Source organism: Zosterops lateralis (assembly GCF_965231275.1).
Source record: "Zosterops lateralis genome assembly, chromosome: 17".
In the NCBI taxonomy this organism is placed as follows: Eukaryota; Metazoa; Chordata; class Aves; order Passeriformes; family Zosteropidae; genus Zosterops; species Zosterops lateralis.
In genome coordinates, this window is record NC_139777.1 from 6,241,000 (window position 1) to 7,317,496 (window position 1,076,497).

General features: G+C 43.3%; 11 protein-coding genes and 1 long non-coding RNA gene across 34 annotated transcripts; 5 read left to right on the forward strand and 7 right to left on the reverse strand.

Annotated features, from left to right (window-relative positions):
* The first annotated feature begins 216,412 nt into the window (after nt 1–216,412).
* FBRSL1 (fibrosin like 1) lies at nt 216,413–722,347 on the forward strand. Of its 17 annotated transcripts, none has more exons than XM_083874230.1 (20): nt 216,413–217,486; nt 353,105–353,305; nt 438,767–438,868; nt 449,590–449,625; nt 552,591–552,620; nt 627,899–627,952; nt 667,558–667,603; nt 695,386–695,782; nt 697,351–697,604; nt 701,678–701,838; nt 704,263–704,313; nt 705,233–705,328; nt 708,692–708,763; nt 709,326–709,364; nt 710,208–710,279; nt 711,524–711,656; nt 714,786–714,863; nt 716,309–716,392; nt 717,412–717,652; nt 719,655–722,347. In XM_083874230.1, the coding sequence occupies exons 1-20, from the start codon at nt 217,193–217,195 to the stop codon at nt 720,886–720,888; spliced, it is 3,675 nt and encodes a 1,224-aa protein (XP_083730356.1). In that variant the 5' UTR covers nt 216,413–217,192; the 3' UTR covers nt 720,889–722,347. The 17 variants fall into 17 exon arrangements, with proteins under 17 accessions (XP_083730356.1, XP_083730343.1, XP_083730352.1 ...); XM_083874217.1 differs by lacking the exon at nt 701,678–701,838 and adding an exon at nt 701,929–702,164; XM_083874226.1 differs by lacking the exon at nt 701,678–701,838 and adding an exon at nt 701,929–702,164 and having other exon boundaries at nt 709,326–709,355.
* Nucleotides 722,348–756,095: 33,748 nt separating this feature from the next.
* CHFR (checkpoint with forkhead and ring finger domains) lies at nt 756,096–777,665 on the forward strand. The gene is made up of 18 exons (XM_083874121.1): nt 756,096–756,162; nt 756,505–756,646; nt 758,523–758,622; nt 763,426–763,535; nt 765,106–765,165; nt 765,319–765,528; nt 766,212–766,427; nt 766,718–766,874; nt 767,101–767,255; nt 767,762–767,924; nt 768,734–768,876; nt 769,374–769,493; nt 769,800–769,883; nt 770,609–770,679; nt 771,299–771,386; nt 771,546–771,653; nt 772,717–772,789; nt 774,923–777,665. The coding sequence occupies exons 2-18, from the start codon at nt 756,517–756,519 to the stop codon at nt 774,963–774,965; spliced, it is 2,031 nt and encodes a 676-aa protein (XP_083730247.1). The 5' UTR covers nt 756,096–756,162; nt 756,505–756,516; the 3' UTR covers nt 774,966–777,665.
* Nucleotides 777,666–781,432: 3,767 nt separating this feature from the next.
* Nucleotides 781,433–808,750, reverse strand: LOC310916480 (uncharacterized protein). 2 transcript variants are annotated; one of them, XM_083874053.1, is made up of 8 exons: nt 808,556–808,750; nt 794,419–795,413; nt 790,276–790,327; nt 790,073–790,175; nt 788,664–788,827; nt 784,591–784,830; nt 783,926–783,970; nt 781,433–783,829 (listed from the first exon to the last, which is right to left on the reverse strand). In XM_083874053.1, exons 1-8 carry the CDS (start codon nt 808,571–808,573, stop codon nt 783,233–783,235), a joined length of 2,214 nt encoding a protein of 737 aa, XP_083730179.1. In that variant the 5' UTR covers nt 808,574–808,750; the 3' UTR covers nt 781,433–783,232. The 2 variants fall into 2 exon arrangements, with proteins under 2 accessions (XP_083730179.1, XP_083730178.1); XM_083874052.1 differs by having other exon boundaries at nt 781,433–783,970.
* An 11,105-nt stretch (nt 808,751–819,855) lies between these two features.
* On the forward strand, nt 819,856–841,624 carry GOLGA3 (golgin A3). 3 transcript variants are annotated; one of them, XM_083873659.1, is made up of 24 exons: nt 819,856–819,913; nt 821,551–821,900; nt 824,659–824,940; nt 825,783–825,895; nt 826,376–827,067; nt 828,267–828,378; nt 829,417–829,723; nt 830,323–830,525; nt 830,738–830,875; nt 831,518–831,679; nt 832,443–832,811; nt 833,146–833,223; nt 834,213–834,476; nt 835,004–835,098; nt 835,261–835,477; nt 836,062–836,205; nt 836,847–837,044; nt 837,523–837,639; nt 837,869–838,008; nt 838,806–838,938; nt 839,136–839,258; nt 839,597–839,761; nt 839,972–840,132; nt 840,592–841,624. In XM_083873659.1, the coding sequence occupies exons 2-24, from the start codon at nt 821,774–821,776 to the stop codon at nt 840,797–840,799; spliced, it is 4,548 nt and encodes a 1,515-aa protein (XP_083729785.1). In that variant the 5' UTR covers nt 819,856–819,913; nt 821,551–821,773; the 3' UTR covers nt 840,800–841,624. The 3 variants fall into 3 exon arrangements, with proteins under 3 accessions (XP_083729785.1, XP_083729786.1, XP_083729787.1); XM_083873660.1 differs by having other exon boundaries at nt 824,659–824,817; XM_083873661.1 differs by lacking the exon at nt 824,659–824,940.
* Nucleotides 841,625–845,608: 3,984 nt separating this feature from the next.
* On the forward strand, nt 845,609–860,790 carry ANKLE2 (ankyrin repeat and LEM domain containing 2). The gene is made up of 13 exons (XM_083873869.1): nt 845,609–846,006; nt 849,418–849,849; nt 850,777–850,968; nt 851,791–851,984; nt 852,809–852,997; nt 853,322–853,444; nt 853,804–853,870; nt 854,507–854,688; nt 856,063–856,169; nt 857,014–857,207; nt 857,818–858,496; nt 858,636–858,767; nt 859,503–860,790. The coding sequence occupies exons 1-13, from the start codon at nt 845,721–845,723 to the stop codon at nt 859,699–859,701; spliced, it is 2,976 nt and encodes a 991-aa protein (XP_083729995.1). The 5' UTR covers nt 845,609–845,720; the 3' UTR covers nt 859,702–860,790.
* Nucleotides 860,791–863,125: 2,335 nt separating this feature from the next.
* On the reverse strand, nt 863,126–872,347 carry PGAM5 (PGAM family member 5, mitochondrial serine/threonine protein phosphatase; the record flags this gene model as incomplete). 2 transcript variants are annotated; one of them, XM_083873871.1, is made up of 6 exons in its annotated part: nt 863,126–864,844; nt 866,654–866,784; nt 867,083–867,171; nt 867,615–867,740; nt 868,968–869,146; nt 872,091–872,347. In XM_083873871.1, the coding sequence occupies 6 exons, from the start codon at nt 872,345–872,347 to the stop codon at nt 864,694–864,696; spliced, it is 933 nt and encodes a 310-aa protein (XP_083729997.1). In that variant the 3' UTR covers nt 863,126–864,693. The 2 variants fall into 2 exon arrangements, with proteins under 2 accessions (XP_083729997.1, XP_083729996.1); XM_083873870.1 differs by having other exon boundaries at nt 866,654–866,787.
* Nucleotides 872,348–884,355: 12,008 nt separating this feature from the next.
* ZDHHC8 (zDHHC palmitoyltransferase 8) lies at nt 884,356–996,713 on the reverse strand. 2 transcript variants are annotated; one of them, XR_014591279.1, is made up of 12 exons: nt 996,502–996,713; nt 910,884–911,005; nt 907,422–907,579; nt 904,107–904,279; nt 902,843–902,945; nt 899,463–899,554; nt 897,713–897,845; nt 896,724–896,841; nt 895,868–895,977; nt 891,927–892,963; nt 886,899–890,588; nt 884,356–886,230 (listed from the first exon to the last, which is right to left on the reverse strand). XR_014591279.1 is itself a non-coding variant. In XM_083873662.1 (11 exons), the coding sequence occupies exons 1-11, from the start codon at nt 996,603–996,605 to the stop codon at nt 890,417–890,419; spliced, it is 2,322 nt and encodes a 773-aa protein (XP_083729788.1). In that variant the 5' UTR covers nt 996,606–996,713; the 3' UTR covers nt 884,356–890,416. The 2 variants fall into 2 exon arrangements, 1 of the variants encoding a protein (XP_083729788.1); XM_083873662.1 differs by having other exon boundaries at nt 884,356–890,588.
* LOC310916267 lies at nt 933,909–939,092 on the reverse strand. The gene is made up of 3 exons (XR_014591280.1): nt 938,876–939,092; nt 938,761–938,788; nt 933,909–938,242 (listed from the first exon to the last, which is right to left on the reverse strand). It is a non-coding gene; the product is annotated as an uncharacterized lncRNA (long non-coding RNA).
* Nucleotides 996,714–1,003,427: 6,714 nt separating the features above from the next.
* RANBP1 (RAN binding protein 1) lies at nt 1,003,428–1,013,296 on the reverse strand. Its single transcript, XM_083874027.1, has 6 exons — nt 1,013,199–1,013,296; nt 1,011,256–1,011,392; nt 1,010,029–1,010,186; nt 1,008,193–1,008,321; nt 1,006,228–1,006,293; nt 1,003,428–1,005,293 (listed from the first exon to the last, which is right to left on the reverse strand). The coding sequence occupies exons 1-6, from the start codon at nt 1,013,211–1,013,213 to the stop codon at nt 1,005,169–1,005,171; spliced, it is 630 nt and encodes a 209-aa protein (XP_083730153.1). The 5' UTR covers nt 1,013,214–1,013,296; the 3' UTR covers nt 1,003,428–1,005,168.
* Nucleotides 1,013,297–1,013,795: 499 nt separating this feature from the next.
* TRMT2A (tRNA methyltransferase 2 homolog A) lies at nt 1,013,796–1,020,736 on the forward strand (the record flags this gene model as incomplete). Its single annotated transcript, XM_083874289.1, has 11 exons — nt 1,013,796–1,014,547; nt 1,015,269–1,015,377; nt 1,015,858–1,016,039; nt 1,016,897–1,017,011; nt 1,017,249–1,017,364; nt 1,017,909–1,018,020; nt 1,018,493–1,018,615; nt 1,018,907–1,018,982; nt 1,019,467–1,019,583; nt 1,019,796–1,019,892; nt 1,020,200–1,020,736. The coding sequence occupies 11 exons, from the start codon at nt 1,013,796–1,013,798 to the stop codon at nt 1,020,480–1,020,482; spliced, it is 2,082 nt and encodes a 693-aa protein (XP_083730415.1). The 3' UTR covers nt 1,020,483–1,020,736.
* A 976-nt stretch (nt 1,020,737–1,021,712) lies between these two features.
* On the reverse strand, nt 1,021,713–1,041,462 carry DGCR8 (DGCR8 microprocessor complex subunit). Its single transcript, XM_083873663.1, has 14 exons — nt 1,041,366–1,041,462; nt 1,034,414–1,035,417; nt 1,033,827–1,033,989; nt 1,032,533–1,032,675; nt 1,031,631–1,031,913; nt 1,029,944–1,030,141; nt 1,029,492–1,029,593; nt 1,028,834–1,028,932; nt 1,028,359–1,028,441; nt 1,027,191–1,027,291; nt 1,026,653–1,026,759; nt 1,026,320–1,026,447; nt 1,025,892–1,026,005; nt 1,021,713–1,025,552 (listed from the first exon to the last, which is right to left on the reverse strand). Exons 2-14 carry the CDS (start codon nt 1,035,134–1,035,136, stop codon nt 1,025,469–1,025,471), a joined length of 2,328 nt encoding a protein of 775 aa, XP_083729789.1. The 5' UTR covers nt 1,035,137–1,035,417; nt 1,041,366–1,041,462; the 3' UTR covers nt 1,021,713–1,025,468.
* Nucleotides 1,041,463–1,046,642: 5,180 nt separating this feature from the next.
* TANGO2 (transport and golgi organization 2 homolog) lies at nt 1,046,643–1,072,403 on the reverse strand. Of its 2 annotated transcripts, none has more exons than XM_083874122.1 (9): nt 1,072,354–1,072,403; nt 1,066,981–1,067,102; nt 1,062,853–1,062,941; nt 1,062,530–1,062,649; nt 1,061,427–1,061,541; nt 1,054,586–1,054,656; nt 1,053,099–1,053,252; nt 1,051,269–1,051,373; nt 1,046,643–1,049,484 (listed from the first exon to the last, which is right to left on the reverse strand). In XM_083874122.1, the coding sequence occupies exons 2-9, from the start codon at nt 1,067,034–1,067,036 to the stop codon at nt 1,049,364–1,049,366; spliced, it is 831 nt and encodes a 276-aa protein (XP_083730248.1). In that variant the 5' UTR covers nt 1,067,037–1,067,102; nt 1,072,354–1,072,403; the 3' UTR covers nt 1,046,643–1,049,363. The 2 variants fall into 2 exon arrangements, with proteins under 2 accessions (XP_083730248.1, XP_083730249.1); XM_083874123.1 differs by lacking the exon at nt 1,072,354–1,072,403 and adding an exon at nt 1,067,424–1,067,526.
* Between the last annotated feature and the right edge of the window lie 4,094 nt (nt 1,072,404–1,076,497).

Sequence of the window (1,076,497 nt, forward strand, 5' to 3'; positions counted from 1 at the left end):
TTTCTTTGGCACAATGAGTGATTCCCATGGCCACATGGTCACACTGTTACTGATGCCTTTCCTCTGCTAGGAAGATGCATCAGCCCAACTCTTCTGAAAAGAGGCTACTGTGCTGGATGTGCTCTCAGTCCCATAAGCCTTTAAAGCCATTCTTGAAACACACACTGAAAAAGAACATGCAAACACTTATTTCAGCCCAATAAAAAGAAAAACCATACAAAATTTATTCCGTACTTCTTTAAGAACTGCTTCCAAATTAGGTCTAAGGCTTAAATGCTGAGACTGTGCAGCCCTATTTGATGTTGCAAACTGCTTTGGCAAACCAGGCTGTCTCCTCCATCTTTTCTGAGCCTTTCAGTGACTTACAGGAAACAGAAAAGCAGATTTAGCTGCAGTGCCACACACCCAAATCAGAATAAACTGTTGAAATGCTGCTCTGTTCAGAGATTTATGATACAATTAACATTTTCGTTGGTTTCTAATGACTTCTTTCTTCCTTTCTGAAGCTGACAAGAGAGTAGGAATAGCCACGGGGTATAATCAGACTGTCTGCAAGGTGGAAGGGAAATGAAGCAGAGCAGAAAGGGACTCTCTGAAGCAGCCGGGTATCATTATTATCTCTTTGTGGGAGCATTAGCACCATTGGAGGGCACTCGGGCACCACTGGAACAAGAGCAGCATAAGAACTTGAATAGAACCGAGGAGAAGATGAAAAGAATGAAACAGACACTCAGTGACAGGTCTGAATAGTCTCCTTTGTGCCACAAGACTTGCTGAGATTTTGCTATCGCTTGACAAGTGCCAAAACTCCACAGGTCTGATCTGAAGACTACATGTGTCAACAGGAAGCCTCCCATTAACTTCAGGGAAACTCAGCCCCAGCCAAGGTGTAATAGATCATGTACCACCATTACAGGGAAATAAGGGAAATCCATCTTAGAATTCTCGCTACTAATTTTCAGCAATTTTTCACAATCTATCTCATCATCACAGTGTCTACTTACACAATAAATCAATGCTTCTGCAGAGCGGTGAGAAAAATGAGGGGATGGGGCGGGTGGGAAAGGTGGAAGGGGAAACGTGTGCCACTCAGGGAGTAATTGCAGCAAGAACAAGCCTCCCTTTGGCCCATTAACACAGCTGACTAATTGTTGCCAAGGTGCACAGTGGCCTCACCAGGTGAAGAGACATAGATTTAACACCTCTGCTTGAGAGGGAACTGAAACACAGACTGGGAGATTCCTCTGCTGAGGGGCTGAGGAAGGAACAGCTCTTGTGGGATGCCCATGGCCAAGGCTTGGTGCTCCACTTGGAAAAAATTGCCAGAGCAGGGCCCTCCTCCATCACCGGAGGCTGCCTGTCTCCAGTAAAGCTCCAAGTGCTGCTGGAAGAGCATGTGCACATCCCTGCTCCTGCCTCCAGGATTAAGGGGTGACCCTTAGGTTGGAGCTTTGGGGAGCCAGAGGGAGTGAGGGGCAGAGGGGTACGAGGGAGTGGGGAGAACAGCTGTTAAGCTGTTAGAGATAATAAATTGAATAGCTCTGAAATTGGACCCACAAGGATAAAAGTGATTTTAGTGCCTATAAGACCGACTATAAACTCAATCTGTCAGACAGCAGCAGCTGTTAAAGATAATGGTCCTGGTAAATTTAACTTCCAAACTGCCACAAAGGGACTAGTGTGATGTTAAGTTTCTCCCTTCTTTGAAAGGGGGTGGGGAGGGAAAAGTAAAGGCATCAAAAAAACACAAGATCTTAAACACGCATCTCCCGTCAGCTAATCAAAAAACCTGCTTTGAAGAGCCAGGATGGGCAGTACCCCCATGGGGGAGAGAGATCTCCCAGAGGCTTTTAAGCAGATGAATACCTCTGGGCTGCTTTGATAGGATTCTACAAATAATACCAAATATTTGCTAATCAGCCAAGGTCAGCGGGGAAAGAAGTGACTCTCTGCTCCAAAGCCAGGCATCTCCTAATTATTTAAGTCCACGCTGTGACTTTATCAGCAGCTCTAGGCAAAGAAAAGCCTCTAGCTGGACTACTCTGAGCAGATGGTGACTCGGAAGCGTTCCCTTTCCCTCAGCCCTCCCTTGTCCTGGAAGGGCACAGGGATTGCTGATCCTTCCCCAGGAGCTGCCCTGTGATGGGGCAGTGAGGAGCAGCCCCAGCACAGCACAGACAGGCACTCCCTGCCATGGATGCTCTTGCCTGCTCACAGAAAACTGATGCTTGTAGCCAGTGTCCCACCAAAACCACACGGAATGTTACCACTGAGCCCAGCAGCGTCAGGGTGCGGCCACAGAGGAAAGCTCTAGAGTGGCAAGTGTAATTCTTCAGAACCTATTTTCCCTGCCAAGCAGGTGATACAGCGTGGCTGAGGACACGTTTTACACCCACTGCTGTTCCAAACAAGTAATTTGCAGCAAGTGGTTCTAATGTGACAATCAGAACTACTTAGGCAATTTTGGAAAGGCAGCAGGATTTGGCCATATGAACTGAACACAGTCCAGTTAACTTCACCTAACAAAAGCAACTATTGCAACTACAGAACCATCGTCAATTTCTTACAGAATTAAGCAGACAAGACCTGAATGGCCTGGGTGAGAAAGGAGGGCTGGTCTCTCTGTACTGCCTCCTCATCCCTGCTTGGCTCCACACCTCCAGCATGGTTTGCAGCATGTCCACTTCTCTAGCCCTTCCCAGGGCACACACCACAGGGACGTGAACCTTTCCTTAGCACATATTCTCAATATCCTGCTTGCTTCAGGATCAGAGGAGGGTTTCTTCTCAAGAGGATTTCTACACAGCTCATTTTTCAACTGCCTGAGTGGTACTCTTGGCCTCTTGCCACTCTGAGGGAAGTGGTTCCTTTGGAAATGTTTTTATCCCAATGGAGACGAGATTTCTCATGTGCTTATCATAACATCTGTGCCTTGGTGGATTTGGATTTCACTGGAGTGAAGGATATGGTGTCAAATGCAGCAATGCTTCCAATCAAGGTCTTGGGAGAGGACCATGCAACTGCTTTGAAGCAATATCCTAAAGTTACTTCCCAAGCCTGGGATATTTTTGAAGGGGTTGGAGGAATCGCTCCTTTTGGATGCACTTCAGCAGTACTCATCATTTCTGCTCAGTAGTTAAAGAGTGCTGAAGGTCTCAAGTCAGAAGGAGAGCGATGTAAAATAGCTCTAAGCTACTTTGAGTTAAAAACTCCTGATTTTATTCAACACTATGGTTATTTATCACTGTTGCTGTCACCCAAGGACACAAGAAGAGTCCAGTCAAATTTAAATACACAGAATACCTAGGGGTGCATTTACAGATATGCTAATAATAGAAGAGAGCAACCCCAAACCTCAGTGATTTACACATTTCATTGTCACTGGAAAGCCCCGATTCAAGAGCAGCTCCCCCAGCTTTTTCTATATCAATGTGGAAAGGATGGAGGGTTAATCCCTGTGAAATGATTTATCACTGCAACCATGTACAATACAGCTTCTGTCACAGTTGTCTGTCACTTCCCAGCACTGAACCAGGGAACATTATTCTCAGGAACATCCAAGTTTGGAACTGGAGTTCCCCTAAAGCAATTCCCCAGATATGAGCAGCCCCACGCACATGGCACACACTGGTTATCTCCCTCCCATCACATTTCTTTGTGCTCTCAGAGGAGAAAAAAAGGGAAAAAAAAGGCAAGAGAGGGGAGGGGTAGAAAAAAAAAATAGCCTCTGCAGGCCTCCGGGTTAAACTGTGACCTACTTCAATCCACACTGCTGCCCATTATTACCAATCCAATTATTCCAGACAGGTTAACTCAGCTTTAATTTATGTCAATCCAATTACTTTTTTTTATTATTTATTAAATAAAAAGATCACTTCATGCTTCAAATGATTTATGAATACTGGGTCAGCATCCCAGGGAAAGGACTTGGGAATGCTCAAGGTCAAGGCTGGCCTCATGCAGGAAATCCCTCCCGGAATTTGTGGGGAGAGCTTTACTCACCTCATCTCTCTTTTTGTATTTTAATTGGATCACTCACACAAAAGCTTGTGGCTTCCAGGACTCTGCTCAGTGAGCAGGAATGGTATTCCAATTGCAAATATGTTTCAGCTGAAGTAAGAGGCACTTAAATTAACTAGATCTCCATGTCTGCTGCAGTGTAATGGGACAGTCTAGCACACAGCTTTCCCCTCCAGGGGAAAAATGAATCCAGGATGGACATTTTTCAGACACAAAGGGGAGTCAAGTATCCAATTCCTGCAAATGTCCACTTCACCCACCTTTGGTGACCTTCTCCAGAAAGCAACAACAGAGCTGTTTTAAACAACCCCATCCCTACTTTCACTCCTACCTTCAGTCACTGGAGGATTCTGGCAAACTTCCCTGAGAATCAAGTGCCTTCTATCATGGTACTGTTAAAACACAAAGCCTCAGCTTCCTCTTTGCCTCCAGAGCCAGGACTGAGGCACCACAAGACGCTTTATCTGTTTTCTGACACTTCTGGAACTGAGTCCACCTCCCCCCAAAAAAGGGCTACAGATTACTCAGGTCAAGTTCTGCCACTAACCCACCCTCTGACCTTGGCAAACTCCTTTTGACTTGGGTGCCCTGGTTTCCTGTCCCACAGAGCCACCCACCCGTGCTCAGCTTGGGCTGGTCACTACAGCCCCTGGCAGGGAGCAAGGGAACCTGAGACCCAACAGCCTGCTGACTGAGTATCTCCCTGACTCCCAGACAGCCCATGAGCAGAGCTGGGTAAGTTTTAAACACATATTCCTCAATTCTTTTTTCCCCCAGTGTTTCTAATTAGAACCAAAATAATTTTGCTCCTTTTTTTTTTTTTTTTTTTTAAATCCTGTCCAGCCAAACTTTCCGGCTGATCTCAGCTGCCATGGCAGCAGAGTCAGTTCTGTAGATAATGTGGATGCCAGACCACTTCCAAGGCTTTGAGTTAAAACCTTGAGAGGTACCTTGGAGATAAGATAGAATTGCTGAAGTCGGTGAGACCCAGTTTCCCAAGCCAAACTGCAGCAGCCAGGAAGCCACACTCTACAGGGAATGGTGCTTCCAAGAGAGCCCTGGAGCAGAGCCTTGGGGGTTGAGGCCACAGAGGCATGCTGAGTCACAGGGAAGAGGATGTAAAGCCTAACTGCATCCAGATGGGGAAATAAAGGGAAGAGAGATTTCAAGGATAAGCATAAAATCACTTCCAAAAAAGCATCTTCCTTTTGGAAAAAGAAAAGGGAAGAAAAAGCATCTGAAATTGAGAATGTGATTTTAACAGCCTCCTCAAAATGCTTCCTTCACTTCCTTAGATGAACAAAACAAGGACTACCTTCATCTCAGCCTTAACCAGACAGTTGGACAACAGGCTTATCCAAAACCATCTCAGTCATGGACAGCGCAGCAAATCCTCTGCCTGAATCCATGTCCAGACATCCAAACACTGAGTCACTTCAGCATCCCAGCCAAGGTGTCCTTGAGGGAGAAAAGGCAGACACTCAGCTAGGACACCCTGCAATGCCAGACGCCCTCCTGGGGCAGAGCCCCTCGGGAGCAGTGCCAGAGTGAGGTCTGTGACAGGAGCTGGGATGTTGCATCACCCTTTCTCAGTCTCTCCTGCCTTTCCATCCTCACACTACCCACTGTCTCCAGCAGCCTGGGCAGCAACCCTTTCCCATCCCTCCCCTTTCCCATCCCTCCCACGCTGCTTTGGGAATAGGGCATGTCTGTTTTTATCTAACATCCTGAGAATAATTACCAGTGTGCACAGATTGCTTGTAGCTGGCTGGGTATTGCCATCCTACCCCAATTTTAGATGAGGACACCAGAAGAGGTCAGTAGGCTACTAACAGGGTATTCAGTTCCCAAAGGCACCTCATTAAGGGGTGAAGGACTTTAGAACTTATTTAGTAGAAAGTTAAATGCCGGGTAAGGAAAGCATTAACATGCACAAGCCTATTATATTATCCCTTTCCTGACCCTCAGGCTGTGCCATTAGGAAAGTACTTGAGAAACTGGAATTTTGCTGTATGGCTTCAATAGATGTCCACGTGCTTCTCAAGGACTTTTTGGATACAGCTTTGTGGAATGCACAGCCCGAAGTCATTAAGTTCTGAAGCAGTTGTTGAGTTGTCTGAAAGCAGACAAATGGAAACAGAACCCTAAGCAAAAATACTAACTTTTGCAAAGAGGGATTTTTGAAATTCAGGAAATGCATTACTAAAGCCAGAGAATTTAAAATCCACATTTTGCATGCCACCAAAGAAATGTGGATGGGCCTCCTTGGAGAGGAAAAAAAAAAAAAAAAAAAACCAACTAAAACCAAAAAGTACATGTCCACCAAGTGGCTTTGAAATTTCCATCCCCAACACCAAGATGGCCCCTTGGGCTGGGACAGCATTGTTTCAATTAGTGCTGCTCTGCCCAGCCTAATTGTAAGAGTTGGGAACAGCCAGCATTCCCAAAGGGCCAGGAGCTCTTCCCCCTATTGTTTTAGGCTCAGCACTGAGAGAGCAAGTGGAGGAATACCAGAGACAAACAGGAGGGAAGCAGCTGAATTCACTTTCCCTAGGGCTATTTCTGCCAAGTCTTAAAATAATATTGAGATCCTTCACCCTCCTCCCTCTACATTTTCTACCACAGACATCAGGTTTGTCCTGAGTTGTCTGTGACCTTGCATTGCATCTCCTGGATAGAAGCCCCACTTTGGGGGACAAAGTCTAATGTGGGCAGGTGAAAGAAAAAGCCTCACAGCTCCTGCTGCAAGACAGCTGCCTTTGGGTGAGTCCAGGGGAGACTTTGCTCTTTACTAGCAAGGGCTGGAAAAACTCTTCCAGTTCCAGGCTGGTATGCACAGAGGGGAACCAGTCCCTCAGAACCCCCTCTCTGCCTTTCATTTCAAAACAAGTCCCTCAGCAGGCTCCAGCTCAGCATGTACTGTCAGTTCACTCATGACACGTGCTCATGTTGCTTTCCTGCCAACCCTCTTCAAAAGCAAAAAGGAGGAGATGAAAAAAGAAAAAAGTACAGCAAAAAATGATGCCACTCTCAAGAAATGGCACTTTAGGCAGTCTCCACTACATCAGTAATGACAGTCAATAGTGCCTCCAAGGACTTGCTTTCTTCAAGTCAATACTACATTCTGACAGCCAGTTTCTTCCTGGGATCCATGAGCCTCTCTTCCAGATTCAATCTTGTTCAGACAATCATTCCTCCAAGGCTTTTATCCAGCCTACAGATAGTGCAGAGATACAAGAGCCAAACTGTGAGGAAATCTTCCTGCTGCTATCCAGAAATGCACTTAGTAAAGAAGTGCATTTTTTACTTTTCTTACCCACCAGGGTCACACAAAGCACCAAGCAAGTCAAGGGTCATGAGAAATATAGCAGAGATGCTTAAACAAATACCTCATCCTGGATTCCACACAGCTTAGGCTTCAGGTGATCCCCTCCTATAGCTTTCCCTCTCAGGGGATTTACCACTGCACTGGCTTGCAAAGACATGCACAAGAGGAAAGCAAGCCAGAGAACAGGACCTTCCAAGAAGACACCACAAGTTAAAACCTACAAAGCTCATTTCCCTGACTTGGCTGCCTAAGCTAAAGCTGAGATGGTACCCACCAATATCTGTCACCAGTTTTGGTGTCTCAGCAAGGAAGGTCCCATCTTGTTAAAGAACTATTCACCTAAATCATTAAAAACATCTTTAGCACACAGTCCTTTTCCTCAGGCACCAAGGATAAAATACACAGTCATCTCTAAAGAAGGCTTGGAGAAGAGAAATCATGTACTAATATAATTAAGTTCAGTGCAACAAGCCCTTGGCCTTCACCTGCAAAGACACAAGTGTAATTGCAATATTAAACAGACACATGAAAGGCCTCCTGGGCATAACAGGTTTTGCAGAGATCAACAGCAAGTCCTGTGCCTTGGCAAGCACAGCCTTAGCAAGCACAGCCTTAGCAGCTTCCACACCAAAAGGAAGGTGCTTTGTGATCATCTCCATTGATGGCCCTATTTTACACACAGGTTTGTATCTCAGGAAAGCCGTATTTGCTATAAACCTTGGACAAAGCCTTGGTTTTAAGTCTTACATTCAGTAAAGACCTGTTCCTGCTTCTGCAGAAGCCTGGTTTTAATGTACCTGCGTGTTGTGTGTTGCCAGGAGGAGCAGAGGGGTTCCCTGCCAGATGGTGAGCAGCACAGGGAAAGAGAGCCACTGTAAATTAACCTGCTGCTCCCAGCTTCAGAACACCACAGCAGGTAAGTCATGTTACAGGGATGTCCTTGAGGTGCTCCTCCTTTCCTACATGCCCAAAGCCTTTTATGAAATGAAAGCTGTCTATCAAAGAATATCTCATCAGCTAAACTGGCCTCTGCCTTATTCATCACCAGAGCCTCTGCCCTCCTCCCTGCACATGTGAAATCTGGAGTGAAGGAGTGGGCACCAAACCCCACAGCTGATGTTGTTCAGATGAGGGCAAGCCTGGGAAACAAGGAATGAGATTTTTTTCCCAGTACCTTACACCTACCTCTGCTGCACCAGTAAGAGCATTACACACCCACAGGCAAGACCTTCCAGTGTCACAGAAAGTTCACCATCTCAGAGTGAGAATGTTGGTGAGTGATGGGGTCCAGGGAGGGAAGGATTACTGCTGTTTGTACAGCTTTATGGAGGGAGCTGTAAGAGTGTTCTGTAGATGAAATCAGTACATATTTGCACATTAATGTAATTTAACCTGAACTCATTCTTTCTTTTAAACCTCTGGAGTGGCAGGGAAGACCCATGAGCAAACAGGCAAAGAACATCTTTATTAGGGAAATGCTAAGGTGACAGTCTGTAACTTGTCAGGCAGCTAAGGCTAGAAGGAGACAGCAGATCCATGGAAGAACAAAGACTGCAGCAAAGAAATGTCTCAAAAGGGTTCTCCAGTACCCACATAGAACAGAGAATTTTACCTGGCAAATGCAGTTAAAGCAGTGTAATCCTACACACTCAGGAATAGCTTGTTTGCATGGCTGTTCTCTTCGAAGGAGCTGCTTTACCAAAAACAGATGTTCACACAAAATCCCCAGAGGCTTCTGAAAATCCCCTGCAGTTAAGAGCTGTCATGATCAGTATTTTGTACAAAATAATGCCAAGGACTGCTCAGTTCCCCACAGGGCAAGGTAGCTCTTTAGAGATTTTTTTACCTCAGCCCTCCTCTCCTCATTGTGCTGATCCAGGACAACCTCACCTTGGTGGCCCACAGCAGAGGGGACAGGCTGGCTGTGCTGCTTGGCTTTGTCCCAGCTCAGCCTGTCCTTCCACAGATGGTGCAGGAGCACTAGAAGTCACCTTGGGTGCTGCAGCTAAATCAGCAAATGAGCATAGACTGGTTTAGCTTGTCACACACACAGCCTCAAATATTATTTTTGGTCCCACTGACCTCTCTCTCATACCACCTCTGTGGAGATGGATGCAGATCTGCACCTCCAGGGCAGCCAGGGCCACCAAGCAGCACAGACACACTCTGATGAGCTGGGACAACCAGCAGCAGCAGGAAGGGGTGGGTGTTTGTAAGGGCTCTCCATGCAGCTCAAGCAGGTGTTCCCAGTCATGCTGAGCTCCTCGCTGGCACTGCTGAGCAGATCCCAAAGCCTGGCACAGCTTCCCACTCTGCTGTATTTACAGCCCAGACAACATGACTCCAAGCCCAAAGCTGCCAGCTTTGTCCAGCTGGAGTTAAAGGTCTCTACCAGTAACAATGATCACAGCATTCCTAGGAAGGGACTGACTCAGAACAGACCAAGTAGTGGATAGAGCTGAGTCAGATGGGATAAACTCTCAGCATAACCCACTTAGAAGAAAGCTACCTCCTCAGCATGAAGAGAAAGGGAAGGAAAAAAGTAGTATCCTGGGAAGTGATTAAGGACATAGCTAACAAAAATGTCCTTAATGAGCTGTAGGATTTCCAATCACAGGTTCAGGGTGAGACTGCAGAGACAGGATGCAGAGCTCTCTCTCCCACACAGTCTCTTCATTCTGTGCTGCAGCCTGCAATCAGGGAAAGCATTCCAGCACTCCTCCAGCCTCACCAGCCACAGGACTGCTGTTACCAGCCCTCTGACCACAGCTCCTCCAGTCAGGGAGTCCAGAAATTGTCTGCACTACAAGCAGGACATTTTGCCTGGGCCGCCCCAGACTCAGATGTGCAGCATATCCCAAATGCCTGTGATCCTGCACTGCTGCCCTTGTCCCAGCAACAGTTCCCAGTGGCTGAAGCACAGGACAGTGCCCAGCTGATCCCCCAAATGGAGGGAATGCTGCTTCCTGCCAGGTTGACTGCACTAAAATTACACAAGGAGCTTCAGTGCCTCTGGTAAATACTGCACAGACTTGTTTAGCCTGTGGCTCTTTACACGCACCCACCAGACTCTTTAGATGTTCCAACACAGCATTTCGTATGGAGGACAGAGTTAGGAAAGGCTGAGCAATGAAAGCAGGGATTGTTACCAGCTTTAACAGGCTTTGGATCGTGCCAAGAACAAGTTTCACTGTTTTAGTTGCCTCAGTACGATAATCCCACATCTTTTCTATAATAATCAGCTGCTCCTACACTGCAGTCGGCAGCAGAAGACAAAACGAGTAGTAAAGAGACAAGCAGCAATCTCTTTCAAGAGCTGAGAGGACTGCCAAGGATATTTGTAATCTGATTTCATCCCTTTGCCTTCCCTGACTTGTCACTGGAACTCAGAGTGATCTACACAGTGGGTTTCAGGTCGTGGTACACAGATCTCTTCTGAGCAAACCAAGGAAAGCAAACTCATGGGCAGGCTGAGATTCCTCACAGGTCTACATCACTGACCTACACCAATGCATTAGCTCATTTATGAAAGAGTTTCACTTTAATGCCATTTATGAAGAAGTTTCACTTTATTACAGGTCACTGAAAAAAATTTAGTCTAGACGAGTGATCTATTTAGTTTAGGGAAAAGATCCACTCAGTAACCTATGACCTGAACATCAATTCCTCACCATCTACAGTGACAAAGACATAGTTGAGATTGACACAAGTTCATAATAATCCTTTTAAAGTAAAGAGACTTCCGTTGAACAATACTGGAGGTGTATTCCCTCATGGGGAAAAAAAATAATTTACCATTTGCTCTCTGTCACAGCAGAGATGAACTGCAAGAGCCCAGCTTGGCCCTCTCTGTGCAGGCCAGTGAGAACTGCAGCCACTTATCACCTCCTCCCTGGAAGTCCAAAGTGACACAGGCAGATGATGTGTTTGAGTCATATAACACACACAAAAAAGCAAAAAAGCCACGGCATGATTCAGTGGCAGCACAATTGTCTTGCCTTGCACAGGATTGCTCTGCTCAGCCAGGGACCTTTTCTGCAGAATGCACAGTAAAACAGCTGCAACAAGAGCTCAATGCCTTCAGAGGGATAATAATCTTGACAGTAAAAATATGAACCCAGCACAGATATTTGTGCTCATTTACAAACAAGACACTGCACTAACTTATGCTCATTTGCACGTGAAAATTGCTGGAGTATTTACTGTACATTGGGGTGATCAGAACAGCTTTGGAGCTGCTGTCCTGTGACCATCACAGCATACAATTAAATCCATTTCATTATTCATTTCAGGACAAGCATCCACAGCTACAAGGGAGAGGCTGAAGTGGATGACAGGAGTGTTACATAAACGTTATTGATTTTGTTTCTCCAAACATTCACAATAAACACACCAACTGGTTTTGCTGAACAATGCAATGCATCATTCAGCTTCCCAACAGAACATATCAGACATCAGCTATGCACAGTGTGTTCACTGGATGCTGCCATGAAGGACTGAGGAAGGGTGAAGTGGTGATCAGATAAAGGGTGTGCATTCACCCCTCTGGCAGCAAAGCAGCAGCTAAATTTCCCAGAGGCAGCAGAAATATAGTGGTACTTCTCAGGCAGAGCTTACATTCTAAAATATATCTTAAATCAGCCTCTTTCTTGGCAACATCTGTAGTAACACAGGAGTCGTGTTCATCAGCATAGCAAAAAAATCTCCACCATGGTGCTATAATCAGAAGTAGGCACAACAAAGGGGGAGGGAGAAGATATCTTGTTTTTCCCCTTTGGAAAGAGAAGATCTAAGTGCTTAATGTGGTCACACACACACACATACACAAAAAAAAAAAAAAAAAATCATTACATTTTTGTGTTAGAGGCAGGGAAAACAATGCTGAGGAGAAAATATCACCAAAAAGCGCAACAGATACTTATGGGCAGATCATCTGCAAGAGAGGGCGTTCCAAAAAACAAACCAACCCATGTGGCCAAGCACAAGGATAATGTTGTCCTTGTTTCACCCACACCTTCTTTCCCAATATGTCTCTTTCTTCATCAGCTAGAGATCTGGTAAAAAAAAATTTACATTCAAAAAAAAAAGTAAAATTATGTAACTCACAATTCTCCCATATGCTCAGTGCCTGTTAGCTCACAAACCATGGGATTGTGTTAACTGCCATGGCAAGGGGTGGATGGACACACAAAAAAGCAGCAAAGACTGGTTTTGGTACGTGGAGCCTTTGGGTGATGAAGAAATCTGTTGCTACATGTTTTTAACACATAATGGTTTTGTTTTTCCTTACTGAACAGAGGGAGAAGAAGAGGGTGCTGAAGATGTGAAATACTAACCACTTTGATCTTTCAAGGGTTTGGGAACAGAATCTGTGCTTTGATACATCTAGTTCCATAAATCTCAAGATACAAGGACAGAAAAATCAATGGGTAAAAGAGATGGATCACTCACTGGGACAGAGAGAAACGAGTCAGCTTGTATCCAATGGGCCAATGAGGCCCAGGCAATCTGTCAAAATGCATTTTTTCAGAAGCAATAATCCCCTTAAACCAAGGGAGAGAAGCCACAAGCACCAAGGAGGTGAAAACTTAATGAGGGAGGGTAAGAATTCTCAAAACATTTTGGATAATTTTTTATATTTTAATCCTGAAGCATTGTTCTTAACTCTTTCACTCCATTCAAGAAGGACAAGACAGCACAGACTGGTTGCAGCTTCACTGCTGCATCACACTTCAAATGGAACCCTTGTGGTTAACCAAAAAAACACCAGACATATCATTTGTTATAAAACCCAGAGCACGGAAACAGGCTGAACCCTTGCCCTGCTAAGAAGAAGGAAAATGGCATGGAAAATCCAGGCAGCTGCCTGCCTGCAGCACCCAGCTCCATGGGCAGAGACTGGATGGCATGTCCCACAGTGCTGCCATCACTTACACAGCACAGCTGGTACCTGCCCTCAGAGAAAGAGATCAGCCAATGCCTTGGCAAGTCACACTCAAACCATTTACAGGCTCCTTCAGTAGTTCAAGTTTCCCCTCTAGTAACTCAGCTGCCCCACCCTCGTGTATTTTTAGCATGCTTAGGTAAGACTTTTCTGGTATTTCCTCACGTCAGAATTTCACCTGTTGCATCTTGCAATCAACGTGGGTGGGGCTTTTTTCTCTCTCATTTTTCCTCCCAGAGCATTTTGTGGGCAAGCACCTACTTAGGTGTTGGATGGGGGCCACAAAGAGGAAGGCGAAGCAGGTGGTAAAGAACTGGAGATGCTTTTCCTTCTGGTTTTTTTCTGTGCTGGCAACAATAACTGAAATGCCACACCAAAGCCACCCTCTCTGAAAAACTTGAGCGGGTACAAACGCAGAGGCCCATCTGCTTAGCAACACATGGTGCCAGCAAACAGTTTCCAAGCCTCAGGCTGAGGCTTGCAGATATGGCAAAGGCACGTTGGGCTCCCAACACCACAGACAGGCATCCAGAGAGGGGGCAGGGCAAGAGTGGCCTTCCCACAGCAGGCGGGTGCCACCAGCAGGGCACAGCTCTTTCCCTTTTGGCAGCTTCACACAGCAGCAACCTGCTTTAGGATCTCCTGTCTTCTGAAATCCTATTCAGGTGCACCCTCTTCCTCTGCCCCTTCAATACAAGAACACCTTTCCTCGAGCACAGGAGCAACATCCCCAGTCAGACACCAGCTTCTCCTCCCTCTCTCCCCATCCAAAACACGTCTTCAACTTCTCCCAAATGTATTTTGACACCTGACCTGCTCTCCAAAGCTTGTAAGAAATGAGTCTCTACATGAGCTACACCTTACAAATGTCCCATCACAGTGATGCTCCCTGATTTCCTGCTCTCCTTCTCATCTCCCAGTGAGCCCCTTCACCTTTCTTAGTGTCAGCCTGTCCTAAGTGCTCAGCTCACAGCAGCTTTCCATCTCTTTCCTGGAGCTTCTCTGCTGTGCTGGGCAAGGAACAAGGCTCACTTGTGCTGTCCCCACCTGTCCTTGCTGCCCTGACAGAGCTCAGGCTGACAGCACTGCAAAGAGAGTGGCTTTCTATGGGATGTGACTGCAGGATTTCTGATGCATGTCACCCTTGATGCCAGCAGCTGCAAGAATTCCCCATATAAGCAAAGCACAAGGAAAGATGCCCCATGGGTCACCCCACAAGTCAGGGTATGGGAACTGCCCTGCATAATGTCAGTCAAAGCACTGCCAAGGAAACCTAGCAGAAGGTTGGCTTTGTCTGAGAATAAAATCTTTGGTTAGAAGAGATAAAATCCCACCCAGGAGAAAACATGTGAATGCTCTGCTCAGAAGTCCTCCCCAGGACAGACATCCTGGGTGCAGCCCAAACACAGCATCCCACAGCCCTGCTTTGGCTAGGGAAAATGCAGAACAGGTGGAGTGCTTGACCAAGAGAAATCCTGATTTTTGACATCCAAGAGCAGACAGGGATCAGTTCATGAATCAGGACAAATAATGCAACTGAAGTCAACAGAGCTGTGGCTGTTCATGCCAATCCAGGTAGCTCTACAGGGTGACAAAGTTCTGGTACTTGAAAAACTCTGTGGATCAAGTGGGACTTCAAAGAGGTTTATAATAGGGAAGAACACACTTGGTGGAAAGTTAACCAAAAAACCTGTGCCAAACATTAAAAACTGGCACAAAAGGCCAGAGAAAGTCAAGAACAGAAGAAAGGAAAACCCCCACAGTTAGAAATGCCTGAGTGATCATAAGGAAATGATGTTTTGTTGTGTGATCCTAAGCCCTCTGCCATAGGTGTCATATAAATAATTATTAATTATGTTGTTGATTATCTGTGTGAGCAATAGAGCTAATGAGCTGGTTCTTACAGGATATAAATACAGCTTCTAAAGAGCAGGGCAGCCATTCTGCCAACGGCAAGCAATTAGAATTATTTCTTCTCTGCTGAGAGTTTGCTTTTTTTTTTTTTTAACCTGAGGACAACCAATACACACTGTAGATATTTGCTATTAAAAAATCTACTCCCTTCACAGTCCCAGTAGACATAAACTGAATTTCCTTTAATGACTGGGCCCAATTAACTGGAACCTGGAGCTCCACTTTGAAAGCAGCAGGGTTCCTCTTTGGAGGCTTGGCCCCGATGGGCAGGAGACATCCAAAGGTTGAGGATTAAAGTTGCTTTGTTTCACTGAGCATGTACACCATATTGCAGGATGGTTGGCATGGGAACACAGCTATGGAGCAGCCTGTAGTGCACAATAAACAGTCTCCATAAAATACAGAAGCAAATAACTGGAGAGATGAAGGGTAAACCCTTCACCCATCATTGGGAAAGCTCAGCAGATGGAGGAGGAAGGAGCAGCCCCTCCAATTCACAGCCCTTCATCCACACCCACTTCCAGGATTTTTGTTTTAACATTAGTGCTTTAAGTGCACATGTGTACTCGACCCATTTCACCATCTGGTGTCCAAACCACAGGATCCAAAAGGAAATTCCACTTCAGCTGCTGTCAGCCTGGAATTGCCACATCTCTCAAGGTGCTGGTTAGTCCCAGGACAGAATTTGAGAAGAGGGTTGCCAGCAGGGTCCTGAACATCCATCAATAAAAGGAAAAGGGCAAGCTTCCTCTACAGAAAAATACTCCTTTTTCTCAGAGTTATATAGGTTAAAAGAGGTTGGACTCTAAGTCTAACTGACAGAAAATGCAGTAGCAGATCAGGAATAGATTTATAACCCTGCTGCTGCATAAGAGGGGAAGTGGGGGGAAAGGAAGAGCAGGAAGATGGAGAACAACCTTAGGAAACCTGTAACATCTCTATTAACACTTTGCTTTGCTTCTTCTTTTACAACAACAGGATTACCAGATGAAACACCACAAGCATCTTCTGGAAGTTCCTTTTTTCTCTGATCTCACCCAGGGCTGTTGTTCCAGCATGCTGACCTTCAATCTGTAGAGATTTCCTCATCCTGATCGACGCACTAGATAAAACTTGCAAAACACTGACCCTGGGGATTTGCTCAAGAGACAGGAACGCAAAGATTCAAACAGGAAAAGCTGGAATTTATGGGCTTGCTGGCAGTCTGGCTACAGTGTGGACATCAGTCTTCTGCAAGGGCTGAGAAAAGTTGATCTTCATTATGAGCAAGAAAGACCAGAACAGAGAGCATTCCCTGTAGAAGGCTTATGAATTATGAAAATTATGAATTCTAAATTCCATCCAGCCTCTCCACCAGTAAAAGCAGAGACACATCTTATGCCAACCTGCCCTGAAGACCTTCTGATGCAGCTTTGTCCATGGTTTTGAAGTTTGCAGTAAGGAATTAGTACATTTTCAGGCCTCTGAGTTACAATTTTTTTCTTTAAGAAGAAAGCCCACAGTGCACTGACACAGGAACTTTAAAAATGCAGCTTTAAAAGGAGCACCCTGGGCACTGACCTACACAAGCTGCTCCACCCAGCCAAGCCATCCACTTCTTTATTAGACACGATCCAGAGTGCTTTACGTATTCCCCTGCATTTTAAAGGGGTCAGACAAGAGCTCCCAAACAGGCTTAGAGCTGCCAAGGAGCCCTTGCTTTTTCCTCTCTCCTTTGTTCTTCAGTAGCTGTGTGCTGGGAGCAGGGCTCTGCATCCTGAGGTTATTACACATTTCTCTAATGGATCTCCATGCATAATAAATCAGCTCATTAATGAATTGATTTGAAGGAAGAGTTCACTGCAGGGGCTAGAAACCCAAAGACACACGCCTATGACTGAACAAATAAGTCACTTCTGCAGCATCACATCGTGCATCCTGCTGGTGAAGGCCCCATTAAATCACCTGGCACTGCTGCTGCCTGTTCTCCATCCTCACCATTATAAAAGATATATGGGAGCTGCTTTTGCCTCACAACTGCTTATTTGTGGAGGTCTGGTCTCATTCCTTACAGGCCTTTTCCATTTGGGACTGTCACGGTTGTCGTTCACGTTGAAGGAGTTTGTGATTCCAGCACCAGCTTTGGCAGTGTTTGAATTATTTGGATTGCAGCTCCTCTGGATTGCAGCAAGAGACAGCAGGTCCACGCTGAGGGTTGTTACCAGCCTGAAAAATCCCAAGGTTGTGGTGTTTGCCTGCTATTGCTGCCCAAAATGAGGGAATGGAGTCTGAAAACAGCTGCCCTGAGCTGCTAAGTGAATATTTCCAGATGATCCCAGGAACCTACCTCCATGCTCCAGCACCGAGCACTACCTTGTAAACAAACACCCTTATATAGGTCTGTGTGGGCAAAGTTAATTATCTCCAAATAGCTTCCAGAAGCCTCAAATCAATTTATGAAAACAAAAATTAACTTTCCATATAAACATAATTACAGTGAGACAACAGTATCCAGCCTGGTGCTACTGCTGTTTTTGGAAGCTGGGCAGAAAGCCAAATGAGTTCATTAGGCAGTGTAATTAATAATGGTTTTTTCCTGCTTTAGGAAGCCATTTATGGTCCTAAGAGGCAAAGGTACTGGGGAAAAAAGCCCACAGCTGACAAGTTTTAAAAGGTGCTCCTGCAACAACAATTTATTTTAGAGCCTCCATGAGAATATATATCATTTAATGAACAGAAAAAGAGCAGAAAAAATTTACACTGCAGTGAGATCCATTCACTCTGCTCCCAAAGATGTCTTGGAAGAACTTTCTTGAGAAGGAACCACCCAGTTTCTGCTCCAGGTATGAGCATCTCCCACTTCATAACCCAAGAGGCACAAAGAGAGCACCACATAACCAGCTTCCCCTGTTCAGTTCCCCGCATCCATTGTGCCATGGCCCTGGAACAGCACAGGATCCTGCAAATGTGAGAGGAGTCCACAAACAAACACCATTTCATGGCTCTGATCCCAGAAAAACCCTAGGAAGTTTCTTTGGTTGCTAAGCCTATCTGATTATTACTTACCAGCTCTGGGTTGCATTCTCTCAGGTTACAGAGATATGCACTTTGCACAGATCACTCTGTCTCTCAAAGTGACAACACACAATCTGAAGTGGAGCTTGCCCACATGTGAGAAAGCCCCATCCATCACCCTCTGTCCCACTAGGCCAGAAGTGTGTGTTGATGCTACCAAAGAAGTGCCAGCCAGTGCACAGGATGGGCAAGGCAGAAGAGCACAGGAGTTGAGCCACTTTTCACAGAGCACTCATATCTGGGGAAGCAGAAGGTCAGAACTGTGCAAGTCACTAAACATCTACTTAGCAAGACACATTAAAAGCAGATAAAGACAGCAGCTATCTCATCATCCATATCTAAATACCTGTGTGGCTCTGAGCTGCATAAAGGGAATATTTGGGTGTGCACGCCACAAAGCCAAGAAAGTTGACAATCCCTGCCCCCTAACACCCCAACTCTGCTTCCTGCTCAGCTGCTTCACCTCCCCAGAGCAGAGGGAAAATCCCCCTGCCATGGATTGCCTGGTGGAACACACAAACCCTGGCTCAGCCCTGCAGCACAGCAGTGTAATCTATTTATGAATGGCAGCGGAACTCCGAGATTGAATTACGAGGCAGGTATTCAATCAGGCAGGATGTGTAGCTGCTTTCTAACAGACTGGAGGATTAAGAGAGCGATAGAATACATCCTTTCCTTCCACATGACAGCCTCTCCCTCTTCTCCCCTCCCCAATCAAGAAACTAGCAGAGCCTGTGCTTGAAGAGAAGAGGATTTGCAATGCTCAGGACCCACAAGAAGGATTAGAGAAAGGTTAAAGAGAACATGCATACAAAAGACAACTCTCCTGTGTCATCCCCAGCAGAAGAATTATTTTAAAAGTCTGTGGAAGACAGGGCAAACAAACCTGAGCTACCAGGAGAAGAGGAGGTGCAGCTGGAGGAGCTGCCAGCTGCTCCATTTGCACTGTGTCTGGGGTAAAACCACAGCACCTGTTTTTAGCAGAGCTCAAAGATGAGCTTCACAGTTTTTAAGAGGCCTGTGCAGTGCAGGGAATAGCAAGCAAGAGAACCTGCAGTCAGCTGATTTGTACACTCCCCTGACACCCAGGGTTCATTGCCTCTAACTGCTCTAGGTCCTGCACAAACAGAAGACAGAAGTCCCTACTGAAAAGAACACATCACATGCAATGTAGAAATTCCCATTTTACCCATTGCTACCATTCCCAGGGACACGGAATGTCTGCGCTGTAGCAGAGCATGAGAAGGAAATATGGGAATTTATGGCTTAGAGCCTAGAGAAGAACCACAGTGCATGGATGTGAAAATCACCTGATGGGAAAAGGCTGCAGTCTGGTGTAAGAAGACAGAGGACAGTGTTTCACATGGTACAGGGAAGAAATTCTCTATCTGATGCAGCAGGATTACATCATGTCTGACGGCAGAGGCCCATTGTGCTCCCTCTTGTAAAGGAGGATTACTGTATATCTGATCTGCAAGAAGGATTATTGTGTTTGAAGCGGGCTCACTACAATCAGGATGAGCTGGAAAGCAGTAAAATATGCTGGTGGAAGGTTTCACTGGATTTGTGACAGGGCAGATGCAGAGCTGTGTATTCCTCTGGCACTAACAACAATGCATTCACACATTGGAAGAAGGCCCCAGACCTCCTAGAGATGATTTCAGCATGTGGCACAGGCCCACTTCACTGCCAGCCCCCAAGTCACTTGACAGGTCACTGAGCAAAACTTATGCCTGAGTCTACAGCAGAAGCCCATGTGGTTCTGGGAAGAAATGCCAAACCCTCTCAATTCTCTTGATTTTGGTCTCTTTTCAGTCCAGTCTGACTCAGAACCTATGCTTAGCCCTTCCTTGATCATAATTTCCCATCTTGAATGGCTAATTCTTTCTATTTATAATTAAAACCTTCATTGGATTTGACAGTGATAAACATGCAATGTATTCTTTAATGTCTTACAGTATACGAGCTCTGGGACATGTATCTACAGCATTCTCCATTATCAATAGTTCAATAAACTTTCTGTTAAACCTTGTTATAAGAAAATTGAATTTTCATCGAAATAACAGAACTGGCAGGAACCATATCAGGGAAGACATCACAGCCACCCTCACACAACACAAGCCAGACAGCTCTTAACACACCCTCTGGCATTTACCAAGATATCGACTATAAATCATTGCAAATGGAACTGCAGGAGAAGGCAAGGCCTAGGGGCCTGTTGGGATCATGCAGGCTTTATTTTATTTTATGCTGGGTCACGCAGGCCTTATTTTATTTTGTGCTGGGTCATCCCTAGGTTTGTCTTCAATCATTTTCTTAGTTCTTTTCAAATACCATTCCATCAGCAGGAGAAACTCTGTGCCTCACCCCCTGAGCTGAAGGTTCTGCATTAAACTCCACTTTCAGCTGAGGAATAACAGCCATGGGGACTTGGCAAGACTTGTGCCAGAGAGAAGAGGGAGCCTATAGAGTGCAGATAACCCTCCCAGCTCCTCATCTGAGCTGCTAGGAGGTTTGTCCTCAGGTTTGGTACAAAAAGAAACCTCTTTATTAATATTCACCCACAAACACATTGCATTCTTTCGTCCTTCTCGCCAAATCCTCCTGCTAGAATCCATCCTTCAGGGGGAAAAAAAACCAAACCCAAACCAGTAAAACTCTTCAGCAAAGCAGGCAGACTTGCTACACTCGTATTTGACAGAAGGGAGAACAGATTGGGACTCCATGAAGAGTGACTCATTATCAGCAAATAGTTTTAAGTGATGATTGTTTCATCACCACCCACCCAGCTCTTCCCTCTGTCTGCAGGCTAGCGCAAAAACTCGCTGCGAGAGGATGACAAAAAAGAAAAATTAGGCAGACGACCTTACCTCTTGCTTCCTCTCCCAGGATCGTGAGCAGAGCTGTCTAAAAAGGGATCTGTAACCTTGGGTTACAGACTGAGAGCTTAAGGGTTTTCTTTTCTTCCAAAAGCAGTGTGTAATATTGTCTCCTTTCTTAACCTATCCAAGAAAACGCTGAAAAACATTTTCAGATAGCTGCCCTTTTCCTGTGCAAACATATGCTGAGCCTAACCCTTAGGGACACTAACACCCTTGCAGTCATTTAGCAGATAAGCCCTTGCTGTAGGATCAAAGCTCCGTTGCAATGTGCCAATTGATGTTGCTGTAAATGAGCATTAGCACATTTGGGATCCAGCAGGACTGGTGCCTGAAGGTGAAGAATCCCATACTTGGAGTCAAACACATCAAAACTCCATCAATAGCAGGGTACAGAAGGTTACAGCAGCAAAAATGAAACCCTGGCTGTATCACGTTGCTCTCAGCAACTACTTCCAGCAGAGAGCTGCGTTTAGAGCAGCTGCAGAGCAAATGGAGAGAGAGGGAACGAGCAGAAAATCATCACACACACTCTACCTAGAGAAGGGTTTTGAATTGAAATGGCCCAAGGGCAACCATGTAAGAAAATGGAGTTGTCTGGCTCCAGGCACAACAGACCAGCTTCTCCTGTCACAACCAGGAGAAAGGGGAGAAGACAAGAGAATGGGGCAGCCCCCCACGGTGGTGTTCTGCCACCCACACAGCAGAGGCAGCAGGGTCACAGACTGGACTTTCCACAACTGTGACCTCTCCTGTCCACCTCTCCAGACAATAAAAAGCTGTTTCAGGTTCCCAAATGCTTTCAAAAGGATCCTCTGCAGGGAAACCTGCTCACTGAAGAGCTATTCCAGCACCTTCCCAACCCTTGCCAGGCAGAGAGGCACACAGGAGTTCTGTTATCAAAAGATAATCACATCCCTGGGGCATTACCAAGCACAAAATGCAGCTGTGCCTCTGATCCTCTGGGTGCAGTTACCTCCTCATTCACCGGGCTCCCACCTGCCCTCAAGCTGCCTTTAGTTCTATTAGGAAATTGTTTGTACCTCTCGATTGCTGTAAATTATTGAGCAGTATCTGAAGCCCTGGAAGGTGTTATTTCACCTATCCAAAATGAGTAAATAAACAAAACCCCTTTCCATCAGAACATCCACTTAGACCTGAATATTCCAAAACCAAACAAAATTTACACAAAGGCTTAAAAAAATTCCCTGTGATATTAAACACAAACCCACACCATAAGAAACGGCTCACAACTCCCATCATTTCAGTATCCAGATATGCTTGCAGGCATTTTGCATCTCAGCTCCCAGCGTGGGTTGTATTTTGCAGGCTTCACATTGCTACCAAAGCTGGAGACAGCCGTCATTGACTCGTTTGCCAAGCAGTGATACAAACTTAAAATATTCTTCAATTGCTTTTTTTGTACTGAGGGCTATCAGCCTCATCTAGTTTCTAACCAGTGAGATCTATATCTTTTGATTTCTTCTGAGGCTCAGGGGAATATAAAACCAGGTACAGTGGAAAGGAAGAATCATGCACAGCTTCTTCTCCAGAATTTAGTGATAGGATTTAAATCCAGATGAGTTTGAGATGATGCCAGCTATCTGTTGCCAGGGAGGGGCAGAGCAGGTGGTTACCTCCCCACCCTCCCATCACCTTCTTCAGGATTTGACCAGAAGAAAACCACACTGCCATTCTGGCAGAAGAAAACCACACTGCCATTCTGGCAGCTGCCACCACTTTGTCCAAAAGGACTTTAGAGGAGAACTGAAGTTTTAATGACTTTCTGTCCTTAGCTCCCTGCCACTGTCCCTTAAAACATCTTTACAACGAGGTAGGGAGTGAGGAGAGAGAAAAACTGCAGTCAAAGTGACACAGCTGACCTCCCTGGCTGACAGAGGTAGTCTGAAAGTCTCCATTATCCAACAACTCAATCCCTACAGGGTCATGCAAGTCACCCCACAGGCCAAGGTCACCCTTAATCTCCATTAGCATCAGCCCTTGTTTATTTTCCAACCTTTACTCCCAGGAAGCTGAAAGCCCAAAGCAGGGCAAGAAATACAATTCCTTTCCCTGGACACTTACTGCATTATTAAACATGGATTTAAACAAGGTTTTCTATTTGTATGCTAAAATGTCTTTTTTTTTTTTTTTTTTTTTTTTTTTTTTTTTTTTTTTTTTTTTAAAGACAACTTTGCCTGAGGGAATCCACTCTTTGTTTTGGCTTAACTGAACACCCATTAATTTTATAGGAAGGGCTAGGGGGAAGGGCTTGTGTCTCCACAGATTTATAGTCTTTTCATGCCAACTGGGAAGGAAATTCTCACGTGCTTGTGTAGCATCAGACTTCTCCCACAAAGCTCATATTTACAGAAGAATGCAAAGCTCCCCCAGGGAGTCTAGGAGCTGATGAGACTATGAAGATCTGTTATTTATATTATAAATGTGCCCAAGATTTTTGGACGTTGCATACATTCAGGGGAAGATGCAGCCTCTCTCTGACAGGGTTCATGCTCATAGCAAATTACTCACTTTCATGGAAATCAGCATGAGCTACACGTGTTTTTCTGGAACAGAGCTATTAGTTCACACAGTCAGAGGCAACCTGATGCCTACATCTCCCCACCCCAGCAAACAATGAGCCTACTCATTCGGATCATGGCTGCTGTGCCCAAACTTGCCAAACAGGATTGTGGTCGAGCAACAGAAGAGCCACCCTGTGCCAGATGCACCAACACCCCCTGGGAGCAACTCCACTGGAGCTGGTCACTGGTGCTGATTGTGAAAGAAATTTGTGTGCAATCTGCCTGATTTTATGAACTTGTTGAATTCCTGAGAGGACGCTGAATCAACCAGCTGCCGACAGAGCTGGTGTCATCACTTTGCCTTCAAGCCACAACTGATTCATCCCAATGAATGTAACCTGTTTTCCACTTGCATGTGCTGGGAAGCACAAGGTGAAGGAAAGCTGCAGCATGGTTTGTCCTAGGGCCAGAGAACCCTTTTTTTTTTCCAGAAGAAAATCTTTATTGAAGGGAAACAAGTTATTTCACTGACTTGAAGGCACCCATTGAGCTTACAGAGCCTTCCAGGACGAAAAAGGCTGATATGGGTATTTTCTTCAATTCACTTTGAATTTGTCTGGAAGTGTCTGGTGCAGGTAGTATGAGAGCTTTCTAAAATATCTACCTGCAAGAGAAAAGAAGAGAGGGGGGAAGATAGCACAAAGACTATTCAGGAAAGAACCAGAATGGATAGGGGAAGACTGGAAAGGCCAGTAAGGGTTAAACACAGAGGGACTTCTGCAGGCTGCAAAATCCTTTTCCTATTTGCAATGAATGTGCAGAACACAGAAGTGATGGACTTAAAAACATAGAAAAGAAATTCTGAATTAGAATGAAGAAAATCCTTTCTCAGAAAGAACAAAATTTGTGAATAAGAGATGCCATGATACCTCAGCTTTGGATGTCTGCTGAGAATTGCCCAAGTGCACATGGTCTGAAAAAAGGACCAGACAGTTACTTGGGGTCCCCTACCAGTCCTACAATCAACAGAGAACTAGAAATAGAAAATCAATAGAAAAGAAGTGGTGAAGAAATTCAAAGTGTTTCTGAAATTCAAAGTGTGATGGCAGAGCTCTGGCTGAGGCACACGGGGAGTGTCACCACGACATCCCAGTCTCTCAAGCACACACCAGACAGGCTGCATGTGAATGACAGAGCTCCAGGAGGCAGCTGGAGCCTGCCCAGGGGACCAGCAGAGCCCTCCCATCCTGACACCAGATCTGAGTAGTCGATGACATGAACTGAGACCAGAGGCAGCACAAGCAGAAACAACTGTATTTCCCAAATCTTGCCCGGGGCAACTCTACACACTGGATTTAACCAGAAGTGCTCTCACTCTCAGAACAAATCTTCACAGAGCTCAGGTTCTGCTGGAGGTGATCTGAGCATCCCTGCCCTCAGGGCAGCAGGCGGGTGCCTACCAACTCCCTTTCCACAGCAGTTTTTACTTTTTCTCATTTCTTTTAACTGCTGATAGCAAGCACAGCCCGTTGTCATAGAGGGGTTTGTAAGTGATGAACGTTTGTCTTTCTGCCTACGGAAAGCTGCCAAATCATAAAGCTCCATCCTGTTTGTAAAACAAGCCCTGGGGTATTATTTTTCCTAAAGTCAATGATGTCACAGAAATACTACTTGAAAACAGAATCTAAAATTACACTCTTGAGTGCAGCGCATTCTGGAGTTTTCATTGGCACTGCTAAAATTGTTCTGTTGTGTTTTTCTGGCACAGTCCATAGTCAGATAATTGCTTGGGGCTAATCTTGAGAAGGCAAAATATACACAACCAGCACAATTCCACTTCTGCTCCATCTTCTATTAAGAAACAAATATTCTCCACAGCATGAAGTCAGTTTATCTTTGCCAACAAACTCTACTAAATGGAGCAGAGTGAATTTGGGGGAGCAGGGGGTGGAGTGTACAATTTTGGCACAGCAAAAAGCTTTTGTGAATTATTGCACAGCCAAACTGTTAGCTTTTTTTAAAGAAGGGAGAAGAAAGGCTATAGCAAGAGGTCAAAGAGTTTTGTTTAGTCTGAAAGATTTCTGAATTATTTTTCCCTCCAGAAATACATATGAATGAGGGGAAAAAAGGGACACCTAGGTTACTTACCCTGCTCTGGCTCCAAGCAGAATTTCATGACTGTTCCAGACAAGTTCAATCAGCCATTTAAAGACCTTTCCACCTTCTATATTTACTGTGCTATAAAAGATTTGCTCTGCAGCATTATTCCACCCTATTTCCAGCAGCAGTGCCAAGAACCAGAGCACACCAAGTCCTGTTGGTGAGGTGGTAACAAGCAGTGCCAAGGCCACCTTTCAAGAATATGCTTGCAACACCACCAGCATAATTGAGCCAGATATTGTGTCATTCAGCCAGATATTCACTCTACCTCGTCTGGCAGAAACACCCATCATTCCCAGATGGTGTTTTCACCTCAGCTTTGCTGTTGGGTGACTTACAGAGGCTTGCTGCTCCTCCTGCAAGCACGAGTTCCTTCACATGAGTATCTCTGTGTGGCTGAATAGCCTTCCTTAAGCAAAGCAACACATGCAATCTGATTAAATACACTCTTTTCAAAGGTGTTGCAGAAAATACACCTTTAAAGGCTGCATAGTTGTCTTCCACCTGTGAGGAGATATCATGTGGGAAGAACAAAAAAAATAGTATGACCACCAAATAAAGATACTGGTCACTAAATTTGAGGACCAGAGCACCTAAAGTCACCTACAGGACTTAATCTGTCAAAATAATACAAGCTGAGATTTCTATAAGAAAGGTTGACCTCTTGGACTTGGAGTAAGAAAACCAAAGAGTCTTGGAAGACCCAGCAACTCATGCTGAACCAGTATTTCTGGTTGAACATGGCAAAGTTCACATTCCTTTTTGAAAAGAAAAGCAAAAACCTGCAGAGGAGAAAAGCTGAAGAGAAATTTAGGGGATGTCACTTCCCTTTCATATCCCATAGCACCAGATATTCCTGAATCAGTAGATTTAACACCAAGAGTCATTTCTAACATGGGATGCTGACTTGCTCCAACTTCTCACAAGTGAGAACACTGAACAGGCTGAGCCCCAAAGCCCAGCAGCCCCCAAAGCCCCCAAAGCCTGCAGCATAACCCAGCTTCCCTCCTCTGCAGCTGGCAGGGGCAAGACTATTCCTCCACCCCCTATATATTAGCACAATAACTAATAATATTCTATAGGGGAAAAACAGCAGGATGTAAAATCTGCTTATTTAGATGCACTGTCAATGCTTCCAGCGAAACCATCCCATCTTCCAGCTAGCTAAGATTTCTAATTAGAATATGAGGAAATTCAGCTTCAGCTGACAGTGAAATACTTGAATTAGCCAAAAGCCATGGTAATTTGGGATCCTGGTTTCTGTCATCCCCTGCAAAGCTGACACTACAGTATGCAATTTCTGCAAAGGAAAAAAACTCAAGCTTGTTCAAGATAAGGCCTTGACACAGTTTATTTATTTGCAATCTTTATGGACTTCTTTGCAAGCTCTAACTATTGCATAGCCAAAATAGAGAGTAATATGATGAATTCCATTTATTTAGTCCATCAAGGAGACTCAAGCACACAAACCCACCTTCCCAAAACAGCACTCTTCAGGTAACACAAGCCAAGGCACAGCCAGGGTGGTGGAGGGGGAAGTCTGCTTACAGCCCAGGAAAAAGAGAGGGGAAAAGCTGAGAGCTCTTTTTAACTCTAAACACTGCACTACAACCAACCAACAAAACAAAGTGAGCTTCCTACCCATCAAGGACTGCTGATACAAATTAATTCAGAGAAACATAGCATAATTTCAGAGAAACTACGGCACTTTTTGTTGGCAACCATTCTAGTGGTGCAGTGATGCATATTTCTCAAATCCCAATAACTTATTTAGGCTTCACCTGAGCAACATCTCTGTGGGCTGGGACCTTCCTTGGAAGCCACAAGAGGTGACATCTCTTTCCAAGCAGAAGGACTCAGTGGCTATTTCATTGTCTCTCCAGAGACAAGAAGAAGGGGAAAAAAACAAGTCTTATTCTGTGTCTTCCTCAGCAATTTATCTAAGAGGCCAAATGCCTCCAAGACAGGGATTAATATTTCAAATAAAGTCCCCTGATTATCCTCACAGAGCTTCCCAAAGGGGCTGGAAGGAAAAAGATGCTGACCTGGACCGCTGGATTCCCTCAAGGCAGATTGTCACAGGGTGATGTAAGAAAACACTCCAGCTAACAACAGGGCCCTCTTACTTTCTTATTTTCTTTGTGAGGCTTGGAAAATCCCAACCCCAGCCACTCCTGCTTTATTTTGGCACCTTTGCTATTGATCCCAGCTGAAGCCAGATACCACAGAGCTGTGAAAACATTAAAGAGAAATGCACCACACTTCATCAAAACCCAAACCCTAAATCCTCACAGTTTGGGCAAGTACACAAGTCAGTTTTATTTCATCTAGAGGTTGATCCTAATCAGAACAAGCAGATATGTAAAGAAAAATATGTGCAGAGCCCAAGTGTGCAGCTACTCTGGGAACACAGAGGTCATACTTCAACCACTCAAACATCCTGATTTCAGGCTGGGATTGGAACACAATGCCGAAAATAAAAGTGAATTCCTGGAGATCAGCCTCCAGCACCAGCACAGGAGCAGGAGTTTTAGGAGCTCCCCAGGAAAGCCAGGACTCACATGCTTTGGATTGCCATCCTCCAGGTTCTGATCAGCCTCTGCATTTGATGCCAAACCAAAGCAGAATCCCACATTTCTGGGTTATGTCAAGTCTGGCTTATTATCCTGTAGTGGTACATGCAGCCACTGAGGAGCTGCTCTGGAGGAACACAGTTAATAGTATTCAGACCCAACGTTATTTTGATTACACCAGGGGTAGTAAAGAGCATCAAACCAAAGCAAAAAAGCATCTGGGTGTGGAACATGAATCTACTCCCAGCCTGTTAAAGGATACAACCAGCTCTTAATGCAGCATGTGTCATTGTTGTTCCCTTAAAGCCAGGGCTAAGGACTCTACTCAATGCTGAGAACTCTGTAATGTTCTACAGCAGCACAAACTGGCAAACCCCAGAAAGCTGCAGGTGCTGATTCCCTGCTGAGCCACATGCTGTATCAGGAAGGCTTCCAAACAGGAGGCTGCAGGTCTCGAGTGGCCACAAGTCCCTTTTAGCATGGGGAACATTCCTTCCATAAGAGGAAAACACAGCAGCTTCATGGATGGGAAGCACCCTGGATCCCCCACCTAACATTCAACAAAACTGAGAAAGTGAGCAGGGTGTCTCTGTACCAGCAGTTCACTGATATCTAAAATGCACAATGAGTGCCAAAATTTGGCTCCTGAATTCCCTCGGGCCAAGGCTTATTATAAAGAGAACAAAGAGCTTGAATTTTTTTAACTCTCAGACAAATAAAAGTCCTGCCTTTTGCCTGTGGGCTGTGCATTGCAAAGTGAACAGGCTGCCCTGAGGCTGACAGATGCAGGGAACAAGGCAGCTCAGGGTCATCCTGAGGGGTCTGGAGGACTGGGAGAGGGAGCAGCCTCAGCTGAGGGGTAGCACCTTGTCCCCAGCTGCATTTACCAGCAAAGATGGGACCAGCTAGGGCCAGACACAGCTACAGTCAGTGTGGGGGTCATCTTCAGTTGCACTGGGGTTTGTGTGCTTCGAAGAAGCCAGAAGGAGCCCTTTCAGTGTAGGAAATCTGCGTGCAGGATGAAGTTGACACCTTCGCAAGGCTGGCACACAAGTCCAATTTCAAAGCCAGGAAAGCTAGAGACAGGAGTTCTGGAGGGTTTCAGCCTTTCACAGGGGGAGGTCCTGTTACCTGCACATCTCGGTGCTGCAGTCTCACATTCCATTTCCTCCAGCATCACAAGGAATTTCACTGCAGGTGAGCAATGCTTTCAGAAAGACAGATGTGCAGAGAGGCTGGATAAACATCACAGCCCCACTGGCCAACTCAGTGCTGTCCCAGGGGCACAGATTAAAGTGCCTCACAGCCTTTACTCAGCTCTCACCCCCACAGGTATCCAGAAGAGAACAAACAGCAGGAAAGTCAATGTCTTGTAGTCATACAAGACAAGCAATGGCAACAAGCTCCATGCCCAGCTGCAGCTGGTCAGGAAGCATGGCTACATGTTTTTTTTTCATTGCTGTTTCACTTCATAACAACCAAAACTTTGCAGAACAGTTTGAACAGGTTCTAGAGCTGGCAAAACCTCCCCCAGGCAGCCTAAATATCACACTTCTGTCAAAACAAGGACTTGAGCCCTGTTCTCCTCAATCATTGTCACCTGCTGCACTGTTACACTTGCTATTCACAATTAAAGTTCATGAGGCTTACAAGGATATCCTTATTTTGCAGGTGAAAGCCAGTAATTAAAAAATAGGGAGTTGTGTGAAGACCTCCAAAGGTCTTCACAAGAAAACAAGAAGAAACCTCATGAGAAGCATCCAACCCTCTTGTCTCCATCAACTCTCAGCCACCTTCTCCAAGATGAGCACTGTGCTACACCCACCAAGTCCCAGCTGAGAAGGCAAGCTGGGAACCAGGGCTCTCCAGGGCTTGCACAGCTGCAGCAGGAGAACTGGAAGCTGCCACCTGAGGGCTGTAGCAGCAGCCACCATGTCCTGCTGATTCAAGTGGGTTACAGTCACTTCACACACTTTTCCCAGCAGAGTCCCAGGAGAGTTTGGAGAGAGCCAAGCACCAGCCCTACTGACAGGGGAGGCTTGCAGTGCACAGGGAGGGCAGGCAACAGAGTCTGAGTCCAAGAGCTGTGCTGTAGCAGTGCCCAGGGCCCCATGCCATCAATAAGAGCCCTGTTAAGCCTCAGGCTGTACAAATACAAGACAGACAGGTAGCTCCAAGCCCAGAAAAAAGATTATTTCAGTTTAAGATGAAGCAACAGGGGAACAAAGTAAGTAGAAAATGAAAGTGGGTAGCATGAAAGGAGCAGTCCTAGGACAGCAGTGAATAGGTTTAAATCTGAACTCTCACTAGTGTCAGAAATGCTGGTCCAACTACAGCCCTTGAACAGCTCCAGGGCTTGTGCAGCCACTCACTGTGCAAAAAATAAACTCGAACAAAACACCCACTCTCTCTCCCAGCACTGAAGTAGCTGCTGGAGGTGGACCAGACATGCAGAGGGACGAGACAGAGCGGAAAAGCTTCTCTTTTGGTTCTGGTCTCAAGGTAATACTGTGGACAAGAGAGGTGGTACTGCAGATATTTGATGGATGACAAGCGTGTGCCTGAAGACAAATGGTGAAGACATTCTACTTAAATGGGGCAAACAGGCAGTGAAAGCTGCTCTGGCCAACAACAGCAACACACAGAATACACAGGGCAATAAGGCACACAGTTTATGAAAGGACTGGAGAGAGCTGAGGCAATCAAAGTGACTACCAGCTTTTTGCAACAACATCTGGACACACATTTCCCGAATGCACCGGTGACTAGTGTGGAAATCCCTGGAAAATGCAAGAACTGGAGCAGAGATGGAGCCATGACATCTAATCTGGGGTGACATCTGCCTCTGGGCTAGAGCAGCGAGATTGTTTTTGCCACTACTGGAAAGAAGATTGCTGTAGTCAGGAACAGAGCTGCTCAGGGAGAAAAAAATAGTAGTAATGTGAAGAGAAAGCAGAATTCAGTATTATTCAGAAAACTGAGGTGCAAACTGGACATGATCTGCAGAACAAATAAAGAAAACGCCAGTCTGTGATCCTTGTGGGTCACACATAGTGACTAAGGAAGGAGGGACACAGTTTGGGAGACAGGCCAAGCACCTTTTGTGTATCATTCTGATACTTCAGTTGTGGTAAGAGCCATTTGGCACAGACACCCTCCTGAAGTGGAAAGATGCAGCTGCAAAAATGGAGACTGCTTCCAATAACACAACCTGCAAGGTATGAAATCAAGAGAGAAGCAGGATGGGCACAGGCAGAGGTGTGGAATAACCAGATCAGATCAATTTGGGCTTAAAATGAAAGACACGTTAGAAAGTCAAAATGAAACGTGTCTGTTTATTGATAGGTCTTTGAGACTGAGCTAAATTTAAATCAAGAACACTTGAAAATGAAACATTCTGCAGAGATGTGGTTATTTGTACAGCTTTGGTTAACACCCTTCCTGGCAGTGAAATGCGCTTTAATGTGGTAAAGGCAGTGCAAGAAGAATGTTGCTGTCTTCTTCTCACCGTGCTTTACACGTTAATCTTTGCCTTTTCCTTCTAAAAACTCTTGCATATTTTTGCCCCATGTGTCTCTGTGCAGCCCCATCCCCACAATCAGAGACCCTAGAAGTTTACCCAAGTTCCAAAAGGTCTAAACCATCAGTTCCCAGCACTACATTATATCCCAATCACAAAACAGAGCATCCAGAACAGCCTGCAAAGCATGGAGCTCCCTCAGCATCACCCAAACCTGAAGAAAAGGAATCCTCTTTCCATTAAATCCCAAGTCTGTCATTGCAGAGGGTCAAGGCAGACTCCTCAGAGAGTCACAGGCTTCATGCTGTCACTCATATTAATGATGCAATGCTTTATTAATTGGAGTTTTCCTGAACAGCATGTGTAGTATCAGTGACACTCATAATTAAATAGGCAGGCAGCATTTTTTTTTAAATGAGCTGAGAGTTAATTGAATTCTGGAGTCCCTGTGATCAGCTGTGAAATTTATACCTGCAATTTGTGCAGGCAGCAAGAACTAGAGCCTTTGGGGCCTTGTTATTCATCAAAAATAGGCTGATTTATTTGTGCCAAGTATCTCTGTAGGAGGCTCTTGGGCCCAATGTACAGTCACTTTCCTCCAATTAACCTCCCTGGCCTAGAGGGAAAAGAGAATTAGACATCTGTTAAAAGCACAAACCTAGTCTTGAGAAAGTAGGCACATTTCAGTGGAAGCCAGCTCTCAGCTGAGTTAACCTCTGGCCACCACGAGCTGAGGAGTTCCCAGCATGAAATATGTCAAAACCAGCTGACACAAACTACGGAGTTAAAGCAACTCACAGATGATAAGAAGTGGAAGGTACCTGGCACAAGTCAGCTGGACCACTCTGCTCCACAGAGAGCAGACCTCTCTGGATTAGCGGGAGCACCCCTGCTCTGGTTGACAAGAGCTACAGGATGGCAATTCCTCTCCTCCTGTTTCCTATCTGTGCAAAATTCACCTCCCAGGAGACTGGGTGCTTAACAGCTGCCTTTCATACCACCCTCCTTTCTCTTACTGCTCAGCATGGGTAGTAAGTCTGTACAAGGACTAGAACTGGTTCACATTTTTAGTTTCCTTAGGCTGGGGCCGAACACAAAGCAGCTCACTGTGGTGAAAGCAGGCGTGTCTTAGTAAGAAGTCTGCACATACTCTCAGGAAGTTTTCCAGCCACAGACCACTTTGTGTCAGAATCATAAGGACCAGCCAGAAGCTGAGAAAAGATCTTAAGGGCTGGAGCTGTATCTCCATTCTGTACAAATCCTTTTGGGATCCCCTCTTAGGGCCAGTCATTGCCTAAGAGCACCCATGAAATGGTACAGCAGAGCCAGGAACCAGTAATACTCCTTGCTCAATGGATTTTCCAGTCCAAAGTTAACTCTGCCAGCAATATGACAACATTGTTCTTCATCACTGAAGCACGGCACTGAAGCATTAGCTAATCCCTCTCAAGTGTGTGGGAAATAGTTTGGAGTTCTGCAGTTGGCTTTTATAAAACCGTCCATCAGAAATGGCTCCAAGGCACAGACAGATCTGCCATGTGGCCGTTCTGGAGAGCCCAAAACGTGACTAGTTTTGCATGGGAGAAACACAGACCAGCATTTGTTTAATGATGTTTGCTTTCACAGAGAAAGTCTGAGATCGAAATGGCACCTGCTGCCCTTAAAAGTACACCAGAACAAGCACAGCCAAACTGTCCACCCTGCTCTTGTCCACAGCAGATCGCAGCACCAGGTTTTTATCTTCACTATACTCTTTCTCACTATGAAATTCATGACTTTTGGTTGAGGTTTTTTTCTGTCTCTTTTTTTCAGTGCTGGATTTCCTTTAAAAGGCTGTAGTTCCGTTTGCATTTTATTTTGGTTGACTTGGGTATAAAGTTTACTCTGTCCACCACCTAAGGAAGCCCATATCCATGTCTGCTGGGAATCATGGGAGGCCAACATGCCTCTCTTGAAAAGTTCATCTCCCCCATCCAGTATCATTGGTTGTTTTTGGACAGTCATTCAGGGGTAAAACAAACAAAACCCAAACACACAAACCACAACACATACACCATACTGACAGCCTGATAAACTGTTAAGAGACTATCTTTCCTTATGACTAAAAGCAGCCATTTAAAATGAGCAGTCAAGACTTGTTAATGACCCTCATAAAGATCTTCAGTGATGCCCTATGACATCAACATCATAAGAATCTATGTAAAAACTGTTTATACGGAAACTGGTCTCACAGGCAAACTATTTTATAAACAGTTAGAAATTCCTTTTTGTATTTCAACTGGTATTTGTTTATGAACTAGCTCAAAGTGCAACACAACTCAACCTCCAAGCAGCTTAGGTGGTTGTTTACAAAACAAAAGCAATGGCAGAAGCTGGTCGCAGATGTCAGCCTGGGAACCTCTTAGAAGGACATTTCAGTCCCCCAAGACACTCCTCCCACTGCAGAAATGCAGTTGCCACACAGCAATTGCAGCCTGCCAGCATTAGATGGGATCTTCAGTAGATTAAGAACTGCTGCAATGACTCTGGATGTCTGCAGTTTCTCCCAGGAGCACTCCATCGTTGAGCCACGCTTTAGGGTACCCTGCTTTCAGCAGGGGTCTCAGCAGGTACCTCTGCTCATTAAAGCAGACAACAACAGCCTGAGATTTCCTGCTGATGCAGGAAATTTCCCTGGTAAACACATACCAATCCTCAGAAGCACACAGCTTCACATCCAGCCGCTACCTTTGGCGCCCAAGTTCAGCGAGCAGCAGAAATGCCACAGTGTATTACCAGGGAAAGACATAACTCAAGTATAACTGCAGAGCAATACATGACAGGAAACTGCAGAGCAATACATGACAGGAGTCAAATGCTTAAAAGCATAGGATACACAGGTCTGGAGTGAGGTAAAGTAAAATCCCACAGGAAACAACCAGGCTGCTAACCAGGACGATGTAACCAGTACTTACCAAATAGCTCCAGGTACTTTTACTGTATGCAAAGCTGTATCTTCCACTTCAGACATTTCAGCAGGGTTTGAATACTTTAAGCAACACAAGCTATTTGCAGCAGAGAACTGGGTACCATATATCAGGCTCTGCCAGCCAAGGACAGGACCATGCCACCCCATGAATGACCTTCCCACCCTGAGCTGGTGTGGCTGGGACAGCAAACATGACTGATGGCACCTGGAGCTCTCCTGGATCTCTGCAGGCAACAAGCTGGAATGAGTTTGGAGACGCCTTCCAGAAAGTCTCAGACAGTTCATGGACACCAGGCTGAACTCACAGCTATGTCAGGGAGAGTCACTCAGAGAAATCAGGGCACAGATGCAGAAAGGGCAAAGTTTTCAAGCTATTCATGGCAGAGGATCACCACTGAAATTTTCTGTGTTGGTTTTGTTGTTGGGTTTTTTAAAAGTATATACATACACTTACCTGTAAACACACTTACAATGAAATCAGAACATGTACCTTGAAGTTATTTATGCAATCTCTATAGGTTTAGTCATCATAGGCAAAAACATTGCATCCATCTGTCATGCTGGATCAGATAACCGATCCCTCAAACCTAATAACTGCTTCTGGAAAGCAGGCAAAAAACACACTTGCTTAATTCTGCCTCTTAAAGACACAGCCACTTGTTTCAGAGGAGCCACCAAGGTGCAAAAGGACTACAGGGCATCAAAGGTTTGTTTCAGGTCTTCTGAAAAAAACCCTCAATCACCAGGAAATATAGAAGGATAAAACACCAAGAGGCTCTCCTGGCAAGCCATCCTAAAGTCAGCCACCAAGAACTGACTCTAAAAAGAGGTCATCTCCAGTACAGGTCTTCTTCATCCACCATCATCCCAGCTAAGGCAGCAGTGTACCAGAAAACCTCCAGCACTCCCGAGGGCACTGGGAGCAAACAGCCCTGACCCCATGTACCTCGTGGTGGGGCTCTGCAGGCTTCATCCCAACGGGCATCACACAGCAGGCTCTGATGACCTTCATCCCAAGGGGGATCACACAGAGGCCTCTGATGACCATCCCAGCAGAGGTCACACAACGGGCCTTGCAGACCTTCATCCCAACAGGGATCATGCAGAGGGCTCTGCAGACCTTCGTGCCGACAGGGATCACATAGCGGGCTCTGCAGACCTTCACCCCGACAGGGATCACATAGCAGGCTCTGCAGACCTTCACCCCGACAGGGATCACATAGCGGGCTCTGCAGACCTTCACCCCAGTGGGGACCACACGGTGGGCTCTGCACACCCGCATCCCCAAGAACTCACAGCAGGGCCTGTGCGGGTGTCATCACCACAGAACCCACACATCACACCCACCCACGCGTTCTGCGTGTCTTCATCACAATGGGAGCCCGTCTCTAGGGTTCGTCACGCCTTCCCCACCATGGAACTCCCGCAGGGCAGGGCTCTGTTCCCCTTCTTCCCGCACCGGCGGCTGCGAGAGCTCTGGGGCCGCCTCGCTTCAGCCACCGCTGCCCTGCAAAGCCACGGGAACCCCAGATCTGTTCATTATTGGGAACACACCTGCCTGCCGGGGAGCTCCGACCCCACTGTCCGATCCCGGGCCGGGGCGGCGCCTTGGCTTTGCCGCCCGCCCGGCCTTTGGGGCCGCAGGCGGCGGTGCCGAGTGCAGGGCGGCCGGAGCGGCCGGAGCTCCATAGACGACCCGGGGCTCTGAGGCTCTGGGGCAGCCCTGCAGCGGGTCCCGCACAGCCGGCGGCCCGGGGCTCCGGGATAGCCCCGCACAGCCAGAGGCCCGGGGCTCTGGGACAGCCCTGCAGCGGGTCCCGCACAACCAGCGGCCCGGGACTCTGGGACAGGGCTGCAGTGGGGCCCGCATGGCCAGCGGCCCGGGGCTCTGAGGCTCCGGGGCAGCCCCGCACAACCAGCGGCCCGAGGCTCTGAGGCTCCGGGGCAGCCCCTACAACCAGCGGCCCGGGGCGGCCAGCAGAGGGGGACAGAGCACCGCTCTGGGCTGGGCCGGGCCGGGCCGCGCTCCCCGGGCCCACCGCGGGTGCTCCAGGCCCGGCTCCTCGCCCCCCAGCGGGGCTGGCCCCGCCGCCGTGCCCGGGCCGGGCAGGGGGCACACGGCAGCTCTGAGGGGCAGGAGGAGGTTCCCTTGCTCCCCCCGTGTTTGGGGTGGTGCTGTAGGCTCTGCCCGCTCTGGTGGGTTCCAGTTCAGGGTCCCCCCAGAACGTACAGCTGACCCCGGAGTCGCCATCTGATCAAACACCGCAAATAACGTTGTTTATTTAAAAAATATTAGAGCGGCTCTTTGCCATAAGTGACAAGTCATTATTTAATTCCTTTGGTACTCGCGGAAATAACATCAATCAACATGAATGCATCTGCTAGCTAAATATGAATGTAATCATCCATTAAAATGTTAACATTTATGAAAACTGTTTATTAAAATAAAGTTATAAGGATCTCATTGTGATTTGATAATCAGCTAATGTCCCCTTAAGGCAGAATTTGAACATTTGATGTTTGGAACTAGATAACATTTTAAATGCCCCATCAGTTTATAACTCCAGTTATTCTGAAACATGATTAAGCCTTTGTGTTGCAGCCCTGGAAACAGATGTCCTTGTTTTATCCTTGTGCCCTGTGCAAAATGGGCCTGTCTCCTAGCCTAAGGAACCCAGATTCGGATAAAGAACCAAAGAGGTGAATGTATGGGGATAAACTGAAATCAGAATGAGGATCTAGCAGGGTTTGTGTGACAAGAAGTGCTGAGTTAGGAGAGCCCTTTCCTTCTGCCATGGTGATACTGGGAGAGGGTGACAGAGGAGCATCCTTGGCACAAATGGGCTGTGCCCAAGGAGACACCAGTAGGACCAAGAAGCCATCCATGTCCCCAAATGTCCTGCAGCTGTGGCCCTACAGACCACACTCTGTCCTTGCCCTTGTGTATCTCCCAGCTGGCATCCCCACTTGGACGTGCACGTTGGCATCCTGCACCCCAAACCCAGCCCCTTTTCCAGGAAGGGAGATGTAATACGTGTAATGAGGTAACATTTTGCTGTAAGACAGCAGCCAGCTATCGGCAGGTTTCATTTTGAGTCACGCTTTCTATTAGGCACATATCAGGTCTGCTTCCCTGTGCAGAAGCCCCAGCTCCTCAGGCAGTTTGCTGTGTGCTGAGCCTGGCATTCGTGTGCACTGAGATTTTTGGCTTTCCCTGTTGTGGTAACTCTTCAATTCAAATGTGACTGTGACAAATTCAGTTGGCACCTGTTTGCTCCATCTTGCATCTCAACAGAGCTCTGAGGGGAGCCAGGCTCCTAATTCCTGATATTCTTTAATCTCCAGACTCAAGCTGGCTCTGGAATATCTCCATAGAAGGCTCATCTGTGCCATTGTCCTTTGACAGGTACAGTTTGATCCTAAAGGACAATCTCCACCACAGTTAATAATGAATCATAATGAATAGACCTGACAACAACTTACTCAGGAACTAAACTGTTTTGGACACCCCCAAAATTGATATGATTAGTCATAAAGTCCTGTGTTGAAATATGAAACATCCAACACAGTGTGGGAATAAGAGAATTTTTTATCTTAATCTGGTTTTGTGTGTACTCTTAAAAAATCTTGAGAACGCTTTAACACATAAATAGGGACTTTACAAATTTCAGTTTCAGCTGTTTCAGTTGAATTTAGTAAACTGCGGTTTCATAATTCCCAGTCAATTCAGCTATAAAGCCCCAATCACTGCCAATTCATTACATATTAGTTTTACCAGAATAGATCCAAATTCCTTTGATAACCACGAGGAAACTCTGAGCACTGTCTTTGTTCTGGAGAATTTCCACTATCATTCAGCATTAGTCAAGCACTAATGGACATTAAAAAATAAAGAATTGCTGTAGACTGTAAAAAATACATAATTTCAACTTTCCCATGTGACTGATGCCTTGAGAAATTGACTGACATAGCTATAACAAAATAATTATCCTGTTATAGCTGTGCCTGTATAACTTCTCCACATGGACACTCTATTCTAAAATTTAAGTGACTTTATTACAGAATAATTACTCAAGGACTTTAGACCAGAATGAGGTTCTGCACAGGAGAGTTTTGCCAGTGTGGCTCTGGTGATTTAAATTCACCATACTAAGCAGGTAAATTTTGCTGTGCAGACTCTCAGGAGAGCCTGCCAGCAGTATTAGATAAGACATCCCAATTCTGTATTATCTGAAAATTGAACTTCTGCACTGTACAGGGCATAGCATCCTATTTTGCATACATTGTCAAACAGGCAGAGCTTTTGCCTCCCAAGGGAGCGTCTTCTTGAAGCTCAGAAGGAAGGACAGACAGGCATCTTTCAGCTGTAGGAATAAGAAGTGGGATTTGGTAAAACTCAGAGTCACATTTTCCAAGTGTGCTTCCATTTGCAAACGTGAACTCTGGATGTCCAGCCTTCCCACCCACTTGCCTATCCTTTTTGGCTAGAAAAACACACCTCTGAGGCCAAATTCCTTTTTCCTCGCTGGTGTTCTCCTGCTGGGCTCTCGGGAGCACGCTGGCCTCACATGGGTTATAGCTGTGCCCCCCAACACCGTGTCGTGTTCCCAGGACACGCTGCCCGGACCTGCTGCCCAGCCCTGGCTCCTGTGCCCGGCTCCTCTGCCCAGCCCCGGCTCCTGTGCCCGGCCCCTGTGCCCGGTTCCTGGCTGCCAGCCCGCGCTGCCTGACTCACCCCGGCCACAAATTATTCATTCGAGCCACCGAGCATCATCACAAGCCACATTCTTTTAACAAGACTTCACACGCCTCCACTAGCAAATGTCGTGATGATTCGGGTCGTGGAGACACGGGGAGAACCTTAAGTGTGGAATGCACAAGGGACTCCTCTTCCTTCTCCTTCTCCTCCTCTCGGCATCAGCCGGGCTCTGGCCACGCTGGAACAGGAGCTGTGTTTTCCCTGATCTCGGCAGCAGGAGCAGCTCTGGTCTCTGCACAGAGACCACCCGGGAACCTTGGGTGCTCCAGGCACAGAGTCATTTACCACGTGTTTGAAATTGAACTAGTGGAAAGATCTTGTTCAGTCCCAAAACACAGCTGAGCTAACACACAGGAATCAAAGGGAACAAGCAGCCCTATTAACAGCAGGATCAGTGAAGCCTGGTTTGCTGCACATTTGTCTTTCAAAGTTGAGCTCCTCTGCGGATTCCCTCGTGCCTAAAGACTGAGATTGTGCCTTTTGTTTGACGGGCAAGTGTACTGGGTTTGCATGACAAGGTTTTGGTGGCAGGGGGGCTACAGAAGTGGCTTCTGTGAGAAGCTGCCCCATATCTGACAGAGTCAGAGCTAGCTCCAAGATGAACCCACCACTGGCCAAGGCCCAGCCCGTCAGCAGCAGTGGTAAAGACTCTGAGATAACAGATTTAAAAAGCTGTGGTGGGGTGGGAGTGCCCATGCAACTGCAGCTGCAGAAAGAAGCAAGAAAAACAGCCCTGTGGGCACCAAGGTCAGTGAAGGGGGAGAAGATGCTCCAGGCACCAGAGTAGAAATTCCCCTGCATCCCATAATGAATGATGACCGTGGCAAGTTGTTCACATGCAGCCCATAAAGGTCCATGGTGGAGCAGATACTCACTTGTAGCCTGGGGAAGACCCCACACTGGAGCAGGGGGAAGCCCAAAGGAGGTTATGACCTTGTGGGAATTCTGCACTTGGTGCAGGTTTGTACTCTCCTTGGAATCCTTGAGAGGGTCAGCTTTCCGCTGAGCTGTGGAACCACTCCACAGGACAGCTGGGGAGGAGACTGGGCTGGAGAGATGGGAGAAAATATTTTTCCCTTCTTAGTAAATCTCTTCTTAGTCCAAAATCAGGGAGTGTAGCGATACATGGGACATCCTGTTCCAAAAGAGATTTCTTAAAAGTAATCCTTTTCCACCTCCAGGAATTCTGACACTTACCATTCTGGACTCTAATCCCCATAACTGCGTTTTATTGTCATGGAAAAAGAGTTCTGCAGCATTAGAAAGCAAGGAAATATTGAGCAGTTCTTGCCTTGCAGCTGTGATCCAGGCTCCATTGCAGTCAGAGCCAGGAGTTCCACTGACGCCAGTGAGGCAGGGATTTCACTTCTGAAAGTTTGGGTTTTGTTTTGTGTTAAAGAGCCTGAGAACCCACGCTTGATAAGGTCAAGCAAGCCCAGCAGGGTCGATGCAATGCTCTTCTCCCCTCTCAGATCCCAGGCACAGCCGAGACCACTCTGTGTGTGTGTCTGCCTCTGAATTATTTAACTGTCCAGCTGGTTAAAAATAGCACAGCAGCAACTCCCTCTCCAGCCTCTGACTGTTAAATGGGCCGTCAGAGCCCAGCCAAGGCCGAGGTCGTGGCCTGGGCTGCACATGTGGCCAGGGTGAGCTGGATGCCAGAGGGAGGGAGAGGCATGTCGCCACAGAGCCTGGTTCCAGCACGATGATATCAGCCTGTGAAAGAAAGGCAAGGCAAACTCAGAACACTACAAAGCTGCCAAAGAAAACACCGTCTTCACAATGAACAAAAGTCTGATTAATTATTAATTGCCTGGCAGCTAATTAGCATTCCCTTGGGCAGCTGTCTACAGAGTGCCTTATATTTCCAACACACCGTGGGCAAACATCATCGATGGAAATGGCTTTGGATCAGAGTTAGCAACTGATTTGTTGCCTGAAACAAGTTGTTCCCCTCCCATCTTCCCCTGTCACCTCTCTATTCTCCACCCAGGGGCTTGGGCTCATTACAGTGTGAGCTAAGCAGAAAACATCCCTTGCTGATGAATCTCCTTCCTGTGGTGCTTTCCCAAGGCAGCCAGACACCTCCCAGCAGCCACCCCTGTGCACAACCCCAGCCTGCGTAACAGGAGGGTGACTGCAGTGCTCCAGCCCTGGAAAAAACCTTCTTTGGCTGTTCTGTGGCCAGAGGGGAGGGTGCAGCTCTGGGTAGTGAGGCACTGATCAGCTGCAGAGGCAGCAACCCATTCGGGGCTTTAGAACTCAAGGCAGCATTTAGGGAATTCAGCATCAGCTAATCATGGAATCATTTAGGTTAGAAAAGACTTGTAATATCAGCTGGCCCAACCCACTGCCAAGGCCACTACTTAACCATGTCCTTAAGCACCACATCTACACATCTTTTAAATCTCTCCAGGGATAGTGACTCCACCACCTCCCTGGGAAGACTGTTCCAATTCTTGACAAGCCTTTCAGTGAAGAAATGTTTCCTAATATTCCAGCTAAACCTCCCTGCTTGCGTTCAGTTCCTATTAATGTTAATGGGACTTAGGCACATGCATCAAGGGCAAGCAGACCCCTTACAAGAGCATAAACATAAATTACAGCTGTGTACAGGCAGAGCAAGCCTTCAGCTTGCTGTTTTACAATGCCAAGAAAGATGCACTTTACATTTTAAGAACTTAGCAGCTTTATTTTACCTTTTTTCTATGGAACAAGTCAATGGAGTTGGTGAAATACTCCAGCAAAATCTGAAGGTTTCTCAGTTTACCATCAAACCACTTGGCAAAGGCTGTCCACAAACCTGTGCAGACTAGAAAACAAGTTTAGGATTACTAGTGTCTCTAAAATGTACCTTTCAGAGGTTTAAGTAGGTGTCATGCTGTCCCTGCAGTGCAGAATTAATTTCAAAGAGTTTTTGACATTTTCCCTGAGAAATTCACCCAGCCTCTGTATTTTACACCTGAGTGTACCTGTCACTCATATTCATTAGATGACAATGTGTCTGAGAGCTTAACAGGAAAGCGAGCAAGCTTTAAAAAGAAAGATGGTGAAGGAAACAAGGATCAGCTACAGAGCAGGCTCAGGTGTCAGCTCTGGCCATCAGCAGCCAGGAGTCCCAGAGAAGGTGAGCTGACCTGGAATCCAGCAGAGGTAATGGATATCACCCCAACAACTTCACCAGAGCTCCGAGTGATGCTCCAGCCCCAGGGATTAGAGGAATGATCACTTTCCTTGCAGACAAGGCCAGGTGATAAAGGCTGCCACGGTCATGAGAGAAGCCCTCATTAACAGGAGCACAGGATCCTGAGCCAGAGAGCAGTTTCCTGGTCTGTTTACACATTTTTTAGTACAAGGAGTCCTGCATCTAAGACTACGTGTCCTGGCTGTTACTGCAATATAAACATCATAAAATGACTGTTTTCCTACCCCAAAGCCAGAGGATAAGTGCTGATGCAGCAAGATGATTGAGATAAGAACAGTCGTTTTCAGAGTGAAGGGACCCAATCTGTGGGAAATTCTTTCTTTCTGAGCAAAGAACTTGAGCTACAAAGTGGAAAAAAAAAAAGCCCACAGTCAAGTTTCAAGTTCTTATTCTCATTCTACAGGTTTACCCTGCCTGCTGCCTTGCTCTAACTCTGCACTGTGCCAGCGAGGCAGCACATTAGTCAAAAATGAGACCATTAAGTTCTATCTCTATAGATATGGGATATAACCCCTTGAAATATATACACACTGCAGAGGAGCAGAGCATGGTTTTGTTGTACTCCTGTTAACAGTTCTGCAAAGAACCTGCAGCTACGATGCTCAGCCAGATATTTTATTAGACTACATTTCTCCTCATGTGCATGAGTCATATAAAGTACATAAACTCATGAAGTCCAACTAAGACTGGCATAAATCACGGGTAACACCAGTGGAGCCAATAGAGTTGCACTGGGGTGAAAGTGGCATAAATCAGAGGCTGATCAGGTACACATTTTCTTTAAGGTAGACAGACCATTAAGTGGCTTACATAGACTTCTTATCACATTACAGTTCTGTAAGGTAAATAACAGTCACCGAGCACTGCATATAATGAATTGCAGCCTGCAACATACAGCAAATGGCCATTTTTCTCTGGGAATCTCTCAGCTCAGAGCTCTGAGACCAAAAATAATGGGCAATATTCTCCAGCATTCATGTGTGACATTCCCATTAGTATTAACAGGAGGTATGTGCCCGAAGTCAGGATGTATTCATCAGCAATCTGAATTGGATATTACTGAAACTCCCAATGAACATTCCAGTTTCATCCTCAGCCATGACCCTCCTAGGGAGCAGCCACAGCTCATTACTGGCCTTTGCACAGGAAAATATTTATTTGGTGTCAGGTAGAGAGGGAACCAGAGGAAGCAGGGCAGTCTGGCATCACTCACCTCTGAGCATCAGACCCCAAAGGAGCCTCATACAGGCAGCCCAGCTCACAGCAGGACCCACTGGGTGTCTATCACAGGGAACAGCATCAGGAGGCTGCACGGCAGTTGAAGCCTGAGGAAAGTAAGAGAAGTGAAGTGACCACAAAGCTACAGGACAGATCAAGAATTTCACACCTTAAATGCCCAGCCTGACTGTTTTCCTCCCAATAAAGCATGCTTTCTGCCCATATACACGTTTACTGTATGTTGGAAGGGCAGCAAAGAGATCAGAATTTGTTTAAGTTGGAGTTCAAAGGTAATTTGTCTAGATCAGGGTAGAGAGATGCTTCTTTAAAGCTTAATATACACATTAATTGCTTAATTTTTAAATTAGGCTTCAAGGTGACTGGAATACAGAGCTAAAGCAAGTTCAACAAGCAACCAAAGTGTAACTAACACAGGCAGAGCATGCATGTGTACACAGCTCTGTTAACAGGAACAAATTGCTTCCTGCCCTGAATCGCACCTAAGAAGAGCCATAAGCTGGTTCAAAACTAAATATACACCACAGCAAATGCACTTGCAAAGAAGGTCATCAGAACACAGAGCTTGGGGAGACAGCTGTGCCAGGAGAAAATAAATATAAATATAAGATGTAGTGGAATCTGTGCAAGAGAAAATAACTGAAAAGACACAGAAGGCCAGGGAGCACAGCTGCTTGAAATAATTCTCTAGAAGAGAAACGGTGCAGCTGCATGCCTTATCCTGACCTCCTATCTCTGAAGGTATGAACCTTGGCAGTTCTACTCCTGCCCTACCCAAGTGTAAGCATCTGGCAGTACAGAATGCCTTATGGAGAGCCAAAGATGAGACTGCCCATGCAGCCTAAAGAATTAGGTTATAAGATTCTGAAGGTCTTGGCTTTGCAGTTTAATAAGTCTGCCTAGCAAAGACTTTCTTCACTGCACTAATACAGACTTCTCTCAGCTCTAAATGTGAGGGCTTAATCCCAGAGTTACTGGCTTGTCAACAAAGTCTCCCAGAATACTGTCCATACCTTGGACAAGCTGCAATTAGTGTAACAGAACAATGTAAACAAGGCTCTAACCTAAACATGACTGGCAGTGATACAATAGAGGGGTCAGGGGGAAGCTAATCCAGAAATTCAGTGTGCACCCCCTTAAGCAAGGAATTTGAGTGCAACTAAAAATAGAAGGTGAGACTATCTGACAGCTAAATTGCCAATGGTAGCTTAGCATGGATTCGGTTACATTGCTCAGCAACCCTCAGTGAATTAAATAGATTGAAATGCTAATGATAGAGTGAATTCCCAGTACAGAGGTAGAATAAAGTAGTCAGATTAGGTTTCAGACAAGGTGAGTTCAATGGCAGCAAAGAGATCAGAGTTTGTTTAGATCAAGGTACAAGAGTAATTTGTCGAGATCAGGGTAGAGAGATGCTTCTTTAAAGCTTAGGGGCTCCCCAATGTTAAGTAACATGTCAAAAACAGTGTAGACCTGAGAAGCTATTTCACTGACTGCTATTTTATGTGATTTCTATCAACATTGGAACATTTCTCACTGGTCTCAATACACTCCTAATGGCATCGTCATTTATCTCCTAATTAATTAAATGCTACTCTGATGACAGATGTGCAACAGTTCACCTGGGCTGTCACTCACACTGTACTTGTTTCTTCTCACTGGGTATTCCAACCAGTGTAGTGCTGCAGTGAAACCATAACTGTGGCATTTATTCTCTTTGGGGTTTACAGGTGCTCACCGTGACATCACAGCATCACAAGTGCACAGAGGCTCATCCCCACTGCTCCTCCCAAAGCTCAGGAAGCAGAAAGGAGTCACAGGCTTGATCAAGTCTTACCTGTCACTGCACAGACCAAGCCCAGGCCAGCTACTTCACAAAGTTTCAACTCCAGGCTAATGATAATGGAAAGTGATACTCACAAAGCCCACACAAAAATTAAGAACTAAATTTGAAACTCCACTCTGTGTTCATCTGTTCAAAACAACTCTGGAGCCTCTCCAGAGCAGGTGTATTAATACATAAATTCCAGGATCAATTTAGCCTTAAACAATTGATCCATCCCGTCTCTTCCAAGGTCACAAGGCAAGTCAATGTCATTAGATTAAAACCAAACTTGATATAAGATGCACTGTCCTCACAGTGAGGGCAATTAAAGACCTTACTTGACAAGATAGTGGGCTTACCATCACTCAGAGCTTTAAAAATGGGATTAGGCATCTTTCTAAAGGATGTGTTCCAATTCACTACCCTTGTAATTCAGGATAGTTATTCCTCTACGAAAGTGACATTGCAGCTTGTCATTCAACTATCAATCAGCAGTGTCATAATACTTCAGTGTCAGTTGTCTGTTTCCATTACAATAAATAAATAAGAATTACGTATTCTAGTCAAGAAAAAGCAATGTAAGCCTGTGTAAGGTCATGGGAGGTGTAACATGTCATGCCCATGGGAGTTGCTTTTGCTGCAGTGCTTATACGAAGCTGAGAGCAGGAAATCCAAGCTCTCTGGCACCCGTGTTTTCAGTCTAAGCACCAGACCTCACCATCTGGTCATTGGGTTAATTACTATATAGGAAAAATGACAAGAAAAAAACATCTTCCAGAGTGATCATTTGATTCAGGTTGCCCTGTTTGAGGTCTAACAAACAGGACCAGTTTTGAGGTGGCAGCTGACTTGGCAGGAGTCAGTCCCTCAGGCAGACAGGGCTGCATTCTGAGCAGTCACTTCTCAGACACTGCATAAGGGATGGACTCACTTCTGCCTTCCTCGTCACCAAAGCCAGTTGTTGGCTTAGTCTCAGTATTACTACAGGAAAAGACTCCGTGGCCAGTATTTAGGAACTGTGTGAGACAGCTTTGATGACTGCCCATGAGGCACCACCCTCAGCACCAGCAGTCAGCAAGATCTGGGACCAGTAAAAATCTGAGGAACTACAGTCCCTCAGCACAGAGACAGCAGAGTCTCTCCCCTTGTGGTTCCAGGCCAAAATGAGATGCAGCAAGTGGAAATAATTCTTGAGAAGCAGAGCCCTGATGTGCTTTCTCCATTCATAGTAATGGTCCACTTTATGCCAAGTGACTCATTACTGTGAGTGAAGGGAACGTGATTCAACCAGAAAAGCACATGTAATTTGCATAGATTACTTTCCCACTTGGTTTCCATGCTGTGAAATAACAGGGACTGCCTTCAAGAAGAAAAAAAAATTAAAAAAATATAGTCCCATGAGTAATTATTTGCTTAAGTATTAAGATATAATAGATTGAAGAGACATTTGGATATGGCAATCTAGAGGAAATAAAAACAAACCAAGCACTGTCTTCCAGTTATTTCTAGTGTTGCGAAAGTGAACAGAAACTATTGTTCAGAGAATGCTTCAAACACCCTTGTAAAAGAAGAAATAAATGTTTCTGTGAGCCCATGGAAGAAAGAAAGAGGGGGCTAATTCAGCCATGAGTTGGTTGGATTTCAAGATTTGCTTTTCTTCCCTGGCTGAGTGCATCTTGTGTTTTTGTCAGTGGTGACACCACCCTTAACAGCCTCTGTGGAATGACCACAGCAGAGGAGGCAGCTCCCTCTGAACAGAGGATGGTCTCCTTCAGACCTGCACCTTGCAGCATTTCACAAGATGAAACTCAGAGAGATTTCAGCATTCATATATCCAAACATTAACCTAAAACTAGGATGTGATTTCACTTGTAACTGCACTGAAATGCAGTGGCTGAAGTGGGTAGTTTGCAATTTCTTTTGCTGAAGCACTTGCTGGCAGAATTGTGATAAGAATAAGCAACTGGTTCCAGTAAAGTCACAAGGGCAAACCCAAACTGCTTACTTTGTGCATAAATGGTTTAATGTGACAGGGCATGGGGAAAGCAGAAGATCTGTCAGAAAAAATAAACAGGAAAGAAAATATTACTTGAGAATAACTCATCCCAAGTAAATTGAGCTTTCTGAAGAAGCAGCTTGTAAACTATTGGGTTTCAAGAGTTGCATCCTGGCTCCAGGCAATGTATGATGCTTCACTTGACAAACAAGCCAAGCTCAAGAAAAACAACTTTGCTAGATTAAGACAGCAAGGAGGTTTTGGGAAGAACTGAAATGACACACGGCTCACCAAACACAGGGCTCATTTCACTGCAAAAAAGCAGTCAGGCTTCAGATGAGACAGATAAAACAAACAGACCTGAAACCCACAAAACCTCTCCCCACACTTTGAACCAACTGCAAAGATCAGTAACACCATATTTTAGGAAATGTGCAGGAGAAAAGCTGCACCTTACAGCAGCACAATGCAAATCAACATGCAGCTACAAGCCTGGGGCATTACTCAGCTTTCTGTCCCCAGGCCTGAATCTCCTGAAGCCTGTTCCCTCTGCCTTGCATTTCTTTTACTTCCAGCTAAGTGGCTCAGAGGTGGTTACATACCTGAAATTGTGCTGCTGAAAGAGGAGGTTCACCTCTGCTGTCCTGAAGGATGGGAAATGTCACTGCAGAGATGGGTGAAATTACACCCTCTACACAGCACTCCCTTAACATTCCAAGAAATTTATTTTGAACTTCATATAAGAAACCAACTGGAAAATAAGGAGAAGACAAGTAATAGAAGGGCACTGCAAAAGTAAATAGAATTCAGCAATAACAGAAGAAAAAATAACTCCCAGTGAAGACTCTGATCATCAGCTTCACACTTTGATCTGGTCCATCTCAGCACGTGGCAGCATCTTTGGCAAGTGGCTCGCGTTTACAAGTGGCAGCAGCTGGAGAGCTCAGCTCCAACTGAGATCTCCTTGGGCAGAGCTCCCTGAGGAAACGGCAACCAAAATGTGCTGGGTGAGGGTTTACAAATGGGGAACTGAGGCACAGGAAGGTTAATAATAATAATGATACTTTGCATTTCTTTATTACTTTAAATGGCCCACACCCTTTACAGACGTTGACCCTCCCAATACCCTTGGGAGAGGTGACTGGCTATTATTACCCTGTTTTTTCACCTATGGGGACAAGGAGGGTGAAATGTGTCATTACTCAGGCCAAATAGCTGACAACTGATGAACACACTTCTCTGTTTCAAGTCCAGCTCAAGTGCTTCATGAAATATCCCAATATTCTCCTTCTGATCAACCTTATTTTATTGCTCCTCATAACTGCAGGCATTTGGAACATCCTTTGCCAGAACAGTTGGTTGGAGGCCAAGCATAAGGTGCCCTCACCCATTGAGGACAGACAGCTTCTTTCCCTGGGACATCCCTGACCCCAGCCCCACTTGCCAGCAGCATTCCAAGCATGTGTCCTTGCTGGGCTCACCCCTCCTAAACACCTTACCACAACCACCGATTTTATTGCTCCAGTGCTTCCCGTAACAATCTCCTCCTTTTCCCCTGCTTTTCCAGCTGAAGGAGGACCACACAGGGCTGGGAATGGGGCTGAGGAATGATTTCTAGGAGGATAAATAGAGAGAAGGGAAATAGCTACCAGGCAATGTTGACATAAGTCTGAGTGGAAATTAAACAGTTTCTCACCAGCAGAGTAAGCTTCTGGAACAGGCCTGGGAGAGCAGTAATGGGGAGTAAATATCCAGGACAAAAAATCCCTCAGCCAACCTATGTAGTTTTAAGATGGAGCTTGTTCAGTCTATAGGGATGGGCCTCATAGGATGATCTGCTGATGGAGGAGATCTCCCCCTGTGACTTCCTTGAAAGCCCTGAGCTGTGCAGCTCACAGCCACCAAGGAGCATTTCTGTAAATCCTTGGCTGCCAAATAAACAAAGTGGTCATAGAGAAAATTGCATTGCAGCACTCAGCTCCAGCCCTGTTCCTGGCACTTTGGGAATCTGTGTCTTTATGTCCTGAAGGAGTGCCCTCATCCCTCCTGTGGCAGGGGCTGCTCGAGTCCCACCTTAACAAGGTGCTGGGATGCTTTGCCATAGGGCTGGCAGTCCCTGACTCCAGGGGCACTCACTCTGCCTCCCTGTGTCACACCCAGCTGCTCTGATGCATTTCACTCTGCTCCAAAATAAATTTACAGCCAGGGCTCCCTGTGGCTGGCATGTCCTGTGGACACGGATCACGGGCCCCTTTGGTCAAGCTTGTGGAGAAGCTGTAACAAGAGCAAGGGGAGTTGGTGTGATTTAGGAAGTGTTGGGAACTTACATTCAAGAAGGCAGCTCCTCCACTCCCCTCCTTGCTTTCCCAGGGTGCAGGCCGCCCTCATCCCCCCCAAAATCAGCCATGCAGTGGGCACACTTCCAGCCAGAGGGGATGAAAGGGATGGGTCAGAGGCCAGGTCCTCCCGCCTGACCCAGGGGGTGTCAGAGGCAGCCAAAACCCATCCATCAAATGTAAGTGCTTGGTTATCACAGAGGGAGTGCTCGAGGCTTTGTCTCCATGGGAAGATTGTGCTGGTATCGTTCAGGGTATGAACACAAATTGCTGTGATCCCTTGGGGCCCTTCTTTGCTAGAAAAATGTGAGTCCTTAATGCTCATTAATTAACTCCAAGTAGGCTTTGCGGGAAATATGTAGTTTTCACATGAATCAGGAGGTTATATTAAAGACCAGCTCTGCATATTTTATTGCTGTATGATTCAGCAAAACTCAAGCATGCACTTAAGTTTAAACATCTGCTTAGAGCTCAGTGAAGTCAAGGGAAGGCTGCTAAAACACTTCAGTGAATTGGAGCTTATTTAGTCTGGGTGTGATTAGACTGGGTGTCATTTAGGAATCAGCAATCAAAAATTTCCAGGACTTTACCTTGTACTGTAGTACCTGGACATGTCCTCCTCTCCATTTGGCTGGAAAACTGCTATGAGAAGAGATAAGAGTCCAGAGTACAGAAGGTTCAAGGTTGGCAGTTACGGTACAGAGGTGTGTGTTTCTCTCTGCAGGACCAAATCACCCCAGTGCAGTAAGGACCCAGACACTGGGTTTCTGCTTCCCTGAAGGCTGTTGCACCACAGACTGAACTGCTTCGTGCCAAGGGGCTACAAGGCACTGCCCAGATATGCTGAAGAGCTTGAAAACTGCTATGTGTGTTTGGAAGGCACTCACAGCCCTGGGATGATGAGGTACTGCTGTAAAGTTGAGAAGATCAGCTCCTGATCAGTTGTGCTTTTCCACCTGGATAGTAGCAGGCATAAAGCATGTGATGCCACAAGAAGGCAATTCCTGGAGCTCTCTTCTCCTACCATAAGAAAATGAGAAGGTCCCAGAACCAGTAAAAACACCATCTTTCCAGCTGGGGCAGCAGATACAAGACCCAGGCTGTTCCCCACTCAGCCTTTCAAAGGACTCCCTTCTTCCCCCCATGCAGTGTCAGCCACCCAAGCCTAATGATTGGTCTTTAACCTTAAATTATGAAAGGCCCGTGCTGCACTTCTGTGATCCTGTAATCATATCTTCCTACAGACACCCTTCTCGTGCAGCTTAAATATTTTACAGATACATGTCGAAGTACAAATCTACCACATTAACTCTTATATAGAGGGCACTTATTTTCAGCTGTGTGGCTGGGATTCCTATCAGTGTAATTTACCATGCAGCATGACAGAGCTGAGCTAGAAGGCACAGCTTTTACTAGCTAAAATACAATAAAATATGCTACACCGTGTTTCACAGATGAATCACTTCTAAACCATGCCTTTAAGTATTGTCTGTCACTGCAGTTCCTTATTGTAATACTTTGTGAGAGCTAAGAGAAGGAGAGAGAAATTGCCTTTTAAATCTCTACAAAGCCTATCATCCAGAAGAAATTAGGGACATTTGTTCTTGGAGTCAGGGGGGTTATGTGAGAGAAAGCTATACACAACAGGTTTTATATGAGTGGAGGTGAGGCAAATGTGTTTTCACTTATTTATATTATGTTTTATTCTAAGAACATTCAAGGACCAGCTCACAAACAGAACAACACCCAAACTCTGTAGGGAGCAGCTGCAGTCCAAAGGGTGCAGACAACTGTTTCCTCTCAGCCCAAGCTGCCAGGCCACCAGCATAGAGACCCCAGGAGGGCAGAACTTCCTGATACCTGCTCTGAATTAGCTCCCAAGGGGAGAGTCAGCAGCATGTGGACAAAGCAGAGGAACAGGTCAGACAAATCATCAGCAGACAGTAAGGCATTCCCATGTGCAGTCAGTGCCAAATGGTCTTTGCAGCCCTTGCTCCAGAGGACAGCACTGCAAGTACTGGCACAAGCCTCCAGCAGTCTCAGAAAACCTGAGGAGCAGACAGCTACTTGGGAAATGGCCATGCAAGACCCATGCCAAAGATCTCTGAACACTTCCCAATGTCTAAAATCAAACTGAAGTATGAAAGACCCCAAGTTACAGGGAGAGAGCAATAATGATCTCCAGTGGGATGTCTAGAGTCTGGCCAAAGTCTTTATATAATTTATGTCATTGGAAGGCACACACTTCATTCCTGCTACTAAATACATCTCCACTCACCAGATACCCAGATTTTCCCTGCATTCCCTGGCTTCCCTGCAAGGGCCCTGGAGCCAAGCATCAGGTTATCCCCTGGGCTGCTGGAGCCCTTCACAGACCCAGAAGTTTTTCTATAGATTGCAGCAGGTAATTTCTAAGCCAGCCTCTCCTGGGCTCTCCTCTCAGTTCTTTAAAGCTACCTCTGAAACAATGCAGTAAAGACAAAGCTGGAGCAGGAGGGCTGTCACAGCTGGTGGCCACAGCTGCAAGTTTGGGCCAGAACACATTGTTCTTCCTGCTGCAAATGCTTTCTGTTAATAAGACACTTACTACAGAGATGTTTTCTTCTTTGGAGATCGACAGCACAAACCACAACCAAGGTCAAAGAAAAAGCCCATTTTTTCATTTACCGTTTTGGAAGGATAAACAAGAAACGCTTCAGTCCCATCTGACATGAATTAATAATGCTCCTGTTATTCACTGCCTGTCAAAAGTTTCATCAAGACACAAGCTCAGGTTTTGAAAGATATCCAAAGGCAATTAAAATGCTGCATGATAGAAGAACAGTTGACCTTGAGGGCAGAGCTGCTCGGCAGCAGTGCAGGAGCTGTGCATGGCTGGGGTGCACACACACAAACAGCCTGGTCCCTGCAGGGACTGTCACTGAGCTGCCAGCACTGGTGTGAGTGTTAGAGCTCCCTGTCCTGTGTACACTGAGGATACAATCCAGTGTGTCACCCCAGAAGGGTTCTCCCTCTCCAATATATTGCAGAGAAGCCTCCCCTCCTGCAGCTCTGAAATCACTTTGTGCTGAACCACAGCATTCAGCTTCAGAGATGAAGACCCTCTGGATTGTGTGCCACTGTCTTTTGGCCACATAGATCTGAAAATAACATAATCAGAGGGAAAAACCTGAGTGTCAGCTCAGTGACAGTCTTGTCTGCCACCTTCAAAGAAAAGTGCAGTTTGGGGTTGCTGGAGATCCCTGTAATGCCCAGTGCTGGTCCCAGGCTTGCATGCAGCTCTGGGTCACTTGGTGCAGCTTCCCAGTTCACTCCACCCACAGAGTTTGGTTTTCTGTCTCGGGCTGCACAGCTGAGTGTGTCTCAGTACCAAAAAGCAGCATTAAGTTAGTTGGACTGGTGCCTTCCTGTACATTTTGTAAACAGTTTGAGACCGCGGGGTTTCACTATGTCTCACGGCTTCTGCAGAAGGAGGGTGAGTCAGATCTGGCCAGTGAAGAAAGCTGTTGTGTCTGGGACCCCGCTCCACCAGTTTCAGAAGCTGGAAGGTGCACATTATTTGCTTTGCATGTATGTTTAGTTCACTTTCTTCAGCTGCCCTAGTGGTCTGGGAAGGGGAGCCATGGGGAAGGGAGAATTTTTCCTTTTCTTTTTTGACAAAACCAGAAAAACCCCAAAACCCTCAGAAGTATCAAGTCTCAGTTTTATGCAAGAACCTTCACAAAGATCCCCCAAGCATTTGCATCTAGAATAACACTGTGTCCTGGAGGCACTAACACCTGCTCACATCGATTTCCACTGAGCATCACCTCACTCTGTGGTCCCTGCAGTCACACAGAGCTCAGACCAGTGCAGGACAGAGCTGACAGATTTTCCAGCCTCTCACTGCTTCATTCCAGCCATGCAACACACAGGAAGGCTGTGTGAATTTGAAGGCATGCAAATCTCTGCCTATAAACCTGGCTCTGCTCAGCTGCTCTTTCAGCCCCAGAGATTTATGTATCCCCTCCCTTTTAAGTAAACTCTTTTTCAAGAGCATGACTGTAAAGGTAAGTTCAGGCATAGACCTGTGTAAATTATATGGTTTGAGCTCCCCAGGGATCAGCATGGTTTCTGCAGTCTCTCCACTGCTCAGGCTCCCCCGTATGCTCCATAATCATTTCCAGGTTCCTTCATGCTCCCTGACTCAGGGCTGTAACTCAGACTGTCACCCTCTGTGCTTGAGAGGCCCCACTGGCAGCTCTCAGCTTGCCTGGGGACCAGCCCCAGACAGTTCCAGCTGGGAGGGAGGAGGTGGTGCCCTCCCCTTGGAGCAGTGGTGCTCCAAGTGGTGCCCTCCCAGCCAAGCTGGTACTGGGAAATATGCCCAGGTTCACTGGGGGACAGTGGGCTGCCACCTGAGGAGACCTGGGTGTTTTTAAAGATCGTCTATTTTACATCTACATTGTCAAACTGAGTAAAAGTTGCCCTTGCAGCAAATGACTTCTATAAAGATCAGAAATGGATGTTGCTTATTGCCTATTGATTTCCTGGATGAGGAATGTGCACATGGCACAGGGCAGAGCGTTTGCACTACAAACACTTGTATAATTATAGGAGAAGTACACATTAATGAGGGGCTGACTATATTTTCCTTAAGTGGAAAGTGTATTTAAAAGGAGAAGGCTCCTAGAGCTTTTGAAGTCAGAAGTTGTTAAACAGTGAGCAGCTGGAAATTTAAAATTCCTTCACATCAAGGCTCTGTGATCAATAGGGATTAAGTCAAACAGGACCTTTCAAAGCTTTCAAAGCTTCTAGCCTTATTAACAAATAGGTATCTGAAACACAGAGGCACTGCTGGAGGTGTCTGTGAGACCTTGATGCCAGGAGAGAGGCAAGAGGACAGAGGCTGAGGCAGAGACACGACCATTGCGCCTGGCTGGCTCACCTACAGCCACAGCGATCAACCCTGGATGCTCTTTTCCCTTCTTTTGGTGCTGCCTGACTGTCTCTTGGTCACATGCCAGTCTGAAGAGGAGGTTTCCTGCCAGGTTTCCATACAACCTATTCCTAAATGTGCCATTGTCATACCCTTTTCCCACCAGGAGCTCTCTGTTGCAGCTCAGATGGTCATCGAGGATCAGCCAGTTCTGGGAGCAGAGACCCACCTGTGGGCAGGGAAGGTGGGAACAGCTGTGCATTTGCTCCATTTGCAAAGTTTAACATCCCTGGTTTTATTCTAAGAAAATCTGATGCAATTGCTTGTTTGGGTTTTTTTTTTTTTCTTTAAGCTTCAAGATTCTCAGTCTTCTCTGGGGACCAAAGCTTTGTGTGAGTCAGGGTGCCATTACAAGGGACTCTGTAGGTGCTTCCAGAGCCTTTCTTGAAACTTGTTTCTGCTGCTACTTAAAGCCCAAAGGTCTTTGAGTTATAGATGAAGTAAGACTCCCTCTGCTACATATTCACATCATGAAGCAAGGGGACTGATTTGTAAAAAGATCAGCAGCTCACATCTCTGCACTTCTGTACCCACCTGAGTCCTGTCTGAGGACTGCAGTTGTGAAATGGTTAAGAGATTAGAACAGTCTTCACTTTCTCCTATCACCTGAGTCACCTGAGAAGCACTGAGGAGAACAATTGATCTGAATATCTTTTTTTTTTTTTTTTTTTTTTTTTTTTTTTTTTTTTTTTTTTTTAAATCAGGGAAAGAGAGAATAAGATTCTTTCCCCTTCCGGACAGTCTTCCATTCAGTATGGACCGAAAAACATTAGGTCCCGAGCCCATAGAGGAGATGTCCAGGCAGCAATTCTATAAAAGAGGAGCAAAGATTAAGAGCTTTGTTCTGATCAGATCCAGAAATCAATTTCTTCTTCTTGTAGGACTTTTTTATACACCAATTTTGCAGTTTTACTAGAGTTATAAATATGCTGTCTTTTGACGAAAAAAAATAGATTCCTGCAAAATTAAAAAATCCGGTCCCTTTCTTTTCTTTGTATCTAGCAGGTGCAAGCTACCAAAAGATATTTCCTTCTCAGCAGACACTGCATCCAAACACTGAGGTTTCATTTACAGTATTTCCTGCATGAACAAGCTCAGCCCTGTTGCTGTCGTGTCTTTGGATTTACGATGTGCTCAACAGTTTGTTATTTTCTTCCCTGCCTTCCAACCGCCTTTGTCTCGCTCGGATGACAGGGGAGGCTGAGGTGAGCCTTGTGGCCACTGGAGACTGCTGTGCACCTTCCCCCAGTGGCAGTGGGGAAGATGCACACACAGGTGATGTCTCAGCCACAGTCTCAGGCATTTCCCCAGTGGTGTCTCAGCCAGAGAGGAGCTGCAGTGACACATCTGAGGTGAGCACAGCTCAGAGCCTGCTGTCCCCAGCACAACATCATCACACTGATGAGCAGAGAGAAATGTTTTCTGTTGCTGAGAAAGGAACCAACACGGCTGGAGATTTGATCATTTTGGCACAGTGACCAGTCTTCTGTATGTCTGTGATGAGCCATGGAAGAAATGACTCTCAGGGTTAGCCTGAGTGCCTGCACTGAAAGCTCCTGAGAGCTGACCTGAGGTGTCTCTTCATGGATTATTTTAACTGTAACTGGAGCCAAAATAAACATCAAGAAGAACAAGTGACAGAAGCAACAGACACTACACAAATTCATTTCAACTCACCTTCTACACCGGCCTGGGACCTCCAAGTCAAGTGGTCTTAGGAAGCTGGGACACACATGAATCATTTCCATGTTGGGTGGTGTGAAATTGGTGAAAAATGCCTGAGATGAAAGAGGCAGGGACCTCATCAGCAACAAGGCCTTGCAGGTGGCCACTCTCAGGAGTTTGGATGTTTCACAAACAAGGAATATATGGGGCATACAAATGGAGCGTTTAACGTTCAACACTCAGCTCTGACCTCCCTGTGCCAGGGCATGTTGGGGATTTCTGACACTGTGACATAGCCACTCACAGAGTCTGAAGTGGGTGAAAACCACTCATCCTGACACAGCAGCCTTGGCACCCAGCAAGGGCCCTGCCTGGCACTGCTGGGCTGCATGGAGAGCTGATTCCTGTTGTGGTGCGCAGCGTGACACTCCAGGATGTGACTCCACTGACCGCGCCGATCTGCGCCTCTTAAATAATATCAGAACTTCAGAAAGGACTTCCTTCTGAGAGCATGGCACCTGTTCTGGGCAAATAGAACCATGTGGAAAAAAAGGGTACACCAACTGTGGCAGCCTCCTCTTCCCCCACTTCACTCCAGGTCAGCTTTCCAGAGCTGGAGACCACAGTAAGAGAAGGCTGCAAATCCTCCATCCATCTCAGAGCAACAGCAGACCTGGGTGAGGAGACCTGGATCCCTGCCTCACATTGTGCAAAAGTAGAACGAGTACTGGAATATTATGGAAATTGAATCAAATGGGGAAATGCCTTTTTTGTGCATTTTTTTTTCCTCTCCCCAGCTCAGCAAAATGACAGACTCCTACAATTTGCAAGCTTCCTGAGGATGCCTTTATCAGCCAAAACAGGGATTGTTTGTAACATTCCTCTCTTTCCCTCTGCCACATCACTTTTATTGGCTGCTCAGCTTCTGCTGCCATGTGCTGCTCACTCCTCCAGCAGAGCTGCACACACAGACTAGGCAGGAGAACAATATTAAAGAAAGAATTAGGAACCATTTAATGCAAATTACCCTGGGATCAGATTGAGCCTAGTCACTGCTCCCCATCTAATATCGTTTTTGTTTTTAAGCAATATATAATGCTGGGAACAAATTTCAAGTGTTGTTTGTACATGGCCCCAGTGTGGGTCAGACAATACAAAGCAAACTCCCACATGCTCTGCCCCAAGGAGGCTGATTTCTTCTGCACTCTGATTTCCTCCTGCCCTGAGAAGTAGGTATCATTTGTTACTCAAGCATTTCAAATGCCAAATGTGGCAGGATTTGTTCTAATCAAACTCAGCAGTACTGCTGAGAAAGCAGCACTGAATTTGAGATATGTGTTTTTCTTTGAACATTTCCTCTCCGTTGCTAAATCTTACATGCACTTTCAGCATCTGGCAAGTTTCTTGGTTGGGTTTCTTGGGACTAGACCTCAGGAAACCACACAGTTCATCTTCTTCCCCAGGGAAAGGCTGGGTAACAAACTCATCCCTGAAAAACGTTCACTTTTTTCAGAAACCTTCCCAAGACGGAGGGTTTGTAGCCTCCTCATGTGAGCCATTTGAATGCTTCATAATTGCAGAAAATACATGACACCCTGGGAAAATCTCCATAATATTACCTCAATCCCATTCCACCATCTGCTTGGGTTTTAGTAATGACATCTCTTAGCGTCAGGGAAAATCTCTAACTCAGTATTTGCAGGACAATGGCACACACAGGTATCATTGCAGGGAGAAAGCTTCCAGGAACAAGTGGATTTAAAGAGATTTGCTGAGCTTTACTTGTGAGGTTAACTCTGGATATGAGAAGAAAACACAGAGGGACTGTCAGGCATCAGAAGAGCTGAGTTAGACAAGGAGGTGTGGAACGGTGTAAGAGCAGAGACATTCTGTCCTCACAGGCATCATTATCCAGTGGAAGGAATGACCTTACACTGGGCAGTACTGCAGGCAGATGTCAGCCTGTCTGGTCAGAGTGTCAGGACAGCTCTTTCTACACCCTGGGTGTCACAGGTGCCAGCCTGCAGGGAACCAGGCAGGACCAGGCCACTCCTCAGGGCACTGGACATCATCACAGAACACCAAGGATATTCTCTCCCCACTGGCATGGTCTGATCTTGAACCTCCGTGGTGGAAGGGAAAGCACCTCTGAGTCATCCCTGCTCTGTTTACTGTTAGCAGTGAGTGCTGAGGAGGGAGCAGCCTCCCGGAGCACCTCCTGCCACGGAGCCACCTTCAAATGGCCCACGCTCTGCAGAGCAAACAGAAAGGCTGCTGAGGCCAGGAATTTCCTAGTGGGAAACGGTTCAGAGCAGAGAGAGGCTCACTGTGGTTTCAGTTTGCATGTTCCATCGGCTTTCATCTCCAGCAAGTGCTCCTGCGTGCCTGCTTCTCAGGAGTATGAGTGCTTTGGGACATAATTTAACTTCCCTGCCAGGCAGATCAGCTGGGTTTCCCTCTACAACACTCAGCCAACCCACTCGGAAGGGCTGGCGCCCCTCACTGCACAGCTCCAGCTGCTTCCCAGAGTGGTGGTTGCTGCCTCACAACCTCCTCATTGCTCAGGTCCCAGGGGAGAGGACAACTCTCCTCACAAGCATTCACAGCACCCCTGATCTGGTTCTCCATCCCTCAGCCCCCCATCAGCTCTGGATCTTAAATCCCACCTGGTCAAAGCCAAACCTGTGGATCCAGGGCTTGGTCCCAGCAGAGAAAGGAAAAGGGAAGTCTCAGCAGCAGTGAGGAAAGAGACAGCAGGCACATCGTGTCCTATTCGTGCTCACACAAGGGTGCAGCTTGCCAGCATTTGAAAATTCCCGTGTTCTAATATATTTTTTTTAAATATGCTTTTTTAAAAGTCCTCTCACACAGAGAGGATTTTTTAATAAAATAGTATTTGAGGAAAGAATAAAGCTGGGATTTTGTTGAGGCCAGAGGGCCTAGATAACACTACTGAGTAATGAAACAGTGCTCAGCTAACTTAATGGGCTTATCTGGATGGTCTGTGGGTTTCCCTTTGTCTCCAAGCCAAAACTTGAGAAAACACCTGCAGCAAAAAATCTTATCTGCACTCTTCAGTTTTCTTCCCTCCCTCATCTCCTGCACTGTGTGTTATAAATAGTTTCTTTCCCTCCTCCCACTATCCCATTTATCAGCACAGCACTGGTTTTGTTAAAATAATGCTACATCTAGAACTAGGCTCCAAGCCTATTTGGAAGGATTTGTAAGTATTATACATTTCTTTTGTTCAGCAAACAGAAATGAAATGGGAATAAATCTATGAAAGAGCTTGAAGCTGATACCCTGACCCCCTTAGCAGAGATTGAGCACCAACACTATCAGTTCTGGCAATTCATCTCAGCAGGGGTGGCGCTGAGCTGCTGTGAGTCCCTCTCAGGTGGCAGTGCCCACCCAGAGCACATACACACAGATGGAAAAAGGCAATAATCAAAGCCCAGGAAGGGACTCTGTCAGCTTACCAGAAGTTTAAGGAAATTTTGAGTAAATCAGAGCAGGTTGTGCTGGCCTGGAGAACACCAGGGCACCTGAGATGTGGCTCTTGTGGATGGTCTGAAGAGGGAACATATTGACTGCAAGGAAAGCAGATCCCCAGTGTTCTGGGGCAGTGGAAAAGGAGGGATTCACCAGAGGGTACAGCAGAGCTCCAGGCCCAGACTTAGGCTTGGAACAAAGGTGACTCCAGTCTGATGACTCTGAGAAAGGAAAAGCAGGTACTTGGGAGTCATCCCATATACGAGAATAAAATGGCATCTCAGCCACAAGTAAATTTATAAATGGAAGAGCAAGAAGAGGACAGAGGATGCCAGGAAGATGTGCCAACATAAGAGCAGCTGACTATGCATAGCCAGAAATGTATCTGAGCTGGGGTGCATCTCACTGTACTTCAGAGGCATCTCTGTCACCCTCATGAAGACTCTGGGCTCTCTTTATAGTCACAGCAGAGAAAAGGGCCCATTTACAGAGTGATTCATCTGACCTATTTTAGACATTTACTCTAGCATACAATGACTCATGTCCTTGGGGTGCCCATTTCTTTCCTATAAACAAGTCTAGACAAGTAACTCAGATGTAGACATTCACAATTAGATGTCTACATTTGGACAGATGAATTCTGCCTCTAATGTTCAACCAGAAATCAGCCTACAAGCTCTGCCAAAGACAGCTCTGGTTGATAGCCACGATAGGGAAGAGAAACAGGGTCATTCATTCTTTTTGATGGTGCCTAGCTCCCTGCACAGAACGCTCAAAGCACTTGCTGAAAGATTAACCATCCTGTGAATGGCTGTGATAGCACTCCTGGAGCAGCAGCAGGGATCAGTAAAAGCAGATTCATTATTGCAACTATTTTTCTAACCTGCCCCTACTCTAATTAACTGGTGTCGGATCCCTTTTCAATTAAAGTCATTTGGCAAAAGGAAACACAAATCAAACCAGTCTGGTGTGCCATCACCTCTGGGGGTGGTTGGTAATGGTACAGATGTGCATCTTGCCAAGGGCTTCCACTCTCCCAGACTTGAGAGGCCACAGGAAAAGCTGGTGGCAAATCTCTTGCTAATCCCAAGGGTCCTTTCTGCTGTCAGCAGTTAATGCTGTGCTTTCCAAAGTGGGGCTCTCAGAAGCTCCTCAGGGTTGGAGGTAGCTGGCAGGTTCTTGTGATGCCTTAGGAACCAATAATCTGGACAAGTCAGGCCAGACCACTGGGAAGACTTTTTGTTTTGACAGTTTTAAAGTGTTTCTCATTTCAGCCTGTCAGTCTGATTTCCTATGGCTCATACATTCACACTGGCTGTGTCTCCCTCAACAACTTTGAACTCATTGAGCAATTTCAGCCAAATTTGACAGAGAGATAACAGCCTCCGAGACAATTCAGTTCCTCAAAGGTTCACAAAAATAAACATCCACGTAAAGGAGAGAGATGATTTGAGTAACCTCAACTGAACAAAAGGCTGCAACGTGAGCTCAGCCTTGAGAATCAGCACTAGATATTCCTCAAGGGAAGGAAGGAGCCTTTGCAGATCACTCAGACCCCAATCCTAGGAATAGTTTTCCTGATCTCCTCAGCAACCCAGACACACCACCCCAAACTAGTTTCACCCAGCAGCCACAGAGCACCAGGGTTATCCTCCAAGCAGTTCTGGTAAGAATCAGGTGAAGTTTGAAATTTGAAAAAGCACTTCTGTTTTAATGTTATAACTGCAGTTTCAAATGTGTAAAATCAGGATACTTATTCCCACAGAGCTGAGTTTTGGAAGGGGAAGGGAAGCATGATCTGATTTAAATAGTGTGATGGGAAGGTTCCCCAGCAGCTCCCGCCATCACAACCCTTCCTGGGCAGCATTTCCCAGGGGAGCAGCCTTGGAGCCTGGGCAGGGAGCACAGCACAGCCCTGGCTGCTGGCCCCAGCCAGCCCATGTCCCTGCCCTAGGTGGGGTCAGGAGCTGCTGGCTGTCCTTCTCACACCCCACTGAGCTCAGCAAGCTGGGGGGCTCTCACCTGGTTATCAGTGCCACCACATCCCAGCTCTGCTTTGGGTCCCTCAAAGCTCCTTGTGGGCTCTGCCAGCAGTGACTGGAGAGATCACTCAGCTCAGCAGAGGCTCCAGAGAACCCTCTGCTAAGGGGTGAGTGGGTGGAGGCTGCTGGCACCATGTCCCTAAACTCAGGCAGAGAGAGGCTGCAAGGGGGACACAGCTCCGAGGTTGGCACCATGGGAGCCAGGCTAATTGGCCTCAGGGGTTGCCATGGATGAAAAGTTCTGTATCAGCAGGAAATCTGCACACTCTGGGTCAAGTTCTCCAGCCAGAGCCAGGTGCCTGGCTGTGAGAGCAGCCCTGCTCCCAGAGCCCCGGGAATCACCCCAGAGTTACAGCAGGATGCCCTCTGTGTGCCAAAGGGACTGCCCCTCAGCACAAGGACAGCTGGAGAGTAAGAGAGGAATAGATCCCTACCTCAGCACCAAACAGCCATGGGCACTCCCATGCTCAGCTCTGTGTGTTCCCCTCCAGGCCAAGTGCTGGGAGCAGCCCCACATCCCATCAGTGTCAGGATTTCATCCTGGGCAAACAAGGGATTATCAACCCAAACAAATCCTCACTGCTTCTGGGCACTGCGGGGCACAGGCTGTGGGAGGGAGGGAAGAAATCTGCAGCATCCTCTGATTTCTGCTGCCACCTGCCAGGCCTCCCTTCCCCTCCCCACACCACCCCGAGCTGTCACACCTGCAGAAGTCCCGGGCCAGCTCTGCTGCCCCAGAGGAGGCAGTGGCTGTAAACAGCAAACACAAGGATCTGTCTTCTTCAGTGGCTGCCCCTTTGCAGCCAATGCACAGCCAAACAATCCAGCTCTGCGCAGCCAATGCCTGGAAAATTCCTCCAGGCTGCCTCTCTGGTGACCCCCAAGTGATGAGATTTTATTCCCTGTCTGCCTTTATCACTCCCACAAGCGGCAGAAGCCAGAACAGACCAGAAATGTGTGTTTGCACTGGGCTGCCACAATTTTGGCAAAAATCACAACAGCATCAGAAATAGGGGGCTGACTCTGAGGGAAGAAGCACATAAAAAGTTCCAGACATCCTGAAGTGCTGGGACAAGTAAGGCAGGCTGTCGGCCACTCCAAGAAAACACAGATAAGCCAGAAACCCCAATTTCCCACTTGCCAGAGCTCTGTGAGCTGGAGGAGAACTCAGCCACTCCACTGCCTGCTTGCCAGCAACTCTTCACCAGTGACAGGGGAGCAGCAGCAGGAGGGGGAGATGCTCCTTCAAGGCACCACCAAGATCATTTAGACACACACCAATCAGACAGACACCAACTTACACATCTGTTTCCCCCCAGCACAGCTTCTCCTGCAGTTCAAGCAGCACGAGTGGTGCATCTCGCTGCCTCATTTATTTTAAATGAGATTCACATTGGCCTTGTTGAAAACAAAGCTGTCTCCCCTTTCGCAGCCATAATGTTAATGGACAGACCCAAAACCCCAAATCAGGCTCTCACCGGCTCTGCAGCACTGCTGTTCCAGCCAAAGTGGCAGAGGGACTTAAGATCACACCTCCTGCAGTCGAGCTCTTCCAGGTGGGAACAGCGTTACCTGGGAACCCTCTGCTCCCAGGTAACATCACATCCCTGCTGACAAGGCTGCAAAGCATCCTCTGAAACCCAAAGGAGAAGAGAGCTTTGCCCAGCCAGGGAGGACCTGGCAGTGAGGTGCAGAGCTCCCAGACATGTGCGTGTGGGAGAGACTCAGTGGCTTTTAATGGCTCCTTGCACACTGCTCTGCTGATTGATGGCTTACCAGGAGCTGTTAACGCAGCAATATCCCAGCCCTATTTACAGACATCTCTGCGCATTTACTTTGTCACAAGTAAACTCTGCACACGGCAATAAAGCTTAAGGTAATGACTTCTTCAGCACAAAGCCAGCAATTTCCTGTCAGCTTGGTTTACAAATGGCCAACTCCAGGCTTAATTTTCAACTGTGGCTCCAAAGATGGCTATGCAAAGTGGGGGTGAGGGGAGGGAGAAACTCGGGGCTGTGCCACTCTGAGCCCTGGCAACCTGCTCTGAAGGATGAACAGGGTGGGGCAGATCCCCCTCCACGTTCACCCACAGTCGCTGTTTTGCTCTTTTCCCATCAGCAGGAAAGTCAGTGAATGGCAGCCCCAAGCCTCGGGATAACTCCCACATGTCACTGTGGTTGTGTGTCCCTCTCAAAGCCAGCTTGGCTCTGTCACAGCTGCTGTGACACAAGGGGACACCATGGTGGGTTTCCTCTCCAGAGACCTTTCTCATCCCACTTCTTACAGCACCCTGCAGCAGTCCCAGTGTGACCTGGGTGGGAATTGTGATCACACTCCCTCTACCATGCACAGCATTACCAGAAACAGAGCAGATCATCAGCCTGGGCAGTACCTGCCTGGGCTTCACCACCTTCCTCTGGAGCAAAGGGAAACAGGGCAGGGAGGCCACAAACCAGGGGCCTGGGCTGCAGATAACCTGCACACAGCTCACTCCAGGCACCCCACTGCCAGCATCTGGGAAAACAAAGCTGGTATTGCTGCTCTCTCCTGCAGCATCAACCTTCACGTGCTGAAACTGTGCTAAACATCTCCAGCCTCCTGCTATAATTAGTGCAGAGAGAGGATGTCTGAGAAGAGGAGTCTATTTTAGGTGTCATGAGTCACCTTCCAGAGATGTGGATTTTTTTTTCCTTTTTTTTTTTTTTTTTTTTCTTTTGCACTGACCATATAGAAAGATCTGAAAGTAGATACTTAAAATAGACAGCATAAATATGCATTGAAAGCTTGGAGCATCCTGCCCTTTAACTGGGTTATGATGTTCCTCCTTACCAAAGGGTGTGAAAATACTTTGTCACACTGAAATCTAAGCTGCTGCATCTAGGAGGGCTGTCAGCAGCCAGCTCAGGTACAGAGGGGACAAGATGATGCTGGTGGAGCTTTTCCAAACCATCCTGAAGTAGCATCCCCATCCCATTGGAAAACAGCAAACTGCTTTCCAGCACACGCCCTGAACTGTGAGAAAAGAGCTTTGGCATTGTTGAAAAGGAGGGGAAAGTTAATGTATTTCCATCTGTGAAAAAAGGGTCAAAAGATCAAGAGCTCTTGTTGGCTCGTTCTCCAAAAGGCAGGTCTATATGTAATGTTGTCATTGTAAGCTGTGGCTAAAAGGTGAAGAAAATAAAGATGGGAAAATGCATCATCTTGGTGCATTAGGGGGAAAACTGCAGTGAAGCCTCAGAGGTTTTCCACACTGCAGCCCATGGTTTGGGGGCTTCCCATTTTCCTCTTACCTTCCTAGATTTTCTGATTTTTCCCTCTACTCTTTTACAACTATTTCAGACACAAAATTTGTGTTGGCTAAAGGAATCCCCTGTGTTTGCAAGAGCCCTGTCTTTAACATTTTTTGCTTATTCATATTGAGGTCTCACTCCCATTGTTTCATTTCTACTTTGAAACCTCTCAGTCTCCTGTTTCCACTATGAGCTGTTGTAATTGTTCCTTTTTTCTGCCCATTCCAATTTAACCCTCCTTTACCCTCCCAGCTTCCATGAAGATCCCTTCAACCCCTTCTGTAAATACTTCAAAGCTTTAGAGAATGAACTGTGCTTCAGCTCTGCATCCTCTTAAACAGCTCGCTGAATATGCTTCTTGTTATTTTTAAGAATCTGTTAGAATTAAACCCCAGTAAGAAATCTGCCACCATTGTGGGGGAGAGCACATTAATCAAAGGCACAAGCTTCTCCCCAGCTGCCTGGGCAGGGCCCAGCCTGGGATTGATAAATTGCACCTGGAGGTAACTAATAAATCTGAGAAGTCATTTGCTTCTTATGAACAGGAGCGGCAGGAGATGCAGCTGCCAGAGGAATTTGGGTGGAAGGAGAGCAGTGCCTGGAGCCCCCAACACGTTCCTGTTCCCATTGCCCTGCTCACTGTCACACCTGATGTGCACTCCCTGACCCACTGCCCAGCACAGCGAGTCCTGCCACGCCTGGATGGGGAATATTTCAATTAATCTCTGGGGTTTTTGGCAGGAGTGCAGCCAGAGCCTCCATCTGCAGGCACAGGGGAGGGGAGATGCACTGGATTGCAGCTCTGCCCAGGACTGCAGTGCCGTTCCTGCCAGGGGCTGTGAGAACTGCAGACCCTTTCTCCATCCATGCCTGCCTGTGCTGGAGGAGGAATTTTACTGTTCTCAGCATTGGCTCTGCAGAGAACCTCCTCATGAGGGACTTGATGTGAAATCCTGAGATTTCCCAGCTCCTGTCATGTAAATGTCAACACCTTCCCCTTCATTGTGACCTGAACAAACTGTCCCCACTCCCCACTGAGCAGGGGGGTCCAGAAGAGTCACCCCTCGTTCTACAGCCTCAATACCAGCACTGGGGACCCTGCTCTCTGCCAGCATTACTGTGATGTGAGTGTCAAATAACCATCCCATGGGAAACTCTCTCTAACTGCTATCACAGTCCACATTTGACTACGATCTCAGAAGTTTAGGAGACACATTCCTTGTTTTTCTTGGTTGGAAACAATTACATGGTGCCCACATCATAAAAATCTGCAAAAACTAGAATAAATCATTAATTACACATCTGGTCCTAGAAAACACTGCAAATTACTTCTGTTCAATAACATAGGGGTCAATGAAAACCCATCTTCTGTAGTACTGCCCAGATGTCATTTCCTGTTTTCTCCAGATCACAAACTCCCATGGTAAGCAGCCTTTTGTACCCATGCACTGCACAGAACTGAACACAGAGCTCTAGAAAACACACACCAACCACTGACACTTCAGAGACCCAGAGCGGGGATCAGACAGGATGTGATCACAGGAGAGATCATACCCGACAGGGGTTAAGGTGTTTCCTCCCTCTCCCTTCCTTTTCTTTTCATGTGAACATCATTAGGGCAGCCTGGAAGAGCTTTCCTGACACAAGCAGTGCTTTTTCCACAAAGCCAGGACCAGGCACAGGTCCCCACAGTGGGGCTCAGGTCCTGGGCACAGAAGGAGCAATCTGCTGGCATCCACTTGATCCATCTTGGCAAACAAATGCTTTTCCCTGATACATTAGAGCCCAATTGGACACCAGACTTCAAATCACAAAGCTGAATTCCAGCCTGTATTTCCCCACTGACGTCACTGCAAGGAGGATCAGAAACATGTTTGGAAATTCAGAAGTGTTTGGGGTCATGCTGAGAAAGAGGCAGTCCTTATTGTGCTCCAGCATGTGCTGGCCTCTGCCAAAGCTCTGATTCATTGACTATCAAAAAATATCTCTGCTATCCCAATGTCCCTTTTTTCAAAGCCATTCTCTCTGTGGGCAGGGAGAGTGAAAGGAGAGCCTCGTCTGCACCTCTCAGTGCCACACCTGGGGATAAATGTGTTCCCTTCCCTGAGGCACCTGTGCAATCCCACTTTGGGTGCAACACCTCCAGAGATGCAGAGACACAGCAGATCAGGATGTCACATCCAGGGGAAGTCTTCACAGCTCTCCAGGGCCATGTCCAACATCCACACCACATCCATCACTGCGGAACACCATCCACAAATCCACCCCCTTGGTCATAATCAGCAGCTGTGACTTTTATTTTCCCTTTCCTCCACAGGGCTGCTCTGATATTGGTTCACAACACAGGCTGTGTATCACATCAGAGGGGAATTACTTACTGCCAATTATTACATTAAAGTTCAAGTGGAACGATGTACTAATTGTCTTGTTATAGCTATTAAAGCTCTGGTGTGCAAGCAAGGCACTTTTCAGATTATCTGCATCCTCTGTGGTGACACATGAAGCATAACACAATCTGCTAAGAAGCGATTGCTGATACAGTCAGAGCCCCTTTAATAATATGTACATTAAATAAGCAGATATTATATATAAATCTAATAATAATTACATATATATATGTAAATAATAAAAGCTTTTGAATTCAAGATTAGCTGGGGATTCTGCAAGCTCCTAGAAGCAGCTGCTCTCTCACTGCCAAAGCTGAACTGCTTATGAGCACTGACCAAATCTAAACTTTTAAAAAGCAGCAAATACAGCAAGGAGTAAGAAGAGTAGAAGAGACATTTCATCTCTTCCCAATGTGAGGGCTGCTTTCATGGCTGGCAGAAAGCCAGCCCAGGCATTTCAGTGATCCCTGCCTTCTCCAGGGTCTGATCCCTTGCTGGAGGGGTTTGGACATATGTGTGTGTAGGGGAATCCGGGTGAGATTTCATGCAGCTCTGAGCTGTCTCTGGCATCTTTGCAGGGAGTTATTTCACTTCCTTCTAAAGGGTTTAACAGGTAGAGAAATGTGTGAGCTGCTCCAGGGATTTCCAGCTGAGGGGCCTGAGGTGATGTGAATTTCACCATGATTTTCTTGCAGCCAGGGGAAGAAGATAGTCCACTATCTCCCTGCTTCCCACCACCAGGATCAAAGAAACCTCCTGGATCGTGGTCAGATACTCAGCAGGAGCCAGCTCTGCTGCTTAGACACTGCATGGACATCTCGAGATATTAATAGGTGGTAACTAACTATTCTCTCATAGCAATGTGTGCAAAAGGAAGGATGAAAGGCCAGATTAGGATAAATTCTAGTTTAAAAGGCAGCTGCAGGGTTTTATCCTCAGTCAGGCTCTCGTACAAACTCTCTTGCAACTGCTTATAATGTTTTTTCCAGAGCTCCAGCTATACTCCTTGCACAATTCTCACAGACCACCTTTGGGGCAAGGCCATTCCCTGGCCAGATTCACAGGGAGGTGCTTTACAGCTGGGACACCAGTCCAGCTTCCAAACACACAGCTCAGTCCAGCACAGGGGGGTCTGTGCCTAGAAAATGCCTCTCCACACTGGGGGCCACGTGGACCCAGAAAGATCTGAAGCAGAACTTAGGTGAAGCAAAGAGCACCAAGTCCCCAGCCCAAAGGAGAGTCCCTGTATCCTCCTGCCACATTCACCAGGTACCCCTATCCCTTGCAAATCAACCTCCACATTATCAGCAGATATCTCCCTCACTTTTGTGTGGCCAGAGCAAGAACCAGGGTCCAAGTCATTATTTCTTGAATTGCTCCTCCACTGGTTTAGGCTGAGGATGCCAGCACAGCAAACTCTGTCACCAGCAGCTTCCAGTGTGGATGGCTGAAAGCTTTTAGAGGTTAAAGGAAATAACATGGAGAAAAATCTCCTTTCTGTGCCAGAAACACACACAGCCAAAAACTTTCCACCATGCAGGAGAGGATGAGGATTTGGGGGGGCTTTTCTAACACCCAGTAAAGTCAGTGAAAATATTTTCTGATTATTTCAGTGGGCCCAGCAGAGGAAAGAGCAGTGCTTAAAAAGTCCTTTAACCTTAAACTCTTCAAGACCAAATCTGTTCAGATTGCTACTTTTGTGGGTTTGGGGAGGATTGATTTGAGAAGAAGAGGCAGATAAGAGCTGAGTTTCAAAAAAATAACCATTGTTTTCTTTGTGATTATTTGAAACTGTAGCTTAATGTTATCAATCCTTGGCCTGGTGCAGCTTGGTACGAGCTCAGACTCTGGAGGCTGGCTGGTGTCACCACTGAAGCGGGATCCTGTTTTTATAGCGCTGCCTCCAAAGGGAGGGCAGAGTAATGAACTCATTTTGGCATAATCTTTAGTGAGACATAGGGGGAAAAGTGTGAGCAGAAATAAGCATTTTACAAAGGGGTTAATGAGAGATTCAATAATATTCAGGTGTAAACAGGAGCTCCTCTAAACTACCCAAGTTAAACTCCAGCCTGAATACATTTTATAGAAACTATGCATCACACTAGACACAAATTACAGCTAAAAATACACAACTTTTGCCTATTTTAAGGAAACAACACTGCAAGCTAACCAAACAAATGGCTTCCCACAACTTCAGCCCCAGATTTGTGTCTCTCATCCCCTTCCAGCACACAGGGGCCTCTCAAAACAGAGAGAGGTCTCTCAAACACCCCTGTGCCTGTTTGCAGGGCTGGAGCCCCACCAAGCTCCCCTAAATCCAAGGTGAGGTGGAGCAGACAGCCCTGGGAAAGGCAGCAAACCCTCCCAGAGCCAGCAGGGCTCCTGCTGCACCTCTGTGGCCTGAGAGAGGAGAGCAATGTGCCAGCAGCCCCCTATAACCCATCAGGGTGTGCATCAGAGCCCCAGCTCAGGTACCACCCCCAAGGGCTCCTCACCAAGCCATCCCCAGGCAGCAAACAGACCTGCAGCTTCCAAACCTGTGAGGGGAAGGAGAACACCACCAAATAGATTAGCTCCACAGCTGGGCTCTTAATTATGGGTCATTTAGTTCAGTTAATCAATAGGCAGACTTCTTTAACCGGCTAATTATGCCAAACTGCTTCCACAATGAGCAGGTTTGCTGCTGGTTGTTAACCATGAAGGGATAATATTTCACTGTAAAGATAAGAACGGTCCCGGTCCTCAGACAAATGCTTTGCAGTCACGGGCTGCGTTTTAACCCATTCCACACCAAAGAGAGGCTTGCAGCTGCAGCAAAAAGGTACCAGCATCATTGGCTTCTCGGGGCTAAAGCACCAGGGTGAATATTGCCTCGAGTCAGTCACTCAGATCATTTGCTCTCCCAATCACTCCTGTTCAGGCTGAACAGGAGCTAAAAATTATCTATGCAAATCAACCAGCTGAACTTCTTGATGGCAGCCCTGATAAAAACCAGCCAGCCTCTGTTGTCTTTCAGGCAAGGAATGCAATTCCCTCCTTTGCTTTGGCAGGCAGTTGCATGAGACAGCGAGTCCCAGCTGAGGCAGGAGTCTGGAGAGCCAAGCCACATCCTCCTTCCAGACCCTGCAAGAGCAGATCAGCATGCAGAGGAGGAGGTCTAGGCTCTTATTTGTCAAAAGAGATAAAAAGCCAAGACAGCCTCTTGTTACTTGTAGTTGTTTAGAAAAAAAGAACGGATTTTGTTGCAAAATTGAAGAACTGATTACTGGATTCAAGGCCTCTGTTGAGGTCATCAAATAGTTATTGAAATAGAGCAAGATAAGAGCTAAGTGATAGCGAAAGTTTGTGGCTGAATTTCCTGGATATTTGTTTTAACAGAACAAAGCACACTGTGCTCAGGGTTTGCAGGCAAATTGCTTTAACTGGAGAAATAACTGTGCTGAGAGAGCATCCCCAACAGAGCCCCTCAGGATGCTGGGGTCCCAGACACCCCTCATCTGGCTCCACTCCCAGCCCCAAGGACAACTGGGGCTGTCCTCAGTGCCTCCTCTGGCTTCTGAATGACAGCAAGGCGAGTCACAGTTCCTGTCCTACCTGTATCCCCTATTTTTATTTCCCCATCTCATTTCCCCTTCTTAACATCCACCTACTGGCAAACCAGACCTTGGCTTTTGCTGCTTGAGAAAGCCCATTAAAGGAGCATTATTATAATAAAAAAAAAAATGCAAATAAAAGCCCTGGCTTTAAGAGTTGGTGAAAAAAATTACCTGCATGGAAAAGTCACACTGTTGTAATTTACACCAGGATGACTGATCCAGTTTGATACTGTCATAAAAACACAACTGAAAACAACACCTCAACCAGAAGTATCAACCATTTCATGAGGAGGAGAGTTCAATGATATATGAGCATTCAGAATAATTTTAGAATAAATCTCTGTGTGTCTAATTCAGCCCATCCCACCAGCACAAAACTTGCATTTCCACAGTTCTTAGTAACAGGGGAATCTTGAAGTGCAGTGCCTGGGGCAGAGGATGACCCACAAGCTGCCTCTGTCACCTCTTCACATCTCCAATGACCTTTTTGGGACCACTCCACTGCATTCTCAACCACAACAGACCTCAATAGCTACAAAAATTAAGATTTTTGCTGATAGAAGTTTTACCTTTGCTCCCCCCATCACCTTCTTTTTGGCACGTGAAGCTGCATTGTTTTCCAATGGAAAGTGAGGCCTTAACTTCAACATTTGTCTGCCATCAGCTCTTTCTAAAATATGTTGTTGAAGTGCAAGCTTTATGTAAGCTTTATGGTTTTAGATGCTATTTTCTAACCTCCTAAAACATTACAAACATTGCAATGTTGACTGGGGGAAAAAAAAAAATGGAACACAGACTTGTAGAAAAACAGGCATTGCTGATTCACTAAAAAATCTTTAAAAAGCAATAATGTTTGTATCCTGAAGTGTATCAGCTGCAGAATTTTCTTGTTGAAAAACAGGGTTCTATCAAACAGGGCTGCAGTTGGATTCCAGGGGATTTTGGGCAGAACTGCAGGATCAGATTCCAGGCTAATTCCATGTTTACTCTGTGAAAAAAGTGCTACTGAGATTTAAACCCACTATTTCTAGTACTATAAAACATCATACATTCCCACATGCCTCTGATTTATTAAACATTAGTGCATCTGCCAGGAGCAGGAATGTCAACCCAGAAATCGGGAAGCAGAAGCTTAATAGTTTGTGTTTAAAGGAAAAAAAAATAAAAATAAATGAAGACTGTTTTTACCCGGCTCACGAGGAAACAATGGGATAAGGGGTATTCCTTTGGGACACGCAGTGCTAGATTGCAGATGTGATTCACAGAGACATTCAATCAGATGGCACATCAAAAGCAATGGCAAATTACATGTCTTCAATAAAAAATAAAAAACATTAACTCATAGGTGGTTGGCCACAGAGGAAGGCAATTAGACTTTGCATTATTTGTTAAACAACAGGCACAAGATGATACATGGTGAATTTTTTGCAATAATAGCCATGCCTGGTCATTCATCTTGAAGAGAATAAATCTGTCACTTGAGTGAAAACAATTGACAGCACCATTTATTACCTTGCATGCTTCAGAATAACAGCACAATTTACATGTTGCCCTTTGGCACTGGGACTCTGAGCTCTCCTAGGAACAAAGCAAAAATATCTACAGACCTGGCTGCAAGGATTTAAGCAGCAGATGACCTTATGTGGTTTATTTAAACCTCTATAATGGTGCACTCTTGTTCAGCCTCTGGTTGTAGAAGAAATAGGTTCTTCTGGAGAATCCACAGCCTTGAGACTCTGAAACACAAAGGGTCATGCAGAGGTCTCTGTATCTAATAGTTCAGAGAGTAATGTTTTAGCTCTGATCCTCTGAGACACCTCCTGGAAATTAAAGATATTTGGTTTCCTTTCAGAGGCTTTAAAGGGCTGGGTCCATCAAAAAGAAGGAAATTTTCCCCTAGCTCATGAAGATAAATCTTTGTGCTAAATCTTTCTTTTCCATATGAAAAAGGCCAGGTCCTCAGTATATCCAAGCCTTTTAACCCAATGGAAAACAAACCAACAGAGTCTAAGGGAAACATTACAAGAATAGAACATACTCAGCCAAAAAAGACTAAATGTCCCGAGGTGCTGCCTTTGATAGTGACATCTTTGTGGCATCAGCTGTTGGCTGGTGTTTCTTTTTGAGAAGGTGTCCTGTGGCACCTCTTACAAATACATGAGACACTCAAATTTGGGTTCAGTTACAATGGAGGAGAAGTCTGAAAACAATTTTGGAAAGGCATTTTAAAGGGATAATTAGCTCTTTGAATCCAATAGAAACACTTAGGTTGAGAGCTATTATAAACCTCTACAAAGCACTTCTGTCTACTCCAGCAGCAAAAAGTTGTCCAGAATGGGTAAACTGAAAATACCTTATACTCACTCCTATGAAATTAAACTGGGGTTTCAGGTCTATAAATGGATGCTTAGGACAGCCAGGTGCTGGCAAGGCTCCCTCTCTGCACAGGGAGGTCTCCACAACTCCAGCACAGCCCTGCAAGAGCCAAGACACACAGCTTGTCCCACCACAGAGGTGCTCAGTTCAGCAGTGCCAGGGGCTCACACTGCTCTTCCCTTTGGCAGAGATTCCCTGAGCCTGAGGGAAGGGCAGGCCAACACCCAGAACACCTCTCTTGTTATAATTACCGTGCAGACTGGGCTGTTTGCTTTCATTTTCCACCACATTTTCATGTTCCACCACAGGTCAGAGTCTGGCCATTCACTGAGGAACTCCAAGCACTGCTCTGCACATGGTGAAATTTTAGGGGATTATTACAGCTGGAAATAGCATTTTTATTTTCAGCTCATGCCTTGTGCCTTTGTGCCTCCTCCCGCAGCACCCTGGTCCTTGTAGAGCTATAAGCACCTGTCACTCTGGATTTTCCTACTCTCAGCATTGGGATATTGTTATAATAAAGACAATGAGATCCTGGGTTTTAAGTACCTTGACAGAATATTTTAGCCCTCTGCTGTTACAGAACATTTGCAAAGATCCAGGCTATATCTGCTTTCCTAGTCTTTTTTTTTTTTTTTTCCTAATTCCTGAAGATGCTAACATATAACCAAAATGTCTTTTTTTCCTTTTTTTTTTTTTTTTTTAGCAGTTGTCACCAACCTGTAGTTATGTTGTCAAATAAACTGCTGATACAGGTGTATTATTTACTTCCATTTCTGGCAGAGCTGAGAGCAGAGCTTCATTTGTTTGTTTGTTTTCTTTCTTTCTTTAAACACCACAGCGTAAATTCCCTCCTGACTCACATGTCAGTTCACAGCTCGAAAATACCCTAAATCCATATGAGGAGATTGAATGAGCAAGAAACACATGAGAGGGTTCTGGACAGCCCAGGACCATGAAAGTCCCTGTCCATAACAGCAGAGAGAAACCGCCAACCACAACTCCTTGCTACAAACAACAAACACCTGGAGGTTTGAACCTCTCCCTCTCTAGTAAAATCAAGAAACAAAGGCTCTAGGTAGGGATTATTTAGCTATTTAACCTTTCAGCTTCCAGTCAAAAGACCCAGGGCTAAATCTTGTAGATGTTCTGATTTTTACAAAGCCTTTTGCACAGCAAAATTCTGGGCAATGGGATTTTTGTTTTTCTTTATTTCCTCCAGGACAAAAATGTTTGTTCTCTTCCTCAGGTCTGACACAGAGATCGTGAAGATGAATTGTGCCTAGTCTGTGGTGTGTAAGGTGAAAGCTGAGTCTCCTCACATTTAGAGTTCTCTTAACAGGCCTGAAATTCTTTATCCAGTCCCCCTCATTGTGCTCCACATCTGCTTCCTCCTTAAAACAAAATTTGGCAATGGATGAAGCAGCCCAATACCAGGCTTGTGGGGCAAACAGAGGTCACACAACCTGTCTCTGCCTGTGGAGTCTGAAAGCAGAATACTCAGTGTTATTAGCTTTTCTGCATGAGTGATCAACGCCAAATTGGACATATGGGTGCCATGGACAGACTGATAAAAGTAGCATTTATTTTTTTCTGAGTGAGCTATTTACTACTTACTTGGGACTGCAATAGCAACTGCAAGCTCTCCTGCAGTGATGTGCTGCTATCATTCTTTGTGATAAGGCTGAAACCATTAGGCAGACAATAAACAAACAAAAAAATAAATAAAGGGGAAAGTGCTCATGTAAATGCTAGGGAAATACTTTAAGGCAAACTGGATGTCTGCTGAGAGAAATGACACCTCTAAATTTTGTCCTTCGCAGGGCTGCTCCTGTTACCTCTCTGCAGAGATATCTGAAGATATAAAATGATCTTCTACCTATTTTAGGTAGATATCTACCCTCAAAGGTTCTACTACACAGGGGCAAAGTACTGCTTCTCTTTCTCAAACACATTCAAATAACAAAATGCCCAATTCTTGCAGTTTTCCTTCACAGCCTTTGGATATCCTTTATTTCCTAAATGTGGAGACAAAGCCACAGCCACGCTCTGCCAGGCAGCACAGCTGAGTTTCCCCACGTATAGCTGTGGGACTTTGCTCACAAGAAGAATTCAAACCCCACCAGAGGAATCACATTAAAGCTCAGATGACCTTCACCGAGCCTCAGAAATTATCTCTGACACTTACACCCACACACCTTGTAAGGCAGTGGGAAATCATCACCCAGCTTTGACATATGCTTTTCCCTGGGCCTTTTGCTGTTCAGATAGAAAAATTCAATTTCTTTGAATTTTGAAGAGTTTCTGCCTCCTGGGCAGCAGGGCAGCTGCATCCTATGGGTCAGGCCAAGCAGTTGTTCCTGAAGGTGAATTTGTGGCCCACCACAGCCCTTCTGCACTCTTCTCTATTCTCAAGTGTCTGGAGGGAACTGAAAGAAGCCACGTCCTGGAATCAGGGAAATCAGAGCAAGGCACTGCCTTCAGCCCGGTCATGGCCCCATGCATCATGAGAGAGTCACCCATTTCTTTAAAATACTCCCTCAGCTTCTGGTTTTTTGTTTCACTTCCCTTCCCTGCCCTACCCTTTGACACTGCAGACCTCAAGGCTGGACTTTAGCACCCAGGAGGCAGCAGCCTGACACACCTGGGTCACTTGTGCACCCAGGCCAGCAGTGCAGGCACACCTGGGCACCTGCCTGGCCCAGGGCTTTTGAGGAGCATCTGCTTCACCACAGGATGTAAAGCAGGCAACAGTCAAAGTAGTCTGAAATTCAGACTTTGCACTTTCTCAGGTAATTCCCTTTATAAGCACCATCCTTTCTATATGGCAGGCATGCCAACTTGCACAAGCACATTGAAGTTACTTTGCTCCAGAAAAATCTTTTCCCAAACTCCACCCTCAATGTGAAATCACCCCATGGGGGCAGATGGTCACTGCCCTGTCTGAACACAGTGGACACCAAAGGAGCAGCACAAGAACCAAACTCTATCCAAAAAAAGTGCACAGAGTTTCCAGGAGCCCCCACTTAAATCGTCTTAAACCCACTGAAATCACAGCCCAAGCCAAAAAACTGTTCCTCTTAACACTGGGACTTTTTTTTTCTACTTGCAGATTAGCTGGAAAACTGTTTTCATTTCACATGGCTTTACAAGTTGCTCCAAGTTGTTTGTAGCCCAGCAATTTGAAATGTCTGCTCCTGCAAAGCTGTCTACATTTCTTGGCACAGCTGAGTTTTCCACTGCAGATCCCATGAAATTAATCCGTTCTTTAGAAAGTGAAAGTCAAACGAGGAAGTCCAGTTGCAGTTATGGGTATCTTTTCATGAGCTTTAATAGAAACTGAACTAAACACTGGGATAACTCAAGAAGTTGGAACAGTCCCCAAGCTTGAGACACCAGACGTGGGGAATGGACTGCAGTGATTGATGTTTTGCATCCCTGGGTAGTGCTACTCCCAGATCTGCCTGACCAGCATAGAGCACATATAACAGAGCTGTCCCACAGGCTCTCTGGGGGGTTGTGATGGTTAATTATTGATAAATGGGGACAAACAGGACATGCACACACCCACCCTAATGCACATTTTATGGGCGCCAGGATGCACAACGTGCTGGCCCCAGCAGTTTGTGTCACACACCCCACGTGTGAACCACCCACACACTGCAGCCCACAAGCAAATCTCCACAGTGGTGAGTCCTCCCAGCCTCATCCCCAAGTGCAGAGACAGCAAAAACCACAGGGGACAATGTCAAGGCAGGAAGTCAGCCCAGGTCTGGGATAAATCTCAGGAACAAGACACCTGGCAGGTCACCTTGCTCTGCTCCCCTGACAGCTGCCAGCCTTTTGCCTCTCTGGTGGAGCTGCCTCCAGCAGCCGTCCTGCAAGAGCTTGTTAAAACAAGCCCAGCAGCACCACTGCTCCCCACACCAGAGCCTTGAATCATGAGCTCATAAACAGGGCTGATGGGATCATAACTAACACGCCTGACAGCTCTCGCTGCTCGCTCCACTTTTGTCTCGCACAGTGGGCATGGGAGGGGGGCTTGGAGCTGAAATGAGAAGCCCAGGACATGTCCCTGCTGCCTCAGAGGTGTTACTGGGCTTTGCTGGGCAGCAAACACACCTCTTGGAGGGCACTGGGAAACAAGCTGCTGCTCTGTGCCCTGCATGTCTGAGCAGGGCAGTGAGAGACCCAACCAGGAGCCCTCCCAGCACAGCAGCAGGAGCCCAGCAGGAGCCCAAGTGGGAAGCCTGGGATGGAGGGAGGGGACAGGATAGTGCAGCACAGCCCATGCTGGGCCCTTCAGCTGTGAGAATGAGAGAATCGTGGTCAAAGCATATTCTTTGACTATAACCAGAAAATGAGAACCATAATGAGTCATAAAAATGAAGGAAAGTGCTGAAAATCAGCAAGAACTAGGAAAATATACTTCCTTTCTCCATCCAGAAAGCAAGGACAGCAATATTTGCTTACCTGGACAGATAAAACACTTCTGTGGGTCTGCAGTTATTGGGTCAGGAGCATCTTCTGGGACTTGAGCACCAAGGCTCAGGGAAACAAAGGCTCTTGCCCCATGGGGTAAAAGGCAGGGCAGCTGCAGGAGCAGCCCAGGTTCCTCTATGGGAATGGCCAAGGGTGAAGACAAACCACCAGCCCAGGGTGGCGCCTGTCTGAGTGGGGCCATACAGAGCTGGAGACACCCTATAGCATCACTAGGAAAGGCAGGATGGCCCCAAACTGAGCCAAACCAGGCTCTTGTACCCCAGGTGCAGCCCATCATTGCTGCCCATCAATCACATCCAGATGAAGCTCTTGCCCACTCATCCAAAAGCAACTTTTCTGGGGTGCAAGAGCCACCCCAGGCCAGATGTGACCCCCTGCCTGGCCACATCTCCCATTTATCATGTCCCACTGCACCCAGCTCAGACTTCCATCCAAGGGAAATCCAAAAATGCAAGTGGGTCTGCAATCCAATGAGCAGTGGAACTAAAAGGAGATGAAGCTTTTCTACAACTGCTGATGAGGTTATTTTCATGGATAAAACATTAATGATAGGTTTTTGGATGTAGATTGGTATGGGAGGAGATGGATTTTCCAAGGTGTCAGAACATTTTGTTTCAACATTTTTCAAAATGAAAATGTTGACATTTTACAAGGAAAAAAAAAAAACTAATTTAGATTTTAGTTTAATATTAAATGTGGATTCATCAAGAGGAAAACTCCAGAAAATGATACATTTCATGTCAAGTATTTTAGAACTTAGGTCAAGATGAAATTGGGGTTGGGATTTGTTTAATTAATTGAACCCTTCTGGAAAGTACAGCTTTTCAGCTGGCCTGAAGTGATACAACCCAGTTTACACATTCAGGCGTGGAGACAGATAATTCTACATTCAAATTAAAGGGAAGTGAAGGAAGATAAACCAGCTTGAAAGAGCAGCATTTACTGAAACACAAGGAATAGGTTGGGAGAGGGAGGGAGATGTACAGGACTGAACAGTGCAGATGACAGGGGAGAATATTCTTAGCAAAAAAAAAAAAAAAAGAAATTATGTACAAGTGCACAGATCCCACTGGAAAGGGACAGAGGATTTGGCATTATAGGGGAAAAGTAGGATGCAGAAGACAAGGGGCTTTGCAAGCATGCCTTAATCCCTTTGCATCCTCAGGCTAAGCCCAGCTTCAGAAGATACAAATGCTTAAATAAACATGAGTCAATTTATTATTCCTCTGTGTTTCAGATCCTCCTCACCTTCTGCCTGGCTCATTTACTGCAATTAAATGCTTGTAAACAGATTATACCCTGAAAGCTACATTTTCCTGCTAAGTGGTCACCTTAACATCCCCTGCCGTGACTGTGGCTAATATTCCCCAGGTCACACCATAATCACTGAGTAATGGGACCGGAGTGAATCATGAGGTCACTTGGTGGGACAAAACTCTCTCCAGCATCCAAACCACATCTGTGACTTGGCTTTGCTGATGACTGTGACAAGCACTGCTTACACACTCAGGAAAAGGATTGCTAATGTCATAATTGTTATAAATCTGAACAAAACCTGCCCTGAGCACAGGACACATGCTGCTGTATTAGGCTAGTAAGCATGATGACAAACTCTACACTCATGTGGGGTTTGCTTTGTGGTTGGTTATGGCACTGTACACCTTGTGAAAACAGCAAAGTGGAGCCTGCTGTGACATAATGCAATTTTCTGGAAACAAGAAAAGCTTCTCCAAACCATTTGGAGAGCTGGCATTTGATTGCCTTGTTTTTAACTCAGATCAAAATATTTTTCCTTACAACCAATTCAGGTATGGGGAACTGCATAGCCAGCTTGTGGAACCTTCAACATGCCTGACTCTTTTAATGCTTTGATTGGTTTTAGTGGCAAGGTCTGAGCTGAAACACTACTGACAGGGACAGAGTTTATTATGGATTCTCAAATGGGAAGCAAGCACTGAGATGGTGTGGATGAGTAACTCCCCTGAATCAAGTGGGGTCACCAGTTTACAGTAATTGTAGTCTTGCTCTGTATTTTCTATCCTCTAACACTGACTCTGTCAAACCGCATTGATTGTCTCTGTCAGGAAAAAAAAAAAAAAACAACAAACAAAAAAAACCCACAAAAACATATATATAGGGGAGAATAAACAGTCTCCACATTCAGGTTAGAAGATTTTACTCTCCTGAACAGGTTTAAGCAGAACATTTCTCTCCTATATTTCTCAGAGCGCACCCTTTGTCTCCCCCAAACACAAAACAGCTCTGCAGAAATGGGTAAGAAATGTGAAGCAGTCATGGGAAAGAACTCCATTGCCTAAGCTGAGCCTGTAGCACGAGTTTCACAGCTGAGTGGTGGCTGTCATGGGCTGATCTCTCTACATCCCTTTGGAAAAGCAGCCTGAAAGTCAAGATTTGTGCTCTCCCCCAAGCCAACACATTGTGCTTCCCTTCACTGCCTCAACCCCAGCAGAACAGAGGAAAGGAGGCTGCTGCATGCCACTCACTACAGGAAGCCAGCTCTTTGTTTTTACATAATCATCTCTATTCTGAGCTTTATGAAAAGTTCATAAAAAGGAAGGAACAGAAAGTCACGGTGACAATGCAACCCAACTCAGAGATGCAGTGTGGTACTTAGCAGTGTTTACCTGCTCCAATAATTCTGATCCCAGGGCAGAGCACTGAAGATTAGCTCCAGACCTCATTAGGCAGGATAGAATTATGTGGGTTAACAAAGTAATACTCTTGGCTTTTTCTTGCATTTTAAAAGTGGCTTGAGACCTATAAAATCCCTTTGAATTTTATTAAAAGTCTTCCGCAATCATTTTTCATCCTGCAGCCCAGTTGAGCTGAACTAATAAATTAGCATGTTATCTGTGTGGATATCCATTAGAGCTTCAAATGAAGATTATTAGAGCCAAAGAACTAACAATGCCACTTACAGCTGGGGAGGAAGCAGACTGCTCCAGTGAGCAATGGGCACCGAGGATAACAAAGGAGGGACACATCCACCCCGAGAGCCCACGGGACACGGGCAGCACAGGGAGGGAGGAGAAGCTCCAGCTGCCAAAAGGGCAGGCTCTGACCACCCTGAGCAGGCAGGCAGAGGCAGGAAGAGCCAGGCAGGAGCTGCTAGAAGTGAGTCTGTGTGAGAGCTTCAGTGAGGGCAGGGAGCCCAGGCACTTCCCACAGGGTGCTGTGCGGCCAGCACTGCTGTGCTGCAGGCTGCCAGCGCCTGGCCTTACCCTGCAGCAGGCTCATCACAAGGCAGGCTCTTAAAGGAAATGTCATCACATGCTGCCTGCTTCACTGAACCACAGCAGCTTGCTTGTGCTTCCCTTGGCTCTTTTCTTTCCCTTAAACAAGACCCTGTTCCAGGGCTCCAGCCACAGACTCGCTTCTCAGCCCCCACCTGCGTCAACACCGATCTGACATTCGTGTGGGCACAGGTTGTTCTTTCCCAAAAGAAAAGAGCTCCTGCCTGAGCTTGAGCTTCATGGTGTGCGACCCAAAGTGAATTTCAAGATACATCTCCAAGCTGCTGCTCTTCCCCTGGGGTCATACAGTCACCATTTTAGAATGTCTTTATTTCCAGCCTTCCTCCTCTTCATCTAATTCCTTTTCACCTCCCACTCCTATCCCTCTATTACTCTTCTATTATTTTCTAAGAGGAAAATGTTTCTTTTTACTTTGAATCTCTGTTCTTTTCCTCTTGTCATTCCCTTCATGTCTCAGCCATGATGATATTTTTGTTCATGCAATAACTAGTTTGCTCTTTCTCCTCTTCCCACTGGGTTACTTTGATCTACTGCTCCTGTGTCTGTTTTACACATTCCTTTTCCTCCCTCCAAAGACACATCAGCCCATTTCCCATTCCCTCCTCCTTACTCATCTCTCTTTTCCTGCTCTGATCTATTCTTGCTGCACCAAGCTCGTTTCATGTGTAGATGGTTTTAAAACCTGCTCTGCTGCCCGGACGGGCACTACAATAAGTGCTGAAGGATTTGGTCTGTCAGTCCAGCCACCCTAAACCAGCACAGGATGCCACTGTAACACCCTGCCCTGGCCATGCTTTATTGAGAACACCACCACCTGACTTCCAGAGGAAAACCTAACCCAGGGAGCACCAGGGACGATAATCCCTCGGTCACTGCAAGTTCAGCAGATCAAGTTGCAGCACAAACCTGGGAAAGCCCCCAGGGATCTGTCTCACTGCCCAGATCTTTGGCAGGAATTGTGCCAACCAACAGGAATGGACTTTTTGTTGTCTGTAATCAAGAAAATCCTTCCCCCTCCCACAAAATGAATAAAATTTACTTGCAGCTTCACAGCATTGTGGAAAGAAGAGCTTTTAGACCTGTGTACAGTTACGATAAATCCCAGCAAGATTTGACATCAAACAGTAGAGAGCCTGTTGCCCCCCAGCAATGGGAAACAACCTGAGGGTGGAAATCACTCTTCCCCTCCACATGACAGCCACTTGTAACCATTGTCCCTTGCCTGAGAACCTGCCTAAAGCCCCTGCTTTTCCACCCTTGCCAAAATAAGACATCAGCACTCTCTGCAGCTTCTCCTCCTGATGAAAACACACTTCTACCTAATCTGGCCACTTCAGGGAGCAAGCAGGTAACAAATGGCACAGATACTGCTGTAGCATCCTCTCCTGAGACAGAAAAATGCTTCCTCGAGGGCAGTGACTGTGAAACAGGGCCTTTTGCAGCCAGAACATTTGGACAAAGAGCACACACGGCCATTTGGTGCCCAGCAAATGCCCACTGGGCATCTGGGCTGGCTGCCAGGCCATTTGTCCAGCTGCCTCACCTCTGGGCTGTGATGAGCAGCACTTAATTCAAAGGTTACAACAGAGTGTTTTGGCCACTTCAATTCATAGTACACCATCCAGTGATTTCATTAATGCTGTGGAGCTGTGGGACTGTTGCAAATGTTGGCATTCTCCTGGAAAGGAATAAAGAGGCTTTACTGCCTTTTTCTTGTTCCAGACTGGGGAATATGGGAACAAAGTGCTGTGCTTGTGATAGGACTGGTCTATCAGCAGAGCAAGTCCAAGCTAAAAGACTCAGTTGATGGCAAATGCAAAACAGTTCATTTACCAGAGCATTTGCAATGCCAGTCCCAGAAATCTGGCATTGCTTCTTTTACCTCAAACCACCAGGCAAATCAGTAATTTCCAAAGATGAAAACTGCAATGAGAGTCACAATAATGACAGCAACCTGCAAGAGAGTTCTGCTTCCACTCCAAAGCCCATGAAACAGCAAAGTGGGCACAGCAATCTTCATGTCATTGCAAAGGTTATGTGCAGGTTGCCCTTTGCATGCCCCAAATCCAAACCTGGGCTGTGTCTGAGTAGGGAGGCAGGGGGAATTGAGATGAAGGAAGTCTCAGTGGTTGCTTCACACACACACAGTGCATTGTTCCATAGCAGTGGTCTGACACATTACACTCTCACAAGGCTGTAACTGCATCACTTAGAGCCACTACACAGGCAAAATGCAGTTCAATTTGGCAGCATGGGGTTTGTCTTGGTTTTTTTTAGCACAGATAGGAAGAACTAGAAGCCTCGTGAACTTCTGTGAGCCCATCCAAAATAATGCCACTGAAATATAAAGTATCATGCCTAAAGTCAGTTCAATCTCTGGGGCATTAAATTAGCCCATTTATTGAATAAAGATCATTATATCTATGTAGAAGGGAGCAGTTCAAGTAGCTGTCAAGCATCTCTTGCCACTTCAACATTCAACTGTGCCTGTTGCAACGGGCACAGATCTCCTGCATCCTGGATTCCAACAGTGTGGCCATGTCTCAAATGCTGCAGAGCATCAAAAATGTCACAAAACACCAACACTGGGGCACCTGATTCACTCCCACATGCCCCTGCAACAGCAGGTGATGTAACATGGTAAATCTCAGTGTGGAAAATCCCTCCTCTGCACAATTTCCAACCCACTTCTGTCCATGAGCTCGCTGAAGCCTCAGAAAATTACCTCTGGGTGCAAAGACAGTTGATTTAATTATAAAGTCATAATTATTAATAATATATTTATGTATGGCTTCAATATTGTACATATTTGTGTCTTCCCTTTGTATTCTACTTACCAATGGTGACCAAATCGTGTCCTTGGAGGTAGGGTGAAAGCCTGTGGGCTCACATCAGGCTACAGCCAAGGGCAGCATTTGTTCATAAACTGAAGTGACACAGGTTAATGGAGAAGAAAGACAATTTCATTACCTGAACCTGAACAGATCTCATCATATCAGAAAGAACCTTAATGCAGTGCTGATGGCAAATATAAGTAGATCCCTTAACAGCTATCATCACTGCCTGAACTGTATGAACACCTAACACAATTGCTGTGCTACAAAACAGCTTTTGACCTGCTGGTAGCATTTCATTTTGAACTCAGCACTGGCCACAAAAGCCAAGTCCATTGAACCTGTAAGGATGTGTACACTGCACATGCATTGAACTCCTAGCCTTGAGGCCAAATGTTGCCTTCTTTGATGAAAATTGATTGAATTTGTCAGGTGAATGAAATCCTTTATTAAATTTTCCCAGTTGAAACTTTGCCTGCGTATTTTATTTTTCATTAGAGCAGTGCTGAATTTGTCTGAAGTAGTTAAGAATATTTTTAAGTGATATGGCAGTAACAATTGGACAAGCCACGGCAGAAACCCCTCAGGAGAACACACTTTGCCTGTGGAACTAAACTCTAAACACTGCTGGTTTCAATTTCTCCCTGCCAGAGGGGACCAGAAGAGAAATTAGGCTGGAAAGTTTGGAGGGCTTTTTTAAATTTTTAAACAAGAGAAAAGAAAACCCTCAAAAACACCTCTCCTCACTCACACGCACACTGCCAGGAGGGACAGCACAAATATTTCAGAATTAGGTGTGAAATTTGGCAACAAGCATCGGGGCCAGGCACTCAGCAGAGCTGCCTCACCCTCCCCTCTCTGCTCCCTGCTGCCCTCTCCACACCAAACACATCCCATGCCTGGGGAATCAGCTTCAGTTGCCCCAGTCTGATTTCTAATTATGATGCAGGATGCACGGTGATAAATTTCCTATGGGATACTCATTATATAGAGCATATGAATGTGCTGTAATCAGGCGTATTTGTTGCTATGGAAAAACACAGCAAGCATGCAGAGCCTTCTGTGTGGCATCTCTAGTGTCCCTGCACTCAGATTCCTTGGCAGTTTGTGGCATAGCAACATGTTACCTGGCACCAAAGCCAAGGACCATGCAAGTTTCAGCTGGAAAACTTGTGGGGTTTTTTAGCCTATTGTAACTTCAAGGGGTGTGGGATGTTATAAATTTGCATTATTCCCTTTTAAAGCAGAGGGATCAAAGAAAAGTATCACAGAAAGCATGAGGTTTGGAGTGTGATCTTTCCCTCCTCCTGTTTGCTGCTTTCCTCATCTGTAGATTGGCCACATCCCTTCCAGGAGGTGAGATGGGATTGCTGGACCTGTATTCAGACCTTTACATGCCATGGTTATATAGGGCCAAGAGTGGCTTTCCCTGTGCCCAGGTAAAGGGATATTAGCCTGAACAGCACAGGGCAATATCCAGGGAGGACAGGAGGACACACTATGCTAAAGGAAAAAAAAAAAAAAAAAGTCACTCTGCTTATTAATTAAATCCCGTGCTAATCCCTTCTGTGAAAGCTGATGGAGGTGGGGAAGGTGCCAAAACTCAGTTCCCTCTGTGCTACTGAATTAAATGGATCTTGGTGGCACATAGGAACACCCAGCCTGTTTGTTTTATGCATCCCATACTCTAAAACACTTAACCCGTGGCACCAGAGCACATTCCCTGGGGGCTCACACAGTCTCCATGGAGAGACAGGACAGCAGCAAAGCCACCTCACTCCAGAGCCTGCTCCTCCAAAGGGATAGGGAGGCAAAACTCACTTTGATCTTCTCCAAACAACTCTCAGCTCAGTATTGGTGGAGGCTCTGACCCAGACACAGCTTCTTCTGAGGCTGTGCTTGATGTGAGGAGTGAGATGGTGCAGCTCAAAAACTGCCTCCACAGCCGTATGGCCCGCACAGAAGTTGGCAGATTGGGACAGGCTCCCAGCAGTCCTCAACAACCCACCAGAGGGATGTGGATCCTCCCAGGTATAGCAGGGTCAGTCCTTCTGGTGGACTTTTCTCAGGCTGTGTGCATTCAGCTGGGAGCAGGCCAGTTGATGTGAATAACACTATAAAATCAGGGTTTCTTACAGTGCACAGCTTTCACAGCAATCTGGGACAGAGGCTTGGCTTAGCTTGAAGCCTGACTGCCCAGAGAGGAGCACAGCTGATGAGGGACACAGCCATTGTGGCATCACTGCCATTCTTGTGCTTATTCTTATCTGAGCATCTCAGGGTATTCCACAAAACCAGATTAATACCATCACTTGTACTCCTTTTAAAAACTGGGAACCAGGGAGAAAAACCCAAGAATTTGTGTTTCATTTTCCTGCCAGCTCCTGCTGGGTTTTGAGGAGCCACCACACTGTTACCCATGCATGTGTACAGCCCCTCACACACCATCCCAATACCCCAGATGGATAATAAAAGCCTCCTCACTCCATAAAAATTTACCAGCATCTCAAGCTCATATCATATCTCCCTCCAGACCAAATTCACTGATGAAAACTCATCTGCAAAGAGGCTGTGATATTAAACTGAGCTGACAGCAGACCAGTGACTGCCACACTCCCCAGCCCCTGGCAAGCAGCAGGTTAATGGTGAAGTGTTATTCATCCAGCTTGAAGGAAAACTGTTCAAAACATAGCTGGTTTTGTTAGCACAGCTTTACACAGTGCTTATAAATGAGGAACTCGACAAGAAATGCGAATACACCGTTTCTCAAACAAAACACACATAAAAGAGTGAAACTCCCCTCCAACTTCAAGGGAAAAGTGTCTCATTTGCTGATGCCAAATACTGATTTAAAACACTGACAGACCCAGACCACTAAAACTTCCCGTAATGAACTGTGGTTTTCAGTGTTGGTAAAAAACCTCAAAACACAACAGGAAATGAGGCAAAGGGTTTGTTTTGTTTCCCCTACTGGTGCTTATATAAAGGGGAAATCGTTATTGTTTATTGCTAAATCCATAACTCAGAAAAAAGACCTGATCCTCCCACTGCCCTGCCCCAGCCCCTCCTCACTCCCACGTGTCTGGGGGAGCTGCACCACTGAAAGAGGCACAGCTCTAGGTCATGCCAGGTGCAAATGAAAGCTGCTCCTTTTTTTGGAAAAAAAAAAAATCTTCCAAAACCATTTTTATTTTCTGTCAGTTGCACATTTCCAGCACCACCTCCATCGTTACTACTGGGGGCTTTGCGTTTAAAAGTTTTTGGTGGCTTTTTGGCTCTCTGCTGCATATATCGGTATTTTTAAACTCTCTGCTGAAATGTTTCATAGTCTCATGGGGCTTTTCTCTGCCCAAGCAGAGGAAACTAACGCCCAAAAATTTATATTTTTCCAACTCTGAATTGAGGGTGAATACAAGTATTTGAGGTTACACTCCCAGTCTCAAGGACCAATCACACTTCTGGGCTAAGCTGACAGTACTCGAAGTGTAAAAATCTGCTTTTTGCAATGATTTCTGCCTGGAAACTACAAATAGATAATTTTTTTAAAAATCCATAGAAATATTGCAGACACATTTCCCCAACTGCATTGGAATTAGCTCTGAATGGGGCCTGCTAACTAAGGCAGCATTAGCACATGTGTAGCAGAGCAGCTCTCTGTGTTCATCTGCCTCTGCCACACTGCATTGATTCCCCAAGGACAGAAAACACACAGGACCAGCTCTCTGGAGTGAGGACTGCTGCTGTCCTGTGAACAGAATTCAGCACGAGCAGCTGTAGATAGAGAAGGGAAACAAACAAACAAACAAACAAAACTACCTTGGTTTTGAGGACAGAGTGCAAGGAAATCACAGTAAAGATCCCCAAGCTGTGTCACTTTGGAGCTCAGCCAGAAGGTGCCATAAATAAGGTCTGGAGGGCAGGAGGCATTAGGGAGGCAGGAGGACACTGTTCCCATGAACAGAGATGGCAATCTCTGCTCAGCTGCGAAGGGCTGCAGCTGCTGAATAATTGCTTCAATACCAGTGGTTTCAGAGAGGCCTTATCAGCCTGTCCTGTCCTGCCCTTGGAGTGGGAGGTTAAGGTCCAGGGACAGAGACAAATTTAGAGGGACAAAGAGATGATAAGTAGAAGGAAGAGGAAGGCCTCTGCTTGCTTCCCATTCCACTTCTAGTTTAGAGAGATAAGGATCCTTTTCTTTTTGTCAGAGCAATAAAAGGGAAATGGATTAACTGTGCTGGCCAGGATTTTTCACTGTGGAGCCAGAGGGAGGGGGAAGCAGCCAGCTTGAGTTGTGACTCCCTCCTGATGTCTGACTCTGGCAGTGCTGATACCAACTGCCCTAGAGGTGAACAAAGCCTCTTCCAAAAGGAGATTCTCCTCAATGTAGCTACTCATGACTTAAGGTGTAGAAAAATCACTGGTTTGTACACTTTTGCCAGAGCAGATGGAATTTTTTTTTTAGCAAAAAAACCAGCACAGATTTATTAGCTGGGGCACAGCAGTGAGCTGATGCTACTCTACAGCTTCCAGGTAGCGATAAAGCAATGCCCCAGCAGTTCAGCACACAGGAGCTCATCTGTGTCTGTTCTGGCCTGAAAGAAGACACCTTAAGAGCATTAAAAATAAAAAAAATAAACAAAACCACATCTTTCAAACCTGCATCCAGCAGCAGCGAGACAGAGGGCAGGTAAGTGGGAAGAGGGAACACAAAAGCTCCCATGAAAAATTTATGTTGCCTTTATTTTCAGGAAGAAAATATCCAGCAGCACATCGTGCTAACACAGCACTGTTGTGCTTAGAAAGAACCTGTGCAGTGGATTCTCCTCTTGGCAGCAAAGCTGAACTTTGCTTCTGGGCTGAGGTTTGTGTGCCCTCACCCCAGGACTTCCTACTTCATTTCACTGCTGGGAAGGGCACCATGGAGGGGCACAGCAGATTGTCTTAGAGCAGCATTTTTTAGTGGTTATCCATGGCTACAGTCAGTTTTGTCAAACAGTACAGCGCTGGGATGATGTCACTTCTTAAACCACAGTTTAGCATAATTCTTAGGTGCCTCATTGAACTCACAGGAAATTAAGCAGATGATTATCTAATCAAGAGCACAAACTGCAATAATTTTCCCTTATCTCCTCATCAGCCTAAGATCTCAAAGCAATTTACAGAATGAGTAAGTCAAGACATGTAGCTGAGCTCCAGGGGATGGGTACACTGCCATTCTACAGGTAGGGAAACTGAGGCATGGGAAACAAACTTTCCCATGACACTGTGATTACCACTCATCCAGATCAAGGTGAGTGATGGTTGAAATGGGAGGAGGAAAGGAATAAGGATGGCCTCAAGAGCCTGACTTACAGATGAAAGGGTAGATCAGACCAGGAAAGACCTCAAAAGCACCAGCTTCTCTTACAGGCACAGAAAGTCCCTCTCCCTACTCCAATAGGTACAACACACACATTCCTCTGTGAAATTCATTCCTACACTGCACTGGTGACTTCCCAGCCCTGTGCAGCAGGGGAGGGGTGATGGATTCACATTAACGTGCATCCCGGGAAGCAGGCACATCCCCAGGGGAGCAGCATGATTCATTTTTAATGATACTTCCCCGAGTCTGTAGGCCTCATAAGCCAAGAATTACAAGCCTTGAAAGTCATCATCACTGACTGAGCTGTTGTTGGTGAAGGAGGGTTTCCAGCCCAAGTGGGAGTCGTTACAGCAGAGGGATCATTTTAAACTAAGTGACAAGAATCTATCAGGGGAAGGAAAATTACACTTTCCAACAACTAAAGAAAATAATAATAAAAAAAAACCACTTCCTGCCAGAAATTCTGATTCAGAAACAAGACAAGAAGGCAAATTGCTTCCCCCAGTCTACCCAGCATGGAGCAAACCTACACACATAGGTCAGAGGCCTGGCAAGAGCCTGAGGCTAAACTCATTATTGTGATTTGCTCGTCTTTTGTAATTAATCTAGGAAAGGCTTAAGGCTGTTAGCAGCTTTAAAGAAGTAAATCTGAAGGACCAATTAATTAAGAACAGCAGTGCTTAATGAGGACCTTTTGGTTCTCTCATGTTGATTGTTATATTTGTTGAAAGTTAAGTTTCCGCTGTCTGTCAGATCTTGTCTAGTCTTGTAAAATAGATCTTCTTACTTGGTGCTTAACCACTTGACACTGGAACAAAAGCTTTCGATTACAAAGCAATTTGTGGGGATTATAATGGAATGAGCTACGCCCACACTCCCTGATTTAACAATCAATTTGAAGCAACGTTCAGTTCAACCCAGAAGACTTAAGGATCCTGAAACTGCAGTTTGGATCTCCTGGTTCCTTTGCCTCCAGGCCAGACCCCACAGGTGCTGATGGTGGAGGTAGGTTGAAGCATGCACCTCAAATCCTCTGACAACAAAATAGGGATGTACTTTTCCTTACTCATTCTTGTCTCAGATTGGCAATTAAGCACCCATCTCTCTCCACGGTTTCTGTGTGTCAGTCTGGTGCAAAACCCAGAAGTGAAATCCAGCTGAGCACCACAGAGATACAGACATATCCTTATCTTCTGACACCAAACATCAGAGCCAAGCAGTCAAACCACGTCCTGAAAGTGATCCTGCACCAGCAGAGCCCTTCACCTGAGGCAGCTGCAATTGGGTGCAAGTGGAACAAGACACTAGAGATGCCACAGTCAGAGCTGAAAGGAAAGCTCAGTGCTGGTTGTGCTCCTGAACACCTTATGCAATTTTCTCACACACTTGGAAAAATGTTGATGCTTCAGTTTATTTAATTGGAGGAACAAGTAATTCACCCCAAGAACAGCCTATTTTTTTCTGCTTCTGTTAAGATGGATCTCTGAACCAAGCCAGAACAGTTCTTCTGTAGGGGGAAAACAGACAAACATGTCACCCAAGGGCCATGAGCATCTTGGAGAGACCAGCAATATCATTCACCAACTGAGGGAGGCACCTGCCATTCACAAACACCAGGACCTCTGCCTGTTCTCTGTCTTTATGTAAGGCACACAGAAGTGTTTTGTGCTGGAAGAGAGACTAGCAAAAGAGTAAACCAGTGTGAAAGGAACAAAGATCAGGTTACCAGCTTAGCCCAGAAACAGTGCTTTGTGAACAGAACTGGACTATTTTGCTTTGCAAGGCAGAGGAGACATACCCATGCTGTTCTCTTTCAGACACCTTCCCTGTCATCTGTCCCCACTGCCAGCATTTTTCACATGCAGCAAATTAATTTTACATTCTCAGCAGGCATCTCTTCTAGAGACCAGCCAACTTCCTGATATTTTCTGTTCAGCTTTTATATCTGCAGATCTATTTTAAATAAAAAGCTATGTGTTTTACAAAACATGAGTGCCAGTAACACAGAGGAAGAATGTGACATTTTTCTCCCCAGGATATTTTGACTGACACGTGAAAAAGTCTATAATCTTACATAGGCTCAAGCTGCTCATGTTGACATCCAAATGTTTGATGAAAAAGAGCTTGACTGCCTTCCATGAAAGGTGTAGTCTTCTGATTTAGTCTCTTTAGCCCAGGAAAAAAAAATGACCTCCAGCTCTTTCTCGAGGTATTTTATTTTATTCGCCTGTCACAAATGCAGCAGATGAATTGTGGGTGAATTGACTTTCAACTCCCTAACCAAATCTCCACACAATACCTTGTTTATTTTCATCATGTTCTCATACTACCAGCTGAGCCTGTTCCAAAAAAGCCACCTCAGCTCAGTGCTCAGCATGATGGAAATGCTCCCTGGCTTTTACAACTACATGATCATTAACTCAGTCGCCGCCTTAGAAGCTCCTCACAGTGATCCCTCATCATCCTCCTGGAGAACCAGCCACCCCTGCAGACAGGGAGCATCTGAATGGTCTGTGGAAGTGAAAAAGCCTCCCCTATCCCACACCCCCACTGTGCTGCCCCATCTCAACATTATTCAGCTTTAAATTCCTCCCAGGCAGCAACACAAAACTCCAAACAAGAGCTAGAGGAACATTTTATAGGTGTTTTTTGTATCCTCTGGTTCTGTACTTTAGTGAAAGCACTCCAGCATCAAGACAAAAAGCATGCCCCAAGGGTTTTCACCCCCAAACACCACAGCAAAAACTGAGAGCTTTGAGTCATTGTTTCAGACTTACTGTGTCCTCAGATATTGGGAGAAACAGAGGCAGAATTCACCACTGAGCATTGCAGGGCATGGTGAATCTGCTGGAAACTGTCTGTCTGAGCAGAAACCCACAAAATCAGCTCTGTCACCCAAAATTGTAGAAGCAGATGTGTTTACCAATATGAACAAGTAGCTAATCTCTCCAGGATGAGAACAAACACAGATTTCATCCTGACCCTTGCAAAGTGTCAGCACTTAAGAGTAAAGTTTGTGCCTGAGCCATATCAGCACATAAGACAGGAAATAATATATGAAAGATAAAAAGCTTATTCTGCAATGCAGGGAGAGGTCATCTGTCCATGCTCCAGACAAGGTTCCTCTGAATCCAAGTGCTGGGGCTGGGGAGGCTGGTGGTTCACTGCTGCATTTATGGACTCCAAAAGCTGGATGTGTATCTGTGTCAGCAGGTGTTACCATACTCCACTTCAGAGAAATGAAATTATGGAAGAGGGAGATTTGTTTCTGGTTCACGCAGATATACAGAAGTTGACTGAGGGAACTGATGTGGGGCAGTAAATGCACCTCTTCTGATCCTGGGTTTGGACATGAGTAAGGTAATTTTGAAAACTGCAGAGCTAGAAGAGATTGCTACAGAGTCACAGCAGGGCTAATGCCTGAAAGGACCAGAGCCTTCGGATTAGCTCTGAGCATTTCATGGTCACTTAACTGTGGCTAACCCCAGTTTTGATTTACTTTATGGTAAGGAAAAAAAAAAAAAAAAGAAAAAAGGTGTGGGGGAAGGACAGTTCAGTGCAGAGCTGTTAAAAAAACAGGGCTAGCCTGAGGGACAAGGCTGGCAAACCCTAGTTCTTATATTTAGTATTAGTACAAGCACAACTGGGCATTGCTGGACCCGACCAGCCTCAGAGCTGCAAGGGCTGGATGTTTATATGTGCTCTGAGACCTGCTTCTTGCAGAGCTCCTGGTCTGAGAAAGCAAATATTTACACACAAGTGCTCCCCTGCTTAACTCCCCATCCCCCAGCCCAGCACTGCAGATCTGGGCCTGCCCCAGCTGGGCACCCCCAGAGCCCCATCCCTGCCCCAGCTGGGCACCCCCAGAGCCCCATCCCTGCCCCAGCTGGGCACCCCCAGAGCCCCATCCCTGCTCCACATCCCAGGTCCTGTCAGCTCTCCCAGAGCAGACAACAAGAGCAAACACAGCCTGCACAGAGGAGATAAACACCCAGAGGTGAAGTCAACAATTTGTGTCTGTTGATACAAACCCAAGCAGACAGAACTGTCTGCCACAACACAAACAGAAGCCCTGCCCTGCCTTTTAACTTCACTTTCTACAGGAGTCTGGGCTTCTTTTCAGCTCAGAGGCATGAGGGGAAGTACGAGCTCTTTAGCTGAGTGCTAAATATTAAACTCACTAAGATATTTTTCTTCTTGGCATAAGGTTTCTCAGAGCCCATTTTCCAGCAGATCTCAGCTTGATGGTCAGTAGTTTTGCACACACACACACACCAGCTTTGCAACTTGCCAGCCATAAATGCAAGACAGGCAGAAGGTGATTGCTCTGGCTAAATGGCAACTGGGAAGGGAACAAAAGTTCCTGATCCAGCAAAGTTAATTCCTTGTTTGTTCAGTTGAACTTGGTAAAGACCTCTAAACAGAGAGGACAGAAGTGCATGAATATCTGATTTGTTGAGTATTATCCCTCCAGACCTGGACATCAGCAGCTCTCTAGGACTGTGATTTCTGCATATTCACTTCAGAGTAGAGCCCTCCTGGGAATGAGGGAATCCAGCAGTCGCTGGAAACACTGACTCACTGCAAATCACAAAGTGGAGAAAAGTGTATATTGATTGTTTTTGCCATAATTCAGAGCAAATAAAAATCTAGTAAGATAATCAGAAAGGAAACATCTAAATGCTTGTGCAGGGTAAGAGCACTTGCTTGGAAGCAATCAGAAGATGCTTGATAACATGTTTGCAGCTATGTCACTGGTGACCTATCAGTCTCCTTACATATGAAGATGGATGTCAAGGCTGAGCCATTGTGCATTCTTGAGACACAAAGGAGAATACTTTGAAAAGTAGTCCCAGAGCACTCCAGCCATCACCATGAGATGAAGTACAATAAGACATGTGAAAAGCTGTGGCAGTTGTTTTATGTCTCATATGTGTCTTTGTGAATAGCAGCTTCGGTAATTTATGTTCCTGGTTGAAAAGCTTTTTGTAGGCTTAATACACAGAGTGGTTAACCCTTCTACTCCTCAGCTCAAGAATCTGTACAAGTCACTGAAGACAAATAGCACCATCCTTGGCTCCATCTACAGCATCCTCTTTTACACCTGTACACCAACATCCCTTATTTTCCAGGCATGTAGACTGGCTGCAACCCTGAAGCACAGAAGATACTTCAGAATACTTCTTTAAGAGTATCAGCATGTGAATTTCTCTACCCTTCTGCCACCTACCTCTCCCTCCTTTGTTTTGTTTCTTTGGTGCTCCATCCTCTCCTTCCTGAGGAATCAATCTTTTCCCCTTGCTGCCTGTACATACCCTACCACCCAATCCTTCCTGCAAATATTTTGCAAGGGATCAATTCTCTACAGATCAATTCAACACAATTTCCAGTCTTTTGGGGCAAATACAGGATTTTCAGAATGACCTCTACAAATCATAACAAGATACAAAGAAACCCAAGTTGCACCCAACAGCAGCTCACACTTTTTAGCTGGTAGGATTTCAACAGAAGCACTTGCAGTGGTTTTGCATGTGTGTGCACATGCATAAAATGCAGGAGATGATTAAGGGAAAAGCATCACACAGAAAAAGAACAGAGAGAATAATTCGTTGTAATGATACAAGTAGAACAAGAAATTTTATTGCCATATGCTGTAAAACCAAAAAACTTATCTTTAACTTATAAAGTTAACCTTTTGCCTATGTGCCTCTCTCCACCCTCAGCCTGCACTGGCCTGTGCCCAGCTCTGTGGAGTTCAGAGTCAACAAAACTCTCAGAGAGAGCCAGTGCAGGGACATGAGATACACTGAGACCCTCTAACGTGTTCACACATCTGCAGGAGACAGTGACACTGCCTCTGTTGCATCCTGCTGCCACTGCATGTCACTGTTAAGGCAGAATGGCAGTGAGTGACAGGGATTTTGAGGGAAGGCTCTAAACTTCTTGAGGAGATGGATCCCGCAGTCCTCAAGAGCTGCCCCCAGTTGTACCTCAGCCAGCCCCACTCTCCTGACACAAGTGCAGCATCAGGGCCTCAATAGCATTTGGGCCAAGATGAAAGCAGCAACAGAAGAAAAACACATGGTTGGAAGAGGGAAAAGGGAGGGAAATAAATGGGAGAGAGAAAAAGGATGTCAAAGGGAAGGACAAAAAGCAATGACTAGAGATCACTTGCAAGCAGAGCTAAGTTAGGCCCTTACCTCTGAGCGTGTCTATCAGCAATGAGGAATCTCACAGGAATACAACCATATTTATTTTAGTACTAATAAAAAAAATAAAAATAAAAACCAAACCAAAAACCTTCCAGTGTGTCCAAAATTAATAGCATTTAAATAGGGACCAGTACTAGCTACACTTTGCTGGTGTGTTGGCAGCCCATCAGAAGCAGAGCTCTCAGGAGCACTGTGACAGCACAGGCTAAAAAAACCATTTTCAGAATCATCCCCCTCTGCTCCTGCCCCTGCAGCCACAGGAGACCCTCTGCTCCAGTGCAGGTTCTGGAGCATCTTGTGCTTGGCCTTGTGCGCTGGCCTCATTTCTAGTTATGAGATCTGGGATACTCATTTGAGATTAAACAAAGGACTAAAGATTAGGTGTTCTGTAATTTAGTACTTCCTTCGCCTGCTTTATGTTTAGCAGCTTTTGGCAGAGGAAAGGAACAGCAGCAGCCAAGATGGGCTCTCTGTGAATCCACACAACCTAACCAGAAACAAGAGCATATACTTGACTCTAGTTAGCAAGAGAACTTTCATCCAGGGTCCCTTTCCAAACACTACACTTGCATTCATTTTGCCATCAAGCCATGTGGTTGTTTAACTAGACTCATGGAAAACACATTAAAAAATAAACCACAGAGCAGATCCAGATGTTTTGAAATGCTAAACTTAGTGCCTCACACTCTCCACTCTTCATCCAGCTTAAAAAAATTCCTGAAAAACTCAAAAGCATTCCTGAACTGGTTTGTCATGAGCCATTACTTCATACCAAAAAGTATACTCTAGCACAGACTTAAATAATCAATCTTTTAGCCATAAACACAATTACCAAAACACTTTGAAGGGTTGGATCAACTTCATGAAAGGATAAAAATTCTTTGCTCTCTCTCCTATTTTAAATAAGACTCTTGTTTCCAATAAAAGTTTCTTTCCACATTGAAAATATACACAGAGAAGCAGGATGATATATCCCTGAGCTCCAATCCCAAGATGATGCTGTAGGCAAGGAAGACTCGAAGAGAAGAAGGCAAAGGCACTTCACACATGCTTTTCAAGGTGTTATGGACAAAGCAGGAGAAATAGAGCTCAACAGCACTGCCCTGCTATAATATCCTTAAAATGGGGAGAAAAACTTTGGCTAGTTGTACTTAGTTCTGCAGTCAGCTGCCATTTCCATGTTACTCCTTTGTCCCACTCCTGTGCTTTATTTCCAGTGCAAAGATTTTTAACCTGATCTCGTTCCCTTGAGCAGGCCAGGAACCTCCTCAATTCCCTCCCCACAGCACATGTCAGACTCTTAATTTCAATAGCTGCCAGGCCAGAATCAGTTACATCATTTTTCCCCCCTTCTTTTCCAGGTATTCTTCTAATGGTTCCTAAGTTCTCTCACAGAATATTTCCTACAGCTTTCAGGCAGTTTGAGAAACAATGGAGATCACAATCTATTTTTTATAATCCTAGATGTGGTAATTGAAGCCTTACATCCCTGAAAAGCAGTTGAGAGTTGTTCACTGGATGAATGTCAAGTGCATGAATATATCCAGCCTCACATTCAGCATGAAAAGCTTTACTGGGAAAGACATTAAGCCTAGGTCACCACAATGAGACAACTGAGGTGATGGCCACCCTCTGCGTCCCTCAGGCCCAGTTTTCAGGTTTATTTATGCACAAATACCAAGAATGAATGAGTCAGCTTGTCCAGGTGCTTTTGACAATGCCCTTAAGGTACTCATCACCAGCTAGAAGCACTTCACTACCTCTGAAGCCTTGATCCAGACTCTCCTTTACATGTGCAGCACAGAAACCCCATAAACCATCTAAACCTCCTAAAAGATGAGGTGCTTTTAGTCAATGGAATGGTCTTTGCTTCAGAATCATCCACTGAGATACATAAAGAAAGGGAAAATTCTATTTTTCTAATAAAGCTTGAATCAAAATTGTCAATAGAATATTCCTAATATTATTAGCATCTTATATTCATAATATATATCTTATCAAAGCTTTGGTTATGCCTGTGTAGCCTCTCTGCACCTCCTCTCCTTCTTTCCCCCAACCCACTTGGTGGTGCCCCTTTATCCAGGTTAGTTTGTGGTCAGCATAAATCTTACACGCATCAGTGAGGATTTCCCCAACACGTTTTTACTTAAGAAACAAAGGATCTGGGCCTTTGAGACTTATCTTAACTACATGTTGCAGATCAGCTTTAAAATCAGCTCCAAAACATTTGGAAATTGTTACAGTCCGCTGGCTCTGTAATTATAAAAAGCTGAAATTACTTTGAAGCTTCATTTAGAGAAGACTAATGCTGCAATTACTCAACAGAGCCCTTTGCAGCCTGATTATCAATGAGGGCTGTGTGTTCCTATCCAGTGCACAACCTGAGGCACAGAAGGGCAGGACAACACGAGCCACCCACCCCCAGGCATCTCTCGTTAATGTGCTCCCCCCATAAAACAACCCACTATCAGCCAAGAAAATAATACATTGCATGCTGCTTTAATTGTAATTTACAGTTTCCTTGTAAAGCAGCACATGCAAGAGGGCACTGAGGAAAGCTGGAATGTTTTACAGAAGAGGCCAGCAAGTTGTGGCTCAGCTGTATGGGAGTGATTAGCACCTGCCTGTCCAAGTCCACAAATCATGAGCTCAGCTTTTGGCCCAACGGAGAGACTGAAAGGCCTCAAGTTTTCCTGGGCAATAAATTCTGTGATTACTGAGATTATATTAACTCAAATTAACTCCCAACATGTGTTTGTTTGTTTGTTTGTTTGTTTGTTTGTTTGTTTGTTTTTTGTAGCAGTACAAACAGCCCTTCTCAGATCTTGCCCACTTGGGCACAAGCCTTAAAGGTATTGCTTCCTGTGGGCAGGAGAGATGAGTCACCTAGAAAAACCTGATCCTATGACCTCTACTCACAGGACTAGACTCTAAGCCTGATAAATCTGCTCAGCAATCAAGAGTTCTCAGATTTTACAAGTGTTTGTGGTGAGAAAAACTTCTTCGGTAAAAAAAAAAAAAGTTGTTTTTCATTAAAAATTGCAACTTTTCTCTTTAAACATTTTTCTTTAAATACACACACACAAAAGTAAAGTAAATTCATTCTGCCAGCAGAGAACAACTTTTTAGCAATTTACTGACAAGCAAATAGTTTTGCCAGACACTTTAGCAAAGTGAAAATACAGTTAAAAATAATCCCTATGTAAAAGCAGCAGTTTGTTTTTGTGGAAGGCTGGGTTGGCTCAGCTTGGGTTTGAGTTGTGTTTTGTTTTGTTTTTTCTTTGTTTGTTCTGTTTGTTTGTTGTGGTGGGTTTGGGTTTTTTTACTCTGTTGGACTCAATTTAATTACAAAGCTAACCATGAGAGTAAAGATTGCAAAATGAAGGTCCTTGAGTTACTTGGCTGCTTTCAGCAAAACACATCACAATCATGTTTTTTCCCCATGAGGGAGATGCTGTGCAAGGGCCACCACAAGCCCTGGAAATGCATGGCTGACATGGACATGGAAATGGCCAGCTGACCTGCAGCAAAAATATTCACTAGATCATCTGCTAGATGATAATGTTATTTATCCTCCAATTCATATATGCAATAAATTAGTAAAAAAAAAAAGAGATGCTGCTGTGGCAGAAGTGCTGTTTAGACACAGACAGGGCTATAAAAGAGGCAGAACCATCAGTCTTCTCCCACAAATAGACAGGCAGTGAGGAAGAGGAAGGCAACTTCCCACCCAGCCACTTCTTGCAGGTTTGGTTCTAATTCTTTTTACAGACATGCAGCCCTTTTTTCATTGATGGGGCTGTGTCAGCGTGGCAGGAAGGCCCTAAATTCTTCTCTATTTGTTAATATTGACTATCTTGGAGAGTGGAAAATGTCGTTCTTCTGCCTGTCAGTGCCAGGGAGAAGATGAGCCTAGCAGGAAAAAGAACAGAGGCAGGATAACAAACATCTCCATCTCCCAGCACCTGCAGGGAGCTGGGGGAACACCTGGCACCGGTGCTGCCCAGAGGCTGCTGATGTTCTCTGCACAATGAGCCCTTCCCAGCAGCAGCTGTCTGACCACAGCACACCTGGGGGGTTCAGCACCCAGCCGGTGCCCCAAACATGAAACATTTCTGCAGTGCTAACACCACACTGTGGCCCCAACACCACTGCAAACATCCCTGAACCAACAGCCCTGAACCCCTCCAGCTCCAGGAGGGCTCGGGCAGACAGGGCGTTGCCACTTGTCTTCAAGCAGACACCACTTGAGAGAGAATAAAAGGCAGTACTTTCTCCTTGGGTAATACTGACACTTTTTTCGCTTAATTAAAAGCTTTTAATAGGCATCGCCCTCCCTCACACCTCCCTGTGAGCAGACAGCTTATTCAGAGCAGGAAGGTTAACAGCATTTTTGCTACTTTGATGGTAGCCGGCACAAATTAAAAGTTAAATGAATCTAGTTAGTCACTTCTCAAGTACAATGCCTTTTGTGTTACATTAATAGTTGTTTGGGGCTTTTTTTTCTTGTAGCCTGACACCCGAACTAGAAAGCAATTGTGCGTTCACAGCATCCAGATCTTCTGCATTAAAGTCTTAAGTCTTATTAGTCTTTTGCAATCTGTCTTAAAGCTTTGATTCAAAGACATGAAGCCACAGGTATAGGAGGAGGGGGAATAATGTCATTGTTATGCAAAATTATAGATATCACTGGTTTCTAGCTCTGTTTACCTCAGGGGCTTGTTTCAATGCCATGTCCTGTTTGGTACCTCGACTTTGAAGCAGAACGGATACAGCACCACAAAGTCAGCCAGAGCATCCCTGAGGATGGAGATTCCACATCCCCTCAGGGCCCCAGCTCCAGTGCTGGACCACCCTCATGGGGAGCAATAATTAACAAAACAACATCACTTCTCATATTGTAAGGCCAGCGAGGGGATTTGACTGTTAATCTTTTATCAAATGTGCCATCTGAAGCAGCAGTGGTGCGATTGCATTTCTGCCTGAACCCCTGACCTCTGCTGAGCGGGGCTGCCAAGAACACACGCACAAGGAGGGGAAGAGAAACTCTTTCAAGAGCATCTTTGCCTGCTGCCCATTTGATTGCTGAGGGGTAGGTTGCTCCTCTCCCTTCCCATGGAAAGCAAGCTGTTGTTTCACTCCTCCGATAAAGCTGTTGGTGTGGTAAACTCAGCACGGAGATGCAGAGTTCAGCAGTTCAGGGAGGGAGCTGTGAAGCAGCCCCGGCAGCGTAGACTGCTCAGCCTGTGTCTATTAAAAACCTTCCCCAGAGCTGCTCCCTCTCCACACGGGTTTTTAGGTGCTGTTTTCCTCCCCCGACAGAAGTGCAGCTTGTAAACTGGGAACTGCAGCTACTCCTGTTAACAGGCTTCTCGCTGTGAGCTAAACCACACTGTTCCTCTCTGAATATTTTATCTGTTCCCAGCATCGAGGGAAATTGGCTCCTTCCCTTTGTCCTCCTGTGTTGACCAGAAAAATGAAGTTACAGGATGAAGTACCTTCCCCAGCAGCAGCACAGCCACATCACCATGAACCAAACCCCCAGTTTAAGCCAAATTTTTTTAGAGAACCCAGACTAATGAGCTCATAGGCACTCGTGTGCCCATGTCTCCCTCTCTCTGCCCATCTCCAAGCTCTCAGACAGGATGCCCAAACATCAGACATCAAACACAGACACACCAGCCCTCTGCAAGTCATCACTCCCTGCCTCCTGTGGTTTTCTTTATCTCTCTGCAGAGCAGATGCCACTCTCCAGGGCCATGAAAACTGTACCTCTATCACATTTTCTCATCTCTGGATAAAGTCACAATCCCTCCCTCCCAAAGGCAACCACGAGACTACAGCAATGCTCGAAAATGAAAAAGCCCATTAAAGGTAGAATAATTAAAATTCCATTTTAATTCCTCTGCACAGGGGAAGGAGACGAGGTCTCCAGCACATGTTCTCCCACTGCCACAACAGTTCGTGCATTGTGTTATAAAATTTTTCAGTGCCATTTATTTTTATTTGGCCTGTGAAAGACTTTGGGGAAGGCCTCCTTGTAAATGGCCCATAAAATTTGACAGGAACTAAACCTCCTACTGTTTTTGTGACTGATATAAAAGAGAACCAACTTAGTTGGCACCCTTAATGCATGTTTTATGGGAAAAGGAAGACTGTCCCCTGTACGAGCAGCCAGTTCCCGAGCATGCCGAGCTCAGGCCTCTAAGCATCTTTTGTGGCCTTTTACGAGGTAAAGCTTTCCCTATAAAGTTCAGGCCTCACCACAAACCCACTTCCCTCTGGGCTCATCCATTAATAAGCACTTTCATTAAAATTCCACCTTTCTTGGGGAAACAGCCGAGCTAATTTAACAGGAAATTGAATTTCGCCATCACCCGCTCGCACTGGCTGTGGAGACTCGGCCGGCGCTGCCCAGAGACATCCTGCCATCATTATTCTCCTTCATTTGTCCATTTGCAAAAGCCACAGAGCTCCTCACACGGCTGGGGGGAAGAGGAAATGGGACAGTCACCCACAAGATGCAGCTGCTTTCAGATAAACACTGAGAAGAGATTGATCCCTTGCATCGTTGATAATCGCCAGGTCAGGAGAGCACAGGAACAGTGATGGAACCCAAGGGCTGGGTGGAAACAGCAGGGCTGTGGGTCCAGTCAAACACACAGAAGATGTACAGCACGAGGAGATCTGCTTAAGGGGAATTAAGTGCAGAGCAGGGTCACACAGAGTGTGGGCAGGGATCTGTCTGTCAAACTAAAGTGAGAGGACCCTTAAAATAATTGGGAAGCTGGACAGGAGCAAACGCAGATCCAATCACTATGATTAATGCTACATTCTCCATTTATTTTGTCTAAAATGGCAGGTTATATACTCTTCTAGATAGTTTACAAATGCAGATATATTTTCATTGGCATACGGCACAGGAAAAATGCAAAACAAACATTGTTTTACTTGTTCCTAAAGGTGGTTCAAGTGTTCACACTAATAACTATACTTATTAACCTCTAGAAAATCCACTATCTCTCATTAACACCTTAACATCCAATTTCTAGCTGCACCACAGGCTTCACAGTTGACCTCGGTGTGGGGCCCAGGCTGTGTAGTTCAAACCTAATTCCAAAATACTTACATCAAACCATGGCACACAGTCATCATCCTCCTCCTGAGGTGTTACTACACTAGCAAAAGATCAATCCTACAAAGAAAAACCCCAACCTCCTGAGACAGACTGCAATCCAGAAAATAAATTTCATCATCGTGCCAATACTTTCTGAGCAGAGTTCATTAAATACATTATATGTATCCTGTATATTGGCAAATTTAAAAGAATTAAGGGCTTTTTTGGCTTTATTGTAAAAAATCTATTTCATTCACTTTTGGCTTCCAAGACAAGCTTTCAGGTGGAAGGCTGTACATAACACCACTGTATTTAGAAATGAGAAATCAGAAACGACACTGACTCCATCTGTCCATAAAAAAACCACAGCATAAAAAATTCTATATGAATTTATTCTGCATTCTAGTGAGGTATCTCTCTGCATTTCACAAGAAAGTGTCCAGGGAAAGTGACAGGTTTATTTTTAGCCTTTCTTTAATCTTTGCAGAGTATGGCAGCAGATTGCAACCCATCATGAGTATCCCAAACTAGGCTGAGATATGCTGCTGAAAAAGAATGGGTTTAGATTGACTGTCATACTGCAAAGATATGGAGATGTTCTTAACAACCAGCCCCACTCCAGCTATAAGAAATTTGATCATATGCATTTCATTCTCAGTGTCACATATAAGTGGGAGATACATTTGTCACTGGATAATACATTCAGAATTAACAAGAAGAACTTGTCAGGTTTTGGCTGCAACCACTGAAGCTAAAGCCTAGAGCGAAATAAACTGTCAGATCAGAGCTTTGTTAAAAGGATTAAACCCATTCTTAAGGGTGGAGCTGTGGAAAAGCTTTTAAGCTTTATACTTACACCTGAAAGGTTTTAAACCAGGTTTCTAAAAAAGACTGACACAAACCAAATATTTTTTAAAACAACGGCTAATCTGACCCCAGAAGCAGGGCCATCTCCAGGATCAGCTGTGTTGTGAGCCACGCACTGAGCAAACGCCGCTGAGAACCCTGGATCTGTCAGGCCAGCACTAATTATTGGCCACATTTTTTGGCATCTGCTCAAGTTGCTGTAGAATCAGTAACTGTTTTGTGGGTTAGTCTCATTACAGGCCTACTACAGTAATTGATTTGCACAGTGGCCATGTGGTAACTCATAAAACTTTTCACAGGAGTCCCAATTCTGCAAATACTTCCTCCTACGCTTACAGGGAACAAAGCACCCCCTAGAAGCCAAAGGCTTCAGCCACACTCCCAGCCTGCACAGAAGCATTGGGAGGGTAGACCATTGCAGTGCAGCCTTTATGTGAGGGGAAAAAACTCTTTTCCTACATTCAATTAGTTGCAAAATTGCACCACACGATACCCTTGCAAATGAAGTAGGTGTTACCATCCCACTCGGCAGCTGGGGAGGCAGGGCTGTGACTCAGAGGTGCAGGGAGCTGCTCAAGGTCACACAGTAGCTCAGTCATAAATAGCACCCAGGTGCCCAGCTCTGAGCTTCCTCACGCTGCTTCTGCAGCAATTTGGGAGCATAACTTCAGCTGCAAACAGGTTTTGAACCCACTCAGTGTTTGGCCTGTCCTGCCTCTGTTTCAGGACAGCAAACATCACAATCTCTGCAGCAGGGAGGCTGATGGACACCAAAGCAGTTCATGCCCAGGGGGAGCTGCTGCTGCACTGCCAGGGTCCTCCCTACACTGACCCAAAAAAACTGCAAGAAGAGGGTTGTCTGGAAGCAAGTGAAAAGTGGAATCTGGAGGTAAAAACATTCTTCTGCAGCCCTAACAAATATCTCCCATTGGGGAAGCCACAGCTCCAGCTGTGAAAGGCTCCTCTATTACACATAATTCGTGGGGAAAATCTTCCCAGCACTTGAGTAACATCTGAAACTTCTGCACCCATAATCAGCCTTTGGCCAAGGACAGCCTGGATGAGAGCAGCTTCCAGCACCAGGTCTAATGGAAGTTGTCCCTGCCCATGGCAGGGGTATTGGAACTCTGTGGTCTTTAAGGTCCTTTCCAACCCAAACCATCTTATGATCAATAAAATACAAAGTTGGGTATGGGTTCAAATGCCTTGCCAAGCCCAGACACTCAGCTGAGGGTGACCTTTACTTCACCTGTTTGGTCTCAAGGTAAGGTTTTTGGGCTCTGGAGTTGTGGGAGGTGAAGTTTACAGGACTGGATCCAGGACAGGGAGAACCAGCTGCAGATCTTCTGCCTTTGCAGCCTCCACAATCCAAGGACAAAGAGCTGGAATGAGCATGCATCACACAAGTCAGATGTTTTGCCAAAAGTGCCATAAAATGAATGCTGGTAAACATTAAAGTTCAGTGATTCTGAGACACATCAGGTAGACCTTTGACGCTGTAATGGGATCATGAGAGCTGAAGTCTAATTTCACTAGGAAATTGGTGCAGTCACCTGGGAATGTGAGCAAGTCTCTTAAATTCTCTGTGTCTCTCTGCCACACGATAGGCTACATCTCTATTGACTTCATCTGTGCAGGTTATCAAGTCATCAGAGCACAGCCTGTTGCTCAGCAGTGCAACCCCCCCTGCAGCTGCAAACCCACAGCCCTTAGCCTTCCATAGCCAGCTCATATTTAATGCTGGCCCCTGTGTGGTGTGGACATTACTAAATCATTTTAAGGAATATCTTCAGGCTTCTTAAAGCTAGGAATTCTTGTTTCACGTTTGAAGCCAGTTTGGGTTCAAAAAGGCTCATTTGGCTCACCTGGGAGGAAAAGCATCACAGTTTTCTTAGTGATCAAACCAAGCTCTGCAACCTCCCAACACCTTTAATCATTGTGTGCACATCATAACTGTGCAGCACCACTCCCTGTGTGAAACTCTGCTATCACCCCTCCTGCTTTTTACACCAGCCTGCTCTAGGGTTGGGTTGTTTCATTGGGTTGTTTTTTGGTTGTTTTTTTTTTTTTTTTTATATTTGAACTCAATTGTGGTAAGCATTGTGCACTCACTGAAATACCAATATATCCCTGGCCACCATTCCTGCCAGGTAATTAGGTTTGTTGCTTTCAAAAAAAAAAAAAAAGGCAAATAAAATAAAAAAGTGTAATTATGGTTTAGAGAGCACTGGTCTCAATTCTTCTGTTCTCAAAAGTCCTCTAGGGAGACAAAGAATGAGCGCTACTTATTGATTTCATCCTCCCAACACACACACACAAGACTTGCTGGAAAACAGGACTCCTTGCTAGAAATCACCGCTGTCCTCAGCTCCCCCAGGGAAACGGGGAGAGGGAAACACAATTGAAGGCACTTGAGTTGAAAAGGAAAAAAAAATAGAGAAGGAAAAAAAAAAAAAAAAAAAAAAAAAAAAAAAAAAAAAAAAAAAGAGGGCAACAGTTTCAGCTTTCATTATAAGCACTGTTATATCAACAATGGCTGGGGAACAAAGGAAGCCATTTCCACTAGTTCCTGCTTCAATTAGTTATTTGAACTAGTGAAGATTGTGCCACTTTATCTCCCCCTTGTAACATAATCATTGTATTTTACATCTCATGAGAAAAAAGGCCTGCCAGAGGACGTTATCTGGCTCTGGGTCATACATCACAGGAGATAACATCGTTATTCATGTCAAAAGGGATGATCAAGGTCTTCCTGTTTTATCAGCGATTAGCCAGGAAAGAAAAGCTGCTGCTGCTGCTGGCCGGGAGCCAGGCGCTGTGCAAATCACAGCAATGGTCCCTCCAAAGCCTTCCAGGCGCGGTGCTGGGGGGGCGCTGAGCATCAGTGAGGATCCCTGCGCACCGGGGGGCCCATCCTGCTCCTGCCCTGGCACCAGAGGAGGGGAGCCGGCAGCCCATCCTGCTCCTGCCCTGGCACCAGAGGAGGGGAGTCGGCAGCCAAGCTTTTCAGCAACTTAGGGCAGTCTGGGAGGCACCCAAGCCCCTTGGGAGGGAGCCAGGCTGTCCTCTCACCCCACACGCCTCACCTTGGCCGCTGCCACCTGCGCTTCCCTCCAGCTGCTGTTTGCTCTGCCAGGGCACAGCTCAGCCTCTGCCACTCTCTGAATTATTCCACTTCCCTCGAGCTCAGGGCTCTTCACTCCTGAACACTTAGCATATTCCCATTTTAAGCGTCTCGAGCAGTTTACCTGCTATCTGAGAGCAGCAGTAAAACCTACACACCTTATCTCAGCTACAAGCCCAAAGGGAGTGAGAATTCAGTGCCTCGTGCCTCCGACACTAACAAAAAAAGGAGAAAACGGCTGCCATTTGAAAAATACACCGTGTTGAACTATAGAGGTAAATTCCATGGTGGCTTCCTGGAGAGACTGAGCTTTATGTGCCTGATGCAGGGTTCATTGAACCAAGAAAGTGTTTCCACTCACTTGCTGAGCTCCAGCACCGTGTCCTCTGGCAGTAACATGGAAATACAGTGCCCCGAATCACCAGGCAAGGCTCACCTGGGCAGGGCTTTACTGCTTTCCCCCACCCAACTGGCAACAGAGAAGTCCGTTGGTCATCAGTACTGTCATAAATCAAAGCATGTAGAAGAGCATGGGCATGAGCTGTGTCATTCTTTTAAGAGCAAATATGTACAAGTTCTCAGTGTTGCTAAAATGCAAAAAAAAAAAAAAAAGGAAAAAGAAAATCATTGATGTGATTAACAAGCACAGAAGCCCATAAGGGATACACAGACTCTTGCTGTGGGAAAGAAAAAAGTCCTTTGAATGCATGCATTTTGTAGGTTATAAAAATCTTCCCAGATTATATATCATAGGCCAGAGATGAGGAAAGACAGACGGGAACTGCTGTATCAAACCACACCAAAGTTACTCCAATAAGTCACCCCAGCTCAGAGCCCAGCACATAATTGTGCTGTTGTAGCAGCCAGCCTGAAACTGGAAGAGTGTTAATAGCAAAAATAAAGTGTGAACCAAAAGCTATTAAACCTTGCCATACGTTAAAAATAATAACAAAAGAAACCTGAGACCAAGTGCCATTTCCCTTCAAAAGGAGATAAAATTAAAAATGAGTCAGCAACTATGAGTCAGGACAGGAAACTTGTCCCGGAGCCAGTGATTGTAGCTGCAGTGGAAACGGGCACAAGGGCTCTGAATTGCTCTCACTGGCCTGTTCCTCATGGCCAAACACAACGTGTGACCTGTCTGCAGAGCTGCCCAGGACGAGCTCACCACGGAGAGCTTCACAAAGTCAGATGTTCCTCCAGATGAGTTATGAAAAGGAAACATAACTGCTCAAACAGACCACAAAAATAAGCCCGGTTAAGCCAACACAGCTGGGGCGCTCTCAGGTCACACAGTTAAACAGAAAAACAGCGAGTTTGGGGCACAGGTTTTTTAGAAGGAGCTGTGCTGGAAGGCTGGGAGCAGAACTTTTCTGAGGGCAGAACTTTCCTACTGCGCACTCACAATGCTGAGGTGGTGATGTACTGTCACTGTCCCCTGAAAGGTAACCTAAACCTCATTATCCTTTTGAGTGTGGGCACAAAAGGACTTGGACTGTGGGGCACCTTGTCTGACCAGCTGAGACAGCTCAGTCATCCCAGCTCTTACAGCAGAGCCATGCCTTAGGTTTGCCACAAAAATCATGACAGCAGAGGTGGAAGCAGCACCCTGGTACCCAGTAGAGCTTAAGGTACTGCAGTGCCCCTCCTGCTCCCCACAGCTCCATGAGCAGCAGGTCCTTGCTGCCTCTGCATCTTGGGGATGCACTTTGCTGCCTTGCCTTGGCCAGGATCAGGGGGAATCTCCTCTGCAGCTTGGCTCAAACTCAGCTGATGTCCCAGCTGCTCGTGAGGCAAATCATGGGAGGCTGAGCTGTACAGAGGGAAGTCACCTCCACTGTCACCACCTAGACTAAGTCAAGCTGACAATTGGGCTTCCACCCACAGACATCCTGGGCAAAAATATTCAGCCCTCATGATCTCCAGTTACTGGAAATCATGAGATCCAAACTGGGAAAGGCTGGCAAATAGATCTGTGAGTGGTTAGCAAACCCTGCACTGCTCTTTTGGAGCAAGAGCCAGGAGATCACTGATATAGATAGAAGAATTCATGAAGTTTTACTACAGAGATCATATAAGCCCTGCAACCTTTAATGAAGCCATTGTAATTGCAGAGGATTATTATTTTTTAAATCAAACGTTTCAAGTAGCAGGTATATAAAAACACAGTTGCACAAGCTGCCAAAAAGGAATCAAGCAAAATATGTACTCTCCCAGTAATTAACATTTATTAGTGGTAATCTGCATGCAATCCCTCATCAGATCTAGAAATGCCAACCCTGAACAACTGCCCAGTTTGTCCTTTGGCCATACTAGCCTTGCTCACATCCTGCCAAACCTCATAGACCTCAAAAGACCAGCAGAAAGAGCTGGCACTTGCTGCCACAGGAGGATCCTTATCAAGCGTGTAGCAAACTCTCACAGGCCATGGCAGCAGAAGCTACAAAACAAACCCCGTATCTGAGCTCTATTAATTAGCTGATACATCTTGAGTGCATTCTAATCTTTTCCTCTTCAAAGGTGGTCCAGACCATCCCTCTGGTAGAGTCCTCCCAGAAAGCAAAGCCTCCCTTGCAGGATTTTCCCACCACCCCTGGAGCGGTTTTCCCACAGCCCCACACATCCCATCAGGCGCTCCAGCCCTTCAGAGGGGCCCCACAACCCCCAGTTAATGGGATCAGCTGCTGGGGGATCTCCAGGCGCAGAGCCAGGAGCACTGAGCTGGAGGCAACCTGGCAGGGCCAGCCCTGATCCAAGCTGGAAGGGTCTGTCACAGATAACTGCTGCTACACCCACCCCAGGAAAGCTTTCTGGGCTTGAGTAATGGATATTAAAATAACAGGGAGATGAAATCCATCTGCAAGTGTTTCTCGTGGAAGCATTGTGCACTACAGAAACTGCATACAGTGCTCCAAGCCAAAAGTGTTATTTTGCATGGGCTGTACCACATGGATATTTTTATTACTACACTTCATAAAATATTTCTGAAGTTTCCTGGAAGATACTGTTTCACATGCCACCAACAGACACAAAGCTTGCTCCAAGCAACTCCTGACACAAATGCAGAGCAGAGGAAAAAACAAATAATCACCCAGAAGTTTTTCATAAACCATATCTCTTATGCACTGCGGAGATAAGAGCTGGGACTTGTGATGGATGGGGCCGTCACTGGAGTCCCACTCATGCAGAGCCTTCTCTGAAAACCACACACTCACTCCATCAGGGGTTTCCTTGGATCTCACCAGCAGTGCAGGACAGTTTCCCACACAAGTTTCCAGATGGACCCTGCCAGCACGGTCCCCTCTGCTACCACACATGGTCACTCTGCAGCTGCTGCAGCCCAGGGGGAAGCAGAAGGAGTTTTTGGTGGCAGCAGCAAACACCAGTGTGCTGCTCAGAGCCCTCACCAGCAATCCTCCCCTGTGGTTTTCACTTCTAGTCCTGCAACACTTGGACCTCAACAGCAGAGAGGAGAGCCCTGACCTCTGGGCACCAACACATTTATTCCAGCCCAGCTTCTGAACAATCATTGCCCACCAATGTGTTTTTATAACCTGGATCTGCTCCACACCATCTCTAGCAACTGGTATTTGTGTCCCACCTCCACATCTGGAGCACCACTGAGAGGATCAGCAGTGACAGGGTTAGCCCAGCAGCTCCAGCTGAGAGAAAACAAAACTCAAATTAAAAAAAAAAAAAAAATGCACAATAGTATTTTAAATAAATGCAGAGCGATGGCTGTTCTTAGAAGTGCTGCTATTAGGCAGCAGCTTGAAAAAAAAAAGTTTGATTTTTAAAAGGCATTTTAAGTGATGCTTGTTTATTCACTGATTTCTTAGGTGTTTATCAGCTTGGTGTGGGTTAGCAAGGCGTAGCAACACGCTGAAAAATTACTTGTAAATCTCATACTGTGACAAAATAATAGCTGGATAATAAGGCAATGGATTTTAAAGGCCACTTTACAGGGGATATTAATGAAGATATTCTCTAACTTCTAAATTACTGATATTGATTATATCTGTATAATGAGGATGGATAGGATTTCAATTTGAGTGCTAATGCAAGGGCTGAAATAATTGGACATGAAAACCCTTCCACAACTCAGTTACTTTTGTTTCTTTAGAAATGTTGAGTTGAAACATATTAACAGATTACTGAGATCTTAAAAGAGAACATCCCAAATTCCTCCTTCATGTTTCAGTGAAGTGGGCATTTCCTCAATGATTTCTCTGTAAATTTATTACAAGTGTCACATAGAAGAATGTGGATTAAATACCTAAGTCTGAGAAACTGTTAATTTTATGATACTTAATTTAAATTTTTATCCTTGAAAAACTGAGGGCCTCCAGGCAGGATCTAGCTATAAAGAAAAATAAAATCTATGATTCTTCTATTTCCTTAGGAGCCAAAGGAAGACTAGAAGCAAGCAATGCTAAAAGAAATAATAATCATAAGCATTGACATGCAAAGTTTATTTAGTCTGTTATTGATTAAATATTTTGAAATGAAATTTCAAATATTAAATATTAAATATTTCAAATGATTAAATAATTTGAACCCTTATAATGTCATGCAACAGATTACTGGGAATACAGGGTCATTGCCCTATTGCTACTGGATACTGGTGCCAGTGAAATTAATAACTCCCTCATGGATCCAAACACAGATACTGCAAAAGGCTTTGCAAGTGCACAAATGGAGAAAAACAAACAAAAAAGTGTTTATCAACACATTTGAAATAGAAGCACAGATTTATCAAGCCCTTCTTCCAAGAATGAATTTGCCAGAGAGCCCCAATGCCCAGAGATAAAGAATAATCCACACCAGTTATGGAGGATGACACAAGGCACTAAGTCCTAGACTTACTCATTGCTCCAGCCTCAAACCCCCTTGGCTTTTCCTTTGCTCTGCTTTTGCTTTCCTGAGATTCATGCACAAAATAAAGAAACATTAAAGTACTTAGTTTCAAACTTCCTATTTATTCAAGTTCCCATCATTAAGAACTTGAAAACAGCAAGCAAGCTCTTTGACTTTCCATTCAGCACTAACCACTTCCGGATTCACAGATTTTTTTTATATTTTTTAAATTAACCTCAAAATCTCTGCCAATATTTAGGGGAGGAGGGGATGTATCCTCAAATGAAGGTGTTTAAGATAAGAGTGAAGATTCTTGCAGGTTTTTTTGCTCACAATTTTGGATACACAATCAGTAGTCAGGGTTTAGTTTATTGACAAAGTTTGTGGCAGATCAGACAAGGTGTCTGTGAGATATGGGACTTTGAAAAACGAGGTGCAATTCAGCCTTTGAAATATTCCTCTAACAATTTATCGTGGAGCCATATCTCAAAACCTACTTGGCCTAGAAACTTCAGGTTTGTTTTATTCAAGAGTCCTTGGCTAGATTCAGTGCACAGAAGTACTTCAGATAAGGTCAAAGTCTTATTTACTGTAGGCTGCCCCCCAGTTGGGGTGTTTTCTTGTTTGTTTATTTTTCCCCTTCCTTAAGCCATCAAACATTCCTCCAGTCAGTAGAAAGACTGTAAGACAAGCTCTGCCAGGGTTTTGGCAGGGATTAGTTGCTGTGTGGGGATGTGGACACAGAAACACCATCACTGCTCAATTAGCTTGACTTCCAGAAGATTAATTCTCACTCCCCAGCTATTCCCTGGGATCCTCACACACTGGCACTCGATTCATCCTCGCTGGAGCCACACAGACACCAATGCAGAGCCATCCTCAGGCAGCACAAGCAGCAGCCTCACACACACACAGAGCGGAGGGGCTCCCCAGGACCAGGGCAGCAGATTTCCAGGCAAATCCCACACCATTCTAAGGGAGAGAAAAGGAAAGGCCTGGAATGCAACATTTGCTACCAAGATTTTCTACATCATCCAACTACTCAACTCCAGTTTCACGTGGAGCATCTCAGATCTTCCCAGCACAAAATCTGCTGGGGTGAAGGTTTAGGGAGCCCCACTAACTCAGACAAGCTGGTGCCTTCAGGGTGAAGGTAGGAAAGCTTAGCAGGAAAAACAGAGAGCACAAGTTCAGATTTGTGATCATACAAAACTATCACATTTTGTATGATCACACCCCAGCAGGGTGGGTTTTACACAGAGCAGGAGGGGAAGCTGAGAGTAGAGGTCCTAGAGAGTTTCATTTTATTCCTGCTATTATTAAGAAGAACAAAAATACAAAGCCTGCAACTGCTGAAGGAATAACTTCATGCTAGGTTTATGGAAGTTAACTCAGTTTGTTAAAGTCTTCTGCAACAAGAGAGAACTCAGAAGTTCTAGAATTGTTCCTCATGGCATAACATCTCCAATTAATATCTGACATTTAGACAGACACCCTATCTCAGCTCACCTCTCTGATGTCCGCCCTGATTTCTGACAGATAAAAGGCACTCAATCTTCTGGAGTCAGAAGGAAAAATGGAGGGGACAACAACCAGCAGCTCCTTGGTGCCTCAGAGAACACCACCCAGCTTCCCCAGCCATGCTGTGGCTGAAAACCAAGAGATGAGGCACCTTCTCCCCAATGAAAGGAAGCAGAGTCCCCTGACCCTCTTTATCAGCCCCTGCTTTATCACTCCCATCAGAACTCCCCTGCCTGCCTCACCTTCCCCTCATCTGTGCCTGCCTGGGCCAGCATTGGCTGCAAATTGCCATCCATGGCAGATTGATCCAATTGCTTTTGACCTTACAATTTCAATAATCAGGTAGGCTTTTCACCTGTCACCTACCCTGACAAGCAAATTGATGTTGCAGACAGGGGGAAAAAAAAAAAAAAAAAAAAAAAAACCAAAAAAAAAAAAACAAACAAACAAAAAAAAAAAAAAACAAACCACTAGCAAGGAGGAGGGAAAGAGAGTGGAAGGGGTGAGAAATGACAAGCTTTTCCTGTCTTGCCCCAGGTGAGTGTTGCAAATTGGCAGCAGCAGTGAAGGAGTCACCCAGGGCTGCCATGCAATGATTTGAGTATTAACGAGCATCCTTCGTTGTTTTAATCCATAATGTGTAATTAACCCCTTGGAGCCAACGAGTCTGGGAGTGCTCTTGTAAGGGCTGATGTAAAAGGCAGCATGGCACGCTGCACTGGGAATTCCTAACAGCCCACCATCAAAGGTTTAATCATATGCAATTTATGCCTTTGCAGTTATTACATATTGGGGCTTGCTGGAACCTCTCCTGTTATCATGCACCAACATGCAACAACTCTGTGTAATCTCCAGTTGAGAGCATTGTCTCACAAGTGCCCTTTCCCCACAGGAGGAAAAAAAAAGCCAACCAATAACAAAGCATTTTTGAAGAGTCTAGACTGTAAATTGAATAGGAGGAGGCGGAGGCTGAGAATGGAAGATATGAATGTAGCTCCTTTAATACAGGAGATCACGCATGCATAACTTGCTTTAATTCTTGTGGCAGTTTTGGAACACACAGAGGGATGCCTGAACAGAGAGATTTGACTTTTCTGGGCTCTAAAATACTTCCATTAAATATGTATATATCACTTTCCCCAGATGGAATTTCTTAATACCCAATATATGTGTTGTAGCAGCAGGTAACAACAGAGAAATATCTATTAAGATACAAGCTCCACAGCAGCAGGCTGTCCAAAGGAAACTGCTGAGACTCAGTTGTTGTGTGGAGAGTGTCAGCTCCAAGGGACTCCCTGCTCCAAGCTAGAACAGAAAAAGCAGCTTTTCTCCTGGCTCCAGTGCTGGTTCTGTACAGGTCCATCCCCATGCACAAGACTGAGGACTTGAGCTGGGGTAAGTCACAATATCAGGCCAAATTTCTTTGTATTTGAAGAAATAGCAGATTCCAGCCATCTGGGGACATCTCTCTCAGGATCTTTTTTTGCTCTGGTGCTAGTGATGTTCTTTTAATAGACAAGACAAAACAATTCCAGAGAACCCAGGAGCCAAGATTCTCACAAAATCGGTGAAGTCAAGAAGCTGGGATTTAAATATTGCAGAAAATCTCACGAAGGTCTCAGTCTGGTTAGCAGTGAACTGGGGGAAACTGAAATATCTTTAGTTCCAAATCCAGAAGTTAATCCCCTAAAGTACTTTGTTGGTCCCAAAGAGTTTGCTGAGACACCTGCAGCCAAGAGAGCCCTGCCTGGACCACCCTCTGATCCAGAGAGAGCAGGCAGATGACAGGGAGGAAAAACGCAGTATTCATGTTACAGATGAGGAACAAGAGAATTAAGTGACTTTATATCACAGGCAATATATATTTAAGTGGCTTTAAATCACAGGCAATATATAACAGAAATGAGGGATGAATTCAGACCTCCATAACTGTCATCCAAGATTATTGGCACAAAGCTGGCACACAGTGCCAGAGAAGAGTCACCCAGAAGTCACAGTGTTAGAAATGATGGACGGCTCCCAGATAACAAATGCAAATAGACCTTCATTGCAAAACGTTGCAGGATGTTTTTCACATTATCACCTTTCAAAGGCAAGGTCTCGGTGCAGGCAGGGATGCTTCCAAACAGAGAGGATTTACTTGTTCTGCAGCAAACGCTGAGCAGGGAGTTTGCCTTTGCTGTAGCAATGCCACTGGAGGAATGTCATCCTCACCCAGGTCCTGGGAGTGACACAGGGAGCTCCTCCAGCAAAAATAGATAGCAGGATCACAAATGTCTTCTCGAGGGGTGACTCAGCTCTTCTGCTTCCCGGTTTGCAGAGGAAAAAAAGAGGTAAAGATAGTTTGAAATAATGGAAAATCACCAGTGGTATTGAATGCTTGCATTAAAAAAAAAAAAAAAAAAAAAAAAAAAAAAAAAAAAAAAAAAAGTTTCAAAGAATCCAGCCAAACAGGCATATTGCTCCATTCCCACTCAGAATCCATCTCCCACGTCCCTCCTGCAGGGCTGTGTGTCTTTAAATCCCGTATCAGCACCTCCTTTCTTCCTGCGGTGCCGGGCTGAGGATGTCTGTGCCGTGCTCGCAGGGCATTTCCCCGGTGGGTGGCAATGAATTATGTATTCATGGCTGCACAATGCAAACTCTCATGGCAGAGGAAGCAGAGGTCACAGAGGATCGTTTGCTGCCGCTAACCCCGCGCTGGGCTTTCACACTGGAAGGTGGGGTTCCAGCTCATATCCTCACTTCCCACCCCAACACGCCCTCCCGCCGGGATTTACATCAAAAGCAAACCCAAGGGGCTGAGCCTGATGTAATCAGGGAACAGCTGTAAAAGGAGGAGCAGAGCTGGGATGCTGGTGAGGGCTGGAAGCAAAGCCAGCTACTTCTTAGATGGCTCTGGATGGGGTTTGTGGGGACCAGCTCACCTCTCCAGTGCTTCATCCACTGCAAGTTGGATTCCAGCTCATCCCTGTCCTAGATGCAGTTAGTTACCTCTGAGTACAAACAATTCCACCACGAGAGAAAAAGATGACATCTATAAGCTAAAAACCCTTATTCTGATTTTTGCAGACTTCTCACACTTTTTTTTTTTTCCACCCACTTTGAACAGCTACAGTCACATCAAAGTTCATAACATCAAAGTTCATAAGAGAGGTATCCACCCAGGAGCTAATCACGTTTCTCACAACCAGGAAGAAATCTGGGCTCTAATTTCTCTGTTCTGGGATCCATGTCAGCAAACCGCTTTTCCCAGGGCATTCCTCGTGTGCCCAAATCCATCTCCCTGTACTTCGAGAGAGGCCATGATCAGTAACGAGATGCTAAGAGGAAATCAGTCATTAGACTCGGAATATCCCAAACCCCATACCCAGTTTAGGATAAGCAGAACTGTTGTGATCTCGGCTTGCCGGGGTTTCCACTGCCAGACACACACACCCAGAAATCAAACATTCCTCTGCACTTCAGAGGAAGCATTGTGACAGAGCAAAAGCAGGTCTGTGGGTGTGTTTCCCTATCTCCCCTTAAGCCTATTCTCTTGGCATCTATTAAGAAATCACTGTGCATTATTAAGATCTCTTAAATAGCATTAATTACATTACGCTCCGATTTTTTTTCATAGGCAAACCAGATCTCTTTACAGCTGCACAATGTCAATAAATACTCTATCTGATGAACATCAACCTCACATATGTTCAGCTTAGAAAGAGGTGTAGCTTAAATTTGAAGTGTCCATCACACAGGAGGAGATCTGATACAGAAACTGCACTTTGCCATCATCTTCTGGCTGCTCCCTGAATGTGAGTGCAATGTACAGAGCTTCAGCTGAGCAGAGCACATCCTAGAAAAGGGTATGGAAGCTATTAAAGTTTAAAATGCAATCATGTGCATGGAAGAGAGGTCATTCCTTCATACTGCTTTGAGTGCAAGGAAAAAAGAAAACAGGAAAATATCTCAGCCGGTTAGAAGAGGTCAGTGGAAAAGGACTAGAAAATGGGAGAGGTGGGGGAGAGATCCCAAAATAACTTAGACTGCAGTGTCCACATGATGCCCAGAATAAGGTGCAGGGCAGCTTGCTCAGGGCACTGCCACCCCTGGCACATTCCTCACCCTCTCCTGGCCTCAGCTCACCCAGAGAAGCCAGGCCAGGCCAAGGGAGGGTTACACAGGTTTTCTTCAGAATCATTCGAATTTCAAAGTGAGAAATGTCAGGTGAGATGCAGCTCACAGGGAAATCACCACCCACTGGTCAGGGCTGACCTCTGTCCTTCCCCTGGGTGGAGCTGCCAGCACAGGGCAGGGATGCACAGGGACAGGGGGACAGAGTGGGGACACCTTTCCCACATCCCCACAGCCTGTCCCCACTGCAGACCCACCCCACAGCCTGTCCCACCCTGGCCTGCTGGGAAGAAAGCTGAAAACATGGAAAAGACAGAGCTTACCCCTAGGGTGTAAGGGGGTGTGTGTCCCTCCCCAAACCTGAGGACAGGCAGGGGGTGGAAGGATGAAATTGAACTCCCAGATGTTCCAGGAGGGAGCAGGTCAGAAGAGGCAGCCTGATGTATTAATAAATCCAGGACAAGTAGTGCCACAGGTGAGGAATGCCTCACCCATGCCCCATTGCTCCCTTCCTCACCCTCCACCTCCACAAAAATTCTCCCCAGTTATTTTTTAACAGCAAAACTCCAGAAAAAATGGGAGGAAATGGTGAACTGTGCCTCTCCAGCAGGATAAATATCTACATATATTTTTCATAACATAATTAATTCTTAACCCAGGCCTCTGTCAACCTCTAATATTGGTTAAGACCTGTGGAAGCAATAATTTATAAATTACTAACAGTAGCAAACAAACAGCTTTTTCAGCATCTGCCATTGCTTGTGACAAAAAAAAAAATAAATATGCAAAGCTCTGGAAATCACCAAGTGTCACCTGAAGAACCAAGCCAGGATGAGTTTCCCCATCCATCAGAGTGACCAGCACGTCTAACCACAGCTCAGAGCAGCAGAAAACAAATGCTTCCAACAAGCTGCTCTGTATTTGCTCTGGTGACTAACAGCTCGGGGGGGAAAAATTTGCAAGCAATTTATGAGTGGAAAAAAAAGGTAACACTTGAATGTTATTCATTACAAATTATTCATGCTCTTTTTCATGCAAGTAGTCTGCCCATTCATCAAAATTTTTGCTCCATCCAGGGCTGGGAAACAAGCTGTTACTCATTTTTATTTTCTTGTATTGCACTCAACGTATAATATATGAAGAAAGTCATATTCTGCTGGTGCACAGGCAAAGGACAGAATTACAGAGTGGGAAACTGCAGAGCCGTGGGGCTGCAGGCAGCAATCCTGGGGAAGGGACAGCTCTGTTGGGGACAAACCCACACAGGAAGGTCTGTTATTGGGGGGAAAAGCCAAGCTTTGGATTGCACCCCTCTGGAGGGGGGTTAGTGGGAAACCTGCAGAATCTGCCACCACCCAGCACTGAGGGTCCCAGAACTCCAAGGAGCCTCCAGGGGTCAGAGGGCACAGTGTGGCCACCAGCGCCCCTTGGGGACACAGGGACAGGCAGGGATGTGATGGGCAGAGCTGCTCCCCGAGGTGGGCGGCAGGAGGGAGGAGGCAGAGCACGCACCTGCACAGAGGATTGAGTCATTGCATGTGGCAGGTACCAGACGGGCCTTTGCATGCATAATTATCCAATCTGCATTGGTGATAATTGCCTGGGCGAATCCGGCACGCGGGCGGGTGTTATCCTGGGCTTGTTACACTGCTGATAGAAAGGAAAAAAAAAAAAAAAGTCAGACTTGCTTATGCATTCCTGTTTTGTTGTTTTTTCCATCTCATTGATTAAAATGTGCGAGTGAATTTAGCCTTAATGAATGTCAAGGGCTCTCTTGCTGGAAGGAGAAGCAGTTGAGGCGGTGCTCTGCAGACTTGGGGCACGGGGCTGTGCCAGGGCAGAGTGCCCCACATTGCTGGGCTCCAGCCCCACCAGAGCAGGGCATGGGGATGGGGATGGGGATGGGAATGCTGCCTCCCATCCATCCCCTCTGCTTGGGCTGCCCACCGAGGGGGGAAGCAGCAGGAAAAGCCAAGCCAGGCTGGCGTGGAGGTGCCAGAAATGCCATGAGCATCATTCTGCTCCTGGAGCACCCACCCAGCCCGGGCAGAGGCAGCAGCTCCTGCTCTGCCCTTGCAGAGGGAAATGTTTACCTCGAGCCCTGCCTTTCTGCAGCAGCTGGAAAGGAGGCTGAAATACAGGAAACATGACATCATTTGCCTTCTCCCAGCACAAGATAGATTAGCTCCTTTGAAAGGGGAAGCAGCGGTGAGAAACACACACCCCCAGCAGTAAATTCCACTATTACAGAGACACATTTATTGGGAGATAACAAAAGAAAGCTGCTTCTGCAGTGACTTTTTGGACAGAAAAGAGAAGACATCTATTTTATTCTTTTGAAGTCGATGCTGTGTAGGAAATGGCTAGCTTTTTACAGCTGGCTGTGTTTTCTGCTCTAGCTTTTCCCAAACCTGCTCCTGAAGCTATGTGCTATATGAGTCACTCCATCAAATAAAGAGCAATAATAAGTTATTGTGAGCATCAGGCTTTTAGATTCCTCAGTCTTCTCATCTGAAGAATAAAAATTACCCCCTTCCTGACTTCTTAACTTTGTTGGCCAAACTTTAAAGCTGTGGCTGAAAATCAAGCAAAACGACCTCGTATGCTACAGTAGTGCAACTGGTTTCATGTAGTTCAAAGTCAACATTCCTGGGTTCATTTCCCAGCTTTGCCATGGCCTTTTCTTTTCCTTTTTTTTTTTTTTTTTTTTTTTTTTTTTTAATATTAAACCTTCATCGAGTCATTTGATTAGTTTCTCCTCTGAAAACAAGCCTGTCCTGAAGGACACCAGGAAGTGCAGGAATTCATACAAGCAAATTGCTTTAAGTCATCCTTTGCTTGTCTAGAAAGTCAAATAAATAATGAAATTAGTTGCTTCTTCCTGAAGAAATTAAAATTTAAGGTGAATGTAACCCCCTATGGCTGTCACATCCAGATTTTTTTTTTTTTTTTTTTTTTTTAGGATAGAGTAAAGTTTGTCAGACCAGGGCCTTTGACAGGTGTTAGTTTGGTTAGTTCTGGGAATATTTCACAGATTTTCTGCAATTAGGCTCTTGCTGCACAGTTTTCTTCATTTTCCTACTTCTCATACCAAAATCTCACTCCCAACACCCAGCTCCATCCCTGCAGCTCCTCTCCCCAGTGGCTGGGGACAGGATGATCAGTCCCATCAGGGACTCTGCAGGGAGGACACACAGTTCTGGCACTGCTTTGGGTGCAGGGCAGCCTTGTCTGTCTGCAGCAGCTGAGGCAGCTCCAAGCCTTGCACTTCACACCCAAGCAGAGAAAGGAAACCACCTCTGTGTGCCTCTGCTAATTCCCACAGAGCTGGGGAACCTGCCAGGAAGGAGTTTTTTCCAAGAGGGCAGATCCTGGTGAGGTCTGATTTCGAGCTGGGAAATGCATTATGCATCTGGTACCTTGGGGAATCCATGGAGCAGGCTGAGAGAGGCTGGCAGTGGGTAGCTATTAAATATATTGCAGCTATTATTACTGTTGAGAAGGCAGGCACCAGAATATCATTGAGGGGGGCTGAAGAGGAGAGATGCAAGCAAAATACAGGCATCGCATAGGAAATTAAACCATCTTCAGAAAGTAACTCAGGGAAATGTGAAATGCTGATAAAATGAGCTGGAACAGGCAGTTTTTCTGCAAATGTTTCCACATTGACCCCTCCACCTGCTCCTCAGGCACCATCAGAGCCCCATTTTGCACTACAGTGGAATGGTTAAACCCAGCAGAAATGCAGCAAAAGTAAAGGTTATGTGCTCAGTGTGAGACTCCACAGCCAAAAGAGCTCATTGACTCCAGGGGTCCCTGGGTCAGGGATTCGCTTGTACGGATTTGGTTGGAGCTATTCTGGGAAGGATGTTGGCTTGTTCTCCTGCTCTGCCTGTGCAGCCAGGTGTTTTGGGAATAGCTGGCACCACGATACCCTGTGAACACTCTCAGAGGTCAAATTGCCATGTCCTCAAGGACTCTGCAGCTTGGAGGAGGGAGGAGGTGGTCTGGGGGCAGGAGCAGGCAAAGTGCAGGGCTCTCATTCATTTCCTGGTTTTGGCAGCATTGCTTCCTTAGAAATAAGAATTAAGGCTATTCTAACCATTTTAGAATAAAGACTCTACCCAAAGCCCAGTGAGGAGGAAGGAGAGATTCCCAGTGAGCCTGAGAGCCAGCCCACAGTGCATGTTGCTCTCCTGATTTATTGGAGACTGAAGCTCACAGTCCCATGGGATCCCCAGCAAAGAACAAATGAAATTAAGGCTGCTGCCTTTGGAAATCAGATTTCAAGACAATTAACTGCTGCAAAAGGCTTGCTGTTCACATCACAGTCCCTAAAAGTGCAAAATTCTGCCTTTTTTTATTCTTCAGAGGTGCTAGGGTAGTTCATATTTCTGTTAATACAAATAAATCTTTCCACCCACAAATACCCCTCTAGCTTTCACCCCTCAGCTTTTTCTGTTAGTGTCCTAGATCTGCTACCAGGAAAGCATCCTTATTATTCCTTGTAAAGATTGTCATAGGGAAAGTAGGTACCACACGAGCTAAACGCTGTACTGATGGGAAGTAAATCATTGCATTCTCACTTAAAATGTGATGGCATTCAGGGCTCGTGTCAAAATCTGGATCTGTCTGTGCCTGGGGCGATGCAGACTTCCAGCAGATAACCCCTATACAAAAGGCAGAAGGAATTGGAATAAAGGTGTGTTGAAAGCGCCCCTTTTATTCCAATTTGTTGAAAGGAGAAGAACTTTAGACATGTTCCCACTCCTTTCTTCTGAGGAAATCAATGGGACTATTGTCACCGTTTTCAAAAGAAGCAAGATCAGGCCTTTCACTGAACACACCAAAACAGAAAGGAATACACTTTCCCTTCCCTGGAATACTGCTGCTGTTTGGCCAGCCTGCCTGCCCTGCAAAGACAGGTGATGCTGTGCCAGCTGCAGCACGCTGGGACATCACAAAAGCCAATTACACAGAGAAAATTCACTGTATGGGATTTTCCAGCAGCCAGGCCCAGCTCAGATGGTCAAATCTGTCTGGATGGCAGAGCTGAGAATGAACATTTGCCACCCACCTCCCTCCTGCAGGAATGAGCAGGTAGATGGAGGTGAAGTTCTTCCCATGCTTTTCTTTCTCAGAACTCTACTTCCTAGGGAATTCTCAAACAAAGCTGCTTTGACTCCAAGCTAGACTGGAAGTTTCCCAGAGGAAATGTCATTTCTGCTGAAGCACACGCCAGGCTGCAGTGTGGCCCAGCCCTCAGCAGTGGCAATCCAGTGCTTCCTTGGCTGGAGCAGAGCACAGGACATCTGCTCTGTCACACACACTGGAAATCTGCTCTCTGCAACCTGCTGTTAACTGCGTGGGCTTTTGATGAATGGACCACTGACTTTACCAGGTGCTTCCACAGGACAGTTCTGTGTGTTTCTGGAGCCCCTGGAAGGGGCTGGAGCCCCTCAGGAAGGTTCACATTCCACATTCCTGCTGTGGGGCAAGACAAAACCCCCAAGTGCTCAGACACAGCTCCCAGCACTCAGGAGATGCAGCAGTTCTCCATCTCTGAACTGCAAATACTCCTGGAGTGTGGGATGGGCAGGTGGCTGAGGTGTCCCCAGGGCTGGGTAGGTGTCTACAGCCCTCAGACACTCAGACAGCTCCCTCCAGCCCCCATGACAATATTCATGTACATTTGGTCACTGAGGTGTTGTGAACGCTGCTGGTGAAGAGTTTCTCCATGGAAAACCCCCATTGTGTGCTGATGGCCAAGGGGAGCACAGCTCTAACTAGCCCTGCACTGATGGCAGCCCTGTCCTGACCACCCTGCAGCTCCCCAGTGCCCTCATCAGCAGCTTTCCCAGCACACCCCTTCCTCAGCATCCCAACGTGCTCAGCAATGCAAATTAAACATATTTTCGTCAGGCTGGGCTGGCCCTGGGCTCCGTTTGTGGGCGGGCTGGGGCTTGTGAAGGCAGCACCTCCCTGCCCGCAGGGTCTGGTGCTGCCTGTGGCTTGTCAAACCACGCGGGAATTTCATCTTCCCTCCGACTTCCTCTGAAAAAAGCAGCCCCGAGGTTTCTCTTTCCCCAGCTCGCACCGAGGGAAATTTGGGAGAGGAAGTGAGGCGGTCAGATTCACCTCTGCAGGGTTTTAAGGATCTATCTGGTCCCTACAGCCTCCTCTCTACAGCACAGGGAGGAGTGATGTTCCACGTGGTCGAGTCCTAGTTCTCCTTTATCTTTTAATTTCCAGCCCTGCAAACAAGTACATCTGCCAGGCTGGATGTAAACAGAGTAATGGGTTCTCTGGCCGGCAGGAAGGTATGACTCATTAATTGCTTTACACCACACTATAGAAATCCATCAGCATCTGCTGAGCCCAATCTCCTCGTAGGAAAGACATATTTGGACTTCATTTTTTTTCTAAAGAAGTTTTCTGTGTGCTCTGCCACTGTTTGCTATGCAAATTTTGGTGTTAATTGCACCAAAATGAGAAACATATTACTTAAATCAGTGCACTCCTCAGATGGGCATCAGTGTGTGTGTGTGTGATATTCTGCCAGATGTTATTTTATTACTGCAGTTTAATACCTAACCATCTGCTTCCTTCTTATTTTGTCATGGTTTGTATTCTCCCTGGGACCTCTTTTCTGTTACACTGGCTTTTATCATCTGCATTATGTATTAGTGTGGCCAGGGTGAAAGGCTGGCAGTATCCAGAGCACGGGATTTGAGCAGGGAAGCAAATGAGCAGCAGATCATTAAAGGAAGAGAATGGAACTGATACTCCAGCTGGATCAAAGAACAAAGTTGATAACAAAAAGATAAAATCAGAGTTGAATGCTCGGGGATTAGCTATAGTGATCCCAACTGAGACAGAGCATCCTTCGCTCTGGCAAACACCTTGCAATTTGCACCACCTTGTAGCTTAAAAAAAACCTATAATATTTTAAAGCCTAGGAGGGATGGACTGGAAAAAATATATGCATTATGCACTTATTTGAAATTGCCTTTTTTTGCTCCTTTCTCTTCCCAGGCTGCTCGGTGCTGCAAATGCCCAAACTGAGACAAAAAGAAGAGACAGGAGAAGGGATTTTAGCTCAATTTCCCTCTTGCTTGTACCATGTCACCAGTTTGAGCCCTGGCACCTTGAGGGCACTGAGGTGCAGCACAGCTGCTCACACTGTGAGCATGAGGGTGAGTGTGAACAGAAGGCAGTGGCAAATGTAAGAGAAATTATGAAGATGAACATTTCCATATTTCAAGAGGACAATACAACTAACAAAAACTAGGGGAAGGAAAAGCCCCATTGTACATGGATGTTCTCAGGGGGTTGCCCAAACACAATGAACAAAAATTGGAATTACAGGATGTTTGCCTTAGACATTCACATTGCTACCTGAACTGCTTCAATCCCACTCCATAAATCAAGTTCTTAATTGACAGAAAAAAATATAAATACACCATCTCACAGCCACCCTGCAGAGGTTTTTATCAAACCTCATTTTTGTCAAACAGGGCCATGTTTCACTGCTGATGATACTGGCTCTGAATATTTCCCTGATAGACTTTAGGATTGCACCACCTGTGCCCAGGGAAGGGAAGATGTTGAGCCAAATATCCACAGGGGCATAAAAGTGAAAGCAGCAGTCAGATAGAAAATCTCGTTCTTGTTTCTCTCCCATTCTTTTAAGACAACTAGAGAATGTTTACAGTTTTTCTCATCATTTACATGGAGATGTTTTTAAGGGTTTAATGGACCACCAAAATCCAGGAGCTCACCTTTCCCAGGTTCAGTCGAGGTGTTTGAGGCAGTTTAACATTCCTGCTCTAGAGGGGAAATGAGATGGTTCAGATAATTCATTTTATGAACATATAAAGCAATATTTTCAATAATTCTGTCTAGTTTTCAACTTTATTGTCTAGTAAGAGATAATGGATAAAAACAACCTGACCTTTTTGTAAAGTAAAATTCCACTGGCCACACATAAAATTAACCAGCACTTCAGAACCTCAAAGCATCACACAAATACTAAGTGTTGGTAATTTTCCAGTACACCAGGGAGCAAAGAGAGCAGCATTTATGGGAAGCACTGGGGGCACAGGGTATAAATGTCACTGGTTTGGGGATTACACCAGGATCATGTCCTTGCCATGCTATCCCAGTTTGCCCACTGGTGCTATAACTGTTGTGAACATTGCCCTGTAAGGCCATAAAACAAAACCAGTTGTGTAACAGTGACCCATTTCTGGCTCTCTTTCAGTTAAGAACAAAATTAACTTTCAATTGATTAGGAATTAAAAGCATGGCAGGGAATATAACCCAAATGCGCTGCTCAACGGGCAACAGACCTGAGCACCAGAAGCTCCTTCCTCCAACCTTTAAAGCTATTAACCCTGGCATGAATTTTTATTTAGTGTTAATTAGGGGTCTGGCAGCAAAAATCAATTAATTAATTACATCTCAGATCCACTGGAAAGCATAATGGAAATCAAAGAGAGTTAGGTTATTCTGCTTCCATGGAGGAAAGGCTGCTGCACAGCCCTGGGTGATGGCACTCCCTGTTTCTTTAACTGTAAAGAAAGGAGTGTTAAAAACAGAATTAAAAAAAAAAAAAAATCTGAGCAAGATCATTGCCCCTAGTTGGAAATGCCAAATACCTCCTTGACTTGGCCCATCTGTCAAGGACTCCTGCTTTCAGTTTTGCCTCTGGAGCTCTCTTACCTTGGGGAATTCTTGCACCAGTCCTGCAAAGTTCCCCTGCTTACAGAGCACCATCCACACCCTGCCCACAGGTCCTGGTTATGGGACCTGTGGAGAAGGTCCAGAAGGTCCCCAAGGGAGATGGTTCTGCAGGACTCAGAAGGAGCCACCAGCAAGTGTCACCATCTCCCCCACCAGACCCCTCACAAGAACACACACACATTTGGCTATTTCATCTATTTCAACAAAATTATGTGTGAGGTTTGGGTTTGCTTGGGTTTTGAATGCCCAAGGTACAATTAGCTAACTAACATGGCTGGCAGTGATTAGCGGGTGCTAATTACAATAGAATTCCTGTCAAATTACACGGTGCATAAGTACAGCCTGACAAACTAGTTCAATTTTTAGGGAGGAGGGGGTGGCAGTGCCGGCAGGCGCCTCCAGCACTAACACACCGCCCATCCTGTGCTGTGTTTCAGTCAGCCAGCTACCACAGAGGGATTTGTATTTGGGCAGGACAATGACATTTGACCCTTATGACTCCAAGAGGTGAAAATCAAGGGGTGGCCAAGCACATATATTTGTGGTGGGCATCAAGAGCCACCCAAAGCACAAAGCTGCTGCTGTGACAGCTTGAAAACCTCGAATTTCATTACAGGGAGGCTTGAGAGCAGCTGGTTAACAAGGTTCTGAATGTCCCAATTCAAAGGGTTCTGATCAAGAGGTAGCACTGCCCTGGCTGTGCTCCCTGCCAGAGCCCTTTGCTCCAGGAGAACCAGGCAGAGGGAAGCTGCTCCACGAGCCTCTGCAGACACTGCTCAGCCCATTTATCAGTGACACCACAGAGAATAAATATTTATAAATGGTGTGTCAGGTCTAATGTGATAAATTATCTCCAGTCATCACAGAGATGGTTCAAGATGTGTTAAGCCAGTTTTAAACATTTGGCTAAGGAAATGTCTGAGAGTGGAGCTGAAAGAGGAGGAGCAAGAAAAAAATCTCCACATGTGCCAAAAAGAGGACAAAACATTTACCTGTTTGACTTTGTACCATGCTCCTGGCCCTGGGTTTGTGAAGTGCAAGTAACCTGTCGAAGTACATTAAAACTCTCTTGACTTACCCCAGTTTATTGTAAATATTACAGCAAATCCATTGTAAACAGCAGCAAGAGGCTTTTGGGAACCCATTAATCAAAATAAACTGCTCTGGAAAATGCCTCTGCTCAGCTTGTTTAACTAGTGCTGCAGCTCCATACTGCATAGCTGATTTCAAAATATACAATTTATTGCCTTGGATGTCTTTGCTCAGAGCTAGAACTAAATTCCTCTGGGTACTTTAACATACAGTTAATCAAAGCACAATGCCACCCCTATCATATTTACAATCTGGCAGGCAATTAGTCAATAATAAATAAAATGCATTGGAAAGACAAATGATATTACTGTGTATGTATCAATGGGCTTATAGGCTCAAAAGATTTATCAGTACCACCGGAGAGAATAAATATTTATAAATGGATGTGTCACTCATAAAGTGATAAACTATCTCCAGTCATCACATGAAGAATGCATATTTTCAAGTTGACATACTTTATTATCTACCTAATCATTTTTCAAAAGGTGTTTTTCAACTTTATTAGCCGTACTTAACAACTGGAGGAACTTATTATCATCATCACTGAATTGAGGTTGTGCAGCAAAGCCCCACTCAGGATTTCCACTGCAGGTTGTACAGAGAGAATAACAGATTCCCTTTCTGCTTTGGCCCCAGACTACTGAAAGACCTGCAAACCCTTCTTTTTTTCTGTGAGTAGAACCACTTTAAAAAGATTAAAACCCATAACCTTCCCCCAAATAAAAATTTCAACACTCGCAGTGTTTAAATTTCAAATGCCATTGACATACAGATACTGGAAACCCATTGGGACTCAAACATTTTGATTAGTTCTACCACAGTTCCCTGCTGGGAGGGAGCAGGATTTGAAACATCAGTTAAAAAAAAAAGTATTTCCCCTACAATTCTTTTCTCACCATCTCCAAAAATAGGAGCCCTGTTCAGTCCTGAAAATCTAAATGAGTGACTTACAGTGTCCAAACTAAGGATGTGTTTTTAAGCAGACTGATTTTTTGTGTAAATATTTAAATAAGAGTACTTTTTAGGAAAGTAGCTTGTGTTAGCAGAAGTGTGAATTAAGTTGTATTTGCATAAAATTTAAACCAATATAACTGCATCCACACACAAAAAATATTCACAGCAGTCACACAGAAAACCAGCAATTCTTTTCTGCTTACATCCTCACCAACAGATCATTAGCTAATGATTAACTCAGCTGTATTTATTTATAGAACTTCGATTTTCATCTTATCTTATTATATTATATTTTATTGACTGAATAGCTTGGAGTGGTTACATTCTGACTTAGCCACGCAACTCTTTCAGGGCTGTTAATAAGCCAATAAAAAAAAAAGCTTTTCTTCAGAACTAGAAATACCAGGAGCTTGGTCCTTGCAATGAGCCCAGCCAGACACCCCATGCTGCGGGGACAGATGTTTGGATGGCTGCTGCACCTCTGGATTTCCCTGCCCCGAGGGATGGAGCTCTGCTTGCCTTGCACACAGAAGCTTGTGAGCAAGCAAAGGAAACTGGATATTCCCCACGTTTGCAAATCCACCATGCCAGTTAGACCTGATAAAATTTTAAATGCTTCCTTGAATGAAGTTTTTTTTTAATGCTGCTGTTGTTATCCCACTCGTTTTACATCGCGTTTGGCAGCGGATGCCATTAGCGAACATTCAGTGTCAACAGTGTCATGATGTTGTTCTCAGAGATGTGTCAAGTACCGTAGCGTGATCTTGTTGCATTTAAAATTAACCGCAGCACTGAGACTGTGCCAATGTCTTGCCTGAGATCCAGAAAGAAACCAGCAAACGTGTCAGGTGCACGGAGCGTGTTTCAAGAATAAACAAGCAACAAAGGGAAACTCCTTTCTTCTGCTGCTTTTTTCTTGTCACACAAATTAATTGTTAGGGGAAAGCCTTTCTTCTGCTCTGCTGTGCCAAGCAAGGGGAGAGGAGAGGTGGTGGCCAGCCCAGGGCCCCAGAGCCCTGGGAATCCTGTAAGGCAGCCACTTACAGCCTGGGCTTAACTTGCTCCTCATTCATTATTCCTCACAGAATCTTTGGCGGCAAGACAGGAATTTAGATAAACCACAGAGATCTAGTTCCCTAAGATAAGGAAGAAAAAAAAAAAAAAAAAAAAAAAAAAAAAAAAAAAAAAAAAAAAACCACCCACCACCCTTTATTTTAGAAGTGTGGTGCCCAGGCCAGGTTAGTTAGCAGATCTGACTAAATGTGTGTTGTTTGTTTTTTTTTTTTTTCCTGATGCAGTCACAGAGTTTCTCTCTGCGAGTCGTTTCTCTGTCTAAATCTTCAGTTTCTTGGAAACCATATGACTGATGGTCCTGACTGCTGGAGCTTGAGATAATCTATTGCACTTCAGCTGCAGAGTTGCCCACTCAGCGTTATACACGGCTCTGGTTTGCACCACTTGTTTTACGAGGTATAATACCAGCTTTATATCCTTTGTAGCTGAAACGCTGACAACTTTTTTTTTTTTTCCTACATGATTCAGACCAGGGGAAAGAAATGCATTTGTTGAAGTGAGAAATTCTCACGTTAAACCACTTTAACCTTGCTTATTCACATGAGAAGATTTAGGATAGAATCCCTGTAGCATGTGTGCAGAACCAGGGCTGAGGCAGAGACCTGACATGTCAAACACCAAGATCAATTTGCCCAGGGTCACCTGGGGCTGGCAGCAGGATTCGTGTATCACCCAGGCACTTGGCAAGTCCAGTCACCTTCAGAGCTTTGGAAAAAAAAAAAAAAAACTCTGTTCCTGTTTCACAGCAGAGTGATGGAGACCTTGCCTTCCTAATGCTGCTTCTTGCACAACTGGGGTGTCATTGCATCATCCACTGGAAAAGCTGCTGGAGCCAGGTCAGCTCAGTCCTAAGGCCCAGCCCAAAGCCCTGCCCAGCTGTTGTGGGTGCAAGGGAGAGCTCACCCCCAGGTAAACCCTCTTGATTTCATCCTGGGCACAGGGCCAGGCTCCCCACATCAGATGGGCACTGGTGGCAGTGGGGCAGAGGACTCCCAGGGCCACATTCCTCCTGTGTGAGCAATCCCAGACAAATCCCTGCTTTATCTGCCTGGGATGAGGCTCAGTTGCTGTCTGACCCAATGGAGACGTTTCCTAGGGATGAGAATTTTTTCGAGAGCTTGCAATAAAGCAAACTGCTGGAGGCAAAATAACAAAACTGGGAGTATGAGCTCTTCCAGTGGGTCAGCTGAAGCTAATGCTTTGAAAACAGCAATCTTTCATCCAACTGCATCTCACCAAAACATTTCCAAGACAGATACCAAGCGACCTGCAACAAATCACCCAGGAACTTAGGTTAGAGCTGAAATTCCAAGAAAATCTGAGCACAGGGAACGGTGGCTGAGCTCATACGTGGGAAAGCAGTCTTGTGCTGTGAAAGGTTATTCTGGTGTTCAGTAACAGAGGGGGAAATGATCTTTCAAGCTAGAGATTTCTCAGCTGAGGGTGGTGCTGGATAAGCCAGCACCGAGGCTCAGAAGGACATTTGAAGGAGCTGACTCCTTACAGCAGTGTGCCATGCAACTGGCATTTTATTTCTAGCAGTTGAGCAAAATTGCAAACAGCTGGTGGATTCTTGGAACATTTTAAAACATTTCTTTCAAGGTACGTTATTGCTTCCTTAAAAATAAATACACATGCCACACATTCCCTCTTTTGCAGATACAGTGAACGTGTATCCCAAGCACCATCTATTAGCTGTGCTGCAAAATCCCTGTGCTCCAGTGGTGGGACTCCATTTTAATACTTTTTTTTTTTTTTTTCCCTGAAGCCTGGTAGTCCCCTTATACCAGGTGAACAAGTGCATATGGTAAAGGAGGAGAGGATCACAGTAACAGTTGTGTTATTATTATTCTCTCCGTCCTGGGGCACAGCCCCTCAGCAGAGCATCCCAACTCAGCAGGGAACCAAGAGGGGGTTTCTATAAAAGGTGACTGGAAAAAGCTGATTACTTTATGCATGAGGGACTTGTTTCAAACGCTGCTGCCAGGACTCCCCAGAGGTCCCAAAAGCTGAGGATAGATTGCAAAAACTGTGTCCTTGCACATGGAAGGAGGAACTGATGACTGCTCTGCTCAATTCCCTCTAGCAAAGGTCAGGAATAGAAAGGCAAAAATTAAAATCTCAGCTCGCAAATTGTCTCCCTGGGTGAATATTTTGCCACCAACACTTACTGCTGCCTGCCCCCAAACCCTTCCTGTGCCTCCCTTCACCTGTCTCTGCTGAGAACACAAACACCCTCTCCACCACACAAGGTCATCTCCCTCCTCCAAGCAAGGCCCTGTTTTGCTCACCCTCCCCTAGGTCTGCACTGGGATGAGGCTGCACCCTTTGCCTGCAACACTCTGTCTTAGTTTGAAAAGACAGGAGTCTGTAAAGGAAGGCAAAAGCCTCCTGTGAAGTGGGAAAGGTAAACTTCCCCCCTCCCTCCGAATTACCACAATTTCAAAATAAAAAAAACAGCTCTTAGGCAAAGGTATGGGAATGGGAATAATAGTTATTTACTAGAAAAAAACTAAAATGGAAAAAAATAACAACAAATGTAATTAGTACAAACAAAACTACTGATACAGTCAGAAAACCTGACACCCTGAGGAGTCAGGGTGTTGGTAAAAGTCCAGTTGGATGGTGGCTGTGCCTCCTGCAGTGGCAGATGAAATGCTGCTGAAGCAGAGATCCTGTAGAAGGGTATAGTTCTCTGTGAAGGTCTGGTGATAGAGTAGATGGGCCTGGTCCTCCTCTGGGAATCCAGCAGGGAAGAAGCTGCTTCTCTGGGAATCTAGCGAAGATGGCTGCTCCTCTGGGAATCCAGTGAAGAAAACTGGGCCGATGGCTTAGACCAAGCTTATTTTATGCAGGTAGGAATGCTTGGTTCCTCCTTCTGGGTGGAGCATCTCACAATGGGATGATGTACCTTATCAGTCATGCAGTGAGTCACTTAATGGCCCATTAGCAGGAGACATCTCCCCGGAGGGAGACATTGTTCTTGGAAGAGATAAGATAACTGCCCCCCACCTCCAACAGATGGCAAATAGAATACATTCTTATCTCACAAATCCAGGACATTATCTACCCCTTATTCTATTTCCATCTGCATCACAATGAAATCTTACACCCATTTCTCACTTAAAACTAGGTTTCCTTGTGGTACACAACGGGTTTCTTCATCTTTCTGCATTACCCACCAAGTATAACCAGGTCCTTGAGCAAAAACAATCTCACGGATGGGTTTGTCTTTGCCTGAGGTGGGATTAATCCAAACAGTTTTTCCTAAAATACCTTTCATATGTACCACAGGGACTTTATCTCCATCTACTGTGTGCACGGGTTTAGACTGGGCAGGACCAGCTCGATTGATGGACCCTCGGGTGTTGACCATCCAGGTTGCTTTTGCCAGGTTTATTTCCCAGTTTTTAAAAGTTCCACCACCAAGTGCCTTCAGGGTGGTCTTAAGGAGTCCGTTGCACCGTTCAACTTTGCCGGCAGCTGGAGCATGATAGGGAATATGATATATCCATTCGATACCATGTTCTCTGGCCCAGGTGTTGATAAGGCCGTTCTTGAAATGGGTTTCGTTGTCTGACTCTATTCTCTCAGGGGTGCCATGTCTTCACAGGACTTGCTTTTCCAGGCCTAAGATGGTGTTCCGGGCGGTGGCATGAGGCACAGGGTAGGTCTCTAGCCATCCAGTGGTGGCTTCCACCATGGTCAGCACGTAGCGCTTGCCTTGGCGTGTCTGGGGCAGTGTGATGTAGTCTATTTGCCAGGCCTCCTCATACTTGTACTTGGACCACCGTCTACCATACCATAGGGGCTTCACCCGCTTGGCCTGTTTGATGGCAGCACACGTCTCACAGTCATGGATAACCTGAGAAATGCTGTCTATAGTTAGGTCCACCCCTCGGTCTCGTGCCCACTTGTAGGTGGCATCTCTGCCCTGATGACCTGACGCATCATGGGCCTATCGAGCCAGGAACAACTCCCCCTTATGGTGCCAATCTAGGTCTATCTTTGACACTTCTATTCTTGCTGCTTGATCTACTTGCTTGTTGTTTTGGTGCTCCTCATCAGCCTGACTTTTGGGGACATGGGCATCTACATGACGGACTTTCACTGTTAGTTTCTCCACCTGAGAGGCAATGTCTTTCCATATATCAGCAGCTCAGATGGGTTTTCTTCTGCGCTGCCAGTTGGCCTTTCTTCACCTTCCCAGCCACCCCCACAGAGCATTGGCTACCATCCACGAATCGGTGTAAAGGTAGAGCTTTGGCCACTTCTCCCTTTCAGCAATGTCCAGGGCCAGCTGAACAGCCTTGAGCTCAGCGAGTTGGCTCGATTCACTTTCTCTTTCGGTAGCCTGTGCAACCTGTCGTGTGGGGCTCCATACGGCTGCTTTCCACTTTCGGTTTATCCCTACGATGCGACAAGAACTGTTAGTGAAAAGAGCGTAGCATGTTTCTTCTGCTGGTAGTTGGTTATATGGTGGCGCTTCTTCAGCCCTTGTCACTTGTTCCTGTTCCTCATCATCAGTTAGACCGAAGTTTTCACCTTCCGGCCAGTTCGTAATTATCTCCAAAATCCCAGGGCGATTCGGATTTCCAATACGGGCACGCTGGGTGATAAGGGCAATCTATTTGCTCCATGTAGCATCAGTGGCATGGTGGGTAGTGGGAACTTTTCCTTTGAACATCCAGCTCAGCACCGGGAGTCGGGGTGCCAGGAGGAGTTGTGCTTCCGTGCCAATCACCTCTGAGGCGGCTTGAACTCCTTCATAGGCAGCCAAGATTTCTTTCTCTGTTGGGGTGTAGTTGGCTTCGGACCCTTTGTAACCTTGGCTTCAGAATCCCAAGGGTCGGCCTCGAGTCTTACCAGGCACCTTCTGCCAAAGGCTCTAGGACAAGCTATTGTTCCCGGCTGCAGAGTAGAGCACGTTCTTTACCTCTGGTCCCGTCCTGACTGGGCCAAGGGCTACCGCATGAGCAATCTCCTGCTTGATCTGGGTGAAGGCTTGCTGCTGTTCAGGGCCCCAGTGGAAATTGTTCTTCTTGCGGGTAACTAGGTAGAGAGGGCTCACAATCTGGCTATACTCGGGAATGTGCATTCTCCAAAATCCTATGGCACCCAGGAAAGCTTGTGTTTCCTTTTTGCTGGTCGGTGGAGACATCGCCGTGATCTTGTTGATGACCTCAGTGGGAATCTGGCGGCGTCTATCTTGCTATTTCACTCCAAGGAACTGGATTTCTCGGGCAGGTCCTTTGACTTTGCTCTTCTTAATGGCGAAACCGGCTTTCAGGAGAATCTGGATGATTTTTTTTCCTTTCTCAAACACCTCTGCCACTGTGCTCCCCCACACAATGATGTCATCGATGTATTGCAGGTGTTTTGGAGCCTCACCCTTTTCCAGTGCAGTCTGGATTAGTCCATGGCAGATGGTGGGGCTGTGTTTCCACCCCTGGGGCAGTCGGTTCCAGGTGTACTGCACACCTCTCTACGTGAAAGCAAACTGAGGCCTGCATTCTGCTGCCAGAGGAATGGAGAAAAACGCGTTAGCAATGTCAATAGTGGCATACCACTTTGCTGCTTTGGACTCCAGCTCGTACTGGAGTTCCAGCATGTCCGGCACGGCAGCGCTCAGCGGTGGAGTTACTTTATTCAAGCCACGGTAGTCCACAGTCAATCTTCATTCTTTGTCGGATTTGCGCACAGGCCAGATGGGGCTGTTGAAGGGTGAGTGAGTTTTGCTGACCACTTCTTGGCTCTCCAGCTCACGAATCATCTGGTGGATGGGGATCACAGCATCTCGATCTGTCCGATATTGCCGGCGGTGCACTGTTGAGGTCGCAATTGGCACACGTTGCTCTTCCACCCTCAGGAGTCCTACTGCAGACGGGTTCTCTGATAATCCAGGCAAGGTGTTCAACTGCTTAATGTTCTCTGCCTCTACAGCAGCTATTCCAAAAGCCCACCTGAGTCCCTTTGGGTCTTTGTAATAGCCGTTCCGGAGAAAGTCTATGCCTAGAATACATGGAGCGTCTGGGCCGGTCACAATAGAATGTTTCTTCCACTTCTTCCCGGTCAGGCTCACCTCGGCCTCTACCAGGGTCAGTTGCTGAGATCCCCTTGTCACACCAGCAATGGAAACAGCTTCTGCCCCCACCTGTCCCGATGGTATTAAAGTACACTGCGCACCAGTATCAACTAAAGCATCATATTTTTGTGGCTCTGATGTGCTAGGCCATCGGATCCACACTGTCCAGAAGATCCGGTTTTCCCGTGCCTCTCCCTGGCTAGAGACAGGGCACCTCTAACACTGGTTATTATTCCCTTCCTGGGCATACATACTAGAGGTTCCTTCAAGGGGATCTGACACATCATACCCGGCAGCTTGGTCATGGGAGGTCGAGGCTACCTTCACCTTGGTGGAAGTTCCTCGGTTAGAGTTTCCCTCTTTGAGCTGACGCACCCGTGCTGCCAGGACAGAAGTGGGTTTCCCATCCCACTTACCCATGTCTTCCCCATGGTCACGCAGGAAGAACCACAAATTGGCCCTTGGGGTGTACCCTCTGTCTCTAGCTGGGGAATGTTGGGCACTGAATTTGGGGCCTGTAACTCGCACAGGGGCTGCATTAACTTTCTTCATCTCCTCCCTCATCTCCCTCATCTCTTCTTTGAACTCCTTAATCACAGCTGAGATATGAGCCTGCATTGGGCCATTGATCATGTTCTCATAATTCCTCAGCTTGTTGGCAACAGAACCCACGGTCTCTCGGTTAGTATCTGCATCAATTGTTGCAATAAAAGTGGTGTATTGAGATGGCCCAAGGTTTGCTAGGCTCCACAGCATTTGCCCTGTGCACCTGACTTTGTCGGGGTCATTGTCATGCTGTCCATCCCTCTCGAAGAGTACCTCTAATATTGCTACTTCCCTCAGCTGTTGGATCCCTTCCTCAAGGGTCTTCCAGCGCATCCTATGGTGGTGCTCCTGCATTCTTTTTCTGTGGACAAACCTCTCTCTGACACTCATTAAAAGCCGCTCCCAGAGAGAAAGAGACCCTGGCTCCCTTACAAAAATCTGATTCATACCTGAGTCCTGGGTCAAGGGTCTCAAGTTCCTTGCCTCACCACCATCCAGCTGCACGCCTGTACCCATAAGATCTCAGACCCGGAGTAACCAGGTAGTATAAGCCTCACGTCCCCGTCGCACAATGTCTTTGTGCAGGTTACGGAGACTTTCGTACCTCAGGGACTCGGTGATGATTGCAACCTCTGGCTCCCCTGTGGGTTGTGAGGTTCCTTCATTCCTATCCTTATCTGGGTGCTCAGCTTTCATCTTAGACCTCCTTGTTTCTACCGGGGCAACTGCTGCTGGCTGTGACTGCCTTTGTGGTTCGGCTGGACCCTGGACAGTTGTAACACCTGTGGGTTCCACTGCTGTACTATTTGGCTGTCCCTCTTGAAGGCAAAGTGAGGGTTTCTCAATAGCTGGGGAAATGCACTCCTTCAGCATCTGACTCATCTCCTTAACCAGAACCCCCACCCAATCTGGGTGGTTCATTTCTGAGACAGACTGTGGGGCAGGGTCAGGCTTTGGAACAGCAGCATCTCTAGTCTCTGGGGCAGGTGTCAGGGTAGTTCTCCATGTTAATCTTCCCTTATCTCTGAGTGCTAAATATAACAGGCATATCAACAACACCACCCATTGTATGACATCATTAGCATTCAGAGTGGATCTTAACCCTTCAAAAACTGGTGGAGCAGACCCAAAAAGATGGTTAAAAGGTTGGGAGAAAATCTCCCCTGGTGTCATTTCTTCACAATAGGTACCATTATTAAGGTAACCCCAAAAACACACAGTTAGTGTATGATAGCTCTGAATCCATGTACCTGCCTTCCAGAGGAAGTTAAAGATCCATGAATTCCTCACCTTATTAACCCATAAGCCAAACTGGATAACAGCCACAGTAGCCTTAGTTATAGGACCCATATCTAGATAAGGGCCTGCAAATGGGAGAAATACAGCCACGATCACGTGCCACCCAAACCAAGGTAAGCTAGACCACATGGTGACACTCAAAGATGTTTCTATATCAGTACACACAATTAGATTACTTAAGAACTATTATTCTCTTTTTTCTTTCAATGCCCTCGAGCCCCACGTTGGGCGCCAAGATCTGTCTTAGTTTGAAAAGACAGGAGTCTGTAAAGGAAGGCAAAAGCCTCCTGTGAAGTGGGAAAGGTAAACCTCCCCCCTCCCTCCGAATTACCACAATTTCAAAATAAAAAAAACAGCTCTCAGGCAAAGGTATGGGAATGGGAATAATAGTTATTTACTAGAAAAAAACTAAAATGGAAAAAAATAACAACAAATGTAATTAGTACAAACAAAACTACTGATACAGTCAGAAAACCTGACACCCTGAGGAGTCAGGGTGTTGGTAAAAGTCCAGTTGGATGGTGGCTGTGCCTCCTGCAGTGGCAGATGAAATGCTGCTGAAGCAGAGATCCTGTAGAAGGGTATAGTTCTCTGTGAAGGTCTGGTGATAGAGTAGATGGGCCTGGTCCTCCTCTGGGAATCCAGCAGGGAAGAAGCTGCTTCTCTGGGAATCTAGCGAAGATGGCTGCTCCTCTGGGAATCCAGTGAAGAAAACTGGGCCGATGGCTTAGACCAAGCTTATTTTATGCAGGTAGGAATGCTTGGTTCCTCCTTCTGGGTGGAGCATCTCACAATGGGATGATGTACCTTATCAGTCATGCAGTGAGTCACTTAATGGCCCATTAGCAGGAGACATCTCCCCGGAGGGAGACATTGTTCTTGGAAGAGATAAGATAACTGCCCCCCACCTCCAACAGATGGCAAATAGAATACATTCTTATCTCACAAATCCAGGACACACTCCCACTGCAGTGGGAACCAGATGGAAACAGCCACAGACAAGGTGAGGCCACCCTGCAAGGGGAAGGGCAGGGAGTCAACAGCACACAGCTGCTGGGAGAGCTGAGACCAGTGGGGGATGCAGCACTGCACTCTGTGCATTTTAACACGGGCTCTAATTGAATTCATTAGGAGAACCACATCCCCACATCATCAACACCATACGGTATTTTGCAGCTGTGGTCGTAACTCAGCTTCATCAAAAACCTGCAGTGGCGAGGAATGAGCAATAGCAACGGTGTGTCACTTTCTCCAAGGCTCCTCTGGAGGGTGTGGATAACAGCCAAGTGCATGCAAAGTCAAGAGGAGAGTTGGGGACTTTGATTTTCTTAATTTTAATGGCAGCATTGACATATCAGAAGCAGAGACTCTTTTGAATATGGGCACATTAAAAAAAATAATTAGCAAATAGCAATGAAAGTGCAAGGTCAGTGCTGTGGATGTATCTGTGGGCTGTGTTACATCACTGACAGTTCCCAGACTGAGCAGGTCCAGGATTTGTTGTTGTCACCACATTCAGACCCACTTCTCTTCCCCCCTCTCCATCCTTTCCTTTGCTCTCAAAAAACAACACACAGCATGAGAGACATGTTGGAAACCAGGAGAGAGTCGTGACAGTCCATGTGCTTCAGCAGCTGTTACCTTGGGATAATGAGGTCAATCCTTTCCAAAGTGAACTTCATAAAATCACTGCTCTGTCTGGAGTGACATGTGAGGACGTCACAGCAGACTCCTACAGGCTTGGCACAACATGACACACATTGCCACAGATTTCAGTTAACTAAGGCCTCACTGAGTTCTCCTGCATCCATGTGCCCAGGCAAGGACATTCCAGAGGATTTTGGGGGGCTATTCCCCCACTTATAGAGATAAGCATATCAGGGGCAGGTGGGTGGATGTTACAGGACACTTTGGAGGGCAATGACAGCATTTTCTCTTTTCCATCATACAGCAACTAAACACTGGTATTAATTTGACAATGAATATTTGGTATTTCCCCTCTTTCCTAAGGTATCAGCCTCTAGAGACCTCCCCTGCACTACACACTTGGGCACACTTGCACACACTCCTCTGTCTAAAATAACTCCTGCTTGATCCACACCATTTAAAAAGCCTCACAGGCAGTGGCCAGGAGTCCTTTCTTTCTTTGTCCTATGATAAAACTTTGTTCAGCAAGCCAAAGGACAAAACCCCTGGAATTTCATCTTGGCTGATCATCCCTCTTTCTTCTCCCTGTCTCAGAAGTGCAGTTGCTTCCAGCAGCTCTGCTGCCTTGCCTTAGCCAAGGGTCTCTTCAGGAGGAAACCACAGTTCCCTTAAATTGAGAGGGGGCAGAACTGAAAAAAAAATTTGGATGTTTGGCAGGGCTTAGATCTGAAGCTTTAGTATGAGTCTCTGTAAAGACTGAGAAAAGGAAATTTCACAGAATGGGTGTTAAAAAAAAATAAAAAAAAAAAAAAAAAAAAAAAAAAAAGAAAAAAAACCTGTAATGAGTCTAATTTGATAACCAATTTGTCACAGCCATGCTCTCACCCTCGCTTTTGAAATGAATGTTGTTGGGAGACAAATGTCAGCAAGCCAGGCTGGAGTGTGAAATCCATCACAAGCACAGCCACCAGATGTGTTGGCTTTGTGAACTTTGGATTTCCTGGACCTCTTGGTTAAAAAGCATCTGTCTCTATTTCTCGAGATCAGGAGTGGTGAATTCAGCAGCTAACAATCAAGTCAAAATTGTCTGAGGAGTTTCTTATTTCTTGAGAAGTTCCATCAGATGAGGTTTGTTCATCATGGAATACATGCTCCATTCAAGCAGCTTGAAACTTTCCAACAATTTTTTGCTTCTCAGGCTCACTACCTGGATGCAAAATATTCTACTATGGTTATAATTTCCAGGTGTAAATGCTCAGTAATGAACCCAAACTTGTCTTTTGTTAAAGTCTCACAGCTGAGCTTATGAGACTTATTTATCTCTAGAATCACACACTTCTCATGCAAACTATAAAATTATCATTTGAGGCAAGTCCTAGATCCCTGAGCCACACGTGCATTGGAAAAGGTTTGATTTATATGGTTGTAAAACTCCTGCAGGAAGCATACAGTCTTTGTCTTACAAAGAAAGCTGGAAAGAAAGAGCTTCTTCATTTGCAAATTCACTGTTCAAGATCAAGGGCAACGTTCTTGTCTTCTGACTTCCCTGCAGAACCATTTTAACATCACACTGAGCTACACTGAGTCTGTACCTGTATTTATATAGAACTTGGTGGTATTTCTATCATACCAAGGTTTAAATTCAGCATTTTAGCTCATGCAACCTATTGCTCACACAGCCCACTCAGGAGATATCCCTTTCCTGGGGGCTCACAACCCCAGACAAAAATCTCTGGGGTGAGCAGCTCCCACAAAAAAAGCAAAGCTGCCCCAAATCCAATCTCAGTACCAGGTTTGCAATCTTCTGTGCAGTGATATTTGTTACAAGCACACATTTACACAAAGCTGGGACAGGAGTTGTAAGTTTTAAACACTTTGCTCTGCTGGGGTCAAGACAAAACAGCTGAACTGCTCACTCATCCTCCCTAATTTAGTTCCTGATGTCTGGGACTGAGGGGCACAGGAGGCATCCCCTCCACATCCCCACATTTTTCGGGGCTGGATGCATTTCTCCCAGTGGAGGACGTGCTCGGGGAGGAACTTGCTCAGCAGCACAAACATCACTGAACGAGCCCCAATCTGGGCACTGCAGGTGCCACCACTGCCCCAGCACAGCCCTGGCCTTCCCGTTTTTCTCTTACCTCCTTTCTGCTCTTGAAGACAATTCCTGCTCCAAAAGGCAAGAAAAGCACGGGGGATGCTACTCCTCCTCTTGTTTATCTGAGAGCCCAGCACAAAGGCAGTTCAGGAGCAACTGAAGTGTACTGTAAATTGATGATCAGGCAATAAAACTGTCTTTAGATAAGTAGAGCAGTTTGCATACGCCTTTGTGCGTGCACCTGCCTGTTCAGCGAGTCATCACTCATTTCACAGCTCATTTCGCTGACTGTGGTGTACAGGTTTTATCTCTTTAATTGGGCAAACAATACACACCTTGTCTCTGCACATAAAGTCCAGTGCTAACGTGTGTGTGTGTCTCCTACAAGTTGGTGGTTTGGCTCTTTTTTAATCAGCTCTAAGTAATGCTGAGCATTTTAAGGTGGAGTGTTCTTTTTCGTGATTGTTCCCTGTCTGCAATGCAAATGCTCGAATTTCTGCAAGGGTTTTGATTCTGGCCAATCTTCCAGAGTCTACTGAAGCCCAGGGGCAGAGTCGCTTTGATGTCAAATAGCTTTGGGATGGACCCAGCAGGGCTGAAAAGAAGAGACAAGAAATGTGAGTTCCCCTCCCTCCCAAGCACGGAGTCTAAAGCAGAATGGTGTAGTAGTAGAAATGTATCAGTTAGGTATCAGTAGGGTACTCCAGGGGGTTTCTGTGGGAAATGACTGGGGTTTTAAACCCACAAGCAGACATGGGCTTTAACACCTCCACCGAGGCCAGCAGAGTTAGTGCAGTTACAGCTTTGGGCTGGGGAAAAGTTAACACAAAGAGCAGAGCGAGGTCCTCCAGCAGTGTGTTCTCCCTGCTGTGGCCCCTCCACTGCTCCCAGCGTTCCCAATCCCACCCTGCGGGCTGGGACCACAGGGCACTGTCCCTATCCCTGTGCATCCCACAGGGGGATGTAGGGGATGCTGCTGCCCCATCACCTGCACAGCCCAGCTCTGACCTGAGCATCCTGAGCTACCAAGAGCCAAGACAAACAGGGCAGAGCTGGACGAGGCTCCCGGGAAAGGACGAGCGCCCATCCCTGCGGCAGTTTGAGCAGCGAGGCCGGAGAGAACCACTCAAAAAAAAAAAAAAAAAAAAAAAAAAAAAAAAAAAAAAAAAAAATACACACACCCACACAGGCTTTGCCGCATGATTAGTTTTTGGCGAAGACACACGGAATGTAGGGGGGGAAAGTGCTGTCTTTGTTCGAGGATGCAAATGAGCATCTTTTTTAGAAGCTGAGAAAGAGCCCCGACTAACCAAAATTGCGCATTGACTGAAATAAGCCAGGCTGCCTTTCAGATGTAGACTTCAGACGGAAAATGAAACATATCAAAGTGTCTGATTTGACGTGGCTTGCAGCTGCAAGGCAAAGCGACTGTCCCATTTTTTTCCCCCGAGGCAAACACTCAAGATTTTCTTGATCTTATCTTTGTCTTTCTATAAGTCTTTGAAAACCATCTGTAGAGATTCATAAAGGGTATTTGTGTTTTAAGTAAACTGCAGAAGTGATCTATACCGAACAGATGGAAACAAATCAAAAAGCTTAACGGGATGCAGAAAAACAGCAACACTTAGAGAAATACTAGCTATGAATGAGTAGGCAGGTTGTCTCCCATTTGTATTACATTTGGTGTGGCATCTCTTTCCCGGAGCTCTCTCCGCAGCCCGCACAGTGAGCTCTCCTCACTCCTCTCCTGTCCTCCTTCACAGGCTGCAAAACACTTCCCTGCCTGCCTTTGCTCTTCTGGACAAGCATCCCTGGGATGGGAATGGCTGAGCTCCTTGGCAGAGCCCCCCCATCCACCCGGAGCCCTGAGTGCAGCTCCCTCAGAAATAGATTGCATTTGACAGGAAAGGGTTCTGATTTTTCACGGCTTGCCAAAACATTTCTGCACAGGGAAGGCGGGGGAGAAGAGTGCTACAAATCAATCTCGGCGTGCTGGGGGATCGGGAGGTTGTTTGTTTGTTCCGGGTGATGTTTTTTCCTGACAGACGATTTCAAAGAAGCACAAGACTGCTTCCTCAGTACCAGCTTTTCATAGAAGACACAATAAGGTGCAAAATGATGTGTCTTACTGGAGTGAGTGGGCGTTAATGGGACTTCCTGAGAGTACTAACAAAACCCACAGAGAAAAAGAGAAAAAAAAACACTTAATTTTTTTTTTCCTTGGTGTTTCAGCTGCAGCCTTGTGTGTTCTGTCCCGATTAGTCAGAGCCCTGCGTGCCCAGTTTGAGGAGGATGCTGTGACACTGCAAGGGAGCACCAGCCCAGGTTCAGATCAGTCATGGCAGTGAAGCTGTGCCCAAGGATGGGTTTTACTCAGGGTTACAAGGAATTTTTATATCAGCGTAGCTCTGACTTCACCAAATTCCCAGCAGTTTGTTCAGAGAGTCTGGTCCCTGCTAACACAAAGTCTGGACTGTATAATCTCCTCCATAAATTTATCAGCTTCCATCATAAAACCCCTCGGACGCAGTGTTGCTGCACAGCTGTTTCATAACCTCAACCCTCTGGTGGCAGCAGTACCTGTTTTCTTTCCAGCTTACATCTATTAATGGCCAGTTTGTACCTTTATTTCCCCTGCTCCTTTTCTCTTCCTTTCTTTACTCACCAGTCCCTAACAGGCCCAAGGCAAAGGTTAAGGTAAATTCCAGATGGGAGACCCGGGGATGGAGAAGGTTCTTGGAGTGACATCAAAGCACTGCTCCACTTTGTTTCTGTAGGATGTTACATGAGAGAAGTTTGTGATAAATGTGTGTTTCTATTGAGCTACTAAATTTATTACAAAGCCAAGACACAGGTTCTGCCTTAAGGATCTCAGGAGGTGGATGTTCTTATCCTGCAGTCCCCAGGAAGGACATTAGGGACAGTCCTGTCCCTGTAGACTGAGACTCTTTGGTTGGGGTCCCCAGACACACAGGAAAGGAGCTCTTCAAATGATGGAATGGCAGGATATGCTTTGGCCCCACATCAACCTCCCCCCACCAAGATGAAAGTCCCACAGTTTTCAGCTGTGGGCTGAGCTCAGTGCAGACCCAGATGTGTTCCCACCGCTGTCAGAGGGAATTCATCTTCATTTCCTACAGCTGAGCAGGACAATGGGAAAAGCTTCTGAAAACTCAGTTCTCCTTTCTATGCCGGAGGCAGGGCCAGAGGAAACCCTTGACATCCCTCCTCAGCACGGGGCTCAGGCCAAGAGCAGCTCTGGTGGGAAAGGCCCTTCCATGTCTCCCCACCAGCCTCCAGGACAGTCACTGGCGTGCTACCCACTTCACCACCATCTCTCCTAGCCATTGATCAAGGAAATGAAGCATTCCTATATTTTTCTCTGCCCCTTCCAAAGAGGTCATTGTCTTCTGCTCAGTCATGCCAGCTTCCTTCTCCAGAAGGGAACAGTACTGACTTCCACCCTTGTCCATCAGGCCACACTCATGAAACCACAGGTCGATGACATCTGGGGCACTGTCACACTGAACAGACCCATTTTCACCCCCTCTGGAGCTCAGCCAGCTCCACCCTCTGCCTCCTGAGCAAAGCACAAGGCATCCCATGCTCTCATCCCAACGGCCCTTTGGTATTTGAGTCCATGTAAGTGCAAATTCCCAGTTCTATCCATCTCCCAGCCTGGAGAGCCTTGCATGCAAAAATAGAGGCAGCACTGTGACTGATATTTTTAGAAAGGGAATGCATATGTAAATTATTCCCCTGAAAATGTCTCTGTGCGTCAGCCTCTCCCCTGATTCAGAGAACATCCCTTCTATCTTTTCCTCAAGTACACGCCGAGCACAGAGCAGCTTAACATCTCAGGCAGAGAAGGTTGCTGCAAAAGTGATTCATCTATCACATCCTTCACAGCTTCGGTAAACTGGAACGGTGCGAATCTCTCTGCCCCCAGCCTTGGCTGCTCGGGAGCTCCCTCCCATTCACAGCTTCATGGGCACGGCGGAAGGCGAGGAGCGCGCCTGGCTCCCTCACCCCGCTGTCCCCAGCTTCCCATGGCCGTGTGCTTCCCGCGGAGGGTGCAGCCAGAATCCACACAGGCCCATCTGCCCGGAGCTCTTCCCCTCTGAGGGTGGAGTGGCCGGGCAGCGAGGAGCCCTCGCTGCCCTCTGCACGGACCGCCGAGCATCCCTCCCGTGATTCCTGCATCCAGAGCATCTCCCTGACCAGAGCTGAGCCTGCTCCAGGCAGCCGAGGCATCCCACCTGTGATTCCTGCACCCAGAGCATCTCCCTGACCAGAGCTGAGCCTGCTCCAGGGCTGCTCCAGGCAGCCGAGGCCCCCCACCCGTGATTCCTGCACCCAGAGCATCCCCCCGGCTCAGCCCCAGGCAGCCGAGGCATCCCACCCTTAATTCCTGCATCCAGAGCTTCCCACCAGCCAGAGCTGAGCCTGCTCCAGGGCTGTTCAGCCCCAGGCAGCTGAGGCCTCCCACCCGTGATTCCTGCATCCGGAGCATCCCCCCGGCTCAGCCTCAGTCCCACCCGTGCTCAGCGCTGGTGATGGGGAGCCTGCCAAAAGGAGGAGTAGGAGGCATTCCCAGCCACCAACACACGCAGCTGTGTTTCTCCACCCCCTCACACTGACATCCTCCATCCGTGCAACCTGCCCCAAACTCCTCCAGACCCAGAACTGCTCAGCAGCTCAGGCAGGGCAGGAACTGTGCACAGGGAACTTCACAGTGCCCTCGGCTTTGGGAGGTAAACAGCCCAGTCCCAGACGTTAAGTTCCATCACTGTCCAGAAGCTATTAGGGAGCTAATTAAAATGAATAAATCACTTAAGTATTCCGAGTTCATATCCCATTAATTCAACAGCACAAGATACAGAGGAAAAGACAAAGGCTGAAGAAAAGGCCAAGGACGCTACAGCACCGTTCCTCAGTGTGGGTTTTTTTACCTTCCATTCTTGTAATACAAAAGATAAGTCTGTCTCCTGGCTTATCTAGATACATTTGTAAAGATTAAAAACACACTTCTCTGCCTTTGCATTCTCCTGTAAATGATTAGTCCATGGTATCGTTAAGCAGGAGCTCTGCCAGCCCCAAGGTTCTGATTTAAGCCACAAAACCAGGGAAATTCAGAGGGGAACCTGCTGCTGCCTGTGAGGAGCAGCCAGGACAGGACACTGCCATTTCCTTGTCCTTGCAGGCAGATGGGGAGATGGGGCTGCACATGCAGCCTCAGCTCCACACGAGAGGCTGGCCTCAATTCCTGCACCAGGAAAAAAAAGAGAATTTCCCTGTTTACTGGTGCCCTTTGGGAATGTGGACACTGGTACCCAGGCAAGGGCATATCCCCACCTGGAGCAGCCCAGTGACCTCACCTCCAAGATTCCACTGTGGCTTTGAGGCTGGCTCTGAGATGGGAGCAGCAGTTTCCAAAGCCTTGGGCAGAAGCCAAGGAGGTGTCCCTGCAGAGAAACCACTGTCCTCAAGCACATCCTGAAAACCCAGCTCAGCAGGGATGAGCAGGCTGCAGAGGAGCTGTCAGGTAGCTCAGAGGGTGGGAAATGGGGTCACACCTTAAAAAAGCCACTGAAAAATAGCTGTTGCCCAGCCCTGCAGCCTGTAAGACCTGGATGTTGCTCTGCTGCAAAGATCTGTCTGCAATGGTTCAATGTGAGGCCTTGGAGAAATTCAAGAGTGGCTCTGGTCCCAACCCCACCTCTCACTGCCAGGTTTATGATCCTCTATCACCCTGCTTCATATTTCTTTTTAAAACTGGCATTGCAGGCACCTAAGTCCTCTCTTGTCTCCTTGAAAATATTGCTGGGTCAGAGAAACTCAGCTAGAGGCAAGCCCCTGAAGAATAGGTGGGCTTGTACCCCAAAAGACTCCACTCATAGCCCTGTGGTTTGGAGCTGGAGAAAACCTAACTCAAGGAAAGGCATTTCTTTGTCACATTCCAGACCAGCACAAATTAATGTATTGGCATTAAAAGTCCATGAAAAATGGGGTTAATTACAGAAACGATGACCTTTATATACAGCAGCTCAGGCATGGGCTGCTCTCATACATCATCATGTTGGGAAGAGCCACTTACTGACACACAACAGCAAATAATAAATAATAAATAATTAATCCATCAAACTAAATTGAACTTTGTGTAATGTAGTCCTGACAAACCAGAGATTAATTTGCCTAATCCATCATCTCTTAATCCTTCATCTCCAAGAAATGCATGTAAGTGCTACAGCTGTGTCATTCAAGTCTGTTCCTACAGGCAGGGTGACTCAGGTATAGTGTTCCTGAAATCCATCAACAGAATTTTCCACCTTTAGCAAATACTGCCAGAGCATTGCAGATTCCATATGTCAAAGGTGGATCACCGGAGCATCAGAAATTCTTGATTTATGAAGCCACAAAAATAACAATCAGGGGTTTATATCATCTGTAACTAAGACAGTTCCACTGAGCTTAGTGCATTGTTTGCACTATATAAATAATAAATGCTAATATTCAATGTTAAAGGAAACTGGAGGTGTAACCCATACTAGTAAATCTACACAGCTAAGCTCATTGTATAAAAGCTTGCACATTAGAACAAGGCTCTTGGTAAAAGGAGGAAATAAAGAGGATTTCTAGGTTTCAAATGTATTTTATTCTGAGTCTCTTTAGGGTTTTGCAGCTGTGGGAGGGGTAACACAACATAGCTGGGGAGCTGTACCTGGAGAAGACACAGAAGTGATGAGTGTGCCCATCTTACTACAGGTATTGGAAACTGGCAATGTATTTCTGTAGCCACCAAAATGGTCCCAGAAAAGAACAACCATTGGATTTAAGGGCAATAAAATCTCTCAAACTTTCTGTGGTAATCAGAAGCTTTTGTGTCAAACTCAGTTGAAGTCAAAGGTGCAAACCAGCAGCTGGTACTGAGCTCTGTAGCATGGGACAGGCAGGAAGGCACCCAGGCAAGTTTGCTACTCAGATCCAACCAACTTCCCAGGTTAGTTTGGAAATTGGGTACAGAATTCTCAAATACTGAAGGAACCCAGTAATTTTTTTCCCAGTTCATGCTGAGAAACAAGTTCCACAGCAGTGGAAATCCTCACTTATCCAAACCATTATTGGACACCAGAAAGGTGCCTACTCCCACACAAGAGCTGGAAATCTGTGTCTGGTTTTAAACGAAAAGCCAAGAAGTCAGCAATTAAATACTTTCCCTTCCTGTAACAGATTACTCCAAAGTCAAGTTGTTTCCCAGTCTTAATGTCCAATCTAATTAATTTTTTTCTTTGCAACATGGCTTGCATTTGCTTTAACTGTCAAGTGACACCGTGGAGTGACAGTGCCAAAGCTGCCCAGGAGCTGCAGAGGAACCCTGCAGCCCTTTTGCATCCAACATTAACCCCTCGTGTTCACACTCAGCTCACTGTGGCTGCTGGATCCTCCCTGAGCAGCTGGGGGAGTGTGCAGGCCTGCAGGGCCCTTCCCTAGCAGAGGGACCAGGAGGATGCCTCTTGTGCCATCAGCTCAGCAAAAATCTTGAAAAACATTCCAGAGCTGGCAGGAGCAGCAAGGACAGCTGCTGACAGGAGGGTCATGTTTTGCTGCCTCACTTGGCAGCAAAGAACAGCAACTTGCATTGGTCCTGCCCCACTGCAGAAATCTCCATCCCCAAGCAGTAAATATTGTTTGAGGGAAAAAGCTTTCAGAAGAGAAAGGCAGAACTGCTGAGTGGGAGACAACACAAACAACCTTTGCTACACCTCAGGGAAAGGACACTGCACTCCTAATGAAGTCTCTAGGGTAGAATTACAAAGTATTAACATGTGTGTAAAAAATGCAGTAATGGCAGAAAGCTGGAAACCAAGGGTTAATAGAAGAAGCCACATTCACCTGTGCAAATGCATATTTAATGTTCTCAGAGGACAACTATGCCAACTGCTCGGCAGCCAGGAACTCTTTCTTAAGAGTTACTGTCATAAACTTCTGATCTAGTTCATAAATAATCATCAAATGAAATGATTTATGGATTTGCTGAACTAAAACTTTCTCTGTTCTTCCTCAGCTCCTCTTGGATGTCTGTGAGGGGAGGGGGATGCAGCAGAGCTGCAGGAGCTGGGGCTGATGTTGCTGTGCACAGGTTGAGGTTGTCTGTTGCTTTACTGGGGCAGTGCAGGCAGCTGAACCTGGCACAGGGATACCCCTGGGATGGGTTTGGGGACAATGTCAGGACCCTCCTCGGGTCCCTGTGGCCATGGCCATATCTGGGACCTGCCCTGCACAGCATCCTTCAGGTGCTGGCTTGTACCAGACTGAGAAAAACTTATCCCAAGGCAGTGATGATTAGATTATAACCCAGACATTCATCTCAAAAATCCCAGTCCATTTTCTCCTGTTATCCCTTTACTCAGAAGAGCCAGGCTGAACATAATTTGACACTCAAGTGTTATACAATTATCACTATATAAATAAATGTCATCACATTTAAATCACGACCCAATCTAACTTTGAGGTCAGCCCTGCTTTCAGTAGAAGGTTGGGTTTAGTGACCTCTCGAGGGCTTTTGCAACCTAAATTATTCTTTGATCTCGTGGTTTTTCCCTAACAGAATTTTCCATTTCTTTTCACAGAAGTAACTTATTGCAAGGCACAGGAAAAAAGAAAGCTTAATAACAGATACCTCATATTTTGAAGCTGTGCTGGATCCTAAGCTTTAGGAGAAGTAAATACATTTAAAATACATTGGAGCCTTTAAAAGAGGGCACAGGTTGCAATCCTGCAGCACTTTGCACAGGGCAGGCACCCAGTCCCAGTGCATATCCATTGCTATTTGATTTCATTATGGCATCCAGTTACCTTTCATAGCATAGAAGATAGACTTAAAATATGCCCTATGTTTTTTTTTTTTTTCTTCTTATTGCTAAAACCTGAACTTGCTTGCAGTGACTTACAGGCTGCCTTTGTCTTCCTGGGAGCACCAGCACCAGCATCTCCCAGCTCCCAGCAGCGTATTTTGGGTACATTTATAGAAACTGGGTACATTTATAGAAACCAGGTACATTTATAGAAATTGGGGGGGTCAGAGGGTTGTTGTGGTGGGGACAGCCCCTTGCTAAGGGACCCCAAGAACAGCCTGTCCCTCTTGCCAAAAACTCTTGTCGCGCTTTGATGTTCCCAGGTGGAAGGAGCTTTAACGGCGCGGTGGAGTGTTGTTTTTACACAAGATTTATCAGCGCAGTTAACAGCGGCACGGAGCCGCTCTCCGGGCATGCCCTGCATGGCAATGAGCCCCGCTGCAGCCCCGGGTACGCGCTGACACCTTCCAAGGGCTTTACAAACATCAGCATCACCCCCGGCTCCCCAAGGACAGCACGCAGGGAAGGCAGAGAGGCACTGAGGTCACCGGCTGGCTTTGTGATGGGCTTGGGAGAGCCAGGATTCAAAAAGAGATTTGAGTGTTTTATTTTATATAGGGGCTTACACATTGTACTGCCTGGAGGAACCTTGTGCTGCAGCATTGTGAGACTTTTGGTGGGTTAGGAGATATTTTATCCTGAGCTGGGTGATTTTTTTCAATATCCCAACAGGATGAGCTGCTGTGTAAAATAGAGTTCACAAGCAGAGGGTTTTGTTGGATTTTAATGGAGGCACATCAATGAATCCACACCGAGATCCCAGGGAGATCAAACAGGAGGCTAGAAAAATTACAGGAGAAAGCATCTGGGATCCTTTGGGGGAAAACTGTCAAAGTATCACAGGAAAATATACAGCTTGATGGGGTGTCAAGAGGTCATCCAGCCCAGTGTTTATAAACCTTTAAAAATCACTTCTCTTTAATCCAGAAGTCACTACTTTGTGCACTGCTGGCACAACTGCCTCACTTGCAAACCTAATCAGGATTTGGACCAATGCTGAAACACGTTTTTTTCTTCCCCCATTTTCTTTTTTAATCTCCTGTATGATTTATTCCTTCCTGGTCGTCTTCTGAGCTACCATGGGAAGTTCTGTGAACACCTGGCCTCACCTTCCAAGGTCACAGGTGACATCAAAACCATCCACAACAACCCAAGACAAAATGCTGTTCCCTTTAGTGACCTCCAGGCTCCATCCCACACCTCAGCCCATCATCTGTGATCAGAGCTCCTGAGGTTTCCCTGCACAGGGATTGCTCTGTTACAGGCTTTTAAAACCAGAGCATCCCTTTGTATACCTCTTGTCAAAACATCTCCAGTTTCTTCAATCAAAGCTGGGATGAACAAGTCTAACACAAGCAAATGGCTGTTGCTGGATTCACAAAGAAAGATTGCTTTGAGATGCCAGAGTCACCCTTGGACCTCTGTGGACAGCACATTTTACAGATCCAGCTGTGCTGCCAGAGAAAGGCCCATCAATTCGAATAAATACTGTTCCTCTAATCCTTGTCACTCACTGTCCTGCCCAAATTTGACTGTGTCCTGAGCTACCCTTTGCTGTAGGAAAGGCTTATCAATACCAGGCACTGAGACCAGATAATCTGTGCAGCCTCTGTACAAGATCCTCCTGGCAATCCCACCTCTCCTAACTCTTGGTGCAGGACTCTGGGCCCATAACCACCCCCCCATCAGGACACACAACCTTTGGGATGGCATCAAGCAGCTCTTTTCCATATCCACACACAAAACCATCCCCCGCATCAGGATTCAAAGCCTTTGATTCAACACCAAGCGGGGTTTGGGGTGGATTTTTTTTTCTTTTTTTTTTTTTACATATTTGTGCAGATGGAAGCAAACATTTCCCACACCTTTCCCACACCTCCTCCCCGGAACGAGCCCTACCCATCCAACTCCCTTCCCAACCACAAGAACCGCAACCCTCTGTGATTTGTGTACGTAACTAATGCGCCGAGCTCTGCTTTTTTTTTTTTTTGCCTTTTTTTTTGTTTGTTTAAATAGCTGTGAAAAGCAGTGTGTGTGTGTGTGTGTGTGTGTTTTACCCAGAGATATATTACACTTGATTAGCCGGCGGCGCTGGAGCGCGAACGCTACAACAGGAGACGGACGTGCTCAACCAGCGGCTGGAGCCCGCGCTCTGGCCCCGCCAGGTCAAGGGAAAGATTAACTGTATCTGACTGCCGTGTCAAAACACTCAATTGCAGCGTTTATAAACCCACAGAACTCGTTGCCTCTCAGCCAGCAAGAGCAGATTTATTTCCCTGCGTGGAGATCCCGCGGAACCGACCGAGGCGGTCGGCAGGGCCAGGTTTGCTCTCAGCTCCTGCCAAAGGGCAGGGAGAGCTCAAAAGTTCACATGGAGATGGGAAGCTTTGCAACGTCTTCAGACAAAAGAAAAAGAGTAAATCTAGGGAGAAAGGTGGTGATTTTTTTCAGTTGCCTCTGATTTTTTCAGTTGTTTATGGCTGACCCTCAGCCAGGTATGTAATTCAGCTCTGTAAGTCACCTGTCTAAACACTATTTTAATAGAAGAAAAGAATCCCATTTCCCTGCTCTTCAACACGTGTAACACGCACATAATAACTTCTGTTTTACACTCAAAAACCTTGTGAAAAAAAACCCTCTCTACATTTCACGCCAGGGATGTTCGGGTTTTATCGCTCTGTAGAATCCTAGAAATGAGTTTCTGTGCAAAACAAGTTGAAGGTGACCCCTGAAGAGAGACTCCCAAGGGAGCCCTTCCACTTCAAAATCAGCATCTTTGCAGGATATTGTGTTTTAAACTCATGGATAGATTTGGAGCTGCACATACAGCTCTTGAAGTGCAAGTCTAGTCCTTTTTTATCTCAGTATACATCTCCACTGGAAGAGATTGAGTGATGCCCAGTGTGAGCAGACAACAGCAGCATGTGGCCACTGAGAATCAGAATTTGGACAACTGAGATCATGACTTAAAAAAACAACAAAAAAACCACCAAAGCAAACCAACAAACCCCACAAACAAAAACCTCACCATCTCTTCAGCTTTGTGAGATATGTATGACTAAGGCAAAAGGGTTTGCTTTCCTTCTGTGCCCAAATTCAAGAAATTTTTTCTCGGCATCCCGACTCAATTCTACCAAACTTACTGGCACTTCAATTTTTTCCATATCAAACTCTGTGCTCATCATGTGATGTTACTGACAGCTTATTCCTCCCTATTTCATCTGTGTTTTCAGCATCAAGGCCAGGACTGGAGATGTCACCAGCATTTAAAGAAAAAGGTACCGGATATCGAGGGTCAGTGTCCCAAGAGCACATATCTTCACCACACATTTTGCAGATACTTTAAGGAGTTATTGCCCCTCACACTCTGCAAAATCTCTGTATTTCAAGCCTGTAAAAGCACTTTTGTTTCCACGGCAGGACCAGTGCAGCCAAGAGACACCAAAACTAGAAGAGCTCATCCCTCAAAGCCTCCTCTAGGGGTTTTTTAGCCTTCTCCAGGCCCTGTGGACTCCCCAGCTCAAAAGTAGGCATTGTTCAGGGGTTCCTGCTCTGCACACACAGCTGTGCCCATGTTAGCCTGGCAGAAGGCACAGACATGACTTCTCTACTCAAGTCACAGGAATGTTTCTGGGTAGAGTCTGTCTGGATAAACCAGATGCTTCAGCACCCTGAGCTATGCTGCAGGGGTGCAATTTTGTTTTTAAACTGCACTTAGTAGCGTTCTGACTTGCAGGTTTCACTTTTTAATGGTAAACACATTCTGTAGGTGCCAGAGAACATTTCAAAGCGTTTCAGTGGAGTCCTTTTACCTCCACAGCCTGGGGCCACATACACTGAAACAACAGCTGAAATCCAATTACTGAGGAATATTCCCAAGTGCATTTCCATAGGTAATTTGTTAGTCTGTTGGAACATGCAAAGTGATTTTTCTCCACTTCTTGATGCTGTACCACAGGCTTCTAGGTTGGAGATTTCTATCCAAATTGCAAAGTAACTACCACAGGAAAGGAACCCACATGACATGGGGAAGAACCTGCCAGCACTTTCCAGGACCCAGCCCTCACCTTAGGTTTGACAAGAAGTTCATCAGCCCAGACCCAGCACAATCCCTGCTATCACCCAGGTTTCTCATTGCCCAATCTGTTTGATGCATAAAGACATGAGAAGCCTGAAAGTATTTTTCCTTCAGCATCCTGTTTATTGATTTAGCAAGGAGCTAACACAGATGTGCAGTTCTAGAGACAAGCTGTAATGCAATCCCTTCATCTGCTGTCACTCAAAATCACACAAGCTGGCTGCTGCCATAAGGGGAGGAGTGGCCACCTACTCGTTTTGGGACTGCCAAACAACCCAGCCAGGAGCTTTGTCCTCATTAGGGAGGCACCCCCAGATTGCCACCACATCTGTGCTGTGTGTGCCACCACAGTGCATCAAACTCTGTGCCCAGGAAACCTCCACGTGCTGGGTACACACAGAGACAATCACCATGTCCTTCCCTTCTCCTCACAGCCAAAGAAAGGGAACCAAGGCATGAACCAACCCAGAAACCACCATGGGGACAGCCCTGCTTGGGGGGCTCTCCACTCCTGGGGGGTACCCACACCTTCAACCCAGGGGAAGAACCCCAGTTGGGCCACTCACAACCGCATTAGTAACACAGGACAGATTCACAGCAAGGGCTGTGGTAGGAGCACCTCATCCACTCAGTATCATCCCCACTGGTGAAATATCACTGGAAATTGGTCTGATTTCAGAAAGAGGAGACAAAAATTAAACAGACAAAGTTTGGGTCAGAGTGACAAGGAGCATAATCAGAAAAGAGCATAGATGAACTGCCTGTGAGTTAAAGATAATTCAGGGCAAATTAAAGCATCTGAACTCCTACTGAGAGCCACTGATTTAGAATTATGAAGTTAACTTACAGCAATCATTTTCTATATGAAAGCAATTACGGATGGGTTAAAAGCTTCTGTTATTATGGATTGTGTATGGCTGCCACAGAGGGTTCAGTCTCCCAGGATGAAATTTTAGCCTCCGTGAAAAACTACTACATCCTGTATGCCAAATCTTGTTCACCCATCAGAAAGTCATTGAACATCAGACATTTTATTAACCAATGCAAATGCAGACAGCCAGGGCGAGGTAGATAGGGAACATCCTGCTCGCCAATAAAGCACATACACACAAATCACCATGGTTCACTTCCCAAAATAATCACACAGGCTCAAACACACAGCTGTGATGGATGGCAAATTTCCAAGTCTTAATGCATCAGAAAGCAGAACCGTTGTTTGAATTGGTCATCTCTTGAGGGGAAGAGAAAAGCTGGGGGAAAGCTCATGAGAACCCTGCAAGCACGAGGCCATCCCCAGGAACAGCCTGGTGGTGCCTGCAGGAAGGTCACCAGCCGTGGGGACAGTGGCCTCTTCCACCTGCTGCTGCTTGAGCAGAGTCTCTAAAGCAGGTCCAGCTCCCACAGGGAGACAAAGGGATGTCAGAGCAACACTCCAGCTCCTGCTCTCACCCCTTGGCAGGAGAAATGGGGCACTTGGAGTCTTGGGGCACTTGGGGTCTTGGGGCCTTTGGGGTCTTGTGGGACAGAACATCCCCATCTGCACTGCCCCCAGAGCTCTGAGGAACAGCCCCCAGGACAGCTGCCTGCCCTTCCTGCCCCTAAACCAGCCCTGGCCAGGCCACAGGGTCACATAGCAACAGCTCCCAAATGGAGCTGACGAAACCACTTACCAAAACAATCTGTTATACTGAGCCTCTTCCTTCTCTTCATTCTTAATTGGGCTTTATTTCTTGTTTGGTGTTTTCTGAGCAGTTAAACGAGTTGACAGACCTTTTGTTTCTGGAATGAAAATGAGATTTTGACTGCAATGTGCATGGCAATGAGCCGAGTGTGTGAAGGCATCTCCATCATGTGTCTTTCAGGGATGAGGTTTGGAAGAGGGGGGAGAAAAGGGCAACCTGTCCAAGACCTAGTGAAAACCAAAGTTTCAGAGGTGTTCTGTCAAAAGCTGCAATGATGTAGATATTCGGATTTCTCCTGCTGCACAGGCTGTGAGAGCAGGAGGGGTGTGAAGTCACAACCAGCCTGGCCCCCATGTCCAAGGAGCAGCCTTGGGGCACTGCAGGAACCAGGACAGGGAAGCACTTTCTCCACAGGGGCCAGCAGGGACTCAACACAAGGCTCTGATGGTCAGCATGGATCCATCATTGACAGTTAGAGCAAATGAAATTCAGCAGCTGAGCTCAGAGGGTTGTGATAACAGCTTTGAACCCAGCGGTGCTGCAAAGGCAGGGAGGACACAAGGCTTGTGTATAATGCATGAGGGGAAGACCCACGACACTGACAGCCAGGGCTAAATGCTGCTTGCAGAGAGGTGGAAGGCAAAGATCCCATTGAATTCAATAAAATCTGAGTCCTAATGAGGAGACAGGGCAGCTCATTCTCATCACACTATTCTCCACTCTATCTTTCCTGAGGACACCACAGATCCTGCTCCTCTGGCTCACCTAAGGGCAAAGGCAGAGATCTGGCAGGAGGGCTGTAAAGCCTGAACACACACCCTCACAGGTACTTCTGTGCTCTCCTGCTAATTTCATCAGTGCAAGAGAATCTCTGTATTTGCTACACACAGTCATCAGTACCTGTGGGTGATGGAGATGGAGGCTCCCCATGGTTTTCCCAGGACCATGCAGAAATTCTATGGCAAACCACAGCTCCAGGCACTAAATGAATAATGGAGCATCCTCCTTGCAGCTTTTGGGAAAAATTAGGTGCTGGTTTCCTGCATGAGTTCCTGGCTCAAAGGTAAATTTGATAAATAAGTGAAACAAAGCTTTGCATTCCCAGAAATCCCCTGCTAAGGTGGATTTGGAATCTTTATTGCCACCTCAAAAGCGCTGTTTAAAGTGGTATCTTTTGGGGGAAAATCCCCAAAGCAGCCATAAAGGTGATAAATGATCACTGGGAAACAACAAAAGAAGAAAGTCAATCTTTTTCCCCTTTCTGCTCATCTTTTCTATGCATGTTTTCCATAGCATAGTCAACACAAGAAATGGCACCTATTTAGCACTATTGATCCAGCTTACTTCAGTAACAAACCACATTAAGTTAAAATCAATACCAGCCACTCTTAAACTGATTTAGGAGTGTCCACACAAAGGGGCTCACACCAGTTTAGACAGATTTGCTTTGTAACCAATTTAGTTAAAACATGCAATCTAGGGACTGATCTGTGCTGTGAACAGCTGGGAGGCATTAATTCCCAGGGTTCAAAGGCATCAATTCCCAAGTGTCATCAATGGCTCTCCAGGGACAGGATACGGGAAGTCTCACTGACAAACATCCATCTTTCTTGGCAAAACATACAGGTCTCCCTCACTCCAAACTCCAAAGAGATGGGGGAAACCCAAAGAAAACCAAACTAACCTCAGAGTTAATTTTATTTCTACAGCTCAAACTTTGCATTAAAGAAAAAAAAAAAAAAAAAAAAAAAAAAAAAAAAAAAAAAAAAAAAAAAAAAAGGCAGACTGAAGCTGCTGGAGACAAACAGCTCAGAAATCTCTGGTTTAGTTCTCCCCCTGGAATATTTACTCCACAAGACACATGCACTGCAGATCACTGTGCCCACCATAAATCCAGCAGCACTGGACATGGCAGTTCAGGTTGCAACACCAGCCAAGTGACCAAGGTTAGGGAATGCAGCAGGAAGGTTTGACAGTGTTGTTTGTCACAGCAGCCTCCTGCTGGCTGAAGCCCCGAGGGTGCAGGACAGGCTGAGGGGGGCCCTGGGGAGCTCAGCACGGATTTCATCACACACCATGACATCATGGCAGCACAGGCAGGCTGTAAATCTCAGCACAACACAGGGATCTGACTTCAAAGGAGATGAGGCTTTAGTGTTTAGTCAAGTGCAAGCTCAAAGTTCTCCATCAGATGTGATGCCAGGGAAATGCTCCAATAAAACTTTCAGGGTTATCCATCCTGGCCAAAGGGAGGGAGCACAGACCCTGTGAGATCCTGCCACCTCTGTGCCTCAGCACCCAAAAAGTTGACACATCATAGAGAAATCAGCATAGACCATCTTAGGCTTGAGCTTCAGAGGGAAACTATCAAAAGGTTGCTCGGGACTTGGGGATTCTTGGAGAAAACAGCATTGGGTAGGAACAGTTCTGGTTCATCTACAGCAAAGGAGAGAAGAGGAAATCAGGCTCCTCATCCCATGCTTTTTGCCCACAATATCATAAAATTATTGCCTTCAGGGCTCTTTAACACCTTGGAGAAAAATGTGGAAAAGTATCAGGCCGGTGATGTTTGTTTGGTTTCAAGCCAGACCTTTAGGTTTCAGTTGTCCCTGGATTTGTGGTAGTTACAGAGCACCCACACACCACTGCCAGATCAGCAGAGGTAACCTACAGAGCCCTTCAGGAGCAGCACACCTCCAGCCTCTAAACCCTGCTCATTTATTTCTCCTCCTTTCCCCCCACTCCTCCCCTGCAGCTGCAGGCACCATTTCCCATCTCTGTTCATTACCTCTGGAGATCAGGATCAGCCAACCCACTAAAAGCCTTCCAAAAGGCAGGAAACACAACACTTCATTGCTGCTTATCCACCTACAAAATATGCATGTTCAGGCATCTTCTCACCTCAGCTGCTTTTAAACCTGCCACTCAGAAGTGGTTTGGGGCTTCAGTTTCAGGCTGTAACTCTGCTTTGTGATTTTTCTGGATACCTGGAAGAGATTTTGAAATGGTTTTCCCTGCTGTTACCAGGCAATGATTTGTTTCACAGAAAGAATCAAGAGTTATGTTGCCGAATTAAACACAGGAATGTTTTGGAAATAGAAATAAGCCTTTTCTGGTTTTATTATTTATTTTGCTTTAAAGCCTCAGGTGCTGAAAATTAGCCTCCACTGTTCCATAAAAATACAAGGAATGGGTCTTCTCCCAGAGTAAATAAATTAGGTTAAAAAAAAAAAAGTCACTTTCCACAAATCGCTGCCTGGTGTAGAGCATTCCTAAAGAGGGACAAATCCTGCTGAAATGTCCTGCCTGGGATCTCCAGGGAAGACAGACATGCAGATCCTAAAGTCAAGCAGGGTTGGGTGCTTGCATCCCAAGCTCCTGGGCAAGGGTTGGTATCTGTGATGAGATGATATCTCCACATCAGCTGCTCCAACACCACTGAGCACCAAATCCCATCCTCACTCTGGAATCAAACACATCTGGGAGTAGCCAGTGCCTTTCCCCAGCACTGCACTGAAATTCTTATTTCTCCAACAAAAACACAATCCCACTCATTCCAGGGGCCACGGCTGGGGCTGGGAGGGCTGGCACCTGTCACCAGGCTCGATGCTGCAGCTGAAAGTCAGAGCCAGGGCTGGGTGAGGAGTGATGACAAACATGCCACTGCCCACACTGACCACGAGCCTGGGATTGCTGTCAGGGGTCATGGGCAGGGAAAGGCAGCACGCAGCTCTCATGGCCATTTAAGGCTTCCTCTGATGCAGAGAAGGAGAGAAAATCCCTTCTGTAGGTGTTCCATTGCAGGGAAACCTGAATTAAGATGCTCCCTGTGGTGAGCAAATACTTTCCAAATCACCAGATCTAAAGAGAAAACCCTTAAGGGCACAAAGCCCACGTTTGTAGGAGCTTTTGCTGAAGATGCTGAAGAGGATCCCGACTGCCAAATGCTAATGCCAACTGCACTGGTGGTGGTGAGAGGGTGGTATTTGGTCTGGTCTCTTTCTTTGGAGCACATACACACATTTTAGTGTGTAAAGTGCCAAGGGCACTTTGCAACAGGAGGACTTAAAACCCAGTTGCAAAATATGCTGCAAGCAGCGATAAGAAATTAATCTGTTTTCACTGTCTAATCTACTGTGTGTGGCAAGGCTCCTGCCACTCTGCTGGACCCACTCTGAGCTAATCTGAGAGAGCCCAGTAAGCTCTGCCCAGGTCACCCTGTTTCTGCTTTCCTCAGAGCCACAAGAGGAGGTGGAATGGAAAAAATCTGCAGTGCTCCATAAAAAAACATCTCCAAGCCCAGCAACTGAACCCCTCACAAGAATTTTTGATATATACAGCCAGTCCTTAATTCAGTTTGATTCACAGAAAATGCCACAAGCCAAGTTGGTTTTGCATTATTCCAGAGAAAAAGAAAAGCATGTTGGGGTTTGTGGTTTCAAAGAAAGCATTAAGTGCCTACTGACCACATCCTCCCAGTCGTTCCTGCTCTCCATTTCTGATAGGAGCTAAATTCATGTAACCTTCCCTGCAAGGTCTCACCCGAGGGTTGGGACTTGTCCAGGGTGCAGTGGGGACTGGTGTTCCCATCACTTTTGTGTCTTCTCCCAATGGGAAGGTCCAATATTACCAGTGGCCTCCCTCAGGCACAGCCCATGGAACTGCACTTCTCTCTGGCCAGCCAGACAGGAAGAAGTCGAAGCCAAAGACTAAAAGAAGAAACGTGGTCAGGTCAGACAGAGGGACCTTCTGTCCTGATTTTGTGTGATTTGGGCTGATGGTGTGGCAGGGGTCACAGGACAGGCAGAGGTTGTGTTTGTGGCCACAAATCCCTCTTCCTGCCATCCTGTCCTGTCTCCAACCTGCACTTACTCCCTCCACCAGCTGAGATATAAAAACTCCCATCTGACTATAAATTCACACTGCACAAGGGGCCAGCAGCCTTGCTCCTCTCCCCACACCTGCGTGTCCCACTGTCCTAGCATGACTTTATGATGCTTCTACCCCCAATTTTCTGTCCTGTTTATGCTGGATATGAAGTTCTGCACCTTTAAGACTGGTTCTGAGAGCAAAGGGAGGAAAGGAAAAGCAGGCAGTTTGTTTTCAGAAACTGCACTCACTCCCCCACATCCTGCTCCTGGAGTGTGTTATCTGCAGCGTGGATGGACAGTGGGAGAGAGCTCTCCTTTGCTTTTTAGTTAGTTTTTAGTCAGCTGAGACAGAAAAGTTCCCCAGGCTATGGTTTTTATTTTTTTCTTGGCAGGGACTCCAGGGAGCCTCTGTTAGTGTGAGCTGACACACTCAGGGATGTCTCCCACCTCTCCCCTGCACTGGGGGCATTCCCAGCCCTGGGAACAGGGAACAGGGACAAGCCCAGGTCACTGCACATCCACCTCAGCCCCTCTGCCCAGGCAGCTCAGGCCAAGCCCTGGGAGAGAGGGACAGGAACCACCCAACCCTCATGCTTGGGGGCACCTGGCTGTGTTTGCAGCACTGCCATTGAGTCAGCACGCTCAGAGATTAAGAAAGCAGCTTTACCACATCCTGGCAATATAAGGATTTTTTAAAAAAATAAAATTAAAAAATCAAAAAGCCATTAACTAAGGTTTGTTTAATCAGGATTTGCAAAGCAGTGAGAGATACTCAGGCACTGTTAAGTGCAGACTAACATCTCTAATCACCAAGTGTCAAGATGTACAGAGCTGCCTATAGACATGAAGAGGCACTTAGCCCACAAAAGCCCCCCTGTTCCACTGCTTCTGGAGTATCTCTGTGAGCCTGGGGCTGTATTTACCAGGAGATGTGATTCCTCCAGATAAATCATGGGATTTGAGTGCACCTGGGATGGGGCTTCAGCTGTGTGACAGCCAACAGGATCAGGTCACCATGGTCCAGGGGCATCTTTGGGTTCTCAAGCTGCTTTGGCTGCTGAACAAAGCACTTTGCCTTTGAGACAGAGCATCAGGGGAATCACAGTGTCTCCAGCCACCCTACCTCAAGATTAAATCACATCTTCTTTTCCTTACCTTCAAAGCAATAAATGCAAGAAAGGATTTATTGCTTTTTAACAAGTGCCACAGAACATGCATTTCATTAATTTACATGGGAGTTGGCGGGGGAGGCAAAGCTGGTTCAATAAATTCTCCCAGACTATTGCTGTGAAACAAACAACTCTGCAGATCCAGGCCGTGGATGTCACAGCAGAGGCTTTTATCCAGATGAGCTATGTGTTCAACAGGGTGACTAAAATGCTTCAAGAAAATTAAAAAAAAAAAAAAAAAAAAAAAAAAAAGAAACCCAAAGAGGGTGGAGACAACGGAGCCGCTCTCTACAAAAGGCAACGTATCACTGACACGTTGTTTGAACTCCCAGTGGTGTATTAAAAAAATAAAAATAAATCCCCTCTGAACCACAGCTGCATCCTTAGCTCTCACTGCTGTGTTGTTTTAGCTCGGAGGGAAAAACGACATTGCTAATGCCTTTTTCTTCTCTCTTCCCCCCCACCCAGAGAGGAAAAAGCGTTTGTTTTTCTTGCAGTGTTTACCACGAGGATGGGGTGGCCCCGCTCCCTTCAGGCCGGGGAGAAAGGGAAGAGTGTTTGGAGAGGGCTGGCTTCAGGGTGGGATCCTTCCCATCTGATTTACTGGCGAGGCCAGAGCAAATAAAAGGGATAGTCTTTCCCCCACCCCGAGCACAGCAGGGCTGCAGATGTGAACAGTGAATACAAAATCCCGCCTGAGCCCACAGCGTTTCTTTGACAATAGAAAATAAATAGCTCCATATTTGTTTATTTAGTTAACTTCACTTCTGAGGGATTCATTTTGTGCTACTGAAGAGGAGGAAATAGGGATGAGATGAGGCTGGCTGGGTAGCCCTGCAGACCCTGCTGCTGCTGCTGACACCAGCCCTTGCCACAAAGCCTGATGCTCTCCCAGCTGTGTCACCGCAGGGAAATCCACAGGGATGTGGTGCCAGCCTTTTGTTGAGCTGTCTCAAGGTCACCAGCAGTGATGTCTCACAGTGCCAAGAGCCCCAAGCCCAGGTGCAGGTGGTGCTGCTTGGTCAGCCAGGCACTCTCTGGGGACCTAAAAAGTCCAGGGTCTCATCCCAGCTTTGCCCTGGTTGTGCCCCAGGACCCCCACACCTGCTATCACCCCTGCACAGCTACACAGGGTCAGCAATACAAAACCAAACTGTCAGGGCAAGGCTGGCTGGAGAGAACCTTCCATCAGTTTCCTGCGGCCCAGGGGCACCCCAACACTTGTGCTGCTTCCTGCACATCACCAGTGCAGGGAGGGAACAGCAACACCTTTGCCCCTGGGAAGGGTGGGCTGGGCTGGGATGAAGCCAGGGTGGGACAGGGAGTGTGGTGGATATTTCCACATGTCAGGAAGGGATTTCCCCTTTCCCCACATAAACAGCTGCACAAGGTCAGAAACTGGCACAAGACCACTGAGGGAGCAGAGGCAGGAGGATGAAGCAGTGGAACATCAATCAGAGTTGGCCACTGATTCTGCAACAGAGCCAGGACAAGAAGTATTTTCTGCTGGCACCTCCTGCACTGCTGGTTTCCACTAGATTATGGCATAAGGGTTGGTACTTGAATTGCACAAGCTCCAAGCATCCCAGTTTCCATTTTACTTTTCCATCTCGTACCACTTCTCTCTCACAGCAAGCAAACCAGAGGCAGACAAATACCAGAGTGTGCAAACTCATCCTTATCCTGGCCCTCCTGAAGAACACATCAAACAGATCTGACACCAGCAGCTCAGGCACACACTGTTCTCTCCCCATGCTGTTCTCAATGCCATTTATCAGGCACAAACCTTTCACTTGCACACCTGTTCCTGAGTTCCAAATCAAAAGCATCCTCCTTCCTTAAAAAATAAATCCCAAACAAGCCAAGTAAACAAACCACAAAGTCACAATGAAGATGCTCCTGAGATGGGGAAGAACAGACAGATCCAAGGGTGCTCCAGGCCCACCTCAGGCTTCTCTCAGGATAAGGGCTCAAGCAGCAGAAATTCACCATCAGGTTCTTTGAAGGTACCTGAGGGTCAGGAGGAGCAGCAGGGCAGCACTGGGGGACCATCCTGACCACTGACCTGCTGGGGAGGAACTTTCCTAAAGCCTCATGGAACACCCTCTGGCATTTGAAATGTGCCCTGTGTTCCTCTGGCCTCCTGGGAGCTGGCCGTGTGTCCTCCAGCCCAACACATCCCATTTCATGGGGTTTTATCACCACTATCACAAAGTTAACTCAGTATAGACACTCATGGGATTTCCCATTTCCATTCAGGCTCTGTGCCTCTTCCCCAAGGTCTGCAGAGCTCCTGGGCACTGGCAGCTGCTGTCCCCTGCCATCTCTAAAGGCAAATATTGAAGGTAAGCCTTGCAGGTGTTCATTTAAACAACTGGCAAATACATCTCCCTTATCAGAAAGTGTTCTGTTTGATCTGCTTTGCCATCAGATAAGAGTAAAAGCAGAGGATTTTGTTTAAAAGTGCACATTTTTTTCCCCAATAATTGCTGTTAAATTTTTCTAGTTACAAAAAGAGAGGTATTGATTTCCAGACTTGTTTTTAAAAATCCTCCCTCAAATACCAACATTTCTGCTGCCTCCACTTTCTGCCCTGCTCATTGCTGCACCTTCTCAGCACCTCACAAATCTCAATTAACCTCAGTCATCCTGGGAGGTAAAGGCATATTAATAATCCTGTCTCAGATATGGAGAGACCAAAGCTGTTAGCAAATGAGGCCAACACTTCACACCGAGTGCCAAGGACTGGCACTGCTTGATTTGGGGAGCAGAGAGGGAGAGCAGGAGCTTCAGGGCTCTGCACCTTCCCAGCAGCATGTCCAGAGCACACAGCACAGGGAACTGCCTCTGGGAGCTGGTGGCAGAGCCAGTTCAACTGGAATTATCCTGCTAATTACATTTCAGCACCCTCACTGAAACGTTTCTTCTCAACAAGATGCAGCACCAAAACCACTAAATCAAATTTTTTTTTTCCCAGAGGATTACAGATTTTGAAAATCCAGACTGCTGAGTTTCAATCCTAAGCTCATTCCTGTTGATTCCTTTTCCCCTCATTTCTCCCCATGCTCTGGTACAGATCCCATCATCACTCCCTCATAACTTTTACTGGGCTGATCAACACAGAATCTACAAGATAACAAACTGCTGCTATCCCAATTTCACAAGGCAGGAGGGGAGCACAGACAAATTAATTTGGTTAGCTGCTATCACAAGTATCTATGGCACAGCCAGGGGAGGGACACCCCAAGTCAGAGGCTCAGCTTAACATCTGTTCTATAATTCCTCTGAGATATCAGCTGGGATTTGACCTTGTAGCTACTTGAGCAGAGATAGTGAGCTCTAACACAACCTTCAAAGAGACAATATTACATGACTGCTCCTATATCGCACAAAGATAACACTAATATGTTTTTAAATTATGCTTTATAAAAAGAAGGCAATGAGAGATTAAGGCTACTGGTATTTTCCTGACAAAAAATTTCAGTCTCTCTACAGCTGTTTTGTCAAAGAGTTTAGGGCTCTGAGAATTACAGCTACTCTGCTTTACTCCCCCCAACCCTCTCAAAAGGCAATTTCCCAGGTTACAAAGCTACTAAAATGTAACACCCATTACCTGACTCCTGTCTTCCTGAGGGCATCAGCCCATGAAGCACCAAGGCAATCTCCAAAGCAAGAAAGCCTGGTGGGTGACAGCCTGCAGGTGACATCCACCAACTCTTGTGGACACACACCTGAATAAGGCATCACCACAACACAAAACCCCTACCTAGAAACCAGGAAAACAGCCTCCTATACCAGTTTAACCAGGAGTTAACCAGCTCTGCTTCTACCAACCATAGCCTCAACCTTCCTCTCTTTGTGTGTTAGGAATGAGATACATCCCAGCCAATTAGCTAATAATTAAACCTGACTTCCAGGGCTCAGAAGATTTTAGGGCACCAGTTCCCAAGTCTAAGCCTCCTCCCAGCCAGTTTCACACAGGTTTGAGCTCAGGATACATTTCTGTGTCCCAGGGCTGGGGGTGATTCCTGGCTCAGGGGCTGTGATGTGCCCAGCCCAGCCTCGGTCACTGTTCTCCCTTTATCTCTCCTCGCTGCAGTAAACACCAATGCAGGGACCCAGAGTTCCTGGTCCCCTGCCAAAGTCCCTTCCTCTCTGCAAATAGCCCGGAAGAGGGTTTGTGACACCAGCCTTTGCACTGCCTTTTTTTCCTTTCCTTTGCAGGCACTCCCCTCTCTCAGGGTGTGAGGTTTCCCTCACCTGCTCGTTGGACACGCTACAAGCCTTCTGTCTCTGCTAAGCTTAGAGACGATTCTGCCAGCCAGGAAACCGTGTGGGACTGGTGGTGAGACCCAAACTGAAAAGAAAACTCGAGACAAAAGCATTGGGAGGCTGCAAAACTGCTCAGAATAACAGGAGGTGACAAAGAGGCTTTCAAAGACAGGACAGTAGCACACGCTCTGGCCTCCCTGAGCTGTCACTGCAAAATGAAACTGCTGATCTCAAATGCCAAGGAAAAAAACCCCAAACTTGATCCAAAAAGAAAATCTCACCTGAAGTAGCCTTCAGATGGGGCAGCAGTGGGGAGCTGGCAGCAGCCATGGAAAGAAGTTGAGCCTCTGCTCCCCATTCTCCCCCTGCCCCAGGGGATGTTCATTTTTATTCCCCCCCTGGAGCGACAAGTGGACCCATCCTGACTTATATTAATTGCTGATGGAAGAAAATAGGCATTTCCTATCATATTTTCCTCCAGCACTTGGGTGGGACAGCAGCAGGCTGATGATGTTTTGGCAGATGATGTTTTGGCAGCAGCAGGGACCTGGGGAGTTGGTGGGAGCTCAGCCCAGCACTTGCTCGGGGTGGGATGGGAAATTCGCCGTGGATGTCGGTCAGCGAGATGTGACTGCCTCGAGTTAAAAGCAGAAGCATTTTAATAAGAAATATGCCTCTGAGTCACGATGCTCCAGGGACCAGTGGTGTACTGTCTTACCCACCAGCCTCACTCAGGGGCTTTTTTAAGGTCAGGATCTGGGCTTAAAATTGCTCAGCTGTGAAGAGAATAAACACTCGGTCATGTTTGCTCACTGGAGCTAAAGGTGAGTCACCTGTAATAACTTTCAGAGGGAAAATTATATGAGTAATACTTTGAGAACAAGGTATGAAAAATACCAAGAGGGAGCCTTGTGATGTATTTAATAATCACGACCCCTTGCTGAATCATGATCCTCTCAAAGAGCCGTTCCCTGGCGCTCGGCATCATTTGATTGCGCGGCTCTGGAGCGTGCTAACCCTAAAACATTCTGCAAATACATTTGTGTCGCTCAGCTCTATCTGTGTTTAGAGAGTGCCTTGGAGAACACATTAAACACTTCAGCTGCTGAAGCGAGTGTCAGCGCCGTCCCAAGAGCCTCTGAAGTAAATGATGTCGTTAAGCACATCGTGGGAATAGTCATGTTAATCTCCCTTCTCTGAGCAAACCTGCCTCTGCACCAGAGCCACGGGGGTCAAAGTGGGTGTGCTGGCACATTTTCAGCAGCTCCCAGCTGCTGGTACCAGCAGCAGGACGAGCTGTGTGGGGCCTGACCCTGCTGCTGGCTCCCGTGGAGCTGGAAATGGAGGAGGAGGTGGGGGATTCTGGCCAGGGCTCCCCACAGCCAGTGTTTGCCTCACCACCTGCCAGCATCTCCTCAGCCCTGCGGGGCTCCTGGCACACATTGTGCTCCCAGTATAAGCAGTGGGGCACATCAGCCTCGAGGGATGAGCATCCGCCCCTCAAGATAGGCTTGGATTGGGTGATCAGAGCCAGGGCAGTGCCTAGTGCTGGGTTATTCCACAAGGCCAGGGGTCCTGGCTGCTCCTCCCAGGCAGCTTTCATGGTGTGTTATGATCTGCTCTTGAAGGCTGGCCAAATCCCTGGAGAAGCTCAAGCATCAGCCTCGAGCTCCCTGGCAGGATTCAGGTTTGGGTTTATAGCATGTTAAAGCACCGTGGGGGGCTGAGAGAAGGCTGAGCCGTGGGTGCAGAGGTAGCAGAACATCCCTCCAGCCCCAAGGGCAGAGCTGCAGGTGCCCCAGAGCACAGAGATGCAGGGATGGGCTGGCAGAGCCTGCTCTGCTCCCAGCCATCAGTTCTCCTGTGCTGCCCTTGCCACGTGCTCCAGCACTCATTGCTCACGCTGCCGGGCAGCAGGATCCTGACACGGCTGTAATGTAATTTTGCATGTGTTAATTTCATTTCTTGGCTTTGCTCAGGATCAGCTATTATCCTGCTGAGATCGTAACCAGGAACGGGTGAAGCTGGTTCAGAGAAAACAGCCAAGCCCGTGCCTTTCATTTCCCCTCTCCTCCCAACTGCTGTGACCTTTGCCCATTATTAGAACCAAAATTGAAATAAGCCTTTTCTTTCTGAGGCTCTGAAATACTCAGCTCTGAGTCAAATTCATAGAACAAGGGAACTGATTCAGACAGCCACAAGCTATTGTTTCAGTTCCACCTTAAAGCAGTTCCAGCTCTGTCAGCTCTTTTCTTTCCTCCTTTTAAAACCCAGCTGGGAAAAGCCCCAGCAAGAGGCTGGTTGACACTGGGGATGGAGGCCCTGGGCTGCTCAGAGCTCTTTCCAAAGCAGCAGCACACATCTCCCACACTGTCCTGCCCAGGCAGGGGCTGCCTGTCACTGAGGGGACACATCCTGTCCATTGTCACCTTGCTGGGAAACCAGCACCATGATAAGGCAAATATTGAGTGGATGGGTGCTCCTGAGGCAGGAGCTGGTTCTTTGGAGGGCCTTGGTTTCACTAGATCCCAAAAAAGCCACCAGCTGGTACTGAATCCCTTGGAGAAGGGAAGATGCCCCACTTGAAGGACTGCTGTGGACAGTGTCCCTCCCACAGCACAGCCACCTTTAGCCACCAGCATGACAAACTCTGTCTGGACATCCCTGCCACCTGCACAGTTCCTGGAGGAGGGCTTCCTGCACTGCTGTGAGCATTTCTCCCCATCCCACCCTGTTTCTGAACCACAGGTTTGTACTGGTGCAGACCTCAGTGTAGCTACACCCATGGCTCAGTTCTCTGGAGAAGGTAAGCCAAGCCTCTAGGAAAAAGGGTGTTATGGGATTCTCTGAGTCACCATGTGCCTTCTCCAGTTATACTTAAAGCTGATACTGATCCATACTGTTGTTGAAAGCAGACATTAAGCAGAAGAACAAGTAGCTGGGAAGACACTTTAAAGACTTCTTCATCAAAGGTGATTTCAAAATATTTTCCATCTCGGCATCCTTTAGCATAAACACACCACCCAGGTTCCCAGGGGCCTTTGGGGTAAGAAGATCAGTGTGGTAAGGAAGCCTCTTCTCTGCCAAAGTCTGATATTTGAGCAGCTCCCACTTGCAAAATAACACAGGCACCTGTTGTTTGTTTTGGCAATTCTGAAATCACAGTGTTCCCATAAACTCCACACACACACACACAGTTTCTGGGAGAGCCCTTGCTCTCAGTGCTGGAGGAGATAGTGTTATTTAAATAAATAAATCCTCAAGGTTTCTGAGTGGTTTAGCCAAGACTGCATGGAAAAATTACTGTGCAACTGTCAAATAGTTGAGATTTAGGCCCAAAGGCCATGAAAGGTGTCTGTTCTTGTTTCATTGCAGTGAAAGCGTGCCAGCCATGACCACAACTGAGCACAGCTCCTGCTTACAGAAGTGCTTCTTAACAAGGAGAGATGGGATTTGCTTTTAGAGCACCTTTGCCACCCAGTCCAGTGGAAATCTCACAAGCTTTGTGGTAAAAGGTAAAATTCAGATAAAACCAGGATTTAAAACCACTAAGAGCTAGAACTGGTGCCCACACATGTGCAGGCATAAAGATGTGTTGGTGCAGGACTCTGAGTAGGGATGGGCACAGGGACTCTCAGCACCAAGCTGGGAAGGAATGGACAATGTTTGAAATGAGGCTTTTTGTCCTCTTCCAGAAAAAAAAAAAAAAAAAAAAAAAAAAAAAAAAAAAAAAAAAAAAAAAAAAAGCCCATGGATGTTAACTGCAGAGCTGTGTGTGAAATAACAACCTGTTACCCAGCCTCTGGCCTGAAACATGTTTGTTTTGCACAGCGTTTATGCAGAAAATTTTTTCAGACACCCAAGACAGTTGTGATTACTCACCTTAATGTTCAGCATTTATCCATATCTATCTCATGGTAGTTAACATACACAAGCCAGCCAGGCTTAGCAAATCTTTGCCCTTTCCTACATTATTGATCTGACATTTCCTCTGGAGTATTTCAACTGAGAATTAAATTAACGCTGTATCTATGGACATTACCTAGTTAAAGCAGACCAGCTGCACAGGCTGGCACACCCTTTGTTCAGTCAATCACCATTTTCCTTTTATTAATTCATGAAACCTTGTTGTTATTTCTTAAAAGTGGAAGATGCCATTAGCAATGCTAATGAAAACTACCAGGCTCATTATGGCCAGTGCTCTCCAGACAGCCCTGAAAGAGCTCTCTCCATCCTGCAGAGACCTCCCTGCCCAGGCAAGAGGAAGGAGTTGTTTGCTTTCCCTCAGACCTGTTCTAGGGAGAAGATATGCCCTTAACTGTGTGGTGACCAGACAAACCAGCTCTCTGCCCCACCTGGGGCATCTCCAGGAGTCCCCTGGGATGGTCCCACCTCAGTCCTGGCGCCAAGGACGAGTCAGCACAGGTAGGAATGGCAGCATCCCAGTTCTTTCCCTCCTCTTTCTAAGCTCAAACTATCAGGTTGTTTCCACAGTTAAATATTCATTTTCCCTTTCGCTTTTATGTCACAGAAACACCGCTGAAAGATCAGCAGGGAAAACAAATTACTCAGGAAAGGCTGTTTGGCCTCAGGAAGAGGTGTCCTCAGCATAGACTCGACTGCCTTCCTGGATTTACTGGGCTTTCTTTGGTATTTAATAAAGATTGCTGCTCTGACACTAAAGAGAAACATCTGCTGCCTTGTGTCTGGCCGGCTTTAACAGCCTTTATTTTCCCTTCCTTAAGAGAACAGTTTGGATTGATTAAGACTCAAGCAAAGTATTTTATACTTTGATACATCCCCAGCTTGTTGAAATCTTACCTGAAGTCTTAAAAAAGCCCTAAACAAACCTACAAAAAAAAAAACTCAGTACACAAAATGAACGTCTGGAGGACATGTGAAGGCCCAGAGACTTCAAAGCAGCACTTTCAAGGCTGAAGACTGGATCTAAAGACTTTTATATTGCTCCAGCCACAAAGAAGGTCTTTAGCTGGGCTCTGCTCAGGCTGGGGCTCCACCTGCACAAAGCGTTGCTGCAGTTGAGGGGGTCCCAGTTTGTACACACACACACACAGAGAAGCCTTGTGAAGACAAAACTGGGTAAAATCCCCAGTCTTGGATTCTGTCTGACCTTCCACTGGTTGGAGAGCAAAGCATCCAAAAGTTTCACATTGCTGGATGACTTGGAGATGTGATGGGAGAGCCTGAGGATGCTCTAACACCTGCAGAACTGTGTCTTCAGACTGGAACAAGACAAATTCTCAGTTTGAAGAGTGATAGTAAACGTAGAATAAAGAAAAGAAATCTGAGGAGGTGCTTTTTATCACATACAAAGCTCTGAACAGGAATCAGTGCAGTCTTGTTGACTCCAAGCATAGAGTATCTCTAGGTAAATAGAAATACTTCTGCTTCACATATTGCCCTGGGTTATTCCTCCATGGAATACCTAAAAAGAGGTTTTTGCTGTCAGATTTCACTTCCTTCTTTAAAACCCTTCTACTTTTCATTTGCAGAAAGGAAAGCTGCCTGGGAAGATGATAAATGTTAATGCTGGTAAATGCACAGTGCTGGGTGAAGTCGTGGAGCATTCAGGCAGATGATGGCTCTGTAAAAGCATTTCAGAGCAGAGGAGATCAGGCTCAGGGCTGGCTCGATGCTGGGACATGCTCCAGGTTTCTGCTCTGCACCCCAGCATGACCAGTCACAGGGTAAGGGGTTAAGCACATGCAGCCTCTGAGCTGCAGCAAGAGGCCTCCCTCATGCTAAAAATTCATCACTTGAATAGCCCAGCTCAGCAAAAAAAAGCCTCCATTTCAGAGATAGGGAAATGATGTGTTACGGTCCCTTGCACAGCTTAGCTGATGGGGTTTAGGAATAATGTGCCTTGCTTCTGTTATCAAATATAAAAAATCCCTTGCTTCTGTGCATCCAAAGATTGCATTTGTGTCAAAGCATGGGGTGTATTTTGGACTGTGTGTAACAAGTACCCACTGGGGTTTGGCTGGGGCTACTTCACCTCCCCCTGACCACAGGCACCAGCCAGGGACCACCCTCGCTCAGCTCCTCTGTATTTTGTTTCCCCTAAGGACTGTCCCTCTGTTAGCAGGGACATTTAATTCACTCCCTTCTCCTGTAGTTTAATTGCTGAAATTATATTACAGAACTGGAGAAGGACACAAACCATACAAACCAAACCCCTGGAAACATCGTGACACCCAACCACAACCCACTGTCCTCACAAAGAAGAAATCACATCAGGTCAGCTTCTGCACAGCCAGTTTATTTAGCTAAGACAAGAGAGTTGCTGGAGCAAATAATTGAGGAATAATATGATAAAACACAATAATAGCAATAACTGCCTTTACTGATGGGCCTCTGAATGAGACGTGCTCAGTGTGCTGCACGTGCCCCACGTGCTGTCATTTCCTTGCTCTGAACAGATTTGCTGAAGATTTGAGCCCTAATCTGTGCACTGTAACATTATCTCAGCATTTGTATTTGTGTGCTGATCTTCTGTGGTTAGACATGGGCTTTGGCTCCTGCAGGGCTCCCTACCACACTGTGATCCTGTCTGTTCCAAATAACTGCACATTAGATTTTACATGGGGAAAAAGGTTTATTTTGGTTGGGGTTTTTTAAATAATTGGGGGGGGGGGGGGGTTTGGTGGGGTTTTGTTTTTGTTTTAGCAACAAATTTTGGTGTCTGACCCCAATGCTCACCTTGGATTTCAGAACTTCAAAGGCATCCACTGACTTTGGCAAAGGGTTTCATCCAGGTACACAAAAAAAATTACCTAAGCACAGAGCAGATTCTCAGCTGATATAAAACCAGTGAGAGTCCACAGTGTCTTTCACACTGCATCCCAAGGCAGGATCCCTCTGAACCACTGTCCACTGAAAATGCAAGAAGCCAAGTGCAGACCCCAGACTGTTACCAAATAACATTGTTTATTTTAATTTGCTCAAAATGAAACAGTCCATGTCAGGAGCATTATCCTGAGAAGGAAGAGCACCTGCCACTCCTATGGTCACAGTCTCCCTTTTTCTTTATCTTGGGCTTCTGACTCCTTAATCTGTTGTGGAATGTCATTTAATTAAGCATTTTCAGGGTTCACTCTAGGCCGTGGGATTATGCTGTAAGCAGGCAACGCTGGCCTGAAGTTGTGATAATTAAGGCCACGAAGGACAGCTTGGCACATTGTCTAATCAGGGAGCCAACATAAATATGCCAGAGCTGGTACTAAATATTTCCACGGTAGAAGCACTCAGACTTACTAGATGGGGTTTCCCCTAATCATAAAGGATGGAAAAAATAAGGAACAAAAATAAAAGTGCTTTTTTTTCCAGTTAAATTAAATTAGAAAGGAAATAAAAGACATCAGAAACATTCTTGACAGAGGAGAGCCTGAAAAGGTTTAATTCCAACCTTACTAATTCTATGTTTTTATGAATAAAGGACTAATGAGCAGTAGGAAGGGGAGGAGGTGGGCAGTGTAGGGCATTGCTGCTTTCTGAGCCAGACCCCTGAGCTGCCCTGCCAGGCCAGACCCCCTCACTGATGGGGATTGATGCAGTGGGGCTGACCCGAGGGAGCTGCTGGCAGTGCCACCTGTGCCCCTGGTCCCTTGTCACACATCAGAGCAGGGCCAGGGCTGCAGGTGCTGAGTGCTGGCACCAGCCCCAAAACAGGCACTGCCTCCCCACACAGGCTGTCACAGCTGGGCCCCACTGCGCCCCTTAGGCAGCCTGGGGAAGGAGAAGAATAAATTAGGGAAGGAGAAGCATAAATTAACTGCCAAGGCCCAGTTCCCTCAGCCAATGCCTCTTGCAATGGCTCACTGCCCATGGGTGTGAGGCACAGGAGCACTTGTGGGTCACCTGCAGCCAAACCACCTCCTCCTCCCACACTGAAGGTGCAGAGGTGTTCCTCATATTCCTGCCTTCAGCTCTCACCTCCAGCTCCAGCTGAGCTGCCACACTGCTTCCTGGGCAGCTCCTCTCCTCCTGTCTCCGTTGTCTCCCTCCCGCTCCAGTTCTGTGCTCCACACTATTGTGAAGTTGCAGACAAATGCCTGTGGAAAAAGACAAACCCCCCCAGTACAAGAGCACCTGTCAAGTTTTCCATGCTGGTGAGACCCAGTGGGCACCACCACCCAGTGCTGACACTCATCCCCTCCCAGCCTGGAGTTCATGCACAGACAACACCCTCAGGCATTTTCCCCCATTCCCTGCTCCTCTCAGGGGATAGGAATTTACACAGCATGATGTTTCTCTTACTAATAATCTTGTCTGTTTTCCCAGTTTGCTTGGGCTTCTTATGAGCTGGCAGAGGTTTATTTTATCCTTCAACAGGCTCAAACACAGCAGATGGGTATAACCAGCTCAGCTACCTGCTGGAAAGTCTGTATTATGGTTGTGTTGTGAATGCTCACAGAAGTTTCTTTGAAAATTAACAAGTGTGACACACAGTTTTGGATTTGAGGGCTCCTATTGTTTCCAGTATTGCCAGACATGAAAATTTCATATAATACAACAACAATGTTCAGGGCATTACAAAAGAAAAGGGGGAAAGGTGCATTAAATTTATACAATGTGATTATGGAAGAAAGACTGAAAGGCTGCATTTCAAAAAGAAAAATAGAGAGATAAATGACAAATAGAAAAGAGCTCTATAGTCTAAGTATAATTTTAAGTAATAGAGTCTCCTGGTTACTAAACCAAATTTTACAGGACAGAGAGACATTTGAGTATCTAGGACCAAGCACAAACAGCTCTGCCATCCTTTGCACCACTAGATCTCACAGCTGCCATTCACATAAAGCCTTGCAGGAGCCAGGTCACTCTCCTCCTTTTACATGCACCTGAGTAAAATGCAAACCAGGCTGGAAAGAATCCCTGCTCCCTCTCCCTTTTTGTGCCGAGCAGGCCCTGGAGCTGACAGTGCACAGCGTTGCCTCCCCAGCGCCTCCTCATTAGGAGCCTCTCCTGAAACATGCTCGGTGTCATTTCCATTTAGCGTCAGGTGACAGGCGTTTTCTCCTGTAACGTTCACTTTAACAGTGGTATTATTACTTTTACTTGAGTGCTTTGATTTAAACCACGGGAGATGTCACAAATTAGTGTTTACAAAACTTAACACGAGGGGGCTGTCAGTACTTGCTCGGAGATGAGGCTTAAGATGGTTGAGACCCCATTGAGGAGGCAGCAGACTAATTGCAGGAGCCAGGGTACAGAAGGATTCTAGACCTAAGTGTCACCTCAAGCAGAAGTGAAATTAATGATGCTCAGAGTGTAGCTCAGTGAAATGAAACACCCTCCCCCCCCCCCCTCCCCTTTTTGCTGTTTGTTGTTGTTGTTGCTTGGGGTTTTTCACACAGAGCAAAAAGGAATTAAAAGAGCAGAGTGACAGAGTCCAGCTCACCTTGGTAACTGCTCTCTCTGCTTACAGCATCCTGCCACTGCCCATGAGATACATGAACACACTCAAACAGTGAGCATCTCTCTGCTCCTTACTCATAAACCAGCACCAGAGCTGCAAGGGAACAGATTCCAAGAGGGCTTGGATAAATAAATTGCCTCGTGATTCAAGGAGAACATACAAATTCTTCTGTGATCCAACAATTCAGTGATACTATCTGTCAGCTGGGAGACTTTGTTTTCCAGCAGTTAGCTATCCAAGTGGAAGGAATCTATTTTACATTCAGGAAAGTCTGAAAAATACATGTAATTGCTCTGACTAATAAACAGTCAGGAAAAATACAAATTGTAAAAGTGTCACATTTAAAATCCTTCAAGTACAGAAGGCATCAGTGTACAGAGGAATGCAGAGTATTCCTTAGAAACACGGCTGTCCTAAGAGACCCTTCAGCAAGGCAAGGTATTCCCACATTCACTGTTAATGAATAACAACCTGCCACTAAACACACACCAGCACTAATGAGGAGTTTGATACAAGTGCAGCTTGCTTTGTGAGATGAACACACCACCTCAGAGCCACCAAAGTGGCTGAGGGTCCCATCAGACACCTCCTCTCCAGCCTTTCAACATGATTCATTGCACTGCTCAGTGCAAATCACAAGCTACAAAATTGCATTATCAGTACAGCTCTTTTTAATCAATTCAAGGTACTGATGTTTAAATATCTCCTGCACTGAAAAGCAATTGCTGTTTAAACCTGATTTTTTTTAAAGAAATCATTATAACATTCTCATAATTGCTTATCTCTCAGAAGAAGATAACACAGACACAGCTGCTATTTCAAAGGCCATTTTATACACGTAACTCAAACAGTCACATCTGAAATACAGCAGAGATTCTCTCCAATTCAGGAACCTATTTATTGCTGACTGCATCGTGTGGCAGGGCTGTAGCCTTAATTACACTCACACCAGAGGTATTTATACACTGTGATTTGCCCAAGGACTTTTCTCCTCTGCTGGGCCGCCCTTCAGCAAAACATTCCAAGAGAAGCTGGAGATCACGCTCAAGTGATTTACTGAGCATCTCTCTCTGCACTGGCTTTAGGGAGCTGTTTTTCTCTGGATGATGCTCCCCTTGCTTCACCCAGCCAGCCACACTGAGCACCCCGTGTGCCCCCCCAGCCACCTCTGCCCAGTGTGGGTGGTGGGGTTCAAACCTCAGCATCACCCCCAGCTCACCCTGGGAGCCCCAGGGCCTGCCTCTCTAATAGAAAACCTCAGGAAAATATCTGTGTGGTAGATAAGGTCATGTAATGCTGCTGGGGTCAACAGCCATCTCTATCTGTCTGGATTTTAAAGAGGAAATATGATCTTGCCTTGAAATTGAATATCTCCCTCCTCTGCAGGTGAGCCAGAGCTTCCTCTTGCCTGTAAAACAAACTCTGCTTCCCCCCCTGCACAGCCACAGCAGCAAGGCTCTATCCCTGGGGGGCTCAAATGCCAGTGGCCAGGACAGCACCCACAGATAAACACTCCAACCGCTGTTATCAGTGGGATATCAGCTCCCACACTGTTGTCCCCCCTTTTGGTGCTTTCCTTGCCCTGTCCAGGCTCTGAGCCCAGCAGGGAGGGGATGTTCCCCCAGGACACTGCAGCCCTGCACTCAGCAGTGTCCCCACACTGCTGTCTCCCAGATATTCCCATCTCCAGCCCCCAGGGAGCAGGTGAATCCCAGCACCTGCTCTAGACAATACAATCAGAGGTTCTGGGAGATTGCAATTCACATTTCAATCAGTGATTAGAGACCCCAGGAGCCTGCCAGGAGCCAAGATTTCCCACCAGTTCACAGGTAACTCATTGTCCCTGGCCTGATGTGGCCTGAGATGCAGATCATCTCCAGCCCCACAGTACACATTCCTCCAGGGGTGGACCCCATGGCCAAACCCTTTCTCCCATCCTCACCTGCAAGGAACAAAACCAAACACAATGCCCAAGCACCAGGTTTGGGAAGTCCCAAAACATGATGGCTAATCAGGATCATCCATCTCCCATGTAGCACAAGCCTTAGGGCTTCCAAAAATTAATGACAGTGGAAAACCAGAGACGTTTCTTAGGAAAATATACATCCTGATATTACTATTGCTGGTACTGAAGAAGGCACTGGAGCTTGTGTTGTTCCAACAGTTAATTATCTTCACTTTTAAAAATGTGCATCCTTTTTCCCCTGACAGAAAACTATGCCAACAAATTAGTCAAGCTAATCAGTGCCCTGACTCACTACCTAACATCTAAGAACAGGAGACAGAGATGAGATAAAATACATGGGTAATACAGGTTCTAGAAAACTATAGATAAAAATACTCAGGAAACTAGGTTAAATTACCAGGAAGATAAAGCACATTAAAAAACAGGAGGATATGAATCAATAATTTACATTTCAGAACAGTTACTCAGACATTTACAAGAGCTTTCAAGCACCTGTCTCCCTCATCTCTCTCCAAATCTTGACCCTGACAACAATCCTCAGCAATTTCCTCATAACTGAAATAATTTTTACAACCTCCAGCAATTTTGCTAGACAGGAACATGGCAAGTGAAGGGAAAGGGAGAAAATATTTGGGGCGTAGGAGGGGATCTCTCACTTGATGGCAATTGTTGCCACCAACACAGTGTAGGTGATTTCCCACCACTTATAATTTGAACAAATTAATACAGTTCTGGTGCTAGACATTGTGTTTAAGGACACAGAGCCCCTGATGCTGTTAGCACAGCTGGAACACCAGCTCGGAAATGTCAGCTTTCCTCCCTACACTGCAAAAGCTCCACTGTTAATTTTGACATCTGGTTTTTAGTGAGATGCATTTTTTGCAGAGCAAATGCACACTGACAAATCCGGGCCCCTCTGTGTATTTTGGTAAATTGCAATCCATTATGAATATATATCTTGCTGTAATGAAATGTTAGCTTTGCAGTTGCAACACAACCTGCCCAAGTATCTGGTGGGAACATTTAATAACAATAATATTTTGCTACCTCATCTAAGTATCCCTAATACACTTGCCTGGATGAGTTTTTCCCCTGATAGATTAACAGCTTAATAGCACACAGGTGAAAGCAACAAGGTGATATTGAGATAAAAACTGCCCTGGCAGTTTGGAGCCTCTCTGCAGAGGAAGCAGAACATTGACATGTCTGCAGCAGTTCCCACTGGGATCTGGCTGACAGCAAACATCATGGATCAAGACAGTCCTGTGAGGATGCACAGCTCAATTACTGCTCACTGCTGGCCCCGAGTGTGCTGTGAGGGCCTGCCCATGTGTCCCAGGGACCTGGGGGTGCTGATGGGGGCACTGAGCATGTCCCCCACAGGGAAAGAAGCAAGGCTGGTGAAAAGCCTTCACTGCACCTGCTTTCCAGCATTGCAAAGAAGGAGTCCTTGCTCTTTTCGGTGATAAACTATTTATTTTTCTCTATTTAGCTCAAAATATTCTGAACACAAAATTAGATCCTAACGTGAAGAATTGCATCTGTCCCAGAAGAGAATGGCTGAGGACGCAGTCAGGGATGACAGAGAAGCACTGCACACCCAGGGCAGCCTGAGTGCTCACTGGGCCCCAGGACCATGCCCTCAAATGCTGCTTCTGAGCAGCAGCCTGGAGTATTTTGCCTGCTCCAGGCTGCATTTAGGCCTGGCCTATACCGAGATCCCTGTGCTTCAGCTGGCTCAGTTTGCCTCAGCCCTGGATGTGCATCCCAGTAAATCACCTCCTGTCAACAGCACAGCCTGCAAAGGACTCCATGTCAGTCTGGTGGCACACTGGCCCCCTCCCCTTCAGAGGGGCTGGGGCTGGCTGCTTTCTGTGACCCCAATGGGATCTGGTGACAGGAATGCTCAGCAGTGCTTTGTCTGACACAATGACACTGCTCCAGCACGGCTCTCAACACACAGCAGCCAGCACAGAGCTGCCCTGCCCACCTGGGAATACATCCCCTGCTCAGAGGGAGCTGTGCAGGCTGAGGATGCCCAAAACCCCAGGTAAGCACCCTGACCTCGGGTTCTGTCAGCACAGACAGGAGCTGCTCAAGAGCATGAGGTTGTGGTTGTGCACTTCAGGGGAGGTGATAAACCTCACCACTGAGACAGACACACAAACCCAGGGTCTCCAAACCCTGCAATCAGACAATGCTGGTCTCAGATCTGCCCTCCTGTGGGGCCAGGGAGAGGAGAGAGATCCAGACAGCACCTTGGGGAGTCCAGCTCATCAGCTTCTCAATGTTAGAACCTTTCTGGGCAAAGCAAAAAGCCATCACCACCACGGCAGAGGCAGCTGGCAGCAGGGGGCTGGAGGCATGGCCACCCCCTCAACGTGGCATCACTTTTTCCTGCTGTACTGAAAAGTCAGTTAATTTAGCCCAAAGCTTCAGCAATATCCAACTCTACCTGATATTAAGGATTCTGTCAGAAATAGATTTTAAAGGAGGCAGCAGTTAAGTAAATCATGGCAAGTTTTGACAACAACAACAAAAAAAAAAAAAAAAAAAAAAAAAAAAAAAAAAAAGGTAGAGTAAGGCCTAGACACCAGAAAAACAGACCAAGGAGATATTTACACACAAGCATAATTTTTAATCTCATTAATTTTGCAAGAATTGCTCTCTATCTTAAATTATATAAAATAAAAATAAACTATAGCATCTAGGAAGAAAACCTCAAGAAATCATTAAAACTTTTAATGCTCTTTATAATCAAGAAAAATGAATATAAGGTGGCAGGGGGAAGGGAACTCAGCAGCACAGGTACTGCAATTCCCAGGGATTTATGAGCAGCCTGGGTGTGGGGAGAGGGGAGTTTTCCCAAAGCTCTGCCTGCAGACTGGACACAGCAGCCACACAGAGCTTTACATGACAGGCCGACAGGCAACAAAGAGAACCACAAGTTCTCATTTCTTCTAAATTGCTCACCACGTCTTGCTCTAGCACATAAAATTTGGAATGCCATCCAACATATATCAAGACTCCAGACAGTAAAATCTAGAAGGAATTAGGACCTGTGTTTGTTCATCTCAAATCAGTGCCTCGTCCATCGACTGGAACAGTCCTGATCCCAGATAAAAAATAGCTTGCACCATCTGCTATTACTGTCAAATTTATTATTATACTCCTTGATTGTATTTGGTTTTGAAGTGCTGCTTCATAGGAGGGAAGCAAAGCTCACAGTGGAAAGACTTAACTGACATCAGGGATCTGGATCAGGCCCCTAGTGAGAGGAAGAGAATTAATATTAATTCCTAACTTTCCTATTTGAGCATGACGTGCCCCCAGGCTCGCTGCTCGCCTTAGCAGAATCACTATCTCCTGTTTAGGCATGACAATATTTGTCAAGTGTAATGCTCATTAGGCTGCTGTGTGGTCAGGCCAGCACTGTATAAACACTGGGGAAGATCAGGTGGGGACTAAAGGTCTGTGCTTTGTGGTCAATTACAGCCATCAGCATTAATGATGTCACCATGGAGAGCCACACGGGCAGGAGAGAGGGAAGTGCTTTTCTCCGAGGCTGGGCTTGACAACATGCCTTGGCTACAAGGAGCTGGAGATGAAAAATGTAGTGTGCACCTCCAGCCCCTGCCTCACCCTCTCAGTGATTTATTTCAAGAATAGTCTAGTGGCTTCTTTTTTTTAATACCTGAATAAAAGACAGGCTTTCTAACCTGAAGTGCATTCTCTTGTATTCTTCAGAATTCACACTGTTGATGATACTTCAACCTGATGTCTAATCAAAGAGAGAAAAAGCAGCAGAGGAGCTGAAGGAAGTTTCCTATCTATGCCTTTTGTTTTGAACTCCACACTTCTCCCTCCCCAAGCTTTGGGATTTCCCAGCAATCCCAGACATTTTGGCTCTATTTGCTCAGAGAGTTCTTGTCCCACTTCCTATGCAAACTGGGAAAAAACGATAGGGTTTATTAGCCCTCTGTTCTTGCAAAATTACACGTTTGGGGTTTTTCTTTTAATTTTAATAATTATAAAATGGGGCTTTAGGTTTGCAACCTGTTAAAAAGAGAAGGATAAAAAAAATCCACTTTAAGTCTTGCAAAAGTAGAAAGATGTGGCGATACTTAAAAATCCTCACTAAAGAGAAACTAATGATATGGATAATAATTTTCAACTGGCAACATCTCACTTACTATGACAGGAGAAGGGCCACTCATGCTGCCAACAGTGCAGGGCAGTGCTTCAGTGAAAGCACCATCAATGAAAGCAGAAATAGCACAAGATTTTGCAACCCTTACACAGTTCCCCAAGCCCACTGGAGCACTATAAATACAAACCAGCATGAGACAGCAGTAGCAGGTCCTGAAAGCCCAGTGAAGTTTGGCATATGCATAACGGGCTAGGTAACATGGGTATTCCAAACTAAAAAACTAATCCAAAAATCCACAGTCCAGCCCTTCCCTAAGCAGGAAATTACTTAAGCTCATTTTTAAGCAGGACTTAAAACCTTGTATTTAAGCTTAGGACAGGTTGAATGCCTTGCTGAGGGAGGAGTGCTTTGATCAGAGTCATCATTTGTTTAACCTATGACCATTCATTTCAATTTAATTGGCATCCATCATCCTCACCAATGCAGTGTAACAGAGCACTAATATGGGGGGCCTGGCCATATTCCATTCATTTAATTGCATTTGTCAGCCTAAACAGAACCCTCCACGTAAGGTTATTTACGTACTTGTCCATGGACAAGCACACTACCATTCAATATTTGATGCATTCCCTAAAAAAGAAAACCACATTTTCTGTAAGTGAGGTGTAGCTCAGCCAGTAATTCAAACTCTCAGCATCCATGAAATCCTGCAATCCATTTATGCCTGCTTTGTAGAGCTGACGTTTGCTTGGTGGTCTAAAGCCCTTTATTTTTCTCTTTTCCTTTCCAGCATGTGCTCTTGTACTTACCAGGGCACTTACAGTATTATTTAGGTTGCTGCCTGCGATATTTTCAAGCTACTAGAAGACAGTTTCTTAGACATTTTCATAATGTTTTGAAATGCTGATGAGGATTTAGCATTAAAATTAATGGCAGCCAGCCGTGGTCTTTCAGATGTGAAAGACTGTGCAGTATTTTCTGGGAAAAAAAAAAAAGGGGGGAGAAGTGGGGAGAAGAATGGAGATATAAATAGCCAGTCTTGCTTTTCTCTAGGCAGGATCCTTTTAATCATGTAAAATAGATTTTAAAGATTAAAGACTCTAGGCTCCTTTCTGCCTTTGCTCATGTCTCGTATCACCAATTTTTTTGTATGTAATTTGAATGAAAAAGGACACACATGGTGTTTTCGTTTGCATTATCCCAAACTGGAATTTCCCCTTGAAGAACTTAGCCTCCTACCTCCTTTGCTGCAAGGAGGAAGCCACTATACCTGTGTGAAACAACACAAAACAGGAGGGAAAAAAGAAATAATCATTACCCTACTTCTTGGACCTGGAACTTCAGTTTTCTGAGATTTCATTTGGAGCTATGTCTTATGAGCTGCAAAGGAGACAGAAGAAATACAGTCCAGCAGCTGCAGCCTCAGATTTCATCCAAACACCATAAAACTGCACATGGAAAACCTGTTCTAATTGAAATAGGGGCATCAGCACTTGGAAAATTGGCTGCAGCAGAGGCAAGAGATCCCTGTCCTGCTCAGAAAGTTCAGTGGTACCAGGGCTGTTCTGCAAGAGATGCCAAAAGTGCAGGGCAGAGAGGAAAGGCCCAGCTCCACAAAGGAACAGTGAATCAAAGTTTTCCTGCAGGACAGCCTGGCAAGAAGCCACAGGAGAAAATAGATGAAAGAACTAAAAATCTGGGGCAAAATAGCCTGTCCATGCCCATGAACAGCCTGTTGACAGAGCTAGAACCAAGAGACTTCCTTTTTCTGCTACTGGCATGATAAACCCTGTTTTACCCCATCTCTCTCTCTCACCCAAAACACACAATGCAATAGGACTTGCATCTCAGCACAGGTCAGTCTTCACTCTTAAATCTACATTTCCAGTGGAGGTTATGATCAATTCCTGTTAGATATTGACCAGAGCCTCCTTTCTCCACCTTACACTCCTCACACTTGCAGCTACAGTCACACTCAATTTCCAGCTGAGACTCTCCTGGAGCAGGAAGCCCCTCATCTCCTGCAGGATCCTGAGGGCAACAAAAATCAATGCTGGAATATATTGGTTTTATTGTCTGTACTTAGTTGTACTTCCCAAATGACACAGGCACAGGACATCTGGAAAATTCTCCCTGATTACATTTATAAATACTCCGAGCATCCCAACTTTGCTCCGTATACTAAAATATCAATGGCCTCATCAGCTAGATATTCTTTCATATTCATAAGCCAAAGAATAGAAAGGAAACAAAGGACACTGTTCATCAGGCACGAGCCCATAAATCCTTCTAATGATATTTGGAATTCACCTAAAAATCCTGGCCAAACCTGAGACAGTTTTCTGGTGAGCTTCATCTCCGTGGGTTTAACAAGTAGAGTCCTGTAGCCCACACAATTACTGTGCCATGCACATGGTCTGTGGAGAGAGAGGCACCTAAGAGCAGAAAAGCCATGTTTATATTTAAGAAGCTGTTATCATTCTAAGCAGTGCCTTCTTCTTGGGGCTGCATGGTTAGAGTGAAAATAAACCACAGCATAGTTTGTGTTGGGTTAGACCTTTAGAGATCATGTAGTCCAATCCTTTTGCATTGACCTCAATGAGATCAGGTAGCTCAGAGCCCCATCCAACCTGACCTTGAATGTTTCCATGGATGGAGCATCCACCACCAATCTGGGCCACGTATTCCAGTGTTCTACCATATTCATTGTACCAAAAAATTTTTTTCCTTACATCTAAAACAAACACACTCAACCATATTACAAGAAAATAAAGCATGTCTGTTATTACAGGGAAAGACTTTTTCTTGACAGCTCTGGAGATGAAAGTTCACAAAGCACACACAGTGTGGGCAGTGTCAGCACAAACCTCCCACGAGAGCCTCCAGCAGTGTGCCCAGGGGGATGAGGGCAGCATGTTCCCAGCCTCCAGGCCTGGTGCTGCCTCTCTGCCAAAAGTGGCCACCAGCATTTTCAATTAATTCCAGGTGGGTTTATCCCACAGGCACCGATCCACTTGGAGCTGGACCAAAACGCTCCCCTTGCTGCACGGATACTGCACAGACTCTGCTCACTCCCAGCCTGCAGATCTGTTTCAAGGTCCTGACCCGAGTTTTTAAAGCCCTTAATAGGCGAGGGCCTAATGAACCTTGGGGTCTGCTTCTTATTGCACAGTCCAAAGCAGCAGCTGTGATTGCTCTGGGTGAGCAGGGCTAAGTGAGCTCAGGGTGAAGCCCTCCTTGCTTTCTGCAGCCAAGCCTCTGCCACCAAAGCCTCAGCCCTGACTTTTAACAGGAATAACAGCCTCAGACACTCATCTGCAGTCCTGCCACAGCCTTCTCCACACTGTGGCTGCTGCAGCATTGATTAAAACAGCTCAAGATGAAGAAAGGCTGCAATTTTTTTAAGAAACCCTTCATTTTGGAAAAGGGGTGTTGCTGCAGGTCTCTGCAGAAAGCCATGGTGAGGTCATGTCCTCAAGAGCAAAGGGAGAGGGACACTTTTTTAGGTGATAGAAAAGGAGGTTTAGGAGTGAACTTGAGAGGGGAAGGTCTCATCCCTGCTGGGCTACAGCAAGGGCAGCTCAAGCACAGGCACCCTGATGGAGCAGCTCTGCAGTGAACAGGACCAGAACAGCCAGATCCTCACAGCATCACCTTTCCTAGCAAACTTTGGGAGAGGCTGTGCCAGGTGTGTGTGTGGAATCTTCATACTTGGTAGGAGCCAACCCTACATGCAGCTGAAAGAAGAAATTCCCAATTCCTGGTATATTAATGCTCTCTTGCTTGCTCATCAGGCTCTTCTCACTCTTGGACATACAGCCTCTGCTTTTTCTGCTACACAGCTATGAATAGAAATGCAGAATTGCCCTGCCCCTAAATGCTGATTTGAAAGCTTGTCTGTACTTCCATCCTGCTTGCCACACACTATTTCATACTTTAATATCAACTTTAAAATAGATGAGAGGCTGAAACACATCCAGCCTGTTACTCCTACAGCACTAGCACCACTCTCTCCCTGCAGTCTTCCTCTCCTTCACATCCATCTGTCCCGTTTGCCTCCCTCTGCCACCTGCCCAATCCTTCCAGCAGAGCACAGCCCTTGTTCAGCCAGAGCTCACCTGCACCTTGCAGGGGCCCACCAGGCACAGTTTTTGCTGAAGCCCTTGTCTTGCCAAGCAACTCATTCCTCTGTTCCTAATCTTTGAACTTCAGCTGGCCACACTGGGCCCTTCCGGACAGCATGTTCATCTCCTTTCCCAGCCTGCTGTGTTTTGTAAGCACAGGTTCCTTCAAAAGAATAAGCAGTAATTACTGCAGCCACACCTATACTGGAAATGCCTGTGCAATGATCTGTAGCTCATACACAGAAAACAAGAGCTGTTAAGAAATAAGCATTTGTTTGATATCTGGTCCTCCTCTGCAGCAGGGACCTGATTCTTTGAAGCCCTGAGCTGCCACAGCCCCTGAGGGACTTCAGTTTCTCCTCATACATGCAAATACAGGACAGAAGTCACACTATTGTAGCCAAGTGAGTTATGCAGGTGCAACCTCAATGTGACAGAGAGAGCTCATGGATGTCAACAGAGCCTGGAACAGGTGCCCTTTCATTTTTTCACGAAATTTTTCATTCTCAGCCCCTTGTTCTGCACGTGTAGAGCTGGTGCAATAGGATGGCTGATATTTAGGAGAAATCATAGGCTTAGATCAATGCACACTGCAGGTATTCAGCTGGAACCAAATATGTTGGAAGCAGTGTAAACCCCAGGGGGCTTGTTTGCTAATCAATAAACACGAGGAATGTATGCCACTGAGTTATTGCTGCAGTGTTAATTGCAGCTGTACAGGAGGGCTTTTTCATTGCTGAAGAAACAGACATCTTCAAGAAGTGTGGCTTTTACAGAACAGAGATGATATGAAAAATACATTGCTATTCACTTCTCTGATGTTTTTTGCTTTAGGAAAGCAGAGGAGGTTCTGTGTTTTGTGGCTAATTAGAATCTCCCTGTGCGGCCTCATGAAGGAGAAAAGGAAGTTCACAGTGCTTCCAATGCCCTGGCTTACCACAAGTGACATTTAAGCAGTCACCTGGGGGAAAATCCCAATGGGAGCACTGACAAAGCTTACCATTTGAAAAAGGTCACACCTTCTCTTCTTGCTCTGAATAGACGGTGCTGACCTTAAAAACCCTCCAGTCACAGTCCCCCTCCTCACAGGCATGTGATGGAGCAGCCAGCCAGGCCACTTCCAGCCAGGAGGAGACACAGGGCACCACTGCTCTGCAGAATTTTCTTATGCCTTGTTTTCCTCTTGATAAATTGCAGATAAATCAACTAATCTGAGAGCAGGTGCTCCTGAGTATCAGCAGCACAGGCACAGGCTTGCAGTAGGGTAAAGAGACCTCTCTCTAAGGTGACTGCTTTGAAAACAGATGGGAAAAATGTAATAGCACTCCAAACCCAGGTGGACGTGGCATTTGGTGTAAGCGTGAAGGAAAAAGGGGGATTCATAAAGAGCAGCTTTAATCAAGGCATTCAGAGCAGGAATTGCCATTTAGCAGCTCTGATTCAGCCTCTAGAAGAGCCTATTAGATACAGACACTAAAAAAACCCAGCCAGCTGAAGTTAGCTTTGTGAGACCTCTCTCTTGTTTCATTGATCAAGGCCCATCCTCACTCATCAATTTAATTAGAGGAACAAAGAACAGGCAGATGGAGAAACAACATCTTCACCCTGTGGATGGAAACTAAACCTCTGGTAACACTCTGAGCACAAGGTCAGACAAGGCTCTCAGAGCAGAAGTCAAACCTGGATTCATGAGGTTCTAGCTCAGGACCTCAGCTGAACCTCCCAATGTAACCCTCTTAGTCTGAACCTGTAAGTGTCAGCCCTAACTCTTCAACTTTATGGGCAATTGCCATCCTAGCCCCAGGCTGCCAAAGGAAAAGCAGCACCATGCCAGGCAGCTGGACTCAAATATAGCTCTGTGCCCCCCTCAGTACCAATCAGAGGCCAACCCTCCACACGGGCTGCAGAGGCTTCCAACTGAGTCATCCTGTGGGATGAAACAGGACAGCCCACAGTGGTAATCCCAAAAGCTGCAGTATGCTAGAAAATCAGTCCCTGACTGCTGCAGTCATGAAAATACAATAAACATGCCCTATGATTCCATTTTTAGTTGCTTTTTCAATGCAGCACTGCAGTTTGTCAGGCTTTCTTGTCCCAGCTGGAATAGATGAATTGCTGATGCTTTTTAGGACCATTGGCAGATGAGCACAATAGAAACATCGCTCAGATATTGATGACTAATGCACACAGAACGTTTCCAAAAACTGTGTTGCCATCGCAGCTAAACAAAGTGTACTAAATTAACATTCACATGGAAGGAGAGGAGCTCATTTCCACATATTCAGCATTTAAATGAACCTATGGCACTGCTGTGAAACTCAGCTGAAATCAAAAACTGGCCATGGTTCTCTTGAAAGTTTCATGGACCTACCAAACCCTAACTCAGGTTTCAGGTTGGCAGCAAAGCCTGGGATCTCTCACGGGGTTTGGGATTTCATTATAGAAACTTCTAGCCACCACTAGAAGAGCTTCTCTCGGGTCACAGACCTGCAGATGTCATCCTCTCTTTAAATTATTGTTGCCTTGCTAGAGAATTGACATGAATTACTTGCAAGGAAGAGTCTGGCACATTTCAAAGCTCAGAAATCTTTTACCAGCTCAAAGGAATTAGATCAGCTTCTTCATGGGAAACCTCCCAGACAGTTTTCCCTTCAGGACTGGAAATAATCTTCTTGAGCATGGCACAAGACAGGGCTACCCTGCAGAGGTAACAAAAATCCTTGCAACGGCTGAAAATGCTACTGCCACAAGAAGTGAAAGCACAGGAAAAAGTAACCTAATTTAGAAAGAACCCAAACCAGCAATAAGCAACACATCTAAGAGCAAGACAAGGGAGCTACAGACAGACTAATGCAGCAAAAGGAAGAACCCTCTGTCTGGAGCAGGGTTAAGAATATGACTCATGAAGAAGTTCTGTTGCCGTCATCTCTGACTAAACCTTATATTGAAGTCCAGATACAAAATGATCTGACTCTATGGAGAGTTCAAGCACTTGGAGAGACACAGAACTCCCAGCTCCAGTTCCCAGCTCTCACAGCCATTTGAACCCTCCTACACAGGGCTGATCCACCCACTTGAAAAATTATAACCAGGAAAAAAACCCAAACAAAACAACACACCACCAACATTTTTTCCTGCCCTGTGTTGCTCTTAAACTTCCTATTATGACAACAATAAAACTCATAAATGCGGAAGCACAGACTATTTCAATTCTCCAAGATAGTGCTGCTTGTTTTGTGGCTGAAGTTAAACACTTCCTTCAACGCTTTGTGAGGACTGATGCTTCAATACACTTAGAAAATGTCTTGTGTAATTTTTTCTAGCCCCCTATTCAGGTTATAGTTTGTTCTTCAGGTACAAACAGAGCAGATCTCACTATCTCTGGCCATAGTATCAAACTCAAAAAGTCCCTTTTTGTACAGATTTCAATCATCTTTGCACAGGTAAAACTTGTATTGACTCACAGTGTGCTTTTTGCAATGCCATCAAACCATTAAGGACCCTAGATATTGGCTCATATTTCATAGATAAATATCCATCACTCCTCTTTAAACAGAATATCACCTCCATGCTGCTGGAGATTGCAACTGCTGAGAGCCAAACAGGGTGGATATATTTTAACAAAAAGCTCCCTTCCAACAGACTGAGCCCATATTCATTAAATTATTGAGGGGAGAGAGGGAAGAACAGGAAATGTTCTTGAAAATAGTAGAACGTTTTTATATATCTCATGGATTTCTGTTTCATTAGATATGGGAGCAGTGCCTTTAATGTAACTAACATGTGGCAACCACAGGGTAACCACAGAGAGTAAATCTGTCCTGCAGGAAGAAGCTCAAATGCAGCAGGGTTTGCTTCAACTGCTAGGAAAGAATAAAAAAAAAAAAATCTTTTTAGCACTGGTCTCAACTGGGGGTGGAGGGGAGGAGAACTGAGAAAACACTAATAGTGACAGCTGAAAACAGAAATGTCTCAGCATTTGTGGGTGGGGGAATCAAACAGGTCCCAGCATCATGTCAGTGCTCTTGTTTAGGCTCCAGATTTGTTCCTGTTGGGGAAAAAAAAAAAGATATCAAAGCAATAGATCTAAAAGTCTTGAGGTGGTCTTGAGGTAGATATGTTTATTACCAGCAGTTAATCATAGCATTTCTAGAGATGTGCACATTGCTGTGCAAAAGGCAGGCAAGCTGGAGGAATTGCAGTAAGGCTTGGCTCAAATTGCCCTATTGTTGGGAGATCACAGTTGGTTTTCACTGCTTTCCTTCAATATTCCCATCAGGACTGCAGCTCCCTTGCTTTGCTCCCCAGACAGCCCAGCATTTAACAGCTGTCCTAAGTAAATCATGATCGTTTGCTAGGCCTCGAGAAGAGAAGCTAGATGGAAAAATCACAGCCTAATAAAACAATCAGAAAAGCACCAGCACATTACAGGCCATTTCAAAATAAATTAGGGTATCTTTTAAATCTCTGCACAACAATTTGTATTTGAAATCAAAGGACCGTATGTCATTGACTTTCCCCTGAGTAATCTAAGTGAGAGAGCTCTCTGAGGTGCACTCAGGGGATGTAAGTGAAGAACTGGGTATTATTTTACCCGTGCTGTGATAATCTGAATGCATCACTGCCCAGCATCATAAACAGTGAAGTGAGAAGAACAAACAGCATTTTCAAAACCCCTCGTTGCATCTGGGGACTGTAGGAGGGGGTGGGAGACCAGGTCTCCAGTGAGAGGGAGAGCAAACATTTAAAACTAAAGCAGAAGCAACACTGTATTATTTAAAGTCTAAAGAGGAAAACTACAAAAGACTGCTTTTCACCTCTCCAAGAAGGAAAAAAAGGCAAGTCAGAAGAAATGTCAAGAAATAATGTTGCAAGCAGGGAGTGCAGTTCTTAATAATCAGCAGTATTTTAAAGATCTTCTTGAAGTTTTGCACTGAGACACTGTAATTAAGGAAAGAAATCAAAGCTTACCAGTTCTCATCAGTCTGGAGCAGGGAGGGAGCTGATGCTACAGGATTTTTTTCCAGGGAGTAATGCACACTGCAGAAGTACCAGGAAGGGGAAAAGAAGTAACAGAGTCATTACAGACAACAGCAACCCCGCAGGTCATGCTCTGTTTTCCTTCCCTTTCCCAGGCAGCCAGGAGGGTTTCCTCCTTCTCCCCCAGGCACAACCCCCTTCCCCCTGCCCAGCATCCCACCACCCACACGGGGACAGGCTCCAGGCTTCATTTAATGGTGTCAGGAAGGGGAAACCGAGCCTTTAAGCTGCCTCTGGCACAGACTGGGGTGAACAATGCAGCCACCCGGGAGCAGGATTATCTAAAGGAAGGCTCAGCTCAATTCTGAGTCTTACCTGCACTAATCAGGGCAAATAAATTATTTTTAAAGCATGAAGACAGAAAAAAAAAAGGATGATTATGTGTAATTATTTTAAAGAACTGTTTTAACAGTCTTTTCAACGTGAACTGTGCGAGTTAATGCTGCACACGCTGAGGAGCCCACAGAGGTTTCTCTGTCTGGGAAAGGATTCTCACACAGATTTGCCTCCCAGGAGACAGCAGTGTCTGCTTTCCTACCTGCATCCTCCACAGCCAACCCAGAGCCGTGCAGACACTGCCCAAGCAGGGCACACAGCTCCCTCCTCTTCTTTTTAATTTGTGTGTTTGCCCACAGACAACAGGGATGAAGAAGCAGAAGAGGCACCCAGCACACCAGAGGGAAGGTACATCTGTTACTCTGCACCAATTCTAGAAAACAAAAAAGTGGCAATTGATAATTATATCCAGCAAGCAAAGTCCTGCTTTTCCCTAGAAACCCCCTTTTTTTCCTCCTCACTTTCATTCACAACACAATGTGTTGTGGGTTTGCATCTGTTTGCCAGGCCATTCACATTTAATTTCTTCTGTCTGTAATTTTTATTATTCCTTTCACAGAGAAGGCAGATAACAGTACACAGAACTCCCATGTCAGCAGGACCCCGAGAAAAACCCAGGTACAATTCAGTGGGATCCATACCTGCACTGAATATAAACCCTCAGAGACTGATCTGTGAGTTGCTCCTGAATTACTAAGGGTGATTGGATCTGAGAAACATAATAGCCCTGTACACCAAGCCAGTCCTCCTTTGACTCCAGATGCAAAATTACCATTTTTCTGCTGAAAGGGTGATTTCATGCCATAACTTGCATGACTAAGGTTTCCAGAGAAGACTTTTGTTTAGATAAGGACAAGAGATGCCCTGAGGCTTGTATTGTAATGTTATATGGATATATAGATAAAGAAATTTTTTGTTGAGCTGAGGGTGTGGTGTGATTTTTATCTGCATGATTACTTACTGACAGACACTGGGAACAGCAAGATTCTTCCTGACCTTTTTTCACCTCTGCCTGGTTGGCTACAAGCTTCACAGCCAGTGCAGCCCCTGGGTACCACAGGCAGTCCAAACTGCAGCTGGTTTCTCTGTGTGTCCACCATCAGCTCTCCCAAAGCACTTTGGGAATATTGCTGGGAGTTTCATTGTGTGTCTTGTCTGAAGCCATTCACTATTCTTCTTCTTCTTCTTATCTTCTGCTTGAGACAGTGGATTACCCCAGTTCAGATTACTAGAAGGCTGTAAAAACTCTATCTCAGCCTAAAAGTTAATTCTCAGCAATTTCTGAGCTCAAGAGCAAAGCAAGAGATCGGATGGTTTGGGTTCAGTAATGTCACAACCAGACTCACTAAAGGGATAGCTAATCCCAATAACTATGGAGCCTTTTCAACCAAATCAGAAAATAACAGTCACCCCTGTTTTCCAGACAAGAGAGGACAAATTAAACCACTGACTGTCAAGGTATGACAGAGAACCTTCAACTGCTGCCTAAGGAAAGCTGCAGTGAGGCAGAAGAGGAAGACCATGGGATAAAGGCTCTGCTCTGGCAGCCCTTCCCCAGCCCACGCTGGAGCTGACCCTGGGCTGCTTTGGGAACAGACACACACACAGCAAATGGCTGCCCTCCAACTTCACAGCTAAACATGTTTCCCTCCTCCTTGCCTTCTAATTGATATCCCAAATCAGAGACCTTGAGCTTGTCTTTAAACATGAGCATAATCTCAGGCTCAGACAACTGATCCTCCAGCAGGAGCATAAAGACAGGCAGTAATCAGCTCCAGCAGTGAACCAGACCCATGAGCAAGTCATGGAAATGGCATTTCACAGTGTTGACTGTCAGGTTTTGTGATCTGTGATTTCATGGAGTGCTTTGTTTTGTCCAGCCATCTAAGTTTCAAAAGTAAAATTGAAGTTTTCTTCTAGGCAGAAAGATGTGAGTGCACATAAATACAACAACTGCAGTTTAAGTTGTGTAATTCAACAGTACCATTATAGCAAATTGATAATGGGACAAACCCAGCACCCTATTAATTCGAGTCACAGTGGTAAGGTAGTTTAAAAACAAATGTGAAAATATTGCTGAAAATACGAGTACTTCTAAAACGTTACCCAATTCTAGAAGCTTCAAAATATTAAAGACATTTTTTTCCATCCAGTTTCATTGATAACAGCATTTGAAGAATCCTCTTTTAGCAAAAAGTTGAGAGTTTGAAAGGTTTTGAGGGTTTTTTCCCCTCCTACTTGTGCTTTCAAACTATCCATGATGCAGCCCAGCGTCACAGTGGCACTGTGCTAAGGGGATTGAATCCTCTGTTACTTTAAGCCTGAAGATTCTTCACACTTTCAGCCTTATCCTTATTCAGCTATGGGAAGGGAAATAATCTGTCTTGGATTTTACTCCACATTTCAAAATACCAAAACCATTCAAACAAGAAGTGCTTGTGTACAGGGCAAAGTCTTTGTTTTGACTGGCACCCAGGAGGAGGAATTATGACATACTATCATCAAAGCAAACTGCAGATTATGGGATAAGCAAAAGGACTTCTCAGTTTTCTGAGTTTTCTCATCATATAAATATCTCTGTAATTAAGCAGGTAAAATATATAGGAGTCAAAACCTTGGAACCAACGTAGCAAATTGATTTTTAGAAGTTAACCACCATCCACACAGAAGATATTTTCTGAGCATATGAAAAGCATATGCAACTTTATTATCTATACACTTTTAAATATCATTCTGTCAGGTTTTGTGGATATGTACACACATAACAGAAGCATTTAACACATCCACATCGTGGTCACACATGTGCACAAACACACTGTTCTGCAGAGGAAGGATGCACTTCCTCTGCACAGTTCTGCATAGGAACTACTGATCTGTTGTAAATTTCATCTTAGCAAAAAGACTCATATTGGTGTCTTGGAAAGAGGTGCAGTTCTGAACCTTCAAAAAGTTTGAGCACCAAGTTAAGACTAGAACCCTAACGTTGCATAGAAAGCTGGTTTCTTGAGAGATGTTTCTTCAGGAACAGAAAAAAAAAGGTGTCATGGCTTTGTAATTATTAAACACAGACATTAAGAGGTGGAATTTGAGATATTTCTGTAAATTTGTAAGAAACTTGGAAGATGCAACAACCTAATTTGAATCAGATAACACAAAACAAATATTGGGCACACACCAAAAGAGTCTTCCTGAAATCACCTCTCCCCACAGCACATCACTATCTTGACAAGATGAATAGGGCAGCCAGACACCATCACTGTATCTCCAAATGAATAACATAACAGGTAAGGACAAAGAGTAAAGATTTTTAGCCAAAATGCAAATAAGAAATTCTATATTTCCAAAAGTCTGGTTTTCATCAACTTTGACCTCAATCAGTCTCTTACCTCTCAAACATTTGCTTTTCATAATTCCACTTTTCTAACAAAGCTCTTCCAAAGTCCTCTAATCGATGTGTATTTGTAAAGCCACACAGGTCCTTTGTTGAAGCTTCTATTCTAATCTGGGAACTTTAATTTTCAGAGAAGCCGATTCCTCAGTGCTACGGAAGCATCAAGATGAAGGTTCAGTGAACCCAAGGTCAATAAGTCACACATTTCTTTTGACTAGTATTTGTTCTTGACAAGTAGGCTGCTCACAAATCCCTTTTGCAAGTTTAAGGCTCTGTGTAGCCTGCAGAGACAAAATTAGAATATAAACATCTACTCACTAGAGAAAACAAGGGAGTTATTGTCACTGTAAAGAAGGAGACATCTAAACCGTACCCCCTCTGCATTAATTCCATTATTGTGCACAGGCAGGATGACAGTTATACCACCAAGTAAACTGCAGTTATCTAGTCAAATGATCATTTAATGTTCTTTATTTTACTTTTTCTAAGGAAAATTGATTTCTTGCTATTTATGTTCTGGGTATTTCATTGTGCTGTGATTATAAACCAGACTGAATGCATTTCCACCGACTCCCTGCAAAGTGTGTTTTACAGCCCTTCCTGTTTGCACAACGCAAGATGTCTTTTTTAATTGCCAGTCTGTTTTTTTTAAGTAGGATGCATGCTTGTTTGTTTACTCAGGAGCTCAGAGAGCCAGGCTGGACTCCAGTCTTCCAACAGGCTGCTGTGAGATATGGAAGGAAATATCCCCAATAAGGATGTCTGCCATGCAAATGACAAAACCGCCTACAGCCCATTAAACTTCATCAAGGCTTTGCAGATCTCTGAAATTTAACTTGTGAGGACAATTCCTGGGGTGGGTTCTGGGTCACAGCTGTCACTTGTTTCCCATCAGGTGTTCTCTGCCATTCTGCTGGGAAGGTTTCCAGCCTGAGTGGACAGTGCAGAACAGCACAGCTGGAGCTGGCTGAGGTTGGGCAGCAGGAGGACTGGGACTGAACCCACATCACCAGATCCTTTCTCCCACACACCCAATCAGCCCTTTATCTCTGCCCTGGTCGTGCACAGAAATAACAATTGAAATGACAATTCAGGGAGTGCTGCAGCAACTGGTGTTTGAGCTGATGGAACAGCAAGGAATGGCCAAGCTCTGCTGCCATTGTGAGCCAGGTTTATCAGGGAATTCACTCAAATTACCTCATCTTTGAGGAAATCAAGTGATCCCTTACTTGAAAATGCACAAACTTTCCACCTCTCATCTGGTTAGTTCACCCACCCCCAGGCTGAGAGCCTTTGAAGGACAGACACTTAGGATCAGGTTCTGAAACACGTTCAGCATCCTGTGAATATATTTTTTTTATTTCCTCCCCACATCTCAGTATGTAAAACCTTATTGCTGTGGAAATAAAGGTGTGAAAAATCAATCAGGGACCTTTGCAAGCTATAAAAAAACCTAACGTAGCATCACAGGTTTACCACCAGCACTTAAAAAGAGGCACTCTACAGAACTGTGTGGGAGATATTCCCATGACATGAGGATTTTGATGGGCATACACAGTATTTTGCATAATCCAGCAACTATTTACCTAGAAAACCACAGTCACCTTCACAAATACACAGCTCTATAAATATTCTTTTACTGCTGCCCTGGTCATCTTTAACATCACCCAGACCCTGAAACACTCAGGAAAAGGGGGATTTTGGCAACTGAGAAGTTGACAGGCACACACAAACACACACCCCGTAACCCCAGCTACAAGACACTTTCTTGGCTGCCCATACAGAAAATTCATGAAAACTACAGTGAATAGCATGGAACAGAGGTCAGCAAAAATACAAGAGTCACTCCATCAGCACGAGTGTCAGCCCTTTGCTGACTGCAAAAAGCAAGTTCACCACAGTTTAACAGGGACAAATCTACATCTGAAAGAATCAAAAGCGAATAAACTCACCTTAATCCAATCTCACAAACCCTGCTCTCCCAACTCCCTGCTGCCCAGGCTGGAGAGGGTTGTGACAGCTTGGCAGGACACGTTTAATCAGCAGCATGACCTGACCTGCTGTGCAGGGAGAACCCTTTGTGCCCACATTCCAGGCCTGCCCTGTGCTGCAGCATTGCTGGGATTTGCTCTTCCCAGTGCACCCCTCTGTGAGCCCAGCACAGAGCCAGCTGACCCCCAACACCCCTCTTTGGGTCAGACACAAACTCACCAGCACTCTCAGCAATGCCTTTCAAATTCCCAGCCATGCCTTTTTAATGGATCCTGCCTAAAACACCCACTGCTCCTGGAAGCAGGCTCTTTGCTGGGGAGATGTACTTCCCTGAATTCTCAAAGGCAAGGAGCTGAAGAGGGGGCTTGTCTGCACCAGACAAGCGCATTAAGCTCTGCAGGAGTCTGTGCATGCACTCTATTCTGCAGACAAGTCATTAGCTGAGCTATTTCCCAGTCAGATTAGGAAGGAAAATCCCAGAATTATAAAGTTGAACTTGCAGGGCCTGATGCTCTGCTGGGTTGGATAATTCTAGCGAAAATTCCAGATAAAGCAAAGCTACATGAGAACCAATCTCATTGAAATCACCAGGATTGTCCTTTAAAAGGACCATCTCATTCAGTGTCCACGCAAGTCAAGCTGTTCCTAAGAGAGGTCCAATTGCAAGTGAGAACTGCAGGGAGTTGTGAGAAAACAATTCTGCCAGGCTTTGAGGATAAATCCTCACATCTCTTGGTCACAGCTCCACTTCTCCCAGGTTTGTGAGGAAGCTCACAGTGCTGATGGTACTGAGCCCATGTAAGTGTCAGTTATTTTGGAATCTCTCCAGAGAGAAATATTTTGACAGTCATATTCTGTTCATTATTCTTCCAAGAGAGGAAACACGCACGTCGTTATCAAAAGGAGTACAGTCAGCCCACCATGCTCTTGCCTGACTGGCTCACTTATCTTGATAAATGCTGGCTAAGATCAGGACTTAGTGCCATTAGATGTGTCTAAAACATGAAGCTGTCATTACTGTGTCAGCACCAAGGATTGTTTCCAACCGTGATAATGGTGGGGCCACGTTTTGAACAAAGACAGATTTGAGCCTGCAATGGCCTGCCACACCAGCTGGTTCCCATTACTGCACCGAGACCTTTTGCTCATGATTATGAGCTTCGCCATTTCTTTCTTTTTAATTGGAAACCAGAAATATCCTCCCCATCTATGACTCATATCGGGCCTAGCAAACGGTTACCTCATGGTTAGGGGCTGGCAGGGCTGGAGCCTGCAACAGTTCAAAGATGTGTTTGATGCAAAGCCTGAAGAACAGCGGGTTAGGAGCTCCAGACTGCAACCAGCTCTGCCACACAGATCCTGATCCTCCCACACTGCCAAAGCTCCAGCAGCACAGGCACCATGGACACAGAGCTGATGACACACAATGCTGATGAGAGAACACATCTCTGGAACACCTCCCTGACACTGGCCAGCTCTAAGGTGAGCACTTTCATACCAACAGTGAGATGGGAAGAACTCAAATTCATTCCGACATGACTCAGCCCAACATTTCAGCAAGATGCTTAAGTAATTCCCTGTCCAGCAAAGCACTTAAGTATGTGGTTTAATTTATAAAGGTAAATGTTTATGTGCTTTGGACTGTTGAACTGGCAGCTATTACACCAAATGCTATGTATGTACATATAATTATATATAGACAACTGTTGTTAAAAATACATCCATAGCTAGTTTTAATCTCAGGTTTAAGGGATTCTCAGTGGGTTTGTAGAAAATACATAGCCCTCCAAACAAACATAATTACATACATCATTCAGTTGCTTTCCATTTTCCTAGCAGAGATCTGTCCCTGCCAGGCAGCAGCCTGTGCTTTATTCCCCTAAGCCAGCACCTGAAGCTGTGTCGTGTTCCTTTTCCCACCAGACTGAGTGCAGAAGATTCCACATGAATATCTATATATAAATATAGATTTAAGACTTGCTGCTTGAAAATGTGCAATATCAAGTGCCCCACTGAGTTTTACTGAGTTGGCTGTGGCAATATCTGCTACCCGGTGCAGCATGATCATTTTAGACTTTAATCCTGCCTAATCCTGTTCTACAGGGTTTCATACTCCCTCCCATCCTCTTTGCCTGACAGTTTTGGCACCTATACCACACACATCACATTACTTATATTGAAAATTTAGATCATCTGGGTGTCTTAGGGTAAGGACTTTTGCTGACCACAGGGTTTATCAGAGACCCCAAATCCAGCACCTCGTGTTCTCACCTTGGAGTTCTGTCCAATCTCAGCTCAACCCATTTAAATTCGGTTGTGCTGAGAGCTCCCCACATTTTGCTCCGTTTACACTTCAGTTCGTGGCATCTCCTATTTACACTACATTGTAATGCAAATAGTTTGCAGCTATTCAACATAACAAAACCGTGATTTCAGAAGAAGCAGAAATCTTGTGCCTCTTCTTTTGATTTTTCCCCCCTATGGCAAAGCAACCATCCCTGAAATAAAATCAGTTAGGGGGAAAAAAAGTAATTAATTTCCTAGTAAACAGACACAGCATTAGGAGCAATTTGTTGAATTGTCTCACTGGAGCTGCAGGGTTAACATCAGGTGGAAGTTTGGCCCTTGTTTGGTTAGGAAGTGCCAGTTTTGGAGCAGACACTGAGCATCCTCCCCCCCTGAGGAAGGGAAGTGCTCTTTAGGTGCCCAGACACCACAGAGGCCACAGCCTCGTTGCCATTCTTTAACAGTCAAGTTTCACATTTTTAAATATTTTACTTTCATAAAGAAGGTAATAATGACTCCTGAAATGAGGATAGAGATGAACCCACAACGAGCTCAAGACTTAAAGGGGAGAGACAGTAAAATGGTCTTGTAAACAATTTAGAGTGGAGACACTGTGCTGCTCATTGTTAATGCTCCAGTCCTAGAAAAATGACAGGGTTCCTGAAAACAGCTGTGGGCACTGCAACGTGAAAATGAACATCAGGGGCTGCAAGGGCATCGTTTCAAAAGGTAGATATGTAACTTAGAGCTGTTTTCAGGGCAAGTATAATTCAGCAAACCAAAGAGAAAGAAAATAATCTTGTTCAGAATATGGCAACTCATGATCCCAAGTGGGCAGCAGTAAGAAAGGAAATTGTTATTTACTATCCCCACAATGCCTGACAGGCCCTCATTTGAGGTAAAACACAAAGGTATCTTATGGACCAAGCAGAAAGTTTTAAATGGAAAGCACCTGAGTCTGTATTCAGTAAGAGTTTCCAAAGCCACACAGTGCCAGCCCAAGGTTTTAGGGTACAACTTTCAATTGCCTGCAAGACAAACCGTTTGCAACCTCCTCAGCTGAAGGACAATAAGATCTGATAATTCTCTTCTTTAGACTCTGAAAGCTGAGGTGTTTCAGGGCCTTTTCATTAAGCTCAAAGCATTCAAGGGATTCACTGACAGCGAGCACATAGATAAGAATCTCACACCTCATCTTTAGAGGGAACCCAAGAGGAGAGGAAGGATGGCCCACAGCCTTTGCTGCCAGCTGGGATGGGGAAGTCAGAGTTCATTTCCCTGGTCTGACACCAGCCATGCTTCCTCCTTCTGCCTGGGCATCTCATCTGTGCACTCAGAGACTGGGCTAACACCAATCCTTCACCTTCCACACTGCTGGTAATCAGCTACTGCAAGTTTCCCAGTACCACAGAGGCCTCACACTAGAAGTGATACAATACATGATGGGTCAGAACAGAATGGATTTTACCACAAAAGCAGCTGTGGGTATCCCAGACAGAGGCTGAATGCAGTTAACGTGCTCCAAAAATCATTCTGCTATCATATGTTGTCACTATTCAACAACTAAAAAATACAGATATAGATTTTTACGCCTTGAACTTTCTTCTTTTGTCAAAGCACTTTTGCTGAGAATTTTGGAAGGTTGCTACACTACTTTTACTTTGTTCAAGTGTCCCTGATGACAACCGTATCCTGGAGTGTATTAGAGTTTAAAAATACAGCAGGCAAGATAAGCAGTGGCAGGAAGATAGAGGAATTCAGAACTTTGAGAGTCAGAAGAAAAGATATTTCTAATCTCTGCTGAAAATATAAGACAAAGTGGATAAGGCAGGCAAGCATGAGGAGGCTGCTACAAACAGGAGAGGCTGGAAAGAAGGAAAGGAGGAAGGGAGGGGGAGCTTCTCACACCAGCAAGTGAGTTTGATAGCAAGATGAGAGAGAGAGGTCACAGCAAGACAAGTAGAGCAAGCAAGGAGAGCTCCACAGAGATACAGCCCAGAAGACAGGTCAGGGCAAGTCTGTGTCTATGGTTTGCTTTGTTCTTATTTTTGGCTTTCCACATACTTTCAAAAGGAGAGGTTATCAGATAAGATTTGATGGGACACCATTAAGACAGAAGGTTTTTCCAGCTCTATTGTGTGCATGACATTCCTTCCCCTCTGGTCTCCAGAGAGCTCGTACATCTGGGGATGTAATCTGCAAAGCACAAACACAGGACTGCAGAGCAATGCTGCCTTTGCTGAGGAATTTGATCAAAGGTGCAATTTAAAGTGGGTGTTTAATGGCCTCGTGGTGTTTCTTTACCCTGGGATTGTACAGCCCAGCCTGTAACATACCCCTTTGTGCTACCAACAGGTGCTGGGAAGTGTGCCAATGTCCTCGTCTCACAGAAAGCTTCTGCCTTTCCTGATGGACTCCCCCATGCTAAAGGAATTCTAGACCTTCACTGCTGTAAGGCAGGAGATTCAGCCACCTCAGCTAAAGAACAATAATTGGTACCAGATGTCGATTTCCTGAGAGTTAAATCTACAAGAATATAATATATTGGAAGGGGAAAAACAAAAAGAAAAGTGTGTTTTATGGCAATGCTCTGGGAATTGAGGGGAGATGGAAAGGGAAAGGCTGGTTTCCACTGCAGCAGTCAGAAGTGCCATATTTCTAAAGGTCAGAAGATTCTGCATAATCAACATGGGAAAAAAATACTGGTGTGGAACACTTGGCAAAAAGAATCAGTAACCATAGAGGGTGTATAATAGTGTCACCAGTGGTGCTGCCAAGGTGAAAGAGGACCTGATGCTGTTAGCTTGCTGAATACACACTGAGACACCAGCAGATGAGATGGGGGCTGAGGTGGGAGGAAACTATCATTCTAAGATTTCAACTGCTCTTTTACAGGAACCTACCAATTCCTCTCTTCTCTGTGCTTTCCTTCTATTCACCTTCACACTGCATAATCTCCAACAATTCCATTCTCAAGGCATTTTCCATCTTGCCCACCACATGCACTAAATCCTGTCAATTTATACCTTGCATCAAAATTACTATAGACAGCTTTAATTTTAAAGAAAACTCCAGACCTCCCATGGACACGTGGACTCAGACAGATGGCACTGGAAAACTGCTCAGCACTCCCTTTCTTGCAGAACTTCTCTAGCTGACACACACAGGATATCACATTGCCCAGCACAGACACTGCTCCCAACAACCCACCCTCGAGCCACTGGGTTTTATCCCTCCCAGCAGTAGCCAGAGGCCACAGGAGAAAGCAGAAGCTATGACACAGCTAAACATAGGGGCTATGAGAAGACAACAGGAACGTGGCAGAGATGCATAAAGATGTCAGAGGTAGAGGGAAATGACAACAGGAGTATGAAGATGGGAGAGATGAGGATATCGCAAAGCAAAAACAAAAAGTCTGCCAAGATTGCTGCAGTGGAGGAGCAGCACACAGGACTGGACAAACTCCCATTGCTCATACCAACACTCCTTCTTTGCCATTTAATATTCAGTGCTATTTTACAGCAGCAGGACGTCCCTGACTCTTCCCCTGCTCTGGAATGTAAATAGCAGCTGTCTGTGCTGGTGGTGCAGAGCCCTGCTGCAGGCATGCTCTGCCCGTGCCACCAGCACGGCCTCGCAGGAGGCAGCAGAAAGCTTGGCTTGTTAATCTTGACAGGGCTTAGGAGAGAGATCAGATTTGAGCAGTTCAGCGTCAACAAGACTTGGATAATTCTAGACATGCAGAGGAGAGCTCTAAGTACCTCAGGAACCCTCTTGGTGGTGATACTCAGCCGCTTACAGAAGTTGGCGGGAGCAGTCAGGATTATCCTTTAGGATTTAGGTGCCTAAATTCTTCCTTAAGGTCCTCCTTAGGCATCCATTCCTCCCTGTAATTCCAGCACTATTAAAAAAACCCCAAAAAACAATAATAATCACTGTCCCTTGTCTTCCCTATCCACGGAGCACTGGTTAAAAACATCTCCAAATAAATCCAGGCATCCTGGAACCTCATTTGCCCTTTGCAGCCTTGCAGCTGACTTTGGTACAGCACAGTGATATAAAATCACAGAACTGTTTAGGTTGGAAAAGGCCTTTAAGACCATTGAGTCCAACAGTTAAACAGAAGAGAAATAACAGATAAATAGATAAGAAGATAAATAACCTTCAGAAATAGGCAAAAGTGCAAGGAACGAGCAACTACAGCAGGAGATCATAAAACAGAAATACAAAAATAATAACAAAGATTGATCTACTTCTGTCCTAGTGAAGCGACTCACATTACTGCTCTGCCCCTGGGATTGCCTTTGGGTTCCCATCAAATTGACCACAGCCACACAATTGAGGTTTTGAGGGCTACTCATAATTTTTCCCTTTTTACTGTAACTTGGCCCAAGAATCCCTCACAGGAACCCTTTCTAATATCCTCTCTTTCACTAATTAGAAAGGAGTAGAAATATTAAGATCCCCTTGCAAGGAACCTGAGGATTCCTGCAGAGCTTGTTTCAATGTAAATCTCCTTAGTAACAAAGGAAATGGAGGGGGGAAGAAAAGGAGCCTGCACAGGATTTGCAGCCAGCTTTTCTAGGGGTGTTTGCTGCCACACTGTTCCAGAGATGATTCAGCCTCTCCCCATCAGCACCCCTCACTGCTCCTAACTTCTGGCAAGGATCACCCAAGAGGAATGTGGGCTTTTTTTTCCCCCAAAGTTCTCAATGAGGTATCAGCTGTTCTTTAAAGAGATTATGGTGGGAGCATTCCTAGCACATTGACTCCACCGTGCAGCCAGCCTTGTGATTAAATGGCTCAGCAAAGGTGGTTTCCAAGGATAAACTGTGCCAGGGATGACAACATTTCCTCACCAAAGGGGGGGAGAATCTAATAAAAAATAAGGATAGAGGGAAACTGCTCTAGCTCTACAGCTATTATTAGTGTCTCAGAGCATTGTCACTGCTTTGCCTGTGCTGTCAGATGTCACTTTGCATCAGTTCTGGGCAATGCTCAGAAGAAAAATGGTGGAACTCATTGAATTCTGCAATGCATGACTGGGCTCCGCAGCAGGACCGCACAGAGGGTTAAGTGACCTCTTAATGCTGGTGGGAGCACTGCTCAACAAGTTCAAGTGGGCTCTCCAATAATTTATGCAAACACCTTTTTGCATAGACTGGCAATTTATAGTAATTTATCCCTTCTCTCCAGCTGCTCTCGCAAAGCATAAAACAGGTACTCAAAAATGAGTTCCAGCACTCTGTCCTACCGTCCCCTGCAGCTGCTCCCTGCTGAACTGGCAATCCAAATGAGGGGGAAAAGACAACTGAGGCAAGGAAATGGCTGGCATATAATGGGCACTTGGATTTTTGGGCACATTTGCTTGGAACCCAAGCCTAGGACATGAGCAACAAATGTAACAGAGCAGCACAGCTAAATCCTTACACCCACTCTCTCTGGAAATTTGATTTTCCATATTCATTCTACTTTTTGGAGGATCATCCTTTCCATTCTCATTTCTTTTTCAGGGGCAGCTTCTCCCCATAAAGCTGAGCAACTTTGTCTCAGTGAGGAACTCCGCCCTCAGCAGACGCTGACTCGAATTCTTTCTGCTTTGAAGGAAGCACGTTATGAATATCCTCTGCCCTCTCAGGAGGAGCCCAGAACCAGAACCTGCTCTTTTTTTTCCTACTCAGGATGACCGAATGGCTGAGTTCATCCTGTTGATCACGTGGCAGTTCACGTTGAACTCTGTGTCCAAGCGAAGATAATCAGAGCTGACGTGAGACCTACACACATCCTACAGCATCCACATTACATCCCTTTAAACGCCTGCCTTTGCTCTCAACTGAAAGCCACAGCCACCAGGAAGAAAGAAATGCATCTAAGTTTTCCTTCTGATCTTAGTCACCTGCCAACACAGTTTGTGTGCTCTGGCAGAACACAGGATTGTTTAACGGCCAGCTGAACACGAGTTAACATTGCAGCTTGGGGATGGGGGACAGGGGGGAGAAATAAAGAAACAAAATCCACAGGTGTTGGTGATTTATCAAAATGGGCTAAAATCACACCTTAATGCCCAAGCCGTAGACAGATCCTGTATTCTTGAGGTGGATTTTGGGAAGCTAATTTAAGTTCTCCTTTCAAAACATCTATTAGCAATTCGTCACACTTGATGTGACTGGGAGCAATGTCATGCTGACGGCTGCAAGATTTCAGCCAGACTTGTAGATCAGAGGACCTGATGGATTGCACTTCTAAGTACCAGCACAGCTCTGAAGCTCAAATTGACTGTCTGGCAGTATTCTTTCTGTCCTGCTGCATTGAAAAGTTTCATTTTAAGGAAAACCTTCCATAGTTTTAACTACGGTGTCCAAACCTCAGAACATTGAGGAAAAACTGATTTTTATTTTCTGCAGACAGCAAAAGACAGCTGTGTATACACCCAGGCTGTGATGTAATGTTAGGAACATCAGAGAGAGACTGAAGGTATCTTTGTATGCAGACACACACCTGATTCCCTGGGAGAAGGTAATGCACTGCATGAATTCTCCATGGTCATCCTGGAGGGAGAAGACAGCTCTGACAGTTCTTGATGAGACAGATCCCACAGCTCCCATTTCATCAAGGGCCCTGTCCCCTCCATCTGCTGGGCTCTGCTCCACTACAAGTTTATTATTGGCCATGTACTGCTACCTTGAGAGTCAAAAGCTCCACTAAGTATTGTTTTTGTTTTGTTTTGTTTTCCTGCAAGACCAAATCAGGAATAACCCCAAAACTAGAGGAGAAGGAAATAAAAAAACCTCATGCACAAATATTTGAGGTGTTACATACCACTGGGGAACCCTTAGATTAGAAAGGGCAAACAGAATTTAATGATCATCCAAAGGTGCAAATGCAGAGGCATATGAATTACAACTTGGGAATGAATTCTTTGACAGTTGTGCTCCTTTGTTTCCAAGGTCTGAATTTGCATTATCTATTTCAGGAGCAATGCTACTGGTGATGCTTTTCCCCTTCCCCCAAGAAAAGATAGTAATGTCTACTTTAATTTGTTTTCTCTCAGCTGCTGTCTTTGAGCTTTTCAGAGTGACACAGAAGTCTAAGCAAAATTTCACTGACTGCAAAATCTCTTCCTTTGGTTTAATCACAGTTAAAGCTTGAGCAACAAGCACACAAAGGCTACCCCAAGTGCAAAAAAATAAAAGGGTGAAGAAGTACATCAAGTGCATCAGAAGTCTGCCAGGCAGAAAGCAAATGGCCAAATTTATAGAGGTGGTTCTTGCTAACAGAAGAGCTGCTCAGCCCCAGCTATTTCATTACTATTGCACTAAAGGATCCTAGGGACGTTCTTTTTGAGGTGTAGGCAATTCAGAGAGCTGAAACAGCACTGTAATTTGGCCTATGAAAAATGAGTAGGTGTTCACAGTTCATTTCCCAACAGAGAAAGTCATGCACATCACAGAAACCATCATCATGCACAGAACTAATAGCTGCCCTGCTCAGCAGGCACACCCATGCACATCACGGCAGCCTTGCAGTGCCCCAGCCCTCACCACATCAGAACAAGAGACTTTGGCTGGCAGCACTGCCAGCAAAGCACCTTTTTTTTCCCCAGATCTACAGACAGGTGAAAAAATACAGCAGTGCTGGAAGTAAGTAAACACGAACAACCAACACTAGACTGCTGAAACCACAAAACAAATTGAAAACTGTGAAACATTCCCAGAGAAATCCCCTGCTCCCAGCTGAACTGGAATAAAAACACACTGAGAGAGTCATGAACATGAAGAGAAAAACTCAGGGATTTGGGGGAGAGGATGCAAAGCTAACAAAATGTTGGATAAATGGAATAAAACATGCTGCTGCTTATCAGAATGAGTAACATAGCTGTGGTCAGAGGGCAATGGCTGGACAGGACATGGTATTTTTCACATTCCTGTTGTAGGCAAAGAAGAGGGCAAGGCTTGGGAACAACAGAGCACCAGCTCTTGGGATTCCAACAGTCAGCTATGAGCCTACAGAGGGACTCTGCCTTAAACCCATGCAAAGCCTTAGAAGCCTCAAGACCCCTCTAAAAGACCATTAGACTGATTTCTGCTTGGATATTGCCAAAATAAACCAAAGTCAAAATTAGACGTGGCTGAGTCCAATTTCATCTTGATCAGTACTTACATAAGGCACAGGGAAACAGGAGAGGAGCACATAAATAATGTACTGTTTGTTGCAGGCCTCTCAGGAGGAGAGTTCTCAGCTCTGGTATTGATCTGCATGCACACACCAGCTGCCTGTGCAGAAACCCCAAATCTGCCCTCTATGCATAACAGTAGACTTCCAGAAGCTGAGTCACACAGGTTGGGGTGCAGACTCAGGCTTTACTACACCAGAGGGACAGACAGCTGCATTCCAGAGCCCCTCATGGAAAAACATGGGGAAGGTCTGGTTAGTTTAGAAGACATTCTCCATTTCCTTCACTTCTTTCCTTCTAGTGGACTTCCCATTCATAACAACAGTTCCAGGAAATGCAAACTTGGGAGAGGCTGATGGTTGAATTTTTCCTCCTGTTACAGTACCACTGCTTATCCACTCAGTCTTAATATAAGTTGGGGGGACTCCAAAACAAAATTATTACCTGGGAATGACTCAGTACCACCAGTTTCTAAGGCAGCTGCACAATGCAGTATTACTCAACAGCCACAAGCTGTTGGTGCCACCTGTGAGAATAAAGCGAGAACAGTTTCTCTTCCCTATTCTCATTCTTTTCACATTGGAAGGAGTGGTTAACTTCATGCCCAGTCCATGTGGGTAGAGGTGGAGGGCATCTGGACACTTCTTTACTATACCTTAGTGAACATTGTTAGGAAAAGAATTCCAATACTTTCTTTGAAGAGATTTATCCACTTCTACTTATCCTACCCTGAACTTGTGGGTTTTTAAAATGACACCACGATCCCCTACCACACTGCTCCCCAAAGTACCAGATGTATCTGATCCTGGTTTGCAAGGTCCTGGGAAGCATCTGCAGACATTCAACCAGAGTGATAGAAAATGGTCATGTGGCAGAGCAACGATTAGATCCCACCATATGTTGGAAGCTACAGGGTTCCTCTGCAGGTTTACAGCCCTAAAGCTGGAAGTTTACAGCCCTTAGTTGTAAGCTAAGTAGCTGAGGGTATCACTACTGGCAAGAGGCATCTAAAGTGTCCAACACAGCAACTGTCCCCTAATGAGACACTCACACTGAGCCAGCAAGAGAGGTAGCTCAAAGATTCAGCATCACTATTTTCCTGATGCATCAACGTCTCCTAAGTTTGCAGCAAATGAATGTCATCCTCAAGCATACTGTTAGGAAAGATTGCTTAAAACTAATTAGCTCAGTAACAATGGCCTGTCATTATGCTACTAAGTCACCAGCACGAGCACATAAGTTACAGTGACAGCTCAGGGTATAAAATAAGTGCCTTTATATCGAAATTTGCAAAGTGCTTAGCAGTCAAATGCCAATCTATTCACTTCTGGTAATATTGCATAGTTTCCTCTTAATAGACTGCTCCAAACTCCCCCACAAAGATATGACTTATTTTACTACAGAGAGGTCTTTCTACTTCATACACTGTCCATGCACAAATATAGAAAGCTTTTTAAAGTGCATTTATTTCCACAGTGTTGATTCATTCCACATCAAGACGAACGTGAGATTCAGAACATGACTTCAGAAAAAGCTGAAGGTAATGGAACAAAAACTCTCTCTTGGGTGACTTAGCCAGGGATGCATGATAAACTGAAGGTAAGGACCGGATTTCGAGGGGCAAGAACATCAGCAGTTCCCACATGCAGCACTTTACAAGATTTCCCCAGTAGAGAAGGAAATAGTTATTGCTATAATTATTTCATAGTTCCAGTCAGCTGCATTCAGTTGTACTGTTATATTCCAATGGCAGGAAAATGGAATACAGTAAACTATAAATATCTGTCAGAATTCCTTTGACAGGACAACAGTTAATTGCATAGCTTGATCTCCTGCCGTGCAGAGCTTGCATTTCAGGTTAGAAAGGTACAGATTGTTATTGATTTAATTCTCTTGAAACATGTGTGGTATAAAACTGTTCAAAAGACTTATGGGGGAGAAATATATGCTTCCAAAGGAAGTCCTACAGCATAAGACTGTGGCAGGCTACCTTCTTGTAAAATGCTTTCTGAAATTCAATACATTCCCTTCCAAAGGCCCTCACAGCCCCCTCAATAAATTGAGGCTCCTTGCTTCATTTGCAGAAGTGAAATTAAATCAGTGAATCAGATGAAGGACAACAAAAAATCAGCAATAACATGAGGTGCATGCAAAAATTCTGTGTTAAGAATAATTGAGTCCTTATTACACACTCACTCTAACAGAGCCATTCCCATCTTTCCTGTTTTCCTTTCATCTAGCTTCCAGTTCTACTTTTCTCCTTGCAAAATGATTCCAGGCAGTCAAGCCAATCCTTTTGACCATTATATTCTTCTGACTCTGAATCCACTTCTGATTTGGCTCGTGCAAAGTTGGTCTGGTGACCCAAAGATATCAGGACACACAACTGTGCAGTAATTAGTTAAGCCTCATCCATTCCAGGAATAAATTTCCCATCATAGCCATGGACAGCAGTGAAGGTGAAGCCCTGTTTAACACTTGTCCAGCTCATCTACTTGCCACGAACAGTAACTTGACCCAGTGTAAATTATGTATCATTGTGATTTTGCCAGCCTCCCTCACTGCTTAGCCTGCTGCTGCTACACAGAGAGCCAAAATCCCACTGCAGGGAAGCCTTTATTAACAAGTTACACAGCTACTAGTAAATAGCTCACTCCCAGATTCTGTAATTAAGGTGACACAACTTCCTGATGATTGCTTTAAAGAGACAAAACATTAGTGGAAGAAATGCTGCAGAAATGTTTCAGCACCTGTTTATCACGACCATGTGTTAAGCTCTGTTTGCATACCCTGCCAGCCTTTATTAGGAGAGGTCTGCAAGTTGTAGACTGCCAAATGTACCTTCTCTGAATCAGTTGTTACTAGCTTTTGGAAACTGGAAAGTTACTAGCCTGTAACTTTCCAGGCTTAGGACACAAAACCATACTTATAGTTTTAACCTTCAGGTCTCCCAAGGTGGGTGGATGAGGGTTCTTTGTTGTTCATTCGGGAATTTTTAGTATTTTTTTTCTTTGTAGCAGTAGCTGATTAATAATATGCACTGAGGGATTAAAACTAAACGTGTTGCTTTAACAAATTTAAGAGTAAATTGAGCACAACCTACAAGACACTTGGAAAGACAAGCAACTTCTACCCGAGGAAAACTTCTAACACTTCCAGCAGTTTCACCCAATAAAACTGAAGAGATTGTCACTTTTATTCACCCCTAAACACCCTGCACTGCAACACACCGAGCGGTGAGGACGGCGGCTGCGCACTCACAGTGTTCTGAAGGCAAGCAAAAGAATCATTAAATAGATGACTGAGCCCAACAGGATTTAGGCATCCCCAGCCAAGCAAGACACAGCATTAGCTGGCCATCACTGCCCTGCAGGGCCTGAGAGCAGACACGGTGCTCTGGCTTTTCCCAGGTGAGGCAAGAGGAGCTCAGAGCCCCCCAAAGCCTCCCCACACCATGTGAATCCAGGCACCCCTGGATCAGAGCCTGCTCTCACCCAGAGGTTTCCACATCTGCCATCCCACGGAGAGCAGACAGGCAGAAAATACAGACCCAGCTGAGAAAGGGGTGGGGAAAGTTTTGCTGAGATGAAGTAGGTAGGAAAGAATCTCCGGAGGAGAAGAAAAAAAAATTGGAGAGATATTTAAGATAACGGTTAGGATGCAAATGAGGAATTCTTTCAACAGTTTTTTACCACACAGGATCACAGGAAGAGTTTGGGCTCACTGCTGCCTAGGTGAGGGATACAGCCTACTAAAGACATTACGGCAGAGGAACACTGGGCTTTTGTCTCTCAAGCTCCATGTCTGTGGCTTAAAGCAAGGATAAAGATAATAACATCCTGTCCTGAAACAATTTCAGGAGCTAAATAGAGTCTATATAGTCAAGTAAAATTAAACTATTGTTATTAACTTGCACCCATGATATCAGATGAAAAAGACAGTTTCTCTGAAGAAGGGAAAAAGCATCATAAGAACTACCATACACATTGTGATTATCTATAATAGCATAAATCTGCAATATCTGACTATAACAGATAGACTTGAACTCCTTTCTTATTGAAATCCCCTCTCCTTTGCCCAGCCAGGGCAGAGGCAGGCAGTTCCTCCCTCCCACCCTGTCTGTGAGGTAAATTGGGACAGAAGCCCCTGGTCCCCACCCACCTGCCTGGCAGGGAGGCTGAGTGCCCCAGAGCTGCTGGGCCGGGCTGGGCTGGGCAGAGGGGCTGCACCTTCCACCCCCTCCTTATGATCTCCTCAGACCAGCAAAATCACCCCATGTCAGCATATGGAAGCAATTAGTCAATGAGGGGAGGGTCAGATCCAGCTCTCTGAGCATTGATTGCAAGCTCACAGTTTCTCACAAAGGCCAAAAAAAAAAAAGCGTACTTGAACCCTTAGAGCAGATAGGCTGAAACTGATTTATTGGGGTGATTTAGATCTGTTAAAACAAATTTAATTTTGAATACAATTTTATATCAATTAACAGAGTCTCACAAGTGTAGCCATTAAGGAATCTCTTTCCAAAACCAAAGCCAAATATTCAAGATTTATGAGACTGACTTGCCATATTGGAAGTAACTAATTATTCGTAATGATTCTTTGTACTCTGACAGTGATTATGTATTTTCAGTGCAAATGACCATGATGAAACAAGTGATAAAGGCAGCCCGTGTTTGTGAAAGGGATACCAAGCAGTTAAGGCCTGATTGTTTTGGCAAAGTATTGTCGTAGCAGGGAAAGAAACAACAGAAAACAACTGAGCCCATTGACACAAACCCCAGCTTATTTAACATCCTGAAGTGTCTCCTGGTGCATGTCAGGGCTGTAATGAAAGTCTGTGGTCTCCTTTTATTGCCTTAAGCAATTTTGTATTCAGTTTATTTATTGTGACCTTTTGGTTGTCCTTCCACCTTGGACATGACAGTCTTTAACAAAGCAAAGCCTCGCAGACTCAGCTTGCAGCATTTGCAACAGATTGTGGAGCATGTTTGGGGTGAGAGGAACAACACAGATTTGGGGCAAGATTCTCATTTGCATTGAATTTTCTTCGCCTCGCTCTGATGGCACTGGGCAGAAAAAGCATAAGAGCAACCTTGCTTCCACCTCCACTGGATGAAGGAAATGTCTCTGGATTACTCTGCCCTGATTAAAGTACCTGTGAATCGAAAATGATAGTTACACAGGGACTGGGCGGATTTTCACATTGCCTCAGGCTGCAGAGAACACAAAAGCACTGCCTTTCTCCTTCTTCATAACTTCCAGTAGTGCCCCAGACACAGGAACAGAGTAATTGAGAACAAAGTCCCTGTTCCTGTGAGGTGCTCAGTGCCAGCAAGGTTAATGTCCAGGGGCAGCTTGTGGCAAGAGCAATGCCATGTTTACTGCTGTGGCTGCTGCTGTGCTCTGATGCCACACTCGTTCCAGCTATGAATGAGGGTCTAATTTCTGATCCTCAAAAGGCAAAGGCATAGCGAGTTTGTCATTAAAATCCGCAGCAGCATGCATGTGATTAAAATGTTAATGTCAATATTGTAATCAAGGTCTGACTCACAGGACAGCTGGTAAGAGACTTGATCTGTATTGCTTAGCCCCAGTCACCTGATGCAGACCAGGGTTACAGAACGGTTGTGCCCCATCACGTGGCAGGGATTGGCATCCCCTGGCTCGTGTGGAGAGCTGGGGGCTGGAAAGGGACAATCAGCTCAAAACCATGTCCAATATTGATAAGTTCAGCTGCGCCTGCACTCCAGCCAGGGGAAAGCTTTTCAATAAATTTCCTTGGCATCACCTGAGCTGCAGCTCTGCTGCAGAGTCACTCATGTCCCCTGCCCACCTGGGTTGTCCTGTGCCCTGGCCTCACTCACCCATCTCTCTTGCTTTTAGAATTTTCTGTGCTAGTTTCTGTCCAGTGGAGTTTTAGACTTTTAAGCCTGTGGTAAGTTTTGCCTGATGTTGTCTAAGCACCAAAAGAGCTATAGTCTGCAAAGCTTCTTTTCAGTAAATTCAGGATTAATGAAGAAGGCCTCTCTATTGTTGGAATGTCTAATACAATTATCCACTGAATGAATGGACTAGGCAGCAGTGGAGGGCTCCCAGGTTTGTGGCAGGGAATTGTCTGTTTTAACATCCATCTGTTTTCATTCCCTCTGATCCATTATCATTCACCTAGAGTTATAACATGATGAATATCATTGTGTGGAATGCCATTTGATGCTGGGGGGGAAACAAAACCACTGTACGTCTGCCTTCTATTGAAAACACGAAATTGCCTTGGTGGAAGGAAAGGCATGATTGATTCAGAGATGCTGTTTCAAGCAGAGGCATCCTTTCCCTGGTGAACTGTTTGATTTTGTTAATTCCTTTGGATGACCCTTCTGGTACATCTTTCAACAAGAAAAAATATATACACAAAAATGAAAATAACTATGGACAATCATAGTGCTGCTGAATTTGTGGAGTTAATTGAAAAAAATAATGGCGTTCACAACTTTCCCCAGAAGGCACCTTTGGTTTACGTTCCCAGTGACATTAAACTCCTGTACGTAAACACGGGATGAGAATCTTGATGACCCTGCTGACAGGAAATAAATAAAAGAACTTTGCAGGCAATTTCCAATGTCCTTGTTGGTCAGCAAATTTGGAAGTGAATGAAAAAAAGAGAACTAGAAATGCATATTAATGATGGAGGGCCTATAGCACAACAGGAGTGAGATGAGTCCTAGCAAGAGAAACTGTTAAAAATGCCCTAGTTTATCCTTACCCTTATGATGTACTTATAAGCAACATAGAAATTACATTATAAATAAAAGGATAGATTCACTAGTGTAAAAACAACTTAGTGAACTCAGTGTAAGTTCTTGTTTCTAGAAAGTGTCCCTGGAAATACTGGTGAAGCAAATACAGTTGTTAAACCAAATCCATTGTTAAACTAGGTATATCTAAACTGAGACCTTTAATTAACAACAATCTCTGGGATCTTGGTTGTGCCTTTCAAATACCATACATTTAAAAAAATACTGTACAGTCACTTAATGAAACAGGAGAGGAAATATCCTTTGGAAATCCACAGTCCAGCAAAACCCAGGGCAGATAACTGTCTGGCTCCCCACTAGCCTGTAATTACCCAAAGAAGCAGCTAGATTTAGCTATCTTCCTTCTTTAATTGGCACGCAAAAGATTATAGGATTTTATTAGGACACAAATGACACCGATACGAGTGTGATTGAGGCATGCAATGCATGACTGACTATTTGCATTAAGAGGCTTTGCACTACACATGGGATTTCCACCTTTGGTTTTAAATGGCTTAAATTTAAATGACATTTCTATGCTACATTTTAAGAGGATGATCTTTATTTTAGTGCTTGTCTAAGTAAGGTAGGGCGACGCCGTTGCCAGACACCAGAAACCCTTCTCACAGAGCCTGTCTGGGCCAGGTGGAAGGGGGTTAATTTTTGACTGCTCTGTTGTTACAATTAGCTCAGGAACATGAGAAAATGGTGGGAAAATGGGCATTGAAGTGCCCACATTTTTGATGAGTATGTTAGACACTCAGCTGCCAGCCTGCCACTTCTGGGGACACCAGTGAGGAAACCACCACCCCTGGTGATGACTGAACTGGAAAGCAGTGGGAGCAAATAGCAGGAGATTTTTTTGGCTTCCCTTACTTCCACGGCTCCCATGAATTTCCTTCATGGATTTTTCCCTTACACACGAATCTCAATGGATTTCTTTAGGCTTTATTTCACATCTTTCTAATGTCTCTCACATCCAGCACTAAAGGCTACCCCCCAGGGAAGGTGAGAGCAGCTGAAGGAGTAAGGAATTAAGCCGAGTCAGTCCAGTGGAGCAAAGCCAGCCCCACAGAAGGAAGGGAGTACCCAGAAGTGATGGTAACATGCTGCAATATCTGACTTTGTGCAATAAAAGATGATAACAGGAGGATTAAGTCCTGCTACCACTGCGATATGTAGGACAACCCTGTGCAGGAGCCCTGATCCAGGCACACCTTCCTCAGGGCTGTCCTTGGGGCCGGGCACTGCACAGCTGCTCCATCGGCCACCAAGCCAGTCCCTGTCCCAAGGGAATGCCTGAGGACCAAGCCTTTGGCCAGGTGATGCTGGAGAGAAGAGAGGGCCCGAAACTCCAAGGAATCAAAGGAAAGGGCCCCCTCCCGCACTGCAGAGCCTGAATAAAAACCTCAACAGGATGAATGGATGGGGAGCAGGAAATAATGAACAGGGTCTCCTGCTTCCAAATCCATGAGCCTTAACCCTCGGTACCCTCACACTGCTCCATGTCCCACATACAGCTCTGGTTGTCCAGCTCCAGTGTCCTGTACCTTCATCACCAGCCCCTTTCCTAACTTGTCCCTTAACACACAGGTTGTTGTTCCCCAGGTCATTCCTCCACTCTTTCCATGTCTCTCAGCTCTTCCTGTGCTCCCCAAGTTACACTGAACCCCCAAGCGATCCCTCAGCCTGACCCTCGGTTCAGCCTTTAATCCTCAACTCAACCCGGAGCTGGTTCCCTGTCCCTGGCTCACCCTCCGACCCCCAGCTCACTCCTCGCCCCTGGGCTCATGGCTTGACCCCCAGCCCACCCTGCGGCTCACCCCCGACCCCACAGCTCTCCTCAGCCCGTCCCGTGTCCCCGGCTCCCCTCCATCCCCTCGGATCGCCCCTCCATCCCCTCTCCCGGCCCGTGTCCCAGGGCAGGGCGGCCAGGGGGCCGGGGGGCAGGATCTGGGCCGGGGTAAACTTTTCCCGGGGGCCGGAGCGGGCGGCGGCGCCCCCGGCCCGCGCTGAGGGGAGGCGAGGCGGCGGCGGGGCGGGAAGGAGGAGGAGGAAGGGGGGGGGGCCGGGGGCACGGCCGGGCCTGCGCCGGGGAATGACGCGCAGCTGGCAGCCCTGCTCATGCGCGGCCGGCCGGGCGGTGCTAGCGCCGCGTCCCAGCTCGGGGAGAATGGGGCGGCATCCGGGCAGCGCCGACTGAGCGGCTTCTGGGGGCCGGGGCTGCGCCGCGCCGCGGGCGGCCGGGCTGGGGCGGGCGGGCGAGCGGCATCCGGCAGCGGGCGGCGGCGGAGGGGGCGCCGCGCCGCGCCGGAGGGGGGCTGCGAGCCGCCGGCGGCGCCCGGCGAGCGAGGAGGGGTCGGCGGCGGCGGGCGGCGGCGGCGGCGGCGGCGGGCGGCGGCGGGGGCTGCCCAGGGATTGTCTCGCTCGTTCCGCGGCAAGAAAGTTGGGCGGCGAGCGCGGCGGCGGCGGCGGCCCCCCCGGCGGTGCGCGGCGGCCGGAGCGGGGCCCCCGAGCGGCGCTGCCCCCGGGGAGGGGGCGCCGCGCCTGGATTATCCCGAGCTGGGTCGAGCCTCCTGGATCTGCCTCTCTCCTTCCGCGCCGAGTGAATCCGAGGTGTCCTCGTCCTGATCCAGATAAATCTTCCCCCCCTTCTCTCTCTTTTTTTTTTTTTTTTTTTTCCTCCCCTCCTCTTCCCGTCGTTGCTTTTTTTGGGGGGTGGGGGGAGGCGGGGGGTGGAAATTTGTCAAGGTCATTCCGTGGATTTAATATTTTTTGTGTGTGTGTGCCGCTCGCCCCACCGCCACCGCCACCCAGCCTTGCTCTGTGGATTATCATCGCCCTGGATCCGAGGCTCTGAACAGCAGGATTTTTTTTGTTGTTGTTGTTGATTTTTTTTTTTAATTATTATTATTATTATTTTTTTAAGGGCTCCGGGGTTTGGAGAGGGGAAGCGGTGAGTTGGAGGGGGGCGACTTTTCTCTCCCCCCGCGCCCCCCCCACTCCCACCCACCCCCCCACCCCCCCTTCGCGCCTGGCCTTCTCCTATTCATTTTTTAATTTTTTTTTTTAATTTTTATTTTTAAATTTTTTTTTAATTTACTTCTTCTTCGGCGAAATGGATGGGAAAATCCGGCAGAGCCGGAGGTCGAGGTCGCAGCGGGACCGCGTGCGGCGGCGGGAGGCGGCGGCCCGCGACCCGCGGAACCAGAGCCCGTCCTCGGGCTCCGAGAAGGAGCCGAGCCCCGGCAAGGAGAACGGCGGCCAGAACTGCACCGCCCCGCGGGGCCCGCCGCCCGCCGCCCGCGCCGCACGGCCCCCGCGCCGCCGCCGCCGCGAGTCCAGCTCCCAGGAAGAGGATCTGATCGATGGCTTCGCCATCGCCAGCTTCAACACCCTGGAAGCGCTGGAGGTAAGAGCACAGCGCCGGGGGGCTCTGCCCTGCCCTGCCCTGCCCTGCGGCTGGGGCACAGGGGAGGGATGGTGGTGGTGGTGGTGGTGATGGGGGGGGGTGGTTGGAAAGGGGAAAAGGAAAGGAAAAAAAAAAAAAAAAAATTAAAAAAAAAAAAAGGATTTGAGAAAGGAAGCGCGGCGCTTTGAGGCTGCTGAATTTTGCAAATAGCAATTAAGGTGCATTAATCGTGGTGTCAGCCCGGGGGGATCCGCGGTCAGGAGGGAGCCGGGCCGGCCCCGCTGGTCGCGGCTCTGTTGGGAACTTGCCACCCCTCCTCCTTCTCCTTCTCCTTCTCCCTGCTCCTTCCCTCCTCCTCCTCCTCCTCCTCTGCCCGGCTCCGGCCGGTGTTCGCCATCACTTCGGGCGAGTCTGATGTTTGTTTGGGGTTTTAATTGGCTGCAAAATATCCCTGGCGTGTTGGGATGGTCCGGCATTGTTGTGAATGGTGGAGCTTCCCCCCTCCCGCCCTCCTTCCTCCCACTCCCCCCTTCCTCCAGCTCGGGAGTTTGTGTTTGCATTGCCAAAATGTTACTTTATCTGTCTCCGGAGATTGTTAGCAAATGGCTAGTGTTTGACATTTTGTGGAAAAGAGATGTTTAAATGGATAATAATCCCTCGGTTGTAATTCCCATTTTTGAAGTAATTGAACAAATTCTTCATCTCTTGTTGACTGTACATATTTTTCTGGTGTTAATAGGCTGGCAAAAAATATTGCTTGTCTAACTTATTACAAACAATATTTGCTGAGCAAATACTGCCTGCCTTGTCTGAGCTAAGTTAAGCAGAGCAGGAAATTTAATATTTTCAGAGGGGCATTGACAAACTATGACTTTGGCTTTTGATTTTGGTTTTGTGTACGAGGGGAAGAAGTGAGTTGTGGAGAGGAAGCACCTCAGAAGTTGCTTGTTGGGTGTAACAACTTGAATTCCCAGTAAATATGAGCAATCCTGGTGCTTTTTCCCACTTTCTTTGACACACCATGGTGGAAACATGGGCAAAGTTTTGGATGCTCTTCCTACTTTGGATTTCCTGCCACTTGTGTATCTGTTAACCTGTATTACAGCAGGGAAGAGTTCTGCACGGGCTGATGAATACTCTGATTAGCCCTGGGATCTTTAATGTCTTTGGCTCAGACTGAGAGGTCCCATTTTGTTCATGGGCTTTGCTGCTCCCCAGGCAGGCCTCTGGTGGCTCCCTGCTTGTTGGGAGTTGTTTGCCTGTAGGACCAACTCCTCAGAGTCCCAGGGACGGTCCCTGTGTGCCCGTGGAGGTGTCAGCGGTGGCCTTGGCCACCTGTCCTGGTGTCAGTGGTGGTGTCCACCTGTCCCTGCCTTGCTGGGGGAGCCAGGGCTTCTGCTCAGCAGGGACATTGAGCCCAGCGCTCCCTGGGCAGCTCTGGGTGTGCAGGTGCTGGAGAGGGAAGGAGGTTTGTGTTCACTGGGTGATGGCTTTTCTTTGCCTTTTTGCGGTGTCATTTGTGGGGTGTTGTCCTAACAGGAAAGCCAACTACTTTGTGTATGCAGAGCTGATAATGAGCGAGCAATCTGCTTTCGTGTGCCTCTAAACCAAGCCCTAGACCTGTCTTTATAACCTTTTTTTTTTTTTTTTTCTTTTCTTGGGCATGCTCTTAGTCAAATATGCATCAGCAGATAGGTCCAATTAAACCCCTGAGTCTCTACTGAGCTGTCAGGGAAGAAAGTAAAATTCATCTTCCTGCAGAAATTTTCTACCATGATGAGCACATTATCAGGAAATAGAATTCAAATGGTAGTGCAGTCCCTCCAGGCTGATGGGGAAAACTCTGGGTTTTTCACATGGGGTGAGCCTTGTTATTGAGTCACCTAGACCTTGATAATGAGGTACACAGGGTTAGAAAGTGACCTTAAATATCTGCCACCCCAAGGTACTTCTGTTTATGGAAGCACTAGTGATTTTTCTTTAAAAAGAAAAAATAAAAAAAAACCCAAGATGATCCACCTTAAAATTCTTGCAAAAAACTTCAGTACCACCTGAAATCAACCCATTTCTACTATATTTACCAACATCTAGAATACCTTCCTGAAATTAACTGATTTCTACTATATTTACCAACATGTACTAGATTGCTTTCTTGAAATTAACTGATTTCTACTATATTTACCAACATGTGGGAATACACCACCTGAAATTACCTGATTTATACTGTATTTACCAACATGTTAGAAAACAGCTTGTGTGCCCCTCTGCAACCGTGGTGGTTGACACCTCAGAGGGAGAAGTGTGAGCAGAATTCACCTGTTTCACACCAACCAGGTGTGTTATGTTCGAGGTTGTGTTCTTGCACATAATGATGGTGTGCATTTCCTAAGTCCCTGTAAAACTAGAAAGAAGAAAATGCTCTACACTGTTTGGATTTTTGACTGCAGCACTGCCTGGCACCATGGGTGATGTCTGGCAGATGTGATGGAACAGCAAGGGAAGGGGATGGTTAAGGAAAAAGTACTTTAAAGCTGTAAATGCCCATGTAAATGACTGAAATGCCAGGGTCATTTTGTGTGGTGTGGAGCTGTGTTCTCTGGTGAACTTGACTGCAACAGGTGGTTTTGTTCTGCTTTGGAGGAAATCTGTATTTTGATGTACATTGGTTTTTTAAGAGGATTTAAAATCTACTGCAATGCTTTTAAAAAAATAAATAAGAATTGAATCTTCTATGCTCATGAGGGGGAAGAAAGTGTAGAAGTGAGTACGTGGCCTAGGGAGAGTACTGAACTAAGAAAGTATTTTATTTAATTTCTTAATCCTAAAAGGAGGTTTTGTTGCATATGTTGGTAGTTCATTGTGGTGTTCTAGGCTGGTTTGTTTCTTGATGTTACAATGATTGTTGATTATGTTTAATAGAGTAACTAAGCCTTGGGTTTCCCCTTGGAAATAAAATTTCTCAGTGTTTGGGTAGAACTTAATGGCAGAATCGTTTGGGAGAGGTAAGGTGGTTTTTGGTTTGTTTTTCTTCGTATCTGACCGTATTGTGAATTCCCCTTCCCCGCTGAAGGAAAATCTCACCGCTGGTGTTCCCATAAATAAAGGGTGCTTTCTGGAAGAAATATATGTGTTCTTCCTTTGTGTTGGCCTGGGAGTACGAGCAGTTAGGGTTCATACTGAGGGATGGCTTTGAGGTCTCCTTTAGCTCTCTGGTGTGAATTTTAAGCATTTTGGATTTTACCTCATGTGGCAATGTTTCCTTTGGCAGTTGTCATCTGAAAATCATGTGTCCTGTTTCGGCGATACTTGTGACTTGACTTATTTATCTCCTATCCTACCGTCTTCCAAATAAAGACTGACTTGATTTTATGTCTATATATATTTTAAATTAAGTAAAAAAGAAAAAGCCCCACAGACACACAAGCAGCAGCCTCTTTGTGTGTCTAAGAAGTTAAAACTTCTCCTTTCTCCTCCTTCCCCTGGATCTTCTGTAGAAATCCAGCTGAGGTTTCACGCAGGTTACGGCTGATGCGTGTGTGTGTTAGTGGTGTTTTGCTTGGGTTTTTTTACTACCCAGCCACTCACCACGACTTTGGACTTAACCTGGAAATGCAGTTTGCTGTGACCTCTTGGCTCCAGGTGGTCAGTGGCAATGTCAGCTCCTGTTGTCTCCAGGTGCTGGAGCTGCCCAGGGGATGGTTGTTGTGCCAAGGGTCAGGAGAGCTGATGGGGCTGAGGAAAGGGGGATTTCTCCTCTCCCCGCCTTCCGAAATGAATGGTATGGATGTGAGCATGTGTGTATATTCATTACGTTCAGATGAAGCTGCTAATTATTCTTGAAGGTGATTGGTGAATCAGAGCGAGAGAATCTAAATGAGTGAGTCGGTAGTTGAGGGCTCTCTCTGATCATAGCTGTTCCTTTCAAGTATGAAAAACAGCGCTAAAAGGGAACTTCATCAGAATGTTAATGAATGCGATCTTTGAGAGCAATTGTTCTCCCAAAGTAGTTGAAAAGACAAGGGGTTGTGTTTTCTTCTTGGCTGTTGTTTATAATTTTTACAGATTCCAGCAAAGCTTTGCAGCTCTGAATGGAAATTTTAACTTTGAGTGGTGTGTGTGTGTGTGTATGTTGGTTTTTTTTTTTTTTTTTTTTTCTTTGAGGAATGTTTAACCTGTTTATAGAATCCTGTGGGGAATCCGTGCTCAGATGTGTGTGGAATGATGTGTTGTGTCGAACACAGATCCCTGAGCTGAAAAGGGGCAGACCTTGACTCTGTGCACGGGGTGTTGGAGTGGAGATGCTGCTCTTACAAGCTGAGCTGGGGCCCAGCTGTGCCCCAAGGAGATGAATGCTTTACCCACTCTTACTGTTCATACCCAGAGGTCTGGCAGCGCTGCCTCGCAGTCCCTGCTCTGCTGTTCGTGCCTCAGTGCAGCAGAGTTTGGAAAGCCTATTTCTCCTAGTAGACTTCTGGACAAAATCCATAAGTTCTCCAGCTGTCATCTTGATAAGGCTGTTTTCACATGTGTGCTGTGCACTGTCCTCTTACTGTTGCTCTGATCTCTCATTGATAAAAAAAAGCAATGTATTTAACTACAGCTTCCTGTTCCAAAGGTTTTATGCTGGCTCCACTGACCCAGCAATGTAACTTCTGATTTGTCACCATCTCTCTCTATGTCTGCTTTGCAGCTTAGATTTTTCTGTAGCTAGCTTATGTTTTAAAACTAGTTTCTAGATATTTAAGTATTTTTTTCCTTCTACTTAATTGTCAAGTGATGGTGTATCAAGCTGGTGTTTCTGATGGCCAGTTATTCCTCTTAAAATGTGCTTTTAACCCCGGGAAAGCTAATGATTTTCTGGATGATGCTCTAAAGGCTCTAAATGCCTTTTGGTTTTTCTGAAGGCTTGCTAGTCTCCATTGATTTGTTCTCCTAGCTGTTGATTTTCTTTTTTTCTTTTTTTTCTTTTTTTCTTTTTTTTTTTTTTTGCATCTTGTCTGAAGAAAGTACTGAAGGTATCTTTGTTGTTGTTGAGGAATCAGAGGTGATTAAAGCAGAGGGGGAGAGCTCTGGAAAGCCTCAAGTGTCTGCTCAGCTGGGCAAGGAGCTGAGGGGAGCAAGGTTCCCTGCAAATCCTGGTCGAGTGGTGGGCTGTGGTGAGGAAGGATCCAGCTCTTCTGCTGGGTAGGGAATCCTCTGCCTCATCAGTGAAACCTGTCAGGGTTAAAAGAGTGATGGGGTGCATGGCAAGTACAGCCCCTGCCTGGGGCCATCCCTGCAGCCAAGGTCAGGGCACCTTTCATGCACTTAAAGTGGCTGCAGGGGTGTTGGAGGGAGGAAATTGCTTGGTAATCCCAGCCAAGCTCAGGGGTCACCCTCATCCCTACCTGAGGTTTCATTTTTAACTCAAATTGCCCTTCAATCTGTCTATCTGGGTATTTTGAAAGACCTCTTAATATCCTACCAATTTTTCCAAAGTAGTTTCCCATAGTATAACTGCTCAGGCTTTCTTGAGCACTCTGAAACCTGGGGCAAAACATGAAGTGAAGGTTGCTGAAATGTCAAGTAGACCAACCATCACAGAGAAATTCAAAAGATATATTCAGTTTTTAAATTAATTAGAATCTGTAATATTAAAAAAATATGATACTGTATATTGCACAGGTAAGATTTCTTTTGTAATAAAAGGGATATAATAGAGTTAGTGTTCCACTTCACTCAGGTAATAAATGTTTACTTGCAGTAGTGCCTTTGACTTCATGCCTAGTAAGAACTGAAAACTTCACTGTCCTCAGTATACTAAGAAGATGCACTTTTTATCATTTATCTCAGTTATTTCTCAGAATGAGACTGACTGTCACAATGTTACTTTCTGGGAAAATAGCAGTAAAGAAGGGAGCTGGGTAGGATGAGATCAGCCTGCTGTTTCTTCTTGTTTCTTTGGTAGATCCCTGCTTACACTGCAGAAGGGCTGATGGTCATGCATCTGCACTTGTGAAAAAAAATCATTTCAGTACAGAGATGCAGTACTGTGGCTGGAGACACATTGATAGAAAGGTTTTGGGGTGGTTTGGTTTTTTCCCCTTTCACTTCCCTGCTTTCTTTGGGTGAGGTGTGAAATTCTTTGGGCACAGCCTCAGCAGGCTGCTCCCCTGTGCCAGGCTTTGCATGCACACAGATCCCAGACTTGTGTGCTCCCTGTCTGGGTGGAGCGTTGTCAAAATTTGCTTATTGCTTCAGCTTCTCCAATGTCTGGGCTTTATCCTGGTGGTGCAGGTTGTGGAAATATTGTGTACTTTGTGGTGCTGCAGCAAGTATTTGAGAGAGAACAGTATCAGCAGAACTGAAATGCTGTTTCCTGCTTGGTGCAATTTTTGTTGTTTTTCTTTTAATAAAGATTTGAAATACAGTGCGTAGGGTGTGCATCTTGGTATCGGTTGTAGGTGAACATCCAGCTCTAAGTGAGAACAATTTCCAATTCACTGCACTTTAATGCCTCCAGTTTATCATGGTAAATGTATAAAAGAGTTTTATGTAGGTGAAGTGGCTCTTTCTGTTTAAATATCTCCTGGCTCTACTGTGTTCAGCACAATGGGGGCTGTGACTGTTCCGTGCTCTTCAGGGAGAGAAGAGTTGGAGCACAGTGTTACCAACCCTGGTCCATCTCCTTGAGAAATAGTCTCTTTTTCAAAACTGATGAGCTGTTAAGAATACTGCTCTGATGCTGAAAGGAGAATCAGCCTTTAGGTTCTTAATCCAGAAACTAACATGGAGGCGAGGGTTAACCAGCTCCCGAGCCGCCCAGGCAAACCCGACCTGTGTGTAGTTGTCGGTCCAGTTCCTCTGGTGCAAGAGTTGTGAAAGCTGGGCAGGTATGAACTGCACTGGCTGTGGGGCTCCCTCCTGCCCCAGCCAGGCCAGCAGTGTCGAGCCCCAGAGACAGGCAGGGAGGTGAGTGTCACCCTTTGCAGCTTAATTATTTTGTACCGAGTGGCTGGATGTGAAGTGCAGAATTACCTGGCTAACAGGAGCACGGGGGCAGCTGTGTGCACAGCGCTTGGATGATCCAGGATGAATGGAGAGGGTTTCCTTTGTAGCTCTGCCTTGCTTCGAGCCAAAAAGGGACTGAACTTGAACAAAAGTTGCATCTGCAAGGTCAGTGGTTGGCATGGATAAGGGGATTGAAGGGATCAAAATTATTTCCCTGCGCCACTGGCTGCAAAACATGGGCTTATGGCACCATTCCTGTCTCTCCCTTTGTGCTCAGAGCAAAGCTTTTCTAATCTTGTGCTGGCTATCTATAGTGCCACACAAACGTGGCAATTTGAAGTTAAATGTTCTATTTTGAGGGCTGCCGTGCACGGTCGGCAGGGCAAGGAGCTGCGCTTGGGCTCCTCTCCTCTGCCCACAGCCTGCCTTGCTCTCTCCTCTGCACAGGTTGTCATAGAGAGGAATTCACAAAATACATATGCATGGTGCAGTTGTGCCTGTAGTCTGAATGTGAAGCTCAGAGTGTTTGTGGTTTGATATCATTGTGCTGCCTTGCCCTTCAACAGATGTTCTTTCTAGCTTCATAAAAATATGATGGTAATTGTTCGGTGTTTTGCTTTTTTTCCCCCCTCACAATTTTAAATATAGATTGATTCACTCTGATGCTAGGGTGTCCCTGACCTAACCTGTACTTAGTGATGAGATGCTCAAGTTAGGAGGAAGCGTGCAGCCCAAGTTGGGAAACAAATGGTAATTCAGAGCTGCTGAAGGACACCAAGCTCATTCCTTTAACCCCTCCTGTTGCTTAGTGAAGCTGCAGCTTCTTCCCTGGGAGCTCTTATTTGTAGAGAGGAGCGAAAATCCCCTAAGAGTTTCAAGGAAAGCAATGTCTCTAAGCTTACAATGACATCAAGTGCATCAGGTAATAAAATGCATTATTGCTGCTGATGTTTTGGTGGCTCTTAAATGTCTCTCTGTGGAAGAGGATGTGCAGCCTCTTAACTCCATTTAGCCTGAGCACATACCTGCACTCAGGGGGAGTGAGACTCTGGATGGTGTGCAGCTAAGAGATGTTTATGGAATCAGTCAAACTTGATATAAAATAATTATGATGTTTTGACATCTTGTTAATAACTTGCAGCCATTGGAAGAAATGGAATTATGGCATTCTCAGTCCTTGATGGAACCTTGGCATTTCTTTCAGATTGTAAAATTAAAGGAAAAATGTGAAAGCCATTAAAATAGTTGGATGTGGTGCCTAGGAAAAATGATGGGCTGCTTAATTGAAAAAGTGCTTCATCCCAGTTCAAGTTCATTCCAGTTCAGTTCTGCCCATTTCCTTGCATCTGTAATGGAGAAGGGCTGATTCCCCCAAAATCTGTCTGTGAGAGTGTTTTGGGTGTCACTTGGTTCTTCATCTTATCTGTGAACGAAGTGGAAGGAAATCCTAGCAAGCATTAGACATGAGAGAAAAGTCTTGTCACCTGTAATGACTAAAATCCCCTGAAGTGTTGCCAGCATGTACTTTAGGAATCATATAATTATATGATTATTGAAAGAGACATAAAAGACCTCATGGCAAAAACCTTAGAAAGGGGGAGGGAGGGAATCCGTATGCAAATGAAGATATGCAGAATTTGCTGTCTCTCTCTCTTTTTTTTTTTTTTTTTCTCTAGTTATTTTTCAGTCCAAAGCTCAGTAATTGCTTTTATGGGGATTACTTAATAAAACTGGGGCATGCAAAGGAGGGAGAAATTGTTTATGCCGAGTCACAGGGCTGGCTTGGAGTCCTACAGAGTTGGAGTAAAAATGGATTTTTAAAAGTAAAACTGCAAAGTGGGTTTTGTGCTAAGAGAAAATAGCTATTTGTTGAAATGTTATCCTACAATAAAAGTGTTTTGTGGTCTGGCGGTTAAGCAGAGGGGTCCGGAAGTTGAGATAACGGGGTTTTCTTTCTGACTCCACCACAAGTTTCCTCTCTCCGAGCTCTGGGCAAGTCCTTTCATCACTGCCTGTGTCACCCTGGCTGTGCCATTGCTGGGGTACCTGGTGGGAGCTGGATGTGCCGCTCAGGGAAACTCCTGTCACCCCGTGATGTGATGGAACTGTCTCCAGCCTGACGTGGTGCTGCTATGTTTGTGCAGGAGGTGCTGGGAGAGCCTCTGATGTCAAAATCTCCATGTGCAAACTCTTAGGGCAATGTTTGTCCTCTGTCCCACAACAGGTGTGTGAGAGCCTTTCCTGTGGCACGTCCTGAGCAGTGGCATGCCCTGCTCTGGGCACTGCTGATGGTGCAAAGGCAGCCTGAGATTTTCCTGAGCTCTAGTTCTCCTCTCAGAGCTAAAATACAGGCCTTGGCTCTGGGCTCCTTAAGTTCCCCTAAGTTTCATCAGTCCTTCCTAATGCTCTGGATTTACAGTCTTGCTTCTCATAGCAGCACTCGCTCATGAATTTACTAGGAAAACCTACTGATGCAAACAGACATATCTCAAGAGAGGTTTTGTTGCAAGATAGGCAAAAACCACCTTCCATTTTTTTCTCAGGCTTAATTAAGCACTTGGTACATTAAAAAAAAAAACAAAAACAACAACAAACCAACCCTGTCATACTGCTAAGAGTGTTGAGTTACTGAATGTTTTGCAAGATCTCCCCAGGAAAGAACACCACCACTTACTCTGGTATTCTAGTTTGGCACTTGAATAATACAAAGTTGTGATAAGAGTTTGCTGCTGCGATTTTTAGCTGAAAATGACAATGGTTTTCCAACCAGATGGATTTTATAACTTGCCTGCCATCAGCTCATCCATCAAACTCCACAGAGATCTGTACATTCGTGTCAGCGTGCACATGGCAATGTTGTTGATTACATCAGACAAACTGATAACTCTCTTGGAGCCCTGTTCCCACTCCCTGGGCAGCCCCTGGGGTGGGTTTGGCAGTGAGGGGAGCGGGTGGGGGTTTGTTCTCAGCCTGTCCCTGCAGGTTCTGGCTGGCAGCGTGGAGCTGAGCTGTGTCCCAGCTCCTGTCCGTGGCTCTGGAGGTGGCTGCAGCTGCAGGGTCTGTGTAACTTGTGCAGGGGGTGGATACAGGCTCTGGTGTTTCCAGTGCTGTTTGTGTTGGGAAGAGGTGTAATGGAACACAGGTGGGAGCCTCTGGGCTGCACAGGGGCTGTAACTTGATTTCACACAGTTCTTGCATACTCATACGTGACTTTTCTTCCATGTCACTGGATGACGCTAAGTCACACAGGGCGTGCAACTTGGAAATTGAAATTTTAGCTGCATCCAGGCAAAAGTGCTTACAGGACTCAATCAGAAAAGGTTCCTGTGCTCATTACTAGATCATCTGTACAACTTTTAGGCTTTTTGCAAGGGAAGATGCTCTTTTTAGCAGCTGTTGGATAGAGGAGCCCCATGTTAACATCAAGCTCATTTGCCCTGGTTAGAAAATGACCCCGTGTTTTGGCAGGTGTAGGACAGGCTGTTTGCAAACCAGAGGTTATGGAACTGCTGTAAGGGGGCCTGTGTAAACTAATGTAAACTCCCAGGTGGTAGCTCAGACAAGCAGCTATATACAGTTTTCTTGGTGGGTTCCCAAGAATTTTTTTTTTAAATTGGTCTTTTTTCAGGGAGGGGGGAAAATCCCCACAGTTTACACCAACTGTTTCCAGAGAGAGCATCTTTGGTTTTTTACCTTCAGCTCTGTTGTGTCCTGAGAAGCACATGGGTGGGGTGTGGAGTCTCTGAGTGTGTTGCCTCCTCTGCCCTGGAGATGCTCAGGGTTATATATTTATAAAGTTGCTGGTCTCTGGACACTGTAGCTCTTGTGCTGCAGCTGTGAGGCACAAGAATTATATGATTCCAAAATATGCCGTGCTGCTGGATTTTCAGATTATTAATATAATTTCCCATGACTATTGCAGGGTGATGTGTTGCTCAGGTGGAGCAGGCATGTGTGGGTTTCCAGGGGAGGCTGTCCAAGCCTGGCTCTTGGGCCGGAGCGAGGGCTCTGCTTTCCTGATCAGCGCTTCCTGCTCAAAATACATCAGTGGATTTTCTTCACCACTGCCAAAATAAATGCTGCAGACAATCCAGGGCCAGGAATGTCATCATCATCAGGTTACTGAGTTTCTGCCTGAAGGTCAGCTAGCTGTGACTGCTACTAAATAGCTGTTTGCTGATATGTTGTCTGCAATCATACACCACGCCTGGTGGCACGTTTTCAGTGGAGTTTTGGCATGGAGCTGTGTGGCCCAAACAGGGGCATGTTTGATGGTGCTTGTGATGTTGATACAACCTGCAAAAGATGCTGATTTGACCTAAAAAAGGACAGAATATAAATGGTGAGTGTTTATCTGTGTTAAGTATTATGTGCTGGCCGTACAATATCAAATTAATTTTGTTTGCTATCCTCCTGTGGCATGGGATGGGGTCAGCACCTGGGATGGTCTTGAGCAGTGTGGTGAGATGCTGTAATGCAGAGCATATGTCAGCATCAGGGCTGGTAAAGGGGCAGCTTCTGGTGTTCCCTGCAGGCAAGTAAAGCTTGTTTTCCCTTGGGGGTGCTCCTTGGTTTGTTTTCTGTGTATTTCTAGTTATCTACAAGTTACCTGCAGGTGAATTTTCACTGTTCAGTGCATTTACCTGGGCAAAAAGGAGCACCTGCTGAAGAGGGGGAATAGATTTTTGTCTCAAGCAATGAATGAATTCTCCTTGTTCTTTTACATCTTCCTCCTTTTGTGCACATGTGTGTTAAAATTCCCATTCCCTGTTTATATATGTTTAGCAGATGAAGTCACTGGTGTTTTTTTCCCAGTATTACCCTTACAATGTTCTAAACATAAGCAAAATGTGATTATTCACCGAGTCTCTGCTGAATACTGTAGGAATAATGAGTCTGTGCCTAAAGCATAAAGCCAGACACATAAAGCATGCCAATAAGAATACAGACATGGGGGAAAAATGCAAAGTGTAGCTTCTTTTACCAATATTACTGGAGCATTCCCGTATTTAATTTGAGTTAGGAGGAGATTAATCATGATGTAAGACTGGTATTTTGATGTGAGGGAGCAGAAAGTGGGGAGTGTGGAGGTTCCTTCCCACCATGGGAATCTGTGTTCTTTGGGGAGAGTGGCAGCTCCCAGCAGTGCACTTTACCTGGTGTGCTTCTGGAAGTGAGAAAACATAGGAAGTGAGAAAAAAAAAATCACCTGGCTTTGTGTCTTCATGGGGATCAAGCCTCTTCAAAAAGAGAAAATTTTGGTACCTTGCAATGTATTCCTCATGCTGGTGAAAGGAACAAAAAATAGACTGTGGAGGTTTTCCCACCTGGTGCATCGACATCCCATTGGCTCTGCCTTCCCAGGCAGCTGCCAAACTAGAAGCTTTGGAATGTCTTTTTGCAGGTACTTTTCAAGAAGGTCAGAGTTTGGGTTGCAGCTGAATTACAAAGTAAAACCTTCGCTGTGATGTGCAGAAATGTTTTTAGACTTTCCTGTTCCTCTAATGATACATTGCCAAGCTTTAAAGTTGAATGAACTTTAAATATCACCTCTTTAGCAGCATTTGAACTTTGTTTTCTACTTCCTTCAGCCTCAAAAAAGAAATAATATTGTGTCCTCTTTAGACTATGGCCACTGAAATGGTGTTTGTCTCTATTGTTAAAAAAAGAATGAGAATCTGGCTGCCTAATTACCCAGTGCTGCTCCTTTTAATTTTGAAAGTTCATCCTTTGCCCCTGCTCTTTTTAACGTAGATTCTCTAAACATCGTCTAAAAATGTGTGTCTAAAAGACCTAATTAGTGTTGATATTTCAATATCTGAACTTATAATTTAGCTTTTTTAATAGGGCACCTGGGTATCAGCACTAAATATGAAGAAAATTGAACCTACCCCAGAAGTGAGTGCATGTAATTTTAATTAGAGATGGGGGAAGAAAGAACCCTAAAACTTCAGCCTGAAATATTTCTTGGGCACTGCTTGTTTGGCCACATTTTCTTTGTCCCAGGGAGGGAAGAGGGAAAATGGTATTTAATTAATGCTTCAGTAGTACCACTTAGCTCACTTAGCTTTATGGTTTTAGAAAAATTTGCCTAGGCAAAGTTGTCCTGGCCAAGGTAGACTTCTGTTTGGTTGATATTTTAAGTCTGATGCAGCATTGTTCACACCTTCTTGGAATGTAATACAGGAATAAACAGGAAACCCAATCTCCTTAGCACCCTGAGTCGCACAGACAGGCCGTGCTCTGAGACAGGGATTTATTTCATGCATGGTGGCCTAGACACGGAACAAACGTGTAGAAAAGGGAATTATGTAGAATTGAAAGTGACAATTATGCAAACATTCCAGTTGAGGAAGAAGTAAATTCTTCTTTTTTTTCCATGTGCTCGGCTTCAGAGCTAACGAGCAGCCTCTTGGGGGTTTTGCTCTGTGTGTTTGTATCTGTCATATCTCTCTCATCTCTCTTGCTTCTTGTTCCTTTTTTTTTTTTCCCTGGTTTGACCTTATTTTCCCTTTTGTTCCATGGAGTCATTCAATCTTTGTACTGCCGGGTTTGTTTACCTTGCCAGAGGAAAATGTTAGCACCCTTCCATTTAGGAGCCCAGGGCTGCTGTGCTCAGTCCCTTGCAGCCCACTCTCTGCCTGGGCACAGGAACATGGTGACTGATGGCATCCAAATCCCTTTATTCATTTGTTTTCTTGGCTTTTAAAGGGAGTAGAAGCTGGTGAGAGAAGAAACAAGCTGTGAAAATAGCTCTGTGTTTAGATGGACACCCTTTTGCAAAGCTAAAAAACTTGATCTTCCACGCTGCTGAGTAATTCCCACGCTTGCAGAAACAGGGGGAGAGTGAGCAGGGAGCTGGGGCTGTGACCACTTTAATCTGACATAAGTATGTGTTTTTGCTGAAGGGGATGGTCCTTTCCTGCCCTGGCTGCTTGTCCCAGTTACCTCCCTTGTGCCAGCACTAGCATTTATGCTGCCAGGAAAACTAATTCCCTGGTTCCCTGATCTGGCTCGCTGCACAGCCACGCAAATGCCCTTCTGGCATGGGGCAGGCAGGACACAGGGGAGGAGGGGAGGGATGTACAGCAGATGTGTATTGATTAAAGAAACCCTGCAAATATGGCCTGAGCCTCTGGAGCAGGATTACAGCTACATATTCTTTCTGTGTTTTAGGTCATCTTCCAAGTCTGCTGAAATGGGTAATGTGAAATGATGGTTGTGCTGGAGTGACTCTGGTCTTGGCTAAGCTTCTGAAGTTGGTCATATATGGGGTAGTGGGGAGTGGCTGAGGGTAGAAGGGATTACTGGGAAAGATAAAACCTCACTTGCAAGTTAATTGCTCTGAGAACAGAGTTTCTACCTTATTTTCAGTGATTAGTTTCAATGTGACAGGGAGAAAGAAGAGACAAGCTTTTTTGTGCTTGGCTGGTTGCTTGGAGTGGATGAGGTATCTAACCCTTTTGATGGCAGAAAGTTAAAAGCAGTTCAGTCTGTAAATGGCATTTGTAGTTCTGTTCACACAATTCCTCCTTTTTGGCCTTCTGTTCTTTTTTCATCCTTCTGTCTTTCTTTCTGTACTGCATCCCATGCATGTATTGTATTAAGGAGAAGCCTGTATTGGATATTAAATCCAAAGAGTGGGGGAAGAAGGAGCTCTTCTAATCAGTGTCATTTTCCCAGCTGTAATCCCACAGAGGGATTGAAGAAAGTGTCAGGAGGATAAGATCAGTGTTTGAGCCCAGCTAAACGCTGGCTCTGCTGTGTGAAAATGGCTTTAATGGAGCTTGGTTGTGTGGGGAGAAAATTGCACATAAATTGTGCAAATTTCTAAATAAAAAGCATTTAATTGCACTAAAAGAGGGGGAGGGCCCCTCTTGTGTGCACATTGGAGACTTCAGTGAGCATAAGTAACCTCTGTGGCACAGCAGTCATTGACCCTGTCAGGCCCTGCCATCGGGGGTCATGTGTGGTGAAGTGGGTTGCCACAGGGGATTAGCACATCTGGGCAGAGGGGTTTTTCCTTCTGAGCTTGTGCACTCCAAATCCCATCTCCAGCAGAGCACATGGAGTCATCAGAGAACCAGGGAGCAGGGGATGGGGAGGCACCTGCCAGAAGAGCAGGGGAGAAACCTGTCTGGAGCCAGGGGCTTTCTTGGCCCCAGGTGTGGGAGAAAGAACACTTGGTTACACCATGGACTCCCAGTTCCAATGAGGAGAAGGTGGACTTGAAATTTAACCATAAAACCCAACCAACTTGCCTTGGTAATCTCATAATTAAATACTTTTGAACAGAGAACTGTCATTTTGCCCAGATTTCCCTTATAGTTTTGCATGCACAAATGTTCCCTTACAGTTTTGCATCCTACCTACAGTGATTAGTTTGGTATGAGAGGTACAATTTTATGCAGGAAGGAGGCTGATATGCTGATTTACTGGGCTGAAAATATGCAGAGGATGATGTTTTGTTATAAACCTCAGAAGGAATGAGTGGTGTATCGGCTCCCATGTAAGATTTCACAATTGCTGTGTGAAGATATTAGGCCCAATTCACAGATGGCAGTGTCTGAAGTACGGGGAAAACAGATAATTACTAGCAACTGATCTGTTTGCTCTGTGCCTAAAGGAGAGAATTTTTAAGGCTGGCTTTCCTGCTTGAATGAAGTGTTTATTGGAAAGCTTGATGCCATGGCATCCTTGAAGTCTAAGCATTGCAGTGTCAGATTTTATACAGAGCTGTTCTGCTTTGCCTCCTGTATTCTTTACAATTCTGCCTTAGTTGAATTAATTTCATACCCCAGGAAGAAGGTATTACAGGCAAATTACCAATACTTCCAGCAGGAATAGTTGGTGTCTTAGTAGGCAGAAGGGGCATTAACATTGAAACTCTCTGGTCTTTGTATTTGCCAGTAAAGGGCATAATTTGTTTCTGATGCCCAGTCACCTCCTGGGTGAGGAAAGATGATAATACTCTGCTCCTGCTTTAGTTGTGAGCACCTAGAATGAAGCTGTAGTTGGTTGTAGTTACTAGAAGACTGGGTACTGATGGAGTTTGACATTTGTGCTAAATATTTGCTAGGCAGGAAAATGAGAGTTGTGCAAATTAACGAGTTATAGAAAGCACTGTGCGAACAGCATCAGGAAAATGATGCTGAAGGTTGGTTGTTGGAGGGTTCCCTGTTCAGGAGGTTCAGGCTCACAAGTGGCATTGGTGACACCACAAAGGTGCAGCCCATGCTGGGGTTTTCAGCACTTTTGGCTTCTCAGGCTTCTTCTTTAGAGGTTACACAATTCCTGCTAAGTGTTCAAGACTGCTGGGCATGGGTGTTTTTTTACAGTCACCTTTAGAAGTTGTGCCTTGACTTCCTGCCAGAAACTGTGGGGCACAGCTGAAAGTCTGGACTTGTGTCACAGCAGTGGTGGAGGTGTGGATGAAGCCTGGGCTCTCCTGTTTCAGCACTTACTGACCCTATTGCATCTGAAATACCAGGTTGGACTTGGAGAATTAAGTGGCGCAATTACGAAGCGGAGGAAAAAACCCCACTTATGTGGTGGCTGTGATAAATTAGTCATTTTGTACCTCCAAATAGCCAATTATTCCTCTGACTGGCTTTTATCTGACCAATTTGCATGTGCAGTCATGGTAACTGGTTTGCAGATTAGGTGCAGAATTTCATGTGGATCTGATGTTGCGTTTTCGTCTTGCTCCCTTGGAAGCAAAATGCATGGATGAGGGGTTCTGTGTAACTCATTACTGTTAGCTGCTTTGTTTTTTCACTCTCAAAGCTTCTTCAGACTTGAAAGAAACAAGATGGCTCACTCTTGTAGCTTGGTGGTTTTTTTATTTTTAATATCAGACAAGATGATGTAAAGTGGTCCCAGCTCCACAGAAGCCGCAGCACAGATTTCATTTGTATCGGCGTTCTTGGCTGCACCTTTTGAGAACACGTTGTTTGGGGGCTGGGAACTTACTGGAGCTGCAGTGTGTTTCAGAGGAGATGTGAAAGGAGAAAAAAAAATTAAGAAGCTGAAGGAAAGAAGGAAAAATGAACTGAAGCAGCTTGGAGTGACCAGGGGTGAAATGGTGCCTCGCTGAAGGGAGTGTCAAAACTCTCTTTTCCCTGGTGCCAAATTGCCATGGCTGCTCTCTGATTTTGATTTGAAGCTGAAAATTAACAAATGGTAGTATATTTAATATTGTACACGTAGAGAGCTAAGTGAAAGCTTAATTTGAAGAATATTAATTATTCAGGTAGCTGAATTTTGCTAGTAGGTTACACATAAGCTCTGTTTCTGTCAGGGATTTGTGTCAATTTAGCGTGCTGTGGACTTCATAGAATCTCTGATATGAGCAGTCTTTGAAGTGGAGAAATGGTATAAAATATTTGCCAACAGCCACCCAGCTTTTTAAAGCTTCATTTCCTTCAAATAAGTCAGCCTTTTTAAAAAACAAACAAAACTGAGTTGCAAGTACAAGAATAAGAAGATGCTTTTTCAAAAGCTGGATTTTTTTATATAGGCTCCAACAATGCAGCTGTAGTTACCTTGGTCTCCAGTGCTGCTAAAGACAAATTAAGCTAATAAAACAGTATCTTGCAACATCATAACAAATAAATGGACTAATCTGTATGCAAGTTTCTTGCTACACCAAATTTAAACTGCTTGAGTGTTTCCTCTTTTGGTGAGAGGTGGAGGTTTTTATAAACATAACCTTTTCAATGGTCTGTAGAACAATGCCTTGTCAATCATTCAGCATTTAGGGATTGAAGCTTGGATGGTAAGAAGTATTTTGCGGAAATTATATATTTATTTTCTTGTGACAGCTTCATTTTTAACTGAAGGCAGGTTCCAGGGAGGCAGCTGTATCCACCTGCCTGGTATTACCCAGCTCCACTGGTAACTGAAGGAGCTCCCTGGTTTCCATCATGTCCCAGCTACATATGATCAGTATAAAGTGTATGTGGGTGCACATCCAAATGTGTTTTCTCTCCTCTATGTGCTTAAAATAGTTGAACCTGTCTTAGGTTGCTTGTAAACTCCTGCTTGTTCTTCTGCCTGTTCTTTTGGATTGACCACTCATGGCACTGGTTTATTTTTTTTTTTTTAGTAGCACAGCAACTGTGAAGTGTCCTGATCTTGCATAAAGCCTTTTATTAAAGTAATTGCAGGTGCAATTTTAAGCACCTAATTTTAAATTCTCTGAGCTGTTTAAACTTGTGAGTTTTTTTCACATCCTGCTTGTGAATTGAATTATTCACAGATATTGAATTATCAGGGTGTAAGTTTTATTAAAATTGGGTGTGAAATTTAATTTTTGCAAATAATTTTCTCTGCAATAGCTGCTCAAGAGCCCTTCCCAAGTACTTCCAGCACAGCTTGGGGCAAAGCTGGAAAAATCAGAGTTGAAAATTGGGGCACATCACTTTCCCCCCTGTCTAGATAAGTTATTTAATCTCTGTCCCTCTGTTTCTTCTGTAAAACAAGGATAACTTATCTCCTGGTACTTTACTGCTTAGTAGTTGTAAACCCTGCAAGCAGGATCTTTTTGATAGGGAGTACATTAAGATTAAAGTACATGGTGTTTTGTTCTGAAGAGTTTGAGGATGAAATTTATAGGCAACTGTAAGCTGCATGTTTGCTTATGATAAAATTGGGAGATGAAGTATAAAGGAACAGACACTGGTACTTGCAGCTTTGCAGTACAAACAGCCTCTTGTTTGTGGTGATAAAGGCAAGAAATCCAGTGTATTCCACCAGCTACAAATAGCTGCATGGCATAGAGCTTTTCACTCTGTAAAAATGGTCTTTTTCTCATTCTCAAATCAGTCTCTCAGCTGTTCCTGCTAAAAGGTCCTCTCTCCACTTGTTTAGTGACTGAATTTTTGTTACTCTAACAGTAAAAAGCATCTTTTGCTGCTGAACGTCCTTCAGCCATTGCCGTGCTCTCCTCCCCCTCCCTTTTCTATATTCTAAGGATTTAGTTTCTGAAATTCCCCCCAATCCTTTGGCTTAATCAGCTGGAAAGTGCAGACAGCAGCCTGGCAAGGCAGTAGGTTTCTCTGGGTGATCATCCTTCTCCCAGCCACTGTTGCCTGCCCCTGCCTGGTTCTGCAAAAGGCTCATGGACTGGTGGCTCTGGAAACCTGCTGGGATTGCTGCAGCATGTGGGTGCCCTGCAGAGCTGCCCAGAGCTGAGCCCTTCCTTCCCCTGCATCTGCCCTTGGGATTTCTGTCTCCTCTTCCAGAGCTCTGCCAAGTGCAGGAGCAGCCCTGCTTGGCTTTTTCCCCCTCCACCCCCTAGCTCTTCTGGATATTGTGGGAATACTGGGGTGGGGGATGAGGTTTGTGTAGATGATGAAGAATTTTGGAGAGGGAAATTGGCTTGGTAGCCTTGGGATATGATTTTATAACTAATAACTGGAGATGTCTCTTTGCTTCTCTCTGATGGATCCACTGTCTTAAAGCTTTTTGGCAACAAGATGCAAAACCAATATTTAATCTTCGACAAGGGGAAAGACGAAACACTGAAAGATCATTTCTCCTCACGACTGTACATTTAGATATTTCTGGATGTGTGTCTGTGGGTTGTTCTTCATTCCCAGCCCCTTCCACAAGCACAGCTCATCATCTTGTGCCACTGATCATTCCCTTGTAGTTTTGAGCCAGAGAATCTCAAAAGCTTTTCATACCTGCTTAGGGGACTTTTTAATAATAGTGGGCCACTGGGGCAGGTGTTCTGGAAAGCTTTTCAGTGGTGGATCAAAATCTAAACTAAAATTAAAAAAACCCAAAAAACAAAACAAAAAAAAAAACCCCAAAACAACCAACCCTAAACCCACCCAGATTGTGTAATGCGTATAATAAAGACTGTGAGCCATTTGCTTCCCCAGAATTCACACTGGTGCACTGTTTAACCTGTGTTGTGGGTTAAATGCCCCTAAGAGAAGTTGTCTAGTACAAGCCTTAAATCTTGCATAATGAGCAAATCATAGTTTAGGCAGGTGTGTGAAAGGCTGCTTTAAAAAGAGCAGAGGGCCACATTAACAGGGTTGTAGCTGGGATAACCAGGAGAGTTATGCATGGAGCTGCTGTAATGATTGCTGCCAGGGCTGGTCTGCATCCCTTTACAAGAAAATTGCATCCACAACATAGTATTACTGTGTTTGCATGAAATGAGGGTGAGTCTGGGCTAGGGCACTGCCTCTCGACCCTACCAGTGCTCTAGGTCATTGCTTAAAGAGGGGATTTTGCTGTGGCAGAGGACCATCAAGGGAAAAACTTTCCTTTAGGACTGTATTCCTATTATTTTGTTGATATCTTTTCAATAAATTCTGGCAAAGAGCAGCAGAATACCCAGATACAGAGAAGGAGGTGGCTGGTCTGTGGGTCAGTGGTGGGGTTGTATTGTCTTGAGTATATTGTTACTTGGTCATTTTGTTTTTTTCCTCTGCATTTTGTTGAGTTCTCCATCTCTCCATGTCCATGGTAGATGGGAAAATTGCAGGGAGAGTTGCACAAAGCTGTCTTTCTTGTCATTTCTGCTTAAATCTCACGTGACAGTTGGACAGAAGCTGTTTTCACTGCTTGAAGTGAGGGGGAGGTGAAATGGATGGTGGATTTCTAAAGAAAACTATATATACTTATTTTTCTGCATGCAGGCGGCTTGTGTTTGTGGTGGTGTGGGCAAGGAAGCACCTCATTACACAATCTATATTGGGTCTGTAGTGGAGAGAGCTTGATTTCCTCCTGGGTACAGATTTATCTCCCATGTCAAGCGAGTTTAGATACCCCTGTGGAGGGGATTTTATTTTGCCTTTTCTTCCCAACTGGTGACTGCTGGGGGAAATGCATGCAGTGGGAACACTTTGCCTTTTTATTTCTTTATTCCTTCTTTCTTTATTTCTCTTTTCCTTTCAGTGGGGCAGTAGGTGCAGGGTGGAGATGTTTCTAAACCACATTAATTGGTTGTGACGCCACTCGGCCTCTGGCCAGAGCTGACCAGGCAGGGCCAGTCCTCACCCCTGTGGCACGGCCAGACCCATCCAGGCTTGCATCACAGCCCGAGCCCTTTGCTCTCAGGAGGGTTGGAAAAAACACAGTTTAGCTGTGGCTGGGATTTCCTGGCTCGAGTGCAGGAGCTGCAGCACCGTCTCCTGGGACTGGGGCTGGTGCGTTGGTAACTGTGCCCCAACAAACTGCAGGAAATGGCAGGGCTGTGCTTCCTCTCCATCTGCTGCTGCTTCCCCAGGGCTGTGCTGCTGGGGTTGGTGAGGCTTCAGAGACACCTGTGTGTGCTGGGGCACCCATGGACCCACTGTGGCTGAAAACAAGGGCAGGGAGTCAGATTAGAGTAAATACTGAAATAATGGAGAACTAGCCATGCTTGACCCTCCACACCCATCGACTCCTTCACCCTGAGGTCAGAGGCTTGCAGGAGGACTGACTCACCCCTGGATGCTACTGAATAAAACATTCCAACTGCAGTCTAAAAGTGGAAGTGGAGCTGGTCCTGAAGTACTGGAGTTCCAAGGAAGCTCCTGGCCAGCCTTCCCAGCAGCAGCACAGTGCCAGGCAATTGTTCATCAGGAGCTCTGTGAGGTCCAGCAAGCTGAGGAGAGAGGAGTGGTCCCTGGTGGCCCTGTGGCCACTGTCCCTCAGGCTGTCTGTAGATGAGCAGATCTGTGTTCATTGTGTTGCTTAGTGCTAGGAGCAAGTCAGGCCCTGTGTCCTGGTTTCTTGTGGCCACAAGGAAGTTTTCCCATGCGAGCTCAGGTGAGCTGGGGGCACGGCTGTGCTGCTGGATTTGCCAGCTTGGTTACACAGCTCTGCCCTTCCTGTTGCTCTTGCAGCAGCTGTAAGGGAATTAAACCTCAAATTTTTAAAATCATGCATTTTTCAGAACGGCAGTCAGGGCTGGGATACAATACTGTACTGTATGGGGGAAAGAGAGGAGCAGTGGGCACTGGTATTACACACCCAGGTTGTTTTTTGTGTAGTATTCTAGACATCTCTAAGGGTAAATAATTAGATATACATTTACTTGTTGATTTAAGTCTTTACATCCCTGAACTCTGGGCCAGTTCAGGTGTAAAATTGAGGGTTTCTTTTGTTGCAGAAACTTCTTTTTTTTTTTTTTTTCATTCCACCACTTTCCTCCCTGTAGGAGTGCAGGGATGCCCAGCCAGACTCAGCTTGTGTAACGTGGGTCGAGCAGTGAGCCTGGCTTTGGGCAAAGGCTGTGAGCAGGGAACGTTATCCCAGGCTGGCATTTGTGCTCTCTGGATTCATGGGGACACACGGTGTACAGCGGGAACGGGTGGGAGAACGAGCACCATTGTTTGCCAGGGGATAATGTCTGCACAGTGTGAAAGTCAGCTGGAGACTTGGCACAAGAGAATTGCAGTGTGCACACGCACGTGGTGCAGGGAGCCCTGGGGACAGCCAGCACTTCCCCCTGCCTGCCTGGCTTCTGCTGTGGTCAGCACTTAGGCAGGGTCTGAGATGATATTTAATAGGAAGGATGGGTGATCAGGTTTAGTTTGGGTTGCTTTCATGCACGTCTAGAGAAAACAGCTTACAAAAGGGGAGGGAACAAAGGTCACCTCACATACATGAGAAAAAAGGTGGTAAAAGTACATTGCAGTTGCACCAATTTTCTTTACCACTATGACTTTATTGGACTAGAGAGGAAATGGGAACCCAAGGGAGGGATATTGAAGAGATGACCTTTTGGAGTCCAAGGGAAAAATACTTTGTCCAAAAGCTTACAGTTACATATTAAAAGTTGTCACCTTTCTACCCTTCTCTCCATATTTTTCTCCTGTTGTTTTTTCTGCATCAGTCTCATAGACTGTTTTTCCCCAGGCTCATTTGCTGACTGTAGGTATGTAGTACTTGTCTGTTCTCTCTGAATTCTGTTCCCCTTGGCCATCTGAAAAAGGCTTCCTTTAGCAGAGAGCAGCACGGAGCAGCAGAAGCACAGGCACATGTGAGTGAACGGCAGAACAGGGTTTGAGTGTTGTTGCGTGTTTTGAGAAATGGTGATCCTTCCCCTGAAGGACTGAGCTCTCAAATCTGAACCTGGCAATCCCCTGAAATTGGACTTGGCTTTCTCTGGGAACTGTAAAACCAGCAAATTTTCAAAACCTCCTGCTAATGGCTTGCTGAGCGAAGATCAATAGAGATGCCGAGAGGAGCCAGGCCTGGAGAAAGAGCATATAATGCAAGCTGCCTGATTAATTTGCTCTGGAGAATAAAAGCCTTCAGAGATGAGAACAGGGTATAAAATAAGCAGTTATAGACTTGCTATCCAGTGCGTAGAATATGTTAACTTCTTCAGTCTGGTTAAGGGTTTCCAGCATTAATTTTTGTGATGGCATAGTGTAATTTAGTATGAGAAGGAATAGTCAGAGTGTGGATGAGACCCTTGCCTATTGCTCTGCCACCCAAAGCCACCTTTACTCCTAACCCATGTATCATGTGAGCACGGGAAAGGAGACGTGTTGACTTCAAAACTGGAGCATGTATCTTCTTCTAGTCCTTGGAGTAGGTTCATGATTTCTGTTGTCAACACAGGAGTTTAAACAGTCCTGGCTGTAAACAACAATAAGAAACTGTTTTCTTCCCTTTTGGGCAGTTTCAGTCTGTATTTAAATACAGTATTTCTTCAGGAGAATTAGAGTCATATCTGTTCTCTGAGTCACATTTAACCATCTTTGTTGGGCAACCACGACTGGGGTGGAGAGTGCCCTGGGTGAACTGCTGGGTCCCGAAATTGAAGAGGGGGGTGAACAAAGCTGCCCTTGGAAGTGTTTGCATGCTTGCTTCTCAGATGCTCCTAATTCAGGCAACTGCTGCCTTCCTGAGCCCAGTGACTTGCATGCTTGTGGTGTTGTTGCAGTGATGCTCTTCTTGATGGCCCCAGTTAAGAGACAAGTCAGTTTTCCAAAAGAAAGGAACTTTAAAGGCTGTTTTCTTGCATGCTCTTCTGTTGCCATGATGCCCGTGCTCAGACCATTGCTGGTAAAGAAAGGAAATTGGGATTTTGGCCAAGACACTGGTCTTAATGTTTTTCCTCTGTTTGGAAACTATTGTTAATCACAGGTGTCCAGAACCCCCAATAAATATCCTGGTGATGCTTCTCCAGCAGCAAAGGTGTGGTGGTGGCTTGACTAGATCCTAGAGTGATTACTTGGGCTCCCTGCACTACTGCGTTTCCACTGAGAAGAAAAATGTTATCCTAAAATCTTGTTTTCATGTTTGTTCTCAACCTACTTAACATGCATGGTTTATTTTTAGAGAAAACAATGTCAGCCAGATTTGTGCTAATTGTTGGCAACAGTATGTTAGCCCCTCAAATGCTGACAGGGAGACAATGTTTGGTGATTGCAGCCATGCAAAGCTAAAAATGACTTTAATTAAACAATCATGAAGTATACTTTGTAATGTATGAGTAAAATAGTGCAGTTTTTGGATTGGAGTTTTATTTATGTAGTTTTTTTTCGCTCAGCTGATTGCAGGTGTTGTGTGACAAATTGGATTTCATTGTGTTCTGCCTTTAATTATTATTCCTGAATGTATGAAAAAGATGAAGACTGTGACAAGTCCCTCTCCTCGTGACCCCTCCCCTTTGCTAGCATTGTAGTTGCTCTCTGCTTTAATTGCATTTATTTGTGGGTTTTGTTTGGTTTTTAATTCGCTGTCGCTGGGTTTTCCGTGGCGTTTCTTTGGTTGCGTTTTCACAGCTCTTTCTTTCCCTACTTGAATGTTTGAAGGCCTTGGGCTCACTTTGCAGTGCTGAGGCTCAGCTGGGTGACAAACACTGATATTTTTTTTTTTTTTTCTTGTTTTGTGTGTGTGAGCAGAGCACATTGGGTGCCAGCTTTCTTGTGGGCCAATTCCTGGGCTGCAGCACAGGTGGGTCCCTCTCCTTCCTCTGTTGGCTCTGGAGTGGCCCAACAGGTTTGAGGGCTCCAGTGAGTCCCCAGAGTGTTTTGTTTTTGTCCAGCCATGAACAGCACAGTGCATTTCTTGCCCCTGGTGTTTTGCTCTGTCTCAGGAATGTTCTGACCCTCCCCTGGAATCCTGCTTGGCCTTGGGGAGAGAAGAGCAGCACTTGCTGTCTGAGGACACACACATAGTTTCTGGGTATCTGGTGCAATTACCAGCTGACTAATTTGGGAGTGCACTTAGGCACCATGTGGTTTATTGTCAAGTTTCATTATAATTTTGCGAAATCTTAATGAGGAAGTTTGGGAAGGGGGAAAAAAAAATCCCCACAACCCAAAAATCCCCACAGTCAGGAATGATAAATGTTCTCCAAAGTGATATTATTAAATTTATTTTTAATTTAATTTTTCTTTAAATATGAATATGCTTGTAGAAGTTGATGCTTCTGACTCTAGGGAGGTTCTTGTTAGCAGCCTGGGGGTCCTGTTGATGGCAATTGTAGTAAATGAATTTTAATAACTATGAAATTATGATTCTGTTCCAATTCTCCTACCCTATTGAAATACAATTGTGAGTTGGCCTGGAACACACCTTTTTACTTTAGTTTTATAGAATAATGAGGCTTATGGGGCTGTTTTTTTCTCATTTCTTTTCCTTGAGAAATCAATTATGTATTTTGTGTGGTGCCAGAGTAAACAGTGCATTCCAGAGCAGAGCAAAGAGCACAGCAGCTTGACTCTAATTCCAGTGTTACATCTTGTCTACCTTAAATCTCTAGCCATTTTAAAACCACTTAGAATTAATTATTGAGCTTTAAAGCTCCCCTTCTCTGGTGCCTGCCTACAGTAGCCAGCAACAGAAAGGAGGACTTAGATATAAATAAATGGTGTTGCAATGCTTTCTCTGGTTTGAAGACATCTTTTTTCTCATTTACAACCTTTCAAGTGGAATTGCCTATTGAAACGTGGCTGTTGGTGTTGAATCAAGTGGCAGGGCTCCATGAGGCTTCAGTGCTGTGCAGTGACAGTGCAGAGGAAATTAGGTGTTTCAAAGAGCTGAACAAATTAGAAGGCAGAGAGTGCTACTTACAGCATATTAAAATAGGACTTTTAAAGGGCCTTTGAACTTATTTTTCAGTGGCTGGGTCAGAAACATGCTGTTTAGCTTGACAAAACTGCTCTTTCCTCTTTTGTTTGCTCGCATTGCTGGGTCTAGGGGAAGCAAGAAAGGAGGTTTTGTATAAGCAAGCTTGTCCAAAAGCTTAAATCAGTTGGGTTTATTGTTGGTGTTTCCTAAATAGTCTTTAGCACTGTTAGCACTGGTCATGTATTTCTTAATTCTTACTCTGCCATGGTGGTTATTAAATCCTTTTGCCTGCTGCAACTCAGGTCCAGTGTGTGTGCTGTGGGTTACTGGAGTTTTTTCCAGCAGGTAAATGTATTGGTGGGGCACCTTTAGAGCATCCTCACCACCTTCAGCAGTTGCTGTGTACCTGTTCTAACCCCTCCTATCCCTCCTCCCATCTCTGCCCTAAAATGCCAGGCTGCCTGCTGTGGCCATCTTCGATCAAACAGCTTTTATTTTCATTCTGTACTGTGAGAAACTGCTCCAATTTTAGTAATGTAGTGGGTAGAAACAAACTAAGAAACTACTTGGAGGAAACGTAGTGTATCCCAATTAGCCAGAAGAAGCAAGAAGAAAAACATTGAGAGCAAACCCAAGCAAGCAGCCAGGAAAGCCAGCACTGTTTATTTTTGGCAGGAGCTGCTCAATGGAAGCTGCTTGTAGTTAATGCTGTTGGTGGCAAGATGCAGCCAGGGTCAGGTTACAGCTCGGATTCAGTGACCAGTAAAGGGTTTTCCTTCTTCTCTCTCCTCGTTTCTTCCCCTTCTCTTCCTTTTGCATAGATGTTTGGAGGAGTTCTCTGGCCCTGAGTGCCCTTAGAGGAAGAGGCTGGGGTGGTGAAATAACCTCCAGCAAACCCAGCAGTAGGTGTTGCACACTGGTGAGGGTCTGAGTATGTTGGTTGTGCTGCTCCTGGCACAGAAAGTGCTGCTTGTATTTCAAAGCAGTGCAACAGAAAACTTTACAGGGAGAGCCAAACTTGGGCCAGTGCAGCTTTGGCAGAGGGGCAGGAGCTGCTGCAGTGGCCACAGAGGTGCAGAGTGTGTGCAGAGAGAGAGCCAGGCTGGCACGTCTGCCATCAGCATGCACACAGCGTATTAAACAGATCATGTCGTATAATGCCGGGGTTTGATCACAGCCGTGGCAGGAGTGAAGGCTTTTGATATGAGTGAAAGGCCCTGATGAAAGATAAATAGAGGAATTCCTTAGAAAACAATAGGGAGATCTGCTGGAGAATGGAAAATGTATTTGCTGGTGGGTGGAAAGAGCCCCTTCCTTTCTCTCTGTGCATCCTCTGCTGCCCCTCGGCCTCTGTGACTTTCAAAGTCATTTTTTGTTTGCTTCCCTCTGGAATCTTAAAAGGAGATAAAAGTCACACTAAAAAAACAACTCCACAACAAAAAATAAGCAACCCCCCTTTAAAACACAAGCAAACAAACCCAACCATACACAAACAACAAAAAAACCCCAAACAATTTTAAAACTAAATTTTGTGTTCTCTTTCCTGTCAATTGCTCTATTGCTATTCTTTCAAGGAGGAAAAAACCCCCAAAACATAATTTGTATTCGTTTGTAGATTAGAAGAAACTTACTTCTCTCAAAACAGAATATGGAATAGATGTTTAAATATAATTTTGCAAGGTAAATAGTTCCCCTCAGTCTTCCACTTTAAATACTTGAATTCCCTGTTTTACAGTTTCTGGATTGAAGCAGCAAAGAAAATTCCCCAACCAGCATCCTCTGAACTGGGAGCAGAGATCTGTTATCTAACCCACAGTCTGGCATGTTTATTAATACCTTTTACTACAGTGTTACAGTTCATTAACACCAAGTTGGGAAGTTTTAAATCCAGACAACAAATACTTTCTAATTAGTGTTAAGGGATAGCTTCTGTTTTGCTGTAATGGTTTTCAAGTAAAAAAAAAAAGAAAGCTCACATCTCTACAGAGTCTCTGTGTGGCAGAACTATTGGAAAATTGGTCATCTCCTGGCAGGCAATGTCTGTGTTATTTTTCCTTCTCCTCCCTACAAATCAATGATTATACCTAGTTTTCTCCTTATGCTGTGGTTCTCTTTTTGGTGCCTGTGGAAGAGTTCAGATGTGAAATACAGCCTTGCTGTGCTTCTGTGTGGCAGTGCAGAATTGAGATGCATTGGCTGTAGTGCTGGGGAGCCCCGCTGCATTTTTCATATTCCCATTTAGTGACACGCAAAGATTAGCTGCAGCTCAGTCATCCTGCAGCATTTCTGGAAGTAACTGAAAATCCATCTAATTGTGAAGCCCAAGGCTAATAAAAAGCACATATGTGCAAATCACAAAAGAGGGCAGCTAAAGATTGGAAGACTATTGTAATCTTATCTCAGTGGGGGAAAAATTAAGGATGTATTTGGCTCAAATTATTCTCTTTGTCTCCCTAGCTGTAAGAATCAGTAATGACCATCTTCCTACCAAACTGGCGTTTTAAATTATCTCCTTTTTGTCACTGGGTGGTCACTGCACTGCTGAGGTGGGCTTGGTGGCTGGTGCAGGTGAGATCTCAGCTGAGATTTCAGCTTCAGCAGAAGTTCTGAGATTTCAGAGCCCTGAGTGCTTATACAGTGTCCTCTTCATATTAGTGCTGTGATTCTAATGTGTATTTCTCCTAAGGTTAGGAAGTCTCACCTTGTGAGTGGCACCCTTTAAATCCTGGAGGCTCCTGCTTGACTGTGGTCACATAGGTGTTGGTAGAGCTACACTTGTTTGGTGCATACATTACATTGAAACTGCTTTGGCTGGAAAATAAGGGAAGGAAGGGCAGAGAGTAAATGATCTATTGATATGTTTCCTTCAATGCACAAACCTGTCCCAGAGATGAGTTTCCAGGTAGCAGCAGCTCATTGAATTGATTCACTTAATTCAAATGTGTCCCACCCCCCAAGTGGTCGGACTAAACACGAGCTTGAGAATTTAAATATTGAAAGGATTGACTTTTACTACTGGAGGGGAAAAAAGAAACCTTGAGTTATTTCCTCTGTAAAGGAAACACTGAATCTCTGGATGGAAATGGTTGGTGTGTCTTTCTGGAAAAAACAATTTGCTGAGCAGTTCCCAGCAGCTACATTTGTTCCTCTTTGAGCATCTGACCAGAAAGAAGGTCTTGCAAGGGAATCTAATGCTCCTGACAGGGCACACAAATATTCACGTACTTAGGAACTGAGTTTAAATTTTAATGGGCAAGTGTAACTGTTGAGAAAGCAGATGTAGTACTTTTAGTTCAGTTGTGCAGAGACTTCTCACATGTTTACAGTTAAGGAAACGGGAAGTCCCATGGGAGGCTGGGGGAAATACTTGGAAACATGCTGTGGGTCTCTGCTAGATCAAGGCTAATGCTGTACTCATTTCTTAATTTTAATTCTACTAACATTTTGCTAGCCAACCCCCCTTAAAATCTGCAAGAAAACTGTACAGAAGTGCTTTTAGTTAATTTCTTATTCACAAGACCCTGGAGCAATTCCTAGATTTTCTGATAAGTTGTTGAAATGACTCCCATTTCACTGCTGCTGATATAAACCTTGCTAGTGAGACAAGAACACAAGGATTTGCTTTAGCCTGTTCTCTCCCCACGTGTGTGTTGTACCAGGTCCCATCTCTTCTCTGGGCTGAGTCAGGAGTTTCCCCATCCTCCTGTACAACATCTACAGTGCAGCCTTCAGGAAGTGACAGCTTTGAATGTGGTTTGCCTTCTTAAGAAAAAAAAAAGCCAAATTGCCATATTATTGCAGTTATTCTCTGAAGAGGAATAAACCATACTGCAATAATACATCCTATAAATGAGCCTGTGTAATCTTTTCATTCCCTTTAGTGAGCTTCCCCCACTCCTTGGAGCAGAGGGGAAGCTTTTCTGCTGGCCATCACTCAAAGCCTTCTCGGGCCTTTTCAGGGTGGAATTAAGACTTTAAGGAATGGTGCAGTTTGTTGGCAGGAAAACACAGTGACGTTGGGTGTTTTCTGTGGGCACCTTCCCTCATTCCTTTAGCAGGAATGCCAGTCCCAGAGCAGTGAAGCCCAATGAACTCCAGCTTGCTCAGGTTCCTTGGTTTGGTGGTAACTGTAGAGATGGAGATGCTGACAGCTACGTAGGAGCGAAAGAATAACCTCACAACTTTAAACTCTGAGCAGCACTGATGTGCTGCTTTGTCTGGGCACTGCTCTGACTCAAAAGTAGATGGAGAATGACCTGCTAGAGCTGGAATGGAATAAGTAGGAGCAGTTTTTTGGTGGTTTTTTTTTTTGTTGTTGTTGTTGTTTTTTTGTTTTTTCTTTTTTTAATTTGCAGCAGGTAAAATAAAGCTTTGACCACTTAGGTTCTTGGGAGTTTTGTTTCACCTTTTTGTTGGGATTTTCTCTTGGTGTCAGTGGTGTGTGTTCTGGAGCAGCAGTAGGGACCATTAATAATTGAGGAGCTTGCCCAGCTTTGGTTTTGACCAAGCTGTTTGTGGAGGGCATTGTGGTGCACAGGGGTGGTACAGAGGTACTTTGTGGTGTTTGGGGAGGCAGAGGGTGTTGGACTGAGGTGCAGCTGTTGTCTGCAGCCATTTGTTTGCTGTTGCTGTTGTCTGCAGCCACGCTGGCTTTGCTGCTGGAGACAAGGCAGCCTCTCCCCTGAGGAGCCCACATTCTGTGTGGGTGAGCTGCTGTTCCTGCCCTTGCCTCCAGAAGGGAGAGTGTAGGCATGGACTTGAAGGAACTTGTCTGCCATTGCAGGTTGAGTTTGGTGGTGTGATTCCCCTGCCCACCCACTCTGTGTAGACTCCCCTGCCCAGCTCAGGCTTTTAAATATACTTTCTGCCAATTGCATTGTTTTTGCAGCAAAGTGTTACAGCAGGGTCTTAGTGGATGAGGGGTTTTGTGTGTGTGACTCCTTCAGACTTGCACTTGAAAGTGTGTCTGAGGTGGAAGGCAGTGGAACGTGACTCATAGTGAGGATTATTTCCCTCCCACCAGTCTTTGAGCAGGTTGGGCTTGATGGCTGAGGAAATGACAGTCTGACTTGTCTGTAAGGTCAGTGGGATCCAAGCACTTTCTGTTAAATCTCTGTTTCTAATGTTTTCTGAAGTTCTTGAGTTCAGTCCAACAGTCATTTCCTAGTTTGTCAGGAAATTGTTTTGCTGCTTTATTGAATGAACTGCAAAATAATTCCGAGGAGGGGAAAATCTCTTAAGGAGAGTCTCAGCAACACTTTAGCTGCTGGTGCCTGGTAAAACTGTGTAGATCAAAGGTACCCATCCAGCTTTTTTATCCTTTTTGCTTTCAGCAATGATATTAAATTGATTCTCAGGCAACTGGAAAATGCTGGGTGGAAGTTAATCAATAAATGCACAGCAATATCTCTTCATCCATACCATCAGGACCTTGGTTGATGGAGGAGCTGCTTTAGGTCCATTGAACCCTGAGTGCAGCAGAGAAAAAATGGCTGTGAAGTTTTTCCTGCTCAGAGACTTAGGGGAAGGTTTATGAGCTGGGTTGAGGATCTTTTCCTTAATCCTCCTGGGCTGCTGTTTTGGTGTTGGGTCATGTCTGGGTTTGGTGTTGGCCCTTCAAAATGTACTTTTTTTCTGGATGTGGCTCTGGCCTTCCTTCATCTCTATGGCCAATGAATGAAAAACAGCGCACAAGGAATTTCACATTTTACGTCAGTGTCAATGACTTCTAATTTACAATATTATGGAAACAATATCTCTTAGTTTTCCTTTCATGGGTCATACTTATTACTTACTTTATTATCTGTTCTCTGATTGTGTCCCACCCTCTTGCTGCATAACTTGTTTTCCTGGAGGTTGGACCTGCCTCTAGTTGAAAATATTGCCAAGCAAAAACTAAATAGCTGGCTCAGATGAACTGCTAGAAAATGTTTCTACTAAGTCTGTGTAGGAGGATAGAAAGGGAGAGGCTGTATCATGGCTGCAGAATAATGTAGAAGTCATATGCTAAGTAACTTCCAGTAAGTAGTAAACTTTTTCACTAAGTTGGTATTAAGAAATATGAAAAAGTGACACAATAATAGTGCACTTTGACTATTGTCCTCCTTCTCTGCACTGGCCAGGCTTCTGCTCTGCCTGCCAAAGCCCAAGCTTCATATAATAGATGCTTTCTTAAAATAAAGCTGTATTGAAAACCAGTGAGAGGCTTTAGTGATACTAAACCCCCACCCAGTTATGAAATGCTCAAAGGGGTTTTTGTTTTTGTGGGATTTTTTTTTTCCTGTTGTGGTAAAACTGATAATGTGATTGGGGAAATTAGGGAAGGGGGTTGGAACTTGAATGTGTGTTTTAGAAGCATGCAGACTTTAAATGTTTTATTGCTGAAGTGAAAGTGTTTCTGAAGTGCTGCTGAGGAGCAGAGTCCAGATCTGTCCCCTCCTGGGCTGTGTAGGATCTGGAAAAATACCTGAGGCTGGTACCAGCAACCTTCTAAGGCTAAGGGCAGCCTGGATATCCTGGACCAAAGCCCTTCCAAAGGGTTAAGTCGTTTCCAAAGAAATGTCCCCTTTGAGATGCCAATGTTTGATCCCAGACTAACTGTGTAAAAAAAACCGAGGATGTAATTTACTGGATTCCTGCTGCAGGGAGGCTTTTGTTTTTGATGCACAATTTGCTGGGCCCCTTGGGGAGGGTGTGAAATTCCCTCCTGATACCAGTTTTGGGGCATGAGGGAATGAACTGTTCCATGGAGGCTGATGGCCCACGCAGTGTAGCAAAGCCACATTACTTCCCTGAGTCAGAGGCAGGGGAAACAATCCTGAAGAGAGAGCTCTAGATGATCAGACATAGTATTTTATTTTTTTTTTGCCACAAATGTAGCTTATCTTGGGCTTGTTATTCCTTAGCAACCTCCTCCTCTCCCCATTTCCCACCTTCCCCTCTTGTTTTACAGCTGGTGTCAGGCCAGGTGGGAGCTGTTGCAGCCTCACCTTGGAGGGTCAGCAAAGCTGGACTCTCTGTGCTTCCACCAGGGACTCACAGAAGGAACACCTGTGTGCCAATGAGTCTGTTCCTGCCGTTCCAGGGAACAGAGTGAACAATGCAGGGAAAACACCCCGGGGCAAAGCGTGACTCAGCAGGAGAGCCCTGCTGTGTGACCACACCAGGCAGCCCTGCTCACTCACATTAAATATTCCTGCTCCCAAAGTGCTGCAGCAGCCCAAAAGCCGCGTGGTAGCTTTGCCTGTTGGCATTGCTTCTAGGTAAGAGTTCTCTGCAGGCTTATCTCTATCCCCTCTAAGCAGGGACGTGTCAGACCTTAATTCCCTCCGGGCTGTGTCATTGAACCTCAGCATCTCATTTTATCCCGTTACACAGAGACTTAAGGGAGATACAGCCATCTGAGGGCTGCAGGAGCCAGGGCTGGGCTGGAGTGGTGCTCCAGGAGGATCTGCCTGAGCCTCTGATGCGGATTTCTGGCATTTCTTTTCAGTCTAATGGGTTCCTGCTCTGTCTGCTCACAGGCTTCTCTCTGAGCTGAGCCCTGGTGCTCACGCTCCATGAATAAAGAGCTGCTCTGTTGCTCCTGGGATCCTTAACACGATGCTAGGAGCTGTCTGATTTGTCTTTTGCTCTTCAAATAATTACTCAGACTTTAAGAAGTCTGAGAGCAAATTTCATGGTGAAGGGAACCTCATATGTTACACAGAGCCCAGGCTGTTCTGCAGGAAGAGTTCATGCTTTGGCTTCTGCAGGATGTTTCAAAGCAGAGGAAAGAGCTGTGTGTGTATTTATGTGTGTATAGCTGTGGGTCTGATGGGATCTGGATGCCCCAGATGCCTCAGGCTGCTGCAGAATTCACCACAGTCTGGTGCTAGAAAAGTTGCAGGTAGAGGTTTGTTGAGCTACAGGCTGAGCTGGCATGCAGTGTTTCGGATAAATGGGTCTGCGAGCCCTGATCAGAAGAACCCTTTTATTTTCTCATGTTTTTTAACTTCAAAATCAGTTGAGCTGGATCTCAGAGAGCTCTGGATTTAAGAGCTGACTTGGAGAACTCGTTAATTGTACATGATTTTATATTCCACTTGCTGCAGAGGGAAGAAAACACCCCTTACAAGGGTTAACTGATAGGGTAAATGGCTCTATCTGCTCACTTGACCTGGTGTTCTGACACCAGGTGCTCTGACCAGCTGCTAGTCATGATGTAAATGAGCTTCTCACCTTAATAGAGTCACCACATTAAGTCTCACAGCAAATAAATGGATCCCACCTCACTCTGGCCAGAATAAGTGCTGAGGAGGAAGGAGCTGTGTTTTTTCAACATTGTGCCTTTTCATCAGCTCAGGTATCACAAATTTTAATTCAACTTCCAAGGAACGTTGGGGGAATTTCAACATCTTTTGTTACTGATACAAAGTCCAGAAGAATTTTGGTGAGAAGACATGCTTGGCTGTCCTCTAACAACCAGACATGCATTGCATCCTGCTCTTGCTGCCTGTGGTCTGGAAACTCCTATAGAAGGCAAGTTGGATTGTAGCTGGAAGGAGCTGGGCTTTTCTAGACATATTCAGTAAATACAAAATACTTCAATTTCCTTTTTGTGTTTGGTGGCTTGGAAATGCAGCTTACACATATTTGATGAAATTAAGTATATTTATTCTGAATAAGTATATGGGATTTTTTTCTTTGCTTGAACTCCGTAGTAGGAAAGACAGGTGTATATTCTACTGTCATTTCTTCCTGATGGTGAAATCTCATACTGAGAAGCTAGATTAGTACAGATAAAAATAATAATTGAAAGCCCTCCCAAAGAACCCCCTGCCATTAGAATTGCAGTGGAATATGTGGCACAGTGTGAATTGCAGCTTGCTTAGAAAAGGGCACTGCTGTGGGACAGGCTTTAAAATGAAGTCTGGTTGGAGGTGAGAGATTTCACTTTTGGGTTTCCTTTGAATGGTGGAGCAGTTGGCAGTAGCAGATTTCTTTCTCCTGTGTGGCTCTTGCTGTCCATGTGCTGTGTCCGTGCTGCTGGATTGTTTTCTCTTGGTAATAAACTGCTCAGTCACTGAAATTCTCACTTGGTCACTGGGGTGACGCTGCTGTGGAGCTGGGAGACGTGGGCCATCATGACTGTTGGGTTATTTTAGCATTATCAGAAGGCTGAAAGAGAAAAGAACCATCAACATCTCTTGACGCAATGGCCAAAACCCAAGATTGGCAGGGGGAGGCCAGATGCACACACAAATGTCATGGTTAAACACTTAATAGGATTTGGGGGAATTCTTCTTTTCTCCAGGTTGATTCTCTCAGTATTTCTGTAGTCTCTACAGAACTGTGCCTTTCTTCAGTGGTGTTAAAACCAATTAGGGCAGAAGTTCTGACTTAGACTTTGAATTTTCAAGTTTAAACTAAGTTACAGATAGCTTTCAAGGTCAGTATGCAGTCGCATGCTATGAAATTTAATTGATATTTTTCTTCCCTAAAGCGCTGACATATTAGCAGGCAGCTCATCACTTGCATAGTATTCCCCTGGACATCATTAAATTTAACCTGGGATGCTTTATCTCTGAAGGACTTGTATTCAAATATTAAACGCTTTCTTTTTCCAGAAATAAGTGATAAATCCTACTTAATATTTCCAAAGGAAGTATGCACGATGAGAAACAGGAGGAAGGAGGATTTAAGAGTGGGAGTGCACACGTGTAATACTGAGCAGAAATGGTTTAGATGGAAAAAAATGGAGGAGCTGAAGTTAAAGGTCTTCAGAGAAAAACAAAGCAGAGAGTTTAAGTGCATGAATATTTCCAAGATAGAAGTAATTTTTTGTTTTAATATTAAATGCAAAATAACAGTGTTTTCATTATTGTGCTTTTATAGATGCTCAAAATGTTTGGAGCTCATTCCTAAAGCATTAACAAATGTACAGAGAACAGGCACCATTTGTCCTCAAAAGAGCACGTTTTGGGGGATCATTTAAATCACATAAAGGTAATATGTGAAAGCACTTGCCCTCTTCAGAGGTTTGGACTCTTTTCAAGATTTCACTGGGTATCTAGCAATGCATTCCAGATTATTAATCACCTCGTGTTTAAGTCCAGGTTTTTCATAGCTAATGAGATTTTTCCAGAGTGGCCAGTACCTGAACGGTGCGTTTGGTAAAATAATGCACAATAACAGAAAAACGATGTGTGAGCCAAATGTTATGTGATTCCAGTGCTGGACTCTGTCCTATTTATTCCTGGCAAGAGATCATGTACCATAAGGGAGTGGTGATGCTTCCAGAAATCCATGGCACGTGATGTGTTTTTCTTCACCGAGGCACGAGGCGATGTGCCATGAAATGTCAGCTCCCTCTCTGTTTCATAAGTGAGTTTGTTCATTCAAGGGAGACGGCAGCATTTGTAATTAGGCAGGTGAAATTGCCAGGAGAAGCATCCCGTGTCCCTTTCCAAATGCAGGTCAAGGTGTTGTGTGTGTAATCAACTCTATAAAGTAATTTGTGTTTATTTTATAAGTTAGCACGAGCAAAACTCTGGCCTGTGAGAAGTTGGAGAGCAGAGGGGGTTTTATTTTAGTACATAATCAAGCGAAAAGAACAATATCTCTTTTATGTTGATAGCCAGGATCAAATTATTCTTGGACTCATTATTAAATGAAGCATATGATTAAATATTGAAACGAAGACTATTATTTTTCATATCTGCATTGGAATGAGGGAAAAGGGGGGAGAAAACTCCCCTATGGATGAGTCAGTTCCTGTATCCAAAGCAGTGGGAGAGAAGGGAGCTGTTTCCTCACAGATGAGTCCTGGGGAGGAGGAGGAGGTGTTTACATGTGACTGGGGGCTGCAGGCATGACTTACCCCTCATCACAGCTGTGCAGGTGGAATGAGGCACCTCTTGTAGGTGCATCACCAGCATCATCAGTGCTTGGCATAATGCTGTAGGATGTGGTGCTTTTCTCAAAGGGATCCTCTCTCTGCCAGCACTGAGAGATAATGATCTCCCAGAAGACCCAATTTCCTGCTGCTGACTTACATATGTGTATATCTCTTAAAGCAGATGCTGGCTCAAAATGTACATTTAAGTGGATAAATAAATACTGGAGTATTTAGTTGCTGTGGGAGATCCCAGTGAGGTTAGTGGCAGGTCCTGTTTTACTCCACTGCCTCAAGAGCTGTGCCCCAAGGGTCTGCACAGCAAAGGTGAGGGACAAAACGGAATGAAAGATGATTATCCCCACACTGCAGGAGTTGTGCTTCAGGTCCTCAGTGTGTAGTTTTCTAAAGCCACGTGAAAAGTTTCCCAGAGGTTCAAACTCTCTTTTTTATGGCTGGGTTACACGTGTGCACACAAACCAAACAAAACCCCACTACCAGTAACTCTGGGAGCCTATTTCTGCTTTCAGGTGGGGGTGAATGTGTTTCTTTGCCTGCAGTTTATGGGGAAGAAGCTAAATTGGTAGAAGCATGCCTGAGAGACGTGGTATTTCTAGTCAAGTAAGAATATCATAAGGGATAGAAACCGGGAAGGAAGTGAAATTGCCAGGCATGATTCTCAGTCTGTTTAGGTTTATTGTATATGAATCAGTCTGATGGGGGAACTCGGGAACTTGGCTGAGAGATGCAAAAAAAACCCCATTCTTATGGATGCAGATAGTGATATTTTGTTGATTTGTGTGCTACCAAACCTCTTTACAAGAAAAGAAATTTCAGTTATGAGTGCTTTGGATGGCAGCTGCATTGTGCTGTCAGCACTGTCCTAATGGCAGTGGTCTGTCCTGCTGGCTTTACTTTGGTTTCTGCATTCACTCCTGTCCTAAGGTGCTTAAAGCAGAATGACTAGTTTTCCCCAAATGAAACTAGAGCATTTTAATTGATTTCCCTGCCATGCCCACAGCTGAGGAGTTTCCCTCGTGCAATTACTGGCCTTTTTCACATGATGAAAAAATAAGAATTTGAAATGTCAGAGGAGAGCTGTGGATGAGAAATTGATTTCAAATTCAGGTGGTGTTATGTTATGTGTGACAGTCTGCAGTGTGAGCTGAGTGAAGGGAAAGACTTCATGTTGCAATGTGCCATTCCCAGCCTCTGAAGGCACATCCCTGTTTCCCTTGTGTTGCTCCTGATTCCCACAGCCGGGGTTAGAGGGGAGAGCAGGTGAGGAATGTGGCCTTTTGCTTAGACATGTCAAGCTCTCCTGATTCCAGCCACAGTAAAGTGCATGAAAATTTGCTGCTTCTGAATGACATCCTCAGTGTTCCTATTTCTGCCAGATCTCAGAGGTGTGATTTTGGCTGCTGCAGCTCCCTGATGGGCCCTGTGGCTCAGAGCTTTGACTTCACTCAGCCCATCCCTGTCCCCTCCCATGCCTTGCTCCACTGTGTTTTTGCAGTCTTCATATCTGTGCTGTTCCCTCAAACGGGAAGAAGGAGCTTCTCAAATCATCGCGAGGATGACTTTGGTGATGAATGGAGCTTTGTTAATTGCAAGAAACACACAAGAGTGAGTAGCACAGCAATAAGTGTGTTTTCTAAGGCTTTTTTCTGCTGCTCTGGTATAATAGCTGCCCTTGCCCTTGCCTTGGTAAACTTTCTAGTACAGCTATTAAAAGTATTTAGTTTATTGGTGCATTGATGGTGCTGTTAATAGTCTAACTTGGTAGGAATGAGTGGAAGTTGATGCAGTAGTACAGGTAGGCCTTACCCAGGCTCCATTTTGTTATTTTTATCAGTGACAGATGTGCTTTGTTGGCATGCTGTCCCCCACAGCTGAATTGCATCAAAGCCCTCATAGTCTTGGAACTATATCATTTAAAAAAAAAATAAAATTATTTGGACTGTGGAGCTGAATTTTAGATTGACTCTATGGGGTTGTTTGTGTAATTACTTAAAAGCGTATCCCCAGACTTGCTGAGCAGTGTTTCTAAACCAGACTTCAGTCCAGTTTGCAGTGTCAATAAACCTCAGGAGGGACTTGGCAGTGGGATTTTGAACTGTCAGTGGGCAAAGTCCAGCTGCAGCCGGGCTTGCGTCACGAGCAATACCCGAGTGTCCCACGAGACAAGTGTGTTGAGCTGCAGTTTAATGTGTGTTTTCCTATGCCTGGGATCTTGGAGTTTGCCTGGGATCTTGGAGTTCCTGTAACCATATGAGGACCACTGGCTGCTGTGTTGGTTCACATCTTTAAATAACAGAACCTGCCATGGGCTGATCGCATCGATTCCAAACTGGCAACTAATGAAGCAGATCAAATACACCAGGGAGGCTCTGCTCTTCCAGAAATTAAAGTTTTCGTTATAGAAATGTGGAAATGGAAGACTATTAATTTTGTTCTCTTGACAGTTGTTATTAAATCCTACTTATTTCATGTGGTCTCAATTATTTTCAATTTTGACATTTCAGTGCACAGGAGATCCATGCAAAAAAAACAAAAAAAAACCAAAAAAAAACAAAACAAAAAAAAAACCCAGTCACTCTAGAAGTTACTGACAGATCTGGAAGTGTTTTAAGGAGGGAGCCTTGAGGTTGTTTCTACTGCATCTGGGGCTAAAATATCCACAATGAAACTCCCACTGCCAGTGCTGGAACTGCCCCTTTGCAGCCTGCCTCAGTCCTGGGCAGGCAGCATTGTGTTCTTTATATCAGAGCTTCCCTTTCTGAGGTGTTCAGAACTGTAAGTAGAAGCAAAACGGGTTTATGTTCTAGCACCATTTCTAGGTGGAAAATGGTGTGAAACTGAGACCTTTTATCCAAGTCTCTACCAGGGATTTTCTAAGCTCATGTAAGCCTGAGCTGGGAAAACATAAAGGGAAAGGTCTGTAAAATAAGATCCTTTTGCTCCTATTAATGCTTAGAGGAGGCTTCCCAAGTTGCTTGCAGTGAAGAGCATTATGGATTTTATTTTAAAGGCTATGTCACATTTACTTCATTGCTCAATACAAAATATCCCTGTGTTAAATCAAACTAAACTCATTTTTTTTCCCTTCCTTTTTCTGCATTGCTGATTTGATCCCTAGATATAGAAGATCAGCAGAAATCCCCCACCATTTAAAAGGATTAGAACTGGCTGGTGAGATTTTGGCTGTAGAATTAACTGGTGGGAGCAGTTTTAAAGTAATGCTGCACAGGTCAAATGTGGGGGTGCATTGTGTGATTCTGTATCGAGCAAAAAACAAGATGTGCAGTCCTTAACCAAAATTCTGTGGTCTTGCCTGCTCAAAGTGTGCTTTTGATACTTTCTGTTGGGCTTCACGTTTCAAACTTTCTTTTTCACTTGACACTTGTATTTCAATTACTCCTGTTGCCTTGTACCTCTTTGCTTGCCTTTTGTGGTCTGGGCAGTCCCTTTCTTTCCAAGTGAAATTCCCCTTCTGCCTCTCTGGTTGTCCCTCTGGTGTGGGACCTGCTCTGCTGGTGATTGTGATTGATGACCACACCAAGCCTGCTTGTCTGAACTCTTACTTTTTCTGGCACAAATGGGAAGGCTGAGGGGTCCACCAGGGCTCACAACAACAGCTTTTCACTTTACTGCCTTGCCTGCCACCACATACTCACAAAACTTCCTTTTATTTCTTGGAGCAGTAATAGGGTGTTTGTCTCAAATGGTGCAGTAGAGCAGCAGGGAAGGGTTTGAGATGTTTGGGATGCTCATGGCTCTGGTTAGCCAGGAAAGAAGTGCTCAGCAGGGGGAGAAGGATCCCCCCATTGCCCTTTTGTTCTTGAAGTCTGTTTTCTGTGTGGCTTCCCACTTTCCCAGTCAGTGGAAGGTGAGGTTCAGAATCTTGTGCTGCTGAATGTGATTCCTCAGTCTCTACCAGTAGGTTTGGGAAGTCAGTGAGACTTGGCTGCACCTGAGTGTTCCTTACCCTATGATTTTTTTTTGTTAGAAATGGAAATGAGCCTTCTGAGGAAATAAATTTATTTCCCAGAAGTTTGTCTTCTTACTCTCAGCTAATGCTTCTGGTGACTTTTTTGGTACCATCAGTACCTGATGGAATAGTTCTGGTGTGTTAATCCAAGCTATTTTCAACATTGGTATTAAGCCAGGGTTTTTAAGGAGAATGTCAATCAAACTGACTTTGGACAACCTTTGTCTTATTCTGACTGACTCTAATCTTTGCTCTGGAGAGCCTGTGACCACTGCAGCAGTGTGTGACCTGTGTGTGTCTGCCCTGTGGTGATGTTATCTGCACCCATGTTGGCCATGCCAGTAATTAACACTTGCACAACATCCTTAATTTTGAAGGGCTACAGGAGCTGTTTTCTGTAATGCAGAAAATGTTGGGAACTGTCTGAGGGAAGTGAGAGAAAACTGAAGTAGAGTGAATTTACTAAATTAAGAGTCTCTGTACAAGGGGTCAGAGACAGCCTTTTTCTGCAAAGGTGAGGGGCACCTGTCTCACTGTGCTTGCAGTTTTCAAATGAGCACTGGGGGAAGAATTTAGATTGGGAACATAGCCAAATTTCCACCTTTCAGAAAGCATCTTGCAAAACTGGCTCCAGTTACTGTGCTCTGGGGGTTGGCTTCTTGCAACTGTTGGGGAAGGGTTGGTTTGGTTTTTAATTTGCTTGTCATCTGAAATAAGACTCCAAACCTTCTCTGCCTTGGGTTTAAAAAGACCTGTCCTCAAAAGTGAGTAATTTCCTGGCTATACTTTGCTTACTACATGTATGAGCCAGAAAAAGCTCTTCAGTCTCAGAAATCCAACAAGCCATCTAAAGAGTGAGGTTTCTGGTGGTTTGAGTCTCTGTCTCCTGATGTGTGTGTTGGGCCAAATCTAGAATGCAGCTTTTCCAGTATAACAGCACATTGATGTGCACTGGTTTTGTCAGAGATGCTGCTGTAGTTAAGGATTGAGGAAAGTACCTGCACTTCATAAGCAATATTAAATATTGCTTCTGAAATAAGATTACTTTTGGTTAGTGTGTTTAGCTTAATAATTAACTTCAGGGACAAAATTCTTCTAATAAAACACTGGTTTGCAGGTCAAGAGTTACCCTGACTAATCAGCAGATACTTTTGTATCCAAAAAAAATGAATAGCTACTTGACTGAAATGTTATTTTTCATTTTTAGAAACAGAGTGTATTGGCCAAGGCTTAGAGCTTGGAAGCTCTGACTTCAGTCAGTATTATCAGGTAGATTTTAGAGATAGGAAATTGAGGCAAAAAGCAAACAAATTGTCTGAAGTTAAATGAGAAATACATGGCAGCTACTGATGTCTCCTTATTCTTTGCTGTCCGTGTCTGCTTAGAACTTGTCAGAAGTGTTTTTTTTTTTTTTTTTTTTTTTTTGTTCCCCAACCTTTTTATAGCACCTAGCACTCTGATTTTAATTTAAGCCTTTAGCCTTTGATTTGAGAGCACAGTGGCTCCTGTAACATGGTGATGCTGAGCCCTGCGAGTCTCTCGGCGTGTAACGATCAACATTTGAACAGAAGTAGCAAAAGGATTGCAAATACTCCTAATTCCTTTTCTCATGCTGTCTGATGCTGTCTGCTGTCGTGCTAATAAATTCACAAAGCTTATGTGATTAAAAACTTGAGAACCTGGTGCTCTTTATGAGCTCTAATTAAAAGCGGTAGAGAACTTGAAGCTTTCTTTGAAGGGTTGGAGGTGTCTTTGAGAGCTGGTTGCTGGCAGCAGGGGCTGTGGCAGTGTGGTGGGGTTTGCTGCAGGGCAGGATGTGGTTCTGTGCTGGTTGTACCTCTGCAGCTCCAACCAGCACGCCTGGGGCTCTGACACAGGGAGTGTCTCACTGACTCACAGGCATCTTGCTGTGACCTGGGTGTTTTTGCTCAGTGCTGCAGTGGGTCACTGACTGATGTGGCTGAGTTACTAAAGAGAACAAAAGAAGTGCTAGTAAAAATAAAGTGCTTTTTGTCAGGGTTAAGTCCATGAAAGTGGTATGTTTGCATGGTGAGAGTCTGTATTTAGTGGTTCTGAATTTAAAAACAGATTGCCCTTTGCCTCCAGATCCAAGGATGGCACTTCATCTTCCGTCTTTAAATTGATGTGCTGCAGAAGTTACACTTCTGCTCTCTGAGCTGCCAGCTCAGGGCTGTTGGTGCCACTGATGGAATGGGTCACTGATGGAATGTTTCCATGAAGTAGGACCGGTGTCTAATTAGGATCAATGGGTAGCTGAAAGCTTTGTGTCTAGACTGCCTGGTCTCTGTGCAGAAGCTGGGTGGGTGATGCTGGAGCCATGGGTGAGGTGATGGCAAAGGCTGGAGGCCACTGTTGTGTTCAGCCTTGGCCATCATCACCCAATGGAAGCCATCACTGCCCTCCTTATGGAAGGAAATTGAAGTAAAGCAGTGTCAGGCTGTACCCCATCCTCCAGATTGCACTGCTTGGCTTTAGCCACAGTCCTGTCGTCTCTCTTAGTTTGGTCTGTTCTTGATTTGCTATAAGAAATAAATGTAATTTGGGCTTTGCGTTGGTGCACTCAATAAACTCTGTCTTCTTGGCTGCTGACCTGAGCTGAGTAATGCTGAATGAATGAATCATCTCTGCACAGCAGCTGCTGGGGAAAGGCTTCCCTCAAGGATGGATGATGCAGTTGGTTTAGCAGCACAAAGGGCAGTGGCTGTGGCATGCCCGTGGTCCAGGGTGCAGCAGGACCCTGTTAGGGTCCAGATAAAGGAATATTGGGGCTCAACTGGGAGTGCTGGTGCTCTGCCCTGCCCTGCATCCCAGGGAACCAGGAGATGAGTACCCTACTCAGCTGGAAGCTTGATCTTATTTAAGAGTTATCATTAGCAGAGGATATGTGAGCATAATTTATTGGGTATCAGAACTTCCCTTTAAACATTGCACTGAATTAAAAAAGAAAAACTGCTATGCATGGTTTTATTGTTTCTTTATGAAATACAGCTGTTCAATTTGTGTTTTTCCTCATTATATTCACTGTCTCTCAGCCATTCATCACTACAGCTCTCTGGAGCCATGGTTGCTCTCCAGTCTCAAATATTAAAAACCCATCAGAAGAGTCCAGTTGGAATTTTCCAGGCATGCATGGCATCTTGGCATCACAGTTCTCACTAATTCTTGTGACATTAAGGGTTGAGATCCCACAGGTAGTCTTTTGGAAATACTTAATTTCTGTAAGAAAATGGTGAGGGAATTTTTGCCTCCAAACTCTTTTTTAAATGTTTCCTTTTTTATCTCTTGAAGTGACTAGAAGCACTTCAGTTATCCTGTTGGTAAAATCTCCCCTCCAGCAGTAAATGGGAGCTGGTGGTGTGGTAGGGAACCCATAGCTGGCACACAGAACACTTGAATTAAAGCAGCATCTCTGCAGGTACATATTTAAAACTAAAATATTACAGCAAGTTAAAACAACTTTGGCAGCATGTGCAAATTACTTGGCAAAAGTGTTAATTTCCTTGTTAAACGTCGTAGCAGAAAGGGCCTTTGATCCCGGCAGCCTGTTGGGAGTCCTTCCTAATTGTTATCAAACTATCCTGTAGCTTTAAACAGATAAGACCTAATTAGCTAAAGTGGTGCTGCATTTTTTCAAAATAAAGAGTGCCCTCTCGGTGTTAGGCACCTGTGTTTCTGTGCTTTCAGCTTAAATTACAAATTTGGTGCAGTGCCCAAGGTAGGACTTCAAGCAGGAGCTTGACTGTGGCACTCAGTGACTTCCAGCAGCAGAGGAGAGGAGACTGTGGCTGGTAGAGACCCAAGAACAAGGTACAAATAACCCCCTTCAGCTGGGAGGCAGAATGTTAAACATTTTTAATGACAGCAATGTGAAGGGCTGGTGTAAAAGTGGAGTTTTTTTGTATCCTTTGTGCTGTGAAAAGGAACAGGGGAAAATGCATCAATGGAGCGAGGTCTGACTTCCTTGTCTCGATGTAAAGAGTCTTCTCCACATCAAAAGAACACTTTAATGATGAATCTGAAATTCTCTCTGCTATTTTTAAACCCAGGCTATTAGCGAGGCCACCACAGAGGAGGAGAGATGTTGGAAATGCAATATTCTTGTCTCCTCCACCCGTCTGCTTCCAAGGGGAAAACTGGAGCATTAAGGGTTTGGTTCAACACCTGTTAGGTTACTCAAGGAAAAACAAAGACTTTGCCAGATGTTTAAGAAGAAACATATGGCAGGCAGGGAGGGAGAAACTGTGCCAATTTGTCTGTTTAATCAATCAAACTTGTAACAATCAATGCTATTGTCCATACCCTTAATAAATAATTGTTCTTATGAAATGCTGTTTAATGCGGAGTAGAACTTCACTAATGGCCCATGGCAGTGGGCAGAATGAGGGACACAGTAGGTTTTCCTTCCTTCCCTTGCTGATAGTGCAGAGCTTTTGAATTTTTCTTGTTTCATGTGGTTAAGACCCAAACAAATCAACAAAAACCAATAAATTCTGAGAAGAGAGCAAACCACCTGCACAGTTTTTCAGAGGTCAGTTGAATTTCAGTTTCAGTGAGTAGAAGGAGAGAGAAAGATGTTTTGCCAGGTATTTTGTGGATGTTGGTTAGGTTCCCTCTTGATATAAAGTAGAAATAAAAAAATATCACCTTTGCTTTCTCACAGGCTGACACCCATTGCAGTCTATCTATGAAAATACCGTTGCTGTAAATCCAGAGAAGCCCCTTTAGTGGTGGTGAATATGGGTGTGAAAGGTGACATGGGTGTGAAAGGTGACATAGGTGTGAAATGCAGTGGTTTTTAGTGGCGTCCTGGAGAAACACTCCACACCAGGTCCCATCAAAGATGCTTTTAGACCTGCGAGGATTGACCCCCGAGTGTTTCACCTGCCCCCTCACCCTGGCTGCATCCTCCAGTCTTTGGCCGTGGGTCAGAAGGCACTGAGCAAGCTGGGGGATGCTTTCTTAGTCATACAAATGTGGAGCATGTTAGGATAAGCAAGTTGTCATTAGAGGCAGGGCACAGTTCAGCTGCTGACATTATCTCGCGGTGGTTCGCCTTCTGTCGCATCGTAATGATTAATCACAGCCCTGTGCCATGTGTTACCAGGCAGCCTGCATTTGCTTAGCAGTCAGAGACTACTACAGTTCTCTGCTGCCTTAATCCCCTGTGACTGTTTCCTAATGCTAACAGCGCTCAACAATGGGATATCGTGACAGCTGGTGATTGATTATTTTTTTCTTTTTCCCCTCTTTTGCAAGGAATTGGGAATTTCCTGGTTTAAGATGCTTACTTAGCTACCTGTAACAGTCAGTGATTAAGAACTGCACTGGTTGCTGTCATTATGGAGTAACTTCTAACTCTTCTCAAATTCACTATTTGGCCAGGCAGAAAATAAGTGTATTTCCTTTCTGTAAGTTCAGTGTGTGCTCGTGAATTGTTTGGTAGTACAAGGACAAACAGAGGGGAGCATTTGGAGCTCAGGTTGCTCAGGTTTGCTTCTGCTGCCCTGCACAGCTCACCCCTCCTCAGGCACTGTGGAGAGGTTGCAGGAGCTTGAAGGACCTTGTATCTTTAAAAAGTCTCAGTTGACATCCTTGGATCCTTCCAGCTCTGCAGGGTTTTCTTCATTACATTGCAGATGGAACTAGTTTTATTCTGCTTAGGAAACAAAAAACTCCAGTTGTCACAGAGCACACAGAGTTTGTTAAAGGCAAGGCAGGGTTTGCCTTGGTCTGCACCACAAGAATTGGATAGAAGAGCCCTTCTCCATAGGATGTGGGAACAGCAACTTGAAATTAAAAGCCCCTAAAGTCAGTTAAAGACAATCTTTCTCTTAATTCATACCTTTTTTTGCTGACGTCAGAGACTTGTTTAGGCCCAGCTTCAGCTGTCAGGCTCTTTGTGAGTGTGGTGATTATTGTTAAGTGAAGCATATGCTAATCCAGGCCGAAATATGCTTTTCCTCCATTGCGTGACACTGTGTTAATTAAAACATCCTTTTGCTGTAGGAGCTGATGGTGGGGAGTGCCATGGCTGTTTACTTAGCAGAGCTCAGCTCAGGGTGGGCACTGCTGCCAGCCAAGGGCTCTGGGGCTTGTGGATCCTGGCCCTCCTTCTGCTGAACACCTTGGACTAGAACTCAATTATTAGTGGACAAATTGGCTAAAATGCAGCTTTGGAGAAAAGCTGAAATGTGTGGGGGAGTGCTCCAGTGTGAATGATCTATGGCCATTTCTTCCCCACCCTCGGCTCTGCTGTGACTTGGTTTTCTGGGAATGAAAGATGCCAGAAGGTGGAAGGAGAAAGGGCTGTGTGGCCTATCCTTTTTCCCCAACCTCATATAATCTCCTTAATTTTCTTTGCATAAACCAATTCTCATTTCCTGGCATTTCCAGACACCTTTCTTCAAAATATGGGAGGCATTATGTCCACTGAATTTCATTTTGGAATAATGAAACTGTGCTTTCCATTAGGGGCTAAATTATGCCCCTGTAGAATTTTTAATTGTTCTTTTTTTCCCCCCTGACTTTCTGGGTATCTAAAGGAGGCTTTCCTGCTTTAATCCAGATCACTGGGATTTGGTTATATATCAGATGCAAATCTCTTTGCATCCATAATCCTTCTTTATAAACTGTTGTTGACTTTTGTTGATTTTTTTTTTTAATTTTATGCTCTATCTCAATGGGTACATATGTTCTGAGGTTTGAATTTTTGAGGAGTGCATCCCAAATGAGTTATGAGACAGATCTGTACTAATATGGTTTGACAGCCTGCTGTGAGGTTTGGAGGATTGTGCTAAAATACAGTATCTGCCCTGATTAAGCTCTTGCATTTTCTGAGATGCAGGGATGAAAAGTTTGTCACTGTTCTAAAGACTTCTATGCATGGCTTTCCTGGCAGAGCAGTCCCTTGTGTTTACCAGACTTGACTCTGGAACCAGGGGAAGGAAAAAAAGTTGAGGCCATGTTTTATTCAGCATTAATGGAGTCCAAGGGTGTCACATCTTGGTGTTTTTAAGTCTGGTGTGCTTCAACTCTGTGAGGGTCCTAATGGAAAAAAGAGGAATTCTGTAATTGAAATTATTCTGAAGACAGCTGGATTTAGAATAAGTGTATTAAGCAATATGTGAGACAGCAGAGAACAACACTTCCGTGGTTGAAAGGAGAGGGGCAAAGATGAAGATGTCTTAGACCCTGATTAATTGGTGATCTCATGTATTACTGCCCTTTGCTACGGATAGAAAAATAAAATCCCTAGGATTACTTATTAAATGATTAGTTTTATCTTTGAGTAGTTGGCTGATTGCAGTACAATAAGTAATTTTGTTGCTATTGCTGTTTAAAATTACAGTTTGATCTGGAGTAGAGCAGAAGTGTAACAGAATAGGGTAGGGTAATACCTAATAGCAATAGGGTAAAACATAATAGCAGCAGACTCTGGGATTTGAGCCTGGAAACAGAATCAAACTGAGGAATTACGCTACAGGCAAAGACAGAAAAAGGTGCTGATGATAATTGATCAGAGATGGTTAATCCTCTGGGATAGGAGGGATATGGGAAAGACAGCAAATACCACTAGGCAGTATCTCCACTTGGCTGGGAGATTGCAGCTAGGACATGGTGTGTCCTATGTGCCAAAAAGAAAGTGAATGCAGGGAAGAACAGGCCCCCTGAAACATGTGCAGGTGATAAAAAAGCCAGGGATGGTAATTCCAGGGTGAGCTGCTGCTCCATGAACCTCTGTTAGTCAAACAGTACCTGAGACTGGGTTCAGCATGGGAACATCCCTTGTGTTCATGAGGAGAGAGTGGATTCCTTTGGCTGATAATAGGAGAAAATACACTTCTGACCCCAAGTATCAGTGATCGTCATAGTTGTAGTCTTCAAGTAGGGTATCATAGCATGGTTTAGGTGGAAAAATGCTTTCAAGATTGAGTCTAACCATGTGGAACAAATCTTTACAGCATCTTCTGTAGGGTGATAGGAAAAGAAAAGAAAACTTTTTTTTTTAATCTTTACTAGAATGCACCTAATTAAAAAAACCAAAAAAAGACATCCAGATTGTAATAGCAAAATATGCTTTAATCACAGTGTGACCCTTTTATAATGGTTTTCTTGTCACAACTGTAATTGCTGATGCTTTGATACTTCCACCAGCATGGCTTACAAAAGTTGCAACACGAATATAGAAAGGATGTGTACTGAGTTTTGCAGTTTTACAAACATCAAAGTGAAGCTGTGACATTGATTTTTATTCTTTTTGTTGTTCATCTGCATATTCTTGAGTCTGTAGGGAAAGCAGGCAGTGACTAACAGCTGGTGAGTACTTAGAGTGGTTTGGGGTTGGTGCAAGGTGAAAACACTAAGCAGTTATCCAAGATCCATTATGTATTTACATACAGCTGTTTACCTTTCAAGGCAGTGGTTGTAATATTTAAAAGCCAACTTTTGCTGTCACATTGTAGGACGATTTCCTTGTGTTGTGACAACAGCAGAAGCGCTGGTGTTTTGTCAGTGGATTTTCATTGCTCAAGATCCTTAGACAAAGAGAGAGACTCCTGGGCATTTCCCTCTGACAAAGAGCTTTATCTCCTTCTCCCTTGTGGCAGCTCAGCCTTCCTTCCTTTACAAACATCTTGCAAGATGGTGTAAGGGCTGAAGGAGGCTTGGTGGTAATAAAACCTGCTAGGATTTTTTGCCTGGATGGTAAGAATTTATAATAAATGCTATGAAAAGCTGCTCCTCGATATCACTGCCTGAAAGCATTCCCAAACAGAAAGCTTTATACCCCTAATGTGCTTGGGGTGAGACAGCAGTGTTTATCCCATCTCCTCGGTGAAGGGCTTGCAGGAGGTTGTTCCTAATTCCTCTCCTGGAAGGTGTGAGTCTCCCTGCTTGTTTATCCCCGTTTGCAGGCGGGAGCAGTTCCCACCGCCCGGGAGCTGCAGCGAGCGGGGCTGTCAGTGTGAGAGGCAGACAATTGAATCAAGGCACTAAAACATGCCACTCCAAAGCTGTTTAAATCATCCTAATGCGAATTATGAATTTATTACAATACATATTACCTCAGGGGACGGAGAGGGAAGGGAGATCTGAAGGGGCTGTTTGTAAACATGTAAAACAATAAGCGTTTCCTGCGTTGCCACCGCGACAGGGAGCTCGCCTGCCCAAATAAAACCTAAATAAATAAATGTGTAGACAGGCAGCAGCTCACCTGGGGTCAGCTGGCTCCCAGTGGGTCAGGTAACAAACTGCTTCCAGAAAAAAAAAAAGAGCAGCAAACAACAATGACCCTTGATCCTGAGGGGAACAGGAGGGGTCCAAACCTCTGAACGTCACAGTTTGCTGTTGTGGAGCAGAAGTGCTGTGGTTTGCATGGTGTGATGTGACCTGTGGTGTGATGTGACCTGTGCTTCAGACAAGCTGCCACAAACTTAAAAGACAGACAAGGTTGGAAAACCACAAATTCAGCAATGCTTCCTAAGGGGAGAGAGGAAAGAAATGCTCACCTCTTGGGGAGCATCACAAAAAGGGCATGGACACTGAGCATTTCCCTGAACAATGTTTGAGTGTGTGTAGTGGTTGTTCGGGGATTTTTTCTTCAGTTCTGATCCTTGGTGTCTGGCAGCCTCAGCTGTCCCTTCTGAGATGCTTTCAGAGGTGAGATCATCAGCAGCTGCTTTCCCCACCTTCAGCATCCCTGGGCTGGGTGCTCCAAAGAGGATGAGCAGAGCCCTACCAGGCACTCCATGCAACTCCCTGGAGAGCAGTGGTGGGATAAGGAATTTCACTCACTGCTGGCTGGGAGAACACAACAAAAGAGACAGCAGCTTACAGAAGGATGGCTCCATATCCCAGTGCTTCTGCTTTTGAAAGCAGTGTGCTTTGGGAGGGCTCTGCAGGGGATGGCACTGACTGATGTGGAGGTAATGATTTATAAAGTGGAGGACCTAAACATAGTTCAGGCTGCATTGCCAGCATGCTGGCTGTCCTCAGAGGACTCCGGAATATGCTGCGTTGCAAGACTGCAGCGATTTGGCTGCAAGCTATATTTAGCCTATTTATTCTTTGTTGGTGTATAATGTGCAGTTCAGTGGAAAACTTGGTTTCTCCAAAAAGGAGGTTTGAACTGGAGTCAAGACAGGGAAAACACCATCTGTCTAGAAACCATTTTTCTTAAGCGATTTGAAGGGGGAGGCTGTGTACGTAAGATTTTTGTGCATGTTGCTTGGTTTGCTGCTTGGGTCTTTTTTATTAAGGTTTTTTTTTTTCCTTCTTCAGTGGTCTTTTACCCTGTAAGTTATTAAAGGCTATTAAAAATGTAGACAGCAAAATGCACTTTGTAATTCAGCTTTATAGACCAATTCTTCAGTAAAAAAATGGAAATTTGTTTTCTACTCACAGTGAACAACTCCAGTGCTAGGGTAAAAATCAACTGTGCTTTGAGGAGATTATTCCTGTTGGAAGCACCCTTAAATGTTGAACAAGGATTAGTCCTATTGTGTTAAGGAATGGAAAAGAGCAACAAATACTGTCTGTTTTAAAGTGCTCACAGTCTGGGATGAAAGGTTGGCAAACTGAATAGGTCACAGTGAGCAGCAGCAGGCTGGTGGTGGCTCCCAGCAGTTCATGCATGCAGGAAATATTTGTGCTCTGCCTTGCCAAGGAATGTGTGCCATCACTTAGAAATCAGTTCAGGAATTACCTTTGGGAAGTGTCTGCAGCCTGAGCTGTGCTCCCATGGGATTTCCTGCTTTCCCAAGACATTGTCTGCCCTCATGGAAATTAGAGCCTGATCACCTCTTCAGAGAGGTAATGCAGGAGGTGTTCTGAGGTTGGCTAGGGGGGAAGAGAGAAATTCTGACAGCTTTGCTGTGTATTCTTTTCTTGAAGTTCATATAGTGTGTCTGCATAATGATACAGGTATGTTAAGATACTGCTCTAAAATGACTGTATAAATAAATTCTGGGTAGACCATATATGGAACAAAATTCCATCTATTTCTTTTGAGTCTAAACAGGCAAAGACTATGCAGATAACACTTTCTTAGATAACATTTCCTTAGTTTTAATAATGTTATATATGAAATATTGCTTTTTATGGCTATGCAATACCTTTTTATGCTGTTTCTTGGGTGTCTGTTCATCTGTCTCCATAATTATATTTTCCTTCCTGGAATTACACAATCCATCAATGTCGGCAAGGGCAGGGTGGTTAAGGGTTGCTCTGAGACTCATCAGACAAATGCAATGCATTGCTGGCAGTTACAATTGTATCCTTATTAAATTGGAGAAATTTCTTCTCCCCACCCCTCCCCAGCTTCCACGATTAAAAAAAAAATCATAAAATAGAAATCTCAATTTCTCACTGTGGCTTTATAAATTTAAAATTTAATTTAAAAATAGCCCATGGTGAGTATTTTTAAATGAATTGTTCTTTGGCTTTGATACAGCGTGCAAATATCAAAGGGTCTGGCTGTAATGGGGTTTGATTGCTGCCTGGCTTTTCTTGCTCTGGAGACTTTCCATGGGAAAACTTGGTTTGTACTTGGTGAATGTTCCAGCAGTGCAGAAACCACAACATGGTACATGTTTTACCCAGCCTGAGTTGCACATGGCAATGACCAGCTTCAAAAAATGTGAGATGATTAAAAAGAAAAACAAATAAAATGTAAAGTAAAATAAAAATAAGGTGAATACTAACTGAAAATAAGTGCAACTTAAAAATCAGTAAAAAAAAATATTAAAAATCAGAAATATTTCTGAAGTATCTTAAAAGGATAAAGAACTAAAGAAATATAGCATGTGCTGTACTTACCATATGGTGTGAAAGACTGAACTGATATATTTTTGAAATTGAAAATGGAAAATGCAAGGGGCTGGAGTTTGGGGATACATGGTTCATTCAGACAGCCTTACAAATATGCCATTGTGGTTATTAATCCACCCCTGCAGAGCCAGGTGCCCAGCTCACTGTGGAGCAGGCTGCTCAGCCTTAGGAAGGAGTATGAAAAGTCTTGTGGAACAAAAAAAGGCAGCAAGGTCTCGACCTCGCTGGGCACTGTGAGCTAGGAGTGGTGATAAAGGTGAACAGCAGGAATGCTGCGATGTGGGTTTGGAGGAAATCTGCTCTGATGAGCTGTGCTGCTTTTGAAGCCAGCTTCCAGCTCTGTCAGCTCAATGAGACAGAGTTTCACCCCCAGGGCTCAGTGTTTTGGGATCTGATGCACTTTGTTCTACTCAAGAAAAAAAATAAACCTGAATTTTTAATTCATGGTCCAACAGTGGCTTTTTTCACCAGGTCTCTTTTTACAAGCTGGTGAACACTGGGCAGGCAGGTGTGATTTCTCTGATTCCCTCAGCCTGTGCCATGCACAGATATTCCCACATCAGGCTGGGAATCAGCATAAAGTGCAAATCTATAAATTATAGAGGCAGGTGATAAATGGGAGAGGCTGCAGGTGCACTTCAGCACTGCAGTCTCTTAAATCCTTGTAGCTGAGGGTTTTCTTCTCTTCCCTTTTCTTTCTCAACAGTTAAGCATAAAGGCCTTGGGCTTTGCTTCCACCTCCTTGAATTCTTCAGAGTGCACATCACAGTGTCTTTAAACAGTGTGAGACGTGTCGGGGAACTGAAGGCATTAGCAGAGCGCGGGGATTTATTGGCAGATTGACAGCCTGATAGGCACACTCCCTTTCTTCTCTGTTTGTCACTCTTTGATACTTTCCTTTTCACGCTCCAGGAGGAGGGAGGGGTCCCACTGTAACACTAAATGTCTTCAGCAGTTCTGCTCTGCAAAGCGTTTTATCTTGGTTTAAGATTTTTTTTTTTTAAAGTTTGAAGTTCACCTTATCCTTAAAGGTGCATAATTTACCAGGCCTCCTGTGATAACTTTGCACCTTGCAGAGAAACTGAAATGGGAACTGAGCTTATTAAAACCAAATTAATATAAAAAAGAAAGAAGTTTCTCCTTTGTGGGAATGCTAGCAAACAGTGTGAAAGCCTGAGATGCTGCTGCTTTGTTGGTGTGAGGATAGAAAATTGAGGTGGTATCTTGGGAAACTGAATCTCTCTCACGATCTGTGTTGAGCAGTGCTCAGTTTCAGACTCAATAGACTGAGAGAGAGGCTGGTTACATGAGTGAGATTGGGACTTAAATACACTTCTCAACTCTGATGTTTCACAGGTTAATCTCTCTGTGCCTCCCTTACCAAGGTTTTCAACAGGACTAAAAAAACTCCCTCTGTTTAGAACTTGCATCTGTTCTGCCTTTTTCATTTAAAAGCCATTTAAACCCAGCAGTGCTGTCTGTGTATTTTTACTGAGTGCACCTACACGCCGTGGCTGTGCAGCGAGCCTTGCAGCTGGCTCAAAGTTTGCCCCCCTAAAATTGGAATCTGTACCAATCAGAACAATTTATTTTAACCTGTATAAGGCAGCACAAAATGCTGACCCTTAGAATATAGTTTACTTTCTCCAGCTGTTGCCAGCCCTGACCAGGCACTGAGCTGAGCAGCAGCAGCCAGTATTGCTTACCCCAGATCCTCTGCCTGCAGCAGATAATGCCTCAAAGCTCCTTCCTCCTGTGCATTTAAAGTACACAGCCGTATTAGGAGATTAAGTTACTTTGAACGGGAGCAGCTCCCGTATTGTAGCTCAGGCTGGTTTTCACTTTGTTCCACTTAAGATGTTGCCAAGGCTGACTGTGACTTTTTTCCCCCCATGATGTAGTTGCAGAGCATGAAATTGTTTGGTGCTGGATAAAGCAGTAACCATGGGGCTATTGCTGTTATCTTTAATGTATTAGGCAGCTGTAATTTCTCTTGGCATTTTGGTGTCCAGGTGAGTTGGCTTCTATGGGTTTGTTTGGGGGTTTTTTGGATATGTGTGTGTGCTATTTCTACCTTTTTTTCCCCCCCCATTTTCTACCATTTTTTTTCTTTCCCTGCCTGGCTTTGTACCTCACCAAACTGTCAGATGAGGAATGAATACATTTGGTAGAGAAATTAGACCATTAATTCTGCAAGATGTTTTCAGTGATATGTCAAGATCTCAGTTTGCTAGGAAGGACTGGTTAGAGGAGGAAACCATCTGATCCTTTCAGATCGAGCAATTAACTACTTAACAGCTGGAAAAAAGATTGGAGTGATGTGATTCTTCACACCGGCAGCACTTTAGCTATTCCAGCCACAGTTTTAAAATGCTTTGAACAGGAGATTAGTATCTTGCTCATTTTGCAGATGAGCAAACAGAAGTACAGAGGGGAGATGAATAGGCTCAAGCAGTAGGTCAACAGCAGAGCCAAAAGAATGAATCCCTGTCTAAATCCGATCTGCTAGAGCTGAGGCAATAATGTTTCCCCTAGGATTATTTCATCTGCCAGGGCCAAAATTTTCAAGGCTTTATTTTAATTTTTTTCCTTTAATATGCAGGTGACTGAATGAAATTCTCAGAGGCATAAGAGTGTGTGTCCAACACTTTGCAAACACGAGAGCCTCTTGTTCAGCGAGTCTCATCTTTGTGATACCTAAAGAGCAAGACCAAAATACATCTCTGCACGCTTGAGAGCTGCTTCAGTGAGCCTTGAGCTGTGTCTGAGCCCCAGCTCAGTGTGCTGACCACCTTTGCCATCCCCTTGGTGGCATTTTGCAGCAGGTCTGGAGAGGGCAATGGGGCTGGGGATCTGTAGCTGTACAAACAGCAGAGACAGGCAGTTGTGCATCCTGGTGGTGAGAGCCAGGGAATTTCCTGCTCTCCTGCAGCCTGTGCTTGGGCAGACCCCTTCATTTTCCGCTCCCTCTGCACTCCTGGGGCTCTGATCTGATGTAGCTGTTCCATGGCTCTGCTTCCCCATTAATCACAGACACGCAGCTGAATTTTGGGTTGGAGTTTGGCTGTGGGAGTTCACGCAGACTCTGCTTCGCACTCGAGAGGCCTCGCTGCTCCCCTTGCTGTGTTGTTCTGTAGCTGGGTTTAAAATATATATTGTTGCTGGCATTGGAATCCATATCTGCTCCCAGCATATGCTATTGGCACAATACCAGCAGATGCTGTTGAGCAGTATCAAATCTCGAGGCGCAGCTCTGCTCTGAAGTGTGACTCTGTGAAATGGCACCGTGGGGTTCCTCCTCAGTGTCTCAGTGAAGTTCTTTCTCTCTTAGAAAGTGAAAGATGCTGGTTGTTTGTTTTTAACAGCCCTCTTTACAAACCAAACCTGTAAGTGGATTTGGTTTTGAGGGAAATGGTGGGGCTGGGGTGGGTTTCTGGCTCCTGTCCTTGCTCAAAGCTCCTCTCCCACCCTCCTCCTGTCTCAGTTGTGCAGCAGGGAAGCTCTTGGGGCTGGGCAAGGGGAATTTGTCAGTGCCAAAGGACTTAGGCTGCCCTTGCAGGTTACAAATATTTCCATTTTGCTGTTTAATAACAAGTTGGTCACAGTCCATTTGAAACTCTCTTAAAAATGCAAAATCCATTGGGGAGAATAAAAATTTCAGAGATGTCAGTAATTAGCATTGTCAATAGTGGGGGTTTAGTTATAAAAAAAGAAATCAAGTGAGTGAATGCTGAGTTAATACTCTTCTTTACATCTTTTCATCCTTATTCTCCTTTTGCTTGTTTGAGATGAAATGATTATAAGCAAACTTACTGCACAACTGACTCTTTGCTTATTGTTCCTCCTCCTATGAAGTGCGGTGCCATCTGGCACATGGACAAGTGGGGAAGATTGATGGCTAACAAAGAGCACCATTCATTTTCTCCTACCAGATTTGGACAGAAAACAAACGTTTTTAATCAAATCTATATGTTTCTAAGGAATATTGGCTGCTGAAAATTTGCCAGCAGCTGAATTTTCCCCCCTTTCCCTGCCTTGTGAGAATTATATCCTGCCAGGCTGATTCATGGATGGGACAGTGTGGGTGCTTTTTCTCCTGTGCCTTGTTTTCTTTCATCTTTGAGAGACAAGCAAAATAAAGGGCTGTCGGTGTTGAGGAGAGAGAAGGGGGAATGGCTCTGTGTGGTAGCACAAATAGTCTTAAAATTCAAGAGTACAGTTGTTTTAATGGCCTCACAATGAATCATGCAAAACAACTGTCTGAAGAAAACACACAGTTGCTTTCAGTGAAGCAACTAAAACATCAGTGGAAAGTTTGCCTGCAGCGTTCTTTCATTTTCCTCAGGAAAATGAAAGATTCATGGATTTCTTCTCCCATCTATCTTCTCTCAATAATTATGCAGTCACTTGCTAATACAGGAATTTAGGATCCATAAGGGGAATTCAGCCGTGGTGCTCCACTGAGAGAGGGAGATTCAGGTTTTCCTGGGAGAGTGGAAGGGCTGATCCATGGTATGGAGCAGCTGAGTGAGCCACAGAGTGATGTGGAAACCCAGACCTCTTGGTTAGGGAGCTTGGAGGAGGTTCTGGGATGTGGCTTGACTTCCGTAGAATAGAGGATAAACAACTGCATGGCACGTGAAAGGAGATGGTTAAGGCAGAGATGATGTCAGTTTTTAGGGTTCAGGGAACATTGTCATAGATGTTTAAATAATCCTGGCAAGTGCTGGATGGATGCTGGCCTTGCTTAGCTGTGTTTTCTCTAGGCACATTTAATGAGAAGGGCTTTTGCTTTCTGCTAAGATACAAAAAGGGGAAGAAAAAGACTTGGCCATCTGAATATTAAATTCAGATGCCTTTAATACTACCTATAAATTAATAGGATTTCATGCCCAGCATTCAAAAAGCATTGTAAAGAGGATGTGGATATGTAAAGATAAAATGGATTTTGTAGCGCTTTAGCTGTGGAAAGAAAATTATTTTCGTTTTGATATTTTTTAATGTATTTTTTTCCCTTTGAAGTCAAATAATGGACTTAATTAACTCTAAGCACCTGGATTTGAAGCTTTGAAAATGATCCTTTCATTGCAGTGCTGCTGAATTTTCTGGAAAGTTGCATCTGCAGGTACACAGCCTTGTACAATGTACATGTGCTGTTTGCTGTGGTGCTGGTGGCAGACACAGCCTGAAACTGCTGCAGGTCTGAGCCTGGGCTGTCCTGGGCCAGCACTGGCCTTGGAGCTGGGGTCCCCCAGGTTCCCAGGGCAGACAGGGGCATCTGCAGAGACTTGGGGGAGAGAGGAGAGAAGGGACAGCTCTGTTGCATGGTGTTTGAAGGAGAAATAAAACCAACTGAGGGAGAGGAGTGACTGTGTTGACACAGAAAGTTTCCAACTGTTATATTTATATATGAGTTCAGAGCTTAAATTGCTCTTGAAGCAGGCAGATTTATATCCCTTCCAAGCATTGCTGCATACTGTTCCCCTCTTCTTTTCTTCCTGCTGCTATAAATCTGGATGCTCTTGTTGATATAAATATTCAGTCTTTTAAAGAATTTTTCTAAACTTTCCATGCCCTGAATCAAGTCTCATGGGCTTTGCTTTGCATGGGATGATTAAGTTTTCCCTTTATAAGTCTTTAATTTGCTGCCTTTTAAATATTTCCTTGCACCTTTTTTACATAATAGGAAAATACAGAAGGAAGTGTATTTCAGATGGAGGGACAGCTGGTCTTTGTATTTGAAGGAGAAAGCTTGTGTTTCTCTGCTTCAGGATGCTTTGTAGGAAAAAAGTGGCTCTGAAGAGAGTGACATGGCCAGGAAAGAGTTCAGGGTGGAAATGTGCATATTCCCCACTGCCTTAAAACGTGCTGGTGTGGCCTCTTAGCAGGGCAAAAGTGAGAAGCAGTGGCAAAACTTGCAAGGTTTTCTTTTTGCTCTCATGTGACTCTGCACAAAGGCTTTAATTAATGAATCCAGTGATGCTGCTAAGTGCCTGTGGTGCTCCCCTGGGGACAGCCCAAGCCATTTGGTTCCCAGGAGGGTGCAGAATCCTCACTCTCCGGGCTGGATCGTGCTGCCCTGGGCTGGAGACAGCCCTGGCAAATAACCCTCAGTTTGTTGAGAGGCTTGGCTTGATGTATGAGAGCTGAAAATATTCAAATATGAGCACTGTGAAAAAAGGGATCTCATAATCTTCGTGCCTGACAGAAATCCATGGGTGGGCTGGGGAAACCACCACAAAGCTGTGTTTGGGGCTGGGTGTCTGTCTGCCCTCTCTGACTGGTGTCAGTGATGACTTTCATGTCATAAATGTGTACTTAACCAGCAGCGTGGCTGAGCGAGCTGATGTGCCGCCTGTAGAAGCAAAGGGGCGGCTTTCCATTGTCTTCAGTGAGTTGTGGATTAACTCTCAGGAGAATAATAATATCATGGTTTACTTGGCAGTAACAATGCTAGCAGTGCTGTTTGACTGCAGACAATAAACTGAGCAAGTTATGGAAAACATGATAGCCCTGTCCTGAGCAGGAGGAGAGCCACTCGGATGTGAAAGCAATCCGTTTTGCACACTGTTTCTGTGGGGGACTTTCAGCGGTTCAGCAGGGTGTTTTGACATATGGCTTCTACATAGATGAAGTGCCAGACCTTAACTGGATAAAGATATAATTAAATTTTCAGTGAAATTGCTGAGAGTCAAGTATGAAACCTCATTTGGAAGTTCCCAGAGAAGGGGAGACCTGCCTGCCCCTTGGAGTGCAGAGCTCTGGCTGTGAGATGCTCCTTGAGTTTGAGGGCTGGCACCACCACCCTTTGTGCTGTGCTGGGAGGCTCCCCCATCAATAGCCGTGCTCTGGAGCTGGTGGTGTGGTTTGTCAGGTCTGGGAAGGGACCTTCTTTGGTTTTTAAGTTGTTTTCTATGAACACACTGCACCTTTTCCCGTTATGGAGCTGCTCCTGCTGATCAGACCAGCAATGCTCAGCAGTGTCTGTTGAGGAAACGCTCTGGGTTTGATGCCAAGTCAATGATGTGAACTCTCAAGCTTCCCACAGGAGGACAGGAGCAATATTTGACTATTCACACAGGCTGAGCTTCCAGGAAGAGTCCTGGTGAGGCAGTGGTGATGGCCCTTCAGTGTCAGTGTTGGTCTGTGCACAGACACAGATGTGCTGGGGTTTGTTGACTTACTGACTTGCTGTTTGTCCTGCTAGACTGACCATTTGTGGTCCTGCCTGGTGGTTTCTTGGTTTTGTGGGTGGCAGTGTGAACTATATAGCTGCTCAAAAAAAAAAAAAAAAAAAGAAAATGTAAAAAAGGAACATTATGTTGTATGTCTGTTTAAAAATAGGTGAGGAAGACTAAACAGAGATTAAGCCAGGGTTCTTAACAGGAGGAGTGCAAATCCTCAAGGCACCCAATGGTCTGATCCTCAGAGGTAATTAGTAGGTAGCCCTATTAATTTTAATGGCAGCTCTGAGCTGTTAAAGCCTGCCTATTGCCTCTATATTTTAAATATTATTAAATGTTACACATTGTAAGTGCTTCATTGCTCTCATTTAAGAAAAAAAAGGCAGCTTGTTCATTGGGTGCCTCACTGAAAATTATTTTTATTTTTAGTGCCTGTTGGAAAGCAGGTACGCTCTTCTGGGAGGCAAGCTGCTGTTAGGGTAATTGTAGTCCTGTGCTGCTCACAGCTTCAGGGAAATCCCTGCAGGCTGGGCTTGGTAAGAGGCATCAGGTAAAGTTGGTAATCCTTGCCTTGGAACGTTCCTCCAAAGCCAGAGCTGTGCCCCAACACAGCTTTTGAGTGACAGATGCTGGAAGTGTCACACGGTGCCACAAGAAGTCATTTGATGCTGGAGTATGGATAAGTGGTCCTGCCAAGTTTTAACAGCCTTGTATTTCTCTGGCTGGTAGAAACAATTCTTGGGCGGCAGAAGCTGCTTTGAAAGGCTCCCCCTTGGCATTTCCAAAGCTCCCACATGCTTGTGTACCTCGTGTCTCCTTTTACTCCCTTGCTTCTCCCAAGCAGGTGCCTAGGATCTCAGTTTGAGCTTGTGACACTTGTTTTGAAATAACCCTGGAAAATATGGTTGTTTTGTTTTGAAGACCTGATTCTGCGTGGGGTTGTAGCAGCTGAAGATGTTTGTGTGTGGAGGTGACAGTGACTTGTTGCTGGAGGGGAGGATGGTGCAGCTGGCTGTCCTTGGGCCAGCAGTGCAGATGTGACCTGTCTCTGGATTTGGGAGTGAAGTGCAGAGTATTTAACCTTTAGCTGTGCTCTGTGGCATGCAAGGTGAGTTAGACACCCCAAGTCTGGTGATACCTTTGAGGGTGTCCTGGCAGCCTGTCAGGTCCCAAGATGATTTGACATCCATAGTGCTACATTGTTTTTCGAGTGGAAGAGGTCAGAGCTTTTCCTGGGCTTTTATTTATTTATTATTTTGCTCCTAGTTTATATTCCAGGTCGAGTTTTGAATGGAGCTACCGTGGGCTATGCCCCAGAAACACTTGGCTGCCCTGCAGCTTTCCTCTGTGTGCAGAGGGGTTGGTGTTGCCCAGGGACCCAGCCTGAGGATATGGTCAGTATTTTTAGGGCATGGAGGAGTCTTGAGTAGTCCCACTGTGTTGGGGACAGGAGATGTTTGAGAGCATTGCTGTGCTAAGGGCAGGTGGGCATGGTGTGAGCAAGCATCCTCACAGGAGGGAGGAAGGATGAACTGCAATAGCAGCCAGTGGTCCCCAAAAACCTCTTGCAGAGGTAAACTGCTTGAGTGATGATGCCTTTTTACTTGCTTCATGTGTAAAGTTCAACCTGCAGCATCTCCCTCTTGCAGCAATGTCCTTTCGCATCTCCCTTTTATTGGAATACGTGCGAAGTGTTTCAAAACTCACCCGTTCTTTCTGTATTATAGCACTGAGAGAGAGCTTAGGAAAAACAAGCCCCTGCCATTTCCAAGCAACCTTGTTTGTCTGGCACTGAGACTTACTGCTGCTTGCAGTTTGCTGCCTTCACAAATGGCTGTTTAGAGCAAGAAGTGAGGCAGCTCTGGATTTGTGCCTCCCTTTGCCTCCCACCCTTAGGAAGCAGGCTCCCAGTGTGGTGTTACATGTATTATGGCAGCTGATTTTGTATTAACACAAAACCCCACCCATGCTGTTATCTTCTGAGGGAGGCATTTTGAAAGGAGCTGATACTGGAACGTTTTCACAGGCTCACAACAGGATGCTGAGTTGCTCCAGGATGCTGCACTCGGCTGGCACGCTACCAACAAGCTGATTTTGGTTGAGCAGATGTCTGTTAATCTTTGTGAGTGTGATGGGCTGACCCTGGCTGGGTGCCAGGTGTCCACCAAAGCCGCTCTGTCACTCACCTTCTCAGCTGGACAGGGAGGAGAAGGTACAGCCAAAGATTTGTGGGTCGAGATAAGGACAGAGAGATCACTCACCAATTATCATCACAGGCCAACCAGACTCGACTTGGGAAATTAGTTTAATTTATTACCAGTCCAGTCAGACTAGGGTAGTGAGAAATAAACACAAATCTTAAAACTTGCCTAGTTTTTTTTCCCCTGTTCTTAAATCTCTCATCCCAGAGGCCACTGTCACTGCTGGGCTCAGCTTTGGCCACTGCTGGGTCCATCCAGGCTGGCCTTGGCTCCACTGGACATGGGAGAAACTCCTGCCAGCTTCTCACAGGGACCACGCCTACAGCACCTCCAGCCCCTCTACCACCAAACCTCAGCACACAAACCAGCACAGAGAGCAGCTACCTTGCCATTCTGTCAAGCACAGCCTAGAGGACAGATGTTTGATGAAAGCTCTGAAATATTTAACTAGGATATTTTTCCCCCTGCAGCCGAGATTGCTTGTTGTGCCTATTAATCTTTTACAAGTCTTGCATCTGCTCAGAGGTGGGTTGTTTCAGGCTTCAAATGAATTCTGTGTGTATGTGCATGGTTTGAAAGAGCAGTGTAATGAACAAACATGATGTGTATGTGAATAAATTGAATGCATAAGGCAGATGAATTAATCCCTCAGTTGCTGAAAGTCTCTCTCAGTAAAAATAATAAAAAAACCCTACAATGCCTCTTCTCCTATGAGCGTTTACTCCTCTCTTTTAGGAGCATCTTCAACCCTCCATTTTGTAAAGTTAAGATTTCAATGGGCATGTCCTTAAAGAGAGTTTGTCCTTTCATGTATGGTTTTGTAAAGCCTGGGTGCAGCACTGCTGGGTAATGTAGAGCTCTCACCCCGAGTTAGCAGCTCTCTTGTTTATTAAGAATTTATTTTCAGGTAAAACAGTACCTTTCTGTAAAGCTTATTGCTTCTGCATGCACTTGTAATCAGAGGCACTTGTGTCTCCCTTTCCTCCTCTTGTGCCAGGTGTGTTCACCAGGGCTGGTGACTGCAACACCCTGAACCAGAGGGACTGAAAAAGCAAAGAAACCACATGCATGCAAATCTTCCTTTCCCCCACCAGCAGCAGGCTTGTTGGACATTATTTTATACCATGTTGAACTTCATAAAAAAACCTCACCCTCATAATTAATAGTTAATAAGGATTAATACTTGTAAAGTTATTAAAAAAGGTCTCCAATGCACTTTTCTTTGCTGCTTCTGACTTAATGGCTCATAGCTGGTTTTCTCCTGGTCTGTTCCAGCCTGCTTTTCTTTGAATATTGCAGTTCTGAGCTTAAAAATCCAGTATTGTCTTTTAAATACCTCATGGATGTAATCCAGTTTTTGTTTTCCTTAAAATTCCTTGGCTTTTGAATCCCCCTCTTCTTTTCTCCCTGTATTAACTAAATTGAAGTAAAATGGGAAATTGTCACACAGAGCCATCTAACTTTCCCCTTTTCTGAATAGATGATAAGTTGCTCAGTAAGAGTAGCACCAATTTGAAAATGATTTAGCACAGCCAGAGTTCTACTAACCACTTTGAGAACATTTCAGGGCAATCCCATGAGATGATGGTGTATGATGATAATTATGCTTTAGCAGAATAGGCCTATGGGATGAGCGGCTCAGGCACTTATATCCAGTCTGTGCTTTAAGGTGTGCAATTTATTCCGTTTTAAGAATCAGGTTTTCTTCTCTGCGTGTTCATATTTTATATGCAAGATTAGCTTGCTTAGTCTGTAAAATCCACCAGATATTTTCTGTTTGTGGGAACCTGCCTAGTTTGAGTGATGTTGCTGTGATGACAGTCCCAGTGATGTCTTCTCTGAGCAAATGTTCTCCAAAAAGTGTTCTCACTTAATTGTAATCGAAAATTAATTGTTCAGCTGTCTGTAGTCTTTTTTCATGCCTCATGTATTCTGCCCAGTAACATTCTTCTTTACCATGATTCATTAGTCCTCAGATTGCTTAAAAATATCCTGGACTGGAAAGACATATTAGCAAAGTCATAACTATATTGGCAGATGAATATAATCTCTTTTCAAGTGTCTACATACGTGCCAAGATCACATCATGCATACAGAGAATAAATGAGTGGGCTTGTGAATGAGCAGGCTTCTGAAGGGCTACTTTTGTTAATCACCAGCAAAATTGGCCAGAGAACTTAAAGAAAAATCCTACTGGCTTTTTTTTAGAATTTTTTTCACTTCTTACTCATCGTCAAGGTGCTTTTTTAATGTAAGAACTCCTTGTTGTCCACCTGTTCCTCCTGTGAAACCTGTTGTGCTGGACCTCAAAATGTAATAGACTCTTTAGAGGTGTCTGTAGAATTGCTGTGTTAATCATGCCAGGTAATTAGGAATTTGTTTTGGCCTGCTTACCTGGTTTGCACATCTCCCCCAGGGCAGTGCTGCAGGGCAGCCCCCCAGTGCTTGCTGTGTAAGTGTAAGTAGGATTTCCTAAAGCACTGGCGTTGCCTGAGAGGAAAAAACCCACGGGAGGGAGAGAAATTGTGATTCTTACTAGAAGCATAATTGTTACATTGTGATTTGCCATGATTTTCTAGTCCTGCAAATCAGGCCCAGTTGAGGTAAACTATCCTGTGGCAGAGGGATGGGGATGGGGAGAGATGCTGGGGCTGGAGGGCTTGGGGGGCTGACTCAACTGCTCTCACCTCTGCTTGGCAATGGTTTTTCTCTTTATGGTGTTTAGCTGCTTTTGTGAGAGAGGAGCAAGTGGTTGGGTCTTGAGTTTAGCTTAAGGATTGCAGAGATGACAGAATTAGTCCAAAATGGTGCATGCTGTTGTGTGCACTATTGCTGCAGGATAAAGTGCAGCTTTCACCACATCATTTTGCTGCATCAAGCAAAGGGAAGGCGGCGGGGAGGGGTGTGTGTGTGTGTGTGGAATCTTGGGGACCTGAAGGGTGACCTCAGAGCTATTTACACACGTTGTGTCTCCATCTGTTCTGCAATCATGGTGTGGCAGAGTGGGACAGGCTGTGCCTCAGGTGTGGGCTCTGTTTGCAGGGTGAGCCTTCACTTGACGGGACTGGTTAATGGAACTCACTTTGGCAAAATAATAGAGAGTGTCAGGCTTTCCTTTTTGTTACCTTCATAGGTTATTATGTAGGACATCCAAACTGTCTTTTTAAATATGGTGAGATTTAGTACAAGGAGTGCTAAAGGAGTACAAGGAAATTAAAATGGAAAGTATAAGCAAGGCAGGCATTTATAAATGATTGAACTAAATTACACTCAGTAGAATGAGCTGCAGCTGTGACAGTGATGTTTCTTTCTTCAGGTAAATAACATTACCCATCATTACTGGTTATGCTAAAGGACCATAATTCCATGTTAACATGTCTTATTGCAGCCTGATAAGTCATTGCCTAATCTCCATTACCAGACTGCCCATAAATATTAGAGATACGTGGCACAGGGAAGGAATGAAATCTGGTTTTGATGCAGCAGTATCAGTGCTGGCTGGCCTCTGACAGGTCGCAGCTGAGTCATTTGAGATAAAGCAATTCCTGTAATGTGTACGATGACTTTTCATTTTTATTTAGTTAAATATAAAGCTGGGTTGTCACCTGTTCACTTTTTTTTTTTTTAAAGAGAAAATTGTCCCAAAAAGCCTTGATGACTTTTGCACGTGAGGAAATACAAACAAGTTTTAGCTTGAAGGTTGTGAGGGTGTTGTGGTGTTGTACCACAAATGCAATACTGCTGTTGTTTTCGCTTCAGTAAGTTATTGCTTTTTGTTGACAATAAAACCACAGGCTGTTGAAATTATATGGTATAATAATGGAGTCAAATCCACATGCTCAAGTGATCCTGTGTGTTTTTGACATTTTATTAAATTGATGAGTGGGTAAAAGGTTGGGGTTTTTTTCCCTTTTGCTGCTAGAGTTTGAAAGAAAACAGAGAAACACAAACCTTTTCAGTTAACTATTCCTAGAAAACATACATGGTATTTTTTACTTCTTTCCAAAGCAGTTGAGAATGTACATCCCTTGGGATGGCCTGGAAGTAAATGACACTGTAGTCCCTTCCTGTTGGACTTCTTAACTTTTCAATTCATGGTGAATTGTAACCAGCACTTGTTTACTGCAGAAACACTTAGATTGAAGTTGAAATCAATGGATTAGCTTTGTTTTGTGACCCTTTCAAAAGCATTGCATGCCAAATCCACTGAAACAATTCCCATTGAAAGCTCAGTGTGGTTTTTTCCCCTCCCTGTTCTACACAACAGAATGTGCAGGAGCAGCATTTTTAACGTGTTCAAGTAACAGGGGTGGCAAAGAGAAGTTTGAAACTGTTACGTGACTAATGACAGGTGACTGTGTTCCCAATTCAGCTGTCTGTCCCCTGAAGTTGTAACAGAATTATAATAGAGCCTGATATTGATAACTGATAACTACCTTGGACAGCCTCATCCCTGGGATGGGGTGGGAAAAGGATGCTCTGTGATCTGTTCAAAAGGTAAATAATTTTGGGCTCTAATGTAGCAAAAGCTGACCAATAATTGTAAAAATCCTGTAAGGGAAAAGGGCAAGAGGAAACTTGAGACACAGGAGAGTGAGTAAATCAACGTGGATCAAGTTAGGACATGAACTTAAAAATACCTGTGATACCTTAAAGATCCTTTCCAACCTAATCCCATAACTAGCTCTGTGTAGTGAGTGTAGGGAAGCCTGTCCAACTTCCCCAGCTGCAGAAATGGGTCAGTCTGGATCTGAGGGGAACATCCACAGCAGCGCAGTGATGGATACACTGGTGGTTTTCCTTGGGCAAGCAGAATGTGCACACCATCATGGGTTTGCAGAGATAAAAGTGAAATTTATTTCCATTGCTTAGTTGTGTGTTTTCCTCTGATTCTGCTGGGGTTTTTTCCATTGTTCTCTGCTACCAATACCCTGCTTTCAAAGCTTGCTTTCCCTGCCTTGGATTTATTGAGGGAGCACGAGGGAAAGATGAAATGAAGTAATATATTTTGCTTGTCGTTGTCTTGCTGTCAATTGAGTCTTAGTGGTACCATTACTCATTTTATGACACTGTTGCTGTACCTGGGTAAGTTTTGCTCTGCTCTGTGTGTTTGGTTGAATTTCTAAACATGTTTTTGTGGGTTGCCAAACATCCTGAGACTGGAAAGTGTGCATTTTCTAAATTCAGTTGCCTTTTGAGCTTTCAAATCTTTCCTCCTCTCACCCCCTTGTATCAGTCTGCAAACTCTCCAGGGCTGGAAGTGAGCTTTATCTTTGGTTTGCAGTGTGAGTGTGACAGTGACTGTACACAGGTCTGGTGGAGTGTAATTATAGATCCCAGAAGAAGATGTAGTAGTGAGGCTGACCAAGGAATCTTTATTTTTGCAGAGCTCTGCTCCATAAGGGTGCTTGTGACAACCCCAAAGCTTATTTTACTTACACAAACATTCAGAATGGTTGGCTTTGTTGCATTTCCAGAATCGTAGGGTTGTTTGGGTTGGTAGGGACCTTACAGATCATCTCATTCCAAACCCCCTCTTCCCCCCTGCCACAGGCAGGGGACACCTTCCACTAGACCAGGTTTTGCTCCACCCTGTCCAACCTGGCCTTGGACACTTCCAGGGGTGGGGCAGCCCCAGCTTCTTTGGGCATCCTGTTCCAGTATCTCACCATGCTCACAGGGAGGAACCCAATTCTGTTCCTAATCAAAATGATCGCTGTCACAGATATTCAGGAGCCTTGAATCCAGGTGGCTGGAGATGGATCTGAGCACAGCTCTGTGCTTTCCTACTCCAAGCACAGTAGAAACGTTTTATGAGGCACACACAGCATAAGAAAAACTGGAATTTCTTTTCTGTGTGCGAAAGCTGTGGAGTCCTTTGTGTGTGCATGCAGTTTATGATTCCTGCTGCTAACAATTGGTTTATAGAATGTGGTTAGTGGGATTGGCAAGTGAGTATTGGCTCCAAGGAGCACAATAGTCAAGGAGCTGGATGCAAGCAGCAGGCTGCTAATGCACCCCTACAGAATCCTTGTTTTTACACTTTCAGATTATTATCTTTGGGCTATACCTGTGTTAAGGGCCTCTTGGGTTCAATGCTAGAAGTGTGAAGTTTGTGGTAGCAAGTGCTTGGCTGACTAGATGTAGTTGTACTGGTTAAAACAGAGGCGTTAAGAATGTTTTCAGTGAGAGCTGTTAGCTGAGACTATGATTACAGATCACAAACTGGTTCTAAAAGTTGACTAAAAGGGCAGTAAACATGTCCCTATTCATAACAGTTTGATTTTGAGCATTTCTCACAGGGATCATTCATCTGCAGCTGAAGGCTGAGAAATGTTGGTGTAAAGGCTTCAGTGAACCACAGCTCAGGGGCAGGGAGTGGAGAATTTCAGAACAGAGAAAGAGAGCCTGCAGGTCAAATGAACCATCTTTTACCCCAAAGTGAAGGTGTAGGCCAAATTTTTTGTCCCCTTCACCACACTCTAAGCTTTCCTGTGTCCCAGCTTTCTTGAAAATAACCCTGAGTTTTTCTCTCCACTGTGAGTTAGAACTGCTGGCTCCCTCGGTGTGAACCCACCAACTGTGTCTCCACCAAGTGCAAGATCAGACCAGGCCAGAAATTAAGACTGTCAAGTTCAATTTAAAGAAAGAGGGTTTTTATTTAGTTTGGTTCCTTCAAATGTGAACATCGGGGAGACAAGCCAATGTCATGTACCACATTATTGCTGTGTTGTGTTTAGGGTTATAATGCTTACTGTAATACTGACACAGGCTGGCATCTGTTCTGTCTCAGATTTAGTGATTGAAAATTACCCAAAGCCATCGTGCTTTTGGGACTGAGATAATGTAGGGGTGAAGGTTAGCCAAGAAGCCCGCTCAACACGGGGCTGTTACCCCTGCTAAAATATCTCTGTGGGTGACTTGAATGCTGGTAAAGGAGATTGCATGTTGGTTTGGAGGAGAATTCTTCTGAGCAGAGACAGTAATTTCATAATTAGCCCTTAAAATTACATGGTAGTGAAAACTCAGAAACATTAAAGATCATGAACATTAAAGCATCTGTTTTATGTTTCAGCTATTCTTGTCTGGATCCCACTTGAAGCCCTTTTAAAAAGGAAGTGGAAAAGATAGTGTGCTTTGAATTAGTGTGAGGACTGGTTAGAATGGTAAAGATGATTAAAAGCAGCTACTAAACCGGCCATAAGCACAGGCCAATGGGATGTTTTGAAAGGACAGGGAAATATTTTTGCACAGTCAGCAAACACTTGTTCAGTGTGTGCTGAAAAAATAGATTCAGTCTTCACTGTCTCTAATGTTGAAAAATGTAAAGTTTATTTCAAATAATGTAATTTTCAAACATCCATTGACACAACAGTGATACTTCCACAGAGTACAGGACTTTGTCTCTTAGCATGAGCTTTGTGAGTTCAGCTAAGACTTCAGTGAACAGAATTCACAATTGAAAAAAAAAAAGTGATGGGTATTTCCAGTGTTGTTCTTGACAGAGATTTTTTTCATTTACCTTCTGATGCCGGCCTGTTGGTCAAAAAGGAACAGAAAATAATGTTGCTGGAATCAACTCTTATACCAAATTGCTGAAATTTAACATTTCTCCTTAATGCTCCCACCTCGTTTTCCTTACTTAGAATCTGGTAACTGTTTAGGGATAAATCCTTCTTTTTTTGCATTGCAGTTGCCCAAGTTCCATGTACGCAGCTGATTTAGGAACACACAGAAATCCTTTTTCTGACATGGACATTCTAAACCAGCCCAATTCCTACCTACAAGGTCACTTAAGCTCAAACCATTTCTAAGTGTTTTCAGAGCTTGTCCACAGGAGGCTGCAGGTAGTTACTGTGTCACTGCAAAATCTCACCTTTCTGTTTGAGTAGGTGGAACCACATGGCTGGGTCAAGCCTTTTAATTATCTTTCACCTGCCAAGAAAGTCTGTGTCCAAAGGAAGTTACAGTCTGAAGCTCTGTAGGCTGGAGCTGTGTGGGCCTTGGTTTTGTCTCTGGTACTTGAGAAAACTCGTCGTGTGATACAGACAAGTGAAGTACTTTCAGCAGCCCCGTTGATAAACTGGCTGATGAGTCTTGGATCAAAAACATTCAGAAAAAAAATCAATTTAGCCGTCTTTAACTTTGTGTTGTAAAGCAGGAAGATACGACTTAATTGCTTTTCTATAACAGTAGAGGTATTTTTAAAATTGTGTTGAAAAACATTTCCATTAGTGTTTGGTCTAAATAGTGTTTACGGTATTTTCTATCTAATTTATTCTGCCTGTATGTATTTCATTTTTAAATGTCAGTTTGCCTTTCGATAAAATTAAGTGTAAGGTGATGACTAACATCACAGCTTTTCCCAACAGTTTACACATTTGCATATTCCAAAGGCCTTCATTCAAACAAAAAAAATACAGACTAGGTAGGAATAAATTATTTGAGGAAATGTTTAAGTGAAGGACTCATACTACCAGCGAATGTATTGACTTCTGAATTGTAATTTTTCCTGTCAAATCCGTGTGAGTTTCTTGCTTTCATTTGAGTTTTGTGCCTCTTAGGAGTGTCGAAAGAGATGTGGAAGCCCAGATCTGCCTGAGCCCTAAAGACAAGAATGGAGATCCTCCTGTTTTTCCTTCCTTCCATCCTTCCTTCCTCCCATCTTCATAGCTGTAACTTGTGGAACACCCAGGGCCATTAAGTGCTGGTTCTGGAATCCCTAACAGAGGAGGCAGTTTCTGGCACTGAGGAGCAAAATGCAAAATATCCCTTTTCCTTGGCTCTGTAACTGCACACACATGGTGAATTAGTCGTGGGAGAGACACAAGTGTTGGGAGTCAGCAGTGGAAGCCGAACCTCTGGCACACAGATCCCACCCAGGGCTCTGGAGCCAGTGCTGGGCATGCCCCGAGCCCAGCCACGCTTCAGGAAGCCACCTAGGTGGTTTTTGAACCCATTTTCTTTTCTTCTTTGACACAGGTTTGTGTGTCCTGGCTGAGCTTGTCCCCAGGCACTCTGTTTTTGTTCTGGTCACTGTTGTGATGTGCAGCCAGGACAGCAGGAACCTGACACAGGGTGCTGAGACTTGATTGTGGTTAACACCTTGCTGAAAGAGCAGTGAGACCTGAAAATTATCTGTCCTGTCACCACAGTGCTTTCCTGCCTCTCGTCACTTTTTATGCCTACAGAGGTATTTTAAAGCTTTGAAATGTTAATGCTTGTGGTTAAAGTATCTCCTGAAAACACAACAGCAGAATTATGTGTTTGTGCACAGCAGTTGAGCAAAACTAGGCTAGTGGCATCTCCAGCTGAAATTTTTGTTGTATTCCTCAGTTCAGAGAGCACTTATAAACCCCCATGCTTTGAAGGAAGCTTTTTTTGTTTCCTCACTGTGCTACCTGCTGAACCAGTGGCCAGCCACTGGGATGTTCATCTGAGTTAATCTAAAATGAGGGATGTTCTGTCTGCTGACACCATCTAAATCTCTCAAATCCATGACCCTCCTCTAAGGCTGCTTTCAGGGAAGAGAGTGTGTAACAGATGTACCTCATCTTTTGCAGGGTGGTCTAGACTGTCATGGCGGTTTAGAAATAAAATGTATTAATAATGAACGTTCATAACACCACCATTACTATTTGTGTTATTTATTCACAGCTGCTTTGATTCTCCTCTCTTCAGTCTTGGCTGCAGTGCAAGGGGCAGCAAAACCCCTGTGATTTGAAGCCCTGGTGGGGAGGGATGAGCTTGGGAAGTGGGAAGTTCCTTCAGACAGAGCAAACACTGCATGTGAGGGTGATTTCTGCTGGGAAAAGGGCAAGAGGTGGGAATGGGAAAAAACCATAAAATATGTTTGAGGCCAAGAGTGTCTCTTTGTTTAAACAAACTTTTGTAGTTAAGAACAGGTTGAAAGAGAGGAGGGCACAGTGAAGGGAGTTGGAGGGTGAGAATGTGATTTCAGCAGCACAGACATGCAGGTCTGACAGTCCAGGGTGGCGTGGAATTCTGTGTGTCCAGTCTGGACAGCAGAGTGGAGCTTTCAAACTTAACCAGAGCTCTTCAGCTGCTGTGGTAATCCCTTGTGCCTGCCTGGGAGAAAGCCTGTGTGTTCTCATGCATCCCCTGCCTCCTGAGGACTGCAGAGATCCCTCTTTCCATGTGTGCTGGCAAGGGGTGATGTCTTAAATCAGCTTGCTGATAGAAACTGTACCCCAGTTTCAACGGGGTGGTAAGTGGGGGAAAAGTTCTGCCTGAATTCCTGGTATGAGAGGAAGCTTTATTCCAAGCAGACTTTTAAAAGACATGTTCCCAGCATTTATCAGAGCATACCCTGAGCCAAGTTATGATTCTTCTCAGATTTTGGTTCCCAGGGCCAACCCACCCTCAACGTTCATTAGCAAATAAAAGCACCACATGACCCACACACTTGGCTAGCAGCACCCCAGCCATCTTGTAAGCATTTGAAGTAATAGAACAACTTGCATACATTTCCCAAGCAAGCTCAGTAATTTTGTGTTTGGAGAGTTTGAGCCAACTGGTATTGCTTCCAAGAGAAACACTGTGTGTTCACCCACTTTACCTTTAAGACAAGAGAGGGGGAAAAGGTTTGTATGGCCTGTGTTTTGTCATCCCTCCCATGGGGCTACTTAACTGCCCTCTTGACATTTCTTTTACAAAAGAAATAGTAGCTTTCAATATTTTTCTTCTTGAGTTTCTTTAAAAAAATATACTAAAAAGAAATCACTGAGGTCCTGGTCCCAGTGGAGAGAACTGAACGTTACTTGGTGATTGGCTTGTGTTGTTCACAGCTACCTTTTACAGACTCTTCTAGAAGTAATCAAAATGCTGCAAACTGGAAATGGGTGCAGTGGGAGACTCAGATGATTGCTGCAGTGCCACAGCTTTGGTACCCTCAGGAAGGGATGGGCTGTCCCCACCATCTCTTCATCCATTCCAGCTTCAGATTTGTGGCAAGGCTGAGAGGAATCAAAGGGTTGCTGATGGACTTGATCAGTTTGAAAAGGCTAAGGGAGATGTGAACGTGTTTGGAGCAGCCTCTGGGGATACTGATGAATGAACATCTGGTAAAAATTAAGTGTTACTTACTGCAATAAAAATAACCCCAACAAAATGCGTGGTGGCCAACAGCCAGGAGATGGTACAGTGGATATGATGATACTTTCTACAAACTGCACAAAGGTTTCTCCTGCTGCATGTACCCTGAGCCTCACAATCCTGAATACAGCACAGACAGTACCTACTGCCCTGTCTTGGGCTTTCCCCAGCCCCATTTAAATAGCTCTTCTCTAGACCATCAGGCATCTGCTTCCTAAAGTCCTAACCAGTACTGTGAAGTGACCTGTGACTGTGACAGATGGTTCATAAACACATACATTTCATTTAGGTGGTCAAATCGTGGTGTGTTTGAGGAAGCTGATCTACATAGGAGGAATTTTCAGCAGATTGGCTCCCAGGTTGTAAAAAGAGCCAAAGAGAAGTTTTAAAACTGGTGAAAATGACCATCAGGTATTAAAATAGCTTTCTTAAATACTGCATCCTCTGCTGATGGGTCCATTGAGTGTCTGGCTTTCAGCTCATATGTCTGAACTCTCCTGTTGTATCCTTTGCATCTCAGCTAAATATGTTTGAAATCAGGGCAAGTCTCTTTATTTTACTGGGCCTAAGGTAAGAATTCTGCTTGCAGTGCAGCAAAATTAATTGTAAGGGATCCAGAAGGTTCAGGTTCTGGAAGGTTTCTAAGGAACATCATACTTTTCCATAGAGCTCAATAAACTAATTTTAGTAAATTGACAGTGTTCTCTATTAAAACAGATTAGACAAATCATGTGTTCACTGCTGTCAAGTGTCAGCAGTGGTTTGATTAATGCAAAGTAATGTTGTTTGACTGATTGTTTGTAGCTGTCCATAAGATTTTGAATTTGAACGTGGGGTTGTAAATTGAGTTGGGAGTTGGGAGCATTTTTCACTCCTAATGGTGGTCCAGAGCCAGATTTTGGAAAGAATCAAAGGCAAATGATTTGATTTGGATGTACTCTGTGAGGGAGAGAACATTCTGTTCCCATGAGTGTTTTTCAGCAAGGGAACCTGCTTTGCCTGGTGTCTTTAGAGATGGCACATTGTGCTCCAGCCCAGGGCTGATCCACCACCACTGCCCCTTGGCACAGCCAGTTCAGGCTCTGTTCCACCACCTGTCCAGAGGACTGGTATCTCAGGAAAGGCTGTAGGAGATGAGACTTCTGCTTCATGTGAGCAATTTTACATACTGTCATAGAGCAAGGAAAGCAGCACTTGGTCACTGACACACTCGAGCTGACTTTGCAAACCCACCTGGGTAATTACTTGAAATAGCATTTAATGCCTCAAGTGTACTATGTGTTTGACAAATACAGGAAAAGGTATTTTCTCTGAAAAGTATCTTTTAGGTGCACTGTGTGTCAATCCCTATTTACTTCTAGTCTTTCTCACTTTCCAGCTTATCTCTGGCCAATTTAAATAAATTGACCTTTGGGGTTTTTGAGGTAGAAGGGAATAAAGATGTGACTAAAATGTCATGAAAGCTGCTGGGTTCACTCTAGGGATCTCTATACCATGTTATCTTTCCTTTTATCTAAAACTCTGTTCTGATGTGCTTTGATCTTCAAGGATTTTTAAAACATGCTTTTTTTTATGTGCAAATGGCTACTAAAAAGTTTACAGATTCACAGCGTGTGTGCATTGTAGGGCTCTCCCAAGACTGCTTTTGATATCTGACTGTATCTGCACAAAAAAATATTCCTTGAGTACCTAAACAAGCTTTCACTTGGTATGATAATACCTGGGTCTTACAAGCGTGTAAGTGTGTTTTTCTCTGTGGGTTGAGGCATTTTAAGGATTTAGTTTAATTTTCCTCATTTTACGGGTAGTGGCAGGGAATGGGAGCTGGGAAATAGTTGTTTAGGAGTGGGAGTGGAGAGAGAGAAAAAGAAGGGATAATTTTCATTTCCAAAAAGGCGGGGGAATGGAGACACAAACAGCAACTGCTTTGCCTGAACACCCAGTCTGGTATTCCATAGGATTGCATATGTTTTTTCTCCTGGGCATGCGGACCTACAGCTGATTGAATACATGATGTCTGGTGTTTGGTTTACATGTACATTTATTTTTATTTAGCTAGGGTTTTTAATATCTCATGAAGACATGTTTATTTGCCTTAAAATCTGATTTTTCCCTTGTGTGATTTTTCAGGCTCTGGAGGACTTCTAGTATCTCAGTTGAAACCAAAGCCTGATCTTCCCGTTTGGCTCTGGCAGATGTTGTGGAGGGATAAACAAAGAAAAAAAAAAATCTGTGGAGCTTTTCTGTTTATTTTCACTACGGTCTAATTTGTGTTCTGGTGGAACAGGAGTGTGGTGTAGGACTGCAGGAAGTGCAGTACAAGTGGTGCTGGAGGAAGGGCATCATCTCTTTCCGACTGCACATTTGGACTGTGCATCTGAATAGCTGAACGTTTTTCATGTGCTTTGCTGATTTGTTGTAAAACAAGGCTGACTGAGAGCAGCATTCCAAAGGATCTGAGCTGGAAATGGTCGTGCAAATTACTCAGCACCTTTCAGTCACCACCAAGGCCATTAGTTTCCTTGGAGAATGTTGAGAGGAGCATTAATTAGATCAACAGGAATGGACAGGGAAAGGAGTGATAGATAAACTGCTGTTCAGAGATGAGATAAAAAAATCATTAATCAAGCAGTACACATGATATATGGGGAGATCTTTTAAATATTTGCATAGTGGCATCCAGGAGTGGAGACCCCCCCCCTTTCCTCTTAAGTCTTTCCAGCAGTCTCTGGAAGGAGGCAGAGATCAGGGGAGTGAGCACTGATCTTGGTGACCCCTCCATGCTAATGCCTTCCCCGGGTGCCACCTCCTGCGAGCTGGCAGAGCTTTGCTGCGCCAGCAGGCGCGTCTATCCTGCCATCTGTCCTGAGTGTGGGGAGGCAAAGGCGCCACATTCCAGCCAGGGCCTGGCGAGAGACTCGCTCTGCTCGGGGTGGGAGACTGAGCAGGGATGGAGCTCCTTCCTCCCTGCACACATTCCAGCGTGCTGTTCCCAAACGGGGGGTGAGGATGGTGTGTGGAGCCCAGAGCTGCTGCAGCCTCAGAGCTTTGGATCCCTTGGTTAGTTTTTTGAGTCCAGCAGAGCAGGAAATCAAACAGTGAGGGGGCAGAGAAGAGTTGTGAGAGAGTGAGGAGAGTTACAGCCCTGATATGTTCTTCTTTTGCTCCTCTTCACCTGCTAGCAGTTGGCTCTGTTTTTCCCAGTGCACTGCTGAGAGCTGCTATAAACTGCAATCAAACTTGATCTTGCCAAATGCAAGTTAAAATGTCACCATGTTCCTCAAATCCCTTTTTAAAACTACAGACTTCTAAGGCATTCTCTTCCAGTATTTTCTCCTCTTTATTCTTTCTTCTCCTATGATTCATGAAGTGACCGTGTGCTCCTGTGCATTAAAAAAAAAAAAAAAAAAAAAAAGCAAGCATTATGTTCATAATGCATCAGATCACACAGAGCTACGTTTTGCTGGCACGTTTGTACAAGCTCCCATTCTGCATATTGGAATATTTTCATGCTGGCGTCCAAAATTCATGAGCAAGGGCAGGCTAGGTTTTTGTGTTGGACAGAAATCAAAGGATCTGGAAATGTAGCCAGTGACTGTAGAATAAAAGCAATTACCACATGCAACAGTATGTAAATGTGTTTATTAGGAATGTGTATGTCCCTTGTTAGCCTGTATCTTAGTGCCACAGTGTCTTTCATTGTGACAATGGTCTTGTGAAACATAATAGCGCTGTTTTTCCCGTTTTGTAAAGCTTCATCCTAAATAACTTCCCCTTCAAATTAATTCTCTTGGCCCCCTTTCAGACGTGCTATTATTTTCTTTTCTTACCAGCCATCTAGTGATGTGGTTGACCTTGGTTTTCATATCCTGCAGGCCAGATCAACTACTTCCTGAAAAATATTTGACCAAGGGGGAAATGCAAGGCAGGACAGAGATTTCTGGCATGTTCTGCTTTCTGTGCTCAAGCTAGATGATGATGAGGCAGGAGGAGCTTGTAGAATAACCTTGGAGGCAGTGGGGATGATCAGGAAATTATCTTTTGGAAGTTTGTCAGTGCTGACCCTTTGAAAGCAAACAGCCCCCACACCCCAGGTAAACAGACATAACCAAGGTGGTGTGTGTGCAGTGGGCAAGGGAGGCTTTGCTGTAGCTGGGTAAGAACCAAGCTTTGACAGCTGGTTCAGGGTGCAGGTGGTGCTCAGTGGAAATGTCTTCTGAAGCACCGGGAGAGCTTTTGTTGTAATCTTTACCTTGAACCACATCTGTGCAACATCTGTTGTTTTAAAAGCACATACCTGTCATTAGGTGTACATAATTAACTTAATTTCATTTGAAACTCTGTTTAGTTCTTGTAACGAGGCACAGGCTGGTTTTCTCTTCTGTGGGGAAACTTTGTTTGGGAGCATACTTTACAGCAAGCCTGTCCTAAAATGTAGGAGCAGAAAAGCTTTTGGCCTTGAAAAGAGGGTGAAGATTTCTTAAGAAAACACCTTCCACTTGATAACGTGCTTTTCGCAGGAAAGTGTTCTTCATGTCACAAAGTTTGTCTGATCCAACCAAACTTGCCATTCATGTAGCAATACTTTAAAGGAAATTAAGTAAGTCATCTATCTCAGGTTTGTTGCCAGAGCCTGTGCAAGGTGAGGGCTGCAGGTCAGCCCTCTGTGCCTGTCTCCTGTGGCCACTGGATGGTCAGTGCTGAAGTACAAACATAGCACGATGTCTGGCAAATCTGCCTCCTTTCCAACTTGTGAAAGCCATCCTGAAGGCTGGAAGCAGGACAGCAGTGAGCTTGAGCCAGGGTGGCTTTGGGAGAAAGGGGAAAATAAATAAAAAGTGCAGACTGCAGCTCAGGATATAAAACCCCTTCCTTCCTGTGAGCAGTGGTGCAAGGGACGGGATCACAGGTGCCTGGTGTTCACCTACTGGTGACTTTCCCAGCAGCTGTCATAATGTTATTCTTTTCAACAGCCTCTCTTGTTTTCGTTAAGAAACTGTTTCAAACATTTCAGCCTTGATCCTGTGAGAAGGAATTAAAAGTTTTGGCAGCTGGAGTTCATCCACTGCTCCCTTCCCTGCCCCCCAAAACAGTCCCTAGGGAGCTGTGGCCAATACAGCATCTTAAGTGTCCCCAGCACTGGGTGGGCACGGGGTGGCTGTGGCTGAATAGCACCGGGGTGAGTGGCAATGGCAATGCCCCGTGGTGAAGCAGCTGTAACAGCCTTTCCTGTTGCGTGTGAGGGAGCCCTTAATAAGAATTGAAAGCTCATACCTGCTGTGGATATGGTTCAAAGGCCAGCACAGGTTGTTGTGGGGTTTTGTCCAGGGGATGTCCCGCGACAGGCACTGGGAAAGGGGAGTCACTGCCCCTTGAGCTGGTGTGTGAATAGAAAAGGATTATAGTAGAAAGGCACCAAAGGCTGGCTGTCACAGCAAGCTTTCTTCAGCATTTGTGTTTGGTGGTGGCAGGAGGGCTGTGCTGCTCTGGTTAGCTTGGCTGGACAGCCAGAAGGACCAGTGTGTCTGAAGTGCAGAAAAGCCTGGGCTGAGCCCAGGGACCAGCACCCCTTGGCTGGGGGGCATTTCTCCTGGATGGTTCTGCACAGCTCTGTGTCACATTCAGAAGGGAGGAGGCTGAGGGCTCATCCTGACCCACCTGTGCCCATCAGCAGCAGTGCTGAATGGGGCTTTGGCTCCTGCCCTGTACCTGGGGCCAGCCCGTGTCCTGGGCACCAGCTGCTGTCCTGGCAGTGCCCAGCCCTGCCTTACTGCCCAGGGGAGCAGTGGGCAGAAAGGGGCAGGAGCTGAGCTGGAGCAGTGTCTGACATGGAATAAGGAATTTGTCAGGAAAAACTGCTAGGGTTATATTTGGGGGTGACACTTGGAGCACGGATGTGCCAGCAGGAGGGAAGGAGGGAGAGCAGTGTTGGGAAATTAAGGACTAAAGAAGGGATGGTTACAGTTGGGGGTGTGAGGTGAACCCCTGGCAAGTGCTGCTGAGAACATTGAACCAGGGCGCTCCTTTGTCCACAGCAGGGCTGTTTGTCTGGGAATTGCTGGGATCCTATCTGGGTTTGGGAGGCTGTGGCTTTTCTCCTGGAAAAGAGAGCAGGTTTTGAACCATCTCTGCCATACCTGTGACAGCTGCCTGCCAGCTGCTGGCCACAGTTGATGGAAGGAAACCACAGAGATACTCAAGCCACTGGTACAATGTGGAAAAAAACAGGAGAGAGAAAAGAAATGCAGCCAGGAGAAGGGAGGGGGGTGTGTTCATGTTGGAGTGAGGCTGCTTCCACAGCAGTAAGTACAGGGAATGGATGCACATCTGTGGTTCTTGGGGATCATCAGGCTCAGGAGACCTTTTTTCTTTGCGTTTTTTTTCCTTCCAGTTAATTTCCCACAAAAGGTCATGGCCTGACATGGTCATGGCTGATTTGCAATCCCTGCCCAGCCTTTCTGTGCTCAGGGATCCTTTGGTATTCAGGGCTGTTTGCTCAGGGCAGTGATTTGACTCCAGTCCACTTGCCTGTTACTCAGACTGCTAAAAACCCTTCTCTGCCTCAAGTTAGGCTGTGATTTTTCTAGTTCTCTGAGTGCTTTGCCTTCTCTCCTGATATAATTTAGACAGGGAACTGTAATCAATCAATCAGCATAGTAATTGCCTATTTAGCATTGAGGACAGTTGAGAGATTGCCTTGCATTTAACAAGTCCTCTCTGGTGGAGACACAGCTCAAAGGTCAGCCCCCTCTGACTCCAGGGATCTGCTCCCTGGGGAATATATGCCTCTCTTTTGGGTGATACAGTGTGGGGAGAGCAGTGCAGTTGAATTTGTATTGCTTGCTGTACTGGTGTGGTGTCCTGGACAAGAATGGCAGCAGTGGGATTCTGAGAGATCCTCACTGGCTGCTTGTCTAGAACATTATCATGGGACACATACCCAGGAGAAATCATAAAGGGGTCATGGTCAGTTGGTTTGTTGGGTTCCTTGGAAATCTAAAGCTGGTATTTGCTCATATTTGGCAAGGTAGCATGGGGGATGTGATCCAGAATTTCATTTGCTAAGGAACATGTTGTGTAAACTTGCCCCCAGATATGTCTCTTAAGAGAAGGACCTGTCCTTTGAAACAAAAGGAGAGGACAGTTTGCCTCTAGGACATGTAGAAGTCGATGAGTAAGATGAGTTGGCAAGCAGACTGCGAAGCTTATTCTTCCAGGTAGTTATGCTTCCTGTGATACTATTTTCCAAGTCATTGACTTGACTTTATCAGGTAGCAAGACCCTAGTGGGTTTTGGTCAACCTACTTTTCTTGTCCATCTGCATAACATCTCGCTGCTTGGCAGATGTTTACAGCACTGCCCCAAAGTCCCTTTTCAAAAAGCAGTAATCCAGATAAATGGCAGTTCCTGCAGAGAAGCCAGTTCAAATCATTGGTCAGTGAACCACATAGTTCTGCTGCTGTAAAACCACTACTTCTGCTATTTACAATGTTAGAAACATGTTAAATATGTACAGCTTTATCCCTTCCCCTCTCTTCCCTTGACAGCTGCTGTGTGGTGATCCCGGGCAGTTAACTTACACTGCCATTTTTGGCAGGAGCAGGCTGGTTGCGTTCAGCAGCCACCAAAACCTCACACATTTTTCCAACCGTTTGATTTCAGAAGTTCTCCCAATAAAAAGGTAATAATAAAACATGAAATGAACAAACACTCCTTCAGACCAGAACAGAAACATAAAATAATGGAAAGGTCAGTAAGCGGCATTAAAGTGTAAAATCTGAGAGCACATAAAAACAAACAAGTTTCTGGACAGAAAACACCAGTGGATCTGAGCTCACAGAAATCTGAGCTGCAGTCCAGATGCCTGCAGTCGATGGTGTCCAATTAAACCGGGAGCAGGAGTTCTCAGTCGTACCGGTCCGAGCGGTTTTGTGTTTCTCATTCCTACACACGTGATGTGCTGTGCCAGCAGAAGGCTCCTGACGTGGCTGAGCTCTTCCACACTGGTGGGAGCTCTTCGGTTCCCCTCACCTTCACCAGTTCAGGGAACTGGCTCATCCTGGGGTGGCAGTGAGCTGTTCTGCAAAACCCCAGTTGTGCCAACACGAGATAGTCTCCTCCCTCCATTTTCTTCCCCCTCTTTTTTTTTTTTTTTTTTTTTTTTAAAAAAAAAAAAAAAAAAAAAAGTTAAATGAGGGTGTTAATTCCTTCTGCCATTCTCCATTTCCTGGTCTGAATAGATGTTGAAATAGTTGTACTGCCACGACTTGCAGCAGGGAGCAGCCAGTGGCATGAGGCTGGGCATGGGGTGGGCAGTGGAGGGAAGGGAAGAAAGCATGACAGGAACTGCTGTAAGCCACTGTTACTGCCAAACATGTCACAGAACCACAGCTTAAGTGCTACTGAAAGATTCAATAAATATTCAGCAGCAGAAATATGCCCATTGTGAATTAAATTGTAAAGAAAAATAGTTAATTCAGATCTGGACATCCGGTAGGAGGGTGTTTGTAACTTGCTGCAGAATTGCTTGTAGCAATTGAGTAGTTTTCTGCTTATTGTTCAGAATTCCACTGGAAGTTTGCTATTTGGTTTCTGGAACCTGTTTAAAAGAGAGTCTTTTGACTATTTAACACCTTAAAATAAAAATTCTCTTGCAGCCCATACAGAGGAAATAAGCACTTCATAAACTATTGTCATTAAAAAGCAGCTGTTGAGGGTTTTACTGTGGGGCTTTGAATGTGGTTATGATCATTGCAGTGTCCTTTCATGGGGGTATGGGGTGTGCATCATTAGGGAGTGTACAGAAACAGGGTGTGCATCATTAGGGAGTGTACAGAAACCAAGACAAAATAGGGCTGTAGAAATTGCACTGAATTGCTGCATCTAAACCAGCCAAGAAGAAAAGGATAAACCTTATCGTGTCCCTTTTCTGAAGACTCTTTAGAGCCCGGGGTTACATAAGAAATGAGTGGCCAGGTTTCCTACCTTGCTGGCTCCTGGTCTCACCAGCACTTGTTCCCTCCTGCCCATCTCCCAAGGCTCTCCATGAACACCAGATTGCAGAGCAGGTGCTCTGTGCCTCTCGCTCTCTAGCAAGGCACAGGAGTGCTTTTGCTTGTGTTTTGCAGTAGGAGTTCATCTGTGTTGTAATTTAAATAGATTCGTTGTTCTCCAAGAAGGTTTAACATGCACCTTCCCCTTCCCAAATCGAAACTCCACCGTGTCTTTACCCATCCAATTTTCACTCCTGTGAGGTGGTTGGCACCGTGCTGTGTGGCAGTGTGAAGCCAGAAGGCTGGCAGGTATTTTTAGCATAGCCTGTTTGGCAAGGAAAGGGACGTGTCCCTCTTTCCCCCTGCGAAAGGAAGCAAGACCACAGGCCATGGTGTGGTTGGATGCTTTTTAAAGTCTTATTGGGGTAACTGGTTGCCTTCACCTCTTGTTTGTAAAGAAATGCTTAATGCATGGGCGCTCCAATTTCCACAGCTGTCTTAGCTTTTGCCTTTCCCTGTCTGTCTCTCCCTATTTTTTCCTCTCTTTGTCTCAAATTAGCACCACAATTAAAGTGTGAAGCCTGCTGGCAGCTCACTAGTAATTACTGTACAATGAAAGAGAGGAACATCTGTCAAAGCTAGGACAAGATAACAGCTGTAATTGATTGCCACATCATGGAGCTTGACCACCAGCAGATGGCTGGGGCCAGTTTTGGAAAACCAATAACAGCAGCGGTCCCAGGGATTCGGGGTGACTCTTCTGAGGTTGGCTGACTGGGGATTTCGCCTGTTCGTAAGCTGTTCATCCTTTTTGGTTCCTTTATTTGGTTTTCCTTATTTATTTCTGCCTCCCTGCTCACCTCGGAAGCCGCACCGCAGAGCAGCATATGCCGCTGCTCTCGCCAGGCGGGGAAGAGTGAGCGAGGCACTGGAGCTGCAAGCCATGGCTCCATGGGAATTGGCAACACTTGGCATTCCTCGGCTCGGGAGCTGCCTCCCGACGCTGCAACACTTGAGAAAAAGCACCAGAAGCAAGTTCAAGTTCCTTGCAGAAACGCAGGGATCCCTTCTGAGGTGAGCTTTGAACAAGGGGAAGGTATTTACTGCAGAGCATGGGGGTCCTGCAGCAGAATTAAATTCCTCTGAGTACCTGCTGAGATAATAGAGTTTGGTCCCCATGTCACATCTCCCTCAGTTCATAGCTTCTGCTCTCATCTCCCGTGTTGGGTCTTGGTGGCAAAGTTGACAGGATGAGGTCTGAGTTTGTTGCAGCATCACAACTGGTAAAACCTGCAGACTCAGGCTGTCATTGTTTCCACTCCAGTGCTGGCTCTCTGTTTGACTGCATTGTTTCCAGCATGTTTTAGCACATTCTCTATACACCAGAATTGTTGCTGAAGAGGTAGAGAATGAATAATCTGGAGAGAAGGGTCTAACTTTTGTTACACATAATGTTACTGCTTTGTGGTAGCAGTGAGATAAGGCCTGAGGAATTGGTTCTGTCCTTATTCTGTACTTTTCCTTTTCTGGTTACAAACATATGCATAGGGAGCACAAGGGATTTTTCTTTTCCAATGTCTTCAAACTCAAAGAAGCGTGTGGCAAGGGGGGGTTGGGGGAATCTTCTCTTGTTTTCCATGAGAAAGCAAAATGCCTCGATGTAAATGAATTGCAGAGACTGGATGTGACTCCCAAACTGCAGAGAGCCTGAATAGCTGCTGCCATTCAGCTCTCCTGGTGTTCAGTCATAGGGTTAATTGTTAAACAATTAGTGCTGCATTTCAAAGGCAATCAGACAAATTGGCTCAGGTATGGTGAGCTGTTTCACCTTGCACACCACCCTTCTCCCATCCTTGCCGTGACTCAGTTGGACGGAGCTTCCCCGGGTTATTGTGTAAAACAGCAGCTTGTTTTAAACAGTGCAATCTGTCATTAATTCAGCTAATAAATCACAGCATAAGAACAAGAGTCTTGCGAGATTAACATCTACAATCAATTGGGAATTACAACATTGGCTTTCATAGGCAAAGCTGATCGTTAAGTCATGGAAAATTTATTACTTAACAAATCTGCTTATAAAATGTGTTGACTTGAAGCCTTTATAGATCGTACTTATTATTATCAGATATTCACAGTTTTTGATGAAAGGTTAAATAACTATAGTTATGCTCAGAGTTTGAATTGCAAAAAGCAATGGGCAATCTTCTAAGGTAGATGGAAATTTTTGTGGAATGATCCTATTCAAATATGCAGTTCTCCTGAATTGCAATCCTCTTAGCATGACAATACCTATGTTAAGTGTCATACGAGGCCAAAAACATCTTGTTAAGTGTTCCAACAAGTCTTCAAACCGTTCTTGCTGGTGCAAAGTGAAGCAAGATGTGTTATTTTTTCTTTATCTGCAATGGGAGAATTCTATTAGAGCTGCAACACCACCATTGTCGAGGCTTTCTCGCCCTCTAATAAGAAAAGAAAGTTTGTTGAAGTTTCCTATTAAGAGAAGTGTAGATACCTATGTAAAATAAAACAAAATCCAAGGAACACACAGTACATTGAGTCCTGGATCTGTTGTGTTTGTTTAAGGGCTTTCTTCATCCCTAAAATTAAGCACCTGCTTAAGTGAGAACATGGATTCTTCACCCAAAGTATCACCCTGTAATTTCTGTTCAGAATAACCAGACGGTAACAGTACAGTGTATGCACAATACTGGATTTTTTGTGGCGTGCAGAATATGTAGCTTTAAATTTAATTGAAAGTGTTACTGGATATTCCACTGGCAGCTCACCCTGAATTAGACTGAACAGCTGAATCCTGGAGATAACTAACAAGAGTTGCTGATATTTATTTATTTGCCTATTTCTTTTATTAGCTAAATTTTTAACAGTTGCAGCATTTGAAAAAAAAATATGTGCAGATGTGATGCTGGTAACTGGTCACTTAGCACCTGTTCAGGTATGTAGGAGTCATTTCCTACCTAATGGGTAGGGTGTTTTTTGGGCTGGATTGTCTGTGAAATGGTATCTAAAGGGTCCTAACCCAAGTTAGTGTCACAATTTGATTTGGGAAGACCCCTCGTCTTACATACACGTGTATATATATGTGTATATTTGTATATGTTTCCTCTCTCTGTGTACCCACCCTATTTTTTAATCTCAGGAGAGCTCCATCTGAAGCTGGCAGCTGGCAAGGCAGCAGTGGGGCATGGGCTGCTCAGGGTTTAGGTGCAGGATCTGGAGGCTGAGGCAGGAGAGGAGGTGATGTCAGCATCTGGGGCGAGTGCCAGCTCGGTGCCATTCATGCTGCGCTGGCAGCAGGCTCCAGAGAGTGCAAGAAAGTGAAGAAATGGAGGGGGAGGACAGAGAATGCAGAGAAAACAGCTTCGAAAATAGAGACGTGGAGAGGGCAAACGCAGGAATTAATAAATGGCGAAGAGTATTTATGGTGTGTGGACAGGCTACAGTACCAGCTGGGACTATGTGAAGCACTTCAGAAATGAATTCCCCATCCCTTCACCCCTGTGCCTTGTTGGTGGCACCTCGGGGTTAGTGTCCTTTGCATTTATATGCATTCCAGAGCGGTGGAGACGGCGGCAGGCAGCACACTTGACATGGAGAGCCCCTTTGTGCTCCCGAGCAGCAGGTCAGCGAGTGAGCAGGGTTTGAATAAGCAGCCCTTGTGTCTTCATATGTCTCTCTGATCCCTCGAACAAAACCAGCATACGAAAGGCAGTAAGGCAATGTGGAGGCCTCCTAAATGTCACCGTAATGTCAGCAGCACTGGGAGCAGAGCAGCCTCCGAAGAGCAGAAAGCTTTGTAATATTTATAGAAACAGAATTTGTTAAAAATACATTTGCCTGTTACAGTTCAACCTTTTGGAGTCCTCACTCCTTTCAGCTCCGGGAGTGGGTGGTGAGTTGAGAGTCTCTGCATGTGTTCCAGGCTGGGTTTAAGCTGTTGCAGTCAAGCTGGGATCCTAGCAAATGCTGGAAATCTGAATGTTTCATAATATTGTGGACCAGGAACAGTCATGGTCCTTCTACCAAAATCTCTTAAAAATAAACCTTTTCTACCTTTCTCTGTGTAAACATGAAGGGGCTCAGAACCAGTTTTGCATTTGCAAACAAGGGTAAATGTGGTGCAAAGCAGACAATGCCTTTTTTTTTTTTTTTTTTTTTTTTTTTTTCTTCTACCAGATAACTGAGTCACTGGCAAGGCATGAGATACCTTGCACCCCATCCCTGGAAACCCATTTTGTCTCTTGGTAGCATGCACTGGGAGCTGACTGCTGAGAACAAGGCAGACCTGTCTGCTTGTTTTTGCAGAGCCTGATGCCTTTAACTGCACTACCGTCATGGTTTGTCTTGTCACCATGATCACAGCCATGTAATGCTTTTACAGCATAACAAAGTGGACCTGGAAAACAACCAGGAAATGCAGCAAGAGAATGCTGTGAAATTACCCTGGATAAACCTGTCTCTTGCCCCATGTTGTGCAGAAATGCCAGTGATGGCTCTGCTGTTCCACACTGCCCATCAGACAGCAGTGGGGGCTGGCAGCAGGCAGGCAGTGCCCGTGATCCAAATGGTCAGCAGTGTTTTCCTCCCACTTTGGAACAACTGGGAGATCTGGCCCATGTTTTGCAGGGAGCAACTTCTGCAGTTAGCACTGTTGAAAGCACTGCCACTTCAGAGCATTAGGCAGACCCTCAGTCACCTGAAGGCACAGGCACCTATGCAACATAAAAGATATTTTCTTTAGCAAGGTAGAATTGCTGATCCTTATGTAGGTTTTTGGGGTTTTTTTTCTTGCTCTTGATTTCTTGCATTGCTCCTATTCACCTTCCAAGCTTAGGGGAAAACCTCTTCAACTGGTCAGTCAGCAATCCATCCAGACCCGTTAGAAGACAAATTACTGCTTAAAAACTGTTGTGAATCCCTCTCTTTTCCCTCCCTCCCCTTTCCCCCGTTCCAGCTCTTAGTTGCTTACATTCCTGATGTGTCTGGCGAGCAGGAGTCTGGAAGATGCATTGATTCTTGATTCCCAGCTTGGTGCTCCTGGTTTTGCTGCTCCCATTTATCTGACCTTTATTACAGTGAGGTGGAAAAAATATCTCTATTTCTACCAAGCTGATGTTGTCTGGGTTGAACATGCAGCTGTCGTGTTTTAGAGCGCAGTATAAGGCTACATAGGATATATTCCATTGGGGGAGCAGGAAATCATTCTTTTGTTCTGTGTGTTTGATATTGCGCAACATTTCCTGGTACCAGATTTGCTACTGTGCTGCCCGCCTCTCACTGATGTCTTGTGGTGTGTAGCAGTGTGCTGGGAGAGCAGAGCACTCACTGCCCCTTCTTGCTCAACCCATATGTTTTGCAAAGGCATTTTCTCCCTCCCTCCCTCCCTCCCTCCCACCTTTCTGAGCAGGAAAGGCCCAACAGAACATATAACAGCTCCTGCTGGTTTCCCTTCCCTGCACATTAAAACCATTGACAAACACACCACTTGAACATTGCGGGCTGAAAACCATCAGAGCTCAGATGGAGAACCAAACTCTGTTCGTGCACTGCTGTCACAGCAACCCAAAACCCGGGAGGAGGCAGCTGGCCCAAGGTGTAACCACAGGGGCCATCCTGGCCCCGGTGAAATCTGCCGTTGTTTGTGGGTTTGCACAGCAGCATCTCGACTTCCCTCCCACACCTCGGCTCCCACAGGAGCTCAAACTCCACATCACTGAGCGGGGCTTTGTTTTACCGGCTGCGAACGGCTGCAGAGGGAATGGATGGAGAAGTGCTGCTTGGTGGATTAATAGTGTTTCTCAGCAGTTAGTGGGTGCTTTGATTACAGTGTGTCTTTTTTAATGACCACTTGACTGCAGGTGGTGAAGGATGGCTTTAAAAGGTCCTTTTAAAATTACTTTCAGATTCCACAAAGAAATATAAAATTGTACCTTTTCCTCTTCCAGCAGAGCTCTAGCAGAGCTGTTACTTGCTTCTGGCATATAGAACTATGTGCACCTTTTTTGATTTGTCTCTTTTATCAGTCTCTTCTTGTACATTTTTTTCCCCTGTGGGCAACTAAATTGCTTGGAGGGAGGAGGAAGATTAGCAAAAGGAGGGTTTATCCATCTTAATTAGTGCTCTGTTGACAGAAATTATTTTGAGTATTTGCTGCACAGTACTTACTGTTCATGTAATTATTTTTTTAAAACTTGAATTTACATGTTTATTTCTTGGACTAAGTTATTGATGAGACTTACTGCAGCTGACTACTGATTCCCCTCTGCCACCAGACCTTGGTGATTTTTTTGGTTAGTGATTTGCCCTCCATTGCCCTGCAGGGTTGCCATGGGCTGTGCTCACAGTACAGACTGTGGTGGTTCAAAGCAGGAGGGCTGAGCTCTGGCAGTCGGCTGGGGTCACCTGTTTTTGGAGCTCCACCAAGAGAGGTTTGGAGCTACAGCCCTTGTTCATGACCATAGGGTGAGTGCACCCAGGTGTGGCTGCAGGGAGGGCTTGGAGAAAGACGTCAGGACATGTCTGCAGAGCTAAACAAGGACCCACTTTGTGTCAGAGCCTCCACTCTGTATGTTATCAGAAGGTAGAAAAGAAATGATGGGCAGAAGGACTTGAATGCTGAGCACAGCACTCCTTGTGTTCACTGACTGTTTTTGGAAGCTTGCACTGCCACTTTCATTAATCCTCTAATAGATGTGAGAAGTTTTGTAGCAAAAGCTCAGCTATTCCCTAGCTTGGAGAGGAAGTGAAGTATCTAACAGGGCTTGAAGGGATTTGTGGTTTTGCTTGGCTCTTGTATCCTGTAAAAAACCAACCCAGCTCTTCTAGCCCATATCCTTCTGGAATAGGCACTCAAAAACTGCTGTGGGCTTCTGCAGGGGACTGACAATATGTTTCTGCAAGAGCAGTATGTGTTGAGGTGTGGGATGCATTGACACCCAGTGCTGAACATACTGTTGCTCATAAATCTCTCCCCTTCACAAGCTAGAGGTTGCATTTAGTGGAAGATTCTCTGCAAAAGCCCTTTTAGTGGCATCATAGTGGTGTACAACTCTGCACCAAAGAAATGAAAATTCCTAATGTGATGTGGTGTTGAATGCAAAGAGGTAATTTTCTCCACACTCTTAGGAGAAAAGGTGTCCATGTAGTGTCATCCTGGGTGTAAGTTGTCCTGGTCACTAGCGGCTGGTTTAGTTTCATGGACTTATTTTTGTAACTCAAAAGAAAAATGATACACGGCTATGGAGATAGGAGGTTGCCCTCACTAACCATGAGGCAGAGTGTCTTGGAGTGCAGGATGCTGCAAGGGATGGCCTTTAGGCTTTGTGGTATTGCCTTAACAACTTCCAGTGACAATCCCTGCCTGTCCTCTCCCATCTCCCTGCTCTTTGCCTTGGATTTTTAAAGAAACGTAGCCAGGACAGTTTCAGTTTTGAACAGAACTTCCCAAATCTAGTGTGAAAAACCGCCTGCCTCTGCGGTTTACTGACTCCTTGGGTAATGTCCCTTTAAAGCAGCAGCTGCTGCCAAGGTCTGGACGCCGTGGTCACTAAATCATTTAGAGCTGTGCTGTAGCTGAGGGCTTCCAGCTTCGCCTTTTGTTACTGTCACACAGTGGGACCTGGAAGAGCGCCAGGGCTGCAGGCGCCCATTGTGCAGGAAAGCCGCACATCTGCAGTAGAAGACGAAAACTGGATGTCAGCTGCCTGAGCAGGACTTCTCAAAAGTGGTGTCGTAAGGCCCTGAAAAGGGGGGCTGGCAGGCTTTCTTCTCCTCGCCTTGGTGCAGCCGGGCTGTTCCGGCGTGTTTGGAATCCTGATCTGTCTCTGTGTTTTTTTAAGCTCTACCTTTCATTTTGGTGGAGGGGATGGTGGTGGTAAGAGGGAAGCGTGGCCAGAATCTTTATAACTGTAATAGACTGCGACAAAAGGTCTATTCACTTCTTGATGAACCAGGGATTTACGTGCATTAGTCCCCCACTCTGTAGGGAGAGGGGACGACTGCCCGATCAAAGGAGAAAATTCCTCTATTCTGTGCACCCCTTCTGTCACCCCCCACACCAAGTCAGTCAGTGGTGTCTGACAGGGCTGTTCAGTAATCAGGAATCTGCAAACTCTCTGCTTGGGGGAAGTGTTTTCTGCACTTTGCTTTCTTGAGTATTCACACAGAGCAGCAGGAGCTCCTTTATTTATTTTAGCTTTCTATTAATTTTAATTTTCAGTCCAAATGTTTGCAAACATAAATTAAGTAGGGATGGGTTTACATCACAGCCAAGATAGTTGTTAAATGAAATTTGTGTATAATGTATATATATAGTACAGAAACAGCATGCTTGTCTCATTAGTGCAGTCAGAAGTAATTGCTCTGAGTCTGAACATTTATGTTGTAGCAAAGCCCACAAGATGTAAAAAAGGTCCATGCTGCTGGATGCTGTATGAACTTGTTGCAGCAGAGTGGAGTAAGCAAAAGTGAATGAGTTTTAAGACCTTCAAAGTTCTGAACAAGATTGGACTTCTTTTCCTTGAGTGGAGGGAATACCTTTTTCTTACAATGTATTTCTCTACCCATCCCACCTCCTTGTAAATCCTCCAGGTAATCCACTGAGTCAGTCTTCTCTGTGTTGTGAGTGGACTGAAACCATGCTCTCTGCCTTTCAGGGAGAGGACTGAGCTCCCACTGACCACAGCGTGTCCAAAGCTGTCTCTATGTGGTTATGGTGGGGACTGAGTGTAGGGTTTGGCCCATTGCAGAGTTGCGTGGGGAGACCTCAGTGCCTTGAGACCCTGATCAACATTGGAAATAGTGAAGTAACTGATGCAAAACATCTTGTGAACAGCGGGGAGGCTAAACTTGCTGTACTGCAGAGTTCTGAGAGTGTGTGTTGGCTGGAAAGGATTATTCAAAACAGCAACGTATGTGTATGGTATGTGGTGTAATGCAGAGGAAAACACCAGCTCCTGTGGCATCCAGCCCCTTCCTGTCTGCTGCTGCTGAAGAGCTCTGACCCTTGGCATGTGCTGCAGTCCCTTTGTGCCTGCACAGGTCTGGCAGGGGACGATAGGAAGGAGAAGTGCGGCTTTCCTTTAAAAACAAAGTGGAGGACAGGAAGGAACAGCTGCTCTGTAAGCAGCTGTCTACTGATGCAAGTGTATTTTCCATTAAGGCACAATTGGGAGCGATGTACCCACACTAAGGGAAGATCTGATGCTGTAGTTTATGTACATGTTTTGAGGCTGGAAAAGTGTCCTCATCCTGTCTCCATAGCACTCTACTTTGTGAGCTCCTTCATTCAGGCTCCTGCATACTGCCAAAATACAAATGTATTTCCAGGCACATGGGACAGACTCTTAATTCCCCCTGAAAACACATTGTCTGAACCATCTCCTTGGGCAGGCATAGAAATAACTATATTTTGTTTCTTCTTTTAACATTTAAGCCTGACCCTGTGCTACAGTTCATGAAGTCAAAGCTGTGAATCCCCATTCCCCGGGGTTTTCTACTAGCTGTCTTTGGCTCTGGGATAATATGCCAGGAAAACTCTCTGGATTTATGAAACCACAGCCTGGCTGGATTATGCTAGCAGTATATTTGGAAATGCAATTGGTCTCTTGAAACCAAAAATAACAGTGCGCTATTTTTCATAGGGCTCTCATACTGCTGATACAGCTAATGATTAGAGAAGATTTGGAAAGAGTTATAGCAAATCATAAAAATAAATCTGAACTGAGGTCATAATTCAAGAGGAACCTTTGGTGAGTCTAGGCACGTCATGTTTTCCTGATTAGAGGTCACTCAGCCTGCATACTTTCTATAGTCAGTTAATTCTGCACAGCCTGTGTGTTAGTGTCCTGTATCCAGTATAACCCAACTGAAGCTTTATTTTTCAAGGGATTAAATTTTGTAGCACTCTGCCAGTCTACTTTTATAGTTACTGACAGCTGTAGTTGAGTTTTGAAGGGTGGATTAGTCCTCTTCACTTGGCTCAGTGCCCCAGCACAGCTCACCTGCAGTACAGATGGACGTGGCTGTGTTGGGTGTTGGCAGAGCATTGCAGGAGCACTGGGGAATCCATCCAGCACAGCAGGCTCAGGGCTTGGGCTGTAGTTACTGTGATGGTGTTTTGGTTGCAGACACCCTCCCGTGGTGCCTAAAACACCACTCAGAGATCCACTAGGGAATGAGGAGATTGAGACACAAATTGGGGATAGAAGAGTCTACAGAGGGGTTTGGTTTGTAAAAGAAGTAGACAAGTTTTGATCTCAAGGATCACCCTGCTACCAGCAATGGGTCTGAATAGGCAGGAGTTTGAAGCAGGAGCCCCCATGAGTTACTGCTGTGTTTATCTTTGGAATTGCTGGCCACGGAGGGGGTGTGGGATGTGTGTGTTGGTGGTTAATGGTGTGAAGGTCTGTAGCTGATACTGGCAGCCAGGGTCTTTAGATTATGCAAATGGCCAATGCATTATTAGTGAAGCACTGTTCAATTTTTAATGTAGTACATGGAAGCATAGTGATATTACTGCCATTATTTAATTAGAAAGTTGTCTGGGCAACCATTGCAATCCTACTTTGAATTTTTGCATGTTAATAACTGCTTTGTACAAAGTTGGGAGTGCCCGGTTTTAATAACATCACATGTGTAAATACTGTTGTCTTCAGATTGCTGAGACCTTTCAGCAATACCGAGGGGAGGGAAACAGTCTGTATACAAATGTTTAAACTTCATTCTGACCTTGTAAATCCTGTTTCCTCCCTAAGTGCAAATCTGGTGCAATGCAAACAGCAGTGCTTCAAAAATAACCCTAATTAGCAATTAGCTGCAATAAATCAAGCTTGGATGGGTGTGCTCAGTGCAGTTGAATTTGATACTATATTATGGCACAAGTTGTGTAATAGACATTTAACTGTTTTAGCTTGTAACACTGCTTTTCTCACATTAAGTAAAATATCTAAATGTCATGAGAATTTCAGCAGCAATGTAGTGGATCGTATGTACTCTTCTGGTATAGTTACAGTGCAGATTTACTTTCTGCATAAGGATAATAGATAATCTTAAATAACTATGTGCTGCTGAGGTATTGATGTCTTTATTCCATATTAATAAATATAAAGATTCAGCCATCCTGCTTTTCTTTCTGAACTTAAATATAATGATTTCTGATAGCAGCCAGAAAAAGCTAGAGACATGAGAGAGATCTGGGGGCTAATTGGGCTTGTAAAAAGGCAAGTGGTATTTTGATAACATTCTAACCAGAATGACAAGAAGTGCATTTTTATGGCCCTGAATTCATGAGTTTTTAAAGATCCTTTAGAAGTAACTGGAAGCTATTCAGGGTTTTCTAACGTGTCCCGTGCTGTTTGTGGGCACTGGAGAACAAGAATCAGCGCTGGTGGTTCCAAGTGTGGGGAGATGGCAGTGGTCAGCACAGCAAGCACTGAAATACCTCTGCAGCAAGAGATTTAAACAAAATGCATTTCAATTCAACACTTCTATAAACGGCTTTTGTTTTTCTGTAGCAGCAAAGGTTTAATGCAGCTTGTCCAGCTGTGGGTTCTGTAAGGAACCTCTTGGGTAGTGCTGCTGTGACCCAGAGGCTGCTCCTGCAGATCTTCATTCCTCTGAGAGTCATTGAAGGGTGGAGCTCTTTGCTTTCAGTGCTCTCCTTTTGGTTTTGTTTTCTTCTGGCTGGCCTGGACATTTATTGCACAAGTGAGTTCTTGTTTCCTCACTTTGGATTTGCCTTTGAAGCTTTGTGTCGCTGTTCGATCAGCGTTTTGATAATGCAGGTTTGGGTTTTTGGGGTTTTGTCAATTTGAAATGTCAGTATAATCTCTAAATGGTAAATACTGATTAATCTATTTTTCAAAGCAGCGATATTAATAAAACTTTGTATTTTGCATATATATATTTTAAACAATATTTGCCTTGTTTGGTCCTCCTTTAAGCTAGATAAATATTGCTGTTAGGCCTCTGGGTCAGGTGTGAGATTAGGAGCTTTTTCCATTGATTCCCAATCCCACAGCTCAATTAAAAGATTGCATTGACTGGATTTGTCTTTATTTAAATTTGCCACAACATGAGCAGTGTGGCCTGGTGTTACATTCAGAGCCTCTACAGTGGCCATAATTCATATTCTGACTTGGTCAGACAGTTTGCTTTCTTCTGGTTAAAAGAAGTCAATATTGTATTATTGTACAGGAAAAAATGACATTAGTGACTCTTACACCTCAGTTTCTTTGAAAGAGAATGTAATTATTGGTACTAATTTAGATGGTGGATCCCTAATTTATCACTAGCCATGTTCTCGGTGTACTTTACTTAATTCCTTTCTTGATTTTTATCTGTGCCTTACTGAATTATAATGCTGTTCTTAGAGGTCACTCCCCTTCAGTTTCTGGAAAGATGGTGCCTTGCTGAAGCTGTATCAAGGCAGGAACGGTTGTGATGAAGGGGCAGAGAAAAGCAGGTGCCTGAGGTCTGTTTTTGTTTGAAATTACAGTAACTTTTGGTGACTTTGTTCTACTGGGTGAGGAAAAGCACCACCCTGAGTATAATCAAGTAGCAAAAGTGACATTTTCTTCTTGTGACTGAATGAACTTTGGGGGAGTAGGAAAAAATACAGGTGCATTTGCAAGGAAATCCAATTAAAAAAATTCTAATTCTGTCTCTACAGGACGGAAGGCTCCCTTTTGGGATGAAATTAGAAATCAGAATAACTAAGGGGCGATGATTTAAACCATGTGTGTATGGCTTTTCATCTGAAATAAGTGCTTCCTCTGGGTCTGTTTTTTAAATCTTCTGTTCTTAGCATACCTTATTGTTTCTGCTGAGCTTCCCTGGATGTCCTCCCTGTGCTGAGGGCTGTTGTGACCTTCAGGACAGGCAGCAGCTTTTGGGAGAAGCTGCTTTTGAGGAGGTGTCTGTGGTACTGACCCCCCAGCCCTGCCCACTCTGCAGGGCATCAGAGTTGTGCCTTTGTGGGTTCTTACCCTCTCTTGGACTCTTCCATGTATTATAGGATAGGTTTGACTGAATTCCTAAGTGAAGTTTTATTCTCTGCAGTAACTGAGTTTTAGGATTTACACCAAACAAAGATGAGTGTTGTCTTTGCCTACACATTTTCCATGTGCTGTTTGTGTGCTTTGAATTTTTATGCAAAGACCTTCTCTGTGTATTTTGGAGACAGGTAGTTCCATTTTGAAAAGTGTTTTAAAGGATGCTGGCTCCTATTCAACTAACAAGTGAAATCCTTTAACAACTCCAATCTTAACCTGAAATTTGTGTTGTCTTCTCCATAATCTTACTCTACTCATAACTGACTGTGTGTCATGTAGTAGCAAAGATGCTGATAGTGTTGTCAGCACCAGCTGTCCCTCTTTGCAGCCGTTCCTTGTACTGAATTATTTACTACTGGGATTTATGCTGTGTATATAGTGTAAAAGTTTTATCACAGCAATTGTGCATGTAAACTAGTGCTGGGTACAGAGATGGTCTCCAAAGTGTTAGAGGAATGCTGAAGGGAAGGACTTCAGTTTAATTGGTTTTATCTGTGGCTCCAGATTTATTCATTCTTCTCTTTATCTGTAGCTTTACAAATAGTCATTCTTCGTAATTTGACACATTATATGGCTCAGTAATTATGTTCTAATTATGGAATCCCTTAACTGCAAGGTATAGTTCCACAAAAGGTTTGGGTCTTTTATTAACTGTAGGCACATTTCCATGGGATCTTTTTTCAAAGGAATGTGAGGGTTCCCAATACTGGAAAACTCTAGATTCGTATTGTGATTCTTGTTTTCAGGCAGTGAGACAGGAGTGAGTAATGAAGAGAAGAATGAAAAGATTGAAGGGCAACTGTTAGCCAAAAGTCTTTGGTTAGTCCTTCAGTGCAGCCAGCAGGAATCACTTCAACTTTAGCTGAACTGAAAGGGAGGAGGGTGTCTGACTCATAAACTTACAGCATGATACACTGAAATGTAAGCAGATGATTTAAGTAGTTTAATGTACCTGTGACTAGTGTGTTTTTTTGATGACTTCTCTGTATATCTCTAATTCAAAAAAAGCACTAAACTGCATCCATTAGGTGGCCATTACAATAGTTCAGGACTTCTCCAAAGTGGAAGTCACCAGATGGCATTTTTTAAGTGAAGAAAAAAAAAAAATCCAATTTATTAAAGGCTTAAATGTAGTGAGCCGGGAGTGTCCCTGGAGCTGGTCACCACTCCTGCTGGGTGGAGGATCTGCAGTGCTTTTGTTGTAGGTTTGGAGCCCATTGTTCCTTTGATGCTTTCCTGGGCAAAGGCCTTGCATTGTCTTACTAAACGTGTTCAATTAGAGCTGCCTCCCTTATATTTGTACAGATTATTTCCTGTAATCTGTTGATTTAATGTCCATCTAGGTGACAATCTCTTTGTCCTTCCCCATGGCACTTGTCTGGCCAGACAGACAGTGTTTGAAGACAACAGGACAGTGCAGTAAGGCTGGAGGTGCCTGCTGGGTTAGGTCATTTCTTAGGAGTTTGAAAATACTACAAATGTACAAACCAGCAGCATTATGTGCTTTGCCAAAACAAGCATTTGTTAGTTGCCAGCTATTCCCTGCTGTATTAGAAATCTTCAGGGAAGAAATGCCTGCCCTCCTCAAAAAGGGCTGATATTACAAAAAATAATATATTACAGAGCTTAATACTCTACTAAAGTGTATTTCCTAAAGATGTGTCCCGATTTTATTGTAATGTAACATCTTGGATGTGTCAGGACCTGGAATTGTTATGAGATGCTGGACACGTTCCCAACCGTGTAATTTGATGCTGTTTTGTTTGACAAACAAGAATACGTAGCTTGCAGTTGCCACGGTGTGAAGTGGTAAGTGATAAATCACAGGTGTGGTGCTTAGCTGGGGACTGCTGGATTGGTTCCAGTAATTTTCAGAATATATGGAGGTGGTGGTGCAAAGCAGACTTTGAAATCTGGTTTTTGGGGCTGTGAGACTTGGTGGGGGCAGGAGGGAAAGAGCAGAACAAAACCCTTAATGCCATTCCTATATTTGTGCAGAGAGGTTGGGAAGCCAGCTGCATCTTTTCACCTTTATGGGAGTTACTTTTTTGTTACAAAAGATATAAAAAACACTTTTTGCTTAGCTGTTTATATAAATTTCTAGTAAGTGCACTGCCTTTAATTTTAGAGAGGGATGAAGGATGTTTGTTTTCTTGTGTTTGAGCCTGAGATTTGCACTGCCTTCAGTCTTAGACAAGAGTCAGGGAGGTTTGTTTTCTTGAGCCACGCTAAATGGGCGTCAGAAATAGCTTGAGGAAGTGCTTAAGGACAAGGCAGGTGCATACAGAGCCTTGTGTGTGAGCCTGCACAAACTCAGGATATTTCCCAAGTATGTTTGTCAGGGTAATCTTTTAAAAAGAATGGTGGGAGGATTTATTTGTCCAGTAGTCTTCAGCCAGAGGCACTCAGAGATTGGTGTCACATCCTCCTTACATAAAGGGTCCATAAAGAGTAGGAGATCATGGGTAATAAATATCCTTCTGTGCTGGAGGAGTTCCAGTTCAGAGGTGGACTGTCCTTTAGTTACCAAAATTGCTGTAGAGAGCCCTGTGTCCAGTCTGGGTTTGATGGTAGATATTATTTCTCTCTAAAATTCTGAGTAGGGGGTGTCCTGAGGAAGAGTCTGTCATTGCCTTCCTTGTTAACAGGAGTTGTGTTTCACTATCAGTGGGCAGAATTTGGCCCTTTGGAGAGCCAGAGTCCTATTTAAAGCTTTAGGGAATAGGTCATACATGATGTGTTCATTTCCTTAGTATAATTCCCTATCACCAATGCCATTAAATGCACCATTACCAGCCATCTTATGTAAATGATTTTTCCAGTCTTTTCTCTTAGCTCAAAATACCCTTTTGGAGGGCTCTTGATTAGTTGAACTCAATTTGCTCAAAGGTTAGCGTGTTAAATTGGTATTTGGTTTTCATTAACCTGTGGAGTAATATCTTGTCATTAGGAAAGGCCTTTTGCAGGGTCTCCATCATCATTCATTTCTTGTAGCCAAGCGCTTTGCCTTTTCTTTTCTACCCAATTCACTCTGTAAAGGATGCTGCTGTAAAAAAAGCAGCTTGTCCTTTGTATCACATAAGAAAAAACTCTGTGGTGGGATGTTGACCCAGAAATGTTCTCTGTAGTGGGCTCAGATAGCAAGAATATCCGTTTCATTGTGGAATTTTTTTTTTAGTTAGTCTTCAGTTAGGTTTTGTTGAGGTGTTATTGTTACAATTTCTTAAAAGTATTTATTGCTTTGCTGACTGAGGCACAGTTGAGTGATCATAAATTAACTGTATAAAGAAATAACTCTGGGGAAACAGATGACTTTGTGTAGTGGCAGACTTTCAAGAGACACAGATTAGAAAATCCAAAATATGCTGCTAAAGGAGGTTTGGGTTGTTTTTTGTTTCCTAAATAATGATAGCTTGCCTGTGTATCTGCAGGAAGGGATGTAGAGGCAGGGGTCTAAACATATGGTTGCAGTAGATTTCTGAATAATGCTTGGGCTATCTATTAGCCTGTAATTGCTACCTATCAAGGCTGTGCTGCATTAATATGACTGATCATCCAAGGTGGTTCCTGCTCCTGTTCTGCCCAGTGCCTCATTCTGAAGTACAGTCATGTTCCTTCCTCCTGAAGCATCTCTCTTGCTCATACCAAATTGATAAAAGCAGCATATTTGAACATAAATAAAATTAATGGAGCAATAAAACAAAAGAAATTGTGTTTTGCTAAATCCTCTCTGTTTGCTTTGCTTAAAAAAACAATACGTTACTCCAGGAATAAAGGGAAGCAGCACACGACAAGCCCTGAATCAAGTGAGTTTCTTGTGTGCTTTCCATCTCCAAAGAGGGAAGCATCCATACAAATGGTTGCTGTAAAAAGCAAACCCAGCAATTAATCTTTGGTGCCTGAAACAACAGTAAAATACGGAGTGAGATTTTCTTCCAATGCTGAACAAAAGTCAAAATTGGAGAGGAAAGATTGCGAGTTCCTGTCCTCGTGGAAAATGGGAATGATTTTTGTCTTGTAGGCTAAAGTTTTATCCAGCTCATGATTTATTACCTTTATCAACTCATCAGTTCTGGCTGCAGAAACTGAGTTTTGCACCGCAAAAAAAAGTTACTTTTAAAAGATTATTCCTTGTAGAAAGATGTGTGACATTGGGCAACTCTCCCTCCCCCCACCATTTATTCATTTTATTAGTAACTTCACAATTGCAGCGTGTGCTTCTAGAACTGCAGCAGCAATCACAGTGGAGCTGAAATGCTGCAGGTTGGTGTCATCTCTTAATGCAAACTGGTGACCACAGTGAATTCAGGAGTGGCCATATGGCATCTCTCAGATGACACTGAGATAACTCTATTCTTCTGCTCTGCCTGCAAAGACATGAATGTACTGCTAAGGTAGAAGGAGGGAAAATAGATTTTTCAGAGCTTCTTCCCGAGAAGAAACAGCAGCTGTCCCCCAAGGGAAGGCTCAGATGGGTCGTGCCCATTCTCACTCACCTCTGAGGAGGCTGCAGTGCTCAGTGGGAGGATTTGAGATCCATGCATCTCAGGTTTTTACCTGGTTAAGCAGGAACTGGAATGCTTTAGGAGTTTGAATTCTCTGTGCAAAGCTTTGCTACATTAAAAATTACAGAAACAATAAAAAAAACCTCTAAAAACCAAAACTCACTTTTTACAAAAAAAAATAAAGAACAGAAGCAACCAAATTTATCATGTTTCATTGAACAGAGACTTGGAATTTCCCTTAATTATTTCTTTTATTTGTTTTACTAAATTTTTGTTCCGTCTTGGTTTTTTGTTGATTTTTTTAAAAGTTCAATTGCACATTTAAAAGTTTGTTATTACACATGTTCAATTACACATTTGTTCAATTACACATTTAAAAGTTTGTTATTACACATGAATAATAGCAAAGGAAAGAAAGCAGAACCTGATTAAAGTGTGAATTTCCTGGGGAATGTCGCTTTACCAAAAGAATCACCTTCTGTTTTTGAGGTGTCACAGTGGGGTATGAATGATGTATATTAGAAGTTTGTTTATAAACAAAGTTAGGTTGGTTTGAAGTGGAAAAAAAAAATTGCTGACGCTCGTGACCTAATGTAGGCAAAGGTTTAGGGCATCTGTTTTAGCTTTTACTTTCTAATCTCGCTTGTAATTGCTTGTTCTGCATTTGCCCTTTCACTCCTCAGAGAGGTTTCACTTTTCCCCTGGCAGCAGCAGCTGCAGTTTGCCCTGTGGTGCTGCATTCAGCAGTCCCAGCCTGGGAAAGCAGTTTGTTCCCAGCTCAGCTGCAGGAACACCAGAAGATGCTGAGGCTGCTGCCCAGCACCACCCCAAACCTGTGCTGGAAAAGAGCTTGGAAAGCTGACTTTATTCTGGAAGCAGCCTGGGGTGAAGCCCTGAGTTTCCTCAGTAATCAGTTTGAAGCGTGGTGTCATAAAGTAATCGTGCTTGGCTTAGAGGAATTGCCTGGGATTGTTTCAGGCCAAACTGTCAAGAGGGAAGAGTGGAGCAGGAGCTTATTGAATCTGAAGCCTGGGCTCACCTTTGATACTCTGCATTCCAGTTTAAAGAGCCCTTAAAGTCACTTTTTTCCTGCTCCTCTCAGCAGTGCACTGTGGGCAAATACATTCTTTCAGAGAGTTTGCTCAGGGTTGTAAATACGTGCTTTTTTATGAATAAAGTGCTTTTCTGAGCTCTGTGGCTCTGTCCCATGTGGTTGCAGACAGCTGCATCATCCTGGTGTGGCAGAGAGTGGGGAGTGGATCTCTGAGAGGGCTCCTGGCTTCTCCAGAACCCAAACTGCGCAGACAGCAGGGGACTCTGCAGGGAGGGCCGAGGGGAAATGGCAAGTGGAAAATAATTTGCAAAGCAGACACTCTGCGTCAGTTTTTCCTGTTGCCACGCTCCAAATTTTCTGGGTCTTTGAGTGTGTTTTTGTTGGTTTGGTGTTTTTTTTTCTTTTTCTTTTTAGCGTTGCCTTTTGAGATCACAGCGCTTCCTCTGGCTGAGCGCTCAGGCTAGATCAGCTCAAAAGAAAATCAGCTGCTAACAGACAGGCCAAATGATGTTAATATGTGTTTAAATGAGTCTGTCTCACCTGTTCAGCCTTGGTTAGCAATGGAAATAGGGCTTTTGCTGCTGTTCCTCCACCAAGCTCAGGTGCTGCAGCCCTTTGGGGAGCACTGGACAAATAGTGCTGATTCTGGGTCGAGTGGGATTCCCCTGATTCCACCCTGAGCTGATGGGAAATGGGATTAATTTCTGGTAGGGGGACATTGGGATGTGGGAGCTGACAGTGGAGGGTGCAGGTGTAGGTGAGCCTTGACAAGTATCCCAGAGAATTGAGAGTGCAGACTGTGATAGCGAGTGCTTAGAACAAAGGGTTTGTCACTCTTTAGCTGCCCTCAGAAGAAGGTAACCAGCTCTTCTCTGCTTCTATTGGTTTTCTTCTCCTTCAAATCACTTTTGGAAAGGCAGAATAAAAACTAGCTTAAGAGCAGTCGGGAAAATGAAGCAAAACAGTTGCAGGCTTAAGCTTTCAGCAGCAACAGCTGGCACAGGCACGTCTCCTGGCAAGTGTCATCTTGACTTGGAAAGGCACAAGCCACTTCTGGTTGGGGTTGTGTCAGGATCCTGGGACAAATTCTGAAGTTTTGAACCCTGCAGAAGTTCCTGTGATGCCAGAGCTGAGCTGGGCAGGATCATGTTGGAACAGCTCTGTCTATTTCTTTTCCCCAGGGCACTGTTTTAATCTCATCCTATCCCTGAAAGGGAGAAACCTGATTTGTTTCCCTCCCTACTCAGTGCTCAGCAATGTAAGTTTAAGTAGCAAATTCCAGTACATTATACCAGACTTAGGCTTGCCAAAAACTCTGCACACCAAACAGACTTGATTGAAAATTGGAATTAAAAAAGTTGTAAAACCTGATCATTCGTGTTTAAGACTTCCCTGTTTTGCACAGCTCCTCCATCCTCCTAAAACTGGTGTCTCAACCCTCACACCTTCCCAAGCCTTCCAGAGGAGAGCTTCCCTCCTCTTGGGAGGTGTGGGCTTTGTTCCTTCCAGGCAGCAGTGGGGATGCTGTTTCTTCCATGCATGTCTGGAAGGAACATTTTAGCCTTTTTGGTGCAGAATCTGTGGATAATTATCCAATTATCAAGAGCCAATTGACAAACCCAAGTTTGTGTGTGCTGTAGAGCAGTGGATGTATGTGAAAATTCTTTAGATGCCCAGTGGCAAGAGGCCACACTCTGCAAAGGCTGTAAATCATTACTTTATTAATCAATAAGGCCCTATTTTTATTTTATTTTTTCAAGATTTCTGGGCAGAAGTGAAGGAATGTGAAATATGCTGAGTTAGGAACTTAATAACCCCTTGCCCTCACATGTGCACTCTGCTACAGATTGAAACTGATCCCACAGTGCTGTTTGTATTTTATATGTGTTCATTTCTTTTGTTCTTTTTATGTTGACCAAAAAGGAATCTTTCATGGGAGTGCAGCAAATTTATTTTAAATGATGTATTATTTACATAGTGGTAATGGCTTCTTTGTCAAGATGTCTTTTGAAACTTTTTAGCATGCATATTATCATTTAAATTCACACACAGAGACTATTTAAAATGTGTATTACAGTGTACATGTGTATTTAGAGGCTTGTGTATATTATTTTATCCTAATGGGTAATCCATCTTTTCACTGTGTATTTAGGGACACTTAAATCCATGGATTATTCAGCAGTCGAGCATGCACATTAGCTTTGCAAGCTGAAATTCAGATGAAATGTTACTGTGTTTAAAAAGAAAAACACACCCAAAATATGAGGAGTAAACTAGTTTTCCTTACACTGCTCATGAGGAGGGGCACCCTCTAAGCATCAGTCCGTGTGCATTTTGTGCCAAAAGTTATTGCCTTTATGTCAGGAAAAAAATGAAAGAAAAAACCCTCCCAGTAAAGAATAGTGCTCTTCCTCCTCTCCTGTCTTATATTTGCATTCTCTTTGACTTCCAGACAAACAGCAAGGAACTGAAACAGTTTTAATTTAAGAAAAAAGATTTCTTTTAATGTTTGGCAGTAGCTCTGCCTGCTAAAGCAGAGTAGTGTTTTCTTTGTCATTTGAGGTAGGGGCAGTTAGCAATTTCAGAAAACTCTCCTTTATGAAGACTTAATTTTCAGGCTTCATCCTGGTCATCTCTTGGATGGAGAAATCGCACTGACAAGCTTAGTTCTGGCCTCATTTTGCATGTGTGTTTTCACTGAGGCCACAAAAAAACAGGTTAAGGCTGGCTTGCTTATTTTTTTTTTTTTTCTGTTCCTTTTCTTTCCAACAGAACTGCTGACACTTTGTGGAAAGCTTTTACTGCCTAGAAAAAAAAAATAAAATAATTCTGCTTTTCTCTCCATTTTGCTTGTTTATTTCCATGAGTGCTGACCTGAAAACAGAATGTTTTTCTCAGGATAATTTGCCTGCTGTTGGGGCAGCCTGTAACCATAGATAGGGATCAGGGCTGCTTGTTCTTCAAGGGACACAAAGCAGCAGCTTCCAGGTAACAGTGGGCTGAGAACTCATTTTAAACAGCAAATCTTTGGATTTGGGGTGGATCAGGCTGATGAAACAGGAATGTACAGGCAGGAAAACAGAGTTCAGCAGCTTGTGGGGCTCCTTCCCTTGCTCGGTGATCCTTTCCTTGGCAGGGAGCAGCAGCGTGTCCTGGGGACAGACTCCCACCTGAGGAGATGCTTGCTCTGGGCTTTCAGTGGTTTAGGTGTGTATTATTATTATTATTATTATTATTATTATTATTATTTATTATTATTATTATTAATTTGGGGGGGTGTGGGGTTTTTTTGTTTTTAGGGATGTTAATCCATGGAAAACCATGACAGCTGCAGCTGGGTTCAGGACTGGAGAGGTGGCTGTAATCCACTGGTTTTTTTTAAAGAACTGTGACTATTTTTGCTCTGAAGCCCCTTCAAAAATCGTGCGGATGTATAAAAGGTGGTAAAAGCAGCTAAAGGGGGTGGAGAAACTCCCTGTGGTTCAGTGGTGGTGGCAAACAGCTTGTAAAGCTGCGTGCAGGCGCAAAGGAGCATCTCATACCAGCCTTGGACAGCAGCCTCTGAGCATCCATCGCCTGCAATCCTGCTAAAATCGACCCTTTGATATGCAAAAAGGGAAGGGATTGGGTTCATCCATCCGAGACAAGGCGGCTCGGGCAGGGGGAGCACAGGCAGAATGAGCCACTTGTACCTTACTGGAGTCAGGCAGGCAGATGTGTTTCTGCTCCTTGTACTCCACAAATAAGGGATTTGCTGCTGTCTAAGCAGCTACACGAGCCAGTTACTGGAGTATCTTTTCTGTCAAGTGGCACAAAACTGATAATAATCAGCACAGTCTATTTCAAGGTGGAGGAGGGCATGCAGCAGGAAAAAAAAGCCAAGCAGTAGCTTTTATTAAGTCTACAGATGTTGGACATGACCTCAGCCAAAGTTTGTATTGGCCCTCTGGGGAATTGCAGTCGGTGCCATCTGAAACAGTGGAACTTGGGTCTGTGTCTTTTTTTTCCTTTTTCTTTCCTTCTTTTTCTTTTCTTTTTTCCCCTGGAATATTATTTTTATTACCTTCCTGACTATGCAGTGTTCTGCTACTTGGGTGCACACAGAGTTTCTGTTGGTGACAGCAGAAGGGCTGCTATCATAAAAATATTTTTCAGCTCTAGGCTGATACCATTAGTCCTCCTGTGAACCGTGGACAGCACAGAAGAGACCAGAGCATCAGTCCTGCTGATAAGAGCAAATGCCATTCCCTGGGAGTCTCTTTTGCTGGAAGTAGCTGAGCTTGGTGAAGGGAACACCCAAACTAAAAGTCACCGTTCTGCTCTTTTGATTTTTGACATAAACACTGTAATTAACTTTTGATCACCATCAATTTTCATGTGCCTAACTCCATGGAAATGTTAATGTAGGAAAGGCACAGACATTTATCAACTCTCAACCAAGTAATGTCGGGGTGTCTGTTCTGCCAAGTGCTTTAGGTTTTTGATACCAGTGTATTATTTACCATTTCCCCAAATATCTCATAAAGCAGTGGTGAGTGAAGAGGCTGCGATACCAAAGCATGAAGTGTGAAGCTTTTGACTCTCTTTAATGGGTCATTTTGAAGGCTTTCTCCAAACCTCAGCTGTTCTAAATTACGGGCTGTTAGGTAGATGTTACAGAATTTGCCTTCTGCATGAAGAGAGGGAATTTTTCCACCCCCGCTTTTCAGCCTACTATTACTGCTACAAGAGGCTTGCCATCCTACACTTCTTAAGGAAGCCAGATTTTTGGCTTGGGTTCAAACATATGTTTCTCTGCTGCTGCCTTGTGTGCTCTCTGATCTGCCATTGGAAACCAGTTTCAACCGATGCTCTTCCCCAAATTTCCTCCCCCCACTCCTGAAATGTTGTGAGCATCTATGAAGCACGACTGGTGGATTGACAAGAAAATTCATGTCTCCTCAGAAGACTGAACTTTATTATTCTATGGCCACTTTATAGATTTTTCAGTCTGTTTAAAATAAATATTAAAAAAAAAATCTATAGCACCGTTATCCCAGACATCAGGAACCTGTAGTAAAAAGAAAGGTTCTCTATTTATTAATAGCAGTATTGTTAGTATTGTTTAAATATTTAATGGAGAAATTATAGACTGTTCATTGGCTGCCGTGCAGGAGTTTCAAGGACCTGAATTCCCATGTTAGCAATTTGTCCGGGTCTGTGGTGCTTTCTAGTCTGTGTGAATGTGAGCTGCATCTAAATGAAAGCAGCTGCTGGAGGCATGAAGTGCAGAGCGTGGTGTTTAAACACATAAAGGCTGCCTGCTCCCGCGGGCAGACACTGTCCTGGGACCTTTGCCTTCTCAGCTTTTGGAAGTTTTAATAACCTGGGTCTGGGGGAGTAGCTAAAGGCAGCAGATTCTTTGTCCTGTGAATGTGTAACCAGCCCATCCTCAGATTGTTTCAGCCTTTAATGAAGTGTCAGTGAAAAGATGCTCCATGGGGTCACTGGATGTGTGATTTTAAAAAGTGCTTCTGTGAGGAGCAAAAAATGTAAAGAAAGCTCCAAATTTGGGCCATGGCTATGTAAGAGGAGGCTGAAACTCAGGGAACTCCTGTCTGAGGTATAATGGAAAGAGTAGTTAGTGCTTTGTATTTACCCACTTAGGAAGTGCTAGAGCACTTAGCAGCTGCTTCGTTTTGTGAAGTCAGGGTTTATTATTAGGTTTGGGCAGTCCTTTGTTTTGGGTTTGTTACAGCTAACTTCAAATACTGCATTAAAACAGAAAAATGCCTCTGCAAAGTCCCAATTCTCTGTGGGTGTCTTTCTTTCCCACGTTACCAACTCCTGGAATCTCTCTCCACTCAGGTCCTGCCTCTGTAAACAAACCTGCTGCTTCTGCCTCACCCATCAATTCCTGCCCTGCAGTGGGTGCTGGTGCTGCCCGTGGGTCTCAGGTGGGAGGCAGGGCTTAGCCAAGCTGGGTCTTGGCTGCCAGCCCTGCAGACCTGCCCTGGGGGCCACTGCAGGCAGGGCTTGGTGCTCTTCCTTAACCCAGTGGTGATAAACTCCTCCAGCCCTGGGGGCTCTGCACCACAGCAATTGAAGAGGATTTGATCCACTAAGCTCAGGATGGTTTCACTGAGCCTTTTCTCACCCTAAATTTCTCTAGTCCTGAATCTGCATCTTTAAAGAGGGAGCAGCAGTAAAGCATAAATTCAAGAAAGAGCGAGTTAAAACTCAGCAGGTTTTTATCTAGATATTCTCACAAGTGTTGGGACTGTAGAGAGCTGTTGGGTCACCTTTGGCAGCTTTTAGTGGCTTTTTTGCAGCAATCAGGAGAACAAACCCCCTTCTGCTCTAGCACATATTTGCCAGTCTGCAGAGTTCCCTGGAGCCTCAGCCTTACCTGTTCTGGGCATCCCCTCTCTGTTCCCACCTGCAGGCTGCTGGCAGGTGCATCACAGCTTCATCTTCCTGTTACAGCTCAAACACCAGGAAATGCCAAAAAAGGAGACATTTCCATGTATTTATTTACTCAAGGTTAAGGTTTCCAAGAAGGCATGTAAAATAATAACGGATGTAGGCACATGGATGCATTTTCATAAAGGCTTTTGAGAAAGACTTTTGTAAGTAGATGTTGAGTGACAGCTCTGTGCTTTTGTTTGGAAGATTTTGAGAAATGCTGGAAGAAAACATTTAGATCAGGTTTGGTTTTCTGGAGGTTTGTTTGTTTGTTTGTTTGTTTTCAAGGAGTATGGTCTGTATTTGTTGATTCACAAGGTTTGTTCATGAAGTGATACTTTTTCCACAGTATTGGAAATTCTCACAACAGAGGGAGAAAAGCTTCAGTTAGCCCTTTAGCCTTCCATTCAAGTAAACAATAGTGGGCATAGCCAAAAATCTGGCTAACAGGCAAAAGCCTGTTTTTACTGCTGCTGAGACAAACAATATTAATTATATCAGAGAATCAAGAGTGTACTTTTACTCCAGATATCTGTTTGAGAGTTCTCAGACTGTGACTGGAGCTGTTGCTTGCAAATACAGCCCTGCTGTCCCTGCAGTTCAAGGGATTTCACTTGCTCACTTTTGACCATCATTTTCCCCCCTTTTTATCTTGTTTTGGCTCTGGTTTCTCTGTGGCTGCAGGGGTGTGTGCATGCTTTGATTTAAAGGAGGATTTTTGAAAGAAATAATGATAAATATTTTCCAAATTATGTCCAAGTCTGATACATTTTTCATCAGTCAGACATTTCAGGATGGAAACACTGTGCTTCAACAGGATTCTCACCATGATCTATATAATGTTACCCTTGCTCTGAAATGCCTCATGTGCCAGATGATGCACTTGCATGCTTAGATAAATTTTCCTGTTTTGAAGGAAAAGTAGTAGCAAATTGATTGGAAAGAACAACAGAAAGAAACACCCATTAAAAAATTCCATGGTCTCTCAGTCCCAGGAGTGAGTGTGAGCAGGGCCTTGGCAACTTTTTCCTTTGGCAGCACCTTCCCACAAGTGTCCCTGGAGCAGGAGCCTGTCAGGGTCATTGCACACAGTGCAGGGAAGACTTTGCAGGAAGGGAAGAAGGTGAGCAGCTTTCAAGTTCTCAGCACTAATGAGACATGGTTGTTATTGAGAAAAACTGTTGGGGATTCATTTGTGCCTTTGGTTTAAAATTGAGGACTAATTTAAGTGTGGCTTCCAAAAAGTTGAAAGTCTTTGTGGTTGGAAATGTTGATCAGTAGGAAAATGGAAAGGACTTGTTCAGGAACCAAAGCTCTTGACTGTGACAAACCCTTGTCTTTTTGTTCCATTGACCCTCTCCAAGACTAAATGCTAATGTTTCTTCCAAGTGCTCCTCCTGCCTTGACCTTTCTGCCTGTGCTGATGAAACACTGTCCTGGTCCTTCTCATCTCTCGATGGCTTTAAGCCTCTCCCTGCTGACCTCTTACAGATTTTGTACCTTTCCTTTCTCTGCCCTGCCTGCACAGTCATTCAAGATGCAATTTAGACATAATCTCTCAGGCTTATCTCTGGCTGTGCCACCCCTGGGGTTGCTGCATTAGGTTAAAATGAGGAAGGGGACCAAGTTCAGGATTGGTGAGCGTGAGTAGTGGACAAGAGGTTTGTCCTAGAAAAGTCTGTGTGTTTGCTGAGTGGGGAGACCTCAGCCAAATCACTTATTTATTCATTCTTCCGTTCCCTGGCCTGCCTTGGCTGCAGGTGTTCTGATATCAAAAAGGCTGGTTACTCTACTGGTGGCAGTACATGTTTGCTTTATCTTTAACCTGACAAGCCATTTGTGCTCCAGGGCATGTGTAAGAAGAATTAAATGCAAACAGTCAGAGTCCTCTGCAGGTTAGTGACAAGAAAGATAGTGCAAAGGGATTAAGGATTAGAGGGAGAACAGCCATAAGCAGGATAGAAGGTTCATTTATGCACTTGGCTCCAACTAGATAAATATTTATGAGCAAGGGGAATGGATGGTTGTAAGAATTTCTGGCGTTTGCATAAGCAGGGCAAATATAAAATTCTTGAAGATTTTGGCACTGTTGACGTTCAGAGATTATTTTTTTTCCTAGCAGTTTGAAGGGGTTAGGAGCAGAGATCCCATTTAAAGCCCTCATTAGCTTAGATATTTATGGCCACTCCAATTATCTTTGAAAGTTTGAAAAGATTGTATTTCTTGGTTGAGCTGTACTTGATCTGCTTTTGATACTCTTTTTACTTGCTTCTCTTCAGAGTAAGTTTTCTATTCATGGGTTTTCCCTATGCTCTGTGGATAATACACTACTCTAACCATACAGTATAATTTTCAATTTATTGTGCAGATTTCAATGTATTGTGGATCTACGCAATAAAGTAGTATGAGGTGAGAGGGACTCTTTACCTGTTTTTTTTGTGTTTTTTTTTTTCCTTGTTTTGAAACAAATGACCAATGACAAGACATTGAGAGGAGTGGGAAGTCTGGTGGTGATGGAAATGAAAGGAAGAGTCTTTGAAAATGAAATGATGACACTAGGCCGAATTCCAGCAAAATTTCAGGGAGACACTTGCAGGGAAATGAAGCTCATTAATTGTTTGCCTTGAAGTATTAAATGATTAAGAGAGAATGCTTGCCCTTAATGATTTGATGCTTTGGCTGCTTGACTGGCAGCAGTTATTTGTGCAGTCTCAAGGGTCTAGGTTGGGTTTAACCTGCCAACTTTTGCTAGACAAGATAAAGCCTTTACACTGACGTGGCTAAAAACATCGGCAAGCCTCGAGAAAGTTCATTTATATAATTTTTGTGATAATTCTTCTTAGGAATATAGTCAGAACCTCATTTTGCAGAGATGAGGCAATCGTAATTGCAGGAGTGTTTAAACAAAAATTTTGCATGAGGAAGACGTGGAGTTGTGGTACTTTCAGAGCTGTTACTGCAGCTAAAGGAGTAGACCAGGAGGAGCTTTGCCTGGTCTGCAGTGCAGACTCACTTCAAGAAGTCCTGGTGGCTGTTCCTGCCAGGCAGGATAAGGGGCTTGTCAGTTCCAGTGATGTGACAGGCACTGAAAAATGACATGGCCAAATTTGCCAAGTGCTTTCCTTGGTGGGCAGAAGGAGGACAAATCCCCAGTGAGCACACAAGCTGCTCACAGAGCTGTGTGGCACTGACAGGAGAGAGCTGTCAGCTTCTCCCAGGCTGGATGTTGTAGGAGAGCTCCCAGTCCTGCCTGCCCAGGCTCCCTGCCTTACTCCAGGTTATTCCTGCCAAGCACAAGGAAAAGCAGCACCTCCTTTCACCCTCGGGATGTGCTCAGTGCTGGGGTTAAGGTGCTATTCAGGCTCTTGCTGCTGTGTAATATGCAGTGTTGCCCATGAAACTGCCATTTTACATTGATTTCCTACACCTCTGCATGAATTTATCATTAACAGCTTTATCATGCTGTTCTCACGAGAAATTCCAGATTGTCGCCCCTGGGAAGTTTATCCAGGGCTATCTTTACAGCTCTTTGGGAAGAGGAACCTAAGCATGGATTTAATTTCTTTAGATGTGGGGATTTAGAGACACCTGTTCTGCAGCTAATCTTAGGTTTTCTTTGCGCTTAAATTTAATTCTATGCCTTTTATTTTCACCCTTAGTCCAGAAATCTCAGCACTGACAAGGATCAGAAAGTCATAACCTCACTATTTTGAACGTAAAGTTTCTTTTGTTTTCATTGGTGTTACTGATTTATTAAAGGACAACCTCAGTAAGACAAAGGGTGTGCCTTATTCCTGGGTCATCCCTTTCTTTGTGTGCAGGTGAGACTTCACAGTGGACCAGAAATCCTTTTAAAAGTGTGACACTGCTGTGAAAAGTAGGCATCTTTCTTTGTGGCACACAGAGGCGGCAAAAAGATGTTTCACATTTTTCCTTGCTCTGGCTTTTTAGCAGCATTTGAAGTATGTGGTTTCCAGGTCTTAGATTTGGAGTGGTTCAAGATCAGAGTCATTTGAGAGATTAAGGTAGGTGTGTGATTTTATGCCATCAGGAGCACTTCTTAAAGAATAGAATTGGCTTTGATTGAGAGCAAGCAGCAATGTAAGAGACAAATGGCAGAACTTTGCATTGACTTCTGCACTGTGGAGGTGCGGTGGTGCTGGGGAGGGCAGCAGTGGCTGGCACTGCTGTCAGGAGGATGAATTTTGGGTTTCAGGCGCAGAGGATTCAGCTGTGTTTAACAGATATTATTTAGATGCATTCCTTGCATCCCTTTTCTCATGCTTGCTTGTCTGTCAGGGACTTATCTCTAACAGGGCTTGTAGGAACATGATGTTGGCTGTGGTTGTGGCTTTTCTAAGAGACTGCAGAGCAGCAGAAGGACTTTGCAATTATGATATTTTGATACAGAGATATCTATTTTAAGCACAAAATGGGGAGTGTGAAGTCTAGCTGGTGGCAGGTGGAGGTGTTGGCTGGTTTCCTGATACATCATTTTGTGGAGATGAGGGAGGAGGGGAGTGCATTTCATCACTGGACCCCATCCAGTATGAGTGACCTCCTGTTCCAGTTCTCTAGGATTTAGAAGAAAGTGTGCAGTAACCTCATAAAATAACTTGTAATTTTATAGATCAGCAAGCTCAAAATACCTGCTTTTCTCAGAGTGGGGCTGCAGTGTGTGGTTGTTCTGTGCAGCTGCCATGGGTGGGTGAGGCTGGGAGCTCAGGATGGAGCTGGCTGAGCTCTGACTGGGGCTGCTGACACTGTGCAAGGATTGGGGCACATCTTGCACAGCCTCCTGCTCCTCTGAAGAGCCTTGTTCTTACTGCTCTTAAATCTCCCCCCATTACAGATAGTCTAATTCTCTCATGCTGGGATTAGGGGATCCCACTGGGAGGAGCTAAGGGGACCAGCTGCTCAGAGACACAGCCCTGGTTTCTCCAATCTCAGAGGGCCTCCCTACATAACCCTGAGGAGTTTCCTCTGGGAGCAGGAGCTTTCCTTTCCTCTGCTGGGTGTGCTGCCAGTGCTCCTGGCAGGTTTGTGACAGCCCCAGACGTGCAGCTCTGCTCTCCAGAGGGACAGTGGAGGTAGATGAGTGTGGTCTCCTGGACACTGAACAAGCTCTAAGCTATTTACATGGTATCTGGGAGCTCTGTTTTTCTCTGAGATCTGAAAGCCCCAGGTACTTGGTTCAGTATATTTTGAAGCTGAGGGGTTTTGTCCCAGCTTTGTTATTTGTTAATGCAGACACTGAACAGAAGCAGCATGAGAGCTGCATTCCAAACTGTCCAACTGGAAGGTTTCAAAACCAGGCAGACAAAAGCAGTTTCCAGAAGGTATGTTTGTACTGGGTTCTTAGCATAGCATTATTTAACTTCTTTTAATCAGTGACCTGGAGCAGGAAAAATAAAACCATTACTCATAAAGCTCTCAGATAACACACAGATTAGGTGGAGTGCAAGATAAGGCAGGGCCTGAGTGACTGGGATCGCTCTGTGAACAGCGTGTTCTGATGCAATAAAATGCCATACTCTGGAGACAAAATGAGGGCCCTTCTGGTATAATGAGGAGATGGAGGAGGGATAGCTGTCTCCTGGGAAATGGCTAGCCTGAAAGAGGCTGGCGTGTCAAGGCAGATAACCATCTGAACTGGAGTTTTCCCAGCCTGTGTGTGCCCAAGATTGAGTGTGCAGACAGGGAAGTACTGAGCTGAGCAGGTCCAGGGTGGTTACTGCCCTATATTTGGCAGTGACACAACTCTGTATTCCTGTAACCTGAATTCTGTATTCCATCCTGATGCTTGCAGTTCAAGAACATTGGTTAAAATTGGAGAAACTTCAAGAGAAGTGTTGTGAGGACTGTTGTTAAAGATTCAGAAAATCTGTTTGGCAGGGAAGGACTCCGGGAGCTCTGTGTGTTTCATTGTAGGGAGGGCAAGGGGTGACATGACTACAATTTATAACAGCCTGTGCAGGGCAGAGAAATTTGATAATAGAGAGCTCTTCTGTCTGGCAGTCAAAACTGTAAGGAGATCCAGTGGCTGGAAGGCTCTAACACTGATACTTTTAGACAAGAGATAAGCTGCAAAATTTTACCGGGGTGAATAATTAATGACTGCAGCAGTTTACCAAGGGTTGTGATGATTCCATCCCTGGATATCTCTGAACTGAACCTTTCTAAACAAGAGTCTGTATTTGAGTCTGGGTTGAATTCAGGCAAGTCTGGTGGCCTGTGCTGCAGCAGTGTGCCTGCAGTTTTGAGGCAGTAGATTTTCCTCTTAGAACAGTCCAGGAATTAATTTACACCTGAGGAGACAAAGCTGCTGCCCAGGTATGTGAATTTTAAGAGTTCTCTGTACATTTACCATTTTTGTATGTTGTTCTCAAAGATCTTGAACAATTCCAGCTTGCAGATGCTGCTACAGCTCTTGCTAGGAAAAACTGCATTGTTGAGGTTAGTTGTACATCAGAGAGAGGTGGATCTCTTTCCCTGTCATGCTGCTGCTTCTCAAGATTCAAAACCATTGGGGAATCAGTGTGTGCTGTTTTTTCTCTGATACTGCAGTTATATTTTGTAAACTGATGAATGCTCAAGTTGGAGCTTTTGAAATGGGGAGAGATGGGGACACCTGGCACCTTTTGGTGCATTGGTCCCTTTTGTTTGCAGTGAGGAGGGTTTGCACTGAACTACACTGATATTTGTGCTGAGGAGTTACCTGAGTTTTTGGTTTTGACCTGGCTCTAGTGGATCCTGCCTACCTCTCTCCCTATCCAGGATTTTGGGGGAATCTATTAACATTGATGAAGTCAAGAAAACACTGTAACATAGGTTTCATTAAACTTACTGGGGCTCCAAGCACTCTAATCTCTCACTTCTTTATGAGGTTTGTGCTTGTTTTGCTTACATGCCACCAAGTGGGTCATGACTCAAATTTAGCCAGCGCTGTTATTAATGCCGGAGCAAGTCTCCAGCGGGGCTATTTTTAGCAGCCAGGGCTGTTGTTGAGAGCTCGAGCTTGCTAAAAATGCCTTGGAATGATTTCACAGGCGATAGTGTCTGTGGTGGAATTTGCGCACCAGCTGTCTGTCTTCGGGCCAGTTGATTGTGTTGACACGTATTCCCTGTGATTTGTCATCCCTGCCTCCCGCCCGGCGATGGCTGTGACAGCCCTGCTATCAGTGTCTGATGGCAGCCAGCAGGGAGGGGGAACTGACAGCAGCAGCCTCCTCACTGACAGCTTGGGAAGGGCTGGGGTGGCAGGGGGGGACCTTGGTCCTCACTGGGGTTTGGTTTTTCCTTTGCCACCCCCTGCATCCCACCTGGCTGATGCTGTCCCCCCTGCCAGCTCTGTCCCCCAGCCCTTTCCCCAAAACTGCTCAGCAGTATTTGGAACATCTCCCCTGATTTCAGTGCGTTCCTCTGCTCCTGAGCTTTATTTTGTTGCTGGGGGTGGCCTTCTCTCCCTAAGCTAATAGGGTAGATGAAATGCGAGCCAAATTTTTAGAGTGTCCCAAGGGATAAGGCTTGATGTGGGATCTCTGCAAACTCTGTGTTCTGGGTTTGTCTGCTGATTTTTATGTGTGGTCTGGTTGTGTATGGTTCAGTTCTCCCATCAGAAGTTACAGGGTAAAGGAAAGATATGAGGTTTATAAATTAAGTGATTAAGTTATTAAAATTTACTACCTAATACATATCCGGGGTAGTTTTTAACCTCCCAAATAAAATAAAAAAGGCTTGCTAATATTGATAAGTGCCCTTGCTCCTGTAAACACAATACACAGAGATGCAAAACTGCACCTGTGACTATTTTCTAGGTGAAATTACTGGTTCAGTTAGTGAAATAAAAGGGTGTTAATTCTTACCCAGAGATTTCAATGTGTTATAAGTCCTGGAAGTACAGAATCGTGACATACCTTTGTGTTTTGTGACTGAGAGGTGAATCAAAGCTGTTGTGATTAAATGATTATGAATTCATTTCAGGACTTTGTTTTGTAACAAATCTACTGATGAATGCAAACAGTACAAAACTTCCAATTCACAGACCTTCAAAGCAACCCTTTGCTTCTTGTCTCTTGAATCTGAAATATCCTACTAATTTTTTAGTGTTACACAGATATAGATTTCAAGTAACTCTGAAACTATGCTAGGAAGGCAAACAGGCAGCTAGTGATGCTTTATAAAGCTGTAGGATTTTTGCCTCCAGAGACTTTGATGCAGATCTTGGCCCAAGCCTGCAAGAGGAAATGAGTTTGGTTTTAGACTAATTCTTAGTGGATTTTTGTCTGTGTTACAAATGATGTGTGGCTCATCTGGCAGTCAGGAAACCTTCCCTGTGTAAAGGCTGAATTAGAGAATGTGTTTTAATAAGGCTTAATGGGGAAATGTGTCTGGGTGAAGCGCTGAACAATTTTGCACCACTTGTTTTTATAAGCACCAAGTTTGGCAGAAATTATTTAAAAAAAAAAGGGGGGAGGAGGGGGCAGAAGCTGTTAGTGGGAGTATATTTATATTTTGCTGTGGAAGAAATCAGTCTCATTATGAGCCTGCAGTGGTGTTTGTGCCATTGTTTGATATACAGAGTATTGTATTTCTGTCCTTCAGCTCCTGAGTTTTGCCACGTGAGAGAAACTCTGTTCTACCACAAAAGCATCTTTCTCTTCCTCTGTCAGTCTGAGGCCAGCACTGAGTTATCTGACCTGAAGGTGAAGGGGCTGCACCAGCAGCAATAAGCAGTGGTTGGAAATCCCATGCCCATGGCTCCTAAATAATTCAGCTGGCAGGTACCCTGTGCTTCTGCTCACTCTTTCAAGTGAGTGCCTTACCTGAGAGCCTGCTTGGGGCTTTCTGCTTCTCAGTGCTTGGAAGTGATTTCAGAGGAAGGCATTTGAATTGTGCCTGAAATAATTGATGCCAGAAAGAGCTTTAGGGACAAGAAGAGTTTAAGCTGTGGGAGCACTGATGACTCCTGTTGGAAAGGTGATGTGAAGGGTGCTCGACTCCAGTCCCTGCACCACAGAGGTCTGTGTTTCTGGCTGCTCAGCAGCAGATTTCTGTGTGGGCAAACTTGGTGGAGAGCCCAGATCTCTTTTCTTTAGAGTGCATAAAGACTGGAGGGGGATGTGTGCATCAAACTCCTTCACTATCCTCAAAAGAATGACATTCTTAGCCCAGCTGTTTGAAAAATGAACTTTATTTCCTTTACTATTCCCTTCCCAATGTCTACATTCTCCTTTTCTCAGTACTTCCACTGACTTACCTATTTTTACCTTGGCTAAGGGCTAGGATTAACTCTGTGTGTGTGACTGTACATGCAGCCTCAAATTATATACTTCAATATTATGGAAAGGTCCAAAATGAAATATTCTGGGGATTGAGCAGCAAGGAAAGGGAAGCCCTGACTGGCTTTGTTAAAAATTCTGTGATACAACCACCCCTGCTGCAGGGAGGTGAGCACAGAGCTATTCCAAGACTCCTCAACTCCTGTCAATTTGTAAAATAGCCCTGTGGTATGAATCCAGACACCTGGTGCTGGGCAGTGAAGAAGAAAAAGCAGATTTTGGAAGCTGCTTGTTGGCAATTTGAAGTTGCAGTTTTGTGTCTGGTTCACTTGTGCTCTGCACTGGGATCAGAGTGGTCTGAAGCTGATCAGGAGTTCAGTCACATTTAATTTGTAACCTCTAAACATCACTAGTTTATGACCTCTCCACTTGTGCCTGCTGCCTTTAGTCTTTGCAAGTCTTTGTGGCTCAAAGGGTCACTTCTGATGTGTGCTGGAGAGGAACTTGAGAAACTGCCCCACCTGGATTTTTCCTTGTAGTTGTTGGACAGAACAAATTTCAGTCCTGTGTTTCTTGAGCTTGGATATGTAATGGTTCATTTATTTAGCAGATAATTTCTGCTCTGGGTTTGTCTGTTAGAGGTGGTTTCTGTGACCAGAAAAGGAAAATGTAGAAGTACATGTGAACTGATTAATAGAAATGTATCAGGTGTTATGAAGTGAGTGCATATGCTGCTTCTAAAACAGTGTTGGCTCTTTAGTTATTGCTATAAATCTGAGTTTGTGCTATTAGTTAATCCTTTTAATCCGTTATAAAGAGATTCAGACATGGAGTTCTGTTTATTGTTCTTTTACCCCCCCCCCCCAAGCATCATTCCATTCACTAAAGTCATAAGTCACCATCAGAGTATCAGGATTTTTTGTTTCCTTGTGGTACAAGGAGCTTAGAAAAAGGTGCAGTGATAGGAGTTTCTTATTCAGATTTCCAGCCATTTAATGCAACCTCTGGCTGATAAGAGTAGAAACAAAGTATCTACATTTTTGCTGTAGTGTCCTTAAATACCCTTAACCCTTGAGCAAAGGCTTATGAGTTTATTTAAAGAATATTGAGAGCATTTGGATTTGACTTTTTTTTTCAGTCAGACACTGGTGGAACTTCATCACTTCTGAATGAGATGATTTGACCTTTATTAAGGATTTAAAACCTCTGGACCCTGAAGAAGAATCCAAAACCCCTACTTCTTTCAGAGTAATTATGAGCATATGGCTGGATCTAGCAGTACCAGCATTTCTATTTTAATTGGAGTAATGTGCTCTACACAAATACATGCAGAATATGAGTACTGCTGAAGGAAGCTCAAGTGAAAGAAAATTCCTGGGCTGGTTCTTGTTGAAAGTAGTTGCAGAAAATGCAAGTTTTCACAGTATTCCAGGTTTTTTTGGGTTATTTCTTCCTCATTAAAATGCTTCCCTATGGAAGCCAGATGGGGGCAACCAGCATGGTTATTTGCACACAAATAGCTTAAAACAAAACATGCATCAGAAGAAAAGACAGTGTATGGGACATCCTTTACTGTACTAGATCAGTCTTTGCAGGCAAAGATCTACTTTCCTCCATGAAGAAGTTACGAGGGTCTTAAAACAATGAAATGCTGTTTCCTCACTGTTTTGTCAGCCCAAACACGGGGTAAAATCAGCTACTTGTTCCTTGGGGGGAGAATGAAATCTACACTTCTGAGTGAGGAAATTCAGCTGGAGTAGATTATTTCCTCTTCCTTTGGTTCACAACAGCACTTTGCTTGCTTGTTTAAATCTGTAACCCATAATAAACCCTTAATTTTTGTGTGGTTAGCTTGAATTTACAGTTCTCCTTTTTTTAAGTTTCCTTAATCTCTGTAACCAACAAGCTGCATTAATCCCTTCTGTATACACAGATTCATAATCTGTTGTTTAAAGTATCATCCTTTGCTTCTTAGGGATCAGATGTCAAAAGCAAAATGTTTGGGATTCTCTCTTTTACTTCCAATTGCTCCAACTGTAAGGTTTTTTCCTTCAGTGAATGTAGGATAAACCACTCTCTTCCTTAAGTACTTACACAGCCTGTCTGGAAATTCTAGCCCTACATAATGGTTTTAACTCTGTAATGAGGGGTTACTCCTCTTTTAATACATAAGAAGCAAGGGCAGAGAGATGAGAGATGCGGATTCATTGTCCCTGTGGGCTTCTGCTGCAGCAGCTGAAGGTGATTTAACTGTGATCAATTTATAGTTTGCAGTAATCCATCAGGTTATGAACTGCAGGGGCTGTGGGCTGGATAAGCTCTCTGCTGTCAGCTGCACTGGCGGGGTGGTAAATTCCAGCAGAAGGGCAGGGAGGAGTCAGCTCAGAGCTCTCCCAGCCACTGTGATTAAATCCAGCCGAGGTCACAGGGACAGCAGGTGCATTGAGGACACACCTTTGCAGTGCCCAGGGTGGCCCAGCTGGCTCAGCATGGTGACAATGGCACCCAGTTCAGGACAGCTGCAGTGCCTCAGATGTGTCAGTGCTGTGTGTGATATTTGCAGCTTTTGTCACACAGGTGTGGTGTCCTGACTGTGCAAGGAGGTCACTGCCCTTTGCAGCCCTGTGGTACTGGCCAGTGTGACCAGCATCACCTGAGCCAGCCACTCAGTTGTCCTGCCCAAGCCCCAAACTTTGCTCCTGATATCTCCTGCCTTTCTGCCAGGTGCTTGTTCTGCCTGGAGCCTTGGGAGGAGCCTTGGTAATGGTTTTCCTTCGATGGGCCTGAAATTTCAGTCTCAATTACTTTCAGCTGCACTTCTCTGAGAACTCTGCTTCCACAGTACATGCTAAATTGTTTGGAAGGACTACATATGCCTCAGGATCAAAATGCAACAGGAAACATCAGCAGCATGTCTAAATAAACATCTCTGTCTCTCTTACAAGAGTGTTTAGCAGCTCCGTTGGCAGATGTTTCTATAAAATGTTAAATACTGTGCTTTCCAATCCTCCAAACTGTTTGTAATGCAGCAAATAGCAAAGGACAGGGAAACCAGCTGAGGAACGTGTGGCAAAGAATGGGAGAGCCCTGAAGAATTAGAGGTTCTGTAGAAACAAAAAGTGAAAGTGAGTCCTGGGAGTTAGTGTTTCGTTGATAATGATGGGGTTTGAAATCCGTTATTACTGAAGTGCTTTGGTTTAGATGTGTAAAAGTACAGAAGGCAATAGGTTGGTTTCATGCAAGTAAGGGGCTTTGTGACTGGTGTCTGATTTTAATGTATTGAGAGCTTTCTGTGTGCATTTTTGTGTCAATAGCCTGACTTACCAAGTTTTAGATGTGTAAAACCTTAACAGAACTTAGTGGTCTGTTCTGCGGGTTGTTTTTATAATTGTTATTTAGTTCAATGATCTTTTTTTCCTCTTGCATCCTCTTAAAATGCTTTTTTAAAATTTATTTACTTTACTTTGGTGTGCTAGGGGAACAAGGGGCTTATTCTTTCTTTTTCAGTTCCTCTTTGTGTCTTCTGTCTCTTCATTCCTTCATCACGCAATATGTTCCAGCTTAAGCTCAGGAGATATCATTTGTTAAAAAGCTTGTGGTGACTTTGCTGATGGGGCAGTCAGGGACACCTCATCCCTGCTGCCCAAGCTCAGCTGTCCCTGCATGGTGACAGTGCTGCTGCCTGGGGCACTGGGGCAGCAAACCTGGCCAGCTCTCTGTGCTGCTGCCCAGATGTTTGTGCTGCTGCCCAGATGTTTGTGCTGCTGCCCAGATGTTTGTGCTGCTGCCCAGATGTTTGTGCTGGTGCAGGGGCAGGGACTGATAAAGGACTCCTGAGTGGTCCCACGGGTGCCTCCATCACCCCTGCTAAGGGGAAAGGATTTTCTCAAGGTCATCCACAGCTGGGATGGGTAGCAGGAATGGGAGCCGGACGTGGCCCATGCACCAGCAGCTCCTCACTGCCCAGCAGAGACAATTAGCCTTCATCCTCATCTCCCCGTGTGCTTCTGCAGGCTGTTTTTCTTCCAAATACTTTAAATGCCAGACCTTCGATACTGTCAAGTACCAGAAAGTAAGATCAGATAAGGGGAAGCAGCAAGTGTGTGCTGAGAGCTGGTGGAAGTTGCCTGAATGAAGCCTTTGCCTGGGGACAGTGGTGGGTGCAGGCTCTGTGTGGGAGCAGGGGGTGCTTTTCCATGTTCCTGTCCCCATGGTCCACTTGGCACGTTTCAGGCCTGAGGCAAGTGCTGGATCCTGAAAGCAGAGCATTAGGGGCTGGAGCTGGGAGAAGGCACTGTGCTGGCAGTGTTACCACTGCAAAATTGAGGAAGGGATAATTGGCTTGTTCTGTAAAGCCAGCTGATCTCTGGGAATGAATGAAAACGGCTCAGGCTCAGAACAAGGTTTGACTACTCTGTGTAAAACACTGGGTTTTTAGAAGGTGGATAGGTTGTCTGTATTTTCCTAAACTGTAATAGGCATTTGGTCTGATTACTCAGTGGTTCCTGGGGTTTTTTGAGTAGGCATGAGCTAAGATCATGATTGTTCTCTCTTCTCCACCACTGTGACTTTCCTTGTCTCAGTGGAGTTCACAGCTGCATAAAACCATGTAGGTGAATGCAGAATTGGATGGTAGATGTGATATGAGACATCCCACTTGTTCTCTTGAACAGATTGCAATTCATGCTGTTACCTAAGTATTCTCACTTCCTTACTGCCAAATCATCCCTGAAATGCTAGAAACAGAGACTAGAAGAATCTAGTGCATTGTACCCTGGTAGCAGGAGAGAAGGAAGGAGTGGCCTGTGCCATGGTTGGGAGGCCAAGCTTTAAGAATTTCTAAGCCATGGAATAAAACGTTGGTTTTGTCTGCTCTGTGATGCCAGGAGACCATCATGCAAGAGTAAATGTAAAATTAGAGGTGGAAATATGGGGCTTTTAAATTTACCAATTAGTTTAGGGGTAGGAAAAGAAATGTGATACTCTCTGCTTCAAACCTACCCCAGGAAAAACATTTTGCATTTTTGTTTGGTTTTGTTAGTGGGGTTTGTCTGTTTGTTTGTTTTTACTGTTGGCAATGTTTTCTACAAACAAAACAAATGCTTACCTGGATCTTATCTGCATGACAAATTCTCAGCCCTTCCATTGCCCTGAAGTCACTTAACTGGCCCCGTGTTTGCAGCCTGTTTGTGGCGTGCTGAGCTGGCTTTGCAAAGGCTGAAGAGATTTGGAGTCTGTGCTGCTGCACTGATATGTCACTTTATCTGTCAGCCAGGAGTCTCTTCTGTCCTCTTTGTATACACATGCCCATGCTGGCCAGATGGTGCTGGATTTGGGTGCCATCCAAAGCAGAGCATTAGAAAGGCCAGGTTATGTGTCATATTTCAAAAGCCAAGAAGTGCTGCCAGTTCTGCTCCTCTGGTAACAAACAGCTTGACTTAATATATTGATCATGTTGTCCTTGCTATTCTCAAGCTGATTTCATCTCAGGCACTCAAAGGGATATAAGGTTGAAGCTGTACAGATACCACCTGTTGCCCACTCTGTAGCTAATATCTGCATTTGCACATACTGTGTGTCCTAGAAAAATCTACTCTCTGCCATCACCATGAAACCCTTCCCAGTGCCAGAAGGAGATTTTTGACAGTGTTTGACTGTTGGTTCTCCTGCAGCACAGTATGATTGGGAGCTGGGAGATGTAGATTTGCCAGAGAGCTGATGTTTGATTTGGGGCGAGCTGCTTTGCATTTGTTAATTTCTCATTCTGTAAAAACAGAGGTCAAAATGCAGATTCCCTTTGTGTTGTGCTTTAAGAATTGCTAATGAGAAAAGCTTGATAAAAACCAATTTGTGATGTTATTTATAAATTATGGAAGAACTTTCCCTCACCTTCTCGGCATGCTTTTTTTTTTTTGCCTTTTTTTTTTTTTTTTTTTTCTTCTTCTTTCCTAGAGGCAGACTTTTGCTAATGGGATGTGAAAGCCACAAACCCCATCTGTATCAATAAGAGAGTCGTGTGGAGAGGGAGATGGGGAATTAAGTGCCATTAAGCAGGTGTTAATTAACGTGGCCCTGCACTCCCCGGGTTGCTGCCTTCTGTGGGATGGGTGCACACTGAAGCCAGTCCTTCTGGTTTTAAAATCCTTTATATTGTCTGTAATTTTAAGGATACACTTGCCTCTGATATCTTTGCAAAAACAGTGCTGGTGTCTCGGTCACCTGATTTTACAGATTCTGCTGAAACCCGAGAACTAATGCTTACAATTTTGCTCGGTCACAGTGGGGAACTTGGGAAAACCAGATCCTTCACTGGAAACAAATACCTCAAAACCCCGGTGTTTTTAAACCCCTTTCTGCTTTAGCGAGCACTTCTGTTGAGATGTGTGAAATTACCCCTTGTGCCCTTCTATCAGCTTTTTGAAATGGAGTACTCTTGATATTATCTTTTTATCAGCACTTTTTACTATCGTAGGGCTCCCTGAATTCCTCGACAAGAGCTGCTTTGCACACAAAAGGCAGATTATCAAAGGCTCCAGGAGAGACGCTGTGACCCGTTGGGTGCCGGGTTTGGGGACAGGGCTGAGGCACTGTGACAGGGGCAGGGCTGGAGGATTCTGCAGACATCCCGTGGCACTTTTGTCTCTTAGCAACAGCCTCCCGAGATGGAGCTGGCAGAGAGGACACTGCCCTGCTGCACCCCAGCATCTCCCTGCTCTGCTGGCCAGGGTCTCCTCAACTCATGCCTGAAATGCTGCTGCTCAGGTGTGATGTGCTGTGGGATCCAGGAGTGCCCTGGGTTACACCTGGGATGGAGATTGGAGCTTTATTAACAAGCAGGGATTGCAAAATGCTTTTATAGATCTTTGTCATCTTCAAAGTTCTTTGTGTTGTCGTACATTTGAGCTGTGCTGCAGCTTTTACCTGATTTTGTGAGCAGTTTTTAAAACAACTCCTAGACCAAGTATGTCACAGGTGAGGTGTGCTTGTTCTCCATTGCCCATGATGTTGTAGGGTTGTTAGGCAGTGTGTGTATGTGTACAATATAATTGCCCTGTCAGCTTCTCTGTTGCTGGTTATCTGCATAAGGAAGCAGAGAACTGGTGGAGATGTCAGCTGTGATGTGGGTTATTAAGAACTACAGGACAGAATAATCACAAGAAACCCTGCTTCCACACAGGCTGTTCCCCAGAGTCTCTGGTTTCATCTGTTCCATCTTAACCCTTCTCACATTGACTGGGTTTTTTGGTTCTTGCCAAAGGATTATGCCTGTTTGAACAAATAAATGCTGTGTGCTGCATCTGTATTTTTTGCTCTTTGATGTTTATTGTTGACAAGGTGCTGTGAGCAGTGAATGAGAGGCAAAGATGAACTCTCAGAGACATACAAGGATCAGATGTTCAAGTGCTGTTAACTAATTTGGGTGGGTCAGCAGGGATGAAAGTTGCTGTTCTCTATCATGTTTTAATTCCCTATTGTGTTTCAAAGTTGAGCGTTACCAGCAAATGGAAAACTTTGCATGAATGCCCCTTTTTCTGATCTCTGACTGGCAAAGTCTTGTTCCATTAAGAAAAAAAAATGTCCTACGAGCCAGCCAGCCAGCCTTCAGTTTTGGGTCTGGGAAGTACAGATAGACATTTCTGTATCTGAAAGCCAAGCATTAAGAGAAACCTGTAATTTAGCAGGGGAACTGAGGAAATGGTTGCAAAGAGACACAACTTAGCACTTCTTGGCTGGGAGGAGACTGAGGTCCTCTAAACATGATGGAAAAGGAGTGTCAAAGCCGATGAAAACTTGGAGCACTGGCTCTGGATTTGGTGAGAGAGCGTGGAGTGAGTGACAGCACCTGCTCTGCAGAGCTCTGTCTCTGCAGTGGGTCCTTGTCCTGGCAGCTCTGCCTGCCCCGGGCTGTGTTTGACATGCTTGGATGAGTGGATCACATCATTCCCATTCTGCACATGTTCTCCTCGCTGCAGCTTGCTGGGATTGTTCTTTTGTGCTTTAATTGTCTGCTGTCCTCGTTGGGTGTTTGCTGGGTTACTTCTTCCTTCCTGGCAAGTGAGACTAACCAGGCGAGGTACAGAGGCTCCTTTTCCTCAGGAACAGTAATGGATGTGCTGATTTATCTGCTCCTTCTTGTATGGCTCGTTGAAAGCTGATGTACCCAGGATCTGGTGGTGTCGTCTGTCAGTCTCTCAGAAGTCTCTCTTCCCATTAGCACTGCACTTGCCCTCCATTTCTTGCTTTCAATTTCATGTCCCAGAGGAAACCGGGCTGGAAATGAGAAAGAAATATGGGTTTCCTTCTTAAAAAGAAAATAAACCAAACCTTAAGGGCTTCCTATTGGAATGTGATGGGATTGGACTCCTATCTCTTATCCTTTGAAAATCCCAGCTGGAATTATTTAATGTCAAAGCCTGGAATTTCCCAGTGTGAAATTCATGGCTGGCTAAGGATGCACTGGGGATTAGAGAGACATCACTTTGCCAGGGTAGCGTTGCTGTCACTGCAGGAGACCTCAGTCACACAAAGGGACATTGCTGGTCTGTCCTGCTTCAAAGCTGAATCTCGGAGATGAGATTCCTCAATTCCCATTGAGGTTACATGCTGTGTGACTGACAGCTGGATTGGGGCAGAATAAACCAGAGTGAGTTACACTTTGCCACTGCCTGGGAATAGAGAGGGGAAAAAATGAGGGAGATGAGCAAAATAGAATCTGCTGATTTTCTTACGTGGTAAGAGCATAGTTTGCTAGTGCACATCCAGAATTTCCCTGAGACAACAGCTGGGTGATTTTGCTCATTTGGCTGCATGATTAAAGAGTCAGATTAGGTGATTATAATAATTTCATCTGCTCCAAAATTACAATAAAATAAAAATCTGTGTTCTGGGACCCTGATGTCTTGCAAAGCTTTTAGCTTCAATAACAACACTCTCCTTAGGAGAAATTTCTAAGTTTTGGAGAATGTCTTCTCAGTATCAAAGTAGTTGTATAAAGAAAAACAGCATATTTAAACAGGGTACTTGATCACCACTAAATTGCCTTTTTTGTCCCACTGTTCAAGGATGAATATTTTACGTAGGCATCAATGTCTGTGTTAGGATCTATAAAAGACTTTAGCAAAACAGAAGCTGGTGGCTGGATGTGCACTGACTGGTGAGGTGTTAACAAGGTGTTGTTTCTGAGACTCATAAATCAGCAGTGCTTTAGGTGATGAGGGGAGAGAGAAGAGCAACTCTAAAAGCATAACCTTGCTGGCCTCTTTTTCTAAACTGCTGATCTCTCTATAAAAGAGGATTTGCCCTGCTGTTCTAATAAGAGTGATAATATATGTGTAATTAGAATTTAATAATTATTTGTGTGGCTGGATCTACTGCATAAGCTGGTTCAAGTGATTGTGTAACCTTTGCATTGTGTTCATTATCTAATGTTAAAATAACAGCTGGAAGTTGAGAGACTGACATGCAGTTTTAAAATTACAGAGCTTGAAATTGCTGCTGTCTGTAAACATATGAAAATCTATTAATGACCTTTGAGCTCTCTGACTGAAAATGTTTTGTAACATAGAATACATTAAAATTGCCTGCTACTATAGTGCATGTTTCCCATTTCTCAGCAATTGCCTAGGATATAAATGAATGTTTTGCCTCTGCCACAGATATCAGACTATTTGAAACTATTCTAGGAAGCCCTAAGGATATATTGAAACATGTGGCTGCTCATTGTTTGTTCAAGCAAACCGGTTATAGAAGAGCTGCTTGAGAGCACATGGTGTGCTCAGCCCCTGGATGTAGGAGAACATCTCTGCTGGCCACACTGACAGCTGCAGGCCTGCACTGTACAATGCATCTCTCCAGCAGCACAGGAGCAGGGGTGGCACAGATGCACTGTCCTGGGATTTTCATTTAGAAAGGCATCTCTCTCCTGTTAGACAGAAGTCATCCTGCTCAGAGCTTTCTCCTTAGGTTGTAGTAATGTGCTATGGGCAGCTGTTTCTGGAGGAGGCTGGCTTCTACGTATTTCTTCTTGTTGAACCATTTATATTTCTTGTCGTTTGTTTCCCAGCCAGAAGAAAACTACCAGAGGACTAATTATTGAATACACATTCTAGAGCTCATGACAGCTGAAGTGAAAATTGTTGCCTACCACTGAGGGCAACTGCAGAGTTGGTAAAAAAATGCCTCCAGTGTCATGGTGTTTAAACATAAATTAATTTATAACGCAGCCCCAGGGATCAGGATATGGCTGTTTTTATTTCTGGAGACTCTCACCCCTACAGCAGAGTTGGCAGGAGCGGGTTTGCGAGCGCTCGTCTCTCTTGGCGCGGTGTTGGCTGGCTTTGCACAGGCTGTGTCAAACTGCAGAGCTCACAGCCTGCTCTGCTGGAGCTGAGGAGCCTTCACCCCCTGTTCTGCAGCAGCACTGGGAACAGCACCCTTCCTGGAAGGTGGGAATAAAGAGTGTAGGCTGGGAGCAGAGTCTCTAAACGTCTGCAGTTACTGGTGGAGTGAATGTGTTCGAGGCTGTCGCCGAGTGGGAGATTCGTCTGGAGCTTTCGTGCTGTAGGTGCTACTGCCTGAAGAGCAGTACATTTTGCATGGCTGTGTTTTAAAAGTATGTCACCATGAAGTGAACGTGTGGCGGAATGCTGAAAAATTGAGAAAAACTTAGTATTTAGCAGGTGGAAGCCCTGGATTACTTTAGAAATCAGAGTGAGGTTCTTGAAGTTATGACCAAGCTACCAAAGGTTACAGCTGCATCTCTTCACTCTCAATATGAAGCTACTCACATGGGAGTCAGTGTAGTCATACCGTGGCTGTTGTGTATTTCACACTGTGAAGATCAAAACTTTAAATGCAGGAGTATAGATGGAGGAGAGCAATTTAGACCCCTGCCTTTGGTAAATGAGCCATGTGTCCAGTCCATCTGCCCAGCCTCAGCTTGGCTCCACTCCATTTCCAGAGTCCAGCTCATGGAAGCATGACATCCCCCTCAGCAGAGGTAGAAGCAGTTGGGTCTTCTCCTTTTGTTTTTAATTTTAAAGAGAGATCTATTTCTAAGCATTCCTGTCTACAGTAATAAATAGGCTGGAGGCATTTTTACTCAACATTGTGTTTCTGGTTTTATGTGACTAGCTTAGCTGAAAATAGGTAATGATGAATGCATCCAGCTGCCATAGCAGTTTGTGCTGGTAGGATCCTCATGCCTTTTCTTTTGGCAGCTTAGGGCCAGCTGGGGACTGGGGGTTGTGTTACCTTCCTGGCAAGATTAGAAATGAGGGATGAAATGGCCACATCTGGCTTTAGGGAACGAGCTGCTTCTTCAGGTCCTAATTCTGCCATTTGGTGGGAGCTGTTTGAATTCAAGGATTGCCTGATTGAATAATCTGGGGAAAGGGAAATTAGTTCAGATTAACTGTTTAAAGGCTGCTGTGTAAAGAACCATGTGTTTGCTGGCCATCAGCGGTGTGGGCTCAGCGGTCCCTTGGATATTGGCACACTTGAGGAATGTCTTCCCAAAACACTGGACCTGGAGTGTGTGCCTATGTCACTTGCTTACTTGCTGGATACCTTTGGAAGTTAGTTGAGATTGATGGCTCCAGGTCACATTCTTCAAGATGGGGATGTTTTTGCATAGTGTGTCACTTGTGGGATGCCAGGCAGTGTGTGGTGCTGCTGCCATTCCTGATGGGTGCCTTGGGAAGGAACTCCTGGGAGGATGGGAGTTTGCAAGAAGGACATGCTCAGCATTCACACCTGGCAGTGCAGCAATCAAATCAGCTGGACAAGGTGCTGTCTGACAGGCACAAGCTCTTTCCAGCTCCTTTGTACACAGCACAGACCAGGCAGGCTGAGCTCCCAATCTTGGCTGAAAGCAGCTTCAGCCAAAATGTGCTTTTTATCTGCAGTGAAAGCTGGGCAGGGTGGCCTGGTGGTGCATGGGCAGCAGCACCTTTCAGCACTCCTGCAGGCTGTAAAAGCTGGGCAGGCTGTGCTTGCAATATGCCTCATTTCATCTACCTGAAAATGGTGCCCCAGCTTCCCTTCAATCATTTAAGCTCCCTTGCTCTCTGACACACTTTCCACTGACAGTAATTCTGTGAGCACTGTCGGGCATTTACTGCCATCACTGGAGGAAATACTGATGGCTTAAAATGGGATCATTTCCTTTCTGATGGACAGCAAGCACCTGTGGGAGTCCTAATAGCTGTGCAGTGTCTGTGAGTAGGCAGCCAGGGTGCAGTTCTCTGCAGTGAGGAGCCCGCAGGCTCTGAGGAGGAAATTGGAGGAGAGGGAGAAAGTCAAGGCTGGCTGCCTGTGGAGTCTGGAGTGTGGCATCCAACGGGAGATTTTGTGTATCCACCTCCTCGACGGGTGATGGTGGGGAAGGGCTTGTACCAAAAACATGGACAGCCATATGCTCTCATTCCTGCGGATTTCCTTGGCCTCTTGCTAAAGTGAAGGTGTTTGCTGTGTGCATTCTTACTTTTATTGTCCCCTGAATGGCTGTTAAACACTCTGTTTCCAGGTACTTCCTACTACTGTGTGGGGAGAGGACTGGATTTTTCCTTGAGTAATTGAAAAGGAAGGGAACAGTATCACTCCCTTTCTCCCCACTTTTAAAAACAATTACTGCTCAGCACCGTATCATTATTTATTCAGGTGCCGTACAAACAAAAAGAGCAATTAAAACCTTGTAAATTCAATATGAATTGAAACGCATTTCAATGTTTTTCACATAAAAGAATAGCGAGCTGACCTTCCTTTTTGTAATTTTTGACTATGTTTTGTTGAAGTAACATTTCTCCAAGCTTTCTCTACTTGGTGTACTGTGTCTTTGAGGTCCTAGAAGCAAAGGTCTTAATTCTTGGGAGACATAACAAGTGGGCGTTCAGCAGAGGATGGCAGCTTGCTCTTCAGCTATTCATAGGTGACAGGAACATAGCCTCTGGTAATAAATTTGAGTGTTTCAATTACAGTGAGTTTCTTGGTTCATCCACTTGTATTTTTAAGTTAAATCATGTATCATAAACCTGCGGACCAGTGTCAGCTTCAAATGTCTTAACATTTCCAAATCTGTCTTGTCAAAAAGTCATCTTATTCTTGAGCTAAACATGTGGCAGGGTCAGAGCAAATGTGATGCATTTTAAAAAGCGGGACCCGAACTCATCTGGAGTATGTCAGCTGTGAAAGGAGAATTGCAGTCCAAGGTTAAACAAGCAAGGATTTCATTTGCAATCATTTTAATTGATATTGATTGCGCTGCTTGAATGTCGGGTCAAAGCAAGAAAGTCACTTCAAATCTAGACTCTTGTTTCTGCCTGTTAAAACAGCTTTAGTGTCTTTGGCTGAGAGGCTGGGGGAGCTTGAGTTATGTTTGCAGTGAAGTTCACACTGGGGGAGAAGAGAGGGCTGGAAAGTAAAACAAACAAGTGTGTGTTATATTACAGGAGAAGTGAGAACTTCCCCATCAGTGGAAATTGAGCTGCCAGCAGACTGCTTCCCAAAGTGTGCCCTGTGCTCTGGGAGAGTGAATTCTGGCTGGCCTCCTGCCATGGGGGCTTCCAGCAAGGATCCACAGTGCTGAGCTCTGGGCCAGCCCTCCTTCCACACACCTGCCCCTGGCTGCCCTCACTGCCAGCAAACTCTGCCCCACAGCTCTCCAGAGCAGGGCTCAAGCTTCTCCCCTCTCTCACTGTTTAATCTGCTTTTGCTCATTGTCCAGGTCTCCAGTTGTGTTTGCTTCCTGTTCACCCTGCTGAGTTCAAATTCAGTCACCTTGGTGTGGTCCTACCTGATGCCCTTGAGTGGTTCTTTTTTATCTCTTTTCTCTTTATTATTATCCACCTAATTTCATTTGCCTGTTGGCTATTCACATCTTCTTGTTCTTGCAGTGGTCTCTCTCTCTCTCTCTCTCTCTCTCTCCAGACCTGTCCTAAAATCCATGCTTTAAAGTTAGTCTTTTGTGTACATTTCTCATGTATATCTCCAATAGTATTTTTTCATTTGAATTGCTGTCTCCTGTGTCCCCTTTATGCAAATAAATGGACAGTGGGTTTGTGTCAGTAGTTGTCCTGTCTGTATTTGTAGTGTGTTCTCTCTGCTTGGAAAGCACGAGAACATTGTCAGCAATTGTTTCGGTGGTGCTGTTCTATAAACCGAGTATCAGGTCAACAGGAATATTTAAAAATTAACCTACTTAAAAATAAAGCTGTTTCAGGTCCTTTCTGAGCCAGGATCTCTCCCTGAACTATTAAACAAACACATTTGACAACCCTACTGCTAATTGCATCATAAAGTTGATATAAGGATAGATGGTGCTCAGATCCTCAGGGGCTTTTCCATTGCAATTTTTTGAGAGAGGCTGGAGGCAGAAACATGGACAAGCAGGGTCAGTTTCAGAGGCAGCAGTGGTTTTTATTTCCTTTGTGTGAATCCTTCTCCTATTTGATGTTCAGTAGGATATTTCACATTGCCCAACTTAAGGAGTAAGTGCTGCAGTGAAGAGCTGTGGAGAGAGAAGCTGGAGGCTGTTTCCCTTCTGGGAAATCAGCCCATATAATCTTCTGAAGCTGGCAGAGGCAGCGTGGCAGGAATGGAGTGTAACCAGTCCTTGGCTGAGCCTGGCAGTGTCCAGTGGTCCCTGGGGATGGGGGATTGTAATGGACTTGATTTTGCACTGGGGCTGCATTTCCAACTGATGCTCCAGGGCTAAGGATGGTTATTTTATTATCTGTAGGTGTTACTTTTACCCTCTGCATCCCAGCAGCATACTTGAGGGTTTTCATCTAGCTGTGTGAGTTTTGGACATTTTCTTCAGGCTCTTTAAGTGTTCCCTGTGTATGAAAGGTATTTACAGCCACAGCCTGCCCCTGTATGCTTTCTGAGATCTCAGAGCTGGGTAAATTCAGAGGATTAAGGCTGAGTGTGAGCTGGGCTGAGCAAACAGGCAGTGATAACTCCAGCCAGCGGATGGCTGTGGGATGTGAACTTGTGCCAGGCTCCTCCAGGGCTGATCATTATTTCCTGATCAAATAGAAATCATGGAGTCCATTGTGCAGAAGTCTCTTGCTGTGGCATTTTGTGGGTAAGAACAGTCTCATTCCAGAACTGAGGGCTGTGCACCCACATCATTCCCAGCTTTACTTTTAAACTGAGCAGTGTGTACCTTGAATGGCTTTGGAGATTGCAGCTGTGCCTTGGTGAGAGAAGAAAAATGGCTTTTCAGGAAGGAGTGTTCCAAGTGATTAAGGGTTCCTGCCAGATCTGCTGCAAGCAGAGGTGCAGTTGCATAACTAGCTTGGGCTGAATAGTGATGGCAGAAAAATCACAAAGGTTTTTACTTTGGACTCCCAAAATCTGTTGCAGAGCCTGGGTTACATACTTGGGTTGCCAGCCTTTGCCAGGGTCTCTGTCAGTGAATCTTCACAGCTGCTGGTGTGTGAGGTATTCCAGGGAGAGCTGGAGGAGGTGCCACAATCCCATTTTCAGATGAAGTGTTCTTTGGTGTCTGTACATCCAAATAAACAAATAGGGAGACAGGATCTGTGTGTTTCATGGAGTAACTGCCAGGAAAGAGGCTCTGAAGAAAGGCCTAATTCTTCCTTATCTGTAGCCATGCAGCCAATTAGAACCATCTGCACTCCATCTGCAGCCCAGACAGACAAGGGGCTGCAGATGGAGAGGCTGTAGCCTGCCCTGGAAGGTGTCAGAGAAATTCTGAAGTGAGGACAGGTAGGAGACAGTCCTGGAAGCAATGAGTAATAAGGAACAAAACAGTTTTCTGTATTCTGGAGCAAGATTTAGCAGTCTCATTTCTGGAACCGAGGAGAGAGAATGGGCCTGGATCCATCAGCCTTCCCTGGAGGAGGGGATTGGTTTGCTGGAGCTGTGACAGTAAAGGTGGTCAGCTCTGCAGACTCCTGGGTTGGGCAGAAGCCACAAGGGCAACGTGGAGACTTGTTGGCTTTGGGGTCTGACTTCACTGTCACTGTGTGAATCTCCAGGTTTTACCTGATGTGCAGAGGGTGAAAATACCAACTGCTGTGGGCTTGCCCTCCTCCAGTGGGGCAGTTTGCCAAGAGGCCAGTCTCACCTGCAGGCTGGGGTTTCTGGATTGAAGTCAGTCAAGGTGCATCAGTAAAGGTCCACTCTCGTGATGTACTGGATGTTCTGGATGTGCTTAAATTTTCCAGCAATTGCCTGTGCACAAGCACAGATGCACATCCAAAAATAGTAAGCTCTTGTGCTAAGTGAGGTCCCCAACTTGGAGGTCATAAACTTTAGTAAAAGAGCAATCACTGGAAGGCTCTTTTAGTAGAGCAAATAGAAAGGAAACAAAGGAGGCAAGAACAGAAACCCCATTAGCCCCCTCCTGCTCTCTGCCTGAGGCTGCAGAGGTCTGCATTTAGCAGCCTGGAGAACACCCTGCTGTCACCCTCTGTCAGCAAGGACATGCTGAGTTCAGTGTCCTGCCTTCCCAGGAAAACGTCCTGTGAGCTGTGTCCTCTGCTGAAGCAGGGAGAAAAGGGACTCTGGGGTAGGTTTTTTTTGTCACACAAACATGGCTTTGTCCTTGTGGCTGCCCCAGGTCTCTCCTCCACTGGGGCCCTGCTGGAGGCAGGAGCAGCCTCAGCCTTGGGGCTTAATTCACGGCTGTTTGGAAAGTGCTTGAGATTCTTGGATGGCACTACAAGTGAATGAATTATTTTTTTGGCTTTGATCCAGCTATAACTGTATTTCATGAATTAATTTTGCTCGTAGCTCAGCGATGAGGCAAGCCTTAAATCTCCAGACAAAATAGGGATGAAAAGCTGCATTTTGAAGTAGGGAATTTTGTAGGATTCAGTAAGGAGAGAAACACAGATTTCCAGACCAGTTCACGTCTGAAAATCTGTAGTGAATGTGCTGTGGCTACCAAGGGAAGACTTTCCCTGAAGCATTAACAGAGGCCCAACCACCATGTGAAACCAGACAGAGTTTAAACCAAAATGGTGATTTATTGGCTTTGAAGGCATCCTTAGAAGTGAATACTGCCCCTCAAGGCAGGAGTGCATGATTTGCTGATGCTCTCAGGTGGTGGCATTCCCCTGGCCCAACCTCCTTTCTCCCCCATCTGGGGTCCATGTCACCTCATGCAGCATCTTCCTTGCACCTGCTGTCACATCACAGGCTGCATCTGGCTTTGTGAAGAAGTGCACGTTTGTGGTGATTCCTGTTTCTGATGTTTTGCTGAATGTCAGTTAGCAGATACCATTTCCTTGTGACATGGTTTTGATTAGTTACTGAAGATTAGCATTTTGATTTTTATCTCAGTAAACAGCATAATATGACCTTCTTCAACTGGCATCTTGAACTGCTGCTTTAAGGTGTTGTGTTTAACCTAAAAACCAAACTGAGCAGCTAAACACTGATTTATACTCCTTTATCATTCATGGAGAATTATGCCAGACAGGTATTTTCCTTGCTCTTTCCCTAGTAATGGACTTGGCAAGCTGAGCTGTGTTCTGTGCCTCCAAGACAGTGCTGGTTATTTGAATTTTGGTGGAATAGTTGTATCTTTGGGGGTTTTGCAACTAGATATATCTGTGTGTGCTCTAAGAGGAGCCTCCAGCCCCACAGGACTTCTGTGCCAGGTGTACAGAGGTTGGGTGCTGGCTGATTGTCTGGGAGCCTGGGCTGGAATTGGAAGCAGCTGTATTTTATTGCCTTGGTTCTAATTTCAATGTGCCTGTGACCCTAAAGTGCCAATGCATCATCTCATTTCCCAGGGAAGGGTAACTTTAAACAAGTGAGTGATTTGGAGTGGAATCAGCATGTTGCACACTGAGGCAGTCAATTCCCTAATTAAAGGAGAGGGGGAGGAAGTAATCTGGAGCAATCAGCAGGGCATTTCATTCCAGTTCCTAATTTTCTTTTTTTTTGGTTGGGCTTCAGTTTTTGAGAGACTAGAGAGCTAATGATTTTCATGAGCTCTTTTGCAGTACCGAAGGTGTGTGCATTGATGTGAGCAGTTGTATTGTGATCTCCATTCATGTAAGATACAAATACCTGTCATGTAACTGCTCGAGTCAAAAGCGAGGCATTTAGAAAAATATCTATGGCTGAAATTTGGCATAGTAAGCAGTTCTTTTAGGGTATTTCCTAATCTATTTACCTCACATAAAAAAAATAATTGCAATAGATATTCTGCAAAACGTTCCCAAAAGAATTGAGTTTTTATCCTTGAGCGGTTAATAAAACACATAAGGGAAAAATGTATCTGGCTGCAGTGACCCAATGTACAATCATTTGGCATATTATTTCTTCAACTCCTTTTCCACATGATGTGTGTAGAGGATTTGGTGCACTGGCACTGGGAGTTCAACTTCCAGTCCTCAGAGATGCCAGGGATAGCAGGAGTAATTCCCTTCTCTGATCTCACTTCCAATGTTAATCATTATGACATGACATACCTGCTTTTAAACTGTGCTTGGATTGTGTGTTACAGCCTGGTTGAGGGCAGACACTTAACACTTAGAAGTGTTCAACCTCTGTTGTGTGTTTGGATCCCATTGATCTCCCTGGCTCGGGGAATTCGTGGTAGGGCTTTAGAAGTGCCTTTTTCTCCATATGAATGCTGCTGTGAATCAGAGACTGTCAGCCCCAAGGGGGGTCTGATACATTTGGTTCTCAGATCAGAAACAAAATAAAAGCCACCTTTGTTTCAGTTGAACAGTTTAAGGCTTCCCTTCAGGATGCTGATTTGCTCATGTGCCTTACCTTACCTATGGTTTCTGAATTAATCTGAAGTGAGCTCATTTTCATACCCAGTTCCAGCATCACTGAAATTAATCAAACACATAGCCTGGAGAATATTCATCCTAATCTAATCTAAAATTACTGTTTGCCGTGTGCATGCCTAATTATTCATCTTAAGTCATCTCTGGAAGATACATACTGTCTCGTTTGTGTTTTTATTCAATATTTATACAGCTTAATGCTTAAAGGTAGCCGCAAAGAACTCACCATTCTCTTTTTTAATCTCCTTTACAGAAGGACATGTCACTAAAGCCTCAGGAGCGGAAGGAGAAATGGGAGAGGCATCCAGGCAAGAAACCTAGAGAATCTGAAAACTGTGTATCTGCTGAGCCAAGTGAAAATGGCCATAACAACGACGCAGGGAGCTCTGAGAGAGAGGCAGAAAGAGGCAAGGAACGGATGAAGAAGAAACTCCCCTTGAAGCTGTCCAAACAGGTAGGGAAACACTTCTCATCTGAAGTGACCACCGTGGTGTTTGCCACTTGTGAAATGTTGGTCTTGCTGCTGGGTGAGGTTGTCCATGTAAATGGCTTCTCTGGTAACCTGTGCTGGTGCAAACAATGCCTCTTAGAGGAGTTGTGGCCAAGGGCACAAATACCGTGCTGAGGGCAGGTTCCATAAGCTGAAGTGGAAGGCAGGTGTGCTGAGTAATGTGGGAAGGGAAGGAGCAGACCTCCCTCGTGTCCTTTGAGACAGTGCAGTGATTCCTGTGGTAGATTTGTGGCCCTTATGGTCTTGAACACATGTAGGAATCATCCGTCAGATCATAACCTCCTTTGGAGGATTTGTGCTGGGCAATGTGCACCTGGAAGTTGTAAACTTCAATGTCCATCTTGTGACTCGAGTTTCACTTACCCCAAAACAGTGTTGAGGATGAGAAACTATTCAAGTATTTTAAAAGTGGAAAGTCATTTTGCAGGAAGTTGTGCTCTGGGCAGCCTTTCCTGTGTACCCTTCTAGAATGTGATAGAGCATTAATGAATGAAGAGTTGTCAGGCTGGAGGGAATTATTCCAGAGACTCCATCTGAGCCACAGCGTGTACAGAGGGGCAGGTGACAAACAAAAGGCACTGTGGCTGGCAGGCTCTTTATCACTTAACTGCTGCTCAGCAGGGAGATTTGTTAGTGACTCAGTGTGCATTCATGGGTTGGCAATCCCTGTGGCACAGCAGCATCTCTCTGTGGACACTTTCCCAGTTGTCCTTAACAGGGTGCCAAGTGGCAGCCAGTAGGAACACCGGTGTACTTGACCTTCCAGCATTTGTTCCGAGCTAAGAAACACACTAAGATGAAAAAGTGGTTTCTATTCTCCATTTCTCCTGCAGAAAAACTGTTTAACTCAAGCCACCTTCTGTTCCATGAAACTAATCCTGTGTGTGTGCCAGACAGCCAAAGATTGAATTGCCCAGTTACTGGAAATGTGGTTTTTTTTCAGACTTGCAATACTTTAACATTTAAAAAGACAGTGAAGGTTATGTCATGTAACCCTCTGCTATAACTTCTCCACTACATACTCTTTTATATTTCAGCATATTGATTTAAAAGGACTCATCACATTTTAAGTTAGAAATTCTCATGGTCTGGTGAAAGTTGTTTCTTCAGTTCTAAAATTACACTGCAGGAAATGCAGTGCATCGCAGGGATTTGCATAGCTGGGGATGTGTGAGACAGTGGGGAGGTTCCCTCTTCCTGCAGGAGGAAAAGGTTGTAAATTGTGCCATTTTCTACATAAAATTTAAAGCTTAATTTCACATAGTTGTGTCCACTGGTGATTTCATGGCACTCCCATAGAAATCTCTGGGGCAGGAGATTTTTTTTGCACTGGCAGACTCTGATTTCTCTCTCTGATTACTCTGCTGCCTTAGTTTACCAAATATTTAGTTTAGTGGTATTTCAGCTTTGAAAAATGAGGATGATTTTACTTATTTCTTCTGAGTAGTATTTGGCTGCCATCAGTGATTAAATAGGGGATTTGCTGCCACATTCATAAAAACCTGAATTCAACTTCCATTGTTTAATTTTTATTTTTTTTTTTTTTACCTGTAAGGATAAGTAACAAACTCTAAAAAGAGTGAGGAGCTTGCACAAGGAGTATAAAAGAAAACTGTGATGAGTGACTCATTAATACGTGGTGCCTCTTTAAATAAGTCACACTTAGAATTCTTCTCATTGGAAAGGGAGGTTTTTTAAATACCTGCTATTATTCTAGCTGATACAGTTGTGAAAACCAGACAAATTTGGAGGTCTGCAAGGTTGATGAAAGTAGCAGCAAAATCTAAGCTACATAGACTAGGCTATTCTTAGTTCAAACTCATTATGCAAATGATATAGACAAGTTCAATAATTTTTACTTCTTTTTAGGAACCACAAAATTCACACCTAGAATTTCGGCATTTCCTGCCAAGCTGTCTAGACGAATTGGCTGTGATATTAAGTTTCCTGGAATTTGGGGGGTGATTCTTGCATCTCAGGGTTATTAAACATAGGTTTATACCTAATTTGGATAGCTTACTGTAATTAATGCTAATTATATTGAGATGTTGCTTAGAAATTGCTGTTCAATTTGAAGCTTTCCTTCTACTCTCGTCCCTTCTCTTCACAATGCTACTGAATTGTCATCTTTTCTATGCAGCCTCCTCTAATAAATCAAATTGGGCATTATAATTATGGCATTCTGCTAATCCTTGTAGAGAGGTGTAAAGTGGTAAGCTGATTTCAGTGCCAGGTTGTCTGCTTTGTTTAGAAAATTAGATTTATACTTCACTCCATTTGACAAAGCTCCCAGATTGCTATTGCTCCTGAATATTTGGTGGTTCTGTACCTCAGGCTATGGGGAGAGGGCTGCAAGAACCAATCTGTCCTTTCCAGCCTATTACTCCCAACTGTGTATAAAAATCGTTCAAACGCATTTATCTCTTGCTGTAAATAAGCAGAGGGAGAAAAAGGCATTTCAAATAGTCCTTTTGTCCAAGATTTGTCAAGAGTTTGGGGCTGCTCTCAACACATGTGCACAGGGAAAGGTGCTGACTTGAAACTGCTGTTGTACTGTGGGGAATCAACAAAAGCTCTTGCAGTCATCAGGATCAGGTGTGTGGAGGAGTGAGGAAGTGCTCAAAGCTCTGGTGTATTTTGGTGTAGCCAGAGTGGCCTGCAGTAAATCCAGCCCCTCTGAAAGGCTGTCACTGCCTCCAACACAGGAGCATTCCTTGCAAGTTGAGTCATTGCCTTTTCGAAAGGTCATGTCCAAAGCTAACCCAGGGCTTGGGGGAAAGGAATCCCCACCACTCTGCAGACAGTGCTGGTGGGGGACAGCAGCCCATCACCTCTTTAAGGGATTTAAAGGGTCACACGTATAATTTGATTAGATTAAGTAATAGGTACATCTAAGATGAAACCTCTTAGTTCCAGTGCTCCCTTATGTGTCCTATGTCATTCTTCTAGTTTTTGGAGAGTCACTCTTTGAACTTTGATTCAGTCTTTGATCAACCTTAGCTGAGCTGTTGTTCTCTTTCATGGTTTCATTTTTGGAGTTGCTTATTCCTCTGAATGTCTGAGCATTGTGGTTGTACATTGGGGTTTTGTGGGTTTTTTTCCCCTTTTTTCTGGGCTTTAGGAGCCATTGCCCTTTCTGTACAGTGATCACCTTCCGAAAAGAAGTTGGGGCTAATAGGAAAGAATTGCTGGTGTTTCCAGTTAGCTTAACCTCAAGCTCTCTGTTTAGTCAGCTCGGGAGCATCACGGTGTGTTGAATATATTTAGATGTTAAACGCGGCTGTAATAACACAGTGTTCTGCAAATAGTCATTTGTCACGAAGATTAGTGTCTTACACCTCCTCCTTCCTTTTCTCACCCACTGTTTAAATCACTCGAGATGAGGGAGAGTCTTGGGAGAAGCTGAGGAGAACAGGGTGGTGCAGCACGTATTTGGTGCTCATAAATAGCGCGCTGGGTTGGGAGCCTGGGAGGAGAGGGCAGGAGAGTTAACACGGTCGTGTCGCTCCGGAGGCGTGACATCTCTGTACCTTCAGCAGGGCTTCCTGGAGGGAAGGAAAGCAAGCACAGCTCATTCCCAAGCCTCATTCACTCCCCAGTCTTCCCCAAAACTGCTGAGCGCTGCCCGTGGTTGATGCGTCGCGTTGCTGTGGCTCTTGCTGGACTGGAACTGCTAAATTGCATTAACAAGTTTGGTTACCTATTGGTGTGGTTTCTCTGTGACGCTCATCATCTCGTTATCCAACATTCATTAATGGATATAACACCCTCCCTTGCCCCCCAGGAGGGCCGTGCTCTGGGTTACTGCTGATCTGAGCTAAAGGTGATACACCAAGTCATTTTTTCCATCCAGGATGTACGTTGTTTCTTCTGATGCCTAGGTGAAAATTGATAGCTCCTTTTCAAACCGTTTACATACCCTTGGCCCCATTTGTGTGTGGTGGTGGTACTGAAAGGCTGTGGAGGATTTCCCAAGACAGAAACTCATCTGATAATCAAATCCTGTGGAAAATTTCCTTTGGCATCATATTGCTCGTGCTGATGGTTGGGCAATAGGACCATGTAGCTGCTTGAGTTTTACTTGTATTTTTCAGATAATGATAAATATCATGCTTGGATCTGAAGCCACTGGTGGGCTGGAGGCAGTGTATGTTTAGTGGTGTACAGTTCAGAGACTGAAATGTCCCTTTCTTAGTGAGGTTCAGCAGGAGAGTGAATCTGAGAAATAACCTTTGAAGTCTTTGTCTTTTGCCAGAGGACATGGATATGCCTGTTCTTCCATGTCTTAATAATGCAGCATTTGGAAGGTGAATTGTGTCTAAGAGGGTCTAGATATTGCAGTAACTTATTCTGTTGCCTTCAGTATCTTAAGATACTAAAGCCCAATGAATTTTAGGCAGTCAGCTTACAGGGAAATAAAAAAAAAAAAAGAAAAGGAAGAAAGGTTGCCTTTAATGTGGGTTTTGGGGATTGGTTTGGTTTAGTGTGTGCTGCTTTGGTGTTTGCATTTCACTGCTTTTATACGATGAAATTATACAAACTAGCTTCTTTTTGTTTCTAATTGATGTTACCCTTTTTGTTAGCAGATATTGTTATTTAAACGCTCTTTGAAACTAAACAACAAAGCAAGAGGCAAAAAAAGTCCATTTTCTTTTAATCAGCAAAATGTTGCTTAAAAGCAGGATCCATTTCTACCTTTTTAAGTATACAAGAATGTACAATTCGGACATGAAAGCCCTTGCACCGATTATTTATCTTTTTTTTTTTTAGTAGGCATTTGTGTTGGCTGGGAGAGCAGGGCTGATAAGGTGGTGGCATTACATGTGTGAAACCTCTGTGCCAGGGGAAAGGAAAGGGAAAAGAAGGGGAAAGGGAAGGGAAGGAAAAGGAAAGGGAAAGAAGGGGAAAGGAAAGGAAAAGAAGAGGGGAAAGGAAAGGAAAAGAAGAGGAAAGGAAAGGAAGGGGAAAGGAAAGGGAAAGGAAAGGAAAAGAAGGGGAAGGGAAAGGAAAGGAAAAGAAGGGGAAAGGAAAGGGAAAGGAAAGGAAAAGAAGGGGAAAGGAAAGGAAAAGAAGGGGAAAGGAAAGGAAAAGAAGGGGAAAGGAAAGGAAAGGAAAAGAAGGGGAAAGGAAAGGAAAAGAAGGGGAAAGGGAAAGGAAAGGAAAGGCCCAGAGCTTTGGTTCCATGTAGAGAGGACATGCCTGGCACTGGAGGTCACCGGGCTCGGTGCGCTGTAGTGCTGGGCTCCAGCAAAGCCTTCCCAAACAGCGGCTCCCCCCTGAATTTAGGAACAACCTGGCTGGCTCCAGAGCTCCTGCTGAGGGTGCAGAGCAGGCTCCTGGCCGCAGGGATTTTGGAGGAGGCCCATGTTGGGGCTGAGCGGGGGCTGCAGGTGCAGATGGCCCTGCCCGAGAAACCACCGGGGAGCACCGGGCCAGGGGCTGGAATGGGCAACGCGGCATCCAGGCATTAGCTTTGCTAATCCAAGGCCTAAAAATCGGCCTCCTTTCAATCAATAGAATCTGTTTGCGCTGTCAGGAACTAATTTAAAAATCTGCTTTAAGTCCCGGTTAGGCGCTCGGCGTTCTGTTTTCTGGATCAAAGTGTAGAGGGGAGCGGTGTGGGCATAGCACAGCAGTGGCAGGAGGAGGAAAAATCCTCTGTAAATAAAACGTGGATGTTTATTTCCCAAATGGAACCCTGCTATTACAAAGAAGTGATGTTGTTTTTTTGCTAAATTTATCCAAGAATTCATCGAGATTCTTGAGATGGCTGCAGAGCCCTCTGTGCAGCAGAGGGAGAGCTTTGCAGTGCGTGTGGTTTGTTTAAAATGCTGTACCAACGTTAGACCATTAAAGTCTGCATTATAGCTGTGAAAAGCTGTGAATTACTTTTTGGTAAATTTTAAGAAATATATTTAATAAAAAATTAAGACAATTAGGAGATAAAAAAAAAGTAAAGTACGGCTGGTTGGGTGATTTGGCACTCAGCTAAGTCCACACTTTGCTATATTAGAGACACTTGTTAAATACATTCTTTTTATTGCATTAGTTTATGAATATTTCTATTTTTTTATAAATTAGTTTTCATATTTTAGGAGCTGTTTTGTATGGTTCTTTTTTGGGGTTGCTTTTTTAGAGCATGCATGTTTTGTGGTTGTGTCTTTATTATCACTTTTAGTTTGGGCTTTGGTCTGTACTTTTTTAGATGGCAGACGCTGATAGTTGGTATTTTTCTTTATTTGTTTATTGGATGTTATTTTGACTAAACAGTTTAAGCATACTTATATCAACTACTATCACTATGCCTAATATTCTTCTACTAATAGCAGAAATAAACAACTTATATCCTATATTTTTACCACAACATTATTAATCATATACCACACATCTTGCGAAAAACCAATTTTATAATACACATTTATAACACAGCTGTGGCACAGGTAACTTCATCATGGGCTTGCAGCACAGCTTCCATAGCAGATTTCTGTAACACTCTGCTTCAGGAGAAGTGCAAAACAGTGCCACAAACCCTCTGGGAACTGTGACAGGAGGCGGCCTTTGCTTAAGCCAGAAAAAATGTATTTCAAAACCCTCTGCAGTTCTGGTAGGGAAACATAAATTGAAAAGCTCATGCTTATTAGAATTGTGAGGTGTCCAACTATTTTTAGACTAATGCTGAAGAATGAAACAGAAGCATATGCTGGATTTTACTACATTGCAAATATTATTTTCTGAACAGTGATGTAAAGCATGTTTTGGCTGCTGGAAGTGTGATATGTAAGAGAATGTGGCTTTGTGTTTTTCACTGAATAGTGAAACACTTGTCTGGGCCAGTGGGTTCCCCTTTTGTAGCTGACCCTCCCTTGCCGATATTGCTGCTCCATGTGCCCCACTTGTCCCTGCTTTCATCAGCTCTGCTGGTTGTTTTAGAGAGGCTCAGCTGCCTCTGAGTGCAGCTCCTTGGTGTGTCTGTGCTGGGCTGGCTCACCTGGCCAGCATTTTACTGCCATGGGCTCTTGTTGAGTGGCGGTTTGTTCCTGGGTGTCAGACCTGACGTTCCTGGTGGTTTCAAAGCTAAGACAGGTCAGAAAATTCAAGTGGTAAGAAGATAGTTAAGCCATGCTGGTGCAGTTAAGAAGTGATGCTCTATGCGTGTGGAGAATCAAACCAGTTATAAGCTCCATGTTTTAAAACTCTTACTGGTCACCTTTAACTTCTCTGCCTGCATTTAGATGACTGATAAGGAGTTTAGGTCACATTTGCTTAAATATAGCCTCAGAGAGGAACAGAATAAAGGGAAACAAGGCGATCCTGTCTTCTCGGTGACAGTCTGTAAGTAGCTGTGAATGAATCTCATTACAGCAGCTTCTTTTGAAAGGGAGGAATAAAAAGGAAATTTCATTGCTAACAACTTGCGTGGCGTTAGATGCTATAAAAAAGGTTGTTGGTGGTCATTGGTTATATTGTTATAAAAGAAGAGCTAAATGGTCTGTAATTTAGAGAAGGGGATTTAATTACATGAAGTAATTTACAGGAAGCTATAACCACTTATATCTTTTTCTCTGTTGAATATAATTTGTTGACACGATGCACTTAGTCCTCCTTTTCCTTCTTCCTTTCTCCCACTTTGTTTTATTTGTATATTTCTTTCAGAGAAGGTGCCAAGATAGAGCACTTCTATTGCATCTTGTGATTTCAGCAAGTTGAAAAATGGAGTAGTGTGAGCTGTTAGAATAGATTCAGAGCCCTGGCTGGAGGTTTTTATTGTACATCTCTTCATAGCTGTGAGACAGGACGTGCTCCAGGTGTCCTGTGAGATGTGTAGGGACCCTATTCCCAGGTTCAGTGTGGATTCTGCAGGAGGGGTAGGACCCTGAAGAAGCCGCAGTCTTTTTAAATGTTGTTTTTCTGATTTGGACAAGAAGCATCTAAAAGGTTACTTTGCCTTGATTTAAGCACTAGCTGCCTAATATTTTTGCTGACTTTGCAGAAGAGGCTGGGATCTATTACCTAATTCCTGTTCCTCTGCTCAACACCACATGTCTGATATTTGGGATGATCACAGGTATTTTTATTGGTGTGAAATAAGCACAACTGATGCAGACAGCCAATATTCTTCTCCTAGTACACTTTACCAGCACGATGACTAAACCATCTGCGCCGCTCCAGTCTAAATCTGAGCTGATTTAAAACAAACAAAATGACATCCCAATGTCACATGTGGCCGAGGCAGGATGATAAATACCTTTTCCATGAGGTACTGTTACTTTCCCTATGCAGAACTTGTCCTTGCTGACTGCTGGCCATGGCTCTCAGCTTCTGCAGGAGGCTGCTGGGACACCCAGTGTGTGCCAGGAGCTGTAGCAGGATTGCTTTGGCAGCTGCCAGTCTTTGCCTGAAGTCATTCAGTGGCACTGTTCCAGCTGACTTGGCTTTCCTTGTGGAAGCCTATCAAAGATGATGCTGTTTTCCACCTCTCAGTTGCTCTCGCCTCCCAAACTGCAGCCTGGGGCAGTGTTACCCACATCCCTCAGCCTCTTTCTCTGTGGATTCTTAAGGGAGATAATTTTCATACTTCTGCCTGATGGATGGTTTACACGAGCTGTTGAGGATATACACAGCTTGAGTGAGCACATCTTTGGTTTGAAGGCATCTCTTAGGTAAAAAATAAGCACTTGCATTTTTCCTTCAAGCCAAGGTTATTAGTGGCTGTACAGGTGAATGCCACTGCACAATTGTTCTGGCAAAATCAGTCTATTTTCCCTAAAGTTTTGTCGTAAAGAAATATAAAAATTAAATAAAGCCAGCAGGAGTTTGTGATAGATTTAAAGCTCTTCCAAACTTAGTGGTTGGGAAAATCCTAAGGTGAAGTTGGATATGTATCTTTTAACTCAGGAGGTGAAATGTGTTATGTCTGTATGTAGGTTTTCCCAGCTATTAGCACTCTAAGTTGATTCTAAAATTTTTCTGAAGCTGAGCCTTGAAATTAATTTATTTTAAAAAAAAAATCTACCAAGATTTCATGTGTTAACTTTAGGAATTATACTTGTAACTCTTGTTATTGTTATATGCAGAAGTTGGGGCGCTTTTTTTTTTTTTTTTTTTTTTTTTTTCTGTTAGCTTTCTTTCAATTTTGCTTTTTCTGCAGTTGGAATTGCTGAGATTGTGTAAGCAAAGTATATTTTGGGTAGCTGCTGGATTCTGGAAGTTGGTGTCTAAAGTCAGTTGTGTAAATATGTGCAGGTTCCTTAATTTAAAAACAAATCATTTGTCTTCACCTTTTCTTCCCCATTCCGCTTTGTTCTGGTTAAAGGGTTTCAGTTCAGCTCTGGGGAAAGGAGCACAGGCTGGATTCTTCCTTCATCTGCAAATCCATTGCCAGTTAAAGTTGAAGATTAGCAATGGGTTTCACTTTTGCTCTCTGATGTTTCCTCTTACAGCTCTGCTTGACTCATTGAACTGAAGAGTAAAAACAAGGGAAAAACTCTTTCCAGGGGAAATCTTATCCACTGGAATAATATTGCTAAAAGAATCCAGGGATGAGATAATGGATCAAGTAGGGGATGCTGTCCAGGGCAGCTTTAATAACAGTGCCATGATGGAGAGCCCTGTGATGCTGCAACATTGCAGCCTCCTGGAAAGTGGTACTAAATCTCATGAAGCTGTTTTTCTGTTGGTTCTCAAAACTTTCAAGTGGTCATAGGGCAATATTTTATAATTTAACATGACATTTGTTGGCTGTAGTGTCAGTCAGAAATATCTCTTTGGAGTCAGAGCTTCAGTCCTTTTAGGACGGAAGGTGGAGGTAGCTCAGCTGGACATTGTGGAGTACATCTGCAGCTTTAACATGAAAAAAATTAATGTTCCAGTTTCCAGTTACTTTTTAGCTCATATGGAGCAATTTCAGTGCATAAAGGTGTAAATGGGGATGACACAAAGAGAATATTATTGCCAGTGTTGCCCGAACTGAGGGCTTTGAACTTGTTCCACATTCGTCCATGTGCTCCTTTTCTTCTGGTTCAGACTGCAGAAAGCGACAATATAAAAATAAATCAGTTATTCTTTCCTTACTGCATAAATAACCGTAACAGCAGAGCAAAGTTGAGGTCCTCAAAACCCAAAGCCCGTTCTGCAGAGCTGGGTTTGGTGTTTTCCCACCATGTGTCCGTGCCCTCTGTCAGAGGGGCTGGCAGTGTGACCTGCAATGTTCCTGGGCCGTGGTGGTGTGATGGCTCTGAGCCACTGGAGATTTCTTCTCCATTTTCGTCTCTCACTTTCCTTGCAACTGCCTCGTTTTGTTCATAAAGCAGCTTGTAATTGAGTGTTTGACAAAGAAGTGTTTACAAGCAGTGTTTCTTGTGCATAACTGCCTAGCTGAGGGGAATAACAATTTGGGTCTGAATTTCAGCCCTCTTTTGTCACTGTCGTATCATCGTCAGTGGCAGTGCTGTCTCTGCTTAAAGAGAAAGATGAATTAAAATTGTTTCAGGGCATGGCACCCCAGTGGGAATGCGTGGTCTTGGAAGAAGCTGTCAGCTTTTCTTTGTGGCCTCTGCTCATCCTTTGTCAATATCCTGATTTGGAGCACCCCAAGGTGTGTGCTAATTAATGACCAGGTGTGGTGATTTAGGGGTTTTAACACATGGAGTCTGCTATTTTAGGGGGAATTCTATTCTGGCCATATGTAATGTGAAGGTTGGAGTTCTGCCAGATCTTAAATCTTCTCTAGCCAGATCTTAAACCTTCTCTAGCCGTTGTGTTGGGTGAGCTGCTGTCCTGATCTGTGTGGGGCTGTGGTTGGAGTTCAGTCTTCATGGGTTGAAGCTGACAGTGCAGATGGGACCAGTGTAATCAAAATAAAAGCCACTTTTATCTATCACAGAGGAAGAAAGGGACCCTAAGATTAAGCTTTTTAGTTCAGGCAGCATGTGGGTGTTTCAACTGTCCATGCTTAAAACCCTTCTACAAATTATGCCAACCGGGCAGGGTGTGAAGGGAGCAGAAACAATGAAGTTATGTGTGAGTAAGGAACAGCTCAGGCTTTATTTAGACCCATTATAGGCCATTGGCAAAGGGGTTTTTTTGGGTGTTTTTTGTTTGTTTGTTTGTTTTTGTTTTTGTTTTTGAGGGGTGTGTCTTTTAAAGGGGCTGTTTGCAGGAATTTGCATGTTTGTTCAGAAGGGATGGGAATAAGCAAAGACAATCCCTGGAATCACCCTGGAGGCAGGTGGAGCTCCAGGCTCACTCCAGGTTGGGGGAGCTGAATGGGATGGTTCCCGTTAACGTCAGTGCCAGTTTGTGACTAAAACCTGAGTGAAAATAAATAAATCACACCGTATGAAACTAAAGTCATGCAGTCAGGCATGAGTCCTTGTGGCCAGTGAGATGAACTCCTTTCCTGCTGCTTGATGCAAGCCTGAAGTGATTTCTGTAGCAAGTCTGCCAGTGTTAAATCTGCTTTTCTGGGTAGAGCTGTTACTTACTGGTTGATACTGGTGTGTTGAACAAAACCAGACCAACAGTCACAGCTTTCCTGAGAAAACTAGGAGAGGGTCAATGTGGTGAGTGCTCTGCTCAGAGCATCTGTGAATTAGTGCTGCTGCTTGTCAGAGCTATTTGACTGTAGCAATGGACTGAACTGTTAAATTCCTGTACAAAGATGACCACAGACTCTCACATCCAGAGTGCCTTTTATTTGTCCTCATGCAAAGTACTGCAGGTGTTTTGCTAAGACGTTTTCCCAGTTCCCTTAGCCTGGTTCTGAATCATCCTGCTGCATTGAGTAGCTCGATAAATAAACAGTGTGGTACTATATGCTTGTACAAATGCTGGTCTCTTACAGCTAGGTATTCCCTCCCTGTTTACCTGACTTGTCAAGGAGCAGAGGGAGAAGAAAAATGTCTTTGTGACAGCTTTTTTTTTTTTTTTTTTTTTTTTTTTTTTTTTTTTTTTTTTTTAATAGCGAAGCAAAGAAATGAAGGGATTACTTTTTTCCCCTAGACAGTTTACCCACAGCAGCAGCACCAGGGACCTCTAGTAAATTGATCAAGGAACATATTTGACCTTAGGGGGGCTGCTTGTTAGAGAACGCTGTTATAGGCACGTTGTAATAGCAGATGTAATAGAGTCTGCATTGTCCCCGAGAAAAAAAAAAAACCACCAAAACAAACAGGAGTATATTTTGTGGTGGATTTTTGTTGGTGTGAGTGGGGGGTTTTGGGGGGGTTTTTTGCATGTGTTATTTAGTGGGAACTGCATTATTGTCTGACAACCTTGGGTCATCACAAATAGGCATAAGCCTAAGGCAGAGCCAAAAGCAGATATTTTGTGGTAGTTAGTAGGGTTTTTACTGACCCGAGAAACAGGGAAATAATATTTTTCATGAATTGGCTATCTTCATAGTGCTTTGTGTTCATCCAACTATCACATAGCTTTGTAAAGATGATTTCAAAAACCCATTTTTATTCCTGCAGCTTTTGAGTCCTAGCTGCTCAAATTGCATTTTTTTTTTCCTTAACTTGTCTTCAGTTATACAATTATCACCACTCTGGATCTCAGCATTTACTGACCTGCCACTGTGCTTTAAGAATAGGAATTTATTTACAGTCCCATGATAACTGGTCATCACAAATGATTATTTTTCTATGAGAGTGTTTCAGTGGCTTGAAACTTGGTGCTTGTGAAGTGTGAAGACAGGTACGTCTTCTTCCTGTGAATAAAAAATACAGAAGAGGATAAACTGTGCTTTCTTCCCTGTGAGGGTGGTGAGGCCCTGGCTCTGACTGCCCAGACAAGCCATGGCTGCCCCATCCCTGGAAGTGTCCAAGTCTAAGGTTGGATGGTGCTGAAAGTGCCCCCATAAGGATTTAGTTATTTGAGAGCCTAAATCCCAGTGACTTGTTGATGCAATATGCTCCTTGTTCACTTCAGCATTTAGATAAATTCCACATACCAAGTTTACTCTGATTTCTAATTTTGTATTCTGATACCTTTCACTGGAATAAATGTCTTTCTTCTACTTCGATAGATCCAGGCACATAAAATGTACAAGCTGCTTTAAGATGTTTGTTGTGCTCCATTAATGAGACTCAAAATAGGATTTCTGATCATTCCAGAGGCTTCCTTCTGTGGCATCGCGTTCTCCTTTCCCTGATGGTTATTATTTATTTATTTTGGCGGAGTGTCTGTAACTTACATAGGCAATAACAGGGATTTTCTACTGCTTCAGCTGTATTCCTTTGCAGGATGTAGGAGAGGAGAGGTTTTTTTGCAGCACTCAGCAGCACGTGGCCCGCATCGATCGGGTGTCTCCTGCCGTTCAGAGACCTGTGGAGATGTGCTGTAATGGCCTGAGGTGCATCTGCTGAACCTGCTGAAAAGCTGAAGGGCTTTTTCACCTGCTCCGTGCAGCAAAGGCTGTTAATACAACTGCACAAATGGGAGCCCTGAGTTAATTCCTAGTTAAGTATTGACACACTTGTTGACTTGGAGCTTGTTCTGACAAAATGAGGATTTAATCGGTAGAAGTCAATCTTTTCTTTCTACCTGTCAAAAAAATGAGCTGTTTCCAGTGCTGAACTATATATGTTAAATAAAAATATAGCAAGTGATACATTATCAGATAGTGTCTTTCACCTAGTAGTCACTCTGTAAGGAATTAACTTGTACATGATATTTTAGTTTCTGTATTGAATATGAATCTTGATCTCTAGCATGATGCTACTCGTTATCTGAGTTGGGGTTTTTTTATGTTTCCAGACACTGCAGACATATAATTTTAAAACTCCTTCTCTTTGTTCTCCTCAAAAAATAACTCTGGGAGAGCAGAAGAGGGCATATTCTTGCCAATAGTTCTAGTTGGTAAAGTTGTTGAGTTTAAAGGATTTCTGCTACCAAGTTGTGCTGCTAGGCAAGAGGACTAATTGCTTAGCCATCCTTTGTGTGGCTGCTTATCTGTGACAGGGAGAAAATAATTTTTACTTCATTTTTAAAATGTTTGCAATACACAAAAGAAAAGTAGCGGGGGACGTGATTATTTTATTGCCATACAGGAAAATACAACACTATTTTTTCAACCTGAAGAAGGAAGAGAAGAGGTCATTGCTATAGGAATCTGGGTCTTGCAAGATTAAAGGAACCAACATGAGGTTGTGGAACCTCATCATCCATAGACTTGTCTGGAGGTGGAAGCAGCACTGGCACATCAGCTCAGAGCTGACTCAGAGCACAAGGAGCTGCTTCAGATGGACGACGTGAGAGAAGTGCCTCCATCCAAGTCAGTATTTCTGCATCATGCCAGATGAATGTGCCAGGTCAGGTGCCTGGGGTGGATGCCAGCATCGGGTTTCAAGGACTTGCTTAGAGGTGCTGAGCACCATTCAATGATTTAATCCAGCAAGAACCTTGCAGAAAGCTCTGGCAATTGCTGAGGATGATCTAATGCTGGTATTAATCATCATCTCATGATTGAGAACTAGGTGTGAGTACTGAGGGTGTTTCCACAGTACAAACCCAGGCAAGGATCTTGATAGCAAACTTGCTGAGCCAGTTTTTGAGCCTAACCATTTTCTTTTTCTTAATTATATACCCTCTAAAAGTCTTCTAGGGTGAAGAGATGGATAAAAGTATTGAATGTGTAATTTTGTGGTTTTCTGTCTTTGGTAACTGGCTTCTCAGGTAGCTTTAGGGAGGAATAGATCCAGTTAAGGAAGCTTGAAATAGGGCTCAGGTATCTACTGCTCTGAAATAGCCCCACTTGATTATGGACTTAGAGTATGAAATGTACATAGAGCTGATTGCAGTGAGCTAAACAAGCTTGCCAAGAAAAATAAATTTCTGCAACTCAGTGTTAATTAATTTCTTTTATTCTTCCCAGAAGTGGCATTTATTTATGTGCTGCCCTTAGCTCAGAGACCCAGACCTCCACCTCTCATGTGGTCTTCTTCTGGTCCTCCTGCAGTGAGTGCAGGAGCCCTTTGCTTTCCTCCCTGACCTCAGGTGGGAAGTGGCAAAAGGAGTTGTCAGGGTGTGAGGGTGGCAGATCTGTGCTTCAGGGGGTTTGGCATCCAAAAGATTTTCCCTAACAGAAGATGGGAGGGAAATAGCAGCTGCTGGTGGGTTGTGTTGGCACCTCCGGTATTGGTGGCTTGCTCTGTTTGCTGAAACTAACTGGAAAATATTCCAAATTCTTAAAATTCTGCCTGCCCAGCAAAATTCATGGGGAGCGTGGCATTCCTAGGCGTGGGAATGATTGCCTCATTTAGCAAGAAGTTCTGACTCTTCAGTGGCATAGGCTTCAGCAGAGAGGAGGAGCAGGATTGCAGGCCCATGGGGATCCCGGCTTGTTAACCTCGGCTGCCTTGGGCTCTGCTGCCTCCAGTGTGCTACCTGGAAGGAAATTGCTGTGGGAGCATTCATCCATGTCACAGCCCAACCTTTGCTTTGCTTTGTAGATGTTCCCTTGGAGCTGCTCATGTGGAAGTGGGACAGTTGGGCTTTGTGTGAATGTGAATGCATGTGCATGTCTGTCAGGTTTACTCTTGCAGCTTAACCGTAATTCATTACATAAAGCCTGTTTGTCACACATGACTTTAAATATCCACGGGCCAGTCTCATGTACCAACACTCCAGTGTCAGTTTTAGATACAGCAAGGAAGGGACTGCAGTTTACCTCAGATCTAAGCACAGAGAATGAATGAATGTGGCCTGTGATGGGAATCTTGCTCCTGACCCAGTGCTCTACCTGCTTTCATTGAAGCACCAGAGGTTCAAGTGACTTGTCAAAGGTTGCAGAGCAAGGGAGCAACTCCACTGACATATGATATCAGGAGCTTTCTGCTACCCAGTCTGCTGCTGATTTACACTTTCATCCTTCAGTACACATAACTGCTGCTTGAATTAAGCTGACACATCTTCACTTCAGTGTAAAATTATTTCAAGTTAGACCTTGCAAAAGGAATGTTGTTCCTTCCGCAAAAACCGCATGGGTTCAGCCCGTCCCCACCTGGTTCGTGTGCTCGTTCAGCAGCACCGACTAATAAATTACAATTATTGAGGTATCAATTCATCATGTCTGAGGCATGGTGTTGCCTGTTCCACTGCATTGACCGGAGCCGTTTGCTGGCTGCTAATGTACTGCGGTTTTACTCTGTCTTGTCCCGTAATGATGGGATCCCTTGTACCAATTTGAATCCTATTAGATTGCAATTAATTTCTCTCTGCTGCAAACTGAGGCTGAGTCAAGTGCTGTTCAGTGCAGAGCTTACAGCACGGATATATCACAAGGGTGAAGTGCTAAGAACCCAGCCTGAACAATTTTTTAATCTGTGCTTCGTGTTCCCCATCTTCCCTAATGGCACTAATTAGCAAAGCAAATTCCTTGCTTTGGGAGCACGAGTGTGAGCAAGTGAGGAGCAGAAGGATATAACTGGTTTGAGAATGAGAATCAGAAAGGAGAGCAATTGCACAAAGTTGTTCTTGTGATGGAGGGATCTCTGCCTTCAGGTACAAGAGGTTTTTATTTCACTGCAGTAGGACATTCTGCTATAAGACTCGTTGAGCTGGCTTTGTTTCACAGCAAGTCATTTAATGCATGGGAAGTCCTGCTACGGGATCCATGAGGAGCCTGTTCAGGCATTGCTTTGATGTTCTTGGTAGGAGAGTGCCTGGGCAAGGTTAGTGCAGTGTTAGGATTGATGTTTCTCTGGCAGTGCTGGTGCAGGTGCAGTCGCATACTCGGGTGCATTGAAACTCCTCCCTGAGAGGGAAATCCTCAGGGCCTCAGGAAATCTCTCAGTGGTCTTCCTCAGCTCTGATTCTGTAAACATCCTGAGAATGCCAACACAGAGTGCAGTCATCTGGAGAATAGCAAAAGTAAAGTTGCTCCATGGAGGAAAATTGAAATAAAACCATCTTGGGACAAGAACCTCTATCTGTCCTTCTTGATTGTCAAGTGCTGGAGCTGTGCTTTCAGTGCTAAATAAATATGTAAATGTCAGCATGCAGTCATAAACCAGTTTTGTTTTATAGTTCAAGTTCAGATTTTTGGAGAAGGAAGTTGCTTGCACCATCACAATGCGGTTTCTACTGGATAAATTGATCCTTGGAGGCAAACTAGATTAATACTAGGAGGAGACGGATTTAGAATTCATCCTTCTCTGTGGTTTCTATAAACTGAGCAATACTTCTGGGCTCTTTGTTGCTCTAGCAATTTTCTCTCTGTTGGATGATGACCCTTTCAATAAGTGGTCATCCACATTGAATTTTTCTGACTCAGAGCTTTAAAAACAGGGCTTTTTATTGACTATAGAATTCCCATACTGTAGCTTGACCTCGCTGTCGGCTTTCTTTGGAGACTATACAGAGATTTCAGCTAATGCCAAAAGAAGCCATTCACCTTTTAAGCTTTCTTTTCCCTGGCTCATAATCTACATCTGAGTGAACTATAAAGTATTGCTTATCTCCCATCTGCAAAGCTTCAGTAAGCTCTGGGCTACAAGTGTGCTGTGACACCACTCTGCAGCACCGGGAGCTGCTGCAGCCCTGGCAGGGACAGCTTTTGGGGCAGACAGTGTAGCTCAGACAAAGTGGGCATATTGCTTTAATTTTTCTTTACTTACAGAGCCACTCACGTTGGAAAAGAGCTTTAGGATCAAGTATTGCACGTAAGCTTTGTGAATTTACTGTCTTTTATTAAATTATGATTGCTGTCACATATGAATGACGCTGAGAGCCCACTTGGCTCCCTTCAGGAAAGGGAATGGGTTTTTACTCAGTGTAAATCCAAACAAAAAAAAATGCTGTGGCATATTAATATTTGCAACTTGTATTTGAAATCTCATGTTCTATTTGCTCCGTATTTTTTGTTGGCCTTTCACTGAGAGTTTACAGCTCTCTTGGGATATCAGCACAGAAAAGATACTTGGGGTGGGATAGGAAGGAGAAGGAATGAAGGAGAAGATGCAAAGAAATTAAGAAATTAAAGTACAATTCAAGTATTGTTTGTCAAGCTGAAATGGTTTTATCTTTAATTTTGAGGCAGACACTCTGAATTTCATGTGCTGCTTTCCTCCTTAATTAAGTAATTTTGTTCTACTGCATATTTATACTGTGTCTTACTACTGTAAGTAAGTGGCTACAATATTACCTCTAAACAAGGCTTCTTGAAATGATTAAAAGTTGACGTTTGTGTGTACCTGTAGTTTTGGGGTCTTTCCACTGGAAAGAAATGTATTATCCTAATTTATACCACATGAAAATCCCCTTAATCATAGCAGGAAGAAAGGTGGTTTCTCGAGTGAGGTGCAAAAGGCATATGGGTCATCTCTAGATCCACATATGACCTTCAGCAGGTTATTTAAGGTACTTTGCTCTCAACTGTTCTATGTCTAAAGCCAGGCATTACACTTTCCTATTACACACAGAAGTTGTAAGTTAGCATTTTGTGACCATTACCTATTCCAATATTACATATTCCAATATTCCAATATTGCTGAGATTGGACTGGCCTATAAAAAGAGCCACTCTGATCTTCCATGGGCTAGGAGTAGGAATTTGACTTTCAGACTCCCTTCAGAACACACCTAATACAAAGCCATTAAATCTTCATGTCAGATTACAAAATAATGTAAATGGTGGATGTTGGTGGATGAAGGGTACAGATGGCAGTCTCTGGACCCTGTCAAAGGGCTATAAAATCAAACTTGGTAAAATGAAGGTTTTGAGAGTACCTTGTTAGGTTTGTGTGGGGATTTCACACTGGGCTTTTGCTTTGAATTACTCAGTGCTGCTCAGCAGAGGAGAGAGAGGTGGTGACTTTTCAATTGCACCCATGGGCTAAATGCAGCCTGCAAGATATGGAAGCTTTTTTGTCTTGACTTGGATGATGGACCCCTGTTTTACTCCTAAAATAAAAAAATGTAGGAGGGGGTAGGTCCATCAGCCTGACACACACTGATTTGTGCTCTCTCTGGTGAGCAGTGCTTCTTGGGAAGTGTACATGTTGAGATGGAGCTCCAGGGAGGCAGAGCAGGGCAGGTCTCCATCCCCATTCCGAGCTTGGAATGCTGTATTTCCCCACCATGGCTTCCTGTCTGCCCCCTCCTCCTGAGAGCTGCTTTGCCTTGCAGGCTGCCCCAGTGACTCCAGTGAGGGTTGGAGACTGACTGTGAGCTGGTTGCAGTCAGAGGAGTTATTTTTACAGTTTCCATTGCCCAAGGGTCTGACCTGTGTTCCCTCTTTGCAGCTCTCTCTTCCCTCGCTGTGCCAGGGATGTGAAATCTGGAACATCTCCTAACGTGCACTTGGCAGTTTGTGTCTGTATCTCTCCAGCTGGAAGGGCAGTGGGGGTTGTGTGCATTGATTGCTGACCCTTTGAAATGTTGGCTCTTCCAATTGCTTGAATTTTTTATAAATATTAAGTCTCTGCATAAATGATCTTGTACAACTTCTACGAAGTATAAAAGAGGGGAGGTTAAATTGAAAATTAGGTATGTTGGACTTCAGAGCACAAAGATAAATACGTATTTAAGTTGAAGTTTAAATGAATAGTTCCTCTGGATATGTACCAGTGGGTTCAGAGGATAATTTTTTTTCTTAACCTTAATACGTTCCACTCTAGCTGTGCAGATCTAATTAGTGTGAGCAGCACTGACAGGACTGTGGCACTATCACTGTGCGGGCAAACCAGAAGGAATCAATGTTCTGGACTTTCTCCCCATTTGTCATTTAGTTTCATTCATCTCAGTCCTGGCAACTTGCTGATGTTTCCCGTCAGTGGCCTGGCCAGGGAGGATATTCCATATGCTGCATAAACCCAGGATATCACTGGAAAGGGTGGGCACTCCAAATATACTGCAAGGTACTAACTCTTGGATTATTTATCTTTGTTTTAGTTTCTTTTTTTCTTTTTTTTTTTTTTTCTTTGACTTTTCTTGAGCTACTGGTTCTTAGGGTAAGTGATGCATGAAGACAATAAGTGATTGCCAATCTCATGTTGTCTTCAGTGTTTTTTAGGTGGTGCACCTTCAAGGGTGTGACCATCTCTATTTGTTCCTCTGCCATTTGACATATCCTATATGGTTTCTTAAAGAAGTACCAGATTTTGCATAGATCCATCTGTGTTCTTCTCTAGGGCCCTATTTGGAAAAAAAAACATTTCCCAGATAGGAAGTTTTACAAGAATTCTGCTGGGTACTTTTACAGTAACAGAGACAAACCCCTTTTACAGTAACAGAGACAAATCCTTAAAGTGCAGAGGTATTTTCAGATCAGAGATGGATTTTAAAAGTTTAAAAGGCCATTTTATCATGTAAGAATTAGTTGATTGTGATTTCTGCATCACTCTGATATCAATTACAACTGCTGGCAAGTTGTGACAATTGTGCAGCTCTAACAAAAATGAAAGTTAGGCCCACGGCTTTGAGAATTCCCGTGTCTTTGTTTTGTAAGCAATCATCAACTGTACTAAAAAGATAAACCAATGAAAGATTTGGGTTTTGATCTAGAGATAAGGAGGTCCTGTATGCTGGTTGTTCAGAGTTACAAAACCTAATGTTCAAAATCATAATACTGTCCTCAAAATAGATGATACTTCATCATAAAATATTTAAATCTTTATGCTTGCCATTTAGGTACATAACTTCCAAATCCTACAGTTCTGAGGGCTGCTTAAAAGGCTTTATGAAAGGAAGAAAATTTAGATTTTCAGATCCCAAGACTGCAGGGTGTTGAATTTGAGAAAAATCTACTACATATCAGAAGACTGCCAACTCTCTTGAGTTAATGACTGTGTTCTCCTGTCACAATGGTTGTGCTTCATTTTGCATTATAATGTTGTCTAACAGCAAGTGGCACTTCTGATTCTTTTGTAATTTCCAAGCAAAATGCTGTTTGCAAAATAAACATGCTGAGTATTTCCTAAACCTAATGTCATCAGCAGAAGTGAACTGCATAGCTGGGTCAGTTCTTTGGTGGAACAGACATGGGTGGCTTCTCTTAATAGTCGCTGCACAGATGTGAGCCCCAAATTGTTTTCTTCCTTCCTTCAGCTTGAGCAGACTGCAGCTGTGCTATGTCAATTTATTGCTGCGCAGTGGAGAATGAAGCAAAACCTTCCTACTTTGCTGCTTTTCAACAGAGTTGACAGTAAGACAAAGCAGAATTGCTGTGCTGCCGTTCTTGGAGCGCTGCTCTGGTGAAATGGCCCGAGGACGGCTGCCACACCACAAGGTCTGAGCACCAGCTCAGGACAGATCTTGGGATCAGAAGGGAGCTGAGCCATCTCTCCTTTGTATCAGCCCTCCTTAGGAAAGGGAGAGAGGGAAAAACAAAAGAGGTCTTGCTTAACCCCTACTGCTGTGGATTGTTCTATTATTTAATTAAAATAATAATCTAAATAATATAACAGGAATGTATTATGTATTTTAAAAGATAATAAATGACGGAGGTGCCAGGGTGGGCAGTGATGCACGGACCTGCTATTTCTTTGCATCTTTTAGTGCTAGAACAATTCTGGCTAGGAATTCATGTATCTGTAACAGTGAGGCTGAAATAGCAGTGGGCCAACTTAATTGGGATGTGATCAGAGGGGATTTTTTGCCAAGATTGAGTTTCTCCCTCAGAGAGGCCTTCAAAATTTAAGGGTAAATGCCATTAATGAGTATGGTTACTGTCACCTCTTCATATATGCCATGAAGCGTATCAGCCTTGTGTTTGTGAAATACTGCCCTGCATTAGATGAAAACCTTGAAGCTTGAGTGCAGAACATAACTCTCGGTAATAATCGAGTAGCTGCAAAATTTACCTTTTGCTGTCAATTTCTTAGTCTTCTGCAGACAAGTTACTATTGCAGTGTTGCAGGTGGGAAAGCTGAAGGCCAGGCTTGGGGTGAGGGCTGGGTTCAGGGTGGATATCTGGCAAGCAAAGAGGGGAGGGTTAGGAGCAGACCCCCTGTTCTCAGTCACTCTGGTGGGGACTGCATTTCTTCCCTGTAACTGAGGCTGCATTAGGAGTGGAGATAACTTTGCAGAGCGAAGCCACAGGAGAGCAGTCAGCCATGCAGTGGTATTTGAGTTTGTTCCTACACATGGGCGATAAGTGCTGGTAGTTAGATAGCACTGTAGGAAAACTGCGGGTAAACGTTGATTCATGTGTTTGAGGGTATCCGCTGTGCGAGCGGGGGAGGCACTCAAGTTGTCTCTCTGCCTGTGTGTGGGAGGGATATTAAAGATCCAACTTGTCAGGGTGTAAATTCATGCCAGAATGGAGAGAAGAGAACGCTCCAAGTGGAGGCTTGCTGCATGGTTCCGTTCCCGTGGTGCATCGGGGAGACAACAAAGGTGATGCAAACCGAGCGCTGAGGTTGGGTGATGCAGAGGAACTGGAAAGGAAACCACAAACCCCTGCTCTGTGCAAATGAGAGCAGTAGTGGCAGTGAGGGTTTGTGCCTTCTGAGAAAGCTGCAGTGGTAAGCAGTGTAGAGGGAGTCCTGCTTGCAGGTCAGGGTCCTGGACCTGCTGGGCTGTTGGTAAAACTGAGCTATAAAACACAGGAACTGTCTTAAAAATTTGCATGTAATCTGCTGAACTTTCTTGGAGCAGAAGTTGTAGAAAGAAAAGGGAACTAGGGCAAAAAGCTAGTCAGTAACCCTGAGAGAGTGGTGGTTAGATGTGAGGTGTCTGTTATTCCCATAGAGCACATCCCACTTGGAAGGAGCAAATGGCCCAGGGTCTCCTGTACGTGATGTCTGCCTCTGGCACACAAACACTCCATGGTATCTTTTGGTGACTTAATATTTATGGCATGAGCCACAGGCCATCCAAGCCAGTCAGACCTAGTCTGGGAGAGCTGAAAATGTGACAGCCTGAGTAAGTACCATTTGAGAGTATCAAAGAGCTATAATAATGAGGATAGCATTACATTAGAAAACCAAGGTGGGAGGATTACATGAAAGCAAAACACACAGACAGGCCCCAAGGGGAGACCATCCACCACAAAGAATAATTTCCTATGGGATTCAGACCCAAGAGCACATTCCTCTGAGGCTGCTTTAAAGCATCCAGGCAAGACATCTGAGGAGAGAGAAAAAATTCATAATGCTTTTCTTAAACAACTGTGTGTAGCTGGAGCAGATGCAGCAGTCCCTGGTCTACAGCTCTATCATTTGTCTGGACTCCTACATGTTTTCCTCCCTGTGATCTCCTTTTCAACCTAAGAAGGATGTTTTTGAGATTTTTTTTCCCTTCAGGGAGAGAGGAGGGGAAACATCTTTCATCTGTGTTTTGGTTTTGTTTTTGCTATGTAGGCAGGGCTGCAGCCAGATCCAGGCTGTTCCCTGGGAATTGTTCTGACTTTGCAGGACAGCGTGGTGGTATTATTACAGCTTTTCCCACAGATCTGGAAGGGTTTTCAAAGTGTCTTCAGTGCTTAATCCTGGTGGTTGATAACCTAAATTCCATAAGTAGTGATGTTTGTTTCCCCCTCCCAAGTTAGATGCTGTTTATACCCTTTCTCCCAGACATCCTTTGGAGTAACTGAGCCCCAGACAGACCTGTGTGCATGCTTGTACATGCAGTGTCTGTATACATTGCCACAAAGGATTATATACAGTCTTGGACAGGGCAGGTTTAGACTCCTTGTAAAGCTCTTGCAGTGCTTTGCCCTTTAGTGTTTGTGTGAAGGGCCAGGAGGAGAATGCTGGCTGTATTTCTCCTTTTTCCCTCCCCCCTCTAGCCCATGATGGGAACCCAGCAGGACCATGAGGTGCTGCTGTTCCAGACACAGTGCCCTGGCAGGAGGGTTGGGCTGTGTGGGGCACAAGTGTGACAGTGGGATCTGCCTGTGGCCTTCTGTGCAGAGAAAAGCTTAGTGCAGTTTGTCATTTCAGCTCCAGGCCTCTGGGAACAGAGAGACTTTTATTATGGGGAATGTGCTGGGGAAGGAGCAGCAGCATTAAAAAAACCAAACCAGTCCAGTCCCTCTGTGTGACAGTAAAATATTCAGAGAAATATGTGCTCTTTATGCAGTAGGCATCCTGAAACAAGGCATTGGCACCTCTATAATACAGAAACTGGAGCAAGATGTTTGGAAAAGACAGATAGACAGCTGGTTTGTGCCCAACTTGTGGTTGTACGTAATCCATCACTGCCAGGCCTGAAAACAAGCAGGAGCTCACAGGCACTGACTTCCTGGCACTGTGTCTATTCAGCAGAAAACTCAGTGGTGGCACGAAGCTTTTCAGGGCTGTGGAGAGATGCAAACAATCCCTTCATTCTCCCTTGGCTGGGGAAGCTGCTGGTAGGTGGAAGCAGCTGAAGTCTTTGGGCTGCTGCAGTCCTGGAGGAGCTGAGAGTCAGATGTGTTTTTCCTTATGATCAATCTGCACCTCTGGCCAGCTGGTGGGATGAGCCACGTTCTCATGGCTCAAGGAGAACAAAGCAGGAAGATTGGGCTTGGGGCAGAAGGTTGTCTTAGAAAGTTTCCTAAAAACTCTTTAACTGTTCTTGCACAAAATTTGTTGTTATTACTCTAGAAGCCTGTAGTGTGATAAAAATTCCTTGTGGCCATGGTGCCAATAGTGTGCCCTCAGTGGTGATGACAGAGCAGTTTGTGGGACATGCAGTTGACAGACATATATTGAAATACCCATCTTATTGCCTTGAGTCTTGGGACCAGTTTGTTCCTTGTTCCCTCATTGGCCTGAATTCCATAATTCAAGTATGGACACCAGATTTCTTGTAGCTTATTGAAGGCCACAGCTTAGATATTCATAGTGTGTGTTGTGTGTGAACTGAATTTGGTGGCTGTGAGGATTTTCTGGGTTGTTTTTGTTTCTGTAAGGGCAGCAGTACAGCCCTGGTGCTGTGTGGTTCAGAGCATGCTGAAAGCAGCAGAAAAGGTGCCTGTGGACTGTGTAGGATTTGGAAGCCAGCCAAACACCACTTTATTGCAGATTTCATGTATTTTTCTTAAGATGATTGCTACTGGATATATGTTCAGGCCTGCTACTGATTAACAGCCAACAGGGAAATATCCTCTTTTCCCAAAATTGTTAATGATTTGCAAGCTGGTGCTTATGTTGGGAGGCATTTTGGTGCTGGGCTTTATACACAATGGGATTGATGTGTGGTGTAACTTCAAGTATCTGTATTCAACAGTTACAGCTTCTGTAAAATAGTAGAAAAGATAATACAGAATCATGTAATTTAAGATCCTGTTACAAGCCCTGAAGGCAAAGTATTGAACCAAGGAAAGGGACTAATTTTTAATTTTTGTTTAAATTTTGTTTTGTTTTATATGTGAGCCCATACTTCAGCAGTTAACATTGTACTTAGCTGTCTTGTACAGTTGTTGCTCACTGCCTTGCAGGGGCTGAATAATGTGTCTCTTCCCTGCAGCAGGTGAATAAAATATTCGGGGAATTACTGTGGCTTAGCCCTGTTGACTTCAGTACAACTATTGACGTATTTGGGGTTTGCTCTTTGTTGCTTCAAAAGTTTTGGGACTTGATTTTTACATACCCCTCCTCCTCAGTCTACTATTACTCCAATATTACACAATCTCTCTAATCTTCAGTTGCTTTCTTGCTCTTTGTTTAAGCATGCTTATGACAGCTTCTCCTGGGTTGGAAAAATGGTTGGTAATAACGTATGTTCCAGTAAAACATGACACAAACAAACAAGTGATTCTGCAAGAAGTCCTGCTCAACAAAACGTGGTAAAAAACACAAAGCCTGTGATACAGTGTCTTTTCCTTTGGCAGTAATTGTTCTGCTCTTTGTATTATCTTACACAACATGACCACACCACCCGCTGCTCCGACTTCTGAAAAAACAAAACTGTTCATCCGTGAGCCAAGAGGAACCAGAGTGATTCTAAATTACATAAATCGTAGAGGAAGTGACTTGTTCAGTTGGGCTGCCTACTACTGAGTGAGCTTCTCTTGGTCTGCAGCATGACATTGATCAACTCCACAAAATTTCTGTCACCCACAGAGGCTGCTCAGGGCTGTTGGCAGAGGCTGAAAGGGGCAGGTGTGGAGGCTGCTGGCTCCCAGTCCATGCTGGTGGACTCTGCTGGGTTGTCAGTCTCCAGGGCAGTGCCCTGGTAGGCACAGGCAGGGGATTTCATGGCAGGAAACCCCAGGACAGCACTCCTGGCATCTTCACTGTCCTGTCTGGCCTTCAGTCAGCTGCATGGTGCTGCCAGCCTACACCCCACATCCCAGCTGTATGCAAATGGGGCAGAATTCTGGCAAAACTGCAGAGATTGGTTGTCCCAGTGTTTTACCTTAAAACAGATGTGTGTGTGTTAGTTGATTCAGACATTCTTTTTTTGTTGTTACTGCTTTTTATTGTAGCAGTTGAAAACATCTCAATTCCCAAGGCTTTTGCTGGAAATTTCTTCCCCACACACTGTCTTATCACACATCCTTCCTCATTCTCACTTTGCATCCACTGTGAAACGACAGTTTCCCAAAGGGGAATTCACCTTAGTGATTGCTAAGCTGTTTATTTCACTGGTCCCTAACACCCTGCAATTTCCTGCAGACACCTGGAGGGTTTAATTTGTGAGATGTCTCTGGTGGGTTGTGTCCTGCCTTTGCAAGGGACGGAGCATGTAATCTAATAGGTGGTTTGTTTGCTTTCCTTTTCCAAGTGCTGGAGTTGTGTTTCTGCTGGAATACCTTTTCAGTTTTTGAGGGTAATGAATGTTAACAAATCACTGGAAGTGAAAAATAAAAATAGAGAAGGAAAGTAGGTGAGATACCACTGCAAGCTTGGCTTGTGCTTTGTGGATCCTTTTTTAATAGCAAAAAAAAAAAAAAAAAAAAAAAGTGACATCAGCTCTGCTGCAGGCATGAATTAAAGATGAGAACTTAATAAAACTTGTTGGAGGGGAGAGGGAGGCAGGAAAGTGGAGCTGAAGCAACGATGTCTTTATTTTTAAGCAGACAGCACCACCTCTGCTTCAGCTCTCCGAGATGGCGATGGAGAAGAACAAAAAGCAGCTTCCGACGTGGTGTGTGAATCAAAAGTGCCCTCTGCTGGGAAAACCCTGCATGAGGGAGCCTCTCCAGACCATCCCCGAAAGCCTAATTACCCTCTTTTGCTGGGGAAGAGGCTGGATGTGATCCAGGATGCTCTCAGCAGTTGCCTTTGCCATTACATGCCCTGTCGGGATTGCAGTCTGAACATGTCACAGCGTATTGGTGCAGTCTGTGATTTCATTAGGGCTCGACATCACGTGTGTGTGGTTGCTCAGACACTGCTCTGCTCCTCCTGAACAGAAAACAGGAATTTGCATTTGCAATATTGCCACGTGAAGGATAAGAATCTGGATGCGAGTCCTGCGCAGATAACATCACCCTTGGCAAGTAAATGAGTGATAAAATTGGATGGAGCTGGGAAGGAGCCTTCAGTAGCCCTGATTTAATTCCTATTTGTTTTACGTGAGCAGCATTGATGAAACCCTGTAGTGTCCATGCCAAACCACTCAGCCCTGCAGGGAGCCCTTGTTCTGCTGGGGCTCTTCTGTGCCTCTGGCACAGGCACTGCCCCAGTCTGAACCTGCTGGTGCCTTGGTTGCCCCAGCAGGAATATCCATGTGGTCCCTGCTGCTCAGCCCAGTGCTTCTTCTGCATCTTCCATCAGCTCCTTCATGGGATGTGCAGAGGGGGCTCCAAGGGGGGGAGGGTGAAGGGTTGTGGGGAGGACATTGGTGTGAGGGTCCATATAACCAGTCAGGAGGTAAGAGCTGGGACATTTCCTTGTAGAAATAGCAAAATACAGCTCTCAGCAGTTAGATCCTTGCTGCAAGTTCAGCTGCCTGCCTTCTCCAGCTGAGTGTTGCTGTTCCAATCTGTAAGTGCACAGAAACACGAGCAGGAAAAATCAACAAAGAACAATGAAAATCCAATTTTAAAAAAAATCAACAAAGAACAATAAAAATCCAATTAAAAACATCAACCTAAGTGTACAAGGTTTCAGCTGTTAGTACTCTGTTCTGAGCTTCTTTAGCAATTTCAGTGACAAGGGCTGTTTCTTATCTAAAGTAATTTATCTTAACATCTGGAGCAAAAACGAATTGATCTGTCTTGTTATTTGTCATCACAAAAGACTGTTTTAGAAGATGAATAGTCAGAGATATAAAAATAGCAGAAATCAGAGCAAACACCTAAAGTGATCTTAAAAATACAGTTAGTACTGGTGTGCTGTTTGTGCCCCTTGGGAAGAGGAGCTGCTGTATGATGCATCGTGTTGATGTTATATAGCAGCAAGGAGTGATATTGATGAATTCTGAAAGAAGAGCTGGCCAGGAGAGGAGGGAAATAATCCTTGTGGCTATGAAACAAGCTTGAAATCCTCCGGGATTTGTAACGGAAGCCTTTTTTGTCAAAGGAGCTGTGGAGCAAGTGTCCCAGGTTTCACTGTGCTGGCACTGGTTGATTTTGGCAGGCAGGAGTTTTTCCTATAATTGTCCTTGAGAAGCCTTTGATTGTTCTGCCTGCAGTCGTGGGTGGGAAGGCAGCTTTATTTAAGGAGGAATAAATATTTATTCTCTTGGAGCTTTTGCCACAGCTGCTGCTTTGCAAAAAAGATGGTGGTTTCAGTTAGAAGCGAGTCATGCAAACTGTGCTTTTATGAATTTGCACCTGCTGAGCTGTGGTTTGGGTCTGAATGAATCTAAAATCTCAGAGGTAAAGTTCACCAAAAGTGGTAAGTTTTGACTGTCTAAGCCCAGTGAATTATTCATTCCTTTCTCCCAATACCATTGAATTACCACCTAATGTTCCTGCCGGTGCTCTGGGTGGATTTCTTAGTAAATTTGGATGTTTCAGGTACACAGCAATCATTTGGCCTGTTTTCAGATTTGATTTCAGAAGAAATGCAGAGCTAAGTCTTGTCATCCAAAATACCTGTGAATTCAGAAACAGGGGTTTGGTGCCTAATTCAAGCAATGAATTGAATTGACAGCATGGTTTCTGTCTATTTACAGCAAGAAATGGTGGTTTTAAACTATGTGAAATGCTTCTGTTTGGTGTAGAGAGCTGTTACCTCTGAAACCACCGGTTAAATGTCATATTGCCTGTTAGACTGTGTTGTGTGCTTGGTAAGATGTACTTGAGCAAAATGTGAATTGTACAGGAAGTAGTTACATAATATATATGCTCCTAATGGTATTTGGTTTCTTAGTTACTGGGTGTCGGTCTGTTTTGGCACTTCATCCTGTCATCAACCTTTGAATCCAGACATTCAAGATCCTTTTAGGAATGGAAGGAATGGAGAAGTGTGCTGCAGACAAGACAAGTTCAAATGCCATGAATGCAGGATTTTTCTAATTGGTTTCTTCAGAGATGGGGAATTTAAGTGACTTTGTAGTAGTTACTTTTTAATCCACTCCAGTTTCTTCCTGCTTCTCCCTGCAGATTTCTAACACAGAACTTATTGTTAAGATTGATGTTCCTCTTTCCAGGTATTGAATGTGAATCAGAAAACTGAGATTTAAAAAAAGGAAAGGCACCATATTGTAATAATATAATGTTTATTTCTAAGCAATATTTGGTGCATTTGTAAGAGTGGCAGTGATGTTTTCAGAGGGATTTGTTGCTCAGTTCAGCCTCAGGATAACATTGTCTCGTAATGGAGAGACTTATGCTGGGCTTCTGTAAAGAGGCACCTGCTGCTGAAAACTCCTCAGGAAAAGTGTCCTAGGACCACACTGCCCTTCCTCTTTCCACTTCCAGAGTGGAGACTCTGGATGCTCTGTGTTGGTGCATGCAAGGCACAGACAGCACAGAAAAACAGCAGCTGGCAGTGCATGGGGGGCAGTGCCAGCCCCATGCCCCAGCTCCTGTCCCTCCCAGCAGAAGCAGAGCTTTAGCAGCTCAGTGCCCTCAATTAAGGTTAATTGGGTGTTCCTGGGGGAAGAGCACCAAGTGGTGATGCTGGAGAGGAATAACATGGCATAAACTGTGTCGGGGGCTGCTGATGTGTCTGTAGCAGGTCAGGATTTGGCCTCTTAGTCCACACTGGAGTTTCCTGGAAAAGGCACAGGGAGTGTTTGTGATCACAGGCATCTCAGTGAAGGTCTGCACCTGGGGATGGGGGACATGCACAGGAGCTTCTCCTCTGGAGAAGGAGCACGTTGCCTTCTTCACACCTTAGTGAAAGGGGATCCTTTTCAAGGGATTGATCCAGTGATTTGGAGTATGTGTTTAGTCAGCAAATGAAAGAAGGCTCAGCTGAGGGAGCTGCCTTGCAACCTCAGCATGGGTCATGAAACAAGATCTGTGAAATGACTCCTCATTAATTTGTCTCCCTAGCAAGGTGGGGGGCTGTATGTGGTGCAGAGTGTTCCTTTTCTGTTGTTCCCCATGTTGGTAATTTCTAAGTATAACAAAATTCCCTCTGCATTAGCAGTCCCTGAAGAAAGCTGATCCACTGGTGTCCTCATCTTTGGACCTCACCCCTGTATTTTTGCATGGAGAAACAACTGCTTGTCTCAGTGCAGGAACAGATTAAAAAACAACACTTGGTTGCTCTTTTGTCAGTATTTCAGTGTGGGATTCCTCCTGAAAGAAGTTCCAAGTTCTAAAATCCCTGAAAGCTCAAGCAGGATGTGCTGCTGTCTCTGCCCCTTGCTGGGGAAGCGAGGGCAGCCTGAGCTCCAGGCTGTGCACTTGCTGAGGTCAGACTTAAGTCTTGTCTCTTCCTTCCAGTGCTTTTCCTCTTTCCATTTTCTGATGAAATGAGGCCATCCTGATCGAAAGGAATGCAGTGTACTCTCGGTGTGTCTGGTTTGTTTGTTTTTTAAAAAGCTTGGACTTTTTTTTTATATTTCAGTAGCATTTTAGGAAGGAAAATAAAAATTCATGCAGCAGTCTTCATTATTTTGATCGTGATTCTTTTCAAAGGGTGGGGTTTTTTTTTTCCTAATAAGAACTCCTGCTGTATACATGTGTACATGATGTTTGAGAGTGTTTGGTCATTAAAAATAAACTTTATGAGGAAGTTAAGTTTTAGGAATTTCCTCTTACAGTGAAATATCAGGTTTTGCTTGTGATAGAGCATTCCGAATACTTTCCCACTCCTTCTCAGTTGTCACCCCAGCTCGTGTCCATTAGTCTGCAGCAAATCATGAAGATGGGGAGGCAGAGAGAAAGGAGATGGAAATGTTTGGTTGCTTTGTTTGACATGGAGACAGTGAGATAGAACCCTGAAGGCTGTGATTTTGGTTTGGACATTCAAAAATGAGCAAATCCAAGGGCTTTGCAAAATGCACTGTAGGTGACATGCATAGAAAGCTCATGTTTTGGGGGAATGATCATCACTTACCCAAAGAATCTTGCCAAGTGAAATGAAGAAAGCAGCAAATGTAACACTAAGCATCCTTGAGTGTGAGACCAATTAAGAAACTTAGCCTCAGTTACTTTCCACACAAAACTGAGCCAGGTGTTTCTGGAATAATATTTTACCTATTGATATCTGTATTGGTCAGCATCATCTTCTTACTGCCTTGGCCTGGCTCTGGGGCCTTGTTTGTTGTTGAATGTGAAGTGCTGGAGAGAACCAGTCCAGCTGGGGATTTGGTTTCCTGCTGGTTGAACTGGTATTTGCAAACACTGAAGGATTAGCAGTGTTGTGATTTGCAGAGCTTTGCTCTGCAGAGGGGAAAGCTGCTGCCATGGACCTGTGGCACACTGAAGTGCTTAAGCACCATCTCGGGCAGGATCCTCACTGTCAGGGCAGTATTAAACTGGTTTAAACAAGTGTTAAACCAGTGTTAAACAGGTTTAAACAAGATGCTTAAACCTTTCTAAAGCTGCTGATTATTGAACAGAAACACCGAGCTCAGGAAAGCTATTAGTATGCTAAACCAGCCTTGTTTTCTCGCTTAATTTTAATGTGAATAACTTTATTTTGAATTGGTGCTGGTAAGAATCGGGAAAAGCTTTCTGAGAGAGTTTTTTTCCTTGCTGTTAGAATAACCTCATTTCAGGCTCCGCTGTGAGACTTTGTGGCAGCTCCTTTTCGTTGGAAGGCTGCCCCAGGTGACTTATGGTTCATGCACTCTTGTAAGTGCTATTAATTTGTGAGGTTTCAGTGGTTAGACTGAGCTGCTAAGTGGGCTCTGAGCAGATAATGAGGTCAAGCAGGGAAGAGAGGGAAGAGTCCTGCAGGTTCCCACTTGGCATTTGTACCCAGGTTGCACATTTTATGGAGATTTTGTCCTAAAAGCAAAGTTCCTGTAAAGTCATCGTTTTGCAGAGGTGATTTACAATACTTGTCCAAACCTGGTTGTTCATGCCCTGTGGTGCTGCTCTTGAGATCACTGCTGTCATGCTGAAATGCAAATTTAGTGCTGTTTGTTTTGGATCATTTTGTGCTGCATTAGAATGAAGAAACTATTCAAGTGCTGGTCCTTGTTCTCTGAGGGATTTTGCGAAGTAAGTTGCATTCTTAGTAAGGTGGAAAAACACTGCTTAGGACATTTTATAAAGAAAGGTTATGAGGCATAGGAGGGTGTAAAACTAGCTGTAGAAGGACCATTATTGTCATGTATTGAGTGGCTGGAAGGCCTCAAATACATTAACTGAAGCAGTTTGCAAACAATTGTCTTCTGTATTTTACCCTAATCAGCTCCCTGACTTTGATCTATTAATAATCTTTATCTTAGAACTATATCACAGAGGTCCTAGCTCACACAAGGATTTTGTATCATTTCTGGGATTTGATTATCCATTACATTCACTCTGAAAGTTTCAAATACAGTCATTCATCATGTCCAGGGTGGGAGGTAGCTGTAAGTACCTCATGAGAGGCCCTCTTTTTTGCATTTTGAGGCGGGTGCATGACCCTAAACTCTTCAGAGTTGACACAAGTTGGAGCCTTTGGTGGATGTTAAGTCAAACCAAGAGTTTAAGGAAAGTCCCTCTGTTTCTGGCACTGCAGCAGCAATCATGTCCATTGAAGCTTTTTGTGTAAAGCTGAATTCTTGCAGAAGTTACTCTCCTGTTTACCTTTCAGGTGGTAATTTCAGTTGGATTATTGATGGTGCATATAGTGAAGTGCTAAAGTAGGATCAAGATCATCTTTAAATCTACTCCTTGCAAGTCCAGATACAAACAGACTGTTCTGCAAAAGGGAACTGGCAGCACTGGTTCTGGCCTACAGCCAGCTGCTCATTCACAGATGAATCCAAGTTACTTGAAGAAACCAGGTCTTGAAAGGATCTCTATTTCTGAAAGCATGGTATGATTTTTAACAGCTGTCTTATTGACCCAGGCGAGGAAAGCTTCAGTCTTTTTTAATAGAGCAATGAGAACATGCCTGTTCAGTGATACTGCAGATGGCAAATGTTTCTGTGCTGTGCAAAGTCTGTTGGGTGAAGGTGACCGTGGTAGTCATAGGACATTTTCTGTAATAGCACACTGTGGTTTCAAAATGTGCATTTACGCTCCCTTGACACTTATTTTTTCAGTGCTCAGGGTTTCATTAACATTGTAGTGATATCTTCAGTTGGATTTGATTTGCATACAGAATGCTTGCTTAAAAAGGGGCTCATGGCTGAGTCTTCTGTTGCATTTTGCTTGATGTGTGTTTCCTCCTGAGCTGCAGCTCAGTGAACAGCACAGAAATTGTGCTGTTTCACTTGCCATTAATTTCTTTGAGAGAGTGAATTAGCATTGTGGCAATCTCCTGTTCTGTAAGCACAAATACACATGGAATAAATGCATCACGTTGTCACTGTGGGTCTTTTCCAAGACATGCACTGGGTGATGGTATAATTTGGGTTTTTGCAATGTGAATGAGTCCATGCTGGAAAACATGGATCGTGGGGAGACTGGGGAGATGTTGAAAGTGCACAGAAGCTGTTCAGGTTTGGTGTGGTTAGCAGCATTGACTGAGGCAGTGGCTGAAGGAAGGGTGCTGGGGCCCTGCAGTGACAGGGCAGGTAAATGTCACTGGTGTCCTGTAGCCAAGGGTGCATGGGACAGTGTTGGGTGAGTGCTCACCTGAGTGGAAAGAATAAAGAGGTGTTAGTACAGAGAAGCAGAATGTGTTCTAAAACCACTGTGGTTAAGGAAATACAGCATGTGTTGGTTGTGGACAGGCTGGTGCTGGGGTTCAGTGGCAAGGAGGGCTGCAGAAGACAGCCAGCCTTTGGGACGACAGCACTGTGTGAGCAGTGTGGGGTACTCTGAGCTGGCTTGGGAGCCATCCTTCTGGATTTACAGGGCACACATGTCTGCAGAGGCACAATTCAGCTCTCTTGCTTACCTAGGCAAGGCACAAATGTGTCTCTTCTCCCACAAGTGGTGGTTCGAGTGCCCCATTGAGCTCTGTGAGGAATGTGGCTTTCCCCTCACCGCCGCTCTGGGAAGAGCTTGGAGAATCTCTTGTTCCTGTAAACATGTCCTCAGATCTGGGCCTGTGACAACGTTTGTGCTCTTCTTTGCTCAGGAGCCTGCTTCAATAGAGTGGGAATATTGATGATAAGTAAATCAATGTGTAAAGAAATACTTCATCCACTCTGCAAAACCCGTTACTGCCAGTGTTGTTTATAGGTGGTGTATCATAAGAGGTGGGAGCTGATGACACCGAGCAAATTGCAGCCTGTTTCAGGGGGGTTTTCTTGTTTACACTGAACTACTGATGCCTGAAAAATAGAGGAGGTAGCTCAGCTCTCACCAGCTCAAGTCACAGTGCTTGTCAATGCCAGGGTTTGGGTATTGAAGTGTGTATCACTGAGGTAAAAATGTCCAAACTTAGTTCTGTGTGCCTCACTTGTTGTCTGTTGCCAAATATTAGTCATAGGCTACTACAGCAATAAACTCAGTTCCTTCCTTCTGAAAGTATAACCACTTGCTATAACCTTCATAAGTTTTAATTAAAAAGAGCATGTAATGATTTTGGGATTGAATCCAATTTCATATGCTGTTTTAAATTAAGAAATAAAATTATTTCCATCACGCTTTCAGTTCAAGGCTTGTGACTGCTGGATCATTTCCTTTTTCATCAGTTTCTGAGTTTTAAAATGGCTTATGAACTTTAGTGAAATCATTTAGAAATGGATTTCATGCGGAATAGTTAATAAATGGATAGCACAACCATGTAGTGAAATGAATCTTGTTTGCATCTCAAGCAGCACAAATTTAAATAAAACGCAGGGCTTTGCATAACAGCGTTTGTTTTTAATGCTGGCAGTATTTTTCAAGCCACCTCCAATGCCCTTCATTTTTCACCAGGATATCTTTGGCAGCAAGGAGGATTTCCAGGGGCTGATTCAAGGTACATAATTGGAGCAGTGAGACTACACACACAAAGTGTCAGTTAATGGATGAGGCTGGTTTAATTGTAGGCTGCTCAGAAATAACCCAAGAAACACTTCACTGGTGGCTAATGCAGAGGTGTAATTAGACTTCTACACAAGTGTAATTAGTCTGATTGCATAGAAAGAAAGAGAGTTCATAAGGTTTTTCAAATGTGTGCAGAGACATTTTGTTTCAACTGTCTTGTCCCTAAGCTTCTGCTGTATTTGTGTTGAACTTGAATAAATAAGCACATTGCTCTTTATCTGGCAGTTACCTGTAATCTTCCATCCTTCCACAGTGGGTTTTGCATTGTGGTTTGTTTATTTTTAAGGAAAGCTCCAATGCTGCCATTCCAAGGCCAGGGTGAGGCTGTGCTCGTGTTCAGATGTGGGCCTTTAAAACAGGGAGGGGGTTGAGACTTCTAGGGAGGGAAAAAAAAAAAAAAAAAAAAAAAAAAAAAAAAAAAAAAAAAAAAAGCCTATTTTCTGAGAAATGATCAATTCTGCATTTATTTAAGGTTTATTAAGGTCTAGGTTTATTCTGCATTTGTTTAAGCAGTGGTAAAGAAGAGGGGGGTGCTTGCAGTAATCAATAGTTGTTGCCAGTTGTGAGCATACAGAAACCCAGAGGAAATGTGCCTCTGAACAGGAGCATAAAACACAGGACTGTTTCTAGCAGTATCTAACAAGGGAAACAATTCCTACTAAAAAAAGCAAATGTGCTGCACAAGTGAGGGACACTGAGGGGATGCTGTGGATTTCTTTACCTCAGCATGCATCAAAAAAGTATAAAGCCTTCCAACTGGTGTTGTGTGTTCTCTGGATTCAGCATAATTGATGAAATAGAGGTAACATGCAACATTTTGTGATTATAAGCTGATGTTTTAATGAAAGAAACTCACATTTTAATCAGATATGAGCTATGTCCCCACTCCTGTTCCCAGCATCCCAGTGCATGGCCCAGAACCCCTCTTTGGAGTAAGGGGCAGAAGAGGTTTTAATCTTTGTTTTGGAGAGGCTGAACTAGAGATCAATAAATGAATAACTTTCTAAATCAACTAGGCATGAGTTCATCCTTAGTTCAAATCATTTACTTCCCTATTGAGGATGGAGTTAGGTGAAGTTCCAGCATCGTTTTGCTGTCTATGTGCTTAGGCAGGTAGGTAACTTCAATGAAAAATGAGTCTCACAAAGAAGCATCTTAAGTTTGCTATTTTATATTTCCACACTAGAGTGTCTCTGACTGCTTTTGGGGAGTAAATCCCAACATATGGCTGGAAGTTGATTATAAAATACAGACCCTTCTGTGTGGTTATCTGGCTCCATTCTTCCCCCAGCTCGGTAATGGCCATAACTGTTCTGTCTGACAGCTGTGCAGTGACTGTACAAAACGAGACAGTGGATCCAGTCCAGCTCCCAGAGTGCCAGCATCTGCACTCCTTGGCTCCAGTCTGCTTTTGGCAGTCCTGACTGAGAAACCACTGATTCATTCAGCAGAGGGAATGAAGCTGAGCCTGACCCTTGGAGGAGCTGCTGCTGGGTCAGTGGAGACCCACACTGGTGTATTAGGAAAGTTCACACCTTCAGGCCTCCTGCTGTGTTTTCCTGTGTGTAAATATGACTTCAGCATCCTGGAGTACCTCTGCAAGAGCAGGGCCACTTTTTCTGAGACCTCTGGCTGCAGTGGTGCCCTGTATCACAATGGAATGGCCCATGGGGTTGGTCATTGCTAATGCTGGCTTTGTCTTTGCTGCAGAAACAGAAAAAGAGGCAAGAGTTCCCATAACCAAAGTCAGGAAAAAGAAACCAGACTACAGTAAGTGGGAAGGTGGTAACGGGAGTACATAGCATGGAAGGGACAGAGGAGAGCAAATCTTCTGTACCCTCATATTGCTGTCTCCTGCTAGTCCAGCTTGCTCCTATGAGACCCTTAATTTCCAGTCTTTACCTTCTCCACTCGCATTTTTATTTCTTTTCCTGGTTACTGTGGATTGTACTGAGGGGTGAAGAAAGCAGGACATCATACATGCTTTGGTACTGGGTAGCATTCATGACACATGGGCTCAAACAACAGAGCTAGGGGCTTTATGGAAATGGTAAACGTTTATTTCCTGTCCTGAATTGGTTACATTTCTTAGGCAGAAGATTCCTGACCAAATCCTTAGCTTTGGTGGTTGTCAGAAGACTTCTGCATCCCAATTGTTTCCTTATCTTAGATAACAGGAAAAAATATAGAAGAGCACCATCCTGAGTTGCTGTTACAGGCTGGCACCCTTTAGCTACCTTTAGCTGAGGCTCTTGAGCACAGTGTAGCTTATTTTCTCTAGTTTTGTTAAGTGGTAGCATTTATTATCTGCCAGGTGCTGGTAAGTTGTGTGATTACAGCAGCTTGTTTGTCTTTGCCCTCTAGCTCAGATGGCTCTTGTGGGCCTCGATAAGTGAAGAAACACCATCTGGCTGCTGCTGCAGGATGCTGGGAGATTTCCATCTTTCAGCTCTTTCAAGCCGGAGGTTTTTTTTTTTTTTCTTTTTTCTTTTTTTTTACGTTTTAGAAAGCCTAGGGACACTTCCAGCTCTGTTTTCCCCTTGTTTCTTTCTGAGCTGAAGAATGTCTCATACCCTCTTATATACAGCCACTTGCTCCAGGCAGGCGTTGTCAGAGAGCATTAAGTGCTGGGAGCTGACAGAGCTTTTCAGGGTTCCTGCCTCCCTGCTCTCCTGGTGACTCTGAGGGGAGGATCTTGGTGGTAGCTGGGTGAAATGTCTGACAGAGAATTGTTTTTCTGAAACGTTGCAGATGTTACGTAGCTGAGCAAAGGTGGGTGTTCTGTAATTCCCCCCACACACACAGAGCACGTAGCTCTGCTGTCAAGAGGAAAAACCCATCTTCAGTGAGGTGTGTGTGTGTCAAATGAAAAGTTATATAATAACAACTCAAATCTGACCGGGCTTTTGGGTCTAAATTAGTATTTATACCAAGAGGGAGAGAGGGAAATAGATGTGATGGGTATTACTGTGCAGAGCTAAAAGGTAGCAGGGAAACAGCGGGGTGAGCAGCAATATTTAAGCAGGTCAGTTCTCATCCCTCTTCCTCCTCTGCAGCTGCATTAAAAATGTTTTTTTTAATAAAATACCTGTTGTCAATCTAATGAGGCAATGTTATGTATCCATGTCTCTGTATTAGCTGCATAATTATAGGCAGTGTAACTTCAAGAACGAGATGCAATAACACAAATGAGAGGATTGCTCAGGACAGGGGTGTTAAGGGTAAGCTCTGTGGGTGGGAAAGGTTTGTTCTTTGCATATGTAATGCTGGCTGCAAACCACCTTCACAGGTTGTTTTTCCCCATTCACCCTTCAGTGAGGAAAAACAGGGTAATATTTTCCCTTGAGAAATATAAAGTGTTTGAGGTTTCCCCCATCTCCTCGTGTCGGAGGCTCCTGGTGGCACAGTGTGTGAAGGAACTGCTTGAAATAGGGCTGGAGCAGCCCTGAGTGTGTCGGTGGTTCTGCCATCAGGCTCCTCCAGGGTGAGATTAAAGCTGGCTGGGGGAATGACAAAGCTGTTTTGTTGCAGCTTCTGAGATTTCAAAGTTTGTTTTGGTTCAATGTTGCAACAAAAGGAAAAGCTTTTGAATGCTGTTTGCAACATAAGCGTGTGTTGAAATACCTCATTTTGGACAGCGTGGGTGAGGATCAGCCAAAGAGCTGCCAGATGTGAAATGGCTGGAGACAGTTTTGTGCTACAAGAGCAGAGACTGGGTTGTATTTTATTTGCCCGGCCTTTTTCTTTAACACAGCACTCTTGGCATCAGAGGAAATGACATTCTTGCTTTGTTGGCCAAAAAAAGCCACCTAACAGCCACCTCCAGAAAGGGTTTTCTCCTAAATGCTCGGGGGGCGGGGCATTTATTGCATACAGTTCTGGAGCCAAAGGTATTTATAATATAGGCACTGAGTTGGTCCTGCCTCTTTCCACCTGGCTTCTCCACATAATTCCAGCTGCTGCCTTGTGGCAGGACAGTTGTGGGTTAGGATCAGAGTCAACTGGGTTATCTCTTAGTGGTTGAATTTTGGTTTTGTCTTTTTCTTCCATGTTTTGGGAGGTGTTTTAGCCATACCAGTTTCCTGATGTGCATCATCACCTTTGCTGAGGTGCAGGAGCAGCAGTGACCCGGAGAAAATTCCAAATTTCTGGCCTCTGTGTAGGTTTGGGTTGCATTGAGGTCCCTGCACAATTACATCCCTAAGGTTGCAGTACATGCAAATGTTTTTACACTCATTAACTTCTTGAAGTTGAGAGATTATAGATATGACTAAATCTTGGCCAAATAGAGGATTTAGAGGGGAGGAGAATGAATTGCATTTAATAAAATAATAGATATCTCTCTCTCCAAGCCCCAGTATTCTGCTTAGAGCTGTCTTATCCCACCGCAACGGTTTATAACAGCTAAAACAATAATAGGTGCAGTGTGATTGCAGGTTTGTGATATGGGGATTTAGTTGAGCAATACTCTTCCACTGTGGATAAGACAACCTGCAGTTTTAACAGCACATTAAAGAGTTTTTAGTTTTCAGGCAGTACAAGCTATGACAAATCGTCATTTCTTCAATTAAAATCAGTAACAATGCAAGCTAAATAAAAGATTTAACAGCAGGTGGGTGGTTCAGCTGGTAAATTGATTTCCTTTGGGTGCAGGTGAATGTACATCACGGTGCTTCTGTCATTAAATAATTTCTGTGGTAAGAGAGACAATCAGCTTTATTAATGTGAGTATTCTTGTGGACATCTAACATAAATCAATGCCTGCTGGAAACTTTGTATAATTGGTTAGAGAGATGTCAAGGCAATATATTAGAGAGCAGTTTACTAATCTCTGCAAAGTGGATTAAAGAGTGTGTTGACTGGAGAGGAGTAGTTAGTGTTCATACTGTCCTTTTCAGAGTAAAATCAAAATAAAGTTTACACAGGCTTAAGAAAAAAAAAAATCTACAGGATTTACAACTCCCTGTGTTGGTGCTACTGTGGCTTGAATGCGTGATCAAAACCAAGATAGTATTGTTTTAGTAGCACAACTGAACAAAGTTCTGGATACTTCACATTTGGTAATAGTTTTCAACTGTGGAAAGATCACAAAGTAACTGGAATATTGTGAATCAACCTGGTTAATAATACACCAGAAGTGATAAGATACGAGACTGAAAAGTCCCTGAGTCTTTGCCTTCCTTATCTCTTATCACTCTCCTTAATAGTTATAGTTCCAGATTAAGTAACCTTCCATATCATAAAATAATTTACAGTTTATTGGTGCATATTACAATTTAGCTTCCTATTGCCTTTTATTGAGCTTTCAACAATGTCAAAGGTCAGCTTTTTTATTTTGTCCCTTGTAGCAAGTGCTTTTCATTTCACAAGTAAGAATGTTGTTACTTAAAAAGACACTGATACTCACTTTCCTGATCAAGGTTTAGAGGAGGATAAACCAGAGCACAGAGGACTTTTCCATCTAGCAGACAGGATTAGAAGCCAGACACATTTTATTCAGGTAGCCAGACACATTTTATTCAGGTTACTGTGCTCTTCTCTGTGGCTTTTAAGAGCTCATTCCTCACCTCTGTTTCCTCCTCTGGAAAATGGAAAGAAGACTCAACCACGCACTTTCCTTGCTGTGGCTCTGCTAGTTAAATGTTTTTAAAGATTTAGGGGATGGTAAGTCTTCAGTGTTAATAATTAACCTGCCTCTCTGACTGTCCTGTGTTACTGTAGCTTTCACTTCTCCACTTCTACGTTTTTCTTTCATTGTTCATCCTTGTGACTCCCCCCATTTCTTGTTGTCACTGCAGTGAAGAACAAACATTCCCTGGCTCTTGGGGACCCTGCAGGGTTGTGTCAGCCCAAATAATCACAGAGCCTGGGGCTGTGGGAGCTTCAGCCAGGCTGTGGCTGGGCAGGATGGGCTTTCCTTGGCAGTCAGGGAAAACAGACATGAGCAACAGGGGCTGCTGTAGATGAAGGTGGGAAATAGTTCTGGTCCTGCCTTTCCCTTCAGTTTCTCTGCTGTGTGGGTGCAGCCAGCGTGTTTTGACTGCTTGGTTTCAGTTTGGTGAGATGGTGGAAGATAGAAGTTTATTTTTTTTCTTGTTATTTTCCTTATTTTTCCAACTTACTTGGCTTTGTTGGGGCTGGTAGTTGGTATATACAACACTGTGCTGTACCCCAGAGATCACAGTTCTGTTTTCAGTCCTTGTTTTACTGAGAAACATTCTAGTTGTCTTACTGGAACATGAAAACACAGTGCAAACTCTTCTAATTGCTTATGGCGGGTCTCCACCTGAAGAAGAAGCTTGAACTGCTCAATGACAATAGACTCATCCTCTGGTGGGAGATCCTGCACATATTTCCAAATCCTCTATCATTTAGTGAATTATCTTAGTATTGATTAAAAATTGTGGTGTGGGGCAAAGCATCAAGCAGGGGTTTAGGAGGATGATGGTAGTGTCTGATTCTCTGAATACAAAATTGGTGTTAATGAAAACATTTCTGGAGCCTCTGGAGTTAAGATCAGAAAGGGGAACAAGAGTTCTAAGTTTCAGCTGTTCTAACAGCAGATGGTTAACTTGCCTTCTAAGTCTTTACACAAATTGGGTGAATTCTCAAGACTATCCATGATCTTTCAAGCCATTCCCAATTTTTTTATTTTTTTTCACTCTAGGAAAAGAGTGATATGCAAATCAAATCTAGGGTGTGGAAAAGGAAGTATTTTGCAACAGTGAGAAAGTGTGAGTCAGAAATAGGACCTCAGGTTCCACTTGCAGCATTTTGCCTGCTGCAGGTTGGTTTGCTGGAAGCTGGGAATTCTGTCCTTGAGGCAGCAGGGAAGTGAACTGTTAAATGCCTCTTCTCTGGTAATCTCAGATGAAGTGCAGTATAGAAGTGCTTAGTCTTGACATTCTTCAAATTATCCCAGCAACACTGTGAGAAATAACATTATTCTGAGTTATCCTTCTTTGTGTTATCAGTATTAATTTCAGTTTCTCTGAAGTTTCCTGTTCTCTAATCTCTCACCGAACCTCGAGTTTTGTTTCAGCATTTCTCATGCATTTTTTTATTTCCTTCACGAGGAATTCAATTTGCTGCAGCAAAATAATCTTAGTATTGAAATAATAGATATATTAAAGTTGGAATTACCTTGGTGGCAATAAAGGACAGGGTTTTATTGCTTGCTTATCAAGGGGGGTTTGTGTTTATGAGTTCGCTGAGAAGTAAGTGCATTGTATTAGAACTAAATTTAACCTGGCTTGGTAACAACAGCACACATAGGTAATCCATAAAGACAGTTCTGATTTATATGGTAATAGTTTAAAGAAGTTTAAAAAAATAATTTAAGGGTTTAATTTTTTTTTTACTTGACAATGAAGTTGTCAGTAGTATTGATAAAATAGATGAGTAGCTATTTTTAAAGATTTCTCACAAAAAGAACACAAACAACAGCTAATCAATAGGAAAGTTCTTGTAGATGGAAAGCATTCCTAGTCATCTGAGGAGGAGCTCAGGCTGCAGCAATTTGGATAATACTGATTGAAATTCATCATTGTCTCTTAGGTAGAAATGAATGTTTCTTGTTCCAGACTGTACAGCTCAGCAAAATCAAGTGTTGTCAGCAACAGATTATAGGCCCCAAGTGTTTTATTCTTAGATCTTGTAAAAAGTAGAGGGAAGGAGCAGACCACTTTACAGGGTAATTTCATTTTTCAGGTTAATTTATATCTGATGAGCTAGAGCTTTTAGAAGGAGCAGTCACATATCAAGATTAGAAGCTTGGATTAACCAGAACTGTACAGTGTAAAGTGGTGAGTGAGTAGTTGGGCTGCTTCTATTGAATTCTTTAAAAGTCATTATTCACCTAGTTCTGTGATAGTACCGACAGGTGCTTTGTAATCTGAAAAACCTGATTTGAATAATAAAAATAATTAAAAATAATAATAATAAAAAAAAAAAAATCAAGAGGGTCATTTTCTTGTGTTGAGTAACTTCACCAGCCTTGTGCCCTGAAGCAGAGAAGTCTTTGGTTAGTGCAAAGATCAGCTTGGCAACTCAGCAGCTCAGCACCTGAAATTCTTCTGATCCTTTGCAATTTAGGGATTTTCATGTGTGAAGGCACTAAATAGCAATTGTTTCAGGTATCATCATGAGTAACCACTCAAGGCACCTGCTCCTCAGCCTCCATCTGGCTGCTGTTTATGTGGGTACTTCCCAGTGCCTCTGCTGTAAACCTGTGCATGGAAGATGATCTAATAATGATATCAACTGTTAAACAGCAGTTAATTAGGAGATCATTAATTAAGTTCATTTAAGTTACGGGCAGTAAGTTGCATCCAACTTGCTCTGTTTGAGGGGTCTGTTGTTACTTTGCCAGTAAGAGAGTAAGGCTGTGGTGTGGGACAGAACAACCACAGAAGGAGGAATAATTAATTTTGTGTGGAGAAGTGTGGCTTCTTGAAGGAATTAGTCAAACAAAAATGCTCACTTTTGCTTGGTTCAGAAATGTCCTTGTTAATGCAATGTGGCCTCACATTTTTAGACAACTCTCAGTAAAAGGGAATCTGGGTTATTTTCCATTTTGTTACACGGTGTTTGCTTTCGTTTGTTAATTCAGTTAACCAAATCACCATCAGCAGCAATGGTCTCCCCATGGTTCCAGTGGCTGTGCAGACACACCAGGCTCAATCCTGATGGCTCCTGACCTTGGTGTTGTCACTGGGCTGCAGGAGGCAGCACACAGGGGACAGGCAGGATGGGCCATCGACCTGCACAGGTGGGCACAGCTCGGGGCTGGGGTCGATGCTCTGTTTGTCCAGCTCAGCACAGCTGGGGAGGGAATTGTTTCCATATGCTCTGCTTTAAAGGCAGGCTTTTGCTTTCAAGGGCAGGCAAGGAGGAAGCAAATCTACAAAGTCTGAGCAATGTAGCTTTAATTAGAGTTGTACATCTTGATGGAGCACAGGTAAAAAGGAGGAGACCGTATGGTGTAACCTTTATTTTTGTTAAGTTCCCTGATAAGCCATTGATTTGATAAGAAATATTGCTCCATTGGCTGAGCTTGCAGGGTGCAGTTCCCTGATAAGCATGTGTTTACTATCTGCCATAAATGCCTGAAGTGACAGTTTATGGTGGGTTGGATTGGATGTTTTAAATGCTGAGTGGCTGCATCATAACTGTGCTTTCACAAGCGAGGTCGCTGTGCACTCAGGTTGGTTGAAGAAACAGGTTGAACTGGGATGTTGGTTTCTCCTTAGAGCAGAGCAGTTGGACCCAGGGTAATGCACAGCCCTTGCAAATACTATACCATAGGAACCCATTAGAACACAATATCCAGCCCAAATAACCTCCCAGAAGAGCCTTGCAGGAGGAACACAGAGATGATGTGTGTTTTGATACAAACTGCATGTCTTTTATGCCTAGATGATCACTTTTTTTCCTCTGTGGTAAACACTCATGCTGTCCAGATCTTGATGTCACCTCCTTTAGAGCAATATTCATATACACCCAGATTTTCATACCTGGTGAATCACACCACCACTGGTGAGTTTCCTTGATGTCAGAGACCCAATGCTTTCCCAGTCAGAGGTATGCAGGGATGAAAAAAATTATTAGTTTTCACAGTGTAAGAGAAAGGAAGTAACTCATCTCTCTTTGGCCTAGTGAAGGCTACCATGGTATATTTATAGTTCTGGTCCTACCTGTGCTGAGTAATTTTTCTGGAACTTGGGATATATTTTTTTCTGATTAAAGCTGAAGACATTCTATTATTTCTTTAACCACATTTAAGTCTTGTAGTCTAAACAAATTAGTTTTCATTTCACGTGTCAGACGCTGATTTATAGAGGAAAATGGGTGTTTGCATCTGGTTTGTCTCTTGATTCATTATTTTTTGATTGAAGAAAGGTTTTGAAATAGGTTTTAAAAGAATTTTCCATCTTTAGTGAAGGGATTTCTTGGGATTTGCAGCATCTGGTTGGGGTTTTTTTCCCCTGGTGTGCGTATATTCAAGAAATTTTGAATTCCCTTTCCTGATTTGGGAAGCTTAACCTGAGGGAACTGAGCAATTTCTCTAGTTTGCACCGTTCACTTCCTGTTCATATGAAGACAACTCCTCTGGCACACTCAGTGGTGGCACCACAGAAGGGACCTGGCCACAGGCTCCTCCAGGAGCTCTCCTCTGGTCACTTGGGTGACTTTGGTGGCTCTGCTGCTCTCTCTGCTGCACTTGCAGGTGCTGGGTGTGCCCAGGGCCATTGCACAAGAGCTGAGCTCTGCTCCCCAGCCTCGTGGGAGCTGTGGAAATCCCAGGGTAAACTCCTTTGGTTCTAAAGCTGCTCTGCCCTGTGCTGTGTACATAAATACTATTTGATTCAGGCAAGTTGCTGCTTAGCACTGGAGTCAGAGCAGTGTCTCAGTAGCTTAATATCACTTCTCTGCTCCAGCATAAAGAGAGAAATTATTAGGAATTGTGTCAAGGCAGTTTCTAGTGACCAGAGGAAATTGCATCAGATGGACTGATGCTTCTGTCCAGTAGAGGTAGCTGGTTTTGGTTTTGTATGTCATTTGCCAGCTACATTTAGCATGAGTAAGTGTTTTCAGATGTCCCATATATCAAAGTCTAGCCTGATGTCAAAAGTCTGTTCCAAGAAAAACTGTAGAAAGAGACACTGGATGTTCTGGCCAGTGAATGATTTTGGAAGATGAGCCATTGAGCTAATCCTGCCTTGTGGCATGTGGATGAGATGTTCTAGGTGAAAATCCCACGGGACTACAAAGAACATATTTCTACTGTGTTACACCAGTCATGCCAGGGCTGATCCTGCCTCGTGTTTGCTGCCTTTGATTTCCCTCTCCTCACCCACACAGCAGCTTGAGACAGATGTAGCCACTGCTCTTAAGGATGGACTTTCGTCAAGCTGGGGAAAATGGCCACTTGAATTCAGAAGGAAAATAATGATCCTTTTGATTAGGCAAGCTGGCGTTGGTGTCTGGGCTGTGCACACCGGAGGGGAGAGCTCAAAGGGCACCTGCCTGCAGCACCAAGCATGGCAGGAAGTGTGCCTGGCTGCAGGAGAGAAAAACTGCCCTTGTGTTTGGAAAGAACAGAGGAAGAGAGATTAGAGGTTAAACTGGAAAGGGTGTTAAAATATTCTCGGCATATGATGGCTGTAGCAGTGGATTTAAATTGCTGAAATTACCTTGTCAGGATGCCTTATCAGCTGCTGTTCTAGAGATTGTTTGGTTTAGATAAGAACTGGAGTGCGATAAACCTTGATAACAGTTTACAGATTACAGCTCTTTTGAAACTGCTGGCACTTGCCAGGGGCTCTGAGCTTCAAGAGCTACACTTGGATTTATTCCACTACTTTTTTTTTTTTTTTTTTTTTGTCCCCCCCACTTCTTTTCTTTCGTGTTTTTGTTTAAGTGCTTAAGCTGTTGTTTTAGATCCTCATTATTTTGAGCCATGCAGCCTCTTCTGAGCACTTCTGGTACATGTAGAGGAGGGGACCTGTGCTGAGGAGTGGAGGTGAATGCTGAGGCAGAGGAGGAGAACAAGGTACTGCTGCACCTCTTCCCATCCGATCCCATTTCAGACTCTGGGCTGTGCACAGTTTCACAAGCTGGGAGAATACAAAAGGCTGGGGTGGCACAGCAGGTTTGGGAGCTTTCTCCTGGGTACTTCCCCAAAGTTCCTGTAACAATCTGATAGGATTCATTGAATGGCAATGTAAAACACCAGCCCTTAAAAATCTACGCTGTGTTTGTGGCAGCACGTTTGTGTTCTTCATACTGTTTTTGACTGCATTATCTCTTGGGGGTTGTGTTTTTGTATTTGTTTTTTTTTTTTAAATAGAGACTAGTAACAAGCCTCCAGTTGAACTCATCCTGTCTGCATGCAATGAATGGGACAGAAACAGGGGTACAGAAACCAATGTGGTGTTTTTGTCTAGTTCTTATTGAAGGTGATTTATATGGTATGGCAGTATGGCTGTATTTTGGTTCTGATTTCCTTCTAATAAATAAGGCACTCAGCAGCTCTTGCACATCTGAAAGCATATGCTGCTTATTTTTCCAGAATAATTCAGATTGGTTTGGTTTTTGCGTAAATATAATTTGAAAGGAGGTAGCAGAGGAACTCATAAGTACAACAAAGAAAATTCTGAAGTTGTAGGACTATGGTTAGAAAATGGAAATTGAGGTTGAATTTTTGTGGTGGAAACCCTTTGTAGTGTTTGCCTTCAGATTTCTGCTCATGCTTATTAGGACTAATAGTAAAGCAGTGCATCCAGGCATTCCATCTCTACTCGTGTGTTTTTAGCCTGTCCAGCCAAAGGATAAAGCTAAAACATTATGAAAAAAGCACGAGGAAGAAATACTGCTGCTGTTGTGCATACCCGAAGATACTCTTGTCCTGTGGCTGTGAGTTGTGGTTCTGCCAGGAGCTGTATTCAACTATAGCTGAAGTTATAGAGAAGTAGAAGGTGTTGGTGCTTCCTTTCCTTGGTTGCTTTTGCTGTTGATCCAACCAAAGAGTCTTGAGATGTCAGGGTGGTTGCAACTCAAGCTTGCTTCTTGTAGTGTGCATGAATTTGGTTTTGCATTTTGTTGTGGTTTTGTGTAGCTCAGTGATTTCTTTTTTTTCCCCTTTAGTAGCAAATCTGGTGTGTCCCCTGTTCCACTGGTCAGCCTGTTAACAAAGTCTGCTCCAGTTGGCTCAGGCACAACGTGTTCTACAAAGTCCACAACAAAACTTTGGACCACATAAGTTTGACTATCTGGGGATATGTCAATAATTGCAACACAAAGTACCAGGGGAAACTGTACTCTGGAATAACCAGACTTTGCTTCATTGTTGGCTTTGTTTTTGTTGGGTTTTTTCCTTTGTTTTTAAGCTAAAGTGCATCTATTTTTCCATAATATGGGAGAAGCTTTTCTGGTGGTTGACTTACTGAATGTATGCCTGTCTGCACTGATGAAAAATGTCATCTAAAAGCCACCAGTAAGTGAAAGTTAAGGGATTGATAGTTCTCTGTCGGTTTTAAAATATCACTGCAGTTACCACCTGAATTCCTTAGGGTTGTAAAGGAGGCCTGTGGAAGAGGAATTTAGCAACAGATAAACCACAGCAGAAATAACAACTCCAAACTATTTGAGTTATCAAATCTAATCAAATGGTAAGAATGAACAAAATAAGCTATCCAGCAACCGAGATACTTAATGAGCACTGGTTTGGAGTCTTCTTAATTGTATTCAGGCACTCATGGGCTGTATTTGCAAGTCTGTGTTTATGACTTGAGACTGTACACTTTGTTTTTTCCTCTTAATGAAAGCTCAATATTTCTTTTGTTCCAGCAAATTTCAGAACTTAGAAGATGGTGCCAAATTGTCACATGCCTCACTAGAAAACAAAGGGCTGGCAGAACTGCCTTCCTAGGGGAAACTGGAAATATCCCAGGCTCGCTCCAGCCATGCTCTAATTTGAGGTTTAACGCTCTGTTAACATCAGACCACGGCTGCATCCCTCCAGTAGATGTGAGCTGGGACTGGTGAAAGCCAGCAGTCCCCGGGCTCTGCACAGGATGGGGATGGTCCCAGGAGCTTGGAGAGGACTTTCACAGGGAAAGCAGGGTAGCTTTTTCCCCCCAGGTCAAGCTGTGGGTGAGAGGATTGCAGAGGAAGCCCAAGTGAGCTGCAGCTTGGTCTGTGGTGGGGTGATTGACAGCCAGTTAATCATCCATCAGAAGGCTGCAGTCAGTGGCTTGGGTGAAAGTAGCCCTTGTGGGTCTTCCCTGCAAGAGGCACAGTTTCACAGAGCTCCTGTGGGCACAATCTCACTGATTCCTGTGTGAGAAGAAGGTGTCAAAGCCAAGGTGAGGCATTTCAAAGCATTCTTTGCAAAGCTCAGAGGTTTTGCTTTTTACCTTAAAGTTTCATTTTGAATCTCAGCTCCATTTCAGGTGATGCTAAAATTGAAACTCAGCCAGCTTTTCTGGGGTGGAACTTACCAACAAAGGTCTTGATGCTCACAAATGGTTTGCAGTGGGAAAAGGCAAAGATTATATCATTCTGCTGGTTCTTAAGAAGCGTCTTAGGGAGAGTTACAGTTCTGCAGCCACAAGAGCTAGATGTTTCTGCTCTATCTCCCTGTTGCTATCTGGTTGTTTCAGCTAGGACTTTTTACAGAAGAAGATCTCAACTTACTGCTTCCTTCAGCACATTCTGCTGTGGCAATTAGGAGGTAAACTCTGTGATTTGGTGAAAATAGTGACAAGACAGTGGTGTCCCTTCCTCTAGAGCCTGACTCTGAGTTACAATGATAATATCCTTGAAACTCTTTGTATATCCTACCACCAAAAAGGCAGTAACTCATTTGCACAAAGGTTTTAGTACAAGTCTCAGTGGTTGCTATGGGCCCTAGCACCACATGTGTCTGGAGGAAAGGGTGGTGACAGAACTGCATCCCCTCAGTTTACTTGTCTTCCACTGTGTGTATCTGTGTGTGAAAATAGAGCATATACATGAAGAGGGTCTAACTAGTGAAACCACAGTGCTGTTATGAAATGCATAGAGGCTCAGAAGTTACGCCTCTAAAGATCTGGTTTGTGACCTGCTGCTCACCTTTCCTCATGTCTCTTAAGACATAACAGTCTTACAGTAAAAACTAAATGCAATTACAGTGCTCAGAACAGCTTCAAAGTGGCCTGACTAATTTAGGGGTCGAGTTTGACCCCAGGAGCAGGTCACTTGCATGGGATGGCAGGCTTATATCTTGAAGATTATGACTAAACCACACCAATTTATTTAGCTACAGTGAAGAATTTGAGTTATTCAGGGTTGGTTTTTCTTTTCCTTATAACCTCTCAAGAAAGGCAAACTTTAAGCTACCACACACAGCTGGTGTTTCTAATAAGACACAGATGTGTTTTGGGATCTCTTCCCATCTCCTGCAACATTTAAATGTAGATAAATAGAACTTAATCAGCTATAAATAACAGCGTGTCATGCCTGTGGATCACTAACCTTCTCTGGGACTCCCACAGGACTAGGGTTAAGCTTAATTACTTCAGTCTACTGCAAACAACAGAATAATCAGCTGTTGGATATTGCATGGGGGGAAAGGTGGAGGGAGCATAAAGAAGCAAGTCAACATCCCTGGCCAGTGACTGGATACTCCAGTGCTCAGTGTAGGGTATTTGGAATGCTTCAAGACCAAGGAGCGTTCTTTTATTCCCTGTTTGGTTTCAGTGCATAGGAGGTTTAATGTCAGTACTACATCTGTGAGTGTTGTTTTAAAAACAAACTCAGAAGGTGCCTGTGAAGTCTTTTTTCCTCGCCTTAGGGATATCTTCCTCCCCTTGGGGATAACTGCTCAGACTTGCTGTATAAGAAGGTGGTGATTGTGGCTGTTCAGCTCTGCTGTAGATGAAGGCAAGTTATTCCTCTGTGGCTTTGCATATTGCTAATTTAGGAGGGCAGATTGGTATGTCTGGTCTGGAGTGTGGTGGCCGCCAGCCACAGGCAGTTCTCTTGGGCTGGAGGAGTCAATGTCTGTCAGCTTCCAGCACTGGGCTCTCTGTGTCTGGCCAGGCTGGCCTGCATGGGAATGTGTTACAGAGCTTCTGTCTTCTAGCAGCTTTCTGCTGGAGCAAATGTGAGGCAGATGGTGGTGAAACCACTAAGACCAATCATCCATTGCTGCTGGGTCCTGCTCCTCCTGTCCAGGCACTGCTCAGCTCTTTGCTCAACACACAACTTTGTTTCCACACCTTGGAGGGACCATGGGCATCACTCTTCCAAAGGAGAGGCCATGACAAGGGAAACTGTGATGTCCCAAGCTGCTCATTGTTGGCATTTGTACTATTGGTATTTTTGGCTTATGGCCACTTCTCTCAAGAGCACTGGTGAAAAGATATTTGCTGGACATTTTCCCCTGTTGGTTTCTGTTCTTGCCTGATCGTTAACAGAAATGGGGCTTGTTATTTCATTCCCTTTTCCCAGCTACAGTAAGTTGGTTTTTTACAGTAGATTTGATTTACAGCAAAGCTGTTTCTGCCCCACATACCTGCTCTCCAGTAACACAAATGTTGGGCTTTGCTGGGCCATGCCTTGGGTGATTCAGCCAGGAGCTCAGGGCAGTCCTTACAGCTCTCCTGAACAAAAGGGCCTCACAAGGGCTGTCTGGAAGAAAAACTGCAGTGCCTGGCATTCAGGGTGTGATTTGTGGTGTGGATTATATGCAGTTCAACTGCAGGGACTGTGGATTGGGCTTGGCTCAAAGCTCCATGGCTTTCAGTGTCTGCTGCTGTCCCTGCTCCGCTTTTCTTCTCAAAGGGAGAGCAGCTATTGGGTGTGCAACCAACACAGCGTTACCTCTTGGACTTTTTATCTTTCCTTGTTTCCCTGTAAGCTGCATTTCCTTCTTGGAAAGGTAATTAAAGGTTTTATGAGGGAGGAGAGCCATACCTGGAGGCTGTGGCAGAGCTGGCCCACGGCAGCCCTGCCACCCCTTCCCGCACGCAGCTCCTGCCTGTTTGATTTCCCCTGCTGCGGGCCAGGCTCCGGAAGACAGGGGAATATTTATTTATAAGCTGTCTGTACAGATGTTTTCGTTGTGGTTTGCGGTGCATTGGTGCCACTTAGTGGGAGGAGAATTGAATTGACAGCTTTAACGGTGCAGGGGAAAACAAGGAGAGATGGGTTTCATGTTCCAGCCCCCCTCCATCTCCCAGCTGTATTTATGCAGTCTAAAGACAAATCCAGATCTGCTGCTGGCCACAGACTGTGCTGGGTTTGGGAGCTGGCTCTTGGCTGAGTAGTGCTGGCAGGCTGGACAAGCACTGACCCTCATCCCAACAGGAAAGCTGCATGGAAAGCACTGCAGAATATTAGGCTAAGTAGGCTTTGCTAATAGAAAAAGCTAATCCAGCCATGCTTTATGTTTAGCAGGTTTTGGCAGGCTGAAAAATTGTCCTCTCTCTGTTACGATTTCCATTATTTTAGGTGTAGCAGGAAGGATGATGGATCAGGATGGCGTTAGCTCTGATTCAGTTTTGGAGGAGCCAATCTATACAAAATGTTAGCAGTGTTTATTCAAAATCATTTAACTAGATTTTGTATTGATTTCCCCACAGAAAGGCCTGTGGGAAAAAAGAAAACCCTGTGCTGTGATATTTATAAGCAGTCTATTCTGCTCCCCTAGATAAATGCTTTATGTTAACTAGTGGTACCTGGAAATAGGCTCAATGTCTGCTGTTGGCAGTCGTGGCCATCAGCCACATGTCCCTGTGAGCCTGGACAGTCATGGGGAGAGTGCAGAGGAGGACACTGCACTCAAAAGGCATTGCAGCATCCTCTGTTGTGTGTTTGGTGTTCTACCTTGTCAAGATGCTCCAGAACATCTTGTGTTTGATGGGTATCGATGTATTTTTGTCTTGTGTAGGATGGGACACTTCAGGCTGGTTTTACCTTGAGTTGAATTGAATTACTGAATTGGTTTTTTTGTTGTTTGCACATGGGCTCCTTACCCCGTTGAGTCATTTCTCTGTGTTCCTCATGGAGTGGTGCATGTCCCTGAGCTCCAGGGACTCTGTGCTTGCGTTTGGAACCCCTCCATGTGGGGAACTGCTGGCTAATTTTAGTGAAATTTCTGGGCATGGAACAAGTTCCACTTTCAGTCCTTAAGAAAACATGCTGTGCCCCTAGGATTGTGCTTGCTGGCTTTAATCATACCTGCTGTGGCTTTAGCTGATCATGTTACCCTGAGCAGGAAAAGCAGCCCTTGGAGAGGCTGGCACATCCCAGCTGTGGAGATGTTTCCATGAGCCTTCAGTGGCTCCCTGTGCTCGCTGTGGCTGGGACAGGAGGCAGATTAAAGCAGCTGTGGGTGAGTGTCCTGGTGTCACCCCTGTGCAGCTCTGCACCAGCCTGACCTGTGCTGCCTGCCTGTGGCCATTCCTTCCCAGCTGGGCAGCTGCCAGCCTGGCAGCTCCTGGCTGATGCTCCTGGGGCACAAACACTTGGATCTTGTGCCTCGTTTGTGCCTCTCTTGCGCTCTCACCAGAGGGCACTGCACAACACGTCGCAGCCTAATAAATAACCTCTTAACCTGCTTAGCTGCTTTATGCTCAGTGGCATGTTTTACAACGTTACCTGGAGTCCTTGAATGCTGGTTCCCATGGCAACCTGATATAGCATTTTTATTCTTTATTACTATCACTGTTTTATTGCTGCCTTGTTCAAATGCGCTGTCATCTTTATTTTGCCTTGGTGTGTGCGTGCGAGCCGCAAATCTGTTTCTCAAAATTATATTATTAAACCATTTAGTGAATTTAGAAAAAGGGTGATGATCTGTCACTGTCGATTTAATATTAAATGGAGAGGCACACCATAAATGGAAACAAGCTAGAAAGAAAAATAAACTAGCGACTCAAATATTGATACAGACAGCTTAGGATGTTTGGTGGAGGTGCAAATAGTTGGATAAAAGCAAATTAATAGAAGAAATGCAGCTTCTGTAAGGGAATGTAATAGTCCTAATTTGCATGAGCAGGCAAATTGACAGTGTTGAGATGTTCGTAGGAGTGGAGTTTGGCCAAAGGTTTTAATGGGAGCAAGGACCTCAATTGTTTTAAGATGAAGCTTAAAACATTCAGAGAAGCTGTATGGCCCAGTGGGGAACAGCCAGAAGTTAAGCTGGTAGTATGGGTCAGGTTGTGGGTAATTCATTGTCTGCACCATACTTACTTCATTAATCCTGTGGCTGATGTCTCCTGCTTCTCTGCAAGGGTCAAGGCAGATTTCTTCTGGGTGATAACTGGGCTTCAGGAATGGGAGCAGGAGAATCACCTTGGCTGAAGAATGAGGTGGAGCTGGAGATGGATCCCAGGTCCTCCCAGGGATGCTCAGTGCTTTGCAAAAGCCAGCCATTGATAGATGTGGTAGTTGGGAAGGACGGTGGGATTAACACAGACCTGGGTAGAGTTTGCTTCCTTCTCAGTGCAGGGCACAGAGTTCATCTGTTGGGGGACTGTTTGGGGTATCTGTGCTCCCTGTGGGACCAGCCTGGCTGGCAGGGGCTCCCTGGGGCTGGCTAATCCCAGCTGACAGGCGGGAGGGGGTTTTGTGCAGGGCAAAGACTGCGCTGGTGGGAACGGCAAAGCAAACAGAGCTCAAGGCAGGGTGATGCTGTGCACACAGCAGCCAGCTGGCAAACCCCAGATAACAGATATCTTCCCAAGCACATGTTAGGAGCAGTGCTGTTTCAATGGCTCCCTTGTACATGGCTGTCGTCTTCCCATCCTGCTGGAAGTATTAGGGAGCTGCTGTAAAAATATTTGTTCTTTCTGAGCTCTTCTGTCTCAGTCACTCTTTCCTCTCGGCTGCTACTGCGAGCGAAGCACGGCTGGAGGATATAAGTATCCCCTGTGCAGAGAGAGGATGTTGAAAGGACTGGGGTCAGGGCTGACTCCTCCAGGGTGATCTCCTGTATCTGAGGAATGGAGAGGCATCATTTGGAAAGGTATAAATTATCTAGGACAGCACATAGAATTTTACAACCTGTACTTAAATCCTTCATTATATCTTCTGCCAGCAGCAAGGCGGATTTTGCAGCCTTTTCTAAGGACACTGAGCTGAAGATTCAGATGCTTTGGAGGATGTGTTGTCTGTCCTTCCAGAAAAATCTGAGATTTTTTTTTTTTTTTTTTAAATCCCCCTCCCTTCATTCTTTGCCAGTTCCTCTATTTTGGGGCGATGCTTTGTAGCAGGACAGGTTTGGCTGTGATACTTTGGCAAGAAAATTTCTTCTAAGTGCTTTAAGTACACCCTTGTTCATCTCCAGAGCCCAAAGCAGAACAGATGCAAACTGATCTGTAACTGGAATTCAGTCCTTGGGAGATTTAGGGAATGAGTCCACCTGGGCAGAATAGCCTTTCTAAAACAAAAACATTTCTGGATTGCCAGACTGCTGATTATTAAGAAGGAAAGTAGGGAGAGTAGCATGGGGAAGACAATGGGTTTTCAGGGAAGTGGTTTTCAGTCAGCTCAGAGCTGCAGTCTTGGCAAGCTGCTTTGAGTGAAGAGGAAGTTTGGGAGAGTTAAAGGTTTCTTAGAGAAGCAAACTCAATGCACAAGTAGAACTCCCTTAATGGAGAGGACAGATGGGAAACATAGTAAGAGATTACTTTAGCTAAATCATGGGGTCTTTAATGACCTGAAACTCAAAAGCAACATAAAAATATTGGAGAGTAGGTAGAACTATGGAGAATAATTTTATCATGAACACGCAAAGAAAATTGAGAAGCCAGGGTCCAAATGAACCACAATTGGCAACAGACAAAAAGGGCAGCCAGAGGGGTTTCTGTGAATGTGTTTGCAGCAAGAGCTGGGCCAGGGAATGAGTTAGTCTGCTGCTCAGTGGAAAGGAAAAGCTCTCAGAAGATGGAAGTGAGAAAGCAGAAGTACCAAATGACTATTTTATTCCTTCTGTTCTTCCTGAGAGGGTCAGCTGCAGCCAGCATGCTCTCAGAAAAGAGGGAAAGAATAGGTTTGAATGCTTAGCAGAGCCTGGAGGAATTCAGCTCCAGATAGTTAGAAAACTGGCTTAAGTGATTTCAGTGCCATTAGTGATAATCTTTGAAAATCTGTGGAGGACAAATGAGGCTTGAGAAGACTGCAGGAAAGAAAATTTAATGGGATATCTTTCAAAAAGGGAGGAAGGGAGGAGCTGTGGGCTGGGAAGCCTGTAATGCCTAGGGAATATTTTTCAGGGAAGTATGATAAAGATGATGAAGTTGTTTCTAAGCATGTAGAAGGCAGCAGTCCCTGGAAGAGGTGCAGCTCCCTCAGCAGTCTCCATGTCCTTTAACACTTGGAAGACACACCAGTGATCACAGTTACTCTGCAGCTCATGCCAAGTGAAGACAGGTACAAGCACAGCCAAGTTCAGGACTAGGATTCAGGGGATCTGAAATAATAGAAAAGGTCTGAAAAAAAAAAGTGGATTCCAGTTTAGCAATGCTAGGCAAAGAGGAAATGAACTGTAAAATACCAGAAGTGGTCAGGTACCTCTTCTACCAGAAATGATAAAATAAAGTGTGAGTGAAGGGTTTGAGGTTTACAGGAGCTTGATCACTAAATGCCCTGGGATCTGCAATGGCATCTTTTTGTAGGGGGGAAAAATCATCAGGAAATGGAAACATGGTTTCCTATAAAATACTCAAAGCATTTTGTTCCCTTTATTCAGTTCTGGTGGTGGGTGCAGTACATTTAATTCTGAACACCACCATTCAGGGAGGATACAGGCTGTCAGAAGAGACTTCAGGGGAAATTTGCAGCATGAGGGGCTAGTTCAGTGTGGGGACCAGCTTCCCTGGGGAGGCTGCAGCTGCAAGAGCACCCTCAGATGATATTTCAGCTCAAGATAAGAGTGATTTATTTCTTATTTTTTAAATCATTCTTTTACCTCATAGCAGAAAAGCTGAGAGATTTATTCATGCCTAGGGAGTAGTAATGGAAAGTAAATTAAAATAGAGAATTCCAACCTAATTGGCAAGAAAAGGGGCTTTTTTGGGCATGGAAATTACCAGGTAAGACACAAGCTTTTGGGCATCACGTGAAAAGGCTGTGTGCCTGGACACTGCTTTTTCCTTTCTTTTTATTTTTACCCCCAGGTATCTCAGCTGGATAATAATAGTAATAAATCTCCAACTTCTTGTGACTTTGACTTGCCTGGGATCCTTGAATTGTTACAGTTGAAACATTAACAAAACTGTAAAATGTTTTTGTTGCGTTCTTGTACACGGAAGAGGAATTTTCTGATTTTATACTGTGGGTTAGTGGGAGAGATCCCTGATTTAAATACTGCTGGTTTGCATGAAATGCTAAAGCATGGTGCCTGGAAATTCCTTGGTTCATTGTTGATTTTTCATATCTCCCGTCTAGCTCTAAGGGTGCCTGAAGACCTATAAAAACATAAAACCCGAATAGACAGAAATTAATACCAAGTTCTTCAAAAGGGAAATGGAGAATATAAGTGGTGTCTGGGGTGACATCAACATTTGGATTCCCCTCTTTCAGTCTGAAATCAGGCTTAGGATGGAGATGAAATGGCATCCAAGAGTTTTCATGACAGGAAGAGTCTTCCAGACATCAGAAGACTCTTTAATTATGGGCAGAGTGATTCATTCAGTGGTCGGCATCTGTATCTCATTATAGTCTGAAATCCTTCAGTGTTTCTCCTTTAAATATGAAGGTATCCCTGTTTTATCTTTTTTGGCTTAGCAGAGCTATATTTTATGTCAGGTCAGTGCAGTGTACCATTGGAGCGAGCCTGAGTTATGTGCAGATTATTTAGTGCTGAAAATGTTGAGCAAATGTAATTCACCTGTGCTGCTTTCTCCAGAATCTTTTCTCCTTCAGCAACCAAGCGCAGCAGAAAAGCAGCTTGAAATTAAATTGGTGGATTAATTTCAAATTATTTGGGGAATGGGAGTTACCAATGAAAATAAAATATTCTTTGTGTTTATTCCTGCTGAGCCCTAATCAACAAGTGAGGATTTTCCTGGAGCAAAATATCTCAGTGAGCCCAACCCAACTCCTGCTCAAGATGATGGAAAAAAAAAAAAAAATCCCCCATGGACTTCAGTGGGAGCAGCCTGCTTTGAACTGACTTTTATTGTGGTGGGGAAATATGCATTTTGTCTGCAAGCGATTGACCATAAATACCTGTGCAGATGAACACAGCTGCATCTCAGTACAGCAGGGTGGAGGGTGCATGAGGGTCAGGCAAGATAATCACAGGTGAAAGCTTTTTGTTACACCTTCCTTTCCCCCATGCCACCAGAAAACTGCAAGGTATATTTTGGATCAATAAAGGAGGACTTTTCAGGCTAAAAATTATAACTTGCCAGAATTTCTCAGGTTTTTTCCACCATCTTGCTGTGATTTATTTTAGATTTTGGGAAATGGGGTGTGTGTGCACACATAGAATTTTACAACCAAGTAGAAGCAAAAATGAGTTTTCTTACATCAGTCGTGATTAGTGCAGGATCTTTCTACTCTACTGCCTCTTTCCAAAATGCATTAAGGCCGTCAGCTGTAACTTGGGGGCATCAAAGCACTTTCTGCATAGGGTTATGAGCTGGTCTGTAGTGCAGCTTGCTCTGAATTTTCCCAACGTGTCCGGTGCCAAGCACAAATTGCATTTTAAAAGCAATGTTTTGTTTGGCCACCATGTATTAATCTATCTGCGTTCAGCAGCTGTGTGGTTAAATTCTCCTTTGCCAGTTGGCTTTGGGGTTTAGAGGAGAAACACAGCAGCAACAGGTTTCTGGGCCTTGCCTGTGATAAAGTGGTGCTGGAAGGAGTGGGAGAGGAGAGAGTTTGGAGATGCTTTAATTCATCAAGGGCAAGCTCTGAGCCACGCAGGCGTTTGTTGCTCTTCGGTGGGTGTTATGATCTGCCCAGAAATACCGAAAAGAGGGAGACCTAGGTGGAAATTTGGGACAAAAATATATATCTAAGGAGCTGGAAAGAGGGCTGGCTGCCAAAATCTGTGGTGTTACAGTTGGCCCCCAGCTTTGCTCCTTGCTTGTCTTGGCGCTGTAGTTGCAAGACAAATATATTTGTTTTACTGTTGTTCGTGAAATCTGGCTGGCTGCGGAGTGATGGTGCTGAGCAGCAGGGAGACTTCATCTCATGAGTCATCTGTGAATGGGGAGCCAGGGTGGAGGGTGATGATTTGGGTCATGCAGGCTGGGAGCTGGGGGTTTGGTGCTCTCTTTCATAAGCACTTCAACAGTAAAGAAATGGCCCCAGGCTGAAGCCTTCTCTCCTGCAGGCTGGAGCAGCAATACTCTGCTGGAGTGGGGCCGCCTGGTAAAGGAGAGAATGTGGGATGAACCAGGAGCAGTTTCCTGCTGTCCCAAGAGGAAGCAGCGGGGGGGAGTAAGGAAGAATCATCAGTGGTTACAGAATCCTGATTCAGGAGATTAAGTCTCCTTGAAGCAGCAAAAAGCTGAATTCAGTCTCCAAGCCCTGTTCTTTATCTGTGTAACAGAAATCACATCAATGCCCAGCTCGCCAGAGCACTGTGAGGATAAATCCACTGAGGACTCTGAAGTGCTCAGATAAATACCTATGAGAGCACAGGGAGGCATTTGTGCTTGTATGAGGGATAAGTGCTTTATTAGTAATGACCCAGAAAGGACAGAGCTACTTGCAGATATAGTAAGCACAAGCAAGTACCTCCTATAGTTGACAGGCTCTTGGTATAAATCATTTGTGGAATAAATGACAAAAGAGAATTCATGCTTCCTAGAGGAGAAGGGGGAAAGTCTCTGCTGAGTTTAATAAAAATGAAAATTTGGTAATGGATAATACAAGTCTAGAGAGGGTCACAGTCTGCTTGAGAGGAGCTGTAAGGTCACAGATTAAGTAGGTGCCCAAGTCAGTTGCAGCAATATACAGGAGATTATTGAAGGAAGATTCATCCTGGGAATCTCTCCCACAGCACAGCAAGATCTGGAGTAGCTCCAACTGTGGTATTCCACAGAATATTTTGAAGCAATTATTGCAGAACACAGCTAATTGTCTATTTGACATCATACCTTCTGGTCAACCAGGCTGGGTTCCAGCCTCATCCTCCTTTAAACTTTGGAAGATCCCTGTCAAACAGGGCAGGCAGAGCTTGCCCTTTGCTGTGCTTCCAGCATGGTCCCATCTCACAGCTCCCTCCCTGGTGCTTCTGGCCACACGTTCCCTCTCCCTCAGCCAACAGTGTAAGTGTTCATAACTGCTGGAGAGAGCTCAACCAGCCAAATGCTAACGTGATGAGAAAAAAAAATAAATCCTTTTTTTTTTGGGCTAATTTCCTGAATTGTCTCACCGCTTAAGTCATAAAGGTACGGGTGCAAGAGAGAAGGTGGGAACATATGGCTGGGGGCAAAGAGAGGAGTGGGAATTGGATAGTTTATAACTCACATCACCTAAGGCTGCCATGGGACTGTCACGTCTGGGCTGTTATGGCTCTGTCTCCTTGGAGTGGAAGAAGTGCATCAGGCCAGGGTGAGGTGTTCCTCTGGATTGTGGCAGCCTGGTGCTGCTCTGTCTGATCCCTCCCCATGTTCCTCCCAGGCCTGCTGCTGGGAAGGAGCAGTGAAGGCAGCGTCCTCTCCATGCTCTTCCAAAAAATAATGGGTTGGCTGGGGAGCAGCAAGCAACTGCTGCTCTGCGGTGGCTACAGCCTAGGGAAGATACAGAAATGTACCTGGGCAGGTTCCATTTGTGGAAAAGCATGAATTCGAGCTCATTAAACCACCAAGGCTCCAAACGTTGTAAAGCCGAGGTCAGGAAGTAGCTGTAAATTGAGTGACTGGAAAGGAAACCCAATTAGCTGCTTGTCGTTTTTCCGGAGCTCCTGCGTGGAGGTCATGCTGGTGTTCGTCACTGCAAAAGGCCTCCAGGTTGGTGCAGTTCATCTCAATCGATACAAGCTTTCACTCTCTTGCAGTCCTGTTCCCCAGCACTACCTTGAACTGCAGGAAAAAAAAAGTATTTGAAAGAAGTCTTCTCTTCTATATGGCTGGATTTTTTCCCCGTTATAGTAGTTCAGAACTTCTCCTGTGAGTCTGATTCCTCCTGCTCTCCAGAATTCACATTCTTCAGGCATATAGCAACTCCTACCAGTTATTTTCCCCACAGCGATCACCGCAGAGCCAAGTTACACATCTCATGGTGTAGAAATTTTCTTTTAAAAATATGTTACTTCAGCTCCAGTAATAAGTGTTTGTTAGTTTGGGAGTTTTTTTTTTTTCTTCCAACAACTTTATTAGTGTCTGGAAGACTGTACAAAATTAAGATGTATTTAGGCTGGAGAGGTGCAGCTCTCTCTTTTCTGTGCAATGGTACCTTGTTTGTACCAAAATTTTGCTTACCCAGGCACCTCACTTCCATCATGCTGCATACTCTTGCCTAGATTGTTATTTTTCCTCACCACCCAGGACAACTGTGTGTGCCAGATGCACTCGTGGTTCTTGAGACACAAAGCCATGACCAGCAGTATAATTACCCTGGGAAGACACTTGCTTGGTCACCTTGCAGCTAAGCCGAGGTGAAGAATGAAACTTTCACTATTATCCTGAACACAGAAGCATAAAAGGAAATAATTTGGAAAGAGCTTCATGTTCAATGTTTATATGCCATCCTGCTGCCAAGATACCTTGCCAGCTGGGTGGTAGCAGCATGGGGTTTAACTCCTCTCTCTGTATGCCAACAGGATGACTTAACCTATCCTCTTTATCCCTGAACAAAGGAAAAAGCTGATGATTTGAACAGATGTTTTGCAAATTAAGAGCTGGCTCGTGGTGCAGTAAGGGAGTGGTGTGGTCTTTGAACCAAGCTTTGTCTTTTGCCCCTGGTGCTTCCTGTCTGCGCTCCCCCATCTTGTGCCTAGGCAGGTCTTTTTCCAGAGGACAGAGATCACAGATTGCCAAAAGGAGAGACATTCAGGGCAGGAAAAGCTGGCAGCTTGTGCCTGGCTGTGAACAGCTCTGTTTTGCTGTCAGGAGAAACAGCAGCACAGCTCTGGGGGTGGCAGTGGCAGAAGGTGCCAATGGTGGGAAGGCGGCAGCAAAGAGGAGGAGGAAAGGCTGGAGATGTTTGGGACTGGAACTGCACAGTGTGCCTGGACAGGGGGTTTGGGTATGCAGTGAGGAGTGAGAATCACAGCCTGCCAAGCTGGTTGTGGTGGCTGGAATGGCTCATTCCCCAGAGGAAGCCAGGGCTCTCCAAGACCTCCTTAATCCAAAGAAATGGCAGCAATTCAGCAACATCATTTTCTGAGTACACGTGGTTAAAGTGGTGCAGTCCCTTAGCATGAACACTCAAATTGGTTTAGGAGTGGCTGAGATAGATCAAATGTATTGAAACCAGCTAATTTGAGAGTGTCCATGCAAGGAACAGGGTTACACCAATTTAACATCATCAATTTCTATGCCAGTACCTGCGTTAGTGCAGTGTTTGCAGACTAACAGGGACAGCAACTAGGAAATGGCCTGAAGAGGCATTTTTCACTCAAAAAATGTGCAAAGCTACTAAAATTAATAAAACCTCAGTGGTTTTATTCATAGCAGAAAATTGTGGTATGATCTCAAAGGGACTTGACCTTTCTGGGGACAGAAGAGATGTTGTTTTCTTAGTTTTTACGGAACGAATGGTGGAAGTGTGTGATTTCCATATTTTGCGCTTGTATCTCCTAAAATCTTTCAGAAACGTTCTCCCAAAAATGCAAATTTTAAGACATTAGCAGATAGATCGGGGTCTGCATGACAGTCAGGTGTCCCAGCATGTGGGATTATAGTCAGAAATGAAAAATTAAGTCTAATTTTTCTGCACACGAGTGGTTGGCATCCCTCGAGGTTGCTATCATGCCTAACTAAAGTTGGTTCTTTATGCAATATATTTCTTCCTACACTTGAGAGATCTCTTCCCATCCTCCCCCTGCTCTGTGGTGTTACTGCGCTTCCCCAGCTACAATTAAAATGTTGACACCTGGCTTGGCTCTGCAGATTAGGATTTGATTTTCTGTAATTATATGTTATCGCTCACATTCAGTAGCAATTTTGCCTTCTGTACAGTATGATAACACTTATTAATTCAATAAAAGAAATCAATTCACAGGCAATTTCCAAATGTAACACCTTGGTAACTGAGTACTAACCAATCAGATTATGCATCTGACATTGTGCCTTGTCATTTAATCAGTAATGGGTGATTGCAAAAGCAGATATATGTCAGATGTTAATTACAAGTAACACAGTTTGGGACCATAATGTTAGCAGTGCCTGTTTTGTTAGGATGCTGTGCTGAATATAGCTAATATTTGACTTGCACTTAAGTATTATTTACAGTAAATGGAATGATAAGGATATTTATTCTGTCTCTGTGTTCTGACAGATGTATTAAATTTTCTTTTTAATCAGTAGAACACTGCGTGTTAATGGACTGCCACACGGTGCATGTGTATGTGGGATGTGGAGGTGGGTTTGTTTATAGTGAACGTGCTCCATCTTATCTTTTAGAAAGTTATACAGTCTTGCTTTCTTGTGGCTTTTTTTTATCTTTTTGAAGTGTTTTACTTGGCATCTGCCAATCAACTCTTTTAATCAGATAATTGTTACATTGTGGAAAAGTACATGTGAAAGCTGTGGGTTTGCACCACCTCAGAACCTGCTGAGACCCTCCCACCTCTCCCTCCTGCCCCTTGCAACAGGTACCAGGTGAAATGTGTTCTCCTTCAGTCCTGGAGAGGGTTAACTGTGGGCAGGTGGCTGGAATCACCATTTTCACTTGCCATTTTACCCCTTTTGCTTTCACTCCATTTACACAGGATGTTTTTTCCCCTTCAGGATGTCTTCACCCTCAAACATGGTTGTTCACAAGGCTTAAACTGAGGCTTGTTGCCCTCCTGGGTCTGTTGGTTGTGATTCACGACATTGTCTGTCCTTATCTTCAGCTGCTTGGTGGGCACTCAATGCCACCTACTCCCTTTCACTGCTGATCAAAGACATGCAGGACCTGGCCCTTTAATTCTGTATCTTCACTTCAAAGACCCATTTGTTCTGTGTGATGACAACCTATTAGTCCACTTAAATCAAGATGAGAACAGGTGAAATATGCCCAAACCCGACATTTCAGTTTAGCCAAGTGTTATCATGCTGACACAATCTTCCTTCCTGCTTTGTAATTAAGTTAGAGCCAAGGCCACCAGCTATTGAACTCTGAGCAAATATATAAGATGCAAGGAATCTCCAGTAAAGTTGTAAACTTCAATTAGATGGCACCAGCCCAGGGTCCAGAGGTTCCACTGGATACTTACCTAATTTTATTATAACAGCAGCATTCTAAACAGGCAGCTCTGAGGCACAGTCTATTAATTTACAACTCTGCATATTCATTAAATCTTACAAACTGGCATCAGTGGGGTTTTTTTAGCAACTTATTTATTGAAAGAGGGAGGCATATTCAATGTTAGATCACTTATATTTTCTGTTCAGTATACCATTACCATTCAGGGTTTTCCTAAAATGAGGCAGTTTGAACAAATTGGGGTAAATTTTCCCATTGAAGTGATTTGCTAATGGTTGATAAAGCAACATGGAGCTTGTAAAATCATCTGCTGTGAAATCTCAAGAGAAGTTTCTCTTCTGCCCCAAGATATCATCGTTTTCAGGGAGGTGAAAGGATTGCAGATGGAGATGGCAATACATTTTTCAGCCACAGCCCGTTTTCCCTTCTCTCCGTTTTACATACAGACAATGAAATGTTATTTTCTCTATTTTATTTTTTTTTTATGAATCATCCTTAGAGAAGAAAAAGATCCTTCAAAATAATGGTCTTCTGTGTAATCCTTTCTGTTGTGATGATGAGTACTTGTTTTGGCTTCTCTTTTCATGAGTGTCCCTCTGTAATTGAACCAGTGAGTGATGTTAGCAGGGCTCTGACAACTCAGATCCTGATGTGTGAATCTTGGCTTATTACTCCTGTGTGGCTTTCTTGAACTTCTAAGGAAGGAGAGTGTTTATTTTAAAATGTGTATGCCAGTAATGAATTAATTTGTTATTTTGCAATAACTAAAGAGGAGAGCACCTAAACCTTGTAAATGATCAGTTTTTGAATTGTCTTGTTGCACAGGAGTTTAGAAAATACCTCCTCTCTTCAAAAGGTCTTAACTGTGCTAAATATGTATTTCTGTAATGAGAGATAGTTATGGTCTTAATTCTTTTCTGAAAAAGAATAACTTAAACTATTTTATCATGAGAATTTGCATTTCTAGTTTTGATCTTCTACAGATTTTCTCAGTATCCTTAAGCCAATGAAAAAAGATTTCTTCCTTCCCTGCAGCTGGGCTTGGGGAGCAAAGTATGACCCTGGTGTTTCCTGGCAGAGTGTAACTGATAGATAAATTGATACTGGAAATAATGTGGAACCACTGAAATTAGGTCAAGCTGCTGGTTGGTCTGTGATATGAGAGACTTCTGCGTATCCTTTAAAAAAAGGATTTATAATGGGATTCTCTGCATGTTTGTGCATATTGAAGGAGAAGCAGATCATGGGCTGCAGGGTTTGATCAAGCTGGGACAGAGCAGTGATTTTTAAAAGGCAATGCTGGCAGAAGCAGTGAAAATTTTATGAATGCACAAGTAACCTCATGTCACACAGGGATTATTCCTTTAATGTGTTTATGCCTTTATCAAGGATGGGATGGCTTTGTTGCCTAGCTATATAGCATTAACTTGCTACTATCTGAGAAATAATACCCATTAGTAAGTTCTGACTTAGGTATTTATTTCCCATGTTCCTTATCTGCTATAAGTTGATATAAATCCTTCTCCTGACAAATCAGAACATGGATGAGTTTCCTCTGGCAAAAACTGATATTGCAGCTCGTCCTTTAGCTCTCAGGCCTAACATCAGTGGTTTGACCTCTTCCCATTCTGAGGATACCCTGAGCACTGCTATCTGTGGAGATGCACGATGACAGAGTAATCATACTTGGTGCTGAAGATTACAGTGCTTTTGGCAGTCTCAGATAAACTCAGCCTCACAAGCTGAACATAATGACTTTATGTAGAACTGCCTTCTATTTAGGAGGGGAAAAAAAAGGGGAGGGAGGGTGATAGTGGAGATGAATGTGGCTGATGTCAGAGCTGGGGTAGAACTTGAGTCTGCTGTGTTTGCCAGCCCCTGTGCTGTCCTGGCTGCTGGACAGGCAGCTTGTGTTCTGCTGGATAAGCAGATGTCCTGGAGAATTAGGGATTGCTGTCACAGGCCTGATGGCAAGAGTCCAACCTGCTCTTTGACACGGAGGCTTTGCCTCTATTATCTCTCCATATGTGTGTTTTCCTGCCCAGGGATTTCATGGAAATGAGTGCTGGGCATTGGGATGAGTGAGCCTCCTCAAGGTCACTTTGCTCTGTGAGCAGGTACATTGTTCTGCCACTCACAACCAGTCAAACCTTCATGAAGCTCTGGTGAAACACGCAGGGTCACAGAGCTGAGAGTCTTCACCCAGCAGGACCTAGACATGTCAGTGAAACTGGAACTCAAAAGCGTTTTAAAAGCACTTTTAAGTACTCGGATTCTTTCCCTGTGTTTAAATTCCATTGCCACAGTTTTATGTCATGGCCACCAAGGAGTTCACTGAGTTTGGGAGCTCAGTCTCTCCTGTGTGGGTTGTGAATTAACACATATAACCAGCTACAAAGCAAGTAAAATTTTGACCTGTAATAAGCTCTTCATTTCAACAAAAGAGTGTTTCAAGACTTCAGCATTCTCAGACAGATTTGGAAGGATACAATATAGATCTTAAAATGCATGGTTGATTTAGTTTAAGCTGTGATAGTAAAGATGGATAAAACCAGAAATAAGCTCTCACTTCCAAGGTCATTACTTCTCAGTTCTAGGTCATTTGATTTATTTGCCAGCATACTGCAGGCTCTGAGAGCTGAGTACATGCTTATCCATGGTAACAGTTTTACTTTCCCCTACCCAGTGTTGCTACTGGTTGGTAGAGTAAAATCTGGCTTGCAACCACGATAGAGGGGCACAGAGATGCCTAATGGCAAAACTGGAATCTTCACTTTCTGTTGAAGCACAAGATTTGTCAAAGAAGAGTGTTGATTTTTACCATGCCTGTTGGACCTGGCTCTTTATCACCTGACTTTCCTTTGGGAAATCAGAAATCCATGATAGCACCAAAGGGCTTCATTTTAAGGTAGTGTGTTGGTCCCTTGAGCAGATGGGAGAAACTTGGATTGAATTAAAACCATATTGTGAATGGTGATCATTGTACTCCTCTCTGTGTTTTCTGAATTTTTACTTAGGAGGATGTTTAGGAGAAGAGGGAAAGGATTTGAAATACCAAGTTGCCATCCTGGGAGTAAAATCCCTGGGGTACTTCCTTTTTTAAGTGGATTACACTCCAGAATTCAACAAATAATTAAAATTAGTCCTTAGAATGCTGACCATCACACAACTACTCCTGTCTCAGCTGTGCAGGGAATGTCTCCTGCCAGCACCTCTTCTTCCCTTTCACCCACCCTTCAGTTTGTCCCCTCCTTGGGTGTCCCACTTCACTCCCACTCCACAGTGAGGCTTTCAGGGCTCTTAGCCAGCATGTGTGAACCTTGTGCTCTGTGTGCAGCTGTGGTTAATCCCAAAAGCATGTTCCAGGTTGCTGTTCTCATCAGAAATGTGGGGAGAAGGCAGTGGTGGGAAGATGGGAGAGGGCTCGGCATTCCCACGCACAACAGCAGCCCTGCGGCTTCCAGGCTCTGCAGGGAGGGAAAGAAGGAGGGTGGTGGCTTAGGGGGAGGTTTAGGAGAGCAGCAGCAATTTTCAATCACTTCAGCTCTGCTTAGGGCTGTAGCTAAAACTTCCAGAAGTTAGGACTTCGTGTGACCAATCTGAGAGACGCCCCTGCCAAATTTTGTGATGAAAACCAGAGCAGATGGTGTGAAGGCTCCTTACAGATGTCCCTTGTACAGCCACCACTGCTCTTGGATTGATCATAAGGAATTAAAGAGCCTCTGCAGTGGCTAAGCAGGGGGGGTGTGCCTTTCACAGCACCACGAGCTGCTTACATGGTTTATGTTCCATGGTATATCAGCAACAAAGCAGCCCTGTGTGAAAACTGATCCTCGGTGAAATGGGAATTTACAAATGTGGTGTGTTCCTCTCAAAAATAAAATTGAGATTTACCCATATTACTATTAAAGTATAAAGCTTTAATTATGCCCTAAATCCACTCCTTTAGCTGGGGGGCTCACATGATTAGCAGCAAGGAAAAAAAAAAAAAAAAACAGCATCTGGAGAGGCTGTGTGGTGCCATGTTTTCCCATATGTGAAATTTTATACAGTACAAATTATTAAACACCAAACCTCCGGAGAAAGATTGTAATGAAAAATTTAGCACTCCCCCATCAGGCTGCAACTAATTTGCCTTCTGACTAGATCTGAAAGAACTAGGGAGGGCTGTGCTGGTGGTAACCCTTGATGAGTAGCTGGCAAGAGGAGACAAGCAGTATTATAATATAGAGTGCAACGGGAGCTGTGGTGTGATGCTTCTGTGGACAAGCCTCTCTGAGGCACATGTAAGGTAAACATACAGAAAAAAATAAATCACTGCTTTCAACAAAGGTCTGTGGGCACAAATCCTCTTTTTTCTATTTTGCTTTTGGCCTCAAGCTCCTGATTTTCATCTTGCAACGCTTCTTTGTAACAAGACACAAGAAATGTGCAGGAGAGAGGAGACCTGGACCAGGTGCTCTCTGGCTCAGGTGTTGGGGCGTCCTGTTGTGTTCATTCACCTTCCCCTGCCCTTCTGCTTGCACCTGAAACACCCAACCCTGCACACTCAGGGCCTTCAGCTGTGAGAGCAGGAGGGGCTGCTCACTGCTGTCAGAGACTGTTCCCCAGGAGATAGTGATGGTGTTTATAGAAATAGGCAGCTAATGGTGGATTGTCTCTCTACCTGCTTTACATTTTTATTAGTGGAAGAACATTAGTTAACATTTTCTTTAAAACAATTAATGGATAATTTCCCTTTTTTTCCAATTTCTTTCTCCCCCCTCCTCCACCCTCCCTTTTTTTTTATTTTCTCCCTCTCTTTTTATTTTAAGTTTGGCCCTGCAGAATTTTGAAGGCATGTAACTTGACAGGTCAAGCCAAAAGGATGCTGAAGGTAGCCTGATGTGACCGGAGGCACCCACTGTGTGCTTCTCTGTGATTAACCATTGTTACACTCTGCTAGGTGCTTATTACAATTAAATCCTTCCTCCCCAGAGCAGCCTGTGTCATCCTGATTGGCACGAGGGAGAGCTGACAATGTTGCAGCAAAAGGTTGAATTCTCCACAAGCACCTGCTTTTTTCTGGCCATTCTTTTCCATATTTCTTGCTAACAAAAGAAAGGCCCTGTGTGACCCCAGGGGCAGTTTATACTGTCTTGTTACAGCTGGAACATGATTTTAACAACAGGGAAGTAACCTTGTCATGTGCAGTGTGTCCTCTGGCTTAGAAAGCCTTCCAATCACTGATTTCCTTGAAGAATTTACCCCACCATCCCTAAGTTCATTCCTGCCCCTAAAAGCCTGGGATCCATTTTGCCTGAATACTTCAGAAGCAGAGGGCTGTAGGCACAAAAATCCTTCTCCTCACTGAGTCAATCTAAAATCTAGATTTTACAGTCTAAGTCCAAGAAAACTCAGTGCTGGCAGATTGCTCTTGGCCCCTGCCTGGCAGGGTGTTGATTAATAATTTGAACCTGCAAATCCTCTTTCAACTTCTGTGAAATCTAAATTGTCCATCTGAGGCTTGCCTCTTTCAAAACAATTCTACTGTGATTTTCACTGCCAGCATAATTCTTTGTAAAATAGATAACCCTGTCAGTGGCAAAGCTGTGCTGCACACCTGGAAGGCAGCACAGCTGCCTGGCTGCTGGCAGATGAATGTGGAGAGCTGAGAAGAGCAGAATGGAAAACTGAGCTCAGTTCAGAAACACCCAGCTACATTCTGCTTCATTTGCACTGTACCATATATGTTTGTTTCAGGAGTTTTAATTTTTCTGTTAAGGCTGAAATTTTGGGGATGGAACAGGAGAGACTGGAATCTCAATGCCTTTAGGAGGAGTGGGGTTGTGGTTAGAAAATCTCAGTTTTAGGACTTGCCAGAAAATAATGGTGCAGCCACTTACTCAAGCAAGTCACTGTTTGAGGCTGCTCCTGCCACTGCATTCTCCCTGGGGCAGCAGGAAGTGGTTTTGGGGCATGAAACAGAGGTTTCTGTGAGATGAGTTACAAGCTTTTGCACAGCTGGCCTGGGAGGTGGGAGCCTGCTGGTCCTGCTGGGTGGATGGTTTTTAGGTGGGACAACACCAAGCTTTGACAAATGTGTTGTAGTTTGTGAACTTAATGGTGTTACGAGATGCTTTCATGTTTTCTGCTTAGCTGTTCTGTTTCCATTTTGGCTCCTTTTTTATGGCTTCAGTAAGGTGATATGATTTTACTCTTGCATCAGTGCAAATCCATAGTAATTCTTTTAATGCAAGAAAAAAAAACAACACCTGGTTTTAGAAACCGTGAGAAAAGCAATTGCTGTGGTGTTTTTGAAAAAGGACCTTGTTTGCCCAGTAATTCAATATTGCTCTATCATCTCAATAATGAGAGTTCAGCTCATAATGGCAGCACATTACAGAAAAGGCCATACAATTTAAACGTGTTGTAAATCCAACTAATAAGTATAAATTGATTTTTAAGGGGAAAAATGCATAAAACTAGTCTTTTACCATATGTTTCAACTCTACCAGAAACCTTACTTGAATGGTATTTCAATGTGCTTTACCTATTGTGCTGCAAACTTTTTCAGGCTCTGTCAAGTTGTACTAAAGCTTTTAAAATACAGATGGTGGTAAAATCCCCAGTGGAAAACAGACTTCTATTTCAAACTTCAGTGCTGTTTTTTTCTCTTCTAGTTCATGCAGATTTTGACAGATCAGAAGAAATATTCACAGCTTGATGCAGCTGGATTCTTCTTTGGCATGAGCAGAAACATCTGGCCCCAAAACAGCACATTTTACCAAAGGGCCGAAATACATGCACATGCATCTGTTGTGCTAATATATTTTCCTGTGAACTCAGATGTTAATTGCTTTGTTTTGCTGAGACAACAGTGTTGGTTCAGTGAATAAGATTGTTTCCTTTAGCCCTCTGTTAATGGTTTCCTTTAGCAAGTTATAGTGTTTTAAATAGGAAACTGCCAGGTACAGTGTGAGCAGCCGTAAGATGCAAAGTGTTTTGAGCAAGGATATTTACACTGCAGGGGTATCTAGGCATGTATTGTTATAAAGAATTTGCATGTTGACTGAGACAACTATTAGCACAAAAGTCCCATGTGAAACCAGTTTCACATGTCCAGACGAAATGTTCAATTTCTGCATCAATATTTTAGAGGCTTTGGCTATCCCTGTTTGCTACTTCTATTGTTGTCTTTATTCTCATTTGCAGGCAGCAACAAAGGAACAAAAAAATCTGGATAATTACCTTGTTATTTGGCTCTACCCATATAGCCTTCATGAGTTTTGTTATTCTGGGCTTTGTTCCTTCTCCCACACTTGCTCTTTCAGGAAGCGCCACAGTTCAGAGAAGTCCTTTTCCTCACTTCTGGTCTCTGGATTGAGCTTTCAGTTTTGTTCCTCCTGGTTCTGGGTCCCACTGCTGCTTGTAAAGATCCCATGGTGTGACACACCTTGGTCATTGCCCAGATCTGTATCTCAGGTACTTGGAAGCCTCCTGTCTTGGGCAGCCCCTCAGACACAGATCTTTGTGCCACAGTAAAACCTGACTGACCTGTGCATCAAGAGCAGTCCTGAATCCCACCAAATCTTCCCAGTAACAAAGGCCATGCTCCCTTATCCCTTTTTCACATAACCTGCCTTATCTGGTGGCTTCATTTTTTCATGCTGTAACTCTATGTCTCTTTTTACTAAAATATTTCCTGTGGAGGTGTAGGGTTTCTTTGTAGTATCCAAGAAAGCAGGAATTCCTTTTTGCTTTCTCAGCAAGCTCTACTCTATTAACATTATGCTTTCATTCTAAGAAATATTTGCTTACATGTCACCCAGGGAGAATGATCTTTGTGGTTAAGATGCAAGATGGTTGCTGTTAAAAGCTGCAGTGCTTTTAGCCATCCTGTTTTCTCTGCAGTTGTAGTCCCAGCCTTATTCCAGGTTCATTGCTTGATGTTCCCAAAGTCATCTGGTTCTTTTCATCCCTTCCGAGAAGGGATGATAATACTACCCACTGCACATCCTTGCTATTTAAATCTGATGGGTGTTTGCAGAGTATTTGGAGATGCTCTCAGGAAATATTAGTAGGATCATTAATAAATGCATCTTGCTATTACAGCATCCTCTGAGGTGCTGTGTATATAATTCTAGACTTTCCCACTGAACAAGTAGAGGAAGCAGATGCTTATTGCTGTTTGAAATACCTTTCTGCACCAAATGTGACAAGGAAGATGAGCATTTCCTGAAGCTAAGACCATCCTTATGGGAAGGACTGCAGCAGGCTCAATTAACTGGGCTGTTACTTTAATTTCATTTTAGAAGCTTCTTGCTCCACTTCAAGTTAAACTGATTGATAACTTATTTAACCTGAGCAAAATGAAGGTTTGGCTTAAAACTTGACAAGCATTTACAGTGCTTTAAATCAACTTCAAATCAGGCTTTTAGTTGAACTAGTGGACTTGTTTATTTTGGGCTTTGACAAGCCTTTGTGCCCTCTGTGAAACAGTGCAGGTGCAATGGCTCACATTTCCCTGGGCCTGCCTTAGGCAGCCTTCTCCTCCTCTGGACCCAGCTCATCCCCAGACACAGCCTGACCCCTTTCTGGAAGGCACCAATTATATTTTTCTCTCCAGAATCAGTGAGGAGAGGCTGTCCAAACTCAGAGAGAGCAATTCAGGCCAGCTGGATAACCCTCAGTGTCTGCCTGGTGTTCAGCTCTGCAGTTTGCCCTTTCAGCTGTATCAAAGCTGCAGAGTGCCAGCCAGTCCTTTTGTGACTGAGAAATGTTAAAAGCCACTGTTTTAGGGAATGTGTAGCTACTGCCAAGCCATTCCTGTGCTGCACATCATAAGAGCACAGACAAGGCCAACAACAAGGATTTTTTCTCTACCATAAACTACTGGAATCTGTGGGAAGATGGATCCCAGTCCATCTGCACTGAGCTTTCAGTGCTGCCTTTAGCTCCTTGCATGTTTGGGTAGTGCCCTGTGTCCCTTGATGGTTGCAAGTCTCAACCAGCAATTTCAAGGAGCTCTGGGCTCAGCCTGACAGTAGTGCTGCCTTTCTAAAGAGCTGCTTCCCCTTCCTCAGCTGTGAACATAATTCTCAAAGTTCAGTGATCATTAGCTGAAATAATTGTCACCGCTTTTTAGTCACTCGGGACTGAAAATTACCAAAGGGTTTCACCTTAGTTGCTTAGCCTCTAATTATTCTTGGATTTTTGTTTTCTTCAGGATGTCGATCAGCAAACAGGATGTCCCCTGGGCATTTAGAGGAAATTGCTTCTGTGTTTCCTTGAGGAGCTGGCTGTGCTTGCTCTGCTAGTTTCAACACTTTTCTCAAATCAGAAAACTTAGTGGTGTAGGAGCTCATGGTCTTCCTGAAAGTTTCCTTGATGACTCCAATATGACACTGGACTGATCACAACCAGACATGCAGTGATGTTTCAGGTTGACTCTGCTTTGTGTCCAGGCCTCGAGGAGGTGTGAGGTTTGCTCTGATTTTTGCCAGAGCTGGCTTGGTTGATCTGCTAGTGCAGAGACTGGAGAAAATGGCTCTGGCTCTTGCTGAACTGGAGCAGCTGTGGGTAGCTCTCCAATGCCTCTGAGAGACACAGGGCAGCTGGCTGGGGGACAAAGACCTCTGCCAGGGAAAGGACAGATCCCAAAAGTCTAGGCAGAGTTCAAGGATGAGCTTTGTAGAGTTTGAATTAGTAATAAAAACAAATTGTAGGGCTGGCTTGAACAAGGTAGGAGCTGGAATAAAACTGCTCATGGTAATGTGCGTGGGAATTGTCTCTGCTTTGCTAAATTCCCACTCTGCCAGCCAGCCATCAGTTCCTTCCACGTTGAAGTGATGGTTCCCTTCTTGCCTTTAATGCCATCAGTTCCCCCAGCTGCTGAGAGGCTGGAGCCTCCCTCCTGGGTTTTATGGGATTGTCAGCCATGAAAGGGACGTGACTGTGGGCTGGCCTGGGGGACAGCTGGAAACACACAGTGTCAGCCGTGATCCTGGGCATTTGGGAGACTCTCTCCTGGGATTTGAGCTGTGCCACTGTAGCTTAACCTCACCCCAGTGCTGGGCAAGAAGACTCTTTTGGGGTCCATTTCTGCTCCATGGGAACTGCCTGCTGCAATGGCCCAAGGCCAGGCTGTGACTGTCCTCCTGGGGGTGGGGACCAGCAGGGCTAGGGCTGTGCTCAGCACTGTGATCTTTGACAGCAGTTTCTGCAAAATTCATTATTCCCTAGGCAGCCTTTGCATTTATTTATTTACTTTGTTTCTTTTCTTTTTTCACTTTGGTTTATTAGTTGCACGTGTGGCTTTATCTGGATAAAAATGCATGCAATTTATGCATGCCTACAGTAGCATATGTTTTATATATTGGCTTTATAGGGATGGTACTGATTCCTGAATTAATTTGAACAGCAAATTGTTGTTGTATCTGCACACAGTATGTCTTTTCTTTTTTTAACATGTATTATATGACACACATCTGGTGGTGTTTTAACTGTGTTATTGTGGTGCCTCAGAGTCCTAGCAATGAATTTGAAACTCTACTGTACTAAGCACAGCTTTTTCACATGGGACACTTGGATGGGTTGAGTGAATTGTTGAGCAAGAACATGGGTGTTTTTGTCTCTGCCTTGAATCATGGACAAGAACCCAAAGGGCTTTGCAGGCTGCCTTCACTGTGGGGCAGCATCAGGGGGCAGCTTTTGTGTTCAGCTCTAAGTGAGGAGAGACCTGCAGTGCCTCGCACCTGGAGAGTTGACGGCATTTTTTGCTTTTTTGATGAGGCTTCAACTTCTCTCTGTGATCCCCATAAGAAGGACTTGCAGCAATTCAGGACAACTTCTCAAGTTTGTCCCCTGGGTTAGGCTGTACCCACCATGGACTGTCTGTTCAGTAGAGCTGTGCCTTGCTGCTGCACCTGGGGAGGCTGAAGATCTTCCAAAATCATTCCTGTCAATGCTGTATCCAAGAGAAAGTAGCCTCTCTTCCCTTGCTGAGGGGTTGGATTAGTTCCCTTCAGGTGTAGCATTATGCAGGGAGGCCATAAGGACTCACTAGTCCAGTGTCACCTCCCAGCTTTTCCCAACAGGCTGTTTGGCAGCACAGCCTCTCTTCTGCAGGAGCTGCAGGCAGCTGCTCTCATTCCTCATATCCATACTGCAGCCCTGCTTTGGGATGTGGTTTTTCTCCTGAGGTGTGTTTTTCACAGAATTCGAGCTGCTGCCTAAAGCTGCCTTCCCCTCCTCTTCCTTATTTATTCTAAAAAGGTATCATTGGCATCTATGAATTTTATCTGCAGTGGTTTTGATAACGTTTTTTCTCAGATATTGATGGGACTATTGAATAGCTGCAAACCTTGTTTAAATCCTTTTACCTTCTGTAGCAAACATTAATGTTTATTTATTGACACTGCTTTCTGAGAACTCAGCTGATATGGGCTCCACTTAAAATATGCTTTATTGATATTTATACAGCACTAACTTTTATCAAAATGTCTTGCAGCATGAGTGCATCTAGAATCCTAATGTATCACATTTATCCAGTTTCCCTTTCATCCAGACTTACTGAAGAAATGAAACCAAGCTTATTCAAGAAGACTAATTTTCCAGAAAACCTTGTTGAAATAATTTAATTGAGTCAATTTACTCCAGTTCTGCTTTTCTTCTGCTGCTCAAGCCTGGTATCACAGCACTGTGCCTATAGCAGCCCAGCCAGGCCTGGTTGTTCTTTTGAAATATGTCTCCAATACTTGACTTTTGTCTGTTTTCTCAGTGGATATTCCAAGATCAGCTGAAACATCTGTGTGACGTGATCTCCCATTCCATAGCTCCTGCAACTGGTCTGGACTTTGTTCTTGGCAAATGGTGTTTAATATCCTCCTTTAGCTATCAGAAGGCTGGGGAATGTCTGTTTTCTTCCCAAGGTTGAGGCTGAACTGCATGGAAATGCTTTGCCTGTCTGACATACCTAGTAATAAGTTTACCTTGCTTTTTGGATCTTCTTTTACTTTTGAAGGTTATCATCACCTTTCATATTGAAATCAAATCCCTCAGTTTTGTGGAGTAGCATTACCAGAAGAGAACTACTGTAATATACAGAGGTATTTTTCTTGATGGAATTTCCTACTATATTTTGAAACACCTCCTGCAGCTCTGGACAATTTAATATGTATATTAAATCTACTTTTGCTTTGAACATCACAGCTGTTGATATTAGCCTTTAATAGATGGTATCTGTATGCATAGATGGCAGCAATGTTAAAGCTGTCAATTCTGATTGCCTCCTACATGGTGTTTAAAAGCATCGTGTAAGCTCAGCCTAATTTACTCCGTTGGCTCCAGCTGAACACAGCTCTCTCCTTGCTAAGTGGATGCTTAGTCAATCATCCCTCTGTCCTGCTTGGAGCTACTTCCCTTACAGTGATCCTTTTGCTATGGTCCACTGCACCAGATTGGTAACACTTGATGCATCTGCTGTAAGAGTTCTGAGCTCATCTTCAGTCCATGCATTTCTTTCCCATTACCAAAAAAAAACCTGTGCCAAATCAATTTTCTATTTGATGCATATTGGATGGCATTTTATAACCGAGAGTCACAGGTCCAAATCATCTTTATGTGAAACTTGAAGCTACAAATCTTATTTTCAAGAGGCACGGAGGCTTTCAGCCTCAAGAGGCTCAGAGGCTTTCAGTTCTCTCATGGGCTGTTTATTGGATGCTACTCCTTGAGATCTGTCACCTCATTGTGATCTTCACCACATGGCTCCAGGGGAACTTGCTCTGCTGCCTAGAGCTCCTCCTCCTCCTGCATTGATTTGGTGATTACAGGGCTGTTTCTCTTGCATATTCTCACTCCTCTCTCTGGCTGCAGTCGCTGCTGTGCAGCATCTCTTTCCCCTTCTTAACTGTACAATTCCAGAGGTGCTGCCACCACTGCTGATGGGCCTGGCTTTGGCCAGCAGTGGGTCCCTCTTGGAGCCAGCTGACGTTGCCTCCACTGGACATGGGGGAAGCTTCTGGCAGCTTCTCACAGGAGACACCCTGCCACCGAGGCTTTGCCACACAGACCCAATATATGCCCCTCTGTTGCCTTGCCTGCCTCTCCAGCCAGCCCCAGGGGCTCCTAGTTGCCATCTGCATGTGCGTGCCCTGTTGTGGAAGGCAGGTTTTAGTTAAATGGGCTGGGGATGCTGTTTCCCCCTCGGCAGTCCCAGCCCCGCTCCGGCACACGCGCTGCCTGCCCGTAACCCAAGCAGGTCTGCGCTGACACAGTTTATCACTGACGTATGTCAAACCCAGATTTTCCCAGCTGGCTGCTGCCATCTGCCAAGTGCGGCTGGGGGCATGCAGAGTGCAGTTTGCTATGCAGGCCCTGATGGCAGCTGTAAAATCGAGCAGTTTTGCCTGCTTAAGCACCAGCTTATTTTTCCAAAATAAGCATTAGCTCTCGCACGGCAGCGAGGCTCCTGATCCTGAGAGCGCGGGCTGCGCTGGGGAAGCGGTGCCGGCTCTGCCCGCAGCCCAGGCCACCTGCCAGCCCAGAAGCTGTGAAAAATCAGTGCAGCAGTTCCAGAGCTGCAGAAAAGCCAACCCTGCTACTCCATATGGCCTCTGTGTGCTGGGCACTGGGGGAGAAAGGCTTCTCCAGGCCCCCTGGGCACTGGGCTGCTCTTTAGATGGCACCTCTGCAAGAGCCATGAGGTCAGACAGAGTTCCTCCCTAGTTAGAAGTGGCCCCAGATCTGCACAGGTGTCTCCCAGAGAGCTGAAGCTGAGCTCATGGCAGGACATTGCCTTGGCTGATCACAGCACCAGACAGGAGTTCTTCCAAAAACTGCAAAGGGAGCTGCTCATACCTAAGCAGCTTGGGTTTCATTTGCTCTTAGAAAGGAAGGTGACACTCATATCTGGTTGCAAGCATTAAGATGGAAAGTTAGGTTGTTAGTGAGTGGTTAATGTTGCTCAAGTAGCTGAGAAGCTATCAGTGGCTTATGGATATTTTGGTTTTTCACTGACAATACATCTTATTACAGGAAGTTGTTGTCTTGCTTTTGCAGCTGACTCAGTCTAAGCACAGAAATCCTTTACTAGTGTCAATTCAAGTTCTCTGCATCCCGGGGAGAGGTAAAAATGAACCCCTGTGTTACAGACTGCTTGACTGCAACACAGGTTATTGATGTAAACTAGCCAAAAGAAACTGGTAAACCAGGATTAGAGGAACCAGTAGTGTGCATAGCAGGTAGATGTGCAAACACTAACCTTTGAAGCATCATGGAACTGAGTGACTGCTAAAAAAAAGGACAATTTTCCTTCAGTATCATAACACTGCTGCTGTTTGCTTCTTCGTCACAGTAAGTAAAAATGGACATGTCATATTTAAAATGAGTTATGGCCAAGATAGCCCATCACAGTATCCACAGCAGCACCACCCAATTAGAAAAACTACTCTAATCCAACCTGATGCTACTGTCATTTTTAAAAATGAGCCCTACTTCAATCATAAACTACTCAGACCATAACATTGCTTTCTACGCCATATGTCCTTATTTAGACGGGAGAAAAAATGATTGCACCCTTAATTCAAAGGAAACGTTTCCCTCTGAGCCAGAACTCAATAAAATGTATCAAAAAAAAATTGTGGAAAAGGGCAAGCAAAGAAAATCAAATTGTAGCGTGTGAAACGATTTAAGGAGGGACCTGGGGAATACATAATCTCCAAACTGCCAACTTAGAGCAAGTATAAAATATACAAACAAGCCTGATATTTTTCCCAGTTGATCTCATTATGAGGTATGCTTGGGATAGATAAATTTTGTTAGAATGCATTAAGGCTGGATTTTCAAGGAAACAAATCAGAAGTAATGTGTTTAGCTGATTCCACCTTGTTTTGATGCGAGGGTCTTTTCAGGTTTAAAGAAGTACATTTTTAAAGCCAAATGGTTTGTTTTGTTTCAGACATTAAAACCAGAGGCAAGTGGGTGATTTCCCTCCCCCCCCTTCTCTGGAAAACAGATGTTTATAATTTCGGCGTGGTCTTTAATCATTGGGGTAGAGCACTGTGCACTATGTTTCACTGCCACTTATTGTTGCCTGCCTAAAATACACTGAGCTAGCCTTGAGTGCAATCCCTTAACAGACTGTTTCATCCACAAACAGTACTTTTTCCAAGTCTCCAATATATTTTAATTAAATTGTCCATTTGTATTTATTAAGGCAGTTTACTGTCTCCTGCTGCAGAAAGCTGCTACTGCTGATAGTCTACCAGAGAAACATGAGCTTATCTGGGACTTGATAATAAAATGCAAGCATATGTTAGCAAAAAGTCTCCCGAAATATTGTTTAAGCATCCTTTTCATCCTTTATTGGGAATGGGACAAGCCATACAATTATTTTTGATACATTTTTGGAACAGTTGGCGTTATCATTTCTTGTAGCCATAGGAAATCGTGGTCTTTGTTATAATGAAATGTTACCTGCAGGAAATTTTTCCTCAGCCCTGTAGAAAGAGTTGAAAAAGGGTCCTTTGGCAGAGCTGATGATAAAGTCATTACCTGCTGATGAGATGTAAAGTGGTGTTCAGCAGCATTAGTTTAGATAGATGAGCATGATAAGGTTGATTCATCCCTGTCTCTGGTGATCTGAAAGCTTGGACCTAAACTCTGGGACTTGGATGCCTCTCAGCTCTACCCACTTATCTCCAAGTGGCTCCTGCCAAAATAGATTTACCATGAAGTCAGTAACATGGAAATCCAAAGGTTGTGTTTGGTCTGTCCTCTCTCTCAAGACAAATTAAAGTGGATCTTCCAGAGCTTTAAAAAGGAACTAAACTTTCTTCTCGAAGTTAATGTGTTCCTGAAAGGAGGTAACTTGGCTCAGTTCTGTGTGGAGCTCTTTGCCCTTCTGATCTGGAAGGGCAGCTTTGTTTTCATGGACCATTCCTGGCTCTGGAGTGCAGCACAAAGTATGTGAGTGCCATTCCTGCTGGTGCCTGTCCACTGGCAGAGGTGACAGGATTAGTGGATTAATAGACCCATCTGAGCCACCAGAACAGGCATCTCTGAGATTAATATCTTAATTGCGTCTCTCCCTGAGGCTTCTGCTTTCTGTCTTTCTTTAAGAACTGTGCAGAGAGAGGTTGCTGGGAATTTCTTTTCCCACCCTATATGTATGCAAGACCCGTTTTGTACAACACAGACACAAACCCAAGCAACAGCAAGGGGTTTAAAATGAGACTGCTGTGACTTTAAGAGCGAGGGGGAAAAAAAAAAAAAAACTGTTAAGGAAGGAAAATAAAAATCCCACAGCCTGTTGTAGCAGCTGTAGCTTCAGATCGTGTGGAAAATGAAGGCAGATGATTCAATTTGGCCTGTGCCCCGAGTACATTTCCAAATGCTTCTGTGTGTGCGCAAGATAATGAACAAATATATTGAGATGGCACAAGATCAGTCCGAGTTTGCCGCTGCACAGGCCGTGGAGCTCCCAGTAGGAGAGCACTAGCTGTGCTGGGTTAATGGGGGTGAGGGTCGGCAAGCCCAGCACCTTTCAGAACAACTTAAGAAAAGAATTTGTCTCCTTTTGCCCCAGGCTCCCCGTGGCACTCAAATGGAGCTTGTGATAAATCGAAGTGTATTTATTAATAATGAGCAGGGGCAGCGTGCCCACGATGTGAAAATAGGTGTGCCAAATAAAAACGTGCTTTCCTCTGACATAGGAAAGGCTTAAGTAAATGGAGAGCAGGCTGATCTATTATGATTAAAAAGTGGGGGCAGAGAGCCAACATAGTGGTAATGAAAAAGCCCTTTTAGGGAAACAAGGCCCATTCTGCCCATTCATATATTCCCCCACCCCACAGGAAGAAGTAGGGAGGGGGAAGTTGGATGGGAGAGAGATGGAAAGGCAGCAGCATTCCAGGATAGCGGAGCTGGAGTTATTACCAGGATGAGTTATGATATTTAATCATGCTACATGATGTCCAACAGCGCAAGGTTCATAATTCTTGGCTCTGAACGTGGCTTGGGATTGTCCATGAGCACCTGCAGAATGCAAATTGATCATGGGCTTACAAACCCTCTGTACCTGCCCCTGGTCCTTCCCTGCCTGCAGCCCTGGCCCGCTCCTGCCAGGCTGGAAACACTCTCTTCCATGTTCTCAAACACAAATCTGTCCTTCCTGGTGAAAGCTGGGCTGCAGCTACTGCAGAGAGCAGGGTTGCCTGCCACCAGCTTTGCTCTGCAGTGTGTGGTGGGTCTGGGGTGTTATTTATCTTGCAAGAGACTGTGTTCTGGTTTTTAAGCAGCTTTGGGCTAAATTTAATGCTTTTGGAGAATTCCCTAACTTCAACAGTGAAACAGGCTCTGCTGGAGTAAAACTTCAGCACCTATTCAGTGTTTCAGTTCATATGCATGAATGTTAATGTTTTGCTGTCTTAGGGTTGGGAAGAGATAAATTAACAAATAGCTTCAGTTGTCCCCATGTGCCATTTTATTTTCTTCCAGCTTTGCTCTCCTGCAGTGGCACAGTCTAAGACAAGATTCCCTCCCACCTCCAGCGCTCTGGAGACAAGGTTGGGGAGCACCTTTCCAAGCCCCTCTCTGCAGAGCTTTGGGCATTGGGGTTATTTTGAAACATTTTGCTTCTCAGATGGCTCCCAAAACTCTTTGAGCAGGCCTAAGGACAACTCGATCAAACACACTCAGGTTTGGCCCATGCATTTCCTCCTGCTGTTCCCCAGTCTCTGTTTTGGCTCTGTTATGCTGGCTGGAACCTTCCACTTACAGTTTGGAAAACAGTGTGGATTATTCCTGCCTCACACAGGGCAAACCCATCCACAGGATTGTTTTTGCTCAAGGACCTGGGTGCGCTCAGTGGGTCATGCAGAGGGATGGGAACACACAATGTATGTCTCAAAAGCATTTGATTTTGGGCAAGAGCAGCCTGTAAAGCTGAATTGCATGTGTAATTCTGATTGCTGAAGGACATTGCCACTGTGTGTAAATACCCTGGACAATCAATATGGGCTGCTCAAGTTTTAGGTGGGATATTTGGCTCATCTACCTGAGATGTTTAATCCCCATGGCTGGTGTTGCACTAATTCCTCTGGAAGTCCCTGGCAGTGTGTTGTATGTGGATTTGGGGAGTTGGTTGGTTGGGTCTTTGCTGAGCTGGAGATGACATCCCCAGGCTGGAGTGGGGCCAGGAGCCCACCTCACCTTTACAGACCCTGAAACAGTAATGACTTTCTCCAAGTGAGAGGAATACCAGTTTTCGTAGTAAAACTCAATCAGGGAACGTGGTCAGGAGGAATTTCTAGAACTCAAGCAAAAACACCAAGAGAAAATCACTATAAATCAAGCACACCTGAGCCAGTGGCAACTTTGAGAAAGAAGCTTTTGACCAGTTTGCTAATACCCAGGTCTGCTGAGAGTGCCCCTGAAACCAATGCATCCATTTAGCAGAACAACTTGTCCTCCTCCTTGGGTCCTGCATGTGGCTCATTAGGGTAATTACTGATGAATTAAGGCAGCTTGGCTGAGCGCTGGGGCTGCGGGTGTGCGGGCTCCCCTGCTGGCAGGCAGCAGGTGTAAATGAACAAGATCTGTCAAAAAGGCTGATGACCCTCTTAATTCACAGCAGCAAACTGGGGACAGAGGTAGTGCAGCAAGTTTAATAATTGATATTTACTTGGAAAGGTTAATGGCACCAGTGATGCTTCTAATTTGCTTGCCCGTGCAAGACCTTGTCAGGTCAAATTGTCTCAATTTGTTACTGTGTGTGTAGGTGTAGTTTTCCTTTAATGAAATTTGGAGAAAAGAAACAGGTGGTGTTTGGAGCTGACTGTAACTCAAGAAAAGCAGCAAAAGGATCCAGTCTGGTAACAGGTTGGGTGAGTCTGTGCTAACTTTAAACAGCTGGCAGTTTAGTCCTTTTGAATTAATTTTAGCAACCGTTTGCAGTTGGGAAGGTGAAAGTATTTGGAATGGCATAATTTATTTTTCCTTTAATTTGCAGCTGCCTAGGAGTTGTTTAGGTCAGAAGTGTAATAATTTTGACAGGCTTTGATGTGTTACTAGGTGGGAGGGAAAAGGTTATGGATCAGAAATCAGAAAGCTGCAGAATTCAATGTGCATTTCTGTACTGTATTAGGGAAATTGTAATTCTGCCCTGTAATGGTGAAGTGGTTCCTATTTCAGGGCAAAACAAAGCACCTGCTGTGTCTGGAAGGATTGAAATTGGCAGGTCAGATACCTTACATCCAAGAGTTTCAGAAGAGCTGGCTGATGACTCAAAACCAGTGGAGTTAGGTTTTGAGTAACTGTAGAAAGACCCAGATGACAGAAAAAAGCTGGTGTGCCAGTGTTATGAAAGGCTGTAATTAATGGGGTATTACCATTTGTCTTATTGGCTTGGCATCAATCCTAGGCAAGATGATGGCATAGCTGAAGTAGTAATTGCTTAATAAAGACCTCAAAAAGAATAAAATAAGTGAATGACAATCATTTAATGTATTTAGGAAAAAAAATCTTACCAAATTCACTTAATTATATGTGGACTTTAAAATTTGATGGCTTATGGCCAATATTGATGTAGGATAGTTAGATTTCCCTTTTCAATGTTGCTGACCTATTTATTAAGGAAACAGACATGAACTTCAAATGAATTATTTCTTGCCTTGATACATGGTGTGAATAGTTGCAAATGCAAGCTCACTGTTGTTGGAAATGCTTCCAGCACATCCCAACAGGGACTATCTCTCATTGCTGTGCTGTGATTTTTGAACATTGTGACATAGGAGCAAAGATGAAATATTGGTCTGATAAAAGTTTTCACGTGAGCAACATATTTGAAAGGTGGTGGAGAAGGAGTGAGACAGGGCACTGCACTGTGATGAGGTGGCCACGAAAAAATTTTGATTTCTATCACTTAAAAGTGTTTAAGGTGGCAGAAAGGTATGCAAAGCAAGGACATTAATCAGAAATCTACTGAGCGTGATACTTTTCCTTCTACTTCTTTTCCTTTTACTTCTGCTACCCAAGGCCATACAGGGCTGTACACTGTGGATGAGAACTGGAGCTCATTCTCCATACAGTACCCTGAGCATTTCATTGAAGTATTAACAGGCTGTGGGGCACTGAGCTGGCAGCACTGTCAAACATCCATGGAGTGCAGTGATCAGTGCTCCCAGTGCTCAGATTGCTGTGCCCCAATGGTGACAGCATGTCCAGTGTTCCCATGTGCCCAGTGCCACAGGGCAGGGCTGCAGGGGTTACATCAGCACCACGAGCAAACCCTGCTGGATGTCAGCACCACCAAGGAACAGGACAGCAAGAAACAAAGGGGATTTTATTGCCATTAAAAATACCAATTTGTACAAGCCGACATTTTAAATAGTGTAATTTAAATGGAACCAAACTGATATGAATAGAACCTATTAATAAATTAAACACTTCTTTCCACCCAATATTTCACGAGGGAATTAGCAGAATAATTTGTTAGTAAATGAGCCCAGGAATGAAGCTGTGAATGACATCTATCCTACCCTTCTCCTCCCCCTGTTACACTCTTTGCAGATGTAAGAGGAAGGTTGCTGTGATTTCAAACATTGACTCTCTCACTTCTATCCAAACACAAGCACAACTTCAGGTGGAGGGAGTGGGATGATTTAGCAGTTAAAGCACCAACATTGGCTGTATGAGTTAATCCTCCTCTACTTCAAATTCTGTGTGGTATCTCAAGCAAGTTTTTTCAGGCCAGTGTCCCTCAAAGGCCTCTGAGTGTCCCTCATGACCTCTCAGTGCAGTCCCTGGGGTGTCCCCAGGGCACATCTCTGGGCTGGGCAGTGATGCCCTGGCTGGGGGGTCAGGCAGCACAGCAGTGTCCCAGCTGAGTGTGCTGGGAGCAGAGGGAAGGGGCTTTGTCTGCCCACCTCCCCCCTGTGTCAGGCCTCAGCACTTGACCACAACCTCACCTGAGATTCCAAAGGGTGCCCAGAAGCACCTTTCCTCTCACATTAGTGGAAAGGAGTGTGGACACACGTGGTCAGGCACAACTGCAGAGAAGCCCCATGAATTCCATCCCTCCCACGGCACCATGGCCGTAAGGAGCGAAACATTGACTAAACTGCTTTTGGCAACCTCGGGAACAGGTGGCAGAGCAGTGCTTGAAAATCTCCTTTTTCCCCCTCCTTCTTCTCCCTCTAGATGAAGGTCCCTACAAGCAGAAGTGGCAGAAATAGCGAGGAAGACAGCATCAGGGAGGCCACAAGCTCTCAGCGGAGCAGCTCAAGGGACCGTCTCAGTGATGTAAGTACCGTTCAGGAGAAAGCATCGCTTCATTGCAGCAATTCCCGCTGCTGACATGGCTTTTCATAAATCTTGCTGAACAAATGTTGGCATCCAGAGGTCACTGTGTAATAACTTTTTTTTATGTCATGATTGAGTGTTACGGCATAAGTGGTTGAGCTGCCTTGCAAACACTATAATCATGGTGCAAATAATATGATAAGCGAAAGATCAGAGATGGGAAAACAAAATGGAATTGTTATTCCTTGGGGAAAAATGGCTTGATGTTTTGTTTTGGTGTTTTTTTTTTTTTTTTCAAAGAAGTTGTGTTAAAAACCTTTTTTATGGCATCTTTGGGTTTAACTGCTGCATGTAATCACGTAGTTTGGGTGCAAAGTTAGTTCATCTAATTTTATGCTTCCTGCCGCCAAGATATGAGAGGGTTTTGGGGGAAAGCTGTCTTTCTCTCAGGAAATTCGATGGTACATTGAGTGAAATGTTATGATAAAACAAAAGCAAACGGTGCCTTAGTGTGTAAACACACAAATGGGCTTTTGAGTCACCAAGAAATCAATGGCAGTGCTGGGATAATTTTATACGAAGGCTTTTTGTGTTAGCAATTAGCATTTCGCCTTCATTAAAACATGATTTTTTACTAATTAGGACCTTTCCCGTTAGGAGAGATTTAAATGAAGAACAATAATCAAACGCTGGCACGAGCATGTCTGAAATATTAAATTTGCCATTTCAATGGCAAGCCACAGAAATCCCAGAGTGAGTGGTTTTCATGTTGAGTTCTATTAATGTAAAATATGCTTCATAACTAAAACCTGTCACAGAAAACGGCTCACACCAGCTAAATTCAATTGGACAGTTAATTTAGCTTTAAAATTGAAAACACTACCTCCGCTTCAGGATGCAAAAGGAAGAGGGGGGGAAAGCCTTTGATAAGTGTAATGTATTTGCTATTAAGGCTTTCAGAGCCCGTTCTACAGGAGAAAAAGGGGAAAAAATGGCTCCCACAAATGTGTTTAAAAGCTGAAAGTATTTATTAAAAATGTCAGCAGAAAAGTGCTTTTGGCAGATTAAAGCGGGATTCAGCTTGACAGCTCTGACAGGGAAATGTGACGGGGGAAAATTCTCTCTACATGTTTGGAGTGTGAATGGGGCGCTGTAAACAGCCGACGCAGTGGGAGGAAGAGAAAAATAACGTGTCCTGTGATCTGCTTCCAGGATTGCGAGCCCACGCGCCACCACGGGGCCGGGGGGGCCCAGGGACAAATCCCCCGTGCCGTGGGACATCTCTGGCTGTGTTATTAGTCAATAATGATGGTAATTTTGTACACACGTACTTAGATGCGATTCCCTGCTTCCCCTCCCCTTGGCCGCTCCTGGCGGGTGTGTGAGCAGGAGTGCTTGGGAGCTGCAGGAAGGGAATTACATATTCCAGCTTAGCCATTAGCTTAGGTCAAAGCATTAAGTGGTCTTGGAGACTTTTCTTGTTAAGCCAATGCACTTCCAGTATTTCTCCTCCTTTCCCTTTGCCCCCAAAGTTACAGGCTGTGCCTGTAGGAATCGACTCTGAGCGCCTAATTCCTGCAAAAATCTTCAAAGCCTGTTCAGCAGGCAGCGAAATTCAGTGGGAAATAGGCACTCTGTTCTTTTTTTAGTCAGCGGAGACGTTTGGGCAGTGCCTGGAGGCCAGGGCACACTTCAGAGCTTTGCTGAAGCTGCTCTCGTGACCTGGCGACCCATGGCAAATGAGAATTTTTCAAATTAGTAATTAAGCAGTTTGAAAAGTAAGGTTCATGAATCACGAAATGCTCTTCGTTCATTATTTGATGAGTGCAATTTAGCTTTAATTACATATAACGCTGCCTCGCGCACTGGTACATGTTCTGTAGCTTATTTAGCGACTGCCTGAAAGTCTTAGGAAGTCCCACAGGTGCAATCAGATGGTTTTCCCCATTTCTGGGCAAAGGGATGAGGAGGCAGACTGGTTTTCTTACTGTAGAGAGGGAGCAGGGAAAGGGAGAGGAGACAACAACGTGCTACTGACTGTTGATTCCTGCAGGATTTTCTGTCCAGCCACGCCTGGCCCCTGTTGGCTCTGGAGCTATGTGTCCCAGCAGGCTGTTTAAATAGCTGCTGTGACACTGGAGTGGCACAACTCCTTACATGTCCCCAGGGTCAGGGCCACAGGGCAGTCATGATGTCCAGGGAAGGCAGGGATTGTGTTTCCTCAAGGCTGGTGGTTACAAACTGAGGCTGCAGATGGATGCTCTGCAGCAGGAGGCACCTGGGCTGGTTCTCACTCTCCTGCTGTTCCTCGATGCATTTGGCCTTCAGGACTGCTTTTTGTGCTGCCTTTCCCTCCCATGTCTTTCCCCATTAAGTGGGGTGAACAATGGAGTAAATGAGGCAGGAGGTGACAGGTCTGGCTGCTGTAGGGTAGCACACAGCAGGTGTGGTGGGAAATGTGCCTGTCAAAGTGTTGGCTGTAGTGGTGCCATCTCAGGAGCATTAAATCCTCCCTCCAGCTTCATTGGTCCCCATTTCAGAGGTGCTGTTCTGAACAGCTTAGCCCCTCTGTGCCATTTGTTTCTTGAGGTGACTTGTTCAATGGGATGCCAGCAAGTTGTTCTTTATTTACATTAATGCATGTCATTAGTCTCTAATGGACCATGAAGTCAAGAGGTGGCCTGGTCTGTCGTGAAATAATTGCACTCTAAAGAAAACTGAGGCAAATGATTGATTATGTTGTGCACACACACACGCAAACAGCCACTGGTTCGTCCACCACAAAACCCAGAGTGTTTTGCTCCTTCCTTGCCACAAGTGAAAATTCTGTGGGGAGAGAATGAGACAATTTCATAGTGAGACAGTAATTGTCTGGCTTGTATAGTAAGTCTTTCCAGACATTACACCGAGTGCCATTTATTATGGGTCATTGGGGGGAAAAAATGCTTATTATGATCTAGTGAAATCATCTCTGGCTGCAGAGGTTTGATTTGTTGAGGCTGGGCTCTTCTTTGGGATGATGAAACTTCAGAGCAGAAAATCAGTGAAGTTCTAGCCCAGGTTTTGTGGTGCAGAGAGGAGGTGGGAATCTGCCACTTGTTTTTGTTCCCAGTGTTGATGTAAAAATCCCTTAAAAACTACTACAGAGCTGACATCCTTTTTACACGTGTACTCTTAGGTCTTCTGCAACCAAAACAGAGTCAACAGCCTTTTTCCAAAATGGGATTTTCCTCTGCTGCCTTTCAGCATGAGGTAATTGGAAGTTGCCAGAGAATTAAGAGCCAGATAAGCCATATTGCTATTTTGTTGTGTTGACCCAAGTAAAAGTGGAAAGCTTGGGCATTTGTTTTGGTTTTCCCCATGTTCCATAATTGTCCTAATCTTTTCTGATGTCCTGAACAGTCCAAAAATCCACACAGAGCCTTGTATAATGGCTTGAAAAAAGGGTTTTTATCTTTTTCTTGACCCATCAGCTTAAGAACTGCCTGCTTTTTAATGGGTTTTCTCCCTCACTAAATTGAATGGATCGTCCCTCATTATCATTTAAATAGAAGCCTCACTCCCTGTGAACATGGAAAATTTGAATGTGGTAGTAGAGCTGTGATAATTTGAAATATTCGGAAGGTGGGGGCAAGGAGGGGGAACAGGCGGCAGAGTGCAGAATTGCTGAATGTAATTGTCATGGATTCTCAATTTTGTTGCCACAAGATGGGAAAATAGACTAATAATTGTCTTCCAACCCTAGTAGAATAGTTGCCCTAGTTAGCTGAAGCTAACACTCTAATTGTCATGGGGGCACAGAGATGAATGAGGATGTATGCAGGGCACAGCCAGGGCTAAATTGAGTGATATACTAAGGCAAAGAGCAAATTGGCAATTATTGGCCCAGCTGAAAAGGTTGGCAGGTGTGCTGCATTCTCAGGAGCCCTTAGGGGGAAATTGGAAATATAAAATATCGACCATAAATACTCGCTGATTAGGAAATATGTTGCAAGAGGTGCTGGCCACTTAAGAGTCAAAACTCTCCTTTTCAAGGGATTGGCTTCAGCTGTGCATAAAACCAGCAAGCACTGCTGCTAAGTTGTTGAGAGCCTTTTCCTCTCATCCCCCAGGCTATCTTTTCTAATTTTTCATCATCCTATCCTCATATGTTTGTTTGTTTTTCTTTAAACATAATAAACGAAAAGCAGTCTTCTAGGGAATGCAGAGATTTTCCTCTCTCTAAATGTTCTTTGATAAGTGTTTAGCATATTGTATAGGCTAGATATAAAATTCTCTCTCTGGTAGATGAATACAAAATAACTTCTGTGATTTCTAATTCAGGCAGTTCACTGTGATCTGCTTTTCTTTGTGTGCCATCACAGGCACTGTCTCCCCCTTCCCTCCTGCTTCCCATTCCCCTCCAGGGGCACAGGGATTAGAGCAGCAGCAGGTACAAAGCTGGAGGTCCCTCATGTGTGCCTCAGGCTGAAGTACCTTGCTAGAAGCACAATCAGATGAAGCTCTGAAGTGAGAATTGGACCACAGTCACACCACATCTCCATATTTATCCACACTGTAAACTTTGGTGTGTATGGGATGCCTGCTCTTGGCTCCAGCAGGGTGGCAGTGGGACCTCAGTGCCACAGTCAAGGATGTTATAGAGCACACTGAAGGAGGTTTTGGAAGGCCTTGGGTAGTAATGTGTGGTCTGCAAACTCTTTGTGGCATGTGCTGTCCATTTTTCCTCACGTGTGACACACTGGGATCTGATCCGCAGTTTGAGGAGTGGAGTAAGACCATCCTAGTCAAAAAGAGTAGCAACAGGATAGTTTTAAGACTCCTTCCACAAACCATGACTCTTGGGAAACTGGTTTGAATATACATGGAAGGATCACGAAACCCGGCAAATCCCATTCGTCTGGAGGTAAAAATTCCCATCCCTTCAGCCTGCTGTCTGCCTTTATCTGCGTCCCACAAAACACCAAATGCTTGCATGGAAACGGCTTCAGCAGAAATTAACTTCTAATAACTGGCACGAAGTTTCAGTGAGGGAAAATTAGGAAGAAAGAAAGTCTGGAGAAGTTTTGTGAAGCTGGCACAGGTGATGGTTTGAATGGGAGCAGCGCTCTTGTAGGTTCTGTGCATTTCTGTGAGGTCTTTTCCTGTTGTTCCTGGCTAACTGCACTCAGTTTGTTAATTCCTGGTCAGTGGCCATCTTTCCTTCTGCTATCTGCAGCCATCAGCTGTAGGAATAAAAGTGTCTTGGGTGGAAGCTGTTCTATAGCTTATCAAGCCCTTTACAGATGTTCAGACCTTATGTAGTTTGATATCTTACCAGACTGGTTTTGCAATGTTTCTAAGCATAACACTATCTGTTTATCCAAGAGAATAAAGTAAGTGAATTCAAGAAGGAACACATTCAAGCATTGCATGACATCCAGATCATTCATCATGTGTTGTGGTTATCTTGTCAGGTCCGGGTTTCTAATCTCAGCCAACATCAGATGCACTGGGTGACCTTTGCCATGTCAGTTGAACTCATTGTATCACAGACAGGAGTGTGGCTATGGAAATTAATTGCATTAAGAGTCTCTGTGTTAAGGTCTGGGATATCTCCTGCCCTTGGCTCTTTTTGCCCTCCTCTCCACTTACCTTCTTATTCTGAGGTTATTGGAGTTTTATAAGGGACTTGCTTGGGAAGGAAATATGAGACTTCACTACTATTCAAAGCTGAAGCCATATTCTGTTGTTGAATGCTTTATGAATGACCAAGGGGAGGGCAAACACATGCAATTTCTCTGACTGTGGAATTGGGAGAGTGTTAAATGGGTACAGCTGAGGTGAGTGTCATCCTGAGCAAATGCTATAAAACAGAATTCAGAACCAGATCTCTCTGTACATACTATTGTTTGCCTCTGCTGAGTGTTAACCAAGCAAATCCGACTTGCAGGACTGGGCCTTGTGATAAGTTTGGGCCTGTAATTTGGCAAGGCAAGATTTGGCACTAAGTAGGAGCTGGGAATTCTGCCTCAGTTCCCTCCTCTGCTGGAGGCTCCTCAGGTGTCACTGGGCACATTTTAGTCTTTCTCTGGCTCAGATTCCACACTAACCCAAGGATGGCAATAACAGCGGTGGCTGGAGGCTGGTTTTGGGGACTGTCCTGTGCCACGTGGGAATAGCTCTTGGCTGAAAACAGCCATTTCAGCAGCTGACTTGGAGGTACTTGATACACTCTTGGTTTCAGCCAGCGAAAGTGGCACATGTCAGAAAAGCAGGAACGAACTCTTGACATTTCTGGAATATGGTAATTTGTGTCCTTTAGCCAAAGAGGATGGAAGTCAGCACTACAAACGAGCCAGTTTTGTGGTTGTGCTGCCATCACCTGCTTTTAACTGATCCCCTTATAGTTAGGTTTTATATCAAGGACACAAAAGATCCAAGTTGAAACCTGCCTGACCCATTGAGAGTAGGAAATTGGCTTGAGGTGCCCTATTACCTTGATTATTACTGGATTTTAAAGCCTTCTCTGCTGTCTTTCGAGTTCAATAAGTAACCCAATAGCTTTAAGAAACTGAACAGAGGGTGTCTTAATTTCTTTTGCATCATGAGAGCAGTAGAAGGCCATGCTTTTTATTTATATAAGGGAAATAACTTTTCCTGTCAATTTAATAGACAATCTTGGAAACCCTGCTGCAGGTTATTGGTGAGATTTTCTCATGATTTTCTTTCCTAAATTGCAGTTGCCATTTTTATCACAAAGAAAGAAAGAAATCTTTTAAATACAGTTGCAGATAGCAAGTGTGACTCAAGCTCTCAAGGACATCATTGGGGGGGTAGTAGAGTCTTTCAGCAGTAAGATTTTGCCTTTGCTGCCAGAAAGGTGTATTTTTTTATATCCAGTGTAATTAACACGAGAGCTATCCCAGGGTGGAAATAATTCACTCTGTGACATAACTGAAATGTCTTGTCTGTGCTGTCTGGTTTTGTTTTTAACCTTGGGCTTAAAAGGAACCAAAAATCTTTAGTTGTAAAAGAGCACATCATCTGCAAAATATTATAAGCCATTTATCTTTATGCACAAATGCCACCTAGCAGTGCAGCTCCACTTCTGCATCGTTAAATGCACAGACCATACTCATTTTGCCCCAAACTAATAACAGTCTCCCCTAGGAACAGTGGGGGTTCCAGACAGCCCTGGAAGAAGAAAAAGCTGGTGCTCAGGCCAGGCAGTGAGGGCTGCTGCCCTCCCTGAGGCTCTGCTCAGGGTTGCTGTCCAAGCTGGAGCCAGAGGTCTGGGATTCTGTCTGGCTCAGGGGATCACAATCCTGGCTTGGAGTTGTGTGTTTGTCAGCCCCTTCCTGCCTGCCCCAATTTCTCCAGGCAGTGTCTGAGTGCCAGAGCTGAGCCTTTGTGGGTGCCTGTGTTGGAGCAGTAAGGGCTGGGTTTCAGTCTCAGGTGAGCCAGAGGTCCCAGGCAGGTGCTGTGCTGGTGGGAGCAGCACCAACAGGAATGTGGCTGGCTGGGTACCACGAGCACCATCGGACCCTGGTGCTTGACAAGGAGAAAATTGACCAAAAACAGCAAACAGACTCTTTGGAGAGTGAGAGTTTTCTGACAGCCCTCCATGTGAGTGCTCCTGTCCTTGTAGGTAAGAGCCTCAGTAAGTTGTTCCAGCTGAAGGCTTGCCCCAGTAATTACTCCTGCCAGACAAGCACTCATTCACTGTGAAAGGAGGTTTCTTCAGCTTTGGGTAGATGCCAAGTTAAACTTCCACTAAGATTTCTTATATTTGCAGCCACAATTGATTACTTTTCTCATTATTTGATCTTGATACAGAGACATACGGACTGAGCCATGTTTGTATTAACCCCCAAAGATTTTTTTTTTTTCTTTAGGAACATCCATCACAGTTTCATGCAAACTGTTCTGCTCTGGCACTTGTAGCTGATATTAGCTGGGTTTTTTTTCAGAATTGCTACATGTGACAATTGGTATGGATCTGCCTAAAGAGCCACAGTGTTCTCAGCTAACCAAGAAAGCAATAGTGGTTTGTTAGATGTGCAGAAAAATGCATGCAAACAGCCCAGCAGAGTGTGGGGCATGGTTGTGCATAAACCTCATCGTTGGAAAAGATTTTACAAGTTGGCTCCAAAGTATTCATCAGTTACTAATTTTATATATGCAGTAAAAATTCTGAGGGAAGGGGGAAAACCCCACCCTTTTTCTCTGCTGATTTTCAGGAAATTTGATGTTAAAACATTTAAGAGAGAAAAGGCTCTTGGTTATGAAAAATACCAGAGTGAATTGCCATTCAGTTTTAATTATTTCTGATGCAACACTTTATCCAACAACTGGTTTTATTGTTTTCTACTCAGTGGTTTTAAATCAGTGGTCTGCAGATTCCTGGGGTTCTTGGACAGCTTGGGATGCCTGAAAGTTGTCTTAAGAAAAGCAGGTCTGTTGTTAGTGTGCTTGAGTTCATTGTCTAAGAGTCTGTTCCATCCCAGGAAAACATTTTGCATGTGCACAAAGCTCAAAGATTGAACATAACTGCGAGAGTGAAAATGCTCTGAGGCTCTTTCCCTAGAGAGAAGCTTCTAATGAAACCTCTTGTTTCTGTTTTTTGTTATTATTTCCAATTTGTTAGAGCTTGTCATTCTTGGTTAAGTCTCAGTTGATGGGGGGCTGGAATGAGAACTTCTACCCTTTTTCCTTTCCTCCTTCTGCCTTTCCAAGCAGGTAATTTGCCTCCTCATCGTTTCTGTGTTTACTTTAGGTGAACTGCCTGATCAAGCTCTCCAAAGTGTCGGAACACATAATTGTGTTCAGCTGCTTGACATACTTATGTAGATAGCAGGATACTTTTATTAACCTTTTTCTCTACAAGGCTGAGTACTTTGGGGTATAGAGTACTTAGAGAGAGAGAGAAGTTTGTCATAGTTTCTCAAAAATAGAGGTAAATGCTGCTGCCCTTCATTTCACTGGTCTGTAGCTTTATTTCTGGGCAGTTTATAATAAGGAGGTTTATAAATTAATCCCTACTTTTTTTTTTTGTAATGTCTGAAAGTGGTGACCAAATCTGCAATATGCAGAAGGTGGGAATTGAAATGCTGTTATCAGTGTTGTTGCTGCCTCAGGCTCCCCTGTCCTTTTCCAGCAGCACAGAGGTGCAGGTGTAGCATGCCAGGGGTGGGGACTGGCACCCAGTCACACCTTGGCTGCAGACCTGTGTGTGAGAGCCTTTCCTTCTGTCTGGCACCCTAATTCTTGTGCCAGCTGGTGAGAGAGTTAACAGGGAGGCCTCCTCTCACACCCACATAATTGTAGGACTTTGCTCTTGTCTCTTCTTTGCTTTGGGTGCTTTCCTCCATGGGCACTTGGCTGGAGATTTGCCTGTCTGGTGTCAGAGGCAGGTGCAAGCCGGTGGCACAGAGCTTATGTGGGCAGAGCAACAAGACAATTGCATCTTCCACTGAGAGCAGGAGTCTGGAAAAGGTTTCTCTGTGTATCTATATCCTCTGATCAAAGGGTTTTCAAACTGCTAGTACAAAGGGACTGTTATCTTGCTGGTGAAAAATTACAAGCATTTGCAATCGGTTTGCATCAATCTCTTTGGGGTATTGTGCTGTGCTGATTTAGTAATGTGATAACTTCTGGCACTGCTGCAAAAAGACAAAACAATTCTCAAGATCAGCCTGCAACAATTTGGTATTTTTGGTACCCAGTAGAACATCAGTCTTAGAAACAGGACTGCTAAGACTCCCTGGATCTTGTTTAATAAAATCATGTAGCGAGGGCATCATGATTATAAATCACACTTGGAAATTGGCCTGCAGAGTACTTGCTGGGTTATGTGGTGTCGTGTGTTCCTGGCTCCTTTTTAATTTCCGAAAAGAAGGCATATAGCAGCAGCTGGAGCTAGAGGTGGAATTCATTTAGCTGCTTTGAGAAAGCCACTGCCAGAAAAACCCAGCAGCTCGACAGTCTTTGGTTGTAGAGAGGGGAAAGGGATCCAAGTGACTGGAGCTGGTGTAATGAGAAGGAAAAGAACCAAATGATTTGGCAGCATGTGAAAGAGGTAAGGATGTGGTAGAGAAAGGAGCAGGAGGAGCTGAAATGAAGAGCAGGAGTAAACAATGTAATTTAACTTATTCAAAAGGGACAGAATGCTTATTAAAGCTCTGAGAGATGATAAATTAGTGCTTTGCTGCTATTGTTATTTCAGATAGAGTTGTCATATGGTAATGCTGCAGCAATGAAGGCTGGAGGCTCACAGACTCATAGAGGGGAATAGAAAGTGGGATATTTGGTTACATGATTGAGAGTTAGAGGGGATGAGGCACAATGTGCAAGCCTGATTCTGGAGAGCATCCTTACATGTGCGTGCTGTTCCCAGGAAGGTGCCGTCACGTCCTGAAGAGGGATGGTTCAAAGTGTGTGTCCTGCTGCTGTGAAGACTGTCCCACGCTGAGAGCTTTTACCTTGGTCGGGAGGACCTGTCGAAGCCCTGCTCTGGCTTCTGAAACCCTGTCTGAAATAGCCCCAGAGCCCTCACCTGGAGGTGCTCTCTGGCTGTTACTCCTGTGGCAGCACACAGAGTGTCAGGAGATCATTTGAGGTTGTGGAGTTTTCCCCTAAGGAATACTGGGCTGGGGGAGGGGAATCACAAAATGATTCTTATCTTACATTACACAGAATCTCTTGCATTACTTACTGTGGCATATTGTTTCCTCCCACAGAGTTCTGCTCAATCGCTTTCAGGAAGAGGCTACTCCGTAAGTCATTTTACAGCTAATTCTTTCACTTCTGTTGATGTTGATTGCAGAGGTTTACACTACCTATTGCACAGCCACTGACATGGAAGAAATGCAGAACAGAAACAGGGTGAGAGCACAGGGCTGTTTGTGCACCTGGCAGGGGGGACAGCCCTGATGTGTGAGAGTGCATTAAGAGCCTGGGGGCATCTTAATTTTATACTGTACTTATAGGGAGGGTTTTTTTGGTCAGTTTATGGTGTATTTCAGCTAGATAGTCACCTCTGGAGAATTACAAAACCTGAGTGGGGAGAGTTGTCAACACCAGCAGGAGATGCTTCCCTCCTCTCCTCCCTCCCCCATACAGGTTTTCATTTGTGTGTTAAATACAAAATTACTCCCATTTTACAAAGAATTGTGACCCTCTCCATTGTGAACAGCAAGAAAGTCAATATTCTCTTATTTACAAGCTCTGAGTTACAAAACAAGCTCGCTTGTTTTCAGGGGAGGGTATTGCTGATGTTCCCTTCACAGGAGTGCCACAATGTTTGAGGATGGTGTTACAGGGTCAGGACACGTCTGCCTGTGTGTGCAATGTACCAGACATGTTTAATTGTCCATTTCTGTTCATATGTTCCTTATTTGTATGTGCAATAATGACATTTCTTCATATAGAGGTGGATTAATTTGTTTTGGGTACATTTTCTGCTCAGCTGTCCAAAAAGGCAGGCACAGACATCACTGAGTAGAGTAATACAGAAATAGGAGAGGGTTTGAGAGGCTTAGCAAAGTCAACACGAAAATTCCTGGAATCACATTATATCTGACTCTCAAAACAAATGTATGGTGGGGAGATACGATACCCTGGTTGTTCAGCCAGTAAGTCATGTGTAGTGCAAAGGTTATAGAGGAAAGTATATGCAAATCTGAATGTGAATATCTCAGTCCAGCAAACAATTCCTGCCTACACTGATTGACAGTAATTGCTGTTTTCACAACCTCTGCCATGGAAAAGTTTTGCCTTTTGGGTGAACGGTCCCAAACAGTTTCATATCAAGAGCTAAAGCTGCTCATTCTCTATAGGACCAGAACAAGGGTGGATTTTACGTACTTCAGAAAGTTGATGTGGAGGCCTGGAACACATTTCCTTTTACGATGATCACCACAATTATTTACTTTCAATAATTTATGTTGTAAGTTTAGGGTGATGGAACTTGCTGAGCTTCTACCCAGTGCACAAAGAGAAAAAATTGCCAGGCACTGCAGAATTTATGGTCTGATTTCATAGCAACACTGTCCCATGCTATCATGTGTATAATCAGAAATTCATAATACAAGATTTAAGTACATTTTCATCATAAAACCATTACAAAATAACACATGACTTGAAAAGTCTCACAGTTTTAATGAAATAATGTCACAAATTTTTAGCCAGTAGTTACATGTCTACTAAATATCCTCCTGTCTAAATCTTGCCAGTATCCCAGGTGAGTATCATCACTTAATTCATTGAGGGATGAGGAATGTTTGCTCTAGGACCCATTAAGTGCTGCTTTGGAGAATCAGCTTCACCTAAGCTTCTAAAGGCAGATGCTTTATCTTCTATTTGTCTGTAAAATGCCATGCATGCCCATGGCACCACATAAATAATAATGAATCATCTTCACAGATTTATGACTGAGGGCCTGGTTTGGGAACTGAACAATTTCCCACTGGCTATAACATAGGTTGCAAAATCGTAATAGAAAAAGGCCAAAGAATTCTTCTCAGAGTCTCAAGGCCAATAAATCATAGGACTGTTTTCTTCCATTGCTGACTATTCAGAAATTTACTTTTGTTTCTCAGAGAAATGATTTTGAGAAAATTACAAGCTCCTTCTCTGTGTGTGCATGGGGACAATGTTCTCTTATTTTCCCAACCCATAACTTCTCAAGGGAGGTGAGAGCTTTCTGCATGCCAGGGCAGTATTTTGAGATCATGAGTAGTTGTGAACTGGCATTGCTTTTCTTTATGGATTGTCCTTTTCCCTGTTAAACTGCCTTCTGCCACACCATGTGCCAGCTCTTGAGGCTGTTTCCCCCAAGATTCTGATGCTGCTCTAAATTGATTTAGCAAAAGTCAGAGATTGCCACTTCCAGCACTGCCAGACCTGGTTGGCCCAAACTCCCATGGGAATCTGATTGTCGCAGGTGGCACAGAGATGTTCAAACCACCAGATCCAGACAACTGGCCCCACACCAGGAGTTGTCCACAGCATCTATAACAGTTTCCACTTTCTCACGAAGGCAGCTGTCTATGAAACATGAAGTCACTAATTTGGCTCTGCCCCTGTTTACATGGGACGGGCTGTTTCCCAGACATAGTGAAAGCAGTGGTAGCAGGAGGCATGGTGGAGACTCTGCTGTGCTGGGTGTTCCTCCTGATAGCTGTGCTGATGGCTTGTGTTGTGGAAGACTTGTGGAATGATGATCTGTATCGTTACTCAGTGAAGTTCTTGTACTGGGTTCCATCGGCAGCTGTTTAAATACCACAAACTATTTTGTGCGTGCTCAATTTTAATTACCTCATTGTGAATCCTCACTCTTCACCATTCACTTGCGTCAGCTGTCCCTTGCAGAGATGTTTGCTTTCAGAAACATTTGTAGAAAATGCACATTTTAAGGAAATGAGCATTTGCAAAGAGAGAACTTAAAACCTACAGTAGGAATCTTGCGTGAAAAAATCTCAGTCCAAGGTTTGGCTCATCCAGCTGAGCCATCAAGGCCTGTCCAGGCAGTCAGAGCAGGCTCACTGGGGAAAAAACTCAGCAAATACCTCATCCATAAAGTGCAGACTCTGGAGTTAGAGGCGGGAAGAAAACTAAATGCAAATGTCTAAATAACTAACTCCTGAGTGTTGGATATTCCAGTAAATTCCTTGACTTCAGGCTTCCCATGGGACATTAGGTGCCTAAATAAGGAGCATGCTTGAAATAGCTGTGAAATTCTGGTCTCATTGAAGTTACCACATAACCTCTGGTGAACTCCAGCTGCACCTAGATTTAATTTGAGCCTCAAAACCAGCAGTAACAGTGACCTGGCACATAGTTTCAGTCTCCTGTACATACTAAGGGCAAAATCTCTTATAACACTTTTTCCCAAAATGAAGTTTCAAATGGCGTTTACTTTTACTTGGCTAGGACAAGACATCTCTGTACTGCTGCTGCAAGCTCCTTCTCTCATCAGTAGCATGTGTTTCATATCCTTATCTCATTAAATGTATACTTCCTCTGTGCTGAGAAATAGAACACGAGTTTGTTTATGGAGGTTAATATCTCATTCTCTCTATGACTTGATGGTTACATTTGTATGATAAGCTACTCCAGGCACTTGTCACATTTTTTCTGCATGCACAGATGAGATTAGTGATCTTAGTCAGAGAGGTCTGTCTGTCCTCTGAGCAGACAAAACAGATTCTCTTTTTGGTAACAGGATGAGAGGCCTGTCTACCTGAAAATGCACTGATTTGTTAACAAGTACACACAGAATCAGAAATAAGAGTTAGAATTAGTTGAGGTTTCTATATATCACTGATAAATATTCACCCTGTAGATGTTTGTCAAGTTTTTTTTCTGATAGTTAACTTAGAACCAAACGTAGTTATAAAGTAGTTGCAATGAATTATAATATCAATACATACATTTTGTTAATGGCTAAAAAGTTGCAGTTGTTTATAAGGTTGAGGAGACTGTAGAGACAAACCCAAGCTGCAGCTGAACTTGCCTCACTTTTATAGAGAGGATGGAAAAGGATAGAGCTGGGGAATATGTGGTAGCTTAAAAAAATAAACAAAAAACCTCTTCCAATAAATTATGTAGTTTATTTATAGAGCATCTGTGCAGCTGTTTGTCTTCTGAAATGGAAGGGGCTAAAATATGAGAGTGAATAAACGAACAAACTTGAAAGCATATGGCAAATGAGTAGCCAGTGAGCCAACCTGTCTGAGTGTGCCTTGGAATGAAAGTGCAGGAGGATGAGACGTCGTTGTTTGGTTTTATTTGTTCTTGAAAGGGTTTTTTTTTTAAATAAAAGCAGTAACATACACTTGGCAACAGCAGCAGCTGAGTTTTATTCTGAGCTTCTGTAAAATATCAAAGTCTTTGTAGCCTAGTCAAATCCCTGGCAGCTGATCAAATTCTGTTGATTTTACATCTTCCTTGTTGAGCACCGGAAACCAATGTCTCAGATAACTCAGGCTGGAGCTCGTGGATAGAGGGAAATGTGCAGAACACCCTAAGGCTTGCAGAGACTCTTGGGTCATCCAGAGTCAGTTCAGGGCTATCTGCAACCTTCATTCCCCCTGCTTGGTGACCTACCCTAAGAACAGTTATCTCGTCCCCTGGGTGAGATTGAACCTGAGGTGACTCAAGGAAGCACTGGGTAGGCTTTGAGCACCCTGAGCCCACTGCACTGTCTGCCTGGACCCCAGTCTGCCCCTTCCTGACTGCTCCTCACAAAGGATTTTGTTCATTTTTGGAACTGGCTTTCCACCCAGTTTGAATTTTTGCTGTCAAAGATCTTTCCAGCCATCCAGGACTCCTCTCCTGTGCTGTGTGCTCAGTGTTGCTGTACAGTGGGGCTGTTGCCCAACACATCTGCCCACAATCTCCCTGCCCTGTCAGATCTCTTTGGATCATGCCCATGAGTGCACTTGCTGGGACAGCCAGTCCTGAGCTGCATTCCCCTGGTTTGCAGCACAGAGATATTGCCCAGCTCAGTGACCTCAGTGGGAGGGAGGACAGGTACAAATGGCTGCAAAGTGCTGGGGAGTCATCAGCCGAGGAATTGTTGACTCTGCAGGTTTATATCTCCTGTAAAGCTCTTTCATGGCCTCTCTCAGTTTTGTGCCAGCTCAGTGCAGTTCTGTGAAACCCTGAAGCAGATGGTGCCTGGTAAGGAGACTGTTCTCAGGCCAGAAATCCTTGGTGTGAGCATGGGCAGGTTCTTGGCTTTGGTGTAGTGCTTCCAGGGGCTCGCTGAAGATCACACCAGCAGCATTCCCCAGTCCACTCTGTGCTTTGAGGATGCTCTTGTGATGTTAGTTGGAAGCAAATTATCACTTGGAAAAATACCTTCAACAGCAACTTTTCTGTACAGACCTTGAGTCAGTACCTTTCCCAAATGGATCCCAGGGGTGATTGTATATATACCTTGATGTCTTTGAGATGGCCATGGAGAAACTGATGTCCTGAGAAGGATAAATTTTTACATAAAGATGAAAAAATTACTGCAATGAAGCACATCATACTTCTGTTTGGGAATTCCTGAGTGTGCTTCCCTCATGGTGTGGAAGCACGCTCGGTGACCAGAGGCACATTGGAATTGTGACAAAACAGGGTTTTTCCACCTGCTGCTCTGTCACACACTAATGAAAAATCTCTTTCTGTAGGTGGGTAACATTTCTTGGCTGGGCTGGAAAATTCATTGTATTTTAGGACCTCTGATAAATTAGCATTTTTCTGTGCCAAAAATCAATATTGGGAACAGGGCTCTTGTTATGAATCTAAAACTCCTTGATCTGGAGCCAAAAGTAAATGATAAAACTGAATTTGTATTTCGTACAATAGTGTGCCTGTGGGCTGGCAATGTGAGCAGCACTTTCTGGACAAGATTTATGAATAAAGGAGTAGTAATTCCAAAATAAGTATCAATCTCCTTTTGCCATGATGCCAGGCATAAAAGAGGTACTCTAATTGTCTTTTTCTTCTGGACAAGAAAAAGAATGGCAGATAGGTCCCCTTCAGGTGGAACAATACTCTGTCTTCTTTGAAGACAGATAGAGAAAAGAAAAAGAGACTATAAAAAAGTGATGTGGCCTGCAAGTGCAGTGACAGCACAAAAGATTTTAAAAGATAGAAAAATAATAATACGGAATAGAAGCATAAAGTATTTTGAAAGGAGTTTTCCCTGTAAGCTACCAGGAGCTTTAGAGAGCCAGGAATAAAATGGTGGGTGTCAGTCCAAAGCATTTAACTTCTGCTGGTTTTCTTTTCCCATGTTCCTGAATAGCCTCGCTTCACAAAAACTATCCCCATGCTTGAATTCACCTGGACAGGCTGAGTTCACTGAATAAATAAAGAGTTTGTTTGCTCTTAGTGCTGTGTGGGATGGAGCCAGGTTGCTGTAAGCCAGCTGAGGAGCCTGGCCCCTTGGCTCCAGGGACTGTCCCAAAAGCCATGAGCACAAATTGAGCTGAGTAATTAGTACACATATTATTCCAGATCCGTGGGAGCCCTTTGGAGGGTTTTTGAAACATCCCATGAAAAGCTTAAGCAGAAGTACAAACATAAATAAACTACATACTTCAGCTTTACAAATATTGAAGTCCATGAACTTCCTTACAACACATTTTCCTTTAGAAGTTCCCTTTTTCTGAAAGTCTGTTTCTTCTTAGATGACCTCTGCTTTTAATTAGGATGAAAAGTCCCATGGATTTTCACTCATCTCCACAGCCATAAGCAAGCACAAAGGGCCCTGTCTGGCAGCGTTTCCCCTGCCTGAGCAGTGGCCTTGGCAGAGGGGCTGCCCTGGAGGCTCAGCAGTGGTGCCCCTTTGTCCCTGTGGCCGGAGCGGTCCAGGATGATCCCGATTTCCATAAACCCCCCGGCTGCGGGGAGGCACGGCCAGCTGACACCCTGAGCCCCTCCAGGGACGGGACATATGACTTGTGTGTGATTTTTGCCCGTGTTTTTAATCTCCCTGCCGCTGCCCTCGGCTCGGGGCAGTGGGGGGGAGCAGAGCTCTAATCTGACTAGAAAGAGGCTATTGTTAAACAGACGCATCCCCCAAAATTCCCAGTGCTCCTTGGCTTTTGGGCTGGGATAACCTCACTGTCACTGGCCTTGCACGCTAAAATGAAAAGTTGTCCTAAATCCATCTTGAATTCACCAGCCTGGAAAGGATTACATCCTGCTGAAGTGGAAAGGCAGAGGATTTTGAGAATATCTGGTCTTTATTTCTGGACCTTTTTGATTAAGACTGTCCTGAAGCAGTTGTGTCATGTACGTGCTGTGGCTTTCTTTGTGTAGCAAGGCAGGGTATTTGCTTGTCTGTCTCAGCTGTTTTCACACTGTTGTTTGCTCTCATGACTCTCTTTCCTTAGAATCCATTGCCCTTGTTTTAACTCTCTTTCCTTTCCCTTTACCAAAGCCAACAAAAAGATGATTAAAGCAGACAGCTGATTAGAATCAGGGCTCCTTACCTAACTACTACAGTGAGCAGGGGTTAAGTGCAGGGCCTCTTGGGGAATTTGCTTTTGATTTTTGTTAAATTCTCTGATAGCCTTGTGTAGTGAGAATGGGCAGTTCTGGTGTTTTATAATTACAGAGAGGGTTGGAATAGTCCATTTCTTAGGGCTGCCCATGCACTGGTGCTTGTTGTGCTGGGTGCTGTGGTAGGTTCCTCAGAGGAAACTCATGGGGGTGGGTGGAAAAGGGGTTCTCACACTCTTGTTTTGTCTCATATTTCACTTTGCCCTTGCAGAAACTGCACCCAAAACCACAGTGTGTAAGGGGAGCAGCAGAGGAAATAACAGTGTCACTGCAGAATGCAATTGTAGAAATAAAAGATGAACGTGTTTTGTTGGCCTTGATAGCTGGTGAACAAGAGAGATCAAGGAAAAGGGATCTATTGCATCAACTTTGTGGGTGTTATTGGCATTAGAGAACACTGCCTGTCTTCTTGAAGCATCATAAATATTTAATTGTGCAGCTCAGTGGAATACCCTGATTGCTTATCAGTCCCAAAATGTTTTTCCCTATGTCAAACTGTACTGAAATAAAATAGTCTTGAAAGGGTAAGTTCTTTGGGTGATGGTAAAACTAGTCACTGCACATCCAGAATGTAGGGAAGGGTTCCTGTAGGTTGGTGGGTTTTACTTAATTTCATCACTTGTATTTCTTCCTTGTCACCTTTTTTTTAAAATTGAGATTTGTTGTTATAGGCAAGAGAGATCTTCAGTTTCTTTCCTGTCCTAACAGAAGACAAAAATGCAACTTTAATTTAGCAAAACAACAGATGCAACCCTAAGTCAGCTCTCACACCAAAGAAAACTTTTGATAACATGCTGAAGGTGTGGGGGCTCTGCTGTGAAAGCTGCAAATGGGTGGAAATCTGCTGTAGGCTGAGGTTTCTTTCCTCACTTCGTGTTTCAGCCTGGATGCAATCGAGCTGGCTGCTAAAATGTGAATATACTGGGCCATGTGGTTCCTCTGCAGTGGGAAGGCAGCTCTCCTCCATTCCCTGTGGGGTGAGAGAACAGAGGGGCTCCGTGCTGGTGTCCCTGTGCAGGTGGCTCAGGCAGGACGAGCCTGGGGTTCTGGGCTGCCTTTCCAGGAGCTGTTCAGCTCCTGCTGCAACAGTAGAAGAGTTGCTGAAGAGCAGCTTTCTGATCTGCAGTGCTTGCATTGCTTGAAGAGGAGTATTCAGATGGAAACCCTGGTCAGTGAGGTGTTTTCTATGCAGGGTCAGTATTTTCACTTCCTGTTGCCTCAGCATTTCAGCATCACAGCTACTTGTGGTCAACACCAGCCCCAGTCACCATGACCTGCTGGTCACATTTTAGAAAGGTGTCCTTTCTCTTTTTTATAGCAAAAAAATAAATGAAACTGTAAGAGACTTCCTTTATGATGTCAAAGGACCAACTGCAGTTCTAGAAAGCCAGAGAATGCAGGGCAAGGGCAAAAAAAAGTCATTGAATCCATTGTAACTTGGGTGTGAGACGGGAATCACATCTGGGTGGGAGGTCTTTGCAATACCATTTGGCAAGTGCTAAGGCCAAATACTCTCTGCTTGTTCCATGTTTCTTTGTTTTATTAAATTCCTTTAGGGAGGCAATGGTGTAATTCTGAAATTCAAGCACTGCTGTATCCAAAAGTTGTTTCAAAGCTCTTCGATCAATGATACTTAGTTTCATGGAGAAATTTTTAACTTCCAGTTCAGAATACCTTGTGTTTCAGCGTGGCTTTCAGGTGATTGTAGCTCTTCTCTCTCTTCTTAGCTTGTCACAGGTCAGAAACTCAAAGGCATTGAGGTTGAAGTAAAACAATTGTTCATCACTCTGAGCTGTGCTTTGTTTTTGTGGGGATTGTCTGCTTCTGTAGCACTTTCAGTTTCATTACTTGTTATAAAGTTTGGTTTACTAACCTGCTCTAGGAACAGATACAACCACCAAAGCTGCTTTTCAATTAGCCCTGTGGCCCATCCGGTGTGGATGTGCTGACGTCCTGACTCTACAATGTACTTCCAATGAAAAGGAACAGTCTGCCATAGAGTCTTGTGACCTTGAGGTCAGTTTTGTGCTCAAAATTGCTTTTGATTATGGAGTTAGTATGTGTCAAAAAAGTATAATAAAAAAATACAGCAAGCACTAGCAGTCCTTACACGGTGCTGCTGAATTACACACTCAAGTGATATCACATCTAGATTTTGATGGAACTAACTGCTTTATTTATAGATACTTTCCAGGTGCAATGCTTCTGGTTGTGAATACTCAGAGGTTTGCAACCAGACTGATGGAAATTTGGCATACGGTTACATCACTGTGGACATGACTGCAGTGGTTTCTACAGGAATGTATCCTGATTCATACCTTTACAGTCTGCATTTCATCTCTGTGCTATATGATAGATAAGACTTGGTGTGCCTGAACACTTACAGCCTAGATCTGTAGTATCCTGAGGAATTTTCTTGTCTGATTAATTCACCACATGTGTTCACCAGAAAGCCTCAGGACACTGGCAGTTTTTGGAAAGATGTTAGATGTAACTGCTAGGTACTTGGAAACCTCAGTTCAGTTTTTTTTAAGGCTGGTACTTTGTTATCTGTAAACAATAAGAAATTTTGGAGTTGATTAAGAAGCTATTATGTGTGGTTCTTGGGTTTTCCAGACACGGGGTTGAAATGGTTCATGCTGCCCTTGAAATCAGCTGATCAAAGCAGGACAATTTTTGGACATCCTGTAGCAATTAGAGTGCTGTAGATGAGGGATGGTACAGACTGTGTAGTGTGTGCTTTGAACTTGAGCAGCACCATTCTCAGACCGGTTGGTAATCACCAAAGGGAAAATGTGTTGCATTTGAAGTGGGTAAAGCATATATGTGTTTTACTGGATTGATGAAACTCTGCCATCACCTGCAGGGCAGCAGCAGCATTGAACAGCAGAGAAGCTAAACTTAGTGGGATACTTGTAATGAACCAAAGATTCAAAATTTGATCTCAAAAATCACTTATCCAAAAGGCTTTCTCTGCAAGCATTCCTCATAGCAAAATACAAGCAGATGTTGACACAAGCATGGTTATAAGGCTCATGACCAAAGTTAGATCAAGCCAACACATTTTTTGTTTTCCCCGTCTATTCATGTCTCTTCCAAAGCTGCTTAATAGCATCTAGTAGCATCCTGGTTTAAGAGAAAACAAGCTGTAGTCACAAAGATTAGGATGTCACAGTGGAGATGCCCGAGGCCACAGACCACTGTCTAATTGGCAGGCATTGAGCTGTGATGGTTGCAGGGTGCTCACAGACCTTCCCTGAGTATCTTTCCTTTCCTCTAAAGACTCGTTCTTCAAGGAGCCCTAATTCAGTTCATTTCTAGAGAGCTGGGGAAAAGGGCAGGAGAGAATAATAAATGGTCCCTTGAAAACAAGAGGCAGCAATAGACGCCACACGACGACCCAAACAGCCAATTTAACTGCAGCCAGTTTCCTGCTGAAGATTCATTTTGAAGAGATTGCGAGAGCACTCGAACAGGAAGCTGCAGCTTCACCAAACGGTTTCAGTATCAGTGTGTTATCTGTGGTCATTCCCCTCCACAGCTTGTGGCTGGCTTCTGGTTAGCAGAGACAGACACTTTGAGCTGAGCTGGCATCAGTTCCCACCTACTTAATCAGTTAAGTTGTGAGCCCTGTGGTTAGCTCGAATCCCCTGGTTGTCTTGTGGATTGCCAGTGACAGGAAGGGGGAGATGCATTGAGTGGTTCCGGCAGGAATAGCTTGGTTATCTGATGGTCACCCCAGAGACTGATAAAGTTATGTGAGCTCTTTTCTGAGAAGACATCAAAAAAAGCAGAAACTTGTCTCTAACCACCTGAAGAGTTTACAACGTCAAGGGAAATTTTGCTTATCTTGAAAGCCTCAAAACTGTTAACCCGCCTTCACCACTGCGGACCACAGCACTGCCTCACACTCACAGTGCACAGAACGAAGTACAGACCGTGGTGTGCAAAACTGTGAATTCTTACTGAGGAAACATTATCATTCAGATCTTCCAAAATTGCTTTGGCACTTCAGATTCAGAGGTGAACAACTCAAAACATATGAAAGAACCGGGCTTTTCTGAGGAAATGTGCTCTATATTTTTAGAAAACTTGGCCTCCTTGAGTCTGTCATGTTGTCAGGAGTTTGGGCATACAAAGTGATGAATCACTTTTCGAAGTGTAGCCTGTTTGATGAGCCTGGATTTATCTGAAGCCAAAGTGATGGTGACTGTGGCAAGGGCTAGCAGAGATTAAACAGAGAAGGTGGTCATATCCTGGGGTCAACTTAGGACACTTGGTTTGTTTTTTGGCATGTATTTGCTGAGCAGACTTCAGCATCAGAATGGACTTCAGAGAGAAGCCTTAAGTAAATGAGGTTTTAAATTACTACTTTCAAAGAGGCCTTGGGCAGCTTCCTCTGAGCTTCAGTGCCTGAGTATCTCTGGCCTTAAAATGGGGTAGTGGTACTCAGGTCTTGTCTTGAGGTGTGTAGATAGGAGAGTGTTTTACTGGGTATTTACTAAAATAGGTGAGGTAATTCTAAAAATCCACCTAATTTTTTTGTTTTGTGCCTAGAATATAAGGAGCTCTGTGCTGCTTGTCCCTTGTCTGGCCATCCTCAAACCAAGCCTGTCAGTTTCTATCTCAGGTCACAACTTGAAGCCCATCTCCCCATGCTGCAGGTGCCTGTCCTGGTAGCAGCTGGGCTCCTGCAGATGCTGCTGAGCAAGCATGGGAAAGGCATTGCCTCCCGCTGGAGCAAGGGGCTGGGATGTCCTTTTCCATGAGAGAGAGACCCCTGGGGCTGGTTCAGAGCCCTCATGCCCATCACACCAGCCCTGGGCACTCCAGCCCCTTCCTCACTGCTGGCCTTGGAGTAAAAGCAAAGGTGGGCTTGGCAGCTGGGCTCTGACAGCACAGCCTCACCCTGTACCTGCACATCTCAAAACTGCACACTGAATTCACACAATGTGATGATGTGTGATTTGTAGCTGTAACAATTCCCCATGATGAAATCCTGCTCATCTGCTGCTTTTCTCCAGGTTTTGAAATCAAGGCTGGGTGTCTGTAAGGGTGTGTGTCCACACAGGAGGCATGAGAGATGCTTTAGTCTGCTGACGTTGTTTGGCTCAGCCTCTGTCAATGACAACCACAGCAATCAGTGCATTTTGGACTCAAAGCTATTTCCTTTCCTGCTGCAGATTATGTCTGGTATGCATAACGTGTTAATTTAACAAAGCAGTTCTTTTGATACAGCTTTAATTTTTTAACAACAGCTCGAAGGCAATGATGTACAGATTATATAGTGTCAGTTTCCCAATTAAAGTTTTACAGGAAAATACTCTGGTTTTGCTTTAAGCCTGTTTTGAATTCTTCCTTCTGGCACTTGTGCAAATGGAAACTGTGCTATTGCAAAGCATCCATTTGAAACCTTGAAATATTTATTGAGGCTGCATTGAGTACTGAAGCAGGAATCTTCCTGTAGGCTTGTTGATGTCTGTCATATGCATTTATTTTGTAATTAAATGTCTGGGAGCTTGTGTGTGTGCCTGAGTGGTTGGTTTCTTGTGTTTTATTTTTTGCAGGTTTTGTTGTTGTTTCACTGGTTTTTCTGATAAATGCTTTTAACTCATCGTGTTTAAGAGTTCTATGAAAAATTATCCACAGCCAGACCACATCTTTGATGTGTAGCGATGAACCTCCTACTGATTGTTGTGCTGAACACTGAGCAGGTGGCTAAACCACTGCCCTTCCTAGAACACAAGGCTTGTGAAGCTCGTTGCTGCAGCAGAACATGCCTGTTTGAAGGCTGGGGGATGGAGAGCACCTGAAGGGACTAGCTGGGAAGATCTCATTCTTGAAACATTACCCACAAACTGAACAATTTTTTTTTTTCTTTCCCTGTCTTTATCTCTTCTTCCCAGCCCTCTGTCTTGGATAATACCAGGTCAGTGTCCTTTCCTGTTTATATAGGCTGGAAGCAACAGGGCCTGACCATATCCAAAATTGCCCCTAGAGTGTGTTCCAAGGAATGTGAGGGTGTGGAGCATAGGCTGAATCTCAGAGGGCGAGGCACTGGCATTAGACAGGACCAGGAGTCACCAGCACTGATGACAACAGACCATGCCTCTGTGGAGCTGCAGAACCAAATGCTCCTTGGCATTTCCTTTGTGCCCTGGTGGCTCTCTCTGAGTACTCCCCACTGCTCATCCTGACCCGAGGTATATCCCTGCTCCAGGAGTCTCGTTCTCCTGGAGATTGTATGACGACTAGAACTAGAGTATCAGACACCTAATTCAGATTAACTTGCAGCCTGGAGTTGCATGAGTTATTGCCCAGATTTGCAGCAAGGTAGTATCAAGGTCTCTGTGGTTGCATTCCGATCCAGCTCCTTTTAAAGGATAGGGAGAATAATCCTGAACCCGTGCCCACCCAATGGGCTGGAGCTGGGGCAGGCAGTTTCTCTGCCTTTGGAATGTGCTGAGAGTCTGAAGAATTCCCTGCTGCCAGAGTGCCAAGGAAGCCACCTGGCCCACTTTGAAACCAAATGCTGCGTCTCATGTGTTTATCACTTCCCTTGTTTTTGTTCTTTTTCCGTTCCCAACTAATCTCTTTGGATTAGTCCTACTGCTGGATAATTACGACTTTCATATCTACATCTATTTCTCAAGCTTGGCTGCATTATTTTTGGGCAGCTATTTAAGACTTTGTTTATTTAAAAAAATATTGTGTCTGTATTTGCATATTTGCATTTCAGAACTCACAGACAATGATAGTTCTCACAGTACATCACTCTTCAAATATTTTTCTTAACAAGTAGAACTTTTTCAGTCATGCTAGAATCAGCTTCATTATATGAATCCTATTTATGGATCCTATTTAGAGCATTTACAGGGAGGGAATTAAATGGGCTGTTTTCACAGAGACATATATTTGATCCCACGTGAGAAGGGAGGGTAAGAATTGGTTGATATTTCAAGGAAATTACAATAGTTACTGAGAAGAAAGGCCCTTCCTTTTTTTGTTCTTTCCTTCCTTTTTTTCCTTCCTTCCTGGAAAAAATAGTACGCATTTATGTGGGAAATAAAAGCCAAAGCCTTCATTATCAACACCAAAAGAAATTGATTCTCCAGCAGTGTTTAGTTTAGTTCAGTGACTTTATTTGTATAAAGGCCAATGAGTGATGTAAAGATAATGGTTTTATCTGAAGGATGTTAGCACAAGCTGACACGTACCCTCTGCAGCACTGATGGGCTGCACCTGGTTGGTGCAGAGAGCCACATGTGTAGGTAGTGGCCTGTCAGGCGCCACTTCATCCCTCACCTCAGGGGGTTTTAAATCATCTTGGGTGAGGGGTGAAGCAGCAACCCAGCTCTCAGGGATTTTGGAAAGTGTTTCTGTTGAGTTCCTCAGTTGAATGATGGCCAGTGAGCTGTTGGGTTGGCAGAATCGATGTGATAGTTGGCTTTTGGAACTGAACGATGAGATTTGAACACTCTTGCAAATGTAAAGGAAATCAGTTCCTCAGAATTTTCCAGTACTACTGCAGCATTGAATGGGAAAAATAATGGAAGTTGTTTGAGGCAGTGCAATTTAAATGAAGAGGATGTGTTCAAACATGCATGAAGAGCAATATAAATGAACTTGAGATTAATCTGATGTTTTAAAAGGAGGAGTTTGGTGTGTTTTTAACTAGAATGTCAGCATGGTGCCCATCTTGTTGGCCCAAAGTGCTCTGACATGCTGCCTCAGTGACTTGCACTTCAAAGTTTCTGTTCAGGTGGTTGGGTCACCCATCAAAACAGGCTCACAGGGAGATCAAAGGGAAGGGCAGGTTCTGCAAAGAGAGAGAAAAATTAGAAGGGCAGTTTCACATTAGTTTTCTTCAATGCTATACTGGACAGTCGGGGAAAATGAGCAGAAGATGGTTGTGTGGAGGGACTGAGTAATGTGAAGACGTGCAGAATCAAAGCTGCTTTGGGGGCTGCCTGCCAGCTCTGAGGTGTGGGGCAGACAGGATGGTCATTATCTATGAGGTGTGTGAATGGTTCAGCCTCTGAACAGCACATTTGGCACTACCAACTGGTTTATCTGGAGGTTTGGAGGGACAAGGAAAGGGATTTTAGAGGTTTTCTTCTTTGTTTTACTTGAGAAATGGAGTGTGAAAGAAAGATCCTCAATAGGACTAGTTTCTGCTTGACATCACTGGATGGTTTACACCTGAACTGACCAAAACCTTATCTCTGATCTGTCTGCCTTGAGCAAACATCCTTGTGGGTATTCTGTTCAGGTAGCTCTTTACCTCACTGGCCTTGGACAATGACTGGGAGAACAGTAAGATTTTCATCTCCATCAATGATAACAGTAGAAAGTTGCAAGAATCCCAAGAAAACACCGTCTGGAGAAGGGAGTGGGTCTTTGTCAGCTTAGCAGGACACAGTGTGCCTGTGTCTTGTGGCTTTACTGAGTGTGGTGTTTTTCACTCACCAGTACCTTCTCAAGTTGATTGATTTTGTCACAATTTGCTTTAAAAGGAATGAATCTAATCAGTGGTTGTGAAACTTAAGGCAAACATGTCATAGAAAATAAGCTTACAATGGTTTGATCAAGATCTCATGATTTGAGGTTTTCAGACATTTAAATGTGTTCAATTGCTGTGAAGCTGGAAGCACAGGTAGGAAAGACTAGCAATTAAAGTTGCATTGTGAGGAGACAGATTCAGAACTTCCTGGAGCCTTGCTGATGGCATTTTCTGATTCCAGACTCCTAGTAATGTGTTTTTAATACTTACTTAGGTTTCAGTTTGGTTGAAGTCTGTTGCCATTTTACCCAAACCTCTCTTATAATGGTAGGTTTCTCTCATTCCTCACTTGGAGTCTTGCTGGTGGTTTTCAACCTCTTCCAATTTGCAAACAACCTAAGAAAAACACCACTAAAGTTGCAGAGCCCTATATTTTGAATGCAAAGCCATCTTGACCACAGGCTTGCTTTTCTTAGCTACCTTTTTACAGCTCATTTAAGAAGTACTCAGCAAAGCTGGAGGTCTCCTGTCCCAGGGCTGAAAACCAGTAGCTTAATGCAGTGGGGCCCTGTTTCTGGCTCCTGGTTCTGCTGTAGCATGAATACAGACTGTGCAAACTATGTTTTACAGAGATTTTGTTCAATAAAAATATGTCTCCAGCATCAGTGCAACTATGTCTACCACAGTGGACTTCTGACTGGAGTTGGGGTTGGGTTTGTTTGGATATTGTGGTGCTTTCTGACGCCTATTTAATTTTGCTGGAATGGTATTTTTGTGACACCATGGTGCTGTGAGAGTTGTAAATTATTCTTTTACTCAAGTAGGTTTTATAATTTGGTGGGAAAAAATTGCATTCCAGTAAAACTCAGCCTGAAAGTTAACATGTTCATTAGTCACCACAGTGGCCCACAGTAGTACGACTCGTGGATTATTTTACAATATGTACTTTTCTGGTTGCTTGCACAAATCTAATACAAAAGTTGCTTTTATATTAATCTTTAAAGTTTCGGCCTTGAATGGTTATAATTTCTGCATCCTGAATATTAACCAACAAAGGAAGCGAGGTTTTGTGTTCAAAGGCAGGAGGAGGAGACAGGAGGTCTGTGCTGTATTCCCAGTGCTCCCGTAATCTTGCTCTGGGATCTGGGGCGTGCTGTTTGCTGTGCTTCACTTCAGCTCATGCGTGGGGCAGGGAGACCTTCTGGGTGTGTTCACTGGCCCACTTGTGTGGAAGTTTGACGCTCTATGGGATTGCTGGTGGAAAAATGTCAATGTTGTGTTCAGAGCATGGGAATCTGTGGGTTTAGAAGTTACCCCAAAATGGCATTTCTTCCACTTCTGGCCAGGGCTGGAATCTGCCATTGGCAGCCTCATCTTTGTCACTTTTTTATTTAGAGGGTGATGTGGGTGTGGACCCTCACAGAGGACAGCAGGTAGTAGCAGGGTTAAACATGGAAGGCTTTTTTTATTATCTGACTCCAATTACTTATATACACTATTTACAAAGGGCCAGGATTGGCCCAAGGAGGTTACAACCTCCTGACCTGATTGGTCACTCTTATTTTTTTAATCAAGTTCTCTCTCAGAGAACAGCTATGCAAAACATACGATAATCTTTAAGAATACACATTGTTTACATCAAGCAGCGTGAGAATGGTGCTGCAAAGATTTAAACACTCGAAAGCAAGAAAATCAGGGGTGACGCATCTTCACTGCTGTATAAACACTCCTATGTTTGGCACACATCAAAGAGATGTGGACTTTCAGAATCGGTACAACCACAGATGATGGTTTATCCATGAATTCTGTGTGTTTTTCTTGGTGTGCAAAGGGTGTCTCTCCCCAAAAAGCCCCTGCAGAATCCTGGCACACTGTGTTACAGCTGGCCCCTTATTAACTCTGCATTTCCCTAGTCCCTTCTCCTTCCCAGGTTTGAGTCAGACGGCTTGATGTTACTTCAGAGCCGTCCTTTTGATGGCTGGAAACGATAATAGCCTGTGTCATCTGCCCTTTAGAGGGAAGGGTTATGCCTCGTCCTTTATTCCCCGTCTCTCCCGACAAAACCCGGTCCCACAAAGCGCCCGGGCCGCTCGCAGGTGTTCCCGCCGCTCTGCCCTCTCACATGCACCGCAAATTAGTAACAGAAGCTAATGGCCCAGCGTGCGGCCATCAAAGGGCTGACAATTCCAGCCTTTCCAAAGGGCCCTTTATGTCAGAGCCCCCCACGAGCCCTGTCCGGCTGAAAAGGCCGTTTGTGTGTCCCTGTGTGCGGGCCGTGCCGCGCCCCGCCGGCCGCGGGCCCCACGCTGCGCCCCGGGGCTGTTGCTGCTGGCAACAGATAAAAATCGCTGTTGGCCACAGCGGGGCCCGCAGCACATCAATCATCCGCCCAGATAAAGGCCCCGGGCCTTTGGCCCCATCCCTCGCTTGTTCCTAAATAATTTCCACTGGCTGAGCATGCTATGGTGTAGGCTGGGTAATTCAGTCCAGAAAACTTCATTTCACTAAAAATGCTTTGATTCTTTTCTTTTTCTTTTTTTTTTTCCCTCTTATTTTTTTCTTTTTTTTTTCTTTTCTTTTATTTTCTTTTTTTTCTTTTCTTTTTTTTTTCTTTTCTTTTTTCTTTTCTTTTTTCTTTTCTTTTTTTCCTTTTTTTTTCTTTTTCTTTTCTTTTTATTTTTCTTTTTTTCTTCCCCCCCCCTTTTTTCCCCCCCCCAAAGACTGTTTTTGTTCAAATAGATGTTTGTTTCGAAAGGAGGGGGGGAATTTAACTGATGAAAGGGGATGCCGTGAAAGTTCAGAGCGAGAATAATAAATAAGACTTGTGTGGTTAAATGTAAAGTACAACCAAGCGGCAGCAAAAAAAAAAAAAAAAGAATTAGCGTTTGCCAGGAGTAACAAAGCACCTTCGCTCTTCAGAAGACGCCTTTCAGCTTTGGCATCGTTCAGCTTCCTGAATTTATATATATTTAAATGGAGATTAATCTTTATATATGGATAACATCATTTCCACCACACCTTTATTAAAGAGATTTATAGCCGGGTATCAAATTACACTTTTAATACGGCCTAGTTGATTTTTTGGTAGCAGCAAATCATATTTGTAACTCTGAATAACTAAACAAATTTGACAGTAGCAAATTTTCTCCTTGACACAGCTAATTCTTCATCCTGTCCTAATGTTCTGCTGTAAAGCCGTAAGAAATTGTGATGCTTAGAGCCTGACAGTCATAGGTTTTGTTCTTGCCACTTAGCAATCCTTCAAAGAAGAAACCATTGCAATTTAAATTGAGGGACATCACAGGCTTCATAGCAGGGAAACGCTCTTTGTAGATAAGCCCTGGTTTGTAATCTTGCTGGCTTGTGCAGTAAGGATAGGGTAGGTGGGATATAGAGGAATATTGAAGGTAAAAATCAAGTGTTAGGTCACAAATAAAATTGCTGTGGAAACCCTAAAAATTAAATCTCAGCCAGCCTGGCCTCTGCACAAGCTTCTTTGCATACTAATTGCATGGGTCTTTGTATTATTGTAGATACTAATTACCCGTAGTTCTCAGTGGGAATTGGACACCTAATTCTCTAATGCTGCTTTTAACCTCCCAGCTTACAAGCCTTGCATCTCAAGGCACCTCCATCCCGCTGCTGTCTTCCAAGTACAGGCTTGATCCAGCACACAGGCATTGCTGCTGCTGCTTCCCTGATGGAGAATCCTGCAAAATTTTGCAGTGTAGGCATCGTGTCTGGGTTGGATGTGGTGATGGACTTCAGCAATGGCTGGAAAGGCTGGCTGAACAGTGATTCCTCTCTGACTCTGCTGCAGTCACTTTACTGGGCTTTGCTTTGCCTTATTGTTTGTATGGCTGTGTTGAGGCTAAAAGGGACAATTAAAAGAGTTAAATTCTCACCTGAATGGTATTCATGGGAGCTGAGCCTTTCCTTTCACCCAGGCAGGACTTCATCTAGAGTGCCCTGAAAAAGCACAGAGCTTCTGAAATATGACTTGTTGCTATGTAGAACCAGGTCTGCGTTTCACACTTCACTGGATGAATGTGATTTATATGAAGAATTTGAGAAGTTTGCTGTAGAAACAGGAGAGATATTGGCCTGACAAAGTATGCTTGTGTGCTGTGTCCTTCAGTATCGTCTCTAAAAACAAAACAGATTTTAAGATTGATCCTGTTGGATCTTGAAATAGGTAACAGTAAAATAGTTTCCATCCAGCAAGGTCGCTAAATGCTGGCATCAGATCTGAATGATATGTCACTACCCTGTTTCCACTTCTGCTTCTTTTTTTAAAAAACTCCTATATAATGCTGCCTAAGAAATATTGCAGGGAATGACAGAGAAGGGTAGGCTTAAATAACCCTGAGGGTGCTTATCTTCCTTGGCATTAACTTCATATCCACATTCATTACATGAATGGGCCAGGGAAACTGTTTCTGTGACAAATTGGAGTGCAGGGTAGGTTGAACAGACTCAGTTCAATTTTGGGTAATGGTATACAATCATCTCTATGGCGATGCGTAATGCATGGTGTAGTTCCTCATTTAGAGAAGTTTGAATGCATAAACCCCTATAAGAAACACTGAGATAACTCAGTTTCCTATTTTCAGGAGAAGTTGCAGTGTGCACAATTAGCCCCTCCATTCCCTCCCCTTTCTGTTAATAACACCAAGAGAGGAGCTTCCCTTCATCTCTTAACTCTGGCTTGTCAGGGTTGAGCTTCCATTGCAGCTGCAGTTGCGAGGAAGATGGGGAACACATGAGAGATGCTCAGGCAGGAGATGGACAGGCACATTGACACAGCCATTATTATTCCATGGCAGCCAGGATGGGTTACTCTTCCATCGCCCCGCTGCGTGCATACATCAGACAAAAGACAGCTTCAATTTGAATGGGAAGATGAGTGGAGTCGGTGCTTGGGGAGAGCAGCCTCCAGAATCTTAACTAACACCTCTGAGCCTTGCTGTACAACATGGCTGGGAGTTTGCTGGAAGGCTGCTTGAGGAAAATGTAACAGCACTTGTTGATAAATGTTCTTCGTGCTAATTGACCACTGTGTTTGCAGACAGATGCGCTGACCTAGAGCTTCCCACGTGCTCGTGCAGATCCCTAAGATGGCCTAATTAACTGCTCCATCTTCATTTCCTTGGCAAAATCCACTAAACTGAGTTATGCAAAGCAAGTGAAAGAAAACATTGGGTTGTAAGGAGGAGGAGATCTGGGCTACATATAATTTGTGTGTTAAGAAACGGCCAGTACTGGGTGTCTTCAGAGAAAGACACAAAATTTCCTCTTTTATGTGTATAAATGAGAATAAGGAATGATCAGGAAGTCAAGAAATTGTTCTGCCTACTGATTTTTAGATTTGGATGTCATTTTATCAGCTAAACCTTCATCCTGCTTTTTAAGGCTTGTCTGATAGGTGCCCTATGGAAGGATTTTAATCACAGTGACCACTGTTAGGCAGGGGGAGGTTTACTTTGATTTTTTTTAATTAGGTAAAGATCCACTGCCAACATTTTCTTCCATTTGTGTTAGATTGATGCCTGACTTGACCTGAATGGTTCACAACTGTCACAGCTTCCCAGTATTACTGGTGTACACTGGTTTGGTGCTGTACATTACCCTGCTGATGGCTCAGCATTGCTGGTTGCACAAGAGGCTGAGACAATGTTGTTGTGCCTGTGATCTTTGCAATATGGGTGTGCTAATGTTTCAGCCTAACTTGCCATTTCTTTCGACATGGTGTGGATCCCACCACACCATGTGTGTTTAAATTATTGCTAAATTGCAGTGTTTTGAAGCCACAGGAATATTGCTTAAAGAACTCTTCTCATAAAACAGCTCATTAATATGTGTGATATTCAGGGTTTGCCAAAAGTTTTGTGGTCTGTCTTGCCTCCTCTACTCTTCACTCCTCTCTGCCCTCAAAATGTCTGCAGGAAAGCGTGGGCAAAATTCATTCCCCTGTGGCTGTTTCAAACTACACAGTTCGGGCTCATCCTTTGATCCCTCCTCATGACTTTATTTCATTATCCCTTAAGTATAAGGAGGAAAGTTAATGACATCATAAAAACTAGAACTCTATAAAAGATGTTTCTGCTGATTTACTGCCAATGTACTAGCAGCATGTCATATAACTGCCCATTAAAGATGGTGAGTTGCTCTCCTGCCTGCAGCTTTCCTTATCACCAGCCCTTTTATTTATGACCAGATTATAGGGATTGGGTGTGCACAGTAAAACATAAAACTTATTTTTATCATGCATATAATTAACCCTTTAATTATGGAATTAAGTCACATCCATCCTTCTTTTTAATTTAAAAAGGAATTATTAAATGTTCCTGTTTTTCTTCAAAGAGCCTAATGCGTTGCTGAGAGAATGCCTGGTTTCTGGTTATATCTGTCTTTCCCTGTCCAAGCATTACCTAAACAATTATGATCAGTGAAGAGGACAGGAGGGACAGTAAAGCTTCATTACTTAAATAAACAAAATCTATTTTTTCCTGTTCAAGGAAGTTGAATTTGGTCTATGGAAACCCTGATGTTCTTGCTTGCCTGCTTCTTAAACTCTAGTTCTTTAGGCATCCTTCCTCATCCCCTTAGGATACACAGTCAGCGTGATAGGCAGTTATTTGCCATCACAGAATCCTTCACCACTCTCACTGGGAGATCTGTCTGGTTGTGCAGCTTCAGGCTGTTGCTTTGAGCAGCATAACGTGAGTGTTTCTGTAGTGCCCTTCCCATTGGGCCCAGTACCTCCTGATTGTAAGGGAAGCTTCTTGTTTTGGCTACCAGGAACAAACACTCCCTCCCTCTCACCTTTAGATACTTCAAGAGAAGCTTCCTACTCTGAAATTAGGGCTTCTCTCAAAGCCTCTCGAGTTGCAGACAGGAGTGAGGAAAAGGTTGGGTGTTCTGGTGTGACTCGTTGCTCCTGAGAACCTTTGTCAGTGAAGTTACTTATTTAAAATTAATCATGTTCCTTGTGCATCAGGCATCTTCTGTTAATGCAGCCATGGTGGTTTGTTTGCTGGATACGAGGCATTGGATCTCAGTCTTGGGAATACGCCGTGATCGACTTTCTACATTATTAAAAGCTGTTTGTCTTTTTGTCTTTTACCCAGTTAGTTGTTCTGATTTTGTTTTGCTGATCATGAATTGCTGACAAAGAACAGGCATTCCTCAAGTGAAAAGCCAGAACAAAGCTTTGCATTCATACCATCTCTATTACCCAGGCTTTTTATTAATACTGACATAGGTCTTGAAAATGTCCAAGAACAAATACTCTCTAATAGCTCTTTTGCTGGGTTTTTCCTTGGCTGTAGTAGGAGTTTAGGATTCCCATGTGCAGAGCTGATAGGCTGTTGTGGGGAGATGATAGTGAGGGGGACACTGTGCTGGCTACACATTTGCCACTTGTCTCAACTGGGAAATTGTCTCTGATTGTTTTGGTTGTTTTGAGCCAGTTTCCTTCCCCTCCTTCCAGGAAAGAGAGGGAAATGTGATGTATGATTGCATAAGATCGTTTTTATTCATGTGAGTGATGAAATAGGAGAAGTTCCAAATGAGGAAGTCATAAAGAAAAATAATAAAGGAAGGAAGCAATGAATTCAACTCACAGTGCTTTGTTGTGTGGTTGTGATTTATTAAGAGGTATTTATTTATTTCTTACATCTCTGCACAGAGTAAGACATATAATAATAATGTTTAAAAATAAAGTATTTCTATGTCCATACTGGCTCCTGGCTGCCTGTGATCTGCTCACATTCATTTTATTTAGGATGCAGTAGATATCTCTAAGCTGACAATAACACTGATGCTCAAAGTCCAGGCAATAGACAGTAGTTTGGGGTTTTTTAATATCCCTATTTTATGAGTATTAAAGAACAGCAAGTACCACGCTGTTCTGAGGCAGAGGTATTGAGCATAACCCATTCTTAATTACAAAACTGTTTTAGTTGATCTGGTGGCTTTAAATGATGCAGAACAACGCTATTGCCTTTGAGGCAAACCTTGATAATTGTAGAACTCTGTAATAGGTGGGTGTTCAAATTGAGTGGAGACTCCCAGGTCCCTGGGTGTCTAAGCTTGAGACTCAGAAGCTGTCAAACAGGAAAGGGAAGCCCTTTGTATGAACCTCTCTTTACATGCTGGTTTTAAGGGTGGGGGTATCTCAGTTTATTGGCTTAATGAGAAGAGGCCTCCTAAATCATAAAGGTCCAGTATTCCATGTTTGTGTTGGATCAGGTATTCCACGAATTCCCCTCCCCTTTGCCCAGGCTTCCAAAGATCCTGTGCTCATTGAAATCTTAATTAATTAATAAGTAATCAGTTTTCAGCTCTAGGGTATCAATTTGAAGGAAAAATTGATTTTCAAACCCAAATGTCTTAGACTATTTATATCCTGAAACTACTGTGTGTGTCAAAGTCCTATTTAGAAAAGTGTCCAACTCCACTCAAGGGCAGGCAGCCTGAGGAATAAATTAATTTTTACCCATCACTGGATGAGTGTTACAGAGAAGCTCTGAATATCAGTGTGCTGGTGAGATGGAAGCTTGTGATTCTCACACCTGAATCAAAATTGGCCAAGTATTTAAAATGCACATTTCATTGCTGCCAGACATTTACCTAGGATGAACATTAATAGGATGAGAGGGAAAAAAATTAGAGGTTCAACAATAATTTGAAGTTCTCTGTTTATAATGTGAGAAATCATCAATTAATTCCATACCTGGAATAAAACATGCCCTAAGGCCTACCATCTGCCCACATTTAAACTTGAAGATAATAGATTTGGAAGAGAAGTTTGTAATTATTTGCTAGGTGGTTCTGATTAATTTACAAGGAAAATTGCTAATACCGATAGTGTATTACCCTGGGGCCAAGTGGAAATCACAATATTGCAGAAAGGGATAACAGGTAAATGATGGCTTGTGTGTTATCTGTTAGCCTGATTGGACAGTCTGATTATTTTTTCTTAAGCCACTAATGGATGCATATAAGATTAGAATGTGCTTTGGACAACATGACTATAATTCTCACCTAACAGGCTGTAGAAAATAGGGAGTAAATATACCCCAGTGGCATTCTTAGAAATTAAAAATGCTAAAGGCTAGATTGTGGAATTATAACAGATTTACAGCAGTGTGACTGAGATCAGAATCTTGCCTTGTAGCACTGAAAAACACATTTATGGGGTGATCTGTAGTAGAAAGAAATTATTGCACAGGGAATGCATGGGAGCAGAACTACTCTGGCAAGTACCCGGGTGCTTTCAAGATGTGCTGAAAAAGCCACTGCAGAGTCTTGTATTAAATTCAAGTTGAAAAAGATTTTACTGGACTGTAGCCCAGTGAGTATGGAAGAAGATAATTTATTTTCAACTCTGAAATATTTAGTTTTGGCTGCTATTTACTCTCTTTGGAGAACACTGTGGACCTTCTGTGCATCATTACAGTTGCAGCTGCGCAGCTGCACAATTATAGAGACTGACCTTTAAAAAGGGTGTGAATTCTGTGTTGCCAAGGTACAACTGGTGGAGCACAAGGCATGTGTGATGCAGAGAGATGTTATTCTGCAATAACAGCAGAAAACTGGTAAGGTGAGACAGAGAACCCATCTCCCTGGCTGCTGGCCAGAGCCACTGCCATCAGCTTCACTGCTTCTCCAGTTCACTCCTGCTCCTGTGGTGGGTTGTTTTACTCAGTGGTAGCAAAAGCTGAATGGATGAGGATTCCTAAAATGTTTTGGTGGGTCTTTAGGTTAGGGTGGAACAGTCTCATCCATTTAAAAGAGGAACAAGATCCCAAGCAGTATATCCTTCCTTGTGATATAATTCTCCCATGGGATTCAAGCTGGGATCAAGCAGTGAAGCAGAGCTGTTGGTCCTCAGCACCTTGTGTGTACATACCCTGGTGCTTGGTGACTTACACAGATCTCCTCAGTTCCCTCAGACCCAGTGAGTTGTGAGTCTCTGACAGCCTGCTGCATTTTTAGAAGGAAGAGGTAACAGTCATAACAGAGGAAAAATACAGACAGGAATAGGTTTTTGTTTTCCCTTTCTGTTCCACCCTGTGTTTTCTTTCTCATTGTAGAACCTTCTCTTACCTCCTCCCTTCTGCTGGGAGCTCTCCTGGCTGCCACTCATCCCTAAATAGTTGTGATAACTTGCAACATTGGGTTTGTGCTGGTGGATTGTTGCCATACACCACTGTAAGTTGTCAGTGAGCGTCTGAAGCTGTCAGTCGAGCCACTCTTTCCAAATCCTGCTGCTGTGTGAGCCTGAAAGCCTCCCCAGATGCCCCTGCCTTCCCCCAGGATGAGGCTTTGCCCAGGCTCTGCATGCTGCTGGGATGTAGCTGGTGCACAGGGATAACTGTGCTGCTATCAGACCCCAGCAGGGATCTGGGCAGGAATTTATTTCCATGGTCAAGTGCCTAAGTTAGAGGAAAGCTGGTGCACCAGCAAGAAGAGAGGGTGTGGCAGGTGCAGAGACAGGCTCCATGGCATGGCATTGTCCTCATGCTGTGGGTCAGTCCATCACCTGTCTGTGCTCTGCTCCCTGCCATGGCTCTGGTGCAGGGGAATTGCATCCACTGCTCAGGAGGGGAGCGCTGAGAGAGGCTGAGTGTCTGTCTCATTCTGCTTTAACTTTGGCAGAGGGATTGGTCATGATTGCCCCTGATTTAATTGTTCAGACAAGCATCTATTTACCATCACTCTGTACAGAGCTTTTGTTCAAGCTAAACAGACATATGCTCTTTGTCACTGTCACGGTGTCAGCAAAATTGCAGGCACTGCATTTCCAACACTTCCTTTTATTGTCCCAAAACTATTCTGGAGAAACTGGAAGGAGCTACCTGCATTGTCTTGCGTGGATCTTCTTAGTTACACTTCAGCCCTTCATAGTCAGGGACTTTTATCTGAGAGTAATGTAATTTTTTTTTTTCCTCTGGTTACTTTTTAATTAATATCCTGTAACTGCTTCAGACTTGGGAGGAAAGTGGTTTTGGATTTCTCTTTTATCAGGTAACTTTAATTATTCACACCATTGACTTCATTCAGTTAAAACACCTTAAAATTATGTGTGAAATGATGATCTTTGGAACAAGACAAAAATTATTCCTAATTTTTTGGAAGCAAAACGGCTAAAGTGCCACCAAAGCCACATGTCCCTGCTGTGAACAGACAGATGCTACATTACTTGTGCTCTGCTGTGTCCCGGTGGGTGATGCTTGTATTCTCCCCTCCTCTGCAGTGACCCATGGGGTTAAATACAAATTGACATTAAATTAGCTCCTGCTTCTGTTCGTAGTTTTTCATTTCTGTTCCATAGCTTTGAGACTAAACCAAGGAGTTGATAGGCACAAGAGGGGACATTGGAAGCCAGTGTGGTGAGTTTGCTGTGTGATTATTGTTCTTCATCCCGTGACATCCTGAAATGCTGGTCATTAAAAGACTTCTGCTTTACAAAAGCACTTCCAGCTCTCAAACTCAGGCATCTTAATGCAAAAAGCTCATGTCTTGGTTATATCTCACAGCATCAAAAATTAAAGTCTTCTAACTGGCAGGATCAGAGTCTCCTGCCTGTTGTTGTGAAATTCACATTGTTGGCACTATTGCAAATGAAAACAGGAAAATACAGGATGAATGAGCATTGTTCCAGCAACTTCAGTGCTCCCTCAGTTGTATTTATTTAGGCGTTGCCTGTGGATTTGGTTATTTTTGTGTTCCTGTTGTTTTTAATAGTTGTGTTGATTGTGGCAACGTGGAACGATCACACTTGCATGAACTGCTGTGTCCTGTGTTCATTGTCCACACAATGAACTGAATTGTCCTCTTCAGTTCTGCTGAACTTCCACAGGTCATCCTGTCATTCCTCAAACTGTCTGCCAAAGTCATTAGGATCTTTTAATAATTGTTTGCTTATGGCTATAGAAATACCAGGATCTGCTTTTATTGTGCCAATGCAGATGGGGCACAGATGAGAAGTTAAAATTAGTGTCTTCCAGGAACCAAATAACCTCCAGTACACACCAAACCTGGTTCAGAAATGATGATCCAGGGCAGTTCTTACAGCCCTCACGGGTGGATGTGCACCCACCGAGTGGGCAGCTCCATTTCTGCCAGCAGAGGAAGAGCTGCAGCTGAGGATGGTGCTGGCTGTGGGTGAGGTGTGTGCTGGTGGCAGGGTTCTCCTGCTCCTAAAGCCATGGACTCACAGCTGGGAAGGCACAGGGTCACAGCCCAGTGTCTGCCAGATAAACCCTGCTCCCTTTGTGATGTGGGGGCCCTCTCTGAGCCATATGCTCCCCTTCTGAAAAAAATAAATCTTAATTTAAGTGCACCACCTTATCAGTACATAATTATTCTGTAGCACAGCTGTATGCTCTCCCAGTTACCTGTTCTGACTAAGTACATTTATTAAAATGTGATGGTGCGAGCTGTCTTTTTAAAGGAAAATCAAACTGAGATCTGCAGGCTGCCCTTTAGTCACATAACAAGTCTAGCCTAAAGTGCCTCTGGGTCCTGTGCCCTGAAATCCTTCCTCAACCAGGGCAAGAAAATTAAACTTGCAAGCTAATTTGACATTTAAATATATATATATATATATTTATAAACAGGCAAGTAAGTGTGTCCAAATCAATCCTTGAAAAGTGTGTTTTGAACTACAGAACATTTCTATCCTTGCAGGATGACAGTTAAAACATTGCTGTTAGAGCAGCAAATGGAAATTTCAGTTGCTTGTCAAAACAAGCAGCACTTTCTTTCTGCGGAGCCTAAGATGCTGAACAATAGGCAGCACCTTGCAAAACGGCATCTTTGTTATGCAGGCAGGTTTCTAATTCATCCAGGAACAGTGTATTATTTCTCCATAACACTTTATACTAAGTGGACATTAAATTAATGCTACATGACAATGGAATTCCTGCAGAGTTATGTACTACCCTGAGGCAAGTGCCAAAGGGATTTGGTGCGATTAAAAGGAGACAGTGGAAGTGGAAGGAGGAGGGAACTGATGGCTTACGGCAGGCGCCTCAGCTCAGCTGAGGATAACAGGACTGTTCAAGGGTTTCAGGCCTGAGGGAAGGCTAAAAAAATCCACAAGCCCAAACCTGAACTCAAACCATAAATGTTAGATTTTCTGGCTCAGGATCTTGGGAAAATGATGAACATCCTTTGCTACGTTCTCGCAACTTTAATCATTAAAATCCCTTTGTCTTAAATGTGAGCAGGATGCATGTATGAATTTGGCTCCATGGATCAGAGCCATGGGAAGCTGTTGCTGAGGGGAGGGTTTCACACACTTTGAACTGAAAAGGATGGGAGAGGATCACAGCTGTCTGATGTCCATAGGGAGGTGATGCTAGTTCCTTAGGAGATCTGTGATGGGGCTATGCCACATGCATGAAACACTCCTTGGGAAGAAATCTTCTTTCCTCCCCTTCCTCCTCTCCAGGGTACTGAGTTGCAGCATGCTGATTAAAAGTGTTTTTCAGAGGAAATAAGAACCAGGCATGACAAAGAAAGAGCAGCAGCATTTGCTGTCTTCTTGACCATGATGGAGTCCCTTGATGACTGAAGAGAACACAAGGAAAAACTTGTGTTCATCTCTTTCATACAAAGCTGAGTTGCAAGTAACAGGCAGTCCTGTATTTCTCCATTCCCATTGCCTATCCCAGTGTGCTGCCTGTGAAAATACCAATTTGGATCCAAGTGAGAACTCAAGAGCAGCATATTCATGGGAGAAAAAGAGAGTTGTTTTTCTCATGATTATTTTCACTAGGCAGTGGCAGTCGATAGGCTTTTTCTGTGTGTGCCACAAAGGCGCAGCAGACAGTTAGAGAGCAGGCATGCAGGCATGCTGTATCATCATCCCTGCAGAGAACAGAAGTAGCAGGCAGTTTCCTTCCTTCATGGCAAAGAGCCTGTAAATGAAATCTTCTCTCTGAAGACATAGCAGAGGCCAGATGGGAGAGGAAACCTAACCTGGAGTGTAAAAGCAGCATCCTGCTGCTGACTTCTTGGAGGACAACAAACAGTCGGAGGCAGCCTTTGACCAGCTCGGTTGGTGGTAGGTGCTGATGAATAATTGGGCAGAAGGCAGCGGGTGCTGCTGTTTCATGTCACCACGACATGTTTCAGTGTGAAGCAGGAGCCATTTTCTCATTGGTACAGCAAGAGCTCTGTATTCCTTCTCTTCTGGAAGCAACACTGACCCTAGGGGAAGCTGCAGGGCCTGTCCTTTCCCCTAAAGAAACCAAGAGTTGAACAGTTCGGTCCAGGGAACTGCAGCCCTGTTTGTCTAAAGGGATGGTGATTTCTGTTCCCAGATCTGATTTCTCCCCAATCTTTACGAGAAGAAACTGTCATTGTATGTCTGTGTAGCCTGAGCACACGCTGTGGGAGCAGGTGTATAATTGGTTCCCTGTTTCACTGAGCTGTGACCTTCCAGAAAGAGTCCCTGCATTTGTGCAGCAGTTGATAATACTTCTCAAACTCAATCCCACAATCTCACTTTGGTTTGGAGTAATCATAAAAATGAGTTTCTGTGAAAATAAATAAATAAAGCTTATCCTTGTTAGCAAGTGCTACCTGAGGCTGTCAAATAGCCGCGCTGACAGGATGTTCTGTTTCCACAAAGCTGTCTGTATTCACGAGGGTATAATGTGCAATTCACAGGCTTGGCTGCTGCTTTCCAACTTTCCCTAAAAGATCTGCAGTCTCCTCGCGAGCAGATGTTACTAAATCCCAAATCCCTTATAAAGTCTTTACAGGTAACTCATCCTTCTCTCTCCTGTTTGATGCTCTGAAATATATTTTTTTAAACACCCACATTCAGCCAAGAAATACGGCAAATAATTCAGATAGCACAGAGCTCTTTCTTCTTGGTGCCTTAAAGTTAACAATGCCTGCCAATGGTGTGCTCGTGGCAAATAAATATCAGAAATAGGGTAGTCTAAAAGGATGTCTCAGAGAAGGAAATGGAGATAGGCAGAGATACAAAGATAAGTTGGAACAAAGAAATGTCACGAGCTAATTATTCTCAGCGCATTATCAGAGATGAATGGCACATACGTCATGTGCAGTTACCTTCCTGTGAACCAGAAAGTATAGATTAGCAGCAGACATATCTGGTAGGTCTTGATGGTCTTTTGGGCTGATCAATAGCATCAGTCCTATCTTCTTTTTCTCTAGATTAAAATAATAATGCCTTGCAGTTTGGTGGGCACCCAAGCTGCTGTGGGAGCAGAATCAGGGCTCTGAGCCTGTCTCTGTTGGGTTTCTTAGACACTTTACATTACAAGTTTGCCTAATTGCTATAGCAAAGTATTACTGGACAAATAGTAATAACAAGAAACACAACAAACATTACTTGAAAGGGTTTGGATCAGCAGGGTTTTTGTTTTTAACTGCACAGGAGTAAATGCAACATATTGTGAAGGAAAAACTAGTGGTATTTAACACGTCTGCGAGTAGATACTTGCTGCATAATCTCATAAAAGGACAAGTATGAATGTTTTCCTTGGGAATTACCTTTGCCTTTCATGCTAACTTAGAATATTTTTGTTTCATGCTGAAGTCTGAGCTATGTCCATGGAACTTGCAAGGCCTTCTCCCCTCCCCTGCAGCTCAGCTCCAAGCCTGGGTCAGCAGTTGGGCTGCAGGAGACAAAGCCCAGGTCAGTCTCTGAGCCATGTCCTTGGCCTGTCCCTTCTCTGCCCTCAGTCCATCAGTGAAGAAGGTCTAGGTCACAGCTTCATTTTCTTTTCAATCGAAATGCAGGTGTGTCTCATGCTGATAGCTGATTTTCTTTCCCCATGCCCTCTCTTTCATTTTCTGGTATTCCCATGTCCTGACTCCCATCATTCCAACTGAGGATTTCTAGAAGGATGCCTTTGTAACTTAATGCTGAACTGAGCTTGATGATGCAACTTGGGCAAGTGGAGTAAATGAAGAGCACAGATTCTTTCCCATTGCCTTATTCTGGGCTGTGCTCTCTGGTGTGTGACTTGGAAAGTAAAGGTCAGGATGGTTCATTGCCTCTCTCAATCTTTTTTGCTTGTAAATTTATGCTTTCTTCCTCCAATTCAGCTTAAATTTCAAAAACCAATGGGCCAGACCTTTAGCTGGAGTAAATTGTCATAGCTCCATTGATTTCAACTGAGTGTGGCAGCTTTCACCAGTGAAAAATCGCTCCTGTAAGCCGAAATTATTAACTTACAAAAACATTTGATTATCACATTTGTAGTTTTCTATTGTTTTAATGTACTGTGACAGTCTTTAGAAGGATGGTAGCTTGTGATTGAATTATCTTCTTGTCCTTTCTAAGAATTTAACTATTTTTTGTTCTCTCAAGGAGAAAGATGTCTGTGTTCCGAATATTTGTTTTGTAGTGATAATGCTTTGCAGATGCTGATAAAATCCTAGTCCATGGGAGTCCAGCAGGAACTTCTCCTTTTTAGTTGTTAATTTAAACCTCTGGCATAAATGATTGGGTTTTGGTTTGCACTGCACCTGTGCATTATCTGCAAGTTATATGGGAATCCTTGGGAGATTTTGGGCTTTGTGCAGTAGGGCAGGTCAGCAGCTGGGATCTTGACCAACCTGTGAAAATAATTGTGGAATAATTTTGATGTAACAAAGCCCTAGCTGTGTGTGAAAAGCACTTGGGCTGATTTGCTGAAGTCTGTGAGCACTGGGTAATTGCAGTGAGTGTGTTGTTAGGGAGGCTGTGTCTCCAGTCCTCCTGTGCCATGTGCAGCTCCAGCTATTCCCCTCCAGAGCTGAGCCTGAGTCAGGAATGACAGCGAAATATCTGGCAATTTAATGCTTAGATTTCTTGTACACAAGGAAAAATAAAGTTTTGCCTGTGCTTAATACTTGGAAGAATTAATTATTCTAATTTTCTGCCCTACCTTTCCCCATGCTGAGTGACACGGGGCATTTGTCATTTGCCGTTTGACCTGGTTTTTATAGAACATACTTAAATGCAGTTTAATTTCATCAAGATTTATGCACAGTAAATTTCCAATTATTACTCATGTCTTAACGACTTCGTCCGGAAAGCTTGAAGCTTTTCCCCAGCATATGATCAGATGTTCTTTAGCACTATAAAATTAGTTAGAAAGTAATTTTCTTAATTTGGTTTCTTGCAACCAAATAAATGAAAATCCATCTCCAGCTGAAGCTGCGGGATTTAGGGTTTTCCTTTATTAAAGAGAAATTATAATCTATAAAGCAGGCATGTGGCTGGGGACGAATATTAACTACTAAAAGGCTTATCTGCCATAATATCTTAGAGATGCTTCAGCAACTAGTAATTCCCCATTGACATTTCTTATATATTTTGCTTGCAGCAGGAAGTAGCACAATTCTTATGTATCCTAAGGAAAAAAAAAAAAGGAAGATTTGGTTAAACAGTCTCTTTTCTTTATGACTTGTGACATACTGGTATAAAAACAGCAAGGACCCTGATTTAGTACGTTTGACACCAGTTCGAGGAAACATTTGAGCATTTGCTTAAGTACATTCTTATTCAACAAAGCACTTAAAACATTATTGGCTTCAGGCACTTTCTTTAAGTCCTGTTAATTTTAATGAAATTTAAGCATGTGCCTAACTTTAAATAGATGCTTAACAGCTCAGCTGAGTGGAGAGCTACATTTTAGATACATGACACTGATGTTCTTTTTCTGGTGAGAAGAGAAATAGTAATTCCCCATGGTTATGGTTACTGAAAGACATGAAGATGTGCCATGATTGACTGGAGGTAGAGGGAGAAAAATGACATAGTGCAGGTGTTGCTGACAAGACTTGAAGTGAAATTAGAAGCCTGAGATCCCAAGCTCCTCCAAAACCTTGGGTGTCTTCAATCCTGCCTCATCCAGGCTCTATTTTGCATTCCCAGCCTCCCTCCCTATGTCAGTATTCACAGTGTAAATTCCTATTCCTATGGAATAAAGTCTTGTCACTTTCCTCCATCATCTGTCTGTCAATTTTTCCATGTTTTGTTGATTGACAACATTATGTAAGCTGACCTCAAGCCATTTCCATAAGTGCAGATGATAATCGGGACACCCAGCAGCCAACATTAACCATGCCAGCTCCCTGTCTTCTGCAAAGAAATACATAAAATGTGATAATGAGTAAATGAAGTGTGAAGGCTTTCCTTCCTCTGATTTATGTGCAGAAGTGTTTCTAATTTTCCTGATGTTATCTCCCTTTACAGGATATAATTACCTGATTTACTTGATTGCCTTCTGGGAATATTTTTTATAAATTGACTTAAAATTGTTTATACTGTTGCAAACTGATAATTTCATAAAGTGCCTGCTAATCTGCTTGAGTTGTTTGTTGTATTTTATTTTGTATTTTTCCTCTCTGCCCTTCATTACTTCCATTTGTAGTTATTATGGGAAGTTGATATCATGCTTTGGACTAAGCTGGAAGTAGAACAGCTTGTCAAGACTATTCATGTTTGTTGCCTCAACATGTTACTAAGAATAGAGCCCCTTACTTCACTTTATCAAACAAACCCAGGACTTTAACTTTTAATATACATGACAGCACCTCAGGAGGTCTTAGGAAAAGTTCTCCATGTGAAATGTGGTGGGTAAGATCCCTTTTATTCAAACAGATGTTGGCAAGAAACCGTCTCACTTCACTTGTCTTAAATTCCTAAAAATTTGAAGGCTTGGACTGAGCAATAAAGCATGTTTCCATTGTCCTTCAAAGACACTGAGGAAGGGAACATCTGGAGGAACTCTTGGGCTTCCTTGAAGTTTACAACAAGACCGTAATGGGCTTTTTTGTTTACAGTCATTACATTGACACAAGGTAGCGATTTATCCTTTGAAATATATAAAGCTGTATTTGGGACAGAGGAACGAGCCTGTTGAAAATCACTGAGCATTGGGTTTGTATTTTGCATTTCTAAATGGCTTGTAGATGCAGTCCCTATGGATGCCTAAAGGATCTTTGTATTTTCAGAGAGGAAAGTAATTTCAGGAGATACTTTATTGTGTGCACTTCATTCTGCAGCCAAGAACTCTGTGTTCCTCCTCAGTGGTAGTGATGCTCCCTGGTACTGTGGCAAATTGGTCATTTGGCCCAGGATTTCATTGTGACCTGGCTGGCAGTTCTGAGCCATTTCAGCCGCATCTCTGGCTCTCATGCTCACATTCCATCCTGTGCCCATTACCCTGGTGTGAAGGCACCTGTGCCAGGAAGGTGCCAGGAGTAGAGATGCTTTCACCTGCCTCAGGGCCAAGCTTATGCAAAGACTGTGGTGATGTCTCAGTAGCATCTCTTAGTGCCCTTATTTTGAGTTTGCAACTTCAGATGTGTCACTTTTAGAGAAGAGCCAACAACCGCTCGGTGCTGTTCAAGAGCGGGATAATTATGATTTTATTTAATAGCTTCTCTAACACGCTGCTCTATGTGATTACCATAAACTGAGCAGTGAGTGAAGTGAAGAAGCCTCTCTGTCACTGTGCTCGCTGTGTTTATTGTTGTTGTGCCGTGTCCCCCCTCCAGAGCCGCCTTGGGTTGATGCCTTGCATTTGTTCAATGATACTTTACCTCCAGCTCTCCCAAAATGGCATCAGTTGCCCGGAGGCCAAATGCTCCTCCCGTATAGGCAATTGTGTGATCTGTAAATAGCTATTAGACTGGCATGGCCTAAATTAACTGCAAATTGACAACTCAATTGTAAAACAAAAAATGACCTAGTAATTAACAGGATATTTCCATAAAGGCGTAATTACCATTTAGCAGGGCCGCTAGTTGTACTTCCCTTTATTCTGATAAAGCCTCTTTTTATTTCATCCTTCTGCCACAGAAAATATCAGTGTTCCATTTTTTATCAGTTTCTCAAGCTGACTTTAGGAAAATAAATGAGGATGAGTGAGTAGTCTGTCTCTGTCCTCCCCTTTCCCTCTCCTATGGGGAAGAGTCAAGTTTATTTGCACTAAACAACCTTCCCTTATCGGGGGTTTGGTTTCTTTGTTTTAACTTGGCGATAACATCTTAACTCTGCTTCTCAAAGTTAAAGGCCTTCCTCCTTTTGTCGCTTACAATCACTGGTGTGTTGGGCTCTCCCAGCAGCTCTTCCCCACCCCCTCGTCCCTTCTCCTCCTCCAGCCCAGGGAAATAATGGCACTGATGAGCTCTTATCTTTTTGTCACACTCCTGCCAGCAGAGGAGACAAATTGATTTATGTATGTGGCATCCTACTCCTGATAGTGCCATAATTTACCACTAAATATTGCTTTGACACAATAGTTTTGTAACAAATACATAATGCATATTGCTCTACTTTCCCTCCACCTCAATCGGTTTTTGAATTAATGGAGTGAGACTCCCTCAATTCAGAGGAATCTCTTGTCCAACGCCTGCGTGGAGCCTCACGGAATACCAATCTGCTGCCTCTCCTCCTCCTCTGCTTAGTGTCACCTTGAAATGAAGCTGGCTCCCCCATTAGGTTTTTTCCCCTTCCTTGCACTGTCAAATGAGGCGGTTCTTCACTCCTTCACAAGGAGTGATGCTTTACTCAAAAAGGCCTGACTTGATTTATTAGATAAAGAAATAAATTGTGTAAAAGGCTGGAAGGCTTTGCATGTCCTTGCACGGAGCTGAAGTGCTACATGGGAGCTTGCAGCCGCTGGTTTCATTACACTGGAGCAACATGCTTGGAAATGCAAAATCCTTTTTGAATAAAAAAAGGACAGACACTTTCTGTCTGACTTGATTGATAGACTGTCTCTGCCTCCCTTCCTCACCACCACAGAGAACAGATCCCACGAAGGGGATTCTTCATCCTCAGTAATTATTCAGGCAAGTGAACAGTTCAGCCCTTTTTTTTTTTTTCTTTTTAGCGGTACCATCCATAATGATTCTATCACTGAAACCATCTTTGTCGCTTTTTTGTCACTTGGTTTAGGAACAAAGCAAGAGAACCAAAGGTGAAATTGGGAAGTGGAGGTTTTGGGGGGCTTTGAGAATATGTGGTATAAAACACAGGCTTAAGCTGGAAATGACATAAACTGGGCCTGGTTAACAGCAGCAGGGGTGTGATGACTTTCTTTCCCTTCTTTTTTTACTCCTTTTGAGGGTGCACATCAGATAGAAGTACATCTTTCCTCAGTTAACCTGATGGGTACTTTAAAAAGCAAAAAGAAGATAAAGATTTCTTTTCGTGTATTATTCTGTGAGTATTTTGAAGAGCAAGGGAGACTTGTGCCCCCATGACAACATTTGAAATTGCTCTGCATTTGTGTGGCAAGCAGTCTGCTGAGGCTGATTGAAACCACATCCCCTGCCCTCCAGAGTGTTCTGTGAGATGCCATGATTCCCAAAGTCTGCACACTCGATGAAAGCCCTGGCATTTTTATGTTTGCCTGTTTTCTCTGCTGCCCCTTTGCTCTCTTTTTGATTTTCCATTTCTTCTTTACCAGTAGGGGCATAGAAAACTGGAGGTGTGGGGGAGAATTGTGAGGAGCAGCTGCTTAGCAAATCCATCAGTGACACAGAGCAAGCCTGGCAGGGGCTGAAATACCATATTTAAAGCCAAGCATTTTGCACTGGTTCCTGAATTCAGGTGTCCTACCCCACCTCCCTCATCCCCTCTTGCAGTTCAAAGCAGCCATGCACCTGCTTTGTGGCAATTACCCTACACTTATGTGCTGCTAATAATGGATGTTTGCTCCCTGCAGGTCTTGTACTAATTTTCAGTCAAGCTCTATTGAAAAAGAGGAACTTCTGAAATGATTATGGGTTGTAAACTCTATCTGGCAAATTACTACATATTTCTAGCACAGTTTCAGTTGTCAAAGATACTTCTCAGCTGTATGCTTCCAAACAGTCCTATCAATTATGTTCCTTTTGACGTTTGAGTGGAGCTACTGTCAGCTCACTTAGCAGCAGTTTCTCTTTGCTTTTGCAGCTTTCTTGTGTAACCAAGTACACGAAGCCCAGGGGAGTCTGAATCCTAAAGCAGTCATAAATGAAAAGTTCTGTTTTCTATGATTTTTTATTTTCTGGCTGCGAGAGAGGTTATTTACAGGCAGGTCAGATTTGAATTTCAAACGATGGTGGAAAACAGAGATGGAAAAGGCAGTTTGTCTAAGTTTGTCCCATTGCAGGTGATCAGACTGTGCCCAGCTGTGTGCATGCAGCCTGGCTGCTGATGGCCAAAGCACCAGCAGCCTTTCTGCATGCCCCTGGGAAGGTTACTGAACTCCTGCAGTTGCTCTAAATTGTAATTTATTTAATGAATCTTAGTATTTTTCCACTCTACACAAGCCAGAATAACAGATTTAATGTTTCCCTCTTTAGGTGTCTATGTCTCAGTATATTGTTAGTTGTAGCTTTTTGTAACATGATTTAATGACAAGCTACTTCCCCTCCAGCATGGCATTTTTGCATGGCTGTTGCTGTCAAGGCCTTCTTGTTCAATTCATTCTGTCATAAGTCATGAAGAGATTGCTTCAGTTCCCTAATTATTTTTGCTGTTTGATTCTCTCCAGTTGAGCAGCATCATTGTAATTCAGGAAGGTCTGTTGCTGACCATGATCTTTGGGAAGTGTCAAAGCTGTTAGACACAAAATGATGGATTCTCTCCTTCTCTGTCATGTAGTGCCTGCTCATACGTCACAGTGATACATCATTACTGTAAGTTTTTTCAATCAGTGAGATGAAAATGTATGACCCAGCCAGCTGGTCTTAACCAAGACTGACGTTAATGTTCGTGATTTGGCAACAGAAGACAAAAATACTGCAGCATTCCATGTGTGTGTCCAGCTCACCTGTTCTGGATAAGCAAAGGAATAGAATTTTGCGAGGCTGCCACAGGTGTGTGCTGAAAAAATGGGACTGAATATAAACCCCTTAAGGTTTTAACCCATTTTACTGCTACCCATTTCCTGGTTTTGTTGTCTCCTCTGTTTTGAGGAAAGGTGTCTTGCAGCATCTTTGGTTTTCTATAATTTTATTGCTTGACCCCCTGAATTGTCAGATGCTCGTGCATTTTGAGAGGGATGTGATTCCTTCAACAGACCCAAGAACTGGTAATTACATATGGCCAAGAAAATTTGTTACCTGAGCCAGTCAGCATTCATAGATGTGAGATATTAGTATTTCTTTCAAATTCCACATTGATGAAATGCAGAAAGCTGTGCTGATGAAAATTATGTGCAGTATTTAGCAAAGACAAGGCTGTCAAGTACTGGATTACTGCAGTTTTCTTAAATCTCTTTCCTCCTTGAAAATCACAGCATCAATTTACTATAAACATTGCCTAAGTAACCAACACTGAGCCAACTCTTCCATTTCTCTTTTGTTTGAGAAATCCCATCTAGAATTGCTCACTAAAATTATAGCATTTAGGGGAGGGAAATAGCTCACAGTCATCAACATTATCTCTTCAATCTTAAGAATACCAGTGTCTTATCACTCAGGCAGTTGTTGAGCAATTCATTTCTCTGCCTCTGTGCAAGAGGAAACAAAACAGCTGGGTGCCTATCAGAAACATTCATTATAATGCCAGAGTAATTAAGAGGTTCTCTTAAATGATAACTTTGCTGATCTTTCGGATGATCCTAAAGTAGGATGCTTGCTAAGGCTGCAGTGTAAAGCTCTATTATTGGTCACAGTTGGTTAATTACTGCCCTACAAGTCATTAAAGTTTAAAAGAGGAGCAGTGCTAGTTGCCACTAGCTCTGTGGGTGTTTAGAAGTGCAACATCATGGAAGAAAGCACCAATGGAGGCACTGAGCATTTCATACATTTGGGAGGTTTGATAGGATCTACACTACTCATAAAATATTGATAAATTACTCCTTTTAACCCTTCTGTTTGTCTGTATCTCCTCTCTCAGTTCCCTTTCGTGTGTTTCATGTCCAGAAACTATGACTGAGATTTGATCTTGCCACAAGGAAAAGAGGCAAAATTGGAAACTGTTTATGAAGTGAATGGTTATAACTCACAAAATTACTGCGTGTGACCACAGGTAATCCCCAATGAAGGTTTTAGTTGACCTTGTCATCTACATCCTTAGTTGTTCCCAGATGAGTGATATGGGTGACTTTTACCTTTCTCTCATATTCTAGTCTCTCTGCTTTCTCCAGTCTTCCCTTTCACATCTTGCTGCTGAAGGAAAGTTTAGATGTTTTTCTACCCACCTGGTTCTGCTAATTTTGTGCACAATTGTAATCCAGGTCACAAGAATCTGAATTCTAATCAGCACCTTTTAAAATTAACAGCTTTCTGCAAGCAGCCTTTCCCATTTCTCACAGTAAAGGTCTCCCTCCTTTGGTATGGGTAAGGTAAATCAGCTTGTTCTTCACAAAATCATCCAGAATTTGGCTCATGTCAGAAAACTACCAAGCCTTTGAAGTATGGACAGTCAACAAGGTATCTGTGCTGTGGTTCATGGCCACCTTAATATTTCCAATCAGGGGATAGTGACAGTTCAAGTACAATGCAGCCAAGTGCACTGTCTAATAAGGTTGTATAATTTTGATGTAACAGCCTAGCTCTGTTGTACTATTAAAGCTTTAAAATATTAATGCTCGTTAATGGTGTCACTCAGCCATTTTATATGATTAGTTTTAAGTCTCTCTTGGGTAGGCAAGAAGGGGAATTTTTAATGAAATGTTCCCTGCTCATCTGACCTGCTGTATTACTGCATGAATGCCATTTTTATGAGGCAGGTTTATGACGTTCATTACTCTGCTCCTTGAGCCACTTCATGGCTGCTGTAATTTTTAAAGAAGAGATAAAAATAAGTCAGTTCTTTCTTTGCAGTCAAGAAGCTCTGCATTCTAGCTTTGACCTTTAAGCTGTCATGCATGGATTAATCACATTTCAGCTGGAGATTGTTTTAGACTTAATACTAGCAGTGAACTGATTAGCTTACTTGCCTTACTGGTGACTTCTTAAGGAGGTTTGTCAATGATTTAGACAAAAAAAACAAATTCCAAATAGCTTTGTTTCTAACCTGCCAGCTTTGTGTGTCTCTGTGTGCTCACATAGGTATACTTGCACATGTCAAATCTACGTGGTAATGCATATATTTTGTATGTAGATAACCTTAGTGCTACAACCACAGGTCCTCAGCATGGAAAACTGTAATGTGAGCAGCACTGGAATGGGAACCAAAATTCCAGACTCCCACTTCAGAGCTGTAACTAAAGAAACTTTTTCTTTGGCAAAGAGAAAAAAGCTAAATTAAAAAAAAAAAAGTTACCCCACACCATCAGCACTTGAACAGCTGTTTCCAGGTGAAATGGTATCACATTGTTATCGACTGTAAATGGGATCAGAAGTTTAAGTGCAGCCAGCAGCTGCATACAGAAATTTGACAGAACAATAGCACAGAGCTGCTGCTGTTATTAGCAGCAGTGTAAGGTTTATGACCTTTGATAAGCAAATCTGGTGGGAACACTACAGTGAAGTACTCAGGACTGGCAGAAATGGTATTTCATGATTCAGTGATCATTTAAAGAAAGTTCTTGAAGTAGGAAAAGAAACAAGTGCTGTCTCAGTCAGAATCAGAGTGTGGGAGAGGGAACTCTGTCGTTGGAAGGTGCAAAGACATAAGGAAAGCCTGGATGGAACATGCAAAGTGAGAAATTTAAAAATCTGAAGAGTCCTTAACTTTTATAAGGGAGTGCTTGTTTTTCCCTTTGGTGTCAGAACATTCCTGTAAGCACTGGAAAGTACACTTGCTTCCTAAACCAGATGTTTTGAGGACGTAGGTGAGAAATCACGTCATAAAATCTTCACTTACACAGTGAGAGCTGTGGCGTTGCACAGTAAGTAGAGTTTTAGCCAACGTGTGAGGCTTGAAAGTGTTTTCTTGTTAAAAAGATCCAGCACCTCAGTGGAGCTCTTCATTAGCCAGCTGGGTAAAGACTGTGACTGAAGTCATCTATTGGGGAAAGGCAAGAAAGGTGAAGTCACTTGGTGACCTGACCCTCCTGCTGCCACTGTGCCCAGCATCAAAGGGCAGCCAGCAGGACCATGGCAGGTGTTCACATGGAGAAATGCAGAAATGAGAAGAGACTAGAGAGTCACAAAGTTCAGCCTGGATCTGCTGGATGGAGGAACAACACAACATTATTGTGCTGTGCTGTAGTGTGAAATAAATAGAGCCCACAGTTTGTCAAATGGCAGATAAAACGTTCCCTTTTATGGGGTTTTGGGGTGATAAAATAAATCACGACAGCAGAGGCAAAGTAGTTTGTGCATTCAGCTAGAAGAACCCTGTGATGAAAATAAAGTTGCATCATACATATTATGTAGATGTACTTTACTGTTTGATACTTGTATATCAATGAAAGGTGAGGGTGTTTTATTGCAGCTTCAAAATTTCTGTTTTCAAATGATTGGAAGTGCTTTCTTCATGGTGCCATTGCATTTATGTGACCTTCTGTGAGCTCCTTTCTCTCCCCCAGTGCTGTGCTGCCTTCCTCATATTGCCATGATCTGGGGTAGGGGACTGAAGAAATTCTACTGCAATATAGTAGCCAATTTTTTCTTCAATATTTAAGAGCTTTAGTTCTCATTTGTGACAGCAGTTTGAGGAATGTTACAGTGTATTATCACAGTACATGGTATTACTTAGTGAAAGGTAAGGCTCTAAAAGACACTATTTTAGAGTCCTGGTTAAGAAACAAATGTATTATGCATGCCTACATCTGCTTTTACTAAAGTGACAGGTACTAACTGTGCTGCTCTCCTCTTCCATTCACCTTTTTAATATGATTATCTGACTGTTTCAACAGAGCATAATTTGAAGAATGGATTATATACTGAGCATTCTTAATAAGACATGATAAAAGAGCAATTCATTTACTCCTCCCTTAAGTTTCACATGAGCTGAGTGAAATTTCTGCTGGTGCTTCTTTTGTGGGAAAACCAAAAAGCATTGGTGCTGGGAGCTGCTCTCAATCATCCTGGTTTCTTTCTTACCTTTATAGGTAATGGGACAAAACACGCTGCAAGTATTACCACATCAATTAGATTCAAGGGAGGGATGATAAGATTAATCCTGTTTTATGGACAATTTGAGTTGTTATCGCATGTGGCTCATTATTATGAAAAACACAGTTAAAATAAGGGAGATGTTCAGTGTAACAGGGATGGCCTTGGTGCAACTGAGGATGAGGTCAGGGGAATGATACTTCACTTAGAGGACAGACCTGTCACCATCTCTTGATGATAATGTTTAACCACATCAGCTCTTGGATTTGAAGCCCTGCTAGCTTAATCTTGACCTTTTTTTTTTCCCTTCTCTAAAATTGATTGTGCAATTATTTCCTCTAAAAGTCAGTAGCTGTAGCTTTATCCTTTTCTCACTTTGCCTACCATTGAGATGTCAGTAAAAGCTTTCTCAGGAAAGGTTATGGAAGAGGTGAGGTACCTAGACAATCTTTTATTGGACAAACTGCTGTAGCTGGAGAAAACAGACAAGCTGTTCTTTAGGTCTGGAGCAGAAGTGTCAAACTTCCTGCTGAGTGCAGCTTAGGAATGGGTAAATGGGATGAGCTTATTGTGTTCAAGCACCTCTAGTCTTATTGAAAAGGAAAAAAAAATGGAGAAGCAAAAGCAAATCCAGCTTAATTCATCATGTGGGAGCTCACGAACATGGCATGTTTTTCCCTTGCTGGGTGGTTCTGTGTTCTCAGAAGGCATTAGGTATTTCACACAAACACCAGGCAGAACGTGTGCCACGTGGTTCTCTCAACTTGGCCTCAATCTGTGAGGGATCAGCTCTTCATGAAAACAGAGTAATTATCCTAGCATGGACAGGGAAGTGGCTTAGTGTTAAGTGACACAGAAAATACCTGGTTTGCATGCTGAAATAGCTATTTTCAAAAAAAAAAAAAAAAAACTGTCTTTCAACCATGCTCCTCCCTGACCATGATAGCTTCTTCCTCCCCTTATTGCTGGTGTGGGATCTGTACTGGAGCACTGAACCTGATGCAGGTAGCACTCCATTATAATGTGCTTAAAGTTGTATAGCTAGGTACATAAAGGAATATAAATTTAATTTAATGGAATTATGAAAATCAATAAAGTAAAGTTAAACATGCAAACTCATCCAACAGCCAGTCCTACATACACAGTCTTTATCTTGATGTTCACTTCTGTGTTTCCCCAGTTGCAAACACTATAAAATCTTCCCAGTGTGACCTCAGACAGGGTACTCACCATCTGTGCCTCCTTACCTCCTATGCACATGCTGACAGTATTTAAAAAGTGGAGGTTTTTGGTTTTTTTTTTGGGGGGGGGGGAGTTTTACAAGGGCAACTGTCTAGAAATTAATTACTTTATGTGACCCACATGCTTTTCTTTGTACATTATGCTCTTATGGTTGAAGATTCCTAAATATTTTGCAGCACATTGTGTTCCCTCTGCAGGCACCAGAGAAGGAACGTGTCTGTGCTGTGTTGTGTCTGACCCTCCTGAGAGAGTTTGGCAGAGCAGGTCTTAATAATGAACAACTCAAGAAAAGAGGGATAATCCTGCAGCAGGAAACTGTGTTTTTAGAAAGACAAATGCTGCATTGCTTTCCCTCCCTTGTCAGGCTCTCCACAGGACCCTCCCTGCACAGAGGAGCTGCCTGTATGTGCACCTTATCCTTGCACAGGCTTGTAAAGTGATTCTAAACACAGACTTTGTTCTCTGTTACTTCCCACTTTCTAAACAGTGCCTATCACCCCCTTCCTCCAATAAAATAGTCCTGGAAGCCTAATTGTGGTGGCCTTCTCGTTGAACTGTATATCATGCAGCTGTCTCTGAGACAGCTATAAATTCCAGCATTTATGTACCCTGAGCTTCCAAGTATCTTTAACTTTTATTGAAAAAGACAACATTAAATTACAGAATTGGAGTAGCTCTCCTCCCATCTGGCAGGAGCCTGTCCTGCCTTTCCAAGTGGGCAAAGCTTGCACAGACCTTTGATAAATTCACTGTTGGCCTCCTGAGGTCACGTTTTCATCCACGATGCTGAGCATTTATCAACGTGTGGGACCTTTGTTTCCATCTCCCCTGTTGTGGCCCTCAGAAATGCCCCATATCAGTGCCCCTCTTTGAAGGGCTGGTCAGGAGCTCAGTGCTCTGTGCAGCCCACAAGCTGAATGCAGGAGAGTTGTCTTTCTCTTTGTGGTGCCGGCACCTATCAGCACACTGCTAATTACCTCGACGTTATTTATACCTCACTTCTTGAAGTCTGGAACACAACCCTTCCATTTTAATTTGAAGCCTTATCTTGGAGCTGGAAGATAAAACCAAAACATTGCATTTGCATGTAGATATCTGTTAGGAAACAATTTGGGCAACAATTAAGATACAGTCAGAGAGGGGGGAATTCCTCATGCTGTAGGTCTTTAAGGAAGCACCAGAAGAGATTTTTTTTTAAAAACTTCCAGGGATTTTCTGGGCACTCTGAAATGACAGAGTTGCAGCAAGCAGGCAGGGCTCATTTTAATCAGTGCTTTACTCAAGTCTGTACAGACATTTATGTGCCCTGTAGGACCGTACATTGTCCAGCTCAAGGGCTTGCTCTCTGCCTTTTCCCCAGTGGTGGAGAAAACCTGCACACAGCAGATGTGGAATTTGGCTTGACCAGTCCTGGGTTGGTGATGGTTTTTCTGCCTGTGGTGTTTTTTTCTTAGCTGAAGCCTGCAATGGGAGTGCTGCTTTCCATCCCTGCCTGCAGAGCCCTGGCTGTGCTCATGCTGCAGCAGTCCATGCTGCAGGCTGCAGAGGTTTCTGTGTCATTACTGGGATATTGGCAGGAAGGGCTGCAGAACATTCCCACAACAAGAATTAGAACCCCACTGGAGGTGGGGGTCAGTCCTGCCTGGGGGTCTAGGCTGGTAGAACGATTTCTCCCCTCCACAGCCATGAGCTCTCAGTATTTCAGGAACTCTCTGCCAGAGCCACTTTCTTCCGACAATGTTAAATTGTTCTGCATTTCAATTGTATTGCTAAATCATGTAAACCTTAATAATTAGAGTCTCTGTTGAACAAGGTGTTTGTAGGTCAGCTGCACGTATTAGTAGAGAGTTTCAGTCATAAACATGTTTAATTTGATGATGTGCAACTCTGCACTCAAGTAAAGAATTCACTGTAGCTGCTTATTAGTAATTATCATCACTTAATAGCCTGTGTTCTCTCTATTTCATCATTGCTTCATAAATATATTACTCTAGAAAAGTGGATGGGCAGAGGAGTCAGAAAATCCTCCTTATCTTCTTCTCCAAATTTTGTTTTGAAACTAAAAATCATAAGTTAAACTGCATTTTGCCTTATGTTATTATTTTCCTGTCATGCATAGTGAAGGGGGAATCTTTTACTTAAAGGGTTTATAGACAGGTTAATTGACTTTTGACTTAGTAGAAGTGCATGTTTCTCTTGGAAGTCCTGGATTCGAAAACTGATCCAATTGTCCTAAATTTGAAGAAAATTGTGCTCTGTTTTCCCTTTAGAGCTCTCCCATATGCTAATTCTTATTTTATATCATAAATATGCAGCGACAGCACTCGTGGGCTTTCTCTTTTTTCACACCATACATTATGTTACATGTTTGAGAGCAGAATTCATCATTTACACTCTGAGTGACTGGAAGGATGCTCAGTGCTGTGCACAAGTTGTTTGGGTGTCCCTGTCAGATACTGGAGGCAAAGACTGTCTGTGCAGTTCTTAGAGGACCTACTTTATTTCTAGTTTGTGTGTTCTGGCTAGATTTTAAATGTACTTCAATGATTACATATTTTCCATTAAAAAGGGAGAGAGGGGGAACAATATGGTGGCAAACCAATAAACCCAGCAGCATGAAATGAGAGGTTGGTCTAGGAAGTCACATCAGGAAGCAGGGAGAAGTGGGAATGACCAATCCAAGCAATTTGCTGTAGCTTCCCTTTTATTTCCAGTACAACAAGCTGTAGGTCTTCCTTGCAAAGCACTTGTTTAATTACAGCTTCAGGAACATAAAGCCTGTTATTATTTTAACAGAAGGAGCTGAGACTGAAATAAAGCTGAGCTGGGCCCATGTCTTTTCCTGGCAACTTGTAATTTCATGGATGGAAAAAACACCTGTTCAGTGGGGAATCCTTATCATTATGTTTTAGATTTCCCCATTAATTTATTTTACAGTCTTTAAGCACATATACAGATGGAAAGCAATCACGTTTAAGGCCTCTCATCACTCTCTCCCTAGGAATTATGGTGGGGATGTCACTTCTTCATTAATTTACCACAGCAAGCTCAGGATTTACCTGTGCAGTGGGTGCTGGCTGGGGACAGTGGGACACAGGGACATGGTCTGCAGGGCACCAGGCACAGGTCAGCCCCATCCCTGGGAGGAGGTCACCTACAGCTCAGCAGTTGTAGTGCCCTGAGGCTCTGCACCCTTGTCAAGATTAAAATGTTCACCTTCAGCTATCATCACATAGCCAGGAGTTATAAAACTATTTCACTGAAATAGCTCCAAAAAAAATTAGACTCAAAAAGGCACCTTTGTGTCCTTGTAAGCAGGATTTAGCAGTGTTTGGTTTTGGAGGTGGCTGCCTTTAGATCCTGACCCCAGGCAGGGTTTGGGGACATGCTGTCCCCCCTTGCTGGCAGTGGCAGGCAGGGTCAGGGCACAAAAGTGAGCTGTGTGGCCACACACCACGTGTGACTTGGAGCATAAACAGGAGCATTTCCCAGAGCTGGAGGTTGGAGTTGCAGCCATTGGGCTGGATTTGAATGAAAGCAGCAAATCTATGAAGTGCTGAAAATGCTGATTTGGTTCTTTGGTCTTTTTTCTTTAGAGGAATATCTGGTTTATTTTTTTTTTGTGCTGTGGAAGTAGAATAAGCTTTGAACATTGAACTGAAGTGACCCTTTGAAGGACCAAAGAGAGCACCTGGAGATGAAGGCTGAACCCAGTTTGGCTTGCAGCAATTAGCTTGTATTACAAGTGACAAAATGAGATAAGGTGATCATGAGGTCTTCCCAGCTCAGGGAACTGCTAGTGGGATATAGAGATTTCCATTTTCACTGGGCAGCTCAAATCAGAATCGGGTAAAAACTGCAGCTGCCTGATGCCTGTTGAACACTTGAAATTAAATTAAATGCCCTGGGTGACAGGGCAGTGTGTCCCAGCAGGTGATTGGTGTTATCCACAAACTCTGGCCAGTGGCACTGGCCACAGGACAACTGGGCTGTGCTTTCTGAAGCATTCACTGATACACAGAATAAACTCTTCCCTGTGAGGGAGGTGAGGCACTGGAACAGGAGCAGCTGCCTCATCCCTGGAAGTGTCTAAGGCCAGGTTGGATGGGGTGTTGAGCAAAGAGCAGCTGTGATCATCCCCAGCATGGATGTGGCCACGTGGGAGCCAAGGCAGCATCAGCCTCCCATGATGTGCAGTGAATTTTGTGCCACTTCTCCAGTTTTTAGCACCAGCACCTAAAGATACCATGTGGGCAACAGGCTGTGGGGTGGGCACACTGCTGGAACCTTTCCTTGAGCAGAGGATGGAGTTTGTTGTAGGATAGACTGGAGTGCTGCTGTTCCAGCAATTTGTTGTTAATAAATATGCATAAAAATTGAAGCAAAAGAGTATCAGTGCTACCTTATGATCATTTGACTCCACATGAATTCCGTGACAAGGAGAAAACTAATCTGTTGTGGGGGAGAGCGGGGAGGCTTCTCTTCTTTCACCCTCCCCTCCTTCATTCCTCTTTTAATGAAGAAAATCACTTTTCTTTGTCACCATTTTAATGATTCCCAGGGCACTTCACAGCACAGACATAAATCTGGAAATCAGCTCTCAGAAAGAATGAAAGATTTCTCTTCTCTAAATCACAAAAGTATGCTGAGCTCTTTGTAAATCCCCACAACAATGTAATTGCGGTTCTCCCATCATTATGTGGAATGTTTTTGGTGGCTTGTTTACAAGCTAAATAAATAGCTGTGCAAAACATCTGGAACCACAGTATGTCTTAAAAAGCTGCTTTTAGTAGGGCTTAGAATCTCAGTTATTACTGAGCTTGAGTCTTTCTGATCTGATTGGGATATATTAATAAACTGTGTGGAAATGTTTGCCTGAAATATGATTAATGCTCTTAATTATTCATAGTGAGAGTTAGAATGATTAGCATTTTATGGGGAAACTGCATTAATCTTTCTGTATAGTAAAAAAACCCACAAAACCAAGGCATAACTACCTTGTGCCCAGATGGTTCCACTGTCCAGTTGGTGTCAACTATTTACAAGCACAGGGGGTTAGGACAGAACCAAGAGTGAGAGAGGTGTAGGAACTTCCATCAAAATCTTAGGTGAACTCTTGGTGTGCCAGGGTTTTCCCTGGTAGGCATTGTACTGTGGAGCAATGTTGGGGTTCTTTTAGCCCTGCGGATATATTTCTCAAGAAGAGAAGCTAAAATTCTTAAAATAAAACTAATCCATTGAAGCTTAGCAGATTAGTTTGTATAATAGTAAATAATAATAATAATAGCAGGTGGTAAGCAGTGTGGTCTCCTGAAGCATCAGGAAACCTGCAACAGCATCCATGAGCTCATGGTAACTGAATGTTTCTCAGCTACAGAACCTTCAGAGCTGATTTTGAAGATCCCCTTGCATTACTGTGAGCCTGGCCAAGCAATCATTTTAGCAGATTTTTCAAGCTGGGTGGGAAAGCTCATAACTAGGTAAACTTTCTCCTCTGAGAGGAACACACTAATTTTTTGTCTGTGATTCACTCAGTTGCCTTTGTATGGTCTTGTGTTTAACACACTGTGGACATTTGGGATCAATAGGAGAAAGGGTCTGGAGTGGAGGGGCTTCAGCTGGAGACCTACCCTGGGGGATGCCCCTGTGCTCTGAGTAGACCAAAACAATTCTCATTTGAGTTCTGCAGCATCCAGTGTAAGTTTTAGTTCCAGCACTCATGTAAGGACTTAGTAAATCAACATGAAATGTATGATAGTTACTGTACTGGTAAATCATGTTGCCTGGGTCATTGCCCACATTAGCCTAACACAGTAGCTCTTGTGATTTGTGTGGGGTTGTCAGTGCAGTGCTGTGCCTGGTAGAGGTCTGTGTGTTGTTTTCCAACCCAAAAAGAAATTGTGAATAGGCTGTCCCAGAGCAGAAATTCTCCCTTGTGTTTTTGGAATGGTTGTATTAATCTACAATGATTTCTCAAAGGCAGAGGCAAACTGAACACATGAAAGGCTTTCCAAAGTTTTTGGAAAAAGCAGAGGTACTGGGGTAGATTGCCATGCTTCTAGCAGAGAGCATAGGAGAGTTGATCCTGAGAAAGGAGGGCCTAGATGGTCCTGTCCAGAGCTGGCATGCTGTGAACACTGCAGGGTGAAGTTCTTCCCAAAAATCCCAGTTTAACTGGTCAAAAGCCAAAGCTGGGTGGCAGGGCCTGGAGTCTGCTACTTCTCACTGTTTGCTACATTCTTCTAATTTTGTGGGAACTTCAGGAAACATTTGGGATTCTCATCAAAGTTGGACAGTTCTCTACTGTACTCTTTTTAAGAGGTTTTAATCGTTGCAGCTGGGGATTTCTTTTTTCCCCCCAGTACACAAGGGAATAATGGGCTTCTGAGAGCAAGTCCTGCAACAGCCAGGAACCCTTGAGACAACAGATCAGCCTTCAGAGGACTTTGTGTGACTGTGGACCATTTACTGGGGTTACCAAAATGTTGAGAGAAGGGATAATTGGCAGATTCCTGTCCTTGTCACATGCAGTGAAAAAGGATTGACCCAGAAACCTTAAGTACTTTTCCCTATCAGGTATTTGGGAATTGCTGTAGCCAGCTCATGGCCCTGCGAAAAAAAAAATATTAAACTCAATGAAAGCAAAACAACTGATATTAATATGTGATTAAAACAAGCTTTTCTAGGCTTAACACTAGTCCTTGTGCTGGTTACTGAATACAATGGAAATTGCACCGTAAATTTACCATGCAACATTGAGAAAATAATACTTACAGTATGTTTGATGGTCTTTTACACTGCAATTAGCAGGGAAAGATTGCTTTGGGGAAGGGTTTTCCCTTTTAAATGCAACATTTCAGAATGGAATAAGACTTTGTTTACTAGTCTGGTATTGAAATGATTACTTTTAAAGCGTGACTTTGGGCAACCCTGATTGCCTCCTGCAACGAAGGGGGAGAGAATGAAATTCCCATTTTCTACCACAGCAAAGTCTCTTTCCTTGTGCCGCTTGGAGGATCTGTGGTGCTCAGCCACATGAATTGAGTCCTATGGATTTCAAAAGTTTTGCATTTCAAACTTGAGAGGAGCTGCACCAGTTGTAACTTTTATGAGGAAAAATCTGTTATAGAATATGCCTGAAAGGGAAAAGAAAACATGTCTGTCCAGGCTGGCCAACTGGCACAGGTCTGAGTAGTAGTAAAATGGGTAATTTTCAGCCACATGGGCCAGGGAAGATCCAGAGCCGGGCTTTTTCCCTTCCTTCCTTCTTTCAGAATACTTTGGAGACTTCTAAAATAAACCACAGTTCAGTCCAAAAAAATAGCCACTCTAAAATCACTTCCATCCGTGGCCAGGGGTATGTCATACTCAAGTTTACTGGAGCGCTGTGGAAAGCCTATGCACTTGTCAAAAAAAACCAACCAAAAAAGGGAGCAGGGGATCTACCTCATCTCCTTTCTCTTCCAACCACCCCCTCTTTCATGCGCCTTCCCAAATCTGTCATAAAAGGTATCCCAAGGTGGTTGTTAGTGAGCTCCCCTCATGAGAGATGATTAAAGCCAGATGAGTCGGAGCCCCGAAACACAGTCCCTTTGTTAGGGAAAACAAAGGCCTTGGTAATTGGATTCACATTGAGTGAGGCACTTAAAACAGCAAAGTAACAAGAAAAATCTGCCGGGTTATGTCATAACTGCCAGGGTGGGTGTTTTGTTATTTTAAAAGAGCATGACCGTCTCATTTTTTTACTAGCTTAGTCTGGTGTATTGAAGTGGAAGATTAAAAAAATATATATATCCCCAATTGTAACATATTTTACACAACCAACAGAGAGAGTTTGGGACATGGGAAGCAGCAGGATCCGGAGCAGGTCACCATGCTGGTGCAATTGCCATAAAGCAAAGAGCTGTTTCCAGCTGTTTGCCAATGTTGTGATGTGCTGCATAGGATATACCCTCCAAGAGCCTTTGGCGGGGCAAAGAGTCAATCCCAGCGTATCACTCATCCTTAAATCTCACTTGTTTGGCTCATGGATAAACTATTCAGCTTCCAGTTGGCCTGTAGAGTCATTTTCCATAGCTTGGGAGCAGGCGTGTACAGATGGGAATTAGTCGTCACCATCTTGTGCTGTGTTTGGGGAAAAAGCTAATAAATACCAAATTGAAGGGAGACCTGAGCTGTCTTGGGGATTTACTGCAGGAGTGCGTGTCTTCCAGACCTTTGATCATCGATTTTGCTTGGAGCACTAACGGTACAAGGAACAGCTGAATGTGCCAGGTTATCAGGCCTCCAAAAAAACAGGTTGGTGTTACTTAACAGAGGTGCTAGTGAGATCTTGCAGGAAGGATGTGAAGTGGCTTTCAAGAATTGCTTTTCACTGTGTCATGGCAAACAATTTTAGATTTAATATGCAAATGTCTGCCAAAGAAAAGTATCTGGTTTGGCAAAGACTGATTTATTCCATCATAGGCTCCAGAGTAAAAATAAAAACAACTACAGAAAATAATCTGCTCTGAAGATCCCAGCGCCTATAAAAGATTAGTCTTAAGAAGAGTTAGCAGAGTGTTGAAAAATGTCGTGTCTTGTTTTCCATTGAAACTTGGCTGGCAATCTTGGATGGAAAACCCAGAATCACACAGCCTAACACCCGCAAAGCTCAGCACTTTTCAGCTCAGATTAAAACACTCGTACTCGTCTGCTTTCTTCTTGCAAAGGCATGATGCACACAGCTCCTGGGAAGAGCAAACCTTTGATTACCAAGTCAGTTGTTAGGTAAGGGGTACTGCTCATTCCTCACTTTGGAGACAGTAGAGATCTTCTTTATTAAAATTTCACAAAGCTCTCGGGAATTAAGGCACCCAGTTTCCATTAATTTGAATTAAGCATCCAGATCCTGCTGGTAGCTTTGTAAAAACAGCTTTTCCTCCTCAGAGTCAGTGTACCTATAGTTCAGAGGTTTTGTTCTGGATCCCAACAACCCCAGCAGGAACTGGGTTCAGTGTGAGGCCACAACAGGTTTTGCAAACATAGTCAAACTTCTTCCCTGTGTCAGGCACCGAGGTGATGCACAGCTGAATGACAGAATTTTTTTCTTTGGGTGGGGTTACTCTCTCCTGAAGAAGCTGCAGCATTTGTGCTTCACAGGGTGTCTGTCTTCCTCTCCTCAGCTGCATATTCATTCTGGCTCTTGGTGCTTCTCCACCATCCCTGTTCAGACCTGAGTTCTTATGGAGGTCCATCAGCAGCCTCTCTCTGTGCTGGCCTTTCTTGGTTCTCATTCAGCCTCTGGGTTTAAGCTCCCAGGAAAAGTAAGAGAAGAGATCTTGCACTAAGGAGTTCCCACTTCATTCTTTACTTAGATGGGAAAGAGCCAAAGGGATTTAATTCTCTTTTTGCCCTTGCTGACTCTGAGAACAGAGGGAGAAAGCAACCAAAGCTGCTCTTTGGCTGAGTTGTTGGAGGATTTAGAGCCTAAAGCCATGTCTCATTTCGGTAAGGCCCTCATGCTCTGTTGGTAATCTCTGAACTGTTTCTTCAGGGATGAACAAACCTCAGTCACTGAGTGTGCACTGAAAAAAAAAAAACGGTACTAGACTGGTGCTGCTTTTCCAGGAGCTGTGAGCACAGGCTGGTGTATTCCACCAGAGAATAGAGTAATTTCCCTCCTTCTCATGTGTTGTTACATCTCTGCTCTTGGTCCAGCACAAGCATCATTTCCCAAGACTCTCCTGCAGGGAAGACTTGTGAATGCAGCCCTTAAGTCCAACTGAGCCCTTGATTCTTAGACCTTAGTAGAGTTGGTGTGATACAAATTAGGCCTAACCTGTAAATCAATTTGACAGTTACTCAGAATTGGCTGGGGACAGCTGTTGAAAGCCACTTCTACAACAGCTGCAAGTGATGGGGTTGCAGAAACTCATGCATTTGGGGAGCACACAGGGGAAGGCAGGGAGGTAAGATGGACTCTTATCTGGGAGAGACCAGGTGGAATAGCAGAACCAAGAGCCAGCAGAGTCTTCGGACAGTTTTCCCAGCCTCATCTCCCGTGGTCCAGGTGTAGCAGGCAGCCCCTCAGGGTGCTCAAAGCAGAGAAGGCTCAGCACATCTCCATACCAGCCCCGCTCAGAAATGCCAATAGCAGGGAGATAAGCAGCTCAGCATCTAGAAGTGTGCTGGGGAGGAGGGAGCCACAGCTCTCCTCATCCCTGCAAACCCTTTCCACGTTTGTCTGCAGTCAGGCTTATTGCTCACAGAAACCTGAACTGCCTGTAATGCACCAGATGTGCAAAAAGAGCAGCCGTTCCTCTTGCTATCATAGGCAGCCACACTTACAACAACAGCGACTTGTGCTTTGATTGCTTGTCTAAAACTAAAATTCAATTATGCAGTGCAGGCAGGCTTTGCTGTGACACAGAGGGTTAGAAATTAATGTTAACACTGTTTCTGGTTAAGACTTTTTGTGTTGATAAATAATTCATAAGGCAGTTAGCTCTTTGAGTCTGACAACACAAGAATATATTAATACAGTAGACTCAGCTAAAGGTCAGCCCTGAACAGTGAAGCATCTGAGCCATCTTTTATTCATTTTCTGACACAGACTCATTAATTATTACCACATTTGAAGGTCTGCACGGGAAAAGTGCTAATGAGAAAAAGGATATTGGGTTTGATATCTGACGCTCACTCTTTGAAATTACTTTAGATTAAAAAAAAAAGAGAGCAGAGAGAACAATACAAAACAGGCCAGGTAAGACCTTTTCTTTAATAAAAACTAAAATTAAAAAATGAAAAACTAAAGATAAATTGGGAGACATTATTCAATCAAAACCAGATGCTGCTGGCTTGCCAGTTTGAGTGGCTGATGGGTGATGAAGTTTTTAAGAAAGCATTAATAAATCCGTGATTAAAAGATGTCTCTGTTTAGGTGAGATGTAGTCACTTTGACTCTCATTTGATGCCCTCAGGTTTGTTTACCACATTTTTCATTTTGGCTGACCATTTACCTTCCTACGCTGATCATGATCACAGAAATGAGGGTTGTTCTGGCTTTGTGCTGTTGCTCCTGATGTTTTTCCATGCTTTTTCCATGCCATGCTGGTTTTTAAATACCTTACAATACCTACCTTGATACACTTATCCATGCAGCCATCCACCACCAAAGAAGATGGTTGCTTTTCTAATTTAGTCTGGTTTCCTAAGAAAGCATGATCTGTGCAATCAAATTCTTATGTTTGTGTGTGTTCTTCCCCATTCTAATAATTTTTTTAGTCTCATCAGAGAACTGATCCATCAAATTTGATGGAACAATAAATATCTCAAACCCAGTAAATTCTTACAGTGTTTATGGGGGGGAAAAAAAAGAAAAGAGCACATCTTCAGTATTCCCAATTGTTGGGAATTGGGGAAATGTTGAAGCTTAAGGTTACGCCTTATTAGATATCAGAGAATTTACACAAGAAGGAACTCTAAGCACAGGCCAAGGGCAGTGGGGCCTCGTTAGCAATTCTGCTGGGGGAAGTGTCTGGGGACAGGATGTGAGCAGAACTCTGTTTATCCATAAGACAGATGAGGTCTCCTCATGCTTTTGAATTTGTTAGCACAGGTGTGTCTTGTATTTATTAACGAACATACAGGAACCAGACCTGGCCAGTTCATGGAATTCAGTGGGACTGTGATGATTCCATCTTGAGGGTTCAATGTGTGTGTGTGCAACTTGAAAAAAAATATATACTTCCAGCTCCTGGACTCTCAAGTAATGGGTTGTCTTTAACATCAGTTAAAGTACTTTAACATCACTTAAAGTCAGGCCACCATTATACCCAATAATCTTTACTGCTTACAGCATGTTTCCATGGAGTTCCTGGGGAAATGCAGCAGCCTGGTAGGGAAATACAGCACTGCTTACATGATTTGGGTCTATGAAACATTCCTTATTTACCTAGTGCAGCCTGTGCTTTGAAGTGATACTATGCCTGTGAAAGAGGTGAACTAAGGTTTTTTCATGTGCTAGCAGATAAATGGAAACCTGTCTCATACGGGCAGAAAGAAATGATCGATCTATTTTGAGTTTCATTTAGTCTCACTCAGAAAAAAATATATTTTCTTAAACTGTGATGAAATGGTTGCTTTACAAATAGAGCTTTTCTCCATGCAATCAAAATTGTACTAAAAGATACACCCATTATTGATGTGAAAATTGAACCACACTGAGATACAGATGTAATATGGTGGGTTTGATGTAGTCATTGAAGGGAAGAGAGCACTGGAGCTAAGACCAAACTCTTCCTTAGCTTTCATGCCACTATGCTTTCTTGCTGCTCAGTGTGCAGGAGGGGAGAGCTTGTTTCTAATACTGCACCATCACTCAGGGCTGTCATGCTTTGTCACAGGTAATCCCATCTGTCTTATAGGGGTTTGCAGAAACATCTTGTCTCTCCACACAGTAAAATGACCTCATCCTCACAACCCAATTGCCAACCTAAAAATTCCACTACAATGTCACCTGCTGCAGAAAGCAGCTTAGACTCCTGAAATAAGTGCAATTATTTGTTAAATATGACTGGACTATGATTTCTTCCTAAACTAAGGCAAAATTTTTAAAAAATTAAGGTAAATATTACTCACCTTGGTTAAAAGTCACCTGATTTTTCAAGAAGGCTTTCAAATACAGAGATCCACTTCTCATCCATCCCTGGGTGTAGCTGCTGGTACAACATGAGCGACCTTCCCTTTGTCAGAACTCGGCTGAGTAAACTGGAAAACTATTCACTAAACCAGTGAGTGATGTTTCAAGGCTGTGAAAATATTAGCATGTAATGTAACATCTCTGGAAATGTAATGTTTGCTACAGCTGTGTATAAATTTGTTTAATGGGTCTCTAACTCACCATCAGACTCATAAAGGCAGCCACTGTACAGGCTATTAGGCTGCAGTAACTTAATTGCTCGTTAATTGGGTAATTAGTGCTTTGTTTTGCTTTAAAGCCTAAACACTCATAAAAAGTGAATTAGCTGAGTAAACAAGAATGGAATTTTCATGATATGCTGTCCCAGTTATTGCACATAATTAATCAACCTTTTATTATCATTCCTTTTCCCTTTTTTTCCCCTCTTGGTGACTGCCTCAGGTAGGTTGGATAAACATCCCAGTTCAAAGCCCAAGGAAGGTGCCCCCAGTATATCTCATTAGCTGAGGGTGATACCTATATTCCATGGTTAAGGGGGTTTGTGTACTGCCTCCAGAAGCAGAGAGGTTCACGGGCAACTCAAATGGCTGGGACTTGGTGGAGCTAGTTGGCTCTTAGGTGGGAAGCTGTGCAAGAATGGACTAATTTACCTCTTCCCATTTCCTGGTATAGTGGTGTTCAGTTCCACAGCTCAGACTAATCTACCAGAAATGTAAATGAAAACCCAGCAGCCTGGAAAACTGGTTTATTTAACCAAGATGTGCATTAACATGAAACTATTGCTGTACTACTTTAGGTATTTGGGCAAGAGATGGGCCTGCAAATGAATGCTCTTAGCAGTAAATGTCCCCCTGGCTTTAACACAGGTAGTTAAATTAAATATTGGGAAAGGAAGAAGTTAATGGAAAGCCTGTTTGCACCCAAGTGTAGGAAGCTTAATTTGCACTCCCATACAGGATCTCAGCACCCTCATCCCTGCCAGGGTCACACAGTCCTGAATGCCAAAAGGATTGCAATTGCTCTGCTGCTTAAACAGTGAACGTTCTTAATTGGGATGACGGCCTTTGCTCTAACGAGGGGCTGCAGCCTTGCTGTAGGTGCTCCATGGTGCTCTGCCTTCCATTGCTGGGCCTGACTATTTAATGATGTCTTAATTGGCTTTGAGAACTCCTGAAGAGGAGGAGAGCAGGAAAGAAAGGAATTGGTGCATTTTTTATTATGTTTGTTCTTGCTTTAGAGAAAATTTTAAAGGGAGGACAGCTGAGGTAGAATAGTGCTCTCGTCGTGTTGTATTGCACGTAGAATTTTACATGTGAAGAAAGTTTTGGTTCCAGTCTAAAGCAGTGGAAGTTAATGCTGCATTTCCACATTGAAGGGAAGTTAAGTATTTACTGTAGAAGCAAGTGTCAGCTGCCTGAGCGTTCACTGAGTAAGGCTAAAAGATTTGGTGCACAAAGAGAGCACGAAACGCAATTAAAGTGAGTCCCAGTAACTTTTATATTTGGCACTTGTGGTCAGATGTTGATACTAAATATAAGCAGAACTGTACTGTAAAAATTAGACCTCTTTTATTGCAGAGCAATTGAGGTTTTATGAAGAATGGCACCAATCCACAGAGACTTTTTCCTAGTGAGCTGATAAAGGGAACAGCTGCAAAGTTTGACGTGTAGAAAGTTTGAGTTAGAAATCTTTGATCTGCTTGAATATATGAAGTTAAACACTTCTTTCATGCTTCACGTTTTCCAGATTCAGCACTGTCTATGGTTGCTTTCTTGGCTGTGCTGTGCACAGGCATCAGTTAGCAAAGGCCTGAATGGTCTGTGAAGGGAGAGCACCAGGCTCTTCCCTCCAGCATTGTAGGTTGGCTCTGGATGGCCTCCTGGGAGCAGAGTTTCTTAGAGATCTGGTTTGGTGCGTGCTTTTATTTAAAACCCATCTGTCTGTAACGTGCAGAAGTTTGCCACGTAGCTGCTGCTGCGTTGTGAGACACTGGAGCATGAGAGGGGTTGGCTGGTGTTGTGGCTGTGGTTTTCTAGCCCTCAGAATCCGGCTGGATATGGCCTAGTCCTTTTATTGATCATGAGGAGGGCTGGAGCTAAAGGAAGGACTGGCCAGAGTCAGGAACCAGGCGCCTGGAGTTACAATAGCCAGATGAATCCTGTCTTGATTGTCTCTTACAGACCTGGCATTTCTTGAAGTCACTAATTGAGCAATAAACACTCCCTTTTCTTTGTTGACTCCAGTAACTCCACTAGACCATCACTTATTGTTTTTACTTCTTGAGGGATTGTGCCATACAAAACTTATAAAAACTCAGGAAGAGACTTTGCTGTTGTTATGAAAAGAATTAGAGGAAATAGTGATCTTAATGAAAAGATTGAAACTATTTGAAATACCTTGCCTTTCTCTGCACGTTTTTTTAATGTATGCTGCAAAATTCCCTACAAAAATGCTGATTTTAAAAAGACATGTGTGAAAGGTGTGTATTTTTTTCCGTGTAATCTTATACCCTCACCTTTTTTTTTTTTTTAAGTAGCATTCCAGATAAGTTTTGGAGAATTGCAGAAAATGTATTCTATAATTTGTACTATTCATGTACTTCAAGGGTTTATTTTTCCCTTTTGAGGAGATTTTTCCAGTCTACAGGGAAATACTGGCTCCTCCAAAACTGTGCTGGAATTTTTTAAATTGGCTACTAAAGGTATAGATGCCGGGAATTAACAGTTTTCAGCCTTTCTTTATGAACGCATATTAAGCTATATGTAAAACATATATTTCTCCCAAATAGCAATTCATCATCTATTAGTACTCAGGCTGCAGTGCCTGGCACGTGCTGGAAGGAGTAGACAGCAGGTTTCCCGTTAACCACTGCTTGGCTCTGCCCATGAAAATACCTACAGCCACATTCATCCCAAGCAGGGTGCAAATTTGCAGAGCAGACAGACTGCCAAGGCGAGGGAAACGTGATTTATTGTTTCACAGTTGCGTAAGTTCTGCTTGTGTTTTGGAAACTTCACTTGCTCAGGAGCTGCCGAGGATGGGGGAAAGGAGACAACCCTGTAAGCACCAGTGCTCAGGAGCTTTCTGTGATAGTTGTTAGGGGCAGTCAGCAGGTTCAAGCTGGAAGCTCTCATTGAAGACAGTCTTAAAAACTGAAGCTCGCTGTGTTTTTTTTGCCTTGCATGCAAATACCGTCTCACACTTACCTGTACAAGTGAAATGCAGGTTTCAGGTTTAACCTTTAATCCATTGGCCAAATGAAAACTTCTCTCTCTTTTGCTCAGGATCTCTATTTTCTCATTTTTTCAGGATTATATTTTCTGGCTTTCGTTTGTGAATCACCTTCCTTGAAAGCACAATTCATAGTGGAAAAATTTTCTATCTGGATGCCATGTGTTCCTTAGCAAAACTGAGCCTGAAAAGCAGAGTGAATATTGATGGAGCTGGGGGAGGAGGGTGTTACCTGGAAGCTGGCATGAACTTCTTGTCAGCTAAGTGCTCTCATGGGAATTGGTGAAGTTCCTGGCAGGCTCATTATATTAGGTGTGGCCAATTAGTAGCAAAATAGATTGTTATGGGGTGAAGCATTATCAAGAGTCGTCCTCAGTGAATCCCCCAAATGTCACAGAGGGGGATGATTTTTTCCCAAGTGTCTTGCCCTCAACCCTTTGGACCTAACTAAGGAAGCCAAAAGACAAGCATGCAGACATTGCTTCTCCCTCCCAGATTTTATGCTGAGTTAGAGTGGTTCATCTTGATGTTATTGTTATTCTTGCTGGTATCATAATAAGGGTGACAGTTCTGTCATGGAGGGATACAGCCCTGTGCAGAGCCCCACCCCTGGAAGGCTGTGACATTGTTTGGCAGCTGCCTTGATCTCTCTGTTTCAGGGAGTTTTCAGGAGGACTGTAAGGGATGATAAAGGCTGACAGAGAAGATCAAGCTGATAAATAGTCGGAAAATTTTCATGTACAAAACCCAGCAAATCTGAAAACAGAGCCACAGCAGCAGAGAGATTTATGTATTATGTATTGAAAAATACAAGCGTGGCACGCTTTGTGAATGCTGGATCGCTGGCTCTCCTCAGCTGGGCTTTCCAGTCTATTAAATTACTCTGGGCTATAATCTGTTATAATAAATCGTTTGCATAGCACCTCTGGAGCACACTGCCAAGCAGAGAAAAACAGGCGACTTTTCCTCTGAGAAGCTTGTGGCCTGACCAGTGAGGAGCCACAAACAGGGCAGTGATTCAGAAGAAAGGAGATGGAAAAATTATTAGAAAGGGGGGTGGAAAGGGAGACTGTCCTGGGAGGATTGTTTTTTATAGTGGCTGTGTAAAGGACGAGAGTTGGGGCTGAAAGATGAGGAGGGAAAAAGATGCTGGAAAATAAAAGAGACCAGGATGGGATTTCTATCATTTAGCCTCCATGGGATCAAGTGCATTACTGCTCTGAATAATGCCCTCATTTAGCTCCATTGTGTGATGGATTTGAAGCTTCAAAACATAAATGAAACTAAGGGCCTAGATAGCCTAATGCTGTTATAAATTTTGAAGACTTGGTTTCAAATATGATTCAGGGGCCTTAGTGAAATGCGTTTGGGGATCTCTCCTCCATCCCTGTTGGGTAATTGTGCACATCACAGGAACATCACATCCTGGCATGGTGTTGGTGCTCTGCCAAATGGAGGCTCTGAGGCTGCAATAGCAAGGGCAGCTGCAAGTTGTGATTTAGGAATGTTGGCTGGGAGATGTGGAGGCAAAGTCTACAAAGTTTCTGCCTAGAAAGCATTTTAAAAAAAGGAAAGAAAAAAGAATCTCCAAGTTAATTCTCTTGTGGAAAAAAAGCATGTTGGGAAAGAGGCAAATACTTTGTGAAATTGCCAATGCCCCATTTCCCTGGGTTATAAAACTTCTGGCAAACACATCAGCTGTATTCCCCTCCCCTTTCTGATTACACGTAGTGTGTTTGAAATAATTTTTTAACAAATCACAACATTAAAAAGGAGGACAAAAGTCTGAATAGTATCTACTAGGTCAAAGATGAAATGCTGGCCTAATGCACAGTAAAAGTAGCTGCTTCCATTACTGTTGCTATTCTAAAACTCATGGTCACTGCCTGGTTGTGTCCACCACATGGGATTACTGACATTTTTCATTGTCATCCAAAAATTCAGAAAAACTTAGGCTGCAAACATCCTCAACTCTGTTTGAGTAGCTCTAATTTACATGACTTAGGTAGGCGTAAAAAGTGAGAAATGACCTTTTCAACATGACTTCAGATATTAAAACGATCTTACAATCTTATTATCATGAGAACATTTCGCAGAGTATTAAGCTCAATAAATTACCTTTTCCCCAAGCTGCTAACCCTCGATCCCTCAGGGGCAGCTGCAGCAACGATGTTGGTTCACGGCCTTCTTATTTTAGCTGAATTGCTTAATTGGTATGTGTTCTACATCCCCGATTGAGTATTTGGAGCACAAATGAAGGTTAGAACCTTTGCGCTAGTTATCGACTGGAAGAAAATTGATTCACGCTCAGGAGTGCAGTTGGGAGACAATTCACAATCCTCCCTTGGAAGGAAAGATTCTGCTCTTTTCTTTTCCCCTAGATTTCTTGCAAAGGTCACTCCAGCTGAACGCAGTCATATTTTTGGTTTGGTGGTTGCTTTTTACACAGCAAATCACTGTTTGAGAGCCGGAGTTTGGGTTTCCTGGGCGTGTTTGTAGCTGAACTTGAAATTGAGATGCTGGAGATGTTGTCCTTCCCTCTCCCTGCCTCCCCCTGGTCCTTGCACACCTGCATTTGCTGTTCTCCAGAAGAGATGTCCCTGTGTGGGGCATCTGTGGGAAAACAAGTTATAATTCCCCAAGGGTTCTCCACATTTGCTGGATCCAAGAGAAGGGAGGAAAGGGTTATGAAAGAATGTCACTGTTTCAGCTCCCAACCTTGAGATGTATCCCAATAAGGTGACTTCCCAAAGACATGTTTCCATTGTGCTGAGCATCTTCAGCTCAGTGAGTGAAAATAAATCTTTAAGTAAAGGTCATTCAAGATGAAGCTCAGAAATGCCAGAAAGTGACAGCAAAATTTACCAAATTGCTCTGCTGAACAAATTTAAACTGAGTGCACGTGCTTTATACTGCCTATAATTGATCTTTTCTTTGCAATATGATCCAGCCCTTCTGCATCAGCTGCTACAGCAGCCTTTGGGTTTTTTTGTGATCTTTGTAGCAGGAACCTGTGCTTTCTTGTGGCCTGTATTAATAGAAACATCAAAATGGCAGAGCCTCTGCTTTCTTTTTAATGTTCATTAAAGGGCAAGCATGTGACTTAGCTGGCCTCAGCAAGATTCCCTGTGGCTCCATGAGCATGCCAAAAAGAGAGGCAAGGCAGCCAAAGCAAGAGGCATTCCTGGACTACAGAGCATGTTACACATAATCCAAAAGGGAAATGGAAAGAAAAAGCTTAAAAGTCAGACAGACACGGAGGGGGCAGCAGGATGTCAGCTCAGCATGTTGACATGCCACAATCTGTTAGCTCAGTGTCATTAATACAGAGGCCAGTGAGAGAGGAGATAGACAGGATTGGAGGAGGAAATTTGGCAGCATCAAATAAACCCAGACAGAGTCACTGAGATACCATGAGATGCTTCGTTGAAGGAGGACTGTAAAATTAGAATAGAGCTCTACTCTTCAATTCAGCAGTGAGCAGTGTGCCACCTTGAGTGCTTTGTTCAGTGGGTGGTAACTAATCTGAGCACTGGTAGATCTCCCCCATTGCTCCAAGGGACAGCAGTAGAGTAGAAATGGTGATTTTTGTATAATGCATGACCAGGTACAATGGGAGAGCCCATGTGCTGTGACAGGTTTTGCCTCTGCAACTCACTGACCCCATGGGCTCTGTTCCAGTGGCCATTGGCCACCATCCCAGGGTCAGTGGCTTTCCCAGGCACTGCTGAGGTGGAATGTTTGTGGAGGCTTGAGCAAGTGAGACAGCTGATATCTTAAAGATAATTCCAGTCCTGTCTGTTGTCTGAAGGTATGTAAATGCCATAGTCTGAAGGACCCTGAGGAAAGCTGTGAGTTTTTTTTATTTGGCCACTTGCCTTTATTTTTTTCTATTTTGTGGTACCCTATACTTTATTGAGAGCCTTTGGATGTCCCTGAGAGTCTTAAAACTCGTGGTAAGCATTTTGATGGTTTAAATGTATAAATTCAGATTTGTTCTTCTGGCAAAAGAATAAGTGTTTTAGCTACTTGCATAGGAAATGAAACAGAAAATGATCCACTGCATGGAATGCAGTACAGAAAGATCACTGTCCTAAAAATCTGTAAGGTAGAAAAATATAAAATATCAACTACAAATCAGCATTCAGAGATAGCAACAGTAGTTCTGTGAATGTCTCCGTTTGTTTTTGGATTTACCCTGAGTTGTGTATTATCTTTATTTTAACACAGCTAAGATTTCAGAGCCAAAGTCAAATATCAGCATGATCAGTAACTGACCATAAAAATAAGTAAATGGAGCACTCCCCTGATTCTTGGCACTTCTGCAATGTTTTTTCTTGGTATTGTTTGGAAGAGTCTCTTGGGACCTTCAAAATGAAAACGTTTCCTTATGTTTTCTCTTCCATTAAAGCTGACACTGAACTGGAGGTTACTCTTGCTGTCAAACTGTTGGTGTTCGGGGCTTTTATTTTGGCTTCTTTTTTTCTGTGAGAAAAGTGAAAAGCTTTTCAGTAATTTCTTTTAAATTCTCTTGCATCTCACACAGATACAGTTACAACAAGATGGGCAACAGCTCATGACTTAAGCAGAAGTGGTATTTGCTTTTTGTGTCGCAGTATTTACCTTACTTAGGTTGTACCAGATCTCCTGCTGTGCCTGCAGGAGGTGGGAATGTCCCCTTTCTCTGTGGAGGAGACTCCCCTCCCAGGGAACAGTAGCAGAAGGGCCACCAATGCCACACCAGGGTTCTGCCAAAGGAAATCCTATAAATGGAAGCATGTTAGGAAACATGCAGTTGTCTCATGCTGGAAGCAGACATGATGACCTGCCCTGTCCCCAGGAGAGCATCCCCAGGACAAGATCCTCCTGATGGAATATGTGCTCTCCTGTGTTGTCTCAGTCAGGAGACAAACTCAGTTCTGATCTTGGGCCTTCAAAACTTATTGTCTGGTTTATTTTTTTCTTAAAATAAATCTGCACACACATGGATTTTGTGTGGTCTAAATGTATTTTTAACTCTCCTAATAACCCACAGGGTTATCCTGGCTGGGTCTGCCCTATGACACGGCTGTGGCTCATTTTGCCATTCTGATAAAAGCAGCATAGTCCTTAAACCACTTGAGATCTCTCTTGGCTGAAAAGAAATATGTTTGTTATTAGGCTGTGTAGGGGAACGTAAATAATTGTATTGGGAGTGAAATAATATTTGTAGCTTTTATTTATATCGTGAATGCTTGCAGTGAAAGGTCTAAGGAGCAAAATAGCAAATACCTTTTTTGCAGTGTCTGTATCATGCACATTGTCTGCAGATACCAGACATCAATTCCATAACTTAAAAGTTATAGAAAGCTAACTGTAAATATGTCAACATTTTCTTTGTCATCCCAGAGCACTCAATAATCTCTTAGATAACTTGGATGTAAGCCGGGGAGTGCTGTGGCAATAAGGGCCAAGGCTTTGAACTTGATTCAAAATTGTATGGAAACCTAGCTTAAATCGTGAAGATTTTGATGTTCTTACAGTAAGTTCTCTTGCCAAAAGGACAAATTCCAATATTTTATATTACTTAGGATTTTTGAGTGCTCCATTCTTCATGCCTAACGTGCTGTCACTTCTGTGACCTACATGGCAGCATTGAAAGTGCAGTCCAGCTTCCCTTCCCTCTGGACTGTGTCCTTTGGCACTGCCTCAATTCCACCCCAGATTTTTACCTTCCATGTGTAGATCTTGCATAGGAAGCGAGAAACATTCACGTACAAAGTGTCCAAGCTTTCTGTGTCAGCAAAACCACCAAAGTGGTGGCAACTTGGAGGTGAAGCAATGGAGGCATGTGACACTTTGGGCACCTCTTGGGTTTATTTCCACCTTCTTGACATTTATTCAATGGTGTTGAGTCTTCAACAAGCCTCTTCAAGGCAAAAGAACAATCTTCCTTTAATGCGTTTTTCCCTTGTGCCTCTCAGTTGGTGAGCTGCTGCCATTGACTGGAATAGCCAAGTTACTGGAAAAAACAGGAGTCCTGGCTGTGTTCCCCAGGGGAAATGGGGAGGCAGAGACACCCCATGCTCTCGGCGCCGTTGCAGCAGTGCCCAGGCCGAGCCGGGGGCAGGAGGTCCGCGAGGAGACGGGAGCGGAAGCGTCCAATTCTCACCCTGCCAGCTCCGGGGCTGGCAAACCTCCCTGCTGGCAGCCAAGCCACTGGGGGCAGCCTCCGACTGAATTTCCCAGCCTGGAAAATGTTCTAAGAAAGGAAAAGGAGTTAAAACAAAAATAGACAAAACATGCCAAATGGCAGCCAGGAAGGCGAGAGCAGGTTCTAGGCCAGAGGCCAAGGCGGGCTGAGCGCGGCGGCGGCTGACGCGCGGTGACAGTCGGGACGGGGACAGGGCTGTCACCTTGCAAGGGAGCCACAGCCACCAGCACTGGTGGCAGTGGGGTTTTGGAAAAGGAAACAGCCCTCCAAGTCTCCTCCTAGGAAAAGCACATTCTTAGGGGCAGAAGGAATGACTTTTAAAGAAAAACCAGGCACAGCATTTGCAAGCGTAAAATTCTAGATTCTCAAGCCAGTTGTTAATTATTTCTTTCTGCCATTTTTTCACATCTTGGTTTTTTCAAGAAAATGTTTAAATTTCTGGACGAAAGCGATCCTTGTGACTCAGAGAGCAGCCATGGAGGTGTGAAACAGGGAGGGGTGTGGGCGTGAGAGCAGGCTGAGCACAGGGAGGGTGTTTGGATGAGCGATGCCGAGCAGCCACCTCGCAGTCTGGCTGCAGGTGATCAAATACAGGTGGCTAAGAGCTTTAGGGAGTTTTAAGCCAACATAGTAAAGTACAGAATATTCTTTCATAAAATAAGTAGTTTTCAGGGCCAGATGGAACCAGTTTCTTTCACACTTTATGTATAACCCAAACCAGGTAATTTTATTCTTTCAGTTTTGTGAGCCTGGTAACTTGGGTTTGGCCAGTTCACGTCATGCTCAGCTCTCCTAGTCTGGATCAGAAGACTCTGAGCAGTGATGAACCACAGCAGCCAGGCCAGGGAATGGGGCAGGGAGTGCTCTGGGGGGATAGCTGGACAGATACCTCTTGGCCTCCTTTCCTGCACATACTGCATATTACAGCTGCTTCCAGGCCCTGTCTTTGGATGGTTCAAATCCACTGCTTTTCTTTCTCCTTTTTCATATTTCAGCAGCAGCAGTGACCCACCATCTTGCCCCAGATTTCTGAATTTGTCCAGTTTTACCATCCCACCATTTCTTGTTTAGTTTTCTGTTCATCCAGGAATAAACACAATTTTATTACTAATAAATCTCTTCAAACATAGCGAGGGAAATTTTGGAACAACAGTGATTAGCTTTTAATCACTGTGGCCCTAGCTTTGGCTTAAAGCAAAGAAACCCTTGTGTCCAACATATGAAAAGATAAATAATTCCAATTTCAGTCTTTTGAAGCTCCTGAATCAGCAGTAGGAATTCTGCCCAAATGTGGAGGGCAAGTGTGAGCTCAAAAGCCTTGAGAGTCTTGGATCTCTCTTTTCCTGGGAAGGATGGGAGCAAAAAGAAGGCACAGAATGTTCTCATAAGCTTTCACAGGGAAAACAATATGGTAAGATTGAGAAGATACACATGTGGAAGGAATGTGCTCTTAAGATCAAGGCACTCCAGGGAGATCTTGGGTACAAGATGTGTTTCCTTGATTAATTCTCATTGCCTGCACTTGTGGCAGAGGGGAAAAAGGGAATGAGTATGAGCAAGGTGGGCTTATGTCTTCTCTACTGTGCTCCTCTAGTGCACCTTTTTGTTACATTCCTCAGCTCAGACATTACTGCAGCACAAGGAGTTGCCTGGCTTGCAGTATCACCCAGGCTTCTGTGGGATGGTTTTCTCTAGAAGTTACAGTTATGCAAAACCATGTTTTCAGTGAGTTGAGCAAGTTTCCTCCTCCTGTTTCTTGGAAGGATAGCAAGAAGCAGAAGATCAGGTTGAAGCAGAAACTGAGAAATGCTTATTAGCACTTGCTTTGAATGTGTTTTACTGCAAAGAAGCTAAAAAATCAATATATATTTTAATTCTACTAAGGAGGAATGGGTGACTCACTGACAAAATTCCACTGTCTGTGTTGGGTGGAGTTTTGCAGGTTTATGCTTGTTGACATTAGTATCTTCTAAATTGACGGTTTTAATTAAACAACCCAACTCTAGTCAGAAATTTTGTTTCTTTAATGCAAAAGAAGGCAAATTTTGCAAAATGATCTTACCAATTAAGATCAGGATACAAGTTTATCAGATTAAAAGTAAAGCATATTTTTCTTTGTTCTTTAATGGAGGGCTGGCTGTTTTGAGCACATAGCCAGCCCAGGTCACTCAACCACAAAAGTCTTTTCAAAGGTATTTAAATTGACAACACAGCCTAACACAAAGAACTTGCTTTTGTTTCTGTTTTCATGACAAAGAATTACATTAAATGAGGGAAGTTATCAGGCTGAATCTTTGTTATCCTAAACTTATGTTTGGAATAGAATAAATTACAGGATCAGGTTCTTCTGTAGTCATTGCTGGATTTTAGTGATTGTGTAACTGAATATGAAATTATGACCTAGTTTCTTTGGAAGTGGTCGAATACACAAATAAAGCCAAAGATTTCTTTGATGTGGCTCTTTTTTTTTTTCCTTTTGCAGTTGTAGTTTTTAAACACAGAACAAAGCTTTTGTTAAAAATCCGTGGGACACAGGTGATGATTAGGAACCAAAATGCTTGACCTTGAAAGAAGAGTTGAGATACAGATTTGCTTGAATTGAGGAGATTCGGGAAAGGAAGAATATTTGGTGATAGCTTTTGCTTCTTATTATGTGCATAAATGGCAAAAGATGCCACATTCATAAAGTGCAAATGACAAGTATGTGAAGAGAGGACTGTGGCATCTATCACAGATGTAGTGTCATTTCTCTCTCTGATTCCATGTGTTTTGAATAGGTGGATTTAATTTCTTGTGTTTGGGATGTTATTTGATACCTGGATGATAAGATTTTTTGGGTCTGAGGACTGTGTTTACTTTAGAGGAGCTTAAAGTGGCCAAGAGAGAGAAAAAGAGAGTAAACAGTTAATGTGTTCAGGAAACAGACTTCAAAGTTTGCTGTGAGAGTAACATTCTTCCTCCTGAAAGTTCAAAATGCCAGACTCTAAAAGCCACTCAGTACTTCAAAAGCAAATGTATCACAGTAATGCATAACCTTCTAGATAAGGTGTCTCCTGCCAGCAGGAAAAAAGAAAGTATGTGTGAGTGTGTGAGACAGACAGAGATGTTGGGTGTGGTGGGCAGGGTCTGGGTTCCAGCTGTGTAGAGATGGTTTTTCTTTGTGAAATCCTGAATCAGGGCTGGAGACAGAGCCAAGAGCTTCTCAGTGGCACTTGACTTCATCCCATCTCTCCGTATTCCTCATGGCAGGAGGTGTGACAGAGTGGGGAGAGCCATTAGACCCCACTGTGCAGCTGCCTCTGCTCAGTCCAGCAGCATGAAAATTATCCTTAGAGAGATGGCATGTGCTCTGTGTCCTCCACATGTCTCAGTATTTCCAGTCCTGTTTCACAAAACCATGTCTGCACCAGTTTCACCAAGAGCACACCCAGAGTGTTTGGCAAGTGTGCTGCTACATGCAGATTTTTTTGGGAAGCGAGTCAAAGTGGGAGTAATGATTTTCATGAATCATTGTGGTAATAGAAATATTCTCTTTATTGACCTGTGTGGCTGGCACTGATATCAGTCAGTACTCTGTGGGGTTGTGGGAAACTGTATGAACATCATTCATTTAAGCAGTAAACCAAAAAAAAAAAAAAAAAAAAAAAGAAAAAAGGAAAAAGGCATCCAGACTGCATATTGTTCCCATTGCAGCCTCTTAGCAAAGAATTGTCTCTAGTCCACTGCAACTATGCAATATTTTATACATATATGCATTTTTATTCTTCCCCTATTATTGCAAAGACATTTTAACTGTTGTTTTCCATAATTAAAGGATTGTTCTGCTCCTCCAAATAGAGTAAAGTATAGAAATCACAGGATTGTTAAGGTTGGAAAAGACCGCCACGATCATCAAGTCCAGCCATCCGTGTGGCACCACCACCAAATGTTCACCACTAAACCATGGCCTCAAGTCTATATCCACACATATTTTTAACACCCACAGGGATGGCAATTCCACCACTTCCCTGGGTAACAAGTGGCTGATGGTCAAGCAGTAGCTGTGTGACAGCAAATCCTGTACATTGGTGGGACAGTAATTTCAGAGAGACCTTTCCTGCAAAAGCAAAGACAGTTTTGCTCTCTGATGCTGCTTTCCATCCAGGTGCTTAGTACACTCTGGGATCAAGCTTCTTTCCATCCCTCTGTACTTGGTCCTGTTGTCCCATGAAGAATAAACAGCCATCTCTGAAGCACTGAGCATGAGCCTGGGGCATAAAGTGGTGGTGGGGATTAGAAAAGCAGGACTGGGAGCCTTCAGCTCCACTTCCAAAGCTTCTACAACCCTGCTCATGGCCGTTCCCTGCTGCCTCTTTAGCTGTGGAGCAGCAAATGTCCTTTATGATATTTTGGTGTGGCACGTATCCAAAGCTTGGGCAAGGGCAAATGATGGAGAACTATTTTTTCCCACTGTATCAGCAGACAGGTAGATAGGTGAGTTGGTAGATAGAAGGATAAGGATGCAACTAAAAGCATTTCCTCTGTTTCAGGCTGTAGCAGTCAGCCAGTCCTTTCCCAGTGATGCGTATCAGATAGGTGCATAAAACCATACAGCTCCTTTTTTCCTTAAAGGCCCGTGCACGCCTGAATATCCTGTCCTGTTTCCAGCAGCAGTGCAGCTGCACCAGGGCTAACAAAAATCAAATGCTCTTGTAGACAAGGCCTATTTTCTCGGTGCACTTGCAGGTTTTTTTCATGGCAATGTAGTAAAAACACCTGAGCCCTGTCTATTTTCAGATACACACGGCTGTTGGAAAATGAGTGTGTTTTGTGGTGTACCAGAGCGCCGGCTCCTTGGTCTATAAGAAATACTGCTGGAGAACATTAAGCAGCAATTCGCTGTTTCATTGGCAGGAAATAGGATGTTTTTGAAGTGTGACAATGTGTCTGTTTAAATTTTGATGAGACACAGGTTCACAAAAGGTAATAAGGGTTTGTTAACCATCCCAGAGTGCTCGCTGCAGAGGTGGGTGTCTGTTTTCAGTGTCAGCTGATGGGGAGGGACATTTGTCAGCCAGTGTGTAACTCGCTGCTCTTTCACTGAATCTGGTCTCCATGTGTTAAGGAGAGGGACAGAAAAGTGTCACTGGCCACTGAGCATTTCTCATGGCTGACCAGTACCTTGAAATCAAACTATTCCAACCTGCTGGAGGTATGCACTGGAAAGAGTCCTTTATTAAAACTCACTTGGAATTAGAGCCTAATATGGGCCAGATAGCTGAAAAGCACTGCAGGAAGTGGAGGCTTCTGGTGTTTTACATATTAATTTGTTAGATTTGCTGTAGGGCAAGCCTTGTCCTTTCCTAGGTGCCAACACCAATGCTTTTATGATCTGGCATGGGCTTTCTGTGTATTAATTTCCTCTTCCTTTTGTAAGGCCACTGTCCTGGTGTTCCAATGGTCTCTTTGGAGCAGATCTGTGCTTCAGGAGCACTGTGGGGTTCTGTGAGTCTTGCTGGGTTATCCCGTGAGCTTATTTTCACAAGGTAGATGTGAGTTAATAAGGCAGCTCCATTTCAAAGCTTAGGTGGTTTTATCCTCTTCTTGTCTTCTGCCGGGAACTGTTAGCAGCATTTACCTTCTTCTTTCTCAGATGTCTGGGATGTACTTTGGACTGTTCCACATTTTTTGTTTGTGTAAAGTACAGTAAAAACTGCAAACAGGAAGGATGTATGTGATTGCCTGCTGGTTATGAAAGCTCCTGTAAGCGCCAGCTTGGAACAAAGGAAGCACTGAAAAAGGCAACTGTAAAGAAGCAAAGGATTAATTTTAATGCAGTTTAGAAATTCCAGCAACTTTTTTCTGAGTGTAGAATAAACATTTAAGTGAATCGAGTGAAACAATCTGGAGGAAACAGGGATTTGTGTTCTTCTTGATGGACTTGATCCAATTTTTAGTGGAAATTATCCTTCAAAGCTTTACTGAGGCCCAGATTTGAAAAAAGCAGCCCTTCCTATCAAGGCTGTTCGGATGAATCATTGTTCATTATTTGTGTTATACATTAATGTGTGGTTGCTTCCATCGAGATAGATGTTCTGCCATATGCAAGCACATATTAGAGCCAGTCTTTGCCAAGAGCCTTCTTGATAGCAGAGGGGGGAAGCGGGATGGGAGAGGAGGAGGAGGAGGAAGGAGGGTTGGATGACGAACCAAGCGCCAGCAGGGAATGTGATTTCCAGAAAAAACCTCCACTGAAAGTCTGCCAATGTAAAACCAAGGTTGCCTCCCCACACATCTTCCTCTAATAGCCCATCATCCATGGACTCCCAAGACATTTGATTGCACCTACCTCCTCCTTGTATGCATTTCCTTAGCTGGGAAATCACACTGTCTCTGAGCATGATTTATTAAGGCTCAAATTGAAATGTCATAAATAATGGGAAGTGTCTTGGTGGAGCTGTGCTGCTGTCCAGAGCTCCAGCATAAAGGTCACAGCACATGCAGAAGAGTGTCACCTTCACAGCCCATCTTCTGAGCCATTATTCCTGGACCTAGCAGTAGCCTTAGGAGGAGAACTAATAAAAACATCATGGCAGAATGGATATACAGCAGCCTGAGTGCAGCACATCTTCATTTGATTCTGCATCAAATAGAGTCTATGATTTTTATCTCCATCACCTCAAAGCAAAAATAAATAAATAAGACACAGATTTTCCCACCTGTTATGTATTACTATACTTATCCTGTGCAATTGAATCAAAAAGAGATGAAAAGAGGGTTAATTACCATATGTCAGTGTTTCAGATTCCACAGATTCTGGGGATTATGACACTATTCAAAAATTGCCAAAGATTCAGAGATAAATATTTCGCTTCTCATCAACAAGAAAGTTCACTGCCTGGAAATATCCCATCCCTCCATCACACAAGATCCTGTACTGGAGCAGTGGCTGGGATCAGGGAAAAACATTTGAGTGCAGAGTCATTCCTGCAGGCACATTCCATTGCATGGATTCAGTGGGCCAGACACATCACTGGATGCTTTGCAGCTGAGGAATAACACAGCAGAGGGTTTGGCCCCTCTCTTCAGAAGTAAGAACCATTTATCAGGACTCCATTCCTGATTCCTCATGTGCCCCAGGGGGGCCTGCACTCAGCCAAACGTGAAGGGGTGTTGGAGCACTAGAGATAGTTTATCTTTCACTAAAACATCCGATCTTGATTTTCAAGTGTTACAAGGTATTATGGTGTTAGTGATGGACTGCCACATTCAGACCTTCTGAGTCTGGCAAGAGCATGCATCTGCTGCATTATCAGCACTTCACTTCTTTTTGCTCACATTAAATACTTGAATTTATTCCTAATTTCTGTAGGTAATTATAATTAACTGCGTTGTTTTTCTCTCCATTTTTGCTAGTTATAATTAGATGTCACAGTGACTGTATGTTATTGTTCTTATAACTTTAGGAAGACCAAAAATATGGATATAATAGCTTTCATTCCTATAACATTTTCATGCCAGCTTCAGAAAACACAGAAATGGTGAATGATCTGAAACTCCCTCACTCACCAAGAGGGAAAGAGAGCCACAGCTGAGTTAGGTCAGTTGCTCCAGTCCCAAGTGGTCGTGGCTTAGTTCAGAGCCAGAGTTCAGATTTCACCTTTGCACCTCAGGATCTCTCAGACAAACTGGGAGACTGATAGGTACTCTGGGCCCTCTCAGAGGTTTTCAAATCTTCTTTTTACCTTTCTTTCTTCTGAAGAAAGGTGTAAAATAAGGTTGCTTTCATGAGATGTGCATAAAGAAGGCAGCTGTTACCAAGCTCTGAATAGACCTGATTAATCAGATGTATCCACAGCGGGATGTTGTGTGTCTTGTGTGTAATTTGGAGCTGGATGTTTTTACCTCTAGCACACCTTAAAAACCTCTCTGGATAATACTCAGTAAGTCTTCCATCGATCATATGGAATTTTTTCAGCTGAAATCTGCTTTCCATTTACTTTTCACCTTCAAATTGCAGTTCCCCAAGGTCCTTTATAGAGAACTATAAATTGTAGATAGACGTTTTTGATTCTTTTTATTCAAGCTTAATATCTTGCTCAGTTAGTGAACCCTTAGGAATTGCCATGTGGCCCCTTATAACCGGGGTGGTAATAAAGTGGCGGATTTGCAGAAACCCTATAAAAATGTGTGCAACGGTAAATTGTATTTAGGCTACTACTGGGGAGAGAGGCATGAATGTACAATTATGAGAAGGATGTCCCTGAAGAGAGATTTCAGTCCGTTGCCATAGTCTAAATCCTCTATCTTGTGGTGCACAAGGTAATTCAGGCATAGAGCAGAGGATTTTTTTTTTCTAAAGAGATTATATTACCCATCTCCTCTGTTGATGGATTTTATTGCACAGGTTCACTGAGAGTTTTATTATTGCATTACTTAATGTGTTTTTGAGGTTCCTGAAACATTTAAAATATAATAATGAGTTCAGCTGTATGCCTGCACTTGGCTCCTCTCAATCTGTGACCAAGGCAGAGCTGTGACCCCGGCGGGCGGCCGGCCCAGCAGCTCCCGGGGGAGTCCGTGGCTGTGGTGGATCCCAGAGCCACGATTCCCTGGAGAACGGCTTGAATGTTAAGCAAACTTGTCAGATTCTGTCTAAATAACAGATTCCAGTCCTTTGCTTTCTTTTCAAAATAGGGCAGGGGTGAGTTACGACCAAGATGGAGCGATGGCTGTGGGATGTGCCCGTGATTGACAGGCTGCTTCTGCCGCCCTGGTTTCTGGTGCCACATCTCCTGCTCAAAGCCAGCTGCTCAGATAACAAAGTGTCGTTAAGAGCCGTGACACTTGTCACACCATTCTAAAGAAGTGTTGTGGTGTTATTAAAAAAAAAAAAAAAAAAAAGCATTCCCATGTGGAAATCGTGGCATAACATCCTTCTTAATAGCGTGATAATGTGGACCACAGCCTTAGCTCTCTTCAAATAGATAAGAAGTTCTTCCTAATTAGCAAGGATGTTTATATGGTGTTGATAGGCTGATTTTTGAGACTTAATCCAGAGCCTTTTTTTATTAAAAAAAAAGTGTTTCTTCATTACAGGGTTTTTCTCATATAGAAAACAGAGGATTTTGCCTGCCTAACTGCATTTTTTTCTGTTATTCTCAAAAGAGTGGGAATAGTAGATCTGTTGGAATAGTTCAGCATTCATACATTGTTTGCTAACCCAGTCTAAAAGCAGCCTGGGAATATAGATCTCTATTACAGTGAATTCCCATACTGCTAATGTCAGAAATGATACAATATTTTGGTAAAAGAGCAACTTCCACTACTAGCAGCAGGAAAGTTCCAGGTTTGTGGTGTCAATTATAACATAAGACAAAAATGAACAAAACCACCATGACTGAACCATCTTAGGTGCTCTTTTGCAAGGTTTCCCTTGGGATTTGCCAGGCTGTGGACTGCTGGGCCAGTCCTGAAGAGTGCTGCCATGGCTGAGACAAATATCTGAGCAGTCATGTTGGATTTCTTCTCTGGCTTTTCTTTTCTCAAATGGCTACATGGTTACCTGCAGCAGCAAAAAGTTCTCTCAACAGGAGGAGTTTTCTGCACCCTACAGGGCTTAATGAATCCAATTTTCAGCCATTTTTCCATTAATAGGAGCTGGAAGTAGTTCAGTAGACTGCACACAAGTGCAGACTTTTTACAGCTTGGTAAAGTCTCAAATGAGTTCGCCTGAAAGTTTGTATTCACAGCGTACAGAGCAATACTTAACATGAGTAAGGCAGTAATACTTGATAGGTCTCTTATTAAAGTCTCTTTTTACTCTCCTTTCCAGTGAATTACATGGATCTAGGGTTTAGGTTCTGGCATATGAGTGTAGGGATGCACTGAGACCATTTATCTCAGTATGAAGATGATTTACCATCTGGATTTTAGAGGAACCATGTCTCTAAACTCCAGAAAGTTGCTTTATTTTTCAGTATATTGAAAACAAATCTACTTTATTCCCTTTACTGTTATTGCCAAATACACTTTCCTGTTGGGTTACCTGTGCCTTGCCACAGTTCTGATGCTGGTGAACAGCAAATATCAAATGTTCAAAGGTTCCTTCAGGATTACATTCAGTGCAACCAAAGCAGCCCACTTGTGTCTCTGAGCTCTTGTGTCTAGTAGTCTCTGGGCTATAAGCCACATCTACAAATGAAAAAAAAATCCTGGATAGGCAGCTGGAGACAAGGGAAATGTTCTACTGTTGCATGGCTGAGGACAGTTAATCTGGCAGACTTCGTTAGGAGATGCTTAGCTGATAATGAGCCTCAGCAAATGGCCTGCATTCAATATAAACTCCTCTGTGTGTTTGAATGTTTCACCAGTCCACAATATAGTTTAAGCTTTATGCTTCTAATTTTACTCAATGGAAACCAGATGAAATGAAAACAAGAATAGTCAAAAGAAAACACTGTTTGAAATATAGGCCTGTGAGCAAGGAAAAACCCTGAATTCTTTCTAAACCCAGATGAGTCACCAACCCACTGTAAGAGATGCCTCAATCACTTGAGTATACTCTCCATCTTTTATTAAGCTCAGCAGGAAAAGAGCTTAAGCCACGATAAAACTGACCCTGCAGCTGCGTTATTTTCTCGGGCGAATCAGCCCGGGATGGAGGAGGCCGTGATTTCACAGATCACACTGGTGGAGGTTGGCCACGTTTCACCCAGCAGATGAGTCACTGCCCTGGTGGCTTTGCCTGGTGCGTTCCCCTGTGCTTAAAACCACTGGCCAGGATGGATCTGGCTGCGCTTGTGTCGAGTTTCCTCTTTGCGGTGGATGTGTAGGAGGCTGAATTTTGGTTCTCATGAAAGCGAGAGAGCGAGCGGCAGCCAAGCATGGGATGTGCAGGTGCTGCTGAGGCTCAGTCATAACTCAGAGCCTCAGCCTGGACCTGAAACTACCCCAGCCTGGACCTGAAACTGCCCCAGCTATTTAGAGTTTGACTGAGCCGCCGTGGCCCCAGAGGGACCGAGGTGTTTCGTGTCTTGGGGATGCAGACACGCTTCCACGGAGATCAATCTGTGATTCTGAATCTGATTTGCATTACTGGTAGAGACAGATAGGGTTCTTTTAAGCATAGATCTTTAAAATGTCATGGTAAGATATCAACACAGTTTAAACATATTTGTAAGTAATAAAGAAATAAACCTCGTAGAGGAAGGAAATCTGGGAACAAACATGCTTTAGATCTTCTCCTCTTTGGTGAAGGATTTGTCCTTTCTAAGTTGTATCTCTTCAATCAGACTTTATCTTGTAGATTGGACCCAAACCTGAAAAACAAATGCGCTGGGTAGTAACTTAAAAATACACAAGCAGAGATGTCTGAAGGTATAAGCAGAGAGAGAGAGCATCTGTGGTTTGGTACCATGAAAGTTCCCCTTAAACCTAAAGTAAATGCCTTTTCCATGGCAAATGATAGGACAGCTTTAAGTTCCCCTTTTACTTTTTGAATACAAACACATTTTAATTTTCCTCAAAGCCATGACCAGCACAAACTCTGTTTCTAGGACTAACTGGGAAAAACATGAGAGATCCACTGTTTTATATACAGTCATTAGGTTTGTCTTCTCCCTTGGAGGTTTAGTTACAGGATGTCTGGTAAAGTAGAAACCAAATTGGTCATGCTGATAGTACTGGTGACTCACATAGAGACATTTTTGTATTCAAAACCGGAGCAAAGTGGTGCAGTTGCTGGGTCTTGCAGCTCAAGCTTGATGAATGTTTTGGGCCAGCAACAATGGACAAAACCTGCCCTCGTTTGCTCCATTATGTTCTCAGTGAGGAGCTCCAGAGCACAAACCAGCTACAAATTGGTCCAGCTGAGATACTGATATGAAAATCTACAGGATACTTTTCTCTAGTCAGAACCTCTTTGTACATGAGCTGCTCCATGATCTAACAGATTTCACCTGTAACTTTGTGGTGATCTGAAATGAAAGACAGCACTTCCCACCATGGCAGGAACAGACAGGAGTGCGAGGGAAGAACAGGCAGGGGAAGCGACAGCTTTGTTGGATGTAAAACAAACAGAAAAAGAAGGCACTTGGCAGGAGTGAAGACTGAAACAAAATGGTCTGCGAAGGATTCGTGCTCACTGATACTGAAAGTGAGTGGTGGAGCCCAAACACTCATTTCAGAAGGAAGCTGGTCAGGATCTCAGTAACCTCAGAGAGGGAGGAAACTCAGCATCAGTGCAGGATTGACACCTGAACCCTGCTCTGTTGTTCCCCAGTTCAGAGTCAGAAATCATTATGGAGGTATATTTATTTTTTCTTTCTCATTTGCGGGTCACCACAGTGTTGCATGATGAAGAGGTGCAAGCGCAGGTCATAGGAACAGCAAGTGGATTTTGAATTCTTCTGGTTTTTAACAGGCCAGGTGTTTTCTTAGCAGTCACGAAGTACTGTTCTGCTAGAGTCAGTCTGGAGTCAGGCTCAGACTGGGACCAGAAACTTCCAAAATGTTCCACAACCAGTGCTGAATTCTCCATGTGTCTACCAAGCACTGAAACAGCCGTATGTGGATGGGATTTGCAAGTGTAGGCTGTCCAAAAGACACAGTGAGTACAGTGTCAGCTTTAGAAAAGCAAAATTAGTAATTTTACATCAGCTGTCTATCCCTACTCGCTGTTCCCAGCAGATTTAGAGTGCAGCTGAGAATCCATCCTCACAATTTTGCCAGGAAGGCAAATCTCTGAAAGACACTTCCTGCAACAAAAATACGCGTCCCAAGAAGGAGAAGATTGTTTGCTCAGAGAAGCGCAGCCAGAGAGCCAAGTGTGGAGAAGAACAGCTGGGAAGAGCGGTGTTGTGCCTTGTTGCACCCAGAGGGGCTGAGAGGGGCTGGCTGAGGCAGAGGTGGTGCAGGGCTGTGTGCCTTGGCGTGGTGATGTGGGAGCTGAGAGCCTGTGGCAGTCACAAGCACGCAGGGCAGTGTCAGTACTGGAGAGAGGCATGCTGAGGTTAAATGCACTGCATCTTTCTTTATCGCCCAGCTAAGATACAGAATTGATGAAGCCAGCGTGTTTATTTACTTTGCCTTTGACTTTTCATCTCTTGTTTACTGTGTTTCCTCTAAATATCCACAGATTATCTTTCAAAGGCCAGGATGGCAGTCATCAGCAACAGTTTATAAGAGAGGAGAAAGAAGCTGCTAGCATTCTTTCCTGTCACTTGATTGTAAAACAAAGACTTAGTATTCTTAATAGCTTTTTGCTTTTAGAGTAGAAGTTGAATCCCATTTCTTTTCTGGACAGGGACTTGATGGCAATAGTTGAGTAAAATTTTAGCAGATCTGAAGGTGAAAATATATTGACTGAAGAATTTGCTGCTCATAAGGGTTTACAGTTCTTGGAAACTTAAAACTTCCTGATTTTGATGGCAGACACTTTTGGGGATTTGACTGCATCCCTCATGAGTGTTCACAGTCTTCTGCTTTAACTGATTGGCTGCAGCTTTACTCCTAAAGGCTCAGTACTGGGAAACCTAATCAAGTGTTGCTTTCCAATTTCAGTGTCATCATTAGAAAATTCTCATAAGTACCTCTGTGACTGCCAAAACCCTTCTGGGTTTATTGGTTCCAACACTAGCAAAAGAAATACCTCCCAGGCTCTTGAGTCACAAGCAGCAATATGGTGTTACAAACAAAACTAGGCCTAACACAGGTATTGGAAACCCCTGCAAACCATTCAGACCAGGAAATTTGGGGTTCTGAAGAAGAGTCTAGTTTCAAAACAGTGCTGCAGGAGAGAATGAGTATACATTTGTGAACTTTTGGCTCCACTGAGATCTTAAACACTGCCATGATTATGAGAGGTTTTTCCTTGTTTAGTAATATTTTTAGCTGAAGGTTCTTGCCTAAGTTCAGAGACTTAAGCATATGTTAAATCTGTCTACTTGCCAAAAAAGCTTTCTGGGAAGTGAGATTAATTAAGAAATTACCTCAAATTCACAAATCAGGCATCTCTTCTTGCAGCATGTTCCATGCTACTGATGGTGTGGTGTTTTTGTGAGGTCAACACAGAGCACACAGACTGTGGTGAGGCTGTTGGATTGTCTTTGTCCAATAGTCTGTTCTGGAAGAGGTGGTATGTTGAGAATTTTGATGCAGAATAATTTTTAAAAGCATGGGAACACAGATTAAGGAAGTTTTTGATTTGAAGAGTGATTCTTAGTGACTCACCTGAAGGGTTTCTCTTTATTAAACTAACAAGGAAAGAAAACATTGAGCGGTTCAGACTTTGAAGGCCTCGTCAAATTCCTGCTTCTGCTATGGTGAATTTGATTAGGGAAGGGAAGGAGTTTTCACATGATCCCAAAAGCTTTTGTGTTACACTTGTTTCTTGTTAGTCCACTAAACAGCCTTGTTCTCCTCACACTTGATCTATGCCTGACCTACATGTCAGCAAACAGCAATTCCTTTTGTAATCTTAAAAAAAAAAAAAAAACTCAACTGAGTTTTAATAAAGGTGCAGCCAACTTGCAAAGCATTTGCACGTCTAAAGCCAGTTACTTGAAAAGAGGGTTTAGATCTTCTTAGAAGCCAGGCCAGACACAGTGGGATCTTGCTTCCCATTTAAAAGGTGACATTTTTGACTCTGTGGAGTCTTGATAAATTTTTTGTGACCGACAAAGTTTCCCTGGAGCCCAATATCTGATTGTCAGCACAAAGGTACATTTGGACCATTTTCAGAGTGATGTGCAGACATCAGCATTTCATGACACCAGATGAAGCATCTTAGTTGCTGTGTTTTGGACAGGTTGGTGTTGTGAGTGCTGTGCTCTTAGCAGAACAGCCATTTCAGTGTTCAGTTTTATTGTAAACTGGGTGAATGATGCTGGAAGACGCCGCTGGCCAGTGAAAATACGTTGACAAGGTCACATGTAGCCTATAAAACTCCTGTTCCTTTTAGATCCAGCTGACAGGCATCCTTTAGACTTGGATATTGCTGTGTAACCTTCCCAAGGACCTCCGTAGCTGAAATATTTGACAAGAAAACTGAAGCTCAACACCAAGGTCTTCCCTGCTCATGAATTTTTCATGTCTTTGTTTGAAAAATGCTAGGCAGTAAAACCCTCTCGTTATCTCTGCTGTAAGGCACAGTAATTAACATTCACACTGGAAAAAAAAAAAAAAAAAAACCCAAACCAAAACAAAAAGAACTGTCTTGTTTCTGTTGAAGCTTAATTGCTGTGTTGATTTTATCTTTTGGGTTTGTGTGTGTCAGTGAAGCCCCCACTCGTGCTCTCCTCTTCCTTCTTCCTCATTCACTCTTTCTATTACAGATCCCAATATCAGTCTCATGGAAGCCAATGAAATGTACACCATTGGCTATGATCAGATCAGGATTCAGCCTTGAATCCTGGATCTTCCCATGAGACAGGATGGGTAAACTGTCCCTGCAGGTAGTTGGCATTATCCATGTCCTCCTTTGCATTTAGGTGCTGATAAACTGTTTTGTTGTGATGGGTTTAATACGAGCCATGGTATCTTAGACCTGGCAGCAGAGACTGAAACATTCCTGTTTCAGCAGCAATGGCTCCATCCTGCTGTGCTCCTCCAAAGTCATACCCTGTATCACAGCTCATGCCTAGATCTCACACTGGTATCCAAAGAAAATATTACCAGTCTGGAAATACACCCTGGGAAATTGTCTCAAGTGCCCCTATAGTATGGAAGAGTATTACTCCCTGTCCTTTAGGGGATTAATCTTTATCCAGTGGGAGCTTTGGCACATTCCATGGTTCACTTTTCTCAGGAAAGGAGACCTGATGCTTCCCAGGACTTTCTCTGATCCATACTCATTAATAAACAGGACCAGAGAGAAGGCACATGAGGTCTGTATTCCTCAGGCTTTCTACAGTAGCTGAAATGAACTTTTAGTTTTGTTGACCTTCCTCATAGCCTGTGACAGTGACTTTGAGACCCCAACTTCCCCCTGATGAACTGAGGTGCTGTACAGATCCAGTCATGTTGACCTCCAGTACCCATTTTATGCGCTGTGGGCAAACATGTGGTTGCAAAATGTTAATGGAAAGATAACAGCATAGCCTGACTTGGCTTTTTTTTGGTGCAAAAACAATGTATTGTGATAAATAACAAATTATTGTGCATTGTAAAGTAATAAGATGGCTTTGACACACTCACTGATAGTTCCTACAGCAGGAACAGGTTAACCACTCTTCAGCTCTCTGGCAAACTTTCCTAAGCCCTAAATTATTAGCTGCTTTATCAATGAATATCTGAGAAATCCTTTTTTTTTTTAACAGAAAATCCTGAACCCAGTCCTTATTGCTGCTGAAAGTATGCTGAATTACCTACACGCCAGTTATTCCATCAATGCGATGTAGTAAAACAATTGTGGTTTGGAAAAATCGCAGTTCATTTGCATTGAGGGGGAAAAAAAACCTTTATTCAAAGATAATTATTGCTTAAGAACTCGCTACAAAAATACCAATGGATTTTTCTTTTTAAATATTGTTTAATATTCATAATATGTTACACAGAAGAAAAGTACATATCCCTACCGATCTGTCAAAGGTAGGACTGGTGAACAATAGACACTGTTCTACATGGGAAGTGCAAAAAGCTTTAGCTAGGATAAGGGTCATTATCATCATTAGTATTATCATTTTACTCCTCCTTAAACTCTGAAATAAATTGAACTAAGACTTTTCAACAGTTAAGAACCTGATGGAGTTTAATTAACCCGTTAAAGAAAATTCCACTACAGGGTTGAAAACTGATGAGGGGAAATTTAAATTAATGTATTTTAGTTGATCAAAGCACAATCCGTGGAACAAAAGCTTCTGAACATAATTTTTTTTAGCCTCCCCTAGATATTGAAGAGCATTAAGCCTGTAAAAATTATCATTAATGTATGTCAACTCCCCCAGTTTCATTTTCTAGTGACTTTGAGCAGATGTAGTTCACATTTATAACCAGCATGATCTTCACCATCTGAACATTCATGATTTTATGAAATAAGACCCTTGAGACATAATGTTTTATTCCCTCAGGGTGAGATGTACCCATGAAGTGACTCAGATGGAAAGCTTGTCTCTGTTACACTGACTAAACTTTCTCTCTGTGGTGGCACCAAGGCTGTCAAATCAGTGGGCGGCGTGGTGTGATTGGCAGCGCCGTTTTGAAGGTCGTTTTGCTCAATGTATTCAAAGTGAGACAGATGTGGCTTTTTTTTTTTTTTTTTCAGTTCTTACTCTGATTAATTGCCTCATTCAATTTCAACTCTATTGCAGTTAAACATTAATTCAGTAGGACTTAATAATGTATTCATTTATGATCTTGCTTGTGCATTAATGACAATGATTTGCTGTTTTTTTAATTATAGGGATCCATGCAATGCGTATTTTACATCCACTTACAGGAAAATGCTATACACTCTTGTTCTTTTATGTCAGATAAATTAAACACTCAAAGAAGTGCTGAAGTACTTTATGAAATATTTCATTCTAAATATTTGCTGCAAAATATGTGTTGCTACAGACTCTAGCTTTAAAAACACTTGGCAAAGATTTGTATATACCTAGGGATTACATCTTTTCATACATTATGTGAGTGATAGTCCTAGACCTCTACAAGAGCCCACTACAGACAAATGTGCATCCTGCATAATAAGAAAGTGCCTTTGTTTCATTTTAGCAGTAATTAGGAGGTTTGCTTTGTTTTGTCTTTTTTCTGCCTCAGTTCTTTTCAGTAACTCAGGCAACTGGAAGATGAGTGGTTTAATGTGGTTTCTGCATCATGACAATCTGTCTTCCAACCATGGGGCATCACTAGGGGGACCCCACTTTCTCTGGTCCCCAAATATTATTTTTGACATCAGCTCACAGAGATTTTGCTAAGCTTGAAGTGCCACTGTGATGGATCTGTAGTGGTTTTAATTCTGCATGGTTTTTGTATTACTGAGACTTTCCTTGGTCACGTTCCTGATTCCATAAAACAAAACCAGTTTTTGTTCTCTGAGCCACCACGTCTATTTCTGCATCATAATGGAGCTCAAAAGTAAATATTCACATGCTGAGTATTTCCTTGTTTTGTGCCTACTGTTTTGGTACATTTCATCTTTATTTTATTTCAAATCACGACAAGCAGTGCCTGCTCCCGCAGATGTGGTTACCCAATCTTGCTTAGTATTTTTATAGGATTAGAGCCACATGTCTTCCCTGCATTGCACTGGATACAGCTGCCTCCTGGGACCTCAGAATCAATTCAGACATGGCTGGAGCTGGAAGTACTAGTTTGCCTGGTAATCCTCAGAGGTTACCGGGCTGGGCATTAAGAGCCTTCCCGTGGTCACATTTCTACTACTCGTGGTTCCTGCTAGCATAATTACTTAGTGTAGCTTGAAAGGTCTGATCACCTACCGCTAAAATGACACTTTAATGGGGATTACAGTTTTCCAGCTCGAGTGTTCAGTGGCTTTAATTAAGCAGGAAAAGGCCAGATCAGTAGCAGAGTCAACATCTCTCTGTTGGATGGCATTCTGGTTTGATCCCAGGCTCTGCATTGCTCCCGTGAGAGTGATGTATTGGGACGGCCCTTTGGCTGTAGATGATATTACATATTCTGACACATACTGTTCCTCTGATACAGGTTTCATTCTCCACCACCTTGCTGAAGTCCAGTTTCAAAATTTCTGATGAAAGCCAGGCAGGAATTTCTTATATTATTTTTCTCCTTTTCCACTCTCCATCCTGAGGGTACATCTTTTTTTTTTCCTTGTGCATGTCAGACTAAATATTTTTTTCATTCTCATTACTACATAACAACTCTTGGGAAGATATTTGTTTATGTTCCACTAAGGCCATTAGATTTTGAAGTTTTGGTTCAGCAAATGTTTACTGATTCCTGAGCTATCTCTGTATCTCATGAACTAATGGGAGTATTTCTGGTGATGGTAGAGGGAGGTAAAAGTGTTTTTCAGATAATTATGAGCTCTATCTTTCTGTCTTAAATATTTTCGTCTATCTTAAATATCTTCATTGGGGCATTGAATTCTCCTTCTCTCTCTCTCTTTTATACATTTGTTTATCCACTTGAAAGTTCAAGCATTTCATTGTGTCTCATGGGTTCTTCAATCTTTGGGCAGATAGTTTAAACTTCTGCAGTTTCTTATTTACTGATCTGGATTGCATTGGGGCATCAACCAGCCTAAGCCAGAAACTCTAATTAGCACTTTACATCTTCAAAGCATTGTACAAACGTCAACTAATCATATATTAATCATGCTGAATTTTATCTTGGCTTATGTATTCTCTCTCATGTGCTGTGTATTAAAACCATACTATGAGCCATAGTATTGGAGAGACGAATCCAAGCTCATCAGTGTTATGTTCTTTAGAAGAAAGGCAGTTGTCTCAAAATAGCTCCTACTGCTGTTCTTCCTTGTCTTTAACATTTGGCACAATCAGTAGTCATTTGAAAAATGACTATCCTTATTTCTATGGATTGTCCAATTATGATTGCTCTAATCTGTTCACTCTGATTTCTGCTTCTTCTGAGCTGTTTTCTGTCATTATGTGGGTCCTGGAGTTGCTAAGTAGCATGTAACATTGGTTTAATTTAAAAAAATATAACATGTAGTGTTTGTGCCCAAATTGATTCTTCTCCCCTAAGCCCATTTAATTAATTTAGACTCTTCTTCTTAGCCCTTGCTATTTGTTCCTAAATAAGACAGTAAGAAGTTGTTAGGATACCAATACTGGCTGGTTCAGTGAAGAGCATTGGCACTGTGCTGGGCTGTCTGTTACAAATGCAACCCTGTTGCTTGTGCAACGGTTCTGATTCACGTCTTGTCAGGCGTGACTTAACTACAGGATCTATCAAAAATAAAAACACAGTAGATTTATTTTTAATAGTCACTCTTTGAGTAAAATAAGTGAATTTAATAGTGAGAAGAATTAGCAAGAGAGCATCTAACCAAAGTGTCCTGGTGTCATACTGCTGGTAAATATTTAGAACTCAGTCCTGTAGCATGTGAGTCTTGTCATTTCCCACCATCCCACCAACCATTTGTTCATTGCAAAAGCTGTGTCCAAATGATTTCCAAACTTCAGGGCAGGTCCTTGTGAAGCTGTGCTGAACACCGCAGGTTGGTAAGGAGCAGCAGAGCATCTGAGGTCCCAGGATGTTTGGCAGGTGCTTTAGGATCCTGAAGGTTTCAGGTGACCGAGCAGTACAGAAACCTGTAATTCATGCTGCCTGCGCTCAGAGGATTATTTCTGATCTGAACCTTATTAACTCTAGCATGATGCAATTTGCTTAGACATTACCGTGCTAATTACATGTTAACTTTTCATATTTACCATGTACTGTACCTCCCAGAGGAAAATACTGTGTTCAGAACAAAAAAGATTTAAAGTTCATACATTTAAAAGAAAGCATAAGACTTTGGCAGAAACAGAGTATTGAAGTGATCTATCTTTCTAATAACTAAAATAAGCAGCATTGTGTTGTTGCTGTAGGAATTTTTCAGTCAACCTTGGTTAGTTATTTGAAATATGGTAGGATGATAGTTCCCACTCATATATTTCATTTGTTTGTCATCCTTTTCAGAATGGAAATTTCTGAGAACAGATTGTGCTGAAAACTTCTATGAACTAATTGCACAAAGTACAAAAACTTGTGTGTGGACTTAAGTTACCCTTCAGAGCAAAATATAGCTTTTGTTGATACTTAATGGGTTAGTACTGCATTTCTGGATATTACATTAAATCAGATCAATACAATAAATGAGAAAATACATAAAGCCGTGCATTTATCATGTGTGTCATTGTCTTTAGAGGTCATCAGATAAGCAAATAAGAAAGTGATTTCTCATTTCTTATTTTCAATGAGCAATTACTAGTAATGTTGAAGTATATTATGCATCATTACTTGTTCGGTGTCCTTTATTAAAAAAGAAGTGTAGAGGTTTAATGAAAAGTCTTCAGATAACCAGAAAGTTGTAGAAATATAGGGAACTCACTTAAAGCAAATTTTAAATAAAAAAAATGGAATATTATTGATCCTTTTCTCTTAGCACTGTGTTCTCAAAACAGGACTGTGGGGTAAAAGATGCATCACTGTTTTCCTCCAAGAGTCAGGAAAATCAAGGTTCAGAACCACTTGGCATATTGTGGTTCAAATTGGGAAGTGAATCCAGTCCTTGCTTGTACTCTTGTCTTCTGACCACTCCACTGCTTTCCAGACCTCCAGTGTATGAGCAGCAGAGAGAAAGGTGAAGTGGATATTACCAGTAACACTTGCAGTAATGTGGATAGGAACTATTTTATTAACTTCTGGCTCAGTACAGAAGAACCTTCCCACCATCCCTGGTGGAGGAACAGCCAGGGAAGAGAAGCAAAGCTCGAGCAAAGGTGGCTGATGTGCAGAGCCATGTCTCACTCTGCTTCACTAATGGTAGCCATGGCAACCCCAGGACATTAACTTATGCAGTGATTGCAAGCCGTGAGCATCAAAGCAAGTAATTAGGGAGACAAATGGGAAGTCTTGATGGATTCTTCCATCAAGATCAAAGCTTTATATAAGTTTTTCATTCATTTGGGAACTAGCACTGAGATTATTTGTATGTTATATTAGGCTACCAATGAAAATTTGGACCAAAGCTAGATTGTTTCATAGTTTTTCAAGGAAGGGCCACTCAGTCGAGCCCAAACCTATTTAATAGCCATGATACTAAATCAGAAGTTGGACTTTTTGAATCAGATCACTATAGTATTCAGCACACTCCAGATATTTTCAGGAGAAAATTGTGTGAGACTGAGGTTTTCCTCATCATTACCAGGAACATGAACTGTAACTAAAAAACTTTTAAGAATGCAATCTTTAATCCATGACATGTGCTTCTAAAGATTCATATAATTAGAGGATTCACTCTCAATATCTTCAGATCAAGAACAGAGGAAAGTTACTGAAAAGTAATGACTTGTGCTATATGAATGCTCTGAAGGATGGTCTGTGTTCCCCTTCTGCCTTTACACTTTAACGTGTCTTCTTTAATGAAAGACACTGGGCAGCAAAAACCCTGTGGGCAGCAAAAACCCTGTGGGCAACAGGAGGTCCTCAAACAACAGGGGAGAGCATAAACTGAATGGTGCAACAACAACTAATTGTAATGTAGATCTTTGTACAAACTTTTGGATGGGCAGGTTCTCTCAGCACTGGGCATTTAGAGTGAATTTTCAGACACTGTATTTCCTGTTTTCCACCAACTGCACACGTTTCAATAAGCATAGGGTCTGTTTCTCTTTTTCCAAGATTTGCTTTTCTGAAAGGTAACTTATCTAAATTAGGCAGGAGGTTTTCTGATCAATGAAACTTGAACAGCACTCCATTGAGTACTGAGCTTCATGTGGGATGCAGCAATAGTCCCTAGAGCATCAATAACTTCATTTTGCTGGGATTTTAAGTCAGGCATTAATATTTGGGTTGGACTTTCATTTTTAATTGATGAAGGGAAAGACTATCTGCCTTTCTTTGCTTCTTGATAACACAAGCTTCTCTTTAGTAACTTCAAACACCCCAATTCTTCAGTTAAAGGCGAATTAAGTTTTCCTGTATTTAAAATTAGCTCTCTGAGGGTGGTATCAGCTCTGTTTCTTTTATGTTTTAAGTCCCAGTTCTTTAATCTGTTTCTAATACATTCTGTTCAGCAATTTTGCATTTCTGTTTTAGTGGAAGCAATGCTGATTAATTCCTTCTTATGACATCTGTGGCTGCATCCTAGATTAAACCTACTCTAATACAGAGCCTATCATTAAGTGTTAAATATTCTTGCAAGGCTACTTAAATTAGATTCAACATCAGTGGATCATTTAGTAGAGAGTCGTTAATTCTCCATCTTATGGCAAGGCCACATTCTGGTGATGCTTTTAATCAGAAGATTATTGAGGTATGATTTGAAAGGGATATGCTGCCCATATTTTGCCTTTGGGCAAATTATGAAAGGTCAAGTTGCCAAGGAAACAAAACTAAGATAACATTACTAATTCCCGACTCCAAGAGTTGTCTTTCCTGATCATATCATTTGCTCAATGTACACGCTTAGAAAAGATACCAGCTGACAATATCTCTGCCATTTAGTTCAACAGAAATGGCTTTATAATTCTTGCTCCTCTAGTGTTCACAGTGATGACAAGGCTCACCAGAATACTTGGCCTCCATGGAATCCACAGATCGGTTGGTTTGTTCACAGATAAGGCAAATTATTCCTGATTTATGGAAGGGAAAAGAAGGAAGGGAAGGGTTACAATTTGCATATTCAAAGATAGCTGCAAAGTTAAGATGTTACCGGTTTTGACAGGCTAATTTACAGCTCTTTAGAGAATCCTGATGTTCATAAAGTGAAGAGCACTTGATAACACAACTTCATTAAGGCCCCTCAAGTTAAACACTTAGAGTTGCTTCTTCTGGTCACCGGTCAGGCCAGTGGAAGAGCCAGGAAGATTCCTCCAATATTTGCTGCCAACCTGAGTGTCATGCTTCCTCTTTTTCTCTCTTTTTCTCTTCTCCTTTCCTATTCCAGGTGGGAAGCAACAGTATAGGATTGGCTCCAGTGCAAAAGAGCCTGCATGGAGTAACAGCATGTTATGATGGGTCTATTCTTGCCCCTTTCTCCTTTCCATCCGTGTGTGTTTGTGTTCAATTTCTTTTCCTTCCTTTGGGGAACTCATGAGAAAGGAATCATTTAATTCCCCTAAGTATCAACATCTGAGATTGTGGTAGATTTTGTCCTTAAATTTTCATTGGGAACTGTGCTGTGTCGTAGGGCACTGCATAATGAATACGACCCTGCCAATCAAGACACTCTGTTTTATATCACTTATTACTAAATTGAAAATGGTGTTTTACTACAGCAATAAAGGGCTGGTACAGCATGAGGTACATTTTTATACAACTCTATGAACTTTGTCATTGAAAACATTATAGCCTTGAATTTGAGAGCACAGTGGAAGGCAGTATAATTTGATTACCTATATTAATCAAGTAGAGTACAACATATAAAACCAGTAATGCATAAGTCTGACTGGAGCCAGATAACCCTCTTGTGCATCTTAGAAAGATTTATTTTCAGTAATATAATTCATTTGACATGAAAGTATCATAATTGCAGTTGCTAGGAAGAATTTCCTTCTTTCCTTTTTTTAGGGAAAAAAACTATCATGCTTTCAAGAGCAGTTTGTTCTTCTAAAACTCTGCTTACTGAAAATTGAAAACAAAGATTTGTTTTTTGTAATTGTGGCAATTATTCATTAGCCAGCTGAGCTAACACAATGGTTTGTTTGCTTCTGCTTCATGAACAAGTATTAGGTGTGAATTTAAAAGAATATTTTTTGTTGTACATTGATTACATTGATTACTAGTACTGTCGTTCTCACCCAGTGCTTCTAAAATCTGCCCAAAAGCTCTTGAGCCTTCAGTTACCTGTGAAAGTACTTTGCATAAACTCTGAAAAGAACTTCCCCTCACTCACTCACTCACTCACTCCAGGAGAAGGCTTTAAGGCATATTTAAAGACACCTGATTACTCTGCAGTCTGTGAAAACCCCTGTTGTTATTCGATATGCAATACTAATAATAGCATTATCGTGAGTTACTATTTATGCGTTTTATTGCTAAGTGTGGCTGCAAACCACACGTGAGCTGGTTGGTGTATCACAGCTGATGCAGCAAAACTCACAAGTGAAAAAAGAACAACTGACTGTGCCACAGCTCACCTTCGAGCAGGAAAACTGCTTCATAGCGACAGTCCACCCAAATTGACAGGGGTTAAAATATCCTGGAAAAGGTATTTTCCAGTTCTTCAAACAGATTTCCCTTTTGCCTCTGTTCATCATAACTTACTGGAAAATAAAATGTTTGTACAATTCAATGTGCTCTGACTCTGTGACAAATACATTATAGCTTGTTCCAGCTAATTATTGTTTCCTCGTTGTGCTAATAAAAGGTGATACAGTCCATTCCCAACAGTGTTTGTAGCCCCATCTCATTATTGGTCCACAGAGCAGTAACTTGGTTTTTTCCATTTTTACTCTTCAGTCTTCTCTTCTTTTTCTGTTCTTTCCCCTCCTGTTGAGATGTTTTCTCTTTCTTTTATTCTCTAGTTGTTTAAGTCTGGATTAGACAGACAGGGGGTCGTCAATGCCAAGGAAACACTTTGACGTGTTGGAACTTCTATTCATAAATGACACCTATCCACACAGCTGAGCATTTCCTCATCAGCTCTGGAAGGAAAATACAAATTTAAAAAGTGAAAACAGAAAGCATAGATTTACTCAAGCCTGTTCAGAAAGTTTCAGGATGGCTTAGCTAAGGATACTCACATTCCCATCTTTCAACATGTACAGCCAACCTTTGCCTTGGTCTCTGAGGTCAGTGCTGGTCAAGCTACCTTGGCAGTCTGAAAGCAGAACAGTGAGGTAGGAGGCTCCATTTGTAAATCATTACATTTCCATCAATCATGGACGTTTTGGGGCCTGACAAGAACAAATGAGTATCTGGGGGCATTGAAAGAGAGGAGCAGACGTACTAAGGTAGGGAGAAGCCTTTACAATTTCACATGAAGTAGGATATAAATGTTTTCAAAATTGCTTAGTGTTTAAAGGTTTGTCATTTAGTGGTCCAAAGTATTCTTCAGGTAATGGCACAGGTCTTGAAGCTTTTATATTTAGCTTTGATGGGGCATAATTCTGTAAGAGTGAATAACCAGCTGTGTGATTTTCTTACTGAATTAGCTTGAAGTCTCTGCTATATTCCTTAGATTACATTGAAGACACCCAAATGTATGTCCTAGGCAATGCTTGTCCTTCACTTCCAAGATTTACCTACTTTAATATTTTTAAGATCTAAATGGAATGAAGGGAAAAAAACAGAGTTAATTTGCATTGTATTAATGCTAATGACAACTGCAGGATATTGGGGGTGTGGAGGTGTGCAGAGGTGGTTTTTAGTATTCATATTTAAAATCTTTTTTATTTCTCTCTTGGTGAATTTCTTTGTTCCAGGGTAGTTTGTCTGTGGTGAATGGGGGAGCCATCCCTTAAGGTTTATTTTAAAAGCAGTGGTTGAAATCTGTAAGCACATGCTCTGGGTTTCCTTGGAGGAATAGGCCTTCTGTAGATGTCTCTGTTCTTGTGCTAAATATTTTATCAGATTTGAATTTTAATGTTCAATAATGCAAACATTAATGGTAGCTATAGTAAGCTTAATATTTTTCACCCACAACAACATAAACCTTGCTATGAGTTAAATAGCAGTGGAATTAAATAACATTAATTATTACATTAATTATATATAAGTACAGTTAATCTTGTCCCTGACAGCAACAGGGACTTTCAGTGACTAAAGGCATTTGACAAAGCAGCTGATTCACATAACCTTCATATATTCATTAAGTGAAGAATGAGCTGAAGTTCTTTTCACTGAATTAATGTATTTTGAGAATAAAGTAGGTGCTTTAGATTGTTTTCCCCATCCAGAATCCCTAATTAAACGCTGCTCTAAAATACTCTATTTACCACAGTAGTGGTGTGCTTCCAGATGTGTAGCTGGTCAGCCCAGCTTCACCCACCTGAATTCAGCCTGGCTTCAGCCACTCCTCCTGCCATGTCCAGTTTGAGTAGTTACAAGGCACAGGGAGCTTTGCCTTCATACCTGGGTCATGTCAGCTCTGAGTCTAAAATTAGTCTCCACTTCTGAATGTTCATGTTAGACATTTTTAGGCCTTCAGCTTGAATTCAAATGCAAAAAGCTGTAATATACCTATGGGGGAACTTTAGGACTCTCAGATGGGTGTCTTCATGGATAACACTGGTGGTTCTTTTGTTGCTTCACCACTTGAATTTAAAGGGAGAAGTAAGGAGGAAAGGAAGTTGGCAGCATGAGAAAAAGTGTGTGTGTGTAAATATGTACATAAAGAAATTAAATGTATAAATGAAATAAAATAAACATTCATGCGAATGAGCTGTAAGAAACCACAGCAAGTTTCATAACCAGAAATCCATCACCCTGATTCCAGAGGGTGGCTGTCATTAAGCAGAATAGGGAGGTATTTGGAAATGCCTTTCCTCCTGAGTTCCACACTGAAATCCTCTCTAACAGCTTCCTGCAGCTCATAATGGTTCTGCACGGAGGGAAGACAGCCATGCATGTTCTCCACTAAATAAATATGTAAATGGAGCTCCCAAACAGAGTCACATACCATGGAGTCACATGGCTGAGAATAACTAAATGCTTTGCATTAGAGAAGGGTACTTTAACAAATTCTGTTGTTGTGTACTGGCCCAATAGTTTTTGGTGACTCCACAGTGATGTGGACATATGGCATAGTAATGGACTAGATTTGCAATCCAAATAGAAGAAAACTGATGTTTATAGTAAATGGAGAATTACTAGACAGATCATTATGGTTAAAGTGGCTTTTGACTATATCCATGTTAAGTCCTGAACTCCTTAATTTTAGAGAAAGCTTATAACCCCCTCTCCAAACAACAGCAGCGTCTCATTGTTATAAATAATGGCTTTAAGCCATTTTTCTTCTGTTGGGCATATCATCTAGGCATCCTTGCATCAAATAAAATTAGAATTACTCTGTGCAAAGAGTCGCTGCAAATCCTATCTTGGTTTCTGCTCCTCCCAGGAGAGTATGAGGGACCAAAGCAGCTGGGACAGGGGTTCCAGGTAACTCTGAGCCAGGCAAGATGTCTCTTGCAAGCACATGGTGTTAGTCATAGCCTAAAACAAGAGAATTAGAAAGTAATGGGTGTTTCTCTGTTTGCTTAGTGAAAACCCAAATACAGCTTCTGTAATGTCTCCAAGAGTGTCTGTCTAATGAAAAGAAAATGAGTGACAGCTGCCCAAGCAAGGGAAGAGTGAAAAGAGCTTGTGAGCACTTCAGAAGAGAAGCAGACTACATCCCTTTTCTTGTCAGAGTTTCCTCTATTTTGTAAATTGGTGAAATGTAGTGTCAACCATTCAACTTTGCGTGCACTGTTCTTTCAATTACCCAAGTGTGGCTGTGGGTGCACCACCGGAGACTGTGAAAACAAGGAGAGGTGGGAAAGAGGTGAAAAAGCTTCAGTTCATTATTTGTGTGATCCCTGCAAATGCTGGGCTAAGTGTGTCCATAATTCACATTATCCTTTGGTGTAATCATAGACAGTACAAGTGAAAATTACCTCCTGCATTGTCCCATCACTCTCTTTCTTGGCAAATATGGGCTGAAATTAAGCATAAAATTGTATGTTGGGTTTCCCAAGCTTTCCCAAGGGTGCTGAGACTCTGCAACCATAGATGTAATGAGTCAATCACAGTCAGTAAATTGACTTCCAGGCAGCTACATCAGCCTACCATTAAATACTTAAAATGAGTCCAAATAGTGAGAGGGAAAGTGAGAGAGACTATATATTGAAAGAAGTGTATTATAGGGGGATAGATAGATAGATAGATAGATAGATAGATAGATAGATAGATAGATAGATAGATACATAGATAGATACATAGATACATAGATACATAGATTGATCGATCGATCAATCGGTTGATCGATCTACTTTTTTCTGACCATTGAGTAGAATAGATTGATTCTGGAAAGAGCATCATTAAATCATCCAAAAATTATGGCAAAGCATTCTACTGGTATATTAAGGCCTGAAGTAGGAGATATAATATGGTAAACTGGCCAGAAGGCCTCTCCTGAGTGTGCTGCCAAACTCTGGTGTGTAGATGGCATTGGATGCTGACTTTTCTATTTTTAATGAACATGTCTTTATTAAGCATTTAGGTAGCAATATTCATCTGTGTAGGCTCCAGTAGAAAACTACACTCTGGAAAGATCTTCCTACCTTTCCTGTGGAGGGGAAGGGCAGGGATATGGGAAACGAAGAGAAATCTGGTGGCTCTTACTTTTTCAAGATGGGTTGGTCACTCTCTCCCTTGAACTATGCTGTTTTTAGACTTGGCTGGAAAGTAGGCAGCTATAGATCTCATTTTGTAGATCTCAAGGAATAATTTGTGATTATCCCTTTTTCTCCAAAGTGCTTTCCTGTGTATAGGTATAATAATAAAGAAACCATTTTCGGCATAAAAGATGTGCTTGTCAAGCTGCAGCAATGATTTTCCAGTTCCTGGCTTTTTTAGTTGTGCAGCCTTCTAATATTTCTGCTTGAATTCTTTCACGACAGAAGCAAATGAAAATTACACCGTGGTTTTTAGGTCTCTGTTCCCTGATTTTTGCTTGTCATGTCATGAACTTCTTCGAAGCAGTGAAATGGCAGCCCATCTCCCTGAGAGCTCCAGACAGATTTCTAAAGTTGTCTTGTTAACAGCTTGTCAGAAACCTACATTTCAGTCTCGCTGAGTTTATATCATGCAAAAAAAAAAAAAGAAAAAAAAGAAAAAGAAAAAAAGAAAAAAAAAAAAGTTGCTGGAAATTATGATTTTTACAGGTTCTGACATTTTTCTAAAGAACTGAAATGCTCAAGGCTGCTGTCTCCCTTAACAGGCTGTGCTGTTTTGGGTAATATTCTGCGTTGCATCAACTGAACATCAGAGCAACATTCAGTTTCTTCCCTTTAACATGTTCTTTGAATTATTTAAGGTGTTTTGATGTTGGCTAGAATTCATAACAAAGTCCTCCAGCTTTTATCCTAAAATATCAAAAAGGTTGAGATTTTTTCCTTCCCCCCCTCCTTTTTCTCCCTCTTCCCTAACCCTTCCTCCCTCCCTCCTCCCGCTTTTAATAGATCCTTGCATGGATCATCAGGGGACTTTCTTTTATGTTGTACAGCATGAAATGACTTAGTCAGGGTCTTCCTGATTAATTTATGAGTGCTATGGAAAAGGGAAGGGGGGGAAAAACAGTCCTTGAGGGATTGACCCTAAGCTGCAGCAGATCAACTCAATTTTATGGAATGAAAAGAGACTTAAACAGTATTTTTAGCGTCAGTTTCTCAACCCACAGAGGTGGGGAAGCTCCCTGCATCCGGCAGGCTGGAGGAGGGTGAGAGGTGCCCATCTCTCCAGGCGGCTGATGGAGTGGAGCTCGAGTCTTCGGAGGCACCGAGCACGTTGAGAGTTAAAGCTGTGGCAGATTGGTGGATTAATGTGCTCTGCCTCCAAGGGACAAATGCTCTTTTTTTTCTTCTTCTTCTTTTTTCCCTTTTCCCTTCCCCTTGCTCCCTCCTTCCCCACTCTGGGCTTGCAGATGACAGCTGTTGGTCACTTAACAAAATGTCCTCTTGATTGCTGCTTCACAACAGGGGCCCCCTCAGACCAAACAGCACATAGCCCATACAATGCATCACTGCCCCTCAAAATTAGTTATAGTGCTCTGGGCTATTCTCGGCTGCCATAGCTAATACTCTCTTGCTGTTCTTCTCTCTCCCCCTCGCCCTCCCCCTCTGCAGACAAAGGCTCAGCCTATACATCTGTAGTGCTCATAACCTCCCCCTTCCCCCAGCCAAATGCTGAGGAGAGAAAGGGAAAAAAAAAATTGCTGCCCTGAGGCTCAATCTGTTTCTTACAGCTCTACCCCGGCATTTGGAAGCCTGAGCTGGTCTAGCCATGGGGAGGCCCTGACTCATTTCATCAAGCTGTCAGGGAGGCAGTGGAGCTAAGAGGACTCTGCTGCCTGGGGCAAGTTCAAGTCAACATTCGATTTCCGTCCTCCCCCCGGCCCCCGCCTTTCGCTTGGACACTTTCTGTGCTCTGGATCTAAACTTCTCCCCGAGCTGCAGCAGCTCACAGCTTCTTGCCAGGAGGAAGGACTTGTGGGACCTTATAAAGGACACAGTGGCAAAATTGCTGCAATAAATCAGTGGCCCTCTGACACTTGGCGGTAGCTTAATGTTTTGGCACTTTCTTTCCTGTGTATGCCTCAAGTCCCATTAGCAAGCTTTTCTGTCAGTCTGGCTCATGATAAAACTCTCTCTTCCTATCATCTTAAGCAAGCCCCTGCAGACATGAATCTGATGCCAGACTTAATAGGAAACAACACCCTCCCCTGCACACAGAAGCACGCATCCATACACACTGCCACTGCTCCTGGGAAGTTAGCTCAGAGGGCATGGAGAAGGGAGGGCTCTTAAAAATAGGCTTGATTTTACTCCTTCCTTTAAAAGAAACATTAACAGCCTGGGATTTCAGCTTAGTACTTCCCCAAGCCTTGCTATTAAAAGAAAATTCAGTAACTAAATATGGTTGGAAATAATAAGATAGCAGTAACATGGCTGTGGAGGGGGTGTGCAGGCTGCTTAGGTGTCTACACTGTTCATATATTCTGTGCAACTTTCTACATAAGTATTCTACCCTGTCAGCTTTCATTTTAATGTTATAGGCCATATATTTAATATTTTTGCCTCCTCTCCTCTCAGCCCTGCACCTCCCCAGACAGTTCTAGTTGCAGGTAGGCTGGTTAGATTACATGTCCCTCCAGGCTGGGATCTGTTTCTTCACATGGCTAGCTTAGATGTCTATCACCCTCTGCTTAATCATAATATAAATAATATCTATAGGTATGTGTGTTTATGTGCAGAGGAAAAAAACAAGCCTTTCTCTTTCTCTCAGCTGTCCGGGCAGGAACCTGTAACTCCTGTGCTGTACGATGTCTGGCACAACAGGGCCCACAGCCTTGGGACTGTGTAGGCACAACCTAAATCATAAACCACTGGGTATGGGTGAAGTAGGAGATAACCATGTTTGTGTGGATAAGCTGAGGTGACTTCCCAAAAGCTTGGAGGAAGTGGCTCCATTCAAAATAACCGTATTTCTCTGCACCCATCGTGACATAACATCCAGGTATTGCCAATCTTGTTGCAGTCTTAGGAGATTTGGTTGGTTTTGTTCTCATTTCCTGAAGCTCTTGTTGCTGGTATGAGACAGTTTACATGACTATGTGATGTCAGTTAATCAATGTAGTGGTTTTATTAAATGAAGAAAAGCTGGATGATGTAGTATCTAAAACATTGGGGGTAAGAAAAGAGTCAAAGGACATTCTCCTGATTCCTAAACTCACCAGAAAATGATGAGAATCATAGCACAGTTTTAATATAGGTTGTAAGGGGCTTGATGCCAGTCTAATGGTAAGAGAAGGTCCTTTGCCGAATATGCTGTTGCCATTTTTACAGTAACCATAAGTCCATCTTTACCCCCTCTTAAGGTGGTTTGTTGAAGCAGGTAATGGAATGCATCACAACTCCTTGCCTGGTGGGAAAGCCATGATGGAGAGGGGTTTTGAAAAGCGAGATTTCACACCAGGCATCAAAAAAAAAAAAAAAGAAAAAAAAAAAGGAGAAACCCAGGCTACACACATGGATGCTCTGTCTGTGAGTCCTGAGTTTTGTGTTCCTGCTGAACCTCACCTCATGGGAGGCTTCCTTCCCAATGGAATCTGTCACTGCGAGAAATTGTTTCCAAAAAGCTGCACAATTAGGGGTCGACTTTGCAAACATTCTTGGTGGAATTGAGAGGCAATTGGCACAACCCAGTGAATAATCCTTTTAGGAGCCTTTATGAACCCGGCACAATGGCTGTTTACAGTCCTGCTTATAGACCAGGAGTGTTAACAGGCCTTTAGAAAAATCCAGGTAATTGAAGCTTTTGTCTTTCAATGAGCCCCCGTTGCTTTCAACAGTTGCCATTCTCCACATTTTCTTTAACTTTTTCTTTTGTTTTGACAAGGGCTTTTGTCCCTCCACAACAGCAGCGTGGGAGGTGAGCCTGGCCTGGTGGTGGCCTCAGCCTTCACAGGGCCAGCCTGGCCTCCTCCTCCTCCTCCTCACAAGTTGGCTTTTAGGGCACAGAAAATCCTCTGTGGCCAAACCAAAGTTTCTCCTGTGACTCCATTATTCAACATCCCAGCCATGCAAGTCCCTCAGTGTCTGCTGAGCCAGGGCTCTGCCTGGGCAGGGATGAGGAGGAGGAGGAGGATGGAGCACAGCAGGCGTGCAGAGGCTGAAGGCTGTTCCCACAAAAACTGAACCAGCCCTTCCAAACCGGGGATTTTCAACACGCACAGCCCCGGCCGAGGGAAGGGAAAGGGGTCAGCAGTGGTTCTGCTTTTCACAGCTCTGTCTGCGCCCATTTGGTTTTGCTGTCGTTGGTTTTTCTGTGCTGTTGCTCGTTCAGCAGCCTCCGGGTTCCTGTTTCTTGGTGCGAGTGTGGGAGCCTGTTCCTTTTACACAAAACAAAGAAAACCTGTGGGAATTCTGAAGCTTGGGGCTTTTTCCACCAGAGCTGGTTGTGTTTTCTTCAGCAGGCAGTGGGAGGTTAGCATAGGTTGGTAGCCATGAGTCTCAAGTTTTTATTTTTCTTGTATGTTAAGCAGAAGCCCAAATTTTATAAATATAAGTGTGTTAATTCTTCCCCATGATCTCTCATCCTGTAAGCCAGTTTGGAACACTCTCACATGCATTAAGTATTTTGGTGGTTTGAGCCAGGTAGGAACCAATACAAGGGACAGTTTGTGTGCATGAGTGATCCCATATGGCTGCAGAGAGGGCAGAGGACTTGTTTTCACAAGGCACACAAGAAATTGGGCAACTCACTGCCACAAATGCAGTTTTTAAACCACTCGTCTTGCAGTCACAGCTTCACGGAAGGCTCTGTGTCTGCACAGAGCCACATCACATGTGGATCTGGATCCACAGCCCTGCTGCCTTCTGCAGTTTCAAGACTGATGCAATCATGATTAAAGTAAGGAAGATGTAGGCTAAAATGAAACAAAATTCTTTGCTGTCTTTTCCATTTTAAAAGCAATTAATTATGAAGTCTTTACAGATCCTGAATGAGGAAAAATGTATCCTCAGAGAGCAGATGTTTGCTTCATTCATTTGTCTGTTTATAAAATCTAGCATGTGGATTTGATGGTTCACTGGATTTTTGCAACTTTCGCTTATGTACATGAGACAAAGTTGCATATTGGTACAAAGCAAAATTAGGCATCTAAATAAAGCAATTCTGCACCTTTTAGTAATGTAAACCATGTGTAAGAGTGTTTTATACTCATTATAGGTGTTCAGATTTTGGAGGTCAAATTTTCTTGTTTTCAACAAGAAAAACCCTCTCCTTTTTTTTAACATCATAATGCAGTAAGAAATAGGAAGACGAATTTTGTTACAAAAGCAGAGAAGACTAAAATACTACCTTGTATTTGAATAATAATGGTTACTAAAGTTCAAAAAATTTGTTTACATCTCAAATATTTTTAAGCTAAATTTGGTAATGTTTACAGTACTGAGGTTTTATTAAACCAGGACTCATAGGCAAAAACATCTGAGATTTAGTGATAATTTTGAATGCTTTCTAGTCAGTGGATTTTGAACTTTAATTTATTTGGATATTTTATTAATGCAGTGTATAATTTTTTAAGGCCTCTGTTCGAATTAAAATTTGTGTTGATATTGCCTAAACATAAAATTTGAAGAAACCCATGGCTGAGTGTGCAAACTTATTTTTATGCCATTCTTGCAATAGGTGTAATTCTACTGTAACATGCTTTAGTCTGAACGACACATCATCAAAATATTCTGCCTCTAAGATTCGAGTATTCACATTAGATGAGCACCAAGATTAAAATGGTAACTTCAGCTACTTTGGCACAGACAGGCCTGAAAGGGTAAAATAACAAGGTCTTTGTGACCCACTCCATTATGCCAATAATATGGGGCAATGCACAGTCCCTGTAGCATTAGGGCTTGATTTGAGCTCCCCCTGCGTGGAGGTGAAAGGCTTCCCTGCACTCAGCCAGTGTTTCTCAGGAGCATGTAAATAATAAGAAGTGGATTGCTGTGACTGCATCTTCCCCCACCCCCCACCTCAGATTTGATGAATGTGTTGCCCTGTCAGCCTGAATTATCACTGTCTTGAGCAAGCACAAATGCAGCAGGTACTAGGGCAGCCTTTGCCCAGCAAACCTGTTCCAGCGTGTCTTGATGTGATGGACAATTAGTCCCATTCCAAGCCCAGAGCAGACATTTCTAATTGTTTGTGGTTGCATGACACGGGTTTGGGGAAGTCAGCAGATGTCTGCTCGTGACGATTTATCAGGATCGGTTTTACTTTTGGTTTGTGAAAAAACCAGAAACTCTGTTTCGTGTGATAATTTTCATAAAGGTCAGCGACAGAATAAAAGTCACAAAAAAGGCACAAATGGCTTATGGCAAGGTATTTACTAAAGACATGGCTATCTGATGTTCTTGCCTACTGCAAAGCAATTGGCTGGGACTTTGTGCAGTTTGATGGTATTGTTCCCATAGAACTTGCCCACCCACAGTTCCTGGCCCCTGCAAGGCAGTGTCCTATTACTTCTTCCATTTTTCTTTAGGTTCTTTCTTTTCCAGAATGGTCACACATACAGTTAGATCTGTGCACATGCTACTAAACAGTTGGATTTCTCTGTGGAAAAACATGCTGTGGATCGTGTGGGGCAGTGTAAAATGGTTTCCTTTTGAAAGAAAAAGAGTTCTGCTTAGTTAAGACTATAGAAAAACAGATTCCTTAAACCAAGATTTTTCACTGCAGTAAAATTGGAATAAGGTGTCAGTTGGGAAGCTGAGCACTCTTCACAGCAGATTCACTGTGGGAGATTTCCTCCAGTATATTGGGGCTGTTTGTGTGCTCAGCGTGTTTCAGAGAATTTAAAAATAAAAGGTTCCTCAAGTATTTAAGGTCAATCATTCCATGTGTCAAATATAAGAAGAAGATATTAAATATTCTCTCATAAATCAGCAGAAAACTAAGAATGTAAAAGCTGAAATTTCTACTGTGTGACTTGAGGGTAAAAGAATGTGACAGGAAAGATTCCCCTTCCCCACTCCAGGAGGAAATCTGGACAAAATGACCAAACAGATACATTTCTTCTTTTACATTCATGACAGCGAAGCATGTGTATTCTCATGGACCATTTCCACATTTGGAGCTTGTCACTGCTGGGTCCCAGAGTCCCCTCTTGTTGACCCAATGAACTCTATAGAGTGCTGCCAGTTACAGAAACCCACCAGGCTATCCCCATCAGCAGTTGGCTGAAGGAGAAAATTCCCATTGGGCACCAAGGCTACAGAATGCACTGACCATTTCTGTCAGCATAACAGACACCAAGAGATTTACTTCTGTTCCCAACTGTAAATCTTTCTGAGCTCCAGCCAGCAAGATGTGCATGTTCTAAAATGTTCAGTGCTCAAACTGAACATTTCCATCATTTGTGCTGCGAAAGTAGAGCGTTTCATTTTCAGAGCCTGAAAGAGATTGCACTCCAAAACTCTTTAAGTAAACACTTCCTCCTGGGATCGTGATCTCATTCAAACTAAAAAGTGTACCAGAATTTATGATGTATTTTAATTACTATTCTTGGTACCACTCATTAAATTAGAAATTGATTGCCAGTTTCACAGTTTCCTTGTTAGATGACAAAGTGCTTATCAAGGTGAAGCAATGCAAAACTGTTACTATATATTCCACAATTTGGGATGATAAAAAGGCATGCTTTTTGTTGTGGTACTCATGTTACGGTGGTTGTTATAATGCCTCACTGATTGTCTTTTTTGTTTAAAGTTTGCTTTCCTCCATCCAAGTAAGAGTAGACCATAAATTTGTGAAAGAGAGGATCTGGCTTTGTCTGGTTTATGCTAGCAATGTAAAAAGCATTACTGCAAACATCAGAAGTATGTTTCATTGAACTGTGAACATCATAAACTGCTATCCAAAAGATTTAAGAGGATGATGCAAAAGATCCCTATACATAAAGGTGTTTCTCAAAATCCTTTTTTCTCTTTCTAATCCACAGTGTGACAGCGAGAGCGATATTGACGATAAGGTAAGACTGAATTTTCTTATTTCATATGCTTGGAAATTCCCTGATAGTCAAAATAAGAATGAACTTGAAAATAACGTTCTCCTCCAGTCTTCATGTCAAATTTAAAAATATCTACAATTGAATGAAAAATCATCAGATCCACCACTTTGTGATCTTGACTAGCTTCTATTTACAGGAAAGAAGGTCCTGTTAACATAATAGTCTTTATTGATTATTATGTGAGCATTTGGTGAGACCTGAGTTATAGCGTTAGTGCTGTTTCAGAGGAAGTTTCCTCTGATAACTTGTCAGGAGCCCATATTTTATATATAGTAACCTTTGAAGATGTCAATTTTGTAATCAGTTTAGAAGATGGGACCTGCCCTCCCAAGGCAGTGCGGTAACTGTCAAGGAGTGTTTTGTCATGTTGCATGCATATTTATCACAGAGCAATGATTTTTCTGACCTTCTTTTGAATACAGAGGCTGGTCATTGAAAGGTTGTAGTTTTCTGTTTGTGTGTGGGGATTTCTTGTTCACCTCTGCAAGGAAAACAGACAAGTCCCACTGTGTAGCACCAGTGGCACCATGCTTTTAAACATCAAATATATGAAAGACTTGAGAATTCCTTGGCAGCTTCTGGCAGATCAAACCTGGCAGTCTCAGGTCAGATCTTCATCAAACCTTCATTATATTTTGGCTGTCCAGTATCCTGCATTCATTCATGAGTGCTGTGGCACAGAGTTTTCTCTTGGATCAGCATTACACAAGTGAAGACTGACTTCAGATAGCCCTGTGTGCTCAGCAGCACACCCGGCTGCATCAGAGGTTACCATGAGTTCAAGAGACTACTCTGAAGGCTTCTCCTGGTTAAGTCTTTCGCTTTTTCTTACTGTTGTTAGAGCTTTAGAAACATTAGGGTTTCTTCAACTTCTTCTTTAAAAATCCCATCAGATACTAAATATCCTTAGAGTGCAGCAAAAGCTGTGTTTTGAGATGAAGGCTTGATTGAAGAGCAACATTTAAATCGTGTGTGTTGAATGAAAGAAACTGTACATATTTTATATCATTTTAGATTTGTGTATCTATGTATAAAGTCACTCCCTGGAACCACCCCTCTCCCCAAGTTCTGTTTCTTACAAGGTTACACAGCAGCAGAGCTGACAGCAGGGGTGGTGAGGATGAAATATTATTCCCTAAAAGCTTAGATACCATGGGGTTAAAACGTTTCTCAGACTGCCCAATCAAAGGAAGTAAAAGCAATCACTTAGAAAACTGTTTAAAGATCTGCCAGTCAAACCTCAGATGAAGTTGTAAGTGACATGTAGTTTTATTATACAGCTATGCTATTAATGATTATCTAAATTACACTGGTAGACCCAGCTAGCGGCATTACATCTGAGACTGACGTTTGTTAGATTAGGTTTGACTTCACCTTGTAGAGAAGAAATTGAAATCTGAACAACATTGATTAGCTTTCAGAATGTGGGATCTGAGGTTACCTTCAGAGGAAGCTGCATTGTGTTTGGCTGGTAACTTGCTGTCCTTTACAGCAAATGAAAGGCTATTATAGTGTTCCTTACCATTAATATGACATTTCTTTACATTTCTGTAACTGTAATTTGACCTTCTAGGCTCACCTATTTCCCAACTACCTTTTCCTTAAGGTGACTCTGCCTTAATAATAACATTTCTTTTCTTCATAAGGAAAGCAGCACAAGATCATCATCTTTGTATCTCTTGCCTGATCTGCAGAGACGTGAAACATGACATGGTTCTATTAAATAGGCCTCTGGAATTGAGTGGGGTTGCTTTCTTGTCAGCAAAGATGTGGGCACATGCATGTAAACTCACCAGGGTTGAAGTGAAGATGCTTCAAGCCTTTCATAGGGATAATGTAAGTGCAACATTGCCTTCCAGTTGGGGAACACAGGGGCAGCCTGACTCACTCTGATGATACCTGACATACTGCACTCCCCTGGAAACTTATTCAGTGTTTGTCTGAAACTTAACCTGACTGATGCAACAAAGAGCTATAAAAGTTTTGGTGTGACTGTCCTGGGGGACTACACTCATTTTCCTCCTTCATGTGATGGCAAAATGTATCTCCTGCTAATATTCCCAGGCTATTGCAGCCAGATGGAGCATTCAACATAGTGCCCAGCCCAGCACCAGCCTTCCCAAATGACGTGATGGGTCGGCTTCTTTCCCCACAATGCTGCTCTGCTGCCTGGTCAGCAAGAACCAGCTTTTTCAAGGTACACCTACACACACTTGCACTAAGGAAGGGCAGGGCAGGAATTACTAATGTACTTTTGATTTGCATAACATTTTTTTTTGTTAGTCATAAACAGCAGGTCAGTGTTGCCTGCATAAAACTCACGAGGAAAGCAGACAAAAAAAGTTCATGTACAAGTACAAACTGAGTCAGCGACTGAGCTAGAAGCAAAACTGAAATTTTCCACCTCCTACTTCTCTCTCTGTACCGTGCTAGTAATTACCCACTATTTATTTAGTTCATAGGTGTATGGGCTATTGAGCTCTTAATGTTTTCAAACATAGACTTTAGAGTAAAATTAAGGTTTTACCCTTGCTGCATTATAAAATATAAACACACTCCTGATGGTTGGGTTTTTTTCCTTGTGCAGGGGTCCAGGGGAGAAAAGCAATTGAGCATAGTCAGTCACACATACAGTGTATCAGAAAGAGGAGCCATTACTTTAGTGCAAGGTACAGTTTCACAGCAGATTGTGAGTGTTTCCAAACATTGCACTGCTATTTTTAATAATCGGAGAAGAGGAGCTCAAGGCTGGGGACTTGTCAATCCCATCTACTTTCTGAGAACTGTCTCTGGCCAAGTATAGCCTTTCACTTCTGCATCACTGCTGAAATCTCAGAGGAAGTAAGTGGGATGATGCTTTCTCACACCTATCATTCTGTCACCATGCACTTCTCACAGAACTGTTTGAGATACCCAAACTAATAAAGTGAGCTGTCCAGCCATTTAACCAAGTGAGAAACTTAGCAAGTCATGCATTCTCAGAGATGGAAATGCAAATCCTGTTTTCTTTACTGTATGTTCAGTGAAGGACATTGGTTTGGGCTCTGCAGCTGTAAGGAGGATTGCAGTGTTGCTTGCTGAAGCTGTGGAAATGATACTGTGCTTTTTGAGAGGGAGGAGGGAGAGAAAGGGAGTCAGTCTGATACTTGTATTACACTGTCTCTTCTCTGTGCAGTAGCTGAGATGTGAAGCTCACGGTCCATAAACATTGTTACTGAAAATATATACTTCCTTTAATAGCAACAACAGCATTAACAGATAGCAATTACCCTTCATTTTCAGGAACTATAAAGTCTCCATTAATTCAAGATTTATGTAGTTATAGCATTTAGCACAGGAATAACACCACAGAGAATTGGTTTATACACATGTAATGAGAGAGCTTATGGCATACTTTAGTGAACATTAACATAATAGAGTAATATAAACCATCAACAGTTCCACTTATTGTCTCTTACCTGCTTTAGCATCACTGTGAAAAGTGGCTAGCAGCTTGGTAATGTGCTCTGTTAAATGGTGTTCTGCAGAAAGCCAAAAGTCAACTTGTGTAAAACAAGGGAATGAGTAATCTCTGCTCGTTACTCCAAAATGTTGCTCTCATTTTTTTAATAACAGTGCTCAAGATTGCATTAAAAAAGACGCCCGTTTCTTTCTTTAAAAGTAATTCAGTGTTCATGTTCTTTCAGTCTTGGACTTCTGTCTGCTCTGTGTGAAATTGTGGGTTGTCAGCTTAATTACATGGCCCCGCTGTGTAAGTGAGCTCTCCAAATCAGGGGTTAGATATCAAGCATTCTTCATTTAATGTGGTGCTAAGTTAGATGTGCAAAAAAATGGAACTGCATTTCTAAGTTCAGTCAGTATTTACTGTATATTTGTTCTGTAGTTTATGTTTTAGCTATAGCAAGCAACCTCTGAGACCGGTAAACTTAAATCCAAGGTGGAGACAAAAAGTTTTGAAGTAATTTTTTTCTCATGACTTTCTGCAGCAGCCTGTTGAGTTCCTTAGGCTGTGCTTGTAGCAGTGTGAATCAGCCTTGCCAGGCTGTAGTTTGCTAATCCCAGCATCCCAGTAGGTGCCTGGAAGTCGGCAGCAAAGAGAGCAGGTGCAATTTAGCCTGTGATAGTTGGGAGGGGAGCAGCACAGTGGTGCTGTGATCCCTCCACCTAAGGCTGGGTTCCCATCCTGCTGCGTGCTGTGAAAACACAGAGCAGCTCATGGCTTAAGGATGAGATGAGAGAGAAGGGGCCCAGGTGAGTGGGAGGACACTGTCACTGTTTCAGTATGCCAGCAGCCTCGTTGTTGTCCAGCTTTGATTTCATAGGCATTAATCTAAAGAGGGTTTTTGTAGGTATTAAGGTTTTAGGAGGCATTTGAGAGGGAAAGTCAGGTAGCTTTATGGCCATGAATGGGAAGTTATTCTCTGTAGCAAAAGGCACAGTGGTGAGGAGGAGCTTATTTGAAAGTTTAACAAGGGGGTGATTGAATCAGACCAGTGAGAGGTGAAAGTTTAGAGCAATGCTGAATGTCAGTTTTGGGAAGAAGAGGTAAGCTGTGAAAGAGTCAAAACACAAAGAGTGATAGTTTGCCATTCAGGAAGTGAGAAGCTGTGTAGGAAGCAAAGCCACAGACTAGGAAAATGATCTTGCAGCAGCTCTTCCTTGGCACAAGGACATAGTTACATCTGCTGTCACCAAAGGAAAGACAAAATGGTAAATAAAGTAGGTGAGGTAGCTTGACCAAGAATGTAGTTGTGTGAATAATCAGAGAATGCTCATTATGTTACAGAGAACAAGGGTGTACAGGACTTAAAACATAGGGTTTTGAATATTTTGATGTTAGGAGTATTGTGAGTCAAAGAGAGTGCTGAGAGCTGTGGGCTTGGGTGAGAGATGGAGGTGATAAGAGTAGAAGCAATGAGAAGAATAAACTGTATGGAAGATCTGGGGGATGAAATTATCACTGTTGTTTCCACTGTGTTGACCTTGAAAGGGTATCCACAAGCCCACAGGAAAAATCATAGTTCAGGCAGCAGGAGAAAGGGATGCAATAATAAAGAGAGGTGTAAGAGTTGCTCTAGCAGGAATGGTCACTCTGTGTGTGTATTTGTGTATGGGATTAATCAGCAGTAAGAAAAGCCTCCTCCAGCACTATTGCTGGAGGCTTCTCTTCCTCTGCTCATTACATTTTATCTGGCAATGGAAAAAGTGAATTCCATCTGATTTGTTTTTGTGAGGCTGGAAGTTTAGTTCCCACATCAGATAATCTGTTATTTGCTATTTTTGAAGCTCACCCAGGTCCCCAAACTGGTTTTGTCCATCATTCAATTGTCCTTTTCTCTGAGAAATTAAACTTGGTACTTTTCCAGAAATTGAGATTTGTATGGTTGCAGCAGAAGGAAAAGATCAAACATGGAATTGAACCGAGGGCTTTCACATGGCAGTATTTGCACTTCTGTTAGCATTACACTTCAGTCTATGACAGTTTTCAGCTGTGGCTAATAATGAGAAATCTCTATTTGCCAGTTACTTCCCAGCTGGGTTCTCAGACAGAACTGAAGTGGTTTTTACCATAGGATGCTCTGGTTTATGGACAGCAGTGCTGAACGTCCTTGTGGAACTGTGTGGCTGAGCTCAGCTGCAGGCTTAGCATCATGCAATAGTATTGCATATAAAAATATGTAATACTATACTATGCTATGCTATATATATATACTATATATATATATATATATCCATGTGCATGCACACACTTGCACAGAATCAGTGCTTCTGCTAAGGTTTATTTCTTACAAGCACAAAAAACAGTGATACAGAGTGAAAACTAGTGAGAAACCTCTCTCCCATACAGTAATAACTGGGTAAAGTCTGTTAGTTTTCCTAATGGAAGAAAGCCTCTGTTTTACAGACAATCTGCATGTTGTTATTAAAAACAGATCTGCTTCTTAAACAATATCAAAATATTGAATTTAAAATAACCTTGCAGCCCTTGAAAGATTTGGGTGCTATAAACAGGCAAATGTAATGTTGTTGCCAGTACAGGAAGACAAAAATTCACCACTCAGTGAATTTATTTCGTCATTCTCCATGAATAGATTTACCAGAAAAATAGCATCCTTTAAGCCCACTGCATACCCAGTTCACTCAGTTGCTCTTTGGGAAATGCCAGATGGGGGAGAGACTTGGCATGCCCTGGGCTTCTATCATTCCACCCACCATGTGCATGGAGCAGACACAAAGGTTCCCACTGAGACTTGAGGCAGTTGAGTTAAGCCCTGCAAGTCCTTCCAGAGGGAGAGGAGCCTTCCAAGTTGTGCTTCTCAGCTACAGCTCTGGTAAATATTATTAGTAATAATAGCCCTTCTTGACCTTTATATTTAAATAAAGCAAGAATGCGGTTAAAAAAAATGAAACAGTCAAAGCTTCAGCACCAACGTGCTCCCCTCCCACTGAGATTTTGTGTTTTTCTCGTATCCATACAAAACCTCAAATTTTAAGTACATTAGTCTGTATATAACAAGCTGAGTCATCACAGTCTGTGGTGCCCATATTCATTCTTGAAAATGTAGAAAAGAGGCTTCAGAGCAAACAATGAGAAGAGCCTTCTAGTTTGCTAAAAAAAAAAATAAAATCCATCATTAACTCACATAAAAGGTTTGGAGATCTTATGGAGAGCTCTTGGGCACAACAGGATAATACCAGTTCTGTTGCTGGCAGTCAGCATGTCCCTGGCTCTCTGCTTTCCCCATTGTTTAACATCTCCCTGTTCCAGTTCCCCATCCAGGAGCATTTTCTTATCTTACCATAGACCTTGTGCAGAAACTTTTAAGATGTGAGGCAACAGAGAAGAGATCAGTTTTGTACAGCTGTCTGGCCACATCAGAAACACCATTATAACATTATTAGGTAGTCTGAGCTCCAAAGGGCTACCTGTGCAATGGCAGTAACTCCTTGGAAGGTAATCAGATAGAGCATAACAGAGTAGGCAGGTGATAGGAATTGGCAATTGAGTTAGGCAATTCAATCAATTAAACCAAATTATATAAATTAACCGTAAAGATGCCAAGGAGATGAGAATTCTGGAGGGTGCATGCTCCACATGCTCCAATAGCCACAATTGCAGGCCCTCATTTGGCTTGCAGAGTTTCTCATTCCTGTGTTCCAAAATCATTTGCCAGGTTAGGTAATACAGAAGGGCACGGTGTGCAGCGCTGATTCCCTTGGGCAGGAATAAAGGATACAGCTCAAGTGGGCTCTGTCCCTGCCCTGGCTGCACCTGGGATGGGAAAATGAACCTCCTTCTGCTCTGCCCACCCTTAATGTTCAAAGTGCATTATCTGCAAACATCATACTTTTCCCTCATCACGAAATTCAAGTTAGAATGTCACTTCTGATTCCATATTAGTCATTATTAGATTCTCTGTGTGTACTGTAAAGATTGTGTAATTCCAGTTAATACTATATATTTTTTTACATTTCCTGATGGCCTTTAATGCCAAGTTCTACCCAGCTACATTTTTCTTGAGAAAGAAAATGTTCTCCTTAGCAAATGGCTCACATTTGGTTTTGTAGTATCTGAAAGCTTCACTTGATTCCTGTATAGGCTCTTGGTCTTCCGAAGTTTCTGCATTTTGTTTGATACCCATGTGACTGTCTGAGAAATGTGATTCTACATTTCAGTCAGAGCTGTGCATAAGTTTGAAAGAGAGCAGTGGCTTGAATGAAGCTTTTATGAGGTCTTGTCTGCTCAAGGTGAATTCTGCAGGTTGTACTCTGGGGCACACAGTGCAGCAGAGCTCCCATCAAGCTCCCACTTCTGTATCTGGAGTGTCAGAAGCATCAACAGGTCTTGACCATCCCCACTGATGCCCAGTCTTCCACTCTTCGGTGGTCAAATTGAAATATCTCAAACACACCAAACAGGCTCAGTTTCCAAGGTTTTCCAAGCCTTTCCCTGGCCTTTGCCACACCTGTGTCAAAATTAGTTGGAGATCTTTGCCTAAATCTTTGGCAGCAGCTGACTTAATTTGTGGTTTACTACTCCTGACAGTTTATTGGGGAAGCAAAGCGTGCCTTCATCTCCAATAATAAACAGCCCACCCGCCGACACTTTGACAGACTTAATGGTTTTTTTATACAAAAATGGACAGACTTAATGTTTCAACTGTAGCGATCATCTGTCCTGATCTCCTTAATGAAATTAGATTAAGTGCACCTGGGAAAATGCTGAGACGGCACATTGCCTTCATCACCTTCCTTAATTTAAAACCAATTTGCGGGGAAAATATCCTCTGAAGCTGAGGGAGGCAGAGAGAAGGGGGAGGGAAGGGGATTTTAAAATCTATCTGGATAGCTACTGGCAGTTTTAATTCCTTTCCCTGCTGGCAATGTGAAATATTAACAGCCATAAGAACTGAGAGTTTAAAGACTTACTAACCTTTTTGCCTTTCTTAGGGGAAACAGAAACAAAACAAAGTCTTTACCATCAGGATCACATATAGGAACAAAGTCCAGGATATGCTGGGGCTCAGAGTTGGGGCTGGGCAGGGAAGAGAGAAATGGCTGAAATATTAAAGTGTCTTCTTCCAAGAGCTAGACCCTGTTTCCCTAAAATATATTGTAAACTCTAGGTGTTGGTGGTGCTCACTGTCTGCTTTTGCCTTGATAATGATTTAGTTGTGCCAAAAAACAGTAATTTGCCTGCATAGCTGTGAAATCAGCTGCAATATGTGCAATATAATGTGACCTGAAAACGACTGCAAATGTTCCTTTGGCTCATTCTGAGAAGACCAAGAAACATGTCTTTTTAATTAAAAATAAAACATTGCAAAGAATAACAATAACTTCTTTTTTTTTTTCCATGAAGGATGATTCTTGTTCTCTCACTGACTCCACTGATTGGAAACACGCTCACAGTTAGCTCAAGGTCTTCCAGTGCTGAGGTGGTCAGAGAGCACAGTAGTCTGTGATAGGCTGGAAAGTCTCTTTATAGCAGAATTTTAAATGCTTACAGCCTCTCTTATTTGGACTGTTACTGTCCAAGCTCAGCAATGCAGTTGATTTATCCATCTCCTGTCTCTGATTTCAGTATTGCAGGGATGGGAAAATTCATACTAGAGATGGGCATTTTCTGCTGCTTGAAGATGATTTTCTTTATTTGCTTAGAATTGGCTTTTTTCTTTGGGAAATCTTTCATAGCCCTGGCTGGGCAGAGATGTGCACCTTGTGTCTGGCCACTCTCAGGCTCACTGTGAACCCACACCAAAAAGGGAAGTCCCTTGTAACCCAGTGCTCTAGAAATGTCTGGTAACAGGCTGGGGTTTTGTCGACGTAATTGATGCACAGTCACTCCTGTTCCTCCAGCTGCTGCTGCTCACCCCTCAGGACCTCAGTCATGGTGACCTGTGAAGAAAAAGTCACGCAGAACAACCATGTTTGAAAGTCTCAGCTAAATTATATTAATTAGTGAAGGTGGGGCCCCGTTTTCAAAAGTGCTCTCACCCTAATCAAAGTCAGCAGTGTCCGTGGATGCTCCGTGCATCCCAAAATCTGTTCAGCCATCTTCATCCACTTGACTGGTCTATCAGTGGGACTCCTTATGTAAGGAGGAGCTGGTACGAGTAGCCCAATTGCTGTCAATGAATAATTTAAATGATTTAAGCCTCAGACGTGCCTCTTAATAATGAGGGAAATCAGCCCCATATGTCCTTGTCCATAAATACCAGAAGATGGGGACAAGTCACTTTTAAATGGGATTCATTTATTTTTAAATGGAATCATGATAAGTGTTTTAAAGGTAATCAAGCATGTGTCGCTATCCTGAATATTATAAATATAAAAGAACATTAGCCTAAAATTGAAGGGGATCCCATTCATATATAAACTCCATTAAAGTATCATGTAAGGATAAAAGCACAGAGTAACCTTTGGTAACCAACAAAGATTTAAAGGTGTCTGTTCTTTTTATTAATTGCCACAAAGGTGGCTGAAGTGACCAACGTGTGTTATACGTGTCACTATATATTATGGACACTCAGATCCCACTTACTGAGTGACTGCAACCATTTTCACCCCCTTTAAATTTGTAGATAACCTCACCCTGCCTGCAGAAGGTGAAGGAAGGTTTTTTAACTGTGATTATTGAGCTTGTTCCCATAAAACAACATATATCCTACCAAATAGGTCTCCCTCCTATCCTTGTATTTTTAGTCTCCCTTTTTTTGTGTGTGAAACACGAGTTTCTTGTCCTTTTCTCATCTCTCAGTTTTTGTCTGACAGCATCAGTGGCACCTCCTCTGCTCTGCCCGTGCTGTTGGCCCTGGGCTGTGAGATGCCAATCTCATGCTGGTGGTTTTCTCCATGAGACAGGCTGCCTTCAAGGACCAATCTGTGGCTCTTCCCCACAAAACCTAACAAATGTTATATATAGGATGGTATGCAGTTAGTGATTGTTTGTGTTTACAGCAAGTGTTACATTTTAGGATCCATAAGGCAGAGAATCCATATTGAGACACAGGGAAGGGGAGAAGTATGCCTGCCAGTTATTTTTAGTAGCACTGTAAAGTCAATTAGAACTAAAGCAGAAGTTTATTAGAAGTTAATTCATATTAAGAATAGCACTGCACTAGCTACCACTTTCATCTGGAAGCAGGAGCAAGTCTGTCTATGCTACTTGCTTTTAATATGATCTAGTGAAAAAAAAAAAAGCCTCTTTTTAAGCCATCCTATTAGCTTCAAAAGTTATTATATCCCATCTTCTTAATCTGTATGATCACTTGTGTTGAGTTGATTTGTCAGTGCTGCCAGTTTGCATTGCCATGGATGTAAAGAGGGTAGGAGGAAGGACAGTTCTTGCCTGGGCAATCTTATAGTTTTCAGCTACTTGGCTGTTCAGCTGGTGGATACATTTGGTACAGTAGCAGTGCTTGAAAACATTTGAAACAGGCCTGTAAGCCCCCAGTGATCATTAAATCTATTCAGTTTTATAATTTCAAACTTTATTCTCCCTCCCTACTTGGTCTCCTTTTTGCCTTCCCTCTGCCTTGTGGTTGTCTTTCAAGTTAATGTTGTCCAAGGCAGATGAACAGCACAAAAAGGATTGAATGGAGGTGGAAAAGGTGATGTTGTTACCTCTCAAAGTAGTTACTCTCCTTCCCTCTATTCAGCAGAATGACGAGCAATGCTAATCATGTAGCTGAGTCTCCTTTGCATCAGTTTAAATGCTTGAAGTGCTGTGAGACAGTGGATTAAGGCTGTGCCCTAGTGCCCTGCTAAAACCAGATCTCAGTTTTCACTCACTCCCAAACACACGAAGCCCACGGGCGCTGGGATCGTGTTTGGAGTTGGGGCTGTGCAGCACAAGAGCCCATTTCTTGTGGCTGAGTGCTGAAACTCGCTGTTCTCTGACCTTCAGATGTGGCTGTGTCTCAGGCTTGTACCTTAGGCAAAATTCCCATTCATCGTGCCATTGTAAAGAGCAAACATTGTGGGGGCAAAATAACTCTGCGGCGAGAACTGGATAATGTGGTTCAAGTCCATGGCCTAATTCCTCTGATGATGTTGTTTAAAACATTATTTTCTCATTACCCTTTGTGAGCTGAGCTTCAGAGCTCTCCATTAAAAATAACAGCAGTGACTTGAATTAATTGGTTAGAAAACATTTCTTCCTTCAGCCATGTTCCACAACAAAACCTGAGGAAGCCAAGAAAAATGCTGGCCCAGATTTGGAAGAAGTTTTGTTTAGAGGCCTGAAGCCTACACGTTGCTCTGCAGACAAACACACACATCCGTGGGTCTGTTGTAACTGCCTTGGGTTTACAGGAAAAGAAGCCAGGCCGGCTGCAGGGCTCAAAAACAGTTGCTTGCCAGATTCTGATTTATTTGACAGCCTCCATAATAAAGTAACTTATTTGTCTAACTCTTCCTGATTAGTCTGAAGAGGTTCTGCCAATCTGAAGAGGATTGACTAGTCAGGAAACCGCTGGTATTTTGGCTTTTTTTTCTTTTTTTTTCTCTTTAAGGGCTGTGATATTATTTGCAATAATTTCTCCTTTATTAAGTTTGGCATTTCAAAATTATTCACTGCTGCAATGTGAACATTTTCCACATCAACAATAAGTCTATTACGGAGAAATTTACAAAAACAAAATGACTTCATATTGCTTGCAGATGTATTCTGTAAAAGTAATTGTTTTTCACTAAATTTTAATGTTTCTAGGCCTTTGTAAACATAATGCCTAAATACTTTTATTCAATAAACGAGACCCATTCAGTAATTGCTTGCACATTTGAAGTCCAGTAAATAAGGAGCAGATTTCGACCAAAATCTGTGTATCATTTAAGCTGCTTAGGTCACAGCCCTAGGGCAGAAAAGAACTGGTGAGAAACTTGTGTTTTCAGAAGTGGAGAACTGTGACTTCAGAAACCAAGACAAATAAGCCCCATTTCTCTTTAATTAGTGGATTCCTGCTTTCTTTATTCTTCATTCAGTAAGGCTGGGAATTCAAAGGAGGCTGGAGATGTTAAGCATTCTGTTCTCTGGATTTTCTTTATAGTCTGGGGATACCAAAGTCCTTGAGGCTCCATTGGAAATCCCATCACACAAACCCATATTTCTTTCCTTGAATGCATTGTTTTCAGGTTGGAAGCACCATTGTGCATAGACAGAGAACATACACACATGTGGAATGGAAATTGTGGCTGATGTCACTAACTGTGTGCCTTGGTTTTATGTGTATTAGGTTTAGCATGTACTAGTTTTTAAAAGGCAGAAGTATGGGAGGCCTCGCTGAAGCAAGGAGAACCTCTAGGAAGCATCTTGCTGTCTTAAGTTTGGGCAAAATGTCAAAACTTAAAACAAAAAAGGCAGTGCATGAATAACTGCCTATTGCTTGTCATGCAAGAAAAATAACTCACAGAGCAAAGTAGAATCCAGAAATAAAATTGAAATAAAACCAAAAACAAACAAATGCCACATGTATTGTAATTTTTGTGTGAGACATGTTTGGTGGAGTCCTTAAATCAAACAGCTTACAGACTGCATTGATGAGCTCTCATCATGCCTGAGGAAAGCAATACCCAGTGAAGTATTTTCTGTGATGGTTTGTTTTCCTCTACAGATATTTTAAAAGGCACGAGGACCTTTTAATTGAATCAAGAAGGGAAAAGGTGGGCTAAAAGACAATGTGTAGTTTTTCCTTGGACCTTCTGTTCTCCAGACACTGTATTCTCATGGGTGAATCTCTGGCCTGTTCAAAGGCAGCAATAAAATCCTGTTTCATTTAAGTGTGACCAAGATTTCAGCTAGTATCAGCAAGAGTGCACCTCACTGTCCCTGAGGCCACCATGGTCTTTTAACATGGGTGCACAGGTAAACAGTGACAAAGTTGGCCTTTCTCTGGATGAAGGTGTGTGCAGGAAATGAGCAGTCATCTCCTATGGCACCGGGGCTGTGGGGTGCAGCAGGTCACACTGACCCTGTTCCAGGTGACAAGTCATGAAAAAGCAGACCCTTTGAGAAGAACTGACTTTCTACATATCAGTCCTTAATCTTTTGCTCGTCTGTATGACAGGGTGTTTCCCAGCCAGCTCCATCCTTGTCTGATTCCCTCTCCTTTCCCCCCTCCTATCCAAAGAACAACAGCTCTAAAACCCCATAAAGCTTTGCAGCTGTTTTCACACATAATTAAATTGTCCTGGGTAATCCTTGCCGGTGGCCTTTCCTACAGTGGTGGGGGAATCACATTGAAGCCGCCGCTGTGATTCGATTACTGGGATTCCTGTCCAGATCAGCTGCTCCACCAAGGCCTCTGTGATGTTTCCAGGGCTCAGAAAAGCTTCACACAGGGAAGAGATGCTTGTTCCTCATAGCAGCTGCCTCTGCCTGCATGGGATGAAGGAGACACAGAGCAGGGAGAGGAGCTTTAGACTCTGTACCTGTGGCTATGGCTTGGATGTTGCTTTTGAACCCTCCCTGACAGACCTCTGGACAGGCTGCTCTGATCCATTCTGTTTAGAAGCTCCCTTACTGGTTTTGGTTTTATCATTTTCACTTGGCCAGAGGTGTGTACCAGCTCTTCCACCTACACATCTTCCTCTCCTGTGCCTTAACTTTTGGTTCTTACTTTATCAGTTATTTCATGTTAAAGCATAGTGGGAAAAATATCGAATCAAAGGAAAAAGGGGTGTTTTGAAGTGACCCTTGAGCATCAAGAACTGCAGTTTTCTTCTGGAGTTTCCAGAGGCTGTAGAATTTTTCAGAGCAGGAGTGAGCTGGCAAGTATTCTCTCCTTTAGGAAAGTCAGGAAAATCAGTGTAACAAACAGGGACATACCAAAGCCTTTTTTTCTCTCTGGGTAGTCTCTCCAGGGAATTATATATGCTGAGTATTGCCATGATACATGCTCTTTATTATGTCTCTCAGTGCACAGCACCACTGCTGAAAGTACTTCCATTCACTTGTTATCTAATCTCTGTCATCAGAGGTCAATGGATACAGCCCAAGGTCCTCCCTTGGCTTCTTTCCAAGCAAAAGCCCTGCATCCCTTGAAAAGGCTTGTTTCAAATGGAGTATAAACGGGGACTTGCCTCACACACTGGCCAGGAATCCAAGTTCTTCAATGTTACTTTCTTTGGTTGTGACAGTCAGTCTTGCAGCTTTGTCACTGATTTCTGAAGACAGCTCTATTGGTGATTTTGGAAATGACCTGTGTGTTGTATCAAAGTCCCCAGGAGCTCCTGCCAAGGACCATATCCTCACTAGGATACTTAATTCACAAAAAGGCTGTCCCCATAGAGGTTGCTCATGTAGCAGGGAGAAGACAGGAGAGAGTGTGCATGAGCTCTAAAGAGGTCCCCTAAGCCAACAAGGTGAGGAGTGGCTTTGTCAGACCTGGGAGGCCTAACTGCTGTCTGTGGCATTGCCATTAAAGAAAATTTTGGGGAGGATAATGAGGCAGGTCTGTAGGTGTTAGTGGGAAGCTCCTCCCAGGCACAAGGGGAGGCTGGAAGAAAGCGTGGTCCAAGAGGTGGGTACAGGGGACTGGTCTCAACCTGTTCCCTCTGTGGTTGGGCACGTAGGTGCTCTCCAGACAGCTGGAAAACGATGAGAGAAGAGGAGATGCAGAGGAGGTGCAATGTTTTATGCAGTAGCTGTGTTTTGTAATAAACCTCTGTTATTAGAGGAGCAGAAGCTTGCATCCCAAGGAAAACACCCAGGTTGATAGGCTACCCTGTAGTCTGACTAGACATTTATGCATGAGGGAAGGTCACATCATAGTAATTGGATTACCTAATAAATAGCTGGATGTGGGCCTGTTACAGACAGGGAAGGCTTGCAGAGCACTCCCACTTTTTTAATTGCCGCTTTAGCCTGCTGGTAGGAATTGGGAGGTGTTGGGAAATGACACAATAGCAGTTTCAAGAGCATTGCTCATGAATCACTGTCTGAGTACATCCTCTGCTCTCGTCTATGTCATGCGGCAAGAGGTTTTTATGACTATTTTGTTTGTTCCCATGATTTATTCCAAGCATTCTTCTGCGGCTGCCAAGGCAAGGTAAAAGATGCTTGTCTCTCAATGTGTTCTTGTAAGTCTAAAGTTCAGGGTTATTTTCTAAAGGCAAAATGAGCATGGAAAATCTTGTCCAATCTCTGCACAATTTTTTTCCTTGAAGCAGCATTTGTCTCTGTCATGTGCAGCTGACTTCATTCTCTGCTAGAAGCTTCTCACTGGTAAGCTTTGCTGTCATCCTGGATACACAAATTATCCTTGTTTATTTTGGAAGAGCTTTGGAGACATGTTCTCTTCATTCTTCTCAAAGTCACAGAACACAGATGTCTTTTCCACCCACCTGTAAACAGGACAGGAGGGAAAGCCAGATGTCAAGGTTACCCTACAATTTATACCATGAAGCCCTGCTTTTACATGCTTGCAATATGCCCAGACTTTGTCATTGTGAGTTTCCTTACTGAGAGTCTTCTTCAGACTGAATTATTTGGGTGGATTTCAGCTGAAACACTTCAGCAGAGTGAGATCTTCCACTTGGTTCTCCTTGCTGCCAGCAAAGTTCTGGAGCAGAGAATATGGTAGATAGCAAAAGCACATCCGTTTACACTTACAGCTTTTCCTGCTGGCATCCAGCAGTGTGGAAGAAGATGACAGGTGCTGCAGGGTAGAGGTGTGGGCCTTATGTGGTGTTGGGGAACCAGAGCCTGTGGAAGGATTGCTGAGGAAATGTGGGAGCCAGATTTTGAAAACAAAACACAACTAAAGCATGTGTGCAAAGGGGAGCTAAACTAAGATTGCATGAACAACCTGGATTTTTTTTCCCCCAGATTTTTAAATATGCTTTACTTTGCATTTTTCAACATTTGTTTTTTTCATGCCTGGTTTTATGGCGCATAAAATAAGTGAGACTATATGAAAAGCAGTGTTACATTTTGTGTGAGCCAAAGAGCCATCCTAAAGTGGGAAGCAAGAAAGTGTTTATCAAATGCCTGTGTATGTTGTTGGTGCAAACAGATGTTCTCTATGTGAAACTTGGATAGGAACACAAGTTTAGCAAAGCCTACTCTTGCCTTTTGCTGCTGCTTTTAGGGATATATCAGCCTTCCAGAGATCAGGTTCTGCAGATGGTACAAACCATTGTTTTTTCTTAACAAGGTTTGCCAAGTTTGTCCCTGATTGTAAACCTTTATTTCCTGTAATTTAAACAAATGGTGCATTTCAGAAGTGACTCAGTTCCTTGAAATAAAGATGTATTTCTGCTAGCTGACTAGATGGAAGCCTGGTTCATCTATAACACTGCCTTTCCCAAAGCTCCTGCATGGCCCATAACATTGCCTGCAGCTCTTCTCAGTTTTTCTCTGAATATTTCCACAATCTCTTTCGTGCCAGTCCAAGTCTGAAAGAGTGTTTGGGTAAGTTTTCAAACCATCAGTATTTGAGTGGATTGGCAAAAAGCAAGGCAGTTGTTTCTAGTACTGACACTGCTTTCCAGAAGAGCAGGCATGTTTGAGATGATCTCTGGTTTTGTGTCTCAGAAAAATTAATGCAAGTCAACTAAAATGCTAAAGCCAAAAGCCAAGTGAAGGCATAGAGGATGCCTTTTGTGACATTTCATTACTGAGCTGATCTGTAAAGGTCTAAAGTTGGTTTGAGTTGTATTACTGTTCTAACTAATCTGCCTTGTCTTTGAACCTTTGATTGCCTTCCTTTGCCTTTCTTTTCCATACCTGTATTTTGGGTATCGTAACTCTAGCCTGATACTCACAAAGTTGTGAGTGTAACCTCTAGCTAACATTCATTCTTCCTTCTAACCTGTCTTACTTGCTGCCTGATGACCCATTAGGCAATTTTTTTAATTAGCAAGTTAACTACTAGTTTGCAGTGCCACGATTTTAAAAAATCCCAAACTAAACACAAAACACTTAGCTTCTCAAAAGTGTGGGTTAAGTTATTTACAGTACTTTTTGTAAACTTCTTGAATGTATTTATTAAGAGTGGCAAATTTTTGTAGCTGGTGGCCTCCTTATCTTGTCCTCCAGTGTCTTTGGTAAACAAGGAGAAAGAAGACGATGTTTGCTTCTGTTTGAAAAACCCTAAATAGAGCAAATTATTGTCTAGAGCAGAGATTTCATCAGATACTTGTGGTCAGCCAGAGAGATTTGCACAGGCCTCAGACACCTGCATAAGAAGAGCTGCAAAACCTGTTGATGGAATGAATGACATGCAGGGACTCTACCAAAACTCTCCTTAGATTTCAGCATAAGTGAAAACAAATGTTCTGCTGTAAATATCCCCCAGGTGAATACATTTTTTCTCTTCACAGCTTTGAAACACGCTTCAGGCTAGAGAGGCTCCCTGGAGAGGGAATTTAGCGCTCAGAGCTAAAGGTCAGGGTCAGGTCACTCTGCTCCATTTGAAATTTGGCACCTAGGTACATATGGCAACTGCATCATCGCAGGGGCTAATTTGCCAAATCAGATTGCATCCTCTTTCATTGCTGTGTGCCAAGCTCTTATGTCAGTCTGCTCCCTGCAAAGTTGAATGTCGAACATCCAAGACCTTCTTGTAGCACCAGCCACTTTCAGCAGCTGGGCTCCTTTGGAAGAAAACCAGAGCACACCTACCTGATAATAAGAACAACATTTACATGGTGGTTTTGATTTCAAAACTTTATTAAGCATCAAAGGCAAAGTTGCACTTGACCCTTGGAGGCATTTACAAGCAGCTCTCTTCCTTGCTCATGCACAAGGGCCGTGGGATGAGTGGGTGGAATTGCAGCCTCCGTAGAGGCGGCTGCAGACCCTGGCTCACAGCCTCTCCTGTGAAGCCAGCACCTCCCAGGAGTTCCCCAGGAGCTTATAATCAAGGCACAGATGGATGAGAGAAGGAAGCAGAGACACTGGAGAAGGTAACTGGTAAGGATAGGGGTATGCAAGAGCATTTGTTTGGCTGGGTGCAGAATCCACGATGCTCTCAGCGTTATCGCGCTTGAGTCAGAGTCAGGTTATTACAAGGCCCCACTTGGGATGCCGTGGTTATCTTTACACTACAAGTTCTAGCAGCTTAATTAGGTTGGTCTGGAGTAGGAGGAGATTGGTGAAAACTCCTGCTGCACATGCAGCTATGCTGAGAAACTAGTTTTTTCCCAGTACAGCTTTGCTTTGATAGGTTTTGTTACTGGGATGAGTCGCATGCAGTGTTGCAGTGTTTCAGTGTTACTGGCATTAATACACAGGAGTTGTTAAGAGTTTCTAAACCTGGATGTCCTTTCTTCAAGACAGAAAAAAGGAGTCATGGAAGTGAAACAATGGAAGAACTGCAGTGAGTTTCTGCCAGTGATTATACTGAGATTTGGGATGGTTTTATTCCTTCTTCTGTACCCAGGCAGCTATAAAAGGCATCTCTGTTGTGTCAGTCATCTGGATGCTTTTGCAGAGGCTAGGGCAGGGAGGCCGTAGGGGAGGGCAGAGGAAATGCTGAGATAAAGGGGGAAACTTTGGAAAACCCAGAAGGTGCTGGAGGCTTCAGCTTGCTTCAATTAGTGGAAGTCAGTGTGCACCTCCTTCCCTCACTGCCTCCCTTTGATCTTTCTTAAAGGTGTAATGCTAGAAACAGATTTAATCATGATACAAAAAAAACGGGAAATGCAGTCTGTAGCTTTTATGATTATTCTCTCAAAAGGGCCTTGGAGATTTCAGCTTTCCTTTTCTTCTGGCCTTGGAGATAGACATGTTCATATAACCCTGCCAGTTAATCATTCCTATCAGTAACACGCCTGCTGCCAAGATCCGGCATTTCCTGATACAGAGTCTGTGCCTAAAAATTGCCAGCTCTGAGGGGCTTTTGAGGATGGTGATTGTTTTCTCTGCAGAAGGGTGTGAACAGTGGTTCTGGAGAGCACATTCCCTGCCGGATAATGGTGCACCCACCCTTTGCCCTCTGTTTCTGCTGAGCAGTCAGTTGCCCTGATTTGTAGTGCTCTCCAACGCCTGTGCTCCTTTTTCCTCCCCTTTTTCAACATGAAGAAAGGTTCATGTGTTTAACCTTTCGAGGCATTATTGTTGGTCTCTGTTCCCCTTGCCAAGAGGATGGGGATGTTTCTGAGTAATGAAGTCCAGGAGCAGGGTGGGACTTTGGACCAGAAGGTTGTGTTTATCTGCTATGGCATCCTCGCCACAGTCATGCAATTGGGAGGAAAGATAATCTTGTATTTCGAGTGATTGAAGCCTCCTAACAGAAGATAAAAATACCTCTCAGAAAAATAGCTGGCTAAATACCCATTGGTGTTATGCTGTGTCCAAAAGTCAGGGAAGAATTTTTAGCCTGTCAAGCTACTGAGAGCAAATGTGAGCCATGTTTTACCCTAATTCAGTAAAATAAAAAACAAGCCAAAATGTTTTGTAAAAATTAGTCTTTGATCTTTCCTAATGTGCAGCCTGTGTTAGTGGTCACAGCTGTCCAATTCTCTCAGCCTGTTTCTGTTCTCCCTGATGCCATTTTTACATTGGTGCAGTTTCAGTGGCGTCAGTGGAGCAGTTCCAGATTTATACCAGCAGTTTGGCAGACCCCAAATGTTTAAAAATCATGAGTCAGGCTCCGGAAAATAATGTGATTTTTCTTAAAAATCATTATTTAGAATAACACATTGGATTGGGAGTATGTCTTTTAATTTTCTTTTGAATGTTTCTGCTGATGGGTGCAGCAGGTTTTCTTTAACCTATCTGTGAGATGTGGAAGGTTAGTTTGCAGTTGCCAGTGAAAGCTGTGACTCCTGCTCAAGCACAGCACTCCTTTAAAACATATAAACTTGGAACATTTAAAGCAGAACTATAGTCAGATATTCTTGCTCTCTGTCTGGGCAGCACTTGGAGAGAAGTCTCTTTTAACGTATATAAAATGTAATTAATCAACACAATTAATAATCACAATTTTAATCAACATAGTGAATATAACAGCTATCAGTATTTTGTATTAAGATCCTGAGAGTTGTCAGAATTGCATTTCAGTAAGAACAGAATGCATTGATTCACTTCTCTGTTGACTGATTTTTACCAAGCCTGGAGACAGAACACGGAGCGTCCTACCCTGAGCAAGTTTGATTTTAGCTTGGAACCACGACACCAAGAATCTAGCCAAGTGCTGGAGTTCCTAGTGAGCTCATATTTTATACTCCTGGTTGGATTAGTTAAACTGCTCTGCAGGAAAGCCTGTGTGTGTGTGTGCTTGCACAGATCTAAACAAAGCCTCCTCACACACACACAGGAAGCCAGCCAGCTACTCCATTGATTGTGGGTTTGTCTTTCTGTTGCCCATGCCTGTGCCTTTTATCATTTATTTGGAAAGTTAATGAAAACAAGCTTAGTACAAGGAAAAGCACCCAGCAGAGCAGCCATCAATGCTGCAGAAGTTTCTTCTTGCCTGCTTATAATTAATGCCTCTTCCAGCAGAGAGAGACTTAATGTGGCAAAGCCAGCCAGCATATGCATCAGTCTGCTGGAACGGTGATTATTGATAATGGCTGGGAGGGAAAGCTGCCTTAGGTAGAAGGAAGACAGCATGTCTTACCTTGTGTCAAGGAAAGTGTGAAGACCATAATTTTTTGGAAAATAATTTTTAAAAATTAATATTTCAGCTGTCACAATGACACCAGAAGCTCCGGGTGGTGTTGGCTGTGCTGTAGAGCTGTTCTGAAAGACTTAACATGTATTATAAGTCCAGTCTGGCATGCTAGTACACAAATGCCACTTTTGTTGCTTAAAAACAGTGAGCCAAATGTATTTTGGAAACAAAAGATGAACCCAGTACAGCATTTCTGGTTAGTATAAAGCATGGACTGAGTGAACTGGAATTAAATATGCATTGAGATTAATGAGGGAAGTTGTAAGCAAAGGAGAGAGGAATGATGGATGGTGATCTCCACTGAGGTGATCATGCAGATCTCTTGGAATAAACGTCGTACAGTTCATGTGGTTTATAGCACCAGGTTTACCACAAACTCCTGCAGCTCTTGGCCTTGGCCTTTGGAGACACTGCCCCACACAGAAATGCCTTCAGCCACACTCAGACCAGCATTCTTCTGCTCTGGGATTTTAGAATGCCTGTGTAGATGGTGAGTTAATGACCCAGCAAATTAATTGCTTCATGAAGCTGCATTAATAATTGATGTTCTCTTACTCCTTTTCATATTACATACAAACTCTCCGTTCAGCATCTGCAACAAAAACAGGCAAAATTACAAAATTGCTTATAATCCCTCACTGAGCATGCTGCTCTGGCAGGATGGGACAAGCACTCAGGTACTGCTTTTAGTGCTGTACTGAGGAAATAAATTGTATCAACAGGGCCTGAAGTCTCAGGAAAACTTGCTGCCCAAGGGGTAACAAGAGGTCACTTTGTCAAGATTAGGGGTTATGCATTTCTTGCAGGAAGCTACATTTTAGTTGGGACCTGCCTGGTGTCTGGAGGAAAGAGCAGTGAAAGCTCCAGTTTAAATCCACATCAGCAAGAAAACACATTTAATTGAGAGGCCTTATCTACACAGAATATTGTTGGTTGTGTGTGACTTTGTTTTCTCAATCCATATTTCTTATTCTTGCAGCTCTACCTTTGAGACCACCTGATAACAAATCACTGTGTCACTTAATTGTCTGGGACTTTCTCCTTTCTTCAGATTATTAAATGAGGTGATTTAAACATTAAGTGCAGGAGATCACTGATGGGCCTCTGTTAAACTACTGTACCACTGGGAGAGATAACTAGAGATACAGAGACATGTTTTCAGGAAAAAACAAACATTTCTAGGAGGAGCTGGGTGTGCTAGTGACTGGTGTTTAACCTGATGTGAGGTTTGATGGCAGCTGATGGCCCCTGAGTCACAGCCATGTGTTCCCTCTGGCACTACCACCATTCTGTGTTTGAGCAGTGAGCTGCTCCAGTAAACTCAGCTAGCTGAAAAGTTGGAGGTTTGGGGTACTTTTGTTTGGCTTCTCTTCATCTGGGACAACTCTGGATTTCTGTGTTATTTCATGAATTCTAGTGCTGGCACTGAAGAGGAGATGAGAATGTGCAGCCAGGGAGCCCACAGTGTTTAAAGCTCCTGTGGCAGAGCACCTAGGTATCAAAGATGAAGGAAGTTTATTTCTAATCAACCAGTCTTACATTTCAATCAAAGAGTTTAAATTTATACACATAAATAATTCATGCACTTATTATGCTCCACATTCAGAATGCGGAACGCACATTAACTTGTCCTTGTCCCACTCTAACAGATATGCAAGTGTGATCATCCCTGTTTTATTAGGGGAAAATGATACCAAAGGTGAGATCTTGGTGCATTAAAATTCGTACAGACCCCCCCCCCCCCCCCCCCCACCTTGCAACTAGATTTTCTCTTGAAATAACTGAGATGTCTGACTGTTGCTCTGAGGGTAGTAGTGGCACTTTCTAGCTCCAGTGCAATGATTGTGTCACAGGAAGGATATTAGGGTAGTTATGCAGCAGAAATAACTGAGTGTGGCATTGTCTCAGTGCTCCCAGGAATTAATAACCCCACAGGGATGTGAATGCCATACCTGCTTTGCCATTCTTAGTCCACGGGGCAATGCCACCTCTCATCTGAAAAACAGAGATAAGTGTGATCACTAATGCTTTATGCTAAAACTTATATCCTTGCCTCGTATAGAAGGATAAAATTTATTATTAAGCGTGATTGTGTTCAATCTAAAAATTTTGGCTAGTTCCTGAAAGAACATTTCATATAATATACATGAGTAAGCCTTTGGCTTGGGAAAAAATGTGCCTTTCCAGTTGCTGCTCAGTTTTGTGTTGTTCTAATTCATTTTCTTTGTTTGATTTTTATCTTGGCAAGATCCTGACTTGTTATTTTGGAGTTTGAGGAATTAGCATGTCCTTTTGATTGAAGATATAATTTAACATTATGTGTAAACATTGTATTGCAGCAAGTGTCACCTGAAATGTCTAAAGTAGACTCCAAATCTGTAGAAATAATGGGTGAGTCTTTCAAGTGTTATGGAGTAGCTGTGACTGATCCATCTTCTCCTGCTATAAAACCCCCCAGTAGTAACGCAGTGTCTTCTACCCTTCAGCCTCCCCATTATTAGCAATCCACTCACAATACACACCACAAATCACTGCTCCTGACTCATTTGAAAGAGCTGCTTGGGAGAGGGCATGGAGCTGACACAATGTCCATGCCTTCCTGGCCAGGCTGCAGGTGGAGCTGGAAGCCCAGCCCGATGTGGGGATTGTCTGGCACTTCCCTTGCCGGGCTGTTGACAATTGCCTGTAACTTTGCCAAACTTTAACTGTTGGAGCTGAAATTTTCCATGTCGTGTGTCTGCCTGCAGCTGATTTCCTTTTCTTTGAAAGTTCAGATAGAAAGATTTGGCTGCCTAAAAAAAAAAAAAAATAAAGTAGGGAGAAATAAATTGGTTTGGTCATGTTATAAGCACTTGCAAAGAGTTTGCTAAAGAACTTGCACACTTACATACTTTGAAGCGAGGATGTGAAGTTTGGCCAGACTTAGCCCCATGGAAGACAGATGCCTTTTGCTATCTCTACAAAAGTTGCATAAGTCCTGCCAAGTCAGAATACTCTCAGAAGGATCAGTTTGCACATTCTAAGAGTTTCAGGAAAATACAGGTAGGCTTTTGAAAGAAAAATAAGATTTCCTAAAGTAGTTTTCTGGATATTCTATATATGGAGTTTCCCAAAAGGCAACTTCATAAAGGCATGTCTTCCATCAGGAAAAAAAAAGAATGCTCAGAATTGCTTAGCAGCCAAGATCACAAGAAACCCCAAGTGTACTTTAAGGGCACCTGATAAGATCAATGAAAAAATACCCATTACCGCCCCTTGCCTCTGGAACATCATGTAAATCTGTCTGCACTTGCCTTTCACACTTTTAATTGAAAACATAAAGGGGTAGGGGGAGCATCTGAGCAGATTAGCTAATTGATTGATTATTTACAAGGAATCAAAATTAGAGGGACAATGATGTCTTTTAAGAGAGGCGTCAAGGCAAATTATATAATTATCAAGTTACCCGTATGCACAGTTTGACATGCACAACACTGCAGCATCCATTTGTACACAAATCATGCATCAGGGGTTTTCCTAGCACATTTTAAGAGAATTTAACGTGCCTTTCTCAAAACCACAAAAGCAATGCCATAGTGCATTAAGAATGAACTATTTATCTCTGGCAGCAAGTGCTTGTCTACTTCGTGGATGCCAGTAGAGGTTTCAGTGCAGTATTGACCATGGCTTTGATGAATGATCTGGGGCCAAATCCCTCTCCTGCTTACTCCTGGGCCAGAGAAAGGCTCATGAAGAATGTGTGTTAATGTGCACCATATTCTCAGCCATCTGTTGACCCCATCTGACTTGCTCTTGCCTGTGCCTGTGGGGCTGCTCTCTGGGGAGAGCCAGCAAAGGTCAGGAGGGCACCCAAGCCTTGTTGTAAGCCGCCGAGTGGCAGTACCATCTGTAAGACTTTCTTCCTCTGCTTCTGTTCCAAATCTGCCTTATTGAGGGTGGTGGACAAGTATTTTGATATAATTAGTTAATCCTGAAAAAGCCAGCCCCCATCTCCGACAGCCAGCAGTCCCGTCCCGGCTGGAGCAGACCCGCCAAAGGGAGGGACCTGCAAGTTCATTCTGGTTGTGCTGTCTGCTGACAGCCCTCAAAACCCATGGGGATGGCTTGGCCAGAAGTGATTCCTTGCAATGAATGGTGTGATTTGTGCCAAGTGTTTTGAGACTATCTTCTCTTTTTTTTCTTTTTTTTTCTTTTTTTTTTAATATTCATGTATTCAGTACTTTTGTCTGGGCATGGGCAGCCTACCATTTTGGCAGTTTGAAATTTAAGCACCTTTCTTAGTAGCAAAAGGCAAGTTCTCAAACGTTTCCCCTGGTGACATTCACTCTTGGATGTCTGTTACAATCTTGGCAAGCAAAGATGACGGATCAAGCACAGAACCTGGCCTCCCCTCCAAGTTGCCTTGATTTCTTATCTCTGATGCTGGGTTATTTTGCACAGATCTTGCTGTTTCATGGGTTTCACGGTCCTATTTCATTTAATGCCATCCTGGGGACACATGAGCCCAGTCTAAAATGTCATCACAATGTTTGAGAGTGGTTTTGAGAGTCTGTTCTGCACATACTAAAAACTGTGTCAATACATAGTCGGGCTTTTAAAAGTGGTGTTTATAGCACCATAATGACTCTGTATCTAGGTCTTGAATCAGAACAGGGTGTGGGCCCTTTACAATGTGAATACAATAACATGTATTAAATAACATTGAGAAGTTGCTGCCAGTGCACAGTAGCCAATTTTCCAATGTTAATACCTGAGAACAACAAATCGCGAGTGATGCTGGCCAGGCTGGTGGCCTTGGGCCAGCTTTTCCCCAGGCAGGTCTCTCAGGTCACGCTGGCTCAAGGTGAGCTCAGAGCTCGGTGGGGCTGAGCCTTTGCAGCCAGCAGCAGCACCCTGTCCTTCCCCCTCCAAAGGCAGGAGCTGTGGCTGGGCTGTCTCTGCTCAGCACCCCGGAGCCTGACCTGCTCCCCAGACTGCCCTTGCTTGGCTGGGTGGGGGAGCCAGACTTTAGAGACCCTGTTGTGAAAGTGTTGATCTAGATCCCCAGGAAATCCTGTTAAGCAACAACAGAAGTGCCTGGGGCAGGGGGGAAAAAAAAAAATCTGTCTGCTCTGAGCTGTGGCCCTCTCATTTGCATGCAACATATGTCCTCTTCCTTTGCGTGTCAAAATAACCCTGCCCCAGTTGCCTCAAGCAAAGAGATTAGATCTGGGGAGGAGGCTTGCACCAGGACAACTTTTAGCACAACAAGGAAATTCTGAAAGAGTAAAGATAATTAAAAACAAGAGATGAAAGCTAGCTCAGTCAGCTTGCTTGACATAGCCAAGTATCTCCCAATATTTCAAGAAAGCTCTCAGTATCCAGAACTGTCCATCATCCACCCTGTTTTCCCCTGCCAGCACGATCTGGCATTTTAAAATTAAAATTGTTGTGCTTGTCCTGCTGACTCACATGTTGTGCATCTCTCTTCTGTCCAGATTTGGGATGAAATCTTGGCCCCGTGCTGTAAGCCTGTGTTATGCAGGAGGTCAGAGCAGTTAATCAAAATGGATCATTCTAGCTTTATAGCATAAAAGTCAGTTAAGTCATTGGCAAAACTCCTGCTGGTGCCTATAAATGCAGAATTCGAACTGTATAACCCCAAGACATCCAAATGGCTGGCTGTAAGATTCTGAGCCCAGCTCTTCTGTTTAGAACTCCAGAGCCTCTCTGCTTATTTACTTCCCTTTTTTTGCACACATCCCATAGATTCAAAGTGCGGAGATTTTTTTAATGACAAGAGCAAAGCCTTGTTTCTTAGGAATAAAATGTGGTTTCAATTTATTATTTTTTGAGTGAAAATGAATGACTTGAAAAATACCCCTAATCCATCTCTTACCTTTTCACTGTGAATTTTCTTTTGCCATTGCGATAAAGCAAATTTATTTTTAATAGGATCGAGGGGAAAAATTCTAGGATCCGTTTGCACCATAATTCTGCCTACAGCTGAAATCTCAAATCAAACACATAAACCCTTAAAAATAGTGAGGAGGAAAGGATCACTAATAACCTTAAAACTAGTTTTGAAACTCACCATAAGAACATTATCTGTAAAGGCTGCATGTTGGTTACACTGACTTAGCAATAATAAGCAATAAAAATAAAGCACACTGCAAGGCTGAAACAAGCCTGAAAGCCTAAAATGTGAATTTTGGAACATTCCTTAGTGATGTGGATGACCAGTGCTGCTGCAGTCAGGGTTTCTGCATGAAGATACACCTGATGTTTAGCACCTTCCCCCCCCCCCCCCCCACACTTTGTTTGGAAGCTCTTGCTCCTGCTTTTCATTGGCCCCATTGCAGGAAGATGCAACTGGGGCCGCACCACAGAGGATGTGGTGGTTGATGGACCTGTGAAACACATTTTGCTGTACACAGGTAATCTACCAGACCTTCAGTTTAGGTGAGTCCTAAATAGAATGAAAACTAGCACAGTTACCTTTGTGTCTTCTCAGGGGGCTGGGAACTCTCCATGGGGCAGAGAAAGCTCAAGTAAGTTATGCAAACACTATTGTGTGAGACTTGTGTAAGGGCTAAATAATTTTAGCCTCTGGGCTAAATCGTTTGATTGGATGGAAACCATTTAAGATGAGACTGTTTGGGTTTTTTTTCCTTGAAATAGTTTATTCCCTGACCACATTTTAAGTAGCTAGAATGTTTTGCTTGGTGGAGTGTATGACTGTGGGGGGTAGAGAGCAAGGAAAAGGGAATTGGGACTCATTTTTGTGGATATCCCAAAATAACCCAAATGAAGACAATCCAACCTGAAATGTAAGAATTCCCAGAGGCTTCTTGGTCACAGGATATATTTCCACATTGTATTAGAGCAATTCCCTGAACTGGAGAAGACAGAGGCAGTACTGGCTGACTTGTAGTTTTACTGCCCAATTGTTTATTAGCAATCCTGCTGTGCAAAAGCATTGAAGAAATGGAAGTTATTCAGAGGCGACTCTGAGCCAGACTTGATTGTTAGCAGCTTTAGGGATTTGGCTATTAGCTGGTGCGTTCTGTGGTAATGGAATATTGTAAAAATGTTTATATAAAAAAGTGCAAATGTCAAGGCAGTGTGTATGTGAATAACTCTTCATGCAGTAATAGTTCTTAGAAGCAAAATTTACCAGAAGTTTAATAGTAAAAAAAAAAAAAAAAAAAAAAAAAGTTACTCTGACAGATTTGGTTAGTCTTTAATTTACTTTGCTGTAAAACCAGGTCCTTTACCCTAGCCTGCACACCGGGCCCAAATTATAGAGTTTGGAACCCCAGAACTGTCTGACCTGACTACTGATGTTCAAGTCAATTCTTTTTATTACTGCCATGAGGTTTGCAGCGGGCTGCAGGGTTGTGCATTGAAAGTACATCAGTGCTTTTAGGGTGAACTGGTGTTTTAGGTCGATCGGTAGGAGATAAATTGGAGCTTTCAGCACCCACTAAAGAGATGGAGGTAATTTTTTTCCTCTTTTTCATCAGCAATTTGCACAGCCATTTCCAGTAATGGGGATAGGGCACATCACAGTTTGGGGGCCAAGGATGACTTCAACAGCAGAGCACGAATGTGGAACCCTTTACCTCCAACACAGAGACTCACAGCTGCACCTGACTGCTCTGCTGCTCCTGTCCCCAAAAACTGCCATCCTTTTTGGACAGCCACAGAAGGGTAAATTAATTAAAGCTATCATTACACAGTCAGCCAGTTGTATTCATCTCCAGCCTGTGCTTGGTAGGTTTCTGAATAAATGCCCACTCGTGCTGTCTCAGGGTCACTGTTCCTGCCTGTTTCCAGCCTGGATAGCTGTGGTTGCGTCAGCTTGTGCTCGAAGGTTATCTACCCAACCACTAGGATTACAAGGGCAATATATTTCTTAATGAAAATGTTGATTCTGGAGTACAGTTATAGGGTCATTTACATTATTATGCACATAATCTCTTTCAAAGCAGGGGGTCTAGAATGACCTTTTAAGGTCTCTTTCTGTACTGCATTTCTATGATTCTGTGAAGTCCTTGCTGAAAACAAATAAATGTTATCAACATTCCTATAAATTATTCATTTTTTAAATCCACTGGTCATTATAAGATGATTGGCATAAGTAATAATCTGTGTTAGGGATGCGAGGAGAGGGAAACGATAAAAAGCCTCCTTGATGTTCTGCTGCTGTTTGTCATCCTTTCGGGAGAAAGAGGGGTCTGACAGCCCTCCAGCTTTGCCCTCAGAGGACCTGGGCTCCAGGCCCTGCACTTCCACTGCTTCTTTTGTGGTCTTGACAAGTCATTAGGGAAAGACTGAAACAGTGTTTTCAAAGCATCTTAGCTGCACTTCAGCTGGCTGCCCTGCTGCTCCCATCCCCCAGACTGCCCAGCCTCGCAGACTGCATTAATCAAAACTGTCCGTAGACATTCAGCCGCTTGTATCCATCTCCAGTCCTGCTTCTGTTTGGCCCACAAGTAGTTTTTAAAGGTGCTTCTTGCCTGTATTTTGATTTTTTCCTAGGTTTCTGAAAGACTTTTGCTTTCTTTGCATTTCTGTTTTCAAACACAGGTGGTAGAAAATAGATATTTGCTGTGTAAACACTGTGCCCCAAAATCAGCTTTCTCCTCCTTTTGCTCACTCTCATCTTCCAGTGATAGAGAGACAAGGAGAGCTGCTTGCAAGTGGCTCAAACGCATCTGACCAGACACCCAGGGTTGCAGCTTTATTGTGCTGTGCCAGGTCAGTGGAGTCACCACAAATACAGGGCTCTTCACTCCCCGACTGACCAAACTGCTGCAAAGCAAAGAACAAGAAATAAAGCTGCTCATACTCATTTGGCTGCAATAAATGGGTTTCAATCATAAGTCTTTGGTTTCCTCTGCAGACGCTTTCAAACACTGTGCCTGTAGTTATTATTTTTAATCCCTATGAACTCACAGCACGGGCTGGATGTTGGTGACCATGGTGGCGTGGGTTACACAGCTCCTCGAAACGTTGATTTTGAATCTCACTTTAACTTAACCAAATGTTGCTGGTGGGCTCAGATATGTACAATTAGCTCACTTAAAATGATGCCTCCGGTGTGCTAAGACACTTAAAATTAGGACCAGAAGTTAGGCAGTTAATCTGTAAAGCTCAATAAAGCCCCCTGTTTCATCCAAGGGTTGTCAGAAAATTCGTTCCACATCTGTACAGAAAAAAAGCGAGGTGTAAACTGCCAAGAACCATTTTAATGATGGCTGGAGAAAAAAGCAGCCAGATGGCAGGCTCTGCTGTGGCTGCGGTTGGTATTTAACTGCTTTTTTATTGGAAAAATATGGGGTGAAAAATTGTGTGGGACTCATTAGGCAGCCTGCTGCGATTCTGATCAGCTTGCCAATCTGTTCAGTGTGGCAAAGATCCAAACAGCCATAAATTTTTAGCAGAGGCTTATAATCTATGACTTGGAGCTTGTTAAACCTTCTCTACTCCCCCCACTTTTGTACACTGCTTGGTTTGGGGTTTTTTTTTCCCTTTTTTATTTTTTAATAAAAGCTTCAGGGCTCAAGCTGTGCTGGAAAAAAAAAAAAAGGGTTGGGGGGGGATCAAATCTCTCACAAAAAAGCTCCAGTGAACTGCACATCTTTCTGCTCCTTCTCAAAGTAAGAGTCCATAACACAAGTTTAATTTTCCTGATCCTGCATATTAACTAAAAAATTGGGTGTGCAGCAACATCTAAAGCAAGAGAGTGAGTGGTGTTATCTTTCCACTGGCATAGAGGAACAGAGGAAATCCTCCTGCTCCTCTTTTGTCATCTTCAGAGGGAGGAAGGTTGTCAGAGGAGAGGGCTGATTTTGCAGGCAGGCAGCTCGGCGGTGTTTTTACCTTTTTGCCGAAGCAATCCCAAAGTGAAGAATATGCAAATTTCAGAATTTCATAGCTTGGAGCAAAGTGTTAGGATCACAGCACGGCTGGCGCTCAGGGGAGACGGTAAACTGCTGGCAGGGTTTTAATTTTCCGTCGTAGTGGTGTCTGGATACCGACGGATTCACAAAGGATCCTAAGAGGAAACTTAAAGCTTCCTTTTTCTTAATATTTGCATATTACAGAAATCGATTTCAGACAAAGGAAAAAGAGGTTTTAGAGGCTGCTGTGACATGTTTCCAAGTAACATACACAGAGCTATTGATCTGGCCACTTTTACGGAGATGGAAAATAAGCAGCCAGCACTCCTTCATGGGAGTATAAATATTGGTTTTGAAAGATTTATGGAACCAAGAGGCCAGCAGTGGTGTATATGGTCTCTAGTATATCTACTGTTAAAAATACTGAAATATTTCTCAGAAATTGCCCCAAGAAGTAAAATAAAATTCTAAGCTATGGAGTTTTGATGCTTAACTGAAGCACTACTCTACTGAAATATTTTTATAATGATAACACTGAACTCACACGTGCATTTATATCTGGGCGTGCACGCTGCACGTGTGCTGTAGGTTCAAGGTTATTTCAAGGAAATGTTTTAAACAGAGCAGTGAGCCAGTTAAAAAGATGTGTATGCAAATAGATCAGTGTGCGCAATTGCTGTCACAAGCAGCTAAACCAGAGTCCTTCTTGCTTGGCCAAGGCAAAGGTGTTAACTTGACTCCTGCAGAAAGTGAGTGGGACTTCAGCTGATTAACTTGGATTTTTTGTGCAATTTTAAATATGGCAAGAGCATTAAAATGAGCATCTGCACAACCCTAGTGTCAATGATTGGGATTTCTTTTTATTTGAACTAGCATTTCCAGTAGCACGTCTCTTCTCATTATATTTTGGGATAACAGTGCAACAGAAATAGAGAAGAGCTAGCAGACTTCCTTGCAAATGCCACTGAATTTGTTTTAATGCTGGCCAAGCCTTCTCTAGCTAATTGTCTGCACCAAAATCAGAGCCCACATGGATGGATGTTCTCCTGCTTTGTCCAAGCTTATGTACCTATTTCCTTCACCTTCTACTAAATACTGTGTCAGTTCTTGCTACTAGCTGATTTCTTCTAGCTGTTGTCTTTGTCTAGAATACACATGTAAATAGGGAAGATAAAAGGTGAGTTCTTTCTTTCACAGAATTTATTGTAAAACCAAGAAAAGAACACTAAGAAAAAGCCTAGGGATGTTGTCTCATATTTACTATAAACATAATACAATCAGAAAGCCTGTGTTGTGAAAAGAGGATAAATGAGGAGATAGCGGTAAGGAAATCCAAGGGTGCAGTGATCTACTTGCAGTCTTGCTCCTTTTTTGTGTTCTGCCAGTGGGAATATTTGTATATTACTGTTCAAAGAAAAACTGTCTGTTTTCTTCCTAAAGTAATAATTTATGATGCATGAAGGACACTTTTTATTCATATTGACTTGTCTGTGTTTAGAGAAAGTTGTGTTTTTCCTTCTCCTGCTACAAGACTTAGGGATTTGGGGCTCAGGCTGGTTGTGGTTTTTTTGGGATATTTCTGCCACTTGGAGTGGGTTTTTTTTAAACAAAAAGTTGAATCACGCCTCTGTCTTCCCAGCTGGCCTCAGACTCGCCAAAAACAGCCAATTTTTCTTCACTTCCAGGAAACTGGTTTATTCCTTCCCCTCCCCACCTCGACACACATACATTCAACACCCAACTCCTGCCCATGGAAAAGCCTCCCTCGCCCTGCAGCACACGGCATCTCCTGAAGGTGTTGAGAGGACTTTACTCTCCGTTTGCCGCCTTCTTGTTTCTCTTTATGCCTGTCTGCGGGTGTGTAGCCATGAAAACAGCCTTATCACAGCCTGTCTAGCAATAAGATCCATGAATACTTTGGCTGTTCCCCAGGATGGTGTGAGCACAGCACGCCTGTCACTCACAGCAGAGCGGGGAGCAGAGCGGCAGGGTGACAGCCGAGTCGCTGAATTTTATTTGGTGTGGGAGGAGGCTGAAGAGGGACTACTGGAGTGTCACTAAATCTCATAATTTTGCAAAATGTACCCTTAAAGGCACAGCTCCTGGAAATCTGCAGTGAGATAAGGAATTTCAGCTTTGCTACACAAGATAAATTAACCCATGCAGCCACTAAGGAGACTTGGCAATAGGAGTGACCCCACTGCAAAGTCAGCGAGCAAATAGGAGGAATGCCCACTATATTTATTTAATTAAGTTTTCATCTTCTGAGTTTGAAGCCAATCTTCTGATTTGTTGGGAGAAAGGAAGGCAAATGGGCAAAGACTAATTTGTGTTTTCTACCCTTTGGTGGTTCATTGGAAACAAGAATTGCCAACATGCCTCTGGTAGTTCCCACTGGGAAGAGCTTTTCCTCCTTTTTTTGGAAAAGTAAAAAAGTGAATTAGGGTAGGATCTTCTCAGACACCACTAATCTTGCCTCTGACTTCAGAAGCTTCCATCAAAGGTCAGCTGTGGTTTTGAGAGGTGAATGCTGCATGTGAGGCGGATTCAGCCTCTTCTCACAGTCTCTTCTCACATAAACATCAAATTGAGGCTGAACTCAATTTATGTCAGTAACCTGGAAAGGAAGGACCAAGTTCCCCAAAAGTTGCTTTTTCTTATTGCACACTATAAAGCCTCACATCCTCCTGGCCAGGCTCTTCAGCACAGGGTATTGTGGAAGGTAATGCCCTCAGAGCTGCTGCTCAGATCAGGGCAGGAGACTCCCAAGCTCTGTGCTGGGAATGGGAGCCAGTGCCAGCTCAGAACAGGTCCCAGCTGGACACAGCCACATTCCAGTCCAGGTGCTCACCACCATCATCTGCTGCATGGGCTGTGGGTGAGCAGAGCAGCATCTCCAGGACTAACTTTGGGTTAACAGGTGGACAGGAAATGTCTCTCTGGAGCTGCTATTATTTAATGTACAGCATGGATACCAGCTGGCTGTATTTAGTGAGTGTATTTTTTTCCTGTGCATCAGCGATGTACAGAAAATGTTGTTTGCCTTATTTTAAATGCCATGTTTCTATACACAGCAGCTTTGTGGGGGTTACAAAACCCTCACCAAAGCTGGGGTCGGCAGTCCCTTCCCTGTGCCACCTGCATGAACAAGCTGCTGTAACAGCCTCACTTTATAAGATTCTCTTTTAAATAAATAAAGACAACTCCCAGCAGGTACTAGCCCTTTACTTGCTAATAACACTCAAGTCCTTTTGGCTCTCTGAAACATCCCTTAAGAGAGGGGATTCTGCATTAAGCAACTTGTTCTGTCAGGAGCGATTCGCTCTGCGACGGGTCTGGCCCGCGGAAGAGACGGTCGTCATCTGTGCAGCCTCTGCCTGGGGAGGAGGAGACACCATAAATGAAACAGATTAGTCATCTACAGCAGGACTTGATCGTCTGTCTTCCCAGATATCTACGCTTCCAATGGAAGATCTAATTTTTCAATAAAGATAATTCAATTAGGAGGTTTTAATTAGGGAGTTGAAGCTGATTCCCCCCCACACTCCTTCCTTGTAGCTGTCAGCCTCTGCACAGAAGCATCCGTGCCTCCTCCATCCACGCTTCTCTTTCGTTTATTTTTTTTTTTTTCAATTCCTAATCATCCTGGTGGAAGAAAGCAGGGAAGGAGGAAAGATATGAAGGGAGAACAGGGACATTAAAAAAAAAGCCAAAATAAAAAAAGACCCACAGCATGTTGTGTCATTAAAAAGTGCCTTGTGTTACCCGGGAGCTTCTCCATCTGCTTTCGGTGGGCATCCCAGGAGGACTTGGCGATTATGAAGGAATTCTCGGAGGCCATTACTGGGAAGAGGAAAAAAGGCTTGCTGCAGACAGCTTAATGGACTAATTTGTAACTGTGAGAGCAGGAGAAATGAGTTGTTGGCCACGTTTTAATTTGACAGCGAGTGGCAGAACGAATGCGAAATGTGATGAGTGAGCAGGCGCGCTCCTTTTCGCGGTGCACTTTGCAGGGGCCCCTTGGCTTTCCCATGGGGGCTGTCACTATTATTTTTTGCCTTCCCCATCCAAGCGAGGATGGTGGGGGCAAATTGGTGGGAGGTGCAAGGGGCGAGGACAGGTTGGAGGAGGGGAGGCGTGATCAAGCAAACAAGGCTCAGGATCCAATTTTATGCCAGCATGAGGAAGACAGGAGAGGATAGCTAAAGAAATTACCAGTATGTCTTAATTCTTTGTGTGATGAATGGGAGGAAGGTGCCTTATGAGGAGCATTTTCTCTGTACATAACGACTTTGTTGTCATCTGACATATGTGCAGCCCTGCCTTTAGTGATCTATCTACGTGTCCAAAGGTGATGACCAGCCAAAGCAAAAGTTGGTGGTCTTAACAGGAGAAACCAGAGCTCCTAATTAGGCTCGTAAAGCTGATGTGCAGTTGTTGACCACTGTCCAAAATTTGTGTCCTTGCCGCAGCCACTCAGAGGCCCTTACTCTCCAATGCTGGTGCTTCCATTGCCTCCCAGGGGTTCCTCACTGCTCTGACACTGCCCAGTCCTACCTGTGCCCTTTGGAGCATGGCATTAATTCAGGTGGTATCTGACAGGGAGCCAGGAAAGCGTGGCAATTGTCACCTCTGCTTGCTGCCCCCATGATAAACTCTGATTGTGATTGGGCAGCTTCAGCACCCAGCAGCCTCTCCTTGCCCTCAGGTGCCTCTGGGCACATCTCTCACCCTTTGGACTGAGGCTTCTGCCTGAGGGCAAAGACAGTGCATTGCCTTCCCTGCATCAGGAGGCCTCTGTTCCACACTAACATTTTCTCAGATCCGTTGTTCTTTAGCTTGTGATGTTTAAAAATCAATGCTTCCCCACCCAGAGGCTATAGCAGAGCAGCTTGTATGAACTGATAGATAAATAAGTGTGGTTCTGTCCATGCTACTGTCTTGGCAGCCAGTGCTCACCAGAGCTCCCCATCATGCCCTGTATTTTTTCTATTATGTGTTCTTTACTGAAGCTCACATGAGGGGAAAAAATTCCAATTGGCTGCTGTGTTTTCCAGTGGGTTCTCTTCAGTGACCTGTTATGAAGTTGTATGATTTAAAAAATACTAATTCTGCCAGAAAACACGGATGAATTGGTAATAAAATAAATTGATATGTATGAGCTGAATATTTATGGTTCTCTTCCCATACTGCACGTCAAGGTATGATGATGACATAAATTGCATGAGAGTTCCTTGCAGGACAGCAGACCAGATATCATCCCACACCCTTGATGGGTTCTTGGAGTGGTCTCAGAGAGTCTGTATCACAACCAGACAAAAATCCAGTTCCCTCTCCTGGACTGTTCCTCACAGCTGTGTGCTGTATGAAGGGCTCCCCTATGGGGTGGGGGATCCACTACATGGCCCCTCTGTGTCATGTCCACCTTTAAGGGCCTGTAAAACCTAATAGGAGCCATAAATCTTCCTCAGAGCTTTTACTAAGCACCTAGAAAGAATTTGACATTACCTGAGTTGGATTACAAGAATTTATTTCTATTACTGCTGATGGCAGGTACACAACATCCAACTCTCCTTGATTTTCTAAGTGTTTCTTTAAAAATAGATTAACCTTGTTTGAAATCTTCACATTATTCATCCTAATTATATGTAGCTCTGGACTTTTAAGTGGGTTGGGAGAAGATCTAAGAAGGCAGAAGCCCACACTTGGTCATGGCATGGAGAGAAGATGACAAAGAGAAAGGAGACTATTCTCCCAATCAGTACAAAATGTTGGCTTTGTGCCTCCTTAACTCACTAAGCCTCGGCTCTTGCTTTGGTGTTTTGATAGAGGGTGACGGGCAAAGGAACTTTTCAGTGCTGATTTTCATCTCACCTACTTGCCCGTTTCATCTCTATCTCTGAACATGGATCTCCAGAAGAGAAAGCATTGGGATTTCTCCAAGCTGTCACCCAGCCTCAGGATGTGATTAGTCTAGGGCAGCAAGGAAACTAAATATAAGGAAGATAGAGTGTGTATGGCTGTATTTATCAAGAAGACTAAGTGAATGAAATCCATGTTGCCTCCAGGACTTCTGTTCACACCTCAACCTGTCCCCTTTGAATCTAGAAACATGGCCCTCTGGTTTCAATCCTGAATGAATGGAAACTTAAATTCCTAGATAGCAGCAGCCAAGACGTTCATTTACAACAAATGTGATCTTCTATGTGGGACTCCACTCACACTGGGCTGTGAGTCCACTGTAAGCAGGGCTGGAGAGCTGGGGGTAGGGAATCTCTAGGCTGTCTCATCCCCAGGTAAAATCTTTCTTTTCAGGCTCATGTAAACTTTTGGGGGTTCCATGCCCTGGGTCTGTGGTACCTCAAAAAGCAGAGCTGGAGTTCGGTGGCTGTGTAAATTCCTGCCTTGCAGCAGCTTCCCTTCCCAAGCCAGCAAGGCTCCCGCTGCTGCCGTGGCCGCTCGCCCCCCCTTTTACCTTCCAGCTCACTGCGTCTGTTCCTGGAGGCCCCGGGAGGCTTTAACAACCACTAGATTGTTAGTGACAGTCAGACACTTTAACACTTAAAGTAGAAGGTTTGATTTAATCGCAAGGCTGTCATTTATTATTTGTCTGCTGTGTTCCGCCGGGGCGCCTGCTGATCAACTGCCTGCTCCCAGGAGGGCTTTTTTTTTTTTTTTTTTTTTTTTGGCTTTTTTTTTTTTTCTTTTTTTTCTTTTTTTTTTTTTTTTTTTTTTTTTGTTATGTCTAAATCCTCAATACAAATTGCAGCGCTCCTAGATCTCCCAGCGGGACCCATTACCGCCTGTGGGGCATTAAGGATCATTAATAGTGCTGTCAGCAAGCTAGCCAGTTGGTTAGCTTCTCATAAATAGGAAATTAATCCATCTACTTCATTAATAATGCTGAGTGTAGCTATTTTGTTGCACTTGATGTAAGGGGCCCTGTGTTTGTCTGTAATGCGATAAGACAGGACTCCAAATTAGCATTGAATGTCTGATACAAGAGTGCAGACTCAATTACTTAGTGGAAAGGTTTTTGTTTTGGTTGGGATTTTTTTTGTGGTTTGTTTTTTTTTTTTTCCTCCAAACCTCTTCAAAGTTCTCGAGCAGCACAGAAAAAAAAAAAACCAACAGTGATTTGCTCCATTATTTGTATTTTACAGGTTCTGTTTCCATTGCTCGTTTCTGTTTTTAAGAATAAATTGTTGGGGAGGGAAACCAGTGAGTGAGAAATAGGGCCACACCTGGCAGGAAAAGCAAAATGCATTAATTAGAGACAGGGCTAACTAGCTGTGCTCATCAAGCCTTCTGTGCTGAGGGCTTGGGGAGGGGGGCTTGCTTTTTACTTGTGTCTCTAGTTCAGGAATCATTACTCCACTGATGGATATTATATTTCACTTTGGAGGAGGAGGAGAGGAGGAGCAGTAATAGAGCAGGTTAAAGGAGAAAATGATCCATGGTAAGAGTCGTCCAGCTTTTTATGAGAAAATCATTTGCCTACCCAGCAAACGCAGAGTCCCTGATGGGTGGTATTAGAACCACTTAGAGGATATGAAGAATTCAGAGTACATTTATCTATTGCATTTCTAATTAGTTTTACTTAATAATATCTAAGCACCAGGAACAAAATAGAGAGTTGCATGGCAATTATCCATAAAAGTACTTCATCCTATGCTTCTATGCTGCTTGGATCTTCCTGTGTTTCCTTCCTTCCTATAACTTTCTCATCAGTGCATGGGAAAATACAAGTAATTTTTCAGCCCTAATTATTAAAGAAAAGCTTTTCAGCAAGGGAATGGTTTTCCTCTTGCCCTGGAAAGACCATACATTTGCCTTTTTGTACTTCAGCCTTGTGAGTTTTTTCCCAGCCAAACAAAAAATTCAACTCGGATGACTGGCTCTCAGTAGAGCTGGAGTTTGCAGTATGGGGAACCACTCAGTTTCATGAGAATTTTATCCAAAGCTTTGGAGAAACTTTGCTGGCAGTCTCCTTTGTGATACTTGAAGAAATTGCTTTCACTGGCTTTTGAGCAATATGCTGTTAAGTAGCATGTAGAGGAGGGATTATAAACATGTAACCATATCAGGTCCCTGCCTCTGTCTGGGGCTCCACAGCACTGCCACAACATAAATAACAATCATTATAACTAATTACTGTTTGGGCATTGGGGAGGGAAAGCACTTGTATTTATTTTTATAATGGGAGGCAAATAAATTTCTGAAATATCAAGAGGAGGGAGGAAAGAGCTTCTATAAAGTGATGTGATAAATAGATTTGGAAACATTCCAGTTCTCAGAAGCCAGTAGTCTGGAATGGGTATTTTCTGTTGACAAACTCTTCAAACCATTTGAGCTGTGCTGTATTTATTTACATCAGTTTTTCAGTAGAAATGCATTTTCCAAAAGTGGCATGTGAACAAAGAGGTACAGTACCAGAGCAGGGATGATCCCAGAAGGAAAAGATGAGGAGGATTTCCATACCAGGCCATGGAGAAGCTTGCATTTTTGTGCATATTGCACAATGGTGCCATCTGAGAAATAGCCCTGAAGTGCAAAACATACAAAGAAATACAGGAGGCATAGACCCTATCTCTAGAAATGCCATTATAGGCGCCTCCAAACTTTACAAATATTCATTGTCCAAATTCCAGTGATGGTTCTGAATTTCTCAATTGCCTTCTAGGACAAGCAAGAACAAAAGGATAAACTCAAACAACTTTGAATATAGAACTGCACTAGAGGGGGAAGGAGGAAACGTTGGAAATTCATATATAAAAACTCTGCAGATAGGCTCTGTTTCTAAAGCTTTTTTTTTTTTTTTTAACTGCTGCCTTCTCCTGTTTGTCACTGTTTTGTGGTGTACAGTGAGTGGCAATCACAGCAAGCTGTCTGTCTCCATGTCCCCTCACCTCTGTGTTATTAGCAGCAGTGGTGCCGAGAATCCAGTGGCCGTAAAAAGCCCAGCTGCAGCCAAAATCCTAATGCACTTCCAATTCCCAGTGCATTAAGCTTGGAAGAGTCTGTTGTGTATTATCCCAGGCTCTGTCCAGTTTCTCTAGAGGTTTTCTGGTGCTAAAATCTTTGCAAGCATTTTTTGTCAAATGCTTCATGCTTTAAAACTTAACCTCATTACACTCTCGTCTATTTCTGTATTGAAGGAGAAGGGAGCATGGGAAGGATCTTTTCCCTGAAAATAAAAAGTCCAGCCAACATAAGTTAGATGCTTTGGAGGTTCTTTTATTGTAAACTACAGGAAAGGACTTTGGCAATGTGTTGAAATTGTTAGATTAAAGCTTTCCCCTCCATCACCCCTCATTCTGCCATTAAAGACCAATGCTGCTGTAAACAATTTATGGCTTTCTTAAAGGAAGTCAGATAATCCTGGCTGATTTGTGGCCATTCCTTTATTGCCGTGCCAAACTCTGCTTTGTCATTTCTGGTTGGAGGAGAAAGCACACACAGCCACATATGTGCAAGTTTCTGACCTCATTTTGAGTGTTATGAGAGAGTGAGCCACATGTGTCTTGAGGAAAAAAAAAAAAAGTATAAGAAAAAATCCTGGAGTAAAAGAAGAAAAATTTCCCTAGTAATTATGTTTTTTAAGAAATATAGGGTGTAAAATATACCATTACTGATTTTACAATCACTTGGCCAGTCAGGCAGGAGAGCTGGCTGACCCAACCTAGCAGAGAGCACCACTCCGCATTAGTGTCAAAATGGATGTTTAGTCGTGTGCAGCCATGGTGAAATTGGAAGTGGAAAGGAGCCAATGCTTCTTTCAGTGAGAGGGGAATAAGAAACCCTCCCTCTTGTTTTACAAATCTCTCCAGGGATGATGAAAATGGCTCTCTTCAACATCCATCTCGTCCTTACTTCTAGATCAGCACATGTGGTAGGAAAATGTGTAGATATGTCATGGCTTCAGAGAGACTGCGAAAATTAAAGGGGCACATTTTTCCCCTCTGCAGCCCTCCTCCTCCTAGCATTGTGAATAATTATGTTACCAATTAGTGAATATTTATTGTCATAAGCAGAGCTTGTAGTTGAGCTTATAATGACAGTGGTCTGGCACATTTCATTAGATGCGCTTTGTGGTAGCAGGTGTGCACTGCCTGTGTCTGTTTGGTCTGGAGTGTGGATACACCCTGGATGGAGATTAAACCACTTCAGTTTTAGGATGGCATAGGTGTGTCAACAAAGAATGTAGTGAAAGGCAGGGACTGACAACAAACAAAAAAAGATTGATTTTCAAGACTTCTCCAAAGTACTTGGCGCTAAGATTGTTGAGCACTTGATTCTGCTGTGATCATTGGAGGGTTTGCAAGGGCCCAACTCCTCTCCAGGTTGGGTCAGAGAGATTTCAAGAAGTATATCCAGAAATTCAGAGACATAGAATTACTGTGCCTTCTTTTCCTTAGAAATTGTGATTCTGAGATTTGTATCCAGGGTCATATGGAGACACTTTGATGGAACCAGACTTTCCACTTCCTAGAGTCCACAGTCTTTGAACTTTCTAAAAAGCAAGAATGTTGAGTCTTTTACCAAAATGGTGAATTGCTTCAGAAAATCTACATCTGAAGGCATTTTGAAAAGCTGGTAGCAAAAGTATTCAGTTTTATATTGTTCAGAAATGGCTGCAGTGAAGAAGACCTGCACTGGTTTTGTGCCATAGTCCTGCTACAGACTTTTCAGATACCAACTGCATTTCTCTTTCCTTCTGTCCAGTCCAACCGTGCATGAAGCAGCAGACTAGACTGGAGCTAACTCAGTTGTAAAACATCATTTGACAAACTGTTAAGATGTCTCCTGAATGGAGCACAATAATGTTTGTGACAGGGTTGAGCTGATTACATTATGAAATGGCATCTGATGCAGAACAAAGTATTGCCACAGCAGTAATTTCCAACATCCATCTCTAACAATAAGTCATCCCCAGATCCCTACCACAGAGGGACAGGCTTTTGTTTACAGTCAAAATGAGAATTGTGAGACTGCAACTCTGCTTGGCTTAAGCAAGAGCTATGGCATCTCACCAGTTGTTGTATTAATAAGAAAACTATTAAGACCCTACATGGCTAAGTCATGTCTCCAGCCTGCCATGACCTCTCTCCTCACAGACTTTGTCTGAATGGGATTTCTCCTTGGAGGATATCAGCTGGACTCAGCCAGAAGGGAATCTGCTCCTGAGGAAGCAACACCTGGGGAGGGAGAGCTGTGCTGAGCTCTGCCACATCTCAGCACTCACTGTGAACACATACTTAGAGGTGGTTCCTTTCTCCAGTTTCACTGCTGAATTGGAGTTGCAGAAGCCCAGGGCAATACAGCTGTAGTAACACTTCCATTTTTTCAGAAAGTCATTGGTACATGAACTAATCCTTTCAAAACACATGTAACATCTGTAGGTTCTTAACTACTTTCCTTATTAATACAACAGCGGTGAATAAAGGGACAATGTTGTTATAGATTATTAGTAATAAACATGTCACCCCTCGAAAGTATATATATTTTATTAGCCTCTTCCTAGCACAGACCATTTTTCAACTGGTTATAATTTCTCCTGCTTATTCTTTCCTTCATAAATTTTAGAAGACTTACTATGTGCATGCTAGCAGTAGTGAAAATAACCTTTGAAGATATGCACCTCTTTTCAGCCCATTTTTGAAAACTGCTTTATTTTGTGTTTAGAATTAGTGATTTTTTTTTTTTACTGTAAGCAAGAACTTTTTTGGTTTTGAAGTCATAATCAATAGCGATTGCAGAAGAGCCCAGAGGACACTCTGGATTTGTAATGCCAGGAAAGCCTAAATAGGCTTTTGTGATATGATTCATTGATATCTGGTGATGGTTTAACTCAAATGATAAAGGGATTTTCCCTATCACTCTGTGTTTCAGTGATGATGTTCCACTTCTTTGCTGGCTTATATCTGCCAATTTCCACTACCTGCAGAAAAGACAAAAAAGTATATGAAACACCAACAAATAGGGGAATTTTTTAAACAATTTTTCAACTACCAGCTTCAGCAGTGGCCATTAGATCTCTTTAAACTGAACAGTCTCCAGTAGGAGCACATAATAATGTGTTTGGTGTCTTCTCCAGCCTCTTGGAGTTAAGTAGTTTCACCACTTCTTGCCCTCTGATGGTGTTTGTATCCAGTGGTTATTACTGAACCCATTTCCCTTCATTTTGGGTTGCAACCATTGAACAATCCCACACTGCTGCTGCTTTATTGACACTCTGGATTCATCAAGCTCATAAAATTAAACTGCATGTGAAATGCTGCAATTAGGCTTCAGTAATATATGTGATTTTATCTTGAAATGATCACTGGTTTAGTCCTGTCCATTCCTGCTTTTTCATATCCCAGTGCTCCTAATCTTTGGAAATGTAGTTTCCTCTACATGGGGTGGGAGCCCTGGGTTCCCCTCCAGAGCAAACCTGCTGCAGCTGGGTCAGGGCAAACCCCATCTGGCTAATTTATGAGCAGCACTAATGGGTCCTCAAGGGACCCCATCAGGAGCCTCATCCAGGATGTGATGCCCATGACACAAACCTCCAGGGGGGACTGGGGCTGGTTTTAGGAAGAACCTCAGGATGAGTTGGGCATGGGGAACAGGAAAGCACAGGGTATCTCTAGGGGATGGAAAAATTATCACCCCCAGAGCTACCGTTGTTCTGTCTCTCATGATCTCTGAACAAATGTCCCTGCACCTTCAGGTCAGAAATCTGCACAAATAAATTCGTGTGACATGTTTTTTCTCTCCTGTGTTTAATGGCTACCCAGTCAATAAATAATTATTAAACAATGATATAAGAGCTGCGCTCCCAGAAAATTCAAAGTTTAGTTTCAGGAAAATGAATTCATCCAGGAAAAACACCTTTGTGCAATAAAGACTTGAGAAAGTAAAATGAGATTGAGGGCTTTCTTTCCCCAGGCTTGGATATTGCTTTATCAATACAGTTCTGTCAATAAGCTGTGAACAAACGCAGGCCTTGTCAGATTTACTAACTAATCACAGAAAAGTGTTGGCAGGGCTTAAAGGATTGAGTGACCAGACATAGTAACTCATTTTAAGTGTTTCTGCTTGCTGGTTTGCTTTTTTTTTTTTTTTTTTTTTTCTTTCCTGCTCCTTACTTTTGCTGTTTCAAGTGAATAGGACAGCAAATATCTTCTTCTGGCACCTTCTGTCACACAGAAAGCAAAGGTGTGCAAATTTGATAGATTTTGCTTGTCTTCAACCTAGTTCCTGAGCCACAGACACAAAAATATGTATGTGCCTAAATACTGTTGCTCATTAAGTGCATGCACATCTTTACAAGCAAATACACATATTACATGTGTGTGCTGCCTGTGTAAGCATGTGGTAGATTTTTAATTGAAGGCATTCCATGGCTCTGATGGCTCTGCAGTGATTTCCACCCTCAGCTTTAGCAGAGCTGCTCATTTGGGCTCTTGATAACAGGTTTTCCTTTAACTGAAAAGATGAAACGGGTACATTGGAAAAGCTTTTTTCCTCTTCCTCTCCGTAATTTCTGTCATGAATTCCTCTGTTTTTGCTGTTCGTTCCCTGCTGGCAGTTGCCATCTGTAGCAATTTTTCTTCTGCCAGAAGGATTGGCAAGCAACTCCCTCCAGTGCCCACATCAGTGATGCCTGGGCGACAGCCCGGGTGCCAGAGCGCTGCACTACCTGCACCTCTCCCCCCATTCCCCCACCCACACGTTCATGCTCACACAGCCTCAATATGTCACTTTTGGAACAAAGCTGTGCTGCTGGGGCCCCCAGATCTCTGCCAGCCTGCCTGGAGACTCCTGGGGTCCAGCCCTGGCGTGCCCCTCCTGCAGCCTGAGCACGGCCCAAAGGTAGGGCTGCTTTTCCTTCCACCTTTCTCTGCAGGCACGGGAGGATTATATTTCAGTATCGCTCGCTTGAAAGGCAGTGCTTGGCTAAAGCAGCTCCAGCTCACATTTGCTTTCCGTTGGGAGATTCAGACCTAAAGTTAGAGTTAATTAAGTCGATAGCCCCTGTTAGAAATGCCACAAAGCAATGATGGTGTGAGGAGAATCCTCGCTCAGAAAGGCTGGGGTTGAGATTGAAAGCATTAATCTTTGCAAGAGTGAGGGAAGGAAAAAGAGAAATAGAGGGGAAAAAAACTAAGAAAAAAAGAAAGAAAACATTATTCAAGTATGAACGGGTTTTAGATCACAAAAAAAAGTGTTGTTACGAGAGGGAGCAGATCCTCCATTTTCTAAAATTGGGGGGGGGGGAGGGTTTTATTGCAAATTAAAAATAGTTTCTTGTGTGTGAGGGTTGTGATGGTTATTAACCTGCTGGTTGCTGATGTGGTTTGAATGATGGAGCTGGTGTTCTTTGTTCAGAGGCAAATTTTAGATTATTTGCTGTAAAGGGACAGATATATTTTTGCAAACATATATATGCACAGGATATATGTTTCCATGTGGACTTTAGCTTCATTTAAAGCACCCATTCTGTACTCCTAATGCCTGAGACTCTGCATCATCTTGAAAGAAGTTCAAACAAAGACAACTCGTAACTCAGCACAGCAGTGGAAGGGATCTGGCAGCTGGAAGATGCGTTGGGGTTATCACAGCTGCCATAAATATCCCCGAGACCTGCAAGGAGCTTGATGCAGTAGCTTGGCGGGCAGGGCAGGAGGGGCAGGCAGGAGCCATCTCATGTTGAATTTTTCTGTCAGAGCCGGGGTGAGCAGGAGTCCTGCTGCAAAAATGTCCTGCAGAGGATTGCTGGTGCCATTTAACAATGGCCAGTGGTCAGGGCTGGTGTTAATTTCACTGCATGTGAGAATGTCGACTGCATATCGACCTTAGTGTGAGCAGTCTGTTATTCCTACAGCTGAAAGGGGAACAAATGCAGGAAAGACTGAGGCTCTGGTAAACCAGAGCTTGTCATTTGTGGCGTGGATGAATTTGGCCATGGGACAAGTGGCTGTGGGTCTCACAGGACCTGTGTGTGTCAGGCCTGGCTGCAGCTCCCTGTGCGTGACTTGAAGGGAGGATGCAGCATCGCAAGCCCCATCTCCCTCATCTCCTTCCCTACTTTCCAGAACCCCCAGAGCTCTGCCTCCGGCCATGTTTCACAGTGAGGCTCTTCCCCTGGTGTCCCTGGTGGCAGCCCAGAAGGACCTGAACTTGGCTACCTAACAGCACCTAATGGAGAGAGCAAGGCTCCTGTTTCACCCGGCAGCCAGAGCTGCGCGCCTTCCCCCCAAAGTCTCTGCTGGTGCGAGAGCAGTTTCAGTGGCTCAGGCTCTGGTGGAAAGACTAAGAGCCTCTCTCTCCCCCAGCTGTCAAGGAAACTTGAGGAGGCATTCAAATGAGAGACACATGGATGTTTATAATTCACAGTTTTGCCATTGTTGTCACCAGAGATTTGTTCTTCCTGCTTGGTGAAGGGAAAAAAGGAAGGATAAAATTGGTACCATAACATGGCCAGACATAACTTGTTTGAAAGATGGGCCTCCAATTATTTACTTAAGGAAATAGTGGGAGATTTATTAATAACCTCTGGCGACTTAAATAGCTCTAGTGATTTCCATGTGTGACCTGAGGCCTCAGCCTTCCTGGCTGATTAGACACGAAACTCAGCTAAAGAGCTGACCTGGTTGGTTTCAAGCGCTCTGCTGGTTAACTCCCAGATGTGAGGCCGAGGAAAAACAACGTCTGTCAGAGCCATTACAGAGAGCTCTGCTACAACAGATTTAATCTTGCCCCTGATTTCAGAGGAAACAGTGCAGTAGGAGGGCTGAAGCTGTAATGATCTCTTAGCACAAAAAACTATTCTCTTCCATGCATCTGAGAGTGAGCAAAAGTCCTCATCTATCACTGCCTGCGCCGGGAAGTCTCCGCTGCCATTTGTGGATGTGTCTGTCACTTTTTTCTTCTTGACAAAAAAAAGATTTTTTTTTTTTAAATATAAAACCCAGAATAGTATATTTTTTTTCTGGCTATGTATACTAGTATTTCCTGGGGCTGGTATCCATATTGCTGCTGGATGGTTTTGCCAGATGTTGTCTATATAAGATAGCTGGTGACCCTGAAATATCTCTCAGGCTTTACGTCACCACGACAGGATCTGCTCATTCTCTTTGTTTCTCTTCTAATAGAAGCTGCCATGGGTTGGAAACAAAACTCTTCCTAAAAAACACCAAACAACCCTCTTCCTGCCTTCCATTGCCTCCAAAGAAATAAAAGAAAAGTGCCCCATGCAGGGACAAGAAAAAAGAGAAAACCAAAGGGAGAGGTTTGCTGGGGACCACTGCCTCTGCTTGGCTTTTGCTGGGGTCACCACACTGATTTCTGATGCTTTTGAGCACAGGGTGGATAACTTCTTACAGATTCCAGTATGTTCCCAGCTGACGGGGATGAGAAGAATTGTTAATGTCTTACAGATTTTTTTGTGGGACTAGAAGACGAAAAGCAAATTAGGGAAAAACAACAGAAATTAAAAAAGCTAGAATTGCATTAGCATAGCATGGCTCTGACTGAAATTAAGGAGGTGTTCAATTACCAAATGGCGGTCGGTATTTGACCTGAAAACAACTAAACCTGATGCAACAAATTGAATAAAACACCGCTGAAAAATAATTTAGATCCACTTAAAGAATATGCTGATGATGTGGAACTTGGTGCTGTGTTAGTGTTCGTCTTGATGTCTGTCTTCAGATGGGCTTCCATACTCAGGTCCTTCTCATGCCTTTTCTTTAATTTTGCAAAATTTATGACTAATAGAAACTGAAAGGAACAAATGGCGGTGTTGTTTTTAGGTGGTAGCTTTAAAAAGGAAAAAAAAACCAGACTTAAGTGTTTTCCTGTGATTTATAAAGATAGCCAAAGGCTGACTAGGGGAGCTCGGGGTTTTGTTTGGTCTGTAAATCTTGGTGATTTTCTGCTAGTCATGCGTTGTCCAGCTGACTCTTAAGGACTTACAGAATTGCGTGACCATGAAGGATCATCAGGTGGAAAACTTAAAAGAATGAAATGGTTTTATTCAAGATGTTTAGGCTTTCTGCTGCTGAAGATTCTTGTGTCAGAAGTACACTGGATAAAATCTCAGTAGGTATATACACATATTGTTTAAAAAATGTTTTGGACAGCCTTTATACAGCACAAGGTAACAATAAAGGCACAAATGAGCATTTTTTTAAAAAAAAAGTATTTTCTAAGAATTACTTTTACAAGTGCTAAGAAGTAACCCTAATCCTGACCTAGGCACTGTTTGTATTCACAGACATACTAGTCACTAAGGACATGACTTAAATTATTGAGCTTAAACTATGCAAAACTCAACATGGACTTTCTTCTTCCCTTTTAAGCCAGGATTAAATAGATTTATCTAGATCTTAATTTAAATTTGCCTAGGCTTAAATAAAATTGAATTTGAAACAACTAATCTGAGTTTTGCCATACATTAGCAAAATTGTTTTTTAAAACAGTGGAAATTTGTACATAGACAGGAAGTTATTGTGAATTAGGCTGTTTAATTAATTAGATGTCTCTGGCTAACTGCTAGCCAAGGATTTTGGATCATGACATTTTCATTATGTCTTAGAGCAAACTTACACAGGTTAATTCCAAATCTCTGCTGTGCTTTGTAACTGAGGTATGAGACTAAAGAATGTGATTAAGAACTTGTGATATTTTAGGGTTCACAGAATACGAAATTGAAGTTACATCTGGGTGCTTGCATTGTGGGACTCGGTTGAGTCTGATAAATAGATTTGAGTTACTTCATCAAATATCACGTTTCCCAGCAAATGTTTTTGTTTTTAACAGAGAGGTCTTGGTTTTTAAATGAGGTCTTTTTCTCTGCCTTTAGGTGATGAGGAAATGCTTTTAGATCACATTTTTAAGCTTCACAGTGCTAGAAATTTATCATTTTCTGTTTCATTGAACACCAAGATTCCCACAGAATTACACTTAGAGATGGGCTTCAAGAAAAACAACAACAATCATAAGACTTAAGAATTGCTCTGTGAATATGAGTCTAAGAAGGAGCTCTAGACCTGAGAGTTAAATCCCTGTTCATCTGCACCCTATTGAAGCAAACTCCTCCTGCATAAAATGCCATAATAATTCTACTTTTGTAAGACATTTGGACACAGCATTATTTAAATTACTTAGAGGAATAAGAGTCAAAAAACTCTGCTGAATGTGTTCAGCTGTTTCACCACAATTTGATCGCAGTAATAGAGCAGATGCATGATACCCATAGGAATAAACGATTTATTTGGTTTAATCTTGTTTGGATCTTCTTTTTAAATTGAGATGGCAAGAAGTGCGAGATATTCTGTCACTGAAGTGATTAGAAAAGCTTGTTTTTTTTATTGAGAACTATGGAAAACCTTTGAAGATTCTGAAAAAAAAAAAAAAAAAATAGCAGCATTCTGCATGTGACCAAATTCCCCGCTTTGCAACAAATTTTAGAGCTTTTTTCAAATCCAAATGTTGTGTAGATCAGAGGAATTACCATATGGGGATGGTTTGCTCAGAAATCCCTGCTCCATCAGTGGTCTGCAGGAGATGCTTGGGAGGAGTGTAAGGAACAGGATTGTGCAGGGTGAACCTTTCCCCAGTCTTATCCTCCCCGTGTCTGGCAATCGGCACTTCAGGAACTTCCTGAGCCAGAGGTCATATCCAGACCATTGTGTTTAATTGCCACTGGTGGACTTATCCCCCGTGAATTTGTCTAATCTTTTTTTGAACTCATTTATATTTTTGGCCTCTGCAACATCCTGTGGCAGTGAATTCCACAATTTAATGACATGTCAATGTGGAAAAACGGCTTCCTTGTGTTTGCTGTAAAGAAAGGTTCACAGGTTTCATTCAGCAAAACTGATTTCAGCTCAAACATCAAAATTAACACTTTTTTGAAATGAGGTCTTGATTTGAAGCTCTCTAGAGTCAAGAAGCTCTGCATTATTTTTTTGCAGAATTGAAAAAATTTTAAGTTTCCAGACTTGTTTGACACTAGCAACATATTTTTCTGTCAGTCAGGCAAATTATGTGAAAGAATTTGGTCATACCACTCAAAAGATGGATTTTTGACTCTTACAGCTAATTCAGTTGCTGTTATTGATGGTGTTAGTAGTAAAAACCCACTAATACCCAGCCTGAGCAGAGTGATAGCCAACATATGGTGCTGCCTGAAGTCCCTGTTTCCTCAGAATTTCATTGATAGCAAAAAGCATTCAAGCTGGGATTAGCCAAGTGTTGTTTGTAGTGGAGTATGTTTTACTTCATTTTGACCACTTCAAACAAGCATTTTCCTTTGGCTTTCTTCGGTTCTTGGTGACATTTCAAGATTTCAGTCAACCAAGAATTGGCACAAGAAGTACTTTGGGGCTGGAGAGGGAGCAGATTTGGAGCCTTTCAAGAGAAAGGGCCACACTTCTGTTTCCTACTGTGTCATCCTCCCAGCTCAGCTTCCCTCCTGTCCTGTAAAAAGAGAAAGGAAGCATGTCTGGGAGTCCTCAGAGAGCTGCTGGCTGTGTCCAGAAGCCTGGAGCTGGCAGGCAGAGTGCTCACTTGGAAGTGGTGGGTCCCTGACAGCAGGCATCCTTTCAGAAAGGGAAAAACATGAAGCATAACCAAAATAACACAGTGATCCCAAGTGTAAAATGGAGCACCAGCCTCCTTTGATGGGATAAAGCAAGGCAGGATATGGAGGGAGGCAGAGGGTGCCTGGTGTTTGGCCAGCAGATGGAACTGCGGCGGAAGGACAAGAGCTCTGGCACACAGCCCTCACAAAAAGGCCACTGCAGAGGCTGTGTGTTCTATCCAACTATTCAGTACAATAAAAAAAGTTACCTCTGCCTATAAACTTCACCCTCTGCTTGTGGTGGCACAGAGGAGTTAAAGTGATCAGGGATTGCAGGTCATCCAGCAGCTCTCCTTCCTGATGTCTCCACACAGGGCTCTTTTAACTTTTTCTATAATGGAAGTGTGACAACTCATGCATCTTTCTCAATTTTTTCCCTAAATACTCCATCTTCTAAGTCTCTTATTCTTAATGGTGGAAGTTTTTTCTGCATCTACTTGAGTGGAGTTGCAGAGGGAAGAACTGCCCCACAGCTGGTCACCTCCCTACCCAGGAATCCCAGCAGAGCCAGGAAAGGGAGCAGGTGTTTCTTAACCAGGGATTTCATTTTGGGTGTTGATATCAGGAGGTTTAGTTAAATCTTTGCCTCTACTGTAAATTCATTAGTATAGGTGTAAAAAGCTAAGAACCAAAATCCATTTTTGAGTTTTCAATTTGTCTTGATTTTCAGAGCTCCTTATCTCGTATTGACTTAGGTATCTAATGACCCAATTCATCAAGTAGTTTAAGCGTGTCGCTAATTTTAATCAAGTGCGTAATCCCACATTTAGTTAGGCACACGTGTAAGTATCTTTCTAAATGAAAAATGGGTATAAAGCCTAATTTAAGACAAATCCCTGCTTGAATGTGTTGCCTTTGTTCTTCGTGAGGAAAATGAAAGAGGGAGTATTTTTTTGTGAGGAGATGTTTCCAGGGCAGATCTTCAGCATGGAGCCAGAAATGTGCAGGTGAGCTCTGCCCCTCGAGGTGTGGCAGCGGCGTCTCCCGAGCTCGTCCTCGTGTGCTGACCCTCGCCTCCCTGACATCCATCCCCCTCGCCTAACAGTGACAAATGGAGTTATAATATTGGTTGTTGAACCATAAGCTGTAGATAAATGTGCTTCTGAGAACCACCATTAAGTCCCTAAATGGATTATATATATTTGGTTTAGAAACCTAATATTTAATATTAGTGTACTCTCCAGCGGTTGGCTTTATTTCTCTTGATAATCTATTCCCACTCCATTTCCTTTTAGATTTCTAACCTCATTAAACCTTTCATATCACAGTTATTTTCTGTTCTAAACAAAATTAAAGACACACCATCCCCAGGTTTTAAGAGTCTAATTTTACTCCCGAACTGGAGGAAACACAGAGATAAACATTCTTTTCAGTGATGAATTTTAAAACCGCTTTACGAGTCAGCTGAAATTGCTAACCATATTGAGGATTGTAAAAGTCTGTGAAAGGCAGCATAATAAATGATGCTTGAAATGGCATTTGTTGTATGGGAGTTCAGATGCTTACATGCTATCTTCCCCTTTTTTGTATAAAATGTGAGGATGTATCTCACGTCATACAGTATCCTAAGAATTTATAACCATTTTGCTCCTGGTCTGATTGTCTGCAAGGAATCTCAGTTACCAGCAGGGGTTCCTTAAATTCACATGGCCAGGAGAAAGCTGTATCTGTGTAATACTCTGCTCCCAGTGTGCACATTAAACTGTTTTTTCTTGATCGAGGACACATTTCTTCCTTATCATCGGGCACTTTGGCACATTGCTTGTTCTGATATATATAAGTATTGCACTCTGCCTTACTAGACACATTAAAATTGTGTGTGACCATTCCTCTTGTTATACAATGCCCTGGCCCATACAGTGGCTGCTATAAGAAAAAATGCAATATATGTGCTGTTGAAAAGAAATCTGCAGGCTGGAGGAGGCTTTAAAACATATCCTTTATTTGCCCAATTCCATTTCTCTTTCCCTTGTTTTCCTATAGGGCCTGTAATACCTCTGCAAATTATCAAATTGGATTAACAGCATTAAATCAAGGTTACACACTTCATAGCCTGCCTGCTCCTTTTCTTTCCACTTCCACCAGAGTCCTATAACTGAGTGATGACATCCCATCAATGTGCAACATTCCCATCACAGCTGATGGGGATCTCACAAGCACAGGATCACAGGGAAGTCTCTGTTGCAGGCCTGTTGTGTGTGGTGACTGCAACAGTAGCTCTCATAGTTCTGCTACTTCTAATTCCAGTGCCAACACCTGTAGTCTGAACTACTAATTAGCACTCTGCATCTTCAAAAACTTGTCTTCCCTTTGCCTTGTAGCAGGGCAGATACTGCTATTTTCCATCCCTGTTGTGCAGGCAGGGAAGGTTGAGGCAGGGGCAGGGTACCCAGGATACTTATGCTGCACATCAATAGCCAGAATTACCACCAGCAGCTCCTGGCTCCCTGTCCTTTGCTCATCTGTTAGTCTATAAGGTGCGAGCTAACATTTTAGGGATTTAAAATCAGAGACAGGGGGCTCTGCAATTTGCAGAAGCTCTCAACATGCCACAGGAGCAGGCCTGGTGACAATAGGCATTTGTTTGACATAGAAAAAATGATAGTGAAAATTGGCTGAGCAGTTTCTGATCACTGAAGTCCCTGCTGATAGCTTTGTGCTACTCTTGTTCGAATTCACAGTAAGAAACAGCATGGTGCTAATCGCTGAGAAGTTCTGGGAGAAGGCTGGTCAGCAGGGTGCTTATATGAAGAGTGATGTGATGAAATGATAGGGAAATAGGTCTTTACCCTGACCCTTTTCCTCTCCCTTCCAATTGCATGGAGCAGTTGACAATCACAAGAAAGTTTCCTGGCAAACTGACCTGCAGTTCTGCTGGTTTACATTTGTTTTCAAGGGTTCAGCATCATTGTCTTCAATAGGATGCTCTTATCTGGGACTTGGTCATGGCTGTGTATGAAGTTCCTACATTTATGTTCTCCTTCTGTTTTCTTCCACCATACACAACATTCAGATAAGGACAAATGTCCTTGAGTGCACTGTGATGCAAGAGAATGCATTATTACCACAAGGGCATTTTGAGCCAGTTTCCACCAGGATTTTTACACCCTTTGAATTCATTATGCTCCTGCTCACCTGTTTTTGGAGCATGTGGCAGTGTTATCATCCTCCTTTCAGAGGGCAGGAGCAGGCAGCTGGGCTGTTCAGTTTTAAGCTCTAATGGCTGCTTATTTAATTCGGTTTTATTTTCACCCACTCATAGCAATCATCACCTTAAAAATCACCTCCATTATACCCATTCTGTTCTCCAGTGCTGAACAAATCAATGCTCCTCTGACAGTCAGAGGCTGTGTGAGTGTGCGGGAATCCTGAGGAATCAATCGCACCCAGGTGCATCAGAGAGGATTAGAGGCTTTCCCCAGGGAGAAGCAGCTGGCAATAGAGGCCCCCTGTTCTCATGACTCAGCAGCTCCACTCCAATTTCCCATTTCAAGTACAGAACAGCGAGCTCTAAATCTTCCATGCCTGAGTGCAGAGTGGAGAGCCCAATACAAAGTTACATTTCAGTTTGCACTGACAGATGGAAAACCATAATAACGTCCCTTTCTCCATGAGGAGTGATGGGTTCCCACAAGGCAGGAGAGATTCTGAGTGCCTCTGCAGAGGCTCAGGCAGTGCCAGGAGCTGGATGCTCATGTGAGAATCCAACGGATGTTGCGTGGTGTCTCGCCCTAGGTGGGATACTTGCCATCTGTTCTACGGTGATGCTGTCTCAGACTGTTTGCAAATCTTTTCCAGTACCCCAGAAAGGCTGGAGGTTGAAGAAGGCAGAGGGGGGTGAAAGCCTTTAAGGGTTGAGATAGATTTCAGGAGATCAGGGTAGGAAAGCATGTTTCTACTCCACTGCATGAGTGGAGACAAAGGATTTTAGATGTGGGCTTGGTCCTTTTCACCAATATTATATTTACTCTCAGGGGTTAATATGGGGCATCTGAATCCACTATCACTCAGCAGGCATCAGGATGAAAGAGACAGATCCTTATGACCATAAAATAGTGATAATCCAATGCCATAATGTTAATGAGCCTCAGGTTTCCAGGCTTGCCATATGCAACCCCCCGTTGGCTTCAGCAGACACTACCATATGCGTCAGATGTCCAGAATCAGACTTTTTTTCCCATTTCTCATGTTGGAAGAGATGCCTTTCTGCAGAAAAAAAAAATCTGCAAGTTTGCCCGTAGGTCAAAATAAAAAGGTTTTTCATCAAAGGAACAAGTTTCCTTCCCGTTTTGCTCACTGGTGCTTTCAGAAGCTCTTCTCATTTACGTCCGTCGTGCCAAGTCAACTCTCGGTGTTCCTGCGCAAGAGACACTCAGCCCTGTCTCGGACTGACTCTGCGAGTTGGGAGCAGATGTTGGCTCTGTGACAGGTCTGTGTCAGCAACGTGTTTTGATAAGAACAGACTATTCCCAGCTGGTTTCTGAAGAGTTCTTCTCTTTTTCTCTGTTTTCCTCCTCTCTTGTTTTGAGCCCTCCATCAGTCTCAGAGCACGCATTCTGAAAAGATGTGTCCAGCTCTTTTCTTGATGTTGTTTTATTTTCTGCATGTTTCGAGGCCTTTTTTAAAACATTATCCTTCACATGGTTGGGAATCCCCCAAATTCAGCTTTTTCTTTGCTGACTAATTTCCAAAGAGAGGTCTGCATTTCTTTCAGTCAAGCAAGAAAATGGAGATGTGCAGTCCCTGTTTAATGTAGCTCTGTCATGAGAAACCAAATAAAAACCCAGATTTAACACAGTTAGCTACATCCTTTCTGGGAGCTCTTGGTGTGCCAGCCCAGGGCTGAGCTTTGGTATCACTAATCTGGGCAGGCTGTGGGAGATGGGCACAGCTGAGCCCAGGGAGTGTCAGTGGTGGAGAATCACATCCAAACAGGAATGTGTTCCCTGCCTGCATCCCAGCAGTGCTGTCAGCCAAACCATGGGTTTCTGTCAATATGTTATTGGCCTCCAAATAAAGACTTGAAGAGGAGGAAGCTTGTGATGTCTCTCTAGATTAAATGTGGGAACTGAAGTTCACCCACCACGCTTCTTATCTTCGATTAGAAGATGTGTTAGATTAGTGTCAGAAGACTGAAGACTGTTGGGATAATTTTTTATTCCACCTACACCTTCATGCATCTGCTTACCTGGTTAATTGTGGTTGGAAAATCCTGCAATCCCTTATTTTAAATATATATGACATTTCTGTTGCCTCGACAGGGCAGAGCTCTTGGCTGAGCCCACACTCCTAGAGGATTCTTCAGAAAGAGATCCATTTGCAGAGCCAGTAGCCAATTTCCAGGCTCATTATTGAAGCAGTGTGTGATTGTGGAGTTATTTGTCCTCTTTATGCTGTAAATCTATAAAACCAGGGGGAAAGTAGAACCTCTTGGAGCTCCAGACAATTCACACCTTCTGTTTTCTCCTGGGTTACGGTGAAACTGCACGAGCCATGCTGACCCAAGTAAATTGCTCTCCTTTTTTACTAGGAGTCTGTAAGACCTGGTTGCTCATTCAACTACTTTCTCCTGGAGTCTCAAACTCCCTGCAGCAGTTTCTAGGTGAACAGCAGGCTTGGGGACTGTGTTGTAATGGGAGACCTCTGTTTCCCTTTTAACCAGGACTTCAACCCTGCAAAACAATCAGCTCTTCCCTTTCCATTGAGAGGCGGCAGTATCTAATCAGGTTTCACTCCTTTGTTGTATCTATTGATCCTCAGTACTGTAAGATGCAAATTGCCATGCCTGACAGGATTCAGGGTGTTTTATCATCAATGGAGAGTAATTATCCTTGGCTGCACCAATATTGGATTGTTAAGCCCCAGGATAATGCACAAGGTAAAGACATTTAGAAGGCAGTCCACCTTGGGGATTTGTGTAAATGTGATGGATAGAGTGAGAGCAGGATAGCTGAATTACAGCCCCAGGGACTGACAGCTGCATGGGGCTGTAGCCTTGATAATCCTTACAGAGAAGCTGGTGCTGCAGTTGGTATTGAGACACAAAGTGTGTCTAAAGCTGTAAGTTTCCCTTTCTGTTTAATCCTTGTAATGTCTATGTGCTGAAGAAGAAAACTTATGCAAGATTTTGAATGGATTCTGTGCTCTTGCGAGAATGGCCAAACAACTTCTTCTGTTCATTAATTTATTTAACCATATTTCAGGATTTTCAAGTAAGCATATTTTAGAGGCAGAAGGCTGTTCAGGTGCTTATTTCTTTGTCAGTGGATTCCAGTTCAATACTAAAAACAGACTTACAGTTTAATAAGTAGGAGATGCTTTTATTTTTTGGAAAATATCTGGTTAATCATTGCAATATTCTGGAGCATAAAGTAGTTAAGCTGTCTTAGCTGTGGGGAGAAAATGTATGTCAACAGAGATGCCATGTTAGCTGACTAATCCTCGGCTGATAGCAGCAAACCTGAAAGTAGTCTCAGGGAAGAAAATCTCTTTTTCCAGAGTTATCCATATGAGCTGAGTCTTATACCTGTCACTTTTTTTCTTTTTTTTTTAGCAGACCATTTCTCTAGCTGTGAAATAAATAAGAACAGAGATATAAAGAGGAAAAGGAGTGTTGGTGCCTGGAAACTGCTGAGATGAGTGTTGAGGGTAGCTCCCAAAGTCTTTCAGGCTTCAGATGCACTAAACTTGCAAGCTGCAAGTTCTGTTAACATTTTTTAATGTTTTTAGTGGCAGTTCTTTCTTGTCAAGCAACTCCTTGTGTTTGACCAAGACCATGACTAAGATCAGCCAACTTGCTTGGCATGCAAAGCATGCTTTATTCTTGTTAAAGCTGCTAAGGATACTGCAGAGCAAATGCCAGAAACTTAAGCAAATAGCCCATGTTTTACCAGAACTGGGCCAGATTTTGCAGCTCTTTACAGCTCTGAGCTGGCAGCCCATGCCCTGTGCTGCCACAGAGGCGCTGGGGTTACTGTATTCCAGTGGGATTTTTCTGACATCCTTCACAAGCGCCCTTGGCTGCTTCATTTCACACGTTATCATCAAAGTGTGCAACAAGCTCCTTACGCTGCCCCAGACCTTCAGACAAGTGAGAGAGGGGGTTTGCTCTGCAGTTTGGAAATAGGAGAAAATTGAGAAAGATTAAGAAAATTGTCTCGCATACCTACGCTGTTTGTCATGTTTTTAAAAGGGAACAAGTCTCAGAGATGTTTTGATTGCCAAGTCAGAAATGCACTGCTCTGGAGGATGGAGTCCAGGGAAGTCATGTTGGGGGTCAGAATAGCCCCCACAAGCTAGGAGGGGGGTTCTGTGAATAAAGAAAAATGATGCAGTAGAAGCTGATGCTGGTTGTACTTCTCCCCTTGCCCTTGACTGCCCAGAGCTTTTGGGATGCCCTCCAGGGAATGCTGCTGGGGGAAAGCAGCTCCTGCAGGCACTGGCCCCATCTGCCCTGCGCTGCTGAGCTGTGCTGGCCTCGGCCACGTCGCTGCAGGTGATCCCACAGCCGGCTGTGAGCGCAGGAGCCGCTCAGGCAGATGCTGCAGGCAAGCAGCCTGGAGCCTCAGATCCCTAATTGGCTCCCTGCAGTGCCTCAGGCAGCTCCCAGCTCGCCCTGTGCTTTCCTGGGGGGCTGCAGCATCATTCCTCACAGCTGCCCTGGCAGCCCACAGGCAGCCTGAGCATGGGACAGCCGTGCCTTGAACTCCCCCGAGCGTGCTGGACATACGCAGCCTCAAAATCCGTATTTCAGTATGTCCCTTCTGCTTTTCTGCCTGTGCTCCTCCTGTGCTGCATGGGAACACTGGGGCTTCTCCAGGCTGTCGAATCTGTGGCCAATTTCTGGAAATGTCAGTGTATGTAGGGCAGTATCTTTGGGGAATTTTTGTTGCGTGCTCCCTCTTCCCCACAATCCCTCCTTCTTTTCCCCAGAAGCATCTCAAAGCTGTGCAGTTCTGCAATTGAAATGTGTCACGACTCATAGAATTCTTTGGGATGCAGAGAGCAGGTTTGTGACCAGCTGGCAGGGCTAACCACACTACTCATGGGGGGGACCCACAACTAGAGTTCTTCTTAGGATGAACTGGTGATAAAATTCCAAACACCCCAATCCTGGAGTTTGGGGCACTGGACATCTAGACTCTCTTTTTGTAGGAGAGCCTGAATCTTACTTAGACCAAGCCAGAAATCGTGTGAGCTGAGAGGTCTGGCCCTCAGAACAGGGGGAGATGCTGGTGCAGAACCAGGGCTGAGACCTCTCCTCCCCATGGCACCGTGCCACAGGCGAAGCCTGCAGAATCCCATAGTCAGTACAGATATTTTAGGTGAAGTATATGTGAGTGGAGGATCAATACCATATGGCATGCGTGTTAAAATAAAAACATGCGTACACTCGGGGCTGGATTTGCTGTATTCCGCACGAAAGGCAGGGTTTTTTATAGGGAAAATGGTTAGATTTGATGGCGGTATGTAATTAGTAGTTTGCCAGCAATAATTACAGGGCTGTGCTCCAGAATAAATTATGTAGCATTCCTGTGCATATAATATGGTATACCACAAAATAGGAGTTGGAAAATTGCAACATTGCTGGATCATCATATATCTGACATGTTGAAGGGGGTTTTTTTTGCTCTGATAGTTTATGAAAAATAGTGAGTATGGTGCACTGTGAACCAAAAGGCTTGCTTTGTTAAATTAACCACAATTGCAACCACAAATTATGGCTTCACAAACTATAGATTTAAGACTGGCTTTTCATAAATAGAGCTTCTTTGTGTTATAACAAAACATACATGAAAGAATGGAGCTGTACAGTGATGCCAAAGTAGCACTTTCAAAATCATCAGCCCATTCAAGCCTTTGGAATACAATCATAATATTTGTTTAAAGTTTAGTATACAGAAAGGAAAGTCATAGAAATCCCATAAGCTTAACACAGCTCTGGTGTAATTTCTGTGTGCCCTAATGAAATAATAGCAAGATAGCAACCTTGAAAGATAGGTTTGTATTAATTTGAAAGTTTGTGTACATTTGAAAGGTTCACTTACACAAGTGAATAATTTGTCACTAAGTGACTAAGCAAAGTTTCTGCAAAATGAAACTGGATAGAAGAATCCTTCTGTGTTTTTAACACATAACATGTGCAAAGGACCCACATCTTTCCAAGTAGAGGGAGTTATGCCAATTTCTACCAAAGGTAAATGTTCCCAAAAAAGAGTTTTCTCCAATACTGGATGATAGCTGTAGATTTCTCCAAGTTTTAAAATGTCCTACAGATTATTGGCATGCTCGTCCCAATTTTGAAAGGCATACTTTTGGCAGCACCCAACTGAGGAGGGCCATGTGTTAACATCCTGGTTTAGCAATATGTATTCCCACATGCTAAGCTCTCGTACAAATGCAGTTTTTATTGCTGTTGACTTCAAACAAAGATGCTTTGACATCTAAAGTTGTATATGTTACAGATGCGATGCCTAACCATACTCATGCTGTATATTTTAGGATGAGCTGGCTGTGGTCCCAATTATCCAATGTAGTATAAACACTCCTAGGATACAGGGCCCCATACGGAGAGTCGCTTCCCTGTGTTGTGCTGCACTGGAACATCTTGCCGTGTCTGACGTTTTGTACTCCAGCTCATTTGCACGTTGTTGTTTGACACAATGTATAAATAACATATAGGAGCAGGCAACATCTCTTGTAGTCTGCCATGGAACAAGCATTGTCAAGGGTAGCTTGAGTCGCTCCCAAATCCACAGGGTAGCAGGCACTCCCTTACTTTTCCATTCCGTGTTCTCTCATCCTTACACTAACAGTGAGAACGAGGGTAATAATCCAGTTGGGAAGCATTTCTAAGGGAGAAAAAAAAAAAAGAAAAAAAAAAAAAGAAGTGTTATTTATTGGCCGAAATCTTTTGTGCTAAGCAGTTAACGGCTTGCTATTTTGAAATGGTGTAGTTGGTGGTTGGTTGTTCCTTTGCAGTGATAGGTTGGCTTTCTGGAAAAAATCCTTTAAAAGTTGAGTAAATTATTATTCCCCTTCCACCACTATCCTCAGCAGGAAACCAGAGTTCTGGTTTACTTCTTTACCCATCTTTACCAGTAACCTGAACCCAGGAAGGACTGGCTGGAGCTGTCTTCTGTCCTTGTGAGAGCCCCAGGTTTTGTCCTGGTTGCTCTACAGCTGTGTTGGGTCTCCAACGCAGTTAAGCGACAACTCATCCACTACCTGCTCTGTTCAGACTCTCCCAGCAGTAGAAACCCTGCCACTCCTTTCATTTGCATCCTCAGGAGGTAGCTGAGCTGGCACTTTTGAGGCATAAGAAGCACCCCAAATCTCTCAGGAGCATCCCTTTGGGGATGGTTTGCCAGGAGGGAGGTCTGTGAGGGCTGACAGATCCATGGGGAGATGGGGAGCCCCGGGGGCTGCACCACACTCGGCAAGAGTCCAAAAAAATACAAGTCTCACCCGTCTCCTTGTGGTTTTGTTCTTCAAAGGTAACTGGATTTGCACATAAGGTTTTCACTCCTGTGGCTGGCGGTGTGTGTACAGGAGTTCTTGTAATAATAATTAGCTGTAAATATTTTGCATCTAATTCTGAAAGGTTACTTCAAAGAAACATTTCGTCTTATCGCACAGGATCTTTTCTAATGTCGAAATGCATGTTCATGAGTGAAGCGCTGCAATTACAAGGATGTTTAGAGAATCACAAAGGTATTTATTCTTGTCCTGGCTAGTTTATAGTAGCAAAAATTGCAAGTGGAAAGGCTAAGAAAATGTATTCTAAAAACAAACGTGTAATTGTTTTGTTGAGAGTTAGAGTCAACAGTGTTTATTCATGAGGCTTAGCTGCCCCAGGCGAGAGCAATCAGACTGGAGGTACCACCTCCTGTATCCTTGTTCTCTTTAATTGGAGCCATAGCCTTGGATGCCCCGAGGCGAAGGGCCGTCTCTAACTGTATTCCGTTCGGTTTATGAACATTTGAAAGTGCAGTGGAAAAAAACATTCTTTTGTTTAGACAGTTCCAGACTTCCCCTCCCTTCTCTGTTCAGCAAGTGAAAATTTTATGTCAAAATTAAGCTCTTGAGCGGCTATAGATTTTGCATGTAATGTGATCCTCCGATGGCTAAATAGTTCTGCAGTGTTGTTGGGCCTGGCAGCGGAGCTGCGTGTCACCAGCAGGCTCTGGGATGGATGGGGAGCTGCAGTCCTGCCCTGGTGCTGTCTGCACAGCCCTGGCAGGCAGCTGGCCCTCCTTGGCCCCACCACACTCCCTCGCCCCACAAACACCAGCTTTTGAGGCAAATCAGAGCATATTTTAACAGTTGCACTGCAAATTCCTGTGTAACTTCACTTCTATTTTAGGCCCTGTGAGGGTACCTAGCACAGCCCCAGCCTGGGGGCAGGTTCAATAACAGATTCAATAAAACTCCTCTCCGGCTGCCTCCAACAGGAGCCCAGGTGGGGACACACGATGCAGGAGGCAGCAGCATCTGTTATTGAATCTCGCCCGGAGTTTATCCAAGCTCTTCCTGAGTGTTTTTCTACTCTCTCTGCTGTATAATCCTGATTTCCTCATGATATCTTTATGCAACACAATGGTTAAGTGCTTTCTCCGTCTGTTGTCAGCACTGCCGGTATCAAACTGCTTGAAGCTTTTAGCTCCAAAATAAGAAGTGTTCTCTGGCTCGGGGTGAGAGGAGAGCCTTCCATGCTCTCTTCAAGCATCAGTCTGGTCTGATGGATCCTGTCTCGAGGGAGGGCTCTCCACTTGAGACAGATATGTTGGTGGAGTGGATGGCTGTGATGCTGCAGCCTTGAGTCAGGCCTGAGTGAAAACAATAACCCCAGCCTATCTCATCTCATCTCATCTCTGAGAACAGTCACGCTGGCCCCACACCCTGGTGTCCCAGCACCTTCAAGAGATTAGCGCCAGCTGGTGTGGAGTCCCTGGTGTGGAGTCCCTCCTGTGGTCTGCTCATGCTGTGTGTAAGGTGTTGGTGGTCAGATAGCATCTTGAAAAGACAAGAAAACAAGAATACACCCCATCTGAGCTTGGCTTTCAGATTGTCCCAGCCCAGTGCCTGATCGTGGTGCTCCGAGAGGAGCAGTTCAAGCAACACCCAGTGTTGTCATCGTGGTTTGCACATTCGAGGGCTGAACTGAGAACACAAAATGAGCATCTGATATTGCACCCTGTGTGCACTTAGCCACCAATCCCCGCCTTTCTGGAAGGGTGTTAAGTGGTTTCCCCTGCCATTGATGCTACTTTATGTTTATTCTGTGCTGCTTCAAACCACCTTTGTCCCGCATTGTGTTGTACTGCAGTCAGAAGTAGGCAAGAAGGGAAAGGGACGGTGTGGCAGGTGACTGATGGGATGAGTCTTTGGCTCCAGAACACTTCTCCTTCACTTCTGGTGACTTACTGCCAGTTCCTCTGGAGGTCCTGCAAACAGAGGTTTGGAATTCTTCAGGGCCCTTTCAAGGGAATGGCCTTTCATTTCCCACATCTTCCTGAAACAGTGTTACTGAGTGATTTACCAGATATCCCAGATTTTTTAGACTATCCCTCCAGTCGTATCTTCACTGCAGCAAATAACAAGGCTTTAAAAGGCACCTCTTTATTTAGTTATTTCATACAACTGGCAAGGCTTAAGTCCTGTCCCTGAATGGTATCAATTCTACTAAGAAGTATGTCATAGCCCTGGAGACTTTATCTAAATAATCACAGCTTTCTGGAGTGCAGTTTTCAGATTTGAGTTATTAGATTTAAACTTCTGGTCTTCTTAGCAAAACACCTTCCCTTCCATCCCTTTCCATTCCCCCTGATCCAAGGTTGAACTGTCTAGAGGATGGCATAATATTTGCTGCATATTTGCCTTGACAAATGGCTAATTCCCACTTGGATCCGTGGGGCTTTGCTGTGCACCAGGGACAGCAGGCTCCTTGGCTTCCTTGCCGAGAATATTTGTTTAAATGCAGGCAAGTCCTTTCTCCAATGTTGTCTTTGCAGAATGTGGAGGGGTGAGCCTTTTGATGTTTGTATTTACAGTGTTTTCACATCTGGATGTCATTTGTGACACAGGCTCTCCTCCTTTTTCTATCCCTGTGTCTTCCTGTAAAATTCATTTTGAACATACAAGCTCATGTGGCTTTAATGTGTGGTAGTCGGCCAATGCATTTAGCAGGCCTGTAGTAGGCCAATAAAGAGGTACCTTGGGTCATGCTGTGCGCTCTTGTAAATTTATCCCGAATTAACCCTGATTGGCATCCAGCTCCCCTGCTGTAAAGATACAGATGTGCATGCTCTCCAACATCTGCTGCTTCGTGAGGAGCTGTGCCATAAATCCACAACCCCCCGTGACCTGCAGTCTGGGCTGAGGGTTTGGGGATGCTTGTGCTCCTCTGCTCCCTGGTTGGGGTGGGTACCTGCAGGAGGCAGGTGGCAGTGCTCCTGACACAAGGGGAGCTCAATCCTTGCATTTTCACATGAAAATCCTGTTGCTGTTGCAAGAGGGTGTTCTTCTCCCTGAGCAACACCAAGGTACAGCTTCCGGTGTAGATCCTTCTTGTGACTCCCTGTTTCATGCAAGTGGTTTGAATATCTTCGTCCAACAGGTTTCTTTGGGGCTCGTATTAATTCAGCTTCACCTTTTAAAATGCAAACTTGGGCATGGCAGAGCAGGCTCTCTCTGTTGCCTTCACTTGGAGAGGAAAGCTGGGGAATGAGATCAGTCAGAGCAGCCAGAGCGTCGCTGCAGTCCTGCAGCCAGCCAGGATGCAAAGGGAAAAACATACCCATCAATTTCTAAATGTCAGCTGAGATCCCCTGGAAATTATTTATTGTGTCTGCTGTCGTATTTAATGATTTAACAATATACTAATAATCATAATATATTAACTTTGTGTAGTGATATACCAATCAATATAAAATAATGAACACATCTAATGGATTTAATAGTATACAGATGTTTGCCGCCTCTCTCCCTGAAGATTTTCAGATAATTCCTGCAGGCCGGCTGAAAATCAAGCTCGGGCGGTTCCTTTCCCCTACCCCAGAGGCAATCACAGTGCTGGGGCCATTTGGGGACACCCCAAAATCTTGCTGGGTGAGGGCCAGGGCTGCAGAGCAGGCTGTTGGGGTGCAGAGCAGGCTGTTGGGGGGCAGAGCAGGCTGTAGGGGTGTAGAGCAGGCTGTTGGGGGGCACAGCAGGCTGTTCAGGGGCAGAGCAGGCTGTTGGGGGGCACAGCAGGCTGTTGGGGTGCACGCTGAGTGAACGGGGACTGCTGACTCCCGTTCGGGGGGGGCAGAGAGGAGAGGAGGGCAGGGGCTGGCCCCGTCCCCTTGAATCAGGTTAACTGCGACAGGCGCTAACCAGGCACGTCAGGCAGCGGGGATTGTCGGCCCTGTGGCCATCGATTAACCATTTATTAAAGCACCTATGAATCACGGCAATAGTAATTATATTTTAAATATACCTACTAACAACTGTTTTGCAATGAGGAAGGTTAATCACTATTAAACATTTCCTTTGCTTTTCTCCCTCTGCCCGGATCCAAATCCCCTGGGGGTCCAAATGCATGTCAGGAACACGGGAGGCTGCAACTAACATGGAAAACAGAGGGAAAGGAACCCAACCTCAGCCCATCCACAGACGGGTGGCGGGTCGGGAGCGTGCACACACACTCACACCAGATATGCACACGCCTGGGCGTTCAGAGAGCACTGACACTTCATCCACCCTTCGACCGTGTGCGCACACACACAGGCCACATACCCACCACACACGGGCCGTGCACACGCTGGCTGTGCACACAGACACGGCACACATGGACACACACTGTGCACACACAGACTGTGCACGCGTACGGGGCACACAGGGACAATGCACACACACAGATTGCATACACGGCTCACGCACACACAGACACAGCACACATGGACACAGACTGTGCACACACAGACTGTGCACGCATACAGGGCACACAGGGACAATGCACACTCAGATTGCATACACGGCTCGTACACACACAGACATGGCACACACAGACACAGACTGTGCACACACGGACACACACTGTGCACACACAGACTGTGCACACGTACGGGGCACACAGGGACAGTGCACACACACAGATTGCATACACGGCTCACACACACACACACCTGCCATGCAGACGCACCCCGTGCACCTGGCTGCAGGCCGTGTCCACACGGCCCCCCTGCACACCTGTGCGCGCCCCGCACAGTCCCATGGCCCGGAGCGGGCGCTCCCGCACACGGCGCACCGACATTCCCGCTAAACTCCAGGCTCACTCTGGCACCTCTTTTCGCCTTCCCCCGCCCGCGCGCTCCCGCGGCGCGCGCCCGCCGCGCCCCGCTGCCCCCCCCCCCCCCGACGGCGGGTCCCGCGCGCGCTCCCGGGGCGGGGCGGGGCCGGGGGCGCGCGCGGGCGGGCGGGGGAGCGGCGCGGGGCCGCGCGTCGGGCGGGCGGATTGGCCCCGCGGCGCGGGCTGGGCGGGCCGGGGCGGGGCGCGGCGGCCGCGGCCGCGCGGAGCAGTCGCGCCGCGGAGCGCCCGGGGAGCGGCACCGCCGCCGCGGAGCGGAGCGGGCTCGGCGCGGTGCCTCCCCGTCCGTGCTTGGGAATAATGGCTACCGAGGCGTGAACCACGACGAGAAAGAAAAGAAAGAAAGAAAGAAACCCGCCGCCGGGAGAAAGCCCCTGGATGGGGTCGGGCTGGCGCTGCCTGCGGAGCTGAGCGTTTCCTTGCTCCTCTCCTCGGATGCCGGCCGGAGCCGCCGCCTGGGTCGCTTTTTTTATTTTTTCTTCTTTTTTTTTTGCCTTTTTTTTTTTTGCCTTTTTCTTGGTGCGTCTGTGGGCTTTTCGCCCCTCGGTGTGTTTTTGGCCCCGCGGGTGATGGAGCCGTAGCGCCGTCTGCGCGGCGGCTCCGGGGCTGAGCGGGCGCGGGGGCGCAAACTTTGAGCCCCGGGTTCGGCCGGGGGGGAGAAAGAAAAAAAAAAACCCAAAAAAACCAAGAGGGGAAAAAAAAAAATAAAAAGAAGAAAAAAAAAGCGAGGAGACGCTGTGCCTGCAGCCCCAGGAAGAGCGGAGGGAAGGAGCGAGCGGCGGGAGGAGGAGGAGGAGGAGGAGGCGGGGGCCGGCGGGACCCCCGGGGCACCTCCGGGCCGGGAGCCGCGTTGTGCCGCCGCGGGGGGGCCCCGAGCGGCTCCGCTCAGCCCCGGAGCCGCCCGGCCGCGCCCGCAGGATCATCCCGGCAGGGCCCGGCGGGCCGGCGGGGCTCGCCATGCTCTGCGCGCCGCGCGGTGAGTAGCGCCGGGAGAATGGGCACCCTCCGGGCCGGGGACCCCCCACCAACCCACCCACCCCCGGGGGCTTCTCGTCCCCTCCCCGAGCCCCGTGCCTCGGCGGGGGAAGCGTTTTCCAGCCGGGGAGCCGGCGGCTTTGCGGTCAGCCCGGGGGAGGAAATCGCCGCGCTTCCCGCCGGGGTGGTGGTGGTGGCTCCGTGCGTGCGGTCTCTGTGTGTTTCTCTGTTTCTTCTTTTCCCTCTTGCGCCGTTTTCGGTGCAGGCGGAGAGGTTGGCTCGGGTATTTTCCCGGCCGCGCCGCCGGTCCCCGCCAGCCTCGGCGGCTTCCCCGGGTCGGTTCGCGCCGCGTTCCCCCGAGCGGGGCTGGGGATGCGCAGGGACAGGAGCCGCTCCTTCCCCATTCCCGGGGATGAACCCAGGAGCGCTCCCAGCAAAATTATGGAGGGTTTTTGGGTTTTTTTGCGGGAGAAACTGGGTGTGTTTAAATAAAACAGAAGACAAGAAAGAGGCGCAGCAGCGCGGAGCTGCTTGGATGCGATGCGCTCCCGAGCTGCCTTTATTATTATTATTATTATTATTTTATTTTTTCTTCACCCCATTTCGCACATTCCTCCAGTGCGACCGCATCTCCTTTCCCACCACCCTGGCGGGAGCGGGGAGGGTGAATAATATTATTTATTTATTAGCGGTGCGGGGCAGCGCGGGGTGGGTGACCCGGGTGTCTCGGGGGTGGCCCCGGGCGACTATCGCGACTTGGCTCTGTCGGGTGTCGCTGCCTGGCGCTGGAGGCGGCTGCCGGATGAGGCCGGTGTTGGTCTGGGATTTCTGGCTGTTGAAAACGGTAACAAAACTCAAAAATCCGTGCCCGGCGGTTTAACCCCTTCGGTGCCGCCACAGCCGCTCTGCCAAACAAGGAATATAGCAAGTCTGAAAATGGTCGTCGTGGATTTTTTTTTTTTTTTTTTTTTAAATTTTTTTTTTTTTTTTTTTTTTTTCCTGTGTGTCTTTTGGCCAGAGAAATCCCCGGCGCTCCCGGGCCGGGCTGGATCGGGGGGTGCGGGGCTGCCGGGCTCTGCTCCCCTCCCCGCGCCTGCTGTGGGGCCCCTCTGCTCAGCCTGAATGAAAAATTTAATCCAATTAAGAAATTAAACCTTGTGTGTTTAAAGTGACAAATTTGAAAAGGGGAGGGGGAGGCGAAATAAGATTTCCAGGTCACTGGTTAACTAAAGATGGCTTTGGAAAAAGAGCTCGGGAATAAGGTGAGGGCAGAGGGAAGGAAAGGAGGACCTTTATAAATGGCAAAGGCTTGTGTGTCTCTCTGGAATTTAAACTGGTTTTTAGGCTTGTAAAATCTTCTTGAAGTTGCGCATTTATCTCAGGAGGCTGCTTGCCAGCTAATCTTCTCAAGGCATGTCCTGATTTTTTTGTAACATTACAGTATCTGAGGTCCTTTTAACCTAATTTTGTAACAAAGATAATTTCTTGTTATGTAAGTTACTGTTCTGAATGATTGCTTTGGGTCTTGGAGAGCGTCCTTAACTGGTCTCCCCTGTGCCGCAGAAACTGGAATTATTTACTTCGTTATCAATTCTTGAAAGAAAGCCTTGCTCAACTGGAAAAGGCTGCCAAGGTATTACAGGAAAACAGAGTCTTCGCATTCTTCTTTCTAGAGAGTTAAATCTCTGGTCATCCCTGATCAGAATTTACTTCAGAGGTTTATGTTTATGTATAAATCCGATTTTCCCCACATACAGACTTACAAGGGTGAGCTGCTTGAATTATACACACGGCATTAACTTCCCACAAGTGGCAGGCTCCTAATGCTCTCTTCAAGAATTTTCTTCTTTGCTGACAGCACTTCCCTAAAACTGCCCTGTGCTGAAGCCAAAAGGCACCAGCTCGAGATGCCTGATTTTCTTTTCCAGTGAAGATTAATGCTCTAAGACAAGGCAGGCAGTATTTTATTTAGCTGGATACCAAGTTTTCGCTAGTATACAGTGGGGATTTTTAAATTTTATTTTGTTTGGAAGGTGGGCTATTCTGAGTGAAACCTTAAGCCTTGTTTATCTGAGAGGGGCAGTCTGTTCTCATAAACAAACGAAGGAGCAAAATATATCCCAGTGTTATTCTATCAGGACATGCAGTCATCTGCTGGACCTTGTGGCCTGGGCTGGCTAAATCAAATAGCAGTGTCACACGTAGCTCTGGTATTTTGCAGTTAAAAAAGGGATTGGGGTATGTCTCGAGTTCCAGTGACAAACTATAGATATTTAGCAGTAGTTGATACTTCATTTCCTGTGATTTTCAAGAATCTGCAATTTCGAAGTTAACTTTGAGCAAAGGAGTATAAACATTAGTGTTTGCTGTTGGTTTTTAAAGTAAAACCTGGTAGGATGTTTAGTGGTGTTAGGTTGACAGAAGTGGCTGTGAAAAGGGTTGCATTCTTCAGCTGGCTGGTCTGTGCTGTATGGTTCTTTTGGAAAGCACAGATGTGTATGTCATTTTCTGCCTTAAATATTTTCTTTCTTTTTTTCTCTCTTTATTTCTTTTTGGTTGGTTTTTTTTTTTTTTTTCTTTTTTCATTTTATTCCTTGACTCCCAGCATCCTTGTGTTGAGTGACGCACAATATCTTGGGCTTGTGGTGTCTGGATACATTGGAATACAAAACAGTCTTTTATTTCATTCAAATAAAATTATTTGCATCATTAGAATAGGAAATATAACATGGTTAATTTTAATGACTTTATGAGTTTGCAAGGTCTGAGGTCAAGCAGGTATAAGAATGTGTTACTCCTTGCTTAATAGTGTGTTTGAGCAGAGATTGGCATTGTGCATCAGAAATGGAAATTTTAGGGTCTCCTGGAAGTCTTTTTTTTATCCTTCTGAATAAAGATGGAAATTCTAAACTAGGTAAAGAAACATATGGTTTTACCAGAAATTATTTCCTAGACTGATCAATTACTAGGAGATGTAATGAGAAATCTACTCCTTAGGGGGAGGAAGGAGGGATTGCCATTACATAATATCCCTTGGGAGAATTTCTGTATCGCATAATGAGGTTGATGATGGAGCATTTGGGGAAAATGCCTATGGATAGGAATTTGTTCTTCAGATTTCCATCAGGAAAACATATTACTGGGAAACAGGCTTGTTAGAAGTAGCACTGATACGTTAGTAGGTGGGTGCTTTGCCTCCATACACGTTTCTTTTGTTCTCATAACTACTGTGTAAGAGATTAGGTAACTGTAAGATTGAAACATCCGCAGAATGAGAGATGCCAGCGAATAATTTCCTCATTTACTTAACACCAAGGGTAAAACCGTTAAGGTCTTATGTTCTGTTCTAGGCTTTGTTAAATTATTTCTATTTATCTATTGAAAATAGGTCCTGAGGAGAAGTAAATTGCTAGCCTTAATGGGGGAAACTCAAACCGCCTTACCCTGGTGCTGGTGAAAATAAAATATATAGAAACATATGCAGGTGGTGTGTGGATTCAGCAAAACTTGGTGACTGGACACATATTTTCAGAGTGTTTGTGATATCCTACGGCGTTGGTGAAGCTTTCAGATCACCTTTCAGATGGAGAAGCAAGCGCTTGTTAAAAGTTACTTAAATAGAGTCTTACTCTTTTAGTAGCAGTTGCCTTAAGGAGGTAAATCCATTCCCACACAGCTGCCCTTCAGCACTGTTGATGCTCGGAGTGCAGGGAGCAGTGAGGCTCCAGGAGTCGCAGCCTGGCCCAGAGGTGTTAAAACCAACAGAGGAAAAGGTGAACAACCTTAACACCTCTGTCACTGCTGGGGAATTTGCCTCATTTGAGCTGCTCATTTAAAACCTCCAGTGCTGGTGATTTTAGCAGTGTTTCAGATGGCGCGGCCGGCTTCTGTCCCTGGAGTTGCAGATGCGTTGCAGGCTGGCGGTTTCCCCCGGCAGTGGGTTGTGGGTTTGCGGTGACCCCTGACGGGGCCGGGGTCGGTCCGGGGGTCGGTCCCGGGCGGGGTTTGGGGCTTCAGGTGCGAGGCCCGAGCGCTCGGAGCGCGGCGTGCGCCACCGTGTGGCTGCGGGCGTGCACTGCGCCCAGGTGCGCCCCCTGCTCCGCCCCGGCCGCGGGGGCTGCGCCAGCTCGGGGCAGTGTCACCTGTGTCACTTACCTGTCCCCAGCTGCGAGATCCTGCCCCAGCTCGGGGCAGTGTCACCTGTGTCACTTACCTGTCCCCAGCTGTGAGATCCTATCCCAGCTCGGGGCAGTGTCACCTGTCCTCAGCTGTGAGATCCTGCCCCAGCTCTGGGCAGTGTCACTCGTGTCACCTGTCCTCAGCTGTGAGATCCTGCCCCAGCTCGGGGCAGTGTCACCTGTCCTCAGCTGTGAGATCCTGCCCCAGCTCTGGGCAGTGTCACTTACCTGTCCCCAGCTGTGAGATGCTGGTCCATGGAAATGCAAACCACAGTGCTGGCTGCTCGCTGCTGATGGGTGTCTTACTGTCCAGGTTTGTGCCAGGGCTTGGCTTTCCAAAAGTTAGGAATGTGATGCAGGATTTAAGCACTGAGAGTTTGCATAAAGGAATTAGTGATGTTCTGCACCACGTAGAAACCATTTCTGCACTGTTGCCATCAAAGAAATGGAAGATAAGCGTGAGTGATGCTGGTGTCAGGACTTGATTGCAGGTGGTGATTGTCTGTGCTGCCCTATCCTGTTACCTCCCAGCCAGGGCTTCACAGACAGGGACCCCTGCATTACCTATGTCAGAGGCACAGGTAGTGACAGCATCTCTCAAGGTAGTTAATGTAATTTTGAGCGCAACCTGTGATTGGTTGTTGTTGGAAACTTCAACTAGAATGATGTTGATATGGATATAGAAAAATAGGTTCTTGAAAACACTCATTTGTACCTTATATGGCTGCATGGAAAGGGTTAAAGATAAATGTGTGTTCTTTAATGCTGTAAAAATAAACCTTCTTTTCTGGTGGGTGGTAAGAGGAGAGCTGGAGTTTACACGAAGCCAGTATTTCAAGGTGGCTGTTTGTGTTGTTTCCAAAGATATTTCTAGCTTGCTTACAAAATGAGGTTTTTTTAAAAAAATGCTTTTATTTTTGCAAGTACTGAGTCTAGCTTATGTTTTTTATGGGAAAAGTGTTACAGTTAAATTGCTGTGGAAGGTAGCTGCAAGATTTTTAATATTGAGTTGTAGCAGTCTGGGTACATTGTTTGCCATAATGTTTCTGTGTGGGGTAAAAAACATCTGTACGTGGATGCTGTTCCTGCAGTAACTGCTATTCCAGAGGAGAATCAGGGACAATAATGGATATAAATCTTAGGGTGGTTTTTTTTCCTGGAGGAATCAACAATAAAAAGTGTTTAGGCTATTAAGATACCTGCAAGAATATCCTCACTCCAGAGCTGTCGGTTATAAAGTTACAGCGTATTCTGCCTTCAAAATGGTTGGAAATCCGTCATAAATATCTCTTTCCCACATCCCCTCTATCTCCCTGGATGATTGGCTTTCTAGCAAAGCCTTCCGTAGAGGGTGTACTGTAATCCTTTTACGTTACTCCTTCAGTGCAGATTACGCAGCAAGAAATAATTAGGAGATTAATTTTCACCTGTCACTGCCAATAATAGATAACCTTGATACAGTGACAGGGCGAGGAATTTCGGGGGAGAGCGGAAAAGCGTTTAACCCTGTCGCGATTGCTGCGGGGACCCAGGCAGAAAATGGTTGCCAGAACATGACCTCCCTGCTGGCTGTCAGGGGAAGGCAGAGAGACGTGTGAGGCTTTCGTCTCCCCCGTCTCCCGTGGATGCTCTGCCTTTATCCGCGGACGTGCGCCGTGGAATTCGCCCTGTGCCGCAACGGGGCCGCACGCGCCTCGTGCTAATCAGCCCCGAGCAGCCGTCGGAGACCTTTGTAGCTGAGTCTTTTAATTCAAATGCAGTTCTGTTGCTTTTCATGATTTCAATTCCCAATCCCTGACTGGTGTTCCTAGGCTGCGAGGGAAAGGAGTGAACTAATGAAGATGGCTTCATTAGGCAGAGCGTGGTTGAGCCCCTTGCCTCTCTCCGACGAATGCAGCTGAAAAAACATCCCAGAAGTAACTGGGCATTTTGGTCTTCAGAGAAAGCAGAGCTGAGGTGTTTCTGCTCCCTTTCAAAATTAATTACTAGCTCTCATCAGGTGAGCTTAAAAATAAAGCCTGTGCTCTAAGGCACTGAAGGTAGATGGGAAGAGAAAAAAAAGCCACTCTCTCCACACACACACACACACACACACACATACTGGCTTCTTTTTTATTTTTTCTCTCTTTTGTGCTTAAGTTTACAATCTGTTGAAAATGTAATGGGAAACCAGCCTACAGAAAATGCCATTATTCATATCATCGTGAGCTCATTTATTTTATCTGTAATAGTAATGATAAGACAGACTGCTTGGCAATGCTGATAAGCTGAGAAATATCTTAGAGCTATTTGTAAAAGTTAAAGCAGATCTTGGTACTGAGAGATAGGGAAACTGATGAGCCTTTGGGCAATCTGCAGAGCTGAAAGCTAATAAAGATTTTAATAGGAAGGCCTCATTAGGATTAGGGAGATCTATTATCTGCGATTTACACAACACAAACAGTGGGGCAACTTCAATTTTTGCTTCTTTGTTCATTAAATACTATTGCTGAATGTGAAGCCTTTTAACTCGGATCTGGATCTCTTCCTCTTCAAGGAGCCATCACCAGTTGATGGTTCATAAAAGGGGCAGCTGATGTGGGAATGTGTTTGCCCCACAGGAGCAATGCCAGCAAGCCCTCCTAGTCGAGGACCAGTCACTTGTTGGAGGTTTAGAAATGCAGTTGTTTGCAGGGGCCTGGGTGGTAGGGTTCTCCTTTGTGTCCTTTTTCTGTTGTGAATAATATTTATAAACAACTGGCCCTGAACAGCATCTTTAGAAAGAAATAAACACATTGCTGTTGTGCTGGTTTTCTGGATGGTGACACTGAAATACTGCCATGGGATAGCCTGGCCACCCAGCTCAGCCTAATGGAGTGTTTCCTTCATTAATTGTGATCACCTCAGGGATCTGTTCTAGTAGAGGAGCTGTCTCCAGTGCCATTGGGGTTGCTGTGGTAGGAGTATGTGCCATGTGTGACCTGATCCAGTGGTTTGGTAGTTACACAGAGGACTGATTTTAGCACCATGGACATTCTTAGATGTGTGATGTAGAAAACCTCACTTTTTAAGGTTCTGCAAACACCTCCTTGGCTTAACTGTTTTAGTCCTCATATGTAACATGGTGTAAGGTGCATGTGAGCTGCTGAAAGAACATTGGTTTACCTGGGTTTGCAGATGTATTTAAAATTCTTTTTCAAGGACTATCCAGGCATTTTTTTGTGCTTGAGCTGAGTTGTAAAGCGGGAGCAGAAGCTGTGCTGGAAAATTCTTTGGTTTGCATTTGAGGTCCAAACCACATTTTAACCTGATTCTGCTAACCTGCAGGCGAAACTATTTTTACACACAGGTAGTGAGATTCAATTTAACCTCTAATACAGATTAAGAGCTTTGTTTAGTGATATCTATGCTGGATGTGAGAGGTGACATGTGTGACTACACTTGTGTTTGGGAGCTGTCTGTTTTCTTCCCTGTGTGGAGCACACATGTGTACACAAGAGTCTCAGCTTCTCCCCATTTTCATGGCACAGTCCAGCTCCTTGCTGCTGCTGGATCAGATAACCCCAGTGGTAATTACAGTAACATTGCTTCCATCGAAAAGTAGTATTTGGAAAGAATGTTCTTGTACCTTCAGTTGCCTTTAATATGATGTAGCAGCTAAAACCCAGAAGGGACCACCACAGCACCACAAGCTGCAGAGAAGTCCATTCCAGACTGTAGTTTGAGTTCTGGTTCAAACCAGTGCTTTTTTAGGGCCTACAGAGGACAGTGTAATGATAGATTTAACTCCAAGTATCCCATCCTCCACGTGCTTAAGGAACTCAGAGCAGCTGGAGCTGTAATCCCCTCCTCTTTGCCATCAGCAGTGTGGAGACAGATGGGCAGGGCTGGGAGCACCTCCTGCCCAGGACTAAAATCAGTTTCTCACAGTGGGTTGGTGTCAGTGTGTTGTACCTTGTCTGTAACCACTCACAGGTTCTGTCAGCCAACCAGCGTGGCCTCCGAAAGAAGTAGCGCTGTTTGCACCTAACGTGTTGCTCCAGCAGGGCTGCCATTTGAGACGTTTCTAATATTTATGTTTGATATGAATGAAACTTTTTGTTTTGTCTGTAGACCGCAACGGAACTGGAGCTGACTCGTATCAGGAGTGCCTTGATAACAAGCAAGGTATGAGATCAAGTCTCTCCAACATGGGCACTTGGGACTGATTTAGCTTGATTTCCTGCAGCTGAATTGGTTGCTGTCTCTGTCTCTCACACTCTGTCTCCCTTTTTTTTTTTTCCCTTTTTTTTTCCCCCACTGTCTCCAAGCCAATTCACTGTTAACAGTTCCATGTCAGCTAACCTTTTAGCTCAGGGTCTCATTGCACATTTGTGATAAGTCTTCTTGTTTCTAGCACCCTAAACCCTCAGCTATTAATGGAGGAAGTGGGAAGATTGTAAAACAGAAGTAGCATGTGCACTTGCTTGCAGTTGTCTTCTTCCTTGAGGTTTAGTTGCACAGCCAAGCAGAAAAATATTAAAGTTGAGCTAAGGGAAGGCATGTGCTAGGCTGGGTTACCTTAACACCAGACATCCTGTTATGATTTGTGTGCTGACATGCTGCCTCAGACTTGTCCAGCCTGCTGTCTTCTGCCATGCTAAAGTAAGAGCTGGAAACATCTCTTGTGACTTAGAAGAGAGTGATGACAGTGAAGGAGGAATCTGTTATCCTTTTGCTCTAAACCTGGAAACAAGAGTCACATCAGTAAAAATGAAAATTGCCAAAACTACCTCAGAAACAGGACTTCAGTGGCAAAATCATGGATGCTGTATTTAGGAAAAGGGTTGGTGTGTTGTGTTCTCTTCAGATACCCTCTCTGAGAACTGCAGTCAGAAGTGCCACTCCATTGCTGTAGCCATGTAGTGAGTGTTGAACCTTCTGGTAATCAGGGAGCATAAGCACCCTTCAGTCCAGAATGTCATTCGTTATAAGCCACAGCAAAGAGATAAGAGGAAATGCTTATCCTAACCAGGTTATAGGCATCAATTACAGGTCAACTTTTACCCTGCTGTTGACCCAGATCTGTGACAGTAGCTAGAATGATCATTTCCTGAAATTCTGATCCTTCTTGCATAATTTTCTAAAGTAGGACCAAGAAACGCAAAAAACCTGTCCCAGTTTTGGTGCTTGGTTGGGTTTAATTTTCCACGGGTGTCTCTGCTTTCAGTATCCATCAATCAGTGTTACATGTGCTTTAAGTCAAAGCTGCCATGAAGTGCATCTCCCCTTGCTTGTTGTTGGGTTTGGGATGGGATTGTTTGGGGGGGGTTGGGTTTTTTGCTTGTTTTATTTCCCTTCTCTCACAAAAATAAAAGAGGTATGTTGTTTCTTTGGTGGCCTTTCTGGTCATCCTTTTTTTCACTATTTTTATCTACTGACTGTAGTAAATATCTAATCATTGCTAAGCTTTCATTTCAGAAGTTACAACTGGAAGACTAATGTGGAAGAACTGTAATCAATAATGGCAATTCTTATTAGATTAAGTTTAAAAGTCTTGTAGACCAGTGTAATTCAGGATGCTCCTTTGATAGATAATTTGTTCTTAGGAAGAACAGTTTTCTCCAGTAACATTTTTCTCGTTGGCTGGGGGAGGCTGATCCACTTGTCATTTTGTAGAAAGCAATCAAGTTTCAGATTTAAAGAAAAATGAGTATTCTCATTTTTGGAAACTAATTGCAGTCCCTTTGATGTGCCAGTTACACTGATTTATCTGACAGGTGGTGTTAAACGACGTTATATCCATTACTTTCATTTGTCTGTTAATACTCCAGATTTTTCTTGTAGTCTGATAGGTTTCTTTGGCTTCACTATTAACACATGAACAAACTGTATCATTAGAAGTACTTTCAATCCAGTAGGAATTGGATCTGGTTTGGGTAATTTACCATGGCCATGCTTCATCATAATGTTTAAAGCAACAACCTTTAAGAATGCAGAGGTTTGAAGGAAAAAGTATACACAGTAACTTGTAGTCAGTCTCTTACTGACTCTGTTACATTTTGTGAGCATGCCTTAGAGTTGAATCCTCCATTTGCAACAATTTACAGAATATAAAATACACAGCTGACAGTGGACCCATAATTTTGGTTGTTTCTGTTACGCTCAAAACAAAACACCACCAAAGGCTGAAAGTAGCGGTGGCTTTTTAAGAGTATTAAATCTTCAAGCTATGTGAAATGCTATTGCCATGGATTCCTTTTATAACAGCATGCTTGTCTCCTAGAAATTATGCCATAATGAGGTTTGGTTTATATATTTTACCCCTCTCCTCATTAAAGTGCTATCTCTCGGAAGAAGCGCTTTGTGTTTTGAAATACTGCGCGGTTAAAGCGAAGGCAGGTTTATAACGATTTAATGTACTTGGGAGCCAGGGTTTTGCAGCTTTATGGCGAAGATGTTTTAACAAAGGGCTTTATGGTAAGGGTGTGCTGTATTTTAGTCAGGCAGTTGCTCAGGGGAAAATTTCCAGTGTGAGCATGTCACAGCAGCAAGGAGGAATTCAGAGGGAAACAGGTCTCTGAGATCCAGTCACCAGCTTGGCTGATATTAAGGTTTAATTCTTCGTAGTTTCAAGCCCTGATTTTTCTTTTTTTCTTTCACCTCATCACTCAGGAAAGACAAAGCCTTCTGTCATATCATGTAACATCACAAACAGGCCATTTATGCTTCCCATCTTTGTGCCCCAAGGTAGGGTGCAGGAGAGCGTGCTGGGAACAGCCACAGGTGGGATTATTACACCCTCTCAGGATGGAGCTTGGTTTTTCAGCCTTGTATCTCCAATATTTGTTATTAAAATTGTACCCTAAAAGTAAGGCATTTTCTGAGTGTTTGTGGTTTGGAAATAGAGAGGGCAGCAGTTCAGAGCAGTTGCCCATCCACTTCAGCAGAAGACGTGTCCTGGATCTGCCTTCTTTCTCTGGGATACACTTAATATCCCATGGTTTCCTGAGAGCCAGGGGGTTCTGCCATGGAAAACAGGTATAAAATTACTACCAGACATAGTTATTTCTGGAGCTTCTCAATAGGAACTCACTATTATTGTTAATAAAACAGTGCTGGTGTAGAGGTTTAGGCAATGAAAAGCTCTTAGTGAGGGCCCTGGTGGCAGCCAGGAGACATCACCTCTCATCCTTGAAAGTAGTGTGTAGAGAAATTGAAACTGATTCCAAGTGTTTCATGTTATTGTGTGTAGCACCTTCTCTTATTCACAGTAAATGGTGTTTTACTTTCCTTGAGTGATCTTCTCTGTGTCCCCATGCCCTCAGGTGGGCTGGTAATGAGTATTTTGCCCTATCGGGCTCCAGCTTTCCAAGCAGAGCTCCAGGTTCCTGCTGGAGGAGCCCAATACCTTTCACTTTTCCAATTTGTCCTGAGGAGTATTTCCCCACAGATGAATTAGCTGGTATTTTTCCAAGATGAACATGGCTTCATCTTTTTCATGGCGTTATTAACTCTTTCTGGTTTTCTTTGGATATGTTACACCACTTCCTGAGTTCAGTGCTGCTTGCTGCTGATTGGTTTTGTTAGCTCATCTCAAGAGGGAGGATGAATGTAATTTGGAGCAGTTTTGGGGGGCCAGGAGGAGGGATGGTTGATCTTGACAGGGATGAAAATGTGGCTGCAGTTGAGCCAATAGCACCTCTGCCTGAGGTGATGGAGCACTGAGTGCTCCTCCCCTGGGTTTGTGCTGTGAGTGGATCCCACTGGACTGCTGAGCACAGATAGAATGTCTGCAGCATCAGCCTTGATTTTGAAGTAGTGGCCATAAACCAAAGACTTTCTCATCCTGTTTACAGTCCCCTGGGCTGTGCAGTCCCAGTGTGTGTCATCTTCTATTAAGTCTCAATGCAACCAATGACCTTGTTTGTGTGAGCACATTAAGCACAACATTAATAGCTAATTTGACTGCTTTGGATTCAGACAGGCTGCAATCAATCACCTGAACTCTCCTGACTGCAAATATGGTTGGATGGGATTAAGGAGAAAGGATAAAATGCCTGCTTGGGCCAAAACTCTAGGAAATTGCTTGTGAGCCTGTGTAGCTGATGTAACTGTAGCACTTGGTGGAAGCATGTTCTTCACTGGAAAAAAACGCTGCAAAAGTGAGAAATGTGTGGTCTTCTTAGAGGTTTGTTCAGCCTTCTTTCTGCCTGTCAAATACTGGCATGGTAAATGAGACCACCATGATACAGAGGCATCTTTTGGAAGATGTTATTGGGATAAATTCTAACCTGTTCCAGTTTTTGGATCCCTTTTGATTCTCAACAGGATTAGTTTCAGGATGGCAAAGATGAATTATGAAGCAGATAAATTAAAATGGCAGACTGGCATATAGCTGGAGTGGAAAGTGCAGTTAAAATAGTTCTGTCACTAAAGATGTTATTTCCATTAAATGTTTTAAGATTTAGTATTGATTTCAGTGAAATTACCCTTGAAAACAGATTTCCTCCAAACCTTTATTTTTATATATTTGTTTTGGAACTATTTTAGGAGGCAGAAAAATAAAACTCCAGCTTCAAAGAGTTTTTATGTTTTGAAATTGGCTTTTTTCACTGTATGAACAATTTTTAAAATATTATTTTTATTTGTATTCCAGTCATGCCTGTGCACTCTAGTTATGGGCTAAACGTCATTTTGCCAACCACAACGCAGACTGGGGGGGATCAGTTTCTGCCTGAAAATGCTTTGGGCATGTATTTCGGATGGGCTGCATTGATTGCCAGTGCCTATTTGAAGAAAAACCCAACAACATTCTCATTTTACAATATGTTGGCTGCCTTTTTGTTTAAAGAATTATAAATAAATCAGCAGATTTGCCACGAAAAACACATATGCTTTCTCTCCGATGAGCACGATGATGCACCAAGAATCCTTGCAAGAGGCCTTGAGTCTCCTTCAAGTAGAGGATTGGGCTGAGGTTGAAATTGAAATTTTAAATAACTCTCTTCTTTAAGAAGGATGCTGGTGGAGCCTTGTTAGCAGAAGAATTGCCATTTTCTGACTAATTTTTTTCTTTTTGCCGGCATGGGAACAAAGAAAGAAAGGAGGAGGCAGAATAAAAGCCCGTGTGAGTGTACGTACAGAGGCTGCAGCTCTCTAGACTGGTAATGGTATCTGGAAAGGGTCCAGGCTGTTGTAAATATGAACTTTTGTCAATATTCCCCAAGCTTCTTTGGACTCTAGGGTGGGCTTTATTAGCTGAAGGTCACACCATTGTGCTGTCTCCCTCTCCTGAGACCTCTGATACCTTCCTGAAAGGACAGCCCATTATCCCTGGGCTTAGAAGCCAGCTTTCTCTTCAGTGGCACTGAAGCTGATAAGCTTAAGAGGCATATTTCATCCCCCCACTGCTGCTTTCAGGAAACAAACAGTGTTTATCATTCCTGATTAATTCCAGTTGAACAAAAAAATAAAATAGAAGGCATGTGTGTGTGCACACGTGCACAGGGCTGTGCAGAGCTGAATTTTCTTTGGAGGCTGTTCTTGTTGTAAGGTCAGCTCACAGCCAGCAGTGTCTGGAGCTGGAGCTTTGCTTTTCCTGGGTGCTCTGATGGATTTAGTAACATCAGAGGATCCTGGGCTACAATCAGTGTGAGGAGAAAGGGGTGGAAACGGGGATGGGGTAGCAGCAGCCTGAGCATCAAGGTTGGAATTGATTTGTGGCAATTAGGCATTAAGGTCTCTGAGAGCAGGCCCACCCGCTGGGAGATTGGCTTTCCATCACCTGGGGAAGATGAATGGCCCCAGAAGAAAAAGGGGCAGGGATTTCGTACTCAGCTACCTGAAAAGAATGGTAAAACCACCATATCTTGCTTTGGTACCTTGCAGCCCTTTTTATCACAGCTAAATCCCTTTGCTGGGAGTTGTATGCAAGCGAGTTGGAAGATAAAAATGCTAGTTGCTACTGCTTTTTCTCCATTTCTCTCTTTGGCTCTGGCTTGAAATTTGCTAGGAGGTGTCTTACTGACTTTCTTGTTAGTCCTCTCTCAGTGGGACCGTGTTCCATAGATGGCTCTCAATTTCTTAGGGTTATTTTTTTCCCCTTGCACAGAGGTTCAGAATGGAATTAATAACAATGAATAATACATGCAACAAATAACATATTGCCCCTCTGTGTTGATGCAGTACATAAAGCCACCCAGGTGGCATGTCCCAGTGACTGGGTGTGCTGTGTGCTCCTCTCCAGCATGCCCTTGATGGGCAAGACACCTCAGCTGGCTGTGCATCTCGAGGTTTTTGAGTGGAAAATGAGAGTATTGGCACTGTCCACAGTCCTGTTCGTTTGGATGAGGTGTAGCTGCAGCCCAAGTCAGGTCTTTTGGTCAGAGCCCAAGTTGGGTCACAGATCATCTAAGTAATGTATGTTGCATCAAATTTTTATTTCACTTCCAGCGTGGGCAGTGTTTAAACCAGGTTCTTGGTACTGAGGTTACAACTGGCTTTATTTCCTTTGCCAGAACAGAGATGGAACAAAATTAAAAAACTATTTTGCAAAGCTATATTTACTTTTTACCAGTGAGGACCATATTTAAAGATGGATTTTGGTATTATGGCTCCAGTGCTAATGTAAACAGGGTCTGATGGGAAAGGCTGTAAAATAATAGGTCCATTGGTCATGTTTGAGGAAAAAGACATTTCCATAGTACATTTCAAAGTGGAATAGCTCTGAAGGTTTGGCTGGCCAAACTCAACTAGCATTTCTGATTTAAAACTGGTATAGTAGCATGCAGTGGAATGATGGGCCAGTAGTAGCATTTTTTTCAAAGATAAACTACACAAGCCTTTGTGAATTGGGAACACTTACTTTTGTGAATTGAGTTAAACTTGTCATTCTTCACATGAAATAGAATACAGTTGAGTTTTAGATGAGAACCTCCTCAGATATACGAAAGATGCCTTTCTAAGGGCAAAGTAGATTTGAGGAAGATAACTATCTGGTAATCTTAGTGAAAGCTGCATATATGATTCTTTCTCCAGATGGGTTAACATGGTGGAAAGATTTTTATCAGTCCAGTCGTGCACCACAGACTGCAGTAGCATATGTACTTGCTTGGACCCCGAGTTCAGTGATAAGTGAAATGTTAATATGTGCTTGGCAGAGCAAGCTCCTAATTTCCCTTAAAATGGAGGGGGCAGAAATGATCTCATCGGACAAGATGTCTTTGGGCCACTGCCCACTGTTAGGTATGTCCTAGACAGGGTTTATTTACTCGGTGTGGGCAGATTATTTCCCTTTCCCTCCCTAAATCTGGCCTGCGGTAACTGTTAGCAAAAGAGCTTTCCACCTCCTGTATTGCAGGAAGCATTTGAGCTCTTGTTGAAATATGAAGCTCCCTTCCTTTATTAAAATTAAGAACCACTTTCTCACATGGCAAAGTGATAATAAAGACTGAAATTGGATCTATAACTTCATGAAAAGAAAAAGAATTTTTTTTAAAGACAAATCATGCATGGTAATACCTTCATTGTTCTCTTGCTCTGTTCTTTGTATTGCTTAACTCCCTGCAAACAAAGAACCCATAACTGGAATTGTAAAAATAATCCAGGCATTTAAGTCAAAACTCAAAAGGCCCTTGGGAATCTCATGCAAAGGTGTGCCCTTGAAATGATGGTTTACGAATTGTCTGAGCAGGTTTGAACATCCTGGCCCTGAGGAAATCTATGGGAATTTTGCTGCTGACTTCAGCGGGGTCAGGATTCCACACTTGGCGCTTTGTACGGACTGCCAGGCATTGAGCTGAGCCGTCTTTCAGCCTTTGAGAAAGTCTGACTCCCTCCTCACAGGCAGCCGGGAGATTTTCTACTTGGTTGCACTTGTGAATTCTAGTTAAGAGAATTGCTTTTGGTCCCTCCATCTTTGTCACTTACTTAAACAAACATGCAAACTGGAAACATGCACTTGCTCGAGCTTCAGCAGCGAGTGCCTCCTTGAGATCTCTTGTTGCTGATCTAGAACTTCAACTGATTGAGAAAGTGGCTTTAAGATGAGGTTCAGTCGTGCTTAAATGAAACCAATTGGGCAGAGAGAGGAGAAATTTTATTTGTACCTGCCATTCAGATGTCTGAACCCAGCTAGTTTGAAGTATGAAGGTTCAGTCCCTGAGCTTGAGCACAGATCAGTAGGGAGGTTGTAAATTGAAGCAATGAGTATTTCTTCAGAAGTTTATTGCAAAATAATGGGGTTTTGAAAATACAGGGTCAAAGTTACTGGGAAAGAAAGGTACTTAAATAAACAATGAGGGCATTAGTCTGAGATTTGCATGCAGACTCAGATAACCAGGGCCCTTTAAAACCCACTTGAACGTAGATTTAGCCCTGTTGAGGAGGAGACAGAGCCACAGGACCTCTCCCAGCCCCTCCCACTGCAGTGACTCTGTTCAGATGTCTCATCCCTGCCGCGGAATTTGGGCAAACCAGTGGTTTGTCTGGCTCTGATTGTTGTGAATATGGACATTATCTTCCTCTGTCATGTCACAGTCCAGGGAGAGGAGGGGGGATTTACCAGAGTTGGAGGGAATCTCCCCGTGTCCTCAGTCTTCCACATTCATGGTGTAGTGGCCAATGACATCATCTGTTGCTTAAGAACTGCTGTTGATGGGATAAGTTTTGTATTTAATAAAAAACAAAACACAAAGAAACCATATTCCCCAGAAACATGATCCAGGGCTCCAAGATAATTCACACACTTTAGTTGCCTCATCCTAGTTCTCTATCAAGAGGGAAAACTTACTAGGGAAAACTTTATAAGCTTTCAGCAACAATATCCCACAGACTGTTGTTCATCCAAAAAGCTCAACAACCTGGTTTATAGCAAACTTATTTTTAATTAATGCTAGTAAAATAAGGTCAGAAATGTGAGCTGTGTGTCACTCCTCTTGCTGTCAGTAGTTGGAAGGGAGAGTTGGAAAGCTACATCCCAGGTACATCACGAGAGCTTATTTAGACTTCCCTGCCACTCAGGATTGCAGAAATGTTGCAGTGGTGGAAAGATTGGCTGTAACTTTTCCATGTTTAGCTGTAATGGAATGTGCAAAAGCTTGAAAATTTCTTGAAGGTGCCCAGGGAGGTCTGGCCATTGTGTCAGGAGTATGCATTGAAAGCTGCTTAAGAGAGGGACGTTTCTTAGAATAGTTGCAAAAAGTAACAATCACAGCCCAGTATGGACAATTAGAGAACATTAGAAGTAAATGGTTAATTTTTCCCTACTTTTCTTGCCTGGTTGTTCCTCACTGTAGCTGCGTCTTGAGGGCTTTCCTTAATGAGCCATCTCCTTCTGTCCAGTATGGAAAGAAAAACAAAAAAGTTAGAGACCTTCCTTTGTCTCCGTGTGATTTTAATCTGATTCATTCACTCCTAATCATTTTGAAGGATTATAAAAGCAAAAACCTGTTAAATCTTGGTTCTTACGTCTTTTCTTTCTCTCCCAAACATCATCATTTGTTCTTTTATCATGTTGCATTTCTTTCCCGGTGAATCAGCTGCCTTTTTGTTTTTGCTGTCTGTAACAAAAGTCGGGCAGGGAGGGAGGGGGCGATGGGAGCGCTGCTTCCTTTGATTCGTTGGAGGCACACAAGTGTTCCTTGGCCTTTCATACCCAGGAGTGGATGCGGCTCTTGAGCAAATTGGACCTACTTGTTTGCTGGCCTAGGCCATCTTGTTATCCAGCCAGCTGTGTTTTGATCTTGGAGGGCCATTTGAAGATTAAATTGAGACATCTTTTGTTACTATTAAGTGCAGTAATTAAATCAGCTCAGTGTTATTTAAGTGTGGAAAATGTCGCTTTGCTGGCCATGGGTGTCTGAAGTTGCCATTAGACAGCTGTGTTGCTTCCAGTGCTGATGATGAAGAGGTAGGAGAAAAGAGCCAAGTGCTCTCTAAATAATTTTCAACTCTTTCTGGGTTATGCTGGATCCCCCCCTCCCCACCTTTTTGTGTGACATTTCTCCTCTGTCTCTCCTCAATTCATGAAGAACAAGGTTTTTGGTAGGGAACTCGAGCTTTTTCGGGTGGAGGGCTGGCAGCGAGTGCCCAGTCCTGAGCAGAGGGGTGAAACATGCTGAGTTCTCTGGATGGCAGCTGCTGCCCCATCTCTGAGTTTGCAGTTCTTGGCTCTGAACAACAAAGAGGCTGACCTAGCCGGGTGGATCTAATAAATGAGCAAAGTTGGCTGCCTCCCCCCATTGCTCTGTGGTGGGAGTCTGCCAGTCAGGTCAAGCATGGCGAGTACATTTGTTCCCATGAGGGTCGCTGTTATACACTGTGCTGGTGCAGACTGGCCTGACTGGGAAGTGGTGGCACCTGGGAGATGTGAACTCTGGCTCAGGCCAGGGCTGGTATCACTCAGAGGTCACCTGGGGCTTTCTGGGGCAAGTCAGTTGCCCTTCCCCAGCCCCCTGTGCCCGCTGCTTGCTGAGCAGATTGCTTTGAGGTGAGGATTGGCAGCAGGGAGCGGAGCAGACAGACGCTGGAAGAGAAAGTGAGATCCTCACTGGGAAAGGCAGTTCTTCGGAGGTCGAGTATGTTTTAATGCTGGGTTAAGTTGCACAGCAGCATTGGCTCATTGCTACTGGCAGTGCTGATCACTTGAGCGTTGCCTTACCCTTCCCAGGGTGTCCTTTAGAACCCCATCCTGCCTCCTGTGTGCAGCTGAACATTCTCCTCGCTGCTCCCACAGTGAAACCCAGCAGCTCTGGCTCTTTGGGGGAGCAAATCTCAGTCACTGCCTGTGCCCACTGAGACAGAGCATGCTGCTCCCTGCCAGCCCACATTGCCAGCCCACACTGCCAGCCTTCCTGTGCTGCTCCCTGCCAGCCCACACTGCCAGCCTTGCCTCCTCCTGAGCCTCCTCCTTAGCCTGTCCTCCTTGCAGCCGGCTCTGGGCTCTCCCATCCCCAGTAATTGCCCAGCAACATCTATTTGCGTTGCTTTTTACGCCGCCCGTGTTTTATGGAGGGGGAAGTATGTTTGCACTTCGCGAGTGTTTCTGAGCCGTGGCAAGGGCAGAAGAATGGCAGATGGGTGGGGATGAGAGAATCAGGAGCGTGATGAATCTGTTTTTCTTACCTTGTTTAAAATTGCCTGTTAAAATTCAGCAGCCGCACCTCCGATCAGCCTAATGGTGTCTGCCATGTTGCGAATACACAGTCATTAGTTGGTCCAATTCATGCATGCTGAGGTAGGAGGGTGATGTGAATGCAAAGGAGCTGGAGAGAATGGGAGCTGGGGAGGGCAGGGGAAGGAGGGGGAGAAGCCTGGTAATACAGTGACAATGAAACATACGGTAGTCACACTGGAAAACTTTCTCCTTCATTAGCAGGGATCTGTTGAGTTTCTGCTCACATTAGGGTAATTAACACAAGTACAGATTGTTGAACATCTGTGCAGTTTAACTATATGGCCGGTTCCCAGGCTTTAAACAGGGCTGTGAGGAGCCAAATGCAAAGCAGTTTGAAAAGCCCACACACTATTCATTTTACTGAAATTAGCATTTCTGGATGAAAGCTGATGTTGCACGTCGGCTATAAATTTTCTCTGGTCTGTTGCCAGGTTGGCTAATGATCTGAGGTTAGTGTTTGTTAAAAAAAATTTAAAATTTGTTACTTTTAATATTCTGGAGGGGAAGTTTCTTAAAAGGCAAAACAAAAAGCAGGCAAAACAAAGCATATGGGTATATTATATGTAATGTTCTTCTAATCTTTTTCCAGTGGAAGCTCAGTAAGGAATTGCTGGTTCAGCCTCTCTCGGAGGCTCTTGGCTCCATGAAACTACCAAGGGTTTTTTAGTATTTCGGACCAAACTGCAATTTTAATTTCCTAGCCTTGTAAATACCTGGGAGGCTCCACTTACCGTGTGTTGTAGATATGAGCTGTGTAAATGAGATGCAGACTTCTGTCTGCAGGATGGTGACTACACAGGTATTGCTTCTCCATGCATCACCATATTTATGGACAGTCTTCTGCAGTGGTTATCCCAGAGGAGTGTTGTGTTGCTGTGGCATCTCAAAGCTTCCTCCTTGCTCCCTTTTTGAACTTACCCAGCTGAGAGCACAGATTTTTTCCACAGGTTGAATTAAGTGTTCAAGGCCAGGCTGGATGGGATTTTGAGCAATGTGGTCTAGTGGAAGATGGCAAAGGAGTTGGAAGTAAATGGGCTTTCGAGTCCCTTCCAGCCCAAACCATTCTATGTTTCTGTGAGTTGCTGTGAGGTGGACAGCCCTTATAGCTGGGGCAACAATTAGTGTGCCATGTGTGCTGGGAAATTTTGTCTTAATGGAGAAGACTTTCATGTGTGAAGATAAAAAGCCTACCAATGTGCATAAAAAGAATAATCCTCATTAGCACTATTTTGTCCCTGCTGTTTTCACTAAGTAAAAAAATTCTGTTCATAGGGCAGTTTTTTTTTAATGTAATCCTTGTGGGCTGATGTGAACAGAGCTGACCTTTGAGACGCTATTTAAATTTTAAAAGGTTTGTATATTTTTTTGTTTAATTGGGAAAGGAAGGGGCTTGGTGTCTTGGAGGAAGTGTTATTCTTACCAAGAGTGAGTGATTTGATCCTTCTGTTCACCCTCAGCTCCTGCTCTGTAATGGCTTATGCTCCAGCCCAGAATTTAGTTTGGCATCACTTGAAATTGTTGGTGAAATTGTTGCTGTTGTACTCACTCCTCAAAAGTCTGCTGGCAAACATCAGAAACTGTCAAGAGCTTCATATTCTTTGTGACTAAAAAACCTTCTGGGACCAAAATCCAGTCTTCAGATTCAGTCCTTCAAATGTCTCAGCCTCAGGAGCACCATCACCCTCGGCCCTGTAATTCGGCCTCATAAATCGTTTTATCACTGAAGGATCTCTGTCTGGGGTGGAGGTGTCCACACAAGACAGACTTACTGAATCATACAAAACTGCAAGTTCAGTTAAATATGTGGTTTATTTCTGAAGCACTAATTTAGTTAATCTAACCCAAAATGAAATTTAGTCTGGCCTACTTACTTTTGTAACAGTTGTTCAGATAATTATGTGTCTATGTGCACACAGGTGCACGCTAGTTTAGTTAGGAAGAGAAAAAACTGAATGAAATGTTTAGCTACATTAGACTTCTTACCTTCTCCACAAGGGATGTCAGAAGGTGACATGTTGCTTGGTCACAAGAGCTTGGAGAGCATCTGTTACAAGAGGATGACAGGGGGCATTGGCCCTTTCAAAGCAGGGTTGTAGTGAACTGAGCATTGAGATTTCCTCTGTGGTGGTCTTGCCAAAAGGGTCCTGACCCCTTGGATAAGAAGTACTTGTTTAAAACTAAATTGGAAGGAAAAAAGTATCTTTACTGTTACTGTTTCATTTTTTTCCTGGACTCAATGATAGGGTTACTTGGAGTACTGGCAGAACTGTGTGACTGAAGTTGATGAGGATATTCAGTCTTAACCATAGTTAACATCTGTGCTCCCTAGATTTGTACCCTCTGTATCTCTGCTTGGATTTTATTTTGTCTCACTCAAAGAAAACCCAGCTCTGTGCAAGAGAGTCATGCTCAAAAACCCCCAAAGTATAGTTCTGTTAAAATACTGGATTATTTTTGCTATTAGGCAAATCAAACTCACCCATTTGGGTATGTGGAACTGACCATGAAATTAAAGGGCTTTTGTATTTGCAGATACACAGCCAAAATTAAACAAAATTTTTCTCTATTAATGCCCCATTCCATTTCAGCCCTGCTTTTTGAGAATATTTCCCACAAACTGGACTTAAAATGGCAGTGGTTCCAGAGAAATGGTTTTGTGATTCTGGTAGATAGAATTGCAGGTGGTGTCTGTCAGCCTTCAGTTACATGTCTTTATCTGAGAATGTGTGTGTAATGATACTTCTAGCAGAATTTCTCAGTGTGTACTGGAATGCACTGAGGAACTTGAGGACATAATTTTGAAGGCCTCCTAAAGTTTCCTTGGAATTTTCACTTCATATATCACTAAGCCAACTTCTGTGAAGCAGCAAGTTCTCTTGCTCTCCTGCTTTGAGCAGGCAGACGTATTTATTTAGGTATCTAAAATAAGCTCAGAGAACTTGACACTGTTGTTTGGGCAGGCTGCACATCCTCAGCCACCTCTCAGACCTTTATCAGACTCCAAACTGAGTGTCTTGCTAACTCTGCAGTTGCGTGGTTGGAATTATCTCCATTGTGTAGATGGGAACACTGAAGCAGATTGGAAATTACTTGCCCCAGGCCATCTAATGCTGACAATAGACCACACAGTCCCTCGGCCTCTTTCTGTGCCAACACCATTCTCTTGTGTCTGCATACGGAAAAAACAGAGTAGATCGAGCGGAGAGTGGTATTTGTTGTGATAACAATGTGCACTGGGTCCCAAAAGGCCATCGGACAGTGATGGATACATGGCTGTGAAATTAAAATCACCCAGAGATGCTCAGGAGGAAGGGCTGGAGTGGTCTTTGGGCAGGGGAGCAGGCAGGGAGGTGCAGCCAGCAGCGGGTCCGGCAGCCCCTGCGCCAGCAGCACATTTGCATTCTCCTGTCAGGGAGCTGGAAGCTGCCACCGAGCAGTTTATACTCAGCCTGTGCTGGCCTTGAATTATGCATGACCAATTTATCATGCCCCCAGCTGAAAAACTAATTGTGTCCCTGGGATATATTTACTAGAAATTGTAGTTTGCTGTGCTGGGGTCCCCGGAGTGTCCGGCAGAGCAAACGACTGGGAAGTCAGAGCATGTTCAGAACAGGACTCCTGGCTCCACTGCAGCCCCCGTGCTGTTGATAGATTTTTCACTTCGATTGCCTTTCCAAGGGTTTTCCCCCCTCCTTCCTATTTTTCACACTGCATTACACTTAATCGGGCTGCAGGAGTCCTTCCAATAGGCTCCAGTATTAAAAAGCACACGATGTGTCTGAAAAAAGGCAGTTTATTCAGGAAATGCCAGCCAGGTTGGGGGAAGGGGGCTGGTTTCTTCTGTATGTGGTTTTACACTTTTTTTTTTTTTTTTTTATAAGCACAGTGTGGCTTCATATAATGTCTCCAATTACTGTGAATGTCTCCTCCCTCTCCAGGTCTAGTGATGAGATTCCCTAATTACTGTCATTTGAGCAAGAGGTTGAGGAGGAGAGGGTTTCTTTTCCTCATACAGAGCTTGTGGGGTGGGCTGGAGCTTGCAAACTCTATTACCACCAGGTGTGTTGAAGGAACATACAGTGTCCCAAACAGTGTTTCTCGGTGGTGAAGTGAGAACTGCCAAACCTGTACCAGGCTGTAAACCCTCTCATGAGGTAGTGCTAAATCATAAAGATCATCAGTGGGGGCGAGGTTTGAAAGGGAAGGAGGCAATTCACTGATAAATTAATCGCCAAGTTCAGTCTGTCCTCCCCCACTTGTCACAGGAGGAGGATGTCAAGGAGTTAATCACAGTAAAGGAGTCAACAGTAACAAGACTGAGAGGCAGAAGAGCCCTCTGGAATCTCTTGTTCCCTTTCTGTTCTCCTTGTCTGATCTCGTACGTTTCCGCCTGACGCTGAGGAGCCACGTCTCCAAGGTCATCAGGAGCCGTGCCAGTTCTGTCTGCATGGCTTCACTGCTGGCAGCACAGGCACAGGAATCAGGCCTGCTCTTCTGAGGGGCTGGGAGACCACAGGCCAGGGCTTAGGAGAGAAGGATTGCTCCCCTCCACAACGGGCAGGAGCCTTTCTTCTGACTGTGCTGAAATGTGCTGTACGCTCCGTGGCCAGGCTGGGCTCTCCCACTGCCCTGACAGGACTCAATGCATGTCCTCTTGGGAACAGAGCTGCAGGGAGTGTGGACTGGGCTGGAAGAAAGGTGCTGGCAGAGGGGCTTTCTTAAATAAATTTAAGATCTATGAAGTAGTTTATGCAAACTGTTTGTAGCATGGAAAGTTGAAAGAAGCGAAGGTGGTTTTACGTAGTTTCTGAATGTCACAGATCTGGATCAGCTTGTAAACGTTCAAAAGCTCTCTACAGCTTACCCTCTTTGTAGTTCCCAAAATTTGTATTCATCATCAGTTCCCTGGAAAGATCTGGTGAAAAGATTTGTTCAGGTGACTACACGTCTTGCTGTGGAAAAAGAAGAGCAGATCTGCTGTGTGATGAAACCATGCTCTTTGCTGAAATATGCTACAACCAGCATAAAAGTGGATCTGAAACTTGTAAGATCATTTCAAAGGGAAAGCATAAACAGGTTTGTCCCTGTATGCTGCCAACCAAAGCAAAACCATTGTGGAGTTCAAGGTTGGCATGAGCTGCCAAATTGGGACTACCCAATAGTGTATCTCCTCAAACCCTGGTGAATGAGAAATAATCACGAGTCAAGAGATGTCCTTGCAGATCCCACATTCTAAGGTTGCCTTGCCCCCTTGAAGCTGCTGATTTCCAAAGAACAGTGGGCTGGTCCTGGAGCTCAGTGGTTCGATGGCTCTGTGCAGAGGGACAAAGGAAGTTCTTGAGCTGAGCTGTACAGTGTTTGTTCCAGTCCATTTTTCTGGAGCATGTTGTAGCACTTACGAATATACTGAATATACTTGAGCTTTTTGAACAGTGGGGAGAGGAAGGCTCTTCCTTCCCCTAGACTGGGAATAGGATAGAGGCTACTCTGATGTAGCATTGTACTGATATGGAAAAGGTAGGGTGGTAGGCAGTGTGCATCACAGCGTCTTTTGTTAGTTTTTTTTAGCTGTAGCAGCTCAGTGTCTGGATGCTTTTGCCCTTTCATCATTCGGAATGAAGCACATTAGTGGATCCAGGTTATGTTCCTTTTGCTGGTGGTTCTTATTAGCTTGTTAATGATCATGCTAGGTTTTAAGTGCCTACAAATGTGAGTTCATGGATAACTTGAGTTCAGGGCAGCCATCCTTGGCACAGTGTCCTGATTTTTCCTATTAAAATCTTCCATGTTTTGTTCTATTCCAGCCCCTGTTAACTTGTCATTATAAACAGAGGGGAAAAAGCCACTGGCACTGGGTTGTGTTATGGATATTGCTCTTCCTTGAACCTGCCTCTTGTGCTCTTTCCAAGGGAGCTTGTCTGGCAATTCACAGTTCCTGAGTGGCTCTACTGGGTTTTTTTTCCCCTGTTTTATTATTCAGGCAAAATTTTGGCTTTGCTGCTTTTTGTCAGTCTGTTGCTGTGCTGTGTTCAAGTTGCCTGAGCTGTTTGGTTTTCTCCCATTTGCTTTGCTGCTACAGTGGGACAAGAAGCTGCAGCATTGCTGGGGAGGGTCAGGTGCAGAGGAACCCACAAACAAGCTGTGGTAGCAGCAAAAAGGTGGTGAAATCGTGGTAAAATAGAAGTCAGTGACTGGTTTATAACAGACTAGATGACACAGACTGACACCCTCCTCACTCTTACATTCTTCTCACCCAAAGGTCCTGTCCTCCGTCCTTTTCTTCCTCCTCCTCTTTCCTTCCTGTAGCTAGAATACACTGCAGTGTCAATTTTCATTTAGTCCTGTGCCTAAGGTTATGTAAATAAAGCAAAGCAAGTTGTGATCAGCAAAGAGAGATGTGATTTTAGGAAGGGGATTTTTTTTTTTTTTTTAATTCATGCAAAAGTGTTGAGGGCAATTACGCTAACATCAGCTACAACTTAAACATAGTGCTTGCTACCACAGTTTCATATCAGTGTGAACTGAGCTAAAACACCATTCTAGCTTGGGAGTTTCTGAGGGGGGCTGGATGGAGCCCCATGTTTTGAGCATTTTTAAACATGTCACCATATTTCTCCCAGTCAGGAATGAGAACTAACAAAAACAGATGGAGGGAGGGGGCAATGCATTTTTCTCATAATACAACCACGGAAGCATCTCTGGAGACGTGTGCACACACAGTGGCACATCCACATCCCTGGCTTAGGGAGCTGTGGAGGAATTCTGAGGCGGGGAGGGTTTGTGGGGGAGAGCAGGAGAATAAACCTCACCGCTCTAAGAAATCCTGAAAATGTCCATCAGAAACGCAGCGAGTATTCGGAGGCTGCTGGAAGCGTTCCAGTATCGGAGTCTTTGTCTCCATCCATCAGAGGCACTGCAATCTTTGTGCCCCCAGCTTCAAACAAGGGCTTCACGCTGTCCTTGCAATCTGCCTTTATGCAGCGGAGTGTGGAGGCTTCTAATTACGAGGCCGAGCGGCGCGGCGGGTGGGGAGCCGTGCTGCGCCCCGCTGCCGCGCACCTGATTATCCGTTGCTGAGGTCGTTAGAAGGGTTACTCCTGAGTTTAAGCCTGCTCTGCAAGACCCCTAATTATATGCTGCTCTGCAAGTTGCATTAAAAAGAAATTGTTGAAAAGACAAAGGACAGAATAACATTTCCTCCCTCCGTCTTCCCCTCTCTCCCCCAGCCCCTCCACCCACCCTGCGGCACACACAGACACACTCCCCCACCTCTCCCTGCTGGGCCCAGAGCTACTTCTCACGCTTGAGTTGGTGCAAGCTCTGATAAAGCCATTGAAAGATGCAGCAGGGAGACAGAGCGCTCCCAGGGACAGAGGGAAGCAGAAGAGGAAGCCGAAGTAAAATGACCCCCTCCCAGGTAGATACAGCCAGGCGCTGCTTGCTGAAGGAGTTGTCCCACAGAGCAGAATTAGAGAAGAGATTAACCATCCTTTATTGTTTTGTTTCACTTCCTAGGGAGCAATGTAATGTGGTTTCTTCCATGGTGAAAAACCTGCTTCATCTGGAGCTCCAGGAAGCCTGAATCACTATAGATAAGGCATTCAAAGTGCAGTATCCCTTGCACATGCTGCCAGTTCTCATTTTAATCTCCCCAGACATCAAAAAAATTAAAATGTAAAATTCTAAGCCATGCAGTTGAGTGACATGAAGGCTGCATTCGCTGCAATGCAATTTCCAAATCTGGGACATGCACACATGTGTCCATTCCTGTCAGAGATAACACATTTGTGTGTGCTTTCCATGAGCCCGTGAAGGGTACCACTAGCAGAGATAGAGAATTGAATGGCTTCATCATTACCACATGTCTGGACTGTTAATGAAACTAAACCCAGGTATAACAGCACCACTAAATATTTCCAGCACTTCCTGGTGCAATGATAACATTTTCAGTTTATGGCGGAGATTATTACAGGGGTATCTGCAGTACCAAGGGCGATGTCTTTTTCAAGATTGTTATTTCAAGGGTGGGTGTTTTTATTACTCTCTGCATTTGAGTTGTACCTGAAAGCCTGAGTGGCAGACCAGGTTCTCACCACACTAGGTTCTATACCAACATAATGGGAAAAAAAGGATTCTGTGCTGCAGATCGGACTTTTTTGAGATGTGGCTATGGGATTTTTTCATTGCTTTTGTAGCTGTAGAGAAACTCATATTTGAACAGGAATTTCAAAGTCAGAATGTCAAGGTTTGAGTCACTTCTGCACTGGAGTACCTTGCCAACTCTGTCATGTTGTACTGTGCTCTAATCTGTGAGCTTTAAACCTTGCTCAGTCTCTTGGATATCTCAGCAGCAGTGCTCCATTGTATGCTCCTTGTTTCTTACTAGTTTGGCTTCATTTCATTCTGGTACAGAGAACTGAATTCACTGCCCACCCAAGCCACCAACAGCAGGGGAACTTCTGCTCCTCCTGTCTCATGAGGACACTTAATTTTTTTCCCTGCCCATATTTTCATGCACTCAGTTTGTCTAGTGAGGAAGGTCCTTGCAGCAAACTCTGGGGCTCTGGTTCACGTGGCTGAGGAGAACAGAGGTGCAGCCACACTGGCACAACACGTTATTCCCATGTGTTTGCTGGCATTCCCTCCAAAGCTCCTCTGGCTCAGGCACCAGGGGAGGATTGAATGTGCTTCTCTTGGTCACCTTGTGCTCACCCACATCATTCCCTCCAAGGCAACATCCCAAACAGCTGAAGGATCACTTCTTTGTGTTTGTGTGTAATGTGAATTCACAAGCAACTCTCTGTGTACAATGTGAAATAATCCCAAACCCTGAATCTGATAACCCCAGGTTTTTTCTCTGCATCAACTTGATGTAGCCCCATTGCTCTCATGCCCTGCTTTCCACTGCTGCCCCTTGAAACATCTTAGGTGTGGTTATTGTGGGGCATCATTCCTGGCTACCTACCCAACAGCAGGATGAAGATGGCCCTTATCCCACCTGCAGTTTTATATGGCTTTTATGTTTTGGGAGGATGGTACAGCAAAGATATCAGCTCCCTTAAGTTAGTCTAGAGAGCAAAATCTTAGTTTCAAACAGTATTTGGAGATCTTTAAGTCTTCCCTTGTATTTTCATGAAATCTGTGCCTTAAGATAGTTCAAAATCTCTTTGATTTAAAAATGTCATCTGGTTTGGGCTGGAGGTGTAGCCCTGTCTTCAGGCCAGGTGCAGGAGTGCTGGTACCTGTTTAGTAGCTGTGGAACTTTCCTTGTCCTGCACACTCTTCTGTGCATCTCTTGTTGTCTTTCGTGTTTTTGTTCTGTGATATCTCCCTGCTTTAAAATGTTCCAAGAGCGATCACGGTGTTTTCATGCATGGTTTGTCATTTCTTCAACCCCAAAATCCCCAGGGTCTGCAAGTTGAGTCATTTTTCTGCTGCCAGAGTTGTGCAAGAGGTTTTCCTCTGGAGACAGCAGAGAGTCTTGAGGCTTCAGCCATGCATTGTTGAACAGTCTCCAGAGTAAGTGTCAGTTTGAAGTAAAAGAACTTGAAATCTAGAAGCAGGGAAGATAAAAGTGAATTTGATTATAGTGCTTTTCAAACTCCATACATAGGCAAGATAATGAAGCAGGCAGCATGTTCAGCCATAAGTCATTTAATTCATGTTTGACGCCATAACCCATGGTCATGGCATGAGCCACTGCTGCCTTTGGAACACAGCACTCCTACTTTCATCTGCCAAGGAGGGGTAGAGGGGATATGGTATCTCATTTGAGCCATGAGACCTTTAATGTGATTATTTTCCCTGTCTCAGAATCAAAAAAATGTCTAAATTCTTACCTCTCATCTCAGGAGTCTTGCTCTGGTTCAGAGGCCACCTAGATATGAACTCAGACAAGCCAGATATGGCTTACTCCCTCTAGACTGGGAAAAGATTGTTTAGTATTTTTTATATTTTACCATACTTTTCTTTCCATTGCATGAAAATGGTTTTGGGAAACAGATAAGCACTGGCTGAGAACAGGTATATGTTTGTACTAGTGGAGGTGAACAAAGAGCACTTGACTTGAGCTCTATTTCTTTATTAATTACTTCTCTGTTATAAAGACTAGATCTCCTGGCTGTAGCCCAGGTAGATGGGAAATAACCACCACAAAATGCTGCAGTAGCAATGCAAAAGAAGTATACTTGGGTTTATATGAGACAGTGATATAGTGAGCCCATGAAAACACGTGTGCTGAGCTGATGCAAACCCTGGCCCTAGAGCTGGTGTTGATACATGGTGGCCTTGCACACCAGAAGGATTTGCTGCCATGGATTATGACTCCAGTTCCACCCTGGACTCCTTCATTGCAGCACAAAAGAACTGAACACTTTACAGTGGCTGCTGCAGATTTATATTAGGATTTGTAGCAATTGTCTACATCCACTTCAGTTTGTGGTGTGGCAAAGTGTATTGAAAGAACCTGGTCTGCAAGGACTTGGAGAGATCAGGGAGCAAAGGAAGGGATACAGTGAGACAGTGAATGCTGGCAATTATCTGAATTTCAATGGAGTGTCTTAGCTGGGACTTTCTGAACAGGTGTGAATTTTTCTGTTTGAAAAGCTCAAGACGAATTTCTTCCATTCTTGTACAGCTAAAGAAAGTGTTTATATTTGAAGTAAGGGATGAGCAGGTGGAAGAAAGTGACTTCTTTAGTGCCAGCCCTGAGCCTTACTGTTATAGAAAGTGTAAAGTCACAGAGTCAGTGGTCATGATTCAGAGTCAAAAGATTACAGGGTAAAAAATATTTGAAAAAAAATAGAGTTCCTTATTTGTGCCTTCTAAGTAGTTGAGCTCTCTGTCTGGCCAGCTGCCCCAGCCTTAGGACTGTAAGCAGCCTTGTGTATGGAACATTTTTTCCTAACATTCCGTCAGTTGATCGCTCAGTTTATCCCTCCCACTCTTTAGGATTGATACTAGGCAATTATGTTTTAAAAACATTGTCAGTGGTCACTGCTCTCACCTTGTCTTCACTAGCACTTGTGCTGTGGCTGCAACTGGTGGAGCTGGGTGAGCAGAAAGCTGGGATGGATCAGTTCAGCAGAGGTTAATGCCACTGGTGTGCCACAAGAGCCCCATATTAAATCTGAACCTTGCAAAGATGTCTGAAAACCAGCAGAGCGGGTGGCTGGAAGATTAACTCTGCACAGGGACACTTTGGAGAACAGAGAGCCACAATAGCTGTTTCAGTGCCAGCTTTGTCCCAGCTGCCAGAAGGGACTTTGTCAGGGGAGTCCTTTACCATGGCACTGCTCCCCCAGCTGCTGGAACAATTGCTTGAGACCACTGGCAGTCAGCATGATTAAAGCAGCCTTCAGGCAGCTTTATTTTATATGGGCAGCTATCCAGGTCCAAGGGTTGGCTCTGCCTGGAAGGAGGGAGAAGGAAGTTTGCTGTGTTGTATCCTTCCACATCTCTTCTTGGTCTGTGTTTAAGGGACAGGCCTGGCTTTGTGGTTGATCTGTAGTCACCCCGTGCTGAGTCCATTAAATGCTCCCAGTACTTATAGGTATTGACTGCTCTGACAGGACAGACTTTTTTATTCTTTGTACATAAAGGTACCATTTAATTGAATTAATTACCTAATCTATTGCTAGATGAACTGGGATTTTAGCTGTATGAATTAATAACACAAACCAGGAGCACCCTTAAAACTTAAACTCCTTTCCTTTCTCTCAAACCGGGTTGCAGCTGTTAGATATCCTTTACAAACCATAAGTAATGCAATTGCTGATAACACCGTTATCAGTTCCATGTTGGGATTGAACTTTAGGAACCAAAAAAGACTGCTTGCTCAAGCTTCGGTGTCTTCTTTAGACCAGGTATAGCCTTTCCTTTTCCTTTGTATTTTTAAAAATGGGGGCTAGGAGGTATGTTTACCAAAATGGATTTTTGTCCCAATGGGAATAGCCTTCTTTTGCTTTCCTCTGCTTTTTTATATGTGAGTATGTAAATATATGTAAATGTATACAGGGGCTTGGATTTACCCTCTTGGTCTCCCCCTCCCATGTATAATGTATGTGTTAAACACGTAATCATTAATCAACTTTGTGGGGAGTGGAGACAAGAAGGGCTCTTTGGTGATAGATGTATACTCGTGACTGTGCTTGTATGCGTGTTTATTAGGCAGCACAGTGCTATCAAAAGAAACTCCAGGTCCCCAAGGATAAGAAACAGCACAGGGAACAAATGAAGAGGAAAAAAAAAATCCAGCCCCTCTTACTGTAAAACCCTCTGTCTTCTACCATCTGTCTCCTTTTTTGGAGTGAAATAAATTGGGGAGAGAGCTTTGAATAAGGTGCTTATTTGTAATGCACTGAAACGCTCATGTAGAACAGAAGCAAAGTTATGGTTAATGTTGCCTCTGATGGCTGGGAGTGTTGGAGGCAGGATGACATTATTTCTTTTGTCTGTACATGCTGGAAGTGGTTTAGAGAAAAAAAAAGCCTTCAGGATATCATGCACGAGCACAACTATTTCTGAGGTTTTAATATCATGTTTGATGTTATGGAAGTCACAAATTAAAGGTGGTCATTGCCCTGAAGTGTTCATAATAATGACAACAAAACCCACAGTGGTTCTTTGTGAGTACCCAGCTCAGAACATGCTTCAGGCTGCTCTCTGTTGCTGGAGGACTTGGGGCTCTGGAATTACGTGTCTGGAGATTAAGGTAGAGGCGTAGGGATTGATTTCTTTGCATTACTTGCATACAGCAGTAATTCTTGGGACCTGAAAGCTTTGGGCTGGATGTAGAAAACCAAACATTTCCTTGGTTGTGCTAAAGGGGAGCTTAGTAGAATTGTGCTTATGGTCTTGCACAAAATTGCTTTGTCCAAAATGATAATGTGTCAACAGATATGTTTGGGGCAAAAATTAAAGATCTACAGTATTTAGGTGCCTTAGATTATTTTTTGCTGTTCTCATTTAGCTTGTGCTTAAAAATGCCTATTTTGATAAATACCTAGTCAAGTAGCTATTTTAAATAAGATTTAAAAATGGCTTTGGCTCATTGGATGTAGAACTGCTGCACCTTTTGCTCTGTGTTCTTGCAGAGGTAGGCAGGAGACACCAAGGTCTGACTGGAAGCGCTGGAGTGTGTAGGGAGCAGCAGTCCCAGCTCCATCAGCCATCTGCTCCAAGTCCAGGAGCCTGCACCAGCCAGGGCACAGGGGAAGGCTTCTGTTCATGGGGAGCAGCAGCAGTGAGACCAGGAGGCAAATGGGAAAACAAAATTCCATTTTCTGCAGTCTGCTCTGTGTAGAGAAGCTGATGGATTGGCTGCAGCATGCCAGATTTGTCAAGGTGTATCTGGTATTGTTTTAGCGAAGGAAAAAAAAAATCCCAGGAAGGTTGTACTCAACAACAGATACATACAGTTGCTTTGCACTAGGCTAGGCTATGTTTATGATAACATACCCTCATCCATTCTGGCTATTTTTCTTTATTTTTTATTTATTTCCTTCTCCAATTTGTTAGAGTCAGCACTTCCAAATTGTTTTACAGATAAGCTGAAAGCCACAGAAATTCAGAATTTTCCTAAACTGTTGACTGTTCAGGTGTACATTTTTTGTTTTGGAGGTCTTTCCACCATTTTATTTTTCACAGAAGGAATAAGCAAGGCATTGGTTTAGGAAAGTGCTTCAGCTATAGCAAGATTAAGCACATACATGGAGCTAAGCATTTGATCAAGTGCTTTTCTGAATGCACTTTCTAGAAAATTGATGTCCCTTCCACTGCTCTTGCTAAGCTAATCGGGAGATGCTGAGGTCTGATCAGAGCCTTTTGTGCATTTTCAAGATAGTGTCTCTAGAGGATCATTACACACATCCCTCTGCAGAGACTACAAGGAGATTGTCACCAGGAAAGTGTTAGTCACTGTGTATTAACATGCAGGATTATTCTGCCTCTTTCTTCACTGTAAGCTTTTCATCTCCTTAAGCAGGCACAGTCATGTCTGGGCTAAAATCACAAAGGTTTCTTACAATGCTCTGTTTGTGCTTCCAGTTCAGAAATAAACTCCGGTGAAATGAGCTGTTAGCTGTTGAGGGGCTTTGGAAGAGAGGCAGGGAAAGGGCAGTGGCTTCAGCCTCTCCTTCCACAAAGAGTCCAAAGGGAGATGAGCCAGGAGCAAGGCACAGGAGCCCAGCACTCAGCTCCTGGAGGTGCAGTTGTCTTGGGGAGGGGTAAATGACCTTACAGCTGAATGGAGCTGTTGATGCCTTGGCCAAGGAGCAAATGATCAGCCAAAGAAAGGTCAAGTACAGCTTGCTCTCCTGTTCCTTCCAAAAGCATCTCCCATGCAAAGCTGGTGATTGAACACACCCCAGTGATGTTCCTCCTCCTCTGGACAGCTTTCCTGCCCAGAGCCATGGCCATGCCTGTGGAAGCAACAAGGCAAGCCATGTCTGTGAATGTGCTGGAAACTCTCCAGCTGAGCATGGCAAGCATTAGTCAGTGACTGAAAAAACATTTCAGATATCACCATGAAGGAAGAACAGCAAAGTCAGGTCGGTGGTGCTCTGCATATTCACAGGTCCATGAGCAAACACAGTGGAGAGTTTTAGAACACAAATCAGACAGACATCTATCACTCGCCGCAGGCAAATGAAACTTTATGGGTGAAATTGTACTGGTATATATGGAAAATTAACCTTGTAATTGCCCTGCAATTATGCCTCATCAAAGCAACTGCTGTTAGATGGCATGTCTTGCTACACACCTTCCCAGAAGGAGTCATGCATCTACACTTACAGCCTTCCATCCTTCCTGAGAACCGCCAGACTCCAAATGGAGCAGAACCATGTTTTCATTGGAAATAGCTGGTTACTGATACAAGACAATTACTGGAGATGTTTCTTATAGTTTGTGCATGAGGAAATGGTCTGTTTTTGTGGTCAGCAGTTGGCATGGTATGCGTTTGACTGCTTTATTAGTTTTTGCAACCCCACCCAAATATTCGCTGTAGTACAAAAGAAAGAAATTTGGAAGAGCTGCTTGGGTGTAGCTGATCACATATTCACCCTATTAGCTTCAGCTGGCCTGTGGAGTTCCTGTACCCAGAACATTGAGAACACAGAGCTTTTTGAAATAAAACTAGCTGTTCCCTGTGTCAAATCAGTTGATGTCTGTACAGATGGTTTCTCAACTGGAATTGCCAGTAACATCATTGGCGAAGGCTCTGAATGACATTTTTTGTCCATTGAGGTTTGGGGGATTTTTTTTTGTTTTGTCTCTCTGATTGTATTCATAAAGGAAAAAAATTGCAAAGAAAAGAGTCAAAGGAAAGTCAAGAGGCGTTGTACAAGAAGGAGAAGATTATAGCAGAGAGGCATAATGTATTGGAAGTGAAAGAGTGTTCCTGTCTATTGGGGATTTTCTCAAGAATGTGAATGTACACATCTACTAGAAGAATGGGGAAAGAAGGGCTGACACTTTGTGGGGTTCAGACAAAAGAATATAGATCCTTTTCACTTCGCATCAAGTGGTCCATGGAAATTAAATTGTCCTCTCAATGCAGGGGGGAGTTCCTGTCCAGAATGGATCACAGCATGATGGTGACTGTAAAGAGGTTTTCTCTTCTACTACCCTGCTCCACAGGGCATTTGCTTGAAGAGCATAATTAGGATGTGCATCTGGAAAAACACACCGCCAGACAGAGATACAGTAACACACTGAACCTCAAGTGTATTTTAGTCTGCTGCAAACGATAGAAAAACTGAGATGAGCACCAGCCAAACTTACTTCCCATGAACTTTCTCTCATCATTTCTTCGCATACTTTGGCTTATTCACATACAGACCTCTTTCTGTAATGGAGAAAGTTGGGTTATTTAAATGCCATGAAAGGAGTTTGATTTAAGAGGAAGTTTGAAAAAGAGAATGGAGGTCTGGCTGGTGGGGCCAGGAAAGCTTTTCGTGCTTTGGACAGAGGGCACAAAGAGCCTGGGTGACTCTGCTGGCCCAGGGTTTATAGTGTGGCTGTTGGTGCCACAGCTGGTTTCTCAGAGCTGGGAGGTGCTGAAGGGAGTTTGTTGTTGGCCAAGTTAGTCTTAGATTGCAGGGGGTGGCGAGATGCAGGAACTGAGAGTCTTTTAGGATTTTTGGAGAGAAGGATGAGAAGATTGTTTGTGAAAGCAACTGGAATGGGGCATGGAAAAATCCAGGAAGGCTGTTTTACCCACGGGTGAAACTCTCTCTTTGGTTTGGACTGTAGCCAGTGGCACAGAGTAACAGAAACTTTTGAATTCATGCATCTGCTGCTTGGCCAGTCCTCGCTGGAGGCTCAAATGGAGCTGCCTGTTCTGGAACCATTTTAGCTCGAATCAGCTCCCAGAAGACGGTTGTTAATAACTCATGTCTCACCAGCCCTCTCCTCCTTCACTCCACTCCCTAAAAACTGGGCTGAGAGACTGTGCAGGAATTGGGGCTCTCCCAGGCAGGCCAGCAGCAAGGTGACAGGCTGAGGTCATCTGCTAAAGCCATCGCCGTCCTGCAGAGCACAGCCCTGTTCAGCACTCACTCGCTTTCTGTCCATTTTAATGCTTTAAACAGGGCTGTGCATTCAGCAGTTATTTGTGTAAGCGTTCTCCAGGCATTTGAAAAAGACTTCTGTTTTCCAGAGAAGAGAAGGAAAGGGGCCGGAAGGAACTACGTGGGGCAGGGTAGGGGTGAGTGATAGGGGAGCAGCCAAAATAGAGGGGTTTGGCTGAGCTCCTGTGGGGGTGGATATGGGCAGACACAGGCTTGGTAGGGCTCCCCCACACCTGGTATTAAATCAGAGAAAAGCCTTCCACCTTCTGGTGCTGGGAGTTATGCCTTTTAGAGCCGAGTTCGACAGTTGTTATTGCAATTTTGTGGTGCTCTTTTGATTTACAGCTGTTTTTACGACCATTGAGGCAGCCACAAATCGAGGAAATCTCATAAAACAGAGAGTAAACGTCTCCTTCACAACCCAGGCAGAGTTTTGGCATCCGTGCTTATTCCATAGAGCAGGATGTGTAAACAATATTGTGTCCCCTGAGTGGCTGATATCAGTACAGTTAAGTGGTAACAGCTTGAAAAATGCATTTCTCATATATTGGTGGTAAAACTCGAAATGAGCCCCCAGGCTAAAGTAAATTGGTGACATTTTGCAGCAGAAAGGTGGGGGGGGGGGAAGGGGAAAAAAAAAAAAAATAAGGGCAGCAATTGGAAATGCAGGGCCCCATCTTTCAAAGCAGTGGGACTGGAGCCAAAGTTGGATTTATCTGCATTATTGCAGTATGGAAATAAATGGATCCACCACACTTGTTGCAAAGCATATCTAATTGGAGAAGACAGATTATATGTTGGCTGCAAATGGGGGACTGCCCCATTCACCACCTTCTTATACAGAAGATGAGGTCAGTTAATGCCATATTTAATCAAGGCATAACAATGAGAGCTTTTTTCTTGACTTACTGTACAGCACAGGAGAAAAGCTTGGTGACCCTTTCCTGTAGAAAGTAGGTGAGTGCACTTCACTGCCCTTGAATGAGTGAGGGATAGGAAGCCAGATGCTTTGCAGATGTGAACCATAGGCTTCCTTCCATATTTTTTCCCCTGCAGCCTCCATTTGTAGAGAAATTTATATGCTGTCCTTTTTTAAGGTGTTCCTAATCCCTTCTGTTGAGTCTTTAAATACGTGCCCCCCATGGTGTGCCTTCTGTGCCTCTGTGTCCACCAGTGGGAACAAGAGCTCTGGGGAACAGGCAGTCCAACAGAGACTTTTTTTTTTCCCTAAAATGTAGAAACACGAGACCTGAGACAGAGGGAGAAGGCTTGATGGGTAGACTTGATAATGAAGTTAAAAGAGTCAATCTAATAAATACCACAGAGACAGCTTCTAGAATTTCTCCATGTTTTGGGATTACCGCATTCGTATTGTTTACCTAATGAATATTTGATGTTTCCTTCATGTATAGAGTTGCTGTTATGTGATGGGGGTGACAGGAGGTGTTGTCATCCTGTAGCTTCTCCATCTGATTACCCAGGGTCTGCTGAACATAACGAGTGGGGGTCCAGTCCAGCTCAAATTAATCTGGTGTCTGTTGGCGGAGGAGAGCTATGAGAAGACCTTGGGCAGCTGTCTGCTTCACAGAGCCTGGCAGGGAGTTCTCAAATAAAATGCTGTCGTTCCTTTCCTGGACTCATACTCATCATCTACTTGCCCAGTTCTAATTAACCTAATGGATAGTGTTAAAACTGGGCATCTGCAAGGGTTTGTAGACCAATAATCCAGGTGGTTTGGGGAATAGTTTCCTCGTTGGATCAGGAGAGGAGGAGAAGGCAGATGATCATTCATTTTTTGTTTGATTTTGCTTTCCGGTGCTGTCTGAAAAGAGCTAGTCTGAGGATGTTGAGTTAGGCAGTAGCTGCACTCTGTTTCTGCAGTTTCTGTGGGCAAAATGGGAATGGCCATTCCCCAAGATCATGCACACACCCAGCACTGTTGGTGGTAAAGCTGCAGTGAATGACACTTTTATCCAGAGGTTATTTGTTAAATTCTCTACTGATGTGTTAATAGAAAGCACTGGACAGGAGGTGGTTGCAGTGTTTGCTTATGAATGTCTTCATGTTGGTAACATTTTTATTAAAATTTTACCTTCTGGAGTCATGTTGGTGCATGGGAGTCTCGGCTTCCACAGATATTATGCTTCAAAGGAAAAATCCAGCTGTGTGTCTTGGTCTCAAGGATTAAACTTGAAAACTTGCATTTAGAAATGATGGTTGACAAATGCAGACAGATGTCCAAATTGGTTTCCTTTAAAGTTATATTAAATTTTCAATCTTTCTTGTGTGAGTCCCCTTGGTTTTTATAATTATTTTGCATTGTCCTGCCATCAGCACAAAGCTGGAGGGCTGCAGCAGGTACTAGTACTGAAGCAGAGGAGAGCAATCCCTGAAGCACAGTCCACTAGCAGAGGCAAATCTCCCAAATCTCTGTGCTCTTACAGCAGCTGAGGTGCTCAGAGGGGGCAGGGCCAGCTCTGCTCCAGTACGACTCACATGACTGTAATATTCATCTTGTAATAAGTATCTCTCCTACACATAATTCTGGTGGGATTGAAAATTTCCCAGTAAACCTCTTAGCAAGGCTGCTGAATTAAAAAGAGGAGATGCTTCTTAGGTGGTGAAGCCTGCCTGAATCACAGGATCTCTGCAGGAGCTGCTCCCGTACCCAGGCACATCCTAACGCTGCTTGTCGGGTGCTGGTGGGCCAGTGGCCCCATCCAAGAGCTCTGAGTCTCATGAGATTTGCTTTCCCATTCAGTATGAACACATCCAGCACGCTGCAGCTCTGGGTGAAGCCAGGGATGTGCTTTGTGTCCAAACTGAGTAATCTTGTGCATGAAAGGGGAGCCCGCTCCAGCAGCCCCATCCTCCTGGGCTGCACAGCTGTGCAAGGAGTGGACCTGGGAAAGAACGGTGCTTTTGTGCAGCCCAGTTATGTGTTTAACATAATAAATGTTTATTGTCCTCTGGAGCAAAGGAGCAATAGGCTAAATTATAGCCCGGGGAGGGAAAGCCAGAATCATGAGGTATAGGCTGTTAATTATCTTTTTTTTTTTTTTTAGCTGTCATAATGTACTGGCGTTTTCCTGCAGCTCCCCACCTCCCACTTCTCCATTACCTCCACCACCACTATCTCTAAAATATCTGCTTCCCTTACCACTGGGCCCTCCTCCTCTCTGGCCTCCTGCTCTTTCATTTGTAAGGCATCTCTGGCCTCCTGAGAGATTTGTGACTTCTCTCCCAGCAGCCGCTTATGGTGATAAAGGCCCTCAGACTGCCTCTCTCTGATTAATCAGCCCTCGTGCAGCCTCGATAGGGTGTTAATTTGTAAACTCAGTGGACAGGCAACTGTGATAAGCCTCTGCAGCTGCTGTGTGTCTGCCGGGGGGATGGGCAGATAAGGCTTCAGCCCTGGGATGCAGCCAAGAAATATTTTGGAGCAGTGAATTAGAAACAACAACAACAAAAGAGCCTTCTGCAGAGGCACTCCTTTGAGGTTGCTGTGGGTAAGACAGCAAGTTTCAATGGCAGCAGACAAGAGCCGCCTTCCTGATAAGCTCCCTGACCCCCCAGGCCCAGGAAAGGGCCACGTCAAGATTGCATTCTCAACTGGGAAATTCTGTCAGAGGGATGTCCGTGTGTCACATCCCATGGGTTGGGCTGGGAGGACAATGCCATCTCTGTGCCTCATGTACTCACTGCAGTTAACCTGATCCTTGTCAGAGAACTTGGTGCTGATTTGTCAGGGCTGTCTGATGTGACATGTCACCTGCAAGAAAGGCATGGACACTAAGGGTGTTCAGAACAGCATCAGTGTCAAATGATTTTTGGGCACCCTTAAATGTCTGCTCTGTGATACGATTCACATAAAATTCTATAGAGTCCACTATGTATCTAGAGTATGGATTGAAAACAAAAATACAGCATTTTCCCTAGAGAACAGACCATACTGAGTGGTCTGAGACCACAGAGTAGTGCTCTGAGAAATAGCAAAGCTGGGGGTTAACCTCTGGAATACCCAGGCAGATTGGAGCAGGCTGCAGTGATGACAGGCATGTATTCTGTTTGTCTGCCCAAGGAGGTTGTGTTGAATGTTTCTGGTGTGCTCATGCAATTTCCCCTTTTTTATTGATTTGATTATGTTTTCTTCAAAAATTGGAAGGAGATATTTCACTGCATTTTTATCAGCGCTTTGGTTCAGCTGAATCCTAATGATCCTGCCATTGTTGGCCTCCCTAATTTTTCTAATATTATCTGACAACATGCAACAGACGATGGAAGCAGTTCCTTCCCTGTCTGCCAATGCAGGTTGTTATTCAGTTCGTTTTTGAACTGCAGCAATCCTCAGACAGACAGTGACCTTTTTATGAAATCAAATGTCTTGCAAAACCCTCTTGGTCTCTGAACTGTGATTTATAGCCATTTGTGTTGGAGAAAGCTGCAGGTGGGATTTGGGTGACACGTAATTGGTTAAAAGATAAAATAAAATGAAGGTTGCCCTGCTGGTACAGTGATGGCAGGAGCTACAGGAATGAATTGCTTGGCAGTGCAGAGCCTGGCCCTCCTCCTCCCGCCCTCCTCCATCGCTTGCCAAGTCCTGTCTGGCAGGCCATTACAATGATAAATGCAGGTAGCTGGCAAAGACCACAGCTGAGAGTTTGTTCTAGCATGCCAAGCCCTGCTTGGCATTCCCAGTTGGTGCCAGCATTTGCACTCTTACTCAGTTTGACGGAAACCAGGACATGAGGTGTGAATTTATGTCCGCATCCTTCCAGGAGAGAGTTGGGATAATGAAATGCCAAGGCAGCCCAGGGAGCAGCAGAGTAATTTGGTAGGTACCAAACAACAGTCTGCCACCTGTCATTCGCAGCAGAGTCCCTGCTCTCCCCCATCACTCTTCCTACAGTGCAGCCTTTGAATTATAAGAAGTTTTAGATAGTTCTGCAAAGAGCACTCGCCGTTCCCTTTGATTTAGTGCAAATAAAAAGCCATATCCCCGCCAAATAGATGGGCTGACTAGATAGGATCAAGCTGTAATGACAATAATACAAACTGCTATAGCAGTGTGTTACACAGCATTCCCAACCTTTCCTACCTGAAGGTGGGTTTTCCCTTACATTTGTAGCAAAAGATAAATCAGTAATCAAATCTGTGCTTGCCTAAGTGAGTGTCTGGGCAACGAAAAAAATTTGAATGTGGAAGTGTAGGCTGGAAGATCTGTTTTGGGAGGTGGTGAGCTCTCTGAGAAAGACATGAGAGCTCTGGTGTTTGAGATGTTTTAAACCAGACCACACAAAGCCCTTTTCTTAGTGTATCATGGAAACTGTGTTTTCCTGACTGTGGTATGTATCAGTTCCTTTAACACAGACACATCACTGCCTCCAACCTACACTGAGAGCTGCAGCCTCATCCAGTGGCACAGGGAGAGGACTGTCCTCTGGGTGTCATTCATAGACCAGAACACCCAGGAGCATATGAGCATGTGTTATGGGGAAATCAGTGCTGATTAGAGTGGAAAATAGCAGGACTGTAAAGCAAAGGTGGATTTGGTAGTGGCTGGGGAGCTGAGGTTTGAAGGAGAAAGATCCTAAGGACCAAGTGCACCCTAGTTTAAATTAGGACACACAGTCACACTAACGTTAAACAAGTATTTTGGCTGATTTTAATGAGGGACACCTGGAAATTTTCTTTTCTCATTGGTGTCTCTGGAAACAGCTGAGGAACCTTCTGCAGCTGTCTGATGAGCCTTGGTGAGGTCCAGGAACTCCCCAGCTTCCTCCCTTCTCCTCCTTCACTAAATTTTTTTTCAGTACATGTATTTATTTATTTATTGGAGCTGAGCTGGGAAGGAGAGGGAGTTTGATCTTTTCCTTTGGGAGACAGCAACTGCTCAGAGGAAGATGAATCATAAAGCATCGCTAATGGAGGGGATGGGAAGGGGAGAACTCTGGGCTGCAGCCACTCCCCTGGGGCTGGGGGGATGGTTTGAGGAGAGAGGGAAGAGGAGCTAGCAGGCCTGTTCCCTGAGGCTCTGATGGCAGACATGCTGTAGGTCAGATGTCCCTGTGTGTCAGAGGATTCAGTCACCCTTTGTCACAGGAAGAGGCACATCTGTGCAATAAGCAACACACTACAGCAGCATATGTTTAAGAATTACTGCTGCTGCTCGATTTAAACAAGTCTGTTCAGTCCCACAATGGTTGTAAAATTATGAGGAACATGCTCGGGGTTCAAGACATTGATGTCAAACTTGTGGAGGAGCAATGAGCTTGGTTCCTCACTGCCCTGCACTGAGTCAGACTCCACACAGTGTTTCCTTTGGTGCCTTCCCGTCCTCGTCCACTCTGCCTCCCATTCCATTTGCCATTGTGTAAAGTCAGTGTAACTCAGTGGTGAATTAGGACCAGTGATCTCTGCTTCTAGGGTCTCTATGGCCCAGTTTAATCTGTGTTCCCAGGCTTGTGCTAGTTTCTCAAAGGGGCTGTTGCAAAAAACAGTCATGGTTATAAAAACTGCTGAGAGAAATGAGCATTCTTGGAAGAAAAAGTGACAAAGAGGCAAGTGCATGGTGACAGTCCCAGGAGCAGAGAAATACTGAATATGTGTGTGCTAAATGAATGTGAGGCGGGAACCTAAACAATTGTTGCTGTATGGAAGTACAGTCCAAGAAACATTTTGTTTGTAGTGAACATTCTGTAGAGTAAACCCATGGAAAATACAGAAAACCCATCACTATCTCTCAGAGATGGCCTTGAATCATAATTGAACTAGAAGTATCTGTGGTGTTTAAGGCATTGCCATCTCAATAAGTAGTTGCTTGTTTGGGGTGTTTGTGCTGTGTGTTTCACTGGGACATGTTATGGTGTAACTGAAAGTACAATTGTATTTTTAGGATTGTTGCTAGAAAGGTGGAGATTCATTCTTGCTTAGGGAATGTTTTTTATTATTAGTCCTTATTTGCACTGGAGATCAACAGACAGAATTTCATAAATTATGCCAACTATCAGCTGTAACCAGATTTTTCAGAACAACCTGGTCACCATTCAGATTTCTAAATGGATTTTTGGAAATGCTCCATACCCAGTAGCTCTAGTCAAGTTGATGCCCCAAAGGCAGCTGCTGAGTGTTGAGCCCTCTTGGAAGCCCAGTCTATAAATTCTGTGGGAAGATAATCACAGTGTGGATTTGTAGAAGTCCTGTTCCCTCTTGCTTCTTAATCCCTCACACAGCTGGGCTGTGCTGTGTCCCAGCCAGCTGTGTACCACAAAACTGGATATTCCTAGAAGGTTCACAAAAATGACTGAATTGCAGGTCTAACTTTTCTTTTGTCTTCCTAACTGAGCTGTGGTTTCTCTCCAAAAATAATGCAGGTCTTGGAAAGACTGTAGGCTACCTTGAAACATCCCCTCACAATGCAAGCAGTGTTATCCATGGCTTGCTTTTATATCCTGAAATGTGTAGAATACTTTGTTGGTCTTAAGGGAGATTTTTACTTTGGGTTTTTTGTGTGCATATGTGCTATTTCTGGGCTTCTCTTGCACCTTTCCACATGTATCAATTTCCATTTCCTACAGAAGAATCACAGCCCAAACAATACCTTCCTGTTTTAGTTATTGTTCTCATATTACTGGATGAGGGGTCTGGTATGAATGACTTGCAGAGTGAACTGCAAAGTAGTAAAGCAGTACTGACGTGCTGAAATTCTTTGCTGGACAAGCGATCAAGTGGCATTGGAGTGGTTGGTAAAGGCAGGGGAGGCAGATCAAAGGAAAGAAGGAAAATTGATCCAGAATTTTCAGGTAGTGTCCGTGCTTTATGCTAAAACTTTCTGTAAGCCTATCCAGCACTTCTAGTTTGGAAATCTCCCAGAGAAGGGTTTTCTTGTGAGCTTTTTAGTGCTTGCTAAGTTCAGTAATTGTGCAAACAGTCTCTCTTGAGACTGGCTCTTGGCTGTCTAGTCGATAGGCAGCCATCCAGATCTAAAACTTAAACTGTATTTTACTGTCTCCTTCTTCTGCCTACCGTACTGGACTCATTTGGAGGGAATACTTGGCTTTTGCCCTGTCCGTGACATAGATACCAGGTCTCTAACACTACTTTGCTTGTTCCTTGTGAACCAGAACTGCAGCCTCATTAGCAGTTTCCCAGTGTCTTGCTATCAGGCTCCTGGAGTATCAGGCTTGGATCTGGCATTTGGTGCTCCAGGAGATGGCATGAAGGTCCACAGAGCCTTTGTTGTTGGTGATAAGGAACAGTTCTATTCCCTGTTAGCCATTTATAGGCTATGGATAAAGGGGAGAAAAAAAAGAAGTAATTACAGCGAGGTCTGACATAATTTATAGTGCTGTCTTTGTCTGATGATGTTGTTCTGTTATATATAATCATTAAATTATTAATCTGCAAGAGCTCTTGCACCTTTCAGCTGCTTTGGGTTAGTGGGAACCAGGATGGATGAGGCATGGACTTCATCATGCCTCACTGCTCACCTTCAGAGGAGAGGGTGTGCTACATCCTTTGTGGTTACCACCTCACATTTGAGGAAAAAGCTGCCTTTGCTGAGCTTTTAGTGCTGAAAATTGAATCAGTGTTTATATGTGCTGGGTTCAAGGGGAGGAAGGGGGAGGGACTGCAGCACCATTCCTCTGCTTGCTCTCTGCAAAGCAGAAAAGGGCAGAAATGTTATTTTCCTCTGCAGTGTATTCAGCCTGGTTTCAGGCTGTCACAGAACTGGGTGGAGGCATTTTCCCCTTTAGAGCAGAAAAGAAAGAAAATCAAAAGGTGACAAGGGATTGGTAACTTCATTGAATAAGCCACAAAGGGGACCTGGAAGGCTTGGTGTCATTGAAAGGGTGCTGGGTCTTAGAGGTTTCAGCAACATGAGGTTACCTCAGAAACTGCTGCTCTGGGGACAGATGTCAGAGATGCTTCAAGGGCCACGGTTGTTACTGGGGACGAGGGTGGGACCATGCAAGCAGCATTTTTATGTACACAAGCCTGTGGTGGGTTCTGTGGCTGCGGGCTGTGCTCTGGGGCAAGGGAGATGAGCATCCAGTGAATAGGGAAGGTGGAGGTGTATCCTATCTGTGAGCTTCAGGATGGGCAAGTCGTGCTGCTTTACACAACAACAAAGAGGAATTTGAGGGGTTCATGAGATGGTCCTTCAGATGGAGATAGGCAGGAGGCAGCAAGAGGGGGGAAAAGGGGGATTTTTAGTTTCATTTTGCAGTCAAGAACATGTGATTTCCTGGGATGGCTTGAACTCTTCATAAAAGACTCCAAATGCCTGGGAATGCCTCCAAATGCAAGGGAAGAATTCCACTTTATTAATAATATTTTTAAATCCCTTCTTAAACATATGCAAATGATTTGCTTGGAACAGCAGTATTTGGGAGGGGACTTGTTTCAGCAGATGTGTTGGTTTGCTGGATTTTTTCACTCATTAATGGGCTCCCTCAGACACATAGGTTTTATTGTACGCTTTCTTTAAAGGGTGACTGATAGGGTTGAATGATGTATTCAGACTCTTCCTCCCCCAGCTTCCCTCCTGCCTTTACAGCAGCTCACAGAATATCCTATAGCACAGGCGTTCACTGTTTCAGAATGGTGCTCGTGCCAAAAACTGCTCAGATCTGGAGCTAGAAATCACCAGAAGTGAGAGCAAAAGTTACTGTAAACTCTAGGTGTGAAGGTTTGTGTCTGTGAACTGAAGCTGCGATGTTGAAAACGCTGCTCTGTAAATGTTGACTCTGATTGTGGAAGGCGGTGGCACATGCTGATAGCAGAAGGCTGAGCAATAATCCGGGTGTTTTACTTTGTCTTTAAAGTGAATTTTCTGGCTTGACTTCCTTAAACATTGTTTTTATATAGTCTGGACCTGTAGCACTGAGATCTTTAGCTTCTGGCTGAGCAGTGCCAGGCTGCGCTGAACCTGCGGTACCGAGGTGTGCAGAAGGGAGTGAGCTGGTGGCTGCCACAGTGAGACCAGGCTTTCCAAACCAGGGGAAGCACAAAGCTTCTCCCAGCTGGAGTGGCTGCCATGGGCAGAGCAGCTCCTGCAGCCCTGGCTGGCTCCCCAGGAAGGGCTCTCCCTTCCAGAGAAGGCTCCTCTGGAGGGGTGCACACCCCAGCATCCGGACCCGGCACTTAGGATTTGTGGCTCAGTGGCCGATTTACTGCTGGGGCTTTAGTGCAAGCCACGGTGAAGTTTCATTGCCTGTAAAATGGGGGAATCTTATTTATCCACCTGCCACGTGTCCGAGTGCTTGTGGAGTGCTTTGAGAGTAGGCCCTGGCTTTGTGTGAGCTGTTAGCATGGGTGAGTTCCCTGAGCCTGCAGATGTGTTCTGCATCCGTGGTGACTTGGTGTTGATTGTAAGTGAAAAATCTCCTAACAACGGGTTGTAAATTCAGAGTTGGCTGTCAAACATTTTATGCACCACTGTTGTTGCTGCTGTGTGACGCTGTTACACTTTCTTTGCAAACCAGCCTAGGCAAAACGTTGTTTAATCCTGGTTCTTCCTCTTTTTAATCCATGCAGTGAAGGGATCGTGCAGGTAACTGATTTTCCCAAAATTTTAGGATCTTTTTTGCTGAGCTGTGTAATGATCATACATGCCACAGCTACACGTGCAGCTTTGTCGTGGACATAATTCAGAATTTTTTTCTTATGTGTCTCAGCCTCAATCTATTTTTCATGTTGTTTTCCCTCTCTTTTTTATACATTTGCATTAAGTAAGACATTCAGTGCTTGCAGTGCCACTTTTTTTAGAAGTAACATTAATGGATCACTCTTGCTTCTTACTATATCATGCAGAACTTCTTGCATTTTACTATTTGTTTTTTTCCTTCTGAGTCGTCATTTAAAATATATAGCAGTGTAATACAATTTGTAGTGCTCTTTATCATGCAAATCTCCCAAGGCACCTTAGAATAAAATCAATAACATCAAAAATAAAATCAACTTAGTTCAGCCATGTGTTGAATTAATTAATTGTTTTTAAAGCAGAGCCAGGGGAAAAAGGCTTTTTTCACTTTCAGTATCTTTTGCTCGTCAGCTTCGTATTTCACCCCATTTTATTCATGCAGCAGTCAGTGCAAACACGTTGATGATACTTTCTTATAGATGGTAGTAATGTTGATCGTGCTCCTGCTCCCAGACCAGCTTTGATTATGGAGAGGCTGCTTGCTATTTTATCAGATAGCGAGGAGGAAAAGCTTATGCTGAAATCGGTTGACTGTTTGATATCAGTGGGGGGAGGAAAGGAAGCCATCAAATTAACTCATAAAAGCTTTATTTACGATGAATGGACTTTTTTCCCTGTCTGTCGTTATCATCTTGTCTGTAACCCAGTGACCCTGATTATCATGAAGCTGTTTACAAGGTTTAGGTTAATTGGATTTCTTTAACTATTTCCCAGAGCTGTGAGGAGCACAAATACACTGCTGTGGAGTTCAGACAGCATAGTACAACCCAGTCTGCAAGGATACGGGCTTCTTCCAAGAGGAAGTCGTTTTATTTCATACTCAACTAAGTGCATAGCAGCATGTACCTATCATTTGGCATAATATTAAACAACACCCTCCTTCATACAGATGTGTTCAGTTGCAACTTGTGTTTCCAATACACAAATTACATTTTGCATGTTCAGCAAGAACTGAGCTTATTTTCAGTGAGAGAGCCTTTGAAATGTGTTTTGGTTTGTTTTGGTTTTTTTTTTCTTTTCCTTCAGCTTGATAGCAGTTTCACTGGTTTTGTTTTTATATGAGGACTCATGGATAAAATAGCTGTGCATTGCATGGCTGCCTAAATAAACGAGACAGGAGGATATAGTTGGGTGAGATCAGGACAGTCCTCTTGCTTGGCTTTCATCTCCTCAGGATGCATGCTCGTTCTTTAATGGCACAACATTGCACCCTCCAGGTGCAATGCGCAACTGCAGGTCTCCAGATAACCCACTTGTTTTATGAGCTGTGTTTTTGTGAGCAAGCCTTCCGAATTTCTCCTTCAGGATTATTCACCCTCTCTTTCTCTTCCTTTTTCAGGCTTCTGTAGGCTCTGAGAAGCTGTTCTCTCCTGCAGCAAATAAAGGTAAGTGATCTGGAGAAATGCTTTCCTTATCTTACAGCAAGTGATTTGGGGTGTGAAGCCGTATCACACGAATAGCAGGACATCAATTTTGCCAGAGCCTGTAGCTTGGCCACACACATTGCCTTAAAGATCAGCTTTACAGGCTTGTGATGATTTAAGTTAAAATTTAGAGCTGCATTGTCTCAATGTGGGGTGGGACTTCTTCCCTTCCAGTAAGATTTGTATTAAGTGTCTTGGAGAGAGGGATTACTGACAAAGGAGAAGTCAGTCCTTACTGTAGGGGATATGCTTCTCCCTCTAATACAATCAAATCCTCATTTCTCTTGAGCAAATCAGTATTTCAGTGCTGTCTGTGTCATGCTGACAAGGGCTTGCACATCCCTCCCCTGCCAGTGCCCGTGGAGCATTTGTGCCTGCACATCTGGGTTCTCCAGGACACGGTGGAGGGTGCTCGGCACGGCGCAGCCCCACTGCTGCTGTTAATGACAGTTACCTGTGATAGGCACTGGGTGTTGCTAAGAGACTGCCTCGTTCCACATCCCCTTGGGGGGCACAGCCACGGATCTCTAAATGCACCAAGCCCTCCTCTGAGAGCTCGGCACAGCCATAAAACCAGGCTGCTCTGCTTTCATGTGTTCCCAGGGATAATCTCACTGAGATGGATGCTGGGCAGAAATGGCAAAGAAACAGCCTTGGAGAGGGCAAACTGTGGTACATGGTGGAAAGCATCGTGTTGGGAGTGTTCCACTTTGCTGTGCAAGGAGGTTTGTGTGGCTCCAAATTAATTGCCAGGGCTTGTGGTTGTCTGTAGCGTCTTCTGCATTGAGCTGCAAAATAAAATCAATTCACAGCAATAGTGGATATTAGGGGCATGCAAATACCCCAAAGAGGGGAGATGAGGCCCATCAAAAAGAAGTGATGAAATAACCTTCTTGCATTATTTCAGTGGGGCCAAGAAAGGAACAATTTGCAGTTGTGTAGGAGTAGGTGCTGGACATGGAAAGGCGTTTTGGTGGTTGTGTGCTCCATCACCTGGATCCAGGCCCAGTTTTTAGCAGGGCTCTTCAGCAGCAGTAACAGTTAGGAATTCTCTTTCTTTCCAAGCTTTGCAGATTTTCAATGCCAAATGTGGAAACCGATGACAAGCCCATTATGTTATTACATTTGTAGATATTTTTACAAAAGTATGCAGCTTTATCTGGGGGAACGAGGGAAATTTAAACAAATGGTGGGGAAGAACATTTCTCTTCTCTCACTTGGCTCGCTGATAAGGCGAACCAGATTGCCCATACGGCACTGCCTCGGCAAAACAAAAATCCTGCCATCCTGCATAATGCCTGGCACAGAGACCTGCTGGAGAGGCTTATGTTGAAGCGTTAGCAGCTTTGTTGGCTCCTCCTTGTGCTGAAGCTCAAGATCCCCCACCCCTTCGTATCATGGAGCAGCTCAGCAACATGGGTTTTCAAAATACCTCCCTATCAGGAAGTTAAATGTGCGAATGCCTGTGAATTTGCTGTCTTGAAGTTTGTGTTCAGTGCTGTTTATATCGCTGTAATTTCAGCCTGTTCCTGTTTGCTTTAATGTGGGTGTAGACATTGCCAGCTTTGGGTTCAGATCATGGGTTTTGTCTCAGACTTCTCTTTTACCCTGGCCCTGTACCGATGCACCTCGCTTATGGCATGGAGGACAAGCTCTCCTGGGGCTACCTCAGCGTTTGGCACTTGGCTTGAGAGGTGAGAGAAATTCGCCTCGGCAGAGATTTTGTGCAGAAACCCAAACAGTGCTAAATTTTACCCCTCGCCCTGTTATCACTCCCGCAACGCATGAGCCAGATTTGTCTCTTGCACATGCAAATGAACGCCGCTCTTACACGACCAGGCTCGAGGATGCCATATGGCCGGGAGAAAGTGACTTTCAAAGCGTTGCACTTAAATTCCTTTTGTGAGATAAGAGCGTTGATTTAAGGCCGTGTTCTCCAGGGCTGGAGCCGTGGTGGCTCTGTGGGGAGGGGATTAGCTCAACACAGTTTCCTGATGGGCACACGCATGGTGCGGCGCGTGCTCGTCCTCTCCCGTGGGCATTTGCTCTGTGCCCTTCTTTTGTAAACACTGGCGGCCTTTTTGGAGAGATATTAGCTAGCGAATGTGCAGCATCTATGCTGCAGCTTTTATAGAAGGTAACCAGGCTTCTAAAATGCATAAAGGGGATTTATTGTCTGCTGCAACTCCCCGTGTTCCCAGTTCATTGTTTGGTGCAACTCCCTCTGTTCCCACAAACTCTCCCTGGGGATGTGTTTGGCCCTGTGTATTTGTTTTATGCCGTCCTAGTTTATCAGCAGCTTAGCAATGCAATTAAGTATTAAGATAGGCGGGTTACGCTTATTGGAGGCTGGAACAGCTGTAAAATGTAACCTTTGACCGCGTTTGAGAGCTCCACAAAAGGCCGGAGGAGCATCTTTTGTCTGGGGCTCTCTGGGTAACGTTTGCCTTTGCCCCCTCCCCGGTGGGGCCGCCATGGTGGCCGTGCTCCTCCTCCTGACACCAGTTCATCTGCAGCAGCAGATGCACGGCGTGGATGTCCACTTCGGGGACCAGTCACTATTATGCTGCAGAGAGAGGTGTCCTGACCCGGGGTGACCTCAGTAGTCACAGCTGTGAAATAGGCTGAATGGGGCACTTTGAGCTTCCAGCAGAAGAGGAGATTAAATCCTCTGTGTGAGGAAATAGTAATTAAAAGTAAGAGCAGAGAAGCCCTGATCTGCTCTGCTGACAGTCTTTGTTTTCTGACGCTGAAAGGCATTTGTTTGGCCAACTTGTCACTGCAGTGCAGAGTTACAAGGGCATTTGCTGCCGAGGGCCGGGTGTTACATCCTCCTGGAGAATAAATCAATAAACAAATAATAAAGGTCTGTTTGCTCTCTCATGCAGCTCCTTTCTCACAGGAATCTGCCAGCCAGCCTTTCCTTTTTCTGAAGGGCAAGCACCAGCAAAAGGCAGGGGAAGCATAGGTGAAAGCCAAATCTGTCACTCTGTCTCCAGGTAGGAGCATGAGGCAGAGGGGTGGCAGTCAGGGATAGGAAGGCAGATGACTTGTGAGGCTGAGGAGGTGAGAGTGAGGGACTTAAGACACCCATAAGTCACTGCAAGGACCTCCTTCTGCCAGCTGTGATCATATTTTGAAGTGTGTGGTGTAGGATAGTTTGTATTTTCTGGACTTGAGCATTGGGTCCTCACTGCTGGCTCCCTCCAGCTGCAGGCTTCCCTCGTGGGTCTGGCTGGAGGTGGTTGAGCTTTCTTATACCAGTCCTTGCTCCAGAGCTGCTATATGCCAGGGGAAGCAGGAGAGGTGGTGCCTTTTGTACCACAGTAGTCTTGCAGCTGCAGCTCAAGTGAACTGCTGAGTTCCCAGTGTTTGAACCCAAGGCCACTGTGGCAGTGAGGGTGTGACATGGATGTCTTAAAGGAGCTGTTTCTCTTGCTTGGTTTGATAGGTCAGTGTCCCCAGGGAGGAAAACCTCCATCAAAAAGTGGAGCCTGGGCAGCAGCCAGCATTTCTCCATTCATAACCTCAGGCATGCTGTGGGTGGGGAGGTGCCTGTGAGCTGAAAGAGGTGTCCAGGAGCCCCCAGGGCATGAGAAGCCCATGGAGGAGCCAGACCTGCACAGCCCTGTCTGCCCTGCAGCCCTGTGAGGCACTGAGCAGCAATGAGGGGAAAAAGAGCTTTGAAGTCTGTTGAAGACAGTATGTTGCTCCTATCTTTGGATCAGAATCAAGCTGGGCACGGAGGGAGCAGTGTAATCCATCTGTCTGGTGGCACAGAGGGGCTGGCCAGGACCCAGCCCTGCTCTGGCTGTTGGGGGCTCGCTGAGCTCCATGCCTCAATTTCCCCCTCCTGCAAAATGAAGACTAATGCTTGTCAGCCAAGTGCGCTCAGAGACTTAATTAATGAATGTTTGTCAAGCGATTTATCAAGAGATCCTTTTAATGAGAGATTCCATAAACAGTGCAAGGCTTCATTTTCATGGCAATAATAAATGACAGTGAAAGTAAGTCTTATCCTTCCCCCGCATATGCACCCCCCCAGGAAAAAAGATTGCTTACCCTCTGCTCTTACTTCTCCCTGGGTTTCTAGGCAGAGGGCTTTGAAGTGCTATCTTTCATCATGAACTGTACACATCCTCAAAGCTCTAAAGCTCACAGCCTGTGTCTTATCCCTCTGACAAGAGGGAGGCAAGCTTTCTCGGCATGCAGGTCATAATTGTCAGCCATGGGATGTGCCGCAGCCACCCGCCCCAACGGGCTAATGCAGCTTATGCTTCTTTGAAGTTCCCTCCCTTTATTTTCTGTCCTCTTGACCACAAAACTGTGCCTTGGGCCAGCAAGAGAGATTTCTTGTTCAGAGACGACACTGAGCTCTGACAAGCACATCTGAACCAGAGAAGAACCCTTGTTCCTCTGAGATCACTGCTCCATAATGTTGTTGCCTTAAGGGGACTGTCTCTCTTTTTCTCTCTGCCTCTTCTCTTCCTTTTTCTTATTCTTTTTTTTTTTTTTCTTTAATTCAGCACTAAACTGTCACACTAAATCATTTTAAAAGCTGGAACTACAAAACCTCCGGTGTAGGACATGCTGTTAAAAACGGATGGTTATTACTGTGAGATGGGGTGAGAGGGCAAAGGAGGGGCAGGGGCAGGATGGGAGAGCACCAAGTCAGCTCTCCAGGAGGAACCTGTGAGTGCCCAGTGAAGCAGAAAACAACCTGAATGCAGCTGAGCCCAGAATACTGTGCTTGGCACAGGTTTGCAGCAGCAGCACAGCTCAAAGGATGCTCAGCACTGACAGGGGAATCAGGAGCCCGGTGTCTCCCGGGCTTGCCTTGCTGCCTGTGTGCCTTGGTCTTGTCCCCCAGAACTCTGTCTCCATTTGTCAGGGTCAGAGACTCCCTGTCTGGGCTGGGACAGCATCTCCTGTAATCAAGTCCACCTCTCGTTCAGGGCTTTACCTTACTGTGCCAGGAGATAAAGCTTTTTTCATCACTGAAGGTCTGCAGAGGCAGAGCAAACAAGTCTCACTGTACCGGTCAGGCAATTAGCTGTGTTTTACATGAATGGAGGTCAGGAGAGATGTCATAAATTTTCCCAGTTTTCTTGTGTGGGGTCCACAGTGGGATCTGAGCTGCATCCTGTCTCTTGATCTCAGTTTTATCCCTATGTTCTGGTTACATTTTGATGAGGTCACCATCTTGTGCTTGATTACCTGCACAGCCAGGGAGCTTGAGGGGGATGATAATTTACAGCTGAACCTTTGGACAAGAGTCCACCATGATTACAGGCATGCAAAAATTTCCACAGCAGCATCTGTAATAATAAATAAATTAAGTAATGCATTTATTTAGATAGCAACCATATTACTATGATTTATACAGTGCTCAGGATGCTCTGCAGCTGCTCTGCTCCCCGTGCTGCATCTCTGGTGATTTTATCACAAGCTTACAACAACTCTGTTTTTCATGAAATCCAGGCCCTCAGAGGATTGTACGAAAATCTAAGATTTAATTTCATTATTTAGGCAAGACTTTAGTCTTCCTGACTACGGAAAAGAGCCTAGAACTTTTGATTCTTCTGTGCTTCAGAGCCAGCAGGCAGTCATAAAGAAGCCCAAATACTTGAGTTTCAACCTTGTTTTAAAGATAGTTTGTGGTTTGTAAATGCTTCTGGGGTTGGCAATACTGGATACCCTGAGTTTAATGATAAATCCAGAGCCCATCCCAGCATCCTCTTTCTGAAAAGTTCTATCTAATTTTGCCACTACCAAGATGAGTGAATTAGCTTTCTTGCAGATGTATAGACATAATTATACAGTGGTCTGAGAAGGAGGACTTAGATTTTCAAAAGGCATGGGTGGTAATCAAGATAATCACCCAAGTTACCTAAGCCAGTTACCCATATTTCAAACCAAAACTAAACACAGAAAATAGTGCAGTAAGTGCAGTCTTTTAGTATTGTAGTTTTCTGTTTTTGCAGGCTACGCTCTGGAAAGTTCAGCCTTCTCTTTGGGAGTGGGAATGCACTCTCTGTCTCCCCCATTAGCTGTTCTGTATGTATTTATTAGTCCAGGCTATAGCCATCCCTATCTGCAGCAGCTGTCTGTGAAATTATGATGGACAAGCAAGAGACCGTTCACCGTAACCACACTGTCCGGTTAGTTTGGTAAAACTCAGACTGCAAAAGTGGATAATTTATTAACTTTGACACAAACTGAGTGTTGTGTGCCTCCCAGAGCGAGAGCTGCCTCGTGCAGGCCAGCAGGGTTTGCTTGCACCAGTGGCCATATGGTTTGCACAGCCATCTCCGGGCTTCTCCCCTTCCACTGAGCCAGCATAGAGCTTTCTTTGTAGCTTCAGGCTGCAGCCAGGAGAGTTGAAAAGTTGAATTATAAACATTTCCAGGCCTTCTGGTTGGTATCTTGTGTTTTGTTTTGTTAGTTTAAGGATGTGGGGTATGTTGCTGCATTCCTGTCAGTGGGATTAGAATGAATAGAAGCAATACTGTTGGAGATAAAATGTGTTTAATTATTTATTTGAGAATTACAGACTGAAATTGCTTTTTGATTTAAAGCTTCCAAGTCATGGATATGTTTTTGGAGTAGAGAGGGACTCACAGAAACATATATATGCACAATTATCTAGGGTAATGTAAGAAGTCTCTTTGCTCAACTGCCCTTCCTCCACAGAATTTGTTCATTTCCTTAAAGATTTTAAATTTCAAATGTGGCTTTGTTAAGTATCACAGAAAGCTAACAGCATGCTGTGCCTTGCCCACCAAAACGTAAATAAAATAAATAAAGTCTTCGTTGTATAAATGTTATGAAGTGGGTGGTTTATTTACTTTAATTATATTTTTTATTTAAAATAAACTATAAAAGCAAAATATTATATATCCTGAACGGGCCAGCACAAACTCATATTGATTGAGTAGGCACATTCTAGCTTTTCTCAGTTCATGTAAAAGTAGATAAAAGGGTCATCAAACTGTAAATCAGAAGAAAAAAGTAGAAATTCCTTCCAAGTGCATATAGTAGTTTACATTGCCTAGGCTTTTAAAGGACGTTTGAAAGATACCATCTCTTACTCCTTGTTTATAGTTTGTTTTTCTTTACTCTCAAGTAGCAAAAGCCAACGGGTAAAATCTCAGTGCTGTCTCCAGCTGCAGTCCCTGGATGCATCTCAGCACAGAATGATGCTGTAGGGTGGTGATGTTACCAGCAGCAGTTGCAACCCCCACGAAACTGTTGGGTCTTCTCAATTCTGCTTTTAAAATACCTCAGAGACATGTTTTATTCATGGAAGATTTTGTAAAGCTTCAGTTTCTGACAAAATTAAACGCTGGATATAAACCTGATTCCCTCTTCCAGTGGACGAGCAGTGCAGGATGAGGGGAGGTGTCTGGTCTGAGCTGTGCCCACCACATCCCTGGGATTTAAATCAGCCTTGCTCCTTGCAAGGGAGACTCCTTGTTCTCCCCAGCCCGAGACTCTGCTCAGCCCAGGCTTGTGCTGGTTTTCCCAGCTCTCCAGTGCCCCTTTCCGAGCTGCTCTCCACCCTGAGCTGTGTTTCTGTGTCAGTGGAGCCGTTTGACAGGGTCCCCATGGGCAGCTGTGCTGGGCTCTGTAATAGCCCATTAGGGACTCCTGCAGACACAGCCGCCCCTCCCAGGGCAGGTCACCGGCACAGAGCAGGGCAGCCTGGCCATCCACAAGGGATCTGAGCAGGCAGTGCTGCTGCGGGGGGAGCTGGGTCTGACCCCGGGTCAGCTGGTGTTTCCTTCTGGGCAATCAGTGGGAGTGATCAATGAGACCAGGGCCTGCTGTTTAATTGCAAATGGATCTGGCTACTCTTTTGTGTGCAGCGCTGGCGAGGTCTGTAAGTCCCAGCAAGAGACTTGAGGAACAGAGGATGCTGTCAGCATGTGGCTGCTGCTCCTGCTCCTCTCCCTGCCCCTCTGGAGACTGGGGCCTTCCTCCTGGGGCAGGGCTGGGGCTGATGACAGGACCCTGCTGTCCCCATCAGCCTGTAGCAGTTCATGCTGTTTCTGGTTTGGGCTTGTTTTTTTTTTTTTTCTGTATTACCTCCATTTGAAATCAGTGCTGTGAGGGATGGAGCTCTGTGTTCCTGTCCTGTGGGAGGGGAGGAGGGAGGCCAGGTCCTGGGCTTGCTCTCAGCCATGGGGTTGCTGCCGTTTTCTTCTTTAATAACCGTGTGAGCCGCGCACGCATGTGCTCGCTGCTTCCCTCACCTCCGTGCTTCGCTGGCCATCCTTCCTGCTAACAAGGGCTGAACACATTCCCCGTGGAGCCTGTTAATGTTGCTGCCAAGCTGCCTGGGGACTCACGGCATGAGGCTTTCCTTCCATCTCTGCTGCTCCGGGCACTCGGCCCCGGCTCCCGGCCTCGGTTCAGCCAGGTAAAGCCATACTGACTCCATTGACTTCCCTGTATTTATTTGGGTTTACACCAGTGTATAAGAGCAGGACTTGGCAGAGTGTTTGTTTGCATGTCTGTGTTCCTGAAAAGGATACTTGTTCTAGTTTGTGGGGTTTTTTTTTTTCCCCAAACAGTAAATATTTTCTTGTAAATCGCTGGGACAGAAAAGTGACTACAGTGCTTTTAGTTCATGTAGTTGCTTTAAATTGATGGCAAAGACTTGCAGGAGGTAATAGGAAATTAAAATCTTTTTATATTTTTTTAACCATCCTGCAAAATTTATTGCAGAATTATATCCCCACTCTGGGATTCTGTCGGACAGTTCAAAAAGCCTGTGGAAAGGTTCTTGTTCACCATTAAATTTTTAAAGTTATTGAAGTAATTTTATGGAACCCTATTAAGTTTCTGAAGAAACATACTGGTTTCATCACTAATAAATTCTTAAAGGCTTATCCGTAAGGGAATAGTCAGAGTTCCAGATCTCTCTCCAATGCAGTGGACATTAACATTTTGCCCTGTTGGAGATATATTCGAGTGGCAAAGCTGGGAGAGCCTGATGGCACCCAAGTACCTCATCAAGCACTAAGGGGTGGTAGGTGCTTTGCCAGTCAACCCCGCTGGAGTTAGGGTGGAGATTTTAGAAAGTGCAAGTTTGTTTGTGAATAAGGTGAGGAAGAATATTGCAGATGCATCTATACAGATAAATCCTGGTGTGGTGTTAAATGTAGACTGGCATCTGTTTCTGAGCACCATCATGTTCAAGAGAGGTTGCAGCCTCGAAAAAGACACAGTGAAGCCTGGAAGTCCCTGTGTCTCAGGCACTCGTGGTGCTTGCAAAATAATGCAAAATAATGCGTCCACTGTGCTTTTGCACCACATCCAGAAAAGCACACTGAAACTTCCTCCCAGTGGAAGCAGAGCATCAGGCTGGCTTTGTGCTTCACTTAGTGCTCACAAGCACCTTTGGTGTGTGAGTGCAGAGCCACCTGATGCACATGGAACGGGCTAGGAGGGAAATAAAATTGTGTAATTGCCAGTTTCCTTCAGTTCCGCTCCCTCTCCCGTTGTGCATAAAGGAGGCTATTTAAGTCTCAGCTGGAGTGAGGCTTGGTAATAAGCAGACATCTATGAACCTGCATCTGCTGCTGGTGTCTGCTAAGTTGGTTCTGTATTTCCATATTTATTGACAATCCAGTTTTGGGAGAGATCTGTCTGAACACTCTGTGTCCCGTACTGTGAAACCTGTGGAAGAAGAGTTTGTCCCTTCAGTCCCGTGAGTCCTTGTCCTTGGGACATCTTGGGAAGTGCAGGACCAGGCAGCATCACCAAAGAGTTTGCAAAGCCAGTACCTGCTCCCTGGGAAGCTCTGTGCAAAGCAGGGTGGCAGAAAAGGGCCAGCCTTGTTGATGTAGCAGACAACATTTTAATGTTTCTCAGTATTATGTGATTTGGCTTCCAAACAGCTGAGCTGTCCCCAGCCACTTGCTTTAGTACATGGCTGGCCTTCTCTGGGCACAGAGAGGTGCTCACAGTGCAAGCTCTGCAGAGACAACCTGATTTAATACAGGCCTAATGGCTGGAGGGAGAAATTTACAGTGTGAGCATTGAATGTTTATACAATAGTGAGCATGTCATTATTTTTGTTATTGAACCAGTCTTTGAAACTGAGCTAAAAAACATGCAACTAACAACTAGTACATATTCATTACATTCTATACTGATCAATTTAGCAACCAAAGTGGAGCAGATTGTTTTATGCCTTTCATTGTATCAACAGAAATGTTCTCTGAGCATAATGTACCTTTTGGCCTGAAATATTTTTGTGGCACAGGCCAGTCTCTGGGCTCTTTATGTCATTCTAGCAGTATGTGCTGTAAAGCTGTTTTCAGCAGACATCTGGGGACTCCCCACTGACTGGCAGCACAGTCAGCCAGGCTTGGTTCTGAGGCCAGGGCAGAAAAGGGCCTGACTCAGTGGTTGTGAGCAGCAGAGCACCCTTTTGCCAACCATGCAGGTGAGAGTAATTGAGAGCCCTCTGAAGATACTCCAGATGGTCTGTGAGCTGTACCAGGAGTTTGGATGCACCCAAGAGCCCGTGTCAGTCCTCTCAAGGCTGGTCCAGTGAGAGATGCTGCCCAGGCTACACTGCTTGCAGTCTCTCCCAGTAATACCATTGCTTCATACTAACAGGCCAGCATGGCTGCATGAAGAGCCAGAGTTTGAAAACACTGCCAGAGAAGCTCTTTGCTTTTCTCTCATCAATTCTCTCCTCCCAAAGATTGAAGAGAATTGGGTCTAGGTTTTTGGCTCAGACCCCTGCCTGCTGCATACATTTCCTCCACCAAATGGACACAACTATAAACCTCTTTCTGCATAATTTCCTGCAGGCCTGTACTAAACATGCCACCCAGGTGTCCCTGTGTAAAGCCACTTCTTGCTGTGTCTGCTTCTGTTGCTGCTGGCAGACTTGCCTTTGCATGCTCACGGCAGGGCTCCCATCACAGCGTGTTAATTTTAAACAAACAAAGACTGCATTTTGTTTTGGAAGGGACTTTCCCATCAGTTTGTATCAGAGTTTCTCTTAAAAGGAAAGGCTGGATTTTGTTTTGGTTTATTTTCTGTTTTCCTCTCTTTTAATATGATCCCTGCAATTTTGTTTTCACTGAAATATTGACTGGCAGCATTGCAAATTGCCTGCATGCAGTCAGGAGCTTGCCAGCACTTTCTTACTCAGCTAGCCGTCAAGGTTGTGGATTCCACCACAATCGGTGCCAGGAAAGCTGTTGATCAAAAATATTCCTAACATCTGTGAATCCTCTCCATCCAAATGAGATGTAGTTACATTCTCCTTTTCCCTATGCTCCTTCCAAAGTGTTGCTTCAGACACCTAGAAAGCCCTGGTTGCAAATCATAAGCTGATCTCTGTTTGATTTGCAGCTCCATTTCCAACTCTGTCAAAATCCAATATAAACTTTGAAGTGCCCTTCCCCCAAGCATAATACGTGAAAAATATCTGCCTCCAAAGGGAGAGCAGACGGGGTTTCTTTGCCTCGAGCATCATTTGATCCAGATGCTGTCCCATGCTGTCTATGGCCACTGTGGTCACAGGCCAACAAGGAGGGTCTTGTGTGGGTGGGGAGAGAGGACAGGGTGCAGAGGAGGCTGCCAGTCGTGCCCAAAGCCTCACACACACACACACGTGTGTGCACACACAATTCTGCCAGCACAAGAAGGGGACTAGGGGCGGGGGGGAAAAGCCCGATTTCCCTTCCACCATGTTTCTACCACCACCACCACCACCAATTCACAAGCCAACTATTAAATAATTAACGTACCCAGTGGGGCAGGAGGAATCAAAAGCTGTTGTGTTCCCAAGTTTTCTCTGGCTCTGAAAGGCACGTCTCGCTGTGTATTCTGGCACCTCGGAGCGGGTTTTCCTCCCTCCTTCGCCTCCCCCTTATTATCCCGTATGTGTGCTGGAGAGGGAAGTGGCGTTCCCAGCCCAGCGGGGGATGCCTGTTATTTCAGACTAGCAACAGGGGAAAAGGAACAGCCTGTTGCCTGATTGATGTTTGTTTTTTGTGGACAGACACCAAAGGTTCATTAGAGACGGAAGGTTTGGGAGGAGAGGGGGGGCGGCGGGGGCGACGCTCGCTCTTAAGGAACTATTGTACCCCTGTGCACTGACTTGGGCCTGCACTTTCTTTGACTTCTGTGAATGTCTCAGCTGTACCATTTTGGCCCTGGCAACTCTAGGAAAATATACACACCACAGAGGTTCCAGTGAAAGCTCTTCGATGAGGGGGTCAGGGGAAAAGGAAGGGGAGGAGAGAACAATGCAGTAGGTTTTGCTGTAATTAATTTCAAATGTGCTGCTCATCTGTTCTCCTCGGGTTTCAAAGGGAACAAGGGGAGCTTGCAGGGCTTTTCCTACCACAGCTGCGTCTTTCCAGAGGTGGGCTTGGAAAGGCATCTTTCCTTCCATCTGTGGGTTTGACCAGTCTGGCGATGTGGAACGCTGAGGGCAGAACAAACCAAGGCTGAAAATGATGTGCTGTCCAGAGGTGGAGGAGAGGGAGAGGAAGAAAGGGTGTGGAGGAGCTTCTCTTCTTACCACACTGTGTAGAATGAAGCTGGAGAGACTGAGGAGGTTGGTACTGGGTAAAGCAGATTTCTCTGCGAAGAGTTAGGGGAGCACGTTTGCTTAAATAACAAATGTTATATGCTATTGTTGTTGGTCCTGAAGTGCTTCCAGGTTTTGGTGCAGGTGAACTGCTACAAAGCTTTTAAAGGTTTGGGTCAAACTCTCAATCTCTTGCTGACTTCATGCCTTGGAAAAATCTCACTTCCAATAATTGGATGGTAACTAATAAGTTTAGTGTTAAAACTTTCCTACTGTGGCATCTTGGGTAGAAATAGTTTCTTCTGATTGCTGTGTTTGAAATCTCGTATGTTGGACTGTGCTATATGACACACAAAACAGGAGCTTGGCATCTGCCATAGGACATTGTCCTTGTGTCCTTCGTCTTCAGGTCTTAGTATCGATGAAGTCACACAATTGCAGCAGTAAAGAGAAGCAAAATGGGCCTGTTAGACTATTGACTTTACTCCCCTCAACAAGATAACCAGATGCTAATTTGATAGCACTATGAATCTTAGCCAGAAAAATCAGTAAAACAGAAACTTAAATTACACTAAATTACTGTTAGTGCTTTAACAGCTCTATTTTCAAATTGCTCCTTGCTTAGAAGCTTGCACTGAACCCTGGAGCTGGTGGATAATGACCTCTTGTTTAAACACGTGGCTACTTTACGATCCTTAGCTCTTAGAAAAACCAACCTCGGTATCGGGCGGTGGAGATTTCTGAAGTTTGCCCATAAGGAAAACATTTCTACAGGGTGATTGAAGAAAATGTTGTCTTTTCTGGTCAGAAACCAATTCAGTGCAGCCACAACATGCTGAATACCCCGAAGGTACTTGAGGTGGGCCCTTGTTTGTAGTACAGTCCTCTCCAGGATGCCAGTGCTGGTGTGTGACAAGTAGAGCGTGACCGTACAGTGATGAATGTTTCTGTGGTTCTTTGGAAGGGATGTAAATACTGCAGCGCTGTTCCAGGCTGTGTAAAGGAGTGTGTTGGGTTTTGTAGTCTTACAAACTAAATAGACTTTCTGGCACTGGTGTGGGGCTGGCTGCTGAAAAGCTGGTCAGTGATGGAGTTTCACCAAATGTATGTGCAGTGCATGGGGTGGGGTGAGCATAACTTCAGGCTGTGAGCAGGCAAACTTGGTGTGGAGAACCAAAGATAAAGGGAGAAGCCCAGAGCTTCTGATTGTGGCATATCTGTAGAAGACTGTAAGGACTTCAGACCTTTTTCTCTATAAATTTCTTGTGGAGGAAAGGGATATCACATTTGGAGAACATTCAAACCACTGCCACTCCCTCTTTGTGGAGAGAAACCCATATGAGAAAGGAGGAAGAGCTAAGTCAAGTCCAGGTTTAATTTCCTGATCCTCCTCCATAGGAGGAAATATCCCTTCCTTTTAACTCTTGAACAAACAACTGCACTGGCCACATCATAGTGAAGTATCCCTTAGATCACATCCAGATAAACCTGGATTCCAACATTTGCTCCTGGTAATGGATGGTTTTGTACCTTATGCTTGCCAGCAAATGCAGGAAAGAAGCAGTACCTGAGGTCTCTACAGAAAGCACATCTGTTCCTCTGCCTTCTTTGCTTGTAGCTGGATTGGAGACCATATCCTAATTCCCTGCACACAGGGAGCAGCCATAACAGCACTTTGGAGCACAGCAGGGGTGCTTTGAATGCTCTCTCTGGAGTCTTGGCCATGCCTTTCCAGCTTGTCGCCTCTCCCTTCATCAGTTTTGACAATAAGGGAAGAAGAAAGGCGGATGGCAGGGCTGGAGAGGGGAGGTGGGGAGCGAGCTGCTGTCCCGAGGCTGCAGTTCTTTCCAGGAGAGTTGCTGTCTCCAAGTGCCACACAGCAAGCCCAGCCTTTGCCAACCATGTCCTGGGGGTCCTTTCCAAGTTAGACTTCTTTACCTGTCAAGTATAAGGCAAGAGATTAAGGTATATTGTTCACCTCAGTGTATTGTGATGTTTCTCTCCAAGGCTGAAGATCAGAAAGTTAATGTAGAGGGGTTTTGCTAAAGAATAAAAGCAAAGCCCCAAGGAGCATTTTGCAGGTCTGGCTTTTTGATCTACCACAAAACTTTGTTCAAACATTGTATGGTTTCTACACGTTTGAAAAGGATAGAGGCTTTTCCTGGTTTTGTAAAGCTAGATCTCAAAATCCAGGGCAGAAGGCAGGCTCAGCCCTTAGCCTGTCCCATCAGGCTCTGGAACTGATGCAGTGTTCCTGAAATCCCCCATAAAGCAGGCAGAGCCACCACCCTGCTCCTTGGTATCCCAGGAAGGAGGGTGTGCAGGGACAGGGAGGACGTTCATCCTGCCTGTCCTGCAGCTGCAGGGCTGGGGTGCCAGGGGGGCACAGAGGACACAAAGCAGCAGCACGTCCCTGCCATCCCAGGGACTCCCAAGGGTGCTTAGTAAAAACACGGGAATCGGACTTTTCCTCTCCTTTTATTAGTTACAAATTATTTTTCTCTCCTTTGAAGGATTCCTGCCACCTGTTCCTGTCAGCCAGCGAGATTTGCTTTAGAAGCTCATCTTAAAAAGGGAAAAAGGAGGGATGGGGTATTTCAGGAGCCTTGAACCACTGAGAGTTTGCCTTTAGAGATTCACAAGGGAAGAGCAGGAATAGGGAATGCTGTAGGGAGGTATTAAATGAGGCCCTTTTGTTTCACTCCTTGTAGAGCATGAAAATGCCCAAGGCATGAATACTCTGTTCAGATTATTCTTGAACATTTAAATGTCTGTTCTGGTAATTTATGAAATGAAGGGGAGGGAAATGCCTTACACAGGGAAGAAAAGGGAGACCTTTACTGGCATCTAGCACTGGTAACTGGGGAGTTGTTCTCTGCTGCTGTGGGAACAGGGGGAGAAGGTGGATTTATCTTGTGGATGCAGCAAAGCTTTAGTCCCCAGAGATGTGGTGTGGCATCGGAGAGGCTGACTGCTCCCTCAGTGTCTTTTTCCTCCTTTCATAATGGAGAATATCTTTGTTTCCTTCCTGCCACTTGTGGCTCTGTTCAGTCTTACAAGAGGACAGGATTTTTCAGAAATGTGCAGCACCCAGCATAAGGGGAATCTGGCTTTGGTTTTAACAAATTCATGGGAAGAAACATAGTCATTCAAAGCAGGTTCTCTGAGCCTCTGGCAGGCTGAGAGCTCGTTGGGAACAGCCCAGCTCAGAGCCAGCCTGCCTGTGAAACAAAGGGCTGAGGAGAACCCTCTTAAAAACACAGAGATACTTGCTGTCTGTGAGAGATTGTTCCATAATTTCCCCTGCTTCCCATCTCTATATATAAAATAATGAGTGCTCTGTCCCTCCTGGCCTAATTCCTGTTGGTGGAGTGACCATAAAGTAGAATGTGATAGCCCAGTCATTGCCATTAGCCATGAGCATAACCTGTAACAAAAGCCCTGTTGCTTGTGGTTTTTCTTGTGGCAGTTACCCCACTGTGAGGTCCACAACCCCAGCATGGACCAGTGCTACTGTTTTCTGTCTTCTGGGAACACTGACAGAGCAAAGCAAATATAGGTCACTTCTCTGTTAGGATGAGGAATCAGGAGAATGGTGTGGGGTTTATTACTTTCAGATATTTGGGCTAGAGGCTCTCATGCTGTCAGAGCTGAATCAACTCTCAGCCAGTTTGCACACAACATATGTGATAGATTTTGCAAATGAATATGTTAATGTGGGAGGAGGTGGTTTTCCCTGAAACCAACCGCTGGCACTTCGGAGTGTTGTCCTCAAAAATAAAACCAGATTGTGTCCTCAAAACCAAAACCAGTGGCACCAGCCCTTGGATTCTGCCCCTTGAGAGATGAGGCATTTCATTTGTAATCGTTGAATTGATTAACCATTTTGAAGTCCATTAGAATAAATGCATTTCCCCTCCCTGCAAGGATCTAGGATGTCATCTCTAGTTAGTTTAATATGAGCAAAAGTACCTCAAACCATTGCTGAAGGGCTGAGATGAGGAACTGCATCATTGCACTTCCCTGTGAGCCTCTTTGGTACAGAAGCTATGAATTGCTTCTTACTGTCATAAGATTTGCTGTCAGTTGCAAATACTTAATATTTCTGAGCTTCCCCTCGTGCAGAGGGCAGCACTCCTCCAGCCTGTGGAATCTGGAGTTGATGAGGAGCCAGGTAGAGATACAAAGTCTCAATTCTGACTTTACAGAGAACTGCTTGAAAAGAAATACAGATGTAAGGAGGGAATGGTGTTGTCTGCTGTGCTAATGTGGAGTGGAAACTCTTCAAGAATTAGCTTAGACCCCACTTTACTCTCCTAATGTGCAAGAATCTGGGAATACAGGAATTTGCCAAACCCAAGTAGCTGCTTAGTACTGGACTCTAGGCATGTTTCTGTTTGTGCAGTTTGTAAAAACTGTGACATGGAGAGGACTTGAAGGAAAAACTTAGAGTGATTTCAGTGAGATTGTTGGTACACATGGCAAACATGTAAAAACAAGAATATGAATTATGCAGCAATTACTGTCTTGGAAAAGTATCTGCAGGCTAAGCCCACATACTTACTTGTCTCTTTTCTTTCACTCAATACTGAAATGAAAATGTGCAGCAGTTTCAGACCAGACCATTCCCGTGATTATCTTTGCAGAAGTCTGAGCCTGTAGTTGTTTTTTGCCCAAGACAAAGGTTAGATGTGGCAGTGCCTGCCCAATTCCAGCTCCGAGGGTAATGTGGGGATTGTGAGAGTTGTGGCTCTGCCTGGGAAGTGGGAAAGCTCAGAGCTGTGTGCTGCTGGGGCTCCTGCAAACCCCAGGCACCAAGAAAGCCAAATGCCTCAGTCAGTAGGGCAGTGAATACCCTCCTGAACGACTTCCCTCACTACAGTGAGTAGTCTCATGCATGTCAGAATCACAAAGGTTTTTCCATGGCCTTGACAACTTGCAGCAGATTCCATCCAGCAGCCTTGTGGAAATTGTTGTGCTTGATGATCTTTGCAGGGCCACTGCAGTGGATGTAAAGGGACCCTAAGGAGTCACTGGGAAGAGGAGTGTAGAGCACACATTAGGGTTTGCAAGAGCTGAGTGACTGTTCCAGGTTTTTTGCACATCCAGGCTGGCATGGCAGCAGTTTTTGCTGCCTTGCACCCTCCAGCCTCATAAGACTTTTTTCCACAGCCATAAACCCTCACACAAGAAGAGATTCAAGAGTACCTTTTCATTAATAGGGTGTGATTCCGTTGCAATGCACAGCACAGTGTTCCTCTGTTAAGGTCTTACTAGATGCCAGATCATACATTATCCTCCAGCATATCCAGCACTAAAATATTTCCAGAATTTCTACTGCCCATTGAAGAATTCACACTTCATCAAAGGAAAAAGCTGGAAGGAGCTTTGCAGCTGCACTTCACACACTGAGATCATGCTGAAGGAGTTTGCCTTCTGCAGTAGAGTGAAGTGTTCTTTTCTTTCCCTTATTGCATACTAAACCATCTTTCCTGTTTAGAAGGAAAAACCAATCATCCCTCACATTTTTCTTCTCGAGCATTCTGCAAAGCCATCCCTCAGATGCTGTTGCATTCTCTAAGTGTGGTTCCTGTTGAACCATATGGGACAGAAGAGATTTTTCAGAAGATGCAACACCTTCCAATGTGAGGAGTGGAAACACTATCATAAAAAATCAAGGATTGAGAGCTGAAGTGAAGGAAAGCTCCTCCGTTCTAGAACTTTTGTTATCAGTAGTTAATGACTGTGATTCACGTGCAACACAGTCCAGTTTTCTTGATAAGTGGGCATGTTTAAAGGGAGAGTGAACTTTTTCAATCTTAAAAAGCAAAAGGCCATCTGTGACTTCCTGATGCTGTTTACAAATGTTTTTTGCCTGTGCTGTGCTGTCAGTAGCTGTATTTATTCATTGCTCACTCTGTGAATTAAAATGTTGAGGCAGCTCCTGACATGCTTCTTCCAGCGCATCCTTTTGGAGTGAATTTTTGGTTGCCATAGGGACCAAATCCAAAGGGCACACACCATTCAAAGTAAATGTTCCCTGATTAACAACTTGCAGCTTGTCCCTTAAATATTTTAATTATCCATGATGCAACTGGAAATGTTGCTGGATGTATTCAGTCTGTTAGTTTCAATATCTCAATTTTTTCTTAAGATGCCATTCCAGCAGCTCAGGAGCTGGATTCTGACCATCCAAAGAGGAGTGATGCCTTACTGCTTTTAAACTTGCAGGAAAATTCTTCCAGTTTCTCTTCATCTTGACCCTACATTCTCAACCAAGTTAGTGGAAAGTGCTACTTCACAACTGCTGGTAAAATGGAGGCAATTGGATAACAGCTGAACCTGTTGGTTTAGGGTAGTAATTGCTGTCACTGAATCCATGAGAGGGGTCTGCCTGAAAGAGGCCTCCTTGTGCCGGGGAGTGAAGAGGGAGGGCACTGGGAGAATGCATGGGGAGCTGCTGGTTGGAAAGCAGTGGCCCCACTTGACAAGCACTCGATCTCAAGTGTTGTTTTCACAAATTATGAGCATATTAGCACTAATGTGACAGCAGCTACTGAGCTGTGAGGGCTGGACATAACAAATAAACAAGATGGGATTTTGCTAATTTGTGCATGGTCGGTCACTCCTCTCGGTTCCTGCTTAGCAGAGACTCTGTCTGAAGTTTGCCCATAAGGAAAACATTTCTGCAGGGTGAAATGCAGCACAACCTTGCATTCTCACATCTCCAGGCACAACATCACATATGGGCCTCACTCAAGTTACTGAGGCTGTTTCTAAACAGATCTGTTTGCCACCTTTGGGCAGGAAGAAAACTGGGTTTTGGGCTCTTTCTGCCTCTGCTGCAGTGGGGAATGGATCATCTCCCTGCCTTCCTTTGGTGAAAGCTGCCTGGTGGTGGGAAGCCATGGTGAGACCCCAGCAGTAACTCTGCCTGCTGCTTTTCTTGTGTTGCCTGATCTGGTGCCATTTTTCCATGCCAGCAGCAAAGGGAAGCAGGTAGGCAGGAGCCAGTGCTTGTAGGCTGAAGGGTAAGGTATGAACTCATCCCGATTAGCTCTGTGGTGTCTCCATCACCACTTAATTGGCTGCCAATAGCTGCCCTAATGAAGGATGATGGATTGGGCTCCAGGGCTGTGGGAAGGGGCCAGCCTGTCAGAAGCAGGGATGCTCAGAAAAACATATCTCACCTGGAAAGGACAGAGAGCAAAGAGCTTGAGCACAGGCAGTTCTTTCCTGGCATCAGGACAACTGTCTTCCAAGGCAGAGATGGGGATTTCTGTGACCCTGCATACACTTGGCTGGTTAGGGCAGTCATCTGTTCCCAGCAGAGATGATCTGGTGTTTCAGAATGTTCTTTCTTGCCTTTTTCTGGTTTTGGTTAGCAAGTGTGCTTTCTCAGCCAGACGTTGACTTAACTTCTCCAGGCTGGAAGATCCGAAAGGTCATTCCCGCTCCTCCGGAACAGTCTCACTTTCTGATTTTACTTTAAATCATTCTTTGGGAGTTTGGAGCTCTAATGTCATTTAAAAAAAAGAATCAAAACCTTCATAAGACTGTGCAGATGAAACAAAATTGTTGTCTTAGCCCACACAGGGTATTATGCAGCCTGGCAGATCCCTTCCTTGTAGCAATAAGAAAAGGATTTGGCATTTAACCTCTTGAAATTAAACCAGAGTGTGAACTTCAATAGTTCAATCTTATCAGGGCTTTGCTAGAATAACAAATTGTGAAAAAATGTAATCATGTCTCCAATGTGACCTTGGCAGATCTGCCTCTGTGATGTGAGAGATTAGGTAACTCTAAGCAGATGTCTGTTTATTTTGAAAATAATAGTTATAAAATCTTTCTTTTCCCAGTTTGTTTGCACTGCCTGTGAAGGATATGACAGAGAGAATTGTGGTCTGCATGAAGCTCTGTGTTACAAGCTACTCTATTATGCTGAGCAGTAATTGCTCTTGGAGGTTTGAGTTATCGATCTATTGGTGGGGGTTCAATTTCAGTGTAAAGACCTGTGTTCATGATTTAATTGGAGTGATTAATAACTCACTCGCAGGCTAGATGGGAATCAATATGGATTTCAAACAGCAAAAGTAGTACATTTTCTCTGGTAATGTAGTAGTTGATGGTTTATTATTTGCCCTTGTTTGCCTAATTAAAATCAAAAGATCCGTGGTTTATAACAGTTCTGTCTGTTTAAAAGCTTACAGCTGGAGTTGAGGATGTGTGCTTGCTTGCTTTCATATTGGAGGAGTGTCTTTCTAAATAACTTATTTTACCTTGTTGCTTTTCTGTCAGTCAGATTAGGTGTAGTAGAGGCCATCATGCGTTAAAAAAACAGAACAAGACAAATACCCCTTCAGTATACAACTACAAGAAGCTTTAGTAATGTTTTCTGGCCAGGGGAGCAGAGTGGCTCCTATGTCACTGGTTTGTAGGCATTCAGCATCTGCTTAGGAGCAGTGCTGAAGAGATTTAACCCATTTGATCCAGCATTATAGCCCTGGATTAAAAAGCCTGTATGAAACTTTCAATCTCATTACAACGCCAGCATCCACAGTAGGTGATTTAGCTGCAAATCCAGTTCCAGCTTTGCATTGAGATACTGCCAGAAGCAGCATTGCTAGGAAAATGCAGTGTGACTTACTTTGGGGGGATTTGAATGGTGATCCTTCTTCTTTATGCTGTGGCCCCAATCCTTGTGTTTGGCACCCATTTTCATTCAGCTCCTGCAGCTTTGGTGTGTCATCATGCATGCTTACAGCTAACATGCCTCGATAGAGCATGGAAAGCTCCCAGATCTCTAGGAATAAAACATCCCATTAATGAACCATAGAGCAGCAAATAGGCATCAAGTCCGTAGATCTATTGCTGTTGCTCCTCAGTTTCTGCACGAGGGGGTGAAACCTTTCTGTGCTTCAAGCTTTCTCAACAACGGCTCTTATCTACAGAGCTGGCTGAGGAGAACATTCAGTGTAGTGTGTTTGACTTTTCTTCTTGGCTTGTAGAGTCCAGTAAGCTTTCTGGTGGACAGCAGATTCCTATATTCAAATTAATCCTAGTGATGGCATTACCAGAGTAGTGGTGAGCCATGCCTGGCCAGGGCTGGCTCTGGGGAGTGCCCACAGGATGTGTCCTTGCGTGTGCAGGAGAGAGGAACTCTCTGCCCAGGTGTGCTCCAACATGGAAATCATGGAGCACGTCAGCCCTTCTTTCTTGGGAGTTGCTGGCTCTGTGATAAAAATGAGTGCTGCTTTCCGTGTCGTGACATTATGAAAATGACTTGAAGATATTTCAGTTTTTAAACTTGGGCGCTTGGGGTGGGAGGATGGGGGAAGACATCCTTGGAAGTTAATTCTGAGGACCAAGCTGACAGCTTTTTGCCACTGTTGCTTTCTTCTAGGTTGAAAAGCTGAAGGCTTGTTACAGCCCCAGCATACAGCAATCTAGCAGGTTAAATGACTTGGGCAACACAGTTTATTAAAACTGGCAAGTGCTCGCTCCAGTTCTCTTCCTGATAGTCAGGGCTGCCTGGGAGAGTAATTGATAGTGGCAGCTGTTGGGAGGGTGTTTCAGATTGCGGCGGGGCGATGTGACTTGACAGACAGCTCTGTACAAATGAACTGAGTGATAGGGGACGAGTCCAGGCCGGGCTGGGAAGCAGCTTCCCACTTGGTCTTGGGAATGGGCTGTGGGAGCTGCTCCGGGAACAAAGGCCGGCTCCTCAGCACACGGGTTCAGAGCCAGGCACAAGGGTGTGTGCTCACACACACTTTACTTTTCCCTGTGAGAAAACACTGTAAATTTTTGTGGAAAATCCACCAGAAGCCCATGATATTCAGAGGAGCCCGTGGCACAGGAGAACATTGTTTTGACACAGCCTAATGTGTCGTACTGCTGTCGTGGTGGAAACGTGGCCTTTGCTTCTCAGTAATGCTAAAAATCATCGTGTTGCACACCATGGACCCTTCCAGACAGTTGTTATGTGCAAGTCCCACGTCTTTATGTCCTATCTTGAGCTGATTTGCATTAAAATAGGTCGAGGAACTCCGTGCCCCCTTTGTTGGGGACCTTCTGTGCTGTAGCTCTGCTTGCCTTACCTTTGCAAACAGCCTAATCACTTATAGTCTTAAGTAGTGCTCCTCTCCTAAAATGCAATGAAAAAGCCATTTATATAAAAGCAAAAGCCATCTAGGGATAAAGAATTAGCACTTAAATATTGATTTTCACTTGTAAGCACTCTACCAGCATCAATGTTATCGCTGTCAATACAAAATGCTTTATTCTCTCTTCTGCTTATGATATGTTCCATACCCACAATACATTATGCAGCAGTCTAAAAGTTCAATTTAGAATAAAATTGAAAAAACAAACAAAAAAACCAAACCACGAAGTGTTTACTGAGGTTCATTTAGTTATTTTTTTGTTTTGACCTACTACTGTAAAGTCCTGTTCTTCTTTACTCGTTCCCCTTGCTAATGCTTCAAAACTCTTCTCTGGGACTCATCAATTTGCTCTGAAATTCTCAGCTTCTTGCCATGTATAATTCCTGTGGTGGTGCTTTTGTAGCATTTCTTGCTGGAATATGGAGCAGGGTTCCCCACAGCCAGTCTGGCCTGTGTCTGTTTTCAAGGATATGTACAGGGCGGATAGATGGGCTGCAGATGGTGGTTGTTGTGTTTCTTGGGAAATTGCCATTGGTAAAGATGTCATTGATGGATGTAGGAGAGGAATTTCTTTCTCACATCACCCCATCACCCTTGCTGTTTGAATGCAACAAGGGAGACTGCAGAGGGAGGCTGCAGAAAGACGTCTGAATGACTCCACTTTTCTTTTTTTCAAGAGACAAAGGAAAGGCGTGCAAGCAAGATTAGATTATTTCCAATCACATTGTACGTGTGTTGACAGTCCCCTTTCAGCAGCAACCAGCAGCTTGCAAAGAGCAAGAGGCAGGGCTGGAACTGCTGTTGCCCTAAGTACTGTTTGTATAACACAGTAACTGCTTATTGGAGTTCTCAAAGCAGCCTTTACATGTTTAATCCCTTGCACTTGAGCTACTCTTAATCAGCTTGAAAGCAAATTCCTGTAACAGAAAGGTTTAATTTGTGTCTGGGACTTTCTGTATTGTGCTTAGCCTGCAATGCCGTGTAGTTACACACTGGCAGGCATGACACCCTGTGCAGCCTTGGGGATGGGCAGTGCACAGTTATTCCAGTCACAGATTCAGATTTCAGGAAACTTTCAGATGGGGTCTTGGCTGATGGTCTCTCAGCTTCGGGTAACTCTTCCTGAAGCACGTTTTATACAGTAATTTAAGCTGTTGTTGACTTTGGGGTTTCCCTTAAACTTCACCTCCAGTTTCTACAGATTTACACAGCAGGAGCTAAAGCTCTCTGTGCTTTTAAAAATTAAGTTTTCTTCTTTACCGGTTGAAGTTGGAATTGGATGTAGCCCAAGACTTAGGGAGGTTAACATTTTGCAACACTCCAAATGAGCAAATCAGTCGATCAGGGAGGCAAGAATTACTAATCCCAGGTTGTTGGGGTTTTTTTCTTGTTAGAGCAGTTTCAGCCTTTTCTTCCCTGTCTCTTACATTCAGTCATCATTCATCCCTGTGAGATCAAGACATGTTTCACTCTCTGTTCATTTAAGAAAACCTCTCAATGGAAGAAGTCCAAGGTGTTTGGTTAGAAAATAAACAAAAGTTGGCATGCTCAAAAGGGGTAGCGCTCTGCACGGTAGAGAGTGGCAGATGTGATCCAGCCTTCCCGTAGCATGGCTGGAACATGAATCATTACAAATGTCAGATTTCCTGTGAAGGGACAAGCTGAACTGACATGCGTTCAGGTTTAATTAAGGTTGAATTATTGGAGCTGACTGTCAAGTCTTAGGCAAATTGGCTCAGCCTGTTATCATTAAGCATGAAAATTACTCTAGGACTTGGTAAAAATAAGCACGTTTTTGCCTCTAGAACGCTGTGGTGCGGTCTGGTGGGTCTGTGTTTTTGCTGGGGCAGTTGTGCTCAGCTCCATGGGTGCATCTGCTCAGGAGGGCTGGATTAGGACCCCAAGAACAGAAATTTGTGAAAGGATATCAACGCAACCTGATCCAGCTTGCACAAAAGGGAATATTTGGTTGCTTTCCGTGGGATATTTCCATATGTGAGCCTGGTCAGAGCTTGGGCATGCAGGGGTGTAGTTCTCTTAGGAGAGATATTCAAGCATCCTGCAGAGAAACTGCAGAGTTTGAGATCCTGATCAGAATGGGCAACATCCCTCATTAAAATCATTAAGATTAACTTTCTGAGGGATTTCAGGAAAGATAGTTCAGAGACTTCCATGTGTGCATTGCAGCCATCAGGAGGAGAAATGACAAAGCCACCAACCACCAGGATTCCTTTGTGGTGGCTGAGAAGGCTTGGGGACTGCTCTCAGAAGTTTTTCCCCTCTTGCCCATGAATTCGCATCATATCTTTCCCTTCTCGGTGCTTCTGCGTTTGTGCAACATGGCTGCAAAAGGGGAGAAGATACTCCCACTCATGCCTGTAGCTTTTCTGGCGAGGGGGAAACTGGCATGTGGATATTTTCATTGCTGTTGAGAACAAAACGCAAAAACATTGCAGTACTGCATCCTGAGAGATGGAAGTTGGCAGCAGGAATTAGTCATGTACCCCTGGTACTCACTAATACAACCAGGCTTGTCTGGTCAATTCAGTCAGCAAGGGAGCCTGAGCTTTTGCTTTGAGAAAATTGCAAATGAGAGCTAATGCTGAAACCACAGGGAATCAATAGTTGCACATAAAACTGGTCAAACAGCTGCTTTTAATGTGGGACTTTATTGATTTGTTTTGGATCTAATTGACTTTTTACTCAACTAACTTTTGTGGTGCCAGTGTGTTTTGAATATACACCATTAGTCTACACTGCCTATAATTACACAATATGAAGTTTAACTCTGTAGGAGGAGGCCTGTTGGATGCAAAGAACTAATGGGCTCTGAGGAAACCTATGCTCAGGAATGAAACCCAATTGCTTTTAATGGGTAGCTCCTGAAAAATAGTGGAATCTACAGCTGTGAACACACTTGCTCCAAAATGCAGTGTGGGGAGCCCTGGCTTGACTAGGCAATGACAATTCTTCAACTGTTAGCAGTAAAATCTGAGGAAAATATACACACATAGGTGACATTATAAAAAATATAATGCACAAGAGCGTTGAAAATTTGACTTTGAAAATAAATTCTAAATAGCATTGGAGCCAAGTCTAGCTACCTCTCACAACCAGGTTACCTGTGATGCATGAATTCATATTTGATAAAGAAATTCACTGAAATGAGAGGCGTATATTTATTGTAGAGAGTAATTTAAGATCTCCAGACATTGTGTCAAACCTGTAAAGATATATAAGGTGCTGGAAAGTACAGTGTTGATAGTACTTGCTGCCAGCCAAAACACTGGTGCTTAGAAAGGCTTCTGTTCCTGTTACTTGTTCTTTTGAAGCCCCAAGACCTGAAGACGTTTTCAGCTGATAAATGCAGTTCATATGTTTCCATTTGTCCTCTTCTCTCATTTTGAATTTATACATACACAGTGATGAGCTGATTGATTGATGGACGAGGGAAATGGTGCATTGGTGAGAGTGCAAGCAGAGCCAGCACAGCAGTGTGGGAAGCTGCCTTTTATCTCAAGGAAGGAGATGCCATCACCACGTGGGTACAGAACATGAGCTGGTGTGTTGCAGGCTCTGATTCATCGCTGTCCTCCTCCCATCTAATGCCAGCATGGTGGCACTCAGGCTCTGGAAGTGGCACTGGGGGCTCTGGCCTCACATGGGCTGGTTCACAAACACTGGTCAGAGCATCTGCACAGCCAGAATTAGCTCATGGGGTGTGTTGTGTGTTATTTCCACACCCTCCCACATCAGGAACTGGCTCAGTCCTTTGATGAGACGAGAGAGTTTCAAAGGTGGAATTAGTTTGTGAGGGTGTTGGGAGTGTGTTAATGAGTGTAGGTAGCATCTCCTGCCTGTCTGCAAGGCAGCAAAATGCAGGCAGCCCCCAGCACGTTCACGGTGGGTGACAAAAGGGTGTCTCCTAAAAGTCAGAGGTGCTGTGTGTGCACAGTGGGATGTGTGCCTGTGAAACACACCAACAACTTAAGGTCTTGTAGCCCATGAAGAGCTTTTCTTGTAATTGTGGGTATGTGTGCACTCAAGGATACACAGATTAGGGTGAAAAGGGAGTTACAGTGGGAGTTGAATTGCTTTCATGTTGGTCTTTTCAGTTGTCTTCAACCTTTTGGATACTGCTTGATCTGAAATATCTCTTCTTTCCTCCCTTTTTTCCTTTCCAGCCTTTTAACTCCTTGGGATGCTTTGTTTAGCTTAATTATGAAAAAAGACAGGCTTTGGCTCCACAGAAGGAGTAATTCCATATGGAATTCTCTCTGTAGGTGCATTTTGCAGGATTGCAGCATTTCTGATAGTTTCAGCATACCAAGCATAGGGATGTTTGCAGTGTTTAGAGTGAGCAGGACTATATTTGGGTGCCCACTGAACTTCTGACTGGATTTTTCCAGTGTCCTCTGTTCTGTTCTTCCACACAAGTGTGTGGCCAGGGAACAGGAGCATCACAGCTTCTCTGCTGAGCTGTCCCATCCTTTGCTACAGAGATCCCAGGTAGTCTCCATCCTAGAAGACAGGTAGGGTTATGCATGGGTCATGGTGCATTGTAGCTGGAGTTGAGCCTATATCTGATGTGGATTACTGTGAAAGGGCATTGAGAAAATGAAATGTCTTAATGATGAGGCCTGTGTTTCCTGAACATGAAACTTGTATTGAGCAGGAAATACTGTAGCAGTAACTTGAGACATATTCCCACTCCTATTGTACATAACCTTGGGTCCCTGAAGAAGTCACAATGCTGTGTGTTCTCTGTAGCATGCATTAATTTAATGACAGCTAAGTCTCTTGCACACGTGCTAAAAGTACTGTGGACTGGCCAGTCAAGGACAGCGGAAGGACAGACTCAAACACATCCATCTTGTAGCAGCAGTGCTCCCACGACGCTCCCACGAGCTGAAACATGACTTGTTTTCTCCCAGGCATATGTTCTACCAAGCAGAGAGAGAAAGGCAAACCTTTCAGCGTGTGCTTTTTTCTTTTTCTTGTTGCTCCATCAGGTCCCACCTTGAATGACAAGCCAGAAGTGAAAGCAGCCAATGTCCCAAAGGTGTCTGGGCTAGAGCGGAGCCGGGAGCTGAGCACCGACGTGCCCTTCGCCCTGCCCATCCCCAGCCCCCAGCCGGTCGCTGCCGTTGTGACTTCGACCTCCTCAGCGCCCACATCAAGTGCCAGAGCAAGCCCACTGCTGAAGAAGGAGCCAGTGATTTCAGCACCAGCACCACCCAGGCTCACGCCTCAGCCGCAGCCTCGGCCACAGTCACAACCTCAACCTCGGCCGCAGTCGCAGCCCCAGTTAATCCCCGACCTTCGGAGCCAGCCTCCGAGCCACATCCCTCCGCCTCTCAACTACCAAGTGCATCACCAGGTGGCCCACAACGGACTCAATAATATCAGGTATGGGGAAGGGATACTCACGTCATCTTCAGGCTGCAGGGATATCATCTGCAGGGATAAAGCTTGCTTCAAATAGGTAGAAATTGCTGGGAGGCAAGGCGAGCATTCGTCTGGGGTAAGATGCTCCATGCTTTGGATATTGGACTTCATGGGCTGACTCCAGGCTGGTTTTTCCAGCTGTGGTGGATCAGTGCATTTGAAATGTGAAAAATGCACACCTTCTGGGAGAAAGGCACTTGTTCCTTTCAGTCCAGTTTGAAGTAAGATTTTGCATGGTCTTGTCTGAGCTGGCTATTTCTTGACTTAGAAATTTAAGGTGGCTTGAGTTTGAGCAACACCTTTGTTCCATATTCAGAAATGCTGCCGTTGCTCACAGTTATCAGGTTTTTTGGCTCACCAGCATCAAAAGAGGGATATCTGTCTTGGACTCTGATCCTTATGGGTCCCTTCCAACTCAGAATATCCTGTGATCTGTATTGGAGAACTCTGTGTCCCTGAGACCAGGGCTCCCATGTGGGCTGATAAATCTGCTTCAATCTGACATGTTCAGATGTTGCAGGAGGCTTAGCTCTGCTGTTTAAATTGCCTTCAGCCAGTGAGAAGGGTGGGTGAAAATGGTATGGATAAAATGTTTCTAGAGAAAAGAGTTTAGTCAGTCAACTGGAACCTGTATAGCCCTTTTGCTAGTACAGAAAACATGCCTTGCCTCCCAAGCAAAAGCTAGGCTAGTTTAAACAAGATGAGAAAACTGATTTAAAGCATAATATTTGACCACACAAAGGTCAGAATATGAATACAGAGAGCTGCCATTAATGTGTATTTCATACTATCCTGCATACTTAAGCTCTATTGTAGTTTTACCTTGTAAATGCCACCATAGTATAAATATTTCAAATTATTCAAGATGTCCCTGAAGTTTATCTTGCAACAGATATTCAGTATTGTAGGAATTACACAACTAATAACTGTAGTGATAGTGTGTTTCAGCCCACAAAACTTAGATCACTTGCAATGGAGTAATAATAATAGAAGAAGATGTAAAATACAAATTACTATGAGAAAAATTATTAAGATGGTGTGCGTTTTCATGCTTGTGTGACTACAGCTGCACAGCACATGTGCAGCAGATCCAGCAAGGTCCCAGTCACTCGTGCTGTGCAGCTCTGCACACCCAGAGGAACAGAAAAAGGAATTGGTGTCACTGTGTCCTCTGGTCACAGTGGACATGGACACTGCAAGGTCATCAGAGGCTTCATGAAGGTGCAAAATCCAGCTGCCTCTGTGGCCTTCATCAGTACTCACAGATAGCTCTGAGGATTGTAGCACTGGAGGAAATGTCCCTCCAGAGATCCCAAGGCCCGTTCTGCCCTGTTGGAGGCGTTCATTAAGATTCATTAACAGTCTCCACTGCCATTAAGACAGGCAAAAGCATAAGCCTGGGGAGATCAGTGTTCCGTAGGTGTGTTGTTTCTGGTAGTGTATTTCTTACACTGTTTCTGTCCTGTATTGTAACACACTCTTTCTCTCTGTGTGTCTTTGCCCTCCCTCCCATGTCTCTCTCTCTGCAGCCGGAGCAGCAGTGCTAGCAGTGCAACGAGCATCAGCCTCCCGAAGCACCTGCCCCTGTCTCCCCAGATCCCGCCGCACCATTCCTCCGGCCCGGCTCTGCCCCTCTCCATCTCTAATCTTGCTACCTCGCACTTCTCTCTCAGATCGCAGACCCAACACCAGCACCATCCGGCCATGTTTGCCACCCCACCCACGCTGCCACCTCCACCAGCGTTACCCACCAACAGCCTCGTGATACCAGGGCACCCTGCGGGTAGGTCCCTTCTTCTGCCAGGGCTAATCGGCCGTGCATGCACTGGAGGGTGTGGAGAGATGGGCTGGCTGGTGGGCAGGTGAAATACCTTGACACAGACCCCTCAGTGTGTGCTGGAGCTGTGACAGTACTCATGAAACAGGTAGGAGATCCTAGGCCGTGCTTTACCAGATGAGAGATTGTAGACACATCAATGTAGTTTCCTATAGGAAATGCTTCAAAAAAAAATGTCCTGTTCAGGGCATGAGTTGTCCAGTGTGGCATTCCACAGTCATCAGACTTTTTTTAGATTAACAGAAAAGTGATGCACAGTTTGCCATTCTCCCCTTCTCTCTCCCCTCTCCAAAGAAAGCTGCTGCTGCTATTAGAACTGAAGAGAAAGTACTGTTTCTACAGTTGCTCTAATTGAACACTTGAATCTCACTGAATCCCCTCCCTGATCCTTCAACCAGCAGCACATCCTGCTGGCCTGCTGGCAGAGCAGGATCCTCTGCCTGCAGCAGCACAATTGCTCTGTGCCCATGGCTCCGTGGTCTTTCAGTCTGAGTCAGAGACAGCTCAGCTGACAAGCTCTGCTGTTCTACTCTCACTGTCTTTGCATCCTTTTAAAAAGTTTCCTTTGTTCACACTGGCCCCCATTCCATTGTCACTTCTGCCCTAAATGCCCTGTTTATAGCTTATCCATTAGCCTACAGCTGTCCCTGGAAGAGACCCTGGCAGCTGGAGACTTCCCAGCAACTTTCACTTGCTGGGGCCTCCTTTTGATCTGGCATTCGACTCCACAACTAACTCAGCAGGGATTAAACAGGACAAGCATTTTGCAAAAAATACACTCTCCCTTTCCTATGAAGCCAGTTAAAGGAACAAGGAAATGACAGATTTGCTGTGGAAAAATCTGATGGTCTTCGATCCCCCTTTTTTGCTTCCAGGAGCTAAATAATGTCTCATTATTTATTACTACTTCTTTAAGTGAAAAAAATATAAAAATTACGAATTGGTCCAAAGCGAGCTCTGAGAACGGTGATAGACAAAAAGTGCTGTGGGTTCCCCGCCAGAGACAGGACCACATAGGCCAAAGCTGGCAGCTGTCATGGGCCCTGGCACCATCTAGAATTTCAACCACATGGCTGGGAAGATGTTGGCAGCACTGTGGGAGACCTATTCATTGCTTTCCCTGTCTAAGGCACAGGGCTACTGTGATGGAGGCTTTGAAAGCATAGCTAAAGGAAATAGCAAAGCGCTCACTAAAAGCATGATATTGCAGTCACTGAAAGCAAGTATGTTTTCACCATTAACTTCAGGAGATGCAAGATCAAGTGACCTATTCACATTCAGCAGCTTGCCAGGAAACAGTAACAGTCTTGCTCCTACTAAAAGGATTTCTCTTGCAATTTAAGTAGGAGAAGCCTAAGTTAGTGGAGGGAAAGGTCTGGGTGTCTAACCCTGCAGACAGTGAAATGCCTCTTGTCTGCACTATATGAAATGCCTGCAAAGTGGCACATCATAAAATCAATACAGAGTGCTGCAGAGCTAGAGCTTCTGTTGTCATTCACATAAAACTTCCTTAAAAGCAAACAATATTGCTGAGCAGCCCTGAAGAGCGAGACAAGAATGCACTTCTGGTGACATTTCTTCCTTTTGAAACCTAAAGCTAATACAAGTAACTTAGGAGCAACCCTTGCCAGGCTTCTGCCATCTGCCCTGATATACACAGAGGAAACAGTGGTCTGTGTCTCTCTTATCCTGGACACGAGGGCACCATGAGCAGGAGAGACCTTTTTGTGCCATGCCCAGCTCATGTGTGCACGCAGGACACTATTCACAAGTCCCAAGGGCTGCTTAGGCACCCTGCTCCTGGTTGTGTTACAGTGTGACTGGACCTGACACCACTGGCAGGTACAAGAACTTAGTTCTGATCCAGACACTGCTCAGAGCCCCTCACAGAGCTGGGCTATTCCTTTGCAATTCCATCCTTAGTATGAAGTAGCCACTCCTCCGAGTGCCACACAGCTTCTCCAAACATCTCCAGGCCTTTTCTGACAGAGGCCAAGGTTGTGGTAAAGGGCTATGGGCTGGAGCCAGCTGCAGATCTATCAGTCTGACTTCCAGTCTCTTAAAGAAATTGGATATCAGAGCACTTACAACTGCCAACTTACTTTTCTCCCCTTCCAGAAAAGTGGATTATCTTGATGCTAACAGAAGGATTCAGTTTCTTTAAGTCGTGCCAGATTTAAAAGCGTAAACACACACGCACATGAAATCATGCTCATATTCTCTAAAGAGGTTAGGTTTTGGATCTAAGTGCTTTCAGCCTATAGTTTTTTTCTCATTTGCTCAATCCAAGGAGAACCCATTATAGATTCTTTTGCTCCAGTGCCTTAGGCTTCAGTATCATAAATATATATACTTTCTACTTTTGTATTAGTTATTATATGGATTGTAGCAGTACACAGTACCTACTCTTAGAAGTACCTTTACTACTGAAAAGCAAATGACTTGGCACCCAAAATTTGCTTTCAAATGTGACTTTCAATTGTAAGCTTCTAAATGGTAGTACAGACCTTGAAGTTCCCCATCAGAGTGCCTGTTTTTAAAGATCTTAACCATGTCACTTCAGAAAGTGATTGATTTAGACATTCCTAATGTCTACTGTAAAAACTTGAAGTGAAAGAAATCCCTGCTGAACGTGAAATAAAAATTTAAAGTGCAAGTGTTCTTTTGCCCCTTTATATTCAGAGCTGTAGTTTAAAGGGGTTGTTACAGTGAAAGAAGTGGATTCATGTAAATTCAGAACCAAGTAGATCAGTCAGAACTGGGTGTGTGTCATCCACAGCTGGGGACACAGGTTGGCCTTTGCTTAAAAAATATATAACATGTTGGATGCTAATCCCTGTTTGAAGTTCTTAGGCAAAGCCACAGATAGGTGAAATTGTTATACCAGCAGACATTTTGGAGAAGTGGACATTGGTCCTTATTGTCTTCAGTGACATCATTTCTAAAGCACTGGTGTCTTCCTCTGCCCTGAACGATATTCACATTCAATGCAAGTTGTTATTCCAGAGGAAGATGCTGAGAAGAGGCCACATCATATGATGGAACATTTCATTTCAGCAGTCGTTGCAACCTTGATGAGATCTTGATCCACTTCAATGTTTGTCCTCTTCCCACTGATTCCTCCTTGATATTTTCTCAGAGGAGAAAAGCCTGGAGGCAGTGACAAAAAACAAGAATTACAGCCTGTTATGAACTGGGGAAAGGACTGCTTGCTATTTAAGGTCTCAAAAAAAAAAAAAAAACTTACTGCAAAAAAAGGCCTTGATTTATAGGATAGATGTTTCTGGTCATTTCACACATGTCCTGGGGCTAAGAAGGGGGATGGCACAGGGATGGATGTCCAAGCAGGGAGTTACCAGCCACCCAAACCCACAGTTACCTCGTTGTGCTGCAGATCTGACCAAAATTTTACCTGTGAAGTATGTGCATGTCAGAGCTTAACACACATCAATTTTCAGCGTGTGTTCGTGTGTGTGCCTCTGACTGTCACACACCTAGAGGATGAAGGCCAGTACTGCTCATTTTAAAGTGAGCTGTTGGCCTCCAGGGCGCTCCCAGCACCTCACTGGTGCGGGAAGGTGCAGCTCCCAGGAGCTCCCAGGAAGGTGAGCCTGGGAGGATGATCCCAGAGGATCTCTGAGGTGTGATCCCAGAGCTGGGGCTGGACCCCTGAGGTGTGATCCCAAAGGTGAGGCTGGATCTCTGAGGTGTGATCCCAGAGCTGGGGCTGGACCCCTGAGGTGTGATCCCAAAGGTGAGGCTGCATCTCTGAGGTGTGATCCCAGAGCTGGGGCTGAATGTCTGAGGAGTGATCCCAGAGGTGAGGCCAGATCTCTGAGGGGTGATCCCAGAGGTGAGTGAGGCTGGCCCTCTGGGGCACGTCCCCAGACACCTCGGTGGCCCCAGGTGCCGGGGAGGACAGGGCCGGGCGGGCGCGGGCGGGCGGGTGGCCGGGCGGAGTGCGAGCCCCGATGATGTTTTCTGCTGTGATGACTCATGGTGTTCTCTCTTGTCTTTAGATACCAGCCTGTTGATATCATTCAACCAACCAATCATGTATTGCCAGCCTCATTCGGGGATTCTGATTGGTACTTTGTCACAGGCATCTCTCTTACCTCCACCAATGAGTCCTCACGTAGAAAACCACCACAGCATGACCTGCAGAAACAGGGAATGCCAGGTGAATATTGACTCTTTCTCCTCGTCTTTGTGGTACTCACAGGCCCACGGGCCTCTGTGTCTTTTTTTTTTCTCTCTCTCTCTCCTCTAGATCACGAACTGCTCAGGCAAGAGCTGAACAACCGGTTTTTGGTTCAGAGTTCGGACCGGGCCGCTGCCTCACTTGGCCCGGTGCCGCTGCTGAGAGCGGAGTTTCACCAGCACCAACACACGCATCAGCACCAACACACCCACCAGCACACATTCACTCCTTTTCCATCCAGCTTGCCCCAGACGCCGCTCATGCCGCCCTCTGCACCTCCCATGGTGCGTACCCCAGCCCAAAATGTGAGGATAAGTAGAGCATCTCTGGTCAAAAAGCCTAACCCACTCTTGTCAAACAAAACCCAGCCCTCTTCATTTCAGCCAGATGTGCTGTCCCTGCCCTTCTGACCTGGAGGCCAGCACTCCCAAAGGGACTCCCTTTCCACCCAGAGTCCCCACACCAAGCCTCCTGGTCCCCCATGCTGCTACCCATGAGCAGATACAGCACCCACGAGACAAGTCCAGAATCCCTCTAGTTTCCTTTTCGTGTGCCCTGCTGTGTATTTCTATTCCCCCTTTCCCAGAGCCAGCTGCCTTGACATATCAAAAGACACCAACCAGGATGCCAGAGGATGGGGGGCCTCCAGCCCCAAACACTGTCCCCACAACTGCTGGGTGCAGGGCAGACCGTGCTGGCTTACCCAGAGCTCTCACCACAGTGCAGCATCTCATCTGATACCAGTTCTGTCCCTCTTCCTCCTAATACCTGATCTGTATTGATTTAGGCATTTTATTACTTGATTACATCAACAAGCACTAATTTGTGTGTGGCTGGTTCTGCTGAGAGAAATCCTCCTGGCCGTGTAATAAGCATTTGGTCATTGAATTTGCTTGTAACACAATGGGACTTTGCTGCAGCTGTTACAAAATTGTTGGGGATCTGCAACAAATGGATTTTGTCAGTACTTTAAAACGCACTCTCTCCCCATTTCTGGCAATTACTTTGTGAGATTGAAAGCACAAGATTGAGCTTTTTTCCCCCCTCTCAGTTTCACACTGTGTCCAAAATGCAGAAACAACCCTGTTTAAGGCTAGCAAAAGCAGGCTTTGGGAAGAACTACCAAGGACTCAAGGAGCATAGTGTTTCCCACTTTTCTTTCCCACTGCTGACTGCTCAGTGACATTCTTGGGTTGTAATCTGCTTAGCAGCAAGACAATTAAAAGCAATATCATCCACCCAAAATCCAGCCCCAGGTGTTTGCTCAGTGTACTTGTGTGTAAACACCTTCCCTTCTTTGCTTGGTCTGTGTAAAACAATCCCAAATCTTTTCTCAGAAGTCTCCTGTGTTATTTAAGAGCTGTGATACCCAAGCTTGTGAACAGCTCCCACCCGTGCCCATTGATGTCAGCCTTCAGACCAAAAACAACTTGCAAGGCTCCTTTGTTATATTTCACTCACATCTTCTTATATTCCACTAGATCAGGTCTGCTAATCCCAACACCAGAGAAGAGTGTTGAAATTACAGCTGCATGTGTTTGGTAATTTATGGTATTTACACTGGAGGGGACATGGCTCCAGTAATAACTGTAATTAATGAAATTACAAATCTACTCTCCTGCACACAGAGGAGTGTGAAACAGCAGCTGACTTGCCAAATAAGCAGCTTTTCCTGGGGTCCTACAGCTCCCTTCCCTGCCTTCTTCCCCATTCCCTCCTCCCCAGCAGAATGTACATACTGTTCAGAAATGCAGTGTGTGTGTGCTTTGGGTTTGCTTCCAAGATGGAGCAGGACAAGCAGGGCACAGACTACACACATGGAGGTGTTAAAACCCCATGCTGGAATGGAAAAAATTTAGTCACCTTTTCTCTGGGGAACTCTCCTTTTTGCAAGGGAGGGGGAATATATCGAGATTTATGTATCTAAAGTAATCCAGCCCTTTCCCAAAAAATTTTGGTGCTTACAAGGAACCCAGGAAATTGGGAATTTGTATTGGCTGCCCCACAGTAGATGTTGGGGTCTAATGGAAAATGTTCCTTACATGCCAGTCTGTGATCTAGTTCAGCAATCTGGACCTGGAGCTGAACTTCCCTGTGTTTCACTGTGCTGCAACATCAGGACTGTTCTCTTCCCAGAACAGGAGCCTGTTCATGCAGTGCCTGAGACAGGGTTCTGCAGTGAGCCTTGTCAGTGCTCAGTGTGGCCTGGGGGCTCCTCTGTGTTAGCCTGGGGAAATCAGTCATCTCCCTGATGAGCGAGTATGGAATAACCAGTCAGTTCTGCTCTGTTAAACGCTTGCACACGGGCCATGATTATTTGTCTGTGTTGAAATCCTGATGTGTCTGCTACTGCCAAAACCAAACTCACCTGTTTCCTTTTTTTTTTTTCTCTTTTCTTTCCAGTTTGACAAGTACGCTCCCAAATTAGACAACCCTTACTTTCGACATTCCAACGTGAGTGCTCACCTTTCTCGTTGGTTTCTTTGTTGATGGTTCTGCTTGCTCTTCTTTTGCTTGTTTTCAATTGATGAGTAGTGTTTTGGTCCATTCATTTCTAAAGCTCTTTTTTCCGTCTTTGATTTTTATGTTTTTTAAGGTACCAAGTTTTTCTTTGGGCTTTTTATTTTATTATTATTATTTTTAAATTCTCTGTCTCCTGCATTTTTGCTGCTCTGTATCGCTGTGCCTGGGATGGCAGGGAATGCGCAGGAATTGCTCAATCAGTGGTCATTGCAGTACCTTTGCAGCTGGTGCTTCTCCCAGTGCAGCAGCCCGGAGTGCATGGCTCTTTCACAAGGTTTTGCTCAGGTCACAGGAGTAAGTCAGACTGGTGGTTTCTTCCTGGTGCTCCCCACTGCTCCAAAGCACAAAAAAAACCTACATGTTTTGGGACTTGTAAAACTGCTGTGTGTGCTCAGGAGAGGCCTAAGCAAAATTTCACCCAGCCTACACAGCTACAAGGTGGTGTGCATGTGGCCTGTGGTTAGAGTGCAGTGCAGCATCTTGTGGTTCCTTTTGCATTAAAAATTAAAGCAGGTCACATTTCAAAACAGGATCAATTTGTTTGCAACAGCAGAAAAATGCAAAGTTAATGGAAAGTGAACATAAACCCCAAATTATGCTCTGTGCTTCCTGCAATAGTCCACAATTTTTAAAGGCACACTCGTTCAGCACTATCTAGAAAATTTATGGGATGAGTGCATTTTTCCAAGTTTTGGATATGCTCTTAAAAATTTTGAAAGCAAATTTATCATGTATTTTCACTGTGGCACTTGTTCAGCACAGTCCTATTTTTGTATGTGCCAGGCTTGGCACCTACCTCCATTATTGTTCAAGTCATCCTGTGACATAAGCATCTCTTTTTCTTTTGTAGTTCTTTCCAACCTATCCTCCAGCAATGCCTGGAATGCCACCCATGCTTCCACATTCAGGTCCCTTTGGGTCACTTCAGGGAGCATTTCAACCGAAGGTACAAACTTCTTCTTCTGAAGGCTTTGTTCTTTTGCTGGGAGAGAAACTGTGTTCAGAGTCTTGTCTCTGGTGATTTTGCAGCACATGATTTGAATAGCAGAAGTGCAGGGTTGGAAAGGATCACCCCGCAGAACTGTGAGCACCCTCTGCACAAAGCAGCCAACACTTTAAGCAGAAATTTTCTCTTGGCACTGCAGATCCTTCCTTGGAAAGGATGTAGTGGTTCACTTGGGAGGTCTGCTGAAATTGGAGGAGAAGCATACAGTGAAGTGCATTATTTTGATTGAAATATTTACAGCTCATAATAGACCGATGAGTCCCAAATCATTTTGTAAATCTAATGGTCTGAGATTGCAAAAGATAAACTGTGTTTATTCCCAGAAAAAACAATAAGAATTTGACTGCACAAGTGTGGGAACAATAGGGAGAGACTGCTGGAAATGGGTAGAGCAATTTGAAGGAGCTGAATTTTTATTCCCAGCTCCAACACTGTCTGACCTTGGGCAAGTCGCTTAAACCTTCTGTTCCTCAGCTTCCTCATCTATAAAGTTATCTTGCAGTGGGTTTTATAAGGGTTGATTAATGCCTGCAAGCTTCTTTGAGATGTGTTTGAAAGGTGCCCTGCAGCTGTAACATGTCGTTACAACTAGCACTGATTGGCATTTGGAAATGTTGCCGTCATAACCCCCATTTTTTGGCAAATTCTGTGGTGTGCACTGCTTTTTTTTCCCCCTCCCAGATATGTTCTTTTTATTAACTATTTTTAAATGTACCAAAACTGTTAAGTCTCTCCAAACAAGAAATATCGGATTGTATCTATATAGCATTTGTTTGAAAATGGAGCATGTACTCCCATTTGTAAGGTGACATGTTCAGCTTCCTTACATGCTATGCTTTAAGAGATTTCTGATCTTGAACTGCATTTCCATAGAACTCTGCTACTGGGTAAGAAGGCTTGAAGGACCAGCACTATAGCCGTGTCATTTCTGTTTGCATTTGGAAGGTGATTTCCATACCCACCTCAGGCAGGTCTGTGGGATGTGCTTCCCTCAGCAATCTCACTGACATCAGTGCAAGTCAGTCGTTAGCAACTGCTGCAAATAACACCTTTCACCTTAACTTCATGTTTTTAATGGAAGCCAGAAGATTTCCTCAGTGCCCATCAAATCCATGATGTCATTTTGTTTTAGGGATACATTACAAATAGTAAAGTCTCTAAAATGGCTTTGCTCAGAGGCAGTTTTGTATGTGGTGGCTGCAGGCTGAAGAGCGGGGGCAGTTCATGGAAGCAGAGGGAACAAGAGGGACAGAACATGTCCATCCCTTGATGGAGTTTGTCTGCCAGTGTTAGTTGTTGTTACTCTTGCAAGGGATGACAGGGAGTCCCTACAGAGTCTGAGTAGTCAGGGTGTGAACTTGATTTTCTAAGAAAAGGAGCTGCAGGAATAAGGTGGAATTGGACAGATTTTGCTCATGTGCAGCCAGGGCTGTTTTGCCATAAGGCTCCTTCCTGTTCATGAGGAGCTGCTGTGACACCAATGGCACCTTCTTCTGCTTTCCATCTTCACTACAGAGCTTCACAGATCTCACTGTAAAGTACCATTAGGCCAAGGAGCAGTTACATAGTGAGAATGAAGTGAGCACAGACCCTTTATGTTTTTAAGCAGTTCCTAGTGATGTTATAAGTACCTTTTATTTCATTTTAGATACATCAACATTTGCTAGCTTGAGTTTAAGCTGCGCAAGGTCACACTCTGGTGCCGTGGTTAATCACTGACATCATTTGATCTCTGAACAGTGCAGTATTTACATACAATGTAGCATCTGAAAAAGAGAGGGATAGGTTGAAAAATGTATCTGCTGCTTTGGCACATTACTTTCCAGTTTCCCAGAGGAGGCAGAGCTGAACTTAGGCGAAGCCACTCCAGTGATCGTTACTCCATCGTTCTGCCGTGGTTTCTCCCTCCCAGGCTGTTTGACTAAAGCCTGCATAACCACTGCAGACCTGATGATTTGGTTTTGGCACTCTGACTCCTGCACTTCTTGCTTTCCAAAGCAGAGATCTTGGTTTTGTTTTTCCCCTTCCCATGTCATTTGCCTACAGCTGTGCGTGTGAGTCCACTGCACATAAATCCAGGCTGACGGTAAATTTCTCAGTGAGTTTCCCGAAGGCCATTTCTCACAAGCTCAGAACTTGAAAAGGTCAGAAGTATTCAGTTTACTTTGCTGGAGGAAGCATTCACATCTTTCTCCAGGGGACAAAGGGACAGGATGACACCATGCTATTAACATGTTGTGATCTTAAAGCTCTTGCCTGTATGAAAGCTGTAACTTATTTGCCACCCTATATCTACCTCAGCTGTCAGAGAGGCCCCGAGAGCTCTGATCCGCCTGGGGAGTGCATTGACTTACCTACACACACACACACACATGAGAATTCACTTTTTAATGAGTCTGGAAGTTATGTAGCCTTAGACAAACTAAAACCTACCTTCCCTCCCACACCCAGGATTATACTCATGCCTTGTACTGTTTGAAATCTGCTATAATTTGACCTAAAAGATGAGTGAAATAATCTCTTGAGGAATGAGGTTTAACCCCTCTGCACTCAGCTGTGCAGAGGCACCAGGTGCAGTTGCTCTGGGAGTGGGAGATGGATGAATGCCGGAGTGAGGAGATGAACGAGTTCTTGGGGATCATCTAGGACAGGACAACAGGTGGGACCTGGAGGAGGAGGAACAGGGATTCATTCGTTCAATGAGGTGTTTAATTCTTGCTGGAAAATGATGGGGTAAACAATGCAAAGCTATAAAAGGCCCACAAGCACCTTCTAAGGTTTCTCATTTTTGCCTTGTTGAAGCAAATAGATGGGCTGTTGCTGGTTCAGGCGTTGTGTTACCTGGCCCCAGTCAGAAAGGGGCCGTGGTCCAGTGTGTGGAGTATGGAACTGGGATGCTCGAGTTATTCTGTTCCTGACTGCTGTGCTGGTTGCTGCCTGGAGGGAGTCAGGCCACCTCTTTCATTCTCTCTCCTACCTCCTGCCTGTTTTGTCTAAAGAATAAGCTTGGGGGCCAGGGACTGTCTCTTCCCATGCACATGCACAGCACAACAGGGTGCAATCTCAGCGGGGCTTAGGGGTGCTACTGGAATACTGTTACTGCTGCTCAATAATAATAAATGACATGGTGGTTAAATGCTGTTGGCTGTCAGTAAGAGATAACATTTAGCACTAATGTAGCAATATGCGTGTTCAAAGCGCAGTGCAAACATGGACTAATTAAGGCTGTTAACATCAGATAGAGATGTTAAATGTACCACTGGTGTGATACAGTATTATTCACGCTCTCTTCTTGTCTTTCAGACTTCAAACCCTATTGATGTAGCAGGTAGACCAGGCACAGTCCACCATACGCTGCTGCAGAAGACTCCAGGGGTAGGCAACAACATATAAACTTCTTTTCAGCTTATCTGGGTTTACAGTAAGCACAGTGCTGATAAAAAAGGGAGAGCAGGATGGTGAGCAAGTTGGCCTTTTAGACTGGGAACATGCAGTGAGGAAAGAAGTTGTCTTTTTCTGGTGAAACAGTAATCTCCACCAGTCGTGAATTCAGAGGGATGTATTGACTTCTTTCAAAAGTCAGAGGAAAATGGGGCAGGAAACTCCTTCATTATCTTTCCTCTAAGTATTGCTTGGAGAGTAGTTTTATGTGCTCCATTTCAGAATAATTACAAGGTTCAGAAAAGCACTGGCACTGTTCAGTTCCTGGCATGAAGCTGCTTTGTTTATCATAAAATTCTGCTGAGTTTGGTTCAAGGAATGAAAGAGAAGTTTTAAGCCTTCTTTAAGCCTTTTAGGTTTCCCATGTCACAGGGGACTTCTCTGGAACATTGCTTTCTAAATGCTTTTGCTTGTTCAGAGGAAGGAAGTCCCCCACCTTTCTGTATATTGGCTAGTTTGAGAAAGACTGATTGTTTTATTTCTACTTTTTCCATAGGTGTCAGACCCTTATAGGCCTCCCGTAAGAGTAAGTAAGGTTTGTGGGGGATTTTATATACATATTTATACACAGACATTTGGAATATTGTGCATGTGCTTTTGAAATTTAACATGTCCAGTAGAAAATTTCATGCTCATCCTTTACTTAATGCAAAATGTCAGTTAGCTCTCTGCCACTTCTGATTAATAACATTTAGGTTGAATCCTGGCCTTATTTTGCATCCATTTATGTGCATTAATAGTTCACAGTATGAAATGAGGGTCAAGGAAATAAATGACTGTGAGCATGGGCAGACATTCACCAGTGAGCAGATTGGTGGTGGCTTGGGTCAGTGTGCTGATGTTCCACATAAACAGTGGAACAGCGAGTACCACAGCTCAGCTGAAAACAGGGACTTGTTCAGCTGTGGCACTGCTCATCCTGGGGATTGTTTGTCCCGACCCTTTCCCTCCCCAAAAGCCAGTAGCCGTAATAACCACACATGACTTAGCCTGCAGTGCAGCAGGGGTGAATGAACAGGGCTCTTTTCAGAAACAGAACTCTCAAGCATTCGTTGCTTTCTCTTAAGCATGGCATACTGTTCTTTGCTGCCATTCATTTCAGTTTGGGAAGGGGGGAGTGCCAGTAGGAAAGAACAAGGCAGGATCTCAGATGTCCATGAGATGGGGAAGATATCCCACATTCTTCCTGTTTCCTTCTTAATTTAAACATCATCTGCTGCAGTACAGAAGAAAATGTTGATCACCCATTGTGCCATTTTAGTAATCAGCCTTTCTCATTGCTTAGCTGCCTGGTTGACAGTAAGGGAAATGAAATGTTCTATCTGATGTAGATTGCTAACGTATAAATTAATCTAAATTCTTGTGCTTTCCACTGCAGAAACCCGGGAAGTGGTGTGCGGTTCATGTACAGATCGCCTGGCAGATCTACCATCACCAGCAAAAGATAAAGGTAATTCAGATGGTTTCTGGAACAAAGCCAAGTCTTTTAGCTTACAGATTGTATTTGAGTGAGTAATGGGCAGGAAGCAGTTACTGTGGTGATTCTCAAGCTTGCCTGTATTGATTAACTAATACTTACACTCCTTTAACATTTATTGTAGCAACTGTAAAGTTTATCTGAGGGCAGAGGAGCTGGGTGGAAGGGTGTACAGCCAGAAAGAGGGGAGGAGAGTCAGGGGCAGAGTAATTTCCCCAAGTCAATCTTTTTTTTACAAAGCATGCACGTTTTATGTCGCTTCCCTTCTGCATTTGGTACCTCCTGTGGAGGAGGTAATGAAATGGCCGATGCAGTGAAGAACATTACAGAGCAGAGAGCAGGAGAGTAGATTGATAACATCAGTGTTAGAGGTTGTGGGGCTTCCTGTGCTGCTGTGATGGTGGGCAGAGGGAGGGGGTTTAACACTCAAGAGGTAACAGGATGTAGGTACCCTGGGGTGCTGTTACAGGCTTGAGGCTCCCTGTAACAAGTAGAATAGCTGATAAAGGGACTCATGTAGATTTTATTTTTTCATAGCTCCAGCAGTAGTATTTTTGTCCCATTAATGAAGCTCTTCTCTGCTTAAGTAGATGCCTCTGAAAGGGGTGTATGTCCATATATTTTTTTAAGCAAATACATAATCTTTAAGCTTTTGACAGGCTTCTATGACTAAAGTGCAGTTCTGGCCATACTCACTTCTACAGGGCAAGGATAAAAACAGCCTCTGGAGGAGCTCCATAACTTGCTTCATCCTTTGGCCCTTGCCTGCACACTGAGCTGTCCTGGCTGCAGGAAGGGCATAGTATGGGCACGTCTCTCTCAAACCAGAGAGGCAGAACAGACGAACCCATGACCCAGGTCCCGAGGCTTCTGTCGGCAGCTTTGTGCCTGCAGAGTATTTCATGTCAGGCTGAGAGCACTGACTGCTCCTGGGGTGCACTCGGTGTGTGGTGTTCCTGCTCCAGGCTGTACTGAGGGGCTGAGGGCTGCCTGCAGACCTTACCCTGGCATGGGGCAGGCAGCTGAGAGGCTGTGGGGTGGGATGGCCCCGCAGAGCCTGCACAGCACGACCGCGCTGCGCTGCATGACCGGGGACACTGCTGTCATCTCACTAATGCTCCCTGGCAGGGCTAAGGAGGAATGAGCCTTCGCTGCCTCTCTTGTTCTCCCATGAAAAAGGAAGTGTATAATGAGATTGGTTTTATATCATTTGACAGCAAATGCAGCTGGATCCCCACAAGCTAGAGATAGGTGGTAAACTTGACCTGTTCAGCAGACCTCCCGCCCCTGGAGTGTTTCCAGGCTTCCATTACCCACAAGATCTTGCCAGGCCTCTGTTTCCTACTACAGGTAAGGGAAGATCATTCCTTGTTGATTTAAAAGAAAAAAAAATACAAGAAATAGTCAGTGTATGTCATGCATGTCTTTACAGCTATATATGCCTCAAAAATAAAAGCAAGGTTGGTTCAAGGGGTGCAGAGACAGTGCTGTGACCAGGTCTCTGCCACCACCACCTCCAGTGCAGGATCTTCTGCACATCACTGAGCTGCAGCAGTTGGCTCACAGTCCTGTCTGTGCAGCTGGTTCTTATGTGCTTGATTAATAGGCTATAGAGTGATTTTTTTAAAAGCGATTTTGACAAAACACTTGAAAATGTTTCCATTGCAGAGGATTGGAAGTGGCCCCAGTCTCTTTCTTGCTTTTATATTTGCCATGTTATTCTTCTCAGCTCCTCCACTCACCAAGTTTCTGTTTGTTTTCTGAAAACAAGGGTTTTTTTCTAAAAGGAAAACTTCAATAACAGCATTGAAAATATCACAGGTGTATTTGTTAAGTGTTTGTTTTTTAAATAGAAAAATCCCCTATGTGTTACAAAGTTTGGAAAAGTCTGGGGCTTAAAATGATATATTGAATTTACAAAAAGCCCCAAAGAATCAAATACAGTTTACACTGATCAATTGTTTTCCAATCTGTTGGAGAAGTAATTACAATTATGCAATTACCAAAGGGCAGTAACCTTCACTGTGCTGTTCTCCATGGCTCTGGCCATGGGAGACTGCAGCTCTCACATCCTGGTCCAGGAGGCCAGTGTGGATTCATGTGGACATCTGTCTACCAAATGCCAAATGTTGTTTTTATTCTCAAGCTTAACTTTCCCCTCAACTTCTTCACATTTTCTCTCTGTGTTTGAGATGCCAAAGTCTGTGTTCCGAATGAGCTGCATCAATTGACAAGATGTAACTTAGCTCTTTATGTGTGTCAGTAATTGGCAAATAATGTAATTGTCTTCCCTAATGTTACTTCAGTTTTATGTTGCACAATCAGCCTAACTCAGTGCAGGCATGGTCATATTCAGCCATGGTTCAACCCTGTTGAAATTAATGATATTAGAACTGTTTTGAACTCTGTCCTAAAACTCACAGAAAAGCAACAGATGACGATCAAGCTGAAATTTCTGTGAGAATTGAGTTTCAAATGCAGATGCCAAATAACCTTCAGGAGCTCTACCAGTGCTTCATTCTGTCTTTCTGCTCTATCTGTGGCTGGAAATTCTTGAGCATCAAATGCACATTTCTACCACACATAATCAGTGCTGGTACCAGCTTCACATTGTAGGGTGCTACCCTGTATTTTGGTCTCTATAAAGGTGTTTTGGTAGTACAGGGCCAAGACACTTACTGCATCTACTTGGATGCATAAGCACAGCTTATTTACAAATCTCTGGCTATGTTCCTGTGGCAGATGCTTCCTTCCTCAGTCTGTCCTGTGTTGTCATTACAAGAATCTTATTTCATGTCTGGTTTTCCTAGTGAAGACTGTTCTGGACAGAGTTACCCTAACAGGCAGAAAAGCACCAGTCCAGTTGGCATTGGGAGTTTTTTTCCCTTAAAAGATGCAAGCATGGCTTGCTTTTCATTCATAATAGCAAGGAGGAAAATAGTATGAAATAGAAACATTAAAGAAGGCAAACTAATAGAAAACTTTCAGTAGAGAGAAACAACCTTACAACAACTTGTCTACGAGTTTATTAATCACAAGAGCCATCACACGGTAAATCCAGGTAAAGAGTGCTGTCAGCATGAGCAAACACTGCAGCTGGAATATGTGCAGGAATAAATCTTTTACTCTGGAATATCGGAGGCATTCTTTTCACCTTACTGAGCACGTGTGCAGCTGATGTGAATCATTGGTTCTGCTGCATTGCCTGGTTACTGGGGGAGACATAAGTTATCTTAGGGCCACCTGTCTCCAGGACGGATGCTGGGCTGCCTGGCAGACGGTCTATTTAATAACTGCCTGACAGCCTGCAATGCTGCTCCTGGCTTTCTCCAGAGGATTTTTTATTATCAGCCCATGTAGTGGAGTTTGTAAGCCATCTCCTTTGAAGAAATCTCCCATCCATTATACACCTTCTGAAATCTTAAAGGATTAGAAAGATGACAGTCTCCATCCGTCTTGAAGCATTGGAGCAGTCAGAATGTTTATAGAGAGGTACTAGATAGGTCTCGTTGCCGTGGTCTCTCTTACATTTCTTCAACTCATTTTCTGGCTGCTTAGGTTTGAGGTGCCCAAGCTGGTGAGGGACACAGAGCTCTGTCTCCTCCTCAGATTTCACAGTTTTCTCATGATCTGGACACATGAGTGTGTTTCACAGCAGCCATCAGGGGTTGGGCCCTGTCTCCAAGGAGAGCCAGGTTAGGGGCTGACCAAGTACCCCAGTGACACCAGTGCTTTTCCACACTGAAGTTATGAGCCCATTCAGATTCACATATCCCTGCCTGCAAAGGAATAAAATCTCTCATTTTTGCTCTGAAAGGAGAGCAGAGTTTTCTGCATGAGCCTGGTCCACCTTGAAATACAGGGCAGACCTGCTTGTTTCACCTCCTTCCTTCCCATCTCCTCAGCCTTGTGTAATCCAGCATGCTCAGCAGTGGTGTTCTTTCCCATGAGAAAGCATGGCACCATGGCAATGAGCAATGTCTAGGAAAGGGAAAAAATACCAGGGGGGGAGCCTGTGGATGCAGAGACAGATGTGAGAGCGTAGCTGGAGCTCTCGTGGGAGAAGCATGATTGATGTTCCCTGCGTGCCTGTCATTAACTGGTGTTTCATATAGACTCTAATCAGTCACTTCTGGGCACCTTCTGTCTGGGCCCATAACCTGGGCTGACCCTTTTTAATGTAAACATGGAGTAATGACTAAAAATGTCAGACAAAGAGCTTGGCTTCCTCGTTACTCCAGGTGAGCAGCAGCTCTCAGTGCAAGGTCTTCTCCTGCCTCCTACTGCCCTGTTAGATTCCTTGGCAGAACTCTCAGGGAAATCCAGCCTGTTGCTCACTCAGCCAAGGTTTGGGGTCTTCCCCTGCCTTTGTTGTTTCAATGAGGCCTTTGCACCCAGCTCTTGAATGTGATGGCCAGGAGCTCTGTGTATACAAGGAGTCACTTGCCCCTGAACTAAAAAGGGACCTTGTTCTCACAGGTGCAACACATCCAGCCACCACCCCTTTTGGTCCCTCACCTCACCACAGCAGTTTCCTGCCTACGAACCACTTGGCAGGTAAGTGTAAGTAACCCTGCCTTCACCTCTGTACCTCTGCCCCTTCCTGGCTCTCAGTGTGGTCCTGCACTGTAGCACTAGGGGAGGGAAAGGCTTAAACTGCTTCAGGATCCAGAAGTGGCCAGCTTCTCATCCCTGCCAGCTCCTAGCACATCCCCTCACTGCCCCCCAAAGGAGAGGGCAGTGCAGAGCTGTCACATCTGTCACTGCTGGGACACTGCACTGGAGCCAAAATGTGACCTGTAGAGTCCTGTGCTCCGGAATGTGCCTGAAGAAATGGGGGAAATTTATGCAAAGATACCTCAGACAAGCCTCAGCTTAAAATGGGCTCCTCCTGTACCATTTTCCACCTATGAAAGGTGTTGACTAGGTTCTTTAAAAGAATTCAGGGAACAGTTCCTGGCAAATAGATGTTCTGCACATTTTGCCAGCCTTTCAGTTTCCTAATTGGCAGTAAGTAGAGCCTGATTTTGTCAAATTTCCTCATTTTAGAAGCTCACAAGCAGCTCATTGCCAATTAAAGTTCAAGCTCTGTTGATTAATGTTTTAGTAACATTCATCCAATCAGTAAATGTGGCATGCCACATGACCTAGTAGATGTTTTTTTTCTCTTGCAAATACACAGATTTACATCCATTCCTGAACATTCTGTCAAAATTAACTATCTCTACCGAGTCACTCAGCCACTTAAGATCAAAGAGGAAGGGCAAGAACATCTGTTTTAAAATAAGTAAATAAGCAAATAGCTGTTTGCTTAAAGATACAAACTATTTGTGCCATTTGTCTTGATATTTTAAATGTGATACCTGTGAGGAAGTGGAGAGCAGCATTACCTGCTGTAACATGGCAAGTTAAGAGCTTGAAAGGGACAGTCAAAAAGCCAGTGGGGCAGGAGGAGGAGTTGTTTAGAGATGACCAGTAGGAAAGAAAACAAGTACACTGGTAGGATTTAACCCATAGCTGTTTCTGGAGTGTGGAAACCTGAGATGGGTTATGTGCTCTCAGAGAGGAACGTTTTCTGGTGAAGGGTGCCTTTACTGGAAAAAAAGTGCAGGAACAAGATAGTCATCTCAGTGCTGGCCGAGGGGCCTGCTGAGATTCTTCTTTCAAGGCAATTGCAATGTTTCTGCTGTTAGTACTGATAAGGAAAGAGAGTTATAGCTCAGCAACCACCCTAATTTCAGCTATTAGACCTTAATTTCTAACTCACTTCTGATTCCAATAATAAAGTTTATTACAACACCTGTTTGCAGAGTGAGCACTGAATCCCTTCTCCATTTTAACATGATGGGAATTTTCTGTGCAAAGAACCTTGCAATGAGAAGGATCAGCTTAAAGTCTGGCCTAATCCTACTTGGATTCAAACTGTTAAGAAGGGGAGGGGTGCGTTTCATTCTCCAACATTCTTGGCTAAATGCCTGCTAAATCCCTGTTTGCCTTTCCAGATCCATTTAGCAGGTCAAGCACCTTCAGCGGCCTTGGGAACTTAGGCAGCAATGCCTTTGGAGGATTAGGCAGTCATGCTCTGAGTAAGTACTGGCTGGGTTACTGCAGACAAACATCCCTTCCAGAAAAGCCACATGCTAATATTTACAGCAGCTGGTGGTAGTTTTTAAAGAAGTTTAATTCCTAACCTCCATTCTCCTATCTGAAAACACTGCACCTAAGATTTCCAGGTCTCTGCGGTGGGAGCTTTTCTGCATGTCACAGAGGTCAGGAGCTGTGCTCTGTGCCTCCTCACTGCTGAGGGTTGGTACCTTGTGTGCTCAGAGAGACACTGGAGCTGCAAAACCTCCTTGAGCTCTGGGACCCTGTGAACACCTAAAGTAACACCCTTCACCAGCGAAGATGCACAGTGGGGCAGCTATTGATGCTTCTTCTAATTCGTATAGACATCCTCTGTAACTGTTGGCTGAAGTTTAAATTACCTGTATAAAATAATTCTACTTCAAAAACATGTTACCTGTAGACAAAACATGCTTGAGAGCCACACATAAGAGAGCACATAAGAGAGCATGCTTGTGCATCTCATGGTGCAACAGGAATCAGCTGAAGATGGATGGAGGAAAATAGAGTGACTGTTCTGAAAAGCCTACAGCCAAGCTCTGTGTTTATGCACACACACACATACATACGACCAAATAGTCTGGGTTCTTGAACAAAAAAAGTGCCTGAAGCCTCAGCTGCAGGCAGCTGATTGCTTGTAACTACCCACAAATTAAAGTTTCTGCCAGAGAGAGGAGCTGAGGAAAAATACTGTTTTTGTGCTGGAGCCCTTGCCTGGGGTGGGGGGAGAAGAGAAGCTGGGCATTTTCAGTAGCCTCTGAGTTATTGTATTAAGCTTCCTCCAACAACAGCCATAAAAGAGCTGGTGGATCTTACACCCAGTGTTGGAATTACCTGTGTCCACTCACTAACAGCTCCCCCTCACCATTAAAAAGCCTTAAAAAGGACAGTTCTGGTTGTGACTAATATTGTGAAAAATGTCTGTAGAATGATTTGCTTTGAATTATTTTTTAACTCTTCCCCCCCCCCGCCATTATTCTAGCTCACAACAACATTTTTACTCACAAAGATGGCCCAAACCTTCAGAATTTCAATAACCCCCATGAGCCATGGAATAGACTCCACCGGACCCCGCCGTCCTTCCCAACGCCCCCCCAGTGGCCCAAGCCCACGGATTCGGAGCGAAGCTCCTCGGTGACAAACCACGACAGGGACAGAGAGAGGGAGCGGGAGCCCGAGAAGAGAGATCTTTCTCTGAGCAAAGATGACAGAGACAAAGAGAGGTAAGCACTGGGGGCTTCTGGCCCCTTCCTCCTTGGGACTGTTTTTCCTCTGGTTTTTTTCTGTTTGCCCTGAAATGTTGCTGATCCTTAAAGCAGCTGATAGGCCTTTTCCTCAGATAAGCACAAGTAGTAGCAACTCCAAAAAATTCCTCTTTGCCTTTTAGGATTTGTCTTCTGTGGAAATACAGTAACCCAGTCCCTGCTAGCCAGTTAACAAAATGCACCAGGCTGAGGAATTGAGTGTTTTCAGTGTACTGAAAACTTGGTTGTTTTCAATGCAACTGTTTTAGGATTGCTATGTATTCTGAAATTGTGATGGGTCCTTTGGAGACAGTCATAGTTCTCATTAATGTACAGATATGCTGATGAATTCAAATGTTAGCTGGACATTAACGAGATAAAAATGCAAATGCCTGTATCTGGAGCAGCATGCATGAATCCATTAGCAGAACTGATTTTAAAAAATTGCATTGTGGGCAAACCCTTATTAACAATGACAGGCCTGTATCACCTGGGCTATAGTTACTTCATTAGCTCCCAGTTATATGATTTTGAAGCTGTGAAACCCTTTATATTTCAGAGCCCAGTTGTCTCCAACAGGCTACTTCTTTGTAGGCAATAACAGCCTGCAAGTCTTAGATGTGTGTGCTTGACTAGTGATAGGGGTTCATAGTTTGCCTGTAGTGCTTTTAATGAGATCTTCAGGCAGTACCTGTGAACAAGATTATATGGAAGCAATAGGCTGAAAGTCTTCTTGCTTTACATGTTAAATTGTCTGACGTGCTTGCACAGATTTCATTCTGGTAGGGAAGGTATCCCTTCTTAGCTCTTGTGGAATTCATTTGCAGACCAAGGTTACTTTACTCTCAAGAGTGTTCACACAGGGGTTAACAGCTCTATTACACTTCAATTAATTTAGCTTAAGCTGTCCCCAGCATCCCTGTTCGGCCATGATATTAAAAAAGCACATTTTTGACCAGCAATCAGGACTACCACAGAGGAAGAAAGCTGGGTTAGCAAATGTAATCATAAGAGATACACAGCTCCCCAAAACACCTTCAGATTTCAGCACTCAGGTCTTATAGCTCTCAAAACCAAACACAACATAAAACTTAGGCGTCAGTGAGCCTCTCAGCTGCATAATTCAGTTCTCTCAATCACACGATAATATTTTGCATTTAAAGTGTCTCTCATTCAGAGCAAAGTGCTTTTAGAAGGTGAGCATTATTTATTCCCCTGTTAAAAAGGTGGGATTAACTGTGACTAATTGGCTTGCTCAGAGGCAGAGATGCAATTGGAAATGTAAACCTTTGTGCCTCTCCTTCTAAACCATGGATGTTGTCATTAGACCCCTTGTTTATCACAGCAGGTCCTCTTGAAACACAGCTCAGTTGCTCAGTTTTGTGGCCGATTCAAGGATGTTTCTCCTGAAGCATCTGGCTTACCTGCAAGAACTGCCAACAACAAAAAGTGTTGCAGTTCCATAGAAAAATCAGCTTCACCTTATGGCTGCATCCAGTCGATGAGGCTGACTTGGGAAGGACCTGCATACATTTCTGTAGGCTTCTGTTTTGTGTGCCTGGATCCGTGTTTTAGGAAAGGAACCCAAGTTTTGCAGCTGAGAAGGTCATTTTCTGGCAGCAAGATATACACATGAACACACAATAAGCTTTTTTAAAAGAAAAATAAGCTGTCTAGAATTCTTTCCCTACATTTCTCGGTGAAATGATCTTAGAGTGAATTAGTATTCTTCCAGCCACATATCCAGTTTAGTCCTGCATTTGTGAACATTTAACTTTTTTTTTGTCTTTGAAGTATGTAAAGGTAGTTAGCACATATTGCTTAGCATAACATCACAGCTGTAGCTGATGTTTGTAGAGCTTTACAAATCCTTTCCTGAGCAATCTCAAAGTGTACAACTGGGCACAGCACTGTGCATGCCCAACATCACAGGTGTGTTTGTTGACACCTAACCAAGGATGTACCTGCTGTCTTTTTACAGAGACCTCATGGATAAAAACAGACATTCAAACAGATCCTCGCCGGCATCAGCCCCAGTGACGCACCAGATAAGCAATCTCATCCGCAGCAACAGCCAGAGCTCCGGCGATCCCATCAGGCAGGTCAGCCTCGGGGACAGGGAGAGGTCCAAGGAGCCCGAGCGAGAGCACCCTGACCGCCTGAGAGAGCCACCCATAGCTGAACACAAGATCAAAGAGAGCCGTTCCCCAGTGAAGGAAACTCCAAGCCATGATAAGAGACCCTCTGAGGACAACACAAAGCCAGTAATCCAGTCTGTATCCCCATACAGCAAACCTGCACTAAGTGAAAGCCTGAAGCTTACCAATCTAATGAGCAAGGACATGGAGAGAAAGACAGAGCTTCCCAGCGACCTCCAGAAGATTAAGAATGACATCAAAGTCAAGGAGGAGAGGAAGGAAGACAGTGATGTGCTAGTGGTTGGGTCTGAGCCTTCCCAGCACTCCCGGTCAGTGGAGCATCCCCCACCGCCCACTCTCCATGGATTATCATTGCCTCACTCGATGGCTGCCTCCATGCCCATCTCCATGGGCAGCGTGCACCAGATGAACAACATGAATGTCCTGGACCGCAGCAGGATGATGACCCCACTCATAGGCATGAACCCTTTGTCAGGAAGAGAGAGGCTGCCGCATCCCGGATTCTCCTGGGACCCGATGAGGGACCCATTGCGAGATGCCTACCGCAGCTTAGACCTGCACCGTCGAATGGACTTCCAGCTCCGGACAGATCCTATCCATAGGTTTCCTACCACCTCTGGCTTTTATGACCATGACCGTTCCTACAGAGACAGGGAACCACACGACTACAACCATGAGAACCTTCTGGAAGCCCGCCGAGAGCAGGAGCGGTTGCGGCAAGTAGAGGAGCGCGAGCGCTTGCACTTACGGGAAGAACTTGAGCGTGCCAGAATGCACCACTTGCACTCGTCCCCCATCGAAAGCCACCTGGCACACGTGCCATCCTTCATGCCTCATTTGAGCGGGATGCATTACCCCAGACTGAGTCCATCCACTGCCATGCACAACGGGATTTTGAACAGGAACCCGCCGACCGCAGCGCTGAGCGCGCCGCCGCCTCTCGTACCAGCCAGCAGCACCAGACCTGCCTCCCCTCGCAGGACTACTCCACTCACAAACTCAGAGTCCAGGGACTATTCCCCCTCTAGGAACCCCAAAGAAGTAGAGGCACGATAGTCCCCAACATTGAATTTTAAACTCACCTTGTACATAAAACAAGCAAGCAAGCAAACCAAGAAACGACAACAACAAAAAAAAAAACACAAACAGGAAAAAAAAACCAACAAAAAAAAAAACCCAACAAAAAAAGAAAACAACAAACCTTTTACAAAATGCACTGCTGTAAACGTTTTTTTTTAATGTAAAATTTGTAGAAGTTAAGCACATTTCCATAAATAACGGGGTTGGGGACTTTCCAACAAGAAGGTTGCTGAGAATGGGAATTTAATATATAGGTATTGATTTTTGGTTTTGTTTTTTGTTTCTGTGCTAAAAAAATGAGTTAAGAATATCAAGTTTGTACATTTTTTCCCAAATGTGAGAAACATTTTTAATGGATTTGTATTTTTTTTAATTTTGTGCTCTTTATTCACTTAAAAAAAGAAGAAATTTTGCTTTTGTTTTTAGTTAAATTTGCATTTTGAAGGCCTCAGATCCTTAAGAAAAAAATACCCAGGGTTTCTTAAAAGTATTATTTATGGAAATACTGTAGTTTTACAGTCCACTGTGAGGTTCCCTTCTGAGGCCAATTGATCACTTACCTTGGTACTTTGGAACCGAAGTTACAGATATATATTAAAATATTAATAATAATAATAATGTACAAAACTGTTTGTTTTTTGCCTTATTATATTATGCAGAAATTTAAGAGGAATTTTTTTTGACTTCTTGTTTTAAACAAAAAAAAAAAAAAGAAAACAAACTGTAAATATTCTGTTAATATAAATGTACACCAATATTAAATTCTTAACATAGGTAGACTTTATAAAAATGGTTTCTAGAACCACTCTGGTTATTTGTTAACATGGTTACAACTCATACTCTTGTCACAGTCAGAAATTCACTCTCAGAAAGCTCAGTACGGCATATATACTTCAACTATGCAAGAACTCGGAGGCAGGTCTTAGTGGATGTTGGGGGGAGGAAGGTTTTAAAAAAAAAAAAAAAATCTAAAAAAAAACCAACCCAAAAACAACCAACTCGCAGCTCTGGAGACAGAATGGCAATGGCATGTGAACAGGAAGAAGGATGCTTGTGTTTAACAAAAAAAAAAAAAAAAAAAAAAAAAAAAAAGAGAGACTGAATTTTTTTGTACAAACACAAGGGACAGTTCGTCAAGGAAAGAGAAAGACACACGCTCCTGGAAGGGAATTTTGGTTTCCTACTTCTCAAGCTGGCAAAAGCAGATGGAACTGGCACAGTACCATGCGGCAGACCCTTTCCTTATTTTTTTTTCTTTTTTTTTTCTCTTTTTTTGTGTTGTGGGCAGGATCGCTGGCAAGCAAGGACAATTCTCCGTGGACCCCTTGTGCTAATTGTGCAGTGTTCTTATTGGAATCTGTATACAAGACAAAGTAGAATTTTAGGAGTGCAAAAAAAAAAAAAAGTCTAATGGTTGATTAAAAAAAAAAAGAAATTCTGATATATTATCTATAGTACATGAAGACCATAAGCAAATGTTTGTTTCAGTGTGGTTCTGCCTTGAACTGCTTTTTGGCATGATTTATTTTTTATTTCCAATTTTACTTTTCATCCATATGTAAATTTTGCCATGTTTTACTTGCTGTACCATCCCCCCTTCCCTTATTTTATTTTTCAGTGTCCATGTTTTATATATCCTGGGCTTTTTCTCTCTAGTTAATTCAGCCATCCGCTACTATTTTCTTGGCTCTGTAACTCTTGTTTCCCCCCCCTCCCCGTCCTCCCCCCTGCACCCCCTGTAATTTTAAACATTCAGTTTCCTTGTAGATCAATGAAGATAAATACAACATTGATTTTGGATGAAAAAGGCAGTGGAGTGTTTGTGTGTCGTAGCCAGCGCTGTTGACTCGAGGCTAATGGTTTATTGACGGCTGGGAGGAGGCAGCTGGCGGAAGGGGCTGGTGCTGGGACAGGGATTTGCTTCTCTGCCTGTGAATCCTTCCCAGCAGAAGGAACACGCTTTGGAGGTCGGGATTTGGGGGTCTGGGGAGGAGAGAGGAGCAGTGCCCCCAGCCCTGCAGCATCCCCACTGCCTGGGGGGCTCCTCGGGCTCTGCGCCCCAGGGGCTGATCCAGCATCTCCTGCCTGGGGAAAGAAGGACAGCAAAGGAAGCACGGCCGGTGTGCAGCAGCAGCTCAGACCCTGCTGCCAGCATCACCCCGGGAATGTTATCTCCTCCAGCGCTGCTCTCCACTTCCCGTTTGCTTCCCAGCCTTTTCTGTGGGCTGAGCCATCTGCAGGGGGATGGAGCCGTGCCCTGGACCCCTCGCGCTCCGCGGCTGGCGAGCGGTGGGTGACGGTGCTCTAACAGCATGTTGGAGCTTCTGCGTTTAAGCTTGCGTGTGACTAAATTACTGAGCGTAAAAAAATAAAGTGAAATAAAATAGCAGGGTCCTTAATCTGATGAAAGGAGGCTTAAAACAAAATAGGCATTAAAAATCAGCACCTGCTCTCCCAGCTGATACTGGAGGAACATAGAACACATGGTGGATGTGAAAAGCATGTTGGACTCGGCATAAAGATTCATAATGCTGGCTCAGGGGGATTGTAATTGTCCTGGTGCCAGTGTCCAACATGGGATCTTGTTTGATACCAGCTCTGACATGGGCCTGCATAAACGAGCCCCCGTAATCTCTGTTAGAGTCCATAGCTGCATGTTCCTATTGCAGATACATGTGAGCAAGGAGGTTGTTACTGCAAACTTCAGAAAAAAAAAAAAGCAAAAATGGGCCATACCCTTTGGAAGCATTTGGTCTGTGTATGACTTTAAAAGTGAGCATTAAATCAATGCCATGCTCTCCTGGCATTCCTGAAGGATTGCTTATTGTAGCCACTGTGGTGCCAGAAGAATTCGTCATGACTAATGATGTGGTGGTCTGAATATTAAAAGAAAATCAGTGGTTTGCCATTTACTGTATTAGGAGGCATTGCTCTCACGCCTTCGGAGGATGACCCATCAATAATGCTGCACTACAGTGGGATTCCTGTGGAATTACGCAGTGTTGAGTATCAGCCTTCTCACAAAATGGTTCATCATGATTAATGGTATTATTACCTAAACAGAGAAACTAATTAATTCAGCCTTATTCCTTTAAGCCACCCCAGCTGAGCTGCCTTCTGCTAAAAGAACTGGTACAGAAGGACTTCCTGGGTTTTATGCATTTCTACCACTGTTCAGCTTTCATTTTGTGCCGTTTTCACCATTTTTATTCTACTTTTGGCTGTCTCCCCAAAGACTTCCCTCAGTCACCAAAAAAAGGGTGGAATTTAGCAAACAAATGACAGTGGGTGGGAGGAAGAAGATGGGATTTGGAAGGTTCATTTCTTGCCTCAGGCAACCTGTGTTCATAAAGATACTCAGGAAGCCAGAAGGAGGGAGACCAGTGGTTGCACTTACATTACCTCCAGAACACCACACGCCCACTGGGGCTCCATGGAAGATGTGTGCACCAGCCTCAGTTAATGGGGGTCACTCTTGGCCTAGTCAATAAAATAGACAACCAGGATATCAGGGAGTGAGGGAAAAAGCCAATCTGTAAGGCTGTAACAAATCCTCAGATCACATGTCAAAAATATTAACTGTTCCTTGACAAAAAGATCTAGTGCTTCCCTAAAAAGCCAGCCTTATTGCCTAAAATAAGCATATGGGAATTGTCCTTTCCAGCCTATATAGATACCATAAATATTTAGTTAGCTCTTGGTGACCTGGAGTCAGACAAACAGAGGGTTGATGCAGGGGACTCGGCAGCAGGCTGAGTTTCCACTGTCAGGTCTGCAATGCCAGCACCGCCCAGGCCCAAAGGAGGGAAAGCATAAGAAGCCAACTAGTCAGGAATGCAATATCCTGAGAGCTTAGGGAAGAGCGAGACACACCAGCTGTGCTTCGGGCAGCCCTGCAAGTGCCAGAATGAGAGCAGAGGTAGATCAGTGGTGTGCAGCTCAGGCTGGAGCCGAGAAACTGTCAACAGAGGGGAAAACAAGATTTGTGTTTTCCTTGGCTTGTGCCAAGCAAAAATAAAAAAGGAAACCCTTCTCTTACCTCCCTCGGGAAATTCCTTTTTGCCAAAGTCTTAGGAAAATAATTGTGTTGCAGTGTTGGGGGATTTTGGTAATGGTCTTGTTAGAGGCCAAAATGGCATTGCCCATCACCAAATCCTGGGTGTCCCCAAGCCAACACCCCGTGCAGAACTCTCACCAGTGCTTCTTGGTGCCCCTTGGCACAGGCAGGTAGCTTTGGGGAGAGTCCAGCTTAGGAAATAAAGAGAAATGGGGCTTATGCAAACAAATTTAGCAGTTTTGCTCAAATCTTGGGGAGCTGGTAGCCCAGGGCTTAGCTCAGAAACACAGTGCTTTGGGAAGAGCAGGGCAGGTCGTGGGCTCAGCCCCAAACTGGGCATCACTGTGGGCGAGGAGCATTGTCCAGGGCATCTGCTTCTTGTCTGTCCACTCAGATCCAGCAAGATGACATCCCCTGCTGAGGCCACGGCTCTTTCACAGCACCAAGATCAATACTTTGTCAGGAAAATGCCTTTCCCAATAGCGCACTGTATTATGTGAAACTGAATAAAAAGCAAGGAGTGGGGGAAGGCTACACCAGGCCTAAATTACAGGCTCCCATTTCTGAACATAATGGAGAAAAAGAAAAATCAAATGATGTTTTGAAGTTTAACTTGGAAAATATTTTTCCAAAGCCTTTGAGGGATGAGTGTGTGAAGTAAAAAGGTCGGCTCCCCTCATCCCAGCCCCTGCTGCTGCAGCACAGCTGGAGGCTCCCTGCACATCGGCTGGGACCTCCTTGCAGGTGTCGGCACGGCAATTTCTTTGTCTTCTCACAAAAAACCTTCTGCTCCATTAAGCTTCCCTAATTGCTGCATTTATCATCAGCCATTTTCTGCTTGTTCTCTTCCTCATTCAGCGCGGATGTGTCAAAATAGAGATCCACCCGCCGTCCCTCGGAGATGAAGCTGTTCGAGGCACCGGCTGCTCAATTGGCCGTTCAGCAGAAGGTCCCTCATTACCGGCTCGTGTGTCACACACATCACAGCAGCCGGGCTGTGCTGGCCGGGTGTCAGGCCCTTTGCACTGAGCCTTGATAAATAGCTGAAAGGAGAAAAATACAGGGCTTATTTTTTGACTCAAAACCCAGCCAGCTTCATCCTCCTCCTCCTCCTCCTCCAGCTCCTGATTGGAATTCACGCTGCGAAGTGCAGCTGCCCGCAGCAGGGTGAAGCCCTTCATCTCCCCCCAGAGCAGTTTGAGGAGCAGAGGATGTGTTTGACACCCAAAGGAGATGGGGCCCAGCTCACACCCACACCGGCCTCAGTCACACACCAGCAGCAGGAGGAACCCTGGAAGAAAAGCCCTGTGGCTCAGGTGGGCAAGCAGGTTCCTGCAGCTGCTTTCCAGAGGAGTTGTGTCATATACAAAGTCATAATTAGCTCTTCTGCAGCACTTGCTCACTGTTTTATCAAATACACTTTTGTTAATATTATTATTTCAGGAAAAGGAAAAACCAGTCAAGACAGTGAAGGAAGTGACCAGCTTTTCAAAAATGCTCCGTTCCCTTGCACAGCCTCCCATTCTCTCCAGCATTTCCAGCTGATGGAGGGCCAGAGCCCAGCAACGTTCCTCAGACACACTGGTTGTAGTGGGATCACTCAGAGGAAATTGCAAAGCAGAAGAACTCTGCAAATCCAAATTCTAAGAAAGTGCTGCCCAGTGAAAAACACAATGGTGAGGAACTAGTTTGGGGAAGCTTTTAGGTTTCATTATTCAAAAATCTCTCCTTCCTTTTTGAATGCTATAAAAAAGCCTCCTCCTGTGGAGGAAACAAAGGAGAAGGGATTAATTTTATGAGGCTTTTTTCAAAACTAAGATGGTTCAGGATTTTTGGTTTGTTAATGGACATCTAAGAAACAAGAGAGTGAAAAATATCTGACAAGGGAACCTCATCTGAGGGGTGATTTGCACTAAGTCACTCTGGACAGAGAAGGTGGTAGTACCATAAAACACACAGCTTCCATTTAAAAGAAACCCACCTTAACTCCCAGCACATACCACTGGTGGCCCTGAAAAGGCTAAAAGCTCTGCTCTGCTGTCACGGGGCTCTGCAGGTTAACCATGTGTGTGCAGCTGGGAAAGCAGGGATGGAAAGCAGCCCAGCTAGTGAAGGAATTAATTCAGCTGCTGAGGCTGGCCCTGGAGGTCATGCACGGCCAGATTAGCCTTTCCAAGAGCTCAGCATTTTTTGCCATGTCCTATGGAGTTTCACTAGTCCAGCTCTGCAGAATTTAAAGGTTAAGCCTCAGGCACGACACAGCTACTTTGCTGTCAGATACAGAATCAATGCCACTTCTCTGGCCAGCACACTGGGGCACTAGGCTGCCAATGGCCTGTGCCCAGGGCACAGCAGAGCCACAGAAGCAAGGAGACCCTCTCCCAACCTGGGTCTGCAAAGTCCACAGTGGCCTGTTTGGACCATTACTGACAGATCTTGTGGCAAAGGCACAGTACGGTTTTTCCACACCCTGCCTCCAATGTGTTCACTGGATGACTTCACGCAGCCAGACATGGCCAAAAATGTGCCTCTGTGAACTAATGAATTGGTTTAATTGTCTGCCAAACCTGAGAGCAGCCAAAAGTAACAAATTAAAGTTTACAATCCTGTGGTCTCATTTACAAGGGGATAATACAGCAACTGTTTATTTTGTGAGATGTTGGAGTGAGTCGGGAGAAAATTACAGCCTCTATATAATATTAATAATAATCAACATCATAAAAATACTTTTAATAGGAAACACCAATGGTTGTTTTGCTCCGTTAACTTGCACTATTGTTCCAGCCCGTCTGGCTGCCAGCTCACAGGGCAGGGGCTGTTGGTTCCCTGGAGGCCAAGCTGGCTCCACAGCCACAGCAGCTCACAGCAGCTTCACACTCAGAGTTTAATAATCACTCTGGCTCTAGCACAGCAGCACCCATGGGACCATCCACAAGGCCAGATGATGCTTCACAGGGCCATGGAAAGAGTTCTGGGAGAGGAAGGAGATGCCAGGATGTCTTGTAGCTCCAGGGAGAGTACACCCGAGGTCCCCATTCCAGAAGGAGCAGGCTGGGCGGGGAGGTGGGAGCAGCAGCTCTGCAGTTTTGGAAGAGCCACGCCCTTTGCCAAGAGATGGAGGTGGAAGATCAGCCCTGATCACCCCTGGAGCCACGTCTCCAGGCAGGAGGGAGAGCCCAGCAGGCCCAGGGACACATCCCTGCTGCCCTGGCACTTGCCCTGGGTGCACCCCATGGGCAGCTGGTGTCAGCTCAGCCCGGGAGCAATGGCTCTACTCCTGCTGCTCTCGGGGACAGGGCACCAGGGCCATGACACTGCCAAGGCAGAAGCAGGAGCCTCCTGGGCTGGAGGCAGCCTTGAGCCCAGCACTGCAGGCATAGGCTCCAATGCCACAAAGCAGTGACCAGCTGAAGCAGGTGACAACATCCTTGCACAAAGATAGTCTCAGGCTTTCAGCCTTTCTCAAACCATCTCATCAGAAGCCCTGGCTGCACCTTCCCTCGTGCACGAGTTGCCAAGCATGGGGTTCCCCTGGGCTCTGGCACCTTGTTCTCACTCCAGCCATGGGCTCCAGAGATGTGAGACTTGGGATTGTGAGATGGGCTCTGGGATGAGGGACAGTCCTAAATATGGGAAAATTGCCATAACAGACTTATTTTTCCTGCAGAAGAGACAAGGACCATACAAAGCTCAGCAGCTGGGTGAACGGCTGTGTCGTCAAAGGCAGTTGAACGGGAACGCAACAGGGGGAAAAATAAATAAATATATCCGTACATCCCCATGAAATGAATCCCTCCCCATTCAGCCATTTCCCTTTATTTCTTCCTTTTAGAAGCAAGGTTATCGAGTCTAACATCACATCCAAACATTCAACACTAGCATTATATGGGATGCTCCAAGGTCAGCGCCTGCAGCTGTAAACTCATTAGTCTTGTCTTTTGTAAGAGAAGAAAGCCTCTTCATTCCTCTCTCGCCCCCTTCCCCCCTAATTAAAATTAAAGTATTTCCTGGCCAAAAGTCATTTCTGCATTCATTCATCTCAATTCTTTTCTGTTTGGATAAACCACCCTTTGGTACTCCCAGGGTGTTATGTATACAAACTATAAACTCTTAATGGTCCTGCAGTGTGTTATGACTGGCCTAAAGAGCTAAAGCAGGCTCCGAAAAAGTGGTTCTTGGCAATGCTGTGTATAGAGTTCAGGCTCATCAGTCATATGCAATTAGAGATTAAAAGTGCTTGATGGACTATAGGGGAGACCAGCACAGAGGGAGATTAGGAATGTAGGAGAGAAAAGGCAAACAAAAGCTTTTATCTCAGCACAGCAGTTGCTACTACAAAAGCAGCAATGGAAGGACAGTCCCCATTTTCCAGAGGCACCCATGGCCTTTCCAGCTCGAGGGCCCCAGCATGCCCCATCCCTGTTCTGATGACCACCCACATCTCCAGTGGGGTGATGCAAGTCCTTGGGAACAGCAGGGCTGGTGGCTGCTGCCCAGGGAGGACTAGGGAAGGCCAAGCCCTGGAGGAGGCTCATGCTGCAGCCCAGGCTTTCCAGATCCTGCTGCCAGCTGCCCACAGGCACAGTGCCTGGCAAACCAAACCAAAACCCCCCAGGTGCTGGCAAGGGCCAGTCTGCCCAGAACAGGGACACTTGGGTGGCATCAGAATCCTGATAGGTCTGTAGGGATGGAGAGGGAACAGCTCTTCTTCCTAGAACAAAGGGATGTTTCCCCATTAGGGTCCTCTTGCCCTGAAGGGGAGGTAGGTAGTTGGCATGCAAATACCTTTGACAGGTTTGTGGCCACTTATTTCCTGTTTTGCTGAGTGTGGGAGGCCACTGCATGCTAAAATAGGTTATGGGGCACAGCAGCTCCCTGCTGACCATCCCTGCTAGATGCTCCCAAAGACAGGAAGGAGCAGAACACAGGGGTTGGCAGGGATTGTCTTCCCGTCTCCTTCCATACCTTCAGCCTATGCAGCCTCTCCAGTTTTGGGCAGGCTTAAAACTCTGGGCTAACTCAAGATATGGGGAGACATAGAAATTATATTTCTTCCAGCAGAGAAATACTGGGGTTTGTAGTCTGGAGGCAGTTTGTGCTTTGTGTAGGGGGAAGGTCTGAGCAGCTCCTCAGAGGACAGTGGTCACAGTTTGATAAATTGTTTCTTGTAGTATCAGGAGACACAGGTGAGACTTAGTACCTTGCGCCCTTCTTAATGAGGCACAGAGTGTCAACCTTGCAAAAGCTGGGAGCCTTCCCTCCTTTCTGTGCCCACAGCACAGTTGTGCTTCCATCCATTTGTTTTTCCTACCCACAGCTAACAAGAGAGCCTTGGAGGCACTTGGCCTGCCCAGCCTGAAGGAAGGAGCTGACTTTTTATGGAGTTTCATTATAGAAGTCTCAATCAGCCATTAGAGGTTCATTTAAATGGGTTTTCTTGAGCATTTAATAGGATATGGTAGTGCATTCATAGCCAGCTTTCCTCAGGTTTTACTGAAAGTGGTATAAGTGGGTTTCTTCAAGTACATGTGATTGCTCATAGCCACTGAAGTTGATTTGAATCACTTGCTACCAGGCTCACCAATTTAGCCTGATAAATTGTGCATTATTAAATGGGGGAAGGGAACAAAGCTGTGTTCTCCCAGAGAAGAAAATGCAGGATTTCTCATCAATGAAGCATGATTCCTCTCATCAGCACAGTCTGAAAAAGGCCATAATGAACCATTTGCACCTAAGAGCACCAGGCTTCAGTCTCCTGCATTCCTGTTCGGTCCTTGTGCTCCGATATTCAGAGATGATGGGCTCTGCCCAGAGCCAGCCATGAGGGCAGGCAAATCTGACCAGCAACTCTATGTGTTTACCAAGAGTGTGTTTATATCAGTGCTGCCTGGCCATGCTCATCGGCTTCAGTGCTATCCTCTGTACAGGTGACTCTGCCTTTCTGCTCAGGAGAACTCACAGGCTGCAAACTGTCCATGAAAAGGGATTCAACCCCTCACCCCAAGCATTAGTTCTGGATAAAGAAACAAACATATTTGGAAGGCTTTTTCTTTGTGTTGAATAGGAAGCATCTGCCATGCAGGAAATAACTATCTGACTCCAGGGAGCTGGTCTGACCCTCACCCACACAAGCTGCTTGCCAGTCTACTGGTGATCATGACTGGAGGTCATGGATTTGGGTTTGGGAAGGGGCTGGTCTCCATTACTGCTGTAATGGTAGTATTGTTTAGGGCTGATGTCCTGAAATGCATTTTAGACAGTTTCAAACCCGACCCCAGCTGCAACAGTGTCTGGGTATGCAAATAACCCACTCTGCTTGGATGGCACTGAATTTAGTGTTTTTAATACACTGCAGAGAGCGCGAGGCTTTCTGAATCCCACCGCTCCATCAAGTGTCCCAGCATGAGCGGGGCTGTGTAATCAGGCACCAGGCTGCATTTCCCTGTCTCACAGGGTTATTAGAGCCCTGCAGTGTGACAGCCCCGTGCTCAGGCTGTGCCGCTCCCCGCGGGACCCCGGCGCCGTGCGGCTCCTGCTCACACTCGTGGCCTGATGGATGGACCCGTGTTAATGAGCTCCGAAGGGAACCACATGGAGCCCTCCTTGCTGGAGGCACAAGCCTCTCAGGGAGGGAGTTAAAAGGGGGCAAAAAAGAACAGTGGAGAAAAGGGATAGACTCCAGATAGCTCCTTTGGGGATGTGAGGGTTGTGCTTGATTAAAAGCAGTGCTTTATGAAAACGTTATTTGCTATGCTTGGAAGATGACATTCAGTGCAGCAAGAGTGTACAGCAAACCTAATATGGTCCCTGTGGAAAGGGCTGGGGTGTGGGTCTGGGAATGCATCCTGTCCTCTTATCTTTGATCCCTTCCCTGCAGTAGCTGGGTTTTTCCTCCTGGTGCTGGGACGTTCCACTCTCTCCCAAACACATAGGCATACTTACTCTGTGCCAATGTGCAAGGAATGATGCAGAAAACCTCTTTGATGAGGAGATTCTCACAAGCAGAGGACTGTGACTGCCTCTCTAGGAGACAAGGATGACTGGTACCCAAATCTCAACCCTCCAATCCTGTCCTGAACTCACAGGGTGTATTTGTTTTGGCCGCCGTCAGCTTGGCTACACCAGCACAGCTGGAATGAGCCTTTCAGAAGGTGATGCACAGATCTATTTCCAAGTAGTTTGCACTAGACTTTGTCTGGATGTGTTTGGTTTTTAATGCTTTCCCAGAACACTTGTAAATTTTTTATTTCTGCTGAGAGCAGGAGAAACTAGCTGCTGTGCACAGAATAAAGTTGATTGTCTACAAAGTTTAATGCTGTTTTCTTGCTCTATTATTTGGCCGTTCTGTGTTTGTGCAAAGCTCACTCAGAGCTCCTGGGCTGTGCAAGGAAGAGAAAGGGGAAAAGTTATTTCTCTGCTCTGCCAAAATATACAAAATTTTATGTACCATGATGGAAAGTTAAGGTGAAAAGGGCTGGATCTGAGACAAGAAACATTTCTTTAATTTTCTCTACTTTTTTTAACAGGATTTGCTGTTGCTTTGAAAGCCTCCTGCTATTTTACAGGCAATAAAAAAGAGAGACTGAAAGCATTTATTTCCTGAGACCTGCTTGTTTCTTGAGCTCTGTTAAACTGAGCTTGCCTAGCAGAGGAAGGGAGCGGCAGGAGCCCTGCAGAGCCTTCATCCAGCTAGGGAGACCAGGGTTTGCCTGCCTGGCCATAATAACTGAAAGCTCCATCCTGCTTTGCAGCCCTTGTGCTGTGCCCTGTCCCATGCAGCCCTGGGAGCTCCTGAGGATGGGAGCTGTGAGCTCCTGGTGCTGACAGACCATGCAGGTGAGCAGCTCACTCCTGTCACACATTGGTGACTGCTCTGGGCTCACACATAGGACTGAAGATTTTACCCAGGCAGAGGCTGCTGCCTGCACCAACATCCCCCTGCTTGGCCCACAGTGCCAGGCACTGCCCTTCCCAAGGGCTGGCAGGGATTGCAGGTAGCAACAGAGTCTCAGGTGTGGTCCATCCCCAGGCTGGGGAAGCACAGGAGCTTCTCCTGTGGCACAGGCTGTGCCAGAGCTCCAGCGGGACAGAGACCTTGTGCTTCCAGTGAGTCTCAGCTGTTGGCAAATCCAGGCCATGGACATGAAGGTCAAACCTGCAGCTGCATGGTAACATTCACAGACCATTTCAGAAGCATGTGCTGTAAATGAGAGGATGTGTGAAATCGAAAATATTTTCACATGATTCTCATACAGTTTAGCCTTCCTTTGACCCACAGCTTTACTTTCACTTACTGCCATTGTTTTTGGCTGAAAATTACAAAGCTGAAAGAGCATCTGTTCCAAATAATGCCGGTCAGGCTTCTGGATAACAGCTTGGCAGCTTCCTGCCAGGAGCAGTTGCTGTGGCTTCTTGATTACTCTTAAGTATTCAATGTTTTGAGGAGGATAAGAAGGTATCATGAGGATATCATTATCCATTCCAAGATATTTATTAGCAAAAATGATGGGAGTAGAGCCACAAGCTGTACAAAAGCTAGTATTTTAGCTTTTAAACAGAATAAATAAATAAAAATTAAATCCATTGCTGAGTTTGTGACTTGATCTCTCCAGCAGCAATAGCTGGGGACTGGGAGTTACTGAACCTGCAAGCCCAGGGGTTGCTGATGGGATCTTGTGTACACAGATCCTGTACTGGTCAGTGTTCCTGACAGATGGAAATGCACACCAGGTACCTTGTTTTTCTTGGGATGGAGTAGGAAGATCTGGTTTTCTCCTGATTTACTTGCCTCCTGGTTTCTCTGGTATCTTGGATGACTCTTGTTTGTGAACATGCCTGCAAGTTTCTCAGCATTTTTTTCTTTCCCTCAGTTCAGATTATTCCCTAGCTCACAGTACTTTTCTATTATCTATTCAGATGGTTAAACTAGAAATTAAATGGAGTAAAAAGTTATTACATTGGGAAAAAAAAAAAAAAAAAAAGAAAGAAGTTTCTAATTTTTAGGCTGAATTCCCTTGACTAAATTATATGGAGTTTTTATTTCCTACAGCAGGTCCCCAGGCTAATGGTGCAAAATGTTAATGGTTTCTTTCACTTTCCTGCACTCTTTCACCCACTCCCCAACCAATATCATGGTCTGTCCATCCTGAGTGGGTTTTTTTGATTGCTTTTTTACTTTTTAAAAGACTACTTCCCCATGGTAATAATGGTGGTGCCAGCACACATGGGCCATGTGGTTACCCCTAGGCTGTCCAAATCTGTGCCCTAAGCTTCACAGGATGCAGATTATCAATGAAATTATAAGAGAAAAATCAGTCAGATTGCCATACTTGTTGCTAATTTAAACCTATGTGTAAGTAAATATTTTCTTGCAGTCATATTGCTAAGCCTGAAGACAGACAGCTGAGTCTTTCAAGGATAAAATTGCTATTGCAATGTTGGGCTATGAAACAGCACTGCAAGAAGTGAGTTTTCAGGATCTCATGGAGGAGCAGGCTGAAGCATGCCAGGAGGTTTTAGCCAAACTGGGTGCCTGAAGGTTACATTCTCCTCTGGAGTGTTTGGAGTTTGGGAATAAACAGAGCTTCCTTGGCAGAGACCAGCCCTGAGTTAGGGACAGACACAGAGTGGGAGAGGCTTCAGGAGCCACTTGCCCAAAGAACAATCCCCCATTAATTACCAGGAAGGTTTCCATGTGCTGTACATTCCAAGAGGCTTTGCTTGGCAGCCCTGTCAATCATTCCCAATGCACTCTAAGAAGGGAAATTTGGGCAGTTTACAATTCTTTGTTGCCTGCTGTGTGTTGGGCACAGACTTTGACATCTGCCCTGCTGCTGGTGTACCAGGCAAAAGCTTTAGGGGGGCTTGCCTTGGGACAGGGCATGTGAACAGCTGGCAAAGCAGTCATATCCCTCCCACTCCTATGTGCTGTAGAGGCCAAAACCTTGCTGAAATGTTCATTTTTCTAACACCCCGCAAGACGTGACACAGCCCTGCATTCTGGGGCCTGTCATGCACAAACCAACTGCAGGTGGTGAGAGGGCAGATTACAACAGCATCATTTCAAATCTTTGGGCTCATTCCCATACCAGAAACCCTACAAACATTGTTTCCCTGGGTTTTCCATGAAATGAAGCTCAATAGCTCCAAGGCAATGAAAAGAAAAAATTAAAAAAACAAACTAAAATAAATATAATATAAAGGAATTGTTATTCCCCAAACCATCATTAAGAATGTCGGAATCCACAATTTGAGCTGCATTTTAAAGACACTGCTCTAAAAGCCTAAGTAGAGCATAAACAATGAAATAAAAAAGGTGATTTTATGGGTATGACATTCCCAGCAACCACAACCTGACCCTGCATTGACCTGCAGAACTGTGGTTTAGGCTTGATCACTTCAGACTGAGCTTTCCAAGCAATGGAGTGGTGGGGAATGTTGTTCGTTTCCTTTCCCCTTTTTGGCACTGCTGTGGACAGCTTTGGTGTGAAGCAGCTGGACAAAGTGGCCTGGAGGTGCTTTGCAGCCACAAAACATTTCCACAGGGAGCTAAAAACAGGAGTTTGCCACCACAGGGTCAGCTGTGAGCTGTACAGCTCCTGCAGTGCACCTGGTGCTGGGGTAAAGGCATGCCTGATGTAACCGGGATGGATTGGTGAGTGTGGAGCTGAATTTGGAGCCAATTCAGTGATTTATAGGCTATGCCAGACCCTGTACCAAAGGCTTCAGTGCTTTGCAGGAGCTGTGTTCCCACTTGTTCCCCTCACTAATGCTACCCTAAAGCTGAGGAAAGGGGCAGCCCTTAATGATCAGGTTTGGCACTCACATGAACTTCAAAACAGGGGCAGCTGAGCCAGCTCAGCTCCCAAAGCATCCCCTTGGATGGGGCACGGCTCATCCCAGATACATCCTTCCCCTCATGCAGACCATCAGTCATGGGAAGGTGGTGAGAGGCTGAGTTCTTCTGTCATAATAACTCCACTTTCATTCCTTGAGGTTATTTGTAGCCTATATAATCATAGCAATTACATACAACCACTCTTAGCTGCATAGCTTAATTACAACTAATGCACGTCATTTCAATTAATTTTAATTATACAGAAAATGTGAAGAGTCTGTTATTCCATTGTTAAAATCATTTGGGACAAACAAGACTAAAGTGCTAAATTTCATAGAGGACCTAGTTATTAATTTTAACTCACTAATGAATGATGTATCTGTAAATTCTCTGAAGATATAGTCTCTACTTGAAGAGCCAGTGCTGTAGATTTATGGATATGCTGGCTTGTACAGAGATATTCAGTCCCAGCTTTAAATGCAAACTACTGCTGTCTCAAGCAATACTACCAAAGTTATTTCATGTTAATTAAACGTAACCACCTTAAAATTAACATCTACTGTTGCTGAAATATGACTGTGTAGACATACTTCTGACAAAATAAATGTAGGCATGACCATTTACTTGGAATAATTTTAGCTTCTAATTAATCCAACAATTTTCTAAGACATTGAAATCTACCTCCTACTAGCTCATTTCTATTTAGTCTTTGAAAGAAAATGTTTCATGCTCCTCAGGCAAGTTTGGAAAGACTCATTTATGATATGTACAATTTTTATCTGCTCTTAACAAATACAACTCCCTTAGAAATAAAATGTTTCTGGAGTTTGCTACATTAAAGGGAAAAGAAAACATAGCAGAAACTTTGAGTCCAGTTTTAAAGCATAAAAGGGTTTATCTTATCTAGAGCAACCAGTACAGGATAACCAGTGTTATCTTATCACCACATATTGATGTCAGGGTTTAAAAGGACTTGAGGCTGTTATGCTACACGGAGCAGAACTCCTACACTGATAAACACTGATAAAACTGCAGTGCTCTAATCTAAACTACACCTTCTTTCTGCCCCAAATACACATGAGAAGAGCCAGAAACATTTTCTCCTTGCACAGCACAAACCTCCAAGTGAGGGTGGGCTCCTTGTCCCAGTAGTGCTGCCGGGGAAGGTCCCTGAGCATAGCCAAGGCTGACAATAGCCTTGAGGAAAAGAAACAAAACCTGTCTCCCGGCCGAGCTTTGCCCACGGGGATTGCTGAGCTCCAGCTGTACAGGAATAACCTGAACCAAAAGCATGGGGTTTGTCAAACCCCATGGTGATATTCATGTGAGAAGGTAATGAGTGGGCCTAAACCAAATTCCCTTCTGTAAGTGGCAGCAGCCCACACTGGCAGTGTTGACTGCATCAGCTCCAACTCTTCACCAGCCTGGCTGGAATCATCTGCAGTTTCTTTAGGAAGGGATGTTCAGCCCTAAGGACTTTGCTTGGAGAAAAAGGGACACATACAAAGTGAATCAGGTTCTCAAAGTGAGAGCTTGTCAGGTGTGGGATGCAGGCTGGGACCCCAGGCTGCATAAGTTTTCTTCTTCCCTGAGTAATAGCCTATAGCTGGCCTAAGTTTGCTTCAGGGTTTGCTTCAGAAAAGAGGTTTCTCTGCAGGCTGTGTAAGGACATTGGTGTGACACTGCTAACATTGAGGCTGTTGGAGCCAAGAAGAAACCAAGTCATGGACAAGGTCCTGACTCACCTCTGTGCACACGGCCCGTCACTGGGAGTGGTGCAGTGCAACGAGGCAAAGGGCACAAGGGTGTACAATAGAAATAAGGATGTACAACATCAGTAACTAACATGAAAGCTCACAGCAAGGACCAAAGTACAAGGCAGAGATAGTTATGCTGCAGATGTTCAAAATGTAGTACATAGGACACCCTCACAATCTATGCATGAACTCAGAGCTTGACACCTCTTGCCTGCTCGTGCAATTCCAATTAAATTTGGGTGCATTAATCTCTCTGTTCTTAATAGAAACTCACTTGCTTGCTCTCTCTCACCTCCATTTTCTGCCAGCTGCAGATAAAACACCCAGTCAGCCCTCTGCTTATTTGATCCTAAGGTGAAGCGATCAAACATGCTTGCAGCCTCACTGAAGGATCACACAGAATGAGAAAGTGGCCTGCAAGGCAGATTAGTGAAATCGCTTTCATTACAGCTCCAGGCACGGACAGTTGCTGTCTTGGCACGTGTCTTTTATGACAAGCCTAACTTTTCCTACCTTTCCCTTCAGTTCTGCTTTCTCTGGGTGCTGAGGTTAAAACCCCACACTTGGGAAGCATGGCAGCCTTGAAGGGCCTGATGTTATACTCTACCATCAGCTGCACCAGCTTCTTTTACTTCACTAGAGCTGCTCCACCCAGATGTAGGTGTCATGACACATATGGTACAACATACATCCTCTTTGTGCTGCCTTGAGCTGACAGAGTGTGATTCCCAGCCGTGTGGCAGCAGAGCCACTGCTTTACAGTCCTGGGACCAAGATTCTGCTCACTCTTTCCACGCTTTTTTATAAACAATATGTGGCAATTTTACCAATTAAGTGTGTGGGGAAGCAGCGAGTTTGGATCAGATGCACACAGCAGCTGCCACAGCATGACTGCGCAGCACAGAGAGGCTGCAAGCACTTAAGCAAGACAGAATTATCATAGCACAAGATTAGTTCAGATATCATAAAGCACTGTTCCAACAGCTCCCCACCAGGAAATCTCCACCCATCCCTGCAGTGAGATGTGTATCCATCTTACAATGTTAATTGTGCTGGCCCTGCCACTTTGCCGTGGTTTCTGTAGGCAGCTCAACATAACAAACCTGGACAGTAAGGGCATCCCAGTGCTGGGGTGCACAGTCCAGAAAGGAATAAATGTAAGTCATGTAGTTCTGCTGAACCTGTGGTTTAAAGCTTCTAATTGCTAACTTTCATCTTTTACCAGCATAAATAATAAATGTGGCATGTTCCCCATTTTCCATCACCACCACATTATTAAAGCAATAAAACAATTTCAAAGGTGTGGTTATCATAAGCTAATGGCACCTCTAGGGGATTACTAACACCTCAGGAGACTTCTTAGTCTTAAAAAACCCGATACCCACTGTCAGTCTCTATTAGCTCAGCTGTGTGCCAGCATGTGCACAGCAGGCCCTGCTCATGCGATGCCACTCGGCACGCAGGACAAGCCAAGTGACACAACTGTGGGCATAATTAGGTCAGAAGATGCTTCCAGGCAGACAATTAAATAAAAGAGTGGAACCCTGCAATCGCACACAGTTCAGAGGATGCACACACACAGGTAACCCAGCTGCCTACAAACCAGCTGCAGTTCCTTCCAGCCCAGTTCAGAGCAAAGGGAGAGAATCCTCTTTACAGGGAGAACTGGGGAGGAACGCTGCCTGCAGAGCACTGCCGAGTGAATGCAGAGAGCTCTCCTTGCTGCACATCTGAGGGCATCACCTCAAGTGCAGGTGACTTTGAGAGAGCATCTCCTCAAGAGCAGGCTGGTGGAGGCATCAGTATGCCTGGAGGCATCGCTTGGTGGGGTTTTGTTGTGCTGACGGCAGAGCTGTCTCTGAAGACGAGCCTCCCGTCTGCCACATCGGGTGATTTGGGAGCACTCCTTACACACCACTGCCTTGTGGATACTCCTCCCTTACCTCTCCAGTCTCTGTAATCTTCGAATGACATCATCGGGAATTGGTTAGTTAGTTTTAGTATCTGCTGGGGCGTTAAGCCCAAGCTATTTAGCACATCAAAACAACAGTATTAGCAAACAGACCTTCCTTTAAGGTAATTACGCACCAAGGAGACTGCCTTATCTTTCATCTCCTGTTTATTTTGCTAACAGTCACCCAGATTCTTTAAGTAATACCTTCCCTGCTATCAGTTATCAAAGCAATGATGGAGGTGGAAGACAGCTGAATGCTCTAAGCTCTAAGGTGGGAGGAGGAGGAGGAGGAGGGACAGCTGAATAAGGATGAGGAATGTCTGTCTCTGCCTTTGTCTGCCTGTCAGCAATGCTAAGCTGGGAGTTCTGATCCTACAGGACTTTGCACAGCCCAGGGCAGGGATGGGATTTGAAGGACATACCCAACACTCTGTCATGCCATGGAGGATTCACCTGAGCACAGGCTTTTGCTAATTGCTCTTGCAAGTGATCAACAGCGAACCTTCAACTTCCACTGTGCCCACACTTCACTATCCTCGGCAGTGAAGATAAAGGGGCAAGAGTGGGAGGATCTAGAGAATGGGAATAAGGCAAAGCACAACAGCCTCGAAAATCAGTATCAGGCCAATCAAGATCTTTAGGTGAGCACTGCCATCCTCCCCCACATGAAGGGTGAATTCATGCTCTGTGGTAGACAGCAGAAGGCACCAATGTGACTGTTGTCTTGGCCACATTATCTGGAAAGCTCACTGGGAACTGAGCTACTTGACCATGTGCTCAGCTTTAAAATAATAATGAATAAAGGAATCTTAGGAACATTTTAAAAGTCCTGCAGAAGGGAGTGGGGTGGAGTGAGTCCTGTCTCCGTGATATTAAAGCAATGGAGTTCTTGAGTTTGGGAAGAAGTATTGCAAACTGGGAAGTCTTGTGGTTTCTATGAGGACCTGATGGACCAAGAGGCCACTCATCAGAAGGACACGGTACCTGTGTCCTGTCTCTCAAGTGCATTCAAAAGAAAGAGCAGTGAAATGCCTTGAGAGAACCAGACCTTGGAGAGAATCATAATGCAGTGCTCAAATTGCAAACCTACCAGGAATAAGAGTGAACATAAGATGTAGAATCGGTCTCCATTAAGAAAAGAGCAGAGGGAAATGGAAGTAGCTCTCTCTGTAAGCAATGCTGGGACATGAAGCAGACAATAATGTGAGTGTGCTGTAGCGCTCATTGCTTCGCCAGCAGGGAGCACGGGGAGTGAGCACTGAGCCACCTCCCTCTCCTCACTTATGGCCAAGAAAAGCTGTACAGACCAGGAACAGGGGCTATCCTGCAGTTGATGGGATGCCCTGGACTGCACTGGCACTCTGGGCAGCTCCGCCATCTGTGTGTCCCTCAAGGGGAGCTTTCTCACAGGCTTTCATAAAGGGGAGCTTTAGGGGCTGTGGCAGCCCCAGTTGTTGGCACAGCTACAGCCTCCAGCTCTGCTCCTTTTTTTTCAAGACAGGTTGTGTAGCACTTGACCTCAGAGCATGAGGGTCAAAAATAACAGCATATCTGGATGAAATGCAGAAATGCTCATGAGAGGAAGAGTGTTTTGGGGACACAGTCTACATACACTTTCATCCTGAATTTAATACATGGATGAAACAAAGGGTGGAAAAAGTACTCTTTAAATTCACTCACCATCTAATTTCATTCTGTTGTTGGACATGATTGCTGCCATTCAACAAAATTCTGTTTATTTTATGGGCCTATTTATAATGTTATATCCATGAATTAAAGGACAAAATAATATTTTCTGCTAGTTACAACTAAGCAATGGACAATCAATATTATACTGGGAGAAAAAAGGGTGAAAATTAAATATCCAAACAATTTCCAAACAGGAATCAAAAGTAATCTGGAAGTTACTGTAAGCTTATATTTAGTAAAATAATGCAGACACTAAGAGGAAAATCTTTTAACATTCAAAAGATAATGTAATTATGGCTGATAAGCAGAACAATTGGGGGAGTTATTCTGGTTTTTATAGCTTTTTCATATGTGACTGATGGAAACAGTAATTTAAATCCTTTTGAGTATTGGCACAGTCATGCAGATGACAAAAGCATGAACTGTAAACAAAGGACTGCAGGAAGTGAATGCACTGTGTTACAGAAGGACATCCAGGAATGTGTGATTCATTCATAGTTGAATACAAAGAGTAAATTGGGATACCAGAGCACTCTGCTGACTCCACTAAATGGGGAGATTTTTTAATGCACCTGGAGGAATAATAACAAAAAAAGGACCTAGATAGACTAGAAAGCAACAAAATAGGGAGATTTAATGTGGAAAACTGTAAGTAAATCTGTCTAGGGAAAACTAATTCAAAACACAGATGTTTTCCTGGAGAGAGAAATCTTGAAAGTAATCATGTTAAAGCAGACAAGAAATGACAACAGAGTTAATGGTAAGTCCCTGGTGCAACAGGCAGCACAAATTAGGCTGGGGAGTTTGTCTGCATGGACTGACAGCCCAGTGTTCACCATCCCTCACTCCTGCAGAGCACAGCTCTTGCTGTGAAATGCTAATTCTAGCTGTGCCATGGGCACAGAGAGAACTCAGAGGGGAGGCAACCCTAAGAAGTAAGGTGTAAGACAGGAGATAAGCCCATTAATTCTGAAACTGAAATATTAAATGTTCCTTGGCATGGCAGATTTAAAAACTAAACAGAAACTAGAAACCCAGTGGCAGATCATCTCTGTGTTGCAGAGTTCAGGGTGTCCTTTATCACTCATCTGAAAATTTCCTCTTAAAAACCTGCCCATGACTGACAGATAAAACTCCATCCAAAGGCAACAAGAGAAAAGGCTCCGTCTGTGACTTTAGAAAGAAAAATGCTTTCCTTTTAAAGAAAAATTCACTGGATTAAGGGTGATTAATAAAATGTCCAGAAACCAACTCTCAGAAATGTTATTCTGGGCTCAGGAAAGGAAATGTTAACCCTTTCTGGGCAGAACATCTGCAGAAGGCAGCTAGTGGTGGCAGTGCCTGGCGGTGCCCAGGCTGGCGAGCCCCAGCACTGCCTGCAGAGCTGCAGGTATGTGGCCTGATGACAGCTCGGGCACAAATGCAATGCTGGCACATGGGCTGCCTGCAGATGGGGTTTTGTGCCCCACGCTGGGTCCCAGCAATAGCAGGTTAGGCTGGGCAGGGAGATGCTGCTCCCCTCCACAGGATCGCGGGTTCTGGGCAGCACCGAAGGGCCCTGCTGGCTGGCTGCAGCTTTCATTTCCGGAGATGGATAACATCTAATTTGGGAAGAGAAGCAGGTGTTGGAGGCACAGGACAATGCAGCATTTCTTTCCTCGTTTTGCCCAGCAGACCGCCTGAGGTCTTGGGGGGTTCCGAGGCGGGATGCGAGGAGCGCGCAGGGACGCGCGGTGATGTTCAGGGGGTGCCCAGGGGTACCCGCCCCCCGGGCTCCCCCAAGGCTGCCGTCCCAGGGCTGCCGAAGACCCACATTGCCATCTAGTGCCGCCGGAGCACAAGGACAGCCGGAGGCATCGCCGGCCCCGCCGCTGCGCACAGGTGGCCCCGGGCTGCTCGCCCTGGAGCCGGTAACTCCCCTCGCTCAGGAAGCGCAAGGCGGGGTGGTAAATCTTAGGCTGTTCTGCCAAAACTCAGCAAGTAATGTGCACTCCTGCCGTAGATCCTGCTTTGTCCCACGGACGCTGAAGGGCTTAAGAAACGTGCAAATAGCTCTGCTTAAGAGCAAAACATTACCGCTACTAACAAGCTCAGTCTAACAATGGAGCAATTGAAGTAAATTTCAGCAATGTTTGAAGTACCTGATAATTCCATATTTTCAGGGAGCTTTACATGCTGATGTACCTCTTACCTACTCACCCTCAGCCTGGCTGTTCTGCCCCGGTGCCAAGCAGGCAGGTTTAGTGGATCATTGAGGTGGTGTAGAGGACTTCGGTCAGGGAACAATAAATGGAGATATTTCCGGTGAGAATTGGGGTGCTCACCTTGGTGCCTTGCCAGGATCCGGCTGGGATAGCTCAGCTCTGCCAGCTGTGGTTTGCCTGCAGGGAGAAGACAAGGGGAAGGAACAAGGCTGAGCAGGTTGGGTCCTGCCCTGTTCCTGGGGCAGACACTGTGTGTCTGTCCTGGCAGTGCTGCTGTTGCTCCTGTGCACTCCACCCAGGGGTGAGCACATTGCAGCAGTAAATCTCTACCTCCAAAAGACAAGACTGTAATTACAGTATGGCATCTTTCCATGCCAATCACTTTTATATACACAAAGGCACATACTAAATATTTTTCATGGGACTTCCCACCATAAGAGATTGAACTGTAAAGTGTTATTATGTGTGTAACAAGAACACCTAGAAGCCTGAGGTGAGACAAGGGTTGCAGTGTGCTCAGTAGAGTATGTATGTTTAATAAAACTCAAGGCTTGTCTGTGCAGAGCTGGCAATCTGATTGGGACAGGACAGAGGAGAGAACACAGCCCAGTGATTTGTTCCACATCATAAAACTGTTCAGTAGCTGACCCAGGTCTCTCAAGTTTCAGCTTGCCAGCCAGTCTTTTCAGTTAAATGTTGTACATAGTGGAGTTTGTTTATTTTTCAGACTCTGGTTATGCCCTTGTAACAGAGGACTTCCAGAAAAAAACAGCCCCTTCATGGTTTCATGGATTCATTGATAGAGGAGAGACCCTGCTCAACTTGCCTTCCCTTCTCATTCCATAACTGGGAACTCTGAGCACCACTTGGCAAAGGCAGAGAGATGTGGCACACTCAGCCATAAGGACTCCTTAGTGGATATTGAAAATTGTACTAAGCAACTTAATGACAGAGTTCAGTTACTGTACTTCAAGAGTGAAGTGACAATCTGTGACCAGCAAGAAGTCGTGACTTTCCAGTAATGTAGGTACAACTGAGCTTTGCCATGGCAAAGATGAGGTGCAAGAGCAAGGTCAGCCTGCTCTTGTCCCAGGAAGGATTGCTGAAAGGGGCAAACCTTGAGGGCAAGTGTCCTCCTTGCATATCTTGGTCTTCTGTCAGGAAACCTTACAAGGAAAAAGCCACTCAGAAGCATCAACTGCTTGTGATCAGTTACTCAGCCCTCACTGGAGTGTATGTGCTCTGAGGGTCACTCATAAGGCAATGAAAGGGAGAAAACAGTACTGCTTTGGTAGCTGGAAGTTTGCAGGAGTTCAGAAGATTGGAAGAGGAGGCTTAAACTCTTTCAACATTTTGCCTAGGATACTGTCTAAGGTCTTAGAGGTGTCACAGGGGCTAGACAGGGATATGTAGGGATGCACAGTGATGCTCAGGAGAGTCCAGAGGTACCCACCCCCCCTGGAGTTACTGCTTCCTGGAAAGACATCACTTACTGAAGCCCTGTAAGCAGAACATCCTTTTATGGAGACAAGCAAACTTTTAGAAATCCAGTCATTGTAAAATCTTTCACCCCCAATATAAATTTTTCACTGAAATCTGTTTATTTTAGGCCTGCTGTGTCATAACAGATCCAAGAGCTGCATTTTCTCTTGGAAAGATACAATGTTTTGTTTAAAAATATTAACTTTTCATGACATTCAGTCTCAATGTCTATACAAGCTTTTAAACTCTGGCTCTTTGGTGTAGATGAAGGAACAGCTTCTTCCTCAGTGTAATTCTGCCTAAGCCCATGCATTTAAAGGGGGGTGAATTTTGTCCATAAGGTTTGTGATTCTCAGGCAGAGGCTTATTGACAGGCAGTGTGCTGAAGATATTTACATTCAGCAAGGCTCATAAGCCACTGAACATCTGTTCTCTCGTTAGCAGCCTCCTCAGCATTTGCCCTGTAGGCAATAATCTACAGGACAAGTTTCCCAGCATCTAAACTACTGTAGGATAATTCTTTAACTAAATGGAAAGCAAAGCCCAAGGCCCTGGGAATTCGCTTTTGTACAATAATCTTTTGTGTGCATACAGTGGAAACCAGAGGATTATGGAGTCAAATCATGAGAATTCAGGTCAAGTGAGATTTGGAGGGGGGAGGAGAAGATGACAGAAGCACCAGTGGGAAGGTAGTGATCCCAGGGGAAGTAACGTGACGCTTGCAGATAAGCCTGTTCTGCTGTCATGGTTTAATTTTACACATCAGTATTAAAATTTCTGAGCATTGCCAAACATCAACTCTCCATTGCTGCATGAGGTCCTTTTGTGTTGGGTTTTTTCTCCTCTAGCAGCTGTGTTATTTTGGAGTATTCCCGTGTCTGGGTTATTTTCTTCTGCCATGCCTCCATTTTCTAGGTCTTTATTATTTTTTTTCTATCTGAGAATTTGTGTGCTTAAATCTCCTGCCTCCATTCAGCTCCCTGTTATTTTTCTCATTCTCGCACACTTAAGGCCAGATCAAGGGTTTCAAAGATTCTCTAGATATACAAAGCGATTCATTTATCTCCCCTGGACATTTGCTTAATGGAAGGAAGGAAATGTCATTAAAAAAAAAGCACTATGAAAAATGTGATGCTGCTTTTTCCCTTTCTGGCAAGGGATTGATGTGGATGTCCAGACCAACACCCAGAAACTCCATTCAAATGCTTGTCTGCTCTTCCCACAATGCAGAAAGATCCAGCTGAATCCAATCAAATGTTTAATGTGCTCTTGGCTGGTTTACACTGCTAAGCTGATGGGAGGATGTGCTGTTGGGCAGTGACTGCTGAGAGAACAGTGAAATGGAAGGCGTTAAATTAGACATTGGTGTAAGCAAAGGAGAAAACAGCATCAAGGAAAATTCACAAGACTTCTGCAAAACTGAACATCTGAACATAAGGATTTTCCTTACCTTTTTAAGAGATAGGCAATATGGCAGAAAGGTGATGTTCTACTTGTGTTCTAAAATCCTGTCTCAACTGCCATATGTGAGACCTGGAACAAAATGCTTCCTCTACTGCCTTTGTGAAATATAACACGCTAAGCAAGGCACTGCAAAAAGCAGCTTCACTTTCTGCTCTGCAGTGGTGGTAGCAAAAGTTTGAGTCTCTAGGTGTTTGGAACCATGAATATGCTGGAGATTGGGAAATGCAGGAGGAAGAGAATTTGGTTGGGTTTTGTACTAGTTTTCTTGGGGTTTCTTTGGTTGCTTTTTATGTTTTGTGGGGGTTTTCTGGTTTGTTTGGGTTTTTTTGTTCTGGTTTTATTAGGTTGTTGTTTTTTTTTTATAACAGCATTTTTGCACTTCCAAGAAAAGAGTAAATGAACCTGCCTGGATGGAATAGACTTCAGGTTGTCCAAAGAATTGTAATTCAGTTTTTCTGTGTGTGTCTTATGAAAGACCTGAGCTATGCATCTACACAGTTTTCCTTAACACCTCTGAGATATTCTGTGTTTTTGCTCTTTTTTCTTTGTGTCCCATTTTTAGTTGTTTAATTCACATGATCCAGATGAGGGCAGACTGCATGCTGGGCCAGGGAGAGAGGCAGGAGGGATAATAGAAGTCTTTGTGGGGAGTAACCCACAGTTTGGATGTCATATTTAAAAAGTGCGGTACAGAGTACAGATGTTATGGGTTGTATTAGCTTGGTCTGCAGGGAATGACATCCTGTATTGGATGAAATGGTTTGACCTCTCCTATTGAAATGCTAATGTTTGACCATTTCCTCCAGCAAAGTGAGTCTCATTATTTCTCATTGTAGCCTACATTTACCCTTCCTCCACTCTGCGCCACCCTGACCCCAGAGTTTCTGCTTTTCCAATATGCACTTAAAATTTGTCTGCTATGTGATCGTTTTATGAGGTGATATCATGAAGCATAAGTATGTGTTCCAGCTGTGTTAGTGACCCTGCCTATAAACCAGGGAGGTTGGCTAAGCACTCTCTTGCCCTCTTGCCTAATGTGACTCACAACAAGAAGATGCAATGATCCAGACTGCAAATGCGAAAGAGAGTGAACAGTCCAGATTAGACCCTGGAAAAAGGAAACTCTAAGTGAAACTGACTTTTTATCTCTTTGTGTCTTCATGTTGACACTACATTAGGAAGGCTGACATCAGATATCTCCAGAGGCCCAAATCCAATTTTGAATCAAATGTAAAAGACCAGCTTGTAAAGGCCAAGAATGAATTGGTTCTGCCAGAAGAAAAATTAGCACAGAGACAAGCTTGTTTCCAGAGAATCTACTGAAATAATGACATGAGGCCTTAATAGGGATTGTGCTTATCTGATTTTTTTTTTTTAAATTAGTGAAAGTTCACTCTTTGAAATGACCATTGTGCATAAGGAACATATCCATCTCCAAATTTGTTGCATGCAGTAATCTGTAGTTAAGATTACTTAGTTAGCATTGAGACAGACTGCCCTTTTTATTCTCTGTGCCTGTTTTAACACTAATCTCTGAACAAACACTTACAAAGGCAAAACAGATATATGCCTGTCCTACTCCCTTCCAATTACATCTGTGAGAAGCTGCAGAGATTTTGTGCTGCTTAGCTGTCATGCCATTTCTTAGTGCCAAGTTCTCATATTGCTGCAGTTCTAGGCCATTTGCTGTTTCAGGAGAAGATTTAGGTCAGTGGTTTTTCAACCTTTTTTTGATTTGTGGACCCCTGAAAAATTTCCAGCGGTAGTGCAGACTCCTTTAGGAATTTCACATATGTAGATTTCTGTCTGGCACATACGAATTTTCTTTTTCTCAATCACTTTTTTTTCAGACTCTTTAGAAGTATTTCATGGCCTTGCCAGGCTCTGCAGACCATAAACTGCAAACCAGTGATTTAGGTGAGCTCTTGAACCATTGCTTCTCCACATATACACTGCTGTAAAAGATGAGAATGCCATAAAATGAGTAACAAGACCAATGTTTTGGGATTGTGACTTCCAGTACTTTACAGTCTGTCAAAGCTGAATGCAGGGGTTTTAAGTAGCCAGGGTTCACATATGAAAAACCACATGGTGATGGTGTGCCAACACCCATGATGTCCCATGCTCTCAGTGGCTGTGGAGGTTGAGCTAAGGGTGTTCCAACACCCCAATAAATCATAGCCAGAGTTAGCTAGCAGATAATATAGGCTTTTTGGCTTCTCAAAGCCTACCCCAAATAATGGTCTCCAACTAGATTTCTTTAGACTGAGACCAGGCTTAGGAGGAAATGTGGGGAAATGGAACAAAGAGGTGATACAGACTGGCAACGTGGCAGGTAAGAGGTGAGCTTTGACTCCTACAAGGTAATTAAAATGATAGGCTGCATAGACCTGGGTCAAAACAGGAAAATTAATAGAACAGCTTTTTCCTTGCTGCACTAAAGAATGGTGAATCAAAGGAGGGTTGTAAATAGAAAGTGATTTGGTCAAAGCAGGCCACTGGCTAGGAAAAGGAATGGGGCAAAACGCCAAATGACAAAAACAGAGAGAATAATGCAGCAGTGAAGATGCAAAGTAAAGAGAACGTAATTAGGGATTCCAGCTTCGTGGATGGAAAGAAAACATGTGTCTGATTTGGTTTACAGAAAGAAACTATGTATGTGGACATTTTTTGACCAGGAGTGCCAAGAACAACGTCGAAGTTGAAGACAATGTCTTGACCTGCATTTCCTCTTCCTCTCCTTTACTTGGCCTTTGTTGTAAACCTACTATTCTCTAACCTGACACTGATCTCAAGGTCACTGTTTTCATTCTGTTCTTATCCCTCCTGCCAAGAGGTTTATAGAGCTTGGTGTTCTTTATAATGAAAGTATAGTGCCCATCAGCCAATACTTCCAGATTTTCAATTTTCTTTTTGGCCTCCTAAGGCTTTAATATGAAACCTTCCATCTCACTGTCCATCAGAACTACTGCTCCTGAATTATGGCCGATTTCCTCTTAATATCCACAGCAGGGATTTTAAAGAAATCAAATAACAAATAAAAAATGTTGCCACATCCCCTAGGGTTGACTCCCTGCCAATAATAAGCCAGACAACATGTTATGGGACCTTTTGTTTCTGTACAGGACATAGAAGACAGAGCCTTCCCTTTCTCAGGGGACAGTTCATCATAAACCAGGTTAGTGTGCAAGCCTGTATCTACAAAGGTAATGCCAAACAAAAACATCAATGTGTCTCTAGAATATGGCATTGAGAGAAAGTGAGGAATAAAGTAAGATGTTCCATTAATCCCAGTGTACAGTCTGAAGATCACGCAATTTAGGGCATGTTGTTATTTACAAAAACCATTAGTAGACTTCCAGGTATGTACTGCAAGTGATTTGTAATTATTATCTGTTGTCTCTTGTTCAGTGCCTACACCAGGCACAGCTTCCTACACGGTCACAGAAACCACTCCCAGCACTCAAGGCTTTGGTTCATGAATTCGCTGTGCTTCCACAGCAATTCAAAGTCTACACAAGTGATCATATTTTTAGCTGATGCAAAGTTGCTGATCAGCGACTGCACTGGAGCTCCACTGTTATGTGCAGCTGAGAAATCAGTGGGGTGATTTTTGGAATAATGAGCATCTCTTCTGCATCTCAGTAGGGTGTTAACTGACAGCCCAAGATCACTCTAATAATGGATTAATATAATATTCAGGGTCTTCTTTCATTCTGACAATGTCCACGCTTATATGATAATATGGATTAATTATGTTGGTTTTCACTGCTAGTGTTGACTGTTGTTGCTAATCTCAAAGTAAGAAAAGTAAATTTGCAAGAGGTCAAATTAAGTATATATCAGAGATTTTTTCTTTTAGTATTGGAGTCTCACAGAAATTTTCTCCTTGAATACTTATCCAGCAGAGATTTTACTGTCAAGTAGAAGATAACCAGCAATATTTCTGTGGGAACCAGAATGGCTTGACTATGTGATTATTTTAGCTGCTGTGTAGATAAAAGAAAAACATGAGCAGTGAAATGTTGAAAAGGTTTTGATATTATTATATGACTTCTCAACAGTTTTCTTTTTTTTCTTGCTCCTTTGTCTGGAAATAGTGATTACATCGATTTCCCTAAGAGTAAAGCAGTCGCCTGTTCAAGGCAAAGTTTCTGTTTTAAGTGACAGATCTCTGTTTTCTGAGCCAGTGAAACTTCTCCTCTGCTCTAATGACATTTACAGACATGCTGCTCATAGCTGACATTCCCTGCAGACCTATAGAAAACCTGATGACACTCCTGACCATGTTTTCTCCAGCTTTTCTGTGTAATTTTTGTTCTTGTGTCCAGGTTTCTGTCCTTATTCATAAGCTGGTTGAAGCTACTACATACAGCTGCCACTGCATTTGTTACCTCTTCCTTCCCCAAGGTCTCTTTTTTTCAAGGGCTGAGATGGATGTATTTCTCCACTCAGCCACTCTTAAAGCTCTTTTCTGAGAGATGTGTCCTGTCTGAACTCGGCAGAGCATGTGTGTGACATTAATCGTAGGACCAGTCAGCAGTTTCCAACTTGAAGAGAGTTTTACAAGTGAACAGCTGAAAAATTTCACTCTGGACACTGGAGCCTTTGGCTCAGACTGGAGGGGTGCATCACTCACGAGGTACTTTGAAATGTGCAGGATGGACAGTTCTGTCCTTGGTGTGGATAATTCACACATTTTTATTTTCCAGTGGTGTAAATCTGGCACCCCCTGGAGGAAGTATGTTTCAAAACACTCAAAGGAAAGAAATATTTTAAAAATCCCCTTTGGTGAAATCAATTCTTTAACCAGATTGTAAATTTTCCCAATTGTCTATGGATTCTTTGTGGGCATACTAATGTAATTTTTCTGTATGCAGCTTTTCATCATGAGCTAATACATGCAATTTTTTTTCTTCCTTAGACTAAACATGTCAATCTAAGACTTACTGGGGAAGTGCTGGAGGATTTCTCAAACATCATGAATTATGTGATCAAAAAGAAGATTTGGACAGTCACCTGTAAATGACAAGAAGATCCATTAAAGAGGTCTGTTCGAATCTGGTCCAAGAAAAGTGAGAGTCAGTGTATGTCCATGTGCTTGTGGCTAGGCTGGGCTCCTGTCAGGTAAGATGGGGGAAGACTTTACTGTAGGGCTATGCTTGCATCTACAAAAAACCCCAAACTCATGTCTTAGAAAACCTAAGGCTATTAGGAATAGTTCCATTTTTCTAATCAAGTGGAACTGCTTTCTTTATTAGACAGAAGAGACAATCTGCTGGGGCTTGCAAGCTACCTACAGAGTTCAATGTTTGGAAACTAAAAAGTGCCAAAGGCAAGAATTTGAACTGCTTTCCCCCACCAGCCTGGGGGGAAGAAGGGTGTAAATAATGCCAAAAGATGTATTTATAATGCTTTAAAATTTCATTTGAATGTAACAAAACAGTTAGTTGTTAGCAATTTCTATGAAGAAATGTCAATAAGGTTTCTTTTAAATTATTATTATTAGTTCTCTTTGGGAAATACCTGGCTGCATTTACAAAGTGGTTTCAAATACAACTGGGAGTGTTGTTGATCAGTGCTGCATCCAGTGAACCTCACTGGGGAAGCATGAACAACAACTGCATTATTTTTTATCTCTGTTTGCCAGTTGGGCACAGAGCAGCCTCTCCTCATTGCTCCTTCTTCCCCAGCAACAAAGCTCAGATGTGCTCCATGCTGAGAGGATCTTCTCCCCAGGAACTGCACTGCTTCATTAGCTCCCTTGTGCATGATTTTGGTGTGTTGGTTTTGTCTATTTCCCTGGAAGGTCCTCTGAATTTCCCAGGGAGCCCTTCCTTTGGAGGTACTTCAATTCATTGCTGCTTAACCTTGTAAGTCATGGGTGATTCCACGCTGGTCTTTCCGACTCTGAAAGGGTCCCAAACACTGGCAGTAATGGATGCCTGGATCAACAGCATAAGAAAAAGGACATAAGTGACACTTTTCTTCTTTCCTCTTCATGTGATGTCTCTGGCTGTCTTCCTTTCTCTACCATATGATAAGGAAGAAATCTGGTGCTGACTGCCTGACTTGGAAAACTCTTCATGTTAATAGTGTATTCTCATTTACAGCAAACAGGAACATAGATTATCTGCAGGACTGGGCTATCACTATTTGGAAAAATGCTTGAGTAAAAGCCTGTCCCTGGTCCTTTTTTTTTTTTTTGCACTACAAAATTGTTTTTTCCTTACCCACAGACAAGCAGCCAGCGGTCAGAAACCACAGCTGAAGATGGCTGTGGGATAATATTACTCTTGCTGGCTTAGAATGATTTTAAATACTCTATTTTCCATGCAGAACACATAGTTATTAGTTTAATCATGAAATATGTTTTCCAAGTTGCTTTTGCCAGATCTGATATTAAGAATTTGATATTGCTTTCTCCAGAGGTGAAAAAAAAACAATTGAGGAGAAAATTAAATAGCACCAGTCTTTCTGAATGTTATCTACAACAGGGTGATAGAGAGCTTCAAACATTAATGCAATACAAATGCATTTGAACATTTACAGTAGGATTTGAGTAGCTGCCTTCAGGTCCTTTTCAACCGAACTCATTTTTATATTGTAATTTGTAAGGATGTCCTAAATTTCTTTTGCTGGAACCAGTATCAGAGGTGACAGTTTCTAGCTTGTACCCCTCAATCCACCACAGGGTATTTTCCAACTGCGGGTATGTGTATGACTACTTGTAGGCAAAAAGAAGTAATATTTGTAGCTTCTTTTTCTCCTGATTTATGTGCACCTACACAGTTCAGAGCCTGAAAACTAATTCCATCTAGAATGAGCTGGATTCTAGGAACAAAGAAGAGAGGGAGGTATATTGCTGAACAAACATTAACTGAGGGAGCAGATGGGAAAGGTGGTCTCTAGGAAGAGATCCTGTCCATTCTGCCCAGCTCAGGAGGGTGACAAGAGCAAAATGGGGCTGTTGAGAGATGGAATACTTGGAATGTGGTATAAAACTACCCTGAGCTGGGAGGGAAGTGTGGTGAGTGTACATGGAGAGCAGTTACAGCAGTCAACTGCACAGAGCAGATCAGTACGTCTCTAATTATTATTTGTCTGGCTGGCTAAGCAGTGCAGCATTTAAAACCTAATTTGTTGTATAATTTAATTTTAATTGAGTCTCCTATCCACACAGGACTCGTTAAGCTAGCTGTATGTTTCACTTGCTGTCTTTTTACATGGATACTATGGGAGAGCTGCAGGAGCTGAACCAATCATTTCCTTGCTCTGTGCTATCACCGAGGTGCAGTAATTCCTTGGTATGATTGCAGAGGGATCTCTCGGCAGGAATATTTGGAAAATACGTTTTCTCAATGCCACAATATAACAAAACAACTTCCTCCCTCAGCTAATGCTACAGTTTACACAAAAGATTTGGTTGTTGGGCTGTTAGTCGCATCTCCCATGTGCTGGTATTTTCCTCTGCCACTCAGAGATAACAATTACCAGTCACTGTGGGCAGTAATAAAAATGAAGCACCATGACAATGCTTTTGAGTGATTGTAGCTTCCATTGATGTACCTCTCTTCAAATGTATAAAAGGCTCTATTCCTCAGTGAGGACAAAGTTGAAAGCAAGCAGGGTATTCTACAGACAAAATCCTTTTGGAGGAATGTAGACATTCAGGTCTCAAAGAAGCATTTTTTTCCTACTGTTATTACTAAGGGAAGAGTTATAGACTAAGGTCAATAACACAAAGCTCTTAAGTACATGCATCAATTTTGACTCATGTGTGCTTATATTTTTTTCCTCACCTGGGGCTCCTGTGATTGGGACTGTGGAGCAATACTGTGTTAGGTCTCAGTTAAAACTGCAGATCCAAACATTACTGTATTTGAATAATTTTGCTTCTATCTGTAGCACTGTCCAGCTGTCTTGCACAGGCTGGTGTTACTGTGAAATTTTTGTGGCTGAGGGTATTTGCAGGGCTTCCAGGAAAGGTATAAAAATGCAAAATCGGAGAGCTCAAGCCTGTGAACCAAGTGGGAGTATCAATGCCAAGAACTGCAAGTAGTTTTGTTTTTAGTGTTTGGTTTCTTCTTTTTTTTTTCTTTTTTTTTTTTTTTTTCTTTTGGTCTTCTCATTTAATCCAAACTTCAAAATCATTTAAGTGAAGAGGAAAAAAGGGTCACTGTGTCTGCACATATTAGATGACTAATTTAAGAAGCAGGGTCATCCAGGATAGCTCAGCTCCTTCTTCCTGTTTTGATGAACATAAAACTGTTCTGAGTCCTTCAAATGAATATAATAAACGGATCTGCCACTAGAAGGATGCTACTGATGCTGTGCAAAAGAACCACCAATCATTTGGCTTGGAAGCCACTTTACACAGAGTGCTAATCGGTCTAAAAAAATTAAGGTGCACATGATACAAATGTCCCAGGAAAAAGAAACTAAACCAGTATAAACAAGCAGATCAACAAGTGGATAGTAGTAATAAACGAAACAGCCAAATTGAAAAATAATAATAAAAAAATTATTTCGCATAACAGCGAACTCGGAAAAGACACAATAAAAGGACAATTCCGATGAACCTGGGACCGGCCTCTATCGCACCAGTCCCCCCTGTTCACCAATCCCGCCAGCGAAGGTGCAGTTTATATACAATTTATTTTCCCTCAGGCAGGGTTTCTTTGTCCACTTCTGCTCAGATCGCATATTCATGCGTCTTCTTTGGGGACTTGTGTTGTCCTGAATAGCTTTCGGGGCAGAGGGGAGGGATTGATGAGATTTCTGAGAAGCCGATATTGAGATGCTCAGTCCTGACGAGCTTGGGCGTCTTGTCTTAGACACATATATGGTATCAAGCATCTATCTAGGCCTAACCCAGCTCATCACCCTTGATTGCCCATCTCCGTGGCTGCAGCTCTTTTTCTGTTGTAAATTTCGTGGTTCCTCCTCGGAGCCGATGTAAATCAGCTTTCCCGGTAGCCGCTTGTGATTTCTTATTTCTATATTTCTCAATTCCCAGCACGAAATATTTTATACAGACATCACACATAACAGCAGTGATACTGTTTTACACAAACGGCCATCAAATGGAGGACATGGAAATGAGGTGGTCGATGCGGTAACAAAGAGAGAGACAAGCGATGAGTGTGAAGGTTCAGAAAGCTCTGTTGAAGCATTAGTTTAATAAATCACTGTCGCCTGCTCTTGTCCCCGACAGTGTCGGGGTTTGGTCTGTGAGTCTCCTCAGCAAAACTGGGGCTGCCCCTTCTGTGCCCCACAATGAGAGGGCACCGATCCTGCCTCAGCCCGAGCTTGCTTTTTAAAGCCTGGCCCTGGAACAGCACGTTGTGTTCTTTATTTAGGCTCTGCTGGCGAACCAACGACTGATCAACACCCAAGAGTTAAATTACAATAATTTTTTCAGTGGATGCGACCGCTGAAACGACCTCAGCCGGCTGCCGGCCACAAACGGCTCGCGGCGAGGAGACGGATCTGCCCGTTACAAAGATGGCGGCGCGCACCCCGTCCCGCCCACACCCCAAGACATCTGCCCATATCCAACATGGCCGCCGGGGCGTCACCGCCGCCTCAGCCCCTCCGCGGCCCCGCTTTTCCCTACAGGCGGCGCGCGGCGCGGCCTCACCGGAAGCGGCGGCGCTCCGGCCGGTGCGGGGCCGGCCGGTGGTGAGCGGCGGAAGACCCGCCCCCCGCGGTGCGCTGACCAATGGGAGCGCGGTCCCGCCCCGGCCGCATCAGCTGATGGGGCAATGTCTGTTGACAGGAGCCGCCCGGGCCGTGGCGCTGGGGTGAGGGGGCCGGGACGGGCCGCGCCGCGGGGGCGCCGCACCCCCGAGCCCCGCCGGCCGCCCCCGCCCCGCTCCGGGGAAGGCAGCGGACAGACGGAGACCGCCCCGGCTCGCTTGCCCGGCTCGGTCCCCGTCGGGCGGGGAGCGGCCCCGCGGGGTGGGCTGGCGGCGGGGAGCCGAGGGGGAGGGAGGGTTTTGCGGCGCCGCACAAAAGGGAGCGGCGGGGCCGGGGGAGCCCCGGGGGGGCGGAGGAGCGGCGCCCTGGGGGTGCCGGGGAACCCTGTGCCGCCCCGGGTGCCGTGTGGTGATGGGGTTTGCGTTGGCTTTGTTTGTTTGTGTCAGATGTGAATCCAAATGGAGCAGTCGGAAGGAGGCGAGCAGAGCCAGCCGCAGCCCTGGGGGAAGCTGATCCGGCTGGGCGCTGATGAGAAGGAGCCGCATGTCCTGCTGCTGAAAAGAGAATGGACCATCGGGCGGAAGAAAGGTGGGACAGGGACGTGCTGTGCTGGCCTAGGGCGGTGTTGGGGGACAGCAGCCGTCCCCCCTCCTGGCTTTTACAGCATTGGAAGCTGGACTGAAACTAGTTGGGTTTGGTGCTTTCAGCTGTTGGAGTTGCTTGCCAGGCCCCCCCATATTCCTAATTTACCTCTTAGTTGGGTGAATAAGTAGTTTTATGCTGACATTTTCTTTCTCTGTAACTTGTGACACGGGCACGTTTCAAAGTCAATGTGCCTTTTACTACTATTTTCGGTAATCTGTGGTAGCTTGTATAAATAAGGAAAGCTGATTGTTGATTCAGAAGTTTCCGTGCTTCGGTCCTGTTTACGTTCTCATTTCGTTTCTGTGGTTAAAATAAGTTGGAACTGTAATGCAAAATGCTTCGGCTTCACAGAAAAGAAAACACCCACATAAAAGCCCTTAATTCTTCTGGCCATATAAAGACTGCCAACAAGTACTGAAAGTTTCTGAGAGTCGATTTGAAAGCTTTATTCCCAGAGTCTAGGACTTGTACTACTTCCCTTTATTTTAGAGGAGTTCATGCTTACTGTATTTGAAACAAGGACTGAAGTATTTTAACTTTCTTTTTCTCTGCTTTGACAGGGCTGATTTTCCTGTTCCTTGGTTTAAGCTGTTCGGCTGATTAGTCACTTCCTGTAAATAGTTGAGAACAAACACCAGATGCTATAGCTCTATGAGAAAGGCAGATAGTGCCTTGTAGGAAAAGTGTCTTGCAAATTTGCAGTTGGTGATGTCTATTGAGATTGCTTATCATTAAGCTGTGGGTAAATTCTTCAAACTCATGTCTGTTTGAGGGTTGTGTGGCAGAAAAAAAAGGTGAATACTTCCTTGTTCAGCTGCTTTCATAGCTTTTTGCTAGTGGATTAGTTATATGGATGGTTACTAGAATACCAAATTGTGACTTTATAAGCAATACTGCTGACTCTTCAGGAGCATTAGAATTGCCTGTTTGAGGTTGTGGCTGCTGCTTTCCTTCTGGATCTGTTGTTGGGCAGGCTGAGGTCAGTTCACCCACAGTGGGAATAGGTGGAGGGCTGTCATGGTTGTTAATTATAACTTTGGTCTAAGCAAGTATTTGAGTCCTTTGTGAGAGATCAGTGGAGAACCTTGAGTGTTGTTTTGAATATTCAATGCTAAAGTGAAATAAAAATACAAGATTTTTTGCAAAGCCCTTGTGTTGTAGGTAGGAAGGTTTCTATCACATTGTCATGACATTTCTCCTGTGTGTCCCTAAATCTTAGTCCTGGATTTGTAATTCTCTTCAGCTTTATTAATAATGCTGTCAGCAGAGATGAGGAAAACTTTCCTGTTTAAAAACAAACAAAGGACTATAAGATAGAACAGTGATAATAATTTTAATTTTTTTAAATCAGTTGTTGGTTCCTCCTACTTCCCCCAAATAAAACTTCCCCCACCAGAATAAAACAGAAGTTAAATCCAATGAAACAGCATCACAATGATATGGAAAAAGAGCTGAGTGCTGTGAGATGTATGCCTTTAGGAGTTAAACTGAGCACTTCAGATATGTGTGAATTTATTTCTGTACCACTCTAGAGTAATTGTGATTTGATTTCCATCTTTAAGAGCTAGGATTGGGGTGAAAAAGGGAACAGAAACATATTCAAATGGTTGAAATGTTAATATCAGCACATGGGGCTATCTCACCACTTGTATTTACATGTCTCACACTAGGCTGTGTTGCTGCCTGTGTGACAGCAGGAGTTTTGAACTATTGCAGATGTACATGAGTCAGTTTATGTTGCATTTATAGCCATGTAGAATGCTGATCTGACTGTGTAATGTGTATTTTTAAGCTTGCTGGAAAAATCTTTCTTTTTAAGGCTGTGACTTATCTTTCCCTGGCAACAAGTTGGTGTCTGGAGATCACTGTAAAATCGTAGTGGATGAAGAGTCTGGTCAAGTGTCATTGGAAGATACAAGGTTGGTCTCTCAGAATATTTTTGGAGGGACTTTTGTCGAAAGCTCAGCAGGTATTTGATACTAACTCTGAGCTACCATAATAATATTTAATTGCCTCTGGGTTGAAATAGGGGTTCAACATGATATCCTTCAAAACCTCTGATGTGAAACTTTCCTCTTTATCTTTGTACATCATGGGCACATTCTGCTGGCCTGCCACAGTGCCCTGATGACAGCTCTGCCCCTGCTTTGTTGTCATCTGCAAACCTGATAAGGATGTATTCCCTCTCCTCTTCAAGGTTGTAGTTAGAGATAGGTCCAGGATATCTAGGACAGGTCCCTGGATAGATTCCTGCAAGGTTTATACTCCCAGGAGCTGTGGGACACAATGCTAAATTTTCGGGGGAAAAGATCAGCTGGGATATCTGGGAAAGGTTTATAGTTGTCATTCTCCAGTATAATCCTAAATTTCAGGATGTTCCAAACAACTAACCAAGCCATGTTTACCTATCATGGCAGTCTCAGAATGTAGCTGTAAATCTCAACTTGAGAAACTGTCCCTGGCAGAATGGGTTTAGACCAATGTTAGGAGAGAACAAGCTAAATAAATTCTGCATGATACAGAAATTTTCCTGCCTCTTTTTTTTTTTTTTTTTTTTTTTTTTTTTTTTTACACACCCTGAGGCAGAAGGTGCAGCCAGCAGAAAACTAGCAAAGCGAAATTAAAGTTAATTTTGTGTATGGTATATTCATGGAAAGGTGAGGCTTGTTACAAGGTAGTGTAGCAGAAAGGCTGCACCCATGGGGCATTGCCAGGGAGCTGCTTGTGCCTGTTACACTTCTGTGTATCTAACAAAGAATAAATCCCTGCAGTACTCTTCCCTCCTGTGAGCTGAAGTGTGGCTGCCAATTGCTGAATCAAGAAACCAAACAGGTTTGCTATGACTGCTTGCAGAAGGCTCTTTCTGGTTGTTCTGGGTCTTCCAATGTTTGTGCCAAATAGCAGATGAGTCCCAGAAAAATCAGGCTGAAAGAAGATGATTCTCGAATGTTTGAGTTGGCAGTACAGATGTCTAGAGTCACAGAAAAATACTGCAAGGTCAGGTTTTTCATCTCTGAAGTGGGAAATAATTTGGAAACATTGCTGTGGTCAAGCTCAGATTTTTCTGGTGAAGAGGAATGCATTGAAGGAGGCAGTCAGTGTGGGACAGTCAAACTGAGTGGACTTTGTTTCTCTGTTGTATCTAATCCAAAGAATATAATCAAATATATGTAGACAGCCAGCATTTTATCTTCTGATAGCATAATGAGTTCTTGAATATACTTTGGAAAGAATTACCCAAAATTTGCAGGTGAAAGAAAATGTGTAGAGCATTCAAAATTGCTGAGTAAATAAAAGTTTGGAAGTAACAAAAGCCAAGAGTTAGCAAATAGTATAATAAAATACTCAGACTCGCCCTCTCTTGGGATATGTTTCTTCTTTATTTTCCAAAACATGCACTAGTTGCTTTATACTGCTTGAAAGAAAAGAAATTGTACAAGCTGACCTAGCACAGTGGAGGCAGCAGTTGGATTTCTCCCAGTAAAAGCAGTTGTAAGATTCTCCATTTTGAAAAAGAAGTTTTAAAGACAAACAGTGTAATTTCTCGTTATTTTCTAGGATTTTTTCCTTTTAAGATTCTAAGTAGTAGGTGATGTTTCAGATCAGGAAACTATTTTAAGACAAGGCTGATACTCAGGTGACAGGCAAGCAGATAGTCCCTTTCTGTGGGTAAATTGGAGGTTGATCTCCAGTTGGTGCTGGTGTTCCTTCTGTTACTAAATTCTTCTCACCCTTCAGTCAAAATTATGTCTATGAACATTAAAAGAGTGAAGTATTACATTACAGAAGGGATTTTATACCTTAATAGAATTCAAAACTCATTTCAGTTTACAGTGTGTTCATGATTATATGCACTTTGATAACAGATAACTGTTAACCCAGAAGCTTTAACATAAACTACATTCTTTTCCTGGATGGATCCAAATAATTATTAGAAATTATTAGACTGGCATTTTTCTTGGAAGGATATGAAAGTTTCTTAAAACACACAGATCATTCATCTACTTCAAAAGTGACCCTCTTTTTAGTGAAGCTGTTCAAATCAGTTCTGCACAGCAGATGGGAATTGGGAAGTAAACAGAATTTATGGCTCATTAATGAAACTGTAGAGTCATCAACCGCATTGGAATTGAGTCAAGGCCTGATTTTTTTTCTTTCACTGTTAAAAAAAGTGACATTGGAACCTTTTGTGACATAGTTTCACAACACAGAGGGTTTATATCTGATAGTACTGTTTTTCTTCTCCCCTAGAGAAATGGTACGGCCAGTTGGCATCAGTTCAATACCAAATCCTAATGAATGACCTTCATATTTGGGATTCTCATTGTACTTTCTACTTATTTTATGGGGAGTTTAATTTGAAACATCAGAGGAATGTACAAATGTCATAATTTATCATATGTGTCTGGTTAAAAAATACCCACAACATTAATCTGGAATGTCACCGTATCTGTTAAAAGCTTCATGCTAAAGCCTGAAATTGGAAGTGAAAGACTGATAGAATTATCTGGGATAGTGGAATAATTTTTTCCCTTTGGTTGTTGGCTGAGAGATAAATACAACTGCTTTAGTTCACTAATGCATTGAAGAAAAGCTTATGATTTTCTGTGTTAAATGATATTCATTTATTCCTACATCATTTGGGTCCATGTATGCCAAATAATTCATTAGTCTGCTCTCACTCAAGTCTGTGTAACTACAGAACTGAAAAGATTTGGCTGTCTGTAGTCAATTTGATGAGCAGGGTCTCGCATAACTATTTCTGCATCTTTCTTTGTGAGACCAAGCCTGAGGGGTTACTAGATGTGTGATGTTTGGGGGTTTTTCCTTTCCCCAAAAATACATTGTGTTACTGTCCCCCAGAATAATCTTGGAACTTGGCAGTCATAACAGAGTTACTTCATAAAATACATTATTGTGACATTTCCCCCCTTATGTTTAGTGAAATGTTTCGGCTAGGAATTGCTTGTAGAAGCTAAAATCCAGTAGAAGAATCTTGTTACTTGAATTTAGACGATTTATTACAAAAGAAGGTCTAGAACACTTGGGGCAGATGGGAGCCTTCTGGAAAACTGAGGAGGTCAAATTTGATGTTTCCTAGTTTTGTTAAAGGACCTCCGACAGGTTTCAGAAGTTGGTGTAAACTTTATTATTTATTTGGCAATTGAAGGATATAAATTTTTTGCTTCAACATAATCTTTTTAAATATGTTATCACTACCATCAGTATGAAGTTAAAAATCAGTGGGTTTTTTTAACAGACTAAAATTGTTTTCCTCTTAATTGTTAAACTTTGCTAGTCATTTAGTGATTTCTCTGTTTTGCTGCCTCTTTAGTGCTTATGTCTTTTAACCTAGTCAACATCTGTATGCCTGAGGGGAAAAAGACAAGCGATAAGTAGGAGAAGCTTGAAGTTTTCATCAATGTGACCCAAAGATTTTTTTTCACTTCCTGAAAGTTCCAAGTAGTGTTTCTATTTTTTGTGTTTGTTTGTTTGGGTTGTTTTTTTTTTTGTTTGTTTGTTTTTTTTTTGTCATTGTGGCTTAGTTGATTCACCATGTAGACTGTGGAAGCAGCTAGAACTAATATTTTGATTACCATTTGCTGTAGTGCTTCCAAGGGGCTTGTTTTTACCTTTTGAACTTTTTAATTCTTGCTTTTGTGTCAGAAAAGAGGAGGGGGAAGGTACTGATTTCCAAATAACTCCCCTGGATTGGGGACAGTTCATGGTGCCCTGGGCATGGGCCGTGCCTCCAGGAGGTGGCAGCACAGCTTTACTGTTATTTCTTGCAGCTGCTCTGCAGAGAGGGAAAAGCAGATATTTTTTTTTTTTTGTTCATATTTGGTACCAGTTGCTGAAATTTTGAGTGGCAAAAGTCTGAAATTGGAGAGGGCTGCAGCCCTGAAGGATGCTTACTGCAAGTGAGCTGGAATTACTCAGTACTTGAAGAACTTGGTTATAAAACATTAATGGTTTGTGTATACAACATCACCTGTAGTTAAGGGGATAAAGAAATTAATCAGCAGTGCTCTGCATTTTCATTTTCCCTAGTTTAATTTCTTCTATGAGTATTGAATTTTTTATCAATATAAAAATAATTCATTTAAACTAATCTTTCATTATGTATCACTTTTTCCCACCTTGTTAACCTCTCACTTTCAATTTCAAGTAGCAAACAGTCCAAGTAACCTCACAATTTTAGGGTTTTTTTCCTTTTTGAAGGAGGAGGGGGGAAAAATTACCACTCCATGGCATCCCTGACTGTACAGGAGAAGTTCCTTTGTCACAGAACATCTTATGAGATTCCCAGTATTAACTGGAAAACACAGCCTGGACCTTTTTGAATAGAACTCATTGTCCTTTCAGATTTTATACTTAAAGGGTGGAGACTTGTACACAAACAATCATCAAATTATTTTTGAGAAATTGGTCAAATATCAGGGGTCTTTTGTCTATCAGCTGCCTGTCTGTCAACTGTCTGTTTACCAGTAGCTGCAAATGAGCTTTGAAGTTCCAGTAGCTCTGCATTTCTGTTTTGGGGAGAATTTTTTTGTTTCTAGACTTCTTTTTTTTTTAAAAAAAAAAAAATTGTTTAGTCCACTTTCATTTTTGAGGGGCAGCCACTAGTTTTTCTTCTTTAAATGTATCTTGTGTTTTCCCTTTCTTTTCCCATGTAATTATGAAAACATTTATGCTAAGTTATCTTTTCTTTTTCTTTACAGTACTAATGGAACAGTAATTAATAAACTGAAAGTTGTTAAGAAGCAGACATACCCATTACAGACTGGAGATGTGATCTATGTTGTTTACAGAAAAAATGAGCCAGAGAACAGTAAGTGAATAATATTTTTTAAATGGCATGCTTAGTCATTTTCTTTTGAGTCATGAGGGAAAGGAAATATCAGTATAATAAAATTGGGTAGTTTTCTTTTAGAGAAATATGTTTAAAAACAAGTCTCTAGAGAAAAGGTCATGGATGTGCCAGTTTTTACAGAGACAAATCTGAGCAACTGTCTGAATTTTAAATGTGCCTAGAAGTAATTTTGGTAGAACTAATGCATGGAATGGTAAGTAATGAGGTTCTAATCACATGTCCAGTGCTTCTTTTAGAAGTCAGATTGCTGGGGTAGTTAGTGATACTTTATATATCCCAGTGAAGCAGTTTTTGGAATCAGTCAGTAGGAAAGGCTGCAAAAGCTTTTTGTTTTGTGTGTGTGGATTTTTTATGTGTGTATGTTGGCTTTTTTTGTTTTAAAGAGGGAAGAGGCAAAAGGGGGGGGAATGGGGAAAGCCCTACAGTGAAAGTAGAACCGGTAAACCTGGAACTATGCTGTATTTACAATTTTCATACAGTAATAAACATATGAACTGTTAATTAAATAAGTTCTAGATACATTCTCACTGTTGAAATACTTCCTTTATGAAATTGCTGTTAATTTATATACAGACAGATTTATGCTGTCTGGTGCAAATGTTACATGAAGCAGTGAAAAGCCATATTTTTCTGTCTGTATAGTTTGTTTCACAAATCCTTTCTAAGTTAGCACTATTGCACTCAGTGCTACTTAGATGAATCACTTGGGTGAATTTTCCAGGCAATGAACTGAATCACTGATCTCTGTTTGGGTTAATAAGTAGGTAAATTACCAAGCCTTCAGTTTTGCTTTTTCAGCTTTTCCATCTTCAAACACAGAGAAGAATTTAGATTTGGCATGCCTGTTTGGCCATTCTAAGTCCTGCTGAAGGAGACAATATTTTAACTTCTGATCAGAAAAAGGATTGCTACAAACTAAGACAGTCTTACTTGCTTGTAGGTGGTTGGAGGTGACAAAAAGGTAGACAGGTGGAGGAATTTTTGGAGCAATACTAAATTGAAGTAAGATTGAAAAGGATATTATCCAGTTGGTTTTATTAATAGATTCTAAATTAGTTTCTGGCTGAAACTTACAGCATGTCCTAATCTGTATTTTTGAGAGTTCATGTATCTCACAAAGAAATGAACTAATATTGATTGAAGAGGTTGAGTACTGAGCTCAGAAATAATAAGCTTCTTCGAAGAACTTTGATTCGAGTATCAGTAAAAATACAGTCTGTTCTGACAGAGCAGATTTTAGGTTTAAGAAATGACTAAGCCTCTGGTTCCATGGCTGGCACAAGTTAAACGTCACACAAAAGCTGCTCTGCCTGGTTTCCTGAGAAGAAAAGATCTTGCTGTGCTGCTCCTAATTGCCTCCTAAGTAGGAGTATTAACATGGTACTGCTGAGGTGACCCCTCATTTGCCTCTTCCATTGTCAGACACTTTGGGGATGCAGCCACTTGTGAATAGAAGTTGTGTACATGGGATTAAGTTTAGTGAATTTTTGTTTAAAGAGCATGATTAATATTTTTTAATCTCTTTCAGATGTTGCTTATCTTTATGAATCCTTAAACACAAAACATGATGCAACTCAAGAACCAGTAGGTAAGGAAGTAATTCAAGATCCATGAGGAGGAGCTAAGCTCCAATGACTAATGTAACTCTCTTGAGAGAGTTTGATTCCTTGGAATTTTGAAGCCATGATGTGGTGACTGTGACACAGATATTTTTCTTTCCTTTTCCCCCTTCCAACTGTAGAAGTTAATGTAGAAAACCAATGCCATGTGACCAAAGATACCTCAAGTACAGGAAGAAGTAATGATGAGACCCAAATTACCTCATCACTGTCAGCTACTCAGTCTTGCTATGAGGAACCACAGCCATCTACTTCTACATCAAACCTCTTTAATGCTTCTACCTCTCCGATTGAGCCTGCATCTGTTGAACAGGATAATCCATCTACATCTGGTGAGACTTGGGTCAAGTATTTAAAGTTTGATCACACAATCATAGAATATGCTGAGTTGGAAGGGACCCATCAGAGTCACTGAGTCCAGCTCATCAACTGTTACTCCAGTTTTTAATTTAAATAGATTGATCTCTTACCTCTATCTCAGTCTTTAGAATTTGCTTTGTAAAGTTCTAGTGAAAATGCCAAGTGGATATGTGCATTTTAACTTCCTCTATGAGCAGGCAGGGTAAATCCTGATGGATGAGTGAAGGAATTGTGAGAATTTCTTTAGCAGTTTATTGGGACCTCATTGGCTCCTATGGGAACAAAGCTTTCCCTTTGCTGTGATCCCAACCTGTTACGTGTGGTCAGTATTGCATAACTCCCGCCTGGCATCTTTGTCAGGAAGACCTGGTGTGGATAATAGTCTTAAGAATAAATACTCCACAATTAAAAGAGGAATGGGGATTTTAAGTAGGGTTACACAACTAATAGGTTGTTTTCCCCCTGGTCTTCCAATTAGTCAGATTGGTTCAGAGTGTGTTTAGTAAGTTATGCAGCCTTTGCTTTTCTGTTCCACTTTTTCCTATTGAGATGTTTGGATTGATGTGTGTGCTTCATCAGGATTTGAGTACCTTTTGTTTTCATGTGTCCCATAGCTGTGTGCAGCTATGTTCATGTTTCTGTTTTTGTTTTATAGGATCACAGTCCTCAGTTGTCACTCCTGTGCCTGCTTTCCCCATCTTAGAATCCATGTGTCTAAGAGCACTCCATAAGAAGCATGAAAAGCTGGATGTCAATGCTGAAGCTTCTGCAGTCACTTCAGAAATCACTCACAAAGAAGATGCAGAATCAGATTCTCAAAGAATATGGGAGGAGGAAGGTTTGGAACCTGCTAAGAAGAAACTAAAAGGAGGTTAGTATACTATAGTATTCTGCAACTCAACTCGCCTCTGCCCCTCCAAATTGAATTACAACAACTGTCATCAGTCCTTCAGCTTGTTTTTTGTGTCTCACTTACTTGATTTCCGGTCCCATGAAAATAATGTCTTCAGTAGCAGAAGCTGTAGTGTGTAAAGCAAGAACCTCTTTTGGGACTGTTGCCAGTGAATAGTGAATCAGTGCATATCTTTCAGGGTTTTTTTAATACTTGAATAAAAATAAGTTTAAAAAAGCTTTAAAAACTATCTCCTTCTGTCTTTGTAGATGAAGATACTTGTCCAAATCTTTCACCAGCAGCTCCAAGTGAATGTATAATTAAAATTGGCTCTGAAGATGCAAAAACATCAAATGTGAAACCAGATAAGATGGAAGAGACGTTAACTTGCATTATCTGCCAAGAACTGCTGCATGACTGTGTAAGGTATGTAAGAGTGACAAAAGCTTTAATCATGTGGTAATAATGCAAGACATTCAATGACAAGTGTTTGAGGAGATCAGGATAATCAGCATTTTCACAAGCCCTCTTGATTTTTCTTTTCCTACCCCATCTAGATAGTCAAATCAATGCTAAGTTGTTTTTTCAGTGTTGTGGATGTATCTGAAAAAATGAAAGATTTGTACTTTAACTCTGTTTGTTTGTTTTCCAGCCTGCAGCCTTGTATGCATACTTTTTGTGCTGCCTGCTACTCAGGATGGATGGAAAGGTCTTCTCTATGTCCAACTTGTCGTTGTCCAGTAGAACGTATTTGTAAAAATCACATATTGAACAACTTGGTTGAAGCTTATCTGATTCAGCATCCAGGCAAGTTGAACAGTGTCTGTGGCAGAATCTGATGGATTTCACACATGAGCTGCATAACTGATGTTTGGACACACTGTTGTCTGTAAAATACCCGTGTGTTTTATTACCCTGCTGTTTTCTCTGTCATGGCTTGTCAGAAAACAAGTACGTTTAACATGACATAATAACCTGTGGAAGGTGATTTATTACTGTGAGTCTGCTAAGAATGCTTCATTTTAATTTGTTTCTTAATCACGAGAAGGATACTTTTGAAAAATATACTTGAATGTAGTTTTAATTGACTTTGATAATGGCCTCTTGAAAACAAGACTTAAATTGCCTGATACTAGACATCCTTAACAGAGAGAGGAATTTAACTAAGATGATCTAGAACTCTCTCATCCAAAAACAAGTCTTATGGAGATGAAAACACAATAATGGTAACTGTGTTTAGGAAGTAGAGTGCAGATAGGGGATGTGAGATGTTCCTTTCTCTTGAAATTTGCATCTGCATTATCTCATGGCAGATAAATGTCGCAATGAAGATGACGTTCGGAGCATGGATGCCAGAAACAAAATTACTCAAGACATGTTGCAGCCTAAGGTGCGGAGATCTTTTTCAGATGAGGAGGGAAGTTCTGAAGATTTACTGGAATTGTCTGATGTAGACAGTGAATCCTCAGATATCAGGTATGTCTGTTTCTAAGTTGTGTACTGAATTAGATGTGCCTATGTTTGAATATGGACCCACAAACTGAGCCAGTTTCACAAATGCTGTTATTGCTGATAGTGTTTCCATGATCATTGCCAGAATCTGTTTTCAGATTAAGTTAATTCTTGACAATAATTAACTTAGCAGTTTTGCTGTACATCCTTTTGAACCTTGAGCAATCAGCAAAAATTAGAACTTCCTAGAAGTCCAGCAAGATTCAGTTTGTGACAAGCAGTTCTATGTTGAGCTGTGTGACAAAAAAAGACAGATTTCTGGCTAAGGTCTTGTCAGGAGATAAAGCAGTCCATGATCCTTTGAGTGTGTTTGCAATGATTGTGTTTTATGTGTATGGAATGCTGCTTTCACTGGGTGTATGGTACCAAAGCAGCTGATGCTTGACTTAGGAATTCCCAAGTACCAAAATACCTCCTCTTTATTTTCAATAGCAAACACTTTTTACTCAATGTCTACAGAGGAACGGGAGAATTCTAGTAGATAACTATTCCAACTTTGTTTCTCTCTTTCACTCACATTGCTCTTTTTTTTCCTTTCCTTTTGTTCAAAACTTCTTGAGAAATACTACAAAACCCAAAGTTTTTATCTGTCCTAACTACAGCAGACTTCAGAGCCGTAAGGTACTGAGTTACATAAACTTCCATCTGTTACTGAATGAGGAAATCCTAAATTTAAACTTTGAGAGTCTGACCAACCTTGTCTAGTATAGTGATGTAAGTTGTATTAGCATTTGTTCTGTGTAATTTCATGTGACTTTATTTTGTTCTTTCAGTCAACCATATATAGTATGCAGACAGTGCCCAGGGTACAGAAGACACTCTGTTCCAACTGTGCCTGGCACAGGCCAGGAGACAGAGGCAGGAGGAATGCAGGCTCTGGGAGATGCTCCATCAACCTCTGCCAACTTCCCTGCAGGTCAGTGTCACACTGCCCCAGCAGTGCAGCACTAAAATTACTGCAACTCAGACACTGGGGGCAGAGTCACAGAATGGCTGGGGTTGGAAGGGACCCTTGAAGATCATCTCCATGTCCCCTGAGCTAAGCAATGAGCTGTTTTAAAACAATGAGCTAAGTTAGACCTAAGCAAGCTCACTCTCACAGGACTGTGAGAGCAGCTCCACACCAGTGTCTTTGCAAATACAGAGTTTGGCTGTGATTGTCCAAAATGGGTTGCTGATGATTCATCAGATGGTTGAAAAGTTACTAAACTTTTCTACATACTGAAATATTTTACACACCTGTGCAGTTTAGAAGTCTGGATGCTGTTTTTCTGCTGTTTCATAGTCTTTTTGAAAAGGTTGCTTGTTACTTCAAGATTTTTATGTTGTTAATGTTCACTAAGATTCCTCATCCAGATTGCAATTGTGTAAATTGTTCAATATATATATTTTTCTCCTTTTTAACTCATCTAGCTGTTCAGGAATACGTGTGTCCTGCTCAAGGAAGTCATGTAATATGCACCTGCTGCTTTCAGCCAATGCCTGACCGAAGAGCAGAGCGTGAACAGAATCCTCATGTTGCTCCTCAGCAATGTGTGTACATCTTTTACGTTATTTTCTCCAGAGCTAGCTCTCTCCTTATGTATTATTAAACTTAAATTTACTAGGAAGACTCTTTTTTACATTAATCCTCTTTATTTGGACAGTTGTAGTGACAGTATGAAAAATCTTCCTTTATAGAATCTATTAGTCCTTTAAAGATTGTATTTAAAATGAGAAAATTGTACCTTTTTTAAACCAAGTTTATTAGGGCTCTGCTGTTACTGATTTATGCGAATGGCAACTGTTGGGTTTTGTTGTGTTCACGTCCTTACAAGGGTTTTCTTTGTTATTTTACAGGCACAGTTTGTCTGCAGCCCTTCTGCCACTTGTACTGGGGCTGCACTCGCATGTCGTGTTTTGGCTGCTTGGCACCATTCTGTGGTATTGTGGAGCAGTTTTTTTCTTATCAACCTGTTCACTTTGCAATAATGTCAGTCTGTCTTGAACTTTAAGTAACTCAAGAGACATAGATTAATTTATAGCACAGTCCTGCAAAAAGAAGCAAGGTCTTCATGTGTCCTCACATCACAAAGACAAAAAATTGAAGTGGCATGTGTCTTAACTTTGAAAGGATTTTACTTCATGTCTTCATACAATATTTGGCTTAGAAACTACACTGGCTGAACACAATTTGTTCCAGTATTAAAAAACTATGGTGTGTTTCAGTCCAATAAGGGAATCATACAAACCAGTGCAGGAGCACTGAACATTTGATAGTAATGGAATAGAAAAGAACCTTGCCCTCTTAAACATGCAGACTTCTGAAACTCAAGGGGTTTTTACATTTAAAAAAAATAAATTAGAACAGTTGGAATGGCTTGGCTGCAGTTTGGAGCTAATGGAATATGCTTTATTAGCACTGGTAATTTGTGCAGCTTGGTAGTGCTTGTAGACTGAAGCTGAAATTGTAAAATCTCAGTATCTTGTCTTTGCCACTAGAAGTTATAAATCACATGCATTAGCAGATGTTGAATGCAGTCATGTACTTGGTGCTCACATGAGCCTGTGCATGTTATTTCAGGAAACAGAAGAACCTTCAGAAAATGTGTGAGGGCCACGGGATTTGCGTGAGAAATAGTAACTTTTCTTCTTCTTGTTCTCATTAGAAATAAATCTTGGTGATAAGTGTTTAGATGGCGTCCTGAATAACAACCACTATGAATCAGATATTCTAAAGGTATGTTTAAAAATCATGGTGTGTGATAATAACAAATGTACAGAGTTTAAGATATACTCCCTGATGGAATAGTAGTGATGTGCTGTCTAATAACTCCAGTGGCAGCATTGTGTCACTTGCACAACCTGATTCTGAAAGGCTGATTATATGAGGTCCAAACAATCATCCAAAATACTATTTAAGAGAAAAATAATGCAATAAAAGCATGCCAGGAAAGCAGTGCTTGTTAAATTTTTTGTCCCAGACAAGTTAAAATTCACGCTAACTTGTATGGAAAATATTTTGCCCATACTATAACAGGGTTGCCTAAATAATGTAAACTGAATGAAATCTTGATTTGAGGTAAATGAGAGTGTGACTGGAATTAATCTATTTGCAAACTTTTGGCAAAAGTGGATATCTCAAAAAAAAAAAAAAAAGATACTTAGCAGAAGGTTTTATTAGCGGTCTGAATATATCTAATTAAGTCACAGGTATTTAATTTTTACTTTTAATCAGCATAAACCCATTCTGAAAACATAGTTACTGGTAGGTTTGGATATATTTGAGAATAAATGGCTTGCTTACTCTTCAAGATTGGAGATTTTTCTAGATTAAACACTTAAATTGCTTTTTTCAGGATTACCTGGCATCCAGGGGTCTGACATGGAAAAATATGTTAAATGAAAGTCTCTTAGCTCTTCAAAGAGGAGTTTTTATGTTGTCAGGTATGTGTTGTGTTCAGTTTGCACGTGCATGACTCCTTGTCTGGATGTAACTCAGCAATGTTATCAAGAAGTTTGGAGTTCTGTGTACAGAACCAGTGCAGTCCTGGCTCTTTAGTTAAATCTGATTTATTAAGCCTTACACACCGATTTTCTCTCTAGATTACAGAATTACTGGGAACACAGTGCTTTGCTACTGTTGTGGCCTTCGCAGCTTTCGAGAACTTGCCTACCAGTACAGGCAGAATATTCCTGTTGCTGAATTACCAGGTGGGGATTGTTTTGCACAGTAAGGAGGGGGAAAGTAATTTAAAGAGTTAACATCGGTTTTATCTTTGTATTGGTGTTCTTTTGGCATTTTCATGTAGCCCAATGCAAATCTTATTGCAGGGCTAATGTCTTGCGCGCCTTGCTTTACTTGTCAGCTGCTGAGCTGGTGTATAGTTATTTTCAGACTCCCTAATGGAACCTTTTCTTTCAGTGTCATTTCTCATCTGTAGAATAAGTATATCTGCAGAGTGAAAAGAGGAATTCAGTAAGATCAGAATATAGTTAACAGGAAACAGTTGCTGTAAATTAATTTATTTTCCCATTTAAATATATAAAATGATGCATTGTCTGAACAATTTCACATTTTACCAGCTCTCAACCAGGAACAATAATGCTTTCATAAACTGATTCTAAGTCTTTGCATTTATAATGTTAGTATAAAATAGCATGCAAGCAACTGTGCCTCCTTCAGACCTAAATTTGTTTGGAACAGAAGCTGTTCCAACAGTTTGCTTTTAAATATTACTTCTATCAATTTAGTTCTTTCTGTTAAAAACAGCTTCCCAGTCTTAAGCTGTTGTGAACTCTGCTTGTACTGCTGTGCATAATGAGCAAAAACTGTGTGCCTGGTTTGCCCTTATCATTGCTTTTCAGTTTAGCTGCTGGACAGCTTAGTTGCAATGTATGCAAGGGTGGGGGAAAGCAGCAAACTATACCCAAATTAATAATTTTTCTTTTATATGGAAATACATCTAGACGAATGCTGAGTGTCTAATCAAGTCCATCTCTGTTAAACTAAATGGTAAAACTTCAGTTGACAGCACTGAAAACCAAATACTTTCATCATAAGTCTGCATTAACTTAACATTAAAAGCTAATTTTTTGTCCTTCACGGAGTGTTTGCTTTGTTTCCAGAAAGGTGAAACAGTATAGTTCTGCAGTCATTTCTTGCCAATCATGTCTTGTTTCTGATGAGTAACCACCATTAGCAGTGGTTTAATAATCTGGGTCACCTTTAATGACTTTTGTAATAAATGTAGCATTTCATTTGTTCTTCTTGTAGTGACTGTCACGTCACGTCCTGATTGCTACTGGGGACGCAACTGTCGAACTCAGGTCAAAGCACATCATGCCATGTAAGTTGTACACTTTAGAAGGTTGTTTTGCTTTGTGTTCCTTAAAAAAAACCAAACCAACAACAATCTAAAAAGCAAGCTTTGAAGTGCCAGAACTTAAATCCAGCATAATGCAGGATTGGGTAAGCATTGGGGATTTTTTTTTGGTCATTTTTATTTTTAACACAACTATGAAATGAGCCCTCCTGGTGTGTCTAGGGCACTGACAGGACTTGTAAGTTGATGTAGCCCATGGCTGACACTTCTTGAGTCTGTTTTTCCACCCATTGGGGTGGAAGGATTCTTGTAGTGAAGTGCAGCTTCCATTGAAGGGATCAATTGGTGGGAATAATTAGGAACAGGAGCAACTTGGAGCATGTAACATAAGCCACAGCAGGTTCCTGAGGAGTTTCTAGGTCTTACAACTCTGACTCAAGCAATCTAGCATGCGTCAAAAATGAAATCTGAGACTGAAAAGAGATTAACTCTCTACTTGTCAAGAGTTTTAATACCAACCTTGGACTCCTGGTATCTGGTCATTTATGAGAAATGTCCTTCCAAAGTAAATCAAGCTTCTTGAATAAAAATGTCAAGGCCTCTGATGACCAATGCAGTTTTAATCTTATAAAAAGATGCACATGTAGTAAGACAAATATTAAAGACTCATAAAACAAAACAAAATTTTTCTCCCTAAGAGCTAACTGGTTTCAGGGAGGGTTGAAAAATCCTTCTTGCCTTATGAATAATTCTGTAAATTCTTAGTGTAATTTAAAATAGAGGAGCTGTTACCCCTTATTGAGAAATTGCCCTAATGAATAGTAGATTCTGCAGTATCTTTCTAATGTTGCAGTGTACATAGACACTTAGCATAATTTCTTTAATATTTCAGGTACTGTGGGTTGAAAATAACCAGTCTGTGCAGCTCAGGCAAGCAGATCATAAGACAGACTTGTAAAATATTCATCTGCAGTCTCTTATAAATTCAAGGGTTTTACCAAATAGCTTTCAAAAATAATTTTAGATTTAAGTTGCAGATGTAATTTGAAGTACCACTGCTATCTGTAACTTCACATTATAGGACTCTCTGTGTTCCCAGAGGAAATTTTGTTTTGAAATGTTAGCGTTAATTCAATATTAAAGTACTCACCAGTCATCTTTGTTCGTGCTGTGGATAATTTCATCTAGAATAAAAATGACTCAGGGTTTTTTTTCCTTTTTTTCCCATCTTTCTTCCTTTCTATTTTTCCCAAGTATTAGTCCTTCCTAGAACTTTACTGGCTGCTACTCTTAGTTCCTAAAGTCCATAAAAGCAAAACACTCCTGTCATACCACTCTTTTATATCCAGATAATTTTAATTTATTTTTTTTAATTGAGCTAAATTGTTCTGCTAAATAGTTAGATTATGTGAGCAAGGTTTTTCTGATCTTTGATCTAATCCAGCTGAGGGGGAAATTCAGGGCCTCCTTTGCACCATTTCCTCCACATGTAGTGACACACTCCACACCCCAACTTCTGTTTCAGTTGTCTGTCAGGGGCCACATGGCCCAAGCAAAGGAAAAACAAGGAGTGAACAGTGGAATGTTTTTGAGAAGTGGGAAGAAGTGCCTGGTACTAAATTATGTTATCTGTTTAATCCATGAAGACAGGGTTGCCATTCCTGTAAAACTTACATAATACAAGCTGAGAAAAACTTTTTCTTTCCAGAAGGTTCTAAGCCACTGAGAGAATGTGTTTATGTTGAAATGTCTAATTAGCCTGGGTAGTTCTAGTTCTTAATGACTTTTGTAATGCTGTCTACTAAAAGTTACTAATACCTTGCAGGGGAAAATTAATTCACCGATTCCTGTTTTAATTGCCTTCTGGGTTTGAAGTATGCAGAAGTATAGAGGAATGCTTTTTAATAACAGGTTTTCTGTGTGCATAATAAAACTAATGAGGCTTAGGCAGGAGAGATGTTGAAAATCCTGTTACATGTAAAATGGCAGTAAAGTATGATCTAAACAGGCTCTGAAAAAGAGATTTTAGGGTGTAAATGGTCTACCTTAGGCTATTTGACATTTAAAATATCTGTTAAAGATACTGACTTGCCTTTGTTGCCTGACTTCTGAGACCTTTGTTACATTTTAATACTCTTATGTTTTTCTTTATTTTAGGAAATTCAATCACATTTGTGAGCAAACACGATTCAAGAACTGAAAACTGTCTGTAGAGAGGGGACAAAAACCTGTTACACTGTACAGTTTAAGATTTCAGGGGATCTGCTCAGTTCCTCCATAGCAGGGAATCATTAACTTTTGCATCAGGTAACCTGATGTGAAATTTTTAATTTGTAGACTTTTACAGCTGTACATGAATAAGGTAGATTTTTTTTTTTCGAGGTAGTCCAACAAGCATTGCATTCCTTGCTTATGACTACAGTGTCCCTGTATCACTTCAGTGAAGAACACAAACAAATCACACTCACAAAAACCAGCCATATCTTGGGATGACCTAAGAATAAGGAGTGTATTTGCACTACTTGTGAAGAAACTAAGAAAAATCGTTAGACTTAAAATAGAGAAGTTTTGTAAAAGTATCTGATGGGTATTTCAAGAGCCATTAATATTTAAGAAGGAAATTGTCAGTGTATATTTGTAACTGCATTTTGCGGTAGTCCAGTATTTCGTTTCTATCTGTTGCATTTGGGCTAGAAACCACATTAATACTCCTTTTTAAATAAATCCATCCAATAAACAGCTGTTTCAACTTAAAGCTTCCACCATATATGCAGTGTTACAGTGGAGGTAGTACAGTTTCCTTTCTTAGTTTAGACATGTTGATGTTTTTATTCAAGTGAAATTACAAAAAGAATTGCACAAAATTTGAAGATCACATTTAAAGTTGGGGTAATACTTGAAGCAGAGCAGACTCCTGCTAATATTAGTTCTGTAGTATTTTATATCAGAAGACCAAACAGTGCTTTTGACATAGAGCAGCCAGTAGGACACACTGGTTCATTTTTTTTTTTGTATTTCTTTTTTGGTTTGATACCATGTGCTAAATATGTACCTCTGCAATGCAGCTGTTCTCTAGCATGCATACACTGGTGAAAATGTAGAAAAAGCTATCATTTAAAACAGAATATAGCAGCTTTACTGGAAGGAACAATCTTACACAAAATAAGTGAGTTTGGACAAATTGTAGCAATATGGAGGCATTTCTGGATAGGGATAGAGATCATGAAAGGGGCACACTGGTGTCACTGAACAGGAAGCATAGATTTTATTTTCATGCCTTCTGCAGAGCTCATTCAGGAGGTGTCCCATGTGCCATTAAAAGCAAAGAAATCCCACCTTCCTACAAACTGATATGATCTAATCTTTTTCATCATAATCTGGTTGCTAATGTTGACAAACCTCAACTGGGACCAGTTTTGTTTTCATCATACCTAGAAGAGTGAAGCAGAATGAGAAGAAAGCATACAAAGTTACCTCTGTAGAGCCCATGTTATTTTGAAGTATGCCTTATTTTATGAGCAGGATTTATACTTGGATGTTAAAAAGTGTACACACAGTATCTTGTGATAGAATGGAGCACAAACGATGCAGCACATCGTGTCTACTGGTTGCAGTGAATTAAACAACTATTTCCAGTAATGCACATCTTAATATGAATGCTAATTAGAATAATGTCTTTCTGTTTAGATTTTTTTATTTTTGAAAATAGCTGTCGCAAGGATGGGTCTGTTGACCATGCCCTTATGCTATTAAAAATACACTTTGGTGTGGACTTCTCTTCCTAATCTCTGGGCATTTTCTCCTGTGAGTAGGATTGAAATTGGATCTGGAATATTACTTGAAACTTCTTTTAACAACAAGTGTGTTTCTGTCTTTTAGTATTGTTAACAATGTTCTGTTGCTTCTGTATTTGTATTTTATGTTTAGATTTTTTAATGGTTACTGTATCTTCTCAGGACAACCATTCCCAGCTGGTTTTGGTCTCATTTTCATCTCTGGCTGTGCATGTAGCAAATTGAGTGCAGTTGTGGAGATCAAGCCTTTGCACATTATATGCAGAAATGTGCTTTACATTCTCATTCACCACTCCCACACCCCAGATGGGCTTTCAGCACAGCCTTGTCACTGTGCTGGTGTTCAAGCCTCTTGTGCTGAAGTTGTTTTGTTGGTCAAGAGTAACTTGCACTTATGCAAGTTATGTTTGTGTAGGGGTGTATTGTGTGACCATAAGAAAAAAAAAATGGGGGAAAAAGACCCAAACAGCAGAACTTATGTGCTTAACATCTAAAATACCTGTGTAGTAGATGTTCTTCAAGTTCTTTTTATAAACCCCTCTTCCTTTTCCCTGTCACAGGTAATTAATCTGCCTTTCTATGCATATAGGGTTGCGGTAGTGCAATGGAATGAAGGGATTTTTTTTGTCATTTATATTGTACCAGGAAGAGATCAGAAATTGACTTGCAGATGGGGAGGGTGAATAAATCCTGATCTTTATATGCTCTTAAGTAAGTAAGAGTATCTGTCATGGGTATTACATACTCTACATTAGATCTTTTTAAATGTATGGTTACCAGGTGATAGTTAATGTGATAAATGTATGAACTATGCTTGGTGTAATTGTTTAAATACTGTAAAAGTGCAGCATATTTTTAACCTGTCTAAAGCACATCCCCACCTCCTTTATAAGAGATGTTTGGAAGCTGAGCATGAGATGTGGTAGAATAGATGTGGAAACCGAGGTGATTATGATAGGATTTGACATAGTGATGAACAAGGTATATAGTTTCTCTCTTTGAGAAAAGTTCTTTTATAAAGAAGGTGGAGAGTAGTTCTTCCAGTTCTCTTTTGTGGTTTATTTTTTTTTCCTGAACTAAGAAGTTATTAATTAAAAAAAAAGAAAAAAAAGCTACTGAAGTTGTCTGTTTGTGTTTCTTCTGTGGTGTATATACTTCCACTACAGAAATGGATGTATGTAACACTTGGTAATACTGAGTGAAGCTGTTAATTATTTGAATGTTGAGATTTTACATGCAAATACCATCCCTGAACTTGTAGTAACTGAAAATGACATGAGCTTTTATGTCCTTCTTAAACTTCCTTAAAAGTGTCAGATGATATTGCAAAGGATCATCAGTATCTCTACAGGATGTATAATAAATTATATAAGCAAAAGACTATCAAATAGAAGTAAGAGGGCTTCAGGATGCTAACAAAAACTTTTGCTACTTTTTTAAAAAAGTAGTTACTAGTTTAGTTTCTTGCAACACCATGAATACCAAAGTGACAACATCTTACTGCTGGATTTAACAGCAGCCTAGATGAAATTACTGTAATACTGTGTTCATCTTTAATTTGTATAAATTATAAGGTTTCAAATGACTGCTGTTAATACTTTTTCTGAATAGAACTTTAGCCTTGCTGAGTAAATAGGACAACTTGCCTTCACCCTGTAGTATCTGACATGGAAGGCAGTAATGCCAGAGTTGTTAAGCTTCAAGTTGCAGTTCAGCACCCCAGCATTTTTGTGCTGCTGCCACTCCCATACTTGAAGCTGGATACCCTTTAATGTTGTAGTTAATCTGTGTCGCTGTTCTTTAACCAGCTGTCAGACTAAATTTAAGTGAAACTCAAACTCAGGTTAAGTATTGTAAAAGTGAAAACACTTTGTTATTGGGTGCACCAGAAAGATGAGTTGATAGCCTTTAAAACTGGTAATTTTGGCTGGCCCTGCACTTGCAGTGGTGGGTTTCAATGTTTTATACTCCATTATGTCAACAAATGACTTGTAACTAATTTAGTTTGAGGAAGCTGCTGGTTTGGGATTTATGCACTATTGAGAGATCAGGTCTGGCACAGCCAAAGCTCTTCCAAGCGCTTTCTCAATAAAGAATAAAGAGAAAAATATTGGTGTGGCTGAGAGGGAACAAATATATGGCCACTAGCAGCTCCTAAATCCCTCAGAGTGGGTCAGGTACTTGAACTCAACAGAAAAATTTCTAAAACTGTTTTCATTGTATTTAACAGGAAAAGCTTGGTATTTGACAGTCCAAGGTTAATCATTGGCTCTTTTGTTCAGCAAACAAAATACATGCATTTGGTATCAATTTCTAGTCTTCAGTAGAACTGTGTAGGACAGATGGCTTAGCCTGCAGCAAGAGCTTAGGGAAATAAGTTGATTCAAGTAAAAGGAGTTAGGAATTTGGGAAGTGAATGCTTATTCCAAATTATCCTCTAAAAATCTGGTTTCTTGTGGCCCCTTAGAAGTGTGCTGGAAAGGAGCCTTATTTTTTATGGTCTGCCCTCTTAAAAATAAATCACTGAAAGTTAGGAAAAAAACATCTTGATTTGAAGAAGAACGTGTGAGGATTTTGCATTTTTTCCATGTATTTTATCTAACATTCTTTCTGCATGATGTTTGGGAGCTGAAATACCACTTACACAATTCCAAGGAATAAGTTCTGAAGAAAACTAATTATACTATTTCCCACAGCAATGCTTAATATGCAAAGATTGCTTCTAAATCTGCTTTCCAGGTCATCCCTCTTTTCTTCACACTTCCATTTTGACTTTCAATGAGGTAATTTCACCCTTAAGCTCATTAGTTTCCATAGGAAATGAATTATAAAAAATGCTAAGTGTGCCATATGAGGTTTAACATCAAAGACATTTCTAGACAGACCATGAATATATGTTGAAGCTGTATTTAGTCTCTGTTGGGTATTCCTTTCAGTGCTGCTGAGTTTCACTTGCTTTCATTAGGTAAGTGTTGGCTTAAGACTTCCATTTTCTTTTCCCTTGCAATCCAAATTAATCTTTAATTGTTTAGAATAAAATCTACTGACTGGACTGCTTGAGTCAAATGTGTTTTGTTAGGGCTTATTTGACACCCTCCTGAGGAAAATAAAACCCAACAAAACAGTTCTGAGTAGAAAGCTTTGTAACCAACTGCTCTTAACAAAAGTTCTGAAAGGAAACCTCAGTTCATGTTTTGCTACTAAGTTATAAGTGGATTTTTCTTGCTAAATGCAATTCTGAATCTTCCAAGTTAGGATGCATTACCTGGATGTTAAATCTGTTGTCTCTTTGACCCTCCATTCCCAACCAGTTTAAGTAGCTGACAGTCAGAACCTCAGCACACCAGGTTCTTGTCAGCTTGGACAGCTTCAAGCCTTTATTTTGAAGCTCCGTTTAAACAGTGAAAAATAGGGATTGCCCACATACTTTTGTCCTATTTAGCCTACCTAACACATTGGCTAGAGGGTTTGACTAGTATATTCCAGAATAATTCATTTTAAAAAGAAAAAAGGGGAATATTACTCAGTTTTGTTGAAAAGAATACTTCTCTTTGCTAGCTCCAAAATGTTTTTCGACATTTCTCCCCCATGCAAATGTGATTGGAATGATTTTTTCCCCCCTCTTCAATGAGTGTTTGGAGTGCTTATCCCATTTGCTGCTTGGTTACAGAAGAGAGAATCACAAAAAAAAAACCCAGACCTTGCACTGCACTCAGGTAAAACTGAGTACAAGCCCATGCATGAGGGATGAGGTTTTCTGTCATTAAAAGTGGCAGCATAGCTCTCCAAAGTAATAATAGCTGTTGGGAACAAAATAAATGCCAAAAGTAATACTATTTAAAAACTAATCTTAGTCAATATTTACAGCTGAGAGTATTAAAGCGCTTTATTCCACCCAGAGCTTTCAGAATTTCTTAACTCTGCACTGTGACTTTTTTGAAGAGTTTGGGTAGAAGCTGTTTGTGTTCCTGGGGAAAAAAAGAAAAGATAAAAACTTCAAAACAGTTTCTTTAGCTGTAGGAGGAAGAAAATACTTTTTACATTCTTTGAAGGTACAAAATAAAATGCAAATACCTTGTTAGCAGTTAGTTTTAGTGATCTGCCTTGAAAAAAATTTAAAAAAAAACCCTAATCAAACAAAAAAATCCGTCAAAAGGCAGGTCAGGAACTGAAGTCTCCCCTGGGGTACCTGCAGGCATTGGGCTTCATCTTCTTGTGGCAGAAGGCATCACCTTTGAATAGCTAATCAGGTAAATCAGCCACCTCTATTCTGAGAATAAGCAGCTGTTCAATATTGCATGTTCATCAGGAGCAGGGCCTCTCTCACCACGTATGTGTGTGTGTATATATGTGTGTGAATATGTCTGTGTATAGTCCTGCTGCAGCCAGGGTGTCTGGGGCAGTCCCATGAATAACTGGCCATACGCTGCTGCAGCAGGCACTGATGGAAGAGTGTTCAGGCAGCAGGATCTGAAAGGAAAGACAAACTCCCACAGAAACCTCCTCTGGCAGCAGTTAGACAAACCTGGTTAGCAAAGTCTGTTCTTTGGTTACACAACAGGTTGTGGAGGAGGTCGGTGTAAACAAGCACCTCATCTTCAGTCTCGGAGAAATTGGGCAGGATCTAAAAAGAAGTGTTTTCTTTTCTGCTCTTCTACCACCACTGGGGTACCCCACACGCTGTCCTGGTGCTCTGAGGCACAACTCAGGCTTTCAGCAAAACAAAGTAAGTGTTGTTACACCGTAGAAATGAGTAGTTAAACATGCTTTTATTGAAAAAGCCACTTTTTCCAGCCCTTCAAATGTAACTATTGTCAATAATTGAACACAAGTACTTTTCAAAAGTAGATTTTAGTATTTCAATCTTTAGAAATGTAATAAGTAACAGAACATTGAATTACGATGTATATGAATTTAATGCAGTGAAAGTTATTGTTAGAGTACTGAAGACTTCTAAGTACTTTTAAAATTATAAATATATTAACTCTTCCCTTTGAATCAAGTAGCATTAATTTAAAACAACAACAACAAAAATAATACCCACCAAAATAGAACCAACCAACATGGAGCCAGACTTTGGCACTTCAAAACTACTCAACACAGTCTGGAAATAATAAATGCAGAGACTTGTTTGCTGTTCATGTTTGAGTCAACTGCTAAAGGGCAAATGTGTTTTTGCTTCCACTGCTACCAGCTGCACGGCTTCTATGTCTAGGTAGACATGTAAACATACAGAGAAAATATAAGGCAAAACCTATAGTCTTGTGTTGCATATCTCAGACATTAATAGGTGGCAAATGGAAGCTGTAATAGCAGGTGAAATCATAAATAATTCAGTTAAATATTTCAGGAATCAGTCTTAAATGCCTTCACAGAGAAGGATTAAGATAACTGGATGCACACTGCAGCTAATAAGGGGAAGGAAGACTTGTGCAGATGATTTCTTTCTGACACCTGTTTTATGGCATACTATTGCTTTAAAAAAATATGCTGTCTCAGCTGCAAAATGCAGCTTCAGAGGGAATTTTTTCATTAAAGAAAGAAAAACAATTCTGAATTGTGGGAAAAACATGAAGGAGTCTCTTGCAACGATAGGAAAATATCACCAGGAGGCAATTAAAATACTGATGGGGTTTTTAAAGGCAATAGGACTAGCAGGCTTCCCTTTGGTTCAGTGTTCCATTGAATGCCCTGGATTTGTACTCAGGGAGGCACAGCCACATAGGGTTAATTTCTAAAGAAAGTGAGCACACAAAGTTTGCCCCACCTTAATTTTATCTCTCATGTCTTGCCTGCTAAAGGAAGGGGAATAATTCTCTAGTCAATGTGCGTTACCAGCAATAAATAGCTGGTGGATATAGGATCAGAGCAGCTTCAAATATCCAAGTGTTGGATGCTGAAGAATATTCCTAGTATTTCAGTGTTTTTGTACACATGCTCCTGTTGCCATGAGGAGTCATTTAATGTAGTGGACTGAGGTGTTCTAAGCCTATGTAGACCTAACAAAGATAAAGCTACATCAGACTTTAATAGAACAACCATCTGGTATTGGCTTGTCTTCTCTAAAGAGTTAGGAGATGAGATAATCTTGCTCTTTAATATTAGAGTTGCTAATGCTAGATAAGCTTTGCGCTAGACTGCAGAAGATATGAAATACTTAAAATGAAGTTTACAAAACTGTATGCAAACATGCACGATTGAATTCTTACCCTTGGCTTGGCAAGGCGTGGATTGTACAGGCAGAGCTATAAACAGAAGTTAACTCAGAGCTCCCAACAGAAAGACTCAAGTGATACCACAGGGACAGGGGACTGATTTACATTTCAGATATAAACCACGGTGTGACTGCCCCAGGTTACTTTCATTCCCATCCCAGAAAAGGGTTTCTGCAGTCTGAAGTACCTTTTCAGAGGATGCTTTTTTATACAAACTACATCCAAATCTCATGCAGGAGAAGAGAGATGAGGTTAGTGAGCATAAGGGGAGATGGCATTTGTGCTGTGCTGTGGTTTGTATCCTTGTAATCTCAGTCCCACATGTGGGAAGCAAAGACTGCTCTCAACAAAGCTGCCACGTGTGACTGCCACACTCAACTGCTCGGCACAGCTTCTGCTCTGCTTGTGTCCCTGTTCCCTCTGGGTTTGGGAACTGATGTTTCAATCTCTCAAGGACATCACTGGACTGAAGCTTGGCACAGCGTAGGAGCAGCGGGGGTGTCGCAGTTCTGTGAGGTCTCAGTAATGTTGGCATCTCCACCTGCTGAGCTCTGCTGGTCCCTGGAGGAGCTGGGGGCCTTCCCATGACCTTTGTATGAAGTGGGAGATTTTGCCCAAAGGGGAAGACTCGATGTGAAGGTGGCAGAGCTGTTCCCCTCTGCAGTCAGAACCACCGGCTGTTTCTCTGGCACGGCCGGAGCAAACACAGCATTTTGCTCTGACAGGTGATCTCCACACTGACTAAGGTGCTCTGCCAGGACCAGAGGCTGCTGATCATCTCCTTCTTCAGAAATAACAAAAACTGGTTTGTTTTTATCTGTTTCTACCATAAGCTCCTTTGTTTTTGAACCGTTGACCAAGTTGATTTTCAGTGGGTTGGAGCTCTCTAGAAGATTTTTGGGGCTTTGGCTGTTAACTGGAGATGCTGCCCCTAGATGTCTTGAGGGATCCAAGGACCTCACATGTTTGCTGTCAGGGGAACTGGCTAAAATTCCAAAATAAGGGTTCCCAAATCTGGATTTCTTCAAATTGCAGGAGGTTAACTTCCGCTGCCTCTGTGCAGACAGAGTGAGGGGATATGAGGCATTACTGACAGATGAATCAGAGTAAACAGTCTCTGATGCTCCCTCTATCTCAGTGGCTGAGATTACCTTTCTGGTTGGCACACCTTGGGATCTTGCAGCTGTAGAAAAACCCTGTACAAAATAGGACAAAATTAGTAGAAGTGCCATGAAAAGCAGTTCTCTCTCAAAACTTGGATGCTGAGAGAACTAAAAGTTAAAATTCCTGGTTATTTTAGACATAAGATGCCTTCTTTAGCAAAAACCTATGTTATTACCTTAAAAAGGAGGAAACATGCTTCATTAGCTTGGTAACAAGCTTTGGTTTGATGACTACAGTCAGTGAGACCCAGATATCCCTGCCACACCTACGGATTCCTTGCAGTGCAATAATAATAAATTAATTATAGAAAATTCAAGGCATAACCAGGGGGAAAAAGCACAAGTCAGAACACTCATTGAGATAATCTTGTCTGAAGGCATTTTTTAATGTTCTTCTGGACTGGGGATAATTTCTTAACCAGGTGCCAACTGCTGGAAAATACAGCTGCTTACTATTTTAGGAAAGCCTGGCTAAATTACAATATAATTAGGCCAGAGAGTTTCCCATACACCAAGGAAGATGGACTGAGATGTGTTTGCAGTGCAAGGCAGAGAAGTGAGGCACTGGCCAAGGCAAAAACATGTCCCAGCAGTGAACAGTGGGGAATACTGGAGTTGACACCCCAACACCCTCCCCTCCCTGCAAGACTTACACCGCTGTCAACCAGCTTTGTGAAGGGGCTGTTGGTGCTCCAGCTACACCATTTCTTCTGCAGCTGCGGGATTGGGGCCAGGAAGTCGTGGAAAGTGCGGGCGCTCCATGTGCGCTGCCGGGGACAGGGATGCTCCAGCTGCACATTCCCCTTCTCGGCAGTGTCCGTGGCCGTGGGGTGGGAGCTCAGCCAGTCCGACACGGAGGCCGGGCTTGTCACGCTTCTTTTCAGGTTTTTGTCCTGAAAAGAGTAAATGGAGATGGTTTACAGGCATCTTTCATCGCAAACGTTTTTAAAACACTTTGAAAACAGGCGGTTGGGGCAGGAGACTGATGGGTTCAGTCGTTCTCAGGGGACACAGGAATGGGATTTCTCCTCCTCGTTGTTCCAGCTTGCTGCCTGAAGCTCGCTGGCTTCCCTGGAGGAAAGTTTTACCTTGCTTTTCCCCAGTTTCGGGTTTAACGCTGAAGTGGGAAATTTCAGTTACATAAAATAGAGTCCTACGATCCTCACTAAATACATGAGATATCTGCAGCTTAATTTTACTGGAAGTATTTGACAGATCAGAGTCGCAAACTTCACTATGTAAAACAGAATTCTTCTGCTCTGCTTGGCTCTTGGAAGGTTCCAGGTGTGTTTGTCTGGGGAAATAAAACTTAAGGGGGATGGAGGCTCCTGAAAGAAATCCAGAAGCAAGCAAGAAGAGAAGTCTCAAAAATGCACAGTTTAGGAGAAAGGACTGAAGTAAATGGTGCTCCTTATCCTATGTAAGGGAAGAATTAAAAAATAAAAAGAATGGAAAATAAAGAGAAAGGAAATAATCCGTTCTTGGTGTTAATGCTGAATAGAACAAGAAGCACAAGAACTGGATTGGAGCCAAGGAGATTTGCATTTCACATTAAAAATGCTCTTGGGGTGGACAACATGCTTTAGGAGTAGAACAAGACACGCAGACAGGTGTAAAATCGGCATCATCAGAAGGTGAGACTGCATTAAACTGCTATCAGCAGCTCTGTGTATGAGCAGAGTTGATCAGATGTGAACTATAGACAAACATCTCTTCCATGCTTTGTAAGTTCTGATGTTGCACTTCAAATCACAATATTTGTCCTTAGTATTGGTATGAGCTTAGAGCCAGAAAAGTTAGTCCCTGGCATTCCTGTGAATCTCTTTTTGTTCTTACTAATACTTCACCTGTTATTTAAGCCTCCTGTTACACAACTCTAGATATATTTTTAATTTTCAGCTGTGTGAATATGGTTGTCATGAGAAGAATGCAAAATCCACATTCCCAAAGTTTACATAGTTCTTAAAGAGTGTCTGAAATAAATCCCACAGTGTCCTGGATTTAAAAATCCTGAGAAACCAGAAACATGTAATTTGTTATTTCTGAGAAACTGAATCTCCCTAGTTTCTGCAAATCAAAGAAACTATTCAGTGAATGTGTCATATTGGAAATGGATGGGCAGAGAGGCAAGAAATTAGCACCAGATCAGAAAAAGAAACTCAGTAGGAAGCCAGGAGAGGCATCAGCTCTGGATAAGTTTCAATATTAAGCTCCTAGTCTAAGATTTTATTAAAGGGACAATCTTTATTTATAAATTTTCAAGCCAGCTGTCTTCTGCTCAGAGTTCCCTTAAGCTGTCTTCTGCTCAGAGGCCCCTTCAAGCTGTCTTAGAATTTATTATTCTAATATTATTATTAATACCTCCAAACTGATGTAAAAGTTAGCCACTGGTTTTGAGACAGATACACTGGAAGTAACTGGGAAGATGAACAATGTATTTTCTAGCCTTTTGAAAATGTTTTGGAAAGAAATGTTTGTTAAACTTGCATGATCATACCCTTTACTCAGACCTTTGCATCTGCAACTTGCAGTGTCTGATCAGAAGTCAGAGATCATAGTCATAAGTCAGCCAAAGGGTGAATGATGCTTTAAACCAAAGGGGATTTAGAAAGCCATGACTCTGCTGGAGGACACCTGGAATCTCCCCTAAAGCCATCTCACCCTCTGTTTCCTCCACAGAGGGGTTTTTTAGCTCTCCCAGCTCTTTCCTTATAACAGAGAACTGGTGTCTTCAAATAGGTTTTAAAAGCTGCAGAGCAAAATCCAGCTAATCACTGGCTCAGGCCCAGCAGAGCTGAGGCTCACACTTGGTGGGCAGCACAAGACCAAGCAGCCAGACACAATTTCTCAGGGAAAAGATCAAGATAATTTTTTTAATGAAAGCTCCTCTTACCATGACAAATTCTAGTCAAGCATTTTGCGTGAGGTGAGTCTGCTGGCATTGTATACTGTACTGTGAAGGCTCAGGATTTCACACATGTTTTCACATGGGGATAACTGCTTAGCTCCTGCCAAGGAACGGGCTGTGCTCCAGCAGATATCTCATCCCACTGCCTAGTGCTGGGCCACAAGGCCATGCTCCATATCCTCTGTGAGCCCTGGAGGCTGGCTGGCCAGTGGCATTTCACACCCTAAAAATACACATCTGAAAATTCAACTGTAAACATGTCTAACATCCAGGAACCCTCAGTATAAAGATCTGATGAGAACCCGTTGGAGTACAGGTTTCTAATTAGTCTGCTGTGCTCAATTTCCACACCCCTGGAAAGGATGGTCTTCAGCTGTTGGGAAAGGCTCAGGACTTTTTAAAAGGCCCTGCCATGCTTCCAGGCTTGGTTTTCTGTTCCCTGAGGAATTTGGTTGGGATTATTACCTCACTTGTGTGCTGCATGGACATCACTGAGGAGATGCTTCCTGAGTTAATAATGTGTTTAATTCTTTGGGTTACTTTCACTGTTTTAACACCTTTTTTTTTTTTCTTTTTCCTCTTTTTTTTTTTTTTTAATGTATAAATGCCCTCTGAAGATTGTTCGCAGAAGCAATGTCAGAATAGAAGTGGGGAGTTTATGTGTACTTGTTCCTTCTGACTAAAGTGGGGAAAAGGGGCAGGAAAATGTTTTTCCCTCCTGCCTAGAAACTGGATGTGTGTGGGGCTGCCACCAGGTGAAGCTCCCTGCTCTAGGAAGGACTGGGGAGGGCAGGTGTTTGTCCAAGGGTCCCAGTGCCCTGCTCCACAGAAGGTAATGTTCAGGCAAGGGAAGGCTCCAGAGCTGTTTTCCCTCTTTCTGTTTGTCAGGGTGACCAGCTGGAGGAAAAGCTCAGCATGTGTCTTACACCAGCGTAGGAAAATCCTGACCAGCCCGGCCTCCTGGCTAATTTCCTAATCAAGTGCAGGGATACAGAATGCTTTTGTTTTGTAAACTGTGACAGAAGTATTACACAGCCTGTCCTGGGCATGTGAGTTCCTTGTGCTGGTTGTTTATCCTCTTGTGGGAAAAAGAGAGGGCACTGGAGAAGAGAGTATTGACCTGGGAAAGGCTTTAGCAGACACTTGTAATGAATGTGCTCTGTCTGCACTCACTCGAGGTTGAAGAGGTGACAGCCAGACCTGAGGCTTCTGAGCCATCATCTGTTTCTAAACAAATAAAGGACCAGGAGTCCAGGGGAAAGAGCTAAAATAAGAGACAACCTGCTGAATCAGTTCAGGTTTCTGTCTGTGAATTTGTGAGGGCCTTTCACTTGAAGTACTTCATTTTTTTTTTTTTTTTTTTTGAGCCTAAACTGTTAATTTTCTCATCAGCTTGGTGAGGCACTTTCTGACAAGCTGAGGAGCTGAGTAACTTCCCTGACCACTTGGAGTGCTGGGCAGGAGTAGGTCTGACACCCAGGTCTTTCAGTTGCTACAGGTGGTAATTTTAATGGAACATCAGCTTTGCCAATTAACACTTCTGCAGGTTGGTCCTACTGCCTGCTGGCAAACACCTCCATTATTTGCTAGCAGAGGTGAGGTAGGGTTCTGCATTTGCTCTTCCCAAAGCTGGGAAGATACTGGCTCAAGGGATCACAGTCCACATCATTTGATGGCAGCTCAGCCTGAGGGGTAGGAACACTGCCTGGTTCAGTCCCTGCCTCTCTAGAAATGGACATTGGGGATAGATGGACAGGTATGACAAGTGCTGTCCAAGAGGGACATCCTGCAGCTTGCTAAAATGGCTGGGGAATGTACCTGTATCCTGTAGGTGGTAAAGCTCAGCCCAGTGGTCCCAGGTCCAGCAGAAATGATAAACACTTCATCACTCCCAGTCTCAGTGGTCACTGCAGAGATGGAGGAGGGCACATCTGGGTCAGTGTCCTGCGGAGACCGTTCTGTGCTGCCTCTGCAGGAAGTGACTGAGAAAGGAAGAAAATCAATAAAAACTGCTTGCAAGAGTCCAAAACATCTGCTTCCAACTCCTCCATGACAAACCCTCCTCCCTCCCTCCCCAGACAATCTAGAACAGGCTTTGGCTGGCTGTTGCACCAGCCAGAACAAAAATCAAGTCAACAGTTTGCTCTCTTGAAACTGTAAGCTTTTAAAAACAAAAGAGGAGAGGAGAAACACCCTTAGGTCTGCTTTCTAATAAAAACAGACATGAACTGAAATTCCTTGTGTTAAACACATGAGGTTTGCTGCAGATCAGAAACTTGCAGACTTGCTCAACTCATTATTTATTTTTATTTACTCATACCTGCTAATATTGGGAACTGTAGTTTCTGGTTAAACCCCAGTGAAGCTGCTCCTACAGGCAGCCTGATGCTCCAGGGACTGCCATGGAGGGGGGTGTGTGTCTGCACGTGTCCCCAAGGCCTGTCATCTGGTCCAGGCAAGGAGAACTCTGGCCACAACCTTCTCAAAGAGGAGATGGGAAGCTCTCGTGGCTGGGAGGACAGAATTAGCTTTTTATGGAGATACTCTTGTGAGAGCTGAGTGTGTTAAGTGGCTGATGGTTCACTGGGAAACTGATGGTGTGTCACAACACAACATAAAATCACTCCCTGTTGGTCTCCACTAACCAAAAGGGGCACTGGGACAGTTCATGTGTTGTGAGTCAAAATTGCAGCAAATGACATTGTCTGCAGCTTGGCTGGGATGCTTTTTTCTGGAAGCAGACTGTGAGGTTAAAGTCACCCAAAGCACCTCCATCCATACAGACCCACAGGAACAGTGAGTGAGCTCTGGGAGCTGGAATTGGCCAAAGAAAATCTGAGCATTTTGAACCCCATCCTTCCTGAACAAAGTTAGGCCCAGGGCAGGTGAAAGTCTCTCCCACTTGATGGGTCTGTGTAAGTTGTTTGTAGCAGCCTGAACCCGACACATTTGCTCGGCTAACCCAGTGTCTCTGCAGTGCCATGTGCTGTGACAGCTTGTGCTGGCAGCACGCTGGAGCTCTGCTTGTGCGAGCTCCTTGCCAGGGGAATTACCCTACCAGGGAGGGGAGAGCAGCAAGGGACAGTCCCCACAACAAAGGCTTTCTGCTGTGGAGCAGCTCCCCAGCTGTGCATGGGCGAGACGGTGACGAGGGCTGCGGGGAAGGGATGAGCTGGCCCGGGGCTCCGGGGTGCCCTGACCCGCTCCGGCCCATGGCCCGCCCTTACCCGCCTGCTCCCGGCTCACAGAGTGGTTGTTGTTTTCATTCTCCCGGCTTGGCACCACCAGCTGGAGCTCATTGATATCGACAGTGGAGTTCTGGATCCTGTTCTACAACTCAGAACATGCCCCAGTAAACATCGTCAGACAAACAGTGCAACAGCCAATATGAAAGAGAGAAACAGAAATTGCTGAAGCCATTAGCACTAACCTCCTGGTCACTGCATGCGTTGGATGAGCTCCTTTTGGGGCACGTTCTCTGCCTGAAAAGGAGAGACAGCAACAACAACAACAAGCCCTCGAGTGAGTTAAAGATCCACAGCAGGAAAGTTCTCGGCTCTGCTCATCCTGCGAGGGGAACCCAGCAGGTTATGAGCATCCAAAATACTTGCCAAGACTCAAGGCAGCAAGGCCTGTAAACAAGGGGAGAAAATGATATGCTGATGTGGTGGAAAGTCAGCTGAAGAAGAGAAGAACCTGTCATCTTCTTCCCATGCTCACTACAAAAGCAGGAACAGAGCTCAGACCTTGGCCAAGTCCCACCAGGCTCCCCCTGACAGCTGCTCTTTCACATCAGTAACTGAATAGCAGGACTGAGATCCCCCAGTCTGGGCAGTGACATCCTTCTTATCCTGCTAGACAGAATATTTCATCTGCATAGCTAATTCTGCATACTGGGTTATATTTAGCAAGCAGAGAGCATCAGATGCTGTTCATTTGTATGACTGTTTCTCTAAAAGGCAGTGCTGTGGCAGATGATGATGGGATGACTTGGCTGAAGGGAGACACATGCATGTTCTTAGCCATTTTTTCACCTTTTTATTAAAACTGAGGTTACAAAACAACTAGTGTTACAAACTTTTGGATTAATAAGACTTAAAGGTATCACAAAGAAAGGCTGGCACAGGTGGATGTAATGACTGGAACGAGTGTAGTCTGTGCCCAGTGGTTCTCCAGGGGACAGTGCAGACACGGGGCAGCTTTAGGCACTGACTGATGGGATGTAACCCAGGTTACTGCAAAGGCAAATTCTCACCCCCAGGTGATGGATGGGCACCAGGCAGTGACTGGCAGGGTGGGGAGAGATAGTAACACTGAAGGCTTGGTGGGGTCACTGTACACTCGAGGGTTGGGAGGCTATGCAGATGTAAGGTGCAGTTGCAATTCATAGGTTGCAGCCACAAAGCAAAAGTTTGACCTCATGGGACAGGACTAAAATTAAATAAGGTGGACGTATCTGTTGTTCTTGGGGCTTGGGAAAGAAAATAAAAAATCCCCCATTACTCGAGCCAGGCTTCATGGCCAAAAGTAATTAGAATTATTGGCCAACTAACAACTGAAGCTTTCATTCCCTCCCCAAGTAGCAAACAAAAGCTGCAGTGTGGCAGAGACTTGGAGTTTCCCCAGAGAGCTTTGCCCTGCTCAATGCAATGAGCCTGAGCAGATACTGCTGATGACTTGGTGCACTGGAGTGGCACTGGGTGCCAAGCCCATCCCAGGCCATTTCTACTCCTGGCAAGGCAGAGGCTGCTACTTTTAGCTGAGCAAGAGCAGCAGAGAGAAATGGGAAAAAAAAAAAAAATCAACAGCTAAACCTGGTACCAGAGGAATAAATAAAGTATGAAGAGAAAAGAAAGTGGAAGGCAAGTTTACAAGGCCAAGAGCTTCCAGGTTCCTCTTGGCATCCTCTGCAGTGCCCAGTCCAGCCAGGACCATGTCCCTGTGCCTCGGGGGGCTGGTCCCAATTCTGAGCGTGCTGCACTGGTAAAGCACCATCATTTCCCTCCTCAGCCCACCCTGTGCCACCCAGGCATTTTCTGCAGTGAGGACAGACTGTGGCTAATACACATTTGACACCTGATTTCAAGCCCCTATTTAGGACAAGAAGCATAAAATAGAGCTTGATGGGCTCAATCTAAAAGAAGTTTAATGCTTAGTGCTTAATGGCCTCAGCAGTCTTATTCTGAGCTGCTTTAAAAACCTACAGTTGAGAGGTGTAGACTCCAACCAGTGCCAGTTCTGGGGCCAGACACCAATACCCCCAAAGCAGTCACCACAGTAAAAAGGGGGAAAAGACTTTTCCAGTGCAACACAGGTGAGGTAACTCAGCACAGGTCATGGCATCATTTCCACCTGGCCTCAGTTAATGCTCTAAGTCTGACAAAAAATAAAGTGGTGTAACCAAGGCTTCCTAGGAACAGCATGCAGGGAATACAGGAGGCTGGGATAGTAAACACCCTGTCAAGGGGCTAAAGGAGTAGGGGTAGTCTCTATTCACATTCAGTCAATAGCTGGCTGAGGTATAGATATCTTCTTTAAAAAAAAAAAAAAAAAAAAAAAAAAAAAGTTGAAGAGCAATGAAGAGGCATAAATGCCAGTGTTAAAAGAATCAGGCCTAATCCTGTGCCATAGGACCCCTGGCAGGATGTATTCCCAGTGACCAGAACACACAAACATTGGTGTGTGGGGCTGAAATCCTGTGGACTTTTTTTTTTTTTTTTTTTTTTTTTTTTTTTTTTTTTTTTTTTCTGTTGGTCAGCAGGAGCAGAACATTATTTTGTAAACATCTGACAAGCAAAAAGCCAAGCTGTGAATGTGAGCAGCATGGCCTGACTTTCTAAACAGGCTTTGCAGAGGAAACCTCAGCCAGTGGAGCCTCAGATTGCCAGTGTACTTTTTGGGTTGAATAATACTCTGCTTCATGGATCGTTACAGTGAAATTAAATAGGGGTATTGGAGCAAGAACAGCCTACTCAACATGTGTATCAGCCCAGACTGCTGCCATAGCAAAGGGAGCCTGTTTCTGCCTCTTTTGAAGATTGGCAAGGGTATAAAAATAAAGTATTTGGTATCTGGAAGACATTTTCCACCAGACTTTTTCCTTTGGAGCTAGCAAAAAACTGTGGTCTAAATTAGTGTTCTGTGAGCTCTTTAAAAATAAGAAGGTTAGTTAGATGCAGCACATGCAAATTTAACTCTTACAGCTACAGAAAGCTCAGACCCTGAAAGCAGGAATTTCTGTATATACAGCAACAGAGATGATATTGAAGCTTTACCACTGTGCCCATGTTCTCTGGTGCCCAGGGTGACTGGCTTGCATTTCGTGTTTATTCAGCCAGAGCTAAAATGCAGCCTCCATAAGGACAAGGAAAACCAAAATACTCTGTCAAACCAGCCCCAGGGGCGAGGAGTGTCTGGGCAATCCTGAGACCTCTGGGGGTGGAGGATGCACACTGGATGAGGCAGAGGATGAAGGAAGGGAGAAACTAGAGCAGCTACACGATGGTTCTGGGAAATGAACATTCCTGCCAACACCCAGCACCAGAGTGGAGCCCTGCAAGGGGCACTGTTTGCTTCAGTTTACCTGATGTTTCCACTGAAGTCAAAACATTTGAAAAACGGTGTTTATTTTGACCAAAAAACCTGGGGAGCATGGGCTCTGTTTTGAATTTGTTGGAAGGGAGAGAAATAAATCACTGTTTCTACAAAAATGTTTTCACTAGGAAGTTAGAAAAATGCAAACATATGTTGGGGGGCGGAGAAGTGTTCCTTGGATAGATATAGAGAAAAGAAATATAGAAAAGAAAAGCAATTGACTGGAGAGGCATGCTTGTGTAACAGTCTGGTTTTAGCCATTTAAGTAGTTAACACCAGAGCCTGGAAATCCACAAGCCAGCCTGACCATCAGCTCACTTGACTGGATCATTTTGGATTGCATTTGGGAACCATGAGAGGCACTGCAGCATGGCTCTGGGCTCTTCCCCAGCATCAAAGGGATGTGCAGATGACTTCTTAACACACTGAATGCATTGGGTTTAAAATGTCTGCACAGTCTCTTGGATAAAATATGCTACAGATGGGGAAATATTTTTAAATCCTAATTCTATGTGGCAATACTTTGGTTATTATTTACTTTTCTGCAGAGTGCTAGTGATGGTAAGTTAGAACCAAACTGGGATCTCTGTGAAAAGATGCAGTGACTGTCAGCTCAGCCTGCTCAGGAGGCTCAGGGAAAGATAATCTTTCTGTGCTGATTTAGTCCATCAGCTAAAAGCTGAGGTTCAAAAGGCGCCACTGCCACTGAAACAAAAAATTCCCATGAAAGTCCTGATTGTTCAGGTATTTCTGCAGGAAAAAGAAAATAAATCTGAGATATAAGAGCTATAGAAGTAGGAAAGAAAACTGAGGAGCCTAGGGCAGGAGCAGTGAGTGGCATTGACTTCTTCTCTACCCACTTTACCACATTTGGAGCACAGCAGGACTTAGGAGAGCAAAGGAAATGTAACTCTTTTCTGGTCTTTTCCCTATGGATAATATCACAGAGCTTCCAAGGCTCTGGTGTGCATCACCTTACCTGCAAGCTACGCAGAGGGCAGAGAGCAAAGCAAGAGCAAAGACAATGATCCCTGTTACAATTGCCAGCATCATCATGTTCTCCCTCCTCTCCTGCCTCACAGCATCCACAGAGTTGGGGTCAGTGATGTTCCTGTACTCGAACAGCATCGCAAAGCCTCGGCCCCGGTCCGTGGTGGTGATCAGCTCCATGATAACCTCAACCATTTCCAGAGATGAACCAAAGACCATGGTCTTGTTTACAGGGGAATTTGGGCCACAGAAGCGAGAGGAAAATGTGATGAGATCGGAAACATATAATACATCGTGTGGACAGACATCCACTGCTGGCTGAGGGCTGGAGGAGATTTCCATGGGCAGTGCTGTTGAGGGAAGAGTCCAGCTCTCTACTGTGACTTCATCTCTCTCACTAGCAGCTAGGTGGGCAAGCAAGATCTTCCCTTCCAAATCCTCTCCTGTTTCCAGGCCACTGGTATTTTGCCTCTGCATTGAGGCACTACCAGCCACAGGGAATGGCAGCTCTGCTGGCTGAGCTTTGGTAATCGCTTTGGGCTCCTTCATCTGCTTCCACTGGTTTTCTTCAAATGCTTGTTTGGCTTCATCTTTTTTTGAGATGGTTCCTGGAAGCTCATCCAGGTGACCAGCAAGGTCCTTTGACTGGTCTCCAGTGCTGCTCAGATTCTGAGCCACCTTTGATGTGAAGGTCCGGAGAGAGGGTTTTGTGGTGTGGGCAGCAAAGTCCAGGTTTTCCTCAAGGGAAGGCATGTCCTTATTTTCTGTTGTAGCAGGGGCTGAAAAGCCATCCCAGGGGGTTGGAGTTTCACTAGAGCTCTCAAAAATGTCAAAGTCAAATATTTCCAAGATGAGATGGGTTCTCATGGGAATGAAAAACTGCCAGATGCAGTGTGTCCCTGGGTAGTAGTTGTTTGGAAAACCTGGTGATAAAATCAGGCCTCTTTCCATTGATTCCACCACTGCACCACAGGAGTAATACACCTGGGAAATAAAACAAAGAGTCTTACATCTTGCCATAGATTATACCCGGGATGAAGTCTGCCAGACCAATGGAAGTTCTGGCTCTTCTTTCTCTTCAGAGACTGGTTTAAGACAGGGAAATTCATTAAGCTTGTGCAAGTTTTAGTTCCTACTTTTGTGGAGCATCATTCTAATATGGGAACCCATTCTTAGAGGGGGTATGGAAGTGTATATTGGATAGTCAACCTCCAAGAGAAATATAACCCACGTAAGTAATTCACATAATTCTCACTTCCTACTACTGATAATTTGTGCTGTTGGCAAACATACAACTTTTTGACCACACAAATGTGTTGCCCTAAATAGTTGGTTGTGTGAGAAAAATCTTAAGAAGCTAAAGGAAAAATGTGTCACAGCATTTTAAACTCTGTGTTATTTTCATTACAAAAACATTTTCATATAAAAAAGAACCTTTGCATTGATGATCACCCATGATTCATCCAACCAACTCATCTTCTGTTTCAAGGACATTCAGCCTTATTTACTTCAATAAAATGTAGCTGCCATTGATTGGGCAAATTACCTCTTTTTCAAGTGCAAACCCTCTCAAAATAGTGACAGCAGATACCAGCTCTCACCAGTAAACCAGAAACCAACATGCATTTTACATAACACAGCGACAGTTCCATGTGAAGCTGCTATTTCTTCCTTCTCCACAAATAGCCTCCAGCCTCCAAGGAGGAAGGAAGTCCATAAATGGTGGCACTAACCACTATTCTGTGCTTTTCTAAAGGTGCATGCGGCTGCTTTTGCACATCATATTTACAACTACCTTCTCCCAAAGCCACTCTTGGAGCCTTTTTTCAAGATTCTTTCATAAATTTGCAGAGCACAGAGCCCAGTCTGTGCCTTAGGCAATTGTTTTTGAAAAGAAAAGAAAAAAAATCCAACAAAACAAGAAGTGCTTAGGTCACAAGCCCTGTCTAGGAGCATGGGTTTACAAGTATTAATTGGAAAAGAAAGGGAATGCTTTGGGTTTGGTGTGGTTTTTTATTGGAAATGATTAGTCGTCTTGGTCTGTTATCTATTTAAACACAAAGGAACTTGGCATTAGAACAAACGAAGCTTATGAAGTCCATATAAAGCCACAAAGATCAAAATACTCCAGATTTTTTTTCTCTTGGTCCCTCCCCTTGGCTCATATTGAAATGGAAGGGAAAAAATGCAACATCAAATGTTAAAAGCTCTTAAATAGAAACAAAAAGCCAGACCTGTTCTGTGAGGCACCTTTGTTTTCCAGCAGGTGCTGCTCATATTCTGGGGGATTTCAGGGTGGTTGCAGGATGGCCACAGAAAAGGACCAAAACAGTAACGTGGGTGGAAACTGTGTTCTGTATTCAACTTGGAATCCAATATTTGACTTGTAAAAGTGTCATCTAAATCAAAGCTTATGTTAATTATAGTGGAATAAACTACAGGCTGCTCATTTAAGGCACCTGGGCTGGACTATGGCTGGAAGTCTCAAATGGAAAAGAAACCACATCCATTGCCACACACATATTATTCTCTGCTAATGCCTTAGGAGTCCCACATGTAAAATCAAAACATATTAATAGAAATTTACTGATCTTTTCTTCAGGAGGTAAAATGTTGGGGTTCAGTCTGGATTAGTTAATTCATGGTAAAAATCCAGGGAAAACAAGCAAAATTTTATGTCAGTTTAAAAGGCTACAGGTCCTAACAGTTAGATCCATTTTCTAACATCAGAATTATAGATACATTTGTTGCCACTTGGATTTTACTGAAAACTTGATGGTTTCCAGTGACTATGCTCCTCTTTCCTCAGGAAGAGGACGCCTCTTACTCTTGGAAGAAGAATAAAGGGATTTTCTCTTCTTCTCTTGTATTCTTCCCCTTCATCCCAGCATATTGGTGCAGTCTTTCTTTGTTCCACACTAATCTTCTGAGCTCACTTTTAAACAAGATATTTGCATAGCAAGAAGCAGTAAACACCACCTCACTTCTGCACTGAAATCTGTGCCCAGTTTCGGAGGCAGAATGTGCACCAGAACTGCAGGGTGGCACTCCTGGATGTGGGAGGATCACAGATTGGCTCAAGCCTCCTTAAATTAGCAGTGATTGAGGGTTGAGATTTTGTTTTGACGAGTATGTGAAGTGATCCAGTTGCCTTTTTTCAGACACTCGGAGGCGTTCACAGCCCCTCCTCTACTACCAGGAGACTCTGTTAACACCCAAGAGCTGCGGCCACCGGATCAGCCTGTGGGATTCATCACCAGAGTGCTGAATGGGGAGGCACATCCCCCCCAAAAAACCTCGCCCCTGCACTCGGGATAAACTCCCTTCCCTGCCTTCACTTTCACTCAGATCTGTCAAACTGTCAGCATTTAAGGAGGAATATCTTGCACATTCTGTGCACGCCCAAGGAGTCTCAGATGTAACGTGCCTCTTGAGCCACCAGCTGGCTACAATAAAAACCCCAAGAGCTGCCCTGCACCCCCAAACCTGGGCAGAGGGGGAAGTGCAATGTGTGAATTCCAGAAATACAGCTGAAAGGTCGTGGCAGTGAGGGAATTGTTCATTTATTGTGGCTCATGAGACCAAAAAGATTCAAGACTTGCCCTGCGATCAGGGAAAAAAAAAGCCACAAGAGACTGGAAATGCAAGACAGATCTGAGGGAAGGGGAGGGGGAAGGATTTCTGATTAGTTTATAATCCCCAACTGAATGAATGACAAAATGGTTTTGTTCATTTGAATCACCCATTATGAACCCTGAGTTTTGCCAATTAGACACAGATGTTCCCTCCTGCAGCAAGCTATAGACTGTGGGCTTTTGACAGATGCATGCAAAAAAAAATTGGCCCATTTTTAATCTTTCCAAATGATAGGTTCTTGTCTTTTCAAAAACAACACTTGATATATGCACACACCAATTATGAATTAGGTGAACGATGAGCAGGGAGAACCAGATTACCAGTCCTGTTTGTCTGCTTTTCAGTACTTTCCTCTCTGGCCAGAGGTTCCAAATGTTTCCAGCAGTTATGTGGAACTGAATCTCGAGTCCATCGTGGTCAGACAAATCCTATCTACTTTCTGTATTGGGGTAACTGGGGAACTGCATTTAGTATATTTAGAAGTAACTGAAATCTCAGTTTTTGCTGCTTGGCCATAGACACAATGGCTGGCTATTTCAGAACATGCCAAGATGTTGCATTTCCCTCCTTCACACTACACAGCCCACTCAAAAGCTTAAATCTTGTGCCATTACTAAAAAAATGCCCCATTGTCATGTACTTACCTCCTCCTGTGCTGGTGTTTGGACTGAGAAGTTAATATTGACATCAGCTTTGAGCTATTTAAGATACACATGTGTAAGGAGTTATGAGGCCTCTGCACCAGGAAACACTGGGCTAAGGAGTACAAGGAGGACCTTGTGCTTTTCCCTCAAAAGTGATCGTGGAAGTGGTGCTCTGATAGTGCTGAGAATGCTCTTCTGCCCTCTGAGGAGCACATCTAAAGCAAACCCACATGTGATGCAGTTGTAGGGAGTTTTTCTTACACATAAAGCTGTGCTGGGTTGGAACAGATGTGGCCAGAAGTGACTGCAGGACATTGTTCAGGAATCTCACCAGCAGCTGCTTCCTGAGGAGCACCAGCTCCCAAAGAAAGAGAAGCCCTTGCTGTATTATACAAGCATAAAGCTGGTGTGTTATTGCTTCAAACTGGATTCTGTACATCAAAGAGCTCTTGAGAAGAAGGAGGCACTGATGAAAAGCAGAATTCCCATGCATAAAAAGGAGAAAATTATTGTTTTGGCCAGATGGGATTTTACCATAAGGCCCACCCAAGAATATGTACTGGGAAGAGTAGTTATCATCATCTGAGTAATATAACTCTTAATTCTGCTCTCCACTCACGCAACACCTACAAATGTAGGCCTGGAGCCTCTGCATTCTTCCTGTAGGATCACTGTCAGAGAATCAAGACATTATAAGGGAATTCCACTCTCTATAAGATTAATTTAATTTAATAATATAATTATCACCCTTTAGTCACAATTACTCTCAAAGAAGGCACCAGCCTAGAGCTGGACCAGAGGCAGGCTCAGAAGCAAGCTCCTCACTTTGCCAGGACAGGACAAGTCCTTGCAGCAGCTCAGAGCAGCCCCATGCTCAAAACCTGCAGGGGTCTTGCAAACAGCCATGAATGGCAGGTTGTGGCAGCCTCCAGCTGGCCCACAGCCTCTTCAGTGATGGGTACCAGCCTCTGCCTGAACCACGGGGAGCAGGCATGGCTTGGTTTCTCATGCTGCTCTGTCCTGCCTCCAGGAGAGAAGTGCTGCTGGCCTGAGGTGGTGGTGGGAACCCAGAGGGAAGGTGGGAGGATGCTGTGACATGTAGCTGGGAAGAGAAGGTGACACAGCCATGTGGCTCAGCTTGTAAACATACAAGCCCTGCTGAAGAGAAGTGGAAAGAAAGTGATGCAAGGCCCTGGGCAGGGAAATCCTCAGCCCATTTGTGTTGTTAAATTTTGCTTCTTTTTCTTCATTCATGTCAATGCTGGTTATGAGAAGCTGCTGGTTGCAACATCCTAAAGGACATCATCCCACTTGCATCCCAAAGACTGTTTATTTTTAAATTGTATTTATTTCAAAGAAGGGGAAGGAGGACATCCTGTCTTGATGTTTGATATTCCTCTGTGAGCACGATCTCAGATTCTCCGGCTTGGGACTTGTCCAACGTAGATTGTTTTCTTTTGTAAAATACCCAAGAAATAGCAAGTTCTTGTGGTGCATACCCAGAGTCAGAGTGAAAGCTCAGCAGAGGAAACTGGAGACACACAGCTGAGCCACTGCATTTCCATTACATCCTCAGGGCCCAAGCCACACACCTAATAGAGACACCCAGCTGCAGGCTTGCAAGAAAATGATGTGCAAAGTTCATAACCCACTTTGCCCTCATTAATGTTTTATGGACATCTCAACTTCTGTGCATTTCTCACATGTATTTCGAGTTTCAGGCAGATTTAAAAATGTCATTTCCACATCTTTTTAGAAACAAGCGTAGGAATAATCCACTATATTTCAAACTGACAGAATGTTTAAGAGGTGCTGCATTTATTAGTCTTTTCAAGCACAGATGCCTATCAACTCCTTATCCAAGTAAAAGGGCTTTTTGGTCTTTGCTTGAAGACTGTACAAGAAAAAAACTAATATGGAGTAATTAGTGGAGGTGAGGATAGATGCTTTTCACGCAGAACTTAGGACCTTTTAAAAATCATTCTGAAGTGAGAATACTTGGTTATGATCCCATTGTTTGAATCAGGGGGGTATTTTATGTTTGGTCCCTTCCTGTAAAATAGCCCCACTACTTAAACACTTCTAAGAGTAGAAAAGAAAGAATTCCTCTACAGGTAGATTGTTTTGCTTAATTTAAAATTTGAAATCCACTGCAGCTGCCTAGTGCCAGAACAGGACAGTCTATGGGCATTCCACAGTAGCCTTATCTTGTCAGCCTACAGCTGATTCAACAGAAGCCACAGGGGTAAGCAAATAGTTTCTGCACAGAGATGGATGCAGTCTTAGAATCAAAGATTGTTCAGCATGGATGATTAAATTTAGCCATCTGAGCTCAACATAGCATCAGTGGGATGAAAATCCAGCAAGCTCTATTTGGGATCACTCACCCCTCCAAAATTAAAACCATCTTATGTGCACACATGCACACACACGTGTGTTCCTTTCAAAGAGCTGGAAACGCTTCAAGGCTCCTTCACCAGCTCCTTCACATTTATTCTGCCCAAGGGACCTCTTTAAAACCCTGGCTACACCAACATCTTTTCTCCAAACAGAGAGGGGGAGGTATGGCATCCCAGCTACTTCCCCCTTTTCCCCTCCAAACATAGGAAGTTCATTCCAAGTTAAAGATCGCTCGGACTCCTGAGGACATTTGAACAGAGCCAGACACCTGGGATGAAATATGAAGTGGCCCAAACATTCAGCCAGAGCAGAAAGAAAATGCTAAACTTGGGGTTTTAAAAAGGAAATGAGAAGGAAAAAGGGAAAGTTGTCATTCCACAATCCCAGCTTACAAGGGAAAAACAAAATAAAGACAAGCCTTTACTTGCTGACATGGCTGGAACTCACTGCAAAGCTACCAGAAATACGATTCTTGTGGTTCCCAGCAAAAGCCCCAAGCTCTCCTCTCACAGTATTTCCAAGCTAGGGAAGTCTGAGCTTTTTGGATGCTCATCAAATACAGGATCTAAGGAAAGACTATCCCAATTATGAGATAGAAAACTCCAGTCTGTTGGTTTAAGAAGTGACCACATTTCCTCCACTAGCTCACTGATCTAGAGACCAAAGCTGGTAGGACTTTTTCCAAGCAGAGGACAAAATTAATCAGAGACTTTGGAAAATCAGTGCTCTATTTAATTTTGCATTTTCAGCTTATCTTTGCATGCAGGGTTGATTTTCTTCCATTAGAGTGAACTGGATACAGCTGCAGCACATCTAACCTATTTTTTCCACCTGGCAGTACAAGAATTCCTAGAAATGCCTTGGAATCACCACTTCCCTCTCTGCCAAACTGCCTTTGCTGTTTGAAGCATGAGGCAACAGCAAAAGGAGACTCTCATCTCACATTAGAGCAACTCTTAAGTCTGGATGACTGAAAGTAGCAGATTTAGCAGAAGCAGATCAGACACGGAATTGACAGAGCACAACAAAATTTGCTGACACTTTACTTAGTTATTAGCTTCTCATCTTTTTTTTTAGTCTTTATTTGTAACTATTTTTTCAGCTGATCTCCAAAAGAGTTCCCGTCAATGATGAGAGTATTCTGCTTGCTGAGGGGTCTCCCTTGCCCTCCCAATTTCCCTGTCCCAACACAAACCCACCTCCTGCACACATGTATGCTCTCCTTGCTCCCTGGGGCAATTCACTCAAAGAAGCTCTGAACGGGGTTCAGTGTGAGACTCAAGCTGGACTGAGCATCCCTTTGCTTTTAATACATTTATGGTACCAGAGCAGCTGCACTCATGTTTTTACATGAGAAGGACCTAATACTTCTTGAAGTGAGTGCAACCTGCTGGATTTAAGCAAAACCAAACCCACATTTTTTAACAGATGCTCTGTTATTTTAGTGGTGGGCAGCAGCAGTTCCACCACATGAAAGTGATTATGGATGTGACATTTCCACTCTGCAAATCCCACTTTCAGGAAACTGACTTGTCTTGTATTCCTTCTTGGCACACATCAGACAGCTTCACAGGGCCCTGTTTTCACATTTATCTCTAAGTTTTCTATTGTTTTTAATAATTTGCAGGACATTTGAAGAGAGCAAATATGCAGTAGGAAGGGAAGGAGGCTGCGAAAGCCTCTTGCTGCAGGAGACAAGGAGAACAAAAATACTGATAGAAGAGTAGGGGAGGGAAGCAGGAATGCAGTTCGGCAATTAGAGCAAAGAATGCAAAGTCTGAATGAGACTTGAGGACTTGGAGACCCAAATATGCCTCAGACTGCAGACATGCTATTCTCTCTTATTCTTCCCATATGTGACTCTGCTGCAGCCCAAACATCACAAGATTGCTGGGAAGGCACTGCTTTATTTCACTGGAGAACAGGCAACCTTCTCCTCACTTGCTGTGAAAAAAAGGAATGATCAGGGAGGGTGGGAATGTTTGCACACCCTTGGATGGAGGCAAATAAGCTCTGCTGGGATGGAAAGAGGCTGGCAGGGCTCAGGGCACCCTCACCTGCTCTAGGTCTCCAGGGCCAGCTCCCAGAGCCTGCCTGGATGCAGCATTCCCTGCGGCAGCTTTCCAAACCGTTAGGCAGGCATGGCCACAACAAATCCCTGGGAATCAAAGCAGCTGCAGAAGAAGTGGCAGGAGAAGGTCAGTGATCTCATTAGAGCCAGGAGGCCAGGGCCCCCAGCCACAGCGAGGTCCCAGCTCCACAGCTGCAGTGTGTTTTGATACCTGGCTCTGGCAGATTGCATAACTGCACCATGAGGTCACCAGCCCTCCTCCTTGATCCTCGCTCAGAACAGGAGGTGGGGAGAAGGAAAATCACAAAAAAACAAACACGGGCACTCCGACAACCACCAGGCACAGCGAAGCACTCCAGCCTCTGTGGAGAACAACAGCCCTCCTCATTTAACTCCAGAGATGCTTGTTCCCAAACAACAAAAAAATGCTTGTTCCCGGGGACACAAGCAGGGGCTGTTTTCTGAACAATCACCCATGGAACAGCCCAGCTTTCCATAGCATGATCAGCAGTATATGCAGCCTGAGCATACATTGACATTTCGTGCTTGCCTTCGGAGCAGGCGGAGCAAAGGCAGCCGAATGCTCTGCTGCTTTTGGGAGGTTCTGGTGAGAAGGAAAACCAGTTCGTCCTCATTAGGGCAGAGATGCCAACCTACACCGTCGTTATGTGTAGTGGACAGATTTTTCTGCAGCAGCCACAGACTTTTTTGAGTACCTGATGGAAGATCCCTATATAAGATGGAGAACACTCAGCTCTGGGTGCAAGACTTTGCTGGCTAATTTGACTCATTTCCCTCTGCAGGCAGAAGCCAGAGGTGTTTCCTACAGAGGGAAATTCAGAGCAATAGTCTGAGATGGTCTTAACAGCCCTCTGGAAGAATATGTTCCCCTCTCAGCAAAGGTGGGACTGCAGAAGGCTCATTGCTAACTCTGCCACATAAGGGCTCAGAGGTGAAGTCTCAGAACACTGAAAAGAATTCTTGTTCTCTTCCACCACATCACAAATAGGCAGAAGTTTTAGTCTCCCCTTTCAATTCTTTAATTAGGATGGAGCTGGATTCACCTACAAGATCCCTTAGAAGTTACAGCTATGATCTATATTTTTAGAGCTAGAAATGGTTATGATGAATAGCTTTCCTCTGGGCTTGGCAGCTCATGGGTACATTTGCTACCTGTCAGATTCCCAGATTTAAGTTATCATTACAGGAGTAATCCTAGCATTCACTGATTGCTCAATAGTTGTTGCAGACACACTTATGAAGTGGATAAAATGTTGGTAGAGTATGAAATACAGATAGAAATGCTCTGGAAGAGACCTAGGCTAAGGCACGGGACATTTTTTCTTTAATTTCATTTACATCCAGGTGCTTTTACTTAGAAACTAAGTGCCAGGTCTTATCCTGAACTCTTCTCTACCTTGACTGCAGCCACACATTACAATATTAATTTTCTTCTTCTTATTTCAGTCTGAAAGAGACAAAAGCCAGATTGTTTTTCTGTCAAATGATTTGAAAAATCTATTTAAAATATGCAAATCCGATGCTGGAAAGACCCACTTGACTAGGCAGTGTTCCCTTGGGGACTACAACCATTACACCCATAAAGCAAGAACTATTTTAAGCAGAAACCTCCCATAACTGTCTCATAAATTTATCGTGCTATACTCCTGCAACAATTGTGATCTATGTTCCTATGAGAGGAGTGTGAACATTGGCTTTCCCCTTTCATCACAACATCAACTTTTATGCCCAAGGAAGCATGCAGCACATCTAACATAACATCCACCAGGGAGTGCTGGAATTCTCAGCCTTTTCTTGTGGACCTTTCAGACTAATCCTTGCAGGGAGGAAAAAAAAAAGCCAACTCTTGTGACTGGACACTCAGCAGACAAATAGAGATTCTCCAACAAAGATGCAAGATGCCCTATCAAATAAGATCCTTCATCTATACAAAGCTGCTGTCCATGTTCTAGTTTGTTGAGTTCCTTTTTCAGAAAATACCCTCATTCAAACATACAAAAAAATGTAAAGCCTTAGAAAGAGAAACAAAGGCATCATTTAGAGTGTCTCCTCAGGCAAATAATCCTGAATATGATGGGACCATGGTAAATAAAAGTAAGGCAGTGTAATGAAGAGTTCAAGATGCCATGACCATTTGCTTCAGGGCTTTAATAGGTCACATAGGTCTATTCTCTACTGAAGCAACTTCTCATTAACAAAGTGTACACAACACACCATAGAAAAATTAACAGTAAACGATAGGGGTGGTGGGAACTGACAGGGTTGATGGGGCAATTTCCAGAAGATCAATCTGGTTTTAATTTTCAATAAATAGAGCAGTTTAAAGCAGCTCAAATTAAAGAGTAGAAAACATGGTCAGATTGTTTTCTACTGCTTGGTAACCAGATGGAATATATAACAAAACAAAAGCTATAGTCCTGCAGTAAAAGTTTACTTGTGGAGTTCAGTATAAAAGTCCATTGAACAAGTTATGGATATCCATAGGAATCTGTAAAACTAATGTTCCCAAATTAACTTCATATATATCACCTCCCAAATACATGGGGGAGATTTAAATAATGAAATTCATATGCACCTTAGGTGCCCAAAACTGCTTTGTTTCATTTTGAAAGGACAAGAAACAGGAAAAAGGAGAATTGAAAGGCAATCCCATGCAAAATTTGCTGGCCACTTCCTGGGAAATAAACTTGGATTTTTAAAAGCAAACAAAACACACACGTATACGTGTAAACTGGCCTGGCAAAAGAAGAGCTGTTTGTGCTTGGACTTCCAGCTACATGACCCTATTGTTTCCTTCAGACACTTCAGATGTTTCACATGCTGGAAGCCTATTGTACAAACATATGGAGAAAGAAACATTCCATATGTGAATGCAAAACCTGCAAACATTCTGTGCCACCATTACTTTGCTGCAGAGCTGTTATCCCAATCTTTTGGGAACCAGGTTGTTGTGTCAATAAATGTCACTAGCAGGTGGAAGGGCTTATGCAGAAGACATGGGTAATGAAATTTAAAATGCAAGCAAAGAAAAACCCACTCCCTTTCACACAATCTTTTTAGTTGGGCTTCCACATGAGCCATTGCTGCAGTTGGAGCTGGAGCATCCAGGGGTCTGCTACAGTCCAAGTGCTCATCCTTAGTTTTGGATGGTACACAAACAGCAGCACTTCTCTCCACCTTGTTCTCCCAGGATTAGTCTCCTCTTGTGCACTCTGGAAAGGGAAATTTCCAAGACTCTCTTTTTGCCAGGATTTCAGAGAGCAGGATGCTTGTAAATTTTTACTTGATTGCTTACACATAAGGAGAGACCATGAGGGCACAGCAGGGAGGGTTGGGAGAAAGCTGAAAAAAGTATCACAGATACTGCAGACAGAGGAAAAACTAAGCCCGGGTTTGTTGTTACAGGGTCGCAACCAGTGAGCAGTTTGTTTTCCTAAATAAATCTGCTTTGCAGACATCCTTTCTTCTTCCCCATTCAAGTTTCAACCAGGAAACCTGGAATAAGTTACTGTTGATTTTAGAGGCAAATCAAAGTGTTCAGCCTGCTAAGCTCGCATTCAAAGTTAGTCTTGATGAGCAACTCCTTGGGGCCCTTGTATTCAAATAGTGAGGTCTGGGATTTACCTGAAGTGCCCACCCATGCAGATCTGGAGCACAGGAGGAAGTCAAGGGCATGGGCAGCCTGGGCTTTGAGCCTCAGTGCCACCAGTAAAGGCTCCATATTTTCAGTCAAAAAATACCTTTAATAAAAACTCAGTCTCTCAAAACAGTGGAATATTTACTAACCAAGACCAGGAGAGAGCTGGATTTAAGTAGAATAAATGGATTAGATCTCCCACAGCTAATCCCAAATTAAGCACAGTATAGAGCAGGCACACTGTCCTTGGAAAGGCTGAGTGACCAACTTTCTGGGATTTGGATCAGGCTGAAGACATGTCATCCCAGAGCTCCTGTACCCAGGAAACTGCCATTATTGGCCTCCTTGGCACCTGACCCTAGTTAAGTCCTGCTACACCTTAACAGAATAAAGAAATACAAATACTACAAAAACAGATCAGCAAGAGATCGATGAACTTCCGAAATCCCTTCTCAAGAGCTGACAGCAGTTCTGAATGGAGGCTTGTGGCAGCCCATTTTGTTAAGCTCCTTTGGTGTTGAAACCTGGCTGCTAATATAAAGAAATGAGAAGAGTAAAACACGGGATGAAAATGAGATAGTGTAGCAGGTTATGGCTTGCATGTGAAAAATTCGCTTTTGTTTTGCCACTTTGAACACCACCCACCCCTGCTTTCTATTGAAGCATAATGGTATTGCCTGTACTCCCCCAGGACCAAGGATTTCACATGGTTTAATAGTTTCTGTAATTAGATATTTGTGAAACTCTGAAATCCTCTGATGAAAGGTACTCTAAAAGTATTACCAACTCTTCTACCATGAAAGGGCTCCACCCAAACCCAAATATAGATGTTGTCCTCAATGCACATCATTACTAATCCAAGCCAGCAGTACTTATGGTCTGATTTAAATCCTCCTGAAGTCTCAGATGACTTTGGTGAGCTCCATAGGGCTCCAAGAACTCTAGAGAGGAAATACAGGCAAATTAGCCTTTGCTCCTCTCAAAATTGGAACCTCCTTTCCATTGGCAATGACGTGAGTGAGGATATTCCAAATGAACCATGGGGCCATTTGCTGCTGAGAGCTTGTAAGAGGAATGATAATGTTCTTACCAAGGTTGACAGTCAGACTTCTCCCTACTGCTGGAAAATTGTTACACATATTAATGCAAGTCCCTACAGTGCCCTGTCCCTATTCTACCCTTCTTCTGCCATGAATTTGTACAAGAGGATGACTTTTCTATTTAGTACTTCTCATACTCCATCAAGTATCTAAACACCAGAATATTTATCATTTATAGATCTGGGATATCAGTGCATATTAAGAACAGTGTGTAATGGGAAGAACTGCTTTACCAGACCTGCTCCAGCTACACTACTGCTGGGTAGCCACTCTCTGGTACAAAATATGCCATGAGTTCTTTTTTTTTTAAGAAGAAAGGGGGGCAGGAAGAAGGAGGCCTGAATATTTTACCACCATTCCTGCTCTGTCACACAAAGAAGCAGAGAAGAGAATAGTAATTATTGGTTACCACAGGAAAGTTTGTTTGCTAGGTCTTTGCAAACCAGTGCAACAGGGTTGTTTACTCCAACCTCTTAGATAGTAAAGAAAAAAAGTTATTTCAGCCTTTTCACCCCGAGGACAGTTGGTATCTCTACCAGCACTACAATCCTTTAGCTCCTTCTGCACAAAGATTACCCACTTAATTCCAGAAATCTGCCACTGGCTTGTTCTCTTACCTTGGCTGCTGCCTCCATTGCTGGCCTTGGCAAACGACAGAATTATGGTTCAGCTCTACAAAAAGAGAATCCCCTGTGCTGTGCAGGACCTGAGGCCACCCTTGTCCATCTTCTCAGCTTTCAGCTTCCTCAGTGCTTCCGTAATTAGAATTATCAGGACTAAAACACTGCGGACATTATTGCTGCTTAGCGTGAAGCTAACAAGGGAGTGCCAAATTTATAACACTCTGGCCAGACAGAATTAAAAAAGAGTTACAAATCATTGCCCAGTTCCAGGGATATGTACTCCAGGATCTTATTTTGCCAGAGACTCCATGTGAACTTTAGCCTCTAGAAGAAATCCGCCGGCAATTTTCTAATTTAAATACCAGTCAGTGGCGGGATGTAAACTAACATGCATGAAAAATAAGGGTTCAATGACCCAAATCAATTATGTTTTAAGGGCACTGCTCTGGACTCAGTAGGAAATATTTTAAACAGGAAAAAGAACTAAATAGGATCATTCATTGAACTGACTTGGAAATGAGGCAGAAATTTGGTAAATAGGAAGTTCAATGCAAGCCAGCTTTATGAATCAAATTTAGTGGATTAAAACCCCCAACAGAACAACAACAACAACAACAACAACAAAAAAAAAAAAAAAAAAAAAAAAAAAAAAAAAAAAAAAAAAACACAACAACAACAAAAAAAACACAACAAAAAACCACCCAAACCAAAACCAGAAAAAAATGAACTAAAACAACAACACAAAAGTCCAGATAATTTTTAGACTCAAATAATGTTTCAGGCTCCTGGGTATTAAAGTGAACAGTGCAATAAAACAAAGCAATTCTCACATCTTCTTTGAGGCCAGGCAGTTTAGTACAGTTTACTTCCAGACATTAAAAAAAAAAAAAAAAGTGGTTTATAGAAACCCTGAAACTGCATCTTTATTAAAACAGTACAACCTGCAGGTCTTCTGTATAAAGAAAAAAACAATAATTTAAAGAAAAAACAGCTTCTGAAGTTCAGAACCAGCTACTGTGACAGGATTTTTAAAGCACGTACACAGAAGCTAAGGAGCAACAGCTCTACTGCTTCAGAATATATGAATATAGCTGCTCCCCAAATTGGCCAAACATCCAAACTCTCTGCACAGTAAACATCTGATCTGCCAAGATACATTGTAAAGACAATAGGATGCAGTTATGGCAGTTAATCAAGATACAAAGAAAACAGGAGAGACCTATCATTTCTCTGCTCCTCAAGCACAAAGTACTTTCACAAATAGTGAAGAGATTAATAGATATTAAGTTCACTGCCAACAAAACTTTCAGGTTATTTGAAGGTCCCTTATTTGTCTTGACTGGCTTCATCTCCTGAGACAGAAATACAGCCTGGTGTGCATACGCAGTGCTTTACAATGATGAATAAAGCAAAAACTACCTGGACCTAAAAATCCCATTAAAGTGTTACTAAAATAACCCCCACACCTGGCAGCTGCTGGGATTGGAACCAGATGTGCAGTACATCTGGTGAAGAATGGGACTGCTGCTCACAAACACTGAGCTATTTGAGGGACATACTTTTCCAGTCCAGCAATGGTCCAGAAAGACTTGGTAAAAGTTACATATTTTGCCTCTACTTTTCTCAAGGCAGATGCTGACAGACCTATTGTGTGCCAATTCAAAACATTTGAGACCTTCCCTACCCTCCTGCCCCAATCAGAAGTGCATATTTTGCTGCTCCAGTTGCATAATTTACTGATTCAGCTGCATGCTTGGTTGATCTGGTAGGAGTTGAGATTCTGGATACATTGCCAACTGTGCAGCGTGCTTTGTTGATCAGGGCTGTAGAATTTAATAGCTGAAATTTCATACACTTTACTAATCAGGCCACATTCTTTGCTAATTGAGGTGCATATTTTAGTAGTTGATTTTTTTTAATCTTGCACTGATCTTGGGAAGGATCCTGCTCCTCCTATAACCAGCAGGAATTTTGCCATAGTTCTTGCTGGGTAAAGGACTAAGACTTTCACTAGAGGCTCTAGGATTGCTAAGATTTCTTCTCTTAAACAGAACAAGAAAGGCTTGCTTTTTTTTTTCTTTAAGCCAGCAAGTGAACAGAAGAATACCAGATGAAGGATGGCACTGGCATAGAGAACTCCTCCACAGGGATTTGATTAAACAGATAATATTTAATGGACATACAGAGACATAATTTTGACTGTGTTACTCTTTCATCAGGCTTACATTCTTCCTTCAGGATAAACAATCTGCTTATCTGCACATCTTGTTCCATTTGATACAGACACACAGGAGGAAACATCATGCACCTTATCTTCAAATTTTCTTTCATTTGCTCAAACTCCTATTTTTAAATTGCTGTAGTACTCGGTGAAGGATTCCAGAGAGAGATCTACTTTGCCACAAAGCATGTTGCAAACATCCATGCTACCTCACAGCATCACAAATTTTCTCAGCTCTTACTGGCAGAGACCACCTTCCTGGATGAAAAGAACAATTCAGTTCCCTGTACCTCATGCAGACTTTGCCCCTGCCAAGGGAGTTTCTGTTATGTTTTTACACTGTTTTCTCTAAGCCAGAAGACAAATAATTTCTCATAAATCGTTGAATACCTTTTTTCAACTGATAAATTGAACTGCATTTGAACCACTAACTTAGAGTGGGATGTATATTTCTTTACTAGCATAGCAACACTATCAGTGTAGCCAAAAAAGATAAAAATAGTGACGCCTACACAGCACAGTGCAGTCCTTGATGAGTGAAGAGCAAGTGCAACTTACTCCAAGAAATAATAAAAACAGGGAGCAAGAGATGTACACACACGTCTGTTTGGACAGAGTTGCCTGTCACGTTTAGGAAGATAAGCAATAGAAAATGCTTTTCATTCTGCAAAAGAAATTGTCCAGTATGTTAAGAGCCTATAAACAACATGATCAAAAGAATAATTGACACAGCCAGAAGTCAAGTCGGGGAAAGCAGGCAGGAGACTGCTGCTTCTTCATTAAGGAGGCAGAGTCTTTTCTGTAGTGCTGTTGGTCAATACTTCAGTTTAGTTACTGCCTGGTGTGAAATCAAACACTCTTGATTTCAGAGTTAGAGAACAACAGAAGTTGACTAGGAAACATTAGAGAAAAATTAGCAAAAATTAGAGCATTTGCTGATGCATACAGAGTCCCACCATTGCCCTTCACCCCCAAATGCACAGCACACAGCCAGTACTTGCTCCTCATGACTGTACAGGCAAAGGCAGAAGAGAAACAGCGCAGGAAGGATGCAATAATTCAGGGAAGCAAGCAAGTTATGTAGTTTAATAAGAAAGGTATGCAACTGGATGAGGGTAAGCTTGTATTCTGCAATGCAATCCTGACTTGAAAGAGAAACAAAATACAAAGCCCCCACAACCATACAATTCAATAGATCTTGGTAAAGTAAGTATTTCAGGGCCATAAATGTGGTTTAATTAAGTTCTCACTGTAGCTTTCTTCACTAGTATACCAAAGTGAGATAAAATATCTTCATTTCAGCCACAGTCATTGCTGTGTGTTCGTGTGCTGTGGCAGGGAATTACTTTATCAGGCAGAATTATAATGCTGTTTGCATTAGAGAAAGCAACCCTACACCTTTTTTTTTCTTTATATATGCATATATATGCAACAAGACATAAATGTATGGAATAATATTTTCCTATACTCTAGTGGCTCGTGTTTTATAGAACTGAGAAGTGTCAAACCCTGGTTCTATCAGGGTCCATAGGAAAAGCCCCACTCCCTTCATCGGGACCAGGACTGCTCATCCTTCCCAAAGCTCAGAGCGACTGCTCTGCAGCTGCTCCTGGTCGTGGGGTGCTCTGTGTTTGCTCCTCTGCCTTTGCACCGCAGCTCGGGTGCCGCCCGTGCTCAGCCTCTCTCAGCTCGCCGTGCCCGATCCCTGCCCTGGCAGCTGTACCTGTCCCTTGCAGAGTCCACCTGCTCTCCCTGCTACAGCCGAGGTGCACAGGAGCGGGGAGAGCGAGCCTGGGGACTGTAGAGCAGCACGAGGCATTTGGTGTGGGCTCCCCAAGCCAGGCTGTGCCCGTGGCAGGGATGCCTTTGGGCAAATGTTCTCATTTCTGCTGGGAGTCCGTAATCATCGGGCTCTCACCGGGTTTCGAGTCCGGCTGTACCGAGGCGGAGGGGTAGATCCGGAGTCCCGGAGCATCTCGTCTCGCAGTGCCTTCCGCACCCCGAGGGGAGCCCCCGGCCAGCCCTACACCCCGAACACCGAGAGGCAGCGGCCGAGGGGACCCGCCACCGCCCCCGCCGCCTCCATCCCTCCTCCCGGTCCCCGCGGCGCATCCCTGGTCCCGGGAGCACCAGCGCACCCCTCGCCCGGGCTGCCGACAGCTCTGCTGCACCCCAGGACTCCCTGTCCCTCCCCTCCTCCCGGCGGGGCTCCCGGGGCACCCCGTCCCCGCCGGGCTCGCCGCCGCCGCGCTGCCCTGCCCGGGGCCGGGGTTACCTTGGCTCCCGCCCCGCCGAGCCAGAGCGCCGCGGCCGCCGCCAGGACGAGCCCCGCGCCGGGGCCGCTGCGGAGCATGGCGAGCCGTGCCGAGCCGAGCCGTGCCGAGCCGAGCCGAGCCGAGCCGTGCCGTGCCGTGCCGTGCCGTGCCGTGCCGTGCCGTGCCGAGCCGTGCCGTGCCGTGCCGTGCCGAGCCGTGCCGAGCCGTGCCGTGCCGTGCCGTGCCGAGCCGTGCCGTGCCGTGCCGTGCCGTGCCGAGCCGTGCCGTGCCGTGCCGTGCCGTGCCGTGCCGAGCCGAGCCGAGCCGTGCCGTGCCGAGCCGTGCCGCGCACAGCCAGCGGAGCCGCCGCGCCGAGCCCAGCCGTGCCCCGAGCGGCGCCGCTGACAGCGACCCCCCGAGCCCGGCCTCCCCGCCCCTCGCCCCCTCCCCCGGCCGCTCCCGGCCCCTGCCCTCCCCCGGGGGGTCACCTGCGGCGCGGAGCTCGGCGGGGAGCGGAGGGGGCTGGAGGGGAGCGGGGGTAGCCCGGGCCGAGCCTCCCTCCCCGGGGTGCTGTATCCTCCTGGCTGGAGGCAGCTGAGCCCCTGCGAGCAGCGGAGGGAACGGGCTCCTGCGGGAAAAGTTTGTCCTGCGGGGCGGTGGGAGATGGAGGGGCCGCGGGGCTGGCACGGAGAGGGGCCGCTGCTCCAGTCCCCTGCCAGAGCCTGGAGCCCAGTCAGGGGAGTGGGCGGTCAGAGGAGTGGGAAATAGGAAAGGGGCTCAGGTCTTTCCAAGCTAAAAGCACCCCGGGTTCATCTGAGCACGAAGCAAAGGGCAGGAAAGGAATATTCACGGGCATCCTGGGGAGCCCAAAGCACAGACTGCACAGCAGTCAGGGTACAGCAGCCACTTAACCTTTCTAAAGGTGATGGGAGGGCAAGGGACGCTCCTTGTTTTGATGCAGCTTTCTGGTTTACACTCACCTCTACTCCATTGACTCACACCACATCCTGCATTGAGTATCAGATGACAACTTAATCAATGGGAAAAATGGATAATATCTTCAGTTGGTGTCCAAGTGAGTGCATATAATAAGTATGAAGTTGGAGGGCTGGTGTCAAAGAAAACTGTTTTTTCCATAAATGCAGTCTTATGTTGAATGCATCCTGGCACTGAGCTCATGTCAAGTCCAGGCCCATTCACCTGCTCCATGGGTTTGATGTGCTGGCTGTAGGAGACAATGCTTGGATCCCAAAGAAGTGACACAGATCTCCAGCTACTCTTTGGAGTGCTTGTGAGATGAAGCTACCTGCTAGCCTTTATTGGACACCTACAAAAAGTGACAAGATGATTAGCCTAAGGCTGAGGGAGGCTCAGGGACAGGACTCTCCTCACTGCCCACAGGGACCACGCCGCCTCCCTGGGAAATTTACATATGATAATTTAGAAGTAGCCCTTCTATGGAAGGACACATGAGGAATGTCTCCATAGCTTAATTAGATTGTTTATACTTCTTGCACTGAAAACAGAAGATGCAAATAATTCTTTGTGTGACCAATTCTTATTTTACCCTTCTTTTTTCAGGGCAAACTCTGTGTAAAGAGTGTTCCTGGGCTCTGACCTTGTCAGTTATTTACTGTGACTGCTTCTGTTTGAATTTACATTTTGCTCCTCCTGGGTAATATTTCTTTGCGTTACCTGTCAGATGAAAAAGCATATATCAGAGAATTTATAACTACATTTTATCTGTTCTGAATAAACACAAAACCCAGGACACTTGGCATCCTTGGCAGGAGGGTTTTTCTGAGCAGAACACTTCTGCCTGAAGGGCAGTCTGGTCTCTGTAGCATAGCACTGTGCTGCACTGCTTCTCTCTACACTCACAGTTAAATCTCAGGGCGATGTCACCATAAATGTATGTTAAGCTTTGAAAAATCCCTGAAACAAGAAATCTACTTTTTTTCCACAAGACTCAGTGTGACAGAAGTAAATGCAGAGATTCCATCTGCCATTTCCTTATGCTGATGCCCAGTTGTTGAGGATGTAAGTCAAGGACTAGCTGGCAGAAAAGGGTATTCAAAATTGGTTTTTTTCTTTCCTTGGACATTACTGGAATAATAATATAAAAATAACTAAATGAAAGAAAAAGACCAAGTCCAAGTCTAGCAGCTCTCTTTTTAAGGATCTTACGCCCCTGTTATTTGGAATCCTTTTCAGGGGTCATCTAAGTGCAGGCACCTGTAATCCTTGGGAGGCAAAGATGTGCTGTGTGGGCCATGCTGCCATTCCAAGTTGTAGACCTTGGGCATGCAGCACAGACACAACTGTATGCTGATTTCTTATGTTTGCATTTGCCCTCTTGTTGGCCTTGCAAACTCTGTCAGTACATCTTTGTTCCCTTATCTCAGCATCCCTCTGCTAGCAGAACCTGTCCACACCACACTTCATTATGCCTTAGCAATGACTTAGCATCTAGAATTAAGGATCAAACGTACAGTAGTCTGCTCATAAAGTATTTTCTGCTCACTCTGTTGACCCTTTCAAACCATATTTTTAATGAGGATGTTTTATATTTATGATCTCCTTCCGTGAGCAGGCAGGAGGACTCTGTATGAGCTGGAACAACTTCCAAAACCAGGCAGCATAGACTAAGTCCAAAAGGTGTCTGACTGCCCACTGAAGGTAGACTGACCATGAAGCCAGGCTTGCAAATGGTACCTGCAAACCTCCTCTAGGTGAACTGCCTTCCCCCAGTGTCACAGCTGCCTGTTAGACAGATGTGTCAGGCAGCTGGAGGGAGGCTGGAGATAGATTTACTGGAAGGATCAAGAAAGGACAGAAGGGTAAAAGGCACTTTGCTTCCTGCTAATCTTTATTCCCTGTCTCACCCTCCCTACAGCCCCACACCTCACAGAGCTGCCACTCAGCATCAGAGTTGTAGCCCATTCTCACCACCTGTCAGGAAGGGGAGATACAGGGGCAACAACTGTGCATATCCCTGAATAAAGGCCAAGCCTCTTCCACAGTCATTGAGACATCTTTAAGAAAGTAAATGTCCTGTTCTCTGTGTTGGATTCCCTGTTGAAAACTTCAAGGTTTTCATGCTGTTTTAGCAAGTCCTTCCAAGGGCTAATACAATAGTTTCCTATTGTACTATGCCATTTTGAGAGCTCTTGAAATGCTGAAGCAAGCACTAATTTCAGTAGAATAGTGACATTTATGAAGTTAGTGGATAGGACTTGTGTGTAATGGCAGCACTTTCTTAACCAGCAGCTCCAGCCTGGGAAAGTAATTTCCAGGAAAAAAAATAACTAGAAACTTTGCTTCCAGACTGGCAGCAAAAATCATTTATTGTGGGAGAGCTAAGCTTGAAACCACTGAAACCCAGTAATTTCCATCAACTCTCTACCACACACACAGAGATACATGGAAAGGGAACTTTGTGAATTAATTTCCTGGAATATGTAAGGTATTCTGATACCAAAAGTAACTCTCCTTGCCCAGAGAGACTATTGTAGAACGTCCCACAGAAATGAATGCAGCTCTTAGCAGTTTCTGTTTTTCAAAACAGCTGGTGTGACCAAACTGAATCCAGATTTAAAGAGGAGGAGAGCTTTGGCAAGATACTTTCAGTAACAAGGCCTTAAATCTTGGTTTATTCTCTGTACTCAAGAGCTCCCATCTGCAAACCTTACAGTTACACAACATGGCTTTTTATGCTTTCCCAGCCTTCTCTCAGGTATAGTAAAGGTTGATTAAATCTATTCTGAGCTATGTTGTTATATCAGACATACCACAGTTGCATGTCTTCACTGTTTGTAGAAATGAATCAGGAAAGTAACATTTTAAATACATATCCATGCTAGAACAGACATGCTAAAAATTACTTAGGTATAATGCAGTAAAAATGTTTCACATATATAAATAAAATTTATGGGTAAATAAAATACATAAATTAAATATCAAGGCAATGTTTAATAAAACACGCTTCTGAAGACCTGCATTCTAGTTCCATTGCCTGTATTTAATACAAAACTATTTTTTCCTCAGTGGGTGTGAGAGGCAAGCTGGATGCCTGAGTCTGATTGTAATCTGCCAGTAATAGAGCTATTTTTATGTGGTTAGCACAGGTTTCTTTTTTGATGAAGTTTTTGCAGACTGAGTGACACCAAATAATAGAAATATGTAAGCAGAAAAACATGCAGTAAGCACAGGGAATTGGAACATCGTGTTGTCAGTGGTTAGAGAGCAAGAACTTCCCTAAGGAAATATTTAGAAAAACGTGTTTGTAGCTATAAAAGCTGTAAGTGGAAAGCACCACACATGGGTTTTGTGCTGTGCAGAGAGTGCCACCCTCTGCTCCTGCAGAGTATGGAGCTTTTCTGTTCTACCTGACTCTTCTTCTTTCACTAGTGCAATTCTCACACACACAGTGAGTTACAAAATTAGCCAGCTGGACAGGAACTCTACAAATGACCAGTATTCTCTGGTAATTTTGTTAGGTCAGCTCTTTAATTGCATTATATGCCTTTTTTATAATTTTTTAAATTTTTTTTTTCTTTCTCAGAGGAAAGATGAGTAAGTTTCCCTTCCCCTTTTAGGAACAAGTCCCTGTGGGTTCCTAATAAGAGACAATTTCTATCAAAGTCTGACAGCTCACTTGGAGAGAAGGCAGCACAGCAGCTCCTGTATGCAGTCTAGTCACAGGGTGAGAGAATGCTGCAGCTGACTGTGGTTAAAGAATTTATTGTAGGACATTCTGATCTTTCTTCCTGAAGAATTAAAGAGTGCTCTGCAAAAAGAACAGACTTTGGGATAAGTCATGGGCTCTGTCACTGCTGACAGAGTTGTCAAGTTGTCTCCTGCAAATTTACAGGAATTTCTTCCCTTAAAGGCCTCATTTGTGACAGTGTTTGACTTTTTTTCTGGCTTTTTAAACAACTACTACAACATTCCTCTGTTGTGCTAAAAATTACATTACTGATGATAGACTTTTTCAATATGAAGGATTCTCCTTCTCTTTCAGGCAGCCTGGTTAAGCCTGCTGCAGCTTTGTGCCACGCTTGGGCAATAGTCTCCAAACAAATGGCTATTCCTGTAGCTGGGGCTTTGGTGCTATGTGGCAGAGTAGCAAGTAAAAAAGAGATACTTTGGAGCTTTACCCAAGCATTACATTGTTCTAGAGAGATGGGATCAAAATCAAGAAGCAAACAGACAAATATTCCAACTGAAAAGAACAGCCACTTTAGTGACTCAACAATTGAGTTCTCTGTTAGTTATTATTTTCTGGTTTTGAGTTCTCTGCAACAGGCAAAAATCCAAGCTTTTACATTCTTTAAAAAAAATCAAAACCAGATCAAATGAAGATCAAGCATTCAAGTCTTCCTCACCATATTGTTTTTGACATCTTCTGCGGAAGAGTATCCAGTGAACGTCACTACTAAAGATTTAAAACACTCATTCACACACACAATTCTCAGGATTTCCTCTCATATCTCAGCAGATCTTTGCTCTTTTTAAACTCAGCTCCCCTTCACACATTCAAATCCCACACATGGTTTTATGAGCTCTGTGCCAAACATGCATGCAGCCAAGGAGGTCAAACTTCAGCTGACACTGGTGTTGAGCCACATTGATTGGTGTTGATTGCCCATTCATACAGGCAGCAGGACACAGGAGGCTGTCCCCTGAATCCAGATACACTTTCTAGGAATAGCTCTGATCTGGAAGCCTCTCTTACATCCATGGATTTGCACTCGAGAACAGTCCTCTTTGTGCCTTAGTCTGTAAAGTAATGGTCTCTTCCAAATAATGCCTAGAGGGCTGTGTAATGTGTGCAAGAAAACACCCAGTTTCTGGCAATATCCAGGAGCTCGGTTAACAGGTTTGCAGTTCAAACAGTATCTTCTGGTGTTTTGGTTTATCAGCCCTCCTGACTTGTGGAACAGCCTCCCGTCTTCCTAGAGAAACAGCTCAGAGGATTCGTGTTCATAATAAGGATAATTAGGTTGATAACAGAGGAGTACCTGGCAAAGCGGACGCTGTTTACCTGGCAATTATATTTAGGGTGGCAATATGACATTAGCAGTAGTTTCCATTGTGAAATTACGTGCTCCGATGTACCTGCTCCCGGTACCCCTGAGGACCTGTGGGGTGCCCGGCGCCAGAAAGACGCTGAAAACTCTAAGAGGGGATTCATGAGGGAAGGGCCGTGGGGAATGCCGAAAACGGGACATTTACAGGACACATCCCTGCACTCTCCTCACTCAGACCCTGTAAAAGGCAACGCTAATGCAGGAACACGAACGATGCAGGCACGCAAGAGTGTGAGGGGCGCGCCACCCTCACAAAGAAATTCCACACAAAAAAAAAATTAATTTATGCAGAACTTAATTTTAATTTATGCCAGTCAGTAACAACCCCAGGGTCCTGACGGAGGAGCCCCTCAGGGGTTCCCGCCCCTCAGGGATCCCGCCCCCCAGAGATCCCGCCCCTCAGAGCTCCCGCCCCTCAGAGCCCCGCCCCTCAGAGCCCCGCCCCTCAGAGAGCCCCCAGAGCCGCTCCCCCTCCGTCCCTCCCCCTCCGTGCGCTGCCGGAAGGTTCCGTGTGGAAAAGCCGCCTCCTCTCCCCGGGCCCGCCGGCCCCTCCGCCGCTTCAGAGCTCCCGGGCCTGGACCTCAGCTGTGCCCGGCGGGGGCTTGGACGGCGGGGCGGGGGCGGCAGGACCGCAGGGCCCCGCACGGGCCCGCGCTGGGCGGTGGCGGCGGCAGAGGCAGCGCCCGGCGGAGGGAGATCCGCGCTGCACCGGCCCGCCCGCCCCTTCCCGGCTCAGGCAGCGCCACGTCTCGGGCAGGAGCCGGCGCCGGGCGGGCGGCCCCAGGTCTGCGGGGGGCTGGCCGGGATCGGGGGCGGCGGGGGCGGCTCTGGGGGGGGGGCCGGGAGGAGCTTCAGGCCGTGTGGGGCTCGGGGCTGCCGGGGAGTGGGGAACCGCCCGGCCCGGCCCGGCCCGGCTCCGCTCCGTGGGCCTCCCTCTGCCTCCGCCGGCGCCCAGGGACGTGCCCGGCGCGGGGACCCCGCGGCCGTGTCTGCCGGTGCCTGCCCGGCCTGTGACCGGGGCCCGCTGGCCTCCTGGTTGGTCGTGTTTTAAGTAAAATCGGTTACTTTTGTACGGCTCTTTTCCTGTGGGGTTACTGCTGTGTTCCTGTGGCGTGCCCACATCTCCGTGTGGGTCTGTCTGCTTGTGTGCAGCACAGGGATACGAAAGGACTCTGAGGCCAAAATACCGTTTAATATTGGGAACGGGTTGTACAGGGGAAAGCCATTGTTCATCACATTGATCATTTCAACGTGTGTTATGACAAGGACAACAAACCATCTCCTATTGGCTGGATTTTGACCAGGTGGAAGGAGCCAAAATCTTGCTTCTCTTTTGTCTGTAATTCCTCTTGGTAACCTGTCATGTAGCATCTCTTTGCTGTACAGTGGCAGTTCTAGGAGTTTTATTGAAAGCTTTATTATACTGAAAATCTTTAAAAATCAGTAACAGATCACAGTGAAGGTGTTGATTTTGTTTGTTTGGTGGAGGTTTCCCGTTTAGAAAGGTGCTGCAAGTTTCTGGCTCCTTCGCAGCTCATCTCTGTAAGGGTCACCGACATAACTGTGTTTTCCTGTGTGCCCTGAGCTGTTTTTGCTGCTTCAGTTCCATTTTGGGGGTGATGCTGGGGTTGCAGAGTGGCCAGGGCAGTGTGGCACAGTAGCAGTTACACAAGTGCTCTCCGGAGATACGGAAGGAATGTCGTTCAAAATGTTTGTGTTCATGTAAAAGTGCAGTCAAAATATTCCTGATTTGACATTCTCCAGCACAGCCCCCCTCTCCCCCCCAGAGATTAGATCTGAATACCTGAAGAATCGTTTGCAAATTCCATAAAGTGTGATTACAAATATTTTTCTTGGCTGGTTATATGAGAAGGCAATGTTGAGCTGCAGTCCTGGCCATGTTCTGACTGCCAGCTTGTGCTGTAATGAGTAGTTCAGAGTCTGTACAGTGATTCATACTTGTTATTCTGCAGACATGTAAACAGTAATGATGTAATTTAATTAAAAAAAAAAAAGTTAAATCTGAATTCTAGACTTCGTTTTAACAAAAGATATTGAAACTTATTCCTTTAAATTAAATATATGTTAGTTTCCATATATATACTGTAATTTACAGAGGAGAATACTACTCTGATTCTGGCTTTGTTCTTACAGCAGAGGCCAAAGAGATCTTTCCATTAAAAGGGACAATGATTTTAAATCAGCTGTCTTGCTAAATATTATCTGTTGCATTGTTCTGCAGTATATCAGTGCTACTAAAATAGTGAGCATAAACAGATCCCTTTATATCTATACTTGCTTGTATTTCATTGTCTGTTGTTACTGCATGTCCTGATTCTGTCTGTGGGCACTACTTTATTTTTAGCTCATCTTTTCAGAGCTCTAGTAAATGTTTGTAAATTCACTGTATTTTGTTTCTAGAGGATGCAGCTCCTTGGTGATTGCGACTTTGGCTGCGAGCTGTTCCCATGATGTGGAGTTAGCAGCTGCCTGCTGCACACCAACAGCTCTGCAGCTCAGAACTGTGCTCCTGTGTGACATCTGGATGCTGTTCTTGCTGATGGAGAGAAACAGGACTTGGTAGTTCACTTGGTGGCAAATTGTTGAGAAGAAAAACTTTCCGGGGATCTGGATCATTTTTACCATGGACTCCTCATCTGTCCAGCAGGATGTTCACTTGGAGAGCAGAAGCAGCAATGGGGCTCCCAGCTCTGAAGAACTTTTGGATTGTAAAGCCAAATCACAGCTAGTTACTACAGATGAAATTAACAGTAAGTTATTTAATGCACCAAATAATTTCCCTGTCTTACCCAGGCTTTAGTATAATCATCTGTGTTATTGTTCACCTGAAGTTTTTCCTTGAGGTCAGGAATTTCTTTTATAGGAGTTTTAAGCAAGTTTGGTGAAGTCTGTGGCTCTGTGTGTATGTAAAACTTTTTTTTTTAGCTGTAGAACTTGTTGTTTTGAAAGCAAAACCAGACTATTAACTTAAATACTATCAGCTGTCAGGTGAGTATTTGTTGTTCAGGGTGTTAGTCTGTCTTCAGATAATGTTTCCAAGATTGTACACCTGAAACTCTCTGGAACAATCAGTTCTGAAATTACTGTTCCAGAGTGAGCTTGTGACTGGACTACTTCATTCTGGCAGAAGAAATCTTCTCAATAAATTAGATCACTTAGGCAAAACCCAAAACTGGCTCTGCTTCCCTTTATGAAAGAGATGTCAGCATGTCCTCTCCAGTTTATCTCAAAGTAACTTTGATACATAGGCAAGCTCTGTAATAAAATAATTATGCAGCTGTTTATGAGAAACTATTTAGAGTCCACTATCTGAGTAGATTATAGAATCAAACCTGAGCTGTGTGGGTTATCTAGCCCAACCTGCTGCACTGAGCACACCTAGTTCTGGAGCAAGATCAGGCTGCTCAGGGCCTTGTACTGTTGAATTTTCAAAGTGTCTATAGAGGGAAGTTCAGCAGCCTCCCTGCCCATTCCAGTGTTTAACTGCTTTCATTGTGAAAGTATTTTCCCTGCACTGAATTGAAATCTCCATGTTTCCCTGGCAGGAGTCTGAGTCTCTGTTGGTGTATGAGGATGTGGGGCTGGCTGGGTGGGGAGGTGTGTACATTGTGGCTGCCTAGATACAAAAACACAGTGGTTACTTATGGAAAAGGAGGTGACGTGATGAGGTTGGGGCCTTCTGGTACCACAGGTTTGTCACAGGGAGCAGAGAGGAAGCCCTGACACTTTATTTGCTTTTCTTAGGCTGCCCTCAGAGTGGCAGAGTGTAGTTAGGTGATGATTCATTCATCTTTTATGGAGCTGGAGATCACACTTCCCTGTTATCTCCTGTGTTGGACAATTGAATTGTGGCTTACAAATAGATAATGTGTCTTTCTACTGTTTTTATTCTAATTGCGTCTCCTTGCCCATTGTTCTAAAAACACTGCAGCTGTATTGACACTAGTGCCTTTAAATTACTTTAGTTCAAGGAAGTGTTTGGATTTTGAATATCTCCTGGCCTCAGGAAGTTGCCAGGAAACCATTCCTCCAGAATTTTGCTCCAGCATCCCTTTGGTATATGTATACCATTCACTGTTGTGAAGAAAAAATGTGAATAAAGTATAAGCCTGATGCAGATTCTGAGATGGGCATAAACAATATTTCTGAATGTATGAACTACCTTATTTTTGGTTTCTTGTGGGTATGTATTCTTAGCATTGACACCTATTTTGAATTCAGTTTTGCCAATACTATAGTTTTAAAATGTTAGTCATTAAAAAGCAGTCTTTCTCTCTGTCCTCTTTTACATCCTTCTTGAACCCACCCCTTCCATCAAGTGCCTGCAACTGTTTTATTTGTGACGACATGATGATCTAAATTAGAGAAGTGATTTAGGTCAGATGGCCTGAAATGTTGTCTGCATGACAGATAAGGTACTCAAAATTATTTTGATTCAAATCTTAGAGCTGATGGGTTTTGGCAACCTAAGTCTGAAAGCTTTATATTTCTACCCAGAAATATATATTTCAGTTTCCTCATCCAGTTTCCTCTGTGCTGGTTCACACTGAGCTGAGGTAAGATGCACTGCAGAGTAGGAACTTGATTTTTTGCACTTGCAAATACGTTGTGATCATAAATGTTAAATGTTTTCCACCATCTTTAGGGGAAAAAAAATCTTGCATATTATTCCAGTTACTTCAGTGGTGTGGGAATGAACAGAAAGGCGGTGGCTGTTTCAGTGCTCTGCTCATTTGAGATCTATAGTAATTAATTTTAAGTTAGATACACAGGTTTTTTGCAACAGCAGTTTCATAAATGTTCATAGTCCCCAGCCAAGTGAAGTAGAAATGTGTGAGAAATCCAGAGTGTAAACCTGTGAAACGGTTATCTGGTTTTGTATATGCATTTTTTTTCTGCTGGAAAAGAAAAATACTAGTAAGTGGGGATAAAATTGGTGTTGAAGTGGTTCTTGAATTGTATTTTTAATTGGTGAGTTTATTATTTTGATACATATGAGCTTTGCTACTGCACTTTTGATGAAGATATCCTATTTGAAAAAATGTAAACTCAGTTTAAAATTGAGCAACTGCTTGGGCCAGGCTGGAAATCGGGATGGTGGATGCTTTCTCCCCAGTGCCCTGCTGCTCATCAAAGAGCTGAATCATTCAGCACAGGCCTGCAGCTGCTGAGGCTTATTTCTAGTAGGCTGCTTCTCAGAGTTCCTTACACTCAGTGTTTCGTGCTTCTAAACCTAACAAGATTTAAAAACCTCTGTGAAGTTCTGAAGATATTTTATATGATGAACTTTTGAGGGCAACATAATATAGCAAATGAAAAGTACTTGTTTTGGTCTTTTAAAGTAAAGAATCAAAAATCTTCTATGAAATTTCTCCTGCCAGTTGCTGTCAGTAGCAGTTCCCATATTCATGTAATGTAAAGGCAGTAGCGCTGGCATTTTATTTGGGTGGAGCTATGAAGATGAATGGGATGGCTTGAAGTGTAGTTCAGTAAAACTTTGTTTTGCAGCTACCAGTAATAACACCAACGAAGTGCCAAATGAAGAGGGAAGTCTGGAGAGAAGCAGCAAAGTGGATGCCTGCCAGAATGGGCCAGAGTCGCTCTGCCCCGACTCTCCTGTATCTTTTGATCCCACCAGCAGTGAGCAGGGTGAAGAGTCATCCCCAGGTGTGACTGGTTTCCATGACAGCCTAAGGAAGTCTCAGGGAACTAGTGCTGAGGGCATAGCTCTTAGAAAAGAAGCTTTGCAGTCTCTCAAACTAAGTCTTCCCATGCAAGAAACTGAATTGTGTAAGCATCTGTTTATGGTGGTGCCCCTGCTTTCTCTTGCTGCATAAAGCTTTTTACTCTGAGCCTGGCTCTGGACTTCTGTAACATCATTTAAGCTTGAACTAAACTTCATTTTTGCAGTAAACTTTAACTTAGAACTACAATTCATTTTCTTTCAGTAAACTACCCTCTGCTGCAGCTAAGGCATGTGCCTTACCATTTAAAACTGGCTCTTCGCTGGAGGGGAATTCACGCTTTCTGGGGCTGAAGCTATTCTAATCTTCTTGATTATTAGGAGTAACAGGTGACATTAAAAAAAGAGCAGCAGAACTAGGTGTTTTTAAGCTAAGAAAAAAAAGAAAGGAGAAAAGAGCAATGAAAGAGAGAAGGGAAAGCCTTTATATTAAGGTGTCTGAAAGTCTTATTACAGGAAAGGTTTAATGTGAGCTAATAAAAGGTAAGAAAATGTATCTAGGGAACAATTTTCCACTACGTGCAGGGAATGAAGGGAGTGTGTAGATCTTGCTTAGTTTTATAATTTTAGTACTGTCAGAAATGCAGGACAGGTGAGATTAAATGACAGCAATATTATTTTTTTTCTTGCTGTATAATCTCTTGTCATATATCTGTGGAGGAACTATCGCATTTGCAAACTGAGCAGTGGAAGTCCACAGGCTTTATCAGTGCTTACACAAGGATATATTTGAAGAGAGTCATTTGAGGTGCATGTCAGTGGGCTTTCCTTTTGTTCCTTGCTTAAGCATGAAGCATGTTGCTGATGGTAGAAGGGGCTTTTAACTTTGCATCCCTTTTGTCTGTGTTGGAGTTTTTTGTTTGACTGTGAAGTTACCTTTCCCTTGCAGGCTCAGCAGAGTCTTCACTGCCCCTGGAAAATGAAGAACAGATCAGACTTCAGGCAAGAAGGCGTCTGGAAGAGCAGCTCAAACAATACCGAGTAAAGAGACACCAGGAAAGAGTGAGTATCACACAACACATCTTCTAGATTGTGTTTTGTTGAGAAGCTTGGAAACTTTACTATTTCTGTGCCCTGAATTAAAACATTCAGTAGTTTTCTCAAATGAGAGAAAATACTTTTTTTTTTTCTTCTGGACAGGCAAAATTTGGTTCTATTACCTCATCAGTAGTGTACCATTTTGTACTACTTAAAATAGGGGAGGGAAAAACAGACACCAAACTTAAAGTAGCCTAAATGTTCAATTTTGCTTATATTTTTCAGTTACCTTTTGGAGTCTCACATGAGCATTTTCAACATCTATATACTGAAGCTTGATAGGGTTGATTGCTGATGTAATTTACCTTGTTTAGGAAAGGATATATGTTTAATATCAGTGTAAAAGTATAGAACTTCATATCTTAAATTACAGCAAAATAAGTCTTTGATGCTATTTCAAAGTTCACATTCTGGAATTTATTGTTGACTCTTTGCTTCTTTTAGTCGAGTCAGTCTACATCCAAAACCCGTCCCTCCAGCACCCTGGATCCTGAGCTGATGTTAAATCCAGAAATCCTGCCAAGAGCGAGCACTGTAGCAATGACAAAAGAATACTCCTTTTTGCGGACCAGCGTCCCCAGGGGGCCAAAGCTGGGTAGCTTGGGACTTCCAGCATCCTCAAAAGAAAGGAAAAGCTCAAAATCCAAGGCCAGCAAGATCCGGTCCTTGGCTGACTACAGAACTGAAGACTCAGATGCTCGAAATGCTACTGGGAATTCTGTGGCTACTGACTTACCTGGGGGGGCTCTGACTCAAAGCAGGAGTGGACCAACATCAGTTGTTTCTGAGATCAGTCTGCCCTCTGACGTGGATGATCGAGTAGAGAATTCCTCCTTGGCAGGAGACAGCTTTTCAGAGATTGACGGGAGTGAAGTGGGAATGAGGCTGGATGGAAATGAGAGCGACAGCTCTACCTACAGCAGTGTGTCAGGGAAAGGGATGTATAGCAGTTTACAGAGTGCAGAAGGCAAACAGGATACTCCCTATACAATAAATGGCCAGAAGATACATCCTGAAGCAATGGGGCAGTTCCCTTCCATCAGTGAGGTGCTGCAGGCTGCAGCAGTGGAGCATCAGGCCCAAGAGCAAGATGTTAATGGGGAGGTACGGAGCAGGAGAGACAGTATTTCCAGCAGGTAAGAATGATCTATTGTTAGTTAATGATTTTCTTGGAATAGGCAGCCTATTACTTTACCCTCCTACTAACTTTAGATCCAGTTTTAACTTACACTATGATTGATTCTGTTAGTAGCTTACAAATTCTAAAAGAATCTGAGAGGTCGCTTCATGTGAGTACCTATTTACTGAGTATATCTTTAGAGAAAGATATTTTTGCCACTGGCTGTCTTAAATGTACTGCAAACAGTTGTTTCTGTCTGTATAGAAGGACTTCATTCACTGAATCACTCATGAGCCTTGGTCTGTAAAGTCTGAAAGGGTAGACTTGACTGCCTCCATGATATTTAGTATTGTCTTTTTCCTAATCTATGCATGTACCTTTCAGACCTCACAGGGTTAAGAAATGCCAAGAGTCTTGTCCTAGATATCTTATCCTTTTCAGCCATTTGAGAATGAGATTTAGTCTCCCAAGCTTCTGTGTATATGACAGGTATTAAACTGATTCAGAAAGCAAGTGCATGACTGGTGAAGCCCTTAACAATGTGTGCTTTTTATCAGTTTTCTGCAGATGCATGTTTTATATGTCCTACTTTTGAAATTTCTTCCCCCCCTGCTTTGTTGAAATGAAGTGTCATGCCCAGAGATGCTGAGGTGTACAATCAGTTGTTGATGATTTTTCTGGCTTAGATTTATTTATTATGGTAATGAGGGAAAATCTTTTTCTCCAAATGCCTTGGCTGTACAGCAAGGAATCAGCCTAAGGAATCCCTTATGCCAAATACCTGTTCTTCCTTCTTTTACAACAGCTATTGGTATTTCTCAGGCACATTAAAGCAGACAGTTACAAGAATAATTGTGGAGGTTTTGTGATCCCATCATGTCCAGTTGTCTGCTTAACATGAGATCTGTAAATACAGAGTACAATGAAGTCATTGATTGCACTGCTGTAAAATAACAAATGTATGGTGCCACACTGGAGTCTAGTTGCTGCAAGTACAGGAAACTAAAGTATAAAACCTCAGCATGAATATAATTTCTTTGTCTTTTTAGCAGAGGTTGTTACACTGTGTTCTGGATCTATCATAAGCCCAGAAAAAATGTCTACAGTCTAAGCCACGTGGAATCTGTGTACCTTTTAATTTCAGAGTCGCTTTTCTTCAACAAGATGAGTGTTGTAGTCTAACCCTGTAATTGCTTGTGCTGTCTCTGTCTCCAGTGTTTCTATGGAAAGCTCCATTGCAGGAACTCATGACGAGATGCTGCAGGTTATGAAGGAGAAGATGAGACTTGAAGGGCAGCTAGAAGCACTCTCACTAGAAGCTAATCAGGTAGAAAATGAATTTGGAATTCTGTATTTAGCAAATCAAAATAATATTTTAATTAATTTTCAAGAGCGTCTTGCTCGTTACTTATGGAATTGTGTTTTGTAAAAACATGGTTGAATAAGGTACTCTACAAGAATGCCATGGTGGGCTGACCCTGGCTGGATGCCAGATGTCCCCCAAAGCTGCTCTGTCCCTCCTCATCTGGCCAGGGAGGAGAAAGAAATAAGAGTGAAAGGCTCATGGGTTGAGGTGAGGACAAAGAGGTGGGAAATCTCAGCTCCAGAGCATGGGCACCTCCTTCCCTTCCCTCTGTATTGACCTTGGTGTCTGCAGAGCTGTTTCTCTCACAGTTTTCTTCTTATCTTTGCTGTTGCTCTTCTGCTATTTTTTTTTTTCACTTTCTTACATCCCCCATCCCAGAGGCCACTGTCACTGCTGGGCTCAGCTTTGGCCACTGCTGGGTCCATCTAAGCTGGCTTGACTGGAAATGGGGGAAGTTCCTGCCAGCTTCTCACAGGGACCACCCCTTGTAGACTCCCAATATCAAAATCTTGCCATGTAAGCCCAGTACAGATGCTGAAGAGGATAAGTAGAAAGTTGGTAAAGTCTTCAAAGATTTCTTTAAAGAAAAAAAGTGGGGTTTTGTATGGTTTTTTTTTAAGTCAAATTAAAAGTGGGACAGTAAATCCAGAGCAGTGCTAGCAATGCCTTTTAAGTATTTTCTCTTTGTTTTAATTGATGGTATAGCACTTCAAATAGAAAGCATTTGTCCTTAAAGTGTGGAAATATGTTTTAAATGTGTTTTATGAAAGATCCTGATGTGGTTACTGACATACAATGCTCTATGTCTTGTAAGTCCTTTCCTCTGTTTTCTTTGACTATTTGAAATACCTGATAGGTGAGATGTTGCTTTAAAAAGAATTTTTTACAAGCAAGTGGTCTTTGCCTTATCAAAGCCATTTTGCTGGACACCTTTTTTAGTCAGCCATTAATATATTTTCTCATGAGACTCCTGTATTTTGATTTTCTGGACACATTCAGGCTCTCAAAGAGAAGACTGAGCTACAAGCCCAACTTGCAGCTTTGAACATGAAGCTTCAGGCACAGATGGAGCACAGCCAGAGCAGCCAGCAGAAGCAGGAATCCCTGAGCTCAGAAGTGGCCACATTAAAACAGTCGTGCTGGGATCTGGAACGAGCAATGGCTGACCTGCAAAATGCCTTGGAAGCAAAGAATGCCAGTTTGGCTTCTTCAAACAATGATTTGCAGTTAGCAGAGGAACAGTACCAGAGACTCCTGCAGAAGGTTGAAGATATGCAAAAAAATGTTCTCACCAGAGACAGTACAGGTGGGATGATGTAAATGTCAGTCTTGAAAATGTGGTGTTCCATAAATCATTTTATTTCAACTTTATTCTGAAGTCCAGAAAGAAGAAGAAATTTAAACTTGTGTTAATTTGATATCATACTAATAATATAGTCTGAATTTTAGGATGTTTGGTTTTGATTTGGTGTCACAGAAGCGTCACAGTTTGCAAGCTGCCATTTCCAGCTTGGAGAAGGAGGCATAAATATTTATTCCAGACAGTGGCCTAGTTGTTTTTTTGGAAAATTGTACAAATGCTGATTTGTAATGATGACTCTATGTGCCAGGACACCTACTTCCTGATGTTTAGTTAGTTCATATTTTCTGCCTCTAAGGAACTGTGAATGCTTACAGAAGTGATTCATTTAGTTTAATTTTGTTCTGCTTATGACCCGGTACTTTAGATTCTAGCACTTTGGCAGGAAAAGCCAATCTTTATATAATTAGGCATATGTGCTTTTGTTGAACAATAAAGGAAAAATAGAAAAAAACTATGAATATAGCAATAATCCTTGAAAAAGTGTGCATAAAAATAGCACAGTGAGGTGTGTTAGTCCAAGTTCTTTATTTTTGTTTTTCTAGTTCATGACCTGCGACAGCAGTTGGCTTCCTTGCAGACCCAGCTGCAGAAGGTGCAGCTGGAACGGACCACACTGACCAACAAGCTGAAGGCATCTGAAACAGAAATCACATCTCTCCAAAATGTGAGGCAGTGGTACCAGCAGCAGCTGGTCCTGGCACAGGAGGCCCGTGTCAGGCTGCAGAGTGAGATGGCCAATATACAGGTATTGTGATTTATTGCATATGGGAGAACTGAGAATCTCTTCTTTTTTGTCACTGTCATCCACAGGACAACCTAGTGGCCTTCTACAATGGCCTGACTGACCAGTGCCATGAAAGTGTAGCTGAAATAAGGCACACACTGTTTCAACTTTTTTCTTTTTTTAAAAAACGTAAATTCTGTTGGTATTAAATTTGATTTTTTTCCTTCCTTTAGGCTGGGCAAATGACTCAAGCAGGGATGTTGGAACATCTCAAACTAGAGAATGTGGCCTTGTCTCAGCAGCTGACTGAAACCCAGCACAGGTCCATTAAAGAAAAGGAACGTATTGCAGCACAACTACAAAATATTGAGGTATGGTTGTAGATGGTTTTTGTGAGTTATGTTCTGTCTAGGTTGTGTATTTATGTTTTGCAAAATCAAGGGTATTCTGGCAAAGTAACATAGAGTTCTTATTAATTGGTTCAAATCCTGTGTTAAAAAAGCTGTAAATATTTTAGAGCAAATAAATTTTCATGGCATTATGAACAGTAAGAGAGAAGAAGGCCATATATTTCCCATTTGAAGGTGATACTTGTATTTTCAGTTCTGGTATTTGTTTTTAATTGGACTTTGAAGGCAAATGTAAATGATGTCCTTTGCCCATCACTGTGCCCATCACTGTTACTCTAAGATGTTTTAAATATAGGAATGAGTGACTTCAATAAAGGCATGCAAGTGTGTAAGGCAGACATCAGAATTATATTTGTATTTTTCCTCTACAAATTTTCTCAGTAATTTACTTTTCTCTTTTCCTAGTTGTTTTTTTTTGTTTTGTTTTGTTTTGTTTTGTTTTGTTTTTGTTTTTGGTTTTTTTTTTGTTTTTGTTTTTGTTTTGTTTTGTTTTGTTTTGTTTTTTGGGGGGGTTTTTTTTGGTTGTTTGTTTTTTTTTTTTTTTTCCCACTCCTTCCCCTCCATTTAAACTGTAGAAGTTGATTCCATGCTTTTTCTATGCAGGCTGACATGTTAGATCAAGAAGCTGCCTTCATGCAGATCCAGGAGGCTAAAACCATGGTGGAAGAAGACTTGCAGAGAAAACTAGAGGAGTTTGAGGATGAGAAAGAGCAGCTTCAGAAAATGGCTGATTCTGCAGCAACATTAGAGAAAGAATTGGAACAGGTAGACTGTTGTTCATCAGCTTCCCAGGAATTCCAAGGGAAATACTTGTTTGGCAGAAAAAGCAGTAGTAAATAGATACTGAGCTCTAAACTTCTTTTTAAAACCTGGGAGATTGCTGCAAAAATGAAGTGCATATTAAAGTCATTCTGTTTCAGGTGAAAAGGCCTTTTTTTCAACCATGTCAGTAATAATACGTTTTAAAATTTTGGTAACTACTGTCTTGCCAGATGCTGGGTTCTTTTAGTGAATTCAGTATGTGATTATTGTAAGTATAGACAAGAACCATAGATCCATGTTCAGAGTTGTTTGTTAGGCCGTAAGGATATCATTGTATACATTTACACTTACAGAGCCCTGCTTTAACCTTGTAACCTTATGCAGGCAGCATGTCAAGGGCTGCTGCAGTGACATGAAGTATGTGATAGCTCAGTACTGTATTCTGTGTAATGATATGGTGTTATCAATAATGCTGAATTTACTATGGACATATTTTTCAAGTAAAACTTTGAATACAATTAATATTATTAATATTTTAGGTTTGTCATTCTGGTCATTACTTACTCTGTAAGGTAACAGATGCTGCTCAAGGCAATTAACAACAGAGCAAATAAAAGTGGCCTAGGAAAGTTAAAAGTATTTTCACCTTCTGCTATTTTCTCCTACAGGCTAAAATATTATTTTATAATACTTGATTTTGATTAGAGTGCTTTTGCAAAGATAACCTTTGTTTTGTATTAATTTAATTTAAAATATTTCCTGTCAGGTCAAGTTGACTTTGCACCAACGAGATCTGCAGCTCGAATCCTTGCAACAAGAACACCTCGACCTGATGAAGCAATTGACACTAACCCAAGAGACACTGCACACCAAAGAGCAGTCCCTGGATGACCTGCAAACACAGTATGATGAACTGAAGGCCAGGCTAGAAGATTTCCAGAGTGATGCTGCTTCTAAAGATGACACGATCCAGTATTTGCAGAAGGAGAAGATTGTGTTGGAAGTTGCTCTGCAGGCAGCAAAGGCAAGTCAAGAGCAACTTGATGAAGGAGCAACACGCCTTGGAGAAGATACAGAAGTAACATCACAAATCTTGGAGCAACTGAAGCAAGAAATGGCAGTCAAGTCAAGCCAGGTAATGATCTTTCTGAAATCTTACCAGTTTTAAAACACAATTATTTGGAGTACAGGTCACGTTTGGGAACTAATTTTGTAATGTGCTTTGTCCTGTGGCACTGTTGGCCAAACGTCTTTCCTGTGCAGTAATTTGGCTCCCAGTGTGGTGACCTGATAAATGTATTTCTGTTTAAAATGTTGTGTTACCTAACCATTGAGATGCTTAGTCAGAAACAGCATCCTTGTGAGATTAGGCAGTTGTTACAAATCAGACAGATATGCTCACTGAAGAAATCAGGTATAATATGACATTTGGCACATAAAGCAATGTTTGCTTTTTCCCTCTCTGGCAGGTGGAAAATCTGCAACAAGAAAATGCCAGCCTCAAAAAACAGCTTCAAAAAGTAAAGGAACAGTTTCTGCAGCAGAAGGTAAGCAAAAGCAATGAAATTACAGAGACATAAACCCAAGGAATACACTTCTTTTTACAGTGAAGGCATGTACTTCTGGGGAAGTTATTTAAATCTATTTTTTGTATCACAGAACTTTGTGACATTAAAATACAGAAACTGTATAACTTACAGTTGAATTTCTATCTCCAGCTAATGTAAAAGCTGATCCACCAACCAATTCATGCTTTGATAGGGCTTCAGGGAGTTTGCCAAGTGATCCACCATAGAAAATCTCTCTTTGGTTTGTTGATTAGGTTTGCTTTTGCAAAAGCACTTGTAAATCCTCAAGTGTTGTTATTGCCTTGCAGTATTGAAAAATCAGAGTTGCTTCAGTAATTAGATGGTAAATAAGTGCTTTACTGCAAGTTTTATTCTGAATTTACAGTTTTGAAACAGTAATTTGAAATAGATGTGTTATTAGTGTTGCACATGTATGTACCTTATTTATAAGGTGGCATGATTAATTTGCTGCTTGATTGCTTATTAACCTAATGTCAAAGTTTGTTTTAGCTTTTTATGTTTAAGTTTTGGAAGGCTGTTTAAACTGTTAGGCACAGTTAAGCCCTCTTCTCATGGCAAAAGTTACTAATTGTGTGCATGGAATGGTTAATTTATTACAATTAGTTTGGTTTTTAAAAATGGCACATAATTAATGCAGTTTCCATAAAGAAGAGTATCCCTTACTGCACAGAACACTAAGGTGTTTCACTTAATGAACTGCTAATATGAACTGTTATTTGCTATCTGAGCTTGCATAAAAGCCTTTGAACCAGAAGTAAATACCTTACAGAAGCTGATGCTGATGTCTATGACACCCCCACCCCCTCAAACTAAAAGAATATCACTAATTGCTTTCTAGTAAATTAATCAAAAATTTCTAGTAAATTAATCAAAAATTTGCAAAGCTGAAACAGCTTTGCAAACAGCTGAAACAGTGACATTACCCTCTTGAAACCCTTGTGTGCAAGGTCATGGTGGAAGCTTATCGAAGAGATGCGAGTTCCAAGGACCAGCTCATCAGTGAGCTGAAAGCTACAAAGAAGCGACTGGACTCGGAACTGAAGGAGATAAAACGAGAACTGTTGAAAATCCAAGTTGAAAAACAGTCACTGGAATCTGAGCATTCAAAACTACAGAAGGAATTGTCTCAGGTTCACCAGCAGATGGTGGAAATAGAAAATCACCTCCAGTCAGTGCAGAAAGAACGAGATGATATGGAAACACGCCTGCAGGTATGGAAGGTGTAAGGCTTTGAACTTGGAGAGTGTTACATCCAGGACACACTGCTCTTTCTATTATCTTTGGAAATAAACAGAATGACCACCTGCAAGTTAATGTTCTTGGTTATGTATTTAAAATAGTCTAGACATTTCAGCATACCTACCAAAATTTTATAAATGCATGACTGCTTACTAATATCTCATGTATGTAAGTGGGGAGAAGTACTACAGGAGTGGTAGAAGACTGATGTGGAAGCAGTGCCCTTGGTCCTAAAGTGAACTCCATCTGAGAACAAAATCCAAACACTGTTCATATGTGTTAACAGTGGTGGCCTCAGAGGGAAGAGTTAAAGAGGAAATAAAAGGGAAAGAGAATATGGAGAACTGGAGAGTAATTTATATAGAGAGATGGAAGTAGTTTTAAAATTTCATGATTTTTCTTTACTAATCAAACATACACAGCAAATATGCTTTTGTTCTTATGCTCATGATCTTCTTTTTCTTGTTGTTAATGGGTCTTCTTTTCCTTCCTGTTAAAGTCTTTGCAGTTCGATAAGGAACAAATGGAATCTCTTGCTGAGGCAAATCAGGCATTAAAACAACAAGTAGAACAAATGCAAGAAGAAGCAAAAAAGTAAGTGTTTTTCAACACAGACAAAAGACCTACAGCATTTGGTTTTCATATTTGGCTTTCAGATGTTGGGTTTTGTTGGGTCATGTGAAAAATTAATCTTGTAGTACTATTTGTCAAGTAGCTTTTGTTTTTACCTGGTGTTTTCTTTTCCTTTCACACCAGGGCCATTACAGAGCAGAAACAGAAAATGAAGCGTCTCGGGTCTGACCTGACGAGTGCTCAGAAAGAGATGAAAGCAAAACACAAAGCCTATGAGAACGCAGTCAGCATTCTCAGTCGGAGGCTGCAGGAATCCCTTACTGCAAAGGAATCTGCTGAGGCAGAGCTGAGCAAACTAAAAGCACAAATTACTGATGGTGGGAATGACCAGATTGCTCAGGTATGCAGATGTCCTTTGACATTGTACAAAGGCAGAGTTATAAGGCTTGAAACACCATTTCACCCTGAAGTGATGAAAATATTTGGAAAACAAAGCTAGATAAGAGCATGGTGTCAGGGTTGTGAGCACTGAGATCTTCTATAACTATATTTGAGAGAGGTGATTTGGCAAGCTAGATTTACTGATTAATTTTTTATTGTTGGTTGGCTTAGTTGGGGATTTTTTAATCTTTTTTTTTTTTAAGGGTTAATGTCTGAAGATTTTCTAAGACTGTAGCTCTTACTGCTTTTTTCCCATTGACAGCTAAAAGTTTTTAAAGGTAGCCATAGTTTATTCATATATGTTAGACCTGTAATAAGAAAATTAATTTACTGAGGGAAGCTCCAATTTCTTGAACCAATGGAGCAAGATATCAAATACATCAACAGCAGTAGCTGGATGCAAAGGTGGAAAGCTCTGAGCAAGACTTTTAAACACCAGCACCTTGTTTCATATTTGCTAGAGAAGCAGGCTTTTTAACCAAAGCAGAAGTGACTCCTGAAAATGGGTGATGCACTAATCACATGTGACACCTTTGTCTTTAGGAGAAGATTCAAGCTCTGAAGACAGAACTGCGAGCTGTGAGCAGTAGTAAGTTGATGCTGGAAAAAGAGTTGCAAGAAGTGATTTCACTGACCAGCCAGGAGCTTGAAGAATACAGAGAGAAAGTGCTGGAACTTGAGGATGAGGTGATTGCTTGAATTGGCTTCATAGATGGGCATATGACAGTAAAAGTGCCTGAGAGACAGGGAAATTTTAGTACCAAAACTTTATACCAGCAGTACAGAAAATCATAATCTTGGGTAAGAAACATCATGTCAGTGGTACTTGCAAATTTTGTTGCCTTGTGCTGTTTCTTTGTGGTTTCATGAGTCATTGTCTTACAGGGAAAGAGGATGAGAGATAGGACTGGTTCCTGTATTAGATACCAGCTGTGTCTGGTCATGAGACAGTGAGGGTACATGAATCATTATCTTTTGGAACTACTGGGAGTCGGGGATCCCCAGTGACATGACATTGAAGGCCAGGTAATAGTCTTCAGTTGCAGAGTGGCACAAAAAAATTTTATATATCAACTACTTTGGATCTGCACCTGATCAGGACTCCTGGACTCTTCTTTCTAGCAAGCATTTTAGTCTTCCAACAGGAAAAAAATACCAAAGTGAACTTATCTTTTAATGTTCATTTCAAAAAGAAAAAAAAGAAAAGAAAAAAGAAATCCCACTCTGGAAAAAGAAGATGTTTAATGAGTTTAACTCATTTTTTTTGTGATACTAGCCTGAGGCTGTTTGGGTTTTTTTGTTTGATTTGCGTTTCTCTTTGACTATAGCTTCAGGAATCTAGAGGCTTCAGGAAGAAGATAAAACGTTTAGAGGACATTAATAAGAAGTTGGCCCTTGAACTGGAACATGAACGTGGAAAACTTACAGGTCTCAGCCAGTCCAATGCTGCTTTGCGGGAGCACAATAATATCCTCGAAACAGCATTAGCAAAAAGAGAGGCAGACTTGGTACAACTGAATCTACAGGTATTTGACTTTTTGATGTAATAACTTCAGAAAGGAATTGGCTCATGATACAAAGGGGGTGCATTTTCTCCAGTTCTGGGTCCCTCGTGTGTTGCATAACAGCATCAATATGGGGTTTGAATAAGAGATCAGAAATGGGACCTGGCACTAAACAGAGCTTTTTCTTCAGGAAAAATATTAATAAGTTTGCACTACAATATTTGCAATAGTGAAACTGTAGTTAGTTGGAACATACAAAATCCATATGTGTTACTGAGATTAAAAAATTTTATTCCAGTAGTAATACATTCATGTGGCTATAGGCAATGAGCTACCATTTAACCATAACTACTTCTCAAGTTGAAGGTACTGTGTGGAAAGAGTGATCAGTGAACAGCAGAGGGTTGTTCTGCAATCCCTGCATTGGCTTGTGTTTATATTTCCTCTACTTCCAGTGAGCCCACACAAAACACACATTTGTTTTTGTGATGTGTTTCAGGTTCAGGCAGTCCTAAAGAGGAAAGAGGAAGAGGATCAGCAAATGCAACAACTTATTCAAGCTTTACAGGCTTCCCTAGAGAAAGAAAAGTTGAAAGTTAAAGAGCTTCAGAAGCAGGTAATGGTTCATCTTTTATTTACTTACTTTTAAAACACCTTTAAATTACTTTGTATCTTGAAATGAAATCTATGTTTTGTAACATTCTGCTTCCTGCAGCAGGTCTGTCACCATGGCCAGTGGTTGAGACATCACTTGATGTCTTCTCTGTTGTGTTCTGTGTAAGCTCCCTTTATGACTCACCTGCAGAGACAAAACAAAGTAAAACTGCATCTTTTTGTCCCGTTAGGAAGCAGCAGCCAAAGCAGACGCAGCCCATAACCGGCGACACCACCGGGCAGCGATGCTGGAGCTCAGTGAGATCAAGAAGGAGCTCCACGCCAAAGAGCTGCTGGTCCAGGCCCTGCAGGCTGAGGTGGACAAGCTGCAGTAAGTCAATGTCTCCAAAAGAACAGTAATTAAAACAAATCCTCTGAAAAAAAGCCATTCATTAGTGAATTTTTGGGTTTGCCCCTTTGGGGTGGATTATGTTGAATGTTCCCCAGCAGAACCTGACCATGAGATGCTTGTTTGGACTCTGAGCAAATACCTGAATTTTTCTCTCTTTATAATTCAGTTAGACCTGAGGTACACTATTTTTAGACTTCACTATCTGCTTTTTTTTTCCCTTTCACCACACATTTCTACTATTTCACATTGCTAGTAAGGATTAACACTTTATATATCTCCTATTCTTCTCTTTTATATCCTTGAGGAGCTACATAGAGGAATAAATTGATTACTGACTATGTTCCACAATGTATTTAAATTCAGTTTGCCCATGTATAATTTTTTTCTTAAATTACAAGAAATTATTAGACCTACATGAAAATGGATATAAGCTTAACCCTATTCCTCCAAAAACAAAGCAAAATTGCTGACAGGGTTTTTTGGTGGTTTGGGTTTTTTTTGCTACATAATATGTTGTTTGTAATTGGACTATTACCAGTGCTCAAGAATTTTGTAAGTTTTTTTCAATATTTAATACTTGCACATCTCTTTCATAAAATCTTGTTGTGATTTAGCTTTTGGTCTATGAATGTATTGGCAAAACCCCCTGTCAAAGCTGTTATTAACCAGGTTCCATGCATGGTCATGTAATTTGTAGTTAACTGGCTAACCCCGTGAAGTTCTTGTTTTAAACAACAGATTGAGTAACTGCTGTGTCTGTTAATCTTGCTGTGCAGGACAGAGGATGAAAAACATTCCCAGGAGGTATCTCAGTTTCAGCAAGAGCTGGCAGAAGCCAGATCTCAGCTCCAAGTTCTGCAGAAAAACCTGGATGACAAACTTAGTGAACAGCCTCTAGTAAGCCAAGAGGTAAAAAGTGAACACTTACTGTGTTTATCTGTATTTCTGTTTCATTGTATGACTTTAATTCAGTATATTTAATAAAATTTTGCTAGGTTTTCCTAAGAAGGTTTTCGTGAGACGTAAGAATATATTTTGGATTTTGTGGTTGATTGCACCTGTAGATAATTCCAGTGATGTTATGTGTTTGTTTTTTGCCCTGGTAGGTGGAAGACCTGAAGTGGGAAGTAGAACGAAAAGAAAGAGAAATTGAAACACTTAAGCAGCAGCTGGACATGACTGAACAGCGCAGCCACAAGGAGTTAGAAGGGATACAAGTTGTCTTGCAGGTATTTAATCGAGCTAGTTCTGATAGATTGGAATTTTGATTGCTGTAGGGAGATAATTAAAACATTTTTTTAAAAGCATACTTACACTTTTTTCTGAATTTTTTGACTGTGCTGTTACCCTTGTGTTTCTTCAACCTTTATGCCATTAACATAGGCTACTAACTTTCTTTTAACCTAACCTCTGATTTTTTGCCATAGCAAGTTTGTTTCAAACAGCAGTGTTGTGTGTTGTTTCTTTCTTCTAGTTTCCTCTGGAAACTGAAAAGATTATAAAAACTTTAGCTGGCTGAAATTTTTATGCTGTTTCTCTACATCAGACTGATTCTCTTCCCATTTAGAACATCAAGACTGAGTTGGAAATGGTGAGGGAAGACCTGTCAGTGACTCAGAAGGATAAGTTTATGCTGCAGGCTAAAGTGATTGAACTGAAGAACAGCATGAAGTCACTGCTGCAGCAAAACCAGCAGCTGAAGTTGGACCTGAAGCATGGCAAGATGAAGAAGGTATTTAAATAGCAAGAACACGTTGTAAAGGACAGGAAAATTCTCTGCTAATGCTCTTAAATAGCCTAATATGAATGTGCCTGTGATTCCTGCTCTGCAGTGCAGATGTGCACCAGTAGTGTGTGATGTGGGACTCTTTCTAGGTGGGAAAAATGATACTGATGAAAAAACTTAATCATGTTTCTGACTCTCCATTCTTTCCTTTACCAGAGGAAAGAACTGAAAGGTGAAAATAACTCTTCCAATCCTGTGACTCCAGTCAAGATTCCTGATTGTCCAGTGCCTGCTGCCTTGCTGGAAGAGCTACTGAAACCAACAGCTGTGAGCAAGGAGCCTCTGAAGAATCTGAACAGTTGTCTCCGGCAATTGAAGTATGCCTTCTTATTTTAAACCATATTAAAGAATCTATAAAATGCTTTCAGGAAGCCAGCTGCCACCACAAGGAAAAAAAGGATTTGTAAAATTAATTCTTTATTGGGACTATATTTAGGACAGTAGGATGTTCTGTCATTGTAAGTGCTTGCTTATATGACCATTATCATGGTGAAAGAAGACTTTACAATAAAATAAACAAAATGTCCATCCTAAATTGTACACAGCAGAAGAAAAATCAGAGCTGTTAATATTTTTGAACTAAGCATATTTGTTTTGCTCTTAAAGAAGACTTCTCCTAAGCTTCTTGTAGATTTATTTCTCTTGTATACAGCTATATCTCAGATAGTCTTGGAGTAGGTATCAAGAATCGGAAAAGTAGGTTTTTGGTCTTGAATTTGGCTGCTAGTTTTCTGCTTCCTAATTTTTGCTTTTTTTTGTTCTCAATACATTAAAAGGCAAGAAATGGACAGCCTTCAGCGCCAGATGGAGGAACACACCATTACAGTACATGAATCAATGTCTTCATGGACTCAGATTGAGGGCAGGTTAATGGACCTTACTTCTACAAGTCCTACAACTGCATCAGACCAGCAGGAGACTCCTACTGCAAATGAAAAGGAAGAGAATTCTAGTATTAGTGACAAGGAAGCTTTGACACTATAACCTCCTTATCAGTTGTCTTTCTTCCTATTGCTTTAAGTATATAAACAAATCTTTATAAAAATTATTTATTTCATTTTTTTTAAATGGCGTTCAGAGTTGTGCTTTTGCCTGTAGAAGCAAAGGGCACTGATTTGAGGAACTGACGGAACAGTAAATGCAGAATGTGCTATTCTAAGGGTTTGTTTGAAACCTTGCCATAACAATTCTGTCATGTTGGGTACTGCCAAGTGGTGAATCTAGCTCATTTGAGGCTTTAGTAAGAGATTCAGATGAAGGTTTAAAATGAGGTCAAGAGGAGCATCTGGTTTCAAGTATGTAATTGTTCAATCTGGGTGAGTTTGTTAAGGAATTACTGTTAATTACGTAACATCTAGGTTTTCTTGTTTGGATTTTTTTTAAATTTGTGGGAGTAGGATGTATTTTTTTCCCCCATCTTGGGTTGTAGCCAGACTACAGAGAAAAATAAGTTCTTCGCATGTTCAGCCATTAGCAGTGGTTGAGAACTGGATATGCTGAGTATTCTCTTGTCCCTCCTATAATCTCTTATTCTTGAAATTCAGATTATAGATACCTGTATTTGAAGGGAAAGATGTTATTGTAAGCCATTTTGAAGATGACCCTTGACCTATAGCAGAAGAAACAAGACTGTAAAGACAAGCAATACAGAGCAGTTGGTATCTTTGGCAGATTTGCCTGGAATGTTTGCTGATGTTTTTCTCTTAAAGTCACAGGCCAGTAGTGAGCTTTGCTTCACTGCACAAATACTTTGCACCTTTTTATTTCAAGTTTTGAAGTAGATACCCATTAAAAAATATACATGTAAAATATATATATATATGAAAAAAAATCATAATTTTCTGACTTTGAATATCTGGTTTAATATGCTTATATACTGTAAGTTAAGGCTACAATGAGGGGTTTTGTTACTGTCGTTGTTTTAATGTTATGTGTAAGTTTGCTCTTCTTTGACATACTGTACAAATGGCTTAGGCAAATGAGCCCCTAAAGCCAGAGCTTTTAGAAATGTAATTATTTTTACTTTAAAAGACATAATTATAATGCCTATAAAATTATTATTTTTAATAGCTTTATCTTCTCCCACATACTTCCTCTAATTTTTGCACACTCTGTTCTAAGGTGTCCACCGTGAATGGAAGTGTTGGTACTGTGGCAGCCTCTCTGCAGAGCACCTTGACTAAGTTATTTTTAAAGCAGCTCACTTCAGTTTCCTTCATCTTTGGTCCCGTTGCTCCATGTGGCAATGTGGAGTGTTGTGACTTAGTGCAGTGACAAGCCAGCCCTCACTCTAAAATTCAGGGTTGGGATATTTGGAAGATTTAGTGGCAATTCATGTAGTAGATTTTTTTTGTCCTTAAAACATAAAACAAGTCAATTATATCCACTGTAGTTTGGTGTTAAAAAAAAAAAAAAATAACTACAAGTGGATTCAAAGGCTGGGGAAAAAAAACAAACCTTCTAGTTCATGTAGTTTTCCAAAGAGGCTGTCACTGATTTTGGGTTTGGTTGATGCAGAGGAGGGGGAGGATACTGCATTTTGTTTAGCAGTAAGGTGAAAAATAAATAACCAAACTCCCAAACCCACCTATATTTATCCAAAGTCTGATTTCTCATAACTACCATTTCAAGCTCTAGTCCAGTTGAACACTCTGCACTACAAGTGTTTATACTGAATGATTTCATGCCCTGCAGCTACTGGATTTTAACTTAGATTTTATTGGGATCAAAGTTGAGTGATGCTGACAGTCATGGTTTTGCAACTGGTATTGGAAGAAATGCATTGATGTGGCATTAGGTGCCCAGCAGATGGATTTACCAAACAATTCAAAGTGAAAAGCTTTACAAACCAGCTTAAGACATGTCTGCACACTGCTGCAGTCTACTTTGTAGAGTAAATGGTACTGATTATCTCACTGTTGTCATGTTCTTGAAGTTGTCTGTATATTAAGCTCAAAGAAGGAAAAAACCAAACCACAGTATTGTTAAAGAAAAAAAAATAAAACTGTAATGAATAATATATTCAGTATGAGAAAACTACCAAATGTCCAGGATTTAAAATACTACTTGTGCAGCGTTAATGTTGCTGTTCACTTTATTAAATACATTGCCTACAGTTCAGAATCCACTATGTTTTAATCTGTTAGTTGAGCAATGGTTGTATGGATAAAGGTTTTATCTGGTATCAAAGATTCCAGAATTGTTAGAAACTTTCCTAGTTGTTCTGAATATCAGCTCTCCTTTTTGTGTTCATTCTGCATCCTGCTGCAGTTTCTCACTAGCTCCTGAAGACATCTGAGCTTGCAGAGTCCAGTAGCCTTAGATGTGTGTTTCCCTTTCCAGGATGAGGGAGCTGTTGTGGATTGGATTCCTGCATTGACCCAACTGGCTCTGGCAGTACCTGGACACTGGGTTTTGTCCTGTTATAGTCACTATGTGCTTTTTCTACAAACAGAAACACCATGTCATTTACTTAAATGAAGGACAGTGAGACTTTTGAGGGTATTAATCTGGTGGGTTATTAAGTGAAGTTAGAGAAGTCACTGGGAAGTAATTTAGAAGGAGCATGCAGTGTGTGGTAAAAGCAAGGCCTTTTCTTTGAAGCTCATCAGCTATGTTTTTAATGACCCAGAGAAATAGTTGCTGCTTTATTAAATAGCCTCACCCTGAGGCTGAGCTTGCTCAGTCTACAAAGCTTCAGGTCTCTGCTGTCTAGGCAATAAAATAACTTAGTTGTAGGAATTAAAATTGTCTCCTTTCTGCCTGTCACAGCACTGCCAAATAGGAGAATCTGAAGAATAATCTCTTAAAATTTAATTTTCCTTTTTCAAGCACTGCAATAGAATGTATTTTCTGTGTTTCTTCAGTGGTTGCTATATACTAAACCAAATCTAGTTAATGAAGGAGAAATGTCACTGCAATGTGAGAATGTTCCCCAGTGCTGAAAGCTGGTAAATGGTGCAGCATTATTTTTTCAGATGCTGTTGAGTTTTTGAGGGCTCTTGAATAACTGTGCATATAAAAAAAAAATCACAACAAAGACCAGCAAACCCTACAATAGAATAAAATGTTACTGAGTCTCTGGCATTGCTGAATATTGCATAATGCTCCATTCTGTTGTCTTCCAGATTTCTTGGAAATATTTGTTCACTGTGTTGGGGTCAGCTGAGCCCCCTATCTGCTCGTGCAACGGGAGGATCTGATCCCATACTGTTTATTCAGGCAATATCCTAGCAGAAATCTAGGACATTTTCACACCTGTAAAGTAATATCCAGGATGAATGTTCTGCTGTTCATATTGTCATGGATTATATATTCCTCCTTAGGGGAGAGAACTGCAGTGGCATGGCTAGTTTAGTGTTAGCTGTGACAACATCAAAGGTGTGCTGGGGACAGGTACTATTAATATATAAATTTACCTTAAAGATGACAAATTCACTCCTGGTGATGCAGAAGCTTGTGATGTACATTTTATTATCTTTGTGGGGGAAGTGGGAATAGCTGCATGTGACTTGCTGTGATCAGAGCCTTTAAGTATTCTCCTGTGAAAGTAATTGCTGTCCAGAGGAATTACTAATGCTCATCAGCTGCCATCTGATCACTCTGCTCTGCTCTACTAACGAGCAACACTTGAGTCTTGGGCGGCCTCATTTCCAATACAGATGCACAGATTTCTAGGGGAGGGAAAGATGTTCTGGATATTGTAAATGAAATGGTTCTGTTTCATGTATGACATTCAGTAATCTCTGCTTAGGCTGTATTTGTAAAGATAGAAGTTAATAATTCCATGTTCTTGACAAATGGATGACCCAGGGGCTGGAGGAGTTACACTATGTACAATTAATGTTTATGATCATACAAAGCATGTTGATTGTAAAAATTATGTGCATAGGGATTCCTTTAAAAGTTTTGTGCAATAAACTATTTTTGCTAAAGGGCCCCATGTTGTTTCTACTTCAAAAGAGTTACCGTCTTCTCTTTGGTTTTGGGCAATAATTTCCAAGTTGGGATCCTGAATGTGCTGTATAGCCAGCTTTAAGGAAAAAAAAAAATCTTATTTTGAAAGACAACATTATTGTGCATTGATTTTTCACACATCTAAACTTCACTGTGTTTGTATTTTCATTTTATTTTTCTCAGCTGAACTCATCAGGGAAAAAACACAATTCCTTAGCCTGAATTTGTCAGCCTGTGGAGTTTCAGTATACAAAATGGAACAGTGCAGAAATGTCATCTACATTCTAATTTAGCCACCTGCAATGACAAGGGACATTCCTGCACCTTGCTTGCAATACTAAACAGTGTGAATTAAAGCGATACTGTTTTCTTCTTTAAGGACAGCAACTTAAACCAGCAAGTGACAGGTACAGGTGCCCGTGCCCCTGAGGTAGGAATGTTGCACTTGCTGGGAATTGTTTCATTCTTACGCACCAAAGGCCTCTTCCGTGGTTCTCCATCTCTCGTGGCTTATCCAGGACTGCTGCAGCACTCTGGGGTAAACACCCGCTCGGCACTTTGCAAAGAGGCTCTGTCAGTACCTGTGTGTCCCCGGGGCCGGTGCCAACCCGCCTGCTGGCAGAGGGGAGGTGCAGTTCAAACCCTGCCCGCCTGTCCCGGCCTTGGGCAGCGCCCTCCCTCCTTCCTTCCCTCCCTCCCTGCCGGCAGCGGCGGCTGCAGCGCGGAGCGTGTTCCGCCGGAGCACCGGCTCCCCCCGACCCGGAGCGGCGCTGGTCACGGTGAGGCCCAGGCGGCGGCGGAGCCCCGTCAGCGCCGGGCGGAGCCGCTGTCGGGGGCGGGCGCGGGGCGGGCGCGGGGCGGAGGAGGTGGAGGCCGCGAGGCCGCCGAGGTACCGTCCCCGAGGGCGAGCGGGCGCAGCCGGCGTGCGGCGGGCGGGCCCGGGCCGGGCATGGAGCGGTGGGTCGGGGCCGCCGGGGGCTGGGACGCGCTGTGGGGAGCCGGCTGGGGCCGATGGCCGTGCTGGGAGCTCCTGGCCGCCTGCGCCGTCATCGGCGCCGTGGGCTGGCTGCTGCGGCTGCGGGACAGGAGGCCGGGCGGCCGCCGGGCGGCAGCGGCGGCAGCAGCGGCGGCGGCCGCCATCTCCTCCCCGAGCCCCACGGCGGCCCCGGCCCCCCGTTCCGCCCCGGCCCCCCATTCCGCCGCGGGGAGCCAGCGCTGCGGCGGGAGCCGCCCAGGTGAGAGACTGGGGGAGGCCGGGGGGTGGCCCCGCGGGAGGGCCGGGAGCGGGCATCGGGCACTGGGCACCGCCCGGGGAGGCCGCGCGGCCCTTCCCGCCCCGCCGGGCCCGGCCCGGCCCCGCCGCCCCGTTCCCCTTCCCGCTTTGTCACGGCCGGGCCCCGCCATCCCCGGGCTCGGCGGCAGAGGCGGCTCCGCCCGGCCCCGCGGCCCTGCCCGGCCCTGCTGCTGCTGCTGCTTCTGCATCCCCCGCGCCCTGCCCTGCCCTGCCCAGACATCGGTGTGCGTTTTTCCTCCCGGAGAAGTTGTCCCTTTTCCCTTCCCTTTCTCTTTTTCCCGTGGCTTATTTCAAGTTTGTTCAGCGATTCCCTTTCAGCCACGTAGCTGGTAACTGGTGGCTCATTTGCCCACAGGCGGTTCAGAGGAATCACCCCACGGCCGAGCCGCTCTAACATATGCAAATCCTGTCAGCCGAATGCAGCCAGAGACAGGATGTGACTCTCCATTCCTGCCTCGGAAAAAAAAAAACAAAACAAAAAAACCACCCCAGCCCAGTAGAGCAGTTTTCTTACGTTATTCATTTATTGAAGGATTTAATGAGAGTATAGAGTAAAATAATACTGCTGTCTTTAGAAGTCAGTCGTTCATTCTGTCATTAGTCTAGTCTTAATTTTGTTTTTTGGAAGCAGATTCTGCTGTTTCATACTGATCCAGTGAGACAAGGGAAAATACAATTCTTGGCCACTTTTCCAGGTTTTGATGGATTTGGAAGAACCCTCGAATGTGGGTTGTTGTTAAAAGTAGTTATTGATATTTACAAAGGTAACTTGCAAGGCCTTGCATACTGAAATATAAGAGGTAGCAGCCTCAGTGCTGGCTGTGCTCTGGGTCATTTGTGGTTATATAATACATTTTATGGTTCAAATAATCTCATTCCGCACCTGCATGTAACAAACAATTGAAGGGTTGTCCCAAAACGAGCAGTTGCTCTTTCTCAGGTTTGCAAGTCACATTTTGTTTTTGACAGATTAAAATAGATAATGAAATTAAAAACCAATAATGCTTATCTAAGTTAGCTACTATCTTATTGTCAGAACACAAATGGATTTTGTGAGAGTTCTGTGTTGTCATTCCAAAAATATTTTTCCTATTTCCACACCAAATGCCCTGTAGAAAACTCTTCATCCTAACAGCAGATCTTAAACCAGGTTCTTCACTGCTGGTCTGCTTTGCCATCTCATTTTGATTTAGTTGTGCCAGAGTTGTAATAGACAGACAAAATAAATAACTTTTCATTTCTTTTTTTTTTTAAACAGACAAAATGTTGAGCACTAAGTTTTAGGTACCAGGTTCTGTCAAAACATAAGAAAGAAGAGAAATCACTCCCTCACGGCTTTTTTTTTTTTTTTTTGCTTAACCACAAGGCAGGAAGAATTTTTGCATGTTCATGTCTACTCTCCATACATGAATTATATATGTACAGGTCTGCTCTTCTGCAGAATGATTGTGCTAGTTCTGAACCCTAAAAATAGGAGCATTTCTCTCTTAATTCTTTAAGGCATTTTCTTGACTGCTCAAAGTGTTTTCATTCTGTTTTTGCACCCAAGTTTTCCATCTTTCTTGTGATTTTACAGTTATGTAGTCTCAAAAGGAAATTCTTTAGAATAGCAAGGTTGGATATTTTAATTGACCTTAGTGGCACATCCTTTGATGAAAACACACTGGTAGCAAATTTTATTTTAAAAAAAATAGGATTAAGAATTGAAAACAAGTGAGAGGTTCTTTCACATCTGTCGTTGTATTCTTGTGGGCAAGTCAGATAATCGAAACAATGAGGTTGCCTGGAGGCTCAGGAATCACAGGGGAACTACAATACTTTGGGGAAGTGGCTCGGCAGCATCAGCTGTGGCTTTGCTGCTGTTTGGTGGCTTTTTTTTTTTTACTTGGAAATACTCTTAATTTCCCATTGTTTCTGCGAGGTTCCATTTAATACTTGTGAAATGTTCAGAGACTTGAGGTTATGTTGTTCTCTAACCACAGACATTCAAAATAAGATGTTCATATAAAAAAGAGACAGCTCTCAAAGGAAACGTCCCTCCAAGGGAACAACCCTCAAACTCACATGACTGTTGACTTGTAATAATTGAAGGACTCTTTAAGTTTGGCGTTAAGTACATTTCCATAGTGTTTCCTAACACTAGGAATGTGTTTGTTCTGACTCAGATTGCAGTGAAACTTAACGTGGTGCCCTATTTGCTGCTGAAAGCTGCAAAAACTTACTGTGTGCATCTGTGTATTTTTAACGTATGAAAAGTAGCCTTAAGTTTCATTAACTGAGGATGTAATCTAGAATTGAAAATAAAATGCTAAAACGGCCATACACCCCTGTCCAAAGCAGTGTAAGCCTCATGAAGTGGCTCAGCAGTGGAGGAAGGGGCAGTGTGAGGCAGGAGTGAGGCGAGCTGAGGGAATAGCACTGAATCATTTGTGTCTGGAGCTTCCCTTCCTCAGCAGTGTGTGCCAGGAGAGTCACAGCCTGTGTGCAGCCACCTGATGAAATAATGTGAAAGCTTCTTCCATTCTTGAGCTGCCCAAATCCTGTATTTTTCAGTCAGGTTTTTCAGACCAAGAAATTTATGTTGGCATCGACTTGGTTTTAGTATCTTCTCGCTGACCAGTGTGGATTACGTGGAGGGACACGAGCTTGGGGAATTGTATCATAGCAGAGAGAAGGATGTTCCTTTGGAAATGGACAAATTCTCCCAGCTTCTGGTTTTTTTGTTGGAGAGGGAGATCTGAAAAGATCAGTTGTTTTTGTCTTCTGGCTGTTTGCTCTCAAAACAGGCCTGGGAAACAACACGTTGTGTACATATTTGCAGCCTTGCATCATGGCCAGAGAAAGCCTGCCCTGGTTGCTGCCTTGTGCTTATGCCTTAGGCTTCTGTCAGCCAGAAAGTCCTAAGGAAATACTAGAAATACTTCTGTGCCTTTAGCTGGAGGTGCAGCCCCTTTTCTTGGGGCTTGTGTCCTTGTATTGCATGGCACAAATAGATTGTGCCTTTCTTGTCAGGAATCAAATATTTCTTAGCCTATCATAAATTTTTAATGAATAGATGGTCTAGATTGAATTTTCACTCCAGAAAAAATTGAAAAAGGACCACCAAGAATAAAATGTAAGCTGTAAATATTCTTTTAAGTAGTCAAGAGAGGAGGAAATAAATTTGGTATAGGTCTGGTAGCTTAAAAACATTGAATTGAAAAATATTTTGTCTTCTCTGCATTGCAAGGATTCTTCAGAATCCCAAGAAATTGCTGAGGCACTTTTTTCCTTTGGCTTTAATACACTATTTAAGTAGCAGAAGAGAAGTTGTGGTTTTTACAGTTTCTCTCCTTTTTTGCCTTTCCTGTAGGTGAAATAACAATGGATACAATATTATCCCGATTAAAGAAGCTCAGCCACGATGAGCTTAGAGAAGAGATTGTGAAAGCAGGACTGAAATGTGGGCCTATTACCGCAACTACCAGGTTTATTTTTGAAAAAAAATTGGCTCAGGCCCTGTTGGAGCAGCAAGGAGCACTGGAGGAGGAAGGGTCTGCCCTGTCAGAGGAGGCTGCTGGAAACATCCCAGTGAATCACAACGGCCATGGGAGCCCTTCTGAGGAGGCAGACTTTGGGTACTGTGTGGGGCTGAACCCACCAGAGGAAGATGCTGTGACACACATGAACTGTTCAGCTCCAGCCTGTGGTGCTGATTCACAGAGCACTGCTCAGACACCCTCCAGAGATCCTCCACTCTTCTATGGTGTTTGCCCAGTTTATGACGATATACTGGCAAGGAATGGTAAATACTCACTTCTCTTATTTCCAGTGATAGCCGTTGTAGTCATGTCTGAGTAGAATTCTTTTATGTAGCAGGTGTTCTGAGCACCCTGCATTAGTATTGTAAGCATTGCTGGAAGTATTTCTTTGTTCCTGTAAATAGTATTTATTTGATCTTCTGAGGCAAAGAAACACAGTTATAAGACATCACAAGTGTTTGCCAAGGATCCTCTACCCTGTGTAGCTCAGATGAAGAAAATTATTTCTTTTTGCTACTCTTGAACCCATCTTGTGCCTTTAATCTCTCTCAAGAATAAAAAGTAATCCTGTAAATAATCAAAAAACTGTTTACACTGTCATCAGTTGAAGCTTAAATGATCTTTTCTAAAAGTTTTCCTATCTTCCCTTCTGTTCCTGGCAGGAGTAGAGTAGTGCACAGGATCATTTCCTCTGAGACAGTAATAAGAATTCTTACTAAGAGAAAGTCCATTAAGATATCCTTATTTGAGCAATACCACTAAAAGGAGAAGAAGAAGGATTTGTTTATTTTCTAAGATTCTCTATAGAGATCTTAAAGCTGTGGATCAGTTACAAGGTTGGTCTTTCTGAACAAGACAGCATCAAAAGTAATGCAGGATGAATAAGCTCTGAGTTTGCTTTTCCATCTGGAAGTGTAATGCTTTGTTGAAGGTGGCCCATCCATTAGAAAGGATGTTGATTGATGGGAATGGCTGAGCCCTGTACAGGGAGCACCTGACATTACCTGGAGTGTGTGGGAGGCTGCTACTCAGTTTCCAAGAGACAAGATTTCAAAGGACTTTTGACCTTTGTACCACGTTTGGAAGAGAAACAAAGCTGGACTGATAGTCTAAGAGTTCTGTAATCTGTGTCTAGGAATTGAAATCTGAGATTATTGAAACAACGTAACTTTGGTGGTTCTTTGTTGCAGAGAGAATACACGTTTATGAAGATAGGAAAGAAGCTCTCCAGGCTGTTAAGATGATTAAGGGTTCCCGTTTTAAAGCTTTTACAAACAGAGAGGATGCTGAGAAATTTGCTAAAGGAATCTGTGATTATTTCCCATCTCCAGGCAAGTCCTCTTTATGTTTGTCTCCAGTGAAAATGGGATCATTTAACAGAGGTAAGTGGGGAACTTCATCTCTCTAAAATAGACAGCATTGATTTTTTTAATTTTTTTTTTTTTTTTGTGAGAGAAGAAGCAACAGCTGCCTTACCAATATACTAATAACAGAAAAAATTGAAAGGGTGAATCATGGATAAATTGAAGTGTAAAAGAATTTTTATTTTAAGTGTAGAAATGTTTAAAATGTGGAAAATCTTTTAAATGTAAGATACCATTGCTACTCCTCTAAAGCTGAAATGTAAGTAATGGTCTGCATGGATACCTTGCTTAGTATTCCATGCTCATATTTGTTAGGATTCAATTTTACTCATGGACTTCAGGATTTTCAGGTTTAGTAAGACGCTGATAAAATTACACAGTATATTAAAACTGTACTCAATTCTTAAGTAAATTTGTAAGGTCAGAAATAAAATGGTCAGCACTGATCATATTTCACAGTGTTCCCAGTTGCTAGATTAAAGTGATTAAGAGTCACAGAACTGCAGAAGCAATTTTAGTAATCAGAAAATTGATGTTTCTTGCTGAATTTTGCTTTTAAGTTTGGATTGGAGCAGACTGGTAATTACAAAGTTTTCCAATCCTTATTAAAGTCTGAAACAGTTTTACAAGATGATTAATCATTTTCCCCTCCCTCCCTATTACTAACTACTAGTGTATTTAAATGTCTTGTTATTGAGTTCAGCTTCCCTACTCCTGTATATTAAAGATGCCACTTTAATACATGGTTTAGATTAAAAGCATAATTTTCATGGCCTGGATGTGCGAGTGGTGATCACTGGAAAGAATGTATCTAGAAAGGAGGGATTTGTGTTTTGGTAGATGGCTTGTGCTCCCCTGAGAGTGACACTGTGAATAAGGAAAGAGCCAACAGCTACAAAAGTCCACGGACTCAAGATCTCACGGCCAAGCTCCGGAAAGCTGTCGAGAAAGGAGACACAGCAACATTTTCAGAACTGATTTGGAGTAACCCTCGGTACCTGATCGGCTCAGGAGACAACCCAACCATTGTACAGGTGAAAAAACAGCAACAAACCAGGAAAATCTGGGTTCTGTTTGGTGATGGAGCTTTTGGGGCCTGAAAGTAGAAGTGGAAGGAATGGTGTTTCCTGCTCTTCCTTCAAGACACCTTGTTCACCAGTGCAGGGTTTCTCTGTTCATTGCCAGCAGCTGGGGCACTTCTCTGTAAGTCACCCTGAGAGCTCCCTTTGCTTCAGCAGAGCTGGAGGAACTGAGTGTGCAGTTCTCCAGGGGAGGAACAGTTGAATTCAGTAGTGCAAGAATAGTCTTGTCTTCTTATTCTTTGGTTTCCTCCAAGTAATTGCAATCTTTTAAAAAAACAGACTAGTTTTGAAGACCAGGGTGGGGCCTAGGCTGTAATTAGGTGTTCCTACAGCATTGCTTACCTAAGCACCCCTATTCAATTCCAAAAGTGTGTATAAGGTGCCATTTCGCAAACACTGACAATCTTATTTCAACTTGTATCAGACCAGCTTTTTGAAGCTGCTGAAATTTTTTATATAATAGAGCAAAGCAGCTGAATTTTTTATATCTATACCCATTTTCCTGCTCTTTTTCTAAACTGAACTTGTTACCTCTCTTTATTGTGTAATGTCTTAATATACCTTTTTTGCCACATTCTTTCCTTAAATAAAGGCACTAACTGAGTGTAAGAATAATTTCATTAATTATACGAATAATAAGGGTGTAAAGATAGGTCTTTACAAAAATATCCATGTAAGACTCAGTGTAGGAACCCATGTATTTTTACAGTTAAATCTCTGGGTGTAAGAAAGCTGTTTAGACCAAGATTCATTCTAATATTGGTCTATTTTTCCAGGAAGGGTGTAGGTACAATGTGATGCATGTTGCTGCCAAGGAGAACCAGCCTGCTATCTGCCAGTTACTGCTGGACACTCTGGAAAATCCAGAATTTATGCGGCTGATGTACCCAGATGATAATGATGTCATGTTGAAGAAACGCATCCAATATATTGTTGACCTTTACCTCAACACTCCAGACAAAATGGTAAAATTTAGGGGATTACCTCATTATTACTATTATTATTATTATTACTATTATCGTTGCTGTTGTTGTTGTTATTATTGAGACAACCAGAAGGGGTTAAAGATATTCAAGGGAGACTGAAAGAGAACAGAAGGGGAGCTGTCCATGAATTTCTGTGGGTTTTGGTAGCTACTATTCTGCACTATGGTGGGAAAAGATTAATTAAGAGCCTGGATAATTAGTCATGACATGTATTTACTTTCTTCAGTCTCAAAATTAAATGTGTGGTATTGACTTTATCATCTTTCTAAGTGCATGTGAATTTTTCCCTTTCTCCCACTGCAGTGGTTTGATACTCCATTGCATTTTGCCTGCAAGTTTGGGAATTTGGATGTGGTTAACGTGCTTACCTCGCACCCAGCCATTGTAAAAAATCCAAAAAACAAATATGATCAAACTCCAGCGGAAGTAAGTCTCTCCACATCCCCAGCAAACCCAAAAATGTTATCCTGATCAGTATTTTTCATATTCAAACATTACTGACTGCCATAGATAGAAGGCTTGTAGTAAGGTGCTTGTGTCATGATTAAATTCTGTATAACATTAAAAATATTTCATGCTGATTGTGTCTGTGGAAAAATTTTAGAATTTATGGAGTTAGATGTATTTTAGTTGGTCTACTATGAATTAAAGTACTGGGTGAGATGGGTGGGGGCCAATAATGTGATTGTTCAGGAAAAACACATTACACATTACATTACACAAAACACAAGTGATCTGAAAATGAGGTTATTATGCTGCCCTAATAACTAAAATTATATTAACAGGTAGTTTGTGAAAGAAGCAAGAATAAATCTACAGAATTGAAAGAAAAGATAAGAGAATATTTGAAAGGTTTGTATGCAGAGTTTTATACTATGTCATGCATGTATTTTGGCTCTTTGCTGTCTTCTGTTTGTTTTCTGTAGTGTTTCAGTTCATAAATGATGCTGCTGTACAGTGCTCTGAAAACCAAAGTTAAACTCGAAAACTGAGCAGGGACAGAAAACTTTTTGTCTTCTAAGTGACAGAACTCTTAATGTATGGATCACAAGGTTGCCTTCATGGCTCTATAATGTGGGCAACATTCAGTAAGGCTGGAGCAAAGTGTTTCATCTAAAGGAAACAAAACCCCTTTACAGGGCAAGAGGTGTATCTGTCATGCTGGAGAGTCCTGTAATTTTGTAATTTCCTTGACATGGAATTTTCTTGGTTCTGTCATGTGTGTGTTTAGGCATTTGCCAAAGGAGGTTGTGAAATTTGTTAAAGACCCTGTGGGAAGGGCTCTGTGGGTCCTTGCAGGTCTTCTTGTGTCAACCTACCCTAAAATGTGATCTGTAATCACTGAAGCAGTGAGTCTGAATTACAAGTAGTTTTACTAATGAAGTGAAGTCAGATGGTTCAGTGAATGGGTGCACTGATAGTCCAGGAAGCAGCAGCAGGCTGATGTACCATACCCTGGATGAGAAGGCTTTGTGTGATGTATTTTAGGTCGCTATTATGTCCCACTCCTGAGGGCAGAAGACAATTCCTCAGCTCCGGTCATTGGGGCGCCGTGGTCGCCCGACCAGACGGACGATGGTCCCCAGAGAACTTGGCCTAAATTCCCTGGCAGCCCCAAAGACCCAGTGCTGTCCATCAGAGCTTTTGCAGGCCCCATGAGCCCCTCAAAGGTAAGGAGAGAAATTCCTGTGACTCCTATGCTTCTCCTTTTTATGAATAAAGATAACCACAGGGTTCCTTGTGTAGTGTAGCTCCTTGCTCCTGCTACAGGTTGTGGCTCTCTCTTTAATGAGGAGATGAATCTTCCTCCATGGAGAAGCACAGAAACTTGTAAATATTTTTTATTGCTGAAAACAGAAATGTGGTGAAATGAGAGAAGTAGAAGTTCAGTGAATTTTTTTTTCCTTTTTCCTCTCTGAATCTATTCAAAGAATACCTTTGGCAAACCTTTCATTTCTAACAGATAATTGCTGTAACTTTCTAACCTGAAGCAAAGCCTTTCAAGGCAGCTATGAATTGGTTTTAAAAACCTTAACTGTATCTTTATCTCATTTCTAGAAGTTGCCACTGGATGTTAGAAGCAGTTTAACCTCTGCTTGTTGAATTAACATTAATATATTTTTCTAGATAGAAAAACTGACAACCAAGTAGTAGGTATTGGGATGGTTTTGGAAATGTATTGACTGTATAGAAAAGCAAAATCTTCAGTTTTCAGAAGAAATACTTAGATACCTGTTAAATATATTCCAGACTTACAGATGTTTATTTGACTCATTTATTTAATGTGAACATGCTGCAAAGACAACAGTTTTAGAAATAGTGAATAAATACAGTGGAGGATTTTGTGTTTCTGATGGTTGCATTAAGACTGAGTTCTACCAAAATGATTAATGCTTTTTCTCCTAAATCTTCTTGATCAATTTTCTGTTAAACTGACAGAAATTTAAATATCATTTATACTCTGAAAAATATTATCTAGGGTGTAAACAGTTTATAATTTTGATTGCTGACAGGTATTTTAATGTCTGAATGTAATTCTTAGTCATTGTTGCAATCTTTGTCATATAAAGTCAAGAAGTGAGGGATTTTGCAAGAGATTTCCCTTGAGGCATTCCAACTTGAAACAGACAGCAAGAATTTATTCTAATAATTACAGCAAGTCTGTACATATGCACCCTTTGCATCCTAGAAAACAATGACCAGGAAGCATATGTAATTAAATAGAATGACATGGCAAAACCACAAGACACTTCTGTTTCCTGCTGCACACACATTAAAACCAGGCCAATGTGGTGTCTGTGCAGTTGATTTTCAGATGGCTGTTCATTATGGTCCTTCTCTTCCATGAGCAGTTAGATCACAATAACCACCAGCAGTGAAATGAGTAACTTTAGATCCAGTGTGAGATCCTTCATGGCTGGAGTTGAACAGCTCTTGTGCACAGCAAACAGCTGAACATCTTCTGGGTCTGTAGGTGGATGTGTAGCCAGCACTGAGTTCATACTGTGGGGAGTAGTTTCTGAATTTATTTCTGTTTTATAAAGGCTGAAGAATTTCGCAGGATGTGGAAGACTCCACCTCGAGAGAGAGCTGGCTTCTTTCACAATGTCAGGAAATCTGATCTGGAGAGAGGTGTTGAAAGAGTTGGAAGGTATCTAAAAGACTGTCAATATAAAAAATTAATAATAGAGCATGTAAAAGCAAAGGACTGTGCTGAGAGTGCAGTTGTTACTGCACAATATCTTGGGGCAAAAGCTACTGCAGAAATATTTAATGAAGTATTTTGCAGTTGGATTTTTACTGTATTTTTGTGTAAACAAGATCATTAAAATGTGAGACCTGGCTTTCTTAGCTTTGGCATTAAAGATATTTTAGCTATTATTGATGGATGTATGCAGTGCTTTTCAGAGACATTTTCTTGCCTCATTTGTCAGACCTAAAATTATGCATAGGCTGTTCTGTGAAAGTGAGAGATTGTTAAAAGGGAGCAGAATGAAAATATCCTAATAGAAATGTGCTGCTTTATAAAAGCTCTGTGTGTGTATGTGGTGTGTCCTTGCTGTTAAAATACCTTCTATCAGCAACATATGGAAAACAATACTTGGTTAAAAGCTGACTGCATTTCATTCTTTAAAATAATCCCTCACTTCCTCCTCCTGCTCCCATTCCCAAATAGAAAAAGCTGGTGAATGCAGTATCAGTGGGGATTCTTCTCTAGTTGATGTCTAGATACAGTCAGCTTAAAAATAGCAATGTTTATGCTGCTAACTGTAAAAATAGTAGATGAAATGTGAAAAATACTCTAGAACAAATGTAATACTTTGATTGCTTAGGATGTGTCTGTGCTTTTGCAGACTGTTGATTGTTGTGGGATTGTGTTGCCTGGTTGCACGTTTGTGCTTCTGTTCATAGCTGTTAAAATGTGATCAGAAAAGTTATTGTCAAACTGATATTTATGTCTTCACAAATGATTCGTTTTATTTTATTTATTGCAGGGAGTTAGCTCATGAGCTGGGGTTCCCGTGGGTTGAATACTGGGAATTTCTGGGCTGTTTTGTTGATCTGTCTTCCCAGGAGGGGCTGCAAAAGTTAGAAGAGTACCTGAGTCATTGTGAAATAAACGAAAAGGCTCAGCCAGAAACAGGGGAAAATGAAACCAGCAATAGATATAAAACTTCACATCCCTCTGGTAAGAAAAGGGCAAATGCTGCAAACAATGGGCTGTGCCTGGGGAGAAGAGGGACAGAAAAAGCTTGGTGCCCAGGGGAAGCAGTATTTACCTGTTGTGGTTGCTGTTATTTATCTGTTATCCAGACAGTCTGATTACAGCATCAAAATAGGAGGCAACAACATTGTGAAAGTAATACAGTCTTTATCTTTCATATGAAGTACTTCATTTGAGTTTAGCACCAAAATGAAGTCCCTGTAAGAAATCCTCTATCTTCAGTATGTTTTCACTCAGAGTATTTGGACATTCATCCTAAAGTATAGAATTTCTTATTCCACAGATGTGGAATAAATAACATTTAAAAATAAAATAGTAAGTCTTTCCAACTGTGAATGTGAAAAGACACAAGAAAAAAAACTCAGGAAAGCTTTTGTACCTTAGACCATTGGTTGCCACGTGTGCATCTTGCATTTTTAGCTTTAGTCAGGTTAGTTCATGCTGTTACATAAAATCAGAGAGGTCTTCAGGAAATAGACTAAGCCATAAAGATTGTGTATTTGTTCCTAGCTTATGTACTTGACATTCTGTTTAAAATCCTCTTATGTGTTGCTCTTGTTAAAATTGTTTACAGGCAAAAGTAAAAAGTCCTGCAATTCCATTTCTGTCGGAGCATTTTTGGATGAGGATGATGATGACATGAGCTTAGAAGAAATTAAGAACAGACAAAACGCAGCACGAAATATCAGCCCCTCTCTGGTGTCCAAGGAGCCCAGCATTGATGCCTTTGGAGATGCTGAGTGTGATATCCTGTCCATGGAGTGTGCAGGAAACATCATAGAGACCTCAGCTCGCCCTCGGCACTACGAGAAGGGAGCTGCTGCCAGCAAAAATGGGTTTTGCAGTCCTGTGTCCAGTGAAAGGATCATCAGTGACAGAAAGCAGCTGCATGATGGGTCAGAATGCCTCACGGCACCCGTTTCCAATTTGATGTCAGAATTTGAAAGCCTGTCTTTCCAAGAACAAGAGGTTGCAGGAGTATCTCATAAAATCACTGACAAAACTGGGAATGAGGGAATTCTGAACAAGACCTGCTCTGCAGTGTCACTGGCAAGTTCTTCTGAGCCAAGTGTTGCAGGAAAACATGGAGAGACCAAGTTAAGGACAGACCACAAAATATCATTAGAAAAGGAGAGAGTGTCCAGAGAATCTGGAATTCAGACTAAGGAGACACAACATCAAAAACTTTCTTCCCAGAAGTTTCCTTTGAAGAGTTCACCCACAAATGGCAATTTAAAGATATTCCTTCTTGGGTAAGAATTGCCTTTTTAAACTCTTACTGGCACAGGCAATCTCTTTGCTTATATAAAACTAAGTGTTTTGGAATTGGGGTGTTTTATTGTCTGAAAAAATACATGGTTCTCTTTTCATCTAGTTCTGTTTCCATTCTAGGGAGCAGCCCTCGAAGCTGGATGGTGATGTCTTAGCAGCTATAGAAGGAGCAGAGATTGATCCCCAGGAATTCCCAATGATTAACAAATGGAAACACGCAGTGCAATCCTACTCCTCATCTGACAGGCAAAGGTATTGCTGCAAACTCAGTCACAGGAACTGAAGTACATTTTTAGTGGGTGAGCTAGAACAGCAGAATTTCAGGCCTTGTTGCTCCCAAATCCATATTTTGAATATTCAGCAGAATTGACTGATTTCTGAAGTTAATCACCAAAACCTTTTTGACTGGTGTCTATTGATAAGGAATTTCCTGGTGCTGCAGTCATGCTCTTTCCATTCCACTGCTGTTCCAAGTAACTTGAGCATATCTCCACAGACAAATCAGATGTGACTGTTTTCCACTTGGCCAGTGTCTCACTTTTGCTGATTTGGTACTGGGATCCTTCACTGGACTCAGTGATGGTTGTGCTGTTGGTTTGTAATTCATCCCTGTTCTTGATGCAGTGCAGGAATGTTGTCTTTGTTGCCTTGTGGTACTTAGGTTGTGCCGAGGGATGTTAAGGTGAATTTAATATCTTTAGGCATCTTTTTGTTAGTGGTTTTTTTTCATCCTTTATTACCCCAGTCCAAAGGAATTGTTCATGTGAAAGATGCTGTATGTCTTCATGGCCATTTTGATTGGGGCAACACATCTATATAGAATATTTTGTGCTCTTCCTGTTCCTTCTCTTCTTCCCAACCTGTCTCATACCAGATAGAACTTTTCTCAGCTGGTGCATTGGTCCTGAGATCTAAAGTGATTCTAAACTTATTCTTAGTATTGCAGTTTCCTTTAAAAAGTCTGCAATGACTTCTGGTTTCTTTCAGTTGGCCAAGCCCAGCATTGAAGTCAAGATTCCGGTCCCAGTCCATCACTGCTGGCCTTCCAAATGCTTCAGGGCATCCCAGTTCAGGAAGAAACAGTCCCATCCCAGGAAGTCCAGGAAAACACGGCAGCCCTGGGAGCCCTGGGCGCTACAGCCCCGCCTGTGTCCTGCGCTATTTTGCAGAGCCTCCTGCCCACTAAAATACAACTCATCATCCCGGGACTTCAGTTCTGTTTTCATTGTTAGAGTGGAGGAAAAACTACAATGTTACTAAGGTGACATGAGGTTTGTACTTGGCTATTTATTTCTCCTCAATTGAGGACAACTGTATGTTTAAAAAATGGAATCTTTGTCTTAATGCCATATACGAGGTAGATTATTTCTGGTGATAAGCAAGAAGTTTGTGACAGTGCAGTTGTCCAGTAGCTGAATTAACCCTTGTTGCCAGTACCACAGTGGGCTGAACTGTCCCTTAGCAATGGTGGTATTTGCTATCACTACTTATCCTCATTGTAATGAGAACACAGCCCTCAACTGCCTTTCTTGACTTGGATAGTTGAGGAAATGCATCAACAGCAAATAGAATGTGGGAGAGGAGATTGATGGCAGGAAGTGAAAGATTCTGCTTGCAGGGAAAAAAGCCTAAGACATGCCTGGGAATGCAAGGACAGCTTTTCAGCATGGAGTAGGGATGTGAAAAGTGAATAAGCAGAGTGTTTCCAGCCAGCTGGGCAGGGCAGTTGATACCCACACCCACCCTCACCTGTCTGTCCATGTGTGTGTGTGCACAGATTTGCACAGAGACCTTCAAGTCTCTGCTTGTTCCGAGCTGTTACAGACACTGAGATCTACTGAGTGCTTTAGAAACAGGGCACTGTAGAAACTGTTGGGATTCCTTTAAGCGGTAGTGGAAAGATATAAGGAAAAGAAAAAATTAAAAATTAGCTGGTGATTTTTTCCCCAGAGAAGCTGTTAAGACTAGCAGATTTGAATAGTTATTACACAAAAGCACATCAGCAATAATCTCAGCAAATTTACCAGCAAGATCCCTTACCTTAATGGTCTAGTTTGTAATATATTAGCATGGTAGCCAGTGGCCCAGGAGGTGGCTATTTCCCAGCTGTAAAGAGAGAGGACTAAGGACAAAATATTTTTATGAAATTTGAGCTTTTACTGTGTCTCTAGTGTCGATGTGGTAATGAGTTTTTGTTACAGCAGTCAATAATTTTATTCTGCAGCCTTCTGTAAGAATGACTTGTTTTGACAGCATGATGCTGAGAAAATAAGAAAGCTTTTCAAAACTCCAGAGAGTTTTCCATATCAAGCCTAGTGCTTGTAATGTTGCATGAAAGGCTTCCAGAAATAGTTCTCTAGGTTTAAAAAAAAAAAAGGAGAAAAAAAATACAAAAAAGAAAAAAGAAAGAAAAGAAAGAAGACCTATCTACTGTATAAATCTGATAAGAAAATGAAACTCTGCAGGGCTGTGCTGGTGGGAAGGCATGGATTAGGCTGGGCTGGGGCCACCTGGCAGGGCTGGAAGGGAAGGGCACCAAGTTTAGCAAACACGGGTGGGAGGCAGGAGGGTCCCACCCCTCGGGGCCGTTCCCGGCTGCTCACACGGCAGTGACTGTTCTACACAAACTGTGCACCCTCACAGGTTCGTGATTGGTACAAACCTAAACACTGCACTTAATGCTTTGGCAAGCTCAGTAGTGCCTTTTGTAATATATTTTTTTAATTAAATTTTTTGTTCTTTTAGAAGTTTTTTAAAAAAAAGTGGCATCCACTTACTACAGGCAGATAAAATACAGTTTTTCTCTGGGCTTTCTGAACAGGATGTCTTTTAAATGTCTCTAAGTTGGATTATTTGGTGCGACAGCTCTCCATGGGGGGAGAGAATCCTCTTTTAGAAACTATTCTTTAAAGAAAAAAAAAAAAAGGTTATTATGTTCTTTTGTTAAAATTGAGCCTAGTTCCATGGAGCTGGACATTAGGAAGAGCTGCTTTTCATAAATGCCTTTCATTCAGTCATATTCCAGACAAGTACCAGGGGCCTGGGGGTGTCATACTTTAGGAAACATGTTGGAAAAAAACCCCAGAACCAAAAACATAACCTTCTGTTACCAAGTATATTAACTGACTTTTTCATAAGGGTTTTTTGTTGTTTCAATTTTTTATGTAGCAGGCTCCATGGTCTCAAAATAGTTTAAGGTCCCACATACTCACAGTTTTACTCCAAAAGGTTTGAGATTGTTTTTTTTCTTTCTGTTGGTTTCTTGGGTTTCTTAAATAATTTAATGTAAATTAGATTTTTATCATTCTGGAGAAATTGATCAGCTGATGTAATTGCCCAATACCATGTTCAAGCCAAACTGCTGGGGTAAGTTGTGGGTGCAGCTGCTGTTCCTCCTGGTCCTTCAGAGCTGTGGTACAGCAGCATTGCCCTTTTGCTAAGAGTTTGTTACTGAGCCAGGAGACTGATACTAACACTCTAGTTCTTTGTCCTTTTTACCTTTATTATGCTTTGCTTTATTTTTTTAATATTTAAATGTATGTTACTGGTATGTACATGTAGCCAGACACCCCCCACACCCACCCCTCCACCCACACACCCACCTCACCCTTTCCTTTCACTTTGTAATGTTTTGGTTCAGCCAGGAGAGTATGTTTTTAAACTGTGTTATATAATGTGCATTAGTCCAGTTGTACTGCACTTAAGAGGTCATTTTTCTAACAACGTGTTACTTCAGCTATGACAAAAATAGCAATTTATGTAGGGATTTGATCATTTGTGATTTTGTGAAGAAAGCCCTTCAACACTGAGCCTGTGGAGACACTTTAAATCAGACTGATAGTGCTTGAATTGTGTTTTCTTGGCCAAAAGTTCACTTTTAAAGGTGCAAAAAATTAGTTGTGTTTTTGTTGGTTGTTTTTTAATTAGCGAAGTGTCATGTTAAAAATACAAAAGTATCCCACTTTCTATTAAAATCAGATGAATAGCTGAAAGTGTCACTGTGTTCAGTATGGGATGTGGGAGGAGCTGGGCATGAAAGGGCAAACTCAGTGCTTTGTCCCAGCCTTGTTCATACAATACCTGCAGCTTTTGTGTGTGTGCACAGTGACAATGGACTACACCACCACGGACTTAAAAGAAGAGTCTTACAGTGTTGAAGAGAGAGGAGCTCAAATTATGGTAAAAAAGACATAATTTTAAATTTCACACTTTTCATCCCCACCTTAAATGTCCACAAAGCCATTGTTCGTTTCTGTACCTGTGCAAAGAGGTGTTGTGTCCTCTGGCTGCCCACGAAGAGCTCCTTCACTGACACAGAGGATGTGTGTGAGAGGATACATGTGCACACACACAAAAATAAAAAGCACAGAATTTTCATCTTACAAGTGCCGGTGCTCCTGTCCCTCATGGTGGTGACACAGCCCTGCAAATGGTTGTGCACAATTAACTGCCCTGGCTCCCACCTCAAGTTTACATTTCAGATGGTTGGTGAAAGAGCTGTTGCCCTGAGCAGTGTGGGACAAAACAAGTCCTGCACCAGCAGTCCCTGCAGAGTCCAGCCACACTTGCTACAGCTGCCCATGCAGCCATTCAGCTGAAGAGACGGGAAAGAAAGACAGACCAAGTATTTTATTCAAAACTTTTAAAAAGTTAATAGACAAAAATTGATAAATTATTCTCATTGCAACAATGAGAGATACTTCATGATGGTTTCCTCTTGCCCCCCACACCTTAGACTACACAACAATCAGTTTGTTCCCTACCAGTTCCTGTTCCTTGAACTTACCCTGATGTAGCAGCAGTTCAGTATCAAGCCCTTAAATCCTCTTCTCCATAGGTTGTGTGCCCTGATTATGCTTCATACAGCTCTGACAGGAGTAAGTTCAGCATCTCATCAACATCCTTATTGATCAGAGAATCTGTCAAACAAGTTAGTTATGTCTTCTGTCCTACTTCTGTTTGCTGTCCTGCAGTCTGTGCTCTCTCCCCAAGGCAGACAATGCATGCAGTGAAATTTCCCAAGCCTCCACCTATTAATTAAACCAAGTTTCTACATTGGTTCAGGTGCCCAGCAAGCTACAAAATGCTTCTGAGCCCTCCCCTCCCATAAGCCCAGCAGTGTCAGAGCTGCATGAAGGAGGCACTTGGAGCATTCTGCCCAATGCCTGTCCTACACACTTGCCCTGGATGAGCTGTCCCATGGGCACCTGCTCACCATCCTGACAACAGCAGTTTGCTCCAGCGCTGCAGGACCTCTGACCTGCAGCATCACTACCCTGAACTCGTGGTGGTATTGCTCCACTCTGAAAGTAAGGTATCAACAAATACAAATCAATGGGAAAGAGCACTCAAAAATAGTAACTGAAAGCACTTTGAGAAGATTGCTGCTTTCCTTTCCTCCCATCTTACTGCTACAGTCTCCATCCCTTACAGCCTTCTTCAGACCATGTTTTGGTTAAAGGCTTTGCAAGGCTGAAAAACGTTCTTAAGAACATCTTAAAGGACATCCTGAGGATGGTGGAACACTTAATATAAGCAGCAGTTAGATCTAGCACCACAGCTCTGAGGCAAATGTTTTTTTACCCTCTTTCCTTTATGCTCATAACCTCCAGGCACAGTTTACATGGGCTTTTTGGGGGCAGAGGGGAACAATGACACAACATCAATATACACACTCAACAGCTTACAAAAACTGAAGCTTTATCCCTTTGTCCTTTGGACAGCAGAATACCCTGTTTGTCACTTCTGCAGGAGCTGGAACAAGCTGGCTCACCTTTTGTTTTAGCTGCAGTGTGATACAAGGCTGTTCCCACACCAATTGCTTCCCTGCACAAGAAAAATACCCACAGGAGCAAGCTTTGGTTAGAGAAATTCACAGCGGGGTGGGGGAAAAGTCAGTGCTCTTGCAACTGCTGAGCAGACATTCAACCTGTATTCCACAGCTCAGCTTTGAGTTTTGGGGAATACTTAAGGACTGGACATGTTCAGGCTTACAAAGGTTTCTTCTTTTCTGGACTGAAAGGCAGATATGAATATCAAGGAGAAATGGGGCTAAAGGACATTTTTCAGACAGCATCACACCCCAACGTAATAAAAATCTAGTGGTACTGTAGCAGAATGTGCTAGTGCAAAGAGACTAGAGGCATCTCCTGGACAGCCTTCCATCCATTTGGCTCACTCAGGTGCGTGTGATTTTGTCTGGAGGCATGAAACCTGTGTCACCCAGTGTTCGAAGGGCCACTCTGCCGTTGGGACGTATAACCAAGTGAGTGATGCTGCCGTTGTTGAGAGACAGTCGCAGCCAACCTTCTGGGGGGAACTGCAGTGCCCTGGTGACAAAAACAATATATTCATCAACAGTTAGGTTAACAAGCCCTCACAGCATCACCTTCTGTCCCAGATTAAGGGGGGTAAGGAGGGGGAAAATCAAAATTGGTGGGCATTGTGCCGCTTGCACACCAGTGCCCCCAGTCAGCCCTGGAAAAAAGGCTTTTCGTGTGGAAGTGCTATAAAACCAGAGCCTTGGCAACTGGACTGGGGCCAAGAGTGCACTTGGCTAAGCAGAGTCCAGCAGATGGGTGTGATTACTGCTGACAGGATTAGTGCAAGGGGACAGAAGGCAGCAGCTGGAATGCAGTGAGGCTGCCAGGAGTGCTCTGAGCAGCCCTGTCACACACAGGGCAGGGCATGGCCCAGGCTCCAGCTGTACCTGCGAGGCTGCAGCATCACAACACCTGTGCAGGTGGGACAGGGCAGAGCTGGCTCAGCACCCCAGGCCTGCCTCAGCAGAGACCAACAGTGACTGTCACACCCATTTCAGCCACACCCTTACAGCAGAGGCAGCGACACAGGATTCCCTCCAGTGAAATCCTGCAGGTACCTAGGGAAGAAATTCACCAGAACTACTTTCCATCGGCTACATCATTCCCCAGGAAGGACAAGGAAAAGTACCTTGTGCCTTCCACAGAAACACAGCATCACAGCTGGTCTGCAGTCACTCTGAATTTCCTAACTCAGCAGCCTCAGGAGCTCCATCAATTGTATTAAACAGATGGAAAAAATACCATGTTGCCTCAAACAGCTTTTGCCTCTGAAACTGAAGAATAACTTGGTTTTGGCTCTTACGACAGTCTTGTAGAAAGCCCAAGAAATTAAATACCAGCTACAGCCAAGCTAGATTTGAAGGAAATGTTACATGGATTGTGTTAGGGTTGTGCTATCAGATTGCCTGGAATCAAAGGCACAGAAGAGACATTAAAATGAAGAGGAAATCAACAGCAAAGAGAAAAAGTATGTAAGTATTTCAGAAAAAGCCTTGGCAGGAACAGCATGATATTTTTTAGCACAGGAAAGAATATTCTGTTTACCTGATCGATAATTTCAAGTATAGCAATTTTGAAAAGCTCTAAAGCAGCCCACAGAGCAGACAGGCCAGCATTTACCTAGCTCAGCTAAATAAAGCTAACTGAAACTGTTGTAGGTATTGATCAGATTAAAGTTTAATCACATCTGTCCTGCTCACGACAAATTATCTTGCAGACAGTGCTTTGTTGATGGGGAAGAGGAATAAAACAGACTCAGCTGACTGGATACAGAGACAGGCAAAGATCCAGAACTGTTTTCTCCTTTATGAACAACCTTGATGTTATCGGAAAGATCCACTCTCCCCTTAATCCAATACTGGATGTTACTACAAAAACACACTAATGCAACTTGAACATAACTCAAAAATATCCATTAGTAAAGAATTCCCAAACCTGGGTCAATCTCTAATGATGTAAGCTCAAATTGATGTCACCTCAAAGAGATGCATCCAGTAATGCATCTATTTGTAATCTTTTCCAACAGGCACTACCCTCAGCTTTATGGAAGCAGAAGCACGTAGTAATTAAAGTAACTGTCCATATGTACAAAAAAAGGTTAAGTTTCACTGACTTAGCCATTTTTGCTTTAGAATTAGAATGAAAACGTTCTAATTTTCAAATGTACCTTGATGAAGTTGTAGAGGCAGCTGCTTAAAACGCAGGCACTGATCTCCAACCACTTCAAAAAAGCAAAATCAACCCATCTCCTCCCTCAGTGTTTCAGTGAACCCTCCCTGGAGCAGCCCCAGGGCAGCGGGGCAGACCAGCCCGTACCTGCAGACGATGTAGCGGATGACGTTGGCGTGGCACACAAAGATCTCGTAGCTGTCCTCCTCCTGCTTGGCATCAGCTCTATGGATGAAGTTTCGAAAAGCAGCCTCAATTCGGGCTCCATCTTCGTAATACTGCTGGAGGCACCGAGGTAACAGTTACACACAGCTCAGAGCAGCACTGCCTGCACCCCTGGGGCCCTCGTCTCCTCAAGAGCTCGTGGTTACTGGGCTGCACACTTGGGGCTCAACTAATGCTGGTTATTTAAACTGTTCTGCACACTTACTGAGGAGGAGGAAAGAATGCAATTATCTAAGGGCTGTGATAACAAACATCAGCTCAGACAGTACAAGTTATTGCTTCTGTCCATACACAGCATACTGAAAAACACCCCAAACCATAAATGGAAAAAAACTTTCAAGAAAAACTTACCACAGCTTCTGGTTTCCAGTGGGAGACTGGGGGGTCTGGTTCTATAGGTGCTCCCTCTCTCAGTAGATCAGTACTGATTTTTTTGACTCCTGAAGTATTAGATACACATTCAGAAACTTGTTCACATGCCATTACAAACAGTCCCATAACTCTACAATCAATACATTTTTCACAGTCTTTCTTTGAGGAATGCTTACTCTCCATCTTAAAGTCCATTTTAGTCTACACACTTCTGTCAAGGGATGAGTACCTCTCCAACAAAACTGTTTTGCCATCAGCAAGACAACTTATTCCAACTGAACAGAACAGCAAGTTGTTCTCCCTGTTACACTTTGACAAAGTGTATTTGTACTTTTAAAGATAAAGTGGAAACAAGCAGAATTACGGCTGTAGGTTTCTTTATAAATGCAGACATTCACACAGGGCTGTGAAATGGCTAAATAACATCTCAACTTTAAGGACAAGCCTAGAATTCTACTGGAAGCAGTTTTAAGGATCAGAAGACAATGAAAAATTAAGGTAAGTCTCTTACCTGGGAGATGTTTGCTTATAATTTCAGTTGTTTCAGTTGCTCTAGTCATGGAGGAGTGGATAATCTGATCAAATTTTAATCCCAAGCTTGCCAGCCTGCGTCCAGTCAGTTCAGCCTGCTCTCGACCTGAAAAAGCACATTCATTATATAAATGGGTGACACTCCCATTAGCACCTCACGCAAACTACCAAGAGAGAGTCCAGCAGACAGAAAAGGTCTACATCAATGTCAGGCTTCTTCCTTTCAAAAGGCAACTGGAAAATATTTTCATCAGAGCTACGACTCATGCCAAGTTACTGGTTGGACAATTTGAAGGCATACTTCCATTAGTAGGAAAAAAATTTGTTTGTTTCAATTAGGGAAAAAAAACTCCAATCCTAAAACTTATTCAGCAACTTTCACTGAAGTACTCAATATCCCTGCTGGCCCCATCCCAGGAAGCAACAATCCCCCTCAGCCTGACAGTGTGTTGTTCATAAAGGCAACACCAGCTTGGCACAGTTCACAGCACCTGGGCAGCCCCAGGAAGGCTCATCCCACCTTTCAGGCAGGCAGGTGAAAGACAACAGACAGGTTAAGTCACTTAAGGATGAGACAGGATTAACATAATCCTTCGTTACCAGTTTAAGAATGCACTTGAGGCCTACAATTAGATTTCACTCCTGTTTGCACACCTGTAATTGAGATGTGGGTGGAAAAGAAGTCCACAGTAATAATTCTTCCCCCAATGAAAACAGTTTTGGCACATATATAATCAAGGAAGTGTTCACTGCTTTTAAAGTACATTATTAAAAGTAATACTAATTAGCATTTGAGACCTAGTCACAGGATCAGTGAGTTAAGATTAACACAGACAAAGGTTATCCTCATTTAATGTAAGTGATTAGCAGCACTCCCAGAAACAGTGACAGCAGCAAAAGTGCAATATATTTAATTATAAACACTCCAGCTGAAAGTCAGAGGTGTTTTCTTTTTAATAAATCAGCAGATTAAATTAAGAGAAACACAAGAAAAATTTATCTCAGTGGAGTGAAGTTTAAAAGCCTCTCAGCCCTTAGGAATTATCAGCTGGCATGAAAATTTGCTCAAGCAACCTTAAGATAATTTGGAATTTCCATTGATAAGTTTCTTAACAATTGAGCATGCTTAGAACTCTCTAAATCACATCTTAATGTTCAGATTAGAACTGAAGAAAACACTTATTCATTACATCTTTCTGCCACAAAGGAATACAGAAAGCAGATTAAGGTTTGGCAGCAAGACCCAGAACAGTGCTGACTTACTGACCTGTCCTCATCAGGTGAAAAATAATTTCCTCAAAATGCAAAGTATGATGCTGCTAGTGATACCTACCCAGTGGGGTCAGAGTTCTGTCTTTGTCAGCCCGGCCATCCAAATTATACTGGGAATGACGGATGAGGAATATGTGCCTGGTGGCTTTTGCTTTGCAGTGATCCAGGCGAGAGGCAAGTTCTTCTTCCCCGGTTTCTTCGTGTTTCTTTTTGAGGTTGATAAGAGCCAGTGGTTCACGTCTAAACAAACACATTTCAAGAGTCATGTTTAGACAGAGGAGACTAAAAGGCAGGGGAATTTTAGAGTTAGATAGTCTTGCCTTAATTCCAGACACAGTAGAAGAACTAAAACTGACAAGCCACTTGTATCATGAAACTGATTCTAACCTTTGTGTGAAAAATAAAATTAAATGCCTGCGTGAAAAAAAGTTAATGTCAAGGGTTAAAAGGTGTAACTTGACATAGGTAAATTTGCCACTTAGTGCCAGCCACCTGAATTAATTATTGGGAAACAAAAGCAGTGAGCAACTGAAAAACTTGTAGGATATAACAGTGGGGACCTTGACAAGAAAAACTAACCAGGAAGGATACCCAGGAAAAGATGAAAAGGTGTTGGCTGACCATTAAAGAAAATGCTCTATATCTAAAAGGCCCTGTGACAACACCTACAAAATTTGCACTTTATCAATTGCATTTACATCAAATGACTAAAAAACTCACCCCCCCACAGCATCCTAGAAAGACTCCAACCTTCTGCAGTGCACACTGAGAATTATTTTCTGCTTTAAACTAGGTCACATCAGGTCTCTCCAGTAAAACTTTTCTATTTTTCAGCCCGGAGTGTTTCACTTATCCTTTCATCTTTTTCAGGACTCTCTCCCTTCATGCCACTTTAATCTCTCTTCCACTTGTGCACAGGAGTGCCCTGCTCTGCACATCACCCAGACAGCTGACCTGGTTCCTCCTGAGGACACAGGGATCTTCCCCTCTCTCTGCTATCACAGGTTTAGTGCTACAGATCCCCCGGCACCAGCCCTGCCCAAACCTTTCCCGTATTATTCTGGGCCCCTCTCTGCACTGAACCTCCACCCCATCAATACAAATCCTTTTCTATGTCACTCCATCCCAGAGTGCACTTTATTCATACCACACCTCACTTCTTCCATTACTAAACTTGTTTATTTGATGATGGATTTTTTTTTTTAAATGAAAGATAATTTTCATTCCGTTTGGGACAAAGTAATTTGTCCACAGAAAATTGCTGCTTCCCACACCTATTTCTCACAGCAAGACTGGCTGTGCAAAGGCCTCCTGCCTCCATTTTGCTTTACTGAACACATGATTTCCATTAGACAATGAGGCTCTACACATTCCTCAAGCTGTTAAAGTTCAGCAAGGCATTAAAAATGAAACAATAGGCCAGTAACAAGGAGTTCTATTGCTATTTCACAGGATGCTTTTGATTCACTGGAAACCATACTGCTGGCAAGATACAATAGGAAAACAAAAAAATCTTTAAAATCAATTCAAGCACATTTGAAAAGCAGCAAGGGGAATAACTCATCTGATGTCTGCCATAAACTATTCCACATGAATGAAACGAGATCTGTCTTCTCCCAGAACTGAGCAGCACAATTCCTGTGCAAGTGGCAGAGACCAGCATTCCAAGTGTGATACCCTATCAGACCAATAACAAGTCTGACATTTGCATTTGTTTGTTTCAAATGTGAAAAGCCACTGGTTGTTAAGAATATTGTAGTATCTGGTTACCTGCTCAAAACTTAATTTTCTAAACATTCCCTGCCCCCAAAGAGCAGTGGTCAGCTATTCTGTGTATTTATAAGCCATTTAACAACTTTGCACATAAAATGCTTCTGCCAACAACATCCAGAAGTCAAGATTAAGATTTCAAGCAGGCACAACCTAAGCCACAGCACAGCAGCTGGTGGACTGCAAGCAGCAGAAAACAAATTGATCTGGGCTAATGTATTCCAGCGCCACTGTTTGCACACTATGACAAATGGTGATTTGCTACCCTGAACTGCTGGGAAGGGTTATCTGCCCATGTTTGGTCAGGCAATGGCGACAGCTCTGTAACTTATAGCACAGTCTCTGCTTCCTGGATTGCTTTAAAAAAAAATTACCTGAGTCTGGAAGTACTTTACAATCCTTGAAGAAAATCAACATTTTAGCAGAACCAGGAAGGCCTGGAGCTGCAGTTAAGCAGCTTTAGTACCTCCCTCAGTATAATTGTGTAACCAGCTGTAACCTTATTTAATGAAGGTATTATTTTTATCACCGGGGTGTACATAGCCCTATTTACATGCACATGTGATCCTGCAGCCTCTCAAAAATCAAAACGGTGCATTATACAATAAAAATCTGTTAGTGCTTAGGTTTGGATTTACTATGATTAAACTGGAGCCTGACATAAGTCTCCCCTGGGAGATAATTCTATCAGACCGAAGCTAAATGAGCCAAAGCTCCGTGCAGATATCTGCACATTCTAATTACAGATTCAGGAAAAAAAAAAAAAAAATGTAGCCAACCCCTGCGTGAATGTGTTTCAACGCTAAAGAAAACGACTGAGCTGGGTTCAAAGCGGCAGTGCCTCTACAAGGATTTAAGCCCAGGCAGCTCCATGAGCATCAGGCCCAGTGCCCGCCCAGTGTGAGAACACTCGGCATCCCCCGGGAGCTGCTGCCGAGCTCCAAACCCTGCTGCACACACACAGCACCAACAGACAGGGCTAACTTCTGCCCACTGCTCACACTTATCACAAGCCTGAGGCTTGGCAGGCTGGCTGGCTGAAAGCACCGGAATAAAGGGATGTGCCCTGGGTAAGTCTCGGAGCTGCCTGAACAAAACCCAGCGCTGGCACATCCCTCCAGAGCACTCCGGCGTGCCACGGGTGTTCACCAACTCCAGCTGAAGTCTGCTCTGAGCAGGTCACCACAGGGAATTTCACCGAGAAACGAGTCCCGGGTCCCCGCCTGGCCTCGGGGCTGTCCCGGGCTGCTCCCGCAGGGACGCGGGGCCTGGAGGGGCCCTGCCCCGCTCCCCCGCGGCTCCAGAGGGATTCAGGGCAGCTCCGGCCGCCCCCCGGGCCCCCCCGTCCCCCACCCCAGCCCCTCGCTCCCCGGGCGAGGAGGCGGCCCCGGCCCCGCCGCCCGGCCGCGCCCACCTGTCCCAGTTGCTGTCCCAGTAGCTGCCGGTGCCCGCGGGTCTCTCGATCCAGCCGGCGGCCGGCGGGCAGGAGGCGGTGGGCGGCAGCAGCAGCAAGCCGGGCGGCGCGGCGGAGGGCACGGCGGAGCCCCCCGGGCGCGGCTCGCTGTCGCCACCGCTGCGGGCCGGCTGCTTGCCCACGACGACGGCGGAGAGGAGGACGGAGCCGCCCGCCAACCCGCAGGCGGCGAGCGCCAGGGCGCGGCGGACCGACATGGCGGGGCGGCCGCGTGCCCCTCACCGGCGAGCCCGCCCCGCGCAGCCCGCCCCGCCCCGGACGGAGCGCGGTGTGGGGCAAGATTCCTCCGCGAACGAGGAGCGCGGGGCCGCACGGAGCCCACCGAGCCGCCGGGCCCCACAGTCTCTCACGGGGCTCTTGTCCTCTCCCCCAGCCGCGGTGCCCGGGGAGCTGCGCCCGCCTCGGGCCGGGCTCGGAGGCTGCTCCTCCCTGGCCGCTCCCAAACCAGTTTCCGCCCCAGCCGGGGCAGGGGATTCCCGCCAGCCCTGCCCGGTTTAACAGCCTTGATGCCGTGACCGGTTCTTCAGGGTGGAAAGGACCTGTACGCTGAGTCCAGCCACTAACCGGCGCTGCCGGGTCCGTCATATTTAATTATAAGCTCTGAGCCTTATCACTGTGCCCAGCTGCTCCTCAGTACAACAAAAACCAGGAGTTACTGGAGAGGGTGCAGCAGAGGCCGCAAAGGTAATGAGGGGTGTGGAGCATCTCTTATGAGGCCGGGCTGTGGGAGCTGGGCCTGTTTGGTGCCCAGAGACGGGAGAAGGGCCAATGGCCTTCAACTGAAACACAACAAGTTTCACCTCAACACGAGGAAGAACTTTATGCTGAGGGTGGCAGAGCACTGAACAGCTGCCCAGGGAGGTCGCGGGGTCTCCTCCCGTGGATAAATTCCAGACCCAGCTGGATGCGTTCCTGTGTCACTGTTCCCGGTGGCCCTGCTTTGGCTGCGGGGCTGGAGTGGATCATCTCCAGAGGACCCTTCCAACCCCAACGATTCCGTGTTTCTGTCACACAGGAACTGATCTCTTACAGGCATCACTGAGTCCCTGGCACTGGAAACCAGGAACCTGCATTTTGGGAAATACAGGTGGTTACCGGCCGGGTGGGCTCAGCAGAGCCGGGCTGGTAACACCCACTGGGACACTCCTGTCCCACCCTTGTGCCTGTGGCCTGAACCTGCTCCCTCTGCACAGGGAGACTCCCTTCAGCAGCCAGAGCTTATTACAGCTCCACACACTGCCTTGTGCAGAAGGAAGACAAGGTGGAACTGGAGTGTTAATTACCTCGCACTGGAGTGTTAATTACCTGTAGATGGCCAATGGTGCCGTCTTAACCTCACAACAGCAGCCTCGGGGAGAGAGAATCAGAACAGAGCCCCCTTTTTCTGAGCTGACATCTCAAATTCAGCATTGGTTTCTGTCAGATTCAGTAGTTTGCAACTGCTGCTGTACGTGGACCTTGGGAAGCCAGCAGATTCTACAGATTGCATTATCCAGCCTTTGCTTATTTAATTATGCATTCTTACCGCTCCTGTCCACCTGTTCAAGCTCCAACTCTATACCCACATTCCCCACACCACCAATTCTGTAATACTATTCCTGTTATTCTGTAATACTATTCCACTAACATGCCTGCTGGGCAGACAGTTTCCAACTGCTGGATTTCAACCAGTGTGAGTGACTCCAGAGCCATTGAGAGCAGAGCCTGTCTCCTACCGAGCACAAAGAGATTTGTTCCCCTGTTCCCCTTTAACAGGCTCAGCCTCCTGCGGCAGTGACAGTGGGGCTACAAGGACGCTGTGCCTGCCCAAAAGGAAATGGTCTTTCTGTTAAAGTTAAGCCACTTTCCAGCTTTCCCAGCGGAGTGTCTTTCCCCGGTCCACCACTCCGTGTCTCTGTCTCACACACATACGGTGCAAGGAGACACATCTGACTGGAGCACAGGTCCTTTGGCTCTGGGGCATTTCACAGACCAACAGTGGCTCCCAGGGGTCACATAAGTAAATCAGACCCTGATGAAAATCTGCTACACACCCTCCTTTATCCTTCTTGCCTGCTCATTCTCTGTATATAAGATACTCAGGTTTCTGTTTCTTCTTATATAGCTTTAAAATGTTTTTATTGTTTTTCTTCAGTTTATCTTATTATATAGGCAGGTATGTGTACTTATACTGTATATGTTCTTTCTTAGCAAGAGCCCAGAAAAAAAAAAGTTTGGTTTTAAGCCCTCACATCCAATTCCTCCTAAAGTAGCATGGTCCCATTTCCCGAGGTCTCAGTATCCCAAAGTCCTGCAATTGCTTTCTAAAGATTTTCTCTCATAATGCATTTTCTTTTTTATAATACTAGTAATACTTATTCTCCATTAAATGCTCCCACTTGTGTCCTACCTCTTCCTCTCCAGCCTGTCCTCTAGCCTGAATCCCATTTGACCTCCAGCATCTCACAAAAGATGGAAAAAACTGCACCAGACACCATCTCACTTAGGGACAGGGATAAGCTGAAGCTGGAGTGGACAAATAAAACAATTCCTGATAAATCTCTCAGTAGCTTGAACTGAATTCTAAAATCATATGAAATTTCAGTGCTATTTGAGGTGCAGTGTTTGCACAGGTAACAGCCATTTTAGGTCAAAATCCCAGTAATAAACACAGGCAAGTTTTTAGAGCGTGTTACAATGTCACCAAACTCACCAGGGCTGAGCTCTGCACACCCATAAAAGTTTCAGACTGTTGTTAAGCAATAGTCAAAATTATTTCCCCAACACACACACACACACACAAAAAAAAAAAAAAAAAAAAAAAAAAAAAAAAAAAAAGAAGATATTGCTGAACATCTGGGCAATCTCAATATGCTAGAAAAGGAAAATGGATAATACTGATTGTTTGCCTCAGTGCTGCATTCTGGCTGTCATTCTTCTGCACTAACTCTTCACCATCAGAAATCTCCTGCCTGTGCTCCATTCTGCAGGGTTTTTTTTTGCTTGGGTTAGGTACTAATACACTTAGACAATTTATGTTCAAAAGTCTTAAATGTTATTTTTAATTAGATTATGTTTACCACTTTTTAAAACTTGCAATTCAATTAGGTAAAAAAAAAATCTCCAAAAATAATTTGTTGAAGGTTACCATTAGCTTGAATATACAGTCCTGTGTTCCATCAATAACTACCCAGCTTCTTACTCTTTGTTCTTTTCATATGTATTTATATTGCTGCTTTTGTAATCCAGTTTTATTGTGTTGTATTTCAACTGTAAGCAGAAAATCCATCTAAGAGGATAACAACCTACTGATGCCCACTAATGGAATTATTCTGTTAGCGAAAACAGTAAATGCTTGTGCTACTAATGCCATAGGTCCAATCCTCAGGGATGATTCCCAGGGGCTTATCCCATTTCTGTGGTTTGATGCAGAAATACCTTCAAGGAGGATGCCCAAGGTTAGGGCAGCCTCTGAACTGTGCTGTGACCAGAAGAAAGAAAAGGGAAGTCAGAAAGCCAGAAAATGTTGGCAGAAAGGTCAGCATAGGTGGGGCCCAACAAATGGTTTCCCCTGGCAGGCAGGAAAACCCTGTAGCAAAAGCAGCCCCACAGCAGCCTTGGGGTTAACTTCACCAGGAATACAAACAGCCCAGCTCTGGATGGGACTTGGATCAGCACAGGGATGAGTCAGTGTTTGGATATTTTACCAATAGCTACAGGGAGAAAAAGGGCATGTCTCTAGCTTACAACTGGCAAGCAAAGTTTATGAACTTTCAGGTTTTTTTTTTTTTTTTTTTTTTTTTTTTTTAAACAAAGCAGAGAAAGGGCATTTGAAACAAAAAAAACGGTTTTGAAAAGCCTCTTCTATGACTTCAAAAGTTCTTACTCACTATGTAGCATCTTCCCAATGTAAAAAAAAAGTGTGAATTTATTCTCAAAAGAGCAACAGAGAAAGAAAAAAGTTAACATTATGTCATTTGAACCACATACATTCAGACATACATTGTAGACTTACTGCTGGCCTTCTTAAAGGAAATATTGATGTCATCCTGGCCTGCTTCAGACCCTGCAACATTTAAATGATACACTAAACTTTTGGGTTGTAAAATTATGCTACTTAAGCTCACTTAATACATTTTTTTTAATAGAGCAAGAGACAAGACTGGTTTTAAGCAACTTTGATTTGATCAGTTAAAAAAATTTAAAATATTTTGAAGCAGATGCTGGCTTCCTTACTGTGTCTGACTGCATCACTGAAGGGTAACCAGGACAAATACTATGTTGGTTAAATACAGCACAAAAATTTGGGAGATTGTGACATGAAAGAAACTCTACATATATATAGTAGCAGTGATTCAGATCTTGAATTTAATCTAGGTGGTGTGAATCACCTGCTAGAGGATTCTTCAGATTTCCTTTAACCAGGAAAAAAAAAAGAGAAGCTCGTTTAAGATGAAAGACTTGTCCTCTTCCCCAGGCACATTCTCTATAAGCATATTTAAAAGCAGGCTTTGCCTTATCTAAAGCATACAAAGTCTTTATATCATAAATGATTAATCTATTTCCTAATTTTGCTCCCAGTCACCATCTTTCTAATTTAAGTAGATTGAAAGAATTTTTTTTAGTAACAGTGGGCATCACTGAAAAAGTGATGTACCTGAAGTACCTCAAATACACCTTTACAGAACTGCTCCTGTTTCCTGGGACTGAATCACTTTCCCTACTCCTTTAGTAAGCAGTGAGTGAGCCTCTTCAGTACACTGGGACTGAGAATTTAAAAAAAAAATGAAAAAGTCTCCTTGCAAGGTCCTCTCCTTAAACTGTCCCCAAAGGGTTGAGACTGCAGTGACAGGACAATTCTAGGACCAAGGCCTGTCTTCTGTCTATTGGCATGTGAAGCTTTGCCTCTGACAGAAAGCATAAAAAAGTTTCTACAGAGGACAAGAATGAACATGTAGAAAATTCCCTCAGATGTGGGGGTATTACCTGCCAGATCTTTGTGTGCTCTAGAATCACATGGGGTGTGTCTTGAATACCACAGGGCATTGGAGATGTCTGGAAATGGCTGTCACCCCATCATGGGCAGGGATTGTGTTTCCAGCCTTAGGTGTCTCACGGTTTGATACTGACAAATCCTTCTCAGTACCTTTGCTTTCAGTCATCTAAAGCCAGAAAAGCCAGAAGATTTCACTCTACCAAACACATTCAGAGTTGCAGATCAAGACGCACCAGAAATGTAATTGTGAAAGATCTATAAAAAAAGTAATTTCTGAACTGGAAAACCAGTTTTATTAACAGTCTCTGCCCCTCTCATTAAGTAAACACTTCAGTTCTGTCCCTGAAGTTGCACTCATGAAACTAAGGGTTTATAACAGCCGTACTAACACTGCATTATCTAATGTAACGCTCTAATAAATGATGATGTATCCTGCCAGAAGGGTTTAATTTGAAACAGATGGTCTAAAGAATGGAAACATAAGCAAAGTATTTCAGTGTAATCATTCTCCAGGAAACAAAAGGGGATTTAATATTATTGATTCAAGGACCACCTGCCCCCACAACGTTTTTTTCTTAGATAACAGTAAACTTTGATTTTGCTAATGAAGCACAGGTGCTGCTAATAGCTCCCAACAATGAAACAACTCAGGCATTTCTCCTAATCCTGATTAACAAGTGAGAATTTGCTTTTGCAACAGCACATGCTGCTTTTGCAAAGTTCAACTGATCTCCCTTTGCACCATTTTCCTTTATTTTTTTGTTTTAGAAAGAAAAACAAATAGTTGTTACGGTCTTGACAGTGTTGGCTTCTATTGTGCTTGATAGTAACTATCACCACTGAGCATTTAATATTTAGACACTGCAGTCTGTAAACCAAGACTGCTTTTAGGTGCCCTTGCAAACCACTAAAAAACCTGCTCTGCAAATTTCCCTTAGCAGGAAAGAGAGTGCTCTGCCTGCAGAACCATCTGAGACACCGTGACGTACATAATTACACACTTTAGGAGATTTCTAGTTCTAAAGATCCTTTTAATGCTTTACAAGAAATACAAAGGCAAAATTCTAGCTCCCTCAAATATCCTTTCCTATCTCTCTGCCAGGAGCTGTTTTAGATATTCCCAGCTTTACTTCAAAAAAATCACTCTAAGGATGAGCTTGGCACAGGCTGTCTAAACCCTGCTGATTCTTTTTTTGGCAACAGCATTGAAATGCAGTGTTTTCACATACAGGCTGCATTGAAGACGTGGAGGCAAAACCCTGGGATGGAATAGTTTTGGGGGAAGTGATGCTAACTCCAGGTCTGGAGAGCCTGGGAGATACTCAGGTGACATTCTCTGCAGGCCACAGGGCAGAAAGAGCAGCTATGGCAGCGATTTAGCCAGAAGAGCTCTCCCAACACCACTCCCCCTTCAGAGGGACCAAGGCCCAGATCAAGCCAGGCACTTGCTTACACTGCACCCACCTTTAAATACATGAATGATCTTTCTGAAGGCACTGGACATTGTCAGTGTTGTCCCAGTGTTTAAAAACCCCCATGCTGTGCAGGGAAATAATGACCTTTGGAGAGACTCCATTTTTGTATTTCAAGCTTCCCTCTGCAATGCTGAAGACTATTTCTTCCCCTCACCTCTATTGAAAAAACTCAGAAACCCCCAAAGCAACCATTTACTTGAGACTTCAGGAGCTTCAGGCCATAAAACCCCCAAGCATTGTGAGACCAGTCCAAATAGCTTGGCAGTAAGAAAAGTTAATGGGATATTCAACTGTTTCAACACAGATGAGTGCTTAAGTGTCTCCTACACATTAGTCACACTATCTAGTGAGCTTGGTACAAAGCCAGGAGCTAAGAAATCTTTCATATTAATTGCTGTTTCCCTGACTCACCGTGTGACCACTCTTCTGTAGTAACTGGCTGAGAGCATTATCCTGGGTGCTGTGCAGTCTATGTGAGCATGGGTGCCCTCCAGACCCTGGGGGGAGGAATTTCCCACTGTGCACACTGGATTTATACCTCTAGGGAGAATACCAGTGGAAAGGTGAATTTGTCCCAGTGATAGTATCTCTTGAAGAAAAAAAAAAAGGGGTGTAACATACATCTACATGACTGCTGGAACACAGAAACAGCCTTGCCTCTGCTGACAGAGGTGATAAGCAGAGCACCAGACAGCACAGTGCTCTCTCCTGACTGTGGTTGTGAGCACTTCTTTCACATAAGAGGGGTTAATGCAGCTCCTATGTCTGATCAGGGTTTGTTTTTCCCTGAACACAAAATGCAAAGTCCAGGACTGAGGAAATCGAATCTAATCTCAGTTATGACAGTCAACACCTGGATCCTGTGGAAGTATTCCAAGCTTCCATTAGTCTGAGACCTCTCCTACAGCATAGCACACAAACTCCCAGTCTGAATCTCATAGCTGGGAGCAGCACATAATGATGTTATTTCACCTGAGAGGGGTTTTTTTTTTCAATTTTTTTCTCTCAACAATTAGAAAATCATGGAGAGCATCTTCTCATATTACAATACTCATTTACTACACATGCCGTCTTTCTGTCTCATCCTCAACACTAATAAGCACAAGACCTAATTATCTCCATTTATAAATAACTTTCCTCATCCTATCTCTGTCCAACAACGTTTTGGCAGGCATCCTCAGCAGAAGATTTGAAATTATGTCCCTGCCAAAAACTATTGCTGCTGATGAATCACAGCACACACAATTGAAAGGCTGTGGCTGGTTTTATAAATATCTGGGCACATACATATATATGTAAATGTATGTGTATATTTATGTGTGTGTGTAACAACTTGGAAATTCCTATACGTATAGATCAGACAAAATGGCATTGTGGCTCTTCCTCTCTTCCAAATTTTGTTGCTGAACTTATTCCATTGAATTTCTGCTAATGTATTCATGCATTTCCTAGGGAAATGTTAAGGACCCTCAGGTGAAAATCAGCCTGCTGCATTGAGCCACTCTGAGCACCACATTAGTGTAAGTTATTCAAGTCACCAGTTGTAGGATTCAAGTGATGAATTTATCCTTAAGCCTAGGATTAGGCAGTCATGGAGCACCCAAGGAACTTGGCTTCAAAAATCAAGTAATGTCAGCCCAGGCTAAGGAGAGAATTGCTTTCCCAACCCATGCAGGGGATTGCTAATAATAGTAGCAGAGCGTATATATATTTTTATACATATAGAACTGAACCAAAAGCAGAGAGCACACCCCAAGTCTCTTATGCCCAAAAAGGATGCTTTCCATCATTTGTATCACAGTGCTGAAATGCAGTCCTGCAGCATCCAGGGCTTCAGAGATACATAAACAGAAGCTGTATAAATATCCCTAGAATCTGAGTACATAAAATAAAAAATATTATTCTCAAAAATAAATCAAAATACTCATAGAGAACTACATTAAAAATTCTGTTAAAATGAGGAAGAAATACACTAAATTTCTATGATATCCATTCTTATGAAGGTTTTTACATGTTTAAAAAAACATAGTTATTTTGTTCTCTAATATGAAACAACTCTCTTTTTTTGCCTTTACAGTTAAATAAATTCACATGACTTCTGTTTACACACGTATTTTTTCCTATTCCTTAAATCACGATGTGCCTTCCTGTGTTAAAATTCCAGGAATTAATAATTTCCATCTTCTTTCCTGCTCCTGGAGTGAAAGACCATACTAGAAAAGGAATAATTTTGTGCACTAATAGACATTATTCCTTCTTTGACAAGCTTTATGTGCTGTTAATATGGCAATGTAGATAAATGGATATGTACTGTACAACACTAAAACAGACCCAAAAAAAGACAGGAATTAATAACATTTTTCACATGGCAACACAGCAGCTCATCCTTGCTCTCAAGAGATGTGAAAGGCTGGGTTTCCTCAGCTGCCCACGACATGTCAATGGCTGTGGAACTCAGCTCTTGATGTGTTCTCTGCCTCACCAGCACATCACAGTGTCCCTCCTTTTTGAGGTCACTCCTAAGCTACAGCCATTTCCTTTACTGTATTTCTGCTCAGTCATTTTAGTTATTATTATATACATGTACAACTGCTCCAAGAAGCAGGCAGGGAAGAGCAGAACTGCTTAAGGCAATGAAGCATATGGTCCCTTGGAATGAGGATTGTGCTGTGTGGGTATTATTATTGCAGAGGGCTTGGATTATAGGGGAATATGCAGAGGGTCAAAGGATGGATCAAGGCAGAAATGTCTTTAATCTGTTTACTAAAACAGCTTTCCAAAGTCAGCGTGAAATACCAAGATTACTGTCAACAACACCCATCGCAAACACCCAAAAATTTCCTCCTCAAGTACATGACCTAAGTGATGCTTTCATTTGAGGCTAAATGTGCCCCAAATATGCCCTACTTCTCCAGGATACCTATGGGAGGCATTTGCTTGACTTCAGCTACAGAGCTGATTGCAGAACAGTAGGGCTTGAGCCTCTCACAAACACAACACATTTGTGAGCCAGGAAGTCACATCCTTATCCAACATGGAGCAGAGAGGCACAGAAAGACAAAATGAGGCAGCAGGAATCTGCAGTGGAGTCAGGAAATGGTGCCAGAATGACTGAAGGCCATTCTGTGCCTCACGTGCAGCCTGTATTTGGAGGAGAACATCTGGCTGGTACCTCTGTCACTGTGAGTCACAGCTCAATGCTGAGAAGTTCTCAACAACAGCAGTGCAAAGCATGTGAGTTCTGATGGAGGAGACTGTGGCCAACAACAGAGCAGTTTGTCTCCACTGTGTTGCTGTGTGCCCGAAAAATTAGTCATAACCAAGTACCACCTATTTATAACTACGTACTCCTCTGCTTTTAAATCTGATGTTTTAGGTTTCTGTCAATGAGACAATAAGGGCTGATCCCAAGGCCAGATGGATCCATAATATACAGGCTGCAAAAAATGGATTATGCTGTTACTCACTGAATTTACTCAGACACTGCAGTTTCTACAAGATTTTTCCTAAGAAAAAGTAGCATTCCTTGTATTTAAAAAAGAAACTCAACAATCCTTTCACCATCTGTTCCAATGACTGTACAAGAGAAAAAGCTGACAGCAAAGCTGTATTCCACTAAACCACCTGTGCCTGTGACTAGAACCAGAATATAATTCAATTTTATGAGCTTCCACAGTCAGCTCTGTCCCAAAGATCCTCATGTGCTCTGCTCCTATGTAGCTGAAAGAAGCTTTCAAGTTATATGAGTGCAACTGGCACACCAGGAGCCATCTACCTCATGGGAACAGTGAATGCAGGAAGAAAGCACTGCCCAGAGCTACTCCCCTGCACACGGCATGAAAGGACAAGGCAGAAGAGCCCAGACTGCTGCTCCACTACCAATCCCAAATTCCTCCTTACTTCCTGCCACTCAAAAATGCCTCCATGAAGATGATCTCTGTTCTGTGGAATAAGGACAGAAGTTCCATTAAAAATAGAGCTGACCCCAGAATGAGATGTGTTTATGAAATTCCACTTTTCCCTGTGTGCTGTTGTGAGAAAAAAAGATGGCAAGTATTTGATTTGCTCCAAGTTAGAGGCTTGAAGAAGTCCTACATCAATGAAGTACAGCAGAGAGCAAATTCCTGGGGGTGCCACTTCCAATGGCATGTCAAGTATAAAGAACCACCATTAATCTTAATGGAAAAGCTACCACTGATTTCAAGGGAAGTAAGATTTCAGTGCGAGTTAGGCATGGCACTCGTGAGTTTGATATGTTATTGTTACTCTAAAAGCAAAAATTTTCATTTTAGGTGTTCCTTTGGGGTATCAAATCTCATGATTTGGGTGCTGAAAGCCCTACATTGAGTCCTCATGGCTGACTGTGTGTAATGGTAAGATTTATTGAAGCCAAACTCAGGAGCATGCTCTAGTTCCAAATCAACAGTGCTAACTAAAGGACAGCTCTTCACTTGTATGGAAGGTGACTTGTCCCTTAGAGAGTTCCAGGCATCAACATTTCTCTGGCTAACTCATACATCCTATTATTTCTTTCAGTTACCACTGAGCTCAGTGGGAAGGTTTCACACACACAGACAATAATAAATAAATCCTTGAAAATCCTGCTCTTATCCCATATTGAAGAAATAGATGGATAGATAGTCCAAGCCCCATGTGCAGGCTTGAAGTTAAAAGGTGTGAAATAAATCTCAGAAGGCAGCACATGGCCCTTATGGCTTTTACATGGCAGATACTTCACAAAGTCTGCTGAAAGAAAGGTTTTTGAATTACTAATATTTGTAAAATAATTTTATTTCAGAAAGGGGATATTTTTTAAAATAAAAGACTTACCTGTGGTACTCCTTTTTTCTACATTGCAACTAAACCCCTAGAAAAGCTCCTGGTCTGGCAGAATCTGCTGCCTAAGCCATGTTGTGTATTTCTGCCATGTAGTCTGAGCAAACTGGCCCATGCCCACAAAGGCAGAAATTACTTTGATTAATGAGGAGCAGATTGACAGAATATCTTAACACAGTCTACAACTGTTATTAAACCTCAGCATTGTCCACAGTGCTCACTGTCCAGGCCAGGGGTATCCTACATCTAATATGGACAGGCTATATCAGTACTTTATATTCCTTGCAAATAAATGGCAAAATTACTGTCTGAAAAATCCACACAAGGGATGGACGTGTAAAAGGTGAACAGGATGGCAACGCAACATAACTTCTAAAGCAAATTACTCTTACATATTCTCCACTTTCTCCAAGCTTCCAGCACTGCCTTCCCTTCTCTCTGAATGTCCCTTAAAATGGTGTGTCTGTCTACCAGTCTTCCATGGCCTGGAACACAACCACTGGCAGAAACACTGTTTCCAGTCTACTTTATTTGCTTACATTTTTTTAAAGTAATTTTGGTTTTGTATTTTGCTGCTGATACAACCTTTTTTTTTCCTATCAAGACAGATCAGTTCCATTTAAAATACATTAGAGAGGGACACCTGTACCTAGTTTCACTTGACTCTATGTACACAGTTATATATACATTATATACATAAAGGCATTATATATATACATATAAATATATACACATATATATAAGGCACTGTAAAATGTACCATCACTTCTCCAGGACTGTTTTAATCTGTAAAAAGTAGATCATATTTCTTCATGTAATTTGAAATGTTTAACTAAAACATTTAAAAATGTTTCAGGGTTAGAGATATCAGCTGTGAAAAAAGCCTCATTTTAAATTTTAAGTTATTGTAACAAGATGAACAAAACCAATTTTGACAGTAATTCTAATCTATTTATTGTAAAACTGATTCTCTCTTAAAAGACGTATTCACCTGTAAAAATAGTTTCCTTTGTCTCTCCTTATTATGTTCCAAAATGGGCACCTAAACTTGTCCTGCAGAATGAAAAATAACAACAATGAAAAAATGAAATACAAAATTGGATAATTTACCCATTACTTAGCAAGAGGAAAGCCAAGACTGCTCTAAGTGAATATACCTTTAAATAAATGTATTGAAACAGATCATGGCCTTATATAATCCTGCTTGATGTAGCCAACATCAATAGAGCCTGGTGATTACAGTTTGGGCCATTTTATATAAAAGGTAATCTCTGCCACGTGAAGACACAACAGCACACAAATATGACTGGCATTTATAATGAACATGCTTGAATGGATCCTTGCTTAATGCAATTAGCCTATATATGCAAATTATGGCATCAGAAATCCTGCAGCAGCTGCAGGGCTTGGCAGCTGCATGTGTTGTAAGACAGTCTGACAGATCAAATGGACATATTTCCAAAGACTAGAAACAGATAGACAGATGAAGACAGATTAAGAATTGTGCATGTTTGGGATTTATAAACCCAGATGACCTGGAGAGAGTATTCAACAAATACGAATATAAAAATTTTTCCAGTTACTCTGCAGCAGTGATTCAAAACTGTGCTGGACCACAGGACCCATATTAACCCCACAACCTAAATAAACAGTACAGAAAACTTTATTTAGTGTTGTTTCATGGACCACTGGCTATGACCTCCCAAACATGATTCATTGGTCACAACTGGGAGACACTCTTTTAAAGACTCACCATATTTCCTACTCTGCCATAGGCATCTTGAAAATGAGATTTAACCTGCAGTCACTTCTTTTAATACTTTCTCAGTTTCGTCCTTTGCGCTGGAACTGGCCTTTCCAGTTCTGTTCTTCCAGTTCAGGTTTTGCACAAGTGGAAGTGAGAAAGGGCAGCGCACTGTGAACCATCTCAGCAAATGAATGCATCTGAGGCAGAAATGGACACTTGAAAATATTGAAGTGACTCAAAGGTTTAAAAAATATATATGTATTACGAGAGCCACAAAAAAGGTTACAGACAGAGCTCCACAAAGCCTGCACAGATACATTCCAACAATTCAAGGTGGCAGAACAGGTGAAATACAGACCATAAAAACAGTTCGACATTAACTTTCCAGACTGTCAGAGACAGAAAAGCTTGACCCCATCTTTCCCACACACACAAAAAAATATTGACTATATATATATATCTCTCTATATATCTCTAGTCTGGACCACAGATATAGTCCAAAGAAAACCACATTGCAATTTCCATATTAGGCTTGTAGGAGAGTAGGCATTATCTGAGGAACGTCCACTGTAAGGCCCGGGAGGGATCCTGGCGGGCCAAGTTGACACGACATCACGCTTGGTTAGAATTAGAACAGCAACACCCCACAGCTCATGTGCTGCACATGGCTACCAACACAGAGCTCTGTGCAACCCCCCGAGCTGGCTGAACCAAACTGAGTAAATACATTTGTTTTGCTTAATTAAAAAAAAAAAAAAAAAAAAAAAAAAAAAAAAAGCAAAAAAGCAGATGTAAGATATTAAGGGCAGTTCCTGCTATCACCTTCCTTAAAAATTCAAGACTTGAAGACTTTTTTAATGTACTTGCTTACAGACACGTTTTGAGACTGCATTAACAATCTTCAGGAAAATATGCCACCCTGAGGCTTTTTCCCTTGTTCACTTCAGGTTATGTCTGCATCCAGTTTTGACATGGGGGCCAAATGCTGGTTGTCTGTCAGTGCAGTATTTGGCCCGGAGTTTCAAAGTCTTTGCTATTCAGACTTTCCTATGAGGTCAACAAACAAAGTAGTAAAAAAAGAAAATATTAAGGCTTCAAGTAAAAATATTTTCTCTCTCTCTCACCCATGTAGTAAGGTACATTTAATTCCATAATATTCAATATATTATACAATTAAAGATATAGAGATCCAACTTTTCAAGGCAGAAAAGTACTACAATGAAAACCTGGAGGCTAAATGGGAGCATATGAACAGGGAACAAACTGATAATAAAATGCAATATGCAATGAAAACTGATGCGTAAACTAAAAAAAACCCTATTGCTCTCTTTTTAAATAAGTAATACAATCCACAGCTACAAACAAAAACATGTTGAAAATATTTAAGACTTTTGAGACATGAAATAAGCATGACAAAAATAAAGAAGCTACTTTACAGGATGTGTTAACTCGTGCTGGATTTTCATGGCTGATCCCCACCTACTATAAATTAGCATCAATTAAATGAGCTTTCATGGAGACACACCAATTTATACCAGCTGAAGATTTGGCCTGCAGTGTCTGTAAAAACAGGGTATCTGAGCAGAAGAACCTTACTGCTGATCTGTAAACTGCTTAAAGAACTGTACTTTAATATTGGCTGGATTCTGCTCAAAAATTAGATTTAATAAATAGGTCCCCAGTCCCACAACAGGAACTATGGAACACACACTTACATTTATGAGTAAATAGCTGCAGGTTCAGTGCCTTGGATGGAAATGAGGCTGGATTTGCTGCATGCAATCTCCTGTTAACAGTTCTGCTTAGATTATTCTGTCAGAAAATTTGAATCATTTACTCCAGGCTATGTGCACTGAATTAAATGCAAACCTCAAAAGAAGAAGGAAAAAAGAAAGAAAGAAAGAAAGAAAGAAAGAAAGAAAGAAAGAAAGAAAGAAAGAAAGAAAGAAAGAAAGAAAGAAAGAAAGAAAGAAAGAAAGAAAGAAAGAAAGAAAGAAAGAAAGAAAGAAAGAAAGAAAGAAAGAAAGAAAGAAAGAAAGAAAGAAAGAAAGAAAGAAAGAAAGAAAGAAAGAAAGAAAGAAAGAAAGAAAGAAAGAAAGAAAGAAAGAAAGAAAGAAAGAAAGAAAGAAAGAAAGAAAGAAAGAAAAGAAAGAAAGAAAGAAAAAAAATACTTTGGTACCATTGTAAACCTATGAAAAAGTTGAATGTCTCTCAACTGTGGGCAAAACTACTCACAAAATACATAATCCTTACTGCTGAACCTGTACTGACACAGTGCATCCTTTTTTTCTCCCTTACCCCTTGTGAACTATGTCAAAATAACCCTGGATATTAGTGCTTTATACACACAATACTGTGTTTAGTCTTACTGAGAAATTCTCTCATGAACTAATGTAGTTAACTTCAAAGGCTCTTTGGCCCTTCAAGTTCCTCAGTAGCTTTTTCATTTATAAATGCAAGAGAAAGAACGATCAAAGTGGAGCATCACTGGGATGCAAATCTCAAATATTATATTGGTGCAAATTTTCAGCCTTGCTTGCATGAATTTCATGTACGTATTCAAAGATACATGATAAAATGTGCCCTTGTCTCACTCCCTAATCCCATGTGTTTCATACCCCCTCTTTTTCAGGGCTTACATATGGCATACATGATACTTTAAAAACAAGTAATTCTTGTGATACTCTATGCACCAGAGTGAATTCCAGTCCTTAAAGAGGTACTGCATCTTCCTGAGGAGTTAACATCAGGGTAGACTGCAGATTAATAACAGTTAAAGATGGAAGAATTCTGTAAGGCCATCTGGTCTACCCTTTGTCCCTACAGGCTCACCTCTCACAGAAAGTCTTTAATGACTGTCCAAATACAGTTTGACTGTCTTAAACAGTTTGTCCAAAACTCTGCTTGGAAGACTATTCCACTGCCCCTTCCTCTTCATCTTTTCTGCCCCTTTCTAAATGTAGATCATTGGTTACCAGTGACAACCCTTTGATTTACCTTTGGTTTTACAACTTTTAAGTAACATATTCGTAAAATTATGACACTCAATTTCCACTTCATTGCTTAGCCAGTGGCATGTTTTAGCCCTTTAAATCTTCTCATTAGCCAGCTTATCCAGTTCTTTAATATATATTGCTCCATCTGTACCTGATCCAGTTTGCAAGCATCTTTCTGGTATCATGGTGCCTCCAACTAAAGACAATGTTCTACATGCCAGTGAGCAAATCTGCATAGAAAGACTATTGCTTCTCTGCTCTGCAATATCCCTACACCAGGCAATTAAAATATCACCAAGGCAATAAAATGCACACTGATTTCTACTTCACTCTCTCAGAACTTTAGCCTATTGCAGATGCATTGCTTTCCAGGCTTCTCCCTTCAGGCAACATAGAGCATTACACAGAGAGATGATTAACTTGCGTATGTTCTCTTCAACCTTTGTCTCCAAAAAATAATGTGATATACAAGGGACATAATAACCATGTATTGCAGCAGATGTTAAGATTCATCAAATCAAAATATAAATTTTAACCAGGCAAAATTAAGGTCAATATTTGCCTTCTGGAGTAATTAACCTCAACATACATGAAAACAAGTAAGATGTTATGAACACATTCTGAATTGCTACCAAATACCTGGAGAGCTTTCCATTATAGTCAAGGACCGAAAAGGATTTAACCCCTTGAAACAAATATCCTGAAAAATGATGGATTTAGATCTCTAATCAAAACTATTCACCGAGAGAACCAGGTGGGAAGTCGAGGTCTTGTATGCTGACTGGCTCAGTGATAAATAATAATTTTTAGTGACTTTGGCAACAGTCGCTCAGGATATTCTTAATTGCACACATGATCTGGCTAGTTAGCATTGGTCCAGATTTCAGTACTTTTGACTTCTGAGGTGAAAACTGAATGGTAAGGAAAAGGAGATAAGGAATAGAGAAATAAAAATCCATTTGTCCCAAAATTAACTTTGCCAGAGTCCTCGTATTTTTGACAAAAGTAATGCACCCCTTTCTTGTTTTTAACGTTAAATTGTCTTTAAGTCCAACAAAGTAAATGTAGTTTTCTGGAGACAGGAAAAAGAAACCTCAGAATGTTAAATAGATTTGATTGATATTATTTTAAAAAGTTGTTCCCCAGGGAGGGAAAAACCCAAATTGAAAATCCTTTGTCTAACAGTATTGAAGACCAGAGGGAATGTGCTAGTAATTAAGCAGACAGAAAATTTATATCCTTCAGATGCACGCTTGGCTCAGTTACACACACTGTAAATTCGACAGCTCATGGTAACCTTGCTGCAGGATTACACTGACGGCACCAGGGCAAGGCAGTAAACTCTGTTATTGCCTAAATCCAACAGGTAAGGAGGGTGCAGGGAAAGCAGCTGACGGCTGTTTAAAATACATTTCCATCCAAACGTTTTCTTATCTGCTTGGTTTTGTTTCTGGGTCAGAGAAGCCTTTCAAACCCAGAGGGAGCAGGAGGTCAGAGTGGCAGATCCTTGCCGGTGTTGCGGTCCTTTTCCATGGAGACAAACACACGCACACACACACACAACTTCACACACAGGGAGGCCAATGGCAGACAGGGAGAAGCTGTTGTTATCCTTCCTCTTGCCCCCATCCTGGAGCAAGGAGACTTTTAAAGACAACATGGTGTCTGCAGCCCAAGTGGCCTTGCCTTGTTCCTTCCCAGGAGGAGGAACCTGAGCTGCAGTGCCCGAGGGACAAGGAGGAGCTCCTGCCCAGCACGGGAACCCTACTTTCCATGTCAGCAGGAAAACAGCAGTTGGTCCTCTGGCTCCTCCTGGACATCACTGGCCAGAAGAACTGGGAAGGGGCATGGGAAAACTGACTGATCCTGGACTGACTGTACTTTTTCACAGCACAACTGGTACACAACAGAGTGGTTGGGCAGACACACGCACAATGGCTTTAGCGCTCTCTTGCAGGAAGGAAATCCGCTCTGTGGTGGTCTTAGGTCGTAGCCAGTTCCCGCCTGTCGGTTCAGGAAGAGTCTGATAGACTGTACAATTTTATTATTCCCTCAAGAATAAGGCTGCAGCTGGTTTTTGGCCAAAAGAGAAAGATGAAAACAAAACAAACCCAAAACAAGAAAAGGAGAGTGGCCAACTGCTGCTGCTCCTTCTTTGTTGTTATTTGAGTCTTCACAGTGCTCCTAGCTTCATGGCTGGCTGAGTGGATGGCTCTTTGTTTTCAATTCATTTTATTTTACACTGAAATTTCATAGGTTGTTCCACCAACTCCAGACACCTTCTTAACATTTGAGTGTCTAGCAGGGCTGACAGGCGTCCCCTGGGAACTTGATGTTGAACCCAACCTGGCTATTCCTTTTGGCTGTCCATTTATTTTACTGTGAGGTGTCTTCAACTGCATGTCATCCCTGCATCAAAAGAAATATCAAAAGATGCAATATTAGTGACAAAGAATGATAGCAGAATGGCTTCATTCAGAATAAACAATTATCCCTGTCACCCTGAGTTCCCAGCACTGCAAAATGTTCAAGCCTGGGAGGAAGCTGTTTGAAGCCAGTGCACTGGATGAAAAGCCACTGAAATGAGACAATTAATTTGGCCATTAGGTAAGTGGACCACAGTAATATTTGTTCATTTAATTACTTGCTTAAATGCTTTGTTAATCCAAACTAATTGCATAGGCATTTGTAGGACGCAGGAGGGTCACCACTGCTAAACACTGACCTTGAGCCAAACTGTGTCTTAAAATAAGAAATAAATTCTCAGAAAAAACATTTCCTAGTTAAATAATCCAGGTAAACAAAACTTTGTTGCTCATCTCTGAAACAACTTGCTGGCACTTAACTTCCGGAGTAATGGTTCTCCCACATTTCATTAAATTTTCCAGAACTGTTGGATAACAGGAGAGAGAAACCTGGGACCTTAACCAGAGGCCAGCACAACACAGTAAGTACCAGATACAAAGGAAACTTAGATATTTCTGAAGAGCAGCCCTCCAGGTCCTAACTAAGCTGAAATACTGGATCCTCAGTGGGATCATGGTCTCTTCAGGCTTTGCAAGCACCATGGCTTCCAGAAGGAAAAGAGAAGCACATGCAGAAGCTGCAGCTGAGAATCTTGCTCAGGTGGCAGTTACTGAGGCTTTGGGCACAGCAAAATCCTCTCTCTCCACACTTTCTCACAGAAAGGAAGGAAGCAGCAAGGCCTTGAGGTAATGTCATGAACCTCTGTGCTTTTAGTAGCAGTTCTGTACTATGGACACCCAACACTGCTAAATACAGAGCTCTCTGTAAGCACCAGGACTGGTCTCAGCCTGTTTCTCTCAGTGCAAGATATGTAGCACAAGTAGGATCCCAGCTCTGCCCTCTGCATCCATGCAATGTCTGGGTCAGCCTCCCTTCAGGCTGCAAACTAAAACATCTCCACCCTTTTGTGCATAAGGGGAGGGATAATCTGCCTCACATCTTGGAAATAATTCCTCAGTTCAGTTATGACACCTAGGGCATCAGTATCACTATGAATTTACAGCAAAACTGACCGCCTGCAGTTCAAGGTACAGCAGAATTGCAAACATTTTGTCATGATGAAATTGCTGTGGGAGTGTGAAAGAACTGAAGAGCATCCACAAACTTCCCACCCCTGTGGCCCACAGTAAACACCTCATCTGGGCCGTGCCTCCAGTGCAGCGCTCTGCCCTTGCTCACAGGCAGATTCCCACTGCTCTCAGCCCCTCAGGCAGTACATACCTCTGTGCTCCCACTGATTGCACCTCTGTAATTTCCACAGTGTTTACAAAGGACACAGCCTTCGGGCCTCCGTACGAGGGTGACCTAGGCATCCCTGTGGGGGACGATGGGACCTGGTGGCCTGGGGATTTGTAGGAGCCATTGCTCACCCTGCCCTGTAGTGCTTGATGGGACTGCACATTATTATTGGCTAAATCAGCTTGCAGAGAGGTTGTGGAAGTCCTTGGTGCTCTTGTCATTGCACTTGAGAGTGAAGACACTGAGGACTGCAGTAAAGGGTTCCTTGTGCTAAAGCTGCTGGCAGCCATCAGATTGTCCCTGGATCCATATCTCATGGCCATGCTGCGCGGGTCTTCCGAGAGTGTGCTCACTTGCTGAAGGCTGTAGGAGCTGGGCGTGTCATAGACACCCGAGTCTGCAAACACCGAGTCAGGGTGCGAGTGGAGGAGCTTCTCCCTCTCTTCCATCTCTTTCCTTTCCTGGATGGATGCCATAATTGTCTTGGAAAGGTTATCATAGCGCACTGGGGAGGGGTCTCGCTGATGCGGGGCTGGGCTGCCCAGCACTGGGCTGAAGCTCTGTGGGGGCTGGCGCTGCAGCTCGCTGCCCCGGAGGTGGCACATCTTGGCTGACAAATATGGGGAGTGGTACCCGACAGAGCTGACTGCAGAGTGGGCCATGCACTTCCTTCCCGAGGGAGACATGGGGTTCAGCAAACTGTCATACGAAAGACTCCCATTTCTGTTTGACAGGGAATTGGGAGAAAAGATGCTTTTGTAAGGGGTGGAAGCTGCCCCTTCAGACTTTATTGGATGAAGGGGCACTTTGTCTGTCCCTCTCCTGCCAGCAGATTTCAGGCTCAGGGATCGTGAATTGATGGCAAAGGAATCTATCTGGAGTGGGGAAGACTGATAGGTCTTGTGGAGGGAGCTCTTCCGGTAGCTGGGGATGTCCAAGCTGGGTTCGGACTGGTAATCAAGGCTCCTGCCATCCTCTTCTATCAGAGCCCCTTGGCTGTGTCCCTCCTGCAAGGTGATCTGAAACAGAAGTGATTATGAGAACCAGAAGCCAGTGACATGTAAGTACAGGTCTGCTCTCTCAGTGAGTGCATGGGAAGGACAGAGCTGAAGGTCTTCCCTCTGACTGTCAGCCCAGGTTCATTACAAGAAAATCTTCTGACTCATGTTCAACACATGGATTAGCACCTTAGAAGCAAGCAAGGAGGAGTTATTCATAGTAAGTGCTAAATAATATTGACAGTAAAAAGTAAGTTAATGCATGGAGACTGAAAACAGTGAATGAGAGACCCAAGCTGAGACTCAAGTCGCAGTCAAGGTAAATCAGATTGTTATCTGATGTTGCTGCCCTTGGAAAAAGCACTGCACTTTACGTTTTCTACAAATAGCTCTTGAGTTGAGGGATGTCTGTGGTTTTGTGTGCTGAGACAGAAATACTTTGAGCTTCATTTCAACACACTGGGGACCAGCACACTCTTATCCGCTCTGCTCTGCACTATGAATACTCAGTAATTCTGAATTTCTGGTCACAGGTCTTCAAAATTAGGCACCAAACCTTAATTAAAGCAGAGAGGCTCCTTCCCACCATTTAGACAAAAAAATGAAGCAATTTTCTCTTTTTTGTTGCCTGTGAAGGAGAAAGTGGCCACATCAGAAAAGGAAGCAAAGCCCATAATTTATTTATGTCCTCTAAAAACAGATAGGACTTCACTTTGTTTTACTCTGTGAAAATTGCTCAGAGTTGTGTTCACTTAAAACGCCATTCTGTGCTAAACAAATAGTCTTTGCTGTTATTTTTAAGGAAGAGTTTGTCATAATGCACAATAAATTGGCTACACTGGCTTTGCAAACAAAGAATTATTATCAATCACATATTTAATCAGAAATGCAGTTTACACAGCTTGTTCTTTAATTTCTTTTAAAGGAAAACTATTGAAAGAAAAAACTGAATGACAAACCCCTGGTTTATTGTGGATTTTTTAAAAAAGCTTTTTCCTTTCAGCTAGAAGATAGAGAAATATGCAAAACAGCTCACTCTCTTCTAGAGCATGGTGCTAAATTTGGCCTTCTCTGGCAAAAAGAGACCAAGTGGCAGCCTGTAAAGGAGGATGAGAGCAATGACGTAGCTCGTAAGTATATTTGTGCTACTTATCCTTGTGTCCCAATGCCTCTTTCCTAGCAGCTTTCACTGCTCAAAAGCAGAATTACATTGACAGGCTGAAGAAATTATACAGAACAGACATCATGGCATTTCTCACACAGCCCAGTCTCTTTCCCTCTGTACCTCCTACTTAGGCTTGGCAGACAAATCCATGCCCTCCTATCAGTTCACCACGTGAACCCCATTTTATGATACTCCCAGCTGACTACTAGAGGGTTGTGACTACTATAAAACTGAACAAGTCCTCAGAGCTTGTACATCAGTCAGCCACATCAACAGCACTGTTCTGGGTTAGGATTGAAACAGCAACCCTCAGTGAAGGTGCTGCTCCCTGTTATCATCTCACAGCACTGCCCAGTGCCCTGGCCTAATCAGAACCTGCCCTGTATCTATATTGCATCTCTGGCTGTGCACTGAATGAACACAACAAGCCTGCCTTCCTTGGCTCCCTGACTTTTGGCATTATGACTCAGAATGCTGTGGCTTCCACAGCTCAAAATTGCTAGAGGATGCCTGTAAATAGAATATTTTGAACTGGATATCAAGCCATTTTTTCTGTAATAAAATGAAAATGATAGGATATTAAACTTTTTGGATACAGTGAACACACTGTTGTTCTTGTGTTCCCTTTCATAAGCCACTTATTTCTTCATTAAGTGGACAAATCCAGAGAATAAGATTTACCATTACTGCAGCAAGACTAAAACTTAAACTTGACCATAGCTGGAATTCCACTATCTATCACCATCTTTCTTTTCAAAATGAGAAGGATTCACAAAAAGCTTTCCCCACCATTTAAGGAACATTCTGTCTTATTACAGTGTTGCTGCAGTCAATTATTTTTATCTACCATATTTTCCTTTCCTTACTTCTTTTATAATACTCCTTCCTATCACCCTCTTCTTGTTATTCCAGGGGTGACACTGAAGGACCTGATGAAACTAATTTTGAAAAAATTGCACTGTGTGTGGTATGTGTTTTTTAAGGGTGTCTCCACTGGTGTATGAAGACTTGGATACATACTGCAAATATACAAGTTAGACCAGTGATTTTCCAAATGCTGTTCTCAGGTCCTGGAGGCTAAGGATTATTTGCAATAAATCCACAAAAAAAAAGTTTCATAACGTTTAAGCAAAAGAGAAAATTGTCAAAATTCCACAGCAAATCTTTCTAATTGTTTGGACCTCAGTTTTCTTGATTGGTGAAAATGATGCCAAGTGTTAGGAAGGTGTTTTTTTTCCCATATAACCCAAATGCACTGAATAGGTTCTAAGGAAGGTCAAACATGATGAGTCTTCTGCTAATTTTCACTAAAATATCTCTCAGGATGCTTTAAAAGTTCTTTCTGTTTTGCAAGCTAACTTCTTAAAGAATCAGTGAGTACACTGAGTATTGGCTAAAGGGTCTGATCCAGAGAAGAACTCAGCGTGCCCAGCTCCCTCTGAAGGGAATGTGAGGTGGCACCTCTGCCAGGAGAAGCCAATGGGAGGTGACACTTCTCAGCATCCCAGGATCAGGCTGAGACACCGGAGCAGCAGCAGCGCTCGCCTGGCAGCGGGACAGACGTGTCAGCAGGGGGAAGCTGTGAAACCAGACATGTTTCCATAAGGAGCACAGTGAAAATAATACACTGTCACACAACAGTGCCAAGTGTTGTTATTTACTTTTACGCCCTGACATTCACTAGAGCCCTGCAGTGAGTTCATCCTCAGCTCCACACTGCCTGGCATTAGGTGGGAGCAGAAACTCCCAGGCTCGCTCACCTGCTCGGCCGTGGCGTGGTAGTGGACTTTGGGATTGTTGCTGAAAGCTGGTCGGTATTTGTACATGGCAGGAGTAGGAGGGCTGATAAGTTTGGGTGAGAGGCCACCTTCTGCAAAAGAAAAAAAAAAAAAAAGTTCTTTCTATTAAAATGTGTGTGGACAGAAAGCTGTCAGCCATAATTCCTTGCCATCCATTGTCCTCTGCAAATGGATCTGGTCTGGAGAGAATAAAACTTGCAGGACTTTTGTGTAGTATTCCACCAAAATCAATGGGGTCCCTATGGCAGTAACAGCACATTGCTGCCAGATCAGACATCTACAGAGACGAAGAAACAAGGGACAATATAGTGAGTGGGGCAACATGCTTTGGTGAGTAGACATTTTCCCTAATTTGAAACACTAAATATTTGGGTTGAATTCAGCTACTAGTTCTGTCTGAAAAAAAAAAAAAAAAAAAAAAAAAAAGGTTTTTTTTTAAATAGTATCAAAGCATGAAGTTCACATTCTTACAAATGAAATCATTCAGTCTGCAACGCCTAAGAATTTCATGCTAACATTTCTGATTCCTTAGATTCCTTTGACATTTTTGATTTAAAAATTGATTTAAGAAGGGGTTTAAAAGAGTTTATAAGCTCTGCAAAACTGATATGAAATATTCAACCTAGGCTTGAATGAACCACTTCAGGCTGGCTTTTTTCTTTCTTTCCTGCTGTTAATTCCCCTGGTCTGGAAATACTATAAACAGAAAAAAAGCTTTCACCCAGATCCCATGTTTTGAAAGACTACAAGAAACCTTTTAAAGAAGCTAAAATAGTTTCTTATTAATAAAAATAAAACACTGATCATGTAACTATACCTTCACTGGTGCCCAGCTGCCCTTTTATCTCAGAATACTTGCTTGGATCTCCTTTGGGTGGGAGAGGTGGTTGCACTTCCATACTTTTATCCTCCAGACCTTCCAGGCTGATTTTAGACTGAAAATGATTAAAAAAAAATCAATCATTACATGCAACTTGGTCAAAAAACAGCACATGGCAGAGTGTTGGATGTACCAGAGAACCAGAGCTACCTAGACCTGTAATGACAAACGGGATTTAGCATCCACTGAGGGCAAGGACTGTCACACGTAAAATTAGCATTGTCATAACCAGCCAGTAGAATTTTAAATGCACTATCCTGGTCTACTTGGCATGCTAAGGACTGTAATCATCATGCTAATTAATATGTGGTAGAAGACAATAGTCCTTTCTAGCATTTTTCAGCAACTTTCCAGGTAGCTCTCAGCAAGTAACTATCCAAAGAGTGTAGGTAGTAACCATCCACAAAAATCTTGCAAGCAGGCTTTCTATGAATTTGCCACTTTTTATGAGACTAAACAAATCCTTCTCTATTATTCATGCCAGGAGAAACTGAAAAGAGAAGAGGAGAGAAGAGAATTCAGCTCCTGAGTCAATATTCCTTGCCCTAGACCACAAGTCTTCCTGCAGCCTGGAAGCTCAGAACATTCTTTGAAGTAGAAGAGCTGACCTGGTCTGGTGGTACAAGGGTTCATTAAAATTAATTTGAACACCAAGAGGTGACAGCTCTTGGGACAGGAAACAACTACTACAAAGAACAGCCAACTCTTCCAAAAGAAGCCCAGAGGGACTCCATTCTAGAGCTGCCTGTTACTGGACCAAGAGCTGCTGTTACTGAACCTGCATTACAGAGGATGAAGTATATGAGACGGACTCAAACTCTAGTTTCTGCATCATCTCAAAGAGATTTGTCAATGACAGACTCATTCCCAGGCTTGATATTGCTCAGTCCATGCCCTTCAAAAGCAGAGCTTGGAGATTTCCTCACCTTGCTCCGGTTGAGGTTGGCTTGGATGCCGTTGTCGCTGATCTTCACTGTGATCTGTCGCTCAGACAAATCAGGTCTCAGGAAAGGAGGCTTCACACTCACAGCTTGCTTTTTCTTGGGCTCAACCACATACCTGATTAATTGTGCAACAGTCATCATTCAAATAAACAGAAATCTAAGAGCAAGGCTTAAAAATCTTCCCACTTCCAGGTTATGATTTAAGAATGTGTCAGAATCTAGGTAAGAACCTCCATTTATTTTAATATATGTAATAATTAAACATAAAAAAAATTAGTGAGTGAAAGGAAGGATGCCTTAAAAAATCAGCAATTTTTGAAGCACTAATGGACAAGAGCACAAAGAGAGCAAGAGAGGCCCACCACCAACAGAAGTGACTGACTAGATCATCCCAGTTAACATGAAACAGCTGCCCTGTGGTGGGAGTCAGTGACTGGAGGAACAAGACCCAGCACATGGGGAGTTACCATGGAGAAGATGATGTGCTGCCAGTTCTAACTTACCACATGGTGACTTGTTTCTGTAAGCATGTTTGGTGTTCAGATAAATTGAGGTAAAAGAGACTGACAAGTCTATAGGAAGCAAAAACTCTAAGAGGAAATGGCTGACTTTAGATATCTATATTCTCTGCAGTGGAACAGAATTCTCTAAGTGCAATTGGCCAGTGGCTTTACAATGCCTAAGTATCAATACAGATACCAGCTTTCTCTGTTTATGCAGTGAACAGGACATTCTAGTAGTGATGGCTCAGGGACCTTCATAAAGGACAATCTGAACAAGTCTTCACAAAACACCAATGTTCTGCTTGTTATAATTCTGTGAATAGCCATGATGATGGTACTCACAACCCCTCCCTCAACAGAAGTATCCCACAGCATTTAATACCTGGCTCTTCTCATCCACCTTGGCCTGATTTTCACATTTTGGAAAGTCTGAGAAGCAGCTACTCCAGTGTCTTTAACACACGTAACAGTCCTTTAGGACTTATTTGTTTTATAACAAAGGGGGGAAAAAAGGCAGGTAAGAGTGTCAGGGTCTGGAATTGTTCTACATCCCAAAAAGGCTCAAATAAGTCCTGTAGTAAGATTATGAACATGTTTGCAGGCTGGACAGCTCAGCACCTAGAATTATTTATAGTCCATCTGATCTACTGCATTAAGATCCTCCTGATTTCAAAATGTGAAACGATAAATCCATTTTCCCAAAAATAGAAAGCCATAAATAAAATCTCAAGTTCCGTGATGTAGACCTCATTGATAATCTGTTTTATGATAATGAAAGTGCCAGTGAGATTGAAAACCACAGCAGCCTTAAATTAGATCTAAGTCTTAAGGAGAAAGGCTGATTTTAGCTTCTTTCCTTTTCTCCAGCAGACTGGACATTGCCTGTACAGTGTAAGAAGTTGTGTGGGCAATATGATAAAATACGGATATTGACCTTGTTACTGAAATCCACTGGATAAACAAGCTGGTGAAGACAAGGGTATGAGCTCGACATAATTTGACAAACTCATTAAAAAAAAAATATTTCTGGGATAAGGGTGGTGAATTTACAGGTTACAGCCATGTGACAGGGAAGCAGCTATCACAGAGCTGTGCCTTCAGGACTGTTTTGCTCTGCTTTCCTCTTATTCCATCAATGATCCTTGGCTTGTGAGTCCAGCTAAGCACATTTCCTTCCCCTGTTCCAACAACTACTCTTGCTCCCTCCCAGCTGAGAGCATTTCTCTTACCTGGGAGCCAAGGGGCTGCAGAGCACATGTTCCACGTTTCCACAGCATCCTCGGGTAAAAGGGTTCACTCCCCCACGGAATTTCCCTGTCACCTGGAAACACATTCAGGACAGTGCTCAAACCTCTGGTTATATAAAAGTCATCATCCAAGCCTCAGAAAGCCAAGAATAAGTCTGACCCTTCTGTCCTTCCCAAACAGATCGTTTTTCTTTGAATGCTGCACTTTTTCTCTCCAGCTCTAACACATCACCTCTGTCAGCTAATTCCAGCTAGGAGGCACTCAACTCAAGATCCTTCCCAAAAGGACACTGCTGAATGTGACTGGCTTTTGAAGTGATGTGTTCACCTCTCCATGCTGCTCCTGCATTGGATTTGTGTCAGCTCCCAGCCAGACATCCTGTTTTGGTCTCTTTCATTCCCGTCACTTCCCCTCCTCTGCCTTGGCAAGTGCCCTCCAAACCAACAGCAATGTCGAATCAACGTTCCCAAATGCTGGATGAGAGCAATGTTTCCTCTCTCTCAGATCCCATCCTGGGCAGCAATCAGTACAAACCACTGCCTTATGTGAGAGGGTGCCAGGAACTCCCTGGTGATTAAAATGTTTGCTTGTAAATGAGCATGTTTGATAAAAGCCAAGCCTCATTAGACTGGCGGGATCCATTCAAGGCTTTATAAGCATTATAAAGAGTTTGTACTCTACAGGCAGATACTCGAAAGTCACCATATGGGGATAAATACCAATAAAGGCAGGGAGATTAATAGTGGTTGCCATTAAAAGCATTACTGTTGTTGTTTGCAAGTAAAGCATTTTAATCAGCTCATAGTTCTGATCTAGCAACAAGTTTACAGAGTACCAGAAATACTTTAATAACTTGCACATAAAATAGCAACTATTAAATGATTCTGCAATACATTATGCTGGCCTTGCTGATATAACATAAAGCTCTTTAGGAGGCTGAGAGAGAGAGGCTGGAAGTTCTGAGACTTGGAAGAGCAACCTTTTGATGAAAACACGGGCCTGGGACATTTGGCACATGTGCATTCAATCCTAGGCTCACATTGACTTGTGCCAGATGCTGGCAAAGCGTTTTGTATCTCTGTGCCCATTTTCTCAAACACAGTATGAAAATAGAAATTTCTCCAACTCACAGATTACAGTACTAATTATATCAGCTTGGTTTCTAAAGTAGTTTGAAATCCACTGGTAGAAAGCAGTCTAAGAAGGAAGGGTATTTATTTACTCTATTCAGAAACTAAAAATACCAGAATATGAGCAGATGTTGGGTTATGGGTTATTTTGATTCTATAAAAGAAGTTCAGAGGCATTCAGAAAGTTCAGAAGCATCTAAACCCAGCCACTATGCGCTTTTCAATCACAGTCTGCCTACTATGAATGCTCAGAACTTACAAACTCCAGAATAAATAAATACCAAAAATTTACAGTAAAAACCCAAGAACATCTGTACCACTGGCCTATAAAATGTACTGAGAAAAGAGGACAAGATAAGCTGAGCATATTGCAACTGGAAAGCTGATAGCAGATAACTACCAGTGTGAGAAAAGAGAATTAACACTGAGACTGCAGGAGAAAAGAGAATGTTTTAGAACAGTGGCAAAGCCAGGAGGAGATCTCATATCCATCTCTCCTGGTCTGCTGCTCTAATTACTTAGATATGCTTCCTCTGAAAGGACCTCAGGGCTGAGAACATCCATCCTCCAGTTACAGATAACTGCTACGTATGACTAAGCAGAAATTAAGACCAGATTATATTTAATTTTCAAAATGGCATGGGAAGATGAATTAAATCTCAAGTGGTTTGGTAGCTTGGGAAACCAAACCAAGCTAGGATACATTTTCCAACAGTTATTTCAATCACAGAAAAATTCTCAACCTTTCTAAATTCTAGTGCAGCCACAAAGACATGAAGTTAAATTTTACATTTTTTTAAAGTTAAATTTTTCCTTCTTCTTCAGCCTAAATTTTCATGGAGAGTTTATATCACTGCACAAAGACAAGCCTAAGGCAAACCACAATTTGGGCTATGAGACCAAAATGCCCTGTGTTTCATGCTACTATTTTAGCACTATCAAACCTAATACTTGGCCAAAATCAATTTTAAAATTAAGAGCAGATGATTCTGAGCAGGACAGAGAAAAGCATTTGAAGATGACAGCTATGGAAGCTTGCTTTGTTCAAAGGCCATGTTAGGCAATAGTTCAGGATGACTTCAGATTCCTTGCTTATGTAAACCTCCCACACTCTTCTGGATATGAGTTTTTATTGTCTCTTGTGGGATGGAGACAATGTCATCTCAGTTTATGAAGGCCTGGCCTCAGACAGATGTTTTCAGTGCTTGCAGCCTGCCCAGGAGTCAGACAGCTCCACAGCATGGAGCCATCAGTCCCCAGGACAGCCAAAACAGCTCAGTGGGAGCTGACAGCACCCATGGGTGCAAGGACAGCAAAAACACAACTGAAACACACCCAAACCACAGGGGAAAAGAAGTATGGTGGGGGAAAATGTGAAAAAAGCCCAGATGTGAGAGGCACTTTGGAGCTGGAGCTGTGCAAGGGTAAAGCAGTGGAATACACAGAGCTCGTGAGCCTTGAGATGAGGGCTGGGACCAGTGCCACACCTGCAAACTGTCCCTTGGGATGGCAGGGGCTTGTTACTGATCCCACCACATCGATCTCTATCACCCACTCCAAGCCATTAATGTGCACATGAATGCAGGTCTGCATCAACCACAGGGACTGTGGATCATGGACATCTGAGTAACTGCAGGGGAACTGAAGTTTTACAGGCTTTTTGACACAAGGTGTCATGTTGGCACTTGGTTTGGAGAACCAAAGCAAGTTGGGTCTGACAGCATTGTGTGTGTGTGTTTGTGTGTTCAGTGCATGAGAACAAGAGAGAGACACAGAGGGAGACAAAGAACTAACTCAGACCCTGTTATGGGCAGTGTGGGCTTGCTGGGGGAGGTCAAAATGCCAGGAGAGAGGGCAAATGATTTAATCTTTTCCTTTCTTTCTTTCCCTCAATCTCATCGATTGTTCAGTCTGACTCATAAAGCTTGAATTTCTGGGGTTGATGGTCATAAAATCTATTAAAAGGTCATGAGTAGACTTTAAATAATAAATAAACCTGGGGTGATGCTCTGTGGCTACAAAAGGGAAACCTTTGCCTGCAGTGTATTAAAAAAACTCCCTGAAAATAAAAAATAGGCATTCTTCCTAGATCTTCACAAAAGCTCCAGTAAGAGATTTGGTACTGGTAAGATTTGGACCATCTTTTGCTTTACTCAAGCTGACTTGCTGACTTTCCTTCCCACCTCAACACCTTAGCCACAAACATGGAGAAAGGAAGGATTGCTTCTTACCTGTTCATTCGTTGTGCGCCCTCGGGCCACTAAAACAATATGGAAGCCAGTGAGACCAATGACTGGGATAAAGAATAAACCAGCCACACACATGACAGCCATTCTGTATCCAAGAGTTAAAGAAACTGGGATGAGTGAAGGGAAAAAGAGTCTGTGAAAGACAGGGAGAGGAATAGAAGAGGAAAAAAAAAATAGGGGAGCCTCACAGAGTGGTTTGGGATGGAAGGGACCTTAAAGATCACCTAGTTCCAACTCCCCTGTTGTGGACAGGACACCTTTCACTAGACCAGGTTGCTCCAAGAGCTGTACAACCTGGCTTTGGACACTTCCAGGGATGGGGCAGCCACAGGGCACCTGTGCCAGGGCCTCATAGTGAACAATTTCATGCTAGTATCTCATCTAAACCTGCCCTCTTTCAGTTTGAAGCTGTTCCCCCTCATCCTTTCACTCCAGACCCTTATTCAAAGTCCCTCTCCAGCTCCCCTGGAGCCCCTTTAGGCACTGGAAAGGGCTCTAAGGTCTCCTTGGAGCTTTTTCTTCTCTAAGCTGAACAACAACAACTCTCCCAGCCTGTCTCCAGAGCAGAGCTTGAGCTCTCTGAGCATCTCCATGGCCTCCTCTGGACTTTTCCAGCAGCTCCACATCCTTCTGATGTTGGTGCAGCACTCTAGGCGGGGTCTCATGAGTGCAGAGTAGAGTGTCCCTCACCTTTAGTAAGGTCTAACTAAATTTCATCTCAAAGTTAAGTCCATCTGCTCCTACTCTGGGTCCTCACCCTTGAGATGGTTAAAAAGTCATATGAACTCAGTGATTCTGGCTCTACCTTTCTAGCTTGTAAAGGATGTTCTGCACTGATCTATCAAGAGCAGTATCACCCCTCAGAGCCAGCAGCTCATGTGTTACACCAGCAAGCAGGAGGCTACTTCCAGAGCTCCAAAATAGAGCAACAGAGTTTTAAACACAGCAAACAGAAGTTGAGAGCTACACCTGGTTGTAAGTAAAATTCAGGGAGGCAGCTCATCCTTCTGCTGGGTTGTCATGACAAAGATTCAGAAAGACAAAGGGTCAGCTACAGTTTCTGGAGTAATCCATGTTCACACAGGTATGACAGGAACAGAGGAAAACCTGCACTGAGCATTTACAGCAGGAGAGCAGTGGGGGATCAGGAGAGGCTCTGCCAGCTCCTGGAGGACAAATATTCAGATTCATTCTTGCCCATTTTCCTCAGTCACCTTGAGTCTGGAAAGACCAAAAGGAAGGATACGTAATGGTAGTGTGAGCTGCTCCCAGCTTTTCCATATGGTTTAGTACGAAGATGAGCCCAAAGGTGAACACTCCAACCATGTGCGTACTTAAGGACAGCAAGAAGAGAAAAAAATAGCGGTAGTTCCTCCGTCCTATGCAATTGTTGACCCATGGGCAGTGATGGTCAAAATCCTTGTAAAGAAAGGGAGAGATAGGGAAAAATATCCAAACAGTGAAAGAAAATACATTGCCTAGAGATGAATCTGAACCACCGTCATGTAAAATTACATCAAACTAGTTCTGCAGCTTTACAAATTGCTTGACTGTCTTTTATAAGACTTTTTAGGACCAAGTTGTTTCTCTGTCCATGAATGGAGAGGTACTTGAGTGTTTATAGGGTTTGAAGAGAGGATATATTAAAAATAAAGGACAGGCTATTTATCTGCTAGCAGCAGAAGCCCTAATTTTTTATCATCCTTAGCATGAATCAATTACCATGAAGTTAATATAACCTAGAATGGTTTGAAGATGCAATAGCGCTGCAGAATTCCCTGTCCCACATTTCAGTATTTATACTGAAATGAGTCCACTTTGAACAATGGACACCACAAAAGTACCTTTTTACCAATCAGGTCACAAAGAAAAGCAACAGCTGGATCACAGACACAGGCAAAGTTCTGCACAGGTTCATTAAGAACGAATCCAAATGTAACTATTTGTCTCTGTCACAAGTCCAAAGTCCCTCACAAAGTCAGATCCCTTTTAACAGGAAATTTAATAATGAGGGCAAGCCACAGACACCCTCCAAGTGCCTTTCCACAGGTTTGTAAGCATGTAAATCCACTGTCTCCAATGGGATTATTCTTGACGTGAAGACAGGATCAGGTGCAAGAAATAAACCCTTCTTACCTCTGTGTTCTTCAGAGCAGATATTACACATTCATTGCACCAACAAATGAACTGTTTATTCTTTGCTTTGTGGTAATGCTATTTTTAAGCATTGCTCAATGATGACACAGGAGGTTTTGTATTTCTAAGTTTTGCACAACGCATTTACCAAAAATTTACAAAATACAAAAATACAGATTAGAGCCTTCTCAAAGCACATAAGAAAATGACAGGGGCAACTTAAATATTAAGATCATTTCAGGCTATATCTGAAATGCTGACATAACATCTGTCTGTTATGCAAATCTGACTGTATGAAGCCCAGAATACCTATGGATTATGAAACTATGTAAGTACTCACTGCAAACATTTCAATTAAGAAAACAAAAATCTGACTACTTTCGTCACAGATGCATTTTTGGATCCCTCTGATAACAGCATGCTTTAAGTTTTAATTGGTTTTATTTCTGCAAGTGTTGTCTGCTTTTGCTGTTTATTCATTTTTACCAAATTGGTTAAAAAGTTTTATATTTGGGAAAATAATTTTTATTGTACATTCTAGACTGAAAGTGAAAACACGAACTACAACCCTGAGTGGATCCTACATGGAAAGGCAGAAGAGTCACTCCTATTACTGTCTCAAAGCTCTTCTAGAATATGACAGGTGAGTGGGAAATAAGCATCACAAGAATCAATAAAACATGCTTAAGGCCATGATTTATTGATTCAGAAGTCATTAATACTTTTTGCCTACATTCCTCCACAGCAGTAATAATTTAATTACAAGCAGAGCTCCTTACTTGTGCACCAGAATAGTAGGGAACATTCAACTGACCTGACTATCAATAGAACTTATGGAGGGCTAGCCAGAGTCACCTTGCCTTCTGCTATTTTATGCAAGTTCCTTTTGGATTCCCTCCCATTTTCATTTCTGCTGCAGAACTGACTCCCATGGAGGCCTTACATCAGCATGAAATTTCAAGTGTTTATACCAGTGAGTTTTGAGCATTCTTTTTCTGAGAAAATTTCATTTCCTGAAAATGAATTTTTATGCTGAGCCACTGGGGAAGGTGGAAGAAAGAAACTCCATGAGACAACTGAGAACTTACCATCATCTAAACAATCCTTGGAATCTAGAATTAGTGAAAACATTTATGTTTTAAAACTAGGAATGTATGATTCTGGGTTTCTACCAAAAAATCCAGCTCTATCCCAAAATTCACAGCAGTTTAAACAAATTGTGTGTCACAACTTACAAACAGCTGTGGCTACTCCCCTCTACCCAGGGACCTTGGCAGCTCCTCGCTCTCAGGCTTCTGAAATCCCCATCCTTCTAAAGCCTTCCAAAACAGGACAGCCTTGTCCTATTTATCAATGGTTAGTAGGCACAGCATTGCTTCCAGATAATTATAACTTATATATATATATTGCCCTGAAGGAGAAAATGACTGACACAAGATAAATCTAGGCAGCCTTTCTCTCACTTGTAACTGTGCTGCTTTCTTTGGGACTATTCCCTTGCTTATGGCAAAGAGGATTAGGACAAAGGTAGTGTATACAGTATTCCAGCTGACTCTGGTATTTTTTCCCCTTCTGATTAGTAATTCCTTTCATTTTAATGGATCAGCTGAATATATTTTAGACATATTAAAGATTTCATCTTTCTATTGAAAAAAAAATAGACCTTGCAGCAGAAATGATCCTTTAGAAGTAGAATTTTTAGCTCAGCAATAAAATGTCCCCTGGCAATACACTGCTGTGAATACAGTGCTCTGTACCTACATGTCTGGGAGATGCTTATAGCCCAAAAGCACATCTTACTGTTTAGGAATTATTTTTTAAAAATCCTGTGTGACTCACCAAGACCCTAAAGCTATCAAGAATCAAGAAAGTCCCTTAATTCAGAGCAATCAACATTAGAAACATGAATGAGCTCATGCTCTGAGCTGGGCTGTTGAAACAAACATGGGCTCCTTCCATTGACTGGAGAACCATTTGCTGAACTGGGAGTTTGGTTCTCCTGAACTCACACACCTTTGTGGCTTCTCTGCTTGTCCACTACTGTAGGCACCAGTTTGCTCCAAATTAAATGATGAGCCTTAAGCTCACACACGACAAGTTAAAATGGTTCACCCTGAATTTCCTGCTCTCTTGAACTCTGCAGCTCTCCCATTCACCTCTTTTTTACATTCACAATCACTTTAGCTGCTCCAAGAAAGACGCAGCCAGCATTACCAATGTTTGACAGGGCTGACAACAAGCACTGTAGCATTTGTAACACACATAACTGAGGGCTGGGCTGCACACGGTACTGCTCAGTGGGAGCGCAACGAGCTGCGAACTTCCAAGGACCGGAACACTGGGGCAAACCAAAGCACCTGTTTCCAACAGCAGGTGTGAGCCCAGCCCCGAGAGAGCACCCTGAGGGTGACCACAGCAGGGTTACCTCCACGCAGTTGTCACAGACGCTGCAGTGGGAGCAGCGGGGCGGGCGGTAGAAGTGGCAGGTGGCGCACCACTTCATCCGTACTTGGATTCCTTTGATCTCCACGTTCTTGTACAGCGGCGCGCGGAAGTCGTCGTCCTTGTCCTCGTCCTCGTCCGCTGCTCAACGCAAAGCTGAGAGTTAGTGGAGATGGCAGAGGGCAAGGAGAAAAGAGCTAATCCTGTCAGTGCCTGGCACACAGGGACACTGCACAGCCCCCTTACTGGGGACAGTGCAGAGGACAGATGGTTTATCGCCTCTGCCCTGTTTAAAGAGAGTCCATTTAAAACTAAATGCACAAAATAAAACCCAGTCTATAACAGACAAATATATTCTCGGAAGAAAAACCACTAGATTCCTGTGATCTTTATTTGTTTCCTCCTGACAGAAAATCTAAGAAGTTCACATCTATTTAACACCTGCTTAAACATTACAGTGCAGCTGGCATTGGTTGACTGGCTCCAAATTAGGTGGAATTTGATAATGCTGTCCCAGTGGAGCATCAATTACTGTCATGCAGTTCTATATTAAATCTTCTCTAGATGTGTTATCGTGATCCAATTTCCATTGACTTCAGAGGGAATTTCTCCCTTCACTTAGATGAGCTTGGGATCTGGCTCAGCTACAGTATTTATCTGCAGGAGTATTCTCTGGATTAACGTTTGTGCGTGGAAGCAGAGTGCTGTACTGGCACCATTCCCTATAATTTTCCTTCATAACTAGTCAGTGGGACTCTTAGAGAGAGCCAGACTCTAAATCCCTTAGGCACTTCTATAAATACAGTCTGTAGGTTCTCCAATACCATTACAAACCTGCCCAAGCTGTGTAATACATGTGGGCAGATGAAAACAAGACACTGGAACAGTCAAACCATTTAAGCTCTTATAAAAAATCTGACTATGCTGACAAAAAGTCTGTACATTATATATACCTACATGCATTTAAACATGTTCCTTTTGCAGAATTCAAAAACAGAGTTTGTCTAAAACAGATTCACATCAAAAATACTGAAAGTCAATCATAGCTGGTATAATTAGCCAGCAAAAAACATTGCCAGTCTCAGTCTAGACTGTAAATCAGATTTTTCAAGGCAGCCCCAATTTCAGTTACTTAATACTTCCTTTCCTACTCATTCATTCTGGTGTATTACCAGAAATTCACTCACTCAGAGCCAATCCTGATTCATATCAGAAAAATACAGAGAGCCAACAAATTTTTAAAAATATTTTAAAAAATGAAGTAACAGATCTGGGAGTTTGATTAAGCTCCTCTTCAACAAGCTGGGTTTCTGCAGCCCAAGTTCTATCATTGTTGCAGTTACATTGGCTAGACCTGTGAGCTCATATCATATAGCTGGAAATGTGCTTATTTCCAGTTTCCAGTGACCTGAGCAGAAGAACACATTGACAAAGGAATGTATCTTACTACACAGATTCTCACACACTGATCCACTGACAGAGAGCAGCCAAGCCTCATATTTTTCTAACAAATTTTTGGTAGCTTCCTTACAGGAATTGTGTGATTTCATTACAGCCTCAGCTTTTGTACTGCTTATTGGTTTTGAAGTAAATTCCCAACTATAAGAAATGTGCTAAGAAGCTTGAAAACCTAGAAGACTAAACCTAATTTCAACAGCAGAAAGCAAATAGAGTGACTGGGTATTCATTTTAAGTCACTCCTACAATTTCCTGAACTTTGCGCTGGCAGCTCTGCGGGCGGCGTGGGGTGGTGATAAGCTTTTTTTCACATGCACACTTGTGATCTGAAATAACATCTGCTCCTCTTTCCTCCCAGCACTGGTATTTATAGTCTTTTCCATCTTTTCCCTTATCAGTTTGATTCCTTCACACATCTAAACTCCTACTCCATTACCTTCTCCCAGGACGAATGCCATGTCTTTTCTCTCCCCTTGCTCCCAGCATCTCCCTGACAAAACACAGGCACAGCACAGAGATGCAAGGCCAAGGCCACAAATGAAGTGAGAGACAGTAGAGGGGTGAACTTTAGGAACTCCTCCTCTTCCTGCTTTGCTCCTGACTCCCTTGTGTAAAGGGAGATAGGACGGGAGGGAAGGAGATGAGAAAGTCTCTATTTGATCTCCCCGTGTGTTTCTTCCTTAAATGCAAAGTCCAAAATGAAGAACTTGTTTGCAAAAGGAAGTTAGAGAAGCCCAAAGGAAGGTATGAACTGACAATACACTCAGCACTGATCACTCCTGGGGCCTGGTGATGTCCAGCTCTGCTGTGAGGGAACTGCCCTGCACAAACACACTGATTTCTCAGACTGAGAATGTTTAATGTTTAATTAACCACTGCTATCTCTGCTGAGATAAAGAAACTAACAAGTCCAGCAAACTCCTTAAAACTCCGACTGCCTAAGTTCTTTTGAAAGTCACTAGCATTTGCAGCTTTAAGCACCTATACACTATATCAGTTGATCTTACACAAGTGACTGAATCTTGCCTCTTAGTTTGCCTTTATACACAATAATTTCCTTAACTGGAGTGCTGCAACACTTACTCGGGTACAGAAGCTTCAGCTGAGAGGAATGGCAGAGAGATGCTCATTACTAGACCCTCCTACCTGGAGAAACCTGGCCTTGCTATTCAGGGAGGCCTGCAGGACTGGTACCTTGTTCTTGTCAGGTAGCTATTCGAAATAGACACTGAATTTGGTGAAGAAGCACAGCTTGCAGACAGCACAGATCCATTGGTTTAGAGAGACTGCCTAGAGCAGTCTCTGCTGCAAACGGCATGTGAATAATTATTGGAAGACAGATAAAATGAGGTGATAATTCTCTCATTAGGATGTGTTAAAAGAGATAGCTGCACTGTGGTTCCCATTACAAAAGCTGAGTGATCTCTATCCTATTTAATCAGCTGTGAATCAGTACTAATTTAAGCAGGAATATCTTTCTAAATGTATACATTTTTAGACACTCTTAAGGCAAACCTTAATCATTATCTGTTCTAGCGTTCAATGCTTCTGCATTTCTTTTAAGGTATCCTGGAAGGACTGCTTTGATGAAATGTTTCAGAAAGTTTAGCCTCTTCCCCTCTGCCACACTCTGCTACCTATTGTGAAGACAGTGACTTAAATCCAGTGTGCCAGCATGACACAGGGGATAGCAATCAAAATCACATCACTCAGGAGAGCTGTCCAAGGAGAACCATTCCACACAACCCCGTGCCCTCGAGTGCCAGTCTGAGCAAGTGCAAGGACACCCAGGAGTTCAGAAGGGAGCTGGAGGGTACCCAGCATTTCACTGCCATGCCACCCCTAGTGACAGTCAAGTACAGTAAATAAATAAATAAAGTCTACAAGATTACTCAGCAGCTTGTGTGTTTGGATACCTGGCACCTCCTTTGGCTTGGATTTTCAGTGTTCCCCCACCCAACCCCTGCAACAGTCCCATTTCTGTTACCTCGTGGGAAAACTCCAGGGTCCATGAAAGTTGCCATGCTGAAGTTTGCCAGTACAAACAAGAAAACGAGTCCATTGTACACTGGGATGGCTGGGGAGATGGCTTTTGTCAACCAGGGGCACCTGTGGAGAGGAAAAGTTACAGGTAAGGGCTGTTTCAGCTGTAACATGTCGTTTCTTCCCACTCACTACCATCACACAGAATTATTCTGGGCCCCAACCCCAGCCATGCAGCAAGGCTGAATTTGCAATGTAACAGAAATTTCCACAGAGCCAGTTTCAGTGATCACTGCAACACCCTCTGTAAAGCTGCTTTGTTCCAGAGCACAGAAAGCACAGATTGTTCACAGGGCTCACAGGGCTTTGCCGTCCTATTGCCTTATCTGCAACCTGGCATTTTACTACTCTGTGTAAAAGCTTCATCCCATTGTTGCATTTCTGTTGCCTTCTCTACAGCCTTGTTGCAGATGGGGTTACTTTCAATTTTCCCTGGTGTAAAGCACAGTAGGATTCAAACCATTGATCCCCAAAGCAGGGGCAAAGAGAATCACATTTGCTTCTCACTAAGCTTTCAACACTCAGAACCAACATTACAAAACCTCTCCTTGGGGGAAGTTTTGTCAGACCAAGCACAGGCTTTGCAGGTGTCAGCAGAACATGAAAATGCAATATCAAAAAGAAAGTGGATGGCATATGCCATGTGAACAATGCTCAGAAGCACCAGAAAGATTTGTTGCTTACCCAGTAAGTGTAACTGAGAGGAATTGAAGATAAAGGGTAAAGGAGAATGAGTAGGAGACTTTGGAAAGAGGACGGGGAAATGCCTGTTAATTAGAGGAAAATTGTTCAAGCTGCAAAGAACACTTCCCACCAGCAGAGAAGGGCATGATGAGGCAGAAAAGAGCCTGCCTAACAGGCAGCTTCACCAAATAAAAAGCAGTGTGCATTCACTCAGCCATTCACAACCTCTGAACACCACACCAAATGTATTTCTCCTGTCTGCAGGAGGAGGTTTGGTGCTATAGGGGCACTGTGGAGAAAAATCTGATCAATCTCATGATACTTGCAAATATAAACAAGGAAGAATACGGGTCAAAGTATGTAATTGAAAAAAAGACCCCTCACTGAGTTGCTCCTTAGATTTCCACACGTCTTGACAGCCAAGGACTCTTCCAAGGCTGCCGAGCAGGCAGGCATTCAGCAATGCCTGCTGCCATTAGCATAAATCATACACTGGCCCATGTATTCTGGTATTTTGCCTGCATTACATCTACAGTTGGATCTGATTGTCTGCCAGGCTGAAGCCTGTGCAAAGAAGGAAAAAACAACAACAAGCAAGCAGCCTTCTTCCATGAATTTGCATTGGGTTTGCTACCAATAGGCTGTTTCGAGCAGCTGAGAATAGTGTTATTGACCTTGAAGGGACACTGTCAAATGTGCTCTTGTGGCCACTGTTAGAAGGTCACCACGTTTTCTTCTCCTGTTTCTTTGTGGGCAGGCAGAAAGAGATTGTTTTGCACTCCCCACCTCTTCACAGCTGGGTTTTTACCACTGCACTGCTGCAAACTGCTTTGAAAACGACCTTTCCTTGTGTGTGCTTCACTCAGCCTGGCCAGGAGTGAGGAAAAGATGGACAAGTGCATACCCAGGATGAATGAACTGTAAAGCCATGAGCAAGACACGTCTGTGGCCAGGGCCAAACCTCCAGGCTAAGGGAAAAGGCAAAAAAATCAGCCAAAGACAGCTTGACTCCATGAGTTACCTACCCTAAGAACCTTATGTTTCCCAAAAGGTGGAATTTCAACAAGTAGCAAGGTCATACTGACTTGCTGCCTTGCTTAGTTTCCCTCAGAGCAGCTGCTGATGACTGAAAAATCAAAGCAAGGCACAAGTTTCTCACTTGCCAGGAAAGGTGCTGCTGCAGTGACCTTGCCAAGCAAGCTGCAGGCCTGTCACTAACAACAGTTTCTGCCACATCCTTTGGAGGAAAGCAAAATAAATCCTGAAGTAAGCGGTTATAAAATCAATTCTACTCAGGGAAGAGTTCTTCTCTCTAAATTATAGTAAAATTAGATTCAGTAATGGGCATGACTGACTTAATTTCTTCCCATGAAAAAACTGCCTACACAGAGAAAGATTATGAAGTTACCCATTGCTTGTCAAGCATGGAAGAGAGATGTCCTTGGCAGTAAAGTCACGTAGGTTGGCAAATCAAGGGACAGGAAACCCTTTCTTAAAGATAACTTGTTACTCTGAACAAGATTATAATGAGAGAGATTGTCTCAGATGATTAATGTAAGCATTTTTTAACATTCTCATTTGTGATTTATTTTGTCATGTTCACAACAAATATATCAAAATATTAGGAAGAATTTTAGCCATAAGATAAACTGCACGGCTCATTTAATGGGTATACAGTGTATCTGAAAAGACTTCACGGAAGTTGAAATAAAGGATAGAGTGAGTCATTGTACATACTAGCCACAAGGTCAGTTCACAATCCTTCCATTTCTTCTTCCCAGAATTGTTATGCAGCATCACAGATTACATAAAATTAGGCAGGACAAAAGAGGCCTCATTTGTAAACTAGACTGGCCAATAAAAACAGATGTGGAGATCAAGTTCTTGCTCGTAACTGTAAAAAGGTCTGAAAAAGAAAATAAAGTTTCCAGTAGGATTCACCAAAAGGATGCAGCCTCCCTGCCCCTCTCCACTAATGCACATGTAATTTTTGGAAAAAACCCAGAAATTCTAATCTGAGCCTAGCAGGTTGTTTTATCACCAATCCATCATGTAAAAGCCTGGCTTCTGCCCCTCTGCCTCAAGAAGAAAGCTGCACAAGTGTTGAAGCAGGACCTGTAGTGAGTTTCTTTTTACTTTGTGCATGTTCTCTCTCCAGGAGATCAACTTCCAGCAGCAATTATGCCCATTATATAGGAACAAATATAGCTGAACTTTTCCTTTCCTTTTTCCTAACAGAAGTTGTTGGGAATCCAGACAAACAGCATATAGGATTTACAGCTTTCTTTGGCTGGTGAACCCAAAATCTCAATAGGCTACAGTTTTGTGTCTTCAACTCATCTCACAGTGGAATTATACAGCAGGAAGGGTACCACAACTTTAATAGGGCTACATGAATTAAATCGAGCCAGGGCCCTAAAGGAGCACCACCAGATTTTTCTCTGAGAGAACGTAATTTTACAATGTGTGCCCTATTCCAAGTTAATTTGGATCCCCCACTTAAACCAAAAGACCTGAAGGGTAGTGCTGCTACTGTTGCAGGTCCCAGCCATACTGCATCAAGGACTGCTCCAAAGAGAACCTTTACTTGGCTTTGTTTACTGTAGAGATTCAGAGCCAGCACATCCCACCATGGCACACTGGGGATAATTATGGATTTTGAATTTTTCCAAACAAAGCACACAATTACACAGGCAGCACTTCCCTCATAATTATACTTCTCTGACACAGAGTGATTCTGTTCATAACTCAGTGGAGAGTAATTCAGGGCGACAGATTTAATCTCATTTATCCTATTTGCTCTTGAAACCCTATCCTAATAAAACAGAAAGTTAAAAAGATTAACAAATAGGATCACACAACTTGCTAGGTGTCAGAGAGACTTAGCATGATCAGCTACCTTCCTCTGCTAAATTAAACAACAAATAATCCTTTCTGGTCTTTTGCCTGGTGCTTTGTAGCAAGACATGTTTGTGTCTTACAATTACAGTTCACCTATAATTAAGTAATTGAACAAGACATTTTTCTTGAATCCTGCCCTAAATTAAGATTTGGTATTTTTCATTAAAACGTGGTTAGAGAGACAGTAGGCCACAGAGAATGAAGCCAGGGATTTCAAGAACTCTGACACTGGCTCATAGAGCCACCAAAAGCCACCCACTCCCCCCAGCCACCCCAGCTACATATTCTGCAAATGTGACCAAACCCCTGCCAGACCACCTTCCCTACTGCAGGGCAGAGAGTTTGAAAGTCTTAAACATCTCTGTTAGAGCTGGTGGCTGTGGTGTTTGTGTCCCTGAAGGCAGCTCCAGGCACTCACCAGCCTGCCCTGAACGGGGCAGGGGTGAGGCTGCTGCTGCTGGGCCCTGCTGTGCGGATGGGCCTGGGATGTACCCAGCAAACAAGGCTGGTGGCTCATTTACAGCCTGCCTGGAAGGGAAGGCAACACCAAACCTGCCTGGAGCTCCACAAGCACACGTGAGCTCATGTCTGGAGGCCAGGGACAAGGAGCAGGGCATGGGGCAGGAGGCTACAACCCTGCCCCTTCTTGAAGCTGCTTTTGCAGTGCACAGAGATGTGGGAACCTCAAGAAATGGGCACCCAAGCTTTGGACACTTATCCACATCTAATAAGAAGACCCTCAAGGATTGCCTAATTGGCTGCTCAGCTGCGCCTAATACTTGATCTGAGATTACCACACATTCTTCCTCTCAGCCTCAAACAGATGGCTCATGCACAACAAAATGATTTATTTCTCTACAAATCACAAGATGTGGGGTTATAACACAGAAAGAAAAGCATCTCTTAACTCAAATGCACTTCTGCCACCATTGCAGTGGTAAAAGAGTAAAGTGGAATAGCTGATTCAGTGCACGCAACCAGGAGCAGTTCAGTGAAGTAGGGACTAATTAGATAAGAGGGGTCAACAAGCAAACATAATTTGACTAAGAACGAGTACTAATTTCACTGGAAACTTTCAAACAATGTCCAAAGACTGGAGAAGCCTGTCCCTGATTCCTCTCCAAGAGTGTCTAGCCAAACCCTGGCTGTTAAGTGTTATGTTTGCACTGTAAAATCCATATAAACAATTTCTAATCATCCGACCAAAGATTTAGCATTTCTAACATCAACCCTGGGAGCTGGACTCAACACCCTGGGCTGCCCAAAAGCTGCTCTACCCCGTGAGGCACAACAGTCAGGATGGCAGAGAGGACACACCAGAGGAGGGACAGGTCCTCAGGGGTAAAAGTCCTCCTCAACCAGCACTGCACCAGCTGGAAGATAAATGAAAGGGCTATCAACTGACTTATTCCGAACACCCACGTTGCAGAAGGATTTGGAATTGGATGTAAACACTGTGCCTTAAAGATCATCAGTTTGTATGTGGGACAGAGAAGGTGCAAGACACATCCTGAAGACTCTGCATGGCCCAGTCTGCACCATAGAGCAGAGAAGGACAGAGCTCTTTTAGTCTTTAGCAGTGTTAATCTACCACATTTCTCACATTTCCCAGTCTGGGTGAGATTTTTCTATTTATATGCTTTTTCCTACCCTGAAATTACAGAACAGTACTGCTCTGGAATAGTAACAGAAGAAAAAAAATCGCTCATTTTCCATTTTTTCTCACTATCAAAGACAGCATGAAGATTATTGTACATCTAAAAATATTTTCCAAGGTGCTGAGACATCTGTAGGTTTAACAAGGCATCACTGGAAACAGTCAAGAGAGAATTTATGTGAGAGTCATAACCAATATGAAACAGAAAAGCAGGGCTTGTGAAAATAGCAGGAGGTTCTGGACTGCCAGGTTCTTTGCTCAGTTCTGCACATCAGATTTTGATAAGTGAACTAATTTCTGCACCATATCTTACTCATTGGCAAGACTGCAGATAATACATCGTTGCCATAGCACTACACTCTCACTGTGAGTATGGCAGTTGTACTGACAGAAAGTGGTATCAAAGTAAAGGATAACAAATCCAAATGTTACCAAAAAATGGGAAAAGGACAAGTAAATACTGGAAAATTTATTACTGAAAAGCAGTAAATGATGAGAGCTGAGTGCTACATGGAACAGCTCATGCTGGTTATAAATAGGACCTACTAAAACATCCACCCTGAGTTTTCAGGTGCAGTTATCCATCAGAAGAGGCAAAAAATCACATCAACTCCCATCACCAAAAACCTCATTAATTTCATGAGTCCCTTCCTCATTGAAATACAGATGAACACTCGAGCTAGAGATTCAAATCCATCACCTGCTTAACTGTGTTTAATTATTCACAAGAAATGTGCCGGGCTGGAATTCGCTCAGGTTTAACAAGAGCTGATGGGGTTTCAGTGAACTTTCCATTACACTCTGGACTCCATCCAAAGGCTAGTGGTTCATGTCTGGCAACATACAGATCAGAGGAGCTAAATCAATTAAAAAGTCAACTTGAGATGTAATGGTCCTTGGTGAAAAATCTTATCTGGGCTATACATCACCCCCAAAGTAAAACACAATCTACCCTTTTCACAAAGCTGCCTGAAAGCTCTGGATCATGTTCCCTTCCTCCCATTTTTAACAGTCTCCAAATATCTGAGAAAAACTAGTATTGTCATGTGAACTAATGTGAGAGAAACACAGAGAAGGAACAAGAATACCAAATAACCCAGTCTGAGTGAGACCACCACAGGGGTAAACTCACCCATCATCCTCACGTTCAGGAGCTGTCCTGCCATCTCAGACCTATTGTCCAGGCACAGGCTGACCCTGCAGCCAGCAGGCAGGACGTGCTGTGTGACCTGTGACACTGTGTGACTTCACATTGTGCACAGCCACCAGACAGGCCTGGGCTGGGCTGGGCTGGTCTCAGTGCTCAGGCCTTGCAGAGATGCTCTCTGCACACTCAGTAGCTGCTGTGAGCCCAGGAACCTGGAAGAGCAGCCCCAGTTGTAGCCAAGCCATTGGCTGCTGCCAGGAGCTGCTCAGAGCAGGGCTGGGCTCACCTGCAAATGCACAGCAGCCCGGCAAAATCCTGTTCTTCACACTGCTTTGAAATCTGCACTGTCCTGCAGGGAGTTAAGGACCTACTCAGGGTCAGTCTGCACTTATTGACATACACGAAGGCTCAGGACAGAGGTTTTGATGTACTTGTAAAGGGATATGTTGTAATAGTGCAGCAGCACTTGAAACACCCAGCTCTTCATTTGCACCTCAAGTGGAAGGCATTCACTGATCTGGGGTATAGACAGGCTGGATTTCAGAGCACACAGTAACATTTTTGTATGAGGAGAAGGATAATGCTCAAAGCGAAGTGAGGCAGTAGGTCTTCATGGCACTTCAAGTGTCTAATGGGCTGTGAGCATGGAAACCTTGCTAAATGGGAAATCAGAGAATTATCTCCAAGCAACAGCGAATGCTCTGGTGCCTCAGGAAAGGAGCCAATTGCCAGTGCTTGGGCAAATCAGAGCAGATTCTGGGTGCAGACACATGGGGTGAGGACACAGATCCACAGACAAACACCTTTTTTTTTTGCTTTTTCAATCCTGGACTTCACAAAGCCTTAAATGCCACACAAATTGGAAGAGGCAAGGACAAGTGTATTCCAGGGCTTCTCAGACATGCAGCAACCTTTTACCAGTACCATGCTGGGCAGCTGGAAATGAACTTTTTCCAGCAGCCAGTAAGAGAGCTGAGTGTATGGGTGGTGTTTGGGTCATGACAGAAGAGAAGGGCAATAAGGAGTAAATGCAAAACAACCACAGCAGGAGAGACACTAGTTGCCCTGTCACACTGAAAGTTTTAAATCCACTTGGTTAGAAAAAGAAGGAACTGCCACTCAGTAACATTCCTTTGCAGTTCTGTCTGCATATGGCTGGCCACCAGCATCCCTACACTGCAACAGCTGAGTGACTTCCAGCCCATTCCAAAGGTCACATAAGCAAATCATCAAGCCTTGGAAACCTTGCTAAATGGGAAATCAGAGAATTATCTCCAAAAGATGCTGTATGAACCAATAATTTATAACACAGTAGAGTTCTCAGTGCATGAGGCTGCACTGCCCTGTCTGTGCTCCCATGTGCACCACTTCCAGCAATAATAACAATCCAGCTGTCCAGGCCAGTGTCCAGGGAGGGCAGAAGATACTTCACAGGGTCTGAAAGGGACACAAATGCTACACAAGCTGAGTCTTTCTGAGCATTTTTGAAAACACTGTGTGGAATGCAAACTTGTGCTCCTAATTTGTAAACATCAGAACTATGAAATGAATGTCACATCAATCACAGCAGTGCTAAAAGGGACAGCCCCTCAATCCTGAGTCCACCAGAGTCCCATTTCCTTGAGTAACAAAGAACACCATTTATTTGGTCACCACTAGTGACTCTCACAATCTTCCACACCTCTCAGCAATCAGTAACACAAGTTTTTGTTGGACAGATGGAATTGTGTTTGCCAGATCCCAAGATGGAAAAAAACCACAGGATAGCTCCTCCCTGGCTGAAGTATGTTCTGTTTCTCTATTGTCTTCATCCTTGTCAATACACACATGAATCCAGCAATGTGGAAAGCTAAGGTGGGCTGCTGCTACGGAGTTGCTTTTTAAAACAAGTTTAAATTATCAGCAGCCTAATTCAGACACACTTGAGGTGATCCCAGCTACTGGCACTCAAAGATTTGTACACTTGTTCACTGTATTCCCCAAGCACAGACTGGCAGAACTTCTAGTACACATTCAGTGTTTGAATTCATGAGATAGTGGTGTAGTGGAAACAAGGCAGCTCATTTTAAGTATGTGGTGATGAGAGAGAGAAAGAAACAAGTAAAGAAATATTATGATATAAGGAGGGAGGTGGTGACATCAGTGAAAAGACAGTCTATATTACCCTTGTTGAAAAGTTAATTTGATTTTTCAGATATTCCTTTTCCACATGAGCTCAGTAGAAAGAAATTAAACTTCACAAGATACCATCCCTTTACAGCTACTGGAGCAATTACCTAACTAAAAGACAGCATCTATTAGATTAAAGTATGTGCCACTTAAATTAACAATGAGCCAATATGCGTAAGAAACATTCAGTGTGAGCTCTGAACTCTGTGATCACGTCCTCGGTGGATTAGCAGAGAACAGGGTAACATGATGTGCTTTCAAAGATGCAGGGAAAAAGAAGACAAGCAGGGAACACCAGCAGAGACAGCCCAGGTGTCTGAGGTTGATCCTGGGCAGGCTGGGTGTCCTGGTGTCAACCTACAGCCTCAGGGCTGCATCAGGGATGGAGCTGCCCTGGTAAAACACTGCCGGGGGGAGTGGGCACTGCCAGGGAATATCTCACTGGAGGATCTTCTCCCTTCACACGTGCCACTCCTCCATGAACTGGCAGAGAGATCCCAGCCAGCCCTACCAGGGATGTTGCATGACCAGAGCTGGGAGGACAGGACAGACCATCCACTGCAGATGAGGTCTGACTCTGCCTCCACCACCCAGGAGTTTGGCAGGGCAAATGTACCAATGTACCAAATATACCAATGTACCAAAGGTACCAATGTACCCAACACCCAGCTGGCCCTGACAGATCTGCCAGCTGCTCTTTGCAGTGCTGGGGCACTACAGAAAGGAGGGGCAGGAAAATCCTGTCAGGTGAGTGATAACAATTAAATTTCTTCCACGACTGGAAAATGCTGTTCAGGAAATTTACAACTAATTGAGACCAGAGGTTCTTGCAGACTTGTCTGGATCTTGCATTGCCTTTGAAATCTGGAAACAATACCTGTCCATGCCCTGAATAACACCCTTCACAGCTGCCACACAAGGTCATTGGTCTACGCAATCACTTGCTTATGTGGGGAAAGGAAACCAGTTCCAATCTGAACTCTCTTGTTTCAAGATTTCTAGACACATGTTGCAGCAAAATTATTGCAGTTAATGCAAGCTTCCCCTGTGTGAACCAAAATGATTAGGGACTTCATATTTTATAGAAGAGATCAACAAAGCAAAGAGATAGAGGCACCTCTATTGCAAAAAGATACAGAAGATAGGGTAGAAAGTGTAAACATTCTCATATATCAAGTACTGGAGCAAATATATAATAAAACAAAAGCCTCTCTTAGAATCTCATCTTTAATTTCCCTCTGGAATATCCTCTTGAAGGGGTTTTATGGAAACCTGAACTGGGAGCATGACATTTATATACCTCATTCTCACTACACTGAAAAAGAACATTTGCATAGCAGGTATAAAGGCACCCTAATATATTAATATTTTAAGCAGGGAATAAAAAAAATTAAAATTATTTAAGCTGATTTAAGAAAAGAAAAATTTAAGAGACCTTCATGTATGTTTCAACGTACAAAGCTTTGCATTTGGAAAGAACATGCTCCTGTGGCCACCTGCTTTGGGATGCTTCACCCTTTCTCAAGCCACCAGCTGATACCAGCCACCTTTTTACCAGTCACCTTTTGAAACTGGACGTCAGAGGAGATTCAGTCTATTTTGGCAATGCCTTTAATCATAAACTGGAGCAGACCTAACAATTATGGTAAAGGTAACAAAGGTAAGAAAACAGACCAAGACACAATGTCCCCTTCAGCCCTCTGCTGCCACAGACACCACCTGCACCACCTCTCCTGGCCATGCACTGTTCTCAAACTCCAAACACATTTTTATACCCCACATCTCTTCCCTGCAGGGTGGATGCCAGCAACTGGGCAGAACTGGGGTCCTCCCAAATTGCTTCCCAACCCATTTCTGCTGGAGGTTTTGGACTGTTTTGGGACTCAAGGAGAGAGCTGGAAAATCCTCATTTCTTCCAGCAGAGGGTAGTGGGACACACAAGCCCGCAAGCAAATGTGTAAGATTAAATTGCAAGCAAAAGATACACGGAGTTCAAACAAAACCAAGGGTGCAAAACCACAACTCCACTGCCTAACCCGGTGGAAATGTTACAAAACTAAACACATGCCTCCATTTGCATTCATCAAATGAAGAAACACACCAAACTCAGCTTGTTCTCATTATCTCCACCCTTCCCCAGTAACATCATCATCTTCATTCCCCTTTCTAATTTTGGGAAGGACAGCCCCAGGCAGCAGCAGAGTCAAAAGAGCCTTTTTCTAAACATCTCTACTAGAAATCTGCCTTCTCTTTCCCTCTGTGGAACTATTCTCCTTTCTTTGGATCTGCTCGACTTTCAGGCACTGTTTCATCTTCTCTCCCTCCCATTGTCCTGTTCTAAATCAAATGACTGAGCAGTCCCACACGTCCTCCTGCAGCACAGCAACACGGTGCAGTTGCTGCTTTAATCTGGGTGTGTGGCCACTCAAAGGCATTCTCAGGTGTCTCCACAGCTCTGGAGGCCCATGGGCAGAGCTGCACACGGATGTCCCAGGGCAAAGCTGACACAGGCAGAGGACTCCTGGCTGTTCCCATGCATTGTCTCAACAGATACCAAGAAGAATCACTAAGGGAGAAGAGTCACAGGCTTCTCCAACTATTAAATCACTGTCCCAAGACTCCCCTGCCTGCACATCAATGACTGAAACATCTCTGCTTACCATCTAACAGGATTAGGGCAGCCTTCTGGAGGCAGCTTGTCCTGCAGGGAAAATCTTATTACAGAACCCATCAAAACCAAAATGCTTTTGGGGAGCAATAAAAACTTAAACCAGACCACAGTGACTGTCACATTAACAGTAATTTTTTTTATTTAAATGATGAAACCTAGCAGCATCACCACCTTAGGTCTAAGTGTCTCTGTCAGCTTGGACAAAATATAAAGCGAGCCTTCCAATATTTGTGCTGGTGCACGAGTATTCAATTCAGGTTGACAGAAAACAAAATTACTTTCTTAGAAAACATCCTGTGAGGAGATAGCATCTTAATTACAGAGACAGGGAAATGGGATTCAGCCTGGTATATAGATTTGTTTCTTGCCAATCCCACTCTGAAGTGCACAAGGCGAGGATCTCTCCCAGCAGCCACGAGGATGGGGCAAGTGTCAGTGCTTTACTTTTGTATTATTGACTATACCCCCAAAACTCAGACATTTCAAAGGCAGAAGAGTAGCTTGCTCACACAGTGCAGTGGACACAGGGTAGCTGTTGTCCCTATTAATTCTTCACTGTTCACTAAAAGCCTATGGGTTTTGTCATTTTGGGGTGTGTTTCTTTGGAAGAATCAGAGTAACCAAAAATGGTACAATTATGCACTGGGTGTGATGAACTAAAACCCTTCCAACTCTGTGGCCATAATTCAGGAACATAAGCTAATTACAATTACCTGAGATGCATTAACAAAGCTTAATACTCCCAAGTCAAAATGGGACAATTAGCAGCTCCTGTACCAAAATAGAAGACTATGGAAATGACATATGTGCCACCATCTGCTAACGATATGCAATAGACAAACCAATTCAGGGATGGAACAGAAAAGAAAAATAAAAAAAGAAACAGTTTCTTGATGAAACTTGTTCCCATTTCCAAGAATCAAAGTGAATATTCAGCTTAAACATTACACTTTCCAGATTCCCAGCTGGGACCAGAATGAGGAGCATCAAGCATCTTATGATTTAACTGTTGAGAAATCTTCAGGCCAAATTTTCAAGCAAGAGGTCTGGCTGCAGATCTGAACTGTGGGATGTTTTGTCTATGGACTTCTGTCTTTGCTTCCAGTGGCAATAGCTTGCATTAGTATGTGTACTTTTTAAATACCCAGCTTCTCTTGAACTTAACCGAGTTCTTAATTCATGCTTTTCCCCCTTGATTTAATTTAAAGGGTAGGGACCATCATTCTGCTTTTCAGAAAAAAAATGAACATTTACTTCTTGCTGAACAGCTGTCACAGTGCAACAAAAATAATTTATTGTTCAGTTTTTCTGAATGAATCCCTTATGCCTCCTGTCCATTCTTCCTTGAATATTTCCTGAAAGTCATAAACCACCAGCAAACTAATTTTGGCTTATACTAGAAAACTTCTTTAACTCTGGGATACCTCATTGCCCTTTACATTCATCTTCAACAGCAGATAAGTCTGCCACAATGGACAGGGGAAATGTGGAGCTGCACATCGCAGGAGAACAGCCATAGAGACATAAGCTAAGCTTGCTAAGATAAAACTTCACCATAATCTCCTTTGACTGGGAGGAGAAAAAAAAATCATAGTGATCAGAAATCCAAGCATGGAGCTGCAGTTCATACTCTGAGGAAAACTTTGAAGAAAACTTGTAATTTCTGAAATTGTAGTACAATGCACCTGATTCCACAGGGCAAGAGGAAGGTAGAAACAAACCATGTTCTGGGAAGTAAAATCCCTGAAGTACTCTTTGGTGAATGTGAAAAGTAATTCTTTATTCAGAGCCAGAAGAGTGGCTTTTTTATGTTTTAATTCCAGGATGCACATTTGAGTCATCCAGATAATACTTTTCTCATTCACCCACTGGACTAAAAACAGGCTCTTGCTTATTTACCTGAAGCAGCATAGTCAGGTAGTTTGAGTGACCTCATTGGGGGTTATTTTTTTCACCAGTTTGTTTATATATTCCACAATTCAGCACATTCTTTTCCTCTGGGAAAAAGCCTCACTTTTAACATTAACTTCAGCAATTTTGGGAAGTTTTCCATTTAAAACAATACAAAGATATGTCCATAAAAATTAACTGGAAAGTGTTACAGCCTGTCCCAAGAGAAGTTCACCAACTAGGGACAGAGATTGACTAAAAGAATGGCTGAAATTAGAGACTCTCAGCAACAGACTAGTACATCCTTAAACTCCCAGATGAGGAGTGGGGTCCATCCTCTTCTTCATCTTGTCACAAAAGCCCTCCCAAAGCTTCTTGCTTGTGATACTGTCATGCTTACAGGTCTGCTTCCACACACTACAGAGAGGGAAAGAACTTTTAACATTGTTTTTTCCTTGGACATGAGTGACACACTCCTTTATCAGCTCTTAACATCTGCTGTTCAACAATAAACAGAGATATCAGCAGGTTTTATTTTATTTTTACAATACCATATCCATCAAGTCATTGACAAGTTAACAAATCTGCTTGCTTTTCACAGTGCTTTGCTTTGAATTTTTGTAATTAAACAAAAGATTGTTTGGATGCTGCCTTTTCCCTCAAAATGGAGCACTGCCATACAGCAGTTTAACTCTGTATTTGGTTTCTAAAGCATCATCTTCTCTCTTCTCCCTCCCCATGACAGCTCAAGGCAAACCACAGTCCCCAGGACATCTGGAGGTTGTGGCATCCCTTCCTGCCATGAACAAAAGCAATCAGCTTTGCTGAATTAATAATAATTTAGGAATTGTTAGTATTTCTGAATTGCAAAACTCCATGTTTGCAAAGGTTGTAGGGGAACACAAGCCTCCTTCAGAAGGTTATTAGAAAGAAAAGAAAAGCTCCACGTTTGTTGTCTTAACTGTGCAAGATGAGAAAATGCATCTGCCTTTTTTCTTTACTAAGCCGCTTTAGTAACTGCAGCAGCTCCTTTGGTACTCCTTGCTTCTCTCAAATTCACATAACATGGCTTAGTTTCCCAGAGACTTTTTGTGGATGTCGGAAAAAAAAATAAAAGCTAGAGAGAATGATATGGTTATGCTAAAGATACAGTAAACACAGCCAGCAAGAAAATGCAAGTATCCTCATTCTGAATAGGAACAGATGCCAAGACAGCAGAACTCTGCCTTGAACTGGAAATGTTTTCAATTATTCACAATTTGTGCCAGCAAAACAAAAAAGGGGTTAAAGTGAATTCAGAACATCCTAGTAGATGCGGAAAAAGCAGAGCCTGTGCAGAGGGTGTGCTCCCACTGCAGCCCCTGTGCCAGTGCTCCAGACACTGAGGGGGCCTCTTGGCATCCGTGCAGTTAAACCATCCCAGCAAAGCTGCGCCCTTTGGAAAAGTCAACCTGGGTGTGCACTTCTGGCAGAAGGGCTGCCTGGGCAGAGGGAGGAGCAGCCAAGGAGAACAGATTCCCTTTCTACCAGGATTTTGTTTCCTACGTGTTTGATTCAACTCCGAGCCCTCGCCTGCACAAACACCCGGGCGTTGAATTGTTCAAATTACACAGTCTTGTGTTGCTCATTTACAACAGCACAGCCAGTGACAAAGAAAAGAACTTAAAGTGCTCAGCACCCTTCAAACAGCAAAAAAGCCCGTGGTGACAGGCTGGAGAATGCGTGACTTGTTTTTCCACCACCCCATGATGCACACACACACACCACATGGAGTTTGGGAAGCTCCAGAAAAGCTTGCACACAGGCTCACTGTTGTCTGCAAGAGAGTTCAACCTCCAGCTCCCCCTCCTCGAGTTAGGAGCACAAAGCACGAAAAGCAGAACCTCTCTGGAACATCTCTCTTGCAAACTGCTGTAATTTCACATCTGTCTGCAGCTTGGATAACTTTGCCAGGTCCACAGGGGACGATTTCCAGCATTCGTTTTGGATTAAGGGTTCCTACACTGTGACTCAGGAGCCAGAGTAAATGACCTGCAGCTGCCTCACAGAGCCATGTCAAATGGTGAAAGTGCCAGTCCCAAGGGACTCTGCTAGTGGGTCCTAAGCCAGTTAAAATCCAGCAGTCACCACCTGATCTCAAATTATAGGAACCAATGACTGTGTCAAGTTGATTTGCAGACTGATAACAGTGTGAAAGATTTGTTGGATAACCTCCATTGGAAAGGACAGGATTTGTTAATTTATTTTTTTTTTAAACTAGCAAAGTTGTTGGCTGAATCAATCCAATTCATTTTTTTCTACTAGTGAAATCCATTGTTTGTCATTTGCTTTTCTGCTGAAAACTACTTCTAACACCACACCTTGCTTTGTGTGCAAACAACATCACAAACAGTTGTGTTTGGCTTGACACTTAGTCTAACTGCAGTGTGACTTCACAGAAGTTCACAAAGACAAACAGGCATAATAAGAATAGCATTCCCTGGATCAAAAAATGTTTTCAGAAAGGACACATTCATTTGCTCATAACTTCTCTGGAAACTTCTGAGTTTTGGAAATTTCTGGATTTTTCAGTAGGCATAAAGTCCTTCTTCTAGTGAATAGGAAAAACATGTTTCATTTTTGTCTTTTATGATAGCATTTTCTATATACTCAGTGAAAGCCAACACTACCATACTGGATCACTGTACCTTCCCTTCCATTTTCAGTTTCCATACAGTCACATTTTAGCCCATCAGTGTTGTCTCCAGTGCTGTATGGACTTTCCTGTACTGTAACACTCACAAGTGGCTGTGAGAGTCACCTTGAAATGTTTTGCTCCTTAAGCATCCCATCTCTGCAGAGTGGATACACCCTCACAAGCAGATGCTGCCAGCCGGTATCAGGTAATTAACTGCAGTCTGGTAGAAAAATTGTATTAGCACAGCCAAGCCTAACATCGATCTACCAGGTCAGTGCAAATCTGCAATGCAGATGCAGAAGCCTATTTAGTCAGTTCGCTTAAATATTTTAATTTCAGTAACTGAAGCAACTCTACCAATTCACTGCTCAGGATCTTCCACACTGTGGCAGATTCTACAAAACTGACCTTAACTCTTGGTCACTGAGTGCTCTGTGTTGAAACACCCATGTTTGAAACAGAGGCAGTGCCTGCAGTGTGTGCAGATTGTTCAGAGACTCAGACACAGCAACTAAATAAGCATAAAGAAACACAGTGCTGTGGGTATTATAATCATTAGTGCTCCCTCATCTCCTGCCACTACAGCTGTGTGAGAGGAAAATGGGTCAAGGAAAGATACACCCTCAATTTTCAGATACTTCTAGTTATGCCCTGTCTTAATATGGCTGCAAACTCTGGCCCCTCAAAGCTTTGGCAACCACTTGCTGCAACTCCACTGTGTCAGACTCTACTCCATATTCACATTTAAGCCAATTACAACGTGGACTTTGCAATTCACTGATAACATAAAATAGACTAAGAGACTAATGTGTTGCCTAAGCACACAGGAAGACAATTTTCCCTGGGTGTAAGTGCATCCCTTCCTTCTGATCAAAGATCTGACAGGAACAGGAACAGGTAGTACAAGCACAGGAATCAAAAAACTACCTTCCAGCACAGCTGGAATGGAGCACAGCTGGAGCCAGCCTTTAGCCTGATCAAAAGGACAGATAGAAGCCTCAAACTTTTTGCCTTCTAGAGAAGATGGGCAGCAATACCATCACCAACATCCTGCTGTACTGGCTGGCCCTGTCTACAGAGCAGGACACAGAAAGTAAAGCAGGACTTCTGCAGCTTTTCCTACAACTTCCATTTGCGTCAAGGAGTGAACTAGTTAAACCACTGCTCCACGCCGGCTGATAAATTCTGTTCAGAAACCAAGTAAGCATTTTGAAAAAGGTTTGAATACAGCTGCCTGGGGGCCTGGCAAGATGCAGGAAACTTATGTGACCCACTTAGATTGCTGATCAGAAGCCTCTTCTAGCAGACGGTGAGATGGTGCATGAGGACAGCCAGATAAACTTCATGGCAAAGCTTTGCACAGAAATATTCTGCCATTCATTCTCTAACTTTCAGTACCACCACCATGTAGCATCACAACTCTTCTGGGCTTTTGACTACCAAGGATACTAAATCTTCCTCATGCAATTCCTCTAACTTTTGATTTGAACTTGTTACCTCAAATTGAGCTTTTTTTTTAACTCTGAAAAACTCTGCATACTTAATAATGTGTCAGGAATACTCCCTGTGCATAAAGAATTTACATACTGTGCAGCAAGAATCTTCTATAATTGTTTACTTCTGACCAGAAAGAAGGCTCAGAAAGAAGCCCCTGACGGCAGCAATGGTAAAGTAGGAGTAAAATGCTGCAGCCATGAAAGAGAAAAATAATGTAGTTGAATCATGAAGTAGATGCTTGGAACATATGTCAAGGCCAGATCAAAACAGCCAATTGTTGCTATTATCTACTTAATCTTCTGTTGCATGGAAAAGGGAGTTAGGAAATTCTTTTCAGCCAACGCGTCTGTCTAAGCCAATGCCCAAGGCAAATAATGCTCTAAACAATAAGGCATTTTGTTTAACTCTGCAGTAAATATTAAATTTGCAAAGACAGCTGTTTGGTTGCTGTCTCCTCCTGCAATTTCCAGTCAATGTTTCATATTTACACAAATGCATAACTGTACATAATCCCCTCACCCTCAAGTTTCAGCTCCTTGAGAGAAAAGAAGTGGAAAGTGGGGCTTAGAAGCTTAATCCTTGATACAAAAAATTAGGCAGCTTCCTTGAGAGCTGCCACATGGTGCCTGTTTGAAAAAGTGACATTTGTTAATTTTTATATAGAGTTATTGAAATCTTTTCACAAAATTATTAATCACAGAACAGTTTCACTGCAGAAGGATCTCTAGCAGAAGAAGGAATTGACAGGGACAGCTCCTATAGCACGGGAACTTGGAAGAACCACAGGTCAGGGCAGCAATCTTTAACCTTTGTTTTCAGGGGAGCCTGACCTTGACAAATTACCAGCAGCATCTGACTGTACCATGAAGTGGTCCCTGATCTTTTAGCAGCTGTATTATTTATATAGGAGATTAACATTATTGTTTGCCCTATTGTTTGATCGTAAAAAGCTAAGAAATCAGCTTTGGCTGAAAAAGGTACATGCAAATCCATGCTATTATGCTGAAGATGTCAGTAAAACAAGTCAAATCCAAAACCAGAACTCTTAATTGAAAGGGACACTACCCTGAAGGTACATTTACCTTCCTCTAAACTCAATAAAGTTCTATCATCTATCTCTGACCACTGGGAACACAATATTCATAGGTAATGATGTAGACTGTAGAAAGAAAGAAGCATGTAAATTTAAAAATATTTAATAACCCTCAAAATGCAGGTTCTGGAAGTTCACAACTCTTTGCCAAGCAGTTATCCATTCTTGCACTCACACCAAACTCTGCTCAGCTTTCCATTCCAAGGTCACCAGAGTCCCCTAATTAAAGATGAATGGATGTGGTTGTTTGCAGTTACAGGAGCAGACAGACAGAGCCTCTCCACCATAAGCATTCCCACCCATGACCAGATCTCTGCATGATGGCTCAGAACACCAGGGATGCTCATCCAGTCACTGCTGAAAACTCTGAGGATAAAAAAGTTTTGAATCTAACGTCATTCTTTTGAAAAAAAAAAAAAAAATTCCTATATGATTCAATGCAAGGCTCAAGTCCTTGAGTTCAGTGGGATGAGTACAAATCTTTAACTTGATTTGGATCCTCTGCCATTTCCTTTTAGAAGCTAATTTGCATAGGGCCATACTAAAGCTAAAATAAATACATTCTAATGGAACCACAGACCATCCATGGACTGGATCTACAGTACAAAAACTCAGGTGTCTGACCTGCTACTGAAACTGCAGATGCTTGAAACGCTCAAGGAGGAAAAGCAAGTGAGCCTCAGTAAAGCTCCTCCACCCAGGTGCATCTTCCTTCCCCTTCCCTCCTTCCTCAGCAGGCACAGGGCCCATGCACTGACAAGTGTGCTCTCCCATTCTGGTTTCCTGGGAGCCTCTACTGGCTGCACATCAAGCCAAATGTTCACTTTGCTATCAACATAGCCAGGGGGTTTAGAGATGCTCGCCAATCCTTGTTCAACCACTGTTTCTGTTTTACAACATGTCATGCTTGGTGATACTGAAAGGAAAAGCCAATAAAAGGAAAAATTAATCTTGTGATTAAACAAAACACTTTGGATTGCTGGCTGCTGACACTGGCACCAAGCCACCTTCTTCGAGGACAGAATAGAACCTGCCTGCTGTCTTCACCAACAAAAGGATTTTTACAAAATAAGGATGTCTTGCTATGAATGATCAAAATGAGGAGCTTGGCAAATGGACCTGGCCAATCCTCAATTACAGCTTTCTTCAATCCCAACTTAAAGATGATATTGCTCAGTTCCAGAATGACACGATCCTGCTCTTGCAGAATTTCTGCATGCCATGTAAGTTACATCTAAATTCACAAAATACAGAATTTACAGCAAATTTGTAGGAGAACAGGAGTTTGGAAATTTGTTTTTAAGGTATTTGCATGTGTCAATGCAGCGTACAGTTCGGAAATCAGAATTCTCAGGGCTTGCTAAGCACCTGCTCCCTCAAAAGCAGGCTTATGTGCCATTGAAAGGTTTGTGCTGGCCCTTTGGAAAGGGATTAATTCCTTTTCAACTAAGATTATTTGCATAGGGTACCGTGTTAGTTATGCCAAAATCCTCTGTGATACTTGCATAAACTGTAGTTTTTGTCATCAGTTGTACAATGTTCATTTTTATTCTGGCAAATGCTAAAGTTTAATTTACATACTGCTTAGTAGGTCTCTCTTAGGCAAATTCAGATATGCAAATAAACTTAACGAAAACAAAAGAGCTCATAATCACAGTCAAATCAGAACATGCTTCTGACTAGCTTCTCACCATTGCTGTGCTAAAGAAATAGGTCAGAAACTCCATACTGTAAACAGCAGGGGCTGGGTCTGTTGTTTGTAAATTAAACACCCCCACTTCCAGTCCTGTTCTCCCTATTTCCACCATTTTTCACTAAGCATAAAACCCCATCACTTTATACATTAGTATTCTCCTGAAGTTGAAGAGCACAAGCACTGGACAGTCATTTCTGGTCCAAAAGCTAATCCAAAGCAGGGCAATGAAGCTGGTGAAGGGTCCAGAGCACAAGTCCTATGAGGAGTGGCTGAGGGAATTTGAGTCGTTTAGCCTGGAGGAAAGGAGGCTGAGGGGAGACCCTTAGGAAGAGGAAATGCCCTCAAACTTGCACCAGGGGAGGTTTAGGTTGGATACCAGAAAACATCTCTTCACTCAAGGGGTTGTCAGGCTTTGGAACAGGCTGCCCAGGACAGTGGCTCAGCATCTCTGGACACATTTGAAAGTATAGATGTGGCACTCAGGGACAGGGTGTAGTGGTGACTTGGTAGTGCTGGGTTAAGTGTTGGAACTCAACGAGCTGGAAGACCTTTCCCAAATTCTATGATCTATACTTCTGTCTACATCAAATCACATGAGTGACCAATATAACATCACCACTAGAACCATCAACACCACCTTCACACAAAAACATTTAAAATGTTATTAAATCCAACCTCCAAACACCGTAAGACCTCTCATTTTTTATTTCAATATGGTAGCTGATGTCACAGTGTACCCATTAGTCTTGGCAGCACCAAGGCCCTTCAGTGGATCAGTGATGAATGTCACTTCTTATAAACCAACGTTTTAAAAAACAGTTCCATCCAACAGCTGTACACAGCTGTCTCCCAGCAAAATGTGATGACAAAGTTGCTTCCCAGTAATAAATGGTAAAGATACCACTGCTTCCCCAAACGAATGCTATCTCTATGAAAACCTTTCAATTTGGGGGTTTTTTTTATGATCTTCAGCTATGCCTAAATTCATCACAGGGGACACTGGGAAGTCTTACTGAGAGGAAAGCTTATGAAGACATAAATAATTCGATCAGAAGAAACCTCTGACCAAATCTTTGATGATGAATAGCAAAATATCAGTTTCTGGAATCAATGTCTCAAACTTGAAATGGTTGTGGCAGAAAAAAATGGTTCAGGAACATAAATCCCATAATCTGACATGGAGTACAACCTGCCTGTTTGTGTGCTTCCTCTACTGAAGGAATTGTAAGAAGCTTTTCTTCAGCTCACCAGGCAGGAAAAAATCATGTGTTGATAGAAAAGTTGTGCTACCTAATGCTATGAATCTATAAAGGTGATGAATAGCCCAAATCTTGATGCAGCTGGTGAGAAGACACTGTCAGATCATTAAGCAGAGCCAGGTGATTTGTCAGTGTTCAAAGACGCAGAATTTCCTATCTTCCACTTCCTCCCTCAGGCTCCTTGCACGTGCACATGTCCTCCAAAGTCATCTTTCATTACAGCCTGAAAATCATATTTTATCTCCTCTTCACCCAACTCACAAATCTGCCAGGTTTCCAGGGATGATTTTCAGCTCAGTCTCTCTCAGAGAGGCTGGGTCTGAGCACAAACTTTTACTAGCAAGTTTAGGCTAACATACTGCACTGTGATTATCATGTCCACTGTTCTGAGGAAACTCTTTGCTGCTGCACTAGCTGAATGCATGTGGGCTTTTTTCCCCCCTCTCTTATAGCTACAGACAATAAGTACTGCTGATGTGGGCTTTTTACAGAGCAGCAGATTGATATTAGATTAATTCTAAAACCTATTTTATCAGATTAGTTTGATTAGCTTGGATTTCACATCTGTTCTGTAAGACATACTAAAAATCTCTCTCCAGTTTATGTTCTGGGAGAAAAAGCAGTGTATTCACAAATGTATCCTAACAGAGACATAAAACTCCTCCTAAAGAAAAACCCAGAAGTGAGAGGCACCAAGGCAACAACAAATGGAAGGAGTAAAAGCACAGATAAGCATGAGGAAAGCTCCTCCAGTAACACTCTACCATAATCAGTGTGCCCATGACTTTGTGAAGCAGCACTGCAAGATCACATTGAATTTTTGACTTATGTAAGCAGTCCTGCTTGGGCCAGAATGACTGAGCAACCTGGCAGGGATATTCATGGTTTAGTCCCACAGACATGGGTAAGAAGATAATTGGAGCATTCTCCATGTTGCTGACAGGGTGGATGCTCTTCTGACTTAATGCTTTAACTGAAACATCTCACTGGAGACAAGAGGAACAGACATAAATACAGTGTGAGAAAAGGACCTTCAAAATATCATATAGAGCAAGTGTTTTTCACACTTGTGCAACTAAGATAATTTCTACTGGAAAAACTCACCCCTCCTGCAGGCTAACATTTTGCATATAGTGAACATAACCCTGAACATGGAGGTTTCAACTGTAACACACAAAAAAATAGATACTTTTACATTCTCAAAGTACACAAACTTTTGACTACCTAGGGGAGAGTTGGAGACACAGGAACCTCATTTTTTGGTGTCAACTGACTGCCTTCCTGTAACTCACCAGCAGCTCTGCACTGCATTAATCTTACTTTGCAAATGCTCCGCAACATGGACTGGCTGGGCTTCAGGACAGTCACAGAAAGCTCAAGTGGAAACTGCTTGGGTTTGCTCAACACTTCATTTTCAGGCCACTTGTCATCTTGGTATTAACAATGCCATGGCAATTCTACTGTGGAACAAATTCCTTATAAATATGGATTTCCAAAACTGAAATGCTTAGGTAATAAAAACAGCAGAGAGACACAAACCCACAAGCAGGATCATGTTTAAGACTGGTTGCAAAATGTGACTTTACTGTCAACTCTTCTTAACATCTTTATAAATTTCATATATAAGAAATATGCATTTAGACAGTACAGTGAACGACAACAGTAGCATTAGAAGACTCAAATGAATGCAAGTCGCAGAAATGTAAATAGAGTATTTTATTATTGCACTACATTTTCAGGCTGCATAAGTAAGTGTTCATATACTGGTGGCTGTACTAAGCCACTGTGACAACTATGACTTTATTGTGGCAACAAAATGCCAAGAAATCCCCAGAGATTTAACAATATTTTCTGACACCACAATCCTGCAGCCATCTCCACAAGCAATTAAATGAAGATGCTGCACTGCCTCCCGCTACATTCCAGAGAGCTCTATCAGGCAATTCAGCCTGCCTAAGAATAAACACTGACAATGTACAGCCAGTGAATGACAGCTGCCAATCAGCTCTAACCCACCACAACCTCCTGAAACAGTTCAGATAGGCTGGCAAGGGTAATACTACATTGTATTACCCCTAAGATGTCAAGAATATCTTCCAAACAGGTTAGTCTTCCTTAAAAAGAAACCTATATTCTTCAAGGGGTAAAAAAATACAGTTGTGGAAGATGCCAGGTTGGTTTGCACTTTCTGCACCAACTCTCTCTGCCACTACAGAGAGAGAAACTGGGCCAAGCTGTGGGGAGCATGGCAGCAGCCACCAAGAATATCCAAAGGGGAGATGCTCAGCTGAGTCCAGTCAGGCACTCAGTCTGTTGCTATCAACTTCTTGCTTGGCTGGAGGAGAGGGAAGCTTGCAACTGGCTGAGATGCACCAGTGCTGGCATAAAAATACGCTCTGGGAAGGGAACAGAAAGGATATAGATGTTTCCCAGGGAATAAGGCAAAAAAAAAACCCAGTTAGAACTGACTGCCTTGGATTAAGTGTGTAAAGGAACAATAAGTGAAAACAGAGAAAGATATGTAGAGGAGAGAGCAGTAAGGCCAAAGTACAGAAGACAGAAAGGAAAGAAGGGTAAAGGAGGTGGCAGAGAGTGCTGCAAGAAAACAATGAGCCTGTTTTCCACACAAGTGGAAAACATACTGGAGCCAGTGTGGGTAATTTTTATTCCAGCAATGGCTTTGAGGAAGACAATCCTTCCACCTTCATTCCCTCCAGTGTGATGCTGCTCAGTTAGACACAGTAAAAATCTCTGCCTCAGAAGGACTACTGCCAACCAAATAAGCTTGTCCTCAGAATAAAGGAGGAGCTGAACATGGAAAGGCTCAGCATCACGCAGGACAGGTCACTGAAGGCTGCTAAGAAATCTTGTACATCCTCAAGCCCAAAGCAACCAAGGGCACTTCCACAATAAATTTACAGCATTTCAGTGGTTGGTCAAGTCAGAATTATATAGGCTTTAGCTCTTAGAGGTTATTCATACAAAAGTTGCAAACTTTGGCTTCTCTTTTTTGAGGGGCATTTCTTGCCTAGTTTTGGCTCTGTATGAGCTGGGTTAAGTTTAAATAGTTGATAGCTCTGCTTTGTCATTCCAGAGCTGGAGATCACAGAGGTGCAGCCTGTATGTGTGTGACAGCCTCCTCCTCGTGTTGTTCAGGCAATTCCTGTGTGTATCAAAGGACATGTGCTATGCAGGAATCTGACACACATTGATTTTAACACATTATTTAGGATTATGTCTGTTTTCATCATGTTTTTCTATTACAAGCAAAATTACTTTCTGGAGCTATTGAAGAACCTGGCATCAAATAAAGCAGAGCCTCAATTCCTGCCTGGAGGGTCCATGCTGCAGCATTTGTAGACTCAATCAAAAGGCAAAGTTTGCTGATAGGCAGCCAGACTTTTAAACTTTGTTTGCTCAGGCTGTACCAGAAGCATCCAGCACTAATACAATTCTAGCAAACATAGCAATCATTTGTTCTGCTTGACAAAGGTCACCAGACATCAGCTTGAATCTCCCACTGAAGTCCCTTTACCAAATTCTGCTTTCAGTGGCAGAACCAAAGCTGGTTCATAATGAGCTGGGCCCCAAGAAAGCATTTTTTATAATAAGCAGTCAGGAACACTATGCCTTTTTTATACTCTGCAATTTTAAATTTACTGGGTATAATCCTGAAAACTAGGATTAAGTTTAATATGCTTTGAATTCACATGATCTCATTACAGGATGAGATGATTCTAGACAGACTCTGCACAACTGCATGGTGAATGTACTCAGGGGCCCAGCATGCGACAACTATGCACGTAACTCAGCAATTCTGCCTGGAAAGGAGGGTTTGTATAATTTTACTCAAAGAACCTTTTGAGTTCAGTCTTAGTCTTTTGGCTAACTGGCAAATTCTGAACACTAAACTAGCCATTTAGCAGCAACTCTCCCTAAAGCTCTTAGATTTTATTCTGGGGCACAAAAAAGGTACACAGTTTTAAAGAACTTTAAGCTGGTCTCTTTCACTACAGCAACTTGCTCTTACCTGGCAGTAGGATTTGCAAGGTAACAGCAGGTTGATACCTTGTCTAATTCACAAGTGCAGAGTTATGTGGCTTGTGTGTCTAATTTATACACGGACATTTCCAACTTTCAAAGGGGAAAATGTGATTTAAGTACATGATTGTCTGCCAAATTCCTCAAACAATCACAGATGTTTCATATATGTCTGACTTAAGAGGGCTGACTGCTGAAACCTAGACTTATCCAAACCACTACAAATTCCTCTACAAGCCATTTGTCTAGAGGCAAAGGAGGAGATCTAGATTTATGGATCATGACACAAACTTATAAATCTTTGCTCTTAGTTTACGATTTAAAAAACATTTAAATATGGAGTTTGTCAGTCAAAGTAGCTTTTAGTCCTTTAATCCTGAGTTCCAGTTTAATGGAGCAGAAGCAGCACTTGTGTTTCCCTGCCTTAATGTGCCTTACTGGTTTTGTACAATGCCAGTACCTTCAGGATGAACACAAGTAACCAAACCTGCAGAATTCTGGGACTGCAGCTGCCACCTCCACTGTGGGGAACAACAAAGATGAGGAACCTTTTCCCTCCAGCCTCAGCAATGGGAGGAAGAGCCTGCAGGGTTCCCTGCAGCTGCCACAGCAGCTATTGCTTCTTCATCCTCCTGAGGATGTTGCCTGGCATGGAAGGAGCAGAGAAGCTCCTGAAAACCCACTTGCCCAACACACAGAGTCTGTGGTGTGTGTCAGTGTCGCTCAGCTGAGGATGGGGTTTGGTTTTTCAAACAGCTTGTCTTGGTAATCTTGGAGCAACCCCAGAGCTGCCTAATGTTCAGTTTCTATTCTAGATCAATTTGCCCTCAAATCAGTGTTGCTTGACAATTCTAAAAAAAAAAAAACCTGTCTTCAGTTTCATCTAATTTACCAAACTTCAACTATTTTGGGTGACCGAACATAAAATTTTCCATTTGTGACAAATGACTTTTTTGGTTAATTTTTTTTAATAAGCAAAAGAAAACTACTTCTTGCCCAGTTAAAATCCAGTAACTTCATCTTTACAATACTAGTGGTGATGTTTGGGGCCTAAAATTTGGCAGGGTGTTGCCACTGATTTCTTCAAACCAAAACTTTTAATCATGTATTATCCCAATTTTTAAAATAGCTTTAGCTGGTTCAAAACACCATTTTTTCAGTGAATGAGCTATTCAAAAATCCTAATCAGGGACCCATTTTACTAGAAGCTGTATAAACACAGCTGCTAGAAAGGCTCTGGTACAGATTGCAACATAATGGTTTGAATTCTGTTTGGAGAAGAACCTCACAGTGGCAACTTAAACATGTCAAACACATTTCTGTGGCCCCAAAAAGTAATATGGTATGGTTTGATTAAAAATAAACCATAACGAGTGAAATGTAATACTGAAATACAAAGAGCAGAAGGTGGAGGCAGAACAACCATGATGTAAGTTTATGGGAATTTGCTCTTGAAGAGCAAAACCCACAAGTAAAAGAGGAAGAAGAGGAGCTGCTGAGGAAAGACAACTCTGAGGAAGGAGAAGTGAAAAGAAGAGGAAAAACCAAGGAGGCCACCTGAGAGTTGCTCTGCCTGCCAGAGCACTGCCAGCCCTGGCCATTGAAGCATCTGAGGAAACACTAATCCTGAAGGGAGGCTTCCTTAGAGGAGGCTTCCTATAGCAGTAGCACGTGGAAAACTCTTCAAATCGTATTCTGCTTCAGTCAGGTCGTTTTCTTTCAAAAGAATTCACTGCTTTCAGGGTTCAGAAATCCATTGTGGAGCCAAAACCAGATGGGAAAATGTTTAACAATAAGCAGAGTACTCGGTGTCAGGAGAAAGCCCAAACACAGCTATTTGGAGACAAGGTTCATGAGGCTGCAGGTGGAAAACAGTGAGAGGGCTGCTCCAGGTAGCTGCTTCCACAGACTCTTCTGGATGCTGCAGAAAAAGATCAAATACAGGTTATACACATTTTGCAGTGGTTTTACTGAGTGGGGTGGGGAATAAGAAGGTTGTGTGGTTTATTTGCTCAGTGCTGAAATAGCTCTCAGTTGCAGCTACAGAGAGCTATAATCCCTGCAATCATTTTATTGTGTCACAGAAACATATATTTGAGGTAGTCTGGCTGGGATTTATTCAGTACATATAACAGCAGCAAGGAGTTTTCAAAAAAGGGTTTGTGGTTGGATTGATGGACATGTAATCACTTTGGAAGGCAAGATGAATCACTCAAACAAGTGGGGTGAAGCAAAAATACACACTGAATTCCCCTCAGCCAAGGAAACAAAAGAATAAATTATCACATTCTACATGAACTGGGTAAAAAAAAAAAGGACCGGAAAATTTTCCAAGACAACTGACTTCAAAGACTATTTTAATTTCATATTCAAAGGATTTCTAGGAGGAATCTTTTTAGAATGGATGTGAAATTTGTAATAACTCACTACACAGCTTACCTTCTTGCTGGTTCTTGAATTCTCATTCCTAGGAGAAAAGAGGAACATATCAGTGTTGCATCACCAGGCTGAAGCTGGGGTATCCTCAAGAGAATTTTCAAAAAGATCTACTTACCAAACTTTGTGCCTCTCAGGTGAGGAAGGTCCCTGTAATTTGGGTTCTTCTGATCATCTTCAGTTAAAAAAAAAAAAAAAAAAAAAAAGGGGGCTGCATTCTCAGATTGCAAATGCTGGAGTTACCCCACTTGAACAATCAGTGTTGGCTGCTGCAGATGAAATTGGCTATGGCAAAGTCAATCATGTTGCATAGCCGATGACTTAGATCTCTTCTCAGGCCCACCCATATCATACAAAGAGAGGGCTGCATTCAATTCAATAACCAGGCTGGGTTTTTCCTTGGGTATTTCTGCTTGTTCCTTAAACTTATCAGCTCTTTTGACTGGACAATTTTGTACAGAATAAATGGTTCCTTCCAAAAATCCCATTATAGACTATGGTTTTCCCCCAGCCTGATTCTACTTCCACTGAAGTCCAAGTCTTCTCTTGGACTTTCCCTGCTGGCAAGGCAACAGATCATTGCTGTCCTTTGGACTGTTTTTGCTTGCTTGTTTATAGGAAGCAGTCTGGACTTCCTAATAGGCTGCACCTGTGAGAGATTTGCCCAAGCAGCAAAATCCCTCCCAGGAAAACAGTTCTTAACCACAGTACTTAATAATGATCTTTGGGATGTACTGCCTGAACTGTGGATTTTAGTATGTTGACTCACAAAATGTTTCCATGAAGTGAAGGATTCTTGCTGGGAATCATCTTGATGCTCATTTTCTTTATGCAGAGATTGCTAAATTGGGGAGGGAGATGAGGGTAGCCAAGGAGAGCTCCAGAGGTCAAATCAAGGTCAGAAGACAGGCCACTTGGTAAGGTAACTCTAGATCCTGTATTTTGCTGCAATACTGAATTTGTACATCAGGCACTGCATTAAGAAATATGACACAATAGCCACAAACTGTGTATCGTGTTTAATTCTGGCAGCCTAAGTGAGCTACAAAGTCCAAGCCCAGTAGGAGGAAACCTCCACAATATGTTTGACATATGTTTGTTCTTACACAGCCCCTCCTTGTAATGTCACCCATAGACTCCAGCACTTGAGTGCATGGCTCAGTTTGAGTTCAGTTTTGGAAGGTATTTACAGTCCTGGCAGAGGATCTCATTTCTACCACAACAGTTACTCAGATGCTCTGACAGGACACAGGACAAGATGATTTCAGGCATAAATTGACTACAGGAGAGTTCAATGTGGTTATTTTGCAGCTTTATGAAGAAAACACTCATGGATTTTCAATACCATTTTCTCCTCTATGTGGCTGACATTACTTTGGACCTTTAAGAAAAGAAAAGTTCCAACTCCACTAATAGATACGATCCAAGAAGTGTTTTCTGGTGACCTCACAGGGCTGCTTACATGTCAACGAAATGTCTGTAATTACTGATAAATTCTGGGGTTCAACGTAATTAAGATTTCTGTTGATTATCCAAAGCCTTGGAGACCTCTTAACTTTGCACAGTGTGTTTATTCCAACTGACATAAGTCAGTTTTCTTGAGCCTGTAAGGAAATCCTTCTGGGATAGGTGTTGAGTTGGTCAGAAGTGTTTGATTCACAGCTGTGGAAGCTGAGGACTTCTGCCTTCCTCAGTGCAGTAAAATACAGTCTAAGTTCAAGTTTCTATACTTGCTGTGACAATTTGTCCTTTCTACCCATTTTTTCTCACTAGCAGAGTCTTTGCATGCCTTCTCAATCTCTGCTGAGATTAAGCTGCTGTGCTTTAACAGACAATACAAGCAATATTCAAGCCAGTAACTTAGATATGATGGGACTGCTTTGCTAACAGGATTTTTCAGGAGGATAATGGAGATATTTGTTCCGGTCTCTAACTCCAAAAGTTAAAGCCTGCAAGTTAAAACTTTCTCTTAACTTCTCTCACTCTCAGCCACTGACAGCACACCCAAAGTATTATGGGTGTATAGTATGATACTACAAGTGGAGAAGATAAAACTGTGTGGCCACAGTCAAGTGCCTTTCCATTATCATAAAATGGACAGAATCTTGTCTGATTGATTCTTTAAAGAACTGACCTAAGGAATTAGCTAAAAGATTAAGTTATACCACCTTCTGAAGTACAAGAATGAAGGTGGGACATAGACTGTGTCATGCTTTGATTTTTCCTTAATTAAATTCCCTTGCCAAATATAATTAAAACATCGTTTAGGTTGCACTTCTTAACAGTAGCAGAATACAAACACAAATGTAAATTACTTCACAGTTCTCAGTATTATCTTAAGATGGAGCTTAGAACCTTCTTTCTAATGTATACCTTTGGTTATCTTAGGTTTTGATTATTAACAGCAAAGTTATTTTTGGAGAAGTAAATGTTTATTTCCAAATTAAAAAGTGTTGCTACTAAATAAATAGCTTTTCTCAGTAATCAAATTATCTCCATCCAAACTAGACTGACTCTCAAATGAATGACCTCTTACATCCAGACTCCAACAATAACCAGAGATAAACTGACCATTGTCACACCACAGAAAGGGTCAAGTTTCAAGACTTATTTACCACCCCATTTCACAAACAGAGAAGGGATACACTGAGGATATTAAAATACTTATCAAGTATGAAGGTAATAGGACTAAATCTTCTTGAAATGTTGTGGGCCAGCTCCCACAGCTAGGATTTAGCTTTTATGTTGAACAACCTTGGTTCAAACCCACAAACTCTTTTGGGGTCACTGCATCAGTGCTTTAAGTTTCCAAAGATAAGTAAAAGATCAGGTTCATATTCTGTTCTCCTTAATAAATAACAGTAAGAATATGAATCATTCTCCCTTTTCTGAGTCAAAGCTTCCCAGAATCATTCCAAACATCCCCCCTCCAGCCTTATTTTCTAATAGAAATCCCTAGTAAAGTAAAATGAGGAAATTCAGGGCTTGTTTGCAAGAAGTATTCCCTCCCACAGAGCAAGCATTTTTCCACCCTTGGAAAAACACTGCTTCCCAAAATGGGGCACTGCATTACATCAATATCCCTGTACATGAACAGACAGAGGCATGAATCCCCCTTGTTTCTGGAGGGCAGGGCAGCTCCCAGGTGATAAAAAAGCCTGAGCCAGCAGGTGTCTATTCCCAGCTCAGGATCACCCCAGGTATCTGGTGACAGAAGTGCTGGAGCTGTGCTGCTCTCTGCCAGGGAATTGTGCAGCCCAATTCCCTGCCAAGTCTGTTCCACACAGGCACACACAGTCAGTCTCCTGGGAAACCTCTTCCTGCTTCAGTTCTGATAGCATTTGAAACTCTTAATGGAGTATTCGACTCAGCCTTAACATAATCAGATCAATCAGATGGAGATGTAGACAAATGGTTACCAAAAACTATTAATTTCAGTGTTTTCTCTGGCAGAAATAAAAAGAAGTTCTGGTAAGGCTGAAGATGTCAGGGAAAAACATCCCCAAAGGATGAGAGAGAAACTGGAGTCACAAAGGCAAACACATGGTAGAGAATCAGAAAATCCTCCACTGGGTTCCAACTCCTAAATTAACAATATTCTGACGCACGCTGGGGAAAGACAGCAGTGAGACAATCTGGTTGTTCTCTTTGAGATGAAAACAATCTCTTCTCCTTGCTCAACCTTTCACAATAATCCCATGAGGAATCGCTCCAGCCAGGCACACACAGAGCCAGCACACCCACCCAGCCAGGCTGCATGGGGCAGGTTTTCCCCACCACCAATCTCCCGTGTCCAAAGGGTCAGTCCACAACCTTCCAGCTCTTCCAGGGACTGGAGTGTGTGTGGAAAGCACAATTGTCAGACCTCCAAACCTGCCTGCAGGACTCCATGGCTTGTGGGAAGGGGAGGAAGGTTATCTTTTGATGGTAGAAAAGAAATGCAAACTCTAATTGCTATATAGGCAGTGCCTAGTGCATGTGAGCAGGGATGATAAGGAAAATACCTATAACAGTTCAAACTGGGTTTTCAAAAGAAAAGGGCTTAATCCATTTCTAATTAAGTCCCACGAAGTAGTGAATTGACACTCTAAGTGTATGTATGCAGAAAGAGCTGAGAAGAGAAGCTGGGTAACTCCTCTCAGCACAAGTTAGATCACTTCTGCAATCTATAACTCATCTACGGACAGCGCTCACCGTGCCAAAACTCCACGTGGCCACTTTGAACTGGAAAAGAAGCCAAAAGCGCAGGACAGGCGTCCAAAGGGAACACAAAACAGATTCCAGCAGCTTTGCTTACGGGCTCTATTCACACTGCTTAACCCCACACAATGCACCCTGGCAGCCCTTGCCTGACCAAATTAGCAGCATGTCCCTAATGAGCCTGACAGCTCAGGATGCTGCCATTGACCAAGCAGTCAATGAGACTTCCCTGCTGCCTGCCCAGGTGACAAGTCTGTCCCTCTCACACATGGACATTTCCTTCCAGGCTGGCTGGTGACCTGTTACAGAGGGTTGTGATTTTGGATTTTTACAATGGCATTTTCAGTTTCCAGATAACTACAGCCTTAAGCCAAAGGGCAGAGAAATAACCCGAATCCTCCTAGATTTGCTGAAATTATTTCTGCCCATAGAACCATGCTCAATAAAAAGATACAGAAAGGGAATACCCCTGCATTGATCTCCACTCAGACACTGCTCACCCAGCAGCTGTCTGGCAGCCAAGCACCATCGTGTCCTTCCTCAGGGAAGCAGCCTTGTTGCTTGGTCTGATGTTTCTTTGTAAGGACCTCCATCCCTCCACTCACACCAGTTCCAATCTCCAATGCCAAACACTAAAAATAAGAGTCTTCTTACAAGCATACCCAACCACAAAGGAACTGACTGGTAGATCTGAGCCCTCTTGACCTTGACTTTTTTGATGGATACATGATTCAAGATGGGCTAGCACCATACTACTGAACATAAAATTTGAGCTGTGAAGAGGGTTGGATAGTTGTTCAATATTTAATTACAAAGTTTAGTCTCCTATGTATGTAGTCTCCTATATATGATGTTATACAGATTCAGAATTCTGTGGTCTACTTCTATTCACTTCTTTCCTCACTAATGTGTATTCAAGGGCTCTCACAAGCAAAATTTTCATAAAAACAGAACAATCAGCCTAAAGGACACCTCAAGATCAGCTCTTACAGACCTCCCTAAATGTTTACAGTGCAAATGTAGCATGGGAAGCTTTCTTCTCTAAATTAGAATTCAGCTGGGTTGATCTCTAAAGCAGTTCAGACAGAGAGTGTAACCCCGAGGTTTTTTCCTAGGCTTCATCCTACAGCTGCCTCTCTCACTGAAAGATGGAGTGTTATGATACTGCACTGCAAATTCAAAAGCAGGATATAGGGCATAAGATACACATTCAAAGTGCCTGCAAGAATCAAACATAAAAGATATGGAGCACAGTGCTGCTTTCAGAGATATGAAAGATGATGATGATATTTGTTCTATGTTAGATTAAAATCTTCCAATATCAGGTCAGCAGCCACAAGACTTGTGAATGTTGTAATGACACTTTACTCACACTCTACACTTGGGTAGGCAATTGCCATAGTAAAGACACCTCAGCTATCCCAAACTGCAGCCCCTTTAACCTGGATTAGTTAAGCTGCTTTCTAGCCTGTGGTTCTTTCCACATTATCCAAGCACAGACAGGAGGAAGGTGCACAATTTCAAGAAGGATGGAAGTTGAAATAGCTCTCTGAAATCCATAGTGACTCCTGGTCATCAGAACAGGACCTGCACATCTGTGTGAAACATGGGCTCCAATATGTCAAAGCCAAAGTTTCCAGCTCTAAGAGCCTCATTTTCCAAGAAACAAAGTTGACTGATAACAATTGCTTCTCCAGACCACAACTGTCTTTCATTCTCAAATCCTTGTTTCATCTCACTAACAAAGCAAACAGTACTTAAGCAGCCTGGAGATGTCATGCACAGAGAGTCAGGCAGTCTCATGGAGCTATTTTACATTTTAAAAAGCAATTATATTTTTACATGTCTAAATGTTATGACTTACATTAAAAAAATAAAGTCAATCAACATTTCTATCTGTTAACACTACCAAATTTTTAAAAATTTTTACATAGGATATTTTTTCTTAAATTCCTTTGAGCAGCAAGTTTCAAAACTAATCTGCAGTGGAATTCTGGGTGAACAAAATTCTGAACAGAAGACATTTTGCAATTTGCCCCAACACTGAGAGAACTGTGTCAACAGCAAAGCACACAACTTGCTCTGTCCAAATGATACTTCTGGTCAGCTTTTCTGCACACTTATTTAAGATATTGTGAAAAAAAGTTGTATTAAAAAAAAATCTCCTGATACATAAATCCTAAGTAATACCAAAAATAAGAAAACATTCCTTCAAAGTAGACTTCTTAAAAAACCTCAATCAAACCCTTCAGTTTCACCTACATGCAAGCTTTCTAAAAAGGAAGTACTACTGAAGAATCTTATCTCTTATAAATTTATCTGCAATAGCAATTAAAGCAGAACAATTTAAAAAAAACCCCTCAAACACGAACAAAAATGCCCTCTAAACTACTTTTGTGACCCTCCTGCACTGCTGGCTCTCCAGAGGGAGGACTGCAAATTAAACAAATCCATGAAGGCAGCAGCACACATTGGTTTCAGCTGGTTTTGAAGACTCACCTGCTTTTCTACCAAACAAAAAAATCACCCTTTTTTGCTTAAGCCAACTGAACAATAGTTTGCTTTCACACAAGCTCAGATGCTTTACAATAATTACAATAATAATTCGAGTCTTGATTTTAGAAGTTAATTTCTCAGCCATATTGCTTGCTTTAATTCCTGTCCATTGTATTAATTATTCCAAAGTGCATGTCTGTGCTCAGTGTTGCTAATCAGAGTGTGCAGAAACAATAAATACCTTGTCTGTTCTTAGAGCCAAATTTAGAGGTCTGCTGTCCAGTTTGTAAAGTTTAGGGTTTCTATGAATAAACTTAATTAAGCCTTGGAGAATATCCAGGCTTCAGGACATTATTCCCACACAAAGCCTTTGAAGCAAGATTTCAGCATCATTCCTCCAGAAGACAAATGGATTCAAGTGATATGGCATCATGCTTTTTTTCCCCTTTAACCTGAGACAGCTTAAAATGGAACATTGTTATTGACCGGGAACCAGCTCTTCCTTTATGTATTTTGTGTATTATGTCTTGGAATTTATCCAGATCCATCATAAGAAAGTATCCAAAAATAAACCAAAGAAAAGAGTATTTGAGCTAAAATGAATAGCACCTTGCCCTTGTTGTTTTGGGTTTTTTTTAATCATCCCATGTACCACCAAACTGTTGGAAAAACTCTTTCTTCCCAAGCCTTCTCTTCTCCCTACTTCATCACAGGTTCCCATTCAAGGCCAGTGATTCAACACCTCAATAGGGAAAACAGTCCAGGCTGAAATTTATACTCAACAGGATGGGAGAATGTTAAGCTCATTTCAAGGAGGAAGGAAGGAAAAGCCATTAACAGGCAGAAAGGAAGCACATTTCAATAAGGCTCTTTTGTCTTTAGAAAAGGGAAAGCAAGCTGAGAAAAGTTCTCCCCACTACACAGTTGTGCTTACATAGGCTTCTTGCTTAGGAAAATCTTTGATTTTGGCAAAAAAAAAACTACACAAAAGAAACAAAACCCTAAACTGTTTAAGGACCGAAACCTCCTAACTAACAATAACACAGATCTGTTCTGGAAGAGATCTAAATATTTGCACCTTCCAAGTAAATAGGAGGAGTCAAGGCCTGAAGGTGGCAGATAAAGAACCTGCACTGAGTCATTTTTCACAGGAGCAATGACTGACTGTCAGACTGTCTCTGGGTGAGTGGCTGGGCACACACCGGGGACATGGGGCTGGACCTTCTTTTCTTTTCTGTCTTTCACAAAGAACATAAGAAACAACACCCCAGTGTACCCCAGAGGTTTCTCTGTGAGCCCACCAAGGTACAACAACTCTTTATCATGCAACTGTCTACTCTGAAATGGTGAAATCAGTAGGGACACAGCAATGAGGTGCTGCTGCAAAGGAGGTAAGGCTGAGCTCCCTAGGACAGCGCCTGCAGCACAGTCCAGAGATGTAAGAATTGGAAACATAAATAAGTATTTGATGCACTTTTCTTCTTCTATGACAGTGAGCAAATCCTGGAAACAGACAAGCGTACAGTGCTGGGAGAAATGCCAGGCAGGTTCCTCCCCAAAATGGCACCTCCCTGAGCTGCAGGGGCTGTGGGACCATCCATCCACTGGCACAGAGCTGAGGCCCTGTGCAGAACAGCAGCACTGTCTTGGTGTCCCTGCTTGCAGCACATGCCTGGGTGGCTTTCCCAGAGCACTTGCAGCTCCTCCTGCAGCTGTGCCCGTCTGTTTCCTGCCTTTGATGAAAACTCTGCAGCTTGGCTTGATTGAATTTGAGCCTTAACAGGGATTGTTTTACTTTCCTCCAAACCTCTCCAGTGGAAATTAGATGCATAAGCACAGCTATCTCTCAAGATCACAGAAGACAAAGTATTATGGGTTATCATATCAGCTCCCTTCCATCTGACAACTCCAAGAATAGGAACATTATGTACCTGTCACTGCTTGTCCCCATTGAACAAAGCCACAGCACTTTATGCTTTCATTGACAAGTTTAAGCCAAGAAGAACAAGTCCAAAGCACCCCTGATCCAGGCAGTCCCAAACCACCCAATGGTGGGTGGCACCAGCTCCAGCCCCCAGCACCTTTGCATGCACTGCAGACATTGCCTGGCCACAGTTTGTGCCACCACACATAATGTGCTCTTCAGAAAAGGGCCAAACAATAGAAGATTTGTGAGATAATGTACTGCAGCAAAGCTGAGTACTTAACATTTTGAAAAATACAAGGGCCTGATGGGGCTGAGCAGAGGCACACACTGAACAAAACCTTTCAGAGGCAGACTGGAGCTGCCCACATGTTACCAGCTACCGGCCTCTGACAGGCACGAACTGAGGCTCGATTGTGTAATGCAGATCAGAGGCTTTCACCAGAAGTCTGGCAAATTGAAAAGCTCTCTTAAGTTTTCAACAGTGGGGCTGTTAGCAGGAAGCATAGTTCATATGACTCTCACAGCCTTCCCAGGAAGAAAGGCAACAGCCTAGAAATGCAATGGAGAGTTGGGATCAGCACTCCTGTGATAGTAAAACAGATCCCAATAACAACTGCTGCCCTTTGCTTTATTTGAGAAGGCTTTTCCTCTGCATAGTTCAACTCTCTGCTTTAGCTGGATAGTTTTTGACTATAGAAGGTGTTCTTAACTTTATTAATTTAGCTTCATTACAACAATTATTTAGACCCATTATTCCTCAGTTATGCCCAAAACACAATATTGCTTGAGCTCAGGAAAGCAAATTCCCTTCCCAGGCCTGCTTCAAGTAGCTGCAGTGTGGGACTGCTGCCCAGGACCTGCTGGTGATGAAGGAGCCACCCCTTCATCTGAGCAGACTGTCCCTCCCAACCTGGGGACCAGCACAGCTTCTCTGTGGAGACACCTGGGGCTGATCTCCTGACTCCTCCACACGAGGAGCCAAAATCTGGCAGACCCAGCCCTGGCACGAGCTGTGCTGCTGGGGCACTCCCTGTAACACACTCTGTGATCCTTGCCTGACACTGTGCAAAGAAGGCACCACTGCTGATTTAAGAGCACGCTGGACTGCAGTTGTGAGAATCAGGGACAGTATTTTGGCCAAGAATCTCATCTGGCTTGTTCCAACACTCCTTTTCAGGCAACTGCTACTGGCTACAGTCACAGACAGGATATAGGGCTAGGTGGACCCAGCACAGCTGAACTCATAGTTGCAAAAGAGCACTGTAAGAGGAAAGACACATCAACACAGATTAAGTTTTTAGGCGTCATACTGGGAATAATTTGGCCTGCAGAACTTTGGCAACAAGGGTAGAGTCGCATGCTGCGACTTCCAGATCTGCATGCCTGACAGAGTTCCTCAGCTGAACAGCAATTCTCATCAAGAGCCTCTCTGGTCATTCACTGAAATATTCTGTTCAGAGGAAAAACCATTTTCAAGTTAAAGCAGTTAAAATTATTTTTAAACCTATTGCTTTTTGGCCTGAAGCCAGTAGACAAAATTCCATTTATATTTATAGATCAAATTACCTCTTCATCATTTACACATCCATCTGTTTAAAAGGTGCACTTTTCATTTATACCTTCTTAGGGGAAAAAAAACCAACAAACCCCAAGCCTTTTAATTTCTTCAAAGCTTTTCAATAACTAAAATTGAAATTAACAGCAGCCACTTGTGCATAACTTCATTCCATTGCTATTTGTCATTTAAGCCTTCATTCTGTAACTACAATAACTTAGGTGACAGTAAGAAGTAAGGAATTGGACAGAAACCTGTAGAAATATGAACAAGCCTGTAGAAAGATGAACAAACCTGGGGTGGGTTTGGGCCATCTGATTCTGAATGGATGGGGAATGGAGCTGCCTGCAGCTGCTCTGTGCCAGCTTCCTGCTTGCTTCCCACGCTGCCACAGCTCCCCTTCTGCCACGGCTTAACACCACACCACAGGCTGTAAAACCCAAACTAGGAAAAAAGGAACAGGCCAACACACTCTTGTACCTTGGATGGATGCTACAATCAGTGAGTTTTAAGATTTGGGTTTGTTTTTAGGGGCTTTTTTTTTTTAGTAAAAGCTAAATCTGCCTCAGAGACACATATGTACTGTAAGTTCATGTCACAGATAAAAAATGTTCAGATAGTTCTCTCTTCAGGTGTACTCACAAACAAGAACAGTATATCAGTATCTCTTAACACAATCCTTCCCCTTTGCAGTTATCTCAAGTAGTTAAATCTGTAGAAATTCAATCTTGAGTATCTGTTGCTTCCAGTAAGCAAGAGGCAACCATGTCTAAAATGGAAATGTTGATTATCAAAGCCATTCATGCTTTGGCCCAGACTTTGGCAGTTACAGCTTAAATGCTGGCCCAAACGTCCCCCTGCTGCCCGTTTCAGCCCTGGCACAGCCCCACAGAGCAGAACAGCCTTGAGCTGAGTACCCGAGAGCCAGTTCCCCATTAGAGCTCTTCCCAGAACTACTGTCATTCCCCCTCACCCAGGTAGATTAAAAGATAATAACACTGATAGAAAGGAAAATATTTACTTAATGCTGTAATCTCAACAGTGATTGTTCTGGAAGAAGCAGTGATAACAATGCCTCGATCACTGCGAGCAAATGCCTGTTTTGCAGAGCGGCCTTGGAAGCCGCACCTGCAGCTCTGAGCACACCTGCCAGCAGCTGCAGATGCTTAGTCACCTCCTCAGCACAGCAAACAGCCCAGCAGCCTCGTCTGTGCCTGCCTCTGATTTCCTTTGCAAAGTTACAGATGTGCCTACTCAAAAGCACCCTTTACAGGCAGCTCCTCACAACATTAAAGCCCCTTTACACCTTCTGAATAATTCTAGCTGCCTGTACAGCAGGGATGTTATTTGTTACCCCATCCTTAGGGATTACAGTTGAATTACTTTGCTGTATATTATCCTCTACCCAAATATTCAAAAATCACGCTGACTGCTTGTCTGTGCAGGAAGTAAGAGTTTCAGCTGTATCAAAGGGGAGGAAAAATCCAAGCTGTGTCTACAGTGAACCTCCTCTAACATCCCTCCCCCCACCTCGTACTGTGCAATTTCAATGTCAGCACTACTGTAGTTCAGCCAGACTGCCAAAGCCTACTTAAAAACTGAGCAACAGAGATTAGAGATGGAGTGGCTCAAAAATGAAGTTAAGCAAAACCTTTATGCATTCATCAGAAAATGATAGGCTTCGTAGTCCATGAGGGTATTACTTAGAAAACAATCTGCAACTGTGATGAATTTCCTTAAGCTTCTGCAAGCATAGGTCTGTACTAAATGGGATTAATTCAAAACCTTATCAGCAAAAATTCATATGGCCCAGTTCATGGATCCTGCTTTACAGGGTTAAAATTTAAGCTATCTGGTATACTATGGAGGGAAAAAAATTGTTTTTATAACCACGCTTATGATTCTCAGAGTACAATTCTACCCTTGAGCAGGTTTGCTATTTCATTGTTAATAATGAAACCCTAAAGGAAAAGCTCAAAGGAAGTAAAAGGAAAAAGAAGAAATCTCAAACTATTTTTTTGTATTTAAGTCTTTTGCTGACATTGCCATTTCCCCAAAATAAATATTTATTACACTCCTTAAGCAAACAAGATTTAATCCATGGTTCAGTTTTGAGATAATACTGAGCATACTGTGGGTTTTAGTTCCAGCCTTGTTTTCTTGAGGTACAAGCCGTAGGTGACAACACCCTGAACAAATGTTTCTTTTGCTGCTGATGTAGAAAACAAAGCTTGGGCATCCTGGGGGACTTTTTTCAAGTGCAGTGAGCCACATGCTTGTCTCTACAATGATATGACAGCAATGGCCTCTCCCATCACTCAGAGAGGCAGATCCATGAAGCAGCAGCTTGTGTTCATGGGCCATCAATTGGATTAATCCTGCTGTGAGCAGATGGCTTTCCCTCACCTTACAGCACTGAGGCTGTGATAAAGACATCAGCCATGGATAATTCACGTTATCAGAACCTCTATCAGAAGCACGTAAAGGGCGCTGACTGCACAGCAGCTGACTTCAGGAAGTGGGTTTTGACTCGAGTTTGCACAATTTTCATTTCAAACCAGCCCTTTCCAATTTTGCAAAAGGCTAGCAAGATTAGTAAAGGCAGATTAAGATTAGTAAGGATGGATTTATTCAAAACTAAAATAGATTTGATTTTAAACTCCATTACATTCTTCCCACAGTGTAAGAGATTCTTCTTTCGAAATTACAGTACAGTGATATAAATTTGCAAAGAGGGAAGCCCTTGAATATTCTGAAGCTTCCTCAATATTATCTTTCAAGCAGAAAAGTATCAAATCGGTTCTACTTCTCCTCTCAAACCCTTGGTGTGTGATGTTAACAGTGAGATCCTCTTCCTGAGACACTGGGTCCTGGGAAGCTGCTGCAACAGCCACTGAACTTGAGAATCTAAAGCAAGAGATCAAGCTGAAATCTGCAGTAGCTCCAGTTTAATTTTTGATTATGAGGCCAGGCCAGTTTCTCCACTCAAGGATTTCGAAGATTTAAGAAGCGTACATTAAGTTAGGTAAACTGTGATGAGCATTCCTATTAAGAAGTGCATGCTATGTTTAGCTAAAACTGTGATGGGCATTCCTATCTGGGAACATTTATTAACAACATCTCTTTCCACTGAAGAAAACACAAGAAGAAACTAGACTTGTGAATGAAAGTATAAACAATGACATCAAGTACAAACACTGCTGTTCCCAGAGATGCTGACCTCTGACAGGCACTTGGAACACAGAAGCACAATTATAAGTCACCAATGTCTTGATGGAAGCCAGCAGCCTGCGATCTATTTCAAACACTCTCCTCACCCAACACTTAATGTATCAGCTCCAAATTTTTCAATCTGTTTGCAGTTTTTAACAGCATTAACCAATACTCAACCTGTAATGAGTTCATTTTTAAATGTAAATCTCACTGGATGCAATTCTCCATGGTTCCCAGAAGAAATGACTACTAACTTCATGCCTTGGCCACTGGAACCTCATTTGTCCAAAACCAGTGCTGGACTGAAATTGAAAAATTTGCGTAAGTTTCTATTAAAGGACAGGACTGCAACTAATGGGAATCTCAAGGGGTTTATGATACCAATATTCACACAAACCTGATTTCAGAATTTGAAGTCACAGGTTTGGCTGGTAGAGTTGATTGAGTACTTAAGACTTTCAAGGCACGTGACTTACACCACATGATATTCCGACTACAAATTTGGCTCATGTGTCAATAAAGCACATGCTAAATGGATTAAGCCTTGGCTAACTGACAGATCTCAAAGTAGTTGACAGCACAAAGTCATTGGGGAATGAAATTGCTTTAGTTTGCTTTTGCATTAATCAGAGTTAGCCAAATGCTCATGCAGATACATAAAAAGGTCTAGATATAACCAATTCCTTGGAAGAAATGTTCTGCTAACACATAGATTGGCAGAATGAAATAAAAAATAAAAATATAAAGACGAAAGAAAAATGTGCACACATTCAGTTGACATCTGTTAAAACAGGCAAGGCCGGAGACAGAGCTACACCTCTGGTAACTCAGAGCACAGTCAACAGCTCCAGGAAAGAGGAAGAACTTCAGCATCTTGACAGGTGAGTGACTCAGGAGCAGCCACTGCCACAGCACAATGAATAAATGACTCACAGAGCCTTCAGCTTTCTGAAACAAGGGAACAGAAAGTCAGGACGTGATTCTGACGCACCACTAATGTATTACATTCAAATCTTAGTATCCCGATTTTTAAATTTGCATTGGAAAATTGAAGGTGGCAGAAAAGAAGCCACCATGAAAAAAATCTGAGGGTTGAAACAAAAGGTTTCTACAGGAGATGCTCTGTTGGGAAGTGACCATCATTAACAGCAAGAAGTAATCCTGAGGAGATGCTAAAGGACTCTTAACCCAGGAGGGAGGGCACAGTGGGGCTCAGTCCCAGAAGCTGCTGCACAGTTCAAGCAAGACAAATTAAAAATATGATAACAATTTATGAGTGAGGGCAATTAGTTACTGGAAGAAAACCCTTCACTTGGTGTCATTAGATCAAAACTATCAGCTTTTCAGAAAATATGTACTTTAATCAACAAGGATATGGTAAGGCCCATGGGTTAGAGATGCTGCAGCAAGATAACTACTTGTTCCTTTTTTACATCTGTGCCAGATCCTATAGAGACTTTCAGGTGTTTCACACCTGTATCATTCTAGTAAGGTTTGGATATGAAGTAAACATTGAGTTACTTAAATATTAAATTTGAGAATGGAGAAAGAAAAGGAAGTCGATCAAGTCTATGATGATGAGATGGACAGAAGCATTAAGTAATTAAATTAATATTGACATTTTCTAGCCAAAATAAACACTTGGGAATACTGAATCAATATTACAATCTCCCCTGAACATTACAGGGGACAAGAAAGTATGAAAGCTAGTTTGGTATTATATACACATTTACATAATCTTCCAGTCATTCCCTAAGACCCTTATCACACTGTACTTTTAAACATGAAGTTAAAGAGCTGTGTTTTCCAAAATTCACATGCATTTCGAAAGCTTCCTGCACCAGAGCCTCTCAATTATGTATTGTATGCCTACAATTACTTAATAGAACAAGTAAGAATGAAACAGGAAGGGAAGCAAAAGCTATGCAGAAAAAAACAGCAAAAAATACCTGCACTCATTCAAAAACAGCACTCCAAAGCAACTTTTATGTTTAGACTACTGGGCCTCAAATTTCCCTTATGTGAAGTTTCAATTTATAATTCAGGAGCCAGTAGTCAGGTTTTGTTTGCAGCTGAGCTAAGTCCTAGCCTTTTCTTGGATTAGATCCAAACTCTAAAAAGGGCAAGAAGGCCATCTCTAAGAAGGCAAAAAGACATTTAATCTATTCAGGAGCTTTCAAGACCTGTCAATATTAAAGAGCATCACATGTTCCTTGTCCAAGGCTCATCCAGCATGATCCCCTAAGGAGTAATGGAAAAGTTTAAGACCCAAACCTACTAAACTGGAATATTTACAAAGGAAAAAAAAAATTAAAAGTTTAATTGAGAGATTATTCCACTCCTATCTGCCCTGGATATTCAGATACAAATCACTGCTTCCCTTTATTTCCTTATTAAATCAAGAGTGGACTCATCATCCACTTAGATGCACTGGGATTATGTCAATGTTTTTACTGCTCACGAAGCTCTAATGTCAAAAGATAAAGCGACCCTATATGTGTGTCTGTGCAAGTGTTTGTAAGATCAGGTTTTTTAATTTCATAGATTTTAAAGTCAGGAAATTTTAGAAATTCAAATTAATCAAGGAGGGAGGAAGAGCAGTGAACCAATAAACCAGCAAACTCAGAAACTATGGCAAAAACATTTTTATTCATAGCACCAAGCCTAACTTGTTTATTTGCAATTTCAAATGTTCAAACTGGTCACATTTGCACAAGTGAAATCTAGAGATTCCCCTAGAAACTCAGATATTAGATAGATGGTAAATTCAATCATTTACAGTCTCAAACCTTGTATACACACGTACCAATTCAGTCTTTTTCACATTCAGTCATGCCTTTCAAACAAAAAACCAGAATCTCTGGCGAAGACACAGACAGCTTTGCAAAGTTAAAGACAAAACCAAACATTTTGTTTCCAAGGTGTTGTGTAATGAACCTCTCTGCTCATCTCTCTGCACAGCTTCCAGTTCTGCTCAAAATATGAGTGTGATGGAGCAGCCTCCCATTTCCACAGATATTCCCTGACACGTGAGCACGATGAGGAAAAAAAACATTTGGCAAAGCTGCTTCCCTGAGAAAGTCCAAGGGATAATGGAGTGAGGCTGACAGGAATGATGTGCAGACATCAGTCTTGGGGTGAAGGGAGACAACATGAATGTTTTGTTTGGAAATTGCAGCCCTCCTCCTCTTTGGCCCAAGCACGATGCATTACAGCAGTCCAGTCATGCAGGATCCCCCTCCTTCCTCTCCTCTACTTCAGAGGGAGAGAGGATTTTCAAAATTCTTAAGAAAATAACACTTGTTTGATACCAGACCATGAGTTCAGCAGGCTCAGCCTCCTGTCTCTGACAGCGGCCAACAGCAGATGCTTAGGAAAAAACCCCTCAGAACTACTCATTCATCACTTCTTATCTATTCCAGCATTCTTGTGCGACTGACAGTAAAGCTCAGTGCAGACAGAGTCAGCAAGCTCATAATTTAGCACCAACAGTAAAATGTTCCATTCTCATTCAAAGCAAGACATCTGAGCTATCAGAAATTTGAAGCAGTTCAAGACACAAGATGAAGGGCAGGTACATCTATCAACTGTGCTTTTGGTTGAATGCACGTTTTTCATAGTGCTGGATTTGATGACCCATGAAGTTCCTCCCTGCAATAATATCAAATCAAACAGCACTTTGTTTTCTTTGACTTCAAGCAGTGAGATGAGCCCCAAAGAAAAACAACCCAAGGATCACAGCTATATTTCAGAGGAAATTTGTTTCAGGCTTGAGGTAGTCTCCTCGCTGTCATTTGGTCTCATTTGACATGCTCAGGTATTTCTTACAGCTCTTCCCATTGTTTTAGAGATATATGTGTATATATTTCATATATAAAGAGAAAAATCTAAGTAAAGATGACCTGTCCACACTGGCCAATTCGCTGGTCAGCTCCTGCCAGATGATGTGCAACAGCTAAGTGCTGCTGCTTCCTCCTGAGCAGAAATGTTCATTTGTGCCACCCTTCCATTTCAGAAAGAGCAATGTTGTTCCAGGCTTCCAGCTCTCTTCTCAAACGTGAAAACTGACCAATGAATTCAGGAATTATTCAGCTGACAGGGCAATTGCAAAACCCTGGCATTTCCTTAGGAAGCAGTCTAAATAGAGTAAATAGCCTTATACTGTGTTCAGACTCAGTCTGGGCATCTTTGGTTGGAATACCAAAAATAGTAAGGAGAGATAAGAAGTTGCTCAATAGAAATGTCTTTTTAAAAGCAGAAACTAGGAATGTAACATTTGCAGATATCTGTGAAGCTGGGAAATACAACATTTGAATCATCCAAGCAGCGTGCAAGCTCTGTCACATTCAGTGGTTATCAGCACTAGACCTCTGGCAGGTTAGTTCTTACCATCACAGAGCACCTACCTGGACACAGCTTGCCCTTGGGAAGCTATTTCAAACCTGATCTAACAGTATATTAACAGTTTCTATTGTCTTTTAAGGTCAGTTTTGGTCTAATCTCTTCTGCAGAGTCAGATGATTAGAATTTGCTTAAGAAAGATTTTTCATGAAAAAACTGGAAACCATAACTAGGCTTCCTACAATAACACCACACAGCATGCCCAGGTATTCACATCTGTAGTTTTCACTTCTTATGCAATTATGTAGTCTGCTTTGTGTGTTTCTAATTAGGCAATTTTACCATTCTATTGCATTTTATATAAAGGGCCATTTATGCAAGGTCTAATCTCACTAAGTGTCAGAACTAAAAGCTCATTGTTCTCAGGCAGGAAGGCAATAAAATGATCTCAGCAGAAAAGGCAAAGGCCTCCAGGGTCAGTTGCCAAGGGCCACTAACCAAGCACCTCCAGGCTCTCCACACACCTGAAACAAAGCTGTGCTCTAGAAATGGGTCTCCTTATGAAGGAAACTGTGCAAGGAGGTCAGAAGGCAATGGCTGCCTCAGGACCTCAGGTTATCACTTCAGTAGATGCTATTTCTGTTCTTTTCTTCTGTTCTTTTCACTGAGATGAAAGCGGTTGATGGAGACACTGATTAAGCCTACTAACATTTTGTACCAGTTACTATCACAGGTCGTTGTTCTAAGATTTATGGCACAGGAGCAGTAATACAGACATTGACAAACTATATCAAAGAAACAAAAATCATTGTTAGTGAAGCCCGTGATGAAGCAGCATCAGCCACTCTTCTGGGCATGCAAAATAATAATTTAAAAAATTCTTTCTGTTGTGAAATAGGACACTATTTAACAATTTATTTATTTATTTATTTAATCAAACATTTTCCAGCTCAGGCGAGAAGTTGTGTAGGAATCAGGCACTCAGATTCCACTTTAGCTTACAGCTCAGGTGTAGGTGTGGAGGGAAGTTTGAACCCAGTGGTCTATTTGTTTAGATACCTCACTGTAACTTACATTTTGGCATTCCTAAAGGTCTCAAATACCCACAGACACTGAGCACTCAATCTTGCCTATCACTGCCTTCCTGCCAACACACAAGGCACAGCAGATACAACCTCCAGAGCTGCTGCTTCTCTGTCAGTCTTGTACAGTGGAAGTGAGAAGTAGCTGTAAATAGTCCAGTATGTTGACTCCCATTATCAAAAGTGGAGGCGCACCCTCCATTCCCTTTGAGCATCCCTACTAAAAAAAAAAAAAAAAGAAAAAAAAAAAAAAAAGTCTTGGAGGGCAAGGTCATTTTGTAGAGTCAACTAGGAAATAAAATAATCCCCATGTGATGAAAGCTTGCATTAAGAATCTTTCCCACCTCCAAATCTACATCTCAAGCACCAACACCAAACATATTTCAGAGCACACATCAGCTGTTGTACAGAGAATTCAGGCTCAGTCTCCTAGCAGCACCACTATTAATAGAATCTGTTTAGATTAATCTTCAGTTTCAACCTTACCGAACTCTGTGGACTGAATTCCAAAAGCCAAGATTATTTAGGTATCCATAACAAATTTTTCCTCCTCAGTTTTCTGCAATTGATGTATGTAATGTCAGACTAAGTGCAAACAACATCCTCACTAAGTGGTTGATCAGTCCAAAAGACCAGAATAAGAGTATATCACCTTCACTACAGATTAAGTGGCCCACAGGGGCTTGTGTTTTTGCCAACATGCCTGTTCTATGGTAGAGATGTTTAGGAATTGTATAGTTCAACAGAGTTACTTCTAGAATTAAAGCAACTCTAATGCTAGCGTGATGCCTTTGAAATTAAAAATATACACATGCTGACATGTTTTCAAACTTGTCAGTTCCCATCTGGAGCTGCATTCACTCATCTCTGCCTTCAGCTTTAAAAAGAGGGCTGTTTGTAGAACCACAAATGGAAAAGCACTGTGTGCACAACCCTGGGCCACACAGCCCAGGGATGGGATCCATTTGGAAAGTGCAGCACAGACAGCAATTGCAGCTGTATCACACTGACAGGGACTAACACAAGTGTGACCTCCTTCTGCCCAGGCTCCCAGACAAAACTCTCTCCAACTCCTCTCTAATGCTCCCAGCTTCCAGAAGGACATGTGCTCCAAGCTCCAATGGCTTTTGGGTCTTCGGGAAGCAGAGTTCAAATGAGAGGTAGTAACTACAAACTTTTTACTTAATAAACAATTACAACACATACACACACAGCTGCTTCTTTCCCCCATGGTTTTAAAGCACTCAAGCCACTAGAATGTCTTCGTTCCTTACAGCCTCACTAAGTACCTATCCCTCAGCTTAACCATTTACATATTGCTCAAAACTGTCTGTAACATCTCTTTGTTTTGGCTGTTTCCCCTTCAGTTCTACCACACCTGAATAACATTTATGACAGCTAAAAATATACAGAGATATTAATGTTCTCTGAAAGAATCTCAGAGCTCCTCTTACCTGCAATCAAGCATGCAGAAGACGATCAGGGATCTTGGCAGCTGTTTGGCTTACTAAGCTACTTTTACTCCTCCTACAAAGAAATGGTTTCTTTCTTCCACTCCTCTTGTATCCTGAACCTTGAAATGCTTGTGTCAGTGTCACCATGACTCTGGAGCCTCTAAACCAGCACATTCTGACCTTTGGTATCTGTTGGTGCAAATGACTTTTATTGCATTGCTTCTTGTTCAGATGGATTTTTCATTGTATCTGCAGAGTTTTGTGCATCTTCAAATCCCACCTATTGCTGCTGTTATATCCATAATGACACCCTCATGGCTCTCTTTGGTGCCCTTCATCCATTGAGCATAGGACAATTTGTTAGGGCAAGGCTTATGTACTGCTTAGCATATTCTACCTCTTATTAGGCACAGGATAAATTATGTATTTATTATTATATTTTAAAAGGGACATTGTTAAATTCAGGCCCTCAAAATTTTAGACCATTTTTTAAATTATCATGAATTAGTGGTATTTCTTTTGCATTCTTTCACTGTTTTCCCCTCTCAATATCCAACAGCACCAAACACAGACTCATATATTAAAGATGTAGCTCACCCCTGGGATCTCTAGTTCCTGTGATGCAGCACATCAAGCTCCATGAAAATCTTATGTTCTTTTAGCTGGCCACTGAATCACAATTCTAGCAAATGATTTTTTGGTTATTTTATACTCGCCCTTTAACATAAAAGATAAGATTTTCTGTAAGTCAATATTTATGTGAGACATTAAATGAGCTCCCTAATGGCTTTGGATGGGTCCTTTTATTTTTTTGTTGTTGACTTATACAGCCAATATATGACAAATGGAAGTAATTAATTCAAATGTAAGTCTATATGAATAGCACCTGCATTTTAGCATTGAAAAAACTTAGTTCTGTAAGATTGACACTGTAACTTAACACGAGAACAAAGGTGGTCCTGATCAACCTCCAGCTAAAAGGCTTGACACTGAGAATTTCAGTTTAAGTGGGGGCACAAATCACTTGGTAGGTTTAAGTACTACATCCCTATGCCCCATGGAATCCAGGAATTGGCATGTTCTGAACCACTTGCAAGCCTGGTTGGATTGCACAGGCACAGAGGAAAGAGGAGAGAGCAGAAAAACACCCCATTACAATCAATTCACCATGCACTTCCTATCCACTTGAATTTGCAGGGTGGCACTTTGCTCTGAAGAGGAGGTAAAATAAACCAGCAGCCACCTATACAGAATCCTCCTTCTGAGTTCAGTTTGAAGCCCAGGAAATCCAGAGGAGAAGCACACCAGTATTTAAGCTGAAGAGTGAATCTCACCCTAGATAAAGCTAATTCACCCCATCGGGTCTGACTTTTATCCGTAGTTGAAAAGATACTTGGAAGAGAGAATGTTTTGTATTTCAAATGCATATGTTTTGTATTTCAAATGCATCTCAATTCTCCTGAAAGACCATGCAAGGCAGGATGCCTCCTAAACCTCTCCACAAGAGACTGCTTTTCTTTACAAATCAAAATAAGGGCTGAACTGAACCCTGGGATCTGGGTAAACCTGCAGTTCAGACAGTTTGGGGTTTTACTGCTCATGAGTAAATCACATCCTGGGAAAATGGGGAAATAATGCTTCCTCTATTTGCTATACTTCCACCAACAAGGGGTTGGGGTTTTCCTGTAGTGGAGGGAGGAAGAAAAAAAAACTCAAAGAAATAGGTGGCAAGTAGAAAGAACTGGGTTTGCTATTTATCTGTGCTTAGTAGGACAAAGTGCTAACACCTACTGGACTCACATAAACCATCTGAAAATCTCTCAGGTGTTTCCCTCCCATGTTTAGTTCCATTTTCAGTATCTACCCTGTAAATTCTGTCCACCTGACTAAATGCTGCCTCCCTTTCCAGACCTTTCTCTCCTGTGCTTAAAGAGGGATACAAACAGAGGAATGTTTCAGAACATCAAGAGTTGATTACCACAAGCATTTCCTTCAAAAGTGGCATCGTGGCACACTTGATTAATGGCTAATTTTATGTTAAGCATAACTTATTTTATTAACAGAATAACAAAAACTTCAGCTTTCAGCTAGTAAGACTCACTAAATTCTCAATTTCTACCTCTACATTTAGACGTTGCTGGTAAGAGACTTGATACAGATCACCTAATGCAGGAAGTTTTGTACTTTGCAAGCACACTCCTTGGGAATGGGAAATTAGGTCCACCAGTATTCCTGTCCCTGAAAGGAAACAGCTGGAGTAAGTAAGCAAAAGTTAGGCAAAATGCATCTGATCACAGCTTATATCACATGCTTCAAAAGCCCAAGTTATTGCATTATTTTGTGGGAAATGTTAGGGAAACAAGGCCTGCAGTTTCAAAATGTAGGCCAAGTTTTCAATACCTGAATGCTAAACTAAGGCAGTCTGTTCTATATAGTTTCAGATATAAACTCCAAAAATAGAATATTCAATTACGTGTGTGATCGATATTTAGTGTCAAGGAAAGCCCATTGGGTATTTTATGGAATTTAGAAACAGTTTACAGTCTTTCAGGAATGAAGCCCAGAGATACAGATCCTCTCTGGAAAAACTGATGCATGCTTCTGGGTGCTCCACAAGCACAGAATTTAGGACCAAGCTTTAGAACATCTGAGATGTTAATAAGGATTTATTAAGCTCTTTTCAAGATTTCAAGTCCAGTGAGTAGGGAGAGGGGGGAGAAAGTATGAAAGCATAAGAAATTATTTTGTCATCACCCAAACACAGATACAATATTCTGTAGAACCTTGCCCAGCCATCTTGATAAGTAAAAGTTCACTCGATCTGCTTCAAAAATTTAAATCTCTTTATTTATATATACAGATATCTAAGTAAGCAGTAAATTTCGTGTTATGACTCCAGTGTATCACAGATTCAGCTCTGCAACACTTGGGATTCCCTATGGTCCAAGTCTCTGCTGACAAAGAAGTCAGAGCTTTTGGTCTGAAAACATTGGCTGTGACTGACATCAATTTACTGTTGGATCAGCTTTTCCCAGATCTAAATTGATAATTTCAATTCCAGAAACAGGTTTAAAACTGTACTATTTGAGAGGGTTTACAAAAAGACAAAACAGAAGCTGAGCTCTGAAGGAAGCAGAATTACTACAGAGACTCAGAAGCCTATGCATGATGTTATTTTGTTCAACTGCATTGTAAATCCACCCACCATCCCACAAAAATAACAGACTGCACTATCCTGTTTCTTGGATGAGATTTTCAAATACTTTCTAGTTGTCCAAAACACGCTCCAAGACTTTTACTAGCAACTTCACCAACAGAAAAACTGACACGCCTCTGGTAGCACTGAGAGCAGTCCCAGTATGAGATGTGTAATAAAGCACTCGGCCTTTCAGCCATCTGGGCAGTTCAAAGTAAACACTGCCAAATATCCATCTTGAATGTGTTAGCTAAAACACCCCCGGCCAGCAAACCATCTACAGAGCGTAACTGGATGTTTGCTTGAAGCTTGCAGATTTTAAAAGTATCCACAGGTTTGTTTCAATGTACTAAAACTGACTAAAAGCCCTTCTCTTAAGTATAGCACTCCCTGTAGATAAAACCTTTCATTCCTTTATTACATGGTACATTATGAAATTATATATAGCTTCAGTTGTGCTAACTCATAAAGCCTACATTTGATTTCCTGAACTCTAGGATCTGAAACAGCAGGAAGCTGGTCAGCAGTGTGAAACCAAACCTTCCCACTAATACACCTTCCTGAGCTCTTCTGCAGAACTTTGCCACCACAATAATGACACATTATCAAAAGAGCTCCTTTTGAAACATCTCTGGAGTGGCAGCTCCCTGCCTAGAGCTGCGTGAAAATACAGGAGTCCTGTAGTCTCTCCCTAGACCAGCACTATGCAGTGTAAACTGAAAACTTCTACAGAAATCTGATGAAGAAATAATACTACATGGTACCTAATGAGAGCATCCTGCTACAGATGTAGTCCTGTACAATGAAGTCCTGTATTTCTCCAGATCAAAAGGCAGCAGCTGGTTATGCTCATCTATTGACAGATTTGGTTCCAGCTTTGCACAGGGCAGCCTTCACAGCCTAACACCTTTCTGCTGCATTCCACAGCCAGGACATTAACACAGCAGCAGGGTCTCTGCTAGGTTGGGAAATCAGAGTAATTACCAGTCATTTACTGCTAATGGCTATTCAAACTCTCGAGGTAAAAGATATTAATTCAACTCCTGCTTTTTGCTAACCAAAGGCCAGTGAGTCTGCCCTGTTCTACAGTGAGGAGTCTATTTAAATCCCACTGGAAATAATGGGGCTAAAGCATGGCAAAGAGTTAAGAAAACAGAACCCAGACTTTAAAAGAAGTGCAAGTATTGCTGATGCCTTCCTTTAATGCAGGTTTTTTTCTTGTAATGTCATCAGACTTGTACAGCAGTCTGAGAAAAGCCCACTACAGAAAGAGACCTCTAGAACTCCTACCTCTAGAAATCACAACTTCAGCTCAAAGCCCTGACTGTATCAGGGATATACAGGAAAGAACACGTGGTGGCTTTGAGCCATTTCCCACTCTATCTACCGTTTCTTCCCACTGACCCTGAGAAGGTCAAATTTACTCAATACTATTTCAGGTATTGCTGGAATAAAAACACTCTTGCCAAAGCAGAAAAGAGAAATCAGTCTTGCAGATTTTTCTCCAACTATAACTTTGTCTAGTCCCACCTGAAATTACTACCCATGAAACGATACCCTTTAGAGAAAGGCAGTGTAGAAATATACAGTCTGGGTGTGTTTTTGGACAGACTGCAAACAATTTGAATCATAGTCAAGAGTGATTCTTTGAAGAATTCCATTGCTTAGTTGTCCTGTAGCACCTCACATTCATGGACTCTCCTTAAAACCATCAGGGGAATTTTATGACTGATGGAATATTGAAAGTAATCACGAAGATAACTACAGTCTGTGAAATAACCTGGAAGCAACTGCAAACTATCTACTGGAAAGTGTTAAGGCCAGGCAGCCAGGGAAGGGGAAGAAAAAACTGAAGCCTTTTTGTACTGCATACAAAATGCAGTTCATCTGGGTCTACTTTGCTGCAAAGATTTTATCACGGCTGAGTTTGGGTTTTGTTTTTCTCTTCAAAAGATTAGTGTCCAAGCATATGAATACATGGTATTTATTTTGCTGTCAAAACATAAATACCATGTGTTTTATCCAACAACACAGTTCATTTCAAAGATTCGTCAGAAATGGAAGACACACCATAGGCTAAGCCATTTCTCAATTAGGCAGCAGAGTCTGGGGCAAAATTTCTGACTTCCAACTCAACCTCTAAAGGCTGGTTATTTTATACTCCACAAGAAAGTACTGATACATTCTTTGCTCTTCTGTTGTTTGAGATTCACTCAAAGTCTCCCAGTGCATGTGTTTTCTTTAAAATTTCATCCCCATCCTTAATTACTTTCTCAAAGGGAACTGTCAATGTGAAGAGGCCCATATATTTGCTCGATTTATAGCCTTTTATTAGCTCCCCCTGCATGTGATGCCAAAGGCTTTTTTTTTTTGCCAAGTCTCTTCTGTCCCTGCTTAAAGCAGAAGCAGATGCTGTGCATTGTCAGCAAAGAAATACATGTTCTGATTTAAGCCACTCTATCCCATTATTTATAGGTAATTTCAATTCTTGCAGAAGCTTGAATACCACTTTCTCATAGATAGGACAAGAATGGCTTAGGAGTTTAAACTAACTTGTTCCCAGACTCCCTCTCACTATGAATTATTCCCTCTACATCTACAAGCAGCCCATTTCAGAGCAGAGCTGAGCAGGAGAGGATTTCCCCCAGCAGCACAGCCCAGACCTTGCACTATGCTTCTGCTGAGTGTCTGGCCAAAGCCCTGCCTTTTCCCCAAGTACAGCACAATTAAACCCCAAGGCCACTGCATGTGCTGAGAGACTGGAGAGCCCTAAGTTACCTGACCAAGAACAGCACCAAGCAGTGCTCCAAGTGCACGCTGTCCCCTAATCTTTCTTCTACACAGATAGAGTTCCTACACTTCCACTACATGTTCAAGTCTGCTCAAATTTCTTTCTCCTCCAGAATTGATTTCTCAGTCTTGGTACAGAATAGCCATGATAAACAGCATGGGTCGATCCTCAAGGATCCACAAGAAGAGTTGAGTCCCATTCTTTCCCAAATGCTTCAAAATCCGCTTGCCAAGCAAAGCCTGCAGCTTCAGAGCCAGCAGCATGCAGCTCCTGGATTAGCAGTTAACCAGCTCCCAGCCACTGGCAGACAGCTTTGTGCACATCCCTTCAATGGATTCCATTTCTTTCCTCAAACAGACAGCAAATCCACAGCACATGCCAACTTGGGTATTGTTATTTACTCCTCCTTTCTCTCTGTATACTTCTCATTCTGTGATCCAATTAGCTCAACTCATAAAGAACAAGTAATTTGTAGCATAGTCCAAAATAAAAATATTAAAAACAATTACTGGCTATGTCCAGTAACATCATGATCCTGTTAGAGGATCATGACTTTTTCAGTCAAGTTTCCTGTCCAGCATATTGTTCAGACACCCCCATCCTCTTGTACCCCTCTGGACCAAAGTCAAACTGTACATTAAAAGGATGAGCCCCTGAACACATCTGTAATACTCTGGTACAGCCTCACTTAAAATTTTTCCATAGGATCAATCACAGTGGTTCCAGTTACCTTGGCAAAAATCTCAGTTACACACGCTGGATGCTTAAACTGAGAAAAACAGACCTCAGCCATCAAAATTCACCCTGGAGATTTTATTACTAAGAGCAAAAAAACCCCACAGTTTCCTTTTCCAAACCAAACAAAATCCTGGAGTAGTTTCAATACACTAGTCCAACACCTGAAAAGTTCAAAACATTATCTCCTGTTTGGACATGGCTTTCACTCACACATCCCTCATACGTAAATTATTTAAAAAACCATTTAGGTGCAGCAGCAGGAGGGAACAACAAACTGTGCTGGATCAAACACAGCGATGAAGAAACAAAGTAGAGAGAAATGCAGGTTCTGCTTGATGGGTTTTAAACTGCATGGGATGAGGAAAAAATTGAACTGCTGCCTCTTCTGAACAAAATATAATTGTCCTACTTCTATTATGGGTGGGTTTATTTACACATATACATATGGATGTATATATTTTATATATATATGGATGTGTGTGTGTGTATGTATGTTAGTGTTGCATAAGCCATTGAAAACACCATGGAGAGAAGTTCATTTTCCTGGCTCCCTACCCAATTCCCTCAAATCCTGACTGAAGCATCTTAACAAGTCCCAGAAAGCTAAAAGGTATCCAAAATGACATTTTCTCAAGTGTTTTAGTCCCAGAAACATCACCAGAAGAAATGGGGTCGTATTCACAGCCCAACCCTCAACCAATGGATCTAGCAATCTCTTAAAAAAGTCACAGACATGAGAGACAGGATCACTCCTCGTTCCTCAGCAATACTGAGGCTGTCAGGAACTGAGCTCTGCACCAATGCATTCCTACTGATGCTTTATTGGCCCAGCAAGCTATTTAAAGGTTTTGACAGTTTTTGACAGTTATGAATTGGCAGTAATTTCTCCCTGCAGCTATTTTCTGATCTTTTCTGCATTCTGTCCCCTTCCTTCCCACCTGACTCCTGCAAACATCCCAGCAGCTGAAGAGCAAGTGTACAAAGCCACATCTTAATCCTGCCTAATGAACTCTTGTACAGGGTACTAAGAATGAGTGGCTCAAAAGCAGTAACCTTCAGTAAGGCAATGCAGAGGTGTTTATGCAACAGTGCCCCCTCAAAGAGTATTATATAAGCACAGTATTCACAAGGGCTGCCAGAAGAGGCATCAGCAGCTCTTGATTCCCCAGTCCAACACATCTGTAAGCTAATTTTACACCCAAGACTGTTTAAATAAAGAGTTCTGACACGTGTAAGAATATACACCAGTGTTCCAGCATTGCCTCTGATACAACTCAAACCTTATGAAATTGTAATTTTCAGATGTACATTGAAGACATGCTCTAATTCATACCCAAACCTACTTGACTGCAAAGAAACTATCAAGAGTATGAAATTGGCCTGGTCAGTCAGGCCTACACAGATAAGAAAAGAGTTTCCTAAAACACATGTCCTAAACACATCCTCTCACTTACTATATACTTGCAAAACAATCTGATACGATGGAAAAGGAAAAATCATTCCCTTAACATCCTATCTGGGCAGACCACTTCATAGCTTTTTTTTTTCCATCAAGGAAATATATTGCCAGTTTTGTAGCTACATCTGTGCTGTTCTTTGTTAGAAACGCTCCTCCAGTATCTCAGGAAAACAGCAAATATGTGAGAGACACAGGAGGGAGATGTTGGCAAAAACAAACTTAAGAAAAACACACAAAGAAAGCCAAAACATGCAAAGTCTGGAAGATCTTACAGTTTTTACACCAGTACTCTGTCCTGCTTGCTTCACGATGGGTGTTCAAGAAGAGGGGAAGGACTGAAGTATAAAAAACAACAGAAGCTTGGGCTGCTGGCCCACAAGAGTGGAACTGAAGTCTAAGGTAAGGCAGAAGCAAGTTACAAAAGAACCCCGATGTGGCCTTGCTAGAAAGAACTGACAGATGCTGAGGTACCACCCTTCATCATCTCTTTGCTAAAAATATGGGCCAGGTCCAGAACTCTTTCAAAATGACTGGAATCACTCCACTTAAATTCAGTAGGTTTTGGATCAGGTCTTTAATTGGGCCAAAAGCAAACTCACAATGTGGTGATCATAGCTCAGCAAGAGCTTTCAACATACATACTTTCCTTGGTAAGAGCAGACAGCTTCTAAATTCTCAAAGTTCCTACTGAAAAAGCAACAACCAAAGCAATTGGCTGATTCATTGGTGTCCCCTCATTACAGCCTGGGAATACACAAGAAAATCTTTGCTTCTCTGTTATTTAAGACTATTTATAAACATATTGACTGTACCATTGCCATTAAATTGGAGTAATAAACAAGAACTTATTATAACAAATAAAATTTTTGAAAACTTAGAATTGCAAAAATCCTTTAAAATTAGTATCCCCAATGAAACATTTCTCCAAGCTGTAACTTGGACAAAAAGCTCCACTTATACAGAGTGGCTTTCTTTTTATTTGTTTAGAAAGCTTTACAACTATGGTCTGTTAGAAATCTTGAAAAAGCAGCCTCCCCATAATGCACTTTTTCACTTAATTTACAGTCCTACTAAAGCAGGGCCTTTTCCTGCAAACACATTCTTGTGCTCCATACCTAAAGAATAAGATATTACTGTAAGTCATGTGTGCACTAGGAAGGAACTGTTATGTTTCCAATACAAAGTGAAGTGCCAAAGATTAGACAGAATATCCTCCCAAAAAAAGAAAACACTGTTTAGCTTCCATAAGAACCCACAATGAACTTTGCCCAGTAGACTGGCTGGCACAGAGGTATATGACCTCAGTGATACTAACACAACATCATTAGTATGAGAGTGAAGCCATTTCTTCCACTGGATATTAAACAGCAAAGTATTTCACTGCCTCTAGTCCTTCCCCTAGAGGAAGATAAATCACTGCTGATGTGAAGTTTCCCTCCAGAAAATGTTTTATAAAGCATACTTTTTTTTTTTTTTTTTTTTTAAAAAAAAAAAAAAAAAAAAAAAAAAAAAAAAAAAGTGCTGCTAAGCTGTCTTATTTCTACAGCTCTGCCAGAGAAACTGCTCTTGCTATAAAGCTCTTGTTCCCTTGGACAAAATATTCAGTCTTAGCCTCAAAAAGAGGGAGAGTTTCTTACCTGCACAATTCATGCAGGTACTAAAACCAGTTTAAAGCTCTCCCATTGAAAGATGCAAGGTGACACAGCCTGGCAGCTGGATCTGTAAGTGACATGAAGCATGTCCAGCAGAAGTGTCTTCTAGAGGATCCTCAAGTCTAAATGGGAGATGCTGCCAGTTTGCTTTTGCCAACTTTTGAGGGGCATTTCACTAAAACCAGAATCAGATCCTTTCCACAATCAGACTGTGTAACAGCAATGCAAAATGCTTTGATCAAACCCTTTATTAGGGACACACTGAAAGGGACTTAAGGAAAAGAGCATGTCTGTCCTTCTTTTGTGACGGGAATTGTTTAATTGTTTCTATAGACAAAAGTGTTACAAAAAGGAGTCCAAAGTTAGTCACACACTTGTACAAATCTGTCTGACTACCTCCTAATAAGGCAAATTCACAAGTGCAGAGAAAAGATGAGCTCTGTGGCCCACATTACTTTCAGTAACTCAAGGGGAAAAAACCTTCATCAGTAACCCACAGATGAGAAACAAGCCAGAGAAGGGGCAGAGGGGACTGAAAAGCACAGCCCTGCCAAGTTCAGCTTCTTCTTGGTTCCAAAACCACTCCAGTACTCCAGGGTTTTCCCCAGAATAACTGATTTCCAATGAACAACAGCATTCTAGCATTTTTATGGTCACACCTGCACACACATTTAGGAAGTCCATTTCCTTCCTTACTGTATACAAGCACAGTGAGGCTCCTAATTTGTTTATTGCTCTCCAGACAATATTTTTACACTTAGGGAAAAATAAGATGTACAAAGTGATTAAAAAAAAAATACAATAAAAAGAGAAGGGAAAGATATGAATCATCCTAAATGCTAGTAGCTCAGGAAATGTCTGTGATTTACAAGTAGGCAGCCCAAACACTCGATATGGAGACAGCCACATTTGCCAAGAGTCCATTTTTAAATCAGACCACCCAAAACTCAGGCATTACAGGACCTCCAGCATTAAAAAAGTGTCAATCATCCAAAATACTGCACAATACACCCAAGAGATCTTATCTTCCAGGTGTATGCCTCTTTTTCTTAGTTTCTCCAGCTTCAAGATTCCTGAAAAGAAAACTGGCCAGGGGAATGCCTCTCAGGACCTCTGCTGTGCTCCTCCCCACGCTCTGCCTGGCAGACTCTCACAGAGAAGGAGACTTCCTTCCTCTGATGGAAGAAGCGCAGCACAGGAGCTTGACATCACCTCAAGGCTGCAAGAAAAGGGAGGAGATCTTGGCTTCTTTTACATTCCCTGCATAGGAAAAGGGATTTCCCATTTGATAGAGACACATGAAATAGCTTGGCAGCTGGGAGAAACTAACTGCAAGGGAAAGGGAGGCTTTAGAATGGTGGTGACCACAATCACAATGTAGATAAATGCAGAGAAATCAACAGCACAGAGATGCTACTACTGAGCCTCAAAGCAGTTGCAGTGTTGCTGCCTCTCTACATTTTCCATCACGATTTCTTAATACTCCTCCACTCAGAACAAAAATAGTCTCTTCAAAATGCCAAATGTGCATGGCAAACATATTTGGCTTCTACATCTCATTTTATAAGCAAAAATGAGGAAATGGGACTGATGTGAGACAAACAGCAAGACAGTCCAGTTTAGCATGTTCTCTCTCCTGTGTAAATTTTTTGGGGAAGAAAGACTATAGATGTAAGGACTTGAGAAAGAATATTCAGCATAGCATCAATAAAACAGATTTTTGACAACAGCAGTAAATTAAATGAAAGATTTCCCTGCCATCAAAGCTGTCAGCCCCTTCTGAAAATTATTACAAAGACAGCATTTCCCAGAAAGACCATCATCACAGCTCAGCTTTGTGAGACAGCGTCCTCTCCTTCTCATTCCTCTTAACAAACACAGGACTATCGAGTTCACTGAATTTTATTAATTGTGCCTCTATCCCCAACTACCTGACTACCATGCTTTAAGCTCAGTTCAGGTAGAGATCAGCAAGTTTGCTTTAGGGAGATTGAGGTTCTTGCTGCCCAGCTACCCTGCACCCTTCTGGAACCTCAGCATTGGCTTACAACAAGGCAGGATCAAGCACAGAGTAAAAGACAGAGGAAAATATCTCCTGTGGGTGGCCACGTGCTTGGCATGAGCAGCTCATCACTTCCTGAAATTCTACCATTTGTCTCATCTTGTTTTCCTCAAGGTCACAAATCAGCTTTAAACTGGATTTTCTGTCCTTTCCTACTTTTACAGGAAATCACACCTCCAGCTGCTCAGTATTAAGCAATTCCCCTAGTTATAACCGAGGGAAATCATTTCAGTAGCATAGCTGCATTCACAGTAAGAAACTAGCACGTCTTAATATGGTTCATCCCTTACACTATTTTTAAAGAAGTCTTTCCTTCTAATTTAATTACTTGGAAGTGACTCCAAGTTCAGTTCCCTCCAGCAAGCTGAATTTAAAAATACCTCAGACTGGTCATTCATCAGTGGCATTTCTGTTGCTCTGCAAGGGCACAAGGGCTTCTTTTTATCATTTCTGATTAAGTTAGAGTCTTCTTTTAACAGCAAGCAAAAGAGTGTTGTAAACTGAACTGATGCTCAAAACCCAATTAACATCGATATTCACCAGAAATACACGAGCTCTATTTGTTTTTACCCTCCAATGTTGCTCTGTGTCATGAACAACCTACCAGCCAAAAAGTAAAATATTTCCACTTCTAAAGCTCTGCAGTTTCCCTTCTGGATTGCCCACAAAGAAGTTCACACAATAAAATGAGCCTTTCTGCATGCCAGAGGAAGAAGAGAAATGTGAGCCCTGCTTTCAGCCATTCTACAGAAGATCAGATGAAAATTTGGAACCATACAAACCAAGATAATTATTTTAAAATATTGCAGTATGCTGTTACTCAATGGAAAAAGCCATGCAATTCTTTGTATACTTGGTACAAGTTCAGTGATTATTCCAGGCTGTGAAATTTTTACACTACATATTCCTGGAATGAGTTCTTTTAGAGTTAGAAAGTTGCCTTTTTTTTTTCCACTAGAAAAAGGGATGTTTCCTTTAGCTGAACCACTGCTTTATGTTTGCAATAAAACACTGCAGGGTGCGGTGACAAACTGTCTAATAATCACCACACCTAGCAGTGAATGAAGTCAGTGTGTCCCAGCACAGATTAGGTGTGGCCAGACTGGACAATATCATCGTATCCTGTTGTGAAGTATTACTTAATGAAAAAAAGCATAACTGGGGACAGGGAGGGTGAAGCAGTGCTGAACTTTAACTCTACACATGCAGTACCCAACATGGAAAGACAAGGAATGATCCATGTGCATAATTTCCATTTGCCAAGTTTGCCAATAAAATCCTTTCCAAAGTGTAGAACATGCAGACCTTTTCTTCCATTTTCCTCCTCTTTCTCTGTCAAAAGAGGTTAGAATAGCTTTTTTTTCTAGTGAGATGATTCAACACTTACTGGGCTTTTACATTTCAACAAACAAATTACATGAGAGGGAGGAGGACAAGCAATAAACACGTGAAATTATTACAGATCCTCCTGAACTCAAGGCAATGCTCAATTTGGTATTGGAGATTCATCTTGACATTGACCAAAGCTTGTTATGCTTTTTTTTGCTAAAGCCAAACCAAGTTTAAAGTTCATAAGAAATCTAGATTAACAGCAAACTCCTGACACGCAGGAGTTGAACTGAAAAATCCCACGACTATGGAAAGGGTGGTTTGGCATCTTACAGAATCTTGTGCTTCATTCTGGAAGTTTCCTTTCCAAGAAAAGTCATCCCACGGTAGAATTACCCTTCCCTGAACTGTTCCTCTAGCTCAAGTTCTAACAATCAAAATTTGAACTCTTTACCCATATTTCTACAGAGAAAAGAAACAGGACTCCTACTAGAGCAACAGTGCTTTAAAACTTGTGACTGTTTCACAACAGACGTTCTCAGTCTAAATGTTCTTTTTCAGTACCATAACATTTTTCATATGTTTACACTTGAATCAATGTAATAGTGTCAATTTTAAACGGTTGCTTAGAGCAATAATTATCTTTCAAAATAAATGGTCCAAACATTTTCTCCTGCCCTCTGGGGAATGAACAAGCTTTAAGAAGATGGTTGGTTGCTCAAGCAGCCAGGAGACACGGAGGCGACAGCTGTCAATACAGACAGAAACCCACAATTCTCATAATGCAAACCAACAAACATTAGGATATAAAGAAGTCTAAATATAAATCAATTTGATTTCTTTTCTTCCCAAGCTTCTTTCATGCTATAGAATAAAGAAATTTTGATTATACTATTCCAGACTGGAATGCTAACCACTTTCCCAGCAGCCGAGTCCTCCTCCCATTCTACTCCTGTCCACCCTTCCCTCTGCTGCTACCAACCCTAGTTTGATTCCTGTAGGAATAAAGCACCTTTCTTAGTCAGTTTTAAAGACTGGAATTTCATGGAAACCAAAATGTTACCAGATTTTTAGCCTGTTTAGTCTTCTCATACACGCTACATTTTTTATTCTAAAAACCATTCTGAAGATTTTTAGATAAAGTAGGGAATTATATTTAGACAAGAAATTATTTATGCTTATCTCAAAGCCTGAGAGACATAGAGTTTGGCTTTTTCTTTTTCCCTAATCCTTAAAAGTACTAGGAAAAAAGGCATCTTAAATCTGTGCAGTAGGACTTTTAGGACACAATATCTTCCTTGTTTTATTGTGCCACAAAAACATGGTGATTACTCCTTCTCCCCTTCCCATCAGGGAGTGATTTATTTGATTGATGAATAGCTTTGCCTGTAAGAATCTGAAATCCCAGTTATTTCTGCCTCAAATAGTTGCCATGCTTGTAATTATTTCAAAGAATAATAACTACTTTCACCCAATCTATTTGAAGTTATAAAAAACCCACCAGTTTTTGAACTCTAATCCATAAAACTACAACTTATAAAGTCACAAAGGATTGCAAAAGAGTCAAACTTGTGAAATATTAAACATCATGGAGAATGCAAGGAGGCCCAAGGTTTTGTTCTTAAAATATAAGACTTATATTTATGATACTGCTTAATGCATAATACGATCCCTTTTTAGAAGTGAGAGATGGAAGCCTCCAAGATAGTCTTGCAGAAATGTGACCACAACAAACTGAAACCCATAATTCTATTTGTAAAAACAGGCTGTAGAATAAGATTAATAGACTTTACTGTTATTCCTGGGGAGGCAATTCAGTGTTCTTCTGAATATTTCTGCATGCAGCAACATCTTTTACTTGCTCCAAGATCAACTGTGATGATTTTGACAATAAAGAAGAAAAATGCATTGGAAGAACCCAGATCAATCCAAGGGAACCCAAGTTGCTTATAACCTTTAAGTTTTCCCACTTTATAGATACAATATTGGATTTCTCACCTTCCTTAGACTAACAATTGAGTGGAAAAAAACCCCAGCCCCAAGCCCAGCAATTCTTTTTGCAACTTGGCACTGTGAGTTCATATTCACCATCATATTTTTTAAACACATTTAAGTGACAACACTGGCATAAAGACAAGTGCTCAGAAGATTGGACTGCTGGAATAAAACTGTCCATGAATCTTTAAAGTCACTTGCATGTAACAAGAGGGCCAAATTTAATCTCTTTATTGCCTGTATTCCCTAAAGGGCTGCTGCTGCTCTGCATCCTGGTTGAGCAGGTACTGTTCAGGATAACTGTACCCCGCCATGTGGCCTCAGGCCATACTTGCTGCATGCTGTGCACATTCTGTACTCAATATAAAATTGTTCTCCTTCTGGGATGTTCTGTTATAATTAACCTCATATGAGTGTTTTGCCAACATCAGCATTTATCATTTTAACACCCCAGGAGATATTATCGTCTCTCTATCTCAGTCTGATTTTGCAGAAGGGAACCCAAAATGCTGTGTGTCTCCCAGAACATGACTTTTTAAGGGCCTTGGTATTTGGCAGTCAGTGAAAGGGGCATTGCCAACATAACATGAACTTGGTATTGCTCAGAGCTACAAGTTCAAGATGACACTGCTCTGCAAACAAACCAAGACTGCAGTCACTGTGAGATGACTGAAACCAGCTCACTCAGGTGCTTGCAGGCTCTTTGCCTGCCCCTGCCCAGCTCTCTGACTGCCACCTTAGAAGCACTGAGAAAATACATGACTATTTCTGAAATACCTGTTTCTGCCCTCAGTTCTGCTGCTTGCAGGATCTAAAGCCTTGGCAGAGCCTCACATCTCCTCCTCAGTGAGCAGAGCTGCCTGCTCGGGGCAGGGCAGAGGCCCTGGGCACCAGATTGTGCCCCATGAGAGTGAACATCAAGCAACTGTAGCACTCTGCCCCTTAACACAAAACCCACAGCTCTTGTAGAGCCAGAAAAAGTCCAACCACAAAAACAATCCTGTTTTCCCATTTCAAGTCCCTATGGTTTAGTCTTGCTGAACTTGAAGGTTCTGATAGGCAAAACATTTTTTTATAAATCATTCTGGTTTAGCCTAAGCACACAAAAACCCCCTTGGTGTGAAGTATATTTCTTCACCCAAATGGCAAGTTTCACAGAACTAAACCTAAAGTCTTGTAGTGGAAGTGCTGGGGATAATTACGATTAAGATACACTGCAACCTGCAATTTAAATTTCAAAGCAGTGATTTCATGTACAAGGGAGATTAAGGGTACAGTTTCACTAGAAATTGATGCCAACAGCAGTGGCAACTGCAGAGAGAGCACAGAACTGACCCTCTCTGCTATTGGCTATACAGGAACTGAACCACTACAGCGCACCTGATGAAAGCCACCATCAGTGCTGGCACACAAGGGGTGTAAAGGAACGCCATAGGCCATATGGTCTGCTAACTTCTTCAGAAGCAGCAGAGGGTAAGTCACCTTCTGCAGTCATAAACAATGTCCCAAAACTCATCACAGCTTTTAGTAATTCCACTGGTTGCTTCTGTCTTCCACTCATGTCAGAATCCATTTCACTGCTTGAAGTCTTGCTTTCCCATGTTTTCCCTCCAATTCACAGAGTACTCGAAGTGGGCAGCAAAAGTTAGAATCATAGTCTACATATTTTATTTGTTCAGTTTCCTTATTTTTGGAAGCTTTCCAGATGGAACCCAGGAAAACAAGTTTAAGAGACAGAGAACCCTGACCAAGGGCATGAGAAGCATCTGAAAGTACTTGCTTTTAAGAGGACTACATTATAACTACTATTTTTATTCTAGCAGTACAAACCTGAGCAGTTTTCAATTCAATGCAAACCTTGGTGGCAACACAAAAAGCTCTGATTTGGACAAGTGATCTGCCCTACTTTGACAGAGCTAAATAAATACAAAAGCTAAAAAACAGTTTAACAAGAGACATTAAATTATACCTTGGATCTCTTATCTTATTAACCTATGAGAAACCTGGGAATGTCAGACCGAAGGGTTGTCCCTCTGAAAGTGTCTACTTTAGAAGAAGTACATAGCACAAACAGTGGCTTCCTACAGCTTTAGTCGTCTCATTTCCAGACAAGTTTGCTGCTCAAATGGGAGGACAAAGAGCAGAAATTACAGTGTCACTTCATGCTGCTGTGGTTCCCTGGAGCTGTACACTCTGCTCCCTCATGCCCAGGTGCCAGTCTCAGCTGCTGCAGTTTAGGGTCTGCAAAAGGAGCTGCTGTGAAAGGGCACACCCAGACTGTGAAGTCCTACTCAAACCAGAGAGTGAGTTGACAAGGTCTACAAAAATTGCAAGTCCTTTATTTTAATTAAACACATGCAGATCAATAATCACTCTTCTAGGTATGCATAGTCTTGAGTTAATTAAACCAGTTAGTTATTTTCTTTCCACAGCAATCAATGAAAACCATTTTCATTAATTAGCCCAACAACATCCTAGCTCAGAAGAGTTTAGTATAAGCTGAAGCACTGAACAAGTAGGCAATATATAGGGGAGAAGGAAACCCACGCCTTTAATCTGTTGAGAGCAATTACTTAATTTGAAGTTCTGTTTGCTTTCCAAACAAGGCTATGCTGAAAATAACTATGGGCCATAATATCTTTTTTGTTTTCAAAAGATACACTTGGCACAAGAGTTTATCAAGGCCAAGTACTTACTCCCTTTCACCACAGAGGAGATATAAAGGACAGACAAACTTCCAGCAAGTGAATTGCACTTTTCATTAAGAACATAACTTTTTGAGAACATGCATTTTCAAGTTTTGTAACTGGAATATAAAAATCATGCAGTACACACCAGTGATTGAAGAAGCTGCAAATTATGACACAAAATTCCCAGTCCTTCTCTACATCCGTGCTAGCACCCACTTACAAAGATTAGTTGTTCATACAGCTACAGGAATGAGACCAGTATTCACCATAGTGCACTTCATCACTTTTCTTTGCAGATGCAAGAAAATTAGCCCAATAATTTTCTTTTAAATTAATTTGTTCTTTACATATTTAGTGTTCAGTGACAGACAAGGAATGCAAAACCCCATATTGCAACTCGGTCTCATTTTTTGTGTTAAATACCATGACAATTTCAGTCCTTTGCATTATTTGCTCATTCAAGTATTCATAATTCTTTCAGTATGACACGAAGAGACACATCAGTTCCACTAAAATTTCAAATACTCTTTTGCACTACCTTAAATCAATGAAATTGTTTGTACACAGAAAGAATTAAAGTCACCAACTGGTGACTGGGAGTCACTTAATTTTTCTAATGTGTTTTAAAATAGCTAATGAAGGACATGCTTTTTATAAAGCTTGGCAGGTGTGTAAAAATGTGTAAGTCAGGATCTGATTTTTTATTAGCCTCTTCTTTTGGACCTCTGGCACTGCCCACCTGTCTCCGGTCACTCTGGATCACATTTCACCCCAGAAACAAAACAGGAGGCAGCAGGATAGACTTGCTTTCTTCCTGCCCAAAGACTTCAAAGGAAGGTCTCTCATGCCCCATTCCTAGGGAGCAAAATCTCCCTGCCAGTCCCTGAGCACCTTTCTGAAATTGCCAAAGGCAAATGAAAATCCAAAAAGTGACCAAAGTGCTCAGATTCACTTTACCTCTCACTCCTCCTCTCTCCTGTGCAGGTTTGTCCTGTAAGCCAGCAAAAACCACTGTTGTGAGGAGCAGCACTGTTGAAAAAGCATAGATTAAAAGAGCCACTGGTTCACAGTCACACTTTCCCCGAAAAACATTGATTTGGGCCTCACCTCCTTAGGCAGAAACCACCCAGGTGAAGAGGAGGAATAGTCCAGAATTCTCACCCCTGAATGAGACAAGAGGCTTGGGGCACTGCCAGGTGCTCAGAAAAGGCCAGAAGCCTGAGATGGAACTTTACACAAGGATCGTGTTTGGCTGCCTCAGGAAGCTGCAATTCCCGCTTGTAACAGAGCAGGTTTAAGGCTCCTGTGAGTCATCCCTACTCAATATTGTCCTTCCTTTCAGCAGGTGCTGCAGGTGCCAGCCAGGGCTGTGCCTCAGAGGAGCTGCTGCTCTCTGAGCAGTTTCAGCACAGGAAAGGGGAAGGAGGGTGGTGAGGAAGACAAGCACTTTGCAGCACACAGCTGAGCACTGTAAACCCCCCAGACAGACAGGGAGCTGTTAATGCATGCACAAGGACAAGCTCCCCAAATCCCCAAACTGCTTAAACAATCTTCACTTTGTCAATAGGAAACAGGAATGTTCTTCGAAAGCCCAGAATGAGTTTGCTACAGGAGGATTTTTATGCTTTGCTATAACATACTGAATTAGCCAACTAGATTTACTACATCTAATTTGGGCTTCAAATAGTCAATATATTCCTGGCAACAACTCTACTACATACCAAAGGACCTCCTACTCCAGCAGATATTTGTTCCAGTTGTAATTTTAAAAAGTAATTCATTAAAATGCTGTCATGGTATGATAACAATGTTTTTAATAACCTGGAAATCATTTAAATACCTACATTCTTTAGAAATTCAGAAAGATTTAACAACTGCCCATACTACACAGGGCTGGCCAAAACACTGACAGAAAAGCTTTCTATACTCCAAATCAATTCTCTTCTCCAGTCAGCTTTTAGAGCTCACTGCTAATATTAGCTTTGGGACCACGTGAGATTTTAGAACTGAACACAAGAGAGGCACTTTTCAGAGGCACGCTGGAAAACAGTTTGGCTCCTTCCAACAGGCACTGAAGCAAAATTCTCCGTACTCTACATTAGTGAACTATCAACTACAGCAAAGCCTTTACAGTGTCTGGGAGAGCAACGGAAAAGGATACTTTTCTGTATCATCCAGTTCCTGTGAGAAAGAGTTGACAAGTTCAGTGGTCTGAGCTTGGACAAAAAAGGGAGAGTGAACACCTACTCCTTGCCAGCCATGGGTAACTGGGGCAGGGGGATATTCATAACATGGGCAGGGAGAGCAGATGTGGCAAACTGGCTTTTCAAACAAATAGTGACTTCAAGCAGCAAGTTTGATTTAAACTCCAGTCTTGCACAACCAGGACTATTTGTTCAATGTTTAGAATAATTCTTGTGTTTCAAAACAAACTTGTAAGTTATTTTACGTTTCAATCTTTCTTCCTGTGCGGAAGATATTTCTACCAAAAGTAAAACATTTTCGAAATTGTCTTCCAGTTAATGTAGTCTTTGTGCATGAAACAAAAAGAAAAAAAGTGTGAAGAATAGGAGATTAAACCCACTGCAGTAAAGTGGATTGAAAGCCTGTCAGCACAGAAAAGAGCAGCTTATGTGTCACTTATATTTGCTCCGGGCACTCACCACAGTTACACTACAGTTCAATGTAAGTAACACTATTTTCATATACTTGAATTTCTTGCACCTAAAACATTAACCAGATTTCAAAGTTAACCTGGAATTCAGGCTGCACAGGTAGACAGCAAATTAAAGTGGTTTCTCATCAAGTCATCAAACTTAAATACAGACGACCTAATGCAACTGGTGATGTTCACAACCAGAGGTGTTGATAAGTCTGACTAATGAGCACCACAGTAACAAGGATCACTGTATCAGGTGCTGAGGAAAAACTGCTGCTCAAACTAAGCTTAGCTGGCATTAACTATTACTGCAAGCCAGAGTCTGAAATAAATACATATTTAGAGTGCATTGGTTTTTCTATCCAGCCATAAGGCAGTGAAATCTTAGAGAGGAGCCTCAGCTTGTTAGACTGTGCTATAAACATACTTCCAGCAGTCTGGATACGGTACCAAAATAAACAGAGGCATTAAAAGCAGTTCTCCAGTATTTTTAAAGGGGCCCAGGAAGGACAGTCAATTTGGTTTACACACAATGTTTGGCATTATTTCTAAATTAGGGGGGGAAAAAGCTGGTAGACCTGAGCAAGTACAAGAAGATGGGCACAAGCCGCCTCCATTCTGGCAGGGCAAAGTGGATTGCTGTCACACTACCAAGTTTAATGCATAACAGTGTCATCTCTTGACAGGTGTAGTATGAACAAAGGCAATTATGATGGAGTGCTTCAGGACAGGAAAAGAGAAAACTGCAAACTGGGCTGAAGCTTAAGCATTTCTGCTCTGGACACTTCATTTCTCACAGAGCTTCTGACCTAGTCACTTTTCCTGACATTGACAGAAGATGATTATTTCTCCTTGGCTCTTCCTATGCAGTCTCCAATAATAGGGTACAGCTGCCAAAGTTACCCAAACATATCTCTGTAAAACTGTGGTAAATGTCTCACATTTTGTCCTTCTACTACAGGATGTTACTGTGGGCAGTTTCCACATCTTTAAACCTTTTTCAGTCCCCAGAGAAGAGGCAGCTATTTTCTGGAAAGTTTCCTCTAAAAATCTCATCCCTATAACCCAACTCCAGCATTTAAGAGGGGTTAAAACTAACCCCATCAAGTTTTCTCTGGGATTAGCAGGAAGGACGAGGCTTTCAGCAGCCAGTCAGCAGCGATGCATTTGGCCTGTGAGGCTACACAGAATTACCTGTTGCCAGCCCCTGATCTGGGTTTGTTTTCAGCCACAGCCTCCCCTCAGTGAACCATCTTCACCAGCAGCTTGTAGAGCACAAAACCTGATGGACTTTGTGTCCTCTGCTTGGCCTCCAACAAGCCCCAGAAAATGCGAGAGAAGCTACAATGGAACGTGCAAATGGAGGATCCTCGAGTCACACGAAGAAGCCACATTCCGTGACTCACAGAATCACAATGGAAATTCTGAGGAATTTCATAAATCAGAGTGAGCCACTGCTGCCACTCTGACATTCAGCAATTTTCCTGAAGAGAGATTGTTAAGCACTACTAAAAAAACAAGTAGTTCATAGGCAGAAAAAATAGGCAAATCCGTTTTTCTCCCAACTTGTTTGACTGACCTTGTGGTACAGGTGGCGACGATGAAGGTCGAAACTGCATTTTTTGGTAACAGTCTCCTTCTCCTGTATGTAAAGGTGTTTAGGTTTTATCTTTGCTTTTCATCACTCAAATCTATTTTAATTGGCAATAAATTAAATGTAGAATTGCTGGAACATCTGTGTAGAAATGTTTATTACCCTTTGGGGTTTGGGTGCCTGTGCCCAGACGTGAGGGCTGCTGTGAGGGGAGCCCTGGGCCAGGCCCCGGCATCGCGGGAAAGGGCAAAACCTGCATGGAGTGAGGGGAAAAGTGTGAGGAATGCCCCTGGAGAGAGGGGAAAAGTGTGAGGAATGCCCCTGGAGAGAGGGGAAAAGTGTGAGGAATGCCCCTGGAGAGAGGGGAAAAGTGTGAGGAATGCCCCTGGGAGCGGCTGTGCTGGATTCTCTGGCAGTAGCACAGAGCAAATCCCCCGGCAGCCTGTGCTGAAGCAGGCAGGAGTTCCTGAGGGAACGTGGCAGCGCAGAGGAGCCGCAGCCCATGGAGAGCCCACCCTGGAGCAGCACAGAGGGGCTGAAATGCACTGACCACAGCCACATTCCCCCTGCCTTTGCCCTGCTTGGGGGGCAGGAAGAGCTGGAGGAGCACGGGATAGAGGAACGAAGCTGAGCTTGCAAAAAAATGGGGTATGGGGGGGAAGGTGTTTAGGTTTTATCTTTGCTTGTCATCGCTCCAATCTATTTTAATTGGCAATAAATTAATTTTCCCTGAGTTGAGTTTGTTTTGTCTCTGATGGCAACTGGTAAGTGACGTCCATGTCTTTATCTCGACCCAGGAGGTTTTTCATCCCGTTTTCTGTGAGGGGCAGAGTGCCAGAGTGGCTGGATGGGCAGAGGGAGAGCTCTCAATGGGAACTGGCCCAGGCTGCTCCATGCTGGGCTGGGAGCATGAAACCCTTACACAGCACTAACTCTGCCTTGTAACAATGGCTCCAGCACCTGGAACAGCCTCCCTGCATGGAATATTTCCAGCATCTGTAGCTATAAGCCAGCGATTCTATAGGGAACATAAGCAAGGGTGCATTTAAACTGCTGTCAGCACCAGCTCTGAGCTTTCATGCCGACATTCACTACTCGCACAATCCAAGATTGAAGGAATGGGCAGAGGAGAGACTGGTCTCACACAGAGCACTGAGGAAATAACAGCTAAAAAAAAAAAAAAAAAAAAAAGGGGGAGGAAAATTATGCTTCAAAGCAAAAAAAGAGAAAAAGATGATTTCATCAAAAAACAGCCAGTCAGATTTTATTAATCCTGACTGTACTTGCAGGATCTCCAAAGGACTACAGACTAGTGTACTCCTTATGTAATGCCTGCCAATCACCTCTTAGAGCCAGAAACACCAGAAAGCAAGCAGTCTTACAAAAAAATTAAAAGGGGGGGAATATTCAACTTGTTAGCTTTAGATTCAATAAGATACTGGACTTAATGAGAATTCAGGGAAAGGAGATAAGAATTGAGGGGAAGAAGTAAAAAGAAAAAAGGGAAAAACCCCAGCATTCTTTTTGGAAGACTGTTTATTTAAAATTGCTGCTGCCCATAAAATGAACAAAAGTAACAGGAATTAAAATATTGCCATATCTAAGTGCCATGTTTTCATGATAATATGGAACAGCATCATATGCCACAATAAAATGTTTTAGCTGATCATTTCTTGTCTTTTTGGCACTCTGCTGACACACTTTTTAAAGTGTTAATTAAAAAAAGAATCAAATCAACACTACAAATTGGATAGATTTTTGCCCTACAAACAGTCTCTTCTGACCAGTAATTTGTGGAGCTGGGGCTCAGCCAACTTCCAATGAATCTGTGGAGAGCTTCCAGCAAACTGTCATCGCAGCAGGATGCAGCTCTTGATAGGGTGATCATACATGGCAAGTGAAGTGATGCTGAACTGTCACTAAACATGTCTATTTTATTGTGCCTGAACCTTCCTTTAAGGCTCACCCAAAAATGGAGATTGACAGTTTATATCCAGATATACATTTAGACCATAATGCACCTAAAACCCCAATGGTATCCACACAGAAATAAGCTTTTTGGATGATTGTCACATTGTGGGAGAACAACAAAGAAAACTAGACCAGCCACAGCTCTAGAACAGAAACACTTTTTTATATTTATAAATCAAATAGGCCATGACAAGAGACCTGAACAAGCAGTGCTTTTCCCTTAGGGGTTCTGACTTCTTTCCTTTCTATTTTCTTTAGTTTGAAATAAAGAATTTTAGATTTCATATACATGAGAGTATTTTAAAGTGTGCCTAGTCTGGCATTCCTCCTGTATTCGGCTATTGCTAATATTTTTAGAAGACTATTTCCAAGATACAGGTAAATAAGCACAAAAAGAAAGCTAATCGGCATGTAGAATACTAATAATAATTTGGAAATTCAGTGTAGATGTATTGACTTTTGACAGGTTTCTGCTGTTTGAACATGGACCCAGTCAAGGCTGGCAAATATAGAGTAAGAATCAGCAGTCTAAGCCTCTCTTGATGTACCTTCTCTCCAACAGCCTTCAAAATATCATAGGTAATGTCAGGAAAGTGATAGTGAAGTGTTTGTGTACTCTTAGAGAAAATGCAAAATTCCTTCTGTGTTACTGCCTTGGAAATCAGAATATCCCCTCTCACCCTGAAACTTCCTCCTTAGTTATATAAGATGGGAGGGGCTGGGGGGGAGAATGAAAGAAATCCTTGCCTACTGCACAGTAATTCATAATAGCACTACTTTATATTCTCCTGTCTTTCCATCCTGCCCCCTACCACTTAAATGGGTGCACACTGCAAATTGTGTGAAATGTCTTCTAAAAGAGATAATTTAGCTTAAATCGCTGTTTTCTGAACTCAGAAGAACAAAAAGAGCAAACAATACATTTTTAAGACTGTCACCCTGTGGAAGAAGCAGATTTAAGAGGACTGACTTTCAGAGGGAAAGGTCAGTATTTCCTGAAATTTAGAAAGACCAACTTGAAAACTAACGAGTGAGAAGAAGCACCTGAAGGCCAGCAGTCATTGGAAAAGCTGATGGAGTGTGTTCAGATATCTGTTGATGGGACTGAGAAGGCACAGGTATATAAGGCAATATTGCATGTTTTCCATTCTGAATCACTTTTCCAAATTAAGTGTTAGGCTGCAATCTTTCTGCTACCTCTGCCCTTCAAGCGAAGTATTTGTCCCAATTTAGTCTTTAACCAAAATGATTCAGATGTTTCCAAGAGGAAGCTGAAGAATGTTATTCTTTTCTCCTGTTGAAAAGCTCATCCCTTCAGAATTACAGAACAGGATCTTGTCCTTGGGCCACAGACAGTCATCCTTCAGAAGGGTAAGGCCCAGGACATGTGCATGGTAAAGGCAGCTGAAAGAACACTATCAGCCAAGCCAGGAGAACCAAGAGCCCTCCAAGGGATCTAAACCAAGCATGCAGAATACCTTGGACTAATCACTTTGCAGTGAGATTTTAATGGGCAGGTCGGGAGATCAGATTCAGGTTCTAGCTTTAGATGGGCTTCAACCCATCTCAGTAATTCTTACATAGCTTCATCAGGTTATTTAAGCAGGCACAGCTAAGAAAAAGTGAGAAGGAAACTAAGAGGAGAGATCTGAATTAGATGCAGACTGTTTAATTAACTAGCTCAATATAACTGTAAGCTTTTTTTATTAAAAAGGAAAAGAAATGCCTTCCAAAAGAAGAGGCCCAACTGGGACTAAAACACAGAATGTATATTAAAACCTCAAGTTTTCTAACTGAGGAGTTGGCAGGACTCACATGCCCAGGGGAATCAATCCCTCATCAGACATGCAAGCATCCACCATCCACACAAGCATAGTATGATACTTTGGAGACTTATCACAACATACACAATGGCAGAAGCAGCTCAAAATAAATGTATTTCTAGGGGAACCAAGAAAAAAACTGGCAAGAAGAGATATGTTTTTAATGATGCCAAGACAGTATTACACTCGAAATAGCTTTTTCTCATTTCCAAAACAGTTGAAGCAACAAAAATAAATAACGTCACTCTCAAAGACGCAAACAAAAGCACAAAACACATTAATCACAAAAATGCGGGATCAGTGCCTCACTCCTCAAAACAGGGCTCTTGTGTTCAGAGGACAATGTAACTGGCAAATTGCTACACATCTCTTTCCCTTTTGACCAGCCAGCAACTCAGCTTACTGTTCTGGAGCAAAAAATATCACAAAGAATACAGAACCTTTTAGCAGGGAAGAAGATAGAAATGTTGGTCAGCTTCTTTGGAGAGGATGCCAAATATGCGTGAGTCACAATAAAGACAGTGGCCCACTGAGAGCACTTACAGTTTCAATACAGAAGAGTTGTTTCATCAACCCGCAAAAGCCACCCTAGCTCAAACAGATGAGATTAGATTTTGAATTGCAATTTTTAAGGCCTCTACTCTGGCATTTCAGTGGGTAAACAAGCAGTGGATCACCCTTTGTGTGTGTATTGGGCAAAAGACCTTATCCACCTGAACGGACTGACCTGGAGATCACCTGTCAAGAGAGACTGAGAACAGCAAGAAAAAACAGTACAAGAGGCAGACATGATGCAGCCAGATAAGCTCAGGAAGATCCAGAGAAAAGACCAAACATAGGAAGTGAGAGTGTTCTGTTAAGGGCTCATAGCTTAGTCCACAGCCATACCTCCCCCTGAGAGGCAAAGTGGCTGGAAGCAGCCACTCAGGACACTTAAAACCCCTGTTGTTCTCCATTTCCTTCTGCTGTCAAGTGCCTCTGAAAGGTAAACCATGTACTTGGGTTATGGTAAGAGTCACAGGTCATGGCAGTGGGCTGTGACAGCAGCTGTGACGTTTGGGGGCAACACAGGCCCTGGAGCCAGATCCTACAGAGGATAAAGAGTCTCAGGTGGGAGGTGGAGAAATGTGAGTCTGAGAACCTTCTTGAAGAGCATTCTAGGGCCCAAAATTCACAACCCCCCAGCACTCACCACAAGAAGAATTTTTAAAAACCCACGTAGATGTAAATGGAGAGATGATAGCTAGCTCAGAAGAGCATGTCTCTTATCAGATATGAATTATAAATCAAACACAGCAGGCTAGAGGAGGAATCATTAATTTTTCAGTTCTCGAACCACAGATATCATGTTTAGCTCTATCCCACTAGTCTTTGTAATACAATGCAAGAAAAATTACTTGCAAAAGTAAGTAGTCATTGTGGAATTACATACAAATAAAAGTTTAAAGACTACAATGTTACCATTATACTTTTAAAGAGAGACAACAAAGCTTTAGAACACTTATCTCTCTATTCAGACATTCATGCAGTGTTCAAGAAACAAAACAGTCTTGCTGCACAATGGATGGCCCAAAATGACATTAGATGGAGCAGAAACTGTAGAATTAGGCAAATCTTCAGAAGCCTTCTCTGAAAGAATGATCTCCATTGAGTCCTGGGCTGACAGGGGCTTCAGCCTGTAGTTAGCTCATCTGTGCAAAATTTGTTAAGCACCAGCAATTCAGATGTACAGTGCCTCTCTTCCTCAGTTTAAGAAGTAAACAGGGATTATAGCACTGATGACATTATTCACAAGTTACACTACTGGAGACCAGAAGGGATGGTGACTTCCTAAGGAGTAGCATGGCTTTCGCCGAGCAAAGTCTTCTCAATTGAAGCAGTAGAGAAGGAAAGCAGATGTATTCCAACCTGTTTCTTATCATCAGCAGGCCAAATTCAATGGCACATGTAAGACTTTGTATCTTATTATCATTGCAATCTATTTCTTAAATGCCATATTCTAAAAATACACAAAGATGACACAACCGGAACCATTTCATTTCAAGGAACCAACCCTTTTAATATTATAAAAGCCCTGTATCTGCCTGTCCTCCTCCACTGTCCGTCAGATTCTTGAGAGCATTGCTCATACAGACTGGCTTTGATTTCAAAATTAATAGATTGTGTAAGATGAGGGAACATTCTCAGCAGAGCTCTGCCAAGAGGAGCTGAGGTGGTCCTTGCATTTTACTTCTGATACATAACTATCTGGACACGGATTAAAAGTTTTGCTTCACAACTAAAAAAAAAAATATTACATTGATTCAATGGCCACACCCAGAAAGTCCTGTTATTTTAGTCCTGCATTGTCTTTGCACTGAAATTTCTGTAGCAGATATTAATTTCCTTTGTTGGTACAGATGCTACAACTTCCACATATGATTTAGAAGTCATCTTATCAGATTCAGAGGCTTCCTATCTCCTTCTGTTTGACCTGTACTATGTATCAGAAAGCAGCCATTTTATATCCCTCTTTCTGCAGAACTCTCAAAACTTAATAATTAAAAAAAAAATCTAGTGCCTGTTGACGCTCTTACTGTTTTTGCCACAAAGACTCATTAGCCATTTACACGAGATACAGTATGTGCAAAGCCAGCTTCAAAGAGAAAAGAAAGATGTGAGACTTATGCAGAACACAAAAGAGAAATGAGACAATAATTAAAAAAAAAAAAACAAAACCAAAAACAAACCCAAAATTAAATAAGAACTTAGAGACCTAGAGTCACTGGTCAAAGTCACAAGTCTGAGCACATGAAGATGACCATACAAACATCCTCAAGACCCTGCTCCCTCACTGTGCCTTGGAATGTTGGAGTATAAGCCGGGTTAACAGCGTGGCTCCACAGGGAAGTCTCAAGGCAGTGGCTCCTGAGCCCAGTGCCAGACACAAACCCCACGGAGGGAGAGCTGCCCACCTACACAACTCATGGCTCCTGCTGTTTGGAGCCAGGAAACTACATCATCAAATGCTGGGGTTTGGTAAAACACAGGAGGTGGTTCGGCAAGCTGCTGACAGTAGACAGGGGTTAACCACAGCATTATTAGATCATAACACATCTGGAGAGTCTTATTGCTGGGGCAAACATTAATCTTCAGAGAAAGCTAAACATGCAAAATGAGATCTCACTCATGAGAAAGAACTGAAAGGGAGGTTATACACAATGAAAATAATCCAAAGTAACTTTTGAAACTGAACTGGCTGAAAAGGGGGAGAGGATGTGTTTTTCCATAAGAAAATACCTGCCTCTCCTAGCCGACTGGGATCAGAGTAAGCAGAAAAGTTTTAAGCTGAACTTTTCCATTTTGAAGCCTTTCTATGATTGACCCAGGTTTAAATTAAAATGATGCTTGTTTATAGAAATGTCCAAGCTTTCCTTATTCCCAGAACTGTACTTAAATTGTGTTGATATAGATATTACATTACATTATTTCCCTGAAGACATGAATAAGAGCTAATGTAAATGCCAATTTAGTTTTAAGAATCCTGGGAGAATAACGCTTTGTCTGGCTTTATTTATGAAGGCCCTTATATATTTAAGCAGTCTCAGGTTTGCTTTGTTGGGCTCCAACTTAAAAGCTAATTTGTTCATTTAAGAATATTCTGTGATTAGTTTAGTCTGAGTGTGTACCAAGGTTTTCTGGAGAGTAGCTATTTCATGGTGCACACATACACGAACAGCTGCTTTGGTGTTTAGATTTCAAATTCAAGAGATATTTTTCCTGCACCTGGCATCCCTGTCTTTTGTTGCTGGATGATCTGAACACACAGCAGCAGAGTACAGGTATTTCATAAGGATTTCACATTTGAAGTGCACAAATTCTGTGTTTACACTTTCACAGAGAACCATGGTAACCACTGCAATATCTAAATATGGGTTACTGTACAGTTTATTCCACAATATCCATCCTGAGAAAAACAAATAATCAAGCACCCACTAGTGTTTTCACAACACATTTAGAGCACAGAATTTTAGGCACTTTGGACAGCTTTGAAGCAAGTCTAGCTAAATTGCATTAGTAATTGCAAAAAAACCAATCAGTGACTAATTAAATCCTCTTTCTGGATACAGATTACTAGCTGAAGATTTATGTAGTAGACAGTACACTATGGTGTACTCATTGGGATTAATTTTTCCAATCACCAAGTAAGGATCCCTAAAATTGCCTCTCCATGGTAAAATAAGATCAAGGCTGAGTAGTTTCAGTCTATGGTATTCTTTGGAAAAGAACAATACAAAATTTCCATTAAAAACTGCAGCATTTCTGTCTCAACCCCCATGCCTCTTCCTCTCAATTCCATAAGCTGCTCCCAGTGACAAATGATCAACTAATAGCAGCTCTGTAACAGTGCAGCCAAATTGAACATTACTCTTGGATTATAGAGAAATAAGTGTTGTATCTACTGGCTTGAATCAAAGGACAGTAAATCAGTGTTCCACTTCTGCACCGATTAAACAAGTGTAGCTTGTGTAGCTTTTACAATACTTCTCCCCCACTCCAGTGTGCATCTCCTTCATGCTTTAAATTGGCTTACACCGCTTTACTGCTGTATTTCAGACATCATCCAGTGCAAACTGAACAAGCCTCATATTTCCTTTTTGCTGTTCCCTTTGTTGGCCTTGAAAAGTTTGCTTGTAGCTTATACACTACGTAAGCACAGAAAACCTGTTCCAGATGATCTCTCACAGATCCCCCAGAGACTCCCACACCACAGGGTCCTACAGCTGATTTCAGCTGAGAAGCAGGTAGCAGCAGAATAAATTGTTTACACAATAATGTTATGTGTATAATTAGCAACTATCCCAGGTAATGAACCTCAAAAATCAGATCTCCAAGATCACCACATGTATTTCTCTCTCAGTTTTTGTGTTTTCAGCAATAACATTCCTTAGTTGACATTACTAACAAACCAATTGAGCTTGAACAATCTTGTAGAGATTGTTTCTATTTATAAAAGATACACATGTGGCATACTTGGACAAACAAGGACAGTATTTAAATTAGCATCTTCAAAAGGACTTCAGACAAAAAAAAAAGAAAAATTGCTCCTATATTCTTGTACAAAGGCTGAGAGGCCCACCCTGACATAACTGAGACACTCCCATTCCTATTTCCATACGACCTTAATCTCTGCTTATTAGGAAAAATAGAAAGGAGGTTGCTACTGGCATAAATCACACACTGACTACAGCTGTAGCCCATGTACAGCAATAACTTCCATTCCAGTAGCTCTTCTGCCTTTTTCAAAGTGGCTCTACAATGAGCACTGAAATGCCACTGCAGAGGCTGCAGAGAGCTCTGCATCCCCAGCTGAACATGTGTAGCCATTTACTGCCCTCACCAAACCTGACTCTCCTTTTTACTTTCTCAAACTGCAGGAAGAAAAAAATACTCCCACTGATAATAAAATATCAGGTTTTTTTCTAAAGGAATGAATTTTAATAGCTTTCAGAAATGTCCTGTATTGCCAGCTTTGCTATTGGAAGCAAATATCACTGCCTTTGGAAGCAAAGATTATAAAATCAACTAGCTAAAAGCAGAAAACTGAGACTTCTTAAAGCATTTTAAAAAATAAACCAAAAACTTTTCACACTTCAGTTAAATATATTTTCCTGTTGAGACTGCCTGTCTTATCTAGAATGACAAGTTTGTCTAGATCCTATTTCCCAAAACTTTATAGCAAGATGAAATTGCCACAGCTTAAAAAGACATTTCTTTGTCATAACAAAAGTAAATATTTTTCAGAAGCTTATAGACATGACAACTGAGATGACTCAGGTCAGGCAGGCAAGCGTTACCTCTTCTGGATTGCAGGTAGAGTGGACAGGAAAAACCTGCCATTAAAGATGCATCTAACATGGAAAATGTTAAGGTATCTCAGGAGGCCAAACTGCACTGCTTGAAATCAGTATGTGACTGTGCAGTCAGTTTTAAAATTCACCTGATTAAACTGATGCACACTTTTTTGCACACTCTTTTTCCCCTGTATAATGTCACCTGCATGGCTGTCAGTGAAGCTGCTCCTACCAGCTCCAGAAATTTCTTGGCATATGGAAAACAAACAAACAAACAACCTGAAAAATCAAAAAGACGTTAATATTCCAAACAGTGAAGAATGGTGTGGAAAGAACATTCAAGGAGGGGGGAATTTGTTCTTTCATAATTAGCATTACCACTATCAAATGGACTCCCAGCATGGCTAGAAACAGACAAGGTAGAGGAGCTTTGTGCTCCAAAGTTTTCAGAATGCCAAGGATATCTGATATGACCATCTGGTTAGGATGGAGGGAATGTGGATTTGTGGAGTGGCAGAGTTTCCATGTGCTCTCATACACACCACAGCACACCTGGAACATCTGGCATCACACAGCACAAGCAACTGCCACCAGAGATCTCCCAAATCCACAAACAGCCTTCAGCAAGTTATTAGGCAGAAGCCAAACAGTAAGAAGGATGTAAGACCACACTCTAAGGCAGAATTCATGCTGTCCAGCAGCATATCAAGATAAAAGAATCTGAGTTACAATTTTATCTTTATTTTCTTTGTTGTGCATCTACTTCTCAGCATTCAGTCCTGTTTCCTCTAGGCTGGTATAAAACACACCTGTGTTACAGATGAAGCTCCACAACATCTGTAAAAATACATTTTAAATCACATCTTATCATTTGTTCTAACTGAAATCAGAACACTGAACTGGCAGAAGTGAACATCTGCACATCTGGAACTAAATACTTTAGGCAAGGAAAACATCTTTGGATACAAATCAAATTCACTAAAGCAAAGATGATCTTCTATTAGCTTGGCCTTTCCTAGTGACTAAACAAACCCAAGTGAAAACAGCAGACTGTATTTTTCCCTTTTTGATCTGTGAACATATGCAAGTCATAGGAGGAAAAGATCTAACATATAGTTCAAGAACTCTAGGTAAATATCTGTATCACTATATTTTCATTAACTACCATCCAGGATGGTTATGATAGTTTTAAACTTTAAAGTGCTGTTACCTGTTTATTTTAAGGCTGTTCCAGTGCAGGACCAGAAAACTGCAGGAAGGAGATAGTGCTTATGATTTAAGGGGTGAGTGTATCGTAAGTGCATCTGGATTCATGTATGTCTAACTATAGAAATGCTGAGTCTTTCCAGTTCATGAAATGCAGAAACGTGATGCACAAATGTGGGGGAAACACCAATTTTTCTTTAAATACTCATTAACTGAAGCCAATCTCTCCTCCCTATTAAGGTAAATCCAGCAGCCCTGCTATGGAACACAGTCTACCAGCCATTCTTCCTCCTCCTGCCATCTGAACAGCACAAGCTTAGGCTGTTTCTCTATTTTGTTTCCATCCCTACTGTGACTTCAACTTCAGTTGCTGTTCCACACCAATTTATCACTCCTCAATTGTTTCCTGAAGGTTATTGGTATTAGACTCCCTGTGCCACAAACTGCATTAGAGTGCCAATTGCAGATGTCTGTGGTGTATATCTATGATTATCTCCCATTATGACTCTTGAAAACAAAGTTGTTCGCATTTTCAGTACTGACTGAATGAGTTTTCACCTTATTTGTGCTTTCACTTCACCCAGAAAATTACCCATTTTATTATCCCATTTAAAGAAATAATATACAGCAGTGTTACTACCATTATATCAAAGAAGTAGTAGCACCTAGACCTTTGTTATGAATTACATGTTTCTACTGTATTTCAAAGATGCTCAAGAGGCTGCATGCTACAGAAAATAGTCTGAAAATGGGTATTTTATCAGAAACTTCAGCTCTACAACATTCAGTGATAGAATGATGAGCTTTTTTCTCCTTACTAAAATAAGCCACAGTTTGCCCTTAAAACCACATGCTTTCAGCTGGCTGTGTAATATCCAGATACAGGTATTGCAGCTGCTGAACTAACAAGTTCTCAGCACCAACACCCACAGTAAGCAGCCAATTTATGCAGGTGAAGAGAACTACTAGCTCCAGAATAATTATAGAATCATTTAAGTTGGCAAAGTCCTTTTAGATCACTGATTCCAACTGGCCACAGGTGACACTCTGCTTGTTGACCATTAATCTGCATTCTCTGCTAACACTGAAGTTGCACAACCTAAAATAAGGTGACAAGTTCTTGAAAGAGGGTCTTTGAATGCATACAATTAGGTTTACATCACAGCACTTGGTAGTTCAAGGCTTAAGAGCCCAGACTTCACTGAAATAGGTTAAATTGTTACCTCTAATAAAAAGTCTTATGAGAAATATGAAGAAAAAATTATTTTGGTAGAAATAAGTTCAGGTTTGTAGAACCAAATCACTGGATTTGTCCTATATTAATGAGAATTAGTTCTTCCTTCATTACACCGTTTGATTTGCTCATATAAGTAAATTAATCATTCTATACAACATTATTGATATGTTCCTTCATAATGTTTAGAGTTAATGCTTGTTTACTCTCCCACTGTGACAAATTAGACCACCTACTCAGACACTGTATTTATTACTGAAGGAACACACATGGAGTGCTAAAAGCCTGCAATAATACAACTGCAATATTTAGTTGCTTTTCCAGGCAATAATCTTGATAGCTAAATAGTTTAGTTCCCCCTCATAAAAGCAGAAGAAATATAGCAGTGATACAGTGAATCCTAAATGCTTAGCTGAGGAAAAAAGAATAAAGGAGAATCTAAAATGGAATTTTCCTTAAGTATAACAGTACCACTGATCAGCACCACGATGAGCTAATAGCAGACACTGTGTATTTCAAATACTCTTTATGTGCTGCTTTTTAGCAAAGGTGTTTGGAAAAAAAGCTAAAAATAAAGACCACATTGCTAAAAAGCTAACCCTGGTCTTCAAGTTCAAAGAGCTTTTCATCCAGCAGAAGACACTCATAATGTGTGGCATGAGACCACAAACGTGTCTAGGGAAAAAGCCAAGTCAGAGGTTCTGTTTTCATATGTGTTACTCAGAAATATTTCCAGTGCCCTAAAAAGCTTATTTTTTTTTTCTATTCAGTAAGTGGTTTAAAAATAGTTTTTATTCAATTTTTCCACGTGTATTATCCTCTATTATTCAATTCCACTGCACTGGAGTTGCTCTAATCCCTGACATCCCACTGAGTTCATATGCAGCCAAAATTTGATAGGAATCCTGTTCATCATCAGTTTCATGTATTTATACAGGTTACTTCATTAGCAGACACAGCAGCCTTTGAGCTTAATGACACAAATAAGGAATTAATAAACACACATGTAAATCTTCATCTCATTAAGTTGTGATGTTACTACAAGCAAGCATGGATTGTACCAAAAGCACTGCTAAAATTGCTAAAACAATTTTAGGCCAGTGTTTCAATTGCTGCATATCAAAGCTCTATCCAACATCAAATGAGTTGGACAAATCAACACACCTGAAAATTCAGGTCTATCTCAGCCTTTAATAGCATATCACAACAAAAAGATCTTCAGGAGACAAAACACTGCCTGTGGAAAAAGATAAAAAATGGAAATGCTCAGGACAGGGGGGAAAACCCACTGCCACACAAAAGAAACTAATCTCATGCATATGGCTTGCTTTGATTCCACAACAAAGACAGATTTTGCTAAAACTGCTCAGCATGACAAACAACACCAATTCCATACTAATTCATCTGAGTATTTTTGAATGGACAGGACTTCAGATTCTGCTTGACAACAGTTGCTCAATTATGTGTTACTTTTATTACACACAAGACTTGGCAGCAGCAGAGAACGTATGTCTGGGACAATCCTCAAAAAATTTACTAACACTTCAAGATACACAGGCCAAGTTACAATATGGAGAGATCCTTAAAATACTTCATTTTGCATGTAATTATTCACTGATAAGAGAGGGAGCAGAGTGAAGTTTCAGATTCAGTAATAGACTAAAGGCAGTTGCTTCTTCTGTACAAATTGTAAAACGAACATCTCCATTGATGACCTGCTACCAAATGCTGCCAAAAGGATGTTTCAACAACAACTGTGTTACCAGGAAAGTCTTACATCACTAAGCAATTTGCAGCTCTTCACGGGAAGTATAATATGAAAACAAACATACAGCTTCCAAAACAACCTTAGCATGCATCCATTCATCAAGCAGCCAGAAAAATAAATGCTGGCATTAAGGGCCCCTTTTTTTACCATTTAATATTCACCACTCCAGTGTCAACCAAGTTCATGACAAAAGCCTACTTCTGTCCTGTGTTTGCCTGTGAGCACCAAACTATAATTAGATGTTCAAATGATGAATGATAGGCTAATAACTTGTACTAGCTCTTGAGACTTGACCAGTTCTTGAAAGTGTAATATCCTGAAAGGATTTATCCATACTTCACATCAAATGCACTGAAAACAAGCAAGGAAAAAAATCAACGTACATTAAGTCAAGAACAAAACTCAGTGTCAAAATCTGTTCCGATTTAAGAAACTGTTAGACAAAACAATATTTACATTTTATTCTGAAATCCTACATTGAGATTACCATACCAGCGACGAGCATTTTGAAACATCGAGAATCATATCACAGCCAAACCACAAAAGATAATGACACAGACACATACTCCCACTCCTATAGAGCCTTCTGCTTCCAACAGCTCCACTGAGCTCGGTTAAAAAATAGCAACGGCAAAACAAGGAAACCAGAGTTCCAAAATAAGTGAAACAATATATCTTAATATGCAATAGCCATGTTTCCACCTTCCCGAATGCAGCTTAATCAAAGCTCCTTTCGGAGCACGGTTTTGTAGCATCTCTGGATGCTCTGCAGGAGGGTGCCAGCCCTGCACAGAACTCCAGTGTATGGAAACAGCCGAAGCACTACAGCACTCACATATTAATATAACTACAGGAGAGCTGCAAGCCGACAGCCACAGATCCAGCCTGCATTTTAAGGGAGAAGGGAATTACAGAAGAAGAAACAGAGAGAGGGAAAAGTTTCCTCGTCTTTCCTTCAAGCAAATGTAAATTTGTTCATTAGCTCCTCCAGCTTTCAGGAACAGTTACGTAAAAAAATATGTAAAATCGGTAATGCTTAGAATAGGATTCCTTCCAGTTGAAAAGGCTGTGGCGGATAAACCCCGAGACAAGCGAGAGACTAACGGGAGAGGCCAGCAGCTCTCCCTCCCGGAGCACAGACTCCGGGCAGCGGAGACACGGGCTGGCTGCACGGGGCGCTGGGGCTGCATCTCCCCCCGCACACAGCCCCGCACAGGGGCTCTGCCATCCCTGGGGCACACAGCCGGCAGCTGCGGGAGTCTGATGGGCTTTTTACGTGCCGTGAAATGGTGGATCTGACTGTCGGGCACGTTTTACGATAGGGAGAGATGGTGAGGCTCTGCAAAGCGAAGCCGGGCAGGGATAGCAGAGGCGGGCGGGGAGCGGGACCGGCAGGGCCTGGAGGACTGTCGAGCCCAGCCGCCTCCCCCCGCCGGCCCCAGCCCGGGCCCCCCCTCCGCCAGAGCGGTACTTACGTGAAAACAAAAAATAAAGTAGTCGAACCCACTAATAAGGCAGCTGCTGTGGAGACCGGGATGTATTTCGTAGGTTTAAACCTCTTTCCAGTGCTGCTGGGCATCCTGTAGTTTACACATCACTATGTAAATCCAACCCGAGAGGAGGGAGCCGGGAGGATGCGGGTCCCTCCGGCGCGGGGAGAGCGGGACCCGGGCGGCTGGGAGGGACGGCAGAGGGACGGGAGCAGCTGACCTCCAGCACAGGAAATCCCACCCACACCGCCCAGCCCACTCGGCTGATGTCAACCAGCCCCTTAAGGTAGCGCTGCGGGGAGACGGGAGCGGGGCCGGGCCGCGGCTGCTCTGGGCTCCCGCTGCGGGGCAGCTCCTGCGGGCGGGGGGCCCCAGTTCTATCCTTTCTACAATACAGCTTCCCCCCCCCACCGCCGAATAGAAAAACGGCAATGCGCTGAGCTCCGCAGGGCGCTGTGTGGGGTTCTGAGGCTCCTTAGCAGCTCGCAGCAGAGCGGGGCTCTGGAGGGGTCCGCGCAGGGAGCGGCTCCCAGCGGGGCCCTGCAGGACAGCGCCGGCTCAGCGCCAATCCTGCCCTGCCCGGGCAGGGAATACACCCTGCTTTTCATCCTGCTGCACCCAGAGTCACGGTATCAAGGGAGCTGCTGCACTCTGCCAAATGTAGCTGATTCCCAGATCCATAACGGAGTGCAAACAGAACTGAAATTACACTGCGCTCTGTTCTTTTAAAATCTATCCCTTAGCATCAGGAGGCAGACAGAAGAGGTAATTTAAGGTAACAACAGAAAGTTCACCGAATCAGCTTTCCCAAGAGCAGTGTGAGAATGGCACCGCTGCTCTCACCCGGAGGCACCACCCAGCAGCTCTCCTGGCTCAAGGAAACCCTCCGATGGGAAGAAGAGTTCAAGGCCACTCGGAAGTTTAGAAATCAAGACCAGGAGCTGCATACATCTTGCTCCCTCCCTCCTGCTTTCTTTCTCAGCTAATCCCTCTTCTGCAGCTGCCAACATGCAGATAAAGTATCCCCTGCCTAACACAAAAGCCACATTTGCAGCATCTGCTGGGTGTTGTTAAAAGCAAGCTTGCCCTAGAAGGCACACACTGCAGTGCCGTTCACAAAGGACATTTATCATTTCTCGTTTTAAGAGACTTAATTAGTTCCACAGTCCTAGAAATCTCAAGAACAGAAACAATAAAACCCAACCAAAAACCTGTAAAGGTCCTCAACTTTGCCATTTGCAAAAAAAATACCCCCACAACCCTAAATTTTGAGCATCAGCTTTAACAAAGCAAATCAGCTTTAAAAGCAAAGCCAGCAAGTTCCAGCCTGAGGGCATGTGGCTATGTGAAATCTCAGCTTTTGCTAACAACTGCCCTGCTTTCAAAAAAAAAAAAATTAAATCTTATCCAAAGGGGACTAAAGCCACAAAACAACTTAAAATCATCTCCATATATTTTTAAGAAACAGGAAGGAATACATCTACCTAAAGTTAGTTATTTTTGCATGTTTGGGAGACAGAATGTTTCCTATGCTTCACTACTCCTTGTCATGCCAGCTTATTGGAATTAATTATTTCTCAAACCTCTTGTAACTAATCAAAAGGTCAAGGATTTTATGCGGAACCAGGCTCTGCATACCAAGCTGAAAGGCTTCAGGTGCAGCTACATGAGCATGTCAAATCAGATCAAAGGCACACCTGGGAAGCAAATCTCTCCATCACCTTCACTTACCAGGTCTGATGTGTGTTGCTGAGTGGCCTCCAAGGAGCCAGTTGGGTCCCCTTTTAACAAAACTGGGCTGGAAGATCCATTTCAGAAGCACACCCAATACTCAGCCACAAGTAAGTTTAGCACCACTTGCTTCAAAAGCAAGGACTTCATCACTTACATCAGCTTAATCATCTTTCTTCCCACTCAAGCCACAGTCTAGGTGAAGAATTTAAGTTGAAAACAGAACTCTGAATAATTTTCCAGTGATACTTTTATTTTTAATCTAGAAAATGTTATACTAAGCAGCATTACAGACTGTTTATGAAGTTTGGTCAGCACCCTGTAATGGACAGTATGAGATTTACTCAAATGCACTTCTTAGGTCTTGAAAAATAGTAAAGAAGTTTCCTCCCAAGTGACAGTCACATCTGCATTTTTACCATGGACCTGCAAGTTTCCTTTCTAGGTGAGCCACAAAAGCATCCTGTCAAGTTTCTAGCATGAGCTGGGAGGCAGTAGGCACAAGTTCGTTTTAAGATACATATCTGGAGTTTGATGATTTATTTAAATCATTGTTTTAAAGACGAAGCCTTTCTGGGACAGTAACATTCCCTCATGTGAATTGTGGAGTTTTTCTTAAGGAGACTATGCCTCCTCTGCACCTCATTACTTTCAATTGTATTTTCCCCTAAGGATTCTTTCCTCTCTAGAAAGGAAAGCTTTGTCTGCTTCTCAAAGACAGTTTTGCAAGTGGGGAGGATTCAGCACTTCTGCTCATTCCACTCTTCAGAATGGTTTTCCCTTCATCACTCTGACACACTGATGCTGATCCAATCTCACTATATCAGCCCCCATTTGTTGGGCCAATCTTTCAAGCCATTCCTGTTCTGAAAGGAGGCTCTCAGCAGCAAGCAACTTTGGCTTTTTTTCATATCCCAATCACGCAACACTTCTCTAGAGGGAGACTAAAGATAACAGTGAGTTATCAGGACACAAAGAATTGTACCTTTCACAGCAACAAGAAGAGATGCATCTCCAAACTGAACTGATCTTAAAGATCACAGTGCCAGCCTGGTTTGGGCTGCAGTCATCCTGTGGATCACAACACCTGTGCTGTGCACTCATGCAGACCCAGCATTTCCAAAAGAGGGCTGAGACATTCCATGTTACAAGGCTACGGTGTTAGGCTGAATTGGGGTTTGGGATTACTTCTCTTCTGGTGCACATTATAGATTACCTATCAGAAAGCAGTAATTTTCTGTACTTTTGTGTCCAACAGTTCCCACAGTTCACCTCGTTTCCTTCCCACTAACACTCCAGTTCTGAAGAACGCTCTGTTTTCAAGCCAGCACAAAGCACTGCTGAGCAGCACTCAATCTCGTTATTACAAGCCAAGTATATTTAAAGCAGTCAGATGACTTTACCTGTCAAACACTAAGGATGTCTGAGGAGGACTTGACTAAAGCAGAACAGGCATGTCTCAGAATTGCTCTCCTGGAACACCTTTACTTCAAGAACTGCAGTTTCAGGATTCACACTACCTTATTAGCGTGCCAGATTTTGGCAGCACTGAGATAAACAGCAATGGCACCATGAGTTAGGGAAAGATTTAATGACAAAGAACAAACAGAGCTACGAAGAGCAATCTAAAAATAATCTGGCAGAGCATGGCTAGTAATTGCATGTCTTCTTGCAAGATTTTACTCTGAGGTTTTACCCCAAAGGAGGAAAGGCCAACCACAGCAGCTGTGTTGGAGCCACATGGCAGGGTACCCCTCTCAGAGCTGGTAAGATGAAAGGAAACTCACAACAGAGCAAGAATCAAGAAAGCCATGCAATTTTCATATCAAGTCATGGCACTAATTTTAGCTGGAAATCTTAGCTACATGATGAAGAAAATGCTTTCATTTTGCACACTTGAAAGTACTGAATATCCCTGGAATATTTCATTGGTCACTTGCAAGTTAGCTCCTAGCTCGAATTTGCTGTTGCCATTAAACAGTGACCACAATAATGATATTTTTCTTACTGCATTTGTTGCCAGCCCACGTAGTACTGGTGACCTGCAAACTGTTCAGGGTCACAGGGAGAACTCTCAAGGATCACCAATTCGTTGTTTAAAAAGAACTGTTATTCCCCTCAGATTTACAGTGCTCAGAACAGAGGTACCTGGATCATCTTGTGCTGCACAGTGCTGCCAAAAGTCCAAGCAAGGGCCAGACAGTTCTGGGTACAAGCCAGGCCTAGTAAGTTACCCACTGGAACTTTAATGTGACAATTTTCATTTAGTTGTTCATTTCTTACCAAATAAATCAAGAAATTATTGCCTAATAATGACTTCTCAGTAGCCTTAAGGGATTTATGACAAAAATTTCTAGATGATTCCAATAGATATTTTTCATGGGATGGCATTTGCTCAGAACAGATCTGGTGTATTTCCCAACAGCAGTGATGGGACATGCCAAGTTGCATTTACTATGAGTTACTTTAACTCTGCAGATTGATTCCTAAATGATCCCCACAAAAAAAAAGATACTTACATTAGAATGAGGTAGGCGTCCAGTTTTAAAGGTTCACTAACCATCCTGTTTAAAACCATTAGTTAAGTGCAATTCTTTTCCTCTAAATGAAATATCACTCTAAATGATGCTGCTGAAACTCTGCAAACCAACAGTGTCCATAAACCACCAAACAAGATGTTAAAACTGATAAGCACTATTTATATGAAGCAATGTAACTTTAATAATACCTGTTAGAATAGTCTTGAGAAATATCCTCCAAGCATACAAAATATTGTCATTTTAATGTCCAATCCAACTTTGTTGATGTTTACAATAGCCACAATGGTCAGTGTTATGTGTCTAATGTGATTTAAGTGGACCGAGATACTCCATACCTAAATTTGGATATTATAAAAAAATAGTGGTGATAAATCTAATACATAGCTGTAGACACTAACATTACTCAGCTCTTAAGTATCAGGAAGATTTTTGTTCCTGTGCTTGCCAGTTTTCACAACCTCAAGTTTATTTCCTTATTCTTACTTGCACAAGCTGCTTACTTAAGAAGCACCTTGTTTTCACACAAACTAGAGTCTGAGAAATCACTTACATGTAGAATCCACTCTACAGCTCATTACTTCAAACTTTTCTTCCTCAAGCAAAATAATTCTCATCTGTTGCAGTTAAGTTTTTCTTAGCTCCTTACGCTGAAAATGATACATTGTCAAAGATTTAGTTAAGGCTGGTAAAAAACCTGGTAATTTCATCTTCTATCTTAAAGAGTAATTCTAGCTAAATCTAAGAATTAGTAAGACCTTTAAAGTAGATCCTAAATAAACCATTATAAAATAAAATCTAATCTTTTACGTCACTTCACTGAACTAGTGTAAGTTTACACATGACCTCAGCAATGCAAAAACACTTTGAAATTAGTTTGACTAATCAAAATTAAAACACTGGCTTGCCATGGACACCTCAGAAAATACAGCTTGCAAGAAACAACTTGGAGCAGCCAGGACAGATGGGTGTCCTGGGAACAGGAGGGTGTAAATAAAGACAGCAGTGGGAAGTTAACTGGAGAGGCTTGGGGTTGTTTAAATAATCACCCACTGTTTAAGGACTCGGCACTGAAAGCCAATGGCAATTTGTACAGATCAAAACCCAGTAGGACAGTTTATAATGTAATCTCCACCACTGTTTCCATTTCTACACAAATAGGTGCAATTTAATATTACTAAGGCATCAAGCTGCGTTTTCTGAACTCTGATTCAGAGTCTTTCCTTTAGAGAAATGTTCCTAGTAACATGAAAGTTTTTCACTGAGTTATGTGAAGGAATGTACTGAGATGGAGCAGCACAAGGCCCAGCATTGCAGAGGGAGGTGAGAGTTCAGCACAGCTCATCCTGAGCCACACACAGCATCCACCAGAGGACACAACACTCAAACTGGTAACAAAACTTTGCAACAAAATCCGAAGAACTACTCAGACTCATATTTTTTCTTTTTACATACAGGTGTTCCTTGAGCATGTTGCATCAAAATTAAGAATTTACAACATTCTCCTATCTGCATAGTGCTGAGAAAAATTTTAATTTTCTGAGGTTTTGCTATTACTGAGAACTCGTATTTGATACAAGCTATCTTATTATACAGGGGGAAAAATTGACATTTAGTGTTAAAACACAACAAATTGGGAAAGTTTGCAATTTGTGAATGAGACATTTAGTGTTATTAATACATATTCCTGGAGAAAATTCCCCCAAGAGATTAGTGTAGTCTTCAAAATAATTAACATGGAATCTAGAGAGAACTAATTTGAATTAATTTCTATAATACACAGACTTCTTTAAGACATGAACTAGCTGTTAAGAAGATACTATTTTGATGCTTGTCAGAAGTTAACCATTTTTAAGTTGAATTCATCACTTAGAAGTCCTCAGACATTCATCCATTCAGCACATACACACAAAATCATTTGTCCCACCAAAGGTGGATCACTAAGCCTGGCTATATAACACCTTTCTAAATCTGAAGCAAGCAGAAAATTTGTATGAATTGCAGACTTTAGCACCCAACAATGCTTTATTAACCCTGTTTATTTTCCTTCTTTATAAAAAATGGACTTGAACCTTTTAAAAATCTTCATTTGGCAGTCTACTTTACCTATAGGCAAGTTAAATCATTAGAATGACTTGCACAAAAAAATAAGGCTTATATCACTGAGATAATTTAGAAAATACTTACTGCTTTTTAATGTGCAGAACAGCCAAAGTGACCAGAACACTGAATGACCATCCTTTAGTTTAGAGGACTAAAACATTCTTCAGCCAAATATTACCCAGAGAAATTGTCTTACTGAATATCTCTCTTAACTTTGCTCTTTGAGAATGCAGACTCGGAAGGATGGTTGCCATCCATGAACTGCCAACACAGATCAATTAACCTAAACAGGAGTGGAAATGTCTTGAAGTCATTTAAGCATGCTAAAGTAAGAGGGGAAGAAGAGAGGGTAAAAACATTAAGCAGGAGTCATCAATAACTAATACTAAGACAAATTAAGTCGTTCAGATGCTGCCCTGCCCTTCTGTTCAATGTCTGACAGTGAAATGCAACTCACCCATTTTGCTGCCTTCATCACTTTGCCCCTGCAGACTAAAAATGCATTCCCAAGTAAGAGTTCTCAAAATAAAAAGCAAATCCTTTAAATGAAAATTTAAGTTTATTTTGAAATTTTTAAGTCATTTCTATCAATTTAGACACAGCTTGACATTATCAGATCATTTACAGCGATTCATGGATAAAGATTTGGCTTTTACATTCAAATGTTAAATACTTCAAAATAGCTTTGTCTTGTTATTTCCAAACCAGAAACACTAAAGAGCATTTTATTTTGCCTTTCAACCATCTTTGTTAATTAACAGACTTTTGATATCTGCTGTAGTTGAAGAGGAATGTGCAAAACACCAAAGGAATTATTTTGTTTGAATGAAGTGAGTACCTTAAGTACAGTTCCAGATTTAAGACTCATTCACTGTAGCATCAAAAGACAGTGCTAAGAAGAAAGACGTAATTTATTTTTAAAAAATATTTTTTCCTCACATAGACTGCAGAACCTGATAGTTAAAAGCCTCTTTATGAAGACAAAAAGGTCTTGCTATCCCATGTTAACATCATTCAAGCTTACAGTTTAGCAAGTTTTGTCCAGTTTTCATTATTATTTTGGAAACTATTATAAAATTTCATCTCTATCCTAACACAATCCTTGTATTAGTGTTTAACAACAAAATTCAATTTATCTATCAGACATAATTGTGTTGATTTTATTGCTCACTATAGTTTATTTTCTTACTCTCTAGCACTAATTTGAAATCGGATAAACAAAAAACACTTGCAGGGAAGAGATTTGACCAATTTGCCCATTCTGGCAAGGAGGGTGTCCCTCAGGCATGTGCACCATAATTAACTGTTCCAAAGTGAATTCCAGCCTGCTGCTCTCCAGGAGGGACAGCCTCCCTACCAAACATCTGAGAAGTTCAAAACTCCTCCTGTTTGTAAAAACATGAGCTCCAAAAGCCTGGGGAAAAAAAGGCAAGGGGAATCTCACAGGAAGGTACTCAAACAGCTCAGATTCCTTTGCACACACCTCAGCAGAACAGGCTGCTGTTGCTGCCTTCAGTCAGCAAGCAGCACCGTGGAAGATCTGGGACAACAGGAGGAGCTTTCTGCTAGAATCAAGCATTTGTACTATTAACAAATTTGGGGTGGGGGGGGAAGCACAGATTTTGCTTTGTGAGAGGAAAATGCTTCTCAAATTTAACATAATAAATTTTGTCCCCCACCTTTATTTTCACTGTCTGATGGATCATCAGCAGCAGTGTGCCAGGAATGCTCTTATTGCCTGATTCCAGAAGTCTGCTGCATTTCAAGAAGCACAGGCACATTCCCTGCTCAGGTACACACAGCAGCAGGTGTGAAAGGTCTGTTAGATTACAGTTTAGAAGCCATATAGGAAACACAAATGCAATCCTAATCTTCCCTGCTGACAAAGTCTGTTAACCTGCTTAATCCACAGGAATGATGATATGTAGCTCAATCAAACAAGTGTATTCGTAAGCCTTTACAGTATACAGAAAACTCAGTTCTGTCCCCTGATGCTGTTTTCAAGTTTGTTTTATTCACTCTTTTGGATGACTATAAATAAGTGTTTCCACTATGGAAAAGAAAGTTAGCACAGTACATTTTCAAGACCGGGGAATGAATTTCTCTGAAGACACCTTCCAAAGGGCAAAAGCTTAGAAAAAACAATGTGAATGTTAAATTCAGTTCCATATAAAGTCCCTTGTAAAAATTAAAAAAAAATAACCAACAAAAAAGAAGGGAAAAAAAAATAAAAAAGGAAAAAGAAAAATGTAAAGGAAAAACTGCAAGGCCCAGGATGATTTTATTGCTTTTCTTCAGTTTTTTCCTTGGTCTCTTTCTTCTCAGATTCTCTGCTCTCTTCCTTTACAGAAAGCTCTTCTAGTTTTTCAGCAACTTTATCAGCACTATCATTTTTGTCTGTGCCTGCTAAAAGATTGGTTAGGAAAAGTATTACATACAGGCAGTAATGGATTTTGCTGTTAGAAAGAGTAAAGAAATAGAGGGTGAAGGGGGTGGGGAGAGACAGCTGGAATTGGACAAAAATAAAGATATTTTTCACTGACCACTGGAGTGACTCATTCCATTTCTTTTCCTCTAGTAATTACTTCAGATGTCAGAATTCAAGAAACACCACTCATATACATTAATCACTATACAAGGGCTTAATCACAGGGACCGAGGAATGTGTAACATCTGGCCTGCTGTGCTGCTACCAATAAAGTATCCAGACAAGTCCTTAGCTTCTTCTCATCCTAACCAAAAAAAGGCAAAGTCAAGTTCCCCAGTTTGAAATTGGGGCATAGGAATTCCTATGACTGGAAAACTCCAATCTAAATATCTTGAAGAATGCTGACTGCAGACCACTGGTAGTCTGTACTTAAGAAAGATAGAAATGTTTGCTTTATTTATTTGTGAGATACCTTGTCACAAAGGCAATTCTAAAGGGAGGTGCAATAATCTATTAGAGACTTGTGAACAACCTCACACACTAATAACTATAGAAAACATTAAATATTATACTTGCATGAATATACATTTGTGAAATTTGAGAAAGGGACCTGGAAGGAAGAAAGAGCATTTGGTTGCAGTGTTCACAATTCATTTGATTATTATAAGCCACAAATATTTCCTTGGCAGCCTCTCCAAAGCAGCCATGTCCCAACAGCAACTGTAACAGCCTTCCACAGCGAGGAAGGCCATCGTCACTCCTGTGAGCTCTTACTCTCGCAGACAGAAAAGCACCTGAACTGAAGGCTGCAGTTCAGCACAGAGTGAGTCTGCTGGAACACAACACTCCAGGGCACTGTAACCACTCACACAGCTCAGAAATGTGGCACCAAGTACACTGAGACTGTCTTACCTTTCTTTGCTGTCTTGCCTACTTCGTTCCTGCATTCTTCAAATTTTGCCTTGAATTTCTGTGCATCTGTTTCAGTGAAGATAAAAAAGTTTTCATTACTTTTATCACCTCACAACACTGAATACTTCTAATCTTGAAGAAAGATACCCCAGGAGAAGCTTTGTGTAAACAAAATTTGTAGGGACTTATGAAGTAATCTAGATCATACAAGATGCAAAATTCTTCAATCACATCTTTGTGAAAAAGCAATTCATCTTCTTCAGCAAGTTTACTAAAACAGCTTATTTTGCAAAATACTCAAAATGTAATGCCAGCAGGAGCTATTTTGTGGTTATTGCAACTCCCAGCTGTCTGTAGCCTAAAGGAATAGGAATATGATGTCAGAGACTGCTAATACAACTATCTGTATGCAAAAGACTGAAGATTAGCTTTGAACTGCTATCCTTGTCAGCTATGTTACACCCTAAAAGTCTTCCACAACCTGACCATAACTGGGAGTTCTTAGCATCAGCAAAGGAAGATAATGCCTGTTTCACCAGTACAGCATTCAGACTCTGTAACTGAGGGATATTCCTCACTGTAAGAGCCAACAATGCATAATCTTCATTATGTTCTGGTCTAAGCCACCACTCGATTCAACAACCATTCCAAGCAGCTGATTAAATTCTAATAATGTCTCTACACATGTAACACAAGCAACAAAGGACTGGGCAAGGAGCTTCCTGACACCAGAATGACCAAGGTGGTACTAGCCTGGTATCCCAGGCTCGTCTGGCTGACCACAGGAGGTCACTGTTGCCCCACAGGAATTCTGAAGGCGCTTTGTAACTTGTCCAGAAAGTATTTCGATGCCTTTTCAAGCATCTCAAACAGGAGAGACACCTGAAGGACAAACTTGTATCATCTGCTTAGTCAGTACTGCAAAAGGCCAAACAGGAAGAAAGGACTAGTCCCTCAAGACAGAACATTCAATAAGCTGAACAGCCTCTGCCAGAAAGAGGGAAAGACTTTTCAGAGATGAGCAAATAGTTACCCTTTCATTTCCTACTTGATCATGAAGCAAGCACTAAGCAGGTGGACCAGAAAGGTTTATTTGGCTAAACAAAATGACATTGGAGAATTAAGGCAAAGGAAAAAGGCAAGATATACTAAATTCTTTCTTGATGTAGTCATATCCATCAAGTGTTAAAATATACAACCACTTTATGATCCATCTAGTATGTAAGGAGAAAAGGAGCATACCACACTAAACCTGTCTGGCAAATTGTAAGGCAAGAAATGCAACACTTTTTCATTTTGCTTCTTTAAAAAAAAAACCAAACCAACAGCAAAACAAAATAAATCCCCTCTGCCTCCAAACACTTCTTTGATTTAATCCTAACTGATCTATTACTAGAGTTACTTTGCTGGAACTCAGTGTAGTCACTCCAGAAAAACCCACCAACTAGTATGATGGGTCTGACTAGCACTTTTTACTGAGGGTTCCATTTAATCAAAACAAAGAAGATACTACATACTTCATTAAAAAAATAGAAAAACCAACCCAGATGCTCTGCTAATGCAGACAGACCAGAAAACTAGATCAGGATTTCCTTGTTTCTAATGCAAAAATCTAAATTTAACTACAGCTGAGTACCTGAATTACATGAAAGTAAGTTGTATGCAAGTCTCTTAACTGCCTTTAGTTTTATTCTAATTGGCATTACACTTACATGAAGTGACTTAGGTTAAAAAAGTGCCTAGGGCAGAAACTATACAAATAATACTGCAGACCTAATTACTACACTGTTTGTCAACAGATATGGCTAAGTGATTAACAGACTTCTCTCAGATAAAAAAATTAATTAGCTAACACTACCATACAGGGGTGAGATACAGCTCTAACAATGGTTTACAGCAGCATTTAGACAAGCAGGGTAACACAGCAGTTTACAATCAGTGTAAGTTCAGTGCCAGTCCACTCACTCTCTGCGTTTAGAAATCGGATTGCCAGAAGTTCAGGCTTGGGGCTTTCATCTGCAAAGTCAGCATGTGTGTTCCAGACCCATGCCCTGTCGCTCCCAGCATTAGGCTTCAGCTCCATTAAGGGTGTGACTGAAAGAAAAGCATTAAAAGATGTACAGAGCACAATAGCAAATGTTTTCCACACCAGCCTCCATAAATCTCAGCGACAACGGGCTGCTGGTTACGTAAAGCACTTGACATGGAATTACTTTGGGATAAATACAACACAGGGGTGTTCATATATATTTTTCCTTACACTGACAAATAAAATTATGCAAGGCCATTACCGTGTGAGAGAATGCTGGATTCACTACTGTTGGGAAAAAGAGTTAGAACTAATTTTTGCTTCAAACAGATGACTGTGATACCAAGAGATGCAGTCACTGAGCACAGCTCTGAAGTACAGGCAAATGATTTAGGAGGAAAAGGCATCCAGACAGACAAACAACACTCCTTCTTCTGCACACCAAAACTACTACCAAAATTAATTTTAAAAAGCACTATTCCTTCAATTAGTCATCAGGTTAATTACCTCACCCCATCAGTTTAAAGCTGTACTACAAGATATTACAGAATTCTGCAGTGCTGCAAAGTGTACAGTGTCTTTTCAATCTGCTTGTTCCCTCACAGAAAATGGGGCCCTGTCCCTCCAAGACACTACAATTACCTCACCTGACTGACTGGACAAGTTGAAATGTTACTTCCCACAGTACCTTAAGACTTTTTACATTACAGACATGCAAAGTGTAAGCAGGGCTTTTTTTCCTCCTTGGGCCCTGTCTAGTTCAGGAGAAATCTCAAGAGTCTACTCCCTTCCCTGCATTTTTAACATCTAGAGATCAAATACATTTTGCTCCATTTAATGCTTGGCAAAAATGAAGACAGTTCTTTTGTCTGACTGTGAGTCAGCATAAATTCAATAAACAAATCTACATGGAGATCAGCTTTTCCAGGAAAAAAAAAAACAACTACTAAACAAATTTTGACATGAATATTATAAATTCATCAATTCTGTTTTGCTATGTGCAACATATGTCTCCCTAAACAAAAAGTTTATTCCTGCTGGTTGGTGGCATTCTTGAGGTTTGCTTTAAGCTACTTCTTATTTCAACTTATTAAATGTAGTTTAACTCCACGGAACACTATAGACTCCTCATATAAAAATCTGAGTGTCACCAAATTGGTCCACTTCTTGTAAATTGTGCTGACTTTCAAGTCTGTCTTGCTCTTTCATGTTTTGGGGTTTTTTTTTTTAATTCAAGGAGGATTCTTTCTTGAATGAGTCAGCCCAATATAACATGTTCATTTCAGTTTATTTCACAAGCAGAGAGAGGCAGACTCAGATTTGCTTGGCACCTCAGTCTTTGTTTTCTGATGGTTGAGGATTAGTTTTGGAAATTCAAACATTTAGCTCAAAGTAGTAAATTATTACATCATGATTTTTCTCACTCTTTTACAAAAGCAAGCCAGCATACATTAAATTCTTATTCCAAACAGTATTAAGGCCTACATGTTCTACACTCTATTAATCATTAAAATAAAGCACACACACACAGAGGAAGCAATCATATAATGCCTTTTTATCACAGCTAAATTTTAAAGCGACTTTAGTCTTACAGCACTATCAGAGTCTGTAGGAAAAGACCTCCAGCTTCTGTCCATTAATTAAAAAAAAAAACAAACAACCTCATGGTTTTTGATGCCTGAAATCTTGTATGGAGAGCAAGAGACAACCATACTTAAATCCTACAAGCTTATTTTTCAAATCAAGAATAAGTATAGCAATGTATAACATACTGTAATGGTTTGCACAGATTTTTAGGGTTTTATCCCTCCTCATGAGGAGGCGAATTGTTCCCTTCTCCTTGTGCTTCAGGAGTTTCACATCACCAGTTCCTCGCTCTTTCCATTCCGGAAGGTCATTCTCAGATGCAAACCGGAAAAGCTTTGCTCGCCTTGGAGAACAGAAAATTTAATTAGCCTGCATGTATTAAATAATTATTATTAGAGCATAATTAGCTTGCATGTATCAAAACATTTATTAAAACATCACACCTGAGTGAACAGCACAGTTCTGTTTAAAAGCCACACACAAGAAGAAAACAATTCCTTTAATAAGATCCCTTGTTTTACTTCAATATACATATTCGGAAACCGATATGATAAATTAAAATCTAATAATAAAATATTAGGAATTATATAATAACTGTACTAAAATTCAGCAGGTTTTGGACACTCTTATGGGATGATAAACATATTTAGTGCAGGCAACCTTTTAAATTCTAATAGGTAGCTAATTAACAGGCTTTGCTATAGTTAGAGTTCACCACACTGTCAGAAATTGACCATCAATTTAGTTATTATCAGAATCTGTACAAGGAAAACTCAAATCTCTTTTCCAGATGAGCAATACCGTTCTGTGATTAAGTAAAAGCAGAATTTTTTAAACCTATTTAAAGCAAAGCACATCAGGGATCAAATTCAAAATGCTTCCTAAGCCTTTAGACTACATTTTTCTTCAGGCAGATCAAGTCCTCCTGATCTGACAATAAGCATAACCTAAGGACAAACTGTGTTGAAGACAACAGACAGAAACTGCCACAAATGCCCCAATACTGTACTGCAGCTGTTGCTTTTATTATTATTTCAGTACCTTGTACATCACCCTTCACCCAGGGATGCATGGCAGCAACACCACATGCACCACACTCCCTTCCTCCCAAACTTGTTTCACATTCTGTGATCACAATTTCAATATTTATTACCTAAATTGTTGTCTTTTTTTAATGCAAGCAATGCTAAATCCAGATTTGTACTATCAGCTCCCTTCTATGGTTCTAGACTTCATGTTTTTTGGGCCCACATCAATCACCCCCCAGTCAATTTCTGCCACCACAGTGCAGACCAACCAAGTCAGATTACCCCTTTTTACAGAGACTGCTGCAATTCATGCAGCTTTTTATAAACAGTGCCAAGTTAAAGCCTAATGAACATTCAGATAACAGTGAGAAATACTTTACTCACATCTTAAAGAGTTCTTCCTCATCCTCTTCCAGAGTTTTTATTTCTTGCTCTGGAAGGGACACTATGGGTTCAAACTGAGGATCATGGTTAGAATCATCTGCATTTTCAGTAGAAGTATCATGCTCCTCATGTGCTTCCTGAGGAGAAAAGAAAACACACACTTGCTATGTGCCCAAATCCTGAAGTGCACACATCTGTCTTTAAAACATTTATGACTTTTCAGCAACTCGATCTTAGTAACTGAAATACCCCATAACAGTAAAGAAATATGATTATAGCTGAAAAGAAATTATTTTTAAGTTAACGTATATTTACACTAAGAAACAAGAAGCTGCTCATGCAGTGCAAGGTGTTTTAATCCTACCACTCATGAATTGTGCAGAGGCTTGGCCTTGGAGTAATAGCTCTTGGTTATGGAAAAATAATTTCTTCAACAAATGTTATGTGTTTTATGCTAATAAAACCCTGCTATTTCTTAGTGCCTAATGACCCATTGTTAATGGGGAAAATTAGGAAAAACCCACAGGACATCCACCTAACGCAGCTTAAGGGACACACTGCATCCTGAGTTCATCATTCTGACTTATGTATTAGAATCACCCACAGTCAACACAGTCAAAGATATCTGTAATGAGCTGTAATACTCATTAAATAATTTAGGGTTCTTGCTAATTCTCCTCAAAGAACTTTAAGTGAAAGGTAAATGGCCAAAATAATACTTTCTATTTAAGTTGTTTAGGAATCTGTCAGAGCGTTCATTAAGCATAAGAATGTTTTTTACTATGTGACTAGTAGGTAAATGATAAACATCTCTAGTACTTCATACATATGGACTACCAAGAATCACTCAGCACACAAGCCTAGGAGGGAGATTCATATGCAAGTTTAACAAAGCCACAGAACAGCTATCTCAGGTCAAGGGAACTGATTTGGGGTGGTTTTTTTTGGTTTTTTTTGTTTTTTTTTTTTTGTTGCTGCTTGAGTAACAGAAAGGAAAAACATAGAAGACATTTAAATAATATTTTTACTTTACAAATGGAAGAGTCCACTCTTACAGGCTCTATTCACAATGTCCTTTACAGAGCAGGTATACACCGTGAGTGCATAAAGCAACAGAAGTAAAGCAGTGTGTTTTTACTAAATAGTAAACAAAAGAAAAGAGGGGGCAAGGGAAAATTGGGTAAAAAATGGTGCAAAATAAAATCTAGTTGTATCGATAACGTCACACAAGCTATCGCCAGTTTTATGTCCCCAGTGTTCCAGCATGGAAAAAGAAAAAAGCGAGAAAGGTGTTACTTCACATCTGTTCCCAAAAAACAGGAAAGAAACGTTAGCCAAAGTTTTATACATTGTATCCATGTGTGTAAGGAGCACATCCCGCATGGCAATTCATCATCCGTTCCGCGCCTGAGCAATTCATTACACGGACCACGAGAAACACACGATTCCCGGCAGCAGACGGGAGCCCGCGGTCCCCGTCACCCCGGCCCGGTCCCCGTTACCCCGGCCCGGTCCCCGTTACCCCGGCCCGGTCCCGCCCCGCCGCCACACGGAGCACGTGGGCAACCGCTGCGGCACGAGGGTCCGGCCGGGGCCCGGGGAGGGGCGGGAGCGGGGAGAAGAAAGGAGGGAAACGGGCAGAAGAATTACCCTGAAGATCCCGGGTCACTCGGGCTCCCTCATGCTCAGGGGAACGGCCAAGGCGGGCGGAGGGCCCGGCCCGAGCGGCCACACGTGCCCGGAGCGGGCGCAAACCCCCGGCCCCGCGGCGCGGCCCCTCCGGCCCCCGGCAAGGCCCAGCGTCCGTCCGTCCCCCCCCAGGGCCCTGCCCGACCTCGGCTCCCCCCGCCCGCGCCCCACCTGTTCCCGTTCCTCTCCCCCCCGGCCCTGTGTGCCGCCCTCTCCCCCGCGCTGTTCCCGGCCCCGGCGCGCTGTCCCCTCACCGCCGTGTCCGCCATGGCCCGGCCGCCGCGCTTTGCTCCGCTCGCCGCTTCCTGCCGCGCGCCCCGCCCGCCTTTACCTCATTCCCGCAGCCCGCGCCGCGCCGCCGCAGGGCCCGATGGGAACCGCCCGCTCCCCTCAGCCCCGCGCCCCGCCCCCGGCGCGGACAGAGCGCCGCCCGCCCCGGCCCCGTCACCGATCCCCCCCCATGGGTCCCCGGAACCGGCCCCGGTACCGGCCCCGCCACCGAGCCCCGGTACCGACCCCCGGCGCGGCCCCTCCCGCCCCCCGAGAAACGTTTTTGTTGTCCCGTTTCCCAGGCGCCTTTCCCATCACCCCCCGCGCCATGGCGGCGCCCGCCCGCGTCCCGGCCCAAGATGGCGCGCACGTGAGGGGAGCGGTGATGTGTGAGCTGCTGGGCTTTATGTGTTCACGGGCCGCCGGTGCTCCCGGCCGCGAGGAGGGGCAGCGCTGAGGGGCAGCGCTTAAAAAAAAACAACCAGGTTGTTCCTCTGCTCTCATTCTCCTCGCAGCGGCCCGTCCGTGAGGCTGCGGCCCCGCCCCGGGAGGTGCGCGGGGTGTGAGGGGCCGGTGGGGCCATGGCGGAGAACGGCGGGGCCGTGGCGGAGGACGGCGGGGCCATGGCAGAGGACGGCGGGGGCATGGCGGAGAACGGCGGGACCGTGGCAGAGGACGGCGGGGGCATGGCGGAGAACGGCGGGGCCGTGGCGGAGGAGGACGGCGGGACCGTGGCGAAGGACGGCGGGGCCAAGGCGGAGGACGGCGAGCGCTGCCACCCCCAGCGCCACACGGCTCCTGTGGCCGAGGCTGCAGACGGCGCTGAGCCGGACAGCCAGGGCGGGGAAGATTCCGCGGAGAGCCCCGACGTGTACAGATACATCAAAGGAGACTTGTTCACCTCTGAGATCTATAAAGTCGAGATACAGAACCTGCCCAAATACATCGGGTTTAACGACGTGAAAAAGTTCCTCGCCAAGTACGGGCTCAACCCTCACAAGATAAAACTCTTCGGGAAGCAGACGTTCGCCTTCGTGACGTTCAAGAGCTCGGAGGAGCGGGACAAGGCCATGCGGGTGCTGCACGGCGCGCTCTGGAAGAGCCGCCAGCTCAGCGTGCGCCTGGCCAAGCCCAAAGCCGACCCCATCGCCAAGAAGAGGAGGCGGGAGGAGGACCCGGAGCAGGGCGAGGCGAAGCGCCCGGCTCCCTGCGGAGAGGAGCCTCTGAGCAAGCGGATCGCCGACGTGGTGACCCCGCTGTGGAACGTGCCCTACGAGCAGCAGCTGGAGCAGAAGAAGCAGGAGTGCGAGCAAGTGTTGCAGAAGCTGACAAAGTAATTCCTGTTTGTGATGTGATGTGATGTGATGTGATGTGTGCGAGGCTCCTCGGCCTTATGATGGGGTGTAGTAGATAAATTCACACCAATTGGTACCTCTAAACTGAAGTGAGTTAGAGGTAGGTCAAAACTGGGATCCCCTGTCAAAGTAATTATGAGACAATCTGTGATGCTACAGCCTAAAAGCTGTTCCATCTGACAAAGCTTGCTGTTGATGTTCTTAGTCACCTTCAAAAATTTGCGTAATGAAGGGAAATTGGCTTTAAAGTCTGTTGATCCATAAAGCAGAAGGATGTTTCTGCCCGTAAAAAAAAAGGCCTTGTCACATGGTGTAAGAGAGACTCAGTCTGTAGAGCTGGCAAATTACTACTAGCAATTTCTCTTTTAAAATCCCCTCAGAATTTTATGCCTGGTCTTTGGAGATCAAAGCATCACTTCTGTCTCTTGCCTTGGATAAAACTGGCATTAATTAACATGCCTGGGTACATTGATAAATCCAGTACATAACCATTATAACTACATTTAACCCTTACTTTTTCAGGTTACAGCTCTTACAAAGTTGGAGAGGGTTTGCCTGTTAAACAATTCCAGAAGAAACTCTTCCATGTGATAATCTGGTCCTTTTTTTGTGCCCTATACAAAAAATAAGTCTTGTGCAACTCTTGACCTCAATTTTTCTAAATGTGTGCTTTACACTTTTTGTTTCTGCTTTGGGCAGGGAAATAGGAAATAACAACAGAGCTTTATTACCCTGGCTGTTCCTACAGAAGCAGAAGTTTAATAAATTATGTTGCCCACTGGAGGGAGTGAAAGCATCACCCTTACAGGTAATGTAATCTCAGGTAAAGTGTGGAACAGGGTTAATGAGCTGAGGGTTATCTTCATTAATTGGTCTTGAGAGACAGTGGACAAAATGAGTATTCGACTTCATCTTGTAAAAAATGATGAATTTTAGATGTTGTTGCCTTCCATGTAAATACTGTGTGGAAATATTAACAGGAAGCAGAGAAATTGATAACTGGCTATTATAACTTTAAAATGAATACTTGCTGTCCTTGCAAGCCTGTGTTGTAAGCTAATACATTCCTCAACAGAGGCAATATTTCGCTTTTTAAATATCAAGATTTACTAATACTTTTTCATTATTACTGTTAGCTCACACACATCAAAATCCATGAATATCTTCCATATGAGCTAAATGTCCATTTTCTAATGCATTTAACCACGTGGGATTGGTTTCAGGAGAAACTTGGCATGTACAAATAAATACTGTGTAAATATCTTACATCACTTTATTTTAAATCTAGACTGAATATCGCAACAAATGTGAGTTCTTGATTGGGATTGGTGTAAATCAAGAAGACAAAACTGTGGGTTGTCGTCTTGGCAAATATAAGGGTGGTACATGTGCTGTAGTGGAGCCATTTGATACTATTCACATTCCTGCTATTGCCAAAAAAGTAGTAAAAGCTTTCCAAGACTACATAAGGTGAGCATAAGTAAAATGAGTTATCCATAAAGGTTTTGATATCTTAATCAAAAATATTTATAAATTGAATTAGTGTTTGTTCTGAGCTTTAAGATCTAAGATAAACCAGTGTGAAATTTCAGTGATTCTGTTTCCACCTTGTGCCTGGATCATGGGGAGCTTTTCCCTTGATCCTGCTGAGCTGCTCAGAGTGGGGGACAGGTACCAGCTGAACACAGCTTCATTGCAAGCAATGGCATGTGTAAGTCTGCAGCAAAAAGTGTGTGTTGCTCAGGAGCTTCTTCCAGTAACTGCAAAGAACCACTCAGAAAAACACTTCTGAAAGGAGGAATTATTGAACCAAGGTCCATTGCTTCCGTGGATGAGGAGAAGAATCATCCTACGGAAAGGAATAAACCAAAAGTTGCACATTAAAGCAAGAGTATTTTTTTAGAAAAAGGGATGCATTCTTTAAAAAGCATTTAAATCCACTAAAAATGGAAACCTCAAGAATCATGAAGATGGAAGATTTGAACTTGATTTGGCAGAGAAGCTAACAAAAGCATTATCAAAAGTTGTGTCATTCTCTGAATGCAGTGAGAAGCTGCCTCTTGCCTCTAATTTTGCATGGGTTAAAATGGGTAAGAGGATTGTGAGAAGGAGGGAGAGGTTATTTTGCTTTAGGCTATATTATCCATCAGTCGTCTTTAGCTGGAAGTCATTCTTCTTTTGACAAATCAATGACAAAACAACTCGTTTTGTAGTCAGCACTTTTCCCATCACTTCTCACAGTGACCTTTTGATTCAGTAACCTGTTTAATGTTACAGAAGAAAAGAATTGCCTGTATTACAAGTAACCAGAGTTGTGGCCATTGCAGGTCGACTCCTTACTCGGTTTACAGCCCCGAGACCTACGAAGGGCACTGGAAGCAGCTGACGGTGCGCACCAGCCGCGGCCGCCACATCATGGCCATCGCCTACTTCAACCCTCAGGTGTGTCACACTCTGTGTCACGGGCAGCCCACACTCAGCTTTGCAACTGCTGATGTGTGATTTTGTGCAAAAGAGAAATAGAAGAGTTACTTGGTGTGGGTTTACCTTGCTTCACTGCTCTAATTCTGTTTAGACTAATCTGATGCATGGTAATGAACAAGTGATATTCTTATGTAAAGCATACACTAAATCATATCTAAAGCCATTACTCTCCCTTCTTTCACCTGAAAACTTTAGAAATTGAGTAAAGAAGAGCTAGCTGACCTGAAAATCTCTCTGGCAAAATACTTCACAGAAGGGATGGGAAAGAGCAGTGGTGTCACTTCCCTGTACTTTGTGGAGGAAGGACAGAGGTGAGGGAGTTGACTTTGCTTTGGGGTATTTTGGTGGTGGCTGGATTTTTGGTATTTGCAAATTTCATAGCATTGTTTTCTCTACTTCATAGAAGTAGCAGCAGTTGTTACTAATTTGTGGAAGTTATCCACCTTTTTCCACAAGAGACTCCTGAAATTTCCCATTCTCTGGATAAAGGCAGCAAGACTTCCAGTGGGTTCACCCACTGGCCACTGCTGGCTGTCAAGCTATAGAAGTGCTTACTGCAGTAGATGAATGTTTGTTATTATCAAGTAACTTCCACCTTTCTTCCCTATTTATGTGAATTTTTCAATCTCCCCATCCTCCATAGAGAGAAGGCTCACACCATCTTCATCTAGAGATGGTCCTTGCACACTGTGAGCATTGATGGCCAAGGAGAGTCTCCAAGAGCAGACGATAAATGTTACTGCTTAGGATGTAGCACTACAGTTTGTAGGATGATTACAGCTTTGGTAAAGATTGTAACAAACATGTTTGTCTTCTCTTTTTGGTTTTGTCTCCCCATTCCTCCCCTACCCCCAGGAAATCTCCCAATCTAGAAGACTTGCCTTTGGAGCATGTGGCTGGTGATAAGTACATATATGAAGAACTCCTTGGCCTAAAATTTAGGATTTCTCCTCATGCATTTTTTCAAGTAAGGATGATGTGAAGCTGCTCATTTAACTGGATCTGCATGAATGCTCCTGAGCTTGACTAATGCCATGGAACTAGGTGTTACATACCTAGAAATTTAACCTTTTATATATTATGTGTGATTAAATAGCAGTAAGTGTTATGTCTGGCTGTAAAAGCAGTGAATGACTGTAGGCTTGATTGGAGCACACTGAAGACAACATTTTCTCTTTACTAGTTCATTACCATTTTCCTCCTCTTTCATGGCAGCCTTTTGTAGCACTGAACATGCAATAATACAGTTCAGGAGTCTTGTATCAATAATTTTTGTTTGCTTTTCCAAAACTTATTTCTGCCCTTCTAACACTTTAAAATGTGTCATTAATATATAATGATTTGTTTTTTACAAACAAGAAAACGTGCTTTACTAAGACTCATTAAAACATATTTACTGTTTATGAAGAAGTAGATCTATTGGAAACTTAATTTCCCAGGTGAACACACAAGCTGCAGAGGTGTTGTACACTGCCATTGGGGAGTGGGCACAGCTGAGCCAGGAGAGCACCGTGCTGGACATCTGTTGTGGGACTGGAACCATTGGGATTTCTTTGGCAAAGGTTGGCAATTTCTCTTCCTGGATAGAAGCTACTTTTTAACCTATTTTTAATTCTGGCTGCAAGGGAAGAAAATACGTAATGTATGTGAAATGCAAGAGATTATATCTTAATTTTTTGAATTAATTTGTAATTGAGCTGCCTGCAGCTGCTTTACCACATCATTAGGAAAGCTCATCCTTGTGATGAGCAGCCCAGGTAGGAGTCTAGTCCCTGTTAATTGCTGATGCTGTGAAAAATGGTTAAATTCACATATACAGACCACAGGGGGATCTTTTTCCTTTGATTCTGCAGAGAGTGAAGAAGGTAATTGGAATTGAGCTCTGCCAAGAAGCTGTGCAGGACGCCAAAGCAAATGCCCAGATTAATGGTGAGTTAAGCTGAAATGCTGAGGCCTTTGTTTGGTAAGGAGTGTTGCACAGCCAGTTGTTCTTTACCTTATCTAAGCAGCCTGGAATTACATGTTGTTGATAGTGATCTTGTCCCGTTTAAACACTTAATCGCTGTTGAAAACAAATACCTTGTTTGCCTATGAGATCAATTTTCCAGTTGAACAGCTTTTTTTTAAATTGAGAAGTAAAACATTTATTTCAGTGTAAAAATGAGATAAAACTACAGCTACCCTCCTAAAGAAAACTGTAACATAGCTGGTGTTTGTGAGCTTTTGCTTTAGTCCAGGTAATGGAAGGTGCTCAAATTACTGTTGTTTAAATGATCTGAAGTTAACAGTGATTCCAGGGTAGACTAAACAGTGTGGAGTTTCTGAAGCATCAAAACTTAATATCAAAGGTGAAGAACTGAAAACTACTTTGACTAGACAAGTACTCAGATAACATCTTTTCTTTTACTTACAGAACTGAGTAATATTGAATTTTACTGTGGGAAGGCAGAAGATATTGTTCCTTCCCTAATGAACGTTTTAGCTCCTCAGAACGTGATCACAATTGTAGATCCACCACGAGCGGGACTGCGTAAGTTCACCAGTTAGGGTTTGTTCTCTTAATGGGTGTTGGGTGGGAAGCCAAAGAAAACACCATAGAGATAAATTAAGTGGAGGCTTCAGGTATAGCTTGGAGCAACACTGCAGCAGTTTTGTTCATGCTGAGTAGAACCTGGCATTTTTCTGTGAGGCTCTTGCTGCACACAGAACCAGTAAACAGCTGTTGTGGTTTTGATCTTCTAGATTCCAAGGTAATTCTTGCCCTTAGAAGAGCTGAACATCTGAAGAAGCTCATCTACGTCTCCTGCAATCCCAGAGCTGCAATGAATAACTTTGTGGAGTGAGTGTTTCTTGCATTAAGTTGACTTACTAAATTTGATAAGAAGAAAACTGTTTTTTGAGGAGGGGGGACCATTGCTGGATTTTTAGTTGCAAGCCACATTACCTTTCACCACGACCAGCTGGGAGCTGGGGCAGCTGGCTTGGAATGGTATTACCCAATACACAAGTCATAATGGAAATATTAGGGGTAGTGAATAAGCCTATCATGGAGTTGAGGCCTGGGGAAGAAAAGCCTCTCAGAGAAGAGCAGCAGTACTAAAATGCAAATCCATTTCTTCCTGCCCTTCTTTCCCTTCCCCATCAAGCCTGTGCCGGGCCCCTTCCAACAGGGTGAAAGGAGCCTCGTTCCGGCCCGTGAGAGCCTTGGCTGTGGATCTGTTCCCTCAGACCAGGCACTGTGAGCTGCTCATCTTCTTTGAGAGGGTGGAATACACCGAGGGCAGCTCTGCAGCAGCAGCCCCAGCTGCCAGCGAGGGCACAGCAGCAGCCTGTGGCACCGAGGGCCTGGATGGCAGCAGCCCTGCCAGGGAGGGGAGCCAGGCAGCTGCTGGCCACGGGGACTGCACTCCAGGAGAGGGGTCACCTTAACTCCTCAGAGACTTTACAGAAACTGCTTTTGCTTTTTAACTGTGTCAGCAACATCACTTCGTAACATCCAGGTAATAAATCTCTACAACAGAGTAGCTGTAAGGCTTCCAACTTATTTCATCATCCTAATTTGAAATAAATTTCATTATCATAGATTCCCAGAAGGGTTTGTGTTGGAAAGAACCTTAATGATCATCTCATAACTACATCTTCCACTCGACCGGGTTGCTCAGAGCCCCATCCAGCCTGGTCTTGAACACTTCCAGGGAGAGGATGTTATGTAAAATTGGACCACATTCTGCTTTTCTCTTCTTGCCTACATATATATATATATATATAGAGAGAGAGAGACACACACACCCAATTCCCAGAGCAGGTCACCTTGCTACAGGGACCTGCACCTACCTGTCAGTACTTCATCCTGCCCTGCCCCCCTGTAAAAACTGCCATGTTTTCTCAGTAAGTAAGTAAAGATTAACACTTCCATCAATTCATGGACTTGCTAAAATCTTCATTAGGAAGCAAAACTCAGTCTAATAAAAATGCTACACCTTCCACAGCTGAAGTCAGTCTTACTCTCAGACTGTAGCATCCGTGACAAGACAATAAAGGCTGTACGTTTCCTACACCCTGCACTAAAGCTGAGGGGACTTTGCTTGAGCCAGGCCCTCACCACTGAAAACTGCCAGCCAGAACTGAACTGTAAAGCACCAGCACCTCACACGGCACTGCCAGTGCAGCTCCTGGGGGTGAAGACAAACCTGCGTTAAGGTGCTCTCTAGGAGGACTCACTGCAGCCAGAGGCTCAGCAGCCACCACTGGACTGTGAGCCACACTACAGAACAGACAGCAACACTGTTGGGAGCGACCATCTTAAGCCTCAGCTTACTTCTAATACACATTTATTATGGCCCAACAACAATAGAAAGTGGCTGTGCTGATACCACAGCTTTCCAGTGTTTGGTACCTGCACCCAAAAGGTACCAAAACCTGCGCTTTGAGTTGTAACATTTCCAGCCTTGCCCTGGTTCAAGTAAAAGTACAAATCCCAATTCAAAAAAAAGGTAACTTAATTTCATTCCAAGTGTTCAACTATGTAAACATTCAATTCCTCACCCAAAAAGTGATTCAGTATTTCCATAACAAAGGAGGCTGTACTGATCTAACTTCTCTTTAGAAATACCTAGAGGACTTGAAGGATAGGAGATCTTTCTCTAGATTTGCTTAAGCTATCATAATACTGATCACACTGGCACATTTTATAATATCAAACTTTATTGCTCGAAACTAATTGTCTGAAAAATACACATGTAGTACTCAAAGACTGAACACAGAGGATTACATGATTGTGCAGAAAAAAAGCAAGCAGAGGCTCAGTGAAAATGAGGCTTTATAGTTGTACCAATTTAGCACTGGCACCAAGCAACTGCACCCAACACAACTCGAACAGCAACCATTGTTACCTGCTGGGGCAATAAGGATGAACTTTGTTTTGTTTTCCCACCTTCTCAGATACACATTGAAATACTGTCATTGATAATTTTATTTGGTTAATAACAGCATGGCTTCTTGCACTTCACATTTCTTCCCAAGGAAAGTTAGGAGGCTAGCACTTCCTGAATTTCACTCCAGAACCAAAGTACAGTTTAGTGAATTAATAAGATAATCATGATGCTTTTAAATACTTGGACATTACAAGTATATTTGTATAAAGCCTAACAGCATCACAGGAGAATGGAAGTTTACATACAACAGTTAAGTTTATGCATAATAGTCTTTCCAAAGTTCTGAGTACCCAACTAATTCATCAGTTTGTCTAATAAATATGTTAAAAAAAGCTGATGACTGGTGTTTCAGTAGGTAGCATCTGACTAGTCACCGAAAGTCACAGTAAGTTTTCCGTCAGTACCATGAAGATTTGAATGCACACGAATTTAATCCTTAAAGTCAATATACCACACTTTTGTCAAGAAGCACATAATATGCAAAGCAAAAACTGTCTAATCCCCAAAGGATGGAACAGTTCTTAAAAATACACTCCATCCCTATAAAAATACCCATCTTCCCCTGGATATAGAAGGGATAAATAACAAGTATCAGTGACAAAAGCAGCAGTTTTATGCATTCATACAATCAGATCTAAACCTTTACAGCCGATTACCTAGAAAACACACAAGAGTTACAAGACAAGTTTAGGATACATCTTGAATCACACTGTAAGTGTTTCATGCAGAAGCTGAAGTTTAATGCAATGATCTATCCTCTATCACAGCAGCTCGTGCTTATGTGCAAATGCAAGACTGTTACACTCCAAACAATAGTAAACATTAAAACACAAGAATACTTCACAATGACATAAACAGCAGTTACGTTGTTTGTTCCAGCAGTTATTGCGCTATTTTCTGGACATCTCTCCAGTTAAAGGCTGCAGCAAGGTCTAATACCATCTTTTTATGTTTGTTTTGTTTAGAATGCATAATATACGTTCTAGGCTTTGGTTCACAATGAAATCTCTGGATGTTTTAATTAAGGGCAATGGTCACCTTGTGATTCTGATAGTGGCAGACTGAGGTAATACAGCAATCCTCTTAAAATTAATGAAAACAAATTGGTAAGCGAGGCATCTATGGATATTCTGCAGGTGACCTGCAAATGCTTTGACATTCTGATTTCAGAAAAATAAAAAGATCTACAAGGGTGATTTGTCTTTTACAGTGCCATCCAAGTACAGATTTTTCTGCTGAAAACACAAGCAAGGAAATAAAACCTATCTAAGAGTAATACATTTAGGCATAGAAGATAAAAGCCCTGTCTTTATGAAAACAGAAAAGTCCCAATAAAAACAACAAAAAGAGACAAACAGCAATCACTGCTTGTCACTACTGCACCAATATTATATATACCCTTCAAAAGATGGAGATTTATTAAAGCTATACAAAAAAAAGCAGAGGCAGTGTTTTTTTGTGGTTTTCTTATTTTTTTTTTTTAGACAGGCCACTTCTTTAAATAATAGTTTATATATTGTCTTCCAACTACCCGTATCCTGTTGTAACAGGATTACAACTCATGAAACTAAAAAGCTAAATATAATAAAAAATGGGTGGATTCATAGTTGCAGAGACCTCCAAGCAAATCATTTAAACACAAACAGGGAAGACTCCATGACTCCTCCTGTTTAACCTCAAACATTAAATGCAACACATTAGAGAACATTAGGTTGAAATATAAATTAAAATCCACGTACTTCCAGAGTAACATGTGATGTTAAAAGGAGGTCTTACAATACTGATGCCAACATTTTTAAAATCCAGTAGGCACTAAATTCAATATACTGCAGCACTCTCTATGTAACATGGTAAAATAAAAAACAAAACCACACCAAAATCAGAATAAAACAAAAACCAAAACAGAAAAACCCTCAAGCCCCCAGATCCCTGTCAATGTAAGTACCAGGAGCTGCAGCAGGTACAGAGAACTGACCTTTCATTCCCAACAGGAGCAGGAGGAGTGTAAAAACGGAGCAGTGCAGCTCCAGGGTAAGTCACTGCAGCCCTGCCACCAGCTTGGCTTTCACTCTCTTCTTTAAGACCAAACCAAAAATGGTTGCAAGAGTCCCTGCAGTCACCCAGTGAACCCCGTGTGAAGAAGGAAACCCAGACACAGCTCCTTCTGTGCTTGGCTTAATAAAGCCTCAGATGACACAGTGAGTACTGCCTGTTTGCCAGGATTGTATTTTAGAGTAGTTGCATATTTGTGGTTTTCTTGTTTATGAGTATAACCGGTTATGGTCTCATTCTACTTATTACTCTATGTCATATTCCAAATCTACATTCTAATTTTCATTGCAGAAGTTACACATTTTCTTTAAAAACTAAAAATGTAATTAAAAAAGTAAAAACAAACTTCTTAAAAAAACCTAAATTGCTGCAGTCAGACTTAAGGGTTGTGTTGATTTTATTCCTAAAGTCTTTGCTTTTATGGTGCAAATTAATTAAGACTTAACTGATCAAGTCAGATGCAGTCTGACACCAAACAAATGAGAAATTGTTTTATTGCTGGGAAAAGGGAGTGGAAAGTCATTGGCAAAATATTTTGAGACTATCAACCATCATCAGCTGCATTTTGGCTCCAAGCTTTGAAAACAGCCTTTCAAAATACAGTTTTTACTTTAATCATATAAGTGGGGCCATATTTTCCCTGTTCAACTGATCTGTAAACTAACACAGGCTCTTTTCATTTAAAATTAATACCAGTAATTTTGAATCTCCAACCTGTTACTCTTAACACTACCAGGTATTCTTGTTCTTTTCAAGTAATAACAAAATCTGCATCCTCTAATCTCAAATAACTAAGCCTGGCAGGAGACAAGGAACAAAAGACAAAGAAACAGCGTTACTGGCCTAATCCTATGGCATTAGAAACATTGCTCATCACTTTCCTGTATTTGTCACCAAAGTGTCTTATCAGTGCATATTATTATGTGCTGAAATGCAACAAAACTTTTCACAAAAATAGTTTTAGGCATGTTCATACAAGAAGATGTACATATATTTCTTTTATATATACATATATATGAATGTGTATATATATAACATCAGCTTCAACCTGTACATAGATATTCTGAATTTCATACTTAAAATACATCCATTTCAAACAACATGGATGGCTTTCCAGGAGAAAGTGCTTGATTGGTTTTATCCTGTGTGAACATGCCTGTCCTCTTGTGCATTTGCCCCAGTAGAGATCGTTATGATCAATTCTTTAAACGTACGTATCTCAGAGGTATTAAACAAGGAAAAAAAAACCAAAGAAAAAGAAACCAGGAAAAAGTAATATTGCCCTGATGATGCAAAAAGAACAATGCATAACTGAAGCAGCTTGGATTTTAAAAGTTATCTTGCATTCTGCAGCAAACAATTTTTAAATAATTGTTGAAATTCTAGTTCCTCCATTTGTGTTATTGCTCCCCACTTGCACGTTTTCTCATTAAACATCAACAGTACAGAGAGGTTCACTACCAGGCTGAGCTGATTCCACTATTGTCATCTTGGGTTTCTTCCGGGTTTCCTCCTAAAAAATACAAAACAACCCCCACCACACAGTTGTTAAAGGGAACAGAATCATAAACCAGTTAAAATTCTGAACCGATTTAGTCAAACTCGTGTCAGTTCTTACAAGAGGCTAACTAGGGCTGATGTTAAAAATAAATGTATGAAAGTAGGTACAATCGAGTTATAAGCCAGTTTAAAAGACAGGATGACAGTCTTCCAGCAGTAGACCCCCAAGCAAATTTTGAAGAGCTCTCTTTACTTAAAACACTGTGTAAAATAAGTAAAAAACCCCTAATCATTGGTACACATGGCCTGTGACATTCATGCTGTTTGTAAACGCATGAGAATATATACTCACTCTTTCTTGTGCCAGTTTTTTCATTTCTTCCTGTAACTTGTTCAGGATGTGCAGATTTGGCTTGTTCTTTTTGGCATACTGCTGAAGTTCTATCACACTTCTATCAGAGGTTTCCTATTCAACAGGATCACAAGCAACAACTGATCAACTTTTTAATGAAAAAAAAAAAATTACTGTACATGGAGCAGTTTAGTCTGTTGTTTCTGTAGTTTAGTCTCTAGTTAGTTTACTTCCTTAAGTATGAACATGAGTTAGCTAAATAGGTTCTTTAATTTTGACGTGGGAGATATAAGACTAACACGATTATTACTGTCAGGGAAATCCAGGCTCCTTAAAGTTTTGTTGTAACTTAATTTACAAATCCAGAAAAGTCCAAAAGCAAAACTCCAGTCACAGGGCAGGTTACACTCCAACAAAAGCCTGCTCACCTGTTTAACCAGCTTGCTGTTCTCTCTGCCATACATTCGCAAGAGAGAGCCCCAGTTTTTCACATGTGGATGCAGTAGCTGAAGGATTTTCTGAGAAGCCAATTGCTTCCCCACTCTTTTATTTTTGCCTGTAAAAATAACCATGGAAGTGTGTCAATACCAGCACACTATGTAATGACAGGCACAAATGTTCACTTGAGTTAGTCAAAACTGAGATACCAGAGAAGAGCAGGACAAGCACACAGGCTGAACAAGCACCCTCAGAATGGACAGCAAAGGAGAACAGAAGAGAGGAAGAGGAGATTCAGAGGTCACGCCAATTATTGTACTTACACCAGCCTCGCACTGTGTGCTTGCCACAAGTCATGACATATTCACTCTTCTGATTTTTCCCAGGAATCACTTCAAACTTTATGGATGTATCACCCATTCCGTGGTTTCTTAAGCACAAACACAATCGAGATCACATACTAAGTTAAAATTACAAACAAGTAAAGTGGCTGCAGTTATGCTCTTGGACAGCCATTGCAATGAAATCAGATATATTAACAATAAATGTCAATACATTAATTAACAAAGATTTTTTTTAGATCAGTGACTTCAGTCAAACAGAAAAGCAACCCTGTATGAGAGAAAACAAAATACACAATTGTGTATATACACAGTTGTTGAGTCCAACAACTATATCCTGATCTCCAAAGAGGCACAAAGAGCAAATATGAATTAAAGAGGAATTGGCATTAACCAGGTCAGCCCCCACCACACCTCCCAGAGCCCCAGGGAGCTCAGCAGCTCCGGCAGGGTCACTGACAGACCCCAGCAAAGAACCAACACCTCACACCACACAGGGGGCCTCATGCTGCAGCCTTACCTTTTAAGGCACTCATGGAGAATCTGATATGGAGACAAGAGTCCAGCTTTACTGGTGAGTTCATATACCCGTGAGTCCTCAATACTGATATGGTTAAAATACTGCAAAGGAATGGAAAAGGGTTACTGTGTTTTGTGCAAATAAAACCCTAATATTGTCCTTAAGGTTAATTTCTCCTTTGCTACATTAAGCCAATTCTGTTCCTCTGTGCTAAGTACTTTAAAAAGTGTTTTTAAATCCATAATGGGTTAAAAGCAACATCACTGAAACTGTCACACCTAATCAAACATTTGCAGACAAATTTTAACTCTAATCTTACATTATTCAATATGTACATAAAAATGACAAGCTTATAAATTCTTTATCATCTTTTCTCCCTCAGGACAAGGTTATTTTACCTAATTATGAAACTCTATTTACCAAAATGCTGTGGTTTAATAAATGAGAACGGAACAGCTCATCTGGTATTTCATTTTACAACAATGGAAAAATTGTCTGCATTTCCTTAATGACTATTTTAGTAGTGCATGGCATACAATAGAGTTCTGAGTTAAAGCAAGGGTATAAAGAACTCTTTTTGTATATTATTTAATTTTAGAAAACATTCCTTTCAGGCTGATCACTGATTTTTCCTTTACTACTTTACTGATGGTATCATTGATCAATAAGCTATTTAATTCTCCCAGTACATGAGAATATAGCACAAGTCTCCTCTTAAAGAAATTTTTCCTTTGATTTGTTTTTAAATCCAAAATTGGTTAACATTGATGTTAAACACATCTCAGAAGCCTGAGCACTTTTATTTCTGACTTGGTGTCCTAAGATGGTCACACAAAACCAAACAGCACCTAGCTCTGAACTGGCACCCAGCAGAGGATTCTGGAAGGCAGTACAGGCAGTCTGGTGCCTTGGAACATCTCAGCTGTTCAGTAAGTGACCTGTTGGTCAATAAAGAACCAGTTCTTTGCATCACAGTGAATTTTCTCATCTATTCCAATAGAAAAAAGTATTTTCTTTGCCCTAAGTCTTGCTCTCAATAGAGGATTTTGCACTTCCATCTGACTGAGAAAACAGTCTTACTAGTTTTCAGTAATATTTCTGATATTAAACATGCAATGTTTTAAAAACAAACTCAAATGATGCCAGCCAGGAAGCATGAGCTCAGTACCTCAAGTTCTTGACTGTCTTTGGGCTTCTCCTCAGAGGTCTGTTTAACAAAGTCAGGAATAAGGATTTCCAGTGTAGCTCGAGCTGCAGAAAGTGATAGAACATCTTGATTAGGTTTATTTTAAACAAAAACATCTCTAGAAACTGTCAGGCAATTTCTTCTGGTAAGAAATTTATTCACTTACACTTGTCAAGGGAAATAAATTCTACTAGTTCAGCTTGATAATTAAAGTCTCATACCTAATTAAAATAAGAAGAAACTACTTTTTAAAAGTGCCTGCAAAAGGAAAAATATTCCAGTCTCATTTTATAAGTGACATAGGACCTTTAAGACCTAATATTAAAGAGTTATTATCACTCCCTAGTTCTTAGGGCCAAACCCCTGTACTGAATCACTCTGGCTCTCAGAACCCCAGAATGGCACAAAAAGCAAACGAACAGTTCAGGAGTTGGTACTGAGAAAGAAAAAACCTTACCAGCTTTATTCTTGGCAAGTTTTTTGCTGCTGGCAGTTCCTGCCCCGTAAGTTACTCCATCAATAATCACTGAGGCTCCAAAAGGTTCACTTGGGTTCTCTGGAAATGAAGGAGGAAAAAAAAAGAAAGCTTTTTGGAACTCCTGACGTACCACAAAATACCACCACTATCAAGACTTGTTGTCTCCATTTCAGCTTCAAGAGGGATGAAAATGCTTTATTCTTTATGAAGACTGAAAAACTGTTTCACTAACAGTTTTCCTTTAACAGACTTACCACTATATACTTCATTCTTCCAAATAAAGAGCTTACAGATTTAAAGAGACCACTGGTAATCTGCCAGAACCCAAATATTAATTCCAAATTTTTGGCATCATGGTGTGAATATAAGAGCTACACATACTGATATGGAAATTTCAGCTGTATTATGTAGTGCATATACAGGAATAGCCTAATTCTGAGTAATTATAAGGCACCCTCAAAAAAAAAACCCAAACATACAGCAAAAGTAAGAATTAATGGAGCATACCTCATATCACTTAGGGAGAAACCCCCCAGTATTAACCTGATTCCAATTATGCTTTTCCTATATGCAACATTTTTGGATTCTTGATTAAACATCCAAATCAGGACAGAATTGTTTAAGGAAACAGACTTACCACATTCAAAGAAATTGTAAACAGGGCGAACCTTTAGGACTCGTTGCATATATTCATGCAAGATGCAAACTTCAGACTTCCCATTGGGATTAATGACAAACTCTACAAAAAAGACAGGAAGAAGCTCATTAGTTTGAGTCTTTGAAAGATAATTTCTGTTACAAACAAATCAATACCGAGCAACACTCAGCAGTAACAACAGCTGAAGGTAGTCATTACTTGCCAGGACTGTAACCTTAAATAAAAATGTTTTTGTTTAGAAATTAGTTTTTTGATTAGGAGTATATTCTGACAGTATTTTTCCTTTCCTATGTTATATACGATGGGTCAAACACAGAATACTGGATCAGGAACTGAGGGGACTTTTTACAGGACTTTTTATTTTCAGTCAAGCTTAGGTCTGCAATTGGTCTCCAACACAGGCTATGTGACCTGCAGCTGGAGCAGCTGACCTTTCTTTATAGGTGCATCCTGCACAGAGAGGGTGATGAGTTTCTGGTTGGCCGGCAGGATGGGCCGCTCGGACTCCGCCTGCTTCCGCTTCATCTCGCGGTTGAACTGGCGCCGCTCCGCCCAGGTCCGGAACTTCTTCACAGTCACTTGTTCAAAGTCAAAACGCTTCTCCAGATAGCGCCTAAAATCTTCCAGATCTGAGAAACATGATCCAGTTACTCTCGCTGCTTCACCACTGAACAAGCACTGACTTCTCTATTTCCACTGTTTTAAATGTGCTATAATTATTTTCTTAGACTAGGAGCAAAAGGTTAAGATGCTGTTTAGAACTAACAGAAGTAATTTTAAGTTTTCCTATAATAGGATCAAATGCAAAATGTTTGTGCAAACCACAAAACAAAATAAAACAAGACAGTTTTATTCTATCTCTTAATGATTTTCCTAATCCCTAACCAGCATTAATACCCAACACAATTTGCAATGAAACACCAGTAATTGCTCTGCTTCAACATCTAATCACCTTCCCTTTACCTGAAGCAAGGTGCACAGTGAGTACAGTAGCTGTGCTTTCAGCCCCAGTTCCCTGGAGCCAAACCCAACTGTGGCTGCCTACTTATTCTGCAGTGTACCAAGAAACAGTGTACAGTGACGTTCCATGAACTCCATGACTATCTGCAGCCTCTGTGCAGAATTTAATACATGAAATTCACATACTGAGTACTAAAAAGATTGCCCCCTTGTAGTACAGCTGCTTCTCCTTTATAGGACAGTCTGCAAATATAATCAGCAGAAATAAAGAGTAGCATCCACAGATGTAAACAAACAAAAGCAAGCTGCTGGTATTGTTTCCTTCCACAAGGAATTCCAAATGCAAGTCACACTTATACTTGATCACTCAGTATCTTCTGCAGTAATACAGAACAGATCCTATTTAAAGGGAGAGATAGAAGGTGAACTTCATGTAGAAAAATAAGTGCTTACTGGCCTTAATTTTACTGCTGAATAGTGATGATTGTTGGGGTTTTTTTACATCTTTTGGCATAGTTTTTGGACTGGACATGACACATGTAATCACAAGGACAAGTTTTATATCTGAGCACTACAAAGACAAATGGCAGCCTATGATCCACACCAATATTCTGAGCAGCAGAAATTTACATGGATAGGATTCTCAGGTATGCAGATGTGGTAAGTAACATATGAGCTTCCTCTCCATAGGGTGGTGATGATGTCTTTAGATAATTTTTGTGTAGAAGCTATCAGATTTGCATAAAATAATGAAGCACCACACCCCTCTGTATGAGTGCAATTATATTTGCATGACTTAGTCTGCTAGACTTATGCAAATACAGAAATACAGTTTAACTAAATCACTTCTTTTAAAAGATCATCCTGAAAATAGATATAACTCAGCCAATACAGACAGTGCATGGAAAAGCCTACTTGAAGAAGTCACATGAACACATTCAACAACAGCAAATGTACACATTGATAAAACTGATTCTTAAACTGAGACAAAGTCTACAGGACTAAATTACTAAAATGTTCACTTTTTTGTGTGTAAAACCTTTCCATGTGGACTCTCAGAGCTTCAGGAAAGATTGTAATAGCCAAGTCTGGAATAAAACTTCCCAAATGCCATCACCCCAACTCAAGTCAAAAAAAGACTCCACTTCCCATACATACCTACAGATTCATCTTTACACACTTCAACTTTGGCCTTAACTTGTCCCAAAGCTCCTTGTGCTGCATCCCCCCCAGAGGGGTCTTTGTCATCTAAAGGCCCAGAATCAGCAGCAGTGGAATCTGGTTCTTCTGTTTGGCAGTCCAGTTCTGAGGATTTATCTAGGTGCTTTACAGGTGATACTTCCCCATTTGGGGTTATGTCATTGTTTTGTTCCCTTTCCTCATTTTCCTTCATTTTTTTGTAATGAAAGCAGGGAATGCTACTAAGGGGAGGATCATGTTTCTGCAAATATAAAGCAATACAGAAGGTTTTAGTTATCTCAAGGTCACCAAAAGCAAAACTCAAACCCAAAAGATGCAGGCAAGATGGGAGCTATTTGTATTCAGTCTAGGCTCAAGCTCCTCTCTGGGCAGCAAAGTCATTCTACTCAAGAGCTGAGCAGGGCCAGACTGCAGTCTGTTCAGCCACATGCAAACACTGCATGCTTTCATAAAATCCACTGAGCTTTCCTGGGGCATAACCCCATGACATTAATTCCAATTTCTGCAGATTCCTTGGGTTCAAGGAAATGTGGATCATAAGCCACAGCTCAGACTAATTTATAGCTACAAATAAATGATCCCTAGATATATTTCAAGGTGCAATAAACCTCCAATTTTGCAATTTCACTAGAGAAGTGAAGGCATCAAATGGGATCATCTCATTCACTTTAACTGCCCAAACAGAAAAACAAAGCACCCAAGAAAAATCGTATCAGATTTTCAGAAACAATTTCTTTTTTAAGAATCTAAATTCGAATACTGGAAACAAGCCTGCCAAAGCAGAAAAATATTCAACTGCTTGCAGGAACATATCTAATTTTTTAATCTCAGTAAGTATTTAAGTAATTGACAGCTCTCACCCTTATGCTTCCTGTTCCCAAAAAATAAGGTCTAGACCAGGTAACAACTCTAGATTCTCTGTGTAGATAGACAGGAATGCCCGAGTTATGGAATGTCATGATCCATCCATCTGGCAAAGGTTCTGTAGGAGGGCGGCCACGACCTTTAAAGCAAATAACGGCTTTAAACTTGGATAGACTGCTTAGAAGAATAGAAAGAAAATCCAGGTTTTTATTTATTGCTTTTTCTGTCCCAAAGAACAAAATGGCACTGAAACAAGATTAACAATGTTTTGTAGAGAGATGTTGTTTTAATAACAAGGTATATGCCTCTAACCCAGACTAAATCCTGCAAAATTACAAGGTTCCATGATATTCTCAACTAAAGGCAATAGTACCAGTAGTTTTTATACAGACTGACTTGTTTGCTTCATCATTGAATTCTCTTTTTTTCAGTCTTTTTATACTTATCACAAGCATCACTGGAAAGTATTGACTGGAAAAGTCACACTTGCTTCAGAAACTTCATTTTCTATAAAATTTTTTCACTTGACACTCGGGAATAAATTTGCGTGAAACACCACCTGAGTCACAGACCCCAACAGCCAGTAAAGAGCTCATGTCTAAGCCAAGGTCTGTTGTCTCTCTAAATCACAAATCAGACTGCTCATCTTTGCTGGAAGCTTCCTGACAATCCTCTGTTACTGTACAATTTTGGAAGAAAATGTCATTTGGCTTTTTATTTCAAAATAACAGCAAAGCTGTAAAATACTCCTTCTAGTACGTGTTTAAATTCTAATTCAGAATATTTTCCATTACATTCTTCAGGATGGGTTTGTGTTCTCAGCTCTTCTTTATTGGTAGTTTCCAACACAATGAAATTGGGTAAATGTAATCCACTGACTTTTCTAGTTATTATTTTTAACCTAGATTGCATTCATAGAGACCTCACATGGGGCAATTTCAACAGCAGAAGTTATGTAACTGAAGCAGGAAAAAGGCCAGAATGTCCAAAGACAAAAACCCCAGATCACCCTTGCTCACCTCCCCACCACTGAGGTAACATTGCTCATTATTTTACACAAATCCACACACTAAAAGATATTCTTAGTGCACACAACAGATCAAAAGCAAAAATCAACTTCACTGAACATGAAAAATCATATTCCACAGTAAGAAGCCTCCCAACAATAAAATTCTCCAACACATTAATGATTTCACACGAATTGCTGTCCCACACTTTGCTTCCTGATACACTTTTGTTCTACAGACACAAGCCATAGTACCTACAGTTATCAAATGCACATTAACTTACTCTTCAGTACAGTTTTAATTTTGGTCATCATTGGCTGCACGCTTGTCTCTCCATCAGACTGGTGATCACTTTCACCACCGTATTTCTCATTATCTAGTCTCCTTGTTTTGGGTGCTCGAAGACCCTCTTCCAGCAGAGCATCCACATCATTATCAAAGTCATCCTGAAAGAGACTTCATCAGACACTATCCTTCTGGGCCTACCAACCTCCCTTTTCCCTTGCAAAGACAAAGCAGACATTTTTGATATGCACTTCCATACAGAGAGAAACTAGAAATTTCCAATGATTCCAGTAAAAAGACTGAAAAATAAGAAAGTAAGTCTGTGAGAACTAGAATCTACACGATAAAATGAACTGCAGTTGCGTGAGACTTTTAAATGCTGTTTTTACAGAAAACTATAGAAGCTGCAACACAACTCAGAAGTTTAACTAAAACAGTTTACAGAGGTTCTCAGCCAAAGCTCTGTCTCTGAAAATTCTGCGGTTTTGACTCATGTACTGCACACTTCTAGAAGAGATTCTTTCCATATTTTTTTCTACCCACTTGGAAACCTCTTACCCAGCAAAGACCTGTGGATTTACCTACCTCATATGAGAAATTCAAGGTTTCTTCATCCACTTTATCTCTTTGAACGATAGCTTTAGATGTGAACCCTCCTCCTTCTTCATCTATTTCCATCAAATTGTCGGTAAAGTCTTCTAGCTCATCCAGAACTGCAAATTCCACTCTCTTTTCCTGATCAATATCATTTTCATCATCCTTCTTGTCATCACTTTCACCCCCTATCCCTACAGCTTTACCATTACTACCACCAAAAGGACAAACATGCAAATCCCCATTGACATTGTTAACACCAAACTCTGCATCTGCCTTATAATCCTGCTCAACTCCAGTGTACAGAACTTTCCTATCTTTGCTTTTGCAGCTCTCTGTAAAGCTAACACTAATCTTCACATCCTTCAGCAACTTAAGATCTGGGGTGAACTTTCGGACTGACGGTGCGTGACGAGCAGTTCTCGGGCTTTGGTCGCTACTGTTGGGGTCTATGATCAGACGGCTTTTGTAGCAGGCAGATCCCTTTGTGAGCAGCTGTGTTCTGCAGAGACTGTGCGTGTCCCCAGCAGGGGTATCTGACTGTCCATCACCACCAGAGCCAACGTCCATTACCTCTGCGTCACTGGACGTTTGCAGGGGAGGTGGTGGAGGCTGTTCGTTGGGCGGCAGAGGTGGGCGACAGGGCTGACTCTCCACATTCATTTCTCTCGCGGGTTCTTTAGGGAGGGGTGGTACATTTTCATAGTTCTCCATTTTTAAAACTACTGTTTTTAAAAAAAACACAATGCTTTAATAAATGTTTATCTCTATACTCCTAACGTGCATAAAGTCCATCAGGATTGGTTTATCATGTTCTAGTCAATATGCAACACTGATGATTCAGTTAAGCTGACTACATTGTTCTTTTCATTAATGTAGACAGCTTTCAGAATCACTGTCTCAATTATTGGAAATCACAATGCATTCAGCTTAAATAGCTGAAGACTAAGAGTGCATCTTCACTGGACAAGCTGGTCTCCTTTTCTTCTTTCAACCTACAAGAGGAAACAAAAAAGAAAATTTCGTCACAGGAAAAAAATGGAAATAGTATCCTAGGCAGAAAGAAAATATGTCACTCCTTCCAGTATAAATTTCAAGTAGAAGAGTGACACTCTTACAGTGAGAAAAGCAGGGTACTCAGATACCATCTTGAATGAGGCTGAAACTAGAGTGGTTTTATTGCTCAAGCTGTACACCAGCAAAAGATTTTACTAACACAGTTGCCTTTATGATTTGTTCACTATCTCTGCCTGGTTAGCAGAAAAGGCACTAAGCACGACAGACTAAAAACTGCATTTTGGGGAAGTTCTCCCATAATCTGAAACAACCTGGTATCCAAGCCATACTTACCCACACAGCAGAAAGGATAATTAGCTTACAGTTTAAGACAATCTGCAAAACCAACAAGATTTTAAAGTCTATGGTCATGACTTTTCAAAATTTAAATTATCAGCTAATTCTGAAATTTCACAATTTACTAAAATATCACAGAAAATTAGTCTCTAGATAACCAGATATTAGACATTTGATCTTGTATTTTGCACTATTATGGAACTATTTATTCTGGTTCAGATACACAGCATTAAAGCTCAAATTAATTTTGGAAAGTATTTAGAAGCCAGTGCTTTAGGGAATTTAACCTGGGAAAAGTACTCAATTCCTCTAGGAAATTTTACAGAGGATGGGGAGTATTTCTTTAAGGTTTATTTTTCACATTAGGTGGTTCTTTCTACCATGTCTTCAATTATACTTTTGTCATCTGGGCAGGACCATAAGCACCTGGGAAACGAAGGCTCATTTCTTACCTGCTTTTTTGGTTTCTCCAAGACCCTCCATGCCAGCCCAAACTTGGCCTAAATGTTCCTACAAGCTGGAAATGAAACACTGTCACTCTGGCCCAGGTAGCCAGCTGGCTGAATCTGCTCTGTTCAAAGTATTCCCAGCTGGCAGAGAAAGTCTTCTCAAGCATTTTGGAAAGCCAAGCTCCAAGATCTCCCATGTTGCTGTATAACACTGAAGGCAACAGGGCAGAAGGTCTGGGTTGTCATGAGGGACTTAGAGAAACCAAGGGTAATTCCCTCATGGATTTCTACACCAGCCCAGGCAGAACAAACCAACAGCAATATCCAAACACCAGCTGGGGCAAGGCACAAAGCTGGCAATCAGAAGTTATAATGGGATCAATTAAAATTCAGCAACATACAGAAGTTACCTACCTGAAAGCTGGAAGAAAGCATGACATATAACAGAGTAAACTCTAATATGGCAACAAAGCAAGTTTTGCTGGGGCACCAGAGGAATTCGTATTTTGTGGTTTTTTTAGTGTGTGTGGGTTATTTTAAACCTTCTCAAAATTGTGACACATCGAACATGCTGATTTTGACATGCATTATAAAATTACTAAAGAAAAAAACTGATAAGAAGTCTAAAATAATCCAATCTTCTCTGATACCAACACATTAATTCTCAGATTGAAAAATGGCTCATTCACCAGTAAGACAAGCAACTCTATATATTTAAATCCATTCCATCCTATAATATGAATGACCTCAGCAATGAGCAATTCCTTCATCTTTCCACAGGTTCTGAAACACATAATGTAGAGAACACCCCTAGAAATATATTTGCCTAATAAATTTCCTCATCTTCAGATAAAAAAAGCAAAAAAAAGTGAGTGACAAATTATTAAATTCTCCACAGTAAATCATCAGTGTTTTAATTCTGAACAAAAGAATCAAAAGTCACAGCATGAGTTTGGTAACTCCTGGAAACTAAATGCCTAAGCCATCTAATTTTTCCATCTTAAGAGTCTTCTAAAGACTCCTGAGAACAGCATACAGAAGTAATTCACACAGAAATGGAATACTGAAATCAGCATTCTAGAATTTGAAAGAGCAACACCTTTCCTGGTGTTTGAGGAACTCCCTAGTCCAATGAGAAAGACTTATTTTTGACAAGGCTAAGACACGATTACAGATGCCACTTCCAGATCCCTGATACAAGTCCTGCTCCTGTGATAAAGTATTTTAACACCACCAATGTCAAAACATAAGAACTGAACCTTTACCTGCCCAGCTTTGGTAGTTCACTGATACAACACCTCTGCTCTTTGCAGGAAAGATGTCTCATTATTCTATTCAAGCACTGATAACAATTATATTCTTGTTGTCTTCCCTTTCTTGCTGGCTGTGAAAGGATGAATAGCTGAATGATGAACAGCACACCACTGCCAGGGATTGTCTGCTCTCAGTACACACACACAGGGGCAGGAAAGTACTAGACCAAGACTGGTTCAAATGAGCTTTTTCCATTTCTAGCCATGAATGTGCCACATCCCTAGGGCAAGATAACAGTGTGGTAGTGATGCCAAAAAGGTTTTTGCTCTTTATACATTTTTTCATTTATCTGCAGCTCTGTAGACTACTATTATGTAGTTATAGAGCTCCTTAATTAACTCTAGTACTTTTCCTAACCTTTCACTTGGATTTTAGAACAATAAGCTGACCTTCTAAACACATTCCCGGAATATTGTTTAGTCTTACTCTAAGTAGAGGACCTACAATAAGTCATAATAAGAAGTGGGCAGAGAACCCTTGGACCAACTCCAAGGGGCTGACCCAGGGATGGGTTACTGGGGCAACTGAATCTCCTGTTGGATGTACCTGTTACATACCCTAATTATTTAGTCCTATAAAAGTAGAAACCCAGTGCCAGGTGTGCCCATCACTACTGGGCACCTGGAAGCTTCCAAAGAAAGGTCTGTTTGTTACTAATCTAACAGTGCTGCGAGGGTTTTTCCTCTCTTTTGATGATAGGTAACAGTGGCTCTGCAGTTACAGTGGGCTACAATACCTGCCTATGAGCCACAAAAAGCAAGGCAGAAGCAGAAGAACACAGGTCCAATTCCCATCTCCTCCCCTGCCAGCTGACATTACAATATGCCCTTTATATCAGGGGCTGGGGAAAAAACAAAACAAAACAAAACAACAAAACCACTGAGCTATCAGGTATTTGAAAAGACAGACAGAAGGGAGGAAAGGCAAAAGGATGAGTTAGATGAGCTTGTGGTTACAGACAACGGGCCTAAGGTAAGGGAACGTAACAGACACACACAAAAAGGCTCAGCACACCAAGTTACTTCGGAACATAAGTCAGTTTCCTATCGTGACCCTTCATTAAACTGTCCTGAAATAACAGATTTTATTCTCCGAGGCTCCACCAAGTTCCAGTAACAGTTTCCATAAGGATTCCTTCCAAAGAGACAGAACACCATTGGCAGCTGCAGCAGGCAGCACAAACACTGAAAACATGAGAGCACAGCTCATGTTCTGCACATCACCAACACATGGAATATCCATATTTTTAACTGCTTACTCTTATTTTAGTTGATCATTTTAAAAAGTTTCACGTCACAAAGTAAATGAAACAATATAGATACAAGGGGGGCATATAAATGTAATGTAGCAAACTGCATAGGTCCCAAAGAAAGCAGAGTAATCAGCCTGTTTGTTTTACAGATGTCCCTTAAATGCAGAAAGGAAAAAAAACAACACTACTTTGTTAAATAAGAACCACTGCCCATTCCCACAATGAGATAGAAAAAGGATAGGAGAGAAATACAAACAGGAAAGGGTATCTTTTTTCAAGGCAGGAAAAAACCAGAATCTTAATATTTGTAACCAGCATCGGCCAAACTCAAATTCCCTTCAGTTACAGCAGGTCAGCAGTCTAGAAATGAATTTAATAAAGAATATATTTTCTTTACAAATACCTGTAACTGCAGCAAGGAACAGCATACCACAGATTCTCTCTTTAAAAAGTCACTTTTGAAAAGAAACTGTGTCAGAGACTGCTCACTTCACATTCAGTGGACCCCAAAAGGAGGAGTGGCTCAAGTGGCTTTATCTGGTAGCCAAACACAAAGTCCTCCTCCTCATCCTCCAGCTCCAAATGGCAACTCAGGTGCTGATCCATTAACCCATGTAAAAGTAATTCTCCATTCACAGTCATCTACCTTCTTTCCATTATACCTAAAGTGTCTTTTCAACACATACAACTCTAGAAATAAATTAATCCTATTTATTACCACTGCTAAAAAAAAAAAACCACCCAAAAACAAGCCCTCAAGAGACTGAATTTATTTACTTCAAACCAGAACAGGAAGTACCAAAAGAAAATATTCTTTAAGATAATACTACACGTAGGAACTCATCTCTTCTCATTATCAGCTTTAGAATAGAAAGATTTTGAACAGAACAACCACTTTGTGTACGTCAGTCACCAAGGACGGTTAAGAAAATGCAGCCAGAGCCCAACAATAACATTATCAGTGGCAAATACAGACAAGGCTCAAGAACTTCTCTAGTTCATAACACCTCATTCCATTTCAGAAGACAAAGAGTACATAATTCTGGAAAGCCATCCTCAGAAACGGCAAAACAACAGTTGCTTTTAGAGCCTGAGCAGTTTTCTGGCAGGGTTTAGATGGTTTGATTAATTATGTAAGACGTGAAATTGATGTACAAAAGGCGAAAATCAGAGCCTAGGAAGGAGAAAATATATTCTTCCTTTCCCATCATATGTAAGCTTCTTACTTGCAAAGAAAAACAGACATAAGGAACCAAAATCCCTTCTCTTTCTCTAAAAAATGGAAAACAACCGTGATAATCATAAGACCTAGCGACCCAACTCCTCACCCAGAATTGAAAATAGGAGCCCCCAAATTTAATTACCCAAACAGACAGAACAACCTCTCAAACCACAAAACAAAAATAAAACATCTAATTCCAAGACCTCTAACTCGTAACCTAACGGAATAAAGAAATTGGATGTGTTCACCCAACTCCAGTTTATGGCCGAGCAACGCCTGGATATTCAGGTCTCAGCGGGCAAACAAACTTTGCAGACAAACCCGAAGCCTAAGGAAAGGAGAGGCACAAAAGAACGAACTGTTTCAAAAAAAAAAAAAAAAAAAAAAAAAAAAAAAAAAAAAAAAAAAAAAAAAGTGAAGAAAGCTAGGAGAATTAACCTTTCGGACACCAAACGAGATAATTTGCTACTGATAAAAGACCACATAAAGGAAGAATCCTGAGAGTTTCACAGACATCACATTACCCTCAACGTAGCAGAACTAAACAAGTCCCTGCGCGCCCGCACACACGTTGGTTGGTGCCTTTTCTCCCCAACTTTGCTGCGGAGGCGAGACCCGCTCCCGCCCCTGTACAAAGGGCTGAGTCCGGCGGGACCCCCTGGCCCTCCATGCCCGGACACACACGGGCCTGCGGAGCCCAAACTGCCCACGGCCCCCGGCCCCCCGTGCCCGGACACACACGGGCCTGCGGAGCCCCAACTCCCCATCGCCCCCGGCCCCCCGTGCCCGGACACACACGGGCCTGCGGAGCCCAAACTCTCCACGGCCCCCGGCCCCCCGTGCCCGGACACACACGGGCCTGCGGAGCCCAAACTGCCCATGGCCCCCGGTCAGGAGGGGCCCAGGGTACACACATGGCCTTTCCTTCCCCTCCACAATCCTCAACACAACCCCACGGCCAGGCGAGTAGGGAGGTGGTTGGGGGTGGGCAGGAAACTTATATATATATATATATCCCCCCAAAAGAGAAAACAACCAAAGAAAAATCCTGAACAAAACAGACCACCAGCTCTGAGCAGAGGCCGCTCAGGCCGGGCGCAGGGGAAGCGCCGCACGGCGATACCCGGCGGGCAGGGCGGCGCCTCCCAGCGCTGGGGTGTCGGTGCTCGGGGAGAGGCTCCGCCGGGCCCCGCGCCCGGGGGCCGCTCCGGGCAGGCGGCAGGAGCGCGGCGGGGCCGCTCCGGGCAGGCGGCAGGAGCGCGGCGGGCCCGCTGGAGCCACGGCCTGCGGGGCGGAGGGGTTGGTGCCCGCGCAGGCCCGCCCTGCCCGTGGCCTCGCGGGGCCCGCACCCACCTGGGCCATCCCCGGCGGCCCCGCCGCTGCTGTGCCGGGGCTGCGGGTGAGGGCGAGTCCGGCCGCCTCACGATCGCCGTCCCGCACTCCGCGCCGCCGCCATCTTTAAACGCCTGCGCTGGGCCCCTCCGCTCCCCGCGGGCGGGACTCCGCGCGCGCCCAGCCAATGGCGTTTGCGGCCTCCGCCGTCGCCGATTTGAAATGCCGGCTGCCATTGGCCCGTTCCCGTGCCTGTTACGGCGCTCCGCCAATAGGAACGCGAGAGACACCCGCCCTCACGGCCCGGGCCATGGCGGGGCGGGCGGATCCTTTGTGTGGCCCGGGTGCCGCTCGGGCCTTTCCCCCTGGACGGGCCAGATACAAAAACAGCCGCCTTTCCCTGCAAACGCCGTTTTGTGTCTTTAAACAACAAAACTACGGCATTGCTCCTTCAAGACTGATTTACCTAAAAAGGATAAATCAAAGCAGGGCCATTTCACCTGCTCTATGTGCCAAGAAGTTCCCAGAACGAGCCCGAAATGTGATTGCAGTGTTTAGACAGGATTCCTAAATAATTATCGAAAATATCTTACACAATTTATATAAAATTACTTCTGAAGTGTTAATGAACATTTACTGTCCTAATTTTCTCTATTATTTTATAATTTGTGAGTGATACAGAGCTTTTATTGGTATACTTATTTCTAAATGAGTTGCTTCTTTTGTCCTTCAATGGTTTGAAATCAACATCAGACACCAAATATTGTGATAATACATCCTGGTTTTGTCACCAACAGTAGGTTTGTGTTTGTTTCATGTGTAATTTCAGGACAGGGGAATCTTCTTCTAGTATTTCACTGATCTCATGTCTCAAGTTCTATCAAAGATAACTAATATTTTAATAAAACTTTTAAATCTTACTCAGAAGACTGGTTAGGTCTTTCCATCTTTCTGTTTGTCTAACCTTTTATAAACAAAAGGATAATAATCCATTAACAAAGCAATGTTTTCATCAAAACAATGCTGTAATTGTGGTTACATTTTTAATCCAGAAGGTTGATGTGACCTCTGGAGAATTGAATTTGATCTGATCTGCTCTAATAAAGTGCAAAATTCACCTGAAAATTTTCACCACCTGGACTTCTGATGGAAGACTTGTCAAACACACACAAAAATCTTCAACTTTTGAATTGGAAGTGTACAGGTCCACCTGCATGGTGCAATCAGGATTAACAATAATACCATGAAGTGTCATTATCAACAAAAAACCAGGAGATTTTCACATGCAAGAGATCAAAAGCTGGACAGAAAACTACTGCTGTCAACAGAAAAATCAAGCCTATAAAGACAAAACTATGGGCTTCCCAAAAAAGGTAACAGGCTGCATTCATCGGAATGAAAATTAGGTGGAGCCAGTGGCTTTTTCATATTCTTCCTATGTCAGTAACTGCAGCACACACTGTGCTGTTCCAACAGCAAAAGCTGCTGCAAGACAAGTTTTGCTCAGCATGCATTACTTTTATTACAGTAAAAGAAGTTGCACTGCAGTTTTTTACATTTTTTTAGGCATTGGTAAACTGGTATTTGATTGCATTACGTGTCTTCGTCTTTCACTTTTTGCTGCAATCTGCTCTCCTCAATCTAATCTGTCAGACATCACTTCACAGCCATGGAAAGATGTCAACAGGATCCCATGAGCAATCTCAGATCAGTTCTCGAATGTCAAAAGAGGGGGTTGATTGCTACAAAAAATAATCAAAGTAGACACATCCTTTGGCTCAAAGATACCACAGAATTATTCATCATGCTCTTGCCATTCACAGATTCAACATAAACTAAATTGTGTTGTCTACAGAATCACATATGACTTCTGATTTTCTTGTTGGATACACTTCAGCCAAATGATTCTCCCAAGTTTCAGACTGCTGGCAGAACGTTCCCAATAATGCAGACGTTCTTCTAAAGAGAATATTGCTTAGAGTGGAGTATGATGTCTAAGAGGTCAAATAAAATGTAACAGCTTTACAGTGAAATCCAGAAATTAAAACAAGAAAAATAAAAGCCAAAACCAAGTGACCTTCACATTAGAAACTGGACTGGATGGGCCATTCAGAAGGAACATTCTGTTCAGTTGCCAGTTGCACCTGGGCTGGTGCTATCCTGCAGAGACTGAGACTTCCCTTACTTGTTCTTCATACATACAACAAACCTATTTCTATGGCTGAAAATCCTACATTCCTAAATACACTCAATTTATTTAGGGGGTATATTAGAGAAAAAGAAATAATATCTATCTGGGACAGAATAGCAGTCTTCATACTTTGCTTTCTATAGGCCCTGTCATCCAAATAGTTCAGAACAGTTTTCTGAAATAGGCAGTATTTATCTGCTGTTTATAAATTTAAAAGAAAAAAAAATCCTCTAAGTCAGCCTCATGGCTGTTTGCACATTGTGCATCTCCACCAGTTAAACCACCCCTGCAAGTCAACCTTACACTTCACAGAGTTGTGATAGTATTGCACTGACAACTACTTCAGACATTCTGGCTTCTCTCCAACAGCTGTTGCATTGTAATTTTTCTTGTGAGCCATTACACACCGTCATGTTTGTAATTCAGAGCTGTGATAAGAAAGCACATTTGGTTGTACACACTGTGTGGACTACACCAAGAAGATGCTGCTGCAATCCCTTAGCCTGGACTCCTCTCTATGCTGCTGGCAGCACACGGACACTAAGCAGGAGTGTAATCTTTGGCTGTCAAAAATCCAGGTGTAGTTGCACTTACATGAGCAAAACTACAAATGTCAGTACCTTTGTTTTCCCCAACAGAGGCGAAATAAATTACAGTTCTGAAAGCACAGTTGTGCTGCTAGGGTTGTTTTTAATGCAACTGCCATCCCAGGATTGCTTTGCCAGTCTAAACTCATGCACATTGCAATAAGAGAGAACTCAGACTTGACTGACACAATATATTGCTAAAGAAAACCGAAAAATTTGCAATTGCCATACTGCAAAGACAGTGATACAACACATCTATGCATGCTACATCTAGAAGCACAGCAGAACAACATATGAAGATTTATGCAGCAAAACAATTGGTGCAGAGAACTTAATCTCCATGGGAGGTGGATTTCAAACAGTTTTGCTCAGGCTAAACCAGTTATCTGTTGGAGAGCACTTGGGGCATTCCTCAAGCACACTTACCTGTTCTGTTCCATCCTGTGACCTGAGGTTGCCCTGAAATGTGAGCCGAGGCACAATAAACAGGGACTACCAGGAAAACCATGTAAGGGCACTAATCAAACCAGGGTGATAATGCAGACCTATCTGTAACTGAGAGGACAGTTAATTCCTCTCTAAATGCCAGTCATTCCAATGAGACAGAAACAGGAGATGGATAATGCATCTGACTAAGATGTGGCTTTACACAGCTATTTTGAGTAGCTATTGATAGCAGAGATAGTATAGGGAGAGAGAAAAAAAAATAGCTTTCTCATTCACCTTTTTCTTGGAAGAGTGCATTCCTTTAACAGAGGCAAAAACTTCAAACACTGAATACTAATTATAATGTTGTACCACAAGAAGAGACACGACTGGCCCAACATATTTTCCAGTTTATTGTTTAATAGATCAATTAACATCTGAAAAGTGATGTGGTTTTCTCCACAGAACGGAAGCAAGCAATGTGTCTACCCAGTCTGGCAAGTTACTGACCAAGGTTGGCTCTGTGTGTCAGGTGAGAAACCGATGGAAAACACTTCTGCATCACCAGAAGGAAGTTCCAAGGCACCTGAGTACCTTTGCAGGCACAGTCATTCTTGGAAGCCTCAAAAAGAGCAGGATCACAAACCAAAACATCATTGTGTGTTCTGTTTTCCCAGTCCTTTCTCCATCTTCTGATCTGCATTTAGCTTTTGTTTAGTTTTCTCCATTTATCTTTCTAGTACTAAGACACAAAAATTTAATGTGCATCAGCAGAGATACTGGGGTTTTTTCTCACTTGTGTTGTGTATGACATGCATTGTAATTTTTGGTTATCCTGCTTATAGTATTTATTACTTCTCCCTCATCTGTGATCCTAAGTTCAGTGCTTATGTCTTCTGTTTTAAAAGACACGGTAAATTTGAACATGTCAATGAGATACTGTTTTTTTCATTCATCTTCTAAGTTCTTGATACACAATGTTACAGAGATTATTTTTATATATATATATATGAAATATATTCAACATTTCTTCACTCTGTTCACCTTAACCTACATTTCCCAGCATGAGTCATACTAATGGGTTTTGGAATTCTCACAGTTCATGCCTCTCCAGCTGATTGCAATACTGATTCTATTGTCACCAAGTGAAGACTATTTCCTAGATCCTGGGAAGCTATCAACCAGACTCCTCTGCAGAAAATGAATCAGATGAAGAACATCAGCCATGTCCTGTTACATCAATCTGAATGAAATAAAACTTGTAATAACTAATATTCCATATAAATAGGGATGCTTGCTAAGACATAAATGTGCATTAAGTTCTATAGGCTAAAATGAAATGAAAGATACTTTAATTATTGATACTTTAATTATTATTACTTGAAATGTAAGATACTTCAATTATTGCCCTATTACTGCTTAGCATTTCATAGATTCATTTCAAAATTACTTATTTCCTTATGATATTATGAAAACAGTGTTCCAAGTCTTATCAATATTTTATCTTAATTATTTAGTTTGGTGTATTTAATTTGTAACAACAAACATCAATTAGGGTTTGAACCATAGTGAGGACCTCCAAAGGCCCAACCCCTCCTCTGCTCTGTTCAGGTGTGCTTTTTTAAGTTCCTGCAAGGGAGAGGAGACAATTCCACCACCACTGCAGGGGCCAGTACAGCAGAACATTAATGCAGGCTCTACTCAGTGTAACAGGAATCTCAAGTCTGCCAAGGATCCAGACTTTTTCCACAGTGAACTTGGATTCCCATCCTCCAGTAGCATTGTGAGGCTCCACTTTTCCCCTAAGGAAGCATTGATTTTGCTCTTTTCTACCTTTCAAATATTTTCCAATTTCTTACCTGTATAAGACAACCATGCAATAGCTCAGAATTAGGAAACACCCACAACACAACATAAAAACCCCAGAAAAAACCCAGCACCCTTAAAATGGAATTAAGTACCAGAAATGGAACTTATATTGCAGCTCTTTCATTGTTAATATGGCATTAAGATTTTACTTCATTGTATCACACCGAATTACAGGTAAATTAACAAAAACGTGCAAAAATGCACAATCTACTAATGTCAACAAAGACTGGTCACCATCTTAACTTTATTCTATAGAGTCCAGTTTTGAACACACATGTAAACAACAATTATGACACAATTTTAAGCAAAAAACATAACTGAGGTTTTACATATTTTAAAATTTGTTCCACTATCACTCCAATAGAAAAAAATCAGGAAACAAATCTCTTACAAATGTATGACTTTGAAGAGATGATATGCATAAATGAACTTAGTAAAACAACATGCAACAGTTTCCTATATACACTTTTTTCCTTTATATCCTTTAAAACTGGTATTTAAAATTCCCTTTTATTATTAAAAATACTTTTATAAAAATAAAACACTTTCCTTGTTAACTGTAGGTACATTCTCCTTTTCCCAGTGGATTCACTGCAACTCTAATTTGCACAGAGTAGATCACGCACTTCACAAATACCTTATCACTTCTGTGGGCAAGCAGCACTTGCTGATATCTGCACAGCAGCCCTGATCCTGTTTCCACTGAAGCCATTGACGAAACTCTCACAAGCTTCCAAAGAAGTTAAAAAACCTTGCTTTATTAGCTATTCTGATGTGATAAAAAACAACATCCAAGGTTTGGGCTCTTTCCTGTTTATTTTAATTGTCATGAAAAGCAAATCCCAGATTTAGAATTTTGATTCAAGCATATCAAAATACATTATTATAATCCATATTTATCTCTAAGCTCTGATATACCTTTCTTTGCCTATATGTAAAAACGAAAAATAAATTTTCATTATTACAGGACTGCTATAAAAAATGAAGTTTAGAAATACTTTTAGCAGGATACTGCATGCAAGTATTTTGCTTGCCTTTACGATAATGTCTTCAAAGAGCATGTCATGTTCAAATATCCACAATATTTGTAAGTGGATATAAAAAAGTTTGCTATGCAAACTCTCAGAGCAAGATATTGAGGCAGGGCTTTGTTTCTAGGTATGTATGTGTCAAACTCAAATTTAAGACAGCGTTAGCTACTTCTTTTCATCTAAAAATAACAGTTAACATTTTTATCCATACAAATATAGGGTTTAAGAAGTCATTAAAAAAATTAAAAAGGGCTAAATTTCTGCAGCTCAGAAGGACAGTCTGGAAGGCTTTGAGTTCTAAAGCATGTAAAATCCAACACAACTGTTGATTGTCTTGCAATCAAGTTGGTCAAAAAGTCATTTATATAGAACTGAATCCACAACCTGTGACTAGTCATGTAAGCAGTCCTGGTATCTAGAAGCTATTTCAATATGCAAATATAAAGAAGAGATTTGACTAAATGCTGCTTTAGCATCTCCTGACAATCACAAATCTGGGAATGGCCTTTCACAGTACTTCACCTCAGTGGAAAGTCTCATTTACTGCTGCCTCCATTACACACACACATATGAGAATGCCCAAACACATCAACTTGAGTACAGAAACACAGCTGCACATCTTCCAAAGAGTATCGAAATTCTGTCTATTTGCAATAATTAATTAAAATCAGAGGCTTGTGAAAATACAGTCAGCATACCTGAAGAAAAAAAATAGTGGTGTTCCACTACTAACCTAATATTCAGTATTCAAAATAAGTCAAAACAGAACAGCAATAGAAACAAAAATAGCTTAGGGTTTTCAAATATCCTGATATTACCTAGAATCTTCCATTACCTACACCGGCACTGAATAATTGAAAAAAGCATGCATTTAAATAGCTTTTTAATTCACAGGTGTTAGAACATAGGAAGTACCTCTTAATACCCAACTTTTTCAGCAATATAAGACTGCAACAGGGTCACCTTACATCACACAGCTATTTTTACTAAAAATCTATGAGCAGTCACTCCAGGCTGTAACACATTATACCAATAAAGAAATGAATCTAAGATTTTTTTATGCACAAAACAGCTGATATATGAAAACCTCATCTTCAGCTTCTGTTTGCAAACAGGTACCTATTCCTTACCTGCTTGCTGGGGAAGAAGGTAACAAAATCAGTATTGCTAATTAGACTATCAGGAAACAGGATCTCACAGCACAAATAGTTTTATTCAGGTCCAAGAGAAGCAAGTCTGCTCCCATGGCTCTTTCAGTAAAAGTGAACAGAGATTGAACTAAATTCCCTACCTTGATTCCCAGATAAAGTTTAAGAAGTAAGATCTATTGCTGTACTATCTATACAAAAACAAATTTAAAGAACTCGCTGCCCTCCCCAGGCAGAACATTGCACCATGGCACTGAAAAGCTTAAATGAGACTAAAGCACTTAATACTACCAGGATAACATACATTCATTTAATGCACATTGGCATCAGCTGTACAATTTTAACAGCATATGTTGAAGGTAAAGCAAAGTTTGGTAAAACTTTCATATAGAACAATAAAAGCAGCAAATATTTCCCCACCATTAGAACTAAAACCAAGTTTAAGTCTACTTATAACATCTTTTTAAAAAATCCACACCCACAGAAAAGCAATGACTTTGTCTTGGACAAAGATGGCCTTGCCCTGAAAGCAGAGTGGTATTAAATAAAATATTTCTGATTTTAAGTTGCTACTTCATGTAAAAAGAGCATCTTCATCTGGTTTTCTCCAAAGCATTTATTAGCTCGATAGGGTATGCTACCAGTTTATTTAAACTTTTGCTTTCCTTGCTATTTTTAGCTTGTGGAGGCTGGCACGAAACATTTACTAGAGCTTAATGGCTTGTTCTCTCATTGCTATTATTACAAACCATTCATGTGGAAAGTTGTTAACTGTGCAGTTTGAATTCATAGGTGCTCATTTTCCACTGGTTGACATCAGCATTGATCATGTTGCGCTCGGTGAAAGTGACGTGTCCCTCGGCATCGATGAGCACCACCGTGTTCGTCCTGCAACAACAGCACAAGGCACAAGGTTACACCTGGGCTCCATTATAAACACTTCCAGGCTGCCATCCCTCATTCCCAAACATTTTAACTCGTTTTTTTTTTTTTCCCTGAGCACATCATCATCATCATCATCACATGAGCAGGGCAGAAATCATCCTGGCAAGTTCGAACGGGCATTTTCAGTCGGTTCTTCAGTCACTGCACTGCCTTGATTCCCTGCTGCACTTGCAGCAGCTGACACATAGATCTGCTCATTGCAGAGAGTGTGGTAAAAGCTTAAACTTAGTGCAAAGTGCTCCATTCAGAAAGAAGTAACGTAAAACTAAGTTTTCTTCCACAGCCTATATGTACCCATAAGGATTATTTGTATCAACTGTACTCTCTTTATTCTTCTTTCAAATCAATTGTCCATTCTGATTTAAACATTGTTAATTATTATCACAGGACAGTGATACATGATCACAGAAAAAGGTTTCTCTATCTCTAGGAACCTTCCAAAGAGGAAATTTGTTTTCATGAAAAGCAGATGCCAGTTGTGCATCTGTTCCACTTTGCCTTAGGTAAGCTGTCACTTCTCTGTGGACACTGCAGAACCCTTCCACAGAGGGATGACTGACAGCAGGAATTTTCCATCATTCTGATCTGGTGACCTTTCCCAAGTCACTTCACAGTTGTTCACTCATATAAAAAAAGCACTTAATTTCCTTCAAAGAATATGTGAGGTCCAGTTAACAACCTCTATTCACTAAGCCCTGTTGCTAAGGGAATGGTAAGTGTGAACATACAATTATACCAGTAGGGAGACTTGAAATGTGTGCTAATTCACCAGTAGAAGGCCAGTATTTCTACCAAGTTATCCCTGTTTCCTTTGAAATGGCTCCAATCTGTGAAGCAAGGGGAGGAAGGTGCTTTGTTACCATGTTAAGTCTTCATTATCCTATATTTAAAATGTTCTTCTAATTAATTAAAAAAACCCCACCACTGTAAATACTGAGTATCTCTTTCAGAATACCAACTTAAAATGCCTACAGCAGTGAGCACTCCCTGCTTACCAGCTCCCATCTCTACAGAGGAAGCACTATGGCAGACCATGCCACAGACTAATCTGACAAAATTATTGACAGACTTTTAGGGTAGCAATTCCCTACCAGCAGCAATAGCATTCATCAATTTTGTCCCACTGAAGATTAAATAAAGATTTGCATTGCATTATTCTATTCTTCTTGCAGCTTTGGTGGAACAGTCAGAGCAGAGAGTGAGAATATCTCAGTAAAAACAGCAGCATCAGTTAGGGAAGAAGTGGAAATAGAGGTTCTTCTGAACAAGAGCAATAGTTTTCTAATGTATGAAAATGGCAGATCTATTTTATGATGCAATATCTAAGGAAAACTCTGATTTAGCAATGCAGATGACATGACTCCTGCTCGTGGAGGAGAAATGTGTTCTGCAGCATCTCTGGTAAGATCAAAGTTAGAGGTGCTCAGATCTGCCACTACACTGGGGAAGCAGGAGAACTGTATTATCTTGTCTGGGACAAGTTAAAGCTGTGTCACACTCTCCATCAAAGATGAACCACAGTGTGAGCTTCAAATGCTCTTCAGCAGCAAATCCCAGACACTCACATACTGACCAAGAAAATACATTACTGAATTATACTAGATTAAAATCTGAAAAAAAAAAAATTAAAGCAGTCACTATAGAATTTAAACTTACAATAGCACAATTTTTATTTGAGATATGCTTTGATCCAGTACACATCTATTTCTAACTATGAAATCTTTTACCTTGTTCCATAATTTGGGCAACGAACACATAAAGCTGCATACTTGTCCAATATAGGACGGATATAATCCTTCCCTTGGTCTTCAATTGCAGGGTCTGGTAGTTGACTGAAAAGAGTAGGAAAGCAGTTAAAAAAGAAAAAAAAAAACCTCTCCACATTCATCCCTCTAGAACTGGAAGGAATTCCAGGATATGCCTGAGATCATAGTCAAAGGCAGAGGAGAAGCAGAAGAGAGGGGGTAATGGACAAAAACCCATCAGAAAGGAATGGAATTCTATGATTAAACCAACCACTGCACCCACTAAATTCCTGTAATATGCACACACAAAGAGATCACAAAGTAATATGAAACAGGGTATTTTAAGAAAGTTCAAAGCTAGTGCATGCCTACATGTTCATATTTATTATAAAAAGATCATTTCATCTTGAAGTGTGATTTGGAAAGATTACAGGCTTAGTTTTAAATATTGCTTTTTGTAAGTAAATATTTCCCTTTTATAGTCAGATGATTTCAGATGAGATCAAATGGAATTACTGAACATTAAAGGAAGATCATTTGACTATATTATATCTTATACCTTTGTCTTTTTACTAGTAAAAAGTATAAAGTAACAATTTTTTAAAAAATCTCTTGGTGTTATAGCAGATGAAAAAAGCTATTAAGACAGCTTAGCAGACTCCCCAGTTCCTACTCATTGCTCAGGTATCTGAGTTCTTATATAGAACTTTATTTTGAACCACTGAAAAATGCCACATTCACGACTGCTGGCATTAAAATTCACTGTTAAGTTTGGGAAATTTGATCTATATACCAGAGACAGCTTTGCTTCAACTCCAATCACTTCCCAGACAGACAAAAGTCAAGGTGAACATGAAAGTTACCAGATGGTGAGCAATGATAGGAATTTAAACCAAGGCATCTCTTGTACCCTGCGCCATGTCTGAACACTGAAGTGGCATCAACTTCCTTTCTTTCTGAACATCTTTCTGAGCTGATGGGCTCAGGTTCACTGTGCAATCAGTTGTGAGTGCAGGAATGTTCCTTACATCTCAAACTCATCTCCTGAAGACTTACTTGACTGGAACTTCCTTGACTGACCACCTACAGCTGAATTGCACAAATACTTCCTCACCTCCTTCCTCCCACTTAGCCTGAAACAAGTGCACTTTTGAGGAAGGCAGCTAGTTGTACTGTGAAGTGTTGCTTCTCCACCTTCTGTCTACACTGAGCACCAATACAGAACAGCAAAAGCTACTAACACAAACCTGCTCTCCACCTGTGAGGGTGCTGAGGCTCTGGCACAGGTTACCCAGAGAAGCTGTGGATGCCCCATCCCTGGAAGTGTTCAAGGCCAGGTTGGATGGGGTCTCTGAGCAGCCTGGGCTAGTGGACAGTGTCCCTGTCCACGACAGGGGTTGGCACCACAAGATCTTTAAGGTCTCTTCCCACCTAAATAATTTTATGAACTATGTAAACAAGTGCTTTCTCTGAGTGCAGTAACCAAACCTACCTGAGCCTCCAAAAAGCTGGCAGCAAGCAGCTTGCACATCCCTAGTCATGCACTCATTGCCCTTACTAAGAGAAGTGCAATCTTTAAAAAAACAAGGGCACAGAGAAACCAGTGTACAGATGATGAGTTCTAAGACTGCAGTAGCCTTAATTGTGTCTCCTGCTTAAAAATCAATATTGTTGGAAGTCAGGCTCTGTGAGAACACTACTTTCAATTAATATCAAGGTAAAATGCTTTTTTCTTTCAGAACAGTTTCTATATGCATTTTTTTAAATAGGTCATATTGTATTTTCTGTAAATTCCAGCTATCATGTTCTTACGGCTCTTGATTGTTCATCACTGTAAGAAGCTCCTTCACCAAATCTTCTTTGGTAAGTTCTTCACTTCTATTGACCACTTCTGTGAAAAGCTGCTTCCCATATTGAAGCTTCTTCCATGGTGTATCCAACAAAGAATTACTCAACCCATATATTCCTACACACACACACAAAAAAAAAAGCCCAATTTAATTGGAAAGTGCCTTCTGGTGATTTCAGTTGCCACTGCAGATTTAAAAAATTTAGTAAAATGTAAGCGATTCCCCAGCTAACCTTTACCTGCAGGTGTGCCATAAACACACGAGTCCCATTACTGAACAGGAGAATACAGTAGGCTCCCATCTTATGCTGGCCTGTGCTAAAGCACTCCCCTGTGCTAATGCTCAGTACTTGGTTTCAGTTGTACTCTAGTCCTTATCTACAGCAGTTAATTTAAATTTCTGGTTTGTTAAATTATGAAAGCACAACAGATTTTTATAATTTCTGCCATCTAGTCTTGTCCAGTTTAGTCATATTAATCCTAAGTAATCTTTGCCTCTGATTTTACTTTTGAAAAACACGGCAAAGCAACACTGGATGACAAGAAGGATCTTTCTCTTTAGAGGCACCCTCTCACCACAATCCAGACAAGAGAGATTCCCAAACATCCTCTCTTCCTAAAGGCAGCCACGTACACAGGAGTCTGTTGCCTGAGAGACCAGAACTACCTTTGGTACAGTCTGCAGATACTCAGAATTTGTGACTCAATTTCTCATTACAACATGGCCAGATTTCAATTTTTTTTTAAAAAAAGTCTGTATTAAAACCTGTTTTATGCTTGTAGCTGTACAAAATCTAACAGTTGTTTCCAAGAATTTATGCTGTACTTTCTACAATTACAAATTGCCTACTGGCAGCCACATTTTGACCATTAACCTAAGCTGGCAAAGTAAGGCTCTGCCATCAACTGTTACCAACCAGCTACTGACCAGAGCCTTCCATGTGTCCTGGTTCCATTTAAACTGCCTTTTTGATGATGAATTCTGGAGCATTGTTCTCTGGAGTGAGCTAGCAAAGAACTAGATTTGAAGTATTTTAAAAACAATTCTCCTGATAAGGACAGATTTTACTTTTTTTTAAAGCCAACTCTGTCCCACAGTCATACTGTGACCTTCAAACTGCTGGATAAGAGGAGTTAGGGTCAGATCCCTTGAAAATTCCTTTTCTCAAGATAGACTTTTGTCCTTCTCCCATAGTTACCTAAGCAGTATTCCACTAATTGCACCACAGGTGAGTACACTAACATGGATAGAAACTTTTAATGAACTATTGATTCTTTAGTGAAAGTTATTAACAAAAACTTAGATGACTTCAAGGATATTTAATAATATTTTCTTTTAAAGAATGCAAAGAAAAAGTCAGCAAAGACAATGCTTAAGTCGCTAAATTACTAGAACAATACAAGCTACCTAAGAAAAAGTAATATTCAGACCTTTCTGAAGAAAACCTACCAGCATTTAGCAAAATAGGTTCTGGATCTCCTCTGTTTCCATAGTAGCAAATTACATCTCCTTTGGTGGTACTGAAAAATATAAATACAAATTTCTCCTTGAAAAGCTATCAGCCTCTATATTTGATTATGCTTTAATTTCATGCAATCTTTGAGCACAGTAAGATGCTTCTCCCACTGTTACTCCTCTGATACCAGACATTGATGAGTTTTATTACTTTCCTCCTCTCAAAACACTGTATTAGCTGCACCACTATCAAGAAGTACCATTATCATTTTTAAACGTAACAGCAATAAAATTCAGTAAAACTCCATAACTTCTGCACTTAAGTAGCAGGCTTAATGGCAAAAACCTGGTTTTGATTAAGTGGAGATTTAGTTGCCTGGGAGAAGGAGGCATGTGAAAACAATAGAACTGTCCATCACACCAAGTACGCTTTTCCCCATCACCTCTTTTGAATCCTTCCTGCATTCTAAGCCACTGACTGCTGTGGGCCACTGATGGCAGAAGGGCATTTTAGGCCCACTTCCAGCAATGCTGGAGGGCATAGTTGGGTCCTTTGTGCATTTCTTGGCTGTTTTCAGATCACTGTAGTCACTGAATCTCTCTAATTGTGGGCACTGGCTGCAGCACTTGCTCTCTCTTGTGCACAGAGGGCAGGGAGGGTCTTGCACAAGGTTCAGAGACAGATTCCAACACTGCAATCAACTCTTATTTGACAGAGATGGTATCAGCATATCCAAACAGCAGAGACTTAAATAGTCACACTCATACTGACAACACAAACACCAAACCAACTGATAAGGGAAAAAAAATAGAAAGAAAGTCATCAATAAGCCTTGTGTGTCCTGTGGGAAATGGATTGCCATTAGATGGCTCACTCTCAACATCCATCAATCAGCTGACATGAAATAGTGATTCCCCAGATCACTTCCAGTTAGTGGGGTTTCTTTTATTCTATTAATTTGCCAGAATACAGCAATGAGATCTAATTCTGTATTTCCCCCAGTGACTTACTTGCTCACAGTTACCATCAAACACATTCTGACCATAGTCCAGTTTTTGTCGCACAAGTTACAGCTCCTCAGGCAGCAGATAAATTTTTTAAATTGGAAAAAACCCCCAAAAACCAAAACAAACAAAAAGCCAAACACAAAACTTGCAGTTAAGATTGAATTTGGATTAAGTATCATAAAACATAATACAGGAGGAGAAGCCATTTCCAGCTCATTTTTTTCCTAAGATAAAAAGGAGTATCTCTGTGCTGATGCAAATCAGAGTATATAGAATGCAATCTCATTAATGATGTACTGGAACTTAAATTGCTCTGCATAACTTAGCATCCGCTACTCAAACCTTAATAACAAGCAAAACAGTCTTGATTTAGCTGTTTATAGTCTTCTTGAAAAGCCATTATGAAAGACATTCTACAGTGTCCTCTGCAAGACAGCCAAATGAAGAAGGAAATATTAATTAATTATAGAAGTCAGAAGATTCAAGTAGAGGAATATAAAAAAAAGCCCACATAAAGCAAAAATAGAACTGCCTTTCTCTGTGCACTACTCTTCCTTCTCCCAAACTCATAAGAGCTTTGTGATATCACACAGAAAGATGATCAAGTTTTTCAGCACAGGCAGAAGACAGCAATTATAGCAGGCATATCGTATAGTCTATTTTTACTGTTAAATATCATGTAAGATCTCAGTTACTCAATTCACAGTTTATCGACTGTTAAAAGAAATGTGTAACTTTTCTGAACTTTCCTCTATTGGCTTAAAAGACATTTATTTTCCTTATCTTTTTCTTCTCATCCTTAAGACTCTTGTTCAAATTTATTTATGCTCATATCAAGACTTACTGACCAGCTGAACTCTCCACAGACAACAGCCCACTTTAGGTTTTTTTAGTTAAGACATCAGAAATCACACAAACTATTAAATTGGTGCATTAACTACTCTCTTTTCATATACCTGCTGTAGAAGGTCTGTGAAGAGAAAAGATCAGAGCAACTGTTGTAACCTGAAGTCTCACAAGACAGTGTTAAATGGAAAGGTGGACAAATGGCCCAAGGAAAGCCTGGAACACAGCTGTAAGAGAAGACCTGTCATAGATGAGACTGCATGGTGAGTAAGCTGGCACTGCTGACTTCCTTTAGAATAACTTTTTACATGGAAGAATATAATCCTTTAGCATCTCTTCCAAGATTTCTGTCACTGACAAATTCAGTAACAAGATCCCCTGGAGTTTATCAAGAAGACAGGGAATACATACAAACTGCAGGGTCACTAAATCAGGACATCTGTATTTTATGGCATGCACACTCCTCCAGATGAGTGTTTTCACTTACCTCCACTGCAGCACTGCTGCTGCCTTCTGTCAAAGGAAGACTAAAGCCTCCCTAGAGACTTCTGAAATGGGGATACTTTCAAAATTTAGTTCACTATGCCAGTCAGCTACTCTTTCTTTTATCATTTGGCTCTGTCTATTCCCTTCCTACTGTTTACAGGTACTCAGGACTGAACATCAAAGCAGAAGCCAAGATGAAAAAAAATCACTGTAAGCTTGATCACAGCAATCGCCTCAAAACCCTGGCCCATGCTCAAGATTCTCTTCCCTCTCAGCCTTACAAGTATAAATACCAATTTCACTGCAAAAGAAATAAAGGCATAATTAAAGTGATGACAATAGGACCCAACAGACATATTTTTAAATCCCAGCCATAGCTGACAGCAGAAAGGAACCAAAATTATGCTCTTAGATACATCATTCTGTCAAAAAATGTAAGCAGTAATAAATGTTCTAGGAAATATTCTAGGCAGCACCAATCTCCGTAGTAATAGAAGCTCCACAGCAACATAAAAACCATACAGAGTTTGCCACAATCACTCCTTAATGCTGATGAAACATAAGCAATGTCCTTCTGCACTCCTCCCTGCCTCAGCTTCAAGGTGGCTCCAAGTGAGGTCCAACAAAAACTCAGAATGAAAGAAAAAGGAAAAAGGTAGTGAGGCAATAAAGTTGCACAGAGTGTGGTTATCACCAAGTGATCACTCCCCTGGGCACTGAGCTCTACTCTGCTACAGACAAGGACATTGGATTGTTTTATGAATAATCTGTGCGTGTATTTTTTCAGCAAGGACAAAAGATGAAACTGGCAACACTGAAATGCTGTACAGTAGCTTCCAATAAGTACTATGGTTCACACATTCATTTTCTTTTCTTCAATGTGCATGAGCTAATCAGATAACTCTTTCTGTTCTGAAGCTAAAAATATACAAGCAAACACCAAACCATCAACTATAAAGCCCAAACATGTACCACCTACTGTCAAATAAAATGGTGAAAAGAATTCTGCTGGATACTCACAGCATACAAATTCTATCTTAAAACACTACTCTGATTTTGTTCTCAGTGTCTAAACATTTCTTTAGCGCTGTCCTAATATTTTGGGCCAGGCAGAAGCTGACATCAGAGGAAAGAGATTAAATAAAGTTTTTCAGAAGCATTTTTCTTTCTTTTGACATTGGATTGTCCATCCATCCACTGTAAATGACTAAAGATTTATGCAGAAATACCTCATTTTCATGAGGGAGCCTCAAGAAGCAAGACAGGTGTACTCTGCAAAAGGTGATACCGAATTAGGACAGTGCACAAGAAGAAAAGAAAATGAGCTTACAGAGGGACTTGACCATCCAGGTTCTTTTCACACCAGCAGTCTGACCCTGTCTCACTCTGAAAATCCAATCTCTGGAAAGCAATCAAGTCCTTCTCACTCAGCCAGGTCATGGTAACCACGCTAAGCAAGAAGCCTGCAGGTGATGGTATAGTTTACAACATTCCCCCTGCAGGGATTGGAAACTGGCTGTGACAGGGCAGAGCAGAAAACCTCCTCCAAAGGCAGTTTTCTGCAATCCCCTCCAGCTGACTTGTTTGTAAGGGACAATTTATCTATTCATCATGGAGGAAGTGATTCAGTCCTGTTACACAGGGATCTTACTACATATAAACTCCATGGGTTCTTACTGACAGCCTGTCAGACACTCTGCACTTGCTGGGTGGGTGACAAGAAGCTGCCAATTTGTCCTTCAGGGCACTCTGCATTACACACTTGGCAGTGAGGAACACAAGGAAGTGAGATGCTGCCACAGCAGCCCTGACACAAGTTTGAGATACCCATGAAAGCCTAAGTAGGTGTAGCAGGAGATTTGTTGGACATAAACACAGGTTTCCCCAGGGCAGAAAAGATATCCTGATCATCAACAAAACCAGCTCACTGCCTTCAGGTATTATCACAAATGGAGAAAGAAGGATAACCCCTTTGAATATCAAGTAGATATTTACTTGGAGAGCAGTCCAGCCTCTGATAACCTTGCTCCTTTCTAATCAGACCTACAGACAGTCAAAATGAGAGGAGTGGCAGTGCTGCCTTCCTGGAAGCCAATTTTGCAGCTGCACAAGATTCCAAACAGACACTGTTTGCCACATGCTATAATTCAACATAAAAGTATGTTTAGCATAATTGAATAAATATTCATGACTCTCATACTCAGCAGGTACACCCAAGATGATAAACTGAAAAATCAGAAAAATAAAAGTACTAAGTAATTTTCTTAAAACAAGAAATCAATAGGGTTTAAAGTGACATAAAGAGATGCCACAGAGTAAATAGATTATTACACTAAAAGTGTCAAAATCCATGCATGTTAAAAATAAGAGCCACAGCAAGCTGTGGAAATAAACAATGAGATTTTGCAGCTGTATAGTTGTTTCCAGTTCCCCTTCTTCTATTACTGCACCTGTCATTTAGCATACTGTCACCATAATCACACAGAGAGAAGATAAAATTTCTTTTTCTGAAATGTCTACCTGAAGATTCAAACATTGTAAATCTCTCTAAATGTGCTGCTTACACTCAGCAGGATCATGTGCTCAGGTACACCCCTTTCCACCAGTGCTTCATTTACACTTTCAGTCTGAGTTTCCCCTCCATTTCACACACTCTAACAGAGCCAATCACTGTTTGTTACACAATGGAAAAACATATTAAGAATAGTCCTCAATCTTTGTTTTGAACAGTAACATGACCCAACAAAATAGCATCAACTCCAATAACATTTTCTATTTACACAGAGAAGTAGCTCCCATTCATATACCACATTTCTCTTTGTTGTAATTCTAATTTCCTAAAATTACAAGTTTACAAATCTTATTGAAATTGCTCTGCATCATTAGCTTGCCAAGAATTTCATTTCATCAGAGTATCCAAGGCTAAGGACACGTCAAAATGGAGAAGTCAATCAACACACACAGCTTTTAGAGTGATACTCAACAAGGAATTATGACCTGTATCACCATGGAAAGACTATTCAATTGAGCATACAACACTCTATCAGCCCAGCATGGAGGAACAAACAAACAAAACCAACACAGGAATTAAATACCATCAATCAACTACTTTAATACTGTCATACTAGCAGCCATTATGACTATTCTATTTACCCACCTTAAAATGAAGAAACTGAAACTTACTGCTTGCTAGATCACACCTTGAATATGATCTTTCCTTGAAAACATCTATTTCTGCTGCCTTTCAGTTAAAGATTGCCTTCCAATTTATGCAACCTAGCACACAGCTACATACAGCAGAAAGGTCAAAAAGTCAAATCCTCTGATCATGGTAAAAATTAATTTAAGCAACTGAAAAATTTTGGGAAGTCTCTGGTAAGACAATGAACTTTATAAAGTAGAGAGTAAAAAGACCAAAAAGCATCAAACCCTCCAACTGCCTGGCTATCTTCTGGATTGAATTTCTGGAAATAAAACCTGTATGTTTATTTCTAAGCAGGTACACCAAGCAGAATTACACTCATGGTATTGTCACAGAACTGACTGATAAGTCTGAGCCACCAGCTGAAGGTGGTTTAATACAGAGACTGAAAAATGTAAACACAACACCAGTTAGTGAGAGGGTGCTAGAAAAGATTTCCACTGGAAACAGTAAACACTCTGGCCTTCTGCTTTAAGTGTATTCCCAGAAGCATGCAGAAAAGCTGAGTGGGAGAAGGCCCTGCACCATCAGGTTGTCTAATAAGATTAACACTTCTGCACCAAGTGTGCCAAAGCAGCAGTGTGCTCCTGGCAGGTCAGATGTGCTCCTGGTCATGCAGTGTGCATCCAACTGGGAACTGACACATGGCCTGGAGATGCCTAAGCCCTGCATTTCTGTTCTTCTCCATCAGGCAGTATGCAAAGGAAAAATCAGCAGATCTACTTGTGCATAGATACATGCACAGGGATTGTGCCAACCACGCTGATTATAATCAAGCACCCAACATCCTTTCTCGGCTACAGAAATTTTAAGTTAATGTTTATTTGTCTTGTGCTGATTTTTAATGTTTCAGGAAAGATTAATGACACAGACACTCTGACAGGAATAATAGCTTGAAAGCTTTCAGCCTGCTGCAGCATGTCAACTCTCAGAGAAAAAAGGTGTCTGAGAAATTATGAGCCAAGGTTTTGTTTTCTCAAAATACAAGCCCCAGAGCCTCCAGGGTAAAGGCTGGCTACAGCCTATCAAGGAGTCCCAAGAAGTTTTGTGGGAAGCAATGGTTAGAATACAAGCTAGCCCTCCAATGTTTTAAAGATAAAAAAACAATAAAAGGAAAGGAAGACTACAAAAAAAATTAGGGTCTTGCATGCCAATTAGCAAAAAACATGAGCTCTAACTTTAGTTTGTGACAGGCTTTTGCATTGTTACACTTTGGTGCTATGACTTGTATGTACAGCACTGTTATTATCTTTCTCCCTCTGACATTTGAACTGTGATGTTTTGTAGACTTACTTCAAGTCAGCTGCTAATAAATTAAATCCATTGTAAAGATGTCCCTCTACTGAAACTTTCTTCAAGTAAGAGTAGCTGTCCAGATCTGCAGTCAAGAAGTTTGTTACAAGAGCACCTAAGAAAGAGAAGTACATAGAGCAACTTGTATGTGTGTGCTCACTATTCTGACAGGCCTGGTAAAATAAACAGAAAGATAAAGATTCCTGTTGCCATCAAGCTGTAACAGTGGAAGAAAACCCCAAACCACAAAATCAACCCAAATAACAAACCAAACTCTAAAAGTATTGTATCATTGTCACATGTTCACATTGAGAGCTTGACTTTTACTCTGAAGAACTCAGTCAAAAGCTCTTGGGCAAAAATTCCAAGAATTCACATTTACTAACTACTCTGGACTGGATGCACCTTTCCTCTCCTCCCACCTTACAAATTCTTTCTTGTCTTGCTTCACTTTCCCTGATATATGACCCTAAAATGAAATACAAATGATGTGGTTTATTTGTTTCTCTGTATAACATGTTTTGTCATTGCAATATATTCCCACTCTAGTACCATGTGACAGTTTCAAACAGACCTATGTTTATTTTAAAACACCCCACCGATGTCTGTTTTGAGCATCCTCTTTGAAAGAGGGTTTTTCCTATTATTTCTGCTCCTCTGATTTATCAGTGGGGAAGAAGAATCTTTTAGGCTACCTCCAGCATAATCCAAGTTGCATTCCCTGAGATAGGTGTTTGAATACAAATATACACTCAAAACAGTTGACTGTAATCTGAAACTAGCTCAATGCTTGGCTAATTTTTCTTACTTTCCAGAGGAGATGGTGCTGCTGCATCTCTTGTGTGAATGTGACTTCAAGTTCTAGGCACTACCTCTTGTTTTACTTATGCATGCTTGTTAAAAAAAATCATTATCCAAGTCAAGTTCCTCACATATGTACTCAAACTCATCAGTTCAAAAATTCTGTTTACAGCACATAAACATTCTACTTGTCCATAAAGCTGTATTAAAACAACTAATATTGTAATCATCAGTATTTTACTGGAACATCAGGGCTTGTCTGTCCATTTCCTTTTTTGTTTTTTATTTCAACTCTTCCATACCTCTTCCTTTTGCATTTTTATCAATCTTTGGCTGCATATAGTTTGTCAGGGCTGCCATCTTGCCTTTCTTACTGATTCCCAGCCACGTCCCTCCTTCTTTTCCCTCCTCCATATCCAGACCTAATGGAAGAAGTAAGAGTTAGGTTACTAAATACATTAAAATTAAAAAATGCTTCAAACTTACGACATGTTTTCCTTAAATGTATAAGGAAGAAGAAAAATTTTTATTAGAAAGACAACACCACCACCCTAATAATAAAATCCAGGCCATGATTCCCTTATACATTACATAAAAACCACTCAAAACAGCAAGACATACATACCACTAAGGATCTCATTGCTGCTGTCCCAAAATTCGGCCGATTTGGATGGTCTGTGGTAAAATTCATCCCTATTAGCTGCTAGAATAAGCCTGCAGAACCCAAGAGGAAAAAAGACACTATTACTTACAAATTGGAACTTCGCAGTACAGGCAGGAGCAGAATCCAATTTTTTCCAGAGCATTAACTCATTTCAAGCATGAAACCATCCTTTATCTCCCATCTCACCTTAACCATTCAGTGTAAAGTTCGACTGACATCTGACAGCAGCTTTCTCTCTTGCTGTCATGAGACACTCAGCAAGTCCTTTTTGTGGAGTGAATGAGGCAACTGGTGTCTTTAAAAAATAATACTTCCAACAGAAGACACTGAATTAAGATTGCATAAACAACCTGAAGATTTCTCAGCATAAAGTTACAGCTTAATTAAAGAAAATAATTATTATTTTGAAATTATTTTTTTTAAGTGTTTTTCATTGGTAGAACATCCTCACCTGAGGAGCAGGTAATGGATTTGGCTGATCCAAGAAAAGGTAAAGACAACTCTGACCCCAGGCAAGGCCTGTGTGGAGGCTCAGGGCAGCAGGTGACTGCAGCCAGACCTGCACAGCTCCAGTGCAGCTCCCAAAGTCCTGCTCATCAGTACCCACAACGACTTGCCTTTATTTCCACTGTGAGACAGTGAATGCTCCCCCCTTCTCTCCAGCTACGTTGCTTATTTTAATTTTAATGAAATGCCATCTTTCAAAACCCTGCAGATTTTCTTAACCAGTTTTCCAAAACCTCAGTCTCTTCTTCACTGTCAGTTCCCCCCACCAGCTGCAACTCAATTACATCTGCACAGCAGAAGACGAGTTTGCTACTGGAAACTGAAGACAGGCCATACAATTTTAATTCTAATTTTTAGCCACAACACACAAGAATCAATTCCAATGACATCTCATTACTTTGTTCAGCATTCAGATGTACTTACATTTTCTGCAGGTTTCTGAACTTTCCTGCAAATTCATCTCTTCCCTAATACAGTGTTTTAAAAGAGGACTGGGAGGTACAAGTTGTACATTAGAAATACTACAGAAAAAGAATCATAATCAACCATAGAGAAACTAGAAAAACTTGCCACTTCAATGCCATCCTTTCTGTAAGGTAAGTGCTTACTATTTTGCCCAACAAAGGTAACATCTGTTGGAAAGCAAACTCTATGTACATTTTTATCTTTCCAATGCAAATATAATATTGTTCCTTTCAAACTTACATATTTTCTCCTCTTCCAGCTGATTCTAGCCTTTGAGCAATAGGATTTCTGCTGGTTTACCAAATTTCTGTCATCTTACTTCAACATACTCCCATTAATAGGATGAAGCCTCCTTTCACAGATTTTTATTTAAATTAGTATCTCCACTGTTAAAAATAGTTTGCCTGAAGTGCAGTTCTCATCTCCTGAAGCTTCAATTATACTTTGCCTTCAATAATTCCTGACATGAAACTACGGTTTGTTTATAGTATCTAAATACTAAAAATAAGTGAAGTCTTTCTTGTGTTATTGAATATTCCCCATCTCAAGTTTAATGCAGACCCCTAAATTTAGCACAAGGCTAGTATACAAGAACATAATAATAAAAATATCTTTATTTTGTCTTTTATGAAATATAATTATAGTGAAAAGGAGTAATATTAAGTGACCCTCATCTTCTAATACATTGCAAAAAGCCTATTCAGCTATTTTTATAGCTGAAATAATTCAACTGTATTGGGATTTACATATTAAGATTTATTTTAATATCGAGAGAAATGAAAACATGAGAAATCATTCCATTAAAGCAATTTCCTATAATGCAATTCAGCTCCAGAAAAGAGCCTGTGATGATAGCTTTGAAGCTTGAAACATTTATTTATTTGTAAGATGCACACAGTACTATTCAGAAAGATGTAAAGGCAGCATATTACCTCTGACAATAATAATGGACTACAGTAAAGTGCTTGTTACACTGCACTAAACTTTACCACAAATAGGCCTCAAGAGAGAAAACAGAACAAGTTGCAAAGGTACAGGCAGATGGATTTGTTAGTGTGTCAGAAGGGCGAGCTCTTTGCTTCATTAGGTGCTCAAGAAAATTGACCAATATATTGGTCTAGAAGCCAGAGTCTACCTGGAAGGAAAATTCTCCTGAGTGTTACAGAGAACATGTTTTAGCTTGGCCATTTTCTTCTAGCCAGTAAACTCAGTCAATGACAAGCTGTTTGTCTTTTCAACTTTTATTGCCTATTACTGACACTTTCTTTCAGTTAGAGATGCAAAGCAGAGAACAGTAAGGAAGGTTGTAATTGCCTGCTACGTGATGGACAGAGAAATTAGTGTCTGCAGGTACGGGAATCCCATTTTGGTTGGGAAAACTGTTCCAAGACCTCACCATGAAATAAACAGAGCTACAGCACAGTGATGCTTGAACTGTCAAGAAAAAATATGCTTAGCAAGGACTTGTAGAGAGATGTCTCAGTTGGTGCAATGGCTACAATACTGCTTGGAATGAGGAGGGCTGGGCACCACTCCCAGCTGATACTCACACCTGAGACTCAGTCCTTCAAAACCTGAGGCAAAGGTGAAAAAAAATAGGAACTATCAAAAAAGAAAGAACTTCAACATTCTCCTGAATAAAGATAAGCAAAAAGATTTAGTTATGGTGTGTTAAGGAAAAAAAAAAGGACTGAAGTTATTTATCTGATGTTAAAATCTGGCACCAAGAACACTTTGGCCTGGCATTTATCACCCAAACAGGTTGCTCAGAGTGATTTATCTCACATACAGAGCAAGGCACTGCTTACCAAAAGATATAGAGGAAGTAAAATATAATTAAATACTCCTGAATTTGGGCCAAGCATCTCAAAAGTGTTCTCCTATTCTGACATGGACAGTAAGTTGTTTTCTGATATAAATTAATAATTTCAATCTTGATGCAATTTTTAATAGCAAGAAAACTACTCTAAGTTCTACTCTTAAATATTGATCATGGCAGAAAGTTCACTTGGCAAGCAACTGCAGTTAACATCCAAAGGATTTTCCCAAGAGGCATCAAATTGATGAATCTGTCTTTTGCTAACTACTAACACAAAGCAAGTCAGACCAAATAAATGGATATATTAATTCAGCACCAGTCACATCATAAACAAAATCCCTTTTCAGGTAGGCTGCAGATGCAGAAAGGAATGCACTCTGTGGACAACTGAGGTTTTGGTTCTTGTTTCCTCTCTTTCTATAGAATGGCATCTGCTTCTTAATACAAGAGGACAGGAAAACAAGTCAGTGAAAGGCACAATTTACTGAGCAGACTGACTCTGATGGTTTCTGTTTGAATACCTGTACTTTCACCCTATGAAATATTATGGAATCTATACAGTATATATAAATACAGAAAGCAATAAACCTTCATAGTATGAAGTGCTATCTTTTTATTACATACTCAGTGTACTCAAAGGTACTGATGTTGGATATGAAATTTAAAAATGACAGGCTACAATGAGAGAGAACGTGATTACAGGATGTTTAATATTTTGGAAACTCACTGCATGACATCAAGAAATTCTTATAAACTTACCTAGAAGCCTGCAAACTTGTTTTTTCTTCAGTTTTTGGCTAAACATTTAATACACATGACTTAGTTTACTGCCTACAGTTTTAATTGCAAGCAGATTTGGGGGAGGGGAAAGGCTAGGACATTATTAGAAGTTCCTTGTTTGCAAACTGGAAGCCTTAAACGTATCTACCACACTGAAAGCAGAGGACAGCTACACTGTGATGCCCAACAAACAAGATTCCCCTTAGTTTAAATAATAAAATAGAAGGCAGGACTTCCAAACACTGGAGTACAATATTTAAAGGACTTAGATAGCACATGACAGATCACCAGCAAAAGGTCCATGATTACAAACCCCAAGACTTCTGACATAGTCTAAAACCAAAGGGTTTAAAAACACTACAGTAACCCCTCCAATGGGGAAAGCCACGAAGTTAAACACTATAAAAGCACAATTGAACACACAATACTGATTTGACTTTGTAATTCACACAGGCTACAAAAAGGAATTCTGTAAAATATTACACAAAATGAGTCTGTTTTAATTGCAACCATCTCACCTGTATGCATTTTTTGAAACTGGTCGTGGGTCAAATTTGAATAGAAGGATGCACATTGAAGAACTGATGTTTAAATCTTGTTTCTTCCACAAAGGCTCAATGCAAGGTCATTCTGTAATAGCCTAAAACGTAAATAAAGATTATCTATTACACTGCAAATTATAAAAAGAGAAACTTGCTGCTGTGCTGAAGCTTAAGGATTGCAATGTACTGACTAATAGCTCACAATAGAAATATATAATACAACTTCCAAAATAGAATAGTTCTGAAGACTGGTTTACTAACCAGATTCTTATGGCAGTTCTTTTAAAGTTATGCCTGGCTAGTTCAGATTTTTAGGGAAAATGCCTGCATCAGGAAAATATTGACAAAGTCTAGAGTGCTACCAATACATGAAAAAAAAAGACTGTTATGCAATTTTGTGCTCATTACCAATAAAGTACCTTTACTTTTGTTTCTTCTCTTAAGTAAAGCAAAATACTTTTGTTAGAATAAAGGAGAAAATAAGACTCAAACTGTTGCAGAAGCCAGAAAAAACCTCATTAAAGACACTCACAGACCTGCAAATAAAGGATAATTTAGGTCAAGCTATTATCAATGCCCAGGAGAAATTATTATTACTTAGCATTGGGTAAAAGATCAGGTACAAACAGAAATACATTGCACATTTTGTGTCCAGAGTCTACATTTTGATGAGGAGTTTCCAGCACTTGTGCTATATTTAAAACTTTGGCCATGCAGATGGAATGACAAATGTGCTTTCCATTTCAAACCAACAAAACAGCTTTCAAATACTTTGTGCTGTCCAATTAACATTTTTTCTGGTAATAAAACTGCAGTCTGATCTTTATTTTTTTGTGCCTGCTCAAACAAGTATTGGAGTGCTACCACCCAATGAGAAAAAAAAAAAACATTTTTTACTGCTACTGAGAGGTTTTGCCATACAAAGGTTTTCAAAGTAAGTCAAGATAAGAGGGAGGCAGAATTCAACCCCACAACTCTAAGACCATCTGAGCAACCCAACGACTGAAAAAACTTCTGTACAAATAGTAGGATTTTTAACTGTACTTTCAAGATATGTATAAAGTGCCTCTCTTGCTCATTAATTTCTATGTAATTTGCCATAAGAGATATCAAGAAATGGATCATTTTGACTACATTCACACTACCAGAAATGGACCTGCAAGTGCAGCATTTATACACACATATTTTTTAATTAACACTTGCCTGTAGCTGCTGGTTCCTGTTAAGTCACAGTTCAGCACTACAACCAGCCTGCTGTTGTTGTCACAGCACAACAAGTTCACTCTTGCAACCCAATATCCTGCAAGAAGACTCTTCTGCTGCAGGACATGAAATAATTCAAAAAAAAGGTGCAACACTCCTGACACGCTTGACAAGAAAATTAGTGCACAGGAGCGTGTGTGTGTCTGTATGTATAAAAATATACCTCCAAGTATTTTAAATTCTGTTGGCTGACAAAAGGAATTTCCCTCCTGAGTTGACTCATAATCTATGAGCTAAGAGCAGCAATAGCAGAACTATCCCAACTATTTTCTGTTTTACAGGTTGCACAATAAGGCACTGGAAACTGAATTAAATCACACTCTTGGCTTTCTTTGTCTCTACCAAGTAAATCCCAAAATAACTGTCTCAGAAATTAATCACAAAATAAAGATGAAGTCTTGAATTTTGGATAACTGATTTACTAGCCAGCTCTTTAAAAAGACCCATAGCCAGCTTTACAGAGAAAATACAACCTCTTTTGAGAAGGTGACATCCCCCTTCTCAGACTCCTATTGCCGAATTTTCAGTAGACTGCAATCATACTGGACTTGAACTGCTAGTACTGGAAGACTTGGATCTTCTACACAAAGACTGTTTCAGAAATAACACTCATAGCTCAGAAGAGATCACCTTCAAATCCATGGGTTTAGAGGTTCCCCTCTACAGCACCACTGTGAGTATGCTGGGCAATCCTTAAAACTCTTTTTTTTTTTTTTTTTTTTTTTTTTTTTTTTTTTTTTGTAAAGTGCAAAGAAACTCACTTGGTGAAAGCAGGGATAAAAAATACAACTTTAATGACAACTATCACTGAGTACTCTTGCTGACTGTGGATATATGGCTATGAGTATTCATCAGGTGCCCTGCCAGATAATTAAATGGATTACTCGACAAAAAATTGTTTGCAGTTAATCACTCATAAGACCACTATTTTAATAAACAGGTTTCAAGCTCCATTAGCTGATTTATTGAGTTCCCTTCAAATAATCAAGTAGGTCCAGCTGTTCATGCAAAATTACTGGCCAGCATAAAGATTAAACAAAATCTGCCAATCAGAAAACAGCTGCAAAATAAGTTTGCAATACTCATCACAGTAATCCAGAAGGACAAATATTTTGAACACTTCAGTACCTTTCCAGAATCCCCAGTCATTATTATTTGGTACTACTGCTTTGACAGAATCCTTTTTTGTCACCCCATCAACCCTGCTTACTGTTATTACAGTTCTTTAAGCTACATTTATGCTTTTATTAACCCCAAATACCAAACCAGCATTTTTTATCTCAGGCTCCACCTGCCAGCCTTGAGACAAGCATAAATGTTTATAGGTCCTATATAAACAGTCCAACCTTTTTTTAAAAAAAAAACTTAGACAGAAGTGTTTAAGTGAGATAAAACAGAGCTACCCTTTAAAATGGCAGCAACACTTAACTAGGAAAGGAGGCAAGTAATGTATTTTGGTACCTTCTTTGATCAAAGCTGACATTGCACTTGCAACACCTGTTGCGGATATTACCCTTAAATTCTTAAATAAAAGCATACTGTAAGTCAGACTCAAATTTGGATATTCTGAAATTTACGATAATTAACAAAACACGAAGAGGAAAAAAAAACCTGAAGAGAGGCTGTCATAGATATGGTAAGTACATAAACATTCAATCAAAAACTCCATGCAGGTGCCACTCTCTTGAGCTCAAAAGCTGGTGCTGCAGCTACAGGGATGAGATGAGCACATTGCACAGAGCTGGAGCTGCAAAGCGAATGTGCTCCACTCAACCTCCTCCTCACTCAGCTGAGTCCCCACAGACCAAGGAGAGGAGAAGGTGAAAAAGATTAGGCCAGGACTGACTTCCACTTGCAACTTGATTCTACAGCAACTCCAAAGCTAGATCAAAAGCTGATTTTCGAGCTCCATTTCTGCAGAAAATGTGTCTTCAGAACCATCCTTAGAGATGCAGGAGGTGCCATAGTTTAAAGAGTTCATATAGAAAAGGCTAAGTTGTGGTACAACACTTGTTTTCTGATTTTCTTTTTGAGGAGTTTACAAGCCAGAATATACACTTCATGCGAAGTGGCAAGGTCTGCAGGAAGGGGGAAGAAATCCTCTGCCCTGGATTGGAGACAGTGAAGACTGCTCTCTGAATAATGAGCTTTTATAAATTCTAGTTTGCTTATTCCTAGTCAATAAGACAACAGTTACCAAGGATGACATGATAGCAACAATCTCCTATTTCTGTAATGTTTCTAGTTTGCTGTCCAACTTATGCCTAATACACTCAAACCAGCTTGACGAGAACCACAAACATCCTGTAATTAAGCGTTCTGCTCCAAATGGCACCACTAATTTGGAAATGACATTAAAGTAACTAACATTCTTGTTCTGTGCTACAGTACTCTGTTAGACAGCACAGTGTGTTGTTTTGCTCATTTGAAGGATCTGTTAAAAGCCTGAGTGGATACATGCCAGCATAAGGTAGCATTTAGAGGGACTTTTCAGGAGACCCAAACATGATGGATTGTGTATGTTCTTTTCATAGGGTTCTACCATCATTTGCTTGATTAGAAGCAATCAGTTCACAATTTGGCATAAAAGTATTTTACCCTAAAGAACTCCCAGTAGAAGGCTTTGAAAAATGAAGCCATTTGTCATGTATTTCGTATTCACAAATGAAGTATCATAAATAACATCTGTCAGTTACCACAGTGATCTGAATTGCTTCTCAACTGATCCAAAACTATTGTTTAGGTGCAGTCTAAAATACAGCTAAAAAACATTATTCACTGCAATCTGCTAGTTTTATGTACTACAACAATAACTTGTGGTCAGCAGAGTACAGAACTATTTTATTGTCTCTTTTGAGTATGCCCAAATGAAACTGAGCCCTACAGTCCTCAAATGCCCATAGAAGGGCCTTAAAATTGCATTTATTTTCTTGCACTACTGAAATGAGGTGTTTTTTTTAATAGCAAACTTTAAAATCATCAAAAATAAAAGATCCTTGATTAGTTCTTTTAAGTAATCTTTTTTTCCCCCTCAGAGAAAAGTGTCTCATGGCTGCATTTTTAAAGCATTTTACTGTTTGGTTTTTGCACTTCCCTTGTGTACCACATGCTCCACTGTAACAATACTAATAACTAAAGATGAAGTGGAATAGATGGATCTATAATCTGATGACTTCCAGGTTGGTCCCTATGAAGAGCATTTGTAAGTAACCCAGGCTCTGTAATCCTAACAATGTGAAGAGTGAGTCTTCCCTGCAAGAGACAGCAGTGCGAAAGTACACCACTTACGAAACCCAGAAAATGACATATAAGGTGAATGGCACTCCCGAGTTTAACGGGCTAATTTTATTTTCAGCTGCTTAATTTCTCTCTGGTGTTTTACTAGATCAGGTCCATTGTACAGCTCCCATGAGAAACAAACGCCAGCAAACATAACCTTTCACCACATCACGTTTTAGAAACATTCACAAGAACGGAGCAAACCAGCCTTTGCCCCGGTTTCTCAAGAGCAGGAGTTTCTCCTCAGACCCAGAGCCACTGCAAGGCTCGTTCCTTAGATAAAAGCTGGATTTTTAGCTTGTACAATTCTTAGGTTTTCTTCAGGGAGGAACCACCGACAGACATCAGCAGTTTCCTCTGTCTATCTGTGACTATTGCTTGACCTCAAAGGGTCACCACGTATTAAAACTTAATTAAAAAATTACTTTGTTGCTCCTGTACACTTCCAATTCCTCCTGTACGTGACGCAAGTCCCAACCAGCCACCACCTCCGCAGGAATGAAAGGCCATCGATCACATAACCAGGGGAAAACAGGTGTGAACTGACACCTGAAAATATCCCCAGAGGATAAATTTAGGATAAAAACCTTAAGCAAATGGCGCTGACGAGCAGCACCTTCCTTGGCGGGGAGGGCCGGGGCTGTGGCGATGGCCAGGAACTGCACACACAGCCCCCCAAACCGGGACCCCGTCAGCTCCCGGCTGCTGGAGGCAGCTGAGCCGCCCCGGGGCTGTGTCCGAGCCCGTCCCGCAGGGCACGGTGACCCCCGGCCCCTCACTGCTCCCTCCCCGGCCTCCCGCACTCACCCACGGCCGCCGCACCGCGCGTCCCCCGCGCCGCTTCCGGAGGGCGGCCGGGCCCAGCAGCACCGCCCCGCCGGGGGCCGGGCCCGAGCTCCTCCCGCCGGGGCCGCCGCCACCGACACCTGGCCCGGGGGAACCGACACCTGCCCCGGGGGAACCGACACCTGCCCCGGGGCCTGGGCCGGGGCGTGTCCACACCTGCCCCGTGTGCCGGGCCGTGTCCCGGGGGAACCGACACCTGCCCTATGTGCCGGGCCGGGCCGTGTCGCGGGGGAACCGTCACCTGCCCCGTGCCCCGGCCTGTGTCCCTCGGGCACCTACACCTTCTCCGTATCCCCGCCCGGGGTCGTGTCCCGCCGGCACCGGCACCGACACCTTCTCCGTGTCCCCGCCCGGGGCCGTGTCCTGGGGGAACCGACACCTGCCCTGTGCCCCGGCCTGTGTCCCTCGGGCACCGACACCTTCCCCGTATTCCCACCTGGGGCCGTGCCCCGCCCGGGGCCGTGTCCTGGGGGAACCGACACCCGCCCTGTGCCCCAGCCCGGGGCCGTGTCCCGCGGGCACCGACACCCGCCCTGTGCCCCAGCCCGGGGCCGTGTCTCTTGGGCACCGACACCCGCCCTGTGCCCCAGCCCGGGGCCGTGTCCCGGGGGCACCGACACCTGCCCTGTGCCCCAGCCCGGGGCCGTGTCCCGCGGGCCCTGCCGGCCCTGTGCCCCCGGGGGTGTGTGCGAAGGGCCGGTGTGACACCGCCCGGCATCCCCCAGAGCACCGGGGAGTCATCTCATAGTGCATGAGCTGCTTCTTAGCTGCCTCAGCCTGCTGCCGGCACACCTGGTTTCAAGCTGAGACAAGAAATTGGGGTAGTAGAACATTTTTTTTTTTTTCACTGTTAGGGTGGTCAGGCATTGGAACAGATTGACCAGGGAGGTGGCAGAGCCGCCGTCCTTGGAGGTGTTTAAGATTTGGTAATGTGGTTTAGTGGTTTATAGAAGTTACAGTGGTAATTAAGTCAGAATTCATGATCTTAAAGGTCTCTTCTCACCTTGCTGATGGTATGATCTGTGAAGGCGTGAAATAACAGCATTACATGCCTGATCTGAGCCTCACAGCACTCACACCTGTGAGGACAGATACGGCCAGGCTGTTGACAATCTCAGTGGGTTGGGATGTAGCTCCTGAGCCCTCAGAACAAGGGCACTGTGTGGGATGCTCCTCCCCCGACCACCTTCAGCAGAGACTGCTATCGAGAAGGCCCCAAAGTCACTGAGCTCTGAGCTTGCAATGGCATGAATTCCAGCCAGGACAGCTTTCCTGAGGACTGAGGAAAACACAAGTGACAACGTCAAATTTGCTTTCAGTTATTAGCACAGCATGATCAGAACTGATAACCAAGTATTTAGTAATTTTACCTAGATCTACAGATTTGGGTTGGGATTGGATCTGTGTCACCTTTTTGTCCTACTGAAATACTAATATTTCATTTTTCAAACAAAATCTCAAACTTTATTTCTGACTTTTTTTCATGGGTGGCAATAGAGGGTTCCAGTGGAGCCTGTAAATTACAAAATGTTTTATAGTGAAGCCTGTAAGGAAGCACCATAAAAGCCTGGAGTGCTCTTCCAGGTTCTAACTGATAAACACAATATATATAAGATGTGAAACAGCAATTGAAAGAATTCCCAGGGTTATATGGATGTGTTAGGTGGCTTGTGAGGCAAAACCTTTCATCCTGGATACAGAAAACCTGAAGCCAATTGTCAGCTTTAGCACTGCTCTGGCATATGACATTGAGCAAGTTCATCTCAATGCTTTCCTTCTCCATCATCAACAATGGGATGATCACATTGACCTTTGCAAGGTCTCTTGAGATCTACTGATGAAAATTACTGGGTGAGTGTATGATCATCATTCTTTGTACTACTCCTTCTGAAACACAATAATAGATTGCAGTTATTACCTTGAGACATATAAACCCAGAATGTATTTATGCTTTCAGGTACAGAGTTGTTATTTAAAGCAGTTATCTGATGACTAAACAGACAAATTATACAAATCTCTTGTTACATTGAAATTGGTAAAATGCATGCACATTAAATGTAATGTATTGTTCTTTCTGGCACTCTATTTGAGTCTCAAAGTATAGACTCATCACTGTGACCAAACATTGTTTAGCTTCTATGCTTGATACCCATTTAAAATCTTCAGATGATAATCTGCATACCTTCAGCAGCAGTCTTGTCTATGGGAAAAAGAAAGTGTCCATAGGCTTAAAACTTAATGGAGGTTTTTACTGATATTTTTTCTGTTTTTAATACATATGGGAAGTAAGAGTAAATTCAGAGTCATTTAAAAAGCCCTTTAGGAGGCTGCACAAAATTAGTCCACTGCAAGAATTTGTGAATACTGGATTTGGTGGCCATTCTGACCTTTCCTTTTGTTCTCGTGTCTACCTTTTGTTCTGTCTAAACCAGCCTGGTTATTGTTGCCCCTTCTAGACCCTGTCCTAGGGGATCAGTGTATAGCCCCCATTGTTTGTCAACTTGAATGCAGTGATCCCAAGCAGGCTCTGATTCTGTATCCACTTTAACAGAGTTGTACTGTCAGGGCAGAACCTCTTTTGCAGAAAGCTAAAATACAAACAGCTTAATGAAAGGCTTGTAGAATTGTCCTAAGTTCGTTTCAAAAACTAAAATAGTCCTGACATTTGTTTAAAGGGTTTGTTCTTTGAGTGCTGGAATATACATTATTTGGAATGCATAAAGAACACCTTAGATGGATTAAATGTCTTTTCTCTGAGAGGTAGCAGCTTAAAGAACAGACATCAGGGATCCTGACAGTTTTCTAGAGATGGGTTCTTTCTCTGATCTAGTTTGGTATCTCTATCGTCTAGATGATGCAAGATATTTATCAGTAAATTTTGTAGCCTAACAAATGAGAAGATAATTCACAACTGGTTACAAAATCATCTGGTGTCCCCGATAAGTCATCCCAGTCTAGGAAATTGCATTTTTAATATCATAAAATGCGAGGAAATGTAAATAAAGAATGCAGGGATGGGGCTAGCATGGCAAAAAGTACCTAAAAAAAAAAAATTCAGTTGTTACTATTTCAGTGTGACCTCTCAGGGTAATACTGTGGTGAACTGGACCATTTACTAATCATTTACTGTATAAAATACAGAATATATAGGGAAGGCAGGGGAGTGACACTGTCTTTGTCCACAGCACATTGGAATGCTGCACCATTTCTGGCACCCACGGTTTGGGAGGGAGGAAAAAAACACAGGAAATGATTCAAAGGAGAAACATTAATGAAGGTGATAACATGATAAAAAAATAGGGGCGTAGGAAGCTCAAGCTATTCAAGTTACTAAAGACAAAGCTGAGAGGCGACGATGGCAGCGCACAGACCGCTGCAAGAGCGGAGAAGGTCAGGTCAGACAAAGCCCTGCGGATCGCGTGCCAGCATTACCTGGCCGCGCTGCACCTGACGGGCCCTGCGCCACAGCATTTCCCCGCCGGCCGGGCCCGCAGCCTCCGGGCGAGCAGCTGTGCCAGGCAGCGTTCATTGCCGAGCGCAGGAACCCTCCGGCCGCGCGGCGGGGCGGAGCAGCCACGCAGGGAAGGGACAGAAAGGCCCATACCCCTCCAGCCGAGTACACCGCCGGCGCCCCGCTCTCCACACGGACAGCGCGGCCCCGCTCCCGCCCCGGGCCTGCGGCCGCTCCCCCGGCCACTCCCGCCGCCCGCCGGGGGCGGGGCCTCCGCGCCGTGACGGACAGGCCGGCGGGCCAATGGCGCGCGGCGCGGCCGGCAGCGCGCGGCGGCGGGGCGGGGCCGCGCCAATGGCGCTCCGGTTGCCGGGCGCGATCGCGGCGGCGCCGCCCAATGGGGAAATTCGCGGCGCGGGCGGGCGCGGGCACGGCGCGCGGCCCCTCACGCCTCCCGCGCTCCCGACCCCAGGTGCGGGTGTTGAGGAATGTGCCCTGCCTGGGGGGGAAAAAAAAAAAAAAAAGAAAATTAAATAAAAAGAAAAAAAAAAAAAAAGAGGTGAGCGGCCGGTGGCATCATGGTCTGGCCGGGCAGTGCGCTCCCGTTCTCCCCGCGGGCCGCTCCGGTTGTTTTCCGAGCAGTAGTTTGGGGAG

Bases quoted from the DNA above. Each gene is read 5' to 3' on its own strand.
- FBRSL1 (XM_083874217.1), top strand. From the start codon at position 217,193: ATGGATGGGAAAATCCGGCAGAGCCGGAGGTCGAGGTCGCAGCGGGAC. The intron at 353,306-438,766 runs GTAGGGAAACAC...TTCTCCCTCTAG, and splicing joins CCTTGAAGCTGTCCAAACAG to ATGAAGGTCCCTACAAGCAG. The intron at 697,605-701,928 runs GTAGGTCCCTTC...TCTCTCCTCTAG, and splicing joins GATACCAGGGCACCCTGCGG to ATCACGAACTGCTCAGGCAA.
- CHFR (XM_083874121.1), top strand. From the start codon at position 756,517: ATGGAGCAGTCGGAAGGAGGCGAGCAGAGCCAGCCGCAGCCCTGGGGG. The intron at 756,647-758,522 runs GTGGGACAGGGA...TTTCTTTTTAAG, and splicing joins GACCATCGGGCGGAAGAAAG to GCTGTGACTTATCTTTCCCT. The intron at 767,256-767,761 runs GCAAGTTGAACA...ATCTCATGGCAG, and splicing joins TTATCTGATTCAGCATCCAG to ATAAATGTCGCAATGAAGAT.
- LOC310916480 (XM_083874052.1), bottom strand. The intron at 784,831-788,663 runs GTACATTCCCCA...TACTCTTTTCAG, and splicing joins TTACCACCTACAGGATACAG to GACAAAAACCTGAAAAGAAG. The intron at 783,971-784,590 runs GTAAGTCTTGCA...TATTTTGTACAG, and splicing joins CAAAGCTGGTTGACAGCGGT to GGTTTTTCTACAGCTGCAAG.
- GOLGA3 (XM_083873659.1), top strand. From the start codon at position 821,774: ATGGACTCCTCATCTGTCCAGCAGGATGTTCACTTGGAGAGCAGAAGC. The intron at 828,379-829,416 runs GTAGAAAATGAA...GGACACATTCAG, and splicing joins TCTCACTAGAAGCTAATCAG to GCTCTCAAAGAGAAGACTGA. The intron at 836,206-836,846 runs GTGATTGCTTGA...CTTTGACTATAG, and splicing joins TGCTGGAACTTGAGGATGAG to CTTCAGGAATCTAGAGGCTT.
- ANKLE2 (XM_083873869.1), top strand. From the start codon at position 845,721: ATGGAGCGGTGGGTCGGGGCCGCCGGGGGCTGGGACGCGCTGTGGGGA. The intron at 849,850-850,776 runs GTAAATACTCAC...TCTTTGTTGCAG, and splicing joins CGATATACTGGCAAGGAATG to AGAGAATACACGTTTATGAA. The intron at 850,969-851,790 runs GTAAGTGGGGAA...GTGTTTTGGTAG, and splicing joins AATGGGATCATTTAACAGAG to ATGGCTTGTGCTCCCCTGAG.
- ZDHHC8 (XM_083873662.1), bottom strand. From the start codon at position 996,605: ATGCCCAGCAGCACTGGAAAGAGGTTTAAACCTACGAAATACATCCCG. The intron at 899,555-902,842 runs GTAAGAAGCAAT...ATGTGTTTCCAG, and splicing joins GGCGCACAACGAATGAACAG to GTGACAGGGAAATTCCGTGG. The intron at 890,589-891,926 runs GTATGTACTGCC...CTTTTGATGCAG, and splicing joins CAATCAGTGGGAGCACAGAG to GGATGACATGCAGTTGAAGA.
- RANBP1 (XM_083874027.1), bottom strand. The intron at 1,010,187-1,011,255 runs GTGAGTAAAGTA...CTGTTCTCCAAG, and splicing joins GAGGAAGAACTCTTTAAGAT to GCGAGCAAAGCTTTTCCGGT. The intron at 1,006,294-1,008,192 runs GTGAGTGGACTG...TCACTGAAACAG, and splicing joins CCGATTTCTAAACGCAGAGA to ATGCACAGAAATTCAAGGCA.
- DGCR8 (XM_083873663.1), bottom strand. From the start codon at position 1,035,136: ATGGAGAACTATGAAAATGTACCACCCCTCCCTAAAGAACCCGCGAGA. The intron at 1,032,676-1,033,826 runs GTAAGTTAATGT...TTTGCTTTAAAG, and splicing joins AATTAAAACTGTACTGAAGA to GTCGTGGCCGCCCTCCTACA. The intron at 1,028,442-1,028,833 runs GTAAGGTTTTTT...CACTTTCTGCAG, and splicing joins ACTTGCCAAGAATAAAGCTG to CTCGAGCTACACTGGAAATC.
- TANGO2 (XM_083874122.1), bottom strand. From the start codon at position 1,067,036: ATGTGCATCCTTCTATTCAAATTTGACCCACGACCAGTTTCAAAAAAT. The intron at 1,054,657-1,061,426 runs GTAAGTCTACAA...TATATTTTTCAG, and splicing joins TTATTAGCAGCTGACTTGAA to TACCACCAAAGGAGATGTAA. The intron at 1,051,374-1,053,098 runs GTAAGAACATGA...TACTCTTTTCAG, and splicing joins GTGATGAACAATCAAGAGCC to TCAACTACCAGACCCTGCAA.